Source organism: Ambystoma mexicanum, chromosome 13 (genome assembly GCF_040938575.1).
Source record: "Ambystoma mexicanum isolate Mex_15411 chromosome 13, UKY_AmexF1_1, whole genome shotgun sequence".
Lineage (NCBI taxonomy): Eukaryota > Metazoa > Chordata > Amphibia > Caudata > Ambystomatidae > Ambystoma > Ambystoma mexicanum.
This window is the reverse complement of record NC_090938.1, coordinates 166,679,028-167,832,460: the sequence shown is the minus strand read 5'-3', so window position 1 is coordinate 167,832,460 and position 1,153,433 is coordinate 166,679,028. Positions and strand designations below refer to the sequence as shown.

The 1,153,433-nt window shown below is 45.3% G+C and overlaps 1 protein-coding gene across 2 annotated transcripts; it reads right to left on the bottom strand.

Annotated features, from left to right (window-relative positions):
* Window positions 1–252,350: 252,350 nt before the first annotated feature.
* On the bottom strand, window positions 252,351–1,011,008 carry LOC138520101 (maestro heat-like repeat-containing protein family member 1). Of its 2 annotated transcripts, XM_069632611.1 has the most exons (26): window positions 1,010,937–1,011,008; window positions 1,001,344–1,001,600; window positions 849,425–849,491; window positions 742,086–742,225; window positions 719,887–720,021; window positions 693,689–693,854; window positions 656,023–656,118; window positions 649,824–649,978; window positions 647,897–648,037; window positions 629,556–629,648; window positions 612,829–612,904; window positions 612,527–612,640; window positions 596,186–596,259; window positions 447,779–447,916; window positions 444,481–444,564; window positions 424,083–424,227; window positions 385,191–385,228; window positions 365,636–365,765; window positions 330,504–330,550; window positions 317,970–318,077; window positions 311,108–311,227; window positions 290,803–290,925; window positions 289,002–289,157; window positions 258,403–258,522; window positions 257,755–257,825; window positions 252,351–252,515 (listed from the first exon to the last, which is right to left on the bottom strand). In XM_069632611.1, exons 2-26 carry the CDS (start codon window positions 1,001,371–1,001,373, stop codon window positions 252,449–252,451), a joined length of 2,634 nt encoding a protein of 877 aa, XP_069488712.1. In that variant the 5' UTR covers window positions 1,001,374–1,001,600; window positions 1,010,937–1,011,008; the 3' UTR covers window positions 252,351–252,448. The 2 variants fall into 2 exon arrangements, with proteins under 2 accessions (XP_069488712.1, XP_069488713.1); XM_069632612.1 differs by lacking the exon at window positions 257,755–257,825 and having other exon boundaries at window positions 1,010,937–1,011,003.
* Between the last annotated feature and the right edge of the window lie 142,425 nt (window positions 1,011,009–1,153,433).

The window sequence follows — 1,153,433 nt, the reverse complement described above, 5'->3', positions numbered from 1 at the left end:
GACAAGGTTTTCATAGATCGGACTTGTCTAGCAACCTCATCGGGCGAAAAATGAGCAAAGGACGAGAAGGGGGTTGGGGGGGTGGCTGAAGGAGGGTCAGCAGGCATAGACAGAGAGAGGCGGGGAAGGGAAGGCAAAGTAAGGGTGGACAGGATGTCCTGGGTTTTTGAGATAAAGTGAGAGGCAAGGGCATCGCAGAGAGCCTGGGAGGCAACAGAAGGGGTAGAGACTGCAGCAGGGTTTGCCAGCTCCTTGCATATTTTAAAGAGTTTGGCCGAGTTATTAGATGCCGCCGAGACACGGGCTTGAATGTGGACTCTCTTCTTGGTGAGGACAGAGAGTCGGTATTGCCTTTGGAGCAGGCAGTTTGTCAGAGGATGAACAAGAAGCCCTCCAATTCCTCTCAGCCGCCCTACACTTACGTTTAAGTGTAGGTAGGTCTGAGTCAAACCAGGAATTGCACTTGGCTTTGGACTTGAAGCGGATCCTCATGACAGGGGCAAGAGCATCAAGAGTATCAGAAATAGAAGAGTAGAGAAGGGATAGGGCTGTGTCAGGGTGTGAGTCAGCCAGAGGAGGAGAAGGGGGGGAGAAGGTGGCAGCGAAAGCCTCACTGACACAGGCTTCATAGGTGGGATGTCTGAGAAGATGGGTGGCAGTGTTGGTATGGGCTTGGCTTGGGGGGAAGAGTGTGAGAGATGAGATGAGAGGAGAGGAGGCAGTAGTCACTCCAGGAGAGAGAAGTAGTCAGAGGGACAGAGAGGGGGGGGGGCAGTAGAGATCAAGACATCAAGTGTGTGACCTGCACAGTGCGTTGGGCCAGAGGGGAGGGTAGAGAGAGCGAGGGAGTCGCAGAGGTAGCAAAAAAGCAATGATGAGGGACAGGGAGATTCGAGGTGGATATTAAGGTCACCAAGGAAGAGGAGTTGAGTGGTAGTGGCCTGGAGGGAGGAGGAGAGGTCAGCCCAATCAGGGAGGAAAGAAGTGATTTGACCAGGGGGCCGGTATAGAGTAGCAACAGTAAGAGAGTGGCTTGGCGAGAGAGAGAGAGCCTGCATACAAGGCATTCGAAAGAGGAGTAGGTCTGTGTGGGAATGATAGTGGCAGGAATCCACTCAGGAAACATCAGGGCTACACCGCCTCCAGGCTGTGTGGATCTCGGTGCCGAGAGAAGTGGTTAAAGTACATGTAACAGATGAAATGAATAGAACGGTTGAAGTAGATGGAACGGACAAAGTGGATAGAACGGATGAACTAGTTGGAATGGATGAAGTGGATGGAACGGGTGAAGTGGATGCAACAGGTGAAATGGATGGAACGGGTGAAGTGGATGGAACGGATGGATGGATGCAGTGGATGGATGGATGCAGTGCATAGATGGATGGATGCAGTAGATAGATGGATGGACGCAGTGGATAAATGGATGATGCAGTGGATTGATGGGTGGATCGAATGTATTGACGAGTGGATGGAGCGGATAGATGGACAGATCAAGTGGATAGATAGGGGATGAAGTGGATAGATGAATGGATGGACCAAATTGATGGATGGAATGGATGGAGTGGAGGGAGTGGGCAGAGTGGACAAAGTGAACAGAGTGACAGAGTGCACAAAGTAGATGTAACAGATGAAATGAATGGAACAGATGAAGAGAATGGAACAGATGAAGTGGTTGGAATAGATGAAGTGGATGCAACAGATGAAGTGGATGAACGGATGAAGTGGATGGAATGGATGAAGTTTGTGTATGTATATGCTATGTACCTGTATCCCCATGTTATCCGTATCACGTTTACCCTATCCATATGTCCCTTTGTATATCTACACCCCTGTCCTGCTCTCGTGCCTGGTCGCAGGCATTTTTACTGATAACCACAATATCACACTACTACGCTTACTCTCTCCTGTACACCATCACTCAACTAGAACACAGCTATACTATGACACATTCGGTATGGCCGTCTCATATTAACATGGTCTCGAACTACTCATCATCCTAATAAATCACAGCTAGCTGAGCACTCACCACTAGCCTAGGTGTCTCCTCAGGCCTAATGCAGCCAGACCTCAGTCTGGATGTCCACCCTCCAGACTGAACACATCCAACTGATTTCCTCAGCACCACATCTACCGATAAGAAGAAGTTATCATGCAACAAGCACTCCAGCTGCACACATATCAGGTGAGCCTGCGCTCTCTACGTCTCTCTCTCTCTCTCTCTACTGATTTGAACTACGGTTCCCGAGGCTGTTCAACCTACCAGCACTTTGAGGTCACACCAATGATATATAAGGCGCTATATAAATGTCAAGTAACATAACATAACATGAGCACCCTATTCCAATGCAAACAGCCTCGCTCCCGCATCATGTGAATAGGGTGCTGATGCAGAGCATCAACACCCTATTGTTATTAAATGCGCCTCGCCACCGCAGGCGCATTTAATAACAAAAGGGCATCTGCCGCGCCTTCTCCCACTACGCCAAGTCGGGTAAGCCCTTGAAAGACTTCCCCGAGCTGGCGTGGTGGGCTAATGGTGGAATGGGGGCATGGTGACCTGTGAGGCTGCCAGGCCCGGACTGCCCTAAGGCCGGCCCTACATATATGTCTGGTTTCCCTGCTCACCTGACAACAATTAGGACTGGTCAGGAAACCCCCTGCATTTAATAACTTGTTTCACATTTACCCACCAGCAGACACCATTGCGAATGTTAACAGCGTGGTCCACAGAGATGGATACAGCTTGTATCCTGGCTATAGTACGGACTCTACGACCAACAGAGTGTGTCATGACACACAACGAACAAAACTCGCCCCACGGTTTACTCTGATCTTAAGAAGCTTAGGTTTCTGCAGAGGTCAGGGAAAATCAAATGTTACAATCCTGTCTTTCCAGAGTTAACTTTAGGCGTTTTAAGGTCACATGACCTCTACATGCTGTTTTGCACCAGATGTCTTTTGTAGTGCCTTGTGGGGAGGTCCAACACCCTAGTTTTAGTCTCGTCCTCTAGATTATAAAGAGACCAACCCAATTGGACTCTATCCCTGTAGGCAATAACATCCTGATGCATGGGGGCATGATGACAGTGATGATTTAGTTCTTCTACGGACTATCTAAGAGTGCCTAGAACCCTACCAGGGGAATTACAGTCCTTCCAGTAACTGCAACACAGCTTGTCGACTTGAAAGTGTACCAGGGATGGCGTCAGGCCCTTTCTACCTTTTCAGAGGAAAGGGGCCTCAAGGGGCCCGCAGCAACTGCCCCATGTTACCAGTTAGCAGTCTTACAACATAGCAACATATAGCAATATTTTCCTTTATATGTTACTTTCATTTTGGGGCTTACAATGTGCACTTTGCACCACTCACCTTACAAGGAGCCCTGTCCGTCCGTCACAAATTCAGAAGTGCCATCACCTTGTTGCCTTTTGACAATGGTTCTTCCACATCATCCACTTACTGATAAAGAAGGATTTATAGCCTTAAATTGGGCATTTAGTGTTTCAGCTCCCTGCCAGCTGGCCATCTTGTGATAATCGGTGCCTATGAACCCACAGCTGTATTTGTCTCCATTATAATTTATGAACCACACTGGTGCCTCATACTGTTTTCTGAGCAAGGGGGGCCTCCAACCATCATGTTGAAGTGGGCCCCCACACATCTTCAGCAGGGCCTGAGGTTTACAGTAATCTTTGGCTGAGCACGCTCTATACTTGTAATCAGAAAGCAATTTTGATGGACGTAATGTATAATTTTTTTATGTGCCATTTTGTTTCCAGTCCTGAAGCCGTGAGTGGATGGAACGGACAAAGTGGATGCAACAGATGAAATAGGTGGAACGGGTGAAGTGGATGGAATGGGGGAAGTGGAGGGAACAGATGGGTGGAATGGGTGGATGGCTGCAGTGGATAAATGGCTGGATGGAGTGGATAGTTGGATGAAGGGAGTCAATTGATGGATGGATGGATGGATGGATGGATGGATGGATGGATGGATGGATGGAGTGAATAGATGGATGGAATGGAGTGGACTGAGCAGATGGAGCAGATAGCGTGGACAGAGTGGAAACAGTGGATAAAGTAGATGTAACAGATGAAATGGATGGAACGGATGAAGAGGATGGAACAGACAAAGAGGATGGAACAGATGGAATGGATGAAGTGGATGCACCGGATTAATTGGACTGACCGGATGAAGTACACGGACCAGATGAAGTGGATGGACTCGGATGAAGTGGATGGAATCGAATGAAGTGGATGGAATCGGATGAAGTGGATGCAACGGGTGAAGTAGATGGAACGGGTGAAGTGGATGGAACGGATGAAGGGGATGGAATGGATGAAGGGGATGGAACGGGTGAAGCGGATGGAACGGGTGAAGTGGATGGAATGGGGGAAACGGATGGAACGGGTGAAGAGGATGGAACGGATGGAACAGATGCAGTGGATGGAATGGATGCAGTGGATGGAAATGATGGATGGATGCAGTATATAGATGGATGGATGCAATGGATTGATGGATGGATGCAGTGGATTGATGGATAGATCGAGTGGATTGGTGAATAGATGGAGTGGATTGATGGATGGAATAGATGGATGGAGTGGATAGACCAGATGGAGTGAACAGAGTGGATAGATTGATATGATATGATATGATATGATATGATATTTTATTTATATCACGCTCATACACAGGTGTTTCAGAGCGCAACAAGGCAAGGGAGGGGAACAGGGGAGAACAAAACAACGATTTTACATTGACATTGACATTGAGAATGTGCAAGTGCATGGGAGAGGGGGAGGGGAAAAGTGCATGGAAAGGAGGGAGAAAGTGGAAAGTGCAGAGCAAAGGAGAAACAGGATAAATAACAATAACATAAATAAATAATAAAATCAGCACAAAGTTGTAGTGCAGCCAAGTGGCAAGTGCTAGGTTTGAGACAGCAGATCAAGTGGGTCTGATAAGTGCAGGATGGAAAAAAAGGGGAGGCTGTATAGGTACAGATACAAACCCTAGTACAAAGGGTGGCTGGAGGCAGTGCGGTACGGTGGCAGGGTGAGCAGGAACCTGGGACCAGAGGACAGAGGGTGTCCCGATGCAAGGAGCCAAGAGAGAGCAGATCACCAGGGGAGAAGAGGGGTGAATGCGGAAGCAAAGAGGAAGGTCTTGAGGTGCTTCCGGACCTAAGATGATTTTCCTCAAGTTTTAGAGTGGCAGTGAGGCTGTTCCAGAGGGAGGCTCCAGCCGAAGACAGAGATCTACCCCCAGCTCGTTTCTTTGAAAAACGACTGACCCTGAGGGAGTTAGAGGAGGAGGAGCAAAGAGCTCGAGAGGGGAGGTATTTACGGAGGGATAGCTGAAGATAGTTTGGACCCAGGCCCCAGCAAGCCTTGTGGACAATGAAGAGGGTTTTAAATGTAATCCTTGCATCCACTGGGAGCCAATGGAGAGATTTCAGAGCTGGAGAGATACGATCCCAGGGCTTGAGGCCAATGACAAGTCTTGCAGTCCTGTTCTGGATTAGTTGCAGAGGGCAGAGAGAAGAGGCTGGTAGATTTAGAAAGAGGCTGTTACAATAATCCAACCTAGAGCGAACCAGAGCTTGGGAGACAGTGAGCTTCTAGGGGGAAATAGAGGAAAGGTAGAGTACCTCTGAGGAGGTGCAGTAGGAAGTTTGATTTTTTAGAGACCTCAGAGATGTGGGCAGAGAAGGAAAGTGTAGAATCAAAGATGATGACCCTGAGGTTCTTAGCCTTGCCGGTTTGGGTAGGAGGAGGGCCAAGGGAGGCCGGCCAGAGAGTGAGGGGAAAGGATGCAGAAGGTGTCCCATTGAGGAGGATTTCAGTCTTGTTGGCGTTCAGACAGAGATTGTTAGTGGAATACCAATCTTGAATGGCAGTAAGGCAATCAGAGATGAGAGAAGGAGAGGAGTTGGCCGAGGGTAGCCTGAAGATAAGTTGAGTATTGTCAGCGTAGCACTGGAAATTTCAACTGAAAATGGCAATGCTGTGGGCGAGAGTTGCCAAGTATAGGTTGAAAAGTCAAGATGAGAGGTTATATCCCTGGGGAATACCACACGTAGAGAGGAAGATAAATGATAGGGAGGACCCAAGTTTGACCTGGGAAGGTCGGTCAGAGAGGAAAGAGGTCAACCAGGCCAGAACCTGATCAGTGATACTGAGGTTATCAAGGAGACGGTTGAGCAGGATGGTATGGTTGACTGTCAAAGGCAGATGAGAGATCGAGTAGGATGAGGACAGAGGGAATGTTAGCATCAAGGTTGGAGAGCAGATCCTCACGGATGTTCAGGAGAGCAGTTTCCATGCTTCTGGCAGCTCTGAAGCCAGATTGGTGGTCATGGAGACAGCCAACAGAGTCGGAATGAAGGTTAAGCTTAGAGATGGCCAGTTTTTCCAGGAGTTTGCCTGGAAAAGAGTAATGGAAATTGGGCGATAGTTAGGCAGACAGGTAGGATCAGCTGTGGGTTTCTTGAGAAGAGGATGCACAAGGGAGTGCTTCAGAGGGGAGGGGAAGGATCCAAAGGCAATAGAGTGGTTGCAAAAGTCAGCAAGGGCTGGAGCAAGGGTGTCAATGTGGTCCTTGATGGTTTTATAGGAACAGGGATGAACCTGTTGTGACAAGGTTTTCATAGATCGGACTTGTCTAGCAACCTCATCGGCCGAAAAATGAGCAAAGGACGAGAAGGGGATTGGGGGGGTGGCTGAAGGAGGGTCAGCAGGCATAGACAGAGAGAGGCGGGGAAGGGAAGGCAAAGTAAGGGTGGACAGGATGTCCTGGGTTTTTGAGATAAAGTGAGAGGCAAGGGCATCACAGAGAGCCTGGGAGGCAACAGGAGGGGTAGAGACTGCAGCAGGGTTTGCCAGCTCCTTGCATATTTTAAAGAGTTTGGCCGAGTTGTTAGATGCCGACGAGACACGGGCTTGAATGTGGACTCTCTTCTTGGTGAGGACAGAGAGTTGGTATTGCCTTTGGAGCAGGCAACAGACCAGTTTGTCAGAGGATGAACAAGAAGCCCTCCAATTCCTCTCAGCCGCCCTACACTTACGTTTAAGTGTAGGTAGGTCTGAGTCAAACCAGGAATTGCACTTGGCTTTGGACTTGAAGCGGATCCTCATGACAGGGGCAAGAGCATCAAGAGTATCAGAAATAGAAGAGTAGAGAAGGGATAGGGCTGTGTCAGGGTGTGAGTCAGCCAGAGGAGGAGTAGGGGGGCAGAAGGTGGCAGCGAAAGCCTCACTGACACAGGCTTCATAGGTGGGATGTCCGAGAAGATGGGTGGCAGTGTTGGTATGGGCTTGGCTTGGGGGGAAGAGTGTGAGAGATGAGAGGAGAGGAGGCAGTAGTCACTCCAGGAGAGAGAAGTAGTCAGAGGGACAGAGAGGGAGGGGCAGTAGAGATCAAGACATTAAGTGTGTGACCTGCACAGTGCGTTGGGCCAGAGGGGAGGATAGAGAGAGCGAGGGAGTCGCAGAGGTAGCAAAAAAGCAATGATGAGGGACAGGGAGATTCGAGGTGGATATTAAGGTCACCATGGAAGAGGAGTTGAGTGGTAGTGGCCTGGAGGGAGGAGGAGAGGTCTGCCCAATCAGGGAGGAAAGAAGTGATTTGACCAGGGGACAGGTATAGAATAGCAACAGTAAGAGAGTGGCTTGGCAAGAGAGAGAGCCTGCATACAAGGCATTTGAAAGAGGAGTAGGTCTGTGTGGGAATGATAGTGGCAGGAATCCACTCAGGAAACATCAGGGCTACACCGCCTCCAGGCTGTGTGGATCTCGGTGCCGAGAGAAGTGGTTAAAGTACATGTAACAGATGAAATGAATAGAACGGTTGAAGTAGATGGAACGGACAAAGTGGATAGAACGGATGAACTAGATGGAATGGATGAAGTGGATGGAACGGGTGAAGTGGATGCAATGGGTGAAATGGATAGAACAGGTGAAGTGGATGGAATGGATGGATGGATGCAGTGGATTGATGGATGCAGTGCATAGATGGATGGATGCAGTAGATAGATGGATGGACGCAGTGGATAAATGGATGGATGCAGTGGATTGATAGGTGGATCGAATGTATTGACGAGTGGATGGAGCGGATAGATGGACAGATCGAGTGGATAGATAGGGGATGAAGTGGATAGATGAATGGATGGACCAAATTGATGGATGGAATGGATGGAGCGGAGGGAGTGGGCAGAGTGGACAAAGTGAACAGAGTGACAGAGTGCACAAAGTAGATGTAACAGATGAAATGAATGGAACAGATGAAGAGAATGGAACAGATGAAGTGGTTGGAATAGATGAAGTGGATGCAACAGATGAAGTGGATGAACGGATGAAGTGGATGGAATGGATGAAGTTTGTGTATGTATATGCTATGTACCTGTATCCCCATGTTATCCGTATCACGTTTACCCTATCCATATGTCCCTTTGTATATCTACACCCTTGTCCTGCTCTCGTGCCTGGTCGCAGGCATTTTTACTGATAACCACAATATCACACTACTACGCTTACTCTCTCCTGTACACCATCACTCAACTAGAACACAGCTATACTATGACACATTCGGTATGGCCGTCTCATTTTAACATGGTGTCTCCTCAGGCCTAATGCAGCCAGACCTCAGTCTGGATGTCCACCCTCCAGACTGAACACATCCAACTGATTTCCTCAGTACCACATCTACCGATAAGAAGAAGTTATCATGCAACAAGCACTCCAGCTGCACACATATCAGGTGAGCCTGCGCTCTCTACGTCTCTCTCTCTCTCTCTCTCTCTCTACTGATTTGAACTACGGTTCCCGAGGGTGTTCAACCTAACAGCGTTTTGAGGTCACACCAATGATATATAAGGCGCTATATAAATGCCAAGTAACATAACATAACATAACATGAGCACCCTATTCCAATGCAGCCTTGCTCCCGCATCATGTGAATAGGGTGCTGATGCAGAGTATCAGCATCCTATTGTTATTAAATGCGCCTCGCCACCGCGGGCGCATTTAATAACAAAAGGGCATCTGCCGCGCCTTCTCCCACTACGCCAAGTCGGGAAGCCCTTGAAAGACTTCCCTGAGCTGGCCTGGTGGGCTAATGGTGCAATGGGGGCATGGTGACCTGTGAGGCTGCCAGGCCCGGGCTGCCCTAATGCCCCCTGCATTTAATAATTAATAATTTGTTTCACATTTACCCACCAGCAGACACCATTGCGAATGTTAACAGCTTGGTCCACAGAGATGGATACAGCTTGTATCCTGGCTATAGCACGGACTCTACGACCAACAGAGTGTGTCATGACAACCAAAGAACAAAACACGCCCCACGGTTTACTCTGATCTTAAGAAGCTTAGGTTGCTGCAGAGGTCAGGGAAAATCAAATGTTACAATCCTGTCTTGCCAGAGTTGCCTTTAGGCGTTTTAAGGTCACATGACCTCTACATGCTGTTTTGCACCAGATGTCTTTTGTAGTGCCTTGTGGGGAGGTCCAACACCCTAGTTTTAGTCTCGTCCTCTAGATTATAAAGAGACCAACCCAATTGGACTCTATCCCTGTAGGCAATAAAATCCTGATGCATGGGGGCATGATGACAGTGATGATTTAGTTCTTCTACGGACTATCTAAGAGTGCCTAGAACCCTACCAGGGGAATTACAGTCCTTCCAGTAACTGCAACACAGCTTGTTGACTTGAAAGTGTACCAGGGATGGCGTCAGGCCCTTTCTACCTTTTCAGAGGAAAGGGGCCTCAAGGGGCCCGCAGCAACTGCCCCATGTTACCAGTTAGCAGTCTTACAACATAGCAATATATAGCAATATTTTCCTTTATATGTTACTTTCATTTTGGGGCTTACAATGTGCACTTTGCACCACTCACATTACAAGGAGCCCTGTCCGTCCGTCACAAATTCAGAAGTGCCATCACCTTGTTGCCTTTTGACAATGGTTCTTCCATATCATCCACTTGCTGATAAAGAAGGATGTATAGCCTTAAATTAGGCATTTAGTGTTTCAGCTCCCTGCCAGCTGGCCATCTTGTGATAATCGGTGCCTATGAACCCACAGCTGTATTTGTCTCCATTATAATTTATGAACCACACTGGTGCCTCATACTGTTTTCTGAGCAAGGGGGGCCTCCAACCATCATGTTGAAGTGGGCCCCCACACATCTTCAGCAGGGCCTGAGGTTTACAGTAATCTTTGGCTGAGCACGCTCTATACTTGTAATCAGAAAGCAATTTTGATGGACGTAATGTATAATATTTTTATGTGCCTGAAGCCGTGATTAACTCTTTTAGAAGATAATTATAAATACAGTTGTCAAGATAATTGATGTTTTTGCAGTTTTCCCTCTGGATGTAAATTCAGTGTGAATCACAAAGTGAGGTTCGCTGGAAACCCCTGGTGCAGGTCTCTGCATGTGGCCTGGATTGCTCAGGCCATGTCACTGCCATGAGTTTTTCATTTGTGTGGCTACCCATGAATTAGCGTTTGGAACATTTTAGCTCACGCAGAGAACTGGTATAATTTGAACACTTTTCCCCCAGCCGGCAATCTCTAGATTCACCAGAATTTCAACTGTGCAGAAAATTGCTTTTTTTGTCCGCTTTTCTATGCAAACTAACATAGTTACATGTTAACGTGTCATTGCACAGCGATGGTGTTATTATAGGCTTAGTTGCTTATGGACAATTAGGAAAAAACAGAGGTTTGCATTATTGAATTGCCTATGCTCTGTCTTTCTTTGTTCTGTTTTTAATGGAAATGTATAGCCTACTAACTGACTAAGCTAAAGGCATTGTTGAAGACTAGACTGACTCTAAAGCAACACCCTCTGGGGAATGCAGCATTACACATAACAGCAGCAAACATTGCCTGTGTGCCTTAGGAGGGATGCTGACAATTACATCAGCAGGTCTGAGGGCTTGTCTTCCCTATCTACCAGCCCTCTCATTGGAAATACTAATTTATTTCACTTATTTTCACAGAACTGAGGATAGCTCAAGTGCAACATGCTCACAACATGCTCGCCTTGGAAGCAAGACGACATGGAGCAACACAGGTTCGATCTCTGGGTCCGCAATTAGAAACCTCTGGGTATTAAGTGCATTATAAACAACCTTGCAAGGAGCTATTTTCACACCTTCTTATATTGTAAAGGACTTTGTTTTATCCCTGTTGTATACACGCCACGTCACCGGGTACAGATAGGACGTGGCTGAAATAAAGAAACGCGTGCCCGATCTTCCCAACAGACCCGCTCTAGACCCACAACCCGGCTGGCATAATTACTGCACCCTCCTGCCACCACAGGGGGTTGGGGATGTGAAACATAATACTGGTGATGAGAGGGTGAAACAGCCCACGACTGGCAGCTAATAACTTTTGATGCCGGCTGCCCAGAAGAACAGCGTAAAATGCGTCGGGCAGCAACCCAGCCACACCCATGCCCAACAATAAGGGCTGGCAACAAGATCACACACAGGCACACCCTCAGCAGCGCAAAGCTCGGAAAGTGGGGTCCTCAACCCAGCACAAGCAGCAGGTGACAGCAATTTTCCCAGGCAAGGACAACCACTCAGGCCTGCATTATTGAGGTCTGACACCAGGAAAGACATGTCAGATGGTACTCCGATGCCCACACCAGACACCCCATCCAGAAATTAGGCTTTGCTCATCACACCCTCGATGTCACATTGCCAAAGAAGTTTGTATGATGTACTAGGCTCTTTTGACTCATATACAGATCCCTCGTCAGTAGGGCCTAGATGGGCCAAATGGCTAGAAGAATTTGAGGTGGCAATGGACTGTAAAGATGTCACAACACCCAGGAAGATAAGGTCCCACCTGCTATTGAATATAGGGGGCGACGTGTTGTACATCTTGAACTCCCTAGCTAGACAAGATGGTACAGTATAAGTGGTGCTAGGCCCCTTCCCCTCAAATTAAATACAGATGACATACTAGGATGATCAATGGTTCCAGTATTGCAAACATTTGAATCATAGTGCTTTTATTCTGAGGTAAAAGGTGTATGTTAGGAAATATATTATGGGGTCAGAATGACTCAGGAAGTAAATAATGTCTCCAGTATCACTCACATATCATGGATATGTAAAAATATATTCCGGAAAACTGGATAGAAAATAAGTTATGCTCAAAAGTAAATTGGGTTGCCGTTTGGTAGCGAGGCTAAACAAACTGAGATATTTTCTAAGATGGATGCCAAATACAAAATGGTGTTTTGGGAGCAGGTGTCAAAGGGCCTGACTCATTCTGATGTGGAATATTCTTTGGCAGCATTTCAATGTGAGATAAGCATTGAATGCTTATCAGCATTGAAAGTCTGGTATGGTATTTTCTGAATTTCTTGGCAAGTAAAGCAGGCAATGATTGATAGTAAATCAGATAAAGGCTTGGAAAAATTCCAATTAGACAGACAGCTGCTTACTTAGCAATAAATAAGATGAGCGTATGAAGTTTTTCACAGTAAGTAAATTTGGTAGGACCGCGAGGGCAGATAAGAACTGTTTCTTGGCAGGAGTTTAACAATGTTTAATTATGTTTAGCTGAGACTGGAATGGGTTAATCAGTCTGTGTGTCAGTCAGACGGAGCATGCCAAAAATAAGCTAATGTTGCTAGGTGAGCGACAGTTAAGCCAACCAATGAAAGACAAGAAGGGGTTTATTTTTGGCTGAAGGGACCAATCAGGCATCTATTCTGAAATTGTATGAAATGTTGCATCATTCTCAAAAGGCCTTTACAAGGTAGGCTGATTATGGGAGCTCAGTGTGCTTCCAGTGTATTTTTTGAACTTGTATTAAAGATGACTGTGAACAATCCGGGCATCCTTCTTCCTGTCCTTCTTCCTGCTTTTGTCCAATCTCCAATGCCAGAGTCTACAGATGTCAAAGCCGATGGAGGGAAGAGGGTCTCCTTTTACACATGGCGACTGTACAAAGGGACCCTAAAGATCTTTCAGAAACAAGAACCTAGACCAATCCTGAAACAGATAGGAGATGCCCAGGAGAAGTGACAGGGTAAATTAAACTGCAGTGTGCCCTCATTTGTTGGGAGAAGTCTCCCTATGGCTGTCAGCATAGTTTGGTGCACTTTGACATCTGTGGATTATGGAATGTACTGAAAGGGGACAAATGCAAATGAGGCACAAATAACATGTTATGCATATATAAGTAATCAATAAGTAATCAATAATTAATCAAAAACTAATCAAAAAGTAATTAGTGGTTTAGAAAGTAATGGGGAATCTAGAAAATAGCATACAAAAGATAATGACTGGTGTTTTTTGTGTACATAAATAAGAGATGAGGAGATAAGAAGCCCGGAGAGTCCTGGTCCAAGGGATTTCAGAAGAAATCATTATACATTTCAAGTGAAGTAAACCTAGGAGTTGCAGAGGACAGGTCCCTGTAAAATAATGACTTAAACTCCAATCTGAGAATTTTTTAGGGGCAGAGATAGAGTGAAGAGCACTGAGGATTTATGTGAAAAGTCGACTAGTCTGCCTGTCTATGTTTTTGTCTCACAATTAAGGTGTCGAAGAGCGACAATGAGTGTACAAAATTGAGATAAAAATCTAATTATATTATTTATTTAAGAAAGGTGATTTGCACCAATCCAAAAATAGGCAGTGATGAGTGAAAAAGGTAAAGGTTTTGAGCAAGCCACTGATGAGGGCACTCATATTTTCTGTCTGAAATGCTACGGAGAAAAAACCAAGCAAAAAAATTGAATTGCAGTCAAAAATGGTATCTAATTTGCACCCTTGTAGCGGGTGGGTGATGGCAGCTAGAGGGTTAATTTTTATATAACTAAATAGTTGACAGCTTTAAGATACCAAAAAATCTTGCACGGTAGAAATCCGCCAAACACCTCATGCAAACGAAGAACAGATAGGACAGGACATGTGAGAGAAATTAATCTTACCTCAAACAGGCAACTACGCAGTAACACAAACAAATTGTCTAAATTGAAACAAAAAACCAACACCACATTCCATTCCAGCTTGGAAATGTAAAGCTAATATGCTATATGACATGTTTAAAAAATTAAATTTCACAGAGATATGATCACTTTTGTATGCAATACGCAGATAACAAAGGCTAGCGCTGAAAGTGCACAAAGAAATCTTATGGTAAAAACCGTGCAGCGAATAGTTAAAAGCTCTTGTTCAAGTTTGAGAGATAACAGTTGGCAGAGCCAGGAGATTAATTAATGGTTGTAGGAAAAAAACAGAAGCTGCTTTTAAAGTTGAAAATTATGGGATAAGTCTTGCGCATTAGAACAGCTGTGAGCTAAGCTTTATACACAGAAAAGAGCAGTCTGCTGCTTGTGTTGGCAGGAATGACAAAATGTGTGCATGTGATTAAAACAGAAAAATGAATGAAGATTTATGGAAAGTGACCAAAATCAGAAAGGTTAAAGCTGACTTGTGTATAAGTGTGTAAGAAAAATGTTTAGTGATTCATTTGTGTAGTTTAAAAAAAATGTTTTTTGGTTCCAGGCTGAAATTGAGCCAGGGCTGTCCCTGACTGCTATGAATATGTAGAGTTGAACCCAAACTCATTAAATTGAGTTTTTCTTTTTGGGGTGTTTATGGTATATATGTATATTGTTTGTGTTTCTCAGTAGGGACGCGCAGTTATGGGTCGAAGTGACTGATACCGGCTGAGTAAATTGACAAAAAAGTAGGTTTTGAGGAACAGTATTTTTTCATGGCATTATTGTATAACTGTTGAAACCAGGTGCTGAGAGAAGTGCTGAGTTGGATTAAAATATTGTGGGGTAAATTAAACCCTTGGTTGTTTAAGTTAAGTGCGGGTCTATATTTTGAAGTATTGTTAATTTTGCCAGGAGAACCATATGTGGTTAAACTCTCTTCTGAATATATTTTTTTTACACTTATGATTCTGCCCCCAGTTATTGTATATGCGTCAGCTTGGGAGGCCCCATTGAGTCACTGTTTAGGGTCACACAAGTCACTTCCCATTGTAAAGGTTTTTTGGGTTATTTCTGGGATTGGTTGTGGATGCTTCCTTGTTAGGCACAAAGTGGATTGCCCCTGATTTGGTGATTTTGTGTTGGGCAAGTAGCTGTTTCTTGTTGGTGATTGATGGGACATTTGTTTTGACAGAGTATAGATCATAAGGCACGCTTGGGCTAATTGTATAGATGAGGGAGAGAGGAAAAATGTTTTGCTAATAGGTTTTCAGACCGCTACAAAAAGAAAGACAGATTAAAAATGAAAAAAACAGGAGGGTGTTTTAGATGACCAGAATGGTGAAAATATGGGTAGTTGGGGACAGAAAGTAGGCATGTGATATGCACTACAAAGCAATATAGAGTCATGGGTGTCATATATGAAAGTTTAAGCATGTACACAAAGACCAGAGCAGATTGGATAGGCGCCAAGAAGGGGACAGTGTTTCCCTCACCATACAGTATAACTATGCAATATAGGGGCATTTGAACGAGAAAAGGAAACATGTGTCTGAAATCACACAAATTGAGAAGCATGGTGCTGAGAGTAAAAATGTAATTAGGAGTGCAAATTACATTAAAAAGTAGGTTAATCCATTAGTGGATGACATTAAACTAAGCACAGTAAATGTTTATGGGGAATAGCAAGAAAAAATGAGGCAAAAACACTTTTTAGGAAACATTTTGAGAAGGCATGTATTAATGAAAGAAATGTGTATTTAGAATGAGGAAGCAGTGGGTAATGAGGGGAAGTGCTTACATCATGCACTGGGGCTAAGGTCATACACAATATGGACTAATATTTAAACAGTTGTATTGAGAAAATATTAGGTTAAAACTTTATTTTTTATAGAAGCACACAGCCTGACTTCTAAGAATCTAAGAAAGAAGCACACAGGTCTGACTTCTAAGAATAATGAATCCACTATTTAGTGGTTTTTGCAGGTTTTTTTAAAATGAAAATGTTGTTATGGATAAGTACACTCAGTTTTACAAAGGTAGCGGGCGCCCCTCTCTCGCAAGAACAGACATGATAACCTGTTCAGTGGTTATTAACCACTTGAGAGTTCGCAGCCACTGCTTTTACTCACTGTGCCTTTCACAGATGAGAAATATCCATTTGCATATCAGTCTTTGTCCTGCCCAGGGGCAGTCCAGCACCGAAATACAATGGCAATTCAAATCTGAACGAGAGTACCACCAGCAACCCCATACACGTGTTTCACCCTTGTTGGGGATCATCAGTGAGGTGAAGCTGATGCCTCTCTAAGCACAGTGAGAGGGAGACCACGTCTGGTTGCCCCCAGGAGACCTAGGGTTACCAATCCCAGGTTCCTTGAAAAATAGTTTTACAAAGGTAGCGGGCGCCCCTCTCTCGCAAGAACAGACATGATAACCTGTTCAGTGGTTATTAACCACTTGAGAGTTCGCAGCCACTGCTTTTACTCACTGTGCCTTTCACAGATGAGAAATATCCATTTGCATATCAGTCTTTGTCCTGCCCAGGGGCAGTCCAGCACCGAAATACAATGGCAATTCAAATCTGAACGAGAGTACCACCAGCAACCCCATACACGTGTTTCACCCTTGTTGGGGATCATCAGTGAGGTGAAGCTGATGCCTCTCTAAGCACAGTGAGAGGGAGACCACGTCTGGTTGCCCCCAGGAGACCTAGGGTTACCAATCCCAGGTTCCTTAAAAAATAGTTTTACAAAGGTAGCGGGCGCCCCTCTCTCGCAAGAACAGACATGATAACCTGTTCAGTGGTTATTAACCACTTGAGAGTTCGCAGCCACTGCTTTTACTCACTGTGCCTTTCACAGATGAGAAATATCCATTTGCATATCAGTCTTTGTCCTGCCCAGGGGCAGTCCAGCACCGAAATACAATGGCAATTCAAATCTGAACGAGAGTACCACCAGCAACCCCATACACGTGTTTCACCCTTGTTGGGGATCATCAGTGAGGTGAAGCTGATGCCTCTCTAAGCACAGTGAGAGGGAGACCACGTCTGGTTGCCCCCAGGAGACCTAGGGTTACCAATCCCAGGTTCCTTAAAAAATAGTTTTACAAAGGTAGCGGGCGCCCCTCTCTCGCAAGAACAGACATGATAACCTGTTCAGTGGTTATTAACCACTTGAGAGTTCGCAGCCACTGCTTTTACTCACTGTGCCTTTCACAGATGAGAAATATCCATTTGCATATCAGTCTTTGTCCTGCCCAGGGGCAGTCCAGCACCGAAATACAATGGCAATTCAAATCTGAACGAGAGTACCACCAGCAACCCCATACATGTGTTTCACCCTTGTTGGGGATCATCAGTGAGGTGAAGCTGATGCCTCTCTAAGCACAGTGAGAGGGAGACCACGTCTGGTTGCCCCCAGGAGACCTAGGGTTACCAATCAATAAGTACACTCAGCACTGATAAAAGGAAGAATAAGGGAGGCTTGGCACAATTATTGATCACAGCATGGATTATTATTATACATGATGAAGTGATTTATTGGGGAAAATAGAGATTATTAAGGTTAGAATCTCTGTTATGATATGTTTATAAAGTGAGGGGAAGTGACACACACACACACACATACACACACACACGCACATAGGCACACACACACATGCACACATGTATACAGGCACACACACATGCACAGGCACACACACACGTACACATGAGCTTGTGGAAGTACAGGCAATCAATGTATTGCAGTCTCAATGCACACAAAACAACTCAAAGGTAGTAAGAAGAAGGAATTCAATATTGCAATAAGAACACACGCACATACATACAGGATGCCTTTGCTTTATATTGGGAACACCAGTTAGGGATGTCATGGTTTGCAAAAAATTTGATACAAAATAAATTAGATTTTTTGAAGACTACAAATAAAAGAATATGAAGAGTCACTTGTTTATATTCAGGAGCACTAAACACTTGAAGACTGCGAGCAGACGTGAAATCAGTGGCAGTATTATACCACATTTTATGTCAATGATTGCCTGGGCAAGTACAGAGGCACTTGGGAAGCAAGTGGGAATGGAAGTGAAATTGTCGCTCAAGATACAGTTGACTATAGTGCATCACTGTCATCTGTTGCAGGAAGTAAAACAGGAAAAAAGACGATGTTTGAAAAACTTGAGGAAGTCAAGTTAGTTCAGAAGAAATTGTCAAAGTATTCCATAAAATGGGCGGTAGTGACAAAACGAAGAATTACTGAGAATGCAGCAAGCAGTGGGTACATCACAGGCAAATAATCAGTGCCAAATGGATCAAGGAGGGAGTGGTTTGTGCCACAAGGCAGAGGAATGGAAAATAGAGAAAGAGGTGGTTTGCAGAATAACCAAGGCAATTTTCAGAATATGCAGAATGATAATCAGAATGTGCAAGGACCACTTAACCAAGGGGAACTAGTCAGAGGGGCACCTCGTGTGTATTGTATATGTGGGATGATAGAGCACATTGTGCGCACATATGGGAGCCAGGAATATGTACAAGATGGACAATTCTCAAGAGGTGGGACAGTTTATCTTCAGATAACCCACATGTTAGGGAAGGGTCTGCCCAGGATCAGACATTGTATCAGACACAAGAGCTGATAGTGCAACAGGTGCAGCAGCTAGAGCAAGTGCAAAATGAATTCACTACAGGGGTAAGCCCCCGTGCAGATTTAGCACGTTGCAAACACAGGACAGTTATTGACACCCAGGATAGGAGGTGCCGCTGTGATAGGAGGAAATCCTCTCACAGGAACCGGGGTATGCATGCACCCACAATCGGACAGGTTACAGGATGACTCGATGTGTTCAGAATTATTAGTGACAATAGGCCCCAAGAGGAGCCAAGGGTTAATGTGGTGGTAGGAGGCAGAATATTTGCTCTATTGGTAGACATTGGGACTGCACGACCATGAACGAAGGAGGAAACATGTCCAATTGAGGGAATTGCGATGGGTGATCAGACTATTTTTGGAGCTATGGATTGAGTTCCTTTTTATTGAATTACCCGTTTCTATAGGAGCATGTGGCATGACTGATCCTTGCTATATTGTCACTACAGACACTGGTTAAATATTTTGGGAAGGGATTGGATGACAAACCTTCAAGATGAAGATTGTATTTACTGACCAAGGGATAGCGTGTTGCACTCCTGAAATACACTATTCAAAAAGTGATTAATTTATATTGGCATTAAACAGGGCAAATGGCTCTGCAAGTTGTTTCAGTGGAGCTAGATGTTTTTCTTATAATGAGGTGAGCATTCTATTAACATCACTGCTTGGCCTATTGGAGAGAATGGGGAAAATATTTGATGAATTTTTGATTGGACTATAGATACCTAAGGACAAAGAGGGGGGACAGATTATCCCTATAGAATTAAAAGCAGTCATAGTAAGAGGGGAAATGGTAATGCTCCGAGATATGGACATTAAGAGCATACCATGGAGGACAGTGATAGCTCTTGAAGAAGGGTCTAGGCATATTGACCTCATTGATGACAATATATTTAGAGAAGACTAAACAAATGATGAAGTGGTGGATTTTTAGGAGCATCACACACAAAATGACAAAAGGGAAGTCTCACAGAGTATGGCAAAATGTGCAGTAGCACTCAGTATATTTTCAGGAAGGAGAGAGTGCCACATGTCCTGTGACCCACAGGCTCTTATGATATGGATTTATTGAAACAAACAGGGAAAACAAAAAAAAAACTATACACATGAAAGGATTATAATATGAAACATGTGAGAGTTTACATTGTAATTAGACCAATTAATGTAAGCTAATCATAAATAGATAAGGATAAAATCGCAGAAGTAAGAAGTTCAAAATTAAGACATTGATGACAATTCAGGAGGTGAAATAAATAAATAAATAAATAAATAAATAAAGGACGAATGAACAAACAAACAAACAAACAAACAAACAAACAAATGGATATTAAAGCAGTGAAACGCACAAGTGGATAAGATATCCAGATTTGTAAACAATAAGCACACAATAAATGGTGCTGGCTATAATTGAATAGTGTAGTGTATTTTAATGAAAATGAAATATGATTAATGAAAGGTCAAAGGAGTGTGGAAGGCCAAGATTGATATAACAAATGGGAAAAACCTGTAGTAGAACTGCACGAAAGAACATGTGAGACTAAGTAATAAAAATATTGTTTGTAAGAATATGATGATGTTGATTTATGTTTTACAGAGCACGGGAGGAATGTCTGCATGGCCTTAGCAGAGTATAGCAATATAATGGGAAGAAAAATTATATTATGTCAAAGGTAAGTGCTAGTGGACAAGGAGAGATAGAAGAGGGTAGTATCGATTCACACAGCAAGTGTGTGAAACAAACTATTGATCATTATTAGGAGTAAGAGGGCCCAGGTGAGAACAGAACAAAAAAGACAGTAAGGGATTCAGTCCTTTTAATAAAGCAGCATTTTCCCAAGAAAGGTGCAAACAGGTGTGAGCACAGAATAGCATATCTATATACAAGTATGGCCACAACTAACGAGGAGAATGAAGAAGACTTTGGATAGAAGCTGGAGTAACCTCTTTGTAATTCTGGTAATGGCGAAATACCAAATGGGTACATTTTCAAAATGCATGAAATATTTAGGATAGGCAAAACAATGTATTTCTTATATATCACAATTGTATGCAGTTAGGAGAATCAATGCTGGGGTCCCAATAACATGGGTAGGCAAGATTAGAGTAGGTAGGAAGATGAAAAATGTAAATTATGTCTCAACAGAATAAACACAGCTAAGAAAGAAGAAGACTGCTGTCCCATGCTAGCAGGAGGAGGACTTTAAAAGTACAGAGAAAAATGTCAGCATGGTAGAAAAAACGAAATGATTCTTTTAACTTTGCAGAAGAGCAGCTTACACTGCAGTGGGCTGAGAATGTCAAAGAGATTGGCCCTCATTAGGACCCAGGCGTTAAGGGGTTTACGGCGCCGTAAACGGCGCCGACCCTTAACGCCTGATTCCAAGGTCCCTTTGCGGGATGGTGATTTTAACGCCTGCTTTTTGCAGGCGTTAAAACCCATGCCGCAAAGGGACCTTGGTGCTAATTACGCCACCGTAATTTACGGTGGCGTAATTAGCGCCTTTCCCCATTCCCATTATGCCCTATGGGGCAAAAATGGGAATGGGGAAGGGTAAAATGGGAAATGGGGATTTACCGCCCCACTCACCTTGGAATGGGGCGGTAAATCCGCCAACCACCATGGCGTAAACATAGTTTACGCCATGGTGGTAAGGGTACGACCCAGGCGGTGACTTACCGCCTGGGTCGTAATGAGGGCCATTATCTCAGTAAAACTATTTTGAGAAAAGAGCAAAGGTCTGCCCTGAGGAAATAATTGATCGCTTTGCTAACGTAAAGAAATAACTGTACCTCTATTTCAGTTTTCTAAAGAGAGCAGGAACTCATACTGGTGTGTTCTTCTTCAGCTACGAATGCAACAAGAAGAAAGAAGGGGAAGCGATTGAAGAAAACATACATTTTTTTAACATATTTTTTGAATGTGTCATGTTGTCTGATTTGTCGTTTACTATTTTTCATAAAACAGGAGACTGAATGACTCTTTGGTTTGAGAATGTCAACCATGGAGATAAAGTTTCCTTTAGTATATTATGCAGTTTTAGAAGAAGATAAGGCCCATGAAAAAAGGGCAATGCAAAAAAAGTAAAAAATGTACATCATTTATGACCTCAGATCATAGCCATGTCCCGATATGAGCCAGTATGTATTTAGTATAAAGTAACACCAAGATGTGCGAAAAGAGAGAAAGGAGCAGCCATCCTGTTATATTAGAAAAAGAGAAAATGCAGTAGAGATTGTTTAGGAGGCAGGAGTGTTTAAAAAAAGATATAAGTATTTATAAGGTTTGGGTTTGAGTAGGCAGTACTGATGATAAAGATACACTTATTTGTCAAGAGACTCATTCAGTTTTATATTACAGATGGACGGGGAGATACCTACACACCAGGCAACCGATCCTGCTGGCAGAGAGAACATTTTGAGGACCCAGCCAGATGCCCACTTACAGTTGCTTTTTTGGTCCTACAAGACTACCCCATCCTTGTGTTCCCCAGAAACAATTGAATTCCCCCCTGACTATCTTATTCGAATAAAAAGATTGAGAAGTCAAGTACTTCATGATTAAATGACAGTGAACTCAAAAGGACTGGTCTATGTGTAAAGGGCCTGAGAACTTGCTGCAAAGCAGCCCAAAGGACAAATAAAATGGACTTAGCTTTAAAAAAAGTCAGTGGACACAGAATAAGATAAGACAAGATGAATCCGGTGGAAGGTGTACCGATGGAAGAAAATTTGTATGAAGAGAGGGCAGGAAACAAGGAATTGTCGTGGGGTGGGAGGAAGGAAAAAGTGTACAGTAAAAGTTGCACATGGACAAATAAAGAGGAAAATGGGCTGGTGGTTTCCCTCAAAGAATGATTTCTATCGATTCTCATAGTGGCAGAAGGGAAATCACTGGATGTGTATGTTAAGTCTACATTTAATTGGGTAACATAGGTGGTATCCAGTTGGAGCAAATAAAAGTTATCCTTTGAGGATATGATTATTCAAACAGTTTAAAGAGGGCGAAAACATTGCAAATAATCTTTTGACAAAAGGAAACACTGTTGGTTCGATAGCATTTTCTTATGATACCTCACATGTTGAGATAAATCACCACACTGAGGGGGTCACTGGGACAGGGATGCATAGGTACACTGGACATGGGTGTGAGTGGACACTGGGTGTAGTGGTTGTGTATTGAATAGGTGTCTAAATACAGACCAGCGGGCAGATTGTCTAAGAGGTGCTAGGCCCCTCAGCCTTCAAACTAAATACAGATAACATAATAGGCTGATAATATATTGTATTTGGTGTATTTGGTTAGTTCAAACCTCTACAAAAACTATTTCAAGTAATCACATAATACACATAATTGAAAGAAGAAGATGCTAAGTGAAAATTAAAATAGTACACACATAGTTACCCAACAGGAAAACAACATCAATTAAGAGAAGGGTAATCGATTTAAGTCCAATACTTCAACAGAAGTTCTCTGTCAAGGTCTATTAATTGGATTGGTTCATTGTGCACACAGCAGTTAGTAATACCACAAATAGAGCAGCATATAAAAAACCAACAATGACATTCACATCAGATATTGAATACTACCAGTTGTAATCTAGAGACAGTGAATCCACAGACAATTCAAATGAAAAAAAAGAAAATTCGGAATAAGTCCAAATTTTGCAGATCGCGTCAAGTTAAATAAAACTGAAATGAGATCCATCCCCTGCCAAGTATCATCAGTTTACCAGATCTACAAATTCATTGATTTGATGAAACCAGCAAGGGCCAACCCTTACTGGATATTCAAGTTTTCAAGACAATGTTTCCATATCATATCTTCATCATAGAGGAATGGATTCATTGCAAGTGGGTCCAGATATTGGGTTCTTAAGCCCCGGAGTGGGAGGCATTCAAGCACCAGATGCCTTAAGGTTTCCAGTTTTGCCATACAGAACCTACAAGTAGCTGACTCTGCAGAGATACGCGATCTCCTAAGCTTCATTTCCCTAGTTGTTAGTAAGTTCCACCTCACCCTTAGTAGGATACCCCTGTAGTGACGATTAGGAAATGATAATAGTGTTAGGCGATATATTTTTGGGGTCAGAATGACTCAGGAAGTAAAGGGTGTCTCCAGTATTACTCACATATCATGAATGCGTAAAAAATATATTCTTGAAACTAGATAGAAAATAAGTTATGCTCAAAAGTAAATTGGGTTGCCGTTTGGTAGCGAGACTGAACAAACTGAGATATTTTCTAAGATGGATGGCAAATACAAACTGGCATTTTGGGAGCAGATGTCAAAAGGCCTCACTCATTCTGATGTGGAATATTCTTTGGCAGCATTTCAATGTGAGAAAAGCAAGTCTGGTATGGTATATTTAGAACTTCCTGGCAAGAAAAGCATACACTGATTGATAGTAAATCAGATAAGGGCCCGTGAAAGCTACCAATTAGGCAGGACAGTTGCTTACTTAGCAACAAATAAGATGAGCTCATGAAGTTTTTCACATTATAAACTGCCAAGTAAATTTGGGAGAACCTCGAGGGCAGATAAAAACTATTTCTTGGCAGGAGTTTAAAGGTGTGTAATTATGTTTAGCTGAGACTGGAATGGGCTAATCAGTCTATGGGCCTCATTACACGGACGGCAGTAAGGGTTAATGGTCACCGTTAATGGTACCGGTGACCGTTATCCCTTACCGCCTTACTACGAGGTCCCTTTGCGGGTTGGAGACTTTAACGCCTGCTTTTTGCAGGCGTTAAAAACCAACCCGCAAAGGGACCAGGGAGCTAATTACGGTACCGCAATTTGCGGTGCCGTAATTAGCACCTTCCCCTTTCCCATTATGACCTATGGGGCAAAAATGGGAATGGGGAAGGGCAATGGGGGAAGGGGGAATTATGCCCCACCAACTTCGGAATAGGGCGTTAATTCCCCTTTCCACCAAGGCAGTGCCGGTATTTTACCGGCATGGACCAAGGTGCTAATGGCACCTTGGTCCACCGCCGTCCGTGTAATGAGGCCCTATGTCTCAGTCAGACGGAGCATGCCAAAAATGAGCTAATGTGGCTTGGTGAGCGACCGTTAGCCAACCAATCAAAGACAAGGAGGGGTTTATTTTTGGCTGAAGGGATCAATCAGATATGTATTCTGAAATTAAATTAAATCTTGCATCATTCTCAAAAGGCTTATAAAAGGCAAACTGATTGTGGGAGCTCAGTGTGCTTCCAGTGTATTTTTCTGAACTTCTATTAAAGATGACTGTGAACCATCCAGATGCCATCTCCTTGCTTTTGTCCATTCTCCACTGCCACAGTCTACACATGTCAAAGCTGATGGAGGGAAGAGGGTCTCCGTTTACAGTACAGGTCAGCGAAAGATTCCCTCACAGCACACTTCATACCGCAATTGAATCCGGGCTACGAAACTTTCAACTTCTGAAGCACAATCCAGACCGATGATGAAACTCTCGATGCATATCACACCAGACTCCGACGGCTGGCTCTACCATGTGATTTTGACGATGTCGACAAAGAGATTAGGTGCCAAGTAATAAATGGTATTCAGTCTGACAAGTTGCAGCAAATCTTCCGGAGTGAGGAAGGTATCTCCCTAAAGGATACTCGAATATGAACACCAGAGGGAGCTATCACACATCAGGCTAGCACACATAAGCACCACTCTGCAGGAGCTACACTTCACCCTGGCAACTATGGTTTCCAAGGTCACTGATCACCCAATACCCAGGGAAGAGAACAGCAAATCTCACAGCGCCCAAGTGGGGCAGCCGAGAATGCCAGGATTGAACGAGTGTGGCTGGTGAGGGGCACAACACCATGAAAGGAGGAACTGCATGGCCCAAGGGAATACGTGCAGCACATACGGCCGCTCAGACCATTACGCAAGAGTGTGCCAATCATCAGGCCTGCTTGAAAAAAAACAGGCCCAAGTTCCAGGATATACACCAAGAATAAGAAAAAGTAAAAACGCACCTAGTCGAGACTGAAAACTCCTCCACTGACGAATCGGGAGAGGAGCAAGAGGGAGTGGCGGGAGTGGTTGAAACAGGATGCACAAAGAGGAGAGGGAAGATCCATCTCATATCAGCCCGAGAACAAGGGGACAAGACGCTGAAGAAGAAGAGGTGGCCCATATGCCTCATACACATACAAGAACACGAAACTGTTATGACAATTGACACAGGGGCTTTAGTAAACGTCATGCCGGTGAGGATGTTTAAACAGATGAAACCCCAGCCAGAAATGAAGAACACTGAGATACTCTTATACGCCTGTGGCTGCAAGACACCACTACCAGTGGTGGGCAGTTTTTGGACCATGTTCAGCAGAGGAGACAAGGAAGTCCAATTGAATGTCTAAGTTGCTGATGCTGACATAGAGTGTCTACTCAGTTGGGAATTTGTAGAAGACCTGGGGCTAATAAAATTAATCTGTGACGTCACAGACTCTGACGCCATCCAGGAATTACTAGCTAAGCATCCAGGCCTATTCGAAGGCATAGGGTGCCTAAAAGGGAAGCTAATCAAGATACAAATTGTCACAACGGTTCAGCCAAAAGCAGTGTAGCACAGGAGGATGCCATTCCACATGCAAGACCTAGTCAGCAATGAGTTGCACAACGCTTGAGAAAGCAAACAAAATAGGGACAGTGCCAGGACCAACACTGTGGGTCTCCCTCATGGTCGCCACAAAGAAATTGAAACAACCATGGAAGGTATGCATATGCATGGACATGTGCCTACCAAATGTAGCCATAATCCTGGAAAGACACATTAACCCGACCCTGGATGAAATTTTGACAGACCTGACAGGTGACCGTTTTTCTTCAAACTAGAGTTGAACGCTGGGTACCACCAGCTAAAGTTGCACAAAGACTCATAATACATCTCTACCTTCTCAACGCACCTTCGCCTAAGAAGATACAAAGGATTGAATTTTGGGATATCGTCCGCAGCAGAAATATTCCAGCAGACAATCTTATCTGTCCTCCAAGGATTCCCAGGGGTACTTAATGTCAGCGATGACATCCTTGTACACACTAGTAACAGAGAATAACATATACGCAGAAAGGAAGTAGTCCTTGATGGGCTAGAGAACGCTGGACTAACCATCCACAAAGAGAAATGAAAATTCTTGAAAGAGGAACTGACTTTCTTCAGCTACATTTTCAACAGCAAAGGGGTGTTGGCAGACCCCTTCAAGGTCACAGATATCAAAGGAGCAACACCACCCACTATGCCCATGGAAGTATGTAGCTTCCTAAGAACGGCAACGTATTGTCGCAGACTCATACCCAAACTAGCCACCATCTTGGATCCCATGAGAGAGCTGACCAAGTCCAACACCAAATGGTATTGGAGCCCTGGCTGCCAAGAGGTATTTGAACTGGTCAAAGACTCACTATCGGTGGACACGGCCATGGCGTACTACAATGCTACACTACAGACAGAGCTCTACGAAGACACAAGCCCCGTCGGGCAGGAGTGATCCTAGTACACCCATCTCCAACCGGTGAGATAAAGCCGATCGACAACGCATCAAAAGCCCTGATACCAACGGAGCAATGATACTCACACATAGAAAAAGAAGCAATTGCAGTTCTTTAGGCTTGCAGAGATTTCCACCGGCTGAAAATTCAAGGTCTACACAGATCACAACCCCCTGATATCGATATTCACAGGCTCAGGCCCACACCCTCCAGCGAGGATCAAAAAGTGGCTATTGCATCTCCAGCAGTATGAATTTGACCGACTTTACCAGTTGGGAACAGAGAACCCTGCAGATTTTCTATCCAGATACCCAAGAGCAGTGACAGCAACAGAAGTTCAGGAGTCCACAGAGACAGAAGAGCACATCTGCCAGATCATGAGTACCATGAAACCCAAAGCAGTCAGCATTGCGGACATCGTGGAAGCAAACAACGTCATCCCATGATGCGACCTAGTGAAAATTGCAATACTGGCAGTCGAGTGGAAGTCATTCCCCTGCAACATCCTCAACCACACAGCGGCAGCCAAAGACTTCCTGACAGGGACATTCACATTCCACCATGAGCTATCCATCACAAGTGCCGGCCTGATCTTGAGAGGCAGATGCATCCTCATCCCTACCAGCCTACAGCACAGAATCGTCACCTTAGGACAGAGAGGACACCAGGTGATGATCAAGAGCAAAGCCCGGATACAACAAAGGTTTTGGTTTACTCAAATAGATGCAAAAGTTGAGAGTGTGGTATTGTCACGCCACCCATGCCAAGTGACCAGCGCGCCACTGAGGCCCGAACCAATCCAATCTTCCCAGAGGGGCACAACACTTTGGGAGGAGATAAGTGTTTACTTTTGCTCACTGCAGGAGAGGACAAACCTGTCTAGTCACCATGGACGACTACTCATTCTACCCAGAGGTGGAGGTAATACAGTCAATAGAGTCAGATGCAGTGATTCTGGTGCTGGAAAATATATTCACTACACAAATGCTGCCAAAGTACATTAAGAGTGACAATGGGCCCCCTTTTCAAGGGAAGGAGCTGGCGAAATACTTAGATGACCTGGACATCCACCACCAACACATCCCCCAAAGATGGCCACAAGCCAACGGCGATGCCGAACGATTAATGGGAGCAATAAGCAAGGTGCTACACATAGCAAAGGCCCAGAACAGCCCATGGAAAGTGGATCTATACCAGTTCCTCCACAGCTACCAACTGACACCAAACACATCCACTGACATGCCCCCAGCAGACCTGATGTATGGGACTATTTTGAACTCAATACTTCACCACTTGAGCAAATGAGTGAACAACATGGACCAGTGGCGAACACACTCCAGAAAAGTGGCAGTGAATGCACACATGAGCACCAAATGCTGAGTGGAAGGAACTCAGCACAAAGTGGTGTTAGTCTTGTGGAAGGCCTCAAAGTCGGAGCTAGCAACCCAATATGACCCACCCATGGACGGTGACCGGAGGAAAGGGACAACGATGACGGTCAGCTAAGGCTGCGAGACAATTGAAAGGAATGCATCCTGGTTCAAAGAAGTCCATGACACCATGTGGAGGCCAAGACCAGCCATAGCTGGAGGATGATGAAGAGGTAACCACCATGAGACGAGGCATGCTGGAAGCGTCTGAGCCTGCCACTGATACCCGAGGACCAAGCAGGGACGGCCAATGCGCCGACCAGCCCGTCACTGACATTGAAGCAGAGGAGATCCCAGTCAAAAGACCACTCCAACGACACAGCAGATACAACCTGAAGGTGGCTATAAGGCCCCCGGGTAAACTGAATGACTATGTATGGTAATACGAACCTGAAGCTGTAACATTATGAGCGATGAGAAAGTTGCAACTGTTCATGTTTAGTTTTGAGAAAAGGAGAGGAATGTTGTATACATGCCACATCACTGTGTTATACGGGACGTGCCGGAAATAAAGAAACACGCGCCCGAACTTCCCGGCAGTCCCGTGCTAGACACACAACCCGGCTGATGTGTCTTTCTTGCCGGGCTCCGGGGCACACAGATAATTACTGCACGCCCCCCCGCCACAATGGGGTGGTTGCAAGACATAATGATCCCCCATTCAGGTTTCTTACGAATATGGGCTAAAGTAGCATAGCAGTCCTTTCAGAGTATCCTTTGTAATGTGAGTGGGTGGCTCAGCACTATTTCAGACTGGCTGTAGTGGATATCTATGAGCGAAATGCTGGTGTAGCTGTTGCTGGTGCAGCAGTGTTCGTGCTGTGTGTCTGTGACAGAATGCTGTTGGATCGCTGTTGCCGCAGGTGCCATTCGATATGTGCTATCTGGAATGGTGTGGTGGAGGTGTCTTTCACATCGCAACAATGGTGCAACTCTGTTTAGCTTTGCGCAGAGAAACACGGGTGTTCTTTCTTCCCCCATCACCAGTTGTTTTATCCACTTTTCGAGTAGCTAACAGCTGTGGGCTAAGGCGGCTTAGCAGAATCATATGCAGACAAAAAGTAAGACAGAGCGATAATGTAAGTTAAATGATCTCTTTAGTCTCTTTCCAAATCTGCCTCCAAACCCTTCTCACCCCCTCCTCTTCCTCCTTTTTCACATGTGCAGTCTCCTTCCTCCCTTCCCTTAAGGTCATGCTCTCATTTAAGGGGATCCGCTCTGATTCCATCTGCAACAGACTGGAGTAGATTTGACACGAACAGCAGCCAGGATCTATTTCGGAATCCACAGACCAGCTGGTGCCATGCAGGAATACCTGTGTGGCATTGGTTCTGGGATTGGGAGAGAGTAGGATGGTACTTTGGTAGGATTGGAAGACACATCCCCTACCAGTTACATTTGATGAAGGACCTGAAGACCAGACTCTTGAAGGAACACATTTTCCCTGATGCACAGAAGCCTTTTATAATGGCACAATCCCACTGGAAGACGCTCTGTGAATCAGTCCCATTATGTCTGCATTCAACATTACTTCCACCTTTCTGAAACTTGCCGCGTCCCTGCTCCTACTAGCCATGACAGTTCCTTTATTACCCCACATTGTACTTGTAACACCCAGTGTGTCACCCATGTACATTTCTCTGCTGCTTCCCAGCTACACTCTCATTACCAAATCATCCCTCTTCCTCCTCCCTATCCCGTAAGGTTCAAGGCGTAAGTACCGGGTACAGACCTTGTGTGCAAGCTATAAATTCTATCCGCAAGATAACCCCTCCCCTTAGCGAATAGGGTTCATCTGTCCTCCTCTCCCTCAGCTCCTCCTGTTTGTTATTTTCTGTTGGAGCAACAGAGCAGTGTTGGTATGTTTTTACCCTATATCCAGCTTGTGCAGCCGCTTGCCGTGGGCAGCAAATTCACAATGTCTGCTCTAAAGGGCTTGGTCCTTTGCATGTGGACAAGGCCATTAATAGCATTGAGCAGTGGCCATACCCCCGGATTAGACACCCTACCCTAGAACAGCGCCACGCCATGTTCTAGGCTTCATCAGTAATGGGTAGAAAGAAATTAGGAAGGAACACAAGCAGGCACGGTCACTGCCTCTTTTTCTGCTTTTGGTGCTGTGTCAATCTTAAATCAGCAGCTGTGGCTTCTTCCTCCATGGTGAACATCAGAAGGAAACATTGTGTATTATTTATTTTTCATTGGATGAGGCCCATAAACCCCAATCTTCATCTACCGTTCACGGACCAAATGCTCTTTTGAGTCACAACTCGGGGAGTCCATGAAACATGAAAGAGAAGAAGGAACACTCTCTGTTCCTGTCAGACTTAATGTACCCTTTTCTACATGAAACCCCAAACACGTAGACAAGATATGCCAAGTCCACTCCCTTTTAGTACCCTAAACCTCCACTATCTTCACGAAGAGGAAGAAGCTGAAGAGGTACAACTGTCAATAATTTGTGACCAGTGACACCACATCATCCCCTCCTTCAGCAATGCTTTTGACTACCCTTGCCGGAGAAGTCTACCAATCAGATCAAAAGGGGGAGTGGGAGGCCAGATTTTTTTCAAATACCTGCGTTGTGTGCCCTCTTCAATACTCTAGACTCAAAGTGGCAGGCAAAGGCTCCAGCACTGCTCCAGTAAATACGGGACTTCATGGAGAACCCAGGAAAGAGAACTCAGGGTTAATTTTTCTTCTCACTCTTGGACCGAGGCTTCATTTGGGTTTCACCCAGTCTTAGACTTAAAAAAAGACAACATGTTTATGAAGAGGACTTCCTTCAGAATGGTGTAAAGAGGGACTAGATTACATAAGTAATCTGCACAGAAGAGTAGACACTGTGCAAGAGAAAACACACATGTATTAACTCAACCACACCTGGGAGAATACAATTCAGGCAGCCGTGCAAGCCAAACTGGTTGAAAGGTTCTGAACTCTGCCTTCTGCGGGTGCAACATTTAACATAAAACACATTAGTTACATTTTGAGGCAGGTCAAAAAAGGGATTGGTGGAACATTATTAGGGCTTATGTTATTCCATAGAGTGGGGTAGTCCTACTGGATAACATATTTTCTGGAACACACCCTTCTACCACTCCAGAATCACATCAGTTGGCAGACCAGCAGAACACCTCTTTGCTTTTATATACTGGCACAGTCCAGCATACAAATAAATACACAGTCATTCATTAATTGGACCCTGTGTTTTGCTTGAAGATAGCGCACGCTTAGCATAATAGTGCCAATGTTAACCACTGTATCCCAGCTCTCTGATTGGTTTCCCTAATCCTTTGAACCCTACACTCACCTTGTAACGCTCACCTGACTCCCACGGAGGCACTGGTCTAGTCTGGGTTGCTGTGGCCTCTTCGAGCGTGATACGCAGAACTCGGAACACCGACTGAACAGGACCCTCAAATCTTGCTTGTCTGGCCCGTAGGAATATCCTTCTGCAGATGAGAAAGGGGATTAACAGTCTGCAGAATAGTGTGCTTGCTCCCCCCCTCCACCCTTCGTTCTTCTCTAACTTCCTCCGAAATCGCCGGTTGAAGCTCACCTTATGGTTTGAAAGGATGAACTCTCCATCCTGCTTCTGGTGCAGGGGCGCGTGTTTGTCCATTTACTTCACTGGTTTTCAGAATGGCGCTGGCAAAATCCACTTGACTTTTCCGAGCGGAAGACCGTAAGTATGAAGATTACAAAAGTTCAAGTGTAGAGCCTCCTTTTCTGTGCCTTCCTAACCTGTGATCTGTCCTTTATTTCAGGTGCAGAATGAAGGCGATGCGTTGAGGGATTGAATTGCCGATGGTAAACTCAGGTGAGTTAGCGATGGGGGCGATCCCTCTTAATGTCTTTATATTCCTCCAGTAATGTCTTTTGTCCTTTCCCCGTAGGGGCCGGGGTGCGGTACCTGCCAACGAAGCGGCGCCGACCCGAAATGAGGAATGGTCCACCAACAGAAGACCGGTAAGTGTTATGGCGGAAAATTAGGATTTCCTCATATGTTCCTTGTGCTCACCTTTTGTCTCTTCTTCTCTCCCCTAGGCGCAGAGATGTGGCAACCGGTGCAGACAGTCGCGGTGGAGCCAGAAGAACTCCCGAGGACAGGTGAGTGAAGCGCGGCGCTGCAGCGAGCAACGCGGTGCTTTTAAATGAAAGTCTTTTTCTCAGGAACGCTGGCGTGAAGGTTCCGGATGCAGGTAAGAAGTTTGATAAAATTCTTGGTTTTCACCTTTCTCTTCTCTTCTTTCCTTACAGGTGTTCCAGGACCGAGGCGGGCGTGGCTGGAGACCAGATGCAGGAGCAGACACGGTGAGCGTTCAGCTGCTTGGATGCAGAACAACGCAAAGCGTGAGCTACTGTCTGGGCGTGGCTTAAATAGCCCCCAAAGTAGTTCCAGGTAAGTATCCTTCCCTGGCCACGGCCGAGTGGCAAAATAGTCCCAATGAAAGAATAGTCCCTTTCAGGTCTCAGGGAGGCCTGAATCTTGCAGCATGGTCTGCATCAGGTAAGTGCACAAAACACCTTCCTTTATGAGCCTGGCGCCTATGGCGCCAGGACTGATGTCCAACATGAGCCTGGCGCCAACAGCGCCAGGACAGAGTCCAAAGAGCCCCTATAAGGGGCCGCTGGGCTTTTACCCGGGGGCATGATGCCTGCTCCCGGGGGTGCTGGGCCTGGCCTGGTGCTCCGGGGGTAGGCATCATGACAGCACTCCCCCCAAAAGCCCCTCCCAAGGTCGTTCCCTCTGGAGGTTTTGGTTTGTTTGGGAAATTCCGATGGAACCTTTTTACCAGCCGAGGTGCATGTACGTGGTCACTGGGTTCCCAAGACCTTTCCTGAGGCCTGTACCCTTTCCAATCAATTAGATAGAAAAGTTTTGATTTTGAGATCTTAGAATCCAAAATGTTCTTCACCTCGAATTCAGGCTCCCCATCTATCTGGATTGGTTCTGGTGGCTTTATTAATCTGGTTCCTGGTTGCACTGGTTTCAAAAGTGACACATGAAAAACGGGGTGAATCCGCATGTTAGCTGGTAGATCGAGCTTGACTGCCACTGGGTTAATTATAGCTTTGATCGAGTAAGGGCCCAAATACCTTGGATTAAAAGTTCAAGGTCCCTTGAGCAATAAGTGTTTGGTAGCCAACCATACTTGATCCCCTATTTGGTATGGAGGCGCCTCACTCCGATGCGGATCCGCATTCTTTTTGTATTTCTCTTTTGCTTGTTGCAAATGTGCAGTTGCATCCTTGAAGGCTTGAGTTATCATGGAATGCAAATGGTCCACTGCGGGCATTTCAAGGCTCAGAGGTGAGTCCAGGTCTGAAGTACGAGGGTGATGTCCATATAGGGTATAAAAGGGGCTTTGTCCAGTTCCAGAGTGTACCGAGTTATTGTATGCATATTCGGCCACCCATAAAATATCCTTCCCATTACCCTCCGATTGGTGCAACATACAACGTAGGTATTGTTCAAGGGGCTGGTTCGTTCTCTCCGTCTGACCATCGGTCTGTGGGTGGTGGCTAGTTGAGAGTCTTACGTCGATTTGTGCCAGTTGACAACACTTTCTCCAAAAATGAGAAATAAACTGGCTTCCCCGGTCGGAGACTAGTATGGACGGGAATCCATGCAAACGGATGATATTTTCGAGGAATTCCTTGTCTAGGACAGAAGCTGAAGGTAATCCTTTCAACGGAATAAAATGGGCCATCTTGGAAAATAAATCCACCACAACCAGAATAGTATTGTATCCATTACAAGGGGGCAGGTCCGTGATAAAATCTAGTGACAAGGTGTGCCAAGGTGCGGGTGGAATGTCTAAAAGCTGAAGAAGACTGGCGGGTTTTGTCTTTTGGCCTTTGTTTTGGGCGCAAACTCCACAGGACATCACGAAAGATTTAATATCCTTTCGCCAGGAAGGCCACCAGAATTGTCGTTTAATTTTTTCCTCTGTTTTGGCAATGCCAGGATTTCCTTCCATCAGGGTATCATGATGACGGGAAATAACCAGTTCTTGCAATTCCTTTTCAGGCAGAAATAAGCGTCCTTGGAAGTAAGGTAGTCCATCGTTGACCGAAAAGTAAGACCCCCTTTGGATCCAATCCTGCAAGGCCGTAGAGTCCAGGAGTTGTTTTACCCGTGCTTGAATGTCTTCAAGGGTTTGTAAAGAGGTTATCCCCAAAATTCTTTGTTCGGGAATTATCGGCACAGGTTCTGAGTTTGTGTCTATTTCTCCCATTCCTATTCGAGATAGCGCGTCCGCTTTGCCATTCTTACAGCCGGGGCGGTAAGTGATTACAAAATCGAACTCAGCAAAGAACAAAGCCCATCGGAGCTGACGTGACGATTGAGCCTTGGCAGTTTTTAAATATTGTGTTTCGGTGATCAGTGATCACGGTGATGGTATGCCTGGCACCAAGAAGATAATGCCGACAAGCCTTAAAGGCGGACTTAATGGCTAATAATTCCCTGTAGGTGATTGCATAATTTACCTCAGGCGGCGAGAACTTTCTGGACCAAAATGCTACGGGGTGCAGTTGGTTGGTTTCAGGGTCTCTCTGAGACAGGACAGCTCCCATGGCTCTGCTGGACGCGTCAGTTTCGAATATATATGGGAGATCGGGACGCGGGTGCTTCAAAATAGGTGCGGATGTGAATTTAGCTTTCAATTCCTGAAAGGCCTGTTCGGCTTCCTCGGTCCATTCGAAGCATTTATTTTTTCGCAAGAGTGCAGTGATGGGTTGTACCACACGTGAAAATTCCCGGATAAATCTGCAATAAAAATTAGCAAAACCAAGCATGCTTTGGACACCTTTCACAGAACTAGGTGATGGCCATTTGAGGATGGCATCCACTTTTCGTGAGTCCATTCGGACCCCTTTAGGTGTCAGGATGAATCCAAGAAACTCAACCTCGGTGGCATGGAAAACGCACTTTTCCAGCTTTGCAAACAGTTTGTGCTGGCGCAATTTCTCAAGGAGGGCCCTGACATGCTTTCTGTGATCAGATTCCGAAGAGGAGTACACAAGAATGTCATCGATATATACGACAACACAAACATCGATGAGTTCCCGAAGGACATCGTTCATGAAGAATTGGAAGGCAGCAGGCACGTTGCACAACCCGAAAGGCATCACCTGGTATTCGAATAATCCATATTTTGTACGGAAGGCCGTTTTCCATTCGTCGCCTTCTTTTACTCGCACCAGATGATAAGCCCCCCGGAGATCTAACTTGGTGTATACGCAATCATCCTTCACCTGGTCAAGGAGTTCAGGGATCAGAGGCAGAGGGTAACGGTTTTTAACAGTTTTCTGGTTCAATGCGCGGTAGTCGATACAAGTTCTAAGGTCACCTTCTTTTTTGGGCACGAAGAACAAAGCCGAGGATGCCGGAGACTTTGACGGGCGAATGAAACCATTGGCTAGGTATTGATCTAAATATTGTCTCAAATGCAGATTCTCAGGTTCATTAAGGGCATAAATCCTGCTACAAGGGGGTTGTGCACCGGGCACCAGATCGATTTGGCAATCGTACGATCTGTGGGGAGGTAACGTGTTGGCCTGTTCCTTTTGGAAGACGTCCTGAAAGTCTTGGTATTCCGGAGGTAGTTGCATGGAGACAGAGGTTACAGACGCTAGACTAATCTTCAGATTTTCTGGGTAGCAGGTTTGTGCACAATCCAGGAAGGTTATTCTCTTCCGTCGCCAATCAATTTGAGGATTATGTGTCTCTAACCAAGGGATTCCGAGAATAACCTGAAACTGTGGAGCTTTGATTACATCAAACACAACTGCCTCCGATGGCCGTCCGGACCTATAAGTGCCACCTCAGCAGTTGAATGTGTTACCGGTCCAGAGGCAATTTCGGTTCCATCGACTGTGGTGATGACATCTTTGCTGGTTTTAGGACGCAGAGGGAGGTTAATCCTAGAGACCAATTCACGATCCACATAATTTCCTATAGCCCCACTATCGATGTATGCCTTTATTGCATGCAACCGCTTAGGCTGTTCCGGATCTACGAGGACCATTGGCACAATGAAATGCGAGGTCTGAGAGTTAGTTTTCAAGCTCGGCAAGCGGACCCCTACGCTTGTCGGGCGTGGTCGTTTCCCGAAACAGAGTCTTCATGGTTTTTATCAGCGGCTCCTACCACCTTCTTGGGCGGTTTTGCCGGGCAATCTCGTAGAAAGTGTCCAGAGGACCCACAATAAAGACATAATTGCATCTGCCGTCTTCTTTCACGTTCTTTTTGAGTTAAAGGTCCTTTAGCCCCTCTGATTTGCATAGGCTCAGAGACATCAGCACCCTTGGGGTTGCGTGGGTCTTGACCAACACCCGGGTCTCAAACTTGGACCGATCTGCTTTTCTGTTTTGAAGTCTGTGATCCAATTGGACCACTAAGTCTATATATTCTGTGCATTCTTGGGGTGGATTTACAACTTGGGCCAGGACATCTTTAAGCTCTCCGCGTAGACCTCGATAAAATAACGTGATTCTTTTATCCTCTGGCCACCCAGTTTCCACAATTAGTCTATTAAAGGTTGCAATGTAGGATAGGAGGTCCTGATTGCCCTGTCGCAGGGATAGGAGTTCGTCATCCAGAGCCTGCCCCTGAGAGTGTCGAGCAAATAACCTTTCCATGCTTGCTTGAAATCCTTGAAAATCACAGAGAATCGGGTCATCTTGAGTAACCAGTGGAACTGACCAATCGGCCGCACAGCCGCTGAGATATGACAATACAAAGGCTACCTTGGTCTGGTCATTAGGGAAGGCCCCAGGTCTGCATAGGAAGTGCAAACGACACTGATTCATGAATACGGCGATTCGTTTGGGGTCCCCAGCAAAGCGTTCGGGTGGGGCCAGCGGCATGTTTCCAGGTAGATTAATCTGCACAGGGTTACTGGGAACCACAGGAGCGGGGTTCTCCCCGGAACCGGGTAGAGGAGTGTGTCCAGCTTGACCTTGCAAAAACTGTCTAGCCAGGTCATCAGTTCTTTCCTTTGATACAATCACTTCACTCCTGAGAGCATTAGTCTCTTGACGAGCAGCATGTACTTCGGCCCGTAATTCCCCCAGTAGTTGGGCCAACTGATCAGTCTCAGAAGTTTCCATAGCGCCTAGGTGGGAATTTGTAGGAAGGCTTCGCGTTCTGTAACGCTCACCTTACTCCCACGGAGGCGCTGGTCTAGTCTGGGTTGCTGTGGCCTCTTCGAGCGTGATGCGCACAACTCGGAACACCGACTGAACAGGACCCTCAAATCTTGCTTGTCTGGCCCGTAGGAATATCCTTCTGCAGATGAGAAAGGGGATTAACAGTCTGCAGAATAGTGTGCTTGCTCCCCCCTTCCCCCCTTCATTCTTCTCTAACTTCCTCCGAAATCCCCGGTTGAAGCTCACCTTATGGTTTGAAAGGATGAACTCTCCATCCTGCTTCTGGTGCAGGGGCGCGTGTTTGTCCATTTACTTCACTGGTTTTCAGAATGGCGCTGGCAAAATCCACTTGAATTTTCCGAGCGGAACGCCGTAAGTATGATGGTTGGCATCTCCCAACCAGTATTCTCACGCACACTGAACCAGGTACTTGATGCCCTCCTGAAGCATACACCCGAACACATATACATGCCACGGACTGCCCAGGAGATTGCAAACACCAAAGTCGGTTTCTATTCACTGGCAGGCATCCCAAGTTGCATCAGGGCCATCGACTGTACACATGTGGAATTGGTTGTCCCACATCACAATGAAGTAGTGTACCGAAACAGGAAGCAATTCCACTCTATCAATGTCCAAATGGTATGTGACGCCAACAAGATAATCACACATTGCTGTGCCCGATTTCCCAGATCTACCCATGATTCGATGGTCCTGCGGAATTCAACTATCCCCCGCTACATGGAGCGACAAACAGGACAGCGTTTGTGGCTACTTGGTGAGTAGCAGGCTAAGCACATGACAGTGTGCTTGGGGGGGGAGATAGATACTCCAACTGGGTGTTGTAAGCGACTTCAATTCAACACTACAGCTAAGTCAATGCCTAGTCTGGGATGCTGATGGAAGCCCTTATTGATCTATTTTTATGTCCAGTTCATTTACTCTGGATGACAACCCTTATATAACACCCCTCTCTCAGAATCCCCCCGACCCCGCTGAGCCAAGAAGTAGGTTTGTTTTGCAAATTTAAAAGGTTTATTTGAAAATTAAACAATATATATCTATCACACTTTTATAGTAAATTAATATTTGATAGCACACTTGTGAGGATGATAGTGATCAACAATGGATAATGTTACAGTGGTACGCTCTTTTTGACGGCTTAGAAGTGATATAGAGAGGATAAAGTAGCTGAGAATGCTTTTATGGCTTCAAGGACAATGCAATGATGAATGAAAATGCAGTACAGAAAATAAACTTGATATGACTTCAACAAAAGACAATGTAATCACTTTTCTTTGACAATTGACCCCCCCCTTTTTTGCAAGGTAAGGAGATGAAAAGGAAAGCACACAGTTCTCAGGAATGCAATCAAATATAATTCAATTCCCCCAGGCAAGCTCAGAGGAAAAGGGATGATTTTAACACAGGCAAAGTACTTTAAAGGTGGTATGCAAAGAAGTGAAAAATATGCTAAAATGATTTTAATTCCCTCTAGAGGTTCAGGGTGGGTGACAGCTACTTTGTATTAGTTCAGGATCACTTTAGCAATGCTCTATGAATGATTGTCAGGTTGCAAACGAATTTTAGCAAAGGAAAGCAAGGACAAATATTTTTACACGTGGCTGAAATTAAGCAAAATGTCAAATTGCGGCAAATTTAGGCATGCGCGTCGAGTGCAATTTCGGAGGCACTATAACACACGTTCCTAGCACAAACGGTTCCGGAGATACGGCCAATTTAGTAAAGGTAGTTTTTCGGATTTTAAATTTTAAAGCTCAGAATGACAGATGACAGTTTTCAGTTTTAACAATGACAGAATGACACGATTTTAGGAGGCAGTTCTAATAGGCTAAAATAGTTTGGATTAGATTATTTTAAACTAAGAGATTGGTTTTGGCACAGTGCTAGCTGGGTACTCACACTAGATTTTGGACAGGAATGCGACTTCGTCACTGATCGGGTCAGGATTGGCTGGACTTCTGCTAGCGGTTCTTCACAGCGATCTGGTCTCTGGGTCTCCGGTTCTGTTATCGGTTCTGCTAGCAGCACTGCACAGCGGTCTGGTCTCTGGTTCTCTCTGGTTCCAGATACAGCACTGCTTTCTGGATACTGCTACAGGTTCTTGCAAAAGTTCTTGGCAAAGATTTCAAACAGCTCGCCCGGCTGTTGAATAGTTTGGTTGGTTTTGAGGCCTGCTGAAGAGGATTCAGCTTGTAGATTCAGGCCTCTCTGCTATAATTCTGGAGTTAATTTCTGGTCTCTGGAGATTGATGGATGTGAAGTCTGAAGTCTCCTGGCAAAGCGTCCCGCAAGAAAAGTGGAAAGTGAATCTCTCTACCTGGGTTTCAATGTTCCTTTTATGTGTTTTGAAAATGGGTGTGTGCCTGGGCCTAGCTTACCCTGCCCCTCTCACTTATCATTGGCCAGTTCCTCCTCTCTTCCTTGATTGGGGCAAAGAAATGGAGTGTCAGAGTGATGCTGTAGGTTTTATGGTCAGAGGAACCTCCCCTTGTCAAATTGGGGCAAAGAAATGGAGTGTCAGAGTGATGCTGTAGGTTTTATGGTCAGAGGAACCTCCCCTTGTCAAATTGCACACAAATCTATTTCTGACCCAAATACATATTTATCTATGTACCATTTTTCTAATATTATAGGTCCAGTTAACATATTTTCTGTAGCACCAAACCATCCGATCCCTGTCTTTGTACGATGTCGTGTCCACTTATGACAGAATTCTCCCCATTTCATCCAGATAACGACATCTAAACCTTTCCAGATTTTACACAGATGTGCACCAGGCATATGGGTTTCAGATGATAAAGTGTCAGATTTTTAACATGCATACATTTGGAGTAACAACCTTTTTTCCGCTACTATCCCCAAGAGCATACCACAGGGTCCTAACACCTCTTAAAATGTGCACAGAAAAATCACAAAAATGATGATGTTATTTATATAATTTTGACAAGTCTGCACTGTGAATTATCCATCTTTTTAAAATCATGCTCTGGCCCCAAAGGGGTATGGTGGAATTTCTGGTTTATCCACTTCCCCCAAGCTCAGCTGGTTCTCACCGGCACTGCCCCTCCCAGTTTTGCCCAAGAGGAAGCCATTTTAAGACCCCCCCAATATAACATTTGCCTGAGTCCAGGACAGGGTTTGTTCAACTTCCTGCAGTCCCCAGGTGCTCCTCCCCTAATCCAATCAGAGAGGTGTCATCTCCTTTTGGCAGGTGCAGCAGGATGCAGCTAGGCCTGGGAAGAGTGGCTGAGCAGGTTTCTCCTGTCGGGGGTAGTTGTCAGGCAGAATTCTGCTAAATGTCATTTTAGTTCCCAGTTTTCTACATTCAAATCCAACTTACAATTTTTGCACATGCAGCTAGAATGCTGATTCTAAGTTCAAAACTATGACATTTAAACAATTGCAACCTATGTGACACTCACAAGTAGGTCACTCATTTCTTCTAAACATTTCGATTTTAGTGGCTTTAAACCCAAATTCACTTAAGCTGCTGACATCCCCAGCTATTTTTTATATATACATTAAATAACTACTTCCTTCAAGTCATTTCAGAATATAGTTTTACATTGTATTCACCTCTTAGCAAGTCTTTCCTTGGCCTGGTTTGGGTTCATTTGTTCAGTTTTACACAAAAGTCTGGTGGTTTTAAAACGCTGGCTTTCTGATAGTGGTGAGCACCAGTATTGCATCCATTTTTGACATTAAGAAAATGAATTCCCCACAGTTCTGGGTTGCTTTTGGCAATCAGCACTGCCATTCCCAATGGTTTCAGGCTACTGTGTGTGTAGCCCAATGGTGGTTTTAGGCAGTGCCCTCCTGTGCTCACAACATAGGGAAAAATGGGCGGCAGCCTATTCTTCATGTTTTCCCTGTGCGCTCTCTGGGGAGTTCTGGCCATCATGATGTTTTCAATGCCAGTAATGCAAATTTTTATGGTCGGGCTTGGATGCATGGGCAAAAACATCCCACAGTGTGCGGGGGGGTGGGAGAGATAGATACTCCAACTGGGTGTGTGTGGGGGGGAGAGATAGATACTCCAACTGGGTGTACGTGGGGGGGAGATAGATACTCCAACTGGGTGTGCGTGGGGGGAGAGATAGATATTCCAACTGGGTGTGCGTGGAGGGGAGAGATAGATACTCCAACTGGGTCTAGCCTGTAGCCCATCGTCCAAATGCACATACAGATGTAAGCCAATGAAATGACCAGGCCACACTTGAGGTGAACAGTAACAGGACCCCATTCCTTCCCCCATATAGGTGATGCCGGCTATCCCCTGAAGAGGTGGCTCCTCACACCTCTACGGAATCCACAGAACAGGCACGAAGAGGAATACAATCGTGCACATACCCGTACCCGCATCGTGATCGAGCAGACTTATGGCCTATTGAAGTAACGGTTTAGGTGCATTAGCAGGTCTGGTGGCGCTCTCCGGTATGGCCATGAGAAGGTGGCCAAGATCACCATGGCATGTGTCATGCTGCACAATATGTGTATCAGAAGGAATGTGCCACTGTCCCCTGACGTTGAAATAGAATCACCTGATGAGGATGATGATGGGGATGAGGATGGAGGTGAAGGGGATGCAAGTCATGCAAGAGGGGATGGCCAGGAGGGACGTGCTGTGAGGCAGCATCTGATCAACCAAATATTCTGAGTAACAAGTTCTCGTACTGTCACCTGGATATGGCTAGTGGTGCACTGGTGTCTGTTTGTTAGCTCACAATGGACCCTGGCATCAATAAATTACACATACACAATGAAGAAGTCCAGGCCTGTGTTTTGCTCTAACACCAGTTTATTTATGAACTAAAACAGGAAAATGTGCATGTACCCAAACATCCCACCACCCTACCCCCCAACCCCCACAACTGTCCCATCACACCCTACCCCCCACCCCTACAACTGTCCCATCACACCCTATCCCCCACCCCCCACAACTGTCCCATCACACCCTACCCCCCACCCCCCAAAACTGTCACATCACACCCTACACCCACACCCCACAACTTTCCCATCACAGCCTACCCCCCACCCTCCACAACTGTCCCTCATGTGTCTTCCACAATGTTTGCGTCCAGGCATGCACGCGGAAGCATGGATATTCACTCCCTAGTGGTCATTGCCTAATCCAGTATTTAGAGGCTGGCTGGAGGTGCGCCTGGTGGTGCGTGTGGAGCGTCGGAGTGGGCTTGTCTGCCGCAAACTGGCGGACAAAGAAGTGGCAGACTGTCCTGGTGCTGGTGGTGGTGGGAATTGACGGTCCATTGCGTCCGCAATGCGTGTGAGGACCTCACGAACTCTGATGAGCTCCCCACACAGCCTGTCTGTGCAGGCCTCCATACTCTCCCTGGAGTTCCTGGATGTCTCCCCAATCTCCACCCTGAGACGGGCAGCCTCCGCCACATGCTGACCAACCAGCACAGTGAGACCCTGTTGCCGCTGGCTGATGCTGGCCAGGTCAAGGGCAGTGTCGGCCTCTGGTGGTGTGGCTGCTGTGCATTGTGATGCTGGCAGGTGTACAGTTGGAGGCACCGGGGGGCTACTGAAGGATCCCATGGTCTCGTCACCAGTGATGTTGGAGCCAGGTGTGTGATGGGGTGATGGCTCGGGGGTTCCAGGGGGGCTTTGGGTGTGCATGCCCAGCTCCAATTCAGTTGGGTCCTCCACATCAGTTAATGGTGCGGTGGCTGCCGCCTCTCCTGCCGAACTAGCAGTAGCTGAGGGTGGTCCCTCAGTGGCTGTGAGTGGTGGTGGTGAGTGAACCTCCTGAGGTGGGGCAGTGGGTTTGGTGTGGCCTTGGCAGTGGCGCTCGAATGATGTTTGGAACTCTGCAAATGGAGGCTTGCGCCTTTTCCCCTTGATGTCGTGGGGGTGTCCTCGGTGGGCTGAGGCCTTTTCTTCTTCTGCGCAGGGGGTGCCTGGGATGCATCCTCACTGTCTGTATGTGACCCTGTCGGGGACAAGAAGGGGGATGGCATTGGTTAGGGTTCGATGTACTTAATGCAGGATACATCATCAATGAAGTTGTGGGCATTTGCAATTCATTGTGAAGGGTGCAGGTGATGTGCCAGTTCAGTGGCTCATCCATGCAGTGTTGTGTGTGGCACTTGGCTCTGTTGATGTGTGCATGTGTGTGTGTGTTTGGGTCTGGCACTGACATGGGCAGGGTGGGATGCATGTGTGGATGTCTGGCCATCCATGAGGTAATCCTGGGCTGACATTTGTGGGGACCTGTAGATACATATTGCATGCTTTCATCAGTACACTTACCTCCATCCGACGTGCCTGCTACGCCATGCTCCATCCTCCCGACTCCCTCGATACATTCAACTCCGATCAGGTTGGCGCATTTCTCCTCCCATTCCTTTAGCTTGATTGGTGACCCAGATCCGCCAGCGGTGGCAGTGTTATGATTCTCTGCCAGGATCATTCTGACCCGGAGTCTCAGGTCATCCCATCTTTTCCTGCACTCACGTACATTGCGGGTGCTGGTTCCCACGGCATTTACTTTCATTGCCACTTCGGCCCAGATAGCCTTTTTCTTAAGCAGGGTCTCCCGCCGCATGTTGTTAGTGAAGACCACTGCAGCATTGTCTGCTAAGGTCTGGGTCAGCATGAGTAACTCCTCATTAGAAAACATTTCTTTCCGCTGGCGGTCAGTTGATTTTTTCAGTGCCTTGGGCATGGTAAGGGTATTCCAGTAAATCTCAAACAGCAAAGTACCACAAACAGGTCCAGGGGCCAGAGGATGGCAATGGATTGCATTTTTAAAGATGGCCGTCGTGCTCTTTCCCGTTCCTGTGCGATGACGCTATTTCCGTTTCCGCAATTTAACGGTCACCGCTAATAGCGGTGATCGATATTTGCATGCAGCGTGAGGGCCGAGGTGCTATCTGCACTTTCGTTGAGGGCGGTAAGTGACTTTTTGGGGTCATTAGCGGCCTGGCGGTTGGGTCATTACCGGCATGGCGCTATGCTCGTGTCCGCGTACTCGTAATGGTGCGCTATTAGCACCCTCTTGCGAAGGCGGACACGTTAAGAGCACCATGCCGGTAATTGGGGATTTTTACCGCACAACGTGTAATGAGGCCCTTTGTCTTCTTTGCCAGCAGAACGGAACCTTGCTGAAACTCCATTGTAATATTTTCAGTTATGTCATCCAACTGCTCATTCTTCTCAGCGCCAATTTCAGGGACCTTCTGTCAGTCTACAGTTCCTTCTTCACTCAGTTGCCTTGTGTCAATTTCAACATGTTCCGGGCCCTCTTAGTTCGTGGAAGGCCCTACTTCGAAAAGCTGGATCTTCAAGAGCAGGCTAGTCAGCCAAGGGGACAATGTCAGAGTGGGGTACACAAGAGCGGGGGAGTATTGGGGAGCATTGTTTTCTCCAGTTTTGTGAAAGTTGGGAGAAACCAGAGTATGCCCTAGTTCAATGATGGCCAGGCAGCAGTTTTGGGCCCCACAGGTCCTCTGATACTGTGATGAGGGCCGCCGTCCCTGCTGCCATGATGGAGTGTGTTGTCACTCACTGCACATGTTATCTTGTGCTGGTTGGCAATCCCTTTCCATCCAAAATATAAAGATAATTGGGTGAGTTTCTTGAAGTGTAAGTGAATCTTACTATCATCACTCCAAGCCAGGGCCTGGACAGCAGTACTTTCAAATCTTTCTCATTCAGGAGCACTGCTACCTCCTCAAATAACCCTAATAGACCTTCTCTGTTAAATGACATCATGTGCCCTGTGGCCACTAGCTGCTCCCAATTCTCACCCTCTCCATTCCTTATTTTTAGTATCACTTTTTTCATATGTACTATGCCTGGGTGTGCCTGTGACATGTGGGATGAGAGAGCACACACATCATGTGTCATTGTGTCCTCTCTCTCCCACCTCTTTTACATTCACACCAAATGTTTGTCTCACTCAGCACTGTGCTGACCTCGAATGCCATCTTCAAAAATGTAGGTCACCCTATTAATATTACTGGGGATACACTGCCCCCTTTATTCTTTACACAAAAGGATGGGAAGATCAAAACTAGACAACAATAAAAAACACATGTCTCCTTCTGGGACACTACTATAATTTCTTCTTGCTACATCCATGATCACACACTGGCTGGACTCCTGTAGAGTCAAAATAAAGACAAAAAGTAATGGTATAATGGTATAATGGCCTATACTTCCCATTAATAGGCCTTCTTTCTCCTATTGCATGGAGGGCGCTGGTCTTTTAGTGGCATACTTCTTTAAGGTGATGGGGCTGGTAACATCTTTGCTCTTGTCCATTACTGGGTGAAGCATTGTTCATTGGCTTGGAGTGGTGGCTGTGATGCAACATCCTTTATCTCTTATGAAGCTAAACTGTCTGTGTCTGCAGAAGTGATGGTAGGCCTGCTTTGGCGACCTTCTATTTGTTGAGAATGTTTGCTGTGCTTTTCTTTTTCACTCTTCTACAGATGAAGTTGGATCGTGATCTGTTCTGTTCCTGTTATGTTTTTCCCTGCAAAATATACCTACCAATTCCTGTTATTTACCTACACTATCCCTACTTTTCTGCACTTACCATTGAAACTGTTTGTGTGCATGCAGGTGTAAAAATATTTACATTAATGTGTCTATCACTTATTCCTTACTACAATATTTGTCTGTCCCTTTGCTAAAGCACAACCAATACAGAATACATTTTCATCTTTTAAACACATATACATTCTGCACTCAACAATAAATATGTTTCTGCACCTTTTAATCATGGGCCTCCTTTATTGTCTGCATATATTGAGAAGAATTTGTCTAAAATAGCATGTGGCCAAACTTATACATAAAATACTTTACCTATGCCTGGCACTATATACAAAGGGGGTAATTCATAGATTTCAGTGCAGAGGCAGCACACGAGAGCAGCGCAGAGAGGGAGCGTGTGCCAGCGTGCGCCAGTCGTGTGTGCTAAACAGCATTATGGCGCACCACGTACTCATGGATTTCCCAAGCCATTTTGAGCCCTGGTGCAGCGAACATCCCGCAGCGGCAGTTACGCCGCCAAGAACGCATCTTGCGCAAGGAAAATCCATCGAAATCCCCAATACGGCGAAAAGGGCCGCGCTAACCCTGGACCAGCTCACAGGGCCGCAACACTGTAATTGTGTGAAAATACTACACGTACCCCGCTCCCCACAGCCAAAACACGTGAAAATGTACTTGCACACCCCCTCGGAATACGGGTACCCTGCTCGTGCAGCTAAATCGCTTGTAAAATATACTCTGCTCCCCCGGAATACACATACCCCATTTGTGCTAGCGAAATTGCATGTAAAACTCCAGGCGCACCCCCGGAATGCACGTACCAAGCTCGCGCCAGGTAAATTGCATGGAAAAAGTCCCCCCTGTGGTGGGGGCTGCCTGTGGGGCATGCCCAGGGTGGATGGGCTGCCTGTGGGGCATGGCCAGGGTGGATGGGCTGCCTGCGCATATTCTGGGGGTCACGGGGAGTTTTACATGCGATAGGCCTGGTGCGAGCGGGGTACGTGTATTTCGGGGTGCGCATGGAGTTTCACATGCAATGGGCCTGGCGCGAGCTGGGTACGTGTATTTCGGGGTTGCGCGTGGAGTTTCACACGCAATAGGCCTGGCGCGAGTGGGGTACGTGTATTTCGGAGGTACACGTGGAGTTTCACACCCGATAGGCCTGGCGTGAGCGGGGTACGTGTATTTTGGGGCTGCGCAGGGAGTTTCGCACGCAATCTGGCAGTGTGTGCCCTCCCGGGTGTGCCCCCTTTCCCCATGCTCCGCTGGCAGCCCACGCCACAGGGGACCAGGCCACACTCCAGTCCATGCCCCGCAGGCAGCCCATCACCCCTGGGCATGCCCTGCAGGCAGGCCACATGGCACCATGCACATGGGAGGCCCAACTCATGTCCCCCACCCACCCCCATTGACGGGCACCTGCTAGCAGGCCCTGACTCATGTCCCCCCACCCCCATTGACGGGCACCTGCCAGCAGGCCCTGACTCATGTCCCCCCACCAACCCCACCCACCCCCATTGATGGGCACCTGCCAGCAGGCCCCGACACATGGGCCACCAAACAACATGTCCTAACAAAACAGACCCATGGCCCTAATGCCAACCCAAATCTCCCTTGCCCCCCAGTGCAATCATGCAACCATCCACAGCACCCACTCCCAAATGGCCCATGGCATGACACTCTTAAAAGAACCACCAGGCCCATGCATAAATGCACAACAGAGCGGCACAGGGGCAACACATGACTGAGGCAATGTTACTTGAGACATGCACAAAAACAATGATAGTACACAACACCTATCATGAACTCACAATTAATGTATTAAAAACCCAAGGAAATTACAGAAAGAAAATCAAACGTGAAAATTAATAAACAATGACAGATATTAACAAAAAGTAATGAAAATCCAATGAAAAACAAAAATCCACACATGAAAAAAGAAAAGTGGTCCATCGCCAATGTCAATGAGAATAAAATAATCCCAACAAAATAAAACCATTGATCCATGGGAATTGTCCATAAAGAAATGTACAAGTCTTCAACTATATACAAACGAAGTCCAAAGGGTCCATGATCCCAAAAATAAATGAAACCTACCAAAAAGTCCTAGGAAAAAAAAACTATATACATGAAGTGGGGCAAAGTCCATTAACTCCAAAACAAAAGAAAAAACAAAGGAAACCTAACTCTAAAGAACTATGTACAAAGGCGGCGGGCAAGTCCTATGGCTCACTCTTTGATGTTCCGGGACAGGGCATCATCGAACTCCTTTTCAATGTCCCGGAGGCGGGCCTCTTCCCTGGCCTCGAGGTCTCGCAGGGATGCAGTCATGGCGGCTTCCAACTCACTGCGAGTTGCCTCGAGGAACTCAGCCCACCTCAACGCCCTGCGCATGGAGTTCTCCTCCCTGACCATAGTGAGCCATGCCTCATCCGCCTGCTGCTACTCTGTATCTATCCGTTGGCCTAACCGCTGCCACACGGAAGACATTCCCAATCCAGGGTCCTCCTGCCCTCCGGCCAATTCCTGCCCCAGTGATGTTGATGGCCCCGAGCCATCATCGCTCCCACCTTGAGCCTGCTGCTGCCGTGCATGTGCCCTGCCTGTCGATGCCTGAACGTCCTCCTCCTGCTGGGGTCCAGTTGTTGGGGTGGCCACCCCTGGTGGACCTCCGACTCCCGACTGTGGCAGGGATGTGTCCTCCACCAGGCTGGCCGCTGGGTCAGGGGCAGCTCCACAGGGTGCCCAGGTGATTCTTGGTCAGGTAGATGGCACAGAGGACAACTGGCGTGTAGGGGGTGCAGTTGAGGAGGGGGTCGGTAGAAGATCCAGCACACCGAGGAACCCAGCGCCAGTGACCCGTCCTAGTAGGTCGACGCGGTTAATGAGGTATTCAAAATGACGTGAATTCTCCTCACGAGAAGTCTACACGTCATACTGAACACCACGTTGACGCAACGCCACCCAAGCTAGGACAGGCTCAACCCGGTCACGGATTGCCACGTCCGGAGGGAGAGGAAGGCCAGTTGCTGTTCGCGCATCTCATCCCTGAGAACGGGTCTGGATGAAGGCATCCCTGCTGGTGCGGGATGATGCAGTCACAGGATTGGGGACAGGATTACACACAGACACCTCCGCAGCAGCCTGTGCTGCCTCCTGTCCCTGCCCCTGGACTGCACCACTAGCACCAGTGGAATCCCCTCTAGGCCCTGTGCGTGGGCCTTCCAATGCCTCCTCCTCAACCGAACCCCCCACCAACCTGGATGACTCTGTGCCATCTACCTCCATAACCCCCTGTGGGGGCTCAGCTGCCCCTTCTGCTGCCGAGGAGTCCACCTCTGATCTCCGCCTCTAGGACCTTCCATCGGCAGCTGCGGCCCAGACTCCTCACTCCCCGAAGAGTTGACAACCTTGGAGGGGAGCTGGGCCTTGTGTCTCTGGCTGGCAGTGGGATCCCTGCTGCTGTGCTCCACAGCACCGTCTCCGCTCTCTTCATCAGTTGACGCTGCAGACAAGGAGAGACAGAACCCAAGCATCAAGGCACTGTACATTGGTCTGATACACACATGACATTTGCACATGAGTGGCAGTGTCAAACTTCACAGATGGCATCACACTCCCCAACACACATATCATTTGAACCCACACACATGCGCAAATTAACAGGAATGTTGCAGCAGGCAGCAGCATCCATACACATACAACATCATGAACATCCAAAGGTTAGCCTGACGTCACATGCAACATGGGGAGTGCCGAACACATGCACACAGGCCATCAGACATACATGCATCTGCACATCTCCACCACCTGTCACAGTGTAATCATCGGCAACTATGTAACATGTGCCAATCAGCCTCCTACATGTCGGTGTCACATGCATCCATGGTGGATCACAGTTGCACACATGTCAATATACATACACATGCACATGTACACCATGCACGTACATGGAACCAGGATCCATGTGTCACACTCCAACCATGCCATATTATATACACAGAAATGCTAACATGTGTGCATCCCCGCATCCATTTGGCCATCATGCATTTGAACACATACACCATTGATGTGCGTCACACATGGCTGGACTCACATGCAGCAGGCTCATGTCCCTGCACATACACATCCATACATGGCCCTTTCCAGACATATGTCCAAGCTGCACACTCCTGGCACACCTCAACATGCACTGCGTCCAATCAGTACACATGGACACTTACCGCTCGACTCCAGATGGGTCTGCCTCTGAAGGACTTGGAGGTGGCGTGCTGGGCGTATACGTTCCAGGACCCTCATCTGGTTGTCAGTAAGGCGGACCCGGCACCCCTCTGCATGCGCTGCCTCCAAGAGGTGCCGGGCCTTGCTTAGGGTCCTGGACCTGAAGTCCTCCCAGTGCTTCTGGACGTGTGCTATGTCGCGGGCTGCCACCCCCTCCGCATTGATAGCAGCCACGATGTCCTTCCAGATCTTCTTCCGTCCATCATTGTCGGTGCGTGGTCTTCTGAAGAGGGCATCATAATGCACCAGGACTTGCTCCACCACGATACCAACTTCTGCAGCAATGAAGCTGGTAGCCCTCTGCCTCTCTGGCTGGGGGTTGCCAGTGGTCTCTGATGTTGTTTCCCCCGACATGGCAACCCCCGAGGCAGGTGTGGGTGGGCAACTGGGTCCTGGTGCTGGGCTATGGAGCGATGGAACTTCCGTCGGGAGTCTTCTGTTCCAGCAGGGGTGGTCACAGCAACTGGCCCCCTGCAGATGGCTGATGTGCAGGCACCAAATAGCAGGGCACATGGCCAGCAGGCGGGCAGGCAGCAGCAGATGGCTGGTGGGAGCCGGCTCGGGGTTCTGGGGGGGCAGGAAAATGGCCTCCTGGGCAAGAGCGTGGTCTTCCATGTGTTGTCGCGTGGCCAGCTTGATATGGAGCGAATTGGCACGTGAAAAAACAGCACGTCAGTGTGTAATTGGAGGAAAGGCCCTTAGCGCATAAGCGCGTCTGTGATGTAACGCGCACAGGCATTTCTCTCCACACGGGTGCATAGTGATACCACATGTGCTAAAACTGCACGTCTGGGTGTCACTGCGTGTAATTGGAGGAAAGGCCCTTAGCGCGTATGCGCGTAAGTGGCGTAGCACGTGTGGGCAGGGTTAAAAGGTACGCATGGGACGCCATTTTCTTCTACGTGCTTTTTGTGGAGAGCGAGCGAGTGATTCTTGTACTTCTTGTCGGTTCACACACGATTACTTCACAATGGTTGGAGTTCGTATTCCTTTGATACTCATACAGCATTCAATTCTTCTTTTGGCGGGGGTATTGCCAACACGCCCATGCGCGTCTTTTTCACGTTCTTTTTTCAGGCAGACGGTGAGTTGCGCACCTATTTTTCAACTGTGGTTGTCCCCGTGTGTCGCATACCCATTCAGAGGTCATTGTAGCCTGCATGTACCACGCATACACTTATTTTTGTGTTTCTGGGTTCCACAGTGTAGTGCGGGTCCTTTATTCCACGCATGTGGGCTACCAGGGGTCGCGTGCACATTAAATTTTGTTTTCGGGGTGCCTGAACATTGTGTGACCCATCATCTTCCCCCAGGGGTCACAGACAGCCTTGCTAGAGCACAGGGGTATGTATTCCATCTAGTACTCTGCCCCCTTCACCCCAATTGCCCAGGACAATTGTTTACTGCACCTCCCATTCGCACAAGAACATCAGTGCCATGGTTGGGAGGTGACCAAGTGGTAAGGGAGGTAAAGGTGGCTGACCTCCAAGAGGTGTCCGTGGTAGGGGACGTGGCCAGGATGTGCATGGTAGCCCAAGAGATCAGTGCGTGGCGGACCAATCAGGGACACCTATGCCCCCTCAATGGGTGGGGGAGATGCAGCTGACACCATTCCAGCTCAGGCACTGTTAACCCAGCCCATACTGTTCACCGAACTGGCACGGGATGACTCACAGGCCAACTTCCGTGTCACGAAGTCAAAGCCACGTGTGGTGGTGAAAGTTGCTGTCACCAGGCCACGTGGATCTGGGGCAGCAATGTCATCTGCTGCCCCAAGTAGCCAGGGTGAGGAAGCTGCAGGGGCTGCTGCAGCTCAGTCCACCCCAGCTCTGAGTCACCCAGCCGGGACATTGTTGGTCCGAGACCATCACACCAAGGTTGGTCCAGCCAACAGCACCCAGCAGATAAAATGCATGCAGTGAGACCTTTGGTCAATGTGCCTTTGCCTACTTCCAGTGCCCAGTGTACCTGCGCTTCAGCCCCTACCAACCAGAGCGGCGTAAACCACTCAGTGTCCGCACCACCTCTCAAGAGGAAGAAACGTGCTCTTGCAGAACAGGCTGGGACCCCAGACATGGCTCACCCCTTCAGCACGTTAAAGAAGCAGAGTTTCAATGATGTGGAACTAGACGCACTTGTGGGCTATGTCTCGGCCCATGGCCGTGAAATGCTGGTGACTGCAGTGTGCAAGACTACGACTTCTCAACGTAGGGCCCACTGGCAGTGCATTGCGGACCAGATTAGTTCCCTTGGATTTGTGAGGCGCACAGCTGATGATTGCTCAAAGCGGTGGAATGACCTAAAACGCAGAGCAAAAAACAAGCTGACTTCCAATCATGCCTCTACTGTGGTGACTGGCAGTGGATCTCCACAAGAGGAGGAAGTACTCACAGAACATGAGTCAATCGCTGGAGGCTTCATCACAGAGGATCAGATCCAAGGCGTGGGAGACCTACCAGATCTTGAGGCAATGTCTGGTGCGTTGCCATGCATGTGTGTGCAAACCATGTGTATGTTGTGTGGGTGATGTGTTCTGATTGAGTGCCAGGTGAGGCTGTGTAGTCATGACTGCTATAGGTCATCCATGTGCTACCTCAAAACCATCCCCCGCCCTTGGGTTTGGGTTTCACAGTATCCCTTCTGACCGCAGATTACACTTTGCACCTGATTACTGCACTTGCCCTTCAACTGCCATAATTCAACAACACTGTTGATACTGTTTTCCCGTTCATTCTGCCTGATTGATGGAATAATTTCATGATAAACACACATTGTTGTGCCGTTCTGCCCCAAATTCACCATACTTCAGACATAGATTTCACCACATAATGCCCCACATTTCTTTACTTATTATGGAAATGATTTCATCCATCAGGCTGATTGACTTTTGTGCATGTACACATGCTCTGCACACGATCACTTCGGGGCCTTGTTTGAATGTTCAACATGACAATTGACTTCTGTCATGTCCAAGTGACCAACCATCGATGTATCCATGTGCCTGCCATCACTGTATTAGCAAACACTGGCTTTGTTGCAGCGTGTCACACATGTGTGTTTGTCACACTCTATGCATGTTCTATTTCATGATGTCCATCTCACGTGGATGGGGGACAGTACTGATTTCCTACCATATGGGTGTCCTTGTCAAATCTACCATGGCTATTCTACATGCCATCTGTGTTCTGGCATGTGTCATGTATGTGGATTGTCCATGCCACTCACATGCTAATGTGTGATGCAGGTGCTATGCAGCATGCAGCACATGTGTTGCTTTTCCATCTTGGAGTTCTCAGTGTCTGCTTTTAGGGTCCCCTTCCACTTCATTTCCAGCGCATGCATGCCGGAGTTAGTGTAATGTGTAACATGTTGTGTTTAGGTATTTGATGTGTACATTGTGATGACTATTTGTGTCGGCTATGCTTTTCATGCCTGTCTTCATTACTTTTCTTTTATGTTTGTGCAGGTGATGAGGCACTAGATGCTGTTGAGGAGGAGGAGATGGCGCAGGGGCAGGAGTAACTCACAGCCCCAACCAGGCACCAGTGGTGGACGTGGGGTGGTGGTGAGTGAAAATTCATTAGTCCTACAGACCATCCTATCCACGGGTGCCTCTGGGTACATCTCTGAAGACTTCTATGCCTCAGGTGCTGAATCTGACATTGAGACACATGTCCCGTCTCAGGTGAGTGTTTCTGGCAGGGATGCTGTTCTGTCCAACCCAACTGCACTGGGGGTAGACCCCTCTATGGGGCATTCAGTTTTGGAATGTCCGCATGTGTCGGTTACGGATACAGGGTCACACACCACTATATTTGTTCCCGTTCCTGGGCCAGCAGATCAAAGGAGGAATGCAGTCCTGCAGCCTCAGGCAGTTCCAGCACAGCAAGGTGCACATCACTTTTCCCCAAACAGGTGTGGGACTCGCCAACATGGAGGCCGTGCGCCACCAGGCAATACTGTGTGGGAGAACTCCATGTATATTATTGCAGCACAACAGGGTGCATCGTGTGAGATGATTGCTCAGGCCGTGGATAGGGTGGCCACTTCCATTCTCCTCCCTGAAAGGCAGGTGGAGCTCCAGCAGCAGGCAACAGAGTCCATGTGCCGCTCACACAGGGAGGACATGTTGGCGTCCAACAGGGACAGACGGGCTGGACTGGAGACTCTGCGCATTGCCATATCTGCAGAGTCACAGGCCCACAGGGATGCCCTGAGGTTAGAACACAGGTCCCTCAGAGATACTCTGGGCACACTTGAGGTGTCCCAGAGTACAAGGTCAGAACAGCAGCTGGAGCAGCTAACACGCACAATCTCAGCTGAGCTCCAGGCAACCTGTGAGGAGATCCGGGCATCACACGAAGCCTTGCAGGCAGAAATCCGTTCTATCTGTGAGGTGCTGCATGGGGATGTCCGTACCATCATCCTGCAGAACCAACCCTTTCAGACCCGCATGCTTTCTGCCATGGAGGAGCATGCCAGGGCTTTGCGTGGTCTGCCTCCCATACCAGGCGAACCTTCTAATGTACCACCACAGGGCGATGACAGCGATGGCAGTTCTCCCACTATAGGGTAGCTGTGCAGGCCATAAACCCATGGAGGGTTTTTTCTTTTTTTTTCTCAACATCCACGCATGTGGGTGTTGGGGTGCACCCTGTACCTCCTCCCTCCTGGGTGCCCCCCCACCCCAGTCGACACATGGCCATTTTTGATTTTTCTTTTTTATTTTTATTTTTGACAATATTTTTGATTTTTAATTTTCTTTTTCTTTTTGGTTTTTCATATTTGATTACGAATTGAAAATTAGAATTAGAATTTCTTTTTGGGGTTTTTCTTTTCATTTTTTCAGTTTATTATTTTCATTTTCATTTCATGTTTCCTTTGATTTTTTCATTTTCATTTTTATTTTTATTTTTATTTTTTTCTTTAATTGTTATTTTGATTTTTTATGTTTTATTTGATTTATTTTGTTTACTTTTCATTTTCATTTTTTCTTATTTTTAATTTCTTTTTTTAAATTTGCATTTCCTTTTTTGTTGATAACTATTTTCTTTCAGATTGTAAATTCATGGTACAGTGTGTTGCTTTGTGTGGCATCCGTAGGCATCCACTGTGTGTTCCAGCTGGGCACATGCAGGCTTGTCCTGTGTTTGGGTTTGAAACTTGGGTTCCTGACACACATGCCACTCCTGCTTCCCCTTTCCATGGGCTCGCAAGGGTGTGACCAAGTGACAGTGACTTACACAGAAGCATTGGGCTCCCATGAGTTATGTGGGCAGTCTGTAGTCCAAACTGTGTATATACCCCTAGTGGGGATTGGTGATGATTTCTCCACTGCCTGGTTGATTTGTATATTGTATTATATACAGGACATTTTGCATATATGCATGTAGCTTCTTCATGTCTTAATGAGTCAGTCTCCATTGCAGATGCAGTTCATGTTGTATGCAGTGCACTGCCACATTTGCCTACCAGCAACACACTGGAGATGGAAGGGGTTGATGTGCTGCCTTTGTCAGGTTGTGACACTTGCACTACTTTCATTTTTTACTGTCATACTTGGACACTGTTGGGTCCTGTACTGATGTATTGCCTTGCTGGTAAGTATTTGTTCATGTGTTCTGTTTCTTTTTCATTAGTGAGAGGGAATTGTCTCTGGCCTCTTTCCATTTGGGACGGTGCACTTTGTGACACTTGTGTCATGTGTTGTGCATTCATTTGGTTGCTTTCATATAGCATGCCATACCATGGTGTGTTGGGTAGCTGAGATGGGGTTAGGGATGGGGTGGGTGACATGACACTAGTTGGGTGCACTATTTTGCAAGGGGGTAGTCCTTCATGCTGCATGAATGTGTGCCTTTTACTGACACAGCATTGGGTCTGTTTAAGTAGCTATGGATGCACACAATGTAGCACTTCCAGGAAACCAATCTCAGGGTGGTATGGTTGTGACAGTTGACTGTCCCTTTTGTCATCATCAATTGTCAGCTGGTATGTGCCAGGCCTGTGTGCACTCCGCAGGGGTGGGATTTTAGGTGAAGAAATTTGCCAGAAGCTGGGTACGAGCTGCCTCAAAATGTGCCCCTTCACCTCCCATGCAGCCATACATGTGGTTGGGGATGTGGGGGCACCACCATGTCCACCGGCATGTCCCTCCGGGTTGCAACATTTTGAGGACACATGCTGCCACTATGGTCCTGCACACTACTGGGGGCGCATATAGCAGCTGGCCACCAGAGCGGTCAAGGGAGCGAAAACGTGACTTCAGCACTCCGAATGTGCGCACCACTATGCCCCGGGTTGCAATATGGGCTGTGTTGTATCTTACCTTGGGTGGTGTGGTGGGGTTCTGCATTGACATCATCATGTAGGTGCTCAGAGGGTAGGCACTGTTCCCTGGGGAGGTGATAATCGTTATCATTAGTTGGGTTTTCACATTTCTCAGTGACTGACATGCATGCATGTGCAGAGGCATTTGTACTCACCAATGAGCCATGTGTCGCCATGCCTCCCAGCTTCCAGGTCCCGGTTTAGGGGTGACATTCTGAATATGAAACTATCATGGCTGGAACCCAGATAGTTGGCATATACTGAGGTGATGATTTCCTTGGCATCACATACAACCTGCACGTTGATGGAATGCCAGTGTTTGCGGTTTCGATAGATGTGCTCAGTGGCCCTGGGAGGGTGTAGAGCTACATGGGTGCAATCAATGGCACCTAGCACTTTGGGGAAGTGTGCCACCCCGTAAAAGTCCTGGACCATGGCCTGCCTTTTTGCAGGTGTTCTGGGCATTGATATGTGCCTGCAGACTGTGGGGCATGCAGACATGATTGCCAACACCTGGTGTAGGCAGCGTGACTGCGTGGCCTGTGAGACACCCCCACATATAGCACTTTTCCGCTGAAATGACCCAGTAGCCAAGAAATGCAGTACATTGAGCACCTTTTCTAAGAGACTCAGTGCTTGGGAGCACAGGGTGGGTGATGTGAGGTCATCCTCCCACTCAGCAACCAGTTCTAGGATTATTTGTGGTGGAAACCTGTACCTCCCATAGACCTGGTCATCAGGTTTCCCAAAAAGACTGATCCTGGGTAAAATAATGCAGGGCCTGGCTATCCTCCTCCTCCTGCGGTGTCCCATGACCACTGCTGCGAGGAACGTTATATTCATCGTAGCGTATGAGCTTGTGTGTTCTTGGCGCGCATCGTTATGCACTGCGGGACCGCTTACACATTCTTCCTGCTGGCGTATGTGTTTCCGAATAAGCGCGTCTTTTGTGGCGCACAGGTTTCCCCTGTTCGATTCCATGAATACGTGTTGTTAGCGTGCATGTGGGCGTTGCGTGGTTTGATCTGCAGTACTTCCCCCGTAACGCCCACATTTTCACGTGTTGTTCCTCATTCCACGTGTTCTGCCCCATGTTCCGCCCCCTTCTTTTGTGTGCGCTACACGTTGTGCACTTTCGCTGTGTGCGTTGCGCACAGCGTTTAGTGACGTGGCGCACAACCAATGGAATATACACGCAGCGCATTCCATGAATCGACAAACTGCTGCGTGCATGGCTTTAGCACGCGTGCACTGCGATTTTCACGCATACGCTCCCCTTTTCAGCGCACATTAATTCCATGAATTACCCTGAAAAAATTCTATTAATCTTAAAGGACTATACCGCTCACTAACATCTGTACTTACATTTATCTTCTTCCTTTCAATAAAGATCCATAGGGAAACTCACATATTCCCTTTGTTTCAACAAATACTTACCATTCTTTTTTTGTAACTCCCCCTTTGTATCCACTAGTACTTATCTTTTCTTTCTTTTATTCAAGGAACAACATCAATGGAAAATGAAACCTTCCATTTGTGTGCAATAGTAGTTCTTTACTTATGAAGCTCCTTTCAGCTATATTAATAAGCTATACTCTAATAACTCTAATACGGCCCTACAGGAATTTGTTTGCATTTAAAATAATCTTTTGGAATCTATAATGCAAATCACTATTTTGGTTGGTGTATGAGATATTTATTTTGTTACTGTTCTGGGCGATATGATCTTATCCTGTATACCATACCTTGCCTCACAGCCCCTCAATTCTGGCCCAGGTAATTGCATGTTGTACTGTGTGCTATTTTATTCCCTCTAACACCTCCTCTGCAAATTTGAAAATATTCAAATGCTCTATGAATGTGACATGTGCTCACTCTCCATGTTCTGTTAGGTTGTTTATGCAAATCATTATGTTGCTGTTGCTGAATTTGGAGCTATGCTTGCATGTAGGAATAGTGTCTAATATTATGGGGCGATACATAGGCGCAGCATTTCCCACCCCCTATGGCCATAAGGTGATACAACCATAAGGTGGTACCCCTAAACTTCTGCATATTTTTGCATAATGCCCTCTCTTTCCACCTGTCCAACACTATCACTACCAAATCTAGGTCTCTTGCCATCAAATCCTTCTCCACATATATGCCCAAATCAATTTCCCCTACCTCTTTGCTAGTTCCCCCTCCCCCTGGATAATACCTGTTCTCCTCTCCCTGTATTATTTTCCCTTGGTCCTGTCTTTTGATATCCTTGCTCATACGATTCATGACTGCCACTTCCACTGCAGTCTTTGCTAATTTCTGTTGCCCCAATTTTGCGCTCTCTCTATATTCTACTTACTTTCTTTCCGTCTGTTAGAATTCTACAAAAATGAACTTTATGTTTATGCTCTGTGGGCCATTTTTACACTTCTATCCCTCCCACCTCTTATAACTGTGCCTGCATCAGCAAGGACCTTACATACTGTATAATAATGTGCTGGCACACCCAAGACCTTATCCAGACTTTTTGCTGTGTCATTGTGTGTGTGTTATAAAGGCATGGTGCAAGGCACCTCCCATTTTTTTTTATCATTGTCCAGCAGTGTACTGGAACTCCAAAAATAGTTTCTCTTCCTTCATCAAGCATCTCTATCTGTGTGAATACTCTCTGCACACTGAAGTGTGATTTTCTGATAAATATACCTGGTCTGCTTTGGTGATCAATTCTTCAATGTGTACCATTATAAACATTCCTGGTTCTCTCCCTACTAATACGGCCAGTCAAGAAAATACTCAGCTAAAATATATAATATTTTAGATTTAACTGCTATATAAAAATATAAAACTTATTTTTCACCAAATCTATACTAACCAAATATATGTCAAACATAAACGAATGTCTTTATTATCTACTCTCAACTCCCATGTCCCCCATATCTGTTTCTCTCATGCACATACTTTGTGCCTAAGATATCACCATTGATAAAAACAGATCCATTCTCTATGATCAACCTTCTCCATAGTCCTCTTCCCTTTTACATCAATAACATACATCTTACAAACAAAAATGTGTATGCCAACTGCTATATCATTTGTTAGAAACCCAACTATATAATACAAACCTTTCCAAAACTCATCTCTGTGTCACTGCCATTTTCAAACTTCTCCTCCAAACCTGCCACCCCACTTTTTGCACACTTCAACCAATTCCTCCATATAATTTTGCTTCCCCATTGTGGCTCCCAAATCAATCTCTTTTATGGATACACCTTGTGCCCAGGATTTAACCAACAATAAAAAGAGAAGTCTCATCCCTCAATCCACTCGCTCCATGATGTTCCTCTTCTTTCATCCACATCAACAATCAATGCCTGCCGACTTAAACAAAATGCGTCTCCTTCACATTGCATTTCAACATTGCTCAATTTATATATGCTACAACTAAGAACTTCCCTCTATTTGTCGTTAGGGCACTGGGTCTGTAAACCAGCCAGCTCTCTTTCATTTCTTATTTCTAATACTTACAGACAAATAATTAAACAAACATTGCAATTAGATAAGGCACTATCCCTACTAACAAACATTCACTTTCTCCACCATTAAAAATGCAAACACTTCCCATTATTCTTTCCAAAGCCATTCATAAACATCCAAATGACACTACACGAGCCCCACCAACCTCTCTAAGGCAATCACACAGTGCTAAAATGTCCCAACTAAAAAAGATTCACCAAATCTTGTCAGGGCCCTTGTCCCTAGTCAGACTGCACACTTTCCTCTAGATTGTGACATGACACAAACCCATTATGATTCCAGGTCAGAAGTGTCTGTCTTTCATGTGTGTGTCTCTTTGTGTGCGCCTTGATGCCTGTGGGCTGCGGTGCATTATAAAAAGATAAATTAATTAATTAAATAAAATTATAATATTTAACACATAGTTATCACACTATGCTTCTCAAATCACAAACCTAAACCCATACATTTACTATATATCCCCTCTTGCTCACTTCTAGTGGCACAAGTCTTATGTTTTAATGATTGTGCAACCCTTGATCTTAAAAGGGACTGGCCTAACATGCCAAACTTCAATTGGACTGCATATACAATTCCTGGCACCTACCAACCCCTCTTGCAAATAGCAGTGTGTGTGGGTAATAGTCAAAATAAATCACTTTGTTAGCCTGATTAGTGTATTTACTCATCATTTTTCTTTTCCTGGACCAACATTAGAACCCTGTGCTAACACAATATCAATAGACAGAACTTACTCTCATACTTCCAGAAATATTTTTATTTTTTGAAAATTGGTTTTATTGTTTTTTCAACATAGATAATGCAGTTTTCATTACAAAGAATATGAAATAACTAAACTGCTTTACAATTGCTCATACTTAACAAATAACCACAACTTGACTCCTGCCCCCCCCCCTCCTCCCACCCTGCAACCCTTGAGGCAACATATGATCTAAAGTGATTTTTACAGTCCGGCAAAGGAGTTCATAGGCAAATTAATTATTTTAGAAAAGTGGTAATTGCATAAGACATTTTCGGAATTAACATTAAAGTAATAGGCAGATCATTGTAATGACGCTTTAGCTGTGTCATTTTGCACACTCAGCTTTATGCAATGTACTTGGCTCGGAACTCGGACCATTCATTGTCAATGGAAGTGCGATCACCGTGAATGGCTGCTGTTAGCTTGTCCATATCGAAAATATTACGGGAGACATTGATCCACTCAGCTTTAGTTGGTAGACTTGTTCTTTTCTACACAGTTGTAAGGCAGGCCCTCGCAGCAAGCAAGTGCCCATGTGTCATTTTGGGCAGTTTGATTGTTTGTTCTTCTGTATAAACCAGACTAAATAGGATCAAGAGTGGGTGCTTCTCCCTCTCCTCTCCTTCAAGCTCTTTTATCCAACTGAGCACTTCATCCCAAAACGCCTGGACCGCCCTACACCCCCACCACATGTGCCAGTAGTCCGCTTTCTGGCCACAGCCCTGCCAACAGAAAGGACTCACATCCTTATACATCCTGGCTAGCCGGAGTGGGTCGTACTGCCATCGATATAAAAGCTTAATCCCATGCAATTTGTACTGACAAGAGATAGAGGTTTTCGAGGTCCTTCTACAAATCTTAAGCATGTTTCTGGGGCGAGATTTCTCCCAAGGTCTTTTTCCCATTTATGTTTCAAAGTGATTGAGGGGGTTGTGTTGACTCCAACTAGCGCTGCATACATTCCACTGATGAGTCCCTTGGAGCCTATGTACGTGTCTAGAATTTTATTGAACGGGGTTTGATCTCTCTGTAGAGCCTCCCTCCAGACCTCCCGGGTCATGACACCCTTCAGTTTTAGGTATTGGAAAACTGAGAAGTGACCTATGTAGAGGGCTTCCTCCAGCTCTTGGATAGTGATGAAAGCGTTATTCCTCCGTAATTGGCCTGCCCTTTTAAGCCCTGCCTCGTACCATGATTCAAAACTGCCTGGATCGGGAATGTCATCCCGAATGCCCGGGGCCCATAGATGCACCAAGGGGGAGGGCCATGTCGTGACTCCTTTAATTGCTTTGTTTGGTTTCCATATGGCCCATATGGTCCCGTGGATGGGGTGATTTTTAATGCTATTTCGTAATTGGGGCCCTGGTACCCATAACCGTTCCCCCACGATAACAGGACGAAGGTAGCGGTTGTCTAAACCTATCCATTGGGGGTCTTTTTGCTGTCTGATGTGTGGTATTAGCACTCTCGGTTGCTCTGCCCTGTAGTATAGCTCTATGTCTGGGAGACCTACCCCGCCATCATCTTTCGGGAGGTGAAGTAAGGCAGCAGGGACCCTGTATTTTTTTTGTATTGCCATAGGAAGGTGTGTAGGACTTTTTTGGTGGTTACAAAGAATTCTTTGGAGAGTTGGATGGGGAGCATCTGGAATAGGTAAAGCAACTTTGGCAGGATTACCATTTTCATGGTGTTCAGTCGGCCCATCCACAAGATGGTGAGCCTTGTCCACCGTTCAGTGTCCTTTTGTATTGTTTTTAATATCGGGGGGAAGTTGGCTTCAAATAGGTCTCCCAGGTCACGAGTCACATTGATGCCGAAATACCGCAGTGTAGTGAGACTAACCTCCAGCCCTAGGGGTGTAAATCGCCTAACCTCTGGGTCCCTACTCTTGTCTAACGGGAGGAGGACCGATTTCCCTGTGTTGGTTTTCAGGCCTGCCAGTTGGCCGTATTCCCCAATTATTTCCATGGCCGCAGGTATCGAACTTAAGGGGTTCGTTGTATGCAGGAGGATATCGTCAGCACATAGGCCTAGTTTGTATTCCCGATCCCCTACTTTAATTCCACCCACCCTTTTGTCAAGTCTAAGCTTCTGTGCCAGTGGTTCGAGAGACAACACAAAGAGTATAGCAGATAATGGGCAGCCCTGCATGGTGCCTCTTTCTAGTGGGAACCACCTTGAGTAGTCACTGTTCACCGCCACAGAGGTCTGGGGAGCTGAGTATATTGCCTTAATGGCACGGCGTAGTTTGGGGCCAAGACCTATCCAGACTAGAACCCTTTCCAGGAACTCCCAATCCACTCTGTCGAATGCCTTTTCGGCATCAAGCGACAGGAGGATAGGGTCGGCCTTCCTCCCCTGTGCTGCATGTATCAAGTGTAACATTTTCCTCATCGTGTCAGCTCCCTGTCACCCCACAACAAAGCCGACCTGATCCGTGTGTATTAATTTCAGTAGATGCGTTTCTAATCTGGCTGCTATCACTCTCGCGTATATCTTGGCGTCTATGTTAAGGAGTGATATGGGGCGATATGACCAACAGTATTTTGGGTCTCTGCCTTCTTTTGGGATGACCATTAGGAGGGCCTGAGCAAAGGATGGGGTGCCTGTCCTGTTTCAATGATGTGGTTGAAAAGTGTCACCAAGAAGGGGGTAAGGAACGCAGTGCACGTTTTGCAGAAGCCGGGGGTGAAGCCATCGTCCCCAGGTGCCTTCCCCGACTTAAGATGTTTGATGGCCTCAGCCACCTCTTCCACTGTGACCGGAGTGTCAAGGGCTTCCGCCTCAGGGCGCGTGAGTGCCGGGAGATCTGCCTCTTTGAGATAGGCATCTACACTCCCCAGGTGTATAAATCTTCATATAAAAGGCAAATGCCTCTCGTATGCCCTCCGGGGAGGATTCTGTCGTAAATACGAGAGTGCCATCTGTCCTCTCTATCATGTCTACTCATCTTTCTGCCCTTTGCGCACGAAGTCTTGCCACGAGGAGGGCATCAGCTTTATCTCTTTTTTCCGTAGTACTTTTGTTTCAGATATTGTAAGGTCTGAGTCACCCTGCTCATTTCCAGGGCTTTTAGCTCATCCCGTAATGCCTTGACTTCCGCAAGGTGTGTAGCTCTGCATTGAGGAGATGTCTGGACTAGGCTCTCTGCTTCGTCTAATTTCTTTCTAATGTTAGCCTCCAGCAAGGTGCGTTCCCTCTTTTTCTTTGCCCCCTCCCTGATTAGGATCCCACGCCAAGTGGCCTTTGCCGCTTCCCATACATTCCCTTTCGTGACTTCACCCCTATCATTGGTCATGAAGAATTGTTTGATTTCATTTTCTAATTGTTCCCTAAAAACCACATCCGACCATAACGTTTCGTTGCACCTCCACTTTGTAGTGTGATGGGCAAGGCCTTCCCAGTCTAGTTCTGCCACAACCATGCCATGGTCAGACCATGCAATGGGGTGTATGTGTGCGGTGTGGAGTATTATCATTAGGTCTTCAGAGAGGAACAGATAGTCTATTCTTGTGAGCATGTTGTGAGGGATGGACTGAAAGGTAAATCCTTTGTCCAATGGATGTAGGTGACGCCAACTGTCTGAGAGGCCATACAGGGCAAGTGTCGTTTTAATCTCTGCATGTTCCTGTGACCGGGGAGGTTGGGAGACATTGTGTGCGGTTTGCCTATCCATGGCACTGCTCATCCATGTGTTGAAGGCGCCCCCAAGAATAGTATGACCTTGCGATTTATTGAACAGCCATTCGGTCGTTTTAAGGAGGAATCTTTTTTGGCCTTGGTTGGGTGCATAAATTGTGGCAAGGGTTACGACTGTGTTTTGAATGGATCCCACTATTAACATGGCTCTACCCTCCGTGTCAGCCCAGGAATTTAGGATCTTCATGCGGAGGTTCCTCCGGATCAGAATCCCCACCCCAGCTTTTTTTAGGACACCCAAACTCCAATATGTCTGCCCCACCAGACCACTGGGATCCCCTTCTCACTACCCTTCTGATATTTCGTCTCTTGAAAGAACATAATATCAATGTTAGACCTCTTAAATTCTCTCGCTACCAGTGAGCGTTTAGTGGGGGAATTTAAGCCTTTTACATTGAGTGTGCATATGCGTAGCTTGTGATGTCTAAGTGTTGTTGCCATTGTAATGTGTGAGGTAGCCCAATAAGTGCGCCTGCCTCAATGTCTCTGCTCTAGGCGCCTGCCATATGTCTATTCCTTTACAAGTAAGCCGGTTCCTATGTGGCCCTGTGAGGGCCGCTGAACATCCTTGTCACTCAGCCTTCAACAATGTCGAGCTTGCCTTTCTCTCCCTCTCATTTTTGTACTCATCTGTTCCACCCGACCCTTCGAGTTTCACTGGCCCACCCTCCCCCCACCCCAAACCATACGGCGTCCGATCCGGCTGGGTTATATTCACCCAATCGTCTTCGGACCACCAACGGGAACCGTACCTCAAACGGTCCCATTCACATAATCATAAAACATAACCATGAGCCCCCAACTCCCCCCCTGCATATGTAAACATGTTAACGAACTGAACTGCATTTCAACAATAAGATCTCGGTCATTTGCGCCCGAAATTCGGCCCCCGGTAAGACTTAGTAAGGGCCCTCTTTCATTTTCATATCAGTCCTCACCACCTCCTTCGTGCTATCCTTTCTCGGGCTGCACTCAAACCTCGGCCACCTCCACCTTCTTTAAGGCCCACTAAAGTGCATTGAATCACATCGTCTAAGTGTACCCTTACCCCAGATTGCTTTATGAGTACCTCATCCGCATCAAGTGGGGCGGTGCAAGGAGGGCAACAATTCCACCCTCCCCTGCTGCTACCCAGTGGGTGTCCATCTGACGTTTTCAGAGGCCTTTAATTAGTCTAATGTCCGTCGTCAGGTGCACCCACGAAGAGAGAAACAGTTAGAAGAACGAGGTGAGTTTAATGTTCGGTGTCCGGGGAGGCGTTCATCCGTCTATATTTCCTGGAGCCCTGCATCTTCTTTCTCCGTGGACCTTTGGTGTGCCATTCCTTTGCCTCTGGCCTTTTTCCGCTCTGTGATGGTTCCTCCTCTTGGGTACCCAATAGATCAGATATGCAGCACCTAATATCCCTTTCTGAGATTAGTTTTATGGCATTGCTTTCCCATTCAAAGGAGATTGAGAAGGGATATCCCCAGCGGTATCGCACCCCTTTTTCTTTCAGCATTTTGGTGAGTGGGAGGCACTTTCTCTGCATTGCTAGCGTGAGGGAAGATAGATCTTGATAGATGGAGACATGCCCCGGGCCCAGCTTGACTTGTGGAGTGTTTCTGGCCTTGTCCAAGACCCTGGCCTTGTCTGCGTAGTTATGGAATCGGGCAAGCACCGTTCTCGGGCCTCCTGGCTTTCCCACAGCCCTGTGGACACGATCAATTTTGGGTTTGTCAATTGAGTCATCATTGAAAAGCGATTTCATTATGTTGTGCAATGTTCTCTTCAAGTCTGACTCAGTCTCGCCTTCATTCTCCGGAATTCTGAAGATGCGTATGTTATTGCGCCGCTCTCTGTTTTCAAAGTCATCGATTTTTAGGCAAAATTCCTCTTCCCTAGCCTTAAGTTCGGCAAGTCACACGTCCATTTGGGTCTCTAGGGTGTTCAGCGAAGTCTGGTTGTGCTCAACCTCTTCAAGCCTGTCCTCCATTTTGTCCATCCTTTGGGTTATTTTATCAATTTTGCCGCCAATGTCTGCTCTCATACTCCTCATTTCATTGAGGATATCAGCGACCTCCGCTTTGGTGTAGGCTGCCTCGGGTCTTGGTGATGACATAGTGGTGACTCCAGGTGCGCAATGGCTGTGTTGCGAAGGTGAGAACTGGTATGCCGCCAGTCTCTCCTTGGCGTTTATACGTTGGGTTTGGCGGTGTTTGAGAAAGAAATCCCACTAAGGGTACAGCCAGAGAGCAGATATCAAGGCTTGTTCCTGGTTCCACAACCACCCAACTGAATATGGCTCACAGGTTGGAGGGTGCCCTATGGCCGAGGAATCTGGACTGTTGAGGAGGGGCAGGGTGTATGCTGCACCTTGGTTTATCAGAGGGCACCCACTTAACAGTGTTGAGGTTCAGTAAAGGTGGGCATCTTATGAGTGTTGGCTCTGAGAAGGGCACACGCCCCGCAGCGCACAGGGGCCCAGCTCTCAGCGTGGGAGGGCCTTTCCAGCGGGAATGGTTCTCCGTTGTCAGCGTGGTCTTGGGTGTAGGCCCAAGTGGGGTGGCATGGAGGAGATCTCCTGAAAAGGGGCTTTAGTTCAAATTAAGGTTCAGCGGTGGATGTTTTCCTTCGTTGCCGGCCTGCCCGTCTGGCCCCGGGGGGGCAAAAGACTGGTGGTTGTGCAGAGGAGGGCAAACGCCCCATAGATGGGGGCCCAATCCTCTGCACTGTCCTCACTTTGGGCGCAAGTCCCTTGCCCTGATTTCTGTGGCTGTCTGTAGTGTCAAAATCTCGTTTCAGGGTACTGTGTTTGTCCTTCAGGGCTGCTGGGCCAGAGGCGTAGGCTGCGTTCAATTTATGCGTGGGCCTCCTCGGTGGCCTGTGTGTCTGCCCTTGTTGTGGGGGGCCCTCTTGGGGCCGCATGCTGCCTGTCGCAGGGGCCCCCACCCGGTTTTCAGTTATGGTGGCGGGTGGGGGGAGTTCCTCTCCGCGCCCCAAATGCTATCTCCAGCCCCAGGCCCTTGATGGGGAGAGTTCCGGGGGGAGAGGGAGGGCCCCAGGACAAGCTAATCGCCGCTGCGTGCTCCGAGGGGTGGGGGGCACTTGCCCTCTCCACGGCTTCCTTTTGCTGTGCGGCGGGGCGCCAGAGCCCAGAGCTGCTCAGGCAGCCGCACGGGGAGTGTGGACACACTCGCCTGCCCCAGGTGGTCGTCCGCTCCGCAGGCGAAGCGGGACAGGCGGAAGGGGCGCGGCTGCCGGGTGTTCGCAGCGGGGCCTGCACCACTCGCAGTCAGCTAGTAGAGAGAGCCGGATTCCTTGATGTGGCGCGTAGTCGCGTCCCGCTTTCCGGCTGCTGCGTATGCGGTGGGGGGGGGGGCAGTGCTGCTAGACTGACTTTTCTCCGAGATGGGACGTCCATTTTTCATCCAAATTTCGCTCTCCGGGTGGGGGTCCAATTCGGGTGGCACGGGCAGCAGTTGTCTTTGCACGGTGGGGTCAAAAGTGGGGGCTCAGGACACTTTTGGGACCCGTGGGTGCGGAGCTCACACGGCGGTGCTCATCGTTCGTGCGCCCCCTGGTGGCCAGCCCACACATATTTTTTAACTGGCCAAAAATGCACAGCGAACCTGTCCCCTTTTTTAATGTTTACTCTACCACAAATACCTAGTGTTCCAAACCTATTTACATCTCAGCCACGAAAACGTATACCCTCTGAGCTGTGTCACTCCATGTCTCATCACCCCTTCCTTTTTTCCTTTTTATTTTCTTCAGTGATCCTGCCTCAGTGAGGCCCTTTGTGTGCCAGCACTGTGGGCAGAAGCCCCCCCCTCCTTTTCTCCCAAGAATGTAAGTCTGAGACCTCTCTGTCTGCTACCAAGCGTGAACAAATGCCCACCCCTTCTTTTTCTACTTAAACATACAGGGCTGTCTGCAGTTCAACAACCTTTTTATTGAAAAACAAAAAAATAAATCATAATATAACATTACAAAATGCATAACACAAAACCGAAAACACATTTTAAACATTAGTTAATCCTTGTACATTTACCACCACCCTATAATCACACATTCACACCTTCTTTAAACACATCCTACCCTATCAATCACACACATCACACAACACTACAACCACCAACCACACAAATCAACACAATAACCAATTTTCTTTTCCCAGTCCTTCTTCCTTTTCAATTCTGCCAGTTTAAAAAACCACGCAAATGAAAACACTACATAATTCAAAACCACATAACATAACCTAACACCTACAAGAACATGGCCAAACTGTGAATTCCTATTTTACTCCTACCACCTGTACATATCTGTATACAATAATATGCATGTGTTCACCATCAAGTGATGTAAAAAAACAATATACAACCTCAAAGCACCATTTATGGTCCACCTCTACTAATAGGAAGGAAAGCAGATAGGAAAGGCCCATTTTGCACTTGCCACGTGAGTGTGCATTGATGTGCTATAGAAATAGAAACAAACGTAAGAAAAGCTTCACATGTTTTATTACCTGGTTCAGCCAGGCTCTTCTATCTAGACCAATATACCTACTACATATAATTTCTATGTCCCTGTGTGTAAATTTCTCTGCTACAGCACCCTGCTCCCTAACATATGGCACCCTAGGTGTAATGCACATGCAGATGCCATCATCCAACACGTCTCTCTTATGTCACTGCTCATTTTCATAGCTGGTACGGGCATCCCCCGCCCCCCTCTTGCAGACAGTACATTGACTTCTCTTCAATGAAATCTTTGCTCTTCACTGGAACTTTTCTCTCCATCGACCAGAAGTGTCTTCACTTTTTTTCATTAATTTATCTATTTATTTTATCTATTAATATTTATTCTGTTCTCTCCTCTGTTTCCGCACTTTCCACATCTCCCCCTTCCATGCACTTCCCACTTTTCCCTTTCCCATGCACTTGCGTGCTCTTAATGTCACTGGGTATTGTAAGATTTTTTTTTGTTCTCCCCCGCTCCCCACCCTTTGCCTGGTTGCGCTCTGAAACACTTGTGTATGAGCGCGATAGAAATAAAATATAATTTCATTTCAATTCACTTCCTGGGCAGAGGCAAAGGGTCTCTCTCTGATAGTGATCTGTATGGTTCTCACCTTAACCTCCTACCTAACACCCATTTTTCTTATTTGTTTTTATATACTCAATGTGGACCCTTAATAATGTTGAGCACTCTGTCCTCAATACTGTGTATCCCCAAGAGCACAGCTAAGAAGGGTATTCTTTATATAGGTTTTCCACACCAACGCTGTCTCAGTTTCATTAATCAATGTGTAGATACTTGTTGTACCCTCAAAATTACATGTCTGAACAAGGAAGAAGGATGAGGCGGTAATCAGTAATCATCATTAAAATGAGTCCTACTCTTCCCCATTTCAGTCCTCCATCCTTAGCTTCCAAAGTGTTATGTTTCTAGATGGACCTGATCACGAGTTGGGCTATTAGCCCTAGCGCCAAACCCCCTGGCGCTATTAGTGCCGGATCACGGGTTTGGTGGAACAGTAAGTCCCCATTCCCCATTGGGCCCATTCGGGAGTTTCCCATTCCCCATTGAGCCCAATGGGGAATGTTCGGCGCTATTACCGCCGGCAGTATTACCGCCAGTGGTAATAGTGCCAAAAATGGGCTAAATCGCAGCAGATTTGCCCCCAACTGGGGGGTAAATCCACCAAGCATGTGATTTGGTGGACCCTTAAATGCGGCGGTAATAGCATTACCACTGAATTTAAGGGTTACCGCCAAACTCGTGATGAGGCAGGTTGTGTCTGTCAGGAGGAACGAAAGGAGGACAGATATCGCCCACTCCCACAGGTTGAGGTGCAAGCTTGGGGATGCTTTTAAAAAAAATGATAGCTTGCAGTTATGTTAAAGGTTTTTATGCTGCGCACTGTCGCCCCTTGTATGGTTCCTTGGTCCTAAGGTAGATCTGTAAAGCAATAGGGTAGGGGGTAAGTTAGCAGGACTGCGCCGGAGAAAAGAGCAACAGAGCTCTGATGTGATATTGGCAGCTTCAGTTCGGTTGACTATGCTAAGTTTAGATGTGTTTTTCAGTTGGTAGCTGTCATGTGCTGTTGTGCTAGGCTGAGTGGTGTGTTTCTTTGTTGTGATGTAGTGAAGTGCGTGCAGTTTGTTGTGCTGTAGAAGTTTGGTTGTGTTTAGTACTGAATTTGAGAGGTGTATGCAGAAGGTTGAGTTTTTTAGTGGGGTTGGTTAGTGCCAATATTTTATCCTACCCCATCTGTTTTGATTGACTTTGGCCAGTATTCCTTCCCCTTTCGTATATATATTGTGGTGTACTACGCTTACCCCATCTTTGTTGTGTGCAGAAGAGTTGGTCCCCAATGGGCTATATCTTCCCCTTCAGAATATTTTGGTGTCCCGCACTTACCACCCCCACGAGTTCCTCGAGGACAGGGGCTAGCCATGAAAGGGCTCTGGGAAAATTAGATAACCAGTATGTAATCTAGCCACTATATCATTCCTTATATTATGACCTAAGAGAAAATATGTCTTTGCCCTGGAGCCCAGAAGACAAGCTGCCATGTTGCCCCATGTCATGCGTAAATAACACTGTGTATGCAGAGGCGTGTAGTTTCACATTTTTAATTGTAGGCAGGGCCCTGCAAATCGCAGCATGCAATGTGTGATTGACAAAAAACGTATCTCTGGCTGAAGTTGTTACACATGACATGTTGCCCATTAACAGTTGTACAGAAAACAAGAAAGCGGTGCATATTTACTGAGTCCCTTTTCTTGCATGTTTTATTGGCAGTGACTAATAGCCTGCAGGTGACTAGGCGCCATCTTGGATGAGTGGTGAGCTTGTCGGTGGCTGGATCTCAATGAAAAAAAGTTGTTCCTGTGGAAACACCAGACAAAGGAATTTCCCAACGTCGCAGGCGTTGCCTTCTACAAGAAACGTTTATTTTAGCCTTCTACACTTTGCACGGCTGTTCTTTCATCAGCATGGGCCCACAAGGTAGCGTGCAGTCGGGTGAAAAGCCAGGTTTGAATTAAGATGACTATAAGCCACGGGAACAGTAAGCAGCAATAAAAGAGAAGGACCCCTCGCCCCCATAAACACACTTTCCAGACTAGAACATATGCAAACGCAACTCATTACGGCCGCTCCTAGGGTGGGGTGCTAATGTTGCCTTTTCCCATTTCTGTCTTACTGCTGAGGCAGGGTACTGACATTTCTGGTGATGCTTATCACCTAGCGGGGGCCTGCATCCATGCAGGAAGTTGTATTGAGAACATATGTTCGCATAGGGGGCGCCGTCCTCGTGCGCAGCTGCTTGCGCTCGGATCTGATTTGCATTGGCACAACCTGCAGTGAAGCCCTCTCCAACGCCAGTCAATACGTGACGCAAACTGTAATCTCCAAAGATGACCATCCAGGTTTTGTATATGCTTGCATTCATTGCAAAAGGGGTCAACAATTCAGAAGCAAGGATCTAGCCGCCATCTAGTGGATGGTTACAGTATCAGTTCCTGTGCAGTTTTTGTCCGAAATGTTCATAGTCTGTTCCTATTCAGCACGCTTCATCCAGTAGCTCTGAGCGCATCTGAATATAATACCCTTTCACAGGATAGTTCAAGATTCTAAAGAACCGGCAAGTAGTCGACAACATGAACAATTGAATCCAAAACCGATACACGGGCTCACTTTGTTAAACGTGTCAATTGCGCCCATTGCTTACGTACCCAGCGTGCAATTTTCCATATTTACAAATCAATGTGAAAAAGAAAATACAGGTGAAATTACCTTTACTCTTTCATTTTATTCTTCGCAAATGATGCTTTGTAGGAGCCGTTTACAATGGAAATGCAAGGGTTTTATTTCTGCCTGGACATGGCAGGCAGTCATAAAACCAGGAAGCATTTGAAGGAAGAGAGGCAGAGCACACAGAGCACATGCTAAATCCGTCCTTTTCATGTCCCTACTTCTTCTTCAAACACATTGCAAATCCCCTGAGGTGTAAAAGTGGGGCATAAAGAGTTTACTCCTTGGTTTTAGGTCATATATTTGCACTCCGCCCCTCGTGAAATAACTTCCTGAATGGTATCTAGTGATAAAGTCATTGAGGAAAAGGACACGGTGGGCGAAATTTCCCCAAATTTGCACTCCCAAGAAAATGAGAGTGGAGGTTACAAATGTAAAAAACAGTCCTAAAATATGTTGGTGAAGGCTTTTAGGGGTGCAGGAACAAAAAAACATCCCTTTCACCTTTTGTGCATGCGAGATATCACATAGAACCTCCTACATGTTTGGTGCTGGGTAGCTTACCTCACACTGCAAGCACAATCTGGTATACTTACCACTAGGGCACAGACATAACGGAACATTTGTGGGCTCAAAATGTGGAGGCCCTGCGAGCCATGCTGAGGTCCTCCCTCCAAGCACCTCAACAAAGCATGGGGTGTGCCAGACAGTGGGCCTGTCTGAACCACAATGTGTGCTCAACATCCATGCTGAGCATGCTACTGCAGGGGAACGTGCTCACATCCCTAGGTGAAAGATGACTTTTTTTTTATCAACTAGTCATTACATTCTTCAACTAGCATAAAAACCTGGGCGGTGCCTGGCCCCAGGCAGCCAAATGTACCAGCCATCAGTGGTGTGTGGTGATTTTTTTTTTGGAGGGTAGTAAATATTTGCCACAAGTAAGCAAGAGATTGACCAAGCATAGCCAGGACCCAGTACCTGTGAACAGAGATTTGGGAGGGAGGGGATTCATCCCCGAGAAAATGATTTGTGAAAATTGGGTAAAAAGTCTGACTGTATGCAATCAGTTTTACTGGGTAACACATGAAAGAAGTCCAATAGATACAAGTCACCAACACAGCACAGGAACATTTTCCACACATTTAATGCCTTTCTCAACAATATATGCCAGTATAAAAATAACATTTCCATGCTGGCTGCACCAATATATGCTGCATTGCCATATAAGAATATACTCATATTTTCTTTGCCCGTCTTACCAGCAATGATACTATAAGAGCACATGTCCAAGCTGGCTCTGCCAACATGTACCAGTAACCCCACATAACAACATTATCCTGATTGTTTTGTGATTTAAAATGCAATGCCACAATTATAAAACATGTCCAAACTGGCTCCAATGTAGGTCAGTCTAGACATGTAAGAACACTTATCATGCTTTATCATAGATGCTCAGTAAAACCTGTCATGCCACAGCATTATATAATTAGGCTGGCTGCAACAAACTCAAACTGCTAATCTAGCCATGTAATAACATGTAAGATGCTTGCCCAGTAAAACATGTCATGCCACAGTAAAAAATGGCTAGACAGGCTGCACCAAAAGGCCAGATTAGTCACCAAAAACACTTATCACGCTTGCTTGCTTTATCAGTGATGCCTGGTACAAAATGTCATTCATGCCATAGTATGAGATGGCGAGACTGAATGTACCAAAATGCCAGTTTAGCTATGTAATAACTTTAATCATGCCACAGTAAGAAATAGCAAGGCTGGCTGCTCCAATATGCTACTCTAGTCATGTAATAACACATATGATTCTTGCTTTATCTTAGATGCCCAGTAAAAAATGTCATGCCTCAATAAGATCTAGACTGGCTGCAGCAAAATTACATTTTAGCCACATAATAGCACCCATCAAGTTGACTTTGCCAAGAAATGCTGTTAAACATAGCATGCCACCTAAGGAAATGTCAACAGTGATCCCCTGGCTCAAAGCACATCAATTCACAAATAATTACATTCATACCCATTCACCCACCAGTCACTCACCCATACACCATATCTCACATTCACTCACAATGTATTCTCCACTCATGCACCCACCCATCCAGAATTTTCACAGTCACATGCATACCCATGTATTCACCTTTCATTCACCCATACATGTCTCTCACATTCAATCACACTGCAGTCTACACACGTGCACCCACCCATAACGTCTCTCTCTCTCTCTCTCTCTCTCTCTCGCTTTCTCTCTCTCTCTCTCTGACACACACACAAACACAGACACATTCATATCCATTCACCCACCACTCACTCACCCATACATTTTCTCTCATATTCACTCACACATGCACCAACCGACCCAGTACATTTATACTCATTCACTCACTTGTCACTGACCCATAGATCTTCTCTCACATTCTCTCCTGGTTCATTCTCCACTTACACATCCAAAACATTAACACAAACAATGCATTCTCAGTCACACTACATGTGCACTCGCCACCCATAGATATATGCACACGTGCTTAGACATAAATATATACATACAGCCCCCCTGGACCTGCCAGCACTCTCCTGCCCCTGGGGGCTGCGGACCACCTGCTATGCCAGTGCGTGGGCTTTGTTTTTGTGTTATGTAACTTACCTTGTTCTTTTGAGGGTTCTTGACTCTAGGCTTTAACTTCCCTTTCTGTTTAAAATGGAGAACATTAAACAGCCAGTACCTTTCCTTTAGGGATCCCCATCCTTTAGGCTGGAACTGGTTTAACCTACCTTGTATGGGGGTGTAACTAACTAGTGCTCTTCGTCATATTTTTTTTTTAAAGGAGTAATTCTATTGGTTTTTGACAGACATTCTTAACAAGATCTGGCTGTCCACCTGAGATTCATATGCAACAAGACATCAACAGTACATAGTCCATTTAGTCCCCCCACGCCCCCCCAACCCCTCCAGGAGTATTCCATAAACAAGCAGCATGTAACATAACGTGGGTAATGTAGGTGGTGTTCATTATAATGAGTCAATTTCAGGGCATATCTTTAAGGTTCCAGGCCCTCAATCTCCTTGGACACGAGAGGGCATTGAAGTCCCTCTGCATATAAGGCAAAAAGGGAGACCACGTTACCATATAAGACAGCTGGGAGTTTCTAATGTTGGCAGTGAGTTTTGCCATCCCCAACTTGCCATCTATAAATGCAATGCGTTCCTCCACATCTGAAGGATTGCCAATTCCGCTGCCAGAAGTATATGAATCAGTAATTTCTGCTCAGAGGAAGTACCTGCATGAGACACCGGGGTGAAGAAGACCCAGGACACAGCACGCTGGACCATGTGGTACATCAACTTTAAGAATATCCTTTATTTTAGATCTCACCTCAAGCCAATAATTTTGGATCAATGGGTATCAACATAACACATGCAATAGCATTCCCTCCCCCTTAAAACCCTTGCAGAAAAATGTGGAGTTGCAAGGGGGGCTGGGGTGCAGACAAGACAGGGTTTGGTAGCTCCTCATTAAGATCTTAGCCTGAGTCTCGGCTAGTCAGGGGCCTAGCACAGTTTTCGTTCCTTTTTAGATGGTTTCCCACTCTTCCCCAGTGAGTGGTTGACCCACCTCCCGTTCCCAACCCTCACATTAGGATCTACGGTCAGGGGAGGAGAATGCATTATTGCATTTATAAAGGCCAGAAATAAGTGCTTTGGAGTCTGCCGCTGAATGAAAACCCTTTCCAAGTTAGTCAGCTGTCTAGTTGCTCGCACCACATTGGATGGATGCAGAGCCCAGTGTCTGGCCTGTAGGTACCTGGACCTGTCCGCCTCCCCCAAACTCGGAGAGGCTTAGCAGCCCTCAAAACATTGGACCTTCCCATTACAGAAGAGATATCCAATTGTTCTCAACCCCTTATAAATCCACTCAGTGAATCCCCTGTCTAATTGCCCCGGTGTGAACTCCTCATTATGATTAAGGGAGGTGAACAGGGAATAAAATGTGGTGGATCCCTGCATCCTGCTTACGCTGTCCCATGCCTCGAGGGTCCCCATGTGATCGGATTGACATACACACCCTACGCTCTCGCCTGTCGAGGGACCCAGAGTTGAGTCCATATATGGCATCCTGCCACAGCCTGCGCCACACCAACCCAGACCTTGTGTGAATCCCATTGGACCCAGTCGATGATGGGCCTAATTTGTGAGGTCCTATAATAGTCCGCTAGTCTGCTGAATGCCTGACCTCCTTTATCCTTGCCTGCATATAAAGTACACCTATTGACTCTGGGGGAGCTCCCTTTACACAGGAATGTACTAGCATAGAGTCCTATACCCACAGGACCCTCTTGGAGTCAGGTATGGGGAGAGCCTGAAAGAAATACAAACATCTGGGTAGGACATTCATTTGTATGTCTGCTTTTTTGGCAAACCAGGTAAGCCGAATGTTAGCCCATCGTTCCAAGTCCCTCTTAATGCCTCTAATTAATGCTGGATAATTTGCTGCAAAGAGTTCCCCTAACCGGGACGAAATACTAAGCCTGAGATAGTTCACTGATTTAGGGGCTCAAGGGTATGTGAAGGATTGATGGAGAGTGGACTTCATTGTGGTGGAATATTGAGCCCCAGTATCTCTGACTTAGAGGTATTGACTTTGAACCCAGAAACCCAGTCGTATCTCCTCTGCTATAAATTGTAGGGAGGTCGCAGGGTCCGTAACCAAAAGGATTCTATAACCTGCAAAGAGGCACATTTTATGCTGGACAGCACCAAATCTGATACAAGCTATGCCATAATTCGCCCAGATACTCTCTGCAAAGGGTTCGATTGCCATTGCAAATTGTAGGGACACCCCTGTCTTCTTCCCATGTCCAGTATTATAGGATCTGAAAGGGCCCCATTAATAAGGAAGCGAGTGGTTGGCATCACAAAGGTGGTCATAATCATGCAGTGAATCAAAGGTCAAAGTTCAATTAGCAGAATACCTCATTTAAAAAGTCCACACAACCCGGTCAAAGGATTTTTCGGTATCCAGTGCCAGTAGAAGAACGTGTGCAGCATTCTGACCGAATTTGTCAACCATGTGGAGAACCTTTCTAATATTATCTACTGTGCCCATTCCTCACACAAACCCTGATTGGTCCAGGTCAATCAGACTAAGGAGAAGTTTCTCCAATCTGGTAGCCAACCTTTTGGTAAACAACTTGGCATCTAAGTTCAACAGAGCAATTTGTCTGTAGGAGGAGCAGAGAGTGGGGTCCTTCCCTGCCTTAGGTTTCAATGTCACATGGGCTTCCCACATGGACTGACGTAGTTTTCCCATCTTGTATAGAGTTGAACACATCGCTGAGGGGCTGTGCCAGGACCTGACACAATGATGTGGCCATTCGGCCATCTGTGCCCAGGACGTTGTTGGATTTGAGCATTTTGGAGGACCTCCTGTGGGTATATGGGGGCTTCTAAAAGCTCCCTGTGTTGTTGAGACAATCGGTTCAACGCTACCCATTTAGATAAGCTATCTGACCTTCTCATGTGGGGGAGCTTGATATGTAGAGGGATTTGTAGCATGCCTGACATATTTTCCTTTTCTTGTCCTACTCCCCCTATTCCATGCCTCCCTTATCCTTCACCGAATGAATACATGAGTGGCTTGAATGTTCTCTTAATAGGCGAGCTAACAACTTGCCTTGGAGGGGTGTTCCCCTTCTCGAAGTACCCATGCGCCAGCCCCAGAAGCCTGTGTGCCGTCTTCTGAATCCTCAGTAGTCTCAACTGCTGTTTAACTGCATTCAGTCGCTTAAAATTGTGTTGAGTTGGGTCAGCAGCATAAGTCCCTTCGGCCGCCTTAACCTCATCCAGTATTTCCCCTTACACTTAATCCTTAGTTCGCTTCAGTGCTACTGCGCTTGCACGATGCACACCCGAGCCACCGCTTTCACCGCCGCCCACCTTATACTCTCACTGGTATCTTCCTTGGTGGTATTCCTCACGAAGTCTCGTATATGGCACCCTTCAGTTCCTCCAAACAAACCGGGTCCTGCACGACACCCGGGGGCATACTCCACCGGAAGCTCTATCGAGACCTCCCCCAGCCTTCAAAGAGTAGCACTGCCATGTTATGGTCTGTCCTGGTCATGGGTTCAATATTCTAGGCTACAGCCAGACGAGCCAGCCCTGTGGATATAAAGATATATACAATTTGTGATGCAGAGGTTGGTACATGAGACATGTAAGTAAAGGCATTGTCAGTGGGGGTGGTGGGTGCAACACATATCAATGAGGTCACAGGCGGCTATATGGGCATGTTGCGATTTTGAGGCCACCCTGGTGGTAGCATATGTTGACTGCGCCGACCTGCCCTTAGCCCCATCCATAGCCAGGTTCATTTCCCCAACCACTATCAGGTCGCCCCGACCCCTCAGTTCTAATTTGTCCAGGACCTGCTACATACAAAACTCTTGACCCCTGTTGGGTGCATAGAAAGAGAGCATTGTTACCGTGTGCCCCTGGATACCACTCCTAATCATAACATATCTGCTGTTGCTATCTCTTTTAGTATCGGTATGCTTAAACCCTAAGCCCCTGTGTGCAAATGAATTGCCCCCCCGCCCTTTTACTAGTTGTTGAAGAAAAGAAGTGGTGTGGGAAGTGCCTATTCTTAATCCAGGGGTAGTCTTAGATAAGAAATATGTTTCCTGTAAGCCCACTATGTGTAAATGGAGTCGCTGTAGTTCACAAAAGAGATAGGTGCACTTTCCTGGGGTATTAAGACCTTTAGTGTTCAGGGTGCCATCATTAAATACCACCAACCCTTTGTAACTATCCTCGGATCCTTTGGCACCCCCTAAACCATCAAGACCCTCCTTCCGCCCTATGTACTGATATCTCCCCCAGTTAACTTGCAGTGCAACGAGCGCCCCTCCACCTTCTTAGCTCCTCCCCTGAAGGTAATCACCACCTACATACCTGTATAAAGTAGAAACACCTTTGAAACCCCAAATGCATCTTCCAATCCACCCCTGACTCGGAATAGAAGATGTAGACGCCCTCCTACCATTCAACCAGACCCACTGCAATGTCGGTCGCCAACTGGCAAAACAACTCCTATAAACCTTTCGTACTACAACATAAAAATGAAAACCCCATCAATGCTCTGGCCTCCACTAATGCAGCTCCCACCATAAGCAGAATCCACCAAGAGCATGAATCATCCATACTCAAGCTCCCGAAACCCCCCCAGGAGGGCAGAGCAAAGAGAGCATGGAGAGCCGACCCATCCTCTTCACTGAGTGGCAACGCGTGGGTCTTGGAAGCAAGATCTCGAAGCAAGATCACACTGAGCAACAGTGGTTCAAATCCTGGAACTGTGCTTAAAATCGACCTTGGGTATTAAGCGTGTTATAAACACATGCACTTGCACAATCTGAATGTACAAGGCTTAGAAGGATCGTTCCTTCCTCCCGCAGTTGCCTTGTTGCACTTTGAGACACACACATGTTTAGCCTCATTACAAAAAATTCTTTCAACTCTTTTCTTGCCCGCCTGAACAGTTTTCCATGAGTCCACAGATCCGGTCTCCATTGCTCGGGCCAGGTCGCCAACCATTCCTCCGTCCCCTGGAGAGAGACCCAGCAGGCAGGCATCTTCCTCCAATGTGAAGATCATATAAACCATCTCCTTCCACTTAAACTGGAGACCAAAAGGGAACATCCATTTGTATCTAATGTCCTGACACCGTATCTCCTCTGTGATGGGCTTCAGCACTTTGTGTTCCGGGAGACATCTTCCAGAGTGTTCCGGGAGACATCTTGAAAAACGTGTACCACTAACTCTCGATATTGAATCCTATTAGCTTTCCTCGCTGCTCCCAAGATGGCTTCCTTCATTATGTAGTCATGAAACTTGACAACTATGTCCCTGGGAAGCTGATTCACCCACTCCCTCCTCAGGCCAATTCGGTGAGCCCTATCTACCTTGATGAGTCATGGAGGGTCCTGAATCGTGATCTGTGATCTGTTTGCTGAGCTTCCGGACACAGTCCTCAATATTTTCACTCTCCGCACCTTCAGCAAGGAATTTTATCCTAAGGTTGTCCTACACGCCCTGTTCTCCAGCTCATTGCCCTTGGATTTCAGAAATGTGTTGCTATCCTGTAGGGTGGCACATCCCCGGACTTCTCTGACCTCAACTTCCAGTGCAGTCAAAGAGCGCGTTTGTTGTGGTCAACCCTGTTTTCCAGTACCCCCATGACCTTCCGGAATTCAGTGGCAAGTCAAGCATTTCCTGGCGAAGGTGTGTATGGAGTACTTAATATCCTTTCTGAGGGCGTCGAGGGAGCATACTAGAAATTCAGGTGTGAGTGGTGGTGCTCCCCTTCCCCCATCCGCTATCTTCGCTCCCGTCCATCAGAGATTGCGAGGGCTGTGTATGCGTTGTCATTAAGAACGCCTTGACACCCGTGTTTTTGCTCTTCCTAGAGGGATTGGGTATACTGAGGTTAACAGTGCTGTAATGTTTGTTGCCAGCCAGGTTGGTTATGCTTCTCAGCTATCACAACTGGGGTGCCAAGCGCCCCTTATCCCCTGGTGGCTTCCCTCCGCCAATCTCTTCGGGGGGTGGGGGTGGTCTGCATCTTATTTGTGGAACCCCTGTGTCCCAGTCGTGCAAGTGTTTCTAACACAGTCTTGCTGAGCTCTGCCTCCAGTGATGGTATCTTTATCTCCCCAGGGCTCCCTGAGGCGTGCAGTAGGGGGGCCGTTGCAGATTGGGGCCCAGATCAGCACAGTCTGCAGCACCTCTGCTACCGTCCTCCGGCAATACTTTGGCATGCCCGATGGCATGCCAAAGCCGACAAGTAAGGGCTTCCTTCGCTGTGTCCACCATCAGACACTTTATTATTTATTTTATATTTTTAAAGCGCTCACACAGCGCACAGGCATCAAGGCGCTGTTACAGGAATTGTTTGTATTTTGGTTGCGTAATTTTTTTTGTCTTAGTTGCTATTTATAAGCGCATAAACACGTAGAGGTTTCTAAGCGCGGACCGGGGATCGAACCTGTGTTGCTTCGTGTCGTCTTGCTTCTAAGGCACACCCGTTGCTGCTGAGCTATCCTCCTGGGACTCTGGTTGCTGGAAGAGTTTCCCAGGCAGAAAGCCCATTGGTGCACAAACGCTGGACCGCAGAGCAGCCCCCACTGTCTCCAGGTGTTGCTCTGTCATCATGGTAGGCTGGGTTGGTGGTCTGAGCGGTTCAGGAAAGTACGTCTGGCCACTTTACCATCATGCCCACGCCGCCTTAATGCTTTTATTCTCTTGCAGTTTACTGTAGGCAGATTTTATACACACTTATCCAAAGTGACCTGCCATTGTTGTGCTGTTCAGCTTGTGAGTTCCTAGATAGGTTATTTGATAACTTGGTGTTGATACCAAACATATGCCCTAGTGGGTTTTTAGCTTTTCTTCCCTTTCACTGTGTTTTCCTTCTGTACAGGCCTTCATGGTTTACTTATGCACGACTAAGGTATCTAAATGTAGTGTTACCTAACTGATTACAGTAGGTTGTAGGAGCAGTGTATTTACCTCCAAAAAGTGTTATACTGTGTTTTACAATTTATTGGTCCATGCCAAGGGTGCCATTTTGTGCCAAAACTGTTTCATTTATTGTTTACATTGCTAGTGTGCAGGGTTCCTTACATGGTGTGTCTCTGGGTTACTTTTTCTAGAACAATTGTACACCTTACTGTGGCGGGTCAATAGGCGGACACAGACCAGCCAGGAGTTGTCATATTCAACAATTTCTTTATTGAAACAATTAGAAAAATGCCTCACTATCCCTAGTCTATGGGTTTCCCTGCCTAACAAAACTAACTGGGGTGCTTGATGTCAGTTTGTGAAGTCCAAAAGTAAAGTCTGTCCTCGGTCCAAAACTAAGCTATGCTGACCCTACCACTAAGACAACACAGCTAAAGTCCAGGAGAACGACCCCTTCTCCTGGAGTGGATTCCTCAGCCTTGATATAGAACCTCCAGATAGTTTTCATCTATCAGTTGCAATCATTCATTCATTCATTCATTCATTCATTCATTCAGTTCGCTTAGGGGACATTTCCAACTACCTGGCTTCCACTTCTTCTGTTTTTTCAAGATCCTCCTTTTTAGCGTTCCTTGCCTTTGAGTTTATTTCACTTCGCCTTTCCCCATTCTCTTTGAATGTCTCTCTTTTTTCTAATATCAAACTTTTCTCTGAGAAATAGAACCCATTTTCCCATTATTACAGTCCCAGTCCTCCTCATGTTACTATGCTTCTCTCAGGGAGAAGTATGATACTCTATGTAAAGATTCTCAATATCTTGTTCACTTTCTCTCTCACTGGGACAATTACGATGAACCCAGTAATAATTCTCACAATCTTGGTCACTTGCAGTTTTACTGGGACGAGTAGGAAGAGCCCAGTAATTAATCGCACATTCTTGGTCACTTGCTGTATTACTGGGACGAGTAAGATGAGCCCAGTAATGATTCTCAATCTGTTGGTTACTTGTATTATTTACATCATTATATTTGGCTTGGTTACTTATGCAAATATAATTGTGCCACTTATAACTTTTATCCCTCTCACTGGGACGAGGATGAGTGTCCCAATTATTATATTCATACCTTGTTCGAATATAAAAGTGCCATGCAATATATTTGCCTTGTTACCCGGGTCTTCCACTCTCCCTGTTACATTCCTTATAATGGGACTGGGTCACCAGGTCGGCACGTTCCTCCTTTTATGAAAAGCTTCATGTCAGGCCGGCTCTGGTTCTCAGTTGTCCTCCTTCTTTGCACATGCTCTAGTGCGGCCCTGTGTATGTGGTATCTTCTCTTGTTGGGGTTTCCTCTCTCTTCCCAGCTTGGTCACCACTTCCGCCTTGGACGTCCCTCCTGGGACTCAACTTCACAAGTGGTATCAGCTTGGTTTGGGGTTTCCCACTCTCCCCCAGCCCAGCCACCACATCTTACGTGTGCATCCCTCCGGGGAAATAGATCAAGTACACAGGCTCTCTCTAGCCTGTCGATCACCCAGGGCGCGAAGGGCACCTCTTCTTCACTGCTCTTCCCCAGATTAGGAAACAGCGTCTTGCAGTGTTCTCCAGCGTCAGTCGACCAGCTGCTTTGAAATTACTGGGTTGCTCTCTATCTACCTCTCTCTCCTCCAACTCATATGACACTGCTCTGGAGCTTCCCTAGTGTCTCATGGAAGTTCTTCTTTTGTGTCTTGGTCATATTCATTATGACTCCCTTGAGTTTCTTCGTCCCAGTACCAACTAGGGACTTGTCTTCACATAGAGTATCACAGTAGCAGATGTATAAAACTCGTTCTGTTTTTTTCCCCAACAGGGTTGTTATTGTTGGGTTGTTGAGTGAGTTGGGAAGGGAGTTCCTCATTGGAATGAGAATCCTTGTCCCCATGGGAGGGTCTCTCCCAGAGAGGTCCCACTTGCCCCTAACCCTAGGGAGGGCATTGCATATCACACTCACCTCCCTAACCTCACAAGGAACAGCTCCTCCCTAAGGAGAAGTGAAAGAATCCCACGATTTATCGCATTAAGTAAGTTCTTCATTAGAGTAACTCATTTTGTTCATTTGTTAGCTGTCTCAGCTTTGTTTTACCATGTGAACATTTGGTGGGAAGGTTATCCAAGCACGCACAGTTTTCTGATAACATTCTTTTATAGGGAATACTTTTTTCTGCAAAATACTGCTTTTACTTTCTGAAATATGATGTGCCTTTTAGGAATGTTCAGATTCTTGTAGCTGAGTAAAGAATGGATCCTAAACAAAGCATCCATTGAGGAATTGACAGTACTTTGTTCAGCAAGGGGTCTCATTAATCAGGTCTATAAACAAAGCTTGTTCAGAACATTCTTGATTTCCAGGTGTTATGGTAATACATGCACGAGTCTCTTTAGAACCTCGTGCATGTATATTCCATTTGAGAGTGCCTCGCCAGTTGGTGCCTCCACTGTGACTACCCCGGGGGCCTCGAATAAAGCTCTTACTCACCTCCATTTATTGTAATAAAGAGGCACACATAAATGGAGGTGAGTAAGAGCTTTATTCGAGGCCCCCGGGGTAGTCACAGTGGAGGCACCAACTGGCGAGGCACTCTCAAATGGAATATACATGCACGAGGTTCTAAAGAGACTCGTGCATGTATTACCATAACAGAGTGCCTCGCCAGTTGGTGCCTCCACTGTGACTACCCCGGGGGCCTCGAATAAAGCTCTTACTCACCTCCATTTATGTGTGCCTCTTTATTACACCAGGCTGCATGTTTTTTCCCCTGTTAGCTGCTGTGGGAAGCCCTCCTTGCACCACTTCTGGTACTTCCTTTAACAATGTTTCCCCACCTAGACCTGTCTCTCCTGCGGCCCTGCTGGCAAACCAGAGGGATACTCTAAGCTTCTGAGCGAGAGGGTTTGAGTTAGAAGATAAGAGACTCAACTTGGAGGCCAGACAGTTAGAAGATAAGGACAGGTCTATAACCCACCTGAGTACTATGATTGACGACAAACCAGGTCAGGATGAAGCAATTGGAGCTACAGGTGAATAACTACAGGGTTTCTGGTTATGATTATACAATGGTTCTGATTTGGGTCTGGGTGTCCCACTCGACCTAAGTTCCCTTGAGTACTTAGTCAGATGTATGTGGGAGCCCATTTTATCCTGGATTGTTTGAGAGGGTTAAGGTTTGCTTGTAAAATGCAGAAGATGACTGGAGAATATCAGTCTGAATGTCTCTTTGTCCATGTACTACTGCATACCTGTTGCGTCATAGTGGAGTTACGTGAGATAGAAAGATGGGAATCAGATAATAGGAAGGCAGCTCTCATAAGGAGACTTGGCAAGGCCACAACTCAGCATCTGAGGACTTTTACAGAGTCTGTCAAAAATGAAGAGGGTGTATTGGGTGCATGAGTCCCAGATAAACCTGATTGGTTTGGGGAATGGCTACATGTTGGATTCCTTCCAAGGCATGATACATCTGGTCAAGTAGCAGCACATCACGGAGGCTTGCTCTCCAGAATTGTATCACCAATTTAAAAACTCTAAAATCTTAGACCCAATGGAGCTGGCTAAACTTGAAGGCATGTAGGTGTCTTTTAGAGTGGACCACGAGGACAGTGATAGTGATTCTGGGTCAAGTATGTACTGTAGGTCTAGTTCCTCTTCATCCCAGGTCCACAACAGGTCTCCAACATAGAGGTGGGTTAAGACCAAAGTGGGTGAGTTCCACAAGAACATTTCCGAGGCTCTCTGATACTAGCTGGGAATGTGGTGGGTCTGAACACCCTAGCAATAGTCTTAAGTGTCCCAAAAGGTGCTAACACACTGCATCGGACCCAGAGGAGACTTGTTCAAAAGCAGACACTCCAGAGATTTCTTCAGCCTCTTTTGTGGTGCGCGACAAAATCCCAATGATATATTCTTCTTTACACGCAGCAGCACCTGCAACCACATTTGTGTAGATGCCAATGCAACTATTGGGAAAAGGGACACAGCTGCAAGGGTGACTGTTGTAGACAGTACTTTCTCTGGATCAGAGGTTTAAATTAATAGTACGTTGTAATTCACTAAGTTATGTGATAGTCTACATTTTCCGTGCAGTTTATGTTTCACTGCAGATAGCTGGCAAGAACTGAATCCTTCCTGTTAGTGTCCAAGAAAAGATTCCTGGCAGAGCGCTTTTGGGGAATGAATTGGGAGAGGGGGGTTTCTTTGGGGGTTCATCTCTCGTTGCAGGAGCTGTGTGGTTAAACTGCCCTCCTACAGTGGGTCAGATTGTCAAGGAGGCAATCTATTGGAATCAAGAACTCCACAGATTCAAGGGGGAAACTGAGTCTAGTTCTTTCCATATACCTCCTAGCAAGAATCCTGGGACCCAACCTACTCCTAGAGGGGAGGTGGATATCAGTAGCAGAGGCAGCTTTTGGTGCCCTTGGGGGCAGATAATAGGGCTCCAGCGGGAGGCTAGGGGGCACACTGAGCACCAGGGGGAAGACAAGGGGACATTGCCACCCCACATGACCCCCTCCCTGGCTCCATAACTGGTGGATAATATTCTGGGGAGCATAGGACTATGGTATCCCTTGTTAGAGACCTCTGTGGATCACAAGGAACAACTACTGACAGCCCTATTATAAAACCTATTATAGGTTTGAGGTAAAACCACCCTTCCCAGGGTATTTTGGAACAGACCCTTTCTCTTAAGAAGAAGAGAATTCCAAAGGGGTGTTCAGGGTCCCAAAGATTGTAGAAGCTGAGCCTTCTCAACAAAGATACTTTGGAATGGTCTCAATTTATGAGAGCACCTATTCCTTTCGTTTTTCCTTTTATATTTGGTTTTCTGGTTTATGTGTGTGATCAGGTGGATTTCTGGTGAAGTACTCCAGCTCTGCATCCCTTTTTCAATCCACCAGAGTATAGCTCCATGGCTCATGTATAAAGCTCCATGTCCAGGGGTGCTTCATAAGCTCAACCCCCACCATTGTGCCCTAGGGTTAGTCCATGACCCTACATTGGCTTTATGGCTTAGACTGGTGAAAGCTGATGTTTAGTTTTGGCTTCATGACGGGTGCAAGCCCCTTTACCACATTACTAGAACATTGCATCTTTTTGGTAGCCATTGACATACTAATTTCTTTGTTTTTTGTTTTGAATATAATGTGCAATTAGTTCAAATCACTATTTCACATCACCCTCATACATATCATTACAATACCATTTACATTTGATACTTCATGAATCAATGCCATCTATTTACATTCATTCATTAGCTATTACTATCTCATTTATCCTTAACATTTTTCTAAAATTCTGATTGCTACTTTCCACACATTATATAAAGCCATCAACAGACTACTATTTCCAAAATGAAATGCAATATTTCCAAAAAGCATTAATTGTCATGAGATTATGCACAAAAGGACCCAATAGCCACACGTATACTTCCCACGCCTTTCCACATCTTGTGAGAACATGCCATGTGCTTTCTTGTGTCAAAGAGTCTTTACATATTCTACATGTCCGCACTGATCGAGGAATTCCCTTGATAGGGCCTAGTGTGGTTAGGGCAGGTAGACGATCAATCCTGAGTAGCAGATAAAATCTATGTGCTGCACTGCTACACATTTCTTTAGGTACAACTGCACTGTAAGGTATGTATATTGCATCGAATTATGTGTCAGGTATCTTCACAAGGAATCATCAAAAGTAACAGACGCCTGTTGTTGCCTCATCAAAAAAGAGCTCTAATGCCAATGCATTTCGGAGTGGTAGTCCTTCATCAGGGCAGAGCCCGACAGAGTATGGTTAATTGTAAGTACAATGTGTTTCACAAATTAGACACAGTTCAGCCACAACGGTAGATACATTATTTATTTATTTATTTATTTATTTATTTATTTTGTGTTTAGTTTCAAAGAAACTTTACAAAAACACTAAAATCACAACAACAATAAAACACAGTGTATCAAATCCATTATACCATTAAAACAAATACAGAGTATCGTACAGTAAAACATCATTCATTTGCCAGGGCTTTAAAATCCACACCATACATTCACCACATTTCATTCAGTCAATACATTATATGGTGACAGTAGTGAACCAAAATATTGCATAATTAACAAAGTAACATACATACCACGGTTGATGCACCCAGAGATACATACATTTTTTTTAAAAAAGTACAGGATAATAGTACAAAGCATACATTGGCGGGTTGTGAAGATATGAAAAGATACGGGTATGAAAAGGAAAAGAAAATGTATACCTTCATGTTCGAAGAAAGCTGTCAATCTTTAAGTTCTGTTTCTGTGCCTGACCAGAGACATCAGCAGTAGGGTGACCTTTCATTCAAGGAGCAGGTGGTTAAAGCGTTGCCTACCACCGGCGCCTTGGATGAAAGGACTGCCTGCCGTGTGTGAGCTGAGGCATACTGGTGTCACACCTTTGATGCGGCCAGCCAATTCTTTTGTTTAAAAAGAGGGGCTGGGCGAATCAAAGGTGATAATGCCAGTGCGGAACAGCTCAACTTCTATTACCAGCACCCCCAAAATTTAGACGAGGTGGGGGGGCTCTACACCCACTAAGGAGAGCTACCCTCGATTTCTAATCCCACTTGCACCAGTTCCGGCCCATTCCCTGCACTGCGTGCGTGCATTGCCACGTGAAATATTACTTTGCGTTCAGTTCACCAAATCTAAATTGAGAAATAAGCAGTTCATATTTATTGCACTAGATGGCAATCGAGTCTTGGAAATGTTTTTGTAGAAACGGCCACTGCAGAAACCTTTATTGACAATAGCTTGGAGGGATTTTAACGTTTCCTCCGTATTACATGCAGGGCTGCTACTTGTGACTGCAGTGGGTAGTAGTGTGTCGATTATTCTCAGTCATTCATTTTCTTTCTGGCTTGTATCTGTTCGTGTTGTTATGTTTCAGTTTGCAAATGAATGGCTTACACTCTCATTGGAACTTGCTGGAGTGGACCGTTTGTTCACCCATGCGCCAAGACCTCTGAGGTCTCCTTTGCGACCTCTGTGGTCTCACTTGAGACCTTCTCTTTTTGTAATGCAAGGTCCTGGGCTGTGGACAGCACCATGTGGCTCTTTACTTCTGGAGTGGCTGCCTCTCTTGTTCAGACCCCTTTAAAAAAAGAAGAAAAATAAGAACAAAGTGCCACAAGTCTAACACTTTCAGCACTGACCCTAAATAAGAAAGAATAGGAAAACCAAATAATGTGCCTTTCTGGAATTCTATACAACAATTGCTAGACTCATTATAGGTTTATTTCAGGCACAGTTCAGGGGGTGAGTCACTGAATTAGTCTGTTCTTAAACACCTCAACTCAGCCTTTCATCCTTCTGAGGTCGCTATATAAGTACCAACACAGGTTAGATGATATTGGGTGTATATATTTTCTATATAAAGCGCTTAAGCGTAAGTGCTATAGAATAACACATCATTATCATTTGGTCATGGACGTCTGCTGAATTCACAGTAATTTGGTAATATGGGCCTATACACAGTGATATTAACGATACATATGGCAATCCATTCTATTTTTTGTAGTGTACAATGCTAATGGATGCCACTTCCTGTTTTGTCATTGGGTGAAAAATTGTGTTCCATCGCTTCCCGTGATATCACTTCGGGGTGGGGGTCAAATGACATCACTTCCTGTGATGTCATCAAGGGGTCAAGGGACGTGTGATGTCACTTCCGCTACCCTGGGCATTTTGGTGAAATGACATCCCTGCATGTGCGTGTCTCAGTGGTCGCTCTGGGACTTTTTGTTTGGCTCCCGTTTGCTGCGGTATTAAGGCACAGGAATCCCAGTGGTTCCATCAGGTACCAGACGAAGACCCCAATTTCTGCACATTTCAAGGTGCACCCCGTTTTTCAATTCCAATGCACAGAGGCACCCCTTTATTTGTGCAAATGGGATCTGAATGAGTGCATCTAAGCTCAGCTCATCTATGAGTCTCTCATTCAGATGCCCTCTGAGAATTGGGCGGCTCCTTAACTTGGCGTGAGGCGATGTACTCACGCATCTCACTTGCCACAGACATGTTGCTAGGTCTGGAAAAGATCCGGGGCTAGGCTAATATTGTAACTGTCGGGACTCCGGGCCAGGTAGACTTTTGGTTGTAGCCCCTGAGATTCTATCCAGGGCTACAATCAAAAGACCCTGGGCTACAGCCCCTTAAGGGCTCCCCTAGCAAACTCTCTCTGGCCCTTGAGAATTTCCTGCGTGCATCAATGAAACGCACGAAGCAGAATGTCCACTCTGTGCTCCACTCCATCTAGAAAAGGGATTCCAAGATGGCGCAGGCATTTAACTTCTCAATCGGGCTGGTAATGTACTACCTAATTTATCATTGCTGTAAAGGGACCCCCATGTCAGGCTGACACCTGGTCCTAGTCCCAGTGTTTCACTTTGCATGCTGGCACTTGTATGCCCTTGATTATATTGCAAAATATAAATCAACATGCATGACAACTATAGCCGTTCTGTATCTATATGGCTCAGATATTTAAATCCCACCAAACGATCCCCATAGAAACCACCCCATCCCAAAATGTTTTTGTACTCGGCCTCTGATGGTTTGCTTTTCATTCTGCAGCATGAATGCACCTTGTTAAAATGTAAACAAAGTAAAACTGCCCTCTCTTTAAAGGTGCTTGCGGAAAACAACCTGTGTAAAATAGGAGCTGTCAAACATAGATGCACTCTTATATGTCACACGATAATGCCAAACAATCATTTTGATCCTGCACAAAATGCATATTTTGCTCTTCTGGGTTGCACACTAATGCAGCTCCTAAGGTGACGCTATGTGATATTCAGTGGAACACACCTCCCTCCAAACGTGATCAGATGCGGCAAGTTGCTGTCAACCATACATTCTGGACTGCTCATCAAAAATGCTCCTTTATTCCAGCGACTCTCTTAAAAAAGATAACAATATAATAAATTGTGTTATCGGACAGGTGGACGTGGTACTAGCATAGATTAATGTGAGGGGACAAAGAAAATTCCCCATCTGTCTTGGGAGGATAGCTCAGGGGCAAAGTGCTTGCCTTGGAAGCAAGACGACATGGAGCACCACAGGTTTGATCCCTGGGACCACTCTTAGAAACCTCTGGGTATTAAGCGCATTAAAAATAACCTATCATATCATATCAGAGCAGCAAGATAGCTCAACAAGTTAAACGCTTGCCCAGACATCCATTAATCTTCATGAAAACTTGCATTGGTAAAAAACACATAAACAATCGCGGGCATACGTGTCCCACTTCCTCACCATTATAAATAGCCTGGACCTTCCCAAAGCCCACACCTGTACCGCTTACTTCCTGATAGAACGTGCAACAGTGGAACGTGATACAACTCCAAATGAACAAGTTATTCATGTGTTCATCCACACAAGCATTATCCTCAGCCAGCTCCAGTGTGGTGGATTTTCCTACTTAGGCGTTGGGCCTCATTCCGAGTCGGGCGGTAGGGGATACCGGACACCGGTAAGGAGACCGGTGCCGGTATTCCCCTACGGCCCGATTCCAAGGTCCCCTAACAGGACCCGTAAGGTACGTTTGGTTGGACCAAACATACCTTACGGGTTCCGTTAGGGGACCAGGGTGCAAATAACGAGCTTGCCATTCGCAAGCCCGCTATTTGCGCCCTCCCCAGAGCCCTATGGGGGCTCAAATGGGAATGGGGAATGGTTTGGTCAATGGGGACTTACCGGTCCCTCCAAGGTCAGAATGGACCGGTAAGTCCCAATTGACCAACACCGGTGCCGGACCCGTTATTGGTGGCAGTCTTGGCGCAAATAGCGACATGACTACCACCTATCTCGGAATGAGGCCCATTGCCTCCAAATCTATGACGAGTTCCAAGCCCTCTAGGCTCTGACCCCTCCACAACACACTCCTAACACCCTTATGCAACCCACTTTTACATTGTGTAGGTGCTAGCCTCCTGAGTTCCTACATATATACACTGCCCGCCCCCTCCACTACATTCCCACTGTGGCTGTTGTGAAACATTATTACATATTTAATTCAAAGGCAACCCAAAATGTTCACTCACAAACTATATCACACAACATCTATATCAGGCTACCTTTTGGCTAAGCTGAAATGGTTCTTGCTAGACTTGCTTACTGGATCCACACATGTTCTTGCTAGACTTGCTTACTGGATCCACACAAGTGCCTCCTTTCCACATGTTATAGGAGGTCTGCTTCTAAGATAGGGATTAAGAGTGACCTCAATACACACATACTAGGATGCTTCTGTTTCCAGCCTGAAGAGCCCTTTTAATCAAAAAGGGGATAAGTCAGCAAAGGCCGAAAAGGAAACCAAACTGCAAAAGGTCCCTATTTATATGTTTGGTGGTTTCTTTTTCTGGCGGTAATGGAATTACCACTATTTTTACTGCACCGCCAAACTACAGGTTTAACCTTAAAGTGGAGGATTTTTCTGTGGCATAATTCTGACACTTTAAGCTAAAGAATGGGCAAAATTACTGTTTGCGGTAATTCTGCTGAAAACACCATTGTGTCCTATGGTGATTCACCACACACTACCACCACTTGTACATCTGTTATAAACCCACAGGACCAAGTGGCAGTAACAGTAAATGAGTTTAGTGGTAATCGACCAGCTTTACTGGCAAAATACCACGAAACTCTTAACACAGGATGATGAGCTGAGCTAGCACGAATGCATAGGTCAAGCATTGACTTGTGTTCACCAAGCAGTTAATGCACATTCACTGGCCTTTTTTCAATTTCTTCTGCCCCAAAATGATCTGATTAGCAGGTGGGACGAGCGAGCTGAAGGTTTCAACTGTTCATTACAGAATGCACATACAAAATGGTGTTCCATTGGTTGCCTGTTGATTAGGCACAGGCATCCAAAATGGTTGCCTGTTGACTAGGCACAGGCGTCCAAAATGTTTGGTACTCTGTTAAAAAAAAATGCTGCATGGCTTGACACCCAGAAGCAGAGAGAGAGAGAGAGAGAGAGAGAGAGAGAGAGAGAGAGAGAAAGAGAGAGAGAGAGAGAGAGAGAACGAGAGAGAGAGAGAGAGAGATGACCCATACAATAAACCCTCTGAGAGATGGGGATGACCCATACAATAAACCCTCTGTAATATCCAATATGCAGCAGAGTCTAGGTATTGCCCCTGCTTTGCTCTTTTGGAAAGTACCTTTGGGAGTTACTGATATTTAGAACCTGGGGTGGAGGATGCACCCAATCAGGTTGCTTGGATAGCCGGCTTAATCTACTGATCCCAGTGCACATTCCAAGCAACCTGGTGGCTGCTTCTCCCACCCCGCCATCTTCCTTCCAAACTCCCTTCCCTTCATTTCTATTTCCAATCCCTCCCACCCCCAGCCTCACATTATTACTTTGGCAGTGTCTGTCACTCTGTGTACCTCCTTGTTGCCATGGAAATGAAAGAGGGGCTTCGTATGGGGCCCAGCTTTTGTGATTCATGGTGGCCATTTTATATTTTATTTCAAAGAACAGGACTTTGCGAGGCGTCCAGTTCATTGAAACGAAATAGATTGGTCTTAGCACCCTTGGTTTCCGTATTGCAAGCCAGGGGTGCTAGTAACGGCCCAGGGCCCCAGGGCCCCAGTTAATAGAACTGAGTGCATGAGCCCAGGCTCCTCCAGCAAAATCCCGTAAATTGCTGCAAAAAGTCGTCTTGTTTTCTAATCCAAAATATCTTCTTTTTGTGCATCATGGAAATTGTTCCCTACTCCATCAGCATGAGGAAGCATGGCTGCCATTTTGTTATCGAAACCCTTTCAAAGAACAGTTTTTATTAGGTCTGAACTTTTGCAAAGCACTCTGCAAGTGTTCATGCACTGAAATCCCTAGGCAGTGTAGTCGTCCATCAGTAAAACATTGTTTTAAATAATTGCGATAGGGTTTAAAACAAACCTTGCACAAGGTAAGTACAATAAACAATACATGGAAAATCACATGATTCCATGGTTAATTCAAAATAAAAAAGAACACATAGTGGCAAATTAAAGTGAATAATATCAGTTATTCTAGTTTACAAAACATCATCTGAAACCTCAAAGATATGCATGCAAAATGTTACCAAATTTATTGAGAGATCTGTTGACTATTCATGATTCAACCCCAAAAGTATTCTGTGCCGATAAAAGCTATATCATGCACAAAATGCCTACAAATGGCCTTCTAATTCCAATCGAGACGTGGGCAGTCTGGGATTAAGGGGCCGATTCATGGAACAAACGTGCGCCGAAAATCTACGCGCAAGCAGGCGCAAGAAGGCGCAAGCAGGCGCAAGCGGAAAAAAAGAGGCGCACGCGTGTGATTCATGGAAGTCCCTGCGCGTGTCTTCCTCGGGATGTGCGCCAAACCCGTGCATGGCGCACACGTCACTGCAACATCCCGAAAGACGTGTGCGACGCGCACAGTGAAAGCGCACAACCTCTGCGCATACACTAGAAAGTGGGCGGAACACGGGGCGTAACGCGCGGAATGCGGAACAACTTGCGAAAACAAGGGCGTAACTGGGGATGTACTGCAGGGAAGCAGAGGGAACGCCCACACGCACCCGAACCACACGTATTCATGGAACCGAATAGGGCAAAGCCATGCACAGCGAAAGACACGCACAAGCCGATACACGTCGGCCACACGAAGGCAGGCGGTAGCGTCCCTGCGCATTACAAAAGTGGCAACATACAGCAATTGTGCGAGCGGGGCACGTGTATTTTGGGGGTTCGCGTGAACTAACTCACGCGATCGGGCCTGGGGGAGCGGGCTAGGTGTATTTTACGGGTTTCTCATGCGATCGGGCCTGGGGGAGTGGGCCACGTGTATTTCAGGGGTTTGCGTGAACTTTTTCACGCGATTGGGCCTGGGGGAGCGGGCTACGTGTATTTCAGGGGTTCGCGTGAACTTTCTCACGCGATCGTGCCTGGGGGAGCGGGCTACGTGTATTTCAGGGGTTCGCGTGAACTTTTTCACGCGATCGGGCCTGGGGGAGCGGGCTACGTGTATTTAAGGGGTTCGCGTGAACTTTCTCACGCGATCGGGCCTGGGGGAGCGGGATACGCGTATTTCGGGGGCGCGCAGGAAGTGACACACGCGATTGAGCGGGGTACGTGTATTTCGGGGGTGCGTGGGAAGTTACACATGCAATTCCATCAGGGTACGTGAATTACAGGTGTGCGCGATATCAACAGGGTACGTGTATTACAGGGGTGCGCGGGGAGCAGCACACTTGAATTGCACGTGTGGGTCCTCCCAGGTGTTCCCTCTACACACTCCACGGCCCCTGCAGGTGGCTCACACCACAGGGGCCTACCCAGCACATGTCATGCAGGCACCCCACCCACCATGCCCATGCCCACCAGCCAACCCACATGTCAACTTGCACTACTCCCCCCAACGCATGTCCCCCTGCACCCCCAGCCACCAGGGGCAGCCTCCACCAGGCCCCCACCCATGTCTCACACCACCCCCACCCCCCAGTCACCAGGGGCACCTGCCAGCAGGCCCCCACCCATGTCCAACTCATGTCCCCCCCCCCAGCACTGTGGGGCACCTGCCAGCAGGCCCCCACCCATGTCCAACTCATGTTCCCCACCACCCCCACCCCCCAGCACTGTGGGGCACCTGCCAGCAGGCCCCACCCATGTCCAACTCATGTCTCCCACCACCCCCACCCAACAGCACTGTGGGGCACCTGCCAGCAGGCCCCCGCCCATGTCCAACTCATGTCTCCCACCACCCCCACCCCCCAGCTACCATGGCCAGCCCCCACCAGGCCCGATCGCGTGAGAAACTTCACGCGAACCCCTGAAATACACGTAGCCCGCTCCCCCAGGCCCGATCGCGTGAGAAACTTCACGCGAACCCCTGAAATACACGTAGCCCGCTCCCCAAGGCCCGATCGCGTGAGAAAGTTCACGCGAACCCCTGAAATACACATAGCCCGCTCCCCCAGGCCCGATCGCGTGAGAAACTTCACGCGAACCCCTGTAATACACGTAGCCCGCTCCCCCAGGCCCGATCGCGTGAGAAACTTCATGCGAACCCCTGAAGTACACGTAGCACGCTCCCCCAGGCCCGATCGCGTGAAAAAGTTCACGCGAACCCCTGAAATACACGTAGCCCGCTCCCCCAGGCCCGATCGCGTGAGAAACTTCACGTGAACCCCTGTAATACACGCTGGGGGGTGGGGGTGGTGTGAGACATGGGTGGGGGCCTGGTGGAGGCTGCCCCTGGTGGCTGGGGGTGCAGGGGGACATGCGTTGGGGGGAGTAGTGCAAGTTGACATGTGGGTTGGCTGGTGGGCATGGGCATGGTGGGTGGGGTGCCTGCATGACATGTGCTGGGTAGGCCCCTGTGGTGTGAGCCACCTGCAGGGGCTGTGGAGGGTGTACAGGGAACACCTGGGAGGACCCACACGTGCAATTCAAGTGTGCTGCTCCCCGCGCACCCCTGTAATACACGTACCCTGTTGATATTGCGCACACCTGTAATTCATGTACCCTGATGGAATTGCGTGTGTAACTTCCCGCGCACCCCCGAAATACACGTACCCCGCTCAATCGCGTGTGTCACTTCCCGCGCGCCCCCGAAATACGCGTAGCCCGCTCCCCCAGGCCCGATCGCGTGAGAAAGTTCACGCGAACCCCTGAAATACACGTAGCCCGCTCCCCCAGGCCTGATCGCGTGAAAAAGTCCACGCGAACCCCTGAAATACACATAGCCCGCTCCCCCAGGCACGATCGCGTGAGAAAGTTCACGCGGACCCCTGAAATACACGTAGCCCGCTCCCCCAGGCCCGATCGCGTGAAAAAGTTCACGCGAACCCCTGAAATACACATAGCCCGCTCCCCCAGGCCCGATCGCGTGAAAAAGTTCACGCGAACCCCTGAAATACACGTGGCCCGCTCCCCCAGGCCCGATCGCGTGAGAAACCCCTGAAATACACGTAGCCCGCTCCCCCAGGCCCGATCGCGTGAGTTAGTTCACGCGAACCCCCGAAATACACGTGCCCCGCTCGCACAATTGCTGTATGTTGCCACTTTTGTAATGCGCAGGGACGCTACCGCCTGCCTTCGTGTGGCGGACGTGTATCGGCTTGTGCGTGTCTTTCGCTGTGCGTGGCTTTGCCCTATTCGGTTACATGAATACGTGTGGTTCGGGTGCGTGTGGGCGTTCCCTCTGCTTCCCTGCAGTACATCCCCAGTTACGCCCTTGTTTTCGCAAGTTGTTCCCCATTCCGCGCGTTACGCCCCGTGTTCCGCCCACTTTCTAGTGTATGCGCAGAGGTTGTGCGCTTTCACTGTGCACGTCGCGCACGTCTTTCGGGATTTTGCAGTGACGTGTGCGCCATGCACGGGTTTGGCGCACATCCCGAGGAAGACACCCGCAGGGACTTCCATGAATCCGCTTGCGCCTGCTTGCGCGTAGATTTTCGGCGCACGTTTGTTCCATGAATCGCCCCCTAAATGTTTTACTGTTTCCATGACCCCGGCAGAGCAGCCCACTCGAGATGTGGGATTCCCTTTTGATATTGCCAGAATGCGACCAACGCATTCTAGAGTGGGCAGAAGATTAAATCTAATCCTTTTAAACATCCCTTTATTTTTGTACATGGGAAATGGGTTAGATATTTCTCTAAAGATCCCAGACTCCCAACAAAGTGTGAGTATTCCTTCTTAGAAACACATTTTGTTTTTATCCTCTGCTGTTTTTCCCACCAAAAAAATTCAATATTTTCGATTTTCAGTTTTTGGGAATTAATCGGGTCAATCCTCAGGTCACATTGTCGTTCCTCTATTTGCACGAACCCATTAAATAATTCCAAGGGAAGTCTTTGCCTCCTTTATAAACCCTCAACAAATCGTAAATCAACAAAACAGGAAAGGTTTGTAAAATAGGAGCGCACGCGTGCCAAAGCCGTGCACATCGATTCATGGAATTCAGTGCGCATGTAAATCCTAGGATGTGCGCTAAAATCGTGGGTGGTGCACACAGGCTCACACGTCATCAAACGATGTGCGCTAGGCGCACAGGGAAAATGCACATAGCGCAGCGCACACAACAAAAGTGGGCAGAGCATGGGGCGTAACACGCGGAATGGGGAACAACACGTGAAGATGTGGGCGTTACGGGGAAGTACAGGAGGTAAATGCTCGCAACGCCCACATGCACGCCAACAACACGTATTCATGGAATCGAACAGGGGAAAGGCGTGCGCCAAAAATGACACGCTAATCCGGAAACACGTACACCAGCAGGAAGCAGGCATAAGCGGCCCCGCGCAGCATAAAAGTGCCCGCAAACAACAAACAAGCTCAGACGCTACGATGAATATACCGTTCCTCGCAGCAGTGGTCGTGGGACACCGCAGGAGCAGGAGGATAGCCAGGCCCCACATTTTCTTACCCAGGACCAGCCTTTTTGGGATGCCTGATGACCAGGTGTATGGGAGCTACAGGTTTCCACCACACATAATCCTAGAACTGGGCAGGGAGTGGGAGGATGACCTCACATCACCCACCCTGTGCTCCCAAGCACTGAGCCCCTTGGAAAAAGTGCTCAATGTACTGCACTTCTTGGCTACTGGGTCATTTCAGCGGACAAGTGCCATAGTGGGGGTTGTGTCACAGGCCACGCAGTCATGCTGCCTACACCAGGTGTTGACCATCATGACTGCACACCTCTCAGTCCGGAAGGCACATATACATGCCCAGAACCCTGCAGAAAGGCAGACTATGGTGCAGGACTTTTACGGGGTGGCACACTTCCCCAAAGTGCTAGGTGCCATTGATTGCACCCATGTGACTCCACGTCCTCCCAGGGCCACTGAGCACATATATTGAAACCGCAAGCACTGGAATTCAATCAACGTGCAGGTAGTATGTGATGCCAAGGGAATAATCACTTCAGTATATGCCAAATATCCAGGGTCAAGCCATGATAGTTTCATTTTCACAATGTTACCCCTAAACCGGGACCTGGAAACTGGGTGGCATGGCGACACAAGCCTGATTGGTGAGTATAAATGCCTCTGCACATGCATGCATGTCAGATACTGAGTAATGTGACAACACCATTAATGATAGCCATCATCACCTCCCCAGGGGACAGTGCCTACCCTCTGAGCACCTACATCATGACACCAATTCGGAACCCCACAACACCACCCGAGGTAAGATACAACACAGCCCATATTGAAACCCAGGGCATAGTGGAGCGCACATTCGGAGTGCTCAAGTCACGCTTTCGCTCGCTTGACCACTCTGGTGGGCAGCTGCTATACGCGCCCCCAGTAGTGCGCAGGATCATAGTGGCAGCATGTGTCCTGCACAATGTTGCAACACACCGGTGCGTGCCGGTGGACATGGTGGTGACCCCACATCCCCAACCACATGCACGGCCGCTGCCCATCGGAGGTGAAAGGGCATGTGGTGAGGCAGCCCATACCCAGCTTGTGGCAAATTACTTCACATAAAATCCCACCCCTGCGGAGAGCACACAGGCCTGGCACATACCAGCTGACAATCAATGATGATGACAAAAGGGAGAGTCAACTGTCACAACCATACCAGCCTGAGATTTTTCACCTGGAAGTGTTACATTGTGTGCATCCGTACCTACTTAAAGACACCCAATGCTGTGTCACAAAAAGACACACATTCATGCAGCAGGAATGATTACCCCCTTGCAAAATACCACATCAAAATAGTGCTATGTCACCCAACCCCTCCCCATCTCGGCTACCCAACACACCATGGCATGGCATGCAATGTGAAAGCAACTAAATGAATGCACAACACATGACTCGAGTGTCACAAAGTGCAATGTCCCTAATGTAAACAGTCCACAGACAATATGCTCTCAGTAATCAATAAGAAACACCACACATGAACAAATACTTACCAGCAATACAAAACAGCAGTACAGGATGAAAGCATGGCAACATAAAATTAAAGTAGTGCAAGTCTCACAACCTGACTAATGCAGCACATCGATACCTTCCAACTGCAGAGTGTTGCTGTCAGGCAAATGTCTCAGTGTACTGCATACAACATGAACTGTATCTGCAAAGGAGACGGCCTTCTGAAGACATGAAGAACCTATATGTATATAAGGAGAAAGACATAGATGCACAAGCACATATCAATACACCATGCAGTGTAGAATCCAACAACAATCCCCACAAGGGATGTACACACAGTTTTGACTACAGACTGCCCACACAACTCATGGGAGCCCAATGTCAATGTGTAAGTTACTGTCACTTGGTTACACTCTTTGCAAGCCCATGGAACGGGGAAGCAGGAGGGGTGTGTGTATCAGGAAACCAAGCATCTAACCCAAAGACAGGACAAGCCTGCATGTGCCCAGCTGGAATACACAGTGGATGCCCACGGGAGCCACACAAAGCAACACACTGTAAACAAAAAAAAAATGGCCATGTGTGGCCAAGGGGGGGCACCCAGGAGGCACAAGGAACAGGGTGCATCCCAACACCCACATGCGTGGATGTTGAGAAAAAAAAAACCTCCATGGGCTCATGTCCTGCACGGCTGCACTACAGTGGGAGAACTGCTGTTGCTGTCATCACCCTCTGCTGCTACATCAGGAGGTGGCTGTGATATGGGAGGCAGCCCACGCAAAGCCCTGGTATGGTCCTCCATGGCAGCAAGCATGCGGGTCTGGAAGGTTTGGTTCTGCAGGTTGATGGTACGGAGATCCCCATGCAGCACCTCATGGGTAGCACGCATTTCTGCCTGCATGGCCTCGCGTGATGCCCGGATCTCTTGAAGGGTTGCCTGGAGCTCAGCTGACAGTGAACGTGTGAGCTGCTCCAGCTGCTGTTCTGACCTAAAATTCTGGGAAACCTCAAGTTCACTCAGAGTATCTCTGAGGGACCCGTGTTCTAACCTCAGGGCTTCCCTGTGGGCCTGTGACTATACAGATATGGCTGCACGCAGAGTCTCCAGTGCAGACCGTCGGTCCCTGTTGGGCGCCAACATGTCCTCCCTGTGTGAATGGCAAATGGAGTCTGTTGCCTGCTGCTGGAGCTCCATCTGCCTTTCAGGGGGGAGAATGGAAGTGGCCACCCCATCCATTGCCTGAGCCACCATTTCACACGAGGCACCCTGTTGTGCTGCTATACTGTACATGGATCTCTCCCACACAGTATTGCCTGGTGGCGCACGGCCACCTCGTTGGCGGGCACTACACCTGTTCGGGGCTAGGCGATCTGCACTTTGCTGTGCTGGCACTGCATGAGGCTGCAGGACTGCTTTCCTCCTTTGATCTGCTGGCCCAGGAACAGGAGCAAATATTGTGGAGTGTGACCCTGCATCGGTAACAGCCACAGGCGGACTTTCCAACACTGAAATCCCCATAGAGGGGTGTATACCCGGTGCAGGTGGGTTGGACAGAACAGCATCCCTGCCAGAAACACTCACCTACGATGGCACATATGTCTCACTGTCCGATTCAGCACCTGATTCACAGAGGTCTGCAGAGGTCTACCCAGAGACACCCGTGGATAATATGGTCTGCAGGAGGATTGGGTTTTCACCCACCACCACCCCACGTCCTCCACTGGTGCCCAGTTGTGGCTGAGATTCCTCCTGGGTCTGCACCATCTCCTCCTCCTCAACAGCATCAAGTGCCTCATCAACTGCAAAAACATGAAAGACAAAAAATGGAAACAGGCATGAGCACCATAGCACACACATAGGCCTTACGAGGCAGAGATCCAGTACACAAATTGCAGATGTCCCACATGACTAAAACCCTGGCATGCATGCACTGTCAATGAGTTGGATGGGGAGGCAAAAAGCACACACTGAGGACTCCAAGATGGAAAAGCAACACATGTGCAGCATGCTGGATAGCATTGGCAGCACACATTAGCCTGTGAGTGGCATGTCCAATACACATACATGACACATGCCATCACACCGATGTCACGTAGCATAGCCATGCTAAATTCGACAAGTACAGCCATATGGTAGGAAATCAGTACTGTCACACATCCATGTGAGATGGACATGATGAGATGAAACATGCAAAATAGTGTGACAAAACACACATATGCCACATGCTGCAACAGATCCAGTGTTCACTCATACAGTGATGGCAGGCAGATGAATACATCAATGGTTGGTCACTTCAGAATGACAGAAGACAACAGTCATGTTCAACATTCAAACAGGGCCCAAAAATGATTGCTTGCAGCCCATTACTCAATCAGCCTGAATGGTGAAATCATTCCCAAAACAAGGTAATAAATGTGGGCCATTGTGGGGTGTAATGTGTGACAGAAGTATGTCACATATGTGGCACTACGTCAAAAGAATGTGTCCTAAAAATGGCAAGGATTGAAAAAATCAGGCTGAATGAACAGGAAAACATTTTGAACAATGTAGTTGCAAGATGACAGTTGAAGGGCAACTGCAGTAATCTGGAGCAAATTGGCAACTGTGGTCAGAATGAATACTGCCATACCCAAACCCAAGGCCGGGAAATGGTTTTGAGGGACCACATGGGTAGCCCATACAAGTCATGACTACACAGCCTCACCTGGCACTCAATCAGAACACATCACCCAAGCAACATGCACATGTATTGCACACACATGCATGGGCACTCACCGGACAATGCTTCAAAATCTGGTAGGTCTCCCATGCCTCGGATCTGTTTGTCTGTGACGAAGGCTCCAGTGCCAGACTCATGTTCAGTCAGTTGGTCGTCCTCCGGTGGAGACCCACCGCCAGTCACCAGAGTAGAGGCATGATTGGAAGCCAGCTTGTTCTTTGCTCTGCGTTTCAGGTAATTCCACCGCTTATAGCAATCATCAACTGTGTGCCTCACAAATCCAAGGGCACTAATGTGGTCCGCGATGGTCTGCCAGTGGGCCCTACATTGAGCAGGAGTAGTCTTGCACCCTGCAGTTACCACGATTTCGCGGCTATGTGCCAAAACATAGGCCACAAGTGCATCTAGTTTGGCGTCATTGAAGCTAGGCTTCCTTGACGTGCCAGAGTGTGTAGCCGTTTCTGGGGTCCCAGCCTTTAGTGCAAGAGCACCCTTCTTCTTCTTGGAAGGTGGTGCGGATCCGGAGTGGCTTATGCTGCTCTGGTTAGTAGGGGCAGAAGCGCAGGTGGACTGGGTACTTGAAGTTTGCAAAGGCACAATAACCAAAGGTCTCAATGCAGGCAATGGCTGCAGGGTGATGTTGGCAGGACCAACCTCGGTGTGAAGGACTTGGACCGACAGTGTCCCGGCTGGGAGACTGAGCTGGGGTGGATTGAGCTGCAGCTGCCCCTGCAGCCTCCTCGCCCTGGCTACTTGGGGCAGCAGATGACATTGCTTCCCCAGATCCACGTGGCCTGGTGACAGCAACTTTCACCGCCACACGTGACTTAGACTTGGTGACACGGAAGTCAGCCTGGGAGTCATCCTGTGCCGGTTCAGTTGACAATATGGGCCGGTTTAACAAGGGCTGAGCTGGGATAGTGTCAGCTACATTTCCCACAACCATTCCATTGGGGGGGCATAGATGGGCCCGATTGGTCCTCCACACGCTGGCCTCTTGGATCACCCTGCACATCCTGGCCACGTCCCCTACCGTGCCCACCTTTTGGAGGTCGGCCACCTTTGCCTCCCTTACTGCTTGGTCGCCTCCCAACCATGGCACTGATGTTGTTGTGCATATGGGAGTTGCAGTAAACAATTGTCCTGGGCATTTGGGGTGGAAGGGGTAGGGTACTAGATGGAATTCGTACCCTAGTGCTCTAGCAAGGCTGTTTGTGAACCCTGGGGGAAGATGACAGGTCACGCAATGCACAGGCACCCCGAAAAACAAAATTAAACATGCACGCAACCCCTGGTAGACCACGTGCGTGGAAAAATGTACCCGCACTATGCTGTGGCACCCAGAAACACAAAAATAAGTGTACGCATAATACACGCAGTCTACAATGACCTCTGAAGGGGTACGCGACACACGAGGGCAACAGTTGGAAAATACGTGCACGACTCACCGTCTGACGGGAAAAAGAACGTGAAAAAGACGCGTGTGTGCGAGTTGGCAACACCCCTGCCAAAAGAAGAAATTAACGCTGTGTCTGAGTAAACCGGGAGTACGAACTGGAACCGTTGAATTAATCGCGTGTGAACCAACAAGAAGTACAAGAATCACCTGCTCGCTCTCCACAAAACGCATGTACAAGGAAATGGCGTCCTACGCATACCTTTTAAGCCAGCCCACACGTGTCACATCACTTACATCACTCACACAGTGCCACCCGGACCTGTAGTTTTATCACGTGTACAATGAACATGCACCTGTGTTGTGGGAAACGCCTGTGCGCGTTACATCACAGATGTGCTTACGCGCTAAGGGCCTTTTCCTTGAATTACACACTGACGTGCACTTTTTTTGCGTGCCAAATCACTCCATAACAAGCTGGCCATGTGACTACACAAAGAAGACTGTGCTCCTGCCCAAAAGGCCATTTTCCTGCCCCAGAGCCCAGAGCATGCTCCCACCTGCCATCTCCTGTTGTCTGCCAGCCTGCTGCCCCGTGCCCTGCTATTTGGTGCCTGCACATCAGCCATCTGCAGGGGTCCAGTTGTTGTGTCCACCCCTGCTGGAACAAAAGACTCGCGAATGGGATACCATCGCTCCACAGCCCAGCCCCAGGATCCAGTTGCCCACCCACACCTGCCTCGGGGGTCGCCATATCGGGGAAAACACCATCTGAGACCACTGGCGACCCCCAGCCAGAGAGGCAAAGGTCTACCAGCTTCAGCAACAAAGAAGTTGGTGTCCTGGTGGAGCAAGTCCTGGGGCATTATGAAGCCCTCTTCACACCTTCACACGCCAACAAGGAAGGACGGGAGAGGATCTGGGAGGACGTAGTGGTTGCCATAAACGTGGAGAGGGTGGCAACCCGCGACATCAAGCACGTCCGGAAGAGCTTGGAGGACTTCAGGTCCAGGACCCTCAGCAAAGCCCAGTGCCTCATGAAGGCAGAGGATGCAAAGGGGTGCCGGGTCAGCCTGAGCAACATCCAGATGAGGGTCCTGGAATGCATTAACCCAGCGCTCCATGCCCAGGTCCTTGACAGGCAGACCCGTCTGGAGTTGAGCGGTAAGTGGCCATGCATTGCTGTGTGAAACAGGGCATGTTTCAGTGTGCTGGTAGTCAGCTGCTTGCCTATATGTGTGACATGGGCCATGTATGGATGTGTGTGTTCAGGGACATCATGGTGCTGCATGTGAGACCAGTCATGCTGGAACCACATGGATGGTGCATGTGTTCCGATGCAACATGGGGAGGTGCATGCAGAATGCACACATGAATGCATGCCTGTCTCTATTCTTGGACATGAATGGGGGTGGGAGATGGGTGCTGCTCTCATGTACATGTATGGTGTACATGTCTGTATGTCTGAGAAGCATGTGTGTGACTTTGAAATGCCATGGATGCATGACACATGTCGGTGACAATGTGTTGATTCACTTATGCAGTCTAGTCACCCTTGCATCCACTTTGTCTGTGGTGTACGAGCCCTGATGCATGACCCTCCGGTGATGTGTGTGCATGGGATCAGTATGAGCCATGATGCATGTGAGTTTGAAGCCAAACCTTCATGTCAATAGAGGCCCTTGTACATGGATGCTGATGTTGATTGCATGCGCCATGCTTGTTTCTGCATGGGTGTTGTCTGCATTGACCCATGTGTTGTGGAGTGAGAGGATGGAAGTGCCAATCATGTGTTATTGCTTCCTGTCTAGGGGACTATTGTACAGTACCCTGATGCTTCTGTTCTATGTCTCCCTCTATGCAGCGTCGAGTGAAGAAGAGGGAGGAGGCGGCGCTGTGGAGTAAAGCGGCGGGGATGCCTCCACCGGGCGGCGACGCAAGGCCAGCCACCCTCGCAGGAATTGCCATCATCCGGGAGCGAAGGCACAGGTGCTGCGTCTGCCACTACGGCTGTAGCGGAAGGGCCAGTTGAGCCCCCACATGGGCTTGCAATGGCGGAAGATGGTGTGGAGACATCCAGGTTGGTGGCCTCCACAGATGAGGAGGAGCCCGCTACTGAGCCGCATGTGGGGCCTGGTGGGGGTAGTACCTCTGTTGCAAGTGGTGCAGTCCAGGCCAGGAGGCAGCACAGGTTGCCGCGGAGGGGCCTGTGCATGTCGCTGTCCCTGACCCTGTGACTGCACCACCATGCACCAGCAGGGTTGCCCCGTCCCAGGCCCGTCCGCAGGTAGGGGGAGGCCCACGTCATCTGGCTCTCCACTACCTCTAGACGAGGAGTCCCATGACCGTATGGGCTCCGTCCTGATTGGTGTTGCGTTGCACGCGCATGTCATTCGTGATAACGTGCGTGCTTCCTGGGGGGACCACGCACGCCATCACAAAGAGCTGCGTGGCAACGTGGGACAGTTGGGAGGGGCCATGGTTGGAGGGTTCCTACCTGTTTCGTGCACTCTGGCGGACCTCTCCTCCTCTGTGGTGACTATGCATCAGTCGTTCTCCCTGCTGTCTTCCAGCCCAGATTACACCAGGGCCCCCTGTGGACCTGGCCTGACCAACACAGCCAGCTTGGTGGAGATCCCATCCCTGCCACAGTCGGGAGTCGGAGGTCCAGCAGGGGTGGACACCCCACCAACTGGAGACCAGCAGATGGAGGATGTGCAGGCATCATCGGACAGGGCACATGGACAGCAGCAGCAGCAGGCTCAAGGTGGGAGATGATGATGGCTCGGGCCCATCAACATCAGAGGGGCAGGCATTGGCCAGAGGGCAGGAGGATCCTGGAATGGGAGTGTCTTCCGTGTGGCTGCAGTTGGGCCAGCGGATAGATGCGGAGCGGCGGCGGGCGGAAGAGGCACGGCTCACCATGGTCAGGGCAGAGTTCTCCATGCGCCGGGTGTTGAGGCGGGCTGAGTGCCTCGAGGCAACTCGCAGGGAGTTGGAACAGGCCATGACTGCATCCCTGCGAGACCTCAGGGCCAGGACAGAGGCCCGCCTCCGGGACATCGACATGGAGTTTGATGATGCCCTGGCCCGGGACATCACAGAGTGAGCCGTAGGACTTGCCCACCGCCATTGTATATAGTTAGTTAGTGTTAGGTTTCCTTTCTGTTTTTATTTGTTTTGGGACACTTGGACAATGCCCCACGTTTTTGTATATAGTTATTCATTAGGTAGGGTTTTTTTGATAGGTTTCATTTCTTTCCTTGGGCTCATGGACCCTGGAATCAATCTTTGTACATAGTTGAACTGTGGATTTATGACAAAAAATGTATTTTATATCACCATGTATCAATGGATTTTCAAATTAACGTTTCATTTGAGTTTGCTTTGGTGGACGGAGAGTTTGGACTAACTTTCTTTTCGATAACTTTGGATTGAGACTTCATTTATTTTTTTCATTTTTGGACATGCATTTCTTTTCTTGTTTAAAATATTTTTCATGTTTTCCTTCCATTTACTTCATTTTGTGCAAAATACATTTTGATTTATTACTTCCATGTGTGGTATTCGCTCATTGGTTTACTGCATGTCACAATGTGGGTTTACACAATCACTGGCTCCCATTGTGTGTGTGTGACGGACATGTGTTAATGTACATAGTTGACTTTTGGTTTGTGTCATGAGATAGGCCTTTCAGTGTGGGGTGGATGGGAAACTTGATTGGGTCTCAAGACTGGGGTGGCGTGCAATGGTATTTTGGTGGACATGAGGCCCATGAATGTGCATCTTTATGACATGTTGGGGGGGACATGAGTTGGGGCCTGCTGGCAGGTGCCCGTCAATGCTGGATGGGTGGGGGTGCTGGGGGACATGAGTCAGGGCCCGCTAGCAGGTGCCCATCAATGCTGGATGGGTGGGGGTGCTGGGTGACATGAGTCGGTGCTCACTAGTGCATGGTGACATGTGGGCTGGCTGGGGGGCATGCCCAGGGTGGATGGGCTGCCTACGAGACATGACCAGGGGTGCAGGGTAGTCCCCTGTGGCGTGGGCTGCCTTCAGGGGCTGGGGATGGGGTAGAGGGCACACCTGGGAGGACCCACATTGCCAATTCACGTGCAAAACTCCCCACGCACCCCTCAGAATAGACGTACCCTGCTCTGCAAGCGGAATCACGTGTGAAACTCCCCGCACACCCCCCAAATACATGTACCCCACTCGGCCAAGGCCTATCGCATGTGATTCTCCACATGCACTCCCCAAATACACGTACCCCTCTCGCACAGGGCCTATCATGTGTGAAACTTCCTGCGCACCCCAGGAATACATGTACCCCGCTCCCCAAGGCCTATCTTGTGTGATTCTCCACGTGCACCCCCGAAATACACGTAACCCGCTCGCACAAGGCCTTTCGCGTGTGATTCTCCCTGCGCACCCCTCAGAATACACGTAAACCGCTCCCCAAGTGATTCTCCACGCGCACCCCTGAAATACACGCACCCCGCTCGCACAGGGCCTATCTCGTGTGATTCTCCACGTGCACCCCTCAGAATACATGTACCCCGCTCCCCAAGGCCTATCGCATGTGATTCTCCATGCGCACCCCCAAAATGCACATACCCCGCTCACACAGGGCCTATCGCGTGTGAAACTTCCCGCGCACACCAGAAATACACATACCCCACTCGCACAGGGCCTATCGCATGTGATTCCCCATGCGCACCCCTCAGAATACACGTACCCCACTCTCCAAGGCCTATTGCGTGTGATTCTCCACGCGCTCCCCCGAAATACACGTACCCCGCTCGCACAGAGGCTATCGCGTGTGAAACTTCCCGCGCACCCCAGAAATACACGTACCCCGCTCGCACAGGGCCTATCGCGTGATTCTCCATGCGCACCCCCGAAATACGTGTACCCCGCTGTCCAAGGCCTATCGAGTGTGATTCTCGTTGCTCACCCCTCAGAATACATGTACCCCGCTCTGCAAGCGAAATCGCGTGTGAAACTGCCCGCGCACCCCAAAGTATACAGAACCCACTCGCCCAAGGGCTATCGCATGTGATTCTTCACCCGCACCCCCCAAATACACGTTCCCCGCTCGCACAGGGCCTACTGCATGTGATTCTCCGCAAGCACCCCCAAATACTCGTACCCCGCTTGCACAAGGCCTATCGCGTGTGATTGTCCACACGCACCCCCAGAAATGCACATACCCCGCTCGCACAAGTCCTGTTCGCGTGTGATTATTCCAGCGCACCCCAGAAATACACATTCCCCGCTCGCGTGATTGCAGTTTAGTGGACCTGTAAGCTGGTCCAGGGTTAGCGCGGCCCTTCGCACTGCATTTCAATGGCTTTTCCTTGTGCAAGGGGGCGTAACTGGCGCTGCGGGATGTTCTCTGCACCAGCGCTCATTATGGATTGGGAATTCCATGAATACGCAGTGCGCCAGAATGCTGATTAGTGCACACGGCTGGCACAATCCCTCTCTACGCTGCTCGCATGCGCTGCCTCTGCACTGAAATCTATGAATTACCCCATCAGTCTTTTATATTTACTTGTAAATTCCAATTTGAGGACATAGATGATGCATGGGCTTACTTTGTTTTATAGAAGTTCATTAAAGGTACTATAGAACATTTCCCAAATTTCATTAGAATTCTTACCATTTGTGCAATGAAAGGAGCTCATTTGCTTTCTACCATGTTAGAGGTTTATTTCTCTCTATAATTATCACATATGTGAAAAACCAAATGGCGAAGTTCATGAAATTATAATATTTCTTGAAAAATGTAAACTTTATAATCTTTTTGTGCATTTATCTTTAGATTATGCGATGGCAGATCATTTTCTACACTTGCCAATAACCTTTGTAAACCAATAGGCATTTTAGAAAAAACAATAATATCATTGCTTAGGCAAGCCAGAAGACTTTTAAATTACCCATCTTCAGTGGAAACATTGGTTTGGGGTCAAAGATATGTTGAAAGTCTAATATATAAATATATATATATATATATAGAGTTCGTAAAGAGTTGGGGATAAAATACAGCCTTGCCTTAGGACAACATTTGTATGAGTTCTCTCAGACGTATCACCCTCATTATTTAGTCTTATTTGTAGATAGGTTTCATGAAGTATCAACATTAGTATGTTTAAGAGACCATCTCGGAAACCCCAATTGGTGAATGTATGCCACAGTATTTGCCTGTTAATTGCCTATTAATTTGATCAAAGGCAACTATTACATCAAGACTTGCAGTCTGAAAAAAGGGAACACGTTAGCGAATTTCTATATGTACTCATCTCTTTTCTGAATCCAATTTGGATGTTGGAGAGACGACGCATGGTCATTGACCAATCCACCATGTCATCTGAAACAAAAGAGGCCTCAATCTTGCTCTCCACATCGATCAAGGACAGTATCTTTTTGTGTTCCCTTTAGGAACTTTCTTGTAAATTGGCACGATCATGGTGGTATCCCTCAATTTTGGCTGGCTCATAGATTGAGAAACCCCTCTCAAAAAGAACACATTGGGCCTCTTTCCGAGTTTGGCAGTAATTTGGTGGTATGCCACGGGATTACAAGAGGTGGTATGACAGTGTTAGACCCCATTTATGGAGTGCATAGGACTCCATGGGGGTTTTAGGAGGAGTCCCAGACCCACCACCACAGATCTTCAGATTTTTGGAGGAAAAGTCGAGGATTTACCTCCAGACCCGAAGGTAAATCCACCACTTTTTCTCCAAACTCGCAATTTAATGCTACAGCAAAAATGGCAGCCACTCTTTTACCACCAAAAAAGTGCAGGTAATGGAATTACCACCACTTTTTTACTGCACCGCCAAACCCGTAATGAAGCCCATAGAATTTTAGATCAAATAGCAGGTTATTTTTTCAAAATTAAGTTACAATGCCCATTTGGTCATGGGTCAGTAAACCTTGTAGTTGTATAATTTTCTAATGCATTTCATTTTCAATTATACTTTTGATCCATCTGGCCATAACTTAAAAAATCATTATTTCTACAAAACTATATATTTGAGTGGGTGAAGCGGGAACATGTAGATCACCAAAGTGGGCATTACATACCTCAGCTGTTATAGAATTAGTAATCTCATATCTATGGTGCACAACTTCATTATTAATTAATTGCCAATGAAAGGCTCGGTTTTCCTTCTTATTATCTTCAGCATTGTCTGATATTTGGTTATCCAATTGTGTTGCTTATACTATTTTAACCAATTTCTTGCACAGGTTTTAATCTGATTTCTTTCTTTCTCCTGGATGATATTTAACTCACCCTCCTGTCATCTAATCTCCCAGAGTGCTTTTCTTTTCTCTTTTGTATTATTTGCAATACATATATATCATAGGTTATTGCTTTGTATCCCAGTAGCAATCTTCCCATCCTGGTCTAAGACCCTTTATTTTGCAGTTTTCTGCCATTTCACTACAGCAGTAAGGTTGTCGTTTTTTGCAGAAACAGCAGATGTAAGTCTATGTGCTTCATTATAGGTTTTGCAGTCCGGAAATAGGGTTGCTGGTAGCAATGTACCGGCACTCCTTCCGGACCACCAAACTACGAGTCTGCTAGCATGGACACGACACTCCCAGCAGGCCTGACCTACCAGGAGTTCAGGCTCCTACCAGCAGAGTTTTCACTGAAGCACCGGCACCGTTAGCAATATAGGCCATACAATAATAGCATGAAAGTGTTAGATCTTGGAAGGGCAGTGGATTCTGCATAGCACAGGGGTGTGTAAACCCTGTACAACATGTGCCGACATAAACAGTGAAAAGATCAAAGCCTAGGTTCATAAAAGTTTCTGTTTCTCCCATTTCATAGATAATGTTTCAATTAAGATGTAGTAATATTGAGTTAAGATTGCTGTCACTATGAAACTCTAAAAGATCAATACCTGAAGACTATTACATTAGGAACCCATTCCAGCAAATCCATCACTCTTTGTCACTTATGAGGATGGCCACGGCTATCTTTAGAAGTGTGTCAATAAATAAACACATAAATAAATAAATAATAAAGGCTACTTCCAGAGCTAATGTTTTTTTTGACATATTAGCAGCACTGGGATTGTCAGCTCTCATATGTAATTGGATATAATTCTCTCTCTCAATTTTTGTAGATTTTGTTGATAGATCTTCTTTGCCCGTAGATAATAAGGTTAATTCTTGAGGGACAATGTATTCCCCTATTTGCTCCAGCTTTGCAGATACCTTTCCTCATGTATTGTAGCAATGGTTAACATGTATACCATTTAGAGTATCCAGATAGAGCCCGCCCAATACATTAAATGTAGGGTTTATCATGTCAAATTGCTGATTGCCAAAATCTAGACCAAGCTTAATAAGATCAATGAGCAACATCTACAAATAAATAATTCCAAGAAAGATAGTTTGTGTATTGTTTTAGTTATTTTTCGAGATTGTATTATGGAAATATAATTTACTTGGGAATGCTGTACCCATATTGATGCCTTTCTGCTGGATTATTAGGTTTTGGTATTACCCAAATCAATGGTACTGACTTTCCCACCTCGGAATGCTAAGGCGCTGAGTTGTAATATGGACAGGGGGGGGTCCATCAAGAGTGACCAGGGCAGTCAATTTAATAAAGCAGAACTGTCTGTCCAGTGGGCCAGTGATTCCTGTTGCAGAACTTTGCAACGTAATTCAATGTATTCTAAAAATATTTTCAAGCATTTGGTGTCTGTGAAAAATGACCTGGCACTGTTTAATTTAGGAACGATTATAGCAAAGGGAACATTGTCAAAATAAAGATATGAATGCAAAATATAAAATAATAAGCTAGATGGGAGATTGCAGTGAAGGATTTGTGATGGTGTGCCCTCCTAGGCTGTTGTGGCAGGTGTGACCTAGGGGCATGGGTGTCTCCACCCACTGTGTGATGATGGACCCGAGGGCAGTATGCAGGGGTCAATGATATGTGTTACTGTGGCTCAGTTGGCCAATATGGATTTACATAGGGTCTTCTAGGAAGTGGAGTTGGTGTTCCTGATACTGTGGGCCCTATAGTACAGGCCCCATGGATTAACAAAATGCCTTGCTATAAGTATGTATATTGAAAGACACTAGCAGAATAGAGGAATGATAACAAAAAACATGTTAAACCTATCCCGCCCGGGAGTTGCCCCAGGTGCAGCTTTACCCTTGCCAGACTGTCACAGCATGCACAAGGCCTGTGAAAATTCAGAGAGCAGACTGGGGATTTCAAGCCTTGGTCCGTGCAATACTACTACCTGTGAGCAATTGGCCCCTGTGAATCCACTAATTACTAACCAAGAAACAGAATAAAGCACACCTGCAGACCTTACCAAAGATCCTGGCCTGGGGAATGGAACACAGGCTACAGAACCAGCGGGCAGAAATGTGGGAGTTTGGAGCTGGAGAATGCACAGGGAAATAAATCACTGTGTGTCCCCAGCACTCTTTACGAGAATCAACTCTTCACAAAATGCATTTTACTCTCTATGTTAAATATTTAATCATCAATTCATTAAATTATCTGTTTGCTTGTAATTCGTCATAATTTTGACAGCTCAAACAACATTCAAGAAACCAATTAATTCACATTTTGTTGTAATGGTAACAATTACTTTGCAATTCTCAGTAATACAGATAGGAGGAAGGTTTGGTGTTGCAAGCAGCTGTCTCCTGACTCTGCAGCTTAATGCCGGATCCAAGACCCCTGCAAGGTCCTTTCCTCTAGCACATTTGCTGGAGCTGTTATGGCCACACGGCTTTTATCCGTGTGGTTTTCCATCCGCTTCTTTGGATTGATGCTGGGGGTAACTCCAAAATTACCTCAGGCCACCCAAGGTTTCCATGGTGCATCATGGGCGTCAGAGGTTGCCTGCTCATCTCAGCAGCCTGGTGTTATCTCCTCCGGCACAGTTTTCGCTGTGCCTCCTGCTCGCCTCTTACAGTCTAAATCTTTGTTGGCGGGGGGTAAGGTCTATTATTAGAGCCCTGTGCCCAGAGACTTAGGTGCCTGTTGAGAGAGAGGGGAACGGAGTGCGCTGAGGTAAAACACTGAGACATCCTATAGGGGGTGAGGGAACAAGGGCTGTAGCTGCCTTGTCCCCGCAAGCCCTTTTCTAGTTACTTCTCTAGCTCCTTTTACTACGTGTACATGGGTGGTGGGCATAGTTTTGGATTGGTGTGTTTCAGACTTGAGTGGATTTGTAATATCAAAAATGCCTTTTACTAGATCGTATGCTCTCAAAATGTTGTCCAAACCAGTCTTTGAAACTTCATCACAGTCCAAATCCCCCAGTTTAGGGGCAAGAAATGAACCCTTAAAAAGTGTAGATGTCCCGATGAAGCTTGGTGCCCCTCTCGAGTTCCCAGCCCCCTGCAGGAGTAGAAGCCGATTATCTGAAGTCTTAGCACTAAGTGTCCGGAGGAGACTGTGACTTCAGGACAAGGTGCTCCAATCTCCTGATATTGTTGATGATGAGGCCGACCCAGGTTTAACTCAGAGTCCCGTCACAACTCGAGTCAGTGAAGGAGGTAACAACTATTCGGGGGATCGTTTATGCATTGTTAGGGAAGCATCAACAGGAAATGGAGCTGGCAGACCCGATGGCTTGGTGCCTTCCTTGGTTCCCACGAAAAAGATGGAGGATGTGATATCTGAAGCTTCGGGGTAGTCCTTATTGGTCAAGAAGGGGGTGGATGATGAATTACTTAATGCAGGGAGATGGCAGCGTATTAAGGAACTTATTATACGCAATATCAGTGCATGCACAAATGTGGCACCATTTGGTTCCTGGGTTAAGTCATTGGATACTAGGGTTCCTAGGGTTCCTCTGGTACATACTTTGAGTATGGATGAGTCCTGTAAAATGGATCAGACCCATGATAAGGTTGACCAGCATTGCCAAACAAACTCAGATGAAACCTCTGGTACAGAAATGCCTAGTAGGGACATTTGGGATATTGGGATAAAGCAGGCAGACCAAGTCAGTCCCATCCTTAGAACATTGGCAGAATCCTTCCATGGTGTCACTTCATCACCTGTAAAGACTGTTGCATCTGGGACTAGGACATTTGACTCTTTACCTTTAAAGGAATTTGTTATAGGAAAATCCCACATGTGAAAGTTTGCTGTTCAGACACTAAGGGGGTCTATTATGAACCCTAGAAATATTATACTCACCAACGTTGAGAAACTGGTATTTAGGGAATCGCTCAAAAATACAGTTTTTGCCTGGCAACATTGAAGAGCGGGCTAAGGTTGCATTATAACACATGTCTTGAGGGATAAGTGGTAACATACCTTTTAAACTCTGGTCCAAGGAGGTAGACCCCAAGGGCAGATACCTTATACTTCATGAAAGCATCGAACAAACAGAAGTGTGCCTAATCAACACATATCTCCCCAATTGTGGAACCTCGGCATACCTCACCAAACTGCAGCCGAAGCTAGCACCCTACAGAGACTGCTTCTTCATATGGGGAGGAGAATTCAACTGTGTTCACGATCCTACTCTTGACAGATCCGCTCCTCCGATGCAACCGACCAGCCAGCTTTCCTCCGCCCTACAAAGAACCTTACAATAAATGGACCTGTTGGAGGTGCAGAGGGACCTGCACCCCAAAGGTAGGGAATTCTCATACTACTCATCTCCAGCCGAGGTATACACCAGCATAGACTACCTACTAATTGACAAAGCGCACCTCCCTCAAATAGACTCTGCCTCCTATCTAGGCAGAACCATATCAGACCACTCTCCACTCATAATGGTATGGAAACCAAAAGGCCCTAGACCACCCATACCGATGTGGTGGATGCCGATGCACTCCCTAACAGATGGAGCATTTAAAGAGGAGCACTGGGACAAAATAACGGAATACATAGACAACAATGTGGAGAGTGTGAAAAAATGGAGCACCATTTGGGAAGCCTTGAAGGTAGTAATAAGGGAGGAGGTCATTGCCAGCGCTGGCGGGATCTGGAAAACACTCAGAAAAGAACTGGGGGGCGGGGAGGAGAGGATCAGATGAATGGAGGCCACAGCCAACGAGTCAAAAGAACTTGAAAAAGAAATGTCTGCAGTGAGGAACGACTGCCAGTAAGCCTGGGCCAGATTAGCTAAATTTGACTATATCACGAAAACCGCCAGGACTCACTCGGAGGGGGACAAACCAGGCAGACTACCCTCGTGGCTGTGTAAAAAAGAAAGCCCAAAACTTCCAATCCTTGAAGTTCAAGACCAGACAGGCACCATACACACCACGTAAACATTGATTAATGAGTCCTTCAAATCCTTTTACTCCCACCTATACAGACACAATTCCATTGTACCCCAGGATGACATCTATGAAACATTAGAAGAGATAGGTCTCCCCACACTAGAAAGAGCCCAGAAGGACACACTTAATCAAGAGTTAAAAACCGAAGATATACAGGAGGCGATTAAAGCACTGTCCACCTGTAAAGCCCCTGGGAGCGATGGGCTACCCCTGGAGTTCTATAAAACATTCACAGTTGAACTAATTCCAATCTTACATGAGGTCCACAAGGAGGCCTTTGAGTCCGGGATACATCCAGGCAGTATGAATGAGCCCCTAGTGATACCCATTCCCAAACCCCGAAAAACCTACAGCCGAGTGTGGCTCTTTAGACCTATAGCCATCCTTAATTATAACATAAAAATCCTTACGACCATACTTGCCAACAGGTTATCAAGAGTTATTGGGACCCTAGTACATAGTGATCAGAATGGGTTTGTCCTCGGCCGCAGCACAACAGCAAATCTCCAAAGACTACAGCAAATAATAGCACAAACAACAGGCTCACAGGAGCCCTACTCAGTAGTCTCCCTAGACACTATTAAAGCGTTCGACTTCATATATTGGGAGTGGCTCCTAGCCACCCTGAAAAAATTTGGTCTGGGCGGATACTTTATCCACTGGATCGAGATCCTATATAGGAAACTGAGGGCCAGGGTAAAAGCCGGCCGAACGGTGTTGGCACCATGAGACATACAAAGAGACACCAGGCAGGGATGCCCCCTTTCCCCAATGTTATATATCCTCGGGCTAGAACCACTGGCAATATATATCAGGAAACAGTTTTTCGACGCAGACATAAAAGTCGGGGGTATATACCACGTGATATCGCTATATGCGGATGACGTCCTACTTTACTTAAGGGACCCACAACTTAACATACACACAATCCTGGACATCCTGAGGAATTTCGCAAGAGTATCAGGGATATCATTCAATCCAGAGAAGTCCTGCATATTCCCACTGGCAGGAATGGGCGGACCAGTAAATCAATGCTCCCAGAGGTTGGAATAAGTTGGGAACCACACACATTTCAATACCTAGGTATCAACATTTGGCACACCCCTGAACAGACAGACGGGGGCAACATCCTGGTGGTGGTGCAAAGACTGATAATGATAGTGCAACCACGCTTCTTGTACTTCTTTCAAAATATCCACTACTACATACCGGCCGCCTTCTTCCGGCTGCTAGGAACATTAATGAAGGACTTGGTGGGGGGGAGCTCCAGACGTAAGCTCACCCTAAGCACACTAATTCTATCATATAAAGGAGGCGGAATTCAGCTCCCTGACCTGGAAAGATACTTCCTGGTCGCCCAACTCACATTCGTGGCCAAATGGCTCGCAGATGACCCCACCTCGGAGACCGCACTCCTGAGCCAGTTAATAGCACTGATGCGACTGAAACAAATCCTATGGGTCCGATGGAAGCACTCAACAAAAGTCCCCCTGCTTATCCAGCTGTGCCGGAAAATATGGGATAGGACACGCAAGCTGCAGGGGATGGAGAATCCATACTCTCCGGAAACACCATTGATAGCCAACGCCTGCTCCAATAGAGATGAACTGGCCCTCATAAGGCTATGGGAGAGGCATGGCATCTACACATGGGGAGACATGTACGAAGATGGCTCCTTCCGAGAGTTTGATTCCTTGGAAATGACCGAAGAAATCCCGAGAGGCCAACACCTTTGTTACCGAAAATCAGAGAGAAGTGGCCAAACAAAAATGGAATGAATGGCCAGAGGAACCTGAATCAAACCTGACCTTAACCCTAATGCATAATCTGGGTGACAGCTGGAAACCGACCTCCAGGATATTTGCCCAGCTCACAGACAGGCCTAAGCCCAAGAGCGATGCCCTAAAGGGCTCATGGGATGCAGACTTGGGAACAAGCATCACAGAACAGGAATGGGGAAGAATCCTACAGCACCCTAGAGAAGTTTCAAGAAACGCAAGATTCAGATTAATTCAACTAAACGTCTTCCATAGAACATACACGACCCCCAGCAGAATCGCTAAATTCAGCAGACCCCCAGCCCCGCTTTTCCCCCAGTGCAACTCAGAGGATGCAGGAATTGCTCATATGTTCTGGAGCTGCCCAAAAATACAAAATTTCTGTGCCAAAATCGAACAAGCGTGCAGGAAAGCTGGCCTGACCCACTATGAGTGGACACTGATAGAATGTTTACTTGGGTCCTACCCGCAGATAAGCAAGCTCAGGCACATTGTCAAGTTTATGTAAATGGCCTGTATACTGGCCAAAAGATAAATTGCCATGGCATGGAAATCTTCAACCGGTCCCCGCTACGCTCAATGGCTCAAGGAACTAGAACACTGGTCAGCAGCGGAAACTAGGGTATGAGTAGAAGGAATAGCCAAGACTGGGGAAGGCCTGGTCACGACCTACCAAGCCTGGAAATCCCTGACATGGGACATGTTCCATTCATCCGACGACAAACCCAGCGAATAATCCCAACCCACCCACAAAAGAGGGAAATACTACCGGATCTAAACCCTGAGATAACCTGATTTGCCCCACCTAGAAAACTCAACACCCCCCTGAGGCAGACTGCACCCTTGCCCCGCCCTGTCACCAGATTGACTCTAGAAGCAGGCGTGAGACTGTGACGACCTTCGTTGTTTGTTTAAAGTTGTTATTTCCTCCTTTCTTTCTTTTATGTATCTCATCCCCCCTCCCTTCGCTTTCCCCTCTCTCCTCTTCCCCCTCATTCCTCTCCCTCTACCCACAAATGCTACTTGCAATCCTTCCTTTTTCTAATGGAAATGGAAATGCTAATAAAAACATTTTAAAATAAATAACACATGTCTTGAGAGTCCTTCGTAGGATGCATGTTAATAATTGTGCTATGTGCAACTCGAACTGCATTGTCATAGGATGCGGTCAAAGTAACTTAGCACTGTTTTTGAGTCAATGTAAAAACCTGCGGACTATGTCATCCCATACCAAGCTGAGAATTATTTCAAATTGTTGTTTATGTCATTTGTAGGAATTATGGAACTTCTGTTTTTTAATAATTAATTATGCTGTTGTTTTGGTAAATGTTTTGTTTGGTTTATATGTTTGGCAGCGCACTAAGGCCAATGGGGTGTTGCGCTTATATATGAAATAAACTCAACTAAACGAATTATTATACAATATATGTATATCATCAAAAAAATTCACTAGATACATTATATCAAGTTCAATAACGTTGTAATAAATATCACGTTGTTGGGAAAGGATTATTATAAGAAAAGTCCATGGGCCTCATTACAACCTGCCAGTCCGGGACCGTGCAAAATCCGTGACGGCGGTAAAAACGTTTCCGTGTCCGCAAGGTTGCGGAAAAACCGTCCGATTACACGCTGTCGGTCGCGCGCACCACACGGACTCGGAAACGTTGTTACCGCTGTCACGGAAAACCCCACGGAAATGGAAATAACGAAGCCACAAGTGGCGCAAAACCCGTTTCCGCCTCCGCCACCACGGACACGGAACCGGAAATACCATGATCGCCAAAACAGAAAAACAGAGAAGCGGCCATCATATAAAAGCACAATCCATTGCCATCCAGAGCCAGCACAAGCACAATCCTAACTCTGAGAAGCCAAAAGGGACCACCAGCATGTCTGCCAGGATTCCTGCTCCGAGGCAGCGCAAACAGCGCTTCAGCGAGGCGGAGCTAACCGTCTTGGTGGAGCACATTGTGGACAATGCTGAGATGCTGTTCAGCGCCGACCAACGGCGTGCCACACAGCAGCGGAGGAAGGAGGTGTGGGCCGAAGCTGCACGCAAGTGCACCGCCGTGGGCGTGGCAGTGAGGAGCGTGAAGGACTGCCACAAGCGTTGGGACGACCTGAGGCTGAGGGTACGCAACCTCATTTCCACGCACCGCCAACGCAGCAGTGGGACAGGCGGAGGACCCCCTTGCCCACTGAGGCTGCAAGCATGGGAGGAGCGTTGCAGCAGCGTCCTCCACCTAGAGGGAATCCATGGGATCGGGCAGGCTGAGGCAGGAGCGAGCCCACCTGCAGATGCCGGTAAGTGCCCAAACATGAATGCCACATGTAAATATGCAGTTGTGAGTACTGGGCCAAAGGACCCATTAACAACCCCCCCGCACAGGCAGTGCGTGTGTGGGCCAAAGGACCCATTAACAACCCCCCCCAGGCAGTGCATGTGTGGGCCAAAGGACCCATTAACAACCCCCCCCCAGGCAGTGCATGTGTGGGCCAAAGGACCCATTAACAACCCCCCCCAGGCAGTGCATGTGTGGGCCAAAGGACCCATCATGATCCGTATGGCAACCAATATCACTGAATGCAGACACCAGCAATCAGATGCATGTGACTAACACTATTCAATGTACAATCTTAATGACGCATGTGATGCACCCATCTGCCACCACAACAACACTAATTGCATGCCCTTTGTGTCCCCACAGCCGTTTCAAGTGACAGTGATACTGCACAACAGGCCAGCCAATCTGCATCGGCAAGTACACTAGCCACCGCCACCACACAGGAGGATGCTGCCGGCAGTTCTGCACCTCTGGCCACATTACCAGCCACTACAGATGTGCGGCACACCACCACCACCGACATCCCCACCGTCTCCACACTGGCTGAGTCTAGACAGGTGCCACGGGAACCTATCATGGACACCCAACACAACACCGAAGGCAGCAGCACTGCAGAGGGGGCGGCCTGCAGTGATAACAGTGCCCCGCAAGAGCACTCGGAAACGGGGCCACAGGGGGAGATGCCCACATTGGAAGACCTGGGCTCCTTCCATGAGCTGGGGTTCAGCCCCACTTCACTGGGGAGTCCCATGAGGTCGCCCACCCCATCCATGGCCGAACTGAATGCCCGCATGCAGCGGATGGAGGACCAGCAGGCTACCCTCACCCAGCTGGTGGAGAGGCAGCTAGAGGAATCCAGGCTGCAGAGGGAGAGCTACAGCGCCTCAGTGCGTCGCCTGTCGAGGTCCATTGGACGCTTCGCGAGCACCATAGTGACCCTTGCACGCCATGTGCGGGAGGGCAACGACCACACCTCCAGGCTTGTAGAGGCCATGTTGGTTGGCCAACAGGCAAATCTGGCACGGATGCCCTCAATCCCAGATTCTGGCCCATCAAACACTACCACCCCATCCAGCTCCACTACTGCCAGTCCAAGGAGGTGCTCGAGTAGGCTAACGGGTCCTTCGGGCAAGGTTGCACAGGCACAGAAGCGCACGCGGAAGTGATGGCATGTGTGTGGGGCAGTGCAGGACACATGTGGACTACAAGGGTGTGAGAGGGGTGGGCACGTTTGGGTTGTGGGGTAGGTAGTTTTGGGGGTTTGGACAATGGGCTCTGGGTGGGGGTGGGCACGTTTGGGTGGTGGGTGGCCCCGGGTGTACAGCTTCCCTAACCAATGCACCTTCTTCCCTGTTGTTATCACATCAATACATCACCATTTCAAATCAAGACATACATGTGTGGACATTGATCATTTATTTTGCAGTGCAACTATTAATTCATTGTCGTCACCATGTTTGTGCATTTCTGTGAATGTGCTGTGACTCAAAAGTAAATGCGAATCAGGGCATCCCGTGCTCTCTGGCCATCATGTGGACCCCCAGGGGGAGGCGGTGCCATCCCATCCCCATCTCCATCCCCATCCCCATCCCCATCCCCATCTTCCTCATCTGCGTCTGGTGGCATTGGGATGTTCCTGCCAGGCATATATTGTGCAGCATGGCACATACGAGCGTGATTTTGCCCGTCTTCACTGGGCTGTACAGCAGTGATCCGCCAGATCTGCTCAGACAGCGGAAACGGGCCTTCAGCAGTCCAAATGTCCTCTCAATCATTCCACGTGTGCGGATATGTGCCCTATTGTATGCCTCTTCATGCCTGTTCCTTGGTCTCCGTACAGGTGTCATCATCCATGGCGTGAGTGCATATCCCGCATCACCTACATGGGATGTAGATGGGGGAACATGTCAGTGTTTGTGGCATCATGTCCTCATCTGCTGCTGTGCATTCGTGTATCATCATTCATTCATGCATATGTACCATGCAGTGTATGGAGGTATGTCTTGGGCATCACGAGGTATGTCGCTGACTGCATATGGGCCTACACATTAACTTGCATATTTACTGTGCCCTGCGGGTGACATTTGATTGTGTGCATGTCATGGTGCAGTGCTGTCCACACATGGCAGGGTGACTCCACTGTACGGAAGTAGTAAATACACGTCGTCTCATTTACACGCCTCTCATGCTTTTTGGGGCAGTGTTTCAATTGAGGGTGGGTGTCTGCAGTGGCACAGGGTTCATGGGACAGTGAGGGGATTGGCTGTGGCAGCGTGTGCACGGGCACATTGTGGTGCCCTGTCATGTCTTCCATCATGATGTTGGGCATCCGCTGTGTATTTGGTAGATGGAAGGGGGGTGATGCATGTGCGGTCACAGGGGCACACTCACAATGCTCATTGGCCTGGACACACACCACTCCGACAGGGTTGTAGCATCGTCAGCTGTACTCACCCAATAGCCATGTGCTTTGTCCGGCATAGCGTTCCATGTACCGTGGCAACGTGGAATTCCGCAGTACCATTGAGTCATGTGATGAGCCTGGGAAACGTGCGCAGCAGTGTGTAATCAGTTGCATGGCATCACAAACCATCTGGACATTCAAAGAGTGATACTGTTTCCTATTGCGGAACACCGCCTCAATTGCATGTGGTACTGTCAGCTCGACGTGGGTGCAGTCAACTGCGCCTATGCAATTTGGCATGCCTGCTATGGCATGGAAGGCCAACTTGGTGGCAATGACCTCGGGGAGGGTGCGGGGTAGGGCTATGTGTTCCGACACATGGCGCAACAGGGCATCCAGTACCTGTACCAGGATTTTTGAGAAACACGGTTGTGATATGCCGTGCAGCTCACCAACCGTGTGTTGATAGGTGCCAGTGCCAAGTAAATGCAGAACTGAGACAACCTTCAAGAGGGGGGGGATGGCGGTGGGGGTGTCAATTAGGCTGCTGATGTTGTCCACAATCATGGCGGTGATGTGCAGGATTGTTGCACGGTCCAGCCGGTATAGGGTGTGGATCTGTCCTGGGGTGAGGTTCCAAGGTGAGGCCCTGATGCGTGGTATTGGTGGCTGGCGGCGGGGTAGGGCTGGCTGGGCAATGGGGTTTGCCATAGCTGCAGGGTTGGCTGGTTGCCGCCTGCGCCTCCTCCGCCTACGCCTCCTCCTCTGCGCCATTACTGCCACCATGTGCAGTGCTGCCTGTTGGTTGAGTAGGCCCAGTCCCAGTGCTACTAGACCTGCTGCCTGCATGGTCCTGTGTTGTGTTGGGCTGGGTGTGGCCCTTTTGTAGGCTCCCAGTGGCCTGCTAGGTCCAGCTGGGCTGATTTGGTGCACCTGTGCCCTGATTCAGTTCAGCAGGCAGTGTATAACGCCATGTTCGCGGTGGCGGCGGTTCCGCCACCGTGATCACGGTATTTACGGCATTTTTTTGCCGGTATTTCCGTGTCCGTGCTAGTTGTGATGCTCACGGTGTTTTGTGTTGACGGTAACGGAGGGGTTTCCGTGCAGACGGACTTAACGGGAACCCTATTTCCACGGTGGTGGTTTAGGGTGGTGCTATTACCGGGGCCGCGGGTCATGATTGCGCGGACATGGAAACGGTGCCGGTATGGTTTTACCGGCAGTGTTAATTCCGGACCGGAGTACTTGTAATGAGGCCCCCTGTCACGTTTCCGATTTTGGTATCCTTCATCAACGGTCATCCCTTTTGCTTTTTCATAAATTGCTATAATTTCTGTTATGTGGGGAAGATCAGTCTTCCATTTCTGTAAAAATATATGAGAGGATATGCATGAGTCCCACATAGTTTTATAAATAAACCTGTAAGATTAATTGCAAGACTTAAATTACCTTCTTTGTGTCAGCAATTAACATATTCGCTTCTCCAGTAATTTTCAGCACGTGTGTATGGAAATTCTCTTTAGCTAAAAACAGGTTTTCTTTCTACAAGGATTAATTACGAGAAAATACCAAAATATCTTTCAACACAACATAGGTGCACTGTAGTTTGTATGTTATTCCATAGTGAACTTTAGCCTAATTGTAGACGAATAGCCACACTAGTCCTCACTGCAAATTCAAAATCACCTTTGGACCATCTGACCATCCATCATTCTGTTTAATGATGATGAAATGAGGTTATTAAGTATGTGGGTCTAGTGATGCTGGCTACTGCAAGTTCTAAAATCTCAAATATCACTCACCTCAAAGTCTGGTTCGACAAGGACTTTATTGAATCGTCCCATATTGTGACAGCCAAGGCCGGCTAAGTCTTTTCCTATCTCTTACCTAGTGAAAAAAGTTGGCGGAAATAGCAAGAGAAACAGGATATGACATCATTGTCTCACAACTACTACATTGGTAGTATGGTTCACAAAGTGAACAAGTAGGGGCGCCATGTCGGGTGTTGCTTTATGCACGTATATTTCTATATATTTATCATTCGAGGGTGTAAAGTGTACATGATGCTGTTTTGTATTTTATAAAGCCTCAGCAATTTATTTATGAACCAAGTAACGTTGTCACTCTTTACCCGGAGTCAGTTAAGTAAATTAAGTTCTTCATACATGCTCTCTGTTCCCAATGCACTGTGCAATTTACTAAAATGGTTCAACCTAGTACACCTATTATGTATGACACCTATTATGTATAAATGTAAAATTCAACCATCATCTGTAGTGAATAACTGCCTTAAATTGTGCCCCTAAGATTTAATGCATTTGACCATTATAAATAACAAGCTATATCCATTTCCGAATTCATGCCACAAGGGCTTGGTGCGTTTAATTTGATAATCTAAATTACTTCTCTCTTTTTGCCAATAATTGATTGATGTCTCGGCCTCTTTGGGGTCATAATATTTTCTCTGGACCAGCAAATCTCGTGTGTGAAATATGATTACCTCTATCTAAAAGGTGCTCAACAAGAGCTGATTTTCTATTCTTAGTTCGAATGTTCGATTTAAGCTCTGACCGTCTCACTTTCACTTTGTGTGATGTCAGTACAACGTAATAAAGTACACATGGGCATTTGATACCATAAATTACGTTACTTGTATCACATGTCGAGTTGTGCCTTAGTGTCACTTATAGACCTGTCATGGGATGTAAAATGTAATACACTTTAATGTTGTTGTGGTTATGGTGACAGGGTAATGGACCTTACTCATAATAATAATCATATTGCTTTGCCTGGAAAATTTGATAACATACACCAAATTGGCATTTTCTTTCTTTTTTTTTCTTTCAACAGTTCTTTAATGTACATAGTTGATTGGATTTTTGAATCATTACTATATATCTCTGAATCTAGGAAGGGTATTTTCTCTACACTTAATTCAAAATGAACTGAATATTCTGGTGGGTGTTGGTAATATGTTACAAAAATTCATTTAAATACTCAGGTGTTGATCAATATAACACTTGTAGAACTTGATATATTTTCTCCAGGGATTGTTCCCGAATACATTATTCATTTTCCAACAGTGCATCTATGTGTTCGCATACTTGGGTGTCACGCTAGCCCCATGGAAGTCCCCGAAATTTGGGGGGAAAATGTATGACAGACAGATGTGGCGTGAGGAGAGGGGGCATGAGCAATGGAACGAAAAGAAGGTTGGAAAAGAATAAAAGGAGTAAGTGGTAGAGAGGTGGAGACAGAAGGTGGCTGGCGAAAAATGTCAGGAGAAGGTGATTGAGAGGTGGAGACATGAGTAGGTTGAAGAAGAGATTCAATAGAAGGAGATCAAGAGGGTAAGAAACATGGAGGTTGGAGACAGATCTTGTGAAATGGTGGTTGAGAAGTAGAGATAGTAGGAAGGTGTAAAAGAGCAGTGCAAGGAGGTGGTTGAGAGAGAGCAGAAGAAGGTTGTAGGAGATAATGAAGAGGAGGAGATGTGAAGATAGATGGAGGTAGTTGGAGATGGTCATAAGGAAGACGAGGTTGAGAGACAGCAGTAGGTAGTTAGAGGAGGTTATAAGGATGATGAGCTTGGGGGACAGGTGGAAGCTGTTAGAAAAGGTTATCATTAGGAGGAGATTAAAAGTATGCAGGAGGTTCAGAAGAATGCGCATAAATAGTATGGAAGGGGTTACATTATTGAAAAGAACCACCCCTTAGAGAGACAATCTAGCCAGAGCTTGAGGGCATAGGTGGAGTGCATGCTTGACCTGGGGCAGGTTATAGAGGTTAGCCACTGGTCTGAAGTGTATGGAGAAAGATGGAGAAAGATGTGACTGACAGGAGTAGAGAGTTCTGGAAAAGATGCAAGGTAATACACTTGATAGATGCTAGGGCCATTATACTAGGACAGGGAGACAGCAATACAACTGACTAAATGCCTGTGGAAACGGAGGAAGGGTATACCGATAGATAGCTGATTGTAGGGGCAGGACAGCTCCTCTTAACCCAAAGTTTGGTATTCGAGGTCCATCCACAAATGGATACATTGGTGGTTGTATCCTACTAGTATTACGGAGGTCAGAAGGAAGGAATACTGCAGCACATAAAGAGAAAGTGAGTGACAGAAGGGTACATCTTCCTCATGTGTTCAGATGTTCTAAAGATAATTACTTATCAGTTATTACAGAGGGGAGAAGACATCCTATAAACTTTCTATGACCTAGATTTTTCTTCTTGCCTGTCTGATGCCCGGGTGAAGGAGGACACTAGAACAACCCATATGGAGAATGCTTCACCTAGTGTATCCATAGAGGATGAGAGGAAATAAATTCCCCAACGAGCTGTTGTTTAATGAACTCACTGATCAAATTGTTCAGTTAAAACGTTCAGCTTCCCTTCATTATTTTGTCAGATCCCATTCAATATTGCCTAATACATTCTCACATTTGATGTTGTCGATTCCCTTGTACAAATTGATCCATGTCAACTTCTCGACAGAGTCCTTGGGGGAAAATACAGTAAGTAAAGTCAACAAATGTTCCCATGTATGTTCCTTTTTGGTATTCATTCTTTGGATCAAAGTTCTCACGTGTAGTCAATCGAAGAGAGCGTTTGGGACAGTGAAGATGCTTGACTATGGTGAAACTGCTTTGCCTAGCTGCAGTCACTACCGGAGTATACAAGGTCCCGTATTGATGAGGCAGTATCACCCAGTTAGTTTGTTTTAGGGTGCTGAAATGTTTCATAGGATTTTGCTTTTGGACTTTGTTGTTGCCGAGCCAGACTGAGTAAGTCACAATGTCCATAGCTTGGCCTCCACAAATTCATCTTGGTCAGCAAGTGCTTTAGGTGAAATGGGAAATCAATTGGGATGGGGGACCTTAGGATGCCAGTGGAATATTTAGGGGTGGGAACTGACAATGGTAAGCAACTGAGTAAAGTGTAAGAGAGGGATGCTATGTGTAGCTAGATGAGTGACCTAACAAACTCATCCTATTTGTTAAGGTATTACATAGTATGCATCATGCGAAAGTAATACATGTAAAAAATGTGTTAAATATAATAGATCCGTAATAAAAATAAAATCGACTACTACTGGAATATTCAAAGATGAAAACAAAATCAAATCAAAAAAGGGTAAACATAGGTTCCAATATGCTTTTTCCAATGATGTTAAAGTAGCCTGGAGTCCGTGAAAATGGCAGTGGTGCCAAGTACAAATCCCAATAACACAACATAACATACCTGCAGCAGAGAAATGCTTACACCAGGGGACTGCCACCTGTGTTTCTCCAAATGTTTTAGACTATGACTCCCATGATACCACACTGTTGACTATGCTGTCTAGGAATGATAGGAGTTGTAGTATGAAAAATCTGAGAGCCAAAGGTTGCAGATCCCTGTCTTATGCCCTGTCTAGCCTTTAGCATTATAAAAGAACACAATTATTACTGATCTAAGATTGTCTTATTGTGCACAGTCACACCCTCTTCTTTGTAGCAAGAGATGCAGCTGTCTGTTCCATGGGTTGAGATACTGAGAACTTTAGATAACCTTTTGAAAGAGTGCATTGTTTGTGACCTTTAAATAGTTTTCTCCCTGCCCATTGCTTTTACTGCTGACCTCTAATGGTCCACACCTGGACCGAAACCTGTTTTTGGATAAGTATTGTAAAGTCAGTGGGGTTATGTAGGATGGACCCATAGGACTGGGGGGTTCCAAACAGCACTTTAAGATGAGCAGCAGCAACTTTGAGATGGATGGGGATGCAGATTCGTACTCTAGCATCAAATCAATAATGACAACTCAATAGTTTGGCAAAGGGAGTCCGTTTAATGACAAGTACAAAAAACAGGGAGTTTAATGTATATCAGCAATAGCTCGATCTTCCTTCTCACTTCAACTCCAATTAATTTCAGAAAAGACATAACATATATAGCAAAAACTCATCACTGACGTGTAACTCTTAAAACTTAGCATGCTACTTGATTGGTTCTAGGAAGGTAACTTTAATATAGGTACTATATCTGCATATGGTAACGGGGAGAGGGGATTGAATAAATTATGTCAGGTGGGGCAACTAAGCCCTTCCTTCAAAATGGATATTGTAACCGTCACTAAAAGTACAACGTCCCATTGGTTCTACTGACTATAGGACCCTAGATTACATGGTCCACTATGATTGGGTTGGCATCAACCCCACTCATACTTTTCCACTTGCGCTTAGCAGCGTGCAAAATAGCTGGCCAGGTGCAGGGAGTTTGTCTGCACCCCAACTTCCCTCCAATTATTGTTACAATCAATCATCACCTCAGTGGTCATGTGTCAATTATTTCTTTGTAGTTAGCCTCAAGTCTGCTTCTTGGTCTGGGAAAGTTAAGGCGTCTGGATATGGCAAAGGTCCATCCGTAGGTGTGAAAGTTTCATCTCTTTTTGCTTGCCTGGTCACGTGATTCCGACACCGTTAAATCGGCCTTTCCTTCATGCAATTTTGTGTATTTGATTTAATTCTGCCAGTCGTCTGCCATCTGTGGCTTATCTTGACCTTCCCTGAACAGGATACTCTGTTCTTTTTTCTCTTTAATTGTATCCTCTTTTGGCCTATTCCAGCTGATAGGACCTTGGCCTCTTGGCATGGTTACCTTCATCTGAGTTTCTCTCCGTCTTTAATTCTCGATTCGTTTGCTGCGAAACTCTCCTCTTAAGACCTTTAGTAACCTTTGGTTGATTCTGCTCTTGTGCGTAGTGGAAGTATACTTATATAAAGTGCTTTTTGAGGTAGATTTATGTATAAGTGGTGCTTTCCGCAATCTATCTTACTACTAAGCATAAGCAAGCCTTACGATTTCTTTGCTTCTTGCAGTTACTTTGCATCTGTACACGTTTAAACTAACTGAATATCTTCATCGTACATATGGCATACGTTTCTGACATCTTGACATCAATTGTTTCACTTTAGGCTCAGGATGTCGCTTATCCATGGTATTACGTCTCTTTTGTCATCTTTCTCAGGTCATTATTTCTTCTATATGTGAGTCATTCCGGGTTCTCATGACGTCACCATTCATCTTCCTTCAGTATTTTCTTAGCTTCTTCAGGTATTACATTCTGTTCTGACAATCGTCATTTTGTCTCACTTGTCGATATGGTTTTCTCAATGGATACCTTACTGTCAAGATTTTCTTTGGTGTCAGTACTTCAATAGGTGCTGTTATTCTGATAGGTACTGCAGCACTCTGCTGGTTTATTTGCTCATCATACGTCAGATATTTTGGCGTAAATGTTCCAGGTACTTCAAAAGGGGTGGCTGGAGTGTGAATCATGCACTTCCTCTTCACTCCCCCTTCTGGGCGATTCATCGTCCACTCTCACTTCTTCCTTTGTATCCACCTTTATTTCATCCTCTGCATCCAAACATAGCGGTCTGAAGAAATGTCTCTTTGGGGTGCATATCTTTATGACTCTCTTCAAGCATCCTGCTGTTCTTACGTGCTCATCTTTGTTCCACGTCATTAATTGACATTCTCCATTTGGATTGCAATAGATCCATCTTCCCACATAATTTCTGTGTTTCCTTGAATACCGAAACTTTGTTCCTTTTGGTGCATAAATGCTGGCTTTCACAAAGTCTCTTATTCGTTCATCAGTCAGGTCCTTGGGCTTCCATCCTGACTCAACATCAATCATGATCTTCATCCCTATGGCCTTTTTTGCAGTTTTCTGGCACTGAGATATTATTATCTTGATAACACAGAATTCAAGTAATATAATCACTAGCAGGGCTCCTAGGAATTTTAATGCATCTGCCATCCATTGCGGAACCCATAAGAACAGTGATCCAAAACAACTGTTGTCATCAACTTCGTCAACTTAATCTATCATCTGATTCTGTCGGTTTGTCAGCATACCTATGGCTTCTGTTAAAGTTCAATTTTCTTCTTCGTGCGAAGGTATGAAGGTGCAACATGATTCTCCAATTTTTGTACAAACACCTCCATCCATAGCTGTGATCATGTCAAGGACATATCTGTTCTGGAGAGTCATTAGTCGAATCACCCTTAATTCTTCCTTGATTGCGTTGAATCCTTTTATGGTCATGTTGATGGTCTGCAGTAACTCCCATCTGGTTATCTGTAACCATTTAGTATTTGCTCCAATTTGAATTCTTGCCATCAGAATTGTTGTGAACACTGATGAGGTTAAGCTGAACAACCTGTGTTCATACGGGATTGCATGAAAGGCTTCTTCTGATTTGGCAGAAAAGTAATTCTCTCTCTTCATTCGGCTCATCAGTTCCACAGATCTCTTCTTTCTGAGGTGAGCATCTGCTTTTGGGAAACTGTCAATATTCAGATCACTTTTCAGAATCCCCAATGCTGGAACATGGACATTTACTAATGTACATATATATCCCCAATTCTTCGGTAGTCTAATATATGCTTTGGATCCACACGCCCAATAATGATCCATGATCTTTGTTGTCCCATGCATCATTCCTGCAGCATCAAAGATGCATCCACAGTTCTGATTTTCTCCCATTTTTCTTGTACCATTGTTTCTGAAGCACAATTTTGAAATCTCGAATGGCACTATCTGTAAGGGTCCTCCTCTGTCTTCGACCCATGTTAGCAGTCTTGCAAGTCTCGGCCATAATGGCTTGCATATCCTTTGTGCATTTTCAATTGTTTCCTTGAAGGATCCAATGACCATCCATGCTCTACAGATCACTACTCCTTTTTCCCATCTGTCTGGAGAAAGCACTGTTCCCCAAATTTGCATTTGGCCTCTTTCTTTCCCTATTCAAGTTTCTTCTGTAGTTTTCCCTTTGGTGTTTAGTCTCTTGTTTGTCTCTCTTCTGATCTCCACTCCTTTAAATCCAGGCTTCTCATATCTGATTACAATGTTCTTTGTTTTTCCATTGATTCTCTTCTTTATGTCCTGGACATAATCGTCTTCATTTGGATCAGTTGCTTCAATTGCCCATTTGAGTGAAGCATCTCTTCCCATGAACTGGCCTCCGGTCTTGCACATTGCTATATGTGATAGACAGTGTGCTTTCGTGACATCTATTTCCACAGCTATGAAGATTTTCGATTTCCCCAAGCTGTATTGTAAGAGTGCACAAACAAAGCATTATTCCTCTGAAGTGCATCTTCCAACTTCTTTCTTATTTTGGTACCATATGTTATTTCCCAAGTGTACTGTGCTGTCCAGGTAGTCGTTTAGTTTGTTATTGTCTTCTTGTGTGCTTCTTCTGATTCTTAAGATTTTTCTGTAGTTTGCTATAACCTCATCTTTAAACACATGCGTACAGCTTCTTCTTGCTGGAGGATTCTCAGGTATCTCCATTAATTATCCAGGCATTTTCATCTGTACCATTTGAGTAGGAGAAAGTCTAGCAATTCTTTCTTTGTCCTCTTGTATCTTTTTTGCTCTGGTTATGCAGGTCCATATTGATTCTGCTATTGTCTTAGAACGTCTCTGTATTGCAGGACTCAAGCATGTCCCTTACTTTGCTGGATCAGGTGTGCTTGTCAATGCTGTCTCTGTTCGTTTATTCTCTAACTCCTTTTGTTTCTTTAAAAGTTCAGCTTTCTCCATTTGTCTCTTGGCTTCTCTTGGTGTGGAACCTCTCATCGTTGGTTGTCCAAACTTCCCCCATTCTTTGGAATGTGGTTCTGCAGTTATTGACACTCGACCAGGTGTCACAGCTCCAAAGTCCAGGTGCAGGAGTGGCGCGAACCAACTACCCCCACTACGGTCTGGGCACCTGCAAGTCAATGATCACACAGGCCTCCGAGACCCCAGCAGGGAAAGAGGGTTAGGATCTCGTTGGTTGGATAGGTCTCCAACAGCGGGTAACCGGATAGAGGGTTAGGAAAGGAAAAGTGGACAGGCAAGTGAACATATGGGAAAAAACAACAATAATATTCACACAATTCCCCCCACACATTCACACAGTGCTTTACAAATAGCTTTCGATACAAAAGAGGCACTTAGCTCTGTGGGTGAGTGCTGGCCTCCTGCCTGCGCACTCTCAGGTCCGGAACTTGGAGCAGTTCAAATGCTGCAAGAGAGTTTTAGTATTAGCGAACTGTGTTACTTCACATAGGCACGATACAAACCATAAAACACACAACTGTGAGGCATGCCACCTCTGGGTTTAGTTAGTGCAAGCACATGCACTTTCAGGGTTAATCCGCTCAAGGAGCATAACAGTGTCCAAGAACTGACAAGAGCTGAGCGCCCGATTACGTTAAGGGATTCAGAACGTGTGGCCCAAGTTCGCCGCATGTGGCTTAAAAAGAATACGATCCATCATGCTGCCAAAGTTTTGCTGCACATGGCTTGAAATCAAAAGCACTTCATACTGACCAAGTTTTGCCACATGTGGCTGTGCTCAAAAAGCTTTCCGTGCTGCCAAAGTTTGCTGCACGTGGCTGAGAGTAAGTTGGATAAATAAACGCTGCGCGCGTTAGTCTTAATGCTGCATGCGAGCCAAAACCGCGTTGCTTAAATACAACAGAACGCGGTTAGAGACTTAGCTTTGCCCTCAGCAGGGGACGTGATGTGGCTGGGTGGTGCCCCCTGCGCGTGCCCCGTAGAGGGTTGGGACCCCCAACGCTTTCCTTTCGCTTCCGTGGTCTCCCCTTGTAGCTGCACATCTAATTCCCCGGCGCGCTTGTTCACCGGGAGTTTGCTGCACTTATCTGCTATGAGCGAGGGGCCGGAATGCTGGTTCCTTGGGGCATGGCCCCTCGCGTGATCCCCGTCGGCAGGAGCTCAGGTGGATGCGTCCATTCCGGTCGGGAGCTTAAGCACAAGCCCCGTGCCTTTGTCCTTCGCGCATGCGCGTGCGCGAGCCCCTCCCAGCCTGGGAGTGAAAAAGTAGTTCCCGCCCATGAGCCTGCTGGGAATCGTGGTCCGTAGGCTTTTCTGCCTGCAAAAAGGACAGAGAAGCCTCCTATAAGGCTGGAGGCTGTTCCTTTGGGTTTGTCTTGTTTTGGGTTCCTTTCTCCTGTGTCTGGGGCTCCTCACCGAGCCCTGATTCCCCCTTATAACACCCTGTACCCTGACACCAGGTGTATATGCACTCATCATTTGTGTGTGTATGTCTTTCATTAACCCCTTCTCATGTTTGCTTTGCCGACCCTGTCTCTGGCGGTTCAATTTATTTGTTACCACAAGTATGTGTGTGTTATTGCTAAGCACATCCATCTCAAGTTCACTCATTCCTCTATCAGACCTTCTAGGGACTGGAATGACTATGTAAGGTCTGGGCACCTTCGTGGGTTTCATACGTACATTATTAGGTGGGTGCACTGGAATCTGAATGCTTTGCTCACCAATAAAAAATGCATTTTGAATCATCAGCGACAGTAATACAATAATAAACACTATGCATAGGTAAATAAATCCTCTGTAGGTCAATTTACAACACTTATTTCTGGGCCAATATGAGCGTCTCTCCTCCTGAGGGAGGACAAGATTACTATTTTGGTTGCCCATCTCGATCATCTAGGGAAATAAGACAAACTCTTTAAAACTTTCTAGGTAATGTCGTTATATCCGGGTTCTGCTGTTCCTGCTTGTAAATTGCAGATATGGGAACAATTATCCTCTTTGCCTGAATAATAGATTGTCTCTTTTCTCTGGAAACAGTTCTCTTTTCCGTATACGAAAATGTCCAATAAGGTAATAAGTTCAGCAAGTCTTTCATTTGCGTGTTCAAAATAACCAAGCTCCCAGTCAATGCCTCGCATTTGTTTCACTCCAGATGACATGTCGTTTCTTTGTCAGCATAAGCAGGAGTGAAGTCCTCTAGCAACACTTTCATGATCTGTCCCTCGATGGAAAGTTTACAATCTTATCCGGAAATTCTGATGATGATTAGAAAGTTCGACCTGCATTATAATACCATGCAGGAGCATGCTCATCTCTGTAGAGTTCGCTGGGTCTCTGATGAAAGTGAGAACATCAACAGTAGCAGGTCTCCCCAAAAGCTCTGGAAAGTCCTCAAATAGGCAAAAAAACACATTTCTTGCTAATCTGCTATCTTCTGGTGACAGAGACATTTGTCTTGTCTTCCCTGTACTCCGGAAGCAAAAGGAACTGCTCAGCAATCATGATGAGCAGCCTCCTTATTGTCTTTTCGTTTTCAGGATCTTAAAGAAATTCTGTGATGTTAGTGAGCCTTCCCACTAATGACGGGTACGACCTCAATACTAACTCGAAGTAGATCAAAACGTCCTTAGTGATGTCACTACTGCATGACACCATAAGTGAGTCCAAATAAGGCTTCAGTGTTAAAAGAGTCAGGATACTGTATTCTCTTCCAATTTATGTGTCCCCGATCAAAATTTGGCATATCTTTTCTTATCAAGGCTTCAGTGTGCCTCAGTCCAAAGTTCAAAGTCAACAAACTATGTTGTGGCTTAGATATGCAATTTTCTTCTTCACCCTGCAACTAGGATGCACAGAGTGTTCGTGTCTTTATGTCCTTATCCCCTATTTTGCTCAGAGCAAATGTCAAAAATGAAGCCACAACTTGCTCAAAAGTTCTTTGCCTTTGCTTTGCTGGTCATGCGTCCTTCTTCCTCATCATGGATCTCGTCTGCACGTGCTGTGGTTCTTCCCCATTGTCTGTAGTCTCTACGCAATGGGGTGAGGGCAGAGGGTCTTCTCTGATGTATGGCTTGATGTCACCCAAAAAGATCCAATCTCTTCTTCCCTGTAACTTGACTGCAGAGGGAGTGACGTCTCCACTCTGAAGGGACTGTTGAACCTCGGCTCGTCCCACTTTTTTCTTGTGTGATTTCTCACCAGGACCATGTCCCCAGGGAACAATTGTGATACACGTAAACCCTGAACTTGGTATGTTGTAATATCTCTTTCTGTGTTCTGTGCTGCCCTGCACCCTTCTTGTCGTCGCTTTAGCTGTCCGGAAATTACAGTAAGACAAGATGTCATGCAATTCAAGTAATTTTGCATTTCTGATCCTAACACTTCTCCTGTTGGCTGAGCATCACATTTAGCTCTATCTTGGGGTGTCAGTGGCATGTGTATCCTTCTGCCTGTCACAATTTCATGCGGTGTGAGATGGTGGTCAGAACCAGCCTGGTTTCTGAGTGCATACAGTGCCCGTGGAAGGCAGTGTAGCCATCCCTTCTTTAGAGTAAGCTTCAACTTGGCTATCCTTTCCTTTAACAAGCCGTTGAGCTTCTCACATATCCCATTCCCTTGAGGATGATACAACAAAGAAAACGTGTGCTTTATACCAAGCAACACGCTGATCTGTTCAAATACTGCATTAACAAAGTGAGGTCCATTGTCTGATCTCATGACCTCACATACTCCCCATCTGGGAAATATCTCCCTCACTAGAAATTTGGCCAAACAGGTAGAGTCTGGGTGTGGACATGCACCTGCTTCTATCCATCTAGAGAATGGACACACCACAACAATTAGGTACCTTTACCCATAACCTACTTGAATCATATCGACATAATCGACATGCAAGTGCTGAAAAGGCCCATTGGGCCTTGGGATGACTCTTCTAAAAACATGGAGTGTATGCCCAGCCGTGAACTGTTGGCAGATTATACAGTTCACCATAGAAAATGCATATTGCTCTGTGAAATTCGGTGTAAACCAGTCTTCGGCAATTGTCGCTGATAGATTTTCTTTTGTGATGTGCGCTGGATAGTGTAACTGTTCCAGTGCTATCTTTAATAAGGCTATAGGCATCACTGGTGTACCAGTGCTGTCTTGTTGCCAAAAGCTCTCGGAGGAGTTTAAAAAACTCCCTTGTTGCTTCCAGAGGTTTTTCTCTTCCTGAGGTGCCTCCCCTTGGAGCTCCATTAACTGGGTTTTCTCCATATTACTGTAACCTTCAGGTTCACTATGTGCAACAATCATTCTCTCATGCACATCAGTTATTGCCACTTTCATTATTATTTCGTCTTTGGTCGCCACATGCTTGGCTTCCGTGTCTGCTGCTTGATTTCTATGTGAGATAAAAATCTGTCCCTTTGGTGTGGGTGGCACATTTCACAACTGCTATGCCCACTGAGAGTTGTAGTGTCCTAATGAGCCTATCCAATAAGGCTGGGTGCTGCACTGGCATGCCATCCGCTTGGAGGTAGCCCCTCCTTTTCCAGCGCACTAGGCATGCATGCACTGTCGATATCACATAGGCGTAGTCACTGTACACCGTCACTTCCTGGTCTGCGTGATTCTCGAGTACGAGTATCGATGCCAATAATTCTGCAGCTTGTGCTGAATAATGATATGGTAATCGTGCACTAACAAGTACTCGAAATTCTCCATTTGCCGTGTGCTTCATCACAGCGGTGCCTGTATATCTCTACCCATAATTTTGATAGATTCTCTAAGAACCGTCAACAAAGACGATTTCTCCTTCTTCCAATGCATTTTCTTTCACTCTGGGAATCTCATAAATTCTTCATAGTTCGTGCAGTCACGAATGGCTCTCCTTCAGTGACTGGCTCTGCTATAATCATAGCTGGGTTCACGATCGTACATCAAATTATTTTAATCGATGTATTTGATATGATCACTTCATACGCCAAAGCACTCTGAGATGTCAATATGCCTTTCGGTTTCTCTAGAATGGCAAATAATGCGTGCTCGATGAACAATGTCATTGAGCATCCCATCACAATGGCTGTAGCTTTCTCTATGGCAAACTCTGCGGAAGCTAAACTTTGTTTGCACTGGAAGTGACCTCTCATTACTGGGTCCAAATTCCCACTGTAGTATGCCCAGGGCTTGTATCCCAACGTGTTTCTCTGTGTGAGTACTGCTGTCATCACACTGCCATTCAGGTGTGAACACAGGTAGAATTCCTCTGCATAATAGGGAATCCCTAAAACTGGTGCCGTGTAAATGGCATTTTTTAGTTCAACAACCCCTTCTTCCATGGTCTCGGTCCACACAATTTTTTCTTTCGTCACCTATGTTTCTTTAGGGATTGTAACAAGGGCTTGGTATAATAGCTGTAGTTAAAGACCCATGCCCTGACATAATTGCATAATCCTAGAAAACTCTGCATTTGTTTTAACGTGTGTGGCTTGGCTGTGTCTAATATGGCTTCAGCCCTTTCAGGGGTAACCCTTTTCCCTTCATGTGAGATTAGCTGGCCTATGTACAGCACTTCTTGTTGACAATACGGTAACTTCTCTTCGTCAACTTTATATCCTTTCTCAGCCAATACAGTAAATAGCTTAATAGAATCGTGTCTGCACGTTTCCTCTGTCATGCTGCACATTAAGATGTCATCCACATATTGCAAGACAACACTTTCTAATGCAATATTGCTTAAGTCCATCTGCAGGACTCTGTTGAAAATCGAAGGAGACCCGCAGTACCCCTGAGGTAACCTTGTACTTTTCAGACGCACTTGTCTGAACGTGAATGATGTCAAATCTTGTGAGTCTTCTGTGCAATGGGTTTGAGAAAAATTTGTTTTTCAAGTCAATCATCGTGAAATACTTCGCCTCAATTGGTATATTACATAGGATTGTGGATGGGTTAGGGACTAGAGGGAACTCAGCCTCTACAATATCATTTAATGGTCTTAAATCCTGGATTAACCGCCCAGAACCCCCCTTTGATTTTTTGATAGGGTAAACTGCAGTATTATATGATGACTCTGACGTCACTAAAATGCCCTGTTTCATCATAGCAGACATTTTTTGAAAATCCCTTCATCTGCTTCCCTAGACATGTGATACTGTCGTGCTTTTGGTAAAATTGCTCCTGGCTTCAATTTAATCTTTACTTCTACAACTCCTTTCAGCAAGCCTATGTCATAAGTGCCTGTAGTCCACACTGAGACAGGCACCTTTGCCATGTCGTCATCAAAATATTCAGGATGTTTTTATGCCAGTATCATTCTCGGGGGCACTTCTTTTTTGATCATGTTTACCCAATAAATGAAATTCACCTCAACTGTTTCATCTACACCTGTTTGCTCTTCAAACAGATTGTCATCAGTGACGTCAGTCAATCTGTATCCTTCCCAAAGGCGATTACTGTGCACCATTGTCTGCCTTCATCATTATAACCATCGATCAACACACATTTTTCCTCGTACTATGGCTGTTTGTATTAACAAGGGAACCACTCGTCCCTTTTCCTCATGCATAGGCATTCTTGGCCTAAATAGAAACTCATCTGGGGTTCTCATTGGTTTGTCTGTAAGGCCTTGTAGTCATGACATTAATATATGCACTCCATATGCAAATATTTCTGGTTCCAATGGAACAGCTCTCATGGATGTTTGTCCTGCGTATGCTCTAATCATTTTGCATATTTTCAAATAATGCATTCCTGTGTTGAACATACTATGCCCTTCTCCGTGAACGAGATTGTCATGTTTAACTTTGTCATTAGGTCTCGTCCCAATATATCAATATATTTACTGGGGTTTGCTTTGAACACAATAGTGGCACATTCATGTCAATTTCTCCGATGGAAACTGCAAGTTCTTTTGTAAAAGGAACACGACTTGTAGCTCCTGTGAAGCCCTTAGAATGTAACTTGCCTTCACGTATACACAAGCGTGTTGTACCTGTGTCAACTAAGAAAGAATACTCTTTATCCCCTAAAAGGACATCTACCCTTGGTTCCTTGTGAGGGTTTGGTGTCAGTGATAGGATAGAACACATCAGGTTTCCTAGTAAGCTGTCCTAGTCCATATATAACTTTGTCCCATGTTGAGGGAATGGACTTCCTCCATCACCAATGTCCGTTCTTATTCCAGAATTAGAGTACCTGTCCTGTTCTTGTTGTTTGTAACAGTTGCATCGGCGACTGTTGAGATTGTCCTTGTGGGAAATGTTTCATATTCTGAGGTTGCAAACTTTACTATGTTCCCGGCGCTTGCTGCACCACTGTGTGATTTTGTGCAACTCCAATTCCACCCTGCTGTAAAAACAAAGGTGGATTCACCATTCCTACTCTTGTACCTTGGTCATTTTGCACCATGCCTTGACTTCTGCATGTGCATGCTAGATGCCCTGTCATTCCACACGTCAAACATTTTGGCGATGGTCTGATTATTTGTCCATTTGACATATCCTGATTGTCATTTTGCATGTTTTGAAAACCTCCCTGATTACTCTGCCATCCTCTCCTCTAAAGCCTCTCCCTCTTCGGTTTAACCCGTTATTGCCTTGATCAAACTGCTTTCGATTATTGACCTGCAGCATGTTTGATCCGTCTGTATTTTTGATCATTGCCCCTTCAATAGCATATTTTGACAATTCAATTTCCTCTGCACTAATTTTGCCTCTTCATCTTTTCATGCAGTCTCTTTTTTGCGATTTTTCTCTTGCAGCAGCCTGCAGTAGTGCACTATGGTCAACTGTATCTCAGACCACGGTTTGGCTTCTATTCCTACCAATTTCTTGAGCTGCTTCTGTACCTGTTCTGGCAAAATATGGGTATGGATTTCTCCCAAGATTCATGAGTTTCCAGCACCCAGGTGTCTTGGAAATTCTTAATATAAAGCAAATGATCATCTGACTCCTTCATCTTACGTGTCATTAGAGCTCCCATGTCATAATGCTTTCCATACTGCGGTTCCGCAATTGTTAAACAGCGCTCCATCATGCACAGTATTAACTGTAGTCACTCCAGGGTAACCTGCACGTGTCCACACATCGTCAGCTCTATCACCAAGTATGGCGACTAAAAGTCCCTTAAAATCCCTGAGAGCTAACATGTTCCCTCCCGTAATTTTTAAAATTTTCCGACTCCCGATGTCAACATTGGAAGCTTATTTTTCCGATTTTCTCGATCCATGTGTGGCCATGGTTATATATTATGGTCTTGTTCCTCTCTCCTTCATGTCGGTCTGATTTTGTGGCTGGCTCTGATGTATTTGGTGCAGATGCACTAGAATCTGACCATCGTATTCCCTTTCCTCTAGAGAAGCGTTTTTCGCGTCTTCTATCGTCTTCTCTTTCTTCACATTCTTCTCTTTCTGCGTCCGATATTGTTTGTGCCCAACTCATGCAACTTCTCTCTTCCTCCTCATTTCTAGTTAGTGTCAACCTATCTAGGGACAGCTCTCTATTTCTGCTACTTCGGGAGGCGCCCTCAGTGTCATACAACTGAGTGCTCTCAAGACGCTCGTCCTCTCCTTTCCCTTAGGGTAAATGTTCTAGCCCCATTTCATCATATATTCTATTGATAGTTTCTCTGATGCTTCTGGTGTCAAAGTCATCTTCCATATTTGCCCTAAATGTGGCTGGTACTGAATCGTACTCAGGAAAGAATTCTTCTATGTCTTCCCAGTCTACTACTGGATCGGGTTTTTTAACCTCTCTTTCCAGATATTAAAGATCCCGTGCTCTCCGTATTCACTTTGCTTACGTTCTATGTCATCATCAAATTCTCTGCACTTCCTCGCTTCCTCTCAGACCCTATCTTCTTCTTGTTTCCTCACATCTCTTTGTTCATTTGCCCTTTGTATTTCCTCATCCCTTCGTGTTTTTATTCTTTTCCCCCGTATTTTTTGTTCTTCTTCTATTCTCCTCTGTTCCTGCCTGTCCAGATCATCAGCTGTTCTCTGTTTATGATCACGTTTTCTTTCTTGCTCCTCATGATATTACTGCTCTTGTTTCTGTCTATCTTTTTTCTTGGTTCCTTCATCTCTCAATTGGTTTTCCTTTTTGTTTATCTTTCCTTTTTGATTCATATGGCTCTCACATTTGTCTCATGTCCTCAATGCCTTTACCATTGAGTTTCAATAAAATCTGACCTCCATTCCATTTGTTCTGTGTGAAGGCCATCTCATCAGTCCTGTCCTCATCTCCTTTCCATCTCTTTCCCATATCTAGAGATGTACTTGCTTGTGTTTGATCTCCTTTTTCCTTTTTGCATCTCTCCGTGTCCTTTGGGACTTTGGAGGCAATATCTCTTTCTCTACTTTTCTCTGGGCTTTCATCATTACTTTGCATAGGTGACTCATATGACGTGTTGCTATATCCTGTGGCTGCTTTAAGCTCCCTCATTTGGTACAATCCTTCATCTTTACTAGCTTCGCTTTTTGTTTCAGACGGGGCGGGTGGCGCAGAAGGCGTTTCACCCCAATGTGTGCATATGTTAAGTATCCAATCTACCGGCGGGTCCTCCTCCTTTTCCTCTTGGTACATCTTCCAAAGCTCTAAACTAGCTAGGCGTTTGTCTAACTTTTGCCATTATACGTGGCATGCAAATATGTTGTCATGTGTTGCAGGACCGTTTTAGATCGCGAGCCACCTTGAAGCCATGGCATAAACATTTTTTTTTGCGGTCCCTTTAACCCATTCTGCACTGTACTGCTTCAGCTTAGGTGCATGTTTTGGCAACTGTTTGCACAAGTGTACCAATGGGGTAAAGTCTTCCATGCTTAAACCTGTTAATCCTCTCCTTATATAACACTTTGTTATGCTTTATGTTTCACAAACAAGGTCAACAATATGAGCGAGCACCAATCGTTGCAAGCTCCAATCCCATTTTTTCACAAAAAATGTGACTTTTATTTTTTCAAAAAAACAACCATCAATCCATGCCATACAACATTTTGCCTATTCAATCGCACAATTTTCATGCTATTTTCCCCAAAAATGTTCTTACCTCGTGACGTCAGAAGAAAGAAAAACACAAGACAGACTAGATAGACTCTGGCGGGCTACATAAATCTCAAGCCATATGTTTCCTCAGATGCATTCTACCCCTATAGTTATTCCGAGATGGAATGTAAGACCATTCCTTTCAGATCGCCTTTAATCGATTCTGGTCTCCTACGTCATACTATTAATTCAGGACTTTAAATAAAGGCTTCTTCTAGCGCTCTATTAAAACCTAGGTATCTGGGCGTATACTCCTCTCTCGGTTATTCTCCCGGTATCTCTCTCTATTGCTCGTCCACCATTGAGTCAATATGTTCCCCTTATATATACATTATACTCGTACTCTGCCGTTATTTTAATCCCTCCTCTCTTTGTTACCTTCCCTTTACTTGTTCTAAGGCATGCAACTTTTTGCGAAAGCATTCAGTCTTTTTCACTCACTGTTCGCATTTTTTTCCTCTCCAGACACTCGGGATTACTGCCTTCATTACCGTCTCTCCATGCCACTCGTCTGATCAGTTGCTCATAGAAGTGGGAAGGGATTTTTGGGGGAAAGCAAAGGTTCCTTCAGACCTAACCTGCAGGGTTTTTACTTAGACTAACCACTATCTATGGGGAGCTTCTCGTTCCACTCAGCCGGATGGCAAAGGACTTGTGATATTGCCGAGGACCGAGAGTTACTTATGTCGATGGCCAATGGGTGTTTTATCTAATCGATTCTAATCAAAACCATCAGTCTCTGCTACCAAGTGTGCAGGATGGACCCCAGCCGGCACATAGGACTGGGGGTTTCCAAACAGCACTTTAAGATGAGCAGCAGCACCCTTTAGATGAATGGGGATGCAGATTTGTACTCTAACGTCAAATCAATAATGACAACTCAATAGTTTGGCAAAGGGAGTCTGTTTAATGACAAGTTAAAACAAATCGGGAGTTTAATGAACATCAGCAATCGCTCGATCTTCCTTCTCACTTCAACCTTCCGAAAAGACATAACATTTATAGCAAAAACTCATCATCACTGACATGTAACTCTTAAAACTTAGCATGCACCTTGATTAGTTCTAGGAAGGTAACTTTAATATAGATACTATATCTCTATGTGGTAACGGGGAGAGGGGATTGGATAAACAATATCAGGTGGGGCAACTAAGCCCTTCCTTCAAAATGACTACTGTAAACGTCACTAAAAGTATGAGGTCTAGTTGGTTCTACTAACTATAGGACCCTGGATTATACAGTCCACTATGATTGGGTTGTCATCAACCCCACTCATACTTTTCGCTTGCGCTTAGCAGTGTGCAAAATTGCCGGCCAGGTGCAGGGAGTGCGTCTGCACCGCAGCTTCCCTCCAATTATAGTTACAATCAATCATCACCTCAGTGGTCATGTGTCAATTATTTCTTTATAGTTGGCCTCGAGTCTGCTTCTTGGTCTGGGAAAGTTCAGGCGTCTGGATATGGCAAAGGTCCATGCGAAGGTGTGAACGTTTCATCCCTTTCTCCTTGCCTGGTCACGTGATTCTGACACCGTGAAATCGGTTTTTCCTTCATGCAATTTTGTGGATTTTATTTGATTCTGCCAGTCGTCTTCCATTTGTGGCTTATCTTGACCTTCCCTGAACAGGATACTCTGTTCTTGTTTCTCTTTAATTGTATCCTCTTTTGGCCTATTCCAGCTGATAGGATCTTGGCTTCTTGGCATGGTTACCTTCGTCTGAGTTTCTCTCCGTCTTTAATTCTCGATTTGTTTGCGGCAAAACTCTCCTCTTAAGACCTTTAGTAACCTTTGGTTGATTCTGCTCTTGTGCGTAGTGGAAGTATACTTATATAAAGTGCTTTTTGAGGTAGATTTATGTATAGGTGGTGCTTGCCGCAATCTATCTTACTACTAAGCATAAGCAAGCCTCATGATTTTTTTTCTTCTTGCAGTTACTTTGCATCTGTACACGTTTAAACTAACTGAATATCTTCATCATACATATGGCATAAGTTTCTGACATCTTGGCATCAATTGTTTCACTTTAGGCTCAGGATGTCACTTATCCACTGTATTTTGTCTCTTTTGTCATCATTCTCAGGTGGTTATATCTTCTATATGTGAGTCAGTCTGAGTTCTCATGACGTCACCATTCATCTTCCTTCATTCTTCAGGTATTACATTCTGACAATTGTCATTCTGTCTCACTTGTCGATATGGTTTTCTCAATGTGTACCTTACGGTCCAGGTTTTCTTAGGTGTCAGTACTTCAATAGGTGCTGTTATTCTGATAAGTACTTGGCAGTGTGCCCTGCGGCTCTCTGCTGGTTTATTTGCTCATCATACGTCACATATTTTGGCGTAAATGTTCCTGATACTTCAAAAAGGGTGGCTGGAGTGCGAATAGTGCTTGGCACTTCCTCTTCAGGGTCAATAATGCCATGTAAATAATAGGTCAAATCATGGAAAAAGCACCAAGCTTTCTGCACTTGCTCTCGCTAGCCCAAATGATCTCTTCTTTGCTTTTCTCTACATTTGATGCCAATTCATACAAGAATGGATCGCCATATGTATCGTTAAGATCAGTGTATATAGGCCCATATTACTAAATTACTGTGAATTCAAGCAGACGTCCATGACCAAATGATAATGATGTGTTATTATATAGCACTTACGCTTAAGTGCTTTATATAGAAAAAATTACACCCAATATCACCCAACCTGTGTTGGTACTCATTTATCAACCTCAGAAGGATGAAAGACTGAGTTGAGGCATTTAATAACAGACTAAATCAGTGACTCGCACCCCGAAGTGTGCCTGAAATAAACCTTTGATGAGTCTAGCAATTATTGTATAGAATTCCAGAAAGACACATTATTTGGTATTCCTATTCTTTCTTATTTAGGGTCAGTGCTGAAAGTGTTAGATTTATGGCACTCCTGTTCTTATGTTTCTTATTTTTTTTAAAGGGGCCTGAACAAGAAAGCCAGCCACTACAGAAGTAAAGAGCCACATGGTGCTGGCCACAGCCCAGGAGCTTGCATTACCAAAAAAAAAGAAACTTTTTTTTTTTTTAAGACAGAGGTCGCAAGGGAGACCTCAGACGACCCCTAAATGACGTCCCTGACTGTTCAATAGAAACGTCGGAGCTTCTTCCATCCAACAGCTTCCTTTCAGCTCCCTTCCCCAAGTGTAAAGCAGTCCCGCTAAAATTCTTACTTTTACCTTCATTGGATTTAAGAGGATATTCCCTTCCCCAAAAAACCCCAAGTGAACCTTGAGACTCCGTCCTCACTTCAACAAATGCCTCAGAGCTCAAGAGTTACCTTCCCCAAGGTATAATTTGGTTTAACAATACAGCTCAAAAGAAAGTATCCTTGCCTTCTTTATTTTAAGTTTCACAGTTCCGTTGTTTCCATTTTCAAATATTTGCTCTAATAGCTTGTAGCTTTCACACAAGTTGGAAATTATATTTCTTTCAGTTATTTAAGTTTAAAGTTCCTTTATAGATCAGACTTCAGGTTTTATTTGCTTAAAGTTATTTTCAATTTGGAACACAACATAGTTTTATTGTTATTTAAAATGATATTCTAATTATAACTCAGCTTGTAATGGTTTGCTTGAATGTAGGGTCCCGCTCCCTCTTTCGCTTCAAAAAGATCCTGATTTTGTTGGTTCACAAAGTTTTAATTCAGTTCGGTATTCTATAATTGTGGATTTCTCTCGTAACTCATTTTTACATTGTCTGTTGTTCATTAATTCGTCTGCTGTTAAGTATGTGTTATTTTTGTTTTGAATGTTCAATGTTTATTTGTTCTGCTTTAAATGTTTAATGTTTGTTAATTTCACTTTAAAGGTTCAATATTTGTTAATTTCACTTTAAGTGGATTGCCCAATGTTCGGAGACCTTCGAAATCGTGTTTCATGGGACTACTCCCTTACAAAGTATTTCTGGCGATGCAGTGATTGAAAGACCAGAGACTTTCGAAAAACATGCTAATTTGAGACACAGGATCACTATGCTACAAAGTATTGATTGTTAAAAAAGTTCACACACTCGCACACAGGGTTTCCCATTCACCAAAAACTCACTTGTCGCTTTGACAGTTCTTGCACATTGTCTCCAACTTCCAAGGCCAGGGTCAGATCTTCTAACCCTTAGGCACTCCTGTGTCAGCCTCTCAACAAAGGGGAACTCGCAACCTGAGCAAGGGAGAAAGGGACAGCCTGCCCAAATGGCTTCCCTCCCTTTTTTTTCTATCACTCAAAGGATTACCAGCTCCCAGACCATGCTTCCACTTTTCTCCACGGTCACCAGCTTCTCTGTGCCTCGCTCCAGGAAGGTTCTCTGCTGCTTCCCCCCGCCTTCCTTGCAGATTTTCCTGTTGACTCTTTTGCTGCTCTGTTGAACTCCTTTTATACACCTGCAACCCCTTGACAGGCTGCAGGTGTGAGTGTTCAATTAACCCTGCTTGACCACAATTAATGGGATATGCCTGACCCTTATAGCTCTTAGCAGGCATCTTCTTCATCCCAGTACCAAAGTGGTAAAATGGCACGTGTTCATTGCTCTTAGTTGCCATTTCTTAATCCCAGTACTGTCAAGTATCAATTGTGGAGACATGAGGGGGACTGGTTTATAACAGCCCATTAAGTTTGGGGATGTTTTGAGTTGGCTGTCAATAGGGAAAGGGGGATACCATATCTTACCCAAGGGACCCCACTCCCAGTCCCCAAGGACCCTCCACCCAGGTGATCCTCCCTCACTTCTCCACCTCCAGGGTCAGACTACAATAGCAATGGTCTTCCCCTGGCCACCTGCACCGAGGATCCAAGGGGGTTAATAGTGAGAATACTCTCAGGTTTCTCGCACTGTGAATTATGTTTCTAGGAGGTCCAGAACGATGTCTCCTGCCTTCTGGACAGAGGGTTTTACCAGTTCGTAGCAAGGTTTCCATGGAAAATGGTTTCTTTTTCCCTGGCTTTTTTTTTCAGTAGTCACAACTACCAAAAGAGATTACTCCTTCCCCTGGTTTCTTCTTCTTCCTTCTGTATACAAATACCACAGGGAATGACTCATTTCTCCTGGTTTATTCTTCTCTTCAAGAACTGTTCCGAAAAAGAGGTATTTGTCTTCTCTTGCTTCTCCACTTTTTTTGTCAATTGACTACCTAGGGGCTTCACTACCAGTTATTGCAATGATAAATAACTCTTTCTCTGCTTGCTCCACCTGGTATGCTCTCCCGCCAGGTACTGTGACTATGATGAGCACTCCTGATGACTTGTTTTTTTTCATTGGTGCAGGTCCCAAACTTGCATTTTCAAATGCTTCGAGTAGTCTATTGGTGTACTCTCTGGCCTGGTACTGTGACTATGATGAGCACTCTCATTGCATCTATAGTCTAATATTGTTCTTGCCCTGGGTTCCCAGACACTGTATGTCAAGCTTTTCTGTGTTTGTTAACATTTGTCCCACTGGCTTGGGCCGTCTTTGCCTTCTCTGTCACCCACATACCTTTTTCTCTGGTCTGTGACAATATTGGGGCTCTTCAGGCACCAGCTGTCAGCTGTGTGGTTTCCCCGCATTGCTCGCTTGCCGTCTGTCTGCGGCAGCACCGCAGGGACAACATTTCTCCTAGCAGCTGAAATTCTACTTCCCACGCTCTTGGGCCTCCTGGTTCACTGGGAGTTTCTTCTTTGGTCCTTACTTCGTGTCTGTTCCATACCGGACCACCTCTGGACTCGCTTTCCCTTATCTCGATGTCCTGGTCCATTTTCTTCTCCAGATTCCTTGAACTTTGAGGTTCCTTCATGGAGGGCCGGTCGAAAAGAGTAGTCCGTCCTTCCCTTTTGAAGTACACACTGTCATCAATTGTTCACATTGACTAGACTGCTTGTGTTGGTTCTCTTGAGTACTCCTCATTACTCTGAGCATAGTCCTCATCACAGTACCCCCATTGTTATGGTTCACTGAGGTACTAATCTTCTTCTCAGTCTCAGTTTTCCTACATCATTCACATGGGTAGTCACTACTCTTCCTCATCCAGTACTTGTTAAGGGGGTGGAAGTGTTTATCTTACACCGCTACATGGAAGTGTAAGGAGTACAGGATCATGTATAGGGTAAGAAGGCGAGGGAGGTTGTGAAGGGTAGGTGAATACTACTTTCTCCCTAAAATGTTGCGCCTCATCCAGCAATGCGTTCCCTCCCCGGGGTGGAATATTGGACTGCGGCCGCGCCGCCCCAGCCCCATGAAAAGGGTTTCGCCCTAGGGATGAAGGGACGACATCCAAGGATTAATCACAGTTTGTTTTGTATCAAATGTGAGTTTGTGTGGTGATTCAGTTGGATTGACGCAAACATGTCATTTTGCGGCGGAGGTTATGGTGATGGGGATAAGTGCCGTACAACCTCTGAATCAATCATCAGGATACATGAAGTGTGTAAAATACTAAACCGAATTAGATGACCTGCCATGAAGTATCTGCATCCTGGGAGGGTTATATTCAGAGATGTACCAATGCTCCTGCATTGGCAGCTTCATCTCTCATTGAGAGTCTGCATGCATAATAAGGGTTCACAGTCATTGCACCGAATGCCAAAGCATCGAATTCCTTACCATAGAAAAAAAAAACATCGAAAAAAAAGCATTGAATGCATTTTATTTCTTCATTTTTTTAATAGGGGGGTTCCTCCTCCAGCCCCCCTTTTTTAACCTAAAAAACTCATTATAATTAAAAAAAAACCTTTACCATTGAAAAAAATGCATTTGATGCTTTTTTTGATGCGTTTTTTTCTATGGTAAGTCATTCGATGCATTGGCATTCGATGCGAAGACTAGATACCATAATAAGGAACTTACTCCACTGCCATCTAGAGAAACTTTCTCACAGATTTAAACAGCAGTGAAAGAAATACATAATGCATGGTTCAATCTGAATTGCAGGCTAAGAGTTGCCAGATGCCCTAAAGTGTATTTGCAAAAGGAATAAATCAATCAAATTGCACACGTTAATGTGACGCTAATCACATGATAAATACTACCCACATTATGCGCACACGCACTACCGCTCCATGCAAGTTCCGGTCATTGGGTTAAAGCGCATTACGGGAGGCTGTTACCGGCCTCAGAGGAGAAATCATCATCACATACAGTCGACAAGATGGCAGCTCTGACAGAGCAAATGGCGCATGAACATAATTGTGTGCTTGTCTGCGGCGCAGCGGTAGCCTGAAACGAAATGCCCAGCACCACTTTCATGTGACGTTTCTGCAAGTTGGGTTTAGTTATTTTCTAGTTTTGTGCTATGCATGCGGGCACCCAGAGTCACAAAGCTGTGAATGACAATTTTTAGGAGATATTAACAGATATTTCTGTAAATGAAAATCTTCTCTCCGTTGAGTTAGTAATTAAGTGAACTATTAATCGCTAATGCAAACATATATACTCAGGGTGAGCTAGACAGCAGACGGCCCCGCACTTTATAGGCACTATCTGCAGGGGCACGAGGGGGAGCGAGGCAGCTGGGTCCACCCCTGGGGAGTTTGGGAGAGTGGTACTGCCAGCCTACCATGGGATCTGTCCATTGGAGAGAGGGGCGTGGTCTTGCAGAAACACCTAGCACCATTTGCAGTTTTTTCCTGGTTGTTGACCCTCTCCCCCCCACATTTTTCTTGTTCTTTGTGGAAGCTATCAGAAGCAGTAATGGGTCACTAGGGCCCTCCATGGCCCTATTGCATGCAATTTCAAGGTCTCTGTGTTAGCTAGGTTTTCTTGGGAAAAAGGCATTTTCGAATAACTATAATTTGTTTTGCTGGTCTAATAGGTCAACTCGGCAAATTGCCTCATTAAAACAGATAGTATAGGGCTGTGGATTTTGTTGGGACATGAGCAGTTTTGGATGGGAAGTCGTGGGAGGGGCCGTTAGTTCTGCTTGGGTACGGACGTGCTAACTTGGGGGCAAGAAGCAGGAGTATCACTCTGAGGGTTAGCAGAGGTATACATGGCACTGAAAGCCTTCAAAGCGTGCTGGAAGGATGGCTCAGGGGAGCAACATGTTTGTCTCTCAAGCAAGACAACGCAGTGCAACACAGGTTTGAATCCCAGTCTGTACTTAGAGAATGGTCTCCAATATTATTAGTGATATTTGTTTTAAAAGATTACTTATTTAAAGCTGGACACCCCTGAGCCACAGACATACACACATCAGCAGAACATTTCACACTAAATAATGACAGCCTTTCACTGTATGGTGGGGTACACACATCTGGCCCACCCCTCTCTAATGACTGTATTTGTCTCTGTCCACACTCGCTTTTCACCTAGATTATTATCTAATACTGTCTCCATTCTGACACCATAACATGTACCCCCATAATATCTGTATCGCTGATCTATGATCTACTGGAATGACGTGCAACCCAGCTCCCACAAGCATTATCTTTCCCCCTTTAGCCCCAGACCCCGCAGGCTATTGTCTGCATACCGCGGCTGGTGGCAAAATACACCGAATTCCAGGCTAGCCTTGTCGCTTTCAGATCTCTACAGCGATGATTTGGCACAGTATAAAATATTTCCAACATAACGTAACATATCAATATCTTCATTTTAGAAAAAAAAGCGTTCGATAGTTGTATATGGGATATAGATATTAATGCATATGTCGATGTTTTAAATGTACTGACCTTGTTCCAATGATACAAACCTATATGTAAAATAAAAAGCAGCCATGTGAGAATGAATTAATCTTTTATTATTCACTGAATACCGGAGACCAGTCTCTAAACGCAGCTCCAGTGTTGCTCTGTGCTGTTTTGCTTCCAAGACAAATGCGTTGCCCCTGGGCTATCCTGCCTGCCCAGAGAAGGTGTAAAGCGGGTTATGGTGATTGGTTGGGAAAAGGACCATTTTATCTACGTGTTAAACACATACAGTAAAGAAAGCATGTGTCTTCGGAAAGGTGAAGTCAGTGTGAAGCAAACAGGTGTACAGCTGCCACCTTCCCATCCACGGCTGGCATTGTTAGGGGCTTCCTACTGTTTGTTTATTTATTTAAACACACTTCAGGATGTTCAGGTTCCAAGTGGAGTGCAGGAGGTGACCATGCCCTTGATGAGCAGTCAGGTTTGAGAGCAAATATTTTCAATCTTCTAACAAAAATAATGAAACAGTACAGATATATATTTGCTGGCATAATTGTAATAGCTGAGAATAACATGAGGGCATTAGCAGAATAAACCCTGCCGTGAGCTTCAATTGAAACCCTGCTAGGTCTCGTGCATTTATTTCCTTTATTAAAGGTTTTTTTGGTGCTAGGGTGACCGGTCACGAGAAAGGGCCAGATAATTTATGCTTGATACATGTGGACAATTCTTCTTTGGGACATTGGGCAATAAGGCAGCAGCAGCGTCTGCTCAACTGCAATATGCTTGACATGAGAACATGATGATGTCGCTGTGGCTTGGATACCCCGCTAGGGCTGTCTCAGCCCTTCAAAACAATTGAGGTCGATAAAATGTACAATACAACATACTTAGGGCCCAATTCATAGAATCGAGAGCAGAAGTAGTGCAAGCGCCGCACGGCAAGAAGGAGCATGCGACATGCATGCGCCACCTGTGGCGCAAAGCAGCAATTGCACGGCACACATATTCATGGATTCTCCGAGGCATCAGTAGCCGTGGCGCAATGAACATAAAGCAGCTCCTGCAACACCCCCAACACGCCCCCGTGCGGAAGAAAAAGCCAGTGAAATGGCTACTATGGCACAAGGCCCCGCGTCATCCGTGGCACAGCACAGAGCCTCCCCCCCCATCATAATTGTGTGAAAAATCATAGCGTACCCTGGCCGCACCAGCCAAATCGCATGGAAAGGCCCGCGCATACCCCATCCGCACCCCAGTGAATTCGCGTACCCCGGTCGCACCAGCCAAATCGCATGGAAAAGCTTGCTCGTACCCCGTCGACACCCCAGTGTATTCGCGTACCACGCTTGCACCAGCCAAATTGCGTGGAAAGGCCCGCGTGTACCCCGTCCACACCCCAGCGTATTCGCGTACCACGCTCGCACCAGCCAAATTGCGTGGAAAGGCCTGTGCTTACACCGTCTGCAACCCAGCAAAATTGCATACCTCGGTTGCACCAGCCAAATTGTGTGGAAAGGCCTACGCGTACCCCGTGATAAATGCACAACTCCCCTGAAAACAGATGCCTCCTCACAGGACAGCCAGACCCCAACAGTGGACCATACCCCACAGGCAGCCCACACCACATGGGACCCCACCATCACCCATGACCATACCCCACAGGCAGCCCACACCACATGGCCCTCCACATCAGCCGTGACCATACCCCGCAGGCAACCCACACCACCTGGCCCACCCTCACCTGTGACCATACCCTGCAGGCAGCCCACACCACATGGCCCCCCATCACCAGTGACCATACAACACAGGCAGCCTACACCACATGTCCCCCCCTTCACCCTTGACCATAACCCGCAGGCAGGCCCTGCTTCATGTCCCCAGCCCCCACCTGTGATGGCAACCTGCAGACAGGCCCCGCCACATGTGTCCACCCCCACCTGTGACAGCAACATGCATGCATGCCCCGCCACATATCCCCATCCCCACCTGTGACGGCAACCTGCAGGCAGGCCCCTCCTCATGGGATACCCCCAACACACTGTGGACTGATGGACATAAATGCAGCAGCTGTGAAATGAAATGCCACCACACACTGCACACTCCAAGTGCACCTTAACACTCATCCACTGGTCATGCACACCACAACATGCCACATGCCATTGGAAGTCAAACATGACACATGCATGCATGTGTGCACACACATGAACTACATAGGCCAGCATCATGGACATAGACGAGAGTAAGCAAGAGTGAAACTTGCACTAAACCATCGAGACCAGACACCACTTTATTTTCATATTAAAATAATATATTAAAAACAGTATTCAAGTCATACTCAGATAAAAAAAAATGCAATCAACTTTAAATGAGCCTATGAAAAAAGATTGTGAAAAAATAAAAAAATGGTAAGTCAAACAAATTAAGATTAAAGCAAACATGTGGTCGATGTCCATAAAGTAGTCCAAAATGAAAACACAAATAAAAAAAAAAAATACTCCATGGTGAAACTGAAAATGATCTAACTATGTACAAAAAACAAGGGTTCATTGTCCCAAACCATGTCCAAAATATGATGAAGAATAAAAACAACAAAGAACTATATACAAAACGTGGAGCAAAGTCCAAAAACTTCAAAGAAAGAAAAAAACAAAAGGAAACGTACACCTAAAGAACTATGTACAATGGCAGCGGGCTAGTCCTTTGACTCACCATATCCCCCCAAAGTCTCGGCCAGGGCATCATCGAACTCTGCGTCGTTTTCCCCTAGGCGGGCCTGTGCTCTCCCCTCGAGGGCTTGCAGGGAATCCAACGTGCTCCTCTCAAACGCCCTGCAACTCTCTGTTAGGAAAGATTCTATTTACTGCACCTTTCCTTCCATCTTCATTGAACCTCCAAACTTTTTGCTTCTATTTTTCAATCTGACCTGTACTTTTTGCAGTGCAGTGAAGCCTTAAGCTTCACTGTACTGGCCTTATGCTCACATGTTATGGGGAATCTGATATGTCCTTAAGGCTATCAGTACTGGGAGACAGTGTTTCCCTTGGTCTTGTGACTATGTTGCTACTTGTGGTTACTTTTGTATCCCATGTGGTAACTTTTTATCATTGCACACAGCAGCTCACACTGCAGTGCAATGGGGTTAATGTTTGTCTTGCCCTAGACTAACACTCAAAGGATTTTTTACTCAAGAGGTGCTTAAAAGATGGGCTGGTGGCAGCAGTGACTTTTCCCCACTTTTTGGGGAATTTCGTTTTAGCTTAACCGCGTTTACCGCGTTTGGCTACTTACTGTGGCTACTGGTCAAACATGGCCATACCATGAGGTTTTTCGCCCATTCTTTTTGCATCTTTTTGTTTAGCTTTCATCCTGGCCTCAGAGGCCAGAAACATCCTTATAAGGACTTCCAGTGTCCGGGAAAGCAGCAGCTTTTGGCGGGCTACTGGAGGGCTTTGTCTGTTTGCAGGCAGGATGTGGGCTGATGCAGTCTGGATTCAATACACATCCTGGTTTATGTGTGTCTGAATGGTATGCATGAGTGTTCCCACCAGTGGTCCTGATTGGATGTGTGTGTGGGCTAGTTCTGCCATTGGCTAGTGGGAGTTTCAACCACTATCTGGCTTTCAGGATAAGAACAGGGCCCATGCATGCATTTTTCAGAGATCCTGGAAGAACCTGAAAGAGCCAAGAATCTGTCCAGCTGAGAAGACCCTCAAAGAAAGCTGAAACCTGTGTGAAGGAGGCCTGGCAACCAACTTCTGCTGCAGTCCTGGTGGAGCCCTGTCTATCTCGTGATCTTCAGTAGGCCTGCGAAGGTGCTACAACCCCAGGAGTGGAGGGACCATCCATTCCCAAAGCCTATTCGTTGCCCAGCACAAAAAACGCCTTCGGAAGTGCCCGGGAATTGTCCTGTGGCTGACCAGCTTTGTTTTTGGCCTACCAAGTTATCTTCGTTGCTGTTCTGAGTTTCTGCCTAAAACTTGGCACGCTCTCAGCTGCTACTGCATCAACACCCTTTTCAAAATGTCGGTATCCTAGCATCAAGGAGACCAGAGAAAGACCAGAAAGTCTGACCGCAGCTACTGAGTCCTGCTGCATCACTGTGCGCAGAGTGCACAGTCCAAAACCTTCTTTTCTGACCCGCCTCCAGTCCCGAGAAGGGTGCTGGATTGTTTGTTTCTGCATTTCTTCATCAAGAGTCCTTGCACCAGCAAAAGATCCTAACCAGAGAATCACTCGAAATCGAGGACCGCAGAATTCAGCAGGAAAAGCAAGCCAGGAAAATCTTCCTTTGTTCTGGAAAGACTTGGGAAGATTTGGAGTGAGGGGTTAAGTTACTGAGCTTTTAACATACCCCTGCACTCCCATTATACGTCAATGTACTTATAATAACCTTTATTCTAACACTATTGGCTTTGCCATTACTTGCCTTTGCAAGACTTCTGACTGTTGGGGTTAATTTTGGGTACTTGTCTATATTGAACCCTGACTCTAAGAATCCATCACTGGACCCCAGCGACCCTACTTACATTTTTTTTCTGCATCCTATGTTCTGTGTTATTGTATGATATGATATGATATGGCATTTATAACGCGCCTATACGCAAGTGTTTCAAGGCGCGATGAGGCAAGGGAGGGGGAACAGAGGGAAGACAGACAACGATCCTACTAGGCCAGGTGTCATTCAGATCGAGCAAGTGCAGGGGAAGGGGGAAAGGAAAGTACAGGGGGGCGGAGGGAGGGAAAGTTCAGTCCATAGGATAATAAATAACAAGATAAATAAAAGAACAGCCAGCTGGTGGCAAGTGCAGGATGAGAGCAGAACAAGTGCAGGTGGGGGGACTGTGGGGATACAGGCAGAGTCCTCAGGTGCAGGGGTTGCCAGGGAGGCAGTACAGGCGTGCAACTGGAAGGGGATTGGCCCTAAAATCAGACGGGTGGCCAGGTAACCCTGCAGTAACAGTACAGCAGGACTTCAGCAGGGGAGAGGGGGAGAGAAAGCAGAAGCAAAGATGAGGGTTTTAAGGAGCTTCCGGAACCGAAGATGGTTCTCCTCATGTTTTAGGGAGGCAGGGAGGCTGTTCCAGAGGGAGGCACCAGCCGAAGAAAGAGATCTACCACCAACTCGTTGCTTGGTGAAGTGACGGACCCTGAGGGAGTTGGAGGCGGATGAGTGAAGAGCTCGAGAAGGGAGATATTTAGGAAGAGAGAGTTGCAGATATTGGGGCCCCAGGCCCCAGAAGGCCTTGTGGACAATGCAGAGGGTTTTGAACTTAATCCTTGCAGCCACTAGGAGCCAGTACAGAGATTTCAGTCTTGGAGAGATACGGTCCCTGGGCTTGAGGCTAAGGACAAGTCTCGCAGTCCTGTTTTGGATGAGTTGCAGAAGGCGGAGAGTCGAGGCAGGCAGATTTAGATAGAGGCTGTTGCAGTAGTCTAGTTTAGAAAGAATCAGAGCTCTGGAGACAGTGAGCTTCTGGGGGAATGAGAGGAAAGGAAGAATACCTCTGAGGAGGAGGAGTTGGTATTGTGACTTCTTGGAGACATCAGAGATGTGAGGAGAGAAGGAGAGTGTGGAGTCAAAGATGACCCTGAGGTTTTTTGCCACACAGGTGGGAGCAGGAGGAGTGCCAAGGGAGGCCGGCTAGAGTGTGACAGGAAAGGAGGGAGTGGGTCTGCCTATGAGGAGAATCTCAGTCTTACTGGCATTTAGACAGAGGTCATTCGTGGCACACCACTCCCGGATAGCAGTCAGACAGTCTTAGATGGAAGGAGAAGAGGAGGTTGAAGGTAGCCTGAAGATGAGCTGAGTGTCATCTGCATAGCACTGAAAGTTGGGGCAGAAAGCAGCAATGCGGTGGGCCAGGTAGAGGTTGAAAAGCCAGGGAGAGAGGTTAGACCCCTCTCTCCTGAACAATAGGGCACAAGGCCCCAGACAACTTAGGGTTGGACAATATTAGTTAGGGATCATCTCTATGGACCTTTTTGTGTGTGATACTCACCTATTCATTCCCTTGCAGGAGTATTTTGATTGGTATTATGCACTTGAATTTGTGACTGTATATATGTATTTTAGTTTGATGGCCCCAGACAACTTAGTCTGGGGCCATTGGTTGATAAGTCTACCTGCTTGTATTCATTTTTCTTATAATGTGTTTGGCCATAAATAAATAACTGTATTTTTATACACCCTGTCCAAGTGTCATTTGTGACTCCCATTGTGTGACCTCATTGTGGACCCTTTACACTCTTACCCCTCTGAAGAACTTAGCCTAGACCGCCTGTCACTGCTACCTTAAACTGGTTGGCTACAGCTTCCCAGATTTGCACCTGTCACAATATAGGATGGCCTTCCTTACATCTGTCCACCAGGCCAGAGTATAGAAAATCAGTCTTAACAGTCTCCTCAAGTTACTCTGCCCGCCTCTATTCCAAACGCAGGGTATTCTCCGCCTTGGCAATGGAGAGTCGTGCCCCCTGTGCCCGCTGCCGCTCTGCTCCGATCTGCTGGTCAAGTCGCCCCAACACGGAAGACTTCCTTGTTGAAAGGTCCACTTGAGCCTCCTGCCCGATGGCTGATACCACCTCCCCTCCATTGGAAGCCCAGAGTCCTGTCGCCTCCTACGCTGAGCCGGGATGATGATAACCCCCGGGGCTGTCATGCATGTGCCCTGCTGCTTGTTGCCCGCTCTTCCACCATTGCCACATGTACTGTCGCCGGATAGAGGTCCGTGGTGACCATCTCTGCTGAACCTGGTGGTATCTGGGCTGGAAGACGGCAGGAAGGTCGACTGGCGCAGAGAGGAGGCAGACGAGGAGGGTGTCACATAAGTGGCCAGACCTTGCACCCATTGCGATACCAGGAAATGTGTCAGCCAGTTCACGAGACGGCAGACCTCCTTGTGATGATGTGCAAGCACCTGATTGGAAGCCTGCACATCATCATGAATGGAGTCTGCCCATCCCATGATACTGGCTAGCACAGGTTCCACTCTGTACCGAATGGTGACATCCGCAGGAATTGGTCTTTCTGTCTGGGTGGAAATCACCACCACCTGCGGACGGGTCCAGCCTGGGGCATGCCCGCAGGTGCATGCTGCTGCAGTTGCAGTACCAGGGACAGAATTAGGCACAGGCCACTCCACGGTGACCGGCACTGCCTCCGGCTTCAGACCCTGGACTGCAGCAGTCACAACTACGTCATCACCCCCACCGGGCCCCATGGGCTGGGTTGATGTGGCCTCCTCCTCCTCTCCCTCCCCCGCCAACCTGGATGCCTCCACACTTTCTTCCACAGTGTCTTGCCCCTGTGCCGGCTCACCTGTCCCTCCCACTGCTGAGGAGTCCTCCATCACCTACACCCTCTTGGACCTACCCTCAGCATCTGCAGCCGTTGACTCAGACGCAGCACCAGTCTCCTCGCTCCCGGAAGATGACAGTGCCTGGGAGGATGACTCGGCGTTGCGTCTATGCCTGGTGGAGGCATCCCTGCTGTCGTGCTCCACAGCGCCTTCTCCGCCCTCTTCTTCCATCGTCGCTGTCGATAGGGAAACATAGAACACATACATCAGGGTACTGGACATATGTGTGTTTATCACAATGCAAATGTACATCAGTGGCACTGTCAAAGTTCACAAATATCATTACCATCCACCACACACAGGGAAGTGCCATTCACACACATTCACAGTCATGTATGTCATTCACAACAGGCATTCACATCCTTGGACAAGGCACTGCCAGCTAATAAAAATTGTGCATTCAGCTCATACACATCATGGGAAATACACATCTCATTCACACACATCACCTGACAGTCATGAGGCAGGCCATGGAGCTATCACGTCAGAATGCACTTGAGGTGAAAATGGCAGTGTGAGGCAATCACACAATCCAAAGCTCTAGTAACATACATCACAGCATGTTGTCCAGTCACACACTCACTAATCAGACACATGCACATGTACATCATGCATGTCCATGATGTTGCCAAAAGCACCCATGTGTCACACCTCTCACATGCACCAATCCAGACACAGGGATTCAAACATGTGCACGTTGTTTCACGCTTGCACGCATCGCGCATTACAACACAGACACCATTGATGTGGCACATGCTTCAATGGACTCACATGGACAGTGACTGGGACATGCACACATACATCTGTACAGGAGGCAAGCCAGACATAAGGCCAAGGTGCACACTCCATCCACATGTCAACATGCACATGCACTGTGGTGGACAAGAACACATGGGCACTTACCAGTTGACTCCAGTCGTAGCACCAACTCTAAGACCTGGGCGTGCAGCGCTGGGTAGAAGTGCTCCAGGACCTGCATCTCATCGGTGGTCAACCGGTCCTGGTGCCCCCTCTGGTCATCACCAGCCCTGATGAGGAACCGCGCCTTGTTGAGGGTCCTGGACTTGAAGTCCTCCCAGCACTTATGGACATGTTGGTAGTCACGGGGTGCCACCCGCTCTGCATTGATGACACCCACGATGGCCGCCCCGGGATCTTCTTCCGTCCTTCATTGCCGACTTGCTATGGTCCGGGGAAGAGGGCATCATGATGCCTCAGGATTTGCTCCACCAGGATGCCAACTTCCCTGGGTGAGAAGCGGACAGCAGTCTGCATCTCTGCCAGGGGGTTGCCACTTGCCTCAGATGGTGCTGTGTCAGACATGGCAACCCCCGAGGCAGGTGTGGGTGTGCAAGGTGGTCGTGGGGCTGGGCCATGGAGCAGTGCTATGACAGTCGGGAGTCTTCAGGATTAGCAGAGGTGGTCACGACAACAGGATGACTGGAAATGGCTGAGGAGCAGGCACAAAAATGCAAGGCAGGTTGCTAGCAGGCACACAGAGTGGGCAGGTAGCAGCAGATGGCTCATAGGAGGCAACTCTGGGCAGTTTTAGGCAGGTAAATTGGCTGGTAGGCAGGAGCCTGGGTCTTCCGTGTGCTTCGCTTGGCCAGCTGGAAACAGAGTGACTCTGTAAGTGTGGAAACAGCGCTTTAGCGTATAATCAGAGGAAAGGCCCTAAGCTCGTAAGTGACATGACACGCGCTGAACGTTGGGCGTTGCCATTCAGTATCGGGTTAAAGGTGTGCATAGGACCACATTACAAAGTACGTGCATTTCGTTGTGGATGGACGCGTGGACTTCAGAGTATTTTGGGGTCCCAAGCGTGTCATTTATTTTCTTTCTATGATGCAGATGGTGAGTCGCGCATGCATTTTTCATTCATAATGTGGTTGCCCCTGTGTGTCACGTACCCCATTTTTGAAGTTATAGTAACCTACGTGTTCCTCGTGTATGCATTTTTTGTGTTGCTGGGTGCCACAGCGAATTGTGTGATGTTTTTTCTTCACACGTGGGCTACTGAGGTGTCGCAAACATTTTTGTTTTTGGGTGCCTGTGCGTTACGCGACCCGTTATTTTTTCACCAGGGGTTACATAGAGTCTTGGTGGAGCACAGTGGTACGTTTTACATCAGGTACCCCGCCCCCTCACTCCAATTGCCCAGGACAATTGTTAGCGGCACCACATATTGCGCTAGTCCATCATTGTCATGACTGGGAGGACAACAAGTGGGAAGGGTGACAAAGATGGGTGACCTGGCAGAGGTGGCCAAGGTGGGCGCGTTGGCTGAGGTGGTCGAGGTGGACGGCGTGGGCAAGGTGGCCGAGGTGTCCAGAGCTATGCCCCCCACCCAAAAGGGTCAGGGAGATGCAGCTGATGCTCACGTCCCCAGCACCCGGGTCCCGGACCAGCAGTGTCATCTGCTGTCCAGAGCTGCCAGGTTGTGGAAGCTGCAGGGTCACCCAGCCCGGACTGTAGTGGTCCCAGCCCAGGACCTGAGTGACTCAGGAGCAGATTTCCATCTCCCTAAGGGTAAGGGACCTGCAGTGAAAGCTACTGGCATCAGCACCTAGGGTCACACACCAGCAGTGGCATCTGCCGTCCAGAGCAGCCTGGGTGTGCAAGCTGTGGGGTCAGCTGCGGCTACCACCACCCAGGCTCAGGGTCACCCAGCCCGGACTGTAGTGGTCCTAGCCCAGGCCCAGAGTGACTCAGGTGCAGATTTTCCTGTCCGTAAGGGCAAGAGACATGCGAAGAAAACTACTGGCACTAGCACTGTGGTGCAGATGCCTGCAAGCCAGCCTACTGTTGTTGCATCAGTGGCTGATGCCATGGCCCATTCCTCCAGTACTCCAGCCCCTACTGACCCAAGCGGTCCCAGCCACTCCGGTTCTGCACCACATTGTAACAAGCAAAAGCGTGCAGTAGGGGTACAGTCTCCAACCCAAGGCAAAGCACAGGAGCCCCACACGTCGAGGAAGAAGTGACTCTGTAATGAAGAACTCGACATCCTTGTGGACTACTTGTTCGAGCATGTTAAGAAGGATTTCTGAACTCTGACCAGGAGGGGCAGAGGTTCAGAAGGCCAACCTAGTTTCTTGGAACAAGGTAACCTTTGGACAAGCCAGACCAATCAGGTTAGCTATGGCAGGCGTTCAAGACTAAGTCTCAGGGGGGCTGAGGGTGACTGAAAATCCTCAATGAGCACACAGAGCAAGGCCACTTACAAATTACTTCAGACAGGTGTTATATTAAAAATATAGACACATTTATTACAAGGCCTTTGTAACATAGACCATAGCAAGGAATCACAGTAACACTAAGTAAACCAATACATCACACTCAATGCAACATATATACAAGACCAGGGGGGTCTAAAGGGATGACTGCACGAAAGATGTTGACAACCTAGATGGGAAGGAAACAGGCAGTGCAGTTTAATCTTTATGCCCAATTCAACATCAGTTATTCACCTAACTAAGAGGCCGTCCAAGCCCTAAGAAGAGAGGAGCCTTGTGCTCCTGCAATAGTACATGTAGTGCCAGCGAACGTGGTTGTTCCAATGGGCAAAACAGGGTTGCTTCGGGGGTCTCTAGCAGCTCGGGGAGGTGGATAAGGCGATGAAGAATAAGTTCCCAATATTCAAGAAGAACCTCCACTTGAAGGCTCAGGCAGTTTGAGAGTTTGGTATGGAGTCGCTATTTCACAATAGCAGTGGACAGGAGAGGGGCCCCCAGGGGCCACTCATGCATAAAGATGGGCTCTGGCGCTAGGTGCCACCGGTTGGGGTAAAGATTACTCACCGGTCCCTGATGCAAGGAGACTCAAACTTTGGCAGGTTAGTCCAATTCGATTGCAGGTTCGAAGGTGGCAAAAAAGACGTCTCGGCACCATTTAGTTCCTGAGATCCAGTGAGGATTCCCAAACGGGACAGTGGTGATTTCTCTGCTGTGGGTGGAGAACCACCCCAGTTTCACTGCTTCAGGCTTCAGCGGCAAGAGGGTCACAAATGCAGCAGACTTTCAAAGGACGTTGCTGCAGCAGGGCAACACAGTAACCGCGTTTACTCTGGTCTGGGCGCACTCGTCTCACTTCAGACCTGGTAATGTCACGTGTGCGAAATTCGGTTTGAGGATGTGGTGGACAGAGAGCTAGCAGTACAACAAGTTTTGAGGGCCTCCTCAAAATGACAGCGGAGGCAGAGGAAAGGTCCTGAGTAAACTGGTCAGCCCACTGGTTGGCCCAGGGACACTTCCGAGAAAGCTTACTTGCAGGTTTTGGTGAAGGTGCCGAGAATAGTTGGTCCCACTATTCCAAATGGTCAAAGCATCTTCGCAGACCTTCTAGGACAACCAGATGCAGAGGGGTCCAACGGGAACGACAGCGGGCTCAGGGTGTCAAACCTTCCAGCGGGTCACCAGTGGTTCCTTGACTCAGCTTCATAGTTGCAGGATACTTGGATCCTATCCTTTGTTCAGTGAGAACTCAGGAGATCGACATGGTAGTGGTGTTTCCAGCCTCCTCTTTCCAAAGTTCCCTTTGCGTCAAAACGGAGAGGACCCAATGGGAGACCTGCTCACAAACACAAACTCCATACGTGGACCAATCACAGACCACAGTGGTCTCAGGCATTCAGGACACTCCAGACTCTCTGGCACCCAGGATGTGTATTGGGACCAGACATCCCAGCCCACATCCTTGAGGCACACACACAAGGCATGCAGAAGCCCACAAAAGCATTGGGATTTGCGGGAAGGTGCATGACCAAATAAGGACTGGCCCAGGTCGACTCGACCTGGGGAAGGTGAAGGGGCAAGATGGCCAAAGGACAGGACAAAGAACCTCATGGCATGGCCCTTTTGGAGCCAGGCCACCTATTCGTGCCAAACGCGGTTAACGTGGTTAACATGGCAGGAAAGGATTAAAAATAATGCGAAACGATAGCTGCCACCAGTCCTGTCCATGACACATCTGCACAGTTCATACAAAGTCCAGCAAGAGTATCTAGGGCCTTGGGAAATGACTATAGACCCAAGTGTGCTATATGGTAAGATACATTGCACATTTGTTACATGTTGCACAAAAGTTGCAACATGCGGAAAGGACTAAGGGAAACGTGGTCTCCCAGTACTGAATGTCTTAATGGCCTGTCAGTTTCCCCATAAAAAGTGAGAGAAAGCCCAGAGGAGTGCAGCTGAAGGCTGTGCTTCTCTGGCAAAGTCAGTCAGTGGTGTCTAAACAGCAGCAAAAAGTTTGCGGGTTGACACATGGAGGGAAAATTCCATACACATATGAAATCTTTCCTAACACTCGCCCCTCCCAGAGTAAGGACAGGGGGAACTAATCCACCCCTGGATGAGTTTCTTGTTCAGGTCGGTTAAACATTCTGGACAACCCATCAGCATTGCTATGTTGGACACCTGGCCTATGCTCAATAGTGAAGTCAAAGCCTTGCAGACTTATGGACCACCTAAGCAACTTTGGATTCTCTCCCTTCATGTTCATTAGAAACTTTAAGGGCTTATGGTCAGTTTGCACAGTGAACTGGGTCCCATAGAGGTAGGGCCTCAGGTTCCTTAGTGCCCACACAACAGAGAAACATTATTTCTCTACTGTGGACCATCTGAGCTCTCTGTCCTTAATCTGGTGACTAATGAAGCCAATAGGGTGTTCCTTACCCTTCTCATCTACTTGTGATAGTACAGCTCCTATCCCAGTGTCAGAGGCATATGTCTGCACAATAAAAAGTCTTTGGTAATCAGGGCCCCTGAGAACAGGGGCCTGGAACAAGGAGTATTTTAAGCCATTGAAGGCCTTCTCACACTCTTCAAACCAAGTTACCTTCTTGGGTTTCTTTGGAGTGGTGAGAGCAGTCAGAGGGGCAGCTATGGTACCATAGTCTGCCATGAAATTTCTGTAGTACCCAGTGAGTCCCAAAAAGGCTCTCACTTCGGTCTGTGTAGTGGGGGTAGGTCAGTCTTGTACTGCTTGTATTTTACTGGGTAGAGGATGTATGCTCCCTCCACCTACTTCATGTCCAAGGTAGACCACTGATCCTTGTCCAATCTGGCACTTACTGGCTTTTATGGTCAAGTGGGCCTTTTGAAGAGCCTGTAAAACAATCCCAAGGTGTTTCACATGGTCTACGCAGGTGGCACTGAAAACTGCTATATCATCTAGGTATGCAAGACAGAATTCACCCAACCCATTCAACACATGATTCACAAGCCTCTGAAAAGTGGCAGGGGCATTCCTCAATCCAAAAGGCATTACCCTGAACTGGTAAAGACCCTCTGGTGTTGAGAAAGCGGTCTTCTGCTTGGCATGTTCTGCAAGGGCTATTTGCCAATAGCCTGCATTGAGGTCAAACATGCTGAGGTACTTGGAGGCATCCAAAGTATCCACCAGCTCATCTGTTCTAGGCAAGGGGTGTGCATCTGTCTTTGAGACAGCATTCAGAGCCATGTAATCCACACAGAACCTCAATTCAGAAGTACCTGCCTTTGCAACCAAAAACACTGGGCTTGACCAAGGACTACTGGAGGGTTCAATCACCCCAAGATCCAGCATCTTGTTGACCTCTGTCTTAATGTAAGACCTTACTTTGTCCAATATTCTATATCCCCTACTTTTCGTAGGTACACTGTCTCTTGTGTCAATGTTATGTTTGCACCAAGGTGTCAAACCAGGGGACTGTGAAAACAAGGGGGGAAATTGCCTAAGCAAAGTTATCACCTCAGCCTGTTGATCAGAAGTCAGGTGAGGGGCCACTTGGACACCCTCAATTGAGCTGTCTGAAGGACTGCTTTAGAACAGGTTACGAAGAGGGTCAGACTCCTCTTCTTCAACATCTGAAGCCAACAGAAGTTCTGCGATTTTCAACTCCTGGGATGAAAGCCTTCAGCCTATTTACATGGAACACTTTTGGAGCCTGACCAACCCCTCCAAGGTCCACTAAATAGTTGACCTCACCCAGTGACTCCACTACTGTGTAAGGGCCTGACCACTTGTCCTGTAAAGCTCTAGGCCTTATAGGATTCATGATCAGGACTTGCTGACCAGGTTTGAAATTGATGAGGGAAGCCTTCTGATCATACCACTGTTTTACCAGAGCTTGCCCTGCCTTCAACTTTTCACTAGCCAGGCCCATCAGGAGTTCCATCCTTTTCCTGAAGCCTAGCACATAGTCCACTATGTTGGTAGTTATGGGTGGAGTGGGCATCTCCCATCCCTCCTTGACTATGGCTAAGGGTCCCCTTACAGGGTGACCAAACAGAAGTTCAAAGGGGCTTAAGCCAACGCCCTCTTGTGGTACCTCTCTGTAGGCAAACAGTAATCATAGTTACAGAAGATCCCATTTTCTTCTTTGGGGTTCTTGCAGAGCCCCAATCATGCTCTTCAAGGTCCTGTTAAACCGTTCAACTAGGCCATTGGTTTGTGGGTGATATGCAGAGGAAAACTTATAGGTTACCCCACATTCCTTCCACATGGCCTGCATATACTTGGACATAAAGTTGCTGCCTCTGTCAGACTTAACTTCTTTAGGGAAGCCAACCCTAGCAAATGTGCCAAACAATGCTTTTGCAACTGACTTGGCAGTCACAGGATACCTGGTAGCATGGTTGACCAGCAACAGGATAAACCTATTGCCTGAGGATGTTTGGGGGTCAAGGGGACCAACAATGTCGATCCCTACCCTCTCAAATGGCACCCCCACAACTGGTAGTGGTACCAATGGAGCTTGAATTGCTGAGCCACTCTTACCTGATAACTGGCAGGAGGAACAACTCCTGCAGTGACTTTCTACTTGCACCACCATCTTGGGCCAGTAGAAGTGCATGGATAACCCTTGCTTGGTTCTCTTGATTCCAAGTTGACCAGCAAGGGGCACTTCATGTGCCAGCTGCAGGAGGAAGGGTCTTACAGCAAGGGGGACCAGCAACCTCCTATGGTCTCCTTCTGTAGACTCTGTGGGTTCACTATACAGGAGCCCACCTTCCCAATAAAACCTGTGATTCACAGGAGGTTCACCCTCAAGCTGGGAGCAGGCCTGTCTCCTTAGGCCTTCCAGAGATGGGCACTCACGCTGGCCCTTACTAAATTATTCCCTATCAGGGCCACCTTCTACTAACAAGTCATTTAGTTCAGGATGGCCATGTGGGTCAATTATTTCAGGTATCACCACCTCCTCGTCAGGTCCTGGTGATTGACCAACTACCTCCACCTCAGTGGTAGGTGAGTTAGGGGGAATGTTGTCTTTTGGATTTTCTGACCCCTTTAGCATTGGGTTTCCCCTTTGGCTGGAGCATGGTATTGGTCTTGGCCAGTGCTGCCCTCCTTTGAGACCTTGTGCAGGGTCTTTCCGCTGTATCTCCCACAAGCCCTAAAGCTCTGAGATCATTTCCCTGCAAGACCTTTCCTGGGACATTCCTCTGTATGCTCACTGGAATTCTGACTGCTGTACCATTCATAGTAAGAGTAACAGGTATTACTGGGAACATGAGAGGTGGGCCATCAGCCAATTTAGCGGGGCCAGAGGAGCTCTGGAGACTTCCTCTGGGTCTACCAAGGTAGAATGCACTACAGTTCAACTGCACTCACTATCCCTAAGAACTGGAGTATCTACTCCATTGATCAGCACACTGTCTTTAAAGTAGTGCTTAGTATTATCTGGAATCCTATCATAAGCCTCTGAGACTTTAGGCTCCCAGGAACCCAGGGAAATTAAAACTACCTCAGTTTATATCCCACTGGGGAAGGAGTCTGAGGAGAAGGATGCCCCTGTAATCTCTTCTTTCTCATAGGAGGAGAATGCCAGATTTGCAGAGTGGACCCCCAAGGTTTTGACTTTACATCTGGGATCCCCCTTCACATGGTCAGTTGCTCCACAAGCAAAACAAGATCAACTGGGTCTGTTTACATAGGGAGGCTTACTATGACCAGAGTTCTGTTTTGGAGGTTGGCCTTCACTACCCTGGGAGTTCTCTTGTGTCTTACCCTTATTGTTACTTTTGTGGCCCTTATGGGAGGACGTTTTATCAGTTTATCCACCCTCCTTATCTTTAGACTTTATCCTCTCCTCCTGCTTACCAGGATGAGTCTTGTCCTTATGACTTCACAAGTCTGCTGCTATGTCCAGTTTCTTAGGATCTATCTCCTTTGAATCTGCCAAGTGCTGCTTATGCTCAGGGGAAGAAGATGCAAAAATGTGTTCAAGCATGACAAGACACATCATACCTTCAACAGTAGAAACCTTATAACCTTCAATCTAGCCAGTCAAGTTTTTTTTAAGGATTCAGTTACATAAAATACCCAAGTATCACCTTCTTTCTTTTTGTACTCTCTGAATCTTTTTAAGTATTGGGCAGGAGTCTTTCCAAACTTTAAGGTGAGAGTTTGCTTCAACATTGCAAAATCTGCTCTCTCAGCTTTTGACATTTCCATAATGGCACTGCAGCCAGAACGGGGCAGTCTGCTAAGTAACCAGGCAATTCTATCAGCATTGTCAACTTGTTGAACTTCACAGGCATACTCAAATGCATTCAGCCAGTCATTCTTTTCCTCATACACACTGAACAGATCCTTAGGAAACTTTGGACGAGACGAGGCCCCAGACCCATGTCCAGGATGCATGGATCCATTGGCAACCTGAAGTTTGGCCAGTTCCTGTTATGCTCTTCTGATATCCCCGGGGGCGTCTGGAAGGCTCTGAGATCTGGAACCCTGGATGCGTAGTTGCCCAGTGCTGAATAATGAATCTGCAATTACAGAAGGGAGGATTTTTGCTAACTGTCTCTAATGGGTGATTCTCCCTGTACCTCCCTCTGACCGATTCCCTTCCCACTGGGTTCTTTTCTCACCTTAGTTATTTGTAGGGTGAGCTATCTGTCCTGCATTTCTTGTGCAGGGGTGTTTGACATTTGTTGGTGAGCTGCCCGAGTTGCTTCACTGGTGCAGTATGCCTTCCTTGAGCCCAGGCCTGCTGTGACCCCGAATCTGCTGGTAGGCAGGTAGGTTTGTTAATTGTAAATCTTTGTTCTGTTTATGGTGGAAATGTGTTAATGTATTTATCTCCTTCTTTTCAGGTGCAAAGGTCTTGATGCTGGGGTGCCGTATGGAGAGGCACGTTTCTAGGTAAGAGAAAGCGCGAAGCGCAGCGCCTTTATTGTCTTTTAAAGCTAACCTGTGTTTTCTTCTTCTTCTCCTCACAGGCCGCTGTGGTGCTGCGAGTGGATGAGAGCACGTTGAAAAACAGGCCCACGGAATCCGTTAAGGTAAGTACAGCGTTGTGCGGTTGTTTAATATTGAAAGCAAACCTGAATATGTCTCTTTTCCTTTGCAGATGTTGCTGTGGTGCTCCGGATGGAAGCGTGGCGTAGCGCGATGGAATTCAGGTAAGACTGATGGATTCCGATGTTTTGGAAGCGCGCGTTCTAATATTTATTTTCCCTTTCTCGTTATTGCAGGTCGCAATATTCGAACAGCAGCTGTGGTAGCGGTTCACCGGAAGTCCTTAAGCTAGTACTCACAAGTGAGTGATGTTTCTTCTTCTCTCGGTTTCCACAGATTGCAGCCCATTTGAGATGCTGAGTGCTGGATGGTGTTTTCTCGGGTAAAACAGAATAATCTTGTTCTTGCAGAATTACAGGAAGCCGCTGAAGACCAGGAGCTGGACACGGTGAGCATCACGCTGCTGGTTGCAGAATAACATGAAGCGTGTTCTGCAGTCAGGGTATGTTTATATAGTCCAGGCAAAGTAGTACCATGAAGTAGTTCCAGGCCTGCCACACCCAAAACACTAGACCGCATGGATTGGTTCTTAGAACTAGACTGTGTGGGTGCTCTCATGTTGGATTTAAAGGCCCATGTACATAAATGGGACCTAGTTTGAACAGCCCTTCCTTCCTTCATATGAGCCTGATGCCAAAGGCGCCAGGACTGGCTGCAGGAGTCCTTTTTCAGTGGTTTTAAGGCCCTCAGGGTTCTGGTGGGAGCCTGCTTGTGGCACAACTTGTGGCCCCTCACAGTGGTCATGACAGCACTCCCACCCAAGGCCCCTCTCATGATGTCCTTCCTGTCCGGTCCGGGTTTGGTGGGGTTATCCAGGTGAAACCTCTTAATCAGATGTTGTGCATGAATATGTTGACTTGGTTCCCAAGTTTTGTCTTGAGGCCCGTACCCTTTCCAGTCCACTAAATAGTATAGCTTAGATCTGGTACGTTTCGAATCCAGGATGTTTTTTACTTCAAATTCAGGCTCTCCATCAACTAGCACAGGTTTTGGTGATGTTAAAACTCGGGTTCCTTGTTGTACAGGTATTACAAGTGACACATGGAACACCGGATGAATTTGCATGCTTGCTGGTAAGGCTAAGTTGACGGCCACCAGATGTATCACCGATTCGATGGTATAGGGTCCTAGATATCTTGAATGAAAGGTCCGGGTACAATTTATGGGCACATGTCTTCATGCCAAACAGACTTTGTCTCCAACTTGGTAATCGGGAACTTTCTTTCAATGCCGGTCCGAGAATGTTTTTTGTCTGTCTTTGGCTTCAGTCAATGTTCATTTGCCCTTTTGAAGGCTTGGGTTATGCTTTTGTATAGAGTCTTTACCACTGGCATTTCCAAGGTCGTGGGGGAATCTAGTTCAGAGGTACGTGGATGTCTTCCGTATATTGTGTAGAACAGGCATTGTCCCGTGCTGGTGTGTATGGAGTTATTGTATGCGCATTCTGTTATCCATAACAAGTCTTTCCAATTCTCTTACACTTGATGCAGCATGCAACGTAGATACTGTTCTAATGTCTGGTTTGTTCTTTCTGTTTGTCCATCCATTTGCGGGTGATGGCTAGTGGATAATCGAACATCGATTTGTGCCGTGGTACAACATTTCCTCCAGAAGTTGGATACAAATTTGCTCCCATGATCTGAGATTAGGACTGAGGGGAAACCATGCAGTTTTGTAATCTGTTCAAGAAATGCTTTTGCCAGACCGGTAGCGTTAGGAAGTACTTTGAATGGAATGAAATGTGTCACCAGAATGGAATTACAACCTTGACAGGGAGGTAAGTCCCTAATAAAATCAAGAGAAAGAGTATGCTAGGGAGCTGGTGGAATATCTAGTGGTTGTAGGAGGCCAGATGGTTTCTGTATTTGTGATTTATTCTGTGCACATATCCCACAGGATAGAATGAATTGAGCAATGTCCTTACGCCAGGTTGGCCACCAATAATTCTGTTTAACCTTGGCTAGAGTCTTAGCAATTCCAGGATGGCCTTCGATCAGGGAATCGTGATAACCAGACGTGACCAATTCTTTCAGATCTTTACTTGGTAGATATAGTCGTTCCCTGAAGTAGGGTAATCCATCCAGAACTGTGTGATGTTCATTTTGGGAATTCCGTTTCCGCAAGATCTCGGGGTTCATTAAGATTCGAATCTTATCTTGAAGTTCACTCAGATTCAATGTGGTGGTGAGTCCCAGTAGTTTATAACTTGGGATGATGGCAACAGGGTCGCGGGTACTGTTAGTTTTCTCTTCAACACCCATACGAGACAAGGCATCAGCCTTCCCATTCCGAACTCCGGTCGGTATGTTATTACGTAATCGTATTCTGTGAAGAATAGAACCCACCGCAACTGTCGTGACGATTGGCCTTTTGCTGCCTTTAGGTATTGAAGGTTTTGATGATCTGTGATTACTGTGATGGTATGTCTGGCACCGAATAGATACTGCCGCCAGACTTTGAAGGCTGATTTTATTGTAACAATTATTTGTCTTTAATTGCATAGTTAAGTTCTGGTGGTGAGAATTTACGTGACCAAAAGGCCACGAGTGTAATTGGCCTGTCTCTGGATCTCTTTGAGAGAGACTGCTCCCATAGCTACGCTGGAAGCATCAGTTTCCACTTCATAGGGGATATCAGGGCGAGGATGTTGTAAAATTGGTGCAGAGGGGAATCTTTGCTTGAGTTCTTGAAAAGCCTGTTCCGCCTCTTCAGTCAATTGGAATTTTTAGTTGTTTTTTCTCAATAACAATGTGATTGGGTGGACTATCCGTGAGAAATCTGGAATAAATCGGTGATAAAAATTCACAAAGCCGAGCATGCTTTGGGTTCCTTTAAGTGAAGAAGGTGACGGCCAATTTAGGATGGCATCTACTTTGTGTCAATCCATCTTGACTCCCTTTGGCGAGAGAACAAACCGAGGAACTCAACTTCAGTGACATGGAAGGAGCATTTCTTGAGTTTAGCATACAGTTTGTGCTGGCAAGGTTTTGCAAGGACTGAGCGAACATGTTCCTCATGATCTCTTTCAGAGGGGGAATACACCAGGATGTCGACAATATAGACCAGGGCAGAGGCATCGATAAATTCCCGTAATACATAATTCATGAAGTATTGGAGTATTGGAATGCTGCGAGAGCGTTGCACAGACCGAAAGGCATTACCTGATATTCGTACAGGCCATACTTGGTGCAAAACGCGGTTTTCCATTCATCCCGTTTCTTAACACGTACAAGATGACATGCTCCTCTGAGGTCTAGTTTGGTGTAGATTCGGGCATCCTTGACTTGGTCCAACAGTTCCGGGATAAGGGACAAAGGGCAGCGTTTTTTTACTGTGATATGATTAAGTGCACGGTAATCGATACAAGACCTCAAATCTCCTTCCTTCTTGGGTACGAAGAATAAAGGAGCGGCTATCGGTGACTTTGATGGGCGGATAAACCCATTAGCCAGGTATTGGTCCAGATAGGACTTCAAGTGGAGATTTTCAGTTTCTGTAAGTGCATAAATTTGACCACAAGGAACCTGTGCACCAGGTATCAGGTCGATCTGACAGTCATAGGGCCTATATGGGGGTAATGTGTTAGCCTGTTCCTTCTGAAAAACATCTGGAAGTGTAAGGAGTACAGGATCATGTATAGGGTAAGAAGGCGAGGGAGGTTGTGAAGGGTAGGTGAATACTGCTTTCTCCCTAAAATGTTGCGCCTCATCCAGCAATGCGTTCCCTCCCCGGGGTGGAATATTGGACTGCGGCCGCGCCGCCCCAGCCCCATGAAAAGGGTTTCGCCCTAGGGATGAAGGGACGACATCCAAGGATTAATCACAGTTTGTTTTGTATCAAATGTGAGTTTGTGTGGTGAGTCAGTTGGATTGACGCAAACATGTCATTTTGCGGCGGAGGTTATGGTGATGGGGATAATGTAACGCTCACCTGATTCCCACGGAGGCGCTGGTCTTGGCAGGGTGGTAACTGTATCTCGAAAATTGAAGTGCAGGACTCGATTGGCTTCCGGGGCTGGGCCTCTTCGCACTGTGTGTCTAACTCGAAGAGTAAGATGTCTGCAGGTGAAAGAATATGGGGTTAATGACCTGGGATTGTCAGGTATCTCTCTCTCTCCCCCTCTCACTTTTCCGTGGAGCCCCAAGGTCAACGTGCTCACCTTAGATAGGTGAATGCTGGACTCTCCATCTGCGTCTGGTGCAGGGTGCCGTTACCAGTTCCTTCACTGGGTTGAAACGTAGGCCTCTTGACTTCAGAGGATTGCTAACCGTCGTTAACTGCATGAACGGTGAGTTTCCTGGCACCTTTAATGTCCTTACAGTCTTTAGGTGCGTGGGCACGTTAGTATGGAATAGGGCTCTGTATAATGTTCTTTTCTAATGGTGCCTTTTGTCTTGCAGGGCTCTTGAGGCGGAAGATGGTGGTTTGAAGAGAGCCGGAGTTCGAGCCAGCGCATAGGAATGAAGCGCCTGGGAGTGCGTACGTAAGTGCCTGTTGCCTGCTTTCGAAATGCACTCCAACTGTCTCTTTTCTTTTGCAGGTATGAGTTCGGATGCTGAAGAGACTCTGGAAAACGCCGGAGTATTTGCAGGCGCCTAATTGTGGAGGGCGCGATGGCGCGTGAGTAAATAGCCTGCCTAATGTCTCTCCTTTTCTCTTTCAGGTGCAGGAATGCAGCGTTGAAGAAAACCGGAATTCGAGGGGTGCCGATAAGTAAATTCCCCACAGGAATAATTATGCTTTTGTCTTCACAGGCTTTTATAATGGCGGAGGAACAGCGCGAAGAGTTGGTAACTGCCGATGGATCAGGTGAGGAAAGCGCGGCGAGTGAAGGTTGCTGTGCTAACCTGTTGTTTCTTTGTCTTTGCAGGTGCTTCTGAAGGCTGGATACAAGAAAGGTAAGCTTTTGTTCTCACAGGTTCAGGATCGGAAGAAAGAAGACTGGAACCGACACGGTGAGCGTTCTGCTGCAGATGCAGAATAACGCAAAGCACGTTGCATCAATCGGGTGTGGTTTAAATAGCCTTGGAGTGATGAGGCATCTTCCTCCACTGCCTCGCCCAGAAAAGAAAAGAGTTCCTGTTCTAGAAGAGTTCCAGTGTTGTATCCAGGGAGTGGAGCCTGCCCCACCCAGGTAAGAAACTAGTCCCGGCTCGCAGAGGATTCCCATATGGCTGGTAAGTAAGCAGCATGGTCTGCTGCAGGTAAGTCCACCCAAGCTTCTTTATACATGTTATGAGCCCGGCGCTTCCAGTGCCGGGACCAGTGATTTTGATGAGCCTGGTGCCACCTGCGCCAGGACAAGGTCCAAAAGGTCCCAATGGGGACCAGCTGCTGCCTATGATGAAGGTTAGAGGCCTGCTTCCAAGGACGTTGGGCTGGTCCTAGCCCCTTGGAAGCAGTGATCATGACAGCACCCCCCCTCAAGGCCATTCCCAAGCGTGTCTTCTCCGGGGGTTTTGGCTTGTCGGGGTGATTTAGATGGAATTTCTTGGCCAGACGAGGTGCATGGACATGTTCTGAGGGTTCCCAAGACCTTTCCTGGGGGCCGTATCCTTTCCAATCAACCAGGTAGTATAACTTAGATTTGGAGATTTTGGAGTCTAGGATGTTCTTTACTTCGAACTCAAGTTTTCCATCCACTAGAACAGGTTCTGGGAGTTTGGTCAATCGGATTTCTGGTTGTACTGGTTTTAGTAGGGAGACATGGAATACTGGATGTATTTTCATATGAGAAGGCAATTCCAATTTGACAGCCACCGGATTAATTATGGCAGAGATGAGATAGGGTCCTAGGTATCTCGGGATGAAAGTGCGGGGTCCTTTTAGAGGCAGGTGCTTAGTGGATAACCAGACCTGATCTCCCACAGAGTAGTGAGGGGCCTCTTTACGGTGTAGATCCTCTCCTTTCGTGTATAGTGCTTTAGCTCTTTGCAGATGGGCAGTGGCTTCTTTAAAAGCATGAGTGATCACCGAGTGCAAGTGATCCACAGCAGGTGTTTCGAGTTTTTGGGGAGGATCCAGGTTAGAGGTCCTAGGATGGGTTCTGTATAACAGGAAGAAGGGAGTCTTCCCGGTTCCAGAATGGATCTAATTGTTATAAGCATATTCAGCGATCCAAAGGATATCCTTCCAAGGGTTTTCAGTTTGTTGGAGCATGCAACGTAAATATTGCTCCAGAGTTTGATTTGTCCTCTCGGTTTGTCCGTCAGTTTGGGGATGGTGACTAGTTGAAAGTCTCACATCAATCTGGGCTAAGCGACAGCAACTTCGCCAAAAGTGGGAGATGAATTGACTTCCTCTATCGGAGACCAAAACCGAGGGGAAACCGTGTAACCGAACAGTGTTTTCTAGGAATTCTCGGGCTAACACTGAAGCTGACGGTAGGCCCTTTAGGGGAATGAAGTGAGCCATCTTGGAGAATAGATCCACGACTACTAAAATGGTATTATACCCTGAGCACGGAGGTAAGTCAGTGATGAAATCCATGGACAGGGTATGCCATGGACAGGGAGGGATGTCAAGCGGGTGTAAGAGGCCGGCTGGTTTCTCCTTCTGGCTTTTATTCTGAGCACACACACCGCAGGAGATTACAAAGTCTCTAATGTCCTTCTTCCATGATGGCCACCAGAAATGTCTTTTGACCTTTTCCATGGTTTTGGTAATGCCAGGGTGACCCTCCATTAATGAGTCATGATAACAGGAGATTACCTGTTTTTGTATTTTCTCACAGGGCAAGTACAATCGTCCTCGGAAATATGGTAGGTCTTGATCCACTGAGAAGTCCTTCCCCTTGAGTTGCCAGTCCTGTAATTCTGCCGGAGTTAGGAGTGATTTGACTGTTGTCTCGATGTCTTCAAGGGATTGAGCGCTGACCAAACCCAAAACTCTTTGTTCAGGGATTATGGGTATTGGTTCAGGATTGGTCAAGTGTTCATCTATTCCCATCCGGGAGAGGGCATCTGCTTTTCCGTTTTTACTGCCTGGTCGATAAGTAATTATAAAGTCAAACTCAGCCAAAAACAGAGCCCAGCAGAGCTGCCTGGAAGACTGAGCTTGGGCCGTCTTCAGATATTGTAAGTTGCGGTGATCTGTCATTACTGTGACTGTGTGTCTGGCTCCCAAAAGGTAAATCCGCCAGGCCTTAAAGGCCGATCTGATAGCTAGAAGTTCCTTGTCTGTAATAGTATAGTTGATCTCGGGAGCCGAGAATTTGCGGGACCAAAAGGCTACAGGATGTAATTGGTGTGTAACTGGATCCCTTTGTGATAAAACTGCCCCCATAGCAAGACTAGAAGCATCTGTTTCAACGATGTAGGGGAGTTCTGGGCGGGGATGTTTCAGAACAGGTGCAGAGATGAATTTAGCTTTTAAGTCTTGGAAAGCTTGACCCGCCTCTGTAGACCACTCAAAACGTTTGTTTTTCTTTAACAGAGCGGTGATGGGCTTGACTATTCGAGAGAATTCGGGAATGAACCTGCGGTAAAAGTTAGCGAAGCCTAACATGCTTTGAACTCCTTTTACAGATGTTGGTGAAGGCCACTTGATGATTGCATCGACCTTTTTTGAATCCATATGGACTCCGTTAGGCGACAGTATGAATCCCAGGAATTCAACTTCAGTTACGTTGAAAACGCATTTTTCAAGCTTAGCAAAAAGGTTATGTTGACGCAATCTCTCGAGGACCTCTTTAACGTGTTTCCGATGTTCCTCTTCAGATGGTGAATAGACGAGGATGTCGTCAATATAGACAACTACACACACAACTATGAGTTCTCTGAGGACGTCATTCATAAAATACTGGAAGGCGGCCGGAGCGTTGCATAGTCCAAAGGGCATAACTTGATATTCAAACAGCCCATACTTGGTGCGGAAGGCCGTCTTCCATTCATCGCCCTCTTTTACTCGTACCAAATGGTAGGCTCCTCTGAGATCCAACTTTGTATATATACATGCGTTTTTGACTTGGTCCAGGAGTTCAGGGATCAAAGGCAACGGGTATCTGTTTTTAACGGTGATTTGGTTCAGGGCGCGGTAATCTATACAAGTTCTAAGGTCTCCTTCCTTTTTCGGAACAAAGAACAAAGCCGAAGAAGCTGGGGATTTTGAAGGACGGATAAACCCGTTAGCTAGGTATTGGTCCAGATATTGTCTGAGGTGGAGATTCTCTGGCTCGGTGAGGGCATAAATCCTACTGCAAGGAGGAGTAGATCCGGGTATCAGGTCTATTTGACAGTCGTAAGACCTATGAGGAGGCAGGGAGTTAGCCTGGTCCTTCTGAAAGACATCTTGGAATTCCTGGTATTCAGGAGGTAGTTGGGGAACCTCAGAAGAGATTGCTGCTAGTGAAACGTCGGGCCGAGGATAACAAGTGGGGATACATTCAGGAAACTGAACCGTCTTTGCTCGCCAATCGATCTGAGGATTGTGCTTCTCTAACCAAGGAATTCCTAGAATGATCTGGAACTGAGGGGCCTTTATCACATCGAACACGATTTTCTCCCGGTGTCCATCTTGGCTCACTAACGTCACTTCCTGGGTGGTGTGAGTTACTGGTCCGGAGGCTATCTCTGTGCCATCCACTGTAGTAATGACATCTTTTACTGCCTTAGGACAAAGAGGTAGATTCATCCTTGATACCATTTCACGGTCCACATAATTGCCGATTGCTCCGCTGTCGATGTAAGCTTCAATTGCATGCAAACGATCCAGACGTTCAGGGCTAATGAGGACCATAGGCACCACGAAATGCGAGGTCACGGAAAAGATTTTAACGCTCGGCAAGAGGACCTCTACACTTGTCGGGCTAGGTCGTTTCCCTGCTCAGAATTTGTGGTACAGGTAACTGCAACTCCTACAGCCTTCTTAGCTGGTTTCACTGGACAGTCTCGAAGAAAGTGCCCCGAGTTTCCGCAATAGAGGCATAATTGCAGCTGTCTTCTCCTTTCTCGCTCTTTTTGGGTTAATGGTCCTTTCATGCCCCCTATTTGCATGGGTTCCACGGTGTCAACTCCCCTAGCTAAGGTCTGCGGTTTGGAAAACACTCGGGTATCAAATTTGGAACGATCAGCCTTCCTGTTCTGTAATCTGTGGTCCAATTGAACAACTAGGTCAATATAGTCTGAGCAGTCTTGTGGAGGATTCACAACTTGAGCTAACACATCCTTGAGCTCTCCACGCAGGCCTCTGTAGAAAAGCGCAATTCTCTTATCCTCAGGCATTGAGTTTCCACTATAAGTCTGTTGAATGATGCGATGTAAGTGAAAAGGTCTTGATTACCCTGTCGTAACGAAAGGAGTTCATTGTCCAAGGCCTGCCCTTGTGAATGTCTTGCGAACAGTTTCTCCATGCTGGACTGGAAAGCCTGGAAATTATGAAGAACCGGATCATCCTGAGTGACTAAAGGGATCGACCAATCTGCGGCACTGCCACTGAGATAAGAAAGCACGAAGGCCACCTTGGCCTGATCTGTTGGGAAGGCTGCTGGCCTACATAAGAAGTGTAAGCGGCACTGGTTAATGAACACTGCAAATCTCTTTGGGTCACCAGAAAAGCGTTCGGGCGGAGCCAAGGGCACATTACCAGGTAGATTGATTTGCACTGGGTTTGTGGAGGATGCTGAAGGATAGTTTCCTCCTGAAGCGGGCAAAGGTGTTTGTCCTGCCTGCGTTTGTAGCAATTGCCTAGCGAGGTCATCTGTTCGCTCCTTGGATATAATCAGCTCTCTTCTTAGAGCGTTCGTTTCCTGACGAGCTGCATGTACTTCCGCTCTTAGTTCCCCAAGTAACTGGGCCAATTGATCGGTATCTGAGGTTTCCATTGTGCCTGGGTAGGAGCTTTGCGGTGGGCTTCGCGTTCTGTAACGCTCACCTGATTCCCACGGAGGCGCTGGTCTTGGCAGGGTGGTAACTGTATCTCGAAAAGTGAAGTGCAGGACTTGATTGGCTTCCGGGGCTGGGCCTCTTCGCACTGTGTGTCTAACTTGAAGAGTAAGATGTCTGCAGGTGAAAGAATATGGGGTTAATGACCTGGGATTGTCGGGTGTCTCTCTCTCTCTCCCCCTCTCACTTTTCCGTGGAGCCCCAAGGTCAATGTGCTCACCTTAGATAGGTGAATGCTGGACTCTCCATCTGCGTCTGGTGCAGGGTGCCGTTACCAGTTCCTTCACTGGGTTGAAACGTAGGCCTCTTGACTTCAGAGGATTGCTAACTGTCGTTAACTGCATGAACCGTGAGTTTCCGGGCACCTTTAATGTCCTTACAGTCTTTAGGTGCGTGGGCACGTTAGTATGGAATAGGGCTCTGTATAATGTTCTTTTCTAATGGTGCCTTTTGTCTTGCAGGGCTCTTGAGGCGGAAGATGGTGGTTTGAAGAGAGCCGGAGTTCGAGCCAGCGCATAGGAATGAAGCGCCTGGGAGTGCGTAAGTAAGTGCCTGTTGCCTGCTTTCGAAATGCACTCCAACTGTCTCTTTTCTTTTGCAGGTATGAGTTCGGATGCTGAAGAGACTCTGGAAAACGCCGGAGTATTTGCAGGCGCCTAATTGTGGAGGGCGCGATGGCGCGTGAGTAAATAGCCTGCCTAATGTCTCTCCTTTTCTCTTTCAGGTGCAGGAATGCAGCGTTGAAGAAAACCGGAATTCGAGGGGTGCCGGTAAGTAAATTCCCCACAGGAATAATTATGCTTTTGTCTTCACAGGCTTTTATAATGGCGGAGGAACAGCGCGAAGAGTTGGTAACTGCCGATGGATCAGGTGAGGAAAGCGCTGCAAGTGAAGGTTGTTGTGCTAACCTGTTGTTTCTTTGTCTTTGCAGGTGCTTCTGAGGGCTGGATACAAGAAAGGTAAGCTTTTGTTCTCACAGGTTCAGGATCGGAAGAAAGAAGACTGGAACCGACACGGTGAGCGTTCTGCTGCAGATGCAGAATAACGCAAAGCACGTTGCATCAATCGGGTGTGGTTTAAATAGCCTTGGAGTGATGAGGCGTCTTCCTCCACTGCCTCGCACAGGAAAGAAAAGAGTTCCTGTTCTAGAAGAGTTCCAGTGTTGTATCCAGGGAGTGGAGCCTGCCCCACCCAGGTAAGAAACTAGTCCCGGCTCGCAGAGGATTCCCATATGGCTGGTAAGTAAGCAGCATGGTCTGCTGCAGGTAAATCCACCCAAGCATCTTTATACATGTTATGAGCCCGGCGCTTCCAGTGCCGGGACCAGTGATTCTGATGAGCCTGGTGCCACCGGCGCCAGGACAAGGTCCAAAAGGTCCCAATGGGGACCGGCTGGTGCCTAGGATGAAGGTTAGAGGCCTGCTTCCAAGGACGTTGGGCTGGTCCTAGCCCCTTGGAAGCAGTGATCATGACAGATAAGTGCCCTACAATCTCTGAATCAATCATCAGGATACATGAAGTGTGTAAAATACTAAACCGAATTAGATGACCTGCCATGAAGTATCTGCATCCTGGGAGGGTTATATTCAGAGATGTACCAATGCTCCTACATTGGCAGCTTCATCCCTCATTGAGAGTCTGCATGCATAATAAGGGTTCACAGTCATTGCACCGAATGCCAAAGCATCGAATTCCTTACCATAGAAAAAAAAAACATCGAAAAAAAAAGCATTGAATGCATTTTATTTCTTCATTTTTTTAATAGGGGGGGTTCCTCCTCCAGCCCCCCTTTTTTAACCTAAAAACTCATTATAATTAAAAAAAAAACCTTTACCATTGAAAAAAATGCATTTGATGCTTTTTTTGATGCGTTTTTTTCTATGGTAAGTCATTCGATGCATTGGCATTCGATGCGAAGACTAGATACCATAATAAGGAACTTACTCCACTGCCATCTAGAGAAACTTTCTCACAGATTTAAACAGCAGTGAAAGAAATACATAATGCATGGTTCAATCTGAATTGCAGGCTAAGAGTTGCCAGATGCCCTAAAGTGTATTTGCAAAAGGAATAAATCAATCAAATTGCACACGTTAATGTGACGCTAATCACATGATAAACACTACCCACATTATGCGCACACGCACTACCGCTCCATGCAAGTTCCGGTCATTGGGTTAAAGCGCATTACGGGAGGCTGTTACCGGCCTCAGAGGAGAAATCATCATCACATACAGTCGACAAGATGGCAGCTCTGACAGAGCAAATGGCGCATGAACATAATTGTGTGCTTGTCTGCGGCGCAGCGGTAGCCTGAAACGAAATGCCCAGCACCACTTTCATGTGACGTTTCTGCACGTTGGGTTTAGTTATTTTCTAGTTTTGTGCTATGCATGCGGGCACCCAGAGTCACAAAGCTGTGAATGACAATTTTTAGGAGATATTAACAGATATTTCTGTAAATGAAAATCTTCTCTCTGTTGAGTTAGTAATTAAGGGAACTATTAATCGCTAATGCAAACATATATACTCAGGGTGAGCTAGACAGCAGACGGCCCCGCACTTTATAGGCACTATCTGCAGGGGCACGAGGGGGAGCGAGGCAGCTGAGTCCACCCCTGGGGAGTTTGGGAGAGTGGTACTGCCAGCCTACCATGGGATCTGTCCATTGGAGAGAGGGGCGTGGTCTTGCAGAAACACCTAGCACCATTTGCAGTTTTTTCCTGGTTGTTGACCCTCTCCCCCCACATTTTTCTTGTTCTTTGTGGAAGCTATCAGAAGCATTAATGGGTCACTAGGGCCCTCCATGGCCCTATTGCATGCAATTTCAAGGTCTCTGTGTTAGCTAGGTGTTCTTGGGAAAAAGGCATTTTCGAATAACTATAATTTGTTTTGCTGGTCTAATAGGTCAACTCGGCAAATTGCCTCATTAAAACAGATAGTATAGGGCTGTGGATTTTGTTGGGACATGAGCAGTTTTGGATGGGAAGTCGTGGGAGGGGCCGTTAGTTCTGCTTGGGTACGGACGTGCTAACTTGGGGGCAAGAAGCAGGAGTATCACTCTGAGGGTTAGCAGAGGTATACATGGCACTCAAAGCCTTCAAAGCGTGCTGGAAGGATGGCTCAGGGGAGCAACATGTTTGTCTCTCAAGCAAGATAACGCAGTGCAACACAGGTTTGAATCCCAGTCTGTACTTAGAGAATGGTCTCCAATATTATTAGTGATATTTGTTTTAAAAGATTACTTATTTAAAGCTGGACACCCCTGAGCCACAGACATACACACATCAGCAGAACATTTCACACTAAATAATGACAGCCTTTCACTGTATGGTGGGGTACACACATCTGGCCCATCCCTCTCTAATGACTGTATTTGTCTCTGTCCATACTCGCTTTTCACCTAGATTATTCTGAAATTTGTCAACTGGGTTGGCAGTCCCAGAAAAATTATTCTGGGGATTGTTTTGTAGAGAACATACAAGAATGGACGGACGGACGGACGGACGGGGTGGAATCCAGCACACTCCCTAGCAATGAAAGTCAACACTCTGCTAGGGTCTGTGTGGGCACACCTCCAGTACAACACACAACTACACAATACTTTCAGTAATATCTAATACTGTCTCCTTTCTGACACCATAACATGTACCCCCATAATATCTGTATCGCTGATCTATGATCTACTGGAATGACGTGCAACCAAGCTCCCACAAGCATTATCTTTCCCCCTTTAGCCCCAGACCCCACAGGCTATTGTCTGCATACCGCGGCTGGTGGCAAAATACACCGAATTCCAGGCTAGCCTTGTCGCTTTCAGATCTCTAAAGCGATGATTTGGCACAGTATAAAATATTTCCAACATAACGTAACATATCAATATCTTCATTTTATAAAAAAAAAGCGTTCGATAGTTGTATATGGGATATAGATATTAATGCATATGTCGATGTTTTAAATGTACTGACCTTGTTCCAATGATACAAACCTATATGTAAAATAAAAAGCAGCCATGTGAGAATGAATTAATCTTTTATTATTCACTGAATACCGGAGACCAGTTTCTAAACGCAGCTCCAGTGTTGCTCTGTGCTGTTTTGCTTCCAAGACAAATGCGTTGCCCCTGGGCTATCCTGCCTGCCCAGAGAAGGTGTAAAGCGGGTTATGGTGATTGGTTGGGAAAAGGACCATTTTATCTACGTGTTAAACACATACAGTAAAGAAAGCATGTGTCTTCGGAAAGGTGAAGTCAGTGTGAAGCAAACAGGTGTACAGCTGCCACCTTCCCATCCACGGCTGGCATTGTTAGGGGCTTCCTACTGTTTGTTTATTTATTTAAACACACTTCAGGATGTTCAGGTTCCAAGTGCAGTGCAGGAGGTGACCATGCCCTTGATGAGCAGTCAGGTTTGAGAGCAAATATTTTCAATCTTCTAACAAAAATAATGAAACAGTACAGATATATATTTGCTGGCATAATTGTAATAGCTGAGAATAACATGAGGGCATTAGCAGAATAAACCCTGCCGTGAGCTTCAATTGAAACCCTGCTAGGTCTTGTGCATTTATTTCCTTTCTTAAAGGTTTTTTTGGTGCTAGGGTGACCGGTCACGAGAAAGGGCCAGATAATTTATGCTTGATACATGTGGACAATTCTTCTTTGGGACATTGAGCAATAAGGCAGCAGCAGCGTCTGCTCAACTGCAATATGCTTGACATGAGAACATGATGATGTTGCTGTGCTTGGATACCCCGCTAGGGCTGTCTCAGCCCTTCAAAACAATTGAGTTCGATAAAATGTACAATAAAACATACTTAGGGCCCAATTCATAGAATCGAGAGCAGAAGTAGTGCAAGCGCCGCATGGCAAGAAGGAGCATGCGACATGCATGCGCCACCTGTGGCGCAAAGCAGCAATTGCACGGCACACATATTCATGGATTCTCCGAGGCATCAGTAGCCGTGGCGCAATGAACATAAACAGCTCCTGCACCACCCCCAACACGCCCCCGTGCGGAAGAAAAGCCAGTGAAATGGCTACTATGGCACAAGGCCCCGCGTCATCCGTGGCACAGCACAGAGCCGCCCCCCCATCATAATTGTGAGAAAAATCATAGCGTACCCTGGCCGCACCAGCCAAATCGCATGGAAAGGCCCGCGCGTACCCCATCCGCACCCCAGTGAATTCGCGTACCCCGGTCGCACCAGCCAAATCGCATGGAAAAGCTTGCTCGTACCCCATACGCACCCCAGCATAACTGCATATCCCGGTTGCACCAGCCAAATCACGTGGAAAGGCCTGCCCGTACCCCGTCCACACCACAGTGTATTCGCGTATCATGCTCGCACCAGCCAAATTGCCTGGAAAGGCCCACACGTGCCCCGACTGCACCCCAGCGTTTTTGCGTACCCCGCTCGCACCAGCCAAATTGCGTGGAAAGGCCCGCATGTACCCCGTCCACACCCCAGCGTATTCGCGTACCATGCTCGCACCAGCCAAATTGCGTGGAAAGGCCTGTGCTTACACCGTCTGCAACCCAGCAAAATTGCGTACCTCGGTTGCACCAGCCAAATTGTGTGGAAAGGCCTACGCGTACCCCGTGATAAATGCACAACTCCCCTGAAAACAGATGCCTCCTCACAGGACAGCCAGACCCCAACAGTGGACCATACCCCACAGGCAGCCCACACCACATGGGACCCCACCATCACCCATGACCATACCCCACAGGCAGCCCACACCACATGGCCCTCCACATCAGCCGTGACCATACCCTGCAGGCAACCCACACCACCTGGCCCACCCTCACCTGTGACCATACCCTGCAGGCAGCCCACACCACATGGCCCCCCATCACCAGTGACCATACAACACAGGCAGCCTACACCACATGGCCCCCCCATCACCCTTGACCATAACCCGCAGGCAGGCCCTGCTTCATGTCCGCAGCCCCCACCTGTGATGGCAACCTGCAGACAGGCCCCGCCACATGTGTCCACCCCCACCTGTGACAGCAACATGCATGCATGCCCTGCCACATGTCCCCATCCCCACCTGTGACGGCAACCTGCAGGCAGGCCCCGCCTCATGGGACGCCCCCAACACACTGTGGACTGATGGACATAAATGCAGCAGCTGTGAAATGAAATGCCACCACACACTGCACACTCCAAGTGACCCTTAACACTCATCCACTGGTCATGCACACCACAACATGCCACATGCCATTGGAAGTCAAACATGACACATGCATGCATGTGTGCACACACATGAACTACATAGGCCAGCATCATGGACATAGAAGAGAGTAAGCAAGAGTGAAACTTGCACTAAACCATCGAGACCAGACACCACTTTATTTTCATATTAAAATAATATATTAAAAACAGTATTCAAGTCATACTCAGATAAAAAAAAATGCAATCAACTTTAAATGAGCCTATGAAAAAAGATTGTGAAAAAATAAAAAAATGGTAAATCAAACAAATTAAGATTAAAGCAAACATGTGGTCGATGTCCATAAAGTAGTCCAAAATGAAAACACAAATAAAAAAAAAAAATACTCCATGGTGAAACTGAAAATGATCTAACTATGTACAAAAAACAAGGGTTCATTGTCCCAAACCATGTCCAAAATATGATGAAGAATAAAAACAACAAAGAACTATATACAAAACGTGGAGCAAAGTCCAAAAACTTCAAAGAAAGAAAAAAACAAAAGGAAACGTACACCTAAAGAACTATGTACAATGGCAGCGGGCTAGTCCTTTGACTCACCATATCCCCCCAAATCTCGGCCAGGGCATCATCGAACTCTGCATTGTTTTCCCCTAGGCGGGCCTGTGCTCTCCCCTCGAGGGCTTGCAGGGAATCCAACGTGTTCCTCTCAAACTCCCTGCAACTCTGTTAGGAAAGATTCTATTTACTGCACCTTTCCTTCCATCTTCATGGAACCCCCAAACTTTTTGCTTCTATTTTTCAATCTGACCTGTACTTTTTGCAGTGCAGTGAAGCCTTAAGCTTCCCTGTACTGGCCTTATGCTCACATGTTATGGGGAATCTGATATGTCCTTAAGGCTATCAGTACTGGGAGACAGTGTTTCCCTTGGTCTTGTGACTATGTTGCTACTTGTGGTTACTTTTGTATCCCATGTGGTAACTTTTTATCATTGCACACAGCAGCTCACACTGCAGTGCAATGGGGTTAATGTTTGTCTTGCCCTAGACTAACACTCAAAGGATTTTTTGGTTACTCAAGAGGTGCTTAAAAGATGGGCTGGTGGCAGCAGTGACTTTTCCCCACTTTTTGGGGAATTTCGTTTTAGCTTAACCGCGTTTACCGCGTTTGGCTACTTACTGTGGCTACTGGTCAAACATGGCCATACCACAAGGTTTTTCGCCCATTCTTTTTGCATCTTTTTGTTTAGCTTTCATCCTGGCCTCAGAGGCCAGAAACACCCTTATAAGGACTTCAAGTGTCCGGGAAAGCAGCAGCTTTTGGCGGGCTACTGGAGGGCTTTGTCTTTTTGTAGGCAGGATGTGGGCTGATCCAGTCTGGATTCAATACACATCCTGGTTTATGTGTGTCTGAATGGTATGCATGAGTGTTCCCACCAGTGGTCCTGATTGGATGTGTGTGTGGGCTAGTTCTGCCATTGGCTAGTGGGAGTTTCAACCACTACCTGGCTTTCAGGATAAGAACAGGGCCCATGCATGCATTTTTCAGAGATCCTGGAAGAACCTGAAAGAGCCAAGAATCTTTCCAGCTGAGAAGACCCTCAAAGAAACCTGAAATCTGTCTGAAGGAGGCCTGGCAACCAACTTCTGCTGCAGTCCTGGTGGAGCCCTGTCTATCTCGTGATCTTCAGTAGGCCTGCGAAGGTGCTACAACCCCAGGAGTGGAGGGACCATCCATTCACAAAGCCTACTCGTTGCCCAGCACAAAAAACGCCTTCGGAAGTGCCCGGGAATTGTCCTGTGGCTGACCAGCTTTGTTTTTGGCCTACCAAGTTATCTTCGTTGCTGCTCTGAGTTTCTGCCTAAAACTTGGCACACTCTCAGCTGCTACTGCAACAACACCCTTTTCAAAATGTTGGTATCCTAGCATCCAGGAGACCAGAGAAAGACCAGAAAGTCTGACCGCAGCTACTGAGTCCTGCTGCATCACTGTGCGCAGAGTGCACAGTCCAAAACCTTCTTTTCTGACCCGCCTCCAGTCCCGAGAAGGGTGCTGGATTGTTTGTTTCTGCATTTCTTCATCAAGAGTCCTTGCACCAGCAAAAGATCGTAACCGGACAATCACTCGAAATCGAGGACCGCAGAATTCAGCAGGAAAAGCAAGCCAGGACACCCTTCCTTTGTTCTGGAAAGACTTGGAAAGATTTGGAGTGAGGGGCTAAGTTACTGAGCTTTTAACATACCCCTGCACTCCTATTATACGTCAATGTACTTATAATAACCTTTATTCTAACACTATTGGCTTTGCCATTACTTGCCTTTGCAAGACTTCTGACTGTTGGGGTTAATTTTGGGTACTTGTCTATATTGAACCCTGACTCTAATAATCCATCACTGGACCCCAGCAACCCTACTTACATTTTTTTTCTGCATCCTATGTTCTGTGTTATTGTATGATATGATATGATATGGCATTTATAACGCGCCTATACGCAAGTGTTTCAAGGCGCGACGAGGCAAGGGAGGGGGAACAGAGGGAAGACAGACAACGATCCTACTAGGCCAGGTGTCATTCAGATCGGGCAAGTGCAGGGGAAGGGGGAAAGGAAAGTACAGGGGGGCGGAGGGAGGGAAAGTTCAGTCCATAGGATAATAAATAACAAGATAAATAAAAGAACAGCCAGCTGGTGGCAAGTGCAGGTGAGAGCAGAACAAGTGCAGGTGGGGGGACTGTGGGGATACAGGCAGAGTCCTCAGGTGCAGGGGTTGCCAGGGAGGCAGTACAGGCGTGCAACTGGAAGGGGATTGGCCCTAAAATCAGACGGGTGGCCAGGTAACCCTGCAGTAACAGTACAGCAGGACTTCAGCAGGGGAGAGGGGGAGAGAAAGCAGAAGCAAAGATGAGGGTTTTAAGGAGCTTCCGGAACCGAAGATGGTTCTCCTCATGTTTCAGGGAGGCAGGGAGGCTGTTCCAGAGGGAGGCACCAGCCGAAGAAAGAGATCTACCACCAACTCGTTGCTTGGTGAAGTGACGGACCCTGAGGGAGTTGGAGGTGGATGAGCGAAATGCTCGAGAAGGGAGATATTTAGGAAGAGAGAGTTGCAGATATTGGGGCCCCAGGCCCCAGAAGGCCTTGTGGACAATGCAGAGGGTTGTGAACTTAATCCTTGCAGCCACTGGGAGCCAGTGCAGAGATTTCAGTCCTGGAGAGATACGATCCCTGGGCTTGAGGCTAAGGACAAGTCTCGCAGTCCTGTTTTGGATGAGTTGCAGAGGGCGGAGAGTCGAGGCAGGCAGATTTAGATAGAGGCTGTTGCAGTAGTCTAGTTTAGAAAGAATCAGAGCTCTGGAGACAGTGAGCTTCTGGGGGAATGAGAGCAAAGGAAGAATACCTCTGAGGAGGAGGAGTTGGTATTGTGACTTCTTGGAGACGTCAGAGATGTGAGGAGAGAAGGAGAGTGTGGAGTCAAAGATGACCCTGCGGTTTTTTGCCACACAGGTGGGAGCAGGAGGAGGGCCAAGGGAGGCCGGCTAGAGTGTGACAGGAAAGGAGGGAGTGGGTCTGCCTATGAGGAGAATATCAGTCTTACTGGCATTTAGACAGAGGTCATTCGTGGCACACCACTCCTGGATAGCAGTCAGAGAGTCTTAGAGGGAAGGAGAAGAGGAGGCTGAAGGTAGCCTGAAGATGAGCTGAGTGTCATCTGCATAGCACTGAAAGTTGGGGCAGAAAGCGGCAATGCAGTGGGCCAGGTAGAGGTTGAAAAGCCAGGGAGAGAGGTTAGACCTCTCTCTCCTGAACAATAGGGCACAAGGCCCCAGACAACTTAGGGTTGGACAATATTAGTTAGGGATCAATTCTATGGACCTTTTTGTGTGTGATACTCACCTATTCATTCCCTTGCAGGAGTATTTTGATTGGTATTATGCACTTGAATTTGTGACTGTATGTATGTATTTTAGTTTGATGGCCCCAGACAACTTAGTCTGGGGCCATTGGTTGATAAGTCTACCTGCTTGTATTCATTTTTCTTATAATGTGTTTGGCCATAAATAAATAACTGTATTTTTATACACCCTGTCCAAGTGTAATTTGTGACTCCCATTGTGTGACCTCATTCTGGACCCTTTACACTCTTACCCCTCTGAAGAACGTAGCCTAGACCGCCTGTCACTGCTACCTTAAACTGGTTGGCTACAGCTTCCCAGATTTGCACCTGTCACAATATAGGATGGCCTTCCTTACATCTGTCCACCAGGCCAGAGTATAGAAAATCAGTCTTAACAGTCTCCTCGAGGAACTCTGCCCGTCTCTATTCCAAACACAGGGTATTCTCCGCCTTGGCAATGGAGAGTCGTGCCCCCTGTGCCCGCTGCCGCTCTGCTCCGATCTGCTGGTCAAGCCACCCCAACACGGAAGACTTCCTTGTTGAAAGGTCCACTTGATCCTCCTGCCCGATGGCTGATACCTGCCTCCCCTCCATTGGAAGCCCAGAGTCCTGTCGCCTCCTACGCTGAGCCGGGATGATGATAACCCCCGGGACTGTCATGCATGTGCCCTGCTGCTTGTTGCCCGCTCTTCAACCATTGCCACATGTCCTGTCGCCGGATAGAGGTCCGTGGTGACCATCTCTGCTGATCCTGGTGGTATCTGGGCTGGAAGACGGCAGGAAGGTCGACTGGCGCAGAGAGGAGGCAGACGAGGAGGGTGTCACATAAGTGGCCAGACCTTGCACCCATTGCAATACCAGGAAATGTGTCAGCCAGTTCACGAGACGGCAGACCTCCTCGTGATGATGTGCAAGCACCTGATTGGAAGCCTGCACATCATCATGAATGGAGTCTGCCCATCCCATGATACCGGCTAGCACAGGTTCCACTCTGTACCGAATGGTGACATCCGCAGGAATTGGTCTTTCTGTCTGGGTGGAAATGACCACCACCTGCGGACGGGTCCAGCCCGGGGCATGCCCGCAGGTGCATGCTGCTGCAGTTGCAGTACCAGGGACAGAATTAGGCACAGGCCACTCCACGGTGACCGGCACTGCCTCCGGCTTCAGACCCTGGACTGCAGCAGTCACAACTATGTCATCACCCCCACCGGGCCCCATGGGCTGGGTTGATGTGGCCTCCTCCTCCTCTCCCTCCTCCGCCAACCTGGATGCCTCCACACTTTCTTCCACAGTGTCTTGCCCCTGTGCCGGCTCACCTGTCCCTCCCACTGCTGAGGAGTCCTCCATCACCTACACCGTCTTGGACCTACCCTCATCATCTGCAGCCGTTGACTCAGACGCAGCACCAGTCTCCTCGCTCCCGGAAGATGACAGTGCCTGGGAGGATGACTCGGCGTTGCGTCTATGCCTGGTGGAGGCATCCCTGCTGTCGTGCTCCACAGCGCCTTCTCCGCCCTCTTCTTCCATCGTCGCTGTCGATAGGGAAACATAGAACACATACATCAGGGTACTGGACATATGTGTGTTTATCACAATGCAAATGTACGTCAGTGGCACTGTCCAAGTTCACAAATATCATTACCATCCACCACACACAGGGAAGTGCCATTCACACACATTCACAATCATGTATGTCACTCACAACAGGCATTCACATCCTTGGACAAGGCACTGCCAGCTAATAAAAATTGTGCATTCAGCTCATACACATCATGGGAAATACACATCTCATTCACACACATCACCTGACAGTCATGAGGCAGGCCATGGAGCTATCACGTCAGAATGCACTTGAGGTGAAAATGGCAGTGTGAGGCAATCACACAATCCAAAGCTCTAGTAACATACATCACAGAGTGTTGTCCAGTCACACACTCACTAATCAGACACATGCACATGTACATCATGCATGTCCATGATGTTGCCAAAAGCACCCATGTGTCACACCTCTCACATGCACCAATCCAGACACAGGGATGCAAACATGTGCACGTTGTTTCACGCTTGCATGCATCGCGCATTACAACACAGACACCATTGATGTGGCGCATGCTTCAATGGACTCACATGGACAGTGACTGGGACATGCACACATACATCTGTACAGGAGGCAAGCCAGACATAAGGCCAAGGTGCACACTCCATCCACATGTCAACATGCACATGCACTGTGGTGGACAAGAACACATGGGCACTTACCAGTCGACTCCAGTCGGAGCACCAACTCTAAGACCTGGGCGTGCAGCGCTGGGTAGAAGCGCTCCAGGACCTGCATCTCATCGGTGGTCAACCGGTCCTGGTGCCCCCTCTGGTCATCACCAGCCCTGATGAGGAACCGCGCCTTGTTGAGGGTCCTGGACTTGAAGTCCTCCCAGCACTTATTGACATGTTGGTAGTCACGGGGTGCCACCCGCTCCGCATTGATGACACCCACGATGTCCGCCCCGGGATCTTCTTCCGTCCTTCATTGCCGACTTGCAATGGTCCGGGGAAGAGGGCATCATGATGCCTCAGGACTTGCTCCACCAGGATGCCAACTTCGCTGGGTGAGAAGCGGACAGCCGTCTGCATCTCTGCCAGGGGGTTGCCACTTGCCTCAGATGGTGCTGTGTCAGACATGGCAACCCCCGAGGCAGGTGTGGGTGTGCAAGGTGGTCGTGGGGATGGGCCATGGAGCAATGCTATGACAGTCGGGAGTCTTCAGGATTAGCAGAGGTGGTTACGACAATAGGATGACTGGAAATGGCTGAGGAGCAGGCACAAAAATGCAAGGCAGGTTGCTAGCAGGCACACAGAGTGGGCAGGTAGCAGCAGATGGCTCATAGGAGGCAAAGCTGGGCAGTTTTAGGCAGGTAAATTGGCTGGTAGGCAGGAGCCTGGGTCTTCCGTGTGCTTTGCTTGGCCAGCTGGAAACAGAGTGACTCTGTAAGTGTGGAAACAGCGCGTTAGCGTATAATCAGAGGAAAGTCCCTAAGCTCGTAAGTTACATGACACGCGCTGAACGTTGGGCGTTGCTATTCAGTATCGGGTTAAAGGTGTGCATAGGACCACATTACAAAGTACGTGCATTTCGTTGTGGATGGACGCGTGGACTTCAGAGTATTTTGGGGTCCCAAGCGTGTCATTTATTTTCTTTCTATGAGGCAGATGGTGAGTCGCGCATGCATTTTTCATTCATACTGTGGTTGCCCCTGTGTGTCACGTACCCCATTTTTGAAGTTATAGTACCCTACGTGTTCCTCGTGTATGCATTTTTTGTGTTGCTGGGTGCCACAGCGAATTGTGTGATGTTTTTTCTTCACACGTGGGCTACTGAGGTGTCGCGAACATTTTTGTTTTTGGGTGCCTGTGCGTTACGCGACCCGTTATTTTTTCACCAGGGGTTACATAGAGTCTTGCTGGAGCACAGTGGTACGTTTTACATCAGGTACCCCGCCCCCTCACTCCAATTGCCCAGGACAATTGTTAGCGGCACCACATATTGCGCTAGTCCATCATTGTCATGACTGGGAGGACAACAAGTGGGAAGGGTGACAAAGATGGGTGACCTGGCAGAGGTGGCCAAGGTGGGCGAGTTGGCTGAGGTGGTCGAGGTGGACGGTGTGGGCAAGGTGGCCGAGGTGTCCAGAGCCATGCCCCCCACCCAAAAGGGTCAGGGAGATGCAGCTGATGCTCACGTCCCCAGCATCCGGGTCCCAGACCAGTAGTGTCATCTGCTGTCCAGAGATGCCAGGTTGTGGAAGCTGCAGGGTCACCCAGCCCGGACTGTAGTGGTCCCAGCCCGGGACCTGAGTGACTCAGGGGCAGATTTCCATCTCCCTAAGGGTAAGGGATCTGCAGTGAAAGCTACTGGCATCAGCACCTAGGGTCACACACCAGCAGTGGCATCTGCCGTCCAGAGCAGCCTGGGTGTGCAAGCTGTGGGGTCAGCTGCGGCTACCACCACCCAGGCTCAGGGTCACCCAGCCCGGACTGTAGTGGTCCTAGCCCAGGCCCAGAGTGAGTCAGGTGCAGATTTTCCTGTCCGTAAGGGCAAGAGACATGCGAAGAAAGCTACTGGCACTAGCACAGTGGTGCAGATGCCTGCAAGCCAGCCTACTGTTGTTGCATCAGTGGCTGATGCCATGGCCCATTCCTCCAGTATTCCAGCCCCTACTGACCCAAGCGGTCCCAGCCACTCCGGTTCTGCACCACATTGTAACAAGCAAAAGCGTGCAGTAGGGGTACAGTCTCCAACCCAAGGCAAAGCATAGGAGCCCCACACGTCGAGGAAGAAGTGACTCTGTAATGAAGAACTCGACATCAGTGTGGACTACTTGTTCGAGCATGTTAAGAAGGATTTCTGAACTCTGACCAGGAGGGGCAGAGGTTCAGAAGGCCAACCTAGTTTCTTGGAACAAGGTAACCTTTGGACAAGCCAGACCAATCAGGTTAGCTATGGCAGGCGTTCAAGACTAAGTCTCAGGGGGGCTGAGGGTGACTGAAAGTCCTCAATGAGCACACAGAGCAAGGCCACTTACAAATTACTTCAGACAGGTGTTATATTAAAAATATAGACACATTTATTACAAGGCCTTTGTAACATAGACCATAGCAAGGAATAACAGTAACACTAAGTAAACCAATACATCACACTCAATACAACATATATACAAGACCAGGGGGGTCTAAAGGGATCACTGCACGAAAGATGTTGACAACCTAGATGGGAAGGAAACAGGCAGTGCAGTTTAATCTTTATGCCCAATTCAACATCAGTTATTCACCTAACTAAGAGGCCGTCCAAGCCCTAAGAAGAGAGGAGCCTTGTGCTCCTGCAATAGTACATGTAGTGCCAGTGCACGTGGTTGTTCCAATGGGCAAAACAGGGTCGCTTCGGGGGTCTCTAGCAGCTCGGGGAGGTGGATAAGGCGATGAAGAATAAGTTCCCAATATTCAAGAAGAACCTCCACTTGAAGGCTCAGGCAGTTTGAGAGTTTGGTATGGAGTCGCTATTTCACAATAGCAGTGGACAGGAGAGGGGCCCCCAGGGGCCACTCATGCATAAAGATGGGCTCTGGCGCTAGGTGCCACCGGTTGGGGTAAAGATTACTCACCGGTCCCTGATGTAAGGAGACTCAAACTTTGGCAGGTTAGTCCAATTCGGTTGCAGGTTCGAAGGCGGCAAAAATGAAGTCTCGGCACCATTTAGTTCCTGAGATCCAGTGAGGATTCCCAAATGGGACAGTGGTGATTTCTCTGCTCTGGGTGGATGAACCACCCCAGTTTCACTGCAGCAGGCTTCAGCGGCAAGAGGGTCACAAATGCAGCAGACTTTCAAAGGACGTTGCTGCAGCAGGGCAACACAGTAACCGCGTTTACTCTGGTCTGGGCGCACTCGTCTCACTTCAGACCTGGGAATGCCACGTGTGCGAAATTGGGTGTGAGGGTGTGGTGGACAGAGAGCTAGCAGTACAACAAGTTTCGAGGGCCTCCTCAAAATGACAGCGGAGGCAGAGGAAAGGTTCTGAGTAAACTGGTCAGCCCACTGGTTGGCCCAGGGACACTTCCGAGAAAGCTTACTTGCAGGTTTTGTTGAAGGTGCCGAGAATAGTTGGTCCCACTATTCCAAATGGTCGAAGCATCTTCGCAGACCTTCTAGGACAACCAGATGCAGAGGGGTCCCACGGGAACGACAGCGGGCTCAGGGTGTCAAACCTTCCAGCGGGTCACCAGTGGTTCCTTGACTCAGCTTCATAGTTGCAGGATACTTGGATCCTATCCTTTGTGCAGTGAGAACTCAGGAGATCGACATGGTAGTGGTGTTTCCAGCCTCCTCTTTCCAAAGTTCCCTTTGCGTCAAAACGGAGAGGACCCGATGGGAGACATGCTCACAAACACAAACTCCATACGTGGACCAATCACAGACCACAGTGGTCTCAGGCATTCAGGACACTCCAGATTCTCTGGCACCCAGGATGTGTATTGGGACCAGACATCCCAGCCCACATCCTTGAGGCACACACACAAGGCATGCAGAAGCCGACAAAAGCATTGGGATTTGCGGGAAGGTGCATGACCAAATAAGGACTGGCCCAGGTCGACTCGACCTGGGGAAGGTGAAGGGGCAAGATGGTCAAAGGACAGGACAAAGAACCTCATGGCATGGCCCTTTTGGAGCCAGGCCACCTATTCGTGCCAAACGCGGTTAACGTGGTTAACATGGCAGGAAAGGATTAAAAATAATGCGAAACGATAGCTGCCACCAGTCCTGTCCATGACACATCTGCACAGTTCATACAAAGTCCAGCAAGAGTATCTAGGGCCTTGGGAAATGACTATAGACCCAAGTGTGCTGTATGGTAAAATACATTGCACATTTGTTACATGTTGCACAAAAGTTGCAACATGCGGAAAGGACTAAGGGAAACGTGGTCTCCCAGTACTGAATGTCTTAATGGCCTGTCAGTTTCCCCATAAAAAGTGAGAGAAAGCCCAGAGGAGTGCAGCTGAAGGCTGTGCTTCTCTGGCAAAGTCAGTCAGTGGTGTCTAAACAGCAGCAAAAAGTTTGCGGGTTGACACATGGAGGGAAAATTCCATACACATATGAAATCTTTCCTAACACTCGCCCCTCCCAGAGTAAGGACAGGGGGAACTAATCCACCCCTGGATGAGTTTCTTGTTCAGGTCGGTTAAACATTCTGGACAACCCATCAGCATTGCTATGTTGGACACCTGGCCTATGCTCAATAGTGAAGTCAAAGCCTTGCAGACTTATGGACCACCTAAGCAACTTTGGATTCTCTCCCTTCATGTTCATTAGAAACTTTAAGGGCTTATGGTCAGTTTGCACAGTGAAGTGGGTCCCATAGAGGTAGGGCCTCAGGTTCCTTAGGGCCCACACAACAGAGAAACATTATTTCTCTACTGTGGACCATCTGAGCTCTCTGTCCTTAATCTGGTGACTAATGAAGCCAATAGGGTGTTCCTTACCCTTCTCATCTACTTGTGATAGTACAGCTCCTATCCCAGTGTCAGAGGCATATGTCTGCACAATAAAAAGTCTTTGGTAATCAGGGCCCCTGAGAACAGGGGCCTGGAACAAGGAGTATTTTAAGCCATTGAAGGCCTTCTCACACTCTTCAAACCAAGTTACCTTCTTGGGTTTCTTTGGAGTGGTGAGAGCAGTCAGAGGGGCAGCTATGGTACCATAGTCTGCCATGAAATTTCTGTAGTACCCAGTGAGACCCAAAAAGGCTCTCACTTGGGTCTGTGTAGTGGGGGTAGGTCAGTCTTGTACTGCTTGTATTTTACTGGGTAGAGGATGTATGCTCCCTCCACCTACTTCAGGTCCAAGGTAGACCACTGATCCTTGTCCAATCTGGCACTTACTGGCTTTTATGGTCAAGTGGGCCTTTTGAAGAGCCTGTAAAACAATCCCAAGGTGTTTCACATGGTCTTCGCAGGTGGCACTGAAAACTGCTATATCATCTAGGTATGCAAGACAGAATTCACCCAACCCATTCAACACATGATTCACAAGACTCTGAAAAGTGGCAGGGGCATTCCTCAATCCAAAAGGCATTACCCTGAACTGGTAAAGACCCTCTGGTGTTGAGAAAGCGGTCTTCTCCTTGACATGTTCTGCCAGGGCTATTTGCCAATAGCCTGCATTGAGGTCAAACATGCTGAGGTACTTGGAGGCACCCAAAGTATCCACCAGCTCTTCTGTTCTAGGCAAGCGATGTGCATCTGTCTTTGAGACAGCATTCAGAGCCATGTAATCCACACAGAACCTCAATTCAGAAGTATCTGCCTTTGCAACCAAAAACACTGGGCTTGACCAAGGACTACTGGAGGGTTCAATCACCCCAAGATCCAGCATCTTGTTGACCTCTGTCTTAATGTAAGACCTTACTTTGTCCAATATTCTGTATCCCCTACTTTTCGTAGGTACACTGTCTCTTGTGTCAATGTTATGTTTGTGCCAAGGTGTCAAACCAGGGGACTGTGAAAACAAGGGGGGAAATTGCCTAAGCAAAGGTTTCACCTCAGCCTGTTGATCAGAAGTCAGGTGAGGGGTCACTTGGACACCCTCAATTGAGCTGTCTGAAGGACTGCTTTGGAACAGGTCACGAAGAGGGTCAGACTCCTCTTCTTCAACATCTGAAGCCAACAGAAGTTCTGCGATTTTCAACTCCTGGGATGAAAGCCTTCAGCCTATTTACATGGAACACTTTTGGAGCCTGACCAACCCCTCCAAGGTCCACTAAATAGTTGACCTCACCCAGTGACTCCACTACTGTGTAAGGGCCTGACTACTTGTCCTGTAAAGCTCTAGGCCTTATAGGATTCATGATCAGGACTTGCTGACCAGGTTTGAAATTGATGAGGGAAGCCTTCTGATCATACCACTGTTTTACCAGAGCTTGCCCTGCCTTCAACTTTTCACTAGCCAGGCCCATCAGGAGTTCCATCCTTTTCCTGAGGCCTAGCACATAGTCCACTATGTTGGTAGTTATGGGTGGAGTGGGCATCTCCCATCCCTCCTTGACTATGGCTAAGGGTCCCCTTACAGGGTGACCAAACAGAAGTTCAAAGGGGCTTAAGCCAACACCCTCTTGTGGTACCTCTCTGTAGGCAAACAGTAATCATAGTTACAGAAGATCCCATTTTCTTCTTTGGGGTTCTTGCAGAGCCCCAATCATGCTCTTCAAGGTCCTGTTAAACCGTTCAACTAGGCCATTGGTTTTTGGGTGATATGCAGAGGAAAACTTATAGGTGACCCCACATTCCTTCCACATGGCCTGCATATACTTGGACATGAAGTTGCTGCCTCTGTCAGACTCAACTTCTTTAGGGAATCCAACCCTAGCAAATGTGCCAAACAATGCTTTTGCAACTGACTTGGCAGTCACAGGATACCTGGTAGCATGGTCGACCAGCAACAGGATAAACCTATTGCCTGAGGATGTTTGGGGGTCAAGGGGACCAACAATGTCGATCCCTACCCTCTCAAATGGCACCCCCACAACTGGTAGTGGTACCAATGGAGCTTGAATTGCTGAGCCACTCTTACCTGATAACTGGCAGGAGGAACAACTCCTGCAGTGACTTTCTACTTGCACCACCATCTTGGGCCAGTAGAAGTGCATGGATAACCCTTGCTTGGTTCTCTTGATTCCAAGGTGATCAGCAAGGGGCAATTCATGTGCCAGCTGCAGGAGGAAGGGTCTTACAGCAAGGGGGACCAGCAACCTCCTATGGTCTCCTTCTGTAGACTCTGTAGGCTCACTATACAGGAGCCCACCTTCCCAATAAAACCTGTGATTCACAGGAGGTTCACCCTCAAGCTGGGAGCAGGCCTGTCTCCTTAGGCCTTCCAGAGATGGGCACTCACGCTGGCCCTTACTAAATTATTCCGTATCAGGACCATCTTCTACTAACAAGTCATTTAGTTCAGGATGGCCATGTGGGTCAATTATTTCAGCTATCACCACCTCCTCGTCAGGTCCTAGTGATTGACCAACTACCTCCACCTCAGTGGTAGGTGAGTTAGGGGGAATGTTGTCTTTTGGATTTTCTGACCCCTTTAGCATTGGGTTTCCCCTTTGGCTGGATCATGGTATTGGTCTTGGCCAGTGCTGCCCTCCTTTGAGACCTTGTGCAGGGTCTTTCCGCTGTATCTCCCACAAGCCCTAAAGCTCTGAGATAATTTCCCTGCAAGACCTTTCCTGGGACATTCCTCTGTATGCTCACTGGAATTATGACTGCTGTACCATTCATAGTAAGAGTAACAGGTATTACTGGGAACATGAGAGGTGGGCCATCAGCCAATTTAGCGGGGCCAGAGGAGCTCTGGCGACTTCCTCTGGGTCTACCAAGGTAGAATGCACTACAGTTCAACTGCACTCACTATCCCTAAGAACTGGAGTATTTACTCCATTGATCAGCACACTGTCTTTAAAGTAGTGCTTAGTATTATCTGGAATCCTATCATAAGCCTCTGAGACTTTAGGCTCCCAGGAACCCAGGGAAATTAAAACTACCTCAGCTTATATCCCACTGGGGAAGGAGTCTGAGGAGAAGGATGCCCCTGTAATCTCTTCTTTCTCATAAGAGGAGAATGCCAGATTTGCAGAGTGGACCCCCAAGGTTTTGACTTTACATCTGGGATCCCCCTTCACATGGTCAGTTGCTCCACAAGCAAAACAAGATCAACTGGGTCTGTTTACATAGGGAGGCTTACTATGACCAGAGTTCTGTTTTGGAGGTTGGCCTTCACTACCCTGGGAGTTCTCTTGTGTCTTACCCTTATTGTTACTTTTGTGGCCCTTATGGGAGGACGTTTTATCAGTTTATCCACCCTCCTTATCTTTAGACTTTATCCCCTCCTCCTGCTTACCAGGATGAGTCTTGTCCTTATGACTCCACAAGTCTGCTGCTATGTCCAGTTTCTTAGGATCTATCTCCTTTGAATCTGCCAAGTGCTGCTTAAACTCAGGGGAAGAAGATGCAAAAATGTGTTCAAGCATGACAAGACACATCATACCTTCAACAGTAGAAACCTTATAACCTTCAATCTAGCCAGTCAAGTTTTTTTAAGGATTCAGTTACATAAAATACCCAAGTATCACCTTCTTTCTTTTTGTACTCTCTGAATCTTTTTAAGTATTGGGCAGGAGTCTTTCCAAACTTTAAGGTGAGAGTTTGCTTCAACATTGCAAAATCTGCTCTCTCAGCTTTTGACATTTCCATAATGGCACTGCAGCCAGAACGGGGCAGTCTGCTAAGTAACCAGGCAATTCTATCAGCATTGTCAACTTGTTGAACTTCACAGGCAGACTCAAATGCATTCAGCCAGTCATTCTTTTCCTCATACACACTGAACAGATCCTTAGGAAACTTTGGACGAGACGAGGCCCCAGACCCATGTCCAGGATGCTTGGATCCATTGGCAACTTGAAGTTTGGCCAGTTCCTGTTATGCTCATCTGATATCCCCGGGGGCGTCTGGAAGGCTCTGAGATCTGGAACCCTGGATGCGTAGTTGCCCAGTGCTGAATAATGAATCTGCAATTACAGAAGGGAGGATTTTTGCTAACTGTCTCTAATGGGTGATTCTCCCTGTACCTCCCTCTGACCGATTACCTTCCCACTGGGTTCTTTTCTCACCTTAGTTATTTGTAGGGTGAGCTATCTGTCCTGCATTTCTTGTGCAGGGGTGTTTGACATTTGTTGGTGAGCTGCCCGAGTTTCTTCACTGGTGCAGTATGCCTTCCTTGAGCCCAGGCCTGCTGTGACCCCGAATCTGCTGGTAGGCAGGTAGGTTTGTTAATTGTAAATCTTTGTTCTGTTTATGGTGGAAATGTGTTAATGTATTTATCTCCTTCTTTTCATGTGCAAAGGTCTTGATGCTGGGGTGCCGTATGGAGAGGCACGTTTCTAGGTAAGAGAAAGCGCGAAGCGCAGCGCCTTTATTGTCTTTTAAAGCTAACCTTTGTTTTCTTCTTCTTCTCCTCACAGGCCGCTGTGGTGCTGCGAGTGGATGAGAGCACGTTGAAAAACAGGCCCACGGAATCCGTTAAGGTAAGTACAGCATTGTGCGGTTGTTTAATATTGAAAGCAAACCTGAATATGTCTCTTTTCCTTTGCAGATGTTGCTGTGGTGCTCCGGATGGAAGCGTGGCGTAGCGCGATGGAATTCAGGTAAGACTGATGGATTCCGATGTTTTGGAAGCGCGCGTTCTGATATTTATTTTCCCTTTCTCGTTATTGCAGGTCGCAATATTCTAACAGCAGCTGTGGTAGCGGTTCACCGGAAGTCCTTAAGCTAGTACTCACAGGTGAGTGATGTTTCTTCTTCTCTCGGTTTCCACAGATTGCAGCCCATTTGAGATGCTGAGTGCTGGATGGTGTTTTCTCAGTTAAAACAGAATAATCTTGTTCTTGCAGAATTACAGGAAGCCGCTGAAGACCAGGAGCTGGACACGGTGAGCATCACGCTGCTGGTTGCAGAATAACATGAAGCGTGTTCTGCAGTCAGGGTATGGTTTATATAGTCCAGGCAAAGTAGTACCATGGAAAGTAGTTCCAGGCCTGCCACACCCAAAACACTAGACTGCATGGATTGGTTCTTGGAACTAGACTGTGTGGGTGCTCTCATGTTGGATTTAAAGGCCCATGTACATAAATGGGACCTAGTTTGAACAGCCCTTCCTTCCTTCATATGAGCCTGGTACCAAAGGTGCCAGGACTGGCTCCAGGAGTCCTTTTTCAGTGGTTTTAAGGCCCTCAGGGTTCTGGTGGGAGCCTGCTTGTGGCACAACTTGTGGCCCCTCACAGTGGTCATGACAGCACTCCCACCCAAGGCCCCTCTCATGATGTCCTTCCTGTCCGGTCCGGGTTTGGTGGGGTTATCCAGGTGAAACCTCTTAATCAGATGTTGTGCGTGAATAAGTTGACTTGGTTCCCAAGTTTTGTCTTGAGGCCCGTACCCTTTCCAGTCCACTAAATAGTATAGCTTAGACCTGGTACGTTTCGAATCCAGGATGTTTTTTACTTCAAATTCAGGCTCTCCATCAACTAGCACAGGTTTTGGTGATGTTAAAACTCGGGTTCCTTGTTGTACAGGTATTACAAGTGACACATGGAACACCGGATGAATTTGCATGCTTGGTGATAAGGCTAAGTTGACGGCCACCAGATGTATCACCGATTCGATGGTGTAGGGTCCTAGATATCTTGAATGAAAGGTCCGGGTACCTTTTATGGGCACATGTCTTGATGCCAAACAGACTTTGTCTCCAACTTGGTAATCGGGAACTTTCTTTCAATGCCGGTCCGAGAATGTTTTTTGTCTGTCTTTGGCTTCAGTAAATGTTCATTTGCCCTTTTGAAGGCTTGGGTTATGCTTTTGTATAGAGTCTTTACCACTGGCATTTCCAAGGTTGTGGGGGAATCTCGTTCAGAGGTACGTGGATGTCTTCCGTATATTGTGTAGAACGGGCATTGTCCCGTGCTGGTGTGTATGGAGTTATTCTATGCGCATTCTGTTATCCATAACAAGTCTTTCCAATTCTCTTACACTTGATGCAGCATGCAACGTAGATACTGTTCTAATGTCTGGTTTGTTCTTTCTGTTTGTCCATCCATTTGCGGGTGATGGCTAGTGGATAATCGAACATAGATTTGTGCCATGGTACAACATTTCCTCCAGAAGTTGGATACAAATTTGCTCCCATGATCTGAGATTAGGACTGAGGGGAAACCATGCAGTTTTGTAATCTGTTCAAGAAATGCTTTTGCCAGACCGGTAGCGTTAGGAAGTCCTTTGAATGGAATGAAATGTGTCACCAGAATGGAATTATAACCTTGACAGGGAGGTAAGTCCCTAATAAAATCAAGAGAAAGAGTATGCTAGGGAGCCGGTGGAATATCTAGTGGTTGTAGGAGGCCAGATGGTTTCTGTATTTGTGATTTATTCTGTGCACATATCCCACAGGATAGAATGAATTGAGCAATGTCCTTACGCCAGGTTGGCCACCAATAATTCTGTTTAACCTTGGCTAGAGTCTTAGCAATTCCAGGATGGCCTTCGATCAGGGAATCGTGATAACCAGATGTGACCAATTCTTTCAGATCTTTACTTGGTAGATATAGTCGTTCCCTGAAGTAGGGTAATCCATCCAGAACCGTGTGATGTTCATTTTGGGAATTCCGTTTCCGCAAGATCTCGGGGTTCATTAAGATTCAAATCTTATCTTGAATTTCTCTCAGATTCAATGTGGTGGTGAGTCCCGGTTGTTTATAACTTGGGATGATGGCAACAGGGTCGCGGGTACTGTTAGTTTTCTCTTCAACACCCATACGAGTCAAGGCATCAGCCTTCCGATTCCAAACTCCCGGTCGGTATGTTATTACGTAATCATATTCTGTGAAGAATAGAACCCACCGCAACTGTCGTGACGATTGGCCTTTTGCTGACTTTAGGTATTGAAGGTTTTGATGATCTGTGATTACTGTGATGGTATGTCTGGCACCGAATAGATACTGCCGCCAGACTTTGAAGGCTGATTTTATTGTAACAATTATTTGTCTGTAATTGCATAGTTAAGTTCTGGTGGTGAGAATTTACGTGACCAAAAGGCCACGGAGTGTAATTGGCCTGTCTCTGGATCTCTTTGAGAGAGACTGCTCCCATAGCTACGCTGGAAGCATCAGTTTCCACTTCATAGGGGATATCAGGGCAAGGATGTTGTAAAATTGGTGCAGAGGGGAATCTTTGCTTGAGTTCTTGAAAGGCCTGTTCCGCCTCTTCAGTCCATTGGAATTTTTAGTTGTTTTTTCTCAATAACAATGTGATTGGGTGGACTATCCGTGAGAAATCTGGAATAAATCGGTGATAAAAATTCACAAAGCCGAGCATGCTTTGGGTTCCTTTAAGTGAAGAAGGTGACGGCCAATTTAGGATGGCATCTACTTTGTGTCAATCCATTTTGACTCCCTTTGGCGAGAGAACAAACCGAGGAACTCAACTTCAGTGACATGGAAGGAGCATTTCTTGAGTTTAGCATACAGTTTGTGCTGGCAAGGTTTTGCAAGGACTGAGCGAACATGTTCCTCATGATCTCTTTCAGAGGGGGAAAACACCAGGATGTCGACAATATAGACCAGGGCAGAGGCATCGATAAATTCCCGTAATACATAATTCATGAAGTATTGGAGTATTGGAATGCTGCGAGAGCGTTGCACAGACCGAAAGGCATTACCTGATATTCGTACAGGTCATACTTGGTGCGAAACGCGGTTTTCCATTCATCCCGTTTCTTAACACGTACAAGGTGACATGCTCCTCTGAGGTCTAGTTTGGTGTAGATTCGGGCATCCTTGACTTGGTCCAACAGTTCCGGGATAAGGGACAAAGGGCAGCGTTTTTTTACTGTGATATGATTAAGTGCACGGTAATCGATACAAGTCCTCAAATCTCCTTCCTTCTTGGGTACGAAGAATAAAGGAGCGGCTATCGGTGACTTTGATGGGCGGATAAACCCATTAGCCAGGTATTGGTCCAGATAGGACTTCAAGTGGAGATTTTCAGTTTCTGTAAGTGCATAAATTTGACCACAAGGAACCTGTGCACCAGGTATCAGGTCGATCTGACAGTCATAGGGCCTATATGGGGGTAATGTGTTAGCCTGTTCCTTCTGAAAAACATCTTGATAATCCTGATATTCTTTTGATAAGGTGTCCATTGGTTCCGCGATCCCCAATGCTATTCCTTGAACAGATTTCAGGTTTGGCTGAACTACAGATTTCGGGTAGCAAGCATGGGCACATTCGTCGGAAAAGGTCAGTCTCTTTGCACGCCAGTCTATGTGGGGATTGTGAGTTACTAACCATTGCATCCCTAAGATCAACCGGAGCTGAGGAGCTTTGATGAGGTCAAACATGATTGCTTCTTGATGTCTATCCTGACACAGAAGTGTTAATTCTGTTGTGCATTGGGTTACTGGTCCTGAAGCAATTTCTGTACCAACAACAGTAGTTACCTTTTCAGTTGTTGGTTTTGTGCATAAGGCAAGTCCCATTTCTGTTGCCAGATCTCAATCTATAAAATTACCAACTACTCTGCTGTCTATATATGCCTCTATGGCATGCATCCGTGACGGTCGTTGGTGATTGATCAAGGTTACTTGTAGGGCGAAATATGAGGTCTGTGACTCATCCTTCTCGCTCGACAAGCGGACCTCTATGCTTGCCAGGCCTGGTAGTTTTCCGATTCCTTTCCATCATCTTCTTTCTCTGTAGTGCCTACCACCTTCCTTGGGGGTTTCACTGGGCATTCTTTGAGGTAGTGACCCGAATTACTGCAGTATAGGCATAACTGTAGCTGTCTCCTCTTGTCTCTTTCAACCTTGGTTAAAGGGGGTCGTACTCCTCCAATCTGCATTGGTTCTGTGGTATTTTCTGATGGACGTTGAACATTATCTTTTAAACGTACGTGCATGGCAACATTTTTGAGTCTACATCGGTCTGTTCTTCGATCCTGTAATCTGTGGTCCAACTGAACTACCAGATTGATAAACTCTGCACAGTCTTTAGCTGGGTCTACCACTTAAGCAAGAAAATCCTTCAGGTCTCCTCGTAGGCCCAGATGAAACAATGTGGTTCTTTTATCTTCTGGCCATCCCGCTTCTACAACCAATCTATTAAAGGTGGCAAAATAAGTCAGCAAATCTTGATTCCCTTGACGGAGGGACAGGAGCTCGTTATCAAGAGCTCGTCCATGCATGTTTCCACTTCCACTTCGCTCGACGGGAAGGAGAGGGAGGTGGGCAGGAGCCCCTCCCACAGTCCACCGCATCCCCACAGAAGCTGCTCTTCACCGAGCCTCCCCGAGGCAACAGGGTAAGCCATCCAGGCCCCCCTGCGTTACTACAGCCCATTATGCAGACCTGGTTGGGGCCCCTATGATTCTGTGGCCTCCAGGACCCAATTAATCAACGCAGCAGTCTGCTGCAGCACACGCGGCCAAAAGTAATCAAAATGGCCGGCGCGACCTGTATTGTTATAGGTTGCTAAGCAACCGTGTGCGAGCCGCTCCTGGATTGGGCGCTCCATCCCATTTCCGGACCCAACCTTCGCTGGAAGGCGTCAGCCGGCACCATCTCGTCTAAGGCACCCGTCCAAGGCTTCTTATTGTGCAGCCTATCTGTGCCTATCCGTGTCCTCCGGACTGCCACCGGCACAGAACTCTGCCCAGCAATCATGCGAGTACCCTCCTGATGGCATTCCCCGCAACTAGTTTTGTTGCACTCACTCCGATGCACACTTCGCCACGATCTCAGGAACGGGCTGAAGCCCCTCCCAGCAACCCTCCAGCCAGACCAGTTATTCTGCTCTGATTGTATGAGGCCACAGGCAGGAGCCGGCACACCCGCACCTGATGACTGCACACCTTCCGTGCCAAAAAGAATGAAACCAGCGCACTAAGCGTGCAACAAAGGGTAGTACCCGCATCTACCCTGTAAGGTGGGCACATCACAGCCACTTATAGCCATGCCAGCTGCCCCATGCTGCCTTTGTCCGTATGCTGCCTGTCCTGAAAATGGCCGACATGCTTTTCTGCATGGAAACGAGGCCCGCTTTCGCTGCTAGGTACCACTGTTAGCTTTCCACTTAACTATAACAACGTTCCTATCTCCCTTACACCCACAGCACAGTGCCTAAACTACTCTGTGTTGTGCCTTATGGTCATTTTCAGACCACATTTGAACTGTGTTGTGCCTTATGGTCGCCTCGTGACCACATTTTAACTGTGTTGTGCCTTATGGTTGCTTTCAGACCACATTTGAACTGTGTTATGCCGTATGGTCACTTTCAGACCACATTTGAACTGTGCTGTGCCTTATGGTCACCTCCTGACCACATTTGAACTGTGTTGTGCCTTATGGTCGCTTTTAGACCACATTTGAACTGTGTTGTGCCTTATGGTCGCTTTCAGACCACATTTGAACTGTGTTGTGCCTTATGGTCACCTCCAGACCACATTTGAACTGCGTTGTGCCTTATGGTCGCTTTCACACCACATTTGAACTGTGTTGTGCCTTATGGTTGCTTTCAGACTACATTTGAACTGTGTTGTGCCTTATGGTCGCTTTCAGACCACATTTGAACTGTGCTGTGCCTTATGGTCGCTTTCAGAACACTTTTGAATTGTGTTGCGCCTTATGGTCACTGAACCTATCCACCCCTGCCTACAGCAGGCTAGGTCCACCCAACCTGACTGTGTCACCCTCCACACACAGTCCCACCCAGCATACTATCATGCCTATAGCGTCCTGCAAGCTCACCGCTGCCCCCATCACGCTGCTCACTCTCCTCGCAACACTCACTGCTCTCCAACTCTTTTCTCCTATCAATCCCCTCTTACCCACACCACTGAGCCCACTCCTCTACCCCAAGCATCTCGATACCACGGCTACCACACACTCCATGCCACCACGCACACCTTGTATCGTAATCATGCATAGGCTAAAAAGACTTAGAGCTCGCACACAGACCACAGAATTTAACACACTTCCCTTTCCCACAGAATTCAGAAACTATCGACTGAGTTCCCGCACCACTTCCTTTCAGTGCCCCCACCTGGGACACCCACTCTCCCCCTGCCCACCAATCACCTACCATGCCACATCCCACAATACCACCTCACATAACATACCGGAGACCACCACTCGCACGTCCCCAAACAAAACACACACACCGCACACGAAATACACCAACAAACCACACACACATCACATCAAATGTGCCCTCCTCAATGTCCGATCTCTCCCAGCTCATGCATCTGATATTCATGAACTCATAACCAACAACAAATTTGACCTTCTAGCAATCACTGAAATAATGGTTACATGAAGCATCAGGCCCCTCCGTTGCACTTGCACTACCACCTGGCTTCACCATACTCAGACAAGACAGGCCAGATCGTACAGGCGGCGGAGTAGCCCTCATCTATAAGGAGAGCCTCCAGCTCCGACCTGTCAGTCACCCCTCGATCAACGACTCTGACCTCTTATCGGCCAAACTCACTCTGTCACCCAACAGCACCATTAACATTCACCTTCTTTACCGCCCCCCAGGCAACACCCCAGACTCCCAAGATAACATCATCCACATCCTTAGCAATAATATCAAAAGCTCCACCAAAACCATTCTACTAGGAGACTTCAATCTCGGATTCAATGATACCAAGGACAAATCCGCAACCATTCTCACCAAGGAACTTAATGACCTGGGCTTCACCCAAAAAGTAAAAAGTCCTACCCACGCCAAAGGCCGCATTCTTGACTGGATTGCAGACCATACCTGCCTCTCCACTATCACCTCTAACTCCTCTCTACCCTGGACTGACCACAACTGCATCGAGTTCTCTATTCCTATCACCAAAAACCACAAAACCCTGACCCCTGCTAGCGCTGCACAAGTTAGAAGCAAAAAAAAACCTCACAGAGTACAACCTGCGCCCATACCTCAATACCACCAAGCTAGCCCCCCCATTCACTAATGAACCCAATATCCTAGCAGACATCTACAATGATGTCATTACTAAAGCCATTAACGAAATAGCCCCACTCGAATGGAAAAAAGAGAAGAAATCCCTGCATACCAACCCATGGTTTACTGAAGAACTGCACTCAATGCGATCCCACAAAAGAGCAGCACTAAAGAACTGGCAATCTGACCCCTGCACCAGTACTAAAAACAAATTCAATTCAATCTCCCTCCAACACAAGATAGCTATCACCAATGCCAAAGCCAACGCTTTCAACACATGAATCTCCAATGCCAAATCACACTCTAAAGAAATCTTCGCCATCTTCAATGAGCTCATCTCCCCCCCATTACTCCGGACGAAATCATCAAAGATGAAGCCTGGTGTACCAGCATTCAAGCTGCCATGCTAAACAAAATTGACCTTATCCAAAAGAAAATCAAAGATCACTGCAAAACACTTCCTCAACAGACAGGAACCAAACCCACTAACACCCCACCCACCTCATCCAAGCCCACCATACCTGACTTCTCCTTCAGAGATGTCACTGAATCAGAAGTTATCAACCTACTAAAAAATCTCAAACCCTCCCCCTGTAAAGGCGATATTTGCCCACCTAAACTCGTCAAAGACTGTGCAGACTGCTTTGCGCTGCTCTTTACGGCATTCATCAATGCATCCTTTAAAACAAGCATCATCCCAGCCAACCTCAAAGAGGCTTGGGTCCGGCCCCTCCTAAAGAAACCTACTCTTGACCCCTTACAACCTAACAACTACAGACCAATAACAACAGTGCCATTCCTCTTGAAATTACTGGACAAAGCCGCACATTGCCAAATCCAACATTTTCTGGAAACTCACTCCATCCTCAGGACCAGGCAGTCAAGCTTCCGGAAAGGACATGGCACAGAAACAGCCCTAGTGGATCTGAAGAGTCAGATCACCCAAATCATGGACAAAGGCAAGCCTGCTCTTCTGCTCCTTCGAGATCTCTCAGCCGCCTTCGATCTAGTTGATCATAAGACTCTCACATCACACCTCACACACTCAGCCAACTTCTCTAAAGAATCAGCTCTCTGGATCACCTCCTTCCTAGAGGGAAGAGCCACGAAAGTCTTCTCGGACATCGCCAACGCCTCTCCCATGACAATCCACTGCGGGGTCCCCCAAGGATCATGCACTGCACCCACACTATACAACTAGTTCACCAAGCCCCTCTTTGACAAACTCGACTCATATGGCATCACATACACGAACTACGCGGACGACACACAAGTACTTCTTCCCCTCTCAGGATCATACAACGAAGACGCTAAGGCTCTCCATACAATCTACTCCATCATCAAGGCATGGATGGCAGTTAATGTCCTTTGCCTCAATGGAGACAAAACTGAAATCATGATATTAGGGCAACAAAACACTCTAGACAAACTTGACAAAATGTACACTAACTTCTCCAATGACAACTCCATCATCCCCGTATCCGCAGCCGTAAAGACACTGGGAGTATACCTTGACTCCTCTCTATCAATGACCAGACAAGTTAACACAATCACTTCTGCGTCTGCGCACACCACCAAATTCCTAAACGCCATCAAGCCTTACCTCTCCAAACCCAACTGCCTCTCCATAGCGAGAGCTACCATTGGAGCTAAACTGGACTATTGTAATGCACTCCTAGCAGGCACATCAGCCAAAAACCTAAAGAGACTACAAGTCACGCAGAACAATGCTTTCCGGGCTGCTCTTAGTATCCGAAGAAGAGAACATATCACCCATGTCAGACACTCAGCCCACTGGCTCCCGGTCAAAGAGCGGATCTCTCTCAAAATCCTCACACTCACTCACAAATGCCTCTCCCTCTCCGCCCCGTCCTATCTATCAGAAACCATCCTCAAACCATCCTCCTCCCGTCCCACCAGGACGCAATACACCAACCTACTCTGCATCCCACGCATCAAAAAAGCCAAAGCCGGCGGTCTTAGTTTCCCCTACATTGCAGCCAAGACCTGGAATGCTCTTCCGGCAGACATCAGAGCCGAAAACTCCCTCCCTATTTTTCGCAGGAAACTGAAAACCGCATTCCGTGCAAAATAATAGGCAACTCTCTTAAATCCTTGTAAATATACTGCATTGCTAATGTGTACATGTCTACTGTAAATATTGTAATTGTTTGCAAATATTGTAACCTATGTAACTAAGACATTGTCTGTAACAAGCACCACAATGCCCCCGGGCTGACGTGCGCTCTACAAATCTGAATAAATAAATAAATAAATAAACAAGTGTCAAGCAAATAACTTTTCCATCTCCTGTTGAAAACCCCTGAAGTTCTGCAGTAATGGGTCATCCCGGCTCACTAAAGGTACCGACCAGTCTGCAGCACTTCCAATCAAATATGATAACACGAAGGCCACCCTTGCCTGGTCTTTTGGGAAAGCCCCAGGCCTACAAAGAAAATGGAGGCGGCACCGGTTCATAAATGTTGCGTACCTTCTGGGGTCTCCATTAAACCGTTCTGGTGGTGCCAGGGGTACTGCTCCCAGCAGCGTTATCTGCACTGGATTGACTGATGATGGTGTAGCAACAGACGGGGCGAATCCGGGAAATATAGCCTGCCCGCCTGTGTTTGTAGTAGCTGTTTGCTTAGTTCATCAGTACGGTCTTTTGTGACTATTAACTCTCATCTTAAGGCATTGGTTTCCTTCCGGGCTGCGTGTACCTCGGCGTGTAATTGTCCCAAAAGCTGGGCTAACTGATCAATTTCAGTTGTCTCCATGAAGCCCAGGTGGATAAGGTTTTGCTGGCTTTGTGTTCTGTTAAGCTCATATCACCAGGGGTGTCTGGAAGGCTCTGCGATCTGGAACCCTGGATGCATAGTTGCCCAATGCTGAATAATGAATCTGCAATTACAGAAGGGAGGATTTATGATAACTGTCTCTAATGGGTGAATTTCCCTCCTCCCTCTGACCGATTCCATTCCCACTGGGTTCTTTTCTTACCTTAGTTATTTGTAGGGTGAGGTATCCGTCCTGCTTTTCTTGTGCAGGGGTGCTTGACGTTTTTTGGCGAGCTGCCCGAGTTGCTGCACTGGTGCAGTACGCCTTCCTTGTGCCCAGGCCTGCTGTGATCCCGAATCTGCTGGTAGGCAGGTAAGTTTGTTAACTGTAAGTCTTTGTTCTGTTTATGGTGGAAATTCGTTAATGTCTTCATCTCCTTCTTTTCAGGAGCGAAGGTCTTGATGTTGGCATGCCGGATGGAGAGGCACGATTCTACGTAAGAGAAAGCGCGAAGCGCAGCGCCTTTATTGTGTTTTAAAGCTAACCTGTGTTTTCTTCTTCTTCTCCTCACAGGCCGCTGTGGTGCTGCGAGTGGATGAGCACGCGAAGAAAAACAGGGCCCCGGAATCCGTTAAGGTAAGTACAGCGCTGTGCGGTTGTTTAATATTGAAAAACGAACCTGAATATGTCTCTTTTCCTTTACAGATGTTGCTGTGGTGCTCTGGATGGAAGCATGGCGTAGCGCGATGGCATTCAGGTAAGACTGATGGAATTCGAGGTTTTAGAAGCATGTGTTCTAATATTGTTTTCCCCTTTCTCGTATTGCAGGTCGCAATGTTCGAACAGCAGCTGTAGTAGCGGTTCGCTGGAAGTCCTTAAGCTAGTACTCACAGGTGAGTGATGTTTCTTCTTCTCTCGGTTTCCACAGATTGCAGCCCAGTTGAGATGCTGAGTGCTGGATGGTGTTTTCTTAGGTAAAACAGAATAATCTTGTTCTTCGTCTTGCAGGATTACAGGAAGAGGCAGGAGCTGGACACGGTGAGCGTCACGCTTCTAATTGCAGTATAACATGGAGCGTGTTCTGCAGTCAGGGTGTGGTTTATATAGCCCAGGTAAAGTAGTACCAGGGAAAGTAGTTCCAGGCCTGCCACACCCAAAACACTAGACCGCATGGCTTGGTTCTTAGCTTCCATGTTGGATTTAAAGGCCCATGTACATAAATGGGACCTAGTTTGAACATCCCTTCCTTCCTACATATGAGCCTGGTGCCATTTGCAGTGGTTTTAAGGCCCTCAGGGTTCTGGTGGGAGCCTGCTTGTGGCACAACTTGTGCCCCCTCACAGTGGTCATGACAGTTCCAGCTGGTGATCCCTGTCTTTTTGTTTTTCTGCCTGGTCTATTTTCAGTGTGTTCATGTTAAATTCAAGCTCCTTCTGCCTAAACAGCAATTCTTGCTTCTTGAATTCAAGCATGGTTTTACCTTCAAATCCTCATGGGTCCCATGAACAAGTGCAGGGACAGAACTGAAAGTTCTGCTAGTGGAAGCAGCCCCACCTCCTTCTGTACTGTCCACAGGAGCTATGGCACTAAGCTGAGCTTCTTGCCAGTCCATGATTCTTTGGATCATTTCCATTTTTGTGCCTTGAGCAGAGACACCATTCAAAGTTAACAAGGTACTTGTTTCCATACTGTTTGATAGGACTATGGCCCTTTTCAGTTATACTACAACAATTCACTGTGTCCTGGTAGGAATAACTCGAAATGCCTTCACTAGTATGTAACACTGGATACCTTCAGTCCTATCCCACCGCTGCACACCAATTTGTTAAGAAGGATTTCTGAACTCTGACCAAGAGGGGCAGAGGTTCAGAAGCCCAACCTAGTTTCTTGGAACAGGGTAACCTCTGGACAAGCCAGACCAATCAGGGTAGCCATGGCAGGCGGTCAAGACTTAGTCTCAGGAGGGCTGAGGGTGACTGAAGGACCTCAATGAGCACACAGAGCAAGGAGACTTACAAATTACTCCAGACAGGTGTTATATTAAAAATATAGTCACATTTATTACAAGGCCTTTGCAACATAGACCATAGCAAGGAATCACAGTAACACTAAGTAAACCAATACATCACACTCAATACAACATATATACAAGACCAAGGGTGTCTAAAGGGATGACTGCATGAAAGATGTTGACAACTTAGAGGGGATGGAAACAGGCAGTGCAATCAAATCTTTAGGCCCAATTCAACATCAGTTATTCACCTAACTGAGAGGCTGTCCAAGCCCTAAGAAGAGAGGAGTCTTGTGCTCAATAGTACATGTAGTGCCAGCGCACACGGTTGTTCCACTGGGCAAGACAGGGTCTCTAGCAGCTCGGGGAGGTGGATAAGGCGATGAAGAATAAGTTCCCACTATTCAAGAAGGACCTCCACTTGAAGGCAGAGGCAGTTTGAGAGTTTGGGATGGAGTCGCTATTTCGCAATAGCAGTGGACAGGAGAAGGGCCCCCACAGGCCTCTCGTGCGTAAAGATGGACTCTGGTGTTTGGGATGGAGTCGCTATTTCGCAATAGCAGTGGACAGGAGAGGGGCCCCCACAGGCCTCTCGTGCGTAAAGATGGACTCTGGTGCTGGGGGCCACCGGTTGGGGTAAAGACTACTCACTGGTCCCTGATGCAAGGAGACACAAACTTTGGCCGGTTAGTCCAATTCGGTTGCAGGTTCAAAGGCACCTTTTAGTTCCTTAGATCCAGCGAGGATTCCCAAATGGGACAGAGGTGATTTCTCTGCTCCGGGTGGATGAATCGCCCCAGTTTCACTACAGCAGGCTTTAGGGGTAAGAGGGTCACAAATGCAGTGGACTTGCAAAGGACGTTGCCACAGCAGGGCAACATGGTAACCGCGTTTACTCCGGTCTGGGCACACTTGTCTCACTTCAGACCTGGGAATGCCAAGTGTACGAAATTCAGTGTGAGTGTGATGTGACACAGAGCTAACAGTATACCAAGTTTCGAGGGCATCCTCAAAAGACGGCGGAGACAGAGCAAAGGTCCTGTGTAAGCTTGTCAGCCCACTGGTTGGCCCAGGGACACTTCAGAGAAAGCTTACTTGCAGGTTTTTGTGAAGGTGCCGAGAATAGTTGGTCCCACTATTCCAATCGGTCGAAGCATCTTCGCAGACCATCTAGGAAGCCCAGATGCAGAGGGGTCCCACAGGACGACAGCGGGCTCAGGGTGTCAAACCTTCCAGCGGATCACCAGTGGTTCCTCGACTCAGCTTCGTAGTTGCAGGATACTTGGATCCTAGCCTTTGTTCAGTGAGAACTCAGGAGATCGACATGGTAGTGGTGTTTCCAGCCTCCTCTTATACAAAGTTCCCTTCGCGTCAAAACGGAGAGGACCCAATGAAATATCTGCTCACAAACACACACTCCATACGTGGACCAATCACAGACCATGCATTGGGATTTGCGGGAAAGTGCATGGCCAAATAAGGGCTGGCCCGGGTCGACTCGACCTGGGGAAGTTGAAGGGGCATGATGGCCAAACGACAGGACAAGAACCTCGTGGCATGGCCATTTTGGAGCCAGGCCACCTATTCCTGCCAAACACGGTTAACGCGGCTAACATGGTAGGAAAGGGTTAAAAATAATGCGAAATGATAGCTGCCACCAGTCCTGTCCATGACACATCTGTACAGTTCATAAAAAGTCCATCAAGAGTATCTAGGGCCTTGGGAAATGACTATAGACCCAAGTGTGCTGTATGGTAAGATACATTGCACACTTGTTACATGTTGCACAAAAGTTGCAACATGAGGAAAGGACTAAGGGAAACAAAGTCTCCCAGTACTGACTGTCATAAGGGCATGTCAGGGTCCCCATAAAAAGTGAGCGAAAGCCCAGAGGAGTGCAGCTGAAGGCTGTGCTTCTCTTGCAAAGTCAGTCAGTGGTTTCTAAACAGTAGCAAAAAGTTTGGGGGTTGACACATGGAGGGAAAATTACATACACATATGAAATCTTTCCTACAGAGCACGAATGTGACATGCTTGTGTGGCCAGGGTGCAATCATATGCATGCTCAGTGTATGGCACACTGGCAGCACATCATAGATCTTATAAACGCCATGGTTCATGAGAGGCTCACAGCTCACGAGGTGATCAAGCATTGGAATGACCTCCGACGCAGAGCCAAGAATAAGCTGGGTGCCAACTACGCATCTACTCTGGTGACTGGAGGTGGGACACAGCCAGAGGAGGAGGAACTCACTCCATATGAAGAGATTGTCAGTGATCTCATTGATGTGTAGCAGATCCAAAGCGTGGGAGACCTGCCAATTTATGAGTGATCGTCGGGTGAGTGGTGAGGCGTGCATGTCTGGGACATGTGTATGTGGCTTGGATGCAGTGTCATTATTGTTTTTCAGTTATGCCTACATTCACATGACTTTCATGTGTTGACCGTGTCGTGGTGGACTGATATGAGCTTGTTGTCATGTAGACTGTATACGAACGATGTGCTGCACACCGGGGCAATGCTCATCACCACTCCTGCTCACTCATTCCATGTCACTCTCTGTCCAGCCTCACTTGCCCCTCTTCCAGCTACAACCTGTTATGGTGTATTGCCTGTGATGATCTTCCTATGCACACTCACATTCTTTCGTCACATCTCTTGATGTCTGTGAGAGGTCACCCTGCCAGCTGTACCTCCTCAGAGGTATCCTACCTTTCATCTCTTTCCCCCAGAAGCTCACTGTCTCCCGGGACTGGTCATTCCTATGCTGGCCTACTGCGACAGACTATGCATATATTTCTGTGCTTCTACTCTGTTCCCTATGCAACTCACTCAGGAAAGGACTGTGTGAATGGTCTTTTTGTTTTGGGACCATTTATCACCCTAGGACTGTGATGATGGCAGTGGCTCCCAGACACCACCCGCATTTGGGCAGTATTTACAATATCCCTACAACCCACTGACAATGCTTCACGCTGGATTCATACACTTGCCCTTCCACTGCCATCATCCCGCAGTTTTGCATTTCGTGGTTATGTAGTTATATTCTACGTTGAGCATGTTCACATGTACTGCAATGCCCCCTCACATGTCCAAACACAGGTCTCCCCTTCTACATGCCTATTCACTTGTGCTATGTCAATGTGACCTGGACTCATGAATCGGCGTGCCTGACTTCACTCTGTTCCACCACCTCAGCATTGTAGCACTGTGTGACACTTGTGTTTTTGCTCATTGGTGTTTCCATGTCATGCTGTTTGACGGTTAAGGCATGGCCATGCTAGTGGCATCTTTGTGTGTGCATCAGTGATGCTGGTGACTCCACTATTCCAGTCTGGTACTTGTGTGTGAAGTAGGTGATATGCACCATGCACTACATGTGGTGTTGTGGCCCTTGACACACATCCATGTCTGCTTTCATGATACCCTTGCCTTCCAATGACACTGCATGCATGCCACAGTTTGTGACCTCACTGACATGGCAGGTTGATGTGTTGCATGGTTTATAGTCATAATACCGAACTTATAAATCTCGAAAAAAAAAATCTCGAAAAAAAAGGCTGAAAAAAAAAATATCGAATTTATTTTATGACGTTTTTTTTTCAAAATGGGGGGTTCCCCACCAACCCGCCTTTTTTTATTTTTTTTTATTTTAACCCTTTTTTTACTTACCTGACCCAAAAAATACATGTATAAAAATAAAAAAAGCGATATTTTTTTTTTCAGCCTTTTTTTTTCGAGATTTTTGTTATTCGAGATTTCTTTTTCGCCCTTTTGACCGACCACCGTGTTGCATGACTTCATTGTGATACCTATGTGTGTGGGATATGCTATTTAAAAGTGTTTTCATGTATTTTTCTGTCCTTCTGAAAGTGATGAGGAACTGGATGCAGAGGAGAGTGGGCCGCAACCAGGCACCAGTGGAGGACATGGTGTGGTAGCCCATGAAGATCCACAGGTGCTACAGTCCATCCTGGGCATTACTTACTTTGACTCTGCCTCTGAGAAAGCTTATGGCTCTTGTGGTGAATCGAACATGGATTCCTTGGAACAGTCACAGGTGAGTGAATCAACTGCGGTTGCTGGCCTATCCCAAACATCTGTAGTGGGGGAAGAGCCCTCACAAGGCCAGTCAGTGCTGCAACATCGGTCTGTGGTGGTTACGGGTGCAAGGCCATGCTCCACAGTATTGGCTCTTGTTCCTGGGACAGGTGGTCCAGGGAGGGATGCAGTCCTGCAGCCACAGACAGTGCCAGCACATCAAGGACCATGTTTCCTTGGGCCAAGCAGGCATGGGGCCCGCGAATGTGGAGGCCATGTGCCAACAGGCGATAATGTGTGGGAACAGACCATGTATTCGATTGCAAATGAGATGTTGGCTCAGGGCATGGATAGGGTGGCCAATTCCATTTCCACCCCCAGAAAGACAGATTGAGCGCCGGCTGCAGGCATTGCTGTCTGCATGCAACTCACACAGGCTCCACATGGAGGCCAGAAACAGGTGCTGACGGGCAGAAATGTGGTCTCTGTGCTCAGCCATGGCTGCAGAGGGTTGGGCCTACAGGGCTGTCCTGATGGGTGAGGCTAAATCAATGTGACTTATACTGACTGCACTTGAGGCAGCATGCAGAAGATGTGCAGAAGAGCACAAGCAACAGATGACACACACCATCTCTGAGGAACTGCGAGCAACCCGTCAGATGTTGCAAGCAGAACTGCATGCATCCGTGAGGTGTTGCATGAGAACTCCATGCCGTCATGTTGCAGATGCACACATCTCAGTCCCACATGGCCACTGCTATGGAGGGCCAGCCCAGGGCTACTCGTGGTATGCCTCCCTTAAGATTGCCACATTCTATTGCTACAGCAGAGGGTGGCTACAGCAGCGACAGCTCTCCCAATCCATGATGGCCGTGAGGACCATGTAACCATGGAGGGGTTTCTTTTTTTTCTCAACAACAACACATGTGGGTGTTGAGGTGCATCCTGCCCCTCCACCCTCCTGGGTGGTCCACCCCTCCCCCAGACCACCCTGGGCATTTTATATTTCTTTTTATCTTTTTTTGTCTATTGTGCATTTATGTGACAGTGTGTTTCTTTGTGTGGCATCTGAGGGCATCCGCTGTAGGTTAAAACTGGGCCCATATAGGCTTGTCTCATGTTGGTACACTCCTTGTTTGTGCCTTAGGGTCCAGACACATATGCAACTCCTGTTTCCCCTTTCCATGGGCCTGCAAGGAGTGCAGCATGTGAAAGTGACTTACACAGAGGCATTGGGGTTCTGTTTCATCTGTGGGCAGTCTCAAGTCCAACCTGTGTTTTACAAAGGTAGCGGGCGCCCCTCTCTCGCAAGAACAGACATGATAACCTGTTCAGTGGTTATTAACCACTTGAGAGTTCGCAGCCACTGCTTTTACTCACTGTGCCTTTCACAGATGGGAAATATCCATTTGCATATCAGTCTTTGTCCTGCCCAGGGGCAGTCCAGCACCGAAATACAATGGCAATTCCAATCTGAACGAGAGTACCACCAGCAACCCCATACACGTGTTTCACCCTTGTTGGGGATCATCAGTGAGGTGAAGCTGATGCCTCCCTAAGCACAGTGAGAGGGAGACCACGTCTGGTTGCCCCCAGGAGACCTAGGGTTACCAATCCCAGGTTCCTTAACAAATAGTTTTACAAAGGTAGCGGGCGCCCCTCTCTCGCAAGAACAGACATGATAACCTGTTCAGTGGTTATTAACCACTTGAGAGTTCGCAGCCACTGCTTTTACTCACTGTGCCTTTCACAGATGGGAAATATCCATTTGCATATCAGTCTTTGTCCTGCCCAGGGGCAGTCCAGCACCGAAATACAATGGCAATTCCAATCTGAACGAGAGTACCACCAGCAACCCCATACACGTGTTTCACCCTTGTTGGGGATCATCAGTGAGGTGAAGCTGATGCCTCCCTAAGCACAGTGAGAGGGAGACCACGTCTGGTTGCCCCCAGGAGACCTAGGGTTACCAATCCCAGGTTCCTTAACAAATAGTTTTACAAAGGTAGCGGGCGCCCCTCTCTCGCAAGAACAGACATGATAACCTGTTCAGTGGTTATTAACCACTTGAGAGTTCGCAGCCACTGCTTTTACTCACTGTGCCTTTCACAGATGGGAAATATCCATTTGCATATCAGTCTTTGTCCTGCCCAGGGGCAGTCCAGCACCGAAATACAATGGCAATTCCAATCTGAACGAGAGTACCACCAGCAACCCGTGTATACATCCCTAGTGGGGTTCATGATTGTTTGTCCAGTGCATGGTAGCCATGCCTTTTTGTTTTGATATTGAGAAACATCCTTTGGTAATGTGATATCTTCATATATTTGCTTGCCCGGCTCCATTGTTGTTGGACTTCCTGATGTATGCGCTTCCATGCAACCTTTAGTTGGCAGGCCAACACTACTAATTGAAGGGTGCCATGTGATGTTAGGGCACATTGAAGCATTGTGGTATTCTGATTGTTGAATGTCAGTCATATTCACTCTTGTGTCCTGTGCTCGTGGTATGTCATACTGGCCAATTGATGTTCCTGTGTACAAGATTGTTTTGATGTGTGAGAGTGAGTTATTTCAGTACTGGTTCAGTTTATCGTTCAGCGGTTTTTGAAAGTACTGCTATGTGTTGGCCATTTATGTGTCACTATTGACGTTGTTTTGCATGGCATGGCGTGCCAACCAGGTGACATGAGGTTTGGGAGGCTTTAGGTGACATGCCATCATTTGGATGCATATTTATCCATGGTGTTGGTGGCATACTGCATCTTCCACGTGTGCCTTTTGTGCACACAAGATTGGTTTTGTTTTAGTTGTAAGAGATGCACATAATGTAGCACTTCCAAGGACAGGTTCTCAGGGTGGTAAGGTTGTGACAGATGATTGTCCCTTTGTCATCATTGATTGTCACCTGGAATGTGGCAGGCCTGTGTGCACTCGTCAGGGGTTGGATTTTAGGTGAGAAACTGTGCCACAAGCTGGGTATGGGCAGCCTTGCCACATGCCCTTTCCTCTCCCATGCACAGTGGCCGTGCATGTGGTTGGGGATTTGGGGGCACCACCATGTCCACTGGTATGCCCCACCATGTTGCAACATTGTACAGGACACATGCTGCCACAATTATCTTGCACACTACTGGTGGTGCATATAGTAGCTCTCCACCAGACTGGTCAAGGGAGCGGAAGTGTGAATTCAGTACTCTTGATGTGCACTACACTATGCCCCCAGTTGCAATATGGGCTGCATTGTATCTTACCTGGGGTGGTGTGGTGGGGTTCCGTATTGGCGTCATCATGTAGGTGCTCAGTGGGTATGCACTATCCCCTGTGGAGGTGAGATGGTTTGTCAGTGGTGTGGTTTAGTCTGTGTGAGACATGCATGCATTTGCAGGGCCATTTGTACTCACCAATGAGCCATGTGTTGCAATGCCTCCCAGATTCCAGGGCCCGGTGTAGGGGTGACATTCTGTATATGAAACTATTTTTGGTGGACCCTGGATAGTTGGCATATACAGAGGTAGTGATTTCCTTGGCATCACATACAACTTGCACGTTGATGGAATGCTAGTGCTTTTGATTCCTACAGATGTGCTCAGTGTCCCTAGGTGGACGTAGAGCCACATGTGTGCAATCAATGGCACCTAGCACTTTAGGGAAGTGCGCTACACCGTAAAAGTCCTGGATCGTGGCCTGCCTTTCTGCGAGTGTTCTCGGCATGTATATGTGCCTGCGGACTGAGGGGCATGCACTCATGATTGCCAACACTTGGTGTAGCCAGCGTGACTGCGTGGCCTGTGAAATGCCCCCCACAATGGCAGTTGTCCGCTGAAATTAGTCAGTGGCCAAAAAATGCAGTACATTGAGCACCTTTTCCAAGGGGCTCAGTGCTTGGGAGCACAGGGTGGGTGATGTGAGGTCACCTTCCCACTCCTTGACCAGGTCTAGGATGATATGAGGTGGGAACCTATACCTGCGATAGACCTGGTCATCAGGCATCCCAAAATGGCTGGTCCTGGGTAAAACAATTTGGGCCCTGGCTATCCTCCACCTCCTGCGGTGTTGCACGATCACTCCTGCGAGAAATGGCACATTCATCGTAGCTGTATACATGCGTTTGTGTTTTGCGTGTCTATTTATGCATTGTATTTGTGCACAGTGACGCTTACGCCAGCTTATGCTTGGTGAACTAGTTTCCAGATTAGCGTGTCTTTTTCCGCATGCCGATGAGCCCTGTTTGATTCCATAAATATGTGTTGTAAGCGTGCTTGTGGGCATTGCGAGTATTTTACTGCGGTACTTCCCACATTATGCCCACATTTACACTGGTTCCCATTCCATCTGCGCCGCCCCCTTTTTAGGTGACTGCGCTAGGCGGTTTGCCGCTTCGCTGGGCGTCTCGCGCAAGTCATTCGCATTTTCACTGTGACGTGTTGAGCCCGCGCCGATTCCGTGCACATCTCAGGTAAGCCAAGCGCAATGTGTTCCATGAAACGGTAAACGTGCGCTTGCTCATGTTTTCCAGTGCAAGTACCCCTTTTTACGCACAAATTATTCCATTAATCAGGCAGTAGGCGTCCATAGTTTTATAATACTTTATACAATAGAGGACCAATTATTGTCATTGTGAACCAATGAATATAATAAAGGTTGAGACATACAGTAACCATTAAAATGCATCACTTAAATGAAGCCTCCCATCATGTATGGCTTTTAAGTAAGACTGCATACCTTATTCTGAGTGTTCACTAAGTTCCTCCCCGGCCTTAAGCCCGCCTCCCAGCCCTCCCCCTCCCGTGATTGGTTGCCTCCCTGGCCTTACCTGTTCCCCCCTGGGCAGCAGCTGCAGCTAAGGGCCCAAGGACAAGGGCGGCTCCCACATTGGCGGTTCCAAGATGTGTCTGCAGGTGTCAGCAGTACCATACCCCGAGAGAACCACAAAGATTAGCCTGCGCCAAATCTAGACAGAAATGTGATTGTTAGCATATGCCACACCAAGATGGAATTCTCAAGTTTAGCCTGTCGCATCTAGATAGAAATATGATTGTTAGCATATGCCACACTTAGATGGAATTTCAGAAATGTGATTGTTAGCATATGTGATTCTTAGCATGCACCACACTTAAAATTCTGAACCTAGCTTGCGTCACATCTAGATAGAAATGTGATTGTTAGCATGTGCCACACTAGTATGGAATTCTGAACTTTAGCTTGCGTCGCATCTAGATAGAAATGTGATTGTTAGCATGTGCCACACTAGTATGGAATTCCGAACTTTAGCTTGCGTCGCATCTAGATAGAAATGTGACTGCTAGCATATTCCACACTTAGATGGAATTCTCAAGTTTAGTATGCATCACATCTAGACAGAAATGTGATTGTTAGCATATGCCACACCTAGAAGAATTCTCAAGTTTAGTCTGTGCCAAATGTAGACAGAAATGTGATTGTTAGCATATGCCACACTTAGATAGATTACCCAAACTCAGCCCGTGTCGCATCTAGACAGAAATGTGATTGTTAGCATAAACCACACCTAGATGGAATTCTCAAGCTTAGCCCACATCGCATCTAGATAGAAATTTGATTGTTAGCATATGCCACACCTAGATGGAATTGTCAAGCTTAGCCCGCGTCGCATCTAGATAGAAATATGATTGTTAGCATATGCCACACCTAGATGGGATTTCAGAAATGTGATTGTTAGCATTTGTGATTCTTAGCATGCACTACACTTTGAATTCTGAACCTAGCTTGCATCACATCTAGATAGAAATGTGATTGTTAGCATGTGCCACACTAGTATGGAATTCCGAACTTTAGCTCGCATCGCATCTAGATAGAAATGTGATTGTTAGCATGTGCCACACTAGTATGGAACTCCGAACTTTAGCTTGCGTCGCATCTAGATAGAAATGTGACTGCTAGCATATTCCACACTTAGATGGAATTCTCAAGTTTAGTATGCGTCACATCTAGACAGAAATGTGATTGTTAGCATATGCCACACCTAGATGAATTCTCAAATTTAGTGTGTGCCAAATCTAGACAGAAATGTGATTGTTAGCATATGCCACACTTAGATAGATTACCCAAACTTAGCCCACGTCGCATCTAGATAGAAATGTGATTGTTAGCATATGCCACACTTAGATGGACTTTCTCAAGTTTAGTCTGCGACAGATCTAGACAGAAATTTGATTGTCAGCATATGCCACACTTAGATGGAATACCCAAGCTTAGCCCACGTCGCATCTGGATAGAAATGTGATTGTTAGCATATGCCACACTTAGATGGAAATTCTCAAGTTTAGTCTGCGCCAATCTAGACAGAAATATGACTGTTAGCATATGCCACACCTAGATGGAATTCTCAAGCTTATCCCGCGTTGCATCTAGATAGAAATATAATTCTTAGCATATGCCACACTTAGAATTATGAACCTAGCTTGCGTCAAATCTAGATAGAAATGTGACTGTTAGCATGCACCACACTCAGGATTCTGAACCCTAGCTCGCGTCACATCTAGACAGAAATGTGACTGTTAGCATGTGCCTCACTAGTATGGAATTCTGAACTTTAGCTTGTGTCACATCTAGATAGAAATGTGATTCTTAGCATGCACCACACTTAGAATTATGAACCTAGCTTGCATCGAATCTAGATAGAAATGTGACTGTTAGCATGCACCACACTCAGGATTCTGAACCCTAGCTTGCATCGCATCTAGACAGAAATGTGACTGTTAGCATGTACCGCACCTAGATGGAATCTGACAATTGCAAGGACAGCAATGCCAACTAACCAACCAACGAACAATTCCATCCCTCTGCATACACCTCTCAAACTATAACCAAACACAACCACAAGCCTAAAACGCAGCAATCCGCACAAACTTTACAACAATGCAACAACAAAACAAACCACACATTGACTTGCACAACAGCACACAACGACTACGGACCATAAAACACCCCAAGCCTAGCCAATGGACCCACCGGGCTGAGGCTGCCAACAGCACATCAATGCTCTCTTGCACTTTTGCAGCTTATTCCCACTAACCCACCACCTCTCCTCCCCTTTTTCAGAGCCGCCAGAGCACCAGGGGACCACTTCGGTGGTGATAGTGCGCGGTACAAATGTCCTTTAACATTTACATTAACTAAGCCTGTATATAACAATCACAATATTGAGATGGATCAAGGTACCTATGACAAGTGTTACAAATTACCTGTTTTTTTTTGTTAAAGATCTGATAAGGAGGTTAAAAGGTGTGTGCATTTATGTGGGCGATTTATAGCCCATCTAGAAAGCATTATGATAGACATGAGGGAGTGGGGTGGAGCAGGGATGTGGGCTTCAATGATAGCACCCTGTCATCAATAGCCAGTGTCATATTTCTTGAAGAACAGAGTCTTTTGTTCCTTCCTGAAATCCAGCTGGGGCCAATCTGTTATTTATAGAACATTATCACTAAAGCTATTGACGTAGATAGTCATTCTTTAAATGTTTCTACAATAACAAGTTAATAACAGTAATAATTACATGAGGTACAGGTATGCACGAGTGGAGGAAAGTAGCTTATAGACACTGTTGTGCACACATATTACACCAGGCTTGCTTCTCGCTCTGCGTACTGCAGTTTCACCAGCATCATTTCCAACTAAACCAATTCACAGATGTATTGTTAGCAGGACCATTTATGTCTTTCTCTTTTCCAGTAACGTGTTGTGGTGCCAGGCTCTGGCGTGTACAGGGCAGTTAACCTTCTGTTATCATGTGCTGGGCCTGTTGTATCAGACCTACAAGGGTAGAGTAGTGTGTGAACTGATAGTTGGTATTTTGCATAGGATAACTTGCTGTGTTACGGCTACAGTATCTTGCAATGTTTATCATTAGGGTGCCCATGTGGAAATCCAACCTCATGTGTTCAGTTATTAGGGCTATGCTGTGCTTTGTATGTGTGGTTCCAACCTTTTGGGTAGGACCAGGCTTTAAGGTGGATCAGGAGGCACGTAAAAAAATAAAAACATAGAAACTGGTTTGAGTATTTGTTTGAGACCCGTTCACTAGTTGCCAACATGAGCCATTCGAATCTGCAGGCGCGTATCCAGTTCTGTGTTTTTTCTTTGCATTCTGGGACTTGTAGTCAGAGTTATATAATGAGAAACGTTGAACTACAAGTCCCAGAATGCAATGGAAAAAAAACAGGACTGGATAAGCACCTACTGATTGGAATGGGCCAGTTTTCGATGTTTAATAGTGTGTTGGTTAATCATATTGTTATCTTTATACATTCCATAAGGCCCACCCATACTTACAGGAAAGCCAGCCTATCATGCTGTATCTCAGACATTATTTGCTCATAGCATGCCACCTTTACCATTGTATGCAACCATTGCTGATATGTTGGCCCTGTTGACCGTCTTCATAACCGGAAGATATATGTTTCAGCAGATGAGAAAGGTGTCAGTGATCACCTGTTCCAGTGTTTGTATAGGGTGTTTGGTCTGACAGATCACGCCATACAGTTAGCCTTGCTTCCCTTGTTATTTTGCTGCCTGTAATTACATCTATATCATCAAATCATTATTTAATTAATATTTCATTAAGTGCTTAACATCGGAGACCATTCTCTAAGCGTGGGACCTGGATTCAAAACTGTGTTTCTCTGCACTTTTCTGTTTCCAAGACAAACGCATATTTGGATTGCAGAAATGTTGCTCTACCTTCAACAAGGCCCATTACATAGTACGTTAATATGTTGGACCATTGAGTCTCTGTAAGATTCAGTTGAAGTATGTTTTCCCATTTGTGTTTGAGATTATCATTTATCCTCCCATGATATATTGAGGTCAAGAGCAAATTGTATAGTTTGGATGCTACGTGACTCTCTCCCTTTTGTATCACTAGAAATGTAGCTATTGGGGCGTGGCTTACCATCAAAAGGGATGGCAGGCTGATCCTGCGCTCCCGCTCCAAACACTGTTTCTCATATAACAAATGTGACTTTTATCTTAAAATGCTGTGTTCCGGAAGTAGAACATCTGCATACTTTGGGTACGCTTCTCCTAGACGCCACTGGGAGAGTTGTGTGATGCCCTTCTCCATTGGTGCCTGGAGCTCGCTGGTGGGCCTGTGAGCAGCGGTGTCCCATGATCAGGGAGCCGATGTTCCTGTCAGCCATCTGGGCCTGTGTGTCGCATGCGTATTGGAGTAGCAGTGGAAGCTTGTTTCTCCCACAACACTGGCTACCAGGTAAACTATAAAACTGGTAAGAGGAAAAGCACACATAAAAAACTACTTTTTGATGAAATATGAGAACTATAGTAACTCACTGTACTTCTGCTGAGTACAAATATTAAATGCAAGATTTTCTATAAGTTGAAACTACTCACTACAGGATATTTTTTAATGTTGTCATCTCTAACCTATGTGTGGATGGTTATGCTTTTATCATTCATGAAAGTGTAGTGAAGTGTAATTCTAAAATGAGGATGGGAATTTTGACCATGTTCTTAGTTGATTGTGTACTCTTATGTACCGGTTTAATGGTGCATTTCATCATTCTGGAATGGGGCAAATATAAAGGAACTTGATTTCTTATGACAATATTCCCCCGAAAAATGATAGCTCTTGCATTTGACCATGGAATCCACATTGACCCTGTATTATACAATTACAGTACAATGCTAATATGAAGGAATATTTGGCCTTCGCGTCTCATCGCTGTGCAGTTGTGCTGACAATTATTGAATTTGAAAGGAATGATGTAAGGCACCGAAAATATTTTGAAATCCATCCAAAAGTGCTGGTTGCTGATACTAGCTTTCTATAGCACCATACACATCTCACATACTGTGTCTGGTCTAGAAGGAGTACGGAGGCTTTAGTTCATATTACCAGGAGTGCAGTTATCATCTCTGGCACATGCAAACAGGATTATGGCAACTTCAAAGAAAGGTCAAGCCAAGGAGACTGCCCCTGGGTTTTCTAACACCCATGAAAGGCAAAAGAGCCAATCATTGACGTCAAAAGAGGAAAATATCGAACCAGCCATGCACGCCATATTAATGGAAATAAGGGCCTTATGTAAGCTACCAATACCAAGTTGCAACAATTGGATGACAAATGTTCTGTGTTTGAATCAAGGATAAATTAAGTTGGACAGTGACGTAGTGATGGAGGGGATGTCACCAACAGAGTTGTGATGTTAGAAACCACAGATAAAGCCCTGCAGAAGCAATCTGAATACCTAGAAAACAGAAATAGAAATAATAAATTACACATTGTAGGTCTTCTGGAGGGAGTTGAAAAGGATAATACCATCTCATTTCTTACAACCATGCTCCCAAAGATTTTGGATCCTCCGGCATCTACAATTGAATATTCAACAAGCACATTGTGTGGGACCTGTCAGCTCAATACGTAACACCAACAATTCCTTGAGAACTCTTTTCTTTGCTCTCTTGTATTACACACATATTCATCTCATAATTAAATAGAGTGAAACAAGCGAAGCCACACAAATGGGATGTTAAGATATTCATCTCCCAGGATGTGTCAAATGCAACTGCTGCAATGAGAAAATAACTTCTTACATTTAGACCTGCGCTAAGGCAGCTTAATGCAAGATTTGGTAACCTTCCTCCCGCCATGTTGAAAGTAACCATCAATGGTCATATTGCTACATTTGAACATTCCAACAGCATCAGACACTTTATTCAGTCCCACAGGATGGAGGAAATGGATACTATGATCCACCTCTCAATAATATATCATAGGAATGCATGGTGAATAACCTTACTGAATATAAAAGTTAACGGGTGTTGGAGTGGTGCCGCGATTACGCTCATCTAAACGGGCTCCCACCCCAGTCAACATGATTCAGTCTGGCTGTTTCCTGTTAGCCACAATAATATTTCTAGTTGAAAGTTGCTACCTATTATGGATTACATTCATATTGTTGTTTGTCACCCCTCTTTCCCCCCCCCCCCCCCCGTTCTTCCCTCAGGATAATCTATCCATCCATCATATTTGGATTTTTTACAACTGCTTGACGAGAGGTCGTAATCCCATGTCCGTGTTAATTCCCTTCACTTTAACTATGTATCAATATCATTTTTATGTTTACTGCCCTATGCTGCCAAGTCGCTAAATATCTCTTCTGCAATGTTAGAGGCCTTCAAAAACCAATTTGAAAGGCAAAAAAGTACTTTTTCTTTTTTTGATAGAACCAAACCATCAATTGCTTGTATTCAAGAGACTCAACTTTCTGAGATTGAAGCTACTAAACTCAAGAAATGATAGGTTGGGCAAGTATTCACTAGAGCGGTTCAGGGGAAGACGAATGGTGTTACTACCCTAACTAACAAAGCTCTCAACTACAAAGTAATTAAATCTGACTCAGATGATTTAGGCAGATGCTTATTTCTCGAAATACTCATCAACTCAGTTGAGTAATCAATTCTGAATGTTGATGATCCTACCTCACCTGATTCTTCCTTTTGGTTGCACTTAAAAGATGTATTCTGTTACAATGTTCACAAACTTATTCTATGTGGAGATTGTAATGAAATTATTGACCAACTCCTTGACTGAAAGTTGAAGGTACGCTTTAAGTGCTCCAAATCACACAAGAAATTTCAAAATGTTATTACTGATTTAGGCTTTATTGATGCTTGGCGCATAACTCACCCTTCAGACAATGGGCCTCATTACGAGGTTGGCGGAATGGGTTTACCGGCACCAGCAATGGTGCCGGTAAACCCATTCCGCCCTATTACGAGGTTCCCTTGCGGGACCCGCTCAGAACGTCTGGTCAGACCAGACGTCCTTTGCGGGTCCCGCAAGAGGATCAGGGAGCTAATAACGCGCCCGTTATTAACGGGCCCGTTATTAGCTCCATCCCCATTCTCATTGAGCCCTATGGGGGCTCAAATGGGAATGGGGATTGGTTTTCTGAATGAGGAATTCCCGGGTCCTCCAAGGTTGGAATCATACGGTAATTCCTCATTCAAGGAACCCGGACCCTGACACGATTTTGGAGGCAGCCATGGCGCTAATAGCACCATGGCTACCTCCAAACTTGTAATGAGGCCCATAGACTTTCATTTTTACCACAAATTGACAATATTTTCCTTTCCAACTGTATGCTCCTCATTACGAGTTTGGAGGCAGCCATGGTGCTATTAGTGCCATGGCTTGGCTGCCTTCAAACCCATGTCTGGGTCCTGGTAGTCAGAATGGGGACTTACTGGGTCATTCCAACCTTGGAGGACACAGTAAGTCCCCATTCTGAAAACCATTCCCCATTCCCATTCGAGCCCCCATAGGGCTCAGTGGGAATGGGGAGGGAGCTAATAATGAGCCCGCAAATAGCTCCCTGGTCCCTTAGCCGGTCCCGCTAAGGGCGGCTGGTAAAACCAGCCAGCCCTAGTGGGACCCACTAAGGGACCTCGGAATGCGGCGGTAGGGGTTTAACAGCACTGGCATCCTTACCGGTGCCATTAACCCCCTAGCGCCATACTCGTAATGAGGCCCTATGTCTTCTAACCTAATTGACACCAGCATTGATTGTATCTCCATATGAGATCATGTCCCTGTTCATATTACGCTTGAAATAACAGATCATACCCATAAATCTAATAGATGGATATTTAACTCTGCACTTTTGAACGATGGACTATTCACACCTTTCTAAATTAATGCACATCACAATTACTTCACACACAATAAAACTGAAGATACATCTATTACAAATAATTGAGATTGCTATAAAGCAGTTCTTATAGGACAAATCATCTCATATGTGGCTAGGAAACAGAAGAAACTGAAACCCCAATCAGAAACTATTCTGAAACAGTTGTAAGTCCTTGCAAAACAATATCTTCAAAGCCGGTTATTAACATCATGCAATTGTGAATCAAGTATAACAAATAAACTTCAGAATACTTCTATGCCACCCTATTAAAATATAAAGCTAAAATGTATTAGCTCTCTAATAAGACAAGCAAATCACTTGCCTCTTATCTTAAAATTAAGAAAGAAAGAGCCAGAGTTGCTGTGATTAAGGACACTTCAGGTAGCAGAACATATCTGGGCAAATATATTATTGATATTTTTCCCTAATTCTACAAGAAATTATATTCTTCATAATCAATTCCAAACAACTTTCATAGTAAGGATTTCCATTGGAGCCTATCTCGCTCCAACTACTGTGAGACAGGCATGGGATCACAAGGAGGAAAAGGACACAAAAGATACAAATCACCAGTTTTATTTACTTCAAAAGGGGTTCAGCAGAAATCATGTCTTGCCCTAACACTAAAGATGGGAGCGGAATCTTCCATCTAAATGAAAACAGTCCTTGTCTGTCATAAGTCCAAAACAATAATCAAGAAACGCGAAAAACCTATTGCCTGCACTCACTCTGATAACATTCAAGTGGAATAGGGAAATGTAATGCAAATGGAAAATCAGTGGGAAACAAAAGGATGTCAGAAAGGCATATCAAGATTCTTGCCCACATTGTATAGCATATAATATGATAGGTTATTTGTAACACGCTTAATACACAGAGGTTTCTAAGCGCAGACCCGGGGATCGAACATGAGTTGCTCTGTGTTGTCTTACTTCCAAGGCAAGCACATTGCTGCTGAGCTGTCCTCCCGAGGTAAGGTGGAGCACTTGACGTATGGGCATACTCTGCTATGCCAGTACACCTGGGGTACCTGGCTTGGCCCTCCAGAGCACGCTTGGCAGTACGTACTTTGTCTCAAAGTTTGGGGATTTGACCTCTCGGGTCTACCTTTACCCAAGTCAAGGTCAATCCCCTGTGTTTTACAGCACCAAGAGAAAAGTTTCAAGCTTTTCAGCATAAACACAAAAGTTCCAAGCTTTTCAGCACAAACATAAAAGTTACAAAGAAAAGTGTATTTTAAACTCTCTATAGGCCCCTTCAACCGGGCCCGCCTTTTACTTTTAACTTCTTTCTTGGTTCCCCTCTCTCAGGCTCAAACCATTTCAATTTACTTTCTCAGGGTATCCATCCCCTAGCTCTATTCTTTAGAGTTGGCGATGACTTATTGTAATCGTATGCTTTTCACAGTTCCAATTATTTGACCAGATTCAACAGTTCACATAATCTTTGCAGGCTCTCTTCAGCCTTGCTTTACCTCAATACTTTATCGACAGTTTATGTACCCTTCTCCACACCCAACCCCTTAGGTTTTCCTTACCCAAGTCCGGGCCTCGTGGAGAATGCCAAGTCTCTCCACTTTTGTCAGAAGCAAACACAGTTTTCATATAACTTCTTCAAACACAATTCTTATCTAGGCTTCCCTCTGTCAGGCTCAAGCGAGGTTTGGTTTGCAAAAGATGATCACAGTTCAACTCCAGAGTCTTTCGAATGGGCACACTTTTGTTTTGCGCCAGACCACTTCGTTAACTTAATTTACAATTCGATTTCACTTCAATAAAAAATAAAAAAAAATCAAGTCCCATAATGCCTTTCATGGGCCTTTTTATTTCCTTCTTATTTCTTTATAGAATTCAATGTTCAAGTTCGTGCTCCAGCCACACACACGCTCACCAGGATTTTCTCTCTTTCCATGAGACTCACCCGGTTATCACAGCTCTGGCAAGTAACTGCTCTGGAGCTCTCTGGGTCGAGGTCAGGGACTTCTCACCTCCACTCAGGTACCTGGGCTTTTCTTCATATGCCATGGGGAAACAAGTACTTCTGTGGACAGAGTCAGAAGGATACAATTTGCCGTCTCTGGCTCATGGAAGGCTCAGCTCCTCAGCCCTGCTGCAGCCCTAAAATAACACAGGATCAGCATCTTGGCCCTCAGCTCCCTTCTAGAATCTCCAGGGTTTTTTACGCAATCTCCTCTGCTTTTCGGCTCCTCTGGGCAACACTGCATCCCCACCTTGCTTAAAGTGTGTCTCAGTGCTCAACCTTTTATACTGACATGGAGTGATAATTGGAGTCAGGTGTGGGTGGTTGAAAAGGGAGGACTTACTCTGCCTGTCCTCGTTAATGGGACAAGATGGAAACTGCCTTAGGAGTCAATGGTACATTGGTTCCCATGGGCAATCTTCATAGCTCTGTTACTCTCCTTCTTCTCAGTGAAAGAAGGCAATGGGAAGGAAGTATGGGAGTTGTAGTTTTCCCTAATGATGGAAGGTAACTTCTCTAAGTGTTTGTCAGCGTGAAGGGGACAAATGTACAGTTATAGGTGAATGGGTTTTAGATGATATTGTCCCCTAGTGACTGTGGGGCTGTTGGTTAGCGATATATTTCTTCTCCTAGGTCTCCCTTCAATGTCAGTACCTGTTGGAATTCGGGGGTGGGGGGGCAACGGGAGAGATTTATAACAACCTATAAAGGTGGAGGAAATGTCGGGTACGGGTTTTTTGAGAAAGGGGGGGAATACCGCATCCCTCCCGTAGGCATTCCTCCAACTCTCCCCAAGGACCCCCTGCTCAGGAGATCCTCCCACCCCCAGGGTGTGGTCCCAAAGGTGATGGTTGTGCCCTGACCACCTAAACAAAGAATCCCTGGGGTCCATAAGTGAGAAAGCCCTCACGTTTCTCACACCACCCATGGCTAGATTCGTCCTCGCTGAGCATTCCCATCACTCAAAATTAAATTCTCAGAGCTGTTTGTACCTTAAAAAAGGTAAAGCTCCATGTCCAGATAGACTACCTATTGATTTATTTAATCATTTAAAAGATTTACATGTTCCAAAACTGCATTAACTATTCTCTCATTTTATTTCACTCTCTAAATCTGAAGGAACCTTTACGGAAGCCATGCTAATTGCGTTCCAAAAACCCAATAAAGACCCTGAGCTCCCTCAAAGCTACAGACCTATTTCCCTTATCAATGCTGATTGTAAAATCTTTGCTAAAATTTTGCCCAACCGACTCCTTCCATTCATACCTAATTTAATCAAGAGTGATCAAGTGGGTTATGTTAAGGAAAGATTGACTTCCTTTAGCATGTGATTGTTTTTGTGTTTTTGGATGTTCTTGATGGTATTGATAATTCAAAAGACACCTATGCAGATATTGCTCTTGATGTGAAAAAAGCATTTAATAGGGTAGAATGGGACTTTATGTTTGATGTGCTCACGTGGCAAGGTCTTGGTGATTCGTTTCTATCTATGATTAAGGTGCTTTATTCAAAGCTGGAAATTGCTAATTTTATCAATGGACACTTGATTTCTTACTTTCCACTATATAGAGGTACTAGACAAGGGTATCCCCTCTCACCTCTTCTCTTTATACTAGCTCTTAAACCTTTCCTAGGGACCATTAGACTTGATACAATGATACACGGTATTGACATCAGAGATGTACATATTAAATTAGCCTCTTATGCTGATGATGTCCTTTCACTCCTTAAAGATCCCAATTCAAGTTTACAAAGTTTGTTAGACATTATTTTTCACTTTCCATTAGCATCTGGCTAGAAGCTTAATATGGATAAATCTGAAATACTATATCTCAATATATACTGCCCTAAACATCTCATCCAGCCCTGTGGTGAAATGGTGCCAACGAGGATCAAATATTTAGGCATACACATATCCTCTTCAACAAAAGATATGTTTAAGGAAAATATGAACATTGTTTTGTCCAGAATTAGGGCCCTTACAGAGTCATGCTTCCCGCTATATTTATCTTGGTGGGGACATCTTCAACCCTTCAAATGATGAAATCCCCAATTGTTTTCTATACCCTACACATGCTCCTTCTATCTATTGCCCCTAAATTCTATAAATCAATTGATTCATGTCTGGCCAAATTTCTATCGGGTAAGAAAAAACATAAAATCTCACTGGGCAAACTTAAGAGATCAGCTCAAAATTGAGGGGTTGGGTTTCCAGATTTTATAAACTACCATTCTGCATTTGTGTTAAGACAAGCTCAATTGTGGTTTCACCTATTGACCTTAACACTGCACCGACTTGGGTACGTTTGGAGAATAATATGGATCTGCCTCTATAACTGAAAGATAATCATGTGTTTACAAGGAGAAACAGATTTATCAAATGCAGTAATGTTATATTAACCGCCAGACACATTAGAATGTACTTATACTCTGCTAACTTATCCCAATTTGTTTTCCATTATCTGTGGTTCAACAATCTGATTCATATTAATGGCAAGTGGTCTTCTGGAAAGCTTGGCTTTCTAAAGGTATTAAATATGTACACCAATTCTTTAATTAGGGAATTCCACTTACCTTTAGTGAATTTGCAGTGACATGTTCTACTCCAATTTCCTTCTGGCATCAATACTCTATTTTAATAAATGATTTGATGGACAACTTTGAGAATCTATTGGTGAGCACACATCCTCTTAGCAATGAAAGACTACAACATATGAATAATCCTAATTTTATCACTTTAATGTTTTCAAAAACTCTATCTGAGAGAACTGTTCAAGATCCTCGGGGGGGGGTGCAGTTGGCATGGAAACTGGATTGTACTTTAACTACTCAGGATAATCACTGACCATGTGTTTGGAAGAAATTCTCCTCGATCGCCGCATATGCACGCTTGACTCAAACATTCCTCTTCTTTCATCACAGAATTTTTGTTACTCTTTAAATATAGGATTGCTCAAAATGACAACTGCTGGAGCTGTAACGCTGCTGAAGGATCATTCAAGCACATGTTCATGGAGTGTACGTTTGTTAAATAGGTTTCAGAAAATTTTTGGGGCACCATGAAATGTATTTTTAAAATACAAGCAGACTTTAATTTTAAGCTTCTTTTTGTGGTAGTACACTCTTGCAACACACATTAGAGGCCAACACTTGTCATTTGATTGATCTTTTTATTTTGGTGGCTATTCATACCATTACGGTTAATTGGACACATTTCGATAATATTAACCATAATATCTGGTGGAATTCCATTTATTAGAGTCACAGATTGGAAAGATGTATTGCCTGTTCCCCATGTCTTTTGAGTAAACATGAACCTAAGTCCTTATTTGGGCATGCATTTTCCCACAAAGTGCCAACCTTTCCCGGATTCTGCATGCCTTGTGTGTGGGCCTCCAGGATGTGGGCTTGGATGTCTGTTCCAAATACACATCCTGGGTGCCAGAGAGTCTGGAGTGCTGTGAATGCCTGGGACCACTGTGGTCCGTGATTGGTCCATGTATGTTATGCCTATATCTGAGCAGATCTCCCATTGGGTCCTCTTTGTTTTGGCGCAATGGAGATTGTAGCTAAACGAAGGCCCCAAACTCCCATACCATGTCAATCTCTGGAGTTCTCACTGAACGAAGGATAGGATACAAGTATCCTGAAACTAAGAAGCCGAGTGAAGGAACCGCTGGGGACCTGCTGGTAGGTTTGGCACACTGAAACCACTATTGTCCAGTGGACCCCTCTGCATCTGGTCATCATAGCATGTCTGCAAAGTTTCAAAAAGCTCTTACCAGCACTCACCGGCTTCCAGGTGGGAAATGGAGCTGATGGGGTACTAAGAGTCGCTAGACTCGAAACTAAGTGCAATTTGATGAATGGGAGGGGGTGGGCGGATCGAGGGGCGGGAAAGCATGGGAAAGCACGAAGAGGAAGTGGGGTGGGTTGGGAAGGCAGGCGGTTGAGTGGGGGGCTCGGGCCAACACAAAGGGGCTTAGACTTTCAAAAAGCTCTTACCAGCACTCACTGGCTTCCAGGTGGGAAATGGAGCCGGTGGGGTACTAAGAGTCGCTAGACTCAAAACGAAGCGCAATTTGACTAATGCAAGGGGGTGGGAGGATCGAGGGCTGGGAAAGCACGGGAAACCAGGAAGAGGGAGTGGGGTGGGTTGGGAAGGCAGGCGGTCGATTGGGGGGCTCGGGGCCAACACAAAGGGGCTTAGACTTTCAAAAAGCTCTTACCAGCACTCACCGGCTTCCAGGAGGGAAAGACTCTTCGACCCATTGGAATAGTGGGACCAACTATTCTCGGCACCTTCATCAAACCCTGCAAGTAAGCCTTCTCGGGAGTGTCCCTGGACCAACCAGTGGGCTAACCAGCTTACGCAGACTCTTTGCCCTGATACCACTGTCGTTTTGAGGAGGCCCTCGAAACTTGGTACATCACTAGCTCTGTGTTCACGCACTCTCACACCAATTTTCATATTCTTGGCTTTCCCAGATCTGGAGTAAAGTGAGTGCACCTGAACCGGAGTATACGTGGTTACGGTGTCGCCCAGCCGTGGTAACGAACTTTGCAGGTGCACTGCATTTGTGCCCCTCTTGCCCCTGAAGCCTACTGCAATGAAACTGGCATGATCCATTCACCAGGAGTGGAGAAATCGCCACTCTCCCATTTGGGAATCATCGCTGTATCTTCGTTGCTGAAAGCCGCAGAGCCACCAAATTGCCACACTTGCAACCGAAGTGGACTCGACTGCCGAAGTTTGGTCCGGAGTGCGCTGGGGGTCGGCGAGTAATCGCAACCCTAACCAGTGGCCCCAAGTTCCTGCATCCATTTTTACGCACGAGTGGGCCCTGGTGGCCCCTCTCTTTTCCACTGCTAGTGCGAACTAGCGAGCTACTCCCAACTCTTGCAATCGACTCTGCCTTCAGGTTGGGACGCTCCTCAAATAGTGGGAATCTATTCTTCATCGCCTCACCCACCTTCCTGAGCTGCTACAGACCCTTGAAGAGACCCTGTTTTGCCCATTTGAACTACCGCGTGTGCTAGAATTGCATGTACATTTGAGAAATAGGCTCCACTCTTCTTAGGGATTGGCCTTCCACTTAGTTAGGAGTGTGTTGGATGCAGAAGGGACTAAAGACTATTTGCACTGCCTGTTTCCTTCCCCTTTTAGGTTGTGGACCCATTTCATGCATTAACCCTTTAGACCCCATTGGTCTTGTATATATGTATTTAGATAGGATTGTGTTGGCTTAAACATATTACTGTGGTTTGATTTGTGTGTTGAAATTCAAAGGCCTTGAAATACATGTATTTGTATGTTTAATATATCTACAAGTGACTGGGAGTGATTTGTAAGAGTCCTTTACTCTGTGTGCTCATTGAGGTCTTTCAGTCACCCTCACCCCTCCTGAGACCTAGTCTTGACCGCCGCCAAGCTACCTTGATTGGTCTGGCTTGTCCAGAAGGTTACCCTGGTCCAAGAAAGTAGGCTGGACTCCTGAACCTATGCATACCAGGTCAGAGTTCAGAAATCCATCTTAACAACAGGTTAAAAACTCGGCAGGTCTGCTTAGTCCTTTAACCTTTTGACTTGTGCAAAGTTAGTACCATTCAGTTGGGTGCCAATAAACCCCTTTTATTAGTATCTGGGTACCTCTCTGGGTGTGAAAATGTGCTAAATCAATACACGTGTTATGTTAAGTGGCCTTGATGTCTCTCGCGTTGGCAGGGAAGTCATCCAGTGTTGCCCTGAATTAAAGCCATTAAAATTGAAGTTTCTCGAATATTCTTAATATGTTCTAATGTTTTAATGTCATTCCCAAATTTTTCTAACCAGACACAGTACAAATATTTCAGAAGAATCTATGGTTGCTCAGCAGTGATTTATGTGTGGAAATGCAGGGATGTCATTCAGGGGTTGCCCAGGGTCACATTTGCGACCCCTGAGGTTTCCCTTGCTAGCTCTGTGGTCCCCCTTGCTCCACCTGAAAAAAAATACTTTTTTTTTTCAACTTGAAGCTCCCGGGCTGTGGCCGATGCCATGTGGCTCTTTGTTTCTATAGTGGCTGGCCTTCTTGTTAAGGCTTCTTAAAAAAAACAGTGGGTTCCACAAGTGTAACACTTTGAGCAGTGAACCTAAATAAGAAAGAATAGGAATAACAAATACTTTTCTGTAATTCTATACAATAATTGCTAGACTCATTAAAGGTTTATTTCAGGCACACTTAGGGGGTGAGTCACTGATTCAGTCTGTTCTTAAACACCTCAAATTCACAATGCAGACAAAATGCACCAAAAAGAATTTAGAGTAGAATAAGCATCCATTTCGGATAATGTATTTTGTTTTTTGCAAGTTGCAGTTATAGCATGTTTTTTTCTACCAATACATATGGTGATGATCCATTCTTGTATAAAATATATGTCACGTTACAGTGATATTGTAACCATATTTTTCATAGTGTACTTAGAAACAATGCTATGTGATGCCACTTCCTGTTTTGTCAAGTGGTAAACGGTCGGGTTCCATCGCTCCCCGTGATATCACTTCGAGTTGGGGTCAAATTACATCACTTCCTGTGATGTCATCAGAGGTCAAGGGTCATGTGATGTCACTCCCGCTACCCCAGGCATTTTGGTGAAATGACGTCCCTGTGAGAATGTTGCCAGGGCTCAGCACCAGGACTTATTTCTGTGCACCAGCACTTTTTGTCTCAGCAATTACAATATTGCGTTTTGGCAACTGTATTTTTGTAACATTTTTGTCAATCCGATTCATGCAACAAGTAACAGCACTGGTTGGGTGCTTGTGCTGGTCCAGCTAGCACATTTCTGTAGTCAGCCTGCAATGCGTGTCAGCCTGCATGGCATGCACGCCATTGTGCTGACTCGGGAAACCACTGTAATAATTGCCAGTACTGCCCCAGCAGTGTGGTTGGCTCAGGCATATGGTTGTAGCTAGGCACCAACTGTACTAGGGACATCTCACTAGTGTAGCAGAAAGGCAGGCGGACGCAAGTATATCTCCTCGAATCATCATGGCGCTGGCCATCTGCTGGATGGGGGCCACCAGCAGGCACTTGGCAGAGCCTATTTTAAGCAGAGAACTTCCTGTTTTATTCTGCTATATTGCAAGCATGGGTGCACAAAAATAAGCTATGTGCCTGCTTGCAACCCACAGTGTCTTAAAAAAACACAGGTACATGACTGCGATTGGCTCCACACAGCCGCCATTGGCATTCGTGGGAGGAGCTCACAGCAGAGAGAAGACAGCAACAGCAGGACTATCATCACCAAACCACACCACCACAGGGGAAAGGTCAGGATAAAGGCAACTGCCAAGCACGAGAGCCTAGGCTGAGTACCAACCTACACAAGAAGATATTGGCCCTCATTACAAGTCAGGCGGTGGACCATGGTGCTATTAGCACCATGATCCATGCCAGGTTCCGCCATGGTGGATGGCGGAATTACCGCCCCATTCCAAGGTGAGTGGGGCGGTAATTCCCCATTCACCATTTGCCCTTCCCCATTCCCATTTTTGCCCCATAGGGCATAATGGGGATGGGGAAGGCGCTAATTAAGGCACCGTAAATTACGGTGCCGTAATTAGCACCAAGGTTGCTTAGCGCCTTGGACTTTAACGCCTGCAAAAAGCAGGCGTTAAAGTGTGAATCAGGTGTTAAGGGTTAACGGCGCCGACGGCGCCGTTAAGCCCTTAACGCCTGACTTGTAATGAGGGCCATTGTATTGTTGTTGTGTTTAAAGAAGAAGTTAAATATTTGGTGTCTTGTTTGAAGACACGACAAGTTTGTTAAGTTACTTCCATTGGTATTGTTAAACCTCACATCTGCCATGGGTGGTGCACACAGCAACCCCAAATTAGCCTGCGGGCATTGCGGCTGAAACCCGCAATATGATGAAACATATAACAGCAGGGGGCAGTGATCTTCGCCCAACGTGCGACGTGCAAAAGGCATGTAGATAACTTTGGGCGCTGCAACTTATTTATTTATAAATTAAGTACTGTGTAAACGTATAGTCCAGAAAAGCAGAAGGGAGCACAGAATGCAGATAAGTAGGGAACTGAGTAAATTGTGCCTGTCATTTAAAGAGTACATTAAAGCTACAATGAAATTACATGGATCAGATTACGTATAGAAAGCTTAATAGCTGATATATTTTGTTTTATTTTTTATTGAATGCGTGTGGCAAAAAAATCTAGCCTTTTGCATGCATTAAAAATATATCATATATGATATTTAAGAACACATACACAAATGCATATATAAGTTTAATACTTTATGTATAAAAGTTCAATGTAAAAGTGTATCTGTGAAATTGTAACAGAGGCAAACATTGAGGGCACAACTGAAAACATCAACTAACCTACCTGAGCTTTCCTAGCTTAAGAAATAAGATGATTAAACCTGCTCAATGTCCCCTTTAAAGATCCAGCAAAAATGAAATCACCAATTCTGACTTTTTATCCTATTTAGTGGTTGGACAAACAGTATTAGTAGTTTGAAATGCCACTTCGATTTTAAGATTCCAATGAAAAATTAGACAAGCTTTCAAGAATCAGTCTCATGTAAGAGAAAGTAAGATTTAACTTAAGGGTCTTGTTATTTTATTGAATGCTTTGTTTCTAAGAAAATCTTCCTTTAAAAACATGCAATCTTTAACATTTTAAAACATTGCATTCTTTATGGACTAAGCAAAAATGTAAAGGAAGTAAGAATCCAACTATCACTTATGCAAAATTTAAACACCAATCACAAGGTTCTGATAACAAAGTAACATTCGTGCAAAGAATAACGTGCTAATGCATACCTGTGACATGTAAGGTCATTGGCACATCACGATCTTCAAATTTCCACCGAGACTTTGAATCAGTCAAAAATACATAAACAAAAAAAAACCTAAAATGAACATGTCCAATAAACACAAGAACACTGTACAAAATGTACAAATACAAGTATGCTATATTGACACTGTTAGTTCCTTATTAACAATAGGATGACTTTCAGAGGAGTTTTTCTCTTAATCCTTTAATTTCCCAACTTTATTAAATGCGACAAGCTGATGTTATGGCCAAGGGTAGGCCAGAGAACGCGTGTGGTGCAGCACTAATGACACAGACATAGAGCTGCAACAACAACGTCCTTCTTTATTCTCCTCTAACATAACTCTGCCCCTTTTCCCGCCCTCTCCCCATCACCTCCCTTCCCAGCCTCATTTCTCCTTCACACCAACCCGCCTCCCGTACCCATGGCTATGTCAACGTGACATTTCCCCCCATTTTAAACAGTTACTAGACTCTTCACAATGGGTGATGGCCTTGTGGACCAGGCTAGTCCATTTCCTCAATCCATCAGTGTGGTTTGTCCCGAGTCCTCTGCGGATGTGCACTGAAGGTCACTGGGGACTGCCTACCAACCTCACTCTCCATCTGAATTTCTTGATCAGATTCTTCGGTATCACCATGATCTCCTTGATATGGGTCATCAGATTCATAGTCCGGGGGAACGTGCACCTGCCCACTTAGTCGCCTCGACCCCAGGAAATGGACTCCCTTGAAGTGAGAGGAGTTACGAGTGACTGACCCTTCTGGACCTTGGGCCGTGATCATAGAGCCTTTCTTTTGAGTGACTAGCAGGGATTCCTCCCGAAAAGTGGAGGTGTGCTATGAGGTGTTCCCAGGTAATCTCGCATTAGCTCGTTCAACACCTGTCCATATGGCTGTCCAGTTAGCTTGGCTATCTGTAACACTCTCTTTAGATTTGCCATCAAGTGCTCTATCATGCTGTTGGCTTGGGTCCAGAGGGGAGTTATTTTCCGATGGTGAAATCCCAGGTAATCTGCAAATTGGGTGAACTGGTGCCCGCTGAAAGGAGGGCCATTGTCTGTCTTGAGCACCTTAGGAACCCCATACACAGAGAAGATGTTATCTATTGTGGAGATGACTTGATGAGCTGCTGTCGATGATATCAGTTTGGCCTAAAGGTATTGTGAATATTCATCCATCACCGCAAGGACGTACTTCCACCTTCAAAGGGCCCGAAGAAGTCAGCAGCCACCGCTTCCCATATTCCCTGCGGAAGTTCAGGCATGATCAGTGGTTCTGGGTGTCGGTTGGGGGTAACGAGGCTGCACGTGGGACAAGCTTTCAATGCAGCCTCCACCATGGAGTCCATGTTGGGGAACCAAACTTTCTGGCGGAGCATGCGCTTGGTTGATAACATACCCCTGTGGTTTTCATGAGCTAACTCAATGATCTTTGTCCTCAGGGCTGTGGGGATTACCAGTTTGCAGTCTTTTATTAGAAGATGGTCATCTGATAGCGCTAGCTTGTCCTTCACTTGTATAAGGCGCTCTACTTCTGTGTGTATCAGGTCTCCTGCAGCTCTCGCTCTCTCCTTTGCCCTCCTCCACATGCCCGATTCGAGTCCCTCGCATATAATTTGGCAGGCTTGGTCATTTTCTGTTTCACGAGCTATTGTCTCAGTGTCGACTCCCTCCATGGTGGTTTGGTGTATGAGGTATCTGAGGTACCTATCCGCAATGGAGGGTTCCGGCGCACACACCCCCGGGGCCTTCTGGACAGAAAGTCCACTGGGTTTTCTCCTTTCCCTGGCCAGTGGACAAGGGCATTTTGGCCTGTGGATTTCCTTACAGGAACAAAAGGGCTTGGTAATCCGTAATTACTGGAAACGGCTTTGCATATAGGAAGAGATGGAAGTGCTCACACACCCATACAACTGCTAGACCCTCCTTCTCGGCTTGAGAGTAAGCCTGTTCAGTGGGAGAGAGGCTCCTGCTGGCGTGTGCAATGATGTGGTTTTGGGAGGGGTCTCTCGGAGCCACCTGTGCCAGTATGGCTCCCAACCCCACTGGACTTGTGTCCACTGTCAGTTCAGTCTGGTGGCTTGGGTCGTAGTGTGCCATGTTTTCTGCTTTTGCGACTCTTTCTTTGATGACCTCAAAGGCCCTCTCACAGTCATCAGTCCCGTGAAATGCGACATCCTGACGGGTTAGTAGTCTCATTGGCTCACTGACGGAGGCAAAGTCTTTGATGTATCGGTTGCAGTAGCTGGCCAAACCTAAGAAAGAGCGCAATTCTGATACGTTTGCTGGAGGCCAGATTTCGTTTAGCATTGCAACTTTTTCGGGGTCAGGTGTCATGCCCGTCTTCGAAAAGATGTGTCCGAAAAATGTCAATGTGCTCTTACGAAACTCAAATTTGTCATGTGTCAGGTTGAGATTTGCATCGTTCAGGGCTTTGCACACCTTCATCAATGTCTCGTCATGTTTTTTGAAGTCTGTGCTGAAGATCAATATATCGTCACTGTATTTGAGGAAATTTGCAATATGTTTGATGACATTGTGCACCTCGACCTGAAATATTTCCGTGGCCGAGGACACCCCAAAGCTCAACCTCTTGTATCGAAACAGGTGCAACAAATGTGGTAATGTTTCTACTTTCAAGGCTCAGTACTAGTTGATGGTATCCTTTCTGCAGGTCTAGTTTAGAGAATACCTTGGTTCCGTTCAGTAGGTGAATAATGTCCATGATGCGGGGAGCCGGGTGCCTCGCCCCCCTGATGGCTTGATTGGGGCGCCTCATGTCCACGCACAGTCGTATGGCTTGTTATCATTTCTTGGGCATGGGCACTTTAGGGGATACCCAAGTGGTGGGGCCTGTGGCATGCTCGATGATGTCATGTTCAAGTAATTTGTGTAGCTCATCTTCTACCTTCTTCTGTATGTTGAGGGGGATCCCTGTGTAGGGTTGAGCTACAGGGCGCACTGAGTCATCCACATTGAGTTTGATCTGCCTGTTCGTAAACTTGCCAATGCCTTTGAATACGCAGGGATATAGGTTGTTGATCATCTCAACTGGGTCGATATATTTGGGGACCATGATGTTGTACAGGATATGAATGAGTCCCATGTCAGTGGCTGTTTTGAAGCTTAGAAACCAGTCACTGTCTGTCTCGGTGGCCAGAACATGTATGGGTATTTTCATCTTGTGACCTTTGTAGCGACAGAGACTGTCAAATTGTCTTGGACATTTAAGGGGTGCTTTGGCGCCAAAGGCGTATATGTCCACTGTTTTGGGGTTTAGCTTTGGCTTCTGAGGCAGTTCTTTGTAGATGTTTTCGCTGACCACATTCACTGTGGCTCCTGTGTCAATGAGAAATTCAGTCGGTTGCTCGTTTAGCTTGATTATCAGGGTGGGGCTATGCGCCGTGGCGGTGGGGTTTACTAGGGCGTACACGTATGCTCTCTTCTTCTGGTCGCTCCCCGATGAGCTGAGGTCCGAGTCTGTGGGGGATTGTTCTACTAGGAAGCACACGTGGCGCCTTGATCTGCGATCTGGCCTTGTACGCATGACATACCTTCTTCTCTCTCTCCTTTCTCTCTTTTGTTTGTCCTCCCCTGAGTCTCTTTCTCGTGGATCAGGGTTGGACTGATTTGGCAGGCTTTGGGTGCTTGCACTCGGGAGAGGGCCTGATGATCCTGTGCTTTGCGTTTTGGGTCGGGATGGGTTGTCTCTGGTTCGGTCTCTCCCTTTATCCCTAAACAGTCTGTAGACCGATTTTAAGTGACCCTCCTAGCCATGGGAGATGCAGTGTTGGCCAATAGCTGGGCACGTACCCCAATGTTGGTATTCAAACCCGCACTTGTAGCAGAAAAGTTCATCTGTTTTCCTCTCTAACTTGAGCCTGTGAATGTTCTCTCCCAGCGTGGCATTTTCGAAGCTCTCCACCTGAGAGTCTATGGCCCTCTCGACCAGGGCAAGTGCCAATATTTACTCCAGCAATCAGGGCTTTTGTAGGAGTTTTCTCCTGAATGCCTGCGACTCGCACCCTGATATGATCTGAGACTGCAGGGCCTCTGTATTGGAGTAGTTGGCAAAATCACAATGTTTCATTTTGGTGTGTAGGCGCGTTACATAGGTGTCCATTGTCTCACCCTTGATTTGTTTGGTGCTGTGAAATAGGTGTCTCTCATAATCCACGTTGGTATGTGGGGCGAAATATGCTGCCAGCGCATCCTTAAAATCTTGGATAGACTCTATTGAGTCGAGGGGCATTTCATCGATAATGTAGCGTGTGGCGGAGACCACTGCGAGCTTCAGCAGGCATATTTGCTGTGCATCTGTGATCGGCCCTGTGGCCCCCATATATAGGTCGAAATCTCTTATCCACTTTGTCCATCTGGGACCCATGTTGCTGGTGTCGGTGACGTCAAAAGAATCGGGCATTTGTGTGGCCAGCGTGTCTGGTAGTTGGTACGGTGCTTGATCTGGCGCCTGTGGACCTGGAGCTGGGAGCCCATTGTCATCGGCTCGTGCCCCTTGATTGTCTTCTTGTCCTGGCATCTTTCTTGTTCTGAGGATGGACTTTCACACTGCGTACTTCTTGGGGTAATGTTTCCTGCAGATACTCTGCCAGTTTAGATGGCCGCCTTCATCAGGCACGAGCACCATCTTCTTTGGTAGTTCATGGGGTGAGGCACACTCCCTGAATGTGCCACAATTTCCTGGGGCCTTGGTCGAGTCTGAAATCACTTGGGTGTATAATGGCCGCCTTCATAAGGCACAAACGCAATCAGCCGTGTGTCTGGTTGAGTGGGCGGGCCCTTGTTAACACTCATTGTGATCCAGAGCTCTCACCTCCTTGGGATCCCACGTGCAGCTGCCCTGGATCACCACCGCGACCCGGGTGAAGTTTCAGCCACCCGCTGCCTTCTTATTGTTAACCGCGGCTCCTGCCGCACCACGATCACCACTGTGGCCCGGGTGCGGATACTGCTCCCTGCAGCATTATGGGCCGGCTCTCTGCCCTCCTGAGGTTGATGTTGCGGTGTTGGGTGTACCCGTTCCTTACTGGTGTGCGACGCCTCCAGGTGACCGCCTGTGCTTCTTTCCGTGGTGCAGCCGCATACTCCAGGCCGCCCGCCTCATCGCCAGTGTTATGGCCGTGGGTAGGCCGGAGAACGCGTGTGGTGCAACACAAATGACACAGACACAGAGCTGCAACAACAACGTCCTTTATTCTCCTCTAACATAACTCTGCCAATTTTCCCGCCCCGTCCCCGTCACTTCCCTTACCAGCGTCATTTCCCCTTCACACCAACACGCCTCCATACCCATGGGGACGTCAACATGACAGCTGACATGGGCCCCTAAATTAGATCAGCACAGAGTCTCTGAAATTGCATGAGCACTCCACACCTCAAAGATAAGGTCAAGCACACAGAACAACCTCTAACATCGTCAGATCGTCTTGTTACGGCCAGTTTACTTCTGGATATCTGTTAAAGTCACTTCGTATTACTACATAAAATGACTCCCAAATAATCACTCTGATCTATTTATTCAATTAAGGTTCACTTTATTAGAATGCAAAGCTGAGGTGGGCATTTACCTTCACATGACATCACCTTCACTGTATCCACACTGACCACCTGCCCTACAGCATTACAGAGACCTGTACAGGAGTTGACTTGGGTTTGCATATGGGAGTATTAGAAATTAACATAGCATTGTCTGCGAAAAGAAGCAACCCTAGAAACATATCTCTACCTAATGAATGGACAGCTGCCTCTACAACCCTAACAGCTATACTGTTAATGTATAAAGAACACAAATAACTGGGCTAGATACAATTCTGTCTTGCTCATAACTGGAACAAAAGGGGTCTACGTTTCTTTCTCCCTTGAACCTCACCACACGACAGAGGCGGACAATCCTGGCTACGCCTCTGTCGCACAGATCCATATTTGTCACTATGCAATGATTCTACTGCCTTGAATAATTACGGTGGTTCATCATTAGGGCTCTTAATGTTCTCCACAGTTTATCACAAGGGATGCAATCAAAAACAGTCCTAAGGTATCCGAACAGAATGTATAACACCTGTTGCCCCAAGACAACATATTTTTGAATAAGTGCATATAATCTGAACACCTGATCCATTGTGCATCAACCACTTTGAAACCTGCCTGCAAGTGTGTCAGAACATCAGACTCAAAGCACCAAGGTTCCAATAAATCCAAGATACATGTATCCTAACTTTTGACCAATGCATGTATCAGAGAAATTGGGCGGTAGTTGGAGACTGCCACATTTGAAACCCTTTTTCATAGAGTGGGACCACTTCCAGTTTACCGACTATTTGAACAATGAAAACAGATTTAAACAATTAAAAAACATGGTTAATCTGGAAAATGATCTGCTAGAATGTGATCTAGGCCCCGAGCGTTGCTCAATGTTGAGCTTTCAATGCACTGCCAACTTCAAGAATTGAAAAACATAGTGGTAGTACCAGAAAGTCATCATACGGTCAGGCCCACCCCCTTCGCCATCATACTCTTCTTGTCTTGTTAACACAATACTTTCCAGGGAATACGAACAACTAAAGTATGAAGACCAACTAGAGTCTGAAATGTTGACATCTCGGTTGTTAGTATTCATTGTATTACCTCTTATCAAAAGTAATGATCACAAACCTCCATTAAAGACAAGCGTTAAGTAAATGTGTTTAACCTTACTATTTATTTCATAGTATGGTTTTCTTAAATTAAAGTGCGGTGCCCTTTGGATGACACGTGTTTCGGCCACTGGCCTTTCTCAAATCCGGGCATAATTGTACATTAGAATTCCTCAATGAGCAGCAGCACCACCACTGTATCGGTGTAATACAGCACAGCTCTGATGGTGCCTGGAGTCAGTATGCCTAGAAGGTCTTCAAACTCCCTCATGTGCTGCCTATGTAACTCTTCCCAATTTCTAGTAAACTCGTGTTTATTTGATAAAATTACCTCATTTTATTTTTTATTGCTTGAGTAGAGATACACCAAATCACCCAACCAGCTATAATGTACTGAATTTATTTATTTATTTATTTATTTAATCATTTGTATTGCACACAAAACTCAAAGGCATTTAGGTACATTTAGCTTAAGCAGTTTGGTTACAGTGGTTACAGTGGTAGACGGTTACAGTCATAACATGAGAAGCTCACAAGGTAATGGCTTGCTGATGTAGCTTTCATCGGTTATAAGACCCTTACACAGGAGAACTACACCTCCGAGTACGGGGTGCTACATCAAAAGGAGAAATTGCAGGTAAGTAAGGTGCAACATGAGTTTAGTTACACAATTTGGAAAGCTTCCCCTCATGGAAAGGGGTGCTGCATAAAAACATGCTGTTACCAGGTCGGTCATAGGTTTAGGTACACACTTTAGAAAGGCTCACCTCCTGGTACTTGAATTATGAAGAAAAGGTTCCAACTGTGAAGTCTTTACACGCTGTTTGAATGGTCTCTTTTTGCTTGTGTAGGTGTTATTCCCAATATCTTGTCTTCAAGAGTTTGAATATCACCAAAAGGAGAAAGCACCACACGCTGTGTATTCGAATCGCCTAAACAAAGGTGCGCTCAAATGAAGTACAATTCTTTGTGAAACCATTCCAATTTGTTTAAAAACTACTTCCGAAGTCTCACATAAACAACACCATCCTTCTGAATAATACCTTTTAAACCCAACACATCAAGGAAAGTTTAACACTTGCATCAACCTCAGTGGAAACCCATGCAAGCAGTCCTCTTCTGGATCTGCCATCCGATGGATTTGAGAGCAGGAAGATGGTAGGTGCCGTAACCTGCTTTATACACTGGGTCTAAAGACAGGCCTTTTGAAGTAATATACTATGCAAATTGCCTAAATATTCCTGCCAACCAGAAAAATCCAACTATTACCTTCTGCTTCATTCCAAGAGAAAACTTTCAAGAGACCAAGTCCATCATCCAAATTATATGTAACAATGCTTTTATCTGACCAGTTCTTCAATAGTGCACACACCAGGGGAGGACATGGCACATCATTCCAAATCAATCAGGTTTTTCGTCTGTCAAACACTGTCTTTTGTTCATTGTTCTAAAGGAACTAACGTTCCGTCATTACTAACTGCGCTCATTTTATAGGTTTATAGGGGATCAATCGTTTAAGAAGACCATCCTCGGATTTGAATCCCCATATCAATTGGCGGAAAGGTTCAAAATTCAATTGAAGGTAGACTTTCTACTAAGTATTTGTTTACAAGAATAATTTTAAGTATTTCTACAGGTCAGCATTAAATGAATCTTGCAAATGTGTTACAGACTTGATATCATCCAGAATAAACTACATTGCCAGGTCACAAAATCTCCATAATACAGATACACTGCTGTCTACCGTGTTAGCCTGTTTTCACTGTGTTTTATTTTTTTCTTACCACAGGCAATGGACTCTGACTGCAGACCTTTCCCTCTTGCCTTGGAAGTGCCTGTGACCCTGCGAAACACTATCTAAGATGGATATATAAATATAGAACATGTTATGTTATTTCTAGTCTGCAGACCTTGCCCTCCTGCCTTGGAAGTGCCAGTGGACCTGTGAGACACTGTGTAGGATGGATATGCAAATAGACAAAATAGGAGCTATTTCTACTCAGCATACCTTACTCTCCTGCCTTGCAAGCTCCCCTGGACCTGTGCGACATGTTATAAGATGGATATTCAAATAGAGAACACAACAGCTATTTCTACTCTGCATACCTTACTCTCCTGCTTTGGAACTGCCAGTCGACCTGTAAGACACTGTGAAAGTAGAACACACAACAGCTATTTCTACTCACATATCTGCCTTGGAAGTGCCCCTGGACCTGTGTGAAATGTTGACGATGGATATACAAATTGAGAACACAACATCTATTTCTATTCACATACTTTACTCTCCTGTCTTGGAAGTGTCCCTGGACCTGTGTGACATGTTGTAAGATAAATATACAAATAGAGAACATAGCAGCTATTTCTACCCTGCAGACCTTACTCTCCTGCTTTGGAAGTGCCTGTGGACCTGTAAGATACTCTGTAAAACGGATATAAATAGAGAACGTAGCAGTTGTTTATACTCAGCACACCTTACTCTGCTAGCTTGGAGATGCCAGTGGTCGTGTGATACACAGTGTAAGACAGATATAAATCTAAAGCATATAGTTATTTCTGCTCTGCAGACCTTACTCTCCTGGTTTGGAAAAGTGCCTGTGGCCATGTGAGGCATGATGTATGATGGCTGTAAAAGTAGGGAACACAGCTACGATTTATACTCGTCAGACCTTATTCTCCTGGCTTGGAGATGGCAGAGGATGCGTGAGATGTGTATAAAAATGGCGACCATAGTGGCTCTTTCTTTTGAACAGGTTCTCTTTATTGTGTGCTTGCCGTTGTTTTTCAGCATGGGAAATGAGGCATTGTGTCTTCCACTGCAACACCCCACAAGCTGCAACTTATCTCTGGGAGCCCCAAAGTCTTCCCAGACCTGATTGGGTCTGTCCACTGTCTCTTGCCCACAACTGAGTCATGCAATGGATCCTTACTGGCTGCAAGGGGCGAGCCGAAGGAACAGTAGACACTATTCAGAACAGCTCTTCTCTCATTATGCTGGAGAGCAGGCACCAGCAGGGTCATTGGAAAAGTCTTCTCTATGTACAAGAGATTTGCCCTGTGGGGCATTCAACCCATTAAGAGTTCTTACCAGGGAGAGAGAGGTGAGAGGGGGATCCTAAAAAAGACCAATGTTGGGAGCTTACATACTTCACTAAATGAGACATCCTCAACCTGTACCTCGTTACCTATCACCCACTGTTCCAATAAACTGATCTCGGGGTATTTTCTAGAATGATCTGAAGAGTCGCGCTTCTACGCCTGCCCTCACCCGCTTGCAATTTATGGTCTGTGCAATGGCCTTGGGAGATTTGCAAGACTGCAAATCAGATACAATTCAGAGAGAAGCCCCCCAATTTCCACAGTTAAAGGTTCTAGTTGAGTGATCCCCTCTAGCAATGTACCTGCTACCGACCCACACGTGGGTCATCTAACTTTGTAAATCTTTCCTAGGTAAACTAGGCAGTGACTTCCCAAGCATGTAAACTATATAAAACGCCATGTTCTTCATCTATACGCACCAGCCTTCGCTCCAACCCTTCATGATTTCCGTGCACATAGAGCTCTGCGGCGAGAACAGCATATATAAATCAGCAGGCTCATTGCCAACCCTCTCATCATCCTAAATATACTCAATGAGTGCAAACATGGCACGGTGTCCATTCTGCAGAGTCCAGATGCCACAGATGTGTCCATGGTCATGCTACAGGCTGGAAATGTTGGGTGGTGGGAATGGTCTATGGTCCCGGCTTTTGACACCTAGTCCGTCCGTCACACAATATAAATGGTGAAGTGTTTTGTGAGCTGCCGGAGCGAGTCACACCACACTGTGCAATAGCAGACAATTGTTCAATAAATGGAGTTGTGGTCTAGTGGGTGATTTGCGGATTTTGGTGCATGGAGTCCTCTGTTCTAATCTCCTTTTCAGAACTTGACTAAAAATTGTGAATGAGCAAATAACTTTATCTCCCAATGCCTACAATACAAGTAATGTGTTAAAAAAAAGTCAAACACAACTGTGCAGTAAATGGCATCTAATATTGTCCCAAGTACAGATTCCAATTTCCCTTATTTATTTATTTAGTCATGTATTCATTGATTTACATGTGTAGAAGCATGCAAAGCCCTTAGGCATCTAGGCGCTGGCTACAGCAATGAGCATTTGGAGGAGTGTATACAAAATAGAGTTATTTGAACAAGTAGGTTTTGAGCTTTTTCCTGAACAGGGCGTAGGAGGGTTCAGCGTGAAGGGTGAGTGGGTACATCCTTCCAAAGGTGGCAGCCGATGCCTGGAAGCTGGATCCCCCAGCCCTTTTAAGACTGAATCTTGGGATGATGAGGCAGTGGCTGTGAGTGGATCACAGGGGCCTGGTGGGAGTGTGTCTGTTGAGTCTCTGATCTAGGTACGAAGGTGCATTGTTGGACAGACAGCGATGGGTGATTGAACACATTTTAAATGTAATTATTTCTTAGACAGGGAGCCAGTGGACAGATCTTCTAACCTCAGAAATGTGATTATGCTTACCCCGGGCTAGTGCGGCACAGAGCGCTTTTGTTTTCTACTACTAGGAGCCTGTTTAAGTTTTTTTTGGTAGTGCCACATAGCAGTGCATTGCCATAGTCCAATTTAGAACCAATGAGGGCGCGGGCAACGGTAAGGCAATTGTCAGAGGAGAGGAAAGGTTTGCTTGTGTGTATGAGCTTTGTGACATAGACTGCTGTGGAAGCCATGTGATTGATTTGGCGGGATGCATTGAGCTTAGCATCTACGTGGATGCCAAGCATGTGTACTGACGATGTGATGGGATCTTGTAGCCTTCAATGTTGAAGAAGCAGAAGGCTCTGTCGAGTTTTCCCATCACAACCTCATTTCTGAACTGTGAATTTAATTTCAAACACACTCTGTCCTCTGTACATCCCCTCACATTTCAGGTGACTCTGTTAAAATAACTATACTCCATAACGTGCTTTGTTACTACCTGGAGCTTGATTTCGGTTCATCTGATCCCTACAATAAGGGCCTACTGTGTTCTTGGGATGGTTTACTTTCCACTGTGTGTGTGCTTGGGGAGAATGTCTACGCCAGAGGTGGCAGAGTATGTGGTTGGCACACATTTAAAGACCTGGAGATGTGTAGGGAGTGCTGTCTTCTACCTCTTGGATGAATGTTGTGGTGGTCCCACCTGAGCTGCTTGTGGAGCTTTGGGTGGCTCTTGGCCCCCTCTCACACAGATGATTTCAGGGACATTAGGGTGCAACACTGGATCATAGCATTATGACTCTGGTGATGGAGATAGCTACAATGCTAGGCTTAATCTTGGCTTCATAGCTTTTCCACTAGCTGTAAACACATGATGGTTATAGGGTATCTGGCTGTAGAATACACAACAAAGTATATTGTAGATATTCCCATGGACGCAAAAGTAGGTTTTATTTGGCTGGCTCCTTTTCTCACAAACTATATGCAATCTGATGGCACTAGTCCTTCACTGCTTCTATTCGAATATCTGTTTCCAGAAAGGCACATTGTCGGTGGTCACTGTAGCATCTTCTGGATTGGCACTGCGTCAAAAAAGTAAATCTGAATATTAGCTCAAAGGGAACTCAGATGGCTACTAAGAACAACAAGCACAATCGAATGAAAAACAAATTATTGACCACCCGATGACATAAATGAAGTGATATGATATGATGTTATGCAATGAAGACTTTGCAAGAAGGGACATCGCTCAGCCCTTGACTTTGGTGAAAGTCAACACGACTGCCCTGCAATGAGTGTAAGCCTATTGACAAACACCCCTTAAGTGCCAAGGACGAGTATGCTCATTCTTTTTCATAGACTTGCATAATAAGCTGGAAGTTAGGGGAACAAGATAAAAGGCAAGCAAAGGAGCCACACATTGTTAATAGAAACATCATCCAGCATAAGGATGGTTAGAGAAACCCTAGTGGCTGCAGGATTTTTAATTTAGTTTTTCATTTGTGAGTTGAATGTTGTGTGAGGTATCTTTCTAATCTACATGTGATCTGCGATTCCAGCCCCAGGAAGCCTGATGCACGGAAGGCTGCATCATGTTGCATGAGGCACAGTGCGTCCGACTTCTGGGGTAGCGGCCTGGGGGGGATATCAGAGGATGCAGAGGATACAAAGTGGGTCGGTACAGGTACATGGTGAGGGCAGCAGGACTGGGGCAGCACAGCCATGCAGTAGGGGAAGCACCCTCTGAAATAGACAGGTGCAGGGCATAAGACCGACCATGTGAGGCTGGCCTTCACGGCTGCCTTCCTCAGTGTGAGTGTTTTGCTCATGGTCTACGGACTCCGAACCGTGGTCCATTAATGTTCTTATCTACCTATCTTACTAAACGTGTCTAAGCTTGTGAGATTGCACAGAGTGGATTGCTGAGAAGGATCCGCCTCTGACACCTTTACTGCAGACTGTGTGGAAATGAGTTAACGAACGCTGACACCCGCCACATGAATACAAAGACCAGGGTGATGACTAGACCGGGAAGTGGAGCCAGGAGAAGCCCAAGTCAAGAACTTTGCAAGATGCCTTTCCTTTGCTCAGGATACTTTTGTGAAAACACATCTTCCTTTGTATGTAAATACACGTTGCTTTCCTGAGAACCACATTCTTCACACTCACGCTACCAATGACAGTGGACTGGTAGAATAGTCGTGATTTCCTGGATCTAGTCTGTCATTTTAAGTGGCAAGGAAGACCAGACCCTAATTCTCTCCTCGTTTTACCACAAACTAGTAAAGGAACTACAGCTGTTTCATGCAGGTATCTTCAGATGACCATGATATAATCTCTGGGAAAGGTAAAGCCTGGCGCTACTGGAGAAATTGAAACCTCTAACATTCATTTTAATTTTGATAGAGACAAATAACTTTCTCTGTTGGTAACACATCACTTATGGTTGTGTATGACACATTGCATAGAATCTGTAATAGAATATATATTGAATGCAGGTTAATATTGTACCCAAGTTTACAGTTATATTTAGAAAATCGCTTTGTCCAATGGGCCACCATTTCTGATATAATTTACTGTAAAGTTTGACTCTGCAATCTATTTATTTATTTATTTGTCATTTGTATAGCACACATAGCCCGGAGGCATCTAGGCGATGCACACACGAACAACGTGCATTTGTCTTTCATATGCCATTGTATACATAATGTACGAGTACTGTCAGCTTGCAAATATTTTGACTTTGCAAACAATGTTAGTAGGTGTAAATTACGATTTAAGATTATACAAAAACTTTGCAACCCAGTTTCGGATAGAAAAGAGTTGAGTCCCATGCAGCTGCTCCCTGATGCTATTGCTAGATTATTTGTGAGAACAAATGGAACAATGCATATAGAAATCAGCTCGCACTCTATCCGGCCCATTCCATTCACATCTCAGGAGCTTGTGCAACATTGATGAATTAATGATTGAGATGAATGCAACCTAATCCCTTCGGTTATGAACCTATAACCTCTGCCAGAATTAGAGCACTAAAATAAACCAGCAAATGCTCTGGCTCTCCACGGGACGCTTGGCATCCTATTATCCTTAAGGCTCTGACGTCCTGTTCTCCAAGAGCAGATACATTGGGTGAGGTATTTGACAACTCTGTAATCTCTGTCCAGATTCCGTTGGGTTTTAAATTTGTGTCAGTGCCATCCCTCTTAAAAAAATAAAATTAAAAAAAATAGCAGGCCTATCTGATCGCGACAATTTTAGACCAACCTCGAACTGCAAAATTCAGGGAGAAATGAATTGTTCATGGTGTCTAGCTGTTAATTAGGTAAGACTGAGTTTTTGGTCACCACCATCTTGGGTGAGTTAAGGTTGCTGGTTGACCAAAGCTTTGTTGAGAGCTTGTTTCTGCCGGACCTTGATATTGTCAATCTTGCATACTACTGTCTAGACTTCATGACGCAAGACTTCGAGTGATCTAGAATGGATGAAGTCCTTCCTCTCGGATGGATGACAAGTGGTCACATTTACAGGTCGTTGAAAATATCACTGGCGAATCAAAATTGGCGGAATTCACCGCCAATTACATTTCTCAAGTAGGGCCGTTTTTTCCTGCTTTGTCATTTTTTGGGGGTGAATTTGTTTTTCTTCAAATTTCATTTTTTCACTACTAAGAATGAAGCGTCCAGTGGGCGACCAACTGATTTTTTTTTCAGTAAAAATTACTTTTTATAATCCAATATTTTCCATGGCTACGTCAGAAAAACGAAATTTAAAGATGGGAGAAAACTCAAAATTGCCCATTTTGGGCAGTTGGTGAAGTTTGCAAAATGGGTGAATTTTGGCCTGAATGTACCAGATTTTCTCTGGTGCAGCAAATTCTGACCATTTCACTCACCCTAGTGACATTATGCACATTTCAATCTGACACCCAGAAAGGGAGGTGCATCAGGAATCGGCTCCATCGTCTCTCCTTTTTAATCTGTATCACACCTCTGGTTCAGCTAATCTGGGTACAGGACAAGATGCAAGATGTAGGTATCAATGTTTATAAATGTGCTAATATAATAAAGTATGAAGATGGTCAATAATGGTATGTATTGGCCCTCCTCCTCATTATGGACCCAAACCCTACACATCAGAAGAGGTCCAGTATCTAATGGTATGAACCCATCAGCGTTTCTAGAATGTCTAAGCCACATGTTGGAGTTCTTTTATAACTAGTAATCTTGGAAACTCTTTTTTGTGGGGTTTTCTAGACTTCGTTAATCAAATGTAAACGATTGTAGTTGTCGGGATTTTATTTTGAGCTGCCACTTACCATCTGCAATAGATTTTACAAAAACAGTTTTGAGAGGTTCCAATGTGTAAGCATGGAGTGGCACTCGTACTGATTTAGTAGAGTCTTCTTTCAGAAACTACCCTTGTGAAAACCAGCATAGTAATATAAGATGCCACTCGCGGTAAGGAAAAGTACATTTTGAAAATATGTAATATAAAGTTGGAGAAATAAACTTAATTGAATCAGAGATTTTTCTGAATGAAAAACAAAAATTCAACATCAGAGGCAAATCGTCCTGTGCAGAAAAATTTGAAAACGAATTCAATGTTGTTAGTAAGGTGCAAAAAGGACTGAAGTAAAGGGAAAGATTTCACCAACAATAGAGAACATGAGAGCATTTCTCAGAGCCAGCTGCTAGGTGGAAAAACTGAACCTGGGGGTAGGGGCATGGTTTTGTAAGGGGCTTATGTGGATTGGATAATGAAGGGTTGGTGATCTGGGTTTCTGCGCCCTAAAGTCTTTTGCTGCTTTGTGCAACATATTTAGAGCAGTTTTCACCACGGTCTTCAAAGGAGCAGCCTTTCACAAGAAGTTGGGAAGAAGGGAGAGCCACGTGGACGAAAGAATAGCTTCTTTGAAAAGGTTCAACAAGAGGAGAGTTGGACTGAGTGCATTTATTAGTCAATGTTGAGTGATCATAGAAGTTGTTGTCCACAACCCCAGGTTACAGACCCGTGACCTAAGGCACAGCTAGCTGCTCATGATTCGTTGAGGAAATCTCTTCTTTTTCATATTTACTCAGACATTGTAAAATTCTACTGTTTTGTTTTCATTGCATCATCTTTAAATATCTTCATGGTTTGGTTACCCCTTGTCTCTCTATTGGCTAATCTCGTTGCACTATTCTCCTTCTTTTTAAGGTCCTCCTTCTGGGTGTGACCGGTTTCCGCTCTTTTTCTCACCTTGCTCCAAAACTTTGGAATACATTACCTTTCACCTCTACACTTGTTTCTTTTTCATTCCTCCCTTGAAACCTATTTTCTTTCCCTTTTCCAGTTCTAATACTGTCACTGTTTGCTGATTGCCCTTTATTTTATTCATGTAAGTTTTGTTTAGATATGTTCAGGATTTGAATGTAAGCGTTGTATAAATTATAAATTCAAATAAATATATACATAAATAAATAAATGCATGATCAGATGTCCAAATGGAGTTATTTTACGAGTTGCTACCTCTGATATGTATTTTGACAGAAATGATAATGACATAGGCACGGGGATACCAAGCCAGCCCGCCTGGGGGAGGATGCCAGCCCACCCTGCTGTGTTCTTATCTTTTCTCTCTTAGGCTGTATCAATCCTTCTCCTTCTCTTGCCTGTATCTCTTTTCTTCTTTTTTCAATAGGCAGGGATACACTAGGGCCCAACTTGCACAATAACATTGGGTTTTCTGAGCAGAGAACCACTTCACTTGCAGGGCAGCCAAAGGGGTATTAGAATAATTGACCTAAACACATTTGACCTAAAACATTTGATCACATTGTTTTGACCTTCTTTTCAGTCACATTTAATTAAATATTTATGTGGAGGTAGGTAAGAGTATAGATTAGGCTGAGTGGAAGACCGAAAAAAGGGACAAATAAATTCGATCAAATGTGATAAGGTCAAATGTTTTAGGTCAAATAGACCCAAATCGCCAAAAGAACCTGAGTAGCTTTTTCATGAATCCTCCTGGCGCCATTCTATGTTCGGGAGAGCAGGGTGGGAAGGGCAGAGGTGGAGAAGAGAGATGCTCTGCAACCTTTAGCTCCAGATATATTGGACTACAACTCCCATCAGCTCTAGCCGGCATAGTCAATGTTGAGGGATCATGTGAGTCATGGTCCAAAACATCTGGTTGCAGTCCCCTACCCCAACACACTCAGAGCTGCACACATTCCATGGAAGCCAGAGTGTATACACACACTTTGATGCTGATGCATCTGGCTGTGTTCTGCCTAGACAAATGAGTGCGCCTCTTTATAAGTTAAAGGAGAAGTATACCTTAAAATAGTAGCTGTTATTAAAGCATTTTGCCGGATTGGACTGCCAAAGGGCTCCTTCTCAATTAAATCCTGTAAACGAAGAACAATACACATGGTTATAACGTATCAATGGTGTTTCAATTAAAACTGTGGTTTTACATGTATTTCAAATGTTCCTATATGTACGTGTTGGTGCCGCCATAGCACCATGATAAGGCAAGGCGATAGAATGCTAATGATTGGGAAGCATGCATGTAGGTTTCATACTTAAATATACTGGCTGGCATGTGGAGTACTCACATTGTTCTCTGTCAACTTTGAATCAAACACGCCACATCAGCATTCTGTTCCAGGCTGCCACATATTACCACTAAGATTCTCGAAAAAGACAAAGGACTGAGCCTTCTTGTGGAACCAAACCGGATTATGGGAAGGGAAACTTGTTGGGGTTCAGAGGAAGGCATATGGATCTTCAATACCTCAGTCCGGCACTACCAGCATTACTCTTGCCAAACGAGAAGTAATTGCCTGGATTTGACATGAAATGGTCACCAAAATTCACCAAGCACCCATCTCATCCCGGAGTTAGGCCGAACCATGCTTTGGCCACCCTCTCATCTTCTCTCGCATCCTGGTCACCATCACTTTTCTCAAAAGCCGTGCTCACCTTCATGAGTTTAAGAATCTTTTCCTTCTGATGAGGTTTCAAGGTTTCTTCTCCACTGGTTGTCATGACACTGGTGAGCATTGCCACACTCTTCGCAAAACTGAGCTTGAGATACGCCTCCTGCAAGACACACACAGGACAACACCAATGCATCTTGGCCAGAGGCAGGTCAGCAGACTTCCACAAAAACCAACCGCAGTGATTGCTCTAGGGTTGGCAGCTAGAGGAGGTTGTGTCCCATGTGAGACCACTTAATTTACTCTGGTCCAGGTGGCGATGACTACTGCATGGGTGTGCCTGCTAAAGGCCATTGCCCACAAGCTTGTGCTCTGTATTTTCCCTGCTGTCTCTTACCACATTTGCCCCCTCAGTTATCCCTCCATGAGAACCTCCCTGTCCTGCCTCACACCCCGTCAGCCCATTCACCACAGCTGCCTTCCCCCAACTTTATTTCTTCTACAATGTCCTGCTGCCACGGAGAAGAGTGGTGTACTGTTCCCCATCGGTCTCCGCACTGCTGTCTTTGGTGTGATGCACTTATCCATGGCTGTCTATCGACCGCAATCGCGTGATGAGAATTTACCAGCTAACATTTGATATGGCACGCTAGTCTCAAAATGGACCTAGTGTGAGGAGGACCAACCTATGCTTTGACTGCCTACATTATGTTATCCAGTATTCAAAGTGTAACAATCATCATTTCTGTGCCATCTAAATGGCAGCGGTACATGGTATGAATCATCTTAACATAACACAGTCGTCATATTTGGACAGCCACTAAGCATCACCCAAAATCTCAATTTGCCTCCTTCTGGAAGCGTTGCTTTCACTGGGATTGCATGAAAAGAGTGAATCTAAAATGGCGAATGCACATTTAGATCGAAGCCCATAATACTGAACAGGGAAGCGGGGTTGCGAGGGTATCCCCTGCTCACTCCCCCAGTTCTGTATTATGGGCTGCGGAGTTGCAGGGGTGTCCCCCTCATACATTAAATGCATTGCGGGGGACAAACAGGCAAAATCCCAAAGGATCGAATTACAAAAAGCAGGAAAGTGGGCTACACAATTTTGTAATTCGATCTTTTGCAATGCGTTATTTTAATGCACATCTGCTTGCCACTTGGCTCACATTTGACACATTTATTTACTTTTCACCTATTTGTTTTGGCATTGTGGATCTCATTCACGAACCTCAGTCGTGAACACATTGGGCGAGATTCTCAAAAATGAATGTAAATGAGAAACGCACATTTTTTGAATTTTGGTCAGTTTTGGAAATGTGCAGGTCAACTTATTCTCAAAGGAACCAGCACACTTCTCTGGGGTTTGTGCGGCAGCGCAAAAGATGCAATTGCCACACCCCTTACATACATCAGTTTCGGCAACCCACTCCTGACACTAATGCATGACAGACAACAAAAATACAAACATTTAAATCTATGCCTGTTTTGGGGGCTAGAAATGCAAGTGTGAAGGCAGTGGTTTACCAAGCTGCTGTCTCACATAAAACAAAAATGGATGTCTGAGTAAGAAAGGACTTTGCAATTATCTGTGCATTTACCTGTACCATTTGTATATTTGGGATGGCCATTGAAATGCCAAGCAACACTGCATTCTTTGCACAAATGTGAAAAGGGGGTGAGAAAAGGCATCAGAATGTGAGCTGTACCCACTCCTTACTTGGCCACAAAAACACTTATGCACTTACCTCTTCTACATTCACTTTGTCAGACATTTACTTCTTGAAGCATGTTCTTCTTGCCTTCACTTCATCAGCATTTTCACATTGTCTTGGTGTCAATGGATATGGCAAAGTTAGGGTTGGAGTCAATGAGAGGTGAGGGGGAGAATATTGGGCTAGAACAGAAGAAGGGTTACAGAGGGTCTCCCCCTGTCATGACGAAGTGAATCTTAGAAGAAGAGAAAGCCGGAAGAAGTAAATGTATGAAGAGGTACATGTGACAGAGTGAACGTATGGCGAACTGAATGCAGAAGAAGTAAAGGCATACAGCCACGGTGTGCATCTGTGGTGGCACATTCAGATGCCCTTTGAACATACGCCACAATCTGACTGATTTACTAGAGAGCGAGATCAAATCCAGCCTTTCCAACAAGCCAATGGAGATGCTATGGTTCGTTCTTACAGCTTGGTGTTTAGCACGAAAACCTTTCATTATTTCACATGAAAAAAACGTTTGCTCATTGGGATGACGCATTAGCAACAGGTACATATAGTGTGCCTCTTTTTGTTCTTATTTTTAAAGCACGGACTTCGGCCAAATATGTTTTACCTTCCTGGGACCTGCTGAGCAATAATCAAAACTACAACTATGCTTACAAAATAAATAGCCACTGGAAATAAATATATCAAACACAGATAAATGGTATCACCCAGGACTCAACCCAGTAGGAAGAGCTCTCACCCTGTATTCTGAGAGGAGACCTTGATTCAAGCAGTTCGCTAAGCGTTCTTGAACCGTCTGAAAGCCTGACGCTCTTCTCAAGTTGTTTGGAATTTGGGCCCTAACTATAGGTTTGGGCGATTTTGCCCTGCTATGACCGTATACAGTCATTACTGTGACTGAATTCAGAGTATTTGATCTGTGGTTCATTATACAGAATTTGTGGTGTTAGTAGGTTTCCAAAAAGACTATGTGCAACAAATCCGAAAACTCTGGATGCATTATTTTGTTAAAATAAATGTCGAATCCATTTTCGTGATTGTGCATGGAAACGGAAGTGTGCAGAAGCACATCATAGTGTCAATAAATGAGTTGAGCTAGGTCCGCGAGTTAAAGGCTTGCTCATGCCATCTGAAGGCAATCCCCGCACAGGGCTGAATCCTGTCATAGGAAATTCAACCTTTCATCCTTCTGAGACTGATGCATTGGGTCACATTAAAGTGAGGAATAGTAGCACCTTTAATACATCCTTAGAAGTAGGAGATCCCTGGCCTAAAGCACTATGAAATATGGCGTTATCTGTGTGATATTATGTGTACGTAGATAGGGCAGTCCAGCTGGAAACATGTCAGCTTTTCAGTATACCCCTAATTAATATTCATCAGATACATGTGCATACAATAATTCTGAATCTATTCACATTTCTTCTCATGCATTTTAATGATGGATAGCCTGAAAACTTGTCAGGGCTCCTGGCCCTCAAGGACTCGAGTGGGATAACCCTGAACCCTGATGTAGATGATCCTTGCATAAACCATGAACGATTTGGGGATCAACACCAGGACACTCTTCTTTCAGAGGGCCGAGACAAAAAAGTAGTGGTCAGAACAAGAACACAGGGGAGAAATTAAACATTCCAGCCTGTTCACTTGCCGAACAGTCATAATCCCCAATTAGAGGAGAACCATGTATTGAGTTCTTTTGATTGTCCCTTTTTTCAAGGATTTATAGAAACTTTGGATGGCCATAAGTTTTCCTGTACATAGTCATAATTTGCAAAAATTCATAAATCCCTCACAGTACCTAAATGCAATAAACTCAGACCTGCATCCTGATTGGTGTAGATTGGTCCCCGATCGGAGCAAAACACAAATGTATGGATTCTCTGAACATCCCCAGATGGACATGTTCATACATTCTGTTTGTGGTATTTGTTGAAAAATGTTTTCATGCACTTATCTTCCCCACATGTGACAAAGAAGGTAATTAGGAGTTTTCACAAAGCTGTTAATTCAGCATTACATATTTCTGCATGTTAAAATATATTAAAATCACCGGATGATTTTCACCAATCACTTGCTCTCAAAATATGGTGGATCCTCTGGAGTGGGGAAGATGGGATCATAAATATGAGGATCACTGGATCGTCGCTTAAGATCAAGATCTCAGAATCAGCACTTAGCATCAGGATCTCTGGATGATCTCTTAACTTCAGGATTTACGATCAGCACTTAGCATCAGGATTTCTGGATCATCGCTTAACATCAGGATTTACGATCAGCACTTAACATCAGGATCTCTCGATCATTGCTTAACATCAGGATCTCTGGATCAGCACTTAACATCTGGATCTCTGGCTCATCACTTAGTATCAGGACATCTGGATCATCGCTTAGCATCAAGACCTCTGGATCATCTCTTAACATCAGGCTCTCTGGATCAGCATTTACCATCAGGCTCTCTGGATCCTCGCTTAACATCGAAATCTCTGGATCAGCACTTAATATGCAAATCTATGGATCAGCACTTTACATCATGATCTCTGTATCATCACTTAACAACAGTATCTCTGCATCAGCACTTAAGAACAGCATTTCTTCTAGATCATTGCTTAACATCGAAAGTACTTTCTGGAAAACCCATCCTGATGAAATGAGTCATAACAGTATTACCTACACCAATGGCAGAAATATATTTATTTATGTATTTATTTATTTATTTTTCATTTGTAAGGCGCTTATACATCAAGAAATTGTGTTTCAAAGTTCCCACAGGGCAACCAGAAGGAAACAAGGGAAAACATTAGACAATGGAATAAAAAACAATGATGAACAAAAGGCAGAGGCTGTCCTACTAGGCCTTGTGAACATTTGGAATGTGCTAGTGCAGAGAGAGAGAAGGGACAGGGAAGGGGGTAAGTGCTAGAAGTTCCACAGATGGGGAAGTGCCTGAGAAGTATTTGCAGGGCAACTGGTAAGTGCCAGGCAGTGACCACTTGGTAGGAGAGTGGTCACCTGCAAGTACAATAGGTGAAGGATTGTGAGACAACACAGGCCAGTGGGTGCCCAAAGGCGAGTGCAGGGGGAGGGTGGAGGCTGCAGGCGATCAGATAGAAAGCCAGGATCCAGAAGGACACATAAGGGCCTAGACCACCAATCTCAGCGACTGAGGGGATTAGTATGGGAGTGAGAGGGGGAAAGGGCAGGATAAGGGGAAAGTCTTAAGGAGCTTGCAGAATTTGAGGGGATCCAGCTCAAGATGGATAGGAAAAGGGAGGCTGTTCCAGAGGAGGGAGCCAGCTGAGGAAAGAGATCGGCAACCTGTTGGCTGCTCAGAGAAGTGCTTGACAAGCATAGAGTTGGAGCTGGAAGATCGAAGAGATCTGGGGATTTGAATTTGATCCTTGCAGCAACTGGGAGGCAGTGGAGAGATTTTAGGGCTAGGGTGATGCAGTCCCTGGGCTTGAGGCCAAGGATAACTCTTGCAGCCTTATTCTGGATTAGCTGGAGGGGGCAGAGAGAGAAAGAGAGTAGATGAAGAAGCTGTCGCTGTAGTCCAGCCTAGAGAGTACCAGAGCTCTAGAGACATTGGGTTTCTGGGGAGAAGTGAAGAAGCTGTCGCTGTAGTCCAGCCTAGAGAGTACCAGAGCTCTAGAGACATTGGGTTTCTGGGGAGAAGTGAAGAAGCTGTCGCTGTAGTCCAGCTTAGAGAGTACCAGAGTTCTAGAGACATTGGGTTTCTGGGGAGAAGTGAGGAAAGGGAGGGTACCTCTGAGGCGGTGGCGTTGGAAATGGGACTTCCTGGCAAGGTTCAAGATGTGAGGAAGGAAGGAAAGGGAGGAGTCGAGATGACTCCAAGGTTTATGGGTACAGGGGAAGGGGAGGGGGGAGAGCCCATAGAAGGTGACAAGACCGAAGTGGGGGAAAGAAGGAACATGAGTCTCAATAGGAAGAATCTTAGTCTTGCTGGCATTGAGACAGAGATCATTAGAGGTATATCAAGACTGGATAGCAGACAGGAAGTCAGGAATGGTAGAGGAAGTAGGAGGATGTTCATCAGGAAGTTTGCAAAATAGTTTTGTGTGTCATCTGCATAACACTGGCAGTGTGGGGAGAAAGTGGAGATGTCCCAGGAGGATAGCTCAGTGGCAACGTGCTTTCCTTAGAAGCAAGACGACACGAAGCAACACAGGTCCTCGCTTAGAAACCTCTGGGTATTTAAGCGCATTATAAATATACAACTAAGACAAAAAAAAAACAAGAACGCAACCAAAAACAAAACAATTCCTGTAACAGCGCCTCGATGCCCATGGGCTGTGCGAGCGCTTGAAAAATGCAAATAAATAAAAAAAAATAAGGTGAGCAAGCAGGGCAAGATAGATGTTAAAGAGCCAGGGCAAAAGGATAGAGCACTGGGGAATGCCACAAGTGGTGGGGGAGGAGAAAGAACTCAGGATAGCCTTGGAGGGACAGTCAGTGAGGAAGGATGTCAGCCAGTCTAGTTTCCACTCTGACATACACCGGGTATCATGGAGCCGCTTTCTGAGGATGGAGTGGTTGACCGTATCGAAAGTAGAGGAGATATTGAGTAGAATGAGAACAATGGGTGAACTAGAGTCAAGAGATGCAAGCATTTCTTAACGGGTTTTCATGAGAGCAGATTCCATGCCTCTGGAAGCTAGGAATACAGAAGGATGGTTGTGTAGGCAACCAACGAGCTCAGTGTTGGGAGAAGACCAAGTTATCCAGAGGTTTCCCAAGGAAGGGAGTTATAGAGATGGGGCATTAGTTAGCTGGACACAAGGGGTCGGCGGAAGGCTTTTACAAGAGGTGGTGCACTAGGGGCGGCTTGAGGGAGGTGGGGTAAATCCTGATAGCAAGAGAATGATTACAGAAATCAGCAAGTGCAGGGGCAATGGAGCCAATGTTGTACTTAATAGTTCTGGAAGAACAGGGGGAGACCTGTTTGGAGGAGACCTTCATAGAGAGGAAAACTCTAGTGACCGCTTACAATGTTATAGGAGAGAAGAAGTAGAAAATGGATGAGGGAAGATGAGAGGCCTGGGGTGGGCAGGAGGGGAAAGGGATGAAGAAAGAGTACTCATGATGTCCTGAGTTTTTGCAGAGGAGTGGTTGGCCAGTACAGAGGGCCTGGGAGAGAAGAGGCGAGGTGGAGACTACAGAAGGATTGGCTAATTCCTTGCAGATTTTAAAGAGTTGAGCTGTGTTTTTGGATGCTCCAGAGATCCAAGCCTGGTTGTGTGCCCTCTTCTTGGAACGAATGGAGAGACGATAGTGCCTTTGCTTTGGAGAAAGTGACAGGCCTGTTTGTCAGGGGATGAGCTTGAGGTATGGCTCTTCCGTTCAGCAGCTCTGCACTTAACTTTCAGGGCTGCAAGATCCGAATCGTACCAAGTGTTACACTTGGTGGCAGGTTTTAGGTGGATCCTCATGACAGGAGCAAGAATGTCGAGAGTGTTAGTGATAGCGAGATGGAGGTTGTTGAGAGCCAAATCAGAAGTAGAGTCAGCAGTGGGAGGAGAGAGGGGGAGAAGGTGGATGTGAAGGCAGCAACTGACACTTATTTCATTGGACAGTTGTCTGTGAACGAGGCTGGCAGAGCTGGGGGAGTTGCAGTCAGAGGGTTGAGAGGACCCAGGTGGGAGGAGAGGTGGGAGTGGTCTGATCAGGAGAGTGGGGAGGAAAAGGGAGCACAGAGCAAAAGATCAGTATCGATGAAGGCATCAAGACTGTGTCCAGCCGAGTGGGTAGGACCCGATGGGAGAATAGAGAGGGAGAAAGAGGTGCAGAGGTCATGGAAAAGAGTGGAAGCTATGATTGAGGAGTCAAGGAGAAGTCGGCCCATTTTGTGAGGAATGGGGAGATAGGACCAGGCAGCCTGTAGATAGTGGCAATGGTCAGAGAAGAAATAGGAGAGATGCCAAGCTTGCAGACCAGGCTTTCGAAGGAGGAGTAGGGCTGGGTGGGTATGCGGGAAGAAGGGACCCACTCAGGGAAGACCAAGGCAGCCCCATCACTGGCACGGTTAGGGCAAGGCTTAGAGATGATCTTGTGGACACCAGGGAGGAGGGAGTCAAAAGCAGTGACTGAGCTGGCATTGAAACATGTCTCAGTGAGACCAAGGACTGTTAAGATGGATTTCTAAACTTTGACTCGGTGGGCAGAAGTTTAGGAGGCACCCTAGTTTAGTGGAACAGGGAAACTTTCTGGACAAACCAGACCAATCTATGGTAGCTTGGCAGAAGGTCAAGAGAGGTGAGAGTGATTGGAAGCCAACACTGAGCACACACAGTAAAATTCCACACAATACTCTTAGACAAGTGTATATCAAAAATACGTTTATTTTAGGCCTTATAACTATACACAAATAAACCACAGTAATATTAAACAGTTACCACACATGCCTTGCACTTTGTACCATACATACAATTGTGTTTAGCCTAATGTGGATAAGGGGGAGAACACAACCACAACCTGTAACAGAAGAGGTAAGCAAACAGAATTATCACATTAGGCAGTTCTTCAAAGTTGATCTCTAACTTATGCAATCCAGCCCTACGAAGTGGGGAGCCTTGTGCTCAAAAGTACAGTAGTGTGTTAACAATTCATGGTCGTGCATAAGAGCGAAAGAGGGTTCTCTTCAGGGAGCTGTAGCAATCCAGGAAGGGGCTTGAGATGATGAAGAATAAAGCCTTAATATTCGTTGAGGGTCTACCTTTGCAGGCAGAGTGACTTTCAGATTTTGGAAATAGCTGGGGAGCACAGGCTAGCCCAGCTAAGGGGAGTATCTTTTCAACGATTCTTTGCGTTTGAAACAAATGGCTTTGCCAGGGGGCCACCAGTAAGTGATGCAAGTACTCACTACCCAAACTATGCCAGTCTAGTCAAGGTCACTTGTAGCTTTCACCCCTGCAGTTACACGTCACTCCAGCTCTCAGCAGCTGCAGGACGGGGCGATCATCCATGGCGGGACAGTAGCCTTTTCTCTGCTCTCGAATAAGAAAGAAAGACTGTTCCAGTGCAGCACGTTTCAGGGCACAGGGGAGTGGAGGGGGCAGGTATGCAAAGCTCCTCCAGTGACCAACACCACAGTGGGGCGACACAAGGACCGAAAAGGCTTGCAGCGTGGTACACTCTCATAAATTGTGACCCGCAAGAGCTAGGACAACAAGGTGTGGGAGGACGGGGCCCAGGACCAAAAGTAAGTGATTCCCAAAGTCTTGTGTCACAACTCAGGATGGTGGCGCTCCTATACGATACACCGGGTTTGAGCTTGTCAGTTTGCTGGATGGTGCAGGTACACTTCTGAAGAGGCTCTTTTCAAGGATAAGCAGGAAGTGCTGGGAGTAGTTTTTTCCACTACTACAAAGGGTCGAAGTGTCCCTACAGGGCTTCTGTGATTGTTGCAAAAACAGTGGTCTGAGCGGACTACAGCGGGGTCAGGGTTGTAGAGGAGGAGCCAAGTACCACCAACTCAACCGTGTCGCCCATATTGCCTATATGTTGGGAGCCAGAGTGTGAGACATGTGCAGTACCATTGTGTATACCAATACCTAAGAGAATTCTGGAGGCAAGGCTCCCATTGAGAAAACCACATCTGCATACACGAAAGTATGATGGCCATTTGAACAAGATCCCTGAAGAAATCGAGCAGATAAATGACGAAGACGAATGGTGACGTCACACTCGAATTGACATATATAGGGAATGTAGAGACAAGAGAATGAAGATATTCTATAAGGTATCAAGAAAGTATCAAGGATAAGTAATAGTAAAAGGATAGTAAAAGGATAGTAAAAAAACTTCTTTGTTAAAGGGACGTTATGGTTCCAAGTAAAACCAAAAAAAACCCAGAAATTCGCCAGTTTTGGTAAGTTAAACAACCATAACTCACGCCACCACTCTGCACTGCTAAGACTAACACCCAGGACATCAAAGATGACATCACAAATGTCATTGATGACATCACTGATGACATCACATGTGCATTTACATTTCATAAAAAGTCTGTGCAATGCATTGTTATTATAATGTTCACAAAAAAGTATCAAGGATCATTTGCATAAATATCATGAGCTACTTAGTGCATTAATCAATGCATTGATATAAATACATTCTATTATAAATTCTATTAAGTATACTAACAAACTCATGTAGAAACATACGCATTGTGTGCAACATACATTATGGAAGTGTAATATACATAATTTTGCGATATTCAACACTGAAATGATAACTACTTTCTTATTACAGTTTTGCATACTGTTACACATGTAATAAGTAGCTAATAAAACCGACTTACTACAGACAAAACACAAATAAATAACACATACAAATATGAGTATATACATGGAAAGTGAAATAAGCAAAAAAACAATAGCAGTAGCAGAACGTGTTCATAACCTAACTATTTATCTTTTTGTAGGGAAATTATTATTCTGTTTCAAAGGTGCAACTTACCATATGTATCACATGATGTGACTGCACCCTAAATAAAGTAGTGTGAGTAAAATGTGTACAAATATGAATATGTACAGGGAAAGTATATTAATAAAAAATATATATCAAAAGTGCTGATAACTCTAATGATTATTTTAATGCACATAAATAATTGCTGTCTTTCAAGCCTATATCTTCCATTATGTATATGTTTCATATGATATGACTGGACCCTAAGAGAATTACTGTAAAAAAAAAATACTTGAGGGATAACTGTACTAATATAGTACCTTTCAATTGTCATTTCCTGCCTCCTACTGAAGAAAACCATGTGCCCTAGATATGTCAATAAAGGAATAAAGGGGGGTGCAGATATATGATGTCATCAATGATGTCATCAATGACATTAGTGATGTCATCTTTGATGTCCTGGGTGTTAGCCTTAGCAGTGCACCGTGGTGGCACGAGTTATGGTTGTTTAACTTACCATAACTGGCGAATTTCAGGGTTTTGTTGGTTTTACTTGGAACCATAACGTCCCTTTAACAACGTTTTTTACTCAATTTCATAGGTTTTTAGTAGCGCAACTTAACCATAACGTCCCTTTAACACAGTTTTTTTACTGAATTACATAGGTTTTTAGTAGCACAGCTTAACAATAATAACTCTGACTTTATGTACATGTAACATGGAACATACTAAACGCCCTCTACTGAATTTGATGTCCGCAAACTCTTCTAATATCCGCAAACATGTGCGGACAACAGCAGCATTACCCAAAAAGTCTGGGGTTATCTTTAATTGTTATATCATAACATATGAACACTGCACAAATTCACAAACCAGCACACATACACATTATATGTAGTAATAAATAAGAAGTGTAACCCATATATATAACACATCAACCATTCATTTAAATACAATATGTTCTAAAATGGAATATACCAAAAGAAGAAAGATAGGCTTCCAACATGATTACCTCACAGAAACTCAACAACTAAGAGCAACAGCAGATCTACAGACCAGTAAGAACACACCTTACCAGAAGCTAGTAAGTGCACTTCATTTTACTCATATATTTCTAAAATGTCTGTATTAGATACAAAAAAAAGTGATATTTTTTTTTTCTCACAAAAATGTCTAGTACTCTGGAGTGGCAAGCGGAGCGTTTCCACGTGAGGAAATGTCTGAAGATAGTGAACCTAATGGTAGACACTTTTCTACATAAACCAATTAATAAATATTATTTTATATACATTTAACATATACATTTTTTTTTGTACAGGCCATAAAAACATTGAAAATAGTAAACAAAAAGAAATATTGGATGAGACTCTCCAGCACATGGAGGAACAAATTGACCTACTCATGGAAAATGTCAACAATTTAAAACATTTTGTGGAGGATTACTTGAAACAAAAAAACTCGACACCATTGTCCCACATGTGCCTGTCCCCACTCACCATATCCCAGCCAATTATCCCCAAACCCTCTCCATGAACAAAAACGTTTTGATGAGACTTCCATCCCTTCTTCACCTCATATGAATCCTCTTGAAACCCCCAATTCGCCTGTGTTTGTCTCAGTTTCTGCTTCACCTTCTCTGTCAAAAATTTAACATCCATATATAGTAAAGCAAAATTATTATACTGTGTCCTAATTCATTTCTTATTTTTTTGTTTTTAAAGCAGTTGAGGTGTCCGCGGACAGCGCAGGTGTCCGGAATGTCCATGAAGAAACGAAAATTGAGGTTTCTAAGAACACTATACCTGTCCGTACTGTCCGCTAGCAAGTTGAAACTGTTCTAAGAACACACGAGATATCCGGGATATCCGCAATTAACCAAAATGGACATGTTCTAAGAACATTATGCCTGTCTGTAATGTTCGCAAACAAGTCCAAAATGTTCTGAGGACACATTTGGTGTCCGGGATGTCCGTAATCAAACTAACACACGCAGTCAGTGTCCTGAAAAGTTTGTAAATAAACAAAATGGGGGTGTCCTGAGGACGCTAGACCTGTCCGTGCTGTTCGTAGGCAGGTTGAAACTGTTCTAAGAACACATCAAGTGTTTCTGGATGTTCGTAAATAAACAAAATGGGGGTGACTCAGGACCCTATGTCTGTCCGTATTGTTCGCAGGCGAGTTGAAACTGATCTAGGAACACAGGCAATATCCTGAAAGGTTCTAAAATAATCAAAATTGGGGTGTCCTGAGGACGCTGTCCGTATTGTTCGCAGGTGAGTTGAAACTATTCTAAGAACACAGGCAATATCCTGAAATGTTCAAAAATAATCAAAATGGGGGTGTCCTGAGGACGCTGTCCGTATTGTTCGCAAGTGATTTGTAACTATTCTAAGAACACACGCGGTGTCCTGACATGTTCGTAAATAAACAAAATGGGGGTGTCCTGAGGACGCTATGCCTGTCTGTATTGTTTGCAAGCGGATTGAAACTGTTCTAAGAACAAACGCCTGTTCGTAACTGTTCGTTTCACTTGTGTCGCACTTTTAATTAGTTTCAGGACCCGAACAGTGTCCGTAGAACACCAACGCGTATGCGCAAAACAGTTCCCGTGCATTTGGTGTCCTGCAGACACCGCTTCCCTTCGCAGACATGTTTGGGAAGCTATCATGTGACCGCGTCCACGCTGAGCGTGTGTTCTTACTGCGGACACTGTTCGTGTCCCCGAATAATTTAAAATTACCTTTTCAGGCAATCCACAATATTTTTCAATAATAAATCACCATAGCACAAGTCCCAGACAGTAATCCTGACTTTCTACATACTTTTTGGGACTTTTTGAACCTTTTTTTGGTGTTCGATCTGTCCACTAGAGCGCGGGTGTACGCGAACTGCGCACAAGCACCCCGATAAAAGGCTACACCCCAGAGCTCATCCTCATTGTGTTTCTGGCTTTCTTACAGAGCACAGTGCATTTCTGCTGCCAATTTTCCAGATTTATTTCTGAAACCTGATGGCATCCATGACTGCACTACTGTCACCTTGTGCTACATCTGCCTCAGCACCAACCCCACCCCCTCCACCACCACCACCTCCCCAAGGGCCTGAAGAGGGGAACAGGAGTGAGGATGCAGAGGAGGATGAAGAGGATGATGAGAATGAGGTCGTCCCTACTATCAGCACTCGCCGTGAGTCTTGGTTGTGGCGGTTATTTACCATTCATGGTAACGGACCTAAGGCGCGTGCAAACCAAGTCACCTGCAAAGAGTGCAAAATGGTGCTCAGTCGCGGGACGCTTGGGTCGTACAGCTTTGGTACGACTACTATGAAGCGACACCTAAGTTCGTTCCACGCTGGGGCCATTCTCAAGGTTGTACCTTGCGAAGAGCTTAGTAGCTTGACTTCCTCTACTACATCCTCTGTTTCCGATCCTGTCACCACAAGGAACACTCCTGTGGGACAGCGTATTCCTCCAGCTGCCTCACAGGCCATTCGCAATGCTGATGACCCTTACCGTTTGAGGGTCACAGTTGTGTGTATGACTGTGACGCAGTACTCTGCAGAGGGAGAGACTTCAAAGTGCTTTTGAGACTCTGCTCTCAGAGCACGAGAAGACCTGCTCGCTACCTAAGTAAGACCCACCCTACATCTTCCTCTCTCCACCCACCCTTTCTTATCCCCATGGTTGGTGTCCCCCCTTACCCTCCTTTTCCCTCCTCTCCTAGTGTATAGTGTGTAAAAAAAATATATATATATAAAAATAAAAATAAAAAAAAAGCTCTTTTCAGAGCCGCCTTTCACAGTTTAAAAATGGAAGTGAAAATAAATGAAGCAGGGCCTTGTATATTTTTTAGAAATCCACGGACAGTCCGCGAACATCTAAAATTTTGGGGTGCTGCCCTATATTAACCATTGCAGTTTTGTCTGGGAGGAAGTGGTGGCTTTTGTTTGTGTTTGAAAAACTTGAAATGGTCAACACCTACTACAAAATGGATGCTGCAATTCCAAAAAAGGTTGCAATGCATTTTGTACATTTCTCAGAAAAATCTGATTGCCAGCATAAGTAAAATGGACTCCATCTCTGCGAAAAATGTGGGTGCTACGAAACATAATATTTTCATTGTGAAAAGAGGACATGCCAACATCTCTTAGACAGGCACCAACAGCCTTATTGACATTGCATCTCTCTTTCTCCATTTGTGGACCAAATGAAGAAGAACGCAGCCACATTTGTCTCTGCGCAATCCGAGAAAAAATTACTTGAGAATTTGGAAACATGTCCATGACCTTCCCAAGTCCTTCTTTTATTACAAATTGCAAAGAAATTCCAGACACATGTCCTAAACTGTTCCCTCCACAATGAATTACAATTATGTCTGGATGATGCTCTGTCTCCAAAGTAGCACAGAGAGGTAGCAAGTCCAACCACTTCATTCCACGTATTCCATGCCAGTGCACTTCCACATGTGGGAATCCAAGATCTACAGCTACTCCACAGCTTTCTGCATGCACCTTCAACCAATGTATCCACGAGTCTCCCAAAATCCAAACAATCTGTTTTCTGAAAAACACAGCCATAGCTATCTGTTCTTCTCTCAGGAAAAAGAGTATCTGACAAACTCTCTCCTGGAACAATATACCCACTAAACTTTACTGACCAATCCCTTGCTCTGCTCATTCTCATTTGCATGCCTCCCCACCCCAAAATCCCCGGATGTAACACGCAATGTCTGCGGACGTATCGTAACATGGACAGTCCTTCTACCATTTCCATTTCACTCTCTGTGCCATTCCCTCATTGGATATAGCTAAGCAGTCACATGACCATCCACCAATCACATCCAAGACCTCTACATCTAACTCCATCATCATAGTTCAGCACTTCAAATGTACTGTTAATCACTCTGAGTATAAGTGCCATATCATTGGACAGCACCTTCTACAAGAAATAATGTACAAGTCTCCAAGATTTCTACTTGCAGCTGCTTGCATATCCATATGCATGAACACAAACTACAGGTATGCATATTTTCTGTATAGTACATGTACAATTCTTATACATTCATATAAACAGATTAACTGACTTTTAGCTTGCATTACCTATAAAATGAACTTACTGTCATTTTTCCCATCTGCTATAATCAACTGTCACTTCCAAACCATCTGCTATTTAATTTCTTTTTACACACACACACATTTGCAAAGCATGTTGAACATATTTAAAGTAAAATATAAAGAGTACACATAGTCAAACAAAATTGCATGCACACACTATGTATAAAATATCAAACAACAATAGTTGTACAAAAACATAAAAATCAATGTCTAAATTGACATCAGTGCTATATACAAACAAAATTACTAATTTGTTTCCTTTACATTTGCAGTGGAGGCCACACTCCTGAAAAGCAGCAGCAGAATTTGAAGTACAAACAACAACTGAGAAGAAACCTGCTCATTCCACAACAAAAGTAAGTTAAATACCACCATAATATTTGTACTATTACTCAAACACACTTTAGGGTTAATTCATGCTATTTCTGTGCCTAAAAACAGAGACTGTGCACCATTCTGTCCACAAATCCCCATTTGTTAAACAGAGATTTACAGGCAGAATGGCGCACAAACTCCCATTTTTCGGCGCACAAATGACACAACTCAGCTCCTAGAATTGTAATATTATAGAACAAACAACTGTTTTAATTGTACACCATTAGATTTACTATTTGTGCTTCTCCCCATCACTAGCTTTATTTCTACTGTCATCTGAACCCCAGTTTAGTAGCACATAAATTCAAGAATACCCATCCCAACTAGTTGTAGTTGCCCAATGCACAACCACACACCATCACATACATATTTATCATCATACTCAGACACTCATGCACACAGCACACATACATTGCAGAACACCCCAACCCATACCTTCTTTATTTTTTTCAACAGACCCTAAAGATTGCCTACCAAAAATCAAGTCCATAGAAAGCAACGCAGAAGTAGAGCAAATGAAAATAGAAGTGTCCAAAATAAGCATCCATCGCTAGCAGAATTTGTAAAAAAAAGTTCAAACAAAACAGCTAATACAGTCATTTTGCGAAACAAAACAAGCTTCAAGTTCAGAAACTTTGCCTCCTCTATCAAAATGTAAAAGGAAACAGAAAACAATTAAGAAGAATTCAGCTACCACTACTGATAAAACTGCTCCTATAGATCTTGATATAGTGCCAAGTAAGCATACCACAAAAAGTATTTTAGCAAAAATGTTCCTCCACAGAGTCCTTCAAAATCTTATAAAAACAGGAGAGAAATCATGCACAACCCTTAAAACCTACCGTAGGAAATTCATCTTAGAAGCTTTGATAGACAGTGCAATCCTTCTCAAAAGAAAGTTATTAATTTTAGTGTTAAACAAAATGAAACCACTAACAAAACTAATGACTAAATTACAAAAAAGACTTCTCAATAAATCAAATGTCAACAAAAATAACTTCTTAAATATCTGTGGGGGTGAGTGGAGTCACACTACAAGCACAGAACCATATTTTAATGAAGAAGCATACAAACAAAAGCAAACAAATGCAATTGCCACACATAGCAGTGGACGAGGTTATGAAAAAGTTAATAATACCATAATGGAACAAGAAATACTGCTTACAAAAATATCCCAAGAAAACGTAGAATGACCTCTCCATTCAACTGAATCATCAGAACATCTAGTATCCAAATGGCCATGCACGTCAATGTGTAACATTCCCAAAAAATCTTTCCAGTCTTTAGGCCAATTCCTCAATCAGTATGTGAAAGGCAAAGACAAAATCAAAATGAAACTACTGCAAAATATGGATTCCTGTCCAGTGCGCAAGTACACAGGACTACAAAGACATTCATTGGCCTGCATTTCAGGACCTACTTGCAAAACCACCTTCCATCATATCAAAATGATATCAACACATCATTCAACTATAAGAAATCCAGTCCATAAACTGTACTATGCTAAAAGTCCTGCTTTAGCACTAGCCAATTTAAATAACATTTTTGTACATGGTACAGCAAAAGACCTACTTGAAGAAATCGACGATATCCAGAAAAAATATTTTGGAATTAAAAGCCACTTACAGAATGAAATAGCTTTAAAACAAATTAGCAACAATTCTATACATGGCAACCTTCTACTACACACATACAAAAAAGAAATACTGAAATTTAAAAGTACATCTGCTGAAGTACCAAAACATGTGTGTGTATGTTGCCGCAGAACTTTTTATAAAAGTAACACAAAAACTGTAGACCTAGCATACAAAATAGAAGACAATGAAGATTCTGAATGGTTTGAATTAGCTCTCTACCTTATAGCAGAACACAAATACGAAATAACTGACCCCCAATACTTTGCAGTTACTGCACTACAAAACTTGACAACAACCAAACTCCTTCACGTGTTATCACAAATATTTTGGAATTATTTCCACTACCAAAACCCCTACAACAACTCAATTTATATGAGAGCATCATAATTCAAACAGTGCACCCCTTTCAAGCAATAATACGCCTTCAACCAAAAACAGCAAAATTACCTCCCTCTGAATTGGTGAAAGGCATTCGTGGAAAAGTAGTGTATTTACCATTAGATCTAAAACAAAATATGCACACTCTGGGAGTGCAACGTCCAATGGAGCAATCTTTAATTATCTTAGTAAATGGTGTACCTATAAAAAACAAAACAAAATTGGCAACAACTGGTAGATTTACAGAAAGTTAGACAAGCCTTGCAATATCTAAAAGACAATAATGAATACTACAAAGAAATTAATATAGAAGAAAACTTGAAGGAAACCACTGAAATAATTCAAGAGTCACCACAAGCTGGTCAATTTGAGCTTCTAGATCCTGCTACAGTATCCAATACTTTAGACCATTATACAATTCATCCATTGCACTCTAATGACACTGTAGAAGATGCACTAGAAACATACCATATGCGACAAACAAAAGGATCACCAATCAGCTTATGGGAAAAAAGTATAGAAGCACATGCTTTTCCTTTACTCTTTCCTACTGGCAAAGGAGGAAGGTACGATGATAGACCTATTCAAATAACAGCATCAGAATACCGCTCGTTACGGATGTATTCTGAAGATCCCAGATTTAGACAAAATGTGGAATACATATTCCACCTACTCTTTGAAAGTGAACTAGCAACTCTATGTTACGGAGTTGCACTCACATTAAAACCAGGAACCCACTTTCAAAATATGTCTGCTACACAATTATTACAAAAAGTGCAACAAAAAGATGAGGTTTTACAATCAAGTATCACAACTCTATTAGCAAACATGTGTGGTACTAAAGAGTACTGGTTCCGACATCATGGAGATGTACGTTGTATGATAAGAAACCTTGGCCCACCCACTTGGTTTGTTACATTAAGTTGTGCAGAATATGCATGAGAAGATTTACATGATTTCCTACGCATATCAAACAAAAAACAAAACAAACATAGATATACTAACACCTGGAGAACTTTGTTCTCTATATCCTGTTAATGTTTCATGATATTTTCACCATCGCTTCATTGCTATGCTACACTTTATTTGTAATAAAACTGTTCCTCCCCTCGGAGAACTGTAACACTTCTTTTGGAGAAAAGAATACCAAGCCAGAGGAGCACCACATATCCACATGCTTTTATGGATTAAAGATGCTCCTAAATTTGGTCAAGTCAATGATGCCACTGTGTTACAGTTTATCGAAAAAAATGTCACTTGTGAAATTCCATCGGAAGCAACAAATAGTGATCTTCATGCACAAATTTTACAATTTCAAAGACACAAATGTGGCAAATATTGTCGTCGCAAATACAAAAACAAAGGGAAATACTACACCAAATGCCACTTTAGTTTCCCTAGACCAGTTACAAAAACAGGTCAAGTAAACAACTTCATTTCTTCAGTTAGACATAGTGTTAAAGGCAAATCACCTAAAAATACATATTACATAAAAAGAACAGAAGAAGAAAAATATACCAATGATTACAATGCAATCATTGCCCACTTATGGAATGCAAACATAGATGTGCAGTACATTGCAGACAATTCCACTGCAGTTGCACAATATGATACAGCATAGTTAACCATAGCAGAAAAAACAGAGCTCCAAGACCTCTGGAATGTCCTGTCATCAGACAAAACACTGTCTCAGAAATTATACAGCTTGGGCATTAAAATGCTCTCCCATAGAGAATGTGGCTCCTACGAAGCAGCAGATCATTTAACCGGTACTGCTTTGTATGGAAAATCTGAACATAGAGTATGGCTAAGTCTTGGTCCTGCTAAATCTAGAAAAAGAGTTCTGAAATCATACGACGGCATAGAAACAATAGCCAAACATGGTCAAAAACAATATGCTGGACACATACTACCCAAAGAGAAGTACCACTTTGGAAACCATGTGTCTATACCACATAGCCCAAAAGTTCACATAGAAAAAAATATAAAACCCGATGAAAAAAAAAGGTAGATACAGAGTGTCAAATTGTGAAGGCAGCTTAGTAAAACTCACCAAACCAAATTTAATTAATCATATCAAATTGTCATTAAAGATTCCACAACATAAAGCACTATATTGCATGTCCCTGGTACAACTCTTTAAACCATGGAGAAAAGAAAAAGAAATTCTAGATAACTATCACTCCTACGAACACGCTTTCAAAGCAAATGAAAGCACTATAACCGATGTAAACTTTACACACTACAAAACAATGTTGCACAATGAACAGCAACACGAAGAAGAACTCCAGGCCCAACTAGATAAGGACACTCCTGACATTAGTCAACCTTCTGTAACAGGAAGCCAAGAACCACTGGGACAGCCACTAATAACAAATGAGGCGGAATTAGCTATGACGGAAGTAGAAAACACCATGTGTCAGTATGAAGATAAAGAAGACTTAACTATACTACAATCAAAACTAAACAATGAGCAACGTAGCATTTTTCAAAAAGTAACAAAAGAAATTGCACATGGTGTACAACATGAAAACAAAGAATGCACCCGCCAAAATTACAAACCTATACTACTGTACGTCAGTGGTGAAGCTGGTTCTGGCAAAAACATTCTAAATCAAAATCATCAGCAAATTCCTTCAACATTTGACAAACAACAAACTGTCAGCTGTTGTCACTGCCCCCACAGGTTTAGCTGCCTATAACATAGGCGGTGTCACTTTACACCGATTACTACTCCTGCCAGTAGAACACCAAAACAAATGAGACTATTACAAACTTTCTACAGAAGCTGCAATGGAACTACGCAGAGTATTAAAACAAATGAATATGCTACTAATAGATGAAGTGAGCATGGTCTCCAACCTAATGTTGCCTTTGATTCACCTCAGATTACAAGAAGTACTCAAACTACGAAGCGCTCTTTGGAGGAAAACACATTATTGTTTTCGGAGATCTTCTTCAATTGACACCAGTGAAAGGTGAGCCTATTTTTAAAACCTTAGGACACAAACTCTGCCGTAAAACTGTTGGCAGCATTGGAAATGTCAACCTTTGGCAACATTTCCAATACAGAGAATTAACAGAAAACATGCAGCAATCTGCAGATCTCTCTTATGCCAACATCTTAAAAAGTATAAGAGTTGGTATACTATCTCAAGAAGCACAAGCAATATTGAAAACCCGGCACATTCATGCATTTTATGGCGATAATGCATGTGCTACCGATGCTATGGAACAATTAACACACAAAAATGTCTATTGTATGGCCTTAATGCCAACTCTTGCAAGCTGTTTCAAATTCAATGAAACAATGTTAAAAAAAGAAATGCAACCAATAATTGAATATAGCGCCACAGACAAGCTAGACATACATGGTATGACACTACCCATATGTGAACAAGCCACAACAAGACTAAATAGTTTAGAAAATTCAATCTCCTTCACAGCTGGATTGGAAAAAGTATAAAAATGATCCTTAAATTGCAGAGCAATGCTTAAACGTAACCTTGACGTGGATCAAGGGCTAGTTAATGGAGCACTGGGTACAGTTGTTGGCTTTCAAACATACCCACGTGACAACAACATTCAGATTGTCAATATTCTCTTTGACAAACTTTCAGAAGTGAAAAGGATAGGACGCTCAACAGCTCGATTCCTTCTCTTCAAATCATGTATGTACGCAGAGAACAATTTTCTCTAACTCTTGAATACGCAGTCACCATTCATAAATCACAAGGTCTTACCCTAGACAAAGCATTGATAGACATTGGTAACACAGTCTTTAAAGAAGGCATGAGCTACGTAGCACTATCACCCTTACGTACAGTGACGGTCTATTTCTAATCAACTTTGATGCAAGTAAAGTAAACGCTGATACTCCTTGCATTTTAGAATACAATAGACTTTGTTCACTATACACCCCCCCATCTAAAATCATATCCTGTTCCACAAAAAGTAAAATGTTGTAAAAGAAAACTAAATCAAACAGAAATGCAACAGGATGTCACTGTAAATCCTCCAAAGAGAGTAAAACAAACTAATACTTCATCAAGTACCACAAACAAAAAAGAAACTATTAGGGAAAGTAAACCAGGTACTTCTTCAAAAAAGGGCGACAAACTAAAAAAAAAGCACTCAGATACACAACTACCTGGTCCATTTAAACTTTCAAATGTAATTGGTGTACGTTGCTACGCAAATGTAGCAATGAATGTTCTATTTCAATTACCACCAATTGTTGACAACATTTACTTACACAGTACAGACCAATTGTGTTTGCAAATGTTAGTACTTCATAGAAACGCAACAAACAATCCTGACAACACGTATAGTGTTTATGGAATAAGACAACAATTGGATCTCCATCCCCATCCTTCTCCAGGGTAAATGCTACTCATCTTAAAGGGCTGAGATATTCAGTTCAGGGTGCAAAACCTTCCAGCATGTCCCTGGTGGTACTATAGGTCTATACTTTTATTTCAGGATACTTGACTCCTTCTGTAATTCGGAGTGAACTTCAGTTGATCGAATTCGAATTGATGCAGAGCCCCTTCTCTTATCCAAGATTAGTTCAAGATTAGTTTCTTGCTAAAATCAGGCATATCCAATGGACAATCTGCTCTCTTGCATATACGCCAGCTGTGGACCAATTGTGGCCCAAGGTATTTCCAGTTATTCAGGCCTACCAGACATACTGGCACCAGTAGTGTGGATTGCATCCAGACAGTGTAACGCTTACCTGGACTCCTCGGGAGTGTAATGCATCTCTCACCCAGTGGATCTGATACTTGGGCACATTTAGGATTCTTTTCCTGTGTAAATGACAATAAATACAATAGAACTACTGTAATATCTCTTTTCTGGTGAAAAAATACTGTGTAGTAGTGTGCCTTTGGTAATCCCTCCATTCGTACCTGTGTGTATGTTTTGTGGAGCTCTCCATCCTGTAGTCTACAGGTGCGCCTTGGTATGCAAACTTTAAACTTAGAAGGATGCAGTGTTCAAAAGACTCTTGTCTTTAATAATGTCTTTGCTTTTCTAAATTGTCTTGGGTAAGTATTTGAGACAAATATTATAGTTCATTAATTTCAGAGTTGTCCCTACTTTGGAGAGATTTCTCTTTCTAATATCTTTCCTTATTTTAGCAGGTTCTTGGATTTCAGAAAGGTTTGTGGCTGCGGAATGACTGCGACAATACTCTGTATCAAGAAATGTAAGTTTGTGGCTGCAGAATGACTGTGACAACACTCAGTATGAAGAAATGTTTAACACACTATGCGCAGTAATTGCAGCCTTCAGGGAAGAGCGCGGTAATATCTAAGCGGTGAAAACTTGAAGACCCTTCAGATACGTTACTTATCTATAACAAACAAGAGTAACAGGGGATACCAGGGTTATCACAGTATTGTGATCTATCCTGGAACAAACCGATATATATACCTGGACAAAAAATATCACAACACTAATGCTTCTGTTGGTGAGCTCTGAATGTGATCACACGTCTATACAAACGGTACCTCACATAGACATACCATTGGGTATCGTTAATAAGAATATGGGGATACGCAACATGTGATGTGAAACTATTCAATTCACTTCACTACGAAATCTGAGATCCTGGTAAAAAATTATTTTATTAATTCATATCTGTTCAAAAATCAACACTAAGATTCGAAAAATCATCAGCGTGTCACAATATTACAATCTACAAAAACAATCTGATAAAGTGCTAAGATACATTGTACTCCTATCAATGCATACACACAGCCAAATTAAATTCCCTGAAAACAAACTCCAAACATACCTCACTCATACACAGCCAACTAAACATCCTCACATGTCTATTTTATAATGTTCTACTGACACTACAGCTTAAAAAAGAGGTAACACTCCAAAATACAATGAGATGTCTTATAGTTATTATAGCAATATACATAGGAACAAATGCAACAAACTGGAACATAAGCAAATTCTGCAGTCAATTCTGTATGCTTCACTGTTTGCTAGCTTGTCCAATATACAACATATTTTGATTCCCCAACCCAACATGTTTCTTCCGTACAAAATTAATTTTGCGGAAATTCATCAGGGGTAAGTAGGTCTGGAATTTTCAAGAAAAGGCATACAAAAGCACAAACGTGTGAACAACCTCAGGAGCTCACACCCTTGCAGCTGCATTAATAGCGACAGCCGTCTCTTAAGAGTAGTATGGACAGAAGAAGTATGCTCTATCCTTGAACCTGATAAGATGTAGATCAGTGCAGTGACAGAAATCAGGCACCGGCTATATCGGGCTCATTCTTCCGATTTGTGCAGATGTCCATCTGGGTCGATGCTATTTCTCAGTATTCCCAGTTACCGCTACTCTAAGTAGTTTATTAATTACACCGTCTTTTGAACAGTTCACATCATTACATTCCACTCCATAGATGGTCCGTTCGCAGACTACGGCCAAAACTTCTTTCTTATTTCTATTAAGTTTAATCATTAATGAAATACCTTTTGTTTTGCAGGTTTTTGGAAAGATGTAGAAGAAATACCTTCGGAAACTGCGGTGTCTGCTGAAGAAAACCTCTGTATGAAGGTACTGCACCCACGAACGAAGATTGCTGCGAAGAAGATACTGCAGCTTCTGACAGAAGATGCTGCGGCTAACAAACAACAGCTGACTGAAGAAATGCTTCAGAAATACTAGGGTTCGGTAAGTCTTTTAAATAACAACAGAATTCTGAGAAAACAAATGTCTTTGGCCCTCATTACGACCCTGGCGCTAAGGGGTCTGCGCCAGCATTAGCTGCGCGGACCCCTTACCGCCAACTACGAGTTTCTGGAGCGCCATGGTCATTTTTCCGCCCGCTTTTTGCGGGCGGAAAAATCCATGGCGCTCTGGGACCTTGGTGTTAATTACGCCACCGTATTTTACGGTGGCGTAATTAACTCCTTCCCCACTCCCATTGAGCCCTATGGGGCCGAAATGGGAATGGGGAAGGGTAAATGGGTCAATGGGGACTTACCGCCCCGCCGACCTCGGAATGGGGCGGTAAGTCCGCCATCCGCCATGGCGTAAAGGGACTTTGCGCCATGGCCGGAAAGTCCGTCGATGGCGGAAAAAATCTGCCAGGGTCGTAATGAGGGCCTTTGTCTTTTTTCCTTTGACAGGTTCTGTGAGGAGAGACGCTGGTAGCGTTACCTGCTGTCAGCGGAGCAGACACGGAGCGAGTGCTCCAGCAGAGGCTGGGCTTAAGTTGCTCCCTCCGCAAGAGGTTTAGAATGTGGTGTAAGTTATCCGTGGACCTGGTGGCAGCCATGTTTAATATATGAAAACCAATGTAAGCACTATGATAGCCTATGGGTGCAACATTATGAATGATACAAATGCCATTTGTGCCAGGCATGTAGCCACTGTAAACCTGCTGACTGATGTGATGTCCTTTGCTTCTCCAGTATGCCTGAATGGGAACTGTGCTCATTTACTGGGATCATGACAGTCAGTCCCAACCCTCTTCCTGGGCATTAGCACACATGACATGCAGGAGCCTGTGAAAGATGTGTTTGTTGCAACAGGCTGCATATCCAAATAAGGAATACCCGGGTCTCTCGACATTGGGGAAGGCAAAGGGACAAAATTACCAAAAGACAGAACAAAAGACTTCATGGCATGGCCATTCTCGGCACTGCCCACAGTCTTTGGCCAAAAGCGATAAACGCGATATGGCCCATCAAATATTTTAAAAGTCAACTGCTGCCAACAGTTTGTCATATAATTTCACACAGCATGGATATACAGCACAAAATGGAGGCAGTGCAGATGGAAAACACACCTAGATTCGAATTCCTAACAGCATGGATGTACAGCACAGAATGGAGACAGTGCAGATTGAAAACACACTCCTAACAGCATGGATGTACAGCACAGAATGGAGACAGTGCAGATTGAAAACACACCTAGATTCGAATGTCACAGCATAGATGTACAGCACAAAATGGAGGCAGTGTAGATGGAAAACACACCTAGATTCGAATTCCTCACAGCATGAATATTCAGCACCTGAAGGATAATATTAACTGAGAGTAGCACAGGGTAGTAGATGTGGAGAAGAGAACTGTAAAAAACCAAAGGGTGCTTCAAGGACTAGTCCCCAGCGATCCCGTACTCAGGTGGCCAGGGAAAGGCCCTCACTTTAAGATCCCGACCCTGGGGGTGGACAAGTGAGGGAAGAACACCTGCGTAGGGAGTCCTCGGGGGCTGGGGGGTTGAAGCACCTGATGGTGAGACATGGTATGCCCCTTTTCCCCCAACCCATCTAATCCCTATCCTGCTTATTTTATGGTAAACTACAACTCCCATAATTCCTCCCCACTGTACATTTACAACATTACTGAGCTGAGGGATATGAGGAAGAAGGCCAGGAAGATTAGCTCTACTGACTTGCAATGGCTCTGTCCCTCTAATAAGATCAGGCAGAGTAAAGCACGTAATCCAAATTAGATACACCTGCCACTTCTTAACACTTCCTGTCAGGATAAAAGTGCCATGCACAGGTAAAATCTGAGCGAGGTTGGGTGCGTGAAGGAACAGCTCTTTCGGGGCTGATGCAAACCAGGCTATGGAAGTTGGAAGGCCAAGGGGCTGGTCGGCTGCATCGGGGAGCAAAAGAAAGCCAGGTGAAAATTCCATCCTTTTGGGAAGCCATAAGCATTTCACGACTAAAAACGAGAGAGCAGAAAAGAGAAACCTTCAAAGTGCTTCCAGGCAGCCCACTACGCTCCTGGGTGAACAACAGAGTTTGGAAGGAGCAGAGCAGGTGTTGGTAATGGCCTTGAATGCTACTAGAAAAGCACTGAAGATAGAAGCCCAATTAACACGACCAGTGGGTTATCAAAGGCAACCAAAAGCCTGGTTTGTGTTAAGAGCAAGAGGGGCATGTAACAAGAGTTGAAGGTTGCACGTGTGCCTATAAAATGTGCAATGAAGAGAACAATGATTGAATGACTGAGAAAAGTATATGAAGTAACAGAGTGGTCCTGCGAAGTGGAACTGTTCATTTGAAAATCTCTATGGAAAGCAGGAAACAAAGGCAAAAAAGTAACCACAGTCCCGAAAGAGAGTAGATTGAGCGAAAGGCCATTTATATGAACTTTGAAAACCGCCAAGCGGACAAAAGTAAAGAAGACACGAACTTTGAAAGATGTCAATGGGGAAAAAGTAAAACTACAACTACCAAGACCATTGGTGTTGCATGTGACATTTGAAAGATGCCAAGAGAGCAAAAGTGAAACTACATGTACCAAGGAGCATTGGTGTTTTGAAGATTGATTGTCAAATTGTTGAAAAGGAAGTCGAAGTGGTCATGCAGAGGTCTATGTTAGACCCTTGCAGTTTTGAACGTTTTATTTACTGTAAAACATGTGAAGGACAGAAAGTGGAGACGGGAACCCCGCAAAGAGAAAGACAGGCTCAAGCCCGCCAAAGGGATGCCTGTGCAGATCTGTGATTAAGTGACTAGTTGAATGTGAATAGAGAGACAGGCTCGAGCCCGGCAGAGGGAAACCTGTGTTGAATAGTGGCAAGGTGAAACTAAGAGCAGAACAGTGTTTTGTGGTAAGGCGAACAACGCTTAAACAATTGAATTGAATGTCAAAAGCTTGCAGCCCAAGCCCGAACTGTTAAATTGTATCAGCAACCCAAAGTGTGCAAGACTGATAGAAATGTGCCATCCACTATCCTTTTTAAGATACTCTCAAGGCCCAAAGCCATTCTGACATTTCTTTTAAGAGACCCTAATTTCCTTTTTGGCATTCCCTTTACACATTTGTTATTTGAAAAGGAGGGCAAGGTTAGGTTTTCTTAGCATAGGCCTTTATTTTGACTAGAATGACTTGGACTCATTTTGTAGTTTATTGAATGGTCGAGATTACTCCCATTTTAGAGTTATGGCTAGTTAGAAATTTCACCAACCCCAGTAAACTGCAAAATAAAGGTTTTCAAAACATGTATTTATTGTGTCTGTGTCTACTCTCTGATATCTGATATCATGCCTTCCTTACAAAACTCAGCTCAATGTGTTTCAGGAAGACCAGTGAGTCAGAAGTGCAAGTTAAAAGTATGGCAGTAGCGAAAAAGAGTGATGTTAAAGCAAACCAAGGTGGGTGGATGGTCAGAACCAGCTAAAGTTAGAAAAGGAGTACTTGGTGCACCAAGCAGGTGGCACAGGTTGTGTAAGTCATGGGTATATTTATCTGGTGATCGACAGCCTGATAAGGTATACGATGTTAGCTCCGGAACACTGCAGGGCACTTCAGGGAGTGGAGTTGAAGATTAGTTGAAGAGCTGCAGTCAGATGAGGGTCAGAACCAGGAGAGAGGTAAGGCGAGGATGGCTAGCATGCAAATAAGGCCAGGGGAGGCGAGTTTCAAGGACACAAGACACTAGAATGGTATGAGCGTTGGCTTATCCAGATCGTAGTAATCAATAGCCATTTCATAGTGCTTATTTTCACAGTGCTCTCTGTGATGTAAGTAGGCCAATTGGCCTGTCCAGGACCAGGCAGGGCCGGACAGGGACAACCATTGCCCTTGGAGGCAGCCCTTTGAGAGAATGCGGTCGCCTGCCAGCTCTGGTTGCAGCGTACAAAGTGACACGTGCCCAGCCAATCACAAGGGCTGTGCGCATCAGCTGTTGAACCTGCGAAGAAGGTTGGCCATGGTGAAAGGTCCACGCAGCCCGGATGGATGAAGGCAGCCAAGGTGCTGCAGCGGTATAGTCTGGAAACTAAAGTTGCCACCTGAGATGCTTAAGCACAAAAAGGAACATGAATGCGCTTGCCGCCCTTAGCAGTGGCCAAGCAAGTGTCAGTGATTGCAGTGGGGCAAGGGAGCTCCAAGATCCTTAAAGCTCCTGGCAGCAATGGTTGCCCTTTGTCTCGTTTTGAAAGGGGAGAAGACATGTAGGGGAACGAGTGCCTGGGCTACCACAGTCGAAGGCAAATATCTATATCAATGAGGAATGCACATGCAGCGTCCTCCCCAGCATACCTCACAGCATGCTTTATGCACAATGCTTTGCATCAGTGACTCTGCATGCACGTGGTTCACGTTTGTGAATCCGTGGACCCGCAGAATGAAAAAGTTTGATCCACTGGCACAAGCCCTGCGTATAGGCAAGAGTAGATATATGTTTGGTTGATTAGAACCGAGAGATTTTGTTTTCCAGATACACAATCGAAGCCAAGACCAACAGAGGAGCTAGAATGTGTGTGTCCTCCATTATCCAGAGGTGTGGAAATGATAAGTATCAGTTCCTTAAATGAAGGCTCCAGCTTAATGGTATTGCTGGGTCTTAAGGACTTTTGGTGCCTTCACCCTTTCCTGGACTTTACTGATGGCCGTAAAACCTTTAGTACTATACACCATAAACATGAACATGTACTGTGCTTATCCCTTTCGCTTTCAGCTTAATGACAAGCTACTCTACTATACCGGATGGAAGAAAAAAAATAATAATACTGGAACGCACTCCCACTTGACCTCAGAAAAGAGCAATTCTACTACAGCTTCAGACGTAACATCCTCACATGGCTACACTCTAATGACCTCCTTGTTTGACAATGCACACTGCACCTGCGATCACCTGAAATTCTGTTCCCTCTTGTATCCATCCCCACGTATCTTTATGTATATTATGTATATTCACTAGCTAGACTTTCTGATTACGTATTGCCTCCATGTATGTATCTGTCCTCATTTTGTAACTAAGCTTGAAGTTACCTTGTATGCTGTGGCAACCAGTTACCTAAGGGTCCGGTGCACATTACACATTAATAAACAAACAAACAAACAAACAAACAAACAAACAAACAATCACGTCTACTTCTCTATCCCATGAAAAAGTCAACAGAAAACGTGGCCTGTAATTCACAGTGGAATTGAAAGAAGATTGTGAATGCTTGAAAGGTGGAAAGGCAGGATGGCGGCAAGGAGAAAAGGATGGCTTGGGATGAGCGTTGCGTCGCATTTTCATATAACTTAAATTGCACATTTGTTTACAAAGGTATGATTTAGGTAGCTACACAAAAAATCTGGAGTGCCTGGCCCTATGTGTTTTTCTATAGCTTCCCTGTGATTCCTTTTATGGAGTGATTTTCAGAGAGAGAAGGAATAGAGGCAGAAGATGACACACACATTATTATTATCATTTGTATTATTATTATTATTATTATTATAATTATTATTATTATTAGCATCCTCAGCAGGTTTGGGAGCCAGTCAAGTTGCTCCAACCCAAGGCTGAATCAGTACTACTGTTTCCTCTCCTCCCCTGCCTCCCAACCCCAAATCCAGTCCCTTAACACCCCTCCATATCACCCAACGTACCTTAACTGGGCTCCTCCTCCTCCCGGTTCCTCATCCCGCTCCACTCCATCAGCTTAGCTTCCTGGTAAGCCATGGAATGATACAGGAGCTCCAAGCAGAACCTTGCTTCCATTTCCATGGCAACCCTGACTCTCCACGGCCGCTGCTGCGAACAAAGCAGCACGTCCACTTTTTTCTTTTTTTTAAAATTGCTATTAGCACCTCGAGCGTTTGCCTCTGGTGCAAATTAAGCAATAATTCTGCCGGCTTCACCGGCCCGGTAACCGAATCGGGGCCCAGCATCTCCGGTCAGAGATGCCTGCAGACTGTGGGATTATTGCTTAATTATTATATATTTTGAACACAGACCTATCTTTGGAAGGCAGTGGAATGCTTTACAGTTATACGGGATAATACACGGCGATGAAAGGAAATTGTAAGGAATCATTGCAAGAGAGAAGGGATCTAACATTGCGACACATAAACACGCAATTGTGATATGCAGCACAGAATAAAAACAAGAAACAAACTAGATTCCGTATAATTAGATCTGGAGACTTGCAATAGCCTTAGGAGAACAAGAACAATGTAGAATGCAGACATAAATATAGAATTACAAAATAATGGTACTATACCTCGGAACCAGGACTGAAATGTGTCAGGATTGTTTGAAGCATGCCTTCTGTCCTACCAATCACCTCTCTATGCTTCGCTTGTACTGCAATATGTCCTAGGGCCAACATGACCGTACAGGCTTTCTTCTGCCAGTTGCCCCAACCTTGCCAGCTACCCTGAGTATAAAGGGAGACACATAAGAATTTGGCAGACTAATAATAGAAGTGATGTGCATAGTGCTATAGACCCAAATGTTATTAGACATAAACTTCTGAGATCACCAAGACAATGCATTTCAAGGAGCCTCACAATGGGTAAGGACAGTTGTAGTTCATGAACGTGCATTCGATGGGGTTCCATGGTCATAAACAATTTAGGGGGTTTGTAAGATTCAGGAACCCACCAAAATTGAGTAGATCTGAGAAATCTATACAGCCTGTGGAGCAGATAAAATTGTTGTGTTGGAACAACGCAAGTAACACATTGTTATAACAGATACATATATGACTGTACACGTGTACCTGTTTCATCAATATATTCCTTTTGTTGGTCTTTGTTATTGTAGGTGGCATTTTGAATGGGCTATGCACACATCTTATAGTTGACTGTTGTAACCGATAACATCGGACAAACATCAAATGCAGAAAGTGGTAATCTTTGGTTATGGGCAGTTGGCAGATGGTCAATGTCGCTGTATTTCTAGGGTGTGCCTATCAATAGATGAGACCTACAAATGGTACACGCTAGCCTCCTTTGGCCAGCCATTTAACATATTCTTCTTACTAACCTGCTTAAAATGATAAATTGAGCACCCATGTTGATAGGGTGAGTAAAGACATGGAAACACATCTCAAGTTTTGGAAACCTTACAGGTGTGGCTTAATCATTGGTGCAATTGCCAATAACTTAAGTTTCTGAGCATGAAAACCACCATTTGGGCAGTTGACAGAGGCAATTAGTAGTCCAGGAATTCCATGAGCACATGGATAACACCAACAGCGGAGGTCACACAGGGATATTAAATTAGACAATTCCAAAACATTACAAGCTATCTTGAAACATCACAAGTAGCAAATACAGACACCAGCGGTCACCACCCTGTGGAACGCAGGCTACACTAATACCAAAAATAGGTGGCACATTGGTGAATGAAAACAACCCATGCCAATCTAAGCAACTAATCATTTATCAAATGCACTATCATTCAAGCATAGTGCTCAGGAGCCTGGTGAGGATTTCCTGTATAACCCTGAACAGAGTGCCTAACCCTGAGGGAGCACAGTCATATTCTTGACCATCGTTCAAGCCATAGGGCCCTTACCCCATGAACTCAACCAAAAAGTTTAGAGATCATCCCCACAGCCATGCATCGCCACCCCCAAAATATAAGCTCTAATTATGGAAAGATCTTATGAGATAGAGTGAGATCAAATCCAGTAAAGTATACCTCTCAGTGCCCCCTTCCTTGACCAACGTTATATATTTAAAATTATTAGATTGATGACATTTCATTAAGTTCTTAGACACACCTTTCAAGGCATGTGATCTGATGAAACAATACATACAAACTAATTGTTTATGGTCAAGTTTATAGTATTATTAGGCCTATATTTTAGAATTGGAAGCTTAAGTTTGCTAGGTTGTGCTATGCAAAGATTGTTCGCCCACACATTTAATCACTAACACATTCCATGGTCAAAGGACACAACAGCACTGACTAAAATGGCAAGCTTGGGACAGAGCATTCATCTTTGCGGGCGGGTGGCGTGGTTGGTCGTAGATTCAACCTCTGTTGGCTGAAAATAGGTTATTCCTCAGTACCTGCATTAGCCTGATCTTGAAAGAACTGGATCGCCAGACTTCAGTGATTCCAAAATCGTTTAAAACAGACAGTGCACTCTCGAGATGCTCCTTTGATGCCAGTCCAAATCCGTACGCGACTCCCTGCAACAAGGAGAAAGCATTACTACATGATCCTTGCTGTTACATTCGCCGAAAGACGATTTGAGCACAATTACCACTGAGAAATTAAATTGCCGAAATCCGCCTCCAATTTTTTCTTCCGAGAGGATGGATTTTTATATGCTTCCCTATTCTTTAATGAAAATTTCGGTTTTCCCCTAAAAATGACATTTTATGGAGAAAAAAGAGACATTTTTGGTTGGAAAACCATTCGAAATAAAAAATTGATCCATGATGGTGAAGTTGGTAAATTTCTCCCGAAATCCACCAATTTTTCAGTGGAGCAAATTTCAGCCATTTCACCCATTGCTTTCCTAGAGTAAGAATCCTGCCTCCATTTGTAAGTGTCAGCGTGAGTGTGTTTTGAACACTGACATTATTGCTAGTTTTTTTTTAACAGGCATGTGCAAAGAATGCCATCTCCTATTCACATAAGCCCCTTATCCTCATGAAGGCAACAGAAACCCATCATACGAGGGAAGTATTTACCACCCCGAGAAAAGACACAGAAAACAGGGACCACTTTAACGCTTAATGTGAAGAATATGGGACATAGATAATCTATTAGTGGTGTGATGCATCCACAATATTAGACTAATAATTAAGAATATTAGAAAATTGTACCATGTGGAGGGTTAGTTGGGAGATGTCCAGCTTTTCCATGAGTTTTCCCAAGAAAGGGGTGATGGAGATAGGGTGATAGCCGGGCAAGAAGGGCCAGCAGACAGCTTTTTTAGGAGAGAGTGCACAAGAGAGTGGTGTTTGCATGTTTTATTACACTGGTCTAGCATTTCTGCTGGTATCATGGGCTAATCCAACATTATAAGTGTTCCTATGTGATGTTACTACAATATATTAGCAGAGCCAGCATGGACATGTTTGCTTGTAGTATCATTAATGGAATTATGGGTAAAGACAACACGTATATGTTCTTAACTGGAGATATCAGGATATATTGGTGCAGTCATCACAGAAATGCTTGGGCACAGCCAGTATGAACATATTTTGTGCACTGTTAGAATACTGGCATGTACTTTGGGCAAAAGCATTGTGAAAATGCATTGTAAAATGCTCCTGGGAACTGTTGGTGACCTAGCGTGTGTTGGATTTGTTCATATTATCCTACAAACCTGTAAACTGTGCACAGATTTACCCAATTTGTCACCGAAAGTGTACCTTAAAATGGAAAATGTTACCCCAATATTTTATAAAGGTTATCATGGCATAACCCCTGTACTCAATAAACCACAGTTCATTGTTTGGGACTCCCTCACTACATTCGGTGACTTGCACACTTCCATGGGAAATGTTCACACACCTTCATTTAAAAAGTCACCAACCGCCACTGGTTCTTAGATTTACTCATAGCTATTATCCTAGACAAGTATAATTTAGGGGCCGTGCCCATGGCAAGTTTGCACAAAGTCCTTTCAGCTTCAGAATCCAGATTACAATAGAGAACCATCCAAGTGTATCTCCCGATACAAGCCCAACTATTTTCTTAAGTGGGTCTGCCTCAAAACATCAGTAATGTGGTTTCATATCTATTGGCTCCAGTTAATGCTGGACAGAAGACAAACCATGAATGGAAACAACACACCCCTTTTGCTACGAGACAATCTGTAAAAGGAAGGAGCTGGCTATGGAAGAGGGGAGAGAGCAATGCACAGGTGAAAGCCTCTGACTGGTGGGGCGGAGTAGGGTGCTGGCCTCGAGCAGAAGAGAGCCCCTGCAGTAAGGAATGCAGAACGTAGATGCCGGGAGCCTGGTAGAGAGAGCAGTGGGGAAGCCGCTGTATGTCAAAAGGTGAGATGACCCTCACAACCGATGTTGTCACCACGGGACAACAGTAGCAGGTCTGGAACCCAGCAAAGCATGTAGAAAACTTCGTGAAGGCAAGTAAGGAAGTTTCCTGTCAGAAAATCTGTGTCGAGCATCCAGAAAGACAGGGACGCAGAAAGTAAACCTCTGCGAAGGTGAGGAAACGTATGTGATGTGAAGCTGCAGTGGAAACAGCCCAAAGCTGAGCCTGTTTAAAAACAGATCAAGCTGAATGAAGGTACCAGGGTACTCCTGAGAAGAGTGAGGCAATGGGGATCAGACGAATGCTACCCAATTTACTGTAACATTGGATATGAGAAATTGAGAACGCAAGAACCCATATGCTGGGAGGACCCAAGAGGGTTGGAGGAGATAACTGTCGCTAAATATTAGCAGTCTAGGAGAAAAGACTATGAGAAACCAAGTGAGTTAATTCAGAGATCAATTTGCCAAATTCAGAGACATTTAAGAGCAAAATATAATGAGACGCCCCAGGAGGAGTGGCATCAGTTACCTAAAAAGGAAACCAATATCAAGAGCGAGAAATGCCCAACACAAAAAGGGTTTGAATATACAAGGATGAAAAGAAGAGCATATTATGGAAAATGGACTGGAAGCCAAAGAGCAAATTACCCGGAGCAGAGATATAAAAGGGAAGAATCTAAGGAAAGTTCCAAAAGTGATGGTATCAAAATGCCCATACACAAGTTACTCGGATAAGAAATGCTTGAGAGGAGAAGCCAATGAAAGACCCAGGAGGGGCGACCACAGTTAAACAGAAAAGAAAATCCATGTTAAGAGAAAGGAATACCTAGTCTGATAAAGGTTTAAACATAAGGAGGAAAGAAAGAAAAGCTCACCAATCAGAGGGTAGGAGATAAAAGGCTTTTAGAGACAATAGCCTCCAGCGTATAGCAGAAAAGAGAAGAGTTATTAGTGAAGAAAATGTGAGGCATAAAGATGAGGATGTAGTAAGGATGACCTCTGCCAAAGGTAAATTTGAAGAATAGAAGATGAACTCTAGCATCATTCATGTCATTTCATTTCGTCATCTGTATAGTGCCTTTAACCATTGGTTAAAGGCACTATACAACGTATAACGTACAACATACAACGTTCCAACGTGCTGTAGGTTGAACGCCCTCTTGGGACCAAAGTCAGAAGTATAGGGAAGTTAGGCGGTGCTACTTTTCATGTGTGCATAATGGCCATTAAAGGTTATGAGAGCTTGGCCGAGTCCCTGTTAGCCATCCATGTCTAATTGCCATGTGTATGGGTGAGAGAGGTACACTAGGGAAATAAGCTGGAGGGCGGGGTTTAAGAGGATATTGAACTATGATTGTAGCTACAGTTAGAATTTTTGTTGTGAAAGGTGTCATTTGAGTTGTATGTGAAAGCAGATGTGTGTTGGAGTGCGGCCGTACTTTGACCAATTCCTATCTAGGTTGATAAATTATGGTGGATACATTCTGCATGCATCCAACTATCATTAAGTGGCTGCTTTCAAGACCCCACTTAACCGTGAAGGCAGCATTCTGCCGGCACCGGCATTCTAAGTAGTGGAATGCATTCTGCAATCGCCTAGAATCTATAACTTGGTTGCCCTCATGGACTCGACTAAGCGCAGCATCCTATTCAACTGCACAAACCTTCCAAGAGCTATACAAAGATTATCAAAAGAGTTCCTCTGGTGCAAAGGCTCCAATCTGTGCAAAAACAATGGCTACTCTCACAAAATCCTCTGAGAGCAACACCCAGGTTAGCCTCCTGAATTATTCGCAATGGAGCACAATGGCCAACCGCACACGTCTTCTAAGTGTAACATATTGGCTACCCCAATGGGTATTCACAGAGCAAAAACCTTGGCTACACTCAGAAATCATCTAAGAGCAGAAGCAATGGCCACTTTTCTTTCTGGAGAAAAGAGATAGAGGGGGTAATTCATAGAATTCAGCGCACAAGTGGCGCACGCGGCTGGCGCACAGTGTGCGCTTGCGGCAGTCTGGCCGAGCCGCGTGCGCCAAAATCCATTTCCGCGCACAGGGTATTCATGGATTTTAGCACCCAAAACCAGCCGTGGTGCAGAGTGGCGCAGCTACCCTGCAGCAGCGCCAGTTACGCCCCCAACCCCTCCCCGTGCGCCATGAACAGCGCACAAATTCTGTACATGGCGCACAGGCCAGTGGACCAGCATACAGCCCCCCAAACACTAAAAAGTATGTAAAAATCCCTGCGCACCCTTCCGAATACACGTACTGCGCTGCGTGGGAAGTTTTACACGCGATTGGCCCTGTCCGAACGGGGTACATGTATTTCTGGGGTGCGCAGGAAGTTTCACACGTGATTGGCCCTGTGTGAGCGGGGTACGTGTATTTCTGGGGTGCGTGGGAAGTTTCTCACGTGATTGGACCTGTGCAAATGGGGTACGTGTATTTCGGGGGTGCGTGGGAAGTTTCACACGCGATTGTGCCTGTGCGAGCGGGGTACATGTATTTCTGGGGTGCGCAGGAAGTTTCACATGCGATGGGCCCTCTGCGAGCGGGGTACGTGTATTTATGGGGTGCACGGGAAGTTTCACATGCGATTGGCCCTCTGCGAGCGGGGTACGTGTATTTTGGGGGTGCGCGGGAAGTTTCACACGCTATTGGGCCTGTGCGAGTGTGGTACGTGTATTTCTGGGGTGTTCGGGAAGTTTCACACGCGATTGGCCCTCTGCGAGCGGGGTGCATGTATTTTGGGGGTGCACGGGAAGTTTCACATGTGATTGGGCCTGTGCGAGCGGAGTATGTGTATTTCAGGGGAGCGCGGGAAGTTTCAAACGCGATTGGCCCTGTGCGAGCGCGGTACGTGTATTTCGGGGGTGTGCGGGAAGTTTCACATGCGAATGGCCCTCTGCGAGCGGGGTGCGTGTATTTCGGGGGTGCGCGGGAAGTTTCACACACGATTGGCCCTCTGCGAGAGGGGTACGTGTATTTCGGGGGTGCCCCAACAAATTGGCAGTGTGTGTCCTCCCAGGTGTGCCCTTCTCCCCCCTCCCCAAGGCCTGCAGTCATACCCCAACACAGGGGTACAAACTGCACCCCTGGCCATGCCCCACAGGCAGCCCATCCACCCTGCTGAAGCCCCCCAGGCCAACCCACATGTCACCATGCACAAGTGAGCACAGACTTATGTCCCCCAGCACCCCCATCCACCCAGCATTGAGGGGCACCTGCCAGCAGGCCCCGACTCATGTCCCCCAGCACCCCCAACCACCCAGCATTGAGGGGCACCTGCCAGCAGGCCCCGACTCATGTCCCCCAGCACCCCAGCCAACCAGCAGTGAGGGGCACCTGCCAGCAGGCCCCGACTCATGTCCCCCAGCAACCCCATCCACCCAGCATTGAGGGGCACCTGCCATCAGGCCCGACTCATGTCCTCCAGCTCCCCCATCCACCCAGCATTGAGGGGCACCTGCCAGCAGGCCCAGACTCATGTCCCCCAGCACCCCATCCACCCAGCATTGAGGGGCACCTGCCAGCAGGCCCGACTCATGTCCCCCAGCACCCCATCCACCCAGCATTGAGGGGCACCTGCCAGCAGGCCCCGACTCATGTCCCTCTGCAACACGAAAGGAAGCTGCACAATCATGGCCCTCATGTGCACCACATTCCACAGCACGCCACCCCAGTCTTGACATGCAATGATTTCACCAATCCACCACACATCGACATGCCTATGTCACGACACAAATCAAAAGTCAACCATGTACATCAACACATGTCGGTCACACACACACACACACTGTTTGCCATAGATTGTGCAAAACCACAATTTGACATGCATGAACCCAATGAGCGAATCCCACACATGGAATTAAAATATCAAAATGTATTATCAACAAAATCAATGTAATGAAATGAAAGTCAAAAAAATAATAAAAAAATTAAATGAAATGCATGTCCAAAAATCTGAAAAATGAAATGTAGATGCAATCCAAATATATCCACAAGAAAAATGGTCCAAAATCATTGTCCACCAAAACAAATCCAAAGGAAACGTGAAAATGAAAATCCATTGCTCCATGGTAAAATTCAAAAAAATGCACACATAAATCCAAAGTCCAACTATGTACAATCAATTTTGAAAGGGTCCATGAGCCCAACGAAAGAAATGAAACCTATCTAAAAAACTACCTAAGAAAAGAACTATATACAAAAGTGTAGGGCATAGTCCAATCACCCCAAAAGAAATGAAAACAAAAAGGAAACCTAACACTAAAAACTATTCACAATGGCGGCAGGCTAGTCCGACGGCTCACTTTCCGATGTCCTGGGCCAGTGCATCATCGAACTCCTGGTTAATGTCCTAGAGGCGGTCCTCTTCCATGGCCCGAGGGTTCGCAGGGACGATGCCATGTTGGACTCCAACTCCCTGCAAATAGCCTCGAGGCACTCAGCCCACCTCAGTGCCCTCAGCATGGAGTTCTCCGCCCTGACCATTGTGAGCCGTGCCTCTTCTGCCCGCTGCCGCTCTGCATCTATACGCCGGCCCAACCGCAGCCACACGGAAGACACACCCATTCCAGGGTCCTCCTGACCTCTGGCCGATGCCTGCCCCTCTGATGTCGATGGCCCCGAGCCATCATTGCTCCCACCTAGAGCCTGCTGCTGCTGCTGCTGCTGTCCATGTGCCCTGTCCGATGATGCCTGCACATCCTCCATCTGCTGGTCTCCAGTTGTTGTGGTGTCCACCCCTGCTGGACTGCCGACTCCCGACTGTGGCAGGGATGGGATCTCCACCAAGCTGGCTGTGTTGGTCAGGCCAGGTCCACAGGGGGCCCTGGTGGAATCTGGGCCAGAAGACGGCAGGGAGAACGACTGGCGCTAGTCTCCACAGAGGAGGAGAGGTCCGCCAGTGTGCGCGACACATGTACTAACCCACCGACCAGGGCCCCTCCCAACAGTGCCACGTCACAATGCATCTCTTCATGATGGCGTGCGTGCTTCCCCCAGGAAGCACACACGTCATCACGAATTTCACACGTGCACAACATGACACCAATTAGGACGGAGCCCATATGGTCATGGGACCCCTCGTCCGCAGGTAGTGGAGGGGCAGATGACATGGGCCTCCCCCATACCTGCAGACGGGCCTGGGACGGGGCATCCCTGCTGGTGCATGGTGGTGCAGTCACAGGGTCAAGGACAGCGACATGCACAGGACCCTCCGCGGTGACCTGTGCTGCCTTCTGACCCTGGCCCTGGACTGCACCCCTTGCACCAGTGGTACTACCCCCAACAGGCCCCATGTGCGGCTCAGTAGTGGGCTCCTCCTCCTCTGTGGAGACCACCAACCTGGATGTCTCTGCACCGTCTTCCGCCATTGCAAGCCCTTGTGGGGGCTCACCCGGCCCTTCCGCTACAGCTGTAGTGGCAGACGCGGCACCAGTCCCCTTGCTCCTGGATAATGGCAATTCCTGGGAGCGTGGCTGGGCCTTGCGTCGCCGCCCGGTGGAGGCTTTCCCGCTGCTTGGCTCCACAGCGCCGTCTCCGCCCTCTTCTTCACTCGACGCTGCATAGAGGGAGACATAGAACACAAGCATCAGGGTATGGTACAATATTCCCCTAGACAGGAAGCAATAACAAATGAGTGCCACTGTCAAATGTCACTTCCATCCTGTCCCTCCACAACACATGGGTGAATGCACGCAACACAAATGCAGAAACAGGCACAGCGCCTGCAATCAACATCAGCATCCATGTACAAGGGCCTCTTTTAACCAAAATGTTGCCTTAAAACTCACATGCATCATGGCTCATACTGATCCCATGCACACATCACCAGAGGGTCATGCATCATGGCTTGTACACCACAGACACAGTGGATACAAAGGTGACCGCACTGCATGAGTGAATCTACACATCATCACGGACATGTGTCATGCATCAATGGCATTTCAAAGTCACACACACACTTCTCAGACACACACACATGTGCACCATACATGTACATGAGAGCAGCACCCAACCACACATGTGCACCATACATGTACATGAGAGCAGCACCCAACCCTCACCCCCTCCATGTCCAAGAACAGAGAATGGCATGCATTCATGTGTGCATTCTGCATACAGCTCCCCATGTTGCATTGGAACACATGCACCATCCATGTGGTTCACACATTAATGGTCTCACATGCATGACCATGATGCCCCTGCACACACACATCCATACATGGCCTATGTCACACATACAGGCAAGTATCAGACTACCAGTACACTGCAACATGCCCTGTCTCACACAGCAATGCTTGGCCACTTACCACTCAACTCCAGACAGGTCTGCCTCAGAAGGATCTGGGCGTGGAGCGCTGGGCCTACGTGTTCCAGGACCCTCATCTGGATGTTGCTCATGCTGACCCGGCACCCCTCTGCATCCTCTGCCTTCACGAGGTTCCGGGCCTTGTAGAGGGTCCTGGACCTGAAGTCCTCCCATCGCTTCCGGACGTGCTTGATGTCACGGTTTGCCACCCCCTCCGCGTTGATGGCAACCACTACATCCTCCCAGATCCTCTCCCGTCCTTCCTTGTTGGTGCGTGATGTTCCGAAGAGGGCATCATAATGCCCCAGGACATGCTCCACCAGGACACCAACTTCCTTCTCACTGAAGCTTGTGGCCCTCTGCCTCTCTGGCTGGGGGTCGCCAGTAGTCTTAGATGGTGTTTGCCCCAACATGGAGACCCCCGAGGCAGGCGTGGGTGGGCATCTGGGTCCTGGGCCTGGGCTGTGGAGCGATGGTATCCCAGTCGGGAGTCTTCTGTTCCAGCAGGGGTGGACACAGCAACTGGACCCCTGCAGATGGCTGACGTGCAGGCACCAAAAAGCAGGGCACGTGGGCAGCAGGCAGGCAGCAGCAGATGGCTGGTGGGAGCATACTCGGGGCTCTTGGGGGCAGGAAAATTGCCTTTTGGGCAGGAATGTGGTCTTCCGTGTGTTTTTGCGTAGCAAGCTTGATACGGAGTGATTTGGCACGTGAAAAGTGCACATCAGCGTGAAATCTGAGGAAAGGCCCTTAGCGCGTAAGCGCGTAAGTGACGTTACATGCGCGGGCGTTCCCACAACACGGGTGCATAGTGAATCAGCACGTGAGAAAACTGCACGTCACCGTGCTATTGCAGGAAAGGGCTTTAGCGGTAAGCGCGTAAGTGATGTTGCACGTGTGGGCTGGCTTAAAAGGTACGAGTATCACGCTATTTTCTTGTACGTGCTTTTTGTGGAGAGCGAGCGGGTGATTCTTGTACTTCTTGTCGGTTCACACGCGATTACTTCACAACGTTTCGAGTTCATACTCCCTGTTTCCTCAGACTGCGTTCTTTTCTTCTTTTGGCGGGGGTGTTGTGAATGCGCACACACGTGTCTTTTTCACGTTCTTTTTCAAGGCAGACGGTGAGTCGTGCACGGATTTTCCAACTGTGGTTGCCCCAGTGTGTTGCGTACCCTTTCAGAGGTCATTGTAATCTGCGTGTAACACGCATACGCTTATGTTTGTGTTTCTGGGTGCCACAGCATAGTGCGGATTCATTTTTCCACGCACGTGGTCTACCAGGGGTTGCGTGCACATGTACTTTTGTTTTTGGGGTGCCTGTGTGTTGCGGGACTTGTCATCTTCCCCCAAGGGTCACAGACAGCCTTGCTAGAGCACTAGGGTACAAATTCCATCTAGTACCCTACCCCTTTCACCCCAATTGCCCAGGACAATTGTTTACTGCAACTCCCATATGCACAACAACATCAGTGCCATGGTTGGGAGGCGACCAAGCAGTAAGGGAGGCAAAGGTGGCCGATCTCAAAGAGGTGGGTGTGGTGGGCGCGGTAGGGGACGTGGCCAGGATTTGCAGGGTGTCCCTAGAGCCCTGTGTGTGGAGAGGACCAATCGGGGCCACCTCTGCCCCCCCATGGTTGTGGGAAACGTAGCTGACACCATCCCAGCTCAGCCCTTGTTGGACCGCTCATTTTGTCAACTGAACCGGCACAGGACGACTCCCAGGCTGACTTCCAGGTCACCGAGTCTAAGCCACGTGTGGCGGTGAAAGTTGCTGTCACCAGGCCACGTGGATCTGGGGCAGCAATGTCATCTGCTGCCCAAAGTAGCCAGGGTGGGGAGGCTTCAGGGGCAGCTGCAGCTCAATCCACCCCATCTCCGAGTCTCCCAGCCGGGACAGTGTCGGTCCAGGTCCATCACACCGATGTTGGACCTGCCACCATCACCCTGCAGCCAATGCCTGCACCAAGACCTTTGGTCAGTGTGCCTTTACAGGCTTCAAGTACCCAGTCCACCTGCGCTTCTGCCCCTACTGACCACAGCGGCGTAAGCCACTCAGGATCCGCACCACCTTACAAGAAAAAGAAGAAGGGTGCTCTTGCACTACAGGCTGAGACCCCAGACATGGCTACACACTCCGGCACGTCAAGGAAGCCTAGCTTCAATGATGCCGAACTTGATGCACTTGTGGCCTATGTGTTGGCACATAGCCGCGAAATGGTGGTGACTGCAGGCTGCAAGACTACGCCTGCTCAACGTAGGGCCCACTGGCAGACCATCGCGGACCACATTAGTGCCCTTGGATTTGTGAGGCGCACAGCTGATGATTGCTACAAGCGGTGGAATGACCTGAAACGCAGAGCAAAGAACAAGCTGGCTTCCAATCATGCTTCTACTCTGGTGACTGGCGGTGGGTCTCCACCAGAGGACGACCAACTCACTGAACTTGAGTCTGTTGCTGGAACCTTCGTCACAGAGGAACAGATCCAGGGCGTGGGAGACCTACCAGATTATTAAGCATTGTCCGGTGAGTGCCCATGCATGTGTGTGTAATCCATGTGTATGTTGCTTGGGTGATGTGTTATGATTGAGTGCCAGGTGAGGGTGTGTACTCATGAGTGGTGTGGGTCACCCATGTGCTTCCTCTAAACCAGTCACCGGCCTTGCATTTGGGTATGACAGTATCCCTTCTGACCACAGTGGCCAATTAGCACCACATTACTGCAGTTGCCCTTGAAATGTCATCTTGCAACAACAATGTTAGGAATTTTCAGTGTTCATTCAGCCTGATTGTTTCAATAATCCCATTTTTGCAACACATTTTTCTGCCCTAATGCCACATATGTGACATGCTTCTGTCATAGATTACACCCCACAATGTCCCACATTTATTACCATGTTATGGGAATTATTTGACCATTCAAGCTGATTGAGTAAGTACCTGCTCACATCAATTTGTGTGGCCTGTTTGAATGTGGAACATGATTGTTGTTTCCTGTCATGTTGAAGTGACCAACCATTGATTTATCCATCTGCCGGCCATCACTGTATAATTGTACACTGGATGTGTTTCAGTGTGTGGCACATGCGTGTTTTGTCACACTATTTTGCATTTTTCATCTCATGTCCATCTCACATGGATGGGTGACAGTACTCATTGACTATCATATGGCTGTACTTGTCAAATGTACCATGGCTATGCTAGGTGCCATCTGTGTGCTGGCATGTGTCATGTATGTGTATTGGAAATGCCACTCACAGGCTAATGTGTGATGCCAGTGCTATCCAGCATGCAGCAAATGTGTTGCTTTTCCATCTTGGAGTCCTCAGTGTCTGCTTTTTGCCTCCCCTTCCAACTCATTGACAGTGCATGCATGCCAGGGTTATAGTCATGTGGGACATGTGTAATTCATGTACTGGATCTCTGGCTTGTCAGGCCTATGTGTGTGCTATGGTGCTCATGCCTGTTTCCATTTGTTGTCTTTCATGTTTTTGCAGGTGATGACACACTTGATGCTGTTGAGGTGGAGAAGAAGGTGCAGACCCAGGAGGAATCTCAGCCACAACCGGGCACCAGTGGAGAATGTGGGGTGGTGGTGGGTGAAAACCAAATCCTCCTGCAGACCATACTGTCCACGGGTGTCTCTGGGTGCACCTCCGCTGACCTCTATGATTCAGGTGCTGAATCGGAGAGTGAGACATATGTGGCATCGCAGGTGAGTGTTACTGGGGGGGATGCTGTTCTGACAAACCCACCTGCACGAGGGGGAGACCCCTCTATGGGGATGTCAGTGTTGGTAACTCTGCCTTTGGCGGTTACGGATGCAGGGTCACGCTCAATAACATCTGATCCTGTTCCTGGGCCAGCAGATCAGAGGGGGAATGCAGTCCTGCAGCCTCAGGCAGTGCCAGCACAGCAAGGTGCAGATCGCCTTGCCCCAAACAGGTGTGGTGCCCGCGGACGTGGTGGCCGTACGCCACCAGGCAATACTGTATGGGAAAACTCCATCTACAGTATATCAGCACAACAGGGGCATCGGTTGAAATGATGGCTCAGGCAATGGAGAGGGTGGCCACTTGCATTCTCCCCCCTGAAAGGCAGATGGAGCAACAACAGCAGGTAACAGACTCCATTTGCCAATCACACAGGGAAGACATGTTGGTGTCCAACAGGGACCGACGGGCGGCACTGGAGACTTTGCGCGAAGCCACATCTGTAGAGTCACAGGGCCACAGCGAAGCCGTGAGCTTAGAACTCCATTTTCTCTGGGTGAACTTGAGGCTTCCCGAAATTTTAGGTCCCAACAGCAGCTGGAGCAGCTCACATGTTCACTCTCAGCTGAGCTCCAGGCAACACGTGAGGATATCCGGGCATCACGCGAGGCCATCCATGCAGAAATGCAGGCAACCCGTGAGGTGCTGCATGGGGATCTCCGTACTATCATCCTCCAGAACCAGACCTTCCAGACCCGCATGCTTGCTGCCATGGAGGACCATACCAGGGCTTTGCCTGGGCTGCCTCCCATAGCACTGCCACCTCCTGATGTAGCAGCAGAGAGTGAGGAGAGCGACAGCAGTTCTCCCACATTAGCGTAGCCGTGCAGGCCATGAGCCCATGGAGGTATTTTTTTTCCGCAACATCCACGCAGGTGGGTGTTGGGGTGCACCCTGTCCTCGAACCTCCTGGGTGCCCCCCCCCGGTCCACACATGGCCATTTTTGATTTTTGTATTTTTGTATTTTTTTTTTCCGCTGTGTTGCCTTGTGTGGCTCCCGTGGGCATCCACTGTGTATTCCAGATGGGCACATGCAGGCTTGTCCTATCTTTGGGTTAGATGCTTGGGTTCCTGACACACACACACCCCTCCTGCTTCCCCTTTCCATGGGCTTGCAAAGGGTGTGACCAAGTGACAGTGGGCCTCATTACAACTCAGGCGGTAAGGGGTTTACGGCAGCGTTAACAGCGCCGACCCTTACCGCCTGAGTACGAGGTCCCCTAGCGCCATGGTGCTTTTAACACCTGCTTTTAGCAGGTGTTAAAATCCATGGCGCTAAGGGACCATGGAGTTAATTACACCACCGTAATTTACGGTGGCGTAATTAACGCCTTCCCCACTCCCATTATGCCCTATGGGGCAAAAATGGGAATGGGGAAGGGGAAATGGGGATTGGGGACTTACCGCCCCGCCTAGGTCGGAATGGGGCGGTAAGTCCGCCAACCACCATGGCGTAAACGTAGTTTACGCCATGGTGGTAAAGTCACGGCCCAGGCGGTAACTTACCGCCTGGGTCGTAATGAGGCCCAGTGACTTACACAGTGACATTGGACTCCCATGAGCTGTGTGGACAGTCTGTAGTCAAAACTGTGTGGACATCCCTAGTGGGGATTGTTGTTGGATTGAACACTGCATGGTGTATTGATATGTGCTTGTGCATCCTTGTCTTTCTCCTTATTCACATGTACCTTCTTCATGTCTTCACACGGCCGTATCCTTTGCAGATGCAGTTCATGTTGTATGCAGTACACTGACACTTTTGCCTGACAGCAACACTCTGCAGTTGGAAGGGGTCGATGTGCTGGCTTATTCAGGTTGTGAGACTTGCACTATTTTGATTTTGTACTGTCATATTTTGCCACTGTTTCATCCTGTGTTGCTGTATTGTGTTGCTGGTAAGTATTTGTTCATGTTTGCTGTTTCTTATTGATTACTGGGAGCATATTGTCTGTGGCCTGTTTACATTTGTGACAGTACACTTTGTGACACTTGTGTCATGTGTTGTGCATTCATTTGGTTGCTTTCACATGGCATGACATGCCATGGTGTGTTGGGTAGCTCAGATGGGGAGGGGTTGGGTGACATGGCACTATTTTCATGTAGTATTTTGCAAGGGGGTAGTCATTCATGCAGCATGAATGTGTGTCTTTTTGTCACACAGCATTGGTTGTATTTAAGTAGGTAGGGATGCACACAATGTAACACTTCCAGGTGACCAATCTCAGGCTGGTATGGTTGTGACAGTTGACTGTCCCTTATGTCATCATCATTGTCAGCTGGTATGTGCCAGGGCTGTGTGCACTCCACAGGGGTGTGATTTTAGGTGAAGTAATTAGCCACCAGCTGTGTATGGGCTGCCTCACTACGTGCCCTTTCACCTCGCATGTGCAGCGGGCATGCATGTGGTTGGGAATGTGGGGGCACCACCATGTCCACCCGCAGGCCCCGGCCGGTTGCAATGTAGTGCAGGACACATGCTGCCAGTATGATCCTGCACACTACTGGGGGTGCGTATAGCAGCTGCCCACCAGAGCGGTCAAGGGAGCGAAAGCGTGACTTGAGCACTCCGAATGTGCGCTCCACTATGCCCCGGGTTGCAATATGGGCTGTGTTGTATCTTACCACAGGTGGTGTGGTGGGGTTCCAAATTGGCGTCATCATGTGGGTGCTCAAGGGTAGGCACTGTCCCCTGGGGAGGTGATGATGGGTATCATTAGTGGGTTTGTCACATTACTCAGTATCTGACATGCGTGCATTTGCAAAGGCATTAATACTCACCAAGCAGCCATGTATCGCCAGGCCGCCCAGCTTCTAGGTCCCTGTTTAAGGGTTACATTCTGCAAATGAAACTATCATGGGTGGACCCTGGATAGTTGGCATATACTGAGGTGATGATTCCCTTGGCATCACATACTACCTGCACGTTGATGGAATGCCAGTGCTTGCGGTTTCTATAGATGTGCTCAGTTGTCCTGGGGGGACGTAGAGCCACATGGGTGCAATCAATGGCACCTAGCACTTTGGGGAAGTGTGCCACCCCATAAAAGTCCTGGACGGCAGCCTGCCTTTCTGCAGGTGTTCTGGGCATGTATACGTGCCTGCGGACTGAGGGGCGTGCAGTCATGATGGCCAACACCTGGTGTAGGCAGCGTGACTGCGTGGCCTGTGACACCCCCCCCCCCCCACTATGGCACTTGTCAGCTGAAATGAACCAGTGGCCAAGAAGTGCAGTACATTGAGCACCTTTTCCAAGGCGCTCAGTGCTTGGGAGCACAGGGTGGGTGATGTGAGGTCATCCTCCCACTCACTCACCAGGACAAGTATTATGTGTGGTGGAAACCTGTACCTCCCATACACCGGTCATCAGGCATCCCAAAAAGGCTGGTCCTGGTGTAAAAATTCTGGGCCTGGCTATCCTCCTCCTCCTGCAGTGTCCCACGACCACTTCTGCGAGGAACGGTATATTCATCATAGCGTCTTAGCTTGTTTTTATTGTTTGCGCGCACTTTTATGCTGCACAGGGCCACGTATGCCTGCTTTCTACTGGCGTATGTGTTTCCAGATTAGCGCGTCTTTTTTGGCGCACGCGTTTCCCCTGTTCGATTCCATGAATACGTGTTGTAGGTGCACGTGTGGGCGTTCCGCGCATTTACCTCCTGTACTTCCCCCATGAAGCCCACATTTTCACGCGTTATTCCCCATTCCGCATGTTATGCCCCACGTTCCGGCCACTTATATTGTGTGCGCCACGCTATGTGCGATATCGCTGTGTGCGTACCACATGGCGTTTGATGACGTGTGCACCCGCGTGCGCAACGCACGATTTTAGCGCACATCCCAGGATTTACACGCGCACAGACTTCCATGAATCGACGTGCGTGGCTTTTCGCGCTTGCGCTGCGATTCGCACGCTTTCGCATGCTTGCGCTGCGACTTTCGGCACACATTAATTCCATGAATCGGCCTGAGATTGTTAAGGAGGGAGAAGACAGACCTAAAGACAGACCTAAAGATAACAGCATTCAAAGTCACCTGAAAGCCAGCAGCAAAATCAATAATTGTGCTGATGAATATATACTGGGTGCCAGGAGCTAAAGGAAACAAATCCCTTCCAAGGGACATAGCAGAGGCAATTGATGATCTGAAAGCTAAATGGCATGACCCATGGATAATATTGGTGGGCGACCTTAATTGCACTTGCCTGGACGAAAACAATAAAGTACTCAAAGACGTACCAAAAATGGCTACAACCAACACAAAAGAGGGGTCAATTGGAGGTCCACGTTACAATCTAGAGATTGCACAATCCTAAATGGAGTCACGTTAGGCAACATCCCAGGGAAACCGACGTGGCGAGGGCTGAAATCCAAAGCCATTTTAGATTACGTGACAGTTTCAACTAATATGTCAATGTTTATTCAAAAACTTGAGGTGCAACAGACCAGGGCTAGTGACCACAATGCCATCAAACTTACTTGTTCTAGTTTTCTTCCTAAGAACGTAAATGAAATATATCCATTCAAGATAGAAATTAATACTGGGAGAACCCGAGTTAAAATGAATCCAGCAAAATTACCAATGCTGAATGACAACTTGACATCCACCCTAAATGATTTGTATCTGCAGCTACCACTGCAAACCACCAATTATGTTCCTCTGCTAAAAATCTTCCATACTAGAATTAAACCTGGGTCTACAAAACCAATAATGTCACATCGACATATATTCGATCAAGCCATGGTCGACAAAAAAAAGACTATGAGGAAACAACTAAAATCACTGAAAGACTTGAATGAGGTAAATAAAATTGATTAAGTACGAGAAATAAAACAAACCTTCAGAAATTGGAGAAAGTTGCACAAAAAAACCATGTTAAACCATGACTCCCAGGCAATGTTAAGAACTATATGTGAGAGAAATACAGCACAGACGTGGGCTTTAATAAATAATAAAGAGACTTTGCAAGATGCTATAATAACAAATCCAGTCACAGAGAAACAATGGCAATTATACTACAAACAACAACAGCCAGCTCTAAAACCTCTTATAAATGATCGGATTATACCAAAAAGGGAAGAAAGTTTGCTGACCATAGACAGTGAGACATTAGAAGACATGATTAAAAAACTAAAGAACTCTAGAGCACCGGGACCAGGCAGCCTGACTAACAAAGGTCTGAAAAAGGACCCAGCGGAATGGGCTAAAATCCTACATCAACTGTTTAAATATATCTTGGCTTCGGGGAAACTACCGACTTCTTGGAAGACAAGTATTGTGGTGCCAATCTTTAAAAAGGGCCTAAGAACAATCTCAGAAAATTACAGGCCAATTGCCCTTCTAGATGTGGCTGGAAAAATCTTTGCCTCAATTCTTTTAAAATCTTTGACAAATTGGGCAACTCAAACAGGCCATAAGGACGAATGGCAATCTGGGTTTGTAAAAGGACAAGGCACTCCATTAAAAATCTTTATTCTAAATCTGTTGAAAGCTCGAACCCTGACCAACAAAGAGGCGAAATTCTATATAGCTTTTGTTGACCTATCAAAGGCTTTTGATGCAGTTGATCGGGAGAGGATGTGGAGGAAATTAAAAAAATGGAATTTCCCAGAAATTATACTTTATAGCATAAAGGAATTACACTCGAACACCTCAATTAAAGTGAAACTAAATAAAGCTGGCCTGTTATCGGACACAATTCCTACAACCATTGGGCTTAAGCAAGGATGCCCCTTGGCTCCAGAAGAATATAAACTATATTCCTCAGATATGGAAAAAGCCTTTGCAGATATAAGATCCTTCCCAGAAAAACTTGCTAATATAGCAATTGGACGATTGATCTATGCAGACGACATAGTGTCAATCGATCAGACTCCTATAGGTCTTCAACATCAACTAAAAGCATTAGAAACATACGTAGCCAAAAACAAAATGACCATCAATCCTGAAAAATCTAGGATTTTGACGTTCTCTAATACCAAAAAGAAGAAAAATATAAACTCACCCCAATGGTATTTATCCAATAAAAAGATAACGGAAGTAACAGCTATTACATACCTGGGGGTTTGTATCAATACCAACAGATACGAAGACCCGAGATGTCAGGACTTAAAAAACAAACTTGGAAACCTAATAGGCCAAGCTAAGATTCTACTGGCGCGATTCTGTAGATTCTCCATGAAACCGCTGATAGACTTCTATCGTGCAAAAGTAGTGGCAATCCTAACCTATGGATCAGAAACCTCACTCTTATTGGACAACAAAATATGGTCACGGCTAGAAGGCAAGTTCTGGAGATCTATTTTGGGATTGCCAAAATCCTTCCCAATTCAATTAATTAGAAGAGAGCTGGCACTATCCTCTCTGAAAGTCATCGTGGAGTGGAAGATATTGTCTTTCTACAGAAGATGCCTAGAACCGGCAACAAAGGGGGGTTTTTCGGCCATAAAAAAAGCAATGGAAGAGAGGTTGGAACCAATATTGACTGAATGGGCCAAAATATGCCAGATGATCCTTCTTAATTTAAATGAGATGGAAGAATCCTTCTTAAACAATCCAGATCAAGTGAAAAAAAAATGTGCACTAGAGATTGGATTGATACACTGGACGAGCTCACTAAATATCGAGGCTATGAAGAATTCTGGGCAGTCCCGCGAAAACTGAATATACTACCCAAATACCTAACCCTTTTCCCCAATTGGTTCTTGAGGCAAGGCTTCTTAAAGCTGCGTTTGAATCTTTGGCCAAGTAGAACCAATCATTATAGAAAAAGAGAGAGAGATGAACCAGAGAACTGTAGATTATGTAAAAATGTATTAAAAGTTGAATCATTGAAACATCTGCTGCTGGAATGCCCTACTGTGAGAGGTGAACGACAGATGTACTTAGGTCATATCTGGCAAGAATATAGATTCAAGGACATTGATCTTTGGTGGTCATACCTGCTGGATGGAGATAAGATCTCAAACAATCTTGCGGTCATAAAATTTATCCAGTTCATCTTTGAAAAAATTGAGGGACAAGACGAACCTCTTGGAACAGTGAAAAGGACCTGAAATCAAGCAGACTTTTGCAGTGTTAAACACTAAGCAACATAAAAGAAAAGAAAGAGAAATGAAATAAGAAACAGGCATTTTTATAAATGTTTATTAATATTTTAGTATATCTGTAGAACAGAAGTTTGGGAAAATGCTATTCTTGTTGTCTTGGGTTATTTTTATTCAATTATTTTTGATTTTTAAAATGTTTTTTAAGCTTTCTTTAACGATTGAATTAACTCTCGTCTTGATTTTGTATAGTTGTACTTGCTTCTTTTCTACTCTTTTTATTGACATTTTCTTATCTTTTATGTTGTTTTCTGCTCCTTGTTCGGTAAAAATAGCTAAAGGTTTTCTTGTGTAAACCAAAGAGCTACAATAAAAAAAATTAAAATAAAAAAAATCAATAATCTTACTTATGTGCATGGGCCTCATCTCACTAAGTGTATTTTAATGTAGGGGAAGTACAGTGGATTACAGATAGCTGATTCCTATTCCTACTATAGTAGGTGATTGTAGGTGATAAGTAAAAAGAACCTACCATGCACGAAATGACATGCAACATGTCGAGGCTTGGATAACTTTTATACCCTTGGATGTTTATTTACCTTGAAAGCCCTATTTCCCATTTCCCATCTGATGAATAGTTTATCAAACAAATGATGTAAACGGCAACTAATCCAATTTGTTCTCTGTGTCCCTTAAAGTCAGCTGTTAGCATGGCATTATGTCGTGATAAGCTTTCAACCACGGTACACAGTGTTAGAGACCTTAACCCAGGGCAGGTATCTTCCCTTCTTTTGTTCCCCATATTGGGGGTATTCCTTGACATCACCCAATTCCGAAAATGGTGGCAGTGACTTTACTTAACCTCTTGTGTTGATTAGAACTCTCCCTGCACATGCAATCTGTCAATTCGCCTATTTTATAGGGACCTCGGTGCCAGGTGGGAATCACCACCCACACCTTTAGCAGCCTTGGGCAATCAGATTTGCTGGTGTTGCCAATGAGTCCTCTAGTCATGCCAGCGATAACTATATTGAAAGATAACACTGGTTTCTCCAACAATGATATTTCCTAAGGGAAGTTGTTCATGACCATGGAATGGGCCATGAAGGATATGCTGGAGTTATTTATCAAACACAGATATAACCTATGCCTACTGATATGTTTGCTGTCTCTGGGCTTTGGAATACCCTTTTTCATTTTCCACAAGTGCACAGTCACTCACTTCTCTTTCCACGTCCTCTTCATGGTCACTTTCCTGAAGGAGGAGGCTGAGCTGCGTACGCACGAAGATCTCGTTGGAGACGGCCTGGATGGTGGCCCCCAATAACTTATAAAGGAAAGCCTGCAAAAGACAACATTGAGTCAGATATTGCAATAACACATTCCTTTCCGTCATCAAATGAGAGACAAGAGCAATCAGAACATCTTGGAGAACTCAATTTGTTTCGCACATAAATCAAAATAAGCTATTATGTGGAGTTTTCATGAGCATTTGGACAATGTGGGAGCGGGCTGGAATGTGGAGTACTGATAAATGTGCACACAGATTCCTGAGCCTTGACTCTGAGATATTAGCCTCAATCAATACAATGGTTGTCACGACCCTTAAGCATGTTGATCGATATTAGAAGCGCTGTTTTTTATATTGCTCTACTGAAATATTTAGCATTCTTCTGACATCATGAAATCTATACCACTGCTCTATAAACCGACCACCAATCTATAAGTTGTGGATTTCACTACTATTGCCATTCCTCTGACCATTGAATCTATTTGTTTATTTGATACATTCATTCTTTCTAGTGTCCATGCTACCTGTTGGTTGCGTTATCATTCCTTTCACGCAGTGGGGAGCTGTTTTCAAGAAATGATCAAGTCACTTCACCCCTGTACTGTATTTTGGATTGCATTTATTTATTCATGTATTGTTTGCTTGTTAGGCGCTTATACAGGAAGCAAATACTGTTTCAAAGCACCCAGAGGGCAACAGGGAGGGGACAGGGAACAATACATAATTACAATTACAATAAATAACACTAGTGAATGTAAGAATACAATAGGGAGGGTAAGACACACCTACTATGCCTTGTGAGTGTTCAGAATGTCCAAGTGCAGATGTGAGAGGGAATGGGATAGGTGCTGCAGTGCGCATGGGTGAGCACCAGGTGAAGTGCAATGTAAGGTAAGTGCAAGCCTCCAAGGGTGGAGGGTGAGCCGAGGCAAGTGCTGAGGGAAGACAGCAGCTGGGATGATACAGTGTGGGAGGTCAGGACCCCAAGGATGCATAAGGGCCCTGCACACCAATCAAGCGACTGTGCGATTAGCACAGGAGAGAGGGGGGGAGTGGGAGCAAGAGATTAGATGAAGGTCCTGAGGCTCTTCCAGAATTTAAGAAAGTCCTGCTCAAGACGAAGAGGGAGGGGGAGGCTGTTCCAAAGAAGGGAGCCAGCTGAGGAAAAAGATTGACCACCTGCCCTCCATTTAGCTAACCGCTTTACGCACAAGGAATTGGTGCCAGAGGAACATAGAGGTCTAGAGGGGGATCATTTCATAAGCAAGGATTGCACATAGTGTGGTTCCTATCCCCAGAAAGTCTTGTGGATGATACAGACGGATTTGAATTTAATCTGTCCAGCAACCGGGAGCCAGTGAAGACTTTTAGGGCAGGGTATATGCGGTCCCTGTTCTTGAGGCCAAGGATAAGACTTGCTGCCCTATTCTGGATTAGCTGCAAATGTCGCAGAGTGGACGAAGGTAGAATCAGGAGGATGCTATTGCAGTAGTCAAGCCTAGAGATAACGAAAGCCCGGGTAACATTGAGCCGCTGGGGGAATGTGAGAAAAGGTAGAATTCCTTTGAGAAGGAAGTGCTGCAAATGGGGCGTCTTGGCAATGTCCTGAATGTGAGGGAAGAAGGAGAGAGAGGAGTCGAAGATGACTCAGAGGTTTCTGGCTTCTGAAGAGGGAGGAGGAGGAGTGAGTTGTGTCTCAATACTGGGGTATGGCGGACAGTGGAGGCCCATTGAGTCAGGGACAGTGCAGCTCTGGATTCCGCAATGAGGATCCACATGTAAGATGCCGAGCGGGAACACACCACTTCATTCCTATCTGCAGTGGTTGGGCTGGAGTGCTGTCCAGACGACATTGTGTTAAGGCCTCCTTGAGCCTGGTGGTGGTTGTCAATGCTGCAGTGGAATTAGTCTTGTTTTAGTTGGTGGTAGGCGGAAATAAGAGTTGCAGGCTGTCTTATTTTACTATATTGAGTTGTCTCTAAAATGAGTCGTTTTTTCTGCTTTTTGTGCAGAGAAAGGAGACTCTTACTAATTAGACATGAGTATTCACTGTATTGTTGAGTGACCCATGTGTGAGCCTGCATTTCCTTTGCATGGTCTCATGGAAGAGTCCAGGGAAGGTATTGGATAGTACTCCCAGGCAGTACTGATACTCAATGGCAACACCCTAACTAATGGACTGGGAGCAATGTCCAAGGACACACCTCCCACTTCACAACCACACAGGCAAATGCTGCACAACACGACAGATGTTTGCATAATAGTAGGCAACCTGACACAGAACAGCATGAACAGCTGGTGAAACCCCATAACAAAGTAACACACAAGCCACAACTCCAACTGCAGGATCGAATATACAAAACCAACTCCGCAGCAGCAACACACAACATCAACACCCAATAACTAACAATGACTATCCACGTAACAGGCAAAAAGGGAATGAAAAACTCTGCTGAGGGCAAATATCTCTGCAGTCATGCAGATCACACGAGACGAACATCACACAGAGATTTCAAAACTCAATGATCCTGTTATCACGAGGCACAAGTGTATCTTGCCACACATTGACCCCGCGTTCGTGTGAAGTATGTACATTTGCACCACGACTGCCCAGGGACTGGCAACCTACAGTCCATGCAACACAAACAGGTCGCAGGTGGCCAGAATGATATATTCACCTGGTAGCACTCTGAATTATGGAAGGGTCTTCTAGCTCAACCAGTGCAGATGGCAATGGCGCGTCACATGCGCTCTGCCCAATGTCCTTAGATGTGGTCTTTGATTCCGGTCACTGGACCTGCTGCAGTGCTGGGGGGGTTCCTGATACCATGGGTGTCCATTGTCTGGAAAACAACACTATTATGACACCATATGCGTTATCCATCCTGACTTGGTGACAGACCAATAGGATGCAAGTCCCTCACTCCCTGTTCCTTAGAACTTTAACTATGGTCCTTAAGGTTTCTGTTCCAAGTACCTTTAATTATACATTTAAAGATGTCCCCGCATTTCATTGGTCCGTTACTGATGAGGATGTATGAGATTTGCCTGTGTGTGATGGTGAAGATGGGTTCGGGGTTAACAGTTTGTTTCCCTTTGGCTCTTTCCTTAACTCATGTGATTGCAGAAACCCCATCCCAAGATTAAGGTGCCAATGCATGAGATGCAGCTGGTGCGCCTGCATGTTTCAGTGTGTTCATAGAAAGATTCTCCAACTGATTAACTGAGTCCCAATTGGCATTCTTGATTCGATGGTGGTGTATTGCTTCTCCCCTTACTTACTTGAAGGGACTGTCTCTCTCACTCAAGCCCCAATTCACTGCCAGCCCCAATCAAATACAGGCAGGAGGCCATCTTCAGATAATGGCACCGGTCACGCTTCGGGCCAGATGTGGGTCAGCAGGTGCTGCGCAGTGACACTAATGGTTATCATCTCAATGAAGTTTGCAAAAGCAGTATCTCAGCAAGAAGCCAGTGGCCCTCATTCCGACTTTGGAGGTAAGCACGCCGCTATTTGCGGCATGGCTGCCTCCAAAATAGTTCAGACTCCGGCCTGGTGAATGAAGTAATTACCGGTCCATTCCGAGGTCGGAGGGACCGGTAATTCCCCATTCACCAGGGCCACTCCCCATTCCCATTTCAGCCCCCATAGGGCTCAATGGGAAGGGGGACGGCGGCAATAACGGTACTGCAAATTGCGGTATGGTTATTGACCCCGGTGTCCCTTTGTGGGTCCTGTCCTTAACGCCTGCTAAAAGCAGCCGTTAAGGAAAGACCCGCAAAGGGAACTAGTAGTAGGGCGCAAAGGGATTACCGGCACCAGTGACATTACCGCTGCCCGGTATCCCCTTGCGCCCTACTTGTAATGAGGCCCAGTGCCTCTTCAAGGATGCGGAGAACCTACCAGTAAAGAGCGCAGTGTTTAGGACTGCAGTGCAATAGGAGAGCATACGCTTGACAGGAAGAACAGTAAGCTCAATAAGAGATCCCGTACTTCCTGCTAGAATAAGGGGGAAAGGAGAAGAAATAACTGATTTTGAAACCTGGAGAAACCTCTGTCAACAAGAAGTTATGCCCAGACCTAGGCTTTCAGACAATTGGAACCTCAAGAAAGAAATCAAAGACTTCAACGCGCTAACTAGTTTATAGGAGTGAGGTGTGCAAAGAAAAAGTAAAGGTTAGACCATTTCAGGAAGCACCTGAACCATCTGAAGACTTCCTCTGACTTGGGTAATATAATAGATTTAGTCAGGAGTAGTTAGTTATAGCTGGGGACAGCCAACTGTGAGTCTCCAGATGTTTTGGACTACAACGCCCATTCGTTCTAACCAGCACAGTTAATGGTAAAGGGTCATGGAAGTTGTAGTGCAAAACATCTGGAGATCCCCAGTTTGCATGCCTTTGAGTTAGTTGGGTAACAAATAAAAGGTCATAAGGCCGAAGTCAAGACGACCAACCTCCTGAGGAATAGACTACCAACCTCCTGAGGAATTGGAAAGTCCCATTATCTACCCTTAGCGGGCCGGGTGGGATAGAAGAAAACTGAACTGCAAGCTAGTAAAAGAGATGGCCAGGTACAGACATGAAGTGGAGGGGGATCAGATGTTGAGTGGTGAGATCCATGACTGTTAATTGACAGCGTTATCTTTTACAGATCCTGGAGTAGATGAGGCGAGGGTTGCTGGCGTCTATGCATTTCACTATCTGCTTTGAGGCAGAGACTGAATATATTCTAGGGAGTCTATAGCAGAGGAGAACAGACCATTCCAAGTGGTCTATGGGGCAGGCTACTCCTACAGAGATTTGGAAATAGTGGACCTGCAGGCAAAGGGTTGCAGGAGCTCTGCTGCACCATTAAGCGCTGTGTTTAATGAAAAATGATGTTGCGTTCCAGCAACGACAGACAGCCATCATCAATGTTGCTAACCAATGGCCACGTGACCTTTACTGGTCTGACTTAACAATAAGTTGCTGCGAGTTGGCGTGCACAACTCACCCAATGGAACTTTCAGAGTGAGTAGCACAGCTGCGCAAACCCCAGTGCTCCAGCATACAAGAACCCAACCCCCTGGCATCCAGAGGCCAGTTGATGCTATCACATGGACAGGGAATCACCCGGAAAACTGCTCAACTCCGTGCCTCCGTTGGTCTGTGCATGACAGGCAGCTTTTTCAATGATGAATGCACCAATGAACACAGTAAGAGAAATGACTAGCAAAAAGGCAAGTATGATATGTTCACAGGGGAGGGTGATATGGGGAGGGTCACCCTGTTCAGAGCCCTCATACATAGTACAGCACGTTTCCAGTCTGCGGACAACTTGTCACCATTGTAATATTTCATGTCTGATTGACCGGGTCATTCCGAGTATGGAGGTAACCATGCAGCATGGCTACCCCCATACCGGGTACCGGGTTCCTTGAATGAGGAATTACCGGGCCATTCCGATCTTGGAGGGCCCGGTAATTCCTCATTCAAGGAACCCAGACCCGGTACATCCCCATTCCCATTATGCCCACATAGGGCTCAATGGGAATGGGGAGGATGCTAACAACGGGCCCGTTACTAACCAGCCCAGTTGTTAGCATCCTGGTCTGGTCACGCGACCCGCTAAGAATGGCTGGTTTTACCAGGCGTCCTTAGCGGGTCCCACGAGCAGACTCGTAATGGGGCGGTAAGGGGTTGACAGCTCCGGCACCTTTACCGGACCCCTTAACCCCTTACCACCAAGGTTGTAATGACCTCCTAGGTATGTACAAGAACATTTTTCCCTTTTATTGTAGTGCAGATCAAGCTGCAGTTCAGAACATCAAATGTGGGGACAGATCCACCGACACATTCTCACTGACATTACCAGAACACGCAACTGTCTCTGAGCGTATTGCCAACTCAACGTCCCACTCAACATACATGACATAATTGAAGCACCTCACAGAAGCATGCCACCCGGGGATACAGATCACAGTTAAAATCTGAGCAGGCAAACTGGAACCCCCTAATCTTGTAGAGTAGAAGGAGGAGCTGCACAAATCACGAAATGCATTTTTAGTAAGAGGGTGCTTCATCCTGAGGCTTGAATATTGGAAATTTCCATTGTCAGTCTAGGGGCCTCATTACACTGACGTCGGTGGACCAAGGTGCTATTAGCACCTTGGTCCATGCCGGTAAAATACTGGCACCGCCTTGGTGGAAAGGGGAATTACCGCCCTATTCCAAGGTTGGTGGGGCGGTAATTCCCCCTTCCCCCATTGCCCTTCCCCATTCCCATTTTTGCCCCATAGGGCATAATGGGAATGGGGAAGGTGCTAATTAAGGCACCGCAAATTGCGGTACCGTAATTAGCTCCCTGGTCCCTTTGCGGGTTGGTTTTAACGCCTGCAAAAAGCAGGCGTTAAATTCTCCAACCCGCAAAGGGACCTCGTAGTAAGGCGGTAAGGGTTTACCGGTACCGGTAAACCCTTACCGCCTTCCGTGTAATGAGGTCCTAGGTCTGCAACTCCCAGGGTGCAGCACACTGTGGCTGAAATGTGAACACATAGCTACCATTAGAAACTCTGAGGCTGAAATGCTGCTGCGGGACAAGGGATTGGTCCAGTAATTCAAAATCCAAAGCTTTCTTTTCAACACGGAAAGAACCTAACCTGCATACGTTAAAATGTTACAAACCTAAAATGGAAGCCCAAGGAGCTTGTTGTGTGACTCTTGGCTTAATGGTGGGACTTCAGCTCTTAGTTCTCCGTGGATCTACCTGCATGCAAGACAAGAAACACTATCTCTACTAAACGTAACAGACCTTCTCAAGCGGATGCTCAGCGCTGATGATCAGCTGCATCTTGATCTCCTGTATCAGCTTCCCGCTCCATTTCTCAGACTTGATGGCCTTCATGGTTTTTACGAAGAACTGTGGGCAAGAATAATAGTGAGCAGATGCCAAATACCGATTTGAATTCTTTATTAGTACCTGGTGGTGGCGGCCTCCCATCCAATGAGGCTCAGAATCGGTGCTTTACCACACAGTGAGCCGCCTTTTCCCCCTGCGAGATACCATGTAAGAGCATGCTCCCCCGCGTCCCCTTCGCCTTCTCCAGCCCCCACCCCCCTTGTCCACATCTCTCCCCCTCATCCACACCCAACTTACCTGCCACTGCTCTGTCCCTCGCCGGCACTGGGAACACTATGTTCCCAGCACATCACTGACCCAGAAATGGCCACTATGGAAAGGGAGAAGGGACTATGTGTGGCTCCCTTCTCCCCCAATCCATTGAGGCCATCTTGCTTTGTATTTTCTTTTAAGTTGGGAAACAGTGAAAACGTAATTTCTCAACTGAAAAACCCCCCACTATTATTACCCTGGTCCAATATGCCGATGTACAAATAGCAATATTACCTGAGCTGGGGGGCATTAGCCGGGCAGGTAATGTCCCGGGCTATTGTTAAAGCCCTTGCTTCACTTGTGCATCCAACTGGCCCGGTAATGCCCCGCCCCAGCCCCCACCCCCTGCTCGTGCAATTTTGCTTAAGAAGTATAGAAAGCTAATGATATGCTTTATATAACTAAACATATTTAAGAAACACTTTGGAAACCACCTTTGCATGGTAGATACACATATGCAGTGTATCAAACAGGCTTTGCTCATGATATATTTCGTTATTATGTGATGTACACAGTTTGCTAAAAATGAACATTAATTACTATGGGCCTCATTCCGAGTACGGCGCTAACCAATGGCGCTATTAACGCCTTGGTTGACGCCGTACCCGGACCGGCAGCGCCTTGGTGGATGGCGGAATTACCGCCCCATTCCAAGGTTGGCGGGGCGGTAATTCCCCATTCACCAAGGCTCTTCCCCATTCCCAAATGAGCCCCCATAGGGCTCAATGGGAATGGGGAATATGCAAATAACGGTGACCGTTCATTACGGTCACCGTTATTGGCTTGGAGGCCCCTTTGCGCCCTCGACTTTAACACCTGCTCAAAGCAGGCGTTAAGGGCGAGGGCGCAAAGGGAACTCGGAGTATGGCGGTAAGGGATTACCGCCACCGGTCTCGTTACCGGTGGCCGCTATCCCTTACCGCCATACTCGGAATGAGGCCCTATGTCCTGCTAAGACACTTGAATTCTCAGAATGTCTATCTGAGAAAATGTCTTGTGTAGCAAATCACCAACTGCAGGTGGAAAAGAGACACCTAAATTAATAACACCTTACTTGCCAGCTGTAATGTGTGGTCGGGCTCCATGACATTTAAAAATCCAAAACTTGCAAAAACTATGTGATGTTTGGTATCCACCTCTGTGTGACGATTGAGAACTCCCAAGAGGCGGTGGGAAGAGATCCAGGTCGGGTGGGGCGGGAGGCCGGTGCAGCCAATCACAGATGAAGGAATCACCCTGCCAGTAGAAGCACAGGTGTTGACGTATAATTGCAAAAACCCAGCAGCGCAGAAACCATCCGCAGATACCACTTCAACCACATACCTGAGACTACAGACAGCCCACTCTAGAGAGAAGTAGCACTAGAACTTGCTCCTGCTGGGAAGGGCGCTGGGCAGCTCTGCCGCTGCTAACCTTCTCAGAGTCTAGAGGCTGAAAAGTCCTTGAGGAAGCACTAGCCTGATAATGCCGGGAGGCTGGGAAAGTCTGTGAATGAGCACAGGCCGCGCAACGGCAAAAAGGTTGGGAAGCCTCAGAGGAAAGCCAACAAATCCAACAAATCCAGCACTTGTTTACAGGCGCATTATAAATGAATGATATCATACCATATCATAACAGCCTCTGAAGAAGTTATGCCTGAACACACCTACAAGACTTTATCAGAATGTTCATGTGTGGCCCTTAAAATCTCATTTAAAGACAAGATGGAATACAATTGTAAAGTGGAGCAGGCAGCACAATCTATTTATTTTCATTAAAAAGAAAACAAAACTAGAATTGCCCTGGTTTAAACTTTTCTGATTCGCCACGCTTCTCTTTTTCCTCCTGAAACAACATGTCTTGAAATCACTTCGAGTTAAGAAAATTAACAAGCCTTGAGAAATCCCACAACACTGCGAAACACATGTCGACTGAAAAAGTAGCACTCTTGGAGAGGCTAAATTAAAAACCCATGTATCAAAAGCCAATGTTGTCTGTAATTCTTTTGACAACTACTTTATCATCATAGATGTGCAGCCATAAAAGGCTGTACCTTTGGGAATACGTCGTGACCAACTTGACCTTCCTGGCTCTCTTCCATCCTCTTCCCTCTTTTCTCCATTCTTGCTAGCCCCCAAATCATTCTATCTTTGAACTTTGAATTGTTACATGGCTGCACTGTGCTGCATTATAAAATCCAAAATAAATACACGCATAAGGAAAGTATGGAACTCATTATGTGCAATTTGCCAATTTCTTTGCTCCCAAAATCATTTCTGCCACTCGATCCGCATGAATGCCTTATTATAAGTGGTGGCAAGGCGGTCAAAATCCCTGTTTTTGGTTTCCGAAAAGAGATTTTTCAGATTTACCACAAGCGCTAATTCCAATATGATATACTCACCTACTTGCGACCTTAAAGTGGAGAATTGACCTCCAGCATCTCGACTTTTAAAATGTATTTTATTGTTTTTTTATAACGCGCTTAATACCGTACCTGAGTTCGGTTTCTAAGCGCAGATCCGGGATTCGAACCTCTGTTGCTTTACATGGTCTCTCTACTAAGACCAGTGCATTGCCCCTGTGCTATCCTCCGATAGATGTACATCATTCACTGCATGCTCAAACCTCGGAATTCGGTGGTGCAGTAAAAGTGATGGTAATTCCGTTACTGCCAAAAAAAAAGTCATGGAGCCTCATTACGAGTTTGGCGGTAGCCATGGGGCTATTAGCTCCATGGCTGCCGCCAAACGGGGCTCCTTTACCGGATTCCCAGAATGGGAAATTACTGGGCCATTTCGAGTACGGAGGGCCCGGTAATTCCTCCCTCTGGGAACCCGTGCCCGTGCCTTCCCCATTCCCATCTTAGTCCTCACAGGGCTCAATGGGAATGGGAGAGGGAGCTAACAACGGGCCGTTGTCGAGCCGCCTGTTGTTTGCTCCCTATTCCCCTCGCGGCACCCAGTAACGATGCCTGGTTTTGCCAGGCGTCCTTACCGGGTCCTGCGAGGAGACTTTGTAATTTTGCGGGACGGGTTTAACGTGTCCGCCTCCATTAGTGGAGCCTGTTATCCCGTTCCGCGAACCTCGTAATGAGGCCCATGGTAACGGATTTACCAACACATTGGGCCTCATTACACGGATGGTGGAGAACCATGGTGCTATTAGCGCCATGGTTCATGCCGGTAAAATACCGGCACGGCCTTGGCGGAAAGGGGAATTACCGCCCCATTCCAAGGTTGGCGGGGCGGTAATTCCCCCTTCCACCATTGCCCTTCCCCATTCCCATTTTTGCCCCATAGGGCATAATGGGAATGGGGAAGGCGCTAATTACGGTACCGCAAATTGCGGTACCGTAATTAGCTCCCTGGGTCCCTTTGCGGGTTGGTTTTTAACGCCTGAAAAAGCAGGCGTTAAATTCCCCAACCCGCAAAGGGACCTCGTAGTAAGGCAGTAAGGATTTACCGGTACCGGTAAAATACCGGTACAGGTAAACCCTTACCGCCATCCGTGTAATGAGGCCCATTTTATTTTCACACCCCTGCACTTGTAAGGCCGTACAACTTATCAATAAAACAAAAAATAATGAAAAAACATGATTTTCTCTAATACGTCTTTCTTGTATTATCCCTTTACCTGATTGGAGTTGCTTGAGTACGAAGAAATTGATTGGGGCAGCATGACATTTAAAAACCATAGAAATCATGCTGTCTGTATTGCCATTCCACTCAAATCCCAGTGCATTTTAAATATATTGTACTTGTATGCCTAACCCTCAGAAATGCCATCTAAGGAATTAGAGCCCTGGGAGGTTGAATAAACCTTTCCCATTGGTCAATTTGCAGGCTATACGATCCGGTATGGGCTCAGAGTTTTCTTATAGCCTGGAATTTTCATGCAGTCGCAAATTTGACATTTGCTTTCTTTTTTCAGCCCGGAAAGCCGTGTACTTACAGTGTTTCACCCCACTCATGTAAAATTACATTTTCATACAAATACCATCCTTTTTTCATTTGTTACTTTAAATTAATGAAAAAAATAATGTACTACAAATAAGCATGACATATTTGTGTCATTTTACTTTTCATATTCTTTGAATGCTTAAATATTCCACATTGAATATTTAAGTTCCCCCAAAAAATATAATAATGTAAACAATATATATGTGTACATAAACTTTTGTTGTTGTTTGGCCATGGGTTCTAATAACTTTATAGACCTCAACCTTGGGCCATACTGTCGTTATGCTGCCTCATACCTCGTTAAGGGAACCAAGCTATTCTCAGGCCTTTAACTTAGTCTGCAGGGCCCATAACGCCAGGTGCGGCCCTCTGGCAAGGTCTATAAAGCTATATTAGGTACACTGTAAAACTACCAGACTGGAGTTACGGGGGGGGGGGGGAGATAATAATCCTGGCTCAGATTTCATGGAGATGCAGTATCCACAATAATTGTAGTACACTTTGGGTCTCCTAAACTTCAATTCTTAACATTTCTAACTCAATGTGTTTGGTATACACTACCAAGCTAGCACGAAGGTGGCAAATAGTCACATCAGTGCCCAAGCTAGGCTTCAGTACCAAGCTTGGTGATGGATACCATTGCCAACCTAAGCATCCAGTCTCTAGAAGGGAAACGGACCTTAAGTGAAAATGCTTTCATATAGGCAATATGGGCTTGGGAGCATCTCTTTGGGCTGAATGAGGGATTTATTTTACGAGTTTATCTTTGGTGTGACCAAACTCTGCGGCAGCTCTGGCATGCATGTTCATTGCCTAGATTTAGTGGCGAAACGTCTAAGGTAGTCATGATCACTAAATGCATCCGACTTTTATATGGATATGACTACATTAAAAAGTGTTCAAGTATATTGGTAGGGGACGTCTCATGTAGAAGAGGTTGGAGTCCTGAACCGGGCACCTCTTAAAGAAATGGTAGCATTTTAGCTGGACAATTTTCATGAATTGTTTTTCTTCATCTTTTCCTGTACATTGAATGCATGAAATGAGACTAGATGCGTTCCCCTATACGCTGCCACTTTAACATCCATGTTTCATTATACATTGATAATTTTGGGGGAAAATATGAAGTGAGTTGATTAACCAAAGAAATAACATTTTGATGTTGCAGTGGTATGCACCATGTAATTTCAGAATGTTTTACATTTGGACCAGGCTCTTGTAAATAACTGGATTTACTTTTTAAAAGAGGATCTGGGCTGTCTCAAACAGAAGAAAAACCCTGAACGATTTTGAGGCAGTAAGAGCTTGTGCTTATGGAATGTACTTGTCAGAATGATGGCTATGAGTAAGGAATTGTAAATAGCCAACTACCAAAGTATCAAAGTGACACCTTCCCAGCAGATCAAGATCGCACTGTGATATTATATGATATGGTATTTATAACGTGCCTATACACAAGTGTTTCCAGGCGTGACAAGGCAAGGGAGGGGAAACAAAGGGAGGACAAGACAATGATCTTACTAGGCCTAGTGACATTGAGATCGTGCAAGTGCAGGGGAGAGGGAAGGGGAAAAGTGCCAAGAGAGGGGGAGGCGGAGCAAGTGCAAGATACAGGATCAAACATCAAAGAACAAGTAGTGCGGCCAGCAGGTGGCAGTGCAAGGTTAGGTGCAGAGAGCAAATGTCTGATAAGTGCAGGTAGGGGGACTGTAGGGATGCAGATATAGACCCAAGAACAGGGCTGCCAGGAGGCAGTGCACGGGTACAAGGGGGAGGGCAGGGACCTGGGCCCATTGTTTGGAGGGTAGCCAGGTGACCAGTGCAGTGTCAGACAGGAGATCAACAGGAAGAGAGAAGGCAGAAGCAAAGAGGAAAGTCTTGAGATGGTTCTGCTCAAGTTTCAGAGAGGCAGGGAGGCTGTTCCAAATGGAGGTGCCAGCCGAAGTGAGAGATCTGCCCTCAACTCGGATTGAATTCCTTGAAATGAGGGACTACAAACTTTCAATTAATCATGGAGGGGCGGGGGATGGCCATCATAACAATCCCGCCTGATGCAATATTACAACACTTTGTTGAAGAAGACGTGTAAATAGTGCAAGGACTAATGCTAGATTTTACAACCATTTGCTCAGTTTTCTAATTCTGTTGCAATGATTTCATGCATTTGCTATATGATGGTGTGGAGCATTGAGTCTGCTCGAATCGTGTTGAGAAAGACCCAAATCTGCTAAATGTCAGTGAGTGGCATTGATAGTTTACAATGTTTCAAACACAGAGGGAAAATACATGAGAATCTCAGAGGAAAGACAAAGGGCCTCATTACGACCGTGGCGGTCCGGAAATAACGGTGGCGGTAAACCCGCCGCCACCGTTGTTTCCGGACCGCCTGATCCCGACCCCTGCAGGCGGGAGGTGATGTTCCCGCCAGGTCTGACCTGGCGGGTTTAACACCGCCTGCCTGCAGGCAGACGAGGAAACACCGGCAGCATTACAAGATGCTGCCGGTGTTTCCATGATCCCGATTCCCATTGAGTCCTATAGGACTCAATGGGAATGGGGATTTACACCATTCCGCCTCCGTGATTCCCGGAAAACCGGGGTTGTGATGCCCCGGTAATTCCGGGAATCACGGAGGCGGAATGGTAATACGAGTCCGGCGTTAACCAGGCGGTTTTACCGCCTCGGTTAACGCCGGACTCGTAATGAGGCCCAAAGTGTCAGTTTCAGGGATAATCACAGGGAGGTGTTTTGTTTGGTGGGTAGTCTAAACAAGGACCAACACTAACTCTTCATGTAAAAAAGTCAACACCCTCCTGCAGACAAAGCACAAGGCCTTATGGGTATGAAAAACGAGTAACTGTCACTGCTGGGTCTATCTGCAAAACATAACTCCTACTTGTAATTAGCCTTGGCATTGACAATGATTCATTTGAAAGTTACAACCTAAAATCCCTATACAGAGAGGAATTTTGCAGATTTTGTGAAGTAAAAAAAGTAAACTAAAACCGGTGTTTTATGCACATCTTCTTCAGTGCATGAGTAAGGGCCAGCGCAGCCACAAACAAAGCTAATGTGTAAAAAGAAGCTGTCCATTTCTTAGTTCGCCCTCCGGTGTTGCTATCACATCTTTATAGAACTAACTTCACCCAAGATTCACGTACAGAATTTGATTTCTTCTACAGTTACAGGTAAAGACTTTTGTTTTTCTTTAGTCTGCCTTATTTGTGGTCTTTTTACTTCTAGTGCACATTCAAAGTATGAAGAGTAATAGGAGGCCCTATCGATGTTGTGCACACCACAAACCCAACTGTGCCTACACACAATATTACGAGATATTACTCTCCACCATGCCTGCTTTACCTGTCCTGCAGTGTAATACCAAAGGAAAGACATTTTGAAACTGAAAACCCCCCAAAATAGGGTGGCCTGCATACTGACTTCTTGCATATGCTTTAAGATACCCTGCCTCCCCCACAAATCATTCTGGAGGAATAGGCCCCAAGTACTTGACCAACAGAAACAAATCGGGGTGATCTGGTTCTTCATTTAAGGGGGGTTTGCAGAAGGTGCAGAGAATGTCAATGGGAGCACGCTTACTACTGGCCCCCACAACATTCTCACAGCAGCAGGGGATCCCAAGCAGTCCACTGTTTAGGAGATGAGGATATGCTTTTCACCAGATACACTGGCCTCTACCTCATTCTCCCATCATTGGCAGGGACTACCCCAGGACAGGCCACGGCCTAAAGTGTGAGCAGTGCCTGCCTATTACCCCAGCCCTGGACCGAGCATAAGTTCTGGAGTCCTGCACAATTCTTAACAAGGGACCTCGCCACTCTTAACCCTCGACCATAACCTGACCTCGGCATTACATTACATTACTACATTTGTAATGCGCACTGTGAACCCGCAGGCATGAAGGCGCGGACAAGGGAATTAACAGACATTAACGAATAAGAGGTTCTACCAGAACCTAGGCTAAAGACAGAGTTGGCATTAGAAAGAATATCCTTCCTCTCTTAGGTGAATAACACTGTCATCAAATCTCTCTTAAAGATTTGTAAGGAGCTTTGACTTTGCTTCTTATCCGGCAGTTGGTTCCAGAGTTTAGGCGCTATTATGAAGAAGTCGCCGTTCTCTGCTTTAGATGTTCTGCATCTTGGTTGAACAAGGTAGTTTTGAGTACAGGACCTTAATGCTCTTTTATTGACCTTAGCATTAATATATGTCTGCAAATATGGTGGCATCAATTGTATTCGACATTTAAAGGTGATGACAAGAACCCTAAATGTGATCCTAACTTCAATAGGTAACCAGTGAAGAGTGCGCCTGGCCTCCGATATGCGGTCGCGCCGGGAGAGGCCTAGGACAATCCTGAACGCCCAATTCTGCACTACCTGGAGCCTGTGTAAGTCTTGCTTGCTGACACCCAACAGAAGGGTACAGCAGTAGTCTATCTTGGCCCTATTATGGCCCGAGTGATGGTTTCCGCACTTGCCTGCGTGATTAGTGGCCTAAGGTGTGATAGGAGGTTAACATAATAAACTGATGCTGACCCAACAGCAGTTACATGTGCCTTCATTGACAATGTCTGATCGAGGGTAACTCCTAAGACTTTAGTTTTAGACAGGGGGTAAATGATGTCACCGCCTAGTTTGAATGAACTATGTGTCTGATTCAGTTTACGGACAGAGTGTGGACAACTGACAATCAGAAGTTCGGTCTTACTCCTGTTAAGGGCTAAGTAGTTATCTAGCATCAATTTCTCTATTAGGTTGAACATTCTATTAATTTCCTGTTCGTCCTGCCCATGAAGACCTGTTAGATGGATGAAACATTGTGTGTCTTCCGCATGGTTTGAAAACATAACCCCCTCCTGCTCTAGCATAAAGAAGAAGGGAGCCATGAAAAGGTTATACAGACAAGGAGATGTACTAGCCCCCTGTGGGATGCCGTAGAGTACTGGGGTGGGCGAGGCTTCTGCCAAGACTCTGCTGCATCTGTGCGCCAGAAAGGAGTCAATCCAAGACGCTGCTGAACGTGAGAAGTTGGCAACCTCTTTTAATCTAGAGTTCAAGATGGTGTGTTCGATCAAATCGAATGCTGCCGATTGGTCTAAAGAGATTACGAGAGAAACAGCACCCTTATCCATCTGAGCAAGTAGTTTAGATTTCAGCTCAAGGAGTGATGTCTCTGTTCTGAAACGTTTCCTGAATCTGGACTGGTGGGCATGAAGAATTGGGTACTGGTTCAAATGCCCTGCGATCTGACTATAGGCGACCCTATCCAATATTTTAAGTAAGAATGGAGTATTGGAAATAGGACGAAAATTCAGCGGGTTATCCCTGTGTAACCCTTTTTTTTTAAGGATGGGAGTAACCATTGTTCGTTTTAAATCGTCAGGTACCTTGCCCTCCTTCAGTGAGGCGTTAACAAAGATACAAATTGCTTGGAGTAAGCGAGGGGTGCAGGATTTGATTATCATAGAAGAACATGCATCCCCTCTGCAGTGTGAGGTTTTCATCTGTTTGATGATTTTTATTAGTGCTATCTCAGATATCAGATGAAAATTGAATAAGGGGACCACCGGGTCGCGCAGATGGGCTTTCGAAGGTTCTTTAGTCACAAAAATCGAGGGCGCATTCTTTTTTTCGAGCATTTCGGTCCTGATGTTGTACAATTTATTTTGAAGGCCATCTTGGCTACGATGGCACCAATTTTTGTCTTTTGTCATTAATGGGTCTGCATGAGTAGGGACCGTCTCCTGTTCTTTCAAAATCTTGAACAATTCCCTAGTATCAGACTTTGCGTTAGAGATGCAAGCCTTATGATAGTTCATTTTGGCATTGAGAATGGCGATTTTATATTCCCTTACTAAGTTTTTGTAAGTAGTTAGAAGCTCGTGTGTTGGTTCGCATTTCCAGGGATAAAAAGCTTTAGTGGTTGAAGTTTTATGTTTTCATAGTTCTACTGAGAACCGTACTTTACTTTTGTTATCCTCTTTGTTTTGCTTATTTTTGCTTCAAGGGGGGTAGGAGGTCTGAAATAAAGGATATGTTTTTGGACAGGACAGTGGCCATTGACTGTGACAACGTTTCCTTTTGGAAATGAAGAGAGTAATTGAGTAAAGGTTCAATATTGCTAACAGTAATGCGTTTTAGCTTTCGCGACATGCAGCCTAGTTGTTTACTCCTTGCTTTAACTGGAAACGGGACAGTTAATAGGAAGTGTACAAAAAAGTGGTCGGACCAGGGGCAGGGAAAGGTACCTACCTCACTACAAGTTGTGTTAAGGACCGCCAACTAGTCCAATGCATGACCAATAACATGGGTGGGTGTCAACATATGTTGTACAAAGCCAAGGTCAGCCAAAGACTGTTGGAGCTCCTTCGCAGAGAGGTCGGTATCGTCACCTAGTCAGTAGTTAACATCGCCCAAAATAATGAAGCGTGAGGTGGGTTTCCGTAGAGGTAATAGGAGAATACAGACGAAACAGAAGTTTTATTGACTCAATGTACCACAAAAAGAACAAAGGGATTGTGGGTAGCTCAACCCCAGTTGCATGCCAGTGAGGGGGCTCTTGAAAAAGAACAAAGCAACAAAAAAAAGGATTTTTGCACAAAAAAAAATTAAGAAAGGCAGACTGCCACAATGAGAGGAACGAACTGGACGAGGACAAAAGGACCTGCTGTAATGTCTTTTTCATTTATGGCCTTGATATGAAGCAAAACAAGTGTTAAACACGTGTGTGGAATGAACAAGCAAACAAACTGTGTGGAATGTGAAAGCAGCTATGCACTGGGACAAAAGGTAGGTTAATATATTGGCTGTATACCTCGCTCAGATGCTATTTGCATAGTCAAGTAGTTGGGTGGATTTGGAAAAGGAAGGGGGCCTGTGATGCTAGTGGGTTGAGGGGGGGAATGCAAGATAGTATACTGTTGTATGGATGCAAGTAGACCAAACCTACTCAGAGCTTTGCGTGCGGATCAGTTTCTAGGTTTACAATATCAAGGGCATAGAGACATTTGGGTCTGAGGAGAAGCCTTGTGTTCCCAAGATGCCAGGATGGATTTGCTTCGAGTGTGGTGCGTAAATTGGTTGCATCCTGCCATGTGTTTTCAATGCAGATTTTTTCAAAGCTTTTTTTGCTACACATTTCTAGTGATTTCTTTGGCACAAAAAATAGAGGGTGATCCCCGTCCTCCCTACCAGTCACCCACCTTCCACCCTCTCTCCAAGTCACCAAAACCTACACGCTGCATTCTGCTGCAAACATTTGGTTAAAAAAGTGTGGTTAGAAATTCTGTCTGGATTTCTCTATGAAAGAAATACTGGCTACAAGTTGTAGAGGTGTAGGAGTCTGATGTTGGATGTTTGTTGTGACGGGTATTCAAGTGCCCTATTTGTGTAGCTTAGTTGGTAGCTAAGAGTTTGGGCAGGGAGCATAGAGAATCCTCAATGGGCAGACACGCGCGAAACCACGCATAGCAGATCATAGCATGGCATAGAAAGGCTTGCAGAAAGGCGTGCATGCCAGCACAATGCATTAGAAGTCATAGCCACGCCTGGAAAAGCCCTTACAGCCTGGTGTCCTCACCTTTCCCCTATGACTAGCCCCTAGCAGACATGTCCCATTTTACTTTCTCACATTGCCATGGTCAGACCCTTTCTGTCTTGCTGTCGATTTCTCTTCAGCTCAAATGGATACAGGTTTCCCCATGTGCCACAAGGATCTTGGAATTAACAGTTGCAGGCCTAGGACAATCTGAGGGCTCAAATCTACGTGCCAGGGTTTATGGTAGGCAAGAGCTTTTTGTTTGGAGATAAGCTGCTTGATATATAAAAACAGATGTGGCGCTGGCAACTTTGTGTGATGGTCAAAGGCATGAGCCGACACAATCTTGCCAAGTGGCCACAGTAATTGAAAGTAAAGGAAATGGACGTGCACCATTCTAATAGGCTGCATGGAACACAAGGTTGTCTGCATATCTGGAAAACATGAGCTGGAGTTGGCACTTGGGAATTGGACTAAGAGGTTACAGCTCTAGGTTTTGAAATACTCCGTTGTGGAATTTACTTGTAAGAGTGGAAAAATCTTTACAGTATCAAAACGGGAAACAGGAATTTAGAGAGTGTCCACTGCCCACCGCAGGTACTCAGTGTTCGTAATGGAACAGAAACAAGCAGAGGAAACAAGAGATACAGCTCTTTAGAAAATATGGCAGCCTTACCTGAAGCAGCTGGTTTTCCCAGTCAGACTCCATCATGTCGCCATTTGCTGAAAGACAAAGCCGGTCATATGTTTATTGTGAATCCACTTTAGCCAAATAGATTGCATGGGTTGATCTCAGAATAGATTCCCTTTCAAAGGTGATGGGAGTCCAGATTAAAGTTATCAATCAGGTAATCGATTACAGAGGAACATCAAATGGGGCTTGAATGCTACCATTGCCCAAGCAGACACTGCAGCCCGCAAACCCCATCAAATGGGTGCTTAGAAACTACCATTGGCAGAGCAACCATTGCAGGCAAGCAGCCTCAATGTAATGTATGGATGGATACTACCATTGCCCAATCACATTTTTAAGCCAACTGTTCCCATCTAAATGGAGGATTGGATACTACCGTTGCCCAGTCTAACATTGCAATCCACAGACCCCATTCAAATAGAGGCTTGCAAACTACCATCGCGCAATGAGACATTGCAGCCAACAGACCCATACAAATGGATGCTGGGAAACCATAATTGGCCAAGCAACCATTTCATGCCCTGCGGTCCCATCTAAATGTATGGATGGATACTACCATTGCCCAATCAAATATTGGAGTCCACTGTTCCCATCTAAATGGATGCTTGGATACTGCCATTGCCCAATGAGACATTACATCCCACAAACCCAGGCAAATGGATATATAGATACTGCCATTGCCCAATGAGATATTAGCACACGGGGTGGGGGAGCAGCCAATTCGGCTCCATGAAACACAGGCTGAAACCACTAATCTCAGCCCACGTTCCAGGGCACCCGCAGGCTGTCTCTCCTGCTGTGGGCTGCCATCTTCGTTCCACCGTTCCTTTTTAAAAAAACTTTTCAGAGCTCTCCTCCCCAGTCCCACTTAGGTGACTGTTGCAGCGGCGGCATCCTCTGCAGCAGCTTCCCTTCCTGATTTTCCAGCCGCCTGGGTAATACAAGAGAGACTCCATACAGAGCCCCACCTTCTACAACGATGGCGGCCATTTTAAATAAGTATTTTCATTCATTGAACGGGATGCACGTGGCGTCCTGTTCAGTGAATGAAAATATTTGGTAACCCCGGGTGCAAATGGCATTAGCACCCCATTCCAAGGGCTGGAACGGGGGTAGGGGGGTGTACTGGGCCAGAGCCGTCTATATCGCCCTCACTCTTTGCTCAGGCCGTTAACTCGGACTGCCAGGCTGTAAACCCCCCCCCCATCCATTCCAGTCTTTCGAACGGGCTGCTAATGCCACATTACATCCCACAGACCTATACAAATGGATGCTTGGATACTGCCATCTCCCAATGAGACATTGCAGCCCACAGACCCATAGAAATGGATGCTTGGATGTTACAATTGCCCAATCATATATTACAGCCCACAGACCAATACAAATGGATGCATGTGTGCTGCGTTGCTATTCAGATAAAAATACAATTTTGAGATGCATATTTGGAAAGCATGCGCAGTACAAATGGCCTGTGCCTGCGCTATTTGCAATTTCCCAAAAAACAGAATTGGGTTGTAACCCATGCTATGGAAGTTGATGTTTCATCAGCAATACTATGACACTTGTTTCACGTTTCATAATATCAGCAATAGAGTGTACCATTACTGCTGCGGGTAAAAGGGTTAAATCCTGGACATTACTACTTTAAAGTCCATGGAACTGTATTAGGTACAGGAGCCATTACCACTGTTGATAGGCGGTCTGGGAAAGCTGGGAGCGATTCCGCTACAGCCTGCTTCCAGTTACCGCCCCATTCACAGTGGGGGCCAAAATGACAAAAACAGTTTCAATAGCACAGGAAATGTAACTCACAAAACGTAAGCAAGTGATTTGCTGCAGTTCCTCGTGGTCCTAACTTACCCATGGTCCAACTTCACCAAATTCAAGTTTTGAGAATGGGTAAGTACACAGCTGTTATCGTATATTTTTTAATTGTTGCTCTCAGCAGTAGAATACTTTCCAGAATGTAAAATGACTACAATAGTGAGATGAATTTTCCTGTCTGTAACATTTGGTTTGGGCAACTTCCTATGTTGAAATCTGCACGTGATACACAGTGTTGAGCACAGAAAGCAGCAACAAAAAACAAAAAAACTATTTATATATAAATCGGTGAAAATGACTAAACTTTAATTATGGCCAAAACCTAAGGGAGGCAGAATGCCAAGAACCAAGGTGTAAAGAAAAATCTGTGTGCTCACAACAGCCTTCTGCCTCCCTTAGGCCTCAGCCATAATCAATGTGTTTTCATTTTTTCATTTTTACCGGTTTACTGCTGTGTATTTTTTGTGGGGTCACCCGAGTGTGGTCGGTTCCCGTTTTATTAGGGCTGTTTTCCCCATATTGTATGTGGTGTTGCACCACAGGGACCTGCACCAGCTACTATTGTAAGCGCACTGATTTTTCTTTACACCTTGTTTCTTGTATATATATATATATATAAACTGAAAAAAATGTGTTAAATGGACGTTATAATTAAGTTGCACTAATAACAACCTATGAAATTCAATGTAAAAACTTTGTTAAAGGGACGTTATGGTTATGGTTAGCTAAGCAACCATAACTCGCGCCGTGCAGTGCTAAGACTAACACCCAGGACTTCAAAGATGACATCACAAATGCCATTGATGACATCACATGTGAAAATAATTTTGATGAAAAGTCCCTACAAGGGGTTGTGACTTGTAATGTTGGTAACAAGATGACAGGGGTGATTGTGAGACCTATCATGAACTGCTAAATCCATTAAGGAATGTACTCATCTAAACAATTTTAATACAGGAACCTAATTATACATAAACATAGGCAATGGCTGCAGCATGCACCATAGATGTACAATATTTTGAATCTTGTAATTTTGGATAGTAAAATAATGAATGCTGCCGTATCAGAGGTTTGAGTAATAAATAGCTAACAATTCAAGACTTACTACGCACTTATGCTAGTACAAACAATACATATGAAGACCCACAATGCATACAAATCAGAAGCACATACAGGGAAACTAAAGTAAGGAAGAAAGAAACAGCATCACCAGAAAATGTTTAGAACATTAAAGTTCATCTTCATGTGTACAAATTAATTGTGTGTTTTAAGACCTGCTTATTGCCCCATGTTTGTGCACCATGAGCTTAGACCAAACCCTAAGGAAAGTACTTTAAAAACATATGACAAGGTTAACGTCTAGATATATAGCACCTTTTGAATTTGAATATTCTGACTGTCAGTGAACAAAACCACCTGGCCTGGATATCTCAGTGAACAAAAACAAGTGGCCCAGATATGTGCTGTCATCAGTAATGTCATCACATTTATGATGTCAACTTTGATGTCCTGGGTGTTAGCCTTAGTAGTGCATGGTGGTGGTGCGAGTTATGGTTGCTTAACTTACCATAACTGGTGAATTCCTGAGGTTTCTTCGGTTTTACTTGTAACCATAACGTCCCTTCAACACATTTATTTTACTGAATTTCATAGGTTTTCTTTAGTGCAACTTAACCATAACGTGCCTTTAACAAAGTTCTTTCAGTGAATATATATATATATATATATATATATATATATATATATATATATATATATATATATATATATATATATCAGTGAAAAAACATTGTTAAAGGGACATTATGGTTCAGTTGCCCTAAGAAAAACCTATCAAATTCAGTGCAACAACTTTTTTAAAGGGATATTACAGTTACTTTGCACTAATAACAACCTATAGATATCATGGTTACAAGTGAAACCGAAAACCCCCAGAAATTCACCAGTTATGGTAAGCTAAGTAACCATAGCTCGCACCACCACCGTGCACTGCAAGGACAAACACCCATGATATCAAAGATGACATCACAAATGTCATTGATGACCTCACTGATGACATCACATGTGTGGCTCCCTTTTCTTCTTTACTGACATGTTTAGGCCAGGTGTTTTGTTTTTCACTGATAGTCAGGAACTCAAAATGCAAAAGGTACTATATTTGTAGATCTTACCCTTCTCATATGCTCTTATACTACTTTCCTGAGGGTACAGTCACATCATATGATATATATACATAGGGGAAGAAGCAGCCTTGAAACACAGCTATCATTTGTGTGCATGAAGATACTCAGGTTATGAACACTTTCTGAGAGTACTGCTGCTTTTTTATTTACTTTAATTTCCCTGTATATGCTCCTATTTGTATGTGTTGTTCTTACACTACTTTAGTTAGGGTCCAGTCATATTGAAGTGTTTAATTACACGCAGGGAGACGTGATTTATAGACAAGCTATTTATTTATATTAATAGCTAAGTGAAAGTGAATTGGCCCCACCGACCGTGGAAAGCAACTGACATGAGACGCGTTTGAAACACGCATTCCAAACATACGTCTTTATGTTCTATTCACCCTTCCATCACGGGAGCTCGCGAAGGGTCCCGTGATGAAATGATGAAAGGACATTACACATCTCCCTTCCTTAGTCTCTTGTTGTTTATGGAACACAGTCCAGTAGCTTCTTCTACATCTCCCTTCCTTAGTCTCTTGCCGTTCATGGAATACAGTCTAGTAGGCTTCTTCTGTATCCTCAGTAATGTCAGACAAAATCCTTCATGCGGTTTGGTTTGCGGATCACTCTCCCTGTTCTTGACATATGCAGAGGATCTGGTTTAGATGTTGGCAAGGACATTTTTGACATTACATTTCTATTCAACCTAGATCTCACATGCTGAACATTCCTTTTCATTCTTTCATTGTCACCCCTACTGAGTTGCTCCTTGTGTTCCATTTCACCAGTATTTACATCCTTACTTGACTCCATCACACATACTCTCTCCACATTCCAGACTCTACCATCTTGCACTCTCACTGCATGTCTAAAAACCTCAATCACACTCACTGGTTTGGACCATTTGCAGGGTCCATCTCTTAGTACAGGGGGTAGTTTAATTCTCACCAGACCCCCCACTCTGGGAACCTTGTTTCTTTTACTTTTGCTCATTAGATTATCGTGAGCTGCCTTGTTCCTCAGCTGGATTTTCCTAATACTCTCTACTGCCTCTCCAAAATCTTTTCTTACTATGGTCTCCCTCTCCAACCAAGATGGTGTCAATTTGGTGTTTGCTCTGCGCCCTCTACTTAACTCAAAAGGTGATAGACCAGTAGTACTATGGGGAGTAAAACGGTGAGCAATTATTTTCCTTGTCACCGCTTCTTCCCAGTTGAGCCCATTTGACCAAGCCCACCGAATAGCATCCTTGAGCACCTTATTGAATCTCTCAACCATCCCATTGGTTTGTGGGTGGTATATTGCACTAGTTTTGTGCACAATGGAATTACTGGTACAGAACATTTCCATCTCTTTTGACCTGAATTGGACACCATTATCAGTTAATATGCTTCTTGGGAAACCCTCTCTAGTGCATATCTCTGACAAAATTTCTATCACTATTTTGGCACTCATATGAGGTTTGATTAAAACTTCTACCCATCTGGTCAGAAGGTCAATGACCACCAAGCAAAATTGTTGTTTACCATCACAATGAATAGGCCCTAGTATGTCCATGCCTACTTCATCCCATACTTTTCCTGGAATATTCGTTATCACCATAGGGTAATTCGCACTCACACACGCCCTGTCACTCTGATTACAAAGGATACATTCTCTGATGGTTCTCTCGATTTGCAGGTCACATCCTGGCCACCAGAAATCATCGCGTATTCTCTGTTTAGTCTTCACAATTCCTTGATGGCCTTCGTGGCCCAGATCGATGATTCTTTGTCTTAGACTTGTAGGTGGAATTATTCGATCTCCTCTCATAATTCTGTCACTCACTACGTTGAGTTCATCTGCAACTCTCCAGTATTCGATGAGACCGGACCCTTCAAACATAACTTTCTTTAAACTTCCATTGCTTCGTATAATTTGTTTCAACTGTTTTATGCTATCATCTTGTCTCTCCGCTTCTTCCCACTCAGTTTTGGATATGGAAAGCGCTTCAACGTTCAAGACAACTTCAGGATTGTTTTCACTTTCATTGTCTACTTCAGAATTGTTGGTAAGTCGCGACAGACAATCAGCAGCACGATTCTTCACTCCTGGTACATATCGTACTGTACAGTTGTACTCTTGCAGAAGTACAACCCATCTTTTAATTCTGTTAGATACATTGTCCAAACCTTTATTCATAATGACATGTATCAATGGTTTGTGGTCAGTGCGAATCTCCACCTCCACTCCCCAGATGAAATTCCTGAACTTTTCTGTTGCCCACTTGATGGCCAGTATTTCCTTTTCTATTGCAGCATACGACCTTTCTGCACCCTTTAACAATCTAGATGCAAACGCGATAAGAACTTCTTTTCCTTCAACTTCTTGTGTGACAACAGCTCCTAACCCTAGGTTGCTTGCATCTGTTGTTATTATAGTCTTCCTCCCACTCTTGAAATTCTTCAATGATGGTGCTCTGTTTAATTCTGATTTGATATTTTCAAATTCTTCTTCGCACTCCCTGTTCCATTCAAATGACTTCTTCTTTAGAAGTTCACGTAGCGGAACAGTATGTATGGCAAAATCCTTTATAAACTTAGAATAGTACTCTGCCATTCCAATGAACGTACGCACGCCCTCCTTTGACTCTGGTCTTGGCATGTTCATTATGGCATCAGCAAGTTGCTTCCTTGGTTTTATGCCGCTAGCAGATATGGTATGTCCTAAATATTCGATTTCGCTATGATTTATATTACATTTATCTCTACTAAGGGTCATACCTGCTTCATATAACTTCTTGTAGACATGTTGTAATCTTTCATTATGCACCTTCTGGTTGACGGCGTGTACCAGTATGTCATCTTGAAAACAAATAATCCCCTCGTCACCTTCAAATAGTTTGTGCATGATTCTCTGAAATACTGAAGCAGCTGACACTAATCCAAATGGCAATCTTCTGTATTGATACAGCCCATCAGGCGTGATAAAGGCTGTCATTTTCTTAGAATCCCTATGAAGTTTAACCTGATGGTATGCTGATGTTAGATCCAGAGTGGAAAAATACTTCGAGGGTCCAATAGTGGATACAATCTCTTGAATATTGGGGAGTGGATGTCTGTCCGGGATCACGCACTTATTTAATTCTCTCATGTCTACACATATTCTCAATTTTCTGGATTTTTTTCTTAATACAACTAACGGTGAAACCCATTCACTGGCATCTATTCTCTCGATGATTTTCTGATCTTCCAATAATTTAATCTCCTTTCTTACTTCTTCTCTCATTGAAAGCGGGATGTTGCGTAACTTCTGCGCAACAGGAACATGTCCTGGCTTCATTTTGATCTCATGAACAAACCCACGCAGACATCCGATGTCTTTCCTGAAAATTTCTTTCACCATATCAGCTTCCTTGGCGACTTCCTTGTTTCCTTGAAGTCTTCCAGCGTTGTTTTCAACTGAATATACAGACTCGTCCGACGCAGCATCCAACTTCACTTTGAGTTTGCATTGGTGGGTCCAACTTAACAAAAGGCGTTCTCCCCTTCTTTGTTATGTATATTTTCCCATTTGCTTTCCTCTCCTTGAATTTGAGTGCTCCCCAAAACCATCCAATGACATCTATTTTAACTTCGCCATATGCTCTGGGATTTATGTCTGGTTCATGCAGGTATTCATGTTTCTTCCTGTCCCAGAAAATTTGTGGTATCAAGGTATATTTTGCACCTGAATCAATCATCATGTGCATGTTGGTTCCATAAACACAAACTACGGCCTTGGGGCTTTCTATTTCTTGTTCATTTTCTTCGTCTGTCATGACAAACACACATTCTTCTTCATCTTCATCACTATTTTCATCGCTTCCTATCCAGTTAGTGGAAGTGTTTTGCCTTCTGCAACATCGGGCGTAATGCCCCTTGCCTTTGCATTTCCCACATATAATTTTCAAAGCAGGACATTCCGGGTTATCCGCCCAATGATCCATGCTATCACATCTAAAACATCTCCCTGTGTTCTTCCTTCTAGGGTCGTCTCCTCGCCTGTGTGGACTTTTCTTTCTCACATCACTGTTATACATTCTGGAGCTTGGTTTTTTCCTTTTATCATCATTCCACGGTAATCTCCCGTTTCTTTCCGATTTGTATCTCCTATTGGAATTTCCTGAAATTTGGGCAATGGGTTCATTCTCTTTACTTGTAGTAAGTGTATTATGCTTCTCTTTTGAAATTTCATGTTTAATATCAGTATTTTGCATCCTGCTTTCTAATTCTTTAACACATTTCTCAGTGTGCTCCACTTCCTTGGCCACACGTAAGACAGTGTCCAAGTTGGGGTCGTCCTCAGCCCATAATCTTTCTCTTACTTTGCTACTCCTACACTCCAGCATGAATTGATCTCTCAACCTCTCGTCCAACTGAGTATTGAAATTGCATGTCTTGGCTAGCTTTCTCAAACTAGTGATGTACTGTTCTATGCTCTCACCCTCTCCTTGAGTTCTTTTCCCAAATTTATAACGTTCCAAAATAGTGCTCAGTTTCTTTTCATAATGTTTTCCCATCTTCTTCACTGACCGCTCATATTCATTTAAGTCATTATCTTCATCAGAAAGTAGATCTGGTAGATCTTCAAATTTTTCCTGCCCCGCCGGGCCTAAACAATGCATTAAAAGAGACTTCCTCCTCTCCACGCTGCAATTCTGACCACATACAACGCCAGCATAATGTTCAAATGATTTAATCCATCTTTTCCATGGAATAGCTGGTTCACCAACATCCGAAAGAAAAAACATTGGGGGTGGTACACTATTGAAAGACATGCTGACCACAAAATATATGTGCCACAAATTGGAAAGGGTTGACCAAATATGTGAATTACGGTCTCCTTAATGTCTCTTTTAAATTCGAATGCAGGGAGTTGCTGCAGTACAATAATGTATCACTTTAATTCTCTGTTTCTTTTTTTTTCAATGTACTTGCACACAGTGTAGAGAATATGGGTGGATGGCTTGAAATGGTTAATTATCAGCCAACAATATGACTTCCTGTAAATTTAAACGCTTATCAGTTCAATGTACCTTCTCTTTCCATGTGATTGCGCCTTTATACTGAGAATTACGGTAGATGGAAAACTTGTAACTGACAAAAAAATAAACACCTCTATTCTGTGGAATACGGTAAGCTTAACAGCACAGGCCAAGAGGTGTGTCCGGACGGCATTCATTAAAAGTAAACACAATCAGGATTAAGGAATTACTCACTTAATTGACTTTGACTAGCCGTCGCTGGAAGTCGAGTTGATTGTAAGCGGAGCGGAGCGGCCACAGCTTTTATGACAGCTGCAGGGCCTGCTCACGCACATAAATCACAGCTGGATGAAAGCCTGGGACACACAAAGGGGCGGTGGGGCCAGAAGATCCTCGTCGCCACTTGAAGTGTTTAATTACACGCAGCGAGACGTGATTTATAGGCAAGCTATTTATTTATATTAATAGCTAAGTGAAAGTGAATTGGCCCCACCGACCGTGGAAAGCAACTGACATGAGACGCGTTTGAAACACGCATTCCAAACATACGTCTTTATGTTCTATTCACCCTTCCATCACGGGAGCTCGCGAAGGGTCCCGTGATGAAATGATGAAAGGACATTACACATATCATCTGATACATATAAATAGGGGAAGAAACAGGCTTAAAGCACAGCAACCATTTCTGAGCATGAAGATAATGAGTTACATTATGAACACTTTAAAGTCATACTGCTGCATTCTGGCCTACTTTACTTTCCCTGTACATGCTGATATTTCTATGTGTTGTGCTCTCTTTATGTTTGGTCTGTAATAGTACAATTATGTAGGAGTGGGGTCTCATTAGCTACTTATTGCATGTTGCACAGTAGACTAAACTCTAATACGAAAGCTTTTATCAATTTACCATCCAACATAGCAAGATTATGAATATTGCATGTCTATGGTGTATGTTGCACACAAGGCTTATGTTTCTACATGAGTAGGTTCCTATATTCCATAATACAATGGTGTATATAGGAATGCATTGCTTAATGAACTACGTAGCTCATAATATGTCTCCCAGTGATCCCTGACAGTTTTGTGCCAAGATTATAATAAGAATCCCTTGTACAGATTTTTCATGCAAAGTAAATGCACATGTGATGTCATCAGTGATGTCATCTATGACATTTGTGATGTCATCTTTGATGTCATGGGTGTTAGTCCTTGCAGCACACGGTGGTGGCGTGAGTTATGGTTGCTTAGCTTACCATAACTGGTGAATTTCTGGAAGTTTTCGGTTTTACTTGTAACCATAATATGGATAGGTTGTTATTAGTGCAAAGTAACTGTAATGTCCCTTTAAAAAAGTTTTTGCACTGAGGTTGATAGGTTTTTCTTAGGACAACTTAACCATAAAGTCCCTTTAACAATGTTTTTTCACTTAATTTCATACCTTTTTACCAGAATACCCTTAATTTGGATAGATATATCATACAACATATTGAACCCCCTGTCCCCATGCTGTTTGCCCCTGAGTCCCCGGACTATGCGTCTGTTCACGGACATCATGTAGCATCCAAACTGCTCAAAAGGTCAGGGGTTCTCTTACATTGTTGTACCATGTACCAAACACAATGAACATATACAAACAGCACCACATATGTGAATTACATTGTAAAATACAATAGGTCTGCAAACTCTGCACTTATGAAAGGAACAGAACAAATGCATGGGGTATGCACCATAATGGAATGCACCAACAAGATAAATAATGTCTCCTTCCAACAATATTACCTCAGTGCTCTTCTACATAGAAATGAAAAAGGAACTGTTAGCGGAAGAACTGCAAAGTACTGAGAGGAGAACTGCACTACGGTGTCCAGTTAAAGTACCGAATACAAAAGGATTCAATGCCAAAGGGTCGACTCAATTTGACCTAAAACAAAAGGGTCGAATTATTATTATTTTATTTAAATTTTTAAAAAAAATAATTCGACCCTTTGGTTTTCAGTCCTTTTGATTCGACCCTTTGGTCATTCGATCCTATGCATTCGAAACTTTGACCTAGAACCCTGCACTACTACGTGGTAAGTACACTAAATAGTTTACTATAATTGCATAGTTTGTTCATTGTACAATTTTAGAAAAAAAGATTTTTCTCTTTTTACTCAGAAATGGCAAGTACTGTAGAATGGCTGGAAGAGAATTTCCCTCATGACGAAATGAGTGAAGATAGTAACCCCTTTGGTACACAACACAGTCTGAAAAGTAAGACAGTTAATACACATTGCTTCACATATACCTGACAGATATTTTTTTCTTTAACAGGACATACTGAAATGAAGAAAATGCACCACAAGCAGCACCTCTTCCACAATGGCATACGCGCAAAGAAAATGAAACAGACTCTTTAAATGAAAAACTAGACAGCCTGGATGCAAAAATGGAGCAATTGCTAAACAATTTTGCCAGCTTAAAAGATTTTGTACAACGACATATTATGGACAAAATAAAATACCACTGCCCCACCTGCACCTGTAGCCCTTCCCCGTTTCCCAGCCAACCATCCCCACAAATTCCCTGTGAAGAGAGACATTTTGATGAGGCCTCAATCCCTTCCTCTCCTGTGATGCCCAACGTGTACAAAACCTCAATTCCCCTCTATATGTCTCAATTTCTGCTATCCCTTCCCTTTGCTAATTGTGCCTATGTATGTGTGTAAATAAAGGTTTATCTGTATACTGTTGCTGTTTATGTGTCTTCTTTTTAAAAGTAAATCCCATTATGAGTCAGCGGAGCGCGATACTTTCTGGGGTGCCCACAATTAAGCAAAATGGAGGAGTCCCACGGACACCACACCTGGCGGGCCTGTCGGTAATCAAAATGGAGGTGTCTGTAGGACGCCATGCCTGTCCGCATGTCCACAAACTTGTGATGCAACTTTAATTAGTTGTGGGAGCCACGCCTCTCTGTCGCACACCTATGCGTATCTCATCTTCTGTGTCCTGAAACACCGCCCCTGTCCGGCATGTCTGAAAAAAGTTGTGACGTAGTTTGATTAGTTTGAGGCGTCCACCCCGACAGACACCTGGGCACATGCGGATCCCACCTTCTGGGTCCTACAAACACTGCGCCTGTTCGGAAATATCAGTCGCACGTGTGTCACACTTTTAATTAGTTTGGGGAGCCCAACCCTGTCCATTGTACACCTATGCAAATGCGCACAATGTATACCACACAATAGGTGTCCTGAGGCCAGCCGTCCCATTCAAGAACATTTATGACGTCACCATGTGACTGCACCTACACTGAACATCGGACCTTATTTGCGGACATGGCCCAGGCCCAGGGCCTTGGAAAAGTGCTTTTATGGGCAATCCAAGGTGTTTTAATGTGAAACGACACCCTTGGAGAGGTCCCGCACTATGCCCCTGATGATCTGACCACTTTTGGGAACTTTTTAGGTCCGCTTTCAGGTTCAAGGTGCTCCCCAGGACCCCTATAAAAGGCCACACACCAGATCTGCTCCTCATTCTGTTTTTGGCTGTGCAGAACACAGCAGTGGTCCAAATTGCTCCTTCCTACTGCAATTGCTTTCTGCCCAAATCTGCTCTGCTGTGCTACTTTTGCTGCTGTGCCAGAATAGTATTCCAGATTGCTCCTTGCTAGAATTGCTTTCTGCTCAATTCTGCTGTGCGGTACTACCTTTGTAGTTAATGGCAACCATGGCTGCTGTTACTGCCTCTGCCTCTGCCTCAGCAATGCCTGCACCCTTACTCTCACCCTCACTACCACCACCTTGCCAAGTGACTGGAGAGGGTAACAGGTGTGGTGATTTAGATGGGGATCAAGAAGACAGCGAGGATGAGGTAGAGGAAATCCCCATTGCCTGCAGCCAGCGTGAGTCTTGGGTGTGGAGGCTATTTACCACCATTGGAAACATGCCCAAAGCTTGTGCTAACCAAGTGAAATTCAGTCAGTGCAACATGGTACTTAGTCACGGCAAACCAGGCTTGTAGATCTATGGCACCACCTCTAAGCGGTGACACCTGAGGTCGAACCACAAGGCGGCAGTTCGGAGGGTCGTCCCCTTCGAACAAGGCAGTAGGTTGAGTTCCTCTGCAGCATCCTCTGTATCTGCTCCTGCCACCACAAGGGACACTCCTGTGGGGCAGCGGATCCCTGAACCAGCCTTGCAGACCAGATGCACCACAGAAGACCCTTACCTTTTGAAGGTCACTGTATTGTGCATGTACTGCGATGCAGTACTCTGCAGGGGGGGAGCAACTTCGAATGCTTTCGAGGCTCCTGCCTAAGTGAGGCACACCCAACATATTCCTCTCTCTACTTGCCCTTTCTTGTCCCTGTGTTTGGTGCCCCTTCCTACCCTCCCTTCCCTTATTTTCCTTGTGTGTCATGTGTAAAAAAAAAAAAAACATACAAATCAACAAAACAAAAAAGGCTGTTTTCAGAGCCACCTTTCACAGTTCAAAAATAGAATTGCTAATGAAATGATGCAGGCCGCTGTGCAGTCTATAAGGTCCGCGGACATCGGGGTAGTCTGCGGACATCCAAAATAATGCAAGGGGTGGATCCGTCAAAAACACTGCACTCTTTTCTGAAAGAAAGTGGTGGTGTTTGTTTGTTTTTGGAAGGGTTGAAGTGGCCAACACCTACTGGAAAATGCTTCCTATACTTGCAAAAAGGAATACATTTTGGATATTTTGCAGAAAAAGCAGATCGCCAGCATCAGTATAATGGACTCCATCTCGGCAAAAAATGTTCGTGCTACGAAATGTAATATTTTCATTGTGGAAAGAGGACATGCCAACATCTCTCAAAAAGGCACACACAGCCCTGTTGACATTGCATCTCCCTTTGTCCATTTGCAGAGCAAACGGAGAACAACGCAGCCACATCTGTCTCTGGGCAATGCAAGAAAAAATTACTCAGGAGTTTGCAAACATGTCCATAACTTGCCCAAGTGCCTCTTTCATCATAAACTGCAGAGAAATTCCAGTAACATGTCCTTATCTGTTCCCTCTACAATGAATAATAATAATAATGTCCAGATGATCGAGCGTCACCAAAGTGGCACAAAGAGGAACCAAGTTCAGCCACTTCATTCCATGCACTGCATACCAGTGGACATCCACATGATGGAATCCAAGATGTTCAGCCACTCCACAGTGTTCTGAAAGCACTTCCAAACAATGTATCCAGGAGTCCCGAAGAATCCATACACTCTGGCTCATGAATGACACAGCCATAACCATGGCCATATGCACTCCTCTCTGCAAACAGACCTTCTGCCACAGTCTCTCCTTACACACTGCACCCAGAAACCTTATTGACCATTCCCCTGGCCTCCACAGTCCCATTTCCATACCTATCATCCTCAAAAGCCCCAGATGTGGCACGTGCGATCCTCGAACTACCGCAGTGTCTGCAGACATATTGTGCTTTGCACAGGGGTGGGGGAACACATTTCAACCAGGGTAGGGGATTTCCTCTTTTGTGGTGACTCTGAAAAGAGCATATCCTTTTGGTGCTATTGAAGAAACACCTTTTGTTTTCTATTTGTTTGGGGGTTTTGTTCTCATCTTTTCCTCATTACTGCCTTACTTCAACCTCTGCAAAGCATCCCTTAGATTCTCCAAAAAACAAACATTTTCAAAGAAGGACAATGAAACGCCATCTCCAGTAAAGTATTGCACACTAACACTCACTGGAGAAAACAGACATCTCAGCACGTCACAAAACCTCACCCATGACTCTATTAACAAGGCACCTTGCAATGTTTTGCTGGAGATTGAAGACATTCAGATTATACCATTGTGCTCTTGGTATTATTCCAGATTAAATTACCTTTGCTTTACGGAAACGCACCATTAAGTCTTCCACGACCAACTTCAATACATGAAGCAAACTTGGGGCACTGATGTAGCCCAAATGCTCTCCTCCACAGTGCACTACCAAAACATCAGGACTACCAAAATTAGCCATATTTCTACTAACAGCAAACAGTGCCTGCAAATTGCAGCCAGACACACTGCAACCCAAAGCTTTCAGTCCTGGAAAATGAAGATCTGCAGAAAACCCTCTTGCCTTTGCATAGCTCTCCAGATCACATACAAAAGAATCTCCCACTATCCACAAAGTAACTCCAGCCATCTTCTCTACACAACCAACAGAGCTATGAAACAAAGTATTGCCATCCTTTCCTGTTAAGCACACCCTGAACACCTGATTGGATAATCCACATAGTACAATCCCATTTCCATGCCAATCATGCTAACAAGCTCCGGATGCAGCACATGCGATTTCTGGACTACTGTGGTGTCTGGGGATCTCGTAAAACAGGGGCAACCCATTTTCCCTCTGCACTTCACTGTCTGCACCACTCCCTCATTGGCTACTGTTAAGCCATCACACAACCATTCACCAATCACATCCAAGACCTCTACATTTAACTCTATCATCTATGTTCAACACTACAGATTTAGCATTAAATACTCAGAGTACATGTCTCCTGTGATTGCAAAAACCTCCAGCATAAAGTACTGTAAAACTATCCAAAATGTCTGCTTCCAGATTCATCCATATCTCCTTCCATCAACACAGACTATAGGTATGAATATTTTTTGTACAGTACATTTTCAACTCTGTTATAGGTGCCTGTGAACAGGGGACCTGCCACTTACCCTCCATAACCTACTCAAAAAGCATATTGTCATTTGTCCCATCAACTATCATCAAGCGGCACTTACAATGTGCTTTGATAGTTTGCATTTACCCATATCACACATTGTAATGTTCAAACTGTTATTCTCTTCTTTCCTTCTATCATTTTTACAACCTCTTCCCCCACTAACACACCTCCCACAAAATTCTTAAAGTGCACACAGAAAAGAAAAACTGAATGCATCTTACCAAAGCATACCAAGTACATACATTGCATGCATTTAAACAGGGTGCCTGCCACTTACCTTGCACAGTTCACAGAATGTACATTACTTAAAAAGCTAAAAAATCTATGTGTGCTTTGAGAACAGTACCATTTATAAATGTCGATAAATAAATCAAACTACTCAAATGATTGCCCCACTCCTGTAGCAAGAATATATCTGCTGAAAAGTTAATGAAATTGCACATACAAAAACATTCTCCTTTCCAATCTGTACATCTTTGAGAACCTTTTTCCTTTTTCTCACCCTACTACAACTTGCACTAATCCATTTCCAAACGAAATAGTCCTACGGTAACACACTCACTTCCTAAAGTGCACCTCATACAGCACACTTATAAGTAAACTACTGCCCCTTACAAAAAATACTAATGCTCCCAAGTCCCTCCCCATTCACATAGACAGCTATCCAATTTCACACACATGCTAACTCTTCCTGCCAAGACATCCTCCTACAATTTTAAACAATGTATTCTCAAAATGCAATCACTATGCCATTAACAAACATATGTGCTTACTTCTTTCTTTCTCAGTTGCAGTGAACACCTCTCTCCTGAAAGCCAGTGGTGTCTCTAGTGGAATATACAACCTAGAAGACACCTACCCCCAACATCCAACAAAGTAAGTGCAATACTATCATAGTGTTCTGGCTCTTACTCCCACAGTACAATGTTCTTGTATTGTAGGATACACAATTCCCTCAACCCAACAATATTTGCTACATTCTTACTCATTGCACCTCAACAAGTGCCCACTTCCTATTGTCATCTGACCACCATTATAGTAACACACAGATATCAATAGAGTCTTCCCAAACTAAAGTAACAACCCATTACACAATGACACACCTCTATGTATATGCCTACCCACATATTCAAACACTCATGCACAGGGCACATATATACATTGCACAACCTGCACACCCACACTTTAATTTTTTCTCCAACAGATACTACAGAATGCCTACCAAAAAGCAACTCCATAGAAAACAACGCAGACATAGAGCAGATCAACCTAAAAGCATACAAAATAGGCATCTGCCTCTGGGAGAATTTGTACAGAAAGTTCAAACAAAACCGCTAATACAGTCACTAACGAAAACGGAAGCACCTAACAAGAAACAAACTTTAACTCTGCTTTCAAAATGTAAAAATAAAAATAAATGTACTAAAATGATTGCAACTACCACTACTGCTAACAGAGCGCGCACAAATAGTAACATAGCCACAAGTAAGAATTCCAAAATATTTTTTTACAAAAAATGTTCCACCACAGAGTTCTTCCGAACCTTATAAATACAGGGGAAAAATCATGCTCAACCCTTAAAACTTACAGCAGAAAACTAATTGTGGAAGCTCTTGTAGACAGTGCCATGCTCCTCAAAAGAACATTTGTTATATTAATTTTAAACAGAATGAAACCACTAACAAAATTAATTAGTAAACTACAACCAGTACTTTGCAACAAATGCAATATCAGCATAGATACGTTAGGCAACATATGTACAGGTGAGTGGAGTCACACCACCAGCACAGAGCCATATTTCAATGAAGAATCATACAAACAAGAGCAAACAAACCAAACTGCCATACATAGCAGTGGGCGAGGGTATGCAAAGGTAGACAATACGATAATGGAAGAAGAAACACTGCTTTCGCAAATATCCCCGTCAAACTTGGAATCAACGCTCCATTCCACTGAACCAATATGCCCCATCTACAAATGGCCATGCACATCAATGTGTACCGTATGCAAAAAAATGATCAAATCTTTGCAGCAGTTCCTCAATCACTATGGGAAAGCCAACGACAGAAGAAAAATGAAAATACTACAAACTATGTATTCCTGTCCAGTACGCACATACTCAGGACTACGAGGACATTCATTAGCCTGTATTTCTGGACCTGCTTCCAATAGCACCTTCCACCATATCAAAATGTTAGCAACGCATCATTCTACTGTAGGAAATCTCGTTCACAAACTGTACTTTGCAAAAAGTCCTGCTTTGGCAGTGCAGCATTTAAATTACATTCTCCAACACAGTACAACCAAACAGCTGCTCGAACAAATAGACAACATTCAAAGAAAATATTTTGGAACTGAAATCCAGTAACTTCAGAAAACAGTAGCAACAACCTTACAGATGTCAACTTTCTATTACACACACAAAAAAAAGAAATAGCCAAGTTCAAAAGCATATCTGTTGAAGTACCAAACCAAGTATGTGTCTGTTGTCACAGAACTTTTAATACAAAGAGCACGAAAACTATAGATATAATTTACAAAATAGAAGACAATGAGGAATCCCAATGGTTCCAATTAGCTCTCTACCTTATAGCAGAAAACAAATACGAAAATACTAACCCTTCAATACTGTGCACATACTGCACTGCAAAACTTGACAATAAACAAATGCTGTCAAGGGCTATCAGTAATAATTTGGAAATATTCCCACTGCCAAATGCAATCCAACAGCTTAATTTGTATGAGACCATTATAATCCAAACAGTACACCCATTTCAAGAAATAATACAACTACAACCAAAAACTGTAAAATTGCCTCCAATTGAATTACTGAGAGGCATTTGTGGCAAAGTAGTTCACAAAGAACATGTAGACACTCTAAAAGTGCAATTGCCAATAGAACAATCTTTGATTATCCTGGTGAATGGTGTACCTACAAAAGAAAAAGAAAATTGGCAGCAACCAGTAGACTTAAACAAAGTTAGAAAAGCCCTGCAATATCTTAAAGACAACAATTAATACTACAAAGAAATAAACATTGAAGAAAACCTGAGAGAAATGACCGAAATAAATCAGGACTCCTCAACCACTAGCCAATTTGAACTTCTTGATCCTACTGCAGCCTCCAATATTTTAGACCACTATAAAATTCACCCACTGCACTCCAAAGACAGCATAGACGATGCACTGGAAACATATCAAATGCGTCAAGCCACATGGGAAATAAGTGTTGAAGCGCAAGCCTTTCCTCTACTTTTTCCTACTGGAAAAGGTGGAAGATACCATGAAAGATTCACACAAATGACAGCATCAGAACACCGCTCTTTACGAATGTATTCTTAAGACCCTGGATTTAGATAAAACGTGGAATACATATTCCACCTCCACTTTGAAAGTGAACTGGCAACTCCATGTTATGGATTTGCACACACATTGAAAACAGGTTCCACTTATCAAAACATGTCTGCTACGCAGCTACTTCAAAAGGTGCAAGAGACAGACAAACTTTTACAGTCAAGTATCACAAATTTCTTGGCAAACATGCGTGGTACGAAAGAATACTGGTTCTGATGGCACACAGATGTACGGTGTATGCTATGCAATCTTGGCCCGCCCACATCGTTTGTCACCTTAAGTTGTGCAGAGTATGCATGGGAAGACTTGCACACTTTCCTACGCATAGCGAACAAAAACAAAACAGATATAGACATGAAAATACCAGAAGAACTCTGCTCTCTTGATCCTGTAAATGTATCAAGCTACTTCCATCATTGCTTTATTGCCATGCTGCACTTCATTTGTAATAAAACACTTCGTCCCCCCAGAGAAGTGGAACACTTCTTTTGGGGAAAAGAATATCAAGTCAGAGGAGCACCACACATCCATATGCTTTTGTGGATTACAAATGCTTCTAAATTTGGTCAGGACAGTAATGCAACTGTTTTGCAGTTCATTCGCAAATTTGTCACTTGCGAAATCCCATCCGAAAATACACATAGCGACCTACATGCACACATTTTGAAGTTTTAAAGACGCAAATGTAGCAAGTATTGTAGACGCAAATATAAAAACAAAGGCAAATACTACACCAAATGCTGCTTTGGTTTCCCTAGACCAGTTTCAGCAACAGGACAAGTAAACAGCTTCATGTCTTCAGTTAGACAAAGTGTAAAAGGCAAATTTCCTAACAACACATACTACATAAAACGAACGGAAGCATCAAAGTACATCAATGATTATAATGCAATCATTGCCCTGCTATGAAATACAAATATAGATGTGCAGAACATTGCAGACAATTCCACTGCAATTGCATAATATGTCACAGCCTACTCAACCAAAGCAGAGAAAACAGAGCTGAAAGACTTCTGGGATGAAATATCATCAGACAAAACACTGTCACAGAAATTGTACAGCTTTGGCATACAAATGCTCTTCCATAGAGAATGTGGCTGTTACGAAGCCGCAGACCATTTAACCGGCACTGCCTTACATGGGAAATCTGAAAACATAGTCTGTCTAAGCCTTGGTCCTGCTGTATCCAAAAAACGAGTTCTCAAATCGTACCAAGACATAGGGCCTCATTCCGAGTTCGGAGGTAACCACACCGCTATTTGCGGCATGGCTGCCTCCAAACTCGTCCAAACTCCGGCCTGGTGAATGGAGTAATTCCGGTCCATTCCGAGGTCGGAGGGACCGGTAATTCCCCATTCACCAGGGCCATTCCCAATTCCCATTTGAGCCCCATAGGGCTCAATGGGATTGGGGAGGCGGCAATAATGGTCCCGTAAATTACGGTCCCCTTATTGACCCCGGAGTCCCTTTGCGGGTCCCGTCCTTAACGCCTGCTAAAAGCAGGCGGTAAGGAAGGACCCGCAAAGGGAACTCGTAGTAGGGTGGTAAGGGTTTAAAGGCACCAGTCTCGTTACCGGTGACCGTTAACCCTTACCGCCCTACAGGAATGAGGCCCATAGAAACAATAGCCAAAAACAATCCCAACAGTCAGGACATTTTGAAAGACAATTTATTGGACACATACTACCCAAACAGGAGTACTACTTTAGAAACCATGTGCCTATACCACATGCACAAAACTTCTCATACAAAAATAACATTAAACCAGATGAGAAAAAAAAAGGTAAAAACATAGTCGAAAGTTGTGATGGTAGCCTGCTGAAACTTACGAAATGCAGCCTGATTAATCATATGAAGCTGTCGACAAAAACTCCTAAACACAGAGAACTGTACTACATGGTCCTACTGCAACTTTTGAAACCATGGAGAAAAGAAGATTTACTAGACACGCATAATTCCTATGAAGATGCTTTCAATGCAAGTGAAAACACCATAACAGATATAAACTTAATGCAGTACAAAAAGATGTTGGACAATGAACACCAATAAGAAGAAGAACGTCAAGCACAATTAAATATTGACACTCCTGAGAGCAGTCAACCTTCTCAGTAGCAAACTCAATTTTTGCTACTGAGAAGGTTGCCTCATTTGCCACTCATAGCAAATGAGGCAGAATTAGCCATGACTGAAGTAACGAACACCATGTATCAGTATGAGCAATCTGCAGAAGACTTTGCTCTACTAAAATCACAACTAAACAATGAGCAGCATACCAGTTTCCTAGAAGTAACTACAGAAATTGAACATGGTATGCAGCACAAAACTAAAACTTGTACCTGTCAACACTGTAAACCTGTACTGGTGTATGTTAGTGGTCAAGCTGGTTCAGCCCAAACTTTCTTATTAAAAATCATCAGTAAATTCCTCCGACAATTAACAATAAGCTTTCAGCTGTTGTAACCGCCCCCACAGATTTAGCTGCCTACAGCATAGGTGGTGTCACTTTACACCAATTGCTACTCCTTACAGTGGAATATCAACACAAATTAGACTACTACAAACTTTCAGCGGAAGCTGCTATGGAGCTAAGCAGAGTTTTCAAACAAATGAAAATGCTCCTAATAGATGACGTGAGCATGGTCTCCAACCTAATGTTAGCTTTGATTCACCTCAGATTGCAAGAGGACCTCAAAACAGACTACGAAGAACTCTTTGGAGGAAAACACATTATTGTTTTTGAGATCTTCTTCAACTAGTACCAATGAAAGGTGAAACTATATTTAAAACCTTATGACACAAACTAAATCTCTGGCAACATTTCCAATACAGAAAACTAACTGAAAACATGCGTCAGTCTGCACACCTCACCTACGCCAATATTTTGAAAAGCATTCAGATTTGTGTACTATGTAAGGAAGCTATGTCTATCCTAAATACCAGATGCATCCATGAGCTATACGGGCATAACATATGTGCTAATGATGTCATGGAACAATTAGCACACAAAAATGTCCTTAATGCCAACTCTAGCAAGCTGTACACAATTCAATGAAACTATGCTGAAAAAAGAAATGAAACCATTAGTGCAAATGTACTCCACTGACAAACTGGACGTACACAGAATGACAATACCTATGTGTCAACAAGCCATAGCACGACTAAATACCTTGGAAAACTCTATCTCTAACACAGCTGGTTTGGAGATAATTTTAACATTATGTTTAAACTGTAGAGTAATGCTAAAGCATAACCTTGACGTGGAGCAAAGTTTAGTCAATGGAGCACTTGGTACAGTTGTTGGCTTCCAGACATACCCACGTGACAACAGCATTCAGTTTGTCAACATCCACTTTGACAAACGTTCAGAAGTTAAAAGGATAGGATGCTCAACAGCCTGATTCCTTCTTTTCAAAGACATGTATGTATACAGAGAACAGTTTTCTCTGTCGCTAGCATACGCAGTCACTATTCATAAATCGCAAGGTCTAACATTAGATCAAGCATTGATTGATATTGGCAGCACAGTCTTTAACAAAGGCATGAGTTACGTAGCACTGTCACACATACGTACACTTGAAGGACTATTTCTAGTCAATTTTGATCCAAGTAAAGTCAACGCTGACATTGCTTGCATCAGAGAGTACAACATACTATGTTCACTCTACACACCCCATCTTAAAATGTACCCTGTTCCTCAAAAACACAAACTTTGTAAAAGAAAACGAATGCAATCAGAACTTATACATGATCCCAAATCAGCTCATACTCCATCAACTACCAAAACCACAGAAAAATGTACTGTAAAGGAAAATGCATACCCAACTGCACAACAAAGAGAACTACTGCTACAAACAAACCACATGGACTTCCATCAAATGACTCAGACACGGAACTATCTGGTCCATTTAAATTTTCCAATACAACTGGTGTAAATTGCTATGTAAATGTAGCAATCAATGTTCTATTCCAATTGCCACCAATTGTTGAAAACATTTATTTAAACGACTGAGACCAGTTGTGTTTACAAATGCTACTCCTTCACAGAAATGCAACAAACAATCCTGAAAACACTTACTGTGTCTCATGAATAAGGCAGGAATTGGACTACTGTGCTGGAATGGTGAGATTCAGTAGAAACACACAAGAAGATCCACAGGAATTTCTAATGTACTTACTCCAAGTACTGGAAAGCAAGAACATACCTATACATTAAATTTTCCAGATTTCATACATGTGGAATCATGCATGCACTCTCTGCAACCATGAAATGCAGGAACAAGTCCCTAACAAGTGCTTTGTCTGTGTATCTATACCTAACTGTGAATCCATTCCATTTCAGCAACTCGTACAAAATGCAATCCATAGCATATTGTATTTGTATTGTATTGTATTTTATTTTATATAGCGCCGGTAGCCCGTGGGCATCACGGCGCTTGCACTTACAATACAGCAACAACAAGACAGACATAAAGTAACAAACACTGCGGCCTATTAAGGACCCCGAAACATTGCTTTCCCCAGGCTCTTCATCTGAAGAGGTATGTCTTCAGGTGCTTCCTGAAGGTAAGGTGGTTTACCTCTGACCTCAGCACTTCGGGCAGGCTGTTCCATAATTTGGGGGCCATCACCACGAATGATCTGCCCAAGCCAGATTTCAGCTTGAAGTTCGGGACTGACAGCAGACATTTTCCCTCCGAGCGTAGACTTCTCCTCGGTATGTAGGGCACTAGGCTCTTTTTCAAATATACCGGCGCTGAGCCGTAGAAGCACTTGTGCACCAAGCAGAGGGCCTTGAACTTGATACGCTCTTCAACCCTGAGCCAGTGCAATGATAGTCTATCTGCTGTGGTGTGATCTTTCTTCTTTAAGTTCTTGACAAGCCTGACCGCATTATTCTGGATCACTTGGCAGCTAGATAAGTCCTTAGAAGAGGCCCCCAACAACAGAGCGTTACCATAATCAAGCCGTGATAGAATAATGGCTCTCGCTATCGTGGCCATATTACCTTCATTAAGGAACGGCTTGATAGCTTTCATTAATCTCAGGTAATACGCTGTGTTCTTTTGCAGGTAGCTGGTCTGGGCATGGGAGTCGACCGCAGAGTTGACCATCATACCCAGTGTTTTCACTGTAGGAGCCACCAGAATGGTGGCATTTTTGATTAGAAAAGAATTGTACTCAGGCCCCAAATTTGCCAGCTGGCGGCTGGAACCGAACATCATCAATTCGGTTTTTGAGTCATTCAGGCACATCCAATTTGCCTGCATCCAGTCGTCTATTGTCATGTAAATCCTGGCGATCAGTTCACTGTCCATAGCGTGGTGTCTGCCCCCCAGTTCCAATATGAGTTGGGTATCGTCCGCGTAATTCGTGAACGACACACCTGCTTCCACCAATAAGCTACACAAAGTGAGCATATATATATTAAATAGCATGGGAGATAAACTAGCACCTTGGGGAACTCCAAAAAGGATGTCACAGGGATCAGAAAAACTGTTACCCCAGTGGACTCTAGCTTGGCGGCTAGATAGAAATGACAAAAGCCAGTCCAGGGCTCCTTCAGAGCACCCCACGTTTTCTCTAAGTGCCTTGATGAGTAGATGATGGTCCACTAGATCGAAAGCGGCACTTAGATCAAGGAGCATTAACAACCCTAACTTGTTCTTATCGAGCAAACTCAGCATCCGATTCTGCAGGTCCAGCATGGCTGTCTCAGTACTGTGAGACGCCCTGAAGCCTGACTGTTGCTGGTGCAGGACTTCCTGGATTTCTACAAAATGTTGGAGTTGCTGTGTTGCGACCTTGTCTAGGAGTTATTATGTACTCCTAGACAAGTATGTACTACTTATGTACTACTTGCAATTCCGATAATCATTCCACCTTACAGATACAATCACATAGCCAATATGTAATATTAATGCTTTTAAGGTACAATGCAGATGGAACCAAAAACAACTGCAAGCTTACTAGATTCACACACGGACAAGTATCACTTGGCAAGAAACAACCTTCACAACAGTAGCCATAATCTACCACACAGGCAAAACAACCAGTATGGGTCACTATACTGCATACATTAAAAAGCAATGTGCATGGTTTGAATGCAATGATACGTCCATTACTCTAAAGCAGAGATTACCATCAAATCTTGCAAATGCCTACTTAATATTATTGAAACAAAAATGTACTCACTGATCTACAAAATTAGAATAACCTACTCCCCAACACCCACCAGTAAATATATAATTGCACCAAGAAATTACCTTTACAATTGATCAACGTATGGTTATAACTACTTACCCAAACGATTGGTACAATAAAATTACACTCTGTACACATATTTGTTGAATCCATATACCACTCTCACAATGTTTGAATGCATGGCTGTATTGGCATGGCAACATAATACAGTGATGCATGCAAACATCTGCCCATTTACTACAACCCACAAACATAACACAGCCACCTACGGCCCTACCAACCTCAGTTCACATACTACTATAGTGCTACCAACCAAAGCACAAACTCTTCAATACATGGCCTCTGCACCCAAGCCTCTATTAATTGCCTGCAACCAATACATCATAATACAGCAAACTACCCAAGAATCTGGCCAGTGGCCACAACCCAAACACATAAACCATCCACCTAAAACCCTATCCACTTCTGTACACATAGAATTCCAACACTTCACCCAGTGGATACACTCCTGGACTGTTCACTACATCACCTTTAACCATGCATCCAACACTGTAGTATGTGGTCACAATCACCACAACATAACACACCCATGCATCCAATATTCTATATACTGGTCACAAACCACACACATAATCCAACAACCTGAAACCTACTTGCAACTGGTTGGCAGACTCTTGGGCACATACACCCTATACAAACATCCTCATATCATCTGCAATCCACTCCCCTTCCCTAATTAAGCATGCCTGCTTTCGACACAGAAACTGCTCACCTCAGGACCTATCCTACCCTAATGAAGGCTGCCTCAGGCCTGGCTCTAGCAGGGGGATCATTGCCCCTCCTAGAAAGTAGGGAATGCCAGTGGGACCTGAGGTAATATGGTTGTGGGGGTGGATTTCACTCTAAACATGCAGCAGCAACCTCAGAGAGATTCTGAGAGGGTGAACTGCAGGAGGTCAGCCAGGATTTGTTTTCATGCCCTAGACAATGTATGCCCCACAGCCATTACATGACCAGGGAGATGGAGGGCCATTCACACCTACAAGTGAGGTAGCATACATATTCAAGCTGGCTGCCTACAACTATTATGTCAAACCTAAAATCACAGTTTTGCTTTCTGTAATTTACAGTATGTTTATCTTTTGTGGGAATATAGCGTTTTTTCGCATCATGTTTAATAAAATGGTCAACTATATCAAACAATAAATGACAGATGATGTTGCTTGAATACAGATTTCTGCAGAAGGTGCATCATCTGACTGGGGGACCTTACAAATTACATTCAAAGTATTTATTCTGCTGCATTAACTACTTGAGTATAAGTTAAAAGATTAGGTTGATAGTAACACAAATGTACTTCTGGAGTGTAGTAAAATAAAGTGATAGATGCAAGGCTTTGAATTAATGTCAGGGTCCGGCTTGACAGAATTCCACAGGAGCTGATGCTGGCCCACCAGACACTCACCAGGAGTTCACCTCTCAACCCTAAAATAAAAGCTGAGCTGAGAACCCCAAGAACCCCAACTATCTAAACACTATAAGAAAGAAATTATAAACACAAAGAAAAACCTATTCAATGACAGAATTACGAAGGAACTCTTCTCCATCCTCCATGAAATGGAAAACCCAATACAACCAATTGACACTGTCCCAAAGGACAAAACAAGGTGTACCAATATACAGAGTGCCCTAACTAACAAAATCTCCTCCTTCCTACTCAAAATAATTAAAGAAAAGACTCCCTGCCCATCGATAACCAAATACCATCACTGCCCACTGAGCACAACACTATTCCACCATTTAGCTTTAAGACTATCTCAATCATTGACACTGAAAAGGTCATTCGCTCTTTGAAACCCTCCAACTGCAAGGGTGACAGTTGCCCAGAGCAAATAATCAAGGATGCGGCCAGAGACCTAGCCCCATTCATCTCAAAGCTAATCAATTACTCCTTCAAATCAAATACAGTTATGACTAACCTGAAAGAATCCTGGGTCCTCCCCCTACTGAAAAAACAAACCCTCGACCCTTCAATACCTACCAACTATAGACCCATTACAACCGTACCCTTCTTACTCAAAATTATTGACAGAGTAGCTTATCTACAAATTCAAGACTACCTTGAAACAAATCACCTGCTAGATTCACGACAATCAGGATTACGCCCCCTCCATGGCACTGAAACAGCCTTGCTAGAACTCAAGATTAAAATTGAGGAACTAAAGGACAATGGCAAAACTACCCTGCTACTACTGCTGGACTTGTCAGCAGCCTTTGACTTGGTGGATCACGCAGTTTTATGCAGCCACTTAAGACTCGCTGCCAACTTCACAGGAAAAGCCATTGCCTGGGTTCAATCCTTTTTAGCCAATCGGACGATGTGAGTTTTCTCTACCTCCGCCTGCGTCGACCCCATCCAAATTTCCTGCAGAGTCCCACAGGGATCCTGCGTCTCACCCACGATGTATAACATCTTCACCAAGCCACTATTCAACAAGTTGGACAGACTGGGTGTCACCTACACTAATTATGCAGATGACACCCAGATCCTCATACCCCTTTCAAGCAACTATGAAGAGGACTTGGCTCTGGTGAACAAAATATACACCCTCATTCAGGCATGTATGGCAACCCATGGCCTCTGCCTGAATGATGATAAGACTGAGATCCTACTCCTCGGATCTAATTGTAATTTGAAAAACTAACTCCAAACTACACATCTTTTAACATTGACAATAACATAATTAAGGTAATGCCGGAGGTAAAAACGTTAGGATTCTACCTGGACTCCTCTCTCAACCTAAAGAAGCAAGTTAACTCTCTCTCCTCTACCACCGCCTACACCTGCAAATTAATCCGAGCTGTCAGACCATTCCTGTCCAACGCCTGTTGCATTACCCTGGCCAATGCGCTCATCATGTCCCGACTAGATTACTGCAACACCCTGTACTCAGGAGCCAACAAGTTTGTCACCGACAAACTTCAAAGATTGCAAAATAACGCTCTTAGAGCAGCTTTAAACATACCTCATAGAGAGCACATCTCTAAATTCAGGAAAGAGGCTCACTGGCTAAAAGTAAAAGACAGAATCCTCCTCAAAACGATATCCCTCACCTCTAAATGTCTCAACACACTAGCACCTCCCTACCTATCGGAAAAAATCACTAGGAAAATCACTGCCAGACCACTGAGATCCGCCAACACCTTCCTGCTTGACATTCCCAGATTCAAACTCGCCACGGCTGGAGGAACCAACATCCCAGTCAAAGCCGCACAAGTATGGAACACACTCCCTATTGACCTTAGCTGCCCCGTGCCGTACACCAGATTCAGATTCAACGCTCTCAAATGGCTCCACTCTAATGACCTATAACCTCTTCTCTCCCTGACCTGCACAGTCCAAATGCCTGTGACTTGCTTTCTTCACACTCATAAGTGTAACCATAGGCTACCTAACTGATGCTTCCCCACCTCATTTACTGTATACACTTTATAATAATTGACTATACTGTATGTTGCATTGTATTTCTTCCTCACACTGTATGTAATCTATGCATGTACCAATTATGTAACACTGTAACTAAGTTTCGAGTATTCTTGTACCGCTGCGCCCAGCTGCCCAAGGGCTTGGTGCGCATCATCAAATAAATAAACAAACAAACAAACAAACAAAAGGGAAAGGGGAATTGGAGAAAACAACACATGAGACATTGATGCCCTGCAACCCTCTGGTAGGCTCTGGTATCTGTAGTAAACAAATATACTTGGTTACTTATGCATAGTTTAATTTCATTTCTTAAATTGTTTTCTAACATACACTAAATTCTTTACCTCTAAAACCTTTGTTTAGACTTGGAGGTTATTTATTTATATTGAATATTCTGAAAACTGTTGTGATGCCACTAAGCCATTCAAGTCTCTTTAGAACTCTAAAGTAGATGACTCTTGCAAACACTTGACAGATTTAGATATTCTTCAATACTCTTCATTTCATTTTACTCTGTAAAGTCTGAGTTAAATGTTTTAAAGGAATGCAGTCTTTTCTTGAAGTAAAGAATTCTCAGTAGCGTGAAAGTTATATGAAAATGAAAACTCTAAAACTCTCTTTAACGCTGCTCCTTCTGTGTGTGAGTCTTTCTATTTAATCGTGCATATAAAATCACGTACGCGCTCACCACACTCACGCGATAAACATGTGACACCACAAAGACGTGAAAAACTGTTCTCGCGCAAAAAAAAAAAAAAATCGCACTCACTGTTCATGGACGCACTCTTTCGGAAAAATGCACGTGCGCGATTTACACGCGCCGCTACTAACAGAAAACCCGTACCCGCGCTGAAAAGAAACTCACGCTCAGTTGAGCATGCGTAAACACGTGACGTTACTGACCTGAAAACTTGTACACGCGTTGAAAACAAATTTGCGCTCAGTTCAGATGGACTTGCGCTTTATCGATCACCGAACACGTGTAAAACACACAACGTTACTAACGTGAAAAATTGTATATGCGTTAAAAATGATCTTGCGCAAAATTCATTTGGACACGAGCACTATCGCTCTCCATACCCGCACGCTGCCATAAATGGCGTTGCTGAAGACGCGAAGACTCGCGCACGCGTTAAACAGTTTTGAAATTTCTTTCACACAGATAACCACATTAAAACTGGCGACCACAGTCTTTACACTTCTTTTCTCATAGTCTTAAAACTGTATAAGAGTCTTTTCTCATTTAACTTTAAATAACTTCTTAACACTTTAAGTTCCTTAGAAAAATGGAAATTCTTTGTGAAAGTCTTTTAACTTTAAAAAGGAACAATCCCACCTGATGTCTTCTAGTTCTCTCAGGCACAGCAATCGAATTCCTTACTTCTTTAGTAAATCTTCTGAACTCTGAAAGGCCTTACTTAAGGAGCTTAACAAATGTACAACCAGCCACTGAATTACTATGGATGAAAGGCAGTTTAGAATCTTGCTCACCTCCCAAGAATCCTACCCATTATCCTTTCCACCAATCAGACAAACCAAACATATCATTGCTCCATAAACCAATCAGATTAAGTTTCTTTCTCTCCATCTTGACTTGGGCAACCACAATGTTTATTCTATATACATATCCTGCCTAGTTACTAAACCACCTACACCAGCCAGCCCTGACAATTTAACATTACCACTACCGTTTCTCTGTGCAACATTCCATGCCATCATTCTGTAGTATGTCTGTGCCATTACAGAAGGGGACAAGCCATTAGCAAATGACTCTTGGTGCTGCCACCAAAAGGTGCAGTCCAATCTCAATTGCTAGGCCATGACCCCTCTTCACTAGAAAACAGCAACCATATGCATTTTTAGGCCTTGTGGTCTAGCAGTTTGGGAAGGGCTTCTCGCATTGGTGAACAGGCCAAGGCTGATTTGCAAACAATGGTAAAGAAGACTGACCAGTGCAAGGCCAGTGGTTATCATTGATTCACACTGTTTCCAATTAGGTTTAAGACAGAACTCATGCAGTGGAACACAGATAGGATGACGATAAAATGTAAGGAGAAACCCACATTCTATGGGTGTATTTGGTCATTTGCCCACCCAACGACTAGCCATGGATATGGTAGAGCCTATGGAATTACCACCAACTTACCTGCCTCTCGCCACCAAAACATAACCTTTCTGGAACTCTTTGGGCAAGCTCAAACGTGTTGCTATTTAGGGTCTGTCAGTGTTATATCTAAGCATTCTTTTAGTGTTTCATTACTTAATTGCCACTGTAAATGAACTTCTTGTATGATAAAAAAAAAAACTTGTAATGTGTGTCTTCAGCCAGTTGATTTTATAAGCAACATCTTTGTCAATGCCTCTACCTGAAGTATTGTTTTAAGCAAGCAATCTCAAAGCCAACAGTTTTGTTTGTGTATAGGTATTAGACATTTGCCAGGCAATGCCATCATATGCCCAGGTTCTCTCACCATTTTCCAGCTGTTCCCCATCTTATGGCCAGGTGGTATGCTTATGGCAGTGCCTGGCAAATGCCTATCCATGCCTAATCAAAAGCCCAAGCTGTTTGCTTCGTCAATGCATGTTGGTTTCAATTTGTCTCCCGAAGTGAACATGTGAATGCCCAGATGTGAGTGCCTTGTTTGCTGCGCCTAGGTAATCAGCTGCACCTCACTGAGTTGGTCCAACAAGGCCCTACCTGAAAATGATAAGGCTAATATGGCAAGTATGGACCAATTTCAGATCTTCTCATGCATACTTAACAGTGGGGCTCCGACCTAAATAGAATGTATCTTTGTCTGTGTGGAAGCCCATGCCAGTCTGCCAGAATAATTCATGATTCAAACTAAGTACCAAATTGATAAGCTCATACTGTTTGTTTACATTCCAACAGAATACATCATGTGCACTGTGGGTCTTGTTTGGAAAGTCTAATGTAAATCCTGGCTGCTGGGTGTTTAGGCTGTGCCGGAATACCATAAAGATCACCTTTAAAATAACATGAGAGAAGAGCATTTCCTTTAATGTTGCGTGCAAAGTACAAAAGGTATACATCTTTTAAAACTAAAAAGCAGTATTTACATATTTCCTAAAGAGTGCAATCAGAAGTGGATTTAACATTTGGACTTGGTTCAAATCCCAATGCCCCCCCTGCTTGGCCTCTCTCCCCCAAATACAAACAGCCAGGGCTGCACAGGCCCTCACACTGAGGTTGTATCTTTTTAACATGTCTCATAGGCAACTTATTTACAACAGGAAGTGATTAACATAAAGTAATTAGAGATGAGAAACGGTAACAGGTAGTGACCATTGCTGCTGCACTTTTTTCTTTAAATTATATAAGTTTGTAACAAGCTATTTAAGTGTGATTGTTGGGTGATTAGGATACAGAAGAAGCAGTGTGAAACAATGATCTTGTCATGCATTTCATTTCACTTGTGTCTGTATGAGATCTTTTTGTAAATTCTCATTAATGTCAATGTTGGAGCCTATACTTCCATTCAGGATTGGGAAAACAAAGCTACAATCATAGGGTGTCATTTTTCGAAGTGGAGTGCAAGAAGTGGTGATAAATGCATTTATCTCCACTTTTTATGACCTGCAGGATTTTGTATGATTTGGCATGTGAGGTTGGAGACCAGAGGTCCACCAGCATGTATTTTTATGTTGGCAGAAAACCAAAGGATTCCTCTGGAATCTGGCTGACATTTACACCTGGTAAAAGCAGGCAGATTCTAAAGGAATCCATTGTGGTTGGCTCCCACAATCATTAATTGTGGAAGTGATTTACACTTTCTCAGACATGTAGTGGAAATGTAAAGAGCAACGACGATTTTTGCCTGTGTTTTACAATTTGCTTTTCCAGTACTTGGTTGAAACAATTACAATTAATGAATTGCCCCATTTGCAAAAAGGGCAAACAGGAGTGGTCCCTTCCTGTGCAATTTAGGATTCAAAACAAAATGCCCCGCTTACTCTTTTCATCAACACATTGCTAGAATGATGAATACATTGTCAGGTTGATTTATCATTTGACTTGTGTATTTTTAAAGTAATCTGTATAAAATTAAGTATTATTTTAGGTATTCAAAATCAAACTTCTACACATATTTATACCAAGTTGAGCTTGGCAGATCTATGGATCATGTATCTAAATTTCAGGATAGGATCACCTGCTGGCTTTACCACTCAACCAAATTGTTTGATCCTGTACAAATCATTTAATTTCACTATTTCGTACCTTCTAAAATTAGGTGCCCCTGGAAGTGATTCATTTTGCATTATAAGCTATTCCAAACACCCCACTCATGGTTTAATAGATGGGCAGCACAAGCATTGGAACCCGCCAAGAAAACACACACACACACACACACACAAACACACACACACACCCCTTTCATTAAAAATATCAGGCTGCATTTATTGAACAAAATTATGTTATTCAATAGCAAATCAAAGTAAACACATCAAACAAAAAGTCACCATGAACAATTGCATATTATAACCAGTATGTACCAAACAATGATGTACTGGGACAAGGCAGGGGAGGAAGGCCCTCTCCTCCCTGCCACACCCCACCAGACGTGATACCAGCAGGCCGGAAACCCCTCAATTTGCACAGTCTGCCTTCTCATGCAGCTCTCCCAGTCCTAGCATTCTATCCTACATGCTAGTACTCTTTCACACCCTCAACTCAATTAAAATCTGCTGCAAAAATGCAACATAATTTTCTAAGAAACACAATCTCCTATTCCTTACTTCAAAATTCTGGGGGGGGTTTATCTTTCACATAAGATGGAGGGACCAAAAGCACCTCCTCTGGGGCCTCTTGGGAGTAGCCACAGTGTTCAGGAAGGCATTGTTGGGTGAACAGCATCATCTGAGACGGTACAAAGACTGGGGGCCTCACTGCTCAGCCCTCTCAGAGGAGGTGGAGGATGCATCACCCTCGATGTTCCCCAGCCAGGCTAAGAAAGACATGCTTGGGGCTAATTGGAGTAGGTGGGAGTGGAGGTAAATGGGAATGGTGATTAGGGCAGCTGAAGGAAGGTGACTGGGGTGAAAGGTGGAGGAGGATAGGACATAATAGAAAGGGAAGAGCTGATGGGACGGGGAGATACTTAGATTGATTTTGCAACACTATTTTCCTTGCTTCTCCTTTTGCTCTCTACAGTTTTTTTTATTTTTTTCATAGAGGGGTGCAAATGTATTTTTCTAGATCTGGGAAGAAGTTTTTGCAGAATCACAATCAGTGAAATCTGGATCAACACAAGCACTTTCTTTAGGGTGCTCCTAGACCCAAACCCAATGGAATTTCGGGCCCCCTTATCACAAACCTGGCCCACCCAGAGGAATAGTCCTGGAGCTGGGCTTGGGCTGCCTGCAGTCATCACAGAAGCTCCTCACCTGAGTGAGGAGCTACCCGCGAACTGCCGTAGTAGTCACCGCGCACAGACCACTGTCTTCTTCCACCTAAACAAACACACCATATGAACAATGTTTCACTCCCCCTCCCTTTCCAGCCCCTCTTCCCACCACCAGATGTCTCAAAGCATGTTTTCTAGCCCCTTTCGCTACCGCACTATCCTCAGATACAACATGGCAGGAGTTTCCAAAAAATTATGATGCACATCACGCATCCCTCTAGCCAATCAGTGGATGCGTCGTATGTCCGCCAATCAAAGTTCTGGCCGCAGAGCGAACAGGGAAATGGGACAGCGGAGCGGAACCAGATATCACACATTTCTTGGGACCTACAATTTACCTGTTTTTTAAAAAACTACCATACGGATTTTCACCTAATTTACAAAACCACACTTTTGGGACCAAGCCGCCACTCCTGCTGCAAATTTGGTGAAAATCCGTCCAGCGGTTTGGGCTGTACGCGTGCGCAAAGATTTTCTCCATGCAGTCTATGGAGAAAAATAAAATATTGGGACCCTCCCTATAACTTTGCCCCCCTGCACGAAACCTCACCATACTTGCCAAAAAAATTCAGTGCCGGCCATATACCTTTTTTTGCAAAGTTTGGTGATGATTTGTTCAGGGGAGCAAAGTTATAAGCTACCCAAAAAGTGGTCTTCCTATGGGTTTAGCAACTTAACCATAACACATGGGCCGTGTGATATATATATATATATATATATATATATATATATATATATATATATATATATATATATATATATATATATATGCACCAGAAATGTCTCCTTTTTTGCATGTCTTTCGTTAGTCGGTCGGACAGTGCTTCAGAGAATTTTCAGGGAATGTTTTACACCAGACCACCTATATTGGTTTCAATAGATAGTTGTATTGACTGGCACATACAGGTTTCCCAGTGGATTGACCAGACTGATAATCACAGGACTCACTAACCTTTCAGGTTGGCCATCTCTTCATTCCACAGGGATGCAATGTTGTTGTGTATGACTGGACTTATGGTGTGGAGAAGTGCCAGGGCCACATTGGCATGTGCGCCCTCTGCTTTCAGGCTGCTTGATATTGTCTGTGGAAAGAAAGAGTTCATTTTAGATAAGCCATTACTTCCTTTTCCTATGTCTAGTAAGCCATTACTTCCTTTTCCTAAGTCTAGTAAGCCATTACTTCCTTTTCCTATGTCTAGTAAGCCATTACTTCCTTTTCCTATGTCTAGCCTAATTGTGTCACTGTGTTAAAGTTGAACTTAGAAAGTGTGCCCTAATAGCGTCACTGTCTTAAAGTTGAACTTAGAAAGTGTGCCATAATAGCGTCACTGTGTTAAAGTTGAACTTAGAAAATGCGCCCTAATAGAGTTGCGGTGTTAAAGTTGAACTTAGAAAGCATACCCTAATTAGCGTCAATGTCTCTATGTTAAATCTAGAAGATATTCCCAACATCAATGTCTGTGCCCTAATAGCGTCATAATCTTAAAGTTGAATCTAGAAAGTGTACCTAATAGCGTCACTGTGTTAAAGTTGAACTTAGAAGTGTGCAATAATAACGTCACTGTGTTAAAGATGAAATTAGAAAGTGTGCCCTATTAGCGTCACTGTGTTAAAGCTGGACTTAGAAAGCGCACCCTTGTAGCATCTCTGTGTTAATGTTCAACCTAGACGGTATTCCCAACATCATAGAGTGTGCGCCAATAGGGTCACTGTGTTAAAGTTCAACCTAGAAGCTTACCCTATTAGAGTCACTGTATTAGAGTTAAATTAAGATAGTATCACCAACAACATTGAATGTACCCTAATAGCGTCACTGTGTTAAAAGTTAAATTTAGTAGGTAGATTGTGCCTGATTGCATACACTTCACTGATTACCACAATATCACACTACGCTTACTCTCTCCTATACACCACCATTCAACTAGAACACAGCAGTACTATGACACATTCAGTAAAGCTGTTCTCATACTAACATGACCCATCAAACCACCCAACATCCTAATAAAACACAGCTAGTTAGCACACATCGACTAGCTTAGGCGTCTCCTCAGGCCTAACACAGCCATAACTCAGTCTGGTTGTCAACCCTCCAGAGTGAACACATTCAACTGATCTCCTCAGCACCACACCTACCGCTAAGAAGCAGCTATCATGCAACATCCACACCGGCTGCACACATACCTAGTGCGCCCACGCACTTTACGACTCTCTCTCTCTCAACTGACTTGAACTGCGGTTCCCGAGGGTGTTCAACCTACCAGAGCCTTGAGATCATACCAATGGTACATAAGGCGCTATAAAATGCAAAATAACATAGTAGCAAAGAGCACATTGTAGACTGCAGCTTGAGTGAACCTTCGTGGCATCCCTTGGTTTAATTGAAATTTGCACCCTCACTGGGTGTGTCAACCAATCAGGTTGCTCAAAACACAGGCTGAATCTAATGATCCAAGTCCAGGTTCTGAGTAACCTGAGCAGTGGAGGCACCTGTCAGCCATGTTCCTACCCGCTCCCCATCTAGTCTCCAAGTTCGCCAGTCTGCATACCTTCCACCGCTAGCCCCCACTAGCTATAGCAGTGCCACCGTATCACACATTACCCTCCTCAATGCTGCAACTGTTATGGAAGAGGGGCTCTGCATGGAGATCTAGCCTTCATTTCCATGGCGGCCATGTTAAGTGAGGATGCCATGTCAACGAGTCGGACACTCATATTGACCCATTAATTCAGTCAGGATCTGCGTGATTTTTCCGTCATGGAAATGTCAGCGACGGAAAAGTTTGCATGAGAAATGTGCGAACCACAAAAGGTTCGCACATTTCCCATGCAAACACGAATTCAAAACCCCTACAAACCCACACCCCCACCCACAACATACCCACAACACTGCCCCACCCACACCCTCAACACACCCACACCCCCAACATAAACAAACCCTACTTACTTACTTACCTTTTTTACATGCTGAGTCCCTGCGGCACCAGTTCCCTTTCACTTCCGTGATCAGGAACTGGCGCCACAGGGTCCTTTTCTTTTTTTTTCGGGAGCTCAAGGGGTGTCCCCTTCAAACCCCACTCACTATGCCACAGAATATAGTGAGCGGGGTGTTGCGGGGGACACTCCTGCAGCACCCATTCTTTTTTTTTTGGGTGTGCTGCGGGGGTGTCCTCCGCAACACCCCGCTCACTATACCACACAGTGTAGTGAGAGGGGAGTTGCGGGGGACACCCGCACAGCCCCCGAAGTATTTATTTTTATACTCACCTACAATGCTACCACCAAAGGTTCGAACTTTTGGTGTTCGAACGTATGGTGGTTGCATTTTTCTGACTTTTTGTACGGTCAGACCTTTTTTTCCGGTTCGATCGTTCAATTCCATTCAGACAAATGAAAGTGCAGTCAGCCCCCCATTGGTTAGCCTCTGGGTGCTGAAAGCAATAACCCCACGTTCTGGGGGGTTTTACCGATGGTAACTGCACCAAGCCCCAAAACAGAGGCTTATTGCTATAATATGAAATACAGCCAACTGCCCTGCTGGTGATTGGCTGCTTTCCTTTTAATGAGGATGAGAGATTTTATTGGGAATCAGGGCCCATATTAGAGAATTTTGCACCAGTGCAAAGTGTGATTTTCTACAGCATTAGCACTAGAGCAAATCGCTGCTCTCGTAAAAATGTGTACATATGGAATGCTATGACCACTAAGGAAAACAGTACTCTAGTGCAAAAAAGGCTTTCAAATAATACATTCGTTCACTAAAGCAATTGTTACTCTACTGCTAATGCAATGAAAAATTGCGCTGAAAAATGCAGTGAAAAATGCAGTCAAAAATTACACGTGTACAGATACAAAGAACCTCATTATGAGTATGGTGGTGTGGGAAAGTGGCAGTAGTTTCTTTACCACCACTCTGCTGCCATATTACCGCACCTGTCAAACTATGAGGTTTGCAGGTAAAATGGAGGATCTGTTGCACACATTTTGCTTGTAGTAGATCACCCACTTAACCCCAAACAATCCTTAGAATTGCTGTTGCAGAATTGCTGTAATTCCCTAAAAATGTCCACAACGCCCTTTTTACCACAACAATGGGATAACTGCACTGCTGTGCCACTATTCATAATCCTGCTGTAATTGCATTTAACCAAATTCTGTTGAAGGTAAACAATGTTCATGGCAATTCAGTGGATTTAACACCAAACTGGTAATGGGGCAGTTGAGTTTCTACAATGCAAACTCACTTTCGGATGTTTACTAAAGAAGGTCCTTTTATCTAAAGGAGAATATGGAGAATATGGACCATACACAGTACATGCAATGTTCTGTAATCGGAAAGGACCTTGTTAGAACCAATCAGGCTGGAACTGTCTCTGGTTTGAGTAAAGAGGTGACCTTACAGGCACTCATAAAAAAGAAAGCATAAAATGTGTCTGGACTCTGCAACCTGTGTGTTTTGGACTACAATTCCTATGCTCCCACAACATTGATTATACTGACATGGGCTGATGGGAGTTGCAGTCCAAAACATCTGGAGAGCCAAAGGTTGCAGCAGGGGTGGAAGTTAAAAAAAGGAACTAGTGACACTCTGGCTGCATCCAAAAAGGAGGGAATGGGATGGTCAGACAGATTGCCGGGAGAGGGGTGGGTGGGTGGGGAGGGGGTTGGGATAGGGACCAGGATCACAAACGTTGACTCAAATAGTAGTAATGATGTCTTATAAACGAATTGCATAATAAAGCCACATGACAGCATGTAAATCCTTAAAGCAACGTGTTAAGGCAAATGAATATCATTGTGGCTTTAATTTTCACATCCTGAATGGTAAACTATAAGTTCCAGAATGCAAGATAATGCCAACCTGAAACATCTAGTTAACCCCAGGGTCCTTTCAGTGATTTAAGACATGTATTAAAAGAAGTTGTGCAATAAACAAAGATAGATATGCAGATTCTTTGTCACAAATGTCCTGCTCACTGTTTTTCATGATGTTGAAAACATTTGATTAGCGACTTAAAGCAACTATTTGTTTGCGTGTTAAGATAGTAGACATCATGGATATAAACAAATACGGGTGATTTGTGTTTCTCACTTTATGACATATTTGCACGGTAACTGGTGCTTTGCGGGCTCTTTGAGTTGGAAATGTCCCATCATGCATATGAAAGGTTCTGCCGCCGATAAAAGAAATGTGTTTGCAACCTGAGCACCTCAACGACCTGCAGAGCCTTAGATGCTGTGTGGGTGTCTGTTCAGCTGTGACTTGGGAAACTGACAGTGCTTGAATGTCCGGCCTGAGCCGATTCTATATTTGGCTGGAGGAGGCTTCCAAACGCGTTTCTTGCACCTTTGAACTAAAGGTACGCTCTGTAAAAATGTTGTCATTTATTGGCTTGCCATGGATAGTTCTACACCAATGTACACCTTAAAGGTGGCATAACGTTTCTGCAAAAGTAGAACATGTTTCAAACTTGTAATGTTTTATTTTGTAGTTATTTTCTAGTGAAAAATAATTCTGAACTGTGGCACATTCATCATTTTTGGTAGCATTTCTCTTGCTGCTGTTGTCCTCTATTTTGTTTCCTGCTTTCATACCCGTAAAGAGGAATAGTTATCTGCAGATGCATAACAGCTACAATGCGAACAATTAAAAGGTTTAATTTTCTTTAATTTACATGATAAAGTGCTTTAACCTACTCAACCCTATAGATGTAGTATCAGATGCAGACTTGGTATTATTAGTACTAGTAATAGTACAACTAGGATCTGTAGCAGCACTACTACCAGCAGGGGTAATAGCTGCACTTATACCAGCCTTACTACCAGCAGTAGTAGTAGTAGCAGCACTGCTCCCAGCATTACTACCAGCAATAGTAATATAAGAACTTCTACCAGCCTTACTACCAGCAGTAGTAGTAGTAGCAGCACTGCTCCTAGCATTACTACCAGCAATAGTAATAGAAGCACTTCTACCAGCAGTACTACCAGCAGTAGTAATCACAGCAATACTACCAGCATTACTTCCAGGTGTAGTAAAAGCAGCACTGATCCCAGCATTACTACCAGCAGTAGTAATAGAAGCATGTCTACCAGCATTAGCAATATCATGCTACACTACCAGCATTTGTATTAGACATACTACTACCAGCATTACTACAATCAGAAGTGATAGCAGCACTGCTACCAGAATTACTGCCAGCAGTAGTAATCAAAGCAATAACACCATCAATACTACCAGCAGTAGCAGCACTACCAGCATTATTATTAGCAGGCATCTGCCTTGCCACCATTAATAGTTTAAGTGGCACTGCTACCAGTAGCAATAGAATTACCAGGACAAAATGATTGTGGACATTTTGGAAATTTTGTTTTTTCCAACGTTTTTATGAAACCATAGCAGGCGCATTTTGTAGAATACCAAAAGGCCTAGAGATTGTGCATGCAGTTTAAGCATGACCTCAAAGCAATTGATCAATTAAATGTGTTAATTTCTGGTGTGCTGTACTACAGAGGTTACTGAACTTACTTCATCATCATCATCAATACATTATTCAGATTAATCTTTATATATAAAGCTGTATGTTTGTCCGGCTATACAAATCCACACCGTTGAACCCACGTCTACCACATTTTGCATGGATTCCTCTTTTGTCTGAGGCAAGACCGTAGTCTGTGTTTGGATGCAAAAATCGTATATGCAAAAGAAATGTTGGATGTGTGTGTGTGTGTGTGTGTATGTTTATACAGCTATACAAATCCACACTGTTGAACCCACTGCTACCAAATTTTGCATGGATTCCTCATTTGTCTGGGATAAGATTGTGGTCTATGTTTGGATGCAAAAAATTTAACTTCGTAGATACCCTCATTTACTGATGCTCACCCTGATTCACTACAGTTAGTACTAGAAGGAGGCACAATTTGGAAAGTGTTTAAAAAAAAAATGTCTGATGTGTTATTCCTTAGCAATGTATTACTACTGTATACATTTCAAAAGTGTTTATTAAAGCATTTTCAAGGGAATTACATGTTTTTTTTAATCTCGCCACTCCAAATATGGGAAATGGCAAGGTTACAGTTTACTAGTAGAGAGCACAATCAAATAATCCTTAATGGACATTTTATCAAATGTGCCAAACCCATTGAGTGACATGCCGCACAGAAAAGAACATCAACTGGAAAATCTCCATCTGATGCAAAGCGAAAATCAATATCAAGAGCTTCTGAAACACAACAACAAACAGCAGCACGACCTGCCAACCAGAGGATAAGAGCATCTTTCTCCAGGGCAAATGAGATGCCAGAATAAACTGACACAAGACTTGCTGACATGCGGACAAGAGCCACGTCCTTCAGGCCACATGAGACACCAGAGCAAAATGAAGCAAGACTTGGCGACAAGATGAGAAGAGCAACATCCTCCAGAACACAAGAGACACCACTCTATGAAGACACAGGCAACGCTGGTACCCCAGCTAGTCAATGCATAAATGTAAGTTAAATACAAAATAAACATAAACATGTTGCAATAATAATACAATCATATTTAAAGAAAAGGAAATATGCAAAAAATCTTGCACAAATATTCCTCATCCTTATTTAAGGCACAAAGTGCATATTCTGGAACCTAAAACTGCGACAGGAAAATGAGTGTAAAAGCACTGGCAGTATAAATGCACTGTGTTTCGCCCAACAAGTTCCACAAACACATACTTTGTCAGTGGTGTTTCATCACTGGAATACATTATACAGATCTTTAGTTGCTCTATAGTAAGTAAATACTGGTCCACCCAGAGAGACACATTATGGGAACGATATGCACATCATCATCAGTTAAATAAATCAAGCACGAGAACATTATGATTGCTTTGATTAAAAATGAACTAACAACCAAACAGATACATGGATCCTCAAATTCACCAAACAGTCCATAGCAGCGTTCATATTTTTGATATGTTGTCTTTTCCACAATCTTATTACAGTTCATTTTCTAATATCTTTATGTAACCTACAGAAGATTTTAAAAAAACCTCAAACCCTGAACCTGAGAGCCAATTGCCAACATTCCCATTCTCAGCTGCATGACTACATGTCAGTGTCCCTCCAAAGAAAACACACCAGGTAATTCACTGGAGCAACAATCGGAGAATGTGGCAGATACACTTTCACCATTGAGCTACTGGCCATACAATCCTCCCTTTCATCAGTCGTTTTTGTCAATATTTAACTCTTGATCGGCAAGGCCCTCCGGCACTAATATTCGGCGTTCCTAATCCAACCATTCAATCATATCGATACCATAAGGACCAACTATTATATAGCGTAACCAGGGTATTTTACGTAAATTAAAATTATCTTCAAGGTCTTTTACCAATAGGTTTGTCAACATTGCATCTGCATTATGCTAAAGTTTTATCCACAACACTATCATTTCTATGGCTATTAAATCACTCAAGTATTTAATGCCAACCTTCTTTTGTACTATATAAACTGGTGTAATCCTTCACAGGCCCAAAATTTAACATATAAAACTAATTTATGGCTTTTTGAGTCTTGTTTTCATCTGTTACTAATCCCAAATCACTGCACTATATAGCCCAATAGGAACATACTTCACTTGACACTTCCAGTACTCTTCCAATTGCCTGTATGTTAATGTTCTTCATTAAACACTGTATCACTCTGTTCACTTGTTGCATTTTTATAGCTTGGCCAGAAACATGGTCATGCCATTGGAAAAGTAAGCAAAATTTAATTCTGAGATATGAGAATCTAGTACAACTTTCCAATCTAACCCCATCAATAAGTATTACTTTCAAATTATAATTTTTGGGGAAATAACACAGTGTTGGATATTTGAAGCCTCTTAATTTCGCAAGATTTGCATATGAAATTATCAGTGTCTTCAATGCCACATAAAAGTCATTTTCAATATAATCCCTGTAAGAAATGTGTGATAGAACAATTTCATATTGTGGTTTATGGATAATCAATGTGTTTTATCTCAAGTATGTTTTTTACCCCTGCTATAATCAGTTTCACTGTTCCCACATATATTCTTCTTATTTCACTGTTTTCGAACAATATACTTGTCCTAAAATTGTATCATTGTAATTGGAGGAACTATAGATTAATTTGTAAACATTTTATTAGCCTCCCAATTAGAAATTTTAACAGCTAATCCCACACTTGAACATACACTTTTTGAACGCATTTAGTAAACATTGGGCCTCATTAGGACTCTGGCGCTAAACCATGGCGCTATCAGCACCATGGTCCATGGCGGAGTCCGCCATGGCGGAATGCGGAATTACCACCCCATTCAGAAGTTGGTGGGGCGGTAATTCCGCATGCCGCCATGGCCTTTCCCCATTCCCATTTTTGACCCATAGGGCTCAATGGGAATGGGGAAGGCGCTAATTACGGTACCGCAAATTGCGGTACCGTAATTAGCACCAAGGTCCCTTTGCGGGTCCCTACTTTAACGGCTGGTAAAACCAGCCATTAAGGTCGGGTCCTGCAAAGGGACCTCATAATTAGGCGCTAGGTGTTGAACGGCGCTGCAGCTTTTTACGGCGCTGTTAAACACTTAGCGCCTGGGTTATAATGAGGCCCATTGTTTACACATATTTAATTGAAAAAAAATGTTTATTTAAAAATTGCTTAAGGTTAGAATCTATAAGAAGTTGATGTCTCTCTAGTTCGGAAATGCCAACATTAAGGTTTGACATATTTTAAAGCAACAGTAAACATATGGATAAGCATAAAATGAAACCAACAGTAAAATCAACCAACATTGTTTGAACCTTAACTCAACCTCGTTTTTAAAAAAAGGTTTTATTTAATGTTTTGCTGTTTTAAGATAAGGTGTGATTGTATTTATGATCTGAGGTAGGTAATTTAATAATAAGGTGTGATTGCGGAGGTATGCTATGAGGTCATTTTGGTTCAGGTGTATACTTTTACATTTAGGGGCCGATTCATGGAACAAACGTGCGTGGAAAATCTTCGCGCACGCATGCGCAAGCGGAAAAAAACAGGCGCACGCGCACGTGTGCGATTCATGGAAGTCCCTGCGCGTGTTCACCGCGGGATGTGCGGCAAACCCGTGCATGGCGCACAAGTCACTGCAACATCGCGAAAGGCGTGCGCGACGCGCACAGTGAAAGCGCACAACCTCAGCGCACACACCAGAAAGTGGGCGGGACATGGGGCGTAACGCGCGGAATGGGGAACAACACGCGAAAATAAGGGTGTAACTGGGGATGTACTGCAGGGAAGCAGACGGAACGCCCACACGCACTCGAACTACATGTATTCATGGAATCGAATAGGGCAAAGCCACGCACAGCCAAAGACACGCACAAGCTGAAACACGGCCGCCACACGAAGGCAGGCGGTAGAGTCCCAGCGCATCAAAAAAGTGGCGCGCGGGAAGTTAAATACGCGATTGAGCGGGGTACGTGGATTTCAGGGGTGCGCGAGAAATTCTACACGCGATTGGCCTGGGTATGTGTATTACAGGGGTGCGCGAGAAAATCTACACGCGATTGGCCTGGGTACGTGGATTACAGGGGTGCGCGAGAAATGCTACACGCGATGGGCCTGGGTACGTGTATTACTGGGGTGCGCGAGAAAATCTACACGCGATTGGCCTGGGTACGTGGATTTCAGGGGTGCGCGAGAAATGCTACACACGATTGGCCTGGGTACGTGTATTACAGGGGTGCGCGAGAAAATCTACACGCGATTGGCCTGGGTACGTGTATTACAGGGGTGCGCGAGAAAATCTACACGCGATTGGCTGGGTGGCTGGGTACGTGGATTTCAGGGGTGCGTGAGAAATGCTACACGCGATTGGCCTGGGTATGTGTATTACAGGGGTGCGCGAGAAATCCTACACGCGATTGGGCCTGTGCGAGTGGGGCAGTTTATTACGTGGGTGTGCGGGAAGTTGAAGAGGTGAATTGCCAGTGTGGGTCCTCCCAGGTCTCCCCTCTACCCCCCTCCACGACCTCTGCAGGCAGCCCACACCACAGGGACTACCCTGCACCCCTGGTCATGTCCCGCAGGCAGCCCATCCACCATGGGCATGCCCCCCAGCCAAGCCACATGTCCCCTTGCACCCCCACCCCCCAGCACCGGGGGGCACCTGCCAGCAGGCCCCCAACCATGTCCCCTTGCACCCCCACCCCCCAGCAGGCCCCCACTCATGTCCCCCTGCACCCCCACCCCCCCAGCACTGTGGGGCACCTGCCAGCAGGCACCCAACCATGTCCCACTCATGTCCCCTTGCACCCCCACCCCCCAGCACTGTGGGGCACCTGCCAGCAGGCCCCCAACCATGTCCCCTTGCACCCCCACCCCCCAGCAGGCCCCCACTCATGTCCCCTTGCACCCCCACCCCCCAGCACTGTGGGGCACCTGCCAGCAGGCCCCCAACCATGTCCCACTCATGTCCCCTTGCACCCCCACCCCCCAGCACTGTGGGGCACCTGCCAGCAGGCCCCCACTCATGTGGGGGATGGCAGTGTCTTCCGTGTGGGAGCAGTTGGTCCAGCGGATAGGTGCGGAGCGGCAGCGGGCGGAAGAGGAGCAGCTCACCATGGTCAGGGCGGAGTTCTCCATGCGTCGGGCGTTGAGGCGGGCTGAGTGCCTCGAGGAAGCTCGCAGGGAGTTTGAGGTGGACACGGGGTTGTCCCTGCGAGACCTCGGGGCCAGGACAGAGTCCCGCCTCCGGGACATCGACATGGAGTTCGGTGATGCCCTGGCCGGCAACATCACAGAGTGAGCCGCAGGACTTGCCCGCTGCCATTGTATATAGTTCTTTAGTTAGTTAGTGTTAGGTTTCCTTAATTTTTTAAGTTTTTTTTGGACCGCTCGGACAATGGCCACTTTTCTGTATATATTTTTATTATTAGTTAGTAGTAGTAGGTTTCATTTATGGTGTTGGGCTCATGGACCCTGGGATATTCTTGTACATAGTTTGATGTTTGGAAAACATTTGTTGGATTTATATTTGTGTTCACCATGAGGCAATGGTTTTTCCTTATTTTTCCCCCCCATTATTTTGCTTTGGACTACATTAGTTTTTGGATTCCTTTGTTTTTCGATTTTTTCTATTAGTTCTCGGACATGGACCATTTGTTTTGTCATCCCCATTGTTGTGTGTTTTATTTCTTTACTTCATTTTCATCTTTAATACATATATTTATTACTTACATTTGTGGTATTTTCTCATTGGTTTCATGCATGTAATGATATGGGTTTTGACATTCACTTGCACCCATTGTGTATGTGTGTGTGACGGACATGTGTTCATTTACATACTTGCCATTGGGGTTGTATCATGTAATTGCATCTACTATGTGGGTGGATGCAATCCTTGGCTGGGTGTTTGTGCTGGGTATGCTGCCCATTACTGCCATGATTGCGTTTCGTCAGGACCTGGGTGCAAGGGGACATGAGTGGGACATGGTTGGGGGCCTGCTGGCAGGTGCCCCACAGTGCTAGGGGGTGGGGGTGCAGGGGGACATGAGTGGGGGCCTGCTGGGGGGTGGGGGTGCAAGGGGACATGGTTGGGGGCCTGCTGGCAGGTGCCCCACAGTGCTGGGGGGTGGGGGTGCAAGGGGACATGAGTGTGGGCCTGCTGGGGGGTGGTGGTGGTGGGAGACATGGTTGGGGGCCTGGTGGAGGCTGCCCCTGGTGACTGGAGGGGTGGGGGTGGTGGGAGACATGGGTGGGGGCCTGGTGGAGGCTGCCCCTGGTGACTGGAGGGGTGGGGGTGGTGGGAGACATGGGTGAGGGCCTGGTGGAGGCTGCCCCTGGTGACTGGAGGGGTGGGGGTGGTGTGAGACATGGGTGGGGGCCTGGTGGAGGCTGCCCCTGGTGACTGGGGGGTGGGGGTGGTGTGAGACATGGGTGGGGGCCTTGTGGAGGCTGCCCCTGGTGATTTGGGGGTGGGGGTGGTGTGAGACATGGGTGGGGGCCTTGTGGAGGCTGTCCCTGGTGACTGGGGGGTGGGGGTGGTGTGAGACATGGGTGGGGGCCTTGTGGAGGCTGCCCCTGGTGACTGGGGGGTGGGGGTGGTGTGAGACATGGGTGGGGGCCTTGTGGAGGCTGCCCCTTGTGACTGGGGGGTGGGGGTGGTGGGAGACATGGGTGGGGGCCTTGTGGAGGCTGCCACTGGTGACTGGAGTGGTGGGGGTGGTGGGAGACATGGGTGGGGGCCTGGTGGAGGCTGCCCCTGGTGACTGGTGGTGGGGGTGCTGGGAGACATGGTTGGGGGCCTGCTGGCAGGTGCCCCACAGTGCTGGGGGGTGGGGGTGCAAGGGGACTTGTGTGGGGGCCTGCTGGGGGGTGGGGGTGCAAGGGGACATGAGTGGGACATGGTTGGGGGCCTGCTGGCAGGTGCCCCCCGGTGCTGGGGGGTGGGGGTGCAAGGGGACATGTGGCTTGGCTGGGGGGCATGCCCATGGTGGATGGGCTGCCTGCGGGACATGATCAGGGGTGCAGGGTAGTCCCCTGTGGTGTGGGCTGCCTGCAGAGGTCGTGGACGGGGGTAGAGGGGAGACCTGGGAGGACCCACACTGGCAATTCACCTCTTCAACTTCCCGCACACCCACGTAATACACTGCCCCACTCGCACAGGCCCAATCGCGTGTAGGATTTCTCGCGCACCCCTGTAATACACGTACCCAGGCCACTCACGTGTAGATTTTCTCGCGCACCCCTGAAATCCACGTACCCAGGCCAATCGCGTGTAGAATTTCTCGCGTACCCCTGAAATCCACGTACCCAGCCAAATCGCGTGTAGATTTTCTCGCGCACCCCTGAAATCCACGTACCCAGGCCAATCGCGTGTAGAATTTCTCGCGCACCTCTGAAATCCACGTACCCAGGCCAATCGCGTGTAGATTTTCTCGCGCACCCCTGTAATACACGTACCCAGGCCAATCGCGTGTAGGATTTCTCGCGCACCCCTGTAATCCACGTACCCAGGCCAATCGCGTGTAGAATTTCTCGCGCACCCCTGAAATCCACGTACCCAGCCCAATCGCGTGTAGATTTTCTCGCGCACCCCTGTAAGTCACGTACCCAGGCCAATCGCGTGTAGAATTTCTCGCGCACCCCTGAAATCCACGTACCCAGGCCAATCGCGTGTAGATTTTCTCGCGCACCCCTGTAATACACGTACCCAGGCCAATCGCGTGTGGAATTTCTCGCGCACCCCTGTAATCCACGTACCCAGGCCAATCGCGTGTAGAATTTCTCGCGCACCCCTGATATCCACGTACCCAGGCCGATCGCGTGTAGATTTTCTCGCACACCCCAGTAATACACGTACCCAGGCCTATCGCGTGTGGGGACACCCGCACACCCCTGAAATACACGCTCCCCGCTCTGCGTTTGCTGCTGCCCTTTGCACTGGATTGGGGATTTTGATGGCTTTTCCCTGCGCGAGGGGCGTTCTTGGGGGCGTAACTGACGCTGCTGCAGGGTCGCTGCGCCACTCTGCGCCACAGCTGGTTGTGGATGTTGGAATCCATGAATACGCTGTGCGCCTGAATGTGTTTCGGCGCACGCGGCTGGCGCAGACTACCGCACGCGCACACTGTGCGCCAGCCGCGTGCGCCACTTGTGCGCCGAATTCTATGAATTGGCCCCATAGTTACATAGTCATGATGTGTGATGTAGAGTGTATTGAATGTTTTATATATGTATGCTGTGTTATTTCTGCTATACCCCTTGAACATATATTGGTGCTGATGTGTTTTTTTTAACTTATCAATTGGGAGGGTGAGTTAAAGTTCCAACAGTGTTGGTTTGAATATTGGTGTCATGTTATTTATGTTTAGAGTTTCATAATGTTCATGTTGTCATGCTCAATGGATACAGGCATAGACTTTTTTTTTATAGAACATAAACTTAGCTTTAATAAATACATGTATACACTGATTTCTTCTGTTTATTTTTACACACATGTATGCATACATGAATCTCTAAATCTATGCAGAATTGTGTAAACATAATTGCCCAGAAACATGAAGTATTTTGTAAATAGTTATTATAATCACTTAAAAATTTTACTTTTAGCATAAAGTTCTTCTTTAATGGATTTTTTTTTAAAACAGAATAGAGGATGTTCCTATTTTGAATATGGTGTCAGGAGATTTACCTCCTGTTTCTGATGTTCTGTGAAATGGTCATTATCTTCTAGATATTTCTAGCCAATAATGTCCACCACTCTGCTTCCTCTACTTGTGAAGGACTCCTGCTCTGCTGTACGCCTGATTGTTTACTTGAAAATTGGCTTTCTGCCTGTGGTGTGGCTTTTTCGTTCAATAACAGATGCACCTGTCAAGTATGGGGCGAGTTTTAATGTAAGAAGTGATTTGAATATTATAATGTTTATTGTTGTTTCTGAAATAGTGTTCAGTGGAATGATGACATGCGTGCGTGTGAAAGTTGTTGGTTAGAGAATAATGAGTTGTATGATTTGTGCTATGATGCTTTGGTATGTTGTATAAATACTGTCCAACCGTGACACATATGTTAGTAATATGCACATAATCAAAATAGGATCACGTAGTTTGGGGGTCTGAGTGGGTGAATGCTAGGCCGGCTGCGTTTGAGGATTCACTATTATTGAGGCAATCATATTTTAGTGTGCTTTCCAAAGTAGTTATGGGAGGTGTTTTGATGCAGTGTGGAAAAAGTGATGGGTGGTAGATATGAGGATTCCCTGTGTTTGGGTAATAAATATTGAAATGTGTTGGCCTGTATCTGGATGGGTCATGCTGGGCGGTGGATCAGAGGATTCCCTGTGTTCGGGTACTATGTTTTGAGATGTTTTGGTGTGTGTCTGTATGTGTCGTACAACTGAGACATGTTTTTAAAAAGAGTACATCTGCAATTCCCCTTGATTATACAATATTATATTAACCTATGTGCCTTGAAAGCACACATTCAATAAACGTTTGTGTGATGTTTCAGTGCGTTGCTTAGTACATTTTTAAGTTGTAATGTATGCTTTATTAAAGTTGCTCTTAAGCAAATCAAACTTATTTAGGAGATTATGTAATTGGATGGGAGGTGATGTGGTGTATGAGGGGGGCTGGCTTTTAGGAGTCACTGTTTGGGTCTTTTCTAATGTTGCAACAGGAAGGGTTATGGTGTGGTGTGAGAGAATGGTGCAGTGTGGCAATCAGCATTTCCTGTCAAAGGAAATAAAGTGTCTGGATGTTTCGGTGATGACTGATCGATGTTTATGACCTATGTAGTGGGGATGTTGTGTATCGAAGATATTAGAACAAGCTATGTAAAAAGATATTCTGCTTTATTGGCACATTAACCGGAAAACCGTGATCTGAAACACGTTTTGCATAGACGGATCTCTGAGTGTTGGTTAGTGGACTAACACGCCTTCTCTGCTACAAGTGCATTACCACTAAACAGAGAGATATGATCTAATTCAAGTTTGCGTTTGTAAATGGGATTTAGGATGTCAGAGTGTGTTTGAGGCGAACTAACAAAATGGGTAATTCCTAAAGTGCACTGGTGCACACACATTATGAAACATGCAAAGGTGAAAACAGGCATTTAAACACCTGCTGTCTATGATATGATAGGTTATCTATAGCACGCTTAATACCCAGAGGTTTCTAAGCTCGGATCTGGGGATCAAACATGTGTTGCTCTGTGTCGTCTTGTTTCCAAGGCAAGCACGTTGCCCCTGAGCTATCCTCCCGAGACAATATATATATATTCTGATATCCTTATGCAGTGCAGAGGTTAACCTTACAGGAGAGAAAATATTTCTATTAACAAAGAATGTTACACTTTCATAACACGACGCACAATTAGATGTGTGTAGTAGGGGTGTCACGGTATTAGTTTTATGACGGTATGATGAACTTCTTGCCAAATGACGGTATATCATGGGCATCGCGGTATAGCAGGTGGAGTTAACTAATCTTAACAAATATCTTCTAAAAGGTCATAAATTGTCAGATTTATCAACACAAACAAAACCAGGCACCCAGGGCGAGAATTGGGCTTGTCAACATACTTTCCACTGAAATGCCACCCCTTGCTTCCACCAAACACAAACACACGTGTGGAGAGGAGGAGGGGGGAAGGGGAGCCCTGCTGCGACTGGCAATACAAACTGAATAGATTTTCTTAAGTGGTCATTTAGGTTTTTAGCTCCCCCACTGGCTGCTGGTGAAGATGAACATGTTGCTACCTTGATGACCTGCATGCCACAGATCAACACACACACACACACACACACACACACACTCTCTCTCTCTCTCTCTCTCTTTACGTTACAGCCTTTAGTTTACTTGCGGGCCAAAAGGTGTTCAGTAATCACGGACATGTTACCCTTTGGTATGGCAGCAGGGAATAACCACAGAGATTAGTGAATTTCGCAGTGTGACTTATATGTAAATTCAATGATAGAGCCAGGGAAACCCCCCCATTGTCATATGTTTAGCAAACATTATCCATTATAATTATATAAACCCCAAATCTGCCAACCCAAAGTAAACCCTTTCCCTTCTTGGCACTGGATTTACTCTTCCTATTGCTAACATATTGATTTTGTGTCAGGGAGGTGTGGTTTTAAAGGAAGGAATGGCATTAAAAACTGCTCCAACTGAAACTACTTTGCAGACGGCACATCCAACAGTGCAAGACCAAGACTGCGCAGCACTTGCTTACTGCAGCCTTTACAAATCAGATTGAAAAGCACACTTAACGGTATAAACGGTATACTGGTATAAACAATGTGACGGCTATTATTGTTCAATTAAGTGGTTCACGATATCTTTAATGGTATACCGTTATACCGTTACATACCTAGTGTGTAGGGGGAAACGGGTGATAGAAAACTGTATCTAAGTGATTCCATATATGAAGAGTGTAGAAAGCTTTTACTATGGCAATCCAAAGAGAAAACAGAATGAATGTAGCAAGGGGAGGACTATAAAAAGGGTCATATGGATGGCAGAGTGTGCTAATGTAAGGGCCACATGGTGAGAGATGTGGCCAGTGTTACAGTTGACCAAAAAAACCTTGATTCAAAAAGTAAAGAGAACAAAGCATCGATTTTGGTGAATAAAGAGGGTATAAATGTCGATTTGTGATATAAAATGTTGATTTGCAGGTATGAATGTCAAATTACAGAGGCGATTTGTATTAATTAAAAAAGTATAACTATCGTTAAAGAAAAAATGTATCAATGAGAGAGCGACATTGGGACTTCAGGGGTAGAAGAGCCAAGGGGGTTTAGGGTGTATCCCCCCGTTAAAAGTTCTTTATTAGTCTATTGGAGGTAGCATGTATTTTTGGTTAGGGGAATGATAATTTACAAACATAAAACTTGTATTCTAGATCACACTCTGACACTATAGATCCGGAATCAATGTAGATGTTGCGCTCGGGAAAAAAGGCAGCTCAAGGTTTGTTATTTCAGTTTCATGAATTATCTTTCTCGTTCTGACACCGGTAAAATCACATATAATCACTGAGAGAGAGGCACTCCAACTGGAATGGAAATGCTTAGAGGAATGAGACAAGAACAGAGGGGTTAAATGCAGAGAAGATGAAGGGATTTTTGGAGGTTTTCTTTTTCTTCTTTGAAGCATGGCATTTTTCTGCTATGAAGAGAAAATAAAGATGTACTCGAACTGATAGATTGGGGCATAACACCTGGATGTATACAGCTGAGCATCCCAATGGGGAAATAAAATAGTACTAAGAAAACTACCTACAAGGAATACAATGAATTTGGAAAAGTGTCAATGTGTGGCTCTGAAGATTTCCTGGCATGGAGTAGACAGTGTTGTGATGTTTGGGTGGTAGCTGCATTGACTTGTACATATACGAGTGTAGCTGCGTCTTTGTGTATGGATAAATATTATGTTGCTATAAACCACAAACTTGTATTGTATTTGTGAATCCAGTTCTAGAAATCGTGGTATAGGTGCGCTGCTGTTGTGAGTCTAGGTCTGGAACCGGTGGCTCTGTAATGTCAATGAGTGTGTCAAAGGTCTTCCCTGTTTGATCACCTTGAAGTGGTACAAGGTTAAGTGTGTGAGGGCTATTTACACAGCATGGGAAGGTTTATATCAAAGTGTGAAAGAGCGATTGGTGATTGCATCCCTGAAGCTGACCTTGTCATACGTAACACATTTTACTTTGAAGGGTTTACTTGACCTGTGCTAAGATTGGTGTGTGTTTGTGTGTGTGTGTGTATGCAATCAGGTGAAGAGATATGTGATGTCACATCTGAACTCTATAGAGACTTCCTGCCCAGGGTGTGGCAGTTGAGGGTGGAACAGTACGGGACAGAGACTAGCCATTGACCAGCCCTTTTGCCTCTTCACCTATGTGCCTTTGCTTTTGACCCTCTTTCTATGAGACTTACATTCTCTACTCTTCCTTACCTCATCAACTGAACATTGCACTCTAAAATGCTCCGCATGGATGCAACAAAACGTCCTTCATCACTGGCCGCTTTCACACCAACTCTCTCTCTTCAATCTCCTTGCTGTAACTGAAACCTGGAATACTCCATCTGACACTGCCACTCTGGCGGCTCCACACTACTCCAAAATATCCTTCATTTACTCTCCACATCTGACTGGCAGAGGTGGAGGTGTGGACACCTACTCTCTTCCCGCCCCAATGCCTCACAAACCTCCAATGCAATGTTCTCTCCGTCCTCTTTTGAATTAATATTTGTGCTGTTGCTCCACCTTACTCGGTTCACATCATCTCCATCTATCACCCTTCTGGTCCCACTGGTCCTTTCTTTGATGAACTTGGGCCGCTCTTTCATTCTCTTTCCAGGAAACATCACTTCATTCTCTTAGGTGACTTTAACTTTCCCTCTCCATGCACTTCTCAGAAATCTGAATTGCAGTCTTTACTTAACGACCAAGCTCTTCACCAAATTTGACGTGATCTTTCTAATTTGGACAGTTCAGTGGCTTGTCAAATATTATTAATTCTGATGCCTAGCTGCAAAAGTTACAGAGGAGAACAATTTTTCACTTTCTTCTGTGAAGTTCGGTATAACCTGAATAGAGTCAGGACCGTGACTCTATAATACATCACGGGAACTGCTATCCTGTAATTATTCTTTTGTATTTTTACATGCACTTTATAATGTTTACCTACCTTGGCCTATATACATATTTACACAAATAATAGCAGTAAGAGCAACGTGAGCCAAAACTAAAATAAGCTAGTAAAATAAATATTAAAATGAAGGTTGTTTTCTCTGATAATTTACCTGCCAGGGATTAATCACACACATTTTATATCTGCAATTGTACCCTTTCCATAGTCTTTGATTCATCCCTGGTCTCTAGGCAGCCTTCTGTAGCAGATGTGGGCCATGTGTCCTCCATATCAGTGCACCCAGAGAGGATACATGTTGCAGTGTTGCATAAAATCCCATAATTTAATGGATTACTGTGTTCCACAAGGTTACTTACCAAAATGCGAGCCAGTAATGTTTGCGGTGTTGGAATGCCTGCAGTATGGAAACAATGGCACATCTGTTAGTGCTGAATATTTTATATTTCTATTAAAAGAGCACAATGAACAGCTTTTGTTAAGTATATGGAGGCAGAAGGCAAAGTTGGAATCAGCCTGGATACTAGTAAATGAAGTCACATTTTTGTTGTAGCCTTCGCCCAACATAGGGGGGAGATGATATTTGGAAAGCAGGCGGTAGAATCACACTCTTCCAGCGTTGTCCAATTCCAGACCTCAAGGACCAGAGTCTTAACAGATTTTCAGGATAGCCCTCATTAATATTCATGAGGAACAATGTTTATATGTTTAGAATCATTGTATGCAAATGATCTCATGAATATTGATGAGGGTATCGTGAAACTCCAACATGTTTCCAGCCCTCGAGGCTTGGAGTTGTACAACCCAGCTCAGAAAACTGCGGCTGCTTGGTGATGTTTCCACGTGATCAAAATATTTCTTTATGAAACCAACTATCAATGATCAGAAAAAACATAGCTGGTAGATAAGAATGCTGCAAAGGATATTACGTCACATTATGCTCTGGTTTGGTGACCATACATTACAACCCAACTCATTCTAATGACTGTGATACACCCATCTGCCCAGAGAACACTTACTCTGGCGGTGATGCAATAAAATATAGATTTACAGGAGAGAACTACAAAAAGTGTATCTTATGCCCGGTGGTAATTAAGGATTGGTTTGCTGTGATTGGCCAATAGTTCCAGCTTATGCATGCAGAACATAAACGTATCATACATTACACACATAAGTGGAGGGCATTTATGTAAATGAATGGCTTGCTCCTATTTTCTAAGTCTATAGTACTTGTCATTGATGTTTGTAATATCGGCTGATGCGTGAGGCACTTTGGTGTCACAAAATCTCTTGGTAGGCGAACAGCCTTAAAACAAATCATTTATTAGTTTTCTCCATTGCCAAAAAAAAGACCTAGGGCCTCATTACACGGAAGGCGGTAATGGTTAACGGCCACCGTTAATGGTAACGGTGGCCGATAACCATTACCGCCTTACTACGAGGTCCCTTAGCGGGTTGGTGTTTTAACGCCTGCTTTTTGCAGGCGTTAAAAACCAACCCGCTAAGGGACCTCGGAGCTAATTACGGCACCGCAAAATTGCGGTGCCGTAATTAGCGCCTTCCCCATTCCCATAGAGCCCTATGGGGCAGAAATGGGAATGGGGAAGGGCAATGGCGGAAGGGGGATTTACCGCCCCACCAACCTTGGAATGGGGCGGTAAATCCCCTTTCCGCCAAGGCGGTGCCGGTAATTTACCGGCATGGTCCAGGGTGCTAATAGCACCCTGGACCACCGCCTTCCGTGTAATGAGGCCCCTAGAGTCAAAGTAACTTCCTCTCTGATCACTCCATTATGTGGAGCAAGATGAAAACTGCACTGCCCAATGCTCACGATGTTAGTTGTATCCATGTGTCATTATCCACTGCACCGGAACATTTGCACCAAAAATGGTGCCAAGCAAAGGGTGACATGCTGCGCGGTGGATTACAATTATACATGTTTATAGATGCTTAATGAGCATGAACAGAGGTATGAACACTTGAGAAAGTGAGTAGCCATGCACTCTCTGTATTAGAACACCTTGTTTAATGGATTATTCAAACTTGAAATGTTATGGACTCTAGTGGTCTACACTTAAAACAAGTAATAATAACATAACCAGTTGTTTTAAATAACTGTTTCCATTTTAAAAAAGGGCCGTCCTACTATCTACTTTTTAAATACAACAAATATATATACAATGAAAACAATTGAAAACATATTAATACTAAGCTGACAATCCTCAATGGCCTAATATTGAAGCACAATGCTTAACTGATGTTGTAGAGCAAATCCAGCAAAGAATGGAGATTATGTCAGCTGACTCTTTGCATTTCTGATTTTAAAATGTTTTATTGTCATAACAACTAATAAGAACAAAAAGGAAAACATGACAATCAGTAACCCATTAATCATGCACATAGACAATTAAAGTCAAAGCATACTAAACAATTCATCATGAACTATATGTCAAGACTATATATAAGAGAAGGAACATAGGAGACAAAAGGGGAGAAAAGGAGAAGAAAAGGAAGAAAGGAAAAAAGGAAACACCGAAATCAAGTACTGAAAATTACATCTGCAATAAACCAAGCAACAGACATAGGATTATTACCAGTTCCTAGCATATAAATACAGGCATTTATACATAACAACAATATTCCATGTTAGGGATGCAGTGTCCCTGAGGTAAAGTTCAGAATTAACCATAGACATCAAGAAAACAGCTCAAAAAGGCCCAAAATGTTGCATTTCTATCATCTGATTTAGTGTGTACCACATGTCCCATGAGCCATTTGACAGAGAAATGTAGCACTTGTGTGGTGAGATAAGTAGCAGTTGCTTAACCACAGGCCCTGGGCCAATGTCCAACAAAATACCCAGACTACCTGTAGAATACCTACCCCACAGACAAAATATAAAAACAATCAAGGCGCTGGGTAAGAGGTTAAAACCAACCAACAAGATTCAAGCAGTGCATCTGTATGGTATTACCCACTTTTTTGCCACTTTTGTTATACTTTTTTTGCACAGATATATATATATATATATATGATAGGTCTGCATATGGTATGTAGGGGAGGGGAGAGAGGGGTGGAAAGTGGACATGCAGGCCTTCTCTCTTAATTTTTGGCATTCAAAATCGGCTGAAAGAAATTCCCTTTCAGCAAAAATATTCCAAGAATGTTCATAGATCCATCTATAGTTTAGTGAAAATTGTAAGAGAAGACAGATTGATTGGAATGAGTGCTATTGTTTGTAAAAACAGATTGGATGAAAAGAAAATATAGCACAACTATAAAATAAGTGGTCAATTATAGGGAGGACCTAAAAAGGGAGAAGCAAAAGGGGGCACCTGTCAAGTTGCTATAATTACACATGACCAACATTGAACAATTTGAAAATGTACTTTGTTGCTGCAACAACTGCCCAACCCAAGATTCTCTGGGTAACCCAAATATTCAAAAACAAATAAGGGGAAAAAATCTAAGATAAAAGGCTTATCATTAGGGGGTGTAGACTTCAGCACTGTGACTCGTGGAAGGATTATCTTATGATATACTGACCACTGAATCTACCGGATACCAATGCTGTAAGTTACAAAAGCCTCAGTGTCATATAATTTGATAATGTATTTATTGATATACATGTAGTAGCAAGGCTTTGTATAACGCAGCATAAAAAAAGGTAAAATCCATTCAGCATATTCATTAAAGTCTGATTAAAAAGCACAAATCAGCTTATCGAAGACATGTTAAAATTTCAGCTACATGAAGATAAGATTTAACAATAAAGTACATTAGGTTGATATTGTTGCCTTGGATAAAAGTTAACCATAGTGAAGGTATTTCAAACACATTTACTGCATTATTATATGCCTTAAAATATTTGAGTCATAGAAAAACAAGGCTTTCACGTTCCGTAATCAGATGATAAACTGTTTCATTGACAAGATTACCGCACCACCGACAATCTGTGTGATTGTATTCTGATTTGTTCTGCCAGCTTTTCGGTGATAAAGTTACATAGACATTAAATTTGAGTAGCAAATATGTCCGAAAAATGTGCTGGGCAGGGTAAGCAGATAAATATTTTGGAATGGTCGTACAAGACCATCTTTCCTAACAAAAGTCAACAGTCGATGATACATTTTCGATGTGGTGAATATTTTCTAGAAAAGCACACTTGCCAATTTTGCCCAGTGTCATATAAAATGTGTTTCTTTGTTTAATTTATGATACCCAAATAAGTCAATGGTATACAAAGCATCCAGGCTTTGCTTTTGTCTAATTCCCAGGAAATGCCGTCGTAGTACCCATGTGGGTCTGTGGATCAGTGGACTAAGACATCCACTACAGGGACTTGTGTTTAACCTCATGGTCACAGGTTTGAATCCTGGCAGGTCCAATCAGCCCTTCACCTTTCCGAGGTCGATAAAATGAGTACCATTAAGCTGGGTAGCAATAAACATCTGTTATAAGCGCCAAGATGCCCTTTTGGGGGTGAACATGCACTTTACAAATATGCCTATTATGTTACTTTTTTTTTTTTATTGATTTAGCTGATTTCTCAACTTTTCAATTTTTTACACAATTCATCTTCGTTATTTTACAGTGTTTACATAACTTCAATAGTATCAGAGAGGCAACAACATATAATTTCTAAAAAGAATTACAGAAAAAGACATTGGGTCTAGCGGCATGGCTGCCGCCGAAATCGCGTCTGGGTCCTCAGAATGAGGAATTACCGGCCCATTCCGAGTTCGGAAGGCCCGGTAATTCCTCCCTACAAGGACCCGGTCCTTCCCCATTCCCATTTCATCCCCCATAGGGCTGAATGGTAATGGGAGAGGGAGCAAACAATGGGCCATTACGAGTTGGCCCGTTGTTTGCTCCCTCTTCCCCTCGCGGGACCCGGTAAGCACGCCAGGTTTGACCAGGCGTTGCTTCCTGGGTCCCGCGAGGGGACCTTGTAATGAGGCGGTATGGGGTAAACGGCACTGGCACCTTTTACCGCGCTGATTACCCCGTACCGCCAGGGTCGTAATAAGGCCCATTATGTTATGTTACTTAGTAAATCCTCATGAATGCAGATGACACGATGCTGATTGCTACCCCGGCCTAAACAGAGCACTGACTCTACTCCATGAAGCTTCCCCATCCCTCACAACACATCTTGTATTGTTACTGTGGATGTGGCTGGTAAAATGAAGCCAAAAGATCAGACCACAAATAAAACATGTCCGGTAGTGTTTATGTTCAGAGGGGCAAGGGGGCATTAGTGGGGAAAAATAAACCCACAACTACTTTGCGGTTCACAGGTAATGGTTTTAACCTCTAGTCCACCTCCTCTTCGGTCGTGACAAGCGTCTGAACACTTGTAATCAGGATACCTCATGTTAGGACTGCCCCCAACCTCAGCTTCAAATGCAAAGATACCTTCATGCCTTTTACTGTGGATGTTTGTGACTGCTGTCCATCCCCCAATTTAAAAGGCTAATTTCACGGGACAGATGAGCAGCCAGGAAAAATTAAGAACACCATTAAATTGCATCACCAGCGACTGGAGAAATCTGTGCAAATTATCTGTCTGTTTACTTCCACTTGAAGTGCAAAGGCATGCGACACTGTGTGCGAGGTGCATTGTTGGTAAGCCACAGCAACCATCAAGGATGCAAACCTGAGCTTGGTAGAGTTACTGTGGATGAACGGATCTTTTTTTTAAGTGGACTGTTATAGCCTGCAGCGGCCTTCACTTAAAACATATTGTAAAATAATAGTAACACGAACTGTTATGGTAGATTTAATAATGCACGGGGAGGGAGGGTTGCACAAATTCAAAAGTAGAGTGCATTTGTGGAGGGATTAAAATACATGTCTAGTCTAAGCCAGTTCCACTGCGTATTTGTCGCCAATGACAGATCGAATAGGGTAGCAGAATAGGGTAGCAGGAATATAAATGTACAAGTTGGGACAGTTCCCCAAATTGACTGAAGCCCTACCCAAATCTTCTAGTCACCTTGCAAAGTCAGGGCATCAGTATTTAACTGGTGACTTTGTAAAATATATATTTTTTAAACTGAAACTTGGGAAGCATCTGTGATGAGGCTCGAACCCATTTCAAGGCTCCATTTCCCCGTTTAACATTTAGGTCACAAATGTTTCTGACTATGACACACCCTGAATGCTTATGTGCCTGGGAATGCTAGGCCCACTCCTGCTCCTTACTCATCTCCCGGATACCTTCCAAGTACCAGACACACCCAAAGTGCCTGTCTCACCACACACAAAACACACAAACCACACGCATGCCACAAAAAACAACTAGAAACAACAAACAACCCAGGCACTGGGGTCTTACCCCTCCGGTCACAACAGTGTAGTGCACACAATCAAAGCACACTCAGAAAGCCAACACGCACAGACGCCAGTTTCTCCTGGCTCTGCAAACATCAAAACTCACTAACATAGCCTGCACTCTTTCTTACAGGGGCACGTGAGCGCCTGTTGACCATACACATTGTAGCGCTGCTGTGAATAAGTCAACATAACATAACAGAACATAACATTGTGGACAGGGCTCAGGTCCTTAACTTATGACAGGGAGACATCTGGTGGGGAAATTATAGAAAGCACCTGACATTGTTTTATCAGCCGAGTAGCAAAGTAATTTGCCACCAAAATAGTGGCACAATGTACTGATGAGATGGCCATTCGGTGCAAAAAAGAGCAGTAAACAAATGTCTCTCAAGCAGAGTTTTTGTGCATGGGTTTGCAGTGCATAGAGTCAGTGGTGCAAATAAGCATGGGCATGAACTGCATACTGTTTGTGTGTGTCAAGGTGCCTGCAATTCAAATCTGCTGAACAACCAAACACTTCTAAATTGATGGAATTCTACACACACAAGCACCCACCTACAAATACACGAACACAGATACACAGATGCACACACACTTTCCCGTCCGACCCTTCTCGCCCCCTGGAGAAAACCCACTTGGTAGATAGGTGTGTGCACCTATATCTCCCAGGATACCCTCTATTTCAGGGACTGGTCTCAGCGGTATGTCAGGGCAATACCCTCTACCCAACTTTAGTTTTACGCACACTCGTCTCCAAACCTGCTGGACCACTGACACTATACTTGGTGACTGGGAACCCCTCGATCTCCCCCATAGGATTTCCATTCCCATATGCGGTAGTAAAGGTTTCCCTATCCCTTGCCTGTCTTCCCCGTCTACCTGAGAACCCCATATGGCTGTGTGTTGTATTTGGGCAGCATGATAATAAAGTTCAAAATCTGGTAAAGAGAGACCCCCCCTCTGAGTAGCAACGACTCAGTGTGTCTAAGGACACCCTTCACCTCCCCTCAGCCCATAAGTATCCAGACTCTGTCCGGTCTCTTGAAAAAGGGAGGCCTGATCACAAATTGTATATTGAAGAAATATAGAAATCTCTGGAGAATGATCATTTTGAATACCGCTTTTTCCCCATGAGGGAGAGAAGCTGCCTGCCCCAGAACTACATGATATCTTCTAGTCTAGTCAGAGCTCGCCCTACATTATATGGAAATGTGTCTGTTGTGTCGTGGTGTATCTGCACGGCCCGATACCCAAGCAACTCCGCCCCCCACTGCACCCTCACTACTGGTAAATCTGATCGAGGCACCCCTCTCAGGGATCCCAGTGGGAAAGCCACTGATATACTTTTCTTTACTGTGATCCCTGATAACTTTCCTATGTCGGCTATTAAATCTACCATATATGGCACGTGCAACCCTGGGTTTTGTACATAAAGGAGGACTTTGTCTTCATACAAAGAAATTACATGTGGTTGCCCATCGATTGTGATGCCCACCTCCCGAAATTGTGTCCTGAAGATATTTGCCAGAGGCTCCAGTGGGAGAGCGAAAAGAATGGGAGACAGGGGCACCCCTGTCTCATGTTTCTGCCCACGTGCCATCTAGAAGATACTTCCCTGCCCTTGCTTACTCTTGCTAGCTGGTGGTACGTCAGCCTTATTCAGCCTGCATGGCTGGCCCTATCCCTAATTTGTCTAGCACCTGAAAAAGCCACTCCCACTCCATCAAATCACACACTTTAACTAAATCTATGGCCACTACTGCAAGCTCAGTTTTGTCCCCCTTTACTCTCTCCATAATATAATGAAGCCACCTCAGGTTCATCGTGGTGTTCCTCCCTTCTACAAAGCTGCATTGGTCACGATGGATTTGCTTTGCTACCTGCACCACAGCATGTTGACTAGGACCTTCTCCGGGATTTTACCATCCACATTTAACAAGTATTTGGGTTGAAAAGACTCACACCTACATGAGTCCTTCCCCAGCTTCGCGAGCACCACTATCATGGGCTCCCGCATGGACTCCGGCAGTATACTTTTCTGAAAAGCAGCGTCATAGCGTATTTTCAATTTAGGGACTAAAAGGTCCACATACCTCGAGTAAAACTCCACCAGGAGACTATCTCTCTCTGCCGATTTTCCTGTACCCAATGATCCAATAGCACACCATATTTCCTCCTCCGTAATTGGGCTCTCAAGCTCCTCCGCCAATGCAGCCATCAGCCTTGGCACATGGACTTGATCCAATACTTCCCTTGTCTTCCAAGTCCGGGGTTCCACGACTAGTGTATAATTTAGTGTAGAAATGCCGAAAGGCCCAATTTATGCACCCTGTGATGTGGCAACCTTCCCTTCTTCTGTGACAATATAGGTGACTAACATTGGCAGATTTTCCCACCTTAATAACCAGGCAAACATACAATGTGCTTTGTCCCCTTCCTCATTAATACGCTTGCGATATTGGGCATAGTTGTGATTCCCAAGTCTGTGCCTTGGTACTAAGCCTGTGCTCCCAGATCATTTCCACGCCGCACTTGGATCCCCTTGTTAGACCCCCCCCCTCCAGTTGCTGTATATGGTCCTCGGTATCATTCGAGAGGGTTAGTAGTTCTTTTCTAAGGTCATAGGTGGCGGCGATGCATTTACCCCAATCGTAACTTTGAACACGTCCCATAGGACCCTGTAATCTCCCACAGACCCTTCATTTAGGACAAAATAGTCAGTAATAGCCTGCCCTATGTCCGCCCCAAAGAGTGTGTCCCAAAGTGCCTCTGGCCTGCGCCGCCATGTGGGTACTACACATCTACTCTTCCCCCACGTCTTTGTAGTGCGTAAGGGGGCATGGTCCGATAACCTTTCCCCAAGTAGGTCGTCGCACTGTACACCCAAAATTGCTCCCTACTATCAAAAAGTAAATCTATACTTAGGTTAGTCCTGTGGGGGTGGGAGTAAAAATAGTAGCCCCGCCAATGGTTTCTGCATCGTGCCGGGAGCTGACCTATCCAGCCGCTCGTGCATCAGGCAGTTGAAGTCACCCCCCCACACTATCTCTGCAGACACCTGGCCTCCCAGCAGTTATGCCACTCCTGGAAAGTAGGAGCATGTATCTATGTTCGGGGCATAGCAGTTAGTGATGCAGATCTTCCTGCCGTCCAGGTCCCCAGTATAATCAACATTCTGCCTTCCTCATCACTCTTGACTTTGGTAATCTGTAGGGGTCCCCCTCGTGACCCACGCCATGACCCCTTTGGAGTAGGTGGAGAAATTCGACTCATATACCTCCCCACCCCACTTGTCTTCACCATGAAAAATTCCTAATGCCATCAAATCGGTTACCTGCAACAGCGCTACTTGTATCTACCATCTTTTCAGGCAACCCAATATCTCCCTCCTCTTCTTAGCTTGCCCCATACCTTGCACATTCCACGTTAATATCGTAAGTGTTCCCTTTTACTTGAGTAAGCCACCCCCCCCTACACTGCCCTCCCCCCAAGGTTCCCCCTCCACCTCTCATGTTGACTACCTTTTGTGCTGGAGAATTCCCTCCACCTGTCCCCCGAAACCCCATCTCCCCCCTCTGTCTCCTGTCTTCTCCTCCCAACATAATTGCCAAACTTGTCTCCCTCCTCCCTCTACCTCCCCCCGCCTCCCCATTTCCCAACCCTCACCAACAACAATTTGAAACTTACCCTCAACCAAAGGGTGTGTACACTGAGTATATGCACTTTGTGTGCTGGTTGAACGGTCACTTCCCCTCAACATCTGAGTCGATGAAACGGTACAACCATTGGCCCACACTAGGGCTAGGATTTCTCTCCCATCCTTATGGAGTTGGGCCAGTCCGTAGCTTTCCCCCGCCTGTTGCCACCTCCACTGAACACAGTTCCTCACTCCCTCCCACTTCCACCCTCTGCCCCCAGAGACCCGACCTCCATATTAGTCTATTGTCCTTCAAGTGTGATGATCAGTGGAGCAGTCTGTCTGTGTCATAGGGTCTATTCCGAAAGCTGGGTTGTCCACTGAACCAGTGCCATCCGTTTCTCCTTTGTTGACTGCTTCTCCCCTCTGTAGAGATCCATTGTGCACCACTGTTGTCCAGTCCTCAAAAGTGCCCCCCTGTGCTTATTCTTTCCGATTCTGGGCTGGTATCCTTGAAGAGCTCCGTGGAACCGGGACTGTTCGCTGTGGGTATCGTGGTGGTGGGACCGCAGACCGACTCCACTCAGTCTCCCACAAATACCAGACCTCCTCCCCGGAGCTACAAAACCATTGCCTGCCGCCTTGTACAATTCTAAGCCATGCTGCAGAGAGAAACATGTAGCGTACTCCAGTATCTCTTAGTGTCCGTTTCACCTCCTCGAGGTACTGCCGCTGGCAGTGGACATGTCTTGTATAATCTGGGAAAACAAGGATGGAGTTGTTGCCCATCTGTATCCGTCCACCCATCTTGCCATATGGAGGAGTGTGTCCCGATCTCTGCAATTGAAGATCCTAGCAACCAGGGGGCGAGGGCACACGCCAGGCAGTGGTCTGCTTGTGGGGACCTTGTGAGCTCTCTCCATGGCAAACCATTTGTAGAGACATTTTGATTCCAGCTTTTCCTGCAGCCAAGTTTCCAGGAAGAGTTCCATGGACTCCCCCTCTACATGCTCTGGGAGCCCAATTATGCTGACATTGTTTCTTTGGGAGCAGCCCTTTGAGTCCTCCGCCCTTGCTTCCAGTATTTTGGTTGACTGCATGAGCTTAGAGACCTATTTTTTTAAGTGACTGTTCCTCCTCCGTCACTGTGGCAACCTTGATATATGTTTCTCTCTGTTTCTCAGCTGTCTACTGCAAATCAGCACGTAATAAGTAGAGCTCTTCTCCAACTTGACCAATTTGCAGCTGTCCTGGAGCTCTGCATCGCTATCAGCACCTCCGAGATCTTTTCTTCTAGATTTGTGGTGGGCGCCATGCCCACCGGGGGGCCTATCGGTGTCCAGGTCTGCGATCACTTGGTGATCATTGTATAAGAATCCATTCTCGGGTGGCGTCCCTTGCCCCCATGTCGTCCCAGGCTATAGCACCTATGGAGACAGTGTCAGCCAGGGTCACTGTCACTGAGGAATGCTCCAGAGTGTCTCCCTCCATGTGAATTTGGCCCCTCGTGTGAGATCTTGGGTCCCGACCCACGGCGTGTACCTAGTTGTGGGGTCCTCACACTCTCCAGGGCTCCACCTGGTGGGGGGGTGAGCTTGCTGCCATCCACTTTTCCCAATCCCAGGCAGTGCTCCATTGCCACCCCCACTTCCCCTGAGGCCCCTGGGTCTGAAGGTCTGCACGATTTGTCATCAGGGGGGATTGGGGAGGTGCCACAACAGTCTGGTAACACTGCCCCTTTCTGGGGGTTTAACAGTTCCCTGAAGACTGATTCCTGGTGACCCGAGAATAGAATACTCTGGCTGTTTTGGGCACCAGCAGGCTGTGCCTTTCTCAGTTCACTGCCTGGGTTTCCTTGCTCACCCGTGGCTGCCTTGATCCCACCTGCAGGAGTGGGTATCTACCTCACTGATAGGTTTTTCTTGGGCTTTAGTTCATGTTGAATCCCAGTCTTTATCTTTTTGGCTTGATATAGTGCCCCACCCCCCTTCAAGGTATATTCATAGTGCCTTTCTTTCTTGTTCACAACTTAGAATGGCTGGGCTCCCCCCTGGCGGTCGCTTGCCTCTGCAGGCAACAGGATCTTGCCGGGGACAGGACTTGCCCAAACTTTGTGGGGCCATCCTCAGAGGATCGTGTTGATACCTCGCGTCTCTTATTGCTTGGCGGGCAGCTTCTCACTTCCTTGGCCATGCAGGCTTGCGTTACATCCCTCAGATGCATCAGGGTTACTCCTCTTTGTCTGGGTTCTCACCACCAATAGTGTGCAACCAGTTGCCCAGGTCCTCCGGTCCTCTACCGTCTTCTAGGCTCCAACCGGTGTTCGCCGCATCTCTTGCAGGCTTTGCCACTTTCCCCTTCGTCCTTGATGTGCATCAGGAGGATCAGGTCCTCTCCACTCCAGGTGCAGGGAAGCCAGTAAAGGATGTGCTTGTAAACTGCACGCCAGGCAGCCTCCACACTAGGATCCAGGCAATGGTGAGTATTCAGTACCCCACTCTCAGTCAAACTGTGTCCCGGGCCGGTCAGACAATGCTTGCCATTTTTGTTGGCGTGATCGCTTTTCCACAGCGGGATGCCGCCGATCGGGAAAAAACAGGGTTGGGAGACCATGTCTTTGGCTGAAAATTGCTCTGGTGCCTCCTCCCGTGTTCCGGTACGGCGGTCTTAGCTTCTATTACACTACCCTTTAGGATGTTTGCTCAGGAATCTAGCGGGAGGTCTCCGGAGCTCATAAGGCATCACCTCCGCATCCCTCGCCTGCTGGCCAAGCCTCCACAAAGGTAGATTTTAATTGTTTATATTGTTTTTTCTCTTTTCTCAAACTCAAGTAATTAACAGATGTGTAAACTAAAAGTTTATTTAGGTGTAGGTCTAACATACAGCTAGAAATATTTTGTAATTCAGTGACACTTCACGTAAATCTGGGTGTTTTTGAATAGCAGTCAGAGGTTTTTGCCTATTTTCACAATTTAGTGTGGGCAGGTAAATTACTAAAAATTCACCTATTGTATGTATTTACTGTCCACCTTATCATTCCTTCTATGCTTGCACCAAAAAGGGAACCTTCCCATTTCTTTTCACCCATGTTCTCCTCACAGCTTTAGATGACTCCGGCCTAGCATTTTCTATTCTCCACGAAGTGGTCCTCCTGCATTTTTGCAGAAAACATACTTCCCTATTTTGCTCTCTCCCCCGTCATGTTTTATGATGGCTGCATTCCTGAGATCTCTTAACGCTCACACCAGCAACAAGAGACGGGTGCCTATGCTCTTATCCAATTGCCACCCTCTCCCACCCCTTCACTCATGGCGGAGGCATTTATACTATTCCACATGCAGTTTAGATGTTGCTCTTCCATTTCACTGCAGCTCAACACTGAGGTAAGACATTTCCTGCTCACTGTCCTGCATTGCATCCCATGTCTTTTCAATGAGTGTGAACATATGTGAATGGCTGGACTGTGGAGATGAGCAGAGCCTCTACGTTGGCCCACAGAGACCTTCATCCGCATAAAAGATTTTTGGAACTTTACCTATTCAATTCTATGTAAAACCCTATGCCCTTGCTCGCCTTTATTTTTTGACCACGGTATTTGTGGCTGTTGTTACCACGGTATTTGTGGCTGTTCTTGTGAACCCTGTGAAAAAACATCCTGCCATGAAAGGACGTTGTACCCAACAAACAAACCCTAAAGCCCCTCCCCCTAAAATAAGGTATCCAGTCATTGTTTCGAAAACATAGGTTTGAATGCCAAAGTTTCAGAAAAAAATGCATCAGAAAAATTCATTTTTTTGTAGGGAAAGGTTTTTTTTAAAACTAAAATGTGTGTTAAGGGTTAAAAAAACAGGGGTTGGGGGGACCGCCCCATAACATTTTTTTTTAATGCATTTTTTCGATGCTTTTTTTGTGGAAACTTTGCCATTAGAAAGTTTTGCATTAGGTGTCCTAATATTATATTTTGACACTACTTATGCCAAGCAACTTAATAGTTCATTTTCAGTTGTAACTTTTTTTAAGCGGAGGGGATTTAGGGTACGTTACTCAACTGAAAAAAAAAATAGAAAAATATTTTGAGGTTTGCCCGGAAGATAGGATGGTCTTTCATGCAGGCTATTTCAGTATTTTAGACAGAATGGCTGTTTGAGTTGTGAAAACAAGGAAGCAGGGTAACCAAAAAGGAAACACACCAAACACAGGTTACAAAGGAACACACAAAGTACTTTATTTTATATAGAAATCCAGTTACAAAAGAACAGAACAAAATTCAGATAGCTATCGACCCTCAGTACAACACAGCGAACTCCGGCGTGGTTCGGTGTGCTCAGTGAGGCAAATATTCATTGAAACAGTCAGGCTTTTATACATTTCTCCAGCCTGTTGTCCAGCCTTTCTGCAGGTTAACCATTCCATAAATAAGTTACTGGTTTAGGGTCCCTTGCCAGGTCAAATCTAGTTTATCTTAGGTTTATACATTAACAAGAAGAAATGGTAATAATGTATGCTCTAGGCCTAACATTACAATGCAGGACTTAATTTATACAATATAGTTAAGCAGGTGTTCTCATTCAATTATAGATCAGTTTCGGTGATACAGGTAATCCATCGCACACAGGTCAGCAGAAGGACAAGGTCTCAGCTCATGACCCTAACATGTGGCCTGCAGGCAAGTTATACATTAGCTGTACAGAGGTCATGACAATCAAGTTCTGTTCTGAATAACATAGGCTACCATTTTAGCTCACATGGTGCCTTTATAGAGCAAGAAAACCTAAAATGGTGGCTTGACCCAAAATGACAGTTGACATGGTTTCTAAGGTCAGGACCTTGCAATGCGAGTTTATTCACATGTAGTTTATAAGCAGCTTGTTAGCAGCTTGGCGTAGGCCAATATACATATATTCATAGCAATAGGAGGCACGATATAATTTCTAGTTTGACAAACCCTCCTTTTGGCCTATGCCAAGTGCTAAACTACTTCTGATCTCCCTGAAAATAACTCCATGTGTCATCGTCCATACACCCTGAATAGCTGTCAGAAATATCTATCGCCATTAGATCTTTTACTAAGATCTCTTTCAGTACATACTCCTTAGAGGTTTTATCCGGGGCATACACTTTATGTCCTATTGTACCTATCGCCTGAGCGCAACATCCCCCTAGCATTGAACATATACTTGGTAGACATTGGATACAACAACAAAGAAATAGCAGAATTCCCAAAATAATCAGCAAGACTGAAAGCACTTTCCAACCCCAAGACCGCAAGAAGTCCCAGAACCAAGCGCTAAGATCCCAATTTCCCTCGGGAACATGCACTTCTGAACTAAGAATGTGCAGATTCTATATTGCCTTAAAAATAGTTGGGGAGGAATCCGGTACGAAAACACAGCAAGCGGACCCCACTAGTTTACATACTCCACCACGTTCAGCCAGAATGACATCTAATGCCACCCGGTTCTGAAGCGCTACCAATCTGATCGCTTTCTGCTCTAAAGTCATATTATAGAGTATATATGTGGTCCAGTTGATGGTTCTCTCCAGTACTCTCGCTAGTTTCCTGATATCCTCGGAATTCGCTATCTGCCCAAAGAATGGAAGGAATGATTTCGCTACATCTCCTAAAACCTGTGCTGGAGTGTCACCATTCTCGTCCCGCCGTGGACGAGCCTTCGAAACCTCTACAGTACTTGCTATAAACACCCCAGGTAACAGGATTCCTAGATAACAAGTTCCCTGCCAATCCCTGGGCAACCATGGAAATGCTACATTACTGCAAACAAAATAGATAGGTTCGCCTACATACAAAGGTCTGTCTTCCCCAGTCAAATTTGCAACGTTGGCACAACCTTTAAAATCTCCCATTGACCGGGTGCCATTCCTCTGGATGCAGAAAGAAACTGAATCGGGGCTATGGTTAACAGTATAAGAAGGAGGCACGGCATCCTTATTGCCTATCGGAGCCATTTTAAAGGAAATCAAAGATTGGAAAGGACGAGGCAGTCTATCAGAAGGCCTAATAGAAGCAATATTGAGCTTACTCCTATTTGCGAAAAGCGAGCATCCCAGGGGAGTCAGAACACACTTCCCAAAACTATTCAAATTAGTGCCATCAAAGTTCCCCGAGATGCTATTGTTCCATCGGAAAAAGAACAGTGCTCTAAGTGAAGCATAACAAGCAGTTGTCAAAGGTAAAGGGTGAATATACCAACCTAGCCCCTTATCCCCATGTTGCGGTAAATGCGAGCAGATCCAACAATTGGTTCTGTTAAAGATTGCATGGGTAGCATTCATAATTAGAAGTAGAGTGTTATTTTGATAATTCCGTCTATGCAAAAGATCTCTAGGTGACAAGGTATGTAGTTGCACAGAAGGAGTGGGAACAACAGTTATATTTTCAACAGGTAGGAAATCATTCAAAGGGTACATTGCTCCAAATACCAAAACCCACAACCAACAGTTACTAAAAGTCCCGTGATTATCACCAGTAGACAACAAAACGTTTTCGGGGTCCCCATACATATCTGCTCATTGTCTCTCCTAGTCACATTTTTGTCCAAAAGTTCAGTACGAATGGTAGCGGATGCGGGCATTGTCGTCTTCAATCGAGAAACACCAATTGTTTGTTTGCTGGTGACTCCGGTCGCGCGTCTTCTTAAGGTCTTTTCCCACAACCCTTAGCCAGCAGAACCCTTTATGCAATTGGGCCAAAAAAAGGCAAGCCCTCAAATTCTTTCAATTGTACAGCAAGAGCCGTATTGCAAACCTATCTCCTTGGGCGGAGATTATACTTCACAGTTTCCGGTGCAAAAGAATCAGCAGACAGGATGTCGTCACTTCCCACAGGAGGTGGCGAGTGAACGGAAGTTGGATCAGAAGATGGATGATCCACAAACAATGCAGTGGGAGAGCAAGGAGGGAAGATGGCCGTTTTGTCAGGCCTTACAACTTCCGGAACGGCCTCCGATACTCTCTCTCCACAGTCTGCCGTTTCGGGTACGTTGGTTTCAATGTCGGAAAGGGGTTCTGCGTCTTCTGTATCGTATGGCACTGGGTGTGGGATCCATTTGGTGTGGCTGCCGTGGATCAAGTGGCGACGTCCTCCTACCCGCACCGCAGTCTGAGTGACCAGGAGCACCTGGTAGGGGCCCCTCCAACGTGGTGTGAGGCAAGACGCTCTATCGAAGGATTTAACGAGGATCCAATCCCCTGGTCGTAGACTGTGACCGGGGCCATCGTACCTCACCGGCAATGCCTCTCGCACCTGGTGATAAATTGAAAACAGGTTTTTAGTCAATTGGTTACAATAGTCGGAGAGAAGTACATTTTCTACATCGCGCAATGCGCAGCTTTTAGGCAAACCCCAAATATTAGCAGGTCTCCCCATTACCACCTCAAAGGGAGAGAGCCCAGTCTTAGTTTGAGGGGTTGTCCGCAATGAAGGTAACACGATCGGTAAGGCGTCCGGCCATTTTAGTTTGGTGCCGGCACACGTCTTAGCGAGCTTGTTTTTTATGATACCATTGTGTCTTTCCACTAATCCGGCGCTCTGAGCATGTCTGGCCGAATGGAATCGTTTGTCAATTTGCAATGCCGTACATATCTGTAGAATTACAGCAGCGATAAAATGCGGACCATTATCCGACCAGATAACTCTCGGCAAACCGAACAGCGGGAAGAATTCCTTTAACATGATCTTTGCAGGGGTCATGGCTGTAGCGTCTTTAACAGGGAAAGCCTCGACCCATTACTAAAGGCGCAAAGTACCACAAGGACATATTTTAGATTGTTACATCGCTCCATTTAAATAAAGTCAAATGAATAACTTCAAATGGGACAGAAGGAGGCCCAAAGCTACTTCTTGGAGTTGCTGTCCCCTTTCCCACATTGTGTTGTAGGCAAATCATGCAATTTCGGACATAATGCTGGGCAATTTTTGAAATCTTATCATTTACCCAGACTTTCTCTAACATTCTCGTGATCTGTTGAGCGCACACATGTGTGGGACCGTGTGCCATGGTAACCATCATTACTGTATAGGCATTAGGAAGCAACAATTTCCCTTCAACCATGTCCACCCAACACCCATCATCATCAAGTTTCCCCAAGCCTTCAGCCCACCTCTTGGATTCTTCTAATGTGGCATCGGCTTGGATATCCCGTACAGACCCAACACCCTCATCCATTGCATAGGCATCTACAGTCTCCCTTGAAACATACATCTCCGTGAAGAGATCAGAGGCAGTTTGTCTAGCTATTTGATCAGCGAAAGCATTCCCTTTCCCTACATCTTCTATACTCTTGCGATGTGCTGCGCACTTAATGATTGCTAACTGACTAGGGAGTGCAAGCGCTGAAAGCAATTGTACTATCAGGGAGCCATGTTGGATCTTGGTGCCATGCGAAGTTAAAAACCCTCTCTCTGACCAAAGTCTCCCAAAGTTGTGAGCCACCCCAAAGGCATACTGGCTATCAGTATATATGTTTACTGTTAGCCTTTCGGAAAGCTCACAAGCTGGAGTCAATGCTATAATCTCTGCGGCCTGCGCAGAGTTATGCGTAATTCTCTTGGTCTCCACAACCGTACTCAATGTAGTGACTGCATAAGCAGCTTTGAATGTACCATTCAGTAGTTTGAAGCAGGAGCCATCACAAAACAGCTCCCCTTGTGGGTTATCCAAAGGAGTGTCCCTCAAATCAACTCTGCCTTTTGTATCTTGTTTAGTAGTATACAGGCAGTCATGTGACTCTTCGTCACCGCAAACAGTATTTTGCGGGAAAGGTAGGAGTTCAGCCGGATTAAGAACGCAGCACCTCCTAATTTGAATGTGGGGAGCAAACAAGATTAATTCATATCTTGTCAGTCGTGTGGAAGTGAGGTGTTGCGTTTGGGTTTTGTTCAATAGAATATCTACAGAGTGAGGCACCATCAGGGTTAAATCATGGCCTAGAACCATTCCCTCACTCTGTTTTACAGACGCAGCAGCAGCAGCGACAGCGCGCAAACATCTTGGCAAAGCGCATGCAACAGGATCAAGGGCGGAAGAGTAGTAACCGCATGGCCTATTCTTCCCTCCATGTTCCTGCGTTAATACAGCCAAAGCACATCCATCACATTCATGCACAAACAACACAAAGGCCTTCTCAAAGTTCGGGGTGCCCAAAACTGGCGCCGAACATAATGCAGTCTTGAGCAACTCGAATGAATGTTAGTGTTCCGTATTCCATGGCAATGGGGAAGAAATACCCTTCTTCGTCAAGGCCAACATCGGTTTTATCACTAGTGAGAAGTTTGGGATCCATAACCTACAGTAAGAAGCCATACCTATCAAGGCTCTAACTTCCTTTTGTGTATTTGGGACAGACATGGCAAAAATGTGTTTTATTCTTTCAGGTGTCAATCTTCTTCCCTCCTTTGACAGGAGATAGCCTAAATAGGCGACCTCCTGGCAACAATATTGAAATTTTTTAAGCGAAGCTTTGTGACCATGCTTGGCTAGATGGATGAGCAACAACACAGTGCCCTCTTTACAAGAGCTCTCAGAGTCAGCGGCTAAAAGCAAATCATCAACATATTGAAGCAACGTACAAGTAGGGGGCAATACAAGGGTATCAAGCTGCTCTTTCAAAGCCCTACTATAAATACTAGGACTCTCAGTATAACCTTGAGGTGCACAAGTAAATGTGAATGAGCGTCCCCCTAAGGTGAACGCGAACAAGTATCTACTATCCTCATGTATAGGAATACTGAAGAAAGCATTCTTTAGGTCCACAACATTGAAGTGAGTAGCCGTAGCTGGAATCATGGTTAATATTGTCGTCACATCAGGCACAATTGGAAATTGCGGAGCAACAACTTTATTAATGGCACGTAAATCAATTATAAAACGAAATGGAATTGCATTATCACCTTTTTTGTACACGGGTAAAATCGGACTATTACACAAACTTCCTGCAATCTCCTCAATCACCCCACGATGCACAAAATCGGAAACAATGCTCTTCAAAGCTCGCTCGCCTTCAGCTAAGATCTTATACTGTGGAATACGGGGCAGCTTAATTCCATGTTTCAAAACTATTTTAACAGGCTCAATCTGCAAAACACCGACATCATTGTCATCAACTGCCCACAAACACTCTGAAGAACAATGAATTACCGCATTTAATTCCTTCAACAGATTCAACCCCAGCAAATTCTCTCCACAATTCGAAGTCAAGAGAAATGGACAGTGGTCCGTAAAGGGACCCAAAGAAATAAGTACCGGTGAAGAAACCGGACAAACAACTGGTGTGCCAGAAAACCCTACAGAAACATTGGTTTGCCCTGACAGTGGAATGTTTGGAACCCGAGAATGATCAATGGAGCACTTCTGTGCTCCAGTGTCTATCAAAAATTGATGTTTCCTATTTCCCACTAGCATTTCAACGTAGGGACCTTTCTGATTAACGGGAACAGGTGTAGGTTCCAAACCCTGCTTCGGGCAATCCTAACGAAACAAAACATAATCAAAAGGATGCTCTTCAGATAGATATGCAGCAGAAGGATGATCAAATATGTTTCTAGTATCCACACTCGACGTCTGATTATCGTGTGAAAAAGGTTGTTGGGGATCCTGCGAAAACTGGCCTCTACCAGGGCCCCCTACACCCGGGCGACCTCTGGATCGTCTACCCATATTTCCAAATGTGTTATTCGACCTCTGTCGAAGGACGGGGCATTGTGCACGCCAATGACCCTCCTGGCGACAATAGGCACCCTGGTTAATATTCACAGGACCCAAGGGCACATTCCCTTGTGGAACATACTGACCTCTAATCTGCGAACTACCCCCTCTGGGGCCTCTAACAATTTGCTGTAACAATACTTTAGTCTTCAAATCACCTTTTCTCTTCTCGACTCTATCTTTTTCATTATTGACACGGTTCTCGTAGTACTGAGCCATGTGCAGTACTTCTGATTGGGATTTCGCCTGCCAAGCGCTCTCAGAAGACATAATTTGTGACTGGATGTAAGGCAGCAATCCACGTACAAATTTGTCCACAAATAATCTTTTCCCAGACTCTGTGCCTAAGTCTTGTCCACTGAAATCCGAGAATACCTGTTCGAACCGATTAAAGAACTCGATAGCACCCTCAGATTTTCCTTGGACACAGGCCGTAAGCTTGTCCCAAATAATTCTCTTTTCGGGGATTATAGTTTTCAGTTTTGCAATGATTCTGTCAGGCAAAGTTAGTATCACCTGAGGTGGTCTCTCACCAGCTGGCCTTTTCCCATCAAGCCTAACTATGTTAGCCCATGTATCTGCCAACCCTGGTACATCATCAATAGTTCTAACTTGTTTCCAAAAATCTACAGGCAGGAGTACAGGGAATAGCAAATCAATGTCGCCTAGGGTAAACACTGAGGACTGCAAAACGGACTCAATCTCTTTATAGAACCCTGTCGAATTTTTCCTAATGTCAGGAATAGTTTGTCTAATAGTATTCACTTCCAGTCGTGAAAACGGGATGTGAACAAACTGCGATACATAGTGTGCAGGAATGACAACAGCAGGTGTACCTGCTGCAGCATTAGCAGGAATCTCAACTTTTGGGACAAATGTCGGAGGAACCTCTCTCATAGGCAACTGAGATGTAGGCAACTCCGAACGCTTACTAAGCAACAGAGCTAAGTCGAGCGCTAAAGCAGTTGAAGAAGTGTCAAGTGAAAAAGCTCTCTTATAAATGCTCAATAACTCTGTGGGACAACTAACCTTTCTCGTTAAACATTCATCCTGCAGGTACTCTACCATTACCTGTATCACTTTCCTCTGCATTTCTAGCGTATATTGACTGTATGTGTCATATACCTCAACTGGAGTTATCGATATGTCTGAAATCCATCTAATCGCATCTTTTGTACAAATTTGCGCCTCCTCAGATGTCGATTTACGACACGGAAGAAATCGTTTCTGTACATACATACTTTCTTCTTCGTCATCCTCATTCCGTAACCTTTCCAACTCCTTTCTATACTCAAATATCCTCTCAACATGCTCATGTACCTTCTCCACAGTGTCTCTTGAAAATGTTAAAGTATTCAGGTCCCTCAACCCTTGTGGGAGGTCTACATTATTTAATTTACCCCACATGACACATAAATGAATCCCTAAACCTTCAATGAAAACATTTTTCTCAGGAAAATTATCCATATTAGAAAGTGTGGCAAGAACATTAGCTCGATCATCTCTCTCCATACAATGCTTAGCCCATGCAAACAAATCCTGTTTCTTTTCTGTAGGAACAGTATTACGAGTAACAATCCTCGACCCCACACCCTGATCAACTACAAGCGGTATAGAACTACTTGGGAGTGAGGGTGCAGGCAAATTCAATGGAGGTACTATTACTGGTGCAATGGGAAGAGGCAGAGGAGCAGGTGGAGGAACAACAACCGGAGGAATAGGAACAACAGGTTGAGCAGGAAGAGCAGGAATAACAGCAGGAAGAGGTACAGCAGGAGAAAGAGGAACATACAGAGGTGGTGCAGAGACACCAGGCCTTCGTTCATTTAACAATTTGTCGATAAACTCATCAGAAACATGAAGATCTTTAGAAGGATAGATTTTCTGAATAACGAGTGAGAAAGCCCTGTCCATATTCCAAACCGACTCAGACTGTTTGTCCTGATCATATAACAACGCCTTTTCAGCATTTGTTTTATGACGGCGCACATGTTTTTCCCTACTTTTAAGCTGCTGCAACGCTTCTCTTTTCCAATTTTGCAAAACATCAAATGCTGCAGGTCTGGCCTTCTTTTTTAACAAGACTGACTCTAAATATTCAATACGAGGGATCTCAAAACTACCATTGACTGGCCACTGAAGTTCGGAGGCATGTCTGGTTTGTCTGTGCCAAATTTTATTAAATGCTACACTTCCAATGCCATGCTTACAGTACATAGTACATGCCGGTGACCCCTCCTGCGGTGCTGGACGGCTAAATTCCAAAGATTGTCTATCGCTGCGGAATAATGCTCTAAAGCGGCTAGACAATTTCCCAGGCATTTCTCAAATACTCAGTGTTACCTGGTCAATAATTGTGTCTGCAGATACAATGCGCCAAATTCAAATTGTCATGGTTAAATTAGGAGTCGGGTAACGACTCACCTGACCAAACCTAAGGAGGACCGATCGGTTTACAAAGGACTTACCTAACGAATTTTACCTTGTGTATGGTGATTTCAGCAAATCTGCCCGCCTCAAAAAATTGACCCTCGTCAAGATGCCGTCTTAGACCACAAGGCTATCGTCAGGGAACGGATCGTGCAGCGCTGTTGTGGTGTCGCGTCTCGTTCAGTTGGGCCTGTTATGTCACACCGTCTGATCCCGGTCCGATAGCGTGCGTCAACTTTCAATAATCCGGCATCAATCTTGAGGGTCCCTATTCGGGCGCCAACTGTGAAAACAAGGAAATAATATGAGGCAGGGTAACCAAAAAGGAAACACACCAAACACAGGTTACAAAGGAACATACAAAGTACTTTATTTTATACTGAATCCAGTTACAAAAGAACAGAACAAAATTTAGATAGCTATCGACCCTCAGTACAACACAGCGAACTCCGGCGTGGTTCGGTGTGCTCAGTGAGTGCAAATATTCATTGAAACAGTCAGGCTTTTATACATTTCTCCAGCCTGTTGTCCAGCCTTTCTGCAGGTTAACCATTCCATAAATAAGTTACTGCTCTAGGGTCCCTTGCCAGGTCAATTGTAATCAAGTTTACAATTGCAGCATTTGCATGGGATGTAAACTGTCTAGGTTCTAGAGCAGCTGACAAGAAAAGATGAGCTGTGAGTGTAGTGTTGGCAAGAATAAACTTGTGATTTTATGGCCAATATGAAGTCATATTTTGCATGGAGGGCAATACATATTATTGATACGTTTACAATGTAAGAGTTTAAAAAACAGCAACCCTCGAAGAGGAACCTTCGGATTAAGATCTTAAATGAAGCTGGGCCAGATTCAAATTAAATGTAGCTCTCAAGCTGAGAAGTTGGTGTTGCCATGAGGGTAGAGGGAGAATTGGGGTGTATTATGAAGTCCTGTATCTGATTGCGTCGGTGGATGGTGGGTGCAGCCAAAAGGACTGGGGGAAACCACAAGTGATGTGATGTAGGCCTGGGGGTGGCAGTGAGGGCGATTCCTGGCTACCCCCACAATTCCATATAAGGAAGACAGGTGCTCATCACACTGCAACCATGAGGTCTTCTGCCTGTTTAATGGAATTGATGAGCGGCTTGGAAAACGATGATGCAGGCACACATTCCACAAACATGGTCTCCACGCTCATGGAATTAGGTAACAGATAGGCTGATGGAGTCAACCAGAGTGTCAGGACCACACTATGGGAGGGACTGGTGAGCCCCAAGTGCCATCTCAGACTCAGACCCCAAAGCCTTCCAAAGGGGTGAGACCAACTAGCGTGCTTTTAACAGCAACCTAAAGCAGAGAAGAAAACAGGAACTCCATGATGTTAGCAGTGGTTCTTGAAGCTGTTCTCAAGCAGACACTAAAGACCCACTCAGGCTCAGAGAACTAAGGCTACCAAGTTGCCTATCCATAGCCATCACACCTGAATGCCTTTACTACATAGAAAAGTTGCACAGCAGAGCCAAGTGGTGGCAGAGAGAAAGAGGATTGCCTAAGGGAAGGGATGATCCAATCCCAATCCCCACACTTTGTCTGTAAACTATCCCTAGGAGTGGAAACTGACAGCCAATTCCAATCCCAGCTACAACACCTTAGTCCCCTTAAACCATAGAGTGCCTGGGAGGTGGGTTCGAAGCCCTATAAAAACCCACACACAGAGACAGCTGATGGTGGAGTTAGAAGGAAGAGCTCTGTGACAAATCACAGGATTCAGTTACTTCTGCCTACAGGGGAGGCTTTCCTTGTGTGGCTAGAGAGGCGAGCATGCTACACAATATTCCCCCATGGGGGTGGCATCAAGTGGGACCTCACTTGGAGAGACTCAACTCTTGCAGACAAGAATTCCCGCTGTGCAGAGGAACTCCTTAAGGCCCTCTTGCGTGGACCAACAATAACATCAAGCTTCAGAAAGACCCAGCAGACCAAGCACTGTTTACTATTATGCCATTAGATCCAACCTGAAGAAATATCTGGTAAAACTACAATGAAGAAAAAGAAGACTGAGCGAGTGATACCGATCACTCGAGGTAGGAAACCAACAATACTGTGACGACGAGGAATGAGCAAGTAATGGAAAGTGCTCAAGTGGAAGAGAAAAGGGACTATAATCCTCTGCTCAGGAGTACCCAGCAATGTATCATAAAAAGGGAAGAAGGACCACAGTTAGATAGAAGTAAAACCCAGGAGTTTCAAAGCAGCAGTGTTGTGGCAGCTAATGGGGACTGGGAGTTCCTTCGCTGGGAGGAAGAAACCAGCTGTCATTCACAAGAAGCACCAAGAGAGCTGAAGGCCATGGAGAGCAGGGGAAGACAACCCCAAGAGAGAGAGCCCGTCATGAGTGGTGGCATGAGATTTGAAGGGTGGACTGTGCAGTCTGCCAGAGATGCTGAGAACGCTATACTGCTGGACCCGCAGTGCTGGGGACAAGAAGCAGAGAGAGTCAGAGCGAAAACAGAAGTTGTCCTGATCAAGAGCAGGAGTTCCTACCCTGCATGCAGGCCCGGTGATGCCATCCCATATGGAAAAAGGTAACAGGGACAGCCGGTGACCCGGAAGCGAACACAGGTATAACGATTACCAGTATCCTACTCATCCCAGTGATACGAGAAAGAACTGAGAGAGTGGAACCAATCACAGGACTTCTCCTAATCGTCCCAGTGATACCAGAGAGAACAAAGAGTGTGCAACCCTTCACGGGACTCATCCTACTCCTCTGAGTGATACGAGAAAAAACCGAGAACGTGTAGCCTATCAAGGGACTCATCCAAGTGACACGAGAAAGATTGAAGAAAGTGACACTCATCACAGAATTCATCCTACTTGTCCCAGTCATATGAGAAAGAGCAGATAGAGTGAGACTACTTATGGGACTTATCCTACTGGTTCTAGTGATAAGAGAGAGAACCAAGATAGTGAGAATAAGTACAGAACTCATCTTACTCGTCTCAGTAATACACAACGAGGCCAAAAGAATAGGAATAACTGTTGGGGCTACTAAATTTGCCCCAAAGAGAAAGTCAGTAAACCATATAAGATATTGGATATCTTAGACTTGAGGATCGAAAGGACCATAGGAATATGGAGAACAGGAACCACGTGAACAGAGAGATTCTATTTCCCAAAACCTATCGGAGAAAAGAGAAACTCTTAGAGACACTTGAAAAAGGGATATTAAGAGAAACTCAAAGGCCAAGAATGTCGAAGAGGAGATGCTGACAAAGCCACGAGAAAGGGGAACCAAAGCCTTGGAAAAGTCCCCCAGAGGAACTGAACAAGCTAATAGTAGAGATAGCCACAAACTATTATTAAAATAATTCAATTTTACGGCTGGGAAAGCCTTATATATACAGGAGGAGGGAGTCATTCTCCTGTGCTTTAGTTGTTTTGTCTTAGTGGCAGGGTCACTGCAGCTTAGTTTTGGACAGATGACAGACTGTTTGCTTTTGACTTCACAACAGACGACAAGTTATTTTTGTTATACAGAGAAATCCACAGATTCAGAATAGTGAGCCCTTTTCTACTTATTATTTCATTAAAACATGCAACAATGCTAAACACTTGTCTGCCTCCTTCGTCTGACCTACCAGAGCTAATTGCAAGCTGACTGGAGAGTGGAAAAGAGGAAGCTTGAGAAGGAGCTGGAGGGCAGGAGCTGGAGATAGGAAACTGTAGGAGAGCCCTCGGAGCCTAGGGATAAAAGAAGAAATAAGGCAGGAAGAGACACTAGCAATGTTGGCAAGGCTGGGGTAAGGAGTAAAGTGGCTGCAGGGTAGGCGTAGGAGGCTGTGGAGGACAAACCTGACAGTGGGGAATTAAGAAACCCAGCAGGCCCTGTGGAGCAAAACCCCCACGTCTGAAGAGAGAAACGTCAAGGAGTCTGGGAGAAGATTAACACATAGTGCTGGGGGAAGTAAAATGCTGAGGGCTGGAGAGAGGTTTGCAGTAGATAAACTTATAAGGCTGGGATGAGATAAAACAAAAACATAATAGAGAAGCAAGACCCATAAGGCTGGCATAGTGGAAGAAGGATGATGCCCAAAGTGTTGTTGAAAGTGGTAGTAATAGTAAAGAATTAGACAAACCCGACCATTGCAATCGATGTGCCCGAATGGGTGAAGATAGTGGGAGAGTTAGAAGAGAATTGGAAATCCTTCATTTGTGTAAGAGAGGTGTCCAAACAGATGAGGGAGTTGGGAAGCAGACAATAGGAGTAGTGTAAGAAAGCACGAGGAGCTGGAGGAATGAGATACTGAATTGATGAATTGTTGAAATTGGTGCCAGAGTGAAGAAACATTGACAAGGGGAAAAGGGGTTATAGAAATGAATGAAGGGGAAACATTGTATAGCTTCAAGGAGGTGACGGAATAACAGTAGAAGGAACAGACAAGGGTATATGGAGGAACTTCCATGGAATGTGGCAGGAGGTCACAGCCAGAGATATGGAGAAAGAGTGGGATATTGTTAAGAAGGAAGCAAGGTTGAACATCAGGAGTGAAAATGAGGAGGTGGTAGATCATAACATTCAAAGGGGTACACCTAGGTGAATTAGAGGAACACAACTAAAGGTGAGATGCCTAGAGGAGAGAGAATAGGGCAGGTGACTGTAGATTTTAGTACCCAGGAGAGAGGAAGAAAGAAGGGCCATTAGCGAAAAACCCAGCTCAGAATTTAGGGCAGCCTCCTTCCATACGTTGGTTCCAATCCTTGATGGAAGGAGACAGAGATATGGCCTGTGAAAATGGCCTTTGGCATCGAGAAGACATTTAAAGGATACTGGGTTATACATAATTGACAATAAGTTCAAGTGTGCATATCATGTGGAAGATAGCTTTGCTGTGCACTCTGTACCACCTCCTTGTTCCACAGGTGTAGCACCTGCCTACTAGATGATGCCAATACCCAAGAGCTGGTTTAGGTTCCAGCTCATCAATTCTCAGTTATCCAGTATCCCCTTCATTGCTTAGGCTCCTGTAATGGTAGTGAAACACCAGATCATGTACCACTTAAGTGCTAAAGGTGTCTATGTCCTGAATTCCTATAAAGAATCATTGTAGGTCTGCCACTTCAGCACGTATGTATAATGACTACCAACAAGGCTTCAAACATTGGTCAAGGTTTGAATCACACCAACGAGGCACTAGAGAAAAGCAGCTCAGTGCATGAGCCCATTGACATGCATGGGCACTCTTCCTTGGATCCTTCTGCTGTCTTTGATGCCATCAACTCTGGTATACTGCTTGACTGTCTAATGCAGCCTTTTCCTGGATCATGACTTTCCTAGACACCACACCCATCATGTTGACCTTGAGTGCTACTCTTTAAATCAACAGTTTTCAATAAGCATCATCTTCTCATTGAGAATTTTCAATGCTCACTCTAAGGGGTCAAAAGTAAGACACAGATGCAGTGGCATCATGGTGATTGTTGAAGACTTTTATTTATAAAATTAAAGAGAGGGTTGTGGGGAATCATACCTATCCCTAACTCTAGGAGGGGTTTCCCGGCCTGAGCAAACTAAGGAACGTCTGTGTCACAATGTCTAAAACAACAAGTTCTCTGTCCGGTGTCCACAATCCTGACCTGACCCTCACACACTTACGCAATATAAGATGAGTAGGAAAATGTCTTTTAGATGATCACCTGCAGATCCTTTCCAAAGTTTCAACATAAAGTTCCAAAGTGTAAAAGTAACTAACAAAGTTCTACCAGCTAAAGGAGATCTTCCATTCCCCTGGATATCTGTGTGTTTTCAATATTCTTCACTTTTACATTACCATACTCCACAAACTCAAAGTGGATGACTCTTGCCCTGAGTTTACTCCAGTTTATACAGTTCATCAACTCAAGATATATGCTTTCTCTTTTGATCTCCATTTCGGTTATACCATTCCACAATCTAAAGGGGAATGCATTAATGTCTACCACACTGGCACCATCCTGGTTCAGGCTCCTTCAGGCTCCTCAGGCCAACCTCCTTCTCTTTGACCGGATCACAATCTCTCATTAACTTCCTTCCTTCTGCTGCCTCTCCCCCCACCACTCTCTCTGTCCCTACACCTCTGACCGAAGTACCATGCCCTTGTACTCCACCTCAGAAAATCTTCAAAGGCAGAGATCACCTCCACCTGGCGACCCTCAACAACCGCTCTGCCAACAAAGACTCTGCTGATATCGGCCGCCTTCTTGAAGACACTGACCTTGACATTCTCACAGTCACTGCAACTTGGTTCAATACCAGCTCAGTTACTGCTTTTGAAGCCCTCCCATCTGACAGCTTTAAGATAATTTCCAAGCGTCAACCTCACTGTACTGGCGGTGGGTTTGCCTTAATCTTACTTCAGTGGTTATCTTCTTTAAGCTTACCCACTCACCTCTATTCGTCCTGTGAGAGCCTGGTATGCAAAGTGGTTATCTCTCCCTCCTCCACCCTGAACATTGCTACTATTTACCGGCCTCCAGGCGCTACCTCCCTGTTCCACTCTGAATGGGCGGATTTCTGTTCCTCTTTACTCTTAACCACTTCCAGCCTGCTGCTTCTGGGTGACTTTAACATCCAATTAGACCCCCCTATCACAGCATCCACTCTCTTCATCGATCTCTACACCTCTCTCCCCCTCTCCATTATCCCTTCTGGTCCAACCCACTCTGCCGGACACACTCTGGACATCCTCATCCACTCCGACCTCCTTCTCTCATCTCCCCTGGTCACCCCTCTCTCTCCTAGTTGGACCAATCTCTTTTTTCCTCCCACCTGGATCCATATGGCCCTCTGACTGCCACTCCAAAAGCCCTATCAACCTCTTTCACGAACATCCGCCCAGTGAAAAGAGTGTCAGCTGCTGCTTTCACTAATACCTTTATCCCCCTTGCCCTCTCAACTTAGACTCTATCACTGACACTGCTCTCAGCAACTTTCACATTTCCATCACCAACACCCTTGACATTCTTGCCCCAGTCATAAGGATCCGCTTGAAGACTGCCTCTAAGCATAACACTTGGAATGACTCCAAACTCGCAGACCTGAAACGAAAGTACAGAGCTGCAGAACAGAAGTGGCAAATCTCAGGCTCACCTTCTGAAAAACTGGTCTGCTGCCTGCTCCAAAGGCAATACAGACTCTCTATCCATGCCAAGAAAAGGGCCCATATTCAGGCACAGGTATCTGGTGCAGCCAACAACACAGCAGAACTTTTCAAGATCTGCAGAGAACTTGCCAACCCTTCTGCAATATCCTCCTCCCCTATTCCCTCTACAACACTCACGTCATCACCAAAACTCAGGACATCCTGAACAGCCTTGTCACTCACTCGCCCACCCCATCCCTCACCTCCCTGCACCCCTTGGCCATTCACCCTCCTCCTTCCTCCATCACCACCTTCGCCCTTGTCTCTACGGAATAATTCACCAGAATTGTCTTCTCCATGAAGGTCTCTTCCAAACAGGTTTCCCCTTGCTCATCCAGAATCATCAAGGACAACATTTCCTCTCTCGCCCCTGCACTTGCTGATTTCTGTAAACACTCCTTTGCTACAGGTTGCTTTCCCTCCTCCCTCAAGCATTCCCTTGTGCACCCCCTCCTCAAAAAACCATCAGCAGACCCTTCCTGTCCAGCCAATTACCGCTCCATCTCCATCACCCTCTTCCTGGGGAAACTGCTGGAGAAGTTGGCCCTGTCCCAACTCAACTCTCACACTGAACTTGTTGGCGACCATCAATCTGGATTCCGAGCATCCAGAGGCACGGAAACCGCTGTTATGAAGAGCTGCTTGCATCCCCGGATGCCAACTCCCCTGCTGTCCTCATCCGTCTTGATCTATCCCCTGCTTTTGACATGGTCACCCACTCCATCCTCATACAAAGGCTCCATGACAATCTTTGTATCTCTGAGCAGGTACGGGACTGGCTGACCTCCTCTCTAACTGACCGCTCCTCCCAAGTCATCCTGGGCACCATCTCCTCTCCTACTTCCTTCTTCACCTGTGGTGTCCACCAGGGCTCTATTCTCTTGCCTTGTCTCTTTACCATCTACCTTACTCAGCTGGCATGCCTCATCACCTTCTCTCCCAAATGCCAGTGTTGTGTTGACAACACATATCTCTTCTCCAAACCTCCTGCTGACAGCCTTGCACCTTCCATCCTCCCTGTCTGCCTTTCTGCCATCCAGGCCTGGTGCACTTCCAATGATCTCTGCCTCAATGCCAGCAAAACAGAGATCCTTCCCTCCGGGCCCCCTGCACCTGACCTCTTCCCTTCACTCTAGCCTTTCTCCATGGGCTCTCCCCCTCCTCCCTCTTCAGAAGCCGATAACCTTGGAGTCATCTTCGACTCCTCTTTCTCTTTCCTCCCTCACACCCAGGACGTTGCCAAGAAGTCTCACTTTCAGCTCTTCCTTCGGAAAGGAATTCTACCCTTTCTCACATTCCCCCAGAGGCTCAACTTTACCAGGGCCCTGGTTCTCTCTAGGTTTGACTATTGCAATAGCCTCCTGCTGAATCTACCTTCGTCCACTATGTGAACCCTCCAGCTAATCCAGAATAAGGCAGCAAGATGAATCCTTGGGCTCAAGCCCAGGGACCACATCTCTCCTGCCTTACAAAGTCTTCACTGGCTCCCGGTTGCATCACTGATTAAATTAAAATCCCTCTATATCATCCGTAAGGCTGTCTGGGGCAGGGGCCTCTCTACTTGTAACTCTTTCTCACTAAATATTTCTCCTCTAGACCCCTGCGCTCCTCTGGCACCAACATCTTGTGTGTAAAGTGTTTCGCTAAACAGAGGGCAGGTAGTCAACCACTTTCCTCAGCTGGCTCCCTTCTTTGGGACAGCCTCCCCTTCCTCTTCATCTTGAACAGGACTTTCTTAAATTCCGGGAGATCCTCAAGACTTTACTTCTTTCCTCTTCCTTCACTCCCTCTCTCCTCTGATAATGTCACAGTCGCTTGAATGGTGTTCAGGGCACTTATGCATCCTCAGGGCCCTGACCTCCCACACCGAATCACCACAGCTTATGTCTATCCTCAGCACTTTCCTTGCCCACCCTCCATCCTCAGCTTGCACTTCCCTTTCGATTGCACTTCAACTGCACCCCATGAGCACCCCCCGCACCTATCCCATTCCCACTCCATTCTGCACTTGCACGTTCTGAACACTCACAAGGCAGAGTAGGTTTGTCATCCCATCCCCACTGGATAGATATGTATATTTGTATTGTAATGTTTCTCATCATTCTCCCTTCCCTGTTGCCCTATGGGCGCTTTGAAACAGTAATGACTTCCTGTACAAGTGCCTAACAAGCAAACAATAAATAAATACATGACCATTCAGTTGAGATTTTCAGTTTCACAATTCACAGACTCAAGCAGTATGCCTCTGCCCTGAGCTTTCTTAGCTTTTCCACAGTCCATAGATTTCACAGTTCCCCAATTCAGCTTCCAGGGTTATGCTTCTTCCCCTGAACTTTCTTAGCTTTTCCACAGTTTACAAGTTTCACAATTTCACAATTCAAAGGCTCAAGGTAAATGCTTCTTCCTCTGATCTTTCTTGACTTTCCCACAGTTTACACACTTCACAGTTTCATAATTCCCAGTTTTAAGGGGTATTTCCCTTCCCCTGAGCATTCTTGACTTTACCACAGTTCACAGATTTCACCTGCAAAGGTGGAGGGAGCCTCTCTTCCGTTAGATTCCACACATTTGGGCAACTGCTTTCCCACCTTTGCAAGTTCAGCAATCATGATTGGGTGCAGGTCCCAAACACGCTGTATGCCTGGTTTCCTCTCCTGCCAAGAGTTTCTTGCTTGGTCAATCCGATGCGGGTCCCAGATTCGCTGTATACCGAGTTTACTCTCCTGCCAGGACTTTCTTATTTTGTCACTTGGGTGTGGGTCCCAGGTTCGCTGTATGCCTGGTTTGCTCTCCTTCCAGGATTTTCTTATTTCGCCACTTGGGTGCGGGTCCCAGACTTACTGTATGCCTGGTTTATTCTCTTGCCAGGACTGTCCTAATTGATTCAGTATGTAGGTGCACGTTCCAACCTTCTCTTTTATATAGTTCCAATGTTCTTTAATTATACTTTTCATACATTGGGTCAACAACCCCTTTTCATTCGTCTTAGTCTCTGCTCTATCACCCCGGTATCCCAGCTCCCTTTTTTGGGCTTACTAGGTTCATCAAAAGTATGCTGCCTCTACCATGAATTCCCTGGCATCCCAACCTCGCTCTCTGGGCTCACTGGTTTCCGTCGGCTGATTCAGCATCCTTCACGTCTCACTGTTCTCACTGTGGCTTGCTCGCTGGCTCGGAGGCCGTTCTGTCTCCTTTTCGTTTTCTGCTTGGCCTCTTGCTTCACCTGACAGTCCCTACTGTCACTGGCACAAGCACAGCGAACATTCCACTTCCAAACTTCCCCAGATGGCACCTCTCTGCACTGCAGCCTGTACTTCTTCGTTGACCCAGACAACATCGGGAGAAGTGAGTCGCTCTTTCTCTCCAGGTGTGGTGTTTTTAAATATCCTGGAACCTCTTAACCTTGTCCAACAACTAGAGTGCAGCAGTTGCTTTCCGGTTCTAGTGATCTTCATTACTCCAGTCATCTTCCTCATCTCAGTGTTATCAAGCAAAGGGGAATGTAAATACAGTTGGTGATTGGTCATGACTGGTGGTTCTACACCCACACTGCAGTATGGGAGGGGAGTGGTTGTTACCGGAGTCTTAAAAAACAGGAAAATGTCTGCCTTAACCTAGCAAGCCTTATGTGGTTATCCGCAGATAGCCACCTCCATGGTCCGAGTCAGGTAGCTTCTGCTTTTCCATGGCCACGTGAGGGGAGATGTGCCCCGGTGAAGTAGTGCGGCCTTGCTAGATTTGTCACATCACATTGCCCCAAAAACTACTCTTTTCAACCAGCAACATAATATATCAGGTGATGACACCCCAAAATAGCTCAATCTTCCATGCGGATCTGAGGATTTCTAACAAGTTGCGGACTGATTGAAACATATTTGAGTATTCAAAGTATATGAGAGGAAAACAATATACAAGAGGAAATTACTTATCATATATTCATTACTGTATTCATGAAAATGGAATGTCTTAATGTGTCATCGGATCATGAGGCCAGTGGACTAAGCTGTCCTTGTCAGTCGGCCCAATTCTCTGGGACCACTCTGATGGCAATAATGAAGATAAGCAATGTAGTGGTATTTTTTAATCCCAACATGGAGAAAAATCATAATGATAAAAACATGCTTTTGTTTAGTGCATTATGCTGGATTACACCAGTTTCTAATCATTAAATTGTTACCTAATTTATTGGAAGTCAAATGATCAATCCTGAAAGGATGAACGGCAGAGACAACTCTGCGAGTTCCAAACTGTGACTGCAGTCATTCATCTACTTTACTGGCATATTAGACGGACCAGAAGAATGATGTGGACACGGTAAATACATTTTTACTGTGTTGTTAATTTAAAGTAAAATAAGGCATGCCTTTACCTATGACTATGGGGTTTTCCCTACATATATTACTAACTAAGGTGTTCGTGAGTCAGTGTAAATGTTGAGAACAAGACTGTCCAATGTCCAAATCCAACACAATTCTGTTTTCTTACTTCATTTCCAATTCGCTTCACACCAATACTGAAACGGGTTTCATTTGCTTTACATTGAGTCACTCTTGCCCTTCAAGTATTACCTTCTGTCTTCAGGGGCAATGGTGGTTGTAGCCAGAGGACATCCGATTCTCTTTTGGCTGCTTTGTAGCTCTGCGGCTTACTTTCCATGGGATGTATTTCTTCTGGGCCTTAGTCTCATCTTCTAAATGTCACATGTGCCGTGACTCAGATTAGGAGTGATTCCCTCCCATTGGTGGTGTCAGCATTGCTTTGCTGGCGGACAGCCGACCACCCCTGCTTCATGGTCATGCCACCAGCAAACTCTCTCTTCCACTGGACTTGGGTTTCCTTCCCTCCGACCCAACGGTCTTCCAGTGTTTCTTGCTGCACGTCAGAGCTGCTCTGGTTTATGTGGGCTCTGTGTTCTACGACAGCCCCACCTTCTTCCGTTCTCTTACATGCAGGGGGCTTCCCCGGGTTTTCTCGGTATTTGTCTCTCTTTCAGCTCAGTGCCCTCTTTCTCTTTGTTCACCACCCTCACTCTCTGGTTCTCCGGCATATTATCCCTTATCAACCGCCTTCGTCCAGTCCATTTGAAAGTGTGATTTAAAGGCATAGCCTCAATTTCTTGTTGCTGATGATATTGGTTCACTTCATCTTCATGAAACTGATAAAACTCTGGTGTATTATACAAGTCTATATAGGCCATCACGTGGGGGGCCTCAGGAGTCCTTATCCACAAAGTGGGGAGTCTCTCCCGGTGACGTCACACCTGCCTCAACCCCTAGGGATTGTGTTGCAGAGCGGGATCACCTATTTAGTCTCACAGGGCCCCCCCTTAGGGAGAAATGACAAGTTCCATCAATTCCTCACGTAGTTCCTAAGAATGGCATTAATGATGTACGCCATCTGTGGAAGAGACTTCATTTTCTGCAGCTTTACCTGGAAATAGCCTTGATCTTGCCATTGGTCATATTACAACTTGACTACTGTCATGACATATTCATAGGGCTATGGGAGCAGTCACCCTCCCAGCTCTAGGGAGCTCCACTTCATTTAGCAATTTTCAAATATGTCCTATGGTGTGTAGACCATGCTACAAGTGCACTTGGAGGTCTTCATCATCTACTCATTAAGGAAAGATTGGAATTTAAGACCCAGTGCGTAGTCCACAAAGATATACAAGGCCACAGATAAAGCCGTGCCTCCTCGGTCTAAACATAACTGCTGGCAAGAAACCAGAGTATAGCCTTGCACAACCTGCTTACAGTTTCAAAAGCTAAATACATCATGTTTTTAATGGAATTGCCATCAGTTTTACCACACTGTCATATTATGAGAATGGAGCGAAAGGAGGAAAAACCTCCAGCACATGGATAATTTACTGAAGGGGGAAATACCACCTTTGGTAAGTTCTCCAATTCCTCAATGTAATGATAGAAGGACTCCATTAGCGGGAATAAAACAACCACACCACCACTGCCAATGAATAAGAAATACCAGCAAACTCACAATGGGGCCCTAGACGCAGTTTCATGACCGTCTGAGCAAATGGTGCTAGGCTCTAAACTCCATGTATCGCCAAATCTTCTGGAAGACTTCCAGAAGCTTCAGAGCAGCCTGAAAACACACATCATTGAAATGGCTGATGACCTAGATGACCAAAAATCCCCTACTACTAATTTCCACCTGGGGTATTATCCCATCCCCCAACGAAGACGACCACACATTTAAGGCAGACTATGCCAACACATCGTCCCGTAAGAAGGTTTTCCTATCAATAGTCCAACCATGCAACAAGGACTTTCCAGACTCCACTGATGAATTCAGCCACTTAACCAGGAGATCTGTCACAAAAAATTCTATACTCTGCAAGATCAAGCCCTTCCTTCCACCGCAGGATTTCCGAATGTTGGTCCAGGTCCTAATGATCTTGTATATTGATAGCGATAAGGGCTTCATTGCAGTGTTCCTGGCTGCTCACATGGCCGTCCTCGATGTGACCAACCATGCCGTGACTTGCCTCATCACCAGTTCTAGGAAATATGACCGCATAACGCCTACCTTCAGTAAATTACTCTGGCTCCCCATTTCGGCTAGAATATGGTTCAAAACTCCATGCCTCATCCACATGGCAACCACTTCTGGTGTACAAGCCTACCTGAATGTGTGTAGATTAGTCCTATGAAGCAAAATCTTACACCAAAATGTATCTTAGTGCTATAGTAAATAGAGGGTTCAGGTGAGGTCCAGCAACACATGTGACACAGTGTTAGACAAAGGAGGTTGAGCTACACAGAGAACTGTACAAGTACATATTTAGGCGTTGTCTAAACACCAGCATTTTAGTAATGTGTCCAATCGTGGAAGTTGTTTTATTGCAAACTATAGTAGCCCTTAAACTCAACGATTTTACTTTGTGATACTTAGAAATCATCGAGAGATAAGCAACCTCAGATTGCAAATATCTTGATGGTCAATAAAACTGGAATCTATCTGCTCGAGCTATTGTTTGATGGCCATGCACTATTATGTCAACCGAGCACATGCGTTTGAATGCAATCCTTTGCTTTATAGGCAGTCAGCATGAGTGCAGTCCACAGAAAAGTGGGTCAAACTTTCTCAGGGGAGGAAGGAGTATGGCAGCTGCGTTTTGGACTTTGATGTTTGCACTCAGGCCTGAAACGAAACTATCTCCAGTGTCTAATCAATATTTAAAGCCTTAATAATTGTCGCTTTATGATTCAACGAAAAATAGGGTTGAAGTTTGGTTTGCTTTCTGAGATAAAAGAAGCAATACGTTGATGCTATAGATCGCTTACTGTGCTTTCACCGCGGGTACATTAAAAGTGCACATTTTCGTGTAGTGTTTTCACCGCAACCATTTTGCCGATTTAAAAAAAAAAATACATTATATGATAGGTTATTTATAACACACTTAATACCGAGAGGCTTCTGCGCGCGGACAGGGGGATCAACCCTGTTTTGCTGTGTGTTGTCTTGCTTCCAAGGCGAGCACGTTGCCCCTAAGCTATCCTGCTGATAATGTGTTGTGTGTTAGGGATAGTGGATTGGAGCGTGATGGGTGGCAACCTAAGGTAGCTCGGTGGGTTAGATGGGGGTTTGGGGGAACCCCCTACTTAAAATAAAAATCGGCAAAAACAGCCACAGTGAAAACACCACAGTGAAAATGCTCACTTGTAAAATACGAGTGGTGAAAACCTGTAGGTACGTCCTGGGACAGAGAAAGGTCTGAAGCAAATATACAGAGATGTGTCAAATGTGGAGATGGCACCTGACAGCCAAACTAAAAGCACTGAGTAGCACAGGGTCCTCTCGCAGTGAGACCATCATCAGATTGGAAACTAGACTGGCAAGGGGAAATCTAGGAACCAGTCCTTCTCAAATTAAACTCTGGTGCTCTAGAACTATATCTCACTAGCAATCCAGGCTGCTCCAGTACTCCTTCAGTTTAGGAAAGAACTTAAGACCTGGCTCGTCCAATAACCGCTTGAGGTAACCTAAATAGTGTCTAGCTTTAGCATTCTCCATCTGTATTTTGTACTGTGATAGTTATTACTCATTGTTACCTCATGACTTCTTACATACTTGCTACTAGTATTGTGGTCTATGATGGCCTGTACAGTACTCCTTTGCTTGTGCGCTAGGCTTGCACTATACACATAATAATAATAACAATAATAATAATAATAATAATAATAATAATAATAATAATAATAATAATAATAATACAAATAATAATATCCCTCTCCCCACCCACCTGAACTCCCTCTTAAAATACAATATTACAAAGATCTTTCAAAACCTAGAAATCAAATAAAAATAAATCAGCCAGCTGTATACATGGTATAAAGTGCAACCTACTTAGAGGCAGAGGTCCGCAACAATTGGCTCTCCAGATGTTTTGGGCTACCACTCACATCAGCCTGAGCCAGTGTAGAAAATGCTGAGCAATCATGTGAGATATGGGGGCTTCAGGTTGCAGACTCCTGCACAATGCATTTAACGTCACTCACTGGTATTGTGGGTACCTCAATGGACAAATATACACATGGTAATTAAGTGGAGATTTCGGCCCAATTATGAGTTTGGGGGTATCTGGGCATTAAATACCACAAAACAGTATTACCGTTACCACCACTTGGTCCAGCAGTATCACCGCCGGATTACAAGTGGCGGTAAGCAGTGTTAGTCCCCATTCAATTGGACTCAATGGGGGGGTTTCGGCGGAATTAAAATGGTGGTAATTCCGCCATGATAATTCTACCCGAATTAACCGAAGTTGGGCTGAAAGTTTGCAAGTGTTCACCCAACTCATAATTGGGCAGTGCAATAATAAGCCGGAATACAGTAATACTGACACATTTAACGCGCAGCACTCAAATCGTAATGAGGACCTTGGTCACTTATCAATATGAATATGTAAAGGAGCGATGCTGTTGGATGCTTACCACTCTTATTAACTTCCACAAGAAAATGAGCCAGTCCACCCGCCTGTTTTCGGACAGTTAAGCGTGCCAGGGCGTTACAGACAGGAATCATGGCGGTGTTGTATTCCGGTGAGCAGACATATGAGAGAAGCTGAGCCCAAAGGATCTGAAAGGATAAAAAACATGGCCATGTTGTCAACAGTCTCTTCCAATCTTGTATTAATACGTTTGTTGGCAGGGTTTTAGATAACACTTTTTCCCCTTTGCGGCCACTTTTATGATAGTTGCTGGTTGGCTGCGGGAATGGAAACGGAAGAGGATTTGTGGACCCAATATAAGTGGAGAGTGAGTAGGCCATTGAGATGTCTGAGGAGGGAGATTTGATGCTGGATTACAGGAAGCCACTGGTTTGGTGTTTTTTTTACTGGGTCAGATGCTTAAGAACGGTGCCCAATACGCAGACGGCCATTTTATGCACCTGCTGCGGCACCGAGGCTAGCCATTCACCATCGGGTTCAGGCATCTACATCAACCTGATTCCACAAATATCTTCAAGTGGCTCCATTTTGTTAGATGGATTTATCTCATTGCATTGTTGATTGTGAGAAACAGCAAATTAACTCCACTACTAATGCCAAATATGCATGTGTTACTTTTTAGATTTATGAAGAATTTGCTTGAAGGCTTCAACTATTACTCCATTATGATAACTATGGGCCAATGATGCAATATTCCAAGATATCTTAACTGCACTTCTGTATCTACCAGAAAAGAAATGGATTTGGGGTGCAATCAAGGCAGAATAAAGAGTTGATCCTGGAAATAAAAGAGAAAACTTGAAGGTTTGCGCATATACATGCAAGTGCCCCAATAAATGCAGCCCCAAATGGAGAGTGTGGTGCATTTTATACCCTGGACATCCTTTCTATTACAGAGACATGGTGCAGTGAGACGCATCAGTAGGATTTAATGACACATTGGGGTCATTATTAGTATACCAGTTTGGAAATAAGGTGCTGGTAACAACATGTACCGGTACCTTTTCAGGACCGGCATACCCTGAGTTTGCCAGTAGGGGCAGTGAACTACTGGCAGGCCTGATGTGCAGGTAGTTAAGGCCCCTACCGGAATTGAATTCACATAATCACTGGCACCTTCAACAGCGGTGCTGGTGATTCAGTCGTTCCCATCCCATGGAGTCCTATGCGACTCCCTGGAATGGGAACTTACTGTTACTGCGCCACCTGTAATATCCTTGTAATACTGGGATATCAAGCGGCACAAACGGTAAGCTGAGATTGCCAGTAAGCCGCCGGTACTACCAGCAGTATACCGGCAATCTCGTCCTGACCCCCATTGTGGAGGAAGGACCGAAAGTCCGGAAGGGCTAGAAATGGGCTTCAGAATCCTGGAGAACATTTCAATTGACTGCACCTTCATCGTGGAAAGGGTTGCTGTTGTAATTAACTATTTTACCTTGGTGCCTAATAGTGTGTAATTATTTTGGTTCTTATCTCTGGGACCTCCACACATCCAGACGTGGACCCCTTGCTCACTATTCTTAGAGAGGAACAGATCCACCCTACTGATGAGGTCCAACCAGACCGAAACACGTGTCTGTGGTTTTTGTTGGTACTCTTGTTCAGAGGAGAATTGCCTAGCATTTCGGTGCTGGACTGCTCCAGGGCAGGACAAAGGCCCTCATTACGACCCTGGCGGAGAACCATGGTGCAATTTGCACCATGGTCCATGGCGCTAAGCTGCCAACTCCGCCATGGTGGTTGGCGGACTTACCGCCCCATTCCGACCTTGGCGGGGCGGTAAGTCCCCAATCCCCATTTACCCTTCCCCATTCCCATTTTTGCCCCATAGGGTATAATGGGAGTGGGGAAGGCGTTAATTACGCCACCGTAAATTACGGTGGCGTAATTAACAACAAGTCCCGTAGCGCCATGGATTTTTCCGCCTGCAAAAAGCAGGCGTAAAAATCACCATGGCGCTACGGGAACTCGTAGTCAGGCGGAAAGGTACGCCATGCTTTACGCCGGCGTAAACCCCTTTCCGCCAGGGTCGTAATGAGGGCCAAAGACTGATATGTTTGGGATATTTCTTCTCTGTGAAAGATAGTGAGCGAAAGACTCTGGGTAAGTCTCTCGTAACCAGGACTAATGTCTGGTAGAGGGACTCCCAGGACCCCCCTTGTTAATTTACATATTTAAGTAACTTTGGGTCTCACCCTAAGTTACTAGGGGAATCCAGATGTGGACCCCTTGCTCACTATTCTTAGAGAGGCACAGATCCACCCTACTGATGAGGTCCAACCAGACCGAAAAATGTGTCTGGGGTTTCTGTTGGTACTCTTGTTCAGAGGAGAATTGCCTAGCATTTCGGTGCTGGACTGCTCCAGGGAAGGACAAAGACTGATATGTTTGGGATATTTGTTCTCTGTGAAAGATAGTGAGCTATAGACTCTGGGTAAGTCTTTCGTAACCAGGACTAATGTCTGGCAGAGGGACTCCCAGTACCCCCCCTTGTAAATTTACCTCCCCACATACAACATTCCCCAAATATCTCCCTGCTAGAGTTCTTCGGGCCTCTAGCTCCAACTCTTTACATGTCAGACGTTTCTCCAAGCAGAGAGTGGTAGGAAGATCCCTTCCCTGGGCTGGCTCCTCCCTCTGGAATGACCTCCCTGCCCCCCTCAGACTTGAGCCGGATAGTCTTAAGTTCTGGAAACTGCTCAAGACCTTCCTTTTCTCCTCTTCATTCCTCCTCCCTTGCTAATTATCCACCTGCAACTGGACTGGTGGGTGGTCCCTTCAGGGTCATACAGGGGCCAGACCTTCACTAACCAGTCCACTCAGTATCCCTTACCAGAACCTGCCCTATGGCGCCCTTCCACCTTGTCCATTGCACTTGTTTTCCCTCCCTATCCCCTTGTCCCAATGGCACTTGCCATTGTGGTCACTTGCTTTTGTGACCCCCCCCTTAGAGCTTGCCCATCCAGTCTGGCCCCCCTAATCCCACACTTCTCCCCCTACTATATATATATACATAATTCTCTAAGAATGCCTGTGCATTGGGCTATGGACATGCACAAACACATTCCTTCCCTGAGATCCAGATCCTCATGTTCTAAAACTCTGGTAAGCTCAGAAAAGAAACACTGTTTCCAGCCCCAATAGGATGGCAGACGTCACACCATATTTTCTCTAGATCCAAATATGGAAGCTTTCCAAATTAGCATATATGGTGTATGGGTACTGTGCAGAAAAAACCTGAGTTTCAAAATGTTAATAAAACTCCTTAATGGTGTAGGTGCCTTTCCCCGTCTTACTACGTGTAAGAGAAAATAAAGTAACCAACACAACCTCTGTCGGGGAAGGAGGCACTGAGAACCGGCTGCAAGAGTTCAAAGGATGGTTTATTTCTCCAGCTAGGAAATAACCTAAAAAACCCTTCAACACATTTACATCATTACTCGTATATATATCAATTAAAATAACTCTCACAAAAAATACTAAATGGACCCGATTGGCCAGGCGGTGTGGTGCTGTAGGTGTGGGTGGCATCTCTTCCTCCTGATTTGCTGAGTGGCTGACGAGATGATGGACGTCAAATATCTTGTGCTCCACGCAGGACAGGGTCCGGTCATTGTGGTCACTACCTAAGCTAATATGTTGCATTCGAAAAACACTAAATAACAAATTATCTAAACATTTTATGCTACTTTTCATATTTCTACACAAATTACACACAGGGCCTCATTACACGGATGGCGGAGAACCATGGCGCTATTAGCGCCATGGTTCATGCCGGTAAAATACCGGCACCGCCTTGGCGGAAAGGGGAATTACCGCCCCATTCCAAGGTTGGCGGGGCAGTAATTCCCCCTTCCACCATTGCCCTTCCCCATTCCCATTTTTGGCCCATAGGGCTCAATGGGAATGGGGAAGGCGCTAATTACGGCACCGCAAATTGCGGTACCGTAATTAGCTCCCTGGGTCCCTTTGCGGGTTGGTTTTTAACAACTGCAAAAAGCAGGCGTTAAATCCCCCAACCCGCAAAGGGACCTCGTAGTAAGGCGGTAAGGATTTACCGGTACCGGTATTTTACCGGTACCGGTAAATCCTTACCGCCATCCGTGTAATGAGGCCCATAGTATTTATTATCAGTATAATTGGGTCATTGGTGGCTTTAATTGGAGGCCTTGACCTTTATTGTGCATGTAAAAAAGAGTCAAGCAGTGTTTCACATATCTCCTAAGCTTTAGACCTATTAGTATAAGTAAAAACATATATTGTGGCAAGATGCTTAAGGTTAGTAGTGGGTGTGTTGGGTGGGTTTTGCAGCACAGGCGAGGGTCTGGCACTTGAAAGAAATACCTTACAGGGAGCGCAGGGTCAGGATGGCAATACATTGCTCTAAATGGGGATGGGTGGCTTGCACGTTTACGGGGACGAACGAGCAGAAAGTGCTTAGCTCATCCTGGTTCACATGCTGCTTCTCATGCTAGCAATGATCTCAGAGGAAGAAAACTGTATCATATTGGTTGTTGCAACTTTCTCCGGCTTCAGCGTGAGAATGGGAGCGCAGAGCTTTCCTTCGCAGGGGGAGTACGAGGGTGGGGGCCAGCCAGCTGCCTGCGCGCCTTGTGTGTGTTGATGGTTCAGCCGATTGCCCTGCTGCCGATATGTCATTCGATTGGCCTGCTGTCGAACCGTCAGCCGAAGGCCTTATTGTAAACTGAACGTGGCTCTCTGGTATCACCATTAGTGCTGATTGAAGTGTGGCTAGGGCACAAGTGCCCCTCCAGGATGCTGGGAGATGCTGGTAAGCTCGTTTGCCACAGATCCAGTATATGTCCATTAATGCAGCAGTGCCTTTTTTTCATATCTGGTATTATTAAAGTCTTATTGCACTGCTGTGCGTTTCCCATATTCACCTTCCCTTCTCCATGGAAGCAAAGTTTGTGCGGTATTTCCCTTTGAATCTTTATGGGTTCTCCAGGGGTGTGACCCATGTCAGATTGGTGATATGCTATGACCAGATGGGGATGCACATTTCTTTTGCCCACTCGTATGTTTCGTCTGGCAGCCCTAGAAGCCCCTCAGCTTTGCATTTAATCGTTTCATCATGCCACTTGTCGTCTGCATACCTCGTCCCTTTTATGATGAAAAATGGCTCTTGGAGGCAGATTACTCCTTGTCGTCTGCTGGTACATGTTTGTTTGTTTTCCAATTTTTCCATGGTGACTGTGTATGCCTGAAATGTCTTTTTTATTCTACACAGCATCAGATGAATCAAACATTGGGCCTCAGACAAGGGTATTTTCTGTGGAATGAACATTTTTGGGGTTCCAGTTGCATGAGGAATAAGTGAGCACACATAGCAACTTTCATTACTTGCTTGCTTTGCTGCAGTGCTCATGTATGAATACCATTTATTTGATTGGTCAGGGTGTTGGGGGTCCTCAATTTCATCTAACCCCAGTTTGTGATAAATATCATATCTGTTTTTCCCGCCCCCCTTTTTCTCCTCCTTCTTTTGTTTTTTAATTGGGTACCAACTCGTTGATATTGCAGCGGGAATAGTCTGGACCATGCATCATCAATGTTGCTCATGGTGACATGTATGTATTCAGTAGTGGTTTCTGGTGCTGTGTGTGTGTGTGCATGCTTGTATTTCTGGAGTTAGTTCTATTTCCTTGGCCATGGTATTACTCAACAATGGAATAGCAGTTTTGTTCACATGCAATTGGTTATAGGGTGGCGTTGCATTTATACTATTCGAGTCAACGTTATAAGTGTCCTTCCAAATGGTTGTTACTCCAGTCCATATTAGTTTAGACAGGTTTTGTCATGTTAGCCCCGCTCCCTCCTTTGTTCATTTAATTTGCCACAAATAAAACAACGTTATACCAAATAATATAAAACATCATTATTGCAAATAGTATGGCAGCATATTTTATAATGCATTTTACATTGCTTAATCTACTGGCCCTAGTGGCATCCCTATTTCTATCTAACATTTCAGTCTGCTCAGCCGTTTCATCGCATTGGCTCATGTTGAACCTATGTGGGCGAGACAAATTCGTTAAGTCATCATGAAAAGAAACATATTTGCAATTGTTCATTCTTTTTCATCTTTTTGCTCAGTTAGGCATTTAACAATTTCTTCCCATTCATCATAAAAACAATGAAGAAAAATAGAAAAAATAACACGATTCATATGAGATTAAAAAAGAAAAAAGAAAAAAGAGAGAGGGAGAGAGAGAGAGTTAAAGAGAGAGAGAGAGGGAAAGAGAGAGAGAGAGAGAAAGACAGAACATGTAAAAAAAAAAAATTCTTTTTCACTATACTTTCCCTGTCTTAGTTGCAGTTTTCATCATGTCAGACTGTGTTAGCGATGCCATCCACACAGTCTGTTTATTTTTTGGGGGAGTGCGACACGGCGCGCCCTTCTCACGTCCGAGAGGTGCACCCAGTATTTCAGTCCCTTCACTTTAACTGCAGTTGGGGTGCTGTACACCACTGTGTATGGACCTTGAAATCTTGGTGAATTCCACCTTCTTATAAAACTTCTAACATAGATGTGTTCCCCTGGCATTAATGGCCCCTCCGGGCTATCTGCTGCTGGCATGGAGGTATCTGTTGCTACATTTTCAGTAAATGGCGGAGCAATTTGTTTTGCTATGCTGTGTACTGCGCGCGTTAGCTGTGCTAGGTATTCCTTAAACTCTTCCCCCAGCACTGTGACAGCCCTGTGTGCATCAGATGCCCTCCTAACAGGAGAGAGCGGCGTGTGCATTCTTCTCCCCGTCATGATTTCGTGCAGGCTCAAATGGTGATCTTTGCATGGTTGATTTCTGAGTTGGAACAGTGCTAGGGGCAGACAATATATACCATTTTTTTTTCAACGTGCTGCATAATTTTGATACATTTCTTTTGAGCAGCCCTTTGATCCTCTCCACAACTCCATTGGCCATTGGATGATAAATCGAACATAGTTTATGTTTCACCCCCAGAGGGAGGTTACTTCTTTGAAAAGATCATTCACAAAGTGCGTGCCGTTGTCTGAACGGATCACGTCACAGATTCCCCACCGCGAGAATACTTCTCGCACAAGGAACTTGGCAGCACATTTTGCATCAGGATGGGGGCAGGGGCCCGCTTCCACCCACCATGAAAAAGGGCATACCACCACAATCAAGTATCTCGCTCCATTACATCTTTCTCCCATATCGGCAGAGTCGATATGTAGTTCTCTGAATGGACCTGTAGGGCGTGGCAAAGTGCCACGCAGAGTTCGTAATGTCATTCCTGAATTGTAAGTTTGGCATGTAGTACATTCAATCACACATTTAGACAAGTATTCATGCAGATTGGGAACAAACCAATCCTCCTGAATGTCTGAGGCGATGTGTTGTTTTGCAACGTGAGCTGGGAAGTGCAGTTGTTGGAACGCTACTTCTAATAATTCTACAGGCATCACTACCTTGCCTGTCGTTTCCTGTCTCCAAATGAGATCTGTGGCTGATTGTTTACACCCTAGTTTGCCCCACAACTCCTGCTCTTCCGGTGGGGCCCTTCTCTGGAGTTCTATCAATTGTGCTATGGGCGTGTTACTGTATGCTTCTGCTGGTTGTTCTGCTGTGGCTGTTTTTATAACGTACTCTGATGTTGGTGTCTTATTGAAGTAAGAGGCTTCCTTCGCTGCTGTGTCGGCTGCCGCGTTCCCCAATGAGACAGCGTCTGTGTTATTAGTATGGGCTTGGCATTTAACAACTGCCACTACCAATGGCTCTGCTGAAGCTTCTATTAGTTCATTTGGCAACGTGGCATGTTGTATGGGGTACTTGTCTGCTCTTCTGAACCCTCTCCTTCGCCAACGTGATAGCCCTGAGTGAACTGTGGTGGTGGCGTAAGCTGAGTCTGAATATATTGTTACGGCACAATCTTTGGCTGTGTGTAACACGCTGATTAGTGCAGTCAGTTCGGCTGGTTATGCAGAGTAATGTGAGGGGAGGCGCTTTTGAACAATCACTTCGTACGTGTCTTCTTCCATGTGCACTGCTGCCATCCCCACATGTTTCTCTCTTGTCTCTGAGTTTATGGATGCTGACCCGTCTATGAAATAGATTTCACCTTCTGTAAGGGCATTTTCTCTTGCTTTGGGAATGTCATCACCCTCTCCCTCATATGTGCTACAATCGTGTTCCTGTAAATCTTCAGTTGTGCATGGCTCTGTAATGAATGTGGCTGGGTTCACCGTCTTGCATCTGACTATGTGTACATTTGGACTGGATATTATTATTTCATAAGCAGATGCTCTCTGTGTTGTGAGAGTAGATTTTGATCTTTCCAAGATAGTAAATAATGAGTGTTCCGCATATAGTGTCACTGAACATCCCATTACGATTGTGGCACTTTTCTCAATGCCGAAGGCCGCTGCAACGAGGGCCTGTTCGCAAGTGAAATGTCCCTGCATTACTGGGTCTAATATTCCACTGTAGTATGCTAATGGTTTGTGGCCTAGCGATGTCTTTTGTGTCAATACTGCTGTCATCAATGTTCCATTGCTGTGTGAAAACAGGAAAAATTCCCTTTCATAATCTGGATTTGCAAGGACTGGGGCGTCTGCAATAAGGTCTTTTAATTGGGAGAATAGGGCAATTGTCTCATGTGTCCATTTTATTGGGGCCCTGTTCTTCTGTGCTTCCTTCAGTGCTTGTAGCATTGGCCGTGTGTATGCTGCATAATCGAGGATCCATCCTCGGCAATAGTTACATATGCCAAGAAATTTCTGCATGTCCTTCACTGTTTTTGGTATGATAATGTGTCGAATGGCAGCTGCTCTGTCTGGTAGTATTCTTTTTCCATCTTTAGATATTTGCTGCCCGAGATATACAACTTCTGCAAGGCAGTATTGTAACTTTCCTTTGTCCACCTTGTATCCCTTGCAGCCAATACGTTAAGCAATGTTATCGAGTCTTCTCTACACTCTTCTTCTGTTTTGCTGCAGACGAGTAAATCATCTACGTACTGTATAATGGTGCTCCCTACATCTATGTTGCCGATGTCTTCTCGTAGTACTCTGTTAAAAATGCTTGGGCTCCTAATGTAAAGGCTGTAAGGTACTGCGACTCCGGTGCGAGTGGCACAGAAAAAAAAGGCATTTTTCAACTCAATGACAGTGAAGCAAGTTGCCTCTTTTGGTATACTGCACAATATTGGTGCCGGGTTAGGCACTAATGTGAACTCTTTTTGGAAGATGTCATTGAGTGGGCAGAGATCTTGGACCATTCTCCACGCCCCTCCTTTCGCTTTTTTAATGGGAAAAATTGCTGTGTTGCATGGGGAAGTTGATGGCACTAAGATACCTTGGCTTAGGAGTGCATTCACTGTTTCTCTAATTCCTTCCTCTGCTTCTTTGGATATTGGATATTGTTTCACTCTGGGTGGGAGGGCGCCTGGTTTTAGTTTTATCTTTATGGGAGTCACCTCATGCAACAATCCCACATCATGTGGTCCTGTAGTCCAAATTTCAGGTGCTACCCTGGCCATGTCTTCCTCAAATATTGTCAGTGGGGCCTTTATGTTAGCCATGAGTGGGTTGTGTATTTCTCTGTATTGGATCATAATGTCACATGATATGCTTATTTCCATTATTATTTCTCCATCTTCCTCGTAATCGGTAAACAATTCTTCATCAGTTATATCTTTTAGCATTATGTTCGGCTCTATGCATAGCACACTTCTCCACTCGCTTCCCTGCGTGTCCAGGCCTATGACCACAATGCGTTTGTTGGAAACTTGAACTGCCTCAATGTCTATAGATATAATTGTGCCTGGCACTACATCTGTTGGTGTGATTGGGCGGAATATGAAGTCTGATGGTATTCTCCACTCTTTTTGTGTTATTTCAGGCACTACTCGGGCTAATACCTGTATTCCATAGACGAACATATCTATGTCAATGCGGATCCCTCTTACTGCAACTTCCTTTGTAATCGTGCTTATTATCAGGAGTGCTCGTACGGGGCATACCCCTGGCGTTGAGCACACTATCCCTCTTTTAGTAAAAGCTATGGTCATGTTTAACTTACTGAGCAAGTCTCGTCCCATCAAATTGATTGGCGCGTCTTCGTAATACAATAAGGGTGCGCGCACTGTTTTTCCCCCTACTGTTACATCAATGTCTTTTGAATAAGGAACTTTTAAAATAGCCCCAGAGAACACCTGCGTCTCCAAATTTCTTCCCGAGAGCTGAAACCGCCCTTCTGTGAGACATGATTTTTCTGCTCCAGAGTCTACCATAAAGATAAACTGCTTCTTTCCTATCTCTGCCGCCACTAGTGGTTCCTCATTTGCACTTTGTGTGGTGGATAGGACTGGACACGCAAATACTCCCTGTCGGCTGTCCTAGTCTTGGTATCTTTGCTGACCTGGCACTGAAAAAACATTGTCACCTACGACCGTCACGCCACGGAATGGTGCAGGGGCACCATTGGCAGCCGCTGCAAAAGGGTTATTGTTTATGTTCCCTACTAGGTTTTGTCTTGCCATGGGCTGTAGTGCGTTTTAATGTTGTGGCTGCTGCTGTTGCTGCTGTTGTGGGGCTGGCTGTCTTTGTTGCATTTGGGGGTCATAGCGGTACTGATCTTGTTGTCCCCACCTCCCCATTGGAGCTCCACAAGGGCTACCTGAGTGTGGGCAGCCCCACCCCTGTTCATTGTTCATGGGCTGCTGCTGCTGTCCTTGAAAATACCCTGATGGTCGCATGCTACAATCTCGTTTATAATGTCCCCACCTTCCACAATTCCAACATGACCCCTGTTGTCCTCCTCTTGGTCCTTGCCCACCATACCCTCTGTTTCCAATTCCTTCGTATCCTCCCCTCTGCCCACGGTACCCACCTCTTCCTTGGGCTGGCCTGTTCTGCCACTGTGATCCTTGGCATGGCTGTTCCTCTCCGTTCCACTGTTCTTGGTCCTCTCCAACCCACTGCGCTGCTATCCCAACGGGCCTTCCTCCCGTGTTTTCCTCTCCTTCGTTTCCTCTGTCTGCGGTTACACTGGCAGTAATGGCGGCAACCTTCACTAATTTTGTCTGCACTAGTTTTGCTTCGTCGGCCAGCCTCTTTTTTGTGACCTCCTTTTCCTTCTCTTTCATCCTCCTCCAATGGTGTACAATTATGCTCTGAATTTCAGGCCACCCTTTGGCTTCGATCCCAGCTATTTTGTCCAAGGCCTTCTGCACCTCTTTCGGCTACCCCTTTTTAATGATAAAATAAAATAAGGCTGTTGATTGATTCCATGGCGTACCAGTTTCGCTTCTCCATAAGTCTTGCACTCGCAAAATGAATTGCGCAGGATCCTCGTTCTCCTCCATTGTGCACTGCATCACTGCATGTAAATCTGGAACGTCTGGAAATGCACGCCGCAATGCATCCCACACTTGTGCTCAAACATTGTTGAATGGTGATCCATCGTGGCGATCACAGCTCATTGTTACTCCCGGGAACCCTGCCCTTTCCCAGATTGTGTCTGCTTGGTCCCCGATTGCTGACACTAATAAGCTTTTCACATCACCTATAACTAACGGCACGCCTGCCGTGTTTTTCTCAAATACATGTATCCACTTACCTGCTCCTCCCGTCAGCGGGGGGAGGAGTTTTAACAGGTTGTTTTTGTCCATTTGGGCCCACGGGATATAGTTTGGCCTACCCGCTCCTTTATGTATTAGTGGCATTTGTAGTTTCTGTTTCTTTCCTGTTTTGCTCATTCTCCCTTTTTTCGTTTTACTTACCAGTATGTTCCCTGTCCTCTCTGTTCGTTGTCTTAATCTACCCTGCCATAATGGTGGTGATAGTGTATCTGGGTAACGGCAGTTTGGCAGTGGGGAGCCCTCTGCGGCAGCTGCCTCTTCGTATTCATGTAAATCATCCCGTACTTCTTCTATTTCTGACTCTGGCTCGTTATCCTCCCAGTTTTCCTTGGGTTCACTTCCTTGTCTTTCACCCTGATCTCCACTTTGTTGACTCTCTGGTGTATCTGGGCATATAATTCTCACTGGCTTGTTATTCAATTGGAACAGGAACTGTCCTGACTGCCACTCTTGTTCTTGTCTTTGCTGTGATGACGTCCCTTGTGATGCTATAGATTGTCCTGATACTGAGACTGCTGGGGTTGCATTGCTTACTGCCCCTATCGGGGGTGTGAGATCTGCCAGTGACAGCGGGTGTACCTCCCCTCCCCCTGGCAGCATTTGCCCTTTATCGCATAGAGCTCTTAACCGTGTTATTTCCATTTGTGCGTGTGCTAGCTGGCGATTTAAATCGCCTGTTAAACGTGCTATGTCCACAGGAGGTGCACTCGTGGGGCCGTACAGGCCTCCTTTATCATATGGTGGAGGTTCAGGGGCTGTTGCCCCACACTGAGCAGTGGGGACTGGTGGTATATACAGGGGCTAACTAAACCCTACTGCTGGCCTGGTCATTAAGGGATAGATTTTTGTTACTTCGTTCTCAGTTGTAGCTGTTGAGCACTCCCCTTTTGGTGTCCCGATTACTTCTTCAGGTATTTTCTGCTTTTCTATCATTCGGCTTGTACCTACCTCTGCCGTGGGGGTAACTTCCTCGAACATTCGCCATAAATCTAACACTTCTCTCCGGTTCTGTAGCTGTTTCCCTTTGTATCGTGCTAGTAAATGTGTTGATACTAGGTCCAACACTCTTTTGTCGAATGACCCTCCTTCTGGCCAAATTGGTATAACCTCATCTCCTTTTATCTCAGTGATCCATTGATCGTGATACTTCTGTATCCTGTCGCTATATAGTGGAAGGTGCTGGCAAATATGTGCCAGTGGCGTTACTCCCCCCCATGGGAATGTCTCTTTTCCTTTCTTGTGTGTTCTGGTACCCTTGAGTCCCTTCCCACCTCTCACTTAGTATATCAGTTACAATATATGAAAATACGTTCTTTATCAATGCTCGCAATTATGGTATGTCACATTAGCTGTTCTTTCTGAGAGGTGTTACCTGGTCACCTCTCACAATTTATTTCTTTGCCTATTATTCATTAATCAATAAATAACTTGTACTGAAATACTTTGGCGTGTTCAACAGGACATATACACAAAGCAGACCAACAAACATATAATCATGCAACATACACATGCACTACCTGCGCGCGTTTGTTCTTTCCATATTCCCGTTACTGTCCCCGGTTTTTCTTCTTCCCTATTCTACCTACTATTTCGCATTCACTCCCCACCTCTTTCACCTTTATTATGTCTCAAGATTTCTTACCTCCACAGAAAAAGAATATTCTAAAACTACTCCGAGTCTACTCAATATACGAGACCACTACCATTTTCTCTTTATCTCTATTCGGCACTTGGTCGGGACAAATGCTACGCGGCGCCGCCTTCTACCCCGTACGGGCTAGGATACCACTTCTCTTCTTCTCACTTCTTACAACACCTAATGGCCATATAAAGGATAGATCAGAAAAGCCTCGCCGTCACTCACACAGACTCTATTCTTAACTACATTCCCTTTGTTGCTAATTCCCTTCTTCCCGTATTTCCCCTTACCTTCCTTTGGGGTCTTTGCAACCGGGACTCCACGTGTTCAGTCAGGTACTCCGAGGGTCGCCGCTCAAGGCCGGACCTCGCTCAGGTCCGTCCCCCAACCAAGCCGTGGCCTGCCTTGGCGAGCAGCCTTTTCGATCGGGTATTTGTCAACCGGGAACCCTTGACCCTCTCTTCTTGATGTGCACAGTCTGGTCAACCGCGGAGGCGATGGTTTTGCTGGGGGCGTCCTGGATCTATCTGCTGGGCGGTGCAGGCCTCGAAGCACCTCTCTGAATCATGTCGGGGTCACCAAAAATGTAGGTGCCTTTCCCCGTCTTACTACGTGTAAGAGAAAATAAAATAACCAACACAACCCCTGTCGTGGAAGGAGGCACTGAGAACCGGCTGCAAGAGTTCAAAGGATGGTTTATTTCTCCAGCTAGGAAATAACGCAAAAAGCCCTTCAACACATTACTTGTATAAATATCAATTAAAATAACTCTAACAAAAAATACTAAATGGACCCGATTGGCCAGGCGGTGTGGTGATGTAGGTGTGGGTGGCATCTCTTCCTCCTGATTGGCTGAGTGGCTGACGAGATGATGGACGCCAAATATCTTGTGCTCCACGCAGGTCAGGGTCCGGTCACTGTGGTCACTACCTAAGCTAATATGTTGCATTCGAAAAACACTAAATAACAAATTATCTAAACATTTTATGCTACTTTTCATATTTCTACACAAATTACACATAGTATTTATTGTCAGTATAATTGGGTCATTCGTGGCTTTAATTGGAGGCCTTGACCTTTATTGTGCATGTAAAAAAGAGTCAAGCTGTGTTTCACATATCTCCTAAGCTTTAGACCTATTAGTATAAGTAAAAACATATATTGTGGCAAGATGCTTAAGGTTAGTAGTGGGTGTGTTGGGTGGGTTTTGCAGCACAGACGAGGGTCTGGCACTTGAAAGAAATACCTTACAGGGAGCGCAGGGTCAGGATGGCAATAAATTGCTCTAAATGGGGGTGGGTGGCTTGCAAGTTTACGGGACGAATGAGCAGAAAGTGCTTAGCTCATCCTGGTTCACATGCTGCTTCTCATGCTAGCAATGATCTCAGAGGAAGAAAACTGTATCATATTGGTTGTTGCAACTTTCTCCGGCTTCAGCGTGAGAATGGGAGCGCAGAGCTTTCCTTCGCAGGGGGAGTGCAAGGGTGGGGGCCCGCCAGCTGCCTGCGCGCCTTGTGTGTGTGTCTCTGTCCTTGGCTGCTGCGGTGGAAGGGGAGCTGAGCCTTGCTGTACTATCGCAGTGAGGCCTATTTACCCAAGATGGAGTCGAAAGGGGACACAAAAGATGGATGCCCTGTGTCCTGCTCGGTGGTCCCATCTATGTAGCGGTCAACCGTGGTTAACTTTACATAAGGGCAAGGGGCAAACCCACTACCGGAGGCACGTGGTCCAAGCCTTGTACTGAGGAGTGTACGGCGCGAGGGGGTCTGGGGGCCCCTCATTCCCATACAATGGTATTGCTATTTTATGAGGATTCACAAATACTAATTGCCATGTTTAACCAGTGCCTTATTGTCATTATTGTGTGAGCCATGTGCTCTAATGTGCATGTCATAACCTCGAAGGCTTAATCGCCTAGTACTTAGTAATGCTTGCTTCCATAATCCTCTCCTCTAATTTATTTCTCTTTTGACACTGTGCAGCGTTTTTGGAGTACTTCTTTCCTATGCAAGATGGCTTGAAACTTCTGAGTAAAAGTCCAGTGCATGGAGATCAAGGTTGATGCAGAAAATGTTGTTCTGTCATTGAATTATTCTTGTCCCTTTTCAGTTTCTATCGTGCTTTGTTCTTTATAGTTACATTTTCCGCTTCTAGGATTATTTGTTTGACTTCTCTCCAGTCTTTCAGGTCTTTCTTGCCTTCCCTTCATATGATTCTCATTTTGGTTTACTATCTCTGGGGCTCATTACAAGTTGGGCGGTATTCCGGTGGTAAATCTGCCTGAAAACTGCCCAACGGAATTACCGTTACCACCACTTGGTCTGGCGGATTTACCGCCAGATTACAAGTAGCAGTGGTAGAGTTAATCCCCATTTTTTGAGGAATTTTTGGTGGAATTACTGCCACCTATTTTGCCAATTTACTGCATAAAGTGGGCAGATTTACCTCCAGCATCATGTTCGAGGTAAATCCCCCACTCCAGGGCCATACTCGTAGTATGGCGGAGCGAGAAAAGTGACGGTAATTACATTACCACCAATTTTTGCCTGCACCGCCATTCCCAGTGTTATTGTATCAGAGTTTCACTGGTATCTCTTCCCGCATTTATTGTGATTTGCGCTTTCTTATTATCATATTTCCACTTCCTCGACCTCCACGTTATTGATGTGAAGATGGCCACCCCGCTTCCAGCCAGAGCATCGAGGAGGCAGCTGCCGACCCACAACGACTCTCTACCCCGCTTGGGCGACTCCATTGCAGCCTGTGTCTCCGATTGTCTGGACCCAGAACTAATGTTAGCATTGGATTCAAGCTGGAAGGCTTGCCGGCGTCCCCCTTCGAAGGCCCCCTAAAAAGGTCCACCCCGTCTGGACCATCCCTCACATCGATCTACACCTTGGTGAATGCCCCTGTGTCCTCATGCAGCACACCATGTGCAGGAGGAGTCTGATGCCTGAGTTTCAGCTCTATTTGCCAGAGCTTTTGCTCCTGATAAAATGGTCATCTCACTTCCAGCCACAGCATCGAGGAGGCAGCTGCCGGCCCACAACGACTCTCTACCCTGCTTGGGCGACTCCATTGCAGCCTGTGTCTCTGATTGGCTGGACCCAGAACTAATGTTAGCATTGGATTCATGCCAGAATGCTTGCCGGCATCCCCCTTCAAAGGCTCCCGTAAAAGGCCTATCCCTTGTCTGGGCCTGTCCGGGGCTTCGGGTGTCTCGGTGCCTTGTTCTGCCCCTTTTTTTCTTAAGTACACTTCATCTTTTGCCATTCTCTTTGCCACGTGGAAGCCTTGCACTGCCTATATAACCTGCCTTTATTTGTTTACAACTCCTAACCTCACATTGCACTGGTAAACTGCATCACATCTATTTGTTCTGTCCTTAGCCGAGTGCACTAATGATTCCACCGGCTACCGTCCTGACTACGACTTTTGCCTGTGCGGCATATGCTCACCTACCTTACCTATTTAATCTAAATTTTGACTTGGGTTATCTACCCGAAACTGCATACCTGATGTAGCCTCCCGTACCATGAGGCAAGGTTTTGCCAGGTTGTGTTACCTTACCTATTGTCATCTCTGCTTAAATGTACTATGCAACATTTTACTTACCTAGTACTGCATACTTGATATAGACCCCTTACCATGAGGCGAGGTTTTGCAGGTTTTGTTACCTTATCAATTGTGATCTCTGCTTAAATGTACTATGCTGCATTTTACTTACCTAATACTGCATACTTGATATAGCCCCACACCATGAGGCGAGGCTTTGCCAGATTGTACTACCTACTGTGATGTCTGCTCAAAAGCACTAGATTGCACGTTACCTACTTACTACTGCATACTTGTTGCAGCCCACCATAACTGAGGTGTGGCTCTGCTAATATGCTAACATGCTGACCAACACCTATTTTGTCTGTAACCATATGCGTATGTCTGCATTTCAGTAATGTTTCCTTGCACTTTCTGTAACTAGCGCCTAGATGCCTGAGGGCTTGGTGCAATGAGGTAAATGCAAAAATAAAATAAGATAATTTGTCTCATCAAATCTACTGAGGCAAGTTTGAGCTATTCCATAATGATCCCCCAGTGGCCTCCCTGTTCTCGTGTTCTCCTTGTTACCTGGGATTCTGTGGGGAAAGGACCCTGGGCCTCTCCTTGCTCAGGTTCTGTCTCTTGCTTGCTTTCTGAACACCTCCATCTTCTCTGGCGTCCGGCTCTTCGTGCTCTCTCTCTGCAAGCTGGTAATGCTGCGTATATCCGGGCGGTTTGCGGCTTTCACAGCATAGTGGTTTTGGTGTTGTTCTGTGGGTACCCTCCAACCACAAAGTTGTTGAGGTCATGCCACCACCGTCTCTTCCTCGATTTCTCTTTCTCTATAGACACTGCGTGCCCCGCCCTTTGTTCTCTCTCCAAAAGCAGTTTCCAAACAAGCGGGCTCAGTGGCTCTCAGTGACTCCTCCCCTCGCAGGTTTTATGCTGCCCGAAGTCCCTAGCTTGCATATGCATCTCTCACCCTCGCCTAACTTCGGAGTATGACCCTCTTCCAGTAACCTTGTCCCAGTTAAATGGGGATGTCTGTTTAAAAGGACTGAGCCTCTTTATTGTTGGTAATAGTATATTTAAATGTTCTCTTCAATCAAGTCTCTAGATTGTATATTGTTCTGTGCGTCTGATATTCTCATGTATGCTACCATGCAGTATGATTTAGGGAGTTCCTCACAGGAACAGGAGTCCTTGTCCCCAAAGGGGGAGTCTCTGCCGATGAGGTTACACTTGCCTACACCCCCTATGGAGGGCATTGCAGAGCGTGCTCACCTTCGTAGCCTCACAGGAGAGGGGCACATTCCTTTGATTCATCATGTACCTCACCCCTTACAGTTGTGGCTTCTCATCTCCTTCTGGAAGGCCACTTTTTGTTTTTGTGACTTGGAAAGGTATTCTTGTTTACCACAGGTCTGGAGATTTGCTCTCTTCCCAGTTCCATAGGTATCCAAGAGGTCTATAGAGGATTTGTAAGATTGTAAAGGGGAGTATAAAGGGTTTTTATCCTGTACTCTAAGAGGAACCAGAAGTTCTCTAAAGGTTTGAAATTCTGTGCCAAGGAGGACAGGCACGAGCACAGTCTTCAGGGTGGTGGATTGGTTTCTACCTTTAAGTGACAGAGGGATATTTGGGTACGTTTCCACATCTCGATGTTATTATTACTGTTTGGTTACCTTGTAGGTCATCTGAATATAGGAGACCTGCTCTGACAGTGCTTTGTCAGCTTCCTGAATCTATGAGGACTTTAGCCCACATCCCGTTTATTTGTACCTTCTCATGAGTTTGAAAAGGTTGGGAAGTACAATAGTAGATTTTGATCTTATCAGAGTCGCACTTCTTTTCTAAGTCCTCCTTTTCCCAGGGTTCTGCACCTAGCCAGCCTATCTTCATGTGTTCTTCAATGTTTTTTTAGGACATAACCTGGCAATATGCCCCTTTTCTTGACCCAAAAAACATAGGGGGACAGATGGGGAGGGTGTTTTCATTCATCATATTTCTTCTCTGGGAGTTACTCTGGTTTTAGTAAATGGCAAACAAGGGCTGCATTTAGGGGTTTCTTCCTTAGTTGGATAATTTCAGAAAAGAGTTTTCTCAGTTCTGTGACATTTTTTTAGATGACACGAATTTGGGATAAACGCTATGTCGCTTTTCACTTGTGTGCGTTTCCCTAGATGTTTTGGCTACCCGAATGGCTGGTTTAAGTGAGGGCTGAGCTTGTTGTAAGAAACATCTTTCTAAAGATGGGGGAAGGGCACTAATGAATTACTCCAATGCGAGAGTCTCAAATACCTCTGCTAGTGTTTTTGTCCCGAACCATTGAGCAAGGGTATTTTATATTCAGCTTGCTAATTCTAAGGGGCTTCCACTGGTTAATTGGGATAAGCTCATCTGTTGGTCCCACCCATTCTGATAAGAGACTTCTATGTTCTTTTCTATAAAGTATGTATTGTTAATTTGTATGCTGCTACTAAATAAATGTGTCTAATACATTTTTTGGAACATAATTAGTGTATATAAGGGTATAGTGTTTTTTAGCATTTCGTTGTTAAATGAATCATCTTCTTCAAAGTGAGTTCTAACTGTGGGTATGAAGAATTTGTATATCTGTACTCCACAGTTTTTGTATGGGGTTAGTTATACATGTACCAGCAGTATACTGTAGGTTTAGCTGGTGGTCCCCACCCATTCATTTGAAATAGTTTTAATAATTGTGGAAAATCCTGCCAACCAAAATAGGTATGGTTTATATTTTCAGATTATCCTGCCATCAGGTGGGTAGTTTGTCATAATAGTATTTATTTTGGAACAGAGGATTAGACTTAAATGCAACCTCCATACTGTGATGATTTGGCTGTCACCAGCAGCTGTCAGACCGGGCACCTGTGACCTCTGAACCTGCTCTGTGGCATGGGAGAGTAGAGGCTCCCGGTCAGATTATTGAGGGAGAAGAGCACAGGTGTACACTATGCTTTTGGGTTGAAGTTTAATTAAATGAGTGTCGGGTTAGCAGATTACCTTTTCTGAGATGGATGACCAACACTATTTTATTAGTAATATAAATCAAAAATGCTAGGGCATTGACACCCTTCCATATGGCAATCCTTCACAGTCAGCCTACCTAGATTCATTTATTTTCACCTGCGAGAGAACTCTCAAAGGATAAACTCTCTAATTAATTGGTCATGCCTTACATGTCCTTTAGTGGGGTAGTAGTGAGTCATATAGCATTAGTTTGTCTATAGCCATAAAAGTGCAAGTATACAATGTAATTCATTAATGAATAAAAGTAAAAATAGAGAAAATAAAATCATATCTGATACAGAAAATGCTCGAGCTAAGTGAGTGCATCATTTGAAATAGTAGTATTTGATCACAGTTTTGTGAAGTCATTGTAGACATTGCAACATTAGCTTGTTTTTTGTGGTTGATAATATCACTGCCATGTACAAACTAAATACTTAATATAGCAGGTGCACACATTGTAAACTCCGAGGACATTTGTCTTGGGTAGGGGCTAGTGGGGTAATATTGTACATGCATTCACTTCAATGGTAAGACTTACATTTGTCCTCCCAGTATACGTGCTTCCCAAATACTGAAGGCTCGTCAGGCAAGCATTCTGCAAATCACATTCATAATCCTTGATCTGTGAATAGAGGCAATAAATAGATTTTGTCTCCGATTAATTACATTCCCAGAGAACAGAAAATGTTATGGGTAAGGTTGAGCTTTCACCTTTTCATGTCAAATGCATTGGAAAAACCCAGAGACCATCTGCTTACATTTTTAGCTTGTCTATCACATACCTGAAAGGGATCATGTTTTGTTAAAGCCAGCTCCTCCACACATTCCTTCTGCACTCTGTGCAGCATCCTGTGCATCATATGTGCATTCTGCACCTTGTAGGGAAATGGTGTGCTACTAATTTCAACAGAGATGGAGTGTCAATAATTTCAACAAAATTGGTGTGCCACCAGTTTCAATTGATGCCAACAATGCAGTACATGCTGTGTGTGATTTGGTATATTAGTACTAAAGTGTAGCATTGAGTGTAAACCAAGGGAGTTCGATTTGAGGGCTGCAGACCGTAACATATTAACATTACAGCATGTGCATGAACAAGACTTCTTTGCTTGCCAGGGTTATATTCAGCAGGAATTAAAGGGTTAACAGCCTGTTTTGCAAGGCGAAATGTGCAAGATGACAGGCCTTAGAAAAATAGACATGGTTATTGTTCATTCAGAAGCACAGGAAGAGGAAAGGCAATGTTTCATTTTCTTGCAAGCACAGGAAGAAACGGTTGGCAGAGTTACAGCCTGTCAAAGACCAGAGGGCTGAGCTGGAAAATTACACAAGATCTTGCAGGAAGGGCTAGAATATTCTCTGTCACATGTTAAAGTTGTGAGTGACACAAACGGCTGGAGTTTAAATAAGTGAAATCGACAGACAGGTGCGTAAAATTTTATATCAGGATTTATATCTGATATAGGAGAAGGGCTGGGTTTTGGAGAAAGGCTTATAATGGACTGCAAGCTGGTAGGCTGGGATTTTTGTATGGACTTTCTGCATGGGCTTTTAGCATGTGGTTTTCGGCAGGTCTTTTTGCCCAGGGTTTTTTGTATGGATCTGTGACCTGGGATTTTACTGCATGACGGAGCCTGCTCTAGACTTTGCCTATCAAAGACTTTAAAATGGGGCTGAGATATCACACGCTCTGATTACAAGCAAGGCCTGGGGGTGTCACTGAAGTGAGAAAGCAGGCTGTCTCATTGTTGGCTGCAATGTTGAAGTATAAAGGCATCATGATAACTTAAACTGGAGCCTTGAAAGCTGCTGTGAGTGAAGGCGCTATCTGGGCAGCTGGCAACGCAAAAGGACTCCAAGCTGCAGTGTCCTGAGCTGAACGGTCGGGGCTATTGGAGTGGCAAGCAGGCCAGAAGGGCTGATAGTAGAAGAGTCTCAAGTGAGTATTAATAGAGTCCAAACAAATTGGAATATCTTGCAAGGGGTGATTTGGTCAGGTCAAACTGACCCAGAAGGCATACCGCCATCTAGCTCTGAGGTACCCACGGATGAAGGACGGTGCCTAAACCAGAATCAGTTGGGGAATTTTTATGCTATGCAAGATAGTCCATTATTTCTAATCTCAGTTTAAGCAGATCTTAGCTTAAGTGTAAGGGGTACATAGGGGTTGAGGCTGTATCTAAAATGCATGCGCTTTCATAAACCAACTAAAGTGCAGACCAGGGTATCTTATAGTTTCATCCCTAACCTATTAATATTAAAGAGGGGGACAGCCAAGGATGTCATGCCATGTTACATACATTATCAATGAATGCTAATTAGGGTTTCTAGAACCCAAAGAAAACTGTCAGTGTGGAATGTCATGTTCTGTTTTCCTTTTCTCAAGCAAGATGTACGGTTGAATTTTTGAATGTGTTTTATTTTCTATTGTGAACATGTTTTGTTTTCTTACCTACAACCAAAGCAAATAGAAATGTCATCACCTTGTTAACTAAAATCTTCATGTAAAAGTATGGATTGTGAGCCTGCGTGATGGTCTATTACTGTGTGGTCTATTCAATTTATGACATAAAGGGTTAAAATGTGGTGTGTGCCTAGTACAGTACTATGTCTACCTAGTGTCTAGCCTAGCCTGTGGAGTCTCTGTGATACAAGAAAAGTGGCAGGGAAAATATATCTTACAACCTCCAAGCAGAGTTAACAAGGGATAAAGAATTCCCATCACTTTCTACTGTTCTCCATTCATTCTCTCTACGTGGAATGAGCATGCACATACGTGGAGCCCTATCCTGCTGTTACACAGCAGTTGAACCATGAGGTGACATAATGCACACAATCATCTGACTTCATTTTGAGCTTTTGGCCAATTTAGTTCCATTGCACTTTCACAAATTAGTGCACCAGTTCACTCAGTCGGATGTACCATTCCTCACCTCGACTTCCGGCACAGGACCTTTTGCATTATTGCACTGGTCCTATCAAGAATTGACTATGTAAAAACAGTCTATACTTCTGTATGCTAGTCTACCTCAGAAAGAAACTTTAACTCATACAGGACTCAGCAGCAAGACTAATATTCAGATTCTATAGGCGAGAACCTATAGCTACATCATGAACATCTCTCCACTGGCTACAGGTAAAAAGTAATACACTTCAATTGGTGCATGCAACAAATCCTAATAACATACTATTCTGTTTCTCTATATTATTCTTAAGTCTAATGTATAAATGTCCATATGTAGACCGCTGGCTTGCTTGTACCAAGGAACAAAGCCATTATGTAACAAAGTGCACATAATATTCTGAGTTAATTATACCCCATAGTTCAAGCATTACCATCACATTTGTTGTTCCTTACACATTACATTCCCACTTATTCCAAACAACCAATGACACTAAATTGGTGCAAGGGCATGGAGTTGTCCAGTTTGCCTCTACCTCATGCTAGTAAACAGAGCGAACAGGCATAGCATGTTTGGGCTGCAAACATGCAGAGCAAACACTGTTTATTAATAGCTTGTGCAATCCCTCCCAGTGACTAACCTTTGAATTCAGACGAAATAAATTCATTTTAATGACAAGTATGTATACCAATGCATTTATGCCATCAAAAATAGTTTAAAAGTGCTTTACACCCAAGACCTTGCTCTCACTTTACATGCAATATGCAGTTCACCCAACATTTCCTGAACTCATCAGCACGGCAAAGTCAGAACAAAATGAAATTGAGCAGTGAAACATTATCTCTATGTACACTACTAAGGTAGTTGATCCTTTGTTCTGAATTGAGCTGGGAGTGAAAAACACAGATGTAGGTGTTTAGAAGCAGTTCTTACATCATCATTGGGGAAGCAGGTGGTATTGCTGGCACAGTGGCGCACGATATATTCAACCAACAGCCATCCCCTGTCGTCATCAATGAATCCATGATAGGCCATGTAGCTTATAAGAAGCCCAAGTGGTCCTTCTGTCACCTACAGAAAAACAAGTACCTCTTTCAGCTTCGTCATTGGCATTCATTGGCAGGGTGAAGAATAAAACACATATCATACATTAATAGGTCCCTTTAACCCTAAACATGTCAATATTTGCACTTATATTAAGGTAGTGGTCATGACGGATAATTTCATCATGTTGGCATAGGCAGGTAACGAATAGTTACTGCTTGTAATCCTAGTGCTCCGTCACAGGTATTTTTATATATCCCTAAACAGGGACTGCCTTTGCCCGGGATCTTAAAACAACTTTTTTTTTTTTTTAATTCTTTATTTTAATTTTAGTACTTAGAACAGGACTGAACAGTAAATCACAAAATATCATAGCACAGCATAAAGGATACAAACATGTAGGAATAGAAAAAAAAGAAAAAAAGAAAGAATTTAACGATGAACTAGTACCTACTCACAAAAGCTCCCCAGACCTTTGTATATAAACTCAATTTCCCCATTTTTCTGTATATAAATTTCTCAATATTCGCTAAGCAGTTCATTTCTGTAATCCAATCCTCCAATATTGGTGAGACACACGATTTCCAGCTCCTCAAAATCATTTTTTTGCAAATAGAAGCACCTCTGAACAAAAATTTATTTTCCGATAGTGAAAGGTCGTCAAGTAAATCATCGCAGCCTAGCACCATAGTCTTAAAATCCAAGTCAACATTTTGGTTCAGAACCCCGAGACAAGTAATACAAACCTCATGCCAAAAACCACGAACCCTCGCACAGTCCCACAGCAAATGTTCCATACTGCCTTTCTCACTCCAGCAACACCAACAAACGTCAGAATCAGACAAACCTCTATTTTTAAGCCTTTCCGGGCTCCAAAAAACTCTATTGAGAATTTTAATTTGTCTCGACCGTTCAGTCAAACTTATCGAACAAAGCTTCACATTCGCACACATCACAAGCCACAGGTCAGAAGTGATTTCACAACCCACTCTTCTGCTCCATTCATTAATTAATTCAGTATTCTCCTTATTATTCGATACAATTCGATGATAAACCCTACTCGCAAGGGACTGAACGCCAGTAGTGAAAAGTTCAACATTCGCAACCCCGTCACAATGCACTTCACCAATACATCTCTTCAATTTCCTGAAGTCCAAGATAGAATAATTTTCAACAGTAAAAGTAGCACTTAACTCAGCATAGTCAATCCATTTTCCATCTTTAAAAACATCACTAATCCATTGAATTCCGCCAAGAAAACACTCCGGCCAAAACAACAACTTGCCATTGTCCGTTATAGCTTTATTCAACCACAGAGATGCATCAGGCGATTTCAGAGCAACCAAGCCACACATATCATAGATATTCTTCCAAATGTCTCTTAGAAACTCTGTCATCAAGGGGCATCTACTACCACGTTTGCTAACAGTCGTGAATATCGCTCTTGGGGCGAGTGGGCCCATCACACTTGTCTCTGCCATTGCCCACACACTGGGAGAATCCTTCAAAAAAGGAAGAAAAAATTGGCACGAGAAGGCCAAATGATATGCCTTAAAGTTTGGGACACCTAGTCCCCCCTTCTCAACCGGAAGCTGGAGTTTCCAAAGATTCAGTCTTGGCGGTTTCTCATCCCAAAGAAAGGACTGGAGAGTGGTATCAATCAACTTCCAAAAAGATTGACCAATCTTCAGGAGAAGCATACTCAGAATATAATTAATTTTTGGTGCAGAATTCATCTTTAGCGCATTTACCTTACCCCACAGAGATAGATGCAATACCGACCACCTTTGGACGTTCAATTTCAGTTCCTTACAAACCATACCCATGTTCTCTTCAACCATATCACTGACATCCGGAGTCAACCAAACCCCCAAGTACTTCAGTTTTTTCTCACACCATTGAAATCCAAACCCCACCACCAAAGGCTTATCACCATGTGCAGTCACCGGCATTACCTCCGATTTAGACCAGTTAATCTTATATCCAGCCACTTCATGAAACCAATTAAGTGTATTCATCAACGAATGCAAAGATAAATCCAAGTTCCTCAAAACTAATAAAAGATCATCTGCGTAGAACCAAATCTTCTGTTCAACACCGTGAAAGGAAACACCTTGCAAATTCAAATCACCTCTCAATGCAATAGCCAGCGGTTCAATGGCTAGGACAAACAACAATGGGGACAATGGACAACCTTGCCTAGTGCCCCTATGTAAATCAAAAGATTCCGACAATAAGCCATTAGTTTTCACATCGGCTGTGGGGCGAGCATATAAAAGGGCCACCCACGCAATGTATTCTTCTCCCATGTTCATATTTCGTAAAACCATAAACAAATATTGCCAGTTAATTCGATCAAATGCTTTCTCAGCATCTAGGGAGAAAATCGCCACATCTTCATCTAAATCCCGTGCATGGGACATGGTCAATAACAAATTCCTGATATTACTGGAAGTCCTACGGCCTTTAACAAACCCAGATTGGTCAGTGTGAATAAGCTTCGGCATGAGTTGTTCAATCCGTAAAGCAAGTAATTTAGCCAAAATCTTATTGTCAGTGTTTATCAAACTGATTGGTCGATAATTTGACGGCAAGTTACCATCCTTGCCCTTCTTTAAAAAGACTGAAATAGTAGCATGGTTTGTAGACGACGGGAGAAGTCCAGCTTCCTTGGATTCAGTATACATATCCTTCAGAAGACCCAACACCTTCTCTGGCAGAATTTTATAGAACTCAACCGGTAAACCATCAGGTCCCGGAGTCTTCCCAGAATTCAATTTACCAATGGCAAACCTGATTTCATCAATTGTGACCTGTCTGTTCAACTCTTCCTCCTCATCACAATTAACCTTTGGAAGATCCAACCTGTGCATAAAATGTTCACCTTGACCAGTAACATCAGATTCATTTCTATATAAATCAGCATAAAAGGTCTTAAAGACTGCATTAATCTCACGCGGATCAAAAGCAGTCGTACCATTCCCATCCTGAACTGAAGTAATGGCACCCTCAGAGTGTTGTTGTCTCAATCTGTAGGCTAGCCACTTATCACACTTTTCGCCTCGTTCGAAATAAGTACACTTGATCCTATACAAATCGTTATTAGCTTTCATATTCAAAATGTCATCCAGTTCCCTCTTCAGCTTCCTTAACTCATTCCTCTTACCATCATCATTCGGAGCACACACCAATCCACTCGTCACCCCAATAATACGAGCCTCAATATCCGAAGTCAACCTATCCATTTTCTTCCTTTTGCTGCTAGACAAACTTAGAGCAAGACCTCGCATTGTACATTTAAAGGCCTCCCAGATAGTTCTTTTACTAAGTTCTTCCGAAGTATTTTCCAACACAAAAAATTCAGCTTCAGTCCGAAGCTTCTCCAATAGGACATCATCATATAAAATTGATGTATTCATTTTCCATTGAAACGATCTACAGCACTCAAAGTTCAGAGCTACCCTCATAAAGACAGGAGCATGATCAGTAACAGCAATAGAGCCAATACTGCTGTCTAACAAATTCGCGGTCATCCCACCCGCCGTGAGTAACATATCAATTCTCGAATAACTAGAATGGGAGCCAGAATAGAAGGTAAACTCCCTTACATTAGGGTGTTGCAGCCTCCAGCAATCTTTCAAATCAAAATCCTCAATAAGATTCCTAAATGAACGATAATGAATATCTTTCCTCTGAATCATCCTCTGAGTTGAACGATCAATAGAAGGATCATAAACCAAATTAAAATCGCCTCCAATCAAAATATTGGAACAATCCAGATCAAGCAATAATTGCGACATATCCCTATAGAAGGAACCATCATCCATAGATGGAGCATAAACACTGCAGAACACATTCTTAGTCCCCTGAATATCCATCAAAAAGAGCAATCATCCTGCCTGCTTTATCACTGCAAGTTTTCAAAATCTTAATCGGCGAACCTTTTCGGACAAGAATTGCAACACCCCTGCTTCTACTGGAATAGCATGAGGTGAAGGCACTGCCAACCCACCTCTTCTGTAAAACACTTACATCCTCTTTCAATAGGTGAGTTTCCTGCAAAAAACAAACATCACATTTCATATTCTCAATACAATTAAGAATCTTCTGCCGTTTCACCGGATTATTCATACCATTAATATTCCATGAGGTGATCGAAAGACACGATTCCCTGCTAGCAGACATAGTGAAAGGTCCGAAATGAAACCAAAAAGTAAGCACTAGTTCAAAAAACAAAAAAAACAAAGAAAATCCTAACCCCCTAAAACAGAAATATGACGCCAAAGTTACAAGCGCTCAAGAAAAAAAAAAAACCCCAATACCCCTGGGACCCCTCCCGAATAAGATTACAATTGCCCATACATGAACACAAGCATCACTGCTGAAAACCAAGAACCAAATTGCAATCCCTAAATCCATATACATACCCCAACAAGAAGAAAAACTCAACCACAAAGCAATTAGCTAAACCATCTGTTAATAAATAAATAAACAATACATGTCCCCTTAGCCCAGCAGTCGAGACCATCTGATACACGTAGCCCACAACAAAAGGTGCATCCAGATCACGGCAACAAAGGCACAGTACCCCAAAAGTGCCAATAAAATCTCCCCAGACATAGCAGATAGTGCACCGCCGCAAACAGTCAAACAGGTGTGCAGTATGATACAATGAAGAGCTGCATTTTCCCCATATCATAACATGAGCCGACAGCCAACAAAACACTTACCACACCACATGCCAGGAATGCATGGAGATGCGAGAGTACTCAACTCAAGAATAAGATCCCCATCATTACTTAAGCCCAATGATGGAAACGGTATATAGCAATTGGCCCTGGCCACATTGTGCTAGTATCCAGAAAGATAGATTATTGTATATATAAAATAAGCAATATCACGTGTTTTTGAAAATAAAACCATAGCAAACATTAACTAACACCGCAACCATCATCATAAAAGAATTGCACCCGCTACCCCCCCAAAGTGATACAAACACAGGCAACCATTGAAGGAACTAGAAGCGGGGGCCCACTGCAAGGGCACTGCAAGGAGGTGGCAAAGGCAAAGGGGGACAATAGATCAAAGTATTAATTTCCATGTCCGCTCCTGTACTGGCCAACATTTGATGCTCTGGTCCAAGTGAAATATATCCAAACGGAACTCTTGAAACGAGATCCCAGTCGTGTTAACATCACATGGTCATCACAAACGATGTTTGTCACTAAAATCACCCTAACAAGTCATGTGTCACTTAAAATGCACTTGTGCTGGCAAGGGCCTCTTTTAAGTCTAATCGAACACCATTCAGTCTTTGCAGCCCTTCGCCTCTCGTCTCCTCAACAGCCGAAAATGGGCCAAAGAACAGTGAAACAGTGCAAAACATGGTCATGAAAACGAAGGTGGGGAAGTTATCCATGGAGCCACTCAGCCTGCCAGTGAAAAGGTGAAGAGGAGTACACCAATGGTGAACGGGTTCAGAAAGTGGTCTTGCAGAACTTGTCCGTAAAAAGATGAACAAGCTGTGAACACAATCACAACCCAGAAGAGACAGGGCACAGGAGCACTGACACATGTGGAAAATCTAGGCGGTGCTTGCAGAAACATATCGATGTGGAAAAAAAAAAAAACACACCCCCACAGCAGCGTTATTTCAGGTGCTCCAACAATCCATGCTCAGTATGAAAGAAAGAAAATGTAATGTCTCCACTTCAACCGTACCATGGAAAAGTGTCTGAGAGTCACTAAACGGCTGGAATGGAAATGGCATTCGCTAAAATAACAATGCCCTGCAACCCTGATGCAGGTGGGCCCTCCCAAGCATGCTGGAAGGAGATCACACCTCGGGAGTTGAGCATAACGTGGCACCAGACCCCAGCACAAAGGATTTCACTGGAGGAAGGGGGGGGGACTGTATATGCATGCGCACGCTCCCCAGAAAGGGCCCTCGTACACTCGAGTAATCTCCTTCCCCCATCAAGCCCCGAGAGAACAAAGGTCAGCCAGCATAACAGCTGGAGAGCGCAGGCATTCAAACGCTGCTCTCCCGCCCCCGTAAGTCCTGCACACTGGAGCAGACAGCCGCCGTGCTCCCATGAACGGCCCCCCTCCTCGTAAGCAGTTGATTCCTCTCTGCTGCCACTCACAGTCTCGGTCAGGGAACAGGCCACGCAGAGAGAGGAGGAGAAACCACCATAAACCTCACCGTGTCCATTCCATGTTCTGCCACTCGAGCGACGCCTACATTTCCCAGCAGCTCCACAATAAAGCGTTCCCATTTTCCGGTGAGCACACGTATCCTGAGACAGACATCCGGGCACGTGACTGATCAGCTGGTCAGATGAACGAAGGTTCTTTCTTCAAGTAAACAAGCTTTCTCCAGCAATTCCGAGCCAAGATTCCATGAAAAAAAAAACGTTTAACTGCAGCATATAACAGGCGCCATTTTAATGTTAAAAAATACAACTCCAAAAACACTGAAAACGGAGTGTATTCGCCAAATAACTCGATTAATCAGCAATATTACGTGTCTTTTGAATATCCTCCAGCCAGGAAAACGCCTCCTTAGGGTCAGATGTAGTTTTATCACCCTCTGGCAACATCAATGTTAATAAATTAAACTTATTCAAGTAGACCCTCACTTGAAGCTCCCTTGCCAAGTCTTTCACACCTTTAAAGGCTCTCCTAGCCTCCACAAGTTCCTTAGGATAGTCAGGATAGGTATACATTGATTTACCTTTGAAGGAAGCTGATCCTCTATTCCTAGATGCAGTCAAAAAGGATTCCCTTTTCCTGGAGTGAGTGAAGGATACCAATATGTGCCTAGGTCTGGAGCCAGGGGCTTTACCGACTCGGTATGCATGATCAATGTCATTTTCACTGATGTTATCCACTCCATAACACTCTTTAGCAATCTGCATAACCAGTGGTATCAATTCCTCAGCCTTGGGATCAGCATGTTCCATAACTCCGACCAGTCTGATATTCCTTTCCCTCAATTTCAAATCCATTTCCAGGCGTTTGCTTTTCTCACTCTGTAAATCCGTTTTCAGGTTTTTATAGGCTCTGTAACTCCCTGCCATCTCAGAACCCATATTAGAAGATTTTTTCTCCAATTCAGAAACTCTTGTATCCAGGTGTGCAACTGTTAGATTCATCTCAGCCATGGTTGTCTTCACTTCAGCCATGTCCAGAGCAACTTGTCTCATCAATTTGAACAAATCCTGAATGCTGGGATTCTCCTCATCCATATCTGAAAGCTGCTTTTGTTTTTTAGATGAAGGATTTTCAGGTTCCTGAATTTTCTTCTTAGAATTCATATTAGTATGAAATAGCTTCAGGGAGGGACCAGGAGCTGCAGGTTCAAGCTGCTTCCACCTTGGCCAACATTCCGGAATCTCAACTTTTTTTTAAAAGAAACTAAAATCACTCTTTTGTCTCTTTTTTCATTTTTTGCACTTAAAAAAAACGGGTCATTACGAGTTGAGCGGTATTCAGCGGTAAATCTGCTGGAATCCCACCAAATGGAATTACTGTTACTGCCACTTGTTCCAGCGGTATTACAACCGGATTACAAGTGACAGTGTAAATCCCCATTGTTTTTAGTCCATAGGACTGAATGGGGCATTTTCGGCTGAATTAAGGCAGCAGGCTAACAGTAATTCTGCAATGGTTATTCTGCCAAAAATGGGTGGAAAGTCAGTGGACTTACCTCCAGCTCATAGCTTGAGGTGAATCCTTCAACTTTCCAGCCAACTCATAGTTGGGCGGTGTGGTAATGCAGCTGTATATGGTAATACTGCCAAATTGTACCCGCTCCACGCCAATGCGCAATGACCCCTGTCACTGCTTCTTTAACATTGCATTCTACTCCATTTACAAACCAGTCAAAAAGGGCAACAATGGGGCTAGTTGCGAATAAGGCAAATATGACTCCTCTCAGGGGTCAGGCCTTCCATCATGCACCTCGCCATTAAAAGAAGCTCAAACGATTTGTTTGTAATGTTTAGGAAGGGTCTGGCCTTTTCTCTTCCCATGTTCTTCTATCAGCTGGCCTCTCTCTATGGAGTCAGTTGTTGATGATTATACCTGCTTCAACAATCAAGAGTCGATCATGCAGGAATACTAACAATAGGAATGACATGAACCATATTAACAAGACCAGTCCTGCCCTCTGGCTAGGGGATGAAAGAGAGAGACATTAATCTAGTCTGACCAGGCACCTTAGTGCTTCTGAGTACTACTCGTGGGAAACAGTATTTTAATTTCCAGGTAAGATGGTTTGCGAATCGGGTTTAGATTCTGAGAAATGTGACCTTTTTTGCAAAACAATATTGGATTCTTTTCCTGTTAATGTGACTTATTTTGTGGAAGATATGCTTATTTTTACCACATTTGCTCATTTTCCATAACAAATAATACATTGTTTGCTAATGCTAACTAGTCTGCTGCTTTAGTAAAAAACATGCAATCCGTTTTTTTTTCTTTTTCCGTAACTGAATGTTTACTTGGTCAACATTTAACTTAGAAAGAGGGTGATTATCTACTTTACACCTAAGTCAGAATCCATCACTGGGTATTGAAGTACACTAAAACTAGACAGGGGTCTGACCAGAGTTCCCACTTTTCCTGAACATTTCCCCAGACCTTTTCCCGGAAAGTGATACATTTGGCCCATTCATTTCTTGCACCTGCTCAGAGGTCTTCACATCTCTGACAACAGAGCTGTGTCGCCTTCCCTCATTCTATAGATTTTTATTGGATGGTAATGCTACTGTACCAGAGATTTATATTGGTGTTGTCGAAATTGGCAGCATTTTATAATTCTCATAGGCCACTGTATGACATGAGCCATGGGCAGAGCAGCATTGCAGCCACTCCCAGTAGGGAGATAAAGAAGTGAAAATATTGAACAATTATGAATGGATGGTACAATGATAAAATCCCATATGCTATATGGCATCGCTGTTATCTACAAATGTATGTAGCCTCACCATGAGACTAGTCACTCCCATTGACGTCCTCTCTTGTGAACTGCTATCTGTTAAAGTTCCTCTCTCAAATCCCCAAACCCTTAATATCCACCTGATTTACCGCCCCCGAGGTCCTCCACGGACATTTGAAGATGACATTAACACCATCTTGTCCAGTAACCTCAAAAGTTCTACACAAGTATTGGTACTTGGGGACCTCAATATGGGTTTCAATGACCCTTCAGACAAGCTCGCCCTCACTACACTCAACACCCTTTCAGAAATAGGCTTCACCCAAAGAAGTAACGCACCTACACACAATAAAGGTAGAATACCCGATTGGGTGGCAGACTATAATTGTCAAGCCAATATCCTCTCTATCTCACCACTAGCCTGGGCTGACCACCACCTTGTGTCATTCATGCTCTCCACCAATAGACTCCAACCATCACCAGCTATCAGAGCTCCACTAACATTAACTAGAATAAAAAAGAGTATTACTGTGGATAGGCTTATCCCTGCCCTACTCCCTACCCTCAACACACTCCCAGACAACACGGATCCTGAAATCCTGGTAAAAGAATACAATAAAATCATGACCACCTCCTTAGACTCAATTGCCCCCATCAAACGTAGACCAAGTAAGTCCAAAACTCACCTAAATAAATGGTTTACGCCTTTCTTAGATAACCTAAGGCAACAAAAAAGAAACTGAGAGGCTGACTGGAAATAACTAACGTCAGCAGCTCAAACTTACTAAACTCTCATCCCTCTATAAAAAACAAATATGCCTAGCTAAATGAATATCTTTCGACATACGCATATCCCAAGCTAAATCCAATATGAAGGAATTATTCTCCATCCTGAAAGAAAGAGACACCTATTGCACCAATTGACACATGCACTAAAGACAAAAAATGGTGCTCAGAGATCCAAAATGCACTAGCCAATAAAATATCAACTTTACAAAATAAAATTTCCAGTAAAAAAGCTTCCTTAAATAACTCTCCCCCATCTAAAACAACTGAGAGCACTACTGCCAATGATTCTACATGATTCAACTTCACCAAAGTTTCTATCCCGGAAGTGGAAAGTATCATCCTGTCCTTGAAACCATCTAACTGTCAAGGCGACCTCTGCCCTGCACAACTTATCAAGGATGCAGCCCGAGACCTCTCCCCTTTCATTACAAAGCTCATCAACGCATCCTTCTCTACTGGTACCATACCTACCAATCTTAAACAATCCTGGGTACTTCCACTGTTAAATCCAAAAACACCTGGAATTACACCATTTACTAGGAGCCAGACAATCAGGCTTCCGTCCTCAACACAGAACAGTGCAGCACTTATCGATCTCAAGACCCAAGTTGACGAGTTTAGAGACAAAGGCAAAGCTGACCTACTCCTCCTCCTAGACCTCTCGGCTGCATTCGACTTGGTCGATCACACTATCCTATGCAACCACCTCAACACAGCTGCACACTTTTCTGATGAGGCAATTACATGGATTAGATCCTTCCTAAATGGCAGAACCATGAGGGGTTTCTCGCCTACTGCAGCTGCCAACACCATACCAATCATCTGCGGCATGCCCCAGGGTTCTTGTGTCTGGCCTACACTTTACAACATTTTTATCAAGCACCTTTTCGATGATCTGGATCATCTAGGTATCACCTACACTAACTATGCAGATGATACCCAGATCCTCCTCCTGCTTCTTGGGGGTTATGAAATGGATTTGGCCTTGGTTAACAGAGTGTAGATCATCATCCAGGCATGGATGGCCATGCATGCACTATACCTGAATGATGATTAAACTGAACTCATCATCCTGGGCACTACCTCCAGCCTAAAAAAACTAGGACCTGTCTATTCTTCGTTTATAATCGATAGTAACAGCATCAAGGTAGGACACAATGTAAAAACAATAGGCTTTTACCTTGATTCTAACCTCTCATTTGCCAAACAGGTTAATTCTCTAGCGTCCTCTACTGCCTACACATGCAAACTTATCCGACACTAGTTGCACCACCTTGGCTACAGCCCTCATCCTGTCTCGCCTGGACTATTGCAACGCCCTCTATCTTGGGTCAACCAAAGCTACCATTAGAAAAATACAAACTCTACAAAATAATGCCCTTAGGGTGGCATAAGGCATCTCCAGAAGAGACCAGATCTCTGAGAGTAGCCGACAGATCAACTGGCTCCCTACCAATGATAAAATACTCCTAGAAACGTTATCACTCACCTACAAATCGCTTAATAATGCTGCGCCCATTTGCCTGGTCAACAGATTTCATAGACATATCTCCCTGAGACCCTCCAGAACAGCTTATAAAGATTGCCTTTCTATTCCTAATTTCAATCGCTCCACTATCAGTGGCAATAACTTCCCGGTGAAAGCAGCTAAACTGTGGAACTCCCTACCATCTACGCTGAGATCTGACCTTTCCTACCATAACCTTAGGACCAACACTATCCAGTGTCTGAAAGTGAATGATCACTAAATGTAGCAAGCAGTCAGGATTCACTGCGAGGAGCCACCACTACCCCCCCTTGTCTACACCTGCAAACATTCACCTTACCATTGCCTATACCTGTATATAGTGCTGCTGCAAGTATGTTGTATGTATCATTTGTTTTTTTTCCTATTCTAGCATCCGCCTAGACGTATGCTCTATCTGTATATGCCCATGTACATAATACCTGTATGTAATTATTGACTCTACTATAACTAAGCTTCGCATATTCATGTAACTGCTGCGCCCTGTTACCTTAGGGTATGTTGCGCATTATAAATAATAAAACAAACAAACAAACAAACACCCAGTTACATGAAAGATGTCTAAAAATAAGGTGAAAGTTCCTTGTCTGAGAACCAAATTGAGAATCATGTTAGTACTGGCCGCCAGTCAATTCCCGTTACCTATAGTTGAAAGGTTCAGAACAGGTGGAGGTTGCATCATGTGTGTGAACTGAGCAGAACTGCAAAGGTATAGCATGGTGCGGTAAAGCTATGCCCCTCAAGGCCAGAGGGTGTTATATTAGGAAGCTCATTATTAATGTAACTGACTGAATGTATCTTACTGATATTCTGTATGAACCACACTGTGTAAAAGTCTATAAAAACATGAGGATTGTGCGCTGGGGGGACACAGTTTTAGGGAAGGAATACTCTGCCATTTTCTCTGTCCATTGCTTCAGAAATGCCTAGAAATAAGTCTGAATTTACCTTTGCTTCTTAAATTGCTCCTTACATTTGTGAATGTGTTTCCACAGTTCAATGTATATTACTTACTATTACCACAACAACCTTTGGAGTCTAGTAGTGTACTACTCATGATTGCTTTGTAAGTGATAGAGTATCCTGGCCTGGAGAGCAAGCCAAGGTAGTTTGCATAGGACAGGGTGATTTGGTCACATTTCTATGCACCTTTAATAAGACAAACTGCTGTGAGGAATTCCCAGCCGGCAAAACCCCGTCTTTTTTTTAAATTAACAAATAGCATGATGAGGGTAATTCCATCTACAAAAGTGTTAATCTGCAAGCCAGATTCCCATTACCCCTTAAGATGCCAAAATCATAATGTTCTAATGCCCTGCCACATCAGTACCCTGATCTTCGGTAACTGCTTTATTTGTGGCACAAAGCAGGTTTGAAGGTCACGAGATGCCCACTTGACAGCTGCAGGGACAGCCAAGTCTCTACAGAACAGATGAGACATTTAAGATATGCCTGTCACACCCAAAACTATGATGATCAAAGTAACCTATGCTGGACTCTAAGTAAAGAAAAGCTATGCCTACATTTAGACATAGCGATGGGTAGTAATGAACATGACCGCCACATTTCAATTGATATTGCACATGTGATATCTCCTGTGAGTCAGCTCTGCTGTGGAAGATGATGTATATTCTGGTCAGCCGTGTGTAGTCCTACAAATGGCAGACAGGAACCTGGAGGGCCAGGCCCCCTCTTTGATCTCTTTGTGAGGGCAGGTAACACCCTCCGCCTGAGGCAGTCGCACAGCAGGCAGCTGTCCTGGCCTCGGTAACCAAACCCGTTAGCCTCAGCATGAAACACTCGTGTACGAGCACAATATAAATAAAATATCAGTATCAATACCTAAGGAGCACACCCATTCAAAAGGAGTAGCCCCGCATCAGGGTGCTGCATCTCAAGGGCCTTTTGTTTTCAGTGAGAAGGGAAAGGGTCAGGATTATGACATGCAGACGACTCTGGTCCATGGCAGAAAATGTCGACCATCTTGATTCTCACGGTCCCTCTCTTTTTCTTGTCGCCTCCACTTCCTGTGGAGGAAAGCTCTTTGGGTGAAATATCAGCAGAGCAATGTCCCCTCCATTCAAGAGAAGGAATTGGACCACTAGGGCAGGCTAGCTTTAATCCAATCAACTCAGGACATTAGCCTTTAAAAGAAGGTGCCCACCACTTCTTCAGATTTTCTACGTTCCACAGATTCATTAAGAAGATCTCACTGGACTTCCTTCGGGAAAGTTGCACTTTCCAAAGACCTCAGTCTGAGCTGAAGAAGGAATCATCAAAGACAGAAGGAAGATGTGTAGTCTACCACACAAACAGCACATCAGGAATAAGCTCTGCTGTGGATCAGGACCTACCACTCTGCACCAGAATCTCCTGAGCTAGGAGAACAGTCCCTGAACTGAACCATCCTATCCCTGAATGGCCCTGAGTATTCCTGACAGCAAACAGAGGGCCAGACCAGCCAAAGCTCCCAGTTCTACTACACCAAACCTGTCACTCATGTTCACCACACCTGGACAAGAGGGAAGTCGCTGGTGCTAGTTTTTGCACCCTCCGCCACCTCTACTTTGCTTGCACCCTCGACTAACTTGACACTGCAGCATGTATTAGATAGATCTCATCACCTGATAGGTGCAAAGCGACTGCTTAATGCCGGGACCCATACTGAATCACTGTAGAGTCACACACCAACTCTAACTACAGCTTGAACCAAATGTCCCTTGAACTGCCATCTCAACAATAACACATTGACACACCCTAGATAACCACTTCAATGACTGTCACCCTCTGACTCAAACCTCTGAAGCATCACTCATCCACCCTTCCCAGCAGCTAAAGCCTGACTAAGCCTGACCAACTTTGAAGTGTTCCTGTGACTGCCCAACACATGCCTTTGAGTACCACCCCTCTACTGTGCTGAGCACCCATATTCACCCCTACTTGATCCCCACAATCCTACGTGCACTAGCTGAGCCTGATCACCTTGCATCTACGTTCTACCCCAGGTATGACTGTGTCAGCCCACCAAGAACTGAATATGGGTACTGTTGCGTCTGTATTGACCCCTCAGTTCAATTGGACCCTAGACACTGGCTAGGTAATGATCACTCCTGTTTTCATACAATATCCTTTTTTGTGGCTAGTAAATTACCTATCACCCCTGGAACCATGCTCAGAGTGCTACATCCTCCAATCGGTCCCATGATCTGTGTTCTTCCTTTGGGGTGGGATTTTGTACATTAGTTTCTATGTGTTCTATGTGCAGGTGGGGTGTTTGATTAAAATATATATATTTGTATACAACCTTGATTGAATATTCCCTTTATTTTGGACTCTGATGCTGTATTGCTTGGGTCACTACTGTTCACCTTCACACCTCTCTTAAGAGTATAGCCTTCCTTCGGCCCACGTTACCACAAAAGGCAAAGCAGTTATACCTCTTAACCGTCCCTTTTTTACCTGTATTGTGTTTTGGTTTGTAGATGTTTGAGGGCAGAGTGGGCCATGTTACTCTGACTCTTACTTCTACTCCTGTGGAGCAGAGTCCAATTCATCACACTGGTGGCAGCGATGGGATTTGAAACAGACCTTGAGAAAGGAGTGTGGGAATCCCTCTATTGAGGAAGAACACGGGTCAAATACCCTGTTCTATGTACTGTTGTCCAATCAGGAGGGTCTACAACCAAGTTTTAGCTCACTGCACCCTTCACAGAGGAGAAATACCCATTTGCATATCAGTATTTGTCCCACCCACAAGGGCAGTCCAGCACTGAAATGCTAGACAATTTTAATTGAACAAGACTACCATCAGCAAACCCAGATATGTGTTTTGGCTTTGTTGGGCCTCCTCAGTGAGGTGAAGCTGAGCCTCTCTAAGGCACAGTGAGCAATGGGTCCACGTCTGGATTACTGTTAGTTACGTGGGGGGAAACCATACGTTTTACAAAATGTAAAAGGTGCTTCAGCAGCTCGCTTCATAAACTGCTTCTAAAGGTGCTGTTGGCTGGCGGGTCCTGCTCCTCGTGTTCGAGTGAATCCAGCATTCAGCATTCTTCAGAACAAACAATCTTTGTATGCAGCTATTTGTGAACTCTGTTGGTGGCGACTTTGGATCAGAAAGCCCAAATCCGAGCTAGGGCTGAGTTACAAATCCCTGGTTCACGCGCTTCAGTGCTCACTTCAGCAGCTCGCTTCATAAGTTGCTTCTAAAGGTGCTGTTGGCTACGGGTCCTCCTCCTCGTGTTTGAGTAAATCCAGCATTCAGAATTCTTCTGACCAAACAAACTTTGTATGCAGCTATTTTGAACTCTGTGCTATGACACTTTACTCAGCGTCTATGGACATTGTGGACTTTGATATGTTTCGTTTTTGTTAGTGTTAGCTAACACTGATCCCACTTTGTCTTTGCCACAGGGCAGCGACTTTGGATCAGAAAGCCTAACCCCACCGAGGGCTGAGTTACAAATCCCTGGTTCATACGCTCAGCGCGTGCTTCATAAGCGCGCTTCATAATCTGCTTCTAAAGGTGCTGTTGGCTGTTTTCTGCTTGCGTGCAGCCGCAGCCCAGTTTCTTTTTATATTCTAGTATTGGTTTTAGTTTTCTCTGTTATAGAAACAAACAGATAGAAGTTTGGTTTTATTTGTAAGTGTTTTTTAAAAAAAAAATTATTACTAACTTTAAGTTAATGGGGTTTTCCCCATATATATACAAATCATTTGGTTTTTAGAACAAGTTGGTCTTTAACAATATACATATTCATAAAACTTATTTACATTTGAATAGTGTAATGTATGCAATCCACCTTGTATACATTGAAATCAAATATGTCGGATGGTATCATTCCTGCGCCTCCTTGTTCCAAACGTAAACAGATGGGAAGCACGCTGCAAAAGTGATCCCTTGCACGCATTCAACATAGAACGGATCAATCAGTGAAACGCATTATTCATTCAGGAACCATTCAACAATTGTTGTTCAAAGACAACAAAGATGCTAAACCTTTCAGTTTTGGGTCTTCTTCCTTGTTGCCTGATGCAGGTTTCGATTTTACTAAACTAACTGCAGTAGTGACTCATGCAAATTTAGCTGCTGTCTCAGACAACACCTTATTACGAAGTTGCGAACCTTCTATATCAGCAAACCAGAAAGCTGGTGAGAACAATGGTGTTGGAGTTAGTGTGTTGGAGGCCACAAAATTTGCAGTGCCGGTGGCAGGTCAAAAATCAGGAGTAACAAATTTATAATTGATTCTACCTGTGTCTATGCTAGCTCCTTCGGAAGTACCGATTTCTGGCACAGTTCCAAACAAACAGGGCACATCGCAGTCTCAGGTGCTTATGGAGTTGGACTCCAACTCATCCTTTTGTGACGAGGATGGTGAAAGGGGGTGCACTCTACACTTGCCTGAAGTGTTGATTATTAATTCAGAAAATGCATTTGTTGGGGCATCTTCCTATGCTGCCCCAACCCCCAGACAACCCATATTGAATGTCTCTTGTCCTCGGTACATAGCAGTAAATCTTTCATCATCTGTGCTAATTGAAACCACTTTACATCCAATGAATCTTGCAATCTCTTCATTGTTTAAATTATGTTAATCCTTAGAATTGAAACTTAGGTATCAAAGCAAATAGATTGATAAACTCAATAAAAGGCAAACAAAGTTTTCTGGCCGCTATGCAAAATGTAATTTAAATATGGTTAAGGATTCGGTGACAGATACTAAATGTGAGAATAAGAAGACAGCACATATTGCTGACACTACTGCAGATAAAAAGGCCTCTTTTTTACCATTCTTTGGCCAAATCATCTCCACAGAGCTCAACAGTGTGCTTAAAGAGATGGATGAAGTTAGAACTCGTCAGGCAGTGATGCCTTCTAATTATGCAATTCCAGCAGTCTCGTTGACTAAGCAAAAACAAGTTTACACTATGTTCTCAAAGAATCAAAATGATCAAGTTATCAATAAGAAAAAGAAATGTTTGCCTCAAGAAAAAAAAAACTAAACATTGTGAACTTGTGCAAAATAAAGTCCAACCGGCCACTAGATCTTTTTTTAAAGGGTTTTCTCTGCTGAAAAAACACATAATTTTGGCAGCCGAAGCTGTTCAGAAAAAATATATACAAATGGCTTCTAATAAAAAAGATAAACAAGCTGTCACAACTCCAACAACCTTATGCTCCCCTAGATGAATTGATTGAGGCCGTGGAAAATGTGCAAAGCTTGTCAGCTGAACATAATGACGAAACTGTAAGCTTGGCCGTCAGACGTGGAGAAATCCGCAAAGAGGTGGATATTTATATGAGTTCTCAAAGAAATCAATCGCCAGGGCCCCAGATAGATTCTAATTGTGATTCAACACTTAAAGTAAACATTGCATTAAAGATGAAAATGCCTTTACAAAAAAACAGTCTCTGTGCCTAAATTTGATGAAATACATCCTACACAGCTCGAGTTGCACACCAACAAAACCATGCCTAATCCAACTCTGAATAAGCAGGCATTCAAAGATGGTGAACTAGTAACCATGCAACTCCCGATTGAATATTGTTTTAGACAAGCAGTGGAACAATATATGTGCAACCAGCACGCAATACTACAAACTTACAAATCTGATGCTGAGGAGCATAAGATTCAACAGGTGCCGGTCAGAACAATTTTGGCTGGTAATGAACCAAAATCTCAGCATACTAAAATTCCTCCACTAACAACAAAATTGGCATTATTAAGGCACCACCTGCATTCTTTAATTATTAAATGTAGGGGGCCTCCGTATGCAAAATATGATCTCAATGGCAGTTGTAGTCTGGCTATATTCACGGACATACCATTTCTTGAAGATATAAAACCACTGATGTAGAACAAATTGAATTTATTCATGACGACAATTTGTCTATTGCAAGAATGTGGGTATGCTCTAGAGTCATTCTAAACACCACCTGGTTGGCACAAACTGACCTGTATAACTTAGGCTTTGAACTGTTAATTGATGATATAATATCTAACAAATTGAGTCCTTCTAAAACATCTACAAGTCATGAGCGGATGGTGAGGGACAAGTTGCCTGTAATTCCACCAACAAATATTTTACAACTTCAAGGGCCTTGCAAATGTTCTTGCTCGCAGACATAACTATATTTCATTAGTTCATTATCACTGGCTAGCTGGAACACCAGGGGATATAAACATCTTCTAAAAAACGCATTTAATTAACTGGAAGAGTAAGACCTCATTTTATTACAGGAGACTTGGCTTTCAGAAAGACATCCTGAGATAACTATTTTATTCTCCTTAATCCAACAAAATGTTCTAACAAAGGTCAGCCTATGTCAGGTTTATTAATTGCCCTGAAAACCAGTTCTAATATCATTCTGGAATATCAGTTTTTCCTAACCCCTATATGCAATTTATTCAAATCATAGTTAATGAAATTAATAACACCATTATTAAAGTCTATTAGAACCCAGCCTCAATTTCTTCTGATAGCTTCTTTGAAGAACTAGAGGACTTGTGGCAGAAGATTATCAAAGCATGCATATATTATAACATCATATTGGCTGGGGATTTGAATTTATATTGTATTGGCGAAGGCAGCAGCCATGATACTGTACATTTGAGACAATGGAAGAGTTTTGTAAAGGCTAAGAACCTAATAATGGTGAATAGTTCTACTGTGGAGGATACCCCTCCCCATTATACATTGAAGAGTGGTGCCTCAGGCTCAAACATAGATTACATATATGTAAATCGCAAATTCTTTTCATCAATTTCCCACTTTAAGGTGAATCCGACTGATCAAAATGATCATGAGATATTGCAATTAAAGTGGAATGTGCTGGGTAATCATAATGGAAATGTTAATGACATATATAAAAGGGAGATGGTGGTTAGCAATGGTCAAAATAGACTATCCTGGACATAGGACTTTGTTATAGAATTCTGAATTGTCCCAAAAGATTCCATTAGTAAATGCCGAATACAGCAGTCTATTACAACTATTTGCGACCAAAAATAATAATAAGAAAAAGTATGCTCCCATTCATGTTTTTGGGGCTTCTGTTCAAAAACAGAAACCTCTGTTTAGATCAGAAAAAAATCTGCCCTGCTTCTCCCTATAGACACTAAATGGGTAACTCTGAAACTTATCAACACCAGACATAGGAATTGGCAGAGAGTGTACCGAGCAGCCCTCTATCAGAAGGATGGAGAGTCTATGGTAAAGGTGATGGGTTCCAAAAATACCTCACAAATATGGGCCTTGCTTAATCAGACAAATCAACACTCCCAAATTTCTATGCAAATAAATGATGTGTCGAAAAGTCAATGGATATCCCACTTTTCGAAATTATATGCCAAGCCAGATCCCTCCATACAGTCCAATTTACAATTTTTTATGCCCGTTTCTCTGGAATTCTCAGTCGAAGCTATATTGTATTATATAAATAAATCCAGCCGTTCAAGAGCACCTGGACCGGATGGTCTTTCGAACCTAATGCTTAACCAATTTCCACAATTTACAGAAATATGGGCATCAATTCCTTATCAGCTATTCTTGCAAATCATCAAATCTCAAAAAAATTCCAATCTCGTGGCGTCGCTCCATCATTGTGCCAATCTTCAAGAAGGCCGACAGACAGATTCTGTCTACTTATAGACCGATCGCCCTTCTTGATATCCCTGGTAAAATCTTTGCGAGATTGATATTGAAAGATTTGCAGGAGTGGATTAAATCAAACAACATGCAGGAAAGATTTCAGACTGAGTTTGTGGCTGGAAAAAGCACAATGTTTAATCTTTCCACGCTCACAGCTATCAAGTCCCTATGCCAACATCAAAAACAGCTGCTTTTAGCATTTGTTGATTTTAGAGAGGCTTTTGATTCCATTGACCGAGCACCATTGACAAACAAGCTTATAAAATTGGGATGTCCCCTTTCCTTAATTAAGCTGATTGCGTTATTGCATTCTGACACCTCCATGCAAGTCAGACTCACCATTGATGGCCAGACGACATTTGAGTTTCAAACACATCATGACCTCAAACAAGATTGTATACTCGCATCTACAATCTTCAATCTATTTACACTGGACATGGGTGATAAGTTTACCAATATTAACTGTGATGCCCCCAAGTTAGGACTCCAACAAATCGCATAGTTACTCTATGCAGACAACCTTATATTATTATCAAAAACGCAAGGTGGTTTGCAAAGACTGATTGATGGTCTTTCAGCATACACAATAGAGAACCATATGTCGATTTATCTGGAAAAAACGCAGATCATGGAATGTCAAAATGTAAAATGCCGTCCGCGCAAAGATTTTGCCTGGACGTTTCAAAAAGAGTTAATCCTAATAACTTCGGCATATAAATATCTGGGAGTGTTGATCAATCATTCTTCAAATAAGTCCTTGTATATTACCAACACCAAAAGTAAGCATTAAGCCTTGATTTGACAAGCCAAAGTTATAATGTACAAATATGGTAAATGTACGCTTTCATCAGTAATGATGTTCTACACCTTAAAAGTGACCCCTATTACTACTTATGGCTCTGAGACTAAATCTCCAAGAGATCGATTTTTCTGGGACCGCCTAGAGGGGAAATTTTGGCGCTCCATGCTCAACTTGCCTAAGTCATTACCAGTTTCTTTGATTTGCTTTGAACTAGGAGCCCTATCCTTATTTTCAATGTATGATTGGAAATTGTGCTCATTTTCAAGGAAATGTCTGCTATCAGTCCAGCATCAGGATCTATCTCAAATATTAGCTCTTTTTTTAAATTGTGTTATAGTTCATAGAACTATTCACAAATGTATATCAAAAACATAAATACAGCAATATATGACAGCAGCACTTCCAAAAACACCAATAAAATTTGATTACTACACTTCGTAAAAGCATCAACAGAAGAGAAAACAAAAACTTAATATCGTAAAACAGGAGCGTTTAGAGAAGAGCATATCTAAATTATAATTTCGAACAAATAATAAGTCAGGCCAACAAAAAATATTACATCACATAATCCTAGTGTAGAGGAGGTCCCAGACATGGCCTGCACCCCTGTCCCTCATTTTGAGGTACCGGGAGTGTACTCGTCAAGGTATGTGACGTATGAGGAACAAATGAACCAACAAAGAGGTGCACTGGGACTCTGCCCAGTGTACATCAGAAGGTCCATACCTGTTGAAGCGCCCATAACCAGACAACACTGGACAGCACGGTACCCTATCAGACAGCCGTACCAGCCACTGAGAAGAAACAAAGAGTACCTACAGACATTCCATGAAGTGACCCAAAGAGCTTTAATGGAAGGCCAGTGGAAATGACATAAGAGCCTGAACAGACTCGCAAATGAACAAAAATGGCTATCGAAGATAGCACGCCAGTCGAGCAGTTGTGAAAATAGATGTAATAGACGCAGGAAAGAGACGATGTTAAAACGTGAGGAAACGTTGCTCCGAGACAAGATGGAAGCAACCAACCAGTTAAACATGTGTAAATAGGTTTGGAACGCAAGAAGCTAAAGATAGCGATACTGCTTGCAATGCTTAGTAGAAGATTAGAGCGGCAAGCGCCAACCATACATCTACCTCAATAAGGCACATTATACAAGTGCAACTCCATTTTGCAAAAAGCAGAAATTTACCCAGGCTGCCAGAGGCTGACAGGCTGAGTTTCAGAACCCAGTCAGAGTCAAGAGAAGGAGCGGAATCGAAACTCAACGAAGAGCGGCTCATGCCGGGGAAATCGACGTCAACCAGAGAAAGGGAGGAGAGCATCAGCTCACAAGAATCAAACTTCAGAGCATACCAGCCTGCCCCATGAAGGTTGAGATAAGGGAGGCCCAGGCAGGTGGTGGGGCCAGTGTAGAATTAAAACACAAAAAGCTGGAAACAGAAGCAATTTCATGGTGAACTAACACGTGACCAGCCAGGCGCAAAGAGGTACCACCGCCTGATGTCATCCAGGACCCGAGGATGCCATAACTTTTCCTGATAAGAGGCTACAGTTTGGAGGCCATACCCAGCCAACTAATTGACACATAGCCCTAAGATACTGATTGATGGAAGGGAGGCAGGGTGAAACTTGGGACACCAGGCACATGGGTGTCCATTCTGCATGCTGCTAATTAAAATGATGGATTTATGTCTAGGGGTGTAACCTGCCCAATCAGAATGGACCAAGTTATCTAGGGTCCTATATATCGTAGAACCAATGAGACGTCGTACTTGTAGTGACATCAAGCACGTGTGATGTAGTGAGATGGGCGTAGACGCCCACCCGATAAGAATTATCCAATCCGCATGCTCTGTTACCATATACAGATATAGCACCTATACTTAAGTTACCTTTCCTAACCAATTATATTGCATGTCGAGTTTTTGTAGAATTAGACGTCAGTGATGACGAGTTTTGCCTATAACTATTGCTTTTCGACTGAAGTTCGAGGAAGTCGGAGCGAGACAGGTGGTCGCAACAATGCTGATTCCTAACTGCTTCCCTGTTTGATGTACTTGTCATTAAACGGACTTCCCTTTGCCAAACTATTCCTCATTATTGAGTCGTGTTGGAGTAAGTGAATCCTGCACCCCCATCCCTCACACGGTACAGCTATCTTGTCTTACAGGTTCTAGAGGGTGAGCGCTGACCTATGGGCCCGTCAGTGAATTTCTCTCCTCGTGAATACTAGGATGTCCAGTTAGGAAACCAATTAGGGTCTAATATCAAGATCCTTAAGTACTTCAACCTCATCTTCAAATTTACGTATGCGTTCATTAGCTACCTTTCAGATCTGGGTGATAGCAATGACCAGCTTATTACTCCACCCAGAAAGGCACCTCAGCCAAAAAATCTCACTTTCAATATACATCTGAACATATTCAAATTTGGCAAAATATTTATCATAAGTCACACACATTGCCTGACAGGATGTCAGTACATGTCTAGCTGTTTCAGCCTTGGCATCATCAGCACATATTCTACAAGTCCTTCTCTCAGCAAGTAGGTTCATCCAAGATCCCTGAACCGCCAACACATTTAGGCGATTAAGTCTAATATCTAGGAATATTCTACAGTTAGCCTGAGAGGGTATGTAAAAGGCATCTTAGCAAATGTACATAGAGAACTCATGGAAGAAACCTTATCATGACTGGCAGCCCAATCCCACTTCTCTATTACATCCTTCAATGATTTGAGGACCGCCCCTTCGCCATGTTCGCATTTGGGATTCCAGCAGATCTTATCGAACACTTGCTGATTTTTCTCCTTAAATGTATTCAGGGTTCCATTTTGCCTCCCTCCAAAGCTTCATGTAAAATATACAGCAGAGATCCCGGGCGGGCATATTTACGGGGTAATTCATAGATTTCAGCGCAGAGGCAGCGCACGCGAGGTGCGCAGAGAGGGAGCGTGCGCCAGCGTGCGCAAGCCGTGTGCGCTAAACAGCATTCTGGCGCACCGCGTATTCATGGAATTCCCAAGCCATAATGAGCGCTGGCGCAGAGAACATCTTGCAGCACCAGCTACGCCCCCAAGAACACCCCTTGCGTAACAAAAAGCCATTGAAATCCCCAATGCAGCGCAAAGGGCTGTGCTAACCCTGGACCAGCTTACAGGGCCGCTACAGTGCAATTGCGCGAGCGGGGAACGTGTATTTCTGGGGTGCGCTGGAATTATCACACGCGATAGGGCTTGTGCGAGTGGGGTACGTGTATTTCTGGGGGCGCAGGAAGTTTCACAGGCAATAGGCCTTGGGCGAGCGGGGTACGTGTATTTCTGCGGTGCGCGGGAAGTGTCATACGTGATAGGCCTTGGGCGAGCGGGGTACCTGTATTCTGTGGGGTGCACGGCCATTTTCACACACGATTTCGCTTGCAGAGCAGGGTACGTGTATTCTGAGGGGTGCGCGGGGAGCTTGACATGCGATTTCTCTGTCTGAGCGGGGTACGTGTATTTCTGGGGTGCGTGGGAAGTGTCACATGCGATAGGCCTTGGGCGAGCAGGGTATGTGTATTTCTGAAGGGCGCTGGAAGTTTCACAGGTGATAGGCCTTGGGTGAGTGGGGTATGTGTATTTCTGGGGTGCACGGGAAGTGTCACACGCGATAGGCCTTGGGCGAGCAGGGTACGTGTATTCTGTGGGGTGCACAGGCAGTTTCACACGCGATTTCACTTGCAGAGCGGGGTACGTGTATTCTGCGGGGTGCACAGGGAGCATCACACACAATTTCGCTGTCTGAGCGGGGTACATGTATTTCTGGGGGGTGCCGGAAGTTTCACAGACGATAGGCCTTGGGCGAGCGGGGGACGTGTATTTCTGGGGTGCGCGGGAAGTGTCACACGCGATAGGCCTTGGGCGAGCGGGGTACGTGTATTCTGTGGGGTGCGTGGGCAGTTTCACACACGATTTCGCTTGCAGAGCGGGATACGTGTATTCTGAAGGGTGTGTGGGGAGCTTCACATGCGATTTCACTGTCTGAGCGGGGTATGTGTATTTCTGTGGTGCGTGGGAAGTGTCACACGCGATAGGCCTTGGGCAAGCGGGGTATGTGTATTTCTGGGGGGCGCAGGAAGTTTCACAGGTGATAGGCCTTGGGCGAGTGAGGTACGTGTATATCTGGGGTGCGCGGGAAGTGTCACACGCGATAAGCCTTGGGCGAGCGGGGTACGTGTATTCTGTGGGGTGCGCGGGCAATTTCACACACGATTTTGCATGCAGAGTGGGGTACGTGTATTCTGAGGGGTGCGCGGGGAGCATCACACGCGATAGCCCTTGGACGAGCGGGGTACGTGTATTCTGAGGGGTGCGCGGGGAGTGACACACATGAATTGGCAGTGTGGGTCCTCCCAGGTGTGCCCTCCACCCCCTCCCCAGCCCCTGCAAGCAGCCCACACCACAGGAGACTAGCCTGCACCCCTTTTCATGTCCTGTAGGTAACATATACACCATGGGCATGCCCTGCAGGAAGCTCATCCACCTTGGGCATGCCCCAGCCAGCCCACATGTCACCATGCACTAGTGAGCACCGACTCATGTCTCCCTGCACCCCCACCCATCCAGCATTGACGGGCACCTGCCAGCAGGCCCTGACTCATGTCTGCCTGCACCCCCACCCATCCAGCATTGACGGGCACCTGCCAGCAGGCCCTGACTCATGTCCCCCTGCACCCCCACCCATCCAGCATTGACGGGCACCTGCCAGCACAGCATTCATGGGCCTCATGTCCACCAAAATCCCACTGCACGCCACCCCAGTCTTGAGACACAATCAAGTTTACCATCCACCCCACACTGAAAGGCCTATTACATGACACAAACCAAAAGTCAACTATGTACATCAACACATGTCCGTCACACACACACACTGGGTGCCAGTGATTGTGTAAACCCACATTGTGACCTGCAGTAAACCAATGAGCCAATACCACACATGGAAGTAATAAACCAAAATGTATTTTGCATAAAATGAAGGTAATGGAATGAAAATATGAAAAATATTTTAAACAAGAAAAGAAATGCATGTCCAAAAATAAAAAAAAAGAAATTAAGTCTCAATCCAAAGTAATCCAAAAGAAAGTACGTCCAAACTCTCCGTCCACCAAAGCAAATCCAAAGGAAACGTAAATTGTAAAATCCATTGATCCATGGTGATTAGAAAAAATTTGTTTTCATGAATCCACAGTCCAACTATGTACAACGATTCAATCCAGGGTCCATGAACCCAACAAATGAAATGAAACCTATAAAAAATCTACCTAAGAAATAACTACACACAAAAGGGTGGGGCATTGTCCAAGCACCCCAAAATAAAGCAAAATGAAAATGAAACCTAACACTACAAACTATGTACAATGACGGCAGGCTAGTCCGACGGCTCACTTTTTGATTTCCCGGGCCAGGGCATCATTGAACTCCTCGTCTATGTCCTGGAGGTGGGCCTCTTCCATGGCCCCGAGGTTTCGAAGGGACAATGTCATGTTCAACTCCAACTCCCTGCGAATTGCATCGAGGCACTCGGCCCGCCTCAGCGCCCTGCGCATGGAGTTCTCCGCCCTGACCATTGTGATCTGTGCCTCTTCCACCCGCCGCTGCTCCGCATCTATGGCCTGGCCCAACCGCTGCCACACAGAAGACACTCCCAATCCAGGGTCCCCCTGCCCCCGGCCGATGCCTGCCCTTCTGATGTTGTTGGCCCCGAGCCATCATCGCTCCCAACTTCAGCCTGCTGCTGCCGTGCATGTGCCTTGCCCGTTGTTGCCTGCACCTCATCCCCCCACTGGGGTCCAGTTGTTGGGGTGGCCACCCCTGCTGGACCTCCGACTCCCGACTGTGGTAGGGATGTGTCCTCCACTAGCCTGGCAGCTGGGTCAGAGGCAGCTCCACAGGGTACCCAGGTGATACATGGGCGGGAAGATAGCACGGAGGATGACTGGCGCATAGAGGGTTCAGGTGAGGAGGGGGTCGGAATAAGGTCCAGCACACGTAGGAATCCAGCACTGGTGACCCGTCCTAGTAGGTCAACGTGGTCAAAGAGGCATCCGAGATGACGTGCACTGTCTTCACGAAAACACTGCAGGTCAGCTCGCATGCCCCGTTGACGCAACGCCATCCTAGCCAGGACAGGCTCAACCCAGCCCCGGATTGCCACGTCGGCAGGGAGAGGAAGGCCAGTTTTTGTGCGCTCATCCCCTCCCTGAAAACGGGTCTGGACGTAGGCATCCCTGCTGGTGCGGGATGATGCAATCACAGGATCGGGGACAGGTTTACACACAGGCACCTCCGCGGTGGCCTGTGCTGCCTCCTGTCCCTGCCCCTGGACTGCACCACTAGCAACAGTGGAATCCTCCCCTCCAGACCCCGTGTGTGTCCCTTCCACAGCCTCCTCCACCACCAAACCCCCTACCAACCTGGATGACTCTGTGCCATCTTCCTCCGTCGGACCCTGTGGGGTCTCAGCTGCCCCTTCTGCTGCCGAGGAGTCCACCTCCGACCTCCGCCTCTTGGACCTACCCTCGGCAGCTGTGGCCTTGGACACAGCACCAGATTCCTCACTCCCCGACGAGATGACAACATGGGAGGGGAGCTGGGCCTTGCGTCTCCGGCTGGCGGTGCGATCCCTGCCGCTTTGCTCCACAGCACCCTCTCCGCCCTCTTGATCAGTTATCGCTGCAGACAGGGAGAGATGGAACTCAGGCATCAGGGCACTGTACAATGGTCTGATACACACATGACAGTTGTACATGAGTGGCAGTGTCAAACTTCAGACATGGCATCACACTCCCCAACACACATTTCATTTCAACTCACACACATGAGCAAATTAACAGGAATGTTGCACCAGGCAGCACCATCCATACACAAACAACAGCATGAGCAGCCGAAGGTAAGCCTGATGTCACATGCAACACGGGGAGTGCAGAACACATGCACACACATCACCAGACTTACATGCATCTGTACATCTCCACCACCTGTCGCAGTGATAACATCGCCATCCATGTCACATCTGGCAATCAGCCTCCTACATGTTAGTTTCACATGCATCCATGTTGTATCACAGTTGCACACTTGTAAAATACACACACACATGCACATGTACATAGTGCAGATACATGCAGTTGGAACCAGCATCCATGTGTGACACCACAACCATGCCACAGTACATATACAGAATCTTTTACATGTGTGCACTCACACATGTATTTGCCCAGCATGCATTTGTACACATACACCATTGATGTGTCTCACACATGACAGGACTCACATGCGGCAGCCTCATGTCCCTGTACATACACAACCATACATGGGCCTACAAAGACATATGTTGAACCTGCACACTCCTGGAACACCTCAACATGCACAGCATCCAATCAGTACACATGTACACTTACCGCTCAACTCCAGATAGGTCTGCCTCTCCGGGACCTGGATGTGGAGTGCTGGGTGTATATGTTTCAGGACCCTCATCTGGTTGTTTGTTAGGTGGACCGAGCACCCCTCAGCATCCGCTGCCTTCAAGAGGCACCGGGCCTTGTTGAGGGACCTGGACCTGAAGTCCTCCCAGCGCTTCCGGACGTGTTGAATGTCGCAGGATGCCACCCCCTCCACGTTGAAGGCAGCCAAAATGTCCATCCAGATCCTCTTCTGTCCTTCATTGTCGATGCGCAAACTTCCAAAGAGGGCATCATACTGCCCCAGGACTTGCTCCACCAGGATACCAACTTCATTGGCACTGAAGCTGGTAGCCCTCTGCCTCTCTGGCTGGGGGTTGCCAGTGGTGCCAGATGGTGTTGTGTCCAACATGGCAATCCCAGAGGCAGGTGTGGGTGGGCAACTGGGTCCTGGGGCTGGGCTGTGGAGCAATGGTATCCCAGTCGGGAGTCTTCTGTTCCAGCAGGGGTGGTCACAGCAACTGGACCCCTGCAGATGGCTGACGTGCCGGCACCAAACAGCAGGGCACGTGGGCAGCAGGCAGGCAGCAGCAGCAGATGGCAGGTGGGAGCGTGCTCGGGGCTCTAGGGGGTAGGAAAATGGCCTTCTGGCAGGAGCATGGTCTTCCATGTGTTGTTGCATGGCCAGCTTGATACGGAGTGATTTGGCACGTGAAAAAACTGCACATCAGTGTGGAATTTCAGGAAAGGCCCTTGGCACATAAGCGCGTCTGTGACGTTAAATGCGCGGGCGTTTCCCACAACACGGGTGCATGTTCATTGTACACGTGAAAAAATTGCATGTCCGGGTGTCACTGCGTGTAATTGGAGGAAAGGCCCTTAGCGTGTACACGCATAAGTGACGTGGCACGTGTGGGCTGGCTTAAAAGGTACGCGTAGGACCCCATTTTCTTGTACGTGCTTTTTGTGGAGAGCGAGCGGGTGATTCTTGTACTTCTTGTCGGTTCGCACGCGATTACTTCACAAAGGTTCCAGTTCGTACTCTCTGTTTACTCAGACAGCGTTCAATTCTTCTTTTGGCGGGGGTGTTGAAACGCGCACATGTGTGTCTTTTTCACGTTCTTTTTCCAGGCAGACGGTGAGTCGTGCACGTATTTTCCAACGGTGGTTGCCCCCGTGTGTCGCGTACCCCTTCACAGGTCATTGTAGGCTGCATGTATCACACGTACGCTTATTTTTGTGTTTCTGGGTGCCACAGCGTAGTGCGGGTTCATTTTTCCACGCACATGGTCTACCAGGGGTTGCGTGCCCGTTTAATTTTGTTTTTGGGATGCCTGTGCGTTGCGTGACCCGTCATCTTCCCCCAGGGGTCACAGACAGCCTTGCTAGAGCACTAGGGTATGAATTCCATCTAGTACCCTACCCCTTTCACCCCAATTGCCCAGGACAATTGTTTACTGCAACTCCCATACGCACAACAACATCAGTGCCATGGTTGGGAGGCGACCAAGCAGTAAGGGACGCAAAGGTGGCCGAGCTCAAGGAGGTGGGCGCGGTAGGGGACATGGCCAGGATGTGCAGGGTGGGCCAAGAGGCCAGTGTGTGGTGGACCAAACACATATGCCCCCCCCCAGTGGTTGGGGGAAATGTAGCTGACACCATCCCAGCTCAGCCCTTGTTAAACCGGCCCATATTGTCAACTGAACCAGCACAGGATGACTCCCAGGCTGACTTTCGTGTCACCAAGTCTAAGCCACGTGTGGCGGTGAAAGTTGCTGTCACCAGGCCACGTGGATCTGGGGAAGCAATGTCATCTGCTGCCCCAAGAAGCCAGGGTGACGAGGCTGCAGGGGCAGCTGCAGCTCAATCCACCCCAGCTCCGAGTCTCCCAGCCGGGACAATATCGGACCAAGTCCATCACACCCGAGGTTGGTCCTCCCAACATCACCCTGCACCCAATGCCTGCACCGAGACCTTTGGTCATTGTGTCTTTGCAAACTTCCAGTACCCAGTCAACCTGCGCTTCTGCCCCTACCAACCAGAGCGGCATAAGCCACTCAGGATCCGCACCACCTTCCAAGAAGAAGAAGGGTGCTCTTGCACTACAGGCTGGGACCCCAGACACGGCTACACACTCTGGCATGTCAAGGAAGCCTAGCTTCAATGACGCCGAACTAGATGCACTTGTGGCCTATGTGTTGGCACATAGCCGCGAAATGGTGGTGACTGCAGGGTGCAAGACTATGACTGCTCAACGTAGGGCCCACTGGCAGACCATCGCGACCCGCATTAGTTCCCTTGGATTCGTGAAGTGCACAGCTGATGATTGCTATAATCGGTGGAATGAACTGAAAAGCAGAGCAAAGAACAACCTGGCTTCCAATCATGCCTCTACTCTGGTGACTGGCAGTTGGTCTCCACCAGAGGACGACCAACTCACTGACCATGAGTCTGTCGCTGGAGCCTTCATCACAGAGGATCACATCCGAGGCATGGGAGACCTACCAGATCTTGAAGCATTGTCCGGTGAGTGCTCATGCATGTGTGTGCAATCCAAGTGTGTGTTGCTTGGGTGATGTGTTCTGATTGAGTGCCAGGTGAGGCTGTGTAGTCATGACTGCTATGGGTCACCCATGTGGTCCCTCCAAACAATTCCCTGGCCTTGGGTTTGGGTATGACAGTATCCCTTCTGACCACAGTTGCCAATTTGCACCAGATTTCTGCAGTTGCCCTTCAACTGTCATCTTGCAACAACATTGTTCAAAATGGTTTCCTGTTCATTCAGCCTAATTGTTTCAATCCTTGCCATTTTTATGACACATTATTTTGCCGTACTGCCACAAATGTAACATACTTCTTTCATAGATTACACCCCACAATGGCCCACATTTATTACCTCGTTATGGGAATGATTTAACCATTCAGGCTGATTGAGTAATGGCCTGCACACAATCATTTTTGGGCCCCGTTTGAATGTTGAACATGTCTGTTGTCTTCTGTCATGTTGAAGTGACCAACCATTGATGTATTCATCTGTCTGCCATCACTGTATCAGTGAACACTGGATCGGTTGCAGCGTGTGGCACATGCATGTTTTGTCACACTATGTTGCATGTTTTATCTCATTATGTCCATCTCACATGGATGGGTGACAGTACTGATTTCCTACCATATGGATGTACTTGTCAAATGCACCATGGCTATGCTACGTGCCATCTGTGTGATGGCATGTGTCATGTATGTGTATTGGACATGCCACTCACAGGCTAATATGTGATGGCAGTGCTATCCAGCATGCTGCACATGTGTTGCTTTTCCATCTTGGACACCTCAGTGTCTGCTTTTTGCCTCCCCTTCCAACTCATTGACAGTGCATGCATGCCAGGGTAATACTCATGTGGCACATGTGCAATTTATGTACTGGATCTCTGCCTTGTCAGGCCTATGTGTGTGCTATGGTGCTCATGCCTGTTTCCATTTGTTATCTTTCATGTTTTTGCAGGTGATGAGGCACTTGATGCTGTTGAGGAGGAGGAGATGGTGCAGACCCAGGAGGAATCACAGCCACAACCGGGCACCAGTGGAGGACGTAGGGTGGTGGTGGGTGAAAACTCAATCCTCATGCAGACCATACTGTCCACGGGTGTCTCTGGGTATGCCTCCGCAGACCTCTATGAATCAAGTGCTGAATCGGACAGTGAGATATATGTGCCGCCGCAAGTGAGTGTTTCTGGCAGGGATGCTGTTCTGTCCAACATCGTGCACCGGGGGTAGACCCCTCTATGGGGATTTCAGTGTTGGTAAGTCCGCCTTTGGCAGTTACGGATGCAGGGTCACACTACACAATATTTTCTCCTGTTCCTGGGCCAGCAGATCAAAGGAGGAATGCAGTCCTGCAGCCTCGGGCAGTGCTAGCACAGCAAGGTGCAGATCGCCTTGCCCCAAACAGGTGTGGTGCCCGCCAATGTGGTGGCCGTGCGCCACCAGGCAATACTGTGTGGGAGAACTCTATATAACTCTATATACAGTATAGCAGCACAACAGGGGGCATCATGAGAAATGATGGCTCAGGCAATGGATAGGGTGGCCACTTCCATTATCCCCCCTGAAAGGCAGATGGAGCTCCAGCAGCAGACAACAGACTCCATTTGCCACTCACACAGGGAGGACATGTTGGCGTCCAACAGGGACCGACGGGCTGCACTGGAGACTCTGTGTGCAGACATATCTGTAGAGTCACAGGCCCACAGGGAAGCCCTGAGGTTAGAACACGGGTCCCTCATTGATAGTCTGGGTGAACTTGAAGTTTTAGGTCAGAACAGCAGCTGGAGCAGCTCGCACATTCACTCTCAGCTGAGCTCCAGGCAACCCGTCAGGAGATCCGGGCATTACGCGAGGCCATGCAGGCAGAAATGCGTGCTACCCGTGAGGTGCTACCGTGGGGATCTCCGTACCATCATCCTGCAGAACCAAACCTTCCAGACCTGCATGCTTTCTGCCATGGAGGAACATACCAGGGCTTTGTGTGGGCTGCCTCCCATATCACGGCCACCTGATGACAGTGATGACAGCGACGGCAGTTCTCCCACTGTAGCGTAGCCGTGCAGGCCATGAGCCCATAGCGTTTTTTTTTCTCAATATCCACGCATGTGGGTGTTGGGGTGCACCTTGTACCTCGTCCCTCCTGGGTGCCCCCCCCCTGGTCCACACATGGCCATTTTTGATTTTGAATTTTCTTTTTTTTACAGTGTGTTGCTTTGTGTGGCTCCAGTGGGCATCCACTGTGTATTCCAGCTGGGCACATGCAGGCTTGTCCTGTCTTTGGGTTAGATGCTTGGTTTCCTGACACACACACCCCTCCTGCTTCCCCTTTCCATGGGCTTGCAAAGGGTGTGACCAAGTGACAGTAACGTACACAGTGACATTGGGCTCCCATGAGTTGTGTGGGCAGTCTGTAGTAAAAACTGTGTGTACATCCCTAGTGGGGATTGTTGTTGGATTATACACTGCATGGTGTATTGATATGTGCTTGTGCATCCATGTCTTTCTCCTTATATACATGTAGGTTCTTCATGTCTTCACAAGACCGTCTCCTTTGCATATGCAGTTCATGTTGCATGCAGTACACTGAGACATTTACCTGACACAACACTCTGCAGTTGGAAGGGGTCAATGTGCTGCCTTAGTCAGGTTGTGAGACTTGCACTACTTTAATTTTTTCCTGTCATATATTGCCACGGTTTCATCCTGTACTGATGTCTTATGTTGCTGGTATTTGTTCATGTGTGCTGTTTCTTATTGATTACTGAGAGCGTATTGTCTGTGGCCTGTTTACATTAGGGACAGTGCACTTTGTGACACTTGTGTCATGTGTTGTGCATTCATTTGGTTGCTTTCACATTGCATGCCATGCCATGGTGTGTTGGGTAGCTGAGATGAGGAGAGGTTGGGTGACATGGCACTATTTTGATGTGGTATTTTGCAAGGGGGTAGTCATTCCTGCTGCATGAATGTGTGTCTTTTTGTGACACAGCATTGGGTGTCTCTAAGTAGGTAGGGATGCACACAATGTAACACTTCCAGGTGAACAATCTCAGGCTGATATGGTTGTGACAGTTGACTGTCCCTTTTGTCATCATCATTGATTGTCAGCTGGTATGTGCCAGGCCTGTGTGCACTCCGCAGAGGTGGGATTTTAGGTGAAGTAATTTGCCACAAGCTGGGTATGGGCTGCCTCACCACGTGACCTTTCACCTCCCATGCGCAGCGGGTGTGCATGTGGTTGAGGATGTGGGGGCACCACCATGTCCACCGGCAAGCCCCGGCGGGTTGCAACGTTGTGCAGGACACATGCTGCCACTATGATCCTGCGCACTACTGGGGGCGCATATAGCAGCTGCCCACCAGAGCGGTCAAGGGAGCGAAAGCGTGACTTGAGCACTCCGAATGTGTGCTCCACTATGCCCCGGGTTGCAATATGGGCTGTGTTGAATCTTACCTCGGGTGGTGTGGTGGGGTTCCGAATTGGCGTCATCATGAAGGTGCTCAGAGGGTAGGCACTGTCCCCTGGGGAGGTGATGGTGGCTATCATTAGTGGGGTTGTCACATTACACAGTATCAGACATGCATGCAGTGCATAGGCATTTATACTCACCAATCAGCCATGTGTCGCCATGCCGCCCAGCTTCCGGGTCCCGGTTTAGGGGTGACATTCTGAAAATGAAACTATCATGGCCTGACCCTGGATAGTTGGCATATACTGAAGTGATGATTCCCTTGGCATCTCATACTACCTGCACGTTGATTGAATGCCAGTGCTTGCAGTTTCAATAGTTGTGCTCTGTGGCCCTGGGAGGATGTAGAGCCACATGAGTGCAATCAATGGCACCTAGCACTTTTGGGAAGTGTGCCACCCCGTAAAAGTCCAGGACCACGGCCTGCCTTTCTGCAGGTGTTCTGGACATGTGTATGTGCCTGCAGACTGAGGGGCGTGCAGTCATGATGTACCTGGTGTACCTGGTGTAGGCAGCGTGACTGCGTGGCCTGTGACACACCCCGACTATGGCACTTGTCTGCTGAAATGAACCAGGAGCCAAGAAGTGCAGTACATTGAGCACCTTTTCCAAGGGGCTCAGTGCTTGCGAGCACAGGGTGGGTGATGTGAGGTCATCCTCCCACTCACTCACCAGGTCGAGGATTATTTGTGGTGGAAACCTGTACCTCCCATACACCTGGTCATCAGGCATCCCAAAAAGGCTGGTCCTGGGTAAAAAATGCGGGGCCTGGCTATCCTCCTCCTCCTGAGGTGTCCCACGACCACTGCTGCGAGGAACGGTATATTCATCGTTGCGTCTGAGCTTGTTTGTTGTTTGCGCGCACTTTTATGCTGCACGGGGTCGCATACGCCTGCTTCCTGCTGGCGTACGTGTTTCCAGATTAGCGCTTCTTTTTTGGCACACGCCTTTCCCCTGTTCGATTCCATGAACACGTGTTGTTGGCACGTGTGTGGGCGTTGCGAGCATTTACCTCCTGTACTTCCCCCGTAACGCCCACATTTTCACACGTTGTTCCCCATTCCGCGTGTTACGCCCCACGTTCCGCCCACTTTTGTTGTGTGCGCTGCGCTATGTGCACTTTCCCTGTGCGCGCAGCGCACTCCCTTTAATGACATGTGCGCCTGCATGCGCCACCCACGATTTTAGCGCACATCCCAGGATTTACACACGCACTGAATTCCATGAATCAACGTGCACGGCTTTGGCACGTGTGCGTTGCAATTTTCAAGCTTGCGCTGCAATTTTCATGCTTGCGCTCCCCTTTTCGGCGCACATTTATTCCATGAATCGGCCTGTTAATTTTCACAAAGAGCTTATCTCTATTATGATCAATCTGCGTGGACAGAGAGATAAACCCCATTTCAAACCGTACCGCCTGAACCGGAGTATAGTTAGTAAGGCCTAGCAGTCTACGCCATAAAATGCCTTCTGTCACATCCGCCCACTCCGACCAATCAGAATAGGATGTCTCCAAGGCATATAAAAACATGGCCACCAGCTTCTGCTTGTATATGTTAGTTATTCCCAACAGACTGAAGCCCGCCGTTCTTTTGGAGAAGGACATAACAGCTGTTAAGTTGGCCATAACTGTAGATCTTTTACTCTGTTGAACCATCATGTTCATTTTCCTTCTATCGCGACATACCTCATGGCCCAAGTACTTGTAGCAGTTTAAATTCTTTATCAGGCCTAACAGGCACCAAATACCAGACTTTTTACAGCAGTTTCTGCCCACAGTCATAAATTGTGTTTTAGAAAGATTGATTATTAAGCCATTGTTCTTAGCATATCCACAGATGGCACTAGCACTATTGCAGATTCCACTATAAGTATTATCAAAGATAATCTGCATAGCAGATCCACCTAATTTTTATGAGAGCCGATTCTGGGGAAGGCATTCATCTTTTCTTTAAAGATTTCGCCAAAATCGGCCTTAAACAGATTATAAAGAGTAGGTGCTAGAGCGCAACCTTGTCTTACGCCTTTAGAAATGGAAACAGGATCAGACATAGCACCTGTGTTATCCAGCCGAATTCTGGCCTTACTTTCATCGTAGATCATCCTGCAAGCATACAGGAGGTGCGGGGGCATACCAAAAGACTTAAGTTTCAACCATAACCTCTTACGCTCCAATGAGTCAAACGCAGAGGATAAATCGACAAAGAGCATGTTTAGAGGTAGCCTATTCTTGCTTTTGGCCCTTGCGAAAGCCAGTTTGAGCCTTATACAGAATATTATTTCTCTCAATCTATTTGGTGATTTCAAGGAGAAATAGGGCACAAAAGATCTTGCAAGACATGTCTGTGAGCGCCAAGATCCTGTAGCTTTCAGGTAGATTGCGAGGGACACTTTTAAAAACCGGAATGATGATAGACATCTTCCAGGAGTAAGGCATCATACCTGTATCAATGATTTTTGGGAATAGAATCCCCAAAATGTCAGCCCAGACTTCTGGATTTTCTTTTATTATGACATTACATAGGCCATCTGGACCAGGTGCTCTGGAGAATTTTAATTTAATAATTTTCCTTATAATATCCTCCCGCAATATAGTCAAATTAGATATAGGACTCTTATCCAACCTAGACGTATCACCTTCAAATTTATTGGCAATAAATCCCATCCAGGTGTGGCTATCAATGGGAATAGTCAACGCTGATTGATCTGCATTACCCAATGATCTAAAGCTGGCCCAAAATTTCCTAGTGTTCCCATCAATAAGAAGTCGGACCATGCATTGCCAATTAGTGTTGTTATCAGAGGCCAAGTACCATCTGATCTTGTTGAGGTAGGTATTCAGGATGGTTCTTCTAGTCCTATGAAGCATCTCGGGACTCTGGACACTAGAATTACATGCCCACAGTTTCCTGCGCATCTCTCTTTTCTTATCCCTAATGACCTTATCATAAACTTGTGTTTTGCTAGGCCCATTCTTATAGGGTATTTGCTTCCCTCTTGTGGGCATAAGACCATGTATGTGTTTAGACAACCAACTCACAATATTATCCGCAGAGCGACTATTCAAGTGCTCCAATGATATGTCACTACACCACTTTTTGGCCTTAGCCAAATTGGCATCTGACCACCCGATCCTATTGCCTCGGCTAGAGATAATGAGCTCCCCATGGCATCTATATCTGCAGGTCTGATACACAAACTGACCGTACATTGAACCAGGGAGTGGTCACTAAATTCATTTTCCAATATCTCGAAGCCAGAGAGACTATCAAACAACTTGTCACTCATACAAATATAGTCTAGTTTAGATGCATAATGCCATTGGTCCATGTACGACATGTTAAGGATTTATCATATTTGCTTCCATTCAGCACAAATAGGTCCATGTCATAGATAAAGGTGTTCCACCTCTTGGCCTTCGTAGTTTCCCCCGTATTAGAAATCAGAATGTTGGAATTAAGATCACCTCCTAGTACGATGTTCAAATCCCCCTCATAGTTGCATTTATCAATCAGACACTCATAGATAGTTTGCTGTATGTCAGCAGTATGGTCATTGCCAGGCGGGTCATAGATATTGACCAGCATAATATCATTGCCATTGTCCAGATGTATTTCTACCATTAGTACATTAGGGTTAGAGGGTGATGAAACAGATTCACAGGCATTAAAGCCATTGGATACCAGAGTCATAAGGCCACCATAGGGCCTGCCCATCTCACCCTTTCGAGCAAAGTTGTAAAAAGCAGTATTCCCATCAAAGATCACCTCCTGCAAGAGCCAGTTTTCCTGTAAATGAACAATTTGGGCATTGCAAAAGAGGTCATGGGAGCCTGATTTTGCAAAAAGATGACAGTGGCCTCTAGTATTCCAAGATGTTATGGTAGTATCATCTCAGTGATTATTATGGACAAATGGAAGAAAAGAACAGAGCCATTCCCAATATTAGCTCTGTATCTACTACAAGCAGTACATCCGTTTGCATTAAAATGGAGAACTTTTACATTAGATAAATTGGTTAATGCAGATATTTCAATGAAATTGCTAAAGAATGATCCTAGACATGCACAACTGAAATTATATTAGCGAGACTGGATTGACACTCTCAATCAATGTCATTCCTATAAGGGCACTTATTTAACTTTTTTGTGGTATAAAAAATGCAGAACTATGGAGTTATACCTAATCAAGTACCCTTCTGTAAAGTTTAGGAATCTATTTTTGAGATTTAGATGAAACCTTTGACAAACTAAAGAAATGTTATGCAGACGTGGAGTCTTGTTAAAACATGAGAATATATGTAGGTTTTGTAACTTGTCTGAACAGGCCAAAACCTTGAAACATCTAATGGTTAATTGTCTTGCCCTGGCTGAAATTTGCATCAAATATTTTAGACACCTTTTTAATACCAGATTAGTAACACCAGACGAATGATGGCACAGAATAATAGGTGCTACACAATTGACCCTTAGAATCGCCATTATACAATACCTACAAGCATTAAGGTTGGACAATTCGGAAATTGATATTTAAATGTCATTTTAGTGTGTGTAAATTGGAAAAGCTATTTCTTCCAATTATGGTTTGTATTGTGTGATTTTTAAGTGTTATTATAAATCTAAATGGCTCGTAGTTTTATTATGCTTAAGATCTACTTATGTATGTATGATTGTATTATAAATTAATTGTCTATTGTGTACATTGAAAGGTTGATTTATCAACCAAACAATAAGAAAAAAAGATTTTTTTTAAAAAAAAGGAGCATCAGTGTCCCTTTATTGAGAACGAACATGGGTCAAATACCATATTCTATGGAATTTCTTCCACTCAGGAGGGTCTACAACCATGCTTTAGCTCACTGTACACTTAACAGAGGAGAAATATACATTTGCATCTTAGTATTTGTCCCACTCACAAGGGCAGTCCAGCACTGAAATGCTAGACAATTCTCCTTGAACCAGACTACCATCAGCAACCCAGACATGTGCTTTGGCCTTGTTTGGTCTCCTCAGTGAGGTGAAGGATTACCCTTGGTTACTTAGGGTGAAACCCCACAATTTACAACATAAGAAAAGATGGTGGACACCCTGTACTAAGAACAAACATGCAAAATATAATAGACTATTACAGGAGGATCATGAGTTATCGTAGATTAGAACAAGAGCCTGCCAATTCCTTAAATGAACAGATCAAATTAAAAACAGCCAAAGCTGTTGATGGGAGTTGGATTTGAAAACAGGAAGCTGAACTCCTGAGCAATGATGAATAAACCCAGGATGCCTTACTTTTACTTTTACTGTTTACCTAAGGAACACCAAAATATATAACACCCACCAGGGCGACCAATAGTATCGGGCAACAATTCAGTACTAGAATCCTCATCCACTTTTGCAGATCATTATTTGAAGCCGTTAGTCAGCCAAATGTGCTCATACATTAAAGATACAGGAGACACCATTAGAATCATTGAGAACATGGAGTTGACTCTAATAGAAATCCGCTCATTGGTTTGAACATTGTTTCCCTATACACCAAAATCCCCCAAAGAGCTACCTTGTTTGTAGTAGAAGAAACACTGTGGAATAGAACCGACACAGATTTAGGCCCAAACTCAATTATACATTGGTGTATTAAATTAGCATTGGCAAATAATTATTTTGAATCCATGGGACAAATGTATCATCAAATCGAAGGCACAGCAATGAGACGAACAAATGCACCAAGTCTTGCCAACCTCAAAGCAAGAATTTACAGTTTCTAATCCATTCACTGAACATGTTAAAGTTTGGAAATGTTACATAGATGACATTGGGGCTCATTACATGGTTGCCCGTAAACCTTGAATAAAGCGGCTACCTGAGATCAGGGTACTGATGCCACCTGATATCCTGGTGCCACCAGGAATCACAAGAGGTGGCGGTAATGGTAAATCCCCACAAGGAACAGTAGCACAAAATAATTTTATGAGGTAGAAGCCAGCTTTTTAAGTCACAAACCCTGAAATAATGGTTATCTGAAAAGACTAATTAAAATAGCAGTCAAAAGAGCCTTCAAATACACTTAAATATTTAGCCAGCGTGTGTAGGAAAATCAAGACTCACATTTTCGAACACATGAGTTGCACAAGAACAAAGTAGATGCACCACTAGTAAAACATTTTATTGACAGACAAAACAATTTTGAAGATTTTGAATGGACAGTAGTCCAAAAATAGTCATCAGTTCCAAAAGAGGGCTTGAAGTTATGCTCTTTAAAAGAGAACAACCACTTATCTTTCCCACTGGCAATTGGAGACATGGGGCTCATTATTAATTACAGCAGGATACGGGGGGACTACCGTACCGTCTCTGCCACCGGATATCCCAGTATTACCAAGATATTACATGTAGCGGAGAAACCGGTAACTCCCCATTCCATGGAGTCCCGTAGGACTCAATGGGATAGGGTTGTCTGAATCGCCGGCCCTGTCAGTACCAGTGCCAGTGATTCAGGCATTTATCTGTCGGTAGGGGTCTGATATACAAGCAGGTTAGGCCTGCCAGTTTATCAAAGCCCCAACCGGCAATCTTGGAGTTTGCCGGTCTGAAAAGATGCCGGTATACGTTGTTACTGCTACTTTATTTCCAGACTGATCAACTCATAATGAAGGCCCATCTCAATAAAGAAGAGGAATGGCACAGAATAAAATTAGAAAAATAAAAAGTGACTCTAGGTTACAAATAAACTGAAGGGAATGTCAGAATAAAACCACTCCACCTTTTATCCATTAACAAACAGGATGAGCTTGGTTGGTAAGAAATGAACTGTAGGACTTTATAGCCACCATTTGAAACCATAACAAATTCCAGTATGTTGCATAGACACAGTGTGCACGGTGAATGCTTTTTACAACACATTGAGAGGGATGCCAGGAACGTAGTGCATGTGATTGTGACATCTGATGCAGCATGTAACCAAGCGTTCTAATTTGAATAAGGTGCTCACAACCGGAGATCGCCTTTGTCAGATGTGGTTCCCACCCCTCCCCCACTGAGGTCCTCCCATGGCACCCAGATTCCAGGTAAGGAACATGTTCAGATCCCTCACGAGATCAGGTGCAGGGTCAAGAGGTGTCGGCACTCATACCATGGTCTCACAGTATCTAATCAGGTACATTTGGGATGCACTCTCTGAAACAATATGCAAAGAATGAAAAACTCAACATAAGGCAGGACTTATTGCTACTCTCAAGGGCGTTTCCTCCCCCCTCCCAATGAGCCATTACCCCAGCAAGATCGAACAGGGATCTAAAAATCCCTTAATCTCGATGTCATAAACTGTTAGCAATCAAACCTGATTCCAGCATAGGTTTTGATGTGTTATTCACAGGATGAAGAGACCGATGCAATGTTTGTAGAATCAGATACTTATGAGGAGGGAACCACCTAGGCCTAACAAGAGGATATATACATAATGTTGATTGACAATGTCCCCCTCATTGAAATAAAATAATTGATTTTGTTTGACACTGTGCAATATTAGAAGTTCTCTTCTGGCCATTTGCAGGTTGGGCTTATCCAACACACATGGAAGAGCAATCGTCTCACTGGGAAGGTAACAGAAGAGACTACACCAATAAGAATATTCTCCTGAAGAATGTTCCACATTGAATATGTCAGAACAGTAACATGACTTGTACAGCCTCTTTTATGTAAATAACATATGTCAATGTAATTTCCACATAGCGCCTACAGGAGAGGAGTTTCTCACGAGGATACCGTGTTATAAACATATAATGATTGCGCCATAGAGGGTCAAACAGGTTCAATGAATTTCCTTTCTGTTGCGCCAAAGGAACATGCTTGAATTGTTTCAACCAGTACTGTTCTAAGAAATGTAATGGGTACAAAAGCTCAATGAAATATTTGTAGGTGTGCAGATGTTGTATGTGTCCAGAGGATTGTATATGTGTTAAAGTAACACTTGAATATTATATATGGATGATATTTTACTATTGCACTTAAGGATGAATTAAAGGATAGTTTGTACCAAATTATCGTGTTTGCATTCATAGATTGAATATATAAGCTCAACCTGCACAGGCACATGGGAAACTCACCCTTAATTGTATCTTGGTAGCCTACACGTTATCCAATGCCATTCACCCACACATCAACAGACTTGTGATGTTCAACACGACCCTTAAGGGCATGAACAGTGGCTTGTAAGAGCCCCTCAGTATAAAGTGACATATTCTCCTGCCAAGCCTCCTGTTATCTTACTGGGAGGTGCTACACACTGTGATTGGTTCAGTCCCTTCAAGCTCCCATTTGGCATTCTGTTAGGAGTCTGTTAAGTCTTGTTTGGGAAGTATGGGGGGGCAATTCCTGAATTCCTTTCCACAACTTAGTGGACTATGTGCTTGGTCTTTGATCCAAAATGGCTAAGTACAGGTGCCAGGGCACCCAGAACCTGGAAACAAGCCAGGAGCCCATGAAGCACTGGCATGACTAGAAGGTCACCATGACGGACTACCCACCAGACCAGATGACCTGGATCATGGAACACATCCAGACCAGTGCCTTGCATGACAGGTGGACTGTGCCCTATGTGGTGCTAGAAAAGATCAGTGAGGTTAACTATCTCAATGACACTGAGACCCCAAGGTAGACACACTGTGTCTTCCTTGTCAACCAGCCCAACACCATTACAGCAAGGAAGACTTAGTGATGGCTCTGGTCATGGATGACAAGACCAAGGGGGAGACTGACCCCCTCCATGCCTCACTTATTGCATGCAGAGCTGTAGGGATAATTAGTGCCCAAATTTCAACTGTGCATCATTTTAGAAACACCACATATATGAATAGGAGGTTGTGTGTGTGTCACTGCACAAATTATGCTAATGTATCAGCACTTGTCAGGTGTGTGAGTTAGTGCTGATGTGAGGCATGATTTGGGAGGTAGCTCAGCGCAGTATAGTGTCGGCTGCTAACAATTAAAATTACTGAATACTAGTCTGATTAATAACTAACATTCACCAGACTAATAATAGTAATAATTAGTAATTAGACTGGGGTTGCTTAGGCCATAGCTCAGCCGTAGCCTGGGGTGCATGAATTCACATCACAATGTGGTGTAGAAAATAAATGCACAAAATGAAAGCTGAACTGTAGTGCTTTGTGGATGTGAAGTTCGGGATATAATGAAGCAGCAGAACGTGCACTTGCAAGAGTGATGCCTTTGTTTAAACAAGAAAGAAAATGGCAGAAAGATATCAGGATGCCATGTTGCACTTTTATCCAGGCTTGAGAGGAGTGATGTACAAGGGTCATTGAGGAATGGGAATCACAAGATCACAAGAACTGGAAAGTTACTGGGGTGTGATTATAAGAGGAGGTGATCATTTAGAAGGTGAGGTGATTATTGATTGATGACCTCACGACAGAATGTAGGAAAGTGGGTGGTGAAACCATATGCTTTCTTTATGAAAATATAGGCAAGATGAGGTGAATGGAGAATAGGTTATAAGCCAAAGAAGGAACAAAGAAGGGGGTTGGCCAGAGAAAGATTGGATGGAAGAAGAAGGAAGAGAGAAGATAAAGACAATGTAATGGGTTTGGGGCTGGCTATGCTGTGCGGTGAACGGACAGACATAACTGTGCTGGGCCAGGCTGCGGAGGAGGGATACAGGGTATCTTTGCTGAGCTCTGGAACGTAGCTGACAGTGGGAGAGAGACCGCCCACTTCGTAGAAGACATTTCTCTGCCGGCCCGCAGACAAATTGTCACTAAAGACTTGGTAAGCATAAGTGACAAAATAAAAGAGAGACATCTAATTAGAGATAACATTATCATAATTAGTAATGTGTAAAACTAGGCCCGAAGGGGGAAACCTCCATTTCTTCTTCATGCATCAGAGAATAGATGTATTTTTCTGCGTGCTGTTAGTCACTTATTGGAAAGTGGGAGTTTGCAGCCCTTCTAAAGTATCAGTTACATTTCAAGGTTGCATATAAAAATGTTTGTGCTCTGCCAGGTTTGCTAAAAGAGAAGCCAGTTTCGCTAGGCGTGAAAGAGGATTCATTGTCTTGGTGGGGGAAGTTGAGAAAGTCTTTGGCAATGCATTACAAATATAAACGTGCTGACAGATTATGAAAACTGCATTTTTCTAAGCTGCATTTAAACTTTTCTTCATATTTCTGGCACATGTTATGAGATGCAATGCTGATGTTTTTTCTGCAGTTGTTTTATTCTGTTTTGCTAAATGAAGATACAATTCCATAGAGCGTTATTGGGAAAGCCATATGTGGTATTTTATTATGTGGAATGTTTATTTTGTGAAACATACAGTGTGCAGTGTGGAGCCTTATGTATCTGTACTGTCAGTGGCAATATTTAGAGTGCTTAGTACAGAACTAAGTCTGGCATTGTCCTAGATAAAGCTTCCCATATAAAAGGGTATAACAGTGAGCTAATTTTCCATATGCTTTAGCAAATGAAAATGTGAGAAACACATTGTTGCATGTTCCTGCATACAGATGAAAGAGGCCAAGAGATAACATTCCCTATAGAGCCCACTGAGGGTCTCTTGAGGGAGCTTAAATCTCTTCAGATCTCACAGAACAGAAAAGGCAGGACTTCCAGCATCTGCTGGTTCAGTTTGTCAGATTGTTCTCACTGATTCTCTAGAAGATTGATTGATACGTCCATGATATTGACACTGGAGACAATAAACATGTGAAAAGTAGAATTCACCGGACATCCAACAATGCCAAAGACACCATCATGGAAGAAGACTCCAAGATTTTGACCTTGGGGTGATCGAGCCATCTCACAGCCTCTAGGCTACTTTAGTGGTACTGGTCCCTAACAATTCCAGTATCGGGAAAACCAATGTCTGTCTGCTTCTGCATGGATTATAGGGGCCTCAACTCTGTCACGAAGACAGATGCATACCCCATCCCTCGGGCAGAAGAACTCATTCACTGGTTGTCAAGTTCATGAATACCTTTGACCTCATGGCAGGTTACTGGGAAGGCAGCCCCATCGATCACACAAAAGAGATTACTGATTCTCCACCCCGGACTGGCACAATCAGTTTATGGTTATGCCTTTCAGATTAAAGTCTACCACGGCCACCTTCCAGAGAATGGTGAAGCAGGTACTAACAGGGCTGGAAGACTTCAGCATCGCCTACCTAAATGCCTATGTTTATTTATTTATATACAATAGGAACAATGTTCTTTTGATCACAAAAGAACGTACAATATATAAGAAATCAGATTTGATGGGAAGCAGTGAGCTTCTTACAATGCAGTGAGTTTGAGGGACATTCTGAGCAGGTTGTGGAGTGGAGCAAATCCAACAGTCACCAGGGACAATACATAAGTGTGCATACATAGATTAAGGACAACCAACATTGGGCATTTTTAAGTGCAAGTAGGCGGTACAGCGAGCTGAGCTTGGGACATGACCATGATGGGTGAAGTGCTACAAATGAGGCAGAGGAAGTGGAAGAGAGAGCCAGGTTAGTATTGAGGGAAAAATGTTGGACAGCAGGCAGATGATAGGCATGTTAAGAGGGTAACTCAGAGGCAAGGAGATAGGCTTTTAGTTTGCTTTTAAACTAATCTGTGTGGACTGTTTCTCAGATGTCCGGAGGAAGATAATTCCATCCAAGTGGAGCAAGAAGATAGAAAGAGCAGAAGCGAGTGGAAACACCTAGGGGTGGTGCGAGGAACCACAAGGGCAGTTGAGGAGGAAGTGCAGAGATTATGAGAAGGCTCATAGAGTTTGATAGAGGAGTATAGATATAGTGGTGCCCTACCATGGATAGATTTGTGAACCGGGAGAAGACAATTAAATCCGGCCCTGTTTTGCATCATAAGCCATCCAGCCTGGTGACGGTACACGGAAGTAGCTATGAATTGGGGCAGTTCAAAGAGAGTCCTGGTAGTGAAGTTAATGATATTGTTGAGAGGACAGAAAGCATAGTTGGGGGGGACCAGAGAGGATGCTGGCACAGTAGTCCAGTTTAGAGAAGACAAGAGTGGTTAAGAGATGCTTGGAGGTTTTGAAAGGAAGGAGGTGCCTGTTTATCCTACTAATTAGGAGGTGGAGGTGAGCTGCTGTTCCAGTTTTGGAGAAGAAAGTAGCGAAGATGTGAGTAGGGTCATAGATGACGCTGAGGTTTCTAGCTGAAGAAGAGTAGGGGAGAGTATCAGGTGGGAACTGGATAGATAGGTGAAGAGATGAGGGGGAGATTTTGGCAGGGAAGAAGAGATCATCTCTTTTGGTAGAGTTTAACATCAAAGAGTGCAAAGCCATCCAATATTTTATGGCAGAGAGGCAGTTGGACATTTTGATAGAGATCCAAGGAGAGTTCAGGAAAAGAGAAGACGATTTGGGTGCTGTTGTGAAGCGTTGGTACGAGAACTCAAAGGAGGAGATTAGTGCCCCAAGAGAAAACTGTAGAGTGTAAAGAGGTTCTGGCCCAAGATAGAACCTTCTGGAACACCACAGTTAAAGGAGTGAGTTGAGAGGTTTTGTGGCTCCAGGAGAAAGAGAATTATCGAGGTGCAAGGAAGGATTCAATCCAGGCAAGGGCTTGATCATGAATCCCAAGAAGAAAGAGAGCATAAAGGAGATCAGAGTGATCAACAGTGTTAAATGCATCAGACAGGTCAAGGCGGATTAGGATAGAGGATAGGTTTGAGTGCTTAGCAGAGGCGATGAAGTTGGACACATTCATGAGAGCAATTTCCGTGGACTGACAGGAGCGAAAACCTGCTTTTAGGAGGCCTTGAGGTTGTGGATGTCTAAGAAATTGGTAAGATGGTTGAACACAACCCTTTTGAGAACTTTAGAGTAGTGAGAAATGGAGGCAGAGGATGATGGCAGAGTAGGCAGAGTGTAAAATGTAGGAGCAGGGAGTGTGAGAAAGGTCAGGAGAGAGTCTCTAATTTTGGTAATTTTTGCAGCAAAGTATTCAGCTAGGTCATTAGCAGTGAGAGTGGATTGGATAGTCAGGACAGGAACCCCAAACGGACTTTGGAGCTAATAACGGTACCGCAATTAGCGGTACCGTTATTAGCCCCTTCCCCATTCCCATTGAGCCCTCTGAGGGCTCAAATGGGAATGGGGAAGGGCCATGGTGAATGGGGAATTACCGCCCCCGCCAACCTTGGAATGAGGCGGTAATTGCTCCATTCACCATGGCGGAATCGGTCAGGTTTTGGAGGCAACCATGGTGCAAATAGCGCCATGGTTATCGCCTGGGTCGTAATTAGGCCCAATGAGGGTTAGGTAGAATTCCCTTTTAGATCTATCAAGAGTACTTGAGAGAGTTCAGGGCATAGAGGTAGAGTTGCACTCCCTCATTTGAGTGGGTTTGTCTCAATTTGCACAACAGCCAATGCATGTCTGTGCAGAGAGAGCATATGAATGGAAAACTGCTTGTGTGCATGAGTGGGGCAAATCTCCTCATTGGCCAGCTGGGCTGCGAGCACTCTCTGGACTTTAGGATATGATTAGGATATGAAGAGCCGAGAGGCACAGATCACTTTTAGGTGTGAATTGACCTCTACTTGGAGCCAAGTGTCCTGTACGTTCCCTCCTTACAGGTTTTGGCAGGAATCCACACTTTACCGTATTGACCAAAAAGTGACAGTATATATATTTTAAATAGTGTGTGTTTAAATAGTAGTATTCCTATGTTCTTCACCATTCACCTCTGTTTATTCTAGGCCTAAAAAAATGATTCTACATTCTTGATATACTACTAAGAGTTATTCTTGTGTCCTAGTGTGTATGCTCATCCAAGACCTCATATCACTCCCACTACTCATGAGACTTGGCCTTGGCAGCTCTCTAAGCTACCTTGAATTGTCCTAGCTAACATTGCAGAAGTGTTCCCAGTTTCACTAAATTAGGATGACCTCCTGAACATCTGTTCACCAGAGCAGAGTTCAGAAATCCATTCTAACAAATTGGTGTACAGCGGTGGGATATGAACTGAAGTACTTGGGTGTTGCACAGTGGTGTGGCACTGCAATACATGTACACAGTAACACAGAGACTTTTGTTTATCCAGTAGTTGTAAACCACTTAACTCATAATATGAAATCAGTCACTGCTATTACTTTGAGTGCTTCTAAATCAGAAACATTAAGAAGGCTATTTGCAGAAAGAGGCATCACTGCCTCTGGCACAAAAGCTGAGCTAATCCAAAAGATTATTGAGTGGCAAGCAGGTAGGATTGTACCTCCTCCCTCCTATGATAGTGAACAAGGTGCTAGGGCTGCTCCCTGTAACAGTCATGATGTGTCTTTTGCTGCCATCAAAGAGAGAGAGAGGATGAGGATGATTATGCCCAATCCCATTTGTCGTCTATTTCCTCTGAGGCTGTGTTAGATCTCAAGAGACAGAAGCTTAGCCTAAAAGAAAAAGAACTTGAATTTAATATGGCTAAGCTTGAGATGGAGGAATTGGAAAAAGAAAACGAGAGGGAACATCAGTTAGAGATTGTCAAGCTTCAAGCTGCCAACAGCTCCTCAAGGGGGTCGGGAAATAGCTCTGGTTCCTCCTCACATCCTAGATTTCCAAAAGATCTGCTCAGTATGTATGATGAGAAAAATGACATCATGGACTGGCTGACTGCTTTTGAGCATGCTTGTGTAGAACAGGAAGTAGTAGATGCTGATAAGATTGCATGGTTGCTCAGCAGTGCAGTGCCACTTTGACTGAAGTGCCATTGTGTAAATGTCAAAGACTGAGAGAATGGACTATGCAAAATTGAAGCAAACCCTGATCTTAAAGTTTGGGAAGAATCCTGCCCAATCCTTGAAAAGATTCAAAGAGTACAAGATAAGAGAAGGTAGTACTTGGGTCACATATGTAATTGAATCTTTAAAGAATGTGACTGGTTGGGTGGAAGGTTATAAGGTTACCACTTTTGAAGGCATGATACATTTGGTCATGCTGGAATATATTTCTGCTTCATGTTCCCCCGAGCTTAAGCAGCATCTGGTTGACTCTAAGGAGATAGATCCTAAGATGTCAGCCACAGAAGCAGATTTATGTGCATCCCACAGGGTGTCCAATAGGGACAAGTCTGCTTCTGGAAATCAGGAAGAGGGGAAGAAGCAGAAGGATACGGAGGGGGGTTCCACTGTAAGATCTTCACCCCAACTGGGCCATACAACGTTTTAAAAGAGTAAGTCACATGACCATAAACAGGGTAGTGGGACTAATCATTCCAAGCACAGCTCTGGTTATAATACGCCTACATATGGCCCAAGACCATGTGGATCTTGTGTGGCTTGTGGAGAAAATGACCATGTGAAGGTGTACCTCAGATATAAGGTCAAAACCTTAGGGGTCCATTCTGTGAATCTGGCCTTCCACCATGATAAGGAAGAAATACTCACAGGGAAATCCTTCTCTTCTGACTCCTTCCCCTGTGGGATAGGATCAGAAGTATCCTTAGCTTCTCTAAAATCATGGGATCCTAGAGCATCCATCCCTGACAATACCAAGGATAGTGTCCTGATGGATGGTGTAGAAACCTCCACCATCAGAGACACTGGGGCAAGCAGAACTGTAGTGGATTCCACTTTGGTTAACCCGGAGGAGCTGGCCACAGCCCGTTTGATATCCACTAAGTTCGCTGATGGTCCCCCTCTCAAGTTTCTAGTTATGCCTGTAAATATAGCTTTGAATGGTTCAGTGGTCAGGATACCTGTAAGTGTTCAGAGGCAAGTCCCTGGAAGAGTCCGGCTGGGAATGATGTGTGAGAGTTAGGTCTTGTGGAAGATACAGCAGAGAGACCCTGCACTAGGTCTCAAACAAAGGCTGCCCTGGACAAGTCCAAGGCTGGGCCAAAGCCAAAGGGGAAACGCAAGGCTAAAGTAGTCAGAAAACATAAGAGAGGGAAAGGAAAATATTCACCCAACTCACCTACCACTGAGATGGAGGCAATTGGCCAAGCTCCTGAACCAGACGACTGGCCATCGTGAATTGCACAGTTTGCTGGCAGAAGGTGGCCCTTGCAGGGAACAATTCAGTAAGAGCCAACATGAGTGCCCATCTTTGGAAGGCCTTAGGAAATAGGCCTGTGCCCAGCTTGATGGTGAACCTCCTGGGAAATATAGAATTTATCGTGAAGATGGGCCTCTATATAGTGAGCCCAGAGAGGCCACTGAAGGAGGCCGAATGAGGTTGGTGGTTCCCCTTCAAGTGAGACCCTTCCTTATGCATTTGGCACATGAGGTCCCCCTTGCAGGTCATCTTGGTATCAAAAAGACTAAGGCTGTCCATGCACTTCTACTGGCCAAAGATGGGGTTCCAGGTAGAAGGTCACTGCAGGAGTTGTGCTACTTGCCAAATTCCTGGTAAAAGTGGCACACAATTCAGGATCCACTGGTACCACTCTCAATAGCGGGTATACCCTTTGAGAGAGTAGCGATTGACATTGTTGGTCCCCTTGACCCTCCAACATCCTCTGACAGCAGGTCTAGTCTGGAGGTAGTTGACCATGCAACCAGGTATCCTGAAGCCATCCCACTGAAAAAGAGAACTGCCAGGTCAGTACAAAGGCATTACTTGGCATATTCACTAGGGTTGACTTCCCTAATGAAGTTGGGCCTCATTACGACCCTGGCGGTCCCGTAATGAACGGTGCCATTACAGGACTGGCACCATGCATTACGGGATGCCTGATTACGAGGTCCTCTAGCGGGACCCGGAACAGACGTCTGGTAACCCAAGGAGCTAATAACGGGCCTGTTATTAACGGGCCCTTTATTAGCTCCAGCCCCATTCCCATTGAGCCCTATGGGGGCTCAATGGGAATGGGGAATGGTTCTGTGCATGAGGAATTACCGGGTCCTCCAAGGTTGGAATGACCCGGTAATTCCTCATTCACAGAACCCGGACACGATTGCTGCTATTGTTGAAAAATGGGGTATGAACCTTCTATAATACCCAATAAAACCAAGAAAGGCTCGCACTTGTCGGAGGTTTGTAGGAAATTGTAAGCTTTTTATTGCTTTCAGCTTGTCTTCTTGTGGTTTAATCATCCCCTGTCCTCCTGGTCAAGAAGTCCTGATCATGAATCCCATAAGGCTGAGGGGCCTACAGAATAAAAGATCGGGCACGTACAACGTTGTGGGGCAACTTGGTGAGGTCAACTATTTAGTGGACTTGGAAGGCATGGTCAAGCACCAAAAGTATTCCATGTAAATAGACTGAAGGCATTCATCCCTAGGGTGGAAATTGATGATCGGCTCTTGGCATCAGACATAGAGGAAGAGGAATCTGAACCCCTCCCTGACCTGTTCCAAGGCAGTCCTTCAGATGGCTCCACTCAGGGTGTCAAAATGGCCTATCCGCTGTCTCCCCTCCCCTTGATCTCACTCACTCCAGGTCAGACACCTTGGTGCAAACACAACATAAACACTGGAGATAGTGTGCCTACCAAACGTAGGAGCTATAGTATCTCAGACAAAGTTAGGTCCCACATCACTTGTTGAGTGGTCCTGGATTGGACCACTGCTAGCATGCATGAGTGGGGCAGATCTCCTCATTGGCCAGCTGGGGTGCGATAACCCACTGGACTTTAGGATATGACGAGGGCTCTGAATTAAGGCCCTCTGATCACCCTGAGGTCTGAATCAATCTCTACACAAAGCCAACTATGCTGAGAAGCAAAGTGGATTCAAGGACTGTCCAGAACCGAGCAGATAATGTTTGGCACCCTGGGCCCGCTGTTGTCCAGGTAGACCCCTGCTTTGCGCTTCATCTCCAAAGACATGCAAAGGTGCTTCAACCTTTTTGAGTGGTGGCACCAATCTCTCTCATCATCTCCTTAGTGTCCTGCAAATGAGCATTCTCAAAAGTGTCCCTGGGCCCTCTAGTGGAATGATTAGCTTGTCCTTTGGCACCTGTACTGGAGCGTTGCTACATCGAGTTTCAGCTTGAGCTTTGAGAGAACCCTATATTGCACTGCAAGGCACCTTCTTGCCAAATCTCGTCATCCCTCCTGCTTTGGGCTGCAAGAGAGAAAAGACTTGGGTGCTCCTGCATCACTGTGCGACAGTGGTGGTCGCTGCTGATGGCTTTCCGGCCTTTTTTAAGTATCCTGAGACCAGCTGCACCAGTGTTTTCTTTGTCCTGCATTTTTTATGAGTGATTTAGCTGCTGATGTAAATTGGACCCGCCTCCACAGCGCCTGTTCACCCTTATCAGGTTTCTGTAAAGGTTTGGGCACAATGTTGTTAAATAAATGCAGTTCCACGGAGAATGTATAGACTTATTCACAAGGCAACTTTTATTATCAACATACAACTTTTCTAATAATCTTTTTTCCCTTGTGCTTTCTTTCAGAGAACCCAATAAAAGGATACAGGTGGTCTCCGGTTATCTTCGAGAGAGGATCAAGTTCTTTTTGGCCAAGCGAAACTGAATATCTCAGGTAAGTCTTTATCGGTTTTCGTGTCTTCCTGTCTCTAACATCTATAATATTGGCTGAGTCGCTCTTTCTTCCCTTTCTTCTGACTCCCTTCTTTTCTTTATGACTTGTCTCCCCCTTTATTCTCTTTACTCTTCTAAAAGTCTATATTCAGTTTTTCTCAGCATGCAGCTCGGCGCTTTGCATCCAGTTACTAGCGTCAATAACTTGTAGCGGGTCGTTCTTTAACTAATGCGTATCGTATCGGCGTTCACTTTCAACGTTATAAATCATTTACATAAGGTTTTATCTGTAACTGTTCAATTTCTCTTATAGGGGTGTTCGTTCTTTCTTAACGATCGCTTACCGCTAATCAGCTGCGTAACTTCAATGTATCTTCAGAACGATCCTCCGCTGACACTCCCCTGCTTCGTTTCTCCCTATTTGTCCACGTTCGATTACGCCTCTTCCGAAATTCGCCCTCGATCCCCTCTGTCAGCCGGCGACAACTTTCTCTCTGTCTCACCTCCAGATTATTTTGAGGACTCCGTCACTGTCGCGTCCTCTTCTCATTCGTGAGAGACAATCAGCTGATCGACTGGTACTTCGCCGATGTCGAAAGGACTTCTATTCCCGAGAGATTCAGCGGGTCATCAGCTGCTCGGCTCGGCCTGATCTCCGCTGCCCCGAGCTCCGCGGTAGTCACTCCCCTCGTCCGATCAGCTGCTCCCTTCGTGCCCGGAGTCTCCCTCTCTTCGCTGTCTCTCCGCCTCACATGTAGCAAAGTCAATAGCGATTTCGAACTATCGCTGAAAATATATATATAGTTCATCAACTTCGGTTCATCTAGGTGCAACGGCACAACTCCATTCCTTTCTCATACTCCCCTAGTACGCCCAGCTCCAACCGTCCTCCTTCAAAACCTCTTCCTCCGTCTCCTGGCAACCAAAAACAAAAACAAAGAAAGGACAATTGTTGCCATCAAAGTCATCTCCCTGGAATCTTCTCTGCTATTGGCCCAGTGACCTGTCAATTACTCCCTTTCTTTAGATCTCAACAATTAACCCTTCATATGGACTTTCTGCCTAGTATTAACAGAGCCTGAGCCATCAGGTGTCTTTGTTATGAAATCTGCCCCATTTTTATCACATACCCTCCCCTCTAGTCCCTTACGTTTGGTAAGGGGATTGTTTCGGGATAAAAAATCTGCCTGGGCCATTAATTTTCCTGGACGATGAATGGTCTTGAACGTAAAAGGTTGTAGTGATAAAAACCATCTTAGTACTCGGGGATTAGTATCTTTGTTACGTGCCAACCATACAAGAGGTGCATGATCAGTCACCAGAGTAAACTCTCTTCCTAACAAGTAATAGCGTAGTGCTTCTATGGCCCATTTCACTGCAAGACATTCCTTTTCAATGGTAGCATATTGTTGTTCATGTGGTAAGAGCTTCCTGCTTATGAAGAGTACGGGTTTCTCTGATTCATCTTGCCCCTGAAACAATACCGCTCCAAGCCCTGTTCCAGAGGCATCTGTGTGTAGGAAGAACGGAGCTGAGAAATCTGGACATTTTAAAATGGCTTTTTCAGATAGAGCATTCTTTAGGTTATTAAATGCATTCATTGTCTCTGTTGTATACCAGTCCTTCTTCTTGTTAGATGAGTGTTTCAACAAATCTGTCAGAGGTGCTGCTATTGTTGAAAAATGGGGTATGAACCTTCTATAATACCCAATAAAACCAAGAAAGGCTCGCACTTGTCGGAGGTTTGTAGGAAATTGTAAGCTTTTTATTGCTTTCAGCTTGTCTTCTTGTGGTTTAATCATCCCCTGTCCTACAAAGTATCCCAAATATCTCGTATAGAAATTGGCCATGAATGTTTTCTTTGGATTTATGTGTAGGCCAGATTCTTGTAATAGTCTAAGTACATTTTCCAAATGGGTTAAATGTTCGTCCCAAGTTTGACTGAAGACAATAATATCGTCAAGGTTTGCTCCTACATATTCTTCCTGTCCTCTAAGGATTGAATTCATGAGCCTTTGAAATGTTGCTGGTGCCCCATGCAACCCAAACGGTAAGACTGTAAATTGGAACAGACCTGATGGTGAGGCAAACGCAGTTTTTTACTTATCCTCGGGGAGCAACGGTATTTGCCAATATCCTTTTGTTAGGTCTATAGTTGTTAAGAATTTAGCTTTTCCTAGCTTGTCTAGTAAATCTTCGATTCGTGGCATAGGGTAGGCGTCGAACTTGGAAATTTCATTCAACTTCCTGAAGTCCATGCAAAAACGAACCGTTCCGTCAGGCTTCGGCACCATTACTACAGGGGAGGACCATTCACTATGAGAGGGTTCTATTACTCCCATCTCCAACATTTCTTTGATCTCCTTATTGATAGACTGGAGTTTTGTCTCTGGAATTCTATAGGGTCTAATTCTTACTACTTCTCCTGGCTGAGTTACAATACGATGACATACCATGTTCGTTCTCCCCGGTAAGGACGAAAAAGTATTTGTAAATCTCCTCACCAACCCGAGGAGTTCTTCCTTCTGTAACTCAGATAAATTTTGATTTATGTTTAACGCTTCCAATCCTAGATCTTCGTTTAACCTTGGAAAAGGTTCGAAAGATGTTTCTTTAGTATTAATTACTGCCACCGTCGTTATAGGTTCTACCCATTTCTTTAGTAGATTCACATGATAGGTCTGTGTTGGGAACCTTCGGTCATTTTGTCTCACCTTGTAGGTTAGTGGACCTAGGACCTCTTCAATTTCATAGGGTCCTCTCCACGCGGCCAGCATCTTGTTCTCAGACGTCGGGAGTAAGACCAACACTTTATCTCCTTTGTTGAATGATCTTAATTGAGTGTTCCTATTGTAGTAGTATTCTTGTTTGGATTGTGTTTGTAACAGATTTTCTTTGGCTATGTTCTGTAACTTTTCTACCCTCTCTTTAAGTTGGTATGCATATTCAGTAAGTGAGATCTCTTGACTCGGCTCCTCTTCCCAGTTTTCCTTCAAAATATCGAGTAGTGTTCTCACTGTTCTTCCAAACAGAAGTTCAAAGGGTGAAAACCCTGTCGATGACTGGGGGGTATTCCTTAAGGTAAGGAGTATCCATGGCAGCAGCCTGTCCCAATTCTTTCCTCCTGGTTCCCCTGTTTTACGCAACATTTGTTTTATGGTTTGATTGTACCTCTCTACAAGGCCATCAGTTTGAGGATGATAGACAGCGGTTTTTAAATGCTTCATTTGTAGAATCGTACACACTTGTTCCATCACTGACGACATAAAGTTGGATCCTCTGTCGGTAACAAACTCCTTTGGTATTCCTACTCGGCTGATAAATGGAATCAGGGCATCACATATACTTTGTGCACTAGTAGACCTAAGAGGAAAGGCCTCTGGATACCTTGTAGCATAGTCGACAATCACTAAGATATATTTATGGCCTCTGGATGAAGGTTCTAAGGGGCCAACAATATCCAACCCAATCCGATGGAAAGGTTCCAACACGACTGGCATCGGCTGTAAAGGTGCTTTCCTCACATTGGCTTTATTTTTCTTCTGGCATTCTGGACATGCTTGGCAGAAACGAGCCACCTGAGCATAAAGCCCCGGCCAATAAAACCTGGCAAGGATTTTCTGTGTGGTCTTCTCTGTTCCTAAATGACCTTCACCAATTTGTAGGTGGGCCACTTCTAACACCGTTTGATAATATTTCTTGGGTACTAGCAACTGTTTCAGAATTGTTCCAGTGGCATCCTTGCTAGTTCGATAGTATAATCCTTTTTCTTTAACAAAAGATGGACCATTTCCCGACACACCTGAGTTAACTGCAGCCCTAGCATTTCCTAATAATGGATCTATTTCTTGTGCCATTCTGAAAGAATCTCCAGCTTCATCAATTTTCCAGTCAATTGCAATGGGACAAACATTTTTTTCGGCCCAAACTTTCTTTAACTTTCTTAAGTCCGACTTCCCTTTCTTCTCTTTACTTAATGGCTCTGCAATGGTCTCATGGGCGAAAGGGGCACTTCTTAACCAATTTTCTTCTATCGACTTTATGATCCGTGAAAAATTGGGAACATCGGACCCAATAAGTAGAGGCTCTGGTAATACTGGCATTAGGGCGGCCCTCACCTCCATCTGTTCCCCGGCTACTTTTAACCTAATCTCTTTGGTCGGGTATGGTTTGACATCTCCATGGACACAACGTATGGGAATTAGTGAATTTGAGTCCCCAGTATTCCCCACAAGTTCTGTACTTACAACTGTTTGCAAACTGCCGGTATCCACCATAGCTCTTGTAGGTTTCCCATCAACTTCTGCCTCGCAAATATAGGAATACGAGGATTTAGGGGTTGTTGTTCCTTCTTGATATTCTCCTTCTCTGGGGACCTCCATGTTTCCCACGTCCATAGGTTCAGCCTTAACTCTTTTGGGACACATTCTTGCTAGGTGTCCCCATTCACCACATTCAAAACATTGTATGCCTTTTGGGACCATACTGGTGGGCCTGATGCCTACCGGGCTCTCACTCGTTGGTCTCCCTTTTGGAGCCTCCCACTCCGGCTTACGTAACATCGAGTTCGGCCATCTTGTCACAGTAGTTGTTCTGAGAGAATGGTTATTCCCACTGGGAGTGGGAGTTGGTTTGTTGTTTGCTGCATATGTCAGGGATCTGCCTTGTCCAGCCTTTTGATAGGCTGAAGCGATGTTAACAGCCTCAACCAGGCTGGGTCGGTGATGTTGTCGTACCCAGCATTGCATTGGTAAAGGTAAGGCTTCCACAAACTGTTCCATAACAATTTTCTCTGATATCTCATGAGCGGTACTGGTGTTAGACTGTAACCATTTCTCCCCTAACTCTTTGACTCTATAAAAGAGCTGCCTCGGTGTTTCTTCGGCTTGTAACTTGACTTCTCTAAATTTTATCCTATATGCTTCTTCATCATGTCCCAAGCGTTCCAGTACTACTCGTTTCATATCTGCGTACGGGGTTTCCCCGGTTGGATTGGCTGCTTGGAAAGCACTCTGCATTTCCCCTGTCATGAGTGGTGCTATGTAGTGACACCAGCTATCGTTTGGCCATTGAGCGTTCCTAGCCACTCTCTCAAAATTTACAAAGAAGTGAGCTGGGTCCTCTCCTACTGTGTACTTTTGTAAAACTGATGCCGGAACCTGGGAATGTCTTCGTACGGTGGTCGCCTCCATTAATTGAGCTTGTTGTAGTTGTATGGCCTGTTGAAATGCTTGTCTATCTGCTTGGGCTTGTTGGTTCTGTAATTGTAACGCCTGTTGAAGTAATTGTTGCCCCTCACTTAGCGTTTTAATGAGTTCTTCCATGGTGTTCGGCTTTAAATCCCACTTCTGACACCAAATTGTAAAGGTTTGGGCACAATGTTGTTAAATAAATGCAGTTCCACGGAGAATGTATAGACTTATTCACAAGGCAACTTTTATTATCAACATACAACTTTTCTAATAATCTTTTTTCCCTTGTGCTTTCTTTCAGAGAACCCAATAAAAGGATACAGGTGGTCTCCGGTTATCTTCGAGAGAGGATCAAGTTCTTTTTGGCCAAGCGAAACTGAATATCTCAGGTAAGTCTTTATCGGTTTTCGTGTCTTCCTGTCTCTAACATCTATAATATTGGCTGAGTCGCTCTTTCTTCCCTTTCTTCTGACTCCCTTCTTTTCTTTATGACTTGTCTCCCCCTTTATTCTCTTTACTCTTCTAAAAGTCTATATTCAGTTTTTCTCAGCATGCAGCTCGGCGCTTTGCATCCAGTTACTAGCGTCAATAACTTGTAGCGGGTCGTTCTTTAACTAATGCGTATCGTATCGGCGTTCACTTTCAACGTTATAAATCATTTACATAAGGTTTTATCTGTAACTGTTCAATTTCTCCTATAGGGGTGTTCGTTCTTTCTTAACGATCGCTTACCGCTAATCAGCTGCGTAACTTCAATGTATCTTCAGAACGATCCTCCGCTGACACTCCCCTGCTTCGTTTCTCCCTATTTGTCCACGTTCGATTACGCCTCTTCCGAAATTCGCCCTCGATCCCCTCTGTCAGCCGGCGACAACTTTCTCTCTGTCTCACCTCCAGATTATTTTGAGGACTCCGTCACTGTCGCGTCCTCTTCTCATTCGTGAGAGACAATCAGCTGATCGACTGGTACTTCGCCGATGTCGAAAGGACTTCTATTCCCGAGAGATTTAGCGGGTCATCAGCTGCTCGGCTCGGCCTGATCTCCGCTGCCCCGAGCTCCGCGGTAGTCACTCCCCTCGTCCGATCAGCTGCTCCCTTCGTGCCCGGAGTCTCCCTCTCTTCGCTGTCTCTCCGCCTCACATGTAGCAAAGTCAATAGCGATTTCGAACTATCGCTGAAAATATATATATAGTTCATCAACTTCGGTTCATCTAGGTGCAACGGCACAACTCCATTCCTTTCTCATACTCCCCTAGTACGCCCAGCTCCAACCGTCCTCCTTCAAAACCTCTTCCTCCGTCTCCTGGCAACCAAAAACAAAAACAAAGAAAGGACAATTGTTGCCATCAAAGTCATCTCCCTGGAATCTTCTCTGCTATTGGCCCAGTGACCTGTCAATTACTCCCTTTCTTTAGATCTCAACAATTAACCCTTCATATGGACTTTCTGCCTAGTATTAACAGAGCCTGAGCCATCAGGTGTCTTTGTTATGAAATCTGCCCCATTTTTATCACATTTCCCATTCAAAGATTTCCCATTCTGAGTTACCCATTCCCAGATTTCCCATTCTGAGCTATGTCAGGGTGCTGTGACTTTTAATTCCATTCAATATTCTCACACTGTTAGGATTATTTATTTTCTTTTTGAATCTATAATTAAAACATATTTGGTTTTGCCTTAACTCTATTGTTTTAGAAGGAGAATTTCCCAAGCCACCATGGTGCTGAAGAAGCTGGCAATTGATTGGAGAAGAAGAAACTGAAAGCTGATTGGAGGATGCGGGTACTAAAAAAATGAAAGAACATTCTAAACTGCCTTTCATTGTCCTTCCTGAAACAGGATGGTCTTGTTACATTAAACTCTGAAATGTAAGGCCTATTAGAGTTTGATAGATATTCTGTTCAGGTTTTTTGGGATGTTCCTGTTCCCCTAGGAGCACATTGTGCGAAAAGACAAGCTGGTTTACTGGTGGGAGCGCAGTGCTCTAGTTAATTAATTGGACTAAGTTTAGGTATTTAGTTATGGTGTTAGGATTCTTTGTTTTAAATATCATAACAAGGGAGCATTTCTCTTCACATTTTTGTTTGAGACTGTTTTAAAAGAGACTGAATAGAAACTGTTACACACGTTTTGAAGAACGGCTTCAACTAAGGATTTCTTGTTGCATGCTGGATTCATGATAAGAAGCGTACGTGTTCGAAATATAGAACTGCATTAAGCAAGACTGTTGGCGCAGAGCGAATTCCCTTTCACCTGAAAATTTTGAAAATAATGTCAGTAACGCTTGGTGAGTGTTTCAGTGAGACACTATGCCACCATGCACATGCTCGCATCGTGATAAGAAGCATAGGAGTTTTCGAAAAAAAGACCAGTGTAGCAAGACTGCTGGCAGAGAACAAATTCATTTTCACCCAAACATTTTGAAAATAATTTCTGTGATGCACGCCGGTTGTTTCAATGAGACATTACGCCACTGCACGCTTGCATTTTGAGACTAGTGTCTCTATTTTTACTGCTCTCGTTGATGATATACTGGTGCTTGCCTGGGGGAGATTAGTGTCTCGTTCAGACCATTCACTACCAAGCATTTGTGTGATTAGCACTACCTTTTGAAACAAGGTGCTCATGGTGCGCACGCTCAAAACACAGGCGGACAGTGTGCATACTGCAAGCACCACATTCAGAACAACCTTAGTAATAGATACTTAGGTCTTCAAGATTCACTTTAAAAGAACAACATAAAATACTATAAGAACGTTCAGATTCAGCTAACAAATTAAGGAGAAGTTAACCACATAGACAGATCACATGAAGTGAACTTGCTCCAAGAGTCTTCACAGGTGTAAAAGGAATTCAAAAAAGAAAAAAGAAAACAATAACTTCAGTCTAAAGAAACAGAAACATGCATTCTTTGCGCACTGAAACACTTGTGTATGGGCGCAATACAAATAAAATATCATATCATATAATTAAGGTGTTTAACTTGGATTTTTAATCCCACCTTCCAGTTGTTCAAGGAGGTAAATCAGGTATAAGAAGTCACATGGGGAATTAAGGTGGGTCAGTGTCATGAGGATAGAAATAACAGTATTTAATTTTCTCATGCTCTGCAGGTTCTCGACTAAGTGGAAGATTAAAGCTTGTGTATTTTATTTTATCCACTTTTCCTTTCCCTCAGAGGTATAGCGACTTCTGCTGTTTCTGATCAGTAGTTGACTAAACACTTTGCATGGTCTGTGGGGCTCAGCAGCTCCTGTGAATGAGTTGTCAGGACCAGACAGAATATTGGTGGGGATCCTAAGGGGTTTCAAACTTTTCTGACTCTGTCGGAATTGAAATAATATTATGCCTCCTATCGCAGTTATTGAATATGTATTGGCCTACACCAAGTTGTCTAAAATATCATTCGAATAGACTCCGCGGCAAGGTCTTGACCTTAACAAAAAGTAATGTAAGTCGCCATCTTGGATTTAGCTGCCATTTTAGGTTCTCTTGTAATGTGGAAGTCACCCTGAACATCAAAATGGAGGCTGAATGACATTCTGAGTGAGATTCTGGCCGTTGTGACCTCCGCACACACAAATAATTAATATGCCTGCAGGCCACTTGTCGGGGTCGCGAACTGAGACCTTGTCCTATTGTTGACCTATGTGTAAATGAACAACTATATCAGCGAAACTGATCAAATGCATACATTATAGGATTGACCTGGCAAGGAACCCTTGGCCTGATCCCAAGAATGGTTAACCCACGAGAGAGTTGGCCAAGGGCTGGACAAATCATATAAAAGACCCAAATATTCCAATGTACGGTCTCTCTACTAATGCATCGAACCCTCGTTGAAGTTTGTTACGTTACTCTGAGAGCCGAATAGCTATCCGTTTGTCAATTGACTTTGGTAACTGTTGTAGCTTTTAAATAAAGCACTTGTATGTCCTTTGTAACCTGTGTTGGTGTGTTTCTTTTGGGCTTCCCAGCCTCATATCAATTTTTATGTTTTCACAGTTGGCGCCCGAATAGGGACCCTCAAGATTGATGCCGGATCTTTGAAGGTTGACGCAGACTATCGAACCGGGATCGGACGGTGTGATACTGCGGGCCCGACCGAACGAGACGCGATACCTCGGCAGCGCTGCACGATCCGATCCTTGGACGATAGCCGTGTGGTCTGACACGGCATCTTGACGAGGGTCCATTTTTTGAGGCGGGCGGATTTGTCGAAACCACCAAACACAAGGTAAAATTCGTTAGATAAGTTCTTTGGTAAACCGTACGGTCCTCCTTAGGTTTGGTCAGGTGCAGTCGTGACCCGGCTCTTAATTTAACCCTGACAATTTGAATTTGGCGTATTGTATCTGCAGACACAATTATTGACCAGGTAACACCAATTTTTTGTGAAATGCCTGGGAAATTGTCTAGCTGCTTTAGGGCTCTGTTCCGCAGCGATCGACAATCTTTGGAATTTAGCCGTCCGGCACCACAGGAGGGGTCGCCGGCATGTACTATGTACTGTAAGTATGGCATTGGTAGTATAGTATTTAATGATATTTGGCACAGACAGACCAGACATGCCTCCGAATTTCAGTGGCCAATCAATGGCAGTTTTGAGATCCCCCGTATTGAATACCTAGAATCGGTCTTGCTAAAAAAGAAGGCTAGACCTGCAGCCTTTGATGTTTTACAGAATTGGAAAAAAGAAGCATTGCAGCAGCTTAAGAGTAAGGATAAACATGCACGCCGTCATAAAACAAATGCTGAAAAAGCGTTGTTATATGATAAAGAAAAACATTCAGAATCAGTTAAAAATATGGATAGGGCTTTTTCACTCGGAATCCAGAAAATTTACCCCTCTAAAGATTTCCATGTTTCTGAAGAATTTATTGAAAAATTGTTAAACGAACGCAGGCCTGGTGCCTCTGCGCCACCTCCGTATGATCCCTTTTTGGGCGCTCTGCCCATTCCTGCTGTTGTCCCTGCTGTTATTCCGGTTCCCCCTGCACAACCTATTGTTCCTATTCCTCTAGTTGTTGTTCCTCCACCTATCGCACAGCCCCTTCCTCCTGCGCCGATAGTTGCACCCTTATTAAATTTACCTGCACCTCCGCTCCCGAGTGGTCCCGTTTTGTCCGAAGTTGATAAAGGTGCAGGGTCAAAGATTGTCACTCGTAATACTGTTTCTGTAGACAAGAAACGGGAATTGTTTGCATGGGCTAAGCACTGTATGGAGAAAGGTGATCAGGTTAATGTTTTTTCCACATTATCTAATTTGAATAGTTTTCCCGAGAAAAATGTTTTTATCGAAGGTTTGGGTACTCATTTATGTGTAATGTGGGGTAGATTACAAAATTCGGATCTTCCACAAGGGGTAAGAGATCTAAATTCTTTGGCACTTTCGAGGGACACAGAGCAGAAAGTACATGGTCATGTTGAAAGATTGTTTGAGTATAGGAAGGACTTTGAAAAGTCACGAGATGAGGATGATGAAGACGATAGTATGTATGTACAGAAACGGTTCCTTCCGTGTCGTAGATCGGCACCTGAGGAAGTACGAATTTGTACCAAAGATGCGATTCGATGGATCTCGGATTCATCGATTCCGCCAGATGAAGTATATGACACGTATAGTCAGTATACAGTAGAAATGCAAAGAAAGGTAATTCAGGTAATGGTACAGTACCTGCAAGAAGAATGTGTAAGAAAGAAGGTTAGTTGCCTCATAGAGTTGTTGGGGATTTGTAAAAGGGCTTTTTCGCCCGACACTCCTTCGGCTGCCTTAGCGCTCGACCTGGCTCTGTTGCTTAGTAAGCGGCCGGAGGTACCTATATCTCAGTTGCCTATAAGAGAGGTTCCTCCGACCTTTGTCCCAAAGGTTGAGATTCCCGCTAATGCTGGGACTGGTGCACCCGCTGTGGATATCCCTGCGCATTATGTATCACAATTTATTCACGTCCCGTTCTCACGACAGGAAGTGAACACTATTAGACAATCAGTTCCCGATATTAGGAAAAACCAAGCAGGGTTTTACAAAGAGATAGAGTCCGTCTTGCAGTCCTCTGTGTTCACCTTAAGTGATATTGACTTGCTATTCCCTGTACTCCTACCCGTGGATGTATGGAAGCAGGTTCGGACAATAGACGATGTGCCAGGGTTGGGAGATACGTGGGCTAATATGATTAGGGTTGATGGGGAAAGACCAGCAGGTGAGAAACCACCTCAGGTAATACTTACTTTGCCTGATAGAATTGTCGCAAAATTAAAAACTTTAATTCCAGAGAAAAGAATTATTTGGGACAAGCTTACGGCTTGTGTTCAAGGGAAAACTGAAGGCGCCACCGAATTCTTTAACAGATTCAAGCAGGTATTTTCTGACTTCAGTGGGCAGGACTTGGGTACAGAGTCTGGGAAAAGGTTGTTTGTGGACACATTTGTACGTGGATTGTTGCCCGACATCCAATCACAGATTATGTCCTCTGAGAGGGCTTGGCAGGCAAAATCTCAATCTGAAGTTTTGCACATGGCTCAGTATTATGAGAACCGTGTTAATAATGAGAAGGAGAAAATAGAAAAGAAGAAAGGAGATTTGAAAACCAAAGTATTATTACAACAAATTGTTAGAAACCCCAGAGGAGGCACGACACAGACCAGAGGTCAGTATCTCCCAAAAGGAAATGCTCCTTTGGGTTCTGTGAATATTAATCAATGTGCTTATTGCCGCCAGGAAGGTCATTGGCGAGGACAGTGCCCCGTCCTTCGACAAAGGTCAAGCAGTGCATTTGGGAGTATGGGTAGACGACCTAGGGGCCACCCTGGTGCAGGGGGCCCTGATAGAGGACAGTTTTTGCAAGATCCTCAACAACCTTTTTCACGGGAAAATCAGACCTCGAGTGTGGACTCGAGGAACATATTTGATCACCCTTCTGCTGCCTACCTTTCTGAAGAGCTTCCTTCCGACGATACTCTATTTCATTAGGACTGCCCGAAGCAGGGTTTGGAACCTTCACCTATTCCCGTTAATCAGAGAGGCCCCTACGTTGAATTATTAGTAGGGAATAGGAAACACAAGTTTTTGATAGACACTGGAGAACAGAAGTGCTCCATTGATCATTCTCGGGTTCCAAACATTCCACTGTCAGGGCAAACTAATGTTTCCGTAGGGTTTTCTGGTATACCAATTGTGTAACAATCTATGTTCTTTTCAATTCCAAAGGAACGGTGATCACAGTCCTTACTGCAGATATCAGATAAACAACAAGACAACACTAACCTGGTCCAGTAGGAATTCGTAGAGCTGAATGGAAAGCTCACCTAACCTCCTCTCCCCGCGCCGGAGAAACCCAGGTCGAGGAGGGGAAGTCAGGGAAACCCTCGTGGGGGAGAAAACCCTGCTGTGCCAGGAACTCGGAAGAAGCGATGGGCGAGTCTTGATTCCCCAGGAGTGACTTCGGGAGTTGGACTTGCTATCGCGAATTATCCTGATGAGAGAAACCAGGTGGTGATTAGAGAAGGGAGAGATTGCGGAAGTAGAACTCTAATGAGCGATATACCTTTAATTCTGAATGTCTGTTGAGGAGATGTAGGACGGCTTGCACGGAGGTTGTAATCTGTTCAGCGCGTTGGAAAAAGTAACTCCCTGTCCATGCTGAAGAGACTGAAGGATGGAGAAAGGTTAGTGATGGAACGAATGAAAGGATATGTATGCTAGGGGGGGTACGGAACTATACGTACTGAAGAGTGTAGAACAAATGCCTCCGGTGTATGCGTGTGGAGAGCTGGTAGGGCGGAGGACCAAGGACAGAGGAGTCTGACACTGAGAAAAGGAGAGACGGTAGAAAGATTACAGACAAGCGGAGTCTTCGGATAGTAAAGAGAGCTAGCCTAGAATAACGAACTTACGGTGCGTGGCCTCTGAAAACAGTAGCAACACGCTGGACCGAAGACGCAGCCGAAGGAAATCCATTCTGCGAGGTTGGGGGCGGAGTCATCCGACACTCCCGGATTCGGAAGGCTGGTGCGCTGCTTTTCCTTGCTACCGCCATGTTGGAGGAAGTAGAGGCGATGCATGAAACTCGTCTCCACCTGTGCCAGAAAGACCACGTGAGCCGCCCCCTAGAGGGAGCGGAGGGAGCAGACGTGACAGTATGCCCCCTCCGAAGGGCGACGAAACCCGGCTTGCCAGGGTGTAGCCGGTAGAACCTGCGAACCAAACATGGAGCATGAACCGCTGAGGCGGGTTCCCAAGAACGTTCCGCCTGAGAATATCCCTGCCAGTCTATAAGGAACTGTAGCACCCCTCTTCTATAGCGTGAATCACAGATCGAGGAGACTTCGTATTCCGGTCCTTCACTTGTCAGGACTGGAGGAGGAGTTCCCTTCTTAGACACATGGAATCGGGATTGTACGTCAGGCTTCAGCTGAGAAACATGGAATGTAGGGTGTATGCGCTTCCAAGAAAAAGGCAGACGTAACTTGAAAGCAGCCAGACCCTTATTTTCAAGAACCAAAAAGGGTCCAAAGTATCTCGGCGACAATTTTGAAGGTTTCAAACTCTTGGGGAGATATTTACCCGACAACCATACCTTGTCACCAACTTGAATGGAAGGTGTGGGACTCCGATGCTTGTCGGCTTGTATCTTATAGCGTTCATGAGCATCCTTCAGAGCTTCCTGTGCATTTCGATGTCCTTGTTGAATGGAGGCTATTAACCCGTCTAAATCCGGATACGGAGTAGCCGTTGGAACAGTTGATGGGTACACCTCCGGATGAAATCCAAATGTACTAAAGAAAGGACTAACACGTATGGTGGAATGTACCGCATTATTATAAGCAAATTCTGCTATAGGCAGTAAAGCCTTCCAATTATCTTGTAAAGCTGATATGTAACATCTTAGATATGCTTCCAGGGTTTGATTTAAACATTCCGTCTGGCCGTTGGTCTGAGGGTGGTATCCGGAACTGAGCGCTCTTGAGATCCCTAGTAAGAGACATATATGTTTCCAGTACTGTGACGTGTATTGTGGTCCTCTATCCGAGATAATGACCTCCGGTAGTCCGTGGAGTGAAAAAATGCGTTCCACGAATACCCTGGCCATAACAGGTGCAGAGGGAACAGATGGGGGAGGGATGAAATGCGCCAATTTGGTTAAAGAGTCTATTGTCACCATGATGGTATTACAACCCTCTGACCTTGGTAGATCCACGATAAAGTCTGTTGATATTATTTGCCAAGGTTTCGTAGGAATTTGGGTAAGAATTAGTTTGCCAATAGGAGGAATCCTTGGGGTCTTGGTTTGTAGACACACCGGACAAGACGCGACATAGTCCTGTACATCCTTGCGAAGCGTCAGCCACCAGAAGTGCCGTTGAATTTGTTCTGTAGCATTGAGAGTTCCTCTATGCCCGGCTGCCTTGGAGTCATGACACATTTGAAGTACTTCTAATTGTAGTTCTTGGTCGGGAAGGTACATCTTGTCTTCCTTGAAAAGAAGAGCCTGATCAGCAGTAAGTCCTAGTTCTCGAAGGGTATCGTCCCGATCCAAGTCCAGATTTCTTGTCCTTAGTGCTATCTTTTGAAGAAAAGAATGGACAACAGGCACTGTGACCAGGTTGGGAAACATAGGTTCTGGCTGAAAGGGAGCTCCTTTTCGTGGATTACTGCGGGATAAAGCATCCGCTTTGAGATTAGTCTTGCCCGGTATCAAAGTGAAGGTAACCCGGAAGGGTGAAAAAAAATGCGCCCATCTAGTCTGTCTACTATTGTTGGTTTGGGCATATTGCAGTGCTCGGAGGTTGTGATGGTCGGTTCTTATTTCAATGGGAAATAATGCTCCCAAAAGTAAATGACGCCATTCTTCAAAGGCCCTCTTGATCGCGAGCAATTCTTTCTCGAGAACCGTGTAATGTACTTCCGCCGGGGACAGAGTCTTCGATAGGTAAGCAATGGGTCTTTCGAACCCCCTGTCGTCCGGTTGTAACAGAACCGCTCCAATACACTGGTCTGAGGCATCTGATTCCACTATGAATCTGTGAAGCTGATCCGGCATTGCCAAGATAGGAGCTCTAGTGAATAGGGCTTTTAGCTCCTGAAAGGATTCCTGAGTTTCATTTGTCCATCGAAATACAACCCCTTTCTTTAGCAGATGAGTGATGGGATGTGTGAGGGAAGAGAAATGAGGAATGAAGCGCCTGTAGAAATTCGCGAAGCCAAGAAACCGCTGTATTTCTTTAACTGACTTGGGGGCTGGCCAATCAAGTATAGCTGACACCTTTGAGGGATCCATGGAGACTCCTTGATCGGACAGGATATACCCTAGATATGCCACTTTGTCTTTATGGAATTTGCATTTCTCTAATTTACAAAAGAGATGGTTCTTCTGTAGTCTGTGTAAGACTTCTTTAACATGAATGACATGGTCTGAAAGGGTGGATGAAAATACCAAAATGTCATCTAAATAGACAATGACAAAATGTAGGGATATATCTGCAAAAATGTGGTCGATAAACCTTTGGAATGTTGCCGGGGCATTGGCTAATCCAAATGGCATTACACTTTATTGGAAGTGACCGAATGGTGTCCGAAAGGCGGTCTTCCATTCGTCCCCTTTTCTTATGTGGATGAGGTGATAAGCACCGCGTAGATGCAGTTTAGTGTAGAGTCTAGCTCCTCTAAGCGCTTCCAAGATATCCGGAATAAGCGGCATGGGATACTTGTCCGGCACTGTGATTTTATTTAATCCTCTGAAGTCAATGCAGGGACGTAACTCGGACGTGTTTTTCTTTGGAATAAAGAAGAGTGAAGCCGCTGCAGGAGAGGTGGATTCCGTGATTAAGCCATTTTCTAGATTTGTCTTCAGATATTCTTTCAGTGCCTCTTTTTCCTTGCCGGACAATATGTACATGCGACCAAAAGGGAGAGGACTATTTGGAACCAGATCTATACAACAGTCATCTCTGCGATGAGGTGGTAATTCGGTGAATTCTGTCTTTGCAAAGACCTGGTGGAATTCCTGATATTCCTGGGGAAGAGTGTTTACTTCGTTAAGAATCCTATTTGTGACACAAAAAGACTCTTGAGAGGGCTTGTTCTTGGATGTGGAGGCGACTAAGTTATGGCAGTTGTGAACACAATGTTCTGACCCCAAAAAAAGAGTACCAGCTGTCCAGTTAATAAAGGGGTTGTGTAATCTCAGCCATGGCAATCCTAAAATTACAGGATAATGCGCAGTCTTGATTAAATCTAATTTCAGGATCTCTTGATGTGCCGCTATTGTCATCGTGAGAGGAGAAGTGTGGTCTTTTATGGGACCGGATGTAAGAGGGCTACCGTCCACACTCTCAACTGGGATCATTAACGCCTTGGGTACTTTTGGAATCCCCTGTCTAGTAGCAAATGTGTCATCTAAGAAATTTCGCTATCGATAAGTGCGGGCACGTTTTACAATCTTGTGCTACCCCAGGCTAGCGTAACTCCAAGTACTATCATCTGGTTTTCTGTGGATAGATCCTGTTGAACCCTGGGAATGCTTTGAAGGGAACTAGTAACTCTGGAACCCTGCACCGTTGTTCCCCTTACGGCCGGGTGCTGGCGTTTCCCGGCTTCCTAGGGGGAGTATGGGGACATACCTTGACCGAATGAGAGCTATTTCCACAATACATACAAAGTCCCTGAGTACGCCTTCTGGTACGTTCTTCCATGGATAAAGGGCCTCTCGTATTCCCAATTTGCATCGGCTCCTCGGAAGGAACTGGTCTAATAGGAGACAGGGTCCCTTCAGTGGTTTGTCTGCTCTTTCCTTTCTTTCTTTCTTTCTTTCTTTCTGTCTTTCTTGCAGTCTATAGTCTAACTGCATAACCAGTGAGATGTATTCTGCCATATTATGTGGATGTGGGACTCGGGACACTTCGTCCTTTAAATCCTCTGAAAGTCCTCTTCGGAATATGGTCATCAAAGCTTCATCGGCCCATGCCGTGTCAGAAGCTAGTTGCTTAAAGCGTGTGATATAGGTAAGGAGATCCTGATTACCCTGTTTAAAATCCAATAACCTTTCCTGTGAGGCAATGGTTATCTCCTGTCTCCCAAACATACTCTTTACGCTGTTGCAAAAGGCAAGGTAGGAATCGAGTATGGGATTGTTGCTGGTAACTAAAGGAGTGGCCCAAGCTAACGCAGCCCCTGACATTTGGGCAATCATATGGCCCAACTTGTCTCTGTCTGTCGGGAAAAAGGCTGCCTTAAAGGCGAACTGTACAGAACAGGACTCAAGAAACTCGTTGACTGCATGGGGATTACCATCAAAACGTCCTGTGGATAATGGGCCAGGAGGTACTTCAGAGCTATGGGCTGCTCGACCCGCCTGTTGCCTTAAGCCGGTATTCTCTAGCTTCAATTGCTGGACCTCGGTTGACAGGGACTGAACCGCTGCCATTAATTGTTGTATTTGTTGGTCCATAATGGATCCTCTGACTCTACCAATAAAGAATGTGAGGCCGATATAGCCTTGAAAATATCAGGCGTTGCTAACTGTTACAATCTATGTTCTTTTCAATTCCAAAGGAACGGTGATCACAGTCCTTACTGCAGATATCAGATAAACAACAAGACAACACTAACCTGGTCCAGTAGGAATTCGTAGAGCTGAATGGAAAGCTCACCTAACCTCCTCTCCCCACGCCGGAGAAACCCAGGTCAAGGAGGGGAAGTCAGGGAAACCCTCGTGGGGGAGAAAACCCTGCCGTGCCAGGAACTCGGAAGAAGCGATGGGCGAGTCTCGATTCCCCAGGAGTGACTTCGGGAGTTGGACTTGCTATCGCGAATTATCCTGATGAGAGAAACCAGGTGGTGATTAGAGAAGGGAGAGATTGCGGAAGTAGAACTCTAGTGAGCGATATACCTTTAATTCTGAATGTCTGTTGAGGAGATGTAGGACGGCTTGCACGGAGGTTGTAATCTGTTCACCGCGTTGGAAAAAGTAACTCCCTGTCCATGCTGAAGAGACTGAAGGATGGAGAAAGGTTAGTGATGGAACGAATGAAAGGATATGTATGCTAGGGGGGGTACGGAACTATTCGTACTGAAGAGTGTAGAACAAATGCCTCCGGTGTATGCGTGTGGAGAGCTGGTAGGGCGGAGGACCAAGGACAGAGGAGTCTGACACTGAGAAAAGGAGAGACGGTAGAAAGATTACAGACAAGCGGAGTCTTCGGATAGTAAAGAGAGCTAGCCTAGAATAACGACCTTACGGTGCGTGGCCTCTGAAAACAGTAGCAACGCGCTGGACCGAAGACGCCGCCGAAGGAAATCCATTCTGCGAGGTTGGGGGCGGAGTCATCCGACACTCCCGGATTCGGAAGGCTGGTGCGCTGCTTTTCCTTGCTACCGCCATGTTGGAGGAAGTAGAGGCGATGCATGAAACTCGTCTCCACCTGTGCCAGAAAGACCACGTGAGCCGCCCCCTAGAGGGAGCGGAGGGAGCGGATGTGACAAATTGTCTGTCCGGTTTCTTCACCGGTGTCTGTTTCTTTGGGTCCCTTTACGGACCATTGCCCTTTTCTTCTGACTTCGAACTGTGGAGAGAATTTGCTGGGGTTAAATTTGTTAAAGAAATTGAATGCAGTAATTCATTGTTCCTCTGATGGAGTACGGCTGATGGTTTCACCACAGCAACTTCCTAATTCTCAGTTTCTGATTCGACCTCTGCCTCCTGAGTTTATCATTGTCCCGGAATGTTTATGGGCGGTAGACGACAATGATGTTGGGGTACTACAGATTGAGCCTGTTAAAATAGTTTTGAAACATGGAGTTAAACTACCACGCATTCCGCAGTATAAAATATCAGTTGAGGGCGAGCGTGCTTTGAAATGCATTGTCTCTGATTTTGTGCATCGTGGGGTGATCGAGGAAATTACAGGTAGTTTGTGTAACAGCTCGATTTTGCCTGTATATAAGAAAGGCGACAATGCAATCCCATACTGGTTCATATTTGATCTTCGTGCTATTAACAGAGTTGTCGCCCCACAATTTCCAATCGTGCCTGATGTAACGACGATATTGACAATGATCCCTGCTACGGCTACGCACTTCAGCGTTGTGGATTTAAAAAATGCTTTCTTTAGCATTCCTATACATAAGGAAAGTAGATATTTGTTTGCGTTCACCTTGGGGGGACGTTCATTTACATTTACTAGGGCACCTCAAGGGTATACTGAAAGTCCAAGCATTTATAGTAGAGCTTTGAAAGAGCAGCTCGACACCCTTGAATTGCCACCTACTTTTACACTGCTTCAGTATGTCGATGATTTGCTTTTGGCTGCAGACTCTGAAAGTGCTTGTAAAGAAGGCACTGTACTGTTGCTTGTTCATCTAGCTAAAAATGGTCATAAAGCTTCGCTCAAAAAATTTCAATATTGTTGTCAGGAGGTCGCCTATTTAGGCTACCTCCTGTCAAAGGAGAGAAGAATATTGACACCTGAAAGAATAAAACACATTTCTGGCATGTCTGTTCCAAATACACAGAAGGAAGTCAGAGCCTTAATAGGTATGGCTTCTTACTGTAGGTTGTGGATCCCGAACTTTTCACTAGTGATAAAACCGATGTTGGCTTTGACGAAGAAGGGCATTTCTCTGCCACTGCCATGGAAATCGGAACATCAACGATCATTTGAGCTTCTCAAAACCGCGTTATGCTCTGCACCGGTTCTGGGTACTCCAAATTATGACAAGGCCTTTGTGTTGTTTGTGCATGAATGTGATGGATGTGCTTTGGCTGTGTTAACACAGGAACTCGGAGGGAAGAATAGGCCGTGCAGCTACTACTCCTCCTCCCTTGATCCTGTCGCATGCGCTTTGCCAAGATGTTTGCGAGCTGTCGCTGCTGCTGCCGCGTCTGTAAAACAGAGTGAGGGAATGGTCCTAGGCCATGATTTGATTTTGATGGTACCTCACTCTGTAGATATCCTAGTGAACAAAATCCAAACGCAACACCTCACCTTTGCACGGTTAACAAGGTATGAATTAATTCTGTTTGCCCCTCACATTCAAATTAAGAGGTGTTGTGTTCTTAATCCGGCTGAACTCTTACCTTTCCCGCAAAACACTGTTTGCGGTGACGAAGAATTACATGATTGCCTGTATACCACTGAACAAGAAACGAAGGGGAGGATAGATCTTATAGATACTCCTTTGGACAATGCAGAAGGGGAGCTGTTTTGTGATGGCTCCTGCTTCAAACTTTCAGATGGTACATCTACAGCTGCTTACGCAGTTACCACGTTGAGTAAAGTTGTTGAAACTAAGAGAATTTCGTATAACTCCGCGCAGGCCGCAGAGATTATAGCATTGACCCGAGCTTGTGAACTCTCCGAAGGGCGTATAGTAAATATATATACTGATAGCCAGTACGCCTTTGAAGTGGCTCACAACTTTGGGAGGCTCTGGTCAGAAAGAGGGTTCCTGACCTCACATGGGACCAAGATTCAGCATGGCCCCTTGATAGTGCAATTGCTCTCGGCACTCTCGCTCCCTAGGCAGTCAGCGATCATGAAATGTGCAGCACATCGTAAGGTCATAGATGATGTGGGAAAAGGGAACGCTTTTGCGGACCTGATAGCCAGGCAAATGGCCACAGACCTTAGCACAGACATGTATGCGCTAAGGGAAACAAAAGATGCCTATGTAATGGATGAAGGTATTGGGTCTGTGCGAGATATTCAAACTGATGCCACAGTAGAAGAATCTAAAAGGTGGGCCGAAGGAATGGGGAAACTAGATGATGATGGGTGTTGGGTGGATACATCTGAAGGAAAATGGTTGCTCCCTGATTCATATGTACTGGCAATGGTTACGATGGCACACGGTCCTACACATGTGTGTGCTCAGCAGATCACAAAAATGTTAGAACAAGTTTGGGTGAATAACAAGATTCTGGAGACTGCAAGACATCATGTCCGGAACTGTATGATCTGCTTACAGCACAATGTGGGCAAGGGGACAGTAACTCCAAGGGGAAGCTTCGGGCCCCCTTTTGTTCCCTTCGAGGTCATTCACTTTGATTTTATTGAGATGGAACGGTGTAACAATCTAAAATATGTTCTTGTAATTATTTGTGCTTTTAGTAAATGGGTCGAGGCTTTCCCCGTTAAAGATGCTACCGCCATGACCACTGTAAAGATTATGGTAAAAGAATGATTTCCTCGATTCGGGCTCCCAAGGGTAATTTGGTCGGACAAGGGTCCTCATTTTGTTGCAGCAGTAATTTTGCAGATATGCACAGCGTTACATATTGAGAAACGATTTCACTCAGTCAGACATCCTCAAAGTGCTGGGTTGGTAGAAAGACATAATGGTATCTTAAAGAATAAGCTTGCAAATACATGTGCCTATACCAAATTGAAATGGCCAGATGCCTTACCTATTGTATTATTAGCTATGCGTACCACACGTCAAACTAAGACTGGGCTTTCTCCATTTGAGGTAGTGATGGGGAGGCCTGCTAACATTTGGGGTCTCCCAAAGCCTAAAGCCCTGAGAGAGGTGGAAAATGTATTGCTTGTAGACTACTGTAACCAGTTAACTAAAAACCTGTATTTCATTTATCACCAGGTTTATTCAGGTTTACCTGTACGGTTCACGGGCCCAGGACACGATATACAGCCTGGAAGTTGGGTCCTAGTGAAGGCCTACGAAAGGTCTTCCTGTCTCGCTTCTCGTTGGAAGGGACCCTAAAAGGTGCTGTTGGTCACCCGGACAGCAGTGCGGGTGGCTGGGAAGAAACACTGGATCCACGCGACACATGTCAAGAAACTTCCTCACCCGACGCCATACGTTACAGAAAAAGCAGAACCCCTCGCTGATGCTACAGTCTCTGATCTTGGAGTAGCAAACAGCGCTGTGAGTGCGTGGGAGAATTTCTCTGAGCCCGTGGAGCTTGGGGAACAGTCCATTTCATCTCCGCACTCTCTTGAAAAATCACTTCCGGAAAACACTGTTTCAAGTTCTGCGACTTCCGTCGCCTCTGATACGTCGCTTCCCTCAGGAAGTGACGACAACTTATTTTCGGATCAGACATTCTTTGGTACCACCAGGTACGACCTTCGACGAAGGAAATAGAACTACGGCACGGGTCTTTCCGTGCACTTGGAAAAGAGAAGTGGTTGAAAGTTTTTTCTTTTGTATAAGAAAGTTTCTGTTGAACAAAAGGAACAGAAAGGGGATTCTGCTGGCTAGGGTTGGGAAGGACTAAGAAATCGCGCGACCGTAGCGTCGCCAGCAACGAACATTGGGGTCGTCGATTGAGGAACTACAATGCCTGCCACCTCCCCTGCTGCTCCCCGCACTTGACTTGTGAATAGGGGGGTGACCAACTTGGACAATGAACAATGTCCCTGGGCCACGAAAACGTATTGCTGTGTGTTGATAATGATAATTTGTATTTTTGTAATTTCTGCTGTAGGACTTTGGTACTTTGCAGAAATCTATCCTCTAAAACCTCTACTACCGACTGAGATTGTACCGACTGCTTTGACTCCCTCTGTACACCTTCACACTCTGTCCCCTAGAGACTCCCAACATAGACAAAAGTATCATAATAACACTTTAATGATAGTAATGAATGCAACGCATGCCATTTTTAATAAGAGTAATTGTTGGATTTGCACTCATTTACCGCAACATGAAAACAAGGGGCTAGGATGGTATATTCACCCGTTACCTTTAACGACTGCTTGCTATGCCTCTCTTAGAGCACTATTCTTTGGCCGTTGGAATGATAGCATCTCAGGGAACTTTGATGGAACTAATTTGAATGATTTCGAGAAACGTGAATTGACTCCCCTGGGATGCTCGCTTTTTGCAAATAGAAGTAAACCTAACGTCGCTTCTATTAGGCCATCTGATAAACTATCTCTTCCCTTTCAAACTCTAATTTCCTTTAAAATGGCTCCGATAGGCAATAAGGACGCCGTGCCTCCTTCCTACTCTATAAATCATAGCCCTGATTCAGTCCCCTTTTGTGTACAAAGAAATGGTGTTAGGAAAGATTTCGTAATTGTAGGTAATTTTCCTTCCATGTGGCAACCCCTAAACTTTTTGCTGTTGTTTTCACCTTGTTCTTGACTTTGCCAGAGAAGTGCAGCCTTCTTCCGCACTCCTCTGGGCTTTCGCTCCTTTCTTACGGGGAAACTGACATGCCCTTAAGACAGTCAGTACCGGGGAACGCTGTTTCCCGTAGTTTCTTTTATCATGTTGCGGCTTTCGTGCAACATGACACAAGAGGGCACTGTAAGCTAAGTTACAGCTCTCTTGGGTCTCTAGCCTTCTACAGGCCCTAGATACTCGTTTAGGATTGTATCTGATCGGTGCAAGTGATTCAGGGACGGGAATGGTGTCAGCGATCGTTTCTTTATATTTTGAGCTCCTTTTGGCGTTCTAAGCGTGTTTTCCGCGCTTAACCCAAAATGGTGGCCTGGCTCCCAAAATGGCCAGACCACGAGGCTCCTTTGTCCTGTCCGCTGACCGTCTTGCTCCCTTCACCTTCCCCAGGTCGAGCCGACCCGGGGCCTTCCTTATTTGGGCATGTACTTTCCCGCGAAACACGGATGCTTTCGCGGGCTTCTACATGTCTTGTGTGTGCCTCCAGGATGTGGGCTGGGATGTCTGGTCCCAATACACATCCTGGGTGCCAGAGAGTCTAGGGTGGTGTGAATGCCTGGGACCACCGTGGTCCGTGATTGGTCCACGAATGGTGTGAGTGTTGATGAGCGGATCTCCCATTGGGTCCCCTCCGTTTTGGCGCGAAGGGAACCGTGGATAAGAGGGGGCTGGAAACACCACTACCATGTCGATCTCCTGAGTTCTCACGAACGAAGGAATACAGGAGCCAAGTATCCTGCAACCAAGAAGCTGGACCGAGGAATCGCTGGTGACCCGCTGAAGGACTCCTCCTCTGCACTGCTGTCGCCTTGTGAAACCCTGTTCACCTTTGATCGAACCAGAAGGCCTGTACTGGTACTTCGACCTTTGGAATAGCGGGAACAGCTATTCTCGGCATCTTCATCATCTCCTGCCAGTAAGCCTTCGGAAGCGTCTCTGGGCCATCCAGCTGACTGACCAGCTTACACGGGAGTCTTGCTCTGTAACCGCCGCCAGGTTGTGTTGTATTTGAGTCCTTGTCACTCTCACACCCTTCGTACACTTGGCGTTCCCAGGTCGGAAGTGAGTAGTGTACATTTGGCTCAGATACACACGGCCGCTCCGTTGCCCTGCTGTGGTGACAAAACTGTGCAGGTTTCTTCGATTGGGACGTCTTTTTACTCAACACGATGACGAGGCGTTCCCTGCTCTTCTGAACCTGCCAGCTGCTGAAACTGACGCGGAGAAGCCTGGGTCTGCTTGCATCGGGGACCGGTGAGTAGTTTAGCTAGGATCTGGTCGCCCTCCTGCAGGAGCCCATTTCTTTTCCCCGCTGTGTGAAACAGCACCCTTTTGCCGTACTCGCGCTCTGCTTCTGCCCACTGTGGAGGCTGCGCTTGAGTCGCGGAACTTGTTCTTCTTCTGTAAGCACTACACTGAATTGCCTGACTTCCTTCGAAGAGCTTCTCCTTTTGCCTGTTGGCACCAGCATGTGCAGGTACTTTTGAGCACAAGGCTCCACTCTTCGCAGGGCTCGGACTTCCATCTAGTTAGGTGCCTCTGAAGGCGAACTGAGTCTAAAGCATTGTATCGCACTGCCTGTTTTCCTTCCCTTGCAGGTGGACTACACATTTCGTGCATATAGCGCTTGCGACTGTCGTATTTGTATATATATTGTGTTGATATGGTATGTGTTGGTTTAATATCGTTATATTGTGATTTTCTCGCTAGGGTCATTGTTTTAAAGGCCTTGAAATAAATGTGTATATATTTTTAATATAACAACTGTTTGGAGTAGTTTGTAAGTGATCTTGCTTTGTGTGCTCATTGCGGGCTTTCAGTCACCCTCACCCCTCTTGAGACCTAGTCTTGACCGCCGCGATCGCTACCTTGATTGGTCTGGCTCGTCCAGAGGTTACCCTGTTCCAAGTAATTAGGTTGGCCTTCTGAACTTCTGCGCCACCAGGACAGAGTTCAGAAATCCGTCTTAACAAATGGCACTCGGCCAATGGGAGATTTTGAAGGTTGTATGAACATTGTAAATTTGACTGAAGAAAACAGGCCTCTGTATGTAGGGGGGCCTGTTTATTTTGTTTTTGGTAGTTTAGCATTTCCCTGGTTGCCCAAGGATTGGCAGGGAACCTGTTATTTAGGAATCCTGTTACCTGGGGTATTTGTGGCTAGTACATTGGAAGTTTCTAAGGCTCGCCCACGGCGGGACGAGAACGGAGATACCCCTGGGCAAGTATTGGGAGATATAGCAAAATCAGTTGTGCCCTTTTGGGGACAGATAACAAACTCTGAGAACATTAGGGGATTAGCAAGGGTACTGGAGAGAACGATCAACCGGACCACGGACATACTTTACAATATGACACTAGAACAAAAAGCAATAAGATTGGTAGCACTCCAAAATCGGATGGCATTAGATGTCATTCTGGCAGAACGAGGTGGAGTATGCAAATTGGTGGGGTCCGCTTGCTGTGTTTTCGTACCAGATTCCTCGCCGACAATTTTTAAAGCAATACAGAACTTGCATATCCTTAGTTCTGAAGTGCATATCTCTGTAGGTGATTGGAATTTTAGCACTTGGTTTTGGGATTCTTTACGATCTTGGGGCTGGAAGGTGCTTTCTGTCATTCTGGTTATTTTGGGGATCCTGCTATTTCTTTGTTGCTGTTTTCAATGTCTTCCGAATATATGTGGAATGCTAGGGGGATGTTGTGCCCAAGCAGTGAGCACAATAGGGCATAGAATATATGATATGATGAACGACCTAATGGCTATAGACATTACAGACAATGACTCGGGATGTATGGATGACAATGCATGGAGTTATTTGCAAAAGTATTAGAAATGATATTAGCACTTGACATAGGCCAAAAGGAGGGTCTGTCGGAATTGAAATAATATTATGCCTCCTATCGCAGTAATTGAATATGTATTGGCCTACGCCAAGTTGTCTAAAATATCATGCGAATAGATTCCGCGGCAAGGTCTTGACCTTAACGAAAAGTAATGTAAGTCGCCATCTTGGATTTAGCCGCCATTTTAGGTTCTCTTGTAATGTGGAAGTCACCCTGAACATCAAAATGGAGGCTGAATGACATTCTGAGTGAGATTCTGGCCGTTGTGACCTCCGCACACACGAATAATTAATATGCCTGCAGGCCACTTGTCGGGGTCGCGAACTGAGACCTTGTCCTATTGCTGACCTATGTGTAAATGAACAACTATATCAGCGAAACTGATCAAATGCATACATTATAGGATTGACCTGGCAAGGAACCCTAGGCCTGATCCCAAGAATGGTTAACCCACGAGAGGGTTGGCAAAGGGCTGGACAAATCATATAAAAGACCCAAATATTCCAATGTACAGTCTCTCTACTAATGCATCGAACCCTCGTTGAAGTTCGTTACGTTACTCTGAGAGCCGAATAGCTATCCGTTTGTCAATTGACTTTGGTAACTGTTGTAGCTTTTAAATAAAGCACTTGTATGTCATTTGTAACCTGTATTGGTGTGTTTCTTTTGGGCTTCCCAGCCTCATATCAATTTTTATGTTTTCACAACTCAATGTGAGTTACATTTTCTTTGTAGGCCACTGAGTTTTCCCACTGAAGCAGCTAGAGTAGCTTTCGTTTTATCTTATCTCACAGGGGAGGCGGCGGCATGGTCCATATTGTTCAATAATTCAAGAACATTTTTGGGAAAAGACAAATTTCACTAGAAATAGACAGAGAGTTGTTGGAACTGAGACTGGCGAGAAGGGATCAGGTAAATTACATCACTCAGTTAAAATCTGGTTCTGGAGAGTCAGTGGCCAGAGGAAAAAAGAACCTCACTTTTTTACAGAGGTTTACGAGACGATCTCAAGGACGCCCTGGCAGTAATTTTGGACAAGCCAATTGGGGTCATTATAAGGTGGACGGTAAGGGATACCGGGCACCGGTAAGGAGACCAGTGCCGTTAATCCCTTACCGCCCTATTCTAAGGTCCCTTGGCAGGGACCGTAAGGAACGTGTGTCTAACGGGCTTGCAAGTCGCAAGCCTGTTATCAGCACCCCCCCATTCCCATTGAGCCCTATGGGGGCTCAAATGGGAATGGTGAATAGTTTCTTCAATGGGGACTTACCGATCCCGCAAGGGTCAGACAACACCGGTAAGTCCCCATTGAACTACACCGGACACGGGCACGGTATGGGAGGCAGCCATGGAGCTAGCAGCTCCATGGCTGCCACCCATCTCTTAATGAGGCCCAATGTCTTGTGATGCTCTCATTGATTTAGTCATGCGTGTGGATTTTCATTTAGCTGAAATAAAAAGTGAGTGGCGAAGAAGTTGGGGAGATGTTAAGCAATCTAAGTGTATGGATAGACCAATAGATCAGTCCTACAGGTAGGAAAGAGGGAAGATAGTTGATCAAGGAGGAAAGGGTTGGGGCCCCTAAACTAAGGAGGAGAGGGATAGGAAAAGGGCAAACAATTTGTGTTTGTATTGTGGGAGAAGTGGGCACTTTTTGGGAAATTGTCCATATACCCCCAATCTCAGTCAACGAGTCACAGAACACAAATGGTTGCTAACACTCTTCAGACAGCAGTGCCACACATCACAATCAATGTATCCTTATATTTTAAGGGTGAGTTAAAGGGATGGGGTCCGGCCGTGATAGATTCAGGAGCCACAGGACATTTTTTGGACAGAGGGTTTGCTGAGTCGTTGAAAATTCGCTTAGTTCAGAAGCAGATTTTGGAACAAGTGAGAGCAGTGGATGGGTCATGTTTGACATCTGGTCTCATTACTCATGAAACAGTTCTGTCACATCTTTTCTTGAGAGGGAATGTCAGGCTGAATCTTGAGCATAAATTGGCGGAAGCTGTTGAACCCCAACAGACCGTCAAAGGCGTGGAACACTCAACTACTTCAACTACAGCTAGGCCCTCCACACTTCTGCGGGAAAGCTGAAGTGGAGAAAATAACAAAGTGACAGACTCCTTCAGGACCCTCAGGAATATCTGCAGCAAACGAGGAAAGCAAAGGTTTTGACAATAATAACATTCACTGAGTCACTTGTAATTACTAAACATTTGCTTTTACCCTTAGTACCTGTTATTCCTCTGCTCCTTGCCCAGAGGAAGCTATGATTTCTATCTGCAAGAAATATGGGAATTCTTAAAAGTTAACTGTATTGCTTGCGAATTACAGATAAATTCAACCAGGCTTTGTTTATTGAACCTGTGCTTTGTGAAAATGTCAACACCAAAAGGATCATTAACTGGTACAAATACTGTCTCTTGCAACAGATCCTGATCTCAGCTATGGAGGTCTGACAAGCTTTAGATCAGCTACAGTACACTAATGTGGCAAATAATGATCAATTTAACTATTTACATTTGCTGCAAATCGAGCTTGCCTCCCTTCTTATTCATTGTCAGAAATTAAGAGGTAAAATGAATGCGTCCGGCAACCACAACTCGAAAATTAAAAGCAGTAAGCCAGTTCGCCTCCCTCCTTATTCATTGTCTGAAATAGGGAAGCAAAACGTATGCGGCCGCTGACCGCAACCTTAAAATTAAATGCAGACAGCCTGATGCTACGAACACGCCGCACTCATTAAACTACAGCTGATGACTGTCAGGTGATACGTGACAATGGGCCTCATTACAAGTTGGGCGCAAAGGGATACCGGGCACCGGTAAGGACACTGGTGCCGGTAATCCCTTTGCGCCCTAATCCGAGTACCCTTAGCGGGTCCCAGGCGTTAAGGACCCGTTAAGGGACTTTAGAGCTAATAACGGTACCGCAATTTGCGGTACCGTTATGCGGTACCGTTATTAGCGCCTTCCCCCTTCCCATTGAGCCCTATTGGGGCGCAAATGGGAATGGGGAATGGCTTTTTCAATGGGGATTTACCGGTCCTGCAAAGGTCGGAATAGACCGGTAAGTCCCCATTGAACCAGGGCGGACTCGTACCGGTATTGGAGGTAGTCATAGTGCTAATAGCGCCATGATTACCTCCAAACTCGGAATGAGGCCCAATGTCTCCCTTTCAAAGCGGCCGCCGGGGAGAAAAAGTAAATTCTTACTTTTAACCATAATGCTCTGCTGAAAATTCTGCAAGCATTTAAAATATAACCTATGGATTACACAAAGCGTTAAAGTTCCGCAAGCTAGCCTTATCTGACACTGCTCGTTGGGCTCGTGCACGGCACGTCTAAAGATCAACTGAGGGGAAATAAGCCTCATTACGAGTGCGGCGGTAAGGGTTTAACGGGAGCCGCTAAGGGACCAGGGAGCTAATAACGGGCCCGTAATTTACGGGTCCGTTATTAGCTCCCTCCCCATTCCCATTGAGCCCTATGGGGGCTCGATTGGGAATCGCAAAGGGTTTTTCGAATGGGGACTTACCGGGTTCTCCAAGGTTGGAATGACCCGGTAAGTTCCCATTCAGAGAACCCGGACACGACTTTGTTTTTTATTACACTCGTAATAACCCCCAAAGTGTTTTCCCTATGACGCTCCACACACCATTATGAATAAAGTTTCAGGGCCTCATTACATGGTAGGCGGTAAGGGTTAACGGTCACCGGTAAGGGTACCGGTGATCATTAACCCTTAGTGCCTGATTACGAGGTCCCTTTGCGGGTTGGTACTTTAACGCCTGCTTTTTAGCAGGCGTTAAAAACCAACCCACAAAGGGACCAGGGTGCTAATTACGGTACCGCAATTTGCGGTACCGTAATTAGCACCTTCCCCATTCCCATTATGCCCTATGAGGCAAAAATGGGAATGGGGAAGGGCAATGGGGGAAGGGGGAATTACCGCCCCACCAACGTTGGAATAGGGTGGTAATTTCCCTTTCCGCCAAGGCGGTGCCGGTATTTTACCGTAGCAAATAACTGTTGCATAAAAGTTTACGGTTCTCAGTTCCAACAAGGTAGCAGATGTTAGCAAAGGGCAAATATTTCACTTATCTTAGATACTGAAGTGTTCACCGCATACAGTCAGCCTTGCTCTTCAGCTCTTATTTAATTTCTTCCTGACACCCTGTATCCTGAAATGGCCCCTGGATTTAGGCCTAATTAACTGGAACTTCTCAAATCCTGACCTGTTGACAATGAAAGGCACTTGAGAACTGCTTCCAACAGAACAAAAGGAGTTCTCAACCAATCAGATAACTGACCTGATTCTCCATCTTGGCTTGGGCACTTGTCAAAGCTCTAAAAACCAAGTTAAGGCCCAACGTGCATTAAAAGGTAAAATTCACAGAAAGCATTATCTTAACCCTTTCCCGATAAACCGCCTTCCAAGGTATAAAACAGTGTGAGCCAAGCATAGGAACCCTGACAGGGACTCATGCGGAGGAAACTATATTTGAACTAATTGATGCTCCCGGTTAAGGATTATTTTAGGAATGCCGTGGTTGACTTCCCAAAATGACTGGGGAAGAAGAGTAGCAGATTTTAGGACAGCTTTTATAAAGAATATTGTTTCAATTTTGTAAATTCAGGAAATGAGTTAAACAAACATTGATCAAGAACCTTGAGTTTGGCAGATTGTGGAGGGTTGAGTCATTCTATTGGTGTGGTTGTGGGGAATTACCCGAATGTTACAAGGACTTTGAAGATGTTTTTGATGAAATGAAAGCAGGAGGTTTACCACCACACAGGGTCTGATGACTGTAAGATAGATTTGGAGGAAGGAGCAATGTTGCCCTGTAGTAGAGTTTACGCATTGACTTAAAAAGGAAATGAGTACTTGAAGGAATATCTTGAAGAAAATGTGGCTAAGGGCTTTATTAGACATTCGCAGTGCCCAGCTACATCCGCCTATTTTTTGTTCTAAAGAACGATGGCAAGTTAAGGACATGTATTGATTACCATTCACTACATAAGGTTACTATAAAAAATTGTTCCCCCTTGCCTTTGATTTAGGAAATGTTGTACCGTATCCAGGGGGCAACTATTTTTTCTAAACTTGATTTAAGGGGGCTTACCATTTGGTCAGAGTCAGATAGGGAGATGAATGGAATTTGGGTTGTTTTAATTATTGGTTATGCCGTTTCGGTTATGTAATGCCCCCGCTGCCTTTCAGTTTTTTATTAACGATTTTTTTAGAGAATTTTTGGATATCTTTGTGGTTGTCTATATATATATATATATGCCATTTTGATTTTTTCTTCAGATTTACAACAGCATCAACAACATGTAAGATTGGTTATGGAAAGATTCCATGCAAATCATCTCTTTGCTAAGTTAGAGAAAAGTCAATTCCATTCCGAAACAGTGGAACTTCATCAGTTTGTAATGTCTATTCTAGGGCTGGAAATGGGTGACAAGAAGGTTCAAGTGGTGAAGGAATGGCCGACTCCCACTCGAGTGAAGGAGGTTCAGAGTTTTCCTGGGATTTGCTCATTTCTACAGGAGATTTATTGAGGGTTTTTCTCTGATCATTCCCCCTATCAGGATACTGCTAAAGAAAAGCATGGAATTTAACTGGAGGCAGGATTTGGAAGAAGCCTTCCAAGCGCTTAAGGAAAAAATAATTTTGGGTCCTATCGTATTACATACAGATCCTTCTAAAGCTTTTCTTGTTGAGGGTCTGTAGAGCTCAGCAACTCCTGCGGATGAGATGTCAGGACCGGACAACCCTGAAGCCGAACCAACGTGGAGATTCCGTAGTCCATGCAATCTTCCTCAAACCTGGCAAGTTTGAACCCGGAGTGAGATAAGGGCGGTGAGTAATCATGCCATTTAACATTGACCGTTAGTTCAACCCTACCGTTTTAACACACAAAGGATCCATTGTGGTCTTTGTCTTGACTTGCGTGCTCTTGCTTCCTATAGTCGTCCAAAAGTTGGGGACAGCTTTGTTCTCCATAGCAGACCCGCCTCTGACTCTTGGAACCAAATTCCTCACACTCCAGTATCCTCTTCTAACTTTTCCTTCCGATTGAAGTTTGTCCCATGTGAGCTTTACTCATTGATGGGCGCTTTTACGTACAAACATAACATTGAGCACAAGGCTCTAATCTTTGTAGGGATGGACATCTTAAGTTAGGGATATCCATTTCAGGAGTTGGCCATTGTGTTAAGGTTTGTGTGCGTCTCCTCCTTACAGGTTTTGGTGGGAATCCACACTTTACTGCGTTGACAGGAAAATGACTCCAGATATTTTACCTAGTGTTTGTTTAAGTAGTAGTATTAACGTGTTCTTCATTATTCACCTGTGTTTATTCTGGGCCTAATAAATTGTATACTTTTGATATACTACTGTCTAAGAGTGATTCTTGTGTCAAACGGTTTGTGCTCATCCAAGACCTCAGATCACCCCCACTACTCCTGACACTTAGCTTTGACTTCTCTCTAAGCTACCTTGAATTGTCCTAGCTAACTTCGAAGATGTGTTCTCTGTTTCACTAAACTAGGGTGGCCTCCTGAACCTCTGTCCACCAGAGCAGAGCTCAGAAATCCATTCAAACAAGTGGTGAACTGAATAATAGGGCTAGGAAAAGAGGAAGTTGTAGCGTGATTGGAGAAAGTGTAGATAGAGGTTAGTAGCACAGTGTGGAGGGATAGCACAGTAATTAGGAAGCTTTGGGTACTCACATATTCAACAGGGAGAAAGGCAATTGCTCATAGGCTAAGAAGCAAAGAGGCTGGTCAACGGCTGCTCTTCATCATTCATACCCCTAGGAAGTTCAGAAGGGATGACACATGCTCTTATCACCTGATCGTCTAGTCCATCATTGGTTGGTCTCTCTTCAATTGTCCCTGCTGTTGCTGGCATGAGGTGATTTCGTCCTGATTGGTGTTGCAAGAGGAGCCTCTTGTGGCTTTTGGCTGGAGGTGGGTTTGTTCCAAAATGGCTGCGGGAAGTGATGTGAAGTACCCAAGATGGCCACAGGAAGTGATTTCACAGATCTAAGAAAGCCACGGGAAGTGATGTTAGTGACCAATCTAAGATGGCCGCTGGCTGTCGAGATGGCATGGTGGTATTCAGCATCACCTGACAAGACCATTTTTTCCATCTGGAACAGGTGCTTCAAGCCATGCGGAATGCTGACTTTACTATGAAGGCATCCAAGCGATAGATAATGCAGGGTACTGTGACTTAATTAGGTCACCAAGTAGGTGTTGTAAGAAACAGCCTCTGCATGCCAAAGTCCAGGCAGTGAAGGATTGGGAGATCCCCACCACCCAAAATGGAGTGAGGTTCTTCCCAGGTCTCACAGGTGATAACCAGCCTTTTATTAACAGGTATGAGACGCTTGCCCTTCCCTTAAATGATGTCACATCAAAGAAACTGCTGAAGAAGATCACCCAGACCCCTGGCTGTCAGTCGTCCTTGCAGAGATTAAAGTATGTCCTGTGCCAGGTCCCAGTTGTAAAGATCCTGGATTTTGGAATAGAGTTTATCATCCAAACAGATGCTTGTGAATTTGGCATTGGTGCATTATTAGCACAACTAAACTCTGAAGGGGTAGAACAACCTTGTAAATACCTAAGTAGGCGATTGACCAAGCAAGAGCGCAACTGGGCCACTATTGAGAAGGTGGAAAAAGGACCTTGGCCGTGAGGCCAGCGGTGTGGGCTGCACACCCGTAAATCACTAAAAAGTGGTTGAGTTCAAATATTTTTCAAGTAAATTATTCACTGTATACAAAAATCAAATATTGCTTTATTAATTGCTTATTCGTGTCATAAGCTTAACGCCCTGACGGGGTGTTATAATTTAGAGACTGAAAATGTCACATTGGAGGCCTATTCATTTCGGGTTGAAAACCCTTCCTCAGGGCCTGTGAACATATAAATTCAAACTGCCTTATGGTCAAATCTACTTAAATGGTACATTTATAATTACAATTCATAATTCAGGAAACAGTATCCATGTCGCAGCAAATGAAAGCATCATACAGTGTATGCAATATAACAAATCATCCGTGTATACGTGTATCACATTAAAGATTGTACATTACCAATTGCATGTCGTAAAGGTCATGTATGTACAGATCATCATCATCCCAGGATTCATCCAGTTGTAGAAAATCAAAAAACAAAAACAAAAGTAGAGACAGAAATAAGGGAAAGTCTATGTGTAGGGCGATGTGGTTAAATGAAACTGTTTGGAAAAAATGCCACAAAGTGAAAGCAGGTAACTGACCTGCTACACGCGTGTGTACTACTGTGTTAGATGGCTTTCTTAAATGTAGTTAAACGGGTCCGTATTCCAAAGGGCTTGTTTGCGAGTCTAAAAGACAAATGGTGGATTGTCAAAAGGTCAATTAGACTGAAATGACAGGCTGCAGAAGCCGGCTCTGGAAAGAATCATTACCTGAGTCAATTTTGCGCAGCGCTGAGCGGCGGCAGAACGCTGTGTGCACTCGCGTGCAGAAAGAAACAAGCTAAGTCACGAGCGGTTACTATGGCAACCAAAAAAATGCTAACATAGTTGGGTGCGCTCTGCTTTGCACCTTAGGAAAACAAAGCAGCCATCTTAGGATGGAGTTGAATGTTCATATGGGTAATGTAATGAGCATGCAAGTGAAGGCTCGCTGGACCTGATAGAGTGGAAGCATGAAAATAGTAACTAGAAATGTAAGAATGTGTAGATATCAATAGAGGAATGTCTAATTATAAAAACAAATAAAAAAATAAAAAATAAAAAAATAATAAAAATTAAAAATTATATCAAATAATGCGTAAAATAGTGAACAAAATTCCAATGTGAAAAGACTGATAGAAAGTAATGAATAGTAATGCATATTGGTCTAAAGTGCTATTAGGTCTGAAAATGAAACAAGTATCACTGTAAACCACAACATAATCTTAATATGGATGTAGTACAAAGAAGGTGCACCAAAAGGAATCATTTATAAAAAACAACTCAAATCGAATTCTTCGTTCATCCCTTCTGGTGTCATGGACCCCAGCTTCTCAATCCATAACGCTTCTTTCTGGGCTCTCAATCTTTTCATGTTTACACTCTGTCCTTTGGTGGGGATCACCTCCAGCACCGCAAACCTAAGTTGTGTCACTGTGTGGCCATTTTGAGTGAAATGCCTTGCCACTGCTGATGCTTGGTTGTTGATTCGAATGCAGGATTTGTGTTCGTTGAAGCCCATATACTTGTGACCATGTGCTAAGTATTACGTGCAGTCTTGCCGACATAATACTTAGCACATGGGCATTTAATTGTGTAAATAACATTCTCAGACAGACAAGTGGCATGATGCCTGAGTAGGATTTTCTCTCCTGTCCTTGGATGTGATATATGAGGTCCTTTGATGATATTATTGCAGTTACCGCAACTCATGCACAGATATGTCCCAGGGTGTTTGTCAGCAGTTCTCTGTTTGGATTTCTTACCATCCGTGTCTACCAATAGATTGCGTAGGTTGTTGCTTTTTTGATACGCAAACACAGGTGGTTGTGTAAACAATTCTCTTGTCCTCTGATCATTCTGCAGTATGTCCCATCTTTTAAGTACACTCTCTTTAATTTGTCGACTCTGGATAGAGTATTTTGTCACAAAAACTAAATCTGGGCTCTTGCGTTCAGGTCTTTTAGACAGCAATTGGGCACGATCTTGTGTGTCTGTTTTGGTCCTGGCAGCTATGAGATCATCCTCAGGATAACCTCTTTCCTTGAGTTTCATGTGTAGTTTGTTAAGTTCCAAATCACTTTCTGCTGGGTCACTTACGATTCTTTTGATACGCAGCATTTGGTCGAATGGTAAATTACGACGAATATTGGGGGGGTGAAAACTCATACTGTGTAGAAGGTTGTTTCTGTCCGTGGGTTTCAAGTACAGTTTGGTTAGAATACTGGAACTGTTAATCACTCTTTGAACATCTAGGTAATGAATATCTGGATTGCCTATTTCCATGGTGAATTGCATTCTCTCATCAATATTGTTCAGACACTGTAAGAAAATGTTGAGTTCCTCTCGATTGCCTGTCCAGATCCCAAATATATCATCGATATATCGATTCCACTTTTTCAGATGAATGCTCCATTGGGGGTGATTAATGATATGTCTGGTTTCGAAATCATACATGAATGTTTTAGCATATGAAGGTGCCATTGTGGCTCCCATTGCGGTTCCAGTGAGTTGTTTGTAGTATGTTTCTTTGTATTTAAAGCATGAATTTTCTGAAATAAATTTCAATACGATCAAGAGGAATTCTTTGTTGGCTCCTATGTTTCCTGCATCCAATAGTAATTTCTCAACCGCTCTTTGTCCTTGGTTGTGTGGGATACTTGTGTAGAGACTAGCAACGTCTATGGTGAAAAGAATGTCTTCTGTTGTAAGCTCGATTCCTTCTAAAATTTGCAAAAAGTGAGTGGTATCTTTAACATACGTAGAGGTCTGCTGAATAATAGGCTGAAGGAAATAGTCGATGTAAGTGCCTAAGGGTTGTAATATGCTTTCCGTGGCAGCCACTATCGGTCTCCCAGGGGGATTAGTGAGTTGTTTGTGAATTTTTGGCAGAATGTATAAATGCAGCATTTTAGGATATGGAGTCCACAGATAAGCTTTTGTTTTGCTGCTGATCCAGTTGTTCTCTAAGGCGGTGTCCAATATATCGTTAAGTTCAGCTTTGATGTCTTTGGTTGGATCATGTGTTAGGATTTGATATGTCTCTGCATCTGACAGTTGCCTCAAACACTCGGAATCATATTGTACGGTGTCCTGTATAACTATAGCGCCTCCTTTATCAGCTGATCTGATTGTTATAGAGTCATCTGTGAACAGGTTTTTGATAATCGATAGTTCTCATCGGTTCAAATTTCTCCTTTTGGGTTGGTGGAATTGTATTTTCTTGATGTTCTTCAATACCATATTATGAAAAATATCAATAGCTGGTATGTGCACTGGTGGATTGAACGTGCTCTTGGGTTTGAACTCAATGTATTCCTTTTCATCTTGTTGGGAGTGGCCATGGTGTTATTTGTTTCAGCAAAATATGCTTTTAGTTTGAGTTTGCAAACTAGTTTGTACAATTCAAACTATTCCACTATTGAGAAGGTGGCATTTGTGGTAGTTTGGGTGGTATGCAAGTTGAAACCCTACATATTTGGGTCTCACTTCACTGTCCAAACTCTAAGGTGATTGATTGCCATGCAGGGAGAGAAACCCAAGTTACTTTGGTAGGCCATATCCCTAAGGGGTTGGACATGGACATCCAACACAAATCTGGGTTGCAGCACTCAAATGCAGATGGCCTTAACCTGTACTTTAGCCATAAGTATGAGCTCTCAACCTTTGTGGCTGGGGGTGTGTGAGGAATTGACAGATGTAGATGGGAAGGGTTCAAAGGTCTGGCTTTTTTATTGTGTATTAACAAATAGAATGATGAGGGTAATTCCAGCTCCAAAATGGGTGCTCTGCCAATCAAATCCCCCTTTTCATCAACTCCATGTCAAAGGCATAGGACACTCTAAAGAAAAGCATGGAATTCAACTGGAGGCAGGATGCGGAAGAAGCCTTCCAAGCACTTAAGGAAAAATTCATTTCGGGTCCTATCGTATTACATCCAGATCCTTCTAAAGCTTTTCTTGTTGAGGGTCTCTGGGGATCAGCAGCTCCTGCGGATGAGATGTCAGGACCGGACAACCCTGACGCCGAACCAACGAGGAGATTCCGTAGTCCATGCAACCTTCTTCAAACCTGCCAATTATGAATCCGGAGTGAGATAAGGGCAGTGAGTAATCATGCCACTTAACAGTGACCGTTAGTTCAACCCTACCGTTTTAACACACAAAGGATCCATTGTGGTCTTTGTCTTGACTTGCGTGCTCTTGCTTCCTATAGTCATCCAAAAGTTGGGGACAGCTTTGTTCTCCATAGCAGACCCACTTCTGACTCTTGGAACCAAATTCCTCACACTCCAGTATCCTCTTCTAACTTTTCCTTCCGATTGAAGTTTGTCCATGTGAGCTTTATGCATTGACGAGCGCTTTTACGCACAAACATAACATTGAGCACAAGGCTCCAATCTTTGTAGGGCTGGACTTCTTAAATTAGGGATATCAATTTCAGGAGTTGGCCATTGTGTTAAGGTTTGTGTGCGTTCCCTGCTTACAGGTTTTGGTGGAAATCCACACTTTACCGCGTTGACTGGAAAATGACTCCATACATTTTACCTAGTGTGTGTTTAAGTAGCAGTGTTACTGTGTTCTTCATTATTCACCTGTGTTTATTCTGGGCCTAATAAAGTGTATACTTTTGATATACTACTGTCTAAGAGTAATTCTTGTGTCCTACTGTGTGTGCTCATCCAAGACCTCAGATCACCCCCACTACTCCTGACACTTAGCTTTGACTGCTCTCTAAGCTACCTTGAATTGTCCTAGCTAACTTCGAAGACGTGTTCTCTGTTTCACTAAACTAGGGTGGCCTCCTGAACCTATGTTCACCAGAGCAGAGCTCAGAAATCAATTCAAACAAGTGGTGAATTGAATAATAGGGCTAGGAAAGGAGGAAGTTGTAGCGTGATTGGAGAAAGTGTAGGAAGAGTTTAGTAGCACAATGTGAAGGGATAGCACAGTAATTAGGAAGCTTTGAGTACTCATTGGTGCATTATTAGCACAACTAAACTCTCAAGGGGTAGAACAACCTGGTACATACCTAAGTAGGTGATTGACCAGGCAAGAGCGCAACTGGGCCACCATTGAGAAGGTGGCATTTGTGGTAGTTTGGGTGGTACGCAAGTTGAAACCCTACATATTTGGGTCTCACTTCACTGTCCAAATTCTAAGGTGATTGATTACCATGCAGGGAGCGAAACCCAAGTTACTTTGTTAGGCCATATCCCTAAGGGGTTGGACATGGACATCCAACACAAATCTGGGTCACAGCACTCAAATACAGATAGCCTCAATCTGTACTTTAGCCATAAGTATGAGCTCTCAACCTTTGTGGCTGGGGGTTTGTGAGGAATTGACAAATGGGAAGGGTTCAAAGGTCTGGCTTTTTTATTTTTTATTAACAAATAGAATGATGAGGGTAATTCCAGCTCCAAAATGGGTGCTCTGCCAATCAGATTCCACTATTCCATAAACTCCATGTCAAAATCATCGTACACTCGGGCCCTCCCGCATCAGCAGCCTGATTTGCAGTACCTGGTCCACTCATGGAACAGAGCAGTTTTGAAGGTCAGGAGATGCCCACTTGACAGTCGCAGAGACAGCCAAGTTCCTGCAGCACAGTGGTGGCTTATAAGATGTACCCCCAGTACCCAAAACTATGATGATCATTGTTAAACCATGCTGGTTTCTGGGAAAACTGTAAATAAAAGCCTAAGTTTAGGGATAGTCCATGGTACAACTTATGATCACGACCGCCACATTCCAATTGATATCACACATGTGTCAGCTACTGTGAGTCCTCTCTACTGTGGAAGGTGATGTGCATTCTGGTCAGCTGGGGATAGCACACCGAAGAACAGGACAGGATCCTGGAGGGCAGGGTCTCCACTCGGTTCTCTGTGTAGTGGAAGGTAAGACCCTCTGCCCGAGACAGACGCACATCAGGCAGCTGTCCTGAGCCCAGGCATCAAGGGAGCCCACCAATTCAAAAGGAGTAGGCTCACGCTAGGGTGCTTCATCACAAGGGTCTTTTGTTCTCAGTGAGAATGGAAGGGGGCAGGATTATGACAGGCAGAAGGGCGCTGGTCACTGGCTGAAGACTTCCACCATCTTGATTCTTACTGTCCCTCTCCCTCGTTCTTGCGGCCTTAACTTGCTCTGCAGAAATGCACTTTGTATATTACATCAGCTGGGCAAAGTCCACTCCCTTCAAGAGCAGGGATTGGGCCAAAAAGCAGTCTAGCTTTAGTCCAATCATCTGATGAATTTTTCCTTCAAAACAAGGGGTTTTCCACCCCTTCTTCAGATTTGCTTAGTTCCTGTCAGCAGAGGCGTAGAGAGGGTAGGGCCTGAGTGGGCAACAGCCACCCAAAATCTGTAAATGCCCACTGAGCAGCGGTGTGTGGGCATTTACAGATGTTAATGTAACTGTGGTGGGCCCAACTGCATTAGCTTTAGGCCCCACTTGTTAGACAATGCTGGCTATGCCTCTCAGATCCTTTAAAGCAGCAGATACATTCTGAAGATCTCATGGACTTCCAAAGCCCTCAGCCTGAGTGAAGAAGGAATCATCCAAGACAGAAGGAAGATCTGTCCCTACCACTCCCAGGGCACATCGGGAATAACCTCTGCTGTGGATCAGGACCAACCATTCTGCACCAGAATCCCCTGAGCTGGGAGAGCAGACCCTTAATGGACCCATCCCATTCTTGAAGCCCCTTGAGTGGGCCTCAGAGCAAACCATGGACCAGACCAGCCAAAGCTCCCTGTTCTACCACACCGAACCAGTCGCTCTGTGTTTACTGCAACTGGAAAAAGAGGGAAGTAGCTGACGCTGGTTGCTGTAGTCCTCTACAACTTCGAACATTGCTTGCACTCTCTACCAGTTTGAGACTGCATTGTGTCCTAGCTAAGCTCATCAAGCACCTACTCAATGCAGTGGCCTGTACCGAATCACTGGAGAGTCGTACGCTGACTTTAACTGGGGTTTACAACCACGGCTTGTCCCAGCTATGCCTTGAATGGCCAATTCATTGATCTCACATTGATGCACTCTAGATAACCACTTTGACAATCTCTGCCAGCTGACTCGAACTGCTGGAGAGTCACTCATCGACCCCTCCTGGCAGCTAAAGCCTTACTCATCCTGGCCAACTGTGGAGCTTTCCTGGGACTAGTCTGCCTGCACCTTTGAGAGCTGCCCTTCCACCACACCATTTGCCCTTACTGGATGCCCTCTTGCTGAAGGGGCATCCATGATCCTACGTGCCGAGCTGAGCCTGATCAGCTAGCATCTACGTTCAACCCCGGGTCTGACTGCGTCACCCCACCAAGATATGAATCCAGGTACTGTTGACACTGAACTGCCCCATCGGTCCACTTGGACCCTAGAGACTGGTTATGTCATGATCGCTCCTGTTTCATCCAATATCCTTTTTGCGGCTAGTGAATTACCTACCACCCGTGGAACTACTCTCAGAGCGCTTCCTTCTCCAATCTGCTGCATCTTCTCTGTTCTTCTTTTGGGTGTGGGTTTTTGTACAGTATTTTCTATTTGTTCTATCTGCAGTCGGTGTGTTTGATTAAAGTATATACATTTGTATATAAACTTGATTGGACAATCCCTTTATTTTGTACTGTAATAGCATGTTGTTTGGGGCACTGCTGATTCACTGTCACACCCCATTAAGAGTATATCTTTCCCTTGGCCCACGTTACCACAAAAGGCAAAGGAGGCTCTTAACTGTCCCTGTTTAACCGTTATGATTGCATTCTGATTTGGTTTGTAGAAGTGTGGCCATTTTACCCCTCCTCCTCCTCGTACTGCTGCGGAGCAGAGTCCATTTTGTCACAGCTGCAGCATGGTGCTGCCTCATCATCGTCTATGCAAATGGATCTAGTCCATTTTACTTTAATCGGATTGCCCAACATTTTGATTATTAAAGATTCTTATTAAAGTGGCAAATCAAGCCCTTATCACATATCCCCGTACTAAAACATGATTCACTAATCTACTGAATATTTTCAGCCAAACTTGTGTTTAAAAGAAATATTTCTAGATATAAACATTCAAATAACTGTAAATAAATATGGGACTTGCATTAAATTGGATGGTAGGAAAGAAATATAGCCCCAGAAGAGTGAGCAGTGGACTCAACAGGTGAGAGAGAGAGAGAGAGAGAGAGAGAGAGAGAGAGAGAGAGATTGTGTGTGAGTGTGTGTGTGTGTGATAGTGGTGTTAACAGATGGGGGACAGGGGAGCAAACGGAGGTTCCAGTGGGTGGGTTGAAGCCCCCCTCCCACCCAGTTAAAAAGAGGGAAGGCATGGGTAAGTTGTAAGGGAAGGGAGGGACAAAGGGAAATAGTGACACTTCAGAATATTGAAGGTCACACCAAAATCGAACAAAAAGAAATGTCTTTTATTTAGTGCAGCCTTCAATATTTGGAAATTTCACATAGAACCATAACTTTACTTTTCCATTTAGATCCAAAGTAGTTTTTAAGTTTAAAATGAATTGTGGGATTCTTTCCATTAAACAAGTACTATTGCAATCTTTTAGAAGTAGCCAGGCCATGAATTCAATATTTGGTCAAGTTAACTATAATTAAACCTATTATCTTTGTAACTCCGGACCTACCTAGTTCAATGCACCTTGAAACCCAATTTCTGCTATATAGTGCGCATTACAAATGACCAATACATTCATAAATATTCTAGGCCATTTGGAATGGCAGATAAAATCTCAAATATAGATGTTTAATATTTTCAGTTTTGTACCATTCATACAAAGAGTAAGTGTGTGAAAAGGATATAACAACCTCCTCCCTTGTCACGCCACCAAATCTTATCCTTCTCTCTAGACAGCCAACTCCTAACTCCTACATTTCTAAAAAAAAAACCTGCCTTTCCGTAGGTCAGTGGCTCAGTCCACTGACAATGGAGGTTGTGAGATTGCATTGGCCAAGGGTTGCATTTCAGGTGTGTCTTCTTGTTGGCTGACTACCCATAGGAAAAGATGTAGAAATCTTAATTACTTGTGTTTTGTTGTTTTCCCACCAAATTCAGTTCTACCTAATCTCTTAATGTTTCTATTGTTTAAAATATAACCATTGGCCATTAAAACCCTTGGTGTCATTTGTCTGTTGACCTGCGACTGTGACATATGCTTTGGGATCAAGGGGGGTGACCAAAGGGGTCCAAGATAGCCTCGAAGGTGGTGAGAATGTCTGGTCGTGCTAAACTCCCTCATACCTCAGGGTCAGCAAGGTATTATCTATGTAGCTGTAAACAGACTCAGCTTCCTGAGAAAACCTAAGGTAGCATTACTCCAAAGTAAAGTGTAGCCATTCCTTATAAAGTGGATCTGGTGGGTGGGATAATGGACAGGGATTAATGGCAGAGGAACTTGTGAATAGTAATGGCAAAATAATCTTTTAACTAGAGTATAATGCCAAGATATTATGGAGTTTTGAAGTATAAACCGCTGGGGATATTCTAAGGGAATACCACCAGTGGTAAATATCTCCCTACAAGAAAGGAGATTTTCAGCCTGAAAATTCACATATTTTTTTCCTATAGTCAAATTTAAAAAAATGTCAGTCTGCAGTTTAAAAACTGCGCACAAGCACAGGTGCTTCCCTTCAACATTTTAAATGGGGACATCAAACGGCCTAGCGTCTAACCACATTTCCCATGTAATGCATGAAAGGGTTAGTATCAAGTCTTTCGTGCATTAAAAATGGAAAAAGTGGTAAGGAAAATGGCTGTAGACCCTGCAGCAGCATCAGAGAGCCTCCACTCCACAAGGCTGCCTTCTTTGCTCTCTGGTGACCATCGCTGGATGTATTTTTGAATGTGTTTCCTTCGTTTTCATTTTTTTGCGAAAATGAATTTAAATCTGCCCATTGGGCTAAAGATGCTTTCTTGGGTACTGAATCCAATTGTACACACATGTGGCTGCCTCCACACCCTCATACAGCCACATTAGCCCAGCAGGACTAGTAGATACCTGCCTGGGCCAACATCTGCAACATGGCCGACACCATCGGCACTGGGAAGTGCCTCGGCAGCCTGGCCTGATTGGCAATCATGATTGGCCAGCCTGACCACTTAATCTTCATTCATCAAAGCCAGCAGGTGAATGCCGGCCCCCTCCAAGGCCCACACTAAGGGCTTGTCTGAATCTGTCCGGACCTGGACAACCACCGCCCCACATCTCTAACGATGATCCGTCCTCTGAAAAAGTTACTGGACTTATTTTACTGCATTTGCTCCAAAGGACTGACACAACCGCTGCTGCTATGAAAGTGAGTCCGACCGACTTCCATCAATAACTTTCTTGATGCTTCTTCTGTTGCTCCATACTCACCTATCTAACTTCTTTCTTCACTGCATTTTCCAATCTTATTGTGTACGTGTGCACCATCTGCTTTGCACTGTTTGCTGTCTCCATTTACAAATCGATTTTGGGTGTTTTAGCATTCCTTGTGTACCATCTGCTTTGCTCTGTTTGCTGCCTCCATTTACAATCAAATTTGGGTGTTTTAGCATACCTTGTGTACCACCCGCTTTGCACTGTTTGCTGCCTCCATTTACAAATCGAACTTGGGTGTGTATAGTTTATTCAACTCTCTGTACCACTCACCAAATGCAATTCTACTTCCCCTGGGTTTCTCTTATTCTCTCCAACCTCATTCTACTAGTGAGTTCAGCCAGACCTGTGACGTGATGCCACTCCTCGCTCATTCCTTGACTAATCCTCTGCCTTCCTATGGCTCTCCCCATCTCTCCTATATCCTCTAACTATTACAGTCTGGCAGAAAGAGGCCTTCCCATTGCAGACACCTATGTCAGTTCCTCCTCTAGAGAGATTTTCACTGATATCCTTTTCTCTGCCCCATCTCCTGAATACCTGGACCCCTCATCTCATCTCCACTCCCTCTCCCTCCCTCCTATCCCTCCTCTATTAATGGTGGCACCAAGTCTCTTGGCTGGCTTTGCATCCTCCTGTTGCTTCGTTAATGTCTCTCACACTGGCACCATTCTGGTTCAGGGTCCACAACCAAACCTCCTTCTTTTTGACTGCATCTTGCCTTTTCTCATTAACTTTCTTCCTTTGCCTGCATCACCCCCTTCTCCCTCTCTCCCTCCTCCGAATGGTGTACCACGCCCCTGTACCCCACCTCATAAAAACTTCAAAAGTGCTGACCACCTCTGCTTGGCAACTCTTAACACCCGCTCAGCTAACCAACACTCCCCTGACATCTGTCTCCTTCTTGAAGACATGGACCTCAACATTCTCTCTCTTACAGAGACTTGGTTCAATGCCAGCTCAGTCACTGCCTTTGACTCCCTCCTCCCTGACGGCTTTAACATCATCTACATGCCTTGAGCTCACCTTCCTGGCAGGGGGGTTGCCTTAATCTTCCTTGAGTGGATTCCTGCTTCCATCCTACCTACCCTTACCTATTCCTCTTTTAAAAGCCTGGTTTGCAAGTTGATCACCTCTCCCACCTCCACCTTGACTATTACTACCATCTACCGATCTCCAGGCGCCACCTCCCTATTCCTCTCTGAATGGGCTGACTTTTGCTCTTCTTTACTTTCCTCCACCTCTAACCTTCTCCTAATAGGTGACTTCAGCATTCAACTGGACACCCCTGGCTCTGCATCCACTCTATTCACTGACCTCTGCTCCTCGCTTTCCCTCTCCATTTTCCCTTCCGGGCCAACCCACACAGCTGGACACACTCTTGGTGCCCTCATTCACTCTAACTTCTCTCTCTTCCCTCCACTAGTCACCCCCTCTCCTGGTAAGTCAACTCTCTCCTCTCTTCCCATCTGGGTCCCATTGGCCCCTGACCTCCCCCACCAAAGTTGCACCAACCTGTTCACCAACACCCGCCCGAGGAAACGAGTGACTGCGGCTACCTCAGCTTCCACCTTCACACCCCGTCCCCCTCACTTCTGACTCCACCTCTAACTCTGCCCTCAGCAACCTCCATCTTTCCATCACCAACACTTTGACATTCTTGCTCCAGTAATGAGGATCTGTCTGAAACATGCCTCAAAGCATAATATTTGGTACGACACCGAACTTGCAGCCGTGAAACAATAATGCAGGGCAGAAGAACGGAAGTGGCAAACCTCAGGCTCATCCTCTGACAAACTGGCCTGCTACCTGCTCCAAAGGCGATACAGAATCGTCATCTGTGCAAAGAAAAGAGCCCACATTCAGGAATGAGACTTCGGCGCATTCAATAACATGGAAGAGCTTTTTAAAATCTGCAGGGAACTAGCCAACCCCTCTGCAGTCTCCTCCTCCCTTTCTGCTTCCTCGGCACTCTGCAATGCACTCGCCTCACACTTTGCCACCAAACCTCGGGACATTTTGACCACCCTTTATACACTCCCTCACAACTCATCCATGCCACTCCACCACCACACTCCCCACACCCCCCTACTTCCTCCTTTTCCTCCTTCTCATCTGTCACACCTGGTGAAGTTACTAGAGTTGTCCGCTCCATATGGGTCTCTTCTTGCTCATCCAGGACCATCAAGCATAACATTGATTCCCTTGCCCCTTCTCTCACTCATTTCTGTAATCACTCCATTATCACTGGATCTTTACCCTCCTCCCTTAAGCAGTCCCTTGTGCGCCCATTTTTGAAAAAAACATCCTCTGACCCTAACTACCCAGCAAGCTATCGCCCTATCTCCATTACACCCTTCGTGGGTAAGCTACTTGAGAAGCTGGCTTTGCCCCAACTTAACTCTCACACTGAACTTGTTGGAGGCCTCCACAGCTATCAATCTGGATTCCAAGCATCCAGATGCACAGAAACTGCTCTTCTGAACATCTGAGAAGAACTGCTTGCATCTCTGGACTCCAACTCCCCAGCTGTCCTTATCCTTCTCGATCTCTCCTCTGCATTTGACCCACTTAACCATTCCATCCCCATGCAAAGGCTCCACAATACACTTGGTATCTCGGAACGGGCACTGGATTGGCTGTCCTCTTTCCTCACTAACCGCTCTTCCCAAGTCATCCTGGGCCCCTCCTCCTCTCCTTCTACCATTTACACATGTATCCCTCAGGGCTCTATACTGTCCCCCTAGCTCTTTAACATCTACCTTGCTCTCCTTGCATGCCTCATTTCCTCTTTCTCCTCCAACTTCCAGTGTAACACAGACAACACTCAGCTCTTCTTCAGACTCCTGCTGACCCTCTGTCACCTTCCATCATCCCAGACTGCCTATCTGCCATCCAGTCCTTTTGCACCACCAATGATCTCTGCCTCGATGCCTGTAAAACTGAGATCCTTCCCATTGGGACCCCTGCTCCCTACGTCTTCCCTTCACTGTGGCCTTCCCCCTTGGACTTTCCCCTGTGCCTTCAACTGAAGCCAGAAACCATGGAGTCATCTTTGACTCCTCTCTTTCCTTCCTCCCTCACACTCAGGACATTGACAAGAAATCCAAAGATTAGGTCTTCCTTCTCAAAGGAATTTTACCTTTTCTCACTTTCCCTCAGAGGCTCAATGCGACTCAAGTCCTTGTCCTCTCTAGACTTGACTATTGTAACAACCTCCTCCTGAACCTTCCTTCTTCCACTCTGTAACCCCTCCAGCCAGCTTATCCAGAATAGGGCAGCAAGACTTATCCTTGGCCTTAAGAGCAGGGACCACATCTCTCCTGCACTAAAAAAGTCTTCACTGTCACCTGGTTGCTGCACCGATTAAATCAAAAACCCTCTGCATCATCCACAAGGGTGTCTGGGCCCAGGGACCACATTATCTTCAACTTTATCTCTCTAAATACTTTCCCCCTAGACCACTTCACTCCTCTGGAACCAACTCCTTTTGTGTAAAGTGTTTTGCTAAGCAACGGGCAGGGGTTCGCTCACTTTCCTCTGTGGGTTCCCTCCTTTGGAATAGCCTCACCCTCTCCATGTGCCTTGAGAAGGATATTCTCAAATTCCGGAAGCTTCTTAAGACTTTCCTCTTTTCCTCCTCCTTCCCTCCTTCTCTCCTTTGCTTATCTCACATTTGCTGAATCAGTGTCCTTGGCCCTTATGCATCTTCAGGGTCTTGACCTCCCACACCAATTCTTTCCCAGCTCCTGTCTTTCTGTAGCACTTTACATCTTCATACCCTCCACTCTGGAGACTCGCACTTACACCTCTCGCAGCCCAGGCCGTGTAGTACTCAACATTCTAGTACTTCATCCATGGCTCAACTCACAGGCTCAGACTCACTAGCACTTACACCCTCTTCCCACATCCTTCTGCACTTGCACGTTCTGAATACTCGCAAGGCATAGTAGGTTTGTCCCCCTCCCTCTTCTCCCTCTGCTCTTCAATATTGTTATAATGTTGTAATGTACTTCCCACTCTCCCTCCCTGTCCTGTGTGCACTTTGAAACAGTATATTCTTTTTGTATAAACGCTTAACAAGCAAACAATAAATAAATAAATAAATAAAATAAATACATTATCCAGTTCCGTCGTCAATATAAACAGAGTCGAAATTATGCACAGGCTGAGTAGAAGTTCTTAGACTCCCAGTTAAGAAGCCAATAGTCTTGCCAAAAAGAAGAGACCATGGGCCTCATTACAAGTGAGGTGGTAAGGGGTTAACAGCGCCGGTAAAGGTTACGAGGTTGCCTCGAATGACCCGCTCTGGATGGCTGGTCAGACCAGACGTCCTTTGCAGATCCAGCGAAGGATCGTCATTAACGTGCCCGTTGTTAGCATGCTCCCCATTCCCATTGAGCCCTATGGGGGCTCAAATGGGAATGGGGATGGTCCGGTATATACCCATTCAGGGACCACGGATCGGACCTGAGTTTGGAGGCAGCCATTCCCCTTATTAAGGGAATGGCTACCTCCAAACTCGTAATGAGGCCCCATGTCTCACAAACTGTACTCTCTGAATAGAGATATGGATTCAACGCCTGTAAATCCATCACCTGTTTAACTCTGTACAAATGAGAGCAAATATATAACTCCTTTTTTATAATATTATGCATTTAGGTGCACTTGCTTAACAACCTTTTAGGCCCATTTTCTCAGTTAAAGTGAGAGGTAAAGTACTAAAATGAGGTGAGAGAATGCAGGATTAGATGAGGGTTAAACCATATGCTATAATATATAGCCTTTACCCTGCATGGTGATGCCGTTGAGTTGAATTATTAACAATGAGGCACGGACATGAGGGCAACAATAGAAAGATTGCTTGTTTGTACCAAGAGACTCATATAGAGTGTTGATACGAATCCACATACAACGAGGCTCCTCTATATAGAAGAATACGATAAGGGGAGCTCACCCGTTCCCAGCACGGGATTCATCGATGAAATATATAAACATCTTCACTATATATATATAAAGGCACTATTTAGGCCATTTAATATATTAAAAAGATATTTTAAGTCCATTAAATAAAGTAATTCGGAAATGTCTTGGATGAAGCGAGAAGTGCTGATCACGTGATACGGTTTTCCGATATCACGTGACCGCACGTCATAGAATTAGTAAAAAAAGCGGTTTCCTGTGAAGCCACACAGATGGTTACCGGCTGAATCACGAGAAAAGACAGATACATCCGGTCTTCATATAACAACTACGGTAAGAAGAAATAACGAGTCTTTTCCTAACGCAACGGTGCAGAGACACAATCGAGTGTAAATCGCCCACTAAATAAAATGGCTGAGTAAAAACTGAACGTAATACAATGTGAGATTGTCCTTATAGGATTGCAGTATACCGTATCTCATAAGTAAAATAGACTCTCTAATACAGTAAACCGGAAGGGTAGTAAGCAAAAACTCGAGAGTCAAATCAATATGGATATTTAGTCAATGGGTTAGTATCAGCCTGTTACATAAGGAAAACCGGCCTTCAGTCAAAAGCTGACCATGTGGGGCTAGTATTGTTGGGGCAAAACCCATTACAATTGATTTAAGCCCAGTTAAGAATATATGCACCTTATGAATATCTACAAATGGCAAAAATGAATCACTAATGAACCCAAATGGAGTCAAATGTAGAAATTATCACGCGATTGTTGTTAAATTACAAGCACCAGGCACTTTATCAAAGCATCATGTATCCTAATAACATTAATAAGATCCCCATATGGGAAAAACGCTCAACTAGTTATATTCAAATAGAATTCAGTGCAAACAAATGTTGTGGAACTGTGATTAAATTGTGAGCACTATGCATTATGCACTTTATTTAAGCAGTAAGCACTTTAGTACTACTAATAAAACAAGGCCACCATTTTGATGTAATTCAAATGAGCATTTAATGTGCAAACAAAGGAACAACATCGTTGTTAAAAAACACTTCCAACATGGCACCTGTGTAAATGGGGATTGGTCTTAAGTACACTGCTAATGTAAAAGGGAAGAGGGACAATGACATCGGTAAAATGTTTAAAAAAGAAGCCTGTATTTTATGTCTACAATCTGACGAAGCCCGGAAGGGTGAAACACGTAATTGTTTGTTCTATCCTGAGATGCTTGTCCACCGTGTTTAGCAAAATAAAGGACGTTTGATGGAGATCCTTTCTTTGCATCTGGTTTATTTTTACTTATGAGGAGAGCGCCGCATGGAAAGCTGTAACCAGCTTTCACTTTTCTTTTCTTTTCGATATGAACGTGGCCGACCGCGCACAAAGGCAGGCACGCATGCATTGCATGTTAATCCGCAATTAAACCAAAGGCAGAGTGCGTCGCTTGCAAGTCGGAGAAGTTTTTTATGTGATCAAGGATCTGCGACGCAGCCGCCCATCAGAAGAAAGTTCCATAGAGAAACGGGATTGGAACACATGGAGACCGGAAAGAACATGTACATACGGCACTACAACAGCGCCATTCGAGTCGGAGGACCGGACGGCGAATGTAAAGTAGGCGGTGTAATGCATGGTTGATCTTGTTTCCCTGTAGTCTCAATACGAATGTGACCAATACATGACGTTGAAGCTCACAGTCCTTTTCCCAGTTTTTTCCTTGGAAACTCTGATGTCAAAGCATGTCATTCTCATGCACATTTCAAATACGATGCCATAAAACTCAGGGACAATATTGAAGTGCATTGCCCTTCATGAGTTTAGGACTTTCTCATTCCATGAGAAAGTAATACTACACATCGTTGATAACCAGATTTTTTTTAAAACATTGCAACACAATGGTGGACAAGGAGCAAAGCAGAGATGCGGAAGCTTCCGCCTTGTTTAATGAAAGTATTAATCTCCAGAAAACCATACAACAGGCACAGACTGGACAAACCAAATCAATACAGCAATCAATGTTTTTATTGGAAAAATTACACAAAAAAGAAGCAAACAAATGGTGGGAGATAAAATCTTTACAAAATTAAATTGACAATAAACGAATTCCAAGGGGCCTAAGACTCCTAACGATTCCAATTTATGAAGACCCGGAACCCCAGATGCTACAAGAATGGGGGGATGCCACCAATGAATGTTCATTCAAAATGTTAACGACCTAAGTAAAGTATGCCAAAAGTGACAGATTGAAAGCCCTGAAGGAAATTGAAGCCCTTGAGGCAAATGTTTACACAGGAGCAGAGTGCAAAACAGCAAATGATCTAAAGGTACAAATGGACAGGAACATCAGTAAATATGAAGAAGAAATAAAAGAGAGAAAACAGAGAACGTTCCTTCGTGACAAAGAGGACTATGCAAGTGGAAGAATATATACTTTCTCCAAAAAATATGACTCAGTGAAAAAGGGAATACTAAGTCAAAAGAAAAATCCAATTCCGGCTTTTTCGGATATAGATTCAGAAACTGAGACAAGTGCAGGCTTATCAACAGATACCTCAAACTCAAGCAGTACCAATGAACCTCTTCCCAAACTTAATTTTTTAGAGGAAATGAAACTCCTACATCAAGTAGGGAAAAATACACAAGGCAGGAACCAGCCAAGGTACACAAGAGGAAGAACAGACGGGGAAGCAGAGGACAAGGCAAATCCAAAAAAGAGAGGACAGTCAGGAACCCGGCCGATGCGCTCTGGCAAGACCAAAAAACAGAAACAGTAATGACAACTCAAAATTCACAAGTTGTCAATCTATCAGAGAAGACATTAACTGATATAGAAATTAGAGTTTTTTCTAAAGGGCTACCTTTCTGTCCAACCTACAACTTTGATTATGCCCAAAGCAGAGTGGACTTGCACTTGTTCATTAGAAAAATCAGACTGGCCAAATTTTTTGCTAATATAAATAACACTGAAACATCCAGCAACACAAGAACTGAAGTATCCTCTAAATTAACCATTAGAGATATACCAACACTATGTACTTTAACATCACTACAAGAAGATGATGAGGCCATGACAAGATCTAATCCGTCTAAATCAGAATGGAGTTCCAACATACCAGACAGTCTATCCACAAATATGCCAGCACCCAGTCACTTAAGGAGAAAATCTAAATGTATTCCTCCAACCTACAATATGGCGCACATAGATTTCTTTGAGGACCTAATCATAGATGATTTGAAAAAATTGGCCTCCAAAAATTACAAAATGAATCAAAATGTAACCCCAGAAGAGCGTGCAGCAATAAACAGCTTGAAACAAGACAAATCAATTGTTATCCGCTCTTCGGACAAAGGAGGAAATATTGTAATTTTAAATACACATGATTACAAACGGGAGGCTATACATCAACTTAAACAAAACAACAACTATGAAAAGTTACCTACAGATCCATATGGAATATACAAAACAGAATATGATCTAAAATTGTCAAACTGGCATGCAATGGGACTATTAACTTCACAAGAAATGACATTCTTAGTAAAAGATTTTCCAGTTTTACCAATCATACATTTTATACCCAAAATCCACAAATGTATGAGAAGGCCACCGGGCAGACCAATAGTGGAATCAATTGATTCCTTGCTTGAAAATACATCCAAATATCTGGATCATTTTCTCTTCCCATTTGTTCAAACATTGCCATCTTATATCAAAGATAAGTCAGACTTTCTTCAGCAAATTGACCAGATACCATGGAATCGAGGATATCTACTTATAACACTAGATGTTGTTTCTTTATATACGTGTATTGAACATCAAGAAGGCATGGAAGCTGTCAAAAGATATTTATCCACTAGATCGCTAAGCATCAGAGACCATTCACAGATGCTACTAGAAATGCTTCTCTTATGTCTCACACACAATGCCTTCATGTTCGATGGGCAACACTATAAACAATTATGTGGGACTGCCATGGGCACAAAAGTGGCACCCACTTATGCCAACCTTTTCATGGGAAACTGGGAAGCAAAACTGTTTGCGGAAGAAAACATGCATATATATACCAACAAGGTGGCCCTATGGCGTCGTTATATTGACGATCTATTTAAAATATGGGAAGGCAGTGACACGGAATGGATGTGTTTCTTCAATGTTCTAAATACGCAAGACAGCAATCTCAAATTCACTGAGCAACACGATCCAACAGAAGTAGTATTTTTGGATATCAAAATTAAGGTAAATAATGAAGTAATCACAACGGAAACCTATCGCAAGCCGACTAGTACCAACTCATTACTTCATGCGGAAAGTGCACACCCAACATGCCTAAAAAACAGTATACCATACGGGGAATTTTTGAGAATGAAAAGAAATTGCAGTGAGAATAAAACATTTGAAGAAAATGCAATCATAACCGCGGCCAACTTTGCGGCAAGAGGCTACAAGAAGTGTACAATCAACAGTGCATTTAATCAATGTGCCAAACAAACTTGGGAAGATATTCTAAGAAAAAATAAAGATAAAAGCAAACTGAAATCACATGAAACGAAATCTGAAAATATACGGTTCATTACAACCTATAACAACGGAGCTAAAGGAATTCAGAAAATCCTTACCAAACATTGGTCTGTATTACAGAGAGATCCGGATATTAAAAAATGTATTCAGCCGAATGCCACTGTGACATTCAGAAAAGCAAAATCATTGCAATCGTAGTTATCGCCAAGTCTCTTCTTATCCCCTAAGCAATCTACAACTCAATGGCTGGCAAGAATTCAAGTCGGGTTTTATAAAAGTACAAAATGCAAGGCCTGCAAATATGGGGTATCTCTTAAACATTATGTGCATCCACGTACTCAAAGGAAAGTAACCATCACCAAACACATTACTTGATCAACAAGTTATGTTATTTACGCAATTACGTGTGACTGTAATCTTTGGTACATTGGAAGCACAAAGCTGAAAGTGAGACTTCGTGTGCTGCAACGCCTCCGAGCCATTAAGAATAAAGATCCATCTTACCCCCTCGCAAAGCATTTTGAACAAAAACACAATTGGGACATATCTTCCTTAAAATACTTCGAAATAGACAAGATTTCCCCACACCCGAGAGGTGGTAATCGGGAATGAAAATTGAGACAAACGGAATGCAAATACATCATTGATTATCACACTAAGAACCCGGGGGGCCACAACAAAGATGAGGAACTCTACACTTTTGTGGGAACCTAGATCATTCTGGGAATAAGCTGCTGTAATTTAACTATTATCCCATGCTTGTAAATATGGAACTGTAACATCTTTTTTCTTGAATTTGATACTTTTTAAAAATGTTCTTACTACACATTTTTTAATCACTTTTTTAACGTGCAAGGAGCTTTCTTAACATATTGTAAAGTATAAAGCAATCACAGGTTTCGATTTTAACATTGACTAGTCCACTCTTAAATTGCCCTTTCGTCCCTTCCTTTGTTTGTTGCTTGGAGATTGAATAGTCATGGATTTAAACAAATCCGGCATTGTTAAACATCGCCCATCTTTCAATCCCCAAATAATCAAAAAGTTGCCTAATGAGATTGACCAAATATATTGTACGTTTTATTTGAATTTTTAAGAACGGATTAAATCCATAGTGTTTTTTAGTGATGTGTTTTATATGGGAATGCAATGCATTATGAAATACATGAATCATATGTCATTGACTTTACAAGCACAATGCACTTTATTTAGGTGGTTATAAACAATAACGCGTTCGATTTATGTAAGCATTATGCACCTTATGAATATCTGCAAATGGCAAAAATGAATCACTTATGAACCCAAATGGAGTCAAATGTAGAAATTATTGCGCGATTGTTGTTAAATTACAAGCACCGGGCACTTTATCAAAGCATCACGTATCCTAATAACATTAATAAGATCCCCATATGGGAAAAACGCTCAACTAGTTATATTCAAATAGAATTCAGTGCAAACAAATGTTGTGGAACTGTGATTAAATTGTGAGCACTATGCATTATGCACTTTATTTAAGCAGTAAGCACTTTAGTACTACTAATAAAACATGACCACCATTTTGATGTAATTCAAATGAGCATGTAATGTGCAAACAAAGGAACAACATCGTTGTTAAAAAACACTTCCAACATGGCACCCGTGTAAACGGGGATTGGCCTCAAGTACACTGGTAATGTAAAAGGGAAGAGGGACAATGACATCGGTAAAATGTTTAAAAAAGAAGCCTGTCTTTTATGTCTACAATCTGACGAAGCCCGGAAGGGTGAAACGCGTAATTGTTTGTTCTCTCCTGAGATGCTTGTCCACAGTGTTTAGCAAAATAAAAGTCGTTTGATGGAGATCCTTTGTTTGCATCTGGTTTATTTTTACTTATGAGGAGAGCGCCGCCTGGAAAGCTGTAACCAGCTTTCACTTCTCTTTTCTTTTCGATATATATATAGTAGTGGCTGTGTAGTTATGGTTAAATTGCTGTTTCCATAGGAAGAACACTTTTTGGGCGGCTTATAACTTCGCTCTCCATGGACGAATCATCACCAAACTTTGCAAAAAAAGTATATGGCCCAATCTGAAATTGGTGAGGTTTGGTCCAGGGGGAGTAAAGTTATAGGGGGGGGTCCCAAAATGTCTTTTTTTCCCATAGACATAATGGGGAAAAACTTTGCTCACGCCTACAGCCCACACCGCTGGACGGATTTTCACCAAATTTGTGGCAGGAGCGGGCGGCTTGGTTTTATTTGGTGTAAATCCATCCAGTAGTTTTTTTTTTTAAATGACCAAAACGTAAGGCAAAAAAATAGTGATATCTATGTCCGGTCTGTGGACTCACTTCCCTGTTGTGTCCACGGACTGGCCTCTGATTGGCTGTGCTGTCCGCAGACTGGCCTCTGATTAGTCAGAAAAATTTGCGGTCTTTTGCGTAGTCCGCGGACACCGGGACGCGCACGTTGATTGGATGGTGAGAAAATGTGAAATGCGCCTGTTTTCTCTAAACGCCCGCCATCTTGGATTCGCTGACTTTTTTTGGGGTCCGCGAACAGTCCGTGGACACCGGGACGCGTCTGCTGATTGGATGGTGAGAAAACGTGAAATGCGTCTGTTTTCTTGCCATCTTGGATTTGCTGACTTTTATGGGGTCCGCGAACAGCGCGTGGAAACTTTTTTTTAAAAAGCAGCATTTCACTTGTCAAACTTGACAAACAATCTCAGGGCAGGTGGGTGGATGAGGATTCGATTGGATATGGCCATAAAAAGCCAAAATACGGGTTGTTTCACCCCCCGAAGGTCCGCAAACACTCTGGATGTCCTGGGACAGTCCTGTGATGTTCGCGGACACTTCATTTCTGCATTACAGGGTTGGGGAAAAGCAATTTTTGGATGGCTTATAACTTTTGCGCCACTCAATGAAACTGCATGTAATTTTGCAATTTTATTCTCGAACTAATCCGTAATAGTTTTGCAAATTATTTTGGGACAAGACGGGGGAAAATTAGAGGGGGGGGTCCCAAAATACTGTAAAGGCATATAAATGTGGTGTCATTTGACGAATCTGCACAACATTTGGCAAAACGATTTTGGATCTAGATATAAATGGTTTTCTAAAGGTTGGTGGTATTTTCTCAAGAGAGGGCAAAATTAGAGGGGGGTCTCAACATTTTTTGATGGCTTATAACTTTGTTGCTATTTGACAAAAAAGTTTTGAGAAAGATTATAGACCAAACCTTCAATGTTTGTGTAAAGACTGAATGGATTTTGTCGAGTGTGGGCTAAGTTATTTGACTATTGTATGTACATACATTTTGACACTTTTTAAAAAATAAAACATGGGCGGATTTCGAGCAAACTCATGAGGAGCATTGGCAAGGACATTAAAGCATGGTTTTGCAAATGTGCCCTTGTTTTATTTTTTGACAAGTGTAATAATGTAGGTACAAAAAATAGTCAAATACCTTTGGTGACTGAGGTATAGCCTGTGGCCGTGGGCAGTAGCCAGATTGTCTGGGTCATGGCATAAGGTTATGACACGGACAATCTGGCTACTGGTCATGAGCGCTAGAGACGAAAAATGGTGTTAAAGTGGCTATGTCTACCTGGGATGGCTATGTGGTAAAGATATTCGAAGGTAGGATAGGTTTGAAAGGGAAAAAAAAGTGCTTGTGGTAAAATGTTCATAAGGTTTTGCAGGCTGCCATGGCAAGGGAAGAGGGGCTGTGTATGGAGCCCGCCTTCTCTTTTCATGTTGGCTATCTTGGAAAAGGATTTTCCTTCCTAGAGTGGGACGCTGGAGGCGTCCCCCTGTAGGAAGAATAATCCTTCCTTCTTACAGCGGGACGCCGCAGGCGTCCTGCAATAGGAAGAAAATTCTATGTTTTAGCACCCTGGGTTCCCGCTTTGGGAATCAGGGGTGCTAATAGCCTTTATCCCCCATTTCAGGGGCTGCAATGGACGATAATGGTCCGTAGCCCTCCTTATTTATTCACTTATTTATAACGCACCAATGCTTGCAGACATCAGGCTGTGTGGCTACAGTATTTGTTGAGGAAGATGAGGTGGAGGAAGATAGCTTACTACTTATTGAGAAAGGAATAACCTTTCTGAGAGCATTGCGGTCATTGGATTTGGTGTGGCGGCGCATGGAGGTGGTCCCATAGGAGTACTGTCCAGGTAGTCTGCGACTGAGTACAAAATTGCACTCAGTGCATTTCACTTTGGTAGCTTTAGCCTTTGGTACACTCACAACAGTAGCAAAAAACTGGTACACCCATGATTCGGTCTTGGTGCTAGAAGTAGGCACTTCCTCTACCTCATCTTCTTGGTCCTCTTCATTGTCTTTGAAAGTAGTGTGCTTTTTTTGTTGTGAAGGTCCTCCAGCTGGTGGTGGCTCTTGGGGATGAGAGATGGCCATAACTGATGCCATTTGTAAGATAAATAGCAGTTTTGATAAAATTCTTCCAAGTATGTACTGTGTACTAGATTGGTAATGGATAATGAGTACAAAAAGGTGTAGGAGGTGTGCAAGGGAAATTTTGAAGTTGAAAGTTCCTAGATCAGTAGAAAATGCAGTTCCGAACTGTCAGCGAAGGACGGATCTTATTGTAAAGTGCGGACGGGTTCTCAGACATGTCATCATGCTGCGCGCCAGCGTATGGTCATGTGGCACTGTCCGGAAGGTCCGCAATGAAGTCAGATGTTCGTAGATATCTATGGATGCAAAACTAGTCAAAAAAGTTGCAAAAAGTGCATAGATGTTTTAAAAATGATTCTAGAAGGTGGGAAATGGCATAGTTTTAAGGTGACACTTTGTAAATTGGACACAAATATTGTTGTATTTGGTAAGTATGATATTAGTAAGTTGTAGGAAAATAGCAAGCACTGGTAAAAACCCATGAAATTCACTGAAAAAACTTTGTTAAAGGGACGTTATGGTTAAGTTGCACTAATAAAAACCTATGAAATTCAATGAAAAAATGTTGTTAAAGGGATGATATGGTTAAATTGCACTAATAAAAACCTATGAAATTCAATGAAAAAACTTTGTTAAAGGGACGTTATGGTAAAGTTGCACTAATAAAAACCTATGAAATTCAATGAAAAAACGTTGTTAAAAGGACGTTATGGTTACAAGTAAAATCGAAAAAAAACTGAAATTCGCCAGTTATGGTAAGCTAAGCAACCACAACTCGCGCCACCACCGTGCACTGCTAACACTAACACCCAGGACATCAAAGATATGATTTGAAAATATATGAAATGATATGATATGATATGGCATTTGTAACGCCCCTATACACAAGTGTTTCAAGGCGCGACGAGGCGGGGGGAACAGGTGGAGACAGACAACGATCCTACTAGGCCAGGTGTCATTCAGACCGCGCAAGTGCAAGGGTAGAGGGGAAAGGGAAAAGTGCAAGGGGAAGGGGAGAGGGGAAAGTGCAGTACATGGTTAGTAGAATACAAGATAAAGAATAGGACCAGCTGGTGGCAAGTGCAAGGTAAGTGCCGGGAGGAGGGGCTGTAGGATACAGAGACAGTCCCGTAGTCCAGGTAGGCAGTGCAGGGAAGAGTGGCTGGGCCCAGGACCGAGATCGGTGAGTGGCTCAGTTGCATATTCAGTGCAGGTTTGCTGATTTTAGCAGGGGAGAGAGGGAGAGAAAGCGGAGGCAAAGAGGAAGGTTTTGAGGTGCTTCCGGAACCAGAGATGGTTCTCCTCAATTTTCAGGGAGGCAGGAAGGCTGTTCCAGAGGGAGGCCCCTGCTGTGGAGAGAGATCTACCCCCAACTCGTTGCTTGGAGAAGCGGCTGACCCTGAGGGAGTTGGAGGTGGATGAGCGAAGAGCTCGAGAAGGAAGATATTTAGGAAGAGAGAGTTGAAGGTATTTTGGCTTAATCCTTGCAGCCACTGGGAGCCAGTGTAGTGATTTCAGTCCTGGAGAGATACGGTCCCTGGGCTTGAGGCCAAGGACAAGTCTCGCAGTCCTGTTCTGGATGAGTTGCAAAGGGCATAGAGTAGAGGCAGGAAGATTTAGATAGAAGCTATTACAGTAGTCCAGCTTCGAGAGATCCAGGGCTCTAGAGACAGTGAGCTTCCGGGGGAAGGAGAGGAAAGGAAGGATACCTCTGAGGAGGTGTAGTTGGTAGTGTGACTTCTTAGAGACATCAGATATGTGAGGAGAGAAAGTGTCATGATCTCTGCTTCCAAAAGGTCAGGGTTTTCCCAACTCCCTTGGAAGCAGATCCATAACCCAGGTTCCGAGTGCCAACCAGTCCCAATTGGGACCTTTTGGACCCAGTCCTGGCGCCAGTGGCACCAGGCTCATAAATATGCCCAGTCCCAGCGCTGGAAGCGCCGGGCTCATAATGCTTGGGTGGACTTACCTTCAGCAGACCATGCTGCTTACTTGCCTGCCAGTTGAGCCTCTGATCCTCTTCTGTTTGGAACTACTTTTCCTGTTGGGTGGGGCCGGAGCCACTCCCTAGATTCAGAACACTGGAACTGTTCTGGAAGGCAGGAACTCTTTTCTTACCAGGAACTCTTTTCTTACTTAGGCGTGGCTGTGGAAGGAGACACCTAAGCACTACAGGAGGCTATTTAAACCACACCCGGTGGATGAATCTTGCTTTGCGTTATTCTGCAACCTCTGCAGCAGAACGCTCATCGTGTCTTCTGCATCCGGTCCTGGGCCTAAGGAAAAAGGCTTACCATCCTGAATCCAGTCTTCAGCAACACCTATAAAGACAAGAAAGAACAGGTTAGCATTCCGGCATCTGAAAGGCAAAGGCTTACCATCCTGAATCCAGTCTTCAGCAACACCTATAAAGACAAGAAAGAACAGGTTAGCATTCCGGCATCTGAAAGGCAAAGGCTTACCTACTCTTCGTACGCTCCGGAGGCCTTCGGCGCTGCATCCGGCATCTGAAAGACAAAACAAGGTGCGTTTAAAGACATTGGGGAACTTTAATACTCACGTGCCATTACTCCTTTCCACATCTAATCCAGTGGGTATTCCGGCAACCTGCAGCCGCTCCGAACTCGTACCTGCAAAATAAAAAGACAGTTAGAGCGCATAGTGAAGCAGGCAACAAGCGCTTACTTACGTGCTTCCAGGCGCTTCTATTCATCACACGGGCTCCATCTTCAACTCACTTCAGCCCGTCATCCGCCATCGCCGGAACCCTGCAAAACAAGAGACATCATTACTAAAGACTTTAAAGACATTTAAATGACTCGAAACTTACCGTTCGTGCAGTAAACGACGGACAGCAGTCCTCTGAAGTCAAGAGGCCTGCGCTACCTATCCAGTGAAGAAACTGGTTACAGCACCCTGCCCCGAGGCAGATGGAGAGCTCGGCATTCCCTTACCTAAGGTGAGAGCGTTAACCTTTGGGGGTCTACAGGAGAGGAGAAGAGGAAAGAGATAGGGACACCCCAATAACCCCAGTTCATTAACCCCATATTTTCTATCTGCAGACATCTTACTCTACACGTCAGGCATACAGTGCACAGAGGTCCAGCCCAAAGAGCCAACCGGGTGCTACACATCACCTTTGAAGATACGGTAGTCGCCCAGTCAAGACCGGCGCCTCTGCGAGAATCAGGTGAGCGTTACAGAACGCAAAGCCTACCGCAAAACTCTCGCCCAGGCGCTATGGAAACCTCGGATACTGACCCCCTAGCCCGGTTACTTGGGGAACTAAGGGCAGAAGTGCATGCAGCTCGTCAGGAAACGAATGCTTTAAGAAGGGAACTAATTATTTCCAAGGAGAGAACAGACAATCTTGCTAGACAAGTGCTACAGTCACAAGCCGGACAGACCCCGTTACCCGCATCAGGGGCAAATCTTCCTTCAACATCCTCTATGAATCCAGTGCAGATCAACCTACCTGGGAATGTACCTATGGCTCCGCCCGAACGATTTTCTGGTGACCCAAAGAGGTTTGCAGTATTTATCAATCAGTGCCGGTTGCACTTCTTATGCCGGCCAGCAGCCTTTCCAACTGATCAAGCAAAAGTAGCTTTTGTACTTTCGTACCTTAGTGGCAATGCGGCAGACTGGTCGATCCCTCTAGTTAATCAAGATGATCCGGTTCTCTATGATTTTCAAGCCTTTCAGCTTAGTATGGAAAAACTGTTCGCAAGACATTCACAGGGGCAGGCCTTGGACAATGAGCTTCTTTCGTTGCGACAGGGTAATCAAGACCTTTTGGCTTATATTGCATCTTTCAATAGACTAATAGTGGAAACTCAATGGCCTGAGGACAAAAGGATTACGCTGTTTTATAGAGGTCTACGTGGAGAGCTCAAAGACGTTTTAGCCCAAGTAGTGAATCCCCCACAAGACTGTTCGGATTATATAGACTTGGTCGTTCAAATAGATCACAGGCTGCAGAACAGGAAGGCCGATCGTTCCAAGTTTGATGCTCGAGTATTTTCCAAACCGCCAACTCCTTCCAAAGGAGTAGACTCCGGGGAACCCATGCAAATAGGGGGTCTGAAAGGTCCTCTTACACAAAGGGAGCGGGAAAGGAGGAAACAGTTGCAATTATGCCTATATTGCGGAAACTCAGGGCACTTTCTTCGATACTGTCCGGTGAAACCTGCCAAGAAGGCAGTAGGAGCTGCAGTTACCAAAGTTACAAACTCTGAGCAGGGAAACGACCTCGCCCGACAAGAATAGAGGTCCTCTTGCCGAGCGTGAAAACCAGTTCCGTGACCTCGCATTTCGTGATACCTATGGTCCTCATTAGCCCTGATAATCCGGATCGATTACATGCAATTGAAGCTTACGTCGACAGCGGTGCCATCGGCAATTATGTGGATCATGAAATGGTTTTGAGGATGAATCTAACTCTTTGTCCCAAGGCTGTAAAGGACGTCATTACTACGGTGGATGTTACGGAGATAGCCTCCGGGCCAGTAACGCATACCACTCAAGAGGTGACGCTAGTAAGTCAAGATGGACACCATGAGAAGATCGTGTTCGATGTGATCAAGGCCCCTCAGTTTCAGATTATTCTAGGAATACCTTGGTTAGAGAAACACAATCCTCTGATCGATTGGCGAGCAAGAACGGTCCAGTTTCCAGAATGTGTCTCTACTTGTCACCCTCCACCTGGTGTTGCACTGGCCGCAATTTCTTCAGAGACTCCCCAGTTACCTCCCGAATACCTAGAATACCAAGATGTTTTCCGGAAGGATCAGGCTAACTCTCTACCTCCTCATAGGTCTTATGACTGCCAGATAGACCTGATACCTGGATCTACTCCTCCTTGTAGTAGAATTTATGCCCTCACCGAGCCTGAGAACCTTCACCTTCGACAATACCTGGATCAATACCTGGCAAATGGGTTTATTCCTCCTTCCAAGTCCCCTGCTTCTTCAGCTTTGTTCTTCGTTCCAAAAAAGGAAGGAGACCTTAGAACTTGTATCGATTATCGCTCCCTGAACCAGATCACCGTTAAGAATAGATATCCGTTACCTTTGATCCCTGAACTCCTGGACCAAGTCAGAAAAGCATGCATATATACAAAGCTGGATCTTAGAGGAGCTTACCACTTGGTACGAGTAAAAGAGGGCGATGAATGGAAGACGGCCTTCCGCACCAAGTATGGGCTATTTGAATATCAGGTTATGCCCTTCGGACTTTGCAATGCCCCGGCCGCCTTTCAATATTTTATGAACGATGTCCTCAGAGAGCTCATAGATGTATGTGTTGTTGTTTACATTGACGACATCCTCGTTTATTCTTCATCGGAATCTGAACATCGGAAACACGTGAAAATGGTCCTCGAAAGATTGCGTCAACACAAACTTTTCGCTAAGTTGGAAAAATGTGTTTTCAACGTGACTGAAGTTGAATTCTTGGGATTCATATTATCACCTGGCGGAGTGCGTATGGATTCAAAGAAGGTCGATGCAGTTCTCAAATGGCCATCACCATCCTCCGTAAAAGGTGTGCAAAGCATGTTAGGCTTCGCTAACTTTTACCGCAGGTTTATCCCCGAATTCTCTCGAATAGTCCAGCCCATCACTGCCTTGTTAAAGAAAAACAAACGTTTTGAATGGTCTACCGAGGCGGAACAAGCTTTCCAGGATTTGAAGACTAAATTTATCTCTGCACCAATCTTAAAACACCCTCGCCCCGAACTCCCCTACATCGTGGAAACTGATGCTTCAAGCCTTGCCATGGGGGCAGTTCTATCACAAAAGGACCCTGTAACCAATCAGTTGCATCCCGTGGCATTTTGGTCACGCAAATTCTCGCCTCCTGAAATCAATTACACGATTACTGACAAGGAACTTCTGGCTATCAAGTCTGCCTTTAAGGCTTGGCGGCATTATCTGCTGGGGGCCCGACACACCGTTACTGTGATTACGGATCACCGAAACCTGCAATATTTGAAGACCGCAAAAGCCCAATCCTCTAGACAACTCCGTTGGGCATTATTCTTTGCCGAGTTTGACTTCATAATTACCTATCGACCTGGTACAAAGAACGGTAAAGCCGATGCCCTTTCTCGGATGGGAGTGGAAGAACACTTGGTCAACCCTAAACCTGTACCAATCATTCCCGAACAAAGAATTCTGGGTGTAATCGCCACAGAATCCATAGAGGAAGTTAAGGATAAAGCCAGGCAACTTGTAACTCCAGCAGACATACAGAATTACCATCTGCAGGGAAAGGACTTTGCAGTAAAGGACAACTTATTGTGTTTCCAAGAACGATTATACCTACCCAGCACAGATTTACAGAAAAAAGTAATCTCTTGTTATCACGACTCTTTAATGGAAGGTCATCCCGGTATAGCCAAGACCTCAGAAAAGATCAAGCGCTACTTCTGGTGGCCGTCTTGGAAAAAAGATATCAGAGACTTTATAATGTCCTGTGGAGTATGCGCCCAAAACAAGAGTCAAAAGGAAAGACCAGCAGGCCTCTTACGCCCTATTGACATCCCACCTCGCCCTTGGCATACGCTTTCTATGGACTTCATCACCGATCTACCTCCATGCTCCGGATACAATACGATTCTAGTAATCGTGGACTTGTTCTCCAAGATGGCGCATTTCATTCCGCTCAAAGGCTTGCCAACAGCAGCAACTCTGGCCCGAGAATTTCTCGAAAACATCGTCCGACTGCACGGTTTTCCTTCGGTTCTAATTTCGGATCGAGGTAGTCAATTTATTTCTCATTTTTGGCGAAGTTGCTGTCGGTCGGCTCAAATTGATGTGAGACTATCGACCAGTCACCACCCTCAGACCGACGGACAAACCGAGAGGACCAATCAAACTCTGGAACAGTATTTACGCTGCATGCTGCAACAAACTGAAAAAACTTGGAAAGATATCCTTTGGATAGCCGAGTATGCCTACAATAACTCTGTCCATTCGGGAACTGGGAAAACCCCGTTTTTTCTTTTGTACGGCAGTCACCCTCGAACCTCGGAGTTGGATCCCCTCCAAGATCTTGAAACACCAGCAGTAGACTACCTGCATTCTACAATCACCCAAGCCTTTAAGGAAGCTGTTTCTCACCTTCAAAGGGCTAAAGAACAATACAAGAAAGGAGCAGATCAACATCGGAAGGAAGCCCCTCACTATCAAGTAGGGGATCAAGTCTGGTTATCCACCAAATATCTATCTCTAAAAGGGCCACGCACATTCAACCCAAGATACCTTGGTCCCTATTCCATCACTACCATAGTAAACCCAGTAGCGGTCAAGTTGGACTTGCCCCCGCACATGAAGATACATCCGGTCTTCCACGTCTCTCTATTAAAACCCATGCAACCTCAAACCCGACTAACCAAATCTCCAAAACCTATCCTAGTGGATGGAGAACTCGAGTTTGAAGTCAAAAGCATTCTGGACTCCAAGATCTCCAAATCTAAACTATTCTACCTAATTGACTGGAAAGGCTACGGCCCCCAAGAGAGATCCTGGGAACCTGCTGAATATGTCCACGCTCCTCGCCTAATCAAAAGATTTCACCGAACATTTCCTGACAAGCCAAAACCCCCGGAGAAGCCCGGTTTGGGAGGGGCCTTGAGGGGGGGTACTGTCATGATCTCTGCTTCCAAAAGGTCAGGGTTTTCCCAACTCCCTTGGAAGCAGATCCATAACCCAGGTTCCGAGTGCCAACCAGTCCCAATTGGGACCTTTTGGACCCAGTCCTGGCGCCAGTGGCACCAGGCTCATAAATATGCCCAGTCCCAGCGCTGGAAGCGCCGGGCTCATAATGCTTGGGTGGACTTACCTTCAGCAGACCATGCTGCTTACTTGCCTGCCAGTTGAGCCTCTGATCCTCTTCTGTTTGGAACTACTTTTCCTGTTGGGTGGGGCCGGAACCACTCCCTAGATTCAGAACACTGGAACTGTTCTGGAAGGCAGGAACTCTTTTCTTACCAGGAACTCTTTTCTTACTTAGGCGTGGCTGTGGAAGGAGACACCTAAGCACTACAGGAGGCTATTTAAACCACACCCGGTGGATGAATCTTGCTTTGCGTTATTCTGCAACCTCTGCAGCAGAACGCTCATCGTGTCTTCTGCATCCGGTCCTGGGCCTAAGGAAAAAGGCTTACCATCCTGAATCCAGTCTTCAGCAACACCTATAAAGACAAGAAAGAACAGGTTAGCATTCCGGCATCTGAAAGGCAAAGGCTTACCATCCTGAATCCAGTCTTCAGCAACACCTATAAAGACAAGAAAGAACAGGTTAGCATTCCGGCATCTGAAAGGCAAAGGCTTACCTACTCTTCGTACGCTCCGGAGGCCTTCGGCGCTGCATCCGGCATCTGAAAGACAAAACAAGGTGCGTTTAAAGACATTGGGGAACTTTAATACTCACGTGCCATTACTCCTTTCCACATCTAATCCAGTGGGTATTCCGGCACCCTGCAGCCGCTCCGAACTCGTACCTGCAAAATAAAAAGACAGTTAGAGCGCATAGTGAAGCAGGCAACAAGCGCTTACTTACGTGCTTCCAGGCGCTTCTATTCACACGGGCTCCATCTTCAACTCACTTCAGCCCGTCATCCGCCATCGCCGGAACCCTGCAAAACAAGAGACATCATTACTAAAGACTTTAAAGACATTTGAATGACTCGAAACTTACCGTTCGTGCAGTAAACGACGGACAGCAGTCCTCTGAAGTCAAGAGGCCTGCGCTACCTATCCAGTGAAGAAACTGGTTACAGCACCCTGCCCCGAGGCAGATGGAGAGCTCGGCATTCACTTACCTAAGGTGAGAGCGTTAACCTTTGGGGGTCTACAGGAGAGGAGAAGAGGAAAGAGATAGGGACACCCCAATAACCCCAGTTCATTAACCCCATATTTTCTATCTGCAGACATCTTACTCTACACGTCAGGCATACAGTGCACAGAGGTCCAGCCCAAAGAGCCAACCGGGTGCTACACATCACCTTTGAAGATACGGTAGTCGCCCAGTCAAGACTGGCTCCTCTGCGAGAATCAGGTGAGCGTTACAGAAAGAGAGTGTGGAGTCGAAGATGACCCAAGGTTTTTTGCCTTGCAGGTAGGAGCAGGGAGAGGGCCAAGGGAGGCCGGCCAGAGAGCTGCAGGGAAGGAGGGAGTGGGTGTGCCGATGAGTAGAATCTCAGTCTTACTGGCATTAAGGCAGAGGTCGCTGGCGGCACACCATTCATGGATGGCAGAAAGACAGTCAGAGATGAGGGAAGGGGAAGAGGAGGCCAAGGGTAGCCTGAAAATGAGCTAGGTATCATCCGCATAGCACTGAAAGTTGGGACAGAGAGCGGAGATGCGGTGAGCAAGAAGTGCCAGATACTGGTTGAACAGCCAGGGGGAGAGGTTACATCCCTGGGGGGACACCACATGTAGAGAAAAGGATGTTAGAGAGGAAGGACCCCAGTTGGACCTTGGAGGGTCGATTGGAGAGGAAGAAGTTCAGCCACGCCAGAGCCTCACCAGTGTAGGTGCCTTTCCCTGTCTTACTACGTGTGAGAGAAAAAATAAAATAGCAGACAAAACCCCTTGTTGGGAAAAGAGGCACTGAGACCCGGCTGCAAGAGTTCAAAGGATGGTTTATTTCTCCAGCTAGGAAATAACCCAAAAAACTCTCTCATATTTACATCAGTGCCAACATTTATATTAGTTAAAGTAACTCTAACAAAAAATACTAAAATGGACGCGATTGGCCAGACGGTGTGGTGCTGTAGCTGTGGGTAGCATCTCTTCCTCCTGGTTGGCTGAGTAGCTGACGGACGTCAAACATCTTGTGCTCCATGCAGGTCAGGGTCCGGTCACCGTGGTCACTACCTAAGCTAGTATTGTTACATACTAAATGACAAATTATTTAAAACATTTTATGCTACTTGTCACATTTCTACATAAGTTACACACAATGATTATTGTCAGTACAATTGGGTCATTCGTGGCTTTAATTGAAGGCCTTGAGCTTTATTGTGCATGTAAAAGAATCAGGCCATGTTTCGCATCTCTTTCTAGGTTTCTCTTTCTGGGTGGGTTTCGCAGCACAGGCGAGGGTCTGGCACTTGAAAGAAATACCTTACAGGGGGTGCAGGGTCAGGATAGCAATAAATTGTTCTAATGGGGGTGGGTGGCTTGCACGTTTATGAGGACGAATCGAGCAGAAAGTGCTTAGCTCATCTTGGTTCACATGCCGGTTCTCAGATGAACAGTGATCTCAGTGGAAGAAAACTGTAGCATATTGATTGTTGCAACTTTCTCCGGCTTCAGCGTGAGAATGGAAGCGCAGAGCTTCCGTTCGCAGGGGGAGTGCAAGGGTGGGGGCCAGCCAGCTGCCTGCGCACCTTTTGTGTGTGTCTCTGTCCTTGGCTGCTGCGGTGGAAAGGGGAGCTGAGCATTGCTGTACTATTGCAGTGAGGCCTGTTTACCCAAGATGGAGTCGAAAGGGGGCAAAAAAGATGGATGCCCCGTGTCTTGCTCAGTAGTCCCATCTATGCAGCAGTCAACCGTGGTTAACTTTACATAAGGTCAAGGGGCAATCCCACTACCTGAGGCACACGGTCCAAGCCTTGTACTGAGGAGCGTACGACGCGAGGGGGCCTGAGGACCCCTCGCTCCCATACATTCCCCCCTTTCGTTACATCCAAAGTAACAAACTACTTTACCTCGTTCTTTCCGTTCTCCCTTCCGTAGCGCTCAGCTTCAGCCACAGCCTCATCCCAAGCAGGTGTACCCTTTATTGGCATCCATGCTTTGCACACACTTCTTAAGCTGTTACATCTTCTTGCCTATTCTTCTGGGGTGACCATTAAGTATATCCCACCATCCCCCTCTAAATCTATCCAAACCTTGTTATACCACAGCAAGTTTTTTGGTTCTCTAATGGTAGTGTAATGTAGATTATTGACCACGTCCCCATACTGTCTATAGATGGCAGTCATCCTATACTTATACTGTGGTGTGGTGTATTCTCCGGTTTGTACTTGGGCATCTATCATGGTAGCCACCGTTGTCTGTCGGCCCACGGTTACCATCATCATTGCTGAATTAGGCATATTATTTTCACAGCATCTTAGTCCCAGTTGGCACACACAGAATATTAGGAGAAGAAAGACTATGATGGGAATAAGTATCTTTGCTGCGATGTTCACCCATGATGGTATCCAGCTGAACAGATCGTCGAACCACGTGTTTTTGTCTACTCCGCCTTCTGCTCTCATTCTTTCTCCTAAATTATGCACTGCTGTTATCACATGTGACAGTGTCCCGTTATCAGCATCGGAAGTTGGTACGAACGTGCAACACGCCCCCCTAATTTTTTTGCAAACACCACCGTCCATCTCTGTGATAAGATCTAAGACATATCTGTTTTGCATCGTCATCAGGCGCAGTGCACGGAGCTCTATTTTTATGATGTTGAATCCTTCTTCAGTGTCATTGGCCAGCTGGATGAGCTCCATGCGTGTTATCTGCAGCCATTTCGCGTTTGCCCTTGCTTGAACGCCTGGTGCTAGGAACGATGCAAAGAATGTTTCTGCAGATGAAAAAAGCTTATACTGTTGTGGGATTTTAGCAAGGAGTTCTGACGATTTGGCCGAAATATAATTGGATCTTTTGCTGCGTGACAACTTGCTTTTCAAAGTTTCTTCTGACAATAGTTCGTATGCTGGGGGCTCTGTGATTGTCTCATCGGGCGCTGTCGATGGTTCAGCCGATTGCCCTGCTGCCGATGTGTCAGTCGATTGGCCTGCTGTCGATGTGTCAGCCGAAGACCTTGCTGTAAACTGGACGTGGCTCTCTGGTATCACCATTAGTGCTGAGTGAAGTGTGGCTAGGGCACAAGTGCCCCTGCAGGATGCTGGGAGATGCAAGTAAGCTTGTTTGCCACAGATCCAGTATATGTCCATTAATGCAGCAGTGCCTTTTTTCATGACTGGCATTATTAAAGTCTTATTGCACGGCCGCACGGTTCCCATGTTCACCTTCCCTTCTCCATGGAAGCAAAGTTTGTGCGGTATTTCCTTTTGAATCTTTATGGGTATCTCCAGGGGTGTGACCCATGTCAGCTTGGTGATATGCTGTGTCCAGATGGGGATGCACGTTTCTTTTGCCCATTCGTATGTTTAATCTGGCAGCCCTCAAAGCCCCTCAGCTTTGCATTCAATCGTTTCATCATGCCACTTGTCATCTGCATATCTTGTGCCTTTTATAATGAAAAATGGCTCCTGGAGGCAGATTATTCCTTGTCGTCTGCTGGTGCAAGTTTGTTCGTTTTCCAATTTTTCCATAGTGACTGTGTGTGCTTGAGATGTCTTTTTTATTCTACACAGCATCAGATGAATCAAACATTGGGCCTCAGACAAGGGTACTTCCTGTGGGATTAACATTTTTGGGCTTCCAGTTGCGTGAGGAATAAGTGAGCACACGTAACAACTTTTGTTACTTGCTTGCTTTGCTGCGGTGCTCATGTCTGAATACCATTTGTTTGATTGGTCAGGGTGTCGGGGTCCTCTATTTCATCTAACCCCAAGTTATGATAAATATCGTATCTGCTTTTTCCCACGCCCCTTTTTCTTCTCCTTCTGTTTTTTAATTGGGTACCAACTAGTGGATATTGCAGCGGGAATATTCTAGACCATGCTTCATCTATGTTGTTCATTGTGACATGTGTGTATTCAGTAGTGGTTTCTGGTGCAGTGTGTGTACCATGCTTGTATTTCTGGAATCAGTTAACCGATAGTAATCCTCATTTACATTCCATCCAAGCTCTATTTCCTTGGCTCCAGTATTATTCAACAATGGAATAGCAGTTTTGTTTACGTGCAATTGTACAAGGGGCAATGTTATATTTCTTACATTCAATTCAATGTTATAAGTGTCCTTCAAAATAGCCGTTGCTTCAGTCCATATTAGTTTAGACCCTGGTTTTTTCATATCAGTTCCTCTCCCCCCTTTGTTCATTTCATTTGCCACATATAAAACAACATTGTACCAAATAAGATACAACGGGCCTCATTACGACCCTGGCGGTAATCGCCCGTCATTACCGCCATGGCGTAATGAGCGTTTACGCCGTGAGACGATGGCGTAAAGAGCGCCACATTACGACCTATCGCGCACGAGCATTACGCCATGGCGGTAATGCAATTAACGCCATTGCGGAAAAGGCCCCTACCGGCATCGTTAAGCGAGCAAGGTGCACTTCCGCCACCGTAAGTAGCGGCCACCGTAAGTAGCGGCCACCGTAAGTAGCGGCGGCCGTAATTAGCGGCGGCCGTAAAAAGTCGAACCGGAAATAGCGTCATCGCGCCGGAACGGGAAACAGCCCGTCGGCCATCTTGAAAAACACAATCCATCGGCATCCTACCAAACAACACCAGACCCAACCCTGACACCTGTCCCAACCAACCACCCACCCATCCAAGTACCCGAAAATGCCTAAATCTGTGAAAAAGGCATGTGACCGCCAGCGCCAGGAGAGATTCAGCCGGGAGGAACTCTGCATGCTTGCGGAGACCCTGCAAGACAACGCAGGTGTCGTTTTCTCCCCGGACATGACCAGGACAGCGATCGGGAAAAAGAAGGCCATCTGGGCCCTGGTGGCTGAGCGCGTCAGCGCGGTGGGGACTGTACCCCGCACCCCACAGCAGTGCAGGAAGCGCTGGGATGACCTGCGCATACGGGTCAGAGCCGTCATCTCAGCAAACCGCAACCTTGCCCTGGGTACCGGTGGAGGGTCGGAATCCCCCCTGAAACTCCAACCGTGGGAGGAGATCTGTGCAACCACGATTGGCATGGAATCCATTGAAGGCGTCGGAGGGATGGAAAGGGGAGCTCCGACATCAGGCGATGAAGGTAGGTGCCTCAAACAAGACATGCCATAGTCACAGCAGTCCAATCATGTGTAGCACAAGGTTGCCCTAGAGTGTAAATGCAACACATATCAACACTGCCCATAGCCACATGCGAGCACCACCCTGCATACACTGCTGGTACCCGCATACCTGCATCCACATTCCACACCAAAAGGAGACAACCTGCATGGCACTGCCTGAAATCTTCCTCATCCACTGACCACAATAATGTCAAACATTTCATTCCAAAGTACGCAGACCCATCAATAACGCCCTCCCTCCTTTGCTCCACCACAGGCACAGATTCACACCCAGAGGACCAGGACACCCCTGCGCCAAAGAGAGCCAAGAAGGCCATCAACAACGGCCCTGCACCCTCAACCTCAGCTGCAGTGAGGCAGACCCCACAACAAGCAGGTCCCACTGCAGGCATACCGGAGGACCCACCGGCAAGCACCCCTGTTGGCAGCAGGCCAGCAGCAGCTGCTCCACCTCCACCGACATTGCCTGCCACAGGAGGCAGGGGGTCAGCGGCCAGCAGCAACATCGGGGAGACAGCTGCAACAGCTGCATGTTCAGACTCGGACATGGAGCACGAGGTCAGAAGCCCCACTGACCTACTACATTCCCCCTGTTTCTCAGACGCCAGCCCCCATGAGGGTCACACACAGGGGCACACAGAGGTAGAGGAGTGGCCATCCACCCCATGCCCTGTCCACACTCCACAGGAGGGGAGCAGCCCCTCCATCACTCCACCAGCACTGGCCATGGGCCAGCACGGCCAGCAGTCCCTCCAGGACATCACTCAACGGCAGCATCAACTGTCCGCAATGCTGGATGAGCATGCCGCGGAATGTGTGGGGGCTAGGTCTAGCATTGAACAGGCCACGGAGACCCTAAGGGCCGAAGTGGCGCAGAGCACTGCCACCCTGAGGGATGCCATGCAGGCCATGTCCAGGGACATCTGTGCAGAACTTGCGGCCTTGCGTCGTGCGGTCACTGGCCTCACCCAAACACGACAGGACGTGCATGCACAGGGGCAGCCAGGGACATCCTCCACTGCCAGTTCTGCGCAGAGCAGCCCCGTGCGACGTTCCGGTCGTAACCTGCGCTCCACAGCCAGGGGTGCCCCGGGGGCCGGGAGAGGGGGCTTGTAACAGCCTGTGGCCACTGTCACAGGCATCTGTTGACACCTAGAGGGTGTGTGTTGGGGTGTGCAGGGGGGAGGCGGGAGGGGGTGTGTTGGGGTGTGCAGGGGGGAGGTGAGAGGGGGTGTGTTGGGGTGTGCAGGGGGGAGGTGGGAGGGGGTGTGTTGGGGTGTGCAGGGGGGAGGTGGGAGGGGGTGTGTTGGGGTGTGCAGGGGGGAGGTGGGAGGGGGTGTGACACGACATTTCATGGTTTCAATACACTTTATTCTTTCAAAAAAAGTAATGTGTGGACATTTTCATTGCGTATGTGTGCTTTATTGGTGTACAGTCCACAGTGTGCATGTCCCAGAGACACACAGTGCCCCAAGTGCAGTCTCCATGTGATAAACACCAGCCGTGTGTGCTAGAAGCAGTGGTCGATGATACTTTGGCGCATTGCACGCCCCTCCTGTGCATCGCCTCCTCCATGGGGTGCCGCCCCATCTGCACCCTCCTCATCCTCATCGTCAGGTGGTTGCAGTTCTGCGTCAGGGGGCAGGGGCACATTCCGTCTGACGCACATATTGTGTAGCATGACACATGCCATGACGATCTTTGCCACCTTCTCATGGCCATACAGGAGTGCGCCACCAGACCTGCTGAGGCTTCGGAACCGTGCCTTCAATAGTCCGAATGTCTGCTCTATGACCACACGAGTACGTGTATGTGCACGGTTGAAGTCCTCCTCGTGCTGGTTCTGCGGGTTCCGGACTGGTGTAAGGAGCCACCTCTTCAGGGGATAGCCTGCATCACCTGTATGTAGGCGAGAATGTATGTGTCAGTCATGTTGTCTGATCAGGAACATGATGTTCCGCCATGGCTCGCATCCAACTGTTACTTTGGCTCACTTCTACATGCACTGATTGATTCACACAATGCAACCAGTATATGCTCATGGCTCCCATGGCCTGTTTTGCATGCCATCACCCAATGTATGCAGAGGGGTTGTGTGCATTGTGAGTGCCCATCCGCTGTCTCCGTTCTCTGTGTTACTCACAGCCAGGTGGAGTATGCATCATCCCCCCCCCCTTTCTGCCAGGTGGAGTATGCATCATCCCCCCCCTTTCTGCCAGGTGGAGTATGCATCATCCCCCCCCTTTCTGCCAGGTGGAGTATGCATCATCCCCCCCCCTTTCTGCCAGGTGGAGTATGCATCATCCCCCCCCTTTCTGCCAGGTGGAGTATGCATCATCCCCCCCCCCCTTTCTGCCAGGTGGAGTATGCATCATCCCCCCCCTTTCTGCCAGGTGGAGTATGCATCACCCCCCCCCCTTTCTGCCAGGTGGAGTATGCATCATCCCCCCCCCCTTTCTGCCAGGTGGAGTATGCATCATCCCCCCCCCTTTCTGCCAGGTGGAGTATGCATCGGTACGTCATTCACCTGCCCACTTCCATGACATTGGACTCACCGAGTAGCCAGGATCTTGGGCCTGCATGTCGCTCCATGTAGCGTGGTATTGTGGAGTTCCTCAGGACCATTGAATCATGGGTTGATCCGGGGAATCGGGCACAACAATGTGTGATGATCTTGTTGGAGTCACAGACCATTTGCACGTTGATTGAGTGGAACTGTTTCCGGTTGCGGTATGGTACCTCCATGGCACGTGGAACCACCAATTCCACATGGGTGCAGTCGATGGCACCAATGCAACCGGGTATGCCGGCTAGTGCATGGAAACCCACTTTGGTGTTTGCAATCTCCTGGGCAGTCCGTGGTAATGAGATGTGGTCGTCTGTGTGCTTGAGGAGGGCATCGAGCACTTGGATGAGTGTTCGTGAGAATAATGGTTGTGAAATGCCATGCAGGTGCCCCACTGTGTGCTGGTAGGTGCCTGTGGCCAGGAAGTGGAGTACAGACACTACCTTCAGTAGGGGGGGGATGGCGGTTGGACTTTCTATCATGCTGACGATGTCGTTGTGTGTCATGTCTACGATGGCGGTGATGGTGTCCCGGTCCAAACGGTACAGGGTGTGGATCTGCTCAGCAGTGAGGTTGAATGGATTGGCTCTGATGCGTGGGATTGGGGGCTGCCTGCGTGGTGGCACTGGCTGTGCTGGTGGGGCTTGCTGGGCCTGCCTTGCCCTCCTTCTCCTCCTGCGTCTCCTCTGTGCTGCCTGTTGATGTTGTTGTTGTTGCTGTTGTAGCACATGCATTGCTATCAGGTCCTCCAGCCCCAACATTGCTAGTCGTATTGGCATCATTGTGGAGTGTGACTGGGTGTGGGAAGGGGTGGGGTGTGCTCTTTTTGTGCTTCCCTGAGTCTGTATTGCCTTCACCTGTGCTGTTTCTGTGCACCTGTGGCAGCTGCATTCACTTAACATGGCCCTTTACGGTTGGTTCGCGATGGCGTTATTTGCACCATGGCGGTAAGGTACTTAACGGGCTGGGTGATGGCGTTAGGTGCATGTCCGCTTGGGTCGGCATTTGCGTACCTTTCCGCCATGGCGTTAAGTACGGTGTGGCCGGTCGCGTGCGCGCACCCTTGGCGCAGTTAGCGCCAGCGTTAACTACGATGCCGCTAATGGCATCGTAGTTAACGGTCACGGGTCATGATCGGACCTGGCGGAAAACGATGGCGGTAACCATTTACCGCCATCGTTTTTCACTTAGCGCCAGGGTCATAATGAGGCCCAACATCATTATTGCAAATAGTATGGCAGCATATTTTATAACACATTCCAAATTATTTAATCTACTGGCCCTAGTGGCATCCCTATTTCTATCTAACATTTCAGCTTGCTCAGCCATTTCATCGCATTGGCTCATGTTGAACCTATGTGGGCGAGACAAATTCGTTAAGTCATATAAAAGAAAAATAATTGCACTTATTCATTCTTTTTCATTTCTTTACTCAGTTCGGCATTTAACAATTCCTTTTCATTTCATCATGGAAATCATGAGGAAAAAATAGTAAAAACAACATGATTTATATGAAAAGAAAAGAAAGAGAGAGAGAGAGACAAAATATATAAAACCTTTGCTTTTCCCCTTTACTTTCCCTGTCTAAGTTGCAATTGTCATCATGTCAACCTGTGCCAGTGATGGCATCCACACAGTCAATTTCATTTTGGGGAGGTATAACACTGTGTTCCCTTCTTACGTCTGAGAGGTGCACCCGGTACTTTAACCCTGTAACCTTAACTGCAGTTGGGGTGCTGTACATCACTTTGTATGGACCATGAAATCTTGGTGAATTCCACCTTCTTACAAAGTTTCTGACAAGAATTTGCTCCCTTGGCATTAAAGGCGCCTCCGGGCTGTCTACTGTCGGCATGGAGGTGTCTGTTGCTACATCTCCAGTAAATGGTAAAACAATTTGTTTTGCTATGCTGCATACTGCGCGCGTTAGCTGTGTTAGGTATTCCTTAAACTCTTCTCCCAGCACTGTGGCAGCCCTGTGCGCATCAGACGCCCCCCTAACAGGGGAGAGTGGTGTGTGCATTCTCCTTCTCGTCACAATTTCGTGCTGGCTTAAATGATGATCCTTGCATGGTTGGTTTCTGAGTTGGAACAGTGCTAGGGGCAGACAATATACCCAATTGTTTTTCAACGTGCTGCATAATTTCGATAAATTGCTTTTGAGCAGCCCGTTGATCCTCTCCACAACTCCATTGGCCATTGGATGATAAATCGAACACAGTTTGTGTTTCACCCCCAGAAGGGAGGTTACTTCTTTGAAGAGGTCATTCACAAAGTGCGTGCCGTTGTCTGAATGGATCGCGTCACAGATTCCCCACCTTGAGAATACTTCTCACACAAGGAACTTGGCAGCACATTTTGGATGGGGACAGGGGCCCGCTTCCACCCACCGTGAAAAAGGGCATACCACCACAATCAAGTATCTTGCTCCATTACATCTTTCTCCCATATCGGCGTAATCGATATGTAGTTCTCTAAATGAACCTGTAGGGCGTGGCAAGAGTTCGCAATGTCATTCCTGAATTGTAAGTTTGGCATGTAGTACATTCAATCACAAATTTAGTCAAGTATTCGTGTAGATTAGGAACAAACCAATCCTCTTGAATATCTTGAATATCTGAGGCAATGTGTTGTTTTGCAACGTGAGCGGAAAAATGCAGTTGTTGGAATGCTACTTCTAATAATTCTACGGGCATCACTACCTTGCCTGTCATTTCCTGTCTCCAAAGGAGATCTGTGGCTGATTGCTTACTCCCTCGTTTGCCCCACAACTCCTTCTCTTCTGGTGGGGCCCTTCTCTGGAGTTCTATCAATTGTGCTATGGGCGTGTTATTGTATGCATCTGCTGGTTGTTCTGCTGTGGTTGTTTTTACAGTGTACTCTGATGTTGGTGTTTTATCGAAGTACGAGGCTTCTTTCGCTGCTGCGTCGGCTGCCGCGTTCCCCAATGAGACGGCGTCTGTGTTATGGGTATGGGCTTGCCATTTAACCACCGCTACTACTGATGGTTCTGCTAAAGCTTCTATTAGTTCATTTAGCAACGTGGCATGTTGTGCAGGGGACCCGTCTGCTCCTCTGAACCCTCTCCTTCGCCATCGTGATAGCCCTGAGTGAACTGTGGTGGTGACATAAGCTGAGTCTGAATATATGGTCACGGCACAATCTTTGGCTGTGTGTAACGCGCTGATTAATGCAGTCAGTTCGGCTGCTTGTGCAGAGTAGTGTGAGGGGAGGCGTTTTTGAACAATCACTTCGTATGTGTCTTCTTCCATGCGCACTACCGCCATCCCCACATGTTTCTCTCCTCTCTATGAGTTTATGGATGCTGACCCGTCTGTAAAATACATTTCTCCTTCTGTAAGGGCGTTTTCACTTGCTTTGGGAATGTCATCGCCCTCTCCCTCATATGTGCTACAATCGTGTTCCTGTAAATCCTCAGTTGTGCATGGCTCTCTAATGAAGGTGGCTGGGTTCACTGTCTTTCATCTGACCACATGTACATTTGGACTGGATATTATTATTTCATAAGCAGAGGCTCTCTGTGTAGTGAGGGTGGATTTCGATCTTTCCAAGATAGCAAATAATGAGTGTTCCGCATATAGCGTCACTGAACATCCCATTACGATCGTGGCACTTTTCTCAATGGCGAAGGCCGCTGCAGCGAGGGCCTGTTCGCAAGCAAAATGTCCTTGCATTACTGGTTCTAATATTCCACTGTAGTACGCTAATGGTTTGTGGCCTAGCGATGTCTTTTGTGTCAATACTGCTGTCATTAATGTTCCATTGCTGTGTGAAAACAGGAATAATTCCCTTTCATAATCTGGATTTGCAAGGACTGGGGCCTCTGAAATAAGGTCTTTTAATCGAGAGAATTGAGCAATTGTCTCCTGTGTCCATTTTATTGGGTCCCTGTTCTTTTGTGCTTCTTTCAGTGCTTGTAGCATTGGCCGTGTGTATGCTGCGTAATCGAGGATCCACGCTCAGCAATAGTTACATATGCCAAGACATTTCTGCATGCCCTTCACTGTTTTTGGTATGATAATGTGTCGAATGGCTGCTGCTCTGTCTGGTAGTATTCTTTTTCCACCTTTAGATATTTGCTGGCCAAGATACACAATGTCAGCAAGGCAGTATTGTAACTTTCCTTTGTCCACCTTGTATCCCTTGGTAGCCAATACATTAAGCAATGTTATCGAGTCTTCTCTGCACTCTTCTTCTGTTTTGGTGCAGACAAGTAAATCATCTACGTACTGTATAATGGTGCTCCCTACATCTATGTTGCCAATGTCTTCTCGTAGTACGCTGTTAAAAATGCTTGGGCTCTCGCAATACCCCTGTGGGAGTCTGCAATGTTCATATCTGTTGTTTCCTAATGTAAAAGCTGTAAAGTACTGCAACTCTGGTGCGAGTGGCACAGAGAAAAAGGCATTTTTCAGATCAATGACAGTGAAGCAAGTTGCCTCTTTTGGTATACTGCTCAATATTGATGACGGGTTAGGCACTAAATGGAACTCTTTTTGGATGATGTCATTGAGTGGGCGGAGGTCCTGGACCATTCTCCACGCCCCTCCTTTTGCTTTCTTAATCGGAAAAATCGCTGTGTTGCATGGGGAAGTTGATGGCACCAAGATACCTTGGCTTAGGAGTGCATTCACTGTTTCTCTAATACCTTCCTCTGCTTCTTTGGATATTGGGTATTGTTTCACTCTGGGTGGGAGGCCGCCTGGTTTCAGTTTTATTTTTATGGGAGTTACCTCATGCAACAATCCTACATCGTGTGGTCCTGTAGTCCAAATTTCAGGTGCTACCCTGGCCATGTCTTCTTCAAATATTGTCAGTGGGGCCTTTATGTTAGCCATGAGTGGGTTGTGTATTTCTCTCTATTGAATCATAATGTCACATGGTATGCTTATTTCCATTATATTTCCTCCATCCCCTTCAATAAACAATTCTTCATCAGTAATATCTTTTAGCATTATGTTTGGCTCTATACATAGCACACTTCTCCACTCGCGTCCTTGCGTGTCCAGGCCTATGACCACAATGCGTTTGTTGGAAACTTGAACTGTCTCAATGTCTATAGACATAATTGTGCCTGGCACTACATCTGTTGGTGTGATTGGACGGAATATGAAGTCAGATGATATTCTCCACTCTTTTTGTGTTATTTCAGGCACTACATGGGCTAATACCTGTATTCCATAGACGAACATGTCCATGTCAATGGGAATCCCTCTTACTGCAACTTCCTTTGTAATCGTACTTATTGGCAAGAGTGCCCGTATGGGGCATACCCCTGGCGTCAAGCACACTATTCCTCTTTCAGTAAAGGCTATGGTCATGTTTAACTTACTGAGTAGGTCTCGTCCCATCAAATTGATTGGCGCATCTTCGTAATACAATAAGGGTGCACGCACTGTTTTTCCCCCCACTGTTACATCAAGATCTTTTGTATAAGGAACTTTTAAAATAGCCCCAGAGAACCCCTGGGTCTCCAAATTTCTTCCCGAGAGCTGAAACCGCCCTTCTGTGAGGCATGATTTTTCTGCTCCAGAGTCTACCATAAAGATAAACTGCTTGTTTCCTATCTCTGCCGCCACTAGTGGTTCCTCATTTGCACTTTGTGTGGTGGATAGGACTGGACACGCAAGTGCTCCCTGTGGGCTGTCCTAGTCTTGGTATCTTTGTTGACCTGGCATCGAAAAAACATTGTTACCCACGACCGTTACGCCACGGAATGGTGCAGGGGCACCGTTTGCAGCCGCTGCAAAAGGGTTATTGTTTATGTTCCCTACTGGGTTTTGTCTCGCCATGGGCTGTAGTGCGTTTTGCTGTTGTGGGTGCTGTTGCTGTTGCTGCTGTTGTGGGGCTTGCTGTCTCTGTTGCATTTGGGGGTCATAGCAGTATTGATCCTGTTGTCCACCCCTCCCCATTGGAGCTCCACAAGGGCTACCTGGGTGTGGGCAGCCCCACCCTTGTTCATTGTTCATGGGCTGTTGTTGTTGCAAATACCCTGATGGTCGCATTCTACAATCTCGTCAATGATGTCCCCATCTTCCACAATTCCAACACGACCCCTGTTGTCCTCCCCTTGGTCCTTGCCCACCATACCCTCTGTTTCCCATTCCTCTGTATCCTCCCCTTTGCCCGCGGTACCCACCTCTTCCTTGGGCCGGCCTGTTCTGCCACTGCGATCCTTGGCATGGCTGTTCCTCTCCGTTCCACTGTCCCTGATCTTCTCCAACCCACTGTGCTGCTATCCCAACGAGCCTTCCTCCCGCGATTTCCTCTCCTTCGTTTCCTCTGTCTGCTGTTGTACTGGCAGTAATGGCGGCGACCTTCACTAATTTCCTCTGTACTAATTTTGCTTCGTCAGCCAGCCTCTTTTGCGTGACCTCCTTTTCCTTCTCTTTGATCCTCCTCCAGTGGTGTACAATTATGCTCTGAATTTCAGGCCACACTTGGGCTTCGATCCCAGCTATTTTGTCCAAGGCCTTCTGCACCTCTTTTGGCAACCCCTTTTTAATGATAAAATAGAATAAAGCTGTTGATTGATTCCATGCTGTACCAGTTTTGCTTCTCCATAAGTCTTGCACTCGCAAAATGAATAGCGCAGGATCATCGTTCTCATCCATCGTGCACTGCATCATTGCATGTAAATCTGGAACATCTGGAAATGCACGCCGCAATGCATCCCACACTTGTGCTCGAACATTGTTAAATGGTGATCCATCGTGTCGGTCACAGCTCATCGTTACTCCCGGGAACCCTGCCCTTTCCCAGATTGTGTCTGCTTGGTCCCCGATTGCTGAAACTAATAGACTTTTTACATCACCTATAGCTAACAGTACGCCTGCCGTGTTCTTCTCAAATATATGTATCCACTTACCTGCCCCTCCCGTCAGTAGGGGGAGGAGTTTTAACAGGTTGGTTTTGTCCATTTGGGCCCACGGAATGTAATTTGGCCTACCTGCTCCTTTATGTATCAGTGGCATTTGTAGTTTTTGTTTCTTTCCCGTTCTGCTCGTCTTCCCTTTCTTTGTTTTACTTACCAATATGTTTCCTATCCTCCCTGTTCGTTGTCTTAATCTACCTTGCCATAATGGTGGCGATAGTGTGTCTGGGTAATGGTGGTTTGGCAGTGGGGAACCCTCTGCGGCAGCTGCCTCTTCGTATTCATCTAAATCGTCCCATATTTCTTCTATTTCTGACTCTAACTCGTTATTATCTTCCTAGTTTTCCTTGGGTTCACTTTCTTGTCTCTCACCCTGGTCTCCACTTTGTTGACTCTCTGGTGTATCTGGGCGTATAATTCTCACTGGCTTGTTATTCAATTGGAACACGAACTGTCCTGACTGCCACTCTTCTTCTTGCCTCTGCTGCGATGACGTCCCTTGTGATACTATAGACTGCCCTGATACCGAGGCTGCTGGGGTTGCATTGCTTGCTGGGGTGTAAGATCTGCCAGTGACAGCGGGGGTACCTCCCCTCCCCCTGGCAGCATTTGCCCTTTGTCACATAAAGCTCTTAACCGTGTTATTTCCATTTGTGTGTGTGCTAGCTGACGGTTAAAATCATCTGTTAAACGTGCTATATCCACAGGAGGTGCACTCGTGGGGCCATACAGGCCTCCTTTGTCATATGGTGGAGGTTCAGGGCTGTTGCCCCGCTCTGGGCAGTGGCGGTGGGTGGTATATACAGGGGTTCACTAAACCCTACCGCCGGCCTAGTCATTAAGGGATAGATTTTTGTTACTTTGTTTTCGGTTGTAGTTGTTGAGCATTCCCCTTTTGGTGTCCTATCTACTTCTTCAGGGTTTTTCTGCTTTTCTGTCATTCGGCTTGTACCTAACTCTGCCATGGGGGAAACTTCCTCAAACATTCGCCATAAATCTAACACTTCTCTCCGGTTCTGTAACTGTTTCCCTTTGTATCGCGCTAGCAAATGTGTTGATACTAGGTCCAACACTCTTTTGTCAAATGATCCTCCTTCTGGCCAAATTGGTGTGACCCCGTCTCCCTTTATCTCAGTGATCCACTGATCATGATACTTCTGTATCCTGTCGCTATAAAGTGGAAGGTGCTGACAAATATGTGCCAGTGGTGTTACTCCCCCATGGCAATGTTTCTTTTCCTTTCTTGTATATTCCAGTACCTTTTGAATCTCTTCCCACCTCTAACTTGGTATGTCAGTTACAATATGTGGAAATAATACGTTTTTTATCAATGCTCACAATTACCATATGTCACATTAGCCTTCTGAGAGGTGTTACCTGATCACCCCTCACAGTTTATTTCTTCTGCTTTACCTTATATCAATCACAAATTACTTTTATTAAAATACTTTAGTGTGTTCAACAAGACATATACATAAAAGCAGACCAACAAATGTATAATCATGCAACATACACATCCACTGCCTGCGCGCGTTTGTTCTTTCCCTATTCCCGTTACTGTCCCTGTTTTTCTTCTTCCCTATACTACCTACTATTTCGCATTCACTCCCCACCTCTTTCACCTTTATTATGTCTCAAGATTTCTTACTTCCACGGAAAAAGAATATTCTAAAAACTACTCCGAGCCTACATGAGACCCCTACTATTTTTCTCTTTATCTCTATTCTGCACTTGTTCAGGACAAATGCTACGCGGCGCCGCCTTCTACCCCCTACGGGCTAGGATACCACTTCTCTTCTTCTCACTTCTTACAACACCTAATGTCCATATAAAGGATAGATCAGAAAAGCCTCACCGTCACTCACGCAGACCCTATTCTTGGCTACCTTCCCTTTGTTGCTAATGCCCCCCTTCCCGTATTTTCCCCTTACCTTCCTTTGGGGTCTTTGCAACCGGGACTCCACGTGTTCAATCAGGTACTCCGAGGGTCGCTGCTCACGGCCGGACCTCGCTTAGGTCCGTCCCCCAACCAAGCCATGGCCTGCCTTGGCGAGCAGCTTTTTCCGATTGGGTATTCGTCAACCGGGAACCCTTGACCCTTTCTTCTTGTTGTGCACAGTCTGGTCAACCGCAGAGGCGATGGTTCTGCTGGGGGGCGCCCTGGATCTCGCTGCCGGGCGGCGCAGGCCTCAAGGCACCTCTCTAAATCACGTTGCGGGGGTCACCAAAAACGTAGGTGCCTTTCCCCGTCTTACTACGTGTGAGAGAAAAAATAAAATAGCAGACAAAACCCCTTGTCGGGGAAAGAGGCACTGAGACCCGGCCGCAAGAGTTCAAAGCATGGTTTATTTCTCCAGCTAGGAAATAACCCAAAAAACTCTCTCACATTTACATTAGTGCCAACATTTATATTAGTTAAAGTAACTCTAACAAAAAATACTAAAATGGACCCGATTGGCCAGACGGTGTGGTGCTGTAGGTTTGGGTAGCATCTCTTGCTCCTGGTTGGCTGAGTAGCTGACGGACGTTAAACATCTTGTGCTCCATGCAGGTCAGGGTCCGGTCACCGTGGTCACTACCTAAGCTAGTATTGTAACATACTAAATGACAAATTATTTAAAACATTTTATGCTACTTGTCACATTTCTACATTAGTTACACACAATGATTATTGTCAGTACAATTGGGTCATTTGTGGCTTTAATTGAAGGCCTTGACCTTTATTGTGCATGTAAAAGAATCAGGCTATGTTTCGCATCTCTTTCTAGGTTTCAAACTCATTAGTGCAAGTAAAAGCATATATAATAATAAAAATGCTTAAGGTTAGTAGTGGGTATGTTGGGTGGGTTTCGCAGCACAGGCGAGGGTCTGGCACTTGAAAGAAATACCTTACAGGGGGTGCAGGGTCAGGATAGCAATAAATTGTTCTAATGGGGGTGGATGGCTTGCACGTTTATGAGGACAAATCGAGTAGAAAGTGCTTAGCTCATCTTGGTTCACATACCGTTTCTCAGATGAACAGTGATCTCAGAGGAAGAAAACTGTAGCATATTAATTGTTGCAACTTTCTCTGGCTTCAGCGTGAGAATGGAAGCGCAGAGCTTTCCTTCGCAGCGGGAGTGCAAGGGTGGGGGGCAGCCAGCTGCCTGCGCGCCTTGTGTGTGTGTCTCTGTCCTTGGCTGCTGCAGTGGAAAGGCGCGCTGAGCATTGCTGTACTATCGCAGTGAGGCCTGTTTACCAAAGATGGAGTCGAAAGGGGGCACAAAAGATGGATGCCCCGTGTCTTGCTCAGTAGTCCCATCTATGCAGCAGTCAACCGTGGTTAACTTTACATAAGGGCAAGGGGCAATCCCACTACCGGAGGCACGCGGTCCAAGCCTTGTAATGAGGAGCGTATGACGCGAGGGGGCCTGAGGACCCCTCACTCCCATACACCAGTGATACCCGGGTTATCACGGAGATGGTTGAGCAGGATGGTGTGGTTGACAGTGTCAAAGGCAGAAGAGAGATCGAGCAAAATGAGAACACAAGGGGTGTTAGAGTCAAGGTTTGAGAGCAGGTCCTCACGGATGTTCAGGAGAGCAGTTTTTGTGCTTCTGGCAGCTCTGAAGCCGGACTGATGGTCATGAAGACTACCAACCGATTCAGCATGGAGATTAAGCTGGGAGATGGCCAGTTTCTCCAGGAGCTTGCCCAGGAAGGCAGTGATAGAGATTGGGCGATAGTTAGCTGGGCAGGAGGGGTAGGAAGAGGGTTTCTTAAGAAAGGGGTGCATAAGGGAGTGCTTGAGGGGGGATAGGAAGACTCCAGAGGTGAAGGAGTGATTGCAGAAGTCAGCCAGGGCAGGAGCCAAGGAGTCGATGTGGTCCTTGATAGTTTTGGAGGAACAGGGGTGGACCTGTTTTGACGAGACTTTCATAGATCGGACTTGTCTCGAAACCTTGTCAGCATAAAAAAGGGGAAAGGTAGAGAAGGAGGGAGGAGGGGTGGCTTCAGAAGGGCCAGAGGAAGAGCAGGGAATAGAGGAGTTGAGGTGATAAGAGGAGAGTGAGGACAGGATGTCCTGAGTTTTTGAAATGAAGTGAGAGGCCAGTGCCGTGCAGAGGTTCTGGGAGGGGACAGGAGAGGTAGAAACTGTAGCAGGGTTGGCCAGCTCCTTGCAGATTTTAAAGAGTTTTGCCGAATTGTTAGATGCCACAGAGATACGGGCTTGGATAAGGGCTCGCTTCTTGGTGAGAACTGAGAGCCGGTATTGCCTTTGGAGCAGGCGGCAGGCCAGTTTATCAGAGGATGAACATGAGGCACGCCATTTTCTCTCTGCCACCCTGCAGTTTCGTTTAAGGGTGACGAGATCCGAGTCATACCAGGAGTTACATTTGGCTTTAGGCTTCAGGCGGATTCTCATGACAGGGGCAAGGATATCAAGAGTATCAGATATAGCAGAGTGGAGAGTGGAGAGGGCTGTGTCAGGGTGGGAATCAGCCGAAGGGGTACGGGGGGCAAGAAGGTGGTAGCAAAAGCCTCAACTGACACGCGCTTCATGGGTCAGATGACCGCGAAGGTGGGTGGCAGTGATGAGGGTGGCTTTGCCTGTGGGGTAGGGAAGGTGAGGTGGGAGGATAGGAGAAAGTGATCACTCCAGGAGAGAGGAGTGGAGAGAGGGACAGAGAGGGGAAGGTCAGAAGAGATCAGAGCATCAAGAGTGTGCCCTGCAGAATGGGTCGGCCCAGACGGGAGAATGGAGAGTGAGAGAGAGTTGCAGAGGTCGCGAAAGAGTCCAGAGGGAGGACAGGAGGCATCAAGGTGGATGTTGAACTCTCCAAGAAAGAGGAGTTGAGTGGTTGAGGACAGGAGTGAGGAGGAGAGGTCAACCCACTCAGAGAGGAAGGAGGAAATTTGACCAGGTGGCCGATACATAGTAGCCACGGTAAGGGAATGGCTAGGAGAGAGAGTCGGCAGACAAGGCTTTCAAAGAAGGAGTAGGTCTGCGTAGGAGTGACAGTGGCAGGAATCCACTCAGTGAAGATGAGGGCCACACCCCCCCCGCACGGTTGGGCTTAGGCAAAGAGAGAATCTTGTAACCGCCAGGTAGGAGTGTGAACCATGTCTCAGTGAGACCGAGGATGTCAAGGTCCAGTTCCTCAAAAAGGCGACAGATAGATGACATCACAAATATCATTGATGACATCACTGATGACATCACATGTCTAGCCCCTTCTTTTTTGTTCACTGCCATATCTAGGCTAGGTGGGTTTATTTACTGACAGTCAGAAAATTGACTTTCTAAAGGTATTACATTTATGGATATTGCTAATCATGTAGTTTATACACAGTTGCTAATGGTACTGCCTCTTGTTTGCTTACTTTACTCTCCATATATAAGCCCCATATTTGTATGCATTTTAGTCTATTTATGTTTTGTGTGTATTAGTAGAAATATGTAGTACGTGATGCATTATTAGCTACTTAGTACATGTTTCACAGTACGGAAAAGTCTGATACAGAAGCATTCACCGTTTTATCATATAACTTTGGAAAATTACAAATATAGCATCTCTGTGGTGTATGCTGCAGCCAATACCTACATTTCTGTATGACTAGGTTCCTGTACTAGAAAGAACACTGCAATGGAATGTTCTTTAGAAGGCTACATTGTGTGATGAAGTATGTAGTTTATTACACATCTCCCGATAATCCCTGATACTTTTTTGCCAACATTACACTCACAACCCTTTGTATGAACAGTAAATGCACATGTGATGTCATCAGTGATGTCATCAATGATATTTGTGATGTCATCTTTGATGTCCTGGGTGTTAGTCTTAGCAGTGCACGGTGGTGGCGCCAGTTATGGTTGCTTAGATTACCATAACTGGCGAATTTCAGGGGGTTTTCGATTTTACTTGTAACCATAACGTCCTTTTAACAACGTTTTCTACTGAACATATATATATATATATATATATATATATATATATATATATTCAGTAAAAAAACTTTGTTAAAGGGACGTTATGGTTAAGTTGCGCTACTAAAAACCTATGAAATTCAGTAAAAAAACTTTGTTAAAGGGACGTTATGGTTAAGTTGAGCTACTAAAAACCTATGAAATTCAGTGAAAAAACGTTGTTAAAGGGACGTTATGGTTCAAAGTAAAACCAAAAAGCCCCTGAAATTCGGCAGTTATGGTAACATAAGCAACCATAACTCGTGCCACCGTGCACTGCTAACACTAACACCCAGGACATCAAAGATGACATCACAAATGTCATTGATGACATCACTGATGACATCACATGTGCATTTACTTTTCATAAACACTCTGTACAAGGGATTCTTATAATGCTGACCAAAAACTGTCAAGGATCATTGGGATAAATATCATGAGCTAATTAGTGCATTAAGCAATGCATTGATATAAATAGCATTCTATTATGAAGTTCTATCCAGTATACTAAGCTACTCATGCAAAAACATAGGCAGTGTGTGCAGCATACATGATGAAGGTGCCATATTCATAATCTTGCCATGTTGAAAACTGAAATGATAACTGCTTTCTTATTAGAGTTTTGCGTACTGTGAAACATGTAATAAGTAGATAATAAATCCCACTTAATACATAATTATTACAGACAAAACATAAAGAGACAACAACACATACAAATATGAGTATATACAGGGACAGTGAAGTAAACAAAAAAGCAGAAATAGTAGCAGAAAGAGTTCACAACCTAACTGATTGTCTTTATGCAGAGAAACTATTGCTCTGTTTCAAAGCTGCTACTTACCATATGTATGTGTATCACATGATGTGACTGCACCTAAAGGAAAGGAGTATAATGTATACAAATATGAGCATATACAGGGAAGGTAGAGTAATAAAAATAAAACTATGAGAAAGTGCTGATAACCCTAATGATTATCTTCATGCACAGAAAGGATTGCTCTCTTTCAAGCCTGTGTCTTCCACTATGTATATGTTTCATATGATGTGACTTGACCCTAAGTCTACAAATATAGTACCTTTTCAATTTTTACTTCCTGACTGTTACTGAAGAAAACTATGTGGCTTCGATATGTCAGTAAAGGATAAAAAGGGAGAGCCAGCCATGTGATGTCATCAGTGATGTCATCAATGACATTTGTGATGTCATCTTTGATGTCCTGGGTGTTAGTGTTAGCAGTGCACGGTGGCGCCAGTTATGGTTGCTTATGTTACCATAACTGCCGAATTTCAGGGGTTTTTCGGTTTTACTTTGAACCATAAAGTCCGTTTAACAAAGTTTTTTCACTGAATTTCATAGGTTTTTAGTAGCGCAACTTAACCATAACGTCCCTTTAAGAAAGTTTTTTTACTGAATTTCATAGGTTTTTAGTAGCGCAACTTAACCATAACGTCCCTTTAACAAAGTTTTTTCACTGAATTTCATAGGTTTTTAGTAGCACAACTTAACCATAATAGCCCTGACTTCATATACATGTAACATAGAACATACTAACCCCCGCGTAGTGATTTTCATGTCCGCGGACTACCGCCATGTCCGCGGACATACTGAAAATCTTTAGCGTGGTGAATGTAAATTTAAATAGTGTGCCCCATTTCCCCTTTGAAGTTGGCTCTGAAAGAGCCGTTTTTTTTTGTTTTTTTACAGATGCTTGACAGACACCTGTTATTTTGTATTTTTTTTCTTGTTTTTTTTTCTTACTTTACTCCTAAAATCTTCACATAACCTTCTCCAAAGCAACCCTTACATTCCAAAATAGAAAGGCATTTCCCATAAAAGATAAAGAAATGCCATCTGCTTTAAAATTAACAGCATTACTGGCATCAATATTCTCATTGTTACAGAAGAACATACCAGCTCTAAGCATGAAGGCACACATGCCTCGGTTGATGACACACATAGCAATGTTTTGCTGAGGACAAAAAACTGAACTATTGTCCCATATTGCCCTAGGTAGTAATCCAGAAAAAATTACTTTTGCATTTGGAAGGATCTTCATTACGGCTTGAACCAAGCGTTCCAAATCAGCCAACAAAGTAGGGGCACTGACGTTGCCCAAATGGAAAGCACCATAGTGCAAAACTACCACATGCAGACTGTTCATCGTGGCCATATCCTCACAAACTTGTACAATTCCCTGTACATTGCAATCAGGCACAGTGCTCCACACCACCTCCACTCCTTTCACATCAAAGTTCTTTGCAACATGCCTGCATTCAGCGTACTGCTGTAAACCATGCACAAACATATCTCCGAGCACCAACACCCTGACTTTCTCCACTTCTGCCATCTTCACTACATTTGTGTACAAAGAGAATTCTTTCAACACAAATCCACAACCTCGAAATCTGATTGGCTGATCCGTACAGTCTTCTTTCCATGTTGGATTTCCTGGAAAAACCTGGATGTAGCACGCCCTGTCCACGAATAGCCGCGGTGTCCACGGACGGCGTCCACTTTACTCTCTGTGCCATTCCCTCATTGCATACAGCTAAGCAATCACACAATACGAATAACGTCCTCAGAACACCCCCATTTTGTGAATTTTCGAACATTTCAGGACAATTATCATTTCATTATTCAACATATTAACATTACAAATATTATACTTTCATCTTGTACTCTGCACACAATGCTATGTTTCTCCATTAGTAGCTCAGTATACTAGATAGAATCCCATGATACAATGCTATTTATATCAATGCATCGTTCAAAGCTCTAATAACGGTATGATATTTATGCAATATCCTTGACACTTTTTTCGCAACATTATAATAAAAATCCCTAGTACACAAATTCCATGAAAAGTACATACACATGTGATGTCATCAGTGATTTCATCAATGACATTTGCGATGTCATCTTTGATGTCCTGGGTGTTAGTCTTAGCAGTGCACGGTGGTAGCGCAAGTTATTTTTCATAGCTCACCATAACTTGCGATTTTCAGGGGTCTTTCGCTGTACTTAGAACCATAAGGTCCCTTAAACAAACTTTTTTTAATATCACGCAAACAATATACAAACATGGCGTGCAAAACCCAACTTCTCATAGATGGCTTTACACAGAATGTTGCAAAGTAAGAATTTATGCTCGTTCACAGTGAAGGTCAGCTGCTTCCATTTTTTTCTCGGGCCCCGGAGAGGCTCACGAAGCGGACTATAAGGTTGTATTGTGTTTTGAGCTTGACAGACAGAGATTGTGATGAAAGACTTCTCTTGAAGGAGTGTTGCTAAAACGTAAGAGAAGAAAAGGATGAAATTTCTGAAACAAAACCACTTTTATATATTATATCACTATGCGAAAGATCGTTCGCACACGCGGAGTCGTATTTTGGGACTGCACTACTCGTAGACAATGGAAATTGCAATTGTACTGTAAGTAACCCTTTAGATTATTTTATACCAAATATAATTACAATAGCGTAGCATTAAAGACCGCTCAAGTTGAACTTGTTCGTTGAAAGTGGCATAATGTCTTCTACCGCGCACTATCGCTGCCGAATTGATCCCCTGTCGTTTAGAGGCCTCTGAAAAAGGCAGACGACACAGGGTGGGTTAATAGAAATAATTTAACCGGTCTATAGGCGGTCAAGCGCTCTACTCGCTGTGCCACTTCACTGTAGCCTGTCAAGTGGCACAGCAAGTACAACGCTCGCTTTGACATCCGTGTACAGCTTTCTAACGCAATTTCGAATCCCGGCAAGGCCAAACTCAGCCTTTCATCCTTCCGTGGTCGATAAATGAGCACCACACACCGTGGTTAATAATAATCACTGCTTAGATACCTCACGGTTCTTAGCGCTATATGAATGGGAAAATATTATTATTTTATTATTAACATACTCCGTTGCACTATCTTCGATAGCAAATATTTTCACGCCCTAATAAATAAAATGATGATTTTTAATGAAGATCGGCTGGTGAGACTAATTTATGTTTTTTAAAACAGGTATGTGGCCCCATTTTGCCTATGTCACGATTTACAGACTCCAGCGGATGGAGTCTTCAACTGCCAGGTGCAGGTCCAAATATGCAACTTCATGACCCTCACCATTTTATGGGACAATCGCCAAGGACCAATATGCCCTTACGCAGTACTAGCGGCTACAAACAACATACCAACTAATAGGGTGGTCTAATGGCTCGTTGTTGGAGCAACCTTCCGATTATCATAGCGACCATTTACTGCTTTTATCATAAACCAACAGCCTATCTACCGCAAAGGAACAATGCGTGGCTCAAAATAAACTTTTGCTGATCGACAGCAGAGACAATAGCAAATGGCTGAATATTCACTAAACATTTAATGTGAAATAAATGTACTTTACCAAATGTACAATCCTGCTGTTTACTTTTAAACCACAGTTTCATATTCCGAATTGTGGCGCACTGAGTTGTAAGCTGATCTAACACCCTCTGTACCGCAAAGGAACATTGCGTGCCTCAACATGAACTTTTGCGGATCGACAACAAAGACAAATGCAAATTACTGAATATTCTCTAAACATTTCATGTCAAATAAATGTACTTTACAAAATTTACAATCTTGCCGTTTGCTTTTAAATCACAGTTTCATGTTCCGAATTGTGGCACGCTGTGTTGTGACATAATGTGTGTTGTCTTCCGGGTTCTGTGTAAAGTCGCGTAGGACTGGAGATGACTGGGCGCGTTTGATGACGCACCCTGTAACGTCACGGAGAGAGGCGGGGAATATGAATGCTTTGATAATATCAGGCTTAGGGGTGGGAGATATGATTTAATGTCGCAAAAGCAAGTCAGCCAGGTCAATAGCACCAGTCATAGGATTATCACATAATGTCGGCGCACACCAGCCGGATTTATTGTTTCTTTAGTGGACAAAAAGTCGGTTGACGCCCATAGGAAATTGTACTATTAGCGGACAAAAGGAGTGGTCTTAAAACACTTTCACCCTGACAACGAACAATACAAACAATGTTCTCAGAACACCCCCATTTTGTGTAATTGCAACCATTTCGGGACACCGCGAGTGTTCTTAGAACACATTCAACTAGACAGATTACAATACGGACAGCGTCCTGAGGACACCCCCAGTTTGTGTATTACGAACAATTAAGTACACCGCGAGTGTTCATAGCTCATTTTTACCTTCCTTGCGAACAAAAATGACACATACTCCGTACTCTAAACACCCCACCATTTAGTTTATTTACAAAATGTCAGAACAACCGTGTTCTCCGCGGACAAATCAAACGCAACAAAAACGTCTAGCACATAAAAAAACAAAACATTGACCCTATCTCATACTCCCCCACCCTCCCCAAACACTTACACACCAACACACGGCACTAAATACAATTTTTTATCCACGTTTCACCGCGCTGTACGTGTCGACGGCGAATACAAGATGGCGGGCGCCACAGAAAATCTGACGCACTCCTCGCCCCTCACCGTCCAATCAGCGAACACATCGCATGTCCGCGGACATGACGCAAGGCCATGGGCCAATCGGGGTGCTGTCCGCGGAGTGAACAGGGAAGTCCATCCGCGAAGCGAACACAGATATCAATAATTTTTTTTGCCTCACGTTTTGGTCATTTTATAAAAAAACTACTGGACAGATTTACACCAAATTTGCAAAAGCACGCTTTCGGGACCAAGCCCCCGCTCCTGCCGCAAATTTGGTGTAAATCCGTCCAGCGGTTTGGCCTGTTGCCGTGCGCAAAGTTTTTTCCCATTCAGTCTATGGGAAAAAAAAAAGTTTTGGGACCCCCCTATAACTTTGCCCCCCCGGACGAATCCTCACCAAACTTTGCAAAAATATTCAGAGTGGGCCATATACTTTTTGCAAAGTTTGGTGAGGATTCGTCCATGTAATATATATATATATATATATATATATATATGTACAGATCATTGCTTGACTTAACGGGGCAAGAGCAAAATTTCGAAAAAAAAAGGAAGACTTACAGATATCTGCATTCGTCATACATGAATCTTTTAGACGGTTTAACTGAATAAACATCCTACAGAACCGTGGTGCAAGGTGAAAATTAATTATTAATTATAATACATGTTCCATGAAATAAGCAACGTGAACAAAAATGATACAGAGATCCATTATACATATTTTAGGTAGCCAGGTGCACCTGAAGTATAGACCCTGACTACATTGGGGTCCATATCCGAATTTCTCAACGTCCCTAAATTAGTAGTTTGAATACCAGGTCAGTAAGCATGATGGTAAATTTATTGATATATCAGGCATCAGCTCAAAGAAACTGTTGTAGTGTTTTTAATTATGTCAATATAAGTAAATAAAATGTTATTATTTGTAGTTAGAGACTGAAATTGAAGACGCACCTACTGAGGGTGGAATTGAATTCTCAGAAAATAAATGTTTGTCCTGAAGATGGCCCAAAACAATAATTTGACTGACAGCACTTGAGATTGTGCAGTATGTGTTATAATGGCCGAAACATATGTCGACTTGAAAGGAAGAATTCATTTTGTTGTTTTCATATCTCTAATTGCAACATTAAGATACTGCTTGCCACAATTGAATTCTATTTGACCAACAGAATATAATAGATTAGAAAGCACAGGGAGGTTAGAAAAATTTAATATTATCCTTATCCCTCTCACGCTAATTGAACTAAAGAGGTAGTGATATCCTTAAAGGTCAATTGTTTGTACCCCTAAACAGATTTCTTCAAAAGAAGTGTTTCTAAAAAATTGCTCTAAAAAATGGTTGTAAAAAAGTCAAAAATGTTTGGTGTACGTGACAACCCACCTGTATGTAGTACAGAATCAAATGGGCTGTGTTTTTTTATGATTTATGTAAATGACACAAGTGATCACATGTTTTTTATATGCGTTTTTATAAAAAAGGTATATTTAATAAAATTGCATAGTTTGATAACAAGAAAAGCTGTTTCTTTGAAAAAAGTTGATTTATCTACTGAATGAATCCGTAGATACACGTGGTTTACTGACAGGCCTTCAATGAGGGACAATAGAGAGGGTAGTCGTTCTGAGTTTCTTATTGCACATGGGGAAGGAGTACAGGAAGTGGTATTTCCAGAAATACCACATACCACTATGTCACCCATGGTCCAGTGTGAATGCTGTTATTCAGCAGTGTTTTGGAAATACCTCCTCTGAGGTATTTCTGTCACAAAATTGACCCTCTGACTCTGGCTGCGTTACACGCACACAACATAGACAGTTCGAACGTGTAAATGTTACCTTGGATGCTTGCCTGTCCCCACTAAAGCTTGCTGAGATTTGAAGCAGGCACCCAAACCAGGACTTGACAAGTCGGTGAGGAATGAGAATACATTACTTACTAAATACAAATAATTGAGAAGCCTACAGACACTCTAGGCAATGATGAAGTAAGTCTGGAGAAGTATATATTCACTTGCAAGATAATAATCGTATTATTCACCTTCAAATGAGTAGTACACACAAATACACCTGGCTTTCACTTTTGAAAAATGTGAGTAAAGGGGACTGTGGTTGTCAGATCATCTATTAGTCATATTAGCTATTAAGCTTCAGTAGAAATTCCTTTAAATAAAGCAACTCCCCCCACACATCCGATTGGAGCCAAGAGTGTTTGTGCAAAGCAAATCGAAATTAAAGCAGGACGGATTCTATAATCACTCCCTTTAAATGCACCCAAATCCAATGATATGATGCACCACCCTGTAGTGTCCCATCTCTATGTCTAGAGAACGTTAAGGACCCTGTCCTCTGTCTGTGTTGAGCGTAGATGCTCGCAGAGGTAGGCGGTGTTACCGCCAAAACGTTAGTTAGTTACATTGCAGAAATAAAGAAGAACAAACGTATTCCGCTTGTTCTCCATGTGTTTATTGCTCCATATCTGTTTATATTGTTGTCGCTTAACTCCAACACACCCTGACATTAAGTGATACATAATCAGGGGTCAATATGCTTGGCCGAAACGCCAGCACAAAGGTGTTATTGAAGAAGGTCACTTAGTAATTCATGCCTGTATTTTAAGAATGGTGGCAATTCAGGTGAGGCACAGTTCAAAAGTCAAAGTCATTGTTAGCAAGGCCCAAGCCTGGACCTCATTGCTTCTTGCAGAACAGAAATGCTCGCAACAGACATAGATTTCGCCTTTTTTTTTTACCTTGGTGCTTTGTGTATTCATGGTGATCACCACAGCGTTCATGATGCGATACTTGTGCTTTTCTATGTCAACAACTGCAAAAAATAGAAACAGGTTTCGTTTAAGATGATTGATAGAAAATTCTTCCAAATCCCATTTTCGCTTTATTCCTGTTGAGTGATGTGAAGGAGGTGTGCTTATCACCAGCATGAACTCAAATCAAATGAAAGTTACACCTCCCAACTGACTTGAACAGCTGACAATTTGCTGCCTATGTGGTTAATGCCTTTAAGTTTCATTATTTAACTTTTATACAGCTCTCGCATTACCCAAAAGGTCTCTGAACGCTTTAGAAAGCTCAAAGGGAGGAGGTGAACAGGATAGCAAGCTCAGGATTGGTTAAGGATAGTGGAGTTCTGACTTTATTACATGGGGAAAATGGGGTACATGTTAGGATTTTTTGGAAGCTAATAACGGAAGTAGCAAACCGGATGTGGGGTGATAGGGCGTTCCATCCAGACTCTGCCCATTGAGTGAACGTTTGTTTTTGTATGCAGGTTAGTTTGCAGAGTGGAATGTTAAGAGATTTTGTTTGGCTTGTCTGATGTTTCTGTGGGCATTTGTGGGTTTCAGTTTGTTGCGAAGGTAGGATGGGGTTGTGAGGAATTCGACCATCCGCACAGTGGGTGTACGCTCGCCTGGGCTTTTTTGAAATTGTATATGATATTGAATGATGATAGATTAACCTCTGGAAAATGTGTCGGCTAATCCGCATACATTTTCCCATTTTCACTGCATGACATACACATAGACCTGTGTACTCTGGGTGGACACAGCCTAAAGGCACAGTCCTCCTTGTCATATTTAGTTGGGATCTGACAGTTGGAGTACAAGATGCATCTGAGAAGGAGGTGGGGGGGCAAAACCTTCCTCCTGCCATGGCCAGTCTAATTAACTATCAAACGCTCCATGAATCCGCCCTGTCCTTTTGTGTAAGCACTGCAAAATGGTGGCAGCAATTAACATTATTAGCATACTAATAGAGCATACTTCAAACAGGTCCACATGGGGACTAGCTGCAGAGGTGAACAAAGGAGACAGAAAACTCCGACTACTTTTGACATGTACTGTGTCAACCTAAAGCCAGCTCCCGCTGCTCAGTATCAAGGGCGGTGACCTGTCATGTTTGTAACTGTCAGGTTGACATATCTTTATATACTCTGGGTCAGGTGTTACATACATACATTGGTCAGGTGTTGCATACATTAACATTGCATACATTGACATATTTTCACATACACTGACATATTTTCACATACATTGGGTCAGGTGTGACACATATATAGTATGGAAGGGCTTGGGTGAGTTATGATGGGTTTTTATTATGAAACAGACAATTTGACCTTAACCTTAATTGCAGACTATGGAAAATGCCCCAAGCCAAAATGAAGTTCTCAGCCTAAGTTCTGATTGGCTGGTGATTGTTTATAGAGAGGACAGTGAACATTCTAAACTGCCTTTCATCGTCGTAGCCCAGCTGAGAGGACGTGTGCTAAGCTGTTCCTGCTTAACTTGATCTGGGGCTTCAAGTTTCAAGCGGTCGAGCGGCTTCTTTGAGAAAATAACAGGAATTGAGTTTGGAGTTGTTTGGGACACAGGACTGGAGTGCTAAAATTAAATTTTCCCGAGAGAAGAATTTATTCAAGACTCTTTCAAGAGATAAGTGCCTTTAAATTATTTCAAAGTGGAAGATTACTTTAGTTCTAAACTCGTTTTCTACAAATTATTTGTAAAAAGGTTAAATTGTGTTTAAAGGTTCAAGAGCGCGAACACGATCTTCTTATGAACGCATAAACTGAAGCGCGAGCGCATGTTTTCATAAGCTATGTGTCGTTTCAAAGCTACCGCGTCTTCGAGTCGTTAATAAGCTTCAGCGCGTGTGTGTGTTAGCACGAGCATGAACTTTGAGCTACGTGGAACTAACCGCGTGTGCGTGAGAATATTGTTACGTGGATTCGACTGCGCATGTGCGAGAACATTGATACATGAATTAACCGCGCGTGCGTGAGTATATTGCTACGTGGATTCTACTGCGTGTGTGCGAGAACATTGCTACGTGAATTAACCGCACGTACGCGAGTATATTGCTATGTGGATTCTACTGCGCGTATTTGAGAACATTGCTACGTGAACTAACCGCGGGTGCGCAAGTATTTTGCTACGTGGATTCTACTGCGCGTGTGCAAGAACATTGCTACGTGAAACTAAAGCACGTGTGCGTGTTTTTTCTACATGGGACTTTAGCACGTGTGCATGTTTTCCGCGTCTTGGATTAGTAGCGCGTGTGCGTGTTTTTTCACGACTTGGATTTTAGCGCTTGTGCGTGAATTTCGCCACGTGAATTTTTCAGCGCAAGTTTCAAGCTCTTCATTTTTTAAAGACTATCTTTACATTAAAAAAAAAGAAGAAGAGACTACAAAATTGGTTTTCATTGGAACTTCCTTTACTTCATAGAAAACTTAAGACTTTGTTTAAGTAAATAGAAGAATAAGAAGTTACAGGTAAAGACTTCTAATGCATTCAAGGACCTAACAAAGAAGGCAGAATAATCATTGAGTTTCATGGAAACTAGTAAGGAAGTCTATTCTACTAAATCACTTCTCTGGGCATTTTGAAGAGAAGTACCAGGTATGGTCTTTACAACTTTTTAGTAAAGGATATAGTATTTTAAGGTCAGTGACTAAATGAGAAATTGAGGTGTTTTTATATGCTTATGTTTCAACTACAGGTGATGAACCAGTTGGTCGATAGCTTCCAGCCTGGAGTTTGTTAATTTGTCCCTTTCCCCCTTTCCCCTTGAAGTGTGGCAAACTGAGCAGTAATTTGTCCAGAGCTCTGAGTGCTACATTTTAGGTGGATTGTCGGGGGTTCAGCAGCTTCCGCAGACGCAAGACCAGAATCTCAGCCTAACAGTATGAAAGGCCTATAAAATTAGTCTGCCTGAGCTGTTATGAACCCCGACGAGACAACCATGGAGGCGTTGGGAGAAATGGTTTGAGAAATACGTGAAGAGTTACGGGTAGCTCATCAGGAATATTCAAATCTTAGTCTGAGAATGGATGAGTTAAACTTAAAGGTAACTCAAAGGCTAGATTTAGAAGTTAGAAGAGAAGTTGAAGTTTCGGGGGTGCTGGGTCTCCTCCTGAGTTGGTGAGAGTGGGGGAAGAACAAGAACCTAGACTTCCAAGAAGAGTGGAGGGGCTGGGGGGTTTAGGAACTTTAGTTATGCCTGTTCCTTTGGCCGCCCCAAGCGCTTTTTGGGAGATTCTAAAAAGTTTCAAATATTCCAGACACAGTGTGAATTGCATTTCTTAAGTCGTCCTGAGTTATTCTCCACGGAAGCTTCAAAGGTAACATTTACTTTATCCTATTTATCTGGAAAAGCTTCTGCGTGGTGAAGTCTTTTGGTGACTCAAAAGAGTTTGGCATTGAATAATTATTCTCTTTTCCTGGCCGGATTTAAGAAAATGTTTGATAAGAGACAGGTATCTTTAGAGGTTGATGGAGAACTACTGGAGCTTCGTCAGGGATGGAAGGTGTTGATTTCTTATATCACCCAATTTAGATCTCTAATTCTTGAGTAGGTGGCCAGAGGAAAAAGGGCTTCTTTATTTTATAGAGGCTTAAAGGATGAATTAAAAGATGCTCTGGCTGGAGTTTTGGATCGTCCAACTACTTTAGATGCTCTAATTGATTTAGTTGTTCAGTTAGATTTTCGTCTAACTGAAAGACGTCTAGAGTGTAGACGACCTCAGGGCGATGCAAGGTTTCAGGGAAGGATGGAGAGGTCTAAGGTTGAGATGGTGAACAGAGAAGTGAATTCAAAAGGGAATTATCAGCTGAGTCGGGTGAGGGGTCCATTGTCCAAAGAAGAGAAGGCTAGAAGAAGGGAGAATAATTTATGTCTATACTGGGGTACGAGTGGCCATTTTCTTGAAAACTGTCCTTTTACTCCCAAGAAGATCTTCAGTTCTTCAGGCAGAATGCAACAAGTGGCTAACACTATACAGACAGCTGTTCCTCACATAACTATGAATGTATCCTTGATGTTTGAAAAAGTAATTTTAGGTTCTGGTCCAATTATAATTGATTTGGTGGCTACGGTAAATTTTATGGACAGGGGATTGGCAAAGACTCTAGGTGTACCCTTGGTGGCAAAGAAGGAAGTGGAGCAGATCAGAGCAGTTGACGGGACATATCTTTCTTCAGGTCCGATCACTCATACTACAGTGTTACTTGTGATGGAGTTGACTGGAGGTCATAAGGAAAATATCTCTTTTGAGTTAATTGATGCTCCAATCTTGAAAAGTATTTTGGGTATGCCCTGGCTTACTCTTCACAATCCTAGAATAGATTGGGGTGCAAGAATTGTAGCCTTAGAATCAACCTTTTGTCAGGAACATTGTTTCTCAGGAAAAGGTCCTGAAGAGGAAGAAAGAGTTGTGAATTCAGTTTCATCTTTGCTTGCAGAAAAAGGGGCAATAGGTTTTGACATTGGAGCAGTGTTGGGTGAACTTCCTACTTGTTATCAGGATTTTTGGGATGTATTCGATGAAAAGGAAGCTGGAGAGTTCCCTCCTCATAGGTCCTTTGATTGCAAGATTGACTTGGAGCCTGGAGCTATTTTACTTAGCAGTAGGGTTTATGCTTTAACTGAAAAAGAGAATGATTATTTGAAAGAATATTTAAAGGAAAATTTGGCTAAGGGATTTATCCGGCACTCTCAATCGCCGGCAGCTTCGCCATTGTTCTTTGTGCCTAAATCAGATGGTTCCCTTAGAAACTGTATAGACTATAGGGCAATAAATAGAGTGACTGCGAAAAATCGGTATCCTCTCCCTCTCATCTCAGAAATGTCAAATGAGATCCAAGGTGCCACCATTTTTTCGAAGTTGGATTTACGTGGAGCTTACCATCTTGTATGAGTCCAAGAGGGAGATGAGTGGAAAACGGCATTTAAGACCAGATTTGGACTAAATGAGTACCAAATGATGCCTTTTGGTCTCTGCAATGCCCCAGCGGCTTTTCAATTTTTTATCGATGAGGTTCTTAGGGAATATCTTGATATCTTTGTTATCGTTCATATTGACGATATTTTGAATTTTTCTCAGAATTTAGAGAAACATAAAATTCATGTTCAACAGGTCTTAAGGAAATTAAGAGAGAATAATCTTTATACTAAATTGGAGAAGAGTCAGTTCCATACTGATTCAGTTGAATTTTTAGGTTTTGTGATCACCCCAAGTGGTTTGGAAATGAATCCCAAAAAGGTGCAGGCAGTTCGAGATTGGCCAACTCCAACTAAGGTGAAGGAGATCCAGAATTTTTTGGGATTTGCAAATTTTTACTGAAGATTCATTGAGGCCTTCTCCAGTTTCGTAGCTCCAATTACTCGGATTTTGAAGAAAGGAGTTCCGTTTATTTGAGAAGTTAAGGCTGATGAGGCTTTCCAGATTTTGAAGGAGAGATTTGTTACCAGTCCGATCTTGATTCATCCAGATACATCCAAGCCATTTTTTGTTGAGGCGGATGCTTCCAATGTGGCAATGGGAGCAGTGTTGTCACAGAGGCATAATGTGACAGGGCAATTACATCCGGTGGCCTATTTTTCTAAGAGGTTTTCACCAGCGGAGGAAAATTACACCATTTCAGACCAAGAGCTTCTTGCTATTAAAGCTGCGTTTGAGGAATGGCGACATTTCCTTAAAGGAGCACGTCACACTGTGATGGTATTAACTGACCATCGAAATGTACTTTTTCTGAAGACAGCAAGAACTTTGATTCTTCGTCAACTCAGGTGGTCATTATTTTTTGCAGATTATGATTTTGTAGTGACTTTTAAGCCAGGAAATCAAAATAAAAAGGCAGACGGCTTTGTCACGGCAGTTTCCAGAAAGTGAAGTGAAGTCGGTCAGTGAGCCAATTCCGTTAATCACTCCAGAACGTTTTGTTCTTGCTGGTATTGAAAAAGAGAGTGACATTTTCAAGAAGGTACGGGAATGCTTCACTGAGACGTAACTAGAAAATTGGGCTTGTTTGGATCCAGCTCGCAAGATTAAAGATAGTTTGCCTTATCTTGATAACAGACTCTATTTACCATCTGTAGAACTTAGAGAAAAGATTTTGAAGGAGTGTTACGAATCTGTTTTGGCAGGACATCCTGGGTATCGAAAGACTTTGGAGTTGGTCAGAAGAAATTTTTGGTGGGATAAGATTCGACAAGATACACTTAATTTTGTTAAGACCTGTGAGGTTTGTGCAAGATCAAAGAACCTCGTCGGAAAGCCTTCTGGGTTATTGGAACCATTACCTGTTCCACCGCGTCCGTGGTACTCAGTGTCCTTGGATTTCATCACGGATCTTCCGCAAGATAAAGGGTGTACATCGGTGTTGGTTGTAGTTGATTTGCTCACTAAAGAAGCACATTTTATTCCGATGGAGGGAGAGGTTACCGCCGATAGTTTAGCTAACAGTTTCTTGCAAGAAGTTGTTAGGCTACATGGAATTCCCAGTCAGGTCATCTCGGACAGAGGGTCTCAATTTATTTCAAAAGTTTGGAGGGCATTTTGTAAGAGGTTGGGAGTTGAGGTATGTCTATCATCAGGTTACCATCCCGAAATTAATGGTCAGGTGGAAAGAATAAACAAGAGTTGGAGAAGTATTTGAGGTGCTATCTGCAGGCAGGTGAAGAGTGGGTAGATTTGTTGTGAGTTGCAGAATTCGCATATAACAACTGTAGTAAAGATTCCACGTCTATGTCCCCTTTTTATTTAGGGTGAGGTTTTCATCCTCGTTTCTTAAGTATTGAGGTAAATAGTGATTCAGGAAACCCTAAGGTGGAAAAAGGACTAGAAGTTATGAAAATAAACTTGGAGAAGGCTAAAGGGGTGTTGGTGGAAAGTAAGCAAAAATACAAAAGGTTTGCTGATCTTAAAAGGAAGACAAGTCCTCAGTATAGTAAGGGACATTTGGTGTGGTTATCAACCAAGTTTTTGAGAATTAAAGGAAGAAATAAGTTTTGCCCTCGTTTTGTAGGACCGTTTGTTGTTGAAAAGGTGATAAATCCAGTGGCAGTTTGTCTAAGGTTACCAAGACATATGAAAACTCATCCAACCTTTCATGTCAGTTTGTTAAAACCTGTGGTTAAAGGAATTAGATTAACACCTTCTCCTTCGGCAGTTGTGGTTGAAGAAGATGCTTCAGAAGAATTTTTGGTTAAGAGAATTTTGGATTCTAGAAAAGTGAGAGGAAAGTTGCAATATCTTATTGATTGGGAGGGTTTTGGACCTGAGGAGCGCACTTGGGAAGAAGCAAGTGATGTGCATGCTCCTTGTTTGGTTGAAAGATTCCATAAGAAATGTCCTTTTAAAGTGTCCCAGGGACTGGGCTTTAGGAGAGGGGTACTGTCAGGTTGACATATCCTTATATACTCTGGGTCAGGTGTTACATACATACATTGCTCAGGTGTTGCATACATTGACATTACATACATTGACATATTTTCACATACATTGACATATTTTCACATACATTGGGTCAGGTGTGACACATATATAGTATGGAAGGGTTTGGGTGAGTTATGATGGGTTTTTATTTTGAAACAGACAGTTTGGCCTTAACCTTAATTGCAGACTATGGAAAATGCCCCAAGCCAAGATGGAAGTTCTCAGCCTAAGTTCTGATTGGCTGGTGATTGTTTATAGAGAGGACAGTGAACATTCTAAACTGCCTTTCATCGTCGTAGCCCAGCTGAGAGGACATGTGCTAAGCTGCTCCTGCTTAACTTGATCTGGGGCTTCAAGTTTCAAGCGGTCGAGTGGCTTCTTTGAGAAAATAACAGGAATTGAGTTTGGAGTTGTTTGGGACACAGGACAGGAGTGCGAAAATTCAATTTTCCTGAGAGAAGAACTTATTCAAGATAAGTGCCTTTAAATTATTTCAAAGTGGAAGATTACTTTAGTTCTGAACTCATTTTCTACTAATTTTTTGTAAAAAGGTTAAATTGTGTTTAAAGGTTCAATAGCGCGAACACAATCTTACGAACGCATAAACGGAAGCGCGAGTGCATGTTTTCATAAACTACGTGTCTTTTCAAAGCTAGCGCGTGTTTGAGTCGTTAATAAGCTTCAGCGCGTGTGTGTGTTAGTGCGAGCGTGAACTTTGAGCTACGTGGAAATAACCGCGTGTGCGCGAGAATATTGTTACGTGGATTCTACTGCACGTGTGCGAGAACATTGCTACGTGAATTAACCGTGCATGCGCGAGTATATTGCTACGTGGATTCTCCTGCACGTGTGCGAGAACATTGCTACGTGAATTAACCGCGCGAGCGCGAGTATATTGCTACGTGGATTCTACTGCACGTATGCAAGAACATTGCTACGTGAACTAACCGCGGGTGCGCGAGTATTTTGCTATGTGGATTCTACTGCGCGTGTGCGAGAACATTGCTACGTGAAACTAAAGCGCCTGTGCGTGTTTTTTCTACGTGGGACTTTAGCGCATGTGCGTGTTTTCCGCGTCTTGGATTAGTAGCGCGTGTGCATGTTTTTTCCAGACTTGGATTTTAACCCTTATGCGTGAATTTCGCCACGTGAATGTTTCATCGCAAGTTTCAAGCTATTTACATTAAAAATAAAGAAGAAGAGACTACAAAATTGGTTTTCATTGGAATTTCCTTTACTTCATAGAAAACTTAAGACTTTGTTTAAGTAAATAGAAGAATAAGGAGTTACAGGAAAAGACTTCTAATGCATTCAAGGACCTAACAAAGAAGGCAGAATGTTCATTGAGTTTCATGGAAACTAGTAAGGAAGTCTATTCTACTAAATCACTTCTCTGGGCATTTTGAAGAGAAGTACTAGGTATGGTCTTTACAACTTTTTAGTAAAGGATATAGTATTTTAAGGTCAGTGACTCAATGAGAAATTGAGGTGTTTTTATATGCTTATGTTCCAACTATAGGTGATGAACCAGCTAGTCGATAGCTTCCAGCCTGGAGTTTGTTAATTTGTCCCTTTCCCCTTGAAGTGTGGCAAACTGAGCAGTCATTTGTCCAGAGCTTTGAGTGCTACATTTTAGGTGGATTGTCGGGGGCTCAGCAGCTTCCGCAGATGCAAGACCGGAATCTCAGCCTGACAGTAACTAGGTGTTTACAGTAGGCAACCCCTGCAGGGGACCCCATTCAGAAGGTACGAGTATGTGGATTGATGGAGATAGAAAGTCTGTTCTCGCCAGAGCTTCAAGGCAGACCTGCCGCTTTAAACAGGAACCACAGGGAGCTGCATTAACCAGAGAGACCCTTTGATCCACAACAGACAGGAAGATGGCTGGGACTTAATAGTACATGTTTTCACCCCTTTACCTTTTCAGTTGCAAAGCACTCTGGTTATGACCTCATGCATACAGGAGATTGTTGGTGGGGACCCAGGATTGGTTCATTAAGGTAGGCTTAGCCTACACCAATCACTGTTGCCCATTTGGCTTTAAAAGAGGGCTGAGACCCTCTTTTGGACAGATCATCTGAAGACTTTGCAAGGAGTAACAAGGGGAACTTATTTGGACCCTGGCAGAAGGTACTGTCTGCCTTACACCTTCTGCAGTGATGGAAGGCCAGGATTTCCAAAGAGGGATGCAAGATCACTCCCCTAAACATCTCCTAGGGAACAGAGGGAGATACTGAATCCAGAGGATCCTCCAGCAGCTCCAGAACCTGTACCCAGCCAGCACACAGCGTGACCTGCCAGGCTATGCAAGCAGGCTTCCTATGTGCGAAGTGCCAGAGAGTCTCTGAACCAAACCCAGGACAAGGCCGGTGCCTGCAACACTCTCCTCAGTTTAGGGTCATCCGTCTTAAAGGATGACACAAGCCCAGTGAAGAAGCTAGGAGAGGGGCATCGACATGCACAATCTAGCATCTGCCTTAAAGGAAATCTTTGAGCCAGTCAAGCCCATTGAGCCGCCACCGACTGCACCACTGACTGGACTGTTGTCACCCGCAGTAGCTAACATCATCCTATAAACCTCAGCCAGTGCTTCAGACCTGCCAAACAGCACTGAGACAAAGATCCTGACCACCAGCCACCATGCTGGCCAGCCTGCAGCCATCCGTCCAGCTTCACTTGCAGAACTGCCTGCTGTCTGATACCCACAGCTTTCTCCCATCTTGAACTCTTTCATAGGAGCTGCAAAGCGCCCTGAAACCGACTCAACCCTGTTGAGCAAGGAGAACTTCGACAAGCACAAGGTACATTGTGGTTCTGTCCCCCTGGTCCTTCTCCGAAGGCCCCTAGTGACATTTACTACCCATTGTCTCTTTGTGCTGAAACCAAGTATCCTTGAAGTATTGTGATTGAGTACTTTACCAACTAACCTCTTGTCAGTATCCAGAGGTCCTCCCTTTTCCTTCTTGTACTGTCTGTCCACTGCATTCTTTTACTGGTTGGGGTGTATTTTGTAGTGTGCTAGAACTGTCTGTTGAATAATAATAAAGTAAATATGTGTATACAACCTTGACTGGATAGTCCCTTTTATCATTGGGCAACAATTGTATTTTTGCTGTGTTGCAACCAGCCAACGATCCACAGCCTTGCGGAGATAAGCCTGCCATTCTGTCCATGTTACCAACATTGGACAAGATGGTTTATAATTTGCCTGAGTTTCCAAACTGTTCAGATCCTTTCTGGTGTACTAGAGGTGTGGGACTGATTTATGGTTTAGACACTGATATTCATCATTGGACCACTGGTACCCGGAAGTTGATTCATCACAGGGATTTGAAGTGTATACAACAGAGAATCCTTTGGAAGCAATTCTCTGGTCTATGGTCAGCCTGTGGAGTTGGGAGAGAGAGTTGGAGTGAGGTGCGAATGTTTTGATAAGTGCAGAATCCGTTTTCCAGCTGATTCCGTATTGCTTTCTGTGGGTAAGGATGTTGCTGGAAGACCAATTACATTAAAAAAGAAATATACTATGCTGCTCAACTTTTATACTGTGCCTATCACCCCGATAGTGATCTTATAGCATTGAGTTTTGTCTGAAGGCTGGGTTAATGTAGTGTGATATTGCCAGGCAAAACAGACCATGGTAACGATAGGAAGGGGTTGAGGAGGAAGCATTATTATCTTATGTTATAAATAATGTATACTGTTCCAAATCTCCAATGCAATCATCTCAAAGAGTTGGTGCATGTCTGGAAGTTGGTGTATTGTACTCCCACCAATTGCACCGACACTGAAGACAGCAGGAGAAAGGAAAAGAAAGGATTAAAGCAGTGGGGGAATGCAGGTGTAAAGGAAACAACCAGGGGGAATTTAAATGGAGATGGAGCAAGTTAAAGTAAGAAGGTTAGTATTTGTGAAAGCTTGGGTGCATAATGATCTAGCCAAAGTAGGTATTCAATTAGGATTGCAGATATTATGTGAGTATAAAATAAGGCAGTTGAAGGAGATGGGTGTAGTTATGTGAGGGCATTTTCACAGTGATAAAAAGATCTACATTTCACTCACAAAACAGACTCTAGTAAAGTAATTCTGGCACTACCAAGACTAGAGGTCTTGAGACTGGCCATGTAAAGAATAGACTGTATGAAAGACAAATATAGATAGACTCAACCAGGGTATGTATAGAGCGATAGGCCAGTATCCTGTCCTTCTCTATTGTGATGATCTTTGTAGAGAGGGATAGGCTATCCTTCACTATTGTGATGATCCTTCAGATGACGTCATTTCACCCAGGGGAGAACACCTTTCCATGAGGCTAGGGAGGTGAAGCCACTAACCAATAGTTCTCCTAGGGGTGGTAACATGTGGGAGGATCTATGGAGATGGACTCCTCTCTTGGGAATAAGGACATAATTGAGAAGTATAGTCCCTGTAAAACCCCATCGTTTAGGCTGACAATAACACTCAAATCTTAGCATCATAAGATTTACTCTGAAACCATGTGTTATTGTAAAACATCAAACCCTCCTGTTGACATAGGTACTAAAATATAGAAATGCAAAAAAATGCTACTTCAAGTGGGATTAAGGGTAGAACAGATGCTGTAAGTTGCATGGACATTAAGAAGGACTGTGTTCTTCATCATCCGCTGACCCGTCCAGCAATTGCCCGTAGAGTTCTGGCAAGCAGGAAGCTGTGGTACGACCAGAAAGAGATGACAGCAGAACCCGGAAAGCTGATTCAGGCCTTTAGGAGACTGCAACAAGGCTTGTCTCCAAGACTGGGTGGAGGAATAGCTGGCAGCATGAGAGGTATCTGTCGATTCAGTTGGGAACCAGTGATAAACCTGCAGAGCCTGAGAGATGGTGGCATGACCTGTAGTGGGTGGACCGGGTGGTCCAACAAAAAACAATGCCAAAACAGCTAAGCCCAGCCTAAAGCAAAACAACGTAGGTGATTATTAGGAGAAGTCAAGAGACCGTGGAGGAGGCATAAACTGTCACAGCTGACCAAGCGGTCCGACAGCTATGCCAAGGTGGTACACAACAACTCCTGGTGGAGAGAGGCAAGACACTGAGGACTACTAAAGGGTGAAGTTGAAGTGGGAAGAGCAAACCTGTAACACGTGGCAAACCAGTGAATAGATTTCTGGGATAATTTCATGGGAACAAGAACAAGTCCGGGAAGTTACGAGACTGTAAACCACAAAGAAATGAGAGAACTGTACACCAAATTTTGATACAGTTCCCAAGTCAATTCCACAAAAGGGTGATACTTGAAAGTCAAGAGGGACCCAGAAACGGCTTCATCGTCTCAATGGGGGTGGAGCAAGAGAGAGGTGCAAAACCCAGAGATTGTGAAAACTACCATAAGGGAACTACAAACCTTGTCAAGAACTGTCATTAGGCCATTAGGGAACCAGCTAGGAGAAGGGAGTAATTTTCTTAGCCCCACAAGAAATGTGTGTAACTATTTGATTTTCTGTTGGGTTACGGAGAACCTGGAACCTTTGTGGAAAATTTACTTTACACACCCAAGAGGTGAGTAGATTCTTTTTCATCCGTGAGAAGGGAGGCATTTTCCTGGATTACAAACTGGACTTTATGGTGTGTTGTTTTAGTGACAGGGATAGAGTAGGAGTATTTGTGATTGGGACAGTGTCTTTTGTCTTGACTCACATGGACTTCCTGACGAGCACCCGAGTTTCTTTAGTTTTGATAGGCAAATCCCCTTCCAGTTAGGGATAGATAGGTTTGGTTTTTCATTTAATATAAGTCTATAGCAAACACTATGGCACCACTTGGTCAGTATCTTCATTCCTTTGTGTCACACTATGCAGTGAAGGTCTGCCACCATATTGTCTGACATGTTCTAGTGATGTGACTATGTCTTTGGCTCAGAGGTGGTCCCATCTGAGACATTTCACAACACCTGGGTGCTTTGAAAACATTCACAACAGAATAGGAAGCAAATCCCCTTTTACTTACTCACTCTGTCGAGGAAGGCCAGGAACAGGCAGGTTCTATATACAGAGAAACTGGGATGCACAAGTACATTTAAATTAAGATGGGGTTTGAACTGTGGCTCTTCTAGGAGAAATTACCCTGACCGAGCAGCTTGGAAGATCATGAGGTCTAAAAGGGACGGTTGTAGTGTTGTGGGTGGCAGGATTCCCCTTTGGCTGAGGCTGGGCTCATCTATGAGTTAATCTGCATAATCCGGCCTTGTTATCCCTTCCCAACCTGTGCTGCAGTTACTGTGTCTTGTTAGAAGAGGGCAGCAGGCGGATCCTTGACATGAACTGTTGGATATTCCTATGTAAATACAGATTCTACACCCCAGGCACATTGACCTAATTTGAAAATCAGGATCTCAATCAGGGTTTTGAAGAGAAATAAGCTTATGCATGTTGCTTGAAAGGAATTGTACGATCGGACCAAAAAAAAAGGTCCGCCCGTATAAAGAGTCAGAAAAATGCTACCACCAAAGGTTCGAACACCAAAAGTTTGAACCTTTGGTGGTAGAATTGTAGGTAAGTATAAAACAAAACACTGAGGGGGTGTCCCCCGCAACACCCTGCTCACTATACTGTGTGGTATAGTGAGCGGGGGTTGCGGGGGACACCCCTGCAGCGACCGAAAAAAGAAAAGGACCCTGCGGTGCCATTTCAAAGGGAACTGGCGCCACAGGGACATAGTGTGAAGGAAAGGTAAGAAGGGTAGAGGTATGTTAAGGGGGTGGGTGGGTGTGTGGGTTTGTAGATGCGTGTTTGCATGGGAAATGTGCGAACCTTTTGTGGTTCGCACATTTCTCATGCAAACTCTTCTGTTGCTGACTTTTCCGCAACTAAAAGATCACGCAGATCTGCTTGAAATACGCACATGGGTACTGTGATGAATCAAGAGTATCTGTCCCTTTTCCCAAGGGGGAGACACCCCCTTTGAGGCTAGGGATGTCAGTCCACTACTTAAGAGCCTGCATAGGGTTTCTGGGAAAGTGGGACATCACTGCGAGTGACTGCTCCTTTCGGGACAAGGACTCTCATTCCCACAGGGAACACCCTATGCAATACACCTTATCTGCATATATACTTCCATAATGAACAACGTATCCTCCTTCTGTTTGTTCTTCAGGCAATGATTAATCAAGCACAATGCCTGGATAATAGGGAATATCTCTTTATGAAGTGGCTTGTATGTAAGAAGGATGAGTGGATCAGAGAAGAGGAGAGAGAAATCTGCACAGGGGACGCCCACTGATGTAACTACACCTTGGAGGGGCAGAGCAGAGAGTAGCCGCAGAGCCCACGGTCAGAATGCCAAGCTGCAAACCGGACAAAGGGAAAGCCATTGTAAGGATGGTATTCGGAGGATAATCCAACTTGGTGGCATGACCATGGAAGCACTGTGGTGGGCCCAGCGCCCATTTAACTACGCCAACAACAATGCAACGGGAGGAATGAAAGCTGGAGCACCAGATATTCAGGCCCAAGTGTGACTCTTGATAGCCTCGGGAGACCGTCCTGTCTGAGCAAGTTGACAAAGAAAACTGCGAAGCACGAATTTACAATTGAATGGAAACTAACTTTGCAAGCACAAATTAGCCTGACAAGTTATTCATTTTGCTATAATGTAAAATTTGACAAAGTGATGCAGAATTTAAGTCAAACTGCTACTACCATTGGATGGTGAATCTGCTGCATTACACAATTTAATGCGAGTAAAGAATGTTTGGTTGTTCTGCAGTGTTTTATGAACTGTGCGATGATTTTGTGTATTTATGATTGCATAAGAATGAGAGTGAGCGTGCTCTTTCCATTGCTGTTATGGGTATATTATTATGTTGTGAGAAGGGCTAGGATAGTTAGAATGAACCTAAAGGAACCAAGGTAAAAAAGTTGCAATATGTCTAGCGGAGCAATCATGAGGTAAATAAACGAGGAAGATGAACCCTCAAAGAGTGTCATTATTTACTTATTGTTTTTTTTTGGTAGTGCTATATGTTACCTTCTGGCTGCTTAAAAGCACTTGTAGGCCTTCTACAAACCAACATGACATTAGTATGAAAGGCATAACAAAACATGACATAATATAACATGACGTAATGATGCTCACAATGCGATGTTCTTTGTGACTAGGTCGCATCATTTCTTTGCACATGTGATGAGATTTGCTTGCAGATCTCATCACTTGGGAAAGAAAACATTTGCGAATCGTCCGCAATATATCATCAAAGAGGTAGCATAGTGCAGAGTTAATTGTTCGGTAGAGAAGAGCGACTGGCATTTGGCTGACCATACCAATGTTGGGCCATTTTATGACTGGTAGAACAAGTCCAAAACATTCAGCCTTAACAAATAATACTCTCTGGGAGTTAATCTTATGCCTCATTCTAGCAGCTACTGGGACGATGCAGATTCACAACAGTCATCATATTCCTGATGTGTTTCTATGATGGTGAGGCCATGGTCCAGTGGTCTTCAAACTTTGGGGCTGTTCCCCCCCCAAACCCCCATGTGGAACAAAAGGGTACCGAGGGGGAGCAAACACTCTTCAAAAAGGGGCTATGCTGACTGCTTTTAATACGAAATATAAGTTGTTATGGCATCTGGGGGGCCCAGCAACAATATTTTGCCTCAAGGGGGGCTAGGAAAGAATAGGTTTACCCAAGGGGGCTCAGTATAAACAAGTTTGAATACCACTGCCATAGCCTATTGTGAGCCCTGTCCTACTGTTAGTCTTTTATTGAGGTGGACCTATCAGAGCTTGCCAATGTGTCCGGCCAAGAGCAGGAGATGTAGTGATTCATGGCACCATTTTAGGTCACCCAGAACTGGATGTTTTCCCGGCTGATTACTTACTATCATGGGAGATGACGGCTTTTATGATGTATATCGCAGTAATGCACTCTGTTTCTTCTGCGATTACTGCCCCTTCAGAAAACACTTTGAGTGAGGATTCCAGCAAATATGTGGCTAGAAATAAAAGTGCAAATCAGTAACAAATATATTAGTTGGGTATTCCTTTGCACTCGGTAGGCAGGCCCCTTAGGCCAGCACCATTCGAAAATACAGCACAATCCAGACTACATAGGTTGACTAATTCAAAGTCATGCAGAACAGTGGTACACATTTTATTTTCAAAATAATATTCTTCCACGTACCCAGTATTCCAAAGTTTTTCCGAATCACGCTTCTCATCATAGTCTCGAGGGGGCGACCATCAGCCTTTTTGCAAGCCTAGGAAGAAGAAGAAGTGCCAAGGGAATGACACATGTTTAGAGCATCGCAGTTGCTATTATGTATATAGCCATGTTCATTGTGTATCGTTTGTGCATACAGGTGTTCTACAACCTGTCTCTGTTAGCAGCCTGGAACCATGTGGGGCAGTTGAGTCCTGGCTGTACAGGTCTGGGGCTGCGGCAACGTGACAAGAAATAAACAGAGAGTGATAAGGTGCTTAAAACCAGAGTGCCTCCCATGAGAATGGTAGAGCCTCTCAGTTCAGTCATGAATGGACATTTTGGGTCCCATATCCATTAGGGTATCCCCGAGTGTGTATGTTATTGTGTTGATAGATCTTTTGTCTAAATGGCATGAAGTGGGCATTGTAAGGGACATAAGCTCCTGCAGTATCACAGCATTTTTGGAGTCAGTATTTTGGAGAGGGGGGTTTCCCAGGAAAATAGTATCTGGCAACGGTGCCCAATTTGTTGGAAAAGAGATGGAGGCATCTTTGGAAGACAATGGGATCAGTCATTTCACAACAGCTCTGTATAATCCAAAGGGGAATGCCATGGTAGAGAGGTTCAACAGGACAGTGATGGATGTAATCAGGATTGCATGTGCGACAGGAGGTGATTGGGAGCGTGCATAATGAAACGGGAAGATATAATATAAGATTGCACCACACCAGGTAACAAGAGTTTCTCCATTTGAAGCCTTGAGGACGAGGGTGCCTAATTCTAGGCTGCATCCAGGTTGGATGAAAGAATGTGTTAGAACTCATTAGGAGGTATCAGAAGGGGTGTTACGCGATAGGATGTGGAATGTTCAAGAGCGGCCTAAGGAAAGATACAATGAGAAGAATTGTGTGAAGGAGCGTGTTTTGAGAGAGGGTATGTTGGTTAAGGTGAAGAAAGGTAGAAGAGTGGATAAGGGTTTCATGAAGTTTCATCGCTATTAAAGGTGGTGAGAGATCTTGGTAAAGCCGTACTACTGAGCAATGGAGAGCGATGGGGAAAAACGAGAGTAGCTATTGTGAAAGGTATGGTCTATAGTCTCCATGGGTGATTTTTGTTGTGGGGCCAGTGCCCCAGGCATATCTACAAAGGTAACATTAAAATATCAACACCTGGTAAAGGGAAGGAGGCGTGTTGTATACACATGGATAAAGGTGCCAAGGGAATGGCACATGTAAAGAGCATTGCAGTTGCTATTATGTATATAGCCATGTTCATTGTAAATAGTTTGTGCATACTGGTGTTTTACAACCTGTCTCTGTTTGCACCATGCAACCATCAAGAGCAGGTATTATTATATGGAGCACAGCTTGTGTTATATTCCAAAGAATGTTAAGATATGAGCATGTGGAGCAGTTGAGTACTGGCTGTAAAGGGCTGGGGCTGCTGCAACGTGACAAGAAATAAACAAGCGTGTGCAACATACCCTCTCTGATGTGTTAATGAGATTCATCTCAAAATGTGGCAATATGGACTGGCTGAAGAGTCTGGAGAACAGCGGCGACCCACTGTAAATGCAAACAGAATCCTGACTACTTTACGCAAAACCTCTGGCCTTTAACTGCGAAACACTAATACTGGTGTAAAGAAGCTGCTATTAACATTTCAGATACTTGTCATCTAAAATTAAAATATATATTCACCTGAATTCACCTGAATTCTTTCGGCCAGTTAAATTACCTAGCAGATGTTTCCTCTCGAATAACAATTTCGGAGCCCATGGGTGTCTTCAACCTGGGATCCTGTATAGAGCCATACAGTGCTTTACATCTGTTATGACACTAAATCACCATAAAAAACCCCTCCCTGTTTGTGCAGTTAATGTCCCTGTAAAGTCATGCCCTTCTACCCTCTTGGATCACTGGGCAATTTTATTTGGTCCTGTGCACAAACGTACATTATGGGCCTCATTAGATGTTTGCCAGCATCGCGCGGCTATTAACGGCGGGATAACGACAAACTGTAATACTGTTTTCTGCCACTTCATCTGCCGGAAATTACTGGCAGAATCCAAGTGGCGGAAACGCCAGTAAATCCCCATTACATGGTGGCGCATAGGACTCCAGAGAGGAATTTTCCAGTATTTCTGGCACCAGTATTACCAGACAGAGACGGTAATATTGGCAGTATTTTGCTGGTACAGTGACGGATAGACCGCCAGCTCAGAGCTGTAGGTAAATTCACCACCCTACCTGCAAACTAGGAGTGTGCCGGTGCAGTAACGTGCTGGTATGCGGTAATATTGGCACGTTATTACTGCACTGGCACACTCATAATGGGGCCCTTTGTGACAATATTGTGAGCATCTCTTCCCTAGATTTGATTTTTCTCACCATTCAGGAGCTATCAAAGAACTTAGCGGCAATTAAGACAGATATACTGGAAATTGAGAAAGATCTTAATGAGTTATTAGGCCATGAAGAACTCAACAACATATTAAGTGCCATTAATCCGTGACTTAAGAGTTACAAAGGAGAGTTGGAAGCGGAAAAAAGAAGTAAGGACATTTAGACCTGACACATATGATTATCCTAACCAGGAGTTTGAAACCCCACAAACATGTACTTCTCAGGAATCTATATGGAGGTGATAAAATCATCATTCGACCAGCGGAAAAAGAGAAGATTCCTGGTCATTATGAACACTTAAGAGTATGATATTGAATGTACCAGACAGCTTAGTGATAACACAGGGTATGCCCCATGTAATGCAGATCCCACTGTGAACATTATGTCAGAACTTGCAGGTATCCCCAATAAAGCAGAAGACATGGGGCCTCATTACAACCCGGGGGGTAAGGGATTACCGGTACCGGTAAGGGCACTGGTGCCGGTAATCCCTTACTGCCCAATTCCGAGGTCCTGTTGCGGGTCCTCCCTTAACGGCTGGTTTTACCAGCCGTTAAGGACGGGACCTGCAAAGGGACCTTGGAGGTAATTACGGTACCGCAATTTGTGGTACCGTAATTACCACCTTCCCCATTTCCATTGAGCCCTATGGGGGCAAAAATGGGAATGGGGAAGGGCAAATGGTGAATGGGGAATTACCCAGGCGTTTACCATGGCGCTAACAGCGCCATGGTAAACGCCTGGGTTGTAATGAGGCACATGGAGTGGATAAATCATAACACCAAGACATTTCTGTAGACCATTCACCCCAGAGTACCACATTTGTACACTCTCCCTAAGGTCCACAAACACCCTACCAATCCACCAGGAAGACCAATAGTGGCAGGTATGGACAGTGTGCTGAAACCATTGTGTAAATATATTGACTTTTTTCTTCAGCCCATCATACAAAAGACCAACACTTATATCCATGACACAATCCACTTTCTACACATTTTCAATCAGATAACGTACATCTCGGCATGAATTATGTTTACCATAGATGTCAAAAGTCTATATGCCTCAATCCCTTGTGATCTGGGTATGGAAGCTATTGATTGGTTCCTCCTCAATGAAGAGCAAATCTGAGCCTCATGTGAGTTTATACTAGTTCATTGCGGAGAACTACTTTAATTTCAAAGATCACTTTTACCTCAAGACATCAGTCACATCGATGGATGCCACTGTGGCACCCACTTATGCTAACTGCTTTATGCACACATTTGAAAAGGACCATGTTTTAGATCACCCGGTGTTGCGTAACTATCTCACATTTTGGGTCAGGTTTAAAGATGACATTCATTTTTCAGTATGGATGGGAACCATTGAAAGTCTGCAGGGATTCTTAACTTAACTGTATACCATTGACTCGTGAATACAATTCACCAGTGAAGTATCTGTCAACCAGATCAATTGTTTGGATGTAGATTACTGTCAAAAACAAGATATACAACACTAACATTTACAGGAAAAAAAATAGACAGAAATAATCTACTTCATCGTTTAAGCTTCCACCATTCAAGTCTGATTAAGAACCTCCCCTTTTGCCAGATGTTAAGAGTGAGGAGGATAGTTAGTGACCCTGAGGATTATGAAAATCAGACTGAACAAATGGGCGATAAATCCCTTGCTAGAATATACAAACCTGAGGAAATTGATGCATCAAAGGAACGTGTAGCTAATATCTACAGAGCTAGGAGCTCACGGAAGAAAGCAGGGGACAAAATCCTGCCGCTCTAGTGTATGTCTACAGATATTCTATCTAAAGTAGACAAATCAAATCAATTGTACAAAATAAAATTGGAGAATATGTGACTCACTGATGGAGCACCTTCAAGGAACCACCCACATTTGCATATAAAAGAAGTATCAACTTCAAAGATTGACTGGTCAAAACAGGTACTGTAAAGAAATTACCCCAAACTATGAAAGCAGGCATGTTCCCTTGTCTACATTGCATGAACTGCAGGTTTGTAACCAAGGGCAATATTATACACCATCCAAGATCAGGTGAAAAGAAGAAGTTTTGAGACTTGTGATAGTAGTCATGTTATCTACACAATCAAATGCCCATGTGGAGTCTATTATGTGGGACAATCAAAGAGACCATGCAAGCAGTTTTGGAATGATCAATGGTCCTGCATACACACCAAAAACAGGAACTCTGCAGTGTCACGCCACATGATAGAAAGGAAGCATGATATCCCACAAATACGTTTCCAGATAGTGCAAGTGGTGACTTGAAGAGGCACAGATGAAGATCTGGGAACAAGAATGTAAGGTATTATTGCAGTGATTTCAACAGAAACAGCCAGTAAAATGGGTGGAGATGGGAACAGCAGATTAGTGATTACATGATAGCACTTTCAGTGGGGTTAATATAAATGAATGCAAAAAGAGAGAGCAAATTAAGTAGTGCAGGTGAAAGCAGAACAATTACAATGACAAATTGAGTTCATTATGGCAGTGAACTAGGCTTTCAAAGGTAAAAAGGTAAAAGAAAAATGATTGCAAAAAAAGACAGAAGATTCAAAATGCACTGAGCACATGGATAAAATGACTATATATGAATTGCCAATCTGTGTAATGTTGCACTGAAGAAAATAACCCAGATTAATTAACTAACTGCCATTATTGAATGATACCCCAGTAACCAATTAGTCCTCCTGTTTAACATTACAATGCAATGTAAGTGAGCATGGATGGAGATTCTGCTTTATTTTTTTCTCTCTCTCTTTTTGTTCCATGGAAAGGAATGTTACTCTCACCTGGACCCCACAGGGGTGTCGATCGGACCTGGACAGCTGCTGTCTCCTTCAACGTGATGCGTAGTGCAGAGATAACTGTCTGGACTGGCCCGCCTAGTCTTGCCTGCTGGACCCGAAGAAATATTTTCCTGCAAGTGGAGACAGGGATTAACCACCTGTTGGCTTTAGTGATGGCCTCCCAACTGTTCTCGCTCTCCCCCACTAATCACCTCCGATATCCCCTTAGTAACCTCACCTTATGTTCGTAAAAGATGAGCTCTCCATCCTGCGTGTCTTGCAGGGGCACGTAGATACCAGTTACTTCACTGGTTTGAAGGTGTTGGGAGAGTTCTGGTAAGTATTGACTCTGAAGTCCCTGGCGGGATTGGTAAGTATCAAGTTCAAAGAGTTCAATGTGCCCGATGTTCACTCTTGTCCCCTTCCTTCCTTAAGTTGCAACTGAGTTTGTGAGAAGAAGGTCTTCTAGCTGCTGCTGGCGTTCCGGTAAGAGTCTGTGTTACCCAACGCTGTCCGGTAACTTTTGCATTCGTTAACGTGTTGTTTTTCTCCCTCTTTACAGATGCAGCATATGAAAATGTGGAGAGTTATGGAATAATACCGCCGGTGGTAAATCAGGTAAGTCTATGGTGGTAAGAGGTTGTATTTGGTGATTCCCTTGGCTCGCCTTGTTTTTTCTTGTGTCCCCTAGGTGCCGGATTATGGCGAAGAAATGATGGAGACAGTGCTGGATCGAAAGATGCTGTGAGAACTGGTGAGTATGGCGCCGTGCTGGAGCTGGCGAAGTGACGCGTGCAGGACTGATGTACTTACCAGGTCCGGAGATTAAATGGTTCCGGAATTAGGTGAGGAATTTGAAATAAGTTATTTTCTAACCTTGTCCTTTTCTTCTTCTTTATTTTAGGAGCTCCGGATTCGAGGCGGGCGTGGCAGAAGACTGGATGCTGGCTGCAGGCACGCGGGCGTGGCAGAAGACTGGATGCTGGCTGCAGGCACGGTGAGCGTCACCCTGCTGGATGCAGAATAACACGAAGCGTGTGCTGCTCTTCGGGCGTGGTTTAAATAGCCTCCAAAGTAGTCCCAGGTAGGTATTCCTCCATGACCACACCCGAGTAACAAAATAGTCCCTAAGGTAAAGTAGTCCCTCCTAGGTCTCACATGGGCTTGGATCTTCTTGCAGCATGGTCTGCTTCAGGTAAGTGTGCACCTATGAGCCTGGCGCCTATGGCGCCAGGACTGATGTCCCATATGAGCCTGGCGTCACAGGCGCCAGGACTGAACCCAGACAGCCCCTAGCAGGGGTTGCTGGGTTTTCTCAAGGCGACATGATGCCTGCTCCCGGGGCTGATGGACGTGGTCTGGATGCCCGGGGGTATGCATCATGACAGCACCCCCCCTCAAGGCCCCTCCTAAAGTTGTTCCTCCCCTTGGTCCTGGTTTGTCTGGGAAGTCCTGATGGAATCTCTTCACTTATCGTGGTGCATGAACGTGGTCACTAGGCTCCCATGACCTTTCCTGTGGCCCGTAACCTTTCCAATCGATTAAGTAAAAAAGTTTTGATTTAACCACCTTGGAGTCCAGGATGTTTTTCACCTCGAATTCAGGTTCTCCATCTATCAAGATAGGATCTGGTGGTTTGGTTAATCTTGTTCCTGGTTGAACTGGTTTTAAAAGTGAAACATGAAAGACAGGATGAATTTGCATATTGGAGGGTAATTCCAGTTTGACGGCCACCGGGTTGATAATGCCTTAATGGCGTAAGGTCCCAAATATCTAGGATTAAAAGTCAGAGTTCCTTTCAGAGGTATGTGTTTTGTAGCTAGCCAAACCTGATCTCCAATTTGGTACTGTGGAGTTTCACTTCTATGTAGATCAGCATTTTTCTTGTATTTCTCTTTTGCGTGCTTTAAATGTTCTGTTGCTTCCTTGAAGGCTTGTGTAATAGTAGAATGTAAATGACTAACTTCAGGCATTTCTAAGTGCTGAGGCGAATCAAGTTCAGAGGTTCGAGGGTGGTGTCCATATATGGTATAAAAGGGGCTTTGTCCGGTTCCTGAATGTACAGAGTTATTGTATGCATATTTGGAAATCCATAAAATATCTTTCCAATTACTTTCGATCTGGTGAAGCATGCAACAAAGGTACTGTTCAAGGGTCTGGTTGGTCCTCTCCGTCTGACCATCGGTGACTGGTTGATAACCTTACGTCGATTTGCGTCAATTGGCAACATTTCTTCCAAAAATGTGAAATGAATTGACTACCTCGGTCAGAGACCAGTACCGAAGGAAACCCGTGTATCCGAACGATGTTTTTGAGGAACTCCTTGGCCAGGACTGAAGCAGAAGGTAATCCCTTCAAAGGAATAAAGTGGACCATCTTGGAAAAAAGATCCACGATAACTGGAATGGTGTTAAATCCATTACATGGAGGTAGATCAGTAATAAAGTCTAAAGATAAGGTGTGCCATGGTGTAGGTGGAATAGCCAAAGGCTGTAAAAGGCCAGCTGGTTTTTTCTTCTGATTCTTGTTTTGGGCGCAAATGCCGCAAGACATCACAAATGATTTTATATCTTTTCGCCAGGTGGGCCACCAGAATTGTCTCTTAATTTTGGCTTCAGTTTTTGCGATACCTGGGTGACCTTCCATTAGGTTATCATGATAATTGGAGATGACCAGTTTCTGTAATTCCTTGTGTGGTAGAAATAGTCGTCCTTGGTAGTAGGGTAGGTCATTGATGATTGAGTAATCCGGGCCTTTCTTTACCCAGTCCTGCAGGGCTGCTGGATTGAAGAGTTGTTGGATTTTTGAATGAATTTCTTCTAGTGTCTGTAAAGTAGTCATGCCAAGAATTCTTTGTTCAGAAATTATAGGCACCGGCTCCGGGTTCGCATATGATTCTTCCATTCCTATTCGGGATAAGGCATCTGCCTTGCCATTTTTACAGCCTGGTCGATAAGTGATCACAAAATCGAATTCGGCAAAGAACAATGCCCATCGAAGTTGACGCGATGATTGGGCTTTGGCTGTTTTTAGATACTGCAAGTTCCGGTGATCAGTGATTAAAGTAATGGTATGCCTTGCACTGAGTAGATAGTGTCGCTAAGCTTTAAAGGCGGATTTGATGGCTAATGACTCTTTATCGGTAACCTTGCCGAGAACTTTCTGGACCAAAATGCCACTGGGTGAAGTTGACCAGTTTCAGGATCCTTCTGGGACAGGTCGGCTCCCATGGCTAAACTGGATGCATCAGTTTCCACTATGTATGGAAGCTCTGGGTGTGGATGCTTTAAGACAGGCGCCAACGTGAATTTCGCTTTCAGCTCTTGGAAGGCCTTTTCACCCTCTTCGGTCCACAAGAAACATTTGTTCTTTTGCAAAAGTGCTGTGATGGGATGTTCAACATGTGAGAAGTCTAGAATGTATCTGCGGTAGAAATTGGCAAATCGGAGCATGCTTTGCACCCCTTTAACTGAACTAGGTGATGGCCACTTGAGAATTGCGTCCACCTTTCGTGAGTCCATTCGGACTTCTTTTGGAGTCAAGATAAATCCAAGGAATTCAACTTCCGTAACATGAAAAACAAATTTTTCTAATTTTGCATATAACTTGTGCTGGCGTAGTTTCTCAAGGACTGCACGTACGTGCTTAGCATGGTCTGATTCTGAGGAAGAGTACACAAGGGTATTGTCTATGTATACGACAACACAGACGTCAATGAGTTCACAAAAGACATTGTTCATAAATTACTGGAAGGCTGCTGGTGCATTGCACAACCCGAAGGGCATCACCTGGTACTCGAATAAACCGTACTTGGTGCGAAAGGCCGTCTTCCATTTGTCGCCTTTCTTTACACGTACCAGATGATATGCCCCTCGGAGATCTAACTTAGTGTAGATACAAGCATCATTTACTTGGTCTAGTAATTCGGGGATCAGAGGCAATTGGTACCGGTTCTTTTACCGTAATCTGATTTAGTGCGCAGTAGTCTATGCACGTTCTAAGGTCACCTTCCTTTTTTGGCACGAAGAACAAAGCTAAGGATACAGGAGACTTGGAAGGGCGAATAAAGCCAATGGCAGGGTACTGGTCTAAGTATTGTCGTAGGTGAAGGTTCTCAGGTTCCGTAAGGGCATAGATCCTGCTACAAGGGAGTTGTGCACCGGGTATGAGATCGATTTGACAATCGTACGATCTGTGAGGAGGTAAGGTGTTTGCCTGTTTCTTTTGGAAGACATCCTGGAATTCTTGGTATTCTGGAGGTAGTTGCATGACTGCTGTGGTTACTGTGGCCAGGCCTGCGTTCTGATTTTTCTTTGGGTAACAGGTTTGTGCACAATCCGGGAAGGTTATTCTCTTCTCTCGCCAATCAATACAAGGATTATGTGTTTCCAACCAAGGTATCCCCAGTATTATTTGGAACTGAGGGGCTTTGATTAGATCAAACACAATAGTCTCTTGATGCCCATCCTGACCCAATAGTGTCATCTCTGTGGTGGAATGAGTTACAGGCCCAGAGGCTATTTCCGTTCCATCGACTGTGGTGATGATATCTGAGGTGGTTTTCCGGCAGAGAGGTAGATTCATCCTGGAAGCCAATTCATGGTCCATATAGTTCCCTACAGCCCCGCTATCAATGTATGCCCTTACTGCGTGCATACGTGAGGATTGTCTAGGATCAATTAGGACCATTGGTATGATCAGATGCGAGGTCTGAGTGTCCTTCTTTAAGCTCGGCAAGCGGACCTCTACGCTTGTCGAGCGTGGTCGTTTTCCGAATCAGGCTCTTTTGGACTTTTATCAGCAACTCCTACCACCTTCTTGGGTGGTTTTATAGGGCAATCCAGTAGAAAATATCCTGAGGTTCCACAGTACAGACACAATTGCATCTGTCTTCTTCTTTCCCTTTCCTTTTGAGTTAAGGGTCCTTTGACCCCCCCCCCCCCCGATTTGCATAGGTTCTGATGCATCTGTTCCTTTGGGGGCAACGTTGGATTTAACCAATACTCGATTTTCAAACTTAGCTCGATCAGCCTTTCTATTCTGGAGTCGATGATCCAGCTGGACCACTAAGTCTATAAATTCTGTGCAATCCTGAGGTGGGTTCACAACTTGAGCCAAGACGTCTTTGAGTTCTCCCCGAAGTCCACGATGAAACAATGTAATTCATTTTTCCTCCGGCCAACCGGTTTCCACCACCAACCTATTGAAGGTTGCAATATAGGTTAGCAGATCCTGGTTACCTTGTCGTAAGGATAAAAGTTCGTTGTCCAGGGCTTGACCCTGTGAGTGTCTGGCGAATAGTTTTTCCATGCTCCTTTGAAAACCCTGAAAATCCCGGAGGAGAGGATCATCCTGGTTGACCAATGCAATGGACCAATCCGCTGCGCTGCTACTAAGATATGACAATACAAAGGCTACTTTGGCTTGGCCATTTGGAAAGGCTCCTGGTCTGCATAAAAAGTGCAAGCGGCATTGGTTCATAAACATGGCAAACATTTTGGGGTCCCCAGCAAAGCGTTCGGGTGGAGCTAACAGAATATTTCCTGGTAAAACCACTTGCACAGGATTGCTTGATGAAACTGGGGTTGGGTTTCCCCCATATCCAGGTAGGGGCGTTTGCCCAGCTTGGTTTTGCAGTAGTTGCCTAGCCAGATCATCCGTGCGCTCCTTTGAGACAATCAGTTCTCTCCTGAGGGCATTAGTCTCTGGGCGAGCGGCATGTACTTCCGCCCTAAGTTCCCCCAATAATTGGGCCAGTTGGTCGGTTTCCAAGGCTTCCATAACACCCGGGTGGGTATTTGTAGAGAGGCTTTGCGTTCTGTTACGCTCACCTGGACCCCACAGGGGTGTCGATCGGACCCGGACAGCTGCGGTCTCCTTCAACGTGATGCGTAGTGCAGAGATGACAGTCTGGACTGGCCCGCCTAGTCTTGTCTGCTGGACCTGAAGAAATATTTTCCGGCAAGTGGAGACAGGGATTAACCACCTGTCGGTTTTAGTGATGGCCTCCCAACTGTTCTCGCTCTCCCCCACTAGTTGCAACTGAGTTCGTGAGAAGAAGGTCTCGTAGCTGCTGCTGGTGTTCAGGTAAGAGTCTGTGTTACCCAAAGCTGTCTGGTAACTATTGCATGCGTTAATGAGTTGTTTTTCTCCCTCTTTACAGATTCGGCATATGAAAATGTGGAGAGTAATGGAATAATACCACCAGTGGTAAATCAGGTAAGTCTATGGTGGTAAGAGGTTGTATTTGTTGATTCCCTTGGCTCACCTTGTTTTTTCTTGTGTCCCCTAGGTGCCGGATTACAGCGAAGAAATGATGGAAACAGTACCGGATCAAAAGATGCTGTGAGAACTGGTGATTATGGCGCCGTGCTGGAGCTGGCAAAGCGATGCGTGCAGGACTGATGTACTTTCCAGGCCCGGAGATGAAATGTTTCCAGAATTAGGTGAGGAATATGAAATAAGTTTGTTTTCTAACCTTGTCCTTTTCTTCTTCTTTATTCTAGGAGCTCCGGTTTCGAGGCGGGCGTGGCAGAAGACTGGATGCTGGCTGCAGGCACACGGGCATGGCAGAAGACTGGATGCTGGCTGCAGGCATGGTGAGCGTCACGCAGCTGGATGCAGAAAAACATGAAGCGTGTGCTGCTCTTCGGGCTTGTTTTAAATAGCCTCCAAAGTAGTCCCAGGTAGGTATTCCTCCACGACCACACCCGAGTAACAAAATAGTCCCTATGGTAATGTAGTCCCTTCCAGGCCTCACAATGGCTTGGATCTTCTTGCAGCATGGTCTGCTTCAGGAAAGTGTGCACCTATGAGCCTGGAGCCTATGGCGCAAGGACTGATGTCCCATATGAGCCTGGCACCACAGGCACCAGGACTGAACCCAGACAGCCCCTAGTAGGGGTTGCTGGGTTTTCTCAAGGCGACATGATGCCTGCTCCCGGGGCTGATGGACGTGGTCTGGATGCCCGGGGTTATGCATCATGACAGGAATGTGCACTGCAAAAGAGGAATGGGCTGTTTTTGTTTTATTCATAGGGTTCTTTGTTTGCGCAGGAAGCAAGAAGAGATACATACAAACTCTCGTAGGTGATTGGACAGAGGGATCAGAAGTCTAGAAATTACTAAAAACGTCACAGAAAGGGCAGATTTAGTTTTGACTGACAGGCAGGAGAGATAAATAGAGGTGAGCTGAAGGGTGGCTGGCTGTCGAGGGAAAGATACGAGTGGCAAGCGCTGAGCTGACCCGACATAGAAGACTGCTGGGAATCCAAGGCTGTCTTTCGGGGGCATGAAAAGGCAGTGCAGAATTCGTAACACTTCATTGCAGATAAGCAGGATGGAGAGGGGGCCATATAGATAAAGCACAGACACTTCAGAATCCCATTTAAGTGGCTGTAAATTGAGGAGAGTGCTGCGTGAGAGAGAATTATCTCTGTAGCCAGAAATAGATCAATAGTTTCAACTGAATCAATGTTGGGTTTTTCTTTCGCACACTGTAAACTAACGGAAAATGAAAAAGATTTTTTGCAATGCATGTTTATACTTTTATCTCTTAGGTAACCACGGCAGTGTGATGCATTGGTAAGAATTGGCAAATGTAATGTATTGTTGTGAAATGAATTATGCTTTTATTGAAAACAGCGTCATTTTTAAAAACACACATAAAATTGGGTGAAAAGTGACTTGGTGTAAAGATTTCTTTTTAGGTCTCTAGTGATTATTCTCTAGCTGAGGCGAGGTGACTAGGAGACACTCTAGTGCCTACATCACAGTGGTAAAAAATATTTACCGCCAGAGGTAGAGTAAGAATCAAAAGGGCGAAATATAAAAGCAAGCCAGAAAACCGGTGTGTGTGGTATGAGTGTGTTCAGCTGTGCATGCTGAAGCTGAACAGTGCCCTTCTATATGATAAGCTGACATCGTAAATAAGTAATCAGTACAAGCTACGGTAATATTCAGTTTCTGCTAAATGTACTAGGCCCGGATATACATGCTTACAGTCAACCCTAGAACAGAGCATAACTATAACAAGGGGAAAGGTGTGTCTTATCATGTAGGGCAGTGCTAGGAATATGCTCACCACAAATTTACCACAACACTAAGCTACTGCCAATTTACCACAATACTAAACTACATCCAAGTTAGGTAATAGCCTAAAGACAAAATCCCTTACAAGACTGAACCAACAGGAAACATACTGGATCAAAAGACGTAACTCAATGGAGGCACATAAGATCAATGAAGAGATTGACTGTCATGTTTTTTCTGTAACTGTTTTTCACCACCTGGACATGTGCCTTGTTGGGATATCATACCAACTGATGATATGTTTGAAGTTCAAACTGTTCTTGGCTACTGGTATCTCCAGCCAGTACACACTGTGCTAAAATGGCGAATGGCGTAAGCACCACGCTTTGAATAAGACATGTTGCTATTATGGTAGAAGCACAACCCGACCAAGCCCTGTCTACCATTTATGAGCTACTGTACATGTTGTTTGAGCCCTACCCCTTCATTTGACTTATGGTCCCCTCAGGTGGCCCTAGGGTCTTGACCACTCATCTTTAGCGGTTACGCTAGGTTTCTTACCTCATTTCATCATGGTTTAATATATAGTATGTTGGGTCGTCCTCTGGCGCATCCATTTCGGGTACTGTATGGTTCATTACACATCACTTATCAGCACATGTACCTGACACGTGTTTTGATTGCTATGCATATTTTGGGTGTGTCTATCAACACCATTTTTACTCCACACGCAATGTCCGTAACTGCTTTCTGCAAGTGGTCCTCCCCTCTGAGGTAAGTTACCAATGTTCCACTCTAACACTGTCGTGTTATAGAATGGTACTCCATTAGCTTTTAACAACATATCCTCTGCTGCAGGCAGCATTTATACATTGCCTTCCTTAGACATACTGCTCTTGATGAGTTTTGTTTATAATTTTTCTCAACATGGCACCTAGCAACTGTGGTCCCGTGACATCATCAGGCTCACGAGCGTGTTCTGACGTGGGACCGAGGATCATTTTAGGATGAGCACCCATAGAAGCCAGACTTTGTTCTGATATATTGGCAGAGGCCAACCTCATATTCTTTTGAAGCTGCAATAGTAAGACATTTAGAGCGAGTTGCTATCAATACGGATTTGTTTCTCTACTATCTGAATATAGAATTGAACCAAGGAGGATTCTGAGAAAATGCTCCATTGTTGTCATTGTTTTCTAGATGCCGGCCATGCCATGTTAGTCCTGTCGATTGGGCAGGAAAAGATTAGAGACATAGGTATAGACTTATCTACGTATGTTGGAAAACATTTTTTCTACGTTTCTGGGCAAGATTATAAATGTCTGGTTTTTTTTTTACATTCCAGTTTGAATAAGGAGTGTTGACCAAGGTAAATGCACTTTATCCACTGTGATTTTTTGTGGTTTGTTTAATCTAGCGCTATATACACATTTTTTTTCTTACGTTGTGTTTTCTTTTACAGTTTTCCTTTTGACCTTGCAGATTAACTTCATATCAGTGCCTAAGGGCTCTGCCCGGAAGATGGATATTATCCGAAATGCATAGGCAATTGTGAACCCATGTTATTGCCACAATGCCTCATCTCTATATATATTAAAACTAACTGTGTCATATGCTTTGGTGAATAGATTTTTATGATTTGTAAGAGAATGAATATTGAAGTCGTTTTGAAAATACGTATAGTTTTGTTTAAGATTCAGCCCAACTTTTGAGCTAAGCGTGAGCCTGTGGTTCTCACATGGGCAACCCTGGGAGTTGTTTTGTGTATATTTTCGCCATTGTGCCAATGGCCTCTTTTTCACTACTGAGCTCCCAAGTACCTGTACATCAGGATTCAGCATTTTGAAAGATTGTTGATGTTTATGAACTTAAACAAATTCAAAAGCGGCAGTGCCCACCTTTACTAGGTTCCCTGCGTTTTATAAGCACTTCATTTTCATTCCAGAATGGTGTCAACTGTAATTTAGTTGTGATTTCAACAGAGGTGCAGCTGGTCTTACCCCCATTAGTAGGCAATATACCAGTATGGTAGCCATTGAGATACTTATGTAATTTTTTAAAGTCCTACCAGCGGCTATATTCTTTTGGGCCATCCTTTTCACTGTGGAGACCAAGAGGTAGGAGTAAAATGAAATTGTTCAACCATGGTCTCACATTCAGCCCAGCCCCGTACCCTCTAGTGTACTATAGCTAGCTTCCTGTCCCAGATAGCCCCAGTTCACATCATGTGTGGGTGGACCTGATTGTTTAGTGCTTTTCCTATGGACTCTATGGAATGGGGATTAACATACCCTTTCTGGGGCCTGTAAACTGCTGGTAATTCCGGCAGATCAGGTGCCGGTAACGGTATTACCGTTTGGTGGGATACCACCAAACCCATAATGAGGGCCAATAACTCTCAGCAAACTGCTTAGAAAATACAACTGGGGGGCTAAAGCTTGATGTTAGTGCTTGAAAGAGCGAGTTTGTGTTTTGGGCGGAAAGGTGCAGATAATGGGTGGGAATCGGTCTAGGGTTTAGCAAGACCAAGGGCAGTCAATCGGTGGGTAAATAACCAAACAACAACCACAAGCTGTGTGCCCCTCCTCTCCCTCCTATCATCTAATGCAATAGTTTTGGTTTATGGGTGGCGCTTAGGTGCCACCTAATAACCCAAACTAAAAACAGATGGTGCTACATCTTGGTAAGAAAAACATATAACTATGTATTCCATCACATGTAAAGTAACAAAGGGAGATTTGACACAATACCGCTAAGCAGGGCTAACGTCTCCAGGTATGACAAACCTTAAAACATGGTTTGAATAATACAGAAAGGCACTGTGGCAGACATCAATGGAAAAATGTATGACAACATGATTTTAAATAGCTTTGGGAGGCTGTTCAGAAATTCAGCATGCTTCGGATGAATAGTTCCGCTCCAGCAGATTAAATGACGTTGAAATAATAGAGTACGGCGGACCCCACATTCACATCTATGTAGCATTAGCATCGCTATTACCTTCTAGAGGTATTGCAGCAATTCTAACAATGGTAGCTCATTGCATGAGTGTAACATGTAAACATGCATCTATTTATGCTCCAAAACCTGCTAGTCCAGGTGACCTCCGAATGCTCAAGCACCTCTGAGACAGTGCCTCACAACTGGAAGTTACAGTTGTGGAGAGACATAGGACCTCATTATAAGTATGCCAGTCTGGAAACAACAGTGCCGGTAACCTTACCGGCACCATTGTTTCTCGACTGACATACTACAGGTCTGCCTGCTGGAGCTGCAGTGCCCGACAGGTCTGACCCTGCCGGGCACAGCGGCCACGGTAGGCAGACCATCACGGAAGCACCGGCACCGTTAACAACGGTGCCGGTGCTTCCATGGTCCCCATTCCCATAGAGTCCTACTGCCGGGCCCCTAATGATGCCCATATTTTTCGTGGTGTTGCAACAAATTGATGAATAAGAGTCCTTACCTGGGAGAAAAGCTGCAAAATCACAGGCCAGCTCTTATATTCCAGAGTTTTTGTCCCATTGTTGGTGATTACATTCAACACGTTGTTCATGCACTGTTCAGAATCAATGATGGAAACAGAAAAAATATTTAGATCTGAGTGGGTCACTTTACTCATGCGCGAATGAAAGAAGGAATCTTGTTAACAATATAACTTCACACCATGCGCAGGGATTGAGAATAAATTATTTACCTTTGGGTAATGGTCTTTCTGATGGGAGCAGTCCTTCCTCCAATAGATTCCTCATATTAGACAGTTTCTCTCCAATGCTAACCAACCGTGGAAACATTTTTGGACACCCAGGGGCTTGGCACGGGTCTGTATCAAGGTGATGCTGAATATGTGGGAGGAAGGACTAATCCCGCGGAAAGAACATCTCTGAGAGGTCATTTGGACTTCTAAGGGACTGCTTCCTCGAATAGATTCCTAATTTGCAATAGAATCTTAATGGAGAAGTGAAGAAGATTGGAGCTGGATTGCGGGGGCTTTGGCAATTACACTGCACAAGCAATAATGCCAAACGTTTAAGGATAACTTACTTGCCCCTCGCTTGGCCCTGGGAAGTAGGAACACAAGGGGACACAAGCACCTGTTTAGGGAAGGAGACATTGAATTCGACCTGTATGATATTGTGTTTCTACAAGAAACATGGTTGATGGAAACGCCGATTTTGGATGGATTCTCATTGTACCTGAATCAAACATATTAGGTATCCAAAGACCTATGGCGGGCCTACTTACGGCTATAAAATATACTTGAGGTATGAAAGTAATAAAAATCATGCACCCTACCCCACTGATCCAGGCACTGCGGCGCCGCCAAATAAATGATGCTCAGGACGACTTGCTGGAACTGTTATGACTTTAAATTTGTATCAGAACCTGGCCTCGAACATGGCACAGCAGTTCGAGCAACAGGAGACCCCTCTCGCCTGCGTTTTCTCCCCAGGTGAGGACAAGGGCTCATTGGGCGTCCCCTCATGCCACCCGGGCCCAGGTGGTGGAGGGTTCACCCACTGGAGACATTGCCCACACGTATTGATTGCCCACACGTATTGCTTGCCTACACGTATTGAAAATTTAGCTAGGCCCAGAAACCATTTTGTCTGGTAAAAATGGTGTGAGCTCAGCGCACTGTAGCGCGGCCCCACCCTTGGAGAGTCTCAGTCATCCTTGTTGCCGCAGCACCCTGGCAGATCCGCTGCGAGCACGTTCCCACGAACAAGACGGACATGAGCTAGCATAATACACTAACATTGTAACAGTTCACCTCCCGCAGTGTACCATCGCTCCCAGCATGACCCGGCCAGCAGGCCTGGACAATGAAAAGAACGGTAAAATGGTCATCAGATGGCAGACAGTCTTTATATATATATATATATATGTTAAGACCACTCGCAAAGTATGCTTTCTTCCACAAACCCTCTTATATTACAAAAGCCTGTAGAATGTATAAACATAAGAAAGCATGCTTCCATGATATAAGCAATGGCGAGCCCACCCCATTGCAGTTGGACGCTAATAATAAAGGAGCGCTCCAAGGATCTGGTTGTTACGTGTATCACTGGGAAGCCTACCCTCCATGGTTTTGCGCCATAACCAAGCTAATGCTGCTAGAGTACACGAGAAGACGAATGTAACTATACTATGGACTCATGTGAAGGATGCGCGAGAATGTACTCGGTATGTGTGTATGTCTAAGCCCCTTATGTGCCACCACCGTCACGTACAATGGCGGGTCATTTTCTATGTACTCCACCAACCCGACTACTATCTCATTTACTGTAAATGTATATGCATGTAACTAAAATACTGTAGCTGTTAAGACATAATGTACGAATACGGTGCTCAGACTGGGTATAATCGAGACACATCCAGCAAAGCTTAAATGCATGTTTTGTATTGCTTACAATAAGTATTATAGAGTGTTCAAATGTTTGTGATGTTTTTACCTAAATCGGCAACACACGAGGGAGATACCTTTGTGAAATACGTGCAAGGCCATTCCCCCTACCGCCCTGCGAAGGCTGCCAAGGCATGAGAGCAGAGACCGCGCCGCGCTGCTTTACCTCCCCCAACCAGACTGGAGCCGCTTCAAAGACTTGTAAACCCCCTCTGTAGCACCCAAGGCCGCCACCCGCCACCTGCATTATTTACAGCACAGCAGTAAACCTCTGCCTGAACACACGCGCCCCCTCGTAAACCTCGCAACCCACCGGACCATCTCAGACTTATGGCCCTGTGCAATCAGGACACCCAACACTTTGACAACACACAGCGGAACATCCATAACAACTTCTAACAAGACAGAAAGGCCTGTACCGCCCGTCCCAGGCCCTGAAGCTTAGCCCCTCGACCTATGGCCCCGGTCAACAGGACACTGGTAACCATGTCCTGACGTATTACATCCAGACCCCTCACAAGGTGCATTCCTCCTGTGTTGCATTAACCTGTAGTATAACCTATTGGAAGATTTACTAAAGAAGATAATATTGAACCGATTGAATGACTGCGGTGTGCATGGCCTAGGGCAAATAAGTCAGGAGAAGACATTCATCTCTGCCACTGGCCGCGATGGCACAACAACACCGCCCGGATGAACTCTGCCACCCTGCCAGGCCCAGCCCAACCCACGAGGCTGACCAGTGACGTCTTCCAGCCACAGCCAACCACATCACAGCAGCATCTATAGTTAGTCGTCGCCACCCAATCCCCTTGAACTTGTGCCCCCTATAGTGTGTAGGTTCTTATGACGTTTTTTGTAAATATATACGCCTGTCTTTGCTATTGTCAGACAGAGCGCTCTCGGAGTTTGCAGAGTTCTTTGCATGCCCTATTCTGATTGATAAACTCCCATTTACGCTCACCCGCACTCTGTCTTGGCCTTATTCCCATTTTGGGAGAGTCCTTCATTGTCTCTCATTGCGGGGAGGACCGTGCTGTTTGGGGACGCTTGCTTTCAGTGGTGACCCCGATAGCGTGATTTTTATTTCTTCCTAACTCCTCATAACCGTCCCCTTTTGGCACGAGAATCTCCGGTCGGAAAGGGATACGCACGGTGAGCCGGCTCCGGGAGGCTGCCCGCCAACGGCGACCGGTACACTAAGAAGTGCGCACTCAATAGAGAGAGGGTACGGGATCCCGGTTGAAAAATCCCCTTTGAGTACCGCTCGCCGGAGCCGGGGCTGACTGTTGAGCTGACGGCGACACTGCCTGGACGGACCCAGTTTCGGAGACTATCGGTTCAAGACGGGCACGTGAGTACTGAGTGCGAGCGATTGTAAGGGGAGCGGGGAGAGAAGTGTAGGACAGGTAACGAAGAAGGGGTACGCAGATCTACTAAAGATCATCTTAAACTTTCTTTGCTTTTTTCTTTGCATATGGCCATTAGGATTACGAGGTGAATAAGAGATAAAAGTGACGGGAACCTAGCTCCGAAAGGGGGTGGAAGGCGGCGCCGCATAGTGCTATCTTGACTAGTACTGGGAATATATGAAGAAGTGGAATATGATATAAAAGTGTTCAGCAAAAGGGGGCACTGAGAATATATTAGTGATCGCTATTACTTCTTTCTTTTCTTTTCTTTAGGGGTAGGGGGAGAATAAAAAGTGAGATTACCACGAATTTAGGGGAAAAGGAAAAAAAAAAAAAAAAAAAAAAAGGAGAAAAGGAGTTCTACTGGAAGGGGGGGAGAACAGGCTAACATTTATATACATGCGCATCCATAGATTCAAATAAGACGGACAGGGACAGCCGGCCAGGGAGGAAAGGGAGGGCAGCTTGAATGGTGAATTGAGTGGTACCAAGAGGTGTGTGCACCTCGTATGTGTCAGAAGACAATCTGATGTTGCGAATGCGTGAAGCGACTATAAATGTATAATAGTTAAATGGTCATGGTAAGTGTGACCGGATAAATGAGCGGGTACCTTATGATTTCTGGACTGAAGTTTTCAAAATAAATGATGTGTTGCTCTTGTATGTGCCCCCCAAAGAGAACACAGTAGAGACTGTGTACAGTCAGTTTTGTATTGTATAATAAAGGGGAAGGGGAGAACCCAAAGGAGCCCAATATTGAATGTGAAGTAAAGTACGAAAGAATAATATTGATACTACATTTACATTGTAGTTGCAAACACACGGAGACACACCTGTACTAGGAAGGCACAGAGATGGGGGCGGAAACACCCTTATCACATATTTGTAAGAATCTCCCGGGGTACGCGGAGCGGATTAAAAAATATCACGACCAATGGGTGACCGAGCTAAAGGGGGAGGGGTTACCTCAGATTTGGCCCGAGGGAGGGTCATTTGATAAAAGTGTTCTGGATACGGTAGCCACATGCATTTTTCTAAGATACAAAGGAAAGCAGTTGCAAAATAGGAGGGAAATATTAGATCTTTGGAGGTTATTTGAAGAGATACCACCGCCTAAAACACCAGCACTAAATACTGATCTCCCATCCACCACAGACAACCCACTACTAATACAGAAAGATGTCAAAGAAGTGTCAAGCGTAGCGCCACCAGTAGAGATAATACGTTTGTACCCGATATTAAACAAGCCTGTGCCCGCAGAGGGGTACAGTGACCCCACTTACGTACCTCCCCCGACAGCTACTACACCCCACCGGCCCACGGCACCTCCGCCATATGAAAGCACGAGGGAGCGAGCCCAGGCAGGCACACAAAGAGTAGACATAGAGAAACTCACAGATGATCTAGAATCAAGACTGTCGATAGCAAAAGATGAGCTCTCAAGGATAAAAGACATATGCGAACGAACAGCACTGGATGCAACTAGTCCAGGGCGTACGTCTAGAGCATCAGGTGAAAGCAGAAAGCCCGAAGAGGGGTGGAAAAAGGGCGAGATCCTGTTTAGGATTGAGGAAGAACCAACGCGAATAATAGAAGTAGGGACCCGGGAGGAAGATGTTGGTAACGAAGAAAGGCTTGGGGGAATTAGAGAGGAATTACTATGTGACATAAGAGAGGAGTTAGAAGAAAGCGACAGGTTGAGTATGGCAATAGGAGGGGGAAGCGAAGGGGAGGAAGGTACATGTTCAATGAGAACACTGGATGATGAGTGGACGGGGCGACTGAGGAACAGAGTGGGGAAGATGGCATCACTGGGAACATCAGCAGCCAAAACGGGTCCGGATGCAACGACGAAAGGAAGACTACAGCTCCCATTGATACATAGGGGAGGAGGGAGGCCTAACTATATCCCATGGGCACAGATGGATAAAGCCAATTTATTAAAGCTATTGCCCCCGTTATCAGGAGGGGCAAGTAAGTGGATATATGCCTTTGAGAAACATACTGCTGGGGTACCCCTAGCTATAGGAGATGTGAAAAGTTTGCTCGTATCAGCAGAGGGCGATCAGGCTGAAAGAGTGTGGGTTAAAGCCGGTTTCCCGGGAGTAACATTAGACTGTGACCGCCATGATGGGGCCTCCTTTAACACAGTGCGTGCCAGGGTGTGGGATGCCTTACGCGAAACATTCCCAGACACACCGGACTTACAGTCAGTGATGCAGTGTACAATGAATGACGGGGAGGAGGCTATGGATTACATTTTTCGGGTCCAAGAGATGTGGAGAGCAGAAACGGGCACGCCCTGGTATCAATCAACATCTTTATTTTACTTCATTATAAAAAGAGGGCTCCCAAAAGAAGTGCAGAAGGCGCTTGACAAGATAGCAGGTATTGAAGCAAAGGGATGGCCAGAAATTCAGAGCATAATAGTACACCATTGTAAACGAATCAAGGAAAGGGAGAAGGAGGCGGCGCAGAAAAGATTGGCAGACGAGGCGAAGTTAGTACAGACAAAGTTAGTGAAGGTTGCAGCAGCAGTAGCCGCGCTCCCACACAGCAGAGAGGGAAATGATGAGGAGGAGGGGCTGATAGCAATACAAGGAAGGGTGGCAACTAATTGGGCGGGAACAGGACAGCGGCAGTGGAACGAGCAGGAGCAAGGTGGAGGTCCGCAGTGGCAAGAGTGGACCCCTCGAGGGGGACGAGGTGGGTACAGGGGCCGAAGAGGAGGTGGACCACAGGGGTACGGGGAATGGGAGGAAATGGATGGCAGGGTCCCAGGGGCCCCCAGGGGAGTTGCTGGAACTGTGGACGATGGGGACATTACTCCAGGGAGTGCAGAAGTAGACAAAACAACGGGTTCCAGGAGGTAGAACAGTATGGCCATCCCCACCCGGGAAGCCCATATGGCCTTCCGATGGGACAACAGCAACTGAGAGACCCAGGCCAGGGTAACACGGGCCAGCAACAGGGACCCCAGTACAGAACACAGAACCACCCACAAAACAATGACAGCGTGCAATATACGCCAGGTAACCCTTTCGCAGTACATGTAAACGGGGCCCCCGCGCCAGCACCTTACAACGGTATGTCAGTGGTTTCCGGAAATATATTTAGTGAAGGGGGGGCAATGAGACACCCCGCATAGGACAGCCCACAGAGAAAACTTGCGTGTCCAGTTCTATCCACCACCTACAGTGCAGCAGAGGAACCATTGGTAGGGGCGCAGATAGGAGACAAGCAATTCATATTCATGGTTGATTCGGGAGCGGAGAAATCATGTGTCAGAGAGGGCCGATTCCCGTTATCTAACAGGAAGTTAGAGACGCAGGGGTTCTCTGGGGCTGTAATTGAAGTTCCTTACACAGAAACATTGGATGTAACAGTGGGGGGTAAAACCGTAAAGGCACCCTTACTATACTATGAAAACTCACCAGTAAATTTATTAGGGAGGGACCTCCTGAGTAAACTTAACATGACCATATCATTCACCGAGAGAGGAATAGTGTGTTCTACACCCGGAATATGTCCCTTGCGTGCGATGCTGGTAGTGCACGCCTACACAACCACACAGGAAATACGAGGGCTGCCACAAGATGAGGAGATGTTCATTGCAGGGCTAAAAATCTTGGCCCTCATAATTCCAGAGCTAAGAAGCATGGACTGGAGGATTCCAGCGGAATTCCTCTTCCGCCCCATAGTATGTCCCAACGCAGCACCAGGATCAGTGGTGTCATTGGATTTGCACGCTGTACAGGTATCAGCGAAAAGGATCGCTGTGATTGGGGTAGACGGAGAAGGATGTGAGTGGCGCACAGTGCTGTGTACAAACGCCAACCTCGCCCTACGCGAGGTAACAGATGAGGATCTTTTTTCAGATACAGAAGGGGATGGTGAAATAGTAATGGAAATAGCGATGCCCTGTGAGATTTTGATCCAAGCCAGGGAGATCCCCGTCCAGTTGATGGCAATGGTAGGAACACCACCGCCATTTTTTGATGACGACATGAGGCTCGTACCAAACAATTTATGGACAACAGGCCCCCATGATGTAGGGCTGTTGCACGGAGTACAACCTGTGATAATAAAACTAAAGCAAGGAGCAATCTTACCCCGAGTCAAACACTATCCATTGTCCCGTGAAGCTGAAGAAGGGATAAAAGAAACAATAAATGCACTATTAGCACAAGGGATAATAGTGCCTTCAAACTCCCCATGTAACACATGTATTTATCCAATAAAAAAAGCGAAAGGGGGATCTTGCAGGATGATACAGGACTTACGCCCCCTCAATGATGTAATTCAGAAAGAGTTCCCTCTAGTCCCGAACCCTGCATCGATACTATGCAGCATTCCGAAGGTGGCATCACATTTCACAGTAGTGGACTTGAAAAACGCATTTTTCTCAATACCCCTGGCTGAAGAGAGTAGATACCTTACAGCCTTCACATTGGGGGGGAGGAGATATGAACACTGCAGACTACCGCAGGGATACTGTGAGAGCCCGAGCATATTCAACCGCATATTGCATGAAGACTTGGGAAATCTATCAGTTGAGAGCACAATTATTCAGTATGTAGATGATTTATTAGTGTGTGCACAAGACGAAGCAACATGTAGAAAAGATTCAACAACACTCCTGACTCTACTGGCCAACAAGGGATACAAGGTAGACAAGGAAAAGCTACAGTACTGCCTGACTGAGGTCTTATACCTGGGACAGCTCATATCAAAAGATGGAAAAAGAATAATTCCCGACAGGGTAGAGGCAATAAGATCAGTAGGTGAACCCACAACAGTGAAAGACATGCAGAAATTCTTGGGGATGTGCAACTATTGCCGAGCATGGATATTAGATTATGCAGCATACACGAGGCCCCTCCTACAAGCACTCAAGGAAGCACAACATGAGAACAAAAAAATAGAATGGTCAGACGAAATGAGCACATCGTTTCAATCATTGAAAGAGCTAATCTCAAGCGCTCCAGTACTAGCAAACCCTGATTATGGACGCAAATTTTACCTATTCTCACACTGCAAGGGAACACTCATGACAGCAGTATTGACACAAAAAACGTCCTTAGGACACAAGCCATTAGCCTACTATAGTGGTACTTTGGACGCCGTGATGCAAGGCCATTTCGCGTGCGAGCAATCACTCGCTGCAGCCGCGTTCGCGATTGAGAAAAGTGCCACAATAGTAATGGGTTTCCCTGTAACATTGTTTGTGGAACATTCATTATTTGCAATACTTGAGAGATCAAAAAGCACACTGACCACACAGCGGGCAACAGCCTACGAGATTATATTATCCAGCGCCAACATCCATATAGTGAGATGTAACACAGTGAACCCCGCCACATTCATTACAGAAGCGTGCACATTAGAGGATATGCAGAACCACGATTGCGCAACCTACACAGGAGAAGGAGGGGAGGACACAGTGGTGTGTGAGAACGCTCTAAGCGAGGGGGAAGTGTACTTTGTGGATGGGTCTGCATCAATTGATATGGACACAGGAGAAAAACACGTTGGCATGGCAGTAGTAAGGCTAGAAGACGGTGAGTATGAAACACTAGTACAGTACCGCCTCCCGTCACACTACTCTGCACAGGCAGCAGAACTGATTGCGCTCATAGAAGCACTACATGCAGCAAAGGGTTGTGCAGTGACAATATACACAGACTCAGCTTACATGACGACGACAGTACATGGAGGTCTAGCAAGATGGGGGCGTCGGGGATTCAGACGGGCAGATGGAACACCAGTACAGCATGCAGAATTGTTAAAAGAGTTAATTGAGGCCCTACAAAACCCTACTGCAGTAGCAATAGTGAAGTGCCAAGCCCATACATCAAACACAGATGCTGTGTCTTTGGGGAACGCGGCAGCGGACGCTGCCGCCAAGGAGGCTTCCTATTTTCAGAAATATGACACAGGTGAGTACATGCTTAAGAACAAGACAACCGAAGAGCCCCCAGAAGGGTATAACATGATGTCCATATCACAAATACTAGAATTGCAGGAAGGAGCTAGTGCAGAGGAAAAATTGACGTGGACAAAACGGGGGTGCAGCCAGTCGGGAACAGACCTACTATGGCGGCAGAGTAACTCAGGGAAAGTGGTAATGCCTCTACAGTTACTAGAAGTTGCATTTCAACAGCTACACTTCCCTGCACATAATACCAAGCAGCACATCGCAGCAGAGATACAGGAAGAATGGTTCGTGCCCTGTCTCCAGGAGCACGTGTCTCGATTAGCAATGGAATGTACAACATGCCAAATATACAATTCAGGAATGACATTACGCACGCTCCGGGGAACAATTCCCAAACCCATTGGCCCATTCAGAGAACTGCATATAGACTACGCAGACATGGGGGAAAGGTGTAATGGCGCACGGTACATGATCGTGGTTGTGTGCCCATTTTCAAGGTGGTGGAAGCTGGACCCTGTGCACGACCTGATGCCAAGAGCGCCGCCAAGTTCCTAGTAAGGGAAGTGTTCCCGCGCTGGGGAATTTGTGACGTGATTCGCTCAGACAACGGCACTCATTTTGTGAATGAGCTTTTCAAGGAAGTTACTACATTATTGGGAATAAAACATAAATTGTGTTCGATTTATCACCCTCAAAGTAATGGCGTAGTGGAAAAGATGAACGGACTGTTAAAGGGCAGGTTGTCGAAACTATGCTTCACATTGAAAAAGAATTGGATTTATTGTCTACCCCTTGCACTATTTGAATTACGAAATCAGCCAAGCAAAGACCACCATTTGTCCCCACACGAGATCGTGACTGGGAGACGAATGAACACAGCACACTCTCCACTGCGCGAACACTCAGATGCTCACAGAAGTGCAGCAATATTGGGAGATGAATTCACAGACTATTTAAAGAAATTAACAAGGGCAGCGCGCGCGATATCAAAGCAACTCTCCCCACCCTTCACTAGAGAGGAGGGGAACGTAACAGGATCTGTCACGGAGCCAGAGCAACAGCTACAGCTAATGCCAGGCGACTCAATTTATGTCAGAAGTTTTGTACGTCGGTGGAATGCACCACGATTCCATGGCCCATACGAGGTCATATTCTGCACGCCCACGGCAGTGAAGGTAAAGGGCTTGAGGTACTGGGTGCACTTGACTGATGTACGGAAGGCATATAGCAATGTGCAAGAGGAGGTAGATGAGGAGGCACAGACAACAGCAAACGATGCAACTGAGCAAAATGTCTGAATATTAACTTGTGTGTGTGTGTTAGTACTGGACTCGAATGGGAGAATAACTGATAAGGATACGTGGATTGTTATGTACTGAAAAAAAAAATGAAAAAAAAAACCTTTATTACCTCTTATCGTGTTGAATTATATGTAATTGATGAAGTGATAATATTATGACCTATTTACACCCTTGTCTGTGAATACCCCTCCCCGCATCCCTACCCGCCCCCATTTCCTGTTAAACATATATATATATATATATATATATATATATATTTTGGCACTGATGGTGCTAGCAAAATGTTTACATGTATGTACTTAATGCACTTTTATATCTCAAACAGGAGCTTCCATGGCATTTAACGGGCAGCCTGCAACGGATAGAATTAGCAGAATGAGAGAATTAGTACATGAAAGATGCAGATATTCGTATGAGTGTGGATTATCTGTATGCATCACACTGTTTTTTATGTTAATGTTTGGCCTGGTTACATATTGGTTTGTAGCGTTCATCTCTATCGAGATGAACGAGGGGGGAGGGATTAACAGCACTGGGATTAACAGCACTACTGGATCCAATACAACTGCGAGTGTTAATACTAGGGAAGGTGATTTTTTGATATGGGACGGAACTAAACTTGTATGGGGTTATCATACCACACCATCCAGTGCTGTCATCTTACAAAGGAAAAAGCCACAGGGTGGAATACAGAACAATACAGTGTCTCCACCAGGGGCATCTAATTACAATGCCCGCAGTTTAAATGACCGAAACCCGTCTGCCATATCATGGTTGTATAACACCCCCACCAGCCAGCCTGCCCCCATCCTAAAAAACAACCTGCCAGATAACGTCAGGGAGGAAGAGGAAAAGGTACACGAAATATTATATGATGCATGGGCCAAGGGGGACGGGAATGAGAAAGGGGGGTCTAGTTTGTCACTTGCCCAGGGAATTGGGAAGTACATGAGGAACAAGAACAACAGACGGAAGAGGGAAGCAGGGAGGAGGAAGTATGATGAGTACTATGGGTTAGGTCTGGATAAGATGGAAGACCCACGACACCCCCACCAAACAAATAAGTGGTATGCAGATATGAGCGCCACAGCTAAACAAACAACAAACGAGAGCTGTTATGTCTGCTCCCTCATCCCTCACGCATCAGGTACACCCAAGGTATTATTACCCAAAGAGTTGCCAATCATAGATGCCCAATGTCTCCTTCATCTCACGTTGTGCAGGATTAAGAACACCTTCCAGGCACATGAAGTGACTTTTCAAATGCTGCAGAACGAGAAAACGTGCTACCCAAAACCGGCAGGGGTGGTATGCCTGAAAGAACCATTTTTTGTAATTGAAGGGACACTTTTTTCAGATAACAAGCGGAAGGATGAAGAAGTAGTGTGCAAAGCGGAAGCACTGAGAGGTGTGGCACCGGAGAAATTGCAGTGGATAGAAGAAACATGCACACCAGTATGGAAAGAACACATTTCAAAACTAACTTGGGTGACCGCCATCGAAAAACCCTTCAAACTACAGAGCGAAATGGACTATGAACTGTGTTTCAAAGGAGAAGGGAAGACCTCTATGGGAACAAACAAGAACTGTAACAAGACCCTCACCATCCCAGATCTAAGAAAAGGGACTGCGGCCCTTATGGACACGTACTGGGTATGCGGCAACCAGGCATACCTACACCTCCCCCCGTCATGGAGTGGCAGCTGCTCAATGGCCACTCTGCACTCGGCACTAATGGTGATACCAGAAAGTCACATCGATGGGAGCAAAAAGGCACAGGAACGCCTACAACAGAGTGGGGCCCAACCAACTGCAGAGCCACAAATGTATGTCCTGTCTTCCGGAAGCAAGGGAGAGGTGTTGACCCGTAGCAGACGAGCATCAAATTACATATCAAAGGCATCATCAGAACTATTGGCTCAGATCCCAGACAAATATCGATTATTCAGCTCAGCAGAAACATTTTTTGCCTCGCTCGTCTCAAGTGTCCAAGCAAGGGCAAACGCAAAATGGCTCCAGATAACCCGCTGGGAATTGATTCAGCTGGCAAACGACACTGAAGAAGGATTCAACATAATAAAGGTGGAACTAAGAGCTTTACGACTAATGACCATGCAAAACAGGTATGTCCTGGACCTGTTGACGGCGATGGACAGCGGGGTTTGCCGAAAAATAGGAAGTGCCTGCTGCACTTTCGTACCTTCTGAAGACGCAGAGAATGGCTCCCTGTCCCATGTGATCGATGCAGTCCACAACCTAGGAGAAAAAATGAAAATGGAAGGTGGAGCAGAAGAGAGTACATGGTTCGACAACATCTTCTCCTGGGTTCCCTCATGGCTTGGAACGACTGTGAAATTTTTAATACCAGCTGTTGTGTTCCTCCTTTTGCTTTTTTGCCTGTGCCAGGTGGGTCTTCGAGTTTGTGCTAACGCAGTACCAAATGGTGCAATGATGATTGTGACAATGGGCAACTCACACGGTACAATAAAAACGATGCAAGAAGCACAAGTACAAACAGGGATAGATAACTCACCCAGGTACCAACTGGTGCCTATGTACCACGATAAGGATATTGTAGATAAGCTGTGGCACACCACCATCAAAGAGCCCCGTATACTAGAATGGTACGAGGAAGTTTGGGTAGATTTGGAGGGAGATGGTGGATGCATATATCTAATGTGTACCCCAGATGAATACGCCCGGAGAGGTGAGAGCTTAAGGGGGGTGTGCAGAGCATGGATGCCCATCAAAGGAACTCCTGCATGGGATGAGGCGGTGATGGACGAGGCAGAATGTAGGAGGGTAGAAGATTTAAAGAATTCGTTACTTAAGTAACGAAAGGGGGGAAATGTAGGGGAGGACTGGTCCAGGAGACCCCTCTCGCCTGCGTTTTCTCCCCAGGTGAGGACAAGGGCTCATTGGGCGTCCCCTCATGCCACCCGGGCCCAGGTGGTGGAGGGTTCACCCACTGGAGACATTGCCCACACGTATTGATTGCCCACACGTATTGCTTGCCTACACGTATTGAAAATTTAGCTAGGCCCAGAAACCATTTTGTCTGGTAAAAATGGTGTGAGCTCAGCGCACTGTAGCGCGGCCCCCACCCTTGGAGAGTCTCAGTCATCCTTGTTGCCGCAGCACCCTGGCAGATCCGCTGCGAGCACGTTCCCACGAACAAGATGGACATGAGCTAGCATAATACACTAACATTGTAACAGTTCACCTCCCGCAGTGTACCATCGCTCCCAGCATGACCCAGCCAGCAGGCCTGGACAATGAAAAGAACGGTAAAATGGTCATCAGATGGCAGACAGTCTTTATATATATATATATATATATGTTAAGACCACTCGCAAAGTATGCTTTCTTCCACAAACCCTCTTATATTACAAAAGCCTGTAGAATGTATAAACATAAGAAAGCATGCTTCCATGATATAAGCAATGGCGAGCCCACCCCATTGCAGTTGGACGCTAATAATAAAGGAGCGCTCCAAGGATCTGGTTGTTACGTGTATCACTGGGAAGCCTACCCTCCATGGTTTTGCGCCATAACCAAGCTAATGCTGCTAGAGTACACGAGAAGACAAATGTAACTATACTATGGACTCATCTGAAGGATGCGCGAGAATGTACTCGGTATGTGTGTATGTCTAAGCCCCTTATGTGCCACCACCGTCACGTACAATGGCGGGTCATTTTCTATGTACTCCACCAACCCGACTACTACCTCATTTACTGTTAATGTATATGCATGTAACTAAAATACTGTAGCTGTTAAGACATAATGTACGAATACGGTACTCAGACTGGGTATAATCGAGACACATCCAGCAAAGCTTAAATGCATGTTTTGTATTGCTTACAATAAGTATTATAGAGTGTTCAAATGTTTGTGATGTTTTTACCTAAATCGGCAACACACGAGGGAGATACCTTTGTGAAATACGTGCAAGGCCATTCCCCCTCCCACCCTGCGAAGGCTGCCAAGGCATGAGAGCAGAGACCGCGCCGCGCTGCTTTACCTCCCCCAACCAGACTGGAGCCGCTTCAAAGACTTGTAAACCCCCTCTGTAGCACCCAAGGCCGCCACCCGCCACCTGCATTATTTACAGCACAGCAGTAAACCTCTGCCTGAACACACGCGCCCCCTCGTAAACCTCGCAACCCACCGGACCATCTCAGACTTATGGCCCTGTGCAATCAGGACACCCAACACTTTGACAACACACAGCGGAACATCCATAACAACTTCTAACAAGACAGAAAGGCCTGTACCGCCCGTCCCAGGCCCTGACTTAGCCCCTCGACCTATGGCCCCGGTCAACAGGACACTGGTAACCATGTCCTGACGTATTACATCCAGACCCCTCACAAGGTGCATTCCTCCTGTGTTGCATTAACCTGTAGTATAACCTATTGGAAGATTTACTAAAGAAGATAATATTTAACCGATTGAATGACTGCGGTGTGCATGGCCTAGGGCAAATAAGTCAGGAGAAGACATTCATCTCTGCCACTGGCCGCAATGGCACAACAACACCGCCCGGATGAACTCTGCCACCCTGCCAGGCCCAGCCCAACCCACGAGGCTGACCAGTGACGTCTTCCAGCCACAGCCAACCACATCACAGCAGCACCTATAGTTAGTCGTCGCCACCCAATCCCCTTGAACTTGTGCCCCCTATAGTGTGTAGGTTCTTATGACGTTTTTTGTAAATATATACGCCTGTCTTTGCTATTGTCAGACAGAGCGCTCTCGGAGTTTGCAGAGTTCTTTGCATGCCCTATTCTGATTGATAAACTCCCATTTACGCTCACCCGCACTCTGTCTTGGCCTTATTCCCATTTTGGGAGAGTCCTTCATTGTCTCTCATTGCGGGGAGGACCGTGCTGTTTGGGGACGCTTGCTTTCAAGTAGTACAACTTGCACTTCCTGTACACACTGCTAGCAAAGATGTCCAATTGAGGAGCTCCCTGGGATGTGAAGATCCCCTCTAGAGCTTCCTTGGAGGGCTCCCATTCACATAAGCTCTCTCTGCTCAGAGAATCCACTCTGTTCTCTGTCCCGGAAAGATGGACCAATGTCGGACGCATAGTTCTTCAGAGCACAGAGCCACAATCACATTGCTTCCCTGCACAAAGGCACTGAATCCAAATTACCCTATTTGTTGATGAAGTTGAAGGCCACTGTGATGTATGTTACCCAGATGGGAGGAAGACAACCAGGTTCATCCTGAGAGCCTCCAACTCTAGAAAATGAATGTGTTTCAGAGCGTCTGTTGGAGCCTAGAGTCCAATCACTGTAAGAGCTTGCCTGGGATCTCCCCAGCCCTTCAAGGAGCCTCCAGTGACCACTGTCATTTAGGGCCGGGTGACTGATGCAATGCCTCTCTCTGCAAGTTGTCTCACAGGGCCCACCACAGGAGATATAGATACACAGCATCCAGGACCTGAAAAGGTCTGCCATGCAGCCCTGGAATTGAGAACACTGACTCTGAAGTAGCTACTGGAGAGATCTCATGCAACACCATCTGCATATAGAAAGGCCATGAGGATCCGAAGAAGCAGAAAGGCAGAGGCCAGAACCAGCCTCTTGGACTGAAAGACCTTCATCATCTGAAGGATGTTCACTACCTAATCCTAAAGAGGGAAAGCCCTTTCCATGGGGATGTCCAAAGACTGCTCCAATGAACCAAAGGGACTGCATTCAGGGAGAAGCTCAATTTGTGATTGTGTCTGAAGTACTAATGTGCTGACAAAAGATCATGGGTGTGGACTTGAATACGCCAATTTTCCAGGTAGGGGAAGATTAAATCTCATCCCTCCTGAGAGGAGCCAGTATCACTGCTAGCTGTTTGTTGAAGACCCTGGGTGTCAATGAAAGACAAAATGACAGAATTTAAAACTGGTAATGTGAGTTTCCAACCAATAACCTCACTTACTTCCTGTGTTGGAGATGAATTGGAACATGCAAGTAGGCCTGGTGGAGGTGCAGGGACATGACCAGACCTGCAGTTGAGGGTCTCTATGATCTGGACCAAGGGGAGCATCTTGAACTTGTCCTTTCACAATTACAAGTTAAATAGTTTCATCAGAGTCACAATGGGAAGCAGGACTCTTTTTTGTCTTCAGAACAGAGAGCAAATGGATTACCAGCCCTTTACTCTCTATGAACGAGGCACCAACTCAATGCCACCCTTTCTCAGAAGCTCACATACCTTGTACAATAGGAGAAATCCTGGAGGCAGTATGGCTGAAATGAGAATGGATAGGCAGGTGTTGAAGAGAACGGATGCAGTCACCTTGAGGTATCTCCTGCAATGCCCAAGCGCCAGTGGTGGTGTGATGCCACTCATGTATGAACAGGGCCAAACTTGATACTACTGTAATCAAATGAGGGAAGTCCAGTTAACCATGGCTTGAAACTGGGAGCTGCTGCAGGGACAGCAGAGGTGGCTACACCCTCACATTGGCTCCTTTACCTCTTCCTTGGCAGGGTGGGGTGTCAGTGTGGTTGCTTGCCAGTGGGGACCTGACTCCTGCCATGTTGTGAAAAAGAGATTAATCAAAAAGCATGAGCTTTGGACTTTGCCATTGCCTTGGAGGGCTGGAACCTCTGCAAGAGATCATCAGCCTTTGTAAGAAACACGTTTGATTGGACTTCAGGAGAGTATCCTGTAGTTTACATCCACAGGTCTGAATCAATACTCATCCCATCAGCAAAACAATTGGCCCTGTCAAGTCATGACTCAAAGATTGGTGGTGCAGCATCATTACATTGACCTACTACAGTGTGGAACTCTCCTTCATCTCTTCAGTCAAAAAATTCTCTGCCGCCTTTGGCGATACAGACCACATGGGTACTTGGCCTAGGACGCAGGTAGCATTAGCAGCCCTCGAAGCAAGTCAGTATGAAGCGAAAAACATTTAGTGGACGAATCAAGTTTTTTGCTCTCCCTGTTAGGGGGCAAGGAAGAAAATGATATGGGGTCTCATTATGAGTTTGGAAGTAATGCAGTGGTAAATCCACCTGATTGCCATCAAACTCTATTAGCTTTAAACCCACCCAGTCCAATTGATATACCATAGGATTACTAACAGTGACATGGAAATGTTAATCCCTATTTATGGTGCGGTAATTCTGCTTCTGTAATTCTGCCAACTTTTGGCCTTTCAGTAGATGATTTATATTCAGAATAATTCTGGTGGTAGATCGTCCACTTTAAGGTCACACACAGAATTCAGGAGCTCTGTAAATGCAGTGCTAATCCTATTACCACCCAAAAAATGGCAATAACAAAATGACTGACACTGTCCAACTGCACCGCAGAACTCGTAATGAAGCACAGTCCCACCAATCTCTCAATTGATGGATGTGACGAAAGAAGCCTGTATTCGAGGCCGGGTGGACACTGTTTCTTGGCAATGTCACAGCCAGGGCTGGACTGGGAACCAGAAGTGGCTATTTAATTTATTTTCAAAGTGGCTACATATTAGCATACACTGGAAACATTGTAACAAATGATTTACTTCATCCCACTCAAAGGAGGCCGATGTTGCAGAGGTCCAGCAGGATTTCTCCAGAGTTCCCTGTAGGCCAGTCCACCACTGGTCACAGCCTACTATAGGCTGCCGAGCTGGCTTCTTTAGGTTCATAAGGAGTAATAGGAGTCATCTGCAATGAGCCCTGATACTGAGAGACATTCTTCGGAGAAGGATACCGACAAAGAGAACGTTGATATCTCACCTGAGAAATGAACCTGGGCTGTACATTACTTCGATATTGGCTAATAAGCCTTTGTATTATGCATGGAAAATGCTCTTCAAATGTAGATTGCGCAATTAGGAAGCTCATGATTCCAACCGTTTTCAGAATTATCCTCTTACCCTGTGATTAAAAAGAGCAGTGATTAGCAATCAAATCTCAAATTAACACTTAAAAAGTATCTTTTCTTTTATGACTGATATATGATTAGACTCTTATTGGCCGGTCACAATTTATTGTGCCACCCGTAGCAAACACCAATTTATAGACGGTTAAAAAAAGGATATTCCATTTGTTTATTATTTCTGTCTTTGATTTCCATCTTGTAATGTGTCGGGGTTCTATATGCAGTTTCTACACAGGTGTCTTGAGGGTCATTGTTCCAGCCCAGACGAAAGGACATTTCAGATCCCGATTAGCATGAACTGGAACATTGGTGCAGGAACAGTTCCCTGGCATTTCTGCTTAGAAGGGTAGCCTAGTAGAACTTCAAATACAAAAACTAGCATAAGCTGCTAATGAGATTGAATTAAGCATTATAGAAGTGGAGAGTGTTCATTAACGAGGGATAATTGCCCATGCCAGGTTATGGCTTAAGGTAGAGTCAATGGCAAAGGTTTGGGAGAACAATTCTCCCAACAAATAATGATCATTGCCATGGTCTATGAGGCTGTCGAACATTGAACAAATAAGATCAGTAAGCCAGGTGATTTTGATATTATAATTATTTTAAATGAAATGAAAAGAACAGTTAGCTAATACACTTCAAATACTAATATATGTATCCATATATTTAATAAATATAAATTTATCTGAGAACCTTTAATTGAGGTTAACAGAGATGTTGGACTTGAAAACATTCTTCTCCATAATAACCAAAACATTGAGTTTAGAATTGTAATCAATGTAAATCAAATATTCAATTTAATAGATTTTTTTTATTTTTAGAAAAGATACATTTATATTTATCCACTCTTTCCTGTGCAAATTGGAAAGTACTCTTTTTCTTTGCTGTCAAAATAGTACTGCAGTTCTCCTGAATGTCTGAAGCACAGGATATGGCTGGAGGAATTGAATGCACTCTAATTGGCTAAGGGGGGTCAATAGCAAAACGCGCTACTAAGACTGAGAAGTTGGAAGACCAGGGGCCAGATTACAGAAACTTTGCGCCAATGCAAGGGCAAAGTTGCGCCCTATTAGCACTAGGGCAACGTTTGCCCAATTTTTAAAACACTGGCATACACTAGAAAACAAATGCTCCATGACAAGGGCAGTTTGGCATATTAAAAGCACCAGGGCAGAAATTGTCCTAGTGCAAAAAAGATGCATTTCTACTGCATTTGTGCACCAGGGCAAAGTTTGCCTTAGTGCTAATACGGAATGGTATTAGCACTAGGGCAAAGTTTGCCCTGATGCAAAAATGCATAAAAAATGTATCTTTTTTGCACTAGGGCAATTTTTGCCATGCTGCTTTTAATATGTCAAACTGCACTTGTCATGGTGCAACAGTTTTCTAATGTGTCCCAGTGTATTTAAAAGTAGGGCAAACTTTGCCCTAGTGCTAATACCGTGCAACTTTGCACTTGCACCGATGCAAAGTTTCTGTAATCTGGCCCCTGATCTGATGTTGAACAGAGAATTGATAGAACATTTTGAAAAGTGGTGAACAACTGATACAAAACCTTCATATCTATAAACAAAGAAAAATACTCACACCATCCTCATCCCACTACACAGTTCAAACCTTTCACATTGTGAGCTAGATGAATCATGAAGCATTTGGTACATTTACTCTCAGCTCCAAATTCTAGGCTGCAACACTGTTCTTCTGATACTTTCCAAAAGGATTTCTTAGGATTAGAAATGTTGAAGTTCTGTCGCAAGACCTTCCATCTTAGAAAGCCCTTACCTCTAAAGTTGTATTCCCAAGCCAGTTGTAAAAAAGCACTTCAAAAGCCTCATATATGTATTTTTCAGTGGTCTCCTCTGAAATGACCGGTTCCTCGTCTGCTATCTTTACGGCTTTGAAATACTTGAGTGCTCCAATACTGAATTTGAGGATCACTAAAATAAAAACAAAATTAACATAGTCATTTGGATTTAGTATCTTCAAATAAAGTGTATGTTTAAAGCTTTTTAATGTGACTCAAACCAATCCTTAGCTGGATGCAAGCAGAGAGCCATAACAAAATTCACTACAGTCATTTGTGAGGAAATGCATTAAATTGTCAATTGTTATTTAATTCAAATTTCCAAGCAAGGATCATAACTTTGCACGTTATGATCATGTGGGAGGTTGAGAACTAGTTTTAGTGCATCCCAAGAACACATATGAGTGCAGGTCACGTTGTAATGACTTAACAGAAGGAGCAGTCCCTTGCATGTAAGACCTTAGTAATACCATTTAGCAAAGCTAGTATTGCGACGGCATCAGAAAGGTAATAATGAGGTGGGATGAAAAAAGTTGCTTACCCGTGACTATGGTTCTTCAGCGCATTCCCATGGTTTTTAATACATCTGCATCAGGCTGAGCGCATGTACATACTTTGCTTTTCTTGCATGGAAACGTTTCACTAGAAAGGGTTGTCATTGTGTGAACGCAGACTGATTTTAGGTAATTTGTGAAAAATTATTTTGTGGACCATGAATAGGAATGCATGTCTCTTCATTCCAGAGCAGTGCTCTTGCTTGTACTGTGAGCGTCTCTTTTAGTTGTAGTAACATTGTTTAGCGAAAAGATCTATGGGGTCTTGAAAGTGAACAATTATAAATATGTGATAGCCTTGCATGCATTGTCATTGCATCCTGGGCAAACTGCATGTCTGTTTCATTTTTTTCATTTTTAAATAACAGATCAAACAATGAATAGAGATGAGTATAGATGCATAGTTGGGTGACCTGTTGCACTATATAAGTATACCACCGGGGGATATAATCCGACAGGTTAGATTTTCTCTGGCAGTTTTATTATCTATTCAGGTTTAGTTTCGCTATATGTAGCCCCAGGGACAGTAATGAACCTTATGACCGATCAGCAAATTCATTCATAATGTTCTCCTAACTTATACATGAACTCGTGATTTTCAACAAAGTACCAAGAAACTGAGGAACCAGAAAAATAGCCTGGAGACCATTTATTATTAAGTTTCCAATTCACACTTCAACTGACTGAGGCCCTTGGATGACAACTTTGGAATAAATGTACAAGCAATGGTGTTTGCACAGAAAGTGACACAACTTTCATATAGTTGATTTGTGAATTTCAGCAAAAGGAAATGTTGGCCATGAGTGTTGAAATGACAGCATTCACTTTGTGCCACAAGCTCATGGATTGCCTCAAGGATGGCGCTCAAACATGATTGGATGTTTGTGAATTCAGTCTTGAATGCCTGGTTTAGATATTCCAGTGCCTTGGAGACTTTTTTATTTCCTGAGCATTATTTTCCTCGAGTAAATTTCCAAATTGCATTGTTTGGTTGAGAAACTTTTAACTAGAATCGATTGGATCTACCTATACTGCAGACAATTTAAATTGAACACATGACAAATAAAAAAAACAATGCTGCAATTATATCTATCATATATAAGTATTGTGAATGGTAACATTAACAGGGATTACCCTCCAATTTAAGGGGTTTGTTTTATTGGAGCAAGACTTGGTGGTTTTGAAGGTGGAGATTATGATGCTGTGGAGCAGATTATGTAATCTATAATTAGTACCAATTAACCTTTAATAGGTAATCAATCACCACAAGCAAGCTATTCAGTCAAGGAAATGCCCCTAGAAATATCACTTCAGTATTCAAAGAAAATCACTAAAGTAAAAAAACGATTTGAGGAAAGAAACATGAGTAACAAACACACAGATATTTGCAATTCAAAGGTGACCAAAAAATTGTCATTGAGAGAACAATAAGATTTTATTTTTCAGTAATAGCATATACGTGCTAAATAAACAACGTCCTTGAGAAGAAAGAAACTTACTTCTTTATAGACAAATTCTAAATGTCAATACTTCTTTTTCCTGAATGAACAGGTATTCCTTTCCCAAAAGGTATTAAAAAAAACGTTGCATGCAAGAATAGGCACAAAGGGAGCCAAATGAATTAGCAATGCAATAACAAGATCCTACTTGAACAGTACTTTGACTAATAAAAAAACTTGCAAATGAGCGATAAAAAGGATCCCACGTCATAGAATGCACAATAATGCAAAAAGGAAGGTAAACAAGGTCTATGGAAAAAAATAAGAGAAGACATATATCACATTGGTGCAATCGTGTCAACATATGAAACATCAAATCACTGAATGCATTATCCAAAGTTTATAATTTTTAGGAAGAACAGCTGTTTTTGTACATCAGATGTTTGCTTGTGGCTGGGAGGAAAATATTCCATTGAATGACCTGATTAAATGTCTGCACACATGTTTGGAGAGGCAGGTGTGAATGTGACAAACTGGATTAAGAAGCATGTATATGTGGGCATGTTCATACATATTGCCTAATTTGGTGAGGACGTTGGGATTACCAGAATATCCTGGGGAGTTCTCTCTAAATATATAGATCACACATGGGCTCCAAGAGGGCTGGTCTGGTGATGCCTTTTTCTTAATTCTCTGGCTCAGTTCTCTAGTCCATCATAGCTACTCTGGTGGGTTGCCGTTTACACAGCTAACGGTGATGCAATCGATTGTGTGGTCCCATTCTTATATCTGCATCCTATGTAGCCTCTTCAAGTCTCATCTCCATATTACTCTCGATCTGAACCTTCCTGAGAGCCAGGCAAAGGCTTTTCTCCACAATGTCCCCTATGTTTCTTTTTTTTTCTACCTCGGGCACACTTCTTATTATTGTTCATTGACAGTCTTTTAAATTTGCCTTGATTTTTTTGTACAAAATGTTATTGCGGCAGCATGCCATAAATACTGAAATCGCTTAGTCCATACCCTAGGAAGAAACCAGGACACATTAATTACTGCATCCCATGTTGTTGATTTACATAATCTTAGAGGCAGTGAATTCTCATACCGAGAAAATCTGCATGCATCATTTTATCAAGAGAGACATGTCTTTTGCAGACAAACTGTATACAAAATATGTCAAAAATTATTTTGCGGTTCTTTACCACTAAAATACTGCTTCTCTAGTCAAAGGATCGAATCTAAAGGGTCGACAGGTCAGAGGATCGACACCAAAGGGTCGACAGGTCAAAGGATCGTTTTTTTTTTTAAATATATGTATTGTTTTAGGTTTTCGTTTAGGGGAAAAAATTGGTTTTTAGCAAAAAAAGGGGGTTGACGGGGGACCCCCCAAAAAAAAAATGTGAAAAAAAAAATTCGATCCTTTGACCTGTCGACCCTTTGGTGTCGATCCTTTGACCTGTCGACCCTTTAGATTCGATCCTTTGACTGGCAACCGGCTTTCCCCTGCCCCGCCTCTTTGTTATTCAGCCTGTAAACTGAGTAGTAGAATTGGCAGCAGGAGATTGGGAGATGACTAATTTCTTATTCCTCCCAGGGGATACTCTTGCAAGAGTTTTTTTAAATGTCTACCTTCTGCAAGCTCTTTGCTCCTCAGTCTCTTACCTCCAGATATCCAACTGCGAGAGTTCCCCTGCAAGATGAGCAGGACATCAGCACTGGAGTTAAATTCAAATTCTTACAGATATGAATCTAACAGAGCCTGTCATTTCTAATAACATCCTGGAGAGATGTCCAGATGCAGCGTTACAGTGTCAAAAACACACCTGTTCTTGCAAGAACCTGAGAGAAGCAATCCCAAATAGTTCCAATGAACTCATGGAACGTTGTAGCAGATGAATAAGAGTTTTAAATATTTATGTAGCCTACAGACATCATTTTTTGGTAGAGACCTTTTAGCCAGTTACCCATTTAAATTCAGGAGAAAGTTCCTTTCATGTACTATAGTACTTACCATAAGTCCATAACATCTTGACTATTACCTCTTGGGATTGCAATAACTGACCCCCACCCAAAACCACGACTCTGCACAATAGCCATGACCACACCAGATTGATGCTGCAAATGTCCTACCAGAACCCTCTTAACATTTTTAACCTCTACGCTCAAACACCCAATTCCCATCCCAACCAGGTTACTGACACACACAGCAACTGAATAACCCCCCCAACAGACATCAATCATCAGAAGACTACACCTCTAAGCTCATCTTATATAACACAGTCGTGGCCGATGCATTCTAGCACCATGAGCAAACAAGGCTCCCCTCTAGGCATAAATACCTCAAGGCTTTTGAAAAAAGGACACCTAGAAACAGCCCTGCACACTGAGCCCAGGGCACTTCTGCTCCCCAAGCAACAACACACAAGCAACACATCTTCCATATTCCTCTTCTCCACACTAACAAAACTCACCCTCCTCTTTTCCAGATCCACCACAGTGCCTAAAGAGCACACTAATGGCAGCCATACGCAGTACGAATACTACCATCTAAGCATAACATAATCTTTACACTAGGCCATGAAGGGTCTACATTCTATGGCTTTAAAAATCAGTACAGCGAAAAGAAAGAGTAATATTCAAGAGTGAGGTCAACATCAGACGAGGATCAATGTTATGGTGGTGCCTCCTCAGTTGGCACTCTAAATCCGATTAGAAAGCACACCGGTTGGGTCATTTCTGAGGATGAACATTTAGAAATGAAAGACTACGAAACAGAATGTTGATTGGTTGATTGGTTACTAAGGCCAAGCACTTAGCAACCTGTATAAAAAGGAGTGAAGGATCTAAAAGGCTGCACAATGTGGCAAAAGGAAGACAGAAAGAAACCTCTAGCATAACATTCACATGCATTACTATGTAGAAGTGCAAGGGAATCACAACCCCCCCCCCCTATCTCTCAATTGGCACTCTACACAACCTGCCTTCTCCAGGCATTATCACAAATTAAATTGTACCCATGTGATGCTGAGCTTAGGTCCCACAACATCGAGCTGAGTTATGATCTGTGCAGTAGTCACTGACTCTATTAAAATGTCCCTTACCTTATCCATCCCCCACTTGTTCTACTCTCCTCTATTCAACCGCACATAAACTGGTAAAATACCCTACTCAGGGACTGGTATCGCCATCTGTAATCTTTCCTCTTTATGCCATGTTTTGCTTTCAACGGCATCTACACTATTAATTTAAAAAATAAAACCATACAAATGTAGTGTATTAAAAAAAGTACAAATAGTTATTTTTTTTGGTAAAGCAAATGATATGTGATCTTGTAGAGATGATATCTTTCAAGACGAGAAAGCTCGAATTCCTCAGTCAGTTATAAAATAATGAAAAAATATTTTTTTTTATAGCACAAAGAAGCGTGATGCCATATTAGAGGAATACAAGGTTAACCTGGGTTAGGTGAACACGCCAAAGGAGGAGGCATTGCTTCTGTATGTTTCATTAATTCTTGTTCTTTATCACGCTGCTTAAAATGGTAAAAAGCACATTTGGTAAAAACAGAACATGAGAAGCTATTGATTTCTGTTTGATGCGATAATTCCAACTACATTTTAGGAAGTTGCTGATTAGATCCAACCTGCATGCTAATTGCTTTGTGTTACGTTCTGTTATCTAGTGTCTGCAAACGCATGCTAGAGACAAATAGTCAAACCCTTTCTTGCAGTGAAGTGGGAATCATGCATGCATGTACTTTTGTGCATACATTTATCTCTCGACAAGGAGAGAGGTACAGCTCTATGTGTCCCTGTTGGTCTAGTAGACTATCTAAAGGTTGAGGGGTAGCTGTCTGACAGAAAGAGGTTCATGTTTGGTAGTGAGACGTATCTTTCTCACATGTACATCAATTCCAGGTTCATAAAGGTCTTGCAGTTCAGGCATTTTCAGAACACGCCTTTACCTTTTCAGCACGTATATGGCCAATGAATGCATATCATGGTGTCGCGCAACCAATGTCGAGTTAGTACATTCTACAACAAATGTAGGATCAAGTGTTAGTTCCTCACGTTGGACTAAAAATGACCATGAGCTGAATAAAAGATGACATCCTAAAACCTAAGATTTTGCACGTAAAGCCCTTCGTAAGAAGAAAGTCTGCATGAGGTACTCATAGGACTCACCCTGGCACATAGCAGTTTTTAAGCTGTCCTCCAAGACCAGGCGAATTACACCTGTCAGTCGCTCCATGATCTGGTATTGATAGATGATCCGAGACACTGCAGATGAAAAAAATGAAAATCAATGTGCTTGTTATTGCTCCTTTGTATATAACACAGACAGGTGAGAAGCGCGGCAAAATGAAATGTTAAGTTAGCAATCGCTGCCTATCCCTTTCTGCACTCATGCAACAGACCCTGAGGAAGTCTATGGTATACATTGTGGACAATCCATGATCAGAGGTGCAGTGTGACAATAACATAATACTGGAAATATTGAAAAATATGTATATATACTGAATAGACCCATTCTGAACATGCACATCAAACAACAAGTTGTCCTAAACATGTATGTCTACCACTAATTTGAGGCAGGACTGTATATAATGAAACCTTAAAGCACCGTCAATATGAAAGTAAACAAATCTTGTATAGCTAAGAGTTTCTATCAGCATCCACTCGTTCGCTAAAATGTCAGAGGCTGGTAAGACCTAGTTGCGAAATGTCTGCTGCGCCTCCTGCCCGATCAATGATAGGCCTCCTCAATGCTTTCAATGAAATGGGTCCTTTTTTTAATGTTTTGGCTGCATATAGAGAGCACCCATATGCTAAAAAGATGGCAGATTCCACCAATTCTCAATTTACATAATGTATCCTCTTTCATGACTTTCACAGAGTGTGGAACTTTAAGCACTGATTAGCAATAGCTAGAAGTTGTTGGCGACACTGGCAATATAAGTATATGTGTCAGCATCACCTATGTTCCACAATGCTTGTGGCAATTTGAAGGTTATGGTGTAATTCATTGTGGATTTTCAAAGCAGTTCTGAAATCCAAATTGCTAAATTGCTATGGGGTAATTCTGCTACGGGCAGGAAAGAGGCCTATGGTGAGGAGGCAAGGGGCCTCATTACACGGTATGCGGTAACCATGGCGCTATTAGCGCTATGGTTGCCGTCGGTATTTTACCGTGTCCGCCTTGGTGGATGGCGGAATTACTCCAAGGTGAGCGGGGGCGGTAATTCCCCATTCACCAAGACACTTCCCCATTCCCATTTTTGCCCCTATAGGGCTCAATGGGAATGGGGAAAGAGCTAATTACGGTACCGCAAATTGCGGTACCGTAATTAGGACCAAGATCCCTTTGCGGGCCCGTTCCCTAAAGGCTGGTAAAACCAGCCGTTGAGGTCGGGTTCCGCAAAGGGACCTCGTAGTAAGGCGGTAAGGGTTTACCGGTAGCAGTGCCCTTACCGGTACCGGTAAACCCTTACAGCATTCCGTGTAATGAGGCCCAAGTTCTTGTTATGTTTCAACTCCTTGAGACCATTTGATTTGGTTCCTCTCTCATGCCAGGCATTGAGGGTCTTATTATGAGTTCAGTGGTGCAGTAAAAAAAGTGGAGGTTATTCCGTTTCTGCAACTGATTTGGTTGTAATGGAATTACTGCCATTTTCCCCACAGTGTTGAATTCCTACTTTGAAGGTCAAGTGAAGTATTCATCTCGAGTAAACACCTGGAGGCAAATCCTCCACTTTACCTGCATTAATACTCAGGGTTATTCCACCAAACCCGCCCCCCCCCCATAGAAAAGGACGTCCTTTGGGGGACACCAGGGGTTGCACATGTGACACCTGAAGTCGCCCTTACTAACCCCTGTGGTCTCCCTTGCTACCCTTAAAAAAACAAAAAGAAAATAAATATATATGTTTGATTGAAGCTCCTGGGTTGTGGCCAGTGCCACGTGGCTCTTTGTTTCTGGAGTGCCTGGCTTTCTTGTTCAGGCCTCTTTAAAAAAAAAAACAGGGGGTTCCACAAGTTTAACACTTTGAGCAGTGACCGTAAATAAGAAAGAATAGGAATAATATATAATTTGCCTTTCTGGAATTCAATGCAATAATTGCTAGACTCATTAAAGATTTATTTCAGGCACACTTCAGGGGTCGAGTCCCTGATTTAGTCTGTTCTTCAACACATCAAATTCACAATGCAGACAAAAATTTACAAAAAGCATTTAGAGTAGAAAAAGCGTCCATTTCGGATTATGTATTTTGTTTTTCGCAAGTGGCAGTTATAGCATGTTTTTTTTTCTGCCGTTGTCTCTGTTATGATCATCGCAAGACATTCCATCTCGGTGTCCTCGTCACTTGACAAAATTCTTGTGCCTAAAAGCTAATCTATAGTCTAGAAATGTTGGACCAAAGTACATAAAGTGGCCCTTGATTTCATTGTGCCACAGGTAATGCTTTGTTGTAATGTGTATATCTTTCCTAGCTCAATGGCATGCTGTTCAGGATGTTTGTTTGCATGTATGAGGTAACCAGTGCTCATAGTACGGTATGCCATGTGAGTACACTGCTTTCCCTGCGCTACCCTACATTCTTTAATACACAGTTATAAATCCTCCCAATTGTATGTATTTTGCCAAACTCTGAAGCCTGAAAAGTAGATCCACACAGGCTTGACATGTGACCAACCTTGCACTGATGAACTGACCTGTTGTTACATCTCTGTTACCAGTTTAATGGTATCCACTACAGAGTGTAATTTGCTTTATGACTTTGGGAACATTCACACATGTAATTTCTTATTTTGCTATAGCCGGTAAGACAGCAATAGCCAGTAAGAAGGCTCAGTGGGTTGAGCGCTCGCTGCTGCAATATGTGTGTGATCTGCAGGTTCGAATCTCGGCAAGGCCAACTCAGCCTTTCATTCTTCTGAGGCTGATAAATGAGTAGGAACACAGGTTGGGTGATATTTGGTGTATATTTGTTCTATATACAGCGTTTAAGCATAAGTGCTATATAATAACATCATTATCATTTGGCCTTGGAAATATGCTTGCATTCACAGTAATTTGGTAATATGCACCTATGCAAACTGATATTAACTATACATATGGTGATGGATTCTTGTTGAAATGTTGGTCACATTATAGTGATATCATAACCATATTTTTCGTATTGTACTTAGGAACAATGCTGTGTGATGCCACTTCCTGTTTTGTCAAAGGGTGAAAGGTCGTGTTCCATCGCTTCGCATTATGTAACTTCCGGGTGGGGTCAAATGACATCATTACCTGTGATGTCATCAGAGGCCGCATTGCGTGTGATGTCACTTCCGCTACCCCAGGCATTTTCATGAAATGATGTCCCTGCCCTTAGAGTGCCTTGACTCCAAAATTGGGTTTTACTCTGCCCTTCCACCAATCGTAATCCCATGATAAACCCACCGGACTGAGTGGCGGTAACTAACGGTAAACAGGTTTGGCAGTAATTAGGATTTATCACCAAATTACTGCCAAACTAATAATGAGGACCAAAGTCCTTATTTGATTAACATAATTTTTGTAGGTGTAGTTTTCCGTTTAAATAATTAAAAAAACAAGATTAAAAGGGCTGCATTAACATCCTCTGGGATTTATTTTTGCTTCAAAAGAATTATGAATAATCTACAAACAGCAATAAAAGATACTTTATTCCCCACACTGCAAAAACACAATTGTCTGTGATTTCTTTAGGTAAACCGATTGCCAAAACACAGACTTTGAAAAATGTGGAAATCCATGGAAAAACACCACCCTGGTTGGAAAGACATAACCACTGAAAACAGGACATATTTAGAATAACACATTGTGTTTCGTGTTCTGGAGAATGCTTAAAAGGCCAAGAAAACAACCTACCTGTGTGACCTATCTATATAATGTTTAGGCCAGACCGATAGATTGTTCACTTGGTGCACAGTGAAGTGTTTGGGACTGCTTCAGACTCCATTCTTGAGTTATCCTTGGAACAAAGATTCGTTTCTAATGTTCCCTTAGGATTGCAAATGACCAATGTTCCTTGTTTTCTATCATTGCAACCCTGCTTGCCACTTTCAGTGTTTATTAGCGGTGATGAATGCGTTTGCTTAAGAGGAAATCAAGTACTGCCAATATTGTGGAAGTACTCAAGCTGTTTTTGGTAAGGTCCATTACTGTGGCAATAAACCCTGAGGCGGAGGGCCATTACTGCCTAAGGTACTACCCCGGGGCCCATAGTTACATCCTTAAGGAAGGCCCCGGGGGCATTACCTCTCAGATGCCTTCAACAAGGTGAACCACCTAACACTCCTTTACTGCCTCACTGACAGGTTGTGCTTTTCTGTAACCATCCTAAAATTGTTCTCATCCTACCTATCCTGCAGACACCAGGCTGTGGAGACATGCTGATTCAGATGCGACCTGCACCAAGGCAAGTGTGGGTTCCCCAAGGTTCCACCCTCTTCCCAATTATTTTTCATCTATAAATGAAACCCTTGGAAACGCTCCTATATGATGCCAACACAGTTATCCATCAGTACGTTAATGACATTCAGCTGTACCTTAAAGTCAGTGGCCCGCAAGGCATCAGTCACCTCTACAATTGGCTGACCACCATCCAAACCTGGATTTGAAAAGCTACATCAAACCGAATGTATTCATTTTGATCCCTCCACCAAACAGAAACTCAGGCAACAATGCTGGATGACATGCACCTGGAAGGATTCACTCTGCATCTTGTCGGGGTAATTTCCCGGGGGTCGGCAGGGCCGTCGGCAGACCTCCCTTGTTGGGGAGGCCCCAACTCCTCCCGTGTCCCAAAGGAGTATGAGGCACACACAAGAGCAAAAAAGTTACTGCTGTTGATTGCATAACACTGCCAGGGACAGGTTCTCGGATCACAGGTGTGATCAGGTGGGAAAACTAGCCTCTAAACCTAATGCTATCTCGGGTTGGCTCCCCGAGTGCTAGGGTCAGTATAGACCCGTATAGGAGAAAAGTTTACTGGTAGAGAAAGGGTCAGGTGGTACGCTTGGGTCATCCCTAATAGTTGCTACATGAGAATTGTTACAAGGGGGAAAATTAGTGATTGGCTAAACTATAGTGGCGTCAGTGATAAGCCCCTTGTATTCTGATTGGTTCACCCGTGAGCCCCCAAGCCTGGACCATTGCTGTTACCAGCTCACAGTGTACCTGGTGCTGGCAACAATGTATGACTATGTGTCAGTGGCAGACAATGGACAGGTCTAATTATTGTCTGTTGGGTGTCCCTTTCCCATCGCTGTCGGTGTCCAACTTGTCACTTCATTGTTGCAGTCTGTGTCCCAGACGTGAGACCCCAGAGCTTCTCTGGTCCTTGGGGCTTGGCATCGTATCAGGTCGGCCAGGTCACGTGTTGTGAGACCGTGGCTGGAGCAGAATTTTGGGTATTTGATTTGTCTTTCGGCTCTGAAGATCGTTTAGCAGTAGCAGGTGTAACCTTGGCGCGGGAAGCTCAGCGTGTAGATTGCAACTTCGTGGCCTTGGATGTGGGGCTCTCATCAGGGTTCGTTCTGCATGATCAGCATCTTGGTGCATCGTCTGAGCTGCTCTGGCCTGAGGACTCTGGTTTGCGGCCTACTTTGGCCTAGCTCATGGGTGGCAGTATACAGTCTATAATACGGGGGTCGCAAGGGGCGACATGGGTTCTTATGCACTAGTCCATGTAGAGGGCTACATCTTTATAGTTTTAGTAGCGAGGAAGCGTCTGCAAGCAAGCTATTCTGGCATCTTGCGTTTCTGCGGTGCTGTAGTTGGCCTATGTTAAAAATAACAACGATGCATATGTGAGTGGTCCTCTGCATCATAGCACTGAGTATGTTCTTCGTGTGGGTTGGTGTTTGTCTGATCCATGTGCTTGGTGGCACGTGTGTTCTTGTCCGCTGGCTATGTCATCATGGCATCTCTAATGATGGCGATGTTGGTGGGTGATGTCTAATCGAGTTGGTCCATATGGTCGGTGTCAACTCCCCCCGAGGTCCCAGCCCGAGGTTGGGATGACGTGCAGCTTGCCTGGGTGTGCGGAGCGTGGCCAAGGTTAGGTTGTGACGTCATAGGCCATGGTCTGGATGAGAATCGGGGGAAGAGATCATCCCATTTTCCCTCTTCAATCTGTCAAACTCAGCCAAATCCCTGGGCTTCATAGTTGATATAGGCTGTTCATTCCAAAAACCAAATAGTGAAAATGGTGCAAACCATGGGGCTACAGATCACCACATTCTGGAAATTCAAACCTTTCACCTCCCCCTGCATGACTTCCACAAGGTCGTTCAAGCCCTCATGATCTAACACATTGGTGGGGAACACCCTCCTTACTGGACTTACAGCCACAAACCTGGTTCCCTCAAGGCAGCCCACCACACTGCAGTCCACCTCATTACTAGGTGCACACACATTTGACCATAAATCTCTTAACACTGTGTTAGACTTGTTAGCTCCCATTTTAGCAGGGTCATATTGAAAACTGCATGCATCACATAAAAGCAGTTTTGATTGGAACACTTGGTGACTGAACTCCACACTTCTGGAGGTGCTCGCACCTCAGGTAGCAAAAATCAAAGGTTCTAGTCTAAGCTAGCCTATAAAGAGAAGACTTGCATGCAGCCCTTCTCCTGCCATGCCCCGACCATCTGGAATGCAACCCCAGCATGGGCTCAAAATGGCTCCAACATCCTCGAGTTCCATAAAACAGTAAAAACGTGGCACTTTTAAATGGTATACACAATTACATCGCAGAGCTTTGCTGCAAATCCTATTTCATCAAATGTTTAAAACACCTTCCACCAAAAATAAGGATGGGGGTTTGGTTGGCTATTAAGGTGCGGGATGTGGTGGGGGCTGCAGGGGGTCTCCATCCTCATTTATTTGCAGTCAAATGTGTTAAAAAAATAGATGAAATGGAATTTGCAGTAATGTTTGTCTATGAAATCCCGTAGATCCCTTTAAAAAATGCATGCCGGATTAATTCAATTCCTTCCCTTTATCCATGCTGCCCAATGCTAGCACCCTCCTATTGTAAAACGATCTTCTGGATTTGAGCTAGGTTCCTTCTATAAGCAATAAAAATGTATACAAAATAAATATATTGCTATGTCAAATGCAAACCGAGGATTCCCAGCCTGACTATGGGAAAGTATTTACATCACTTAAATCCGAGATGGGCGGTAGCCATGGTGCTATTACCACCATGGCTGCCTCCCATACCGTGCCCGTGTCCGGTCTCGTTCAATGGGAACTTACCAGTGCAGTCCGACCCTGGCGGGACCGGTAAATGCCCATTGAACAAACCATTCCCCACATAGGGATGGGAATGGGGAGGGTGCAAATAATGGGCTCGCGAATGACAAACCCGTTATTAGAGCCCTGGTCCCTTAGCGGGACCCGTAAGGGTCGTGTGGTCAGACCACACGTTCCTTACGGTTCCCACCAAGGAACCCCAGAATCGAGCGGTAAGGGATTACCAGCACCGGTCCCCTTACCGGTGCCCTGTATCCCTTACCGCCCGACTCGTAATGACCCCCTATGAATGATCCAGTGTTTGACCTGTCTACATTAAGGGTAACTAAGAAGTATAATCCTAAAAAGCTATGATTTATGTTCTTTATAAGGAGAAACTATAATACCATCAGGGGTAACAATTTCAATTTATAAATAACTTGCCATGCCTAAAAAGTCACTAGCCCCTCAATTCTCCGCCTACACATACACACATCACATCATTTCTTAATAACCAAAAGTCAATTATCAATAGCCAATGGCTAGTGGCGAATGCAATGTTTGTGCCCTGATTTGTTCTAAAAATATAGCTACTCACCTCCTCTCCAGTACCATACGCTCTGGTATTACTAGCTGTTCCCTGGCATAACATATGTTGTTCTAACATATCTTAAAGGTTAATAATAAACTATCATTGCACTTTTATTTATTTATTCACTCATATATCTCATTGTAAACACAATTTACAATCTTGTTATTTTCACTAAATGAGTCGAATGATGAAACACTTGAGAGAGCAACATGTAGTTGTCTGTGACTGAATACAGGTTTTGGAAGGTATAGGCAGATTCTGTCAAAAGTCTGCCCCTGTGCTTATTAATGGTAATTGAAAAGGCTAAACATATAAGAATGTGTCTTCTTTTGAATTTGAAAGGCATATTTGTATCGGATGGAATGAGAGGTATGCGCGGTATAAGAAAAGTATCTGCGTTTAATCGGTTGTCCAGGCCTCTATGATGGGTCTTTGTAGACGCGTAATTGTCAACCTTGTTCCATTGCAGAGCGTTGATTGTAGAATCCCTGTGATGACATAGGATTGTGTAGTAGATTAAGTGCAGCGCATAATTACAGCACCTAATTTCAGTTTTAGCTTGTGAGGAGACATTCATCCAACAGCGTTTCGCTCTTTAGAGACTGAATCGTTGTTAGGGAGAATTCTCTGTTTAGGCTGAATTTCCTAACCTAGTGAGTCCCCCAGCAGCTTTGCTGGATTTCTGGAGTTTGTTTTTTTCCATCCTGCCAAGAGTGAGACTCTTTTTCTCCCACTCTTGGACATTAATGTGTGTAATTCCTTTGAATGTCAATGTTTTCTATGGGCTATGGGGTCTTGTACTCCATAGGGTCTCATATGTTTTGCTATGTGTGTTGTTACACTGCACCCTATGTGCCGTAACAAGGGGGCGTCCTAGCGGACCTCCATCATAGACTCCATACCCGGGGACTGACTACTGTCTCCCCGGGCATGTAAAGTCACCATTGGCTTTACTAGACCTAAATTTACTAACATAACTAGTACAAACCATCCTATCGTGGACGTACTAGTAGGGGTAATTTGATTACTCCTGGGTCTATTGTTCGAGGGGGCACTGTCCCGTCCCCCCTCGTCGAGTTTTGGCTGGTGGCAGTGGAAACTACTTGTTATATTCGTCCCTGAATATAACCCTATGGGATTCTTCCCATTGTTAGAGATTGATAGTGTTTCTCGTTAATCTCTAACATACCTCCGGTCTACTTATCTTAAATAAGTCTATCGGATGGCATTTTCTGCCAGAACTCGGCTTTTTAAAATGGCGTCTGTGTTTGTCTCTGTGACTCCTAAACCAAAGGTTGAGCCCTTTGTTCCACTTTTGGCTGGCCTCTGTACAGAGACCCTCCAAAGTGGTGCCATTCTGTCTGGGTTACCACAGGGGTGTGGGAGGGGGTTTAGGCACCCTGGACCGAGTTGCCTTGCCAACTCCGGTCGCACTCTGGTGTGATTGGCCCAAGTGATGAGCCTCCCCGCTCACCACTTAGCATGTGTTGATTGACAGCTAGGCTGAATGAATGGGGGTTTTCTGCATAAAAGCAGGGCTTTTGGGACTGGATCTTCAGAAGTCGCCACAGGACCTAAGAATCCGACGAGGGTAAAGCTGAGCCGACCTGCAACGACGACACCTCCGGTGGAGCCCTGCAGAACCGACTCACCACTTCCCGACGACAGAGGAGATCTCCCTGCCGGAGAGTCTCTTCCCCTGACTGGTGGGAACAACCAGTCCCCTTTGCTTTTTCTTCGCCTCAGGACACAGTGGTCGAATTGCCCGTGCAGAGCACCTCGGCAACCGGATAGCCACTACCCCTGTACTGCGACCAAAAGGTGGTGCCTTGTGACGGAGCACTCCGTGGCTGGTCTCTTCCCTGGTGGTGCAACAATCTTCAACTTTCCTTCGACAACGAGATCCTCTCTTCTCTTGGCAAAGACCGGACGTGCACCCACCACCAGGAACAACTGCCCCCGCCGGAGCTGTCTCTCCACAATCAAGGTACTTTGTCCGCCTGGCTTCCCTTGTTGCCGGATAGAGTGAGGTGTCTTAATCCTCGCCTCTCCATAGGGTCGCCTCCAAGCTTTCTCTGACGTGTTGTTCTGAACTGGTTCAATCTGCCGATAACAATTTGCTACAAAGACTCGAACGCATTTCCACTAAGAGACTTTTTGGGACATATCGCCTTGCCTCTCTCCAAGTGGGCCTGGCCTCTGAACTTTATGATCTATTGTGGTTCTTGCCTTCTTGCCTTGCATTTTTCCCGTGAAGTCTTGAACTGTGTTGATTTCGTAACCTGCTTATTTTTCTCTCCCGTCCTAAATAATATTAGAGTGCCATCTAGTTTGAGGCATACACCTCTGTCTGCAAATAAGTGATGCTGGTATAACCTAGACTTGTCGAACTATTGTTAGGGGGATTGATCGTTTCTTCTTCGTAGAGTAATTGTGATTGAAGTGCTTCCCGTGAAAGTGCCATAGTGTTTTCCATAGATGTTCCGTTATAAATAAATACCTTAATATCTTTACACTGAAGCCTCGTTGCGTGTTTGCTTGTCTTACTGTGAAGAATTGCCCTATTTTGTATACTCCACATACTGCTTAACTCTTCTTGAGAGAAGTCTGACTGCTCAGCCACAGCTACCAATTGAATCTGTGTGGTACAGACTGCTACCAAGTGGGTTTACTGCCAAACACCTGTAGTCCTAAATCTTTTGCAGTGGTCCCAAAGGGAACTGCACAGGTTTACGCCTAACACTGGTGTACAGCGGTGGGATTTGTATCGAGTATACAGTTTAGAGTGCTTTTCGACACTTTAGGATAACTAACCACAAAGCGTAGCACTAAAAAGCAACTTTCAAAAACATGTCTACGATGGAAATTTACAGTCAAGAATCCTTGTCAGGTGAAAATACTGAGAGTTTGCGAGCTCTCTGTAGACAAGATAATCTTCCTGTAAGAGGCAAGAAGTTAGAACTAATAGAGAGATTGCTGGCAAACCAAAGTCGGGGTACTGGTTCAGAGGAACCAATTTCTCCAGCAAATGTAGATAACAGTGGTAGTGCTAATCTAAATCGTAATTCTGATGATAGCGATGAAGAGGCTGACGAGGACGGAGAGGCTAACGAAACTGTCTCCCCTGCTCCTCTACCTGCCTTACCAGCTGTACCTACGGGGCCCATACCAGGTCCCACAAGTAACCCTGCTTATTTTGAACTTGAAAAAATGAAGCTCGAATTAGAATACAAACGGTTCTTGGCTCAATCTGAACGAAACCAAGAGCTCGAGTTCAGATGGATGAATGCCCAGGCTGAGCAGAAGCAAGCTGAGTTAAGACTCAGGGAAATAGAACTTAATCACGAGTTAGAAATGAAAAAGTTGTCTATGGAAAATGCTTCTCTCTCCTCTGGTTCCTCTAGGAGCTCCAGTCCCAAAAGACCCCGGATGCCGAAGGAATTAGTGGGTATGTATGAACCGAGATTGGATGTGTTGGATTGGTTAAAACTGTTTGAGTACAATCATAGGCTCCAGGACATCACCGGGAATGATTTACTTCCCTGGTTGTTCTCTAGGCTCCCTCCTGTTGCGACTGATGTGGTAATGGAGTTGGGGGAGGCGGATAAGACGGATTACGAAAGTATGAAACTAGCTTTGATAGCTAGATTCGGGAAGACCCCTTTCCAGTATCTTAAGAGGTTTAGAACCCTCAAAAACCATGATGGTACCCCTTGGGCTACCTGGGTGAGTGAAGGGTTGAAAAACTTAGAGGGATGGATTAAGGGTTACAAAGTGAACACTTATGAGGGTATGAAGAATCTTTTTATGTTGGAGTCGATTTATGATGCCTGTTCTCCTGAGCTCAGACACCACTTGGCTGATTCGAAGGAATTGGATTCCCGGACGCTAGCTAGGGCTGCTGACTTATGGGTTGCCAACAGGACTACTCATAAGGATTCTGGGGCAACTCAGAAAAAGGATGAGGGAAAACAGCCTAAAAAAGACTCAAAAGAGAATTCGAATAACTCAAATTCCAAAGAGGGCCCCAAACAAAACCAGAAGGGTAAGCCACCGGGAAAACCACAGCAGAATAGTGTGTCTTCTGGTGCCAAACCGGAAGGAGATCAGAACAAGCCGCCATTCCAGAAAGTATTCGGTAAATGCTTTGTTTGTGGCTCGACTGACCATGTGAAAGGAGATCCCAGATGTAAGGGTAAACCTTCAGGGGTCCAGCTTGTCTCCTTAGCCTTCGCTCCAGAGGAGGAAGTCCAAATGGCAAGTGGAAACTTTCTACTGCTAGCTGACAAACCCATTGGAGTCTCAGCCAGCGTTTCTTTAGTATCTCTGGGGTTGTGGGAACAACAGAATTTAGATGTCTATAATTCTATCCCGATAATACTAAATAGTATTATAAGGACAGTGTCCAGGTGAATGGTCAGGAGACTCCTGCCATTAGGGACACTGGGGCCAGCATAACTGTGGTGGATAAAGCGTTTTTTCAGGCCGAGGATGTTGCTAAGGCACCCAAACGCCTCATCAAGTTAGCTGGAGGGCCTGTGCAGATGCTTCCCCAATTACCAGTTCTCATCCAGTGTAACGACATGACTGTGAAGATACCTGTCAGCATACAGAGTGAGGTACCAGGACGCGTACTGTTGGGTAACGATTTGAAAACTCTCGGAGTTGTATCGCATACTCCCAGACCTCCTAGTAAACGGTTACAGGAGCTAACCAGACCCGCAAGAGAGAGGACCATGCGCGGCACTCTCCAGGAGATGATGAAGAAAGAAATCACTCCTGCTCCACTGGAAATGTCGGCCGCTGTCTCCAAGAAATCAGAAGCGAAAGGGAAACCTAAGACTTCTATCCCGAAACCAGCCGCCAGCATTCCAGTGCAGCCAACAGGGACTTCTCCGCGGTTGTCCAAAGTTACACCCGTAACTCCACCTCCAGCCGAGGCTGAGAGGGAGGTACAACCCTGTGTGGTAGAATTAGACTCTGAGGAAGAGCTAATGGAAGGCCAGGAACTCATTGGAGATCTGGATCATGTTGACCATCCTGAGCTGCAGTCTTTACTGGCAGAAGGTGGACCCAGCAGGGCAGACTTCAGTAAGGGACAGAGAGAATGTCCAACTCTGGAAGGTCTTCGCCACCAGGCAGAAGCTCAGGCTGAAGGGCAAGAGCCTGGGAAATACAGGTTGCACTGGGAAGATGGCCTCTTCTACAGTGAACCGACCGAGTCTGCACCTGGAGACTACAAACGACTTGTAGTACCCCAAGAGAACAGACCACAGTTCTTGCAATTAGCCCACGAGATTCCTTTGGCTGGTCACTTGAGTTTCAAGAAGACTAAGGAAAGGCTCTCCCTCTACTTTTATTGGCCAAAGATGGGGGCCGAAGTAGAAAAGCACTGCAGGAGCTGCCACACCTGCCAGACCTCTGGTAAGGTTGGCTCCAAGAATGTGGCACCTTTAGTGCCTCTCCCAGTTGTGGGAGTCCCGTTTGAGAGAGTAGGGATTGATATTGTTGGTCCCCTTGATCCTCCAACCTCCTCAGGCAACAGGTTTATACTTGTTGTAGTAGACCATGCTACTAGGTATCCTGAGGCAATTCCTATGAGGACTGTTACAGCGCCGGCTGTGGCTAAGGCCCTCCTTGGTATTTTTACTAGGGTCGGGTTTCCTAAGGAAGTAATCTCTGACAGGGGGTCAAACTTTATGTCCCACTACATGAAAGCCATGTGGAAAACCTGCGGTGTTACTTACAAGTTTTCAACAGCTTACCACCCACAAACCAATGGGTTGGCAGAACGGTTCAACAGAACCATGAAGAGCATGATAGGTGCTTTAGAAGAACCCCTTAAGCGTAAGTGGGTCCTTCTACTGCCATGCCTTCTCTTTGCTTATAGAGAAGCCCCTCAGGAGGGAGTAGGTTACTCTCCCTTCGAGCTTCTCTATGGTCATCCCGTCAGAGGTCCATTGGCCCTGATTAAGGAGGGGTTGGAGAGTGCTCCTTCCCCCAAGCCAGTCAGAGTGACTGACTACGTGATAGGTCTCCGGAGGAGAATGTCGCACATGATGACGGAAGCAAGCGATAACTTGAAAGCTGGACAAGCATTGGTCAAGCACTGGCACGATCAAAAGGCTAACATGGTTGAGTTTGCTCAAGACCAGCTCGTTCTCGTTATGATCCCAACAAGGCAGAGGGCCTTGCAAGATAAGTGGATGGGACCCTTCAGAGTTGTGGGTAAACTCGGAGAGGTCAACTATCTGGTGGACTTGGGCAATCCCAAGGAGGCTCTGACAGTCTTTCACACCAACCGACTCAAAGCGTATGTCTCAAGACCAGATGTCGGAGCGTTGCTTCTAGCATCATCTGAGGAAGAAGAAGAGAGTGAAGCTCTTCCGGATCTCCTCAGAGGCTTACCTTTAGACGAAAAAATTGAAGGAGTAAATCTCTCCTCCAATCTGACACCCGAGCAACAAGAAGAGTGCAAATCCATGTTGAATCAGTTTGCCTCTCTGTTCTCGCTTTCACCAGGCTTGACCCCTTGGGGGCAGCATGACATACTCACTGGTGACTGTCTGCCGGTCAAAAGCAGAGGATACAGAATGTCAGAGAACGTACGAACCCACATCAAAGGTGAGGTCAGCAAGATGCTCGATCTCGGGGTAATAGAGCCCTCTTCTAGTCCATGGTCTAGCCCAGTTGTGTTAGTACCAAAGGCCGGATCTAAAGAGCTTAGATTCTGCGTGGACTATAGAGCTCTTAATGCAGTCAACAAGACTGATGCCCACCCTTTGCCAAGAACAGATGAGTTGGTGGATAAACTTGGCGCCGCCAAGTTCCTCAGCACATTTGACTTGACGTCAGGCTATTGGCAAATAGCCCTGACAGACCATGCCAAGGAGAAAACTGCATTTTCTACCCCCGTTGGCTTATACCAGTTTAAGGTAATGCCTTTCGGATTGAAGAATGCACCTGCTACGTTTCAACGGATGGTAAACCAGGTTCTGAATGGGATGGAGGACTTCTGCATGGCATACTTGGATGACATCGCAGTGTTCAGCAATTCCTGGGAAGAACATGTAACCCACCTGAGGGATGTTTTGCAGGCTCTTGGACGAGCCAATCTGACCATAAAGGTGAGTAAATGCCAAATTGGACAGAGTAAGGTAGTCTATCTTGGACATGAGGTAGGAGGTGGAGAAATAAGGCCTTTGCTCAGTAAGATTGAAGCTGCAAAATTGGACAACACCTACTACTCAAACCCAAGTGAGAGCCTTCCTAGGCCTCACTGGGTACTACAGGAATTTCATAGAGAACTATGGGACCATAGATTCTCCACTGAATGTCATCTCCTTGCCCAAATTTCCTAAAAAGGTTAAATGGAACGAGGAGTGCAATCAGGCTTTTGAAAACCTGAAAAAGGCTCTTTGCCAAGCCCCAGTACTCAGAGCTCCTGATTACCGCCAACACTTCTGTAACGCTCACCTGATTCTCGCAGAGGCGCCGGTCTTGACTGGGCGACTACCGTATCTTCAAAGGTGATGTGTAGCACCCGGTTGGCTCTTTGGGCTGGACCTCTGTGCACTGTATGCCTGACGTGTAGAGTAAGATGTCTGCAGATAGAAAATATGGGGTTAATGAACTGGGGTTATTGGGGTGTCCCTATCTCTTTCCTCTTCTCCTCTCCTGTAGACCCCCAAAGGTTAACGCTCTCACCTTAGGTAAGTGAATGCCGAGCTCTCCATCTGCCTCGGGGCAGGGTGCTGTAACCAGTTTCTGCACTGGATAGGTAGCGCAGGCCTCTTGACTTCAGAGGACTGCTGTCCGTCGTTTACTGCACGAACGGTAAGTTTCGAGTCATTCAAATGTCTTTAAAGTCTTTAGTAATGATGTCTCTTGTTTTGCAGGGTTCCGGCGATGGCGGATGACGGGCTGAAGTGAGTTGAAGATGGAGCCCGTGTGATGAATAGAAGCGCCTGGAAGCCCGTAAGTAAGCGCTTGTTGCCTGCTTCACTATGCGCTCTAACTGTCTTTTTATTTTGCAGGTACGAGTTCGGAGCGGCTGCAGGGTGCCGGAATACCCACTGGATTAGATGTGGAAAGGAGTAATGGCACGTGAGTATTAAAGTTCCCCAATGTCTTTAAACGCACCTTGTTTTGTCTTTCAGATGCGGGATGCAGCGCCGAAGGCCTCCGGAGCGTGCGAAGAGTTGGTAAACTTGCCTTTCAGATGCCGGAATGCTAACCTGTTCTTTCTTGTCTTTATAGGTGTTGCTGAAGACTGGATTCAGGATGGTAAGCCTTTGCCTTTCAGATGCCGGAATGCTAACCTGTTCTTTCTTGTCTTTATAGGTGTTGCTGAAGACTGGATTCAGGATGGTAAGCCTTTTTCCTTAGGCCCAGGACCGGATGCAGAAGACACGATGAGCGTTCTGCTGCAGAGGTTGCAGAATAACGCAAAGCAAGATTCATCCACCGGGTGTGGTTTAAATAGCCTCCTGTAGTGCTTAGGTGTCTCCTTCCACAGCCACGCCTAAGTAAGAAAAGAGTTCCTGGTAAGAAAAGAGTTCCTGCCTTCCAGAAGAGTTCCAGTTTTCTGAATCTAGGGAGTGGCTCCAGCCCCACCCAACAGGAAAAGTAGTTCCAAACAGAAGAGGATCAGAGGCTCAACTGGCAGGCAAGTAAGCAGCATGGTCTGCTGAAGGTAAGTCCACCCAAGCATTATGAGCCCGGCGCTTCCAGCGCTGGGACTGGGCATATTTATGAGCCTGGTGCCACTGGCGCCAGGACTGGGTCCAAAAGGTCCCAATTGGGACTGGTTGGCACTCGGAACCTGGGTTATGGATCTGCTTCCAAGGGAGTTGGGAAAACCCTGACCTTTTGGAAGCAGAGATCATGACAGTACCCCCCCCTCAAGGCCCCTCCCAAACCGGGCTTCTCCGGGGGTTTTGGCTTGTCAGGAAATGTTCGGTGAAATCTTTTGATTAGGCGAGGAGCGTGGACATATTCAGCAGGTTCCCAGGATCTCTCTTGGGGGCCGTAGCCTTTCCAGTCAATTAGGTAGAATAGTTTAGATTTGGAGATCTTGGAGTCCAGAATGCTTTTGACTTCAAACTCGAGTTCTCCATCCACTAGGATAGGTTTTGGAGATTTGGTTAGTCGGGTTTGAGGTTGCACGGGTTTTAATAGAGAGACGTGGAAGACCGGATGTATCTTCATGTGCGGGGGCAAGTCCAACTTGACCGCTACTGGGTTTACTATGGTAGTGATGGAATAGGGACCAAGGTATCTTGGGTTGAATGTGCGTGGCCCTTTTAGAGATAGATATTTGGTGGATAACCAGACTTGATCCCCTACTTGATAGTGAGGGGCTTCCTTCCGATGTTGATCTGCTCCTTTCTTGTATTGTTCTTTAGCCCTTTGAAGGTGAGAAACAGCTTCCTTAAAGGCTTGGGTGATTGTAGAATGCAGGTAGTCTACTGCTGGTGTTTCAAGATCTTGGAGGGGATCCAACTCCGAGGTTCGAGGGTGACTGCCGTACAAAAGAAAAAACGGGGTTTTCCCAGTTCCCGAATGGACAGAGTTATTGTAGGCATACTCGGCTATCCAAAGGATATCTTTCCAAGTTTTTTCAGTTTGTTGCAGCATGCAGCGTAAATACTGTTCCAGAGTTTGATTGGTCCTCTCGGTTTGTCCGTCGGTCTGAGGGTGGTGACTGGTCGATAGTCTCACATCAATTTGAGCCGACCGACAGCAACTTCGCCAAAAATGAGAAATAAATTGACTACCTCGATCCGAAATTAGAACCGAAGGAAAACCGTGCAGTCGGACGATGTTTTCGAGAAATTCTCGGGCCAGAGTTGCTGCTGTTGGCAAGCCTTTGAGCGGAATGAAATGCGCCATCTTGGAGAATAAGTCCACGATTACTAGAATCGTATTGTATCCGGAGCATGGAGGTAGATCGGTGATGAAGTCCATAGAAAGCGTATGCCAAGGGCGAGGTGGGATGTCAATAGGGCGTAAGAGGCCTGCTGGTCTTTCCTTTTGACTCTTGTTTTGGGCGCATACTCCACAGGACATTATAAAGTCTCTGATATCTTTTTTCCAAGACGGCCACCAGAAGTAGCGCTTGATCTTTTCTGAGGTCTTGGCTATACCGGGATGACCTTCCATTAAAGAGTCGTGATAACAAGAGATTACTTTTTTCTGTAAATCTGTGCTGGGTAGGTATAATCGTTCTTGGAAATACAATAAGTTGTCCTTTACTGCAAAGTCCTTTCCCTGCAGATGCCAATTCTGTATGTCTGCTGGAGTTACAAGTTGCCTGGCTTTATCCTGAACTTCCTCTATGGATTCTGTGGCGATTACACCCAGAATTCTTTGTTCGGGAATGATTGGTACAGGTTTAGGGTTGACCAAGTGTTCTTCCACTCCCATCCGAGAAAGGGCATCGGCTTTACCGTTCTTTGTACCAGGTCGATAGGTAATTATGAAGTCAAACTCGGCAAAGAATAATGCCCAACGGAGTTGTCTAGAGGATTGGGCTTTTGCGGTCTTCAAATATTGCAGGTTTCGGTGATCCGTAATCACAGTAACGGTGTGTCGGGCCCCCAGCAGATAATGCCGCCAAGCCTTAAAGGCAGACTTGATAGCCAGAAGTTCCTTGTCAGTAATCGTGTAATTGATTTCAGGAGGCGAGAATTTGCGGGACCAAAATGCCACGGGATGCAACTGATTGGTTACCGGGTCCTTTTGTGATAGAACTGCCCCCATGGCAAGGCTTGAAGCATCAGTTTCCACGATGTAGGGGAGTTCGGGGCGAGGGTGTTTTAAGATTGGTGCAGAGATAAATTTAGTCTTCAAATCCTGGAAAGCTTGTTCCGCCTCGGTAGACCATTCAAAACGTTTGTTTTTCTTTAACAAGGCAGTGATGGGCTGGACTATTCGAGAGAATTCGGGGATAAACCTGCGGTAAAAGTTAGCGAAGCCTAACATGCTTTGCACACCTTTTACGGAGGATGGTGATGGCCATTTGAGAACTGCATCGACCTTCTTTGAATCCATACGCACTCCGCCAGGTGATAATATGAATCCCAAGAATTCAACTTCAGTCACGTTGAAAACACATTTTTCCAACTTAGCGAAAAGTTTGTGTTGACGCAATCTTTCGAGGACCATTTTCACGTGTTTCCGATGTTCAGATTCCGATGAAGAATAAACGAGGATGTCGTCAATGTAAACAACAACACATACATCTATGAGCTCTCTGAGGACATCGTTCATAAAATATTGAAAGGCGGCCGGGGCATTGCAAAGTCCGAAGGGCATGACCTGATATTCAAATAGCCCATACTTGGTGCGGAAGGCCGTCTTCCATTCATCGCCCTCTTTTACTCGTACCAAGTGGTAAGCTCCTCTAAGATCCAGCTTTGTATATATGCATGCTTTTCTGACTTGGTCCAGGAGTTCAGGGATCAAAGGTAACGGATATCTATTCTTAACGGTGATCTGGTTCAGGGAGCGATAATCGATACAAGTTCTAAGGTCTCCTTCCTTTTTTGGAACGAAGAACAAAGCTGAAGAAGCAGGGGACTTGGAAGGACGAATAAACCCATTTGCCAGGTATTGATCCAGGTATTGTCGAAGGTGAAGGTTCTCAGGCTCGGTGAGGGCATAAATTCTACTACAAGGAGGAGTAGATCCAGGTATCAGGTCTATCTGGCAGTCATAAGACCTATGAGGAGGTAGAGAGTTAGCCTGATCCTTCCGGAAAACATCTTGGTATTCTAGGTATTCGGGAGGTAACTGGGGAGTCTCTGAAGAAATTGCGGCCAGTGCAACACCAGGTGGAGGGTGACAAGTAGAGACACATTCTGGAAACTGGACCGTTCTTGCTCGCCAATCGATCAGAGGATTGTGTTTCTCTAACCAAGGTATTCCTAGAATAATCTGAAACTGAGGGGCCTTGATCACATCGAACACGATCTTCTCATGGTGTCCATCTTGACTTACTAGCGTCACCTCTTGAGTGGTATGCGTTACTGGCCCGGAGGCTATCTCCGTACCATCCACCGTAGTAATGACGTCCTTTACAGCCTTGGGACAAAGAGTTAGATTCATCCTCAAAACCATTTCATGATCCACATAATTGCCGATGGCACCGCTGTCGACGTAAGCTTCAATTGCATGTAATCGATCCGGATTATCAGGGCTAATGAGGACCATAGGTATCACGAAATGCGAGGTCACGGAACTGGTTTTCACGCTCGGCAAGAGGACCTCTATTCTTGTCGAGCGAGGTCGTTTCCCTGCTCAGAGTTTGTAACTTTGGTAACTGCAGCTCCTACTGCCTTCTTGGCAGGTTTCACCGGACAGTCTCGAAGAAAGTGCCCTGAGTTTCCGCAATATAGGCATAATTGCAACTGTTTCCTCCTTTCCCGCTCCCTTTGTGTTAGAGGACCTTTCAGACCCCCTATTTGCATGGGTTCCCCGGAGTCTACTCCTTTGGAAGGAGTTGGCGGTTTGGAAAATACTCGAGCATCAAACTTGGAACGATCGGCCTTCCTGTTCTGCAGCCTGTGATCTATTTGAACGACCAAGTCTATATAATCCGAACAGTCTTGTGGGGGATTCACTACTTGGGCTAAAACGTCTTTGAGCTCTCCACGTAGACCTCTATAAAACAGCGTAATCCTTTTGTCCTCCGGCCATTGAGTTTCCACTATTAGTCTATTGAAAGATGCAATATAAGCCAAAAGGTCTTGATTACCCTGTTGCAACGAAAGAAGCTCATTGTCCAAGGCCTGCCCCTGTGAATGTCTTGCGAACAGTTTTTCCATACTAAGCTGAAAGGCTTGAAAATCATGGAGAACCGGATCATCTTGATTAACTAGAGGGATCGACCAGTCTGCCGCATTGCCACTAAGGTACGAAAGTACAAAAGCTACTTTTGCTTGATCAGTTGGAAAGGCTGCTGGCCGGCATAAGAAGTGCAACCGGCACTGATTGATAAATACTGCAAACCTCTTTGGGTCACCAGAAAATCGTTCGGGCGGAGCCAGAGGTACATTCCCAGGTAGGTTGATCTGCACTGGATTCATAGAGGATGTTGAAGGAAGATTTGCCCCTGATGCGGGTAACGGGGTCTGTCCGGCTTGTGACTGTAGCACTTGTCTAGCAAGATTGTCTGTTCTCTCCTTGGAAATAATTAGTTCCCTTCTTAGAGCATTCGTTTCCTGACGAGCTGCATGCACTTCTGCCCTTAGTTCCCCAAGTAACCGGGCTAGGGGGTCAGTATCCGAGGTTTCCATAGCGCCTGGGCGAGAGTTTTGCGGTAGGCTTTGCGTTCTGTAACGCTCACCTGATTCTCGCAGAGGCGCCGGTCTTGACTGGGCGACTACCGTATCTTCAAAGGTGATGTGTAGCACCCGGTTGGCTCTTTGGGCTGGACCTCTGTGCACTGTATGCCTGACGTGTAGAGTAAGATGTCTGCAGATAGAAAATATGGGGTTAATGAACTGGGGTTATTGGGGTGTCCCTATCTCTTTCCTCTTCTCCTCTCCTGTAGACCCCCAAAGGTTAACGCTCTCACCTTAGGTAAGTGAATGCCGAGCTCTCCATCTGCCTCGGGGCAGGGTGCTGTAACCAGTTTCTGCACTGGATAGGTAGCGCAGGCCTCTTGACTTCAGAGGACTGCTGTCCGTCGTTTACTGCACGAACGGTAAGTTTCGAGTCATTCAAATGTCTTTAAAGTCTTTAGTAATGATGTCTCTTGTTTTGCAGGGTTCCGGCGATGGCGGATGACGGGCTGAAGTGAGTTGAAGATGGAGCCCGTGTGATGAATAGAAGCGCCTGGAAGCACGTAAGTAAGCGCTTGTTGCCTGCTTCACTATGCGCTCTAACTGTCTTTTTATTTTGCAGGTACGAGTTCGGAGCGGCTGCAGGGTGCCGGAATACCCACTGGATTAGATGTGGAAAGGAGTAATGGCACGTGAGTATTAAAGTTCCCCAATGTCTTTAAACGCACCTTGTTTTGTCTTTCAGATGCGGGATGCAGCGCCGAAGGCCTCCGGAGCGTGCGAAGAGTTGGTAAACTTGCCTTTCAGATGCCGGAATGCTAACCTGTTCTTTCTTGTCTTTAAAGGTGTTGCTGAAGACTGGATTCAGGATGGTAAGCCTTTGCCTTTCAGATGCCGGAATGCTAACCTGTTCTTTCTTGTCTTTATAGGTGTTGCTGAAGACTGGATTCAGGATGGTAAGCCTTTTTCCTTAGGCCCAGGACCGGATGCAGAAGACACGATGAGCGTTCTGCTGCAGAGGTTGCAGAATAACGCAAAGCAAGATTCATCCACCGGGTGTGGTTTAAATAGCCTCCTGCAGTGCTTAGGTGTCTCCTTCCACAGCCACGCCTAAGTAAGAAAAGAGTTCCTGGTAAGAAAAGAGTTCCTGCCTTCCAGAAGAGTTCCAGTGTTCTGAATCTAGGGAGTGGCTCCAGCCCCACCCAACAGGAAAAGTAGTTCCAAACAGAAGAGGATGAGAGGCTCAACTGGCAGGCAAGTAAGCAGCATGGTCTGCTGAAGGTAAGTCCACCCAAGCATTATGAGCCCGGCGCTTCCAGCGCTGGGACTGGGCATATTTATGAGCCTGGTGCCACTGGCGCCAGGACTGGGTCCAAAAGGTCCCAATTGGGACTGGTTGGCACTCGGAACCTGGGTTATGGATCTGCTTCCAAGGGAGTTGGGAAAACCCTGACCTTTTGGAAGCAGAGATCATGACAACTTCATTGTGCAGACAGATGCTTCAAATGTAGGGATAGGTGCCCTACTCAATCAACTGGATGGGAAAGGGAGGGAGCACCCCGTTTGCTTCATCAGCCGCAAGCTGAAGGATCCTGAAACAAGGTGGGCAATAATCGAAAGAGAGTGCTTTGCTATCGTGTGGGCTCTGAAGAAGTTTAGACCGTACTTGTATGGTTCTACTTTTGTCATTCAGACTGACCACCAACCCTTGAGATGGTTAATGCAAATGAAAGGGGAAAACCCAAAACTATTGAGATGGTCGATCTGCCTGCAAGGGTTTGATTTCACCATTGAGCACAGGTCAGGGTGTCACCACCAAAAAGCTGATGGTCTCTCTAGGATGTATGTCATCGACTAGAGGTATGAGATTCATCCAGGAGTGGATTAAATCCTCCTGTCCCTTAGTGTGGGGGGGGCGAGTGTTAGGGAGAATTCTCTGTTTAGGCTGAATTTCCTAACCTAGTGAGTCCCCCAGCAGCTTTGCTGGATTTCTGGAGTTTGTTTTTTTCCATCCTGCCAAGAGTGAGACTCTTTTTCTCCCACTCTTGGACATGAATGTGTGTAATTCCTTTGAATGTCAATGTGTTCTATGGGCTATGGGGTCTTTTAATCCATAGGGTCTCATATGTTTTGCTATGTGTGTTACACTGCACCCTACGTGCCGTAACACGGGGGCATCCTAGCGGACCTCCATCATAGACTCCATACCCGGGGACTGACTACTGTCTCCCCGGGCATGTAAAGTCACCATTGGCTTTACTAGACCTAAATTTACTAACAGAACTAGTACAAACCTTCCTATTGTGGATGTACTAGTAGGGGTAATTCGATTACTCCTGGGTCTGTTGTTCGAGGGGGCACTGTCCCGTCCCCCCTCGTCGAGTTTTGGCTGGTGGCAGTGGAAACTACTTGTTATATTCGACCCTGAATATAACCCTATGGGATTCTTCCCATTGTTAGAGATTGATACTGTTTCTCGTTAATCTCTAACATACCTCTGGTCTACTTATCTTAAATAAGTCTATCGGATGGTATTTTCTGCCAGAACTCGACTTTTTAAAATGGCGTCTGTGTTCGTCTCTGTGACTCCTAAACCAAAGGTTGAGCCCTTTGTTCCACTTTTGGCTGGCCTCTGTACAGAGACCCTCCAAAGTGGTGCCATTCTGTCTGGGTTACCACAGGGGTGTGGGAGGGGGTTTAGGCACCCTGGACCGAGTTGCCTTGCCAACTCCGGTCGCACTCTGGTGTGATTGGCCCAAGTGGTGAGCCTCCCCGCTCACCACTTAGCATGTGTTGATTGACAGCTAGGCTGAATGAATGGGGGTTTTCTGCATAAAAGCAGGGCTTTTGGGACTGGATCTTCAGAAGTCGCCACAGGACCTAAGAATCCGACGAGGGTAAAGCTGAGCCGACCTGCAACGACGACACCTCCGGTGGAGCCCTGCTGAACCGACTCACCACTTCCCGACGACAGAGGAAATCTCCCTGCCGGAGAGTCTCTTCCCCTGACTGGTGGGAACAACCAGTCCCCTTTGCTTTTTCTTCGCCTCAGGACGCAGTGGTCGAATTGCCCGTGCAGAGCACCTCGGCAACCGGATAGCCACTACCCCTGTACTTTGACCAAAAGGTGGTGCCTTGTGACGGAGCACTCCGCGGCTGGTCTCTTCCCTGGTGGTGCAACGATCTTCAACTTTCCCTCGACGACGAGATCCTCTCTTCTCTTGGCAAAGACCGGACGTGCACCCACCACCAGGAACAACTGCCCCCGCCGGAGCTGTCTCTCCACAATCAAGGTACTGTGTCTGCCTGGCTTCCCTTGTTGCCGGATAGAGTGAGGTGTCTTAATCCTCGCCTCTCTATAGGGTCGCCTCCAAGCTTTCTCTGGCGTGTTTTTCTGAACTGGTTCAATCTGCCGATAACAATTTGCTACAAAGACTCGAACGCATTTCCACTAAGAGACTTTTTGGGACATATCGCCTTACCTCTCTCCGAGTGGGCCTGGCTCTGAACTTTATGATCTATTGTGGTTCTTGCCTTCTTGCCGTGCTTTTTCCCGTGAAGTATTGAACTGTGTTGATTTCGTAACCTGGTTATTTGTCTCTCCCGTCCTAACTAATATTAGAGTGCCATCTAGGTTGAGGCATACACCTCTGTCTGCAAATAAGTGATGCTGGTAGAACCTAGACTTGTCGAACTATTGTTAGGGGGATTGATTGTTTCTTCTTCGTAGAGTCATTGTGATTGAAGTGTTTGCCGTGAAAGTTCCATAGTGTTTTCCATAGATGTTCCGTTATAAATAAATACCTTAATATCTTTACACTGAAGCCTCGTTGCGTGTTTGCTTGTCTTACTGTGAATAATTGCCCTATTTTGTATACTCCACATACTGCTTAACTCTTCTTCAGAGAAGTCTGACTGCTCAGCCACATCTACCAAGTGAATCTGTGTGGTACAGACTGCTACCAAGTGGGTTTACTGCCAAACACTTGTTGTCCTAAATCTTTTGCAGTGGTCCCAGAGGGAACTGCACAGGTTTCCGCCTAACAAACGTTGCGCCGCAATTAACTGTTCATTGACAGTGGAACTGCCCTGCACTGTATGAAGGGAAGTGGGGTTGGAAAGAAGTAACTTGAAATTATGCCGAATGTTTGCGAAAGTGGAAGGTGAAGATGACCGTGTAGAACCGTGCTCATTCTCTTTGTTAAAATGATAGCTGTTGTTGAAGTGGAATGGCACAAAGAGGTGCAGTTTGACATTTGGACAGCTTAGGGCAACTTAACACTGATAATTTGCATCAGCTGAGTATGGAAACATACCTAAGCATTTTATATATATAGATAGGAAAAGTCACCATAAGCAAATATAATAATTTACTGCTGGCCAAGTTCGGTAAAAAACCTAGAGTATGGTTTATTGAAATGGTCTAACAATTTTTCAGAATTGGAACCTGGATAAGTCTATTACAAAGCCAATATCTTGCACTTTACAGATAGAACACCATACATTATTGAGCATATAAATGCAATTCCTGGCCAAATTTAGTAAAGATCTACTGGCAGTGTTCTGTTCCCTTTAGTTCTAGATTCATCAATCAGGTGATACAAATGTATGCATTCTATAGCTGTCCCCGGTTGAGGACGTTTTGGCAGAATGCAGTCATAAAATTGAAAATACAATAGATTCTATTATAACTGTATCTGATGTGAGATTACTTTAGCTGGGTTCTTTTTAGGGGTAGTCCCTTTCCAAAGCTGCTTCATTTCTGTGATTAGGTGCTCACGTCAATACGGATAAACATTAGCATAACAGGACCCACCTTTGCCACACACACACACACTCACAAACACACTGGCTTGTTTCTTTGAGTCAAGGTGTGCTATGTGTGTCTGAACAAGGGTCTGTTCATGAAGTAACAGCAACTGCAGCATCATCAAAATTAAGTGAAATGTTTTCAGTCAAAAGCACCTTATTAGACTGCAGCCGAACTATGTGACACAATATATAACCCTTCATGCATCTGTCATTAAATAAAATTGAATACAATACACATAAAACTGAATATGAAAAAATTTACAACACACTTACCCAGTATTATACAGCAAAAAGGTTATGTAAGAACACAAACAAGCTAAACCCCATGTTCACCGGCATGCCTCAGAAGAAAGATTGTACATTTTACTTTTGTCTGGCAGTGACCTTGAAAAAACATTAATATGTGAGGTGCTATCTAGTTAATGATATCAGCACTTGTAAATAACAAGGGAAATCACTAAACTGCACTGTTGGCCATTGTGGAATGAACAAAAAAGCACCAGGTCAGGCTTAGTCTAAATCAACTTTTAACTCAATATCAATACATTTCTAATCGATAGATAATCCTAACTATACTACCATCACCTGTGTGTGTGCCTTGCAAAATCAGGAGGCCAGGCCCCAGCACTGGTCTTGTCCTGAATGTCCTTTGTCACTCATGTTCCACAGGGTCAGCCAAGAAACAGATGGTCTTCCACCAAGTGACCCCATTTATCCAAAGAGGCAAACACTCTGCATCCGAATTTAGCCTGAGAGAAAACAACAGGAGTTTGTCATGGACCACTTAATTTCAACATCCACCCAAGTGCAGTTGTACCAGCTACCTGAATGGTCCTGTTTTTTTCTTTTTGGCATCCTTTGGAGATTGGAGTGTACCGAGAGGGGCAGAGCCTGAGAACCACAAAAAGCTCACTACGTGTTGTGTGAGCGAAGCATGGTGAAGCGCAGTTGTAGCAGTTGGTGTGGTAGGCATGGTCGATGAAGAAGGAACACTGGAGTGCAATGGACCAGCAACAACTTTAAGTGTGGTGAGAGTAAAAATCTTATTTGAGACCCTCAGGTAACCATCTTTCCCTGGACGAACTATGACATATAAGTCACGCAGTAACTTGCACACTGAGCTCAGTGAAGAACCAAACAAAACGTTGCCTGGGAGTCCTGCAGCTAACTCTTCCCTAGTGGTGTCCACGCCTGAGGTTTTGGGTGAATGGCAAGGAGGGGTGAAGGATAGTAAAAAAAAACGACAGACGTTTTCAATCCAATAGTGGTGGAAATCAATCAACTATACCCAAATAACAGGGAGGGAAAGCTCAAAGAGCCCCAAGAAATCTCAGACAAAGGTAACATTTAGGAGAGGGATGGATCGAAGGGTTCAGTTATGATGACCACTTAGAGGATAATGGTCCACTCAAGACCAACCTAGAATCCCTTGATGGTTTCATGAAAGAACAGGGTAACTATTCACTGAAGAAGCCAACAGCGCAAAAATTGGATGATCCGGTTTTATCTACTACCCCAACCTTGATTCCTTGAGGTACCTGACACAGGGTTTGAGTCCAAAAACACTTGTACCTTCTTCTTTAAGGGCACTTGATCTTGTTTTGAAGTTGCTAGTGAGACTATATGAGCAACTAGCAAGAGAGCATAGTGTGCAAGGTATTATGCTGACATCTATTAAACATCTCTGTAATCAAATGGTTTTAGTGCTGCAAAAGAACAAACAATTAGGTGATATCCACATGGTTCTGGATCAAAGTGGTATACAAGCTGTGTCACCTCTAAATATGAACTTTACAATTTATGCTTCCCGGAGTACAGTGGGAATTGCAAATATGGAGATAACAGACCCACATTGTTCTATATTGCACAAAAAAACAGCTAAGAACAAAGTAAAGTAATGGAGAAATGAATTTGGACCCACAAGACCCAGTGCTCCGTAAGAGGTGAAACATACCAACAAGGGGAAAAAGAAAAAGAAGCAAATTCACCAGTAGCAGCCAGAAAAATAAAAGAGGACAATGTGGAGTAAATTCAAGGCGTATGATCTCTAGCGCCCCTGATTGTAACCTCATAGAAACCATCAGAGGAACCTACGACTCCAAGTCTCTGACTCGAATGTAAGGAAAACATGAAAATCCAAACACAAAAACAAGAAAGGAAAAAAGGCAAAGAATAAAGATGTGAATAACCTGCAACTTCGGTAGAAGGAAAACAACCAGTGGAAACAAGCAGATCCAGTAAAGTCCATGCTGGATACCTCACATCATATTGATGAACCAATAAATATGTCCATTGGGAAAGACAATCTGAGGTCGCTAAATGAGAATGACAGTATCGTTCAAGAACTGGACCATGTGACCAAACAAATTCCAATAAACAAGTTATAGTCTACAGATTGCAAATTAAACAGAGACAAGGCCGGTCTAAACGACCCCCCATTGGACAATCGGTCATATGATCATACCTACTTCATTATGGAGGACACATTCAGAGATAAACAAAATTCTTTAAACCGATCTTAGTGCTGGACATTCTCCACATCATCGACATGTTGAGAACTATCATCTCGGGAGATATTGACTCGGGAGATATTGTTCCATGAACTCCCGCTGTTAAACAGCATAACATTGAAACTACACTCCAGGATCATTACTCAGTTAATATGGGAACATATTACGCTACTTAATATAAATGGGTATGTCCTACAGAGGATAATAACAAAGTGACCCAACAGGTGGGTATATGAGTGGTGCTGAGCTGGAGATCCCCAGGAAATAGTCCAGTTTGAAATGTGCATATCAAAAGAAAGGTGCAGAGTTATTACTCAGAAAACTGGCATTCAAAAACAAAGTCAAAGAGCCAGTAGATGTGAAAACTGGTCATAGTTGCCTGGTTCCTTGAAGCTCGGCCTAGGAACTTATCCTAGCCAGTCAGGAACATCTAATGCTCTATTATACTATTTTGGAAGGGTCCACAAAAGATTAATTACTGAAAAAAGTTATTAAAATTGTTGACTCCTCATGATATAATCGCACTTCAAGGGACATGGCTCATTTCGAGTGTCCACATTGATGGACTGCTACTTAGCACAAAAAGGGGGAGAGGGATGCCCTAAGGTTGGTTTACTATTGGCTGCTAGAAATAGGTTTCTCTTTATGAAAGGCATATTAGATGATTGGATTCAAGATGGTAAAATAGAATGTCGAGAAAAACATACATCAAGAAATTGTCTATTGTTCATTAACATGTATGTCCCCCAAACACAAGGCATGGACACAAGCTTAGAGTGGATCTCTCAAAAATTCTCGGAAATTAATTAAGTCTACATCCAGCATCCCACATCATTTGCTGTGGGGATCTGAATGCAAACTGTCCACCAAACTGGTGGTCTGATAGTATGATGGGCTCAGAGTGCGAGAACCTTACAAAGGAAACATAATGTAGAAGGTAATTAGTAGATAAACCTCTCTCCGCTCATTGGGGCTTGTTTATGTTAAACGGTTGTGCCCCAAATGATATTCTGGGTAAATTCACCAGAAGAGATGCAAGCTCGGAATCCACTTACGACTACTTCTTTGCATCTCATGATTTCCTGGCATGGATAAAGTCCCTGGAGATAAAATGCACACAGCACATTGACCATGCATTTCTAACTCTGAAAACCTATTTAACGTGGAACGAGTCCCAGCCAGAAAGATTAATAGGAGAGGCCTTTACCAACACCATGGGAATAAGGCCAAACTGGTTCTGCAAAAATATAACGGCTTTCAATCGGTTTTTGGAGCAAAGAATATCACTCTTAGTGGAATCCCTCTCTAACATCATTACATTGAATAATGTGGCTGGCCATTTTTAAAATATATTAAAGGAGTTGATAGCTGCTTTTGTTGTATACCACTGTAAGAATGCTAAAATCGGATTGGAGACCTATTCTAGCAGCACCGGGACCCTGTCTTAAACAAGCAAAAGGTGTTTAATAGGAAAGTAATTAGACAGAACTTAGTGAGAACATATTCCAACAATTGTTTTATCTAAACGAAAGTCATTTGTCCCGAAATAAAAAAAATGGTCGATTTTTGTATAAAATATTCAATAACAAAATGCAAGGATGGTAAAATGTATACTAACTAAAGACACCTGCCACATCTGGAGACTACTGAATGAAAATCCTGAGGACATTACAAAAACTCAGAATATGCTCATCGGAACAGGATTGATTTTGTAGCAGAAGAATTTGGCCCAACAAATTGCACTAAATTTGCAGAAAAAAGAAATTGCAGAAATGAGGAAATTAATATTACAATACATGAAATGGCTACCATCATGGGAAAGATGAAAAAATCAAGGGCCCCCAGCCCGATTGTTATACCCAACACAATATTAAAATCAAATCTGCTATGGTGGGCCAAGCTCTAAGGCAATAATCACTTCAGGCCGAATCGGTCAGCTTGGTAAGAGTCATATATCATTCCAATTTATAAAAAAGGGCTCGGGAATAGAACCAAGCTCCTATCGATTTATTAAACTTTAAATATAAATAGTATGTTTTTTCCTCTGTATTGTTCGGAAGGCTACAAAGATGGGCAGAGAAGGAGAATGTACTCTACAGGTTTCAATCAGGCATCAGAAGGGAATTTTCAACTGTACAAAATATCTTAACTCTGAAGCTTCTTTGCAGAACAGCACAGATGCCAAATAAACCCCCACTATTGTTAGCATACATAGGGTCTCATAACGAATGTGGCGGTACAGTGACAATGGCACCAGTAGTGCTACCTGCATCTTTGTTATCGTACTGCCACATTACGAGTTCTGCTCGCGGGTGTCGCTCTGCACGCCTGGTCAGACCAAGTGTGCAGAGCGGCACCCGCGAGCAGAACTTGTAATTGCAACGGCATCGTTGTCAACGGTGCCAGAGAAACCATGCTCCCCACCCCCATTCTGCCCTATGGGTCAGAATGGGGATCGGGAGCCCGCCCACACCGGCACCAGCGAATGGGCAGTTACCGGCCCATTCAACTCATAATAACCCAGTAATGGCCCATTTGCGGGCGCTGGTATCGAGTTCTGCGGTAGCTGTGCCCATAATACGGGCACGGATACCGCCAACCTCGTAATGAGGCCCATAGACTACTCCACAGCTATCGACAGCGTTTATTGAGAAGGTCTTTGGTGAAAATTAGAAACAAAGGCAGTAGACGCCCGATTGTCAAGATGCATAATCCAATTGCAGACCAACACACAGGTACAGGTTAGATTGGACCAGCAATGCCACTATATCAGAAAATTAAGCACTCAGAGAGGGTTGAGACAAAGATGCATTCCAGCACTATTTTTAAAAAAATGTTTACTTATATGATTTTGAGAACTACCTTCAAGAGATGAGGCTGATGTCCCCAAGATAGGTACAGAACACATAGAATGCATAGCCTACACGGATGACATAATTATCCTAGATCACACAGAAATAGGGTTTCAACAAGAACTGTATGCCCTGGGCCACTTTTCACCTTATAAAACATCTTATAGTTAATTTTACAAAAATGAAAATTAAGAAGTTTGGAAACAGTATTACCAAATGAAAGTATTTATGGGTCTGTTAATCAACTATCCTCAAAGTTGCAACAAAATAAAAAAATCTGCCAGTGGAGACCACCAAGGGGCACAGACAGATTGGAATGCTAGGCTACCGTCTCCCTTGTCCTGCAACACACAACTGGATAAAATTAGCATTGTTCACTAACAAAATGCTGTGAAATCAAAACAGCAGCAACCGAAAGGGACCCATTGGTGGCACACACAAAAATCATTGGTATCAGAGGATGGACCCCAGAGTTATCAGCCTTAACATATTTCATTCAGCCTGAGCATTGACAGACATTGCATGGACGCAGTGCGTGACCGAGGAGCATCGTCACGTGACAAGGGAGTTCCTCCATTACAGTTAACGATGGCCCTGGCAGATGTGAGTGGGGGCAGCTTCCCGAACAGCAATGCACTGGCTCCATGAAACAACCGAAAGCCCAGTGACTCCTGCGTTCAGAAATCAGCTCCAACATAGGGCTTGCAGGGCAGGGCAGGCCCAACACAACTCTGACTCATGATTCCAAGGCTTCCTAATGACTTGAAACAGCAAGGTCAGTGCTTCCCCACCCCAGCCATTAACATAAATAATACTCTCAGGCGGCTACATGGGCCATTGACATGGAACATTGACCAATATATGCTCCATTAACATTATTCATGGAGAATTAGTCATGAACATTACTCGTCTCCTTGACCTTCATAAAGTGCCCTCCCCCAAGATGATCAGCTCAACAGTGGACTATTGGCCCACACAGCACGCAACCCAATTGGTTAGGAAATATCCTTCAACATGAATGAAAACCTTCCCATTATAATAACAGCTACTTGAGGAACGATGCAAGTGCAGGCAGACAGCACATGCTAAACCCCAGCACGACCACGTTGCTAAACAGCTTTCTCAGAGTCCCATATAAGACCAAAGTGATTTAAATGGAGGACATTGTAACCACTGCAGGTGACTGCAAAGCAGGATCAACAAAGACTGACATACATCTGCTCTTAGAAGTGATTAGATCCATAAAGAGTGGCCTGTCTCAGAACTGAAAGGTGGTAGACCAGGTCAACGAAAAGCTGGAATCAATAAGATACACAAATTGTCAGCTGACCTGGTCGGGATGAATGCAGAAGTTCTCTTGCAAGATCTGTCAAAACAGGAGAGGGACCTTTCACTGAAGGTCGATGATCTTGAGAACCGAGAGAGGCAGTCCAATGTATGAAGAATGGGTCTAAAAGAACTACAGGGTGAATCCAATCTTTCCCTCAAACAACAAGTGAAGTCACTCAGAAATAGCCTTTTTGATACTCCCCTAGTCCGGAGATATCATTTGATAGAATTAATCGAGGAGGGGACCCACCTAACGGCGTCCGGTCTGTCGCTGCAAAATGACACTACTTTAAACAGAAGACAGACATAATTCTAAAAGCAAGAGAGAATGGGGAACTAACAATTGAGAACTCGCAAATCTGAATATACCAAGACCTCTCAGCGACGACGCTGATCAAGAGGAAATAGTGCCACCCACTGACTCAAAGGATACAAGCGAGAGACATGCGATATCGATGGGGATTCTCATTCGCACTGTCCTTTGAACATCGAGGCGAGGACTAGAGTCACCATGCAGGAAGAAGTGGAAAGGGGTCTTGAAGCAACTAACATCAGAAAATAGCATTTCAGAAGTAGAGGGCATAGACAATGCGTCGAGTACTAAAAATAAAAAAACAAATCCTTGCCCTAGAAGAGGCCGACCTGCAGGCACAAGAACGTTTTGTAGATTCAATAACCCATGATTCTCTGACTATGTCCCTATTTTTCACCATGGAAATCAGACCACTGCTTTACCAAGTTCTCTCAACGCTGTGAGAGTTGTGAAAGGTTGCACAACAACCCGGGTCTCGCGAGTGGTTGCTCACCAAATGCCAAGGCTGTTGTGTATACTCATTATAGTGATTGTTTAGATTTTCAACAATGTTATGGTTGTTGGGCAAAGGTCAAGGGGCCACAGTTGGCTGGCCCTTACATTTCTCTGAATATCCATAACTGGGAAAGTCACATTCCTATCCAAAAAGGCAGCGGAACGCAACAGAGTTTTGGGGAAATTGGGGTCCTGGTGGAAATCCATTATTATTTACATTTACTTGTGGAGTTTGTCATGTGGGGTAGTTAAATTGGAATATGTTACTTTCGTTAAAGATGAAAAAATTGGGATGCACTGTGATAATCAGATGGCAACTGGGTAACACTCACAGAGATTGTGCGATAACTTGACAATGCATCATAATGGTATTAGGGTTGGGTCCTTAAACATGAAGTCCTTTAATTCACCTCAGAAACACTGAATAATGATGCATACATTTAAGCACTCTGGTCTGGATATACTTTTCCTGCAGGAAACTAAATTTAAGACAGGGGACGTGTGTATGTCACGAGGGAAGGAACGGGTGGCAATGTGGTCCTCAGGCCTGTTGAAAAAAGAAGGAGTGGGTTTCTTGGTCAGGAAATCTCTTGGCCTCGAACTTTCACAAGTAAAAAGAGCGATGGAGGGAAGACTGCTGGTGATAAATGGCAACATTGGCCACACAGCTGTTACGCTTTGTTTTTTGTATGCTCCAAATTAACAGCTAATCTTGTGTTGTACCGAAGAACTGGCAACCCTCAGCACATCCAAAACAAGCCATCTTATTTGTGGAGGTGTCCTAAACCAAATAATAGATCCATTGAAGGACTGGTTATCCCTGAAAACCAGTGCCGTTCCTCTGGCCACTCAGGATGACGATGCACTGGAGATCCTTATGTGAGAACACTTTATACTAGACTCATGTAGAACCTCACATCTGCTAACTCAGGCATTCAATTTTTATTTCCTGACGCACAAAACATTCTCTAGAATTGATCATTTACTGTTAGATGCTGCCGAGGAAGTCATGATGACTGACATGGAAATCCAAGTTGTAAGGTGGTCAGACCAGGATATGTGCAGACTAACCTTAGAGATCAGACTCTGTGCACCACTCGATAGATGGTGGGTCTGTAACGACATATTACACAGGGATCTGAACTTCAGGGAAATCCACCAAAAAGAGATTAGAGAATTTTTCAAACACAGTGACACAGGTGACACTACACTTCACATAATTTTGGAAGCAACCAAGGCCACCTTCCGTGGTCTCTTGATATCTGATGGCTCCACAAAAAAAAGAGAGAGCACTGCATGATACCAAATTGAAGCAAATGATTAAGAGCAAATAAGGTGCATTGAAAGGAGATTGGAGAAGTAAAAAAGGAACTTGGGGAAATCTGGAAGAGGAAAGCAATTGCACAACTGCGTTATGTCAAACAAAAATATTATGAAAAGGGGTACAGAGCCCACACTATACCAGCTGCTTACCTTAGGGGACAATGAACGGAATGATTGGTTTATACAAGTAGGGATCAGGGGTGAATAATTCACAATAAACCCAAAGAAATCGCACTGTGCTTTGGCGAATACTATGCCCGTCTATATACAGCAGAATGCATTGGTACCAAGATAGAAACACAAAACTACCTGTAAAAGCTCACTCTCCCCAGACTAAGAGGAAAGAACAACACTTGAGTCTCCTGTAAATGATACAGACATTCTCAAAGCTATACTCTCCCTCCAGATCTTTACGTTCCTCTAGCTCCAACTCTCTGCGTATGAAGCAATTCACTAAACAGCGAGCTGGTGACCATTCTCTTTCCTCAGATGACTCCCGCCTTTAAAAACAGCCTCACCCTTCCTCTTCATCTTGAGCCGGATCTCCTCAAATTCTGGAAGCTTCTCAAGACTTTCTGTTTTACCTCCTCCCCCCTCCCTCCTTTGCTAAACTGCCACAGTTGCTGAGATTGGTGAGCTAGGTAGATTGATAGAAGCTTTTAAACATCTATATATCGAATGCCCTAGTGCGAGAGATGAGAGAAGCCAAATATGTGGGAGATTTGTTCACAATGAAGAGAGTATGGATCGGCGTGACTTTTAGGGTAAGATGTATGGGGGGGCAAGTAAGTACAAACTTATCAATTGTCACCTTCTGGCAAGAATGAATGAAGACATTGGGCCTCATTACATGTTTGCCTGTCTGGAAACGAGGGTGCCGGTAAGCTCAGCGGCACCCTTGTTTCCAAACAAGGAGACTGCCTGCTGGAGCCGCTGTGCCACAGTAGGCAGACCGGTCACAGAAGTGCCGGCACCATTAGCAAAGGTGCCGGTGCTTCCGAGTCCCCACTCCCATAGAGTCCCATAGAGCTGGCAGGTACAGTGGTCTCTTTGTAAGAGTCATCATCACTAAATAAGGAACCATCCCAGCTGGAATATGATAATACTTGATCCACGTCAGGTGTATCAGATAGATGGGTGCCAGTAGTGTTATTAAAGTTTGCAGAGGAACTGAGAGTTCCCTTTGCTTGCCCCAAAGAGTTTCTTATGAGGTCTAGGCACACATTAAGGAGGTAATGATTATTGTCAATGCTCTTTGATAATGCTTGGTCTTCCTCCGTAAATGGAGGACACATGGCTGTATCACTTGGTATTAACTTGGGTGGCACAGGCAAACTGGAATCCTCGGGTGCAGTCTGTGCTGGCGTCCCATAATAGTCAGTGATTTTATTTTGCGGGGGGCGTTTAGAGTTGGTTTCACTACCCATGCGGCTTTGCGCAACGGAGATGTTACCAGCGGAGAGCTAGGTCCACATTTCCCTGCGCGTGCAGAGGAGCTGCGCAGGGTCAGCTTCATGGCAGTATGTAATTGAACAGTTGAAAATAAGGCGTTTAGGGCAAAGTATTCACCAAATCTTCTAATAGCTGAGTGAGACGGACAACCATGGCTAACCAATCCTCACACCACTCTCTGCGTAACAATTATGCATTCAGAGTAATTCATGAAAGGGGGGCAGTGTGCAGTGCCTCTCTTGATTTGCTACAACGATAGTGTCTTCACTTTACAAGAGGTACTTTACAGTGCAGATTACCGCTATAACGTCAATCCAAAACCAAGGCTTTGCATGATGGTGTCCAGAAGTATGAACACGTCCTGCTGTAAATCAACGCTGCTGCTGGAAACTTCACAATGTGGGAACTAAAAACGTTAAACTTGTGCTATTCATAATAAATGTCCCCTCAAATGGCTCACCAATCGCTCACTGTTAGAATTCCGAAGCAAATAAAGGCACTCTTCTGACACATTTCATGTAGACTGTTGTCTGTTGCTTTAATATTTTGGTGTGTATGTGTAATTTGTTTAATAGATGTTTGTGCCATGTGCTTCCTTAATGCGCTGGTGCATCTAGGAAGTGTTTGTATTATTAAAATTATTATTATTATTATGATTATTATGATTATTATTATTATTGTTGTTATTATTATTATTATTATTATTATTATTATTATTATTAATTTAAATGTATATGGCTAATGTATCTAGCCTTTTGCATGAGTACACACATATATTAAAAAAACACATTGGGCAATCAATTTCACATTGAACTTATATACATAATAAAACAATCATTGCTCCTCCTTTATAACAAGGATAACACGGAAACATTGATCGGTATACTATGAGCAAAAACAATGATATACATTATGTTCTTATTTTGTATTTCAACTCGTCAACGGCTTTGGGAAAATTCGCTCCCAGATGTTAAAACGCAGCTGCACTTTATGTTTGTATTAAAGAAAACGGTCACATTTTGCATCACCCCACACTGACACCAACTACCTTGACACTGTATACACCACTAACGATTTCACCCCTCTGCATATACCTCTCAAACTCTAACCAAACACAACCACAAACCTATAACACAACAATCCGCACAAACTTCACTACACTGTAACAAAACAAACCACACATAGACTCGCACAACAGCACATAAGGACTATCGACCAGGAAACACCCCAAGCCCAGCCAACGGAATTCGGGGCTGAGGCTGCCAACAGCACATCACTGCTCTCTTGCACTTCTCCAGCTTACTCCCACTAAATCAACCCCCCTCCCTTTTTCAGAGCCGCCACAGCGCCAGGGGGCCACTCCGGTGGTGATAGTGTGCAGTAAAAATATCCTTTAACATTAACATTAACATCAGCAAAAGACATTTCAAAGGGTTAGGGAAACCGTATAGCCAGCCCCACACTCCACCTACCCATCCTTGCCAGTGTAGTGGAAGCAGATACAGGTGCCTTACTATTTCTATTGTTCAGAACTCTAGAGTGAGGAAACAGTGTTGTACATACATACCGGATGGACACTACTTTAAGAAAACATGACATCAATTACACTTGCCATCATTGTCCGAGGATAGATTGGCGATGGTCAACAGCACATTTCTGTGTGGAAGGACTCCTGGCCTGAAGCTGTTCACAAGTACAGTGAATACAAGATCTGGGAAGCGTCTTTCCAGAGCAATCAGAATGTTCCTTGCCACCCTCTGGTAGTCATTTACCAGAACCTGAATTGTGAAATCAAGAAAAAAGCATTAATGTGCTAACCGGGCTTGTAGGAGTGGAGAATCTTCACAAAGTGGTAGTCATGAAGGAAGCAGAAGGTGAACTTGCGCAAAGGGTCTAGCCGTATCCCCTTCTTTGGTTCATATGAAAGTACTGACATTTGTTTCCAATGCATGCCACACACATGACGAGAAACAGAAAGGAAACATACCACATTGATCAAACAAGCACGTTTTCTTGTGTATACCTACATTATCCGTTGTGATGCAATGCTGCAGATTGTGGTCATCTCGACCATCATTTGTCACACATTTCTCAATCTTTTAGTCCTTTCCAGTAATGTCAGTTACCACAATGGCACTTTACTTCAATTTCCTTTTCAATTAAATTTGAATTTCAGTGCATATAGGCTATACTACCGAAACGCTTCCACAGGCTCGGTATGCGTAGAAGAAAGAAGAAGCTGGATAGTAAGAGAACTAACATAACTATGTCGCTTAATGAAACAATAACGTTTTTACCCTCTTTCTATCTAAAGAGTAAACGATTAGAGATCTCCTCAATATCCAGGGGAACGCTATTCCAGAACTAAGCATTGATGACCGTACAGAATCTACCAATGGCTCTGTTTTCTGCGGAACCCGCGGACTGAAAGTGAACGTCAATGGGAAGAGCTAAGAGATCGAGGTAGACAGTACCATGCAAACCGTTACTGTGTCTATAGAGGGGCAGCACCATTAAGGGTCTTATGAATCATCGTTAATAGCTTATATTGGGTTCTAGAATGAATAGGGAGCCAATTAATCCTCTTCAGGAAAGGGGTCATATGACCCCACATGACCCTGTTTGTGACAATATGGGCAGCTACTTTTTGCAGAATTTCAAATGTTGAATAAGATATTTAGTATAGGATGCATATAAGCATTTGCAATAATATAATTTAGAGCCAACTACGGCCCTCGCTAGAGTAATGCAGACACAGTCTAATAGCAAAAGTCAGAGGATGTTGAGGAGCCGATTAAGCGGCTAACTTGTGGTACTGCCATGAATAGGATATGTCCCAAGATCATGCTAGCGGTCTTCCACTTATCATATTGTGGATTGAATAATTCAAAAGAGAGAGATCCATAGCCATCGGAAAATCTCTCATGGAATTTGAAGCTGCATAAATCCTTGCACATACAAACCGAAAAGACAAGGGTTGTGAGGTCAACATATGTGCAGAGAGGTAACCCTTATATACTGCAAATGCATTTGTGTTTAACAATTGTTGGGAAGCCTACTGCCATAAACCATAACACTAATTTTCTCATGATGTGCAATGTTTCTTCTTCCCACAATAAATCTACTCAGACACTGGCTACTAGTGTCAGCTCATTCTGTTTATTTGCAGTGCAAATAGTACACAGGAGGTTATGGGCTTAATTCACAGAGCATTTTCCAATGGGGTTTTGCCATTATAAAACGCTTCTGTGAATTATGCCCTATTTGTAGACAGTGGTATGAGGCTCAATGAGACTACCCATCAAAAGTTGAAGGTCAATTGCCCTTCTACATTTCATCGGTAGCCTCAGGGAACCCATACCTCTGTCTACACATAGACTCCTTTGTACATCTGCGGTGTCCGTCTCTGGTTCCGGAGAGACGAAACCAACTATGTCAGTATAACCAACTAGTAAGTAAATAGTTTGAATCTATATTCAGTGTATGCAGACAGGGCTCATGTGGGTATTCTGAAAACACAGTGATAATACAGTCCTGGAGCACCCTACATATGTGAATACCCTTCAAATTAAATTAATGTGTTGACTACTTGACCGAACCCCCTGGGGGCCCACAATGCTTTGTTTCAAAACAAAATATTTGGCAGTGGCCAGTGGTAAACAGATCACCACCTCCACATTCCCTCCTTCAAGATGGGATCTATATTTGTCCTAATGGCAAAATGGCACAATTTCTGGACTCCACTTGTCTCTGCTTATCGCTTTTTGCACATGCTGAATTAGGTATACACCTTCCATAATAGCGGTTAACCCCAGGAAGGCATGAAGATCGCTTGGTCTTGGGGGTGGGTGTTTCTTGGACGGCCTTCCCTTTTTCAGTTTGTGGTTGCATCAGGCCATTCCCGATGAAATGTTTGAGACAGTTCACTGCGGATTGTGCAGGATGACATTTTCGTGGATTGATCGTTAGGCCACATTTTCTCAGAGCACAGGTTATTTCATACAGATGATGAAGGAATTCGGCACAACTATCACTGTGAACCAGAATACTGTCTATTTTTAGTTGTGATTGGATCCCCTTTTGTACCTTGACGCTGGATTGGGCGATATCCCGTTTTCAATTGACAGTTTGGTAGGTATTTCTTCAAAAATATTCCACACCTTTTTTATGCTTTGAGAAGGTATTGGTTTTTATTGTGTCAGTTGTTTACACACGTTCATTGGTTGTCCATTAGACGCTGAAATGTGGTTGGGGCTCCATGAAGATCGAAAGGTAAGACCTTGAATTGAAACAGGCCTTGTCATTTTTAAAGGATGCTTTTTCTCAGTCAGGTGGGGATTCAAGGGGGCCTGCCAATGACCCTTGGTTAGATCTAGGTTTGATATGTACGTAGCCAACCCCAACTTACTGATCAAATCATCCATTTTTGGCATTGGGTAATTATGAAATACAGAGATTGAATTTAGCTTTCTGAAGTCAATGCAGAAAATGCAGGACTGATCTGGTTTTGCAACTAAAACAATAGGAGAGGACCAAGGACTCTCATAGGGCTTGATTATAACTTCCTTGAACATCTCTTTTTCAATTATTTTCTTGCTGTCTTCAGGGATTCAATAGGGCTTTAAATGAATGGTTTTCATGTCAGGGCTCTAACATAATGAAAACATTTAGCAACCATGCCTGGTTGTTATGAAAACACCTCAGGAAACTGGGCCAGTAAGTCATTAGTGTCTGTCGGTTGGGAGGGTGACAGATATGGGGAAACAAATGTATTTTCCCTATCAGAGTCAGTAAGGAGAGCGGCCAAAGTAATGGTGGTAATCTCGCTATGGTCTATTTTCCATTCTTTGAGCAAGTTGACATGAAAGACTTGCGTCTTCTGTTATCTATCCGATTAGGATATGCGATAGTTCAGAGGGCTTATTTTTCTTCTTTAAATGGAACATACCACTTGGAAATCATCTTGTTTTCCAACGTGGGTAGTAGAGCCAAGACTGAGTGTCCAACTGAGAAGGTCCTAGGTTTGTACGGTACACTTATTTTAGGCAGCCTGTTGTTTTTTTGCTTGTCCCAGATTTCTTTTCCAATTTCTCTCACTGCTGCCATATGGGATTTTTTTTTCTGTGCGATTTGAGAGATTGATAAAAGGGCTTCCTCTCTTTTCTCCGAACATTCTTTTAGCATATCTAACACATCTCGGTGCTCCCTCCCATAGAGAAGTTCGAATGGGAAATATCCCAGGGAAGCTTGTGTCGTCTTCCTGTTTGTGAATAATGCCCAGGTTGTGATCCCATTGCATTCTTCCCGCTGGTTTCCACCAATTTGTGCAGCATTCTTTTTAATGTTTGATTGAAACGTTCTACTAACCCGTCGGTCTGGGCATGGTATACCAACTTTCTTGGGCTTTTAATATTAAGCATTTATTTTACTTTTTGCATCAAATGAGACATAAAGGTGGTACCATGGTCCGTAAGAATCTCCTACTCTCAAAAGTAAGGTAGTAGATGCTTTAATATCTGTTGCATAGTGTTGTTAAGCAGTAATAATGAGAGGCATAGACCATGATTACTGGGATAAAGCGATTTCAGGTTTTTATGGGCCAACTTTGTCCATCGCTATTCTTGAAACCAGGATATCAATGATGGGTAATGATTGCAATGCTGCGCCCGGAACTGGAGTGGTTACTGTTTTCTGACAGGACTCACAAGGCAGCACAACATTCTTTACATCAGCAAATACTCCTTGCCAATAGAATTTGGGGTGATTTGACTTTGGGTATTCACCACTCCTTGATGGGCTGCTATCAGATGGGAGTGTGCTAACTCTAAGATGATTCGCCTATGGCTTTGGGGGACCACAAGTTGCGTTTGACATACCCCCACTGTAGTCATTTCACCCCGATATAGTGGCCGCTTTTTCAAGAAAAGTAAGGACTAGCCTGACTACGTGCAGCTTCTTCTGTGGTTACCCTACTAAAGGCTTCCATGAGGATGGGTTGTTCCTCTGAGCGAATACTAGATTGGTTATGGGAGCAACCTCTTCTAACTATGCAGGTGTATTCTCTATCTCTTGGGAAGATCGGCTTCTACAAATCCTTTGGATCCCCTATGCGTTTCTTTTATTGCTATCTTTTGGGGTACTGGGAACAATTTTGTTTCAAGTATCCCTTGAGCCACCTTCTTCCCCTCTTTTAGGGTGTACGGATTATTTCTGTGATTATGTAGGAGAATAATAATTTCTCCTTGGAAGTCAGGATCAATGAAACCTGCCATAACATCCAACCCATATCTCCAAGTCAACACAGATTTTGAAGCTAGTCTAAGATAGGATCCTTGGGGAGGGGCCACTAACAGCCCAGTGGCAGTCAGGCATATCTCACCAGGTTGTATCATGACTTCTTCAGACCTGTGTAGGTCAAAACCTATGGACTCAGCTGTGGCTGCCTTCAGGGCCTTGGCCTCTAGACTCAACTTAGTGAATAGCATGGGTCCCCAAATGTTATCAGTTTGTATGCATCCCATTGCTGACACAATATGTGGCAGGTCAGAAGAAGGATGCAGACACTGGGAAGACATTTCCAACATGTGTTTATTAAAGAGTAAGAATAAGGCCTAACTTTCCCAATTGCTATGGGTATTAACTTTCTATTTTACAAACTAAGGTGCTCTGAAGTCATCAGTAATTGTCCAAAGGACTAAGTCTGCTGTCCAAATCTAATGCTAACTGACCCTTCCACTATTATAGCAAACTAAAGTCAGGAGAAGGACTTCCTTTTCCGAATGTATTGTTCTCGCTCTTCTCTTCTTTAGTCTGTAGAGTTTCTTGATAATATTCAATTTTCAAATATTCTCTTGTTAATTTCTGTACCAGTACCTATAGTTATTTTTGCAGACTTTTGACTTTCCTTTCCTCTTTACAGATTACTTTCCTTGGCCATTGTTGAATCTCCTGATTCATGCTAATATTTTCAAAGTATTCGTGAAAAGCAGCTTTTCCTCTGTGTCGGTTGCTATTAGGCTTTAAAAATTCTTGTCGAAGTCTGTTTTGTATATCACGTATTCTTGAGGCTTCTCTTCCCTTTACTTTATAATATTCTTTCTCTGTTACGTTCCCCTTAATGTTCCTTGAGTAACTGGGTGTTTTTCCCTCTTCATAGGATGGTGTGACCCACGTTCCATTGATCCATCTGTCAGGATTATTTATGATCCTTCTGCTTACATTAACACTGTTCAGCTTCATACAACTTAGTTTTACAATTTCATCATTTGTACTGAGTTGAGTCTCTGAGTACATATAATGAGTCTTGCTCAGTCTCCCATTCCTCCCGTCCTGGGGAACGTCTATGGGGCCTGTACTGGTGTGGGACCTTCTTCTTCTCTTGGCTTCTCTGTCGGTTCTATTCCGTCAGAGGAATCTTCGCCTTGGGGTTCTCTTGCTCTCTCTTGGAGTCTTAGGCCCTCATTCCGAGTTTGGAGGTAACGGTCCTTACCGGCATGGCGTAAATAGCGTGTCCGGGCAGTCATGAGTCCACTATTAGAGGAGTATTACGACTTCGTAGGCACGAGCTTTGCGCCATGCCCGTAAGGTCATTACCGCCATGCCGTTAAAGGCACCTAAAATGCCCTTAGCGGCATCATGCATAGCGCAGATAGCACTACTGACACGGTACAATGCGGCACTAGTGGTGACCGTAATTAACGATGACCGCTACTAACGGTCACCGTTAATAACGGTCACTGCTAATAACAGTCACCGCTAGTAAGCGGAACTGGAAGTAGCGTCATCGCACAGGAACGGGAAGGAGCACGGCAGCCATCTTTAAAAACACAATCCTCACCACACAGGACCCATTGGACTCTGCTGTTGTACAGAGAACATTCTCCTATCATACCACTATGCCCAAGGCCCTAAAGAAGGGAGCTGCCCGCCTGCGCAAGGAGAAATTTAATGAGGATGGGCTGTAGATGCTGGTTGGGACACTGCAGGAGCATGCGGGGATAGTCTTTTCCGACAACATGAAGAGGGAGGCAATTCTTAAAATTCTTAAAAAAAAGGAGATCTGGGCACTTGTTGCTCAAAAAGTCAGTGCTGTTGGGAACACCCCACGCACCATCAAAGACTGTTGTAAGCGCTGGGACGACCTGCGACTCTGAGATAAAAATATACTCTCAGTGAACAGGAGCCAGGCAATGGGAACAGGAGGAGGTCCCAGCTCACCAATCAAGCTGACACCATGGGAGGACATCTGCGTCAGCATGATCAGAATGGAGATGATTTAAGGGGTTGTCGAGATGGAGTGTGGCGTCACAACATTGGGCGATGGAGGTGAGTGTCCTAAGAAAACATTGTAATGCAGAGTCTGATGAAAGTCGAAAGTCAACCAATATGTCAGTCCAAAGAGTCAAGCCATGGTCCAACACACACACACTCCCAGCAAAGTAGGTGGACGCATCACAGACACATGCAGATGCCTGCTGCAAGGCAATGCCGTACCTGACACATACCACACAAAGATGTGAATGCCATGAGTCACACAACGTGCAGGCCCCAAATAATGTGCATGTCAGATAGCATAGCTCTTGGCCAACATGAGTGACCACACCGTATGCCTGCATAACTCACCCATGTATTAAACAACGTACTCATCCAAACACAAATTCCAATTACTCCCACTTGTGTGGATGATCAATTGTCCAAATGTATGTATGCTGCCTATCAAAACATCACTTATGCCATCCCTCCCTTCGACCCCCACAGGCTCTGACCATGACAGCGATGGGCAGGAAGCAATCCCTGAAAAGACCACACCCCGGAAGAGGTCCCAGGATGACACCAACCGCCCTGCGACCTCGAGGGGACGACCCAGGCGCCGCTGTGCGCCAACATGTAGGACACTGTCACGACCCTCGCCCAAAACGCCCTCTGGCAAACCCATTGGCCAGGTGGAGTCAGGACTCAGGCTTCTAGAGCCTGGCATCCTCATCAAAAGCCCTCATGGGGCCAGTCCTGGCACCTCTGGCATGGCATGGGCACCTATGGCATGGAATGGGTGTGGGCACGTGGGCCATTATGCCGGCAATAGCGGCATGCCGTAAACTGGAGGAGATCACTAAGTGAAGCGGACATGCAAATAATGGCATCATGAAGGCGGTAAAAGTGGTTACCGGCATGCCATAAATACTGGCCTCTCCGACCAACCGTAAAATGCCTTGAGAAGTGTTCCCAACTGCCACAGGTGCACACAATCAGCACAGGTGGAGGCAATGGAGTCTGGCTCAGTACAAAAGGAGCAAACAAACACACCACAACCCCTCCCACACCAAGATGATTCCAATAGTAGTAGCATTACTGGAGCCAGTGGACATGCTTGCATTGCCACAACATCAACCACAACAACAACAGCCGGCACCACAGAGGAGTCGCAGGAGGAGAAGGAGGGTGAGACAGGCCCCCCAGCATGCCCCACCAGTGCAGCCACCCCCCAATCCCTTGCATCAGAGCCAGTCCTTTCAACCTAACCCCTGAGCAGATCCACACTCTACTGTCTAGACCGGGACACCATCACCACCATTGTGGACATAATACACAACAACATTGTCAGCCTCATTGAAATACGCACCGCCATCTCCCCTCTACTGAAGGTAGTGTCTGTGCTCTACTTCCTTGCCACAGGCACCTACCAGCACACAGTGGGGCACATGCATGGCATATCACAACCCTTATTTTCTTGGATTCTGAACCAAGTGCTGGATGCCCTCCTCAAGCACACAAGGGACTACATATCCCTTCCACGGACTCCACAGGAGGTAATACAAAAGTTGGCTTCCATGCACTGGCAGGCATGCCAAATTGTGTAGGTGCCCTCGACTGCACCCACGTGGAGTTGGTGGCCCTGCATGCCATGGAGGTGGTGTACGAGGAGAGGGGATGAATACCATTGATTCATCACAATACCTTATGACTCATTCAGGGTATAGGTCTGTCCAGGTGAAGGTAAACTTCACCTGTTTTTGGGAAATGTTCTGGCATATTTTGTTGACTTCATACAGGTAAACATAATACCCAACAAGTTATCACAGTAGCTGTTGAAATAAACAGGCCTCTACTTGTTTAATTTAGGCTGTTATTTCAAACTTTGCAGGATAACTGTGGAAAAGAAATGTCCAAACTTTAGCTCCAACTTAATAGGCAGGAGGAGGCGATCATCTTTCATTGATTAACAGCATATTTGTGCATGATTGTCGTTACCTGAGGATGATCTACGATCCATGCATGTTTTTGGCTATCAATAATCTACACAACAGGCACATTAGCAAGAGGCAAGCATATTGGCAAAATGTCTGAGTGATAACCATTGGATAAGAATAAAGGAGATTACTTAATGGTGTAGTGAAATTTAGCATAAAAAGCTTCAACATTTCTTCTGTCCATAGAAATGTTGTCAGTTATCATTTTGCTGATATATAGGCCTGATTTATCTGAATAACTCTCTCTGTTTGTCTGGCAGTGTCAGTGTCTGGCAGTGTCAGGATGGTAACTGGATGAATGGCAGAATTGAAAATGAACTATTCTGCATCGGGCTTGCCAGAAACAAGCAACAACGTGGGATCATGGATCTGATATGATGCTTCCACTAAAATGTTATGAGTGAGGAAAATGGCAAATTGATATTGGTATTGATATTTTCTTTGTATCACGCTCTTATACATGTGTTTCATATGAAGTACCAGAGGACCCTATGGATTATGTAAGGCATGAATTGAGATAGGCAGTCTTTGTAAAGTTGTTTTAAATGTCTCAGACAACTAATTTGTTGGAGGTGATCACTTCAGACGATTGGTTGCAATGTTAAGCAGTGCATGTTTTATTTGCCTATCTCTGTAATGCCCAAAAGACCTGTAATACAGAAATGGTACTGTTCCCTTTGTGTCTGAAGTTTACCATTATATAGTTCCAGGGCCCAAGTAATAAGCCCCGCTTTAACTGTGACCTGAGAAAGGCATGCTGAGATTGACCCTGTGCATGACACATTTGTACAGAGTTTAGAATGTACAGACAATATGCAGTTAAGTTTTCCTTTTCTAGTGTTTTGATTGATGGTCTCATGTTACTTCTCCCCAAGAGGGAGCCCCTCCCTGTGAGGCTAGGGAGGTTAGGCTGCTACCCGATTATACCCCTAGGGTAGGTAAAAAGCGAGAGGACCTCATAGGGAGAGATTCCCCCTATGAGGACCTTGACCCACATTCGATGAAGGAACTCCCTAAACCTCTTACACTAAAAACTATGAAACCCTTAAGATCTGTCGAGGATCAGTCTGACAATATTATTGTGTGTTATTTTGATACTCCTGTAGAGGTGGAGCCAAGTACCCCCACTCAAAGCTCCACCCCCATATTGCCTATATGTTGGGAGCCAGAGTGTGAGACACGTGCAGTGCCAGTGAGTATACCAATACCTCAAAGAATCATGGAAGTAAGGTTCCCATTGAGAAAACCATATCACACATATATGATAGCCATTTGAATAAAATCCCAGAGGAAGTTGGAAAAGCGAGCATGGAAGAAGGCTGGTGATGTCATACAGAACGGAGCTGACACACCCAGAAGAAGATGACATGTGTAGACATTCTATAGAAGAAAAGAAGGTGTTCAAGATGAGCCACATTTCGGGCTCGAGATGAAGATGCTCATGCTACAGAAATGATAAAGAAGATACCAAGTCATTTTACACTTGTACAGATGCAGCAACACAAGTAGGGCAAATAATTCTAAGGCTGGCTATGTAATAAATAGATTGCAGCAATGCACCAATGTATATGCATAGGAATGAATGAACTATGGATATTCCACAAAGCACTTTAGCAGAGTCTGGGCCCCGTGAGCAGAAAGGCTTTTTCAGTGTGGCGTAACCATGAGCCTGGATGATCATGCAGATGCTTCAAAACATGTGAAAAGAACAAACTCCTGTTTGAGGTGAAGTGCAAGAACATTGAAGACGTCAGAGGATTTTCTTTTAATAGAGTTTAATACAGCAAAAGTCTCTGAAACATGGTCTCCAGTCACATGGTCAGATGGAAATAGACACTGAGTTGAGTTGTATCGAAACGAAGAGAGAAGTGTGCCTACACTCGCTTTTATTCCCAGGCACAGAAAAAATTTGCCAGGCCAATGTTCAAAAGATGATTGACTGGCAGACGGCAAGAGTGAGGATAGATAGCAGGCTAATGAGATGGGAAGCTATGGTTATGACCAGCACACTAGCACCTGGGTGCCGGCCTGTGTGCTGCTAGTGTGTGTGGAATATCACAGTGGGGCACAAGGGTGCCAACCAATTATAGAGGTCCACGTAATGAAGAGTCCTATAGTTTGTATAACCAATGGCACATTGTGTATTTGATGACGTTCATAGTAACTTGTACTAGAGGAGGGCTTAGTTGCCCACCTGATGTTAGAAACCCAATCACTTTCCTGACAAGTATGGAACTTATAATTAGATGTTCCCTTTAAGCATATCACTTTCCCAAGTAGGTTTTTGTAGTTTGCCATGTAGATTGACGTCAATGATGACAAGGTTTTACTATATAAACAGTGTTTTTATGAAACACGCTGAGTGAGAAGATTGAGCGTTTTTGTTGATGTTCATTGTACTCCCTGTTTTAGACAATTGAAAATAAAACAGTTTTGCTTTGCCAACTTCCTGTGTCTGTCTTATTTTTGATGTTTGAGTATATTCTGCAACCCCAACTATCTCAGGTTATTGCTACCTCGCCTTAAAGGGCCTAGTGTTGCAAACACGCGTTCACTCCTTCTCTTCTTTTTGTAAGATTAGATACCATCAATATGAGCCTTCAGTATAAACAGGATTTGTATTATGATGGTACTGAGAAGAAGAACATCCATGGTAAATACACTGGAACAAAATAGCCCCTAGGAAGCAAGCGGAGTCCACAACTGAGCCAGCCGTCAAACTATGACAGCTGCTAGGGCGGTCCCAACTCACCAAGATAAAAAGCAAGGAAGGAAGCAACAGGTGTGAACGGGACATTGAAGGAGCACCCCACACACTGGGAAGACGCTGGCAGCAGACCAGCAGATTCCTTCTATGACCGAGTGAGAGCAATCCGAACTGGAAACTGGAATCTGGGAGATGGTGGTGTAACCTTGAGGAAGTGGACCGATTGGTCCCACAACAACTCTGATACCGTCTGCCCAAAATGCCTGCAGAGACAAAGTGAGATTGTGGAGAGAGAAGAGCGGAGCTGAACAATCGTTCACTGGGAACGTAGAAGCCTGACACCCCAGGAAGAACCGGTGATGTAATCTGATCACAACATAGGTAATAGGAGTTATAGCAGACCCAGTGGGGCGGGTGAAGCAAGCCACGGGAGTGATCTCCCTCATCCAAGTAATTGCATTAAAAATAAAATCTGTGAAGTAAGCCTCAGGAGTGATCTCCCTTGTCTCAGTAATTGCATTCAAAATAGAAATTGGGAAGCAAGCCTCGGGAGTGATCCCCCTCTTCTTAGTAAATATTTTGAGAAAAAGAGTTGTAAAGAAAGAATCAGGAGTTATCTCCCTTTTCCCAGTATTTGCACTAAAAATAAGACCATTTAGAAAGAACACCTGGGACGAAATCTCATTAATCTCAATAACTGTTCCAACAGTAAACAAAGTAAACAGAGTCTAGAGAGCAAAATCCCTTGTCTCAAAGAGAGGAACAAGAGTGTTAATATCAGAAATAGTGTGATGCATTCAAGAGAGCCCTCAGAAAGGCCTTGAGGGAACTAGAAGGGCTCATAAGAACTATTGTGAAAAACAGATAGAAGATCACTTTGAGTCACGGAGCCAGAAGAAGGGAGTCATTTTCTTGGGTTGTAATTGTTGAATCAGAAGCTAAAGTCAATGATTGGAAATGACTATCAAGAGAAGGTTGGACTTCTGGAGCCAGGAGAAGAGAGTCCTTCTCCTGGCATGCGCGCGCACTGCAGAAGTGCCTTGAGAAGTGTGTCTGCTGAGGTCTGCTGCCCACTCCTCTTCGAATTGGACAATTAATTTGGACACTCTATTGGACACTATTGGCTCCGCCTATTTTTGACCTGCCACCTTAAGTACTGGCGAGCGTGCGCACTAGCACGAACGCACTGCGGAAGTGCCTGGAGAAGTGTGTCTGCTGCCCGCTCCTCTTCGAATTGGACAATTAATTTGGACACTCTATTGGACTCTATTGGTATGCTCATTCCGTGATCTAAAGGACTTTGACTAGAAGAGCATTACTATTTTGCACAATAACTGTTTTAGTTGTTTTTAAGACACTAACAGTGTTATTTTATATTTTATTGTTAGGCTCCACCCATTTTTTACCTGCCACCTTAAGAACTGGCGAGCGTGCGCACTAGCGCGTGCACTGCGGAAGTGCCTGGAGAAGTGCGTCTGTGTCCATGCGCTGTGTGCCGTGTGCCACGCAACTTGTCTTTTCTGGCTGATGTACTGCATGTGTTAGCCCCCTCTAATATTACTTGTTCAGTACTGTATAGTTTATTATCAAGTATCACCTAAGCCACGCCTAAAACTTTCCGCTAGTTTGCCTACCACAAGCAAAGCAGCAACAGTGATCGAAGGCTGTTGGTAATCTCTCAGCACTTATTAGTGTTATCGTCCGCGGTTTTCTCTCACACGATAAAGTAGCACGGAAATCTAAGGTACATGTATTCTTTTCTACAATTGATTTGTGTCAGCTTACAGTAGGTACTAGTAACACTGTTTACACTGTTTGTAGCATTTCCTGGTTACCGCGTAGTTGAGCTCAACTATTTTTGCACTTGAGTGGATTAGTCTGCCTACTGGTGAATTATGTAGCCTCTCTCCCTCCTTATTTTTTCCTACCTGTGTGTCTCACATTAGTGCGTGGTTGTGTGCTCAGTATGGATGAGTATGAGCGGGAGATTGCCCTACATAAAAATCTCCATAATAGACGGATATGTATACCAAAGATTATAACCAATCCAAAGAAAGCGGTACCTATATGTAAGCAAATAACCAAATATTACAGCAAAGTGCCAGCTGCATCCATGGACACTGTTACCCTCAACTCTGTAAAAAACACTCTTATTACAGAACTGACAACCGATTTGGGTTGTGTGAGCTCTAAACTGCTGAGTAATATGTTATGTGGTCCACCATATTATACACCAATAGCCAAAAAATGTGGTCTGTGCAGGAAAAAATGTCATTGAAGAACTCGCCGGTAAGGAGATTGGATGCAATGGGAGAAGTAAACTTGATCGCACAGCCACCATCTTCTCACCGGTACGACATTTAAGTGTATCCACTGTACAAGAACACGATACTCGTTCTATTAAAGCTCTGGTGCATGACTCCCATCCAGAAGGGGTGAATCATTCCATCGACCTGCCAGTGTCGTTATTGGATGAACCGGAAGTTGAATATATGGGTCTTGATCCTGAACAATCGTTAATGGAGTCAGTATCAACTCCCATGTATTTCACACCTCCTAGTAAACCAAGTGTAATACAGGGGGTTGCAACATCGTCAGCTCACTATGATGACAAGGCTATGCCTATAAAGGCTGACTGTTCACCTTCTGCTACATCTCTATTTACCTTTCAATCTATTGATATTGTGAGGCACCCTATTATCCATTTTCCGTTATTTAAAGTAACACAGGATCCCAGTGAAGTTGATACGAAAAGCACAAATGACACTAGCATGATCTCTGATGACATGTTCTATGCTCTTGAAAAATTGTTGACACAGTTAATCTTGAAGTGTGAACATTTGGGAAAAAAGATCAATATTCAATCCTTGATCATACATAAGAAGATGCGTGGGTGTTGCCACGTTGCGTGCAGTAGTGCGCCCTGTAGCTCATCGCGCATACCGAGCGTGACCACAAACACGTTGAAACACGTTGAAACACAAGCAGCAACACAGTAAAAAAATACAGGCACCATTACTCACCCCTGTTTATCATGCGTTTATGTATTGCAATAGGACACTAAGGAGGCATTGTAAAATAAATAAATCACTAAAAGTGCAGGATCGTCAATGTAGTGTATCCGGCAGCAGTGTTCCCGCTGTCACTCCCCTTCCCACTGCCACTGTAGGCAGACTACTCATAGTGACGACTCCTGGCACTGGGGATGCAGATGTGACTGTAGTTGAAGCCTTGCCAGTGGATTTAGCGAACATAAATAAATCCAACTTAAGCCAGAATCAAGGTGTTATCAAACTAAAATCGAACAGAAAAAAAACCTTTGCTAATAAGATCAGTAGCACACAACAAACCTTACCAGCAGTCTGGGGTCCCACTCCTCAGCTGCCGGCAGTAACAATTTGTCCACCTACGCAGATGAGACTAGAGGTGCAAAAAAAATAGTGCCTGCCCTTCAGCTGGTGCAATTGAACCAGGAGCTTTCCCCTTTACCCTTGAATAGAACAGCTGTGTTTTGCATCTTTAAATCTATAGTGCCATTAAGAGTTATTACATCTAGTGACATACGCATAGTTAACCAGGTTGAACTTAAAAATCAGTTCATATCAAATATATGCTTCAAGGTCGAGTCCTCCTTAAACTATGTCTTAGCTTTGAAGCTGATTTCCTTCGACTGGGATACAATGTTTCCCGTGTTGAAATCCCACTACATAAATCTGATAGTGGGACACCATCTAGTGCTATCAATAGATGCCTAAATATTGACCCTAGTGCTGTGAAAGTGCGACAAACCACAGCTCCATCTGGTCTAAAGCCAACTATAGAATTGCCTGCGATCAACGTTAATAAAATGGCTACTACTATAGCTAATGATTTGACTAGATTAGTATGTCCCCCTGTCACTACCCCTTCTAACAAGATTGCTGACGGTTATTGGCAGTGGTTACGCGCATCGTTCAAGCCACATTTGACTGCGGAATGCCAGTGATATGAAACGGTGGATATTCTCTATTCCTGAAATACCAGAGGGCATACCCATCTGTTTGAGAACAATGGACTGGTGAGTGTGATGAAAATGTTTGGTGTTGTTGCCTTACAGGAAACATGGCTGACAGTCGAAGTTCAGCTAGATGGTAGAAGTACAGTTCACCAGACGGCCACCCAGGGTCCCTAAGGGCGACCAAAAGGTGGCCTTCTTGTATCTGTCCAACCACTATGGAAGATAGCGAAATTAAATCAATCTACCCAGAACATTCTAGTTACTAAACTATCACTACTATCACTAGATATCATCTTGACATATGTTTATGATCCGCCAAATATGGCTATGACGACCGATAATACTAGGGTTGTGGATAAAGTGTTACAGATGTATAGCCTGCAATTTCCTATCTGGCTGGTTGGTGACTTTAATGGGCTAATTGGTAACCTTCCTCTAGTAGAAGATTGTATAGCAAACTTCACATCCTCTGTCTTGTCTGCTAGCAAGACCAATAGGCAGGGCTCTAAATGGCACTCCATACTGGCTGCCTATGGGATTGTAAAACTGAATAGTATAACGCAGAGTGATCCCCTCACGGCTTTCACCAGAATTGAAGGTTGCTCCGCTTCGACCATTGATTATGCTCTCTCTAATACAAATGGGCTCAAATTTACTAAGGACTTGAGTATAGTTGCTAGACATGAAAGCAATCATGTCCCTTTATGTTGGCTATTGGTGTTACCAAATCAGAAAACAATACTAAATGATTATGATGAAAATGGCCATTTGTTTCTGAATGAAGGTCAGAATCACATTCGATGGCATCAGCGTAATATTGAGCAAGCCAATACCATGGCATCTGCTCTATTGCCAGATTTTATCCAGACAGGTTCCGGTGGGTCTAACAACGCTGAGAGTATGCTATCTAATTTCTCAAAAATTATGTATGCAATTAGAGAGACGGTAGCAGAAAGAAGATCTTGCGTTAGTACTGCCGAAAGATCAAATATCCCTACTCGCCGAAATGATGGCTTTGATTAATCTATCAATGAAGCCAAAAAGAGAATGAGCATCGAAATACAGGCGATTCTGACTGCCAATGTACCTAGGGAGTCTCCTTCATTAGTATCCTCTTTAAAAAAAAATGTCAAAAGGGAACCACCAGGGGGCGCAGAGATGCACTGACGCATCTCCTCTCGTCTCCTCCGAAGGGTGCCGTTTTTGGGACTTGAGCCCCCCCCAGAACCCCCCGGAGTGAGGTGCCGACCCCCACCACAGCCCTCTAACATCGTGGGGAACCTGAATACCCCAACTCCGGTCTCCCGACGTGGCGCCTTCGCTGCGCAGCGAGCTCGCGAAGATCGAAGGGAGGGAGTGCCCCGCCTCCCCCGGCGCCGCGGCTCCTCACGAAAAGAACGGAGAGCTGCGGATGAGGTGAGGCCTGCAACTTCATCGGACAGTGTGGGGAGAGCAGCCCCACCAAAACCTGACCGCAACGGTCCCCCGTGCCTCACAGGGCCCAGGCAGGGCAACGCGACACTTTGGACGACTTCCTGCCACTGGGGCCGCAACCCCGGAGCAGTACATCGGGCGCGGAGGCCTGCGCTTTGGCCTAGGGCCCAGCGCTCAGTGGACTCGGCCGAGGAGGGCCCATTGGAGAGCTGATTCGCCCCCTCGACCCCCCCGACCTCCTCATCGGAGTCCGGCGAGAGCGGACCCCCGGCCGGCGATTTGGAAGAGCGAGCAACCGACCCATCTTCCTCCCTGGACCTGGCAGTGGATCGTGTGTCGTGCCGAGGGGGCATCATAGCCCCCACGAGGTGAGAGGCTACCCTACAGCACTGTATTATATCGGGGGCGAAGAGGGCCGGCCATTGACTTAGAACCGGAGAATAGGCCTGAATAACCCCCCTCCTCATCAGTGGGCGCGGGGCCTGGTCGACGAGCAGGCAGGGCCTCCTCGGAGGCGTATTGTGGCCCCCCGGCGGTGGTGCCCATTGGACTTGGGGCTCCTAGGGGTGAACCACCGCGGGGAGGAGAGGAGCCGGGGAAGGCCTATGAACTGGAAAGATTCACTACAGAAATTCCGATGTTTGAACCCTGGCTCCCCGACTTGCCCCGTGATGGCGGCCTCGACACATCAGGAACTAACAGACACTAGCACGGTCACCAGGGGCATGGCCACCCTCCTCGAGGAGATCAGAGGCTTCAGGGCGGATATAATGCTACGTCTGGACACTTTGAACAAAAAAGTGGACAATATAGATGACAGGGTTCAGGAGTTGGAAAATAACTCTGCCTCGAACGACATCTTTGAGATGCAATTTGACATGCGCCTGGCGGATCTCGAGAGGAGGGAAGAGAAATGTTCCCTAAAGCTTGACGACCTGGAGAACAGGGAACGCCGCTGTAACCTGCACTTTTTAGGCTTCCCGGAAAGTGAGGGCGAAACCCAAGCTGACATTATAAAAGCTGTTAACGCGGTGGTGCGATCACTCTTTGAAGGGGCTAACACGAACAAACCGTCTATTGACAGAGCCCATAGAGCAGGTGCGGCAAACAGAGGCCCCAGATCCATTCTAGTACGATTCCACTACTTTGCGGAGAAAAGCTAAATTCTTGAACTGGCCCACAAGAAAGGCCCGGTGGACTGGGAGGGGGCCCAGATCTCGGTGTATCAGGATCTCTCTGCCTTCACCCTGGCGAGACGACGGCTCTGCACCCCGCTGACGAAAATGCTTCAAACCAAAGGGGTCCGATATAGGTGGGGCTACCCTTTCTCACTTTCATTTGAGCTAGACGGCTACAAGTATGCCCTGGTCATGGAGGACGATATTCGCAGGGTGTCGGGGGAACTCCTGGATGATCCAAACATGGAATTAGGTGAACAAGAACACGAGAGAGCCCCAGCTGGCCCCGGACGGATGAGGGCCCCACAGGAAAGGCGTAAAATCTGAGGCCACAGGAAATTCAGAAGAGTGGCGCCGGCATCCCTGGAGCAGCCCAATACTTGAAGAGCCCCCGGGAGCCCGACAATCAAGTGTATACCTGATTCTGTGAGTGGGGAGGCGACACATCTGTTTATGGATGGATATGGACAAGGGGTGGGGGGCTCGAATTGTTGTTTTTGAAGAGTTTGGGAGCCCGGAGGGGGAAGACAATGGTGGCCTGGACTGGCGACAGGATGCAGCCGCTAAGCAACCAGGCGTTCAGGGGGGAGGGGAAAGTTGGGGTTTGTTGATTGGGGATTTTGTTGGGTCACACCAGGTTTTCAGGTCCGCTTTGCATCTATAGAAGTGTTTCTGGGCACCAGCAGGGTGCGGAAGTTCTGCGGGAGCTTTGTCATTTTGCGCCTCTCGGAGGGAGCCATGAGCCTTTATCATCGGTTTGATGGATGATTCGCTTCAATTCTTGACAGTGGGGTCATTAAATGTACGTGGGCTTAACTCACCTACAAAGAGGTCGCTGGTAGTGAGAGAATTTTCAAGGCTCCGCCTTCATTTCCTGTTTGTACAAGAAACTCACTGGGTGCGGGGCAAGGAACCCAAGCTAAGGGCCAAGAACATCGATCAGGTGTATGCGGCGTCCTTCCGGGCTAAAAAACGTGGAGGGGCCCTCCTGGTCTCTCCTGGGGCCCACTTTGTGGCCAAAGCTCAGAAGTCGGACCTGGAAGGACGATATATTATGGTCAAGGGGGAGGTGAGGGGCCGGCTGTTCACCTTGGTTTGTATTTATGCTCCAAACGAAGCTCAGGATGTCTTTTGGGAAGGCATGAAAGAGAAAATTATGGCTTTCTCCGAGGGCACCCTATTGGTAGGTGGGGACTTTAACATGGTTCTTTGCCCCGAGAGGGATAGGAAGTCAGTAAACCCATGTCCAAACTCGCGTTACCACAAAAAGTTTGCGGAAGTTTTCCAAGAAGTCAATGGAGAACTGGGCCTGAGTGATACGCAACCCTTTAGGCAAGGCCACGACCCCAACTTCACCTTCTACTCAAAGCCTCATGACGCGTTCTCCCGTATCGATTACATCCTGGTAGACGCCACGCTCCGGGGTGAGGTTACGGACTCGGCGGTGGAGATTGTCCCTTGGTCGGATCACGACTTGGTTAGAGTAAAATTGGGCATCCCCCCAACCCCGTCTTCCGGATCCCTGTGGAGGTGCAACGACCTCCTCCTGCACGATAAGGAAGTACGCCAAACCTTTTAGAAGCCATAAAATATTTCTTCTCTATCAACGACAATGCGGAGGTTGGTGTCATGGGTGTCTGGGAGGCATTCAAGGTAACCATTAGGGGCGTCCTTATAGATATAAGCTCGAGAAAAAAGAGGGAGAGGGGCCACGAGGAGAAGCTATTGAGGCAAAAGATAGAGGCTATCCAACCGGGGGGGAAACTGAAAACGCAGATGTTCCCCGGACAATGGGAAGAGCTACAAAGATTGCGTTCTGGGCTGGCGGACCTCCAGGTGGGACAAACGGAAAGGAAGCTGTCCTTCTTGAAACGGAAATACATGGAAAAGGGGGAAAAAGCGGATAAGATACTAGCTTGGAGGCTCCGCGAGCTCAGAAATAGTAGGAGCGTGAACTCCATACGCACCCCGGAAGGGGACTCGACAGCGAGGGACAGTAAGATAGCTGAACAATTCAGACAATATTACGAACAGCTGTATTGCTCCGAGTATGCAGGGGATGGGACCGAAAGAGATGACTTCCTGGACTCCCTCCCGATCCCAGGCCTCTCACCCGACAAGGCAGAAACACTGGAACTTCCAATAACCCCACAAGAAATAATAGATACCATATCCTCCTTAAAGAGTGGTACAGCCCCTGGGGATGATGGGTTCACTGTCAAGTTTTACAAGACCTACCGGTCTACGTTGGCCCCGTTCATGGCCAGAATGTTCAACTCGGCACTGGGCTCCCTTCCACCCACGATGATGTCCGCCTTGATAGTAGTGCTCCCCAAAGAAGGGAAGGACCCCTCTCAGTGCCAATCATACCGCCCTATATCCCTCCTCAATGCCGACGTAAAGATATTGGCCAAACTTTTAGCAAACAGACTGGAGAGACTCCTCCCTTCCCTAGTACACGGAGATCAAGTGGGCTTCATCCCGGGTCATCAGGGATCTGATAACATACGGAAGACCCTGGATCTCATGCATGAGGCTTCAAGACAGGGGGTGGAGGGCTATCTCCTCTCACTAGATTCGGAAAAGGCCTTCGACCGCGTCGAGTGGCCTTATATGGAAAGAGTCCTCCGGAAAATGGTTCTGGGAGACAATTTCTGTGGTTGGGTTTCAGCTCTTTACAACGGCCCATCGGCAAGAGTCCTGGTCAATGGTGGCACTTCAGACCCATTGGCCCTATCTAGAGGCACCCGTCAAGGCTGTCCCTTGTCTCCCCTTCTCTACGCCTTGGCAATGGAGCCCCTGGCTATAGCGATCAGAACTGACCAGCAAATCACAGGGATTAGATGTGACAATTGTGACTTTAAACTCTCCCTGTTTGCAGACAACATCCTGGGATACCTGACTAACCTTCAGGACTCTCTACCCCGACTATTTGGACTCATACACTACTATTGCACCTTTTTGGGGCTCAAGGTGAACACGTCCAAGTCTAGCATTATGCCCATGGGTCCTGGGGACCATGACATCGGGGGTAACTCTGAAATCCTGGGAGTAAGAATAGGACGGACTTACACCAGGTATTTGGGCACCACAATTCCCAGGGATCTGTCACAACTCTATCAATGTAACTTCCCGGGGATCTTGGCCAAGATTAGTAGTGATCTCAAACGATGGGCACCTCTCACAAAATCCTGGTTTGGGTGTATGGTCACGGTTAAAATGAATATCCTACCCCGCTTACTCTACCTCTTCGCGGCCCTCCCCGTGGTGATCCCGTAGGCCTTCTTTGAGACACTACAGTCCCGAGTCCTTCAGTTCATCTGGGCCGGTAAAAGAGCAAGGGTCAAATTCTCCACCTTAACTCTCCCCAAGTCTCATGGTGGATTTTGCCTCCCGGACTTTAGACTTTACTACAAAGCAGCTCAACTCCGGGTGATGTTGGAGCACATGAGGGACAAGCTGGGGACATCCTGGACTTTCATTGATGATGTCCACACCCACCCGAAAAAAGTCAGGGACCTGCTATGGGCCCCTCCTAAGGTCCTCCCCTCCCACCTCAGAGCGCACCACACCTTAGCGGCCCTCTGGGCAGTCTGGAAGCCGAACAAGGACAACAAGCTGCTGTCTTCCTGGCCATCTCCCTTAACATCGCTGTGGGGTCCCCCCCCATCGATCTAGACACCAAGGGCTTTAGAGATGCACAGGCATGGTCGAACTCGGGCCTGGAGAGGGCCTCTCAACTCTCTCGGGAGGAGGGTTTCATAGAATATGAACAGCTGACCGAGGCACTGGGCGACAACCCGCCCTCTGTCTTTGAATATTTGCGCCTGAAAGGGATCCTGACCCACCCTCGGTGGGATGCCGACCTCAAACACTACCTCACGCCTTTTGAATCTATCCTAGCTAAAAGCACATCCCGGAAAGGCTCCCTATCTAAGTTCTATGGCACATTGATAACTGCTAATCTGGAGGGTAGGCAGTCCTTCAAACGAATTTGGGAAGAAAGGCTGGGCACGAAGCTGGATGACCACACATGGTCGGCAATCTTTAAAGCTATATTCACGGGTTCACTGTACACCGCTGCCATGGAACATAGTTTTAAGATACTCCACTCATGGCATCGCCCTCCAGCCACCCTGTCCAAGATGTTTAAAGCGGTGTCCCCCTTTTGCCCTAGGACATGTCAACAACGGGGCACTTGGTTTCCCATGTGGTGGCGATGCCCGGTCATCCAGGTGTACTGGTCGGAACTGCTTAGCTGGATCAAGGACATAGAAGGGTACTCCCCGACCTTACAGCCACTCGAAATCCTCCTGGGTACTCCTATGTCGGAGACAGAACAGTCCGCATTCCCAAGGGTCATTGAGGCCATGTTGAGGGCAGGGAGGCTAGCACTAGCTCAAAAATGGAAAAATGCCCTAGCTCCATCCAAGGAAGAATGGCTTTGTAAACTCAGGTCGATCTTCACCTATGAAAAACTCTCTGCGATAACAAACGACACCATGTTGGATTTTATACAGGAATGGACCGCAGTGCTCCTTAACGACGATTGCATCTCTATGCGTCTGTAATGTACGTCCTTCAGCGACCCCATTTTACACGTCTCTCCACCAACCCCAGGGACCCAGCTTGGGCCCCTTACCCGCTGTGAACTGATCTGACCCCACTATGTCAAACTGTATGTCAAACTGAATGTCTAATAACGTATTGTTTTTCTGAACGCTCTCTCTGCAGCTTCTATAACCCGCAAAACCTCTGGACCTGGTATGTTTAAAAAAGTTGGGGGGGGAGAGGGGGAGGGAGGGGGGAGGGAGAGATGGATTAAAAAAAAATAATAATCAAAAATGTAAACTGCCATCTATGCTTGTTCAATGTATTGCTGGCAGGGATTGCCCACACACCCTACCTTATATGTATGATGTCAATAAAAACAAAGTTAAAAAAAAAATGTCAAAACGTCTTACAAAAAATGGCTAGCAATTCCTAAGGCTGAAAGTGGGGTAAAATTATGGCAACAAATTGCATACCTTGCACGCACTGGTGATTCTATTGGAATATGGCAGCACCTACAGTACTCAAAACCAAGATCTTTTCCTATAAACTGTATTACAGAGGCACAATGGAGCTGCCATATAAGTAGAACTCTTGGATGTGAAATGCCGAATGTGGACATTTTGCAATTGCCCTCTGTGCCTTGGGTGTGCAGCGCGTCTATTTTAGATATCATAATGATTATTGCAAACTGAAAAAAAATACGTGCTGCAGGGCTCGACGGGGTGAGCAATTTGCTATTAAAAAAGCAACCAGAGCTTTGGGCCGCAGCTCTGCACCTCCTGTTTGTTCAAATAGGCATGATAGGCATTATTCCCAAATCTTGGCCGTCTATTCATATACTAGACGTGCATAAAACGGGTGCCTGGGATTGCCCGACTAACTATCGCAGGTTAGCGATGCTGGACACATCATCCAAGATATTTGCTCGTGTATTATTGCAGGAATTGAATGTATGGATAAAAGAGAACAAAATCTTGCCTCCTAATCAAATAGGCTTCTGAGAAAGGTCTAGTACTGTGCATGGTTTGCTGCTACTATCTACGGCGGTCGAACATTCTTGAGAAAAATGTAACCTTGATGTGTACTGCGCATATATCGACTTCTCTGCAGCGTTTAACACAGTGCAGAGAAATTGATTGTGGCAGAAACAGAATGCATGGGGCATTCCAAAAGGCCTTCTTGAGATGCTCATGTTGCTACATACTGATACCACAGTGCGGATTCGCTTGAATGTAGAGGGCAAACTATCAGCGACAATGGACATGTCTAGTGGGATAAAACAGGGGTGTATGGTTGCCGCAGTACTATTTAATCTTTATCTGGCAGATATGCAAGCCGCATTTCAACTTAGCACCGCCAACCCGGTGAAGATCACCGATGTTATCATCGGATGGCTAGCATATGCAGATGACCTCATACTTTTAGATTCCACACCAGCAGGTCTCCAGCATATGCTAGATGCCCTTGTCAAATATTGTACTGATAATGGATTAGCAATAAATATTGACAAAAGTAAAGTGATGGCTTTTACAAAAAAACACAGGCCAAAAAAATATGTATGGGCGCTGAATGGCAAAAAAGTTGAACAAGTGAATACATATAAATATCTCGGTATCATTGTGGATGACAGACTGACATGGGCCTCTCACTGGGCTTCCTTACAAGCTCGGTGCTTAACCTCAACAAATGCAGTGAGTATATTTATCAGAAGAAACTCAGGATATTCCAATCAGAAAAACGATCGATCTTGCTGTACGCCATCATCATATGGGTGCATAAACTAATCAAATGCATAGTGTGCTTTGAAGCACGCCTGTTGTGTAAATTGTTCCGCTTACCCGTGAATGTAAGTGTGGAGTACCTGTATTTAGAATTTGATCTTCTTGGTATCTCATATGCCTTCATCAATCATTGTGTGATGGGATTTGAGAAATTAAGTAGATTAGAAATAGATACAATTACGGCACCTTATGTCGCAGCATTTCTAAAGCTAGTTGGCAAAGTATTGTTTGGCACCATGGGTAAACTAAAAATGCTGCACACTAAATGGGCTGGTTCATCTATGATTAACACCAAATTATTGTGATTAGCATGAAACATGCATTAAAACTAAAACTGAAAGAAGTTAGCTATGAACAATGCTTGAACGACCTAGCAACGAAATCACATAGTGGCTATTACTGCCGAGAACGTATTGACAGATGCTTCTCTCCAGGTTACATCAGTGCCTATCCTAGCCCACACTCTATTCGCTTATATCTGCTATAGAAATTTAATCGCTCAGAAGCATTAAAAACAAAGGGTGCCCAACTAGGCATACCACGTGCAAGCAGAATGTGTCGCTTTATGGTAGCAATGTAATTGAGTCAATCTACCATCTTCTAATTGTGTGCAACGGTTTGTGCGCATTGCAGCATAAGTACATGAAGACTTATAATAATCTTTCAGATCTTGATGCCGTCGACGTATTATGGAGTCAATTTATGAGTAGAAATGATATTAATTAGATATTTTTTTATGGTCGGATTTTGTAAAAGGATCGTCCAGATTTTATGATGTGTTGAAATGTAAACTGATCAGTTAATGATTGTGATTATGATTATGAAGATTTTAAATTTTGATTGTTTTAATATTGGAGATGTATATGTTTAATTTGTGTTTTACAAAGCTTTTTGCTAAAAGTATACTAATAAACTTTGAAACTTTGAAACTTCTCCTGGCATTTTCTCTTCAACAATAAGAAATTAATTGAACTAAAGACTGTTGGACACTGCCCAGGGGCTGATCCTTACTGAACCAGGAGAAGCAAGTCATTCTCCTAGTAGTAGCTAGGTTTCTTTCTGCTGATAAGCGGTAGGCTAGAGTACAGGACATTTTTGGACAGAGGACGGAAATTAATTTGGACTTCCTCCCTGAGGATGAACACCCCAGTTAATTCTTGGTTAGGTAGGTTCCACCCTTTAGAATCAGGGAAAGGTAGTTGTTTTCTTCTTACTTTAAATAAAAGGTATACTGAACTGCCACCTCTGTCTCCGACTCCACTCTCCAGCATGCCAAACTAGATATTGCAGGGCTTTGCACATCATGACAGAAGCTGCTCAATACGAGCCATGACTTTGCTGAGTTAAAATAAAGGGGGATTACAAACAGAAACGATAGGAAACATGCCATTTAAATGTACATCCAAAACACTGCAACAAAAATCTCACCTTTTTCCAGAGTGGCCACCACTCTATAGCACCTCAGAAAGGAATTGAATTTGCATATCAAACAGGAATGACTCATTAGCCATTCAGCTCTCCAAACTCCTGGTAGCTGCAATGTACTCTCTCTCCCATGTGTGCATAACCTCAAAGTATTACTGTACACATTCTAGGATCATTCATCTCTCCTTTTAAAATACTGTGGTGCATTCCAGCCAGTTTCAAACTCTAGAAATACCAAAACATGCAATACATACATAGACATAATTGAACAATAAAGGCATTGCATTGGGTGATGAAGGCATCAACGTGCAACCTGTGTTACCCGGAAAGTCTTAAACATGAAGAGAACATCCTGCATCTAATGTCACCCGCTGCATAAGGCATCTAAACGGTGGTTTCTGAAAAGCACTTGCATATTCCTGTCCTATCCTAGAATTCTAACAAACGAATGCAGAAAATATAAGCAGACTATATTGTGATGTCTTACCTTGTCGTGGTTCATGTCCACATAAGCCATTTGAATTAGGGAAGCTGCCCGGGCTTCACCAATATTTGCTGCTGTGTCCCTCTGGATATTATCCAGCATAATATTGTAAAGTATCATCCTGTGCATAGATGAAATCTGGAAAATTAAATGCAGGTTAGTTCCAGCTCAGGCAATGGGAGCCATTTGGTAGCAATGGGATGGGGACCAGCATTCTCCCTAAAACATGCTTTAAATCCTTTTGGACAGTTTTTCAAGCTATCCGGCTTAACCAATCTATTGATCAATCATAAGCAATCAAGATTTCAGCTATCTTGAGTAGTAGCATGTGTTGTCGCTGTTCATTAAGATACTGCAGCTTCAGCAACGCCAAATCCAGTGAGGCCAACTTTGAGTAGATACCCATGTGGTGTTACATAGCCTTTGACAAACATCCCACTGCCAATGCCAAGAAACACATACTCCACTCATATGCCAAAAGATTGCATGATAACAGGCATCACACTGAATCATGGAATCACATATGTCAGAATCAGGCAGCTATGTCGGAGTGGAGGTGCTAGCACGAACACATCTTTGGACATGAGATAGACGGACATTGGCAATAGCAGACAGGTGAGAACATCTAATTTTACTGGGTGGCCTGAAAGTATTAACATTATTCAATTTCTACTTCTGCAGTTCCTTATATTGGCTCTGAAGACCGTGCTAACAAGAATGGTTAGATCATAAAATGCAAAAGCAAATTTTAAACTTGATACTGCCTGTGTTCATTCACAATTGTTTCACCATGTATGAACTTTGAAGGGAAAGGAGCATTTAGATGAAGGAAGAACGCAGAATTGTTCTCAATGAAATGTGTAGCTTTAGTTTTGCCAAGGAAGGACAGTGAAAGGTATCCAGGCCTTTGCATGCGTGAAGATCGTTAGATATTTGTTGTTGATATCTGAGATATTTGGTCGAAAGAGAGGACAACGGTTCAGGGAGGAGAGAGCAAATGATAGAAAATGTCACGTGGTGTGGGTGCATGTGATGTAAGCATCATGAGCTGTGGGGGACAGGCTAATAATATGGAAAACTGTAAAGGGGGTTTTACAAGATGTGTTGCATACAGGGAATATGTCTCTTGTCCTCAGGGGGAAGCCACACTCCATTTGGGACTAGGGAGGTGAGCCCACTACACAAAATGCTCTCTAGGGGCCAAAGCAAGCGAGATCTCACTGGGGTTGTCCCCCCTCTCAGACAACATGGATGTCCTATATAAGGATTTAATCATACCTTCTGTTGAGACAACAACTCACATTGTTTTTTTGGTTATGTGTGAGGAGAACCATATTATGAGGCTAAGGGCCCTTTAATTGGGATGGGTTCGGCTGCTGACCCCACTCTGTGGACTTCTGTGCAAGTAACCTAGAACCAATCCTGTTCATTATCTTACTATGCAGGGCAGTGACTTTGCTGTGGCACAGGATGGATCACATTTGATACATGCTGGCGGAGGAACCCCGGAACCTGCAGAACACTGCTGAGCCGAGGCGGGTAAGACGCCACATAATCCAAGGTCTTCTATAGGGGAAGACGGGAGCAGGAGAAACTGGATGCACCCATACTCCGGAGACAAGATGCAGGAGTGATGGACACCCCCAAAGGAGACACGGTCAGTATGGAAAAGGTGAGGTGGGCAGTTGGACTCTGAGGAACCTATGAAGGGGTTAGAGACTGTGCTACATACATATCGCCGGCAAGGCCACGTAGCCCAGGAGCGGCCGAACAAGTCAGAAGCTTTGAAGGGGTTAGAGATGCTATCTGTTACACGCAGACGGCGATGCCAAGCAGCCCACAAGAGGCTGAGCAAACCAGAAGCCCTGAAGGTGACTGAGACATTGAATCGCAAATACGGTCAAAGAGGAAAAGCAACCCAGGCGAGGCTGGGAGTTCTATGGCCCTGGAGGGGTTGAAACCAATATAAAAAGTATAAGGCCAGCAAGGGCCAGTAGCCAATGAAGGGCTGAGAAGAACTAGAACTTTCGAAGAGAATAAGAATAACGATTACATACAGGCAAAGATTCTAGAGTTAGAGTTCAGGTCTAACAGTGTGTCAAGATTATTCAGAAGTTAGTTGATTTTGGAACAGTGTCCAAGATCGCTGAGTGGGGTAGAAGTTCTTCTTTCTGAAAAACCATAGAAACAAAGACGTTATTTTGAATTACCATCAGAGACTGAGACTGAAACCCGAAAAGGGGAAAAGAACTCAAACAAACTATAAAAGGGGTGAGGGTCAAGCGCCAGATATCCCAAGTCAAGAGAGGAGAACACTTGCATTCTATTATTGTTAGTGGTGAGGAAGGCCATAGGATAGAGAAGGTTTCGGACAGAGGATGATTGTTATTTTGGAGACATCCTGACAAGCACCTTCTTTATTATTTTCTTAGCTTAGTAAACTACCAGCATTAGCAGTAGGGCTATGATAGGCATTTCCTTCCTTTTATAAAGTAAAGTGAAACCCTAAGGTGTCTTCGAGTTCATCTTCTATGTCGGAATTACCACAAAGAGAAGAGGGATTAAATGCAGCTGCAGAAAACCTTGAGAGTTTTTTGGGGGGCTTTCATTTTGGAGTTCATTTTTCTTTCTTGGTTAACTTACTTAATGGGACAGTTATCAAATAAAATGTGAACACCTGTTGTGGTAATTGTTAGAGGATTTCCTCCCCGGTTCCAAAATTCACCTGACTATATACTGTTTTATTTGCAACCATTTTAAGGACTCCCAATAAACCTTTCGAAAAGCAGCTTCCTTTGCTCTGTGACAAATCCTGGAGATTTGTCCCTTCGCCCCAACAGGGAGCCAAAACCTTTGGGCCTAGGGAGTTGGGCCCACCAAGTGAAATCATCCCTAGGGGACAGGGCAAGCGGTATCCCAATGGAAGCGACCCCCCTTTGGGGACAAGGAATCCTCAAAGAAGTATTTCCCTTCACCGTCTCTATTGACAGAGTCCCAAGCATTCAGGTGTTACATAGGAGTTGCACAAGGTTACTAGGTTCAGGGCCCCTTTAAGGTGGATGGATTGATTTCTGACCTACCTCAGTTGCCACCCCTCGGTGGAACTGAAGACCAATGGATTAATTCCCTGCATTCTCAGAAGAAACCTAAATACACCTGCTATGCCAGTGAAAGGGAGAGATCTGGACAGAGAGCAGGAAATGCAGGCCTGTGCCAGAGTGCAAAGGTGGACGTCCATCCCCCCAAAGAAGGAACCCTTTAGGAAAGCCATGCAATGGGCAGGGTGTAGAGCAACCCCAAGCAGACCACAGAAGAAAGCTGCTCCAAATGAGGCTTGGGCCCAGGCGAATCTGGAATCTCCAAGAGGGGAAACAGCACTCAAGAACCGAAAAAGTACTGGCAAAGAACCCTCTGCCGCTGAAGCAAGGAATTGGTATCAAGCCACCAACTGTGCAGTCCACCACACGGGCGAATATGCAGATTTGCGTAAGACTGAGAGACCACCTCCCCCCTTCAAGCAACGACGCAGGAGAGAAGGTATGCAGCCGTGTACAAGTGACGGGTGGAGGAAGGGAAAGTCATGCAGATGTCCATGCACGGCTGACTGTCAGAAGAACAAAGAAGTGGATGAAGGAGCATTTAGCTGAGGCAGAACTGATTACCAGAAGACCCCAGAAAGGGTGAACAAAATTATAATCAAACCAGGGCTGAACGAGCCCTTAGCCCACGTAGGCTGATAAGCCAAAGAACCCTGAAGAGAATAAGAAAAAATGATGAAGCCACAGCACAGCTGATCAAGCCCATGGCCTACACCGGGCTGATTAAGAGACGGCCCTTGAAGGGGGGGGAAAGAAATCTCAAGCAACCTAGTGCAGAGCAAGGAAGTAGTCCAAGTCAGGCTCATAACTGGAGAGCCCCGGAAATGGCTGTGAGAAATTATAACAGTAACATGGTCGAACAGCACCATGGTCCTGTCACGATGCCCGCTCCCGGGGAGCCGGCTCAGGCCCTGCGTCCCCGAAAGCGGACATCAAGTCCCCGGGGAAGGTCCCAGCAACCCCTTATAGGGGCCCTTTGGACAGTGTCCTGGCGCCTATGGCGCCAGGCTCATAGAAAACGTCAGTCCTGGCGCCATAGGCGCCAGGCTCATTATGAAAGTGTTTGGGTGCACTTACCCGATGCAGACCATGCTGCAGAACCCCGGCCTCCTTGAGGCCTGAAAGGAACTACTTTATCTGTGGGACTCATTTATCACCCGGGCGTGGTCGGGGAAGGATACATACCTGATTGGAGGAAGGACACATTCTAGGAACTTCTTCCAAGGCTATTTAAACCACACCCGATCAGCCACACGTGCTTCGCGTTGTTCTGCATCTAGCAGCTGGACGCTCACTGTGTCTGCTCCTGCATGTTGACTTCTGCCACACCTGCCAGCATCCTGAATCACCTGCAAAGGAAGGGAACAAGAGAACAGAAGAAGGAAAAGGCCTCACCTGCTAAATCTGCATCCCAGAGACATTTCGCCGACAATCCTGAAAAGGAAGACATTTATTTTTAAAAGCACATCGCATCGATCGCTGCAGCGCCGCATTCTACTCACCTTTACAGGGCGCCTCCATGTTCAGCAGCGACCATCCGGATTCGCAGTCGCGCCCCCGCGCCTAGGGAGAAAAAGACAAGAACAAAGGTGAGAGAAAGAAGGGAAAAGGGAAGCTAAAACTCCATGTCAAGACTTACCTGTTGGGTCATTCCCTTTTCATTTCGGGTCCGCGCCGCATCCAGGCATTTTCGGACCCCGGCCCCTAAGGGGAAAAAGACATCAGCGTTAATGAGTGAATGAAAAGACATTACCAAAACACTCATTAAAGACTTACCTGATTTCCACAAGGATTTCACCGCTCACCTCGGGTCGGTGCCTGTTCCCCGGCATTCCGTACCCCGGCCCCTATGGGGAAAAAGACACTAGCATTAGAACATTAATGCATGGACACAAGGGGAACCACTTATAGAAAAATTTACCTGGAAGCCAAGCAAGTTTGGTTCTCACCCATCCGAAAATCCAGTGATGTAACTGGATACCAACGCACCCCTGCATCAGAAGCAGGATGGAGAGCTCGTCCTTCCAGACCCTAAGGTGAGACGCTACGGGGAAGCACAGAAGGGTTTTGGGGAGGGTGAGAGGGGTAAGTGGGAGGCCGATTGCATTATCCCGCAGACAGTTAACCCCCTATTCTCACCTACAGAAGGATACTTCTGCGAGTCAGACAAGCCAGATCTGGGGCCCGGTCCAGTCCATCTTCCGAACCCTGCGCATCACCTTAGACGAGGTCACAGCAGCGCGAACCAGGCCAGCGCCCCCGTGGGAGTCAGGTGAGCGTTACAGAACGCGAAGCCTTCCTACAAATTCCCACCCAGGCGCTATGGAAACTTCTGAGACTGATCAGTTGGCCCAATTACTGGGGGAATTACGGGCCGAAGTACATGCCGCTCGTCAAGAGACTAATGCCCTCAAGAGGGAATTAATAATATCAAAGGAAAGAACTGATGACCTGGCCAGACAGCTTTTGCAAGGTCAAGCTGGACAAACTCCTCTACCCTGTTCCGGAGGGAACCCCGCTCCTGTGGTTCCCAGTAACCCTGTGCAGATTAATCTACCTGGAAACATGCCGCTGGCCCCACCTGAACGCTTTGCTGGGGACCCGAAACGATTCGTCGTATTCATGAATCAGTGTCGTTTGCACTTCCTATGCAGATCTGGGGCCTTCCCTAATGATCAGACCAAAGTAGCCTTTGTATTGTCATATATCAGCGGCTGCGCTGCCGATTGGTCAGTTCCACTGGTTACTCAAGATGACCCGATTCTCCGTGATTTTCAAGGATTTCAAGCAAGCATGGAAAGGTTATTTGCTCGACACTCTCAGGGGCAGGCTCTGGATGACGAACTTATATCCCTGCGACAAGGCAATCAGGATCTCCTACCCTATATTGCAACCTTTAATAGACTAATTGTGGAAACGGGATGGCCAGAGGATAAAAGAGTCACGTTATTTTATCGAGGTCTACGCGGAGAACTTAAAGATGTATTGGCCCAAGTTGTAAATCCGCCCCAAGAATGCACAGAATATATAGACTTAGTGGTCCAATTGGATCACAGACTTCAAAACAGAAAAACAGATCGGTCCAGGTTTGAGACCCGGGTGTTGGTCAAGACCCATGCTAACCCCAAGGGAGTTGATGTCTCTGAGCCTATGCAAATTGGAGGAGTTAAAGAACCCTTAACTCAAAAGGAACGTGAAAGGAAGCAGCAGTTAAAATTATGTCTTTATTGTGGGAACTCTGGACACTTTCTACGAGATTGCCCGGCAAAACCGCCCCGAAAAGCGGTAGGAGCCGCTGATAAAAACCATGAAGACTCTGTTTCGGGAAACGACTCAGCCCGACAAGCGTAGGGGTCCGCTTGCCGAGCTTGAAAACTAACTCTCAGACCGCGCATTTCATTGTGCCAATGGTTCTCGTAGATCCAGAAAAGCCTAAGCGGTTGCATGCAATAAAGGCATACATCGATAGTGGGGCTATTGGAAACTATGTGGATCGTGAATTGGTCTCTAGGATTAACCTCCCTCTCCGTCCTAAAACCAGCAAAGATGTCATCACCACAGTCGATGGAACTGAAATTGCCTCTGGATCGGTAACACATTCCACTACTGAGGTGACTCTTATTGGTCCAGACGGCCATCGGGAGGCAGTTGTTTTTGATGTAATCAAGGCTCCACAGTTTCAGGTTATTCTTGGAATTCCTTGGTTAGAGACACATAATCCTCGAATTGATTGGCGAGCTAAGAGAATAACCTTCCCGGATTGTGCACAAACCTGCTACCCAGAAAACCTGAAGATTAATCTAGCATCTGTAACCTCTGCCTCCATGCAATTACCTCCGGAATACCAGGACTTTCAGGACGTCTTCCAAAAGGAACAGGCCAAGACGTTACCTCCTCACCAATCGTACGATTGCCAAATCAATCTGGTGCCCGGTGCACAACCCCCTTGTAGCAGGATTTATGCCCTTACCGAACCTGAGAACCTGCATTTGAGACAATATTTGGATCAATACCTCGCCAATGGTTTAATTCGCCCGCTAAAGTCCCCGGCATCCTCGGCTTTGTTCTTCGTGCCTAAAAAGGAAGGCGACCTTAGAACTTGTATCGATTACCGCACATTGAACCAGATAACGGTTAAAAACCGTTATCCTCTGCCTCTGATTCCTGAGCTCCTTGACCAGGTGAAGGACGCTTGCATATACACCAAGTTAGATCTCCGGGGGGCATATCATCTGGTGCGAGTAAAAGAAGGCGACGAATGGAAAACAGCCTTCCGTACAAAATATGGATTATTCGAATACCAGGTAATGCCTTTCGGGTTGTGCAATGCGCCTGCTGCCTTCCAATCTTCATGAATGATGTCCTTCGGGAACTCATCGATGTTTGTGTTGTCGTCTATATCGATGACATTCTAGTGTACTCCTCTTCCGAATCTGATCACAGAAAACACGTTAGGGCAGTTCTGGAAAAACTGCGCCAACACAAACTATTTGCTAAACTGGAGAAATGTGTTTTCCATACCACAGATGTTGAGTTTCTCGGTTTCATCCTGACACCCAAAGGAGTCCGAATGGACTGAAGAAAAGTGGATGCCATCCTCAAATGGCCATCACCTAGCTCTGTAAAAGGGGTTCAAAGCATGCTCGGCTTTGCCAATTTCTATCGCAGGTTTATCCCGGAATTTTCACGCATAGTACAACCCATTACTGCACTCTTGAGGAAAAATAAACGTTTTGAATGGTCTGAAGAAGCCGAGCAGGCCTTCCAGGATTTAAAAGCTAAGTTTACCTCTGCACCTATATTGAAACACCCACGTCCAGATCTCCCCTATGTCGTCGAAACTGACGCATCCAGCCTAGCCATGGGAGCAGTTCTGTCTCAAAGAGATCCTGAAACCAACCAACTGCATCCCGTAGCATTTTGGTCCAGAAAATTCTCGGCACCAGAGATTAATTACGCAATCACTGACAAAGAACTGTTAGCCATAAAGTCCGCTTTTAAAGCCTGGCGGCATTACCCTCTTGGCGCTCGACATACCATCACGGTGATCACTGATCACCGGAATTTACAGTATTTGAAAACCGCCAAGGCTCAGTCATCACGGCAGCTCCGATGGGCTTTGTTTTTCGCTGAATTTGATTTCGTGATTACCTATCGACCTGGCTGCAAGAACGGCAAAGCAGACGCCTTATCCCGAATTGGAATGGGATAATCTGATCCAAACTCAGAACCAATACCAATAATTCCCGAACAGAGAATTCTAGGCATGACTTCGTTACAGATGCTTGAAGACATTCAAGTCAGAGTGAAACAACTCCTGGACCCTACAGTCCTACAGGATTGGATACAAAAGGGATCAGACTTTACCATAGATAATGGTTTACCTTATTACCAAGGACGCTTATTCCTGCTGCACAAGGATTTATACGAACTAGTTATTTCAGGTTATCATGATACATTAATAGAGGGACACCCCGGTATTGCCAAGACAATGGAAAAGCTGAAACGACAATTCTGGTGGCCCTCTTGGCGAAAAGATGTTAAATCTTTTGTGATGTCCTGTGGTGTTTGCGCCCAAAATAAAGGTCAAAAGAAAAGACCAGCCGGTCTCCTTCAACCTCTAGACATACCGCCAGCACCCTGGCACACCCTATCAATGGATTTTATTACGGACTTGCCTCCTTGTTCGGGATACAATACCATTCTGGTAATTGTGGATTTGTTTTCCAAAATGGCCCACTTCATTCCTTTGAAAGGTTTACCTTCAGCTTCTGTCCTAGCCAAAGAATTCCTCGAAAATATTGTTCGGCTACATGGATTCCCATCTATACTAATCTCTGACCGGGGAAGCCAATTCATTTCCCACTTCTGGCGCAAATGTTGTCAAATGGCACAAATCGACGTAAGATTATCGACCAGTCACCACCCTCAGACCGATGGTCAGACCGAGAGGACAAATCAGACCCTTGAGCAGTACTTACGGTGTATGTTACAGCAATCTGAAAGCAACTGGAAAGACATTCTTTGGATAGCCGAATACGCATATAATAATTCGATACACTCTGGAACTGGCCATAGTCCTTTTTATACCTTGTTTGGACATCACCCTCGAACCTCAAACCTCGACTCACCTCAGAACCTCGGAGTTCCCGCAGTAGAACATCTGCATTCTACCATTACCCGAGCCTTCAAAGAGGCAACCACGCATTTAGAACAAGCCAAGAGAAAATACAAGGAGAATGCTGACCTACATCGGAGTGAAGCACCTCCGTATCAGATTGGGGATCAAGTGTGGTTAGCTACCAGACATTTACCGCTCAAAGGGCCTCGAACTTTTAACCCAAAATATCTGGGACCTTATTCTATTACGGCAATAATTAACCCAGTAGCGGTTAAACTTGATTTACCAGCTAATATGCGAATTCACCCTGTTTTTCATGTGTCACTTCTGAAACCAGTGGTACCCGGAACCCGACTACTCAAACCTCCAGAACCTATTCAAATAGATGGGGAACCCGAATTCGAAGTGAAGAACATTTTAGATTCAAAAATGTTTAGGTCAAAGCTTTTCTACCTAATTGATTGGAAGGGGTACGGACCTCAGGAGAGGTTGTGGGAACCCAGTGACCATGTGCATGCACCTCGATTAGTCAGGAAATTCCACCGACTCTTCCCAAACAAACCAAAACCCCTGGAGGGAACAACCTTGGGAGGGGCCTTGGGGGGGAGTGCTGTCACGATGCCCGCTCCCAGGGAGCCGGCTCAGGCCCTGTGTCCCCGAAAGTGGACATCAAGTCCCCGGGGAAGGTCCCAGCAACCCCTTATAGGGGCCCTTTGGACAGCGTCCTGGCGCCTATGGCGCCAGGCTCATAGAAAACGTCAGTCCTGGCGCCATAGGCGCCAGGCTCATTATGAAAGTGTTTGGGTGCACTTACCTGATGCAGACCATGCTGCAGAACCCCGGCCTCCTTGAGGCCTGAAAGGAACTACTTTACCTGTGGGACTCATTTACCACCCGGGCGTGGTCGGGGAAGGATACATACCTGATTGGAGGAAGGACACATTCTAGGAACTTCTTCCAAGGCTATTTAAACCACACCCGATCAGCCACACATGCTTCGCGTTGTTCTGCATCTAGCAGCTGGATGCTCACCGTGTCTGCTCCTGCATCTTGACTTCTGCCACACCTGCCAGCATCCTGAATCACCTGCAAAGGAAGGGAACAAGAGAACAGAAGAAGGAAAAGGCCTCACCTGCTAAATCTGCATCCCAGAGACATTTCGCCGACAATCCTGAAAAGGAAGACATTTATTTGTAAAAGCACATCGCATCGATCGCTGCAGCGCCGCATTCTACTCACCTTTACAGGGCGCCTCCATGTTCAGCAGCGACCATCCGGATTCGCAGTCGCGCCCCCGCGCCTAGGGAGAAAAAGACAAGAACAAAGGTGAGAGAAAGAAGGGAAAAGGGAAGCTAAAACTCCATTTCAAGACTTACCTGTTGGGTCATTCCCTTTTCATTTCGGGTCCGCTTCGCATCCAGGCATTTTCGGACCCCGGCCCCTAAGGGGAAAAAGACATCAGCGTTAATGAGTGAATGAAAAGACATTACCAAAACACTCATTAAAGACTTACCTGATTTCCACAAGGATTTCACCGCTCACCTCGGGTCGGTGCCTGTTCCCCGGCATTCCGTATCCCGGCCCCTATGGGGAAAAAGACACTAGCATTAGAACATTAATGCATGGACACAAGGGGAACCACTTATAGAAAAACTTACCTGGAAGCCAAGCAAGTTTGGTTCTCACCCATCCGAAAATCCAGTGATGTAACTGGATACCAACGCGCCCCTGCATCAGAAGCAGGATGGAGAGCTCGTCCTTCCAGACCCTAAGGTGAGACGCTACGGGGAAGCACAGAAGGGTTTTGAGGAGGGTGAGAGGGGTAAGTGGGAGGCCGATTGCATTACCCCGCAGACAGTTAACCCCCTATTCTCACCTACAGACGGATACTTCTGCGAGTCAGACAAGCCAGATCTGGGGCCCGGTCCAGTCCGTCTTCCGAACCCTGCGCATCACCTTAAACGAGGTCACAGCAGCGCGAACCAGGCCAGCGCCCCCGTGGGAGTCAGGTGAGCGTACAGGTCCATGATGGGCCAAGCATCAGAAAAACCCAGAAGGGTTAAGGAAAACCAGAACCTGAGTGATTATCAAAGGCGGCCAAGACAAGCTCTTTGCCTACCCGATACTAGAAATCAAGTGATCTGATCAATATCTAGAGAAAAGCTAATTTTTGTGGACTTTGAAAAATAGTGGATAAAGGAACTGGTTGTGTTTAATACACACCGGACGAGGGGAACAAATCAAGATCTGCTTAGACGTACTAAACAGAACCTCTTAATGCGATCAGGATGCTGGGACACAACTTTTCCTTGTTTAACTTTGCATGGCACCAATTTGGAAAAGACTTTTGAGAACTCTAGGTTGCAGGTTAGAGAACAGCCATCACCTATGTATCACGAGGGGAGAGTAATCCTATTTAAGTTAAAGTTTAGACTTTCTTTCTTTCTTTCTTTCTTTCTTTCTTTCTTTCTTTCTTTCTTTCTTTCTTTCTTTCTTTCTTTCTGAGATTAGGTTAGCTTAGGTTTGATGGAGGACCACATTTTCAAGGATAGGGAAGTCATTGTAGCATTAGGGATTGGAGGAGGTTTACTTTGAGTTAAAATAAAGCATTCCATATGAAGATGTCTGTGTGTCCATCTCTTATCTCTGAATTAGCACAGCTCAAAATGCTTCCACCCACTGGCAGCCCACATTTCAACCTCATATGTTAGCCAGGGTAGAGATTTTTACTGAAGCACCATTTAATCGTTGGTGGAATGAGAGCATCCCTGTTGGATTGTCTATATTTAATGTGTTACCATCTTTATATATGGGACCCATGTTATATTATAGAAGAAAATCCCCAAACTATTTCTAATCAGAATCTGTTCCTTAAATATTTCAACTTTGGGGTGTGACAAATCGGACAATGGGCCTCATTACGACCCTGGCGTAGTGGGTTTACGCCAGCGGTATTCGCGGCGGACCCGTCCGCCCTACTACGAGTTCCCGTAGCGCCATGGAGCGTTTTCCGCCTGGTTTTTCCGGGCGGAGAAATCCATGGCGCTACGGGACCTTGTTGTTAATTACGCCACCGTATTTTACGGTGGCATAATTAACGCCTTCCCCACTCCCATTATACCCTATGGGGCAAAAATGGGAATGGGGAAGGGTAAAATGGGGAATGGGGATTTACCGCCCCGCCAAGGTCGGAATGGGGCGGTAAATCCGCCAACCCCCATGGCGCTATCGGCAGCTTTCCGCCGTGCTCCATGGTGCATTTGGCGCCACGATTTCCGCCAGGGTCGTAATGAGTCATCACTGACTCTCTGGAGGGAAGCTTCCCCTATGTGTGGCAGGGAAAAGGCAGAATCTACCTGACTCTGACCCTCTTGTGGCTATTTGCTGGAGGACCACATGGGGGAAGGCCAACTCCAGGGTGGTAGTGAACACATAGTGCAAAATAACATGAACACTGTAACATACCTGTATGGCCTATTGCAGTATAGAGGAAGAGATTCCAGATTTTTCAGCCAAACAGCCTCTCTGCCTTTCGCTCCCCATATAAGTACTGAGACGAAGACGAGAGAGTAGTAATGAAGATGAATAGAGGCGGGAAGCCAATGCGCCGATCTAGTCTTTGGAAACTTTCAACCTCTACTGGGAAGTTTAAAACTCACACAGCTGACAGACCAGAGGAACGTGTGCGGAGGCAGAGTGGTGACATGAACTGTCTAGACACTGTTGAGAACGCTGAAGGAGAGCAAGGTATGGGGAATGGTGCAGAGGCTTTCCTGGACGGCCTATCATAAAACTAAGAAGGAAAGAGGCAGCCGAGTGTGTGGCAGAGTGGAAAGCTGTCAGCAATCCATGAGAGTGCTGACAAGGACGCAAGAAAGCAGGGAAGTATACACTGCAGTGCAGAGGTCGGTACAGACAGCGTGAAGAGAAGCAGTGCTGTAAACAACCTGCCGCCTGGAACAGGAGAAACAGAACAAAGATGGACTGGCTGACCGGACGAACACTGAGTCATCGGACCGATCAAGCACTTCTAGAGACGCCCGTTAAGCCAAGAGAGACAGATTGGGTTACTGGGGTGGCTGAGAGCGGTTGTTGGACCCCATTGAGAGAGGAAGGTATTGAAAATAATGAACACATTGATGCAAATTGGACATTATTGAAAGTAATGAACAAAGACTTTTGAATCAAGCTACCAGTATACAGCTAACCAGAACCCCCTTGTACATGTTATATTGCGTTTAGAGTGTGAGGGGCAGTTTAGGATTCTTGGATACAGGTTGGAGGACACTCTTTTGTTTAACATCCTGACACAGACGTTCCTTAGTTTTGTTGAGGAAGGGGAACCACTATTAGGATTAAGTATAGATAGGATTTTCTCCAACCCTTTTTATTATTTTCTGGATATGAAAGTCTATACATATCACTGAACATGCCTCTGTGTCTGAGTCTTACTCTTGATCCCTTCCAGGGGTTATGCGTTCCCACAACCATCACTTTCAATTTACTAGCATTACGCTTTATGCCATGCTAATGACAGAAGCGATTAAAATCACCCCAAAAGATAAGCAAGGTTAGTTCTGTTTTTGCTGTTAACAGAAAGATATTGGCAATCTAATTATGGAAAGAAGAGGATTTTATTTTTATAGGATTATAGCGTGATAGTGGTGAAAAAGGTGTAAAATGTACAATCTCCAAGTACCACGAAAGGTGGTGTGCTTTTATAGATAATTCTCTGGTCTATTAATCATAAGCAATTTACTGCACAATAAGGGGGCTTGAAAGGAAAGTTTATCCACTCATCACAAACTGATTTTATGAGGAACCAATATGGATCAGACAATGTCAGAACTGTTTTAGATATCGTGCACATCATAAAGTACCTTCTGAGGCTGTCTTCATGGCCCAAAGAAAACCTTCCATTTGGTGGATTGCATCTATTTGGGGACCACTTTCAAAAAGTTCGGCTTTGAAGAGAGATTTTCATGGATGTTCCATTCACTCAATAATCGTATAAAGGTGAAAAGGGTGAAAAACGATTCCACCTCAGGTGCACTCAACCAGAAGAAAGGGACATGCCAAATCTGCCCACTCGCTCTCTTCCTTTTCTGACTGCCCATAAGGCAATGGTGTCAGCAATTGATCACAAGTATCACAATGCGACCAGTCTGTACATAGATGGCATGGTCGTATTCCTCAACAAGTTGAGGACTGGAGCTATTGTAGTTAATGGGAGAACTTGGTAGGATACTGGGACACAAAATAAATTGTGGTAAATCGGAAGGTATGCCACTTCCTACCTCTTTTCATTCCCAGTTGGATTATTGGGAAGTCACATGGGCAAACGAGTGAATAAATATCACAAATGATAAGACGAAATGGAGAAGAAATGTCATGAATTTGGAGAAATTAAAGATCTCAATTTATGGCACGATCCACACTATTAATATGTGTATGTGCCCCAACATTTACTACCCACATCATATGTTATCTGTGACAGTGCATATATAATAACTTAAAAGACTGTATACACTGATTAATGAATTCTTATGATGTGATAGCAAACATCCTCAGATCTCGTGGTCCACCCTAACCAACGCGATTAATCTTGGTGGGTTTGAATTACCAAAGATTGTGGAATACCATCAAACATGTACATGTTTGCCATCTTTTGCTAGACTACAATAAAACCCATATGTGGCCCAATCCTGAAGAAGCAGATCTTGTGACTAAACAAATGATATCCAGTACTTTCCAGAAGCAGTGAAACAAACTCTAGGGAAATGCAGCTAGCTGTGAAGAAGTTTAGCAAGCAATTGTTTGATGCAGGTGATAGCTTACATATGCATGCGAGTCTTCTTTCTGAGACTTTCAAGGCCTCCAAGAGGAGCTTCTGGGTGAAACGGAAGTGGTAGTTTGTTTTCCGTAACCATAGGGCACAGGTGGAATAGTTCCCCATCTTGCTCTTTTGAATATCTCCAGCAAATGTGTGGCACACCTGAACGTGAAAGAGCTTATTTGTAGTGCTGCAAGGCCTAATACAGTAAAGGGTGACATTGAGAAGAACCAAATATTGGTTGATTGCTATGACAGTATAGATTCCGAACATGTGACTTCAAACAGTTTTTCCCTGAGGGGTGTCATATGGCACCCGTAAATTGGACAGAATTAAACTTTGCTGGCTAGTCGATTAAGGTATAGAATTATTTGATTAGAAATGGTTAAGGATTTGGGGAGGGGACGTCAGAGTAAAACTGATCTGCAGTTGAGGCTATTACAGCAGAAAGGGCTATTAAGATTTTATTGGACCCCTAAAAAAATATTATTATTGGGACTTTTGGAAACGGGTGGGTGTTGAGGTTGTGGAGGGGAACTTCATATCTTATGCTATTTGACAGTCCGAGCCAAGATAGATTCTGTCAGGATGTCCTGTGTAGGATCTATCTGGTATTGCGGAAACAAATTCCACCAACACCACAAAGAAAAGAGTGAGACTGAAACGAAATGAGTGACTGACTACATATGGTTGGGTAATGGGAGAGGTAATGGTTTTCAAAATCTCCTAAAACTGGGCTTTTTTTAACAACACCCGAGCAAGGACTAATCCTAAAGAATGCACAGATCGGCACACAGACCACACTCACAGTATTGCACTACTATGAAAGACTTGAGACCAAACTCTGGCTACACACACCCTGTACAGTGCTCCGCTGTTCTTGGGCTAGGTGAGTGCTTTAAACAACACCATAAACTGGGTGGAGGATATGATAAGCATGGTGAGATATGAAAACATTATGTTTCAAAGGACTGATGGTGATAACAGCTATCCTAGGTTCTGGACAACTTTTTCGGAATTCTACATGAAGAATCCGGAGTGCCTTGTCTGCCTTGGTTTTCTTTTCCCATTCTCGTCCATCACCCCTTAATCCAGTTATGTGCAGTCTAATGTAATCCCTTTCCACCCATCTGTCTTTCGGGGGATGTGCTTATGGTTGCTATGGAATCTGTTTTCCTTTAAGCCATTGTCTACAATGGCCTGACCTATATAGATGGATACTTTGGCAATGAGTTGGGAAGACATTTTGGGAATGTGCATGGACATTGCTTCTCAGCTAGTACTGTAATGCTGAAATGCATGTTATTTTGTCAGAACAATACATATAAATTTAAAACAAGAATTAAAAGACAAGGTGCTGGTACAACTCAAGTTTGAGAAGCCCAAGCAAAAATGGCAGGAAAAGGTGCTAAAGTGCAAATTGTGAGTGAGACAGAGATCATGTTGCAAACTAATTCGTCAGGCGTTATTTTCGAAACAAATTTTGGATTTATAATGTCCAAAAGGGAAGGGCAATTTAGGATGTGTTGATAGAGTTTTGACCTGTATAGAAGGTGCAATAAAAGATTGGCTAATGGATTTCACAATAAAAAAAAAAAACAATATTTAAAAGTATGCTTAATGATCAAATCTGGAATATGATATAGTTTACGTTTTGGCTTTGTAGAGGTGATCTCTTTGAACATTAAATGAGGTTTCAAGGTGTAGCTACTTCATGAAAAACAAAAACAAGCTTGGCAAATGTTAATCGAAGATAATAAAAGAAAGCTGAGTGCATATACACATGCTTCTGGTACACGGTGCTATGTTAACCGACTGCAGACCACAATCATTTGAAAAACGATGAATAGCGAAGAAGAAATCTTACTAGATATTAAACCACAGTCTGGGAAGATACCTTGTTCATGTTATTGACTAAACTGTCTCAGAGTACTCCGTAATAAAGTACCCTATCTTGCTTGATTATTTCCCCATATTAATTATTATTATTATTATTATTTCTTGTAATTTGTTTATTGTTGTTTCTCAGTTAATACAACTTTTACAACAAAATACTTATATAACAGATCATCTATTTTCTTTTTTGTTATCTAAACAAGTTCATACGTTTACAATCAGATAATCCGAATAAATAGAATCTTCAAATTACTATATAGTTAATATTATGATCTACATATCAAACTAAAATTCATCATAACATTCAGCAACCACTCATATTTAAAATTCATAAGTACTTCCAAATATCGATTCACAACGAAAATGTATCATAAAAACACATTTCCACATGTCCATAAAAATGTTCATAGAAATTCTATTAATTATGAATACAGCCAAACTTTGCGACCACCCATTTAATGTCAGACATTCTGTGCATTGATCTGTAGATCAATTCATCATGCATGCCAACCAATGAAAAAAGAAGCAGGTGAAAAAATACTTACACGGTCTACTTAGGTCATCAAATAAGCAAATACAATTTCAATTGGACAAACTGATTTCGTAAACATTTTTACTTATGGAAGTTATATTGCAACAATTGAGAAACAACCAAACAAAGAACTAAAAGAAGGCTTTCATAACTTCCCCTGACGCCACATCTCATTTTCATTCATTTGCACGGCGGAGAGGAGGGGTGGAGCGCAACTTGTGTTTCCACTGCCTCCCTTTCCCTCAGCCATATAAATGCCACAGCATTTGCGGCGGCATGCCTTTCCATGTCGGCATACATGCTAGGGATCCCTATGGAGCCCGACGGCTCTATGGGCCAGTAAAAAGCAGGCAGACTCCATGGGGATCCTTTGTAAACACTGCCTGCCATGCTCGCATGGCAGGCAGCGTTTTTCTTATTAGCACGCACAGTGCAAATTTGCAGGCCAAAAGGTGGAGTATATGTGTGTATACTGTCTTTTGCCCTGCACATTTGCACTCGAACATGCAGGGAACCACCTACGTGTATGTCAAAAAATGATGTCCTGTAGTAAAATGAGCTCCATAGTATTCAATACTGTCACGCTAAAGGCCACAGCATTAAGGCACTTGATTTTACCTATCCACAATCAGTGTAAATTAGTCCAGGACTCAAGAAAAATGTCGGCACATTACCATTCTTATGCCCTGAAGATCTTCGAAAATGTAAAATCTCTGCAATGGTAATAGAACTATGCCCACTCGAATGTGCAGTAGTAATCCAGGTCCTATTAGTGTATGCATAACCTAGAAATAGGTAAAGCTCCTGCTCCTACAAAGAGTCAATGACAAATTGGATTCTACCTCGTTGGAGTACAAGGATGAGTAGGGGTAAAATACTCACAGCAGTATCCCGCAGGAGTGCGACAGTTGCTGTCACCTGCTTGCATTTCACCTTGCAAGCCAGATCTCCCGTCCTATGTGTCAGGTCTCCAGACAGAAAATAACCTTTGGGTGTTGAGGTTGCTGGCACCTCAGTGACAGAGGGGCCCTCACTCTGCGTTTCTGTGGGAGCTGACCCACCTTGGGACTGGGATTTCCCATCTGATTTTGGGAGGCCTCCCTTTAAAGGAGTGTCAGAAACTGTGTCCTTTCTCTCCCTGAGTTTGTTATTGTTCATCTTGTCAACTGACTTAGGTGAATTAGCCTGGGCCTTTTTTCTGGACTTTAGTATTCACATACCTGTCAACAGCCTTCACAAGCTTCCTGGGTTTGTTATTTTCTTGTCCACTAAATGCTTGTGTAACTCCATCTCACATTTTTCAAGAATATTCTCACATGCAATCAAATTGAACATGCCCTGGAATGTGTCAATTTTATTACCTGTAACTGATCCATTCAGATATTTCAAGGATAGACACTCAATGCCTCAAAGGTTTTGAACTACTTTCTTGGTGAACTCTATGAATCTCCTACAGGTATTGTTTACTGGGGTTTTGCAGAACTTCCTTAAGATGGCGGCCTTCATCTGTGAATAGATAGGCCTCTCTTCAGGAATCAACTCAATGATCACATCAGTTCCAACTGTTGGAAGATAGCTCATAAGGACGGCACCCCACAACTCCTCTTCCACCTCCAGGAGGCAGAAAGCTAACTGCAGCTTTTTGAACCAGTTGAAAATGTCCTACTTCTCCTTATATGGGTGGAATACGTCCTTGGGGAGATGGCACCTAGGATTTCCTTGGGAGCCACTGCTGTAGATACTTACTTTCCCACTGGAAGTCTTGGTGGCCTCCTTCTGAGGCTCAAGCTCCATCTTGCGCAGCATCAAAAAAGCCCTCTGCTTTTTCTCTTTCAGTGTTACTCTCCTTTCTTCCAGGAGGAAGAGCCTGCAGGTCGATTACAGTGAGAGGCCCTGGGTGTCTGGCTGAAGCACTGGAGCCCCTTAATGCCTGCTACTGACATTCAGGCTTTACACCGTTGGGGTACCACAGTACCTGCCCAGTGGGAGGAACATTGAGAAGCGCAATCGCTGTTGCTCTTTTCACTGGTTTTTAGGCCCTCCATGTGTAAGGGCAACAGGGCTAAGTGATCCAGCTCACTGCTGGTCCCTCAACAGCACCCCCCATACCCCTAACTTCTTTGAAGGCTTGAAGGCTTTCCAGCAGTTTGGACCTCTTAATATTGCCTCCATGAGGGAGACTGCTCTCCCGACAGAGGTGCGCAAGAGACTTGCTGTCAAGGTCTGCACTGTGCTCATGTCGAGATCTATGGATGTACAAATACCTTGGGAATGAAAACGAATGTTAACTGCACACTTTTATTTTAGCTAGCTGATCTGAAGGCACAGTCTGTTTCAAATCCCACCACTGCCACACGTGTAACAAATTGGATTCCGCTTTGCAGGAGTACAAAGATGAGTATTGGTAAACTAGCCACCTCAGCCCTCACACTTCTACAAACCAAAACACAATTAAATCAAAAGGTAAAACAGGTACTTTGCCTTTAGTGGTAACATGGGCTGAGGGAAGGCTAAGCTCTTAAGAGGGGTGTGAAGGTGAACCAGTAGTGACCCAAATAACACATTACAGTCCAAAATAAAGGAAAGATCCAATCAAGGTTCTATAAAAATATAAACACTTTAATTAAACACACCATCTGCACATACAACGAAAAGAGATTAATGCACAAAAAAACACCTGATATGAAGAGCTGAGAAGATGCAACAGACTGGAGAAGGGAGCACTCTGAGCATATTTTCCAGGGGTGGTTGGTAAGGTACAATCATAAAATGTGTATCTTTTGAAAACAGGAGTGATCATGGCCTAAACAGTCTCTAGAGTACAAGTGGAACTTGGGGACAGTTCAGAGTCAACAGTACCTGGATTCCATTCATTCCATTCTTGGTGGGCTGACGCAGTCACATCCGGGTTCAAATGATGATGTGGCTGATCATGCTCATTTTGGGCAAGTAGGATCATGTAGGCCCAAGCAGCAAGCAGGCATTGAGTAGGGGCAAATGTGGGTGCTCTGTGCAGTTGAACGGCGACTCTTCAAAGATACAGGTGAGGGCCATCCCAGGTCCCAGGAACCCTTTGCAGTTGGACAGGCCGAGTTGGACTTTAGCCGCTGTGAGGGGTCCATGGGTGATGCTCCAGCGGTTCAAGTGGGTAAGCGATGGTTGCCAAAGTGGTAATTCTCAATGCGTTGATGTGCAATTGATGAGGTGGCAGTTCTAGGGCTAGTTGGGCTGATCCATGGTTTATAACCCTAGTTTAGAGTCAGCGAGTGACTCTCTACGATTTGGTTCAGGTCCCGGCATTGAGTAGTCCCTTCAGGCCTAGCAGGTGATGAGGTTCACTAGAACATGAAGAGTTGAGCTGGTTTAGATGCAAGCAATAGTTCAGCTGGTTGGAGGAACCATCACCAGTGCATTCCCTCCTGTTCAAGATGTGGGGAACACAGAGTGACTGGTTCTGTATGGTAGAACAGGGAGCTTCGGTTGGTCTGGCCCTCGGGTTGCTGTGAGACCTCCACAGAGGACTTGAGGACAGGATGCTTCCTTTCAGTGTCTGCTCCCATAGCTTAGGAGATCTGTTGCAGAGTGGCTGGTCCTGGTCCACGGCACTTGTCACTCCCCATGTGCCCTGGGTGTAGTTAGGGGACAGATATTCCTTCTGTCTTGGATGTTCTCTTTTCACCTCAGGATGAGGGCGCTGAATAGTACAACTCTCCCAAAGGAAGTCCAAATGAGTTTTGTCAGGACAACTCTCCGGCCTTGAATGATCTGAGAGGAACTGAGAGGAATCTGCTGAAGGGGTAAAATACCCCTTCTTTCAAAGGCATACATCTCCAGGTGATTGGTCAAAAGCTAGCCTACTTTAGCAGACCAATCCCTGCTCCTGGCCGGATTGGACTTTGACCTGTTGATGTCCCACCCAAGGTGCTTGTCCAGAGGAGGTGGAGGGGACAGGAAAAGGAAAGAGAGACACCTAGAAACAAGATGGCCGAAGGCTTCTTCCAGTGACCAGAGTCCTCCTGCCTATCCTACTCATCCCCCCTTCTCTCCTTATGGACAGCAAAGGCCTGTAGACATGAAGCACTGTGGTGTGCTTATTTGTTACCTGGGCCCAGGACAGCTGCCCCCGGTGCAGCTGTCTGGGGAGGGTGTTTACAAGTCCTCACTAAGGGGATCAAAGAGAGGCTGGGGCCTCAGGGTTTCTGTCCTGCCGTTTGGCTGTATCAGCCCATCTCACCCAAATGCACATTCCCTTCCATAGCAGAGCTGACTCACAGGAGCTGACAGATGGCGCCCACAATCATAAGTAGTGCCATGCACTATGCCTAAACTCAGGCAAAGCTTATTTTAGAGATTACCCTACGACCAGCATGGGGTTCTCATGATCATCTTGGTTTTGGTACAGGGGGCATATCTTAAATGCTGCTCTTGTGCCGCAGTGACTTTTCTATTGCTGTGGCTGTCGAGGGTGAACTTTTGAACCTGCTCTATGCCATCAGCAGAGCAGGTGCTGCGGATGAGGCTACTGATGTAGCAGGACCCAAGTACACTATGCTTTTGACACGGAGCTGGCTTCAAAAGTGGATCTGCTTAGCATATAACCCATTTGTAGATGGAATTAATCGCAGTATTTCATGTATTGATTAAAATAAAAAATCCAGTGCTTTCACACCCTTACTTAATTTCAGGCACCTCAAATAGATAAGTATGGGCTCTTGAGCTTACCTTCTTCTCAGTCTGTAAGTAGTTCTGCATCGTTTCTAGCACTAATTCCAGTTTCAGCTCTGCAAAAATGTTGATGGTGTCAATTATTATTTCAACATCCTGGACTTCCTGTAGGCGGTCTATTAAACCATAGAGTACCTCTGAAATCGGAGAAAGAGCCATTAAATTAGTTAACATTTTTGAAGTAATCTGAGGCATGGTAAGTGGTAAACTGTTTAATCTGGATGCCAGAAGGCAGCAGCCAGCAGGACCGTAAAAGCAAACAACAACTGACAAGCCTGGAATCTTGATCTACAAAGTAGAACAACATTCCACGTGTGCCATGATACAAAATATCTTCCCCCCTTAATACCCAAACCCAACTTGCGAAAAAACACAGATGAAATTTAACAGGATAACAACCAATAACAAAATATCACAACATTTGTAAATATAACATAACAATACATAATGAGCTTTACACTTACATTCCATAAAATTAACCAGTAACAACACAAGAATATTATTGAACCAAGTATATCTCTTTTGGCACATATATGTATACATTGTGAAGGAAAAACGAATTTGTATTATCACACAAAATCTCTGAGCCTAATGGGAGGCCCACAGATCCTGACAGGACGCCTTACACCACCACCAACATCCTTAGCCGTGCCATTGCCATTGTCCCCATGCACTCCATCACTGGTCGGATCACATACCTTGACCTCCCCTTCAATGTCATGGGACACAACCTCTCTGGGCAACAGCACCTTCTCCACTGACACATTCTTACAGCCTTCCTGACTGTCAGGATTGTAATTAAATATTTCACAATCCCCACAAGCTTCCGGAACGACATCCTTAGGTACCTCGACCTTACCACTACACAGGACTACAATGCGTTTTTTTCTCAATCTTGACCCATCCTCCAGCTGTACATATCCCACTCCACATTTCACAACTCTTATGGAGGGTAAAAATGCACTCCTTCCTTTTGGCACAAATCTGGGATTCTTGACCACAACCACATCTCCCACATTCAGCTGTAACTCCTTTCTATTACTTTGGCTCAACCTCAAGGCCTCCTGGCGTGCCAACACCTTCTGTTGCGCATCTTCTAAATCCATGTCACATGGACCACCACCAAAGGTGTCTTTCCAGTGCTCAACGATGGAGTCCTAAGAGACGCAGATAAATAATCTGTAACCACATCCTGCCAATCAAGCCCATTTGCAAAGGCCAGTTGAATGGCACTTTTAATTGCACCATTTACTCTTTCCACCAAACCATTTGCACTCTGGTTGCGATTTTTCCGATGATGCTCAACACCAAACTGCCTCAAAAAATCCCTCATGAGCTTGGAAACAAATTGAACACCATTGTCTGTCACTAAACTGGCTGGTACACCTTCTCTGTCAAATATTTTTTTTTAGAAAAGCAATGACACATTCTGTCGTCACTCTGCCAAATGCCACCACTTCCAACCACCTGGAAGTATCATCTACCAACACCAACAAGAATCTACCTCTGGTTGTAAACATTCAAATGGACCCATGATGTCCAAGGACACCTTCAAACACACTTCTTTGGGAATCTCCACAGAATGAATGGGCTGTGGATGCACCACTTTGCTCTTGTCACTTAATGCACATGCACCACAATCTTTAACCACCATTTCCACCTCACGATCCATGGATGGCTGCCAATACTCTTTCCGTAACCTCCTCTTGGTTAATGATCGACCTAAATGCCCTTCATGGGCCAATGGCACCAACCTGCTTCTTACACTGATAGGTGGCACCAATCTTTCGCCTCTTGACACACCCCATGGACCCACAGCCAACTCATCCAACACCCGAGCTTAACCTTTAACTTCTGGTTTACCTTTAACAGCATCCCAAACTTTGAGCAAACCCTCCTTGACCCAACATAACCCAGTATCCTTTTCACTTTCTATCTCCCAATCTCCCTTGTCAACTGTGGGAAGAATGCTGGCAATCGGTATTTCCTCCTCCCCACCAACTTCTCCTTGTGCATTCACAGGCCCTATCACCGGTAAATGGGACAAATAATCAGCTAATACATTTTCTTTCCAGGGAAAAACTCCATGGTGAAATTGTACTCCTGTAATTCTAACACCAACCTGGATATTCTTGGAGAAACCGATGCTGTTCCCCAGATAGAAAACACATTCACCATGGGTTTATGGTCTGTCCTGACCACATAAGGAATGCCCCACAAAACATTTCTAAAGTGTTTTGATGCCCACGTCACCGCTACAGCCTCCCGCTCAAACACCGAATACCTACTCTCAGTATCTCTCAGGGCTCTGGATGCAAATGCCACCGGCCCACATTCTCCATCACACCACTGCTCCAACACAGCGCCAAGCCCCGACTCGCTGGCATCCACAGTAAGAATTGTCTTACATTTAGGGTAAAATGATTTCAAACATGGAGCACAGTCTACCTCATCCTTCACCATATTAAACTCATCCTGACATTTGTCAGACCATTCAAATCTAACACATTTTTTGAGTAAGGCTCTCATGGATACTGTTTTTTCTGCATAATTGGGAATGAATTTTACATACTACTCTGTTAATCCTAAAAAAGACCTCAACTGGTCCTTATTTATAGGTGCAGGTGTTAATTTCATCACCTGTACCAAATCCGCTTTAGGACTAACACCATCATCACTGAGGGTATGCCCCAAATATGTTACTCTAGCTACCCCCCACTTGACATTTTGACAATTTCACAGTCAATCCCTTTTCGCTTAGCACTTCCATAACTGCATGCACCCTATCATCATGTTCAGCACAAAAACTACCCCAGACCAATATATCATCCTGGAAATAACTCACTCCAGCCATACCACCAAACAATTCTTGCATTAGTCGTTGAAATACCGAGGATGCCGATGCCAACCCAAATGGCATGCAGCAAAATCGGTAAGCACCAAATTGAGTTATAAACGAGGTAAGAGGTCTGGAATCTACATGTAAATCGATCTGGTGGTACGCAGCTGATAGGTCAAATGTTGAAAAACATGTTGCTTTGCCCAAGTTAAGCAATAACTCGGTAATATTTGGTAACGGATGGCGATATACCCAAATACTGGCATTTAACTCTCGAAGATCCACACACATCCTGAGACCACCATCACTCTTTTTAACAAGTACAACTGGGAACAACCACTCAGAACACTCTATTTCGTCTTTGACCCCTTCAGACTTAAGCTTTTCCAATTCAGACCTCAATCCTTCCTTTGCCATTACCGGAACACTCCTCACCTTATGTACCTTGGGTACGGTACTCCTCTTGAGAACAATGCGGTGGGAAAAACCTTTAAATTTCCCCAACCTGTCGGAGAGCACTTTTGGGTATTTATCTCTCAACAACTCGGATGTTAACCCCGACTTTTCTCCCCCAGAGTCATATTGAATACTTAATACTGGTACATCCTTTCCTGGGTGAATGTCTATGCTCGAAGCAGCTTGCTCATCCCAACCCAAAACACTGGTACCCTTGAGCGCAACATAGAGCTTACCCATGGTGTGTCGACCTATAAATTCAATGCGAGCTTGCTCATACTCCAGTACTCTGATGGGATTCTGCCCATATGCACTTGGACTTATGTCTGAAGCACTCAAACCTGATATCTCCTGCCATAACTTCTGGTTGTATGTTTCTGGTGACACAATAACCATTGACCAATACAGTCACCCACAGACCCTTCCCTGTTGCGCCTTCCACATGAAGTATGACACCTTGATTGGTTGTGTCATGTATACCAACATCTTTATCTACACCACTACAATCACGCATGACCATACCAGTCACCCCTTTAGATTGCACTTCCCCATTGACCTTTCACATGCGTGCATAGTGTTCCTTGCATTTACATCGTCTACATTCAATGTTAATAGCCGGACATTCTTTTGAACCAGTTTTATGACTAAACCAGCCACACTTTTTGCATAGCTCTCTGCTCTCGGACAATCTCCAACCCTGGTTGTCCCCTTTGTCTGGTCTCTTTTTATTATCTAATCCACTCCTTTTATTCTGAAGTAAAATAGCCTGTATATTGTTCTTGGGACCATCCTTCTCAGTGACAATCTGCACACTTGCTCTGGATGCCTCAAAGGCCCTGGCGATCTCCACCACCTTGTCCAAAGACGGGTCACTCTCGATCCAGAGTCCCTCCCTTATTTTCTGACTGCTGGTTTTCATCATTATTTGGTCCCTTATGTATTCCTCCAGGATCCCAGAAAATGTACATGTAGCCATCAATGTTCGCAAAGCTGTTACATATGAATCAATGGATTCTCCCATGCCTTGTGCTCTGGAAAAGAACTTATATCGCTCCAAGACCACATTGACCCTCCTGCCAAATCGGCCTTCCAGCTTTTTTAAAGCAGTCTCATATGTGCTTATCACCCTTTCACCTTCCCCACTACCAGGAATGTATACGTCTTCTCCTGGCAAATGGTGAAATATTCGCAGACCCTCCGTGCCAATGCAATTCAAAAGTGCAGCTTCTTTTCCATCATCGCTGAATTTTGAACCTCCATCTGCTCTTAAGTATACTTTAAAGGCATCAATCCATTGATACCATGGAGATGCCAGTTCCCCTGGTGATGGCAAGAATGCAGGGAGGGTCTGGCAGCAGTGTGAAGCATGACTGTTGTTTATTGAAGGCACTCACAGATAACAACTAACGGCCTCCCCACTGAAATGCTGACTGCTCCTGATCAAGCACACCCCTGACCAACAACTCTGTCACTGTCAATATGTATTAGAATTGTACCTGTTTATAGATCCCCAGTGATCCAGTTATTCACCAGCACCACCATGCAGGACAGAAAACACACGTTGTTTGTTTCCTGCTTCCTGCAGGATACGTCTTGGTACGTAGCAATTTGAACGTGCTTACAAGTTTAAGTAGTTAACTTCCATAGACCAATCTGCAATGTCCTCCATGGATCCAATGCAGTTACGCCCTTGCGAGGGCTCGCCCGTCACTTGTGTGGGCGGGGATGAAGAGCTCAGGACCGCCCCAATGTGAGCTCCATCCCGCCCTGCCTTTGTGCTTTCCACAGCCCTTCCTAGTGCTCACCTGCCACCTAAGTCAGTCGTTGGCGGGGATGTCGGCTTAGGAATGCCCCCAGTCTGAGCTTACACTACGGCCTCCTCTGACAGTTGCAAGTGCTCGGCACCCGATGGACTCGAGGCTGCGGAGCACCAACTCCAAAGCAGCCCCCACCTCCTCCTGCAACTGGGAGCAGACCGCTATATGTGATCCACAGCCCCTCCTCCAATGGGCGCGGACTGCCCGCTGCCTCTGCCTCCTTTGCCTGCACACAGACCGTCTTACAGCTCCAGGGCACCAGCCCCGCTGCGGCCCGCGGCCCCTCCCAGGACTAGGAGCAGGCTGCTAGATGCGATCCGCAACCCCTCCTTGAATGGGTGCAGACTGCCCGCTGCCTCTGTCGTCATAGCCAGCACAAGGATCGCCTCACAGCCACAGAGCACCATCTGCGATGCAGCCGCAGCCCCTCCTGCAGCCAGGCATGGCTGCGTTCGCTATTGGCCTTCACACACAGCGTGGTGGGGAAACAGGAGGGTTGAGGCGCTGGTCTCCGCATGCGCGGGATGGGGTCCAGATTTCCTCATCGTCAGTGAAGTAAACTGAGGCACAGTAGTGGTAAACTGTTTAATATGGACCCCAGCAGGCAGCAGCCAGAAGGACCGCAAAAGCAAACAACAACTGACACGACTAGAATGTTGATCTACGAAGTAGAACAACATTCCACACGTGCCAGGATACAACAGTTTTCCTAAGCAATGCAATACTTAGTGAGCATGTGCTTTTTAAGGGATTACTTACCAGTGTAAAAAATTATGTCATCACGTGTAATGATAAGACAAAGAAAGACTTTTTAAAAAAAGATTTAGAAATTACTCTCAGAAATATTTGGGGTGACTTCCCTGGTATCCCGCCTGTAATTCAGGTGGGATACCGGGAAACTGATCCTACCGTTACCGCTGCCTGATATCTTGGAATTACCAGGATATTTGAGGTGCTGGCAACAGGTGTAAATTCCTATTCCATGCAGTCCAACTCCATGGAGGGCATTGCTGGAATTACCGGCACCGGTAATACTGATGCCGGTAATTCTGGCATTTATTTGATGGGGGGTCCTGATTTACCTAAAGCTCTTGGCTGGAGATAAATCAGACCCTCTCTCTCATCCCCCCACCGACAAACTTGTGTTTTGCAGGTTCATGAAAAATGCAGGTGCCTGTACTTGCAATTTTACCAGACAGCAAACATGTAATCACCCCCTATGAGCATAACTAGCGATAGATGGGACCCATTTTACTAGACAGTAAGTGAAGGGACTGTGTCGAGCAGTACAGTTACAGCAGAAACAGCTTTTTCCCACATCACCTCCAATCTCCCGGCTTAATGGAAAGGCAGAACAGGATCTTAAAGCATAGACTTGCTAAATCATGTACAGAGACATGACTCAAATGGCTGTAGGCACTCCCTGGATGCCGCTTGGTGTGCAAAGTACAGCCAATACGAGAAATGGACAAAACCCCACAAAGTGTTAATGGGTCGTCCCGTGTGTCTTCATCACCTGGCAGGAGTGACTACTCGAATTTTCAAATTATGAATGATGCCTTGATTAATTACTGCCAGATATTGATATTTATTGGTAAATATTTTCAATCACGGGTACAAGAGTAACTACCCAAAAGACCTGAATAACCCTGACTCTCGATGCAGCCTGGGGATGTTATTTTGGTTAACTAACAGAAGAGGTGGACTGCATTGGCTCACAGCAGAGTGGACTCTTCATGTACTCCTTGTGACTAATACCACCTTAAATGTTAAGGAAGGAACTTCCTGGGTTCATTTGGCTCACTGTAAACACAGTGTGGCACATGAGAATGAAGGACCAGTTGCTGATAGTTAGCCTGGTGGTAGAACTTTGTTCAAACCTTTTTTTTTTCATTGGCTTGGAACATTGGAACAATCAGATCAAGTGGAACGTTTTACAGGGGATTGCATGGTATTAATCTGACCAATCCCATCACTGCTTCTGAAGCCCAAATCTGGCCATGGTGCATGAGGAGGTATGTTATGACCTGGCAAGGGAGAACCTGAAATTTTGGAGGGGTAACTCCCTCTGGTGTAGACATTGTGATGAATCGCGGGATTCAGTAACTTCTCCCTCGATAGGAGCCTTTCTCTGTGAGGCTAGGGAGGCGAGCATGCTAGGTAATATCTTCCCTAGGGTTACAGGCAAGCAGGACCCCACCAGGAGAAACTCCCCCCTTGGGGACAAAGACTCCCATTCCGAAGAGGAACTGTCTAACCAACCCACCTTCAGCCCATCAGTAATAACACCTCCCAGAAGAAAACATGAAGAACAAACTGATATTTGTTATTGTCATGTATAACACTTGGGTCAATCTGAAAAGATATATACGTATATGCTACTGAGATGAAGAAAACCACTGGAGTAGTACAGAGTAGAAGCAGGATAGACTAGAAGGATTTTGACGCTCTGCCGGGGAAGTCCCATGCCACCATCATAAATCTGAGAGGAGGAGACCTGGGAATGAAAGAAGCCCGGGAGATCCAAATCAGCTGTCAGGGCAGAGCTGAAGGAGAAGTTGACGCACGGCTTCAGGTGCTGAGAAGAAGCTGGGGTGCGAGTATATGCATTTTACCCTCAGGAAAACCTGAAGTACGAGATGCTGAAGAACTAACACAGTTTCCAAGGCGTGACCGAGTGAGGAGTGGTGGTGTGACCGAAGCCCAGTGGACTTGGGAGTCCCTAAACAACGCTGAGACCACTTACCTGGAGGCCTCACAGAGCATTCTGAACGAAGAGGAAACCAAGAGCCAAGAAACAAACCTGACAATCACCGAAGAAGGGCAGTGCGAACAGCAATCCCACTTCCACGATCCCCAGAGACAAAAAGGTAACAGGGAGAGTGGGAAACACGGGTGGGGAACCAAATATAATGAATGGACCATTTATAACCTTCCCAGTAAGAACCAAGTATGGGAAGTATATAATAAAAGTGGTAACCATTACTAGAACACTAATATTCGTACCAGTAAGAACACTCAAACTTGTCTCAGTACGAACCAATGGTTGGAGAAGAGTGAGAATCATTACTGGAACACTCATGGTCATCCAACTAAAGACTAAATAGTGGAAAAGAGTGAGAATCCTTACTTGAACACTCATACCCATCCCAGTAAAGGCCATACTTTAACATTGTGAACTTGCTGAGAAGCAGCCCACAGGAGAGGGAGTGATTCACCTGTAGATACAACAAACCTTAATGGACTGCTAGTACAAGCGAATTGAGAAAGAGTACTTCTGTTAGAAGTGGATCTCTTATATGTTTATTTATACATAAATTATAAATACATGCATCACCACCTATACATTGTAAGAGGATTCAATTCAGCACTACAGCTAAGTTAACGCCTAGTCTAGAATACTGAATGAAAACCCTTATTGATATATCTTTAGGTCCAGTTCATGCGTTCTGGATGACTACCCCTATATAACACCCCTCTCTTGGAATCCCCCTGACCCCACTGAGCCAAGAAGTAGTTCTGTTTTACAAGTTAAAAGGTTTATTTGATAATTTAAAATATATATATATCACACTTTATAATAAATTAATACTTGAATATTACACTTAATCTGATATGATAAAGATTAACAACGGAGAATCTGGCACTAGCACACTTCTTATAATCACTAATGAGTTGACAGGAAATGGATAAGGTAGCACACTGGTAAATAGGAACAAAAGTATAATGTGGTAGAGGATGCTTTATGTAAGCTCAGGTGGATGCAATATTCAATGAATGCAGTACAGAAAATACTCAATATGATTTCAACCAAACAATGTAATCACTTTTCTCTGGCAATCCCCTCCCGCCCTTGATGCAAGGCAAGGAAATGGAAGGAAAACACACAGTTCTCAGAAATGCAATCAATGTAAATCAGTTCACCCCAGCAAGCTTACACGACAGAAGTTTAAAACACAGGCAAATGCTTTGATATGTGCTAGCAATGGATGAGAAATATGCTGGAAATGTTTTTAATTCCCTTTCAGAGGTTCAGGGTGAGTGGTATCTAGTTAATATTAGTCCAGGCTCACTCTTGCAATGATTCAGGGATAGTTAGCAGGTTAAACGAATTTCTGGCAAATGGAAGGCAAGCAGCAGCAGTTTTTACATGTGAAGAAATTTGCAAATCGCGGTAAAATTCGCGAATGCGTGTTCCGCGATTGCGGTAAAACTATAAGGGGTAGGAATGTGGTTCTAGGTTCGTGGGAAAGCCACGATTCTAACCTTTCAGATGAAAGTTATTGCAAGTCTCTAGCACAAACGGTTGCAGAGATATGAGCGATTTTGTGAAGGTCGTTTTACAGATTTGAAATTTTAAACGCACACTTTTTCAGCTTTAAAAATGATGGCAGGATAACACAATTGCTAAGCTGCCGTTCTACTTAGATTAAAAATGGATTGAATTATATGATTTTAACTAAGAGATGTGTTCTGAGTTTTGCTGAGTACTCACAAGAGATTTTGAACCGGAAAGCGGCTTTGTCACGATCTGGTCAACAGTCTGGTCAGGTCTTCCCGGGTTCTGCTCACAGCGCCTGGCCTCTGGAACTGCTCACAGCGGTCTGGTCTGGGTCTCTCTGGGTACAGCACTGCTTTCTCTCTGCTAGGCACCGGTTCTCTGGGTCGGGTCCTGTCTTCTCTTTGGATATCTCTGTCACCGGGTGCTTGCAAAAGTTCTTGGCAAAATTCAGACGGCTCACCCGGCTGTCTGAAGAGTTCAGTTGCAAAAATATTTTGAGGCCTGCTGACAAATACTCTTGCTGGCAGTGGCCTTTTTGGTTAAGGTTCTGAAGTCTCTGTTTATCTTGGAGTCTAAGGGTTGGCTCTTTGAAGATTGATGGAGGTAAGTATGGATTTTTCCGGCAGAGTGCGTTGCAGCAAATGGAATTGAAGGTCCCTATCTGTCCTGTCTGTCTGCTTTTATGTGTTTAGAATGTGGGTGTGTTCTAGCATCACTGACCCTACCTCTCTCTCAGCTTCTAATTGGTCAAACTTCCATTTATCATTTGATTGGGGAATGAACTGTGAGTCAGAGGGATGTCATTTTATGGCTTGCAGATAGGACACTCCTCTGTCAGATTGCACACATTCTATATTTGATAATAAAAGACATATTTCACAGTTACACAGTTGCTTGAAATTACATATACATGGTGTGGCTGAATTTAGCCATGTCTCTGTCCAAATCTGCTCTTTCTAGGAGCTTGCATTCAGAGATGGCACATAATGGACTTTTTAACTGATTTTTCAATTTCTGACATGGACCCAACTTTACATACATGTGCGCAGGGAGTAGGGACATTAACTGATGAAGTTTCAGATTTTTAACATGCACACATTTAGAGTAATATCCACTTTTCCGCTGACACCCCCCTGTACATACCACCGGTTCTAAAAACCTCTTAAACTGTGGGCAGAAAAATCACAAGAATTATGGTATCATTTATAAAATTTTCACATGTCCGCTCTATGAGTTATTCATCTTTTTAAAGTTATGTTCTGGCTCCAAAGGGGTGTGGTTTACCCTCAGCACAAGGTTGAATTTCTGGTTTTTCCAGTTCTGCCAAGCCAGCTTGCTCTCACAGGCAGTGCCCCTCCCCTTTCCTCAGGAGGAAGCCACTTTTTACGACCATTTACGACTCCTGCCAATAAAACCTTTGCCTGAGCCAGGACAGGGGTTTGTTCACTTTCCTGCAGAGCACAGGTAATTCAATTATCAGATAGATGGCATATCCTTAGTGTGAGCAGCAAAAGGGCAGCTAGGCCTGGGAACACAGCTGTGACTCAAGTTTCACTCCTGATGGGGGTAGTTGCCAGGCAGAATTCAGTTCCTTAAGCCAAGTTTCAGATAAAATGTCACTTTTTGTTCCCCAGTTCCTGCATTCAAATAAAACTAAACATTTTTACATATGCAGCTAGAAGGCTGATTCTAAGTTTAAAACTATGACATTTAAACAGTTACAAAGGCATGTGACACCAAACATAGCTCACTCATTTAATCTAAACATTTTCGATTTTAGTGTCTTTAAATCCAGTGCAACTTAAACTGCTGACTCCATAGCTCAGCCAGTTTTGTTATAAGCATTGTTCTGGGCTCTTCATTTCCCAGATTTTGTAGGCACACAAAACTCCATTCTACCAAATGTCTGCTGGTGTTCAGTGAATATTTTTCACATATTGCAATGTTTGAAATAGGCACTTTGGCTTGCCTTCAGAGAAACACAGGGTGGTTTTAAACTGCCGGCTTTTGGATAGTGGTGAGTACTGGTACTGCACCCATTTTTGGGATTTAACAAATGAATTCCCCACAATTCTAAGTTGCATTTGGCAATCAGCATTGCCATTCCCAATGCTTTCAGACTACTGTGCGGGTAGTCCAATGGTGGTTTTAGGCAGTGTCCTTCTGTGCCCATAACATCGGCAAAAATGAGTGGCAGCCTATTCTTCATGCATTTCCCTGTGCATTTTCTGGGAAGCTCTGGCCATCATGAGGTTTTCCATGTCAGTACTGCACAGTTTTGAGGTAGGGCTCGGATGCCTGGGTAAATACATCCCACAACATACATTATAAATACATGCATCACCACCAAAATTCTACTGAATGTACTATAACATACATATTCCAAAAACATGTACACAAATGACATACAAATACAACCATTATAAATCCAAGCAGTAGCTAATACCATAAAGTGGCAAGTACAAGATTGAAAAGGTCCTGTGCTAATGTAAACCTAAAATAGTAAACATATTCATTCTAAACATGCAAATATTATAATAAATCAGGCGTTCTCAAAGGATCTGGCGCTACTTTATGTTCACAGCATGTTTCGTTCCATCACATCAGATTATATCTCTGGGACTTCATCAGGGGCTTACAGTCCTTTCAGTCATCTCTGGTGTTGTAACTGACAATCTTTTCCATTCTTCAGATTTCCACAGCTCTATGCTGCTGAGAGCCTTACAATCTATTAATCTCTTTAAGGTTTGTAATATTTGCCTACACCTAAATTGGTTTCTACACTCTTTACCCAAAAATGTCCTATTTCCAATCAGTCATTGTGATGCTGTTTCCTGTTGGACTTCAACTGGCCCTTTATATCAGCCCTGCACTATGGAGCAGTGATCCTGTGCCTTAGTTGTTTTGATAGTGGGAGGGACAGGTTAGATTAATTTGGACAGAGGACAGCTCTTCCTTTTGGACTTATTGACAACTGACAAGCATCATAGTAAGTTTTGTAGGTTAGGGAATACATGTAGTTTAGGGAACGTCAGCAGTTTTAACTTTTCTTTTAATAAATAATACTTAAAAATGGATGACCAGATTCCTTGTCCTTCTAACACACCACGCACGTTAATAGGTTTTATTTCATCACCTGCAAAGTGCTAAGGTGCTTTTCAACCTGGCCATGTTCAACACAATTTGTTATCAGATGAGGATTATTCCAAGTATTTGGCTGCAACAGAACTTCCAGTAACTGTAAAACTGACCATTCACTCTCCTCCCCCCATCACACATATTAGCAAGCTAACTGCCTCAGATAAAATAAGTTGACTTCAGCCTTCCCATGTTACTGATTTACACTTACACTCTGTTACAAAAGTGTATTTTTCAGACAAAGGAAGATGGAAGGAAAGGATTACCCTTTTGTTTTGCAATGGCATATAGTGGTAATGATGTAGAATATCACTCCCCACATGCTCCTCCAATCAGAGACCTGGTGCAGAGGTAACATCTCTGAAGTAGTTAACATGGCAGCTATACCAGATTATTGCAACATAGAGAGGGATATAGATAATTACAATGTTCATTTGTGTTACCTGATAATACGATTTCTATGAAGAATGAGACATGCGCAGAAAGAGTTTGTACTGGTAGGTGACTTATATGATGTTTCCACACATACAGACCACATGATTTCTCATGTTCACTAATTCATAATTCTGTCTCTGATGCTGTGAATCCAGTATAGTTTAGGAATGTGGCCACTGTAGCTAGCCAAGGCATGTGGTATGATATAGCAAATCGAATTAGACTGGTGAGAGAACATACCTTAGTGAATGACTCACTGGGAACTATGACCTTTTCATTGCGTTTGTCTGCCTTTTAGGCAATGTTCCAATTTCCCAACTGCTTCCAAAGCTCTTCTATATGGCCAGCCCAACAGAAACATTGAATGATGTTCCAGAAAAGTTTGGGGGATTGAGTGGGGGATGGAACAAATACTGACCTTGCAACTCTGAATAAATACTGGGCCAATCTCTTAACAACAGTTTGGGTCACAGATAAAATGCAGCTGTACTTATCACTGGGGGACAACTGTTGAGCATGGGTACTAACATTGGAGTTCTTCGAGCAATCCCTGTTTTGACCACAAGTGCTGTGGGGTGACTGGAAAACCTTTTCAGGAATTCCACCTCATCCGGAGAAGCCAGAGTGGGACTTTGCCTGTGCCATAGTTCAAGACTCCCTGAATGGGCAGCTACTCAGAATCTGCAAAGATGTGTACTATCTTGCCCGACAATTAGAGCCATTATCGCAGTGGTTGATTATTGCTAGTGTGATATATGTCTTAGGCTTCAAATACTTTTTTCTGAAGTACGTACACCATTTAAATAAAATGGTAGATATGCTGAGGCAGAATTCTATCAGGGGGCACCAGAGGAATAATATGATACAGACTTGAGAAGGAGAGAAAAGAAAGTTAAAGACAAATGGGGGATGGAAGATGGTGATTCTGTTCATCTCTCGGTGGGCAGCCTTCCAGAAGGATTTGAATCATGCGCTCGAACCATCAATGACAGATTTATGAGTCCATCTAGAATGAAATGGGAAGGGCAGTAAGGTTTTCACAAATATTTTATTTTTGTTTTGTTTTGGTCCCAGGGTCATGACCTACATAGCTGGAGATCTAGTTGGAGCATGTTATTTGCAGTGTAGTTCCAGTAGAGAGAGCTTCTAGTTCTATAGAATTGTCTTGCAAGACAATAAAGCTGTGTCTGTCTTTTCTACTAAATAAACATTATAGTGTGGGCTCTGTTACTCTGACAGTGTGTAGTTTTCAGGTCTGGTATCAAAGTGAGGTGATAGGGTTGGTAAAATAGCTGAATATTGCTTCTTGCTGGGCAACCTTCAGGGCAGTTAGAACCACCTTGCAGAAGGTTAGGACTGCAGGGTAGCAATCACGGTGCCAACCCCATGGATGGAGACGCATGATGCTCTTCAGGTGGCAAATCTCCCGTGTATATCCATGGCACGGGACAAGGATAGGAAGGGATTACGTTTTGAGGGGGTAGTGATGTTTAAAAGGTGAGATAAGGGCTGATTTATATAGATAGAGAGCTAATTTATCAGGTTAAACCTTATTCTGTTTAAAAGAGAAATGGTGGGGAGTGCAGAGGGGAACCTTCACCATTTAAGCGAGTGGACAAGTGATGGAATGGAGCGCGATTGGTACAAGATCTAATGAATGCTGGAAGACATTTATGATCAATTGAGTGGCCATGGATGCAAGCAGGCTGGACATGAAGGGTGATTAAGGAGGATTCAGAGAGAAGGGATTCAGGTTTGAGTGAATGGGAGGAGAACATTTTTGAATGGTTGAAGGCACCCTCGGGTGATTGGAAACTCTATGGGAAGGGAGAGAAATAAAAGATAAAAATCAGGGAGGAAGGAGTTGAGTGGGCCTGGTGGTCTGTAGACAATTAGCATAGTGTGGTGGAAGTATCAAGCTGAGTAGGAGTGAATTAAAATGCAGGCAGGGGGGTCTGAAGAAGGAAGTGGGGTAGATGGGTATGCCTTATTTATCAGGATTTCAACACCTCGAGCAAACCTGCCCATCCGGGGTGACTGGCAGAACGTAGCAGTGTCAGTAATGTGGCTGCAGCTGAATAAACATTCTCTGATTTTCATATTGTGAAAGCACTGAGCTTCCTGAGCAGAAAAAAACACAGCCATGATTATGTAAGCAGAGAGGCAGCAAGACCAAGGGCTGTGCAGCCCTCAAGTGAGATCATGTTCAGAACAAACCTATGCCCCAACGAGGTATAATGCAACATCTGGCAACAGAATGATTTATCATCGCAAGCATGACAGGGATAAAATGCAGTTTGAAAGTAGCAACTAAAGCCTACTGATAATGGTGCAACCCTCCTGAAGAATATGAAATATGTCAAGTGGCTAGGATAGGAGGGGGATATGCAAGCTTGAGATGTGACTCCACTAGTTCAGTGCCCCGTGTTAGAAACTGTTCTGTTAGGAATCTAACTAAATGTATCTAATCAATGTAGGATTTTCATTGTCTAATACACTATAAAAAAGTAAATTAATTAGCATGTAGGTATGACATTATTCAGGACAGAGATATCTCTAGCTGTGAAGTAATAATCTGATTGTCACACGCTGCTATTGTGAACTGATAGTTGGATCTTGTTATTGCTGTCACAGATTCGGTGCCATATAGCATCAGATCATCATGCCCAGATGTGCGAACAGCAGCTGCATGACGCTTCCCTCCAAACACACTATGATATGATATGATACGGCATTTATAACGAGCCTCTACACAAGTGTTTCTAGGCGCAACAAGGCAAGGAAGGGAAGACATACGGACGACAAGACACGCGATCTTACTAGGCCATGTGTCATTTTGGATCCTTCAGCAAGTGCGAAAGTGGAAGTGCAAGGGGAAGGAGAGGGGAGGAGTGCAAGGGAGAGGAACAAGGGAAGTGTGATGAGGGCAGCATGGCTCTAATTAAGTGCAGCCAAGGCAGCACAGCTCTCGGTAAGTGCAGGAGGCAGGGGGTGGGGGCTGTAGGGGTTACAGCTACAACCCTTAAGTGTGCTGTAGGCCAGGAGGTGGTGCAAGGAAGACTGGTTGTGGAGGTGCCAGTTACCCAGAGTGACTCTGGGGGAATCAAGTAACCAGCCAGCACAGCAGACAGGTAAGTTAGCAAGAGAGGGAGAGAGAGAAGGCAGAGGAGAAAAGGAGGGTCTTGAGCTGCTTCCAGAACTTCAGGTGGTCCGTCTCAAGTCTGAGAGGGGCAGGGAGGCTGTTCACGAGGGAGGCACCTGCAGAGGAGAGGGAGAACTGCTGCCCACTCTCTGCCTGGAGAAGGATCCGACCGTCAGAGAGTTAGAGGTAGCTGAGGAAAGGACTCTAAAAGGAAGGCATTCCGGAAGAGAGAGATGGATGTAGTGCGGGCCCCAACCCCAGGAAGACTTGTGGACAATGCAGAGTGTCTTGAACTTGATCCTTGCAGAGACCGGGAGCCAGTGGAGAGATTTCAAGGCTGGAGAGATATAGTCCCTGGGCTTGAGGCCAAGGATAAGTCTAACAGTCCTGTTCTGGATTATTTGCAGAGGGCGAATAGTAGAGGTAGGCAGATTGAAAAAGAGGCTTTTGCAGTAGTCCAGACTGGCGAGAACCAGGGGTCTGATGACAGTGAGCTTCTGGGGGAAACTGAGGAAAGGTAGAATACCTTTGAGCAGGTGCAGCTGGAAGTGGGCCTTTTTGGCAAGGTCCATAATGTGAGGTGAGAAGGAGAGACTGGAGTCGAAGATGACATCAAGGTTTTTTGCCTCACAGGAAGGTCAGGTTAGAGGGCCCAAGGAAAGCTGCCAGAGTGAGAGAGGGAAAGCAAGAGCAGGGGTCCCAATGAGCAGGATCTCCATCTTACTGGCATTAAGGTAAAGATCATTGGAGGCGCACCATTCTTCAACAATGGATAGACAGTCAGGAATGAGCGAGAGAGGAATGGAGGCTGAGGGAAGCCTGAAAGAGAGCTGAGTGTCATCTTCATAACACTGAATGTTAGAATAGAAGGTGGAAATTAGGTGGGCCAAACTGGCCAGATAGACATTGGAGAGCCAGGGTGAGACGATAGGGCCCTGGGGGACACCATAGGTGGAGAGAAAGGTGGTGTAGAGAAAGGACACAAGTTGGACCTGGGAGGGACTTTTCTAACTGACCAACCTATACTCGCCCTAACTCTAACTATTTGCATTCACTAATACATTGCAAGCCTCTCAACTAAAATCCTTCTACTGAAGGTTATTTACTCTTCAGGCTTTGACCCATCAAGGCTTCTCACAATATATAAAATGTCCTTTTTGTCTCAGGGTCACTCTTATTCAAGACTTGGTTGTTCTTTTACACCATGGTTCCCAAAGGAATAATTGCAGATGCTCTGTCTAAGGGTCATGTGCTTTAGTTGCCTTGAAGCTTATATTCAAAGGCTTTGCACACTGACGACTTTGCTTAAGTGTCATTCCAGCATGGATGTCCTGATATAATGTAGTGTCGTGGATCCTTAGTAGGACGCAGACACTGTAATGACATTTCACCTGATATTTTATTAAATTATAAGAATACGGCCTATCTTTCCCTATTGCTATATGGGTGTTCCCTGCCTATGTAAAATGCTAAGGTGCCCGTAAGTCATCAGGATGTCTCAAAAGAATAAGTCTACTGTCCAAAAGATAGTTCTAACTAACCCTACCACTATTTTAACAAGATCAGGAGGACGTCTCCCTCCTCCTTATTGTGTTATGGCAATGTCACTCCTTCTCTTCACGACTCCTTGTAAGTAGGCTATTTTTAAATAGTCTCTGTCACTTTCTGGATCAGTTCTTGCCACTATTTCACAATGTCTTTGGGTTTTCCCTCCGCTTTAGGAATATTTACCCAATAACCTGCTTTTACTCTCTTGCGTCTTCTCAGATTTCGGTTGCTATACCCTTTGAGATTGGTAACATATAGCTTCTTAGATGGGATATACTGTCGTAGGGCTTAGGGTCCCCCCTTTCCTCGGGTCATTGACTCTGAGTATATTTTCCCTTAAGTAGTTCACCTGGCTTCGCTTTGTATTCCTATAAGTTTCTATCTGATTTTCTCCACTCATTACTCTTTGACTTATGGGGTGCTTTCCCCTCTTTTCTGGGTAATTGTGCCCCTGTCATAGTGTTCTCTCTTTCAGGTTTATTTGTGAATCTCTTTCTCACATTAAGGTCCACTTTATCAACTTTATGTTCAATGTCTCATAAATTCTACTGGTACAAGTTTCTCTTGCTTTAAAATGCTTCCCTGACGACCTCCTGGTTCTCCCGTTCTCCCCATTACTTTTAAGTCTCCCAGGGAATCTTTCTCGGGTTTGCCTCATTCGTTCTGGTTCTCTGTCTACTCAACTCCATCTGCGTCCCACTCTCTGTCCTCTCTCCCTGGGAACAGTTATGGCTTTGGGTAAATGGACGCCTTGCAGTCTCCACAGCATGGTGGTTTTGCCACCACTGGGATTTGGATTCCTGTCTCCTTGGTATCTCTTTTTGTGTAAATGCTGGGCATCCAGTATCTTGCTGTCGGGTTTAGAGAACTTCCGAAAGTCGGTCCTTGGTTCCACCTCTCCCAGGTGTTACAGTGTCAGGGGGCTTCCTCTGCTTACGCTCTCCACTCTCTCTCTCTCTCTGGACTATTCCTCCTCTCAGCTTGTGCTGCGCCTCCTTATTCTTAGTCATCAATCTACTTGTCTCAATTATATGGAGGTCTCTTCTTAAAGAGACAGATCCCCTTTCTTGTTCATAAATGTCTGTTTTAGTCTCTTGCCCAATCTCTTGATTCTATAGTGTTCTGCATATCAGGTAGTCCCATGTATGCCACCATTGGAAACACATCAGGGAGTTCCTCACAAGAACAAGAGCCTTTGTCTCCAAAGAAGAGCCTCTCCCGGTGAGGTCCCACTTGCCCAGACCCCTAGGGAGGGTCTTGCAAAGTGGGTTCACCTCACTAGCCTTAAAAGGGTAGGCTCCCCCTTGGAGAGAAGGAACAAATTCCCTTGATTCATCACAGTAGTCAAATGCATGTCCAGTTTTCAACGTATATGTGCACATTCCTAGAAGCTTCAGAGAAGAGCTAAAACATGGAAATAAGCTTCTCTGGGAGTTTTAAGGAAGCAGCCCTCCATTGTATCACTTCTCTCTGTGATCACCCTTAAGAACTTGCGCACTGACACCACTCCTAAGGTCTGAAGATGACGCTGTCCACTCGTGCATGTCTACATAAAATCTTTGGGCCTCCTATATCACAAAGCTTGAACAGCTGAACTCACGCAGACAACTTGCAAGAGACGCATGTACGGAGTGTCTGAACCTATGTACGGGATTCTTGATTATAATCACACTTTTAAACTACATGCTCGTTTTCATTCCCACACAGATGCCTTCGGTATATTTATTAGGTGAATTCCATTGAAATCAAAATGGAAACTCAGTATTCACAGGTCTCATAGCCCTATCTGTTAGAATTCAGTTGTGTAATGAATGCCCAAAATGTAGGTTTCGCTCTGACCTGTAAGCGAGTCATGTCTCATGTAGATTCTCGTCTTCATGAAAGTTTCTCTTACATAAAATAACCCAAGACATGTTTGTCGGTGGGCTGTAGAACAGAGCTGGACCATCTCCCTAAATGTCATCAGATGGAAGGCAGTAACAGAACCCTCAGCTAGGTTCTACACTGCCAGACCTGTCATTCTGACCTTCCCTTCCACCTTGGAATGAAAAAGGCTTGACCTCCTACAAGAAAAGTCTATTATGGAAAATAAATTGTGAATTTTAATTCACACTGCCAACTAACATTATATAACCATCACAGCCAGATCAGAACCTCCGTGGGGAAAGTGAGACAGGTTTATGAGGATGGCTGGCTGTGAGTTTGCTCTTTTCTCTGGCCGCACAAAAACATTTTATTTTGTATGCACCAGGGATTGTAATTGTTTATTTATCAGCACTGATACACAAGTGGAGTGCTTCAAAGCACTTCAAGGTGGGAAGGGAACAAGGGAATACAGTAGTCATTCTTAGGGCTTAAAGTTTCCAAATGATCTAACAAAAAAACTAGCATACTAGGCCTGCCATCATTTCTCCTAGTGCAAGTGCACAAAGTGTTTCTGGCGCAACCCAAGCTGGGGAGGGGAGACAAAAGGATGGGGAGGTCAGGAAGAATGAACTTACTAGTCCTAGTGCATTCAGGTCGTGCAAGTGTACAGACGGAAGGTCGAGGAAGGGGGGGAACAAGCGTGTAGGGCCCTGGGTTAAGTGCAGAGAGGTTACCCCTCTCCTGAGGGGTAAGCTGAAAGTGCAGAAATGCTGGACATAGTGCATATAGGGATAGATGTAGTCTCTGAGATGAATGGGAGTTAGTTAAGGACTTTCTAAACTGAATAGGTCGATAGGGCAAGTGGATGTGGATGAGTCGGAACCTACATGGACCGATCTGAATGAATGCGCGTATATAAACAACTGAACCAAAGCAGTGTAGGGCGCTAGAGGTTACTGTAGCATAGAGAGAAGCTGAAAACTAATATGCAATCTAAAATCTGTTTAGCAGTCTCATTGGGGAGAGTTAGAAGAAAAAAGTAAATTAGTGAAAAAAGACTGCATGGAATGAATGCAAACAAGTGGCAGCAATATCTCGGGTGAATGGTATCTTTTCCCTATCTCAGGTTGCAGTTTGGCAGTTACCTTCAGGTCTGAATGGGAGTACCCTTCTTTACTTGAAAGCAGCGTCGCCCCTGAAGAAAGAGTCGGATAAGCAGAGTCTAATAAATGTTGCCCGCCATGCAAGGGCAAGCAATATTCATTTTTATTAAATCACAACTGTCCAAACACTTGTAAGTATTCAGTGAATTAGAATTCCTGAACACCAGGTGTCAAACATCAACATTTACTTGCAGCAGAGCATACCTTTGAATTAGTTAGGCTTCTAAATGTGAAGCAACTACTCCAAATAAAACAGGAGAAAATTGTTTCAGAACATTAGGAGGTATTTCTTGATAGGTACAAGGGAGCTTCTAAATGTGAGAGAGGGGTCTAAAAGATGCGACTAAAAAATAAACAGAAAAAGAGGTTAAACTCCCTTACCCTACTACCTCTGTTTACCCCTAACTGATAAAGGGTAAATCAAGAAAGACAAGAAATAGCAGAGGATTGTGTTAACTTCTTTTTTAATGTCCCCATTTCTAATCAGCCAACAGCACAAGAGCCTGCAGCATCAACATTGTGTTCCACAGTCCAACCTTATAAATCTCAGCTGCAAGCAGTTCTCGCTCATATAATGCGTCAACAGCAGACCCCAGCAGCATGCACTCCAAGCAAACTAATGAGTACATCCATTACAACCTTTAGACCTTTCCACACCATTGCATGCCCAGTGTATGGTTTCCCTGCTTCTAATTTACGAGCACCTCTACAGGAACTGATGGGAGTCAATACAGATGGAGAAAGTAATAGCTAATGGTATCCCCTTGGACACCAGGGGCCTTCGGCATGTGTGAAAAGACTTTGGAATATTAGGGAAGAACCAGAAAGTTTTGTTGAATAGTTGTGTACTGTTATGCACGGCTATAATCTATTGTTGGCTAAAAGGAAACAATTAATGTGTGTAATAATGCTAGAAGAGGTGAGTCAGTGCCTGTTACAAAATAGTTGTTAGCCTGAACAGAAGCCAACATAGGGGCTGAATTGATGCAGGCAGAATAAAATGCATTCGCTGTGGTGTGCACTAGGAAAGCATATATGCCACAAATTAATAATTATAAACAAAATAAGAATGATTCTCCAGCGGATTACCTGGATAGGTTAAGACCATGTCCACGGAACATAGATGGATCAGAAAATCAGCAGAATCTGCCCACAAAGCCGAATCTGTTAAGTTTGTTCAAGAGCTCTTGCCCAGTTACAGCAACAACTGATGGTAACATGAGTTGGATGGCAAACAAAATCATTAACAGAACTGGTGGCAGTGGCAAGTCACTGTTAGTCAGGTCAGGAACAGATATGTGAAATAAATTAATGCAAATTAATAATGCTACAATTGCAGAGCTTCCAAGGAAGTGGTGCACATAAAAATGCAACACAGGATTGGGAGGGGAAGGGTCTGGGTCATAGGGCATGATGTTGGTACTAAAGGTTTTCAAAATTCACTGGCTTCTCTGAATATGTTTATGGAAGCAATGCCTTGCTATTACTGCAAGCAGGACGTTTATTGGAAGATCGATTGCTGTGATAGGTCATGGCTAACCTTTTACCGTACAGTTCCCCATATCTGAAATGCATACGCATAGGATGTTCAGCTGCAAGCAGCACAAAATAAGATTTGGACTGCCTAGGTAAATTGTGATATCACCATGCAAACACTAATACCTATAGATTAAGAAGGCCCATTTGTTAACTCTTTGATCGAAGGGGAAACTATGTCTTGCTTGATAGATTCTAGAGCAAATTTCTGTGCAATTCAGTGTAACGATTTTTCAAATATGGATCTCATTTTCTCTCCCCTACTACTCTGAAAGTGGTTGGTGTTTCTAGCAACCCTGAGTTGAACCCTATAATTGTACCGCTTTCTGTGACCCTTGGTCGAATATCAGTTCAACGTGCATTCCTATTTTGTCTACCCCAGTTAATAGGCTAATGCAAGATGTATTGTACAACTTAAAATGTACCTTATACTGCACCTCAGATGATGCGTTTCTAGATATACATCATGAGAATGCAGATATTGTATTAGTCATGCCACAAGAAGAGTTAATAGCGTAACTCAAAGAAAGTACATTAAGGCAAGGTCTTGTTGAATGGCTGTCCAAAGTCCCTGAGAGATTGTGGCCACAACATGCAATTAAAGTAGGGACGATTTGAAATGCTGAATTCAATCATATTCATGTGTATACTTTCAATCCCTCCAGAGTAAGCCAGAGCATCCTTTGAAACATGAACCCGCAACAGGTACTGCTATAGTGATCAAGTTACTGTTGAAAAGAAGTGTAATTGTCTCAACTACAAGAAATACATACATTCTTTCGTTCAGTAAATAAACCAGATTGTGAGGCCTATTGTTTTATTCAGCTCTGTGAACTGTGATGGATCCTGCAGATTACTCACAGAATCCAAGCCTAGAGTCTCCTGCCATGTGCCCAGGTTCCCTGCCACTACCCTATCCTGACCCAGGGGGTGGTATTAGCTAGTTGGATCACATGGGAGGAGAAGGCAATCAAGGGATTGTGAGGACTCTGTCAGGGAAAATGCTATATTCATCATCTCCCGAGGCAGAGGATTCCCTAATACCTATCTGATGGCTTGTTGTCATCCTACAACTTTTCCTCCAAAACTTCCTTCAAATATAAAGTGTAAAACCCCTTATGATAAAAATGGAAGCAGAAATCAAGGAATTAATAGTACTTCTGATTATCATAATTCGACGTTGTATTTGAATTGTGAAGTCAAGAAGCAACTATTGGTGTCCTTAAAAATGTACCCCTAAGCGTACATCTAATATATCATTAGAGCACAGCAAATTGAATGATCTTAAATTAAATAGGAACATTAGGGACTTCAAGTCCCATAATGCTCTAGGTACTGGTACGAGGAATAGGGGCTCAGAGGTGCAGAACTGCAGAGTAGTGGTTCTGATGAGACACACCTGAGTGGGACTTTAAAATATTTCAAGTATCCTCAGATGCAGGCCGTCAGTAGGAGCAGGAGAAGCAGAATGAGTAAGAAGCACTGGAAGCAGCAGAAGTGGGAGAAAGCTGCCGGAGATGGAGCCGCCGCTGTTGTGGAAGCGGGACGCTGTGTCAACTTGTGGTCAGGTCAGGAAACATGTGTAGTGCAGAGAGTGTGCGGCAGGGAGCAGTACAGAAACTGGCATCCCTGAGAGAGAGGCTCTCCCACTCCTGCATGATGCTCCGGTGCGCTGTGTGCATTGGAGTGCGGCCAGAAAGAAAGGAGCACCAGCTGCATAAGGTGCGAGCTGCGCCAACAGTACCAGAGCTGTCAAACGCCTGAGTTTCCCCACGAGAAGGAGTAAGAGCAGCGCGTCTGAAGGAGAGCCGTGAAGAGACCCGTGAGTTGGCCTTGCTTGAGTGTACCGTGGGGTACTCCAAAATGTACCGCTGGCTTAAACGGAGAGCTCTGAATACCAAACTAATGAATTAATGTCAATTGGGTACAATCCTTATTTTAAGAAAGAAAATGAAAGTTTTATCTATCATTGTCCAAGTCAAAAGGGGACAATATTAAAACAGAGTGAAACAGCAGAATAATGTCACCACCATTACCAAAGCCAACATGGAACAATATTCAAATTAAGTGAATGTGATTTGCAGAAAGGAGGAGTGTTTATGGAAGGAAGTTGTGACAAGCACTGCCTGAGCCAAAGACATGCAAATAATGGAAACTAAAGGTGTCGGGATAGACACTCTCCTTGTTGTCAATTATCCATGGGGAGAGAAATATAATCTGCAGCTTCTGAGCAAATGAATCATTGTGAAAGACATTTTCAATGAATGAAGCAATTGTTGATGTAACTTTCCCCATTGAAGATTAAAGTGTGTAAAGTTGGAAGTTGGCTTTACCACATGGTGCTGATAGTAGTTGTAGGAGTTTCATCATGGCAGGCAAGTAGACTAGGAAAGGGGCATTCAGTTGTTAGTGCGGGCAGGCGAGTGGACCCGGAAGAAAATAAGTTACAGTGCTGCAATGTGTTAGAAGGTTGTGGAGGAAAGAAAGTGGCACATACAATGGTGTGCTTTGTTTAACTATTGTGAAATCATCCTGGCAACACTGGGTTGTGAAAGAAGTAGTATTTGTGGTTTATCAAACAACAGTGTATGGACATTTTTGACCATTGACTTGAGAAGTGAGAAATCCTATGTGGCAAGAAGACAGTTGTGGTGCCAAGGGAAAGCCTTATGGAATGACTAGAACTTTTTGTCATACTTTGAGGGAAGCTTGGGAATTGAAAACTGAACTTTGTGTCATTCTTTGAGTGGAACTTTGCCATTGCAAGACTTTTTGTTTGAAGCATCCTGATTTCATCCACGAGAAGGGGAGTGAACCCTTGATACTAGGATTTATGTTTATAAATTGGTTTTGCATATATATGTTATTTTATGCAGAATGAACCGCCAGATAACCCTTATATGATTTTGTTCTATGTATAAGTGTGAGGGACAGAGATTGTTTTACATTAATTCAGTTTTCTTTAGCTTTGGGTGTGTTATGTTAGGTAGAGGTAGGCATATATCCAACCCTACTACATAATTAAATGGCTACTAGTGAGCAAACTCTATATTCTTGTCCATCTCGCATTTATGACCCCTCACAGAAGTCAGTGGTTTTACCCACTTTCCCAGTGGTTTCAAATCCTGAAATGATACACTTGTTTATTCCTTCAACTGCTATGTATTTTACTGTTGTCAATCTATGTCCTGACGTTTTTTCTATCTTTATAGATCATGATTGTCACTGTTTGTTTGCTTTCACACATTATGGCTTACAATACCCATAGATGAAGCCAAACACTCTTTTCTCAGATTTTGAAGATGGCTTTAGCTAATATTGTGTTTCTAGGTAAATCTTGCTTGGTCAAGTAGATTGAAGACATCCTTTTCTCATCTCCCTCCTATGAAGCATGCAGGAAAGACATACACCTCCTCACCACATTAGCTTGAAACAAGACACAAGGAGTACTTCAAAAATTGCAATTGTATAAACCCATGGTTCATTACATAGGGCATGATATTTCTGCAGGTGCATGCTGTCTTGCTGATTTGAGTAATAATTTCTACCAATTCTTCCAAGGTTTTGTTGTTAATCCAGAGGGTGACCACATTTGTAATTTGTTCTACTAATTCAAGGGTGGTTTCACCAGGTTTGATTCTAATAGCCCTTAATTTTTGCTGATAGACGTTACAGGCTTGCCCTACCCTTTTTAGAAGCCCCTCTTTTATGGATATATAGGTAACCCCTGGGCCAGTTAAGTAGCTGGTAGGCGGTATTTAGCTCATCTTTCAGCAGAAGCCCTAAATATTTTTTTTAGATTTTCTTCTCATCCTAATTGCTCGGTCAATTACTTGAAATTCAAAAACAAATTACCTAGGTCTTCGCCCTCTTGGTATGGTTGTAGTATACTTTGAGGAAGTAGGGGTCTTGCCTGTAGCTCAATCAATTTAATTAAATTCTCTTGAAGGCAAGCTTCAGCCTGAATCTGATGGGCAGCCAGCTGGGCGATGGTGGCTGTCAGGTTGGCCATGTCTTTGGGCACGGTAAGGATTTCCTCTGTTCTATTTTCTGAATCAGAAATGAAACAGGTCTAGACTGCCTCTGATAGGGTTTCAAAATCATCAGATTCCTCTGAGTCTGATTCTGACGGAGGGGAAGGTCTGGATAGGTTTATTGCTAAACCTGATGGACCAGGGACCGAAGTTGATTTGGTATCAAAAAGACATGTTTCAGGAAGAGGTGGATTCAGAGCACTACATCTAATGAAGATGTGTGTGGGTCGTATTTTTAAGATTATTTGATTCCACTATTGGATGTTATAGTGGAAAGTGAAAGGATGTCTAATAACAGCAGAGTTTTGAAAAATAAATCCTGTTGACCAGTTGGGACGTGAATCTGTGAAAACACAACCTCTTTGAGAGTGGATACACAATAAGAATCAAGGAAATCAGCAATTCTATTTCCGCCTTCTGTGGTACAATTATTATCAGCATGGATTCTGAATTTGTGCCAATTGAATCATATCCCACCCTAACACCATATGTAAGGAAGGCATGGTATCAAACAGTAAGACAAACAAAATTGATCACAGTTCAAGGGTGTTTATTGAACTTTAATTGGGTTTGGGAAATGCCTATTTAATCTTAAATCTAAAGATGGGAGCATGCTATGACCATCAAATTATAATAAAGCAGTCGTAGTCGAGTCTGTCAAAATAAAAGGGCCCATACTAATAAACCTATTGGCAATCCTTACTTCTAAATACAAATAGTGTGGGAAACAATGTTATGCAAAAGAAAAGTGTTCAAGAAGTTATATGTCTGGATACTCAAGTCGTTGGCTTCCATTCTGCACGTTTTCAGCACGGGACAAGGCGGCACACTCAAGCTTATGACACTCTCTGGCTTTTCTAGCATGAGGATGCAGTTCAAAACTTCAACAGCAGGGCCATCGATGCCAATGTCTCTTTGCCATTCAAAGTCTCTTATTTCAGAGTGTATGATGCAACAATGACAAACATTAAAGTTCCTTTCATCTTATGATTTCACATATACAACTTCTCAGATGCTTTACTGTTCACCCTGGGTCCACCTCCAGTAGGCTCAGACCCACTTTGACACAAAATCTTCAATCAGTCTCACTCCAACGGGCTCGGACCACTTATTTCACATATATAACTGATCAGCTGATTTACTGTTCAAACCCCCTCCGTCGGATTCGGACCCACTTTAACACAAAACCGTCATTTGGTCCAAATTTCTCTACTTTATCAAAATCAAAGACTTTCGACTGTGCGCAGGGTTTTGCTTGACACGTCGCAGGACCACTTCAATTACTCGTTCTCGTGAGCACCCACACAGAGCTGGACCACTCTGTCAAAGGTATTGTATCTTGTTTTTAAAGTTCTATCACTCCTCAGCAGTTCAACTTTACTTGCATCTCTTATCAGAAGTATTTTAACAATGTTCGTTCCAGCACCTGCCATGCAATGTTGCTGCTTGCAACCTTGGCTTCAACACAGGCCAGTCTTGTAGCGGTCTCCCCATCACACTGGCTGTGTTGTTTTCACTGATACTTTGTTCTTAGAGCCAAAGACGGTACCACGAGAGCTGGTGATTCTCCCCGCCTTGATTATTGATGCGGGCACCCTCTGGGTATTTCCGACACACAATTCTTCAGCCTAGTTTCCGGGTCTTACGCTTTCTATTCTGGAGTTTTCTGGAAAGTAATGTTTCCTTGTCGAAAAGGTCATGGGAACTTCCCTCCCTGCGATCTTCTTCTATTTTGCCGTCTTTCCTCTCTCATTCTGCTGCTGTGTGTTTTGCCTCGCTCAGAGTGTGCTCTTGTACCTTTTATCCATGTGGGGAAGCTTAATGGAAGCCAGGTGTGTGTAATGGTCAGTAATTGCCTGACCTTGCATGACCATTATATTGGGAACCATCAGGTATACTGTTCGGGTGTTAGCCTGTTTTCTCTCATAGCAGGCTGTCCATGAGAAAGTGTCTGTGTTGTAAAAGGGGGGAGAGGGTAGAGTTCCTAAATATGATACCTGATAGAATGCAGTAAAGGTGTTAGAGGGCAGGGGATACCGTGTCTCACTATCCGGTGTTCCACTCCCACTCCCCGAAGACCCCTCACCCAGGTGATCCTCCCGCACTGGTCTACCTCCAGGAACTGGATCCAAAAGCGATGGCCGTGTCCTGGCCCCCTGGATGACAGATCGCTGGGACAAGTGGGTGAGACACCTTCTGGTTGCTCACATCATGTACACATTAACCTTGTTGTATGTTGTTTAGGCACTTTCTTTAGGATTTGGCCTCAGTTCATGGTACACATGAATGGGGAAATAAGAAAGCCTCAAGCACACAATTAATTTGTGTACTTGATGATAAAGTCTAATGATACTGTGATGTTTTTGGTGGTGTTTCCAAGGATGTCATTTAGGGGTCACCAGGGGTTGCAACTGTGACCCATGAAGTCTCTCTTGCTACCTCTGTGGTCTCCCTTCCTACCCCTAAAAAAATGTTTTGTTTTAAATTGAGGTTCTTGGGATGTGGCCAGCAGCATTTGGCTCTTTGTTTCTGGAGTGGCTGGTTTTCTGGTAGCTATGGCCAGTAAGATAGCTCAGTGGGTGGAGTGCTCGCTGCGGCAATGTGTGTCTGATCAGCATGTTGCAGGTTCGACTCCCAGTAAGGTTAACTCAGCCTTTCTTCCTGCTGCGGTTGATAAATGAGTACCAACACAGGTTGGGGGATAGTATATGTATATTTGTTCTATATGAAGCGCATAAGCACAGTGCTATAAAAACATTATCGTTTGGCATTGGACGTCTGCTTGCATTCACAGTCATTTGGAAATATGGGCCTATAGGCACTGATATTAATGATACATATGTTGATCCTTTCTTGTATGCAATGTATATCACTTTATAGTGATACCATAACCATATTTTTCATAGTGTACTTAGATACAATGCTATGTGATGCCACTTCCTGTTTTGTAAAGGAGTGAAAGGTCAAGTTCCATCGCTTGCCATGATGTCCCTTCGAGATGGGGTCAGATGACATTGCTTCCTGTGTTCAGAGGTCAACGTTTGTGTGATGTCACTTCCGCTACCCCTGGAATTTTGGTGAAATTATGTCCCTGGGTGTTGCTTCTAGCCTCCTTACTGAAGTTTCCTTGCATGTGCCTCAGATTTGTATGCATTGTAGGTCTTGATATGTATTGTTTGTACTAACACATGTATGTAGTAAGTATTCAGTTATTAGTTATTAGCTATTTATTCCATGTTTATCATTACTGAAAACTCTGATGAGGTACCACTCATTATTTTACTATCCAAAATTACCAAATTGAAAATGTTGTAATTCTATAGTGAATGCTGCAGCCATTGCCTATGTGTATGTATGGATAGGTTCCTGTATTAACAAGAACACTCCAATATTATGTTTTGTTAAAATGATTGCATCCTTTAATACATTAAGTAGTTAATGATAGATCACCCGATCACCCCTGACACCTTGCTACTGACATTATAAACACAACCCCAATTAGAGACTTTTAATCACAATGAATGTAATATGTGATGTCATTGGTGATGTCATGAATGACATTTGTGTTGTCATTTTTGATGTCCTGGGTGTTAGTCCTAGCAGTGCACAGAGGTGGCACGAGTTACAGTTGCTGAGCGTACCATAACTGGTTTTATTTGTAACCATAACATCACTTTAACAATGTTTTTTTAGTGAATTTCGTAGGTTTTCACCAGTGCACCTTTAGTCTTCCATTAGTTCCTTATATTATACCTGCCCAATGTGGCAGCTATGGAGTACACCGACAGCGTGGTAGTCCATGGACATTGGACAGCATTCACAAGGCTCAGAGTCATAGGGGAGACCCAAAAAAGATGTATCCATCAACCAACAAACAGATGTACATAAAATCACAATTAATGTTTGCAATACGCAAATATACTTTTTGTACAAACATTTACTTTAAAAAACATATTTTATTTAGCACACATTACAATGGAATGCACAAATCACAAACCATAACTGTACACTTCATATAATCTTTTGAGTACAACTCTACATAAAAATTGACAAACACCAGGTGCTTGTTGGACAACAAATTCTCACTAAATAGTAAGTGCATTGTATGTATTTCTCTATGATAAGCTTTCATTATATAAGCATGCGTTAAAAGACAGAAGCACTTTTCTTTCTCACAGAAATGGCAAACACACTTGAGTGGTTAGCGGAGAACTTCCCAAAAGATGAAATGAGTGACTATAACATCTGTAATGGTATACAATACATTTTTTTATGTAAACAAATAATGTAATTTGTACACACATTACTAAAATAATATTTTCTGTTTTTCTTACAGTACATAGTTTCCATGAAGAAACATGCCCCAGTTTAATTTTACACAATCTCAAGAATCACAAAGAGAAGTCCTATCCCCAACTATAAATAATCAAATCACGAACTAAAAAATTGGATGAACTAAGTGATGATTTTAAGGATCTTGTGCAGTATGTCAAAAATCATGTTCCCTATCACTGTCCTTCCTGCTCTTGTCCCCCTTCTCCCCAGCAATCATCCCCATCAAATTCTGAACATTTTAATCAAAGACACTTTGATGAAATCTCACTCGCTTCCTCCTCACAGGATTATTGTACAGAAACTCCTAATTCTCCCATTTATGTTTCCCTATCTGATAACCCATCACTTTCTTGAATTAATATATTTCTATACTATAAATGTTTTGTATATTGCTGTGTGACATACATATTTTTTTAAACTCCCATTATGAGTAATCAGACACTATGACTGTCTGGGGTGTCCGCACTCAAAATGGAGGTGCCCCTGGACAGGTGCGATGTCAGGACAAGTCCAGTTTTGTATGACAAACTTTAAATGAATCCATGGACACTGTGCCTGTTCTACGAACACCCAACGCATGCAAACTGTGATTCCCGCCCGATGGGTGTACGCAGACGTCATCATTTGACGGCACCTGTGCGGTGTGATGGGGGTTTCCGCGAATGGTGTGCATGGCCGTGGACAGTTTAAAAGTGTTTTTCTGGCCAATCTAGGGTCTTTCAAGCAAAAACATTACCCTTCCACAGCTCCCAGACCCATTCTTGGTTGACCTGTCAACTTTATACAACTTTTCAAGGCTTTTTTTGCGACTTGGTAGTCTGCGGACAGTACGACTGTCCACAGACGGTTCCTCTATAGGGGCCCACCCATTACTTTTCCCCATTCTCAATCTGGCTGTCCAGGAGAGAGCACATGTTTTGCTGATCTGTTTTGCAGAAGTTATTGGAGACCCTCATGGCCTCTGTTTTGGCCACCAACAGGAAGAAGAAAAGGGTCAGGTGGAGGCAGTCCCTGTCACCAGTACTCGGAGTGAGTCCTGGGTGTGGCAATTCTTCATGACTGTTGGAAATGTCCCAAACGCTTGTGCAAGCAAGGTTTGATGTATGTACTGAGGTCAAAGTTGTACTCCGTTCCGGGAAACCTGGCTTGTTTTCCTACGTGACAACTTCCATGAGATGCCACACCAAATCTAACCACCCAACTGCTCTGAGGAAGGTAATACCCTTCTCAGGTAAGAGTAGGTTAACTTCCTCCTCCCCATAATCTTCATCTGCTCCTGGTACCACAAAGGATACTCCTTTAGGGCAGAGGATCCCAATGGTGGCTTCACAGGCCATACAGAATGCTGTTGACCCTTACCTATCAAGGGTTACAGTTCTATGTTTGTACTGTGAAGCACCGATCTTTAGAGGGGAGCAGTTTTGGAGTGCTTTCAAGGCTGCAGTCATGGAGCATGAGACACACTGCCACCTACCTGATTAAGGCCAGCCCAACATCTTCCTCTCTCCACCTGCCCCTTCGTCCCTGTGGTTGGTGCCCCTTCCCTGCCCTACCTTGCCTCTCCTTTAAAAAAAAACACAAAAAAGGTTACTTTAGGAGCCACCATTCACAGTTAAAAAATAGAAGTTTAAAAAAAAGTCACAGGCCCCTTTGCAGCCTGCATAGTCTGTGGACACAGCAGCATTAGGGGACATCTAAAAAATTCCAGGCGTGGTGTGGGAGAGTGGAAATCATTTAAATTGTTTTGCGTTCAAAATGGTGGCTCTTAATATAATCTTTTTTGTGTTTTTGGCTTCTACGTTTTTTAAAAAAACTTTTGGTTTTACAAACTTGACTAAGAAAACCTTTTACTGATTTTAATTATTTCTTCTCACTTTCACAAAAACTGCTTCAAAGCATTTTGAATGTTTCCACAAAAATCTGATTACCTACATCAGTTAGATGGACTCCATCTCTCCGAAAAATGTTGGCACTATCAAATGTAACGTTCTCATTATGAAACAATGTCATGCCAACATCTCGCACAAAGCACACACAGCTTTATTGATGTTTCGCCTTGCATTTTCCATTTGCGCATACACATCTGTCTCTGGGCAATGCGTGAAAAAATAATTTTCAAATTAGGGAACATTTCCTTCATGTTTCCCAATGTCTCCTTCATTGCAAACTGCAATGAAATTCCAGTCACATTACCCGAACTGTTCCCTCCACAATGAACAATAACAATGTCTGGATGTTTCAATACAACCATATTTGCACAGAATCGGTGCAAGTACATCCACTTCATGACTCACACTCCATACCAGAGCACTTCCAATTCAGGGAATACAAGATGTTTGGCTATTTCACTGTGCTCAGCATACACCTTCAAGCAATGAACCCAAGAGTCCCTCAAAATCCAAACACTCTGCCTGCTGAAAGACATTGCCATGGCCATTTTCAATCCTCTCACAACTCCTACTAACAAAACTCCTGCTACCCTCTCTTCCTATACACCACACCCAGGAAACCGGATTGGCTGATTCCTCCAATGTCTGCGGACATCCACGACTGTCCGCAGTCTCCGCAGTCCCCTTTCCATGCGGGGCAAACTTAAAAGACCCGAATGCGAAACGTGCCATCCGTGGAGTACCACTGTGTTCGCGAACGTCACGGCCACTCAAAGGGGTGAGGGGGGAAATAAAGACAATTTAAGTTATTTTATCTTAAGTGGTGGTTCTGAAAATAACCTTTTTTGTTTTTTTAGTTTTTTTTAGGGTTTGTTAGCAAATATATGTTTTCCTTTTGTTTGCTTGTATGTACATTAGTACTGTACACTGTACATCTTCCCTTACAATTTTGTAACAGGAAGTTTTTCAATGCATTCCTAGCATGATAAAGGAAAATTGCATTTCTGACATCTGCGAAATGAACTCCATCCTGACAAACAAAAAATGTACACCATCAGAACTTATATTTTAATTCTCAAAAGACGCCATTCCTACATCATATAAAATAGCAGATACAGCATTATTGACACGCTGCCTTGTTTCTTCCATTCGTGGACTGAAAAGGTTTGTTGTATATCTCCATGTTTGCCTCTGATTTATTTCAGAAAAAATAATCTTTTGCAGCAGGAAACAGTTCCATTAGGCTTTTAAAGAAATCCTTCAGGGCAACCTGCAAACCCCAAACTGTCCCCTCCACAATGCGCAATTACAATGTCTGGGCATTTAAAGTGAGCCATATGCTCACGGAATGAAAACAAGCTTGCCTAGTTTAGGTCACAAACTGCATGCCACAAAATGTCCACTTCTGCCAATCCAATAGTTCTACAGATGACACGATTTTCAGAATACACCTTCCATGACTGAATTGAAGAGTCCCACAGAATCCTCACAGTCTGCCTTCTCAAACACATATCCATAGCCATTTTCAGTGCTCTCACAGATCCTGCAAACAAATCTCCTACACCCTGTCTTCCTGTACACCACATCCAGCAAACCTTATTGGCTTATCTCTGCACTCTCCTTTTCATGCCATGCATCCGCAAAAGACTCAGATGTGGAACGTGCCATCCGCAGACTGACCCAGTGTCTGCGGACCTTGTACCACAGGGGCAGCCATTCTATCCTTTCCACTTTCATGTTCTCAACAATCCTCCCTAATTGACTGATTTCAAAGAGTCTCACATCCATCCACCAATCACACCCAAAACCTCTACGCCTAACCCTGTCATCTCAGTTCATCACTTCAGAGAGAGAGAGAGAGGGGGTTCCTGCTACTTACCCTGTAATAAGCTTCTCAATAAGCATTTTCTCTTTTTTAACCACTCTAGCAAATGCCATGCACTGCAGTGTTCATCATCTGCTCACATGAAGCAGCAAACAATTAGAATGCTCAGCATTTCAAAAAGTTTATTTTTACAAGCATTGTGATGAAAGTTAAGAATGCATATGTACGTGTACAGGAGCACTGCGTCACTTTTTCATAAAAGAAAGGAAAAGCAGATACAATAGATCTGTAGACCATTTTTAAGTGACGAGAGTTAGGGCCTAATTCACAGAAGCATTTTATAATGGTGCAATCCCATAGGGAAATGCTGTGTGAATCAGACCCATAGCGTCTGCCACTTTAATATGTTGGCAGCACAAGCATACAGCCCAACATCACCCATTCCAATTTACAGGTGCGTATTAAGTCCTTATGTTTTCCTTTGCATTTTGTCACTTCCAATTCCACATTGCCCATTAAAAAACTCAAACTACAAGTTCCAGAATGCAAAAAAAAACATGACTGAACTTCAAGATTCAAAACTATGACATGTCTATCAAATAAACATATTACATGCTGTGCTTTTTAAAATAATTTTTTGGGGAAACATTTTGAAGAAAGTAATAAAATGCATATCAGCATTTACAGCGGCACTGTGTCACTTTTTCATAAAAGAAAGTAAAAGAAGATAAAATGGATGTGTGCCAGTTTAATATATTCACAGTACATGTATACTTCCTAACATAACCCATTCCAATCTTCAGCTGCTTATGCAGTCCTTTTTATTTCATTACAATCTGGGACTTGTACTCCAACTTTTATAATGGGAAAAGTGGAACTACAAGTTCCAGAAGGCAAACAAAAAATCTAAGACTACATAAAAACCTACAAATTATAATATATCATGTTGGCAAGTATGCATATACTCCTAAAATATTACATTTCCACACACCAACTGCCATTTAAAAGTGTACTACAAATCTTTCCCATCAACCTTTCTTCTATTTTACAAAACGTTACAGAGCTTCTATAAATGCAGATATGCATTTCTTAACTTAAAGTACGTCACGATTACCACATATCCCGACCAACTTTCTTTTTCAAATACAGGAATTAAACACATTCTGGAAACCATGGGGCCTCATTACAAGTCTGGTGGTAGCCTTGGTGGTAAAACAATTTTTTCCGTCGCCCGCAAATGGGCAATTACCGGGTCATTACGGTCCTTTGCAGGTGCCGGAAAAAAGATGCTCCCCATTCCCATTCGGCCCTACAGGGCCGAATGGGAATGGGGAGGTCGGATGCAGCAGCACCGTTTATTTCGGTGCTGGCGTATCCGACATGCTGTGCTCGCGGGTGCCTTTCTGCCCGCCAGGTCCAACCTTGTGGGCAGAATGGCACCCGTGAGCACAAATCGTAGTTTGCTGGTCCGGGAACTACGGTACCGGCATGCTTACCGGTACCGTAGTTCCTGGACCGGCAAACTTATAATGAGGCCCAAGAACTGAAAAATAGAATACCATTCACCTCCAACAAAGTAAGTAAATTAATGTGGCATGTACATTTATCTAATTTCAGCAGCAACAGTTGCACCTTATATTACTGCACACTACGCTTTTCTTTCACTATAAGCCACTACATTCCACCATTCACACTATTCCTGTTCCCAGCTAAACACCACCATTGCAACACCCACATTCCTCAAAACAGCACAATGTCCCTACAGATTCCATCACACCACCACTCCCTTACTCACTAACCCAACACCATCACGCCTATAGAAAAAAAACATTAAAACAAAAGAGCTATTAACCTCACTCCAAAAAACGAAACCAGCCATGATTAAAAAAGCTGAAGCCCCTCAGGTGAGGCAAAAACGAAAAGTTAAACCATATGTACAAAGAAAAGCAGACCTACTAACTAACCTAACACTGTATCTGCCAGTGTTAACATAGTCAGGGTAAAGCAATCCCCAAAAATGATGTTACAGAAAATTCCACCATAGAGTTCTTCACAATCTTATAAAAACAGCCGAACAGTCACGATCTACCCTTAAAAACGACTGCAGGAGACTAATCCTGCAAGCTCTAATTGACAGCGCTTTTCTACTAAAGAGAAAATTGTTTATATTTATTTTAAACAGAATTAAACCACTAACTAAATTAATCAATACATTACAAAAAGTACTTCTAAACATGTACAGTGTCAATTTACAGACCTTTTCAAAGTTCTGTGATGGTGAATGTATTCACACAAGCAGCACCAAACCATATTTCAATGAAGAAGCTTATAAACAAGAACAAAAAACAATTGCCATAGCCAATAACAGTCTAGGATATGAAATGGTGGAACACAGCATTATGGCACAAGAAAACCTAATAGAAAAAAGGTCCCCAACAAACTTTGAACCGATTGCTACTTTCACCCAAACAAGCCATCCAGTGTACAAACTGACATGCAGCTCAATGTTTTATGTATGCCAACAATCCTTTAAATCTTTACAACAATTCCTCAATCACTATGTAAAACTAAAAGACAAAAGTAGAATGAAAACTTTACAAACCATGGACTCCAGTGCAAGGACATTCATTAGCCTACATTTTAGGAACTGCTTGCAAAAGCACTTTCCGCCACTTCAAAATGTTAGCAACACACCATTCTACTATACGGAATCTTGGGCATCGACTATTCGATGCAAAAGGCCTGCTGTAGATCTGCACATTGTAAATAACATTCTACTACATAGAACAGCCAAAGAACTGTTTCAAGAAATAGACCACATCCAACGTAAATACTTTCGAACTGAAGATGACTTAAAAAATTCTATACCTTCAGAAAACTTTAATGAAAACCTCATAAATACTAATGTCCTAATAAAGATATACAAAAAAGTAACATCTAACTTTCAAAAAAACATCTGCTGGAATACCAGACCAAATATGTGTCTGTTGCCGCAGAACGTTTTATAAAAGGAGCACAAAAATAGTAGCTATAGCCTACAAAATAGAAGCCATGAAGAATTCCAATGGTTCCAATTAGCTGTATAACTAACAGCAGAAACTAAATACAAAACAGCTTACCCCTCAACAGTTTCCATGTACTGCAACACAAAGCTTTGCAATACCGAAATGCCATCACATGCTATCATTAATAACTTAGAAATATTCCCACTTCCAAAAGCTCTCCAACAGCTTAACTTGTATGAACATTATACACCAAAAGGTGCACTAATTTCAAGCTATAAAACACCTTCAACCAAATTCAGCCCATTTTCCTTCATCTGAGTTACTAAAGGGCATCTGTGGCAAAGTAGTATATTTGTCATTAGATCAAAAAGAAAATGTACAAACTTTAGGAGTACAACGACAAATAGATCAATCTTTGATTGTACACGTTAATGGTGTGCCAACAAAAGACAAAAGAAATTGGCAACAACTAGTCGACTTAAACAAAGTTGGACAAGCCCTACAATATCTAAAAGAAAACAATGAATACTACAAAGATAAAAACACAAAGGAAAAAAACTTAAGAGAAACCACCCAAATAATTTGAGACTCACCAGCAACTGGACAATCTAAACATGTAAATCCTGTTACTGCAGTCAACATTTTGGACTAGTATATAATTAACCACTTCACTCCACAGACACCATTTACGATGCATTAGAAACATATCAAATGCATCAAGCCAAAGGCTCCCCAATGAGCATATGTGAAAAAAGTGTAAAACCATGTTCTTTTCCTCTGCTTTTTATTACAGGAAAAGGAAGAAGATATGATGAAAGGTCCATGCAAATGAGAGCATCTGAATATCGCTCTTCAAGAATTTTTTCTGAAGACCCCAGATTCAGACAAAATGTTGAATACATTTTCCACCTCCTCTTCGAAAGTGAACTAGCAACTCTATGTTATGGAGTTGGATACACATTAAAAACAGGCTCCAACTTTTTAAACATATCCACTACCCAACTGATTAAAAAAATAAAAGAGAAAGATGAAGTTTTGCAGTCAAGTATCATACATCTTTTGTCAAACTTCAGTGCATTCTGCATTTAACTTTGCCTACTGATTGTAATCCACTAGCCCAGTGACATTTCCATACCGCTGTACTTGCATACTCCTCCCTCTGCCTCCTATCTCTTCCCACTCATGGAGCTTCTGTTTCTCCCATCTATTCCAATTGCTTCTCTATCAACTATCCTTCCCTTCTCACTAAGTCTGGAAAGAAGAAGTTTAAAAAGGATATGCTGGACTCCAACCCAGGTCTCCCTATCGCTGACACCTATTCCAGCACCTCTTCCAGACAGACCCTCACCGACATCCTCTTTGTTTTTCCTTTGCCAGATCTATGGACCCCAGATATGATCTGTGTGCTCTCTCCTGTCTCCAACTGTCCCATTAATGGTGGCACTTGCTGGGAAGTCCTCATGGCTTCCTTTGACTTCGCTAGAGTCATCCTCAATGTCTACCAATCTCATCCTCTTCTATAGGAGGTTCCCTCGCCTCTTCAACTTCCTTTCATCTCCGGCAGTTCCTGCCTCTCATTCCTCGGCTACCTTGCCTGCTCCTCCCTCCTCCTCTGCCCAACTTCTGGCTACCTCTACCCCTCCGCAGGGCGTACGTCTGATTTGTACCCCTCCCCGGGAGGTCTTTAAGGCTGGCAACCTTCTTCATCTTGCCACTCTCAACTCCCGCTCTGCTGTCAAACACTCCTCTGACATCTGCCACCTCGTTGGAACAACATGACCTTGATGTCCTCGGTTTTACTGAGGCACGGCTCACGGCTAGCTCTGTCACAAGCTTTGATACTCTCCTCCCTGATGGCTACAAGATCCTCTCTGCATCCATATCCACCTGGCCTGGAGATGGTGTAGCCCTGATCTTTCCTGAGTAGATTCCTGCCACTATCATTCCCACACAGACATACTCCTCTTTCGAATGCTCTTGTATGCAGACTCTCTCTCTCGCCTAGTCACTCTCTCACTGTTGCTACTATATTCCGGCCCCCTGGTCAAATCACCTCTTTCCTCTTTGATTGGGCTGACCTCTCCTCCTCCCTCCAGGCAACTACCACCCAACTCCTCTTCCTTGGTGACCTTAACATCCACCTCGATTCTCCCTGTCCCTGATTATTGCTTTTTCGCGACCTCTGTGACTCCCTCGCTCTCTCTATCCTCCCTTCTGGCCCAACGCACTCTGCAGGTCACACACTTAATGTCTTTATCTCTACTGGCCTCCCCCTCTCTATCCCTCTGACTACTCCTCTCTCCTGGAGTGACCACTGCCTCCTCTCCTCTCATCTCTCACTTTCTTCCCCCCAAGCCAAGCCCACACCAACACTGCTACCCACCTTCTCGGACATCCGACCTATGAAGTGTGTGTTAGTTGAGGCTTTCGCTGCCACCTTTTCCCCTCCTTCTCCTCCTCTGGCTGACTCACACCCTGACACAGCCCTATCCCTTCTCTACTCTTCTATTTCTGATACTCTTGATGCTCTTGCCCCTGTCATGAGGATCCGCTTGAAGTCCAAAGCCAAGTGCAATTCCTGGTTTGACTCTGACCTAGCTACACTTAAACATAAGTGTAGGGTAGCTGAGAGGAATTGGAGGGCTGCTTGTTCATCCTCTGACAAACTGGCCTGTCGCCTGCTGCAAAGGCAATACCGACTCTCTGTCCTCACCAACAAGAGATTCCACATTCAAGCCCATGTCTCAGCGGCATCCAACAACTCGGCTGAACTCTTTAAAATCTGCAAGGAGCTGGCCATCCCTGCTGCAGTCTCTACCCCTCCTGTTGCCTCCCAGGCTCTCTGCGATGCCCTTGCCTTTCACTTTATCTAAAAAACCCAGGACATCCTGTCCACCCTTACTTTACCTTCTCTTCCACACCCCTCTCTGTCTATGCCTGCTGACCCTCCTTCAGCCACCCCCCAATCCCCTTCTCGTCCTTTCCTCATTTTCCCTCCGATGAGGTTGCTAGACAAGTCCGATCTATGAAAACCTTGTCACAACAGGATCATCCCTGTTCCTCTAAAACCATCCAGGGCCACATTGACACCCTTTCTCCAGCCCTTGCTGACTTTTGCAACAACTCGTTTGTCTCTGGATCCGTCCCTTGCCCTCTGAAGCACTCCCTTGTGTATCCTCTTCTCAAGAGACCCACAGCTGATCATACCTGTCCAGCTAACTATCGCCCAATTTCCATTACTCCCTTTCTGGGCAAACTCCTGGAAAAACTGGCCATCTCTCAGCTTAACCTTCATTCTGACTCTGTTGACTGTCTCCATGACCACCAATCTGGCTTCAGAGCTGCCTGAAGCACGAAAACTGCTCTCCTGGACATCCGTGAGGATATGCTCTCCAACCTTGACGCTAACATTCCCTCTGTCCTCATCCTACTCGATCTCTCATCTGCCTTTGACACGGTCAACCATACCATCCTGCTCAACTGACTCTGTGATAATTTCGGTATCACTAATCAGGCTCTGGCCTGGCTGACCTCTTCCTTCTCTGACCGACCCTCCCAGATCAAACTTGGGTCCTTCCTATCATCTATCTCCCTCTCTACATGTGGTGTTCCCCAGGGATCTAACCTCTCGCCCTGGCGTTTCAACCTATACTTGGCAACTCTCACCCACTGCATTGCCATTTTCTGTTCAAATTTCCAGTGCTACGCTGACGATACTCAACTTATCTTCAGGCTACCCTTGGCCACCTCCTCTCTTTCATCTCCGATTGCCTTACTGCCATTCAAGATTGGTGTTCCGCTAACGATCTCTGTCTGAACACCAGCAAGACTGATATCCTCCTCATCGGGACACCTTCTCCATCCGTTCCCCTCACTCTCTTGCCAGACTCCCCTGGCCCTCCTCCTACTCCCACCTGCGAGGCTAGGAACCTTGGGGTCATCTTTGATTCTGCACTTTCCTTCTCTGCCCACATTTCTGAGTTCTCTAAAAAGTCAAACTTCCTACTGCACCTCCTCAGAGGTACTCTACCTTTCCTTTCTTTCCCCCAGAAGCTCACTGTCTCCCAAGCTCTGGTTCTCTCTAGGTTGGATTATTGTAACAGTCTCTTTCTAAATCTACCTGCCTCTTCTCTCCGCCCTCTGCAACTAATCCAGAACAGGACTGCAAGACTTGTCCTTGGCCTCAAGCCCTGGGATCGTATCTCTCCAGCTCTGAAATCTCTCCATTGGCTCCCAGTGGATGCAAGGATTACATTTAAAACCCTCTGCATTTTCCACAAGGCTTTCTGTGGCCTGGGTCCAAAATATCTTCAGCTATCCCTCCATACCGTAAATACCTCCCCTCTCGAGCTCTTCGCTCCTCCTCCTCTAACTCTCTCAGGGTCAGTCGTTTTTCAAAGAAATGAGCTGGGGGTAGATCTCTGTCTTTGGCTGGGGCCTCCCTCTGGAACAGCCTCCCTGCCACTCTAAAACTTGAGGAAAACTATCTCAGTTTCCAGAAGCACCTCAAGTCCTTCCTCTTTGCTTCTGCCTTCACCCCCCCTCCCCTGCTGATCTGCTCTCTCTTGGCACATTGCATCGGGACACCCTCTGTCCTCTGGTCACAGGTTCCTGCTCACTCGGCCACCCTACCGCACTGCCTCCTGGCCACCCCTTGTACTGGGGTTTGTATCTGTACCCATACAGCCCCCCTTTTTTTCCCTCCTGCACGTATCAGACCTACCTGATCTGCTGCCTCAAACCTAGCACTTGCCACTTGGCTGTGCTACCACTTTGTGCCGATTTTGATATTTTTGTATTTTATTATTATTTATCCTGTTTCTCCTTTGCTCTGCACTTTCCACTTTCTCCGTCCCTTCCATGCAGTTTTCATTTCCCCCTCTCCCATGCATTTGCACGTTCTCAATGTCAATGGGCCTAGTAAGATTATTGTTTTGTTCTCCCCTCTTCCCCTCCCTTGCCTCGTCGTGTTCTGAAACACCTGTGAATGAACGCGATATAAATAAAATATTATATTACAACATATCATATGATATCACAAATCCACATGCTTTTGTGGATAAAAGATTCTCATAAATTTGGCTATGAGAGTGACACCACTGTTTTACAATTTATTGAAAAATACATTACCTGCAACATCCCTTCAAAACCACAGATAGTGACCTACATCCAATTATCTTATGCTTCCAAAAACATAAGTCTGGAAAAGGAAAATAATGCAGACGTAGATATAAAAACAAAGGCAAACACTACACTACACTACACTAAATTGCTTCCCTAGACCAGTTTGCAAAAAAGGACAAGTAAATAGCTTGATGTCTTCTGTTAGACACAGCGTAAAAAAGGCAAATCCACTAAATATACATACAGCATTAAAAGGGACGAAGCATACAAGTACATCAATGATAACAATTCAATCATTGCCCTCTTTTGGAATGCAAACATAGACATAAAGTACATTGCAGATGATTCCTCTGCAGTTGCAAGTTATGTCAAAGTTTATCTCACCAGAGCTGAGAAAACAGAGCTAAAAGATCTCTGGGATGGCATTTCATCTGACAAAATACTATCACAATTATGTTACAGCTTCGGTATAAAAATGTTCTTCCATAGAGAATGTGGGTGCTACGAAGCTGCAGTACATTTAGCAGGTACTGCCTTGTATGTCAAATCTGAACACATTGTCTGGCTGGACCTTAGACCAGCTTCATCCCGAAAAAGAGTACTAAAATCCTACCAACAGATAGAGAACATAGCCACAAATAATCCCAACAGCCGGGACATTTTAAAAAAACAATGGATTGATACATAATACCCAAACAGAAGTACGGCTTTGGAAAACATGTGCCTGTACGACATTGCCCAAAACTACACCTACAAAAAAATGTCACACCAAATGAGACAACGGGCACATATTTAGTCTCAACTTGTGTAGGAAGCCTAGTGTAAATCACCAAGCCATGCCTAATTAATCACATAAAGTTATCATTTAAATCTCCACAACATAGAACTGTATTATATGGACATATTTCAACTTTTTAAACCTTGGAGAAAAGAAAAATAATGATTAGGTGACTATCACTCATTTGAAGCTGCATTAAAAAAAATGAAAACACAATAACAAATGACAATTTCAAAAAATACAAATGGACAATGAACAAGAGGAAGAAATTGAAGCTCAACTAGACAAAGACACTCCTGAGGTCAGTCAACCGCTCCTTACAGGAAGCCAAGAAACGCTTGGAGAACCACTCATTCTAAATGAAATATAGCTAGCCATGACTGAGGTAGAAAATACCATCTATCAATATAAACAATCCGAGGAAGACTTGTCAGTGCTCGAATCACAGCTAAATGAGGAAAAACTCACCATGTTTCTAGAAGTCACTCAAGAATTTGAACATGGTTTTAAACATGAAACTAAAACCTGTAGCTGTAAAAATTATAAAGCTCTCCTGCTGTATGCAAGTTGTGGAGGTGGTTCTGGTAAAACATTCTTAATTAAAATAATCTTCACATTTCTACAAATCTTAACAAATAAGAACCTTTTAACTGTAGTAACAGCCCCACAGGTTTAGATGCCTACGACATAGAAGGTGTAACTTTACAATGACTACTGCTCCTCCCTGTAGAACACCAAACCAAATTAGAATACTAATGGAGCAATTAGTACAGTTGTTTATTTCCAAACATAGCCACATGACAACAACATTCAGTTTGTCAACTTCCACTTTGACAAACATGCAGAAGTAAAAATAAATTGGCCATACAATAGTATGTTTCCTTCTTTTCAAAGATATGTACGTACTTGCATGTGCTGTCACTATTCACAAATCACAAGGTCTAACCCTAGATCAAGCATTGATTGACATTGGCAGCATATTCTTTATGGAAGGTATGAGTTACGTAGCACTCTCACATCTGTGTACACTCATGGGTCTATTCCTAGTTAGCTTTGATGCAAACAAAGTCAACACTGACATTCCTTGCATCCTAGAATACAACAGGCTACATGCATTATACACCCCATCTAGATATGTACCCTGTACCTCAATAAAATAAATATTTAAAAAGACAAGTAATACAAATAGAATCTATAACAGAACTCCCAACAATACCACTAACGAAACATTGACCAACTCCTTTTGCATCAAACTATACAAACACAGAAATGTCTAGTACAAAGTCAAATGCACATCTATCAGAAAAGAAAGACACAAATGTCTCTTTCCAGAAAAATCTGGAGGCCCATCAAACAATCCACAAACAGAACTCTCCGGTCCCTTTAAATTCAGCCACACTACTTGAATAAAGTGTTATGTTAATGTAACAATGAATCTTTTCTTTCAATTGCCACCAATTGTTCACAACATTTACTTAGACGGCTCTGACCAGTTGTGTTTGCAATTCATGTCCTTCATAGAAATGTCACAAATAATCCTGACAAAACTTACAGTGTCTCAGGTATAAGGCAAGAAATTGACTACTTTGCAGTAATCGTCAAATTTACCATAAACACAAAGGAAGATTCACAAGAATTCCTAATGTACTTACTACAAGTACTGGAAAAGAATCCCTATGAATGAAATCCTCCAGATTTCATACACATGGACACATACGTGCACTCTCTGCAACCATGTTTCACAAGACCACATCCCTAATGAACGATTTCTATATGTATCCATACCAAATTCTGAATTCATTCCATTTCACCAGATTCTTCAGAATGAAATTCGTACCATATTATACGCTTTTTGAAATTCAGACAATTGTTCGACCATACAAATAAACTCATATAGCCAATATCCCATACTAATGCTTCTAAAGTACAATGAAGATGGTACCAACAATAACTGTAAGCTTGCAGGCTTCACACACGGCCAAGTATCTCTTGGAAAGAAACCTTCACAACAGTAGGTGTAGCATAAAAAACTGTTGCTACACCACTTCAGGACACTACACTGCATATGTCAAAAAAAGAATTGGTTGGTTTTAATGTAACAATACCTGTTATTCGAAAACATAGGTTACAGCAAATTTAACAAATGCCTACTTAATATTCCTTCAACCCAAATTTAGTCATTAAACTATAGCACAACTAACAGTTAGAATATGCCAACAGGTATCTAACTACATCCATAACACTGCCATAGTACTTTTCAAAGTCAATTTAGTTAGAATACGCCAATAGTTATCTAACTACTTGAAAAATACCCTTCATTCCAAAATACTTCAAATACGCCATCTCACTTTCTTTATGACAGCACATCTTATAACCTCTAATGAGTTTAGAATACCCCAACGGGTATCTAACTACTTCAAGCATTCCCTTAATCACAACATACTTCAAACAAGCGTACTATCACCCTTATACTCACATAATTGTAATCAGGATTTCTTAATCCAGTATGGATTTTTTTCCCAATGACCCAATGTTTATTTAAGCCTGCTGTTAAGGGCACAGTTATTTGGCAACTTCAAGGAAGAGGAGGCAGAGGAAGCAGCCTCATGCAACTGAACTCTGGACATGCCCCCCAGAACTTATATCAAGGTCCTTGGCCCCCAGAGTGAAGCCCGCAGTCAAGGGCACAGGTGTTTGGCACCTGCGAGTCAACCAGCTGTGAGTGATCTCCATGTTTCCCCTAGTGGATTGCTGAACGGAGAACGGTGAAACTTGTGGCTGAGCAATAATAGTAATTACAACACCCTGCAGGAGAGCGGCTAGGGTGAGCGTGGGCTCCCTTAGCTCCTCTCTAGGAGATGGGCAAGTGGAAATCTACCACTCAGTGCCCTAAGTAAAACAATTGACTGGTTCTCCTGCATCCACCCACTAGGGAGGCCGGTGAGGAATGGTCAAGACCTGTGGGGGCCAAGGCCAGCCAGGACGCTGCCCTGTGGCTGGCCCCAACCAGAGGATTTGGGGAGGGGAAAGTGGGGGGACAGGAGAGGCTCCTTGCATTGTATATATATGGTGAATGTACCACAATTGCAGCCAGGAACCTTTGAAAGCAGGGAAGCCCTTGTGAATAAAGTCATCCACTCGATAAGGCATGTGAGGGCAATGCAGATACATCATACAAGAGGATATCCTGAGGTGCGAAGGGAGGACTGCATCTGGAGACATAAAGGACTACATCCGGGTGTCTCTGTCAAATGGCCAACTTGTGGATGGTCTCCTATCTGTCGAGCTATGTACCTACCCAACGGTTGGTTCTGGGATTTCTCTGAGAGCATGCTCCCCTAGCCCAAACCTCTGTGCCAACCCCGGATTAAGCCTTTGACCTACTATCATCAGGATGGAAGTGTTGTCCTCCCCCAGAAAGAGTTTGGCCTGGATGACATTGATTGACCCGAGGGGTGAAGCACTTCTTTTGAGCACCGAATCACATCAACAGGGTTAATGGGGAGACTTGAGTCCCAAACCTCTTGTCATGGAACGTGGGTGGGCTCTGTAGGCATCTGAAGGACCTGTACTGGTTGAATTGTATCAATGAATTTGATGTGGCTTGTTTGCAGGAGACCTGGGAAGTGTCATCACTTTGTTGCTAGGTTTCACGTCATATGCGAGGCTGGTATCTAAGAGAAAAATAAGAAGACCTAAGGGTGGTTTGCTAATATTGGTAAGCCCCTCGCTGGGCCTCAAATTTGTGGAAAAACCTATGGTGTTGCCTGACCTCCAGTGCCTCGAGGCAACCTGGGGAGGGAGGCAGATGCTTCTATTTAATGTTTACAACCGGCCAAATGGCTGTACCCCATTGGAAAGCTTTAAAACAATGTGTCGGACCATCTCTGAATACAAAATATGCAAAGGCTGTAGCCCCTTGGTGTTGGCTATGGGGGAATTGAACGTACAAATTTAGCCAATTGATGAATTAGAAGGGCTTTGGGACGAGCCTGATGTGACACTGGGTATCCCCTCTGTGGTTTGTGAGAAACATGTGAGAACCCACCCGCTGGCTATTGAGGCGGCGCATTTAATCTATGGAGTAAATGTGCAGGCCTGTAATGGCTGGTTTAGTTCAGACCAGCCTGCTAACCTCACTTTCGAAGGCCCAATGGGGAGCTCTAGGATTGGTTATTTTTTTGTCAGTGCTGGGGACTGGGAGAGTATTGCCAGTGTGTATGTGCAAAAGCGAGGGAGACTGACCATAGCCCGGTGTGCTGTGAAACTAAGGGCGTGCACTCATCTCCGGAATTGTGCAACATGTTTCTATTATTTGCTTACAGATTCCTCTTGACACTGGAATAATCTTATATGTGACTTTATTGTGGCAAACATATAATACCAATGCAAAATACAGAACATCGGATGATTGTTGAGCTAGCATCCGCTCGTGTTACACTTACCCTTACAGCCCCCATGCGGCTCATTCGATGATTACACCACCTGAACAGTGCACAGTTCATGCACTGATTTTGTTTCTTTTTGTTATATGTCCATCTAACTGGGTTTGTGTTCATTCTGTAACTGCATAATTGAAACAGTTGACCAATATCAGCAGTTTTTTTGTTTATTTTTCATTGAAATCCAGTCTTTTCCACTGGATTATACTTACCTGTATTGTTTTTCAATATTCCTGGGTGCTCTATCCACAAATTTGTTTTTATTCAGATGTTATTAAATGCATTCAGTCTAAAAATGCACTGCTATTGACTGTCATATGTTTCATAAGTTTGGTTTGGTGTGACCTCTCACCCTGACATTTTTTGGTTTTGTTTATTCAACTACGCCCACCTGGGTTTTTCAGGGCATTGCCAGGTGCCCTAATATTTACTCTAGTCATCAGCACAGTAGACCAGGGGTTCAGACTGAGTTTGATCTTGTCCAAATATGCCCTATTTAAAAAGGCCAGAATTCATGCTACTGCATTCGATTGCGTACCATAGCAGCTACTGTGGGAAGCACTGGCAAAGAGGGGTGTACCCACTAAACTTGTTTGAGAACATTCATGCACTGTACACTTGTAATAAGGCCTCAGTGAGATGGGGACGGGGTGGGGTACTAACCAAGTCTCTCCCAGTTGAGAAGGGAGTGTGGCAGGGATGCGCACTTGAGCCACTGTTATTCTCACTATATTTTGAACAAATTATCGGGGAACTTGTGGCAGATAGTCTTGACGCCTCCATGATGGGTCAGGTAGGTTTCCGTCATTGTTCTTTATTAACGCTGCAGTTATCCTGTTGACCATACCTATGGGTCTGAGGACAACTTTCACCAGCTTTATGGAGAATTGTAGGGGTCTCAAGTTTGTGATCAATGGGGAAAAGTCAAAGGCAATGGTCTTTAGTCCATGTCATCCAAGCCAAACTCTTTCATAGGTTGGCCAAAAGTGTCACGCTGAGTGTTGAGTGCAAGGGTAAGATATTGGAACAAGTCGACACCTATGACTATTTGGGTATTCGGTTTTCTGAGAGCTGCCAATGGTCGAACCAGCATTGTAAGGATACTGTGACGCTGGACAAATACTGTGGGGGGCTGCAGAATATTTTAGCAGCCATGGTAGTGATGCAATAATTTGGAACTATACAGAGCACAAGCACTCCTGGCAGCCTTGAATGGGGAAGAGTTATGGGGCCACCTATGGGTACCATCCCTCAGTGTTTCAGAGAATTAATTCATCAGGTAAATCCTGATGCAACTGAGGGGAGCCCCCATGGCTAGTCTCCAGTTGGCGCGCAATTGGCCCGCTATTGCGGGGGTTCTGACTAGCAGACCTCTGTTGTATTGGGCCAGTATCTGGTCAAATGAACATCTTGCACCATATCGATTGGCTCTGACTCATTTCCTATCACTGAGGGAGCAGGGGGGGGCAGTCAGTACCCTGGTGTATGTTGATCCGTGCAGAGCTTAATAAACTTAATATGCATGAGCTATGGGAGAGGCCCGAGAGCATTAATTCAAGAACTAGGCTGGTGGTGAATTATGCGTACCATGGCCTAGTGGCTAACCAGATGAAGCTGGACTGCTTGGCCCCGAGTACAGGGCAAATGTATTTGGCTCACAAGCAGCCACAAAGCTTTGAGGAATATCTTGCCAATGTTAGCCCAGGATATGCCCACTTCCTCGATTTACAACTACGCAGTAATGTCCTGAAAGTAGCCGCTTTTACTGCAAAATGGGATGAGAAGAATGGCCCAGAATGTGTAGCCTGTGGGGCAGCTAATGAATCGATTATGCACTTTATGTTCTTTTGTAAAAAATTTGGTGATCTGGAACGCCGCTACCTGTACCCCTTTTTAAACTTAGGAATGTGGGGTGGCCCCAGGAAGCAATGGAACTTTGTCTGAACGCCAATGATCCAGTTGCAGTATTTGCTGTTTCTAAATGTATTCACCAAGCCTGGTTATTAAGACTCAAGTAGTTGCGTGCTAAAATTATGGTCTGCCACATGGCTCTGGGTTTGAATCTTATGGTCTCTTGTATAGCTCCATTTTATTCTTCTCAATGGCCATACACAAGCTGTATTATATTTTAAATGTTTGACCACTGGACTTTTAATATTGTTGTGTATACATACTGGATGTTTGATGAAATGTGAGAGTTGATTGTGATTATGAACTGTAAAGTGAGCTTTATGAAATGCATTGTTGTATGCTTATATGGCGCCAACTTCCGCATAAAGTTGTGTTTGATCATCATCATCAATTGTACTGTTTTTTTTTTCTCCAGAGAAAATAAAGCAGAGATTGCAGCTTCATAACGCTATGAAACTAAGCAACCACAGCAGTTATAATCAAATACATATTGTATGAGCAGTATCCTCAATTGAACTACAATAATAAGTACCATATACAGTTCAATTACATAATTCCTCCATATTACAAACACTTTTTACTCCCACTACCTTACCTATATTTACTATACACATAGTACTACTGTGGTGATTCTGGCCATAATCCTACTACATTACCTATAATTACTATACACAAATTACTACTATGGTGGCCATGGCAAATGGCCTGATTCAGGAGGTCATGACCACAACCACTACAATACAATTACCTATATAACATGTACATACCAAACACTGTCAACTAATAAAACTCACCCAGAACCCCCAGCAATTGAAATGATGTAAGCGGACACCAAAATTGACTGCGGACTTGACAGCATTTCCAAACCCCTTTTCACCTATAAAAACAGTTGCACATTACCTTCATACCAATTCCCTACCATTTCTATGCCCTCTTTCAGCCATCAAATAACCCCAAATATCTTTTCCAAGCTGTCCGTTCACGGTGCTGTCCGCGAACTACTGCGGAGTCCGCAGACTACTACACACCTGCCCGACCTTTATGCACCTTCCAAAATAGCCCAATATCATCTTTTTTCCTCTACCCCACCCTTCCCAGCCCCTCTTTCAGCCATCAAATAACACAAAATGTGTTTTCCAGACTTTTCCCCCACAGCACTGTCCGCAGACAGCAGCGGCTGTCTGCGGATCTAACAAGGCGGGCAGCTCCAAAAATAGGATGCACCTCACGCTTCATCCAATCAGCGGGAGCATCCGATGTCCCCGGACATCACGTCGTCCTCTTTACCAATCGAGGCCCATCCGCGGCCCAAACTTTTTTGAACTTTGTTTTGGTGGTTTTCAAAAAGAAATACTGGACGAATGTACACCAGATCTACAAAAGCATGCTTTTGGGACCAAGCCCCTGCTCTTGACACAAATTTGATGATAATCTATCCAGCGGTTTGGGCTGTAGGGATGAGCAACATTTTATTTCCATTGCATCTATGGGAAAAACCACACATTTCGGCACCCTCCAATAACTTTGCCCCCTTAACAAAACCTCACCAAACTTCGTAGAATCAATCTGACGGGGTTCATATACTTTTTTTTGCAAAGGTTTGTGAGGATTCATCCGAGGGGTGCGGGAGGAGGGTAAAGTTATATGCTGCCCAAAAAGTGCTCTTCCTATGGGTTGATCAACTTAACCATAACTACAGGGCAGCTAGCGCCGGCCCCATAATATATATATAATATCCACCAACATAGGCTCGGGGCAGCTAGACACACAAAACCTACTAACAAATCAAATATCTAAAATCACTTCCACAGGTAGGCAAGTTGAGTAGTATTTTGCATGCTCAGAGATCTAGGCCTACCTGAATGTACAGTTGAGAGCTATCCAAGGTGATGTTGAGCAGTAATCCTGACTGAAGCCTCTGGAGTGGTGTATGAACTCTGGTGTTATCTAAACCTATGAAAGCTCTTCAACTGCAGTGCATGTTCTCCCAGTTGTCCTTCCTTGATAAGGCCTGTCCATGAAAGTTGGGCCACTATCTACCAAATTCAGCCCACACCATCATAGGTGTGGCCCACACCATGGGTAGAATCAACTGGAATTTGGTTAATAACTGTTATGTCAGGAGATAAGTGCTCTTAAAGAACCAAGCCAGTTTATATCAAGTGCTTCTGAACTGACCCCTGATTTGTGGGTACAAATTGAAGCTGAATTGAGTTTGTGGCTAACAGAACCACCACTGCTCCAGAGCATGAACAGACTCATAGCAGGTTTTGGCATTTCAGAAAAAGGGTCTTCTGGGATGAAGCAGAAGGACTGTCACAACAGAACAAGGCTGTTCATGGCTAATGACAGATGCATCTATGCCCCCTGATTGACCTTTGCAAGGTGTGCATGTTGTGCTTGTCCTCCACACTGAAAGAAATAGGGCCTCATTACGAGGCTTGCGCTCCCGTAATGAAGGGTGCCGGTAGGGGTCTGGCACCCTTCATTACGGGATGTGCAATTACGAGGTTCCCTTTGTGGGACCCTGTAAGGATGCCTAGTAAAACCAGGCGTCCTTAGCGGGTCCCGCGAGGGGAAGAGGGAGCTAATAATGGGCCATCTGTAATGTGCCCGTTATTACCTCCCTCCCCATTTTCATTGAGTCCTATGGGGGCTCAAACGGGAATGGGGATGGGTTCCTGCAAGGAGGAATTACCGGGTCCTCCTATGTCGGAATGACCCGGTAAGTCCTCATTGCAGGAACCCGGTATTGGGCCCGGTATGGAGGCAGCCATGGCGCTAATAGCACCATGGCTACCTCCATACTCGTAATGAGGCCCATAATATTGATTGGCCTGCAGAGTAAAATATCCAAGTGCATCATCGCTATGAAATTCAATTTGACTAGTCTACCCGAATTCCACAATGGTTCAATAACTAATGGCTGAGTGTAAAGGATTGATAAAATAAAAAGAAGTATATGTCTCACAAGTCATTTATGAAGCTGAAAAAAATAATTTTCAAAGTAGCTCACAGAATGCCCACCCTCTGTACTATAAAGGATATTCTATATTGTGTCATCTATCTATCTATCTATCTATCTATCTATCTATCTATCTATCTATCTATCTATCTATCTGTCTGTCTGTCTGTCTGTCTGTCTGTCTGTCTATCTGTCTGTCTGTCTGTCTATCTATCTATCTATCTATCTTTCTATCTATCTAGCTATTGCAGAGCGCCCCACACCCGGAGGCCTCAGAGCGCTGACAGGACAGGAAACAACAAAAAACAAGATTGATAGTGAAACTTAACCCACAATCTTCTTAGTCTTTACCTTTGTCGAAAAGAAAGGTCTTCAGGCTTTTTTTAAAGAGGGGTAGATAAGGTGTTTTCCTTAGCTGGATAGGCATTGCGTTCCACATCATAGGTGCCCAGAAATCATAGCTGATTCATCCAAGCTTTTTTAGATTCAAGCGAGGGCAGGCCAGGGTTTCGCTTTTGTTAGACCTCAAGGTTCGCCTTATGGGAGCCTTTTTGTATGCATACGCATAGGCACCGAGGGGCATTAACAAACAGGCGGTTGTGCACTAGGGAGTTTGCTTTGTGCTGCACTCTTTGCTCTACCGGGAGCCAGTATAGCTTCTGGCGAGCCTCTGACACGTGCACTCAGCCCACACACCGCACGCACTGCTTCGCTTTGCACCGTTTGCAGTTTTTTCATATTCTCCCGTGAGGTGCCGACCAGCAGGCTATTGCAGTAGTCAAGCTTCGTATTCACCGTGACAGAGGCAAATATAGCCCTGTTACCCAAGCCATTACCCAGTCACGACAATATATCTGGGCCCTTTTCATAGTTGTCAATGTAACATCTGTAAATATGTTTTCTGTTGTTGGTGTTTCTGCCAAAGGAGCCCCCAAAAGGCACTGCATGTGCATACTGACAGAATTGTGCTTACTGTAGTAGACAGCCCTCAGATGTATACAAGCAATGAAGAGAAAGAAGAACTTAATAGGGACATCTTCACTTTGCAGGAGATTAATTACAAATGAAATACAGCTTATTGTGTTTCATGAACAAATAATCTCATACAAACTAAACGCTGTTTAGCCAGGGAGAGAATATCAAAAGCTCCTGCTAAGATAATTCTCCTAATATATGTATCCAAGGGTATGAGGTGTGCTTAGAATCACAAATGAATGAACTCTCTATGCTGAATTAATGTTGTCTGATGCTCATATAATAAAATATCTATGCATCCTGAGCAGGAACGCATCACATCCATGATTGTTCTTGAATAAAGCAAAGTACCTTTAAGGTTTATTATTGCTTGGTACAGAAATGACACAGACCATAAGATTATGTTGATGCAATGCTAGACCCTGTACACAACAAAGGTAAGCACCAGAGAATGGATAACAGAAACTCAGGCACCAGAATAAGGCTTAGCCACATTCTGAGTGCGGCTGGGCTATCACATGGGTTTGTGTGAGGCGGGCTAAGGCCTATGTATAATAGTGTGTACTACCTGAAGTAAACTGGGAATGGCATGTGGTTTAGGATAGGCAGAGGTATGACACCGCCTATGTTAACTCAAGGTCAAAGAATGTTCAGTTAGGAAGCATGATATGCAAATGTAACTAACGGTATGGCATCAATGCATGATTGTCACTGGCTAAAAAACCTACAAAGAAGTTTGATGAATTAGCATGCTGGCACACAATTCTTTGCAATAGTGGTTTTTACTGTATGTCTATCTATATGGTAATGAAGTAAACCAACTCCGCTGTATCAGGTGTTGTTATTATTTTCACAGTTTGAAGGGCCATTGGTGTGCCATTTGTGGTCATGCATGTCTCAGTGACAGCCACGAGGAGTGGAAAACCGCATCTACATAGCGCCTAAAAAAACACAGAAAATCAACTCTATACACAAATGCATTCAGTGAACTATAAATGTTAATGAAGGACAAATGAGTTAAAAGAGTTATTCTGCTACACATGGGGCTTGTTACTTCGAAAGCACGCACAAATAATATGGTAATAAAGAGGTAGGGAGTACATTAGAAATGCAGAAAAACATTGGGCCCAACAAACATTCATAATCCAACAAATGTCCTGCAAGAAAAACAACAGATTGAGGCCCAGGACTCTTGGAATTCTGCCTAACCAGGCACGCTCCACTTTGGGACATGACTCTTTTGCTGTGTTCTATGTTCATTCATTGACAGCGTTTTTTTCGATGGGTGTTTTGCTGAAAAAAATGTTGTTGGAAAAACGAATACAAGATAATTTATTTGGGGATATGCCCCCAAACTCCGTCCCCAATTAAAATCACACTATTCCCCACCACCCCACCCCTTGTATTCCCTTACCCATAACCCACAATATTTGTCTTAAAAAACCATTAAAAACACTGTTGATGACTCAAGGGCATACACTTTGGCTGCTGCTCCCATTATGTGTGTTTTTTGGTTGATCCTGCAGCTACCAGCAATGTCTGCAATGGGTCCAGTGAACACACACACCCGCTAACATCACTCTCTCCCACAGCGATAGAGTGAAAGAGAGAGACACACGCAGACAGAGGCAGAAAAACGACGAGAGACAGGGAGAGGGAGACCGAGGTAGATCGACAGAGAGTAAGAAAGACAGCACGCTAGATCAGCACAACAATGAATACCTACTTACAGCACACACATGTGCCTTCATAACAAATATTAAAAGTACTACATAGCTTATCAATCACAAACCATCTTGCAACTTCTGCATTACCTTAAATAATGATAGGTCACAAAGCATTAGTTTCACTTTTACTCAGGTTTGCATCACAAACAATGCACCTACTCATCCAATCACAAGCAACACATCATCGAAATACTAAAGAACAACTGCCTTCCTTGTTTACAATGTTAACCAATACTAAATCAATGCAACATCAAAATTCCAACTCCTTCCATCATATAAACCACAACTAAGGTAATCATTGACAAAATATCCTGAGGCCGCCAACAAAACAATGCATGAGAATTGGGTGGAAAAATGTTCAGATTGTTAGAACCTTGGAACTCCAAGCAACTGTTCAGCAGAGATCACGCATCATTATACAACAGTACCTTAAACAAGCATTGTCAAAGCTAATAGTTTAGGCGGACATATGGCAAATATATGTTGTACATTCATGCACATTAGGTAGATGGGGTTCTGTCAAGGGGAAATCAGTGTCGAGCCAGTAAAAGAGGAGTGGAAGAATGAATATGATTGTGAGGTGTGATGAATACATTGGGGGCAGGGCGTCTGAATTAATAAGACAAGATGAATTTGTAAGGGTATGTTGGTCAACTGATGAATGAACGATTTTGAAGATCGATGATTGAAAGTGTAAGGGCAAATGTTTGTGCGAGGGTGTATCCAGTCATCTATATGCCACCATAGGTGGCATATGGACGAATGGATTACTTAATAAGCTTGATAAATGAGTGTGAGGATGGGCACATTAATGAGCTAGTTACTGAGTATAAGTGCAGTGCTGAAACCCACAGCAAAGCCGTGTCTCGTAATATCACTGTTTACTGTGCATCGACCAGGATATTTAAGCACATGGAATCCTGTGTGTAAGGGTTCAAGAAAAACAGTACATGTGCTATGAGAGTGCCCTGAGCATGACAGGATCCATAAAGGTCTTTCATAAGTAGATCACCTCTTCCACATCAGCCCTGCCTTGGATGTACAGAGTTGACACTGGTGTGCTCTACCCAAACAGATGCAGAGGTATGTCAGGGGTCAGATATGTGAGGCAGACAACTTTGTATAGGTTTTTCACAAGATGCCATTTTATTAACTTAAAATTGGGGTTGACAAATACCTCACTATCCCTACCATGATGAGGATTTCCCTGCCTATCAAAATAAACTGAAGCAAAGACTAAGAAAAGGAATTTGTCCCTCACACTAGGACATACAAAAAACTGAACCAGGAAATGAATGTGGATTCAAATATAACAGATGTAACATTTGTGTTCAGAACTCTGTTAATTGTTTCTCCTTATAACCTGGGTGAAGTCCCCTTCCCCAGATTCAACCAGGATTTCCTTTGTACAGATCAACAATAGGAAAGTTCCATCTTGCAACAAAGTCCTAGTGATACAAATTCTCCTTTCTTCAAAGAGTCTCTCTTTTGGACCCTGACCAACATTTCAACAATATTTAGCAAGTCTTTATCTCCCCACTTGCAGTTCACCACAACTTCTTCGTAGAAAATAAAATATAATTCCACAGTGCCTCTATATCAACAAAAAGGCTCCTTGTCAGGACAATTACACAACAGTTCATAAAACGGCTGCATCAGCAATAAAACTTTGTCAGAATGATTCCACAAAAGTTCATAATATAGCTTAGCTGTTTTTCCACTTCTTTTACGGTCTTTAACCACAGACGTGTGCTTCAATTACTTCTACTTGGTCACCACACCTGCCAGGTCTATCACTATAAAGTCCCTGTACTCGTTTACTCGCCTGTCAGGACGCAATGAAGCTCCTACCACTACTAAAAGTACTTCTGTGTTCAGGTTTTCTTCAAACAACTTAACAAAGTCTTTTGACCCTCCACAACATCAGTTTTAACTACTTCTTCTGGGAAGACATGAAACACGTTGGTGCTGTTTGTTCCACACGTGAGATTGCTACATGCAATGCAGGTTATGCTCCTTTCTTCCTGAATGCTTTCTATCAGGAAGGCAGCTCTACTGCCACTCCAATGTTTCCACTTTTATGTTAACCAACTGCTAATAATGGCTTTTATTCCAACTCGCTCTTCTTTGGGTTGGACAATGCTTGTTTGGCTTTTTAATAACTATTGCCTCTTCTTCTCTTTGACAATATGGTTTACCATGTGTCTGCTTCTTAATTGCCCTCTTCAGGTTTGGGAAAAATTGGCTGCTGTTAAGGTCTTTTAATATAGCCCTCTCTTGGCTTTGGCAATGGTGTTTTATGTTGCATTTGTAATAATAATTGACTCCAATGTTCTTATTCTGCCCAATAACTGGTAAGCACCAAATCGATATGCAAAGTTATTCTTAGTCTGCCAAGTCCACTTCTTTACTTTAGTTCGGTATTCAATATTGTTAACACAGGTTAGCGGGTGATTACAGAGCATCCCGGGGTCACATACAACTTGTGAATTCAATGGGTGCTGCATGCGCGTTAGCTCGCTCTGTTGCCTCTGTGTCTTCTGCATTGCCTCCTATGCTTTCTGCTACAAGGTAAGTTACTTTCACCTGTCTCTCGCGGGCCATGCTGGTCAGGAATGGAGCTCTCCTCGCTCTAGGGGCACTCCGGTGCTCACCTGCCACCAGGGTCCATTTCACACTGGGAAAACCTATACTTTATGCTTCCCGCCGCGAAACCTCTGAATGCTTGGTCTTCAGAGGGAAAGCTTTCGCGAACGACACTTCCTTGAAGGGAGAGAACCTCCCAGAGCTGGTATTCAATCTGCTTATCATGGCAGCTGCGGCGTCCCGCGTTTCCTTCAACTGCAAGCTCAAATGCAAAGACAACTGCAGCATGGAGTTACGACAATCACTCCACCTACCACCACTGCTCTCTCTACTGCTCCTTCTACTGCTCCCTCCACTGGTCCTCCTGGCCTGCACCTGAGGGAGTATTTTATACTTCCTACGCTTCTGCAGGTGTGGAGTCATTGATATAATTAGACTGCAACTTAAAGTGCAGTCCCTCTGCATCCCTATTCTTCGTCCTAGTACTTTGAGCATTGGGGTAGTGAAGTCCCCAATGTGTTTATTACTTCTTTCAATCGAATGCTATTTCTAAAGTTACCATCTTTATTTCCATCCTTAATTACATCTTCTCAAGGAGGATCATAAGTACTTAATGAATGGAAATGCTTTACATAAGATTTAGATCCAGAATCTAATGTGTTTATGTTTTGAGATTTACATTTCATATTCCCCTGTAGATCAAAGGAGCTTTTGTCACCATACCTGTAGGTGACTTTGTTGGTAGGGGGAGAGGAGAGGTTGCTCACAATAAATTATTGATTATGCCAGTTTTAACCACCATCATGATTATTAGTTTTGGGAAATAAAACCTCCCTCTGGCAGCAAGCCATTACATACTCTGCATCAGTGACTATTCTTGCTTTGAGGAGGACAAATACCATGTTGCCCCCAAAATAGTCCTCCTGTCCTCCTGGGGCCCTTCTCTTCCCAGGTGATCCTCCCAGCTACTAACACCCCAGGGGCAGGATCAGGCAGCAGCTCCCTTCCCTTGGCCACCTGGAAGGAGATTTTAGGTGGGGTCTTTGTGACGACTACACAGAATCCATCACATGTAGGGTGGATTGTTGCTCCTAAGGGTGCACCAACATTCTAAATGATTCAAGGTCAATTGTTGGTGGTAAACATTTTCAATGGAGAGTCCTTAAACAGCGCCAGGGATCTAGGGGTAGTTAGTGGCACCCTACGTAATTCATGTGGTTTCACAAGACCTTGTTTAAAATAAATATCGAATAGATGCCAGTTCTCCAACAGTACAATGTAGCATTTACCAAAGTTTTCCTGATCCATGTATTGTTACTGTAAATCATCTTGATGATGCTGCACTCACATTATATATAATAATACTACTACTACTACTACTACTACTACTACTACTACTACTACTAATAATAATAATAATAATAATACAGTAAAGACTTGTTGGGTGTCACCTGTATAGCAGTGGCACTCAACCTTTAGCTTAGAAAGCAGATCATGAAATGGTTTACTGAATATGTTAAAAAGCGATAGAGATTGGGCAGAGCCATAAGTCACTCCAGAGTTTGTGTGAGTAAAGTCTCTTTGAAGCGCATCCAACATTAAACAATAGGAATGGTCTTTAAACATGACAAAAACTACTGAATTTCCGGACACTGCCATCGCAGACTCCTGTCTGTCAAGTAATATTCTGTGGTCAAGCATGTCAAAAGTCGCAGACAAGCCTAAAGAAGTGAAGTGAAATGTTGTGATTCAAATACCCTGGGTGCTTAGTTCTCTAAGAGCGCCTCCCCTAAACATATTGCTGACCTCTGCTTGATGGTCACTTTTCATTACCAATTGATTCAGAGTCGGTTTCCCTCATGATATTAATATTTAGTGGTTTATTATTCCTTGATTACATATTTTTTTTAATAAAAATAGGCCATGAGCTACAAAAGACACATTGAGCCTACATGTGTTTCGAGTTATGCTCTACTTCAGGGATCTAACAACTTCATAAAATCGAATTGACAAATGAAATCAAACTGTTGGATAAATGGAATGCACAATCATAAGATTAACGGGGATATCACACATCCATGAGTGATCAACATGCATATTAGTGTTAATAAGTGAGCAGAAAGGTCAAAGAGAAATAATTATTAGTATTGCAAACATTCTAACATTGTAATGGAAGCCATTGTGATATAACCGAATAAATAATAAGAGAAAAAGTGTATTACATGAGCAACAGAGACAGTCGTCCGGACGCAGGTCGGAGTCACAAGCACTATCAGGGCACGTGGACTTTCCGTACAAAGGTACAAGGAACCTCAGGAAAGAATGCCTGATCTCGTTCAACACTCGATCTGAAGCTGATTTAACTGTTTTAGTGAGTTTTCTTTTGAAACAAATATAAAAAAGACACGTTTGAGGTTTATAGTCCCTGTAATTGATATCATTCTGCACAGCAGTTTGATTTAATTTGTCAATTCGAGTTTATGAAGTTGTTAGAGCCCCGAAGAAGAGCATAGTTCGACACACGTGTATTACTGTATTCCACCCCTCCAAGGACACGTGGACTTTCCGTGCAAATGCACTTGGAACCTTAGGCTTAAAAGCCTCATCTCGTTCAGCACTCGATCTGAATCTGACTTAAATGTCGCAGTGCCTAACACACGCATATTTTGTGTCAGAAACACATTTACATATCTTCCCAGATATAAACTACACATTGGAGGCTTATTAACCAGGACATTGATATCATTTTGCACAGCAGGTGACCCCCATATAGCAGAATGCATGCATCCATTGTACAGCTTTACTGCACAGTTCATGTATTACCGCAACATTGAGCACCCTAATTAACAAAACAACATTAGTTCCTAGTAACAGCTCAGTTAACATTGTTGGGTATATTCTGATCCCAAACAGATATGCCCATATTTGACAACAGGTGTTTTTTTTTTTGTTTGTTATATGGTGCACACAGGTGCAGTATGGTTTTTCTGGCCATTACTAACCTTTGACTTGATGCAACACATATCAACAAATTAACCACTATGAATGGCAATGTTATTTTTTACCATTCAGTAATTTGTTTTTACCTTTTGTTTTCTGTGTTTTTTGTCTCTTATACCCCACACCATCATTTTGAATATATTATTTCATGATTATAATATTCTATATTTCTTTACGCAACTCTGAGACTGATGTAATACATTTTTTCTCGTATTATTTATTTGGTGTAACTGCAACGTTTTGCCTCACAAATGTTAGACTTAATTGTTTCTTTTTAACCTTTCTGTTAATTTTTTTACACTAATATGCATGTTCATTAATCATGGATGTGTGGATATCCCAGCTAATCGCATGATTTTTTTTAATTTACATTTAGCCAACAGTATGATTTAATTTGTCAATTTGAGTTTATGATGTTGTTATAGCCCTGAAGAAGAGCATAGATCGAAACACGTTTAGGCTCAATTTGTCCTTTGGAACTCATGGCCTATCTGTCATTTGAAAATGATGTAACTGAGGCATAATAAATCACTAAATATTAATATTATAAGCAAAACATACTCTGAATCAATGGGTAACAAAAAGTGACCATCAAGTAGAGGTCAACATTTCATTTAGGGTAGGTAGAACCAAGCACCCAGTGGATGATTACCTACGAATTGTCCCTCTTTGCTTGGAATAATTGTGACACTCAATCAAAAAACAACACTACTCTAGCAGGTTTTGAGGTTTCCAATCTTCCCTAATTTTTCTTTGAAATTTTGAGATTGTTGACTTTCCAGAGTACTTCATCTCTGACCCTATGAGGGTTGTCTTGGTATAATTTCTGGGTGTGAATCCTTATTGATACTCTTGTAACAATGTATGGTCTTCAATAAAAGTTACTTTATTAAGAAATGGATGTTGTCAATTGGATGATAATTACAGGGAGGGACTTGGTCCAGGATTGCCTTTATTCACAGGGGGACTATCTATGAATGTTTTTGTCAAGAAGAGATATTGGCCACATGCTTACCATCACTGACCACATTCGTAAAAAAATAGAAGCAAAGAATGCAAATACTCCATAATAATTTAAGTAGCACAAGGATTACTAAGGCAAGTTGTGGATTTCATTGATGAAGCAATTTGTCAAATTTAAAACAAATGTATTTCATGAAAAGTAAAACAAAGAAGAAGGGCAAGGAGGATGTGAAGGTGAGAAGGATGTGCTGCAAAATCCAGAGATTTAGATTGCTCATCATCTATTTCAATTTGAATTTTAGAGATTTTGGCTTAAAAAAAAAGAAAACTGTGAATTCCTTTTAGCCAAACTAATAAAAGCGGTTTGAATGGATGAGGATAACTTCAGACTTTCTGAGCAAAACCATGAAATGAGAGGAGACAGGGAAGCCAAGATCTCCACATGGGATTAAAGTAAGTGTTTTTTTTTTCCAAATAGTTTTTGCATACCTGTTTCCATGTTATGGATTGTATGAGCAAGAGAGTTTGAATGAGAGTGTACACATATTAGTGAGTCAGTGTCAGTGCATGTATGTTTGTTTGCGTGTTTGTGTGTGTGTGTTTCGCAGGAGTGGTGATCCACATAGGACTTGGCATCGTTGATGTTCTTTTTTCCATGACATGCTGGCATACATTGTGGTTAGCATCATGAAAGCGCATAACAGTAGCAAGGCTGGTATTACACGGCCTGCAGTAGTGGCCGTGTAATTATGGTTAAGTTGCTAAACTCATTGGAAGAGCACTTTTTTGGCAGCTTATAACTTGGCTCCCCCTGGACTAATCTGCACCAGACTTTGCAAAAAAGTATATGGGCAGCTCCGAATTTTTTCGCCAAGTTGGATGAGGTTTGGTGCAGGGGGGCCGAAGTTATAGGGGGTTCCCAAAGTTTTGTTTTTTTCCATTGACTGAATGGGGAAAAACTTTGCGCACTGCTACAGGCCGAACGGCTGGACGGATTTTCACCAAATTTGCGGCAGGAGCGGGGGCTTGGGTCAGAAAGCATGCTTCTCTGTGTTTGGTGGAAATCTGAGCAGTAGTTTGGTTGCAAAGAACCAAAAAGTAAGTCTCTAAAAATTAGTGATATCTGGGTCACTCTGCTGACCCATTTCCCTGTCCACTCAGCGGACAGAAGTGTCATTGGCTTGCGGTGTGGCATGCTGTCGGAGAACTTTGGACGCGTCCGCTGGTTGGCTTGAGGGAAGCGTGCTCTGTGTCAAAAAATTTTGAGAAACGCCGCCATGGTGTATAGGAGGACAGTGTGCCAGCGGAAGGGACAGCAAAATATACTGTACGCCAGGAAGGGAGGGAGAGGGTGGGGGAGTGAGAAGTGATTAATGTGACATATGTAAATAGGTGTAAGAAGATGGAGGAGTGGCTGCAGTATTATAGTGTATTGCGCCAATTCGCGGGTACGTAGACATGCAACTACTTTGTTTGGTGATTGGAGGCAGCTGTTGTAATGGGCCGATAGCTTCTGGTTCAACCTGATTGCAGTGACCTCTTTCTGTGGTGAGTGGTGGCATGTGAATTTTAGAAGGGGACTGAATTGCACATGGCATTGGTTGGGTGTGAGCGTGGGTGGCTGTGCTCCGCGGGTGGATGGCAGTAGTTCGGCACATGGTGGCATGCATGTGGGTGCATAAAGTGGCAGTTGGTCTGTTGAAGGATTACAATATTGAGTGCATGGCCAAAGGGCACAGGCCGCATGGCATGCACTGAAGAGCGTGAGGCTTTAGCATACCCACTGCAGCAATGCATTTGTCAGAGTGCATTGGGTAAAGGGTGGAGCTTGCATTGTGTAGTGTGTGCAGATCGGTTGGACTACGGAAATGTTGCAAACAGTTTGTGGCTAGGTTCCCAGTGAGAGAGTACTTTGTGAGTGGAAGTGGGTACGCCCGTAGTATGTGAATGAAAGTGTTCAGTGGTGCATTTGGTGGCATTTTTTTATGATGTGTGTTGGAGATGGGTTAGTGGGGAACACAATGCATAGCATTGTCACAAGGAACAATGAGAGTTCCAGTGTGGCTATTATACTGTACGATATGGGTAAATGGAAACGTTGCAAGGACATACCTTAAAATAGGTAGTTTATGGTAGGAGAAAGGTAATGGATGATTAGTGGCAGATATCATGCACAGAGGCACTTATAACAGAGTTGTATACATTTTGCCACAAAAGAACTGCATACCTTCATTTTGTGCTCATGCCTGCTCATGTTGATGAATCTGTATGCAGAAATCGTGTGACATTTCTCTGAACTTTCAACTGGACGTACTTTGGAATAAGAGCACACTTGTGGGCTGAATTTCTAAAAGTACTTATGAGGTCTTGTGGAGAGCTGACAGTGTTAGATGCTGATGTCTTGGATGGCATTGGTGGATGTGTGTGTGACTGCTTCACAAACCCAATAAGGGTGTGGTGGGAAGAGGATAGTGGAAAGGGTGGAAGGACTGGTCTTGCTGCACTGGGGCACGGCCCTAACAGCAGTTTGGGAAGCGCAAATGCCACAATCTCTGCTTCTCAGCTTGCTGGCCAATGGAATTGGTGAAGTGGGAATTAGCCAATCAGGTACTGAGGGTGTGGGTCACAGGAAGGGGCAGTAATACTGGTAATCAGTAATGTGCATAGTGAGGCTTGCTGACATGGAGAAACGCATTGTGTTGAGGTTGGGTGATGCGTTTGTGACGGATCTGCACAAGTATGCCGAAGAAAGAAACTTTATTGCCAACGTGGGTTTGGAAGCAGTCAACACATTGTGGTGCGCTGTTGATGACCTCTGTTTTGCCGACATGCATGGAGTTCGCAAAGAACTGTCCAGTTCCGCAAATGTGCATGGTGATGTTATGCACTATGGCGGCTTGCATTTGGGTTACGTGTGTTGTTTACGTTAGCTCCGTCGACTGAAGAGGCTGATGAATGCATTAAAGAGGTTTCTTCGCACTGTGAAAGTTGTGTGCTACATCATACTACAAAGATTAGTATGGAGCAGTGATATTGGCTATTGACCCCAGCAGAGGCTGGGAGTTGTCAGCTTAACAGAAGCACGTCTGAATTAATGTGCGCTCTTGGCATGTTTGTCTGTAACAATCACATAATTAGTTAATGAAATGTGGACATCTTCCAATGAAATGTCATGTAATTCTCGACCATTGGTAATACTGATTTATATGGTCATCTCCAAGATGTTCTTAAAAGGTTTATATAAGAGTCGGAGGACGAAAAGGAAACACACAACTGGATGAAACAGCAAACCAGATATTTGTGTGGAAGCACATATAAAAAAAAAAAACATAAATGAGAAGAAAAAAAAACACAACAGCTCTTTTGAGAGCTACTCCTACAGACGAAAGCCCTTACCCTGGTTGATATTTCTTTCCCTATGCACGTACGCAGCACGAAAAGCTCATCTGGGAAATTTGATGACGGTGCCCATGGAAATGGGACTGTGGAGGCTGAGGGATTATGCAACAACGTTTGTGGGTGTGGTGTGTACGCAGGGAAAGGTTGTAGCGAATCGCTAATGTGGAATGGAGAGCGCATATGCCACAATCTATGCCTCTCACCTTGCTGCCCAATTGAACTGCGACTGTGGGAATTGTCAGGTGCTCAGGGTGTGTGTCACAGGAAAGGGCGGCCATATTTAGTTAGAGTACTCTGTGCAGTAAGGCTGGCAGAGATGGCGAGTCTTACAGTTTTTGTAGCAGGTAATTCTGTTGTCCAAGATCTGCTTCAGTACGCCTTCAAAAGAGGCTTTAATGGCAATTTAAATTTGGAGGAAGTGGAGGCTTTGTGGTGTGGTGCAGATGTGTATACTTTGGCACATTTGATTGCAGAATTTCGACGAGTAGCCACTTTCGGTACTGTACATGTAGTGGTCATGCACTATAGAGCCTTGCTTTTGGTTTTGATAGCTTGTTCACATGTGTACCGTCTACTGAAAAAGATGATGAAAGCAGTAAAGCGCATGTTTCCCACTGTGAAGCTCATTTTCTCATATATACCACCAAATACAGTATATAACTATTCCAATGAAAGTTGTCATCCGCCAGAGGTAGGAAGGCATCTTATCAACAGAAGCATGTGCAAGGTTTTTGCGTGCTGCTGGGATGTACTCCTGTGAGAGTGACAACATTGGCTATCAATATGTGCAACTACTCAATGGAAATAGCCTTTCATTGTCGGCCAGTGGCAATGACCTTTTGTTTTCCAATCTGCAGACTGCAGTGAAGACGCTATTGTAGGAATTTGAGACAAAGTGCAACAAACAGAAAATGTATGGAAACTGGAGAAAAAAGAGAAAAAAAATTGTTTCTATGGACCCACCTATAACACAAACATACAAAACGTCTCTTTTCAGAGCCACCACTACCAACCAAATCCACTACCCAGTTTGTCATTTTTTAACCAACTCCCGCGCGCGCAGCAGCACATTCCGTAGACATCGCGATATATGGAAGGTTGCACGTACCACATTCGGCCCTACTGGAGATTGCGCCCATAGCAATGGCCCTGTGCACGCAACAACATTGCTGATTAACAGTTTTGGGTGTGGGTTTAACGCCCAAAGTGTAATACACAGTGCACTTCTCCATACAAATGCTGAAGTAGTGGTTAAGGCTGTGTGCTTTAAGAGGCTCAGGGTACGGTTTTTGGGGAAGGTAGGAATACACTGATTGAAAATGAATGGAACACACTGTGCATTGGCTGCTCATTTTGGATTCTTCTATGTGCATTTATATGGAGTACCTAAAATGCAGTGGCAGCTTTTGGTTTCTGTTTGTGAGACTTTGGTGACGCTCGGTGATGCCGTCATTATTGCTGTACATTGTAGAGGGAAACGTGCACAATGGGCCTCATTACGACCCGTACGGTAACCATGGCGCTAGTAGCACCATGGTTGCTGCCGGTATTTTACCAATTCCGCCATGGTGAATGGCAGAATTACCGCCCCATTCCAAGGTTGGCGGGGCAGTAATTCCCCATTCACCATTGGCCCTCCCCCATTCCCATTTTTGCCCCCATAGGGCTCAATGGAAATGGGAAGGCGGTAGTTACAGTACCGCAAAATGTGGTACCGTAATTACCTCCAAGGTCCCTTTGCGGGTCCAATCATTAATGGCTGGTAAAACCAGCCGTTAAGGTAGGGACCCGCAAAGGGACCTCGTAATTAGGCGGTAAGGGGTTAACGGTGCCGCCACCTTTTACTGCACCATTAACCCCTTACCGCCTGGGTCGTAATGAGGCCCAATATGTTAATGGAGTTTCTGTACCGTTTGCGATGAAGGAGGCACTTGCCGAGCTCATGCATATTTTTCCCTTTGTAAGCATATCTCTTTATGGCATTACGCAGACATAGATGTGGCAGCGTTATTTTTCATTTTGTGTGGGAATTCAGAAAGCACAGTACATTGTGAAGAGATCTATTTGTGCCTTTCGAACTGTAAAAGCAGATTTTTTCATTGACCTTGTTTCCTCTTACAGTTGCTTTACATATATTTTGCTCTTGCAGTGTTCCACACACAACGAAAAGAAGTTAAGGCCAGGTACGGAAGGGGCACCACCTACAGGTGTAACACAGGGGGTGTGCAGAAAGAGATGGAAATGTTGGGTGGCCCTCACTTAAATAGGCGTCAGTCATTGTCATGCTCACGGACCAACTTTTCCCAGGCACTTAGAAGTACTTTACATTTGTAAAGTCGCATGTTGCAGTACATGCACAATTGACTGCTGTTTGGCAGGTATGGGTGTGCAGCGCAGCATATGGTGTGCAAGAATGTTTTAAGGATCCACTGCTTACACTACTGTTCGTGTTGGCGGCCGGAGCCACTGTGCAAAAGGCTGCACATGAAATTATTGTACTACACTGCTGGTAGGGCAAGACCCTGCCGACTGCTGCCTTATGCTTCTATTTCAGTTCTCGCCATATGCAGTACAGGCACTTCATGGTACGCCATTAGCCATAGCAGCAACAATCATGGACATGCATACATTATGAAATGAAACAATGTTTAGAACAAGTTGAAATGCACCTTCCTTACGTGCAGCAGGAAGACAAACATTCAGCGATACCCATGTGGCTACATTACTTTTGTACCCAAGCCTGATAATGTTTACACTCCAAAGATTCTGCTGTTTGTGCAGTTTTCATTACATGCTTGTGTATGTCAATGAGGAAGGTGCACCAGCTTTGCCATTGTGCAGTCTCACTGCAGACTGTTACAACTGTAATTACATGTTTACAGCAACTGTACGACCTGCTGGCATACCCTTTGCTCTTTCCGTCACAGTGCTCACTGCAAAAACGGTGCTTCTGTTTGATGGTTCATGGAAAGGCAAGCAGTACATCAATCAAATGAATGTGACATTTAAGCACATTGCAGTTTCCTGTTCCTTATTTTCCAGTGTGCCTCATTTAGGCAGGCGTGCGGCAGACATCCATTGGTAGGTTTGCACAACAACCCACGCCGTCGCCATGACTGCTTGATTTTCAGTAGCCTATTGTATGAATCCGTAAGTCTGGCAACAGGGGCGGTGTTACCAGCACACAGAGGATGCCCCACGCATGTGAATAGCTGTGCATCAGACAGACATCCGCACCCACAAATGTATACACGTGTATTAGAAGATGCGGTCATTACTTGACTGCAATGGAATCTTGCACTGTGATTGCACATAGGGCAGTTAAGTGCCGTCTCCCTAGGAAAACTGCATATTACTCCCCTGCAACCATTTGATACAGTATTGTACGCCACAGACTTATCATGCAATGTTAACAGAAAAAGAAAAACCACTCACACACTCCCCAACATTTCACATCCACACTTTTAATTTCTACGATTCAGAGACCCAATTACCAAAGGCAAGGGGTACCACTAATGGATACATATAGTAGGGCATTTGCACTTTGAACAAGTTCCTCATGAGGGTACTTAAAGCTGACATGAACACGTGTTGATAACGGCATGTTATGGTTCAGTTGTGCTACCTTACAACTTTCACCTGCAAAGACAACAGTATGCTAAAGCAACATTCTGGTTACAGTGCTCTACTAAAAACCTACCACATTCACTAACATAAAACACTGCTAACGGACCCTTATGGTTACGTTGCACCACTAAAAACATACCTCCTGTACTGAAAGACCTATGCTAACTTTCTGGCTACACTGCCCTACTAAAACCTATGAAATTCACCCACAAAAACATTTTTAAGGGATGTTATGGTAAGTTGCACTACTAAAAAACCTATGAAATTCAATGGAAAAACATTGCTACAGGGACGTTATGGTTACAGGTAAAACAGAAAACCCCCACATATTTGCCAGTTATGGTAAGGTACGCAAACACAACTTGCGCCACCACCGTGCACTGCTAAGACTAACACCCAGGACATCAAAGATGACATCACAAATGGTATTGATGACATCACTGATGACATCACATTTCTGGGCTACTTGTTTTTTGTTCACTGACAGTCACAATATTAACATTGAAAAGGTGCTATGTAAGTGGACGTTAAACTTGTCATATAGTTTTAACATACTTTCCTTGGGGTTTGGTCTCAGTTTATGGTACATGTACATGGGGAAATAAGTAGGCCTCAAATGCACAATTAATTTGTATACATGAATATAAACTTTAATATAATTAACGTTTTCTCATGATGCTGTTTATTTTTTCCTTACTTTAGTTTCCCTGTATGTGCCTCTGATTTGTATGCATTGTGGTTCTTCATATGTATTGTTTGTACTATTACAAGTGTAGTAAGTCATCAATTGTTAGCTACTTATTACATGTTAACCATCACTCTAAACTCTGATAAGGTAGCATTCATTATTGTACTTGCCAAAATTACAAGATTATAAATATTGCACTCCCATGCTGCTTGCTGCACTCATTGCTTATGCTTACATATGTTTAGGTTCCTGTATAAACAACAACACTCCCATACTATGACTTTAGATGAGTACATTCTTTAATAGATTATGTTGTTCATGATACGTCTTCCGATCACCTCTGACATCTTATTACAAACTATATCAACACAACACCTTGTTGGGACTTTTCTTCAAAATTATTTTCACAAGTGATGTTTTCAATAACATTTGTGATGTCATCTTTGATGTCCTAGGAGCTGCACTGGATGTAAATTCACTCGTAAAATGACCTAATTCCCTATAGGCAGCAAGGACTGGCAATTGTGCCACTTTTCCAATTGCAAATCCTCAAATGATATATACATAATTGAATGTCTGTGCAGCTTTAGATATGTGGGATAAACCTCCAGACCTGTCCACAAAAGAATCAGAGAACATAGATCTACAATCCCATGTAAAAACATTACTGCACCACTGGTATCCCACTTCGTAGAATTCCACCATGGCCCAGGCAACTTTATATGGTGGATAGTGGGCAAAGTCACACACATGAACAACCTGCCTAACTCACTGAACTTTAAGGAAGCCTGGTGGATGTTCAAATTAAAATCCATTTCGCTCGGACTTAATGAGGCACATCCAGTTGGCCCTTGGACCTGAATCACCACCACCCTCTTTGTATCGACCAAACACCTCAGTCGGCCACCTGGGGACCTTGAACCACCACCGGGCTGTCGAGTATGTAGATATCAGGGATTCATCCCATTTAACCCTATACTTAAGTACTATTAGTCTGGACGCTGCGACACCCACTGCCTTGTAGGATCCCTTCCCTGGGTGACACCACCTTTGGTAGACTTTCTGGTGGCCCCCTCTTTCCAAGCGGTGCATGTCCTAGGGTAACCTCATCTTTGGCTAGTTGCAGACACACATCTTTAGGCTGTAGCAGTGTCCATACTAGTTGAAAGCCCTGTCTCAGAGAGCTGCAGTATCTTCATCTGCATTTCTATATATAATTCTTTTATAAATTCATTTTTATTACTGTTTTGACCTGCTGTAGGTAACCTCATGCTCCACTACACGTATCTTGCACACACAGATCACTATACTCAAGGAAGCATCCACTATCAGGGGTCTGGACATGCCTCCGTACTATTCTTTGCAGCAGATGCTGATAACTATGTGCCCCTGCGACTGCACATGCGCTGAGGAGAAGCCTTTACTCTCCTGCACATGCGCAGTCGCACATGCGAGACAGCTCAACATGCATCCACTTTCACTTTGATAGCAGACGTACACCAGGGAAGCTCCGCCACCCCACAGCACTCTGGGCCTTATTCAAGCTTCTTCCATGCCCAGAGGTGAGCCCGAGCTGCTGTATGAATGGACAGTTGGCCCCTTCTTTATGCACATCTACGTACACTCTACCCCAGCCAACACGCATTGTGCAGAAACTAAAACAGCATTATTCTTGCTTTACAGCAGAACGCTGCTGTCTGCCCACAGTGCTGCCTCAGCCCAGCATCTCGACCCCTGGGATGACAACGGCCAGCCTTTTCTCGGCTCAGACACCATTATGGACATTAAGGTATATCATTTATAAACCTTGACAATAGTTACACAATAATGCCAGCCTATAGCTAGCCTACTGCATTTCCTTTTTTAATCTCACGTTGCTTACCTAGGCACATATTCTCTCTCTTATTTTTTAGTGCCTCACTCCTAACGTTGGGTTAGAAGGACCCGTAGCAGTTTCTCCTCAATGGCCTTCCTCTACCCCCGTTGTATTTACTAAGCCAGTAGGCAACCACACCTGTTGCTACCACCGTTAAGGTCAGTGCTAGAACTGAAGTGTATTTTCTAGACATTATTTTACCCAATTTCTTTTTAAAAAGCCTGTGCACTTACTTCTCTGTCACTCATGTAGCTATAAGTACTCATTAGATTACTTCATATATTGCTCCATTGTTTCACTTATCTTCCCCTCCGCTTATTGCAGGAGTTTCTGCGCCTTGGCTCCAGAAGAAGGCTCTTTCACAACACATGCCGAAATGTCTTTGAACCCTGGCACCATTTGCTGCCCTTGTGTTCCACCATGTTCGGGGTCTTTGATTCATCTTCCTGACGTCGACCCATAACAAGGTCACCCTTTAGCCTGGCTCTAGTAGACCTCCCCAAGGTCCAAACTCCTAGAAAAACTATGTTGATTATACCTTTAGTAGGAGGATACCTATTTATAAAAAAGACAAAAAACTATACAAAGCTCCAGTGTCGGTCAAAGACATTACCTAATTGTTTTTTTTTTTTTTTTTTTTGCACATTGTGTTATTTTATCAATCTAATCATTTTACATTTTTTAATTTTACATAAACAACCATGAACATGAATAATCCAATAAACACACAGCCAATCAATACAATGTAAACAAGCAACATATCACAACCAATTTAAAAATAACCATCAGTGTACTAAAAATAGAACCGGTTGAAGAAGAAGAGAGGAAAAAAGGAAAGGAAAGAGAGAGAGGAAAAAAGAGAGCAAATGCAGGAGAGAAGGACTAAGAAAACTAATTACATGAACCATATAACAAATTCAATTATAAAACAACCAATGCACGTCCTATAGATAACATACACACAGTAGTGTACAAGGATGTGTATATATTGTCCCAGATCAAAGTTCTGTTTTACCCATAGGTGTCAAGAAAGCAGCCCCAGATGTCCCAAAACTTGTCAATGTCATCAGAAAGTTTGTAAATAGCTCTTTCATATGTCGAAATTGTAAGAAGCTCCTCCACCCAATCATCAATGTTGAAAGAATTACTCGATTTCCAGGACCTCAAAATGAATTTTTTAGCAACCATACATGCACGTAGCAGCCAAACCTTCTTACCAAAGTCAATTTCCTCCAGAAGAGAATCATCGCCTAAAATCAACAATGAGGCATTCATGGGGATTGCAATGCCTTAGACCAAACTTAATCTCTCACATACCTTTTCCCAGAACTGCATCGTTTTAGGACAGGACCAAATCAAGTGGCTCAGAGATCCTCTAGAACACTTACATTTCCAGCAAAGATTATTGTCCAAAAGTTGTCTCCTGAATAGTTTCTCCGGCGTCCAATAGGCCCTAAACAACAACTTTGTTTGAGAAGCTCTGAGGGACCAATCCAAACTCACCAAACGAGTGTTTCCACAGCACCTAAGCCAACACCTGAAGTTCACATCTTCCCCAAGTTCCTCCGCCAAACAGAGCAGGTAATCTCGGATCGCCCTTCCGAGTAGCTTTTATGATACTATACATAGTAGAAGCAGGGTGAGATGCACCGAGGCATACAGTTAAAGCTGCCCAGGCTGGACTCTGAGCAGTTAATTGTGGCTCCTCAATACAAGCCGAAATAATAATCTTCAACTTACGATATTCGGCAAATGAGCATTCCGTCATATCATACCTCTGGCCAAGCTGAGCGAACGTTAACCAGTTTTCCCCATCAAACATATCTCCAATGTATTTGATACCAGCCACAAACCATTCCATCCAAAACAGAGTTTTGCCCTGATACATCAAGGCTGGATTATTCCATAAGGAAGCATCTGGATGTAAATATGGATCTGCACTCAAACGGGCTGAGAGTTCACACCAGCAGTCTTGTAAGAAGGAAGTAAGGGCGCTGATTTTTCTTGATTTATTCCTTCGAGTGGTTAGCAGAGCTCTCGGGTCTAATTGGGATACAGCACTGCATTCCCAAGATAAGAGGTCAAAATGCTCAGACTGTACATCTCCAGAGTCAATAACTTTGCATAAATGTCGAGTGGAAAAGGATAAATGGTAGTCTGAGAAATTAGGCAAATTCATTCCCCCCAATTTCAATGGGAGTTGAAGTTTCCAGATTGCAAGTCTCGGAGGCTTCCCATTCCAAATAAACTTCTGCATAATCCCATTGATCTCCTTAAAGAAGTTTCCTGGTATCTTAATGGGGAGCATGCTCAGGAAGTAATTTATCCGAGGAGCCAGGTTCATCTTCAAACAGTTGATTCTGCCCCATGTCGACAACTTCAAAAGACTCCACCTCATCAAATCTGATTTTAGCATCGGAAGAATCTGAGCAAAGTTAATGGCAGGTAACTTCACTACATCTGCTCCAATCCATATGCCAAGATATTTCAACTTTTCAGCACACCACTTGAATTGAAATTGAACACATGTATGTCGTTGACACAACCCATTGATTGGAAGGATCTCAGATTTACTCCAGTTAATCTTATATCCCGATATCACGGAAAAAGAATGAATGTCTTGCATCAAATAAGAAATACCAACAGCCGGGTCTTGCAGGGCAATCAACAAATCATCAGCATATAACCAAACCAAATTATTCCGATCATTTCCAATTACCGGCTGAAGGCGTACATCCGCCCTTAAGCACACTGCTAGAGGTTCTATAGATATAATAAAAAGGAGAGGTGAAAGAGGGCAACCCTGCCTTGTACCACGATGAAGCTCAAACGGATCAGAAATAAGGCCATTCGTTAGCACACTTGCAGAAGGGTTGGTATATAACAACTTAACCCAGCGCTGGAAATCTTGCCCAAATTTCATTTTCCCTAAGCATGCAAATAAAAAGTTCCATTCAACACGATCAAATGCCTTTTCAGCATCCAGGGAAATGATCGCACTGGCAAATGGTTGATTATGCCCTTTCTCAATTGTCAATAGTAGGCGTCTCATATTGTCCGCCACTGCCCTGCCAGAGACAAAACCCACTTGGTTCTCATGTATCAGAGTAGAAACCACCCTATTCAACCGAACAGCCAGGATTTTGGCCAATATTTTGCAGTCACAGTTTATCAGACTGATCGGTCGATAATTCTCACATCTGGTAGCAGATCTGTCTTTCTTCCTCATCACTGTAATCAACGCATGTCTCATTGAGTCCGGCAGTGAACCAGATTCAAAAGCAGCATTAAAAACATCACACAAAAGCTGTAGTGCGGAATCAGGGAGGGCCTTATAAAATTCATTAGGCAATCCATCAGTGCCAGGTGATTTACCCATTGTTAGTTTTGAAATTGCATGTTGAACATCATCTAATTCCACCTTCCCTTCTAAACTCATTGCATCATCTGATGTCAGGCTAGGGAGAACATGAGAGTCAAGGAAGTTTTCAATTTCATCAATTCCACAGGACAGATCTGAGGCATAGAGTTTTTCATAGAAGCCACGGAAAGAATTGTTAATCTGTTTTTGCTGCGTCTCCAACGTGTTAGCAAGACTCCTTACCGCAGGAATGAAACGATCACTTTCAGCCATCTTCAGTCGATGTGCCAGCAATCTCCCTGCCTTTTCACCATTCTCAAAATAATTAATTTTTTGTCTAAACTTGCATAGTCAACTTGGCTAGAGATGAGTTTGTTAAGTTCATACTTAGTTTTTCGCAATTCATTCTTTGAATTTTCATCTCTACTTGCTGCAAACAGAACATCCAGGCGCTTAGCCTCAGAAGAGAGTCTCTGAATTTCTTTCATTCTCAATTTCCTTTCTTTGCCAGTTTTTGAAATCAGTATCCCCCTAATAAAGCATTTCAGAGCTTCCCAAACTGTAGAAAGTTGAACATCGGCAGTCCTATTAAGTAGGATGAAGTTATCAATTTCCTCTGACACCTCCTGTCTGATCCGATCATTCCTCAATATATAAGAGTTCATTCTCCACCTCAGAGATTTAACCAAAGAGTATTGCAAGGACAATCGCAATGAAATAGGTGCATGGTCAGATAGGGCAATAAGGCCAATAGCCGAATCATAGCAACTGGGAGTCACTCGGCCAGAGGTCAAAAAGAAGTCAATTCTAGAATAAGTGTCATGACACTGTGAATGAAAGCTATAATCTCTGTCCGACGGGTGCTCCAGCCTCCAGATGTCAGCCAGTCTGAACTCCTCAATCAAATTCTCCAAGGATCGTTTGCATCTATTTGGTGTCCTCGTATAATTTCCATTTGATCGGTCCAAAGCAGAGTCCATGACCTGATTAAAATCACCACCCACCACAATGGAGTCCATATTAAAACTCTGAAGCAATTGAGCCACTTCATGAAAAAAGATCGGGTCATCCAGATTCGGTGCATACAGATTGCATAGTAGAATGTCCACACTTTGAATTCTCACCAGAACGCAAATAATTCTTCCTTCTTTGTCTCCCTTGCTCCTGATGACTGATATAGGCAGATTCTTTTTAATAAGTATCGAAACACCTCTTTTACTAGAGGAGTGATTAGAAAAATAAGTATCACCCACCCAACCTCTTTTCAATTTTTCAGCCTCTGGGTCTTCTAAACGCGTCTCCTGGAGGAATGCTATGTCACAAGAGCAAGAACGCAGATGAGATAAAATCTTAGTCCTTTTCACCACATTGTTGATTCCATTAACATTCCATGAGACAATATTCAGATGATCCACAACTTTAGTATTCATGGTGCAATTAAAATTTCGGAATATATTATAACATATGCAATTACAATCAATGAATAGGATAGAAAACGAAAATAGAAAAAAGAAAAGAAAAGTAAAAGGAACGCACATACCCACAAGGGGGCGGCAAACTACTAGAATACGCTACAAAAATGGTAACAAGTAGATGGCACACTGTACAGATACAGCAGCCAGGCAACTGAAGTATAATGTCTACTGACAATAAACTCACAGTAAACTCCAAACCCAAGTCTCCCATCCCCACCCTAAATCAGCACACTAACCAAAGAATTAATATTACAATGCCCACAAATAACAAGGACAACCCATTCACAATAGATAAGCACAGAGCAACCCGCCACTAGTATCAGCCTTGCCCCCACATAAACTAATAGACCCCTTACAGGCAGCATCAGAATATAAAGACAAATCTGGTTACAACTCAATAATAAGTGAAGTTCTAAACTCACATATTTTGGGCCAATCAAATACAATGAAGCACATTGCATTGAGGCGCCAAGTCTCACCGCTTCAATGAAGCAATACTCAACAGTTGAGGCATGGACATAGGAATATAACAAACCCAAGGATCAAAGCACATATATGTTGATTGGATATGATCATAGGTGTTAGGCAGTACCAATAGGAAAGGTCCCTGATGTGGGGAGCATCAACTCACACGTAAAAATACACATAAAACCTCAGCCATGAAGCATATACATAACAAATAGGAGTAAATATAAAAAAAAAGCATTTAGAGTGCAGAAATAATGCATATATACATACACATTTAAGTTACCTAGATCAAAGCATCTAATTCATGCATATGCACCACCAACTTGCTACTCCCCTCACAGCCATTACAGCTCCCACACAGTGCTGCAAACAGTGTCCCTAACCCTCAACCCCCAAGCCGAAAAGGTACCCATCTTCGAATAACCATTCAAACATCAGCATAGAACCCCTTAATGCGGCACACAAAGAATAATGCAATACATAGCAAACAATAATACCCATTTAATGTGCATCTACAAAATCAAGGGGATCCATGACCATGGCCGTATTACAAACATCAACACCCCTTCAATAAAAATAGGTATCCCCCTAACTGACTGAACAAGGCAGCAGTGTTGATGGTGTGTAAAAGACAGTTCAGCACAAGGAATATTGGTCTGGGAACAGAGATGGCACTCCATATAAGTTACAGGTATTGCATTGCCCCACAATTATAATAGAACTGCCACAATAGCACCACCATAAGGTGTACACATCAGCACCACTTAACTTTCATCAATTGAATTCTCTGCCTGTAATGATTCCGTTTCTCTGCACATACGTGCGGTTTGTTTCAATTTAGAGTATGGGGCAATCAGCCTCAGACATTGCCCAATCCATCAAAACATGAGCAACACCAACTCACTGTACTGCCCAATGTGCGTATCACCCATATGCCATTATCATCCCTCCACCGTCGCTTAACCTGCCACATTGTAGTTATTGTGACGAATCGCCATCTGCGAGGTACTCTGCCTTTCCCCATTACCTAAAGTAACTTCAGCATAAGACGAGCACTATCCGCGGCAAATGTACTCACATTTAAGCCCAAACGCATCCTCGGGCAAGAGTAAACGCATCCGAGACCGGGAGCAAGTGAATCCGGAAGTAAGCAGGCCGTCGTCACTCCGCACGCAACGTCGCGTGACACAACACCATTTGTTTCTAAATGTGAGGTGTAAATTTGTGCGCACCCATTCCATTCTGACACCCGTGACTTTGCTTTGTATGCATCTACAATGTTCTACCATGTATGTCCAATCTGCATGAATTAATGCCTTTTGGGAATTTTCTTTTTTGTTTAAATAATTCACACTGTAACTATCTGGACCTCTTGAACCATGATATACCTTGCACTGTGATTTGTGAACCTGCTCTTGTCTTTGCTTACGATGTTCACAGTCTTTCATATTTATGTTTATACACAAAAAAAATAGTGTCAGCAATAGGAACAACTGACTCACCTTAACTATACTGAGTGTCTAGTTGTATTTTACACAGCAGCGCATGACATGGTAGCAAAATAGTATGCTACCTGTTTGCAATATTTTTGACTAAACCTGCACCTGAATGAGTTGCAATTGAATAGAATTTTCTGCAGGCAGGACCCCTACCTGTTTTCAGCTGGGTGTTAGTCTTAGCAGTGCACGGTGGTGGCATGAGTAATGGTTGCGTACCTTACCATAACTGGCGAATTTGTGGGGTTTTTCGGTTTTACCTGTAACCATAACGTCAATGTAGCAATATTTTTCCATTGAATTTCATAGGTTTTTTAGTAGTGCAACTTAACCATAACATCCCTTAAACAATGTTTTTTTGTGGGTGAATATATACTTTTTGGGTGGCTTATAACTCCGCTCCACTTGGACGAATCCTCACCAAAAGTATATGGGCCACTCTGAATTATTTTGCAAAGTTTGGAGATTTTTGGTCTAGGGGGGGCAAAGTTATAGGGGGGGTCCCAAAATGTCCTTTTTTCCCATAGACTGAATGGGGGAAACCTTTGCGCACGGCTACAGGCCAAACCGCTGGACGGATTTCAACCCAATTTGCGGCAGTGGCAGGGGCTTGGTCCCAAAAGTGTGCTTTTGTAAATTTTGTGACCATCCATCCAGAAGTTCACTTAAAAACGATCAAAAAGTTTGTCTCTACAAATTAGTGATATCTATGTCCGCTCCGCGGTCACACTTCCCTGTTCCCTCCATGGAAAAGATTGCAATTGGCTATTCCATGGCGTGCTGGCCGTGACCATGTTGCCCTTTCACCGACTGGTTGTGGCACAGCGTGAAGTGCGTCTTAATCTTTCGATATGTCAGCCATGTTTACTTCGTTTTCTGTTGAACGCGGACATTGCCGCTAATATGCCTAAATGAAGAAGACACCAATGCACTTGTTACACTTATGGAACACTGTTTCGAAGGGTGAGCGTTAATGAGACTTGGTAGTAGAAAGTGAAACATTGAAGTATTCTTGTTAGCACTGTCGTACGGTACAGTGAAACTTGCTACTCATTGTACGAAATGAACCTACTGCGTCCATTTTACAATACAAAAACAACTAGGGGGTAATTCATAGAATTCAGTGCACAAGTGGCGCACGCGGCTGGCGCACAGTGTGCACGTGCGAATCCCTGCGCCAGCCGCGTGCGTCAAAACCCATTTCCGCGCACAGCGTATTCATGGATTCCAGCTACCAAAACCAGCCGTGGCGCACAGTGGCGCAGCGACCCTGGAGCAGCGCCAGTTACGCCCCCGCCTCTCGCGCAGGGAAAAGCCATCAAAATCCCCAATCCAGCGCAAAGGGCTGCGCTAACCCTGTACCAGGACGGCAAGCGGGCTACGTGTATCACTGGGATGCGCGGGAAGTACCTCACGTCATTTCAGCTGGGTACGTGCATTTCAGGGGTGCGCGGGAAGTTTCACACGCGATTCCATCAGGGTACATGTATTTCAGGGGTGCGCGGGAAGTTCCACACGCGATTTCAGCAGGGTACGTGTATTTCAGGGGTGCACGGGAAGTTCCACATGCGATTTCAGCAGGGTACGTGTATTACAGGGGTGCGCTTGAAGTTCCACACGCGATTCCATTAGGGTACGTGTACATCAGGGGTGCGCGGGAATTTTCACACGTGAATTCAGCAGTGTACGTGTATTCCAGGGGTGCGCGGGAAGTTCCACACGTGACTGTCCAGGCTACGTGTATTTCGGGGTGCGCGGGAAGTTTCACACGCGATATCAGCAGGGTATGTGTATTCCAGGGGTGCGCAGGAAGTTCCACACGCGAATGTCCAGGCTACGTGTATTTCGGGGTGTGCGGGAAGTTCCACACGCAAATGTCCAAGCTACGTGTATTTCGGGGTGCGCGGGAAGTTTCACATGCGATATCAGCAGGGTACATGTATTCCAGGGGTGCGTGGGAAGTTCCACACGCGAATGTCCGGGCTACGTGTATTTCGGGGTGTGCGGGAAGTTTCACACGCAATATCAGCAGGGTACATGTATTCCAGGGGTGCGCGGGAAGTTCCACACGCGAATGTCCAGGCTACGTGTATTTCAGGGTGCGCGGGAAGTTTCACACGCGATATCAGCAGGGTACGTGTATTCCAGGGGTGCGCGGGAAGTTCCACACGCGAATGTCCAGGCTACGTGTATTTCGGGGTGCGCGGGAAGTTACACACGCGATTTCAGCTGGGTACGTGTATTCCAGGGGTGCGCCTGAACTTCCACACGCGATTTCAGCAGGGTACGTGTATTCCAGGGGTGCGCGGGAAGTTTCACACACGAATGTCCAGGCTACGTGTATTTCGGGGTGCGCGGGAAGTTTCACACGCGATGTCAGCAGGGTACGTGTATTCCAGGGGTGCGCGGGAAGTTCCACACGCGAATGTCCAGGCTACGTGTATTTCAGGGTGCGCAGGAAGTTTCACCCGCGATATCAGCAGGGTACGTGTATTCCAGGGGTGCGCGGGAAGTTGCACACGCGAATGTCCAGGCAACGTGTATTTCGGGGTGCGCGGGAAGTTCCACACGCGATTTCAGCAGGGTACGTGTATTCCAGGGGTACGCCTGAACTTCCACACGCGATTTCAGCAGGGTACGTGTATTACTGGGGTGCGCTTGAACTTCCACACGCGATTCCATCAAGGTACGTGTACATCAAGGGTGCGCGGAAATTTTCACACGTGAAATCAGCAGGGTACGTGTATATCAGGGGTGCTCGGGAAGTTCCACACGCAAATGTTCTGGCTACGTGTATTTCGGGGTGCGTGGAAAGTTTCACACGCGATATCAGCAGGGTACGTGTATTACAGGGGTGCACGGGGAGCACCACACGTGAATTGCATGTGTGGGTCCTCCCAGGTGTTCCCTCTACACCCTCCACGGCCCCTGTAGGTGGCTCACACCACAGGGGCCTACCCTGCACATGTCCTGCAGGCACTCCATCCACCATGGCCATGCCCCCCAGCCAACCCACATGTCAACTTGCACTACTGCCCACCAACGCATGTCCCCCTGCACCCCCAGCAGTGCAGGGGCAGCCTCCACCAGGCCCCCACCCATGTCTCCCACCACCCCCCAGCAGTGCAGGGGCAGCCTCCACCAGGCCCCCACCCATGTCTCCCACCACCCCCACCCCCCAGCAGTGCAGGGGCACCCTACACCAGGCCCCCACCCATGTCTCCCACCACCCCCACCCCCCAGCACTGTGGGGCACCTGCCAGCAGGCCCCCACCCATGTCCAACTCATGTCCGCACCACCCCCACCCCCCAGCACTGTGGGGCACCTGCCAGCAGGCCCCCACCCATGTCCAACTCATGTCCCCACCACCCCCACCCCCCAGCACTGTGGGGCACCTGCCAGCAGGCCCCCACCCATGTCCAACTCATGTCCCCACCACCCCCACCGTGGGGCACCTGCCAGCAGGCCCCCACCCATGTCCAACTCATGTCCCCACCACCCCCACCCCCCAGCACTGTGGGGCACCTGCCAGCAGGCCCCCACCCATGTCCAACTCATGTCCCCACCACCCCCACCCCCCAGCACGGTGGGGCACCTGCCAGCAGGCCCCCACCCATGTCAAACTCATGTCCCCACCACCTCCACCCCCCAGCAGTGCAGGGGCAGCCTCCACCAGGCCCCCACCCATGTCTCCCACCACCCCCACCCCCCAGCAGTGCAGGGGCACCCTCCACCAGGCCCCCACCCATGTCTCCTACCACCCCACCCCCCAGCAGTGCAGGGGCAGCCTCCACCAGGCCCCCACCCATGTCTACCACCACCCCCACCCCCCAGCAGTGCAGGGGCAGCCTCCACCAGGCCCCCACCCATGTCTCCCACCACCCCCACCCCCCCAGCAGTGCAGGGGCACCCTCCACCAGGCCCCCACCCATGTCTCCCACCACCCCCACCCCCCAGCAGTGCAGGGTCACCCTCCACACCAGTCACTGATGTGCCTGGGACATCACGTCGATGGGGGCATGTAGTCGTGCAGCCGCGGGCGGTGCCAACACAGCGAGGACCCCCGGTCCTTGGGTCCTGCAGGGGTCAAGCCCGGCAACGCGGTCGCCGCACACAACCGCTGTATACTGAGTGGGAGCAAGACATGACTGCCAATTCAGAACGGCAGGGGGCAGCAATGGAGAACATCGCTGAGAGCATGGAGCGTGTGGCCAGATCTGTGCTCCCCCCTGCTAGGCAGGTGCTTCTCCAGCAGCAGGCGGCACGGTCCACGGCCCGCTCGCTCAGGCTGGGCATGGCGGCCTCAGACAGGGCACGCCAGGCGGAAATGTCGTCTCTGAGTCAAGCAATTGCTGTTCACACAGAGGCGCACATGGATGCCCTGAGGGAGGAGTATGCTTCCCTCAGATCCACTCTGGGTGTCCTTATGATGTCCCAGAGGCAGCAGGCAGAGGAGAGGTTTGCACAGCTTGAGCGTACCATCTCGGCTGAGCTACAGGCTTGCCGGGAGGTGCAGCGGTTGTCCAGCCAGGCCTTGCAGGAGGAACTCCGTGTTACACGTGCTACCTTGCAAGAGGAAGCACGTCTATCACGTGAGGTTCTGCATGCAAACCTACGTCACATCGCCACACAGAACCAGGCTCACCCGTCCGGCAGACTTGCTGCAGACGAGGGGCAAGCTGCAGCTAGGCATGGCCAGGCTACTGTGCCACGTCCTCCTTTCCAGGATGAGCCAGACTCGGACGACCATCTATCTCCCACATAGGTCAGGCTGTGCAGGCGTTGAGCCCATGGAGGTTTTTTTTTTGGCTCAGCATCATCCTATGTGGATGTTGAGCAGCACCCTGTACCTCCCCCCTCCTGGGTGCCTCCCCTCCCCCCCGAGTCGTATGTGGCCATTTTTGATTTTTCTTTTAGTTTAGTTAGTTAAGTTTCTGTTTGATAGTTAGTTTAATTAGGTAATGTAGGTTTTCCATAGTTAGTGTAATTAGTTAATAGTTAATATAGTTTAAAATTGCTTGTCTATTGTGCTTTCATGTGACGGTGCGGTGCTTTGTGGCTTTTGAAGGCATCCACTGTCTGTTCTAGCTGGGCCCCTCAGGCTTGTCTTGTGTATGTGTTTGCTGCTTGGGGTCCTTGACTCACATATGCCACTCCTGCCTCCCTTATCCATGGGCTCGCAAGGATGGTTCGGTGTCACAAACATTTACACAAGGGCTTTGGACTGTCATATCTGTGGCATGTCTGGTGCTGTGTGACTTGTGTTTACACCCCTAGTGGGGATGATTTTGGTGTTATTGTCCACTGTTCAGCTTTTGCTAGATGGGGTGTTTCATGATTAATGTGTACTTTTATTGCTATGCATTGTGTAGTATGTTTCTTATCTTTACTGTACACGGGCTTGTTGCAATTCATGCTGTAGATAGTGTTCCACACTTTGGATGTGAAAGACGGACTGATGGTGTGATTTATGATGTGACTCTCTGACATGGTCAAGTAATGGGATGCCTGAAGAGACACACACAGATGACTTAGAAGCATTAATCATGTGTTTCATGCCCTTTATGCAGGGGGATGAGCCTCCAGAGCACCTTTGCTAGCAGACATGGCCCATTGGACGTCTGAATTCTGGACACGTTTGTTGGTGCCCACATGCACATGTGTGCACAAGCAGAGGCACAGGGATTGCAGACCTACATCCTAGAACTGCTGACGTGTTCCAAGGAACTCCAGGCAAGGTGAGCAGCACAGGGGGGCCACAACACAGCAAAGCTTGCACCAGGCGAGTTGCACATGCAGGCTTAGTCACAGCACTGAGGGTGAGCTTGGACGAATATTGGTGTTGAAGCACACAATGCAGCTCAGATGTGTCGGTGGACTGATGGCTGTTGATTGTAAGGTTGTCTGGGACACCTGCAGGGGCAGTGGCACATACCCTCCGGTACACCAAGGTCCATTGAGGCAATTGTATCAACCATGTAGCCTTCCGAGACATGGAAAGGGGCAGCTCACAGGGACATACAGCAAGGGACATACTCGGGTGCAGTGCATTTCATTTCCATGTAAATTTTGATACATGCCCTGCCAACTTTGTTTCGGTCATGGTGGTACGCAACTTGCTCTGAAGTCATGGCTTGCTATATGGGTCTGTCTGCTTACCCAGGGAACATTGCATGTTGTGTGAATTGTGACACATTGGTGTTCCATTTGCCACGCACCCACCGGCGGCTGACTTACTGCATTGACTGTGTATGACCCGTCACAGGGGTTATGTTATATATGGGTACGAAGCATCTACACCAGATAGTCTGTTTGTAGAGTAGTTTGTTGCTATGGGGCATATTTGGTGGTGTGTTTTTGTGTAATTGGCACGTACAGGTTGTTGACTGTGGCTCTCTTTGCAGCATTGCAGTGCTCCTGTAACCGGACCTGAGAGTGCGCAGGCAGGAGGCCAGCACTCAAAACCAGAGCTAAGTGTCTTGTTGTTTTTCTTTCAAACTGCTCTGCATAGGCTTGCTGGGGGGTGCACTAATGCAAGGATGTATGTGTGATTCAATTTGGTATGTTTTTTCCCCCTAATCACCCGGAATCCTATGCAATTTTGATCCCTGTACCCTCTACCCGGTGTTCCTGCTTCCCGTACCTATCCAAGCAACGTTCCCTAACCCTCTTTCCCCGCTGGGGTTGCGGATGCCTGTGTAAGCCCCGAACTTGCAGGCGCCAAAACCCTAGAGGGGTTGGTTGGTTCGTACCACTCCTAAGCCTGGACTACAGAAGGCCATGACAATGATGTCCAAGTTTGTTTGGATTATGTATGTGTTCATGCAGGTAGTACATTTTCGTGCATTCCCTACTTTCATGTGTCATTCCTCCTCCCCTCTCCTGCCACTCATTCCAGTTATCCAGTGTGCCAACACCTGTCCCGACTGCATATCCCTGAACCTCCTTCGCCACCAGGGTCTCTGGGGCCTGTGTGAGTTTGACCTTGCAGGCACCCGGGACACGGTGGGGGTGGTTGTTTCGTGACACTCCCGCGCCTGTACACGGGTCCTGTGACAATACACATCTGTTCATGATGCATCATCCTATGTTATGTACCACACATGGTTCACATCCTGTTGTGACATTGTTTTACTGTGCTACCTTGGTTGTTGCATCATTGTGGTAGTACTTGGCCTTTGTGAGGTACTGCTACGTCAAGTCATCTACTGGAGGGTGTTCGGGTTTGTTTTTATGCCTTGGATTTTGTGATTTTGGAAATGAGTGTGGATTCTGAGGGTGCAGGCATCTTTTTACACACAAGCTGGGAGATGGTGACGAAGGGTAAAGGTGATCCTGTGGCCAGGTGGAATTGAGGGTTGAAGGCTCCATGACCCAGGTGCAGTTGTTCAGTGGATCATGGTCATTTGTGAGGGAGGGGGGGTTGTTGTTGATAGTTGCCTTGCCCTGCAGTGTGTACATGTTGTGTTCTGCTGATCAATGCCTGTTCATGTGTTGTGTTTACCTTTCAGGTGCGAGGGGATAGTTGTGGTTTGACATGCTGGGGTGTACACATGTTGAATGTTCACATGTGATGTGTAGAGAACACTGATGGTCACTTGAGTGCACATGCATATGTTAAGTGCATGTCCTTGCAGACCCACACACTTGCACTCTGATGCACTACATGTACTCCCACCCTTGCATATCCACGTGTACACTGTTTGCCTTCTGGTGGCCACTGTGTCCCTGCAGCACATGTTCTGTGACCAATTATGGATCCTGTACATGCCTAATTTGCTTTTTGATGTGGTCTGTCGCTTAGATGTGATGCTCAGGGTGTGCATCACACACAATGGCTGTTCACTGTGCTGTGCGCTGAGCAGTGTGTTGCAGGAGTAGGACACAGCACACAGAAGCTGCAGTGTTGATTTTGCAATGCACAATGTGCATGTAGACAGGCATTCATTGTTATGTTATGTCTACAACTCTTGTAATGCATTTGGAAATGACTTATTTTGGGTGGGAGGTTGTTGGTCTGTCATTTCATCTGATTCCTGGTCAGGCATCATTGTCTGATGCCACTGTACATTTTGGACATGGCAATGTGTACCTTATTGTTGCTGTGTTGGTGTATGGGTATTGCTTGCTATGTCATGTTGTGGTTTGGGAGGGTTTGAGTGACATAACAGTGATGGCCATGGCCTGTTTTGCAGGTGTGTGTGATGCACACCTTGCATGTCAGGGTCATCCGCTTCTCAGAGCAACTAGCTGGGGGTAGATCTCTCTCCGCGGCAGGGCCCTCCCTCTGGAACAGCCTTCCTGCCTCACTTGAACTTGAGGGGAACCATCTCCGGTTCGGGAAGCACCTCAAGACCTTCCTCTTTGCTTCTGCTTTCTCTCTGCCTCTCCCTTGCGGAATTCTTCACTGGAACTGCACTGGATCTGCAACTGGGCCACTCTCACTGACCTCGGTCCCTGGCCCAGCCACTCTCCGCTTGCACTGGCTCCCTGGTAACCCCTGCACTGCGGAACTGTCTCTCTATCCCTACAGCCCCCCCTTCCCAGCACTTGTCTGTACTTACCTTTGCAGTTGCCACCAGCTGACCTGTGTATTTGTTTTTTGGTCTAATTCCCCTGTACTGCACTCCCCCCCCTCCCCTTCCCCTTGCACCTTTCCCTTCCCCCTACCCCTGCACTTGCACAATCTGAATGACACCTGGCCTAGTTGTACCGTTGTCTGTCATCTCTTGTTCCCCCCTCCCTGCCTCATCGCACCTTGAAATACTTGTGTATAGGCCATATCATGTCATATGTCATATGTGTGCCTTTTGATCACACAGGATAGCTTGTGTTTAAGTAGCTAGGGATGCAGACGATGTGGCACTTCCATGGCAACTATCTCAGGGTGGTAGGGTTGTGACAGTTGACTGTCTCTTTGTCATCATCGATTGTCACCTGGTATGTGCCAGGCCTGTGTGCACTCCGCAGGGGTGGGAGTTTAGGTGAAAAATGTGGCCACAAGCTGGGTCCGGGCTTCCTCGCCACGTGCCCTGTCCCCTCCCATGGGCAGCACCTGTGCCTGTGGTTGGGGATGTGGCGGCACCACCATGTCCACCGGGACACCCTGCCGTGTTGCAACATTGTGCGGGACACATGCTGCCACAATGATCCTGCACACTACTGGTGGTGCATAGAGTAGTTGCCCGCCAGAGCAGTCAAGGGAGCGGAAACGTGACTTGAGCACTCCGAATGTGCGCTGCACTATGGCCCTGGTTGCAATATGGGCGGCGTTGTATCTTACCTGGGGTGGTGTGGTGGGGTTCTGGATTGGTGTCATCATGTGGTTGCTCAGAGGGTAGGCACTGTCCCCTGGGGAGGTGATAATAGTTGAGATTATTAGGGTTTGGGTATTTGTCTGTGTGTGACTTGCATGCATGTGCAAGGGCATTTGTACTCACCTAGGAGCCATGTGTCGCCATGCTGCCCAGCTTCCAGGGCCCGGCTCAGGGCGGACATTCTGTATATGAAACTGTCATGGATGGAGCCAGGGTAGTTTGCATAGACAGAGGTGATGATTCCCTTTGCATCGCATACCACCTGTACATTGATGGAATGCCAGTGCTTGCGGTTTCGGTAGATGTGCTCAGTGGCCCTAGGTGGACGTAGGGCCACATGGGTGCAATCTATGGCACTGAGCACTTTGAGGAAGTGTGCCACCCTGAAAAAATCCAGGACAACGGCCTGCCTTTCTGCGGGTGTTCTGGGCATGTATATGTGCCTGCGGACTGAGGGGTGCGCTGTCATGATTGCCAGTACCTGGTGTAGGCAGCGTGACTGCGTGGCCTGTGAGACGCCCCCCACTATGGCAGTAGTCTGCTGAAATGACCCAGTGGCCAAAAAATGCAGGACATTGAGCACCTTCTCCAAGGGGCTCAATGCTTGGGAGCAAAGGGTGGGGGATGTAAGGTCATCTTCCCACTCCCTGACCAGGTCTAGGATGATGTGGGGTGGAAACCTATACCTGACATAGACCTGGTCGTCAGGCATCCCAAAAAGGCTTGTCCGTGGTGCGAAAATGCGTGCCCTGGCTATTCTCCTCCTCCTGCGGTGTCCCACGATCAGTGCTGCGACAAATGGGGCATTCATCGTAGCTGTATATACATGTTTGTTGTTTACGCGCACTTTTGTACTGTGCGCGGGGACGCTTCCGCCTGCCTTCGTGTGGCAGACGCATTGACGCCTCTGTGCGTCTTTTGCCGTGCGCGGGTTTCCGTATTCGGATCCATGAATACGGGTTGTTCGTGTGCGTGTGGCCGTTCCGTGTAGTTCCCTGCAGTACTTCCCCAGTTACGCCTTCTTTTTCACGCGTTGTTCCCCATTCCGCATGTTACTCCCACTGTTCCGCCCACTTTGGTTGTGTGCGCCGCGCTATGTGCGCTTTTGCTGTGCGCGTAGCGCACGCCGTGTATGCCTGCGTGCGCCATGGCTGGATTGGGCACACGGACAGCGGGAAACACGCGCAGCGTCTTCCTTGAATCGCACGCGTGTGCATGCGCTGCGTTTCTCACGCTTGCGCTCCCTTGCGCCTGCTTGCGCATGGATTTTCGGCGCACGTTTGTTCCATGAATCGGCCCCCATGACTGCGGTCAGACTGGCAGGAATCTGAGGCAGCCACCTACTCTATTTCGTACACACAGCAGTTTCGCGCATGTACGGGAGTAGCGGTTCTCATGAATAGCCGCTGATATGTTGTTGCAAAATGAGAATGTATTTGCATTTGCAGTGAAGGCCACTTCATTTTCTGTTTGAAATACAAGCTCAGTACGGCTGCATATTTGTCGACAGCCATAAGGGTCAGTTGTTTTTTAACCTTGAGGTCCAGGGAAAGAGCAGAAAGAATGTAGGGAGTAACGGTTAGAAAAACTTATCGTTTGATAAGGTCATGCTTCAAAAACTTTTGCACCAACCATGAACTATTAGTTACACTGCTGTCTGACTGCAGCTAACGCAATGGAGCCGGTCCACATCATGTGAGTGCATTTTTCCCGCCTATATACCCAAATGACATTACATTTTTACTTTGGGGGAAAAACATTATTTTTTCCTACTGCATTACAAGGTTTACGTGCCGTTGAAGTTTTTTTCCCCATTATGGACATTGCACATTGTCAACATTTACAGAGTGCCAGTACATTTCCCCAAATTAAATTATTATTTAGTAATAAAAGTATATGTTACAACTTTTTTTGTGCAGAGGTTGCGTATTGATATACATTTCATTTACGCTTTTCCCCTGAGATACTTCCTTTCCTATTGTGATTGTCACGGATTACAGCTGCTGAGTGACGCCTTTTTTAACCGTCAAATGCAACTGTTAATTACCGGTTGTCTGTGCGTCATATTGCACATTGTCGCCGTTTGTAGGGTGCCAGTACATTTCCCCAAATTAAATTATTATTTACTAATAGAAGTATATGTTACAACTTTGTTTTGTGCAGAGGTTGCGTATTGATATACATTTTATTTACGCTTTTCCCCTCAGATATTTCATTCCCTATTGTGATTGTCACGGATTACAGCTGCCGAGTGACAGCTTTTTTAACCGTCAAATGCAACTGTTCATTACCAGTTGTCTGTGCGTTATAATTCAGTGGGATGATCGTGTTGGACCTCTATGTCCGTACGCTGCTGTCGCAATAAGAAGTAACATTCCATTGTTTCTGGTGGTGTAGATCACAGCGGTTGGCGTCGTCTTGCACATCAATGTGGGAGGAAAATGACTACTGTGGCGGCAACGCTCACTTTCTGTGTGTGAAAGAAACCAACGTGCCCACTACCATTTTCATTGTCGACGAAAGACATAAACGTACTACTTGTATGGAAATGTGCATAGGGCAATCATTTCGCACAGTTCATTTTGAAACACAACTACTTTACTAATTGCTTAGGGCGATGATTTCGCTCAGTTTATTGTGAAATAAAACTACTGTACTAATTTTGAAATGTCAGTGTTTTTTTTTTACAAATGTACTCTCTCCTTTCACAATGTGGTATGCTACATTGCATGTTGTAATGTGTTCTTTTGTAGGTGCTACATCACGGCACGTATGTCAATATGGACGCTTTTGTTTAAGCTGCCAAGGAACGTTATGGAGAAAGGTACTGCATACCCCACTTGCTTTGGCTACGGAGGGTCAAGACCATATCATATGCTTTAGTGCCGTCAGGCCAATTTCTGTCACCGTCAGACCAATTTCTGTCACCCATATGCCCTATTAACCAACATTAGTTCAGAATACTTACTATCTTCTTAAAAGCGGGAAAATGAGGTAAGGTGCACTGAAAGTGTTTGGTGCACAGAAATGTTTGTAAAATAATACATGGTTACACCCTCCCAATACACATATCTTCACACCTTTCGACATGTGCCACTTATAAAACTATGTGTCGAACGGTGAGTGGTAATGGTGTTGCTTCCAGTATTTCTAATTGCGCTTCCCATCACAGAGTTTGTTTCAGATTTTATGTAAACTTAAGTAGACTACTCCTTTGCGTTTTGTAAGCACATTTGTACAGAAAAAAAATTACTACATTTACAACACATCTAAGTAAAGGTCATAGCCAACAAACGAAAAGGTTTATGTTGTGTATGTGATAGTGTTTTGATATTTAACAAGTGTACTCATGTACATAACAAATCAACGGTACAGCTTCCGTCTCTGAGGGGTAACATCTATGTATGGTTAGTGGCCACAATATCGGGGATGTGGCTACTGGCCATTACTGGAAGGGACAAAACATTTAATTGAGGTCGCCATGTCCACCAGGGACTGCCTTTCTGGTAAAGGTCTTGCTCATAACCATACATTTCTCAAGGAACACAAATGTGGTGCTGCCTTTACGGTCACACAGATTCATTTTTGCTTTCTGTAGCCTGCAATGGAAAGCGAAGAAGGGTTTCTATCCAACACCCGTCTTCCGTTTCTATGGTGGCCATCTTGAAAAAGGATTTGTTTTCTTCAGCCGGGAACGCCAGAGGCGTTCCAGTTGAAGACAAAAAATCCTCTTTCTTGGTAGCACGGGTTACTGCTGTAAAATCTCGATTGCTTATGGCATTCATCCCTCACTCTTTGGGGAGGAATGGGGGTTAATGATCCATGCATATGCATCATGAGCTCAAACCAGACCCTAAGGAAAGTACTTTAAGAACACACGACAAGGTTACCGTTTTGATATACAGTACCTTTTCAATGTTTATATTGTGATTGTCAGTGAATAAAACCACCTGGCCTAGATTTTGCAATGCACCGAAATAAGTGAGGCAGACATGTTGTGTGATCAGTGATGTCATCAATGATATTTGTGATGTCATCTTTGATGTCCTGGGTGTTTGTCTCAGAAATGCACGTAGATCCTGTGAGTTATGGTTGCTGAGCTTACCATACTGGCGGAATGTGCAGTGATTTTTGGTTTCACTGTGAAGTATAACATCCCTTTAACAAAGTTTTTGTTAGTGAATTTACATATATATATATATATAAAGAGCAGGGAACGAAAACAAAGGGGCTAAACGTGATGTGGTCAGTGATGTCATCAGTTACATTTGAGATACATCTTTCATTTTCTGGGTGTGACTGTTAGCAGTGCACAGTGGTGATGGCAAGTATGGGGGCTCAGTCTGCCATAAGTGGCGAATTTCAGGGGTTCTTCGGTTTTAATTTGAACCATAATGGGGAGGGCAAACATTTTTTTTTTTTGTGAATGCAAAGGTTTTTCGTAGGGCAACTTAACCATAACGTCCCCTCAACAAAGTTTTTTTGTAGTGAATAGATATATATATATGAGCATAGTCAGCATGAGCACATCATTCGACAGGTCCAAGCTGGCATATATTATATACAGAGGAATCAGGAATATGCACTTTTCATGGCATGCTGACATATAATATTGTGTGCAAAATCATAAACACATTTAAATGTGGCAGCATTGGTATATAATTTGGTAGCACTGGAAAATGTTGAGGCAAAGACAGCACGTGAAAGTGTTTTACAGGACCAAGATGATATATATTATGGACAGAGACATCGCAAACATATACATTATAGTGACATTTTGACAAATACTGTGGGCACTATCATAACAGTTGTTTTACACTGGCAACACTGGCATATATGTGGATACAGCCAATAAGAGCATATGTTTTAAAAGAGCCATGCTGACATTTTATATGAGAGATTATATATTATATTTTATTATGAGAGAGGTAGCATAATCATGCACGTCATAGTGGCTTGCTGCGTTATATTGAGGAACTAAAATTAGGCTGTTTTATAGTGACATTACTGGCAATTGTTTTTGGCACATGCATTGTGAGAAAGTGGTACAAAGGGCCATATTGACCCATTTGTAATTGAGAGTAATCATGAACACATACTTCAAACGGGCACGCTAACATATGTATCATGAATGTTTTTATGGTGGCAAAACTGGAATAGATTCTGCATGCAGGTTTCATGAACATGTGCAACTGAGGCCATACTGGCAAATACTGTGGTCACCACTTTGTGGGAGCGAAGGGCCGGTTGGGCCCCCCATGCATTCTGCATGAAGCAAACCACTTGCGCACACAATAGCGGGGGACGCCCCCATTGCCCTTATGCTAACATCAGCATAGGTGGGGCTATAGCGGGATACACTTGGCTTCCATTTTGTGTGCCCTCGCCTCCATCTTTGGACTAGGCCTCTCTCCGATACTACGAAAAGGCTTCTCTCCCCTCTGCAACGCCACGCACAGCGTGCTCATGGCTCCCACCTTTTCTTCCATTGTCTGAAAGCTTCACAAATCCCTTTCTCATAAGCCAGGGATAATTGAAACAAATAGTCAAATGTATCACCTCACTCTTCCTCTGTGATCACTGTCCTGTGTGTGAACTGGCTCAAACCATGACTTGTAGCTCATCCATCTCCACAAACCTGCTGCTATCCTCTTGCCGCAGCTGTTGGAAAATTACTGCCAATATAACACTGTACCCTCCTAAGGTATTCTCTTGATGTACCTGAAGTGTGACCCTGCTGTGAAGCCCACCCTAGAGTGCCTCCACTAAATCTAGATCCCTGTCGCAGTATATTGTGCCCTAAAACGAACACATGTCATTATACCCCCCATTTGCTTTGATGTGCTGAGACCCACCCAGTCACCCAGGTTATCCCAGAGGACAAGACCCCTAAGCCCTGTATCTCTTAAAAGTCCATATGAAAGAGGTTGTAATCATGAAAATGTAATTTATAGGTTTGCAAACATTTACTCAATGGTGTAATAATGATTGTCATTTATTATATGTCTAATGGTAGTTTCTCATGCCAGCTTAATTAGTGTCAACATTATCTCTTCGTGACCTTACCCTCACCCCTCCTGGGATGCCCCCAGCAAAACCATCGCCTCTGCGTTCCAAAGGTCCGCGTCATCTTTGCAAATACTCAACTGCTCGCCGAGGCAAGTCACGGCTTGGTTGGGGTGCGGCCCCGATTGTGGATAGACTGTGATCAGAGACTCTCTGATCACCCCGGACACGTGAGTACTGGTTGCGAGATTTTCAAGTGAGGGCCAAAATTGTGAAACAGTGATTGTGAAATAAGGGTGACAGAATAGTGGGAATTGAGATTTTGGCTTTAGGAAAAGTGGAGATAAAAGAAAACATAGGAGTCTCATATATTTTATAGGCGCGGAGTAGTAATTTAGAATATTCTTTTTCCGTGTGAGCAGAATTCTACAAGGAGGTAGTCTAAGGGGACTCAGAGGTGGGGAGTCAATTCAAATGAGAATAAGACATAAGAGACTAGGGTAAAACAAAAGGGGCGATTGGTCTGTCGATAAAGCACATGTGTGTTTATGTTGTCTATGAAATAAGTATTGATGAAAAGTGGGTTTTGTGGTTTTGTGGTTCCTGAAAAAAGGTCTATGTAAAAAAGGTAATTGACATTTAAGTGGTGGGGGTCAAAAAGAGATTGAAAAGAAGCCTGGAAAGGAGCAAGAAAGGGTTTCTCAGCTGCATTGTGTACCCCACCAAGTATAAGAGTGAAAAACACTGGGAACTAGGACAAGATGTCATGGGAAGGAGTACAACGTTAGAACATATTTGTCAACACCTCTCTTTGTACAGTGAAAAAATACAGAAACATCATGAACAGTGGCTCACAGAGATAAAAGGAGAGGGCTCATCCCAAATATGGCCAGAGGGAGGGTCCTTTGTGAAGAGAGTGTTAGATCTCGTAGCAACCTATTTGTTAGCAAAGTATCAATGTAAATAATTTCAAAACAGATGTGAAATACTAGATTTATGGAGAATGTTTGAAGAAACTTCCCGAGCAATGATGCAAATAAAGAAGGGTCCTTGGAAGGGCCAACAGCCCCGATTACAAATGAGGAAAGGATTGTAGAAGAATGTACAGTAAAGATAGGAGAAAATTACCTCACTAAGCTTTACCCATTATTAACGAAACCCGCTGCAGGATACTGTGACCCCCTGTACGTGCCAGCGCCAAGTGCCCCGACAACACCGGCTGCCAGAACCCCACCACTTTATGACTCAAGAGGACTGTACGGGCCCACTAGCGCCCCTCCGGTAGACATTGCACGCTCACTGGAGACTTAGAAAGACAGCTTGCCAATACGGAGATGCAGATAACACGATTAAGGGCTCTGTGTGATAAGGAACAGATGTTGCCAGGGGGAGGAGAGGTACCCCCAGTGTAGCTAATGATGTGACACGTCCACCAGTATAGCCGGGGGTGGGGGGGTCTGCACCCTCCCTGCCGCCACAAGAAAGTGTGCCAAAGGGACAAGAACATGAGTGGAAATCAGGAGAGTTCTTTTCCACTTAAATGACAAACCAATAAGAATAGTGCGAGCAGAATCCACAGATGACCAAGCAGGAGAGGCACAAGGATAAAGAGATTCCGATAGAGAGATGGAGAAAGTGTGGAATGACCTGAATGAATACGAAGAGGGGGTAGCAGCAGCAAGATATTCACTTCCATTATGGGAGGATCCAGAGGATGGGGGAGGGCCCCAAGATGGCAAGGGAGGCTGAGGCAAAGAGTGGGCAATAAGTTGTTAAGCAAAGCAAAGAGGGGAACAGTAAGTAAAAAGGGGAGTAAGGCAAAACTGCAGATGCCACTGATACATAAGAGAGCAGGGAGGCCACACTACATACCCTGGGCACAGATGGATATAAATAACTTGTTGAAACTGATCCCTCCGCTTTCAAGTGGGGCTGGGAAGTGGATACACACATTTGAGAAACACACAGCAGTGGTACCCTTGGGCATAGGGGATGTAAAAAGCGTATTGGTGTCTGCAGTTGGTGACCAAGCAGATGGGGTGTGGGTGAAGGCCTGGTTTCCGGGAATAATGATAAACTGTGACCGCCATGATGGGTCATCATTCAACAATGTGAGGGCTCAGACTTCCAGACACCCCAGACTTCCAGACACCCCAGACTTACATTTAGTGATGCAATGCACTATGGGAGAGGAGGAAGAGGCTGCGCAATTCATCCTTTGGGTGCAGGACATGTGGAGATCAGAAACGGGCATGGCGTCCGACCAATTCACAGCCCTATTATATTTTATAATTAAGCGAGGGCTCACCAAGGAGGTACAGAAGGCCTTGGAAAAAATTGCTGGGATTGAAGTCAAAGGCTGGCCAGAGATTCAGAGCATAATAGTACACCATTGTAGGAGGATCAAAGAAAGAGAAAAGGATATATCACAGAGAAGTTTGGCAGACAAAGCAAAATTGGTTCAGAATAAATTAGTGAAGGTCGTGGCAATGAACTCAGCCATACCCACGGAAAGGCAGGAAGAAGGGGAGGAGGGGTCAGGAAATACACCAGCGAGGATGGCAGCAACGTGGTCTGCAAATGGACAAGAGCAATGGGTGGGAGAGGAGCAATACAAAGGGCCCCAGTCGCAAGAGGACGAGGTGTGGCCCGGGGACAGAGAGGTGGATTTGTGGGGATGGGAAGTAGAGGATTTGGGGGACATGGAATGAGGGGAGGACCATAAGGATTGTGTTGGAATTGTGGGAGGTGCGGCCATTTTTCTAGAGAATTTAGGATGCGACCAACGGGGTATTACCAAGGGCCACCTCCAGTGGGAAACAAACAGCAATTTGGCCACCCACATCCAGGCAGTCCCTATGGGCTGCCAATGGGCGGGGGTGGGCAACATAAACAGTGTCATAATTATTACCCACAGAGAGCACAACAAATGTCAACCAGACAGCAACCTCAGCAGCAAGGTATGCAACCGCAGGTAGCATGCCAGCACGCGATGGGAAATGCACACCCTAAAATTTTTGCAACAACCACCAATTGTGCACTGCCACCGTTCCGCGGCGCAGCAGTGATAGGAGACAATGTCTTTTCAGTACCCGGAACATAGACATACCCAGACTAGGACAGCCCACAGAAAGCACTTGTGTGTCCAGTCCTATCAACTACCCTACATGCAGAAGAGGACCCAGTGGTAGGGGTGGAGATAGGCAACAAACTGTTCATCTTTATGGTGGATTCGGGAGCTGGAAAATGGTGCCTCATGGAAGGCTGGTTCCCACTTTCAGGAACAAATTTGGAAATGCAGGGGTTCTCTGGGGCTATTTTAAAAGTTCCTTACACATAAAATGTAGAAATAATGGTGGGGGGAAAACAGTGCGAGCTCCCCTATTGTATCATGAAGACTCGCTGATAAATTTGCTTGGTAGGGACCTCCTGAGCAAGTTGAATATGACAATCTCTTTCACAGAACAAGGGATAGTGTGATCCACTCCAGGGGTATTCCCAGTAAGAGCCATGCTAGTGATCAGCACTATGACAAATGAAATATCAGTGAGATGGGGGCCAATAGACATTGACATGTTCATTTATGGAATACTGGTGATTGCTATTGTGGTTCCCGAGATAACATGAAAAGAATGGAGAGTGCCCTCTGATTTTGTGTTCCATCCCATTGTGAACACAGATGTAGTGCCAAGTACAATTATGTCAATTGATTTGGAATGGGTACAAGTGTCAAGCAAACGTATTGCGGTAATAGGACTGGACACACATGAATGCCAAAGGAGAACAGTACTGTGCATAGATCCAAATATAGCGTTGCATGATTTGACTGATGAAGAATTGTTTACTGACAATGATACATATGGGGAGATTATAATGGAAATAAGTGTACCATGTGATATCATGAATCAGCATAGAGAAGTACACAACCCCCTCATGGGTAGCGTTAGTGCACCACCCACCATATTCGATGAAGATATGGAACAGGTACTGACAGAATTATGGACAACAGGCCCTCATGATGCAGGATTTTTGCAAGAGGTCACGCCCATAAAAATACAATTGAAACCAGGTGCAATTCCACCTAGACGGAAACAGTACCCATTGTCAAGAGAGGTAGAGGAAGGAATAAAAGAAACTATAATTGCATTATTACAACAAGGGATAATAGTGCCATCTAATTCTTCTTGTAACACTGCAATTATTTACCCAATCAAGAAAGCGAGGTGCGGCGAGTGGAGGATGATACGGGACCTCCGCCCACTCAATGACATTGTACAAAAAGAATTCCCTCTAGTGCCTAACCGGCATCCATTTTGTGTAGCATCCCAAAAGAGGCCACATGTTTCACGGTTGTATAGCATTTACATTGGGGAGAAACAGATATGAACATTGTAGATTGCCACAAGGATACTCTGAGAGCACCAGGATCTTTAATAGAATATTGCAGGAAGACCTCGGTAATGTGGATGCGAAGAGCAAAATAATTCAATATGTGGATGATCTCATCTGCAGTAAGAGTGAAGAACAGTGCAGAGCAGACTCCATTACATTGCTAAATTTACTAGCTACACAGGGGTACAAAGTAGATAAGGGTAAACTCCAATACTGCCTAGCAGAAGTGTTGTACTTAGGGCAGTTGATTTCAAAAGATGGTAAAAGAATTATCCCAGACAGAGCAGCACAAATATGTTGTACAATAATACCCAAGACAGTGAAGGACATGCAGACATTTCTTGGCATATGTAATTATTGCTGTGCATGGATACTGGACTATGCGGCTTACACACGCCGATTATTGCAGAGATTAAAAGAAGCACAAAAGACCAATGCCGAGATAAAATGGACCCAAGAAATGATGACACAATATTTTAAATTAAAAGACCTCACCACACATGCCCCAGTTTTAGCAAACCCCGACTATGACCGGGAGTTTTACCTCTTTTCTCATTGCAATGGAATATTGATGACAGCAGTACTGACACAGAAAACATTGCTAGGCCACAAGCCATTGGCCTACTACAGCAGCACATTAGACTCAGTTATGCAGGGCCGCTCTTGCAGCTGCGGCCTTCACAATAGAAAAATGTGCCACAATTGTAATGGGTTGTTCAGTGACACTGTATGCAGAACACTCGTTCTTTGCCATTCTAGAAAGATCCAACTCAACACTTACAACACAAAGAGCAACAGCATACGAAATAATAATATCCAGCCCAAATGTCCATGTGGTTAGATGTAAAACTGTAAACCCCGCCACATTCATTACAGAGCCATGTACGGTGGAGGACATGCAAGCACATGATTGTGCCACAAATGAGGGAGAAGAAGATGACATTCCAAAAGCAAGTGAAAATGCCCTTGAAGGGGGGAAATATATTTTGTGGATGGGTCAGCATCCATTGACAGTGAAACAGGAGAAAAACATGTAGGAGCAGCAGTAGTGAGAATGGAAGGGGAAGAGTATGGAGTTATTGTGCAGAAACGCCTCCCATCACACTATTCAGCACAAGAAGCAGAATTGATCGCGCTAATTGAGGCACTATATACAGCTAAGGGCTGTGCAGTGACAATATATTCTGACTCAGCATATGTGACAACGACAGTACATTCCGGGTTGTTACGATGGCGAAGAAGAGGGTTCTGAAGGCCAGATGGCTCGCCTGTACAACATGCAGCACTTTTGAATGATCTAATCGAGGCATTAGCAGAACCATCCATAGTAGCATTGGTAAAGTGCCAAGCACACACCAACAACACAGACGCGATCTTGCTCCGAAACGCGGCAGCGGATGCCGCCGTGAAAGAAGCAGCATACTTTAAAGTTCCCCAACCGCTAAACTGCATTATAAAAATGCAAAACAAAGAATCACAACAAGAAGGATACAACTCCACCCCCATAATGCAAATTATAGAGCTACAAAAACATGCACCCCCAGAAGAACAAGAATTATGGGGAAAAGAGGATGCAAACAGTCACCCACAGACTTAATGCGACAGTAAATGACAGGAAAGGTAGTAATGCATGTGGAATTGTTACACGTAGCGTTTCAACAACTACATTTTCCAACACATGTAACGAAACAACATATTGCAGCAGACATTCAGGAGGAATGGTTCATCCCCAATTTACAAGAGCATTTATGCAAATTAACAATAGAATGCACAACATGCCAAACATACAATTCAGGCATGACTCTCAGAACATTGCAAGTGACACTGCCACGCCCCGTAGGGCCTTTCAGAGAGCTCCACATTGACTATGCAGATATGGGCGAAAGATGTAATGGGGCAAGATACCTCATTGTAATAGTTTGTCCCTTCTCACGATGGGTTGAAGCTGGACAATCTGCCCACCCCAACGCAAAATGCGCTGCAGAGTTTTTGGTATGGGAAGTGTTCTCTAGTTGGGGTATATGCAATGGGATCAGGTCAGATAACGGCACCCATTTTGTAAACAACCTCTTCTCGGAAGTGACGACGTTGCTAGGAGTAAAGCATAAGTTATGTTTGATTTATCACCTGCAAGCTAACGGAATGGTAGAAAAAATCAACAGCCTGCTTAAAAGTAAATTTTCCAAACTATGCAACACACTTAAAAAGAATTGGGTGTATTGCTTGCCCCTAGCACTGTTCCAACTCAGAACACAAACGAGTAAGCACCATCATTTGAGCCCGCACAAAATAGTGACGGGACGGCGTATACATACGCCACTATCCCCAGTAAGAAGAGCATCAGACACTCACAGATCTGCCACAGTGCTAGGGGATGAATTTAAGGAATACCTTACTCAACTGACATGCGCAGTACAAAATATAGCAAAGCAAATAGCACCCAGATTTACATAGGATAGTGAAACAGATGCAACAACGCCAGCACAAGACAGCCCCAGAGGACAGCTAATGGCAGGAGAAAATGTATATGTGCGCAGTTTCGTGCAGAGATGGAACTCCGTGCGATTTCATGGCCCTTATGAAGTAATATATTGCACAACCACTGCAGAGAAAGTAAAGGGGCTGAAGTACTGGGTGAACCTTTCTGATGTAAGAAACAGAGCCAAGAAGTTGCAATTCCCTAAAACAGAGAAAAATAATATAGGGAACAAAAAAAAGTTAAAACAAGGGCAAAGGAGAAGTTTAAAAATGAAATGTAAACAGATAAAAATGAGCAATGCATATACAGTAATTGTACACGACTATGTAGTCTCTCACTCTCTCTCTCTCTCTTCTCTCTCTCTCTCTCTCTCTCTTTCCCTCTTGCACATTATATTGTTTCTCCTATTTTTTCCTTTGCGTTTATCATACTGTAGCAAAATATGAGTTAAAAGAGCAAAGGTAGGAAGATGATGTCAGTGAAAATAGATTAATGCCTAGTAAAGGGTGTATTTTGATAAACAACAAACAATCAATGATAGAAAAAGATAAATAATAATGCATAAGATTCAATGAAAAAAGGAAAATATACAAGTATACGTTTTTTGTGTACTTAACCCTTTCATATCGTCCCTTCAGGTGGAAATATGATGGAGCTGAGGGCCCTCACTAACAACTACTCCAATTTAGATAGTTATAGGGTAGATAATAGAGTGAATAAATATTATAATTACAAATGCAGTTTATGCTTTGTAGCGATTCATAATAGGGGATATGAAAGAGGGTGGAGTGGGGTACACCTAATACAGGAAGGATCAAGCCTTATATGGGCTGGGGTTAAGACAATCTGGTCACATAATGCCTCCCTAAATGATAATCTTACAACGTTGCATAAAAACCAAACTATTGAAGCCCCTGTTCTTACATGTGCTACTATGGGTGACGATATTGATGATGAGACCACTGAATATGATGGTGATTACTCCCTGTTCAGTACGCCTGATTTGACATACACCAACACACATGCAATCGCAGAACATACCTCATATGGACTGATATGCACTTTTGCCCACACGCCCCAACCCCCGAAGGTCCTTCAGTACCCCAATCCTAGCACAATGCTAAAGAACGAAGTGATGCAACATGGGCAAGCATCTTTCCTATAAAATATCAGAGAGTAAAAATGCTATATAAAGATCAAGGGGGGAGGAGGAGGGGAAAAAGAGGGGTGGAAGGAAAAAGTTATGATGCATACCATGGCCTGGGATTAGATGAGTTTGAAGACCCCCGCCACCCTGATCAATCTAACAAATGGTACTCAGACCTGAGCGCAACAGCCAAACAAATAACGAATGAGAGCTGCTATGTTTGCTCCCTCATCCCTCACGCCTCTGGCACACCTAAAGTTCTTATACCTCAAGAAGTGCCCTTGTCGGATGCCCAATGTTTAGTTTATCTAGTATTGTGTAGGATTCGAAGCACCCTCCAGTCACACACAGTTACATGAGAAAACCTGTACGAGCAAGCAGCAAGGAGTGATTTGCATGAAGGAGCCATTTTTTGTTACCAAAGGGACACGGTTTGTTTGTTTGTTTGTTTGTTTGTTTGTTTATTTGATAGTGCGCGCCAAACCCTTAGGTAGCTGGACACAGTGGTTACACGAATATTTGAAGCTTGTTACAACATAGAAAAGGTGAGTACAGTGTATAATACAATTACAGAGCATACAATAGGAGTGCAAGCTGCAGGGAAAATGGTAAAGGTACAGTGCACACATGGTATCAGGAGTGTCATACATATGAAGTCACACGGAGGTATTTGAAGCTAAGTTACCATGTAACAGGTAGGTGCGGAGCATGAAGCAATTACAGAACATACAGTAAGTGTTCATGATACAAGTGGAGTAGTACAGGTAGAGTACAGAAATAGAGTTGGGAATGTACTACACGTGGAGTTGCGTGGAAAGTCCTGGGGTAAGGAGTGTCAGGGAGTAGTGAGCAGGCAATTACTAGATGACCTGGGTGGGGGCGATTACTAGATGTCCTTAGCACAAAGCCAATTCAGTAAGTTGCGTCTAAATCTGGCATATGGCTGTTCCACCCTGAGGGCAATGGGGAGTGCGTTCCAGGCGAGAACTGTTTTGACAGGGAAGCTGCCTCTGCCAGCTTTGGCATGTCTAAATTTGGGAATTTTGAGGTAGTGATGGTTAGATGATATAGTTTGGTGACAGGAGCTTCTTCTTGTCAGTCTGACAAAGAAATAGGGAGGTGCAGTGTTGTTCAGGCATTTGAAGGCGAGGGATACCGTTTTAAGGAATATCCTATCACTAATTTTTAGCCAGTGCTGGTCTCTTCTGAAGTTGGATATGTGCCCTCTGCGAGGTATATTCAGGGCTGCTCTCAGGGCATTGTTTTGTAGTATTTGTATTTTGTTTAGTATTATTTTGTTTGTGCCTACGTAGAGGGCTTTACAATAATCTAATTTAGACATTATTAATGCATTCACAGAAAACAAGTGGCATGACAAGACGATCACGTGTAAAGCAGAGGCATTGCGAGGTCTCACGGAAGAGAAATTTCAATGGGTCAAAGAGACACGCACTCCAATCTGGTCCCAGCACATAGAAAAACTCACGTGGGTTACAGCTCTCGAGAAACCCATCAAAACACAGAAAGAAATTGCACATGAACTTTGTTTCCATGGAGAAGGAAAGGTATAAATGGGCTCCAACAGACATTGCAACAAAACAATCATCATTCCAGATATGAAAAAGGGCACAGCGGCACGCATGGACACAAATATGTGGTAAGCAAGCATACCTGCATCTGCCACCATCATGGGGGGATACCTGTGCCATGGCCACACTGCTTTCGGCATTAATGGTGATTCCAGAAAGCCATATCCAAGGGGGGAAAATGTGACTAAAATAACAGCAGCACCCCTGCCAGCAACAACAGATCCCTCCACTTATGACATTCTGTCTGAAAACGAATTACAAGATAGAGTGTCCCACAAAAGAAGGTCATCCAACTACATCTCCAGCAAGTCATTAGACCTTCTGGCTGAGATTCCAGATAAAAACAAGCTCTTCAACTCTGCCGAAATATTCTTTGCCTCCCTCCTGGTGCCAGGACTACAGGCGCGAACAAATGATAAATGGCTGCAGATCATCCGCTGGGAACTGATCCAACTGGCCAATGACACTGAAGAAGGATTCAATATGCTAAAGGTGGAACTCCGCGCCCTGCGGTTAATGACAATGCAGAACCGGTACGTCCTGGACCTCCTCACAGCAATGGATGGCAGTGTTTGCCAGAAAATCGGGAGTGCCTGCTGTACATTCGTACCTTCTGAAGATGCAGGCAATGGGACCCTTTCCCACGTCATCTCGGCAGTACATAGCTTGGGGGAAAGAATGCAGAAGGAGGGAGGAGTAGAGCCAAACAGCTGGTTCGATGACATCTTCAATTGGATACCATCCTGGTTCAGCATAATGATGAACATTTTTGTCCCACTCATCGTTTTTCATTTGCTATTTTTCTGTGTGTGTCAGGTGGGCAATCGATGTTGTGCAAAATCGATGCCTAGTTCTGCAATGATGATAGTGACAATGGGAAAACCGACAATAGTACAAAACATGAAAGATACTCAAATCCAAACAGGGGAGTCAGGTCCCTCTAAGTTCCGCATGACCGCCGTATATCACCAGCATAGGGAAAGGGTGGTTAATTTATACCACACCACAATTAAATAGCCACAAGAGTTACAATGGTATAGAGAGGTGTGGGTGGACCTGGATGGGGATGGGGGAATATACATGAGATGTACACCTGATGAATATGCCGGAGAGGTCAGAGCTTGCGAGGTGTTGTATGGCCTGAATGCCAATCAAAGGGACACCAGCATGGGATGAAGCAGTGCACGAGTCAGAGTGCTATCGGAGTGAAAATAATCGTAAGGATGAGTTTGTTACTTTAGATGTAACGAAAGGGGGGAATGTGTGGGAGCAAAGGGCCGTTTGGGCCCCCCCATACATTCTGTACGAAGCAAACCACTTGCTCAAGCAATAGCAGGGGAAGCCCCCATTGCCCTTATGTTAACATCAGCATAGGTGGGACTATAGCGGGATACACTTGGCTTCCATTGTGTGTGCCCTCGACTCCATCTTTGGACTAGGCCTCACTCTAATACTACGAAAAGGCTTCTTTCCCCTCTGCAGCGCAACGTACAGCGTACTCATAGCCTCCACCTTTTCTTCCATTGTCTGAAAGCTTCACAAATCATTTTCTCATGGATGTTCCGGGGATAATTGAAACAAATAGTGAAATGTATCACCTCACTCTTCTTCTCTCATCACTGTCCTGTATGTGAACCGGCTTGAACCATGACTTGTAGCTCATCCATCGCCACAAACCTGCTCCTACCCTCTTGTCCCTGCTGTTGGACAATTACTGCCAATATAACGCTGTCCCTCCTAGGGTATTCTCTAGATGTACCAGAAGTGTGACCCTGCTGTGAAGCTCACCCTAGAGTGCCCCCACTAAATCTAGATCCCTGTCGCAGTATATTGTGCCATAAAACTAACACATGTCATCATACTCCTTACTTACTTTGATGTGCTGAAACCCACCCAGTCACCCAGGTTATCCCAGAGGAAAAGACCCTTAAGCCCTGTATCTCATAAAGGTCCAAAGGAAAGAAGTTGTAATCATGTGAATGCAATGTATAGGTTTGAAAAGATGTACTCAAAGGTGTAATAATGATTGTTATTTATTATATGTCTCACCCCTCCTGGACATATGCAGCTGGACCTTGTGACGCTCACCCTTCCGCCCACTGGGCAGCCTATCCGGAAGAAGCAGCGCCTACAACGATATATGTAACATCGCTCCCCCAACCAATCCTGCACTGTTGTAGTACCCTATGTTAGTGACGTAACCAATGAAGCTGTTTTACTTATAATTCCGTGTACGTGTATTGTTTGCCAGAGCGCTCTCGAGGCAGCAGACTTCTCTGGATGCAAATTTTACATAAAGACCTTTTAATCTTGCAACCTGTTCTCTTAGTCTCATTCTCTGCTGGGATGTGTCATATTTTATGAGTTTGTATTGGTAGTTTGGGGAGTGAGCCTTTCCACCACCATGAAAGAGATTTACAAAGCCAACAATGGCATATATTATTGGCACAAACATCATGGAACCATTTCACAATAATCCTGTGTTGTACTGTTGTTGAACAGGCTTCAATTTACTGTATTTTTTGACGTGTTACCCTTCAGAGCCAATTGTAAATAGGAAGGTTTTTTACACCGTTCTTCTACAAAATAATGCTGTAAAATGCATCATTTCAACCCATCATTTAAAAAATGCTCTTTGGGGAATCCCCCCAACCCCTACAATTCTTCTGTGTACCCTCACCATGCCCAGTCACTCACACTAGTTCTGGGGAATGATTAACATGCACTCAGTAAAAGAGGAACACCAACCATCGCTGACCTTCAATTATTCATAATTGATGTGCACTCTCAGAATCCCCACCACCCTCTGGCACCAAAATCTGCCTCCAACACCAATGTTAAGCATCAGTTGATGGACATATTCCATGTCGTATGCTACTAATAGAAAGGGTTTCTATTCTAAGATATCTTTCCAAATTTCGAATAAAATCAAAGTACAGAAAACATTTTCTTATTATAATAAACCCATAAAAGTGCAAATACAAAGTACAATGAATTCAGAAATATAGTAAAGAATGGACAGCTAGAAAATACACTTTAGATGTTTATAGCTAAACCCTAGATTGAAAGTCAATTTGTATGACTCACTAAGTCTTTCTCTGGTGGCAATGACGAGAAGCCGGGGAGCATGTCAGATGCACACCTGCAACCTCACACATGGTTCTCAGAGCCACAAAGCTGTGCAGATATGGAGATTTCTGGCGGCCTTTTCAGGTGTCCATGCAAAATTGGGATTCACAAAAGATTCGCTCTAAGGCATCTATGAGAGGCTCAAGGTATGCCCGGAGGGGCTACAGGTTTAGGCTCTGTACATCTGTGGAAGGCAGCAAGTGCCAATCTGAGATGCTCATGGTGTTCTGTAGTCTGATCCAGTGCAAATCCTTTTTTCAATTCAGAAACAGCTTTATTCAACATCAGTCTTTAGCAGGCAGTTCACCCACTATTATTTACAGAATATAATTGGTAAAAAAAAAAAAAACAATACAACAATATAAACTAATTAAACTAAATAAAAAGATACTCTAATAAATAGCAGCGAAAATGTATGAGCACAATAATGTTGCTTCCGTGCTGGTTGTTGGCAAAGTTGCCAAATCCTTTTGAATTAGTCCCAATGTGCATCAGACCCTGTCCTTTTGAATTAGTCCCAATGTGCATCAGACCCTGACCTTTTGAATTAGTCCCAATGTGCATCAGACCCTGACCTTTTGAATTAGTCCCAATGTGCATCAGACCCTGATTTTTTGAATTAGTCCCAATGTGCATCAGACCCTGTCCTTTTGAATTAGTCCCAATGTGCATCAGACCCTGACCTTTTGAATTAGTCCCAATGTGCATCAGACCCTGTCCTTTTGAATTAGTCCCAATGTGCATCAGACCCTGTCCTTTTGAATTAGTCCCAATGTGCATCAGACCCTGTCCTTTTGAATTAGTCCCAATGTGCATCAGACCCTGACCTTTTGAATAAGTCCCAATGTGCATCAGACCCTGTCCTTTTGAATTAGTCCCAATGTGCATCAGACCCTGACCTTCTACAATAAGTGAAAGCAGAACAAACAAGAACTCAATGTCTGCTGAACCTCAATGCCTGAGAAAGTGGAGGGTGTTAAAGCTGTTTTATCTACAACTGAGGCACCGACATTCATACTGTGTGAGTGGCTAGGATTTCTTCATTAGGACTCTCTGTGACAGCCCTCCTCCCCCCGAAGTTTATGCCTCCAGTGTGGTCACATACCTGCGTCTGTGTGTGCGGGAATAGGATTGTCTTCCGGTTCAGGGGCGCAGCAGCAATCCCACCCCATCTGTGAAGCACATAAAAAAAGAAAAAAACTTCAGTTTTCATACTAAAAGACTAAAAAGTACCAGCCATCCCTTAAAACAGGAGTCTGCAAACTTTGGCTATACAGATGGGTTGGACTACAACTCCAATCTGCCCTTAACCAGCATAGTCAATGATGAGGGATAATGGGAGTTATGGTCCAAAAACATCTGGAAAGCCCTGCCTTAAAACACCAAAACCCTGCTCTCCCTTTTCTGATTCTTTCCAAAATCATACTGGGCGCTGACTGGTTGAGAACAACATTCATTTCCCCAGGCTTGAGCTGAACTGGATATGATGTAAGATCAGGCACATGGGTGAGCTTGTGTTTAGGTTAGGCTAGAAAATCAATGGCTCGCACCAGTACATTCGCTAGAGACATGCCACACAACCAACGAAACCAGGACCTCGGATGTGCTCAGCTATGTAACTTGCAACTTTGTACCCATCCAAGCACAGCAAAGAAACCCTGCCACTTCTCTTAAGCTCGCCTTATGCCCATGCTCACGTGAGTAAAATGCCCTTTGCCAACATTAAACTGATGACCAACCTCTTTGCATTTGAAACACCCTCTGGTCTTATAAGATAGCCAAAGAGCAGAAAGGATGCCTACTTTTTGTAATCAGGAATACCTAAAATCTTCCGTGTAACATGCATCCAGCACCAGCTGCTAAAGGGCGTTTTTGACCTTGGTTTGGTGTTGAACACCTGGTTGCAGTGATCAACCACTCAAGTCTGCGCCCAATAATACCTCCAGCAAATAAAGCATTTACACCTGCTAATGGAAAGGCTGCCCAGGAGCAACATCATGACGAGGCCCTGCACACCCAGAGCACTTCACATTCTATATGGATGCACTGAAGAGTCCCACAGGTGCTCTATTACAAGTGAGACTACCAGTGGTCCTCTACAAGCAGGACCACAGGATGCTCACTGATGGCAACCTCGAGTAATGCAGGCAGGAGCATGAGTAAAAAAACAAATGAGAGCTGCCCTCTGAGAACTATAAAAAGAGAAGACCAGCACTCAATGTGCTGGAACATCTATGTTAAATGCAAAAAACAGACTCGAGCTCCTGCACTATTCAATGGATTCTTGCAATGCGAAATATGACCACAGATAGATAAAATTGTATAATCTCTCTCTCTCTCTCTCTCTCTCTCTCTCTCTCTCTCTATCTATCTATATATATATTGGTCAGAGGCACTTCACACTAATTGTATACATTCTGAAGTTGAAAGTGAAAGTTCTCTGAAATGATGATTCTAACACACACGAAAGGCATGTCCTTCTGTAACCCTTTCCGCATACAGTCCTAGTGAAAGGTCCAATTCCTTTGATCTGGAAAACACACTATAAGAAAACTGATGCACTCACCTGTTTATTCAGAATTCATGAGTGGTACATACACACAGTCACCTGATGACCTTTGCTTCGCTAAAACCATCCTGACCATCATGGTTATGCCTCCAATGGGTATTGATGATACTACCCTCTGTGAGGTCTCAAGACAACACTTATTTGTGTCAGAAAACATTATGAGAGCCACCTTTTGGTCTCACAGTACACGTCCATCCAGGATATATTCCTATCGTTTTCCTACCGAACACCTGTCTCTCATTTCCCTAATGGCAATTTAAGGTCCCACTAAGGTCCTGTCTTACCTAAAGGGCTTCAAAGACTTCCAAGGATTAAAGGTTCCTGAAGAAACATAGGCCATCCTCTCAGGAGGCCTACATCCAGCAAACTAGACCAAGTCTGGGCAAATGTATCCATTCCAACTTTGATCCACACACATTTCAGATGGTTCAAAAAGTTTGAAACAAGGTAGAATTTATGAAAAGTTTGAACCACATGTTCAAACCCACAAGCCATATAAGGACTCTGAGCCATGTAGTTAAACTTCATGCAGTCTTGGCAGCTTTCACAGAGGCAGGAGCTTTATGTGTGGGCTGTCTTTGGACATTTGTAAAAGGGACAGTTGGAGTAGTTTATTCGGAGTAAAGGTTATGAGGGTTTGGGAGAGCCTGATTTTTTCTTTTCTTTTTGATTGTGCAGTGTTTTCACTGTTAACTAAACGAATGACATTCATGTAGGGGGAAGGAGTGACTGACAGTGAGATCATCTTGGGGGTCTGGTCCATGGCATAAGAGTACATAACTTTATTTTGTGATACTTAATGTGGTCTCGAGAAATAAAAGTGACAGTCCTGCAAGCCAGCAAGACAGAGGCCCTCATTACAAGTTTGCCGGGCCGGAAACAACATTGCCGGTAAGGTTATCGGCACCGTTGTTTCAGGACCGGCAAACTACGAGTCTGCGGGCGGGTGCCGTACTGGCACTGCCAGACCTGAACCATTATTAACGGTGCTGATGCTTCTGTGATCCCCAATCCCATTGAGTCCCATGGAACTCAACAGGAATGGGGATTAACATTTACCGGCGCCTTACTTCCCAGAACGCCAGTGTCGTAATCCCCTGGTGATTCCGGCAAGTCAGGCGGCAGTAAATCATTATGGGTCCGGTGGCTACCTCCCGGTTTTACCGGCACGGTTTCCGCCGGACCCGTAATATGGGCCAGAGAGTCTAGAAGTGAGCGCACATTCACTTGGGCAACACATGGGTGCAGAGATTCAATCAGGGGGCGAACAGCATATCTCATGTAATGATTCATCAAAATGGCTGTGTCTCAAGTGTCACTGACATTCGAATGTATGTGGAAAGGTCAGGGGAAAAGGAGTTAAAATAATCACTCAGGATTCACTTAAATTCAAAGAAGATCTGGCAGATGAAATTCATAGAAATACCCTAAGATTTGCATGAAAAACATAGGGCTCCATGTATAAAATTATCGATTGAAAAATACATCCCAGCCATTGCTGATATTCAAATGAAAGAAGACATTCCTAGATAGGGGTGCACACAGATGGACGTCAGGGGAAGATTGAGGCAGAGCTGGCTCTGGAACGAGCTTTACTAGTGGAAGCATATTCAGACACACTTTTGGCAGAAAGGAAATTCCACACTTTCCCATAAATAATCTGCACAAATGTGAACTGGAGCAACTCAACCGGAGACACAGTTCTATTGGAAGGAGTATGTCAAACATTAAAAAGGATCTACAAATATGCAACACAACACGTGGATAATTAGTGTAACTGAGGCCCAATTATATCCAGGCAATGTTGTCATACAGACGGTGGGCTTAGTTCCAGACTTTCTGGACAAGGTTTGGTCCAGATTGGGCAGATATCATACCCAGTTCAAGGCAAATGCAATTGACCTGCGGCATAAAATATCTATCAATTCCAATATGTACTATACAATTTATAGTGACATTGAAAACGAGAAAAGGACACATCCTTTACAAACTTGATGCATTTGTGTTTATCAAAGAGCTCATGCAATAGAAAAGCTTGGGAATATACCCCACTGGTTGTGGTTGGGGACAATCCCATCCTAACACTGGCAGATAGCAAAGGGTGTCAGGGTGGACAAATGTGTTTAGGAGATGTACACCAATTAGCATGGCAATTCACGAGTGACATCATAAATGGGGCATCTTTTTCCTTGGTAGCTGGTTTGCCTGAATTCATTATCTCTAAGCCGAAATGGATCTTTAGGTCTCAGTCTCTGTATCCCTATGTACCCAAGGGCATCATATGTCAAATAAGAGCCAGAATGAAAGGCAACCATATGAAGTTGAAGACAAGGTTCCAAGATATTTAAATTCCTGAAATTCCCCATCTAGAAAACTTGCCAGATTACTCTAATCTTGGAGAGGAGCAAATACAAGCGGAAGACACATGCGCTGCTGATCTCAGCAACCTGTGGCTCTCTGGATGTTTTCGACTACAGCTCCCATCACCCCAGCCATCCAAGTCAATACGAAGGAGTTATCTGAGTCATAGTTCAACACTTCTGGAGAGCCGCAAGTTGCATATCCCTGATTTGATGGAGGACAGTAAAGGAAGATAATCTGAGAATTCAAGAATGTGTTTGACATATCTGGTTGAAAGAATATAAATCAGAAGGCCATATGGCCTCTAGAGTGTACAAGAAGCTGTGTCAATACAAGGACCCTCAATCCGAGGTTGGTGCTAGTCATGGTGCTATTAGCGCCATGACTATCACCAATACCGGTACCGCCACCGACGTGGTGGTATGGGGACTTACCGGTCCATTCCACGCTTTGCGGGACCGGTAAGTCCCCATTTGAAATGCCATTCCCTATTCCCATTTGAGCCCCCATAGGGCTCAATGGGAAGGGGGAAGGCGGCAATAACACTACCGCAAATTGCGGTACCGTTCTTGAACCCGGTATCCCTTTGCGGGTCCCTCCTTAACGCCTGGTGTAACCAGGCGTTAAGGGAGCGACCCGCAAAGGGACCTCATAGTAGGGCGCAAAGGGATTACCGGCACCGGTGTCATTACCGGTGCCCGGTATCCCTTTGCGCCCAGCTTGTAATGAGGGCCAAGGAATCTAATTCAGAGTTATTGGACAAAAAGTCAGAAACACTAGACACAGAGATGGCCCTGTGAGGCAGCAGACACTGCTGCCCAGTGTCCGGTGACAGGTTAGGAGAGGGGTACTGCACGGGCGGGGAGGAGCCAGTTTATGGATGTTTGGGCATGCGCCCCATAAATTTAAAGGAGACTGATGCACGCACACCCTCGGCTTGCACTCGTGGCCAGCCAGAGCGAGGTCTCTCACGTCAGTGTGAGTGAGCCCTGACACGTCAACATGCAACGTGTGGGCTGGCCCAGCAGGGAGAAAACTACGAGAAACAAACCGATGCTTTCCATTCTCTCCAGTGTCTATTGTTACTAAGCAACCATATAAACATTGTTAAACGCTGCACCTGAACGTACCTACTCTCAAGAACTCTTCTTTGTGAAGTTACAGAACGTTCAGTGGCTGAAACATTCTTTCATTATTCTATAAGCTAAGAGTGCTTCATTGTTGTGTCATAAAGTGTCCTGCAGCTTGCACACCCCACCTTATTGCCCAGAGGTTAAAGCACTTAATGGATCATTGTAATGTTTTTCTGAGAGAATAGAGAAGCTCCACTGCTGCAATTTGGACCCACCATTCGACACTGTAAAATAATAGAAATATGGCTGCAGCAATTCCTCCACATGCACCTTTCCTCACCGAGCCAGGTCGCCCCCCAGTGAGATGGGACTGATAGATGCGCATGTTCAAAAAATTACATTGTAAACGTAGGAGGAGACAGTTATAGTGCAGCCAGAAGAAAGGCACTAATTCTCCACAGTTTGGGCCCTGGAGGCCGCGTCGTATTTGATGGCCTCACACCATGCATTGAAGAAGGGGAAGGTGATTTTGAGGAATACCTGGTAGCCATCAAAAAGATTGAAGAGCACTTTGAGCCCAAGAAAAATGTGACGTTTGAGAGACACACATTTTTTCAATGTGCCCAAGACAGCTCTGAATCCATAGAATCTTACGTAGCATTGTTAAGGACCCTAAGCCACACATCTGACTTCGGGGATTTGACAGATTCTCTCATAAGGGACCAATTGGTAAGATGTACCAACAGTTTCAGGGTCCAGGAAAAGTTACTAGCTAAAGATGTGACTTTGGAACAAGCTATAGAACTTACCCGCAGTATCGAACAAACCTCTCAATACATGAGGGAAATGAAAATAGACAAGCAAGTTGCACAAGGCGTTGCACAAAGTGTATGTGCAATGGCGCCAAGGAAGAAACCAGCATCCAGAAGGGATTGGTGGAATCAAAAATGTTCTAAGTGCGGCAACCCCAAGCACTCAACCAATGCCTCAACATGCCCAGCCAGATTTGCGGACTGTTTCAAATGTAAACGCAAAGGACACTTCGGCAACATGTGTAAAGATTCTTCGATACATTTTGTGGACCAGAGGGAACAGAACAGCCCAATACCAAGTAATTCCATTGCCAGAACACTAGAAGGACCACCTGTCGAAGAAGGAAATACAAGACATATTTTTCACATCTATGCTGTTTCGGGTGAACATAACGGGCCTGTTGACAACTTTTTAGATGACGGGTGTCACCTAAAAATGAAAGTAGACTCAGCATCCCCGTGGACCATAATATCAGAAGGCACGTTCAAAAATGTTCTTGGCAAAGATCCTAGAATTATAGTTCCCGCCAAAGTTCAACCTTGTGGCTATGGAGAATCCACCATCATCCTGATTGGCAAATTTCAAGCCCATGTGTCATATAAGGGAAGGAAGTGCATGGCAGAAATATCAGTGGCAAAAAAGGGGGCATCACTTCTAGGCTGGGACGAACAAAGGAAACTGGGGGTTCGCATTCAGGCGAGTGCCGCAAATCCCATAACAATTGCAGACGTAGATGATAAATGGACAAAGGAATTTCCAGAAGTGTTCACCTCAAAGTTAGCAAAGCAAATCAATTTTGAACACGACATCAAATTAAAAGTGAAAGCGCGACCTGTCATGCACAAAGTGAGGCAAGTTCCCCAGAAATTACGGCAGCAGCTTCGAGAAGAACTGGATGACTTGACAAAAAAGGGTGTTATCGAACGCATTGAAGGCAACGAGTGGCTTTTTCCTGTGGTACTTGTCACCAAGAGCAACGGAAGTTTGAGTCTTTGGGCCTCATCACGAGTTGGCGGTAACGCCGGTGCTAATAGCGCTGGCGTTATTAGCCCTACCGCCAAACCCACTGGCGCTTTTAGCGCCGGATTACAGGTTTGGCGGAACGGGAAATCCCCATCCCCCATTGAGCCCATTCGGGAATTCCCCATTCCCCATTGGGCTCAATGGGGACATTTCGTGCTTTTACCGCCGGCAGATTTCCCACCGGCGGTAAACATGCATAAAATCTGCAAAATCTCAGCCAATTTTCCCTCATAGCTGGGGGGAAATCAGCTGAAGCAGTGATTTGGTGGACAGTTAAATCCGGTGGTAACAGCGCTACCGGATTTAAGGGCTACCGCCAAACTCGTGATGAGGCCCTTTGTGTATATCTCCGAGATCTCAATAAAAATATATTCATAGAAAGACATCCCTTACCCTGTTATAGCCAAGACACTAGCCACTTTAGGGGAGCCTGGCTGGTTCTCGGTGATTGACCTGTCAGCCGCTTATCATCAAGTGCCACTAACCAGGAATTGTCAGCATGTGTCTAAAGTAAAAGAATGGATGAAAGAAGTTATGATCGCTATTATGAAGTCAAATTGGAATTAAGTCTGTCAGAAGATAGGGTTAAGTTAAGAAGGGATTCCAAAATTGTGCCCCCTTTGGGTATTAGATCCTGTTTGGTTAACTTAGCTCACCAGGGTCATGTAGGAATGAGTGGCACCAAAAGATTATTAAGACAATCTTTTTGGTGGCCCGGTATGGACAGTGAGGTTGAGAAGAGAGTTTGAGTATGTAAGGAGTGTGTGAGAGCAGATAAAGAGAAGGTGGTCAGGGAAATCCCACTTAGTCCTGTTCAAGTTCCTAGAGAACCATGGAAAAAAACTTGCAGGAGACATTATGGTCCCATACAAGGATTTGGTGATGGGTTCAAATTTTTGGTGGTGTTAGTGGACTATCACTCCAAATTGCTCGAATGGAGAGCCTTACGGGAGGCCACTACGAATGAAATGATTGCATTCTTAGAGGATATTTTTTATAGAGAAGGATTTCCCACTGAGATAGTCACTGACAATGGTGTGCAGTTCTGCTCAGACAAGACTAAAGAGTTCTTAGGGCGATTCGGTATTAAACACTTACGCACTGCATTATACCACCCAAGGGCAAATGGTTTAGTAGAGAGAGCTAACAGGTTTATTAAAGGAGGAATACAGTTAGCGCTTTGTTCCGGTTTAGAGTGGTCCGAGGTGTTAAAAGAAATGGTTTGGAGCTATCGTACGACACCTCATTCCATCACTATAATTTCACCTTTTGTGTCTTTGGAGGGCTGCCAACCAGCCACAAAATTGTGTCCAGGAGGGTTGGAGGTGGCTGGCTGTGTTGAAGTAAATAGAGACGAAGTGATGAAATTAATTGCTGACGCCCAAGATGAGTATAGACAAAGATTTGATTCCACTTTTAAAGTTAAATATGTGGAGTATGAGGAGGGTCATATGGTATTAATAAAGAATCCCAGGTTTGGATTCAAATGTTTGGAAAGCAGGTGTTCTAATGCATCAATATGTTTGCATTGTGATGTCTCAGCATTCTATGTTACGTTTCTTGTGATGTTCCGATCTGAGCTCTAGAATGTCAGAGCTCAGACGATTGATGAGAGTTTTTTTCCCTGCAGCTGTGTCTGCTGCTGCCCACTCCCCTTAACTTTAAATAAACCGTTTCACATACCTATATATTGGTATGCCCCTCATTTAACAATGTGCGAGAATAGGTGGTTGAACATTTGCAAGAATCTGGCTCTAACATCTTTAAGTCTGGGTGAGAGAAATCGTCAGATCAAGATATTAAACAGGGTCTTTTGGACACCTGAAAGGCTACATGCTAGGGGCCTTCTTGACTCGGAGGCATGCTGGAGGTGCAAAAATGCTAAAGGAACGTTTGAACACTTGACCTGGGAGTGTTATTTATTTATTTATTTAATATTTATATTGCGCCGGGAGCTCGCGAGCCTCGGGGCGCAGAAACAAGGACACGAGAACGGACGGAACAGATAGTGATTAGACAGAGCAGACGGGACAGTCACATAGAATTAAGCTAACTAAGGTATATGCCGTGATGGCCGTTTATTTGAAGATATGGGTTTTTACCTGTTTGCAAAAACGCGAGTAGTTGGTTTCCAGTCTAAGGTGGTCTGGTAGGTTGTTCCAAAGGTTGGCTGCAAGGGAGGAAAGGCTCTACCTAAGCCACTTTTGAGTTTGTGAGGTGACGTAGCAATTTTAACAAGTTGGGATGATCTCAGTGTTCTATTAGGAACGTATGGTTTGATCCTAGTTTTTAAGTAGGTTGGTGCCTTTCCGTAGATGCATCTGTGAACGATGGTTAAGGTTTTGAAATGCACCCTATCTTCGATTTTCAGCCAATGAAGCTCCCTTCTGGAGTTGCTGATATGTTCTGTTTTAGTTTTGAGCTTGACAATTCTTACCGCGTTGTTCTGTACAATTTGGTAGCTTTGTAGGCATTGCTTGGAGGCGCCCAGGACTAGAGCGTTGCCATAGTCAAGGCGCGATAAGATGGTGGCTCTTGCTATGGTCGCACAATTTTCCTCGGATATGAAAGGTCTGATGGCTTTTATTAGACGGAGGTAGTAGGCACAGTTTTTTTGATGAACTGTACTTGGGCGTCCGCACCCAATGATGCTTCTAGCAGCATACCTAGGGTTTTAACCTTACTTAGGACCGGAATGGGGGTATCTTTAATGTGGAAGGATGTGTAGGATGAGGGTAGCTTAGCACGAGCAGAGGATGAGCCGAAAATCATGAGTTCCGTTTTTTTTCCATTTAGGCACATCCAATTGGAGTCCATCCATTGCTCCACGTGGTTGTATATCGTGGTAAGTTGCTCGCTATCTTTCTGATAATTGCCACTTAGTTCGAATACAAGCTGCGTGTCGTCAGCATAGTTAGTGAAATAGGTGTTTATGTGGTCTAGAACAAGGCATATGTATTTTAAGTAAAGATTGAAGAGTAGGGGTGACATACCGGCCCCTTGGGGAACTCCACAGAGGATTTATTTTTCGAGGGAGAACTTGTCCCCCCAGTGCACTCTGGATATTCTGTTTTTTAGAAAGGACATTATCCATCTGATGGCTTCATCAGAGCAGTTGGTGGTCTTTTTTAGCGCATTCTGAAGTAGGTTATGGTCGAGGAGATCAAATGCGGCGCTGAGGTCGAGTAGAACGAGGAGGCCTGTCTTACCCTTGTCAATAATATCGAGCATTTTGGTCTGCAGATCTAACATGGCCGTCTCGGCACTGTGTGCGGTGCGAAAACCAGACTGCTGTGGGTTGAGGGAATTAGATTCCTCTACGTGTGCCTGGAGCTTCATGGTGGCAATCTTATCCATGATTTTGAGGATTCTTCTTGAGAGGGTAGGAAAGGAGGGGTAATGGCTTTGGGTTTTTCTATGGATTTAAGGATATTGAATAGTTTGCTGGTGGAATTGGTGGCTGTAGAAATCTGTTCGTTATAGAAGTTTTTTTTGGCCTCGGTTATCATATGTTTATATATTATTTCGCTTTCCTTCCAGCGGGCTTTATTGGCTGATGAAGGATTTTTTAGCCATACATTTTCTCTGTTTCATTTGTCCTTTTTTTGTTCTGCAAGTTCTTTGGAGAACCATTGTGTTTTTTTTTGGGTGGGTCTAGTTGATTTAGTTTGAAGGGGGGCAATTTGGTCCGTGAGTTTCTCGAGGTGACTAAGTAGATTTGCTTATGTTGTTTCGCAGGAGTCATTCTCGGTTTGGTTTTTATCCACCTCAGCTAGGCATTGTATGAGGTGGTTCCTATCAATGTTTTTGTAGTTACGGTGTGTCGAGAGGGTCGGGCAGTTAGGGGTTTTGGGTTTGGGAAGATGCAGGGTGATGTGGAAGGATATGCTATGATGGTCTGACCAAATGCAGGGTTCAGTCTTAAACTCTCGGGTTTCGAGATTGTTAGAGACGACCCAGTCAAGAAGATGGCCGTTGTCCATTGTGGGCTCTTGGTTGTTGATCTCAAAGTCAATGTTGTTTAGGGATCTTTGAAGTTTACTAGCTTCTTTGTCTTTTGTATCGCCAAATCAGCGGTTAAAGTCGCCCATGACTAGTGTGGCTGTGTTGGGTCCTTTAAGCGTATTGAGTTGATGCGTTATTTCGTCGTTGAATTCTGGGGTGGACGTTGGGGGCCTGTATAGGACAATCAAGTTTAAACTACTGTTAGCCGTAGGGGTGTGTTTGAGGTGCAGTATTTCACAGCCTGTACATGCTATGCTGCTGGGAAACATATGTATAGAGTCTCTTGCGATGACTGCTACACCACCCCCCTGGCCTTCTTCTCTGTTTGAGTAGAAGATGGAGTAGCCTTCCGGGACTGCGATGTCGCAGGTGGGGCCGATAGGGTCCTTGAGCCAGGTTTCAGTTATGCAGAAGATGTCTATTTGTTCATTGACAATCCTGTCATGAACACATTGTGCATGTTTATTGAGAGAACGCGTGTTAAGCAAGCATATTTTTAGGTCTAGCTTATTTGAGGGGTGAAACTCGGGACTGTTCCGGGGGGAACGGTCAATTTTTCTTTCTTGGGGGGCCTTTTGATGGCTGCTTTTTCCTTTGAGTCCTGACTGACTCGGTTAAGGGCAGTTTCTTTTTTTTTTTTTAAACTTTTATTTTTGTTGGCAGAGGTTCACAGGGTACAAACGACAGGACAACAAGCATATGAATCGAGTGGCTCGCAGAGCTGTCAACGGGCCACAATAGCATCTTTACAATAATGACTGCAATATTTTACAAACAACAGAGGAGGCTGAGTAACATCACAATGCATGGGTGGGTGCCGGGGATGGGGAAGACTCCGAAGTGGCATCAGACAGGTCATTGAGATATGAGGTGAATTCACTCCAAATGTTCTTAGGACGAGAACGAGCAGGCAGTGTAGCCAGATAGTCTTCCTCGCAGTTCCGTGACCATGTGAGCATGCCCAACCATCTCTGAGGGGTCGGGGGAGAGGAACACCGCCAGGCCTGAAGTATACATTTCTTGGCAACCATGCAACTTATGTCTAGAAACTTTTTTTGGCGTTTAGTTTCCTCGGTGCCCCAAACCCCAAATAGGACTGCTAGAGGGTCGGGATCGACAGTGGTTCCAGTTACAGCACTAAGTGTGTTCATGACCCCACTCCAAAAATCGGACAGCTTGTGGCAGGACCAGAACATATGGAGGTGATCAGCCTCTGTGGCCCTGCAGCGCGGGCAGAGGCGCACCTCGGAGCGAGCAAACCCAGAAGTCCTGTGAGGTGTGTAGTATAGCCTGTTGAGGAGTTTATACTGCATGGCCCGGAAGCGAAAGTTGAAGGAAACTCTTTTGGTGTGTAGGCACATGCCTTCCCATAACCCATCCGGTATCTCTAGACCCAACTCACCAGCCCATTTGTTGCGCGCCCCAAGGATCGGGGCAGGGGAGGCATCCTGCAGGATGTGATAAAGTGATGAGACAACCCCCCGTGCCCCGCCCGAATTGGCAATGTACGCTAAAGCAGGATCGTCTGGGGGTTCGTTCGGGAAGGAGGGCCACATAGTACGGAACGAAGCGCGGAGCCTGAAGTATTGAAGGGTCTCTAAGGGAGATCTGGTGTGGCCCGGCCTCCACGTCTGGGGATCTATAAATTTGCCCTCTGGGTAGAAGTCAGACAGTGCCCTATATCCCAACGCCTCCCAGTGGCGGGTCAAGGCCGCATCGTGCGTGGGTTCCAGGCCCGGGAAGGCCCAGACAGGCAGCCACTTGTAATACGGAGAAGTCCCAGGCGATGGGTTTAGTATGTGTGACCAGGCGAATAATGTCGCGGCTAAGGGGTCAATGGGGGAGTCCGGTGCGTAATGTCGGTGCAGAACTAAGGTCATCAGATTAATACCCGAGGATGCCAGCCGTTCCAGCTTGACGTGAGGGCGACCCGGGGCGCCAGGGTACCAGTGGGTGGCATACTGGGCTTGGGCCGCGAACCAGTATGTAGCCAGGTCAGGGGCAGCCATACCCCCCCGTCTGTACGAGAGTGCCATGTCAGTCCACTTTTTGCGCACCGCACCAGAATGCCAGAGGAACTGTGCGCAGAGCGTGTGAAGATTAGTGAAGTATGCCTTCCCAGGCCACAGGGGCACATTGCTAAAGGTGTACAGGAGCTTGGGGAGGAGGATCATTTTGATCAAGGACAGTCGACCCGCAAAGGACAACGGGAGAGTGCGCCAGCGTGAAATTTTTGTCTCAACAGTTCGCGCCACAGCGGAGTAATTATCGGTAAGTAGGGTGGGTTTAGTGAGGGATACATGTACTCCCAGGTATTTAATACCGTTAGGGGCCCAGCGCAGAGGATATTCAGAAGCGGGGTGTGTGGTAATTTTCGTAAGCGGGAAGATCTCCGACTTGGAGTAATTAATCGTGAAGCCAGAATGTGTACCAATGCGAGTGATGTCTCTCAGTATGGGGTTGAGGTGGGTAGCGGGATCCCTGATGTAAAGTAGGACATCATCTGCATATAGAGATATGATTTCAGGCTCCTCTATTAATCTTATACCCTTGCGGGAGTGTCTCGAACGCACATAGTCCGCCATCGGTTCAATCGCTAGTGCGAAGAGAATCGGAGAGAAGGGGCAGCCCTGCCGGGTGCCTCTGAAAAGCGTGAAGCTCTCAGATGTAAGAGAGTTAACGCGAACCCGCGCCACGGGGGATGTGTACAAAAGTCTGATGAATCCTATCATGTTGGGGCCAACACCCATTGTCTCGAGGACCAGCCACATATATTTCCAAGAGACCATGTCAAAGGCCTTCTGGGCGTCTAGCGTAACCGCTACAGCATGGGCGTCCTGGTCTATGCGGGACATGACATTAAACAGTCTCCTGATATTGTGGGAGGTGGACCTGCCCGGAACGAAGCCCGCCTGGTCCTCATGAACGAGGTGCGTCATTATTGGCAAGAAACGGTTGGCAATAATTTTAGCGAAGATCTTTGTGTCCAGGTTCATGAGGGAGAGGGGTCTGTATGACCCACATTCGTCTTCCGGCTTACCCGGTTTGAGCAACACCGTGATTACCGCTTCCCGCATGGAGGGGGGAAGGATGGAGGTTTGTAGCGCCTCGTTCCATACCTCGAACAGACGAGGGGCCAGGACAGCAATGTGTTCCTGATAAAAGTCGGCGGTGAGGCCGTCAGGGCCAGGCGCCTTGCCTTTGGGCAAGTTGGAGATGGACGACACTATCTCGTCTAATGTAATCGGGGAGTCTAACTGGTCCCTAGTCAGTTGGGAAATCTCCGTAGTGGGGATTTGCCCGAGGAGTTCACGCATATGCTGCTCGGTGTGTTCTGCGGGCTGGGAATAGAGGGAGCTATAAAACTCAGTGAATGTCTCCAGTATTTTCGAGTCCGCCCATTGTGCGTCCCCATTACGATCTTTGATGGAGGAGATCTGTGTACGGCCCAATTCCCCTCTAACCAGGGTTGCAAGCGTTTTCCCAGGTCTATCGCCCTCCCCATATCTCCTGGCGGCCTGTGGGCGACTGAAATAACGGACTTCGGAGGTGGCCAGTGTATTATATACTTGAAGTTCGTCAGATATCTGGGCAAGAATGGAGGGGTCAGAGCCGGTAGTGGCGCGTTGCTCAAGTTGTTTCAATTTGGCCTCAGATTGCCCCAGGGCAGTTCTAATGGCCTTCAGCACCCCGGCCTCCCGGGAAATGGACATGCCCCTTATATATACCTTGAAGGCCTCCCACCTAACCGCTGCGGTCGTGTCCTGGAGAGAGTTAAGTTCAAAGAATGACTCGATATCCGCTAGTATTTCGGCCTTAAACACGATGTCCTTTAGGGCCTCAGACTTAAAACGCCAAGTGCTGACCGTAGGAGCAGGAGTGCCCAATTTCAGGGACAGTGTAATAGGGGCGTGGTCCGAGATCGTACGGGCAAGGATGCCCGCGCCCTCCACCCCGCCCATTACCCCACCGGAAACAAGAAACAGATCTATCCTGGACGAGCTGTCGTGCACAGACGAGTAATAGGTGTATTCCCGTTTCTGCGGGTGGAGAGTCCTCCAGGCATCGCAAATGTTGAGGGATGTCATGTGGCCCCGTAGCCTGCGCGCAGCGCGAGAGACTGCCCTAGGAGTCGTGGATGTTCTGTCCAAGACAGTGTCCAATATAAGGTTTAGGTCTCCTCCCCATATAATGTGCACTCCCACATAACCTAGAAGTATGGTGGCTATTGCGTCAAAGAATTCCGGTGAGTCAACATTGGGGCAGTAGGTGTTGATAAGCAGGTATTCCCTATTGACCAACGTGCAGTGTAATATAACGTAGCGACCCTCGGAGTCGATGTAACTTTTATGTAGTCCAAACTTAATTGATTTATGGATAAGCGTGAGGACCCCCCTGGACTGCGTGGAGTAGGAAGTGAAAAATCTGGCGGGACCCCAGGATGGGGCGAGTGCCCTTGGTATCAGACCATTGGAGTGTGTCTCCTGAAGTAGCAGGATCCTAGAGTTATGCCTGTTGGCATACGCCATGATCTTGCGCGCTTTAGTATGGTTGCTCAATCCTCTAACATTCCAGGACATTATGACAGTAGACATTTCAATTGTAGCCATATTCAACCGCAATATTCATCCTCAGTGAACATCCCAACCCAAGTGGCAGTGTGGGCCCCCGTAGTCAAAACAGCATGCGCGCTTGTGCCCCTTCAGCCTGCGCCCAGTGGAACCTCGTGTGCCTTTTGAAAAAACAACCCCCTTCCCACCCCCCACCCGCACCGCTAACCGTGAATCAGCAGTGTACCCATCACCCACCCTAAGCCGCCCAAAAATAGGCCAACCCCAACCTGGCCTAAACCACCCAAGGGCCCAACAGGGGCCAATCCATACCAACAGAACAGAGAAAAACAGTGCAATCGCAGTGGGGTGCGCCGTTGCCACGCACTAGCACGCCTAGAGCCAGCGGCTCTGTTACCAAACAAACAATATCAGCAGGCTCCCAACGCAAGTCCCCGCCCGCAAGCGGAAATGCGGGGACCGCGCGCAAGCCCCTGCGGCTCCGCAGCCCTCAGACCAGTGTCAACAAACGAATAGCATCTACCCCATGTGTCCAATGAGTGGGAAACTGGAGCGGTCTTAATGAAGTGGGGGTCTCGCAATGGTGCCGTTTAGGGAGGAACACATGACAGTTGGGCAGCAAAACATTGCAATGTTGGCCTTATGCAAAGTGGCAACCCAGACCCGAGGAGGAGCAGGGCTCGGGCATCACAACCCGGGCAATAACGGAAGCATGGACCATCACAATGAGGTATCGTAATTACAAAGACAGCAAATGTAGCGAATAAACCCTCTCCCCAACATTCCTTCAATTCTCATCAGCAAGGTCCTGGAGCGGTATCTCCATTTCAATAAACTTCGCCGCCTCTTCAGGGATGGTAAAGAAAAAAAGTTTGCCCCTGTGGGTGATTTTGAGTCTGGCAGGAAATAAAATGGCATATGGGACTTTGCGCTCCCGGAGCATCTTCTTGACGCCAAGGAACTGTCGCCTTTCGTGCTGCACCGCAACTGAGAAGTCTGGGAAAATTCGAATAGTGTTAGACTCCAAGCGCAGCTCACCCTTCTCGCGCGCCAGGCGGAGAATGTGGTCTCTGTCCCGGTAATTGAGGATCCTGGCTATAATGGGCCTGGGGATATCACCAGGCTTGGGTCGCGGGGACAAGGCCCGGTGAGCTCGCTCAACAGTGAAATAAGGGGAGAGGTCCGGGTCGCCAAGCAAGTCCTTGAGCAGGCGCTCGACTGCCTCCTCCATTCGACCCTTCAGGGCGGCCTCAGGGACCCCAATGATGCGTAGGTTGTTCCTACGGGAGCGGGATTCCAAGTCATCACATTTGGCCCTTACATTCTTCATGTCGCGCGACAAGGCAGCCACTGTGTCCTGTAGCGTGTGTATAACGTCCTCGTTGGTCGAAATCCGATTCTCGGCCTCTGTAATTCTGGAGCCAGCCTGATCGACACGTGTTTTGAGCGAAGCCACATTAGCATTGATGTCGTCAAGCTTCTCATGAAAGGAGGCGAAGTTTTTTGCCATCGATTCCATCATGGCCGTAAGATCAGGGGATGGAGCCGCGGGGGTCTGCTCGGCATCAGGTTCCTCCGGCGTAGTCGATGTGTGGCCCCCCTCGGATCGAGGGACCGCCTTAGTAAATTTGTCCATGGCACCCCCTCTAGCGCCGCTCTTGGAGCGATTCGACATGGTCGATGGTAGAGAATGAGAGAGAGATGCCGAGCGAAGGGTAGCCAAATCCAGTGGCACGTGCTGCTACGGGCACGCAGGAAGCGGCCTAGTAGGCCTAGGTCGGTGAAGTCCCCGAGCCGAGAGGGAAGAATACCATATGCGTGGGAGTTGAAAATATTAAGCCAATGCAGGGCTCAGCAGAGGGACCGGCTGCCCCCCCAGCACAGACCCAGCGGCGGACCCCACCAAGGCGGGCCGCGCGCAGTCCACATGAAGTTGGAGCGCTGAGGAGGCGAGGTGCGCAGAGGAGATGCCCCAGAGCCAGAGGGAACGGTGCGGGGAGGTTCGCTGCCAGTGGCGGGCCCGGTTAATGTGGCGAGGATCAAGCCGGACCAGAGAGGTGGGAGTCCATTAGGTGTGGAGCAGGTCACCCGCCCCGGAGGAGGTAAGGTGTAGCGTAGACTCAGGAGCGGGGAGAGGCCCCCATGCAGACCCAACAGGAAGGGCCGCGATCCATACGTCCAGGTCACAGCAGGCCGGGACGACGCAAATCACAGCCACCCCCGGCTCTCACCTCGTAGTATGCCGATCAGGTCCAGGCGGGGCCGCTGCAGCGCGTCGGATCTCCAGCAACCCCCCGGGGGCGGAGGGGGAGGTCCGCAGCCGGGCGGGCGGCGATCACCGGCAGGCCCGCACAGCCCACACACACAGCCGCGGCAATGTTCCTCCTCCTGGAGGGGCGGGCAGGCGGAGATGGCTGGAACCACGGCCCAGCGGCGTGGAGGAGTCGTGGAGGAGTCGCGCCCAATCCGCAGGACGGGAGGCGTACGATGGGACAGGGCCGCTGTGGGCACCCTGAGTCCGCCGCCGGGCGGGCAATGGTCACCCGCGGGCCCGCTCAGCCCACGCCCTCAGCCACGGCCCGGCGGCCGGCGCAGTAATGTTCCTCCTCCCGGAGGGGCGGGCAAGCGGGGACAGCCGGAGCCCCGGCGCAGCGGCGTGGAGGAGCCGCGCCAGAGATGCAGGCACGATCCGGCTGCAATGGGGGCGGCGGCAAGCGCCAACTCGGGCCGTACGCGGGCGGATTACGGGCACCCGTAGACCGATTTCCTTCAGGAGTTGGTGTGGGAAGAGCCCCCACCAGCAGCCGTCGTTTGTGCGAGGCGGGGTACCAGGATCAGGCAGGGAACCGCAGATGTAGCCGGATAGAAGGCGGCTAGGCGTGGAGCTCGAGCATCAAGCGGCCATCTTGCAGGCTGCTCAACAGCGCCCCCCGGTTAAGGGCAGTTTCTACCGCTTTTTGGACCAGGTTAATGCGCGCAAGCTTACTGAGATCTAGCGCGAGCTTGTCGAGGGGGGAGCAAACCCATGATTACCTGTGAGGATGTTACACCGGTCTATGGGGAGACGGGCAGCACTTTCCGCCCTGAACGCCGCGGACGGCGAGGACCGGCGCAGACCGGCTTGCCCCTGAAAGCGCCGGCGCTGAAAGCGCCTGACGTATCCAAAAATAGGCAGCAAGTGCTCTTGGGAGCTGCAGTTCCCAGAGCCTGTAGTTCAAAAATAAATGCAGCAGGAAGACAAAATACGAGTGCTTGCTCGTTGCAGAAATGTCAGAAAATACTTTAAAACACACAAAGGTAAATCTAAGTTACAAAGTATTTCTAAAGCTATACGAAATGATTCCCAAAATGTGATTCAGAGTAAATGGCAGCATGTTTAGAAAAATGGACAGTGCTTCTCTCCCTCCCACAAAATACAATTAGTTATGAACTGAGGCACTTTTGGAGGAAGGTTTCACTGAAAATGAATGATGTTCTCATACTTGATGTGGACTATGACTATGTAAGTGTGATTCTGGGCAAAGATGAATTAGTGGCAGATCTCACATACTCTCAAAGTTTTTGGTTCTTCAGGGCATCTAACTCCGCAAAAAAAGTTATTCTAAGGAAGTGGAAAGGTGTGGAAAGACCTAAGTTTGCAGAATGGATGTCATACCTAAGACAAGTGGCCAGAATGGAGAGAATTATCCTTTTCAGAGATGAAAAAATGAACTCATATGACCAGATTTGGGGAAGATTTCTTGAACTGACAACCTAAGGATATCATTATATCCTCTGTTTCTCTGTGTTTTGTTATATACCCCAATGTGATCAATCTTATGATGTATTTATGTATTGTATATGTATGTTAAACTGTTAATTTATTGATGTATGTGTTATGTTAAATATTGTGATCATAAATCTAATAAAAATGTAAATATAACAAAAAAAAAGAATGTGTTTGACTGAGATGAATACAACTGTGGTAACACAGATCTACGCGTCAATAAGTTACCTTAAGGTTGTGTGGTGAATCCATTTTCTGTCTGACAATACAGGTTACCACTAGCTTGATTAGAACCATTGTCGGATATCATTAAGAGTCTAGAACCAAGAGGATTCATTATACATTATGCTGTTCATAGCATCTCAAACATTCCTGTCATAGGAGTATTGAAGCCAACTCGTAAGTAGGGATTGTGTGAGGATCTAAGGGAACTCAGAAAGAGGGTTCCTGTCTGAAGGTGGACACTTCTCTTCATGGGACAGTGTCCTGTGCAGATGCAAGGGTCAAGTGCCTTTATCATATTAGATTTAGCAGCTGGCTCATGGTGTGGGCACTTAGATCAGCACATGCAGAATGTGTCCTCCTGCAGCTAACAAGAGAGTCAATATGCAGCACTGGTCACTCTCAGGTAGCCTGATTTGGTGGAGTCGGAGGATTAGTACCTGATGTTCTTGAAGGTCTTGACAAGTTCCAGGAGTCTGTACATCAATTGGATGAACATGTCAGTTGCTGCCTAGCACTTCAAGATGTGGCACTGTGCTGCTTGCAGTTAGTGCATTAGAGAGGGGCAGCAGAGCTCTGACATTACACCAGAATCCCATGAGTCTGTAAAGGGGAGTTGACACCGATTTAAGTTCTCCCCCTAGTCCTCATGAGCATACAAATAAATATGAATTGGATCAATAGCTACTTTAAATGGCTGTAGATATGTTTCTGGTATTCATTTTGTGGAGTTGTACATGTTATTGTGGTTGATTCAGAAAAATAAAAAAACCAATCACAGCACATATTGTTCTCAGTGGTGTGCCTGATTGGTGGCTGTTGTTCACCTCAATGCATATTTAGGGTCCCATTGCCTATACATCGATTGGAGGAGGCACACTAGGAGCCCTCTGCATCCAGGAGTCTGCATTTATCATTTGCCCATTGAGAGATCTCAGGTGCATCCCAGATCTCCTGATTGGTGGTGCCACAACCTGTGCACTTATGGCCCAGGTTCTCCCTGCGAGTGGTGATACATACGAAAAGTGAGTTGGGGGGTTCTAGTACATTCCCCTCCAGATTACCCTAACAGTTTGCTCTGGGTTGTCAAAGAACATCACACATCTGCTACACGCGATCAAGATTAAAACAGCTACACTCATATTGGGCCTCAAATCGTGGAACCACACAACACCTGTTCTTCTATAAATGCTTTTGTTCCCTCTTGGTGCACACTTTTTCTTCAAAGTACTCCTCCTGATCCCCAAAGATTTCTGGAACAAAGGACAGCTTTATCTCATTCAGAAAGTAAACAAATCGCTCCCTTACAGAGGCTAGAGATACTCAGGTTTCATACCAGTAGTAACAAACTGTAGGGGGACGAATTCTGAGTGCAGAAAGACATTTCCTCTGGAACAGGTTTGGTCGCCATTAGATTCTGGGAAAATCACCTTCACTTCAGCAAAAGACAGAAGACCTTCCTGTTTACTAAAGTCAATGGTCTTGATCCCTGAGCATCAGTGGCTAATTGCACTACCTAGCTTTGTAAACTTGCAATCAGAATCAGAAGATTTTATCCCTAATGCAATATGTACTTGTCCTTTTTAAATTTCTATTATTCTTTTCTTCCCACACTTTCGTTCTATGCTCTTGCACCATTTGCTACACTTGCAAAAGAGCATATTCATCTCCCCTTTGCACTGAAAAGGCTATGCAATGGCAATGGCAATGTCTAACTGCTCATCAAAACCAATAAAATAAACAATAAAAAACATTGTGCACAGCTGTATATGTTCCTTTGTACATGGGTAGCTTTATTTGCACATTTTCCCTCTGTGTATTTTGTGAATGATAAGTATGTGTTATTTATATAGCGCTTTTGCCAAAGCGCTGTATAAAGCATTGTATTTACCTACAATGTCACCCAACCAAAGTTGGCCTTACCAGGATTCAAACCTGTGACTTGCAGATCATCGCATTAAGGATCTCTCGACCTGCTGAGCTATTATTCAAGCATGTATCCATGTTGTCTCTGTGTGGTTGTGCATTTGCAGTAGTCTGTCAAGGGTCTTAAGAAGATGGGGCATTTATCACTTCTCGGTGAACGAGTTTCCTTAGGGCTTTTGGAGAGCAATCACACAATAATTTACGAAAACAGAGGTTGGTAGGGCAGGGCATTTGAGATGCCAAGGAAAAAAGTGCCCGGCTTGGGAGTTCTGGTAAGATTACTGGTTATATGTTCAGTTATGATATGTTATAGGGCATTTGTATAGTGCCTACTGCCACTGGTATGGACTCAAACAGATGTTGGGGTGAATGTCTTGGAGGAAGGAAGTCCGAGGTGTGAGATTTGAAGGAGGATTCTAGAATTTGTGTCTACATTTGTAGCCAGCAAAAAAGTAGGTAGGGGCCGTTAAGTCCCTGATAACAACCCCCAGCGATCTGGATTATGGGTGGATGCTGTGATAGACCATCTCGAGAGTAGGCAGTCAAGGAGACCGGTTATGTACACAGTTAGACCCATTTTTTTCGTGGGACTCAGCTGCATTGTAATGGCAGTGCTGATGTGTGTTGTAAAGTCGAGTAGTGATTGCAGATATACGCGGATGGGTGGCTTCGCCCTGGAAGGGATACAGCCATGTGCTATTGTGATGGAGTGGTATTCTTACCAAAGAATCAAGGCTGATATCTAGGTTATGCAGATTGTATAATATGGATTGACTAGAATCCTTTCTGTGCAAGCTAGGTACTATCTTGTTGTCTTCTCAAGCGACTCATCGGGTGCCCCCACCTTCCTATCTGGGTGCAATAGTTCAACCAGGAGGTAGACCAGGTCATTCAGGATGCAGAAGGAAAGAGCCAGGTCTTGAGGGCCTTTCAGAAAGCAAGGTGATTGCCTATGCAGTGGATGTTAAGTGGAATCCAGCTCCAGATGGTGGGAGTTTGGACAGAGAAAGGAGATCCCCCTATTCTGGTTGATTATGCAACTGGGACGACGAGGATGAGAGCTATGCCTGATCTCTAGGTTGTGGTTCAGGGATTTGATAGATTTGAAAGCTGAGGTGAACCATTTGGGGGAGATGCCCTGTCTTTTAGAGAAGGGCATGGTACGGGTGAGTGGGCTTAGAGCTTCTGCAAGCCATTGGTCAAAGTGGTGGTGGATGGAGCGCAGACCTGACTGGAGTGGTAGGGAGAGCAGAGAATGAATCAGGCAATCTTCCAGGCTTGGAGTTACTTTGACTTTATTGCATAGATGGGAGTGGGTGGGAGACCCTGGGGTTGTCGGGGTGGATGGAGGATCTACGGTTGAGAGGGTGAAGAAGAGGCCTGCATGGTCCGTCCAAACTAGTGGGTGAGGCCGGGATAGTGGTTAACAATTCAGGAGAGCTAAAGATTAAGTCTTAGGTGCGGCCTGCAGAGTGTGTGGATCCTGATAGTAGTTGTGTCAGATGAAGGGATTCCATGTTATCCAGAATAGGTTGTGTCATGGGGTTATGTGGGATGTCGAACCAGATATTGAAGTCCCTTAGCATTATGGGGTAGGGGTGGGAGACCAGGAGTCACTGAGATTGTCTGTGAAATGCATGTTGTATAACAGGGGTTTATGTGGCGTTTTTTTGCAATGGATCTGTCATTGATCAGGATGCACAATAGTACGTTGCTATGTTGAGTGTTTGATGCAAAGAGAAGAGGGGGGATTTGGGAGGCAGGGGTGGCGGCCACCAGGGGGGGTGAAAGGGTGGTATGGAAGTAAGGGTGGGAGAGGGCTGGAGCTGTAATAATTGCCATGAAGGGGGGTCCCCTGGGTGACTGGGGTGTGCTGTATGGTAGGTTCTGCAGGAGCGGATGGGTATCAAAGATGATTTGATTGAAGATCACATGTATCTCGGAGGGGAGAGGCTAAGGTCTCTGTTCCGGGGAGTGGCAATGGTGGCTGAGTGTGTTGTTGGTGCGTGTGTAAAGGTAGCGTGAAAGGTTGAAGGGTGCTGTGCATTGGCAGGTGCACTGGTTAAAACTGGTGGGAGAGTGTGTGAGGGATGAAAAGTGGAGACCCTGTTCTGAGTTGTGAAAGGGGATGTGGATACTGAGGTGAGAGGGGGGAAGGAAGGGTATGCAGTGCTGTCACTGAGGAGTTAGTTAAGTGCATCTGTGTCTATATGGGTTGTCTGTGTCTGCATGTGTGTCTGGAGGTTTGCTGTCTGAGTGCCCATTTGTGCCCGTAGCATCGTCTGGGGTCCATGTATATTTGTTGTTTTGTCTGTGCGTATGCATAACAACAAATGCAGACCTATTGGCTTTGCCAATGCATGTTTAATAAAAGCTTAGTCCAGCAATGAAGTTGATGCACCACCTCATAGAAAAGAATTAGCAAACATCTTAAGCCTAGGCTCTTGGAATGTGAGTGAACGTTCTCAGTTTAAAAACCACTTAACTATAGGAATGACTGTAGGCTACAATGATCTCTAATGGAAATTCAAATGTACTCGTCCTTAGCACTGATGGGTCTTACATGTGCTCACCATAGACTCTTCCAATTGAAAAACACTAAGTGTGACCCACTCTTACAGAGATGTATGCCGCTTTTTATAAATTGTTCCTTTAGCAAGGACCAGATACATTCTGTACTCAAAGGTAACCTCAAATAAAACAACATTAAAACAAACATTGGCAATGCCAACAGTTTGGGCTTTTATTTAGGCATGGGAAAAGCACTTGCCAGACACACTTAAAGCTGACACATTTTCCGATCCGACATGGGTCTTTATTGTCATGATTCCACGCCATAATCTGCCTCTAATACAAAGATATCACGTATCAGCAACTGCTTTGCCGCAATGCTGGCAGTTGCCATGACACCTAGGCAAACACTATGCATGCAGGCGTTATATCACAGCTGCTGCACGCTCACGTTTTCCCTTGTTATAGTAGTTTTTACAGTCTGTGGATTTGTGGCCTTTGGTTTACTGCTGGATCTTGGAGGTACTGCTGCCGCCTGGGCTAACCCACTGCTAGAAAACAACACGTACGTGCTCTATGATTGTGATGCCTTAATTACAGCAATGAATCGAGTCTTCAATACGTGTTACAAAATCCAAGCTACTGACTTGGAGTTCCTTAATCTCAAGCAAGGCGATACACCATTACTTTCACACCTCCCGAGGTTTAACAAGTTGGCCGCTGAAACCAGTTGGCCGGAGGACAAAAAGGCAGCTATGTTACGCTCACCTGGACCCCACAGGGGTGTCGATCGGACATCTGCGGTCTCCTTCAACGTGATGCGTAGTGCAGACATGACTGTCTGGACTGGCCCGCCTAGTCTTGTCTGCTGGACCCAAAGAAGTATTTTCCTGCAGTGGAGACAGGGATTAACCACCTGTGGGTTTTAGTGATGGCCTCCCAACTGTTCGCGCTCTCCCCCACTAATCACCTCCGATATCCCCTCAGTAACCTCACCTTATGTTCGTAAAAGATGAGCTCTCCATCCTGCGTGTCTTGCAGGGGTGCGTAGATACCAGTTACTTCACTGGTTTGAAGGCGTTGGGAGAGTTCCGGTAATATTGACTGTGAAGTCCCTGGCGGGATTGGTAAGTATCAACTTCAAGGAGTTCAATGTCCCCGATGTTCACTCTTGTCCCCTTCCTTCCTTAAGTTGCAACTGAGTTTGTGAGAAGAAGGTCTCGTAGCTGCTGCTGGCGTTCAGGTAAGAGTCTGTGTTACCCAACGCTGTCCGGTAACTATTGCATGCGTTAACGTGTTGTTTTTCTCCCTCTTTACAGATGCGGCATATGAAAATGTGGGGAGTTATGGAATAATACCGCCGGTGGTAAATCAGGTACGTCTATGGTGGTAAGAGGTTGTATTTGTTGATTCCCTTGGCTCACCTTGTTTTTTCTTGTGTCCCCTAGGTGCCGGATTATGGCGAAGAAATGATGGAGACAGTGCCGGATCGAAAGAGATGCTGTGAGAACTGATGAGTATGGCGCTGTGCTGGAGCTGGCAAAGCAACGCGTGCAGGACTGATGTACTTTCCAGGTCCAGAGATGAAATGGTTCCGGAATTAGGTGAGGAATTTGAAATAAGTTTGTTTTCAAACCTTGTCCTTTTCTTCTTCTTTATTCTAGGAGCTCCGGATTCAACACGGGCGTGGCAGAAGACTGGATGCTGGCTGCAGGCACACGGGTGTGGTAGAAGACTGCATGCTGGCTGCAGGCACGGTGAGCGTCACACTGCTGGATGCAGAATAACGTGAAGCATGTGCTGCTGTTCGGGTGTGGTTTAAATAGCCTCCAAAGTAGTTCCAGGTAAGAAGTTCCCTAGGGCCACGCCCGAGTAAAAAATAGTCCCTGTAACAAAATAGTCCCATCCAGGCTTCATGTAGGCTTGGACTCTTTTGCAGCATGGTCTGCATCAGGTAAGTAAACTCTATGAGCCTGGCGCCTATGGCGCCAGGACTGATTTCTATGATAAGTCTGGCGCCTAAGGCACCAGGACTGAACCCAGACAGCCTCTAGCCGGGGCTGCTGAGGTTTAAACTAATGTCTGGATGCCTGCTCCCGGAGCTGAGGGCTTTGGTCCTGATGCCCGAGGGTAGGCATCATGACAAGCCATTGTCTATAAGGGACTATCAAATGACATGAAAGATGTTCTTGCTACAGTATCTGTGGTACCTGTGACTTTCCCTGAATTCTTAGACCTTATTTTACAAATTGATGCCGGAAAGGCTGAGAGAAAAGGCGAGAGGAGGTCTCTACCTCCTTTAACCATGAAATCCGATCTGGTTCCTCTGAACATCCCAGAAACTGAACCTATGCAAATAGGCGTAGTCCATGGCCCTCTGAGAACTGCAGTAAGAGAACATCGATGTAAGGCGCACCTCTGTATGTATTATAGTTCTGCCGATCATTTCCTGCTCAACTGTCCAAAAAGATCCATCCGAAAACAGGAAACTTCAGAACTCCACTGTAGAAGGAGTCCCTCAGCCAGGCATTTTTCCTTTGGACTCCCAATCTTTGTTTGTTTGTTCTCCTGAATACCTCCCTGTTCTGTTTCTTTTATCTAACGAGGTATCCTTACAAACCAGTGCTGTAATTGACTCAGGGGCTACGGGTAACTACATGGATATCCAGTATGCCCAAGAAGCAGGAGTGCCTATTGTTTCAAAGGAAAGACCGGAGGTTGTCAATGCAGTTGATGGCACAGCTCTTATTTCAGGTTTGGTAACGGAACAAACTGAATACGTTCGAATGTACACTGATACAGGACACCATGAACACATCTCTTTTGATTTGATTTCTTGGCCTTGTCCTGGTTACAAACACATAACCCACAAATCGACTGAGACAGTTTTTTCATCAGAATACTGTCATATGCACTGCATGGATCCTGATGCTATAACTATGCATACTCCTTGTAAGGCCATTCTTGAGACAGCGCCCTTTACTGGGGCTGTTACCTCCAAGCCAAATGGCAGTTTGCCTAGTGTATATTAATCTTATCCCGATGTTTTTGATAAAAGGAAGGTGGAACAACTGCCTCCTCATCAGCCCTATGACTGTCCTATTGAATTATTTCCTGGGTCCAAGATCCCGAGTGGTCAAGTATTTTTGCTTACCATCCAGGAAGATGAGGTATTGAAGGCATATTTAGAGAATGCTTTGGCAACTGGATTTATAAGACATTTGAAAAACGCCGGCTGACTCACCTTTATTCTTTGTATCAAAGAAGAAGGGTGACTTGACAGCGTGTAGAGATTACAGAGAGCTCAATGCAATCACCATAAGAAATCATAAGAAATCAGTTCCTGTTGCCACTCATCTCCGTCCTCTTGGACCAGTTATGTTCTCCTGATTTATTTGCCTTCATACGATCAACATTTGGTACATGTCCGAACCATCCTACAGAGATTAAGGGAATACCACCTTTTTGCCAGGGTCAATAAATGTGTCTTTAACACAACTGAGGTCAAGTTTTTGGGGTATGACCTAACAGACAACGGTGTCAAAATTAACCTGTCAAAGGTGAAAGCCATATTGAATTGGCCGGTCGCGAATTCGGTGAAAGCATTGTAGTCATTCCTTGGTTTTGCCAACTTCTGCAGAAGATTTGTGTGTTTGTTTTCTTCTATCACATCACATTGGCTGCACTCGCCATACGGTGTTGGAAACACTTAAACATTCCTTTACGATGACACCTGTGCTGCAACAGCCAGACCCTCAACAGCCGTTTCTAGTAGAAGCATATGCCTCCAATGTAGCAGTTGGGGCGGTCTTATCACAAAAGTGCCCAGGAACAGGCAAGACACACCTTGTTGCATTCTTTCCTGCAAACTCTCTGAGAGAAATTACACAGTCACTGAATTTGAACTTCTGGCCATTAAGGATGCTTTCACGGAGTGGAGGCATCACCTGTTGGGTGTCCGTCATCTGATCACTGTGTACACTGACCATCGCAATTCGTTGTCTCTCAAGTCCTTCAAATGTGTGACGGCTCGGCAGGCACAATGGCATTCTTTCTTTTCTTTGTACAACTTCACCATCACTTATCAACCCACTCTGTTGCATTCTTAGCCAGATGCTCTTTCTCGTTGGGGTGGACCTTCACATTCCATGAGGGAGGAAAAACCACTTCTGCCTCCTCATCAAGTAGCCTGTGGCTGTAGCTGACAACCAACCCTTAGAGAATCAATACAAACTTGTGCAAATCAACAGTCTGCTGAATTGCTAGATCTGAATGCCAATGTGATTAATGGCCTACTCTACATTCAAGGGAAGATTCACATAGCCACGGAAGAAACGCACCTCAGTGCCTTACAATGGTGTCATGACTCTCTCATTGTCGCCCATCCCGGGAGGAAAAAAATTATGGAGCTCTTATGTAGATGGTGCTGGTGGCCCTTTATGTCACAGGATGTGGTGGAGTATATTTCTGCATGTGCTATCTGTGCACAATGGAAGAATAGCAGATTTGTACCCTAAGGGTTGTTGTGAGGCTGAGTCTTTATCGTGGATCTGTGGAAGCTGCTGAATCCCGACAGACCCTTAAAAACGTGGTGCACTCAACTACCTTAAATACAGCTGAGCACACCACACCCCTGGGGAAAGGGGAAGTGGAGAAAATAACAAATTAATAGACTCCTTCTGGACTCTCAGTAAGATCTGCAGCAAAGGAGGGAAGCAAACATTATGACAGTTATCACATTCACTGAAAACGTTTTAATGACTAAACATTAATATTAAACTGAAGTACCTGTTATTCCACTGCTACTAGCTCAGAGGAAAAAATGACTTTATCTGTTCAGACACAAGGAGTTTTTACAAAGTTAACTGTATTACTTGAGTGTAGTTCATCCCTCCTGTGAACAGATATTCTCAACCTGACTTGGTTTTCAAACTTTTGCTTTGTGAAGGATTTATGACCAAAAGAATTGATAAACTGGTATTCGACTCCTCGGGTGCTTAAAATGGAACCTCCAGTCAAATACATCAGTGAAAGTATTTTCTTAAAGTGATAAATGTAAGGAAGTTCTTAGGTTCAAAACGTGCACCATGCCTCTTAGTTTTGTTTCTGTCAGATTACCGCACTCCTATCTGAACCATTTTGGGAAAAGTGACTGCGCCTCCACGTGGCCAGATGCTTTCTTTCAAAAGTCTTTCTGGATCTAAAATAAACCTGTGCCAAAGTTCTTGACCTCCATAGTGAGATTTAGATCTGCTTCAAATTAATTCATAAAAAAACAAATGCAGCAATATTAGAACAAAAAGCTATTTGCATTAGCTGCACTTGTTCGCCTCCTTCCATATTCCATTTAAAAGGAAGGTAGCAAAAACAACACGGCCGGTGATCGCAACCAAAAAGTTAAATAAATTAAGCTGGTTGCTTCTTACATGCTGCGCTCATGAGCAGAGCAGCAGCTGATTCCAGTCAGACCTGACAAACCCCCTTCTCATCCGCCGACAGGGAGAATAAGTAAACATTAGATCTCCTATATATAATGTCCCACAGTAGTCCAGTGGGCATCTTGAGAATATCATTAACTGCAAACGGAGCGAAACGAAAGTCCTCCGTGAGCGAGGACTATCAAACACTGGCCCTCATTACGACCCTGGCGGAAATCGAAAAACGATGGCGGAAATGCAATACCGCCATCGAATAGCGCTCGGTGCGACTATGACCCGTCACCACAAAGTACGAAGCCATTAGCGACACCGTAGTGAACGCCAACGCTAACTGCACCAAGCACGCGCGCGCGCGCCATGCCAAACCGCAAACACCACCATGGTGCAACGGTACGCCAATTCCGACCCTAGCGGACATGTACCTAACGCCATCAGGCACGGCGTAATGTACCATTCCGCCATGGCGAGAAGTACGGCATCGCGAATCAACCGTAAACGGCCCCACTGAGTGCCTGTACACCGCTCCCTGCCCACAAAGTACAACTCCCCGTAGGTGCAATGAAGCCACAATGCAACCATTGAAATGTACAAGTCACCCATGCATGCCAACGAACAAAAGAAACACAAGAGGGGCCAATGGGAGCTGCAGGGCACAGATGGCACGAATACAGAAGCCATCCCAATGGACATGACCACAGTCCCCCACCAAGAAACGCACGCAAACACAGGCACCTGTGACCAGCAATATTCCGAAAACCACATCATTCCACCAGTCCACCTGGCTGACCGGCATCTGTTACACAAAACCCAATCCCCCGCCCCTGAGCATGACAACATTCAAACTGGCATATTGGCAGCCCCCATCCCTGACCTCACTGGGCTTCGTAGGCAAACGCGCACAGCACAGTACCACGCAACTAAACCCCGAAGCTGGAACCCAATGCAGATCTCCTCACAATACATCGCCCCCCAAATAGGCATATGCCACATCACTTGCAAAGAAAAACGCAACACGGGCCAAATCAGAATAGAAATTTTATGCACATCAAAATCACCAAGCCCATACAGCCATCAGGCCATGAACTCCAAAACACTAATCACCATTGTGGGCTGCTTCCGCAAGAAATGACCAGCCACTACCTGTGTGTCGCCCTGTTCCCCCATGGTACACAGAGCCACATTCACGTACGAAAAGGCAACATGGAAGCGCACAGAACCGCAGGGGAGGCACTAGTCCAGCTGAAAGGCCGAAATGTTGCTCCGAGCCACCAGTACTGCGTAAGGGCATGTGGCCCATTGGCGATCGTCCCATAAGATCGTAATGCTGCTCCACTGATTAACACGAAGCAGCAGGTGTCGGGAGTAAAATCCATCTGCAGGAGTGGCATACAGATGGCAGTGGCAAAAGGGGAGGAGATACCTGTCAACCAAAAGAAAAGAAAAAGAACAGAATGGCCATCAGAACTACATACCAACAACTCACTTCAATGATCACACGAAATCCACAGCCATATGCATGCTAGCCCACTCCAAAGGAACATCACCACCCCAAAACCACTTGCGACTCATAACCATCTATATCGAGGTGCAAACACCATCACAAACGAGTGTCTGAGGGCGCCTCGAGACAGGGAGGGCTCAACAAGGCCAGATGGACGATGTTCCCACTATGGCAGCCCTGCATCACATAGCGTAGGGGAGGCGGATAGATCCCAAGAAGCCCTGTACATGGCAAACTCTGTATCAAATCACCTGCCCATGCATCCATCCATCATTCCCTCATCCCGGGATCAAAATGCCTGAATAATTACTCACATAACATTAGAAACATCCATTGAGTCTGTGCGTTATGCAGCCTGCTAAATCCACAGTGCCCCAGCCCGTAATTCCAGTGTTGTGAAGTAACATGTATTTGGGAACGGACGGCCTCATCGCCCACGTAGCTATTGCGCATCCCAAACTATTCATATCAATCATTGCTCCCTCGCCATGGGCCCTGTCTCAAGGACATAGAACAATAGAACGTTACATTTGCAGTCAGACCTGTGGGCATCTCCTCGCCGCTAGCTGGAAACCGAAAGCGCCGCCCTTCGAATTCCTCATTTGCAACATCACGTCGAAAAGGCATCTGTGGCCATTTGAAATCACTAATTATTCCATCGAGTGCGGCTGTGTGTGAAAATGGCAACTGCCTTCACCCACGAATGGGACGCCCCGCCCGTCATTGCAACTCGGTACAGTGATGCATGAGGGCCCACCGTTACTCGAGTACTACGTCCCACTGACCCCTCACAAGTCTGTTCGCGACTGCACAGATAGTATGTGAAACAATGGGACCACAGCAGAATGAACATATCAACCAATCTTACACGGCCATCGGGTACAAATACATGATTGCAATAGCAAGATACAATTCCCCGATTTGCAGCGTTGTGCGCGGGACGTGCTCGGCCAAAGGGGAGAGCAGTTTGCACAGGTGGAATCAATCACCACAGGTGGAGGCCATACAGCCTGAAAACACATAAATTGCACAGCCAGTCTCCTCCCACAACCACACCGAAATGCTACCGGCAGGACTCGCGATGTTGGCCCTGGGGGACCTGATAGCACTGCAAGTGCTCCGACTCCAAGAAGTAGACGAACACCAACTACAACCAGCCGCACGGAGGAGACGCAGGAGGAGGAGGAGGCTAAGGCAGGGCCAGCAAGGCCCACCAGCACAGCCACTACCACCACGCAGGCAGCCCGCAATTCCACGCCTCCGAGCACATCCGTTCAACCTCACTGATGAGCAGATCCACACCCTCTACCGTCTGGACCGGGACACCATAGCCGCCATTGTGGATATGACACAGGCTGACCTTGTCAGCATGATAGATAGCCCAACCGCCATCCCACCCCTACTGAAGGTGGTGTCTGTACTCCACTTCCTGGCCACAGGCACCTACCAGCACACAGTCGGACAGTTGCATGGCATTTCTCAGCCACTGTTCTCACGGACACTATTGCAAGTGCTCGATGCTCTCCTGAAGCACGCAGACGACTACATCTCTCTACCACGCTCGGAGCAGGAAATAACCAACACAAAAGTGGGATTCCATGCACTTGCCGGCATACCGGGTTGCATTGGTGCCATCGACTGCACCCATGTTGAATTGGTCGTCCCACATGCCATGGAGGCCCAGTACCGCAACCGAAAACAATTTCATTCCCTGAATGTACAGATGGTGTGTGACTCCAACAGGATCATTACACATTGTTGTGCCCGATTCCCTGGATCAACCCATGATTCTATGGTCTTGAGGAACTCTACAATACCACGCTACATGGAGCGACACGCAGGGAACAGATCCTGGCTACTCGGTGAGTCTCATTACATGCATGATGATGTGGGGTATGTGAATTGGCAATGACCTGCCAGGAAGGGGGGGGGGTGTGCGTACGTATCAATGGCATTCCACATCATACGTTTCTCGTCCACATACAGGTGATGCTGGATATCCACTGAAGAGATGGCTCCTCACACCAGTCCGGAACCCACGGGACCAGCATGAGGAGGACTACAACCATGCCCACTCACGTACCCGTGTAGTCATTGAACAGGCATTCGGCCTACTGAAGACCCGTTTCCGCTGCCTCAGCAGGTCTGGCGGGGCACTCCTGTACCGCCATGAGAAGGTTGCAAAGATGGTGATGGCATGTGTCATGCTCCACAACATGTGCGTACGTAGAAATGTGCCCATGCCCCCTGACGCTGAACTGCAAGCACCTGATGATGGTCATGATGAGGGTGGGGATGTGGCAGCACCTCATGGAGTCTGCGAGGCACCGGAGGCCCGTGACATTCGTCAGCATCTCATTGATGTATGCTTCTAGCACTCACGCCTGGTGGCTGATACATGGACACGGGACTCGTGGCACTGCGTGTGTCTGGGACATGCACAATATGGACTGTACGCCTATGATGGCCTAGTACACAAAGATCAATGTCCACACTTCTCATTGGTTGATCGTGCACTTTTTATGGCATATGTGATATCATGTTGAACACCCTATCGACCCGCCACCCAAGTGAGCCCAACACACCCCCTCCACCCTCCTACCTCCCCCCCGAACACCAGTGTCCAAAGATGCTCATTGTCAGTGGGCTGTCGCTATTGCATGCCCCCTCTGCGGGTATCAGGGGCACCCCTGCCTGTGGAGCGCAGGTTCCTTCCAGATCTACGTTGGGGGCTGCCCTGGACGGAACTTGCAACGGATGATGTGTCTGCCTGCTCACGTCCATGCATGTCCCTAAGGGTTTGCGAGAGCTCAGTGAGCACACGGCGCACTGCGGCAAGTTCGGCACATACGTCTTTGGACGTCGCATGCAGTTCCCCCCTCAGGCTCTCGGTGCTTCTCTCAATTTGTGCCCTTAGCGTCTCTGTACCTCTCTCCATTTCTGCCCTAAGTGTCTCAGTTGATGTTTCTATGTCTGCCTTAGTGCCCCCACATTCATCGGCATGGTCCTTGAGGAGTGTGGCCAGTTGCTGCTGTTGTTCGATCAACTGGTCGAGGGACTGTTGCCTCTGCTGGGCCATGGCCATTTGCGGGGGTGTCACAGAGGGGCTGTTGTCCTCATGTTGCCTTGCCACAGGGCTTGTGGGGGATGGCCAGTCGTCGTCTTGTGGGTGCCCCTGCGTGGTATCCTCATGTTGTACGGGATGGGACAGACAGGGGGATTGGGACAGGTCATGGATGGATCTGACTTCGGCATCCCCGTTTTCTGTGTCCGAGCATGCTGCCATCAATGGGGTGTCACCTATGGTGCTGCTGCCACCAGAGGCAGTGCCTTCTGTGGCATCCATTGGGGGGACCTGTGGTGGTGGTGTTGTGGGCATGCTGGCTGCTGGGGTGCCTGTTGATGTTCCCTCCTCTGTGCTGCCACCTGATTTGTGCTGCTGCCGTGTCTTGATGCGTGCAGCTGAGGTGGAGGGTCTCTGGCCGTTGGTCTTGGCCCTCTTTGCAGGTGTGCTGGTAGGGGTGTCCTGTAGCTCGTCGTTTGGATCGGACCCTGTGGTGGAGTAAAGGAGGGCGAGGGTTATTGATGGGTCAGTGGGAATTGGAATGGCATTGGGGTGGTACCTGAGGGTGATTTGGGTCGGGGTCTTGGAGGTGCTTTGATTTGTGTGTGGAGTGAGGGTGCAGTTGTTTGGCAGCCTGCAGTTAGGGTGTGCCTGCTGCACGTGTAGTGCGTGTATTAGGGGTTTTTAATTATTTATGTATTTATTGTGGGTTTTGACGTGCGCTTTCAGGCCGATGTGTGTGGACGTTCTCCTGGACATGTGTTTCTGTTGCACTATGTGGACGCATGGTACTTCACATGGATGGACTGTGTGGATTTGGCATTGTTTTATCTGGCCCACCTACCTGAATCTTCGGATGTCTGCACTCCTTTCTCCATCCCTCCGACTCCCTCTATGCTCTCCATTCCGATGGTGGAGGCACAGATTTCTTCCCAGGGGGTCAACTTGATGGGTGATTCAGGACCTCCCCCGGTGGCTGTGGCAATGTTGCGGTTGGCAGAGAGTATGCTGCGGACGCGTATCCGCAGGTCGTCCCATCGCTTGCGGCATTGCTGTGGGGTGCGGGGTGCGGTCCCCACCGCACTTACCCGCTGTGCCACAAGAGCCCATATGGTCTTCTTGTTTGCAAGTGCCGTTCTGGTCATTTGCGTGGAGAAGACGACGCCAGCATTCTCCTGGAGGGTCTCTGTTAGCACGGTGAGTTCCTCACGGGAGAAGTGGACCTGCCGCTTGCGGTCGCACGCTTTCTTCGCTACTTTTCCCATTTTTCTTGGTTTCGCTAGGGTGGTTGACGGGTTGGGGTGTGTTTCAGGGTAGTGATTTTAGTGGTTGTGTGGTTTTAGTGTTTTTATAGGTGTACGCCGGGATGTTTCCCGTTCCGGGCCCATGTTTTAACTTCCGTTTCCGTATATTTCCGGGCACCGTACTTTCCGGTAGGCGCACACTGCGGTGACCGCTAAGAGGGGTGGCGGTATTGCACCTAGGGCGCCGTACGGCGGCGGTGTGGGCCGTTTTGGGGTCATTTCCGCCATCGCGGACTTTGCACTTCCGCCGTGGCGTGGTGCTCGTGCCCGATGGGTCGGAATGGGCCGCACTTTGCTCCTTCGTACAATGGCGGAAACGCTATTTACGCTGTGGAGCTCCGGTCAGTCGCTTTCCGCCAGGGTCGTAATGAGGGCCACTGTACGTTATATGCGCACGCGCATCGTGAAGGCCAACAGTTTAGGAAAACAAAACAAAGTCTTTTCAATACAAAGCTTTGCAATCCAATTGGAATAAATTCACAGTTTATAACCTTATGAAAGGATATTATTTCAAATAAAGTTTACGGTTCACAGTTCCAAAGTACTTGCAGATGAAAACCAAAGGACTGATAACTTCACTTATCTTATAAATGAATAATTCACTGTTCCCAGTCGGCCTTGCTCTTCAGCACTTCTTTGAAAGTTTCTTGCTGACACCCTGAATCCTGGATAGGCCCCTGGACGTAGACCTTGTAAACTGGAAATTCACAATTCCTGACCTGCTCAGCTGAAGGTTGCAATGAAAGGCAGTTGAGAACTCCTTCCAACAGGACAAAAGGAGTTCTCAACCAATGAGATCACTGACATGTTTCTCCATCTTGGCTTGGGCACTTGTCAATGCTCTAAATAACCAAGTTAATGCGCAACCTGCATTATATGATAAAATTCACTGATAGCATTATCTAAACCATTTCCCAACCAACCACCATCCAAAGTATTAAACAATGTGACCTAAATGTTGCAACCCTGACTGTACCCCCTCCTTAAAGCCCCGTCTCAGGGCCTGGTTTGCCCGGAAATCTTCTTCAAAACTTTGCAATCAACAGCGGGCATATTCATCACTGGCCTCCTTCCAGGTACGTTATTCAGGTCCCAACCCTGCCCAATCTATGAGATATTTCAATCTTCCTTCCCCTCACATTCCGAGAATCCATAATGGTTTTAACCTCAAACTCTTCTGACTCCCCTTCAACCTGAATTGAACCAGAAGGAACTTTCAGCCTAGTCCCTTTACATACAGACTTCAGCAGACTTACATGAAATGTCAGATGGACCTTAAGACTAGCAGGCAAACTCAACCTCACGGCTGCAGGATATATTACTTTCTCAACCTCAAAAGGACCCACATACCGAGAACTGAACTTATTCCTCCCCTTAATTCACAGGTGTTTTGCTGATAACCAAACCAACTCACTAGCTTTATACGGGGGACTCAACCTCTTTTTTGTATCGGCATATCTTTTATATTCAATCTCACTCTCCATTAATACCTTCTTAGCCGACTCAAGATTCATCTTCATTGCTTGAAGTCGTAGCTCAACCGCCAGATTAGTCTCATCTCTCTGTATATTATCAGACAAAAAATGAGGATGATATCCTCTTTGATATTGATATTGATATTGATATTTTATTTCTATCGCACTCATACACAAGTGTTTCAGAGCGCGTCAAGGCAAGGAAGGAGTACAGGGGGGAACAAAACAGCCATCTTACTAGGCCCAGTGACATTGAGAACGCGCAAGTGTATGGGAGAGGGGGAGGAGAAAAGTGCATGGAAAGGGGGAAAAGTGGAAAGTGCGAAGCAGAGGAGAAACAGATAAATAATAAATAAATAATAAAGGCAACAAACAATGGTAGTGCAGCCAGCAATTTGCAAGTGCTAGGTTTAAGGCAGCAGACAGGGTAGGTCTGATAAGTGCAGGAAGAAAAGGGGTGGCGGGCTGTATGGGTACAGATACAGACCCCAATGCAAGGGGTGGCCCAGAGGCAGTGCAGGAGGGTGTCAGAGTGAGCATGTACTTGGGCCCGGAGGACAGAGGGTGGCCAGGTGCACGGTGCCAAGAGAGAAAACATCAGCAGGGGAGAGGGGCAGCGAAGGCAAAAGAAAAGAGGTAGGTCCTGAGGTGCTATTGGAACCGGAGATGGTTCTCCTCAAATTTTAGAGTGGCAGGGAGGCTGTTGTAGAGGGAGACCCCAGCCGAAGACAGAGATCTACCCAAGCTTGTTTCTTTGAAAAACGACTGACCCTGAGGCAGTTGGAGGTAGAGGAGTGAAGAGCTCAAGAGGGGAGATATTTGCAGAGGGATAGCTGAAGGTATTTTGAACCCAGGCCCCAGAAAGCCTTGTGGACAATGCAGAGGGTTTTGAATTTAATCCTTGCATCCACTGGGAGACAATGGAGAGTTTTCAGAGCTGGAGAGATATGATCCCAGGGCTTGAGGCCAACGAAAAGTCTTGTGGTCCTGTTTTGGATAAGTTGCAGAGGGCGGAGAGTAGAGACAGGTAGATTTAGAAAGAGGCTGTTACAATAGTCCAAGCTACCTTCCAAAAAAGAAAGGAGACATAGCCGTTGAATCTTTTTCACAATTGTTGTAGGCAAACTCTGCCAACCAAATAACATCCACCCATTCAGAACTCTCATTCAGATAACACCTAATATATTTCTCCAACTCTTGATTGACTCTTTCTATTTGCCCATTTGTCTCAGGATGCTAACCTGAAACTAAACTAACCTCCATTCCCAACAGTTTACAAAAAGCTCTCCAGAACCTGGAAATGAACTGAGAACCTCTATCGGAAATGATTTAGCTGGGCAACCCATGCAACCTGATCACTCCTTGAAGAAAATTCCTAGCCAGACTCTCCGTGGTAACCTCTCCCTTTATGGGGATACAATGTCCTTCTTTAGAAAGGAGATCTACAACCACTAGAATGGAAGAACAACCTTGATCCTTAGGCAGATTGGAGATAAAATCCAAAGCTACAGTATGCCAGGGACGAGGAGGTGCTGGAAGGGGCTCTAACAAACCCAATGGCTATCCAACTGGATTCTTCGCCGGAGCACAAACTGGGCATGTTTTCACGAAGTTCAGAATGTTCTGCCTTATCTTTTCCCACCAGAACTCCCTTCTGACACACTCCAAGGTTTTTCTGAAATCAAGATAACCGGACAACATGGATTCATGGCAATTCTTTAACACATGCTCTCTCAACTCAAAAGAAGGTAAATATAATAGATCATCAAAGTAGGGTAAACCATTTTGAATACTGCAAAATGGATCTTGTCACTCACAATCCTCCATCTGTTTTGCCGACATCACCTTCCTTACCTCCTCCGCCAAATTCCAATTGACTTGAGTTCCGGCCAAAATGAAGCATTCCGAAGCAATCAAAGGTAAAGGATCACACTCAACTTTCAATGATTCACTTCTCGGAAACTGGCAAGACAAAGCATCTGCTTTTTCATTAAGCTTCCCAGGCTTAAAGGTAACAACAAAATCACAATCAGCAAAAAACAGAGACCATCTAAGTTGCCTTGGAGTCAACGTTTTTCCATATTTCAAAAATAGCAGGTTACGGCGATCAGTCAATACAGTGTGTCTCGCTCCCAGCAGATAATGGTGCCATTCCTCAAAAGCTTATTTTATTGCCAGAAGTTCACGATCCAAAATTGGATAATTGATTTCTACTGTTAAAAATGTCTTTGAGAAGAAGGCCACCGGATGTATTTTCCCTATGACTGAATGTCTTTGAGACAAGACCGCCCGTATGGCCAGATTTGAAGTGTCTGCCTCTACAAAAAATGGCTTTGCAGGATCAGGACGAATCAAAATTGGACTGGAAACAAAACAAGCTTTTAACATCTGAAAAGACTTCTCTGCCTCCGGTTTCCACATAAACTTCATCCCTTTCTTCAGCAGTTTGTAATTGGAGAGACTGTTTGAGAAAACCCCTCAATAAAAATTGGCAAATCCAATAAAACTTTGCACTTCTTTCACCTTGGTCAGTGAAGGCCAATCTAGAATCGCTTGGACCTTCTGAGGTTTCATCTCCAAACCTTTTGGGGAAATAATAAATCCTAGGACCTATACAGATTCAGTGTGGAATCGACTCTTCTCGAGTTTGGCAAACAGATTATTTTCTCTCAGTTTCTGAAGCACTTTTCGTTCATGGATTTGGTGTTGAATCATGTCAGGGGAGAAAATCAAAATATCGTCAATATACACCATCACAAACACATCCACACACTCCTGGAGAACTTAATTGATAAAGAACTGGAAAGATGCTGAGCATTACAAAGACCGAAGGGCATTACAATATATTCAAAAAACCCAAACGGGGTTTTAAAGGCTGTCTTCCACTCGTCCCCTTCCTGGACTCTGACTAAGTGGTAGGCTCCACGCAGATCGAGCTTAGAGAAAACTGTGGCTCCTTGAATCTGGTTTCGCATCTCTGAGATTAAAGGAAGAGGTACCTGTTCTTAATGGTCATCTTATTGACCGCACAATAATCAATGCAAGTTCTTAGAGATATATCTGGCTTCAGAACAAAAAACAAGGGGGAGGCTGCGGCAGATTGTGAGTGCCGAATAAATCTCTTAGCTAGATTCTCCGCCAAGTATTCCTTCAAATATTCATTCTCTTTTTCCGTGAGGGAATAAACTCTACTACTGGGCAACAATGCTCCAGGCTCCAGGTATATTTTACAGTTAAAAGGCCTATGTGGAGGCAATTCCCCGGCAATCTTTGCATCAAACACATCCCAAAACTCTTGATAACACCATGCTAGCTCCCCTACAACAGCCCAGGTAGAGTGATAAGATGTTCTTTCTTCAGCCAAAACCTTAGACACTGACACTTCACCTTCCTGAGATTTGTCCTGAGGGAAACCACCCTGAAAACAGTGTTCCACAAAAAAATCTGATTGCAATTCAACCACTCTCCATCCCCAATCAATCCTAGGATTATGTGAGGTGAGCCATGGCATACCCAAAATAATATTTAACTGTAGTCCATATATCAATTCGAAATAAATCTCTATCCTATGGCCCCCAGTAAGAACCATTTCCATCAACTCAGTCTCATGAGTGATGGGACCGGATGAGAAAGAAGTTCCGTCCACCGCCCGTACCTGTTCCACCGCCTCCTTCTGTTTTAAAAGAATTCCCAGAGCATTGGCCACAGCCCAATCCATGAAATTACCTGTGGCTCCCGAATCTATGACCACAGGTCCAGAAGACCCCTTCATTGCTGCTTTGACAAACAAGGATACATTCACTGTAATATGAGGAACTGTCGCTTGTAAGGTATTCACCGCTGCTGCTCCTTGATCGCCAAGGTAATAGGTCTCTTTGGAGTATAAGGGCAATTCCCTAAGAAGTGGCCGCTCCTTCCACAATACAGACATAACGTATTAGCATGCCTTGATATGATAATGACATGATAAGGCATTTATAATGCGCATATACACAAGTGTTTCAAGGTGAGACAAGGCAAGGGAGGGGGAAAGAGAGGGAAGACAGGCAGCGATTCTAGTAGGCCAGGTGACATTGAGATTGCACAAGTGCATGGGAGGGAGGAAGGGGAGAAGTGCAGGCAGAAGGGGAGGGGGCAGTGCAGTGCATAGGATGGCAGTAAAATAAATAAAGACAATAAATACAAGTGCAGCCAACTGGTGGTAAGTGAAGGGTAAGTGCAGACATCAGGTGTCAATTGCTAGTAGGGGCTGTAGGGATATAGAAACAGTCCCTGAATGCAGGGTTGCCAGGGATGCAGAGCAGGTGTGCAACTGCTGGGGTGGAGGGGTGACCTGGGCCCGAGATCTAAGGGTAGCCAGAAAACAGTGTAGGAATTAAGCCAGGGGATCAGCATGGGAGAAGAGGAGAGAAAGCAGAAGTAAAGAGGAAGGTATTGAGGTGCTTCCAGAACCAGAGATGGTTCTCCTCAAGTTTCAGGGAGCCTGTACCAGAGGGAGGCCCCAGCAGAAGAAAGAAATCTAACACCAACTCGCTGCTTGGAGGCGGATGAAGGAAGAGCTTGAAAAGTAAGATATTTAAGAAGAGAGAGTTGAAGGTATTGAGGTCCCAAGCCCCAGAAAGCCTTGTGGACAATGCAGAGGGTTTTGAACGTAATCCTCGCCTCCACTAGGAGCCAGTGCAGAGATTTCAGTCATGGAGAAGTACGATCCCTGGGCTTGAGGCCAAGGACAAGTCTTGCAGTCCTGTTTTGGATGAGTTCCAGAAGGCAGAGAGTAGAGGAAGGCAGATGTAGAAAGAGGTTGTTGCAGTAGTCCAGCCTAGAGAGAACCAGAGCTCTGGAGACAGTGAGCTTCTGGGGGAAGGAGAGGAAAGGAAGAATACCTCTGAGGAGTGTGACTTCTTAGAGATTTCAGAGATCTGAGGAGAGAAGGAAAGTGTGGAGTCAAAGATGACCCAGCGGTTTTTAGCCACATAGGTGGAAGAGGGCCAAGAGAGGCTGGTAAGAGAGTGACAGGGACGGAGGGAGCAGGTGTGCTTATGAGGAGAATCTCAGTCTAAACGGCATTAAGGCAGAGATAATTGGTGGCACACCACTCCTGGATGGCAGGCAAACAGTCAGAGATGAGAGAAGGAGAGGAGGTAGCGGAAGGGAGCCTGAAAATGAGTTGAGTGTCATCCGCATAGCACTGAATGTTGGGGCAGAGAGCGGCAATGCGGTGGGCAAGAAGAGCCAGGTATTGGTTGAACAGCCAGGGAGAGAGGTTAGACCCCTGGGGAATACCACAGGTAAAGATAGAGATAGAGGAGAGGAAGGACACAAGTTGGACCTGGGAGGGTCGATCAGAGAGGAAGGAGGTCAGCCAAGCCAGGGCCTGATCGGTGATACCCAGGTTATCATGGAGATGGTTGAGCAGGATGGCATGGTTGTTTGTTTCAAAGTCAGAAGAAAGATCGAGTAAGATGAGGACGCAGACAGTGTTGGAATAAAGGTTGGAGAGCAGGTCTTCATGGATTTTCAGGAGAGCAGTTTCCATGCTTCTGGCAGCTCTGAATCCGGACTGGTGGTCATGGAGACAACCAACAGATTCAGTGTGAAGATTCAGCTGGGAGTTGGCCAGATTTTCCAGGAGTTTGCCCAGGAAAGGTGTGATGGAGATGGGATGATAGTTAGCCGGGCAGGAAGGGTCGATGGAGGGTTTCTTAAGAAGAGTGTGCACATGAGAGTGCTTCAGGGGGAGGGGAAGACTCCAGTGGCAAAGGAGTGGTTGCAGAAATCAGCCCGAGCATGAGCCAGGGTGTCAATGTGGTCTTTAATGGTTTTGGAGGAATAGGGGTAACCTGTTTTGATGAGACTTTCATAGATCAGACTTGTCTAGAAACCTCATCTTGGGAGAACAGAGGAAAGGCAGAGGAGGGAGGAGGGGTGGCCGAAGATGTGCCAGAGAAAGAGCAGGGAGTAGAGGGAGGAGGGAGCAAGGAAGAGAGGGAGGACAGGATGGCCTGAGTTTTAGAGATGAAATGAAAAGCCAGGGCCATGCAGAAGGCTTGGGTGTGGACAGGGGAGGTTGAGACTGCAGCAAGATTTTCCAGCTCCTTGCAGATTTTAAAGAGTTTAGCCTAGTTATTAGATGCTGTGGAGACGCGTGCTTGGGTGTGGGCTTTCTTCTTGGTGCGGACAGAGAGCAGGTATTGCCTTTGGAGAAGGCGGCAGGGCAGTTTGTCAGAGGATGTACCGGAAGCACGTCATTTCCTCTCAGCCACCCTGCACTTGTGTTTAAAGGGTGACGAGGTCTGAGTCATACCAAGAGTTGCACTTGGTTTTCGGTTTCAGGTGGATCCTCATGAAAGGGGCGAGAACATCTAGAGTATCAGATATAGCAGAGTGGAGCATGGAAAGGGCTATGTCAGGGTGTGAGTCAGCCAAAGGGGGCTGGGGGGGTGAGAAAATGGTGGCGGAAACCTCAACTGACACACGCTACATGGGGTGGATAACCAAGAAGGTAGGTGGCAGTGCTGGAGTTGGCTTGGCCTGAGGGGTAGAGAGGGAGATTTGGGAGGCGAGGAGAAAGTGGTTCCTCCAGGAGAGACGAGTGGTGAGAGGGGTAGAAAGGGGAAGATCTGAAGAGATCAGAACATCTAGAGTGTGCCCTGCACTGTGAGTCGGCCAGAGGGGAGAAGAGAGAGAGAGAGAGAGAGAGAGAGGGGGGAGAGAGAGAGAGAGAGAGAGAGAGAGAGAGAGAGAGTCGAAGAGGCCACAAAGAGTTCAGTAGAAGGACGGGAAGCATCCAGGTGGATGTTGAAGTCTCCAGGAAGAAGGAGTTGAGTGTTTGAGACCAGGAGGGAAGAGGTGAGGTCCGCCATTCTGAGAGGAAGGAGGAGATTTGACCAGGTGGCCTATAGATGGTAGCCACAGTAAGGGAATGGCTGGGAGAGAGAGAGAGCATGCAGACGAGGCATTCGAAAGAGGAGTAGGCCTGCATAGGAATGAAAGAGGTAGGAATCCACTCAGGGAAGATCAGGGCCACACCCCCTCCTGAATGGTTGGCTCTCGGCCCAGAGAGGATCTTGTAACCATCAGGGAGGAGAGTGGCAAAGCTCTTGACAGAGCTGGCCATGAACCATGTCACAGTGAGACTGAGGACGTCATGGTCAAGTTCCTCCAGGAGGCGGCAGATGTCCGAGGTGTGTTCGACAGCTGAGCGAGAGTTTAGAGTGGAAATGTGGAGAAGGTTGCCGTCCTTGAAAGACTTCCAGGGAGGGCTACAAATCAGAGGTATGCCCTGCGGAGGTGTAGAAGCAGCCCGAGGCAGGGCAGAAGAAAAAGGAGGTGAGGCCAGGTAGCCTTTTCTCCTTCTCCTCCTTAGTTAAAGGTCCTCTAACCCTAGAGCCCTGATCAAATCCTCTAGCCTCTACACCTCAACTTCTGAAATCCCTATTTCCAAGTTCAACTCTGGGAGGCTCCCCTCGGGCCAAACTCCTACCTTTTCCAAAAACTTGACTTCACTCTACCCTCCTCTCATTGAGATGAAAGTCTAATTGAATGACTAAATCCATGAACTCGTCACAAGAAGTTGGCTATTTATAATATTGGATAGAGCATCCTTCAACTCCTCCCTTAATCCCCTATAACAAAGTGAGGATCTTTTTTCTTCCTGCCACTTACTCTCCAACACTAATAATTTGAATTGGGTAATATAGGACACCAAATCACGTCCACCCTGCCAAAGTTCCAATAATTCCCCATCCACTTATAGGGAGACCTGGCGCCTGTCCAACATTTTACGGAACTCTTCCTGAAAGAATGTTAAATTTCACAAGGCTAAACGCTTCTGTGTTACCAATAACCCAGCCCATGTCACTGCCTCACCTGACAAGTAAGACATAACAAACGTAACCTTAGTAGTTTCAGTAGAAAATATCTTAGGCCTGCTTAAAAAATGAAGCTCACACTGAGTGATGAATGTCTGAAATTTCTTGGCCTCTCCCCCATATCGTTCAGAGCTGGCATGAATATAGGATGAACTCCCCTTATAGCCCCACTATTCTCTGCCTGAGGACGATCCTCGTCCACCCCGTAAAACACAGGAGTAATCCCACTATCCTGAAACCAGTGAATTGTCGCCGCCCGCCTATCCTCTGCCTCTTGCAAACTAGTAACCTTTTCACTCAACTCCTCCAACTTCTTGCTTAACTTCTCATTTTCCTTGTGCGAAATATGTAACTATTCCCTCAATTCCCTAATTAAATCTCTCAACACATCCATTGAGGTCTCATCGGGATTCATAGCAGTTCTGTCAGGCTGAGTCTTGATCGTAGATCTGCAGAAGCTGCTGAACCCCGATAGACCCTCAAAAGTGTGGAGCACTCAACTACCTTAACTACAGCTGAGCACACCACACCCCTGGGGCAAAGGGGAAGAGGAGAAAATAACATAGTAACAGACTTCTTCTGGACCCTCAGTTATCACATTCACTGAAAACCTTTTAATTACTAAACATTAATATCAAACTGAAGTACCTGTTATTCCTATGTTACTAACCCAGACAAAGAAATGACTTTATCTGTACAGAAAGAAGGAGTTTGTACAAAGTGAACAGTGTTACTTGAGTGTAGTTCATCCCTCCTGTGAACAGATATGATCAAACTGACTTGGTTTTCAAACTTTTGCTATGTGAAGAATTTATAACCAAAAGAACTGATGAACTGGTACTCAACTCTTCAGGTGGACACCGCTTTGCTTAAAATGGAACCTTCTGTCAAATACATCAGTGAAAGTATTTTCTTAAAGGGGTAAATGTAAGGAAGTTCTTTGGTTCAAAATGTGTACCGTGCCTCTTAGTGCTGTTTCTGTCAAATTACTACGCTCCTGTCTCCACCGTTTGGGAAAAGTCACTGCGCTTCCATGTGGCCAGATGCTTTCTTTCAAAAGTCTTTCTGGACCTAAAATAAACCTGTGCCAGAGTTCTTGACCTCCATAGTGCAGTTTAGATCTGCTTCAACTAGATTCATTAAAAAACAAATTCAGCGATATTAGAACAAAAAGCTATTTACATTAGCTGCACTTGTTCGCCACCTTCCATATTCCATTTAAAAGGAAGGTAGCAAAAACAATGCGGCCAGTGATCGCAAACAAAAAGTTAAATAAATGAAGCCGGTTGCTTCATACACGCTGCGCTCACGAGCAGAGTAGCAGCTGATTCCAGTCACTCTCTGGCCAGCCTCCTTTGGCCCTCCTCCTACCCTCACCTGCGAGGCTAAGAACCTCGGGGTCATCTTTGACTCCAACCTTTCCTTCTCCGCCCACATCTCTGAGGTCTCTAAAAAGACACATTTCCGACTGCACATCCTCAGAGGTACTCTGACTTTCCTCTCCTTCCCCCAGAAGCTCTGCTTCTCTCTAGCTTGGACTATTGTAACAGCCTCTTTTTAAATCTACCTGCCTCTACTATTCGCCCTCTGCAATCCAGAACAGGACTGCGAGACTTGTCCTTGGCCTCAAGCCCTCGGATCGTATCTGTGCAGCTCTGAAATCTCTCCATTGTCTCCCAGTTGATGCAAGGATTAAATTCCAAACCCCCTGCATTTTCCACAAGGCCTGGGTCCAAAATACCTTCAGCTATCCCTCCGCAAATACCTCCACTCTTGAGCTCTTCACTCCTCTACCTCCAACTGCCTCAGGGTCAGTCATTTTTCAAAGACACAAGCTGGGGTAGATCTCTGTCTTCGGCTGGGCCTCCCTCTAGAACAGCCTCCATGCCACTCTAAAACTTGAGGAGAACCATCTCCAGTTTCAGAAGCACCTTAAGACCTTCCTCTTTTCTTCTGCCTTCGCTCCCCCTCTCCCCTGCTGATCTGTTCTCTCTTGGCACTGTGCACCTGGCCACTCTCTGTCCTCTGGGCCCAGGTACCTGCTCACCCTCCTGCACTGCCTCCAGGCACCCCTTGCACTGGGGTCTGTATCTGTACCCATACAGCCCCCCCTTTTTTCTTCCTGCACTTATCAGACCTTCCCTGTCTGCTGCCTTAAACCTAGCACTTGCAAGTTGCTGGCTGCACTACCACTGTTTGTTGCCTTTATTATTTATTCATTGTATTTATCTGTTTCTCCTCTGCTCCGCACTTTCCACTTCTTCCCCCTTCCATGCACTTTTCCCTTCCCCATCTCCCATCCACTTGTGCATTCTCAATGTCACTGGGCTTAGTAAGATCGCTGTTTTGTTCTCCCCTGTTCCCCTCCCTTGCCTTGTCGCTCTCTGAAACACTTGTGTACGAGTGCAATAGAAATAAAATATCAATATCAAGAAGGAAACCTGACAGTTGGTACTTCCTCTTCCGGTCCTTCATAAACCAAGACACATGCTATCTTTGGGTTTAATTGTAGAATTACCGCTGATACAGAACCTTGACACCATATGGGTAGTCATAGATATCTTTACCAAAATGGCCATCTTCGTACATTGTCACAGTGTACTGTCTGCTCCTGTTTTGGCAGATCTCTTTCTTAGGAACGTTTTCCGTTTCTTTGGGCTACCTTCGATTATTGTCACCAATAGGGGTGCACAATTTGCATCCCATTTTTTGAAGGCTCTGACTTATTCTTTCATTATTAAAGACTGGTATTCTAGTGCCTACCATCTCCAAACCGATGGGCAAACCGAATGGTTAAATGCTACTTTGGAAAAGTATCTTCGTTTTCTCTTTGCCTGCAACAACAAGACAACTGGTTGTCAGTCTTGTTCAAAACTGAATTTGCTTACAATAACATTACACTCTTCTATCATTTCTTCTCCTTTTTATGCTCTTTATGGTCAACATCCAAGAACATCCAGGATCTGTCCCTACTGGCCACAATCCTGCAGCTTGTTCTTGTGTGCACAATCTCACTTTGATACATAACGAAGTAAAGGACAATCTTGATCCGGCAACAATGTTGGTCGAAAAGATTTGCAGATACGCATCGTACCCCTGCTCCAGTGTATCAGGAGGGAATGAAGGTGTGGTTGTCAACCAAACACCTTAAGATTGCCAGCAAGAAGAAGCTACTGCCTCGCTATGTGGGTCTGTATACTGTCACCCATGGCCTAAACAAGGTCGTAGAACACCTGGATCTCCCATCACAGTGGCATATACATACAGTCTTTCATGGTTCTCTTTTGAAACAATGCCACCCTACCATGCGTTTGCAATCTCTTCTGTCTCCCGTTATGGTAGATGGGTTTGAGGAATATGAGGTCAATACTATATTGGACATGAAATCACATGGCTGAATACGTCATTACCTTGTAGACTGGGAGGGCTATGGCCCTGATGAGAGGACGTGGGAACCGGCCATAAATATCCATGCCCCATTGTTGTTGTCTTGATTACACGCTTCCAGAGGGGTGCCTGGTTCTTCGAGGAAGGGTACTGTCATGATTCCACACCATAATCCACCTATAACATGAAGACAGTGTGCATCAGCAACTCCTTTCCTGCAACGCTGCCGGTTGCCATGGCACCTAGTCAGACACTACACATGCAGGCATTGTTTTGAAGCTGCTGCGCGCTCACGTCGAGTAACAGCAGCATCTTCATGTTTACCCAATGCGGCACGTATTGTCAACACGCAACACCCTCTTCCCCGGTCCTTTAAAGATCAACTGCATAATGGCGCTGGAGCTTTTGACTGAAGTAAGTACCTGCATGTCTTGGCTTCCGTGTCCCTTATCATTGTATTACTCTCTTTGACCCTGTTTCTGCTTAAAGGATTGATTTATATCTCGATTTGGTACCTCTGTTCTCCTGATTGCCCGTTAATAAACCTTATTGAGTTTTGGACTGCCTTCTGGATTTTCCATTGTTATAGTTGTTTTTACAGTCTGTGGATTTGTGGACCTCGGTTTACGCTGGATGTTTCTGGGCCAGGTTGTGCACTGGACTAAGGACACTGCTGTTTCTCTGTGCAATATCCGTCGTTAGTGCGTCCTTGTGATGCTGGGAGAAGATCCTTACTAACCATACTTCCCTTCCTTCCCTTTCTGCTTTCATTTTGCCCTGGAACTATTCTTGTGGTCATTTCATCACTCACAAGACTACATTCTATGTACATATAGGAAAGGCTTACAATCTTTAGGGATCATACTCTTTCTTCATACCACTCCAGTCACTTCATGTTTCTTTGCTCTCTTGTCCATTTAGCGTGAAAACGTATTCCTTCCAACACCCGAGGAAATCCCACAATACCAGCTAACCCCAGGCTTCATCAGGTTAGTACTGACCTCATTTTCTTACATTACATATGTACGTTATAGAGTGAGTACTAAGACCTATCCTTATTTCCACAGCTTGGCATGTGCCTAGGGGTACCTTTGCTCTTTCATTTGATCTTCATCTTTGTTTGTGTTAATTAAACAAACAGAGGGGTGTATCAAGGGGAAGTTCATCCTCATTGAGGAGACTCTCCCTTTTGGTTGGGTGTTCAAGATCACCAGAGGGAACGATAGGTCCTTTTTCCTGTTCCTTAGTAAGTACTGACATTTATCAAGGTGTGTGCGATATACGTTGTAATGTTATTGTGGGAGTGTGCTCTTGAGTAAGGGCTCTTATTGAGTAACCTGGCACTCCTGGGGGGGCTCAGCACAGAGATGAGTGGTCAAGGTGCGCTTTGAAAGATCACTGCGACCCATGACGGCTTTAAGTGTGTGATAAATCACCCTTGAAACAACTGGCAAGACTTCTCATTTATTGCCTGACAAGTTAAGTCAAGTCATAACCAATATTACCAGTATTCCAGCACCCAGGTGAATGGGGTTCTTACCAAAAACCTACTTATAACTCACTGAGACAGGACACCAGCATCTCCTATGAACCTATCACTGGCAGCAGGACAGTGATCTGTATATTCTAGTGCTCTACCCTCATTTCCAGTACTCGTTATGTTAATGCATCCCCCCGTTTTCCTCTCACCCTACACTTCATGGACGACCTTACATCACTTTTCTGCCACCCTCCATCCTTAATTCAGCACTTTCTCCACCATCCTGTTCCAATGGCATTCCTATCCTTTTTCCTGGTTTGTTTCAGTCTTCCCCTGCAACATCTGGTTTTCAAGTCACATTCTCTCACCCCATTCTGAAGGAGCTATGTCCTCTACTCTGTTATCAATGGTAAATTATGGGCGCATTTTTGTTCCAAAAATGCATTGCTTTCCCTGTGATGTTTATAAAGTAAGATGACTTGAAGGCTAGCAATGGGGACCTCACAATCGAAAAGATGGTTCAGTGAATATGGTCTGAGGAAGTGGGTTATGCAATGACGTGTCAAAAACACAGTGATGATTAATGTATTTAAGTGTTTTTTATAACACACATAATAACGTACCTGAGTTCGGTTTCTAAGCACGGATGTAGGATTCAAGCCTCTGTTGTTTGCATGGTCTTGCTTCCAAGATCAGGGTGTTGTCCCTGTGCTATCCTCCATTCACAATTGATGGTATAGACTCTATAAATGTCTTTTTCAAGTCCATGGACAAGGAAAGTCCCCTGTACATAGCTGATTGAAGATTCAGATTTGCATCACCAACAAAAGGGATTCATGTGGATATGAGATTTTCCAACTGGAAAAGAGCCTAAATTTCCAGAGCTAATAGCAGTGCTGATGCTATTTAAATATGTTCCAGATATAAGACATTGTTGAAAGAATGCATGATAGCCACAGATATCTATAGAAAACAGACTCCTGAATTAAGAATGTGCTGATTGAGTTGCTAATGTACACCATAGAACTAAGCCCCATACCAGGCTCTGAAGCCAATGTTGCCAGTGGCAAGAGCGACCCTGAGCTGATCAGCAAGCAGCACTGTGACAAACCATTGGCATGGCAGGCATGACATCACTTGTCAAATTGTGACATTGCTTTTGTCTAGCTTATAATCCTGAGTCAAATGAAGGAGTGGCATATGGAGACATTGAATATCAGAGAATATGGCAGTGGTTAGAGCTATGGAGAAATGGTTGGCTAAAGTGGTGGTGTTTGTGGATTCGCCGAGTGTGTTACGAGCTATAAAGATAATGGTGATAGTAAAGGTACAGTGTTGCATATTAGACAGTAATTGGAGAAATGCACGGTGGGAGGGATGGCAATTGAGTTGGCATGGATGCCCAGTCATTGTGGGATATTGGGTAATGAATTGGTGGACAGGGCTGCGTATGAGGCCACGACCAGGGAGGTAGTGGATATTGAGATGCCCTTAAGTGTGGACAGTGGAGTAACGTTGGTGAAAATGTTGGGGGGGACATGTCATCTGAAAAAAAAATGCCCCATTCAAATGAATGGGGACAAAATCGTGTGCTATGAAAGTTGGGGGGGGACAAACACCCCCGTCCCCCCTAAAATTACGCCCATGAGTGTGGCTGAGGTTCAGGTGGTTGTGAAAAGATGAGTTAAGAGAGAATGGGTGAACAGACGGGACACGAACAAAACGAAAGGCGCGTGTATGCAGTGCAATGGAAGGTTCAGTGTTAAAGATGTTGGGGTGGTGAAGGGTTGGCACGCAAAGGTGAAACTATCTTGATTTGGCCAAGCGTGGGCCATGCAGGTTTGAAAGGATGGAAGTTTAAGATGGGTGGAGTCACTGCTGCAAATTGTGAGGTGTGTGGAAGCCCAACAACAGTGGATCACTTTACGATGGCATGCGGAAAAGTTCATAATTCAGAGGGAACTGCTAATAGTCAGGATGAGTAGCATTGGACTGGCAGTGAGGGGAATATCTGACTTGTTTTAACTGAAATCTGGGTCAGAGGACAAGCAGTTGAGGTTCCTCATTCAGATTGTCATTGAAAAGGGGAAGTGGGAGGAGCTTTAGAGAGAAGGGTGACTAACGGCGAAAATCATCTCTCCAGATGGAAATTGCTGGCTCTGGCCCTCGAGGAACCATCCAAAAAAGAAGAAGGACAAGAAGAAGAAGAAGAAGGACTGGCATTTCAGAGCTAGCCTTGCTTACTCTAGGAGCACATGTTTCTGGATGAACAGAAATAAAGCTGAAGTGGAAATAAACTCTCTACTTTAAAGTCCAGCATGGGAACAGACAAATCAGGATGGGTATTGTTAGATTATGCCCATATAAAACACTGGTGCCCATACATAATAGTGGTGTGCATGTGATTACTAGTGGAATGTTGCTTGAGAATGTTTATGTGTGAGGCAACAGCTGCATTCCACGGTTGTCAGTTGGGCAGATAAATACTGAAGGGTGGACCGGTGGATGTCTTCCTGGAGACATATATACCCAATACCTGTAACCTATTAACCTGATTGTCACAACCTGAATAAGTCTTAATAAAGACTCTATACTTTCCCACGGACTCCAGAACGATCTATTTAAAACAGCACAAATACTAAACCATAACACTGGCGACGAGGACGGCTAAACAAGACTTACCTCAGGAAGTGATCTATGCAACAGAGATTTGTCATGAGATGTGGTTATAGATGGCTTTCCAGCTGGGTATGGCAAATGTGGCTGCGGTGAATTGAGGACAAGAGTAACGAAGACAGCTGATTCAAGAGCCCGGTCATGTCCAGTTGACTGCCAGGAAGACATCCAACGGGTCCAGGTGGTGTTCCCATCGCAGAGGCCTGTACCATATGAGGGAAATGGTACTGCATGCCAAGAAATCAGAGGTATTTCCGATGGGGACAGCGGTATCATTGGCTCTATGGATGCGTGTGCAGCCGACTGTTGGAAATGATTGAGACTAAGGAGGCGGAAACACTGGTGTTCCGGCTATTTGATGGAAAGAGATGCAGTCCACAGTGGATGAGCTCTAACTGGCGTGCTATGAGGCAAGTGTGGGTATCATCAATTGAGGCGCATGACAGACTGCCCGTAACATTGTTTGAAAATGTAGGAAGTCCGTGTTGTTCAAGGAACAAAGATCCTGTGTGGATGTCAGTGCTTGAGAGGCCATTGTCATGCTGCATACGCGATGACGTTGGTACGATGATATGATCCACTACTTTACACAACAGTGGGTGTCTACAGCAGATGGGACTCATTTTGAAACTACACAGCTTGTGCACACGGCAGATGGGGCTCATTTTCAAACAAACATGGACGTTTTTCCAGTTTACAAGGCTGATGGAGCTTATTTGCATTCAAGCCCGATGTTTTTCCTGTTTCTATGGTCAATGGATCTCACTATTTATCTTTCACGGGAGAAAACCTGGAGGCCGGCTATAATCGGGATGTGAGCTCTCCTGAGAAAGTGTGCGGTTCACACGTGATTGCTACGAGATTGCCGGATAGGTCTAAAGTGAAGTTTTTACAGTGACACATAATGAAGATATTGAGAGTGATGTTGAGTGGAATGGTGACTCTCAAAGTACTGCAGCCAAGGTCAACTACGAAAGCCTTGGTCATGTTTTGCCAATTAAAAAGGGTTGCAACACTGATTTAGAAGATTGTGAGTTCTATCATCAGGAAGAGCCAGCAGGGAGGCGGCTGGACAACGGTTTGAGATCTTACAACTGGTTAGATGACATTTTTGGCAATTTTAAGGAATTGCCTTAGAAGAGTTTGAATGTGGAAATGCCGGCAGCAGGCAGCTTGTCTAGAGTCCAATGTGTTTTGACTGGTTGGACAGTATTTTAGGAAATTTCAAGGAACCCGATAGGGGGGGAAGTTGTGACACAACAGCCACCAATATATGTTTTTAAGTGTCATCAATGTTTATCTCACTTTTTGTTCTTTAAGGGAAAGTCATGTATGTGTAATGTCGTGGTTTTGAACCTAATGTTATTCTTTCACAGTGAAGTTAACATATGACAATGCAAACGTAAAATGTTGGGACTCTTGGTTGGCGCTCATTGCAATTGTTTTATACCATGTTTACGTTCAATTTTGTCATGTGCTATGTTATTGGGGGGAAATAATTGGTGAATGTTTATAACTTAGAAGGGTAGTTGATTTTGCCATTTTTGTTTAAGGTCAATAAGTGTAGACTTAGTGGTATGTATTGCTTCATGGAGCAATTGGAGGTGGCTTGAGATATCTGGCATGTATGTAGACATGAGTGGATATATGTGGAGCCATTAGAGGTGGCATTTAGCCTTTTGTGGCAGTAAGGAGCCATTAGAGGTGTCTTGAGATATCCAGCATGTGTGTAGACATTAGTGGATACATGTGGTGCCATTAGGGGTGGCATTTAGCATTTTGAGTTAGTATGGAGCCATTAGATGTGGTTTATGTATATTTGGCATGTATGAGACATGTGGGTATACGTAATGGGTGTGCCAGCACAACTGGGATATTTTTTTTCTATGTGGTGTCAAGTATAACATCACAAATAGTATGTTGATTTTGGGTGTGTGCCGTATTTAGTACACATTGGCCCTCATTCCAAGATTGGAGGTAAGTTCCGTCCATTACCGGCATGGCGCAAATAGCATGTCTGAGCTGGCAATAGACCGCTCAAAGCGCACTATTACGAGTTTGCGGGCACGAGCTTTGCACAATGCCGGTACTGAACGTAGCGGCATGCCACAAAAATACCGGAAAACCCCCCTACCAGCATGAACCGCACTGTAGCGAACACTACCGCCTTAGAGTAATGCGGCATTAGCGGTGACTGTAAATAGCGGTCACCGTTATTTACGGTCACCGTTAAAATGCAGAACCGGAAACAGCATCAGCGCACAGGAACTGGAAGGAGCACGGCGGCCATCTTTAAAAACACAATCCATTGCCATCCTCACCAGACAGGACCCCTGGCACAATTTCGACATACCGGAAAGATACCATCATCAACGAGGAATGCCCAAAGCACCAAAAAAGGGAGCTGCCCGCCTCCGAAAGGAGCGGTTCAGCCCTGACGAACTCCAAATGCTGGTGGATACCCTCCACGAGCATGCTGACACTGTTCTCAGCAATGACATGCGGAGGGTGGCAGTGATAAAAAAAAGACATCTGGGCTCTAGTGGCGCAGAAGGTGAGAGCTGTGGACAACACCCCGCACACCACAAAGGTTTGCAGAAAAAGGTGGGACGACCTGCGGCTGAGGGTGCCGAACATCCTCTCTGCTAATAGAAGCTAGGCCTTGGAGACAGGAGGAGGCCCAGGTTCGCCCATGAAACTAATGCCGAGGGAGGAGACATGTGCGGCCATGATAGGCCCCGAAGCCATCAAAGGGGTTGGAGAAATGGAGTGCGGGGCAACGTCATCTGCTGATGGAGGTAAGTGTCCAAAGTCAATACTGCCAACGCCAATGTTATGAAAGTCACTGCTAAGATCTGGCCAAGGAGTCACAGCATGGTCGGCGACACCCCCCTTTTAAATCATGCCGAAGCAAGTGAGACCCAGGCTAGTGCCAGATGCAAGGCTGTAACCTATATGACACATGCCACACAAAGTGGCCCATCTCGTGAGGCACACAGGGCAGTTAATGTAACCAGTGTGCATGTGAGCCAGCACAGTACCCGGCCAACATGAGTGACACAGACATATGCATGCATTTACCACCCAAGTATTGAATAATGTGCCGTTCCCCACCCAAATGCCGATAACCCACAAATATCTAAATGTGCTATTGTAGCCATGTCCAAATGCTGGCTCTCAAATCATCACTCATGCCGTCCCTCTCTTCCACCCCCACAGGCAGTGAGCATGACAGCGAGGAGCAGGAGAGAAACCGGCCCAGTGTAACGCTCACCTGATTCCCACGGAGGCGCTGGTCCCGGCTGAACTGTTATAGTCTCTTCAATTGAGAAGCGTAGAGCTCGGATGACTCTCTGGACTGGGCTTCCTCTTATTGACCGTCTGGCTTGCAGGGTAAGGTTTCTGCAGGCGGAAGAAAAAAGGGTTAATGACCGTTTGGCTGGACTTCCTCCTCACTAATCGCCAACTCTCCGAAAGTCCAATGTCCTGGTGAGCTCTCCCCTTAGGCGTATAAATGCTGGGCTCTCCATCCTGCGACTTATGCAGGGGTGTGTGGGTTCCAGTTATGTCACTGGAGGTCCTCAAAGTCTTTTGTGGCCTTAGAAGTGGCACAGGTGCTGAGATGCCAAAAGGTGATGCCGCCGTTACTGCACGAGCGGATGCCAGTAGGTATAAAGAGTTTATAGTCTTGAAGAGATGGGCACCTTTAATGAAGTCTTTGCATTGTCTTTTTCAGGTGTCTCGATGCTGAGGGCGTGGTCACTGAGAGCGCGACACGTGCGGTTGTACGTAGGTATGGGAATTTCAATGACACCTCAATAATGCCCCTTGTTTTCTGTTTTCAGGTCTTGAGATGTTGCGGGCGTTGTTCGTCCGTTGCCGTTGCACGTGCGAAGTACGTGAGTATAATGATCTGTGACCTTATTATAGCACCTCTAACAATGTTCTTTTCTTATTTGCAGGTGTCGGGACCTTGCGGCATTTTCCCAGTCGCGGATGCACGTGGGGAAACACGTAAGTGTTAGGCTTTCTTACAGTTTTTAATGGCACTTAAATAATGTCTTTTCTTGTTTTCCGGTGCCGGGCTGCTGCGGTTGAAGAGATCGTAATACACGCACAAAAGCAGGTAAGAAAAGTAAATGCGGCCGCCTTCACCCGATTCCTACTTAACAATGTTCTTTGTCTTTACAGGTGCCGTTAGGCTGCTGAAGAGAAGGCCGCGAAGAATCCGTGAACGCACAGATGGATCAGGTAAGCGAGCGCAGCTGCGAACGTGTTGCAACTTGCTAACCTTATGTTTCTTTTGCTTGCAGGCTCTGCCGGTGTCTGGATTCCTGGATGGTAAGTATAGTTCTCGTGTCTTTCTTTCACAGGTTGCTGAGCTGAAGCTGGAGATGTCACTGGAATGCTGGAGCTGACTCGGTGAGCGTCCTGCTGCAGATGCAGAATAACACGAAGCACGTTTTCCCAATCGGGTGTGGTTTAAATAGTGTTGGAGTGATTGGGTGTCTTCTTCCTCAGCCTCGCCCAGGTAAAAGAGTTCCTGTGTTCCAGAGCTAAGGAGTGGCACCAGCCCCACCCAGGTAAGAAAGTAGTCCCAGTTCAGGGAATAGTTCCTCCCAGCAGAAGGCTGGGGACTTCATCCTGCCAGCATTTGCAAAGGTGAGTATGCAGCATGGTCTGCTACAGGTAGGTCCACCCAAGCACCTTTGCAAGAATTATGAGCCCGGCGCCCCTGGCGCCGGGACTGAGGTTCCTTATAAGCCTGGCGCCAGAGGCGCCAGGACATGGTCCAAAGGGCCCCAATAGGGGTTTGCTGGAGCCGGGGACGAGGGTCGTGAGCCTGCTTCCGGGGATGCTGGGCTTGACTTGGCTTCTCGGGAGCAGTGCTCATGACACCCAGCACCTCTAGGGGCCAAGGCAGGGGCTGCCGTCTCCCAGCGAAGAAGAGAACACCTGGAGGCACACCACCGGCTCCAGCAAGGCCCGTGGAAGGTGCACCACCCCCACCCCTACCCCACCCTGTGCTGGCAGCAGACACATGCCCTACGCCGCAGTCTGAGGAGTCGAGTGTGGCTGGGGAGCTGGCAGCCACGGCCCCCCTCGATGTTGCTGACAGCCCCATTTCCATCTGTGGAGTGACTGAGGAGGACACATTTGAAGTCGTCCACACCCCTGATGCCCAAACCAACCCCCAGGTCTCCTATAGTGACTCGGGTCAAAGTGACACACCGGAGCTATCTGGGCAAGGAGAAACACAGGGACATGCCAGTCCTGTGGCCAGTTCCCTTGCGGAAGCACCGGAAACACATGTGAGCCCGATCCCCAGCAGGGCCACAACATCAGCCATTGATGCACAGCGGGCTGAGCAGCTCACAGGCCTGATCACTGACTTCATGCAGGACAATCAGCAGGCCAGGGAGGAGTGGCGGGATGAACTGAGGGTACTGGGCCAGGCCATTACGGACAGCACCAACCAGCCCTGTGAGGTCCTTGGCCGGATAGCAGATGCTCTTGAGGCTGCACATCCTGCACAACAGCCCCAGAATGAGGACACCCCCTCAACTAGCAACTCAACCCAGACCAGCCCGCTCCAGCGGTCCCTCCGTACGATGCGCCGCCAGGACATGTCTCGCCCTGGCTCTGGGAGCACACAGTGACAATACTGCCATCAACATGTGGGCTATGTGGACCCTATGGTACTAGTGTGGGGTTGTTGTGGTGGGAGGGGAGGGGGGTAAGGGTGTGTTTGGGAGTTTTGGTGGGAGGGGGAAGGGGATGAGAGTGTGTTTGGAAGTTTTGGTGGGAGGGGGAGGGGGCGAGGGTGTGTTTGGGAGTTTTGGTGGGAGGGGGAGGGGGGTGAGGGTGTGGTTGGGAGTTGTGGTGGGAGGGGATGAGGGGAGGGTGGTGGAGGGTTTGTTTTTCATGTTTACATTTTCACTTTGAATACACCGGTTGTTCATCTAAAAAAACCAGAGTGGACATTCATCATTGCGCATGTGTCATTTAATATTGCACAGTGCATAGTGTACATGTATCCCCACACCCAGTGCCCGATGTCCTGACATCCTCACACCCTCTGCTGACTTGTGTGTCATAAATATTGTCCAATCAATGACTGCGCACGGCACGTCCCTCCTGTGCATCGGCACCGTGATGCTGGCCGGCCACTTCTTCCTCCTCCTCCCCTTCATCATTATCAGGTGGTAGCAGTTCCATGTCAGGGGGCAGGGACATGTTCCTACGGATGCACATATTGTGCAGCATTACACATGCCATTGTGATCTTGGACACCTTCTCATGGCTGTAGATGAGTGCCCCACTGACCGGCTGAGGCAACGAAATCATGCATTCAACAGGCCAAAGGTCTGCTCAATCACCACACGTGTACGGGCATGGGAACGATTGTAGTCCTCCTCGTGCCTGTTCTGTGGGTTTCAGACAGGGGTCATGAGCCACAGCTTCAAGGGATAGCCACCATCACCTGCATGAGAGGGGAATGAAGGTAAGTGTTACGTACATTCATGGCGGAAAACTGTACTAGTCTTACATGGCAGCAGGTGATGTCTGCCCATACACACATGTCCCTGGATGCATTGACCCCATTTCTGGCCCCGCTATGTGTCCTGTGTAATGGAATGATGGAGGGGGTAACATCTTCAAGATGGGTTATGGTGTGTACTCACATCTTGTTGCACGTGCATCGTATATGCATGCAGCAGTGTTGGACTAAAATCATTGATGTGTTGTGTTCTGTGAGATTTGGTAGCAGGGAGTGTTGGCTGCAGTCAGTAGCATATTTGTCATTCTGCTGATCAGTACCATGGTGACTTGCAGCACTCCTATAGGTGTGGTGAACCAGTGACACGATGTGGTATCCCTGTTAGGCTCACTTCAAAGCACTCCCAGGGATGACTGTCCTGTGTGGTGATATGCTGGAGGCAGCGACATAGTGCATATGCAGTGCATAGTGCAGGATGCCCTTACGGTGTGTGAGGGCCGCCGATGAGTGGTGCATGTGTTGTGGGATGTGGCCTGGTTACCTGTTAGTCGTGTAGTGTTACATGTCGGCCTTATTTCATCACTGTGTGATTTGGTAGTCATGTGCCGTATCACTTGCTTTGGGGCAATGTGTTCGGTGAGGTGCACATCGTGCACTGGTGTCAACATTTCCACCCAGGTGGAGTATGCATCTCCCCCCCTTCCCACCCTGGTGGAGTATGCATCTCCCCCCCTATTCCCACCCAGGTGGAGTATGCAGCCACCCACCTCACAACCCTGGTGCACTGCCATGGCCCAGTCAGGCAACACACCAAGCAGCCAGGCACGTCGTCCAGCATGTCGCTCCGTATAGCGTGGTAGAGTGAAGTTCCACAGGACCAAAGAGTCATGAGTTGATCCTGCATATCGGGCACAGCAATGTGTGATGATCTTGCTGGCATTACATACCATCTGCACGTTGATGGAGTGGTATTGCTTGCGGTTGCGATACGCCACTTTCATGGCATTCGGGACCACCAACTCCACGTGGGTGCAGTCGAGGGCACCTATACAATTTGGCATGCCTGCCAAAGCATGGAAGGCAACTTTTGTATTGAATATCTCCTGGGGTGTCCGTGGTAGGGATATGTAGTCTCTTGTGTGCTTGAGGAAGGCATCCAGCACTTGGATCAGTATCCGGGAAAATAAGGGTTGTGATATGCCATGCATGTGCCCCACTGTGTGCTGGTAGGTGCATGTGGCAAGGAAGTGGAGCACAGACACTACCTTGAGTAGAGGGGGGATGGTGGAACGTATTTCTATGAGGCTCACTATGTCGTCATGATCAGGTCCACTATGGTGGTGATGGTGTCACAGTCAAGCCGGTAGAGGGTGTGGATCTGCTCAGGGGTTAGGTTGAAAGGACTGGCTCTGATGCGAGGGATTGGGGGCTGCCAGCGTGGTAATGGTGGCTGCATTGGTGGGGAATGCTGTGCCTGTCTCACCCTCCTTCTCCTCCTGTGTATCCTCTGGGGGGGGGCCTGTGGTTGTTGTTGTTGCTGTTGTTGTTGTTGTTGCTGCCTTGCAAGCAGGGCCTCCAGCTCCAGTAATGCTACTACTATCGGTATCATCTTGGTGTGGGAGGGGGTGTGGTGTGTGGGTGTGCTCCTTTTGTGCTGTGCCAGGCTCCCTTGCTTCCACCTGTGCTGATTGTGTGCACCTGTGGCTCTTGGAAACACTGCTCAGGGTTCTTAACAGCTTCTTGGAGATGCCGGTATTTACTCCATGTCGCTAAGGTACTTTTCGGCCTTCAGTAGGTCGTTATTTGCATGTCCGCATGGCTTGTGATCGGCTCCGGTTTACGGCATGCTAGTAATGCCGGCATGTTGTGTGGCGCGCGCGCGCCTGGATCACTATTTACGGCATCGTAAAGTACGATGCCGTAAATAGCGGTCTGGTTGGTCAGAATAGCCCGTAGCGGTAAGCGATGCCGGTAATCCTTTACCGGCATCGTTTTTACCTTACCTCTAACCTCGGAATGACCCCCCATTATCTTTGAACTGGAAGTAATAACAAATGGTTAGCAGTATTGTGATTCATTTTTTATATCCAAATCCAACACGGTTTTAGATAGGTATAAATCTAGACATGGGCGTAGGACATGGGAGGGACAAGGGGGACAAATCCCCCCCACAATTGTAAGTGGGGGGGGTGTAATGTCATTTATCCCCCCCAGAATATGTTTGGTGTGTCGTACAGGGATCTGTTTTTGAAGTGGGGGATGGGCTGCTTACTATGTAAGCAGCCCTCTCCCCCCGACCCCCAAAGCATGGGGGCAATACCCTGGGGACAGATGGGTGATCATCTGCCCCCAGGGACGGGCAAAAATAAAAATATATATTTTTGAAACATAATTTTAGGTGGGGGTGGGGGTGGGTGCGGGTGGGGCCACTAGTCACCAGGGATTTTTTCAAGGGGGTGGCCCTCCCCCCCCCACCCTAAGTGGATGGGGGCACCTTATGTAACCCTCCGTGGGGGCAGATTTCTGCCCCTAGGAAGGGGTACATGAGATGCCCCCCATCCATTTGGGGGTGGGGGGAGGCCACTGTAAATATTGGCAGAACCAACCCCCCAAGATTGGGGCAGTATGTTTTGCCCCCCCCGGGTCAGATGGCAACACACATGTGCACATTTGCCCCTAGAGAAGGGGAAAAACAAAAACAAAATATTATAACTTGTTTTAGATGGGGGTGGGGAGCCCGGTGGGGCCCACTAGACCACTAGGATTTGTTGTGTTTCAAAGGGGGGGTGGCCCTCTCCCCCCACCCTGGGTGGATGAGGGGGCACCTTATGAAGTCCTCCCTTGGGGCAGATTTCTGCCCCTAGGAAGGGGTACATGAGATGCCCCCCATCCACTTGGGGTGGGGGGAGAGGCCACTGTAAATATTGGCAGAACCAACCCCCCAAGATTGGGGCAGTATGTTTTGCCCCCCCAGGGGCAGATGGCAACACACATGTGCCCATTTGCCCCTAGAGAAGGGGAAAAACAAAAAACAAATATTCTAACTTGTTTTGGGTGGGGGTGGGGAGCCCGGTGGGGCCCACTAGACCACCAGGATTTTTTTGTGTTTGAAAGGGGGCCCTCTCCCCCCACCCTGAGTGGATGGGGGCACCTTATGTAGCCCTCCCTGGGGGCAGATTTCTGCCCCTAGGAAGGGGTACATGAGATGCCCCCAATCCAATTGGGGTGGTGGGGAGAGGCCACTGCAAATATTGGCAGATCCAGCCCCCAAGCCTGGGGCAGTACTTTTTGCCCCCCCCCCGGGTGCAGATGGCCACACACATTTGCCCATCTGCCCTAGGAAAGGGGCAAAACAAAAATAAAACAAATTATATCTTTTTTTTGGGTGGGTGTGGGGGGCCACTGAACCACCATGGATCTTATTAGTGGAAAGGGGATGGCCCTCTCCCCACCACCCCAAATGGATGGGGGGCATCTCATGTAGCCCTCCCTGGGGGCAGATTGCTAGATTGGGGTTATCAATGGGTTAGCCTTTTCCCTTTGCGCCCAGGTAGGTGCACCCTCACATATGAGGTACCGTTTTCGTCGGGACACCCGTGGGAACGCGGGAAGGTAGGACATCTGTTGTTGGAGGTGTGTTTCGGTGGGTGGGCAGAGGGAAATGTCCCTGAAATTTGGTGGAAAAAAACACAATTTTCAGACATTTCACTCTGGACACCCACCAAAACACGCCGCCAACAACACATGTCCTACCATCCTGCGTTCCCACAGGTGTCCCAACGAAAACGCTACCTGACATGTGTGGGTGCACTTACCTGGGCGCAAAGGGAAAAAGGCTAACCCACTGGGAACCCCAAGCCTTTCGGCAGAGCAGATTTTGCTCATGTGGACAACATACAGATTTGGGCCTAGGGTGTCGGAGCCACCAAGGAAAACAGGGAACCCAATGCATTTCCAAAAAGATGACACCCGTGGGAATCCACAGAGGTCTGACTTGCACGAATCGCCCCAGAATGTATTACCCACAATCCCCGACAAAGTCTGAAACGTTAAGACCGCCTACATTTGGGGAAAAAAGGGGCCATATTTGGCCGAGATATCTTATGTAAAAAAAAGTTACAAGAGATTGAATGGTGACATGCCGAAATCACCAAAAAAGGTCTTTGCAGAAACCCCCATGGCAGTTAAGGGGTTAAGACGGTAAAGCCCCAGAAGAGATATAATTTGTAAGGTAGCTCAGTGAGTTAATGCTCCAAATGCAGATTGTGCACAGGAATATGTAACACCTGTGTTCAGCACCTGGCTTAATCTTCCGGTGGGATAATATGCGGAGTAAATGCATTCAGCTTCGATGCAAAACAGCATTTTCCAGGTCAATTGGTTCAGAAAAAGTGGTGGAAAACACTATTACTGTCGCTTTTTCTAATTGGACGGATTTTCATGCATTTTCTGGGTGGAGTTCGGGAGCCGAGTGGACACACCAGGACCCCCTGTATTTCCCTCTCCACCAGAAAAATGCAGCCTTACTGCCAGCATGGATTCTCATGCTGGAAATAAGGAAAGGGATTCCTCTGGGATCTCCTTGGAAATTAAACCTGGTAAAAGCGGGCGGAGTCCAGAGGAAGCTAGTGTCAATTAAGCCAGCAATCGCTAATTGCGCGAGGTATTTACACTCTTCCAGAGTGGAAAAGCAATGTGATTTCATCTGCCTTTTACACTAAAATCTTCCATTTTGTGGCGGAAAAGTAAAAACGTGCGCCAATGGAAGTGGTCCACTCCATGCAGTTTACTTTGCGCCTTGAAGCTTGTGAGTTTTGCGTGATGCTATACATGTAATAAATAAATAAATACATTTAACATGACCCCAGATAAGTGGCAATTCGTGATCAAAATGAGTGAGAATGGCATGTCGCTGGTAAGAGGGTGTCCTGTGCTTCTTGAGTGCGTTGGCAAATGCCCTTAATTGCCATCTCACATTAAACAGGTGCTTAAACCCATCATTGTGGATTGTGCAATAATAAGTCGACAGAGGTATTTCAAATGGCCAATTTAGCTCTTTGGGTGACATTGTCAAAGTGGGAGAATGTTGCCCAGATTGTGCCACTTTCTCTGCGGAGTAAATTGTGCCCATCCCGAGGAAGAAGTGTGAAAAACCCACAAGGGCACCGTGCCCTGCTCTTTCTGTGTGTGTCTTCCCCACAGGGAGACAGATGCCAACTCAGACATGGGTAAGTCTCAGGTGGCAAGCCTGTACCCTAGTTGATGTGGAAAAGGATTCCAGACTTCTGAGGCTGATAACATTAGTAGCATTGAGTTACATGCCACCTGACAGGTATGTGTGATAAAGTTGCAAAGCAGAGCTGTTAGTGGGCTAAAGCAGGAGGCAATGTCTGCCCACCCTCAAAGAGTACGTACAACCAAAAGTAATAGGCCTCTCCCCCATCATGGCTGTAAGGGCCAGGCTCCAAACCAGGGCAAGAATGCCCTTCAATCATCTGTTAAGCAACCTCTGTGCTTTCCAGGTGATACTAACATTATTTTAAGCCAGAAGTCTTAAAAGATAATCGCTTAATTGCAGCTTGAAATTAGCTCCTGGCATGATCAAAATGTCTTAACCAAGTGTGACATCATCCCCTTCATTTATAAGCAATATGTGTGTTCTCACGTTTCTTCATCCACTGAATTACTGTTAGAAACAAAGGCAAGAGTTGTGTCTCTTGTGTAGGCATTAGTGGCCAGCCTCTGGCATAATATGCCCATGTTCTTCTAATATTGGCTAGCTGTTGCCATCTTATGGCCAGGTAGATCCATTTTGCCAGTGTCTAGCAAATGCCTTTCCCCGACAGACAGTAAAGCAGAAATAAGAGGCCAATTCAAGACACGGAACAAATAGAAGTTAAGACAGACTGCAGCTGCCATTGCTATGTTAGGGAGAACATGTTGAGTGTTCAAGCAAGGAGGTATGTATTAAGCAAGCAAGCAGTGAGACAAGGGAGAGGCAATGAAAGGCCAGAGGGACTCTTTGAATAGTGTAACACGGCAGAGGACCCAAGCTCTGCCGTCCTAGTAATATATGAGAGAATCAAATAGATCACTTTGCAGCAAATGTTAAACGAGAAAGGAACAGAGTCTAGCTCTGCATTCAGAATAACAAAGGCAAAGAAATGCTAGGCTCTGAAGCCAGCATGAGATGGAATAAGAGGGACCAGACTCATCGTGAGAGGCTGGCCCGGCCCTCACAGGGGCGCTAGAGGGGCAGCCCACTTACCGGGCTGCCCCTCTGGCCACCTCCCTGGGTCCACATAAACCCCACCTACTAGGCATCCTAGTAGGTGGGGTTTATGTGGTCTCAGGGGTCCGACGCATCCAGCCGCGGACCCAGGGAGTGCTTATAAGGGGGTGGGCTTGTGATCGCTCAACCTCCTTGTTTGCTGTACCCCCAACCCCCCCTGGAGGACAGTCAAAGCAGCAACATCACACACCTGGTCCCTCTACTCAAATAACAGGGCTTACTCAGAGGTGCAAGCAAGATTTCCTCTTTCTTTGAAACCCCCGTCCTTCCATTCCAAGAGACACACACATCTCCTTGCCCCACACAAAAAAGTAGGAACTTGCAGATGGTAGAAAAGGCTGCCAGTCCTTTATTTGGCAGGAGTCCACTTACAGGTGATCTGCCTCTTAACGAGCTGGCGTCCTAGCTGTGGCCCACTGGAAGTAATTGTTATTTCCTCTCTCTTACCATGAGCTCATAGTCAGATGACAAATCCAGAAATGCAACATATAAAGACATGTACTTTGCTGCTGCATCCTTTAATTTTCTTCTGTTTTCTTTTCTTCTTTTCTCTTGTTTTATACAGTGATGATATTTGTAATTTAATACGTACTGCTATTTTAATTTTAATTTTGGGAAAAGTCGAGTTCTTTGACTAAAACTCAATGAATAGAAAAAGCAAAGTCCCCAAGGTGTCCCGTGCACCCCCCCCACCTCCAGAATTTATGTGTCTCCTACGCCCCTGAATCTAGAGGGACTCTGCAGGCTTTAACACTGGGAATTTGTTCTTACTTTTCATAATTTGCCCATGTTGGATGCCCTATACGTTGTTCTTGTTCCCATGGAAAATTGGTGTGGGTTAATGGATAATTGGGTGTTCAGCAACTGTTAATGGGAAGAACACAACCTCTGTATGGTTTGTGACTCTTTAGAGAGTGATAAATGTTTCTGTTATTTGGTGTTCTTAAGCCATTAATATGCAGTGCAGTGGATTTGGTGGGTTTAGTTGGGGGGCTGGTCCCCGGTTTAGCAGTTAGCGTGGTAATGGCCTGCCACCTAGGGATTGTAATAGTGAGATGTTAATACATGTTGTGGGTAGTGGATGTTGTTTATTTCTTAGCAGTTATTAAAAGTTACATTATGCTTACGTTGTGGTTGATTGGGTTGGCTAGGTGTATTTTCATTCCATTGGTCTGAGTTTGGTAGTAAGGAGGGAGATGTCTTAGATTATGCCCATACAAAATGCTGGTGCCCATACATAATAGTGGTGTGCATGTGATCAACTAGTGGAAAGTTGCTTGAGAATGTTTATGTGTGAGGCAACAGCTGCATTCCACGGTTGTCAGTTCGGCAGATAACTACTGAAGGGTGGACCGGTGGATGTCTTCCGGGAGACATATACACCCAATTCCTGTAACCTATTAACCTGATTGTCACAATCTGAATAAGTCTTAATAAAGACTCTATACTTTCCCACGGACTCCAGAACGATCTATTTAAAACAGCACAAATACTAAAACACAACAGGTATGTCAACAGCTTCCTATTTAATATATTTGTGTGTTTTAGGATTTGACTAGACATGATTTTTATAGACTATGCTATCAATGTACAGAATGTTTTATTAATGGTGGATTGTACCACATAAATTGGCAGATGCAACGCAATGATGTGAGGATCAGACAAGACAATAAGTGGCCTATGCCTTTCATAGTTCTCAGTATTTCGGATGGATTTCACCCATAGTATAAAAAGTGTGGGGAAAGCTCCCTTGTAGTAGTGCTAGACATGATGACTTTTGCAATAATCGTAGCAGCACTCTCAGAGTATATCCACATACCCTACTCCCCCCCAACCCCTATATGAAAAATTCACCCACATTGTGCTGGTGGCAATCCTCAGGGTCACACACAAATACAATGTATATGCCCAAATACCAGGCAGGGAGAGCTAGTAATTGATAATAAAAAAATACGTTGTTGAATAAATAAAAACACAAATGCTGGGACAGAATTTCCTTTTTTTAAAAGTTATAATGATACATTTATGTTTTATTTCAGTTGAAATTCTGTTAGCATTATTTTGATACAAATATATTTATTTTTTCTTCTACGTTTTTACCTTTTAATTATCAGTCTATTAATCATGAACTAAGTTGTGATTACATAGAACCTGGCACACAGAGATGAAACAATTTCCCACCCCATGTTTCAGTTGTTTGGGCACACTGCCCCTAATAATATAATGGGTTCTATGACGTCAGATTCCCAGTAGCTGTTACCAAACCAAACCTTTTTGTCCATCCCTGCTTAACATGTATCCTGAGTTTCTGTAATGGGGATGGGTACACTCAAATGGACAGTCCCTTACTGCGCGTGCGAAAAACAGGTCTAGAGATGCCTGTGATTCTATGAGGCGGGCACATGGACCTGCAGTTCGCTCTAGATGTACCCCCGGCTGGTGCAGGATGAGATTGGTGCTCATTTGGATGGTCCCACCCGCAACGTTGTGTTAAATATTTTTACTGCGCCCCTCACCATGGTAGTGGTTTTACGGTACCTGACCTTATCTGAGATGTGGTGCAGCTTGACCCTGCCAGGGTGTCATCAGACCTTGTCCTGTGGATATAGGAGAAAGCTAAAGGAGAGAGGGGATGATAGGAACGGGGGTTAGTGTAGTATTCCACCTTGATGATGGTCTCCTAGCTACGACGTCTCTGCCTGCCGCGAGGTTAGGAATGTTTAGGTTTGAAGAAGGATTCCACGGTGAGGGTTAGAAGGGAGGGAGACATAGATGAGAGTGTGAGCGGCAGTGCAGGGCGCCAGATCGATACAAGTAAATAAATGTCCTATTTACAATCACGTTGTCTCACGAGCATACTTCATTTGGCGATGAGGATTGCCGGCATCCTGAGGACCCATGAAAACCTCGGAGATCAGGGACCGAGAGCGGGCGCTCTGAGCCGTCGCACTGCGTTGCCTTGGCTTGTGCTGTATTGGGAGAGAGAGAGCGGATGATCCGAACTAACGTAAGATAAAACGTTGGTTTGTGCAGTTTGTACACGATAGCGAAGAAGGAAGGAGAGCGGATGCTCCGAATCGACGCGTGAAGCCGCGTTGATTTGTGCCATGTGTTTTTTTTTGTTTTTTTTTGCTTCAAGCTGATCTGATTGGCTGCAGGGCCGACAAGAATACGGATAAACACTGTGTTTCTGGTGTATTGAAGAAAGGGACCCACCTCACGGACACAGATCATGTGATCCATTCCTCCTGGAGTCAGGCGAATGCGGAGCGAACGATAGTCTCCTCATCCTCTTCACAGTACTTGTTCAAAAAAAAAAGGGGAATTTAAACAATTCAAGCCAGATTGAACAGATTGAACATTGAAATTGGAGCAAATTCATTAAAATCTCATCTAACACGGACATAGCTATACAGAGTAATGCAAGGCATTAGCATAAAACCCCCAGCGAGTTTCCTTCCAACTGCAGGACAACCTGTTGTCAATTGGTTGGAATGGAAGGAATTTTGGCTGAACTATGTCCAAACAGTTGACCAGGAAGGTCTAACACACCACAAGAAGAAATCGCTACTGCTTCACGCTTTAGGGTGGAAGGGCAAAGAAAATGCAGAGAGTTACCAGAGTTGCCAGTAGATGAAGCTGGGGATGCTGATGAACATGGAAAGGCTATAAGACAGCTAGACAAATATTATACCCCTGAGACTAACGTAGCTATAAACAGGTATAACTTCTACACCAGAACTCAAAAGGAGCATGAATGTATCGAAGATTATGTATCGACTTTAAGAGTGTTGTCACACACATGTCGTTTTGGCAATGGGATCACCCTGGATGAACTTATAAGGGATCAGATTATCATACACGCAAAAGATAGTTTAGTCCAGGACAGCCTTTGGATGGTGGGGAACCCATCTTGGCCGGAAACCATGGCCATTGCCAAACGAATAGAACACAGTCATTTGTGCTCCAAAGAAATGAAAAATTAAAAGCAAGAGGCTGTTCTAAATATGCAGCAACAGAATGACAAATCCTCATTAGACTCAGGACAACAAGGCATGGTCAACGCACTGAGGACGAGAGAATGAGCAGAAAACTATGCAGTCAAGAGTAATAGATCTAGAGGATTTGAGAACAAAGGACACTCAGTCAGAGGAAAAGGTTGGGTGAAAGCTGAACCCAAGCCGAGTACCGCACAATCTAAAGAAGGCGACAGATGTTATAATTGTGGAAGGTTAGGACATTTTGCTTATGCCAAACATTGTCCTGCAATAGAACAAAAGTGTGGGAATTGTGGAGTTAAGGGACACTTTGCTGTCACATGCAGACGGAAAAAGAGAATTTCTGTCATACAAGACGAAGATGAAGAATCGGATGAAGAAAGAGTATTCACCATCCGTGAACCACCTGGGGGAGAATTCAAATGCCCGAGTTGTGTCATAATAATTGACAATTGGAAACTCAAGGTAAAGGTAGACAGTTGTTCACCATGGACGATCATCATGAAGAAAACTTGGAAAAATCTATTGGCATGCGGTCTTAAAAGCAAATTCAATGAACCTGATATAAAAAACCCTGGTGTATTCGAAGGGTCAAGGATCAAGATGATTGGCTGGTTTTCAAGCATCGTAGAATTTAAGGACAGGCGAGCAGAAGTGAAGATCTACGTTGCAGAAAAAGGAGTTAACATTATTGGCTGGAGAGATCAAGCTGGTCTGCGGATCAGGTTAGATCCCTGTGAAAATGAACAAGTCTTGATTGTCAATACTAGTCACAATCGGAGAGAAGAAGTTAAGATTGGGAATGGTACACAACAGAAGAAAATGGGACTATTAAAAGACTTTTCGCATAAGATTCGCCTGAAGGAAGGAGCTGTACCTGTCAGGCATGTGAAGTCCAGACCCATACCTTTTGCCATAGCAGACAAGGTTGAACAGGAATTGGCGAAGTTGGAAGCAGAAGGAGTGATAGAAAAGATTGAATCATCAGAGTGGGCAAGCCCCATTGTGGTTGTGATGAAGAAAAATGGGAAACTTAGAATTTGTGTAAACTTCAGAGATGTGAATAAGAACGTCATAGTTGACATTTTTCCGCTTCCTGTAATATCGGAAATGCTGAATCGCATGGGTAGTGCAAATGTGTTTTCTACTCTGGATCTCTCTAGCGCACACCATCAAATATCTCTGACGGAGGATCTGTAGGGACATCACAGCATTTGTCACCCCATATGGGTTATATAGATACAAGTGCATGCCGTTTGGGTTAGCGTCTGCGGTGTCGTATTTCAAAGGGTCATGGAACATGTGCTGAAGGGGTTGAAGGGGATATTTGTATATCAAGACGACATCATTGTATTTGGCAAAGGTCGAGAAGAACATGACATGAGGTTAAAAGATGTTTTGTTGAAGTTGGAGAGCGTGGGATTGCAGATTGAAAAGAGTAAATGCAAGTTTGGCATGGATGAAGTCGATTATTTGGGACACACAGTTAATGGCAGGGGATATAAACCAAAGAGTGATACTATGAAAGCAATCAGGGAATCTCCTAATCCCAGTAATAAGGATGAGCTTAGATCATTTCTAGGGCTTTGCGAATATTATAACAAGTTTGTTGAGAAATTTGCAAATGTAACAGAACCATTAAGGAAACTGTTAAAAAAGGAGGCCAAATTTGTGTGGAGTAATGCATGTGATGAAGCAGTGAATTGCATCAAGAGGCAAATCTGCAATTCCACAGAATTGGGTGGGTATGTTTTTGGCAGATTGACCAAAGTTACTGTGGATGCTTGTGGTAATGGTCTAGGAGCAGTGTTATCCCAAATCGATGATGGTGGCAAGGAGAAGACAATCTGCTATGCCTCCAGAGCGATTTCAGACACAGAAAGCAGGTATTCTGTAATTGAAAAAGAGCTATTGGCATGCTCATGGGCTGTAAACTATTTTAGGACGTATCTGTGGGGTTGCAAGTTTATCATACAAACAGACCACAAGCCACTCATTGAGGTTTTGACTGTGAAGGGAATGTGTAAAGCATCACATAGGTTAGCTAGATTAAGCATCAAATTACAGGACTATCATTTTGTGACTAGATATGTACAAGTAAGAGAAATGTTATTGCAGACTACTTGTCACGATTACCGTTAAAGAATATGGATTTGGAGTTAGAAAGTAATGAAGATATGGTGGCAGTTGTTCTTGAAGTGACCTTTAAGGAAAAGTGGCTGGATGAGATTACTAAAGACATAACACTACAAAAAATTGCAGATTTTACAATGTTGGGATGGCCAGAAAAGAGATCAGTTGATGGAGAATGTATGCAGTTTTGGGAAGTGAGGGACGAGTTGTCCATGGAAGAAGGATTTTTGATGAGGGGGAGTAAGTTGATACCTCCGAAAGCGTTGTATGAGGAACTCATAGAGAAAGCACATCAAGGTCATCCAAGCATCACGGGGACTAAAAGTAACGTACGGTCTGTATACTAGTGGCCAGGAATGGATCTCTTAATTGAGAGATTTGTTAGGAACTGCTGGCCTTGCCAAAACAGTGATAAGAGTTGTAAAAGTTTCAAGTCAGAGCCTGTTGTCATAGATAAAGGAGAGGCTCCCTGGATGAAGTTAGGTATTGACATTGTGGGACCATATGCAAGACTAATAGGGGAGAAAAGGTTTTTGACAGTTATGATTGATTATTACTCAAGTTGGGTGGAATTGAAAGCTGTCAAGAAAGTTGATTCGGGAGAAATTATCAAATTTCTTAAGGACATTTTCAGGGGAGAGGGTTTTCCCAAAACCATTATCAGTGACAATGGTGTTCAATTTAAAAGCAAGGAAATTAGAGAGTTTGCCACAACATCTGGGATTGATTGGAAATATTCTGCTTTGTACCATCCCCAAACCAACGGGTTGGTTGAGAGATGTAACAGGATGGTTGTGGAGACAGTGCAGTTGGCTTTGAGAAACAACATGCATGTGAATGAAGCACTAATGGAAAGATTGTGAAGTATAAGAATGTCAGTCAAAAGGGGTATGGAGTTGTCTCCCTTTGAATTGATGAGGGGCAGAGCCCCCAACACTCTGCTCACTCCAGAGTGGATAAATTGCAAAAGGGTATCAGAACCCAAGGAAGTGAGGAATTGTAAATGCCACGAAGTTAAGAATAAGATGCCGTTAGGATATAAGCGCAGGATTGAAATTTCACCAGGTGATATGGTAAGGATAAAACTAGGGCACAGTGTTAGGAAGGGTGATTCCAAATACAGCAAACCGGTTAAAGTTTTGCAAGTGCTCGGTAAGGCAATAAGAGTAAGTGCTGGATCAGTATGGAATATTGACAGAGTGAGCAAATGGAATTGGGAAGTTGAGCATGGTAGGGGGAGTTATCCCAGACGGGATCAAGGATTTAGTGAATGGATGAGAAATGATGTAGGATTTCATAGGGGTAGTGAGGAGAATTTGAACGTGGAGACTGACGATATATCTCAAAGTGTGGAGGAAGATGTACATGTAAGAGAGAACTGTGATGCCATGGCTGGTAGTCAAGGTTTGGGAAGTAATCATCAGGAAGATGATCCTGGGGAAGAGGGTATACTTCAGAGAAGTAATTCTAGTACAATTGCTGGAAGCAGAAGTGTTGTTGACAGTCATGACAGTCATTTAGAGTGTGAGATTGTGTGCAACTCTAGAGAAAAGAGGTTACCGTTCTGGTCCAAAGACTATGTCATGGGGAAGTAGAGACATACCAATTTTATTCTGTATTTTATTTTCATGTTTTTCCATCTGCATATTGTTCAATGTTGCATTAATTGTTATGCATTATCAATTATATAGACATATTATTTTAGTCTTGTAGTATTCCATTGTTAATTGGTTCTCACCATACTCCTAAAAAAATAACATTTTTTTTTTATTTTTTTTAAATAAAATTAAAAGGGGGAGGTGATGTAGTATTCCTCCTTGATGATGGTCTCCTAGCTACGGCGTCCCTGCCTGCCGCGATGTTAGGAATGTTTAGGTTTGAAGAAGGATTCCACGGTGAGGGTTAGAAGGGAGAGAGACATAGATGAGAGTATGAGCAGCAGTGCAGGGCGCAGGATCGATACAAGTAAAAAAACGTCCTATTTACAATCACGTTGTCTCACAAGCATACTTCAGTTAGACAGTAGACAAACAATTTGGTGGGGGAAAAACACATACAACATGTACCCATCATAGACTTATATAGGTAAACTCTTCCAATTAAATAATACCAGGAGGGACTCGCTCTCAACAGAACACATGTCAGGAACCCGGCACTTTCAGCACTCAAAGGTAACCCCAAATAAAACACCATTACATAAAGTTGCATTTATTGTTACATATACTTTACCATAGTTCAGGAGGCCCTTCCTGGTGCCAAGAGACCTGGAACTTGAGGAGCTTTTGCCAGAGGTCCAGCTTGTAAAGGGCAGGGAACATGGGCTGAAGGCTAGGAATGTGGGACCTCACAACAGAAAAGGTTGTTCAGAGTTTGGGTCTGAGGAAGTGGGTTATGCCATGACATGTCATCGAAAGGTGATGATTACATTGATATAGACTTTATAAATGTCTTCTCCAAGTCCATGGACAAGACATGTCACCTGTGTTATGAGATATTTGCACAGGAAAGATGTTTGAACTATTCACACTAATAGCTGTGCTGGTGTTATAGGGATAAATGTGTACCAGAATTAAGACATTGGTGGAAGATTGTGTGATGGCCAACAAGCAGTACTGTGACACAGCCAATGACATGGAAGGCATGACATCACTTGTCAAATTGTGACATTGCTTTTGGCCAGGTTAGACCCCTGAAACACATTTAGGAATGGCATTTCAGAGCTAGTCTTGCTCACTCTAGGAGCCCATATTTCTGGATGAGCAGGAATAAAGCTGAGGTGGAAGTAAACTCTACTTTAAAGGCTGTCATGGGAACAGACAAAATGGGATAGGTATGTTGATGGCTCGACTTGGTGGTGGTCGAGTTTGCCATTTACTTTTATATTTGCGTGTTTTTAGGATTTGATTAGAGATGTTTTTAGAGACTATGCTATCAATGTGAAAGTACAGAAAGTTTTAATATGGCAGAATTGGACCACATAATATGGCAGATTCAAAAAATGATGGGGAACCAGACGAGAAAATAAGTGGATTATTTGAGAAATGCCTTTCATAGCTCTAAGCATTTTGGCTGGATTTCACATATCGTCAAGAGGGTGTGGGGGAGGCCCCCTTCTAGAAGTGCTGGATATTATGTGACATTATGCACAGTAGGCTGCGTTGCGTTGGTAGGGGTCAGCTAGCAAACACAGACTGATAGTAAAAAACAGGTGAGTGCATTCGTTTTTTATATGTATGTATTCAAAGCAAGCAGAGTGTTCATCTTTGAACAGTGATGTGTTTTCAGGGTTAGTGCCTAGGGTACCGGTGTCCCCAAAGCGCTTATGATTTCTGAGGCAATTGTGATGAATCAGTAATAATTCCCCAGAGAACCTGGCCTGTGAACCTTCGCATGTGGCCTGGGGAAGGCAAACAGTTCCTGATCCTGGCCATGAGGTGGTGTTCTGCGGGAGGATCACAAGAAGGGGGAAACAGGTCAGGAGGAATGGGAAACCCCTTATTTAATGTTCCCCCAAACCCCGATCTTTTAATGGATTATTGCAAAGCTATAGAAGTCACAAAAACTAACTTTGTTACTCGGGTCTTCAAATCCCATAATTCCCTAAATACTGGGACGAGGAAGAGGGCTGATGAGGAAAAACTCAGGGGTGTTCAGTTAATTAATGAAAATGATCCACACCTGAAGGAGGCTGGGAAGCTTAAAAGGCCCATCATGTTCAGGCAATGTGTTGGAAGGAGAAAGCAGGAGGTGAGCAGTGTGTGCAGAAGAATCCATGCAGACCATGTAGAGGTCAGGACTGGAGAAGGAAGAAGCCAAGATCGTTGTGAATCCACAGACTGTGGCTGGTCCGGGGAGGGTCTGTGTCTCCACAGGTCCCCGGTGCAGAGGTCATGCAGCGGGAGCATATCGAGGGGACGCTGTCCCTGTAAAGGCCTGTTCTGCACAGACTGAGCAGCAAAAGGTGAAAGCAGCGTGGCAAGTTTTCCCTTTGAAGAGGTCTCTGGTGTTTGGCATGCACCAAAGACTCTCAGGAGCCAGGTGGGCTCCAGCAACAAGTGGCACCACTGAAGGCGGAACAGAAGAAGTGTTCGCTGACTTGATGGAAGCCACAGCAGCAGAAGACTGCATCCGCAGAGAGGATCAGAGGCGTGCAATCCGCCTGGTGAGTTCACAGTTTCAAAGTGAATCCAGGACTCTCTGATTCTGCTTGCGTGGTGCAAGCAGTCACCTTCACGTGCATGTGAGTGAAAGAGGCAATCAAGTTAATTTTGAATACCAAAACATTACCAAGCAGAGTGAGTGGCATATTAAGAAATCAAGTGACTGTGAATGTGGACATGTGAGTTTATGGCAACTCCACCAACCCGGGGAGGCAGCATTATGAAAAGCTAAGGCCTAGAACTTGTACCCAATCCAGGAGAGCTTCAACCCTGAGCTATACCGTCCACCAGATATTGCTAAATACAAAAGGGGAGTAATAGAAGACCCCAGGGTTGTGAAGTCTGTTATTCATGTATGCTGAACTATATAACAACAGAAAAAATTAACACACATTGCAAAAGCCAAAAAGGAAGCAAAGCACATATGTATTGGTGTTAATATGTGGTTTCTGGTACAGTGGGGGAAACAAAAGAGGCAAAGAGGCTGTCCTTCTGAAGGAAGTGATTCAGAAGGAGAGGAGCATAATTTGCACAGGAATCTTGAAGAGCATAAACGTAAATCTTGTTTCTCTGGAAGGTTGAATGCTGCTAACCAAAGAGTATTGTGAAGCTGTTGCAAAGTTGCTCAGGTTTTTTGCTAGGACTCAAGCACATGATGTTTATAAAGAGCTAATTGGGCAGGCGAGCAAACCGAGATGGCGAACCTTTGAAGCTGAAGCAGTAGGCCTGGCATGTGAAGAGACCAGGCAGCAGTTGATAAAGTGCTGAACTGTGGTCTTGATAAACAATATGCTGGCATTTATGGCGCTCAAGGAAGAATGAAGACATTTGGGTGTGGCGAAAATACTCCTACCAAATACAAGTTGTGTTGCCTTGAGGAGAAGATTATCCTGAGATACATTTGTATGCAAAGGAGAGAAAGAACATTTTGTTTTGAATTATTGGAACTTTCTATTGTCCAGTGGAAGTTACAAAGGACTGTGATAGAATTTTGCTATCAACTAGGATTATCTTTCTTTTGAACTTGCACAACAGCACTTGGCACCTGATTGCTGCACTTACCTTTGCACTTGCCACTTTCTGGCCATTACTTTACTTATTGTTACTCTATTCCCATGTACTGCACTCTCCCTTCTCCCTACCCCCACACTTTCCCCTTCCTCCATCCCATGCACTTGCGCGATCTGTATGACACTTGGCCTAGTAGGATCGTTGTCTGTCCTCCCTTTGTTCCCCCTCCCTTGCCTCGTCACGCCTTGAAACACATGTGTATAGGCGTGTTAAAAATGCCATATCATATCATATCATCATAACTGTGGAACGGAATCTGGGGAAGGGGAATTCATACCCAGAGCATTAGCCAGGACTGTGAAAATATTACAGATTTAATTGCAATGTTTTCTTGTTATGTTACATGGCCATGTACTTCCTTATTACTTTGTTGGATGTGTAAGTGTGAGGGACAGCTATCCTTTATTAGAGTGTTTCCGTTAGTTATTTTAGGCAGGAAAATCCTCGTTAGGGTAGGGACAGTGAGGTGTTCATCCATCCTTGAGACTCAGGAGGATAGCTCAGGGGCGGTTACCAGTCATTTGGTCGAAAACCAAATGATCGAATGCCATTTGGTCGAATGCCAAATGGCCGAAAAAATGGTCGATTTTTTTTTTTTATGGGGGTCCCCCCCCGAACCCCTTTTTTCTTTATAATTTTTTTTTTTTACCAACCGAAACGAAAAAAAAATATGTAAATAAATAAATAAAATCGACCTTTTTTTTTTTGACCAATTGGTCTTCGACCAAATGGTCATTCTATCTTTTATTTTCGACGAAATGTCTGGACACCCTCAGGGGCAACGTGCTCGCCTTGGAAGCAAGAGGACAGGGAGCAACACAGGTTCAATCCCCGGGTCCGCACTTAGAAACCTCTGGGTATTAAGTGTGTTATAAATAACCAATCATATCATAACCTTTTTGATTCAATAAAATGGTAAATTTGGAGAACTCTTTACAGAGCCACCTGTCTCACATTTCAGAGCCCTCACACAATACAGTTCTGATTTTTTTCCGCTTGGATTTCATTTTCTTCCTATTTGAAATCTATGAACTTTTACAAGTCCAAGAATTCCAAGCAAAGTGAGGAATGGATGGCCTTCTTACTCATGGCCAGGGGAAACCTGAGAGCCCTTGTCCTCTGGATGTCAGTTACTGACTAATTGGCAAGGTTCATATGTTCACTGCACAGACAGGATTAAAACACCCTGATTCGTCGGGTCACATAAGGGGCTGGGTGAAATGCATGGAGTAGAATTTTGGGTTCTGCTAATCACGTGAATAGTCAGAGAATGTAGGATTACATTTCCGTCATGTGTCTTCAGCAGGAAGTTTGCTGGAACATTGACCAGTAGTGTATGCTTGCAGCTTTGGTTCAACATACCTTGTGACGGCAGCATAGAAAATGTTCCAGCACCAGAAACCTCTTTATTGTAGGCCAAAAGGGGCACCTGCACTGGCCCCCACCTAGGGCGTGGCCCCAACATTTCTGCCTGATGCCAGGAAGTCTTTGCTTATTTCTTTTTTTTTAAACTTGAGTAACTCATCTTGGATATTTTATAGTTTTCTGGTGGGGCTATTGACCTGTTGGCTGTTGCTGACAAGTGCATTCCTTTCAGATCAATTGATACTGTAATGCTTCCTGTGTTTAGGATAGTCTGTGCGTTCATTATAGTATAGTACAACACCTAAAGTGTTTTCAACTTTTTGTGGGCAACATATTTGATCACTTGAATGACCAAAGGTTGAATGCATAGAGATACATTTCATTGCCACTATGGTCCAGAAAATAGTACAGTGTGTTAGGCACTCATTACAGAGATCTTTGTTCTACTCTCAGTCTTTGCCCTGATCAGGACAGGTCCAACTTTTTCTAAAACGTCTTGCAATATTTTTCAATCCCTTTCCTGTGATTCAATGTGTTTTGCGGTTCGAACCAAGGGTGTTTCTAAGCGGATGTACCAGGGCTCAAATCTCAAGCTGACTTGAAACCCTTCAAAACAATACCGGCAAGTGTTTGTCTGGAGCATTTCAAATCAGCTCAAGCATTATTACACTGCGAGTACTACATTTTGTCTAGTGACATGCCTCTGTCGGATTCAAGACTCTCCAAGCCAAAGCTCATAGTTTCAAAGAGTCTCAAAATCAATGATTTCAAATTTGCCTGTCCTCTAAATCAACTTACACCATTATGCTTAGTTTTAAAACATCTTTAAAGAAAAGAGAATGTATGCAACTTCCATAAATAAGATAAACACATTGTGATGCTGGAAATGCATTGGAGGGGCAGGGCCTCCATGTCCTTGTCCTGTACTCCCTTATCATGTGTGTTCTGTGTTGTTTTCTGCACAGGAATCCATGTGGGACTTCTGGCAGTGCAGCTCTTGGGATACCCTTATGGCACCCTTGGGTGGGGGTACAAAACTGTACCCCTAATATATGTTTGTGGGCACCTGTGTGTGGCCCACGGAGCAGGGTATGGGCTGGTGACAGCTCCATGCTGAATTTGACCAGTGCTCTGAATATCCTCCATTTTGGGATACCCAGGCTCTGCCATAGGAATCAGTGTATTCCTGATGGGAGACAAGATGGCCCCTGTGGCCTCTTGGTTTCTATTACATGTTACTGTGTTTTCCCAAAGTACTTGGAAGCTGTGACTCTGTCCCTTCCCCTGACTGGCTGTTGGATGAACCATATATGGTATTGTGGGGAAGGCCAGGCTAGACTGGCTGGAGCCTTCCTAGTGACAGTATGGTGGGGGTACACCCTTGGGGTGGGACCTGGGTGAATGGAACATGACCAATATGCATTCCATGTTATGGGTGTCTGGTATCTGTGTGTGTGACACAAAGAATGGGACAGCCCTGCCCAAAACTTACATGAATACGGTGTGGTTTGCTGAAAGACTGGGTGCTTGCACCAATCCACATTTCCAATCCACATTCCTTGTTGTGGGTCTCTGGGTGGATGTGAATGGCCTGAATGCACTGTGAGCCTGATTGGCTACCTGCCTACATGAATGCTGTTTGAATTATTGGCTGCCTGAGTCTGGCTTAGCAAGTGTAAATGAGAGACAGAACAGTATATCTGGGGACCTCTCACTTACCAGAATTGTTCAGAAGCTGAAGTTTAAACTTGATGCTTAACATTGAGGTCCAGCTGGATGAAGAAGAAGAATTGCTGCTGATTTCCTTTGATCCAATCTGAAAGCCACTGAGTCTGTCGATGACTGATCCAAGGGAGGACCTGGCTAGGAAAACTCTTCCCGAGCTACGAGGGAACATCGTGCAGCAAGCTAATCTTCACCAAGGTGCCCTGGAAGCCAGTCCCGAAAGGCTATCGACCAGAGACGAGGAATCCTGAAGTGAAGCACCAGGACATTGAAGTCCATTTTCATCGACCAGGGTTCAGAGGTTTGCCGTAACCGCTGGGATCCCATCGAGTCATGTTGCCCGCCCAGAAGCAGGGACAGCTTGACTCTGTGCTGCTCGACGACCAGAGCCGCAATGCTCCACCTTTTGACTAAGACATTTGAAATTGAAGGACTCTCTTGCCATCACCGTCGACTGCTTTGTTTGGCCGGAGAAAGTTGAGGTCATCGACGAGCCAAATAGAATCCACCGGTGGGTTTCTCGCCACTCAAAGTCCACAAAGACAGAGATCAATGAAGATCCGGAGGCCAGCGGTGGACGAGCCCTGACCTTTGACCCCAACGTCGACACCCAGCACCTGCTGCTCGTCCGACGTTCTTCTTCAATCTACTGTGCGACAACAAACTCTTCTCATTGAGGTGCACCGCACACCTCATCTTCACAGGACGTCCGTGGTCGATTATCGTTGAGCACCGCAAAGGTCAGACGACAGTGTTCACATTTCCTTCGAAGAACCTTGACGCCCTGTGGATTCTGCTTTAAAGGGAGTTCACCCACGAGGGATCTGTCAATGAAGCATCGAAGAAACTCTGCTAAACCAGATACATTGGGGTAGTTAAACATTTTAGCAGGAAACACAACTATTTTAAACATGTATGGACTAGGCTTGTTGATACACTTTATTTACAGGTTCTCCTGGTTGGGGGGGGGTTCCTCACACAGAATGGTTTCATGCTAGTGGGACAAACTATTCTGCCATTGTTTAACCTAACCTGTCTTCCTTCCTATGTCATATGTTGATTTACATTGCTATTAGACTTGTATGTCAGTGAAACTGTCAGCAGTTGGGGCATTTTAAAGGAGTCAAGAGTTAACTGTGGTAGCACATAGACATTCTACATATTTATCGTATTAGTATTGAGAAAGCCCAGAGTGTGTTATTGAGTGTGTATATATTCTGAACCATATTTATATAAAGAACTGTGTTATCTCTTAACATAGTGTGTGAACATTCCTTTGGGGGGTGGGGTGGGCTTGGGGACTACACTGTACTTAAGAACCAGCCTGCATCACCTCCTGAGAGCTTAAGCCTTGGTTGTTCATCCATTGCTACCAACAATAGGCAACCTTGGTTCGGGTGCTCTGTGCTTCTATTTTGCCATATAGAGGGCAGGAGTACAGAAACCCCCCTCCAGTCTTTACAAACATATATGTATATATTTACTGAGAACAAACTTTAGAAAAGTGGGGGTTAAGGTCTCGTTTTGGAAACAAAACCCTTAAAACTGAGGAGGCATGGGAAGTGTTGACCATCTCAACTTGGTAGTCCCTTTACGGCATAGATGTACACTATGATGTCATTTTGTATGTCATTGTGAATTCCTTCTGTGATGTCATGTATATGCTCATGGACTTTGCAATGGGGAAGAGTGATAGTCTTGATTGTGTCTTTTTCTGAGAATGCACACCATTTTGTCTCTCAAAATGTCCTCCCTTCTTGAAAACAGACGGACTCATACTGAAATCTATAATTTGTTTCTGTAATTAAGGGAACAAATAGACATGTTAAGCTCAGTTATAGATCTAGGCGCCCAGTCCTGTTGTGTCCCTAGAGTCAGGTCTGTATCAGGTTAGTTTGGGTCAAAGTATGTTTTATTCATGTTCTGTTGATTTTTAGGGGTCATTCAATCTTGGAGTGGTAAATAGTGGAAGAAAATCTTACTGTTGGATGTTTAATCTTAACTGCAATATATCAGAAGCAGAGCTTCCCAATCCATCATGGTGGAAATGGAACTGAACACTAATTGCTGGAAAAGGGCTTTTCAAGACTTCACAGGCATTCTAAACTGCCTTTCATTGTCCAAGCTCAAGCAGGAAGGTACTGTGTTTGTAAAGTTCCAGGTTTGGGCCAAAGAATAGAGTTGAACAGGAATACTGGAGGATAGACATTTGAATCTAAGGTTCACTGTAGACTCAGAGCTGCGTGGGACAAGAAAAGCTGAACATTTGGTGGGAGTGAAGCACATTTAATGTGAAGATTAAGAAGTTGCTGAAAAACAGTTTTGTCAGGATCTAATATTATTAGGTATTTAGTTAGTCATTTAGGTTTGGAAAGACTGTTAATGGGAATTGTTTGTTTCATCCCTCATTATAAGAGAAATTCTTTGGAGTAACGTGAGGAGATCAGTCAATCTCAGCATGCAGCAATTGACGCTAGTTGTTTTGAAAAAAGAATTGAAACCTGAACTATTATTTGTACATGAGGTGCCTCTATGAAGTCAGCGACTAAAGTTCAGTAAATAGAATCTAAGCGATTAAGTCAATTTTGTTTCTTATGAAGTGTCGAGTGTCAGCTAGAGAAGTTGTTTCTATTTTTACATGTTTTGGAAACTCCAGAGGGGAGGGGACACATTTCAGTGTGCACTAGCAGATAAATATTGACTCAGCTCATACGTGTATGCGCTCCACAGAAGTGCTCTTTTCTTTTCCTTTCCAGTTGAATTTAAAGAATTCAGAGCAGTGTTTATAGTGCACATTTTTAGAGCACTGACTTTCAAGCTCTCTGCAATGCTTAATAGACTCTAAGTCAATTTCACATTTGGATTGTTATTCAAAGAGACAATGGGAAATATTTAATTAACAAGGGTGTCCTGTTGAGTACAAAGGTTACTTTTTCAGGAAAGTGCAAGGGAAGGAAATAAACTGAATTCTAGTTTAATCAGTAAAGAACTTTCTTCACTCATGTTCACAAGAATCTAAGTGGATTCAAGTCAAGTCAAGCTTCAGTGAGTGAAGAATCTTTAGCAGTCAATACCATATTCTGAGGTGATAATACTCCCAGCCATCTGAGGAGGAACACAGGTACTATATTAAATGCTAAAATAGTATTGGAAGAGACAGGGGGCCTCATTACAGGTCTGGTGGTATCCCTGCCAGTTCTACTGGTCGGTTGCCACAAGACCCATCATAATTTACTCGTGCCTGACTTCCTGGTGGCCCCGGGCTATTCCATGTCCAGTGGCCTGGAAGTCAAGCATCGGTACATTCGTAAATCCCCATTCCCATAGAGTCCTAGGTGACTCTATGGGAGTGGGGACACAGGAGCACAGGCACCGTTAGCAACGGTGTCAGTGCTCCCAAGACAGGTCTGCATACCATGGCCGCTGCACCCGGCAGGCTCAGACCTGTCTGGCACAGCGGCTCCTGCAGGCAGACTTGTACTTTGCCGGTGCAGAAACAAGTGTGCCGGTCAGCTAACCAGCACCCTTGTTTCCAGACCGGCAAACATGTAATGAGGCCCAGGGTTTTAGAGTGAATTTAATCTGTTGTTTTATTAACTTGTTCTTCCCATCTGCAGATTTCCGTCAGCCAGAAAACAGCAGTCTGTTGTTTGTTATTTTATCCACTTCCCCTTTCCCTTGAGGATGTTTGTTTTTAAGCTGTTTATGTACACAGTTGTTAATCAGACTTCTTGAGGGGTCTGTGGGATTCAGCAGCTCCCATCGACAAAAACTATTCAGGACCGGACACCTAGTAAAGTCTGGCATAATCCCATCACCGCTCCTACAGCCTATCCACTTCTCCTTCACTTCCCCCACATGGAGACTTCAGCCTTGTTGTGTCTCCATATAGATGCCAGAGAAACCTTATAATTCAAGGTTGTTTTAATGCTATCAAATTAACTGGCCACTGGAAGAGTAGAGTAATCTATACTCGTTTTTGTGTCTTTTTACCGAAATCAAGTCATTGCATTTTATTTTATTCTGTGCATATTATGTTAACCTTAGAAAAAACAGTTTTGCAATTGTTTACGAGATACTGCCCTTAGACAATGACAATGCCACACTGCTTGTATTCAAGTATCATGGCCCAAAAATATGATATCAAACTTATCATTAGTTATATATTTGAAGATTATACTGTACTGATGTCCTAAAATGAATTGTGTGACATCTTCAAGTGTTTGACATAAAGCATATTTATTTATTTGTTTTATTACTGTATATGTATTATGCTTATATATATTAGTATTAGTGAAAACAAAGAGGTGATGGCTGGAAAGTTTATAATGAATCTTAACCTCTGGCATTGCTCTGGGCAACGTTCTTCACCTGCCGAGCCATTACAGAAGGGGGAAAGATTTTCTCCAAATGAGGCTTGGTCCTACCTTAAAGGGGCAGTTTAGCCCGAACAACTAAGTCACATTGCATCTGCACGAGACTACAATTATCTCAAACATGTTTCCGCCTTGTTTGGCCTCATCAGTGAGGAGTAGCTTGGGTCTCTAGGACCAGCAGGCACGGAACCCACATCTGGGCATACCCGTCCCACTCAAGGAGACCAAGCAAAAACAAAGAGGTGATGGCTGAAAGGTTCATAATGAATCTTAACCTCTGGCATTGCTCTGGGCAACCCTCCAGACCATTGTTCTTTGCCTGACAGGCCATTACAGAAGGGGAAAGACTATATGCAAATCAGGCTTGGTCCCACCTCAAAGGGGCAGTCCATCCCAAACGGCTAAGTCACATCCCTTCTGCACGAGACCACATGCATTGCCAAATATGTTTCAGCCTTGTTGGGACTCATTAGTGAGGAGCAGCTTGGGTCTCTAGGCCCAGCATGCATGGGACCCACGTCTGGGCATAACCGTCTCACTCTGGGTGACAAAGCAAAATCAAAGAGGTGATGGCTGGAAGGTTTATAATGAATCTTAACCTCTGGCATTGCTCTCAGCAACCCTCCAGACCATCGTTCTTTGCCTGCCAAGCAATTAGAGAAACGGAAAGACCATATGCAAATCAGGCTTGGTCCCACCTCAAAGGGTCAGTGTGGTGAGTCTGAAGAGACGGTACAACACAATTGTTTACTCTGTTCATCCACCATGCCTCTGATAAAGTGCTCCCTGAAGCCTCTGTTCTTAAGTCGTGGATGTAGGTCCCTAGCTGGTGCTATGGCAATTTGCCTGGACGCCTCGGATAAGCAGGCTGTGCTTGCCACTGCAAGTTATCGGAGCTGGGCAAGAAAAATGTATATGAGGAAGGCTAAATTGCTGAACAGTGCTATGGGGTAAATACATCTTTCTGTATGAGCTGCTATTGTCTGTATAATGTTGATCTGTTTTTATTTGATTTTAAGGTAAATCACTGATTGCGCAATTCTAGTGGAGTCATTATGAGCTAAGCGATGTGACAATGTAACTAATGTGTTTTTTAACTTTTCTGTGATCTGCTTTTTGTCAGGTGTGGCTCTGTGAGGGGGCGTGCGGGAATCAGTTTTAGGATATTTGAATCTGTTTTCTTGGAGAAGTTTTTATTCTGCCTTAACTACAGTGTTCAGAGTGAAAGTAACCCAAACCAACATGGAGGAGAGGGTCAGAGTACTGATTGGTCCAGGTAGTCACCTGGTGGACTAGGCAACATTCTAAACTGCCTTTCATCGTCCGGTCTGAATCAGAAAGGTCTTGTTAATTAAGTTCTCCCTCAAGAAGTGTTAAAATACTGTAAAATAAGTTTTCCTGACTTCCCAAAGTGAAGAAGCTGTGCAACTAATGCAATGCCATCAGCTTCACCCGGTGGGAGCGTTAAGTTTACTCTGAGTTATTGTGGAGACATTTTCCTGCAAGTGGAATTAACTGTGTCAGCCTTTTTGTACCAATATACAATATGAGCTGTCATCTTAGTTTAGGTACTTAGCTAGAAAAAGTCCTCTGAAGAAGATTTCAACTGCTTGACTAAAGGTTATTGGCTGAACTTCCAGCCCGCTAGGTTGACTGTAATTTGTTTACATGAATGTTAACTTATTGTATTTACCGAGGTTCGCCTGACACGTAACTCTGGTGGCGTAGCGGCATTGTCCGTACTAAGGGGATCAGTGCGCTCACGTACGGAATTGCGTTTTGGTGTCATTTGGAGTTCCGTGATTGTACTCAATATCCTTGTGCAAGGTAACGACAGAAGTTTAACATCGATGTGCAATAGGATTATGCTGTTAGACCGATATTAGAAAGGCAAAGCGCTTGCGCGTGGTAGTTAAAGTACATTGATTGTTTAAGTTCGCTAACGCATGTGCGATAGGGGTCAGTTCCGAGAGGTCAGGTATTTTAGATTTCCACGCGTGTGCGCAAGCTCCGTTATTGTAGTGTTTTCGTTTTCTAGTACTTCAATAATTTGATCTGAAAGACGCTAACATCAGATCGCGTAGGAACACTTTCATTCTTTTAAGAGATAAAGTGGAACTGTATTGAAATGACTCGCAATGTTTAAATGATTTAAAAGGAATTGCACTAACTCAGTGGAGTTCGGAGTTAGTGTCTTTAAATTAAAGGAAATCCATAAAGCAAACTGCCACCATATCCCAATTAGACTCACAAACTAAAAGTCTGAACTATTATTTTGAAAGGAGCAATTTAGAAAGTAATTAAGTGCCTTTAAACCTTTTTATCAATCAGGAATTATGGAGTGAAGTTCACACACGGTTTTTGGGACACATGAGAACATTACAATCTGGTGAAAAGGGGAACTCTGAACTGTTTGATCATTCAAATCTTTATCTGTACATTCTTGTAATTTGTGCAATATGGTGTAATATTGTAAATTCATTTATATAACATTGTAACATTGTAAGCTTCGCATATACTTGTTGCTGCGCCCGGTAACCTAAGGGTCTGGTGCGCAATATAAATAAATAAACAAACAAACAAACAAACAAAGGAAATGTAAATAGTTACCTGGATGACATTCTAAAAGTCTTTTCTGAACTGTGAAAATTATCCTTTTAGAGTTCTAAAAAGAATAAAGACAGAGAGTCTCAGAACTGCAAACTGATTATCCTCTAAGCAAGAAACAGAGGATGCACAGGTATGAGAAGTCTAAGTGGGGAATTTGAATGCATGCTAGGGATGAAAGCAGGGTTGAGTAACAATTGTTTATTTATTGTGTCCTGCAGATTGATGCCTGTTTGAAGATAGAGATCTGTGCCATTTTTATTTCTTTTCTCCACTCCCCCTTTCCCCTTTCCCTTAGGAGGGTTGGAACTTCAGCTGTTTATTTTGATCAGTTGTTGCTGACACCTTCTTAGGAGACTGTGGGGTTCAGCAGCTTCTGCAGACCAAAGAATGCAGGACCGGACAGAATGAAAGGCCATTAAAGTGGAAAGGCCATTAGAGTCCACCTGGGCTCTCTGAATCCCACAGTAGGAAGTTATGGAGGTGTCTGAGGATGTGGTCAGGGAATTGAGAGAGGAGTTAAGGGCGGCGTTCTTGGAAAATGAGAAGTTGAAAAAGAAGATAGAACAAGTTTGTGAGAGGATGTCCCTGCTTCAACAGGCTGAAGGTCCTAAGTTACCAAGAGTGGCTTTTATGTTGTCTTTTTGACGAGAGAGGCAGCAACTTGATCAGCCCTTCTTGTTAGTCAGGGAAGTCCTTTATTAAAAGATCTGAGGCTTTTTAAGGAGGAATTTTGTAAGATGTTCGGAAAAAGGCAAGTATCTTTGGAGGTTGATGGTGAGTTACTCGAGCTTAAGGGAAATCACGAGTTGGTCAGTTATATTACACAATTCAAAACTCTTGTTCTTGAGGTAGCTGGCCGGAGGAGAAAAGGACGTCAATGTTTTATTGTGGATTGCGGGATGAATTGAAGGATTCCCTGTCTGTAATTGTTGATCACCCATCTACATTTGAAGGTGTGGTAGACCTTGTTGATGCAGGTAGATTTTTGGATAGGGGAAAGAAAGAGTGAGCATAGGAGAGGTTGGAATGAACAATGATCTGTTCAACAGGTGACTAGGCAGAAAGGTGATTCTGGTTTAAAGGAGGAGAGGGGAAAAGGTCAAGATGAAAGCAGAAGACAGAAGGGTCCATTGTCCAAGGAGGAGAAAGATAGGAGAAGGGCTCATAATTGCTGTCTATACTGTGGCAGAGTGGACATTTTCTAGGGAATTGTCCATATACCCCAAAGAGAATTCAAGCAGTGAATAATCGAGGTCAACAAGTAGTTAACACAATTCAAGCAGCAGTGCCTCATATCACAGTTACTGTATCCTTATTTATTGAGGGGAAATGTAAGGGGTCTGGTCCCATTATGATTGACTGAGGAGCTACCAGCAATTTCCTGGATTGGGGTTTGGCAAGATCTCTGGGGATCCCTCTTGTTAAGAAAGAAGTGGCTGGATTGGTTAGAGTGATGGATGGATCTAATCTGACCTCAGGACCAATTACCCATGAGACGACTACTGTCATGATCCATGCCCCTGATCCCCTCAGGTATTACAGCCCCCTGGCAGGAGTGGGACTAAAGCCCTTCATACTGGCCCCAAGGGCCTTATCAGGAATAAAGCAGTACCAGTGTTGGACGTTAATCCAACATGGAAGCCTATTACACAGCTCAGTTCTTTAGAACCAAGCCATGCTGTCTAGTGTTTTGGGTGTGGCTCGGCCGGGAACTACTTGGCCTGGAACTACTTTACCTGGGCTATTTAAACCGCACCCAAACAGCAGAACAGGCTTTGCATTATTCTGCATTCCTGCAGCGTAACACTCACTGTGTCCAGCTGCTGCTCATCTGCTTCTCCGGCAGCCTGATCCTGAAGCCCTAGATAAGCATTCCATTAATAACCTGGAAGAACAAGAACAACATTAGCGAGCAAGAACACTTACCTGTGAAGTAACCGGTCTTGAATCCATCCTGCGCTTTGCTTACCTCGCCCATCTCCAGAGTTTGCTGCAACCTGCAAAGGTAAAGAAACAAGGACAGCATTAATAGCAATTCTTACCTGGGCAAGCAGAAAGTCCTGGCAGCACCCTGCGCTTCTCTTACCTCACCCATCTCCGGGCTTCACAGCAACCTGCAAGGGAGAAGGCACAAGGTCAGCATTAACAAAGCACTTACCTGGCCAAGCAGCACTTCGATCATTGGTCACTCCGGAACATCACTGCAACCTGTACAAAGAGAAGAGAACACAGGTTAGCAATTAACACCAATAAACAGCACAGCACTCCACGCATCAATAACTCACCGTGGTCTTTGCCATCAGTGCGGCAACTCCGAGATCACAACCATCACTGTGAAAACAAAAAGAGCCATTGTTAGGGAACAGCGTAGTGGAGCAAGATGCCGAGAAGACAGAGAAAATGGAGAGAAAGGAAGAGACAGAATAAAGACGGAAAAGACATTATAACCCACCTAGAAGACAGCAAGCAGATTCAGAGTCACAGCCGGTCTGGACCCGACAGAATGAAGGCAACCCGTGACTGATCGTTAGGAAAGGCTTTGGGTCCACAAAGAAAATGGAGGAGGCACTGGTTCATGAATACTGCATATTTTCTTGGGTCTCCCGTAAAACGTTCTGGTGGGGCCAAAGGAACTGTCCCAGGGAGGACCACCTGCACTGGATTGACGGATGTGGCTGGAACTGATGGAATACTTCCTGGCAACGGAGCCTGCCCAGCCTGTGTTTGGAGCAATTGTCTGGCTAATTCATCGGTGCGGTCCTTGGTGACAATCAACTCCCTCCTAAGGGCGTTGCTTTCATGCCGGGCGGAGTGCACCTCGGCCTGTAATTCTCCCAGTAACTAGGCTAGTTGGTCAGTCTCCGATGTTTCCATGACGCCCAGGTGGATATTTTAATTGAGGCTTTACGTTTTGTTACGCTCAGCTGGTATCCACGGGGGCGCCATAACCCCAAGGGAGGGGATTTGGACCAGAGGGAGGTGGGAGTCCACCCATCACAGAACCAGTATCTTAACCCTCCATTCTCCTGTTGTAGGTGCTACCCAATGTCTGGCACATAACCAAGCAGAGAGGGGTCCGGGATAGCGCTTATACCTCCATCCAGTAGCGTGTGGCACCCCCGTGGATACAAGGTAAGCGTAACAACTATGTTGGAGATGATTATGGGAGGAAACCATAGCGAGACCTTGACATTTGAACTTATTGATGCTCCTCAACTTAAGAATTCTTGGTATGCCATGGTTGACTCACCATAATCCTTTTATCGACTGGAGTCGACAGGTAGTGGAGTTACAATCTGATTTTGGTAAGGAATGTTGTTCTAACTTTGAGAGTGGAAGGAAGGAGGTGGAGGAAAACAGAATTCTGGCTTGGACGGAGAGAATGGGTGAAAGTCAATCAGTTGGAGCAACTATTGTAGAATTGCCAGAATGTTATTCTGACTTTAGGGACATTTGTGATGAAGCTGAGGCTGCTGAGTTACCTCCCCATAATCTGTATGACTGCAAAATAGATTTGGAGGATGGGGCAATTCTCCCTAGTAGTAATGTTTATTCTTTACCGGAAAAGGAGGGGGAAGGAGAACAAGGCACGCTACTGAGAAAAAATGTTGGTGACAAATTTAAAAAGCAGGGGAGGGGGGAGGAGGGAGAAGAACAAGGGGGGGAGGAGGGGAGACAGACAAGCTGCTATCAGGAGTCACGGAACAGATGATAGGAGTAAGTGGTAGGAGGGGGAAGGTTGAGAGGAGGGAGAAATGAAGGGGAGAGTAGGAAGGTAGTAGAAGAAGATGGAATTGAGGAAGGGGGGTGGAACGCAGAGCAAAAGGGGGGGAGCAAGCAGGGTGTGGGCGCAGAGCCACTCACGGAAGGCGGGCAGGGGGGGCACAAGACACTCGCGGGGGGGCACACAGACACTCACGGGGGGTAAGGGGGCACACAGACACTCAGAGGAGGGCAGGGGGGCAACCAGGGACTCACAGGGGGTGCAGGGGGGCACACAGACATTCACGGGGGCAGAGGGGCACACAGACACTCACGGGGGGCAGGGGGGCACCCAGGCACTCACAGGGGGGCAGGGGGGCACACAGACACTCCGGGGGGGCAGAGGGGCACACAGACACTTGCGGGGGGCAGAGGGGCACACAGACACTCGCAGGGGGGCAGGTGGGCACATAGACACTCACGGGGGGCAGGGGTGCACACAGAAACTCACGGGGGGAAGGGGGGCACACAGGCACTCACGGGGGACAAGGGGGCACACAGACACTCGCGGGGGGCAGAGGGGCACACAGACACTCATGGGGGGGCAGAGGGGCACACAGACACTCACAGGGGGCCAGGGGGGCACACAGAAACTCACAGGGGGCAGGAGGGCACACAGGCACTCACGGGGGGCAGGGGGGCACACAGACACTCACGGGGGCTGGGGGGCACACAGAAACTCACGGGGGGCAGAGGGGCACACAGACACTCACGGGGGTGCAGGGGGTACACAGACACTCGCAGGGGGCACACAGGCACTCAAAGGGGGGCAGGGGGGCACCCAGGCACTCACGGGGGGGGCAGGGGGCACACAGACACTCGCAGTGGGGCAGAGGGGCACACAGACACTCTCGGGGGCGGCGATCCGGCGTACCACAGTGGAAAGGGGTAGACAGGGCCTTTGTTGTGGGCCTTGGGTGTTAGGGCCGGCTCCCGCCTCCCGGTCGCTGTGATTGGCCTTTACAGGTCAAAGCAGCCAATGTGAGAGGGAGGGGGAGCTGGCCAAGGCAGGAAACCTTGGTGCAAGATGGAACGGCCATCTTGGAGGGGCCAAACAAAGAGGAGACCTTAGCACAAAGTCAAAGCACACAGCAAAAATCCATAGGAGGCTGGGGTAAGGAAGGTGCAAGCTGTCAGGGATTGGCCATCACCAACTTGTGTAAAAGAGGTGCAAAGTTTATTGGGATTTGCACATTTTTATAGAAGGTTCATTGTGGGCTTCTCGCAAATCATTCCACCAATCACAAGAGTCTTGAAGAAAGGTGTGAAATTTGTGTGGAGTGACAATGCGGAGGAGGCTTTCAGGAATCTAAAAGAAAAATTTGTCTCAGGTCCTATTTTGTTGGATCCAAATCCAGCCAAGCCATTTTTTGTAGAAGCTGATGCATCAAATTTGGCAATGGGAGCAATTTTATCTCAGCGTCACAAATTAATAGGTCAGTTACATCCTCTTGCTTATTTTTCTAAGAAATGTTCAGCTGCAGAGTGTAACTATACCATTATGGATAGGGAGCTGTTAGCCGTAAAGCTTGCTTTCGAGGAATGGTGTCATTATCTATTGGGAGTTCCTCATACTGTTACGGTGTTGATGGATCATAGAAATCTTTCGTTTTTGAAATTGGCAAAAAAAAAGCTAACACCAAGACAACTCTGTTGGTCGCTATTTTTTGAAGATTTTGATTGTGTCGTCACTTTTTGTCCTGGACGACTAAATGGCAATTCAGACGCTCTTTCTAGACAGAATCCAGGAAGTGAAAAGGAGATGGAGTTGAGTCCCAGAATTTTGATTTCAGAAGATCATTTCATTTTGGCTAATACCACAATAGAGAAATCCATCATTCAAGAGGTTCAACAGAGTGTGTCTTCAAAACAGTTGGAAGATTGGGCGAGACAAGATCCAGTGCGATCGATTGTGGAAGGTGTTCCCAGGGACACCAGGCAGACAGTTGTTTCTGCCCAATTCTGATGTTTGAGAAAAGATGTTGAAGGAGTGTCATGATTCGACTTTGGTGGGACATCCAGGATATCGTAAGACTCTTGATCTAGTTCAAAGACTTTTTTGGTGGGAAACCATGAGGGAAGATGCTTTGAACTACGTGAAAACCTGTGAGGTCTGTGCGAGGTCAAACTCTTCAGTTGAAAAGCCAGCTGGCTTGTTCGAACCTTTTTTGATTCCGCCAAGACCATGGCATACAGTGTCTTCAGATTTTATTGTTGGATTGCCTATGGGTCAGGGATGTTCCAATGTTCTAGTGGTGGTGGATGGCCATACTAAGGAGAGTAATTTTATTCCTGTCAAGGGAGAGGCAACTGCAAAAAAGTTGGCACAAAAATTCCTTCAGGAGTTTGTATGTCTTCATGGTTTACCTAGCCAAGTTGTATCAGCCAGAGGCTGTCAGTTTGTCTCAAAAAGTTGGTCAGCTTTTTGTAAACAATTGGGAATTGAGGTTCGATTGTCCTCAGGTTATCATCCTGAGACCAATGGACAGGCTGAGAGAGTCAACCGAGAATTGGAGAAATGCTTACGTGGTTTTTGGGAGGAAGGTCGAAGTTGGGTAGATTTGCCATGGTTGGTTGAGTTTGCATAAAATAACTCAACCAAGGACTCTACGTCAATGTATCCTTTTTTGTGATAAAGGATTTTATCCATGTTTTCTTAGGGAAGATTTATAAGATAATCCTACTAATCCAGCAGTTGAGGAGAGGTTGCATTTGATGAGGGAAGGTTTAGAAAGGGTCACTAAGACCTTGTTAGTGAGCAAAGACAAGTACAAGGAATTTGCTGACAAGAAGAGAAAGAAAAGTCTGAACTATTGTGTGGGAAATCAGGTTTGGTTGTCTACTTGTTTCCTAGGACTAAAGATTAAGAACAAATTCAGTCCAATGTTTATAGGTCCTTTTGAGGTCCAAAAGGTCATAAATCCAGTGGCCATAAGATTAAAACTATCTAGAGATCTAAAGGTTCACCCGATGGTTCACGTTAGTCAGATCAAGCCAGTCATTGAGGGAACTAGGTTGAAAGAGTCTTCCACTTCAATTACTTTGGACAGTGATTATGAGGAGTATGAAGTGAAAGTGGGGAATTTGAATGCATTCCAGGGATGAAAGCAGGGTTGAGTAATAATTGTTTATTTATTTTTTCCTGCTGATTGATGCCTGTTTGAAGATAGAGATCTGTGCCTTTTTTTATTTTCTCCACTTCCCCTTTACCTTAGACGGGTTGGAACTTCAGCTGTTTATTTTGATCAGTTATTTCTCACACCATCTTGTGAGACTGTGGGGTTCAGCAGCTTCTGCGGACCGAAGAATGCAGGACTGGACCGAATGAAAGGCCATTAAAGTCCACCTGGGATGTCTGAATCCCACAGTTGGTGTTATGGAGGTGTCTGAGGATGTCGTCACACTTTGAAAATGAGAAGTTGAAAAAGAAGATAGAAGAAGTTTGTGAGAGAATGTCCCTGCTTCCACAGGCTGCAGGTCCCCAGTTAACCACGGGGGTTGAAGACGTCAGGGAACCTCCCAATCATGTGAATGAGGGGGCAGGGGATCAGGAACTGGTGGAGTCAAGTAGGAGAGGAGTTGGTTCGCAAGGGGGGTATGTGGTTATGGTGCCGTTGGCTCTCCCTGAATGCTTCGGGGGGGACCTAAAGAAGTTTCAATCTTCTATTACTCAATGTGAGTTACATTTCTTATGCAGACCTGACGGTTTCCCTACAGGAGCCACAAGAGTGGCTTTTATGTTGTCTTTTTTGACAGGAGAGGTTGCAACTTGGTCAGCCCTTCTTGTTAGTCAGGGAAGTCGTTTATTAAAAGTTTTGAGGCTTTTAAAGGAGAAATTTCGTAAGGTGTTCGGAAAAAGGCAATTATCTTTGGAAGTTGATGAGGAGTTATTCGAGCTTAAGCAGGGAAATCGTGAGTTGGTCAGTTATATTAGACAATTCAAAACACTTGTTCTTGACAATAGTTGACCAGAGGAGAAAAGGGTGTCATTGTTTTATCCTGGAATGCGGGTTGAATTGAAGGATGCCATGTCTGTAATTGTTGATTGCCCATCTATATTTGAAGGTTTGGTAGACTTGGTGATGCAGTTAGATTTTCGAATAGGCGAAAGAAAGAGTGAGCGTAGGAGAGGTTGGAATGAACAGAGATCTGTTCAACAGGTGACTAGGCAGAGAGGTGATTCTGGTTAAAGGACAAGAGGGGGAAATGTCAAGATGAAAGCAGAAGACAGCGAAGTCCATTGTCCAAGGAGGAGAAAGAAAGGAGAACTGCTCATAATCTCTGTCTATACTGTAGCAGGACTGGACATTTTCTGGGGAATTGTCTATATACTCCAAAGAGAATTCATGCAGTGAATAATTGAGATCAACACCTAGATAACACCGTTCAAGTGGCAGTGCCTCATATCACAGTTACTGTATCCTGATTTTTTTAGGGGAAATTTAAGGGGTCTGATCCCGTTATGATTGACTCAGGAGCTACCAGCAATTTCCTGGATTGGGGTTTGGCAAGATCTCCGGGAATCCCTCTCGTTAAGAAAGAAGTGGCTGGATTGTTTAGAGCGGTGGATGGATTCTAATCTGACCTCAGTCCCAATCACCCATGAGATGACTCCAATGGAGATGATTATGGGATGAAACCATAGAGAGACCTTGAAATTTTAACTTATTGATGCTCCTCAATTTAAGATAATTCCTGGTATTTAATGGTTGACTCACCATAATCCTTTTATCGACTGGAGTAGACGGGTGGTGGAGTTACAATCTGATTTTAGTAAGGAATGTTGTTATAACTTTGAGAATGGAAGGAAGGAGGTGGAGGAAAACAGAATTCTGGCTTGGACGGAAAGAATGGGCGACAGTCAATCAGTTGGAGCGACTATTGGAGAATTACCAGAATGTTATTCTGACTTTAGGGACAGTTTTGATGAAGCTGAGGCTGCTGAATTACCTCCCCATAGGCCGTATGTGCAACGCTCACCTGACTCCCACGGAGGCGCTGGACTGGTTCACGCTGCTGTGACCTCTTCTAAGGTGATGCGCAGGGTTCGGAAGACGGACTGGACCGGGCCCCCAAATCTGGCTTGTCTGGCTCGCAGAAGTATCCTTCTGTAGGCGAAAATAGGGAATTAACTGTCTGCTGGGTAAAGCAATCAGCCTCCCACTTTCCCCTCTCACCCTCCTCGAAACCCTTCTGTGATTCCTCGTAGCGTCTCACCTTAGGGTCTGGAATGACGAGCTCTCCATCCTGCTTCTGATGCAGGGGCGCGTTGGTATCCAGTTACTTCACTGGATTTTCGGATTGGTGAGAACCAAACTTGCATGGCTTCCAGGTAAGTTTTTTGATAAGAGGTTCCCCTTGTGTCCATGCATTAATGTACTAATGCTAGTGTCTTTTTCCCCATAGGGGCCGGGGTATGGAATGCCGGGGAACAGGCACCGACCCGAGATGAGAGGTGAAATCCTTGTAGAAATCAGGTAAGTCTTTAATGAGCGTTTTTTGGTAGTGTCTTTCCATTCGCTCATTAACGCTGATGTCTCTTTTTCCCCTTAGGGGCCGGGGTCTGGAAATGCCAGGATGCGGCGCGGAACCGAAATGAAGAGGGAATGAATCAACAGGTAAGTCTTAACATGGAGATTTAGCTTTCCTTATTCCCTTCCCTCTCTCACCTTTTGTTCTGGTCTTTTTCTCCCTAGGCGCTGGGGCGTGACTGAGAATCCGGATGATCGCTGCTGAACATGGAGGCGCCTTGTAAAGGTGAGTGGAATGCGGCGCTGCAGCGATCGACGCAATGAGCTTTTAAATAAAAGTCTTCCTTTTCAGGATTGTCAGCAAGATGTCTCCGGGATGCGGATTTAGCAGGTAAGGACTTTTCCTTCTTCTGTTCTCTTCTTCTCTTCCTTTGCAGGTGATCCAGGATGCTGGCAGGCGTGGCAGAAGTCAGGATGCAGGAGCAGACACGGTGAGCGTCCAGCTGCTAGATGCAGAACAACGCGAAGCACATGTGGCTGTTCGGGTGGGGTTTAAATAGCCTTGGAAGAAGTTCCAGGTATGTATCCTTCCTCCAATCAGGTATGTATCCTTCCCCGACCACGCCCGGATGGTAAATTAGTTCCACAGGTAAAGTAGTTCCTTTCAGGCCTCAAGGAGGCCCGGATCCTGCAGCATGATCTGCATCAGTTAAGTGCACCCAAGCACTTCCATAATGAGCCTGGTGCTTATGGCGCCAGGACTGATGTCTTTCATGAGCCTGGCGCCATAGGCGCCAGGACACTGTCCAAAGGGCCCTTATATGGGGTTGCTGGGTCCTTCCTTGGGGACTGGATGTCCGCTTTCGGGGACGCAGAACTTGAACCGGCTCCCCGGGAGCGGGCATCATGACAGCACTCCCCCCAAGGCCCCTCCCAAGGTTGTTCCCTCTAGGGGTTTTGGTTTGTCTGGGAAGAGTCGGTGGAATTTCCTGGCTAATCGAGGTGCATGCACATGGTCGCTGGGTTCCCACAACCTCTCCTGAGGTCCGTACCCCTTCCAATCAATTAGGTAGAACAGTTTTGACCTAAACATTTTTGAGTCTAAAATGTTCTTCACTTCGAATTCGGGCTCCCCATCTATTAGAATAGGTTCTGGAGGTTTGAGTAGTCGGGTTCTGGGTACCACTGGTTTCAGAAGTGATACATGAAAAACAGGTTGAATTTGCATACGAGCTGGTAAATCAAGTTTAACAGCCACTGGGTTCATTATTTTTTTTTTTTAAACTTTATTTAATTCTTGTGGTACATGACATTGCAACAACAATTCGCATAGTATACATTCGGAACATCAACAGACTGTATAACCGTATTATAGCATAACCAACATTACAGATTTCAGGAGTCACTTGGCCCTACCGGGCTGCCGCTGGTCGAGTCCGCCTCGCATAGGTATATTGTAAACGGGGCCCATATGTCTTTCGGTTTACTTGGATTCGGGAGTGACATTATATAGTGTTCTTCGCATTCGTTAACGTACGTCAGTTCTTTGAGAAAGTGGCATATTCTCGGTGACTGTGCACTCTTCCATTTTTGTAAAATGCACTTCTTTGCCACTGCGCATGCAATGTTAAAGAGCCTCCTTGTAATCTCTGATTGCTTACCAATGTCCCCAAATAGGTATTTTGACGGTGTGAGGTCTGCAGGAATTTGAGTGATCTCCTCTAGGACATTTGCAACCTCTCCCCAGAAAGCGTACACATGAGGACAACTCCAATACATATGAATCGAATCAGCCCGATCCACCCCACATTTCGGACACATACCAGTACCATTGTTTGTAAACTTTGCAACCTTAAGGGGGGTATAGTGCAGCTTATTTAGCATCTTAAACTGTATCAACCGAAGGCCAGCTTTCATAGATACCTTCTTGGTCATTTCACAGTATCTTTCCCAGTTTCTGTCTGCTATGTCTTCACCCAGGTCCGTCTCCCAGGAGGACTTAAGTGTGCTTAACCTTGGGGTATTAGCCTGCACGGCCGCATAGAGACCCGAGACGCTGGTTCCAGCTAGGGTTGCAAGGGTCAGCAGGCATGGGTGTGGTGGGGGCTCATCTGGGAACATCGGCCACCGGGCTTTATAGGCCAGTCTCATTCTATGATATTGCAAAATCATCAATTGGTCCCTTCCCATCCCTGTCTTGAAGTCCTCTAATGTTATAAATTTGCCATTGGGAAATATGTCCTTAATTTTAAATTCCTCGTCCGGGTCCCATTTGTTTTGTATACTTGGGTCATATGTGGGTGCTATGCCTGGGAAGTTCCAAAGAGGAGCCTCGGCGTAGTAAGGTGCCTTCACCCCAAGTTTCTGGAAGAGTTTGGACCATGCCTGTACTGTAGTGCTAACCGGGTCAAATGGGCATTCATCCCTGTGTTTAACTTTAAAGATGACTGATCTTATGTCGGTCGGGCGCGCTGTGTGTTTTTCAAGACAGATGTGGGGCGAGGTGTCGTGCTCGTCATACCAATGCTTAACAAGTTGGGCCTGTGCGACCAGATAGTACAATTCGAAGTCAGGAGCCGCTATGCCTCCCCTATTGTATGGTTCCACCACTTTCTTCCACTTCAGCCTGGCCGCCCCCCCCCCCCACACCAGATAAACTCAACCGCCATTGATCTAAGGGTATCAAAAAAGCGCCTATCGGGCCAAATCGGGATGTTAGTGAATATGTAAAGTAGCTTAGGGAGGATGACCAATTTCAGTACGGCTACCCGGCCTATAAGTGAGATGGGGAGTTTAGCCCAAAATCGGAGCTTAGTGGCAATCATATTTAGTAGGGAGTCATGATTATTCAAAAATAGGGATCTTCTGTCACCCGAGACGATAACTCCCAGGTATCTTATCTTGTCTGGGGACCATTTTAGACCGTGCGTGTTGCTCGGGCATCGGGTGGCAGGGGTGAGGGGGAAAATTTCAGATTTAGCTTGGTTGGTCTTGTATCCTGAGTATACTGCGAATTTGTGCACTTCTTCCATTACTGGGCCCAAGTGTAAGTCAGGTTCACGGATGTACAAGAGGGTGTCATCCGCATACAGGGATATAGATTGGGTCAGGCCCGCCATCCGTATACCCCTCTGTTTCTGATGTTCTCTAATTGCAGCAGCAAATGGTTCCATGGTAAAGGCAAATAGTATGGGGGAGAATGGGCAACCCTGTCTGGTGCCCCTCTTCAACTCAAACCAGTCTGACATAGTGCGGTTAGTCAACACCTTGGCTCCCGGGTTAGTGTACAACACTTTGACATAATTCTGGAAGCTCGGGCCTAGTCTGAATTTATTCAGTACCGTGAACATGTATGTCCATGACACAGAGTCAAACGCCTTTTCGGCATCTAGGGACACAGCAACTGCCTGAGCCTCCGGCTTGATCTGGGTCATTACCCCAAACAACCTGCGCAAGTTAGGCGCTGTGGATATAGTGGGGATGAAACCGCATTGGTCGGGGTGTACCAATACTGGCATGTGTGACAGGAGTCTATTGGCCAAAATCTTCGCAAATATCTTAGCATCACAGTTTACAAGGGACAGGGGTCTATATGAGGACATATCATTGGGGGGACGCCTAGGCTTAGGAAGCACCGTAATTATAGCCTCTCTCATAGATGGTGGCAACGTTCCTACCTCTGTGGCCTCCTCCCACATGGCCAGTAATATCGGGGCAAGCTCATCACTCAGTTCCTTGTACAATTCGATTCTCAGACCGTCTGAGCCGGGGGCCTTTTCCATTGGCTAATGATTTGATTGCTTCCCTGACTTCCTCAATCGTAAGGGGTTGATCTAACAGTAACTTACTTTCAGCAGTCAACTTTGGAAGCGGGATACTGTCTAAGTACATTTCAATGTCATTGGGGGTTTTTTGATCATGATTAGCATATAGTTCTTGATAAAAGAGGGAAAACTCCCTATTCATACCCTCCTTGCTAGTTTGCACTGTGCCGTCGCTAGCCACTATGCTAGAGATCAGTGTGCGGCCTTTATCAGCTTTCAACAGGTTAGCTAGGGTGCACCCTGCCTTGTTTCCTTCTCCGTATCGGCGTGCCCTGATCGGAGTAGCCATATAAAGCAATTCCCTGTTAGCTAGTTTATTGAAGGATTGTAGTTTACTATTGATATCCGCCAGGGTGTTGTCTTCATGTAAGGATGTGTACCGTTGCTCTAGCTCCCCAACCGTTTCTCAACCTCTGCTAATTCCTTCCTGACCGCTTTCAATAGCCCCGTGGATTTAGAAATCAGGATACCCCGCACCCATGCCTTAAATGTTTCCCATAATGTCACAGGGCTGCTCACTGACTCCCTATTGGTTTCGAAAAAAACATTCTACCTCGGTATGCAATTCCTCTGCCACTGCAGGGTCCTTTAGGATGCCAGAGGGCATTCTCCATCTTCTGGGCGGGGGTCTAAGGTTTCCTAGTGTGACCTCTAACCCGACGGGGGAATGATCTGACAGAGTGCGACCAGAGGAGAAAAGGGTGTCATTGTTTTATCCTGGAATGCGGGTTGAATTGAAGGATGCCATGTCTGTAATTGTTGATTGCCCATCTATATTTGAAGGTTTGGTAGACTTGGTGATGCAGTTAGATTTTCGAATAGGCGAAAGAAAGAGTGAGCGTAGGAGAGGTTGGAATGAACAGAGATCTGTTCAACAGGTGACTAGGCAGAGAGGTGATTCTGGTTAAAGGACAAGAGGGGGAAATGTCAAGATGAAAGCAGAAGACAGCGAAGTCCATTGTCCAAGGAGGAGAAAGAAAGGAGAACTGCTCATAATCTCTGTCTATACTGTAGCAGGACTGGACATTTTCTGGGGAATTGTCTATATACTCCAAAGAGAATTCATGCAGTGAATAATTGAGATCAACACCTAGATAACACCGTTCAAGTGGCAGTGCCTCATATCACAGTTACTGTATCCTGATTTTTTTAGGGGAAATTTAAGGGGTCTGATCCCGTTATGATTGACTCAGGAGCTACCAGCAATTTCCTGGATTGGGGTTTGGCAAGATCTCCGGGAATCCCTCTCGTTAAGAAAGAAGTGGCTGGATTGTTTAGAGCGGTGGATGGATTCTAATCTGACCTCATTCCCAATCACCCATGAGATGACTCCAATGGAGATGATTATGGGATGAAACCATAGAGAGACCTTGAAATTTTAACTTATTGATGCTCCTCAATTTAAGATAATTCCTGGTATTTAATGGTTGACTCACCATAATCCTTTTATCGACTGGAGTAGACGGGTGGTGGAGTTACAATCTGATTTTAGTAAGGAATGTTGTTATAACTTTGAGAATGGAAGGAAGGAGGTGGAGGAAAACAGAATTCTGGCTTGGACGGAAAGAATGGGCGACAGTCAATCAGTTGGAGCGACTATTGGAGAATTACCAGAATGTTATTCTGACTTTAGGGACAGTTTTGATGAAGCTGAGGCTGCTGAATTACCTCCCCATAGGCCGTATGTGCAACGCTCACCTGACTCCCACGGAGGCGCTGGACTGGTTCACGCTGCTGTGACCTCTTCAAAGGTGATGCGCAGGGTTCGGAAGACGGACTGGACCGGGCCCCCAAATCTGGCTTGTCTGGCTCGCAGAAGTATCCTTCTGTAGGCGAAAATAGGGAATTAACTGTCTGCGGGGTAAAGCAATCAGCCTCCCACTTTCCCCTCTCACCCTCCTCGAAACCCTTCTGTGATTCCTCGTAGCGTCTCACCTTAGGGTCTGGAAGGACGAGCTCTCCATCCTGCTTCTGATGCAGGGGCGCGTTGGTATCCAGTTACTTCACTGGATTTTCGGATTGGTGAGAACCAAACTTGCTTGGCTTCCAGGTAAGTTTTTTGATAAGAGGTTCCCCTTGTGTCCATGCATTAATGTACTAATGCTAGTGTCTTTTTCCCCATAGGGGCCGGGGTATGGAATGCCGGGGAACAGGCACCGACCCGAGATGAGAGGTGAAATCCTTGTAGAAATCAGGTAAGTCTTTAATGAGCGTTTTTTGGTAGTGTCTTTCCATTCGCTCATTAACGCTGATGTCTCTTTTTCCCCTTAGGGGCCGGGGTCTGGAAATGCCAGGATGCGGCGCGGACCCGAAATGAAGAGGGAATGAATCAACAGGTAAGTCTTAACATGGAGATTTAGCTTTCCTTATTCCCTTCCCTCTCTCACCTTTTGTTCTGGTCTTTTTCTCCCTAGGCGCTGGGGCGTGACTGAGAATCCGGATGATCGCTGCTGAACATGGAGGCGCCTTGTAAAGGTGAGTGGAATGCGGCGCTGCAGCGATCGACGCAATGAGCTTTTAAATAAAAGTCTTCCTTTTCAGGATTGTCAGCAAGATGTCTCCGGGATGCGGATTTAGCAGGTAAGGACTTTTCCTTCTTCTGTTCTCTTCTTCTCTTCCTTTGCAGGTGATCCAGGATGCTGGCAGGCGTGGCAGAAGTCAGGATGCAGGAGCAGACACGGTGAGCGTCCAGCTGCTAGATGCAGAACAACGCGAAGCACATGTGGCTGTTCGGGTTGGGTTTAAATAGCCTCGGAAGAAGTTCCAGGTATGTATCCTTCCTCCAATCAGGTATGTATCCTTCCCCGACCACGCCCGGATGGTAAATTAGTTCCACAGGTAAAGTAGTTCCTTTCAGGCCTCAAGGAGGCCCGGATCCTGCAGCATGATCTGCATCAGTTAAGTGCACCCAAGCACTTCCATAATGAGCCTGGCGCTTATGGCGCCAGGACTGATGTCTTTCATGAGCCTGGCGCCATAGGCGCCAGGACACTGTCCAAAGGGCCCTTATATGGGGTTGCTGGGTCCTTCCTTGGGGACTGGATGTCCGCTTTCGGGGACGCAGAACTTGAACCGGCTCCCCGGGAGCGGGCATCATGACAGCACTCCCCCCAAGGCCCCTCCCAAGGTTGTTCCCTCTAGGGGTTTTGGTTTGTTTGGGAAGAGTCGGTGGAATTTCCTGGCTAATCGAGGTGCATGCACATGGTCGCTGGGTTCCCACAACCTCTCCTGAGGTCCGTACCCCTTCCAATCAATTAGGTAGAACAGTTTTGACCTAAACATTTTTGAGTCTAAAATGTTCTTCACTTCGAATTCGGGCTCCCCATCTATTAGAATAGGTTCTGGAGGTTTGAGTAGTCGGGTTCTGGGTACCACTGGTTTCAGAAGTGATACATGAAAAACAGGTTGAATTTGCATACTAGCTGGTAAATCAAGTTTAACAGCCACTGGGTTCATTATTTTTTTTTTTAAACTTTATTTAATTCTTGTGGTACATGACATTGCAACAACAATTCGCATAGTATACATTCGGAACATCAACAGACTGTATAGCCGTATTATAGCATAACCAACATTACAGATTTCAGGAGTCACTTGGCCCTACCGGGCTGCCGCTGGTCGAGTCCGCCTCGCATAGGTATATTGTAAACGGGGCCCATATGTCTTTCGGTTTACTTGGATTCGGGAGTGACATTATATAGTGTTCTTCGCATTCGTTAACGTACGTCAGTTCTTTGAGAAAGTGGCATATTCTCGGTGACTGTGCACTCTTCCATTTTTGTAAAATGCACTTCTTTGCCACTGCGCATGCAATGTTAAAGAGCCTCCTTGTAATCTCTGATTGCTTACCAATGTCCCCAAATAGGTATTTTGACGGTGTGAGGTCTGCAGGAATTTGAGTGATCTCCTCTAGGACATTTGCAACCTCTCCCCAGAAAGCGTACACATGAGGACAACTCCAATACATATGAATCGAATCAGCCCGATCCACCCCACATTTCGGACACATACCAGTACCATTGTTCGTAAACTTTGCAACCTTAAGGGGGGTATAGTGCAGCTTATTTAGCATCTTAAACTGTATCAACCGAAGGCCAGCGTTCATAGATACCTTCTTGGTCATTTCACAGTATCTTTCCCAGTTTCTGTCTGCTATGTCTTCACCCAGGTCCGTCTCCCAGGAGGACTTAAGTGTGCTTAACCTTGGGGTATTAGCCTGCACGGCCGCATAGAGACCCGAGACGCTGGTTCCAGCTCGGGTTGCAAGGGTCAGCAGGCATGGGTGTGGTGGGGGCTCATCTGGGAACATCGGCCACCGGGCTTTATAGGCCAGTCTCATTCTATGATATTGCAAAATCATCAATTGGTCCCTTCCCATCCCTGTCTTGAAGTGCTCTAATGTTATAAATTTGCCATTGGGAAATATGTCCTTAATTTTAAATTCCTCGTCCGGGTCCCATTTGTTTTGTATACTTGGGTCATATGTGGGTGCTATGCCTGGGAAGTTCCAAAGAGGAGCCTCGGCGTAGTAAGGTGCCTTCACCCCAAGTTTCTGGAAGAGTTTGGACCATGCCTGTACTGTAGTGCTAACCGGGTCAAATGGGCATTCATCCCTGTGTTTAACTTTAAAGATGACTGATCTTATGTCGGTCGGGCGCGCTGTGTGTTTTTCAAGACAGATGTGGGGCGAGGTGTCGTGCTCGTCATACCAATGCTTAACAAGTTGGGCCTGTGCGACCAGATAGTACAATTCGAAGTCAGGAGCCGCTATGCCTCCCCTATTGTATGGTTCCACCACTTTCTTCCACTTCAGCCTGGCCGCCCCCCCCCCACACCAGATAAACTCAACCGCCATTGATCTAAGGGTATCAAAAAAGCGCCTATCGGGCCAAATCGGGATGTTAGTGAATATGTAAAGTAGCTTAGGGAGGATGACCATTTTCAGTACGGCTACCCGGCCTATAAGTGAGATGGGGAGTTTAGCCCAAAATCGGAGCTTAGTGGCAATCATATTTAGTAGGGAGTCATGATTATTCAAAAATAGGGATCTTCTGTCACCCGAGACGATAACTCCCAGGTATCTTATCTTGTCTGGGGACCATTTTAGACCGTGCGTGTTGCTCGGGCATCGGGTGGCAGGGGTGAGGGGGAAAATTTCAGATTTAGCTTGGTTGGTCTTGTATCCTGAGTATACTGCGAATTTGTGCACTTCTTCCATTACTGGGCCCAAGTGTAAGTCAGGTTCACGGATGTACAAGAGGGTGTCATCCGCATACAGGGATATAGATTGGGTCAGGCCCGCCATCCGTATACCCCTCTGTTTCTGATGTTCTCTAATTGCAGCAGCAAATGGTTCCATGGTAAAGGCAAATAGTATGGGGGAGAATGGGCAACCCTGTCTGGTGCCCCTCTTCAACTCAAACCAGTCTGACATAGTGCGGTTAGTCAACACCTTGGCTCCCGGGTTAGTGTACAACACTTTGACATCATTCTGGAAGCTCGGGCCTAGTCTGAATTTATTCAGTACCGTGAACATGTATGTCCATGACACAGAGTCAAACGCCTTTTCGGCATCTAGGGACACAGCAACTGCCTGAGCCTCCGGCTTGATCTGGGCCATTACCCCAAACAACATGCGCAAGTTAGGCGCTGTGGATATAGTGGGGATGAAACCGCATTGGTCGGGGTGTACCAATACTGGCATGTGTGACAGGAGTCTATTGGCCAAAATCTTCGCAAATATCTTAGCATCACAGTTTACAAGGGACAGGGGTCTATATGAGGACATATCATTGGGGGGACGCCTAGGCTTAGGAAGCACCGTAATTATAGCCTCTCTCATAGATGGTGGCAACGTTCCTACCTCTGTGGCCTCCTCCCACATGGCTAGTAATATCGGGGCAAGCTCATCACTCAGTTCCTTGTACAATTCGATTCTCAGACCGTCTGAGCCGGGGGCCTTTTCCATTGGCTAATGATTTGATTGCTTCCCTGACTTCCTCAATCGTAAGGGGTTGATCTAACAGTAACTTACTTTCAGCAGTCAACTTTGGAAGCGGGATACTGTCTAAGTACATTTCAATGTCATTGGGGGTTTTTTGATCATGATTAGCATATAGTTCTTGATAAAAGAGGGAAAACTCCCTATTCATACCCTCCTTGCTAGTTTGCACTGTGCCGTCGCTAGCCACTATGCTAGAGATCAGTGTGCGGCCTTTATCAGCTTTCAACAGGTTAGCTAGGGTGCACCCTGCCTTGTTTCCTTCTCCGTATCGGCGTGCCCTGATCGGAGTAGCCATATAAAGCAATTCCCTGTTAGCTAGTTTATTGAAGGATTGTAGTTTACTATTGATATCCGCCAGGGTGTTGTCTTCATGTAAGGATGTGTACCGTTGCTCTAGCTCCCCAACCGTTTCTCAACCTCTGCTAATTCCTTCCTGACCGCTTTCAATAGCCCCGTGGATTTAGAAATCAGGATACCCCGCACCCATGCCTTAAATGTTTCCCATAATGTCACAGGGCTGCTCACTGACTCCCTATTGGTTTCGAAAAAAACATTCTACCTCGGTATGCAATTCCTCTGCCACTGCAGGGTCCTTTAGGATGCCAGAGGGCATTCTCCATCTTCTGGGCGGGGGTCTAAGGTTTCCTAGTGTGACCTCTAACCCGACGGGGGAATGATCTGACAGAGTGCGACCAGAGGAGAAAAGGGTGTCATTGTTTTATCCTGGAATGCGGGTTGAATTGAAGGATGCCATGTCTGTAATTGTTGATTGCCCATCTATATTTGAAGGTTTGGTAGACTTGGTGATGCAGTTAGATTTTCGAATAGGCGAAAGAAAGAGTGAGCGTAGGAGAGGTTGGAATGAACAGAGATCTGTTCAACAGGTGACTAGGCAGAGAGGTGATTCTGGTTAAAGGACAAGAGGGGGAAATGTCAAGATGAAAGCAGAAGACAGCGAAGTCCATTGTCCAAGGAGGAGAAAGAAAGGAGAACTGCTCATAATCTCTGTCTATACTGTAGCAGGACTGGACATTTTCTGGGGAATTGTCTATATACTCCAAAGAGAATTCATGCAGTGAATAATTGAGATCAACACCTAGATAACACCGTTCAAGTGGCAGTGCCTCATATCACAGTTACTGTATCCTTATTTTTTTAGGGGAAATTTAAGGGGTCTGATCCCGTTATGATTGACTCAGGAGCTACCAGCAATTTCCTGGATTGGGGTTTGGCAAGATCTCCGGGAATCCCTCTCGTTAAGAAAGAAGTGGCTGGATTGTTTAGAGCGGTGGATGGATTCTAATCTGACCTCAGTCCCAATCACCCATGAGATGACTCCAATGGAGATGATTATGGGATGAAACCATAGAGAGACCTTGAAATTTTAACTTATTGATGCTCCTCAATTTAAGATAATTCCTGGTATTTAATGGTTGACTCACCATAATCCTTTTATCGACTGGAGTAGACGGGTGGTGGAGTTACAATCTGATTTTAGTAAGGAATGTTGTTATAACTTTGAGAATGGAAGGAAGGAGGTGGAGGAAAACAGAATTCTGGCTTGGACGGAAAGAATGGGCGACAGTCAATCAGTTGGAGCGACTATTGGAGAATTACCAGAATGTTATTCTGACTTTAGGGACAGTTTTGATGAAGCTGAGGCTGCTGAATTACCTCCCCATAGGCCGTATGTGCAACGCTCACCTGACTCCCACGGAGGCGCTGGACTGGTTCACGCTGCTGTGACCTCTTCTAAGGTGATGCGCAGGGTTCGGAAGACGGACTGGACCGGGCCCCCAAATCTGGCTTGTCTGGCTCGCAGAAGTATCCTTCTGTAGGCGAAAATAGGGAATTAACTGTGTGCGGGGTAAAGCAATCAGCCTCCCACTTTCCCCTCTCACCCTCCTCGAAACCCTTCTGTGATTCCTCGTAGCGTCTCACCTTAGGGTCTGGAAGGACGAGCTCTCCATCCTGCTTCTGATGCAGGGGCGCGTTGGTATCCAGTTACTTCACTGGATTTTCGGATTGGTGAGAACCAAACTTGCTTGGCTTCCAGGTAAGTTTTTTGATAAGAGGTTCCCCTTGTGTCCATGCATTAATGTACTAATGCTAGTGTCTTTTTCCCCATAGGGGCCGGGGTATGGAATGCCGGGGAACAGGCACCGACCCGAGATGAGAGGTGAAATCCTTGTAGAAATCAGGTAAGTCTTTAATGAGCGTTTTTTGGTAGTGTCTTTCCATTCGCTCATTAACGCTGATGTCTCTTTTTCCCCTTAGGGGCCGGGGTCTGGAAATGCCAGGATGCGGCGCGGACCCGAAATGAAGAGGGAATGAATCAACAGGTAAGTCTTAACATGGAGATTTAGCTTTCCTTATTCCCTTCCCTCTCTCACCTTTTGTTCTGGTATTTTTCTCCCTAGGCGCTGGGGCGTGACTGAGAATCCGGATGATCGCTGCTGAACATGGAGGCGCCTTGTAAAGGTGAGTGGAATGCGGCGCTGCAGCGATCGACGCAATGAGCTTTTAAATAAAAGTCTTCCTTTTCAGGATTGTCAGCAAGATGTCTCCGGGATGCGGATTTAGCAGGTAAGGACTTTTCCTTCTTCTGTTCTCTTCTTCTCTTCCTTTGCAGGTGATCCAGGATGCTGGCAGGCGTGGCAGAAGTCAGGATGCAGGAGCAGACACGGTGAGCGTCCAGCTGCTAGATGCAGAACAACGCGAAGCACATGTGGCTGTTCGGGTTGGGTTTAAATAGCCTTGGAAGAAGTTCCAGGTATGTATCCTTCCTCCAATCAGGTATGTATCCTTCCCCGACCACGCCCGGATGGTAAATTAGTTCCACAGGTAAAGTAGTTCCTTTCAGGCCTCAAGGAGGCCCGGATCCTGCAGCATGATCTGCATCAGTTAAGTGCACCCAAGCACTTCCATAATGAGCCTGGCGCTTAAGGCGCCAGGACTGATGTCTTTCATGAGCCTGGCGCCATAGGCGCCAGGACACTGTCCAAAGGGCCCTTATATGGGGTTGCTGGGTCCTTCCTTGGGGACTGGATGTCCGCTTTCGGGGACGCAGAACTTGAACCGGCTCCCCGGGAGCGGGCATCATGACAGCACTCCCCCCAAGGCCCCTCCCAAGGTTGTTCCCTCTAGGGGTTTTGGTTTGTCTGGGAAGAGTCGGTGGAATTTCCTGGCTAATCGAGGTGCATGCACATGGTCGCTGGGTTCCCACAACCTCTCCTGAGGTCCGTACCCCTTCCAATCAATTAGGTAGAACAGTTTTGACCTAAACATTTTTGAGTCTAAAATGTTCTTCACTTCGAATTCGGGCTCCCCATCTATTAGAATAGGTTCTGGAGGTTTGAGTAGTCGGGTTCTGGGTACCACTGGTTTCAGAAGTGATACATGAAAAACAGGTTGAATTTGCATACTAGCTGGTAAATCAAGTTTAACAGCCACTGGGTTCATTATTTTTTTTTTTTAAACTTTATTTAATTCTTGTGGTACATGACATTGCAACAACAATTCGCATAGTATACATTCGGAACATCAACAGACTGTATAGCCGTATTATAGCATAACCAACATTACAGATTTCAGGAGTCACTTGGCCCTACCGGGCTGCCGCTGGTCGAGTCCGCCTCGCATAGGTATATTGTAAACGGGGCCCATATGTCTTTCGGTTTACTTGGATTCGTGAGTGACATTATATAGTGTTCTTCGCATTCGTTAACGTACGTCAGTTCTTTGAGAAAGTGGCATATTCTCGGTGACTGTGCACTCTTCCATTTTTGTAAAATGCACTTCTTTGCCACTGCGCATGCAATGTTAAAGAGCCTCCTTGTAATCTCTGATTGCTTACCAATGTCCCCAAATAGGTATTTTGACGGTGTGAGGTCTGCAGGAATTTGAGTGATCTCCTCTAGGACATTTGCAACCTCTCCCCAGAAAGCGTACACATGAGGACAACTCCAATACATATGAATCGAATCAGCCCGATCCACCCCACATTTCGGACACATACCAGTACCATTGTTCGTAAACTTTGCAACCTTAAGGGGGGTATAGTGCAGCTTATTTAGCATCTTAAACTGTATCAACCGAAGGCCAGCGTTCATAGATACCTTCTTGGTCATTTCACAGTATCTTTCCCAGTTTCTGTCTGCTATGTCTTCACCCAGGTCCGTCTCCCAGGAGGACTTAAGTGTGCTTAACCTTGGGGTATTAGCCTGCACGGCCGCATAGAGACCCGAGACGCTGGTTCCAGCTCGGGTTGCAAGGGTCAGCAGGCATGGGTGTGGTGGGGGCTCATCTGGGAACATCGGCCACCGGGCTTTATAGGCCAGTCTCATTCTATGATATTGCAAAATCATCAATTGGTCCCTTCCCATCCCTGTCTTGAAGTGCTCTAATGTTATAAATTTGCCATTGGGAAATATGTCCTTAATTTTAAATTCCTCGTCCGGGTCCCATTTGTTTTGTATACTTGGGTCATATGTGGGTGCTATGCCTGGGAAGTTCCAAAGAGGAGCCTCGGCGTAGTAAGGTGCCTTCACCCCAAGTTTCTGGAAGAGTTTGGACCATGCCTGTACTGTAGTGCTAACCGGGTCAAATGAGCATTCATCCCTGTGTTTAACTTTAAAGATGACTGATCTTATGTCGGTCGGGCGCGCTGTGTGTTTTTCAAGACAGATGTGGGGCGAGGTGTCGTGCTCGTCATACCAATGCTTAACAAGTTGGGCCTGTGCGACCAGATAGTACAATTCGAAGTCAGGAGCCGCTATGCCTCCCCTATTGTATGGTTCCACCACTTTCTTCCACTTCAGCCTGGCCGCCCCCCCACCACACCAGATAAACTCAACCGCCATTGATCTAAGGGTATCAAAAAAGCGCCTATCGGGCCAAATCGGGATGTTAGTGAATATGTAAAGTAGCTTAGGGAGGATGACCATTTTCAGTACGGCTACCCGGCCTATAAGTGAGATGGGGAGTTTAGCCCAAAATCGGAGCTTAGTGGCAATCATATTTAGTAGGGAGTCATGATTATTCAAAAATAGGGATCTTCTGTCACCCGAGACGATAACTCCCAGGTATCTTATCTTGTCTGGGGACCATTTTAGACCGTGCGTGTTGCTCGGGCATCGGGTGGCAGGGGTGAGGGGGAAAATTTCAGATTTAGCTTGGTTGGTCTTGTATCCTGAGTATACTGCGAATTTGTGCACTTCTTCCATTACTGGGCCCAAGTGTAAGTCAGGTTCACGGATGTACAAGAGGGTGTCATCCGCATACAGGGATATAGATTGGGTCAGGCCCGCCATCCGTATACCCCTCTGTTTCTGATGTTCTCTAATTGCAGCAGCAAATGGTTCCATGGTAAAGGCAAATAGTATGGGGGAGAATGGGCAACCCTGTCTGGTGCCCCTCTTCAACTCAAACCAGTCTGACATAGTGCGGTTAGTCAACACCTTGGCTCCCGGGTTAGTGTACAACACTTTGACATAATTCTGGAAGCTCGGGCCTAGTCTGAATTTATTCAGTACCGTGAACATGTATGTCCATGACACAGAGTCAAACGCCTTTTCGGCATCTAGGGACACAGCAACTGCCTGAGCCTCCGGCTTGATCTGGGCCATTACCCCAAACAACCTGCGCAAGTTAGGCGCTGTGGATATAGTGGGGATGAAACCGCATTGGTCGGGGTGTACCAATACTGGCATGTGTGACAGGAGTCTATTGGCCAAAATCTTCGCAAATATCTTAGCATCACAGTTTACAAGGGACAGGGGTCTATATGAGGACATATCATTGGGGGGACGCCTAGGCTTAGGAAGCACCGTAATTATAGCCTCTCTCATAGATGGTGGCAACGTTCCTACCTCTGTGGCCTCCTCCCACATGGCCAGTAATATCGGGGCAAGCTCATCACTCAGTTCCTTGTACAATTCGATTCTCAGACCGTCTGAGCCGGGGGCCTTTTCCATTGGCTAATGATTTGATTGCTTCCCTGACTTCCTCAATCGTAAGGGGTTGATCTAACAGTAACTTACTTTCAGCAGTCAACTTTGGAAGCGGGATACTGTCTAAGTACATTTCAATGTCATTGGGGGTTTTTTGATCATGATTAGCATATAGTTCTTGATAAAAGAGGGAAAACTCCCTATTCATACCCTCCTTGCTAGTTTGCACTGTGCCGTCGCTAGCCACTATGCTAGAGATCAGTGTGCGGCCTTTATCAGCTTTCAACAGGTTAGCTAGGGTGCACCCTGCCTTGTTTCCTTCTCCGTATCGGCGTGCCCTGATCGGAGTAGCCATATAAAGCAATTCCCTGTTAGCTAGTTTATTGAAGGATTGTAGTTTACTATTGATATCCGCCAGGGTGTTGTCTTCATGTAAGGATGTGTACCGTTGCTCTAGCTCCCCAACCGTTTCTCAACCTCTGCTAATTCCTTCCTGACCGCTTTCAATAGCCCCGTGGATTTAGAAATCAGGATACCCCGCACCCATGCCTTAAATGTTTCCCATAATGTCACAGGGCTGCTCACTGACTCCCTATTGGTTTCGAAAAAAACATTCTACCTCGGTATGCAATTCCTCTGCCACTGCAGGGTCCTTTAGGATGCCAGAGGGCATTCTCCATCTTCTGGGCGGGGGTCTAAGGTTTCCTAGTGTGACCTCTAACCCGACGGGGGAATGATCTGACAGAGTGCGACCAGAGGAGAAAAGGGTGTCATTGTTTTATCCTGGAATGCGGGTTGAATTGAAGGATGCCATGTCTGTAATTGTTGATTGCCCATCTATATTTGAAGGTTTGGTAGACTTGGTGATGCAGTTAGATTTTCGAATAGGCGAAAGAAAGAGTGAGCGTAGGAGAGGTTGGAATGAACAGAGATCTGTTCAACAGGTGACTAGGCAGAGAGGTGATTCTGGTTAAAGGACAAGAGGGGGAAATGTCAAGATGAAAGCAGAAGACAGCGAAGTCCATTGTCCAAGGAGGAGAAAGAAAGGAGAACTGCTCATAATCTCTGTCTATACTGTAGCAGGACTGGACATTTTCTGGGGAATTGTCTATATACTCCAAAGAGAATTCATGCAGTGAATAATTGAGATCAACACCTAGATAACACCGTTCAAGTGGCAGTGCCTCATATCACAGTTACTGTATCCTTATTTTTTTAGGGGAAATTTAAGGGGTCTGATCCCGTTATGATTGACTCAGGAGCTACCAGCAATTTCCTGGATTGGGGTTTGGCAAGATCTCCGGGAATCCCTCTCGTTAAGAAAGAAGTGGCTGGATTGTTTAGAGCGGTGGATGGATTCTAATCTGACCTCAGTCCCAATCACCCATGAGATGACTCCAATGGAGATGATTATGGGATGAAACCATAGAGAGACCTTGAAATTTTAACTTATTGATGCTCCTCAATTTAAGATAATTCCTGGTATTTAATGGTTGACTCACCATAATCCTTTTATCGACTGGAGTAGACGGGTGGTGGAGTTACAATCTGATTTTAGTAAGGAATGTTGTTATAACTTTGAGAATGGAAGGAAGGAGGTGGAGGAAAACAGAATTCTGCCTTGGACGGAAAGAATGGGCGACAGTCAATCAGTTGGAGCGACTATTGGAGAATTACCAGAATGTTATTCTGACTTTAGGGACAGTTTTGATGAAGCTGAGGCTGCTGAATTACCTCCCCATAGGCCGTATGTGCAACGCTCACCTGACTCCCACGGAGGCGCTGGACTGGTTCACGCTGCTGTGACCTCTTCTAAGGTGATGCGCAGGGTTCGGAAGACGGACTGGACCGGGCCCCCAAATCTGGCTTGTCTGGCTCGCAGAAGTATCCTTCTGTAGGCGAAAATAGGGAATTAACTGTCTGCGGGGTAAAGCAATCAGCCTCCCACTTTCCCCTCTCACCCTCCTCGAAACCCTTCTGTGATTCCTCGTAGCGTCTCACCTTAGGGTCTGGAAGGACGAGCTCTCCATCCTGCTTCTGATGCAGGGGCGCGTTGGTATCCAGTTACTTCACTGGATTTTCGGATTGGTGAGAACCAAACTTGCTTGGCTTCCAGGTAAGTTTTTTGATAAGAGGTTCCCCTTGTGTCCATGCATTAATGTACTAATGCTAGTGTCTTTTTCCCCATAGGGGCCGGGGTATGGAATGCCGGGGAACAGGCACCGACCCGAGATGAGAGGTGAAATCCTTGTAGAAATCAGGTAAGTCTTTAATGAGCGTTTTTTGGTAGTGTCTTTCCATTCGCTCATTAACGCTGATGTCTCTTTTTCCCCTTAGGGGCCGGGGTCTGGAAATGCCAGGATGCGGCGCGGACCCGAAATGAAGAGGGAATGAATCAACAGGTAAGTCTTAACATGGAGATTTAGCTTTCCTTATTCCCTTCCCTCTCTCACCTTTTGTTCTGGTCTTTTTCTCCCTAGGCGCTGGGGCGTGACTGAGAATCCGGATGATCGCTGCTGAACATGGAGGCGCCTTGTAAAGGTGAGTGGAATGCGGCGCTGCAGCGATCGACGCAATGAGCTTTTAAATAAAAGTCTTCCTTTTCAGGATTGTCAGCAAGATGTCTCCGGGATGCGGATTTAGCAGGTAAGGACTTTTCCTTCTTCTGTTCTCTTCTTCTCTTCCTTTGCAGGTGATCCAGGATGCTGGCAGGCGTGGCAGAAGTCAGGATGCAGGAGCAGACACGGTGAGCGTCCAGCTGCTAGATGCAGAACAACGCGAAGCACATGTGGCTGTTCGGGTTGGGTTTAAATAGCCTTCGAAGAAGTTCCAGGTATGTATCCTTCCTCCAATCAGGTATGTATCCTTCCCCGACCACGCCCGGATGGTAAATTAGTTCCACAGGTAAAGTAGTTCCTTTCAGGCCTCAAGGAGGCCCGGATCCTGCAGCATGATCTGCATCAGTTAAGTGCACCCAAGCACTTCCATAATGAGCCTGGCGCTTATGGCGCCAGGACTGATGTCTTTCATGAGCCTGGCGCCATAGGCGCCAGGACACTGTCCAAAGGGCCCTTATATGGGGTTGCTGGGTCCTTCCTTGGGGACTGGATGTCCGCTTTCGGGGACGCAGAACTTGAACCGGCTCCCCGGGAGCGGGCATCATGACAGCACTCCCCCCAAGGCCCCTCCCAAGGTTGTTCCCTCTAGGGGTTTTGGTTTGTCTGGGAAGAGTCGGTGGAATTTCCTGGCTAATCGAGGTGCATGCACATGGTCGCTGGGTTCCCACAACCTCTCCTGAGGTCCGTACCCCTTCCAATCAATTAGGTAGAACAGTTTTGACCTAAACATTTTTGAGTCTAAAATGTTCTTCACTTCGAATTCGGGCTCCCCATCTATTAGAATAGGTTCTGGAGGTTTGAGTAGTCGGGTTCTGGGTACCACTGGTTTCAGAAGTGATACATGAAAAACAGGTTGAATTTGCATACTAGCTGGTAAATCAAGTTTAACAGCCACTGGGTTCATTATTTTTTTTTTTAAACTTTATTTAATTCTTGTGGTACATGACATTGCAACAACAATTCGCATAGTATACATTCGGAACATCAACAGACTGTATAGCCGTATTATAGCATAACCAACATTACAGATTTCAGGAGTCACTTGGCCCTACCGGGCTGCCGCTGGTCGAGTCCGCCTCGCATAGGTATATTGTAAACGGGGCCCATATGTCTTTTGGTTTACTTGGATTCGGGAGTGACATTATATAGTGTTCTTCGCATTCGTTAACGTACGTCAGTTCTTTGAGAAAGTGGCATATTCTCGGTGACTGTGCACTCTTCCATTTTTGTAAAATGCACTTCTTTGCCACAGCGCATGCAATGTTAAAGAGCCTCCTTGTAATCTCTGATTGCTTACCAATGTCCCCAAATAGGTATTTTGACGGTGTGAGGTCTGCAGGAATTTGAGTGATCTCCTCTAGGACATTTGCAACCTCTCCCCAGAAAGCGTACACATGAGGACAACTCCAATACATATGAATCGAATCAGCCCGATCCACCCCACATTTCGGACACATACCAGTACCATTGTTCGTAAACTTTGCAACCTTAAGGGGGGTATAGTGCAGCTTATTTAGCATCTTAAACTGTATCAACCGAAGGCCAGCGTTCATAGATACCTTCTTGGTCATTTCACAGTATCTTTCCCAGTTTCTGTCTGCTATGTCTTCACCCAGGTCCGTCTCCCAGGAGGACTTAAGTGTGCTTAACCTTGGGGTATTAGCCTGCACGGCCGCATAGAGACCCGAGACGCTGGTTCCAGCTCGGGTTGCAAGGGTCAGCAGGCATGGGTGTGGTGGGGGCTCATCTGGGAACATCGGCCACCGGGCTTTATTGGCCAGTCTCATTCTATGATATTGCAAAATCATCAATTGGTCCCTTCCCATCCCTGTCTTGAAGTCCTCTAATGTTATAAATTTGCCATTGGGAAATATGTCCTTAATTTTAAATTCCTCGTCCGGGTCCCATTTGTTTTGTATACTTGGGTCATATGTGGGTGCTATGCCTGGGAAGTTCCAAAGAGGAGCCTCGGCGTAGTAAGGTGCCTTCACCCCAAGTTTCTGGAAGAGTTTGGACCATGCCTGTACTGTAGTGCTAACCGGGTCAAATGGGCATTCATCCCTGTGTTTAACTTTAAAGATGACTGATCTTATGTCGGTCGGGCGCGCTGTGTGTTTTTCAAGACAGATGTGGGGCGAGGTGTCGTGCTCGTCATACCAATGCTTAACAAGTTGGGCCTGTGCGACCAGATAGTACAATTCGAAGTCAGGAGCCGCTATGCCTCCCCTATTGTATGGTTCCACCACTTTCTTCCACTTCAGCCTGGCCGCCCCCCCCCCACACCAGATAAACTCAACCGCCATTGATCTAAGGGTATCAAAAAAGCGCCTATCGGGCCAAATCGGGATGTTAGTGAATATGTAAAGTAGCTTAGGGAGGATGACCATTTTCAGTACGGCTACCCGGCCTATAAGTGAGATGGGGAGTTTAGCCCAAAATCGGAGCTTAGTGGCAATCATATTTAGTAGGGAGTCATGATTATTCAAAAATAGGGATCTTCTGTCACCCGAGACGATAACTCCCAGGTATCTTATCTTGTCTGGGGACCATTTTAGACCGTGCGTGTTGCTCGGGCATCGGGTGGCAGGGGTGAGGGGGAAAATTTCAGATTTAGCTTGGTTGGTCTTGTATCCTGAGTATACTGCGAATTTGTGCACTTCTTCCATTACTGGGCCCAAGTGTAAGTCAGGTTCACGGATGTGCAAGAGGGTGTCATCCGCATACAGGGATATAGATTGGGTCAGGCCCGCCATCCGTATACCCCTCTGTTTCTGATGTTCTCTAATTGCAGCAGCAAATGGTTCCATGGTAAAGGCAAATAGTATGGGGGAGAATGGGCAACCCTGTCTGGTGCCCCTCTTCAACTCAAACCAGTCTGACATAGTGCGGTTAGTCAACACCTTGGCTCCCGGGTTAGTGTACAACACTTTGACATAATTCTGGAAGCTCGGGCCTAGTCTGAATTTATTCAGTACCGTGAACATGTATGTCCATGACACAGAGTCAAACGCCTTTTCGGCATCTAGGGACACAGCAACTGCCTGAGCCTCCGGCTTGATCTGGGCCATTACCCCAAACAACCTGCGCAAGTTAGGCGCTGTGGATATAGTGGGGATGAAACCGCATTGGTCGGGGTGTACCAATACTGGCATGTGTGACAGGAGTCTATTGGCCAAAATCTTCGCAAATATCTTAGCATCACAGTTTACAAGGGACAGGGGTCTATATGAGGACATATCATTGGGGGGACGCCTAGGCTTAGGAAGCACCGTAATTATAGCCTCTCTCATAGATGGTGGCAACGTTCCTACCTCTGTGGCCTCCTCCCACATGGCCAGTAATATCGGGGCAAGCTCATCACTCAGTTCCTTGTACAATTCGATTCTCAGACCGTCTGAGCCGGGGGCCTTTTCCATTGGCTAATGATTTGATTGCTTCCCTGACTTCCTCAATCGTAAGGGGTTGATCTAACAGTAACTTACTTTCAGCAGTCAACTTTGGAAGCGGGATACTGTCTAAGTACATTTCAATGTCATTGGGGGTTTTTTGATCATGATTAGCATATAGTTCTTGATAAAAGAGGGAAAACTCCCTATTCATACCCTCCTTGCTAGTTTGCACTGTGCCGTCGCTAGCCACTATGCTAGAGATCAGTGTGCGGCCTTTATCAGCTTTCAACAGGTTAGCTAGGGTGCACCCTGCCTTGTTTCCTTCTCCGTATCGGCGTGCCCTGATCGGAGTAGCCATATAAAGCAATTCCCTGTTAGCTAGTTTATTGAAGGATTGTAGTTTACTATTGATATCCGCCAGGGTGTTGTCTTCATGTAAGGATGTGTACCGTTGCTCTAGCTCCCCAACCGTTTCTCAACCTCTGCTAATTCCTTCCTGACCGCTTTCAATAGCCCCGTGGATTTAGAAATCAGGATACCCCGCACCCATGCCTTAAATGTTTCCCATAATGTCACAGGGCTGCTCACTGACTCCCTATTGGTTTCGAAAAAAACATTCTACCTCGGTATGCAATTCCTCTGCCACTGCAGGGTCCTTTAGGATGCCAGAGGGCATTCTCCATCTTCTGGGCGGGGGTCTAAGGTTTCCTAGTGTGACCTCTAACCCGACGGGGGAATGATCTGACAGAGTGCGACCAGAGGAGAAAAGGGTGTCATTGTTTTATCCTGGAATGCGGGTTGAATTGAAGGATGCCATGTCTGTAATTGTTGATTGCCCATCTATATTTGAAGGTTTGGTAGACTTGGTGATGCAGTTAGATTTTCGAATAGGCGAAAGAAAGAGTGAGCGTAGGAGAGGTTGGAATGAACAGAGATCTGTTCAACAGGTGACTAGGCAGAGAGGTGATTCTGGTTAAAGGACAAGAGGGGGAAATGTCAAGATGAAAGCAGAAGACAGCGAAGTCCATTGTCCAAGGAGGAGAAAGAAAGGAGAACTGCTCATAATCTCTGTCTATACTGTAGCAGGACTGGACATTTTCTGGGGAATTGTCTATATACTCCAAAGAGAATTCATGCAGTGAATTATTGAGATCAACACCTAGATAACACCGTTCAAGTGGCAGTGCCTCATATCACAGTTACTGTATCCTTATTTTTTTAGGGGAAATTTAAGGGGTCTGATCCCGTTATGATTGACTCAGGAGCTACCAGCAATTTCCTGGATTGGGGTTTGGCAAGATCTCCGGGAATCCCTCTCGTTAAGAAAGAAGTGGCTGGATTGTTTAGAGCGGTGGATGGATTCTAATCTGACCTCAGTCCCAATCACCCATGAGATGACTCCAATGGAGATGATTATGGGATGAAACCATAGAGAGACCTTGAAATTTTAACTTATTGATGCTCCTCAATTTAAGATAATTCCTGGTATTTAATGGTTGACTCACCATAATCCTTTTATCGACTGGAGTAGACGGGTGGTGGAGTTACAATCTGATTTTAGTAAGGAATGTTGTTATAACTTTGAGAATGGAAGGAAGGAGGTGGAGGAAAACAGAATTCTGGCTTGGACGGAAAGAATGGGCGACAGTCAATCAGTTGGAGCGACTATTGGAGAATTACCAGAATGTTATTCTGACTTTAGGGACAGTTTTGATGAAGCTGAGGCTGCTGAATTACCTCCCCATAGGCCGTATGTGCAACGCTCACCTGACTCCCACGGAGGCGCTGGACTGGTTCACGCTGCTGTGACCTCTTCTAAGGTGATGCGCAGGGTTCGGAAGACGGACTGGACCGGGCCCCCAAATCTGGCTTGTCTGGCTCGCAGAAGTATCCTTCTGTAGGCGAAAATAGGGAATTAACTGTCTGCGGGGTAAAGCAATCAGCCTCCCACTTTCCCCTCTCACCCTCCTCGAAACCCTTCTGTGATTCCTCGTAGCGTCTCACCTTAGGGTCTGGAAGGACGAGCTCTCCATCCTGCTTCTGATGCAGGGGCGCGTTGGTATCCAGTTACTTCACTGGATTTTCGGATTGGTGAGAACCAAACTTGCTTGGCTTCCAGGTAAGTTTTTTGATAAGAGGTTCCCCTTGTGTCCATGCATTAATGTACTAATGCTAGTGTCTTTTTCCACATAGGGGCCGGGGTATGGAATGCCGGGGAACAGGCACCGACCCGAGATGAGAGGTGAAATCCTTGTAGAAATCAGGTAAGTCTTTAATGAGCGTTTTTTGGTAGTGTCTTTCCATTCGCTCATTAACGCTGATGTCTCTTTTTCCCCTTAGGGGCCGGGGTCTGGAAATGCCAGGATGCGGCGCGGACCCGAAATGAAGAGGGAATGAATCAACAGGTAAGTCTTAACATGGAGATTTAGCTTTCCTTATTCCCTTCCCTCTCTCACCTTTTGTTCTGGTCTTTTTCTCCCTAGGCGCTGGGGCGTGACTGAGAATCCGGATGATCGCTGCTGAACATGGAGGCGCCTTGTAAAGGTGAGTGGAATGCGGCGCTGCAGCGATCGACGCAATGAGCTTTTAAATAAAAGTCTTCCTTTTCAGGATTGTCAGCAAGATGTCTCCGGGATGCGGATTTAGCAGGTAAGGACTTTTCCTTCTTCTGTTCTCTTCTTCTCTTCCTTTGTAGGTGATCCAGGATGCTGGCAGGCGTGGCAGAAGTCAGGATGCAGGAGCAGACACGGTGAGCATCCAGCTGCTAGTTGCAGAACAACGCGAAGCACATGTGGCTGTTCGGGTTGGGTTTAAATAGCCTTGGAAGAAGTTCCAGGTATGTATCCTTCCTCCAATCAGGTATGTATCCTTCCCCGACCACGCCCGGATGGTAAATTAGTTCCACAGGTAAAGTAGTTCCTTTCAGGCCTCAAGGAGGCCCGGATCCTGCAGCATGATCTGCATCAGTTAAGTGCACCCAAGCACTTCCATAATGAGCCTGGCGCTTATGGCGCCAGGACTGATGTCTTTCATGAGCCTGGCGCCATAGGCGCCAGGACACTGTCCAAAGGGCCCTTATATGGGGTTGCTGGGTCCTTCCTTGGGGACTGGATGTCCGCTTTCGGGGACGCAGAACTTGAACCGGCTCCCCGGGAGCGGGCATCATGACAGCACTCCCCCCAAGGCCCCTCCCAAGGTTGTTCCCTCTAGGGGTTTTGGTTTGTCTGGGAAGAGTCGGTGGAATTTCCTGGCTAATCGAGGTGCATGCACATGGTCGCTGGGTTCCCACAACCTCTCCTGAGGTCCGTACCCCTTCCAATCAATTAGGTAGAACAGTTTTGACCTAAACATTTTTGAGTCTAAAATGTTCTTCACTTCGAATTCGGGCTCCCCATCTATTAGAATAGGTTCTGGAGGTTTGAGTAGTCGGGTTCTGGGTACCACTGGTTTCAGAAGTGATACATGAAAAACAGGTTGAATTTGCATACTAGCTGGTAAATCAAGTTTAACAGCCACTGGGTTCATTATTTTTTTTTTTTAAACTTTATTTAATTCTTGTGGTACATGACATTGCAACAACAATTCGCATAGTATACATTCGGAACATCAACAGACTGTATAGCCGTATTATAGCATAACCAACATTACAGATTTCAGGAGTCACTTGGCCCTACCGGGCTGCCGCTGGTCGAGTCCGCCTCGCATAGGTATATTGTAAACGGGGCCCATATGTCTTTCGGTTTACTTGGATTCGGGAGTGACATTATATAGTGTTCTTCGCATTCGTTAACGTAGGTCAGTTCTTTGAGAAAGTGGCATATTCTCGGTGACTGTGCACTCTTCCATTTTTGTAAAATGCACTTCTTTGCCACTGCGCATGCAATGTTAAAGAGCCTCCTTGTAATCTCTGATTGCTTACCAATGTCCCCAAATAGGTATTTTGACGGTGTGAGGTCTGCAGGAATTTGAGTGATCTCCTCTAGGACATTTGCAACCTCTCCCCAGAAAGCGTACACATGAGGACAACTCCAATAGATATGAATCGAATCAGCCCGATCCACCCCACATTTCGGACACATACCAGTACCATTGTTCGTAAACTTTGCAACCTTAAGGGGGGTATAGTGCAGCTTATTTAGCATCTTAAACTGTATCAACCGAAGGCCAGCGTTCATAGATACCTTCTTGGTCATTTCACAGTATCTTTCCCAGTTTCTGTCTGCTATGTCTTCACCCAGGTCCGTCTCCCAGGAGGACTTAAGTGTGCTTAACTTGGGGTATTAGCCTGCACGGCCGCATAGAGACCCGAGACGCTGGTTCCAGCTCGGGTTGCAAGGGTCAGCAGGCATGGGTGTGGTGGGGGCTCATCTGGGAACATCGGCCACCGGGCTTTATAGGCCAGTCTCATTCTATGATATTGCAAAATCATCAATTGGTCCCTTCCCATCCCTGTCTTGAAGTCCTCTAATGTTATAAATTTGCCATTGGGAAATATGTCCTTAATTTTAAATTCCTCGTCCGGGTCCCATTTGTTTTGTATACTTGGGTCATATGTGGGTGCTATGCCTGGGAAGTTCCAAAGAGGAGCCTCGGCGTAGTAAGGTGCCTTCACCCCAAGTTTCTGGAAGAGTTTGGACCATGCCTGTACTGTAGTGCTAACCGGGTCAAATGGGCATTCATCCCTGTGTTTAACTTTAAAGATGACTGATCTTATGTCGGTCGGGCGCGCTGTGTGTTTTTCAAGACAGATGTGGGGCGAGGTGTCGTGCTCGTCATACCAATGCTTAACAAGTTGGGCCTGTGCGACCAGATAGTACAATTCGAAGTCAGGAGCCGCTATGCCTCCCCTATTGTATGGTTCCACCACTTTCTTCCACTTCAGCCTGGCCGCCCCCCCCCCACACCAGATAAACTCAACCGCCATTGATCTAAGGGTATCAAAAAAGCGCCTATCGGGCCAAATCGGGATGTTAGTGAATATGTAAAGTAGCTTAGGGAGGATGACCATTTTCAGTACGGCTACCCGGCCTATAAGTGAGATGGGGAGTTTAGCCCAAAATCGGAGCTTAGTGGCAATCATATTTAGTAGGGAGTCATGATTATTCAAAAATAGGGATCTTCTGTCACCCGAGACGATAACTCCCAGGTATCTTATCTTGTCTGGGGACCATTTTAGACCGTGCGTGTTGCTCGGGCATCGGGTGGCAGGGGTGAGGGGGAAAATTTCAGATTTAGCTTGGTTGGTCTTGTATCCTGAGTATACTGCGAATTTGTGCACTTCTTCCATTACTGGGCCCAAGTGTAAGTCAGGTTCACGGATGTACAAGAGGGTGTCATCCGCATACAGGGATATAGATTGGGTCAGGCCCGCTATCCGTATACCCCTCTGTTTCTGATGTTCTCTAATTGCAGCAGCAAATGGTTCCATGGTAAAGGCAAATAGTATGGGGGAGAATGGGCAACCCTGTCTGGTGCCCCTCTTCAACTCAAACCAGTCTGACATAGTGCGGTTAGTCAACACCTTGGCTCCCGGGTTAGTGTACAACACTTTGACATAATTCTGGAAGCTCGGGCCTAGTCTGAATTTATTCAGTACCGTGAACATGTATGTCCATGACACAGAGTCAAACGCCTTTTCGGCATCTAGGGAGACAGCAACTGCCTGAGCCTCCGGCTTGATCTGGGCCATTACCCCAAACAACCTGCGCAAGTTAGGCGCTGTGGATATAGTGGGGATGAAACCGCATTGGTCGGGGTGTACCAATACTGGCATGTGTGACAGGAGTCTATTGGCCAAAATCTTCGCAAATATCTTAGCATCACAGTTTACAAGGGACAGGGGTCTATATGAGGACATATCATTGGGGGGACGCCTAGGCTTAGGGAGCACCGTAATTATAGCCTCTCTCATAGATGGTGGCAACGTTCCTACCTCTGTGGCCTCCTCCCACATGGCCAGTAATATCGGGGCAAGCTCATCACTCAGTTCCTTGTACAATTCGATTCTCAGACCGTCTGAGCCGGGGGCCTTTTCCATTGGCTAATGATTTGATTGCTTCCCTGACTTCCTCAATCGTAAGGGGTTGATCTAACAGTAACTTACTTTCAGCAGTCAACTTTGGAAGCGGGATACTGTCTAAGTACATTTCAATGTCATTGGGGGTTTTTTGATCATGATTAGCATATAGTTCTTGATAAAAGAGGGAAAACTCCCTATTCATACCCTCCTCGCTAGTTTGCACTGTGCCGTCGCTAGCCACTATGCTAGAGATCAGTGTGCGGCCTTTATCAGCTTTCAACAGGTTAGCTAGGGTGCGCCCTGCCTTGTTTCCTTCTCCGTATCGGCGTGCCCTGATCGAGTAGCCATATAAAGCAATTCCCTGTTAGCTAGTTTATTGAAGGATTGTAGTTTACTATTGATATCCGCCAGGGTGTTGTCTTCATGTAAGGATGTGTACCGTTGCTCTAGCTCCCCAACCGTTTCTCAACCTCTGCTAATTCCTTCCTGACCGCTTTCAATAGCCCCGTGGATTTAGAAATCAGGATACCCCGCACCCATGCCTTAAATGTTTCCCATAATGTCACAGGGCTGCTCACTGACTCCCTATTGGTTTCGAAAAAAACATTCTACCTCGGTATGCAATTCCTCTGCCACTGCAGGGTCCTTTAGGATGCCAGAGGGCATTCTCCATCTTCTGGGCGGGGGTCTAAGGTTTCCTAGTGTGACCTCTAACCCGACGGGGGAATGATCTGACAGAGTGCGAGCAAACATCTCACATCCCTTGATTTGGTGTAGGAGAGGGGCCGACACCAGCCAATAGTCGATACGGGACTCAGTGTCATGTACTGAAGAATAAAATGAATGCTGTCTCTTATGGGGATGCAATGCCCTCCAGGAATCTACCAACTGCAGTTGCAAAATTATTTGCTGTAGAGTGTGTCCCGTTTTTGTGGGGTTTCTGTGTGTGGAGGCGGAGCGATCTAGTTTTGTATCTAAAATGGTGTTAAAATCTCCTCCCCATAATATTCGCTCACTTCCACATGCACCAATCTCATTCAGCACATTTTTGTAAAAATGAGGGTCGTCAACATTTGGGCCATACGTGTTTATCAATAGCAATTCTTCCCCCATGGCGTTGCCCCAGACCATAACATAGCGACCTATCGGGTCTATCTTACTCCTTACCAACTGGAACCCAACTGATGGGTGTATCAGGGTCAATACACCTCTTGCCTGCGAGGAGTATTCCGTGCAGTACCTGTGCGTTCCCCACCCCTTCAAGAGCTCGGCATTAACCTTCCGCAGTGCGTGTGTTTCCTGCAGCATGACAATCTGGGGCTGATGCCGGGTGACATAAGCACCCACTTTACTCAATTTGGCGTGATTATTCAGCCCCCGTACATTCCAAGTAAGAAGTTTCAGTTTAAGCCCTTGGGTCGTGTTAATAGAGTTAGCCATGTATATATATCCAATTAGCCTGTTTTACCTTGCTGTTATTTAGGAGAGTTCCATGTGCTGCAATGTCACCACGCTTTTTAACTTGTGAGACTCCTCTAACTGAGTCTCGGTTCCCAAACTTCCCCCCCTCCCTCCCGCCTTGCACAGTCATGCAACCTTTTAGCCCCCCACCCACATTATCAACCCCAACATGACAATGCTGCCCCACAACAAACAATCCCTTAAACATGTGGAACTTTCCTGAGGGTCGCTAATCGCAGACATCTGGCTCGCTCCAGACGTAGGGTCACATCCCGGAAAAACAACATTTTGTTCAGTTCGTCACCATTGCGTAACTCCCAATTTCTTTATTTTCTCACCATGCGGCGGTTGGTCGGAGTTTAACCCTCCCTGCTTCTCTGTCGGGTCTCGCCTCTCATACCTCGGTTATGAGTTCGCATTTTGACCTACCCCTCGATCTCCGGTGGGTAGCGGAATGGAATACTCCATGTATGACAAAGCATCTGTGGGGTTCTCAAAAAAGTGGGCCCATCCTCCATGTTGTATCCTCATTTTCGCAGGAAGGATGAGGGCATAGGGCACATTTCGCATACGTAGCTGTTTTTTTACCGCTTCGTATGATCTCCTTTGCATTTGCACGCTAGTCGAGAAGTCCGGATATATGTGGATTGTGTTCTCTTCATACCGTAGGGTACCTTTTTCTCTCGACAGCCAGAGTATAGTGTCCCTGTCACGATAATTTAGGAGGCGTGCAATTATGGTTCGAGGAGGGGCTCCTGGTTTCGGGAGCAGTACTAGGGTGCGATGGGCTCTTTCGACCAGGAAGTGATCCGAAAAGGAGTCGGCACCTAGGACGTCTTTCAGCAAGGCCTCAACCTGTTTCTCCATGGGGCCCTTTCCAAACTTTTCCGAAACCCCAACAATCCGGCTGTTGTTCCTCCGGGATCTTGACTCAAGGTCCTCACATTTGTTTTGGGTTTTATGCAATTCCGTTCGGAGGTGGGCTATATCCCGGCTGTGTTGCAGTATCGTATCCTCACTTGCACTTATCCTATTTTCCGCCTCCGTGACACAAGTGCTTTCCTTTTCAACAGGTGCCTTCAAGGATCCGATTGTCGCCACTATATCATCTAATTTGACGTTCATGGTCATGAATCCATTCTGCACCAGCGTTGCCAGGCGCTCCAGCGGGTCAGCCTCATGTCCATCTGGCGGGTGTATCTCCTCCCTAGCCGCCCCCTGCGGCTGCGAGCTAGTGAAAGTGTCCATCGGGCCAATCTTTTTCCCACCTGCCCCCCTCTTCTCGGTGCGGCCCATGTGTTGCGGCCTCCAGGAAGGGATGGACTGTGGTCTCCCACGGATCTTCTGCTCCTTGCCCTACTGTGCGACACAGTTGTGGGTAAAGCGCGTCTTATCTTATATTTGCCCCAAGTGCCTAACCAACAGCCGGTGTGTAGGATTTAGGTATATGACGTCTCGTTAACGGAGGCCTCCGTGTTTTCTACCCCGAGACCCGTGTCGCAGGGTTCACCTGGGAGTCCCACTATGTTCGAGCGTTGGGTGGCAGCTCCACCGCGGATTTGTGGTCACAGCTGATTTTTCCCCTCTGAGGGATGTATGTCGTCTCTCCCCTTGGAATTTGCTGGGCGAGACTATGTTCCCAGGGCGGTGCGGGGCGCCGATCCGGGGCAGCCCAGGGCGTTATAGGATTATTGTCCTAGTTGGGGGTAGGCCGCAGTAGGCCTTGGCTGTGGTTCTCTGTTCCCTGTGTAGGGCCTCCCCGTATTGCGGTCAAAACAATCCTCCTCTCCTTCCCCCGGCCACTTACTTGATACCCATGGTGGGGGGGAGAGGGCACGCCCCGGCTCAACCCGCGTCTCGGGCGAGGGCCCCGATCCACCCAGGGCCCCTCCACAAGGGCCGCGAGCCGGGGGCCGGGTCGCACCACAGCCTTAGATCGCCGATCGGTAAAAGGCCGCCCAAGCGGAGCCGCAGGCAGCTCCGCGGCAAGTCCAAGGGCGGGGGTCAGGCCAAGCGGCTGTCACAGTTCCACAGCTGCGTAGCAGTTCAAAGCTCCCCCGTATCTCTCCCGCGTGGTCCAGTCACCCCGAGCGGGTCCTGGAGGTTGTGGCCGGGTAGGGAACTGGTTCCGTCGTCTCTGGGTGGCCACCACCTCAATCACTCTCACCCTCCCGGCAGGATGTCGTGGGTCGCACGGCACTCCTCCCCCACTGCACCCCTCTAACTGGTGTCGGTGGAGCCCTCACGCGGCTCCGCATGCCTCCGTCAACCGCCAAATCTTCGAAACGGAATATCTCAGCACCCCGGCTTCGATTACGCACGATGTTACATCAGTGTTTGCCATAAACCTTCTGCTGCTAGGAAGTGGCTTAATTTCAAGTCTGGGACGCTGCTGACCGGATTAATTCTTAATAAGGATTTCTTCCGAGCTGGAGCTCCTGCGCTAGGCGGCCATCTTGGATGTGCGCAAGAGCGCCCCTCCACTGGGTTAATTATTGCCGTAATAGAATAAGGTCCCAGATATTTTGGGTTAAAAGTTCGAGGCCCTTTGAGTGGTAAATGTCTGGTAGCTAACAACACTTGATCCCCAATCTGTTACGGAGGTGCTTCACTCCGATGTAGATCAGCATTCTCCTTGTGTTTTCTCTTGGCTTGTTGTAAATGCGTAGTTGCCTCTTTGAAGGCTTGGGTAATTGTAGAATGCAGATGTTCTACTGCAGGCATTCCAAGGTTCTGAGGTGAGTCAAGGTTTGAGGTTCGAGGGTGATGCCCAAACAAAGTATAAAAAGGACTGTGGCCAGTTCCAGAGTGTACCGAATTATTATATGCGTATTCAGCTATCCAAAGAGTGTCTTTCCAGTTGCTTTCAGATTGCTGTAACATACACCGTAAGTATTGCTCAAGGGTCTGATTTGTCCTCTCGGTCTGACCATCGGTCTGAGGGTGGTGACTGGTCGATAATCTTACGTCGATCTGCGCCATTTGACAACATTTGCGCCAGAAGTGGGAAATGAATTGGCTTCCCCGGTCAAAGATTAGTATAGATGGGAATCCATGTAGCCGAACAATATTTTCGAGGAATTCTTTGGCTAGGACAGAAGCTGAAGGTAAACCTTTCAAAGGAATAAAGTGGGCCATTTTGGAAAACAAATCCACAATTACCAGAATAGTATTGTACCCCGAACAAGGAGGCAGGTCTGTAATAAAATCCATTGATAGGGTGTGCCAGGGTGCTGGCGGTATGTCTAGAGGTTGAAGGAGACCGGCTGGTCTTTTCTTTTGACTTTTATTTTGGGCGCAAACACCACAGGACATCACAAAAGATTGAACATCTTTTCGCCAAGAGGGCCACCAAAATTGTTGTTTCACCTTTTCCTCTGTCTTGGCAATACCGGGGTGTCCCTCTATTAATGCACCATGATAACCGGAAATAACTAGTTTGTGTAATTCCTTATGTGGCAGGAATAAGCGTCCTTGGAAATAAGGTAAACCATTATCTATGGTAAAGTCTGATCCCTTTTGTATCCAATCCTGTAAGGTTGTAGGGTCCAGGAGTTGTTTCACTCTGGCTTGAATGTCTTCAAGCGTCTGTAACAAAGTCATGCCTAGAATCCTCTGTAATTATTGGTACTGGTTCTGAGTTTGTATCAGATTCTCAAATTCCAATTCGGGATAAGGCGTCTGCTTTGCCATTCTTGCAGCCAGGTCGATAGGTAATCACGAAATCAAATTCAGCGAAAAACAAAGCCCATCGGAGCTGCCGTGATGACTGAGCCTTGGCGGTTTTCAAATACTGTAAATTCCGGTGATCAGTGATCACTGTGATGGTATGTCAAGCGCCAAGCAGATAATGCCGCCAGGCTTTAAAAGCGGACTTAATGGCTAACAGTTCTTTGTCCGTGATTGCATAATTAACCTCGGGTGCTGACAATTTTCTGGATCAAAATGCTACGGGATGCAGTTGGTTGGTTTCGGGATCTCTTTGGGACAGGACAGCTCCCATGGCTAGGCTGGATGCGTCAGTCTCAACGACATAAGGGAGATCTGGACGCGGGTGTTTCAATATAGGTGCAAAGGTAAACTTAGCTTTTAAATCCTGAAAGGCCTGCTCGGCTTCTTCAGACCATTCAAAATGTTTATTTTTCCTCAAGAGTGCAGTAATGGGTTGTACCACGCGTGAAAATTCCGGGATAAACCTGCGATAGAAATTGGCAAAGCCGAGCATGCTTTGAACCCCTTTTACAGAGCTAGTTGATGGCCATTTGAGGATGGCATCCACTTTTCTTGAGTCCATTCGGACTCCTTTGGGTGTCAGGATGAAACCTAGAAACTCGACTTCTGTGGTATGGAAAACACATTTCTCCAATTTAGCAAATAGTTTGTGTTGGCGCAGTTTTTCAAGTACTGCCCTGACGTGTTTTCTCTAATCAGATTCCGAAGAGGAGTAGACCAGAATGTCATCGATATATACGACAACACAAACATCGATGAGTTCCCAAGGACATCATTCATGAAGTATTGGAAGGCAGCCGGCGCATTACACAATCCGAAAGGCATCACCTGGTACTCGAATAATCCGTATTTAGTACGGAAGGCAGTTTTCCATTCGTCGCCTTCTTTAACTCGTACCAGATGATAAGCCCCCCGGAGATCTAACTTGGTGTATATGCAAGCGTCCTTCACCTGGTCAAGGAGTTCAGAGATCAGAGGCAGAGGATAACGGTTTTTAACTGTTATCTGGTTCAATGCGCGGTAATCGATACAAGTTCTAAGGTCGCCTTCTTGTTTGGGCATGAAGAACAAAGCCGAGGATGCCGGGGACTTTGACGGGCGAATAAAACCATTAGCTAGGTATTGATCCAAATATTGTCTCAAATGCAGATTCTCAGGTTCGGTAAGGGCATAAATCCTGCTACAAGGGGGTTGTGCACCGGGCACCAGATTGATTTGGCAATCGTACGATCTGTGAGGAGGTAACGTGTTGGCCTGTTCCTTTTGGAAGACGTCCTGAAAGTCTTGGTATTCCGGAGGTAGTTGCATGGAGGCAGAGGTTACAGATGCTAGATTAATCTTCAGGTTTTCTGGGTAGCAGGTTTGTGTACAATCCGGGAAGGTTATTCTCTTAGCTCGCCAATCAATTCGAGGATTATGTGTCTCTAACCAAGGGATTCCAAGAATAACCTGAAACTGTGGAGCCTTGATTACATCAAACACAACACCCTCCCGATGGCCGTCGGGACCAATAAGAGTCACCTCAGTAGTGGAATGTGTTACCGGTCCAGAGGCAATTTCAGTTCCATCGACTGTGGTGATGACATCTTTGCTGGTTTTAGGACGGAGAGGGAGGTTAATCCTAGAGACCAATTCACGATCCACGTAGTTTCCAATAGCCCCACTATCGACGTATGCCTTTATTGCATGCAACTGCTTAGGCTGTTCTGGATCTACGAGAACCATTGGCACAATGAAATGCGAGGACTGAGAGTTTGTTTTCAAGCTCGGCAAGTGGACCCCTACACTTGTCGGGCGGAGTTGTTTCCTGAAACAGAGTCTTCATGGTTTTTATCAGCGGCTCCTACCGCCTTTCGGGGCGGTTTTGCCGGGCAATGTCGTAGAAAGTGTCCAGAATTCCCACAATAAAGACATAATTTTAACTGCCGCCTCCTTTCACGTTCCTTTTTAGTTAAGGGTCCTTTAACCCCTCCAATTTGCATAGGCTCAGAGACATCAACTCACTTGGGATTAGGATGGGTCTTGACCAACACCCGGGTCTCAAACCTGGACTGATGTGCTTTTCTGTTTTGAAGTCTGTGATCCAATTGGACCACTAAGTCTATATACTCTGTGCATTCTTGGGGCGGATTTACAACTTGGGCCAAGACATCTTTAAGTTCTCCGCGTAGGCCTCGATAAAACAACATGACTCTTTTATCCTCTGGCCATCCCGTTTCCACAATTAGTCTATTAAAGGTTGCAATATAGGATAGGAGGTCCTGATTGCCCTGTCGCAGGGATAGAAGTTCGTCATCCAGAGCCTGCCCCTGAGAGTGTCGAGCAAATAACCTTTCCATGCTTGATTGAAACCTTTGAAAATCACGGAGAATCGGGTCATCTTGAGTAACCAGTGGAACTGACCAATCGGCATCGCAGCCGCTGAGATATGACAATACAAAGGCTACCTTGGTCTGATCATTAGGGAAGGCCCCAGGTCTGCATAGGAAGTGCAAACCACACTGATTCATGAATACAGCAAATCGTTTGGGGTCCCCAGCAAAGCGTTCGGGTGGGGCCAGCGGCATGTTGCCAGGTAGATTAATCTGCACAGGGTTACTGGAAACCACAGGAGCGGGGTTCCCTCCGGAACCGGGTAGAGGAGTTTGCCCAGCTTGACCTTGCAAAAGCTGTCTGGCCAGGTCATCAGTTCTTTCCTTTGATATTATTAATTCCCTCCTGAAGGCATTAGTCTCTTGACGAGCGGCATGTACTTCGGTCCGTAATTCCCCCAGTAATTGGGCCAACTGATCAGTCTCAGAAATTTCCATAGCGCCTGGGTGGGAATTTGTAGGAAGGCTTCGCGTTCTGTAACGCTCACCTGACTCCAACGGAGGCGCTGGACTGGTTCGCGCTGCTGTGACCTCTTCTAAGGTGATGCGCAGGGTTCGGAAGACAGACTGGACCGGGCCCCCAAATCTGGCTTGTCTGGCTCGCAGAAGTATCCTTCTGTAGGCGAAAATAGGGGATTAACTGTCTGCGGGGTAAAGCAATCAGCCTCCCACTTTCCCCTCTCACCCTCCTCAAAACCCTTCTGTGATTCCTCGTAGCGTATCACCTTAGGGTCTGGAAGGACGAGCTCTCCATCCTGCTTCTGATGCAGGGGCGCGTTGGTATCCAGTTACTTCACTGGATTTTCGGATTGGTGAGAACCAAACTTGCTTGGCTTCCAGGTAAGTTTTTTGATAAGAGGTTTCCCTTGTGTCCATGCATTAATGTACTAATGCTAGTGTCTTTTTCCCCATAGGGGCTGGGGTACGGAATGCCGGGGAACGGGCACCGACCCGAGACGAGAGGTGAAATCCTTGTAGAAATGAGGTAAGTCTTTAATGAGCGTTTTTTGGTAATGTCTTTTCATTCGCTCATTAACGATGATGTCTCTTTTTCCCCTTAGGGGACGGGGTCCGGAAATGCCAGGATGCGGCGCGGACCCGAAATGAAGAGGGAATGAATCAACAGGTAAGTCTTAACATGGAGATTTAGCTTTCCTTATTCCCTTCCCTCTCTCACCTTTTGTTCTGGTCTTTTTCTCCCTAGGCGCTGGGGCGTGACTGCGAATCCGGATGATCGCTGCTGAACATGGAGGCGCCCTGTAAAGGTGAGTGGAATGCGGCGCTGCAGCGATCGACGCGATGAGCTTTTAAATAAAAGTCTTCCTTTTCAGGATTGTCGGCGAGATGTCTCCGGGATGCGGATTTAGCAGGTAAGGACTTTTCCTTCTTCTGTTCTCTTCTTCTCTTCCTTTGCAGGTGATCCAGGATGCTGGCAGGCGTGGCAGAAGTCAGGATGCAGGAGCAGACACGGTGAGCGTCCAGCTGCTAGATGCAGAACAACGCGAAGCACGTGTGGATGTTCGGGTGGGGTTTAAATAGCCTTGGAAGAAGTTCCAGGTATGTATCCTTCCTCCAATCAGGTATGTATCCTTCCCCGACTACGTCCAGATGGTAAATTAGTCCCACAGGTAAAGTAGTTCCTTTCAGGCCTCAAGGAGGCCGGGATCCTGCAGCATGGTCTGCATGAGGTAAGTTCACCCAAACCCTTATATGGGGTTGCTGGGTCCTTCTTTGGGGACTGGATGTCCGCTTTCGGGGACGCAGGACTTGAACCGGCTCCCCGGGAGCGGGCATCATGACAGTATGACTGCAAAATAGATTTGGAGGATGGGGCAATTCTCCCTGGTAGTAGAATTTATTCTTTAACGGAAAAGGAGAATGAATATCTGAAAGTGTATTTAGCTGAACATATTGGAAAGGGTTTATTAGGCATTCCCAGTCACTGGCCTCCTCACCCTTGTTCTTCGTCCCAAAGAAGGACAGAAAACTAAGAACTTGTTTTGATTATTGACCCTTGAATAGAGTGACTGTCAAGAATAGGTATCTGATCTCGGAAATGTTGGACCAGATTCAGAGGTCAACAATATTCTCTAAATTGTATTTAAGAGGGGCCTATCATCTGGTTTGAGTCAAGCAGGGCGACACATGGAAAACAGCTTTTAAGACCAAATTTGGCTTGTTCGAGTACCAGGTGATGCCTTTTGGTTTATGTAATGCTCCGGCTGCTTTCCAGTTTTTCATCAATGATGTTTTAAGGGAGTATCTAGATATTTTTGTTGTGGTATACATTGATTACATTCTTATCTTCTCAAAGAATATAGAGGAACATCAAGATAATGTTAGAGCAGTTTTAAGGAAGTTACGAGAAAATCATCTATTCGCTAAATTGGAAAAGAGCCAATTTCACACTGAGACGGTTGAGTTTTTGGGTTTTATCATCTCTCCAAAAGGTTTGGAAATGGATGCGAGGAATGTGCAAGCTGTCAGGGATTGGCCATCCCCAACTTGAGTTAAAGAGTTGCAAATTTTCTTGGGATTAGCACATTTTTATAGAAGGTTCATTGTGGCCTTCTCGCAAATCATTACACCAATCACGAGACTCTTGAAGAAAGGTGTTAATTCGTATGAAGTGAAGATGCATCAAATTTGGTAATGGGAACAATTTTATCTCAGCGTCACAAAGTAACAGGTCACTTACATACTGTTCCTTATTTTTCTAAGAAATGTTCAGCTGAAGAGTGTAACTATACCACTATGGATAGGGAGCTGTTAGACATAAAACTTGCTTTTGAAGAATGGTGTCATTATCTGTTGGGAGCTTGTCATACTGTTACGGTGTTGACCGATCATAGAAATCTTTTTTTTTTGAAAGCTGCAAAAACGCGCACACCAAGACAGCTTCGTTGGTCGCTATTTTTTGCGTATTTTGATATCACTTTTTGTCCCGGACACTAAATGGCAAGGCGTATGCTCTTTCTAGACAGAATCCAGGAAGTGAAAAGGAGATGGAGTGGAGTCCCAGACCTTTGATTTCAGAAGATCATTTCATTTTGATTAATACCACAATTGATAAATCCATCATTCAAGAGGTTGAACAGAGTATGTGTTCAAAACAGTTGGAAGATTGGGCAAGACAAGTTCCAGTGCGATCGATTGTGGAAGGTGTTCCCAGGGTAGGAAGACAGTTGTTTCTGCCCAATTATGATCTTCTAGAAAAGATGTTTGAGTGTCATGATTCGACATTGGTGGGTCATCCAGAATATCGTAGGACTCTTGAACTAGTTCAAAGACTTTTTTGTTGGGAAACCATGAGGGAAGAAGTTTTGAACTGTGCGAAAACATGTGAGGTCTGTGCGAGGTCAAAATCTTCAGTCGGAAAGCCAGTTGGCTTGTTGGAACATTTTTCCGATTCCGCCACAACCTTGGCATACAGTGTTTTTATATTTTATTGTTGGATTGCCTATGGATCAGGGATGTTCCAATGTTCTAGTGGTGGTGGATGGCCTTACTAAGGAGAGTCATTTTATTCTTGTCAAGGGAGAGGCGACTGCGACTAAGTTGGCACAACAATTCCTTCAGGAGGTTTTATGTCTTCATGGTTTACATAGCCAAGTTGCATCAGACAGAGGCTCTCCGTTTATTTCAAAGTTTTGATCAGCTTTTTGTAAACAATTGGGAATTGAGGTTCGTTTGTCCTCAGATTATCATCCTGAGACCAATGGACAGGCTGAGAGAGTCAACCAAGAATTCGAGAAATGTTTACATTGTTTTTGGGAGGAAGGTCGAAGTTGGGTAGATTTGCTATGGTTGGCTGAGTTTGCATATGATAACTCAACCAAGGACTCTACGTCAATGTGTCCTTTTTTTTGGAATAAAGGATTTCATCCACGTTTTCTTAGGGAAGATATAGAAGATAATTCTCCTAATCTAGCAGTTGAGGAGAGGTTGCAATTGATAAGGGAAGGTTTGGAAAGGGTCACTAAGACCTTGTTAGTGAGCAAAGACAAGTACAAGGAATTTGCTGACAAGAAGAGGAAAAAAAGTCTGGACTATTGTGTGGGAGATCAGGTTTGGTTGTCTACTAGTTTCCTAAGACTAAAGGGTAAGAACAAATTCAGTCCAAGGTTTGTAGGTCCTTTTGCTGTCCAAAAGGTCATAAATCCAGTGGCTGTAAGATTAAAACTCGAGATCTAAAGGTTTGCCTGACTTTTCACGTTAGTCAGATCAAGACAGTCATTGAGGGAACTAGGTTGAAAGAGTCTTCCACTTCAGTTACTTTGGACAGTGATTATGAGGAGTATGAAGTGAACAAAATACTTGATTCAAGAATTTTCCAAGATGGTTTGCAATACTTGATTGACTGGAAAGGTTTTGGGTCGGAGGAAAGATCATGGGAGGCGAATGAATATGTGCATGCCCCATTATTAATTAAAAATGTTCATAAGAGGTTTCCTTGAAAGCCTGGCCCTGAGGTCAGGGCTTAAGAGGGGGGAACTGTCAGGTCTGGCTCTGTGATGAGTGTGGGGCATGTGGGAAACAGTTTTAGAATGTTTGAATCTGTTTTCTTGGAGAAGTTTTTATTCTGCCTTAACTACAGTGTTCAGAGTGAAAGTAACCCAATCCAACATGGAGGGGAGGGGCAGAGTACTGATTGGTCCAGGTAGTCACCTGGTGGACTTGGCAACATTCTAAACTGCCTTGCATCGTCCAGTCTGAATCAGGAAGGTCCTGTTAATTAAGTTCTCCCTCAAGAAGTGTTAAAACACTGTAAAATAAGTTGTCCTGACTTCCCAAAGTGAAGAAGCTGTGCAACTCCTGCGTGGGGCAAGACACCCAGCTTCACCCGGTGGGAGCGTTAAGTTTACTCTGAGTTATTGTGGAGATATTTTCCAGCAAGTGGAATTAACTGAGTCAGACTTTTTGTAACAATATACAGTATGAACTGTCATCTTAGTGTAGATATTTAGCTAGAAAAAGTCCTCTGAAGAATATTTCAACTGCTTGACTAAAGGTTATTGGCAGAACTTCCGGCGTGCTAGGTTGACTGTAGTTTGTTTTCATGAATGTTAACTTATTGTATTTACCGAGGTTCGTCTGACACGTAGCTCTGGTGGTGTAGCAGCATTAATCGTACTAAGGGGATCAGTGCGCTCGCGTAGGGAATTGCGTTTTGGTGTCATTTGGTGTTCCGTGATTGTAGTCAACACGCTTGCGCAAAGTAATGACAGAAGTTTAAGATCGATGCACAAAAGTATTATGCTGTTAGCCCGATATTAAAAGGCAACGCGAATGCGCGTAGTAAAGTATGTTGATTGTTTAAGTTTGCCTACGCATGCGCGATAGGGCAGAGTCCTAAGAGGTCAGGCATTTTAGATTTCCACACGTATTTGCAAGCTCCATTATTGTAGCATTTTCATTTTCTAGTACTTCAATAATTTGATCTGAAAGAGGCTAGTATCAGATCGCATAGGAAGGCGTTCATTATTTTAAGAGATAAAGTGGAACCGTGCTGAAATTGTCACGACCCGTGACCCAAAACCCCACTGGCATGGTCACATGCCAGGTAGGGTTAGGACTCAGGGTTCATTTGGGGCCCAAGATCATTATTATTACCTTTGCTCCAGGCTCATAGTTGGAATGGGACTTGAGGGGACTACTTTTTGTGTGGAAGCCTGCAGCCAACATGGAGACATCCACACAGTCTAGTTCCTAATAACCTGACTGTGCGGTGCAGTGTTTTAGGGTGTGGTAGCCCGGACTACTTTACCTGGACTACTTTACAGGGGTAGGCTATATAAACCACACCCAAGCTAAAGAACGTGCTTTGCGTTATTCTGCAGCCAGCAGCGTGACACTCATCGTGTTCACAGACCAACACCCAGCATTCCTGGAATCACAGACCTGCACAGGAGACAAAAGAACATCATTAGCAGTCCGAGCTTACCTGCAGCTTTCCATCCTTCGATCCCGGCTGCTTGCGGTCTTCCATCCCGTTGGCAGCATCTTCAGGACATCACGCATGCACTGGAACGAAGCACCTGGAGGGGAGAAAGAAAAAGGGACAACGTCAAACAGGTTACTCACGGCAATCACAGCAGTAACCATTACCTCCTCACGTGGCTGGGCATATCTTAGCGGTTCCGCTCCGGAAATAGTGGCACGCCCAGAAAGACCATCGCAACCTGAAAAGGAACAAAGAATACAGATTAGCCCAAAAAGACATTAGCGCGCCACACTTCGCGCTGAACCTACCTTTCTTCATACGCTCCGCGTCCATAAATCCCAGCGGGAGCCTGACCCAAGCAGTGCACCCAGTGAACCTCCGCACACCTAAGGGGGAAAGAATCAGGGAAAGACATTAATAGCACGAAAGAAAAGCAAAGGCCTTCAGAGACTGCTATAATCAAACTTACCTCCTTAAAGACACTTGAATGGGTTGGCACCAGTGAAGTTAACTCGGTCGCTTCAACCCGCAGAAAACTATGCAGCCCCGCGCAGAAAGCAGGATGGAGAGCACGCCAGACATCATAAAAAGGTGAGGAGGGGGCCATCAGGTCGAGTCCAAGGGGCTGGTGGGAGGAAACGAAATCTGTGCCTAAGTCCAGTCCTCCTGTGTTTTCAGGCCCACCTGCCATAGAAGATATAATCCCGAATTGAGCACATCCGAGGGGAATCCAGCAACCAGGGCATACGGGCGTCCCCGTGGATACCAGGTGAGCGTAACAGAAATGAGTCGCAATGTTTAAATGATTTAAAGGAATTGCACTAACTCAGTGGAGTTAGGAGTTAGTGGGCCTCATTACGACCCCGGCGTTAAGTAATGGACATTACCGGCATGGCGCAACTAACATGTCCGTGCTGGCCTGAAACCGTTAAAAGCGGTAAATTACGACCTCTCGGGCACGAGCATTGCGCCATGCCGGTAATGTAATCTGCGCCATGCCGTTAACATCCCAAAAACGTCACCTACCGGCATTGTATGCCGTGCAAGCTGCACCACCGCCAACTTTCCCACCGATATTAGCGATCACCGCAAATAGCGGTGACCCCTATTAGCGGTGACCGTAAAGAAGCAGATCCGGAAGTTACGCCATCGCACCGGAATGGGAAAGAGCACAGCGGCCATCTTTAAAAACACAATCCATTGCAATCTTCCACAACCAGTGCACATCTGACCCCGAGACTCGCCACAAACCTTCACCCACATCCATCCATCGTCAGAATGCCGAAAGTTGTCAAAAAATCTTGCGATCGGCTGCAGCAGGAGCGCTTCAGTAGGGAAGAGCTCACCATGTAGGCGGAAACCCTATAGGAAAACGCGGACATCGTATTCTCCACTGAAATTACCAGACCGGCAATAGCACGGAAGAAGGCCATATGGGACCTAGTCGCACTGCGGGTCAGTGCAGTAGGAACAACACCCTGCACCACAAAACAGTGCCGGAAAAGGTGGGACGACCTCCAGCTCCGTGTAAGGAGCATACTGTCTGCCAACAGAAACCTGGGCATGGCAACTGGTGGAGGAGCAGACTCACCAATTAAAATGGAGCCGTGGGAGGCGATATGTGCCACAACCATTGGCATCGAGAGCATCGAGGGGGTCGGTGAAATGGAGAGAGTAGCCCCGACATCAGATGACGTAGGTAGGTGCCTCAAATTAAGCCATGCTAAACTTCCTGAAGTCCAGTTTCATGGGAAGCACAATGTTGCCTAATAGGGTTAACGCAACACATCAGCAGAAGACTGCCAACAGGCATCATTGACCTACACCCTGTACACATGCAGTATGCACACTCTCACTGTAGGCACCCACATTCCTGCTTGCTTCTCTCACCCAAAAGGGAGAGAACCTGTATGTCACTGCCTCCAAAGTGCACCATCTAGTCATCAAAATCATGGCAGTCATCACAATCCCTGCTCAATGTCCGCAAACCCATCAATAACACTTTCCCTCCTTTGCTCCACCACAGGCTCCCATTCGGACCCGGGCGAGGACGAGACTGACACCACACCTGCCAAGAAGGACAGGCCCGAGGCAACACCACACCAACCCTCCAGCTCTGCTGGACCAAAAAATCCCCCACAGCAGCCAAAATCGACTGCCACAACACAGGCCAGGGCAACGATAAGCAACAAGGCAAGCAGCATGGTACCACGCATGTCACGCCCCTCCTGTGCATCGCTGCCTCCCTGAGGTGCTGCCCCATCCTCACCCTCCTCACCCTCATCGTCAGGTGGTTGCACTTCAGCGTCAGAGGGCAGGGGCACATTCCGTCTGATGCACATATTGTGTAGCATGACACATGCCATGACGATCTTTGCCACCTTCTCGTGGCGGTACAGGAGTGCCCCACCAGACCTGCTGAGGCAGAAAAACCGTGCCTTCAATAGACCAAATGCCTGCTCAATCACCACACGGGTTCGTGTATGTGCACGATTGAAGTCCTCCTCATGCCGGTTCTGTGGGTTCCGGACTGGTATAAGGAGCCACCTCTTCAGGGGATAGCCTGCATCACCTGTATGTGGGCAACAATGTATGTGTCAGTCATGACATCAAATCTCAAATCATGACGTGCCACCATGGCATGCATTCAACTGTTACTTTGTACCACTTTTACATGCACAAATGGATTCACACTATGTGACCAGTATATGTGTATTCCTCTCATGGACTCATTTGCATGCCATCAACCAATGTATGCAGGGGGGTCAGGTGCCTTGTGAGTGCCCATCCACTGTTTCCGTTCATGGCGTTTGTTTTGGTGACCTGGCAGGTGTCCTGTGATATCAACGCTCTCATCATGGCAACATTGCGGTCAGCTTCATGAGGACCCCACTGAGCACTACTAATGTTGATAGGCACATTTTTGTGGCCTCGGTGTCTGTGTAGTGGTGTATTGATGTTTTTGTCCGTCATGTGCCTCCTTTGCGCGCAGTTATGGGGGACTGGCCTTTCAGTTGATGGTGTTTGGTGCCGTGTATTGGCTAAAGTCATTGCATGTAGGTGCATTTTGTTGAGGTCAATGTGGTCTGAATCGGTACAATGCACTTGCAGATGGTTGTGTCATGGTTGGGACACACCTTCATTCACATGGTAGGGCTGCTTAAATCGGGCATTATGTGTACAGGTGTCAGTTGATGTTTGGGCTGCTTTAGGGTATGAGCTGGCTCCATTGCCTCTGCTACTCGCAGCCAGGTAAAATATGCATCATCCCCCCCCCCCTTTCAGCAAGGTAAAGTATGCATTGGTACGTCAATCACCTACCCACTTCACATTTCCATGGCCATGACATGAGACTCACCGAGTAGCCAGGATATTGGCCCTGCATGTCACTCCATGTAGCATGGTATTGTGGAGTTACGCAGGACCATTGAATCATGGGTTGATCCGGGGAATCGGGCACAACAATGTGTGATGATCCTGTTGGAGTCACAAACCATTTGCACGTTGATTGAGTGAAATAGTTTACGGTTGCGGTACGCTACCTCCATGGCATGTGGGACCACCAATTCCACATGGGTGCAGTCGATGGCACCAATGCAACCAGGTATGCCGGCTAGTGCATGGAAACCCACTTTGGTGTTTTGTAAGGATATTTGGCATGTTACAGCACAGAGTACAGCACTACTGCACAGGTAGCATTTTTTTTTTTGATGCAGCACCACCACATGGGTGCGGTGCATTGCTATATGTGTTGCCAGAGTAACATGGACAAATAAGTAAAGACAGGCTATTCAGTCAAAAACAATTTTTACATATAAGATGCAAATCTATTTTTACAGTTAAAAGCACACATGTGCACATTCAAAATGCACACTATTTTTCACCTGAAATGCCTATGTTGCAAGAGACACATTTGAAAATTAATAACTAACCTTATTAATAACTAACCTGACTAATAAAACTTCATTTAACATAACCCACTAATAAAAATGTGTCTGCACTGCAGAATTAGGCCTACTCTGAAAGTGAACTTTTAAACGCACATTCATTTTTTTTTCTCTGCTGCTCTGTCCACATAACTACAGGAAGCAAAGAGCTCGAAGGAACAGGAAATCAGTTTGTTACAATTGCCACTGTAGAAGTGAGCCATTGTGTAGTGAGGGAGGAGATGACATGATTGATTCTGATTGGAGCAGCGTCATAGCAAGTATCATGCTAGAGGCTGTGATTAGAACTTTGCTGGAGAAGCTTGAGGGGAGGGGGAGAACAATCGAGATCTTGCAGAGCTGGGAGAAGGATCTGTTTCCTGGCTGGAGCATTCCTGCTGCAAAAGCTGAGAGTTCCAGGCAATAACCCCGGCTTGAGAACGGCAGACACTTGTTCTCACTGGGGTTGATATTCAAGGGAGCCAAATTCAGAAAGAGAATAGCCGGAGAAAACTCATGCTGAACAGATAAGGTAATTATAGAAGCGAGTGGGAGCTGTGGGAAAGTGTACGAAACTGTTCAGTCAGTGTATTAAAGGGAGTCTCAGTCTCTTATCAGCATATTTAATGTTACCAATTGAATATTTTCTCGCAGCTCTCTGTTCATTTTATCACAAATAATGTTGTACCATTTCATTTATTTCTGTAAAAAAAGTTAAACTGTATTTAAAATGTTTTTCTATAATACAAAAATATTTGAAAACAGATAGCTAGTGTGTATTATTTTTCTCTTTCATTTTGCATGGGAAAAGATTTAAACGTGGGTAGATTTTTAAACAGTGCAATTGTCATTTTAAAACAGATGTGTGCATGATTCTATTCAGTATGGACAGTTGTGAGTGACTGTTTGTAGCATAGCCTGTTGGAGGTACATGAGTCAACGGGAAGAGAGACTCTCTGGACATAGTTCCCTACCGTATATAAGGTAGTGGAAATTACCACAAAAATACCATAATAGCCCATGGTGGCACACAACACTAACACTGAAAATGTGGTATCCCTAAAATGTAGGCCTGAGGTCTCTCTAGTCATGAAGAACAATCTAGATAAAGAACAAGGGATGTTGGCTATTGGGGCCACAAATAAACCAACCACTATACCAACCAACCACGCAAACTACCGCGCACATCATCTAAATAGGTCTGAATTCTGAAATAATGCAATGTATTATTGTCATGTGTGACCTAATATGAATACAGAGAGTGATTATTGCTAAAGGTATTTTGGCGGTAAGAAAATACCGCAAAGCCCCAAATATCCAACAGTTTGCAATCTCCTGGGCAGACCGTGGTAAGGAAATGTGGTCGTCTGTGTGCTTGTGGAGGGCATCGAGCACTTGGATCAGTGTACGTGAGAATAATGGTTGTGAAATGCCATGGAAGTGCCCCACTGTGGCTGGTAGGTGCCTGTGGCCAGGAAGTGGAGCATGGACACTACCTTCAGTAGGGGGGGATGGCGGTGGGTGTTTCTATCATGATGACGATGTCATTGTGTATCATGTCACCGATGGTGGTGATGGAGTCCCGGTCCAAACGGTACAAGGTATGGATCTGCTTAGCGGTGAGGTTGAATGGACTGGCTCGGATGCGTGGGATTGGAGGCTGCCTGCGTGGTGACACTGGCTGTGGTGGTGGGGCTTGCTGGCCCTGCCTTGCCCTCCTTCTCCTCCTGCATCTCCTCTGTGCTGCCTGTTGTTGTTGTTTTTGTAGTTGTTGCACTTGCATTGCAATCAGGTCCTCCAGCCCCAACATTGCTAGTCGTATTGGAATCATTGTGGAGTGTGACTGGGTGTGGGAAGGGGTGGGGTGTGCTCTTTTTGTACTTGGTGAGTCTGTATTGCCTCCACCTGTGCTGATTCTGTGCACCTGTGGCAGCTGGGAACACTGCACATGGGCATTTATGGTTGGTTCGCAATGGCGGAATTAGCACCATGGCGGTAAGGTACTTTACGGCCTTCGCGGTGGCGTTAAGAGCATGTCCGCTTGGTTTGTGATTTGCCTACCTTTGCGCGATGCCGGTACTTATGGCGTGGAAGGTCGTGTGCGCGCGAGCTTGGTGCTGTAAGCGGCACCGTTAACTACGATGCCGCTAATAGCACTTTCACAGGTCATGATCGGACCTAGCGGTAAACAATGCCAGTAATCATTTACCGGCATCATTTTTCACTTACCGCCGGGGTTGTAATGAGGGCCAGTGTCTTCAAATTAAAGGAAATCCATAAAGCAGACTGCCACAGTATCCCAATTAGACTCACAAACTAAAACTTGAACTATTACTATTAAGTTCACAAAGGTTTTTTAGGACACATGAGAACATTACAGTCTGGTGAAAAAGGGAACTCTGAACTGTCTGATTATTCAAAGGAAAAGTAAATAGTTACCTGGATGACATTCTAAAAGTCTTTTCTGAACTGTGAAAATGATCCTTTGAGAGTTCTAAAAAGAATAAAGACAGAAGAGTCTCAGAACTGCAAACTGATTATCCTCTAAGCAAGAAGCAGAGGATGCACAGGTATGAGAAGTCTAAGTGGGGAATTTGAATGCATGCCAGGGATGAAAGCAGGGTTGAGTAATAATTGTTTATTTATTTTTTCCTGTAGATTGATGCCTGTTTGAAGATAGAGATCTGTGCTTTTTTTTATTTTCTACACTTCCCCTTTCCCTTAGGAGGGTTGGAACTTCACCTGTTTATTTTGATCAGTTGTTGCTCACACCTTCTTGGGAGACGAAGAATGCAGGACTGGACACTTTTATGACTATTTTGTAGAAATAAAGCAATACAAGTAAATAAAAAGTTAATCAAGAACACATTCAATGGTGTGCCCACCTCTTTTATGAACCCTGACTGGAGGATACCATAATTGCCTGATTCTGTGACCCACCTGTGAGCTCCTTCAAAATCAAAGTAGCAAAGATTTTGCACGCCACATCCAGAAGGGCGATAGTCCTGTATAGTTTTGGGGATCTGACCAATCCCTATTCTTGAAGATAGGCACCACTAGAGAGGATTCCCAAGTGTACGATATTCTTTTAGTTTTTGATATGAGCAAACAATTTCCACAGGAATGTCGCCCACAGTTCGGGGTCCTTCTTTAACATGGCCTTAATCAACCCGTCTGGCCCAGGGGTTCGGGAAATGCTAGTCTTCATTATCAAGGCTAATACGTCCTCTCTTTCAGTTGGAAATACACTTTCTATAGAAGATATCTAGTTATCTACAATAGGATTTTCACTCTCAAAGGAGAATAAAAGGGAAAATGTTCAACCCAGTGTGTCTCTGTTACACTTTTATTTGTAACGCTTGCTGGGGTGCGTTAAGCAAGTTTATTAACTGCCATATTTCTTCTGATCTTTTTCCTGACATTTTTTGCAGCATATTTTCTGGATCTTGTTGGAAAGTTGTGTATTTGCGTGATCTAACCCTATTTATATACTGCTGTTTTAATCTTTTTTTTTAAGCTTCAGAGGATCCAGAGATCCCTCTAGCTTCAGTTTCCTTAATTCAGATTTCAATTTTCTTTTTGCATTCACCAATACAGCATCATGCGAGTGTCTTTGGGGAAATCACATTTTTCATGCCAGTTTTCTGAAACTCGACAACATCCATCAGAACCCTAGGATAAACTAGCGTGATCTCCCATTGACCATTTGGTGAATTTTCCACATAGTTTATGGATATCTCGGTTAGCAAGGTTATGCCAGAAGGATTTATAATCAACCTGTTTCTTCCTGGAGAAACTCCAACCATAGTGGAATAAGCCTAAGGAGTCTTGACCTTTGTTGTGATACAGGTCATTTTTAGAAGTTATGTTCACTACATACAACAGGTATAACTTCCAGTGTGGATATCCTTGGGAGGATATTGTGAGACACAAAGATTGAATACAGTATTTTACTTTGTAAACCCCTTTTCCATGTTGCGCATGCTGGAATGTCTCCCTTAATTTGATCATTTGAAAAGTGTATACTCCTGAAGCTCAAATCTTCCAACCAGGCTGAACTTTTATTTCTGTCTGGGTAGAAGGTATATTATCTTCCCCCATTAAAACATTATTATGATCAAAACAATGCATATTCAAGTCACCACAAATCATTATTATAGGATCAAATGACAATTCAAAGGACTTGTCGATTAAACCCATAATTGAGGAAGAAAAATCTAAGTCCTCAGTTCCCACCGGGTGCCAAATCAAATTAAACATAATCAACCATTCTGGCTTGTTAGATCTAATACAGCTATCAAGAATCAGGAGGACATGAGCATAGGCATTTGGATGATGTACGTCGCCATTACTTCCAAGCCTCTTCCATTATTAATGACTGTTGCTAAGCCAGATGTCGGTCTGACGTGGAACCTTATAAGGCAGGATTGAAATGAATAATAAAACACATCCAGGATAGGGACTGATCGAAGCCAAGTTTCTTGAAGGCAGAATATGCCAAAGATCTCATATTCCAATACATTAGTTCCAAATAAGTGACTAAAACCTATTGTGTTCCAGCATCCCAGAACTAGATCTTTCACTGGGTTCAGCTGATCTAGTTAGTCATTTCTTTTCTTCAGAACCAGCGCTTATACTAGCCATTTCCAAGATTATTTTTTCTCCATTTCGGGTTGTACATCCTGTTGCATTACCACCTTTTTACTACAATCATTGTTTCCTCCAATTGTGATAGTGAACAGGGTTTTTGGAGGATATGCAGAGTCCAGATGAAGGTTACTACCCATTAGAGTGTTTTTTATAGGCTGGTTTAATGGTGAGGCAGCCATCATCCCTTATGTTAGCCTTTTTTTCCCCTTGAAGGGTTTCTAGGTTTTTATCATAACCCATTGCTCAAAGGTACAAATTCAGCTAATGCTTCCAACATGTTGAAACCCAAATGTAACAAGAGGTTTGCCTGCTTAATTAAGCTAAATGTAAGATGAATATCAATCTTATCAGGTTGATTCTCTTCCAAAAATTCAACCATTGCGAGATTGTTAGTTATCAGGCAGAGTCGTGGGATGTGATGTAAAAGCCTGAACATGTGAGCTCTATTTATTATTCGCACCCGGGAAAGACGCTCAGCCAGTCAGGTGGCTAGAGCAGCATGTGAGATTACACAATCACCATCTGCTGTCCCAGCCACCCACGGGTGGCAATGTTCTTTTTTTTCCACAATGGGGAGGCAACAGGAGTCTCTTCCTATTGCCTCGCTGCCCCAACAGGTCCTGCTTCTATACTAAATGTCCAATGTATACTATTTGAACATATATTACAACTTGATGACGGTTTAATGTGGCTTTCATGCCCTGCCTGTCAGGCGGACACAGCTTTTAACGGCCCACAGCCTGAGCTCAGGCCCTCGCTTCACCCGGGCCTGCCTTAGCTTAGGCTGGTGGGCCGTTAAAGGCTGTGTCCGTCTGACAGGCAGGGCATGAAAGATACATTAAACCATCATCAAGATGTAATATACGTTCCAATAGTATACATTTCCTTTTATCAGGGGCCACCTCTGATTGTACTTGTTTTCTTTTCACGTCAGTTAATACCCTCAATCCCCTTTGTGACGGTTGGGGATAACCTGTATGTGCTTTGTGTTCAAAGCCAGATGCTTCTGTTCCGAAGTTTGGAATAATGGAATATCCACCTGAGTTAGCACCCGCTTTTGGTTCTTTTTGTTCTCACTTTCATCAACAAGGCGTGAATGAGTCGCCCTGCATACGTTTGTAACCATGGTTCCGAGAACGCCTCCAAACGGTGCTGATCCCTTCCTTGGAGGATCACACTGTTACTCGGCCTCTGCTGGCCACAGTTAGGGCCAGCCGTTGATATTGAATTTGTAGTTGTTGGTTGAACTGCCAAGTTGCCCCGTAGGGGGCTATGCTAACACATATCCTCACCACCTTCTTCATCTGTGATTGAGTATGTTGAAACGTTCTGCAAACCGTCAATTGATTTGTTAGACCAGGAATCGTAAATATTGGCAATCTGCACGTCCTTGGTGACTTTGGTTTTGTTCTTTGCAACGTGGTTCAGACTATCGGAAGAATCCTGATTACGTAGACATGTACGTGAGTCATTTGATTTAAATCATCTGGTTACCATTTGATTTTTAGATTTTCTACACTGCTGCTGCTCTTGAATAGTCTGCCTGGAATTTTGTTGTTATTTCCTAGAAAATATTGAGTATTCTTTGGTGCGGGTTTGAACACATATTAAGCCACCTGCCTAACACCTTCCTCCGCTATTGACACATCTCCCACCTTCTGTGACAATTCAGCAGCGGGGACCACACTTTCCGAATGTTTGATGGAATAAACCTCTTGTGGCCTTCTATCTGGAGAGCATTTGAATCGAGTCTCACCAAGTTGTTTAAAGGTGGGATAGCTTGCATCAGTAATATCGGGGCGTCCACAGGACTTTGGTCTGGAGGTGTCACCAGCAACCTCAAAGGTCTTCTTTCATTTCTCTCCTGAATGATAGGATCAAGGATACAATGGAATTTATTTGTAACTTGCTTAGTATATTTTTCCTGGTTACCCTGGAACGCAGTAACAAATCCCTCCACAAAAAACATCTTAGAGTGTAACATCACTATCAGAGATGTTTGGTCTATTAGCTGATCATTTATACTCTTGTACAATTTTGTGAAGGGAGCCATAGTACTGGTGTTAATACCTGATTTAGTCGAATTAGCCTTAGACAAAGTGCTGGCTCTAAGTGATGGGGTTGTGTGGTGAGATCTTCTACCTTTTAGTGTTAATGGATATCCACTTGACAGCAAGGATGTGGAGATTTCCATGGTAGGCCTCAGTCTCTTACTTTCGACTTTAATGGCCCATTTCTCAGCAGAACGTACAGATTTTAACATTGACATATGTTTAAGTGTTTTGGATATGCTGTTTGGGTTGGGTTGAGGAACAGTCTTATGTTTAGGGTCGCCCGCCTGAGATTGGATACAATTAGACTCTGATGTTGTAGTGGTTTCAATGAAACTGTTCCCAGTTTTCTTAGAGGGCAGTTCCTAATTCTCTGTCAATACAGGCAGCCTTTTCTCGCCACCTTTGAGTTTTTTGTTGGCAGGTTGTGCCGCACAGCTCTCGTTTACAAATGGTTCTCTCCTCAAAGCAGGGGCGCCTGCTTAAGGAGGACACCGTGGACAAGCCATTGTCTGAACATTCACGCTCCACAGTCGACGTTAAATCATGTAGAACAGGTGGTGTATGTACAGTAGGATTCACTTTTATATGTTTAAGGGGGTGGCTCAGAGTCTAGCGAGAAATTTAGCCCCCTGTTCTTTTTTATAGCAGAAGTGCGATAAACACATCTGTTTCAAAAAGGCCTCACTAGATCCCAAGCCAGCTGATTGCAAGCTTGTGTGACCTTTAGGGCTCTTTTGAGACCTTAATGAAGGGCATCTAGTCTGATTGGTGGTCAAGTGAGGTCCCGATATATCAGCTTTCTGTTTTTCTAAATACGTAAGAAAATTAAAAAGCACAGTTTGCATTTCTGCTGCCCACTCCTTTTGATGTTGATGGAGCTTAGAGCAATAGCACTCTTCCTCCTACTGGTCTTTGATAAGCTGCAAACATTTCAGGGAATGCTAGGCATTTTAGGGAGGTTTTTTTGTGTTCAATTCAGGTAAGCCTGGGCGTTTTGGGGGAGATTTCTTTGTGTCCTTTGAAACAGACAGCAACAGCGAGTCAGATAATGTTTATACATACAACCAGAATTAGCCCCTTTGTGAATACAATGTGGTATGGGCTCATTTAGTATAGGAGCATTCTCCCTACCATTACTCTCCATTACTTTCATTCCATCTATAAAAGACGCAGTGCTGGCGATCACAGTAACGTCAATGTCAAAAGTCATTGAGGGGGGTGTAGTGAACACTAAAGTCAACACTTTGCATTTAGTCGGTCAGGTCCATGGCTTCCTGTATGCCACATAATAGCTCACTCACCTCCCCGATCACTAGAAGGTCCTAACTGTCCTTCACTTCCTGCACTCGGTTTTGCAGTGAAAAAAATCCATTCTGCTCCACTTGGCGTCTTGTTGTCCAAACACGGCTTGTTCGCCATGACGGCTGACATCTATGCTGTCAAAGTAAGACTGTACCAGATCAACACAAGGCACAACACATCCTTGTAGCACAATCAGGTGGCAGTGCAGCAGTGAACTGCAAAGATTAAATAGGTAGAATTACAGCTTGCCCAGCGGTTATCTACCGGAGACTGCCAAGACTGCAGACACCTCCACAATACCTCCTCGAGTGCTCTGCACTGGAGGTAATGGTTTTAAAGACTAAACTTCTGCTGCTTGCAATTGGGAGCAATGAATAAAAGACTGTGGGCTATGGAAATCTCCTCAAAGCATCTCCTGCCGAGACTGCAGACACCTCAGCAACACCTCCGCAAACACTGCCCATTGGAGGTAATAGTTTTAAAGAGTAAGCTCCTCCTGCTGGGAATTGGGAGCAATGAAGAAAAGACTCTGGTCTATGAAAATCTCCTTACAGCAACTCCTGCCAGGACTGCAGACACCTGAGCAACTCCTCTTTGCCTGCCTTATATCTTCCATGTACTTTGGCTAGAGTACCTGGTGTACTCCCATGCCAGGAAATCCCCCCCTTGGGATCTTGTAATTCCCCTTAAGTTTTCTCTCCCTGGTGTGTTGCATTCACCAGGACATCATTGCTGTTTCACAGTCCTTTAATATATAGCACAGTTGCATCACTTCACTATGCTTTTACTTAATTAGCTTGAGGTATTACTTGTTCCAACTTTCCCCTCTATTGTCATCTCATACATGAGGAATTGTTCAAGTTCTGCTGCTATACTTATTTCTGAAGTGTTCATATACTTAGGGTAATACTTCTTCCAATGTTCCCCACATTGTCATCTCATAAATGGGGACTTGTCAAGTTATGCCACTGTACTTATTTCACTAGTGCTGATTTGTTTAGGGTAATACATACATGGGGACTTTTTCAGATTTTGCCTTTATTTGGTCAGCATTCAAATATTCTTGTTGCATCTGCTTACATGACTGTCAGTACGCCCCGGGTCCCCAATTCCTCAGGGCACACTCGTTAGTATCATGCAGCATCCCCGACCTGTGGCACGTTGTGATGGTGAAGCTTCCTCCCTGGGATGGTCTCTTTCGCACTGCAGACCTTCCATCCGTGGTCCATGCAACTCTGCACTTCCTCGCCACCTTCACTCCATGACAGGGATGCAAGGCTGCTGCTTCTTGGCACAAACATCTCTGGTGGCTCTGCTGCTGCTCCCGGATCTCTGACGGTCTCCCCACGGTACCCGCAGCATCTCTCCTGACCTCATGCCATGCCGGTAAGCTGTCTTTACTGCTGCATTCCTGATCTTTGCCAGCAAGGTCCTTCTCCATACTGCTGCCTCTGCCTTCTCTGTGCCTCTACTTTCCTTTCCTGCTCTCCTGCGTTTCCGAACTCCGACAGCACGGTCGTTCTCTGTACTGCTCCCTCACCTTTCTCTCTGGCTCTACTTTCCTTTCCTGCTCTCTTCTTCTCTCGAGTGCGGATAGCACCTTTAAATGTCCCTTGCACTGGAGATCCATAGAAACAACTATTTTGCACATTCAACTTGTTGTTTCTTTCGATCTGCATTGACTCCATCCTCTTAATCGTCTCAATAGTTGAGGCTTTATGGGAGACAAAGTCCATAGAGTTTCTCGGATTTCTGAAATGATGTTGTTTAAAACATTAGAAACAGGAAAGGTTTTGTGTGTCTTATGTGTGTGTGAGGTATAAAGTGATGTGCAGGAAGGGGTTTCTGTATTTTAAAAGGGCAGGGATTTGTATGGAGACAACAAGCCATCAAGAATTTAGTAACGTTGAGGTCTTCTTCTCTAGGAGGGGAAGAATACTATGTCTCTCCTGATGGGGTCACCACCTTCTCCGACAGTCTTCTCCTCCCACGTGATTCTCCCTCATGATACCACCCCAGAGTCAGGATGAGGTAGTGGCTTCCATCCCCTGGCCACATGGGAGCAGATCATCCGGTGGGGGATCAGTGATGACTCCACAGGATTCATCATATATTCTATTAAAACTGAATCAGTCTTAGAATGAAAACATCAATTCTTCTCAAAAGATGGAGTTTGGAAGGCCACTATTTACTCACGAAAGACTCCCCAAATTCCATATGTAAAGAATCACAGTTAGAAGAGGGACATAGTGGAGAACATGAGCCCAGTGGAGATGAAGACATTCTGTCTTTCAATTCAATCTAGTTCCCTGTCTGCATTGTAGCTACAGCTGTGCTTGCTGGCTGATCCCTTCATTTATGTGATGCAACACTGAGTTTCAATTTCAAGTTCAATGCTTTATATCTCTATGGTATAAAAGGATGAGATGGATCAATGCCCATAGGGTTGGGGATAGCCAAAAAGAGACAGCTCATGAAAACAGGGTCTGGATGGGGGTACAGAAAAATAGGCAGAACCGTGGTTTTACAAAAGACCTAATGTCTGGGTCCAAAAGTTCAAGTCCAAATTCCCCAATGCCCGCTAGGACAATCCCAATGTTCTTAGTCTCAAATAGGATCTTAAACCAAAGGCCCAAAGTTTCTATATCAGATCCTGTATCTCCTCTTTGGTTCCTTCCGAGTAGCTCCTTGGTTCAGGTATTGTTACCCTTTCACAACGGGTTGACGATCATGGCAACATATGCCTACCAGCAATCACATATTTTGATGTGCCTTAGGGGATAACCATAATTGTTATCAGCAGACATTCCCCATCACTGTGCACGTGTTTGTCAGGCTGAATATATCCTATTCCACCATCCAATGGCAAACCCTCCTGAGCTTGAGCCAGCAACAGGATCACCCTTGCTCTTTTCTTCCTGTATCACTGGGTCTTGCCAGGTCCAAGGTTATATTCACCAGCTAAAACACATCTTCTCTCGCCGTAGTGGGCTCAGGCCATGGCCAGAGCCTGGGATGTTGAGAACGTAATGGGTGCTATGGTGTTCCATTTCTCAAAGAGTGATATATTGGTATATACTAGACTAGCAACAATGTTAATGTATTGGAGTCCACCCTAAAAGTCATCCTGTACTCTACATATGTACATGTACATTTTCTTTTATAGGAAAGGCAGGGTTTTTCTAAACCTAAGTAATAAATAGCATTTTTGGCAGCTGACACAGATTGCAAAGGAAATTGCATAATAGGAGGATGCAAAGAAGAACAAATGACTTACCGTTGATGATGTTCTTGCTGGTGGATTCATTCTTCATCCCACAGATTCCTCATATGAGGTGTATCTTCCAGCCCCACCAACATCGGACATTTCTTCACCCAAAAGTGGATCAGTGCAGCTCCTCTCTGGTTCCCCTTGTCCTTGATGACTCCCAGGACTCTGGAAGAGACTTCATTGGCAGCATTTTTGGAGTTTTCTGTGCCGGTGGCCAAAGTTCTGCCTTTTTTCCACCATTCTCTGTCAGTATTATGAAGCAGCTGAAAGAATGCAGAACATAATGGTGTGTGAACTATTTGCATGAGTTGTAGGTTGCAAGATAAAACGAATCTATGGAAGGACTAGCTTTTCAGATAAACCATTACTGAAGGTAAGTGATTTATTCTTCAAATGGATTTCTTCAACCCTGTGCAACAACTGAGGAGAGAGGACAGCAAGAACTACCACCTACACTAGCCAATTCTGGAGCACTGCACAACCAAAGGGGTACCTCAACTCAATAAGGAATACCGAAAAAAGTGCTTTGCAAACTTGTGCAAAGAAACCCACATGACCGCTGTGGAGCACTGGAGTGAGAAGTCGTACACATAGGTGGCGTTTGAACAACAAAGATTTATTTAACAAATAGAAAAAATACCTATCTTTCTCTACCTCTTCAGGGGTTTCCTGATCTAGCCAAAAGATTGGGGAATGTCTGTCATCACTATGAAAGTCCAAATAAAAACTTAACTGTCCTCTGTCTCAAACTCCTACATTAGCCCTGCCACTAATAATATTACATAAACCTAAGATATACCAGGGAAATGGCTCTCTTCTCCTGTAACAAGTAACTTGGGCCCAGAGGGTGTATCTACAAAGTTCATGGAACAGTTCAACTTTCTGCTGTATGAAACAACCAGGAGAATGACTCCCTTTTCCTGGTTCGTAAGGTACCAAGGCCTCTCGATGGGACTAAACCATCTTTAACTTTAGCTTCTAAGTCAAAAACAATTTACATCAGGAGAATATCTTTCATCCTGTGATAGTCTTGATCAGCTCTTACAGCTTGCTCCAAGTGACTTTAGGCAGTTTTCCAAAAACGACACACTCTTTCTTCGCTTGTAGTAGATCTCTCCCTCTATTAGTTATCACATTTGTTTCATAGTGATTCCCAGTACTGAGGCAAAGGGAGATGACTCCTGTGGCTTCTTTCAACTACATTCTTTTTTTTGGAGCTACTATGGCGAGGAGGATGACTCCCGAGGCCTTTCTTACTCTCTTTATCTGTAGTGGAGCCACTTTGATGAGGGAGATTACTCCTGAGGTTTTTTTCAGTTTCAGTAGCTTTGGTGGGGATACTGTGATGACGGAGATCACTCCTGGGGCTTCTTCCTATTTTAGTAGCTTTGGTGGAGCTACTGTGACGGGGGAGATTACTCCCCAGGTTTCTTTCAGTTTCAATAGCTATAGTGGGGCTACTGTAATGACGATCACTCCCAAGGTTTCTTCCAACTCCAGTAGCTTTGGAGGAGCTACTGTGATGAGAAAGATGACTTCAGAGGCTTCGTTCAGTTTCAGTAGCTTTAGTGGGGGTACTGTGATGAAGGAGATCACTCCCAAGGCTTCTTTCAATTTCAGTAGCTTTGGTGCAGCTACCGTGCTGATCACTCTCGATGCTCTGTCCCCTTTCCCCTGTGAGTGTAGTATTTGTATCCCCAATCCCCTACTGGGACTCCTGTATATCCTGTTACCTGACAGTGGCTCGGGATATGTTACTGGTTCTTCCTGAGGTCTTGGAGGTTGGCACTCAACTTTTGTGGCTCTGCTTGAGCTCCTCGCATCTTCTGGGCAGATGGTATTGGCGCTGTTGTCGGACCACTCGGTCCACCTCCAGGAGGTCATGCCACTGTCACCCAGCCTCATGCTTCCATGTCATTCAGTACTCTGCTGGTTTACCAAGGACTCTGGTAGCCTACCGGCAGTGTCTTGGGCAGACTTGCTTCTTTGGAGAGTGTCCTCCTTTCCAGATTCAAATTTCCCGTGTTTGCCTGACTTCAGTTCTGAGGTTCTCCACCATGCCTTCCAGTCGCTTGTCAGTCTTTATGCTTCTTGAAAGGGTCCTCCCCTCTTAAACAATTGCGTAGTCAGCATAACTCTTTCAATCTTCTTCTTCAGAGTATTTTCTTTTCTTTTTTTAATTGGGTATTTCTAATGCGCCTATACAGCAAAGGTGTTTCACAGTGCAACAAGACAAACGGGGGAGGGGGGCAGTGAGGAAGAAAAACAAATGTGTCATTTGGATCATGTAAGTGCAGTAACAAGAAGTGCGAGGGAGAGGAGAGGAAGGGGCCCGTCAGTCAGGGCAGAAAAGGGCCCATTTTTTAGGCGAGTGCTAAGGGGAGGCCAGGTGGGCAAGTGTCAGGGAGTGCAAGGGAAAGAAGCTCCTATGCTAAGTGCGAGGGACAGGACTGGAAGGGGTCAATGGGGAGCAGGCCCAGCCAATCGAATTCAGAGGGAGGGAGCCCTGGAAGAGCAAGTGCAGGTTAGGTATGGGTCAGGAGAGTCCAAGTTGTCAGGCTGAGAGGATCCCTTTGTCCGCGGAAGCTGCTGAACCACCAACAATCCGCCTGAAATGTAATTCTCAGAGCTAAATAAAACTCAGCTCTGTTAACTACAACCCTAAGGGAAAGGGGGAAGTGGATAACATCAAAACTCCAGGTTGATGGCTTCAGGACTAGCCGATGCTGAACTTGCAGTGAGTACATAAAAAGACACAAATCCTCACATTACTTACTTAACCACGTGATGTTAAAGACTTTCAATCCATAACTAAAGTGTAAAGAATCATACCTGATTCTTCTCCTAAAATTTCTTAGAGAAGACTGCTGAAGTTGCTGAAAATCTTTCTACCTCTTTACTTGAGTCTCTTGAAATCAGCAGCAACTTCCTTATTTTTAGCAAACCTGGAAAGACTTGACCTTTGTCTTTTTAAACTGAATATAGTTCCAGTAAAGATTGTCTTTAATGAATTCTGTTCTTCCTTATTTTTTTTTTGAGTTCAAAACAAGTTCCCACTGTGACAGAGTATGTGGATTCTTGAAGAACGCGCGCACAATAAACACACGCGCTGAAGATCACCCGCGCTGAAGAACACACGCTATGAAGAATCCACGCGCTGAAATCCACACGCGCTGAAAAGCGTCTGTGCTAGATAACACACACGCTGGAAAAAATACCTGCGATGAAGAACACGCGCTTAAAAAGCACACACGCTGGGAAAACACACGCGTTGAAGATTCCGCGAGCCAAAAAACACACGCGCTTAAAAAGCACACGCGCTGGGAAAACACACGCGCTGAAGATTCCGCGAGCCAAAGAACACACGCGCTGAAAATCCCTCCCGCTGAAGAACACACACGCGGCCAAACTCTCACGCTAAAGAATACCCGCGCTTGGAACATTCACGCAAAGAACACACGCGCTCGAAAACACACGTGCCAGAAAACAAATGTACTGTAGATCCGGTGCGCTGAAGAACTTGCGTACTGGAAATTCCATAGCAATCTCTGACACGCACACGCGCTGAAGAAAACTAGTAGCAGTAGAGGAGGTTATGCACGCGCAGGACATTAACCGCGCGCCTAAGGTAAACACGTCACACGCGTTACGAACGAAGCGTTCACAAGTCAAATCTTGCGCTTACTTTAAAGACGAACGCCAAAGTTCACGCACTCGAATAAACAGTTCAGAGTTACAATTCAAAGCACACATTTTACGTTTTCTCACTTGAAATGAGTCTAGATGAATTGCTAAGCAATAGTTTCAAAATCCAAATTAAAGTCACTTATCTCTTGAATGAATCTTCAATGAACTTCTGGATTTCCAGTCTCTAAATCATTTTTCTGACAAACTAGGTTCTTCTCCTGAAACCCCAGAAGAGTAGCCACTCGACTGCTAGGGCCAGAAAGTTTAAATCAACAAGGCCCATGTCTTCAGCAGGAGCAGCTACTACACGCGACCTCTCAGCTGGGGCTATGATGATGAAAGGCAGAGAGTGACAGTTTAGAATGTTCATTGCTGTCCTGCTGTGCTCTCTAGCCAATCAGAGCTGTTATTGAGAAACTCCATCTTGCCTTGGGCTAGAACCAGGATTCTGTATTAAGAAGTTAAGGCCAAATAGAAAACTTCCTACCTACACAGACGAAACTAAAAACCTCTAATAAAGGGGTAATATAATAATAAAATAAAGCTGACAGTAATAATAAAGGAGGAGACCTGACATAAGTGCAGGGGTATGCTGGTCGAGGAGAGCCTGGTTCCGTGTATGAATTAGAAGGAACCAGGCAGCCAGTCAAAAGGAGGCAGAGGGGTACATTAGCAGGGGAGGGGGACAGTGAAGGAGGAAAAGAAAAGGAGGGTCTTGGGAAGCTTCCTGAAATTAAGGAGATCTGGCTCAAGTCTGAGAGGGGCAGTTTTGAGAAGGTGTAATGTTAGGTGTTATAAAAAGAAGGAATGTAACATCACAATAGTACACAGTAGCATTACCAGATGGAGTCTCAAGAATTAGATGGTTGGGAGTTACATCATGGAATGGGAGTCCTTGCCCCATGAGTGGAGGCTCTCGCTGTGCAGTCCTCCCTCATATTGCCACCCCTAGGGGGAGTATCGGATAGTGGCCTCACCTCCCTAGCCTCACAGGGAAGGGCTCCCCCCTGGAGAAAAGTGATGTGATCCCGCGATTCGTCACACCACCTGAAAGATGACAAAGGGGGCAAACCTCTTTGAAAGGCATACGTGGTGACAGGATCCATGGTAGAATGGGCCTGTGACTATAAAAGGCACCTCTTTCAGCCATATTGTAGCACTCTAAAATCCAGATAACTATCCACCAGGACAGGACTTGTTTGGTAACAGTTCTGCTGAGCAAAAGAGCTAGTCATCATCCTTCCTTATGTACCTCTCCAAGAGGCATAGTGGCTGAGAGCTAGCTTCAGGTCAATACCAAGAAACCCCTCCTACGCCTTTGATGATTTAGGTGACGGGCTCTTGTAGTGAAAGGGGAACCCGCACCCCCCTGGGGCCAGACCTTGGTGCAATATAACTCCTAATCACCTTACCTCACAAGTAAGAAACTATGCGAGACACAATGAGCTCAGTCTGGAAGAAAGTCACTCACTCAGAAGATTTTATGCTTGCATTTATTTACTACAGTGACTAATTAGAATCAAGCAGCAGTTTTCAATAGTACGGGAATTAAAGTGCAAGCTAAGTAATACGAATTATCAGTCACAGATGAATATGCAATAATTCTTACGCTTCTAGGAATCGTTGATGCTGATACGATAGAATCACACCCAGGACCCACGCCACTCAGTGCCCGGCACCGTTCAGGGGCTGGCCTAGCCCCCGAAGGCCTGCACCCAAGCGGGAATGTGATGTCAGGAGCCTCTGCCCTCTAGTGCTGGCTGGTTGTCCAGGCGCTGTTTCTCTCCGTGCACGCGTCTCACAAACAGCCCAGGAAGAGTCCTCCCCTAACTGGCCCAGGTAAAGTTCTCTTATTAGTGGCTGCACTTCAATCACTATGACGTATCAGCTCTTCGAGAATCTTCTAGACTAAAACCTTCCATGGAGCAAAACATGTTTTTGACTGGAAAGTTACTGCTAGTTTTTGGCTCTCAGGCTCTGTATACGTTGTTGTGGGAAGTGCATTTCTACATTCCTGTGTTATCAGTGCACCTGACTCGCAGAGCGCAGAAGAGAATAGCCGTGCCTGGCTCCTACAAGCTGCACAGGGCTTCATGCAAAACTAGATGTGCATGTCTCGAGAAGGGCCTTCGCAGTTAACCCCTTGCAAGCATGCTGGCTCACTAAGATCGAGAGGCCTGGCTGGTTCATAATTTTCCTCCACACTTCGAATAAGCTCTAAATACATGCAAGATAGCTCAGTAGGTGAATGCAGGTGCAGGTTACTGCAAGTGCCTAGATGCTTTTCACGACAGCACTAGACAGAGCTGTTACTCTTTTAGGGGAGATGTACATCCGAATCTATTAGCATTCCTTGCAGGGTGCTCTCACCAAAAACATGCTTTTAGAATCCGGCTTCAATGACGTGGGGAAAAATCCTCACTGTGCCTGCTCCCCCGCCTATTCCCAGGGGAGAACAAGTCATATGACCTGTTTATATTGGAGGGAAAATAGTCTGAGGGGTTGCTCTAAGGATCAAGATCTTTCCCAACACCTTCTGGCAGAGTCCCCTCGTGTGGGAGTCAGAGGCCTGTCTGCTAAAAGCATCCATTCACTGTACCAGCAAGATGGGCAGCCGTCATAGAGACCTTGTTATCCAGAGATCAGAACCACAGTCCCATCACTTCCCTAAATAGGGGATTTGACCCCAGACTGCCTTTCTTGTTGAGGTAATGCATGACCGCTCTGCTGTCGATAAGATTCAGCAGCCACTTGCCCTACATGGAGGGAAGGAAAGCAATCAGTTCTTGGCTGATGTTCCGAGGTTACAGCAAATTGTATTGCTTTGTTGCTGGTACTATCGGCTACTAAGTGCAAGCTTGTCAGAGAGTAGTCCATGACCAATGTTAGATGAGGTCAAGGGTGCATAACGGCAGGGGCCTGCAAAATTTGGAGCTCCAGATGTTTTGGACTACACTTCCCTTGAACTCTAGCCAGTATAGTCAATTGTGAGAAATTGTGGAAGTTGTAGTGCAAAACATCTGGAGAGCCGAAGGTTGCAGAAATTTGCTGTAGATACTTTCTCCTATGAAAATAAATGTTGTTATTGTGCCCACTCCAGGAGGTACTGTGATACTCTGCTTGAGACCTGTAACATGTCTGTCAAGCTGAGTCCAATATTTACAACAGGTCAATCCCCAATTTTGTTTTACTGGGGAGCTAGTGGTATAACGTGGAAAGAACATAAAGCTAATACATACAACCACAAGCTACCCTTCCTCCTGTTTTGCTACTTAGTAGCCTATACATACCTTTCTGAGCAGTGAAATAGCATCCTAATCTATATACTCAACAGATATCTGAAATAGACCATGTTCAAAAAATCTCTATTTATTTATTACACAACTCTAAAAAAAACTCTTTAAAAACACACAACATAAATCACATATCACATTCTAAAGTGCAATAAGTGTAATTGTGCAAAATAGGGTTAGACCAAGTATCAAGAAAGTGTGCAAATGAACAGAATACAGTACAACGTTCAACCACTATTCAAACATTGCTCTCAGGGAGTGGCATAGCGTATCCAAGAGCAATCTTTGTGTACTATTACAAACAATGTAGTAAGGTCCATTACACAAGTATGTCCCTATTGCTTTAATTTTCACCTAACTCTCACTTTCTTTTCATTGCTTGGCGTGATATTCACTTCTCTTCAGGATTTGTGTTGTTCAATATCCCTCTTTTAACTAACATAGGGTGTACTCTTGGTATAATGTTGACACACCGCATTTCTTGCCTTTTCTGAAGGGATTCGCCCATCTGTTGCGATCCCCTTAAAATTCCTCATAGGCCTTATAACATTATTCAATTGAGATCCAAGATCTTCTCTAACCCATTCAGGTGGTTTCTTATTGCGTAGTTATACAGGGGAGAACATTTTCAGTTCTTCTAGACACAAACACACAGTATCATCTTCCGTTCATTTTCATTATACATTGGGTAGGATATCTACCATCTTGTACCCAATTGTCTCCATCACGGGGTCTCAGTCATAATATTATGTGTCCGGTATCCAAGCTTCCTCCTCTACCTTGATGAACCATAATGACAAGTATTCGTTGGAGTGATCTTATGTGACTATTGGGCCTCGGTCACCACAAAAATGCAGGATGCCATCAGACACAGAAAAGTTAAGGCAGGGACTTGGCTTCAGTTCTGAAGAGCTGGACAAGCAAAGCAATGTTCACCACCCTCTCCTCCAGAGAGAAATAACAGCCAAAGCATGTATTCAGAGAAATCTCTATGAGCTGGAGTGATTAGGATGGCGTGATCTGACATGTATTTAATTTGAGGGAGAAGCCAAAGCTCTGCAGAAGATCAGAGATGGTGGTGCAGGTAGGCCATCAACAGATCCGAGGTGTGGGCTCGAATTAGCCTCTGTCTTCCAGGAAGAGGAAGAAGTAAATCCTGTCTTCATTAAATGCACAGCGCTTGGGGCTGAGGTAAGGTAGAAGAGCAGGACCTTAAATTGGTAATAGGTGATCCCAACCAGGAACTTCGTGTGTTTCCGAGGGATTGGCACATGGAAGTTCAAGGGCTTGAAGTATCTGGGCCTCAGTTCTAGGATAGAACTATAAACCTACTCTTTTAGCCCCAACAAATAAAAAGGAGTACCAATCTTTCAGGGTGGGCACCAGTTATTTAGCAATCTTTGCTAGGAGCTGCAGGAGCTCAACTCAAAAAAGGGGATCTGTGGAGTGTAGGTTGAAGGAGAGAGGATGGATCCGGAGGGTGTTGGAGGAACGGTAGGCAATATCCCTTTCACATGACCTGTAAAGCTGATAGCACAGAGGTGAAATGGTGCCATTCCGCATCTTGCAGGTCTTGCCTTCTCCCCACTGGAGGAAAGAGTGCAAAGTACTAACAAGAGGTTTTGTGCTGGTGTAGCAATGGGCATAACTGATACATTTAGTTAACTTCTCTGTCTGTATCTTAGTGGGGGAAGTAGCACTCCCATCAGTTTGCCCAAGGGTGCCTGCCCACTGCCCCAGTGGAGAAAGGAGCTAAAGGACAAACAGATTAGCCTTTAAAGAACACAAAGGATGATGAGGCATCAGGCTGTTGAACAGACAAACCCATGGACTTCAATGTAGTGTTAGAGAATTTAAACTATTCTAAATATTCATCCGTTTTGGATCCAAAGAAGTTATCACCATCAAAAGGCATGACAAAGAATTTAGACTGTGCTGTAAAGAAAGGGGTAACCAAATAAATCTCCCACTGACTGCAAGTATGAAAAAAAAGCAAAACAAAACAGATGATGGTTGGAAGGTTTAGCATGAATCGTAACCTTTGGCATCTGACTGGGCAACCCTGCAGACCATGCTCTTCAGCCTGCATAGCCATTACAGAAATATGAACCCTATGCAAATCAGGCTAGTTCCCACCCCAAAAGAGCCGTTTCAACCAGAACTGCATGGCCCCTTCCCTTCCTAACAGGACCACAAGCAACCCCAAACATGTTCTACCCTTATTGGGCGTCATGAGTAAGGAGTAACCTAGCCTTTATATGATTAAAAACCACCCAGGCTCTCTGACATCTGTTCAATTCGTAAACTTCGGACATTCAGACAGACTATTTATTTATTTATATACAGGAGGAAGAATGCTCTATTCATCACAAAGGAACCTGCAATAGATAAGAAATCAGATTTGATGGTAAGCATTGAGCTTCATACAATGGGGTGTGTTTAAGGGATATTCTGACCAGATTGTGGAGGGGAGTAAATGTAACATTCACCTGGGACAATTCAAACGTGGACGTACATGGATACAATGAATAAATAGAGTAAAAAAATGTATGGTTTTAATGTTTGTCAAGTGGTGTGGGACTCTAACAAGCGGAGTTAGTAGAAAACATCATTAATTACCTTATCTGTTTTCCATTAGATGTAGTACCTTCTATGGTGGTTCTCCCTCTAATTGATGACAATCTATGAAAAGAAGCTTCAGGGCTTCTAGCACCAGTTATTCCAGTTCAGTTGTGATGTCACAATGCCTCTTGCTTGAGCCAGCACAGAGCACAATTCCAGCTGTCCCTGAAGCAATTCATTTTCAAATTCCTTTCCTGTAGAATAGTTTTCTGTGACACTTTCCAGCCATTATCTGATGAGTAGCTGTTTGTGGAAGCATGTGTATTTTGTGCACTGCTGGAGAGCAAGAGTCGGCATGGCATTACATCTTTTAAAGGACAACAAAAAAGGGTTTTGCAGGCCTTTTATTAAACTGATTAACATATTTTTGTACAGCACATAAGTGGCTGCATCTTATTTTTTTTTAAACCCAATAGATTCTTTATTTATTATGTTTCAGGAACTAGACGATCTCCTGGATTACATTAAGGAAGGTGGCAGCTATTAATCAAAGGACTTGATGGTGTATGGTCATGTATTATAAGAAATACAATACCCTTGGTTTCATTATGCAATATTTCAATAGCTAGGTTGTCTTTATAAAATGAGCATTTTAAATGGCCAAGGGTAGATTTGACACAACATGAAGAATCTAAAGCAGTAGTGGGGTCTTCTAAATAAAAAATAGAGGGTTTTAGCAGTGTGAACGGTAATGTGGGAATGTCTATGTCAGATGTTAAGTAAGGTTAGATCCGGCCAGAGTGGCTGTGGAGGGGATGAACTTGTGTCATTATCCCAGAGAATCCCCAGGTGGTAAGCCTATAGGCATGGGTTGAGGTGATGTCTGCTCCATGAAGTTTGATCCGCAGGAGCTGCTGACCCCCACAAACGCACAAGAGCATGCTAGTTTTAGCTGGCTGGTAACAGCTACATCTGACACACCCCTCAGAGAAAGGGAAAGCGGATAAAATAAGTAACAACAGACATCCAAACTTCGCTGCTGCGTTGAAATCTTCTGATACAAGAAAACAGACACCGTGAAATCTTACATTTACACAACCATCCCTGGCTTCTCTCAAAGTGTCCTTAATTACCTGGCCTCCTCTTCTGCATTGCCCAAAGGTACATGCTGAACTGGTGGGCACTTTCAGATATCCAATTTGTCCAAACCCTTTCACTAGGCCTTATTCTTCTGGTTTCACTATAGCTCACAGTTCATGTTTCACTCTAATCAACCTTTTCAGTTTTTAACTAATCCTAACTAGTCCCTAATTAACTGACTATTCTTTTAACTGGTTTAGAGTTTGTCTGAAGCTAAAACTAAACTCCTAATGCAGGAGTCAGCATAGGTTGCTTAAATTCCTTTCATCTCACACTCCTTCAACTTGTTTACAGTCGCTTTCCTTTTAGACATGCGTGTAAACAAAGTAGTATTTTGACAAAGTACTTGTTTGGAACATGCACGGTAACAGTTAGGTTATACAACACGTTCCTTTTGGACATGTGCGTCAATAAACAGAGATTTTAGACTAACAAACGTACTTGGAACATGTGCACTGGCTTAGTTTTGAAAGATAGATGTATTGACAACTAGGCCTCATCACGAGTCTGGCGGTAACCCTTAAATGCGGCGGTAGATCATGGCCTTGGCGGATTTCCCCTCAGCTCTGAGCTGGGAGCAAATCCACTGCAAATTTGCTGATTTTCAGTGCTATTACCGCCGGCGGGATATCCACCGGCAGTAATAGCGTGAAAATTCCCCCTTGGGCCCAATGGGGAATGAGAAATTCCCAAATGGGCCCAATGGGGAATGGGAACCAACCGTTCCGTCAAACCCATGATCCAGTGCTATTAGCGCCAGGGGTTTGGTGGTAGCACTAATCTAACTCGTGATGAGGCTCTAGTCTTATGAAACAGCTCCTAACTAGAACTGGGTCAATTTTAAAGAGAATGCTTTAAAACTCTTCACGCTGCTCTCTCGCTGTGTAAGTGCTCAGTCCCTCGCAGACTCCTTAACATGCTACCTGCTCCTAAAACTAAATTGTTATTTCTTCACTGATCAGGCCTGAAAACCTCTGGAGTCTCAGGAAAATGGACCTTCCTGCTTGCCTGTTTTCAATGAAAGGCAGTTTATAATTCTAGCTGAGTGTCCAGGGTCCAAACTCAGCCAATCAACACTCACCTGTCCCTCCACCATCTTGACTTCGCAAACTCTACAGTCTCTGCATCAAAATAGTTAAAGCTTGACCAACAGTGAATGAATAACTTAAAAATCACAACCTTAAACCAGAAAAGCAACGCTCCAGTCAGTGCACTACCCTATGTGGTACCCTGGACCTGACATTACCCCCTCCCCATGGCACTGCCTCAGGGCCTTGTTTCTCAGGAAATTTCTTGTGAAATATGTCAATCAATTGAGGCGCATGCACATCTTGGACCCATTTGCAAGACCTTTCTTTAGGGCCATATCCCTTCCAAGCAATCAAATATTTCAATCTTCCTCCCACATTCCTAGAAACCAGGATTGTCTAAACCACCCACTCTGAGCATTCATTGTCAGACATCAAAGGAGGTATGGGAGTCTTTAACCTGGTTCCTACATGCACTGGCTTAAGTAAACTCACATGAAAAATAGGATGGGTCTGCATACAGCCTTACTGCAACAGGATTAAGTACACATTTAATTTCAAAAGGACCCACACATCTAGGGGTAAATGTGTTCCTTCCCTTTGACTTAAAGTGTTTCATAGACAGCCAGACATTATCCCCTATAGCTTCCCAGTCAAAACTGCACAGCTTTGGAACTCCTTAACCCCCTCCCTGAGGGCAGACCAAACGTACCCCAACAGGCAGAACATCATCAATTGGCTCAAAGAAAATGACCACTAAGGCACTTTAATCACTGTCCTACTATCTCAACTCTTCTTGCACTGTAAATAGACCCCGCTATGTCCACTTGATGTTGATGTTGAACCTCCCTCTGTAATTGTGTAATTGTTATCATGTTTATGCTTAATGTATGTATATACGTTTCAATTGTACTATTGACTGTATGATAATTGTGTAACTCTAAACTGAACATATTCATGTATCCTCTGCGCCCTGATACCCTTGGGTCTGGCGCGCATTACAAATACATAAACAAACAAACAAAAAAACAAACCTCATAAATGGGAGAGACTCTGCATTTCAAATCTTCAAACCTCGTGAAGGTAAACATACCTTTAGAAAAAGCATTCTGAGCATGTTTTAGTCCTGATTTACTCACTAAAAACCTCACCTCTACTGCAGGATTTCCTGAGCCTTCAGAAACTAACCTCCTAAGGAAGTGTGGGTGAAAGCCCTGAGTGCAAAAGAAGGGAATCATTTTAGAGTAATCCTTATCCAGGTTATTGTGAGTAAATTCTGCCAGCCAAACCCAGCCCCTATCGGATTGCAGATAGCATTTAAGGAATTTTTCCAATTCTTGATTAACTCGTTCTACCTGCTCATTGGTCTCAGGGTAATAACCAGAACACACTATAACCTCAATGTCCAACTCCTGACAAAAAGACCTCAAACACTAATAAGCTGTGACCCCCTCCATATGGAATCACTTGAATGAGTAGACTGTTTAACCTAAGCACCGCTTGTAAAATAATTCTGGGCCAACCCACTTGCAGTAACCTTGCCTTTCATTGGCATGAAATGTCTGTCTTTAGTCAATTCATCTATTACTGCCAGTATAGCAGAACAACCTTTGTCCTTTGGAACAGACACAACAAAGTCCACAGAAAAGTATGTCATGGACGTGGAGGAATGCCCGATTTCTCCAATAAACCTTTGGGGTTCCCATTGGCACTCTTGAACCGGGCACAAACCTCACAAGTCTTCACAAAATTGAGAGTGTCAACCATGATGGTATTCTACCAAAATTCCCTCTGAACCAGCTCCAGAGTCTTACGAAAAACCTGGATGTCTAGCCAAAACAGACTCTTGGCAATCCTTGAGGACCCTTTCTCATAGTGCTTTGGCAGGCCAAAATAACCTACTGTTCATAAAAGGTAGACCATCTCGTACCACTCTAGGTGGATAAAGGCAAGCCAACTCTTTGATCTTTTCTGGGGACATTTGCAACTTAATAGTGTGAAGCAAACTTGCCTTTTCATGGACAATAGAAGAAGTGAATAGTTGTTCTGCAATCTGAGGTTCTGTACTTAACTTTGCTTCCTTTTCACTGTCCAGAAACTGGCAAAATAGTGCATCCACCTTCCCATTTAACCTTTTGGGTTTAAAGCTTGCAATAAAATCATACTCATTGAAAGACAATGACCAACGTATTTGCTGATGGGTGAGTTTTTTGGCAGATTTTAAGAAAAGCAATTTGCGGTAGTAGGTCAATACCGTAACAGTATGTTTTGCCCCCATCAAGTAGTAACGTCGCTCCTCAAGAGCCAATTTAATGGCTAGAAGTTCTCGATACTTGATTGTGTAGTTAAGTTTTGCTGAAGAGAATTTCTTGTAGAAAAAGGTTACTGGATGTAGATGTCCGGTTTCCTTGTGCCTCTGGGACAGAACCACCCCTTCAGCCAAATTTGAAGGATCTGCCTCATCAAAAAAAAGTTTTTATGCGCCAGGATGAAGTAAAATTGGTCTGGAAATAAAATGACTTTTGAGTAACAAAAACACTCTTGCTGCATCTGACTCTTGTGAGGGTCATTCAGATATGGTTCTGATGATGTTGTAGATCCTCGGAAAAAATACAAATGCCATCAATATAACCTATGACAAAATGTCTATGAATTCTCTAAGGGCCACCTCATTGCTGAAATACTGGAAGACTGCAGGAGCATTGCATAACCCAAAGGGCATGATATTCGAATAATCCAAACCAAGTCTTGAAAGCAGTTTTCCACTCATCACCTTGTCTCACTCTCCCAAGATGAGCCACGCGTAAATCCTACTTTGAGAAGATCAATTCACCTGAATCCTGTCTAGCATGACTGAGATCATTAGTAATGGGTAAAAAATTGTTATAGTGATCTTGTTTAGGCCACGGTAGTCAATGCATGTGCTCACTGTTCCCTCTTTCTTTTGCACAAATAACAAAGGAGAGACAGCTGGAGACCAAGAATGCCTAATAAACCCCTTTGGCAGGTTTTCAGCTAGGCTTTCTTTTAAATAGTAATTATCCCTCTCCTTAAAAGCATATGCTCTGCTAGAAGGCAGCAAATAACCATGCTCCAGGTCAATCTTCCAATCATAGGGCCGATGTGGTGGACACTCACCTGCCTGTTTTTTTGTCAAAAACATCCCATAAATTTGCATAACAATATGCTAGTAACCCCACTGCCACACCTATGGAATGCGTCTGACTCCCTCTTCAGCCAAACTCATAATACATGTTGAATAGGTGTGGCTTCTGCTCCTAAGACCCTACCTTGGCCTCCCATTTTTCATTCTTGGTTGATTTTGTTTGCCCCCAGCCCCTCTGTTTCTCCCTCCTTTCCCTGACTCCATTTTCGTGTGTGTTCCCTTCCCTCCCGCCTCCCATCCCACCCACCACCCCTGATTGGTCATCCCTCTGGTGTTAGGTGTACCATACCACTCTGTGCTCACACTTACTGCTGAGACACGCACTGAATAGGTGAGGCTTCTGCTCCTCAGACCCTTCCTGGATCTTCCATTTTTCATTCTTGGTTGATTTTTTGAGCCCCCAGCCCCTCTGTTTCTCCCCCCTTTCCCTGACTCCATTTCCGTGTGTGTTCCTTTCCCTCCCGCCTCCCAGCCCACCCACAGCCCCTGATTGGTCATCCCTCCGGTGATTACTGACCCTCGCAGGGCAGCCTTCTGTCTGACAGCCCCTTGTGGCTAAGGGCCCCTAGGCAAAGGGCGGCTCCCTGAGAGGCGGCTCCCTATCGTGTCTGCAGGTGTCAGCAGGGGAAATGAGTGGCCAGCCATCAGCCAGCAGCTACTAATTAGGGTAGGAGTGGCCCGGGTTAGGAGTGGAGCCTTCACTCTACCCTTGATACCGTGCCACTTAGCAAACTCTCCAATTTAGGTGTGTTTTTCGCCTGTTTTTAAAATTGCATTGAAGGTATTTAAAATTGCATTGTGAAACCTAGGCCCTTTTCTCCACTTTCAGGACACTCCAACTTAGGTGTGTTTTCACCTGTTTTTAAAATTGCATGGAAAGTATTTAAAGTTGCATTGTAAAACCTAGACCTTTTTCCCCACTTTCTGAACTCTCCAAATTAGGTGTGTTTTTTGCATGTTTTTAAAATTGCATTGCAAGTATTTAAAATTGCATTGTTAAACCTGGGCCTTTTTCCCCACTTTCAGGATCTCTATCTTAGGTGTGTTTTTGCTTGTTTTTAAAATTGCATTGAAAGTATTTTAAATTGCATTGTGAAACCTGTGCCTTTTCCCTCACTTTCAGGACTCTCCAACTTAGGTGTGTTTTTCGCATGTTTTTAAAATTGCATTGTGCAGGGATGTCATTTCCCCAAAATGTCAGGAGTAGCGGAAGTGACATCACATGACCCTTGACTTCTGATGACATCACAGGAAGTGATGTCATTTGACCCCAACCAGGAGTGATATCACCGGAAGCGATGGATTTCGACCTTTCACCCCTTGACAAAAAAGGAAGTGACATTACATAGCATTGTTCCTAAGTACACTACGAAAAATATGGTTACGATATCACTATAATGTGATGTACATTTCACACAAGAATGGATCGCCATATGTATCGTTAGGATAAGTGTGTATAGATCCATTTTATCAAATTACTGTGAATGCAAGCAGACATCCATGGCCAAATGATAATGATGTACTTAAGCACTTTATATAGAAAAGGGATACACCAAATATCACCCAATCTGTGTAGGTACTCATCTATCGACCTCAGAAGGATGAAAGGCTGAGTTGAGCCGTTTAAGTACAAACTAAATCAGTGACTCACCCCCTGAAGTGTGCCTGAAATAAACTTTTAATGGGTGTAGCAATTATTGTATAGAATTCCAGAAAGGCACATTATTTGGTATTCCTATTCTTTCTTATTTAGGGTCAGTGCTGAAAGTGTTAGACTTGTGGCACCCCTGTTCTTTTATTAAAAACGTTTTTTTAAGAGGCCTGAACAAGGAAGCCAGCAACTCCAGAAATAAAAAGCCACATGGTGCTGGCCACAGCCCAGGAGCTTGCATTACAAAAAACCCAAAAAAAGACACTTTTTATTTCTTCTTTTTTTTCTTATTAGGAGTAGCAAAGGAGACCACAGGGGTAGCAAATGAGACCTCAGAAGTTGCAGTTGCGACCACCTCTGGAGACCCCTAAATGACATCCCTGGCATTGTGGAAGTAGTGCCGTTCTGTGGCTTGCCTCCTAACATAGCATTCATCTGCAAACCTTTCTCCCACTATCTAAGCGCCTGTCGTCTTGTCCAATTGTCAACTTGTCCCATCTCGCTCTGTCTCATCTGCTTGTTCCCGGCCCTGCGTCCTTCCTTATTGTTCTCCCCTCCCCGTTCCCACTCCCTTCCTCTTCTCTCCCCTCCCCACTTACTCTATGTAGCTCTCTGTTTCTCCTATCTTTTCGAATTGCTTCTCTATTGACTATCCTGCTCTACTCACTAAATCTGGTAGGAAGAAGTTTAAAAAGGACATCCTCATCTCCAACCCAGGCCTCCCTATGGCTGACAACTATACCAGTGCCTCCTCCAGCCAAACTTTCACCGACATCCTCTTTGTTGTTCCCTCGCCGAACTATGGACTCTACATATGGGGCCTCATTACAAGTATTTATTTTATTTATTTATTCGGATTTATTTAAAGCGCACGTCAGCCCGGGGGCATCGTGGCGCTGTTACATGAATACATACATAGTCTGGTTACAATGGAAGGAAGATGGTTACAAAGCAATTTTCATTACAGGAAGCATTTCGTGTCGAACACTTTTCGTATCAGATGTGTGCGAGCTGAAGTGGGTGAAGGGAAGGTGGAGTTAGTTGAATAGCGTGGTTTTGAGGGATTTGCGAAAGAGATACAGAGATGGTTCTGCTCTGAGCGAGTTGGGGAGGGCATTCCAGAGCTTAGGTGCTATGTGAGGGAAGCCAATGCCGCCGGCTTTGGCTCTTTTTACAGTGGGTACTTGGAGTTGGTTGGCGTGATGACTTCTTCTGGGGCGGATGGAGGAGTTCTTGGTTATAGTTTCAGATAGGTAGGGGGGTGCTGTGTGGTTGATGCATTTGTGTGTGAGGGTGAGGATTTTAAAGTTGATCCTTTCCTTGACTGGGAGCCAGTGGACGCGTCTTCTGGCCTGTGAGATATGGTCAATTTTGGGAATGTGTAGTGCAGCACGGAGGGCATTGTTTTGCACTATTTGGAGCCTGTTTAGGTTTTTTGACGAGGTGCCTGCCAGGAGGGCGTTACAGTAGTCCAATCTGGCTCCTATAGTAGCTCTGGCTATGGAGAGGCAGTTGGGCGTGGTGAGGTAGGGTTTTATGGCGTAGATGAGTTTGGTAGTCAGAGCAGAAGCTGAGGCAATGGCGCTGGTTTGTCTTGTCATTGAGAGTGTCGCGTCAATGTAGACTCCTAAGGTCTTGACGGCAGAGGAGACAGGAATGCTAATACTGTCGATGATCATGTGCGAATAATCGGGGCTGAGTTTGGTTAGAGTTTCGTTAGGGGCTAGGATGATGATTTCGGTTTTGTCTCCGTTTAGGCAGAGACCATTGATAACCATCCATGTTTGGATAGTCGAGTAGATTTTGCGGAGGGCTTCTGAGTCAAGGTCGTAGTCTCCAGAGAGGGGGAGGAGGACCTGCGTGTCATCAGCGTAGTTGGTGTACGCTATGTTGAGGGAGTCCAGTAAGTCAAAGAGGGGTTTGGTGAATAGGTTGTAGAGGGTCGGTGCGGTGCAGGACCCTTGTGGGACTCCACAATTGATAGTGGTGGGGGGGGCGCTATCCTGGTCAGAGTATACTTTCATGGCCCTGCCTTCAAGGAAGGATGTGATCCACGTGGTAGCCTTGTGAGAGAAGTGTGCAGCATTGGAGAGGTGCGATGTGAGAATGCTGTGGTCGACCAGATCGAATGCTGCAGAAAGGTCGAGTAGGAGGAGGAGGGCAGGTTTGCCTGTGCCCATTATTTTAGTAATTTGATTTTTTAAATCTAGAAGAGCAGATTCAGTTCCATGGCCTTTGCGGAAACCTGACTGTCTTTTGCCTAGGATGGTGTTGGTTTCCAGGTAGTGTTGGATTTGATTGTGTGCGGCTTTGTCTAGGATTTTAAGGAGAAAGGGGACGGTGGTGATGGGGCGATAGTTGTTAGGGGAGGAAGGATCGAGAGAGGTTTTTTTTAGGAGCGGGCGGACCCAGGCTTCTTTTAGGCATTGTGGTACACTTCCAGATGCGAAATTGGCATTGATAAAAGCCGTGATGATGGGGGTGAGGTATTCTGCGCACTCTTTGATTACGGAGGGTGGGCAGATATCCCCTTTGCATGTGGAGGGTTTGATTTTTTTAAGGAGGTCCTTGACTTCCGTCTCTGAGACTTCTCTGAAGGCAAAAAGGGGTGTTTGTGAAGGAGAGTTGTAGGTGAGAGGTATGGGCGGGCAGGTGGGGGTGTTGAGAGCTTTGCGTTGGGAGGCTATTTTGTCTTGGAGTAATTTAACTTTGTTGAGGAGAGCAGCCTGGATGCCTGTACACCATGCTTCATCCTTGATCATTTCGTCTGGGCTGGAGGCTGGTGTGGTGAGTTCTTTGAATATGGAGAAAATTTCTCTTGATTTGGAACTGGCATTAATGATTCTCTGGTTGTAGGATTCGGATTTCGCAAGGAATATGGCTTTTTTGTAGGTCAGAGAGATCTCTTTAAAGTCATTAAGCGAGGATTGGTTAGGCGCTGCTTGCCACCTGGATGGGCTTTGCGTTTCTTAGTGCGTAGGACGGATAGTTCTTCAGTGAACCAGGAATTGCAGTGTATTGATTTTTTCCCTTTTTTTTCTTCTAGCGGGGCAATGAAATGGCTTGAGTGAGTGTGCTGGAGTAGATGTTGGCTAGAGATGTAGGGTCAAGGGGGAATGGATGCTTGAGTTGCGGGGTATCAAGGAGAGGGGCGAGGTTGGCAGCAGTGAGTTTTTTGGAGCTTCTTACTTTAGCGGGTGGGGCATGAGATAAGGTTTTATGAGTGGGAGTGGTAGGAATGGTGAATTGGATGAGGTGATGGTCCGTCCATGGAAGGGCTGAGATGGAGGTAATTGCAGATGAGCAGTTGTGATCAGCTAGCCAGTCAATGGATCTGCCTTTGCTGTGAGTGGGTGCAGTAATTTTGTGTTCGAACCCCATGTTAGATAATTCTTTGGCTAAATTAGCGGCTGCTTTGTCCTTCGGGTCAGCTAAGCCAAGATTAATGTCCCCTAGAAGGATGCTTTTGGTGGTGCTTTTGAGGTTGTTGCCTATGTTTTGGAGGAGTTGCTTTTGGTAGTCAAGGGGAGATCCTGGTGGTCTGTAGGTGATAAAGAAGTTTATGGTGCAATTAGGTGAAAGGGCTAGTTTGGCAGTGAGGAGATTGGCGTTATTGTCCCATTGTTGATTACACATTCTTATGGAGAGGGTGTCCTTAAAGATGAGGGCGACGCCGCCACCAATTTGTAAGTTTTTACGGTCCTGTCTAAGGATGGTATAGTTTTCAGGGAGAGCGAGGTGAATGGAGGGACTGGAGGCTTCATGGAGCCAGGTTTCGGAAATGGCAAGTATGTCGAGATTGTGGCGGTAAGGCAACAAAGGCGCCGGTATTGCTATCAGCACCGTTGCTACTGTACCGACATACTAGGAGTTTTGCTCGCGGGTGCCCTTGCAGCCACCAGGTCTGACCTAGTGGCCATAACGGCACCCGTGAGCAGAACATGATGGTAGCACCGGTACCGTTATTAATGGTACCATAGCTACCACCCTCCCCATTCCCATTGAGCCCTATGGGGATCAAATGAGAACGGGGATGTACTGGGCCTGGCACCCGCGAAAGGGCAATTCCCCAGTCTGGCTGGGCCGGAATAGCCCGGTAATTGCCCATTCGCGGGTGCTGGACCCGGATGCGAGTTTGGAGGAAGCCTTGCCGGTTTTACCGGCAAGTCTACCTCCAACCTCGTAATGAGGCCCATGGTCTCTGTGCTCTCTCCCTAATACTCCTCTCCCATTAATGGAGGCACCCGGTGGGAGGCCCTCTTGGCCTCCTACCACTCCTCTAAGGTCATCATAAATGTTTACTTGAATGGTACCATCTTGGTCCAAGGCCCTCAAGCCAACCTTCTCCTCTTCGATCGACGCTTCCTGCGCCTCATCAATTTACTTTCTTCTCCTGCTGTCCCCTCTCTCTCCTCCACAACTTCCTTGCCTACCCTCGCCGTCTCCCCCTTGGCTACCTTACCCTCTCCTCCTTCATCTTCTACCCCCCCTCGGGCTTCTTCTACACATTCGCAGGGCGTACCTCTGATTTGTACCCCTCCCAGGAAGTCTTTCAAGGATGGAAACCTTCTCCATATTGCCAATCTAAACTCTCGCTCTGCTGTCAAACACTCCTTTCACATCTGCAGCCTCATGGTGGAACTCGACCTTGATGTCCTCGGTCTCACGAGACATGGTTCACAGCCAGCTCTGTTACGAGCTTTGACACTCTCCTCCCTGATGGCTACAAGATCCTCTCTGTGCCCAGATCCAACTGTTCTGGAGGGGGTGTAGCCCTGATCTTCCCAGAGTGGATTCCTGCCTCTGTCATTCCTATGCAGGCCTACTTCTCTTTTGAATGCCTCATCTGCAGGCTCTGTCTCTCTCTCTCTCTCTCTCCTGGCCATTCCCTTACTGTGGCTACCATCTATCGGTCACCTGGTCAGATCTCCTCCTTCGTCTCTGAGTGGGCGGACCTCTCCTCTTCCCTCCTGGTCTCAACCACTCAACTCCTCCTTCTTGGAGACTTCAGCATCCACTTGGATGCTTCCTGTCCTTCAATTGGACTCTTGCATGACCTCTGCAACTCTCTCTCACTCTCTATTCTCCCCTCTGGCCCGACTCACTCCGCAGGGCACACTCTGGATGTTCTGATCTCTTCTGATCTTCCCCTCTCAATTCCTATCATCAATACTCTCTCCTGTAGTGATTACTTTCTCCTTTCCTCTCATCTCACCCTCTCTACCCCTCAGGCCAAGCCAACTCCAGCACTGCCACCTACCTTCTCGGTTATCCGACCCATGAAGCGTGTGTCAGTGGAGGCTTTCGCCACCACTTTCTCCCTACCTCCCCCCTTGGCTGACTCACACCCTGACACAGTCCTTTCCATGCTCCACTCTGCTATATCTGATACCCTCAATGTTCTTGCCACTGTCATGAGGATACGCTTGAAGCCCAACGCCAAGTGCAACTCTTGGTATGACTCAGACCTTGTCACCCTTCAACGCTAAAGCAGGGTGGCTGAGATGATATGGCGTGCTTCCAGTACATCCTCTGACAAACGGGCCTGTCGCCTGCTCCAAAGGCAATACCAGCTCTCAATCCACACCAAGAAGAGAGCCCACAACCAAGCCTGCATCTCCGCAGCATCTTCCAAATCAGCTGAACTCTTTGAAATATTCAAGGAGCTTGCCAATCCTGCTTCAGTCTCGACCTCTCCCATCCCCTCCCAGGCCCTCTGCACCGCCCTGGCTTCTCATTTCATCTCTAAAACTCAGGACATCCTGTCCTCTCTCTCTTGCTCTCCCCCTCCTCCCTCTACTCCCTGCCTTTCCTCTGGCCATTCTTCAGCCACCTCTCCTCCCTCCTTCTCTGCCTTTCCCCTGTTCTCCTCAGACAAAGTTTCTAGACAAGTCTGATCTATGAAAGTCTCATCTAAACAGGTTAACTCCTGTTCCTCCAAAACCATCAAGGACCACATTGAAATCCTGGCTCCTATTCTGGCTGATTTCTGCAACCACTCCTTTGCCACTGGAGTCATCCCCTCCCCTCTGAAGCACTCCCTTGTGCACCCTCTTCTTAAGAAACCCCCTGCCGAGCCTTCCTGCCCATGTCATGAGCGCTACTCCCGAGGAGCCAAGACTGGCCCAGCGTCCCCGGAAGCAGGCTCATCATCCACACACCCGGTTCCAGCAGACCCCTACAGGGGCCCTTTGGACCATGTCCTGGCGCCTCTGGCACCAGGCTCATAAGGAACCACAGTTCCGGCGCCATGGGCGCCGGGCTCATATTCTTAAAGTGTGCAGTAGTGATTGGGTGGACTTACCTGTGGCAGACCATGCTGCATACTCACCTAGAACAATCCAAGCTGGGTGAAGTCCCAGCCACTGGCTGGGAGGGACCAATCCTCTGTTACAGGAACTCTTTTCTTACCTGGGTGAGGCTGGAGGAAGAATACGCACCAAAGCACTTCTCCACTATTTAAACCACGCCCGATAGAATTTAAGTGCTTCGCGTTATTCTGCAACAGCAGCAGGACGCTCACCGAGTCGGCTCCTGCATTCCAGGTCCAGACACACCCTCAGCTTCTCGAGCAGCAACCTGTGAATGAAGAAAAGGCACAGGAACATCTACTCACCAGAATTCAGCCACAAGAGTCCAATCTCCAACAACCTGCAAATAAAGACATAAGGTTAGAAAACGGGCAACACGCTCGCAGCTGCGCTCGCTTACCTTATCCATCCGTGATCACACCGGAGTTCACCGCGGCCTACGCTTCGGCAGCATCCCATCACCTGGAAGACAAAAGACATTGTTAGTGGTGTCCGAGCCAAAGGGTTCGCAACTCAGTTATACTTACGCGCTTCTTCACGCGCAGCAGCGGCAGCATCGCCCTCAGCATTTCGGCATCTGAAAGAAAGGAAAAGACATTATTAGAGGTGCCCATTTTGAAGTGGCCACAATTCAGTAATACTTACGCGCTTCTTCGCGCGCTGCAGCGGCAGCATCGCCCTCAGCATTTCGGCACCTGAAACGAAGGAAAAGACATTATCAGAGGCGCCCATTTGGAAACGGCCACAATTCAGTTATACTTACTTGCCACCGCACGTGCAACAGCGGCGGCATCGCCCACAGCATCTCGGCACCTGAAAGACAGAAAAGGACATTATAAAAGGGTGCTCCTTCAGAAGCGGCCTCAGATCTTCTATACTCACGAGCCTCTTCTTGCACAGCAGTGGTGGTGTCGCCAACAGCTCCTCGGCACCTGAAGGACTATTACAAGCCACAAAAGGACACTGAGCCTAAACACTGAAATCATCCAGTGACGTAACTGGATTCCACGCGCCCCTGCACCAGAAGCAGGATGGAGAGCTCGGCTTTACTAAACCAAAGGTGAGAGTTCGTGGAGACCAGTCGAGAACCAAGAAGTGGGAAAAGCAGAAGATTGGTGGGAGAACTTATCCAACCAGCTTGTATTTACCCCTTTTTCTTCCACCTGCAGAAAACTCACCTTACAAGCCAGACAGTCAGTATTCGGAGGTCCTGCCCAGAGCGACTTCCGAGTTCTACGCCTCATCATAGTCATAGAAGCAACTGTAGCAGTCCACTTTGGGTCAGCGCCTCCGTGGGAATCAGTTGAGCGTTACAGCCCAGCTAACTATCGTCCAATCTCCATCACTCCTTTCCTAAGCAAACTCCTGAAAAAGCTGGCCATCTCCCAGCCTAATCTTCACTCTGAATCTGTTGGTTGTCTCCATGACCATCAGTCTGGCTTCAGAGCTGCCAGAAGCACAGAAACTGCTCTCCTCAACATCCATGAAGACCTGCTCTCCAACCTTGATTCCAACACCCCCTTTGTCCTGATCTTACTTGATCTCTCTTCCTCCTTTGACACAGTCAACCATGCTATCCTGCTCAACTGTCTCCGTGATAACCTGGGTGTCACTGATTAGGCCCTGGCTTGGCTGACCTCCTTCCTTTCCGATCGACCCTCCCAGGTCCAACTTGGGTCCTTCCTCTCCTCTATCTCTATCTCTACCTGTCCCCCAGGGTTAAAACCTTTCTCCCTGGCTTTTTAACCAATACCTGGCACTTCTTTCCCACTGCATTGCCTCTCTCTGCCCCAACTTTCAGTGCTATGCGGATGACACTCAACACATTTTCAGGCTCCCTTCTGCCACCTCTTCTGCTTCTCTCAATTCTGACTGTCCACCATCCAGGAGTGGTATGCCGCAAATGGTCTCTGCCTTAATGCCAGTAAGACTGAGATTCTCCTGATCGGAACACCGGCCCCCTCATTTCCTGTCACTCTCAGGCTGGCCTCTCTTGGCCCTCTTCCTGCTCCTAACTGTGAGGCTAAAAACCTTGGGGTCACCTTCGACTCCACCCTTTCCTTCTCTCCTCATATTGCTGACGTCTCTAAGAAGTCACACTAGCAGCTGCACCTCCTCAGGGCTATTCATCCTTTCCTCTCCTTTCCCCAGACGCTCACTGTACCCAGAGCTCTGTTGCTCTATAGGCTGGACAACTGCAACAGCCTCTTTCTAAATCTGCCTGCCTCTACTCTCCACCCTGTGCAAATCATCCAAAGCAGGACTGCCAGACTTGTCCTTGGCCTCAAGCCGAGGGATCATATCTCTCCAGGACTGAAATCTCTGCACTGGCTCCCAGTGGCAGCGGGGATTAAGTTCAAAACACTCTGCATTGTCCACAAGGCCTTCTGGGGCCTGGGCACTCAATACCTTCAACTCCCTCTTCCTAAATATCTTCCTTCTCGAGCTCTTCTCTCATCCGCCTCCATCTCCCTCAGCATAAGTCGCTTCTCCAAGCAGCGAGTTGGTGGTAGTTCTCTTTTTTCTGCTGAGACCTTCCTCTGGAACAGCCTCCCTGCCTCTCTGAAACTTGAGGAGAACCATCTCCGGTTCCAGAAGCACCTCAAACTCTTCCTCTTTGCTTCTGCTTTCTCTCCTCTTCTCCCCTTCCGATCTCCTGGCTGAATATGAAACTGCACTGGTTACCTGGCTACCCTCTGATCTCAGGCCTAGGATCCCCTCTTGCATCCTGCACTGCATCCTGTATCCCTACAGCCCCTACTAGCACTTGACAATTGATGTCTGCACTTACCCCTGCACTTGCCACCAGCTGGCTGCACTTTCATCTATTATTTATTGTCTTTATTTATTTTACTGTTATCCTATGTACTGCACTGCCCCCTCCACTTTCTCCCCGCACTTTTCCACTTCCCTCCTCCCCTGCACTTGTGCAATCTCAATATCACCTGGCCTAGTAGGATCACTATCTCTGTCTTCCCTCTGTTTCCCCTTGTTAGGGAGAATATTCAAAATGTTCTAATTTCCCTTACCTTTTGAGACCCCAAGCAACTTTTCTGGATTTCTAGAATTTGATTTTTTTACCTGGGATGAGTGACAGCCTTTTTTTACACACTTTCATGTATTTTGTGTGTGTTTTACTTTTGTGTTCTTTGGTTATGGAGTTTTAAAACAACTCCAGTGGCATCATCTTTTTCTATGTGTCACACAGCACCTTCAGTGCAGTGGCACAGGGGTGCCTTTCAGACTCCCCAAGGTTTAAATACCTTCTCTGGGACTGACTACCGTCTAAAGCATGTAAAGTTAAATTGGCTTTACTAGTCTTTTTAAATCTACTGACCGAGCACACACTATCTTCCTATAGAGTGCTGGAGGGGTTGTCTAGCTCCCCCTGAGTCAAAACACTCATGTAACAGTAAAATGTTACCTTTTCCTACTTTAAATAGCTGGTGGCAGTGGTTTAGATCAACTACCATGATTTTTCCCGACTGCTAACAACGGTAGCTAAAAATCGGATCAGCCATGTTTTTCAATATGGCACCCAAGACCTATCTGTAAAAAAAGATGCCAGTCATCTTTTTTCACCATTTCTTTTAGGAAAAGTCCTTCTTGTGCACCAAACCACGTTTGGTCCCTTTGTTCGTTGGCCTTTGGCGGCTTCAGTGCTGAAGCCCTCCTCTGTCACCTGAGTGTCTGGGGTGGACAGGATGTGAGGGAGGTGCCTGAAACCCCTGTGCTTAGTCTCCTAGGAGACCTGAATGTACTCTGGCGTGATTGGCTGGCTGACTGTCCAGCAAGGACAGCCATCCTGCTGTTTGAGTGACAGCCAGGCTGGAATAAATGTGGAAAAAGTGTTTAAAAGCATTTCTCTGGGACTTGGAAAGCAGAGTCGACCACTGGAATGAAAGAACCGAAGACGAGCTGAAGGAAGAGGACTGCTGCAACTCCTGGACAACTGGTGAAGCCCAGCTGCAGGTCCAAATTGCCTGAAACTCCAATCGACAGAGAAGCCCTTCAATGTTAACTTTGGCCCGTGATTTTGGTGGGAACAACCAACTCGTAAGCCACCTGCACACCAAACTTTTCTGGTTGAATTTTCATCAGAGTGCTGTTGAAAACCGGATAGCCAGAGGGAAGGAAACCAGCTGTGGACTTTAAGGCACTCACACCTTAAACCGAAGTCTTGCAACAGCTTTTGGCCTCATCCCTGGGCAGTGCAGGAACCTCCCGATGTCGTCTTTCTTGTCCCCACGACTGAAGCCCAGGAACCGTGAGATCTTCTCAAACTGCCAGGAACAACAGCCTCAGCTACAGCTTTCTTCATTGACAAGGTACTATGTAAACGCGGTCCGTAACTATTTTCGGCCATCGAGAAAGTGCGTGAAACTTTCCTCAACTTCAAAGGCTTGTCCTTCCCGAAACATTGGTCAAACTTTTCGCCTAGCCAAATTCTTCTAAACTCTGTGGCAAAGACTTAACCGTTATCTACCAGAACTGTGCTATACAAATACTCTGAACCATTAACTTTGGCCCAGGCCTATGAGAAGAATTGCTGGTTGTATTTAACTGAAACCCTTTGCCCTGCCTATGAATGTATTTGGGCTGTCTATTCTTTTAACCTTGTCTTTTTATCCCTTTAATAAGTATCTGAAGCGTCATTTTGCTCCCACTTCACAGGAGCTAAAACGTGTTCATTTACTTACCGGTTGGATGTTTGTGGTGTTTTAGTGTGCGATATTTAGCTGCTTATGCTAGTGTAATGTTTTATAACTGGCTGAGCAAATAAATGTATATTCTTTTACCAAGAAATCTTGAGTAAGTGTTTATTTGAATCACTGTATTATTTGGTCCTTTGTGTAACGTATTCTACTGCTCACTTAAACTCCTGAGAGAAGTCTGGCTGCTCAGCCATCACTACCACTTTACTGTGTAGTACAGGCCTGTACCAAAGGTGAAATTGTGCTTACACTTGTATTCCTAATTGCCTGTAGTGTTCCCAAAGGGTACTTCAGGTGATTCTGCCTAACACTGGTGTACAGCAGTGAGGATAAAGTATACTTGTTACATTTAGAGTGCTACTTTTACCTGTGTTCAAATAATCCTCACAAGGCTAAGCAGCAACACTAGTAAAGCAATTGTTTTATCATGACTGATCTGGAAAGCTACAGACAGGAAACCCTAGTCACTTTAACTGTTGATCAATTGAGAAAGATATGTAAAGCTAGGAATACCACTGTCAAAGGCAAAAAGGTTGAAGATAGAAAAGTTGTTAAAATACCAAAGTCTGAGGAGTGGGTCTGAAACCCCCACACCTGCAGAAAATGTGGAAAATGTTGATGAGCATGATAATATGTCAGAGCCTAGCTCTAATATTGTGGATGAGTTAGATGGGGCAGAAGAGACTCAGAATGTAGGCCCTGTCTTACCTCTACCTGCTCATAGGCCTCAACCTTTGACCACAGGGACCCCATCAGGTCCAAACCTATGTCCTGAATTTGTCTCTTTAGAAAAATTGAGACTGGAGTTAGAATTTAAAATAATCCAAGCTCAAACTGAAAGCAAACATCAAGAGCTTAGACTCAGAGAAATGGAATTGAATCATGCACTTGAAATGAAAAAGTTGTCTCTTGAAACTGGTTCTCTCCCGGAGTCCTTTACGTCTTCCATTCCTAAGAGGCCTTGCATGCCAAAGATGCAGTAAGTATGTATGAGGTTAAGCTTGATATTTTGGATTGGTTAGCTGCTTTTGAATATAACCATGGGATTCAAGACATTACAGGGAATCAGTTGATTCCTTGGCTTTTTTCTTGGCTACCCCCTGTTGCAACTGATGTGGTAATTGAGTTGGGGGATATAGACAGAAAGGAGTATGAAACTGTGAATCTATCCTTGATAGCTAGATTTGGGAAGACCCCTTCTCAGTATCTTAAGAGGTTTAGAACCCTCAAAAAGCATGATGGTACCCCGTGGGCTAGCCGGGTGACTGAATGATTGAAAAACTTAGATGGCTGGGTTAATGGTTACAGAGTGAACACTTATGAAGGTGTTGAGGGGTTTCTCCCAGGGTCGGCTGAGCCTTCCGCGGACCTCCGGGCTGGGAGGCCCCAACTCCTCCCGCGTATCCCAAAAATGAGTATGAGACACACACAAGAAGCAAGGTGGTTCTGCTGTTTATTGAGTAACGGCAGGGATGGGTCTAGGATCGTACGCGTCCGTCCTGACTCTCGAAATTCGTGGGGCTCGCAGGCCCCTTTTGCCTCAGTATGACGCGCTACTTGCGTCACCTGGGAAAGTTAGCAAAAAACCTATCGCCACTCTGGATTGGTTCCTCGAGTGGTAGGGTTAGTAGAGCATATGTATAGAGAACGCTGTTATTTGTTAAGGGTCAGTCAGGTGGTATACTTGGGTTGTCCCTTCTATTAGATACATGAAAATTGTTACACGGAGACCCCTAATGATTGGCTAATGTTAATGGCGTCAGTGATGAGTGCCCCATGTTCTGATTGGTCCACTCGCGAGCCCCCCAGCCTGGGACCATCATTGTTCCCAGCTCGCGGTGTACCTGTCATTTGCAACAATATGTAACTATGTGTTTGTGCAGACAATGCGTGGATTTGCTCATATGCCTGAGAGCAGACTATTCCCACCGCTGTAGGTGTCCATTGGGTCATTTCATTGTTGCAGCCTGTGTCTCAAACGTGGGACCTAGGCGACTTCTCCCTCCTGGGTCTGGCACCGTCAGGTTCGGCTTGGTCACGTGAGGAGAGACCGTGGTTGAGGCAGAATTCTGCACATTTAATGTTGTATTTTCCACTGTGTGTCTGGCTTAGTTTGCATGTGTGACCTTGGCTTCGGCTTGTGGCATGCGAGTTGCAACATTGCCCCCTTGGCTGTCAGTTCTCGCTGGGCTCATTCTGCAGGGTCAGCAATTGTACTCTTGCTCGTTCAATGTTCGTGGAGGCTCTTGCTTGCGGCCTACTTGGGCCTTTTACATAGTTGGGGATGTTTAATGTACGGCACTTTAAGTTGCGGTATCACATTGCTTCATATCCAGTATCATGTCTTCGTTGTATTTTTATCACAATGCAAGGGTTAGGAGAAGCGTCAGCAAGCATTTTCGATGAGTGCTTTGTGGTCTTGCGTTTCTGCATTTTGAAAAACCTATGTGAAAAATAATAAAGATGCGCGTCAGTGGGTGTGTCCGTCACCTACGTCATAGCACTGAATATGTGCTTCGTGTGGATTGGTGTGGGCGTGTCCAGTGTGCATGGTTGCACGGGTGTTCTGACAGTTGGCTAGGTCGTCATGGCATCTCTAACGATGTGTTTATTTACTGTTGAAAGGTTTAGTCGAGTTCATCCATGCCACAGGTGTCGGCTTGAGCAGGGCAGGCTGGTGGGCAGGCTGATGGGCACATCCGTATGTTCCTGTACCAGGGTATTTGGTCGTCTGGTAGGTAGGCAAATTCATCTCGTGGCGGGTGTCTGGGTCGTGATCCTCTAGGCCAGGGGCGCGAGGAGATTGGGGGGAGTCTTTTGTCCCATTCTCCCACTTCAGTCCCCCCTCTGGTCGACTTGTCGACCACAAACATATCCTTTTCCTTATCTCCTCTTACTCTCCATATTTTAGTTACTCCTCCCAGGTGTCCATAGTGGTTTACATGGTCATCAAATGATCAATACATATACATACAACTTCCTCCCGGTGTGCAGTATACCCATTTCCCGATGTAGCTTCTCGGGTTTCTTGGGTTTTCGAGCTTCACGGATGGCGGGTCCAGGTGGTTGGTGATAATCTGTTTGCGCAGTTTTTCTCTTTCCTTTATTATTGTGTCTGTGTCTGTGTGCTGGCCATCATCAGTTGGCATCAAGGGGTGCATACCAACCATTTCGATCATTTCGTCTGTAGTGCGTGCTTTCCGGGCTTTCCAGAACCTTATTATAATCAATGCAGCTCCAGCCAGTATTATACATCCAACTATAATCTTCAGTCCGTCCGACAGCCATGATGGCATCCATGACCATAACAATGAAAACCAGCTGTCATCATTCTTCACTCCTTTACTTTCTTCCATCATTTTGGAGTGCATCTGGGCCAGTTGTGATACTGCTTCGGTGAGTGTACCATTGTCGGCATCGTTAGCAGGAATAAATGTGCAGCATGATTGTCCTATCTTTGCGCAAACTCCTCCTTCCATTGCCGTAAGGAGATCTAATACCTATCTGTTCTGTAGTGCTACCATCCTCACTGCTCGCAGTTCCTCTTTTATTGCGTTGAATCCATTTACTGTAGAATTAATTGTCATCATCAGCTCCCATCGGGTTATCTGGAGCCATTTTGCGTTTGCATAAGCTTGTAGTCCCGGATGTATTATTGACGAGAAAAACATTGCTGCTCTGCTGAATAGTCTGTGTTCTGGTGGGATTGAAGTGAGTGCTGTTTCCGACCTTCCCCATAGGTAATTTCTTGTCAGAGGTTCTCCTTGTCTCTTTTTTCTATTCAGGACATTATTGTTGTTGTTGTTTTCGTTGTCTGACCTCCTCTTGTTTCCTTCATCCATTTTAGGGAAACTCGCCATGTTCACATGTTTCTGGGGCACCACTAGTGATGGTACATTAATGTGTACCATTGTGCATATACCGTTCCACAGAGGGGGCAGTGTGTGGTATGCCTTGTTTCCGCAGGCCCAATAGTGGTCCATTAATACTGCTGTTCCTGCTCCCCCCTCTGGTAGCTCTAACACGCTGGCACAGTTGGTGTTTTATCCCACGTCCACTTCTCCTCTAAGTTGGTAGCATAGCTTAGGTGCAGACAGCGGCAGTATGCTCATCGGGTCTTCATCCTTCTCCATCCATGTCAGTATGGGTACATACTTGCCCCAAATCGTCCAACATCTGTTATTGTGTTCATCAATGGTGGTAATATTTTCTCTTGTTACCATGTTGCTGCCAACCACTCCTATGTCCCATTTATTGTTCATGTATACCTTCCCCGTTATTGTTACCAGTGGTCTTTCCCAACATCCTTGTGTGCCAGGAACTTTGGTGGCGTACCAGTCACATGGTAGGTATTGTAGTGTTACTTTCTTCGTTTCTCCCTTTTCAGGACCACTTGTCATGTATCTGAATGCTTCAGCATGCAAACTGCTCTTGTGGTAACTCAAATAAGACTTGAGGAAGTTGTTTTCGTATGGATTTGTGTCTCGCGTTTTCCACACCAGTCTCACCACCGTCCCTTGAAATCGCCCTCTCGTTTGGAATAGTGCCAGGTATATTATACATCGTGCCGTCTTTTCATCTATTTCTGTGGCAACGAATGTTCGAGAAGCGCTCATGGCATATGGGATCAATGAGCAGACATAGCAGCTGTCTTCTGTTGTCTGCTTACCTATTTGGGTCATGTGCTGGTACCACATGTTGTTCGAGACGTGTGCTGAATCTGTTATGTAATTATCAATGCCTTTATTATCTGAGTATGTGCTGCGTTTAGCTCTACTTCCCTTATGTGGAGGGTTGCTAGTACCACCTGACGTAACACCTGTTGCAGCCGTGGGTGGGGGTACGTTAGGTTTGGGTGCAGCCAATATATTGATATCATAACTTTTCTGCCATACAGAGGCAGCCAAAAAACCAGTGATCACCAAAACCCCTATCATTTTTATTACAAAAGCTAGTCTCACCGGCATTTACTCTTACCTTGCTGCAGTCCGGCAGCTTATTCTTTCGACGTTAAAGTTGCCCGACTGAAAATTCTCAATATGCTTGTTACTATTGTTAGTTGTCGTTATCAAGCCCTCCCTATCAGGTAGTCGTTCAGTGCCCAGGCGAAGAGCTGTTCCCACGCCAATCTAAGCGATCTGTCTCTTAGAGCAGGTAAGTGCTGGTGAAGATGGGGCATTGATTGCTCTATGGCCAAGATAAATGCGGTGTAGTAAACACGTACCCTCCTTCTTTTTAGGTACTTTGGCCTTTTTATGTGATATACAAATTGGTGTGATAGGGCTTCAGGGTAAATATCGTCCAAGGGTAGCATCTACTCCTGGGCAATGTACGCTGTTAGTTACCTATCTTCTTAGCAATACAATAACACACGGTACCTGCATGTGCGAGAAAGGAAAAGAAAACATACAAGTGTTTACATTTGTATATGTGCAAAACAATGTCCTTCAATAGGGTGGTGGCTGTAGTGGGCAGGGGTTTGTGGGCAGAGGGTCTGGGGCTCAACTGGCAGAAGTCTGTTTACTCTTTGATCTTGTGACCATGGGATGGGCGGTATGCAAATCACCAGTGTCCATTTCAGTACTTGTCTCTGGGGATTCTAGGGGGTGACAGGGTATGGAAACACTGAGGTTGTCAGCTGTGGTAGACGTCTCTTTCTCCGTAGGTGAAGCTGTCGCTGCTCTTCCAATGGCCCTGTCGGTGACGCTAGGGCGGGTCTGGAGTTTGCAGATCTTCACGTCGTGTAGGGGATTCCAAGCACGCTTATCCTGCAACTTTACTGCTCTCGTAGATACCTCCTCTACCAGGTGGGGACCAGTGAAGCGTGGGCTGTTCCACTTTCTATTGAAATTGCGGAGTAGCACGTGGTCACCTTTAGCAATTTTGCACAGTTTTTCCTTTTCCAATTCTTTGTCCGCGTCTTCTTCTTGATAACTCTTAGACCAGCCCCGCGTGCGCTCGAGCTGTTGAGACACAAACACTACACTAGCAATCAAAGAAGACATATATTGGTACATTTCATCACCAAGAACAGTTGCAGTGTTTTCATAGTCTGTGAATGCTCTTGATGTTGGCATTAGAGGAAGGCGCATTTGACGTCCGGTCACCACCTCGTGAGGAGTGAGGTGGTGGTCGGAGCCTGGTCTATTCCTTAGCTCAAATAGAGCTAGCGGAAGGCAATACAACCAACTCTTCTTTGTTGTTTGCTGTATCTTTGTGATTGCCTCCTTCAATAGGCCGTTCAGGCGTTTGCATATACCATTGGCCTGCGGGTGATATGCACACGCAAATTTATGCTTGATGTTCAGTAAGGATGTGATGTGCTGAAACATTTCATTAGCGAAATGCAGGCTGTTATCTGACCGCAGTACTTCACACACTCCCCACCTGGGGAAAACCTCCCTCACTAGAAATTTAGCTGCTCTGAACGCATCCGGATGTGAACAGGGTCCTGCCTCAATCCACCTGGAGAATGGGCATACTACTACAATCATATACCTATTTCCTTGACATACGTTGATCATATCAACGTAATCAATATGAATGTGCAGGAAGGGTACCTCTGGCCGGGGTATAGTACCTTTTATCACTTGCAGCGTGTGACCGGCCGTATACTGTTGACATGTGAGGCAATTGCTGATAAAATTTGTTACATGAGAATTTAACTCGGGGCAGAACCAGTCTTCCCTAATTCGTGCTGCAATAACTTCCTTCCCTGTATGAGCTGGGTGATGGAGCTGGCTCAGGGCGGTGTTCAATAGTGCCAATGGCATTACCATTTTTCCAGTGTTACCCTGACGCCATAGTGCGTCAGTTGACGACATTGTACATCTACTTTTTACCCATATTTCTTTTTCTGCCATTGGTGCAGCCGCTTGTAACTCCATTATTTGTGTGGCTGGGAGGCGGGTGTACCCTTCTTTCATCAACATCTCTTTAGCTATCCCCCTCCCTCTCCCTCTCTCTGACTCTGGGGGGTTCCAGATCTCACCAAAATAAGCAGCATACTTTGCATGTGCGTCTGCTGCTTCATTCCCTTTTGAGATATGATCTTCCCCATTAGTGTGTGCGGGACATTTAACCAAAGCTAGTTATTGGGGATTATTTATTACTTCAATTAACTCGGCTAATAAGAGAGCATGTTGCACTGGGGTGCCGTCAGCTCTCCTAAACCCCCTTCTCTGCCATTTTGTCAACCCCGAGTGGACAGCAGATGTGACATATGCGCTATCAGAATATATAGTAACTCTTTTGTCAAAACTTTCCTTCAACGCCAAGATCAGTGCAACCAATTCTGCTGCTTGAGCAGAGTAATGTTGTGGTAACTGTACACATTTCACCGCCACACACACCAAGTCCTCTGTCATTTTTACAACTGCGGCCCCAGTTCTCCTTATCCCATCACTCTGGTCTATTGTCGATGACCCATCATTGAACAACAGCTCTCCTCCATTTAGCGCATCCTCTTCAACTTTTCTAGTACATGAGTACATTTCAGTAGTCTGCGTACAATCATGAGCATAGTCACCTTCCTCAATTATTTCCGCTATAAACCTTGCAGGATTAACTGTGCTGCATCTAACAATGGATAGTTCTGGTCTAGATAAGATGATCTCATAACCTGACACCCTCTGCGTGGTTAGAGTGGACTTAGGCTTGTTCAATATTGCAAATAGTGCATGCTCCACAAATAGTGTGGTTGGGCACACCATTGTAATAGATGATGATTTCTCTACCGCGAAGGCAGCTGCGGCGAGGCCTTGTTCGCAAGGGAAATGACCTAACATAACAGGGTCCAGGTGACCGCTGTAAAATGCTACTGGCTTGTATCCAATGCTTGTTTTTTGAGCCAACACTGCTTTCATTACTGCTGAGTCGCAATGTGAAAATATAAAGAATTGTCGTTCATAATCTGGGGTGGCCAGTACCGGAGCAGTTGATATTACGTGTTTCAATTCATCAAAGGCCTCTTTCATTTCCATTGTCCACCCCAATTTTTTCTCCCCTTTGTTAGCTTCTCTCAGTGCTTCAAGTAGGGGTCCTATGTATGAGCTGTAATCAAATACCCATGCTCTACAGTAGTTGCACAATCCCAGGAACTGCTGCAGCTCCCTCACTGTTTGTGGCAATGGTGTGTTTGATATAGCCTGTGCTCTTTGTGGTGCAATCTTTCTTCCGTGTTGGGATATCAGGTGACCAATGTATAATACCTGTTCCTGACAGTACTGTAACTTTTCTTTGTCTACCTTGTAACCCTTTTCAGCCAATATTGTCAGCATCTTCAATGAGTCCTCCCTGCACCTTTTTTCGCTTGTGCTGCAAATTATTATGTCATCAACATATTGCAACACTGTACTTTCCAATTCAATGTTTCCCAAGTCCATCTGTATTACTCTGTTGAAAATTGAGGGTGACTCGTAGTACCCTTGCGGCAACCTGGTGTGTTTCCACTTTGTGATTCTGTATGTGAAGCTTGTCAGATCTTGTGAATCTGGATGCAGGGGTATTGAGAAAAAGGCATTTTTGAGGTCAATCACTATATATCGTGAGGCCTCTGCTGGAATTCCACACAATATTGTGGCCGGGTTTGCTGCTATGGGGTATTCTGCTTCCACTATGTTGTTCAAGGGCCTGAGGTCATGGATGAAACGCCAAGACCCTCCTTTAGCTTTGCGCACTGGATATACGGCCGTGTTACATGGTGATTCTGATGGTACCAATATGCCATTATTTGTAAGGGCCGTTATTGTTTCATATATGCCCTCATCTGCCTCTTTTGATGGTGGGTATTGCTTCACTCTAGGGAGTATTGCACCTTTTTTCAGTTTTATTCTTACTCCCCCGATACTTTTTATGCACCCCACATCATAGGGACTAGTAGTCCACAATGATGTTGGAACTCTTGCCATATCCTCCTCAAAAAAAGAAAGGAACTGGGGTGGATGTGGGTGCTTCAAGTGCCATTGCAATTTTCTGTGCCACTTGTTTGTATGTCACTCTTAAACCCCCCCCCCCTACCTTTTTGAAATTCTCTAAATAGCAAGCTTTTCAGTAAGCCGTATTTGTTTAGTTACAATTGTGGTATTAATTCATCAATTTATTTTCAATTGGAAGTAATTCACTTTGGGTGTAGCCAATAATATAATTGTAAGAACAATCGGTCTCTCACATACTCAAACTCTTGTGTTGTGTTTAGGCCCATATAACATCAGGTGCAGCCAACCCTGGATTCGGGGAGTCACCTCCAAATTTATGACCGCTGGTTGAACGAGCGTTTGGACATTCTCGAGAAGAACGTTGGCGTCCACACACTTCGCTATCTGCAGGAACCTCTACGGAGAAGCTATTGTTTAATATAAGTGAACACAGCGTACAATTTAAGGAAGAGACGCACAGCCTTCCATTGCATGAATAAAGGTTAGTTAATATTCTTTAGTTTTATCTTAAGTATGTGACTCTCGTGTCCTGTCCGTGGGCCGATGTAGTGGAGGATCGACATATTGACCTTGTGATATTTATGTGTACATTTGTATATCTGTAGCATTGATTCTGTCTATGGCCTGGCTCTTATCTGCCTCTCGGAGACACCAATACAAGAGGGTAGCACTACTTTCTGCCAGACACCTCAGGTCCATCCTGGAACTTTTCCCGGGTTGGTAGCAGGCTCTTGTATATTATTACCTATTGTTCCGCTATAGATATTTTTATTATGGATGTTATATGTTTTTTGTCCAAGTACAAGGGCTTCACACATTGATATGTATTATCTGTGATTTTCTTTCTTTCTTGATGTTAGAATATATTTTTGTTACTCCTGATGAAGACGTCACTACACTAAAGTATATACGTCGAAACCGGTCGAGTTTGGACTAAGATGAGGTCGTGGTCAGAAAACTCTGGGACCCATCTTAATTGCCTAGGCCACTGATGTCATCTGCTGTGGCCCGTCAAATTGATTTCATGTTCTTTCTATAAATCTTTCAGATAAATTAATTATGATGAATTTTCTTATAGATTTTATGTCGTATATTGATTGGTGTTTAGTATGAATGGTTTGTCTAAATGGATGGATGAGGTTGTATGCTTGGATGATTGAATAAGATGATTTTTATTATATAGATGTGTCTTTTTTAATAAAAGTTGTTTCCTGCTATGTAAATTGTTATTACAAGTGCAGATTTAATCATGATTTGTTTGATATATTAAATTAGTATCAGGTTTAATAAAATCCTTGATACCTTTATTTTTGAATTGTTTCCTTTGGATGTCTTTCCGCTATCTAAATCTTAATTAATACTCCAATCCAAAGCGTGGGGTTTCCTGTGTCTTTCAGAGAATACATTGTATGTCACTCTTAGCCATATGTCTACACTCATCATAAATACCATTTCACCCTCTTCCTTCTCTTCTGAAAAGAGCTCCTCGTCTGAGACCTGGGTGAGCCTGCATCCCTCAGCTAGTGCTACCACTGCCCTCCATGCTCTTCCTTCCCGGTCTTGGGCATGTACTGCGATGTAATCAGCAGTCGCTATAATGCTCTCCATGCTCACTGAAATCACCTTTCCTTCTGGTTCATTGGCTGGTGTTTCTGGTCTGAACAGATAGGCTGTTGGCCTACTCCAGATCTTCCCTTCTATTCCTGGCATCCATGCGAATGCCATGTCTGTTCCATACTGGAACAGTTCGCCATCTACTGGCTCAGCCCTAATCACTGTCTGCCCACAGTATGCTTGCATAATTTGCTGTGCAGTGAGCATGTTTATTCCAGGGGTGGAACAAATTATGCCGTCCTCCGTGAAGGAAATTGTCATATTCAACCTGCTCATTATGTCTCTCCCAAGTATGTTTACTGGCGAGTCCCTTGAATATAAAAGCGGGACGGACATGTCATAATCCCCTATCGATAAGGGGATGTTATCAGTAAAGGGAACCAACCCCCTAGCCCCAGAGAATCCTTGGGTGTTCATGGCCTCACCTGACATCTTAAATTTACCCTCCCTTATGCAAGACCGAGTTGCCCCAGTGTCAACAAGGAATGATAATTTTTTGTCACCTATCGTTACCTCTATGCGTGGTTCCTCCGCACTATTAGGTGTTATCGACAGGATGGGACACACCAAGGACATCTGTGGGCTGTCCTATTGTGGGTATAATGATTGACCACTTCCTGTGTAAGGGTTGTGTCCCAGGACCGTCACCCTTCCCAGTTGTGTTTGCTGTAGCTGTGTATTGGTAGAGGTTACCTTATGGTCTTGAATTTGAGTGAGCTGCTGTACTTGCTGCACTTGAGGTTGTTGTGATATCGCTACCTGTTGTTGCGGTAGTGAATACGTCTGTGGCTGTTGTTGTGTTACTAACTGTTGCTGCATATTTCCCGGTTGCAGTGCCTGCTGTTGTTGGTGGCCCTGCTGTTCCCTTGTAGGCCCTTGTTGTCCCTGTTCTCCCTATGCTGGTGTGCCGGGTCTCATTCTACATGTGCGTGACATGTGTCCTAATAACCCACAAATCCAACATACAGGTGGTTCCCTGGTTTGCCATGGGAAACTCCCTGAATTGTCCTGGTATACTGGTTGCCCAGTGGGGTAGAAACTTCTGAATCCTCCCCCTTGCTGTTGTGCGTTATAGCCGTATCCCCTCCCCCTCATCATTCCTCCCCTTCCCCTGTTGTAATTATAATATCCAGCTCCTGGTGTTGAGTATCCTCCTCCCATGTTAGTCGTGTTTGGTGGGGGTGGTGGCAGCTGTTGTGCTATAATCTGTGGTGATTGTGTTTGGGAGGGATCTTGTGCAGCCACTACTTGCGTGGGGTTTGGTGTCATTGTTGTAGGTGTAGTTATTAGTGCACCTTCCATCGTGTACTTAGTAAGTTTTTTCTGCACTAATTTAGCCTCTTCCGCTTTCCTATCCTCTTCCTTTTGTTTCATCTTTTCTTGCCATGTCCTACAATGATGTACTATCGTCAGTTGTATTTCCGGCCAAGCCTTTGCTTCCATCCCCACTACTTTCTTCAATTGTTTCTGCACTGCTTCCGGGAGCCCTTGTATTAGTATATGATAAAATATTGCTGGTGTCTTGTCCCATCTCTCTCTAATTTCCATGCGCCACTTCTCCTGAATTTCCTGGATATAATCAACAGGATCTTCGTTCTCACGCATCTTGCGTGATGTAATTACTCCTATGTCCGATGTGTCTGGGTATTGTATCCTCAGTGCTTGCCATAATGCATGTCTGCAGTTTGCGAATGGCACCCCGTCGTGTGATGTGTTTGTTATTGTGACCCCGGGGAAGCCTGCTCTCTTCCAGATGTCATCTGCTGCATCCCCCAATATTGATATTAAGAGGCCCTTTACATCTCCTACTGCCAATTTCTGTCCTGCAGTGTGTTTTTCCATTTCATATATCCATTTCCCCGCACCTCCACTTAATGATGGGAGCCTGCACTTTATATTTTCTTTGTCTGCATGCTTCCAAGGGACATATTGTGGTCTAACCCCTCCCCTCTCCAAGAGTGGCATTAGGTTGTGTCATATCTGACCCCCCGGGTTCCCCAGAGTCGAGTCTGTATACCCCTCCTCTTCTTCCGTGTCGTCTACATCGTCTGTTATGTCCATATTTCCCCTGCTCGTAACTGTTTCTCCTCCATCTCTTCCCCTTCTTTTATCATTTCCTTTATTTGATGTGGGCGTGTGTACTCGTTCTTCCTGCCTGCGTCCAGGGAGATCTCTAAGCCTACCAGCGTAGGGTGTGTGTTTGTGAGGGGCGGGTGTAGGTGGGCATGTTGCACGGAATGAGTGTGGGGTAGTGGAGCATGTTGGACGGGATGATGAGGGTGTAGCTGCACGTGTGTGCCTTCCCGCCATTCCTTGCTCTTCCCCCTCACTTCCCCCCAGTTCTTCCTTTCTTCTGCAGGCCCATGGTGATTCCCTGTTAGTCCGGGTGATGTATAATTTATCTAAGCTTTCCCTTTCCCTATTTCTTCCTTCTTTCTCCATTCCTTCTGCTTCCTCGCTACAAAAGTCATCCAGGAGCGACAACCCCTGTCAAGCTTAAGAACTTCCTCCCCCTCCTCCTCACCTGGCTCCTCCGAGGTATACTCTATTGGGATGGTCTCGGTCTTCTTTCTTTCCTTCCGTGACGTGGGGGTGTCTCTCTTGGGTGTCCTGATCTTCTTTTCGTGCAAGTAGGGTCTGGCCCCTCCGGAGGCCACCTTGGCAGAGAAGAAACCCTAACCGCGGGGACCCCCAGGGGGCCAGCCCTAAACAGGGAAAAAGCACAAAGGCGGAAAAAACCCTGTAAATTCAGATGGGTTCAGTTGGCTGTGATCACTTCCTTGATGACCTGAAGGCAGCCGGTGTTGGTAGAATTCAAGGGAAGGTTTGATTGTGGCAGGAGTTTGATGAATAGCTGGAAAAGGAGGGTTAACAAAAATGGAAAGGAGTCGAAGAAAAACCCGATAGTGACGGGGACAAGGGAATCGAGAGAAACAGTCAGAGCTAGTACCGAACAAGGAGCAGTAAGGTGCTTACGGAGCGGGAGACCGCTCAATAAACGAAATTGAGGTGCCGGGACCGGCTGCCGAAAAGGGCGTAATAAAGGTAGTCTTAGCAATGAATAAAACAGGAAGACAGAAAACCAGGAAGAGTGTACAAACAACTTTAGAAAGGAACTAGAGAGAAACAGGAGGAAGTAAATAAATAGGACACAGGAAACCAAAAAACTATACAGGAAAGACTGGAGGTGGCAAGGATTGCAACGGATAAGGAGCAGGCAAAGGGAGGATACAAAAGGTAGAAAGGAAGTAGACGATCCGACGAGACGGACCAGGAAGGCTGAAAAAGGAAAAGACGGGAAGAGGCAATGAGAATTTCACGGACGAAGCTTCCTCATGAACCGTAGCGTTGGTAAACAGATACAACGCATCGGTCGGTGGGAGGAGTCAGCATATAAGGACTCGTCCGCCATCTTGGGTGAGGACTGAAACGCGCGTGCGACAATCAATGCCTCCAGCGTTTCCAGACCCTCCAATCCAAGTTCCTGACAGTATGCCCCCTTCTTCTCGGAGATCCCCCGGTTTTGCCCGGATGAAGTCGGTGGAATTGTCGTACTAATTGTGGGGCATGAACATGGCTCACTGGTTCCCAAGTCCGCTCTTCCACTGGATAACCCTTCCAGTGGACCAGATAGTACAGTCGTCCTTTGTGGTATCTGGAATCCACTAAATGGGATACTTCATATTCGTCGGGAGCAGGAGACACTTGAGCACGCCCTCTGAATACGGGCCTCTCGAAAGGGTCCTCCTTATGTTCTTTCAAAAGGGAAACGTGGAAGACTGGGTGCACCCTTTTGAGATATTCCGGAAGCTTGAGCTTAAATGCCACAGGGTTTATTTGTTGTAAAATTGGAAATGGTCCAAGGAAGCGCGAGGAGAATTTGCCTTTATGAACCCATCTCGGCAGGAATCTGGTGGATAACCAGACCAACTGCCCTATCTTCCATGCAGGATTGCCACTCCTTCCCTTGTCTGCCCATTTCTTTTGCGAATGTTGACTTGCTTGATGTGCTTCTTTGGCTAATCTGTGTACATTTAGTAGGTCCTGTAGAACTCCCTCAAGAGCTGGGATCTTGGTAGAAGGAGGGGTAAGCCAGGGTAAGTGTTGGGGATGGTACCCATATGTACAATAGAAGGGACTCATCTGGATCGAGGTATGCAAGGCGTTATTATAGGCAAATTCTGCTTGAGGGAGAAAATGGTACCATTCTTCTTGTTGAGGACTGCAGAAGCATCGGAGATATTGTTCAAGGCTGGCGTTTACCCTTTCTGTTTGTCCATTGCTCTGCGGGTGATACCCTGAAGAGAGAGCCTTGTGAATACCCAGGATTTGGCAGAGAGAGGTCCAAAATTTGGATGTGAATTGGGGGCCTCTGTCCGACACGATGGTTCTGGGTAAACCATGTAGACGGACTATGTCCTGGAGAAAGGTTGCTGCCATCTCGGAGGCAGACGGTATCTGTTTGAAAGCAGAAAAATGGGCCAATTTGCTGAATGAGTCAATGGTCACCATGATGACTGTCATGCCATAGGATGAAGGGAGGTCTACTATAAAATCAGTGGATATGTGCTCCCAAGGGCGGTTTGGTAAGGAATGCTGCTGCAACAAACCTAGGGGTTTTCCAGTTCGGTATTTGTTCGAGGCACAGACTGAACAAGTAGAAACATACTGATTTACATCCCTTCTTAAGGTTGGCCACCAAAAACCTCTCCGTAGGAGGTCATATGTCTTCCTTATGCCTGAGTGTCCTGTTAAAGGCGTATCATGACACCAAGACAATATCTGTGCCTGTAGTTTCTTGGTCGGAATATAGAGTGCACTTTCATAGTAGTACAATCCGTCCTTGTCTCGGCTCACTTTAGATGGAAACTCCGTGCACATCTGATACTGTGGTACCAGATCTTGTAGAAAGGAAACCGTAGATGCCAACACAGTAAGTTTTGGGAAAATAAGCTCATGTCCCTTATAGGAACCAGATTCTTCTCCCAGGCTTCTTGACAAGGCATCAGCCTTCTTATTCTCTGTTCCTGGTATGTATGTAATAACGAAATCATACTGTAAAAAGAAATAAGCCCATCTGGCATGTCTGGCGTTGGAACATTCCATCTGCTGCAAAACCCGAAGGTTGCGATGATCCGTTCGAATGGTAAATTGATGGTTAGCTCCCTGTAGTAGATGTCTCCACTCTTGACAGGCCATTTTAATCGCCAAAAGCTCCTTCTCGATGACAGAATAATTGCGTTCGCTACAGGTAAGTGTCTTAGAATAGTATGCTACAGGGTGTTCATATCCATCTTCCTGCTCTTGAAGTAGGACTGCCCCTACAGCTCCTGAAGAGGCGTCCGTCTCCAGAATGTACGGACTGGTCGGATCAGGTTGGACCAAGATGGGTGCTGTAGAAAAGCATTTCTTTAGAAATTGGAGCGCCCTTTGGGGTTCATCGCCAAAAATGAACTTAACACCCTTCTTCAATAAAGAGGTCAGAGGTAACACCTTGTTGGAGAAGTTGGGGATGAACCTCCGATAAAAATTGGCCAATCCTAAGAAGCTCTGTAGCTCCTTGATGTTAACTGGATTCTTCCACTCCGTAATGGCCCTTACCTTGTTGGCATCCATTTCGATACCTTCTTTGGACAAAATGAATCCCAAGTAGGACACAGAGGTAGATTCGAAAATGCATTTCTCTGGTTTAACCAGCAACTGATGGGATTGAAGACGTTGTAGGACCTGCTTGACCAATGATCTGTGATCTGGAAGAGTCTTGGAGAAGACGAGAATGTCATCAAGATACACTACCACGGATACAAATAGCATATCCGAAAAAACCTTGTCCATGTACCTTTGGAAGACTGCTGGAGCATTTACTAGGCCAAACGGCATCACTCTATACTCGAAGAGTCCAAAAGGGGTACGGAACGCTGTCTTCCATTCGTCCCCCTGTCTTATTCTCAGAAGGTGATAAGCTCCTCTAAGGTCAAGCTTTGTAAAGTATTCCGCTCCTTGAACCGCCTCCAGGATATCTCGAATCAAGGGCATGGGGTATCTATCCCGGATGGTGACCTTGTTCAAGCCCCGGTAATCGATACAAGGGCGAAGTTCAGCTGAGTCTTTTTTCGGAATGAAGAACAACGAAGCTCCACAAGCAGACTTAGATTCTTGGATGAGTCCGTTCTGTATGTTTGCGTCAAGGTAATCCCTTAATGCCTTCCTTTCGGTTAACGACAGTGGATACATCCTCCCAAAGGGAACCACTGCATCTGGTGTTAGGTCTATGCAGCAGTCTTCCGCTCTATGTGGTGGGAGTTGTCGGGGTATGGTATCTAGGAATACCTCAGAGAATTCCTGATAGTGGAGAGGAACAGAAGCAACAGTGATCCGTTCTGGGATTCTGCTTATGGAAGACTCCGGGTTCTTTGAAACCGAAGGTAATTCAAAACAGTGAGATTTACAAAACTTGGAGTCGAAGTGCACCTTGTTGGCGGTCCAATCTATATGAGGGTTGTGCCTCCTTAACCATGGAATACCGATAACCAAAGGAAAATGGGCTGCTCGGATCTGATCGAAGACCAGAAACTCCTCGTGGTGTTTTAACTGCATTCTCAAGGGGATTGTCTCCTTAGTTATCGGCCCAGACGACAAGGGTCTACCGTCGACCCCCTCCACTGGGATAGGTGTGGCTTTGGTTCTAGTGGATACAAGATGTTCCGCTGCCCACTTGGAGTCTATAAAGTTCCCTGCTGCTCCACAGTCAAGCATAGCTAATACTTCAGTGGGACCGGCCTCTGTCAGCCAAAGGTGAACTCGGAACACCATCAAACTGCAATCCTCCGGAGTGTTTACTGCTCTTGTATGGTTGCAAGGGTGTTGGAGACTTCCCCCGAAACTTCCCTTGCTGTAGATCGGGGGTTGTAGTTTCCCTGTCTTCTAGGAGGTACTTCAGGACAATCTCTTAATAGGTGCTTTGAAGAGCCGCAATACATACACAACCCATAGTCTCTTCTTCTCTTTCTTTCTTCCTGCGTTAACGGTCCTCGGGTTGTTCCGATCTGCATAGGTTCATCAGGGGGATGAGAAGACCTGGTGGGAGGATTAGATGAGGGTAGAGGGGTTGGTCGAGCTGTGCCTCGGCTTCTTCTTCTTTCGGATCGTCTTTCCTTCAAACGAAACTCTATCTGAAGGGACAATGTAACAAGGTCCTGAAAAGACACAGGTCGGGCTACTCGGGCTAGCTCATCCTTGATATCTTCATGAAGGCCGCGTCGATAAATGGTTTGCTGGGCGGAATCTGGCCAATCCGCCTTGGCTGCCAGTCTCTGAAAACGGGAGAGATAGGTCTGGACATCAGTGTTTCCTTGTTCGACATCTAAGATTGCTTCTAAAGAAGAGTAAAACACCTCCGGTCTGTCGAAGCGTTCCTTAAACACCTCCGTAAAACGATCATAGTCGTCCAAAATTGGTTCATTTCTGGTGACAAATGGTGTAGCCCATGAAAGTGCATTTCCCATTAGATTGGCTATTATAAACCAAACCTTTGATCGAGCAGTCTCGTAGGTGTGGCTACGAAAGGCAAAATATACCTTGCATGCATCGAGGAAATCCTTCATTCCTCCGGGGTGCCCATCATACTTGCCAAAGGATAGAGGCATCGTAGGCAAGTCTCCACGGTCGTCACGATGCATTACAACCTGTTGTCGGAGGGTGATATTTTCAGTTCTTAAGGTCTGGACCTCCATCGTTAGATTCTGCATGGCTGCCACTAGTTCCTGATACTGTTCCAATGACGCCATGGTGGATTCTGGCGTTGTATTCTGTCAAGCTTAAGAACTTCCTCCCCCTCCTCCTCACCTGGCTCCTCCGAGGTATACTCTATTGGGATGGTCTCGGTCTTCTTTCTTTCCTTCCGTGACGTGGGGGTGTCTCTCTTGGGTGTCCTGATCTTCTTTTCGTGCAAGTAGGGTCTGGCCCCTCCGGAGGCCACCTTGGCAGAGAAGAAACCCTAACCGCGGGGACCCCCAGGGGGCCAGCCCTAAACAGGGAAAAAGCACAAAGGCGGAAAAAACCCTGTAAATTCAGATGGGTTCAGTTGGCTGTGATCACTTCCTTGATGACCTGAAGGCAGCCGGTGTTGGTAGAATTCAAGGGAAGGTTTGATTGTGGCAGGAGTTTGATGAATAGCTGGAAAAGGAGGGTTAACAAAAATGGAAAGGAGTCGAAGAAAAACCCGATAGTGACGGGGACAAGGGAATCGAGAGAAACAGTCAGAGCTAGTACCGAACAAGGAGCAGTAAGGTGCTTACGGAGCGGGAGACCGCTCAATAAACGAAATTGAGGTGCCGGGACCGGCTGCCGAAAAGGGCGTAATAAAGGTAGTCTTAGCAATGTATAAAACAGGAAGACAGAAAACCAGGAAGAGTGTACAAACAACTTTAGAAAGGAACTAGAGAGAAACAGGAGGAAGTAAATAAATAGGACACAGGAAACCAAAAAACTATACAGGAAAGACTGGAGGTGGCAAGGATTGCAACGGATAAGGAGCAGGCAAAGGGAGGATACGAAAGGTAGAAAGGAAGTAGACGATCCGACGAGACGGACCAGGAAGGCTGAAAAAGGAAAAGACGGGAAGAGGCAATGAGAATTTCACGGACGAAGCTTCCTCACGAACCGTAGCGTTGGTAAACAGATACAACGCATCGGTCGGTGGGAGGAGTCAGCATATAAGGACTCGTCCGCCATCTTGGGTGAGGACTGAAACGCGCGTGCGACAATCAATGCCTCCAGCGTTTCCAGACCCTCCAATCCAAGTTCCTGACAACCCCCAATCTGTTTTTTTCCCCCGAATAGTTACTGTTTTTACATCTATTAAATCCGTTCCTCCCATTTCTTCTTTACCAATTGCTCCCCTTTGTGCTGATGTTGTTGCTACTTCTGTGTCTCTGCGTACATATCTCTTTACTTCACTCTCCCCTCTCCTATCTTCTCTTTCCCCTTCTTTTTTCTCCACTATCTCTCTACTCATTTCCTCTCTTTTCTTTATTAATTCCTCCATTACTTCACTACTCATCTTTTCCAATATTCTTTCCTCTTCTCTCTTCCTTTCCCGCTCTAATATGCTTTCTATCATCCTCCCTTCTTCGTATTTCTTGGTCGTTTCTGATAGTATTTTCCTCTTCCATATTTCCATTTCCTTTTCTTTCTCTTCTTCCTCTCTTTTCTTGTCGCGCTGTGCTGCTCGAGATACCCTTTCTGCTGCTGCCTTTACCCTTTCAGCTTCTCTCTTTCGTTCTTCAGTTCGTTCCCTCATTTTTTCCAACTCATTCTTACTTTCTCTCCTTTCCCGTTCTCTCTCTCTTTCCTCCCTCTCAAGCTGCTTGATCAGGGCATTTTGGTCATTCCTTAATTCTGTTAATCGTTCCTCCAAAATCTCTTTTTTTTCTCGTAACAGCTCTTCCTCCTTTCTTTTCCCCCCTTCCCCTTTCATCTCGCTCTTACTCTCATTCTCCTCGTCCATTTTCCTTACTACCTCCTTCTCTTCTCCTGTTAATGATCCTCGCAATTTTAATAATACCTGCACAGCTACCCACTCATCATGTCCTATTGCTGCAATTTGTTCTTCGCTATTCTTCCCCTCCCCTGCGGACATCTTTGTATAAGTTAGCCCTGTCGTACTTGTCGGCTCCCCTCCCGTGTAGCCACCTGTAGCTGTATATGGTGGTGGGCTGTATGCCGGGTTCGAATACCCCTCAGCCGCCCTTAATTGTTCTCTCACTATTTCTCATAGTTCCGTTAAAGGATATAACCCCCTTCCTCTTTTTTCACTACCTTCGCTAGGGGCATGTCGTCGCCCTGTTCCTTTTTTTATTTCTTTTTCGTTTAGGTTGCTACTCTTTTCTTCTCCCTCTTGTCCTTTCCCCGTGCATTGTGTGCCTTCACTCTCTTTTTCCCCATTCTGTTCTTCCTCCTTAACCTTCTTCTCCTCCTTTGTTTCACCCACAGTGAACATTCCGTTTGGTCCTGGTCGGGACCCCTGGAACATTCTCCATAAATTAAACACCTCCACATGGTGTGTCAACTTCTTCCCCTTGTATGTGTTATGTAGATGGGTCAATAGTGAGTGTTGGATGTATGGGTCGAAACTGCCATTAGGCGGCCATGGTGTCGTCATTTTGTTGTCCGTCCCCTGTGTCCATTCTATGCTGTATTTAATCAGTTTCTCCCTATGAGGTGACAGTGTTTTACATATATGCTGTAGCGGGGTAGTGAGGGTGTTCCCCCACCCTCCCGATCCTGTCCCGTATGACATAGTAGCACTGAGTTGTTAACCTCCCTCGATATGGTAGCGGTTATCTTGCTAATAATGAACGCTTATACAATTTCAGATGTTTTACCTGGCCCTGTAATTTTGGGGACTTGCGATTGTCCGCTAAAAGAAAATAGTAAAATATAGCATTTGCATTTATATATTTTTTTTTCTCTCTTTTCTTCTTTCACTTAACACCGTTACGGCCCCCTACGGCCGAGGCGCACGTAGCCCCCTGCGGTTGCGTGCCCTGTGTGACGTTCTTATACAGCCGTCCCACTTTATTTCACCCCTCCTCCTCTTTCTTCACTTGTCGTGGCCGGCGTTCTCCGTGCGCGGCCACGTCCCTCTCTCCACCTTGCCCCGATGTAATCGTTACCGTTTATCTCCGTCTCCACTCCCTTACCATTATTCTCTTCCCCACCACTCTCCAACAATGCCTTGTGCTCAAGATATCCTATGAAAGCCCTACTGGTGACGTCACCGACCTCTTTCAAAACTACCGGTAAGTTCTTTTCATGTTTTAAAAGTTTGAAATAAGGTTGCAATCTATCCCCGTTAACCCCACAGCTGTCCTCTTGTCACGCCTGGAACAAGGCAATCAACAATATAATCAGACTGCGCACACTGCGTCGCCTCGCGTGTGATACGCCCCCCGACAGGAGGGCTTAACCAGCCAATTATCTTCCGTATTAGGCAACCAGCTAGCTATCGCCTACAGGGAAACGTCATCTATCTATCGAGTTTTCTGCTCGATCAATAGGGATCCTCATCTACTCATTGATCAATAATCACCAATTTGTAGGAAACCGCACACACACACACCCACCCTTACAGGTGGTCGCGACCTAGGCCAATCAATGTCTACGAGCGGCCGCACGTGATGTTTTCGTGCTCCGCCCCCTCTTCTTCGTAATGTAGCGTACTGCTCTCGCACTTGTCCAGCTACCATTCACTTCACCGTCAACACTAATTTATCAAACCTTCGCCGCGCACCTTTGTAACACCTCCCACCTCCCATATTCTATTCCTCCCCCCTCCCTCACAATTTCACATTGCTTGTTGGGTGTGGCATACTCACCAAGTTCTCTTGATGCGGGGCCGCTCGACTGCGTGCACCCCTCCGAGCGGCTCGCCACCTACCCTCGTCTAGACCACGTCTGGACACTCGCCAACCGCGGGCGGGATACTTCTCAACCGGCTCCCGAAGGCCAATATCCGGATTGCGCTGTCCGGTCTTCTCGCAGTTCCGTGATGGTCCTTCTCGCAACGAGAGCACTCGGAAAAAGAAAATAAAAAGCAGATCTTAAACAGATCTCAGCGGTGCCTCCAACTTGTTGAGGGGTTTCTCCCGGGGTCGGGTGAGCAATCCGCGGACCTCTGGGCTGGGAGGCCCCAACTCCTCCCGCGTATCCCAAAAATGAGTATGAGACACACACAAGAAGCAAGGTGGTTCTGCTGTTTATTGAGTAACGGCAGGGATGGGTCTAGGATCGTACGCGTCCGTCCTGACTCTCGAAATTTGTGGGGCTCGCAGGCCCCTTTTGCCTCAGTATGACGCGCTACTTGCGTCACCTGGGAAAGTTAGCAAAAAACCTATCGCCACTCTGGATTGGTTCCTCGAGTGGTAGGGTTAGTAGAGCATATGTATAGAGAACGCTGTTATTTGTTAAGGGTCAGTCAGGTGGTATACTTGGGTTGTCCCTTCTATTAGATACATGAAAATTGTTACACGGAGACCCCTAATGATTGGCTAATGTTAATGGCGTCAGTGATGAGTGCCCCATGTTCTGATTGGTCCACTCGCAAGCCCCCTAGCCTGGGACCATCGTTGTTCCCAGCTCGCGGTGTACCTGTCATTTGCAACAATATGTAACTATGTGTTTGTGCAGACAATGCGTGGATTTGCTCATATGCCTGATAGCAGACTATTCCCTATTGTTGCAGCCTGTGTCTCAAACGTGGGACCTAGGCGACTTCTCCCTCCTGGGTCTGGCACCCTGTCAGGTTCGGCTTGGTCACGTGAGGAGAGACCGTGGTTGAGGCAGAATTCTGCACATTTAATGTTGTATTTTCCACTGTGTGTCTGGCTTAGTTTGCAGGTGTGACCTTGGCTTCGGCTTGTGGCATGCAAGTTGTAACATTGCCCCCTTGGCTGTCAGTTCTCGCTGGGCTCATTCTGCAGGGTCAGCAATTGTACTCTTGCTCGTTCTTGCTCGTTCGATGTTCGTGGAGGCTCTTGCTTGCGGCCTACTTGGGCCTTTTACGTAGGTGGGGATGTTTAATGTACAGCACTTTAAGTTGCGGTATCACATTGCTTCATATCCAGTATCATGTCTTTGTTGTATTTTCATCACAATGCAAGGGTTAGGAGAAGCGTCCGCAAGCATTTTAGATGAGTGCTTTGTGCGTCTTGCGTTTCTGCATTTTGAAAAACCTATGTGAAAAATAATAAAGATGCGCGTCAGTGGGTGTGTCCGTCACCTACGTCATAGCACTGAATATGTTCTTCGTGTGGATTGGTGTGGGCGTGTCCAGTGTGCATGGTTGCACGGGTGTTCTGACAGTTGGCTAGGTCGTCATGGCATCTCTAACGATGTGTTTATTTACTGTTGAAAGGTTTAGTCGAGTTCATTCATGCCGCAGGTGTCGGCTTGAGCAGGGCAGGCTGGTGGGCAGGCTGATGGGCACATCCGTATGTTCCTGTACCAGGGTATTTGGTCGTCTGGTAGGTAGGCAAATTCATCTCGTGGCGGGTGTCTGGGTCGCAATCCTGTAGGCCAGGGGCGCGAGGAGATTGGGGGGAGTCTTTTGTCCCATTCTCCCACTTCAAAGGTATGAGGATTTTTTTTATGTTGGAATCTATTTATGATGCCTGCTCTCCTGAGCTGAGACAGCACTTTGCTGACTCTAAGGAAATTGATCCAAAGAATTTAGCAAGGGCTGCTGACTTGTGGGTTGCCAACAGGGCTACTCACAAGGATTCTAGGGTAACTCAGAAGAAGGATGAGGGGAAGCAGCATAAAAAGGATACCAAAGAGAATTCTAATACCTCCAATCCAAAAGAGGGCCACACACATAACAAGGGTAAGCCACAGGGAAAACCGAATCAGGCTAGTGTACCACCTGGTGCCAAATCAGAAGGAGGTCATAACAAACCCCCATTCATAACGACATTTGGAAAATGTTATGCTTGTGGGTCAATTGACCATGTGAAAGGGGATCCCAGGTGTAATGGTAAACCTTCAGGGATCCACACTGTCTCCTTAGCCTTCTCCCAGAGGATGAAGTACCAATGGCAAGTGGAAACTTCAACTTACTGGCTGAGGAACCCATGAAATTCTCAGCCAGTGTTTCTTTAGTATCCCTGGGTCTGTGGGGACAACAGAACTTAGATGTGTATAACCCTGTTCCAGAAAATACTAAAGAGTATTACAAAGACGGCGTTCTTTTGCATGGTCAGGAGACCCCTGCCATCAGAGACACTGGGGCCAGCATTACTATAGTTGATTAATCTTTTTTCAAGGTTGAGGATGTTGCTAAGGCACCCAAATTCCTAACTAAGCTTGCTGGAGGCCCTGTCCAAATGCTGCCACAGTTACCAGCCCTCATCCAGTGCAATGACATGACTGTCAAGATACCTGTAAGTGTGCAGAATGAAGTAAATGGGAGAGTGTTGTTTGGGAATGACTTAAAAACTCTTGGAGTTGAATCAAGCACCCCCAGGCCTCCCAGCAAACGGAAACAGGAGCAGACTAGGAAGGCTATGGGAGAGTAACTTAAGGGGCTCTCAAGAGGAGATTATAGAGGAAACTATAACTCCTACTCCACAGGACTTACTGACTGCAATTTCTAAGAAGAACGAGGAAAAGGGGAAACCTAAAACCTCTAGGAAGAAACCAGCCAGCCTCCTGTGCTACGAACAAGGACATCCCCGAGAGGACTATCCAAGATCACACCTGTGATCCCTTCACCAGCTGATGCTGAGTGTGTGGAACAACCTTGTGTGGTGAATCAGCTGCTGAGGAATCAGAGCTGGAAGAGGACCTTGCTCATGTTGGAGATCTGGATCCTGCAGACCACCCTGAGCTGCAGTCTTTACTGGCAGAGGGTGGACCCTGTAGGGCAGACTTCAGCAGAGGTCTAAGAGAGTGTCCTACTCTTGAAGGTCTTCGCCAACAGGTAGCTTCCCAGTTGGAGGGGCAAGAGCCAGGGAAGCATAGGTTGTACTGGGAAGATGGCCTCTTCTACAGTGAACCAAATGAGTCTATCCCAGGGGACTACAGACAACTTGTAGTGCCTCTTGAAAGCAGACTCCAGTTCCTACAGTTAACCCATGAACTACCGTTGGCTGGTCACTTAAGCTTTAATAAGACCAAGGAAAGGCAGTCTTTATATTTCTACTGGCCTATGTTGGGGTCTGATGTAGATAGATTCTGCAGGAGCTGTCACATTTGCCAAACCTCTAGCAAGAGTGGAGCCAAGAATGTGGCACCCCTGGTGCCTCTCCCAGTGGTGGGAGTTCCTTTTGAGAGAGTATGAATCAACATTGTTGGTCCCTTAGACCCTCCCGCATCTTCAGGAAACAGGTTTATCCTGGTTGTAGTAGACAATGCTACTAGGTATCCTGAAGCCATATCTATGAGAACCGTTACAGCTCAGGCTGTTGCTAAGGCCCTACTTGGTATTTTTACCAGACTAGGATTTCTGAAGGAAGTTGTCTCTGATAGGGGATCCAATTTTATGTCCCACTACATGCAGGCCATGTGGAAAAACTGTGGAGTAACTTATAAGTTATCAACTGCCTACCATCCACAGACAAATGGATTGGTAGACAGGTTCAACCGTACAATGAAGAGCATGATAGGTGCCTCAGAGGAACCCCTTAGAAGAAAGTGGGACCTTCTACTGCCATGCCTCTATCTGCATACAGAGAAGTCCCTCAGGAGGGAGTTGGATTTAGTCCCTTTGAACTTCTTTATGGCCATCCAGTTAGAGGCCCCTTGGCCCTAATTAAGGAGGGGTTGGAGAGTGCTCCTTCCCCCAAGCCAGTGAGAGTCACTGACTATGTGATAGGTCTCCAAAGGAGAATGTCACACATGATGGCAGAAGCATCAGATAACTTAAAAGCAGGTCAAGCTCTGGTCAAACATTGGCATGGCCAGAAGAGGGCCTTACAGGACAAGTGCATAGGACCCTTCAAGGTTGTGGGTAAGCTTGAATTGAATGTAATACCCTCTCTCAAATTCCATAAAAAGATCAGGCGGAATGAGGAGTGCACTCAAGCATTTGAAGGCCTAAAGAAAGCCCTTTGTCAAGCTCCAGTCCTAAGTGCTCCTGATTATAACCAAACCTTCATTGTGCAAACTGATGCTTCGAATACAGGTATAGGTGCAGTCCTTAGTCAACTGGATGAGAAAAGTAGGGAGCACCCCATTTGCTTCATCAGCAGGAAGCTGAAGGAACCAGAAACAAGGTGAGCAACCATTGAGCGAGAGTGCTTTGTAGTGTGGTCACTGAAGAAGTTTAGACCATACTTGTATGGATCTACTTTTGCGATTCAGACTGACCACCAACCCTTGAGATTGTTGATGCAAATGAAAGGGGAAAACCCAAAACTACTGAGATGGTCAATCAGCCTGCAAGGGTTTGATTTTACCATTGAACACAGGTCAGAGTGTCATCACCAAAATGCTGATGGTATCTTCAGGATGTTTGACCGACTGGAGTAAGGCGATTCATCCAGGAGTGGATTAAATCCTCCTGTCCCTTAGTCTGGGGGGGACGAGTGTTAGGGAGAATTCTCAAAATGGGCTAATTTCCCTTAACTTTGCTGTATTTCTAGGAGTTTTTACCTGGGAAGAGCGAGAGCCTTTTTCCCCATTCTTCCATGTATTTTGTGTGTTTTACTTTTGTGTTCTTTGGTTATGGAGTTTTAAAACAACTCCAGTGGCATCATTTTTTTCTATGTGTCACACAGCACCTTCAGTGTAGTGACACAGGGGTGCCTTTCAGACTCCCCAAGGTTTAAATACCTTCTCTGGGACTGACTACCATCTCCCAGAGCATGTAAAGTTAAATTGGCTTTACTAGTCTTTTTATATTTACTGACCCAGCACAGACTATATTCCTATAGAGTGCTGCAGGGGTTGCTTAGCTCCCCCTGAGTGAAAAAACACTCATGTAACAGTAAAATGTTACCTTTTCCTACTTTAAATGGCTTGTGCCAGTGGCTTAGATCAACTACCGTGATTTTTCCCAACCGCTAACAACAGTAGCTAAAAATTGGGTCAGTCATGTTTTTCAATATGGCGCTCATGACCTATCTGTAAAAACAGACTCCGGTCATCTTTTTTCTCCACTTCTTTTAGGAAAAGTCCTTCTTGTCTTTGTCTCTGTGCTCCAAACCAGGTTTGGTCCTTTTGTTTGTTGGCCTTTGGTGGGCTTCAGTGCTGAAGCCTTCCTCTGACGCCGGAGAGTCTGGGGTGGACAGGATATGAGGGAGGTGCCCGAAACTCCTTGTGCTTAGTCTTCTAGGAGACCTGAATGAACTCTGGCATGATTGGCTGGCTGACTGTCTGGCAAGGACATCCACCCTGCTGAGTGAGTGACAGCTAGGCTGGAATGAATGGGGGAAAACTGTTGGGACTTGGAAAGCAGAGTCGACCACTGGAACGAAAGAACCGAAGACGAGCTGAAGGAAGAGGACTGTTGCAACTCCATGATGACTGGTGAAGCCCTGCTGCAGGTCTGAATTGCCTGAAACTCCAATCGACAGAGAAGCCCTTCAAGGGTAACTTCTTCCCTAGAGCTTGGTGGGAACAACCAACTTGTAAGCTACCTGGACAGCGTCCTTTTTTTGTAAAATCTTCATCAGAGTGCTGTTGAAAACCGGATAGCCAGAGGGAAGGAAACCAGCTCGTGGACTTTAAGGCACTCACACCTTAAACCGACATCTTGCTACAGCTTTTGGTCGCATCCCTGGGCAGTGCAGGAACCTCCCAACGGCCTCCTTCCTTTCCCTATGACTGTGTCAGGCTGAGAGATATCCTGCGTCTGCAGAAGCTGCTGAACCCCTGACAATCCCCCTGAAATGTAATCCTCAGAACCAGTTTATACTCGGCTCTGTTAACTACACCCCAAAGGGAAAGGGGGAAGTGGATAACATAAGAAACACCAGGCTGGTGACGTCTAGACTAGCTGATGCAGAACCTGCTGTGAATACATAAGAACACACAAAATCCTCAATTTATTAACTACCTTTTGATTTTGAAAACTCTATATCCTTAACTAAAATATAAAGAACCATACCTGGTTCTTCTCTTTAAGGATCTTAGAGAAGATAGGAGTAATTGCTATAAAATCTTTCTACCTTCTTTTTTGCTTTGAAAATCTTGAAAATAACAGCAACTCCTTTTGAGTAATGTAGCCTTAAGAACCTTGACTCGTTCCTTTTAAAACTGTATAATGTTCCAGTTATGATGGGCTTAAAATGAATCCTGTTCTTCTTTCTTAATAAAGTACACAGTCTCTTTAAGAACTTGCAAACTTGTCCATGCGCGCAAAGATTTCCACGCGCAGAACACGCGCTGAAGAAAATACGCGCCGGAGAAAAACACGCGCTGAGGAACATGCGCTATGAAAACGCGCGCTAAAGAAATCACGTAGCAGTCTTTTCTTGCGCTCGCATAAACGTGCAATAAACACCCACGCTTTGAACACACGCGCTATAGAAATCACGTAGAAGTCTTTTGTCACGCTCGCGTACACGCGCTATAAACACCCGCGCTATGAACACACGCTCTGTAGAAATCACGTAGAAGTCTTTTCTTGCGCTCGCGTACACGCACTACGAATACACGCACTATGAACACACGTGCTATGAACACCCACGCTGTAGAAATCACGTAGCAGTCTTTTCTCGCGCTCGCATACACGCGCTATGAATACACGCGCAATGAACACACACGCTATGAATACACACGCTATAGAATTCACGTAACAGACTTCCGTTGCTCGTGCTCATTTAAAAATTAAACGTGGAACTATTAACAGTGTAACATCACAGTTCTACTATTGAATTTACATTTACTTTCTCTAAAAGTCAGTAATGAATCTGAGCAACAGATTTACATATCCAAATAAAGTCACTTAGCTTAAGAATGTTTCTTTTCAAAAGCACTTCCGAAAACTCTCCTGTGAACCTGAATGCTTCTCCTGAACAAACCCGAACAAGTAGCCGCTCGACTGCCAGGATTTGAAAGGTCAAATCCACTAGGCCCAAGACTTCAGCAGGAGCAGCTACAAACACGTCCTCTCAGCTGGGGTTACGACGATGAAAGGCAGAGAGTGACAGTTTAGAACGTTCATTGTTGCCCTGCAGTTCTCTCTAGCCAATCAAAGCTTCTATTGTAAAACTCCATCTTGCCTTGGGCCAGAGCCAGGAATCTTTATAGAAAAGTCAAGGCCAAACCAACTGCAGTAGAAAACTTCTAACCCACACAGAAATAAAGGGGAATAATTAAAGGAAACCTGACAGACTGAAGCCCAGGAACAGTGAGATCTGCTCGATCTGCCAGGAACAACTGCCTCAGCTACAGCTTTCTTCATTGACTAGGTACTGTGCAAACGCGGTCCGGAACTATTTTCAGCCATCGAGAAAGTGCGTGAAACTTTCCTCAACTTTGAAGGCTTGTCTTTCCCTAAAAATTTGTCAAACTTTTCGCCTAGGCAAATTCTTCTAAACTCTATGGCAAAGACTTAGAAGGTAATTCATAGAATTCAGCGCACAAGTGGCGCACGCAGCTGGCGCACAGTGTGCACGTGCGAATTTCAGCGCCAGCCGCGTGCGCTAAAATCCATTTTCGCGCACAGCGTATTCATGGATTTTAGTTTCCAAAACCAGCTGTGGCGCAGAGTGGCGCAGCGACCCTGCAGCAGTGCCAGTTAAACCCCCAAACCCTCCCCGTGCGCCATGCACAAAGCACAAATCCCGTACATGGCACACAGGCCCCCAACCATGAAAACGCCTGTAAAACTCCCCGCCTACCCCTCCGAATACAGTACCCCACTGCACGGGGAGTGTCACACGCAATTGAAGCGGGGTACGTGTATAACAGGGGTTCGAGGGAAGTTTCACACGTGAAATGCCCTGTGAGAGTGGGGTACGTGTATTCCTGGGGTACGTGGGAAGTTTCACACGCGATAGGCCCTGTGCGAGTGGGGTACGTGTATTCCTGGGGTGCGCGGGAAGTTTCACACTCGATTGGAGAGGGGAACGTGTATTTCGGGGGTGCGCAGGAAATTTCACACGCAAAATGCCCTGTGCGAGTGGGGTATGTGTATTCCTGGGGTGCGCGGAAAGTTTCACACGTGATAGGCCCCGTGTGAGTGGGGTACGTGTATTCCTGGGGTGCGCAGGAAGTTTCACATGCGATAGGCCCTGTGCGAGTGGGCTATGTGTATTCTTGGGGTGCGCGGGAAGTTTCACACGCGATAGGCCCTGTGCCAGTGGGATACGTGTATAACAGGGGTTCATGGGAAGTTTCACATGCGATAGGCCCTGTGCCAGTGGGGTACTTGTATAAAAGGGGTGCGCGGGAAGTTTCACACGCGATTGGAGAGGGGAACGTGTATTTCGGGGGTGCGCGGGAAGTTTCACATGCGAAATGCCCTGTGCGAGTGGGGTACATGTATTCCTGGGGTGCGCGGGAAGTTTCACACGGGATAGGCCCTGTTCCAGTGGGGTACGTGTATTCCTGGGGTGCGCGGGAAGTTTCACACGCGATAGGCCCTGTGCGAGTGGGGTACGTGTATTCCTGGGGTGTGCGGGAAGTTTCACATGCGATAGCCCTGTGCGAGTGGGGTACGTGTATTCCTGGGGTGCGCAGGAAGTTTCACATGCGATTGGAGAGGGGAACGTGTATTTTGGGGGTGCATGGGAAGTTTCACACGCGAAATGCCCTGTGCGAGTGGGGTACTTGTATTCCTGGGGTGCGTGGGAAGTTTCACACGTGATATCCCTGTGGGAGTGGGGTATGTGTATTCCTGGGGTGCGCGGGAAGTTTCACACCCGATAGGCCCTGTGCCAGTGGGGTACGTGTATAACAGGGGTTTGTGGGAAGTTTCACATGCGATAGGCCCTGTGCCAGTGGGGTACATGTATAACAGGGGTGCGCGGGAAGTTTAACATGCGATAGGCCCTGTGCGAGTGGGGTATGTGTATTCCTGGGGTGCGCGGGAAGTTTCACACGCGATAGCCCCTGTGCCAGTGGGGTACGTGTATAACAGGGGTGCAGGGAAGTTTTACACGCGATTTTGCTGTCAGAGCAGGGTACGTGATTTTTGGGCGTGCGCGGGGAGTCCTACACGTGAATTGGCAGTGTGGGTCCTCCCAGGTGTTCCCTCTACACCCTCCACAGCCCCTGCAGGCACCCCATACCACAGGGGACTACCCTGCACCCCTGGTCATGTCCCGCAGGCAGCCCATCCACCATGGGCATGCCCCCCAGCCAAGCCACATGTCACCTTGCACTAGTGATCACCAACTAATGTCCCCCAGCACCCCCACCCCCCAGCAGTCAGGGGCACCTGCCTGCAGGCCACCACTCATGTCCCACACATGTTCCCCAGCACCCTCAACCCCCAGCAGTGAGGGGCACCTGCCAGCAGGCCCCCACTCATGTCCCACAGCACCCCCACCCCCCAGCAGCCAAGGGCACCTGCCAGCAGGGCCCCACTCATGTCCCACACATGTCCCCCAGCACCCCCACCCCCCAGCAGTCAGGGGCACCTGCCAGCAGGTCCTCACTCATGTCCCACTCATGTCCCCCAGCATCCCCATCCCCCAGCAGTGAGGGGCACCTGCCAGCAGGCCCCCACTCATGTCCCCCTGCCCCCGCGTCATGGCGATCCTCAATCATGGGCCTTATGGCCAGGCATATCACACCCCACGCCACCCCAGCCCAAAGGCCCAACCAAGTATTGCATCCACCCACATAGAAATGCCCATTACATGATACAACCCAAATGGCAAGTATGTAAATGAACACATGTCCATCAAACACACACGATGGGTGCAAGTGAATGTGAAAACCCACATCATCACATGCATGAAATCATTGAGAGAATACCACACATCGAAGTATGAAACAAAAATGTATTGAACCCAAAATGAATGTAATGAAAAGAAAAGAAAACACACAATAATGTGAAGAAGAAATAAAACATTGCATGTCCCCGAAAATAATAAAAAATATGAAATCAGAATCCAAAGAAATCCAAATGAAAATGTGTCCAAAGTCTCAGTCCAACAAAGCAAATCCAAGGGAAAAAAATAAGTGAAATCCATTGCTCCATGGTGAAATTGAAAAAAAAAAAAAAAACCACTGTTCAACTATATACAAATCACCAATCCAGGGTCCATGATCCCAACAAATTAAATGAAACATACAAAAAAAGACTACCTAATAAAGAACTATATACAAAAACATGGTGCATTGTCCAAGAGCCCCAAAATAAACAAAAACAGAAAGCAAACCTAACACTATCTAACTATATACAATGGCGTCGGGCAAGTCCTACGGCTCACTCTGTGCTGTCCCGGGCCAGGGCATCATCGAACTTCATGTCGATGTCCCGGAGGCAGGCCTATGCCCTGGCCCCGAGGTCTCGCAGTTAGGCACTCATGACCTGTTCCAACTCCCTGCGAGTTGCCTCGAGGCACTCTGCCCGCCTCAAAGCCCGACGCATGGAGAACTCCGCCCTGACCATTGTGAGCCGCGCCTCTTCCACCCACCGCTGCTCCGCATCTATCCGCTGGCCCAACCGCTGCCACATGGAAGACACTCCCATTCCTGGGTCCTCCTGCCCTCTGGCCGATGCCTCGCCCTCCGATGTTGATGGCCCCGAGCCATCATTGCTCCCACCTACAGCCTGCTCCTGCTGCTGCTGCTGTCCATGTGCCCTGTTCGATGGTGCCTGCATATCCTCCATCAGCTGGTCTCCAGTTGTGGTGTCCACCCCTGCTGGACCGCCGACTCCCGACTGTGGCAGGGATATGAGCTCCACCAAGCTGGCTGTGTTGGTCGAGCCAGGTCCACAGGGGGCCGTGGTGGAATCTGAGTCGGAAGACGGCAGGGAGAACGACTGGTGCATAGTCTCCACAGAGGAGGAGAGGTCCACCAGAGTGCGTGACACATGTAGGAACCCACCAACCAGGGACCCTCCCAACAGTGCCACGTCGCGACGTTGCTGTTCGTGATGGCGTGCGTTCTCCACCCAGGACGAACGCACGTCATCACGAATGTCACGCGTGTGCAACGCGACACCAATCAGGACGGAGCCCATACGGTCATGGGACCCCTCATCCACAGGTAGTGGAGAGGCAGATGACATGGCACTCTCCCCTACCTGCGGAAGGGCCTGGGATGGGGCATCCCTGCTGGTGCATGGTGGTGCAGTCACAGGGTCAAGGACAGGGCCATGCACTGGCCCCTCTGCGGTGACCTGTGCTGCCTCCTGACCCTGGCCGTGGACTGCACCACTTGCACCAGTGGTACTACCCCCACCAGGCCCCATGTGCGGCTCAGTAGCTGGCTCCTCCTCCTCTGTGGAGACCACCAACCTGGATGTCTCCGTACCGTCTTCCACCATTGCAAGACCCTGTGGGGGCTCACCCGGCCCTTCCGCCACAGCCATAGTGGCAGACGCAGCACCAGCCCCCTTGCACCCGGATGATGGCAAGTCCTGGGAGGGTGGCTGGGCCTTGTGTTGCCACCCGGTGGAGGCATTCCCGCCGCTTGGCTCCACAGCGCCGTCTCTGCCCTCTTCTTCACATGACGCTGCGTAGAGGGAGACATAGAACACAAGCATCAGGGTACAGTACAACATTCCCCTAGACAGGAAGCAATAACACATGAGTTGCAGTGTCTAACGTCACTTCCATCCTGTCCCTCCAAAACACATGGGTGAATGCACGCAACACACATGCATGAACAGGCACAGCGTCTGCAATCAACATCAGCATCCATGTACAAGGGCCTCTATTAACCAAAATCTTGCCTTCAAACTCACATGCATCATGGCTCACACTGATCCCATGCACACACATCACCGGAGGGTCATGCATCATGCCTTGCACACCACAGACACAGTGGATAGACACAGTGCATGCAACGGTGACCGCACTGCATGAGTGAATGTACACATCATCACAGACATGTGTCATGAATCCATGGCGTACCTAAGTCACACACACACTTCTCAGACACACACACATGTGCACCATACATGTACATGACAGCAACACCCATCCCTCACAACCCCACCATGTGCAAGAACAGACACTGGCATGCTTTCATGTGTGCATTTGCCTTACAGCTACCCATGTTGCATTGTAACTCATGCACCAACCATGTGGTTCACACATTACTGGTCTCATATGCATGACCATGATGTCCCTGCACACACATATCCATACATGGCCTATGTGGCACATACAGGCAAGTATCAGACTACCAGCACACTGCAACATGCCCTGTCTCACACACCAATGCTTGGCCACTTACCACTCAACTCCACACGGGTCTTCCTCTGCAGGATCTGGGCGTGGAGCGCTGGGCCTACGCATTCCAGGACCCTCATCTGGATGTCACTCATGCTGACCCACCCCCCTCCGCGAGGCGCCGGGCCTTGTAGAGGGCCCTTAGCGCGTAAGCGCTTCTGTGACGTGACTCGCGTGGGCATTTCCCTTGTGACGTGGGCATAGTGGTTCAGCGCACGTGAAAAAACTGCACGTCCACGTGTGGATGCATGTAATCCGAGGAAAGGGCCCACGCGCATAAGTGACGTGACGCATGCGGGTGTTTCCATCAACACGGGTGTATGTTCATTGTACACGTCCAAAAAATGCACGTCCGAGTGTCAGCTCGTGTAATTGGAGGAAAGGGCCGTAGCGCGTACAAGCGTAAGTGATGCTGTATGTGTGAGCCGCTTTAAAAGGTACATGTGGGACCCCATTCCCTTGTACGTGCTTTTCGTGGAGAGCGAGTGGGTGAATTCTGTACTTCTTGTCGGTTCACATGCGATTACTTCACAGCGTTTCAAGTTCGTACTCTCTGTTACCTCTGACAGCGTTCTTTATTTTTTTTGGGCCTGTTTCCTCAAACAGGGTTCAGTTCTTCTTTTGTCCTGTCTCCTCAGACAGCGTACAGTTCTTCTTTTGGCGAGGGTGTTGCCTACGCGCACACATGCATTTTTTTCACATTCTTTTTCCAGGCAGACGGTGAGTCGCGCACGCATTTACCAACTGTGCTTGCCCCGTGTGTCGCATACCCCTTCAGAGGTCATTGTAGGCTGCGTGTAACACGCGTACGCTTGTTTTTGTGTTTCTGGGTGCCACAGCATAATGCGGGTTCATCTTTCCACGCACGTGGTCTACGAGGGGTTGCGTGCACGTTACTTTTTGTTTTTGGGGTGCCTATGCGTTGCGTGACCCGTCATCTTCCCCCAGGGGTCACAGACAGCCTTGCTAGAGCACTAGGGTATGAATTCCATCTAGTACCCTACCCCTTGTACCCCCAATTGCCCAGGACAATTGTTTATTGCAACTCCCATACGCACAACTACATCAGTGCCATGGTTGGGAGGCGACCTAGCGGTAAGGGAGGAAAAGGTGGCCGACCTCCAAAAGGTGGGCATGGTGGGCGCGGTAGGGGACGTGGCCAGGATTTGCAGGGTGCCCCTACACCCCCATGTGTGATGGACCAATCAGGGACGCCCATTCCCCCCCACACCCCAATGGTTGAGGGAAACGTGGCTGACACCATCCCAGCTCAGCCCTTGGTGGACCAGCCCATTGTGGCACCTGAGCCGGCACAGGATGAGTCCCAGGCTGACTTCCAGGTCAGCAAGTCTAAGCCACGTGTGTCGGTGCAAGTTGGTATCACCAGGCCACGTGGATCTGGGGCAGCAATGTCATCTGCTGCCCCAAGTAGGCAGGGTGGGGAGGCTGCAGGGGCAGCTGCAGCTCTATCCACCCCAGCTCTGAGTCTCCCAGCCGAGACAGTGTTGGTCCTGGTCCATCAAACTGACGTTGCTCCTGCCAACATCACACTTCAGCCAATGCCTGCACCAAGACCTATGGTCATTGTGCCTTTGCACATTCCCAGTCCCCAGTCTACCTGCGCTTCTGCCCCTACTGACCAGAGCAGTGCAAGCCACTCAGGCTCAGCTCCACCTTTGAAGAAGAGGAAGAAGGGTGCTCTGGCACTACAGGCTGAGACCCCAGGCACGGCTACACAGTCCGGCACTTCAAGGAAGCCTATCTTTAATGACCCCGAACTTGATGCACTTGTGAGCTATGTGTCGGCACATAGCCGCAAAATGTTGGTGACTGCAGGGTGCAAGACCACACCTGGTCAACGTAGGGCACACTGGCAGACCATCGCGGACCACACAAGTGCCCTTGGATTTGTGAGGCGCACAGCTGATGATTGCTACAAGCGGTGGAATGACATGAAACGCAGAGCAAAGAACAAGCTGGCCTCAAATCATGCCGCTACTCTGGTGACTGGTGGTGGGTCTGCACAAGAGGACAACAAACTCACTGAACATGAGTCTGTTGCTGGGACCTTCGTCAAAGAGGAACAGATCCAAGGTGTGGGAGAACTACCTGATTACGACCCATTGTCCGGTGAGTGCTCATGCGTGTGTGTGTAATCCATGTAATCCATGTATATGTTGTTTGGGTGATTGGTTCTGATTGAGTGCTAGGTGAGGGTGTGTACTCCTGAGTGTTATGGGTCACCCATTTGCTTCCTCCCACACATTCACGTGCCTTTTATTTGGGTATGACTGTATCCCTTCTGCCCACAGTTGCCAATTAGGCCCATATTAGTGCACTTTACCTTGAACTGTCATCTTGCAACTACATTGTTCAGATTTTGTAAGTGTTCATTCAGGCTGATTGTTTCCACTCTCCCATTTTTGCTACGCATTATTCTGCCCCATTGCAACATATGTGATATGCTTCGGTCTTTGTTTACAGCCCACATTGGGCCACTATTTTTACCTGGTTATGTTAATGATTACACCATTCAGGCCGATGGAGTATTGGGCTGCAGAAATGTTTTATTAGGGCCTGTTTGCATGTGGAAGATGACAGAAGTTTCCTGTAATGTTAAAGTGACCCACCATTGATCAGCCCACAATGACTGTCTTATTGGACACTGGATGTGTTTCAGTGTATGCCACATGCATATTTTGCAACACTATTCAGCATCAATCTTCGCATCATGTCGATGTGACATGGATGTGTGACAGTACTAATTCACTGACATATTGCTGTAGTTTTGTAATTTACCGTGGCTATGCTACATGACGTCTGTGTGGTGGCATGTGTCATGTATGTGTGTTGGACATGCCACTTACAGCCTGATGTGTGATGCCAGTGCTACCCAACATGCTGCAAATGTGTTGCATTTCCATCTTGCTCTCCCAAGTGTCTGCCTTTTTGACTCCACTTCCAACTCTTTGACAGTGCATGCATTGCAGGGTTATAGTCATGTGGGACATGTGTTAATCATGTACTGGATCTCTTGCTTGTGTGTGCTATGGTGCTCATGCCTGTTTCCATTTGTTGTCTTTAATGTTTTTGCAGGTGATGACGCACTTGGTGCTGTTGAGGTTGAGGAGATGGTGCAGACCCAGGAGGAATCTCAGGCATGACCGGGCACCAGTGGGGGACGTGGTGTGGTGGTGGGTGAAAACCCAATTTTACTGCAGACCATACTGTCCAGGGGTGTCTCTGGGTGCACCTCCCCAGACCTCTATTCAGATGCTGAGTCAGATGATCAGACTTTTGTGCCTTCGCAGGTAAGTGTTTCTGGCAGGGATTCTGTTCAGTCCAACCCACCTGGACCAGGGGTAGAACTCTCTATGGGGATGTCAGTGTTGGTAGGTCCGCCTTTGGCGGTTACGGATGCAGGGTCACACTCCACAGCATCTGATCCTGTTCCTGGGCCAGCAGATCAGAGGGGGAAAGCAGTCCTGCAGCCCCAGGCAGTGCCAGCACAGCAAGGTGCAGATCACCTTGCCCCAAACAGGTGTGGTGCCCGTCGACGTGGTGGCCGTGCGCCCCCAGGCAATACTGTATGGGAAAACTCAATGCACGGTATGGCAACCCAACAGGCAGCTTCAGTAGAAATGATGGCTCAGGCAATGGTGGACACTTCCATTATCCCACCCTGAAAGGCAGATGGAGCAACAACAGCAGGCAACAGACTCCATTTGCCAATCACACTGGGAAGACATGTTGGCGTCCAACAGGGACAGACGGGCGGCACTGGAGACTCTGCGCGAATCCATATCAATAGAGTCCCAGGGCCACAGGGAAGCCCTGAGGGTAGAACTACATAACCTCAGGCAGACTCTGGTTAAACTTGAGGTTTCCAGTAATTTAAGGGCAGAACAGCAGCTGGAGCAGCTCACACGTTCGCTCTCAGTTGTGCTGCATGCAACATGTGAGGAGATCCGGGCATCACGCGAGGCCATGCGTGCAGAAATGCAGGCAACCCGTGATGTGCTGCATGGGGATCTCCGCACTTTAATCCTCCAGAATCAGACCTTCCAGACCCGCATGCTTGATGCCATGGAGGACCATTCCAGGGCTTTGCGTGGGCTACCTCCCATAATGCCACTGCCTCCTGATGCAGCAGCAGAGGATGAGCAGAGCGACAGCAGTTCTCCCACAATGGCATAGCTGTGCAGGCCATGAGCCCAAGGAGGGTTTTTTTTCCCCAACATCCACGCAGGTGGGTGATGGTGTGCACCCTGTCCTCGAACCTCCTGGGTGGCCTCCCCCACCCCCTTGGCCCCCACATGGCCATTTTTGATTTTGATTTTTTTTTTTACAGTGTGCTGCCTTGTGTGGCTCCCGTGGGCATCAACTGTATTCCGGCTGGGCACATGCAGGCTTGTCCTGAGTTTGGGTTAGATGCTTGGGTTCGTGAGACACACCCATCCTGCTTCCCATTTCCATGGGCTTGCAAAGGGTGTGACCAAATGACGGTGAATTACACAGTGACGTTGGGCTCCCATGAACTGTGTGGGCAGACTGTAGTCAATACTGTGTAGACATCCCTAGTGGATATTGTTGTTGTATTGTACACTGCATGGTGTATTGATATGTGCTTGTGCATCCATGTCTTCTTCCTAATCTGCAGGTTCCTTCCTCATGTCTTCACAAGGCCGTCTACTTTGCAGATGCAGTTCATGTTGTATGCAGTACACTGAGACATTTGCGTGGCAGCAACGCTCTACAGTTGTAAGGGGTCGATGTGCTGATGTATTCAGGTTGTAAGACTACCACTACTTGAACTTAGTACTGTCATGTTTTTGCATTTTTCCATGGTGTGTTGCAGCATTGTGTTGGTGGTAAGTATTTGGTAATGTTTGCTGTTAGTTTTACATTACTGGGAGCATATTGTGTGTGGGCAGTTTCCATTAGGGACAGTGTACTTTGTGACACTTGTGTCAGGTCTTGTGCATTGCTTTGTTTGCTTTCACATTGCATGACATGCCATGGTGTGTTTGGTGGTGGAGCTGGGGAGGGGTTGGGTGACATGGCGCTGTTCTCATGTTGTATTTAGCAAGGGGGTTATGAATTTAGCAGCATAGATGTATGGCTTTTGATGACACAGCATTGGTGGTGTTTGGGTAGGCAGGGATGCACACAATGTAACACTTCCAGGTGACCAATCTCAGGATGGTATGGTTGTGACAGTTGAGTGTCCTTTATGTCATCATCATTGATTGTCAGCTGGTATGTGCCAGGGCTGTGTGCACTCCACAGGGGTGTGAATTTAGGTGAAGTAATTAGCCACCAGCTGCGTACGGGCTGCCTCACCACGTGCCCTTTCCCCTCCATTGCGCAGCAGCCGTGCATGTGGTTGGGGCACCACCATGTCCACCGGCAGGCCCCGGCATGTTGCAACGTTGTGCAGGACACAGGCTGCCACTATGATCCTGCACACTACTGGGGGCGCATATAACAGCTGCCCACCAGAGCGGTCAAGGGAGCGAAAGCGTGACTTGAGCACTCCGAATGTGCGCTCCACTATGCCCCGGGTTGCAATATGGGCTGTGTTGTATCTTACCTCGGGTGGCGTGGTGGGGTTCCGAATTGGCATCATCATGTGGATGCTCAGAGGGTAGGCACTGTCCCCTGGGGAGGTGGTGATGGGTATCATTAGTGGGGTTGTGACATTACTCAGTATCTGACATGCATGCATGTGCAGTGGCATTTATACTCACCAAGCAGCCATGTATCGCCATGCCGCCCAGCTTCTAGGTCCCGGTTTAGGGTTGACATTCTGTAAATGAAACTGTCGTGGGTGGACCCTGGATAGTGGCATATACTGAGGTGATGATTCCCTTGGCATCACATACTACCTGCACGTTGATGGAATGCCAGTGCTTGCGGTTTCTATAGATGTGCTCAGATGCTCTGGGGGGACGTAGAGCCACATGGGTGCAATCAATGGCACCTAGAACTTTGGGGAATTTTGCCACCCCATAGAAATCCTGGACGGCAGCCTGCCTTTCTGCAGGTGTTCTTGGCAGTTATATGTGCCTGCGGACTGATGGGCGTGCAGTCATGATGGCCAACACCTGGTGTAGGCAGTGTGACTGCGTGGCCTGTGACACCCCCCCACTTTAGCACTTGTCCGCTGAAATGATCCAGTGGCCAAGAAGTGCAGTACATTGAGGACCTTCTCCAGGGGGCTGAGTGCTTGGGAGCACAGGGTGGGTGATGTGAGGTCATCCTCCCACTCACTCACCAGGTCGAGTATTATGTGAGGTGGAAACCTGTACCTCCCATACACCTGGTCATCTGGCATCCCAAAAAGGCTGGTTGTGAGTGTAAAAAATCTGGGCCTGACTATCCTCCTCCTCCTCCTCCTGCGGTATCCCACGACCACTGCTGCTAGGAACGGTATATTCATCTTGGCGTCTGAGCTTGTTTCTTGTTTGTGCACACTTTTATGCTGCGCGGGTCCACATACGCCTGCTTCCTGCTGGCGTACGTGTTTCCGGATTAGCGCGTCTTTTTTGGCGCACGCATTAGCCCCGTTCGATTCCATGAATACGTGTTGTAGACGTGCGTGTGGGCGTTCCGCACATTTGCCTCCTGTACTTCCCCCGTGACGCCCACATTTTCACGCGTTGTTCCCCATTCCGCGTGTTACGCCCCCTGTTCCGCCTACTTTTGTTGTGTGCGCTGCGCTATGTCCGCTTTCGCTGTGCGCTTAGCGCACGCTGTTTGGAGACATGTGCGCCAGCGTAACGCCACGCAGAATTTTATCCAGGGATTTACACACGCACGGACTTCCATGAATCGCTGTGCGCTGGTTTTGCTGCGATTTTTGCACTTGCACTGCGATTCGCACACTTACGCACGCTTGCGCCGAAATTTTCAGCGCACATTAATTCCATGAATCGGCCTCTTTACCGTTATCTACCAGAACTGTGCAATCCTATACAAAGATTCTGAACCAGTGACTTTGGCCCAGGCCTATGAGAAGAATTGCTGGTTGTATTTAACTAAAACCCTTTGCCCTGCCTATGAATAGATTTGGGCTGTCTATTCTTATAACCGTGTCTTTTTATCTGAAGTGCCATTTTGCTCCCACTTCACAGGAGCTAAAAACTTGTTCATTTACTAACTGGTTGGATGTTTGTGGTGCATTAGTGTGTGATATTGAGCTGCTTATGCTAGTGTAATGTTTTCTAACTGACTGAGTAACTAAATGTATATTCTTTTACCCAGAAACCTTGAGTAAGTGTTTGTTTAAATCACTGTATTAGTTGGTCCTTTGTGTAACTTGTTCTACTGCTCACTTAAACTCTTGAGATAAGTCTGGCTGCTCAGCCATCGCTACCACTTTACTGTGTAGTGCAGGCTTGAACCAAGAGTGAAATTGTGCTTACACTTGTATTCCTAATTGCCTGTAGTGTTGCCAAAGGGTACTGCAGGTGATTCTGCCCAACACCCCTCGCTTACCTCGTTGTGATATGTTATGATATGGCATTTGTAACGTGCCTATACACAGGTGTTTCAAGGCGCGACGAGGCAGGGAGGGGGGAACAGGGGGAGGACAGACAACGATCCTACTAGGGCAGGTGTCATTCAGACCGCGCAAGTGCAGGGGTAGGGGGAAGGGAAAAGTGCAGTACAAGGTAACTAGAATAGAAATAAATAGATAAATAAATAAATAGGGCCAGCTGGTGGCAAGTGCAAGGTAAGTGCAGACAAGTGCTGGGAAGGGGGGGCTGTAGGGATACAGAGACAGTCCCGCAGTGCAGGGGTTGCCAGGGAGGCAGTGCAAGTGGAGAGTGGCTGGGCCCAGGACCGAGGTCGGTGAGAGTGGCCAAGTTTCAGATTCAGTGCAGAATTTAGTGAAGAATTAGCAGGGGAGAGGGAGAGAGAAAGCAGAAGCAAAGAGGAAGGTTTTGAGGTGCTTCCGGAACCGGAGATGGTTCTCCTCAAGTTTCAGGGAGGCAGGAAGGCTGTTCCAGAGGGAGGCTCCTGCCACGGAGAGAGATCTACCCCCAGCTCGTTGCTTCGAGAAGCGGCTGACCCTGAGGGAGTTGGAGACGGATGAGCGAAGGGCTCGGGAAGGAAGAAACACTTTTGTATAGGCGCGTTATAAATGCCATATCATATCATATGACTCACCTCTTGAGCCATTGTCTCCCTCAGATCATTTAAACAATGTTCTTTACATAACTCAGACTAAATCTCTACCACTCTCTTGCTCCAATCAATTTACAAGGTTGTGAAAAGTGAGCCACGGCATCCCTAATCTGATCTTTAGTTGGGGGGCATCAATTAATTCAAAGGATATGTCTTCTCCATAATCACAAACAATTACCATGGTGAGACTTACAGTTTCATGTGAGATGGGTCTCAAAGTTGAAAATGTACCATCACCTGCACTTACCTGCTCCATCACCTCCTTATGAACTAAGGGAATACCTAAGGTCTTAGCCACCTCCCAGTACATGAAATTGCAAGTCGCTCCTCAATCTAACACAGTTGGACCACTTCCCTTCAACAAATTCTCAAAGTATAAGGATACATTCAATGCAATGTGCAAGTCAGCTGCCTGGAAAGTGTTGGCCACTTGTTGTGTCCTGTAGGTTGATGTCTGGAACCTCTTAGGGGTCATAGGACAGTTACCCAGAAAACTGTCTCTCTTCCCACAATACAAACACAAATTATTAAAGCATTGTCTATCTTTCTCTTATTAGAAACGGACATAAAATTCTTCCTCTTAGATCTGTGCTCTTAAACTTAACCTCCCTATTTCCTACCCCAACACTGTTTTTCTCAAATCTCAAACTAGAATGTCCTTCCCAAACTCCCATCTTGTGCTCCTGTCTCATTTCACCAATCCGGAAATTCAACTGTAACACAAGATCAGTTAAAGCCTTACAAGAGGTTGGACAGACCAGTGGTCGAAGTGAGCGGGAGCGGTCGGGAGTGGTGCTCCTCTACTTTTTTTAATGACCTTTTACAGCTCCTATACTTTTATTTTAAAAAAGAAACGGTTCCGGAATGGTTTCGTTTTTAAAATAAAAGTGTAGGAAGAAGTTGAAACTTGCCCTTTCAGTTCACTACACTGAACGTTCCCTTAAAAAGCAGGTGCATGTGTTTGGGGGTTTGTATTGTGCATGGGAGGGGGAGTGGTGATGGGGTTTGCGGGGATCAGGGACAGACTGTCAGGGTTCCCTGGGTCTTATTCTGTGATGGTGGTTGATTTAGGGTGTGCTTAGTTAAGTATTGCTATGCATTCTTTCATTGTGTGCTGATTGGGCCTTAACTCTATCATTTAGAGTGTTGATAGAATCCCAAGTCAAGATGGAGGGTCACAGCAGTGATCTGATTGGCTGAGAATTCCTTTTGTTCAGCTGGAAGGAGTGCTCAACTGCCTTTCATTGTCTACCATTAGCTGAGCAAGTCAAGTACTTAAGAAAATCCAGTGGTGGGCCCTGTTTGCCTGGGCCTGGCATAGCTGGAAAGAGCTAAGAAGAAAGTTTTGGTGATTTACTGGAGAAAACAGGAATGAACCGTGAGCTGTGGGCGCTTCAAGTTAAAGAGATAAGTGCCTGGCTGACTTTTACCCCATCAGTTAATGAACCGTTGTTCTGAACCATAAAACTGACTGATACAAGTAAATAAGTGGTTATAATCAGATATTTCAATCTGTGAGACTCTATGCAGTAAAGCAGGTTTTATTTTTCGGCACGTGCGCGCATGACTTTCTTTTATCTGAGCCAGCACTATGAAGAAAGTTAATTTTTTCCTAAAAAGAATGGTGACTTAATGTAAATATTCTTTGTGAAATATTTGCCATGTTTTAGGCTAGCGTAATGTTAAATACTTCAGCATGCCCATAAATTACAACCCTGGGGCTGCTGAGGGAATTACATTTTAAAAGTTGATAAGTGATAACATAACAAAAGCGTTAGTTTATAGTTATTAAACAGCTATGCAGCTTAGGTGGAGTTAGTAAATAATTAAACAGTGGTTAAGGTTGTAGAGGCAGAGTTAAAGGACGTGTGATGATTTAAAGACTTTGAAGATCGTGGTGACTTTTTATCAGTCAATGGAGACAGGAGCGCGGAAGACTCAGTATTCTGTTCGTATCCGGGTCCATAAAAACAATTTGTTTGAACAAGAAGTTTAAAGAAAAGAGGTTGAAAAGACAGAGCTTAAAGAGCAACCCTTTTTTCTATGCATATATTTATTTTTTGGAGTAAAGCCAGACGGATGTTTTGTGAACACAGTTTTTCTGCCACTCTAGGGAAAGCTGTATTACCTTTATTTTGGTGAAGCTTTAATGTTTCCATCCTCTGGGCAGGTAGCAAAAGATTAACAGGTACAAACGTTATTCAGCAGTTCATTATACCTTGAAGCCAAAGTTAAAGTTGATTTTGTATTTTGACTGCAAAATCTTTGCTTCCTTCCTTGCTGCAGATATCCTGAGGGTCCGGAAGTCTGGAAGGAGTCTGTTTGTTGTTTTTTCCTCATCCCCTTTCTCCCCGAGGTGTGGAATATTTAGCTATGGAAATTATTGGTTGAGTGTTTCATACCTTAGAGGGTCTGTCGGGGTTCCGCAGCTTCTGTAGATCATCAGACAAGACTCAGCCTGACACAGGCCAGCGGGGAACATAGTTCCACTACTTATTTTCGTCCACTTCGACCACTGGGACAGACTATCCTATAGCTCATCCCTCAATCCCCTGTAACATGAGGATGACTGCTTCTCCTCTAACCATTTACTTTCCTGTGCTCAATGACCTAAAGTGAGTGATGCAACTCACCAACTCCTTATTCCCTTATTTAAGATCCACTAGCTCACCATCAACTTCCATAGACACTGACTGTCAGTGAAACATCTTTTAAAATTCCTTGTTGAATTGCTTCAAATCTCTTAGAACTAAATTGCAATGCCCTACTAACAACACAAACCAGGCTACAGCTTCCCCGTTCAAATAAGAGAGCACAACGGTGATATTTACTGCATCCAAAGGAAACACCTCCAGCTTACTGAGAAAATGTAACTCACACTGAGTTAAAACATTTTTTAAATCTTTTCTCATTCCACCCATAACGCTCTAGAGGAGTCAGGGGAACTGCATCACGTACGTGACTTGTCCACCCACTGCTCCCCTTATTACTCTTGAATGATGCCTATTGGATGGAGGGGTTTGGAAAAAGACCAACAAACTGTGTTCCTAAGAAGGCTAGCAGTGTCTCAGTGGTTGATGTACCCTAACCTCCAGTTTTACACACTCTGAAAAATAAACTCACCGGGAACATTTAGTTTGGTTTTGAGAACACTGTTGACACACTTGGTCATGACAGGCATTAATCATCTGGATGCAAAACGATCAAAGTATCAACAGGAAATAAAGGTTAATGTATTAGATGAATTTGGCACAGTCGGGGGCATTTTGGAGGGACAGGTGAGATTCCTTATAGGTGGCAAGGAGAGGAAGCCATTGGCCCTCATTACAAGTTTGCCGGTCTGGAAACAACAATGCTGGTACGTTTACTGGCAATGTTGTTTCAGGACCAGCAAACTATGAGTCTGCTGGCGGGTGCTGGTTTGCCCGCCAGGTCTGACCCTGGCAGGCATAACGGCACCCACCAGCAGACTTTCACCGAAGCACCAGCACTATTACTAAAGGTGTTGGTGCTTCCATGGTCCCCATTACCATGAAGTCCTATGGGACTACATGGGAGTTGGGGTGAACATTTTACCAGCGCCTGACCTACTGGACCGCCAGGGCTGTAATGCCCTGGTTATTCCGGCAAGTTAGGCGCCCGTAAATAATTACAGGTCCGGCGGCTACCTGCCGGTTTTACCAGCATGGTTTCTGCCGGACTCATAATGAAGGCCATTGTAATTCTAAAAGACTGAGGTGGAGGTGCATGGCAGTTCTTGGTTGTCGGAACAAAGAGTGGTGATACAGGGTTAGTGGATGGGTAAAGGCTCAGGCAGTATAGTGGTGTTTAAGAAGATACATTGTCAACAATTACTTCCATCGAGGAAGGAGGCAATTTTAATGTTTTAAGTAAAGTTATGCCAAATTTTGAAAAAACTGTATTAACTTAAAAAAAATAACAATAAAGAAGATACATTGCGCCAAGATAAACTGTGCAAAGGTGATGAGATGGGGATTGAGTGAGGTGAAGCAATGGAATTGGGTAATCAAGCAATTGAAGTGAACACCCAATCTCATCAAGAGTTAGTTTTGAATTTATGTTTGGTGATAGGTTGAGGAGAATAAACATAGGATGTACAGAAATGTACAGGTTTTGAAATGTCAATGTTATAAATTATAAAAATGGCCAATTGAGAGAAGGAACAGGATGTTGGATTTGATGCTGGAACATTGGGGAGCAGGAAGCCCAATGCACTGTTCATTATGTGGCTTAGATTTCTATAGTTTACTTCCAAATGATTAGCTAAGACCACACTAGTCTGTCCGACTTCAATGCAAATCCATCTATTCTTATCCCAAAAGTGGCTGCTCCCCTTCCATGCTAAGAAAGTTATTGAGATTAAGGGATCTACAGAGGCCAATCCTAATCTTTTTTATAAAGGTGGGAAAGATTAAGAAATTGGTTCAAAGGAGTTGTCATTGATCATTTGTGCAAATTAACAAGGGGGCTCCTGGGAGTCCCTCTGCCAGACATTAGTCCTGGTTACGAAAGACTTACCCAGAGTCTTTAGCTCACTATCTTTCACAGAAAAAGAAATATCCTAAACATATCAGTCTGTGTCCTGCCCTAGGGCAGTCCAGCACCGAAATGCTAAGCAATTCTCCTCTGAACAAGAGTACCAACAGAAACCCCAGACACGTGTTTCGGTCTGGTTGGACCTCATCAGTAGGGTGGATCTGTACCTCTCTAAGAATAGTGAGCAAGGGGTCCACGTCTGGATTCCCCTAGTAACTTAGGGTGAGACCAAAGTTACTTAAATATGCAAATTAACAAGGGGGGGTCCTCTGCATTTTTAAGTAACTTTGGGTCTCACCCTAAGTTACTAGGGGAATCCAGACGTGGACCCCTTGCTCACTACTCTTAGAGCGGCACAGCTCCTCCCTACTGATGAGGTCCAACCAGACCGAAGCACGTGTCTGGTGATGCTGTTGGTACTATCTGCTGCTTCCCATCATGGCACGGAAGAGGAAAGGTGAGATGTTTGGATAGTAACCCTGGTCGTAAACCCCAAAATGTAGGCACACACGGTATATCAAGAAGCAGGGGGAAGACCAGAAAGTTGCAAAAGTAGATGTCCTTTCTTAATCTGACAATGTATCTTAAAACATGTTTTGCCTACTGTCCACATTTCTAGCTCCTGAGGTAAATGGGAGCAAAAAAGCCAAAAGAAAAAGGTATGTGTATTTTTAATTCCCTTATTACCATTAAAGATAGTGATAACATACGCAGTGATAGCCATACGGTATGTCTGAAATGTATTTATTGGACTTGTTTATGGATGGATTAAAACAAATTATAACTGACAGTGGTAAGGCATTTTCTTTGCAGCACGATGCAAATTTGTGACACAATCTGACACCAATAGCTTCTTTCAGAAGGACATGTTTATTTAAAATGTAATGTTAGCATCTGTCCATATTCTTGGCAGTACAATGCAAATTTGTGACACAATCTGACACTAATAGCCACTTTAAGGAGGACATGTTTATTTAAAATGTAATGTTGGCATTCGTCCATATCACTCAATTACCCAATCTCTCAAAAACCAATGCTTTTATTTTCGATGTTTAGCCAATCTGAGCATCTCTGAAGTGCTCTTTTACATGTTCAGAAAAGGAGCTTTCCTTCTAATTTATGTCAATGCTGCCTACATGCCTGAGCAGTCTCAAAGTTAAATATTGTGAAACAATGGCCTTGCTGGCTATGTGCCAGAGTATTGAATCTTCGCTGGCTCTACAATGATACTAAGCAATTTCAAGAGCTACTTCCAAATACTTTGCATTGTCTGTTGGATATTCCAAAGCCCAATTCTGGGTTACTGGCATACCAAGTATCATCCTAATCAGTGTCTATTTTAAGATACCTTAGGTTGTTATTCCAAATTACAACCAAGCATGCAGGGTGCAGCCAACAAGCTGGCTCCAATTGTACACTAAATCCAGATACATGGCCCACAGTCTGATTGAGCTGAAAACCGCTCCACTGTGCTTCCACAGTTTTTCCTGGGCTCTGTTCACCCCTTTTTCATCCATTTTTTCAAAAAACAAAAATGGAATTGCTACACCTACCTGTTGTCATCACCCACTGCCATCAGGACCCTGGAAAATGAAGTCAGCGGTGACCTCTCTTTTCATGCAGACCATCTGGAATGATGTTTTTATCTATATGGAGAAAAAGGCTGGAATGGTCTGCGCCATTCCATTTCTTCACAAAACTATTAGCACCCTGGACCTAGGCTGACCTGGCTGGAAACAGACCTACCTCTGCATTAAAGTACATACCTTCGCTCTGTCTTTTAACTGGATCTATTAGACAATTAACAGCCACGGTCGCCTTCCTTACTGGACATTTATACCCCATATAACGCAGTATACAAACCAGTACAGGCCGCAAATTGGATCATATATCCTGCAGATTGTTCAAAATGGTACATTCCAAGGCTGTCATCAATGCAGAGTGTGTCTGCAGCCAGGTCCCTGCGACTCCCCAGGTGGATTTACGGAATAATATATAACACTAAAAAAATGAAATTTAAAAACTTGGTTAATATTGACAAAAAGTTGAATCCCCAAAACATTAAGGTTTTAAGGAGGTTCTCAAAGGAAAACAAGTATAACAGGATATGATGTATGTATAGGAAAGCCACTTCCTGATGAGTAGGATGAAGCCACCTCCAGCTCTATAACAAAGGTGTGCCACTGTAAGATTACTTTTTTTTTCTACCCTACCAAACATGCTTTTGGCATGAACAAGCAGTAGACATTTCTCACTACGTCTGAAACTTGATTGATCCCTCTGCCTTTTATTCACTTTCACTTTCAGGATCCACAAAAGTGAACAGAGTGCTATCTCAGAGCACTCTGATTTGTCCGGAGTTGAAGAACAAGAGCCTCGAAGAGACTACGTTAAAGGTAAAGCTATCTGTGCCAAGGAGGAGCTGACATTTTTATATCTCCTGCATCAACAGATCAGCAGACACATGCAATAATATTTTATACACAAGCCCCATTACGTTTCCGGCGGTAACCCTGCTGGTGCGACAGGCGGGGTGCTGCCAGACCCATAAAACATTACCGGTGCTGGACTTCCCGGTGGCACCGGGGCTATTCCAAGTCTGGCAGCCAGGAAGTCAGGCGCCGGTAATTTCATTAATCCCCATGCCCATAGAGTCCTATTGGACTCTATGGAGTGGGGACACGGAAGCACAGGCACCATTGTTAACTGTGCTGGTTCTTCCGTGACCGATTTTCCTGCCGTGACCGCGCCGTGTCCGCTGTGCCCGCCAGGGTCAGACCTGTCGGGCACAGCGGCTCTGGCAGGCAAACCCGTAGTTTTCCGGTCCGGAAACTAGGGTGCTGATGAGTTTACTTGCACCCTTATTTCTGCACCGGCAAACTTGTAATGAAGCCCATTGTCTTCTAAGGATCTTATCAGAATCTTACAAGATCTTGCATAAATCATGCTTCAAACTAATACGATTTTATAGAAATTCAAAAAGTATTTAATTGTCATAGGTTTTTATACATTTTGTATTATTGTATTATTATTGTTCGGAATCCAGCAGGCTTTGCCCAGTTTTTATAAGCTACCCAAAGACTTGTATAAGAGATTTTTGTATGGGAAGGTTTTTTGGATATGAAGATTAGTCTTCAGAGATGCATGGTAAAAATGGTAAAAATAATATAAATTGAAAGTTTTTCTCATTTGGAAATCAGCAGAAGATGAAACCTTAATAGAAAGGAATATCATATTTCATTTTTTATAAACACTCCAACACCCCTCTACTGTTTATGTAATGGTATCTACCTGTTGTAACCATTTTTTCTTCCAGTCATCTTGATTCTTTTTTCTGCTTTCCGGTATTCCAGGTGGCTACCATGTTATCAAACTAGGCGAGCTACTTAATGACTGCTACCATATAATCTGGAAGCTTGGGTGGGACGCATATTCCACTGTGTGGCTCTGCTGGGATTTTACGTAAGTAGTCAGTCAAGCTTAATTAGTTTACCAATCAAAGCTAGAAACATTTTCAGAAGCATTAACAGTTTTGTTCAGGCCCATAGGGCAAATCCTGAAAGGCCTTGCAGTTTTCCGGTCCAATATGGGCCACTGTAATCTTTTTTGTGTACTGATGACCTAACATTTTTTATCAACCTTCCCACACCAATCTAATTTAAATTCACAATTTTGGACGTTTGGATTTTCCCCAAAAATGTGCCTGCAGATAATAAACAGTTTGTCATGGAAAGCCACAAATTGTGATTTGGAATGTGGGTCACTCACTTTCTGCAGCCGGTGTTTCATTTGCCACAGTACAACCCTGAACATTAATGAAAGAAGGCCATTTTCAAATGACCGAACAGTGCAACCACTACATTTTTCTTCAGTGTCTTATTATTTAAGACAAATATTTGTGTGTATTGATATTGATATTGATATTTTATTTCTATCACGCTCGTACACAAGGGTTTCAAAGTGCGACAAGGCAAGGGAGGGGAACAGGGGAGAACAAAACAACGATCTTACTAGGCCCAGTGACATTGAGAACACGCAAGTGCGATATATATGTGCATGTATAAATATCTATACATATATACAGGCTTTAGACCCGGTTCTGGCATGAAGCATAATTTAAGACTCTTGGACAAGATGATATCTCATGCTAGAAGCAAAGAAAGCCCAGGATTGTATGCGGCATTGCTGGACTTTTGTGCTGCGTTTGATTCGGTTGATCGACAGAAATTGTGGCAGAAAATAGATGTAGTGGGGGGTCGAGGGTCCATCTTAAGTGCTATTAAGAACTTACACGAAAACACCAGTGTTCAGGTTAGGTTAGACAGCAGGGGAGATATCACAGTATCTATAATTATGGACAAAGGTGTAAAACAAGTTTGTTTGTTGGCTCCCCCGCTGTTCAACAAATATCTGTTGGATTTGCCTGGTATTTTGAGAGAAATTGATAATTGTTTGCCTAGATTTGCCCCTGTCAAAATCTGCTGCCTCTCATATGCAGTTGATCGTTTGATCCTTGATCACACATATGTGGGGGGAAAAAGATTACTGGATGGTCTGTACAAATATGCAGATCAAAATGGGCTATCCATTAATTTTGAGAATACAAAAATAATGCACTTCACTGGTGGGAAAACTGGAAAGCCAAACGGTGTTGTTAACGGGAATTCCATCAAGTCTGTTACTAGCTACAGATATCGAGGGCTTGAATTGACAACTACTGGCGATTTTGTAGAGATCTTCTCAGCCAAATTATGTGATATGATAGGTTATTTATAACGCGCTTAATACCCAGAGGTTTCTAAGCGCTGATTCAGGGATCGAACCTGTGGTTCTCCGTGTCGTCTTGCTTCCAAGGCATGCACATTGCCCCTGAGCTATCTTCCCGAAACAAATGTAGCTAGGCTGTTGTGTTAACATCTCTATTTGCCAGGTTTGTGGCCAGTCCACAGGCTTCAGCCTCGTGAGTATCCTGACATTTTACGAACAGTGCTTCTGTGCCACCATGCTTTATGGGTTAGAGGCATTAACGATGCAGGATCTCACATGGTTAAAGGTGGGTGCATTCTGGAAGAGGATGCTTGGAATCGCTCTGTGCGTCCCCATCGAGTTGTTCCGATTAGAATTGGGCATGATGTCACTCCCAGCTATGGCACTAAAAGTGAGAGGTCTTTTTTTAATATACAATCAAGAACCAAGCCTAAATGCCTCTTATTTTAACCTTTTGGGGGAGGTATCTGAAGTAAGACAACTTGAGAATTGCACAGTTCTGGGGCGAGCAATTTTTTGCATTGATGGACTGGTTTCCCAATTGGGGGAGTGATTACTATGAGCTAGAAAAACAATTCACTCATAGGGCCTCATTACACGGATGGCGGTAGGGATTTACCGGTACCGGTAAAATACCGGTACCGGTAAATCCTTACCGCCTTACTACGAGGTCCCTTTGCGGGTTGGGGGATTTAACGCCTGCTTTTTGCAGGCGTTAAAATCCAACCCGCTAAGGGACCTCGGAGCTAATTACGGCACCGCAAAACTGCGGTGCCGTAATTAGCGCCTTCCCCATTCCCATAGAGCCCTATGGGGCAGAAATGGGAATGGGGAAGGGCAATGGCGAAAGGGGGATTTACCGCCCCTCCAACCTTGGAATGGGGCGGTAAATCCCCTTTCCGCCAAGGCGGTGCCAGTATTTTACCGGCATGAGCCAGGACGCTAATAGCGCCATGGCTCACCGCCTACCGTGTAATGAGGCCCATAAACTGGAAAAGTGGGATTGGTCGAATAATTTTGACCATATGGCCAGTTTAAAATTGTATAAAGCCATAGCTGGGGTGAGTTATAACTTAACGAAGCCCCCAGAGGTACCTCCTGCTATGCCCATCCCCACGTCTGCAAAGATTTATACTTCTTCCGCATACAAATAGGCTTCCAGTGCTGACTGTTATAGAGCCCGAAAAAGCAATTCCCAACTCTGAAAGAACATGCCACATTTGTAAATTACCAACTATTGAGGAATCTGTAAAGCATGTACTAACAGAATGCAGGGAAAAGGGGACATTATATATGTCTTTATTAGGAGGCTTTGTTAATTGGTATGATAGCATAAAAAATGTACGTTTAAGGATGTACTGTCTGAATACTGAGAACAAGGTGCTGCATATTGCTTTGCACTGCATGTGGAAGCAGGTAGAGATTCTTGTTAAAAAGCAAGTTCCAAGCTCTTTAAGTTCACTTCATGTAAGTTTATTTCCAGCTTAATGGTTACAGTTCCACATGAAGACATTAAGGACATTAGCTTAGACAACACCGGCTCCCACCACCCAGGGCCAGCCAGATGTAACTGTCAGTACACAGAACACTCACCCAGAACATTCCAACATCCACACATAAACATTCCAATGACATCACAAGCTACCTCACCTCAGACAGGCACAATACAACACACCTCCCTCCTTTACTAAACCATACACACAGAACAAGTCACATAGCAGAACAACACAACTACCACATTCCAAGATAAACACACACATGACGCATGATGTCAGTTGTTGTATGTGCAGTCCAGTTGAAACTCGACTGACACCTAACCAACCCCTCCTCCCTTCATGGGAGCACACTAACAGGCTGAGCTGTTTTTTCATTTTTTTCCCCTGCTCTCCACTTTGCCCTATTTAACACAGTGTACCATTTAGGCCTTGACGATTGCAATGTGTGGGGGAGTTGAACATCTACATGCCGTTCTGAGCAACACTACAAATCAGGTATAGACAGGCACAGATAACGGGGTATTTGCAGGAGAGGCTATAATGCTGTGATGTTTTCCAAATGCTTCATTTCATCTCTGCCCGAGGAAGTGGAGACATTACACAAATGCTTGCAAATATGCAAAACAATTGACTTTGTCAGCCCAATTAAGGTATTGAATCATTGTTTTCTTCTGGATCAACATTCTGTTCAACCCTTGGCTAACACGGTGCAAATGAACTGAACTATATATATATATATATATATTGCACTAATAAAAATCTCTAAAATTCACCGAAAAAACTTTGTTAAAGGGACGTTATGGTTAAGTTGCACTAATAAAGACCTGTAAAATTCCATGAAAAAATGTTGTTAAAGGGACGTTATGGTTACAAGTAAAACTGCAAATTTGGTGAAAATCCATCCAGCAGTTTGGGCTGTAGGCGTGAACAAAGTTTTTTCCATAGACATGTCTATGGAAAAAAGGAAATTGGGTCCCCCCCTATAACTTAGCCCCCCCTTGACAAAACCTCACCAAACTTGCCACACGAATTCGGAGTGGTCAATATACTTTATTTGCAAAGTTTGGTGAGGATTCGTCCAGGGGGAGCGAAGTTATAAGCCACCCAAAAAGTGCTCTTCCAACGGGTTTAGCAACTTAAACATAACTACACGGCCGCTACTGCAGGCTGTGTTATATATATATATATATATATATATATATATATATATATATATATATATATATATATATATATATATATATATATATATATATATATTGTGAGGGTCTAGGAGTAAGAGGCGGACACAAGGGTGCCATGTTGATTGGCAAAGACTTTTATTAACAACAAAAATAGGATGGAGGTGGAGGAAATCCTAATATGCGCTACCTCTAAGAGGGGTTTCGCTGCCTCAACAGAAGGCCCAAAGTAAAGTTTGCCATCCTGTGTCCAAATCCTAACCTATCCCTCACAAGCTAAACCTAATATATTGTGACAAGGGAAATGCCTTTTGGTTGCCGACATGCAACCCAGCTTTGCAGTTCAAAACAAAAGTTCCAAAAAGTTGAAGAAAAGCAAACAAAAGTTCCACAAGACTCAAGGGGTTGCTTCCATTTCCCCAGAGTCATTCCAGAAGTATGCAAAGAAAGTGATTTCTGTCTCTTCAGTGCTCACGATATGTGATTATCTAAGTGTGGCATACCTGCCACCCAGGCCCTGTGGCATGTAAGAATGGCCTGGACACCTTTTCCAAGCCAACCTGAGGGTTCCAGGCCCTTTTTGAGCAGACCTGGCTCCCAGGGTACTGCGATGAGGAAGAATAGCCTGGTTTTCTTTCCCAGACTGTGTTGAGGGTCTTTGACCCTGTTCTCTCATTACCCACTTCTTGGTCCACTCTCCTGCGGGGTATTCAATGAACTTGTTCTCTCAGTTTTCACTTCCACCCCACAGACTTGGTTTACTCTCCTGCCAAGGTCTCTGAGTGTCTCTTGTGCATGTAAGATTGGCATTTCTCTTTGTCACTGGTCTGGGTGCACCTCTCCAACACAGGTCCAACAACCCCTTTGCTTGGTCAAACTCACTGTTCCCTTAACCTGATGTTTATTGATGCCACAGACTTGGTTTACACCCCTGGTAAGGTCTGTGAATGTCAAATTCTACATGCAAAGTTCGTATTTCCTCTTAATTGGCTATGGGATATGTTTTTCCAATGTGGGTCCCAGACCTCCTTTACTATGCTGCTGTGTGTCGGCAAATGTTTACATATGTTAGTCCTTATTTCATGTAGCGTTTCTCATGTTCTCTGTGTCTCCCCAAACCCTGGGCTCGGCTACTCTAGTACCTGCAGGGTGCTGGCAGCTGCTCTTTGGTTGCATTTGGCTCTCCCACGGTTTTCTGTGGCTTCAAAGCTACCCAAAGCCTTCTCTGGTGTTTGTTAGGAAAGATTTCATAATTGTATGTAATTTTCCCTCCATGTGTACACCCCCAAACATTTTGCTGCTGTTTAGACACCACAGACTGACTTTGCCAGAGAAGCAGAGACTTTGTTTCCCTTAGTCCTTTTGCAATGTTGCAACTTTTCTGCAACATGTAACAAGTGCACAATGTACCTTCCAGTACAGTGTACTTGGGTCTGTAGTCATTTTCCAAAGGGCCTAGATACTCCCGATGGACTTTTTTTGAGATGTGCAGATGTGTCATGGACAGGGCTCCAAAATGGCCATGCCACAAGGTTCTTTGTCCTGTCCTTTGGCCATCTTGCCCCTTCACCTTCCCCAGGTCGAGTTGACCCGGGTCCATCCTTATTTGATTATGCATTTTCCCACAAAATGCAATGCTTTTGCGGGCTTCTGCATGCCGTGTGTATGTGCCTCCAGGATGTGGGCTGGAACGTCTGAGTCCAATACACATCATGGGTGCCAGAGAGTCTGGAGTACCATGAATGACTGGGACCACGGTGGTCCGTGATTGGTCCACGTGGGGAGTGTGTGTTTGTGAGAAAATCTCCCATTGGATCCTCTTTGTTTTGGTGTGAAGGGAACTTTGGATAAGAAGAAGCCAAAAACACCCATACCATGTCGATCTCTGGAGTTCTCACTGAACGAAGGATAGGATCCAAGTATCCTGAAACTAAGAAGCCGAGTCGAGGAACCGCTGGAAGGTTTGGCACCCTGAGCCTGCTGTCGTCCCGTAGGACCCCTCGGCATCTGGTCGTCCTAGAAGGTCTGCGAAGACGCTTCAACCCATTGGAATAGTGGGACTAACTATTCTCGGCACCTTCAACAAAACCTGCAAGTAAGCTTTCTCGGAAATGTCCCTGGGCCAACCAGTGGGCTGACCAGCTTACCCAGTTGCTTTGCTCTGTCACCGCAGCCGTTTCGAGGAGGCCCTCGAAACCTGGTATACTGCTAGCTCTATGTAGACGGCACCCTCACATCAAATTTCATACACTTGGCATTCCCAGGTCTGAAGTGAGACGAATGCGCCAGAACCAGAGCATACCCGGTTACCGTGTTGCCCTGCCGTGGTAACAACCTTTGCAAGTACCCTGCATTTGTGACCCACTTGCCCCTGAAGCCTGCTGCAGTGAAACTGGGTCGATTCATCCACCCTGAGTGGAGAAATTGCCACTGTCCCATTTGGGAATCATCGCTGTATCTCAGGAACTGAAAGCAGCAGAGACGTCATTTTTGTCACATTCTAACCTGCAAGCGAAGTGGACTGAGATGGCAAAGCTTGGGTCCGAGAGCCCCTGGGACCGGTAAGTACTTCCAACACTAACTGGTGGCCCCTACAGCCAGGGCCCCTTTTTACACATGAGTGGCCCCTGCGTGCCCCTCTCATTTCCACTGCTAGTGCGAACTAGCGACTCCATCCCGCACTCTGGAACTGCCTCTGTCTTCAAGTGGAGGTCCTCCCTGAATAGTGGGAACTTATTCTTCATCGCCTCATCCACCTTTCTGAACTGAAGAGACCCCATTTTGGCACATTAGAACAACTGTGTGTGCTTGCATTGCATGTACTATTGAGCACAAGGCTCCTCTCTTCTTAGGGCTTGGACTGCCTCTTAGTTAGGTGTGTTGTCAATGTCGAAGGGGCCTAAAGACTATCTGCACTGCCTGTTTTCTCCCCATCTAGGTTGTGGACATATTTCGTGCATTTAACCCTTTGGACACCAATGGTCTTGTATATACATGGTATTGATAGTGTTGTGATGGTTTACTTAGTATTGCTGTAATTCCTTTGCTATGGTCTGAGTTACAAAGGCCTAATGTGTCTAAATTTTTGATATAACACCTGCCTGGGAGAAATTTTTAAGTGTCCTTGCTCTGTGTGCTCATTGAGGTCTTTCAGTCACCCTCACCCCTCCTGAGACTTAGTCTTGACCGCCTGCCATAGCTACCTTGATTGGTCTGGCTTTTCCAGAGGTTACCCTGTTCCAAGAAACTAGGCTTGCCTTCTGAACCTCTGCCCACCAGGTCAGAGTTCAGAAATCCATCTTAACAGTGTTCTGCAAGACTCTTCAGCAGCGTGACAGTAAGTTTCCTCTGCTCATTAATCCCTGCTCCCGGCGACTCTACTTCCCCCTCTGCAGGAAGCTTCATGCTTCGTGGAATCCTTGCGGACGCACTGCTTTCCCCAACTATGTCTGCTTCTCTGGTCTGATCTCCTCTGTGTAGCCTGCCAAGCTCTGAGTCCTTGCCAAGAGGTAGAAGATGCCATCTTTCCATCCCTCTTTTGTTTTAAATGACAGCGGGTCAATTGGTAGATTCAAATTACTAGACCATGTGTCTTGGTTTTCAGAATCTTTCTTCTTTGCTCTTGTCCTCTTTCTCATTCTAGTGCTACCACTGGATACCTTATTGATGTTTTCCTTGCCAGTGTTCTCCACCTGAGATATATAGCAAATGTACATTTTGGACACCTGAAGGGGGTGTAGGAGATGGTTTTTGAGGGTAGGTGAGAGAGTCAAATGGATACTGTGTTCTCTCCGGATGGTGGTCGGTAATCCCACAGGGGGGCCTGCCACACATCTGATGCTTCCTCTGAGTACCACCCCCTAGTGGGGCTGTTGAGTAGCAGCCTGACCTCCCTGGCCACATGGGAACGGGCTCCCCCTAGGGAAGAAGGGACGACACCCGAAGATTCATCACAATATATATATTGTTTGATATATATATATATATATTGAATATCCAAATCTCTACATAACTTGGCCACATTGCTATCTTCAACAGGTCTGATCAGGTGAAAAGGAAAAGCAGACAAGCAGACAAGTGATATCCTTACACAAAGGATCCTTGTTTATGGCTTCATTTCTGGCTATTCTTCTCTTGGGAGCTTTGGGCATTTCAGGGACAAGACTAAAAAGCACCTACCTTCTGAAAATGTACCTTTGTGTCTTGTTTTTGTTAGCAACAAAACCCCAGGTTTCAGATATTTCCCCTAACCTTATTGTAAACCCTTTTATTAAATCACATGTTTTCCTGGAATTCTGCCACATTCCAAAATCTTGGGTTGGGCCATCATCTGAGTCTCTCTAAATTTCACAATGTAGCTACTATGTGCACTACAAGTCCTTGAAGAAACACATAAGAGACTGATGGAAGATACTATAGTAGAAGAATTGTTTGGAAAACCCTTTTTATCCTCACTGAGAAGCACATGAAACAAGGTTCGGGAAGACCATAAACACAGAAAAGAGACTCTGTCTCTCACAAGAAGGGACCAGGGAGACATTTGTGTTTCTTTCCTCTGTCACCTTTTTACTTTTTGGCACATGCTGTACAGGTTATCCGAAGCGCAACACGAAAACCTATCTTTTATATAAATGGTCTGTTCACCCATTGCCACATATCCGACACTGCATTGCTTGTTTAGATTCATATTATTAAAGTGTCCTTATTCATTTACATTTGAGTTTGTTGTACATCATATTGTAATGTTTCATTTACATTTGTTTTATATTTTTTACTTATTTAATATTGTATGTTCATGTGCATGCTTTCCTCACTCAGAGATTACCGATTTGTTGCCATTAAAGTCTTTAAGAGCGCTGCCTTTTTCACATCTGCCGGCAAGCACGAAGTCCAAATGTTGAAATTGGTGAGTATCCAGACATCGGACATGTGAATAATTCTGGCTTGTGAAAGTAGGCAAGTCTATTGGAAATGTTCTCCTCATTAATATGTCCTCCTTTGTGAATTCAGGTTGACGCAGCGGCTGCCAAAAGCCTCATTGAGAGGGTGGTCAGGCTATTGGAACATTTTGAGATAACAGGAGAAAATGGCAAACGTATCCTTTCCACGTTTTAGTGTTCACACTGGCTTAGTAAACATGCACTGCATAATAATGGGAGTATGAATAATTGTCAGGATCCAGAAGAAACTGCAGAAGCTGCTTGCCCCACAAACCAACGCACAACCAGCATGCAACAAAATAGTGAACATGCTATGTACTTCTCACTTCAAATGGAAAGGGGAATGGGACAAAATACCAAACCAGATCTTTGCCTCCGACTCCTTAAAGACACAAGACCTGAAACGAGATTAACCTAAAATTACTTAGCTACTCTAATGTTCTTCCCCATCTTGTTGTCCTCCCCACTTCCTTGAATTAACATACCTGCTTGATTGCCTAGAGGTTGAATGGAGTAAAATGGCTTCAGCTATATTTACTGTTTTCTTTTCTTCTTGTATTTCTTCTCTCTTTTAGTAATTCTTCCATTTTAAAATTCTTTTGACTGCTAAATTTCCTTCTCGGTAAGAGAAATGTAATCTTTGTAATCCTTTAATTATTTTACTGTGCTTGCATCTTTATTTATTTATTTGGTTTTACATGTATAAAGCACACAAAACCCACAGGCATCAAGGCGCTGGTTGCAGAGAGGGCCAGGGTTGGGGAAGAGGAATAGGAGAACAACAGAAGGGGTGAGGATAATATCAATCAGTTTAATAAATTCAGTCAGTGGAATAGGCTCGTTTTTTGTTGCTTCCTGAAAGGCCAGTAAGAGGGCTCAGATCAAAGGTAAGGAGGAATGTCATTCCAAACAAGGGTGGCAACGACTGGGAAGCTAGAGCCCCCAGCTCTTTTCCATTTGAAGATGTGGGTGGTCAGTCTATGGCTGTATATAGAGCTTGTAGGTCTGGAGTAACTGTTCTTAGTGAATATCTCCGAGAGGTAGGGTGCAGCGGAATTTGAGAGCCAGCAGTGAGTAATGGAGAGAATTTTGAAGTTTATGCATTCTCTGGGCAGCTTTTCTATATGCTTAGGCATGGTCATGTTTGGTTAGGTCCATAGTGGCCCGGATGGCATTGTTATGGATAGTCTGGAGCTTGCTGAGGTTCCACTCAGAAGTGCCGGCTAAAAGGGAGTTGCAATAGTCAAGAGCGGGATCAAATTACTGGTCTGGTTATGATCAAATCGTCTTGTCGGGAGACTCCTCTCCTCGCAGTAATTTCACTAACACCTCCGTGTTTAGTCGCATGCAGGAGTTTGGTGGTGTGGGCTCCTGAAGATGCAATGGCATTGACATGCTGGGTCTTGTTGAGGCTAGAGTCCAGGTAGACACAAAACATTTTGATGATAGAGGAGATGGGGATGGTGCAAGCATCAATGATGAAGTAGTGGAAAGCTGAATCAAGATTGGCTAGGCAGGGAAGGGGGACTATCAAGGTTTCTGTCTTGTCATCATTGAGACAGTGTTCGTTAGTGGGATCCCGTCTTGAATAATGTCATAGATTTTGTTGATATTGCTGGAATCATGATCATAGTTTCCTGAAAGTGGGATGCGGATTTGGGTATCATCGGCATAGTTATTAAATGATATGATAAGTAATTTATAATGCATCTGTACACAAGTGTTTCTAGGCACTAAACAGTTGAGGTGGTCAGAAAAAGGCTTATTGTGGATATTGTATAATGTTGAGGAGACACAAGAGCCTTGTGAATCTCTGCAAGGAACTTGAGTTGGGTGGACAGCTACGCTGCCAGCGTAGACACAAGATGATCTGTCTGCGAGGAAAGAGGTACCCCATTTGACAGGGGGTGGCAGAAGTTGGCGGCTGAGGTTAGGTGGTGGCAGAGAGTTTGGTAGTTGACCAGGTCAAATGCCGCCGAAAGGTCAAGCAGTAGGAGGAGGGCTAAGTAGCAGGAGTCACAGATATACATTACGTGGCTTTTAAGGTCCAATAGGGCTGACTCAGGGCCTTGAACTGGAAAAAATATGGTCTGTAATGCACTGAGGATATTATAGTGTTTGAGCTAGGTTTGCATCTGAGTGTAGGCAGCACGGTCCATAATTTCTAGTAGAAAGGGCACAGTGGTGATGGGTTGGTAATTGCTAGGAATAGTAGGATCAAGAGAGGCCTTTTTGAGGAGTGGGGTGATTCAAGCTTCCTTAAGGACAGGTGGGACAAAGCTGTTAGTGAAAGAGCAGTTGACAAATGTAGTAAATATGGAAACAAGGGCTTCCACACAGTTCATAATAAGAGGGTCTGGGCAGGTGTCAACTTGACAGTGTGAGGGTTTCAGGCCAGAGATGAGATTGGAGATTTCCAATTCTGTGATGGGGTGCAAGTTAAAGACGGCATTAGTGAATGTAGATGAGGCAAGGATCAATCTTGTGTGCCTTAGTAAGGATGGAGGTTTGCTTCTTCTCCATTTTTTCCTGGAAGGTGACAATCCTATTGGTTCGGGCATCTTGGATATTTTGGCACTTGTTTTCATCTTTGATGTAGTTAGTAGTTGGTACGATGGGGTTTCCAGCTCCCGTCGGATGGAAAATGGTTCACATGAATGAGATTGGGCTTTGAGGTCTCTGCTTGACAGGGCGGTTGCTTTTGCAGTAAGGATGGCATGTTTATACTACTTGGAGAAATTTAGGAAGTTGGCTTTGTTGGTTGAAGATTGGGCTTCAAGCCAGCTAGTTTTGAAGGTGCTTGCATTACTTGGAGACACTGTGTAAACCAATAACTTATATGCGTGGTTGGTTTTGCTCTACAAGCTTTAATTGGAGCGATGGCATCAATAGCTGATAGGATGGAAATGTTGTAGGTGTCAACCAGGTTTGTTGGGTCAGAAGGTAGGCAGGCTCGGATGAGGGTGCAGTCAGCTATGAGAATGGGGAGAAGATGTTCTTTGGTATGGTTGCGGGAAGATCTTGTGATAGCAGGGGGTAATGGGAGGAAGTTAGATGTTTGGACATGGGTAGTAGGCTGCCTGAAGTTTATAGTGTGGTGATCTGACCAGTGATTGTGGGAGATTACTATGTTAGATGCATTACAATTGTGGTCTGCAATCCAATCTAGAGAACTCCCTAGTGTATGTGTTGGGCATGAGACATGTTGTGTGAACCCAAGATAGGCTAGAGAGTTGGTTAGTGAGAATGTGTCTTTGTTTGAAGAGTCCTTAAGTCCAAGGTTTAGGTCTCCCAAGAGTAGGACTTTGGAAGTAGCTCTAATGCTGGTACTGAGAAGCAAAAAGAGGACATCCTCAAAAGATTAATCTGGACCAGGAAGGCAGTAGATGACATAAATGGTTAAAGTGGAGGTGGGTGTCAGTGTTATCTTAGTACTGAGTAGGTCACATGTGTGTGGTTCTGTGGTGGAGATAGTTTTAAAGGACAATGTGTCTTTGTGGAGGAGAGCACCTCCCCCACCTTTGTGTAAAGGGTGATCACAATGGAGGATCATGTGACCTGCAGGAATGGCAATGTTGAGGGCTGGTCCCGATACAGACTAAAGCCATTTTTCATGTACAGCTAAGATGTCCAAATTGTTGTTGGTGATGTGGTCCTTGATATCCGAGGGCATGATCGATGATTGATTGTGCATTGGTTAGTGCGCATGAGAGTGTTTGGTTGGACAGTGTGGATGGGCCAGCTAGAAGAGCGGATGTAGAAGGTGCTGCTAAATCTGAATGAATAGAGATAGTACGTGTTCTGGGGTGTATTTGGTGGTAGTTTGTGCAAGGTGGGATAGTATGAAAGGCATACTTGGAGCTGATGTACGGGAGGAAAGCCTTAAAGTTCAGGCTTTGGATGTGGTTGGTAGCCGGTGATGAGTGTGTGTGTTACTTTTGTTGATGGTTTTCAGCCTGGTGTGCAGTGAGTCTGGGGTTGTCTTCAGACAAGCAGAAGGGAGCTGGGTGTAGCATTGATGTGTGGTGTAAGGAACTCATGGTGTCAACAGCAAAGACAGACATAAGTGATCACAGTTCAAGGGTGTTTATTGAACTATAAAATGTGTGAGATAAACGCCTAATCTAAACCTAAATCTATGATGGAAGCAAGCTACAACCACCAAAAAATAATAAGGCAGTCCTATGACGTCTTGTCAAATAGAAAGGGCTTATACTAAAAAAAACATTAAGTTACAAAAAGAGTGTGGGGTAATGTTCACCAGAAAAGAAAGAAGTGTTCTCGAAATTATAAGTCAGGATGCTATGGCTGGGTCTCCCTTCCCCACGTTTTTAGCACGGGACAAGGCGGGACTTCTGAGCACAGCACACTCCTGGGCCCCTCCAGCACGAGGCTCTTCATTTCAGTTCAACAATACCAGAAACTTCAGGGGTCAAGTCTCTTCTCTGCACAGTCTCTTGCCTTAGAAGGTCTGATCTATAAAAACAATAAACAAACAAAAGTTCATTCAGTTCTCCCTCCGGTGGGCTTGGATCCTTCTTGCAGCTTGAGTCTACCTCCATCGGTTTCACTACGGCCTTTCAAATGCAACTTGCAACTTCACAGTGCGGACAACCTTCGGCCGGGTACACTCTTGTCTGAACTGTTCACTGGTGTATTACTCTTCACCCCAACTCGCAGGCATCCCTCAACCGGGTTCATGTTTGCCAAATATACAGTTCACTTTACTTTCTCACAATGCAGGATTCACTTCTCTTAGTTTTCCCCTTGGCAATGGGTCAGAGACTTTTGAGTGTACAAGGGGTTTGACGTGACACTTATAGGACCACTCTAACACCCCACACCGCCCTTTCCTCTATGGTTTCTGGTACTTGCAGTTTCAACACAAAAGGGGCAGCGAGAGTCATTCCAATGAGCACTCCTGCCGCGCCTGACCACTATGCAGCTGGCCCTTCACTGAGCATCCCCCAAAAGTACAAACACACACAAATTCTTTGTTCTCAAGTTCTTGCGTTCAACTTATGTTGCCACATGCAAACCTGGGCTCAACATGATTCGGTACGCTATCAGCTTCCTCCGACTCACCGATTGTATCAGGCCCTCTGTCTTGGCTTGCTTCTGGAGTCAAGCACGGTACGACAGTAGCCAGCGTACCTCCCCGTCGGTGTTATCAATGCGGGTGGCCTCTGTGCACCGGTGACATCTGTTACTCCACACGTCAGCTATACTTCCCGGTCTTGTGATTCCCTTTTTGCAGGCTTCACCGGTTTCAGTTGAAAAGGGCAAGGGCAGTCCCCCCTTCATCGTCCTTCCAGGTCTCATTGCCTTTCTCCTCCGTTTGAACTGCCGGTTTGGTGTAGCTGTTTCGAAGTGTGTTTGGCCTTGCTTGTAGTCTTCTCTCGTGCTCCGCTTTTTATCCCTGTGGGGAAGGTAAAGGGCCGTCAGGTGTGCGTGATTATTGTCAATTTCTTGACACTGCCTGACCCTTGGGTTGGGACATGTCAGCTAAACAACTCTGGTGTTAGTCCATTGTCTGTTACAGTGTAAGAAAGAGTTTGTGTCGGAAAGGGGGGGTGGAGCATTGAAATATCCTACAGGGTAGGATGGGGAAAAGATGTTACAATGAAGGGGGTACCGCGTCTCAACCTTCGGTGTCCGACTTCCACTCCCCAAAGACCCCTCATCCAGGTGATCCTCCGCCACTGGTCCACCCCCAGGAAATGGATATGATATGATAGGTTATATATAACACACGTAATACCCAGAGGTTTGTAAGTGCGAACCCAGAAGGTCAGGTGTGGAGTAAGAACAGGATACCGGTTGTGAGGAGAACTTAAGGGTGGTGTGTTGTAAGTGGTATATGTGCTTTGAATAAATGAACGGAGGGAGATGTTTTATGATATGGCTTGTTAGCGATGTTATTGGCAAGCCACTGTTCATGAGCTGTTAATAGGCTTGTGTATAATGCTGCTGATGGCTGGAATTGTGTTATGTCATCAGCTGGTCATAGGGTTCTAAATTAGATTTGTTGTTTTGAGTAAGAACAGGATAGCGGTTGTGAAGAGAAGTTAAGGGTGTGAGGTGCTGTTTGTGTGGTAGGAGGGCAGGTATGCAGTAAGAACAGGATAGCGGTTGTTAAGAGAATTTAAGGGTGGTGTGTTGTAAGTGGTATATGTGCTTTGAATAAATGAACGGAGGGAGATGTGTTATGAAGTGGCTTGCTAGCTATGTTATTGGCAAGCCACTGTTCATGAGCTGTTAATAGGCTTGTGTATAATGCTGCTGATGGCTGGAATTTTGTTATGTCATCAGTTAGTCATAGGGTTCTAAATTGGATGTGCTGTGTTTATGATGTAATTGTTGATTTTCACTGATGTTCTATTTTCTGTCAGTTGGTTTTAGTTTGCCTTGGTATTGTTGTGCTGGCACTGCTGGGGGTCTTATATATAGATATATTCTTAATAAAAGTTCTTTAAGCATCAACAAGTGTGTGGATTATTCCCCACTTAACATTGGCGACGTAGATCTTGTGTCTCCCCTGTTGTTTGTTCCCTCCCAGCAGCGTGTGCCGCTCCGCTAACCCTAGTGTTGCAGCGGTTGACTTTAAAAGAAGCCAGCGCGACCCTGTCTTTCAGCAATCCACTCTGCTCCACAGCGTGGCAGCGGACAACACAATAAGGTAACTCTGCGCCCTCTCCATGCCCCGCGTTTCTTTAGCATTAAAGTAAAGCCCCTCTCACCGTGCTCGCATGTCAGTACCTCCCGTGCCCACGTAATACGAAGCCTAAACACAGACTGAGGAACCACCGCCTACTGGACAGCAGCAGCCTGGGCGTTGCGTGCGCTTATTTTTCCGTCACTGTCTCTTCCGGATAAAATTACCGTATATCACGGTATAGATGCGCACTTTGTTTCAGAGGAGCTGAATTATCCTGTATGGCGACGCAGTATGCAAGCATTAGTAAGGAGTGCCAGCAGGAAAAGTGGCAAAGCATTAATAGTAGTGCAGTGAAGAGTGGTGTGGGAAGGAGAAGAATAACATGGGAGAGGTGGAGAGCAAGACAAGGTGAGGAGGGGGATGATAGGTGTGAGGGAGAGTGATAGAGTGCTGAAAGAAAGGGAGCCAAAGGAAGAAGGAAAGGAGTGTGATAAAGAGGTGGAGGAGAAAGATAAAGAATCACAGTCACAAGAAGAAGGAAACAAGTGAGGTGAAGAGCAGGGGAAGGAGAGGAAGTGGACGAAAGGCGCAAGTAAATCAAAGGACGAAAGGTTCAAGTAACACAAACCAAGAGAAGGAGGTTGGTGTAATCTACGCCTGTGAATAGGTCTAGATCTGCCGTGGAAGCTTCACCAGGAAGAAACAAATATTGTGACGTAGCAAGATGGCCATGTCAAATGTTAGTGGCCCTCCGTTGTTCATGGCTGTGCCAGGTCCGACAAAAATCAAGTGGGCACAATGGTAGAAGTGATGTATTCATTATCTAAAAGCAGCAGGAGGAAAGTCCTTTTCCAATGACAGGAAACTTGCTCTTTTGATACATCACCTAGGATATGATGGTCAAATGATTTTTGAGAATCTTCCAGCGATTCCTAGTGAAGGTGAAGGGGATGCTTTAAATGAACTGGAAACTGCTTCTGCCAAATTAGATGCTCACTTTAACCCCAGAACAAGCACCATCTTGGAAAGGTATACATTCCGAATGAGAGTTCAGGAACCGGGAGAATCGGTAGAAGAATATGTGACTGCTCTCCGTCAGCTAGCATCGTCTTGCAAGTTTCAGGGTGCATGTGATGAGCATTTGAGACATCAATTCATGACGCATTGCAGCTCGGATAGGATACGTGAAGAATTGTGGCTTAAGGATGAGCCAACATTAGACCAAGTGTTAAACATAGCTTGCAGAGTAGAACACTCTTTGGCCTGTATAGCCAAACTTTCAAGAAAAGAGAATAGTGGGCCCGAAATCAGAGGTCTTAAATGTGACTGAAAATAAGAACAAGAAAAAGGTGTAAGACAAGGAGAAGCAGATGCCCTGTGGTAATGGTGACTTTAAAAGTGGACGACAGAAAAATGAGAAGAGTGGCAGAGAGGAACGGTAGTGCTACCATTGTGCAAGTATCTCCCATTTTGCTGTGTCATTCTCTTGTCCGGTAAGGAAGGCCACGTGTTTGAAATACAAGAGAGGACATTTTGCTAACTGTTGCAAAAATTATCCATTTAGTGAAAGAAAAGTCTTATACATCAATGAGGAAGAAGCTCGGAGGTTGTCAGATGAAGGAGGCGATTTTCCAGTGGAAAACATTATTGTTAATACAATTAATGTAGTGTGTAGAGATGAGGATGATGATTGTGAACACCCCTATGCCAATGTGAAGGTTAATGGAAAAGATGTGTGGATGATGGCTGATTCTGGATAAAAAATTACCTTGATATCCAGGGAAGTATTTGAGAGGTATATGGGAGGTGATGTTCAAAAGTTATTGAGACCAGATATTACACCAGGGGTTTACAATCTGGATGTCATTGAATTATTGGGTTTTACAATAGGGCAGTTTGTATTTAACAGACGCAAGTGTGACAGGAAAGTTTACGTGACTAAGAAGGGTCTCACACTGCTGTGGTGGAGGGAGCAGAGAAAATTGAAGATCAGGTTAGACCCCAATGAAGTAGAACAAGTGCTACAGGTTGGAGTCACTATGGCGAGCAGGTATCCTGAAGTTTTTAGAAAGGGTGTGGGTAGAATTAAAGGTATCCAGCACCAGATTTTATTAAGAAGAGGAAGCGTACCTATTGCTGCCAAATGGAGACCCATACCTTTAGCGGTGAGGGAGGTCATTAAGAGAGAACCGGAAAAATTACTGGAGAATGGAATTATTGAAAGGGCGGGAGGGGTAGATTGGACCTCCCCATTTAAAAGAAAAGTTCCAGTGAGTTACAATTGTGTGTGGATCTCCGGCAACTCAACAAGTGTGTTTTAGTTGATTGCCATTCTCCCCCCAACATGGGTGAAATGTTGTCAAGAGTGGGTGATGCGAGAGTGTTTTCTAAGCTTGATATGGCGTCAGCGTACCACCAGGTGCAATTAGATGAGGGATCCCGCAAACTAACAGGGTTCGTTACACATGAGGGTGTGTTTCAATTTAGACGAATGCCGTTTGGGCTGGTGTCAGCATCAGCAGTATTCCAAAAAGTGATGCATAGGTTGGTAGGTGGAATGAGTGGGACATTTTGTTTCCAGGATTATGTACTGGTTTGTGGGAGAATAGTAGAAGAAGATGATGGAAGACTGGATAGGGTGTTGCACATTTTTTATAAGAATGGCATTGTCTTGAGGGAGGAGAAGTGTGAATTTGGTGTTTCCAGAGTAGAATATCTAGAGCATGAGATAGCTGCAGAGGCTGTAAGACCAAAAGAAAGTTGGGTTAATGCAATAAAAGAGATCAAGACTTTGGAGGATAAGGTACAACTAAGGTCATTTCTTGGGATGACAGAGTTCTATCAGAAATGTGTGTGTAGCTATAGCAGTAAAATAGTGGAATTAAGGAAGTTGTTGAAGAAAGGGTGTGAGTTTGTGTGGTCAGAAAAGTGTGAACAGGAGTTTGGGAACTTGAAGAATGAGCTATATCTTGCCCAACCTCTTGGACATTGTGACACAAGTCGACAGAGTAGGATCACTGTTGGTGCTTCGGAAATGGGACTTGTTGCTGTTCCATCGCAGGTGGATTATAAGGGTGTGGAGAATGTAATTGCTCATGCGTCATGAGGTTTAAGGGATGCTGTAGCAGATACTCGGTTTTGGAGAAGGAAGCCCTAGCATGTTTTGGGCCATGGAAAAATTTCAAAGTTTTGTATGGGGTACTAATTTTGTTTAATGTACAGACAACACATCTCTAAAAGAAATATAGGAAAATAAGGGATTAGACAAAGGCCCTGATTCATGGATTATTTGCGCCGAAAAAAACGGGATTTGTGCGCCATTCTGCCCGCAAATCCCCATTTGTTAAACAGAGATTTGCCGGCAGAATGGCACACAAATCCTGTTTATTTCGGCGCAAATAATCCATGAATCAGGGTGAAAGTGTCTAGGAGAGTAGCTGGATGGATCACAAGGATGCAGTGCCACAATTTTATGGTGGAGGTTGTTCCGGGCAAGGAGAACATTCTAGTTGATAGTTTGTCCAGATTGAAGATGAAATGTGATAATGAGTACAAAGGAGAAGAGATGGAAATGGTGTTTTTAAATATGGAAGGGATTGTAACTAAAGAGGTGTGGTTAGAGAAGGCTGGGAAGGTTCGAGTTTTGGAGTTGGTTAAGGCGTATGTAGAATCAGGTACGTGGCCAAGAAGGGAGGATGTTGGTCAAGAAATAAAGCAAATCTGGGAGGTAAGAAATTAATTGAGTCTGGTGGACGATGTTATATTTAATTGGAGCGTGCTGTAGTTCCTAAGGGGACACAGGATGGGGTTATAGATTTAGCCCATGCAGGAAACATAGGAATTACCAAGACTAAGGGCGCCCTGCAAAGTTATTACTGGTGGCCCGGCTTTGACAGGGATGTTGAAAGAAGGTTGTTAGAGTGTCAGATGTGAAAAAAAGCTGGAAAAGGAGAAGAAGCAAGAAAACAACCTGTGTTGGAGTTTGATGTTCCTTTGGTGGTGTGCAAAGATGTGGCTATGGATATTTTGGGTCCGGTGGACCTTGGGTATGGAAGAAGAACATTTATTGTGGTTGTTGTCGATTTATTTTCGCGTTGGTGTGAATTAAGTATTGTGAGAGAAATTTCAGGTGAGAATATGGTGAAGGAGTAACAGGAAGTGTTTTCTCTGGAAGGCATTCCTGAGAGTATCTTGACAGACAATGGTCCACAGTTTTTCAGAGGATGATATGAGAGGTATTTGGAGAAGTGTGGTGTTAAACAATAGAAAACGGCTCTTTATCATCCTGAGTCAAATGGGTGTGTTGAGAGGGTGAATAGGTGTATAATGGAAGGGATACGAATGGCTGTGTAAACAGGATGCGACAGAAAATTTGCAATGCAGGAAAGGTTGTTTGCGTTGAGAATGTCTCCTCATGCAACTACGGGTAGGTGCCCATTCGAATTAATGAGGGGACAAAAGCCCAATACTGTGGTTAGCCCATCATGGTTGGGTAGGAGCAGAGAAAGTGACCATGTGGTGGATGGTGTGAAGAGAGGATTGAAGAGGAAGAAGAGAGAGTGGGTGACACGGGAGAATGTGAGAAGAGGTAAGCAGGAATTGAGGGTCGAGTGTGGAGATTTTGTGAGGATCTAGAAGAGAGTCATTAAGAAAACGGGGGAGTCTTTGTACTCGGACCCTGTGAGGGTTGTCGGAGTAATGCGAGGTGCTGTTTGTGTGGCAGGATGTCAGGTGTGGAAAAAGAACAGGATAGCGGTTGTGAAGAGAACTTAAGGGTGGTGTGTTGTAAGTGGTATATATGCTTTGAATAACTGAACAGAAGGAGATGTGTTATGATGTGGCTTGTTAGCTGTTATTGGCAAGCCACTGTCCATGTTGTTAATAGGCTTGTGTATAATGCTGCTGATGGCTGGAATGTGTTATGTCATCAGCTGGTCATAGGGTTCTAAATTGGATGTGCTGTCTGGAGTAAGAACAGGATTGCGGTTGTGAAGAGAACTTAATGGTGGTGTGTTGTAAGTGGTATATGTGCTTTAAATAAATGAATGGCGGGAGATGTGTTATGATGTGGCTTGCTAGCTATACTATTGGCAAGCCACTGTTCATGAGCTGTTAATAGGCTTGTGTATAATGCTGCTGATGGCTGGAATTGTGTTATGTCATCAGCTGGACATAGGGTTCTAAATTGGATGTGCTGTGCTTATGATGTACTTGTTGATTTTCACTGATGTTCTATTTTCTGTGAGTTGGTTTTAGTTTGCCTTGATAGTGTTGTGCTGGCACTGCTGGCGGTTTTATATATAGATATATTCTTAATAAAAGTTCTTTAAGCATCATTAGTACCCGGCACACGCTGTGCACCGGGAATACAACATGTGGATTGGCTCTTTTCCGAGCCATACCACACGGTATTCTCGTGTACGCCGTGCATGCCGGGTACTCTCTTCCCGGTGAGGGGCGTGGCAGCCCCTTAGCCAATGAGGAGGCTCGAAATGGGGCAATCCCCGCTCCAAGCCTCCCCATGGCTGGAGGCTGCCTTCATCCCCCGCCGGGGACTGGGTAAGTTATTTTTTTCCTCCACCCCCCACCCCAGCAAACTATCCCCTCCCCACCCTCCCAACCCCACTTAACTTCTTTTTTCTTCTTTTCTTGGAGCGAACGCGCTGGAAACACTTCTGTTCCCAGCGCTTCCGCTCCCGATGGCCGCCATGGAAAGGGAAAATGGACTACATTTTCCCTTTCCCGGTGGCCATTTTTTTGCAATTTATTATTTTTTTTCTGTTTCGAAATGCGGCAGCGTTTCAAAACAGAAAAAAATGCCATTAGTACCCCGGTCTAACGGGCCGGGGAACTAATGGCTATAAGACCCTCTGCAGCGGGCCAATCCCACCCACGCTAATGCCCCCGGGGCTTCGTTAAGGCCCTTGCCACGCTTGGGCCTGTAACTACAGCCCCCGGGGCATTACCTGGGGCGGTATTGGCCCGCCGCCTCGGGTCTTATTGCGACAACAAGTGTGTGGATTATTCCCCACTTAACAGATATGATATGATGTAATATGATAGGTTATTTATAACACGCATAATACCCAGAGGTTTCTAAGTGCGGACCCAGGGATCGAACCTGTGTTGCTCCTTGTCGCTTTGCTTCCAAGGCGAGCATGTTGCCCACAAGCTATCCTCCCGAGACTAAACTGGATCCAATAGCGATGGCTATATCCTGGCCACCTGGTCGACAGATCTCCAGGGACTAGCGGGTGACACACATTCAGGCTTCTCAGAATGGCCACAAGTGTAAAAGGTGGGAGAAATGGTGTGGGTTGAGAGGGGTACTCAGAATGGTAAACGAGGTTGGCAAACAAGGACGGCGAGGCTCAGAGCAATGACCTGAATTATAAAGAGTGGTGTGAAGAGCGCTGCGAGTGAGTGTAGATGTGGGGACTTGCCAAGTCCTCCACCAATAAGACAGAACCAAGTTGATTTTACAGACACACTGCGCGCACACACAAGATAAATTACAGTTGTTATGTGTTTATTTCCCAAAAAAGGTAGCCTGACACGTGTTTCGAGCACTTGCTCTTCTACTGAGGCTACAGGTTAATGTACTCAGAATGGTGTCTGGGGGGAAGCAGCTTGCGCAAAAGTTGTAAACTTATAGTCAGCCATGTTGGATCCTTAATCATTTGGTATTGAGTGGGCATGTGTAAAGACATGCAATTTATTTGGGGGGGCGGGGGGGTCAGAGGAGAAACAAAAACATAAATGGTCATACTAGGCCTTGTGACATTCTGACTATGCAAGTGCAGTGACAATAAGTGCATGCGGAGGGGGCAGGTCAGGGAGGAAGGGCTGGGATAAGAGCAGCGAGAGGGGAGGTGTACAGGAAAGCTGAGGGGATAGGCAAGTGCTGAGGGGAGCCTAGGAAGGTGAGTGCCAGGAAAACCAGGGGTAATGGTCAAATTGTTTGAGAACTGGGTGAACCAGAGTCAGGCTAGTCAGGGAAGGGTGCCCGAGGTCAACTGCTTGGCTAAGGGATGCTGGGGTAGACTGGATGAGAAGGGCCTGGCCCCTGTAAGTGTTACGCTCACATGGTCTCTGCAGAGGCGTAGGGGCACGGTTGAAGCCCTCCCGGGCATGAGGTCGCTCGGGTCCGACTTCACCCTCTGCGCTTATTTGGTGACTGGTGGTAGTGGTGATGCTGCTTGGGACTGCTGAAGCATGGAGAATAGGGTGCGGGAGTATGCCAGCTTGTGCGCCTGATCCCTTCCAGACCCCTTCTCCCAAACCGTGTACCCGTGGGATGCGCTGTCCGTGGAAAGCTCACCTGTTGATTAGGTTTGACAAGCACTCTGACCTGCTGCTTCCGGCAGGGGCGCTTGAATGATCTGTGCTGAGTTCCTTCACTGGTCCCTTGCAAGTGGTAGTCCAGTCCTGCTGCGACTAAGCCATTATACTTCATGTAAGTGTTCCTGTTTGCCTTTGTCTTTCCTCGTCTGTTTTTGTTGTATTGTAATGTTCCTTTTCTTGTATTGCTGTCCGTTCCACTTTTGATGTTTGCTCTTTTGCTTTCTTCCCTTGAAGGTGATGTTGCTGGCCCGGCAGGAGCTGCGGAGCTCGAGGTGACAGCCGGTGGGAATGAGGAATGAAGCTGCAGCGGTACAGTAGCTGGTAAGTTGTTAACCAGGAGCATGCGGGGTTCAAATGTGACGCGGCTTAAGGAAGGATGTTCTAACCTTGTCTTTCTTCTTCTTCACAGGGTCCGAGTTCGTGGATGCAGAGTGCAGTGCTGCGTTGTCGGGATCAAGATCACTGGATGTCAGGAGATGAGTCTGCAGATGAAGTGATGAAGCACCGGTTTCCTGGAGGTGAGTATGCAGGAGAACGCCTGGTTTCAAATGTAAGTAAACTGGACCAAGCAGCGGTGAGCGTCACGTTGCACGCGAGTGCACAGTAACGCGAAGCACCGGCCTTAAGGATGGAGCAGCTTATATAGCTGAGCTTCTGAAACCACGCCCAGCAGGTCCAGCCTGCCTGTCACACCCGATGAGTCAGCACATGAACACCAGGCCTAGGGAGCCACACCCGATGAGTCAGCACATGAGGATGTTCTCTGGAATAAAGGCTTTTAGCTCCTGGAAAGTTCTTGTAAAATAAAAGCACTCCTGCACTGAAGTAAAGTAAAAGCACTCCTGCACTGAAATAAAGTGTTCCTGCTCACATCTCTATATGAGCCTGGCACCAAGTCCAGAAAGGGCCCCTGTGTTTATAGGTCCCAAAGGGACATAAGTGAGTTAAGTGACCCATTGCCCCCATCACTAGATGGTGTGTTTTTTGTGTTCTGGGGCCTGTGGCCATGACAGTAAGGCACATAAGGAATCAGGCACCAGTCGCAGTAGCAGGGGGGATATAAGCAAGGGAGGAGGAGGGTGAAGCAGTAGGAGAAGAGTAAAGTCTTGAGAAGTTTCCAGAACTTAAGGAGATCTAGCTCAAGGTTGAGAGGGGCAGGAAGTTTGTTCCAGAGGGAGGCTCCTGCCGAAGAAAGAGATCTGCCACCCACTCTCTGCTTGGAGAAACGTCTGATCTTCAGAGAGTTAGAGCTAGAGGACAGAGGGCCTCCAGCAGGGAGGTATTTCAGGTGAGAATGATGGATGTAGCAGGGTGCCAGGCCCCTTAAAGCCTCGTGGATGATGCATAGGACCTTGAATTTGATCCTTGCAGCCACTGGAGAGATTTTAGTGCTGGAGAGATGCAGTCCCGGGCTTGAGGCCAAGGATAAGTCTCATAGCCCTATTCTAGATTAGTTGAAGGGGGCAAAGGGAGGAAAGAAGCAAATTTAGAAAGAGGCTGTTGTGGCAGTCCAGCCTAGAGAGAACCAGAGATCTGGAGACATTGAGCTTCTGGGGAACGGTGAGGAAAGGGAGAATGCCCTGAGGAGGTGGAGTTGAAAGTAGGACTTCTTGGCAAGGTCTGCAATGTGAGGGGAGAAGGAGAGAGGGGCGTCGAAAATGATCACAGGGTTTTTTGACTGACAAGAGGGTGAGGGGGGGCCCAAGCAGGATGGCCAGAGACTGGGAGGAAAGCAGGGAGCAGGCATCCCAATAAGAAGGATCTCGGTCTTAATAGCATTAAGGCATAGATTATAAGCAGAGAACCATGCCTGATTAGCAGTCAGGCAGTTAGGTATAAGAAACTAAGAAGAGGAGGTAGAGGAGGGAAGCTTGAAGGAGAGCTGTGTCTCATCAGCATCTCATGGAAGTGAGGAGAGAAGGTGGAGATGAAGTGGAGCAGAAGGGCAAGGTAGATATTGAAAAGCCAAAGCAAAAGGATAGAGCCGAGGGACACTGGACGTAGAGAGTCAGGTGGCAGAGAGGAAAGGGCCCAGTTGCACTTGGGAAGGAGGGTTAGAAAGTGTTACACATGGGCAGAGTTTGCATGCATCATCGCCTTGCAATCTTTCTTTCCACCTAAATCGGTGTGTGCGAAAGCCTCTGTCTGGCAGAAATGGAGGTTGCCATGCAGACTGTCCACAAAGATGAATCACCTGTGTCAGGTGACTCGTCAGCTGTTTTTGCCAGTTACGCCTTCCTATTACTGTTTATATCTGGCATTTGGCGCATACACAGGGCTGCTAATTGTGGCATTACCGAGACTCTTGTTTTCACAATTGCTATTCCTAATTTGGCTATGTGTATCCAGAATCCTCTCCACTCAACCCTCAGATACGACGCTCTGAACTCTTGTGCCGAACCGGAATCGTTTCCCGGACTGCTTTGTCTCCCGAATCTGCTTCTACTTGAACTCCATAGCTGCTGAATTCGGACTGCATCCCGGAATGCTTTGCCTCTCGACTCTGCTTCTACGTGAATCTTAGCTGCTGAACTCGAACAACATCCCGGACTGCTTTGCTGCTCGACTCTGTTTAAAGTAAGAACACCAGCTATTCTGCTCTCGTTTCAGCTTGTGTATTGCCTGTATCTCGTTACTCGCATACAGCATGTTAACCTTGGTAACATCAACTTCCAAATTTCATGACTGTATGTTGGGGTAACCTTATCCTTTCACTTTAAGAGCCTTATTTGTGGAACAATCATCCTTGCCTAAACATCTGAACCAAAAGCATTCTTCATCCTTGCACTGCATATTGGACTGCCTTTGAACTGTCTGCAGAACAACAGCAACACATGCACACACAAACGCTTTGCTGCCTAGTGCACCAACCCATTACTCGTGCGTCCCTCATGCAGCCCGGGTGAATTCTTGGGTTCCTACTGAATTCAGGCTGACTGGTGATCTGGATAGAGTCTACTCGCTGTTCTAGTCATTGATCCACTCGCTTAATTCGAGGATGTCTAACCCATGCCCAAGCTGATTCGGTGTGGTGAGTAACAGAATTAGCAGCCATAAGATCATGTCAATGGAGTCCTCATACGACTTGGCACAGATCGTTCAGATGGTTACCGATTTACATACAGATCTGACCAATGTGCATGAGGCACTGCATCAATGCATGGATGCAATTCAGTCTTTGGTAACCACCCCTGCACCACAGGGAGTGGATGCAGAAGCTACGGCCTCTGGCTCAGGCTTTCATGCTCCTTGACGGGAGCCGCTCCTGGAGTGTTTTCCACCCAGTTTCCGTTGACTCCCCCGGAGCATTTTATGGGTGATCCCAAACATTACAGAACGTTTGTCAACCAATGCAAGTTGCATTTCCTGTGCCGCCCTGCTTCTTTTCCCACATCTACCACAAAGGCGGCTTTTGTCTTATCTCACCTAGGTGGTACCACCGCTGCTTGAGCGAATACATTGCTGGAATCAAACAGCTATGTGCTATACAACTGTGATGCTCTCCTTGCTATGGATGAGCAAAGTGTTTGATGCTCGATACACCACACAGGGCACTGATTTGGAGCTTCTAAAACAGACAAGGAAATGTGTAACTTCTTGCTTATCTGGCTTGTTTTAATCAATTGGATGCAGAGACAGATTGGCCTGAGGAGAAGAAAGCTGCAGTTTTTTTTATCAGGGTCTCTTCGAAGAGCTGAAAGACACTTTTTCCATGGTACCCATCGTTCCCACCGCATTTGGTGAATTACTTGATTTGGTGTTACAAATCGATGCATGCAATGCTGAAAGACGGGTAAGAAGAAACCGACACTCCTTTCTTCTTCACCGGAGCCCACAACTCCCCCGCTACCTGCTCCTGAGCCTATGCAGATCGGTGCCATTAGGGGTCCTTTAACTGTGGCCCAGAGGGAGTATCACAGGTCCCAAAATGTATGCATGAATTGTGGCGCCTCAGACCACCTATTACCTCAGTGCACCAAAAAACCCAAAAGAAAGGCGGGAAACATCAAATTATGACAGTAGACAGAGTCCCTACATCAGAAAGTTTAGTAATGGACTCATCTATTGACGGCCAAGCCATACTCTTCCATCTCCCTGCTACTTTTACGACAGATAATGGGGTGTCCTTTAAGACCATGGCTATCATTGAGTCAGGAGCCACGGGTAATTACATAGACCATCATGTTGCTTCCTCATCCGGGATTCCTTTGGTACTTAAAAAACAACCAGAGACCATCAACGCTGTGGATGGGTCAGTTCTTGTCTCAGGTCTGGTTACCCATCAAACCATGCCCTGGTCATGTGCACGGATGAAGGACATTCAGAGAAGATCAGTTTTGACATTATCAAAACCTTGATTTATAAAGTTATCTTGGGAATTCTGTGGCTTCAGTACCACAATCCTGCCATAGATTGGGCATTACGTATGATTCAATTCCCTTCAAAGATGTGCAACACACAATGAATGTCATCACATGGCATTACACAAGAGAGTCCCTGCAGAGCTGTTGTTGCAACATCCTCTGATATTGGGGCTGTGTCAAGTACTTCAAAGAATCATGTCCCTTCTGAGTACAATGAGTTTCTGGGCGTATTCGATAAGGGAAAGGCTGAGACTTTGCCTCCGCATCGGATATAATTGTCCAATAGACCTAGTACCTGGTGCAAATATCCCTGCGGGAAGGGTATATTCCTTGACGCTGAAAGAAGATACTGTACTGCAGGAATACATTGACAAAGCACTGCTAATGAGTTTCATACAATCTTCAAAGTCCCCGGCGGCCTCTCTGCTCTTTTTTGTTCCCAAGAAAGAAGGAGACCTTTGGCCGTGTATTGTCTACCGGGCCTTAAACACGGTAACTGTGAGGAACCAATATCCTCTATCCGTGATCTCAGTCCTCCTCGATCAATTAGGGACCTCACAGGTGTTCACTAAGTTAGCTCTTCGGGGAGTGTACAATGGAAGACCACATTCAAGACACGTTATGGTCTCTATGAGTATCTGGTGATGCCTTTTGGGCTATGTAACGCCCCGGACACTTTTCAGGCCGTTATGAATTACCAATTGCATGATGTTTTAGACCAAATACTTTGTGGTTTATTTAGACAATATTCTGATTTATTCCCATACATTAACGGAACATATTCAGCATGCTTGCAAAGTGTTGCAGCGTTTGCGAGAAAATGAACTCTTCGTAAAAGCCGAAAAGTGTGTTTCCATGTTTCAGAAGTGGAACTCTTTGGTTACGACCTTACAAATCATGGTATCCTTATGAGTTCTGCTAAAGTGAAAGCTGTGATGGACGGGCCTGTACCTAAAATGGTTAAAGCTCTCCAATCGTTTTTGGGATTTGCAAATTTCTACAGGCGTTTCATCCATGGCTTCTCATCTATTGCAGCTCCCCTCACAGCACTAACCAGTGCTAAGGTCTCCTATGTATAGACCCTGGAGGCACAAACTGCGTTCGAACGACTGAAGTCTGCTTTCACTTCTGCTCCTGTTCTGAAGCATCCAGATCTGGATTTGCCATTCTTTGAGGAAGCCAATGCCTCTGGGCTTGCAATAGCGGCAGTGTTATCGCAGGTGTGTCCCCACTATGGGGATACTCGTCCTATAGCTTACTTTTCCTGGAAGTTAACAATGTACGAAAGAAACTATACTATCACTGAGCCTGAATAACTAGCCATCAGACACGCATTCGCCAAATGGAGGCACCATTTGCTGGGTGCTCGACACTCAGTCACGATCTACTCTGACCACCGGAGTCTATTGGCTTTTCAATCAATGAAGTGTTTCACAGCCAGACAGGCTCATTGGCATCTGTTTTTTCCGCAATGCCAGTTATCCATCACATATCGTCCTGCAAAATCCCAAATGTTGGCTGATGCGCTCTCTCTGCTCCATGCTGAGGACCATCCTACACAGAAAGAACCGCTCCTTCTTCTCCCCAATAGGGTGATTTGTGGTTGTTCTGTTCAGCCATCCCTGCGTGTCATTATCGAAGATGGGGTTTCTGTGCATCCTGAAAAGATTACAAACCTTAATCTAGACATTGTCCAGGACTTGCAGTTTATTCAAGGCTGAGTATTTATACCGCCCTGGCCAGCTCGTACTATGGCTCTTCAGTGGGCTCATGACTTGGTCATTGCAGCTCATCCTGGTCAACAAAAAACGTTGGAAGCCTTACGTTGTTGGTCCTGGTGGTCCACCATGTCTCGTGATGTTATGGAGTATATCAATACATGTGCAATATGTGCTCAATGTAAAACTTCAAGGACTAAACCAATGGGTCTATTGCAACCATTACCAGTTCCATACAAACCCTGGCAAATGGTGTTGATGGATTTCATTGTCGAGCTTCCGGAAATCCAGGGTTTCAACACCATCTGGGTTGTGGTTGATTACTTCACGGAGTATGCAGTTGTCGTTCCATGCTCAGGCTTGCCATCAGCACCCAAGCTGGCCAACCTCTTTCTTGCCAACATATTGAGATACTTTGGGTTGCCATCCGTTATTGCATCAGATCATGGTACCCAGTTTACCTCGCAATTTGGGAAATCATTCACACCCTCCCTACACATAGACGACAGATACTCGTCTTCCTACCATCCTCAGATAGACGGGCAAACAGAGAGGGCTAACGCTACCCTGGAACAATATTTTAGATGTTTATGTCTCCAGTTTCAACAATTTTGGTTCTCAGCTCTGTTTCAGGCCGTAATTTGCATACAACAATTTATGAAATGCCTCCACAGGGGTTTCACTGTTTTTTGCTCTATATCGGTATCATGCGTGGTCTTTACCACTTGATCCTACATTACCTTTTGACAATACAGCCACTCTTGCTTGTGTGCGAGATATGGCTCAGTTGCATCTGGATGTCCGGTCCCATTTGCTTCACGCGCAGGTGCGTGCCAAGAGGTATGCTGATGCAAACCGTATTCCGGCTCCAAACTCTTCTGCTCAACCCGAATCGTTTCCCGGACTGCTTTGCCTCTCGACTCTGTTTCTACTTGAACCCCATAGCTGCTGAACTCGGACAGCATCCCGGACTGCTTTGCCTCTCGACTCTGCTTCTACGTGAATCCTAGCTGCTGAACTCAGACTGCAACCCGGACTGCTTTGCCTCTCGACTCTGCTTCTACGTGAATCCTAGCGGCTGAACTTGGACTGCATCATGGACTGCTTTGCCGCTCGACTCTGTTTAACCTAAGTACACCAGCTGTTTTCAGACTCATTTCCGCTTGTGTATTGCCTGTACCCCGTTACTTGCACACAGCGTGTTAACCTTGGTAACATCATCTCCCAAATTTCATGACTGTATGTTGGGGGAACCTTATGCTTTCACTTTAAGAGCCTTATTTGTGGAACACTCATCCTTGCCTAAACATCTGAACCAAAAGCATTCTTCATCCTTACACTGCGTATTGGACTTCCTTTGAACTGTCTGCAGAACAACAGCAACACGTGCATTTACGAACACTTTGCTGCCTAGTGCACCAACTCGTTACTAGTGCATTCTCTCGTGCCGCCCCGGTTATTCCATCTATACTAACCTCCCTTTTTGTTATTTTATCCATACGTTGTGTCTGTCTGGACCAGCTTACTACCTTCTAACTGTCAGGCTGAGAGTTATTCTGTGTCCGCGGGAGCTGCTGAACCCCCGACAATCCCCCTGAAGTGTAATCCTCAGAACCCGATAATTCTCGGCTCTGTTAACTACATCCGAAAGGGACAGGGGGAAGTGGATAACATAAGAAACACCAGGCTGGCGACGTTCTGACTAGCTGATGCGGAACCTGCAGTGAATAAATAAGAACATACAGAATCCTCAAATTGCTTTACTACCTTTAAATTATGAAAACTGTATATCCTTAACTAAAATGTAAAGAATCATTCCTGGTTCTTCTCTTTTAAGATCTTAGAGAAGATTGGAGTAATAGCTGATAAAATCTTTCTACCTTTCTTGTTGCTTTGAAAGTCTTGAAAATAACAGAAACTCCTTTGATTATTAAACTCTTAAGAACCTTGATTCTTGCCTTATAAACTGTTAAATGTTCCAGGTAAGAAGACCTAGATGAATCCTGTTCTTTCTTCTTAATAAATAAAGTTCATAGTCTCTTGAAGAACTTGCAAACTTTTCCAAAGTCTGTTGAAACCTTTTCGCACACACGTGCAAAAATGTACCTGCGCAAAACACGCTTTGAGGAAAACACGCGCCGGAGAAAAAACACGCGCTGAGGAACACACGCGCTAAGAAAACACGTGCCGAAAAAGTCACGTAGCAGTCTTTTCTTACTCTCGCGTACATGCGCTTTAAACACATGCTCTTTGAACACTTGCGCTGGAACACACGCGCTATAGAAATCACATAGCAGTCTTTTCTCGCGCACGCGTACTCGCGCTAGGACTACACGCGCAATGAACACGCATGCTTTGAACACTCGCGCTGGAACACACGTGCTATAGAAATCACGTAGCAGTCTTTTCTCGTGCACGCGTACTCGCGCTATGACTACACGTGCAATGAACACATGCGCTATGAACCCTCGCGCTGGAACACCCGCGCTATAGAAATCACATAGCAGTCTTTTCTCGCGCACGCGTACACGCGCAATGAATTCACGTGCTGTAGGTTTCACGTGCAGTCTTTTCTCGCGCTCGCGCACTCGCGCTACGATCACACGTAACAGTCTAAACATGCTCGCACACGTTTAAAAATGAAACTTTGAACTATAAACAGAGTAACATCAGTTCTTCTTTTGAATTTTCATTTACAATCTCCTAAAGTTTCTAATGAATTTGAGCAAAGATTTGCATATCCAAATAAAGTCACTTAGCTCAAGAATGTTTTCGTCTCCAAAAGAACTTCCAGGAAATCTCCTGTGAACCTGAATTCTTCTCCTGAACAACCCCGCAAAAGTAGCCGCTCGACTGCCAGGATTTGAAAGTTCAAATCTACTAGGCCCAAGACTTCAGCAGGAGCAGCTACAGACACGTCCTCTCAGCTGGGGTTACGACAATGAAAGGCAGAGAGTCACAGTTTAGAACGTTCATTGTTGTCCTGCAGTTCTCTCTAGCCAATCAAGGCTTCTATTGTAAAACTCCATCTTGCCTTGGGCCAGAGCCCAGGAATCTGTATAGAAAGGTCAAGGCCAAACCCACACAGAAATAAAGGGAAATAATTAAAGGGAACCTAACAGTAATTAAAGGAAACCTGATGACAGTAATTAAGGAAACATGACACTAACCCAGCTCATATCATTTTGGTAAGATCTTTCACCATATTAAGCAGTTCAAAATCGGATATTAGTTTATCTATTCCAAGGGTGTTGGGTTTTCTTTATAGGTTCTGAATCTACACACCCTATCAAGCCATATATGTCAGGCTAAGATCCTGGTGTCTGCGGAAGCTGCTGAGCCCCCGACAATCCACCCAAAATGTGGCACTCTGAGCTGATACTATATAACTGCTCAGTTTACCTCACTTCCAGGGGAAAGGGGGAAGGGACAAATTCACAAACACCAGGCTGGAAGCTATTGACTAGCTGGTTCTTCACCTGTAGTAAAAACATAAACATATAATACACCTTGTTATTCATTGGGTACTATACTTGTCAGGCTTTATCAAATCTGATGTTGTCCCTGGAAGCTGCTGAACCCCCGCAGTCCCCTTTGGATGCTAACCTCTTAACTGGTATCAAACAGTTCAGTTGAGAGCACCCCCAAGGGAAAGGGGGAAAATGGGACAAAATAATAAACTTCAGGTTTTTGCTCAGCTTCTTTATCTGTCAACCTGTTGGTAAAAATAACAACAAATACACTTTAGTCACTAACCTTTGAATTCCTTGCCTCTGACTTCTCTTTATCAATTTAAGTAAATAAACACGCCACCATACCTGATTATCCTCTGTAAATAACGTAGAGGACGTGTGTGAATTCTACTGAAGAAACCAGAAAAATAGAGTCTAAGATGCTCTTTCTAATTTCTTCAATTCGGAATTGAAAAACTGCTAATCTCTCTCAGTTTAATGAGTTAATCTTCTAGCAGTTCAGATGTCGTTTACCCAAACAACCCGCTGGAAATATTATACCTGTTGTTCGTATTAATTTCTAGCTTCAACACAAATTCCAAAAATGTCACTCTGGCTATTCAATTTAAAATTGTTTGTTTCCTGAATATATAAAGTGTTCATTAATTGGATCTTCTGCTTGCAAAGAAAATCGCTCATAAAAGAAGCGTTCTTTTAACCAGAGTATGCGCATGCGTGAAGATATTGTTTTCTCCTTCTAAAATGGATGCGCTCATGAACAAGGAATAGAGTTCAAAAATGAAACTGGCATGGGCGCATGCGTAATGGAATAGTATTCACTCTTCTTAATGTGAATTGTTCAAACTGTAAAGAAGAAATTCCTCAGTTCCGGACACTAATCCTTGAAGAGGCAGCCCAGTGATGATCACGCGCCAGGTTAGAATGTTAGTAAATAAAACATAACGCCTCGGAGTCGCGTGGCTACCACACTGTCACTTGCGCAGACAGTGTAAGATTTCTAACGCTAGTCCGACGTTAAGAAAAGCACTGTTACGGTAAAATGGAACAATACTCAATAATCTTTTATACGGCCGAAAAAACACACAACGCTAAAATGATAAACAGACCTCCACACTCCAACTTGCCAGGTGAAAAAAATGTGACGCAGTTCAATAAATTTAAATACAGTTCTAGAAGTTCTAAAATAAATTCTTGAAAAAACGAAATGAACTACTAATTAAACAAAAACTAAGAAAATAGGAACAAGTTAATTAATGGTATTGATATTTAACTCCTGCTTGAATATCACAAAGTTCCGTAAAATATAAAGAATTCACTTAGCTTGCTTCTTTCTTTCACTGGAACGTTTTCTAAGTTTCTTCTTAATTCTCCAACACTTTCCTGATCCAAATAAACAATTTTAGGCACAAGGGCCTAACTAAAGTTTTCTAAATCTTAAGAGCTTCAAACATAAGACCTTCCAGCTGGGCTTCTGACAATGAAAGGCGGTTTAGAATATTCCAACAATGCCTTTCTTTTACTTCTGACCAATCACTGATCCTTTTGGAAGTCTCCATTTTGGCTTGGGAAGCTCTCCACACTCTGCACAGAAAGTTAAGGCCCAAACCATACTTTATGTTAATCATAACCTAATTCCACCACATTCAACCAAATTCCACGAAACCCGACAATACTAACCTTAATTCTCAATATCCTTTACCAAAAATAGTAAAAACCATACCTGGAACTTCTCTACAGAATGCCCAGAGAAGTGATAAGCTGACTAGACTTCCTTACTAGTTGACTTGAATCTCAATGATCATCCAGCCTTCTCAGTAGGTCCATGAATGTGAAATTAACTTTGCAGATCATCTTCTAAAAACTCAAGAAGCTTGAACAAAGTCTTAAGTTCATTCAAAGTAAATGGAAGTTGTAGTGTTTCTGGAAAGTTCTTATATTTCTTATTATTATTTTTATAGTGTCTTTAACTTTTAAACTGTTTTTGAAACTTGCGACGAAAAATTTCACGTGGAAATATCTTACACACGCATAATAATTCAAACTGCGTGTAGAACGTACACGCGCTGAAAACCAAACCGCGGAAAAATGCACACGCGCTTATTCAAGGAGCGAGTAAAAAGCACACGCGATAATGTCCATTCCGCGGGAAAAATACACACGCGCTTTATCCAAGTAGTAAGTAAACGCACACGCGCTGAAGTCTAAACCACGGGAAAAATCCACACGCGCTTATCCAAGGAGCGAGTAAATGCACACGCGCTGAAGTCTAAACTGCGGGATAAATCCACACGCGCTTATCCAAGGAGCGAATAAAAAGCACACGCGATAATGTACATCCCGCGGGAAAAATACACACGCGCTTTATCCAAGTAACGAGTAAACGCACACGCGCTGAAAACCAACTGCGGGTAGAAAAACACACGCGCTATAGTATCACGTGACACATAAAAGCTTGCGCTAGATTCTCAAGCGAAGACTTTCACGCGCAGGCTTTTGTTAACGGAAAAACCACACGCTTGATAGAAAACGTAGCGTAGCAAAGAAAAACAAACGATAGCACTACAGTTCTTATTAAATGTTTTCATATGAACTTGAAAATCAATTTAACTCTTCAACAAGAACATTAGATAAAGAGTTTTGAGTTTTTAAAGAACTTATCTTGTGAAGAGTCTTGGAAGCTTATTTTCTTAGGCAACTTGAAATCTTCTTACTCCTGTCCTGTGCCAAAACGAACTCCACAAAGATTCCTGTTTACTTTCCAAAGAAGCCGCTCGACTGCTTGAACTTGAAACCCCTGAACTAGTTAAGCAGGAGCAGCTTAGTACACGACCTCTCAGCTGGGCAAAGACGATGAAAGGCAGTTTAGAATGTTCACTGTCTTCCCTATAAACAATCACCAGCCAATTAGAATTTAGACTGAGGACCTCCATCTTGGCTTGGGGCATTCTCCATAGACTGCAATGAATGTTAAGGGCAAAATTGGCTGTTTTAAAATTAAACTCCATAATAACTTCCCAAAACCTTTCTATACTAAATATGTGTCTCCCCTGACCCAATGTAATTGAGAATAAGCCACTGTAACCTGACAGTACCTGACAATATATAACAGGTATTATTGTAATTGGGTCTAGGTTTCTTTTGAACCGTTAACTCTATACTGGCATTAATTATCTGTGTGGTTTCTTGCAGCATTGGTTTGGCGGTGCGTGTGTTCCCTGCTCTTTTGTCTGATCAAAACCTCTATCTGTCTATGCTAGAACAGCAGGGGAGTATATCATAAAGAAGAGTTCCTTCGTGTTGAGGAAGCCTGAATTCTTGGGTTCCTACTGAATTCAGGCTGACTGGTGATCTGGAAAGAGTCTACTCACTGTTCTACTCATTGATCCACTGCCTTATTTCGGGAACGTCTAACCAACGCCCTGAGCTAATTAGGTGTGGTGAGTAACAGAAAGGAAGGCGATCGGCCAGGCAGTGCCCAGTCCGTATAGTGTATGAATGGCATGGATCAGGAAACTGGCTTGGGCAACTGTTTTTGGTGTTATTAGTTTGGGATAATATGTGTTTACTAAGACTAGCATAACACAGGCTTGCCTGCTGTAGGGGTATAGCGGGGGGGGGATAATGGTAATGCGGATGGTGGATGCAGCAGCATTACAAAGTGCAATCAAGGTGCTTTAAGGCAGGAGACAATCATGCCAAATAAAGACTGTGCAAACCTGTGGCTGCGGGAACATAGAGCAGTGGGCGATGTTACAATAATCAGTAGAGTAGTTTGGTCCTAAGCAGGAGTCAGGAACGCCTTGCCTTGTATGGTGTCTGCACTACAATAGGGGTTGTTTGAGCTGAAAATGCTACTTGTTTGATTGGTAACAGAGGTCTGGATGACCTACAGTTTGTAATATTGAGGGCAGAGCCACACAAGAATTCATTGCCTTGTGATGGGGCCTTTGGATTGGGCCCGGTTTCGCCTGCCGGCTACCCAGGATTGGATTATTCATTGTGTGTTATGGCCAATCCGCAGCTGAAAGGGTCATAGATTGAATCAGACATCTTAGGTGCTCTAGTGTCTGGCGAGGAGGTGGTGAACATTTTTAAGTGGAGCTGGTACTCCGGTAAATGTAACAATAGTCGATGAGGCCTTACCTTCAGGATGTCTATGCTTGTGGGCAAAGCACCGGCCTGCATCTGTGGGAACTGTAGTGATGAAAGGGTGCCTTGTATGCTCTGCTCACGGGCACGAATATATTCAGAATGCAGCCAGAAAGGGATAGGTGGCCTTGTGACGGGGCCTCTGGCAGGGGCTGGCTTATATTTGGAATATTATCTTCTTTGCTTATGTGCTACTATATACGAGTCTATGTTGCGAAGCTGACAACGGAAAAAGCCTGCATGATGGAGGAGGCGGCCCGATAACCCTTGCAGGGTCCTCCTCTTCCTTCCCTCACCCCTGGGTAAGGGGGAGGGCGCAGGCCAAAAAACAAGTGGCAAAAGTTGCCAAAAGCCAGCGAAGGGCGAACAAAGAAAGGGGCGTGGTAACACCTTTATAATAGATGGGCGTACTACACCAGGAACCATCCAGCCCCTGCAGTAGGATGCCCGTCGCGGAGGAGATCAGGATTTTGTTTGTTTTGTGCTTTTCTTCACAAAGTGCTGCCCGGAAAAGAAGATTCAGGCATGCCTGCTGAGGACGTTGGTTGTGTCGAAGCATTGTTGCAGGGCAGCCAGAGCAGCCGAGGAAGCAAGGGCTGGAGCCCAGGACCTCCACGGAGTAGGTGCCTACACCTGGCACGTCGGATCAGGTAGCCAACGGAGGACCAGGAAGGAGCACAGGAGTGTGGCGGGGTCGTAACAGCGAGGAGAGGCTTTGTTGCAACAGAAGCAGGACCCAGAAGGAGCAGAGCAGCGCGGGGGACCAAATCGGATGGCAGAGTGAGCGGGAGAAGACACGGTTGCGTTGGGACTTGCTTGCGGGAACCGGGCTGCCCGGATGAAAAGCAGTGGGAACGGCATAAGGCAGGAAGGGCTCGCGTGGGGAAAACCTTGCTTAAGAGGAGCGGGGTACTGTGAAGCGGGTATTGGGCCAACTGAACAAAAAACCCCACGAGGAACGTTTTAGCAGCAGGCCACCCCAAGCCACCAGTGCGAGTAGGAGGAAGCAGGAGGGGCTGCTGCCAGGAGCGTGAAAAAGTTTGTGCAGACATTCAGCCGCTGGGCTGCCTAGGTGAAACAAAGGAGCAGCGGAAAGAAGCCCATCATGAGTGGGGAACCCGCCACTGAAACAAGCAGGGGTTAAGGGCCTTGCAGGGCTCACACAGATTATTGCGCTCCAGGTACCTTGGGGGAAACAGCAAAGCCAGTCTCTAAATTCTGCAGGGGCAGAGGCTTCCAACAAATCAGACATGGCTTGATCAACTTGAAATCCCCAGAATATTACCTAAAGGATGGAGTTCATTTATCGGCGATGGGGATGAACTCTTTTATTGGAATGTGTGTACAAAACTCTTGGAATTTTAAGATAAGCGAAAGGAGGGAGCCACAGTGGACGGTAACCCACCTGTGGCGGTGTTTGGGTGACCAAGCACAAGAGACAGACTCCGAATGAGCCATGAGGAAGCCGGAAAGGTCTTCACTCTTTTCGGACCAGCACCTCTTGGGAGCCTAACGGCAGGGGCGTCTGGTGGTAACAATAAGGGCTCAGCTTCCCCCGAAGAACCGGCACTCTTCCTGCCCACGAACACCTGCAAGGGCAGGCGGGGCTCAGCCACAAAGGGTTGAGAGAGTTGTGCCTACTATGGACTTGGTGCATAGGAATAGGGTGAAGCAGGTGTTGGAAACGGAGCAGGAGCCACACTTTCAGACTATTTTCACTAATGTGTGCAGTGATTCTTTATGTTGCGAAAATACATCTGTGGCCAAGTTTGCCATTTTTGAAGAACTGTCTCATTCTGCTATTTTACTAAGGGAAAAAGAAGGAAACGGTAGCATGAGCCAAAATGTGGCTTATTGGCTTATGGGTACGAATGGACAAATGCAAGGGTTATGCCTGCTTCTGCGGGTGTAATTGTAATGTCCTTTTCTTTGGAAAACGCCTGCTCTCACTCCGAGCGCAGCCTGATTTGTTCTGCTTGCCTTTTCGGACCTTGCGTGCCCAGTCGGGCAAACAACAGTCCTTCTTCAGTTTCACAGCGAATGTGCAGACTGCTTCCCATCTGCTCCGACCAACACTCAGGCTGATCCACTTAGTAGCGCTACCTCACAATGCTGCCTCACGCCAGTGCCCAGTGACCTAAAACAAGAAAGGCAGGGTAAGGCTGACTAAGCTTTCGCTGCCTTCCTTTGCCGCGCACACTTTCATTAATATTTCACCCGCCAATAAAGTATTGGGCTTCCTCCCGGACGCTAGCTTCAAGCATGGCAATTTATCTGAAGGGAAAGTTCTGCACGCTCAGCTGAAGCACTCCACAAAAATTCCTTGGTCAGTCTTAGCAAATGCTTTCCTTTCCTCCTTCTGTTTTGAGAGCAAAGGGAAGGGCATTTTACTCTCCTGAGGAGACCCCCGCTTTGCCATATCATTAATGAAACCTTCCTATATTTTTCACACCTGCTTCTATGCATAGGATTATAGTGATCATGCCCACAGTCAGAGGCGTAGAGAGCTGTTACTAGCTCACTAACACAAAAAAAGCAATTACACTACTGTGAGAAAGCATTGTTTCTGAAAGGGGGGTCATTTTCACAGACCATCTAAATTGCAGGAAGAGACCATCCCCATTTGCACTTAAGTGCAAAGTTCCCCTTGTTGCAGTTTCTGTTACTTCCAAAACGGGAGTGAAAGTGCAAAGAGTAAATCATTGGCAAAATAGCCTTCACTCTTCACATTTCAAATATGTTTTGGAAAAAGAATTATGAATGTTGCCTCAAATTAGACTTTGCCTACAGAATTATCAATGTATTCCTATGAATTCACTTGCTTTGACCCGGTAGTAAAGTACAGAGGGAGTTCCCTCATCCTTAAGCATCTCCTTCAGAAAGCCTATTCTATGAAGTAGTGGATGATGTGTTTTAAGATATTAACATTGTTGGTTAGCATGAGAATTGCCTTGTGGCCCCTCGTTGCATGGCCCGTGATGATTACAATATATTGCCCCCCTGCATTGGAGAGACTTACGCAGCTAATGACATCCACCCCAAAGTGTAGAACTAGAAAGAGGTAGTAAGTGTGTCTTTCTAGCATCTCCACAGTAGGTCTTGTGATATAGTGGTCACTCTAGACATTCCTGTATGATCTAATGTTGAAACCTTGGCCAGAAGAATTGGCCCAGGAAATGGCCACGAGTCTAAGCTATCCCTTGTTGCTCTGCTGAGATATGGTTGTGGACTTCAACCTACAATCATCTTCTCCAGATGACACTTCATCTTCCTGCAAATTCTTTTCAGTGCTCCTTTTTCTTGCTCAGCACTTTCTGCGTAGCTCCTTCCACTCAAGCTCCCACATCCAGCTAGACTAGGGTGATTTTTATAATCATTCCCCCTCCTTGTGTGATGCTTAAATGCCTATTGTGAATGCCTGTGTATTGAAGGTTGCACTATTCTGTAATTTGTCAATATTGTGTTGGTCATGTGGCCTGGCTGGGAGGGACCTGGTCTGAGGTTTCATAAAGTCTTGCCATCAGGGATTTCAATGAAGCTATGGACATCTCTCTTTTTGTATTACTGCTGCTATTGAACGTGTCAATTTGAGATGTCCTGATTTCTTTGTAGGTGTGTTTAGATTTAACAAATCCTTGGGCAATTAGGGGACACTATCTGTTACTTTGATAACGTCTTCATTGTAGGCAATTTGTACAATCGTGATCCCTGCGATGCCGGTGAAGCCAGGAGACTGAGTTTTGTTTACTTTATACTTTTTGTGGTCTCTGCAAATCAGTTCTTCATTGTTCACTGAAACTTCATGGCAACGTGGGCTCTGTGAGTATGCCTCATGATGTAGAATGTTTCCCTCATTCTCAGCATTGAGGGAGTTAATGTATTTCCCTGCTCATCTGGTTCTATGAACTGTTGCAACATTATTTCCTTAAAGCAGGGGTTTACTCTCCAGATGTTTAGGCTACAACTACCATGATCCCTCACCATTCACTATGCTAGCTACATGTGATCGAGTGTGTACATAGGAAGCGAGAACACTTGTGGACACAAGGAGATGGAGCTGACCAGATTAGTTGTTCTTGCAGCATGGCGAGATTTCCATTCTCACCTGTTTTCTGTAGACAACACTGGCTCTTTTCAGCGCATCCTTTATTCTGCCTTGACTCGATTCAGATATATGCATGTTTTTCGAAGTCCAGTTGTGCCATCTCCGCAAGTGGATTCTGAAATCTAAAGAAAGGGGTTTACCCCTCCCCATTGTCAAAGCCATAACTAAGCAGGTACAGTGAGTGTATAAGTGAATGAGATTATCTTTACAATGGAATGCTGCAAACCAGCTTGTCTCTTTGGCACAAAGGGGTCCAAAACATATGTTGTTTGTCTTTTCATTTGAAGATTGTGAATATGAACTCCTGCTTCTCCGAAATTAGCTCCATGTATATGTACACTAATTAGAGCTCCATGTTTGGAGCTAGTCTGCCAATTAGAATCCTAGGATTCCTTTAACAAAGTGCTGGTACTCATAGTCTACCAGTGTGCTCCATGCTACTGTCATTGTTTCTGGTGTCCCTGTCTTCTTACCCAATCTCTTCCCACCTTTGCAGGCATCTCATGGTTTTCCTATAGGCTGACTATGTTTTTCATTGATAGCTTTACTGGTTCAAAAAGGGAAATGGGATCCTTTCCAGTTTTGAACTTCTTCAGAAGCCATGTGTATGCCTCACATGGAAGACATCTTGGAAACATGCATTTGCTTGTGTTTGTCATTTTTTCCAGACCAACATGCCAATCAAAATGGGTCTAGTAAACTGAAAACATTGCACGCATTCTGCGGCTCAGTGATAAAAGCAATAATGCTTGACCTGGTTGGCCAATTAAACCTTCCTTATTCGCTCTCTCCTTCTGCTCTGGCCATGTTACCTTTAAGTGTATGTCCCTTCATCAGACTGTAAGAACTACAAACACCTTTCCTTTACAGTTTTTTTTTCCCATAGACAGAAGTTTTTTATAGGAGCTCATTATGATAATGAGCGTAAATTGCCCAAAGGGGACTGCTTACGTTTGCCCTTATAAGTATGTCTTCACCTATGTGAATAGACTGCATGACCTGATGCAAAGATTCTATTTTGTTGATGGCAGTATTTATTAACTCGAGGCCTTGAAGCTGAGCTGTAACCCAAGCTAGGCCTACTGTTGCACGCATTTGGATATTTTCTTAACCTTGCCGGTTTTCGAGTTCCAGGCCCACAACAGCCATGACTACATAGCATTGGTTTTTGATGAGGCCCTAATTCAAGCTGAAAACCACACCTGGAAAGTTTGCCTGCAAAAAGCCAGCAAACTCTAAACATGGCAGGAATGCAGTCATGTAAACTGAGCCTGCATCGTATTTGAAGCCGCAATTCCCCACAAATGTGGCAGAGTTCTTCCGTTACTTGATAAACCCTTTGGATTCTTCCGAAGCCAAAGATTTCTTGCCCACCTGTGAAGTCTTTGGATTCAGAAGAATGTGCTGGCCATAAGAACGGACTATGGTAGCTCTGCTGGGACATGCGCCATTACAAGACTCGGCTGACGGACAAACACTGCCAGGCATCTCTAGGAACCATGCGTCCTTCTTCTAGGATGAAACACAAATCAATGCCACATCTCCTTTACTTGGTACAGGTGCGGCCAATACCCTACACTGTAACTGGCTGAACACCAGAACCAACCCCATCCCAACCGGTCACCGTCTAACTACCAACTTCTGATCCGAGGTCAGAGGTCTAGGATCACCCCTTCCCACACAAAATTCCTTCAGAAATCTTCAATTACTCTAATTCACAATAAGTCCTGCAACCATCAGTGACCTTGCGGTTGGCTCTACCTCCTAAAGTTGCAGACTAATAAACACTTTCACCTTTGAACTTGGTACGTTTTACATTAGACCTTATGACGTACTGTACATAGAGGTATCACTACCTGCAAACAGGCATGCATTTGTAAATGGTACCTCTGGTTGTGGACATTCCTTTATTGCAGGTGATCACTTTGTTACCCAGTATTCTTGTAGACCCCACACTTCTTATTTGAGACTCGCGATGGCCTCTGGATCATTGCTAGCAATAAGTGAGCCAAGCGAAGCATGGGATACCTGCTCTGCTATGAAGCCTATCTAGAGTCTCATATGGGGGTGCAGTATAAATTTACCTACAATGTCAAAACAGAAACACAACCAAAAATAGTGCTTTATTTGAAAACACATGCAAAGTTCACTTAAAATGTATCCCAAATAGATACTCATCCAATATTAGCACATTCTTAGCAACTACAAAGAATGAATCAAAAACAACATGCCGAGTTATGTTGCCCTGCCAACCAGAATGTATGTGAGTAAAATGAGGAGCTTTGCTTTTTCTTGGTAACTAACAGACTGTGATTTGTTTAGGTAGCCTGTCATTGCAATGGGCAGCCTTAAATGCCAGGTTACTCTTGGGATTGGGTAAATTACCCAATCCTGATGACATGATCATGACTCAAACTGTAGCTCAGTGGGATACTGCAGTGCCTATTCTAAAAGCGTTTTCTTTCTGCTGATGTATCTTTCTCAAGGAAGAATACAAAAAAGAGAGTGGTAAGCCATTTCTCTATATATTGCTCAATAATAAAGGATCTACACACCTAGTAATGGACTGATCCATCCGCTTCAGTTAACATCTTGGAGGGAGCTGGAGTCAGAGCTGGAAGGTTACTGGCTTGTAGACATGAAACAACTGTCAAACACCTATACTGAGAATATATGTTTGGACGTGGCTTCAACATTACCAATCATGTGGATCTGGAGACTCTGGACCAACTGGCATTACATCTATTTGCTATCCGGGTTCATCTTGGGAATGTGGAAGTGACCAGTGTGCAAAGCTGAACAGCGAGATACAAGTCTCAAAACATGTGATTAGGACATCTTTATTAATATGGTGGACGTAAGTTTGGGATAACACCTTTCTATTGCACAAACATTAACTCTAGTATTAATTGAGGGTCAAGATGATCAGATGTGCAAATAAAGTCTATCCCACCTTTTAGCATGGCCTCTAGTCTTAACACGTACATGCCTTTTTCTCCTTGCTATAAACCATAGACTAAAAAACAAATGTCTTCCAAATGATGGTCAACATAAATCTCAAAACCTAGTCTTCACCAGTCCTCATGGAAGACTCCCCTAACCTAACAACCAAAAATTCCAAATATCGACCCAACTAAAATGTTTAAACCTTTTCCCATAGTCATTCTCTAAGCTATGACCAACAAAGAGGTTCCTTGAGCAAGGATCTTGTAGTTCATTCTCACAATATGGCCCTTTTCCAGGCCACTTTCCTTCTCCTTGGCTTCTTAGCCCTTTCTCAAGATCCTTGTTATGGGTAGTTGTGGACTCCTCCAAGTTCCCTTGGCTTTCTCTGCACGTTTCTGTAGGAAGCTGTTCCCAAGGCTCCTTGGGTTAAGATACCTGGCTGCCCCTCCCTCTTCCCAGACGGTTCTAGGAATTTGTCTCCTAGACTTTGCCCAGACTTCTTAGTTTGATGTCCCTGGCACCCTGCTTAACTAACTTTCACTGGCAGTGACATCTTGTGTAAGACCTTGGGTTTCTTCTTAGGTACCCTTCTAGACCTTCTTATTATCAACTTCTTACTTTGGGTCGTCCCTGCTGGTGAGTCAGTTCCCACTGTACCTCTCCTGTAATCTGCAGACTGAGACAGGTTTTTCTCCCCACCTTCTGAGGGTCATTTTCAGGCAGATATTTTATATGTCATCCTGCCAAAGGGCAGCCTCTTACTTGTCAACCTTGGGTTTGCAGATGGAGGGTAAGGGTAGCTGACCTCCAGTTCACTCTAGGTGAGAATGGCAGGGTCTTCCATGCTAGGTCCATGCTCTCTGCCAGGTTCCCTTCTTAAAGAGAATATGTTGCTTGTAGAATTGTAATCTCTCCTAGCTATTGCCAGGATCTTGCCTGACTTTGTTCCATTTTGTTGCTTCATCTTCCATTGTGTCAAGGAAGCTTGAGTAGAGAGGACTGTCAACTGTAGTGCCCACACCTTGCTGGACTCTCCTCACCATTTGTGTACTTTACTGAAGGACTTTTTCACTCCCTCTTTCTATAGGTTGTTTCATATTTCCAAGCTACTTTCTTATTTTGTATGGACATTAGGTTTTTTCAGGGAATCGGATAACTATGGACTTCTCATAATAACCTCTATTAGAATAAGGCAAGATGTAAATGTAGGTGCAACAGTCAACGCCATCTTGGAATTTTCTTCTGCTCAGAATGTTAGGCTGTGCCATTCCACTCCATCTGTCTGCAATGCTTGTCAGGACAGGAGAAAATTGGTCACTCTACTCACGTCTGTACTGTGTTAACCTTTTGCAACAATGGTGGGTATTCTGCAGATGTTGTCTTGTTGCAGTCTCATGTTTGTTCATCTGGCTTGTCTGCATGCAGGTCCTCGATTGCCACAAGTTCATGGTCTCGGTCATATCTGGACTCTTCTGCCTGTGGGAGTCCTGCAAATGACACTAATCTTTTATCAGCTGACCAGTAAAGGTCTGGTCGTCAGGGAATCCTTGGACTTCTAGTATTTCCATTCTATAGTGTTTCTCACGTCTTAAGTCTGGAACATACTGCCTATTATTATTATTATTATTATTATTATTATTATTATTAGCATTATTATTATTAGCATTATTATTATTAGCATTATTACCATTATTACCATTATTATTATTATTACTGTATTTATTGAGCCTGGACCTCTACTTCAAGAAGCAGTGGAGATATGCAACAATACAGATACACAACAGAGCACTTTACAGAGGAATACAGCGGTACAGATGCATAATGGTGCACTTTTCAGAGGTACCAACAGAACAGATATACAGCTGGGGTACGATACAGAGGGGCATAGAGGAGGGGTAAATCTGTACACAAAAATGCGGAAAGACCATCAGGCAGACCTAATGTTTCGGGCTGTGGCTCTATACTTGAGCCGTTGTGTAAATTTATCCACATCCTTTTGAAACCCTTAAGGACACGCACCGAAACGTATCTTAGAGACACAACTCATACGATCAAGATCTTTGAGAATCTTTGAGAATCACACATTTGACCAAACCACTCAAAGACTAGTAACTATGGACATTAAGTCCTTATATAATAGCATACCCCAAGATCACGCAATTAATTGTATGCAAAATTTACTCATGGAATTTGACTCACAGGAACGAGTTCCACACAACTTTATCTTAAAACTCATGACTTTGTCATTGAACAAAAACTGCTTCGAATTCAATGGTAAATTTTACTTACAGGCCAAAGGAACCGGGATGGGGGGCAGCTTTTGCCCCCAGTTTAGCAATCCTTTGTATGTCCATTTTGAATCCCAGAACATCCTCTCCAACAGAAACCCTTATTGAAACTTTATTATAAAATGGAAAAGTTATATAGATGATATCATTTTTATTTGGGATGGACCAGAGTCATACTTGGAACAATTTCTGATTTGGTTAAACAACATCAATGCAAATATCCAGTTCACAATGGAATTCAGTATGAAAGAGATTGCCGTTCTGGATTTCCTAATCAAAGGCGAATCAGGCAAACTTAAATGTTCACTGTACCGCAAGACAGGACACGTAACACCTGGCTGCACTATACAAGAAACCACCCACGTGACCTCTGTGACAACTTGCCATATGGACAATTTCTCTGCATCAGGAGAAACTGTACCGACCAAGATGATTTTTATGACCAATTGGACGGTTTGGGAACCCGCCTGACTGAAAGAGGTTAACACAAGAAACGTAATAATAAGGCAAAGAAAAGAGCTCGGTTCACAGACAGAGACATATTATTATTCCCTGACACGATGCCTAATACTCCTTCAGAGACTGAAAAAGACAAAATGACCCGTGTCATCACTCATGGACCACAAACATTTCAGATTAAGAAACTTATTTCGAAATACTGGCCCATTGTTAAATCAAGTCTTCCAGATACCCTATTTCCCAGGTTTGCTTAAAAAAAGAACTAAAAATATCCGGGACAAATTAGTACACTCTGACTTCAAGAAAGATGCACCCCGAATGGGCCTATGGGATCTGCGGACTACAGTTGGCCACTTTCCATGCGGATCTTGTTCTGTTTGCCAGATAACCAAAAAATTGAAAGATTTAAAAATTGGAGCAAAAACATGGACACTCTCCTCTCTCACCAATTGTAAAACTAAACAGGTGGTGTACTGTATCGAGTGTCCGTGCGGGCTCTGCTATATTGGACAAACTACTCGTCCAGTCCACATTAGAATTTCAGAGCACCGCTCTAGAATTCGGTGCAAAATGGAATCTGCACCGCTACTGAATCATTACATGGAACTATACCGCAGTGCCAATGACATCCACTGGTGGATCCTTGATGGTGTAAAAAGTTCCATAAATGTCTCACCTTGCTTACTACAAAAGGAGGCACAATGGATACACCGATTATCTACCCATACTAATGGCCTCAATGAGGAATTCCTCCCACTATTTTAAGGTTTTTTTCAGGCATGTTTTGACATTCACTAAAACTTTTGTGCACACAACTAGCACCAATTACAATACACCTATCATACCTGTTCCCCCTGTCAAAATTTGTTTCATGGGATCCACGTGACTGCGTGTGTACGTCCACTCTCCTCCCTCCTCTTTGAAACCAACAATGTCCCTTAAAAGTGTTTTACTAGCCTCACCTGTTCTTTTTAATTAGTTATTTTGGCATGACATTAACCATTGCTGGTCCACCGGACCATGTGACAGGCGAATTAGGCAGGAGATGTGTTTAATTCCATCCAGAAAGCCTCAGCCTTCTCACAAACACTCACATAATATTTATGGAAGCCTCTTTTTCTTCTACTACATTCATAGCAGTAGCCACCAGCACGGGCCGCTGCACCGTGCAGAGCCACACATCTTGATGGAGGGCTTGTCTGCTCCCATCCTATCAAGCGTAGACACCGTAGAGGCACGTTTCACTATTGTCCAATCACCGTGCTAATAACATTGGTTGCATGCATCGAATCCGGGGCACGCCTAAAGGGGCACGCCTCCCCTACCGAATCAGGTGATGGAAAGCACATATCCAATCTGAACACGGATACCAGGTGGCACGTCAGCCCCTTTCCAATGAGGGTGCGAGAAATACATCTGAACACGGACACCAAGGGGGCATGTCAGCGCCTTTCCAATGAGGGTGCGTGAACCAAATCTTTTAACCTCCTTAAGACGCCGAGTGTAGCCAGTCTTCCATTCGCAACCTTTCAAGTGCAATGTAGACACCAGGGTGAGGGGCGAATCTGCAAAGCACGGTCAAGGTACATTTCTTTCACTCATACTGTTTTATTTGAATCATTTCATTTTGATTTGCATCACTTCCCTTCACTCATTGTACATTTTTTTTACCATATTCCTTTTTTCTTCTATTTAAACAGTGCAGTTTCGTGAAAAGTAATCACAGAGACTGAGGTTTCTTGGCGCTATCTCCCTGCACTTTCTGCCTTTGAAACCAGTGCAAGGCACATGACCACAGTCTTTCATTCAACAGATCACACATAATTGGATCTTGTTCATGCCAATCCAGGTAGGCGGATGCTTTGACATTTCAATTCTCTCTGTTTTTTTCAAAAAATCTTTTGCCTAATGTTTGGCAATGGCGTTCCGAAATAGAGAATTACAGCTTCGCTCCTTATCACATTTTTTTTCCCATTGGGTTTTGCTACCCATGGAACTACTTGTATTCCATTATTGCTGCCTCTGCTCAACTCTGACTGAAACGCCACTCCCAACCACTATAGTGGACCGTGTACCTTTGGCACACCACAACAGGTATTATGGACACAGCTCACCTTTCTTGTACTCACTGAACCTTTCTTGTACAGAGACACGATCCAAACCTAAATTCAGAAACTATACCATTTTTTGTTGTCTCAAGACCTAGCCAGAATGTCTAAGTCTATAGTGACACAGGATTCATTTTCTCTTTGCCCAGAGCAGTTGTTCTTCTGCCAAACCCCTCCATGATGTTGCTGAGCCTTTGAGGCAAACTCTGGCTTATCCGTCCAAATGTTCTGCCCTGAAAATTTAGGTAAGCACCATATTTGGATGTTCGCATTAAGCCACAGTCAGAATAAATCGGCAGGCGCCAATATGGGTTAAGATACTCTGAAAGCAATCTTGCAACAGTTAACTAAAGTGATATTCCTTTTCTTTTCACTATTTTAAATGTTCACCCTGGAGGGTGCTGTTGAGCAGCCCAAGATGGCTGCCTAGCTCTTTAGCTCCGTGTGGCCTCGGCGGCTATCCGCCTACATCTGCGGTTCATCGTGTCCCTGACATCTATAACTTATGGAAGCTGCAGTTTATCCTTACCCTGCATCCTGAAAGTTTGGCCCGGATCTGTGCATTGCAGGCCTGCTTGTGGCGGCGGCTGGCCGGGAGGCTGTACTGGCCCCGACGTGCCCCGAGTTCCTGTCCTCCTATGGTGGGCTCCCTGCGTCCGTGACTGGCAGGGCGGCTGTGGGCGGGACGCCCGAATACACTGGCTGTTCGCCCTCAGCAGGCTTTGTGGAGCCCCGGTGCGGCTTTGTGGAGCCACCCCTCCCATCATCGGGCAGCCCCCCTGTCGGCAGTGTTGCTGTGGAGTGGGGCCACGGGGGGGCCTGCGCTGGAGCGCGCACTGATTCCCCTCTCCCTCCTCCATCTCCTGAGCTGGAGCTCTTACTTTTGGGTCGTGTCCCAGTCACCACCAGAGCTTGGAGTGCTGCACGCGGCTGGACCCGGCGGACCAGGTGAGGAGGTGGGGGGTCGCACTCTCTGCTCCCTATTGATGCGGTCCGTGGCCGTGGATAAATGTTAATGACCCGCCGCATTTGTCGTGGGGAAGAGGACGGGGTCCCCCTTCAGCTCCCGCTGCAGTGACTGTCTAGAGCCCTGCCATTTCGGGCCCGCCAGCCCGGCCTGGAGTGGGGCCCGCGCGCACCTGCTAACACTTAATGCACTACCGGGCCTGCTACTGGGCCCCAACCTGAGCGGCGGCTCCCTCATTCCTCTGCAACTTACAATCAGGTTGCTCCCCTGGGAGCGGGCACGCCCGCATCAACGAGGGGACACGTCTCTCACTTTACACTGCCATGGAACACTGCGCCATAGCCACTGCAAACTCGCCAACTCCGTGCTTCCACCCGACGAGCGACAATTGCCTCCAATTAGACTCTGCACTCCTATGCCAATCTGCGGTCTTGCCTCCTCTGCCACTGCCGTTGCCTGGGCCCCTGTGCTGTGGCCGCCGCGGCCTCACTGTTAGGCAGAATCCTGTGCACACAATCCTACACACAATTAAGACTACAGGTGGCAATAAAGTTTTACCTTTGGTACAAGCCTGTACTACTATGTCAGAGTGGTAGCAGTGGTGGAGCAGCCAGGCTTATCTGAAGAGTATATGAGCAGTAGCAGAGATGACACAAAGGGACCACAATTACTGTGACTCAAGCAAACACTGACTCAAGGTTTCAGGTAAAATATATAAGTACATTTATTTTTCAACCATTCGTTATAAACACAACACTTCTATTAAATTCAATTAAAAACCACACGTTAAATATACCACAACTGACCAATTCACTTTGTACAGTAAGTCTCAAGGTAAGTACCCTGTGTTTGAATGAACCGGTGTTACGAACAAAACACGTTACCGCGAATACGATTGTGATCACTTTTTGACAGTTCAGTCTACTAAACAACCGCGAATCTGTGACATGAAATGCTACCGGGGCAAAAACACACTTAGCACTTGAGATACCTAGTGGGAGTTGGAGACAAAAATCACAGACAATATTTTGGTTAGGCAGGCAGAATCAAGAAACACTCAACGACAGGAGTTCAAAAGTCAAAGGGCCGGAGCCAGGGTCGAAAGACACTGGGGCCAGTTGCCGAAGATCACACGGTCAAACAGTTCACGATTCCACGTAGCCAAAAGTACTTCGATATTGTCAATGTTCGGAAGCAAAAGTTATAAAAAGGAGGGAAGACAAGGGCAAGCCTTGGAAATGAAGAAAAAGGGATTCACCCAGTTTCCTGAACAGAACACAGTACCTTGTTCCAGTGGTGCAGCTGGTGCCCTGGCAGTTGTTCCGGTTGGTTTCCCACAGACCCACGATTCCTGGAGCTTCGTTGTGAAGGAGGACGTCTGAAGGGGCTCTGCACCACACAGCGATGAAGCCAGCAGCAGCGACATGGAATAAAAAGGTGCGCTGCTTAAAAACAGGTGAGGCCCTTCAGGTGGCTATCCGCACCACTACAGCAGTGTGCAGCGATTTCGACCAAGGAAGAGGATCCTCTGTTTGTAGAAGATGAGCTGGTTATCCCCACCAAGCTCAAGGGAAGATGACTCCGGAATGGATCTTCTCTAAGTCGTTGAAGGGAAGATAGCTCAGGACTGCAGCAGGGTTTCACCAGGACAGGGTAGTTGTAGCAGCCGTCGTTCTCTCTGCCTCTCTTCGGTTCCTTGTAGTTCCAGTGGTGACTCTCTGACTTCTAGCCCAAGAGACCTGCCTTTTATACGAAAAACCCCCATTCACACAGCATGGCTGTCAATCACCCAGCAGGGGGGTTGTCCAGCCCAGACAACTACCCTTGCCAATCATGACAAAGTGCGACTTGGGTTTCCTAGGATACCCTGTGCAGGGGGTGACTACACCTCTCCCTCACATTCAGCCCACCTAGACACCCAAGCGCCTGGTGGAGGGCTTCTGAACAGAAAGCCCGCCAAAAGACAGTGAACAAAGAAGGCGAACCTAGTTTGCCGTGCAAAGTAAGACACAAGAAGGACTTTAACAAAAAGAATGGCAAATAAACCCAACCAGAGCCAAAAGAAAGACGATTTGGTCAAGTGGGTTTATGTTCGAGGCTAATATAATAGCCAAGAACAGTACCACGTTTATCTAATATAATCGCGGTAGGAAAATTAGGGTAGATACCACTGCCACCAGCCAAGTCTAAATGTTAAAAGAGTGAAACAATGCTCTAGGAGGTACAGATAAAAAGGGATACAAGTTAACCCTTTCCAGTCCTCCATGGAAGATGGGTTGCACTGGATCTGTGGTAGATTGACTAAGTAAAGTTAATGTAACTTTACCCTTTTCTGGGGGACAGTAGTCACCTCAGAAATGGAGTCGAGGGGCGTCTTCAAGACAACCCTGTGTCACGGCACTGAAGGTGTTGTGTGACACACAAAAAGAAGGGGGCTGCTGAAGTGGTGTGCTTCAGAGTCCACAATCACAAAAACAGATTGAAACACATAGCAAAACACAGGTAAGAGTGGGGGGAAAGCTCTCACTCTTACCAAGTGGAAAAAAATAAACTCCAGAAGTCTAGAAAAGCTTCTGGGGGACTCACTAGGTGAGGGAAATTAGCCATAGATGAGAATTCTCCCTAACACTCACCAACTCAGCACTCCTCCCTGACAGGGCACAACTCCCTCCAGCTGGACTCTGGGCACTCCAGCCGCTCATACCCATCTGCGGCCCTCGCTCCTCGGCTGATGCCATTTCCCGGTTCCCTGGCTTACACTGTGATATCGCCTGGCGACCAGTCAATTGTCCAGAGCCCTCATCATCCGTCCCCCCTTCCCTGCTGGCTCTACCCACAGGCCACCTCCACATCCAATCCTACTCTAGCAATGTCGAACAGCTCCAAAGGAGCTGCCAAGGGGGGAGCTATGGACAAGTTTGCCAAGGTTGTCCCAAGAGCTGAGGCGGACCAAACGTAATCCCTACAGAAGGAACTCGAGGCTGTTCCCCATCCTGGTGCACAGTTGCCAGACCTCACAGCATTGATGGAATGAATGGCTAAAAATGTCACCGCCTTCCATGAGAAGTTACATGACATTAATGCCAATGTCGCCTCGCTCAGAACACGAGTGGACCAAGCAGGAACCAGGATTACAGTGGCTGAAAACAGGATCTCTACAAACAAAGACAAAATACACACGCTACAGAACACGGTTGCATCTCTCTCACGCGATATGAAAAATGTGAAATCAAAGTGTGAGGATTTGGAGTCGCGCTCCCGCAGGAACAAGCTGTGCATCATTGGGGTTCCCGAGAACTCCCTCAAAGGGCGCATGGAAGACGCTGTCGAAGGCCTACTCAAAGATCTTCTGTGGAATCCGGCCCTGTCACTGTACTTCACGGTTGAGCGTGCTCACCGTGCTTTGTCGCCACGCCCCAGGCCGGGCGACATCCCAAGGCCCATCATTGCCAGAATTCTCAATTACCGTGACAGGGACCTCATCCTTTGCCTGGCACACGTGAAGGGTAACCTACGCTTGGAGGCCCACCCCATTAGGATTTTCCCCGATTTCTCTGTCGGGGTGCAGCAAGAGAGACAACAATTCCTCGGCGTCAATAAACTGCTCAGGGAGCACAACATCCCTTATGCCATCTTGTTCCCTGCGCGACTCAAGCTCACTCACAACGGAAAATTGTACTTCTTCACTGTCCCTGATGAGGCGGTGAGGTTTATTGAGTCGCAAATTCCACTTCATAATCCAGAAAGGGGCCGCGCCAACAACTTATAGTCACGTACTATCATGCTTGATGATGCCCAATTTATCTGGTGATCCCCGACTCACAATGTGATGATGGCAATATTGTTCTGTTTACTCAGCAAATATGGTTCCCTGCCACAAGCGACCTGGCTACTGGTTCCGCTCCTGAACTAGCGACACTCACCATCCTTCCTCCCCAGTGCCTGTAGCCGGCCGCCACCCCTAACCACTCCTTCACTCTCATTCTACTTTGATCAATACACTGGCTCCTGGGACCAGTCAACGAATCCGCTTTCCGCAGAAACCTGTCCTGGACAGCATCCACTGTCCTACTTCATGTTCAAGACGCTGACCGCACGGCAACAGTGCACCTCACTGCAGTTGCAATGTTTATTTTCAGGTGGTTGCTGCTGCTTTTTGGCCCCTGTTGGGCCGCGAACGAGGCATATCCACGTTGGGTATTTCCCGCCGACCTCTGCTTCACTAGGAGCGTTGGTCCATTCAGTGGCGCCTGGGTTTGGGGTGGAGAAATATGGACTGTAAGTTGGGGGTGGGCAGTGAGGGTGGGGGGAGGTACAGTTGTGGGTTGGTTTAATGGAAAAGGCATGGGAGTGGGGGACATGGTCACAACTCAATGCGACTCGACTGCAGCTACGCACATGGCACTGAATTGCAACAGATATCGCTGCAGGGATGTTCCATAACATGGCATATGTCGCTTAACCTTATGACATGGAATGTCCGGGGGTTAAGTAACTTCACCAAAGCCCTCAGGATAACTGCTTATGCCCAGAGGCACGGAATTAAGATACTCCTCCTCCAAGAGACACATGCCCTGGGGCGCCTGGCAACGCTCCTGGCTCCGGCCTGGCACACAAACAGATATTACATGAAATATTCAACCCAATCCAGGGGAGTGCTCACCCTTGTCCACAAGTCAGTCCAATTTTCATTTCGTACCAGCCACATCGACCCGGAGGGTAGATATGTGATCCTTCATTGCTTACTACTTAATGTAGAATGCCTCCTTGTGAACACATACGGCCCAAACTTTGACGCCCCAGATTTCTTTGACGACATCATCACCTTACTCACGAAATATATTGATGTCCCTATCATATGTGGGGGAGATATGAACCTCATTTTAGACAGCGAACTGGATAGATCGTGTACTGCCCGCAGAGCCACATCTCGTGCGGCCAGTAGATTACAAACACACGCTGACATGTTGGGCCTTAAAGATGTGTGGAGGGTTCTTCACCCACGCGCAAGAGAGTATACCTTTTACTCGTCCGTACACGATAGCCTGTCAAGGATAGACCTGTTCCTCACATCGAGCGGAATGGTGGGGAGGGCCATGGACACACAGATATTACCGCGCACACTTTTAGACCATTCCCCGGTAACACTACGACTTCAATTGGGACGGGACCCACCTCTCCGCTCTGCCTGGCGCTTCAAGTCGGAGGCGCTGAAAGATATAGTTTTTAAAGCTGAAATCCTGGCTGACATCAACACCTTCTTTGACTGCAACAAAAGGCATGACACATCCGAGGGGGGTCCGGTGAGAGGCGTTTAAGGTTTACATAAGAGGGATGTGCATTTCCAGGGAGGCCGGGGTCCTCAAAGACATTAAAAACAGCCTGCAGCGATCCGAAGCAAACCTTAAAAAACCTGAGAAGGACTATGACACCGCCCCTTCCCCGATCATAATGGCACAGATAAGGTCCGAGCTAGAGGCTTTTGAGGCTCACGCCCAGAGGGAGATACAATACCACGCTCGCCCCATGGCGGCGCGGAAGTACAGCGAGGGAGATAGACCGGGGGAAACGCTGTCCAGACTGGTGCATGCGGAGGGGGGTAGAACCCGCATAGACTGCATCACAGATGCGAACGGTGTCCTGCACTGGTCCGACCGGCACATTCTGGATACTTTTACAGCATTTTACACAACCCTATATGCTCCCCAGCAGGAACACAGCTTACTAGATACCAACCTCCTCCTAGACCAAATCCCTATGACCCTTCTCTCCGGCGCCACCAGGGATCAATTGGGCACCCCATTCACCCTTCATGAGATCACCAAGGCCACCTCGAGCCTCCCGAAGGGTAAGGCACCTGGCCCTAACGGACTCACCTCCGTGTTTTATCAGGAGCACGTCGCTATCCTTGCACCCAGACTCCTCGAGGTCTGGAATGAGTCACTCAGCCTGTCCATCTTGCCCCCCACCATGCGCGAGGCCATCATAACCGTGCTCCTCAAGCCGGGTAAACCACCTGATGAATGCTGGTCGTACAGACCCCTATCTATGATCAACACTGATACGAAAATCTTTGCCAAGATCATCGCAAGCAGGTTCCTCCCCATAATGACCCACTTAGTTCATCCAGATCAGAGCGGATTCGTCCCTGGTAGCTCAACGGCCCTCAACATTCGTCGGCTGTTCAATGTCATGTCCAGAATCGATCCCGATGCCAGTGCTGTAGCTGTCACCCTCGATGCCCAAAAAGCATTTGACATGGTATCCTGGCAATACATGTGGGCCGTATTGCACAAAATGGGGATTGGCCCCCGTATGTTGTCATATATTAAATTACTGTATACAAACCCAGTGCCCAAAGTCCTTATTAACTCCCAGGTCTCATCCCCCCTTCATGCTCCATCGGGGAACTCGCCAGGGCTGCCTGTTCTGCCAAATTTTGTTTGCGCTCGTTATCGAACCCATGGCTGACAATGTCAGAGACAGGCATACCCATAAGTGTATCCGCTTGCGAGATACTCCGGATATAATTTCACTGTACGCTGACGACGTACTACTTTATGTTAGGGACCCCGTGGCCCATCTTGACTCGATTATTCGTGACATCACCAAAATTGGTTCATTCCTGGGCTTTGCCATAAACTACACTAAATCTGAAATATTCCTGCTCACTGTGACAACCTCCCAACCAACATGCGAATTCCCTCTCGGCTGGTCTCCTGATGGAATCCGATATCTCGGGGTTCATGTATCCCTCTCTAAACGTTCTCTATTGGCTGATAACTACACGGCCACGGCGCAGTTGGTCGAGGCCCCCATGTCGAAATGGCGCAATCTCCCACTCTCCTTGTCGGGTAGGCTGTCCCTGATTAAAATGGTAATTGTTCCTAAGCTGCGCTATATCTTTGTAAATGTCCCGATCTGGCCTGGGAAACTATACTTCAGGAACCTACACACGGAATGCACCCAATTTCTCTGGCACTCCGGTGTGGTTCGCAAAAAGTGGCAACACATGGTTCTTCCATACGAGAAAGGGGGCTTCACAGCTCCTGACCTCGCTTGATATTGGATAGCCGCGCAGGCCCAACATGTCACACACTGGTACACACACACGTTTAGCTCGAGAAACTAGCTACCGAAGGATTCAACACTCTATCTCTCGTTCACCACAGCTTTCACTCCGATGCCCCGGCAGATCCTGTGGCAGCAACAACTACAGCGTGGAGACGGCTCTTGCAGCCTCTCCCAGGCCACCATCCATATTACAAATGGCTGCCCATTTGGCAGTTCCCATGCCTCAGCCCCACTCATGACAATGTCCTCATGCACGATCTGGGCTACCGCGCACTGACTTATCTATATCCTGACGGGAAATTCGTCACCCCACAGACCTGGCGGCCCGGGCACTCTGGTATGGCTCTAGAATTACTACAATATTTTAGACTGAGGGCAGCGTTCTGCGCCATGTGGCCCACCTATCCCGATGAACCTCCAGATTCACCTGAAATCCACTTCTTAACTAATTCGACCGGGGTTAGGGGCATAACATCCTCTCTATACAAGCTGCTGCTGGAGAAGTTGGAGGAAGCACCGCGGGTGCCGCTTGACATGTGGGGGGACAAACTGGGCCTAACCCTAACCGATGCAATGTGGAATAAGATGTCTACACATACATGCAAGGTCTCCCTAAATGCCAGATTTAGGTGCATGCAATATTAGCTCTTGAAATCGCTTGTACTACACGCCGCACAGGGTGGGGAGGTTCACATGCAGCCAGGTTCATACCTACCCGAGATGTAAATCCACTGATGCAGATCACATTCATATGTTTTGGTCCTGCAAGGCACTAGCCCCGTTCTGAGATAACCTCAACCCATATATAACCCGATCCACTGGCCGCCCTGTTCGGGCTATGGGATGGACCCGAGTTGAGGAAGGTGTCCAAATTTTTAAATGTTGCAACGATGGTGGGCAAAAAATGCATATTGCAGTGCTGGAAGCGCCGATCCCACCCTCATTTGAGATGTGGCTCAAGGCCCTCACCTGGACTCAAATGTGTGAAGAGGATTTGTGAAGAGGATTATATCAGCTCCCTCCCTGTAACATCTCGTCCAAGGAATGTATGGTCCAATTTCTGTAGTTACCTGAACAGTAAAGACGATATAGAACTGCTCTTCCCCCCCGCCCTCGGACGCATAAACGTCACTATTCCTGATAACAAACTGAACTGTGAGGTACATGTCCTACCCTGTCCCGTCAACCCTCTATATGTAAGGCCATTCATGTACCTGCATGTCACTTGTTTTATGAATTGTGTTGCTAGCCTGTTAAAATAAAAAATGTTCACCCTTTATGTCTGCTTCTACAGGGTACAGTTGTTCTTTTGCCCTGAGCAAGGCAATTTTTCGATTTTCTTTGCCCAGCAGGTCGCTTTTTTGCTGAATCGTCCATTCTAAAATTCTAAACTTGTTTATGTTTCTTTGAAAAAACATTTCTATGAGAGGCACTTACACGTAGGCAGATCTGCTAAAAACATCAGCCATTTCTTGTTTAAAAAATAAAAAAATAACACATTGGCTTTACATAAAACAGCACCCTGAATAAATAGGTCCTCTAACAATTGAGGTGGTTGCCTCATGTTTTGCTTGCAAATGATTCTGTTTGATTTATTGTTTTAGTGTTCTATTGTCTTATTGTTTCAAAAGTTTACTTGAGTATTGTAAATGCTTTTGTTCATCATACTCACTTCCATTTTATTTTTTTCTGACTTATTATTACTGTTCTTGTACACTTTGCTTTGAATCACAATATTTATGAAAAGAAAATAACATCTGATTTTTTACTAAGAAGATTATTTTGATTTGCTTTCGGAATATGATACAGCCAAAACATTTTTCAAGTGATATCGGTTAAGATACACTTTATGTTGAAATCATTTTTTAAATAATTTGAAACCAATTTTACAGCAGTTTGGACCTTATCGTTAAAGTGTAATTCTGTACAGAGTCATTGGCAGGGGAGGGGCGGACAGCATCTAGTGAGCCAGGTGGCACGGGGGTGACACAATGGCCTAGGTGTTGAGGAGAAACTCCTTGAAGAGGTGTGTCTTGAGTTCTTTTCTGAATTGTAGGAGCATGGTGGTGAATCTGATGCTGACCAGGAGGATGTTCCATAGACTTGGTGTGTGGGCAGAGAAGGCTTGTTTTCTAGTCCTTTCCTTTTTGCAGCAGCGGATTTCAAGTCTGCATGTCTCATGGTTTGTGGTGGTGCTCTGTCCCCTGGAGATGCTCAGTTTCTCCATGAGGTAGCTGGATGACTTGTGGGCAACTGCTTTATAGATGATGCTGAAAGACTTAGGGGTGATTTGTGCATGCAGTGGGAGCCTTTGAAGATCGTTGAGGGCCGTGGTGATCTGGGTTTATCTGCTTAGTCCCATGATCATGCATGCTGCTGTGTGTAGGTCACTTCTCAGTGGCACAAGGGCGGATGATGGGAGACCTTTGGAGAGGGCATTTTCGCCATCCAGGAGGGATAGCACCAGTGCTTGAATAGTGGATCTAAAGCTGTTTGGGGGGAGGAAGGGCTGTACTTTCCATAGGAGGGAAAACTGATACCAGGTTGTCTGAATTTTCTTAGCTGTGTGTGTCTTAAAGAAGAGGTGTTTGTCTCGATGTGGAATCCGGGGGACTTGGTGCTGTCTCGATGTGGACCCAGGGGGACTTGCTTCAGGAGGTGAGCTCGGGTGTGAAGCCCTCAGGATTCCTGGTTGTCAGACAATTCTATACATCTGGGTGTTAGGTGGTATTGGTGAGGAGTAGGAATTCAGTTTTGGAGGGCTTGTGCTTCAAGGATGCACTAGACATCCAAGACTGGATCAGTGAGGGGTAGGGTTGAGCCTGTGGATGTCCTTGATGGAGTCGATCCTGAGCTATAGCTGTGTGTCATCTGCCTATTTGTGGATGTGGATGTTATGTTTGGCTAAGAGGGCTCCCAGTGGCTCCATGTAGAGATTGAATATCACTAGGGAGAGGCTGGAACTCTGCAGTACTCCACAGGTGATGGGTATCATTGACGATCTAGAGGAGTCCATCTGAACGAACAAACTGCTGGCGGTTGGCGAGGTAGGACTTGAAAAATGACAAGGTCTCTGAACCTCATGTGCCAATGTAGGGTGTGAGTGCCTGCTGATCTGCTGTGCCAAAGGTGGCCTCTTGTAAGGTGTAAAGGCAAGTCCAGCCCATCCTTGGCGGCCTGCTACCTTAATATGCAAGCATAGTGAGCTTTGTGAATAAACCATACCAGTGACTAAAGGAATATTGTTTCACAGCAGTCTGATAGGAAGCTGGAGCCAACCGGACAACACAGCATTGCATGTAAGGACAAATAAGGAAGAAGTACTCATCCACGTACACACTTACACATCAATACTGAAACATTCACTTATTTACAACACGCTTCTTCCTCAACCCGAGGGGTGTTTAGCACTGTACATTCAATCTCACGCTCCAAATCCTTATGAAAAGAGACTCGGACAGGTATTCCCAGCATACTTCCGATGCAGTGATAATAGACCTTGGCAGAGCTCATTCAATCTGCTGGCCTGAGCACATGATGAGGAGGTGAGCATTCTGCTTTTGGTTTGCTAAGGTTTGTGCTTTCCATGTGCTGCTTTAAGTGGTTAATTGTGCAAACCCTCTGCTGTCTCGTGGGCTCTTTTTCTATTTTCTTCCCTTCCCCAGCCCTTGCTTCATTCTCCTGCTCCCTTCCTCCGCCCGCACAGACCTTGATTGGGCACTAAGCCCTACTTAACTTTTGCTCTTGCAGCCCCCTGCGGCTAAGGTCCCTGAGGCAAAGGGCAGCTCCCACAGTCTGTGTTCGCTGTGGGAGCATGCAACCCAGCCGACAACCAGTGACGGACAAGGTAAGAAAGGTGCAGACAGGGGGAACAGCCATTACTGCTCCCTATTTGACTGTCCCTCCTCTCTTATTACTTCTATTATCTAATTCTCCAGTCTGATTAACTTGGCAATTGTATGCAATCCTTATCTGGCATTGGAGAATTGTCATAATTAGGTTGTGGGGCTTTTCCCCCTTCTAGGATAGTCAAATCTGTGTGTTTTTCATTTGCTGCTGTGTTTAAAAACTAGGCCTTTTCCCTCTTTTCTAGTAAAGTTGAATCTGTGTGTTTTTTATTTGGTGCTTTGTTTAAAAATTAGGCTTTTTCCCTCTTTTCTAGGAAAGTTGATTCTTTGTATTTTTCATTTGTTGCTGTTTTTAAAAATTAGACTTGTTCCCTCTTTTCTAGGAACGTTGAATCAGTGTTTTTCATTAGCTGGTGTGTTTGCAAATTATGACCACAAAAGTGATGAGTGGAAGGTTTTGAATTAATCTGTACCACTGGCATTGCTCTGGGCAACTTTCCACACCACCGTTTTTTAGCCCGTCTGTGCCATTGCAAAAGGGGTCCGGCCATATGCAAATCAGTCAGGTACTGCCACCAATGGTAGTAGCCCAGCTCGAACTGCTAGGCCAGGTCCCATATGCACGGAAACACAAGCAACCCCAGACATATTTCGGCCTTGTTGGACCTCCTCAGAGAGGTTCAGCTTGGTTCCCTCTGGCGCAGCGAGCAAGGGACCCACGTCTGGGCATACCCTCTCTCACATAGTGAGACAAACTGTGACCACGAAAGTGATGGTTGGAAGGTTTTGAATTAATCTCTACCACTGGCATTGCTCTGGGCAACCTTCCACACCACCGTTTTTTAGCCCGTTTGCGCCATTGCAAAAGGGGTACAGCTGTTGGAATCGAAATAATATTATACCTCCTATTACATTGTTTGAATGTGTGTTGGCCTACGCCAAGTTGTCTAAAACATTGTGTAAATGAATTCCGCGGCAAGGTCTTGACCTTAATGTACTCGCCATCTTGGATTTAGCTGCCATTTTAGGTTCTCTTGTAATGTGGAAGTCACCCTGAACACCAAAATGGAGGCCGAATGACATTTCGAGTGGGATTCTGGCCGATGTGACCTCCGCACACATGAATAAATAATATGCCTGCAGGCCACTTGTTGGGGTCGCGAACTGAGACCTTGTCCTATCCCTGACCTATGTGTAAATGAACAACTGTATCAGCGGAACTGATCAAAATGCATACATTATGGGATTGACCTGGCAAGGAACCCTAGGCCTGGTTCTAAGAATGGTTAACCAGCGAGGGGGTTGGCCAGAGCAGGATGAAGAGTATAAAAACACGAGTATCCCAATGTACGGTCTCTCACACTAACGCAGTGAACTCTCGTTGAAGTTTGTTCTGTTACTCTGAGAGCCGAATAGCTATCCGTTTGTCAATTGACTTTTTGGTAACTGTTGTAGCTTTAAAATAAAGCACTTTGTATGTTCTTAGTAACCTGTGTTGGTGTGTTTCCTTTGGGCTTCCCGGCCTCATATCAATTTCTCTGTTTTCACACAGCCATATGCAAATCAGTCAGGTACTGCCACCAATGGTAGCAGCCAGACCCGAACTTCTAGGCCAGGTCCCTTCTGCACGGAAACATAAGCAACCCCAGACATGTTTCGTCCTTGTTGGGCCTCCTCAGTGAGGTGCAGCTTTGTTCCCTATGGCGCAGCGAGCAAAGGACCCACGTCTGCGCATACCCTCTCTCACATAGTGAGACAAACTGTGACCACAAAAGTGATGGGTGGAAGGTTATGAATTAATCTGTACCACTGGCATTGCTCTGGGCAACCTTCCACACCACCGTTTTTTAGCCCGTCTGCGCCATTGCAAAAGGGGTCAAGCCATATGCAAATCAGTTAGGTACTGCCACCAACGGTAGCAGCCCAGCCCAAAGTGCTACGCCAGGTCCCCTCTGCACAGAAACACAAGCAACCCCAGACATGTTTCGGCCTTGTTGGGCCTCCTCAATGAGGTGCAGCTTGATTCCCTATGGCGCAGCGAGCAAGGGACCCACCTCTGCGCATACCCTCTCTCACATAGTGAGACAAACTGTGACCACGAAAGTGATGGGTGGAAGGTTTTGAATTAATCTGTACCACTGGCATTGCTCTGGGCAGCCTGTTTTGCAAATTAGGCATTTTCCCTCATTTGTAGGAAAGTCAAATCTGTGTTTTCTTCATTTGCTGCTCTTTTTCAAAATTAGGCCTTTTCCCTTTATTTCGGTTCTTCCCTCTGTCCTAATAACTTGCTTCTAGGTGTCATGCTTTCTGCTATATGATGTAACCTGGGCCTATCCCTTCCTGGACACTTGAGCCTAGATTGTTGCATTTGCTGTTGGTTGTAGTTGGTATCATGCTTTGTAGTTCCTCCCTCTCTCCCCCCTTCCTTCTCTCCCTGCTATCCCTCAATGCTGCTCTCAATCTGCTCTATCTTCTCTAACTGCTATTCTATCACCTATCCTAACCCTCTGACAAAGTCTGGAAGGTACAATGTTCAAGAATGATCCCATGGTCTCAAATTCAGGCCTGCCCATCGCTGAAACCTATGTCAACGCTTCTTCCAGTCAGTCTTTCATCAACATCCTCTTTGTCGCTCCTTCTCTGACCTTTGGATTCCCCTTATGGTCTCTGTGCTCTCCCCTTTATCTTCCTCCCCCATTAATGGTGGCACCCATTGGGAGGTACTCTTGTTATCCTTCCTGTCCTCTAAGGTCAACATTAATGTCTACTCTAATGGCACTGTCATTGTCCGGGGCTCTTAGCCCAACCTCCTCCTGCTTGATAGGCGTCTTCCATCTCTCATCAACTTCCTCCCCTCTCTCGCCACTCCTCTTGCCCCTCAGCCTCCTTTTCCTGCCACTCTGCTGGCCCCTCTGCTACCTCCGATGGGTGTACCACTCTACTGTACCCCTCCTCGGAAGACCTTCAAAAGTGGCGACCAGCTCCACATAGCTATCATCAACTCTCGCTCTGCCATCAAAAACTCCTCTAACATCTGCCAACTCCTTGAATACCTCTACCTAGACGTCCTCGTTCTCACTGAGACGTGGTTCACTGCCAGCTCTGTCACACATTTTGACACTCTCCTCCTTGAGGGGTACAAGATCCTCTCTAAACCAAGGCCTAACCGGCCCGGGGCAGGAAGCCCTGATATTTCCGGAGTGGGTCCCTGATACTTTCATAACCACTCAGGCCCACTCCTCTTTAGAATGCCTTGTCTGCAGGCTTGGTGTCTCTCTTGGCCTTTCTCTGACTCTGGCCACTATCTACAAGCCCCTGGTCAGGTCTCCTACTTCCTCTCTGAATGGGATGACCTCACCTCTTCACTCGTTGCATCCTCCTCTAAACTCTTGCTCCTCTGAGACTTCAATATTCACCTTGACTCCCCTGATGCAGCCTCTGGTCGCTTCTGCAATCTCTATGACCCTCTTTGCCTCTCCATTCTTCCCTCCGGTCTCCCCAACTGAGTTGGACACACCTTGGATGCTCTTATCTCTTCCGACATCCCCATCTCAAATCCTCTTATTACTCCCCTCTCCTGGTCTGATCATGCTCTCCTGGCCTCTCACTTGGGCCTCCTGGGTTCCCTGGCAAAACTCCTCCCCACACTGCCAGCCTCCTTCTCCATCATTCGACCTATGAAGCGAGTGTCAGTTGCCACTTTTGCTGCCACCTTCACTCCCCCACCCACTCCTGCAACTGACTTTGACACTGAGAGCCCTTAGTAACCTTCAATTCTCCATCTCCAAAACTCTGGACATCCTTGCCCCTCTCATGAGCATCTGCATGAAACCTGCCTCCGAGAGGAACTCCTGGTATGACCTGGCCGCTCTGAAATGCAAGTGCAGAACAGCTGAGCGGAAGTGGCAGGTTTGCAGCACATCCTGTGACAAACTGGCCTGCTGACTGCGCCAAAGGCAATAAAGCCTCTCCAGCTGCTCGAAGAAGAGGTCCTATATCCAAGCCTGCATCTCTGTAACAACTAACAACACAGCTGAACTTTTCAAAATCTGCAAGGAACTTGCCAACCCGACTGCCGTCTCTATTTCTCCTCTGCCTTCCCTGGCCCTCTGCTCTTCTCTGGCCTCTCACTTCATTTCTAAAATTCAAGACATCTTGTCCTCACTCTCCTCTACTCCTCACCCTTCTCCAGCATGCAACTATTTACAAATATCAACAATCGCTCACAAGGCCTTACAATATGAATACCTTCTTCAATTACTGTTGGTAACGCACTGATCCCAACTTGCATATTTCCTTAACATTAAAAGCTTTCAGAGTTCCAATTTACACAAAGAAACATTAATTCCACAATTCAGTTTTATGGTTTCTCTGTACTTGTTCAGTTAGTCTTTTCTTTAACTTAGCAGTTCATGTTTCCTTCCATTACAAGACATGTCAATTTTGCATTCTCTAGTTACCACTACTCTCACTTATGTGAGTTGGAGTTTTACAGGATCTCACAGCTTTTTGACTTCTTGAAATGTATTTCTGCTTCAAATTACTACAGTCCTCTTTATATTTTCTCTGGAGTTCTTGTGGCTGTGACCTCCCTGTGGCTTAACAGGAATGAAAGGCAGTTTAGAACCCCTCCCGAGGTTCCAAACTACCTCACAAGTCTCTGGACCAATCATTGCTTTGCAGTGAATTCTCCATCTTGAGTTGGGACAATTGTAGCAGACTGACAACATAGTTAAGCAGAAGAACTGTCTAAACCAACTCAACCCCAAAAGAGTTTAAACTAAAAATGAATCATTACCTAGAGCCACAGCACGTGTCCCAAACCTATAGCCTCCTCCTAACTTGGAACTTCAAAGGGAACCTGACAAGCTTCCATGGGAACCTGACATTGCCAGAGGCACAGACAATGCTCTGCTGAACACCGGGGAAGACTTGCTTTCTAATCACGATTCCAACTCCCCCTCCGTTCTCATCCTTCTTGACATTTCCTCTGCCTTTGATAGGTCAATCATGCCACCTTGATAAATCAGCTCTGTGATATCCTTGGCACCACAGACCTAGCTCTGGACTGGTGGACCTCCTTCCTCTCGTACCGGCCTTCCCAGGTTCAACTGGGCACTTTCCTCTCCGCCATCTCACTCTCTACCTGCGGTGTTGGTCAGGGCTGTATCCTCTCGCCTTGGCTTTTCAACATCTACCTGGCTCCACTAGCACATTATCTCCTAACTTCCAGTGTTATACAGATGACACACAACTTTCCTTCAAGCTTCCCTCCTCTGCCTCCTCCTCTACATCTCTCATTCCTGACTGCCTGTCTGCTATTCAAGCTTGTTTTACTGGTAACAATCTCTGCTTTAAGACAGAGATACTTCTCATTGGCACCCCTGCTCCTGCTTTCCCTGCAACACTCTGGCCACCCTCTATGAGCCCCCACTCCAAACCCTCCTGTGAGGCAAAAAACCTTGGTGTCATCTTCGACTGCTCTCTCTCCTTTTCTACTCACATCACGGGCCTTGCCAACAAGGCCCACTTTCAGCTGCACCTCCTCAGAGGCGTTCTCCCTTTCATCACTTTCCACCAGAAACTCAATGCATCCAGAGCTCTGGTCATCTTCAGGCTGAACTACTGCAACAGCCTCTTCCTCAATTTCCCTAACTCCTCCCTTTACCCATGGACTTATCCAGAACAGATCTATGTGGTGAATGTGACCCCCATAATTCTGACAGCCGTAAATGCTGATTTAAAAACAAAAATGAAACCCCTTTATACCACATACATATGCGGGGAAGACCCCCTGCAACCCTCATATTACTACTATATCACATACCCCCATATATATATATATATATATATATATATATATATATACCAAAACAAAGAAACCATATTACATAGGTAGTGGCCATGTAGTTATGGTTAAGTTGCTGTTTCCATAGGAAGAGCACTTTTTGGGTGGCTTATAACTTCGCTCTCCCTGGACGGATCCTCACAAAAAAAGTATTTGGGACACTCCGAATTGTTTTGCAAAGTTTGGTGAGGATTCGTCCAGGGGGGGCAAAGTTATAGGGGGGGTCCCAAAATTTTTTTTTTCCCATAGACTGAATGGGAACATTTTATTGCTCGCGTCTACAGCCCAAACCGCTGGACGGATTTTCAACAAATTTGGACCAGGAGCAGCGGCTCGGTCCCGAAAGCGTGCTTTTGCAAATTTGGTGAAAATCCATCCAGTAGTTTTTTTTTTAAAATGACTAAAGAGTAGGTAAAAAAAAATGAGTGATATCTGTGTTCGGTCCGCTGACACACTTCCCTGTTCGCTCCGCGGACAGTGTCCTGATTGGCCAATCAGCTTGCGTGATGTTCGCGGACATGCAACATGTTTGCTGATTGGACGGCGTGGAGCGTGAAGCGCGTCAGATTTTCGGTAGCGCCCGCCATCTTGGATTCGCGGTCGTCCGCGGACAGCGCAGTGAAACTTTGTTCAAAATTTATATTTAGTAGACTGTGTTGGTGTGTAGGAGTGTTTGGGGAGGGTGGGAGTGTATGAGATAGGATGAAAGTTGTGTTTTTTATGTGTTAGACGTTCTTTTTGTGTTCGATTTGTCTGCGGACATCACAGGTGTTCTGAAATGTTCTAAATAAACTGAAAGGGGGGTGTTCTGAGGACTCAATATGTGTCAGTTTTGTTCGCAAGCAAATTGAAACTATTCTAAGAATACTCGCAATGTCCTGAAATGTTCGCAAATAAACAAAATGGGGGTGTCCTGAGGATGCTGTCCGTATTGTTCGTTGTCAAGTTCAATATGTTCTAAGAACACTCGCGGTGTCCTGAAATGTTCGCAAATACACAAAATGGGGGTTTCTGAAGACGTTGTCGAACACTCGCTGTGTCCTGAAATGTTCGCAAATATGAATGGGGGTTGTGGCTGACAAGTTGAATGTGTTCTAAGAACACTCGCGGTGTCCTGAAATGTTCGCAAATAAACAAGATGGTGGTGTTCTGAAGACACTTCTAAGAACACTCGCAGTGTCCGAGGAATGTTCGTAGGGGGTGTCCTGAGGACGCTGTCCGTATTGTTCTCTGTCAAGTTGAATGTGTTCTAAGAACACTCGCGGTGTCCTGTAATGTTCGCAAATAAACAAAATGGGGGTGTTCTGAAGACGTTTCTAAGAACACTCCCGGTGTCCTGGAATGTTCGTAGGGGGTGTCCTGAAGGCGTAGTCCGTATTGTTCACTGGCAAGTTGAATGTGTTCTAAGAACTATCGCGTTGTTCTGAAATGTTCGTAGGGGGTGTCCTGAAAACGCTGTCCGTATTGTTCGCTGGCAAGTTGAAAGTGTTCTAAGAACACTCATAATGTCCGCGGACATTAAAAGTTTCCATAGACCATAGTTGAAATGTTTGACTCTATGGATGTGATATGCTGCAGTGGTTGTTGCCAGAGCATAGAGTCTTGGGTAGACTCTATGCCCTGGTAACAACCACTGCAGCATATCACATTCATATTTGCTTATAACTTTGGGTGAAAAACAAATGTATAAGGAACAAAGGTATTAGATACTATGGATGGGATATGCTGCTATGGTTCTCATTATTGTATACTTACTGTTTGGTAACCGGAGTACATATATTTCTTGTTAATTTCTGTGATAAAAGAAAATAGCATGTTAGTATTAGCATTTTGTAATGACTTATTACATTGTATAATCAATATACATTTTTTTTGGACCCTCATATTTAGTAGATTACAAATCAGAGTACTGTGCAATTTGCTCAGTTCTGTATTTGTTGCTAAAATCATTGGGTCTGTGGGAGAAAAAAAATCCATGTTGGATTAAAAAAAAAAAACGTTTTCTGTTATGCTACAGTTTATTTGTTTGTTTGTTTTCAGTGTTCACTTGTTTCTGGCTAATGCTTTATACTTTGGCTTGTTGTATTTTTTTGGAGCAGTAACATATTATTTATTTGTTTTGATATTATACAATTTTGGAGCAGTTAGATACCAATTGGCGTATTCTAACTGTCTATTTTATTGATATATTTTATTGGTATTGATTTATCTATTTGGATATTGTTAAATTTTGGGACAGTTAGATACCAATTGGCGTATTCTAACTGTGTATTTTTTGGTCTAATTTAGTGGTATTCATTTATCTGATTAGTTGTTGTAGAATCGTTGAGCAGTTAGATAGCTTTTGGAGTATTCTAACAGTTTATATTTTTTTAACACAAGTTTACTTAGGGTTTAAATACAGTTTACTTATCAAATTTTGGTTTTAAGAACATCAAATAAGCGTTTGTAAGATTTCCTGGTAATCTCTGCTTTAGAGTAATGGTACTATCATTACATTCAAACCATCCACATTTCTTTTTTATATATGCAGTGTAGTGCCCTGAATTGGTTGTGGCTCCTGCGTGGTAGATTATACCTATTGTTGTGAAGGTTTTCTTACCAAGTGATATTTGACCATGTGTGAATCCAGTCATCTGCATTGTAACGTAGAAGCATTAGTATTATGTATTTACTATGTGTTTGTATTACTAACGTGGAGCGATTATCTGAATTGCAGGTAGAGCATAATCTACCATGGTTTGCATTTTGTACAAGTCGCTAAAATGGAATGGATCCACAATTTGGTATTGACATATATATGAAGCAATCATTGGGGATTTCTTCTTGTGTCACATTGTTGCAGAGAGTGCATGTATGTTTCCACATGTATGAAATCTGAAAGATTTCATTTATAGGTATGTTTTTGTTTTTCAGTACTTGTAGTAAGTACATTAGAAACTCTTGTGGATCTGCCTGTGAGTTTATAGTGAATTTCACCATTCCAGCACAGTAGTCCAATTGTTGTCTTATTCCATAAACACTATAAGTGTTGTCAGGATTGTTTGCTGCATTTCTGTGAAGTACTAACATTTGCAAACACAATGGGTCTGTACTGTGTAAGTAAATGTTGTCAACAATTGGTGGTAATTGAAATAGAATATTCATTGCTACATTTGCGTAGCAACTTACACCAACTATATTTGAGAATTTAAATGGTCCAGGTAGTTCTGTATCTAACTGCTTTTTTTGGAGTTTGTCTTCCTTCTTTAAAGAAGTACCTGGTTTACTTTCCCTAATTGATTCTTTTTTGCTTGTGGTACTTGATGAAGTATTAGTTTCTTTTACTCTCTTTGGAGGATTTGCAGTGACATCCTGTTGCATTTCTGTTTGATTTATTGTTCTTTTATAACATTTTACTTTTTGTGGAACAGAATATGTGTTTAGGTGGGGGGTGTATAGTGAGCGAAGTCTATTGTATTGTAAAATGCAAGGAATATCAGCGTTTATTTTACTTGCAAAGTTGATTAGAAATAGACCGTCAAGTGTACTTAAGCGTGATAGTGCTACATATCTCATGCCATCTTTAAAGACTGTGTTACCAATATCTATCATTGCTTTGTCTAGGGTAAGACCTTGTGATTTATGAATCGTGACTGCGTATGCAAGAGTTAGAGAAAATTGTTCTCTGCGTACATACATATCTTTGAAGAGAAGGAATCTAGCTGTTGAGCGTCCTATCCTTTTTACTTCTGAAAGTTTGTCAAATAGTATATTGACAAACTGAATTTTGTTGTCGCGTGGGTATGTTCGAAAGCCAACAACTGTACCCAGTGCTCCATTAACTAGTCCTTGGTCCACGTCAAGGTTACGTTTAAGCATTACTCTGCAATTTAAGGATAATTTTAATATCTTTTCTAAGCCTGATGTGTTTGAGATTGATTTTTCTAAACTATTTAGTCTTGCTGTGGCTTGGTCACACATGGGTAGTGTCATACCATGTACATCTAGTTTGTCTGTGGCGCTAATTTCCATGATTGGTTGCATTTCTTTACTTAGCATGATTTCATTGAATTTGAAACAGCTTGCAAGAGTTGGCATTAAGGCCATACAATTGACATTTTTGTGGGCTAATTGTTCCATAATATCTGTAACACATGCATTATCACCATAAAGTGCATTAATGTGCCGGGTTTTCAATATTGCTTCTGCTTCTTTAGAAAGTATACCAACTCTGATACTTTTTAAAATGTTGGCATAAGTGAGATCTGCAGATTGCTGCATGTTTTCTGTTAATTCTCTGTATTGGAAATGTTGCCAAAGGTTGACATTTCCAATGCTGCCAACAGTTTTACGGCAGAGTTTGTGTCCTAATGTTTTAAAAATAGGCTCACCTTTTACTGGTGTTAATTGAAGCAGATCTCCAAAAACAATAATGTGTTTTCCTGCAAAGAGCTCTTCAAAGTCTGTTTTGAGTACTTCTTGTAATCTGAGGTGAATCAAAGCTAACATCAGGTTGGAGACCATGCTCACTTCATCTATTAGTAGCATTTTCATTTGTTTGCTGCGTAATTCCATTGCTGCTTCTGCAGAAAGTTTGTAATAGTCTAATTTGTTCTGGTGTTCTACTGGTAATAGTAGTAATCGGTGTAATGTAACACCACCTATGTTGTAGGCAGCTAAACCTGTGGGGGCAGTGACAACAGCTGACAGTTTGTTGTTTGTCAATTGTTGAAGGAACTTACTAATGATTTTGATTAGGAATGTTTTGCCAGAACCAGCTTCACCACTGACGTACAGTAGTATAGGTTTATAATTATGGCAGGAACATTCTTTATTTTCATGTTTTACACCATGTGCAATTTGTTTTGTTACTTCTTGAAAAATGCTACTTTGCTCATTGTTTAGTTTTGATTGTAGTATAGTTAAGTCTTCCTTATCTTCATACTGACACATGGTGTTTTCTACTTCTATCATGGCTAATTCTGCCTCATTTATTATTAGTGGTTCTCCCAGTGGTTCTTGGCTTCCTGTTACAGAAGGCTGGCTACTGTCAGGAGTGTCCTTATCTAGTTGGGCTTGGAGTTCTTCTTCGTGTTGCTGTTCATTGTGCAACATTGTTTTGTACTGTGTAAAGTTTACATCAGTTATAGTACTTTCATTTGCTTTGAAAGCATCCTCATATGAGTCATAGTTATCTAGTAATTGTTCTTCTTTTCTCCATGGTTTGAAGAGTTGTAGCAGGGACATCTAATATACTTCTTTATGTTGAGAAGTCTTTAATGACAATTTGATATGATTAATTAAATTTGGTTTAGTGAGTTTAACTAAGCTGCCTTCACAGTTTGTCACTCTATATTTACCTTTTTTTTTCATCAGGTTTCATATTATTTTTGTATGTGTAGTTTTGGGCTATGTGGTATAGACACATGTTTTCCAGAGTATTACTTCTGTTTGGGTAGTATGTGTCCAATAAATTGTTTTTTAAAATGTCTTGGCTGTTGGGATCATGTTTGGCTATTGTTTCTATATCTTCATATGATTTTAGAACTCTTTTTCTAGATTTAGCTGGACAAAGTCTTAGCCATACTATATTTTCAGATTTACCATACAATGGAGTACCAGTTAAACGATCAGCTGCTTCATATGATCCACATTCTCTATGGGTGAGCATTTTTATGCCCAAGCTGTATAATTTCTGAGATACTGTTTAATTTGATGACAGGTCATAACAGAGGTCTTGGAGCTCTGTCTTTTCTGCTTTAGTTAAGTATGCTGAGACATATCGTGCAACTGCAGTAGAATTGTCTGCAATGTATTGCACATCTATGTTTGCATTCCATAAGTGGGCAATGATTGCATTATAATCATTGATATATTTTTCTTCTTCTTTTCTTTTTATGTAATATGTATTTTTAGGTGACTTACCTTTAACACTATGTCTAACTGAAGACATGAGGTTGTTCACTTGACCTGTATTTGTAATTGGTCTAGGGAAACCAAATCGTCATTTGGTGTAGTATTTCCCTTTGTCTTTGTATTTGCGACGACAATATTTTCCACATTTGTGTCTTTGAAATTGTAAAATTTGTGCATGAAGATCACTATTTGTGGCTTCTGATGGAATTTCACAAGTGACATATTTTTCAATGAACTGTAAAACAGTGGCATCACTGTCTTGACCAAATTTAGGATCATCTTTAATCCATAAAAGCATGTGGATATGTGGTGCTCCTTTTGCTTGGTATTCTTTCCTCCAAAAGAAGTGTTGCACTTCTCCAAGGGGAGGAACAGTTTTATTACAAATAAAATGTAGCATAGCAATGAAGCGATGGTGAAAATATCTTGAAACATTAACAGGATGCAAAGAACAAAGTTCTCTAGCTGTTAGTATATCTATGTTTGTTTTGTTTTATTTGATATGCGTAGGAAATCATGTAAATCTTCCCCTGCATATTCTGCACAACTTAATGTAACAAATCAAGTGGGTGGGCCAAGCTTTCTGATCATACAACGTACATCTCCATGACCTCGAAACCAGTACTCTTTAGTACCACGCATATTTGCTAATAGATTTGTAATATTTGATTGTAAAACCTCATCCTTTTGTTGCACTTTTTCTAATAATTGTGTAGCTGTCATATTTTGAAAGTGTGATCCTGATTTTAATATGTGTGCAACTCCGTAACATAAAGTTGCTAGTTCACTTTCAAAGAGTAGGTGGAATATGTATTCCCAGATTTAGACAAAACGTGGATCTTCAGAATACATCCGTAATGAGCGGTATTCTGAAGCTGATATTTGAATAGGTCTATCATCATACCTTCCTCCTTTGCCAGTAGGAAAGAGTAGAGGAAAAGCACATGCTTCTATACTTTTTTCCCATATGCTGATTGCCGATCCTTTTGTTTGATGCATTTGGTAAGTTTCCAGTACATCTTCTACGGTGTCATTACAGTGAAAAGGATGAATTGTATAATGGTCTAAAGTATTTGCTATTGTAGCAGGATCTAGTAGCTCAAATTGACCAGCTTCTTGTGTTTCTTGAATTATTTCAGTTGTATCTTTCAAGTTTTCTTCAATATTAATTTCTTTGTAATATTCATTATTCTCTTTAAGATATTGGAAGGCTTGTCTAACTTTATATAAATCTACCAGCTGTTGCCATATTTTTTTGTCTTTTGTAGGTACTCCATTTACTAAGATAATTAAAGATTGCTGCATCGGACGTTGCACTCCTAGAGTATGCACATTTTCTTTTAGATCTAATGGTAAATAAACTACTTTTCCACGAATGCCTTTTACCAATTCAGAAGGAGGTAATTTTGCTGTTTTTGGTTGAAAGCGTATTATTGCTAGAAATGGGTGTACTGTTTGAATTATGATGCTCTCATATAAATTAAGTTGTTGTAAGGGTTTTGGTACTGGGTATAATTCCCAATTATTTGTGATAGCACGTGAAGGAGTTTGGTTGTTGTCAAGTTTTGTAGTGCAGTAACTGCAAAGTATTAAGGGCTCAGTTATTTCATATTTGTTTTCTGCTACAAGGTAGAGAGCTAATTCAAACCATTCAGAATCTTCATTGTCTTCTATTTGTATGCTAGGTCTACAGTTATTGTGTTACTTTTATAAAAAGTTCTACGGCAACATGCACATACATGGTTTGGTAC

Excerpts from the sequence above, each read along its gene's own strand:
- LOC138520101 (XM_069632611.1), bottom strand. The coding sequence starts at position 1,001,373 with ATGAATCCACCAGCAAGAACATCATCAACG. Across the intron at positions 742,226-849,424 it reads TCCCGCACACACAGACGCAG|AGGTACTCTATGGTTTAATA; the intron begins GTATGTGACCAC and ends CTCCGATTTCAG. Across the intron at positions 693,855-719,886 it reads TGGACATGAACCACGACAAG|GTTCTGGTAAATGACTACCA; the intron begins GTAAGACATCAC and ends TTCACAATTCAG.